This window comes from Rattus norvegicus, chromosome 4 (assembly GCF_021556685.1).
Source record: "Rattus norvegicus strain SHRSP/BbbUtx chromosome 4, alternate assembly SHRSP_T2T, whole genome shotgun sequence".
Classification (NCBI taxonomy): domain Eukaryota; kingdom Metazoa; phylum Chordata; class Mammalia; order Rodentia; family Muridae; genus Rattus; species Rattus norvegicus.
Window position 1 is genome coordinate 50,406,295 of NC_141537.1, and position 930,410 is coordinate 51,336,704.

General features: G+C 38.7%; 4 protein-coding genes, 1 long non-coding RNA gene and 4 pseudogenes across 24 annotated transcripts; 6 read left to right on the top strand and 3 right to left on the bottom strand.

The window, feature by feature from the left end:
- The first annotated feature begins 31,681 nt into the window (after positions 1-31,681).
- Positions 31,682-177,425, top strand: Kcnd2l1 (potassium voltage-gated channel subfamily D member 2 like 1). Its single transcript, XM_087659538.1, has 5 exons — positions 31,682-31,889; positions 31,998-32,198; positions 173,239-173,452; positions 176,351-176,417; positions 176,578-177,425. Exons 1-5 carry the CDS (start codon positions 31,682-31,684, stop codon positions 177,376-177,378), a joined length of 1,491 nt encoding a protein of 496 aa, XP_087515664.1. The 3' UTR covers positions 177,379-177,425.
- Positions 177,426-177,549: 124 nt separating this feature from the next.
- Positions 177,550-685,095, top strand: Kcnd2 (potassium voltage-gated channel subfamily D member 2). Its single transcript, NM_031730.2, is given in 6 exon segments — positions 177,550-179,217; positions 667,064-667,226; positions 678,675-678,770; positions 679,458-679,550; positions 682,164-682,411; positions 683,346-685,095. Coding segments are annotated over 6 exon segments (1,893 nt in total). The 5' UTR covers positions 177,550-178,102; the 3' UTR covers positions 683,524-685,095.
- LOC147994765 (uncharacterized) lies at positions 214,963-263,254 on the top strand. 4 transcript variants are annotated; one of them, XR_015686401.1, is made up of 5 exons: positions 214,963-215,020; positions 221,255-221,386; positions 222,051-222,078; positions 224,158-224,393; positions 261,442-263,254. It is a non-coding gene; the product is annotated as an uncharacterized LOC147994765 (long non-coding RNA). The 4 variants fall into 4 exon arrangements; XR_015686399.1 differs by lacking the exon at positions 261,442-263,254 and adding an exon at positions 232,272-232,339; XR_015686398.1 differs by lacking the exon at positions 261,442-263,254 and adding an exon at positions 232,272-232,339 and having other exon boundaries at positions 214,967-215,243.
- Positions 399,839-401,135, top strand: LOC147994766 (large ribosomal subunit protein uL3 pseudogene; annotated as a pseudogene).
- On the top strand, positions 412,590-414,906 carry Sdad1-ps1 (SDA1 domain containing 1, pseudogene 1; annotated as a pseudogene).
- Positions 592,839-653,865, bottom strand: LOC134486690 (tubulin beta chain-like; annotated as a pseudogene).
- A 35,919-nt stretch (positions 685,096-721,014) lies between the features above and the next one.
- Positions 721,015-799,801, bottom strand: Tspan12 (tetraspanin 12). Of its 11 annotated transcripts, XR_015685625.1 has the most exons (10): positions 799,484-799,754; positions 798,419-798,554; positions 776,872-776,954; positions 775,834-775,969; positions 754,876-754,950; positions 747,868-747,975; positions 742,367-742,510; positions 734,105-734,226; positions 731,169-733,247; positions 721,015-722,536 (listed from the first exon to the last, which is right to left on the bottom strand). XR_015685625.1 is itself a non-coding variant. In XM_087657995.1 (9 exons), the coding sequence occupies exons 2-8, from the start codon at positions 798,482-798,484 to the stop codon at positions 731,183-731,185; spliced, it is 654 nt and encodes a 217-aa protein (XP_087514121.1). In that variant the 5' UTR covers positions 798,485-798,554; positions 799,484-799,754; the 3' UTR covers positions 721,015-722,536; positions 731,169-731,182.
- A 5,465-nt stretch (positions 799,802-805,266) lies between these two features.
- Positions 805,267-805,658, bottom strand: LOC147994767 (cytochrome c oxidase subunit 6C-2 pseudogene; annotated as a pseudogene).
- Positions 805,659-892,413: 86,755 nt separating this feature from the next.
- Ing3 (inhibitor of growth family, member 3) lies at positions 892,414-918,172 on the top strand. 7 transcript variants are annotated; one of them, XM_087657171.1, is made up of 12 exons: positions 892,414-892,562; positions 892,800-893,081; positions 894,920-895,020; positions 896,530-896,595; positions 908,278-908,374; positions 910,260-910,331; positions 911,047-911,166; positions 911,436-911,593; positions 912,079-912,272; positions 913,594-913,795; positions 915,360-915,398; positions 917,228-918,172. In XM_087657171.1, the coding sequence occupies exons 3-12, from the start codon at positions 894,925-894,927 to the stop codon at positions 917,342-917,344; spliced, it is 1,161 nt and encodes a 386-aa protein (XP_087513297.1). In that variant the 5' UTR covers positions 892,414-892,562; positions 892,800-893,081; positions 894,920-894,924; the 3' UTR covers positions 917,345-918,172.
- Positions 918,173-930,410: the final 12,238 nt, after the last annotated feature.

Below are 930,410 nucleotides of genomic sequence, written 5' to 3' on the forward strand. Positions count from 1 at the left end.
GTGCGATGGTGGCTCAGCTTATGTGGGACTGGTCTAGCTTGAGAGGAAGCTGAATGACTCAGAGATCTAGGACAGAACCAAACACGACTAACAACAACAACCAAACAAACAAACATACAAAAACAAAGTCATTGAAATTCTTCTTAATGATATTCTGCTATACTCACAGATTGATAGGTAGACCAACCATCACCAGAAGCTTCTTCCAGAAGCTAATGGAAGCAGATACAGAGAACCACAATCAAACATTATGCAGAGCTCGGAGAACCAAAAGGAAGAAGGGGAAAAAGGATTGTAGGATCAAAGAGATAAGGACACCAGTAGAACACTGCCCACAGAATCAACTAAGCAAGCTTATAGGGGTTTACAGAGACTAAAGCAGTAAGCACAGAGCCTGTGTGGGTTTGTGCTAGGTACTCTGAATACATACTGTAGTTGTTTAGTTTGGGATTTTTGTGGGAGTCCTAACAATGGGAGTGGGGGTATCTCTGACTCTTTTACTCTTTTGCCTGCTCACTCTTGGGACACTTTTCCTCCTACTGGGCTTTATTGTTTAGCCTTAATATGGGGGTTTCTACCTAGTTGCATTGGAATTTGACATGCCATGTTCAACTGATTTCAGTGGGAGACCTGTTCCTTTATTTTTTTTCTTTTTTCTTTTTTTTTTTTTTTTTAGGAGCTGGGGACTGAACCCAGGGCCTTGCACTTGCCAGGCAAACGCTCTACCACTGAGCTAAATCCCCAACCATGACCTGTTCTTTTCTGAAGGGAAATGGAAGAGCAATGGATCTAGAGGTGAGGGAAGTGTGTGTGTGTGTGTGTGTGTGTGTGTGTGTGTGTGTGTGTGTGTGTATTGGGGGGGGTACTAGGAGGAGTGGAGGAAGGGAAGGATGGTGTCCAGATATATTGTGTGGAAGAAAATAAACAGAAATAAAAGATAACCGATTATAATGAAATGTAGCAGGGGGTGCTAATATGAAAAACACATACTTCAGAAAAATAGGAGCAAAAAGAGATACTTAATAAACAGCATTGACAAATATAATTACCAAGGACACATGTCAATATTAGTTTCTTTTCAAATTCACCAGCTCTTTTCAGATATGGAGACTTCTGCCTGCTTTTTAAAGTCAAGATCAGATCTAAGAATTGTTTTTTTTTAAATACTGGCACATGTAGTCACATTTTCACAGCCTGCCTATCTCAAAGAGTTCCTCACAGATCAAATAAGTAAATACATGGCACTTATTATGTGCTTGAAAATAAAGCTTTTGCCTTATTATTACTAATCATTATTGATTTTAAAAACAATATATTAATTACATTAATAATACAATTGTTAATTGTATTATAAAAATATAATTAATATGATCTACTATAATAACACATTAATAATATATTAATTTGTTTTAGCATAATTTCTGTATGATGCATAAATGAATCATAAGACATAATATTTAGATTGTCAGCTTTCTATCTGTAAATTTTTAAGCTAAATCATTAAAGCAGGTACGATAAATATTGAGTCGCTAAATTTTTCTGATAAAAATTTTCTAAAGGATAGAGGTTATGAACTTTAAGTTTTAGACATAAAATTAACTTTATTTTCTTGTGTAGGTGCTGTACATTTAAAACATTAACTGTTTTCATTTTTTTAAAATTCAGGTTAGCTTATAATAGATAGTATGGAGTTTCCAGTACAGTATACATTAGTATTTTATAAGATGATCTTCATTATAATTCAGCAAAGTGCGCACCCCTCAAACCTTATCTATTAGCATAGCAGGCAGCTGTCAACCTTTGAAAAGGTAATCAAAGTAACTGAGAAGACTTTTTTTTATGGATGACGTAGCCCCAGTGCAAAAACACACTATAATATCCTCCACATATTCCACAGCTTAATGGCCAATCTCATTTCCATTCAGGACTTTTCAGCCATTTGTATTTAAAAGGATTGAAGTAAGTAATTCGGAAACTATCTTTCATGCAAACACAATATATCTCTCCTAATTCTGAGAGCTATGGAAACTGCAAACGCAATGAGCTTCCTGAGCAGGGGATAAGCCCTTTAACTCCAATGTCTTTCACAGCTTTACCTGCAGAATGCATTGCCAATTACAAATCAGCAAAATGTGAAATCTTTTTCACAGAGTAACTCTACAGAATCTGACAGCTATTAAAATTAGATGATGTTAAATACAACAAAGCTCCATAAAAATAAGATTTATTTCCCTATAAAACTATTCGTCCACTTGTAGGGTGTAGGGTGTACATAGCCTATGACCAGAGTGAGGGGCCTTTTTACTTATATTTTTCCTGTTTCAGGTAAAGAACTTGGGATATTGAAGATTCAAATGCTTCCATGCCAAATGCATAATGATTAACAAATTTCCCTTGTCCAATATTTAGAATACCCATCTCACAGAAGAGATTTGTTATTAAAATGAAAACTTCAGTACCCGTTTTTGTGTTGTTATTTATTTATTGGTATGTGATCTTCTTTCCTGACCACCTTGTTCTTTAGAACAAATACACCCAGTATCAGATGCAAAATGTGTGCTTAAGCAAATACCTCATATTTTATCTCAAAAGATCAGGGATTTTGATGCACTTTCGGTAGGCATAAAACTGTTTTCCAATTGAGAAATGATTTATAACTAGTCACTTCCATCTCATTTTGTTAAAAACTACTTCTTTGATATTTTTGAAATTAAAATTAGATCACTTCCCTTCTCTTTGTTCTCTTTAAACCATCTCATATAATGCATGTAGCCATAGCTCTCTCTGCTTTCTTTAAATTAATGTATTCCTTAATTATTAATATACACACAAATGGGGTTGGGGAGTTAGCTCAGTAGTAGAGCGCTTGCCTAGCAAGCACAAGGCCCTGGGTTCGGTCCTCAGCTCCGTAAAAAAAAAATATACACACACATGCACACATGCATGCACACACCAACACATACACACACCGACACACACACATACACATACACACACACACACACACACACACACACACACACAAATACAACCTGCCAAGTCTGCATACTGTGCATACTGTTCCTTGAATGTGTATGGTTTCAGAGTTGCCCCTTTGATATTGGATAACTAATGGAAGGACAACACCAAAAGACAATCTAACATGGATGAGGAAACCTCAAGCTACCTCATCCCTACATATAGAACAACAAGAAACTAAGGAATGCCTCTCCTTTTAATGGTTGTATTTGAGTTAGGGATTTTTCTTTTCTTCTCACTTTAACCATATAGATTTCTCTTCATAAGCTATTATTCAAACACTATTCAAACTAATTACTTCTTTCCTTTTATATCCTAAACTCAGGGATAATATAGCAGGTACAGTCTAATTTCAGGATGCAGGATACTCTCTCTTCTAGAGTGTCCCACCCATTCCTCCACGCTTTTACTATCACTTGGAGTAAAGTCATGGACTGAAGGTATTGCAGCCAACAATATCCTCCCTTCTGATAAGTAAACAATGAATTACCCATTGCTCTGTTTTCCCTTTCAATAACCTATTCAAATCCAGGATTATAGTAATAGTTTTCCTTACAGAGCTATTGTGCTGCTTAATTAATGTTTGTACTTACTTGGAAATATTTGGTTGGTAGATGAAATTCTGGTGCCAAGTGAATCATTACTATATTAAAATTAATGCTAAGACAAAGCACATTGTTAACAGTAATGGCTTAAAAAGTGTCCCTTTCACCACGTGAAAGGATGAATTGATTTGGGGGCTTTTGTTTATGGGGTAGACGGATATCTACAGCAAACTGAAATATAGAGGAGAAATATTTTATCCAAATGAATTAGACAGTATTTGAATTTACAGTATGTATAAGTTCTGTTTTGGCTCAGCAGTTCTATAGATTAAATACTTTATGAGGGGACAGATATGAACTTATAAAGAAAAGCTACTGTTGTTTCAAATGTTACTTGAAGGAGGAAGCAAAGTGAAGGGAAGTAAGCTTATGGAGAGATATAACCTGGGTGTGATGCCACCACTGTTGAAGCCCTGTGACATACAGAGATATGTTACTCACTCTTGTCTTCTCAGTGTTTAAAACAATGTTGTGCACATATGAGTAACACAATAGTTCATGCACCAATGAAAACATACCCCTGACAAAACCACTAGTAATGTTAATATTAATTTAATAAATTTATGATCATGAATGGAAATTTGCTCTGAATACAAAGTTTCCATCACAGATCCAAACAATACTAAGGCGACCAATGTGTCTTGAAATAAAATTAACCCCACTCCTTAGAGTCAGTAATTATTCATTCTTAAATGTATTCTTAGTGTCTTTAAGATAGAATTATATACTTTCTTCCATGCATACACATATTCATTCTATATTTTCATTTTAAAATATGACTCACTAAATGTTCTTTAAAACATTAGTTTGAATGCTGGTAAATATATTTTACATTACTGTTATTTACAAATTAACAATTAATATAATTTGGCTCCATAACAAAACAGTGATAAGTTTTGTTACAAAAAGTTTTATGGACATAGGTTATCATTTTCACATATAATATGCATGGTGAGAAATCATTACTTGAAGACTATCAATAAAATCAATAACAACATAGCTTCTTATAATCATAAAACAACCCTTAAGATTTTGAGGGATGCACTACCACAAGGATTTTAACTTATTCTAATAGTTCACTTATATTTTATAAAAATGGAGCTTTTTTTTTAACTCATGTTTTAGCTCAGTGATTCGAATTAATTTTTAAATACTTGCCTGCTATGTTGGAGAGACAAAACTGACAACCTGCACACATGTAGCTTTAGGAGTTATGCCTACCTACCATAGGGCACTGAGAGTGCTCTGGATATGGCAGGATCACAAAAGATTCTGATGGTGCCCTCAGAGCAAAACTAGGAGCACTGCAGAATTTGAAGAGAGAAGTCACCAAATTAAGCTTTGATTCTTTTTTTTTCAGTCCCTTCTGTACCATGCCTTCTTAGGAGCTGCCATGCTCCTGCTTTAATAACAATGCAGTGAACCTGTGAACTTGTAAGCCAGCCCCAATTAAATGCTGTCCTTATAAGAGTTGCCTTGGTCATGGTGTCTGTTCACAGTAGTAGAGTCTTAACTAAGACAGAGACTAGATTTGGACACTGTGAAGGGGTAGAGAAAATAGAGAATTGGTGTCAAGAGGAGAGCTTTGGGGGTTTCTGCAAACACCATGCTTTAATTCTTAAAGGATGACTCTGTATTCCCAATGGCATCATGAGGGTGGCTGCTACAGATACAGAGGAGCAACAATGTTGTATGAAGTAGGTGAATAGGAAGAGAAAAAAATATGGTCGTATTCTGGTTATGTTTCTCAGGTATCCAACAGAAAGCACAGTAGACTAGACATGTGATTACTAGGTGCACATGTGTGTATTTGCATATGCATATATATGTATATATGTGTAATATATGTATATATGTTTAGGGTGTGCATGTGTTTATTTTTGTATGTTTGTGTGTATGTGTACATCTATTGTATGTGTGTGATTTTGTGTGTTTCAGGGAACAATTTTGCCTACAGATATAAAATTAGATCTACTGGCAAGGAGATTAGGAATAAATGAGATCTCAAAAGGCAAACATGGCAAAAAGAACATACTCTGAGCACAATGTGGCCCTCCTCCAAAGACAGAGACACAGCACATACTGAAAGGGTAAAAGTTGAGACATGAAAGGAATCAGGAGAAGCTGGAGAATGTGGAGGAAAAAGCCCAGCACAACGAAAGGTCAGGAGTGCTGCTGGTGGTTCAAGTATGAACAGATTTAACATCAAGGAAGTCATGAGCACGGGGTCTGTGGACCAAGGCCCAATTGGACTGCATTTAAAGGAGATTGGCAGAGCAGATGAGGATAGGCAAGCCATTTCAGGACTGTTGCCACAACATGGGAACAAAACAATGCCAAAATAGAAGCCATGAAAGAGTTTCAAGGCAAAGTCTGTATTTTGCTTCACAATTAGACTTTGAGAAATGCAACATATTTCTAAACTAGTGAAAACAGTTCACTAGAGAAAAAGGCATGAGAACATATCAGAATACACGAGACAGGAAAGCCTGCATAGAATAAGGTCCCTAGGTAGAATAGAAAAGATAAAATGTAATGCATGAATAGACATTAGTTTAATGTAAGAACAACAAAAAATTAATCTTTGAGGCATGATTTCAGGTGCAGACACTGGAGACATAGGCACACATAGGAGTACATGGAATTGGATTCACATAGTCTCTGCTCTTCATTTCAACTTGTCATATTACATTGACTAACGTTTTAAGTTTCAAACATCACATTTGGTCAGTAACTCCCTATAGGCTTTGTTGTACTTATATGTTACATTAAAAAGCCTCCACTTACAAATGTATCCCATAAGTTTTATTTTCTACATTTGCTTCTTAAATCCCACAAGTTACATAATGATAAAAATAATATAACAACAGGTAAGTTAAACAACTTTTTAAACTTTACTTTCCAAATTTAAAGGTATATCTGAGGATAATTGATGTGTACCAATGCTGTGTACTCTAATAAAATATTTTAGCACATAATTTTCATTTAATTAAGTTTAAAAAACAAGATCCTGAATTGGTTTGATACAAACATTTTTAGTTTCTTAAAAATATTTGTAAATACTTGAAATCGGGTCTCACTAAAAGGATATTAAAGATCAGAATAGATATGTCAATCTTTGAAGACTACAGCAAAAAGTTATATTTTGATGTAATTTTTCTTTATTACTTTTACTGAAAATAGATTGCTTTTCATACAATATATTCTGATTAGGGTTTCCCTCCACCACCACCCCAATTCCGAGACGATCTTGTACATTTCCCCTCCCAACTGAATCCACTTCCTTTCTGTCTCTTGTCAGAAAGCAATCAAGCATCTTGAGAATAATAGTAAAATAAACTGAAACAAAGACAAACGGTGGAATCACAAAACAAGCAAACAGAAGAAAGAGAACAGGAAACTTCTATGAGATGCGGGACACACATTCCCACATATGGGAATTCCACAAAGCAACAGAAAACAGAAACCAAGCCATAATATATACTTACTAACAGAGGACATGTAAGGTGTGTGTGTGAGTGTGTGTGTGAGTGTGTGTGTGTGTGTGTGTGTGTGTTTCTTCTTTTATTGGATTTTTTATTTATATTTTAAATGATATCCCCTTCTCCCTGTTTCTCCTCCAGAAACCCGCTATCTGACCCCGCCCTCTCCCTGCTTCTGTGAAGGTGCTCCCTCATCCAACCACCCACTGCCTCCCACCTCCCAGCCCTGACACTTCCCTACACAGAAGTATTGGACCTTGATAGGACCAAAGGCCTCTCCTCCCACTGATGTCCCACAAGGCCATCCTTGTCTACATATGTGGATGGAGACATAGGTCCATCCCTTTGTACTCTTGGGATGGTGGTTTAAGCCTTGGGAGCTCTGGGGTTCTGGTTGGTTGATATTGTTGTTCTTCTTATGGGGTTGCAAACTCCTTCAGCTCCTTCAATTCTTTCTCTAATTCCTCCATTAGGGACCCTGTTCTCAGTTCAATGGTTAACTGTGAGCATCCTCATCGGTATTTGTTAGGCTCTGGCAGAGCCTCTCGAGAGACAGCTATTTAAGGCTCCTGTCAGCATGCACTTTTGGGCATCCACGATGTTGTCTGAGTTTGGTGTTTGTACATGGGATGGATCCCCCAGGTGGGGCAATCTCTAGATGGACTTTTCTTCAGTCTTTGCTTCGTACTTCACACACACACACACACACACATGTATATATATATATATATATATATGTATATATATATATATATATGATATCATATATCATATATATTTTACAAACTGTCTACTGCTAATAAAATCTTAGTAACATGAATATATTACCATTTTGGAAGTTGTTAGCCAGTGATTCTTAATGACCTGGAACATTATAATATATTGTCATTTTTCTTTGATACCTAACAGAACTTTAAGGTAAGATTCACTGCTGAAGATGTCACATACTTCAATTATAGTAAAGAAAGAAATCAAGCTGTTCTGGACAAGTTTGATTACTCACTACTGGCTAGCTTTCATAATTATAGACTATTCTACACAACTTACAAAAGTAGGAAAGTAATCATCAATAATAACTGGCTACGACCTTCCTAATTACAATACTGACTGGCCTCGTGAGACATGTACACTAGTGAAAAAGAGGCATGAACAATCTCAGAGTAAGCAAGCATTTTATGATTAGACTTAAGTCTTACATCACCAAATGGAACATATATTTTGCTCCATTTTCAAGCAAAGAACTTATGGCTATATAGGTGCTTAACTTCAGCCAAAAACCTGCAACTAATTATTTTGATAAATGGAAAAAACATTAAATTGACTCCTAATGATTTACCATTATACTCATATATCATCACATTATTTATCCTGAATCTTAGAAGATTCTGTGTAGTAGATGGTGATTAACATAGTGACCTTCAATGGGCCAAAGTGCAAAGAATATGAGACAGCAGAATGCTCAATCTTAAAATTAATATGTGGTCAATTTTGGAGAAAGTTCCATGAGGTGCTGAGAAGAAGGTATATTCTCTTGTTTTGGGGTGAAAAGTTCTGTAAATATCTGTTAAATCCAGTTGGTTCATAACCTCTAACATTTTCACTGTGTCTCTGTTTAGTTTATGTTTCAATGCATTGCCCATCAGTGAGAACGGGGTGTTGATGTTCCCCACTATTATTGTGTGGAGTTCAATATGTGTTTTAAACTTTAGTAATATATCTTTTGTGAGTGTGGTGCCCTTCCTTTGGGGCATAGATGTTCAGAATTGAGACTTCCTTTTGCTGGAATTTTCTTTTGATGAATATGAATTGTCTTTCCCCATCTCATTTGATAACTTTTGGTTGAAAGTCTATCTTATTGGATATTAGAATGGGTATTCCAGCTTCTTTCTTGGGACCATTTGCTTGGAAAACATTTTTACATCCTTTTCTTCTGCGGTGGTATGTCTTTATCACTGAGGTGTGTTTCTTATATGCAAAAAAAAGCTCAATTCTATTTATGTATACAGTCTGTTAGTCTGTATCTTTTTGGGGGGAATAGAGTCCATTGATATTGAGAAATATTAAAGACAGATGCTTGTTAGTTCCTGTTCTTTATGTTGCTGGAGGTGGTATTATGTGAGGATGATTCTCTTTTATGTATGATTGTTACTGTTGCGGGAGTCATGATGAATAAATTATTATCCATGAAGGGAGCCACAGCCCAGACTGCAGACATTAAAAGGGGTGAGGAGGTTAGTACTCACATTCTACTTTCTTCTCATAATGAATCTGCCCCTTCCCAACTTCTAAGTGCCCATAGTTCTGTGGAAGCTACCCAAGCACCCAGGAACAGGAAGAAAGGACACTGTGGCAGGGAATAGATCCATATTCATCACCTTGCACTAAGCTCAAGTCCAAGTGGGTCAAGAACCTCAACATAAAACCAGATACACTGACTCTAATAGAAGAGAAAGTGGGAAACGCCTCAAACTCGTGGCACACAGAGAAATTTCATGAAGAGAATACCAGTGACTCAGGCTCTAAGATCAAAAACCTATAAATGGGACCTCACAAAACATAAAAGCTTCTGTAAGGCAAAGGAAACCCATCATTAGGACAAATCAGCAACCTATAGATTGGGATAAAATCTTTATGAACCCTACATTCGATAGAGGGCTAATAGAGAAGTTATCCTCCAAAGAACCAAAGAACCCAATTAAAAATGAGGTACAGAGCTAAACAGAAAATTCACAATAAAAGAGTCTTGAATGGCCTAGAAGCACTTAAGGAAATGTTCAAAGTGCATAGTCTTCAGGGAAATGCAAATCAAAATATGACCCTAACATTCCATCTCTCACCAAACAGAAGAGCTAAGATCAAAAACTCAAGTGACAGTACATGCTGGTGTGGAGAAAAAGAAACACTCCTTCATTGCAGTGGGAGTGCAAGCTGGTACAATCACTCTGGAAATCAATATGGCAGTTCACAGAAAAGTCGAAATAGTTCTACCTGAAGCTAGAGCTTTACTACTTCTAGGCATGTACCCAAAATATGCCCCACCACACCCCAAGGACACATGCTCTACCATGTTCTTAGCAGCCAGGTGTCTCTCAACGAAAAAATGGGTACAGAAAATGTGGTTCATTTACACAATGGAATACTTTCATCAATTAAATATAAAGTCATCATGAATTTTAAGGCAAATGGATGTAACTAGAAAATATCATCCCGAATGATGTAACTCAGACCCAAAAAGGACATACATGGCATATATACTCACGGATTATTATGCACTTGGATACTAGCTAAAAAGTACAGAATACCTAGGATACAGCCCACAGACCATAATAAAGGTAACAAGGAAATATATCCAAGTGAGGATGTTTCAATTCCACTTAGAAATTGGAAGATATAATCACAGGAGGCCAAGGGAGGGAGAGACCTAGCTGGAAGAGGGGAGGTTTGGGAACAGGATCGGGTAGGTGGGAAACAGCAGAGAAGCCCAGACGGCCAAAGCAGCATGGGGAAGGGAGCTCCTCTAGAAAGTAGCAGAGACCTGGGAACTGAGAGACTCTAAGGTTTCTAAGGGGGAGACCTTAGCCAAAATACCCAACATTGGTGAAAAGTTCACCTCCAGTAGGTAGACAGTGCCTCAAGAGAAGGGACAGAGTTACTACCCTTAAGTCAAAATTTGTGACTCAGAACTGTTCCTGTCTAAAAGAACTACAGGGACAAAAATAGAGAAGAGATTGAAGAAATGTGGTTCACTGACTGGCCCAACTTGGGATCCATTTCACTGGAGGGCATCAAGACCTTACACTGTTACTGATGCTGTGATGTGCTTATAGACCAGAGCCTGGCATAGCAAGCCTCTGAAAGTTCCTATCAGCAACTGACTGATACAGAATCAGTTACTTACACCCAATCATTGAACTGAAGTTGGAGACCTCTATGGCTGAATTAGGGGAAGGCCTGAAGAAGCTGAAGGAGAGAGCAACCCCAGAGGAAGGCCAGCAGTCTCAACTTACCCAGACACCAGGGAGCTCCCTGAGACTGAACCACCAACCAGGAACATATACTGGCCAGTATGAGGCCTCTGGCACAGGTCTGCCTGTTCAGGCCTTATTGGGAGGAAAAGTGCTTAATCCTTGAGAGACTTAAGGTCCCAGGATAAGTGGAGGCATGTTGGGGGTGGAGGGAGAACACCCTATCAGAGGCAAATGGGAGGAGGAATGGGATGAAGAATTGTGGAAGGGAAGTTCTAAGGGAGTGGGGGAAATGACTGGAATGTATTTAAAAAACAAAACAAAACAAAAAGGAATATGTATCACACACTTCCTTCCAAGACTAGAGAATCAGTGGAGAAGGATTTGAAAGAATGTTTGAGTCAGAGATAATGGAAATATATTGTGGATACAGCAGAAGCTGCATATAGAAATTCACAGCAGTTTTGACCCCGTTCACAAAACCTTAAAGAACAAATGGAATTATATCCCAGCATTTAAAATGAAAGATGGGCACAAAATCCCATCCCTGGTCAGGGAGCTATTGTCAATTTTAGCTACTCTGTTGAAGAGGAGGCAGTTTTCTTTGCAAGTATGTCCCTGATTAGTCAACATTTTCCAAGTAAAATACCAGATATCCAAAGACATTTGGACAGCACAAATATGCCTCTTGAAGAATTAGAAAGTAAAAGAAAACAAAAAAAAAAGACTTAAGGGGAGTTAATTACAATCAAAGTGTGTTCTATGAAACTCTTGAAGAACTGGTAAACATATGAAATAGATGTAAAATGGTTTATATCCGTAATTCTAACTCACTCTCAGGGGATAAAGTGAAGAGTCTGTGGGAAAACAAATCAAAATTTACATCTGACTGGAAGTTCGTGGACTCCTTGTTTTTACATGTGGTTTGTGGTTGATTTATACCAGGACAAATAGATTAAAGGACTCATAATTTCTGCTTCCATCTCCTGTGTGCAGTGTCAAGGCAAATATCACACAAAACCAAGCAAAATGTGATAGTCTATGCTCCAGATAGAGTATGAGGGAGACACGGACTAGAGAGGTTTTAAGCATATGCAAGGGAGACTCTATGGTCGCCTGAGTTGGACTTCAGCCAACATGTTCAGAAAACCTGTTCACTTACTTTCATAATTGAAAGTCGTGCCCCTGAAGTTATGATCCTACACCATTTCAGAAATAAGAGAACAGGCCTGTCTTCTGTGGCAATTGTGCACTAAATGATGACCACCACTCCCCACTCCCACAGAACCCCCACCCAAGTTCTGGAAAAACTCTACCAAGTTTCAAAACTCTGGAGACACTTTACAATATTTGCATCCCCAAAAGATTAACACCTGCGGGTGTGATAACATAAAAGGTTTGAGATTAAGGAGTTCAGGGGTCTAGAACTATAACAAAACATGATCTGGGATATAGTCAATTTAGGTTAAATATTTCTCCAAGGAAATAAACAATTGTCACAGTCTTCTTCCTTGTAACTTTACCCTAAGTCTCAGACTACTGGAAGATTCTGCTTGTTCAGCTGTGATGTTTTAGGTGTTTAGGTGTGATGTTTTAGATGATGGTGTTTAGGGATGTATATTGATTTCTATTCTATTATTTTATTTTATTTCAGAATTCTCGGGTACTCCCCATGATGATAATTCCTCATATACATTTGATTTCCAGTGCCTGATTTAATTTTCTTTTCATGAATACCCAGTTTTATTTTAATAAAAATGCATACGCTATAGTCACATTATCTCAAATGTATTTAAAGAATTATCTTGTCAGCAAGCCATGACAAGCCCCTTTCTTCTTCTTGGGTTGCATGTTTTCTTTCTGTTGCTTTACTTGCTGTGATAATTAGGACCTCTCACAGTTTAATACAAGCAAGGTGGAAACCATTCTTTTTTTGCTGCTCCAAAAAAGAAATTAGACTAATATTTCACCTTTAAGTGTTAAGTCTTTTGTAAGCTTGTGAGAAGACTGTGACTGGAAAAAAAAACCCATGAATACTATATTCCTAAGAGATTTACATATGATTTGAATCTTGTAAAGACATTTTCTGCCTTTATAATAGGGTTTGGATTATAATGTTTCTATTGTAGACAGTAATTTTTCTGCTGCATTGTTTTCTCTGACTTTCTTATAGGGTTATGATTCCAATTGGAGGTAGAAACCCACTGACTTTTAAAATATGTTTTATATGCTATTTTTATACTTAAATATTTAATGTCTCTAGATTTACTATTGGTGAATCCTGGTAGTTTTTTTAATTTATGTTGCCCTTTGAATGTCAGGAATACTATGCTACCATCTGTTTCTAAGCACAATTCCTTATGATAAAATGGAAATTATCATAGTGTCTTATGCCTGAATATTCAGCTACCCTACTTTAGATTTTATATCATTGTTGAATGTTTGAAAGCTTAGCATCTAGCCTGCTTTTATATAAAAATAGGGATACTAATGTGATAAGAAATTTTATAAATATGACCAACCAAGATTTTCATCCCTGGTTGTTCGATCAACTGCCAGCCTACTTACTGATCTGAAACAATTTCATACAGAGACTCAAGGTTCCTTATACGTAATATGAAGATTAAAAATGATCTTGAATGATCCAGATGGCCAGTATAACCACTTCTCGCTCATAAAGCAGCAGGAAAATTGGTCAAGGATACTTGTCTTAAGATAAATCAGAAAAGAAAACATAAAAGAAAAGTAAAAGATCTCATGCTTGCTTAGGTATACAAGACTTGAATGAGGTAGCTGTTTGCATCATGGAGAAAAGTGCCCTGTGTATACTGGCAGCTTCTAGAGAGATGCTGGGAAAGACTCTCGCAAATAGGTTACCATTAAGTAAGGAAATGAATCAACAGATTGCCCAAATCTGTAAATTCTTTCCAAGAGATGATAATTAGAATGATAGGCCTACAAGTACTTGGTTCTAGGAATATAAATCTTTATGCCATATTATACAACAAAACAATGGGTAAACCTGTGTTTCTATAAGCCATGAAATATGAGGTAATTTGTCATGGAATATATTTAAAATTAATGCAAAAGCACACAGCAAATGATTGCTATACTCATTAAGTAATTTTGCTTGTGTAAAATACTAAGTGTAATAATGGCAAGTGTTTGAGAATAAGCCTGCATATTTTTAAATAAGTTACCTTGGGTGAAACCCAGGCAGCTCAACTGTGCAGGGTCTGCCATTCCAGAGGATTGATATTGCTTTTGACCATGGAGAAGGCTGTTGTAAAACTTTCTATTAGGAAATTCCTAACTACCTTGTGGATTCTTTACTTCCTGAGTCTTGTAAGGATGATTTCATCTTTTTGTTCGGTGTTTTGTTTTTTTTTAACTTCCTGAGACTAAAGAGACTCACTCCAAGAATATTTAAATATACAAGATTTTTCAATCACACCAATAGGTGACAGAAAATCATCTAAGATTTTGGTGTTTGGTAACTTCTAGCCTGCCCATTTAAGGCAGAAGGTTTCAAGACTAATTTGACGTTTCCATGGTCCCACCAATTACTTTAATGGAAAGTACCAATTCTGTCTTGTGACAGTCCAGATTCTGTTTATATGATTATCAAATATGAAAAATCATTTTGCATAAATTTTAAACCATTTGGTCACATAGAAAGATACTATGAAATACTGTTGAATCTGGGCACTTATTTCAGGCAAAATTTTATTTATTTATAACCATATTGTATTTGTATTTGTAAATATATTTACATTTATTTATTTATTTATTTATTTATTTATTTATTGTATTTACATGGTCTCTGAGATATGGCTTCACTGTGTAGACCAAGCTGGCTTCACAATCATAGGGATTTACATGTCTGTTTCTTGATTGCTAAAATTAAAAAAGAATATGACCTTGCTTGGCTTAAGAATTATTTTATTTTGATATTCAAGGAATATGCCAGCATACACTGACAGGTTTAAGGAGATACTTACACATTATACTTTTTTATTATCATTTTATTTGTTTGTATTTCAAACGTTACCCACCTTCTATGTTTCCCCTCAATGAACTCCCCACTCCATCTCCTTCCTCCTTGCCTCTAAGAGAGTTAGTTCTCTGCTATCCACCCATGTACCCACTCTTGCTTCACCCCTTTAGCATCCCCCTTCTCTGGGGCATCAAACCTCCACAGGACTGAGCACCTAGCCTCCCACTGCTACACTACTGCATATGTACCAGGAGCCATGAACTAACCCATGTATACTCTTTGGTTGGTGGTTTAGTCCCTGAGAGTCCTGAGGGAGCCAGTTAGTAGATACAGTTGTTCTTCCTATAGGGTTGTGATCTTCAGCCCTTTGCATTCTTCCCCGGGCTCTGTCCAATGATTGGTTGTGAGTATCTGCATCTGTCTTGTCAGGTGCTGACAGAGACTCAGAGGACAGCAAAATCAGGCTTTTGTCTGTAAGCACCTCTTAGCATCAGCAATAGTGTTGGAGTTTGGTGTCTGCTAATGGGATAGATTGCAAAGTGGGGTCGTCCCTGGATGGCCTTTTCTTCAGCCTCTGCCCCATTTTTATCCCTGCATTTCCTTTGGACAGGGACAATTCTGTTTTAATTTTTTTTTAGATGGGTGGGTGGCGCAATCCATCCAATGTCTATCTACTAGAAATAGTCTCTTCAGGTCCTATCTTCCTGCTATTGGGAATTTTGGCTAATGCAATTCCCATTGTAGCCTGAGAGCCTCTCCCTGGCATCTGAGACTTTGTAGTAGTTCCCAAAGCTCCCAACCACACAAGCTACATATTTCTATTTATTCTCCTGGCCCTCTGGATTTCTCTCTTGTCTCTTTCCATACCTGGTCCTGGCCCTCGTTTTTCCTCCCCCTACCCTTAACCTCCAAGATCATTCCCTCCCTCCCTTGCATGTTTATTTGGTTCCCCTTCTGAGTGAGTTTGAAGCATCAACACTTTGGCCACCCTTCTTGTTAAGCTTCATATTGTCTTTGAGTTTTATTGTGAATATTCTGAGCTTTGGGCTAATATTCACTTATCAGTGAGTATATATCATGTATGCCCTTTTAGGCATGGGTTACTTCACTCAGGATGATATTTTCTATTTCTGTCCATTTGCTTACAAAATTCATGAAGTCCTCATTTTTAATAGCCGAGTAGTATTCCATTGTGTACATGTACCACATTTTCTGTATCCATTCTTCCATTGAGGGACATTTGGGTTGTTTCTAGCTTCTGACTGCTATAAATAAGTCTCCTATGAACACAGGGAAATACAAATCAAAAGATCCCTGAGATTCCACCTAACTCAGGCAACTGTAGACACTGGTGAGGTATGGAGAAAGAGGAATAGTCCTCAATTGTTGGCAAGCTGGTACGATCACTTTGGAAATCAACCTGTCAGTTCCTCAGAAAATTGGGAATAGCTGTAACTGAAGACACAGCTATATTACTGAAGTGGAAACTTAGGGGTTCTTTGGAAAGTTGGTTGGGTGGTGTTTTGCTAGGGCATATACATGAAAGCACATTTCATTATAGTTGACAAATGTGTGAAAGGCTAAGTTAGAATCCTGAAGGAATGTTTCATATCCTGTCTTTTCCTTATCTCCACCGAAGGAGACAAGGGAGAGAGAGGATGTTCTGCTGAAGCAAGCACTTGAAAAGAAACATAATGAAAGATTCTTTGCTAACAACACACATGTATTTGTCTGGCTTACACTGCATAGTTGAGCTGCATTTGCCAGCTAAAGAGAAATGCACACCACAAAACTTCTGGTGGTGTACTGTAGTTTCTTGCCATTTCCAAAGACCCAGACTGATTGGTTGAATATGCGGAGGGAAGACCTGTGCTGAGGCAAGAGCTATTCTGAGCAAAGCATGTGGAAGACATGTGACGTTTGGAAGATGTAAATGGAACTCCAAGGAGTGATGGAGAGAGAGCTTGCCTTGCTGGTACAGCTAGCTGTGCAAAGCTGGTGGGTCTTGTGTCTTCACTGATCTTTGCTTCCCTGAGAGAGGCATAGCCAAGAACTTCTCCTCGTGTTCCTGTTGGTCCCTCCTGCTGACTTGTGTATAGGCTGAGGCCTGGCTGTCTCTGCTGGGTCCTGTCACCACTCTTGCTAACCTAACTCTACTGAAATGAACGGCTTGTGTATCCCAGAAGTGTTTGTGAGTAAATTGAGCTGCCATTACCTGCTGACCTGTAAACTGAACTGCTCATTTCCAGACCTCACAGACAGGAGTTGTATCAAAGAACCTTTCTAAACATGCCTACTTCCCCCATATCCTGGCTTCTCTGCTCTCACCAGTCGGTAGTGGGCTACAAGGAAGGTAAAAGCATTTAAGAATCATCATTAAAAAAAGAATTTGAAAAATTTAAAAATATACATACCACTCCTGGGCATATACCCAAAATTTGCTCCACACATAACAATGATACACACTATAACTTACTCTTTTCCTTTATTTCAAAACACAATGAAGGATTTGGACAATTACATATTCATAGAAAGTAGAAGAATAAATGTTTTTGAACCCATTTTGGGCAACTAACCTCATAAATCTCAAAACGTCTACCTACTTTGAGTTAGTCATTTAAATATTTCTTGCCAACTTTGCAGTTTCTGTTTATTCCTCACATTTGTTTCTGAATATAATTGACTTCCAAGCATCTTTTATTTCTTTAAATGCTGAAAGACAGTTTTTTTTTTAAGAAACAGACCAAGGGAAAGTTTATTCCAAGAGTACTGAAGCCTAAGGACAACTGTGGCAGAGCAGAGAGCTGTGGAAATATGGACTGAAAGGAAGCTGGAACTTGGAGTTAGTAAGGTAGGATATATCATGGCTTCAGGAGCTCGGCGACTGAGAGCTGGAGAGCTATGTGTGCATTATTTACAGCCTTGATCCCGAGTCAACATAGTCTATTTGCTTTACTGTCATCTACCCAACTGATTCTACCCTTTTCATTTATCTGAAGACTCTCTTGTCTTAACAGTGTTTCTCTATGCAAAATTTTAAAAAGCAAAGGAAAGAACAAAATACGTGTCAGAGAATGTTGCAGGGAGGTGACTTACAGAACTATCATCTCTTTCACTGTTTCAGGTCAAATTTATGTAGGTTTAAAAAATCAAAAACAAAAACAAAACTCTAGTCCAAATTGCTTATATAGGCACTTGCTGTTAGTAATGTATAAAAGCACATTACTTATAATAATTACAGGCAGCAATATTGTCTTTTTCATGATCATAGGACCTGATATTTAGTTTATTGATAATAATGGATACTCAAATATTAAACAACACTCATCTTAATGTAGTTCAACATTTGTGACTCGCACACATATTCAAGGCTATGCTGAGTCTTTCATAGCATATGGTATTAGAAAACATGACACTCAAATCAGACTAGGGTTACATTCTCACAAACTCATTCAAAATAAAATTTCAACTATTTAAGTTAAGACAGCATTTAATATATTTAATCTGGCATATATCATGGCTTAGCATAATTGTCCCTAACATTCTCAGAATATTAATAATATTTTATGGTTGAACAAAATTATCTAAAAACATCTGATATAAATTAAATAATGAATATCAAATGAAATTAGTAGAACATTATACTAAATAGGAGAATGTGATCTAGTATTGGGTGGGAGAAAAGGACTGAAGCCCTGAGAGCCAGCAGAAAGAATGGAAACAGGAGACCTCTAGAGGAAGGAGTTTGGGAGGATGCTCCAGAATGTACCAGAGAGCCGGGAAGCAAGAGATCCTTATGACTTAAAGGAGGGGACCCTATATGAAATAGCCTACAGTGAGTAGAGGAAACTTATTGAACCCACCTCCAGCAGAAAGACAGGGCATCAAGTGAGGGATGGGGTTGCTATCCCATAGTCAAAGTTCTGACCCATAATTCTTCCTGTCTGAAAGAAATGTAGGAATGGAAATGGAGAAGAGCCTGAGTAAAAGAAGCCCAAAGTGGGATCCACCTTGAGGGGAGACCCCAAGACCATTACTGAGGCTATGGGGTGTTCATAAAAAGGAACCTATCATGACTGCCCTCCAAAAGACCCAACAAGCAACTGAAAGAGTTAGATACAGATATATGCACCCAACCAATGGACAGAAGCTGCTGACCCCTCTGGTTGAATTAGGGAAAATTTGGAGGAAGCTGAGGAGGTGAACCACCCTATAAAAGGACCAACAGTTTCAATTAACCTGGACCCCTGATCACTGGATCACCAACCAGGCAGCATATACCAGCTAAGATAAGGCCTCCAACACATATACAGCAGAGGACTCCTGGGTCTGGGTTCAGTCAGAGAAGATGCACCTAACCCTCAAGTGATTGGATGCCCCAGGAAGTTTAGAGGTCTAGTGGGGTGGGTGGGGGTGGGACGTCCTTGGGGAGATGGGTGTTGGGGTAGGGAGGAGGTTTAGGATGGGGAACAGTCAGCGAATGGGCCGGGAGGGGGAAAAGACCTGTTGTGTGGTTGTGTGTGTGTGTGTGTGTGTGTGTGTAACATATATATATATATATATATATATATATATATATATATATTGACTTAGTGATATACATTTGAAACATTATAAAGTCAAAAAATCATGACAAGTTAGAGACTATCTGAATTTTACTTAGCAGCTGACCTACTGCTGATGGCTCTGATGACTTTGCTCATGACTTTGTTCATGACTTGTGATGACTTTTATGATGTAGTTTCTGGAGCAGAGAATATGTTAAGTGGTAATCATCTATTTCCTTCATTTTCTTTCATTTAGGACCTTGGTGTATGATCTCCTCAGCTTGTTAATTAAGCAGTTTAAGGGGGAAACACGGGGATTCAGAAGGGCCATACACCTGTTATATTTATGAGAAATGAAGCAAGGTTTGGTATATAAATTGAAGCAGATGTGAGCAAGCTCAAACTAAAGTAGCAGACTTTAGCCCTTAATTAAAGAAGAGGTAAATTACGTATGGCATCTCCTATCCACTTAAGGCTATCAATATGCATGTTAAGTGCTTACAAACAATTTGCCCTTGTACTTCATGTGCTTGATTTTATTTCTCTGTGTGTACAATTACGTACACTTACAACTCAACAAAGTATTACCTCCCACCCCCTACTATACTCATCTTCAAATGATTAATTTTAGCTCATTAGCTGTAGAAAAGAAAGACTTGGTAGATTTTATTTTTTTTTATCTCTTAGCTTTTCATTATTTAATTCAGTGATAGGAACCATGCCCTTACTGGATTGTAAAAGTTTATAAGCCAGATGTAATTGTAGTCTTGGAGGATCACTACTAAAGGACCTCACTAATCTTTACTGCATTGCCTGATCTCAACTGAAGTGCACTACATATCCTATCTCTCACTCATTCTGCCAAATCTTTCTCTGATTCATCACTTTGTCTGCTCCTTAATTAGATATCACTTTCAAACATAACTGATTCCTTCTACAAACTAATTTTACCTCCCTTGTTTGGGATTAAATGTGTGTAGTAAGGCTGTGTCTGTATTCCAGCTGGATGGATTAAAGGTGTGTCATTTCAGCTGGATAACAGGGACTTATAAGATCTTTGAATGTGATCCATTGCCAGAGTGGCCATGTTGCTAGTTTAAATTTTATGTGTGTCTTTCCTTATCTGTTTCAGCTGAAAATTACATACAGTTTAACTATTATAACAGAAACAAATACTAATCTCACAAACTTAACAGTCCAAATGTCCTTATGAAGATCCATTGACATAACGATCCTTCATAACTACAGTCCTGATTATCTGTTCTTCAGCAACTGTCCATTCTAGTATCAAGGTTTTTAATCTGCCAGGCTGAGGAATGGTCTGTCCTTCTTCAGCTAGTTAGCCGAGCTATTCTCATAAAGAAAGAATCTACATTCTGTATCTTTTGTGTTGCTGTCTTTCCATGCCTTTTTTCCTTGCTTCATGGCTTTCATGTGGAAGCTTCCCTTACTTGAATCAGATCTTTATCAATTTTGATCGAACCCAGATGTTAAAATATCTTTAAAGTATTTCAAGAAATCATATTTTCCCTTACTGTTTATAGAGGTACAATTATATCTTTATGAACCCACACATAAGCTAGACGTGGCCACTTGCTTTCCATTCCCAGCTCCATGCAAGCATCTGGATGTTCACCCATTTAAACACCAAAATAACAAGTCATATTACATAAAATGTAGCTACATAATGTACTAAATGCCTAGTTTAGTTTTCTCTAGTTGCTCTGTGGATTGCCGACAGGAAATACCTGACTCATCTTGTTTATTCCTGGGTACAAGTTAACTGCTTAGGGAGTTTCTTTTTGGTAAGGAACTACTTCAAATAACTCTTAATGATAAGCATTCATTAGTTCATTGACCACCCTTAGCATACCTACTACAAGGCTGAGGTCTTCTATAGAAATCTGTAGAAACACCTTGTCTATAATCCCTATTCAAAGGACTTCATCTCCTATAGTCAAAGTAACGGAAATTTTGATATCTAAGATTATTGGCCATTGTTCATCTAATTTATTAGTCATTAAGATCAGTATTAACAATAGATTTTATCTTTTCATCTATGAGTGCTTATTGAGCTTTTAAAGATCTGAGAACTTTATTACACTCTGCATTTGCATTTTCAAAGTTAAAGTTTCAATTAATACCCATATTGCCTCTGTATCTGATATGGTCCTGCTTGTAGTAGGTATTAATCCATGAAATAAATTAGTAAGTCTCTCTGGCTCTTTGAATAATCTTTGTATATGACATAGACCTTCTTCCTTATTCTTCCACTTTAACCCAAGCTCTTAAAGCTACTAAAGTACACTGTATAATAGTACAGTTGCACCTGCTATCTTAAGTCAGCAAATTGACTTCACCTAACAATTGGTCTTTCATAATATTAACACATTCAGACACATTATGATTTTCTACAGTTATAGCTTCTTCTTGCAACTATGTCAGCCATTGTAATTGAGAATGAGCTTTCAGTACATCTGCTGTTAAATCTTTCCAATCTTGGGATGATAATAATTCTGTATTGGGTAGCCCAGGTATTTAACATCTGTCTCAAATACAGTGAATGTGTTCCATAAGTTACTATTGATTCTACAAAATGCTTATTATCTTGGATTTTAACAGAATTTCAGATGACTTCTGCTTTCTGAAATGTTTATGGGCTCTTCTTCTCTCATCATGTTGGTAAGCAGACGTAAGTGTTGATTTTACTCCCTCAGATGAACTAAAGAGATAAAATCCCACTCAAGGTCTGTGAATACAAGGGTTGGGTTGAGCCCAGAGCATTTAATTCTTTATTCTATCTATCCATAGGCATAGGCCTTGAAGCTTCTAGTAGTATCTAATCTTGCAAATTGGCAAGTGTAGTTTAATCTAGAAACATGGCTACTTTGGCACGGGATTTAAAGACCATGTAGACCTGTGTGATCTACTGTAATGACATGCCTTTAATTCATATGGCTGAAATATAGATGTGTCCTTAGTGTACACCCTTAATTCTTAACAATGGAAGTAAGGAAGTAAGGATACGGGCATGTTTGAAAGTGTTGTCTATTTCAGCTAATGTCATCCCCATTGGGTCCTGGAAATCTCTTGTTTCCTGGCATCTGGGACTTTCTGGTCACTATTCCCAGTTCCCCATCTCCCACTGCTACACACCTCTGTTCAATTTCCTGACAGACAGAACATCTCCCCCATCTTTTCCAAAAACTGGTCCTGCCCCCACTTTTCCTACCCCTCCTCACTCCCTCCCAAGTCCTTCCCTCCCTCTACCTCCTATGATTATTTTGTTACCCCTTCAATGGAGGACTGAAGCATCCACACTTTGGTCTTCCTTCTTCTTGAACGTCACATGGTCTGTGAGTTGTATTGTGGGTATTCAGAGATTTTTGCCTAATATCCACTTATGAGTAAGTACATAACATGTGTGTTATTTTGTGACTGGGTTACCTCACTCAGGTTGATGTTTTCTAGTTCCATCCACTTGCCAGTAAATATCATGAACTCATTATTTTTAAGAGCTGAATGGTACTCAACAAAGGAGAAAGAGAACCTGTAGAGACCATTTTAAGAGGTTAGGCATGGCTCTTGGTTAAGTAATCGGTCTACTCACCCATCTCAAAAATTATTAACTCAGAATTGCTCCTGTCTAAAGAAAATGCAGGGACAAGAGTGGAACAAAAACTGAAGGAAAGGCCATCCAGAGACCACCTCATATAGGGATCCATCCCATCTGCAGACACCAAACCCAGACACTATTGCTGATACCAAGATGTGATTGCTGACAAGAGCCTGGTATAACTATAACCTGAGAGGTTCTGCCGCAACCTGACCAACACAGATGCATATGCTTGCAACCAACCATTGGACAAAGCACTTGGGCCTAATAACCCACAGGAGTTAGGTTGGGGGAGTTAAGGGAAGGACTGAAGGAGCTCAAAACTCAAGTTAACTTTATTTGACTATAAAAACACAAATGACAAAACTAGAATCATCAGATTTTATTTTTATATTTCTACAAATACATACATATACATATTCATAAATACATGTATGTGCATATATATTTATTTCTGTATACCAAGAAGCTTTTACAGTTGATACATATTGGTAAAGGGACAAACATTCAAATATTTAAATAATTTTAAATATACTTGTACTTCTCACAAAATAAGAGAATATATTAGTTATCATGTCATATAGCTCATAGATACATTAATTGTATATTTTAATACATGAAACTATTACAACTATTATAATAATAAACTTACAATTTACTGTCTGCCAGAATCTTTGGTATAAAATTTGTATTTGATTAACTGAAACCTACCTCTTATCATTCTCATATACCTGGGATATGAATATATATATGTATATATTTATATAAACATATAAACAATATAGTAATCTTATTCTCTGCATCAATTATAATCACTGACTGGTTCATTGTTTTACTTGAAACTCATTTACGTTTATTCATATGTGTATTTGTGTGTAAGTGCATATATACTACAATGGTTAAAGGTCAGAGAACAATTTTATGGATTCTGCTGTGTGTGCCAGGCAAGTTCCAGGAATCAAATTCAAGCTGTTAACTCCTTTATCTGCTGAGTCATACTAATGACCCAGATGTTTTTTTGTTTGTTTGTTTGTTTCCCTAACTGAACTAAAATGTTCATAAGAGGACATTTGCATTGGGCCACATAAAGTCATATTTAGCCACATAGTTTCTATAACAACATTGCACCTACTCTTGCCAAGTCATAGCAGGCTCAAACCCCAGGAGCACTTAGTTTAGAACAGCATTCGTATCTTCATTTTTTTCTCACTTTTAGCACATCCTTACTTAGATGCCTCAGGAGTGTGGTGACAGAATCCACAGTATTACCATGAAAAGTCATCACAGATGCTATTTCCCCTGGGAAATTCCTATCACACCACAGTGAGGTTAATGGGAAATTGTACAAGAATTAACTGTTCATTTTATGTGTCTGAAACGAGAACAAAACAAATTTTAGAGTCAATAAACTCTGCATTATGACTTTTTGAGATCAATACATCAATGAACGCTAGACTTAGAACATGATTCACATGTGTTTCATACAGAAACACGTGTTGGATCTTATGCTTTATGTTAGTGCCCAGTCCTCTGCTCCTGTCACTGGTCTTAAATGGGAAAGTGGATCCCATCATGAACAGAGGAGATGGCAATATTTCATGTTTGATTGTGTGCTCTGGATTGTAAGCTGTGTCTTTAGGAAGTGATATGGATTTTCATTGCACTTAAAAATAAGTCCTACGTAAACAAAGAGTGAAATATTTGTATATTCTTGTATATATCTTAGCAGTATTTCCTACAGAAAGTTTCCAAATATTATTTTGAATATCATTTGCTTTCAGTCAATTTTTAATTCTAGTTCAAGCACCTGGCAAAAGCCAAACTTTAAAAGTCAAGATGATTACTCTCGGAGTCGGAACCGCCAAGCAAAGGACCTGCTCATACGTAGCAGATACGTAGCTTGCCATCCCGTGGGTTCTGAACAATCAGGGCAGGCGTTATCCCATATGTTGTTGCCTGTATGTGGTTAAGTTCTACTCTCTGGGCACCCTTGTCTGGCCTCAGTGGGAGAGGAAGCACCTAACCTTACAGAGACTTAAAACACCAGGGTGAGGAGTATACCCAAGCTGGCCCCTAGATGAGAAAGGGAAGGGGAAAGATTATGGGGCAGCATGGGTGCAGGGGACAGGGGTGCAGTTAGCACGATGTAAAGTGAGTAGCTAAAATGGAATAAAAACTCAAGATGATACAAGAATAAATCATTTCATCTTAAATGGAAATTTGTACAGCATACTTTTTAAATACACTATGTAGAAATGGTTCTGTCAGATGTTTCTTGCATTCAACCTTGTGTGAAGTTTGGTACAATAATGTAAAATGAGGCTTATAATCCTTTGCATTATAAGAAGCAAAGTTTTAGTTAGTCTTTTTAATCAAACACTAATGAAATTATATCCAAAGAAGGCTGGCCTGTTGTATTTCTGTTTGACTATAAAAAGTATGGTATTAATCATGCTGTTGTGATGATAAATCAAATGACCACAATGAGTTTGTAGATATTAGTACAAAAGCTTCATAATATAGTGATTGGATGAAAAAAGAAAGTTATTTTTTTATGGACTACCCTGATCAATAGCCAAGCCAATGATAACAGGACAAGTCTATTCTACACTAGCATTAGAGGTCCCCATTGGAGCAGTTAGAAAAGGATTGAAGGAGCTGAAGGGGTTTGCAGCCCCATAAGAACAATAATACCAACCAACCAGAGCTCCCAGGGACTAAACCACATGGACAGACCCATGGATCCAGCTGCATATGTAGCAGAGGATGGCCTTGTTGGACACCAAAGGGAGGAGAAGCCCATGATCCTGCCAAGGCGGGACTCCCTAGTGTCAAGGAATGTCAGGGTGGGGAGGCAGGAAGGCATGAGTGGTTGGGTGGGGGAACACCCTCATAGAAGAACGGGGAGGTGTTTATGGCTAGGAAACTGGGAAAGGCGACAAAATTTGAAATGTAAATTAAAAAGTCCAATAAAAAATGAAAAAAAGGAAACTAATTTTTTCATCAAGTAGCAGCTACATTTGGTAAAGCCTTTATTTTGTCTCAACAGTCAGAAATGAATGACTGTACACTCTACTGTTATAAAAATAATTATGACTTCCATTTTGACTATAAGAATAGAAGGTGAAAAATATCAGCAGGCCACAATGTTTGCAGTCATTTAGTCATATCCTGATGCAAAAGGATGGAGAATTATAATCTGATCATACTACAGGAAAAATGTCATGCTGCATTTTTTTAAGACTACTACTCCACTTCTTTAATAAGTGATTGTATCTAAATATCTGATAGAATAGTAAATGCTTAATTAAATTTTATAATGTTATAATTATAATTATAAATTCTTTTAAAATTTCATGCAATTATAATATAATTATAACATTATAATTATAATTTTATAATTGCGTGAAATTTTAAAAGACCCCGTGTTTATTTTTGTGTGTACCTGTCTTTGTGTGTAGTGTTCATATCTGTGGTCTTTTATTGATATCTATGAATCAATATTTAAAACTAAAACCTTAACTTATAAAATAGAATTAAGTTCACTCTATAATATACTTTAATAATACACTGAAGAGAAGCAATAGCTGGCATACTAATACAGCTGGGCTGTGTAATTTGTATAAGTTAGTTGTTAAAATTTAATGTCCAATTTTATAGGGCTGAGAAGTAGGACAATAAAGCACTGATCAGGACATGGAGCCTCCCCTATCAAGAATAGGATTAATCTGATAGACACACCCTTATGTGTATTTCAACTCCCTGATCCTTCTCATTGCAACTGTGGAATCACAAATTATTATGAAGATAATCTTCACTGGCATTATCTTGTAAGTAAAGATCAGCTCTCATCAGATAGATAAACATGCTGTCACCTTGAAGTTGGATTCCTAACTTGCAGAACTGTGAGAAAATAAAAGTCTCAATTGTTATAGTTACCTAAGCTCAAGTATCTTGTTATACAAACAATAATGGGCTAAAACACCTATCAGATTCACAAAAGTTTAAGAGAAAAACACTCATGCAAGGAGTCTAACTACCTGAGCATAGATTCATTCTAGGATGATTGCAATGTCCATCTAATTCATACTAGTAAGTATTTGCAAAAGCTAAAGTACAGAGAATGCAGTTGTAGCAAATACTTTTCTCTTGTCACGAAACTCCAAGTAGAACATCACTGAGTGAGTAGAGAACGAGCTTTAATGAGGCTATGTGTACTTGTTAGTAAAACTAACAAGAAAATAAGGAATCATAAAACACCCCTGAGATAACAATACCAACACTTCTACCTCCAAACACAGGATAACAAAACAGTTCATGGTTGAGGAACTGAGAAGCCAGATAATATTGTTATTTAAATATACCATACTTAGACAGACATATTGTTATGCACTAAATATTTATCAACTAAGTAGAGTTAGTATTTGGTAAATTTTGTCCTAGTGTTTGCATCAAAATCATCAATCTTTTTTATGATTTTCTTTTATGTAGAGATTAAAATTGTATATTGAAAACCAATGGTAATTAAGTCTATGACATTAAATTTAACAATTTAGCTAACTTGATAATCATTTCAATTTCTTCAGGTATATAGTTGTAAATATTATAGACAAAAAAAAACATGAAAAAACCAAAAGCATTTACATGCATCATTCATCATGTAAACTGCTTCATTTATCCATGACATATACTTTCTTCCCTGTTTTAGTCATTACTTTGTTCCAGAATACAATATCTACCTTACACTAACTTTTTCCTTGGTCATTTTACTTTGCTTTAGTAGGGCACTGAAACAGTTTTATGAGAAGTAACTTTTCTGTCTGCTTTCAATAGAATAAGACTTAGATAACTCTTTCCCCTTTGTGCCTTTTAGGATACAGGCAGAACAATCTTTTTTTTTTCCACGTGGAGAGGTTTAATGAGAGAAGAGTAGAAGAGGGGAGAAGTAAAGGAGGCCGGCCATGAGTACATGGAGGGAAGGGGGGAGGGGAATGAGGAGAAAAGGGACAAAGGGGAGAGGGCAAGAGAGCAGAGATGAGAAGAACAAAGAGTAGGCAGAACAATCTTAACATCAGCTCACATCCAACATTCAGGTCCAGTGAGTTCCAGCAATGAGACCACCAATGGTTCTCTGAAGACCTGCTGAAAATCTTTAGACACTAAAGTAGGATAAATGGAAGGCATGATCTGAGAGTGCCATGCAAAACTGAAATAAGTGAGACTGCAGAGAAAATGGCATAAGATATAAAACGCACATCAAAAGTAAACTACAGATAATGAGACAAACCAAAGTCAGCAAGTAGGTTGCTATAGTATTTTTAAAAATCCTTAAACTTGTTTTTAGCATCAGAACAAAGTTCCACACAACTGTAATGTGAAATGAGCTGAGGTGGAAATGCTTGCAATGTTCTGAAAGAAGACATAGTCATCCCACCTGTCAAAGGGCTAGCACTAGTTATGAAGCATCGTGAAACGTCATGCTCCTGGTTACCTTCCCCATTTTCATGAAATCTGAAGCCCCAGGAGAAAGGCACTGCTTCTCCCAATTGTCACAATGAACAAACGCGCAGAACACTTTTAATTCTAGATCTCATGACAGTCAGGTCCTCAGTGAAGTTAACAACTGACCTCCTGTGTCCAGAAAACGCATTCCTTGAAGTAGCCTGTCATCTCTGATTCTTGCAAACTTTCCACCCACTTTTCTGTAAGGATCCCTGAACCTTAAAGGAGAGCTCTGATTTAGATGTTGTATTTAGATATGAACATCCACAGTCTCTATTCTCTGTTCCTAGATCAGTTGCGATTTTCTGGGTTAATTGGCATCTACTGCAAATAGACGCTTCATTGATGAGGGTGTGAGATGATTTATCTATGGGTATAATGAACATTCATTAAGACTGAGTTAATACTATTACTTACTATTAATTACTATTAATTATTAATACTCATTATTAATTACTATTAATTTATTAATACTATGCCATGAATACCTCTGGTTATGAGGCTGGTCTTTACTGGCTGAACCATCTCTAAATCTAACACAGGTTGAGTATTAAATTACTGAAGAAAATTTTATTTACTTCCACTTAAGAAAATAGTTGAGATGCTATTGACATACATGTACAAAACTTGGTAAATAACAAGTGAAATTGTTTCCTTATTTTATGGTAAGATGTTTATTTTAGAAGAAACTATCAATCATTTATAAGATCTGTACCCATTACCAATCCCATCAGCCTTGAACATCAATTCACATTGCCCTATAACTCTGCCAAGATTTCAAAGTGTCATTATTTTAGATTATGAGCAGGTGAAAAGATGTGCGATAGCACATCAATGTATTTTTTTAACTTAGTACAATATGCTTATTTTCCATTTGAGCACTTCCTTTTAATGTATCTTCTCAGGATTTTTTGACCCATGTGAGTCTGTTTTCTTTTATTATATTTAAGAATATTTTTGTTTCATTGAATACCTACCCTTTATCAAACACCTATTTTACAAGTATTTCAACCCAACCCACACCTTTTATTTTCATCCTCTAAACCGTGTCTTTCACAGCATTGGGATTTTTTTTTTAATTTTACTGAGATCCAACTTGTGTTTTCTCTTATGGGTTATGCTTCAAATGTTTTATCTAAAATATCAATGCAGAACATGAGTTTTATATTACTTATTTTCTAGTGTATGGCTTCATATTTTATATTTCTATCTCTTACCTGGAACTTGTTCCTATGAAAAATGTCAAATCTGAGTAAAGGATTTGCCTTGTTTTAAGTTTTTGTGTGAGGTTTTTAATTGGGTACAGCTCTATATATTGAAAAGTTACCCTTTGTCCAACGAATGAACTATGAAGATTTTCCTTTCTACTTGAAAGGTATCAATGAGCATCCTTTATTATGAAGTTTAAATATTGTTAATATTTTTGAGATATTCCACCTTCAGCCAAGAAACACACAGACACACGTGTATTCACTGTATTTTTTCTGCAATAGTTGCAGTGCTTTTCTCCATCACTTTCCTGGTATTTGCTGGGTATTGTGGAGTGGGGAGTAAGAAGCCAGAGTTTCCCTGTGTAGCCCACCTAATCACAAACCCATAACCCTCCTTCCCGGTTCTGAATACTGGGGTAACAGGTGTGCACCATCATGCATGATTATTATTTGATTCCTAAGCACATTTGCACTTGAAAATAGTTTCCTCAGGACCAAAGAAGGATCTGGGAAAATGCCTTATAAATAGTAGAATAGATATGTTCCTTGAAAAACCAATGCTATCCATTTAGCAGAATAGTAGTAGGTTCTCCTCTAGAGTTTATGACCTATGTACCCAGAAGGTTTTAGTCAAATAATGCTGTCATGTAGATATTTAATCTTTTGGAGTGAGTCTTAAATCCAAAAAGACAGTGGTTGATTAATTCCATGATTAATCAGTGGGCATGTCTTGCCAGGTTGGTTAATACTGAAAAAATTAAAACAATATCATTCATAGTATCTTCAAGTACTATAAAAGCTACCCAGTAGGATGAAACTTCCAGAAGAGGCCAAGCCTGGTTTATCCATATTCTATGTCCCAAGTATGTGATGTCCTCAGTAAATAGAGTTCTAATGGCAATTTCTAGAGGGTAGACAAGATCATGGTAAATATCCTGTAGAGCTTGGGAATTTATAGCCCCTCAAGCCAGTAACTTCAAACATGGTACAACATTCTTGCCAACTGAATTTTAATATATTCCTATGTGTGATCTCATAAAAGCATTGTTATCCCTTTTTAACATAACTAATTTTAAACCCTCTTATGTAAGCATGCAAGTTATGAAGATTTTTTAATTACAAGACAAATTACAATTGTACAATGACTATGATATGTGATTAACAGCACCACTTTGTAAGAAATCAAAGTCTTGCCCCATATAGTCTTGAGCAATAGCACCACAGAGACGTGTAGAGATAAAAAGCTAAATTAAAAATTGACAACTATTATAATTTTATTACACAAATATATCATAGCAGATATAGTTCATTAATCATCTTTTCTCTTTTACTTGGTGAGAAAATATTTTGTCATTATTATTTTGGAATTACCAAGATTTAAAATTGATACTTTACTTTCTACTTTAATACTTTAAATACTAAAAAAATTTTTTTATAATCTCTTTAAATGTTCAATCTTTTAAAGCCAGTACTCTGAACTTCAGGAAGTATTAATATAACTACATAATAATTTTAAAGTATAATTCTACCTCATAGGTACATTTGATATGTATTAGATACAACATTAGATTCTTGGAAAAATTAAATTTTGGGTTTCAAACAGCCATTGGCTATTAAAATACTTCTAAATTATCTGTTGTTTGAATGGCTTAAACTGTAATATACTCACTAAAATAATAACCCAATAATTTACCTACTAGTAATTCTTTGATGATCATTGGAATTAAAATGTTAGTTTATGTCTTGGGACTGGACAGCCAGGCGGCTGGCACCGCCATCACCGCTATCGCTGCTCCTGGTGCTGGTGCTGCTGTCACGAGCCGGGGCTCTGCATCCTGAAGAGCTCTTTCCTTACAGGGAGTCGTGGGGAGACCGGCTGCTGCGGGAGGGCGACGTTGAAAGCTCCACGGCGGTGAAGCTAGCAGTACTTAGAAGTAGCTTCTACGGTGTCCAGTTCAGCAACCTCTACATGGGCACCAATGGGATCATCTCCACCCAGGACTTACCCAGGGAGACTTAATATGTCGTTGCTGATTTTCCTACTGACTTCCCAGCCATCACCCCATTCCTGGCTGACATCCACTTGAGTCACAGCAGTGGCCAGATCCTGTATGGAGGACACCTCCTGGGCTGTGCTGAGTCTGGCTGCTTGCTACCTGTGCACAGGCTTCCCCCCTACCCACTTCTTCCTGGCCACCTGGGAGCAAGTGGGCGCCTAGGAGGAGGACAGGCGTGGGGCCGCATGGTCTGGAGAGGTAAGCATGGGGTACCCTACAGCTGAATAAAAAGAAGGGTTGGGCTTGAAAAGGAAACTAAGAGATTGGCTAAGAGGCATTCCCTTGATTCCCCTCCTCAACACTAAGAAAATCGCTTAGTAAAATGAGGGACTACGGTGCAGATACCAAAGACCCTGAGGGAGCAGACCCCATGAGAGAGAGACCCAACCGCCTGGTCAGGTGGGCACTCCTGAGGCTGCAGAGCGGAAGAGACCACCAACACTGCCCACCCATGCCCACATCCCTGGCCTAAGAGGAAACTGTGTAAGGCCTCTGGGCTCCTGTGGGGGAGGGCCCAGGAGCGGCAGGACCCCTGCCTGAGACACCGCCGGAACCTGAAGGAAACAGACCTGATAAACAGTTCTCTGCACCCAAATCCCGTGGGAGGGAGAGCTAAACCTTCAGAGAGGCAGACAAGCCTGGGAAACCAGAAGAGACTGCTCTCTGCACATACATCTCGGACGCCAGAGGAAAACACCAAACGCCATCTGGAACCCTGATGCACTGAAGCTCCCGGAAAGGGCGGCGCAGATCTTCCTGGTTGCTGCCGGCACAGAGAGCCCAAGGGCAGCACCCCGAGAGCGAACTTGAGCCTCAGGACCACAGGTAAGACCAACTTTTCTGCTGCAAGTGACCTGCCTGGTGAACTCAAGACACAGGCCCACAGGAACAGCTGAAGACCTGTAGAGAGGAAAAACTACACGCCCGAAAGCAGAACACTCTGTCCCCATAACTGACTGAAAGAGAGGAAAACAGGTCTACAGCACTCCTGACACACAGGCTTATAGGACTGTCTAGCCACTGTCAGAAATAGCAGAACAAAGTAACACTAGAGATAATCTGATGGCGAGAGCCAAGCACAGGAACCCAAGCAACAGAAACCAAGACTACATGGCATCATCGGAGCCCAATTCTCCCACCAAAACAAACATGGAATATCCAAACACACCAGAAAAGCAAGACCTAGTTTCAAAATCATATTTGATCATGATGCTGGAGGACTTCAAGAAAGACGTGAAGAACTCCCTTAGAGAACAAGTAGAAGCCTACAGAGAGGAATCACAAAAATGCCTGAAAGAATTCCAGGAAAACATAATTAAACAAGTAGAAGCCCATAGAGAGGAGTCACAAAAATCCCTGAAAGAATTCCAGGAAAACACAAGCAAACAGTTGAAGGAATTAAAAATGGAAATAGAAGCAATCAAGAAAGAACACATGGAAACAACCCTGGATATAGAAAACTAAAAGAAGAGACAAGGAGCTGTAGATACAAGCTTCACCAACAGAATTCAAGAGATGGAAGAGGGAATCTCAGGAGCAGAAGATTCCATAGAAATCATTGACTCAACTGTCAAAGATAATGTAAAGCGGAAAAAGCTACTGGTCCAAAACATACAGGAAATCCAGGACTCAATAAGAAGATCAAACCTAAGGATAATAGGTATAGAAGAGATTGAAGACTCCCAGCTCAAAGGACCAGTAAATATCTTCAACAAAATCATAGAAGAAAACTTCCCTAACCTAAAAAAAGAGATACCCATAGACATACAAGAAGCCTACAGAACTCCAAATAGATTGGACCAGAAAAGAAACACCTCCCGTCACATATTTGTCAAAACACCAAACGCACAAAATAAAGAAAGAATATTAAAAGCAGTAAGGGAAAAAGGTCAAGTAACATATAAAGGCAGACCTATCAGAATCACACCAGACTTCTCGCCAGAAACTATGAAGGCCAGAAGATCCTGGACTGATGTCATACAGACCCTAAGAGAACACAAATGCCAGCCCAGGTTACTGTATCCTGCAAAACTCTCAATTAACATAGATGGAGAAACCAAGATATTCCATGACAAAACCAAATTTACACAATATCTTTCTACAAATCCAGCACTACAAAGGATAATAAATGGTAAAGCCCAACATAAGGAGGCAAGCTATACCCTAGAAGAAGCAAGAAACTAATCGGCTTGGCAACAAAACAAAGAGAATGAAAGCACACAAACATAACCTCACATCCAAATATGAATATAACGGGAAGCAATAATCACTATTCCTTAATATCTCTCAATATCAATGGCCTCAACTCCCCAATAAAAAGACATAGATTAACAAACTGGATACGCAACGAGGACCCTGCATTCTGCTGCCTACAGGAAACACACCTCAGAGACAAAGACAGACACTTCCTCAGAGTGAAAGGCTGGAAAACAACTTTCCAAGCAAATGGTCAGAAGAAGCAAGCTAGAGTAGCCATTCTAATATCAAATAAAATCAATTTCCAACTATAAGTCATCAAAAAAGATAAGGAAGGACACTTCATATTCATCAAAGGAAAAATCCACCAAGATGAACTCTCAATTCTAAATATCTATGCCCCAAATACAAGGGCACGTACATACGTAAAAGAAACCTTACTAAAGCTCAAAACACACATTGCACCTCACACAATAATAGTGGGAGATTTCAACACCCCACTCTCATCAATGGACAGATCATGGAAACAGAAATTGAACAGTGATGTCGACAGACTAAGAGAAGTCATGAGCCAAATGGACTTAACGGATATTTATAGAACATTCTATCCTAAAGCAAAAGGATATACCTTCTTCTCAGCTCCTCATGGTACTTTCTCCAAAATTGACCATATAATTGGTCAAAAAACGGGCCTCAGCAGGTACAGAAAGATAGAAATGATCCCATGCGTGCTATCGGACCACCACGGCCTAAAACTGGTCTTCAATAACAATAAGGGAAGAATGCCCACATATACGTGGAAATTGAACAATGCTCTACTCAATGATAACCTGGTCAAGGAAGAAATAAAGAAAGAAATTAAAAACTTTTTAGAATTTAATGAAAATGAAGGTACAACATACCCAAACTTATGGGAAACAATGAAAGCTGTGCTAAGAGGAAAACTCATAGCGCTGAGTGCCTGCAGAAAGAAACAGGAAAGAGCATATGTTAGCAGCTTGACAGCACACCTAAAAGCTCTAGAACAAAAAGAAGCAAATACACCCAGGAGGAGTAGAAGGCAGGAAATAATCAAACTAGAGCTGAAATCAACCAAGTAGAAACAAAAAGGACCACAGAAAAAATCAACAGAACAAAAAGTTGGTTCTTTGAGAAAATCAACAAGATAGATAAACCCTTAGCCAGACTAACGAGAGGACACAGAGAGTGCATCCAAATTAACAAAATCAGAAATGAAAAGGGAGACAGAACTACAGATTCAGAGGAAATTCAAAAAATCATCAGATCTTACTATAAAAACCTATATTCAACAAAACTTGAAAATCTACAGGAAATGGACAATTTCCTAGACAGATACCAGGTAATGAAGTTAAATCAGGAACAGATAAACCAGTTAAACAACCCCATAACTCCTAAGGAAATAGAAGCAGTCATTAAAGGTCTCCCAACCAAAAAGAGCCCAGGTCCAGACGGGTTTAGTGCAGAATTCTATCAAACCTTCATAGAAGACCTCATACCAATATTATCCAAACTATTCCACAAAATTGAAACAGATGGATCCCTACCGAATACCTTCTACGAAGCCACAATTACTCTTATACCTAAACCACACAAAGACACAACAAAGAAAGAGAACTTCAGACCAATTTCCCTTATGAATATCAACGCAAAAATACTCAATAAAATTCTGGCAAACCTAATTCAAGAGCACATCAAAACAATCATCCACCATGATCAAGTAGGCTTCATCCCAGGCATGCAGGGATGGTTTAATATACGGAAAACCATCAACGTGATCCATTATATAAACAAACTGAAAGAACAAAACCACATGATCATTTCATTAGATGCTGAGACAGCATTTGACAAAATTCAACACCCCTTCATGATAAAAGTCCTGGAAAGAATAGGAATTCAAGGCCCATACCTAAACATAGTAAAAGCCATATACAGCAAACCAGTTGCTAACATTAAATTAAATGGAGAGAAATTTGAAGCAATCCCACTAAAATCAGGGACTAGACAAGGCTGCCCACTCTCTCCCTACTTATTCAATATAGTTCTTGAAGTTCTAGCCAGAGCAATCAGACAACAAAAGGAGATCCAGGGGATACAGATCGGAAAAGAAGAAGTCAAAATATCACTATTTGCAGATGATATGATAGTATATTTAAGTGATCCCAAAAGTTCCACCAGAGAACTACTAAAGCTGATAAACAACTTCAGCAAAGTGGCTGGGTATAAAATTAACTCAAATAAATCAATTGCCTTCCTCTATACAAAAGAGAAACAAGCCGAGAAAGAAATTAGGGAAACGACACCCTTCATAATAGACCCACAAAATATAAAGTACCTCGGTGTGACTTTAACCAAGCAAGTAAAAGATCTGTACAATAAGAACTTCAAGACACTGAGGAAAGAAATTGAAGAAGACCTCAGAAGATGGAAAGATCTCCCATGCTCATGCATTGGCAGGATTAATACAGTAAAAATGGCCATTTTACCAAAAGCAATCTACAGATTCAATGCTATCCCCATCAAAATACCAATCCAATTCTTCAAAGAGTTAGACAGAACAATTTGCAAATTCATCTGGAATAACAAAAAACCCAGGATAGCTAAAGCTATCCTCAACAATAAAAGGACTTCAGGGGGAATCACTATCCCTGAACTCAAGCAGTATTACAGAGCAATAGTGATAAAAATTGCATGGCATTGGTACAGAGACAGACAGATAGACCAAAGGAATAGAATTGAAGACCCAGAAATGAACCCACACACCTATGGTCACTTGATTTTTGACAAAGGAGCCAAAACCATCCAATGGAAAAAAGATAGCATTTTCAGCAAATGGTGCTGGTTCAACTGGAGGTCAACATGTAGAAGAATGCAGATTGATCCATGCTTATCACCCTGTACAAAGCTTAAGTCCAAGTGGTTCAAGGACCTCCACATCAAACCAGACACACTCAAACTAATAGAAGAAAAACTAGGGAAGCATCTGGAACACATGGGCACTGGAAAAAATTTCCTGAACAAAACACCAATGGCTTATGCTCTAAGATCAAGAATCGACAAATGGGATCTCATAAAACTGCAAAGCTTCTGTAAGGCAAAGGACACTGTGGTTAGGACAAAACGGCAACCAACAGATTGGGAAAAGATCTTTATCAATCCTACAACAGATAGAGGCCTTATATCCAAAATGTACAAAGAACTCAAGAAGTTAGACCGCAGGGAGACAAATAACCCTATTAAAAAATGGGGTTCAGAGCTAAACAAAGAATTCACAGCTGAGGAATGCCGAATGGCTGAGAAACACCTAAAGAAATGTTCAACATCTTTAGTCATAAGGGAAATGCAAATCAAAACAACCCTGAGATTTCACCTCACACCAGTGAGAATGGCTAAGATCAAAAACTCAGGTGACAGCAGATGCTGGCGAGGATGTGGAGAAAGAGGAACACTCCTCCATTGTTGGTGGGTTTGCAGACTGGTAAAACCATTCTGGAAATCAGTCTGGAGGTTCCTCAGAAAATTGGACATTGAACTGCCTGAGGATCCAGCTATACCTCTCTTGGGCATATACCCAAAAGATGCCTCAACATATAAAAGAGACACGTGCTCCACTATGTTCATCGCAGCCTTATTTATAATAGCCAGAAACTGGAAAGAACCCAGATGCCCTTCAACAGAGGAATGGATACAGAAAATGTGGTACATCTACACAATGGAATATTACTCAGCTATCAAAAACAACGAGTTTATGAAATTCGTAGGCAAATGGTTGGAACTGGAAAATATCATCCTGAGTGAGCTAACCCTATCACAGAAAGACATACATGGTATGCACTCATTGATAAGTGGCTATTAGCCCAAATGCTTGTATTACCCTAGATCCCTAGAACAAATGAAACTCAAGACGGATGATCAAAATGTGAATGCTTCACTCCTTCTTTAAATGAGGAAAAAGAATACCCTTGGCAGGGAAGGGAGAGGCAAAGATTAAAACAGAGACTGAAGGAACACCCATTCAGAGCCTGCCCCACATGTGGCCCATACATATACAGCCACCCAATTAGACAGGATGGATGAAGCAAAGAAGTGCAGACTGACAGGAGCCTGATGTAAATCGCTCCTGAGAGACACAGCCAGAATACAGCAAATACAGAGGCGAATGCCAGCAGCAAACCACTGAACTGAGAATAGGACCCCCGTTGAAGGAATCAGAGAAAGAACTGGAAGAGCTTGAAGGGGCTCGAGACCCCATATGTACAACAATGCCAAGTAACCAGAGCTTCCAGGGACTAAGCCACTACCTAAAGACTATACATGGACTGACCCTGGGCTCTGACCTCATAGGTAGCAATGAATATCCTAGTAAGAGCACCAGTGGAAGGGGAAGCCCTGGGTCCTGCTAAGACTGAACCCCCAGTGAACTAGTCTATGGGGGGAGGGCGGCAATGGGGGGAGGGTTGGGAGGGGAACACCCATAAGGAAGGGGAGGGGGGAGGGGATGTTTGCCCAGAAACCGGGAAAGGGAATAACACTCGAAATGTATATAAGAAATACTCAAGTTAATAAAGAAAAAGAAAAAAATGTTAGTTTATGAATTATGAAAACATTCATAAAATCAGGCATAATCTCTAAAAGATCCTTTCCTTAATTCTCTACACTTGTAATTTGGTTTTGTAATTGTAGTCTTTAAAATGCTCTCTACCTTAACATCTTTCCAAACAAATAAAATTGTTCTTACTCAATCACACTTTGCATGCTACTTAACAAGATGAATGGCCCTTCATTAGTTAGGGCTTCATTGCTGTGAAGAGACACCATGACCAAGGCAACTCTTATAAAAACAAACATTTAATTGAGGCTGTTTAGGAGATTTAATCCATTATCATCTTGGTGGGAAGCATGACAGTGTCCAGGCAGCCATGGTGCTAGAGAAGCTTAGAGTTCTCCATCTTGATCTGAAGGCACCAAAAGGAACTTTCTCAAGCGACCAAAAGAAGATTGGCTTCCACACTGGTTTGAGCTTGAACACAGAGAACTCAGAGACCATCTACAAAGTTACACACTTCTTCCAATAAAGCCATGCCTCCTCTGACAAGGCCACACCTCCTAAGAGCACCACTTCCCACCTGCCAAATATTTCAAATCACCACAGGACACAAAGACAACAGGAAGCAAAGGAAATTCTTTCTAGTAGAGGGAGCTAGGTTTTTAGACCAGGTTAGAATAAATATAAAAACGAATGGAAATATCTGAGAATGTAGACTTTCTACCTTTACTGGTACCCAGGAAAACTAATTAAAACTAACTCTGTAAAAACAATACCATCTTTTCCACATTCATGTAAAATTAATACAAATATTTGTATAATTTATATATTATATATGACATTAATAATTAAATACTAAACTCTCCATAAATGTTACATGTTATATTGATTAACATACTAGCCATTATTCTTTAACTATTCAATGTATGAGTAATATTAATTATTTTCTTATATTAGACCCTAACTTTATAGACCAGTATTATCTGAATATTAACATACATTTTAAACCTACTAAATTTGTCCTTTGACTATTTCATACAAGTTATTTTCTCACTCTTATGAATATGATAATTTGTGTCCTTTTTAGACAGAAAGACTATAATCTTTGCAGCAACTGAGTATTTAATTTATCCACACTATGACAGGAGTTCTTTCATTAGTTGCAGCTCCATTGTTCTTTTATGCACAGCTATAACATCTTTCCTTTGTCTTCCTTTCTGAAATGAACTCAACATGTAAATGAAAAATTAATTTTCCTCAGTACTACTGTAATCACGTCATCAACTTGTTAAAGAAACTATACTGCTTTGTCACTGTCTGTGAAGTTTAACTCCATAGTCAAACATTAAAAGATCGTTTCTAAAAATCAGTATTTATGGTTGAAATTTCTTCTGTACATTTCTAGAAATTGTATGTTGAGAAAGTAATGTTCTAATGGGCCTGAGTTAGGTCTGCTGCATGTATGTTATTGTTGAATAGCTTGGCTATTTTGTAGATTTTCTAACAGTGGGAGTGCAGTTTGACTCTGACTCTTCTGCCTGCTCTTGTACCCTTTTCCTCTTACTGAGTGGTGTCAGACTTGGTATGAGGATTTGTACCTAGTCTTATTGTATCTCGTTATGCAGTGTTCAGTTGTGCAGGGAGCTAACTCTTTTCTGAACAGAAAGGAAGGAGTGTATGTAGAGGAAAGGGGATATGGATGGGTAGGGCTAGGAGGGAGGAGGAAGGAAAATTGTATTTGGGATGTAATGTGTAAGACAATAGGAAAAAAGAAGTAGACTTCTAACTGTCAAGCATTCTAACTTTATTTATTTGGTTCTTTGGTTCTCTATAGATTGAGGGCATAGTGTTACATATTCAATGCTGACCTATCTTATAAATCTCTCTTTTCTAAAATCCAATGTTAGTATCTTGCTATTTTCTTTCAAGAAAGACATATGTAAATATATATATATATATATATTTCATAAGGTGGTGTTGCCTATAGTTTTGAAAACTCACTATCGCCTTTGCCTGGGAGCTGCTGCACTACTGGCAACTCCCAGCTCCCTTTTGTTCCACCTGGCTTAGCTCCAGTATCAGTCACATCCGGCCCTAACCTAGTATGATTTCTTATGTATTAAGATGGTCTTTTTAACAAATAAATATAATATGCTTTCATTTGTGAATTGGTTTCCCAAAAGATCATAAGTCTAGAAGAGACAATAAGGACCAGACTGAGAGAGGTGTTTTTGGATGGATATTCTAATATACGACTTTTTGTAATCTTTATATTGCTCAAAAATAGTATAGGCTTATTTAGCCTTCCATTAGTCATTCTAATTACTACTATTTAAATTGAGTACACAGAAATATCAAGGGCTTAATACACTATAATTTATGTCTCACACATGTGATATCCCAAAGGATTGCACCCCTCTGTTCACCTAAAATTATTTTGACACTCATAATACTGTTATGATTACAAAATCTAATACATATATAGTAAGATACCTCAAGATGAATATCTGTTTTTTAATTATCTTTAACCTTTTTCCTTTTTACAATCCAGTCATTGTCCTCCTCCTAATTTGTCCTCCCACAGTTCCTCATCCCATTCTGCCTCCCCCACATCCAAGAGGATGACACCACCATGCCAGCCCACCGGGCCTCCCCACTACCTGGGGTCTCAAGTCTCTCGAAAGTTAGGTGCATCTGCACTCACTGAGGCCGGACAAGGTAATCCTCTGCTGTATATGTGTCAGAGGGACTCATACTATCTAGTGTGTGCTAGTGTCTGAGAGATCTCAGGGGTCCAGATTAGTTGAGACTGCTGGTCTTCGTATGGGGATACCCTCCTCTATAACTTCTTCCAGCTTTTCCCTAATTCAACTACAGGGGTCCCTGTGTTGTGTTGGGTATAAGTACCTGCATCTGTCTTAGCCAGGTGATTGTTGGGACTCTCATAGGGCACTATTGCTAGGTTCCTCTCTGTTAGCATACCATAGCATCAGTAATAGTTTCAGGCCTTAGAGTCTCCAGACTTGAGCTGGATCTCAATTTTAGCCTGTTGCTCTTCTCCATTTTCATCCTTGCGGTTCTTTTAGACAAGAAGGATTCTGGGTCAGAGTTTTGAATATGGCACAGCAACCCCATCCCTCCAATTGATGCCCTGCTTTCTACTGGACTCTACAAGTTCCCTTTCCCCACTGTTGGGCCAGACATCTAAGGTCATCATTTGAGTACTGTGAGTCTCTCACCCACCAGGTCTCTGGTACATTCAAGAGGGTCCCCCTATCTTGTACATCCTGCAGTTGCCTGTTTCCATTCATTCTGGTGGCCCTCAGGGCTTCACTCCTGTCTTCCCAATACCTGATCATTTTCCCCCTTTCCCCTTCCTGTCCCCTCTCCCACCTAGGTCTCTCCCTCTTTCTGCCCCCTGTGTTTGTTTTCTTCTCCCCCTCAATTGGGATTAAGGCATCCTCACTTGGGCCCTTTGGCTTGTTAAACTTTTTGAGTTTTGTGGACTGTATCTTGGGTATTTTGTGATTTTTTTTGGCTAATATCCATTAATGAGAACATACCTTGCATGTCCTTTTGGGTCTGAGTTACTTCACTCAGGATTTTTTCTAGTTCCATCCATTTGCCCTCAAGACTCATGATGGCCTCATTCAAAATAACTGAATAATATTCCATTGTGTAAATGAACCATATTTTCTGTATCCGTTCTTCCATTGTGGAACATCTGGGTTATTTCCTGGCTACCACAAATAAGGCCACTATAATCAGAAAAATATTGGAATGAATTGTTGAAAATGATTTTAAGCATGGAGACTATAATCAGCTTCTACTGCTATAGTTCACATGCACTTTTCATAATGCAGTCACATGTCATCTAAATGAATCAAAAACGATATTACAAATATAATATTGCAACCCCATAGGAAGAACAACATCAGCTGGCCAGACTATCCAGTGCTCCCAGGGACTAGACCACCAACCAAGTAGTAGACAGGGAATGAACAATGACTCCAGAAATATAGGTAGCAGAGGATGGCCTTGTCTGACATCACTGGGAGGGGAGGCCCTTGGTCCTGTGGAAGTTTGATGACCCAGCATATGGTGATGTGGAAGGAGTGGGGCAGGAGAGGGTGGGTGGGTAGGGAAGCACCCTCATACAGGCAAAGGGAAGGAGGAGAGGGAGGTTGTGGGATAGGAGGTTGTGGAATAGTGGTAACTGGTAAGTGGGATATCTTTTGAGATGTAAACAAATGGAATGATTAACAAAAAAAGAAAAATAATATTATGGTCACAATTCTCAGCTTTACCAGGATTTTCAATTATATGTAATCATAATTATGTTTACTTTATAGCTAAAAGATATTTTTAGAATACAAGTTTAGATAACTTTTAGCCTTTTTTGGGCCCTTTTCTTTCTGTTAGTTTGTCTTGATCAACTTCACTTTGATAGATTTTTTAATCCTATTGTAATTTATTTTGCCATATTTTTAATAAATACAGGAATAAATATCTAGCCAATATGGTAAAGGTTACCCACTGAACTGTCACTTACTCCTCCTAGGAGAGGGAAAATCAATTTTCTGTAAAACATTGATAGGGTTTCTCAATCACTTCAGGACAGGCACTTGTTCAGTAACATTAGATGAATGAGTAAATAGGATCCACGGCTTTCTCTCTCTCTCTCTCTCTCTCTCTCTCTCTCTCTCTCTCTCTCTCTCTCTGTGTGTGTGTGTGTGTGTGTGTGTGTGTGTGTGTGTGTGTGTGTGTGTGGTTTCTTTTGTTTTCTTTTTGTTTTTGTTGAGACATATCTCAAAGTTTGATGAGTAGGAAGGGGAAGGAAGAAGGGGAAGGGGAAGAAAATATATGATAAAAAATATTTTAATTAAAAGTTGATTTAAGCAATGAAGTATAATGATAATATAATATTCTTTTAAAATTTTGATATTATCTTAGTCAAATACCTTGAAATGGTTCAAAACAGGGATCTGGTATCTTTGAAAGTACATTTTAATAAGATTTAGAACTATATAATATAGATTATTTTCCAGATGGCTTTTCACCGGGAAACATACATATTGTTTTTCATGTTGTGTCATGATACCTTATTCTAATAAAAGAAGAATCTTTTTGCAAAATCTGGAGATCCGTAGCTAGTAAATATTCAGAGAATATGTGATTGCAGTTTTCTTATTCTAACATATACATCTGTAATGCAATCCTTACCTACACGTAAGCCTTGGGGGAAAAGTCACAGAAGAGAGGGGTAGAAAGATTGCAACAGCCAGAGATGTAGAATATGAGTTGTAAGGTAGTGTCCCCTAGACAAACATGACAGGGAAAATTTACCCATGAACTCTCAATAATACGGGTAACTCAATAAGACATTTATAAAAACAACACCCGTTGACATGCAGAAGTGATGGGATAATTACCCAAGAACCCATTTCTAGATGAATGACTATGGATTGTAGTGTCTGCTGAGAGAGGCAAAAGCAGGTTCTTCCAGGAATGAGAGTCACATAAATTGTAAAACTCCTAGACACATGTACATATTGAGATTAACTAATTAGACTGGTGTGTGTGTGTGTGTGTGTGTGTGTGTGTGTTAAACAATGATATTAAGAAGATCTGATAAATTGGGGAGGAAGATGGGTAGAGGAAGAATCACAAGGAATAGAGATGACCAAATATGAAGTTCTCAAAAAATAAAATAAAAAAACTTTTAAATGTTATGAGAAGATACCTGGACTTCCTGATTTATATATACCAGGAATAACTTTCAGTATTTTGAAATGTTATCTTTTTGTACAAAGAATAATCATTAAAAATAACACAATTAATATAAAATAAGATTACTTTAACAAGTTGCACAGATGATGAAAGAGGACATTTGTCATTTCTTTGGTCAGAGAGGATTATAATATTATGATTCTACAAAGATTTTTATATGCAGTATTTCTACAGACACAGGTATTCTCATACCTGATAGTTGAGATAAAATATTGTACCAGTTAAACTTTATAAGCTAAAAATACAAACAAAAAACCTCTAGAGAGATGGAGATACCTATAAGCATTGAATTAATTGACCTGATAGCTAATAAAGCCAACATATAGACATTGCAAAACCCAAAGTACACATTTGTATCTTTTAAAAATATAAATACAGAAATCTTCAAAAAATCATTATCAAACAGAATTTTGATTATCTCTAAAACCAAATGGAATTTTTAGACAGATAAGTTAGTTATAAAATCATAAGTGTGTGTGTGTGTTTATAAACATACCTTGCCCATCAACATGAAATTACACTTAATAAAAATAGCACTCACTTAGAACAAGACACTCAACAAATTTAAAATTAAAGAGCAATTTCTTTTACATTCTTAGAAACATCTACTATGAACATTGTACTAATAGTGAGCAACTATCAGTTTCCCCTTAAGATTAGGGATCCTATGGCTGTTTTCTGTAATATATACTACAGAGTGACTAGAGTTGCAGGAATAGTGTAAAAGTGTTCACCTGATTAACATGGGGACTTAATTTAATCTCTTAAAGTAGCATCAGAAAGTGATATGACCACTGAATTCTTAGAAACAAAGGTATCTTTCATCAGGTCTGTTATTCTGCTCCTGCTTTAAAAGTCCAATGAATAGGTGGTTGGTGAGAACATTGACACATTTGCAGAAGGAATTTAAAGATAAACAAGGGGGCTCTATCAGCCCATATGACAATGTATTAACTCTGCAAAATTTAGATTAATTTATAATTAAAATATATATAGCTGAATTGCTACCTATAAAGATGTCCAGATATTTGTATATATTTACTTGAATTTTATTGGACACATGCACTTCCTTGCTGTGGGGTAAAAGCTATTCTGGAGGTGATGTGGCCCCTACATAAATTATTATACCTAGCCCCAGGTTCTTCTACTCTACAATCAAGTCCTCTTAGAGAAATAGGTGATTTTAAGGCCATGACAGATAATATTCAAGGATAGCCCATAACTCCATATAGTAAGAAATATGTGAAGAACTGTAAAATTTGATCTTCAAACCCAACAGAGTATGGTAGACAGCTGTAAGAACCCCCAATAAACACATGATTGCACCCAGCCTGAAACTATTTGAAGTCAGGTAAATCAGCATTAAATCATGAAATTTCTATAAATCCCAACGTATGTAGCCAAATTCTGTATTAAATAGTAAGACAGAAAATCAAATCTCTCCTGCAAAACAATTCCAAATCAAATAGATACACTGTTGTCAAACTTAGAGAATTTAAGTTAAAACATCTTAGATGTGTGTTGAACATATTGATTTTCATTCTAAAAAGTATAGCATAGGTTAAAGGAAAAAAAGAAAAAGACAACAGAGGTTGGTGTGTAATCTATTCTTTTACCTTCAGATAAGCTACTAGTATTTTGTTTTCTTTCTTTCCGAGTCAATGTTGAATGTATCATTAAACAATGCTTTTCTGTTTTGAATTCTAACAGAAACAGTATGTCTTTGAACTACCTTTGACCTGTTTGTTCTTTTTCTACTTCCATATTCACTAATTTAAATATATTTCCCATCATTATGTAGCTCTGAGTTTAAATGGCCCACTTTTGCTCTATTTTTCTATATTATATAAACACTTATGAAATATTGCTGAAATTATTTTTGAAAGGAGTACTGTAGTTTCAAGAACACTTTTACCTTTTGAACTTGCTTTCCTGGGACCGTTTCTGGTTATTATCATTAATAAAAATCAATTTCTTTAAGCTCATTTCTTTAATAAAGTTCTTTCTGTTCCATTTTTATATTTAAGAAATCCTCTCTTATACTTTTCTTTTTCTCTCTTACTGAGAAATGCCTTATGTGCGTTCACTGATATTGGCTTATATACACAACCCCTCGTCCAAGGTATTTCTTTATACTTTCTGATAAACGTAATCAGATGGTTTCCAAATATCTTTGGTTTTACTAACTTGTCTAAAAAATGGAGATTTTTATTAGGTTAACTCGAAACCAGGAAATAACTTTCTTTATTTGAAGACTGTTCCACTTAATATCTAGAGGATAATTTAGCTGCTTAAGTATAATCATCACAGTCAAGACTTCAATGAACACAAAAGGATAAACCATGGAGGAAACCAATAACATGGTGGACTTTTTCAAACTAGGAATCTGTGGTCTGCAAAATACAGTGTTAAGAGAATGTGAATGCAGATCATAGACTGGTAGATGACATTAGTAGGCAAGAATCTTTTACTTCTTATATACAAAAGGTCCTTTAAACGGGGTACAGAGCTAAACAAAGAATTGTCAACTGAGGAATCTCGAACGGTCAAGAAGCACCTAATGAAATGTTCATCATCCTTCACTCATCAGGGAAATGCAAATCAAAAAAAAAAAACCCTTTTGACCTTACACCACTCAGAAGGGCTAAGTTCAAAATCTCATGTGACAGCAGATGCTGGTGGGGATGTGAAGAAAAATGAATGCTCCTCCATTGTTGGTGGGATTGCAAGCTGGTACAGCCAATCTGGAAATCAGTCTGGTGGTTCCTCAGAAAATTGGACAAAGTACTACATGAGGACCCAGCTACACCACTCCTGGGCATATACCCAAAAGATGCTCCAACATATAACAAGGACACATGCTCAACTATGGTCATAGTAGCCATATTTAAAATAGCCAGAAGCTGGAAACAACGCAGATGTCCCCAACAAAGGGGATATGAATATGAATGGATATGAAAAATGTGGTACACTTACACAATGAAAAACTACTGCCCAGCTATTAAAAACAATGTCTTCATGAAATTTGCAGGCAAATGGATAGAACTAGAAAATATCCTGAGTGAGGTAACCCAGTAACAAAAGAACATGCCTAGTATGCACTCACTGATAAGTGAATATTGGGAAAAAAGCTCAGAACACCCAAGACACAACTCACAAGTCATATGAAGACCAAGAAAAACCGAAGACTAAAGTGTAGATGCTTTGCTTCTACTTAAAAGGGGGAACAAAAGAATCAAGGGAGGTAGAGAGAGGGAGGTACCTGGGAGGAAATGAGGAGGGTGAGAGAAAAAGGGGAGCAGGAGCAGGCATGGGAGGAGATAGGGGAGAACTACTTAGAAGGTCAGGAAATCGATTGGGGGTGTATAGCAGTGGTGGATAGGAAACTGGAGGTAGCAATTAGAAAGTTCCAGATGCCAGGAAAGCAAGAAGCTCCCAGGACTCAGTGGGTATGACATTATTTGAAATACCCAAGATGGGACAGAGAAAACTGTAGAGACCATATCCAGAGGTTAGGCAGTGTCCCCACTTGAGGATTGGGGCTACCAACCCATCTCAAAATTATTAACCTAGAATTGCTCCTGACTGTAGGAAATGTAGAGACAAAGAGTGGAACAGAGAAGGAAGAAGAGGCCATCCAGAGACTGCCACACCTGGGGATCCATCCCACATACACTCACCAAACCCAGACACTATTGCTGATGCCAAGAAGTGCTTGCTGACAGGAGCCTGGTTAGCTGTCCCCTGAGAGGCTCTATCAGAATTTGACCAATACAGATGCAGAAGCTTGGAGCCAGTAGTTGGGCTGAGCACAGGAACCCCAAAGGAGATGGTAGGGGAAGGACTGAAGGGGCTGAAGGGGTTGAAACCCCGTGGGAAGAACAACAATATCAACCAACCAAATACCACAGAGCTCCCAAGGACTAAACCATCAAACAAAGAGTCCATATGGAAGTGCCTATGGCTCCAGCTGCACATGTAGCAAAGGGCGGTCTTATGTGGCATCAAATGGATGGAGGCCCTTGGTTCTGTGGAGACTAGATGTTCCAGCATAGGAGATGAAGAGGCGAGAAGGGGTGAGCATATAGGAGCACCCTCACCGAATTAGGGGGAGGGAGAAGGAGAGGGGTTTGTGAAGGGGAAACCAGGAAGGATGATAACATTTGAAATTTAAATAAATGAAATAACCAAAAAAAATGAGTATAAAAAGAGTAAGCCATGCTGAAAAGCTACTGTCTGCTTCAATAAAGATGATACACAAATGGAAAAACGTCCCTTGGAAGCCCCATTTCAAGTCATCAGTAAAATCAAAATGGAAACTGAGAAGTCCAGTTATTTGTAGCTATGACAAGAGTCAAAATCCAGTACCCTGACCTACTCAATCCATGTCGACAAAACAGCAAAAAACATGTGAGATGCACAATGATAGACACTTTGGAAGACAGTTTGTTAGTTTCTCACAAATTACACTGAATCCTTACCAAATCACTTACCTGACAATCACCCTCCGTGGAAAGTTACTAAGAGCTTACATCCAGATGAAACATCCTGCACTTGGCTGTTTATACCACCATCAACACAATTCCTCCTGTCCACACTGCTTGTGATACATCTCACAGTGTCTAAAACTGATGTTCCCGTTTTTCTTCATTCGAGATATTTTAAATACCTTTAATTACTTTCCACCATTCCTATGTGAGAGGTATGTTATTTCATCCCCAAGTATGTGGGCTCTTTCAGATCATCTACTATAGTTGACTTCCTTCATTTCATTGAGTTTTAAGGATGTACTTTACATGATATTTACTCTTTAATATGCATTAATCTGTGCTTTCTACTCCAGAAAATAAGACATTATCACACATATTTCATGTAAATTTTAAGATAGTGAATATTTTTTGTACTGTTGAATGGAGCTTTCCCATGTGTGCTATAGAAGGTAAGAGTAATGACCTCAGTGAGTGCTTCCAGTGCCAAGCGTTCCGTTCATGCCTCATTGGGGTCATTTAATAAAATTATTTTCTTTTTTTATCCTCCATTGACCAACTTTTATTTTTCTATTTCAGATCAAATGGATGCCTTTAAGATCACGAACTATTATACTATTGTTTCAAAAAGTATCACAACTTTGAAATGTGAAACCTCAATTTATAGAAATGTATTGTACAAGATTATATGAATTGGATAGTGTTAAGTGGGTCTATGTGCTACAAGATTGAGTGAAGTATTTAAAGTTTCTTCAGCTGTAAGCACTGACTAAAATGAGAATCACCTGAAATTTCCACTATAGAAATACCTAGAACATATTCTATGGCAAGGACACTCAAAAATTTGACTTTATATTACTGTTTTATATGTAGCATATATGTATAATGAAGTTAAGGCAAATTACTTGATTAGTTTAAGCAGAAAAATAATGAGAAATGCTGTATTTAAAATTCAATACCCTATAATATTAATTATAAAAACTATTTAAATTATCCTATATTTAAGCAAAACCATTATAGCAATAAATGAAACTTAAAAATATTAGAGACACTGAGGCTGCAGTGGAGCTTGACTGGTCTCCATATTCTTTCTCTTAAGCGAATGTTCTCATTAATCAAAACTAGGTCACAAGTGGTTAGTAATTTTCTTCCATTTGCATAATCTCAGATACTGAATGCATATTGTTTCAAATGACCATGATTTACTTGATAATTTATGCATGTCGTCTGACTCCTTTATAGATTTTTATCATGCCAAGGTCTATTAGAGCATTTACAGTGAATTATTAAGCCCTTAGGATATAAGATTTACAAATGAACCATTAATGTCTGATAGGTCAATACAGGTGATGTGGATATGCCATATCTTGGATAAAATTGCTTCTTGCTATTCCCAGATAAAAATAGATAATCGGAATCTCTGACGTACTATAAATTGCATATAAATGAAATAGATGCTTACATTATTAAACAAAACCTCATAGGATGTTTAAAATATTTGAATGTAAGTATTTTATAAGTGCTGTATTTAATGGTATTTTTCTGCTATATCTTGGGGAATGATTTAGATTTATAGGTTATCCAATTTTTCTTAAGGAAAAGACTGAAGAAATTGACTCAACATATCGTTTATATTTAAGACTGTGGGGAGAGCATCAAACATAGTAAAGAAACATTACCAGGTTTGGAAAGGAACAAAAGAACCGTGAGACCAGAGACCCACTCTGTATTCTCAGCTCTGTTTTCGTCTTGACATGTTTAATTTATTATTTTCTTGCTGCTGTTAGTGTCCTTTCTGTTGGGTCTTAGGAGCTTCCCACTTTCCTGGCATCTAAGATTTTCTAACGGCTACCCCAGTCCAGTTCTCCATCCTCCACTGCCACATATTTCTATTCAATTTCCTGGTCCTCTGGACTTCTCTGCTGTCTCTGCCCATTCCTGATGCTTCCTTCCCATTTTTTCCTCTCCTCCTCCTCTCGCCCTCCCAGGTCCCTTCCTTTTTCAACTTCCTGTGACTATTTTGTTTCCCCTTCTATATAGGATTGAAGCATCCACACATTGGTTTTCCTTCTCCTTAAGCTTCATACAGTTTGTGGATTATCCTGGGTATTCTGAACTTCGGGGCTAATATTGCTTATCAGTAAGTACATACTAATATGTGTTCTTTTATGTCTGGGTTACATTGCTCAGGATGATATTTTCTACTTCCATCCATTTTCCTGCAAATTTCATGAAAACCCAGGGTATCAAAAATTATTCTCAACAATAAAAGAACTTCTGGGAGAATCATTGTCCCTGACCTCAAGCTGTAGTACAGAACAAGTGATAAAAAGGGTGATAAAAATTGCGTGATATTGGTACAGAGAGAGTCAGGTAGATCAATGGGATAGAATTGAAGACCTAGAAATGAACCCATACTCATATGGTCATTTGTTCCATGATAAGGAAGTCAAAAGCATCTAGTGGAAAAAACACAGCATTTTCAACAACTAGTGCTGGTTCAACTGGCAGTCAGCATGTAGAAGAATGGAAATTGATAGATTTTTTTTCTCTTTGTAGAAAGCTGAAGTCCAAATAGATCAAGGACCTCCACAATAAAACCAGATTCATTGAGTTAAGTAGAAGAGGAAGTGGGAATAGCCTTGACAGATCAGCACAGGGAAAATTTCCCTGAACAGAAAAACAATGCCTCAGGATTTGACAAATGAAAACTCATAAAGTTGAAAAGCTTTTGAAAGACAAATGACACTGTCAACAGGACAAAATGGCAATCTACAGATTGGGAAAAGATTCTTACCAACCCTATATCCGATAGAGGACTAATATCCAAAATATACAAAGAACTCAAAAAACAAGATTCCAGAGAAACAATTACCCCTATTAAACCTGATATACAAAGATTGAAATAACCTCATGCACCCTGTCAGACGACCATGGCCTAAAGCTGGTCTTCAATAAGAGCAATAGCAAAAGAAAACCCACATACATGTGGAAACTGAACAACTCTTTACTCAATGATAATTTGGTCAAGGATGAAATAAAGAAAGAAGTTAAAGACTTCCTGGAATTTAATGAAAATGTTGACATATCATACCCAAACCTAAGGACACTGTGAAAGCACTGCTAAGAGGAAAATTCATAGCACTAAGTGCACTGATAAAGAAACTGGAGAGATCTTACACTAGCAACTCAACAACACACCTGAGAGCACTAAAACATAAGAAAGCAAACTCTCCCAAGAGGAATGGAAGGCAGGAAATAATCAAACTCAGGGATGAAATCAACCAAAGAGAAATAAAAAGAACAATACAAAGAACTAGCAAAACCAAAAGCTAGTTCTTTGAGAGAATCAACAAGATATATAAACCCTTAACCAAACTAACTAAAGGGCCCAGAGACAGTATCCAAGTTAACAAAATCAGAAATGAAAAGAGTGACATACGACAGAAATGGAGGAAACAAAAAAAAAAATCATCAGATCCTACTACAAAAACCTATCCTCAACAAAACTGTATAATCTAGATGAAATGGATGGTTTTCTAGACAGATACCACATACCAAAGTTAAATCAAGAGCAGGTAAACTTTCTAAACAGGTCCATATTTGAAAAGGAAATAGAAGAAGCCATTAAATACCTCCCAACAGCAACAACAACGACAAAAAAAAATGACAGATGGATTTAGTTCAGAATTCTACCAGACCTTAAAAGAAGACCTGATACCTATTTTCCTCAAACTATTCCATAAAATAGAAACAGAAAGAACACTACCTAACTCATTCTATGAAGGCACAATTACTCTGATACCTAAACCACACAAGGACCCTAACAAAAAAGAGAACTTCTGATCAATATCAATGCAAAAATACTCAATAAAATTCTTGCAAACTGAATCCAAGAACACATCAAAATCATCATTCACATGACTAATTAGACTTCAACCCAGGGATACAAGCTTGGGATTCAATAATATGAATGTCTATTAACATAATCCACCATAAAACAATGTCAAAAATATCATATGATTATCTCCTTAGATGCAGAAAAAGCCTTTGACAAAATATAACACCCCTTCATGTTAAAAGTATTGGAGAGATTAGGAATTCAAGGCTCATACATAAACATAATAAGAGCAATTTACTGCAAACCAATGGTCAATATCAAATTAAATGGAGAGATATTTGAAACTATCCCACTAAAATCTAGTACAAGACAAGGATGCCCACTCTCCCCATATCTATTCAATATAGCACTCCAAGTGCTAGCTAGAAAACAAGACAACAAAAAGAGATCAAGGGGTTACAAATTGGCAAAGAGGAATTAAAGGTATCACTATTTGCAGAAGATATGGTAGTATACATTAGTGACCCCAAAAATTCTGTCAGAGAACTTCTCCAGATGATAAGCAACTTCAGCAAAGTGGCCGGATATAAAACTAACTCAAGTGAGCAGCCTTCCTTAATACAAATAATAAACAGATTGATAAAGAAATTAGGGAAACAAATCTCTTCACAATAGCCATAGAAAATATAAAATATCTTGGAGTAACTCTAACCAAACTTGTGAAAAGTTTTTATGATAAGAACTTCAAGTCTCTCAAGAAAGAAATGGAAGAGGATCTCAGAAAATAGAGAGATCTCCCATGCTCATGGTTGGCAGAAGTAACATAGTAAGAATGGCCATCCTACCACAGGCAATCTACAGATTCAATGTAATCCCCATTAAAATCCCAACATAATTCTTCAAAGACATTGAAAGAGCAATTCGCAAATTCATCTGCAAGGGCAAAGAAAAAAGCAGAACAGCAAAAACAATTCTTAACAATCAAAGAACTGGAAAAATCGCCATCCTTGATCTCAAGTTCTATTACAGATCAATAGTGATAAAAACTGGATGGTACGGGTACAGAGACAGACTGGTTGATGAGTGGAATAGAGTTGGAGAACCAGAAATAAAACCACACACTTACCATGCACTTGATCTTTGACAAAGAAGCCAAAAATATACAATAGCTGTCATACAACTGGCTGTCTGTATGTGAAAAAATGAAAATATAACCATATTTGTCGCCATGCACTAAGTTCAAGTCCAAATGGATCAAGGACCTTAATATAAAACCAGTTACACTGAATCTAATAGAAGAGAAAGTAGGAGAGAGCCTTGAACTATTTGGCAGAGGCAGAAATTTCCTAAAAAGAAGTGTGATGGCTCAACCTCTAAGATCAGAAATTGATAAATGGGAACTCATGAACTTGAAAGCTTCTGTAAAGCAAAGGGCATGGTCAATAAGACAAAACGTTAACCTACAGATTGGGAAAAAATCTTCACTAACCCCACACTCAATAGAGGGCTAATATCCAAAATATAAAAAGCACTCAAGAAGCTTACCACCAAAAAACCAAACAACCCAATCAAAAAATGGTGTATAGAACTAAACCAAGAATTTACAATAGAGGAATCTCGAATGACTGAGAAGCACCTAAAGAAATGTTCAAAGTCCTTAGTGACAAGAGAAATGCAAATCAAATTAACCTTAGATTTCACCTCACACAAGTCAAAATTGCTAAGATCATATCCTCAGGTTACAACCTGAGGATGTGGCAAGGATGTGGAGATAGAGGAACACTCCTCCATTGCTAGTGGGATTGCAAACTGGTACAACCACTCTAGGAAACAATTTGGAGGTTCTTCAGAAAATTGGAAATAGACATACCTAAAGACATCGAAATACTCTAAAGAATATACCCTAAAGATGCCCCACCATGCCACAGGGGCACATGTTCCACTATGTTCATAGCAGCCTTATTTGTGATAGCCAGGAGCTGGAAACAACCCAGATGTCCCATGACAAAAGAATGGATATACAAAATGTAGTTCATTTACACAATGGAATACTACTCAGCTATTAAGAATGAAGATATCCTGACTTTTGCAGGCAAATAGATGGAACTAGAAAATTTTATCCTGAGTGAGGTAACTCGGACCCAAAAGGACATGTATGTACTCACTAATAAGTGGATATTAGCCAAAGAAAAAAGTACAGAATACCCAGGATACAAACCACAGAACTCAAAAAGTTCAACAAGCTGAAGAGCCCAAGTGAGGATGCCTGAGTTCCACTTGGGAAGGAGAAAAAGCAACCACAAGGGAGAGGGAAGAAGGGGGGAAGAGGAGGGAAAGGGGTTTAGGGTCCTGAGAGAAAGGAAGATGGCATGGTATTGGGTGGGGGAAAAGGAATGAAGCCCTGAGGGCCAGCAGAACAAATGGAAACAGGTGATCCCTGGAGGAAGGAGGTTGGGAATACCCTCTAGAATGTACCAGAGACCTGTGGAGTGAGAGACTCTCAGGACTCAAGTGGGGGAACCCTAGCTGAAAGGCCTTAAGATGGGGAGAGGAAACTTATTGAATCCACTTTCAGCAGAAAGACAAGACATCAAGTGAGGAATGGTGTTGCTATCCACAAAGCTCAGACCCATAATTCTTTCTGTCTGACCCATAATTCTTTCTGTCTGACCCATAATTCTTTCTGTCTGAAGAAAATGGAGGGATGGAAATGGATAAGAGCCTGAGGAAAAGAAGGTTAAGAGACAGGCCCAAAGTGGGTTCCAGATTAAGAGGAGGCCCCAAGACATGACATCATTACTGAAGCTATGGGGCATTCACAGAAAGGGACCTCCCATGACTGCCCTCCAAAAGACCCAACAAGCAGCTGAAAGAGTCAGATGCAGATATGTGCACCCAACCAAAGAACAGAAGCTGCTGATCCCTCTGGTTGAATTAGGGGAAAGCTGGAGGAGGCTTGGAAGGAGGGCAACCCTGTAGGAGGACCAGTACTCTCAATTAAACTAGACCTCTGAGGCACTGGATCACCACCAGGCAGCATACACCAGCTGAGCTGAAGCCTCCAACACATATACAGCAGAGGACTCCTGGGGCTGGTTCAGTCAGAGAAGATGAACCTAACCTTCATGTGACTGGAAGCCCCAGGAATTTTAGAGGTGTGGTGGGGTGTGCTTGGTGAGGACATCCTTGAGGAGACTGGGGAAGTGCTGGGGCCAGGGAGGAGGTATGGGATGTGGAACCCTCAGGGGTGGGGAGGAACAAGAGGGGAATAAAATCTGGAGTGAATAAAATTTTTTAAAAAAGTATTTTGCAGAATAAAGACTTTTTCATGCCCCAAATACTCTTTTTCTTGCTTTTGTGATGTACTCTTCCAAGTGAGATCACTATTTGCAGGAGAGTTGTGTTTTACCACTTAAAAGGTAATGTGTAAAAATAACAATTGAGTTCTTCTGCAAGAGAGTTACAACTCCTATTGAGTTGCTATTACTTTTATGTCCTGATGGCTTACAGTTATATACATATGAGCATGGACATAGGTTTATACATACATATGGATCATAAATTGTGTTTATATATATGCACTGTTTTCTAAATTAATAAGCTAAATATTGGTTCGAAATGATATAACTATTTTGTACCACCTAACACATGCATCCTTCTCAGAAACCCTCATTACTTATTTTTAATTGTCTCTTAATCATAGCACCCTATGTATAAATTAGTTCTAAATTCTTAGCCCATGTGATTAAATCGCCCAAGAATATTAACTAGAAAACAACTGATGTGTAGTTCCTCTTAGACTGGTTGTTGCGATCAATCCCAAAGAGATGATGGCTCACAACCATCTGTAATGGGGTTGGGTGTGCCTGAAGACAGCTACAGTGTGCTTATATACATTAAGTAAATAAATAAGTCTTTAAAAATGAAATTAAGCCACTTGTGTTGACAGGCACCCCACAAGAACCATAGATGAAAAATTAAATAAAATAATAACTTACTACCAGGCATGAGAAACCTACCTTTTCAAGAGTTTGATCAATTTAGTAGTCCAGATGACTCCAAAAATGATATAATGTAACCCTTTCTTGTCTTTCTGATATCTATGTTCAACACCTATTGCTGAAGATACCATGCTTTTAAGAGACAAGACCCAGATAACTTAAGGAAGATCTAACATTTTTCCTGACCTCTAGTTTCCAAGGTTCTATAAAATACAATGCAAGCTGCCAAGGCAAGAGGAATAAAATACTACCACAACATCTAGAAGTTATGAAAATTATCAGCATGGAAAGATGTTTAGATTGTGCAAGAAGTGGCATTCACAGGTTACTGGAAACAAAGCAGCTGTCTAACTGGGCTCAAGGCGCGCTCAAATGCAAGAACATGCCTGGAACTGGAACACTAGCCAGAGTTGTTTGGGATAGTAAGATTACAGACTTTAGAAGAATCTCCTATTGCCACTTTGCTTTGCTACCATTTCTAATTATATTCTTTTTCTGACTATTTCCTTTTCTACAAAAGTAATTTTTTTCCTTCTTATGTCATATGTTTTATTTTTAAAATTTGTATATCACCAATTTTTTGTTAAAATGATAAATTCCAAAATAATGCCACAAAATGGGGTCTTGAAAGTGGCATATGTCTTCTACTCTCTTAGTGTCCTCAGTCCTGGGACTCCAGGGGCATCCCTTGCTCCTTTCACCATGTGAGGTCCAAGAAAAAGGTGACTATTTATGTGGCAGGAAATAAGTCCTTATTAGATTCTGATTTGTTAGCAGTTTGATGTTGGACCTTTGCATCTCCCAGAACTACCAAAAAGAAATTTATATTCACTTTATAAGCCAACATGTCTAGAGAACAGCCATTAAAGGTACTAAGATATTACAGTACATAATCTTACATGTGGCATTTGTTCTTGCATGTAGTTTATTCTTTAAGCAATATCCATGTAACATTTCATGTAATTTTTGTATGTCCAGCAAGCCCATATGATTTAATTAGATAATTCTATTTTCCTACAATGTGATTCTACTTTTTATCTATTTACCTAAATAAGGATGTATTACCTAAATGAGGAGGTGCATTAGTCTACATGTGTAAAAGTAAGCACTTAGAGGGTCGTATATTACTATGTCCATTTAGCAGAATATAATGTTAGGGTCTCCTTAGGGCCTATGACTTACCTAACTCTCAGTTATTGGAAGAGTTGATGGTAGCAGGCATGGACTGCATCTTACAGAATGGCATTTAATATAGTACCAAATGGGAATGTTACTTCTGTCACACTTGTACTACTATTAAGCAAATGGCATATCTCACCAAATCAGTCATTGCTGTAGCTTACAGTGCATACAGCTAGTAAGATTGGTGATTATCTTTCTCCTCAGGTTATTTAGACAGCAACTTCTAAGGCTGTAAAAACTACCAAATGGGAAGGAAGCTCCTGGGTAAGCACCGGCATGATTTCTCCATTTCGTATACTCAGTGTGGTGCCTTCAGCAACAGAGGCTTGCCTTAAGGTTTTAGAGGGTAACTAGCAGCAATGGCAGTAGCTTATAGTGTTTTAATTTGTGGGTGATTATGAGGTCTACTGACCAACAACCCAAAAGGAGGCAATCCATGCCTGTCATTTATTAATATATAGTTTATGGTGTCTAGAGGAAGCACTTAACCCTTTCCCACATCATAGGGTAACTAATTTTAAGATACGTGTAAGTGCATCTATGTTGGAAAAACTATACAATAGTAGTTTTCATATGGCATTTTTGTAGGTATTTTATGGGAGTTATCACTTCCTGTACTCACTCTTCTGTCCTTCTGTCACCTCCCCATTTAACTCTTCTTGCTCCATTGTTCCCTTTCCCCCTTTATACCACCTGCAGCCCATTTCCCTTCCCAAAAGTTCATGGAAAGATTTTAGAAGGATATATATTTATCTTTCAGAGAAAGTACAGACCTTCATGAAGTTCCTAAACCAGTGTCTAATGTCCTTGTGTCAATGTATATTTCCATAAACAATCAAACACATTCTTGTTATCCAGTATTTTTCACTTTAAGGATATAATTATGCAATTACATCAACAAAGATTCTTGGGGGGATAAATTCTAGATTTGACACAACAAATGTTGTGTTTCAGACACTAGTTGTTTTAGGAAATGTGCTTTGTTGTAATTATGTAATCAGGTATGTTCTAGATTATAGAAGTTACTATAGTTAGACACAGATCTTATGACTAAAACCAACTTAGAGAGAAAAAACTTTTGTTTCATATTGTATATAACATACAGTCTATTGTAAAGGCTTTATAGTAGAAAATACTATAAAATGTGGCTTATAAACAACAGGAATTTATTTATTAAAAATTGGAAGTTAAACTTCAAAGCAATGGTGACTTTAGAATCTGGGAAGACCCTTGCGCTGGCTTATGGATGGTGTGTTTCTGTGTGTCCTTGTGTGCAGACAAACTTCCAGCTCACTGGGATACTTCTGTAGCAGCAGTAATCTGATTAAAAGACTATACATTGTAATAAGATAGAAATAGAAGACATTGCTGAAGACAAAACCTTTAGAGCCTATAGTTATTAATTAATTATCCTCAAGTTTCTGTTTTCATTAATGCCTGACATACAGTCTATCTTATTTTAAAGAAGTTTTGTGGCTTTAAATATCATAATTTTTATAATTCCTGCAAGTATTCTGTTCCACAAAATTTTGTAATTTGGTTATCATCATTTATTTTAAACCCAAGATTGCATGTTAGATCTTGCTTGACAGGAAACGAGAGATCTATTAAAAAGACCTTCAAAGGATGATATATGGAAACATTAATTAATTTCCTTTAAGTGATAGAAGCAATAAATTCAACTAATTGGCAGGATAAGAATATATGAAACACATTTAAAATCTTATAGAAGAAAATGGTGGAAATTAATTAGAAAGATATAATTAGGAGTTTGGAAAATTGGATATGTGAAATTGAAGCTTGGAATCATGGCTAATATTCTATTAATATAAAAATTATTTAGGGACAAGAATAGACTTGACCTATCTCTGTAAAATATCAAATTAAATATAAATAGAACAGATGCCTGATAAAATACATTCTTTATTTCAAAAGTGGGCAGTATCAGAACTAGGTGATATTGGTTTGATACATAAATTATGAGTGTATGTTTATACATGTATTTACACAAGGGGTTTATATGTTAATATAAATTTCAAGTAATAAATGGATCAAAGAAGTAAAAATGAATGGAAAAAGTAATTGCAACGAAGTAATACGTGTTAACTTCTGGTTTTGATTTTCTTTCAGATAATCGAACAGTAAACTATGGAGATTTTATTCCTGGTTTAGTCTCTGAAGTGCTTATTATTAAAAAAGAAGTATGTCAAATTGTATAATTATGACAATGTATGTTGTTACTGGACTTTTAGCTATGAAATGTTAGCATCACTCTAGACTACATAATGGTCATAATTGTTTAAATACAAAGAAGAATATTATAATGACAATTTTCAGAACAACAAAAAATAAGGATTATTTCACGCACGTAACATTGAAGCCTAAAGCAGGCATGCTAATATTGACAAACTGAATGCTTCATGTCCTGCATTCCTGAAATTAAAGTAAGAACCCTCTGATCAGTCCAGCATAAAAATCTAAATATAGCACAGTATATTTTATCTTCAATTTTTCAGGTGAATTTTTCATTTATAAGTTCCAAACTCAAGTCTCATTGATCTTCGGTCTATCATCTTCCCAAATGAAATTTGCTTTGACATTTAGGGAGAAGATTGAAAATAAGAAACAACACTGTAATTATATACCAAGAGATAAATTTCTTTTTGTTGGTTCTGTGTTGTTGGCTGTCTACTAATTACAATATTAGCAATGACTGGCACACAAGATATGAGTTCATTCATGTGGGCACACTGAACCAATGGCATGGGCAGATTTCACAGAGGCCATTAGGTGGAATCAAACTCATATAAAGTTAGCTGTGCTTTCAGCTTGTGTTCATGGTATATAATAAGATTTCCGGTTCCCTGGCTAGGAATAAAGAGATATGTACTTAAATCATACTACATGGCACTTCAAAAGGTTTTTTATCTCACCTAATTTAAGATTCATAACTAAAGCCAGGCTATGATTTTATTCTGACATTTCATCTGCTTAGCATAAGGAAGAGTCATCATGACCTCAGACTCTGAGCCAGCCACAGTCATTCGGCAATCTAATTTTATACTCAGTGGGCTAGAATATTTTTCATCATTCTGGAAGTGCTCTGGTTCATCTAGGAAACACTAATTCTTGTATTTTATCTTCTGAAAGAGACAATGGTGTAGCAACCATCATGTAGATTAATATTAATTGCACTTAATTGTTTGAAAATGCAAATAAAAAACTTGTTAATGAGAATAACCCGTTTTAGGTATTTTTGCCAGCTGTGTCTTAGCAAATGTTCCTGAGTGCAATGTATCCTGAGATATATATTTCTTGAAGTGTCCCTGATTAAGTGAATCAGACATACTTAAAATGCAATTTACACTGCTCAGTTCCAGATTGATCTGTAACACAGCTTGAAATATTTAACTGTCAGAAATTGCCATTTTTATGTTTTCTTTTCAAACGGTGATGTAGTTAATATTCCTCTCCTTAACTTGGCTTTAATCTAATGCAGTTTTATTTGACATACATAAAGTTGATAAAAGTAGAATAAGACATAAGTTTTAAAACAGTTATTTATTAAGCTGGCATTCTACACATTGATGGAACCAATGTACATTTTGAGTCATTAGTCCTTCTAAAATAGAGATAAAATTGAGGTTCATTTGGCATCAACTATAACAGAAGGCTCTTAGAATAAAGACGTTCCAAAACAATATATAAAACACTCCAGTAAGTGAGTTGAATCCATGGAAGACTTCTAACAAACAGAAATGGTACAGACTAACAATTGATTTAATGAAAATCCCAAATTACACAGACTCAAAATCATGGCATTCACTTGTAAGTTCGCTTTAGTGTTTCTTTCACAGTTCCCATGTGGGGCGCCATCACCGATGCAGAAACCCAAAGAAGGGAGCCATGTCTAGCCCAAGAACCAGCTGCTTCTTTCTCTGCCACAGTAGCCACAGGAACAGCTTGATGCAACCTAAACTCCAGATAATACAACTGAAGCCTGCTGTTCAACTTGCTTCGTTCTCTAAACTGAAGTGCCGGGTTTTGTTTCTAATTATTGCTTTTAATCTTATGCCTCTCAGCAGTGCTTTTAAAAGTCTCTCTTAAAGATGATGAGGTCAAAGACAGTTATGACATTTATTAATACTGTTTAAAAGGTCAAACCCATTGAGCATGTGAAGCATGAAATAAAATAGCTTCTGATGGTAAATGTATTAGTGCCTTAGTGTTCAGAACAATGCTGGACTGAAGTATATTATGTCACAGAGGCTACAGGTACGAAAAGGCATAGAACATCACAGACATGCACTGAACAAGATTAATAGTTCTCAAAATATAATTTACAAGAAACTGGTTGTTCCCAAGGTCATTGTAGGTTGCCTGCCAGCCCAGTTCTCTCTGCTGAATTGGTTTATGTTATATAATTTATTTATACTGCCTAATTCGGAAAGTGGTTTTTGCTTAAAATACATGCAAAGAGAATCACTGAGTAGATGAGCTTATTAGAGGTAAAAATCTCAAAATATGGAAAATATAGGGTATCTATGGACAGAGATGTTATATAATTGTCAGTACTCATGTCAAAATTAGAATGATTTTGTGCACACAGAAGGAAAAATACAGAAGGAAAATTCACTGTGAAATTGACCACATCTGATGCATGATGAAGCAACAGTTCCATGCTACCATTGATTTCACACTTTTCCAGGATGAAGAAACAAGAGAGAGAATGTTTCTGGGAGAGAGGGAATTACAGTTTAAGCAAATAAGTTGAGATAGTTTAGTGAAAATAGAACTCTTCAATGAATCTCTTCAAAGAATCTTAAATCCTCTTGAAGATACATCTACATTAGCTGAGGGGCAAAATAGCATATTTCCTAATTATGCTTTTGTTAAGTATTGTGTGTGTTGGGACGTAAATTTGTACTTTTCAGAAGCTCACTGTGGAAGCACCTTCACCCTGACCAATGAAAGGATGCTGTTTTTAATAGGATCCTAAGCTAAGGGTATTACAGCCTGGAGAAGAATAGTAAGGAAAAAGGGCAATGTTATAACCAACAATTGGAAGTCAAAGTAGAGGGTGTTACTAGCATAGTCAGAAGCATATATGTATATATATATATATATATATATATATATATATATATATATATGTTCCAGCCCTAAATTCTTCTCAGCAGTGTGTGTATGTGAATGCATGCCCATGAGTGTGTAAGTGTTCATGTGTGTGTCTGTGTATTTCTTATGCTGCTTAATTAGTATGACCATTTCCCATCACTTAAAGTGTTTTAACTTTTCTTTAAAAATGTAAAAATAGATTCTTTGTAATTTATCATATTATAGGTTTCCAATCCAAGCACCATTATTATTACTCATATTCATGTATCTATAATAACCAATGTACTAAAATATCTTTAATATTTAAATTTACTTTAGGTATTATTTATATGGTTTTATTGAAAAAGCCAACCTGACATTGAATGTCATCTCTACTTAACTTTATAAAATAATTCTCTACAATTCCCACTTGTAAGTTTTTTAAAACTTTATCTGAAATGTGATAAGTGAAATTTTTAGGATATGAGGAATAGAAATTAAGAAGTCTACAAAGTTAAATTTGGTGCTGACAGGAAAAAAATAAGACATCATTCACTAAAAAGAACTTTATGTTTTTGTGATAGATTTAATATGCCCTAATTATGTTTTTGCCCATTTTGTTTCTATAGAGAGTTCCTTTCTAAGACATTCAAAATTAATGTGACATAGTAAAATATGGTCTTTATTAGGAGTTACTGCACTAAACACAAAATGAAACTCTCACACATGATACTTGATTTCACTTATAGTTCCATAAAGAGTTTCATTCCCTCATCCACCTTTTGAGAATGTTTATATTTAAAGCCTCTTATGCATGACCCTACATGCTCTTCAGTTGAATGATTTTCTTCATTTAAAATCATATTATAGTTTCATTGTGCTTTTTTTCTTATAAAGGACAACATTTAATTTGGGATGACTTGCTAGTTCTTAGTTTCAGTCCATTATTGTCATGGCAAAAAGGATAAAACGGTCCAAGCAGGTATGGCACTGGAGGAGCTGATAGTTCTACACCTTGGTACAAAGGCAAACACGAGCGGACTGACTTCCTGGCTGCTAGGAGGGTCTCTCAAAGCTCACCCCCACAGTGACATACCTGTTAATAGTGCCACTAACTGGGCTAAGCATATTCAAACCACCACATTCCATTCCCTGACCCCAAAGGACTTGTTCAAACATATGAGTCCATGGAGGCCATACCTAGCCATAGAATAATGTAAAATACACTTTAAAAAGTCCATAATCTCTAACAGTTTCAAAAATGCTAAAAGTCCAACGTCCAAAGTCTCTTCTGAGATTCATGCAATCTCTTAACTATAATTACCTAAGAAATCAAACTCGGAAAAGAGACCACATATCTCCAACATCATGCAGGATACATATTACCATTTCAAAACATGTAGGGTAGGAAATGACAGACCAAAGCAAGGCAGAAAACCAGCTCGGAAAACTCCAGATTTCAATTCTCTATGTCCAAGGTCAAAGCAAGCTTCAGATCTCTACTCCTTTCATTCTAGTTGACTGATGTTGGCATATCTGCCATTCAGCAGCAACAAACTTTATTTTCTTGGGCCGGTTCCACTCCCTGTAAGGTGTTTTCCTTGGCAAGTATCTCTTCATCTCTAGCATCTTGAGGTCTCCAATTCAACTTCAACTTTACCAATTCTGGCCCCAATGTTAGGGATCCATTCATGATCCTCTGGGCTCTTCAAAAGGCTTGGGTCTCTTCTCCAGCTCTGCCTTCTCTGGTACTCTAGGCTCAGGTTGATTTTGATCCACTGCTGCTGCTGTTCTTGGTGGTCATCCCATGGTACTGCCATCTCCAATATACTAGGATCTTCCACTACAAGTAGGCTTCACTAATAGCTTCTCATAGGCTCTATTCAAGGTGCCAAGCTTCAACTTCTTTACATGACCTCTTCAGTCTTGGGCTATCAACTGCACGTGAGGCTGTACCTTCACCAGTGGCCTTCCCTGACTTCTCACTGTGCCAAGCTTCCGCTGTTCTTCATGACCTCTTCATGTCTTCAAAACCAGTATCACCTGTTTGACTCTTTCTTACACATTACCAAGTACAGCTGCAGAATGAGGTACAAACTTGGCTATCTCTGGAGCATAGTCTCTTTGTGCTTTCAGAATATACTTCCCAGAAGATTGTACCTCAGTGATACTGGTCTCTTCTTAATCACTGCTAATTTTTTAGCTCCAATTAAACAACATCAATAATCCCAGTAATCTTCTTCTCCTTTTGACTATAAAGCCAGAGCCAAATGGCTGAAGATGCCATTATTAGAAAGAGTTCTACTCCTTTCTGTGGCTAGAATACGGTCCTTGTTATATTACATTATTACCAGCTCTCTGTTTCCCAGTGGTTTCCTTCACTGCCTAACACTGCTTAGCTGTCCTCGAACTTGCTCTGTAAACTGACCTTAGACTCAAGAAATGTGCAGGGCTCTGTTTTCTTAATGCTGAGATTAAAGGAGTATACTACCATGCCTGGACCTATGCTTTTCTTTACCTCAAATTTTCTCTGTACTAATTTGCCCTTGAACTCAGAGATCTAGGCTCAGTCTCCCGGAATTAAAGACTTCTATTACCATGCCTGGATCTAAATTTATCTAGGTGGGATATTTCTCCAAAGCCACCACTCAAATAATCTGTTTATCTCCTTGACACAGGATTTAGCTCCATTGCACCTCCTGGTGCCCATTTACTCTTTAAAAACATACATTTTTTTTAAATTAAGGTTGCTACTTTTCATTAAAAAAACTCTTCATAAGATTGAACATCGATAACCACACGAGTTTATACCAGGCTATTTTGAGGTTTCCTTAGTCAAAGCAACCCATCTAAATCTCTTCTTCTTCACCTCAGGCAGACTCTTTGGACAATGGCAAAAAGCAATTATGCCAGGAAACATTCATGAACACCAAATATAGACCACCCAGGAGCCAAATCTGATGCCATTGTATTGGGGTCTCTTTATTCAAGTTCAAGCTTCGGCCCTACCACAGGAGAATGGGAGGGAGACCTGAGCCCAATTTCAGGCAAGCATTTAAAGAGGCAAGCAGAGGGTATCTAGCCTGGTACACATCTGATTGTGAGGCCATTATGGACTTGAACAAAATTGGCTGGTGCTGGGAGCCAAACCATAAAATTAACTTTTGCTTGCATCCTGATTCATATTTGATAGGAAGTGGGGTGTCAGGGGCACTTGTACCCTGGGGGGGGCAGGTTTGTTTGGGAATAGCATGGAAACTGGTGCTAGAATCAGGTCTTGTTGGGGGCTAACCTGGATACTTGTGCAAGACACAAGTCTTGTTGAGGGGGTAACCTGGAAGCTGGTGCAAGACACAGGTCTTATTGGGCAGGGAGTAGCCTGGAAACTGGACCTAGTTACTGGCCTGTTAGTTTACTTGAGTTCGACCTTAGGTCAGGTTCTCTAAGATAGAGTCTGAACCAAGAGTTGGTTTCTCATGGTCTCTAGGCCACCTTCTTATATTCTTCTCCACTGAAGCATCTTAGGCCAGGTCTGCACAGTTCAAATCATCCTCAACACCAATGACTTCCATATTTCTTCTAGGATGACCCATTAAGCCCCTTAAAGCATTCCACTGCCTTCCAAATCCAAAGTCCCAAAATCCACATTCGTCCAAATGAAAGCATGGGCAGGCCTATATCATCAAAAATCCAGTTCCTGGTACCAATTTCTGTCTTAGGATTTCCACTGCTATGGCCAAGGCAACTCGTATGAAGGACAACATTTAATTGGGACTGGCTTACCAGCTCTAAGATTCAGTCCCTTATCATCATAGCAGTAAGCATGGTAGCTTCTTGGCAGACATGGCGCTGAAAGAGCTGTGGGTTCTACATCTTGTTCCAAAGGCAAACAGGAGATTCATGTGTTCTTTTTTGAAACCATGATTTATTTTAAATTGCATGCTTAATTTCAGGTATTTGGGTTTTTTAAAAAATCATTCTATTAACGTTTTCCAGAATAATTCCACTTTGATCAGAAGATATCTTCATTATTCTTTGTACACTCATTGTGTTTGTGTTAGGAATCTAGTGTGTATTTCACTTGGACTGCACCCTGCCACTAATCCTACATAGTGTGTTGCTGGCCCCCTTGGTGCAGTGTTCTGTGTCGAACCAGAGAAGGCATTGCTTTGTTCGTGCTTTGCATAATCATTATGGTTTTATATCAGCTTTGCTTAACAGTTGCTAAGATTTATGCTCAAATCTCAGCTGTGATTATAAAATTTTGCTTTTCTTTTTATGTATTTAAATTTTGGCACTTTGAATTTGGAATCTAAATCAGTATCTCTACATAAATTTAGTATTGTTATGCTTCCATTTTTAATAGGCATTTTATCTATTAAAAAAGGCTTTCCTAACTTCTAACATTTTCTACTGTAAAACTGAGTGTTTTATATTATTATAGCATCAAATTCCTCTTGTCTTGCATTTAAATGAAATGATTTTGTCCTTGAATACATCTATACTGTCATGTCAAATCTTTATAAATGGAAAACAATTAATACTTTCATTTCTGTCCATTCTGACACTTTTTCATCAGTTAAATTTATATATTTAATGTTTAAGTTAATTGTCAATATAGGTAGATTTAATTCTACTGTCTTATTATTTATAGTGTAATTGTTGTACACACTATCCATTTTTTAATTTTGTTTTTTCTCTTCCCTGAGTAATATTGTATTTTTATTATCCTTCAATTCACAGGCTTACTTTATTCAATAAGCTTAGGAGCTCCAATACAGAGATAAACTGAAACTTTGGTTGATTCTAGTATGCCTTTTAGTTTCTTTTAAATTCATTTTGTAACAGGGTTTGATTGTGTAGTCCCGACCATGTTGGAGCTCAAGGTATAGACCTGGCTGGCCTAATCCTCTTGGGAAAGCTTTGTATTTCTACCTGTCAAGTTTTGGGGTTACAGCCCCCAGCCATTGAACTTATTGCTAGTTTGTGATTTCTCAAAGAATATAGAAGTTTAACTCTGTGTACCTGCTTTCCAGACTTCATTGTATTGTATTAGTATAGTTGTTTACAATGCATAGAGACTTATACACATAACTAATTTTATTCTGTTTATAAACACACATGCATACAGGCACAAACACATGTCATATTTTGTTGAGTTTTTTTCATTTATGTTGTCTCTCACTTATTTCTGTATTATCAGGTTATAATATTTTGAATTCTATATAACACTTGTCTCCAGTCTTTGAGTCCTACCCACAAGTCACCTCCCACTGTTGAGTTTCAGAACCATAATAACTTCACAAAGGATGAGACTATAAGTTGAACATTAGCATCTCTTAGCTCCCTCCAAGCAAAGTGAATGCAGATAGAGGAGAATACCCAGTGTATATTTCAAACACAAAGAAATTCTAATCAAGATGCAATGAATAAATAATGACAATTCACGGAGAGATGGAAAGTAACAAATGAATACAATTTAAACTGAGGAGAAAAATAGTATGAGCCTAACATGAAGAAATAAATCAACCCTTCCTATTTGGGACTCCCAAAGAAATGGTGCCTTATCTCTACTGTGTTCTTCATTGTTTTATATTGATAAGTTTGTTTTTGTTTTTCTGAATAGAGGCAGGGTAATTGATTTGCATTTCCACGGGCTTGGATGTAATTTTATGATGTTTAATAATTAGAATTCAGAACTTTAAAACTTTCATATCAAAATAACATGGAATCAGTTTTAATTATAGTGGGTAGAATGTTGTGGTCAGATAATTAATGATGGCTATACATATTAATTTAAATCTGTACAATTAAAATGGGATGTTAAGACTCTTGTACTTCCTGAAAGACATCAGGAGATACAAAAATAACTCCCGCCCTGCATAGCACAAGAGTGTTGGGTTACCACAAACAAAAAATTTAAAGAAATTATGAGTTCATGGGAAAGAAAGGAAAATGATCAAAAATATTATGACAAGTCAATTAAAGAAAAAATAAGGTAAAATTAGGCCTGTTTAAAAATAACAAGAATTGTTGTATCTCAGGAAATAACCAACACAAAAATCTCAATTCTGGAAATAAAATTTTGAATTCACATCAAGTTATGATCACATAAGGCAGAACCTTTCGAAGAAACTTAAATAGTTCTGGGATAAGTACATTCCCTGTTTCCCTGTCTCTATAAAGGTAAAGACAAACAAAGAAATCTTAACTCAAACAAACAAAATCTTGCCTACTACTAGAAAGAAAGTCTGAGGACCAGAGTCCAGAACACAGAAATAATAATCTCAGAGCTCCTCTCTTCTGTCCTGCCAGCATCTTCCCTCGATTCTAAGAGCAGCAGGTTGGCCATGACCTACTCATCTATAGCTGCTCCTGATTTTTAACATAACCCTATCCAAATGATGCTCTTTTTAACTTATTATCATCACCTTGATTTTTTGTAGGCTTTAATACCAAAACCTACGGTAATAAGGGTTCTTAAAGGCTTTAACCTCCCTTCTAGCTCATTACACACCAGAGGTTGTAGAAAAGAAAGGTTAATAGAGCAAGGGAGGATGTGGACCTGTTTATAAATAGTTCGTTGGTGTGAATCCAAACTTCATTGTCAGGATACCAGCAGTTCAGTTCACATGAATCAGCAGCGGTAGCTCAATCAACCATTTACAAATCAGCAATGGCAGTTCAATTCAGAAAAAAGGGAGGCTCTGTCAATTAGCCTGAGTCTGCTGAAGCAACACGAAGCTGCTGGACACTGCCAGAAGTTCTTTGGTGATGGCCATTGAAGAATGGCAAGGTAAACCAATACCATCTAGCTTTAGCAGTGAAGACCAGCATCAGAAAACCCAATGGTTACCAGCAAAGAATGATAGATATACCAATACCACACATCAGCATCCACAGCGTGTTGGGTTATCATCTTGCCCCTTCCAGACATCTCATGTTCTCTCAAGTCTTCGTTCCAGCAAAGCATCACATGCCCCTTTCCTAGGCTGTTTCCAAATAAAAGTGTTAGGTGTCTGTTCTCAGGAAAACATCCTCAAACATGTCTGCTTCAGCAAAAACATCCTCTCATAAGGCAATTTTCAGAACAAAAAAATATTACATGACAGAACTGAGTCTCCAAAGAAACCAGAAATTTCTGTTTCAATTTTTTATAATTTTTATTAAAGCTGTCTATGATAATCCCATCCATGTATGTGGTATAATTCCTCACTCACCATTCCCTCTTGCCTACTTTCCATCTCTGTGAATTTTGTTCTTCACTTTCTCACATTTTTGCTCTTGGTTTTGTTGTGGGATCCACTACATTTAAGAGGAACTTTTATGTGGTTATGAGTTTATAGCTATCCATTAGACACTAGTTGTCAAACCTTTTCACAGTGCTCGCCTTAGACCAGAGGATAACACAGGCATTTGCATTGTGATTCATAACTGGAGCAATAATACAGTTATGAAGTAGAAACAAAAATAATTTATGTTTGGGGGGTCACCACAACATGTGAAACTGTATTAAAGAGTCGCAAGATGAGTAAGGTCGTGACCAGCACATTAGACCCTGCTAGGCTCATCAATGGACACACAGCTGAAGACAATAACTTACTTTCTCTCAGAAATCACACAGAATGGTGGGACTCTGTGAAATCCTTCTTTATCCATAACTAATTATTGACAGGACCAGGATTATGGATGCCCAGTGTAAGCATCTTCACATGCTCTGTGATGATGATTACAATGGCTCTATCATGTCCACAAGATGGCTTTGACCTCTGAAATGGAATAACAAAAAGAAGAAGACAGGAAGAAGAAATAAACTTTTAATTCCAACAGAAGTAGTAACATATGGAATTATAGCTTAAACCTACACAGTTATTTTTCATATACTGTAATGACAGAGGCGTGGAATAGTGCAAGTCCTGGAAACTTCATACTGTTTTATCAACTAAGATCAGATAAGAGCAAATAAAAGAGAATAATAGTCAAATTAGGAGAGATAGTCTAGTAGCTATTTACATCTAGTTCTTTTTGACAAGCATCTTAAAATGTTTTTCTGAAAAATTTCTTTATATCAAATTGAAAATAAAGTATTAATGCAGAAAAACTTATGAAACCCCAAAAAGTAGAAAGAAAACTTTTCAAAAATTTAAACATTCATAAGATTATTTTGGTAGTAAAGACTCCACGAATGAACATAAGAAGTTTTTTGTATTTGGTTTTCCTTTTCGAGATAATGTCAGAGAAGCAGATTGCAGACCCATCTCACAAACTACAGTGATACAAAAGCTTACTTAATAAGATGAATGCGGAGGACAGTGGTTGCTGCATTCTGTGCTCTGGTTCAAAGGCTGAGAAAAAGATAGGGATTTAAATGATAAGAACGATGTAATAGGGTAGCAGGGACAAAGAGAAGAGTGACCATTCCAATGGCTACTAAAACAAAGTGGCTCAGTCCTACCTGGGAAATAACTTAGAGAAATGATATGAGAAAAGCTCCATGAAATGAAATGCATCAGTAAACTAAAAAATGTCCAGTATGCCAAGCTATGTTAAAAGATAGAAATCAGTATTGAATAACATACCAGATATTTGAAGAGTCACAAATTCTTAAAGCATATTTTATTTAAGTGAGTGGAAAAAAAGAATGATCAGCAATGAGAAAATTGAATGAGGATCAGACTATCACACAGACCAGAAACAAGCCAATAAAAATGTGAAAACACTAGGAACACTTTGCAACCAAGAAAATTACACAAAAGGTAAGTTTTAGTCTGGGAGAAAAACAGAGTAGAGATCTTCAAAAATATGGAAAAATATAGGGAAGCCAGTAACTCATATTTGCAAGAATGAAATAACAAAAACTTACAAACAACCCTGGAGAGACTTGAGGTCCCAGGAATTGGGGAGGTCTGTTGGGGTGGTGGTTGAGGTTTGGGATAGGGAGTGATCAGGAGGGAAACCACCAGGAAAAGAATGAAGACTGGACAGTAAAAAAGTGTTAAAGAATAAAAAAAATTTAAAGCAAGACCTGTACAAAGTTTGAAAGCATGTGAAATCACATAAATATAAAATTGCAGACTTTGAAACAAGAATTCTTAATCCAAGAAGATAAAAAGCTCCAAATTCTAATAGGGTGAAAATATAAGTTATGAAATTAGAAGTTTTACAGAGATAATAGAGAGAGGGTTATAGTAGTAGTAATGTAATCTGTTGATGATTAATTAATAAATTTTTAGTAATACTAACCTTCTCATTGACTTTCATGCCTCATCTGTTGTTATTAGAATGATTCTGGTAACCCTACCTCCAAAGATTGTCCATTTCCACTCTAATAAGACATACCAATATCTAAACACCTGACTATCCAATCAATTTCTTTCATCCATCTTTATGGTTCCCACTAATTAATCTTCCAAAACACTCAGGAGGAATTTAAGGTAGTTTACTTCTGTTCAAAACTCATTAATATATTCCTGACTATCTCAGTAAAGGACAAAAACACATTGTGAAAATTTTTATCATGATTTTAAAACACTAATTTTTTTTCATTGGTTTTAACAAGCTGAACTCTCTTGGATGTCTGCAGTATGGGACTGAAAATAGGATTTTAGGGAACATAGAAAGATATACAACAATTTATCTTAAATGCCTTGGTGAGTTGTATATAAACATCCTGGATATTTTAAAGAGAATGACATATAGATTTGAAGGTTGAGTTAAGGAGTTTCTCATACTGTAACAATTGCAACTGTAAGATTTAAGCCTCTGATTACCAAATTTTATCAGCTGTTTCCACAGCTTCCTAAGACTCCTGTGCTGGACAGAAGACCAGTGGAAGCTGTGAGTTTAAAGAGAGGCATGACAATAATTGCAACATTTTTAGAAACAGAACAAGAATAAAATCACTTTAAAAAGATCTAAATGACAAAGAGGTGCGTGTGTGTGTGTGTGTGTGTGTGTGTGTGTGTGTGTGTGTGTGTGTGTGTTGGTGTTGTTTTTGTTGTTAAGCCTGGGACCTCATGAAAGCTAGGCAAGTGCTTTACCACTGTAAAGTAGGCAGAGTCCAAGAAGTATAGTCTTAACCTCTTTCTTCCAAATATTTTAAGGCTTCTAAGTTCAGAACTCAGTGTGTTAATAAAGAGTCATATTAATTAAAAAGTAGATTAATTTCAAGATTTTGATAATTTTTACAACGAATTGTCTGCATGGTATATGGAGACAGGTTTTAAAACTATAGACCATGAGACTGAGAAAATCAGCTTGGAACATACACTAGAGATTTGGAATTTAAAGATCTGTATAATATAAAATTTGGTTGCTAGTACATGGACTCAATTAGTGGCCTGAACTAAAGCTATGGAATTCTATGAATTTCTTGTTATGCCGAGTATACTTTCAAAACATGTCGAGGCTAATATATTTTAACTCACATGTCCTTATTATAAAATTCTTCTAACCTGTCTTTACCTAGAGTTGTGCTTTTATAGAATCTTCCCTTAAAGTTCGAGTAGCACGGAATATTTCAAATTTCACAGCTTGAAACCTACTTCTCAGGGAATATTCATCTTGGAACTAGGCCATACACGTAGTGGCATGGACTGGACAGATAACGCCATTCCAGGCACTGCCTCAGCTGAGGTCCCACTTGATAACCAGCATCAAGCACCAGACAAGCAAAGAAACAAAGTGTCAGATGATTTCAGATCACCGGGCTGACTCTAAGTATAGCAGAGCCCTACAGAGCTTGCTCACTCATGATCAAATATGTACTGCGGCAGTTTTAATCTTTATAGGTTTCTGGGTTACATTATTATTCAATGGTGGATAACTAGGGACACAGTTTCGTCTGCCTTTCCCCAGCCCATAGGAGCTCAAAGGACTCTTTACCCATCCCCTAATCTGTCCTGTGTTATAGTATGGGCCCTACAAACTGCATTTGGGAGCTCTCTAAAGGCTGTCTTGCCACTTAGTTCAGTAGATAAGAGTACCTAGAGGCAGTTTGCAAGGTGAGATAGGTCACGCTAGAATATCTGGCTTGTGTATTCTTGGTGGCACTGATTGTACCCTTCAGAGACTCTCAGAATGTGCATAAGGCAAATGGGATGCAATTTTTATTGATTCTGCTTTTCTAGAGAATCATCTACTTCTTGTGTTCATCCAAAAGACTTGGTACTAACAATTGCAAGAAGTTAATTTTTCTACAAGTCTGTAGTTATATCATAACACACTTAAAGGGGGCTTTAATAAATTCCTAGTATTTTCAATATTGTAATTTATATACTTTCCATTTCCTCCTTTGAATTTTCTCTATAAGTATATCTGAATGATCTCAATCCACAGAGGTAGGACGTTGGCAACTGCTAAAACATCCGTGAGCTTCTTATTCAACCTGTAACCAAATGTGAGGAAAACATCATTCATAAAATGAATTTTGGATATAATGTAGTTTACACATGACTTGTTTAACATTTACTATGATCTTTCTCCAGGTCCTGTGTGTGCTTTTGAAACAGACGTGTTCAGTAAGTCCAGAGACCCTGATGTGTTTGTATAAGGAAGCAAACAGAAGTCTTGGCTTACCTACTACTTGCCAATATAGAGATATTAGTGGGAAGTTATAGTGAGATACTATCACAACCTGTGTTAACATCAACTTCAGCTTATAGTAAGGAGAGGAACTCACATAAAAGTGGTACTTTCGGGGTTGGGGATTTAGCTCAGTGGTAAAGCGCTTGCCTAGGAAGCGCAAGGCCCTGGGTTTAGTCCCCAGCTCCGAAAAAAAAAAAGAACCAAAAAAAAAAAAAAAGTGGTACTTTCCCCAGCAATTTGAAAAACAGCTGCTATTCTATCCTTAATAAGATGATTAGCAGACTCTGTATTTGTGTCAAACATTCTCCTTTCCTGAGGGAAATTGGCAGTTCAGAGTTTTGAGGTTGGCTGTCATTTTCTTCAGTGGTGCAACCGTCGAGAAAGTTCCTATGCCTCAGTAAATAACCACACACATCCTCAGGCAAATAATAAGGCCAAATCCCACAAGGGGATCTAATTCAGTTACATTCCACTATTCAAAGGTTCTACACTTTTTTCAAATGCCACTCCTGCCTGGGAAACAAGTATTCAAAGACATGATCCCAGGAGATATTTGGAATGTAAAGCAAATCGTCCTCTGATAGCCATTTACTTGTATTTGCATCTTCCTAAGCTCATTGCTTGAACAATGGATGAATAGTCTATGTGAACCAACCTACTCACCAACTTGAAATCTTCTAGTCCATGAACTCCCTGGATTCTGGATTGGTTACTCATTTGTACTGTGATAAAAAATTCTGGCTAAATAAACATCACAGAAGGAGTAATTTATTTTATTTATAGTAACAGGAGAATGCGGAATGATTAGGAAGGCATGGCAGAACACACTTCTATCCACATGCATAATTTAGAGAAAAAAAAAGACAGAAAGACAGCCTCAATGGATACACTTCCTCAAGCAAAGGTGTCATGTCCTAAAATTTCTATAAGGTCCTCTAACAATACCACCAATAGCAGGCCAGATGTTCAAGTCAAAACCTGTGAAAGGTGATATTTTTCATTTAATATACCACATATGCCTTCTTCAAAGAGAATGAAACTACAGGACTGGTTTTAAATTCAAGTCAACTTTCAAGTGTGAGCTGTGCGTGTACCTAGTTCCACCTGTGTTCTTTTTTCTAATATTTCGTGTAACTTCCTCAATGTGCATCTACCTTATTGATCTGGCCTATTATAGACACTGTGTATTTAAATTTTGTTTAAAAGTGTATAATAATATGTTTAGAAATCCTGTGTTGTAGTAACACAATAATTTACCTTCATTCAAAGACAGAAAAAAATCGAATATCATACCCATTATTTTTACTTACATATTTTTTAATCTATATGTGCCATAACAAGAGATTCCTGAATATACATACATAAAAATGTGCTCATGGTTTCAGGTGTGGAAAGACATCACTGTAGTGTCTAAATATATTATCTATAAGTGTAACTATATAGCCAGAAATTACATGACAACAAATATGTATGTTGCAGGAAAATACACTAAATTGCCTCGTGAATAAGGATTTTTCTATAGCACATGGACAAAGTGACTTATTTTACATTGATTAGCTCTTTTCTCAAGTACAACAGTGCTGAACAAAATTTTCTGTATCAATATCCATGGTAACAGAATTATTTATACTCACATTTTCACATACAATTCTCATCAAAGTTGAACTTCGAGTAACCATTACTAGGGAATAGTGACCAGATGCAATGTCTGAATAAAGTTCCATATAGGGAACTTATATAAAAATGAGCAGTTGTCTTATTCGTGCCGATTTACTGATCTCTGCCTTGTGTACCATCATCCAAAAATGACAAGCTCTAAGGAATGAAGAGATAAATAGAATAGGCACCTTTCATCACTTCCCGATGATATTTACCACAATATCAGTGGCAATCTATTCAAGGTGCTGTTTTTCTTTCTTTCTTTTCTTTTTTATTTTAACGTAACATTGTTACAGATTCTCTTGGAAATTCACATCATGCACTCAATCAAACTCACTTTCCAGTCCCTCCATGTCTGCCATTCCACCTTTGTTTTACCTGAAAAAAATGGGAAAAAACACATTTGCAATTTGTGTTATGTTTCTTATATACTCACTGGATCAAGGTCAATCTCTCAATGGCCTTCCCCTTAAATAGAAGCTCCCCTCCTGCTGTCCCACTAGAAGCCACTGATTTTGGAGGGCATCCTGATCACTCTTTGAAGAGTATCTTCTGTGCCTTCCTGTTTAGGGTGTTACTTTTAGGGGGAGTCTGGGGAGGTAGGTTTTGTCACAGATGCTTTCAATATCCCTCCCTCTCAACCAGCTGCTGCTTTTCTTAAACAGAATTCTTGGGACAGTCTTTAAAAAAAAGTGGACGCAACGGTTAGGATTTTGTGATTAATTGTAGTTAGTATCTTCACACTAAATTGTGTTCTCATGATTATGAATAAATTTAGACTGCCCTTAGTAGGAAAGGAAGGGATAATTTCAAGATTGAGTGCAAAGATTATAATAAGGACTCAGACTACTCTTGGGCATTTTAAGAATTGTAGGATACTGTAAAAATTAGAGAAAGTGTTGATCTATGGTTCTGTTAATATGGCTTGCTGACTGACCCTAAGGACTGAAACAGTTTTATAATGGGTTCCTGCTCTCCTGCTTAAGTTGCTATGCTCTTAAGAGAGAGCTTCAGCTTACAATTTTAGTTCTTAGTTTCTTCAAAAACTTTTTTAGCACGATTATCATTAAGTGCCATTTATAAACTGTGAAATGTCATACACCAGTCTAGGGTTGACTGAGGCCTTGTCAACCGCAAGGTTCATTGCACTATACCCCCTCCAGACTGTTGCGTCATGCACTTTCTAATCAATGTTGTCTATCAACAAAGTGAGTACCAAGAAGATTTCATACATAGCCTATTCACTCTCTTGTGTCTAATTTCTTTATTGAGCATTTTTAAAGTTTCAATTATGTTTATTATTCTATTTCTTGTTGGTGAGCAGCATTCAGTGCACAATTAAAAATATTATCCATACCATTCCATTGATGTCATTTGAGAAGATTTAGATTTATATAATTACAGGCACACCTACAAGAAATATTCTTGCACGTTTCTCATTAAAGGTGTTTACTTTTATTTCCATTGAGGCCTCAACATATTGCATTATAGTGCCTTTAATATTACAGAAATTTCCCAGCCAAGAATCCCTGTTCCATTAGAACATGTACAAGCATTATTTTTTCAGTGTTTTTACCTTAGTAATTTTTTTGTTACATAATTTTTGAATTACATTCTCCCGATGCCTATCGATACCGAGGCCTACTTAGGAATTTATTTTTTACTCATAACTATGTAGGAAAGCATTTTTGGAATTATTTGGCCTGTTTTGATCCTTTTATGATGATGAAGAATTAAAATAACTTTTTATTTTTGTAGAAACACAGTTTTTATTCACTTATAATTCTGTAGGTTAAAATATATTGTAATTCAACCCAATCTTCTCCCTCCAACATTCTCCAGTCTAACTACCCAGTGTAGATCCATTGCAGCTTCATGTCTTTTCCATGATGATAACCCATTGATCCCAATTAGTACTATTCATATACATATGACTGTATATACTGGACCATGGGAGGAATCAGTTTTCCTTTTGGGTAACCACAGGCAGATTGAGCAATCCCATACATCAGGGAATGACCCACAGTTATGCCATATGGCAGCATTAATTGGCATCAGCCTTTATTTATGTGCTACGGAGATAGAGTCGTTTTGAATTAACAAGTGATCAGAACTAAGGAAAGTTCTTTCTTTATATTTTTGCCATTTCTATTTAATTTTTTATTGACTCATTTCTTCATTTACATTTCAAATGCTATCCCCTTTCAAATCCCCCCCCAGAAATCCCCCATCCAATCCCCCCACACCCTCTGTCTTATGAGATTGCTCCCCCATTCACCCTCCCACTCCCTCCTGCCTCCACAACCTGGCATTCCACTACACTGGGGCACCAAGCCTCCACAGGAACAAGGGCCTCTCCACTCATTGATGCCTGACAAGGCCATCCTCTGCTACCTGTGTGGCTGGACCTATGGGTCCCTTCTTGTGTACTCATGGTTGGTGGATTAATCTCTGGGAGGTCTGGGGGTTCTGGTTGGTTGACATCTTTCTTCCTATGGGGTTGCAAACTACTTCAGCTCCTTCAATCCTTTCTCTAACTACTCCATTGGGAACCCTGTTCTCAGATCAATAATTGGCTGCAAGCATCTGCTTCTGTATTTGTCAGGCTCTGGCAAAGCCTCTTAGGAGACAGCTGTATCAGGCTCCAGTCAACATGTACCTCTTGGCATCCGAAATAGTGTCTGGGTTTGATGACTCTATGTATGATGCATCCCCTGGTGTGGCAGTCTCTCAGTTGCCTTTCTTCAGTCTCTGCTCCACACTTTGTCTCTGTATTTCCTCCTATGAGTATTTCGTTCCCTCTTCTAAAAAGTACTGAACATCCACACTTTGGTTGTTCTTCTTGAGCTTCATATACACTGTAAATTGTATCTTAGGTATTTGGAGCATTTGGGTTAATAGGCACTTATCAGTGAGTACATATCATGTGTGTTCTTTTGTGATTGGATATGTCACTCAGGATAGTATCATCTAATCCCATCCATTTGCTTAAGGATTTCATGCAGTCATTGTTTTTAATAGCTGAGTAGTACTCCATTGTGTATATGTACCACATTTTCTGTATCCATTCCTCTGTTGAAGGACATCTGGGTTCTTTCCGGCTTCTGGTAATTATTAAAAAAGCATGCTATGAACATAGTGGAGCATGTGTCCTTGTTATATGTTGGAGCATCTTTTGGGTATATGTCCAGGAGTGGTATAGATGGGTCCTCAGGTAGTACTATGTCCAATTTTCTGAGGAACCTCCAGACTGATTTCCAGAGTGGTAGTACAAGTTTGCAATCCCACCAACAATGGAGAAGTGTTCCTCTTTCTCAACATCCTCACCACATCCAGTATCTGCTCTCACCGAAGTTTTTGATCTTAGTCATTCTGACTGGTATGAGGTGGAGTCTCAGGTTTGTTTTGATTTGAATTTCCCTGATGATTAAGGATATTGAACATTTCTTTAGGTGCTTCTCAGTCATCTCATATTCCTCAGTTTAGGATTCTCTGTTTATCTCTGTACACCATTTTTTATAGGTTTATTTTATTCTCTGGAGTATAACTTCTTGTGTTCTTTGTATATATTGGATATTAGTCCTCTATCAGATGTAGGATTGGTAAAGACCTTTTCCCAATCTGTTGGCTGTCGTTTTGGCCTAATGACAGTGTCCTTTGCCTTATAGAAGCTTTGCAATTTTATGAGGTCCCATTTTTCAATTCTAGTTCTTAGAGCATAAGCTTAAGTGTTTTGTTCAGGAAATTTTCCCCAGTGTTCAGGTATTCGAGGTTCTTCCCCACTTTCTCTTCTATTAGTTTCATTGTTTCTGGTTTTATGTGGAGGTCCTTGATCTACTTGGACTTGAGCTTTCTACAGGGTGATAAGAATCGGTCAATTTGCATTCTTCTATACCCTGCCCTTCAAGTGAACCAGCACCATTTGTTGAGAATGTGGTCTTTTTTTTTTTCATTGAATAGTTTTAGCTTCTTGGTCAAAGATCACGTGACCTTAGGTGTGTGGGTTCATTTCTGAGTTTTCAATTCTATTTCATTTATCTACCTGCCTGTTTCTGTACCAATACCATACAGTTTTTATCACTATTGATCTGTAATACAGCTTGAGGTCAGGGATGGTGATTCCCCCAGAAGTTCTTTTACTGTTGAGAATAGTTTTCCGTATTCTGAGTTTTTTTGCTTTTCCAAATGAATTTGCAAGTTGCTCTTTCTATCTCTATAAAGAATTGTGTAGGAATTTTGATGGGGATTGCATTGAATCTGTAGATTGCTTTTGCAAAATGGCCAATTTTACTATATTAATCTTGCCAATCCATGAGCATGGCAGATGTTTTCATCTTCTGAGATCTTCGATTTCTTTCTTCAGAGACTTGAAGTTCTTGTCATACAGATCATTCACTTGCTTGGTTAAAGTGACAGCAAGGTATTTTATATTATTTATAACTATTGTGAAGGGTGTCATTTCCCTAACTTTTTTCTCAGCCTGTTTATCCTTTGAGTAGAATAAGGTTACTGATCTGTTTTTGTTAATTTTATATCCAGCCACTTTGCTGAAGTTGTTTATCAGGTTTAGGAGTTCTCTGGTGGAAATTTTTGCATCACTTAAGTATACTATGGTATCACTACAAATAGTGATATTTTGATTTCTTTTTTTTTTTGCTGTTTTGTAAAATATAAGCAAGTATTTCTAAACAACATGTTAGGAAAAGTATTTTACTAACCCCACATCCAATATAAGACTGATATCCAATATATATATATATATATAGAGAGAGAGAGAACTCAGGAAGCTATCCACCAAGAAACCAAACAACCCAATCAAAAAATAGAGCTAAATAAAGAATTTACAGCAGAGGAAACTTGATTGTTTGAACAGCACTTAAAGAAATGATCAAAGTCCTTAGTCACAGGGAAATGTAAATCAAAATGACCCCGACATTCCACCTTACATCAAACAAAATGATTAAGATCAAAAACTCTTGTAATTGCACATGTTGGTGAGAATGTGGAGAAAGAGAATTTCTCCTCCATTGCTGGTGGAATTTCAAACTGGTGAAACCACTCTGGACATCAATCTGTTGGTTCCTCAAAAAATTGTAAATAACTGAATTTTCAGCTATACCACTCTTGGGAATATACCCAAAAGATGCCCCATCATGCCACAAGGCATGATGTTTCACTATGTTTATAATAGCCTGATTTGTGGTATCGAGAAGCTGGAAACAACCCAGATATCTGATAGCAAAAGAATGAATACAAAAATGTGGTTTATTTACACAATGAAGTACTTTTCACCTATTAAGAACATGAGTTTGCAGACAAAAGAATGGAACTAGAAAATATCATGCTGAGTGAGGTAACTCAGACCCAAAAGGATATGCATGGTATTTACTCCCTAATAAGTGGTTATTGCTAAAAAAAAGTGTACAGAATTCCCAGGATAAAATACACAGAACTCAAGAATATTAACTATTGAGGATGCTTCAATCATATTGGGAGGGAAAAAAAACAATCACAAGAAGGGAGGAGGAACAGAGACCTAGGTGGGAAAGGTGATGGGGAGAAGAGGGGAACAGGATCAGGTATTGTATGGGGAGCAAGATTGAAGCCTTGAAGGCCAGCAGAAAGAATGGAAACAGGTAACCTTAGGAGGCAGGAGTTGGGGGGATCCTCTAGAATATACCAGAGTCCAGAGACTGCCAGGACTCGAAGGGAGGCTCCTTAAATGAAATGCCCTACAGTGGGGAGAGGGAACTTGTAGAGTCCACCTCCAGTAGAAAGTCAGGGCATCCTGTCTGAAAGAAATGCAGGAACAAAAATGGAGAAGATCCTGCAGAAAGGAGGTCCAGTGACAGGCATAAATTGAGATCCAGCTCAGGGAGAGACCCCAAGGCCTGACCTATTACTGAAGCTATGTTGTGCTTACAAAAAGAGGCCTATCATGACTGCCCCCAAAAGACTCAACAAGCAGCTAAAAAAGTCACAGATATTTACACCCAACCAATGGACAGAAACTGGTAGCCCTGTGGTTGAATAAGAAAAAATTTGGTAGAAACTGAAGAGGTGGGCAAACCTATAGGAAAACCTGTAGTCTTAACTAATCTGGACCACAAAGATCCCTTAGACACTGGCCACCAACCAGCCAGCATACACCAGCTGACATGAGGCCACCAACACATATACAGCAGAGAACTGCCAGATCTGGGCTCAGTTAGAGAAGATTCACCTAAGGCAAGGAGACTTGGGATCCCAGGGAGTGAAGAAGTTTGTTGGGGTTGTGGTGGGGACATCCTCTTGGAATAGCCTCACTCTTAGTCTATCTTTGGCAAAATGTCTTCATAATTTCTTCCATGGCAAATATGTACATGACACTGTTTGCCAACAGAATAAAGTAAAATGATGTGTAATTTCTGAGCTCCCATACCAGGGAATCTTGTGTGTGTCTTCCTTCATATAGAATATTACTAGATGCTATGTAAAAATGCAATATAAAACTGTCCACATTTGCCTGTCTAAGGATCAGAAACCACAAGAAGAAAAGACATTGCCTGTATGAATTTGTTAAGATCTAAAACTGTAGCTGTTACAATCCAGCAGGGATTGCCAACTCATAGAATCATAAAATGATTGGGTCTGGAGAGATCCCTCAGCAGTTAAAAACCATGAAATGCTCTTCCAGAGGTCCTGAGTTCAATTTCCAGCAACCACATGGTGGCTCACAACCATCTGTAATAGGATTTGATACCCTCTTCTGGTGTTCTTGAACAGAGAGACACTGTACTCACATACATACAATAAATAAATAAGTCTTGAAAAAATAAGATTTTTAAAAAAGGAGTGATTCTTGCATCAAAGCATTGTTTTTATACACGTATGGTCTATACATTCTTTTCTTTACACACATGTGGAAGAAGTCACCAGTAAAGCTTTCTAATCTAACCCTGAATTTGGCTTTATCTTTATGAGAATGGTGACGTGTGTGTGTGTGTGTGTGTGTGTGTGTGTGTGTGTGTGTGTGTGTGCATGTATGTGTGTTTCTTATATCTACAGATATTAAAGTAGAGGTAAGGGGTTCTGGTTTTTTGTTTTGTTTTGCTTTGCTTTATTTTGCTTTTATCTTCAGTGATCCAATAAATGTTTTGATGTTTTGATGTTACTTTTAGGACCCTGAGTGATTAAAGGTGTCTGTAATAATCCTAGCATAGGTGGCACCCATGAGTTGCCCTGAAGGACTTGCAGGCACTTTGGGCAACCAGGGTCTTGTCTCCCAGTAAGATTTAGAGTTTATATAACCTGGAGGAGGGCCTAGGTGAACCTTATAACATTCTGAGCTTCACAGGTCTATTAAATTGTGTAATATTCTGAAATTTGCCTTTCTCCTTCCTCTATAAGGGAGTATTTTAATTTTAGGAAATGACTGTACATCTCTTTACAGAATTCCTATGAGGTGGTCGTGGTGAATTAAGCAATATTAAAGATGTTAGACCAATTAAGGAATGGCAGAAAATGGTAGAAGGCTTAATACTGATAATTGTTCTAACACCATTGCTTATGCTCTGTTGTACTTGCAGACAGGAGCCTAGAATGGCTGTCCTCTGAGAGGCTCTACCCTGCAGCTGGCTGTGACAGATGCAGATACCCACAGGACAGCATGGGATGGAGGTCAGGGGACCCCCATGGAAGAGTTGGGGTAAGGATTGAAAGAACTGAAGTGGATGGCAACCCTGTAGGAAGACAAATAGTGTCAACTCTCCTGGGTCTCTGGGAGCTCACAGAGATCGAGTGACCAAACAAAGAGCATTAACAGTCTAGTCGAGCCCCCAAAACATATATAGCTGAGGAATGTCTCGTTTGGCCTTAATGGGAGAAGATGCACCCAATGCTGTATATACTTGGTGTCCCAGGATATTCAAATACCTGCAGAGGGGCAGCATTTATGATATAAATAAATAAATTAAATAAATAAATAAATAAATAAAATGAGAAGATTAATACATATTTATTGGTAGATGAGACACAGCCCAAGGAAGCAAGATAGAAGGGAGCTTCACCTTTACTGTATTTCCTCAGTCTGATTTTTTTTGTCAAATCTCTAATGTTGAATCCAATTAGAAAATTAAAAGAAATTATGGGTTAAAAAGAAGATCCTCATGGAACAAAGAAGAGAAGAAGGCTCTACAATGTAACTGGGATCAGGAAGAGGCGCTGTATAGTATTGAAAAGAACACACAGATTCACACACACACAAACATACTCTCACAAATGGATGAAAGGATTAAAAACTGGATTGATAGATAGATGTTGAGGCATGCATTATAACAGCCATTCTAATGAGCATTTATTGACATTTCAAATAGTTTATTTCACATCTCAGAATCTAACCTGCCATAAAATATAATATTTTGTATAAATATGTAAAAGTATAAATGTCTAATTGTATATAATTATTAATGATAAGTGTGTCTGTTAATCAAGAGATAAGCATAACTAAAGAGATAACTTCATAACCATTTGAAATCACAATGGATTTAAGGGTATGTTCAGAAATAAATAAAGACAGTAGATTTTGCAACAACTAAACCCAAATCTGGAGAAGTGTCAGGTTAAATGAGGCAGATCATTACTTCAAGGAGAGGCGCAGCAAGGCTGAGTCATCACCAGTTCCCCTGAAATTCTCTTTTCAGATTACTGCATCTTCATTGCAGACTAATGAAAAGTGAGTCTCAACTGCATTATTAATGTCCAGTCATTCTTGGAGGGTTATGTCAAAATGTTTGCAATGGGGAGATTTAATAGAATCTGACAAATTTTGTTGAGACCAATGTTGAGGATAACAAACGCTTCTCAGCAATTTAATCACCCACTATGAAGACAAAGGGTTTAATTACATTTTGTCTGCCTATGGAAGGTTTGCTACTTATATATCCCCAGAGTGTCTCCTCCCCCTCCCCCTTTCCTCCTCTCTGTCACGTGTGTATATGCATACTCCTATGTGCTGGCAAAGACCACAGAAGATATTTTATGTTCTGCTCTGCCCATCTTGACTTTTCCCCCACCTTTATGTCTTTAAAATTTTGTAACTCGTAATCCGCCAATTTGTGTTATCTCTTTACTACCAGGAGCCATACCCTTAAGAAAGCAAATTTTCAGAAGCTCTCAAAGTTTCATAGCTCCATGTTTAAGGGTGGAGATACATGAACCCCTTCCCACTTCATGCTAGAATGATGTTCTTAGATCTTCTGCAAATTCCGTTCCAGCCACGACAGCACCTGCTGTTATGGGGATAAGAGTTGGACCACGCCCACAAGACAGTGTTTGTGTCAGTCCACACAACCTCTGGTTCTTACATCTGTGTATTCCTTCTTCAATAATTGTCCCTGAGCCTTAATGAGGCAGTACAATGCAGATGTCCTATTTGTGACTGAGCACTTCAAAGACATTATATTTCGAGAAGTTGTCTGTTTCCAAATTGACTAGCATCCACGGATGTAGCATGAGTGCCACACTAGCCTACAATTAGAAAGCTATGAATTGAGAGGGTGGTTTGAATCGACATCCATTAAGCAGAATTAAAGGGGACTATAAGCTCCCAACCATGAGTTATTGACCAGGTTTACAGCACCAGGCATTTTTTTCCTTCAGTCTGAAGATGATTAGTTATTTTCATAACAATTTTTTCTGCCATTGGCATATCTTACCATGCTAGTAGTTAATGGCAGTTCATAGGCTCCGCCCCCATCAACCTGCATCTGTTCTTCAAGTCCCTTATCCATACTGACAAACATTATTGCCAGAAATTATGCATCTCGCCTCTAGAAAATTCAAACATCAGTTACAATAAAAGCTGGAAAGCTAAATCTATCCAGATATAATTCAACAACACTTCCACATATTAATACCTGAACTCTGGATAGTTTAGATGACAGACTTACTTGTGGTTTTGATATTATTTCTAGCTAGACTGAACAAGCACCTGATGTGCAACTGATCCAATTAGTAGAGAGAAGACAGAGTTCTAAAATATATAAAAATGATCTCTAGACTGGAAGAAGTTAGAAGAATAATTTAACTGAAGAGGTTTATCCTATAAGTACTAGATATAACAGCATTTTTCTGTCATTTATATTTAAGGAAAGTTTTTGTTTGAATAGTGCTCCTTTCATGGACTTCGCATCTGTGGTTGGTAATGCCATTTTCTCCCTCAGCAAAAGAACACAAAACTCACCACACAGGAAAACGTGATTGGCTAAATATCATCTCCATATTTTTTCCTTATTTTGGTTAACCGGTAAAGAAGTCAAGTGCTCTCCTTCATTCATGCATTGTGCTTATTCAGTGTCCATCGGCTCTGTGCCCCACAATTTATCACTTTACCAAGCTTGAATAAAAGAACTGTGACTCAAATGAAAATGTGATCCAAAAGTCTGAATTACTTTTTGTTAATCTGAGTCCTTGGAGCTGAATCCCAGAGCAGCTGAGCACAGGGGAGAGCAAGCCTGGCAGATGTGCAGAGCATCCTTGATGCTAACATCTTAGGACAAGAGACATCCATCCTTGTACACTTGCAAAGCTCTACAGGGGCAGCTCATTTTCTTCTGTTTTGTAACTTGCCACAAAACACACGTTTCCTACAACTCAGTGTTTAAAAATTATTAAGTTGTCGGCACTTGAAAATTGATATAAAAATCTACTTATAAATTCATTAAACTTGATTAGATCCACTCTAGAGTCTTTATGCTTTTGACAACTTGTATAAGAAGTACTAAGTGGATACATTTTTGTAGCATCCATTTTGGCATATAAGGTTCAAGAATTTTCACAGCAGAAAAAATAAAATGTGTATATATATATATATATATATATGTAGGTATATATAGTAATATATACATATATTTGCAAAATTATAAATCTTTAAGAAAGATACTGTAAATTAATAACAAAAACCTTAGTATACATAAGAAATCACTAAAGAAGGAGAAGACTCAGGTCCTATTTTCATCAGTAAGGAATATGTGACTTTAAAGCAAATTGTTTTACTCTTCTGAGCTCAAAAGCCTATCTGAAAGTCTACATGAAAAGATATGTTTCACTGTGCTTTACAGACTAATGGTGGGCTATTAGAGGAGCTGGATAGTTCTTTAAAATTATTAAATAAATGTATAACTAAGATATTTTGAATTTGCTCTTTTATTTTGTTATCTGAGCAAGTGTGTTCCACGTAGTCAAGGCTGGACCTAAACTCACCATGTAGATGAGCATGACCTTCAATTTCTCATCCTCTTGCCTTTACCTCTTAAGCATTCAGGTTATAAATGTATTCTACCATAGCTATGGAATGTGCATATTTTCAAATATGAAAATATTAGCATATATGAGTATATAAAATTATGTACTTTATATAAACATTATATATAGTATATAATTATATATGTATATCTTGCAATTTTTTACCCTAATCTTATTTCCCACTATTAATAACTTTCACTTCCCTTTATATGAAATGCAATTAATTCTGTAACTCTAATATATAAACTTTATATGTGTATTCATGAATCTAATAGAGTATTCATTAGTGTGAGTGGTTAAGCAGTGTTGAGTCTTTTACTCTAGCCTATATCTCAAACCTTTTACTATATGCATTCTGCCAGCACTGAAATTTCTGAGGTTTGCACTGTGTTGACTCTAATTCATTGACTTAAGTTTCTATTTTTGTCAAATCTATTCTGAAATTATTATTATTCATTTCAATGGTTAATGTCTCTGTAGTCTCTATAGTTATTGTCTGATACTTCAACAGTCTATCAAAGTATAATAATTGATTCAAAAGTAAAATAATTGATTGAGCATAAGGAAGGGGTTCTTAATCTGTGGGTCATGACCTCTTTGTGTGTGGGGGGGTCACATAGCATATATCCTCTATATCAGATATGTACATTATGATTCACAGTGACACCAAAATTACAGTTATGACATAAAAATAAAATAATTTTATTGTTAGGGAGTGTCACCACAACATGAACAGCTCTACTAAAGTGTCACAACGTAAAGGTTGAGAAGAGTTACCAGGTTGTGGATCTCCTCTTGCAGATCATCATTTTACAGCTCTCTGTTTGCTCCAAAGTTGATAGTAGAGCATTAGACATTGGGAAATCCTTCTACAACACCTTGGAAACCCCTTATTTTATTAACATTAATTCTCTCTTTCTATCTTCCTTCCTCCCTTCCTTCCTTCCTTCCAGAGCTAACCCCTCTGGCTGGAATACAGAAATGCCCATAGTATACAATTTTAATCCTTACAATGGAGGTAAAAGTAGTTTGTAGATGAAAGAAGACATGTCTTAAAGTGATGTCTAATTTGGGGGGCAGAAAAAAGTGAAAAATCAGAGAAAGATTTGACAGAATGCGTGAATGAACCAGAGATAGGATATGCTCAACTCTCATGAGAACAGACAGAAAAGAGAGGCTACTCAAGGGTCCACAGAAAGACCAAAAGCGTCAACCGATCTTGACCCCTGGGAACTCTCAGAGTCTGAGCCACCAACCAAAGGACACTCATGGGCTAGAATGAGGCCCACTACACATATGTAGCAGACTGGCAGCTCAGTCTTCATGATTGCCTTGTCTGACCCCTGTGAGAGAAAAATGTGCCTAATCAGGCGGAGACTTGATATGCCACAGTGGAGAGGTACCCAGGGGGTCCCCACATTCTCCAAGGAGAAGGGAAGGCAGTATGGGAAAGAGATTCTGTGACCAAGGGACTTGTAGGGGAGCAGCATTTGGGATACAAATATAATGATGATGATGATGATGATGATGATGATGATGATGGTGATGATGATGATGATGATGATGATGATGACTTTAAGAGTTCAGCAAGCCAGGTAGATAGAGTTCAGTTCAGTTGAGCCCAGTCGAGTTAGTGCAGTTCCATTCAGTTCATCCAGTGAATTCAGTACAGTTTAGTTCATGGAGGTAGAGGCAATTTTTGATCTGGAGAAGACGGAGTCAGAAAATTAGGGGGAAAAATGCCAGAGTTGGTTTGAGGCCAAGCAAAGCTATTTAGTGAGAGGCTAAGAGAAACCAGATCAAATCAGTCAGCTCGGAGAGGAGTTTGGGCCAGAACAGCTGAGTTAAATCAGCCAGTCAGAGTTCAGAAAAAGCTAGAAAGAATGAGCTATTCAATGGTTAATCTCAGGAGCTGAAATATTCTAGGCCCATATTATTATATGGAGGCTAGAAGCTTCCACGTCTAGGGATAGTTAGAACAGAGATAGAAACACTCTGGGCTCAGACCAAAACATGTATTCAAAAAGCTTAGGTATGGCTGTCATCTCATTCCTTTATCAGAGGAAATAAAAGAGAAATTTTCACCTTCTTCCCTCTATTATATTTCATCCCTAGTACAAACTTAAGTTAAGGGTTTGAGGGGGTTTTGTTTGTTTTGTTTTGTTTTGTTTTTTATAATAGGTTGCAAAAGATCTTATTCCATATATATATATATATATGTATATATATATTATATATATGTATATATATAACAATTATAGTTTCTCATCTGAGTAAATGTACTCAAGTATTATAAAGCATTGTGGTCTCTATGCTCACTAATGATGCAGCCACTGGACAAAATTGCCTGTTTCATCTGCAGACTAATACTGTCCAGAAAAGGACAAATTATGCAGAATAGTTGACTGATAAGCTCTGCCAAGACTGGGTGATCAGCCCTTCAAAATCTGCATTTCAAGAGTCTGTCAGTTGATTTTGGGCCAGAAGGCTGAAGAGGTGCGCTAACATGCTGCTATCAGGGAACTATGCTAGTGGAGATTTGTCTCTACAACCTCTCAGTTCTAGAAGCTGTGTTAGGCTTCCTATGTTTATAGATATTTGGTCAATCTCAGATTTCTGATAGGGTTGAAGACTGATTATAGTCTCATAGCCTATCAGGCTGTAATTCTGAATATACATATTTTATTGGATAGTTATCAGATGGTATACAAGCTAGCCAAGATATAATAAAGATTTTTAGCCTTTCTTAAGTTGGAATGGATAACTAAATGTTGTTTAACTGATATAGTGATGGACTGGGTGTTGAGAATATCATATGCTTTATAAATTGTAGAATGGTAATAATTGTACTCAATTTATGTATAAGTGAAAAGGCTTTTTAATTGGACAAAAAGGGGAAAATGTTGTGGTTTGCCCTGAAGTTGTCTGTATTTTGATGCTAATTCCACTGCCCCAAGGACAACTGCCTAATCACTTACTCAGGAATCAGGTGACTGCACCAGAACCTCCCCATTGAATTTGTAAAGTACAGGTGAAGGGCAGGTACAGGATAGAAGGAGGCCTGTCATTGGAGCAGAAGGAAGGATGGGCGGGAGAGAAGTTTGAAGGAAGAGGAGGAGACTAGAGGAGAAAGGAGGAGAAAGGAGAGGAGAGGGTGAGAAACCATGGCAGGTGATGTTAAGATTCTGCTCTGTGTATTTACAGGTTGTTATTAATATTCCTAAGGGATGGATGGTACTGGGCTTTGTATGTTTAAGTGGGCAATTATATAGATCTATAAGTACCATATGGATCTAAGATTATTGTGTTGTGTGTTCTTTTATGTGAGGGTATGAGTGTAGGAAAGCTTGCGGCTGGGATGTGTTTCCACCAAGATAGCTAGCAGATATCTTGGGGCACCGCGGTGCCGGACCTAGCTGGGTAAAAGACAGCTACTATCTTTTATTTTTTATATTTTTACAACACATCCCTCCTCTGTATAGTGTCTCCAGAGTTCTTCAGGACTGATTTATCTGCAGAGTACACAGTCATATGTACACTGCCCTCTGCCTTACAACGTAAAACATATATATTCAGGCAAGCGTTAGCATGAAGAAAAACAAGACTCTCCAAAGAAACTTAATTTCACCAGTCCTCATCAGCAGTGAGGGAAGAAGGATTTACATCATTTAGAAGTTCCTAAAAATACAGGAAAGAATTTACATGAGTAAGATACTCTTTTGGTTCTTGCTTTTTATATCACCTCATTTTCTGTCCATTGTCCCATGCAGATGAAGGCCACAAATCTGCTTAATTCCCCCTTCATAGCAGCCTGCTTAGAGTAGAATGTCATCACATATTCTTCCTGAATGGGGAATGAAGACCTCATACCTTGATAGTCACATCTTAAAATGTTATAATAAAAATCTCTGCAAATAGATATCATCATTTCCTTAACAATTTAAGAGACAACAGTTTGTATAACTTGAAATCATTTTGTAGTTTTTTTTTATTGTTTATTCTCATGTCTCATGTGTGCATACAGGCCAGTTTAATGAAATTTGATTAATAATTTATTTTCAAAATACTATATCAGTGTAAAATTGTTTACTGTCTCTTGTCATTTTTTCTTCTTATCCACGTTAGTCTACAGTGTTGAATATTAATTATGAGAAGTCATTTTCCACACCATTTTTTTGTTCAAATTTGAGATAGATTATCACCATTTCTTAGCTGGCTTGGGACTAATTATGGAGACCACACCAGCCTCCAACTCTTAAGAGATCTGCTTGGCTTTGTCTTCTGACTGCTGATATTAAAGGCGTGTGCCGCTACACCTGCAGCACTCAATATTTCTGCTGGGACTGTAAATGGCACTCTGCTACACCTTGTCATTGTTATGGTAAGTTTTGCAGAAAAGTAGATAAACAATAATCTTATCATTCAGTGAATTATCTCCAAAAGTATCTAAGCAAAAAGTGTAATTCATTATTCAGAGTCTAAGTATGTTGGAAAAAGACATTGGGCTTGATACTTCCCCTAATTTTTCAGAAACATGTTTAATAGTTATCAGAACTAGGTGGCATATATTGCACAAACCAGCTACTGAGAGCCTGAAGAACAAACATCACAAATTCAAGACCAGTCTTGGCTACAGAATAAGTTCTAGTTTCACAAATACACCCCTGATATATACAGTGAGTCCTTGTCTCAAAACGAAAATGGAAGAAACCTTGGCTGAGAATAAAGCTGATGTGTAAATGTTTGTCTAGCATGGAAAAATATGATACTATAAAATTTCTGAATTTCTGCATCAGCCAGTTTTAAATCTTTTAATGAGTGCCTCCCCTTCATGTACCAATATTTAGAATAGAATAAAAACATAGAGCCTCTAATATCATAAAATATTTTAATATCTTATACTAGAAAATAAAATTTATAAATCAAACATACAAAGACTTTTGTTCCAAAAAATCTGTTACTAGTATATAAAAATTACCTTAAGATTATATTTTCTTCACATCTGAAAAACATTTTGGAATTTTTATTTTTTAATTATACTTAATTTGTGTTTGTGATATCAAAAGTCCTTTCTTGTTTATACTGGAGATATATATATATATATTTAGAAAAAGTTTTACTTGATCTCTGTTAATTTTTGAAAAATATTAAGTTTTGTATGTATTATAGATAACATTTGCATCAGATATATTACTGTCCAGTATCCCCTCCCTCCATGAGAGTTATTCATTTCCTCGGTTGATAGTGTAGACATTGAGCAAAGTGGAAAACTATTAAGTAACAATTACATGTTAATATATTATGAGGAGAAACTGCCAAATTTAAAGTGTGCCAAATTTAAAGTGTGTGTGTTTCATCTGTGTGTGTCTCTGTCTGTGTGTCTCTGTCTATGTGTGTTTGTGTGTGTGTGTATGTATGTCTTTTTGTGTATCAATCTTTGTCTCTGTGTGTGTGATCTTCACAATTTTAACTCAAGAGACAAGTGTCTCTATTTAATTGTTCTTTTCAACATATTTTCATTGGATACTAGTTAAAAAAGAGAAATGCCCAAGTTCCTGTGCTTTCTGATTCATTGATTTGTTCTACGACCTTCTGCCTTGACACTGTTGGACCTCAATTTCACAATCTATAAAACCATTCCTGCTAGATTTACCTTTTGATCCATTACTCTAACTCTGAATGCTTTAGGGGAAGGGAACAGGATGACACAGCCACCCCATCTCTCTACACCATGGTGTAGAAAATAATGAGTGCTTTCTATTGACACTTATTTCACCCTATGGTCTAGATTTTAAAGTTTATGTTTTTAATTATATTCATATATAACATGTAAATGAAGAGACTACATTATCATAACTGAACAAAAATTCAGATGCAAAAGAAAATTTAATGATTTGACATTTAGCTGGTAAACTACAGAATTAATGCCTTGTGACAGTAAAATTATGTTTCTACATTAAATTCTTTTTTCTTGTCTAGAAAAATAGGCAAGTTCACTTCTAATGGCACTGAATTAACAGATGATGCTTAGCGTTTTCTGTACAAAGGATGAGCTTAGTAGACTCTGGAGGCAGACAAATGCGATGCTGTCTGTCTTGCAGATGGAGTGTGTTTTGTTCTCTAATATGTGCTATTATGTGAAGAAACTGAAAAGAAGAACAACCACAGTGAATGCCATACTTTAAAATTTATATAAATTTGATAAGTATACTCAAATATGTGTCTATGTTTGTAATTTCATCAATGTGTTTTGAGGATTCCTAGGGAAGATCTCTAGAATCTATTCAATGTTTTTTTCTTTTCTTTGAAGTGTTATTTTTAAGGTTCCTATTATAATTTTAATAAAAGTTTCAATTTAAATATATTTCAATCATATCCTTTTTCTTCCCAATACCTTCTTATTCCCTCCCCTGAACTACCCACTCAAATTTAAGTTCTTTCTCAAAAAATAAAAAAAATAAAAAACCTAAGACATCAAAACCTCCAAAAAATGAAAACAAAATAAAACTACGTCAAACCACAAAACACAACACAAAAATATAATTAAACAAAAGCACACACACAAAAAATATGAAGTCCAATTATATGTGGTTTTCTCTCTCCCAGCATGTAAAAGTTAACCTTTACGGTCCTGGCTAGGTTTGCATTCACTCTTTCATTCATTCACTCATTTATTCATTTACTCATTCATTCATTCTTTTAAAAATATAATAAACATAATGATAAAACAAAAACTATCATATTGAAACTGAACAAAACAATCCAACAGAAGAAGTCACAAAATCAGAGACCCACATTTTGTACACTCGGGAGTCCCACAAAGCCACTAAACTAAAAGCTATCATATATATATATATATATATATATATATATATATATATATATATATATATATATATTTCAGTGGATCTGGTGCAAGACCAGAGAATGTACTGTGTATGCTCCTTCACTCTAAGAATTTTGCTCATGTTAATTCACAGGCCCTTATTTCGTTGGTGCCCTCCAACCCCATCTGTATTTTACACTCTTTCTGCTTCCTCCTCTGTAGGGTTCCCTAAGGAAATATTTGATGGAGATATTCCTTTTAGGGCTGAGTGTCTCAAGGTCTCTCCCTCTCTGTGTAATGTCTGTCTGTGGATCTATATCTTTGATCTCATCTACTACAGGAAGAACTTTTTCTTATGATGGCTGAACAAGGCAGTGATCCATACAAGTAGCCAAAAATAATCAGGATTTATTTTATCCTTACATTTTTTTCTTTTCTTAGAGCAATATTATTTGGTTTTACCCTAGGTATCTGGGAAATCTAGTCTCAAGTTCTTGGTGAACCAAACAGTGTTAAGAATGAATTTCTTTGTTGCAGAGTGGGCCTAGTTCAAATTGGTTATTGGTTGGTTACACAAGCTTTGTACATCCATTACCCTAGCATATCTTAAATACAGTGGATCATTGTAGAGAAAGAGTTTGTGATTGGCTTGGTGTTTATATTTCTCCTTTGAGAGCATACAGAGTACCTTCTTGGACCAAAAGTGCTAGAACAAAGCAATGAAGGTTCTGTGGAGGTATGAACTCAACATCTCCATCTTTAGTGACATGTGTAGGTGTTGTCTTCAACAACAGGATCTTAATGTTACTTTGTGGAGAACAAGCTATGGTCTTGGCAACAGCCTAGGTTGTCTGGGGATTCACATGAGTTCCTTTGGCCAATAACTCAGGTATAACCTAATCCCAATACTGGAAGCTTCATTGTTGGAACTCTGTTTTCCCATTATTTCAATTTAGCTTGCCCGTATATCTGTATATAATTTAGGAAATTTCTAGCATATTAGGTTTTCATACTACCCTTCAAATGCCCCTAATTTTAGCTGTCTCTCATGGTTTCCCATCCCACAAACCTCTCCTTTCTTTCAGTCTCCACTTGATGCCCGCATTCCAGCATCCCCTTTCTATTGATGTCTTTCTATTCTATTTCCCATTTCCTAATAAGACCTATCTGTTCCCTCAATTCTCTCATGCCATACCTACCTTATGTAGTTCTATTGATTATAGCTTGGTTATTACTGCTCTCAGAGTTACTATCCATATATAGGTAAATACATACCACATTCATGATCCTAACATTGGGATAACTGACCCAGGATGATATTTTTCTAGTTCCATCCATTTAACAGCAAATTTCATAACATTATTTATTTTAATAACTAGATAGTATTCTATTCTGTTAATGTACCACATTTTCTTTATCTATACTTATGTTTCTGCCTATTACGAATATAGCAGTAATACACATGGTTGACTAAAAGTCTCTCTGGTAGGATGAAGCATTCTTTGGGTATATAACTCTTTCCCCTCACTTCTTGTACCATGACTACGATTATATTAATACAGATTCTCATAAAAAATTTAAATTACCTGGTCAGAAATCCAAAATTAGTACTTACACGGTAAACATCACCTTTTTTACATATTCATGATCTGTATTTTATAATGAAAACATTCTAATTTTAATAGGAATAATTTCACCTTTAATTTAGTTAACATAATTTTTTTCTTTTTCATTGAATATAAGTTAATATAAATAGGTAGGAAAAATAAAAGGTAAAAGCAGGCATATACTCCTGATATAACATCTGCTGAACTCTAAGGGGATCTACAGACAAGATCTCTTGCTAACAAAAGTAGGATTCAATAAGCTGAATCCCACTTTCCTTACCCTAAGGTTAAACACTTGAAAATCTTGCTAAATTCGTCCTTAAAATATCTTACAGTTCCTACCATTCATCGGCATATCTTAAAAATAAAAATATGATCAGCAACTATAGTTATAGTTTAATTGAATATTTTTAAAGTAATTAATTAATTTCTTTTTATACTTCAGATTTTATTACCCTCCTGGTCCATTCCCTGATTTTTCCACATCCCATTCCGCCCCCATCTCCACAAGGATGTCTCTACCCCACCCACCCAAACAGACCTCTAAACTTCCTAAGACCTCCAGTCTATTGAGGGTTAGGTACATTTTCTCTGATTAAACCCAGACATGGAAGTCCTCTGCTATATATGTGTTGGAGGCCTCATCTCAGCTGGTGTATGCTGCCTGGTTGGTGATCCAATGTCTGAGATATCTCAGGGGTTAATTGAGGCTGTGGGTCCTTTTACACGGTGGCCCTCCTGAGCTTTCTCCAGCTGTTCCCTAATTCAACCTTAGGGGTCAGCAGCTTCTGTTCATTGGTTGGGAGCACACATCTGAATCTGATTCTTTCAACTGCTTGTTGGGTCTTTTGGAGGGCAGTTACGATATGTTCCTTTTTCTGAATGCCCCATAGCCTCAGTAATGGTGTCCAGGTCTGGGAGCCTCTCCTTGACCTGGATCCCACTTCGGACCTATAGCTGGAACTTGTTTTCCTCAGGCTCTTCTCCATTTCCATCCCTGCATTTCTTTCAGACAGCATGAATTATGGGTCAGAGTTTGACTGCAGGATAGCAACCCCATCCCTCACCTGATACCCTGTCTTTCTGCTGGAGACGGGTTCAGTAAGTTCTCTCCCCCCAGTGTAGGGCATTTCATCTAGAGTCTCTTCTTGGAGTCCTAGGGTCTCTCACTTTCCAGGTCTCTGGCACATTCTAGACGATCCTCCCAACCTCCTTCCTCTGAAGCTTACCTGTTTCCATTCTTTCTACTGGCCCTCAGGGCTTCAGTTCTTCCCGCCCCCCACCCAATACCAGATCATGTTCCCCTCTCCTCCTACCACCATCCCCTTTTCCTCCCCTGTCCCTCCCTCCATCCTCCTTGGGTTTCTTTCTTCTCCCTCCCAATTGGAACTGAGGCATCCTCACTTGACCCCTTTAGCTTGTTGACCTTTATGAGTTCTGTGGACTGTATCTTGGGTATTCTGTACTTATTATTTTTTTTTGCTAATATCCACTTATTAGTGAGAACATGCCACTCATGTCCTTTTGGGTCTCAGTTACCTTACTCAGGATGATACTTTCTCGTTCCATTCATTTGCCAGCAAAACTCGGGATGTCTTCATTCTTATTAGCTGAGTAGTATTCCATCATATAAATGAACCACATTTTCTGGGTGGTTTGCAGTTTCTGGCTATCACAAATAAGGCTACTATAAACATAGTGGAACATGTGCCTCTGTGGCATGGTGGGTCACTTTTTGGGTATATTCCCAGGAGTAGTATTGCTGGGTCTTTAGGTAGCTCTATTTCCAATTTTCTGAGGAACCTTCAAATTGATTTCCAGAGTGGTTGTACCAGTTTGCACTACCACCAGCAATGGAGGAGTATTCATCTTTCTCCACATCCTGGATGGTATCTTCTGTCATCTGAGTTTTTTATCTTAGCCCTTCTGACTGGTGTAATCTCAGGGTTGTTTTGATTTTCATTTCTCTGATCTAAGGACTTTGAACATTTCTTTAGGTGCTTCTCAGCCATTCGAGATTCCTCTGTTGTGAAATCTCAGTTTAGTTCTATTCCCCATTTTTTGATTGAGTTGTTTGGTTATTCGGTGGTTAGTTTCTTGAGTTCTTTGTATATTTTGGATATTAGCCCTCTATTGGAAGTGGAGTTAGTGAAGATTTTTTCCCCAATCTGTAGGATGCTGATTTTTTTTACTGACTATATCCTTTGCCTTCCAGAAACTTTGCAGTTTCATGAGGTACCACTTATCAATTCTGGATCTTAGAAACTGAGCCATTCGAGTTCTGTTTAGGAAATTTCCTCCTGTGGCAATGATTTCAAGGCTCTTTCGCACTTTCGCTTCTATTAGATTCAGTGTATCTGGTTTTATATTGAGGTCCTTGTTCCACTTAGACTTGAGCTTTAGGCATGGTGACAAATATGGGTATATTTTCATTTTTCTACATACAGTCAATTACACCAGCACTGTTTATAGAATATGCTTTCTTTTTACCATTACATATTTTTGGCTTCTTTCTCAAATATCAAGTGTGTGTAAGTTTGTGGTTTTATTTCTGGGTCTTCAATTCTATTCCATTGATCAATATGGCAGTCTTGGTACCTATATCATGCATGTTTTGTCACTATTGCTTTGTAGAAGACCTGGAGGAGGTCAGGGATTGCAATTCCCCCAGCTTTAGTTAAGAATTGTCTTCACTATTCTGTGTTCTTTGCCTTTCCAGATGAATTTGAGAATCGTTATTTCCATGTCTTTGAAGAATTGTGTTGGGATGGGGATTGCATTGAATCTGTAGATTGCCTTTGGTAGAATGGCCATTTCTATGTTAATTCTGCCAATCTATGAGCATCAGAGATCTCCATTTTCTGAGATTTTCCTCGATTTCTTTCCTGAGAGACTTGAAGATCTTATCATAAAGATCTTTCACTTGTTTCGTTAGAGTTACCCCAAGATATTTTATATTATCTGTGGCTATTGTGAAGCTGTTTTCCTAATTTCTTTTTTTAATTTTTTTTTTATTAACTTGAGTATTTCTTATATACATTTCAAGTGTTATTCCCTTTCCCGGTTTCCGGGCAAAATCCCCCTCCCCCCTCCCCTTCCTTATGGGTGTTCCCCTCCCAACCCTCCCCCCATTGCCGCCCTCCCCCCATAGTCTAGTTCACTGGGGGTTCAGTCTTAGCAGGACCCAGGGCTTCCCCTTCCACTGGTGCTCTTACTAGGATATTCATTGCTACCTATGGGGTCAGAGTCCAGGGTCAGTCCATATATAGTCTTTAGGTAGTGGCTTAGTCCCTGGAAGCTCTGGTTGCTTGACATTGTTGTACTTTTGGGGTCTCGAGCCCCTTCAAGCTCTTCCAGTTCTTTCTCTGATTCCTTCAACGGGGGACCTATTCTCAGTTCAGTAGTTTGCTGCTGGCATTCGCCTCTGTATTTGCTGTATTCTGGCTGTGTCTCTCAGGAGCGATCTACATCCGGCTCCTGTCGGTCTGCACTTCTTTGCTTCATCCATCTTGTCCAATTGGGTGGCTGTATATGTATGGGCCACCTGTGGGGCAGGCTCTGAATTGGTGTTCCTTCAGTCTCTGTTTTAATCTTTGCCTCTCCCTTCCCAGCCAAGGGTATTCTTTTTCCTCATTTAAAGAAGGAGTGAAGCATTCACATTTTGATCATCCGTCTTGAGTTTCGTTTGTTCTAGGGATCTAGGGTAATTCAAGCATTTGGGCTAATAGCCACTTATCAATGAGTGCATACCATGTATGTCTTTCTGTGATTGGGTTAGCTCACTCAGGATGATATTTTCCAGTTCCAACCATTTGCCTACGAATTTCATAGACTCGTTGTTTTTGATAGCTGAGTAATATTCCATTGTGTAGATGTACCACATTTTCTGTATCCATTCCTGTGTTGAAGGGCATCTCGGTTCTTTCCATTTTCTGGCTATTATAAATAAGGCTGCGATGAACATAGTGGAGCACGTGTCTCTTTTATATGTTGAGGCATCTTTTGGGTATATGCCCAAGAGAGGTATAGCTGGATCCTCAGGCAGTTCAATGTCCAATTTTCTGAGGAACCTCCAGACTGATTTCCAGAATGGTTTTACCAGTCTGCAATCCCACCAACAATGGAGGAGTGTTCCTCTTTCTCCACATCCTCGCCAGCATCTGCTGTCACATGAGTTTTTGATCTTAGCCATTCTCACTGGTGTGAGGTGAAATCTCAGGGTTGTTTTGATTTGCATTTCCCTTATGACTAAAGATGTTGAACATTTCTTTAGGTGTTTCTCAGCCATTCGGCATTCCTCAGCTGTGAATTCTTTGTTTAGCTCTGAACCCCATTTTTTAATAGGGTTATTTGTTTCCCTGCGGTCTAACTTCTTGAGTTCTTTGTATATTTTGGATATAAGGCCTCTATCTGTTGTAGGATTGGTAAAGATCTTTTCCCAATCTGTTGGTTGCCGTTTTGTCCTAACCACAGTGTCCTTTGCCTTACAGAAGCTTTGCAGTTTTATGAGATCCCATTTGTCGATTCTTGATCTTAGAGCATAAGCCATTGGTGTTTTGTTCAGGAAATTTTTTCCAGTGCCCATGTGTTCCAGATGCTTCCCTAGTTTTTCTTCTATTAGTTTGAGTGTGTCTGGTTTGATGTGGAGGTCCTTGATCCACTTCGACTTAAGCTTTGTACAGGGTGATAAGCATGGATCGATCTGCATTCTTCTACATGTTGCCCTCCAGTTGAACCAGCACCATTTGCTGAAAATGCTATCTTTTTTCCATTGGATGGTTTTGGCTCCTTTGTCAAAAATCAAGTGACCATAGGTGTGTGGGTTCATTTCTGCGTCTTCAATTCTATTCCATTGGTCTATCTGTCTGTCCCTGTACCAATACCATGCAGTTTTTATCACTATTGCTCTGTAATACTGCTTGAGTTCAGGGATAGTGATTCCCCCTGAAGTCCTTTTATTGTTGAGGATAGCTTTAGCTATCCTGGGTTTTTTGTTATTCCAGATGAATTTGCAAATTGTTCTGTCTAACTCTTTGAAGAATTGGATTGGTATTTTGATGGGGATTGCATTGAATCTGTAGATTGCTTTTGGTAAAATGGCCATTTTTACTATACTAATCCTGCCAATCCATGAGCATGGGAGATCTTTCCATCTTCTGAGGTCTTCTTCAATTTCTTTCCTCAGTGTCTTGAAGTTCTTATTGTACAGATCTTTTACTTGCTTGGTTAAAGTCACACCGAGGTACTTTATATTATTTGGGTCTATTATGAAGGGTGTCGTTTCCCTAATTTCTTTCTCGGCTTGTTTCTCTTTTGTATAGAGGAAGGCAACTGATTTATTTGAGTTAATTTTATACCCAGCCACTTTGCTGAAGTTGTTTATCAGCTTTAGTAGTTCTCTGGTGGAACTTTTGGTATCACTTAAATATACTATCATGTCATCTGCAAATAGTGATATTTTGACTTCTTCTTTTCCGATCTGTATCCCCTTGATCTCCTTTTGTTGTCTGATTGCTCTGGCTAGAACTTCAAGAACTATATTGAATAAGTAGGGATAGAGTGGGCAGCCTTGTCTAGTCCCTGATTTTAGTGGGATTGCTTCAAGTTTCTCTCCATTTAGTTTAATGTTAGCAACTGGTTTGCTGTATATGGCTTTTACTATGTTTAGGTATGGGCCTGGAATTCCTATTCTTTCCAGGACTTTTATCATGAAGGGGTGTTGAATTTTGTCAAATGCTTTCTCAGCATCTAATGAAATGATCATGTGGTTTTGTTCTTTCAGTTTGTTTATATGATGGATCACGTTGATGGTTTTCCGTATATTAAACCATCCCTGCATGCCTGGGATGAAGCCTACTTGATCATGGTGGATGATTGTTTTGATGTGCTCTTGAATTCGGTTTGCCAGAATTTTATTGAGTATTTTTGCGTCGATATTCATAAGGGAAATTGGTCTGAAGTTCTCTTTCTTTGTTGTGTCTTTGTGTGGTTTAGGTATAAGAGTAATTGTGGCTTCGTAGAAGGAATTCGGTAGTGCTCCATCTGTTTCAATTTTGTGGAATAGTTTGGATAATATTGGTATGAGGTCTTCTATGAAGGTTTGATAGAATTCTGCACTAAACCCGTCTGGACCTGGGCTCTTTTTGGTTGGAAGACCTTTAGTGACTGCTTCTATTTCCTTAGGAGTTATGGGGTTGTTTAACTGGTTTATCTGTTCCTGATTTAACTTCGATACCTGGTATCTGTCTAGGAAATTGTCCATTTCCTGAAGATTTTCAAATTTTGTTGAATATAGGTTTTTATAGTAAGATCTGATGATTTTTTGAATTTCCTCTGAATCTGTAGTTATGTCTCCCTTTTCATTTCTAATTTTGTTAATTTGGACGCACTCTCTGTGTCCTCTCGTTAGTCTGGCTAAGGGTTTATCTATCTTGTTGATTTTTTTATTGGATATTTATTATTTACATTTCAAATGTTATACCCTTTCCTGGTTTCCTGTCCATAAGCCCCCTAGCCCAATCCTCTCCCCTTCTTATATAAGGGCGTTCCCCCTCCCATATCATCCCCTTCCAATCTCCCCACCCTGACATTCCCATACACTGGGGGTTTCAGCCTTGGTAGGACCAAGGGCTTCTCCTCCCATTGGTGCCCAACAAGACCATTCTCTTTCACTTTTTTGGTTAGAGTTACTACAAGATATTTTATATTATCTGTGGCTATTGTGAAGGGAATTGTTTTCCTAATTTCTTTCTCAGCCTGTTTGTCATGTATATAATGAAAGATTACAGATTTATTTGAGTTAATTTTATATCCAACCACTTTGCAGAAGTTGTTTATCAGCTGGAGATGTTGTCTGGTAGAATTTTCGGGGTCACTAGTGCATACTATCATATCTTCTGCAAATAGTGATACTTTTAATTCTTCTTTGCCAATTTTTATCCCCTTGATGTCTTTTTGTTGTCTTATTTTCTAGCTAGCACTTCAAATACTATACTGAATAGATATGGGGGAAAGTGGGCATCCTTATCTTGTCCCAGATTTTAGTGGGATTGCTTCAAGTATCTCTCCATTTATTTTGATATTGGCTGTTGGTTTACAGTAAATTGCTTTTATTGCATTTAGCTATGGGCCTTGAATTACTGATTTCTCCAATACTTTTAACATGAAGGGATTTTGTATTTTGTCAAATGCTTTTTCTTCATGTAAGGAGATGATCATGTGATTTTTTTCCTTGAGTTTGTATATATGGTGTATTATGTTAATTTATTTTAATATATTGAACCAACCTTGCATCCCTGGAATGAAACCTAATTGATCATGGTGAATGATGGTTTTGATGTGTACTTGGATTCTGTTTGCAAGAATTTTATTGAGTATTTTTGCATCGATACTCATAAGGAAGATTAGTCTGAAGTTTTCTTTTATGTTAGGGTCCTTGTGTGGTTTAGGTATCAGAGTAATTGTGACTTCATGGTATGAATTAGGTAGTGTTCCTTCTGTATCTATATTATGGAATAGTTTGATGAATATTGGTATCAGGTCTTCTTTGAAGGCCTGTTAGAATTTTGAACTAAATCTGTCTGGCCCTGGCCTGTTTTTCTTAGGAGATTTTTAATGACTTCTTCTGTTTCTTTATGGGATATGGGCCTGTTTAGAAAATTTACCTGCTCTTGATTTAACTTTGGTATGTAGTATCTGTCTAGAAAAACCATTGATTTCATCAAGATTTTCCAGTTTTGTTGAATATAGACTTTTGTAGTAGGATGTGATGATTTTTTTTAAATTTCCTCCACTTCTGTTGTTATTGCTCCCTTTTCATTTCTGATTTTATTAATTTGGATACTGCTCCTGGGCCCTAGTTTGGCTAGGGGTTTATCGATCTTGTTGATTCTCTCAAAGAACCAGCTTCTGGTTTTGCAGATTCTTTGTATTGTTCTCTTTGTTTCTATTTGGCTGATTTCAGTCCTGAGTTTGACTATTTCCTGCCTTCTACTTCTCTTGGATGAGTTTGCTTCTTTTTGTTCTAGAGTTCTCAGGTGTGCTGCCAAATTGCTAGTGTAAGATCCCTCCAATTTCTTTACCAGTGCACTTAGTGTTATGAATTTTCCTCTTAACACTACTATCATTGTGTCGCATAAGTTTGGGTATGATGTGTCAACATTTCTATTAAATTCCAGGAAGTCTTTAATTTCTTTCTTTAATTCACCCCTGACCAAATTATCATTGAATAGAAAGTTGTTCAGTTTCCACATGTATGTGGGTCTCTGTTGCTATTGCTGCTATTGAAGACTTGCTTTAGGCCATAGTGGTCTGATAGGATGCGTAGGATTTTTTCAATCTTCTTGTATCAGTTGAGTATTGTTTTGTGGCCAGTTATTTGGTCAATTTTGGAGAAGGTACCATGAGGTGCTGAAAAGAAGGCATATTCTTTTGCTTTAGGGTGAAATGTTCTGTAGATATCTGTTAAGTCTACGTGTTTGATAACCTCTATCAGTTTCACTGTGTCTCTGTTTTCTTTTTCAATGACCAGTCCTTTGGTGGGAGTGGGGTGTTGAAGTTTCCCACTTATTTTGTGGAGTGCAATGTCTGTTTTGAGCTTTAGTAAAGTTTCTTTTATGAATGTAGTTGCACTTGCATCTGGGCATACAAGTTCAGAATTGAGTCGTTCCCTTGGTTGATTTTCCCTTTGATGAATATGAAGTGACCTTCCTCATCACGCTTGATAATTTTTGTTTGAAAGTCTATTTTATTGAATATTAGGCTGGCGACTCTGGCTTGTTTCTTGGGACCATTTGCTTGGAAGGCCTTTTTTCATCCTTTAATTCTGAGATAGTGTCTGTCTTTGTTATTGAGCTTTGCTCTTTTATGCAGGAAAATGCTCTATCTTGTTTGTGTATCTAATCTGTTAGCTTATGTCTTTTTATTGGTGAGTTGAGTCCATTAGGATTAAGAGACCGATGACTGTTGGTTTCTTTTATATTTTTTGATATAGGTAGCTTTAAGTGCTTGTGGTTTTCTCCTTATGGCTTTGCTATGAGATGCTTAATATCTTGTCTTTTCTTTGGTGTGGTTATCTTCCTTTTGTTGCAGTTTTTCTTCTAGGATACTCTGTAGGGCTGGATTGGTAGATAGATACTGTTTGAATTTGGTTTTGTCCTGGAATATTTTGGTTTCTCTACCTATGTTGACTGAGAGTTTTGCTGGGTATAGTTGCCTGGGTTGGCATTTGTATTCTCTTAGTTTACATGACCTCCTACCAGGCTCTTCTGGCTTTCATAGTCTCTCTTAAGAAGCCTTGTGTAATTCTGATTGGTCTGCCTTTGTATGTTACTTGGCCATTTTCCCTTGCAGCTTTTAATATTCTTTTGTTGTTGTTGTTGTTGTTGTTGTTGTTGTTGTTGTTGTTGTTGTTTTGTGCATTTAGTGCTTTGACTACTATGTGATGAGAGGAATTCCTTCTCTGGTCCCATTTATTTGGTGTTCTATGGGCTTCTTGTACCTTTATGTCTATCTCTTTGTTTACATTGGGGAAGTTTTTTTTTTATTGATTTTGTTAAAGACATTCGTAGGTTTTATGAGCTGGAAATCTTCATTCTCTTCTGGTCCAATTATTCTTATATTTGGTCTTTTCATTGTGTCCTATTTTGGATTAGGCGTTTCATATGTTTTGAATTTTCTTTGACCATTGTGTCAATCTCTTCTACAGTATCTTCTATATCTGTGATTCTCTCTTCTAATCTGTCAGTGCTACTTATAGCTGTAATTCTTTTTTCTTTTTTTTTTTTCCGGAGCTGGGGACCGAACCCAGGGCCTTGAGCTTCCTAGGCAAGCGCTCTACCGCTGAGCTAAATCCCCAACCCAAAATAGATTTCTTTTTTTTTTAAGATTTATTTATTCATTTATTATATATAAGTACACTGTAGCTGTCTTCAGATACACCAGAAGAGGGCACCAGACCTGATTATAGATGGTTGTGAGCCACCATGTGGTTGCTGGGAATTGAACTCAGGACCTCTGGAAGAGCAGTGGGGAGCTCTTAACCACTGAGCCATCTCTCCAGCCCTATAGCTGTAATTCTTGACAGCTTTCCTAGGTTTTCCACTTCCTGGTTTGCCTCCATTTGTGTTTTCTTTGTTGTTTCTACTTCCACCTTTAGAATTTGGACCGCTTGTTGTAAATTGTTTGATTGTGTTTCCCGCATTTCTTTAAGGGATTTATTTGTTTTCTCTTTAAAGGTTTTTACCTGTTTACCTGTATTTTCCTGTATTTCTTTCAATAAGTTATTAATAGCCTCCTTAACAGACTCTATTATCTTCAAAGATATGATTTTAGGTCAGCTTCCTGATCTTCAGGTGTGTTGGTGTTTTTAGGGCTTGCTGTGGTGGGAGAACTAGGTTCCAATGATGCCCACATATTTTGGCTTCCATTGCTTATGGTCTTGTGCTTGCCTCTCACCATCTGGTTACCCCTGTTGTTTGCTGGTCTGCGCAACCCTGTCTCGGGTATGCCTCTTTTTGTCCCTGACTCTTTTGCAATACTTTTCCTTGTAGGCCTGTGGCCCTATCTATAGCACACCTCCTTTAGGGCCTTCCAACTGGAGGGTACTCAGAGGGGCAGAGAAGTTGCTGATTTGTTGCCCTGGCTATAGTAGATCTCCTGGGAGGCCTTTATACTATTGTATCTTCAAAGGAGGAGCAGTCCCACTGTTATCCTGTGTGAAGCTGTTCTCTTGGAAGTGGGGAGAGGGGCTCAATAAGCTGTGGTTTCTGTTTCCTTGTATGCAGGAGAAATCCAGAGAGGCTTTCAGTCTTTTGGATCAACTGCCCTACATGCCCAGAGCCTCTGGGAGGTCTTCAGACTGTGGTGTCAATTACCCAGTTGCCCTGTGTACAGAGGAACTCCTAGGATGCCTTCAAGCTGTGGTATACTGGGTGCAGTGGATTTCCTGAGATGTGTCCAGTTGTGGTATCAGATGCCTTGAATGTAACAGATTTCCTAGGATGCTTCAGGATGTGGTATCAAATGTTCTGAGTGCAGTGGATCCTCTGGTAAGCCTCAGGATATAGATTCTTCCAGGGAGCAGATTAGCTTGCAGTCTGTCCCAGCAGAAACGACCAGGCAGAAGGGTGTTGGTATTCACCAGGTGGGGGTTTTGGGAGTGTGGTGGGTCCCCGAGTCCACTGGCCTCCAGCAGCAGCTCTGGGATTTCAGAGGTTTTTTGTTTGTTTGTTTAGTTGGTTGGTTGGTTTTTTGGTTTTGTTTTGTTTTGTTTTTGTTTGTTTGTTTTTCCAAATGCTGATTGCAGTGGATCCTCTGGTATGCCTCAGGATATAGACTCTTCCAGGGAGCAGACTAATTAGCAGTCTTTCCCAGCAGAAAGGACAAGGCAGAAGGAGATTGGTATGTGGCAGGTGGGGGTTTGGGAAGATGGTGGGTCCCAGAGTCCACTGGCTCCCAGCAGCTGCTGTGGGACTTTGGGGGTTGGGAGTTCTTATCAAATGATGAATGCAGTGGATACTCTGGTATGTATGTCTCAGGATATAGCTTCTTCCTGGGAGCAGAATAGCTAGCAGTATGTCCCAGGAGAAATGACCATTTGAAGGGGATTGGTATTCAGTGGGTGGGATTTTGGGGTGATGGTGAGTCCTGAGTCCACCCACAGCAGCACTTCCTTCAATTGAAATTTTTCAATGTTTAAGATAATATGCTTAAATTAGAATAACCTGGATAACAAATAGATATTGTCTGTAATACATATTCCTTATCAATTTCATAATGGTACACTGAAAGATCCCTGAAGAGAGACCCTTACTCAAGTCTCAGGAAGTCGCGGACCCCAGACACAGAGAGACCATTTTGGATGTAATACGCAAAGGCAAGGTTTATTATGGAGATCTATTACGGAGATCTCTGGGCCAACACTATCCCACACAGGAGACAGAGGTGTCGACCCCGAGTGGCTGGGAGAAGGACTTTTTAAAGGAAGAAGTCACAAGCTCCAGGAGATGTCAGAAGATGTCAGATGTCAGATGTCAGAAGGAAATACCAAAAATGTCACAAGGGGAAACACTCAAAGTCACAGGATTGTCCTCATGATAGTGTTTTATGGTCAGCTAGTACCTGGAGCAGGGCTATTGAGGCCGGAGGAAGGTCAGGTCATCCTCATTGTTCCCAAAGCAGGCCTCTTCTTTGTCCTTTTGAGGTAAATGTTTGTTAGAGTTGATGAAGCTCCTGCACCTGATAAACATCTGGATAGGCTTTGCTCCGGCTCCCTGGAACTCTATCTGCAGGACACGATGACTAGAACAGTATACAATAAGGGCTTGGACAAACATCACAGGGGTAGGGCTCTTTACTTGTTTACTCACATCCGGAGGGCCAGTGAATGAGTCAGTATCAGATGCCCTGGAATTTTTAATTTTCTTATCTGTCTTAAAATGCCATCTCTCAACACAATTTATAAAATATACTTTCAAATAATATGTGCTAGTGCAAAACAATATAATTTACTCAGTATGCTTATATTATAATAAAGTACATCACATTAAATATATGTTGACTACAATTCATATTCATTATCAATTACACAATGTTGAACAATTTATAAAATATACTTTCATATTATATGAGTTCATGCAAAACAATATAAATTATTCAGCTAAGGCTTTGTAATGAAGTAAAATCTAATCATTGCAATCTAATCAAATAAATAGAATATATAACTCACCATATAGGAACAGAAATTTTAGAAGAAAAATTTTTCACTTAAGATTAAGAATTATAAATTTTGGATTAAAAATTCTTGTTATTCTGTTGAGAGTTTTCTTATAAAATATCTAATTTTTTATTGTATGTATATATGTGTCTTGTCTGTATTTGTGTCAGTATCCACTTGCATGCCTGGTGCCTAAGGAAGCAAGAAGAGGATGTTATATCCGACTGGAACTAGAGTTACGGAAACTTAGTTATCACAATGTGAATTCTGGGAATGGAACCTAAGTCCACTGTAAAAGGATTCAATACTCTTAACTCTTCTGTCAATTCTTCAGGAGCAATACCTAATTTTGGATTCCTAAGTAATGGCGTGCCATTTTCTTCCTCTGAATGAAGCCAATAATAAAACACCATTCTTTAAATAAATCTAATAATAGAACGTTACATATTATCACACAAACTTTTTTATGCTGGATACTTCGAGAGGAATAAACTGGGAAAAAAATCCTATTTCCTTCAACTATCAATACATTTTGTTGTTTGTATTTCTTCAAAGGCATATTCTTTCCCTATGAATATTCTGCAAATTTAAGCAGTAAGTGTTAAAACACTTAGATACAAATATTATTCTATGCTCTTAATTATTTTGATTATTAATATAAGAAAATAACTATGAATAATGTTATCATGATTTACTGTTTTAATAGTTACAGCCTTCGAAATAATCAGGAGTGTATAGCTGTTAAAGAAAGTAAGATACCTCATAGATCAGTTTATTGTTTGCTTATACATATGCATATACATATGCATGTAGGTATACGTATATAATTTTAAGGCTGTTTGAAGATCAAGAGTGAAAGAGCAATCATTTGCTAGTGGGGAAATTCACATTTTATAGCTCAGGGTTGTTGAGCTGTCATTGTCTAACTTACTAGACAAATAAATTAAGATGCAGATTTTAACAGTGTTACAAGCCCTCCTTTTTGTCTCATGTAGAACAGTTTCTCCCATGCTGGCCACACAGTTTTACAACCCTGCTTGTAACTACCAACCAGAAGAGAACCTGACCTACCTCATATGTGACCTTACCCCTTCTTTTCTTGTCTTTTCTGTAGTTTGCTATATTTTTAGAAAGCTCAGACACTGGAAACCTCAGCATCTCAATTATTTTCATTGCTACTTCATAGCTGTACTTCTGCTGCTGTGATGAATCGTAATGTAAATGTATGTGTATTCTGATGGGAACTTCAAATTATCTGAGCAATTTGACTTGATGTTTAGCCTCTGGTTATCTTACATTTTGCCTCTCTGGTGTATCCCAATGAGAATGAAAAAAGAAACTGTCTAGGATACATAACTACATAACTTTGGGTAGAGGGGTTGGGCATCATTTTATGTGCAAAAATAAATTTTGTCAAATAATAGAAGGAGTTTGCATTAGGAGCATGGTGCAACACTCTTGTCAAATGAAGGATACCACAAATTGGCTGGAATCTTGGCAACAGTTTAGCTTTTGTCAAACATTAGAGTATGAAGTTGCATTGTGAATTTCTCAATTATTCTATTCCTCATAGAACATTGGTTCAAATCGTAGTTAATTAACCAAACTCTATAGTGGTCATCTAACTATCAAAAGGATTTAAAATATCATTCATTATTGACTGTAACGGACATTAAGGTTCAGCTTTTTATTAACCAAAATTTATATATCAAAGGGGTTTCTTTATTTCTTTGTTAGTTGGTTGGAAATGGGTTTACTCTGTGTATATCATCTTAGATAGCATATTATTAGAGTTATTTGGAGTATGAAACAGTGTTATTACTTTTGATATATGACATTCAGTACACACACACATCACATTATACTTAATACACACACATGTTCATGTTTATATTCTTACATATATTTACATGGAAACCTGCCTTATATAAACAATAGATCTTAAGTCCATATTGGAGATAAAAAACATAAACAAAATATATCCAATACAAAATTCTCAGCTAACATTAAACTAAATGGAGAGAAACTTGAAGCAATCCCATTAAAATCAGAGACTAGACAAAGCTGCCCACTCTCTCCCTCCTTATTCAATATAGTACTTGAAGTCCTAGCCAGAACAATCACACAAAAAAGATCAGAGGGATACAAACTGTAAAGGAAGAATTCAAACTATCACTATTTGCAGATGATATGATAGTATACTTAAGTGACACCAAAAGTTTCACCAGAGAACTACTAAGCCCGATAAACAACTTCAGCAAAGTGGCTGGGTGTAAAATAAATTCAAATAAATCAATAGCCTTCCTCTACATAAACGATAAACAGGCTGAGAATGAAATTAGGGAAATGAAACCCTTCACAATAGCCACAAATAACTTAAAATACCTCGGTATGATTCTAACCAAACAAGGGAATGATCTGTATGACAAGAATTTCAAGTCTCTGAAGAAAGAAATTGAAGAAGATCTCTGAAAATAGAAGATCTTCCATGCTCATGGACTGGCAGGATTAATATAGTAAAAATGGTCAATTTGCGAAAGCAATGCACACATTAAATGCAATCCCCATCAAAATTTCAACTCAACTCTTCAGAGTTAGAAAGAGCAATTTGCAAATTCATTTGTAATAACAAAAAACCCAGGATAGCTAAAACTATCCTCAATAATAAAAGAGCTGGGGAAATCACCATCCCTGAACTCAAGCTGTATTACAGAGCAATTGTGATAAAAAAAAGTATGGTGTTGGTGTTGGTACACAGTCTAGTAGGTAAATGGAATAGAATTGAAGATCCAGAAATGAACCAACAAAACTAGGTTCACTTGATCTTTGACAAAGAAGCTAAAACCTTCCAATGGAAAAAAATAGCATTTTCAACAAATGGTGCTGGTTCAACTAGAGGTCAGCATGTAGAAGAATGCAAGTCAATCCATTCTTATCACCCTGTACAAAGCACAAGATCAAGTGGATCAAGGACCTCCACATAAAACTTGATACGCTCAAACTAAGAGAAGAAAAAGTGGGAAAGGACCTCAAACATATGGGCACTGGGGAAATTTTCCTGTACAGAACACCAATGGTTTATGCACTAAGATCAAGAATTGACAAATGGAACTTCATAAAATTGCAAAGTTTCTGTAAGGCAAAGGACACTATTATTAGGACAAAATGGCAACCAACAAATTGGAAAAAGATCTTTATCAATCCTACATCTGACAGAGGACTAATATTCAATATATACAAAGAACTCAAGAAGTTAGACTGCAGAGAATCAAATAAACCTATTTTTAAAAAGGTACAGAGCTAAAGAAAGAATTCTGGCTGAGGAATATCTAATGACTGAGAAGTACTTAAAGAAATGTTCAACATCCTTAGTCATCAGGAAAATGCAAATCAAAACAATCCTGAGATTCCACCTCACACCATTAAGAAAGGTTAAGATAAAAAATGTAGGTGACAACAGATGCTGGCAAAGGTGAGGAGAAAGAAGAACACTCCTCCATTGTTGGTGGAATTGCAATCTGGTACAACCACTCTTGAAATCAGTCTGAGGGTTCCTCAGAAATTTGGACACTGCACTACCTGAGGACCCAGCTATACCACTCCTGGGCATATACGCAAAAGATGCCCCAACATATAACAAAGACACATGCTCCACTACATTCGTAGCAGCATTATTTATAATAACCAAAAGCTGGAAAGAATCCAGTTGTCCCTCAACAGAGGAATGGATACAGAAAATACATCTACACAATGGTATATCTACACAATGGAGTACTAGTCAGAGTTTTCAAAAACAATGACTTCATGAAATTCATAGGCAAAGGGATGTAACTGAGTGAGATAACCCAATCACAAATAAACATACATGGCATGCACTCACTGATAAGTGAATATTAGCCCAAAAGCTTGAATTACCCAAGATACAATCCACAGACTACATGAAACTCAATAAAAACAATGACCAAAGTGTGGATGCTTCAGTCCTTCTTAAAAGGTGGAACCAAAATATTCATAGGAGGAGATATGGAGACAAATTTGGAGCAGAGACTGAAAGAATGGCAGTTAAGAGCCTGCTCCACCTGTGGTTCCAGCCTATATACATACAGCCACCAAACTCAGAAAATATTGCTGATGCCAAGAAGTGCATATTGACAGGAGCCTGATATAGCTTTCTCCTAAGAGTTTCTGCCAGAGCATGACAAATACAGAGGGGAATGCTAGCAGACAACCATTGAACTGAGAATGGTACCCCCTTTGGGGGAATTAGAGAAAGGGTTGAAGGAGCTGAAGAGTCTTACATCCCCATAAGAACAATACCGGCCAACCAGAGCTTCCAGGGACTAAACCACAACACAAAGAGTACACATGGACAGACCCATGGCTTAACTGCATATGTAGCAGAGGATGGCCTTGTTGGGCACCAATGGGAGGTGAAGCCCTTGGTCCTGCCAAGGCTGGACCCCCCAGTGTAAGGTAGGAGGAGGGGCATGGGATAGGGGGTTTATGGACAGGAAATTTGGATATGGGATAACATTTGAAATGTAAATAAAAAATATCCAATGAAAAGTAAAATAAAATCTTAACATATATTGGGGCACAAAAAATTTTAATAGCATGTCCATATAATACAGCATCAGAAAAATTGCATTTCAGTCTGGAAAATATTCAATTATGCAAAAATAAATTTTAATTGCATGATCCAATAGTAGTTATCTTTACAATTGACAAATAAAATTGGGTACATTTGCAGTTTATGGCATGATGTTTTGACACATGTATCCATTGTGAAATGGTAAACTAAAGTTAATTACCATGTACATACCCTCATGTATTCATCATTTTTGTGTGATAAGGTCACTGAAAATCTACTCTCTTAGCAATATTTAATTACATAATATCTTGCTATTAACCATAGCTGTCATAGCACAAAATAGCTGCCATGAAGTTTTCTATATAATTGAAATTTTATAACTTTTGATCAATATTTCTACAATAATGTTTTAAATTATAGCTTAGTGATAACATATTAATGAAATAAAAATGTCAGATTGAACTTGCCAAGAATAGAATAAACCTAATAAATATATCTGAAAGCTCATAAAACTCTTTAGATGGCTTCATATTAGTTTCAATTAAGGTCACATATTAAACACTTGGTTAAAATAGATTCATTCATGAAAAGCAGAGATGTTCTCAAGAACCTACTAGGATATGGCTGAATTCAAGCCAACAATACAATCTTCTCTTCCATCATGTCTGCTCCCTCACATAATCATGTAATTTATACAACTACACTAAAATATAATAAATGATAATAAATGGAAAAGATGACTAATACCTGATTAAATATATTTTTTTCAGATTGTAATATAAATATCATCATTTCCCATTCTGCTTTCCTGCCTCCATGCCCTCCTACTTGACTTACTTTCTCTCTTTTAAAACCATGGCTTCTTTTTAACTCTCTCTCTCTCTCTCTCTTTCTCTCTCTCTCTCTCTCTCTCTCTCTCTCTGTGTGTGTGTGTGTGTGTGTGTGTGTAAAATGTGTTTTCCTAAATATATTTATGTCTAAACTTAATTCATATATATATGAATGAATATATATATATATATATACAGAGAGAGAGAGAGAGAGAGAGAGAGAGAGAGAGAGAGAGAGAGAGAGAGAGAGAGAGAGACTTGGAGAACATCAGCATGTCAGAGAGGCCTTCATGCATTCAGCTTCAAAATCATTGGTATGTCATAAAGTTCTTGGTAGTAAAGTGCTATGTGGCAGTGGATGGAGCAGTAACTAGAATGACCTATTGTATTGTTACAGCTTCCAATATGGTGACGTCTGCCCTTAGAGACCTTCTACAGTACTCTTATAAAAGTTACAAAGGCACTCAAAATTTAGAAAGTTACCAAAAAAAATGCATGTCCAGAGGTACTGAAAAGTCCTCTCTTGTTGTGTCTCACCTCCAATCTGACCTATTAGACAAGAAGACTCAGCAGATAAAAGCACTTTGAGCTAAAGCTTGACGACCTGAGTTTGATCCTGGAAACTCTTGAAAGTTGGAAGGGAAATTTTGAGCACATGTACACACATTATCCACATATGCACATTGATAAGAAATTAATAAGAAATATAAAAAGAAGAAAGTAGTGAAGAATTTGACTGACTAAAGGAGTCCTTGGCATGGCAGTTATATGAGCACAATCTTCAGCAGAAGTTGTATAGCTTTAAGGGCTATAGAACTAGAATTCATAGATCTTTTGAACTGGACTGGAACTTATGCAAATTAAAATAAATTAAAAGTGATTTTCCTAAGGTGTCATTTAGGAATTAAGAAATAAAAAACTACTGAAATGTATCAGTATGGTCAAAAGCAATGATTAGGAAAAAACTAAAATTATTTCTTTTGTGTAGTCTCCTGATTATAGATTGTTTAATAAATTGGTTAAAATGTGTAATTGCTTGACAAGAAAATGAATAATGGAACAATAGCCTACCATTATCACTTGGGTAATTTCATATAATAATTTTGACTATAGACTTGAAAAGGACTATGCTAGATAATTTCATCCAAATGGGTCAATTACTCAATAACCTGGGAGTAGAGGTGGAATCTTTTATAGCTAAGATTTAATGACAGCCTAAATGGTAGGCTTAATAAATTTATATTTCAATTAAACTATTTAATGTCTAGTATCTAGATTTAGAATTCTAAAGACTAAATTATCTGTTCAATCTTGACATAAAAATTAAAGGCTTCATCTAATCATGTGAATAAATATAAAGTCCCTTGGAGAAAGCTCTGGACTTGTCAACAGGTCCCTCTCAAATAGCATCATTAAGGAGTGGTAACAATTCCTCAAAGAAAATTCATGATATTGATGTTCTCACTTCCTTTGCTCCATCTCTAAAAAAACATCACAAGGTCATGACTGACTCAGATCCTGAGTCATGGAGGCTTAGTAATCTGGGCAATATAGTAAGAGTCTGTCTGCATTTAAAATCCAGCTCTAGCCCAACTTGGACTATGTGACTCTTGATTTTCTTGTGCTTAATGGAAGGAGCTAATAGCAATTTAACATTATAGTACTATTGTAAGGACATACAACAAATACATACACACACACACACACACACACACACACACACACACACACTTTCTCACAAAACCACAAAGCAAATAATGGACAACCGTTGTTGATGCTCCAAATGTTAAACAAAACGTGGCTTTTGAAATTTTAAGAAGCTTTGACAATGCAGGGATTATTTTTTCCCTTGAGAATTTGTCAACAAAAATTAGCCATCTTAGATAAATCATATTTCCATTACCTTTCATATTTGAAACATTATCTTTTAGTATCCTCATTTTTTCTACTCATAAAATCCATTATAAGGAATGGATAATAAAGAATATTGTAGAAACATACCTTTACATAAATTATGCATTAAACTTTTATGATTGGCCAATAACAAAAATCATTTTCCTCCTTCAACAAAATACTATAACCTTAATTTCAACAAGAAGTAAATTGATATTCTCTATTTTTACATCTAGAAAACAAAATAATATTGACAGCTTCACTATAGCAATCTTTTTTCCTTAGATAACTTACATTTCCTTTACATACCTACAGAAGCTAAATTTAATTGCAATCTTACTAAAAATAAGAACTATAACAATAAAATCATTTAGCGAACTATTTGTAAGGGTGGCAATTTGAATAAGAACAGTCCCCATAGACTCAGATATTTGAATTTTAGTCACCAGGAAGTGGCACTATTTGTAAAAATTGTAAGTATTAGAAAAAGTGACCTTATTTTAGTAGGTGTGCCTTTGTTGTAGGAAGTGTGTCAGAAGGAGTGAGCTTTGAGGTTTCAAAAACCAATGACAATGATCTGCCTACTGATCAGGATGCAACTTTCACCTACAGCTCCAGTGCCTGCCTTAATGTTACCATGCTCATTACCATGATGATAATGGACAAAACTTATGAAAATTCCTACTCTGAATTCAGTGAATTCCCACAGAAGCCTGATGGAGTTAGAGCTAGGATAACAGGTGAGTTGAGGAAAAAAAGTTGAAGGTGAAGATTTGTATGAACTTTTGGAGATGGGGGTAGAAAGTAGTAGAGGACACAGCAGGTGGCCAGCTATGGAGCTGAAGATGAGATTTGGGGACTGCCAGTTACTTTTTCTTTCTTTCTGATTTTCAGATGTAATCTGAGTACCAAAATATACACTAAAGCTCATTCTAAGAGCGTTATAAAATTTATTGCTTAAAATAGTGTTATGTTGCCTTGTTCTGTCAAGATTCTTTATAAAATGTGCATATCTTTAATTAGTATTTACTGACAATTAAAATTAGAAAGTTGATGTTGGAGATGAAGACTATCAGTTTGTATTGAAACATATTCAATTAAGCCAAACCTGATTACAGTGCATATGGACAACATAACACAGTCAGAGCATGTCAAATACAGAGGCAAATGCTAGCAGCAAACCACTGAACTAAGAACAAGATTCCCCGTTGAAGGAATTAGAGAAAAGATTGAAAGAACTGAAAGGGCTTGAAACCCCATAAAACAACAATGCCAACCAAGCAGAGCTCCCAGGGACTAAACCATTACCCAAAGACTATACATAGAGTGACCCATGGCTCCAACTGCATATGTAGTAGAGGACGGCCTTGCTGAGCACCAATGGAAGGAGAAAAGTTGGACCCCCAGTGTAAGAAAATGTCAGGGGGCAGGAAAGTGGGTGGATGAGGAGGGGAACACCCTTATAGAAGAAGCAGATAGGGGGATTATGGACAGGAAACCAGGAAAAGAAATAACATTTGAAATGTAAATAAATAAATATCCAATAAAAAAAATAACAGTGCTAGCTAAAATCAGACCCTAGTATGCTCTATCATACATGACTGATGGTGTCAGTACTCACTAGATTCTCTTCTCCAAGCCCAGCTAATATTTCTAATGTTTATAGCAATTTATTAAAAATTATTAAAAGTTATTTTCCTAAGGCGTAATTTAGGAATTAAGAAATAATAATTAAGAAACAATTCTATATTTGTTTCCATTATATACTAGTCAGGGAGAGTAATGAAATTATCACAATCTTTAAACCTCAGAGGATTAACAAATTAAATATTTATTACTCAACTGTATTAAAAAGCAGCATGGTCTCTATAGTTAAAAAGAAAATTCAAAATTACGTATAGTCACTCAGAAACCCAGCATAACTGGATTCATGGTTCATGATAGTAACATACAGGATTTCAAACTCACCTTAATACCAGGACCAACAGAATAAGTAAATAGAAAAAAATTATAACAGCACCCTGTGGGACATGAAAATGCCACCATGACATCACATTATCACGATGCTTACAGTCAATTAGTAGGAACAAGTTGCAGGAAACCACCTATAACCAATAGCATTGGAAAACTTATTTTATATGTGGTCAAGAAAATGGAAATGCTTACTGTACTTTGGCACAAATACATATAAATGTGTCACTTTTACAGACTCAACAGGTAGAGAAAATTTAATACAAAATACAAAAATTGCCTTCACCTTTCCAGTGTTGATATTCAGACTTCATAATTCCTGAGAAGATGGCATAGAGTACCAGACTAAAGAAATGAACCTATTTTTAGACATGCTCATGATTGTCAATATGATTGTCCAACTATAAAAATAGTGAACTCTACAAAAATATGAGAATTTCACCATGTATTTTATGTTGGAAAATAAACAGGTTATTACCAGCCAGAGGAAGAACTTGTTACCTACAAGGGTATTTCAGTTCAACCATGTTTTCAATCATTTTACAGGACATGATTGAAGCCTAATCAAGGCAAGGCCATGGTTGGCAGTACCACACCTTCTCCAATACTGCTTAGATGTACAAATAAATCCTCAGCCTTTAATGTAAACTCTAGTCTCATTCCAGGATCCTGGAGGCAGACGTGGAAGTTCCATGTATCTCTATCTCCCTCTGCTCAATGTAGCTAGCTTGAGGAAATCTCCTTGTCAGGCTTTCTGTTATTAATTTTGCTCTTGTGATTAGCATTGGACTCCCCTGGGCCCAGTCAGTGGTAGCATCCTGATGAGCCTTCTGATGCATGTGGAAGCCTTTTGTTGCTAACAAAGGAACATCCTGACCTTTCTGTTTGGCATCTGAGCAGTAACACCTGGGCAATTATGCCTGGGTGCTAACATCTTTGATGTCAGCTCTTGGTTTCAGTTTCTGTTTTCTTGCTGAGAATGTAAACTCATTTTTCCCTTGTGCTTCCACTTGGTGGGCTTGGGATACATGTTCTGTGAACCTCAGTAAAGTTTTTGCATTCTTTTATCATGAATGACCCGAGTATGTGTTTTTTCTTAAACCTCACAGGCCTATGCCCGGTTCTCAGTACCATGGCAAGGCAGGTGTAGTCATATTAGATTACTGAGGATGGACGATATGAGATAATAATCTCTGAAATATTCTTTCATTTTTAGTAATGTTAAGACCCTTTTTACCCTGGACAGACTCAACTAAGTTGCCAACTCCGGCTAATGGTAGAGAATTACAGCACAATGACGTTGGCTATGCATCAGCTATTACTGAAGGATTAGGTTTTACTGGTAACATAATGGAAGACATATATACCTAAGAGTATAAACAAAACACTACTGTTTGATTTATTATATTATATCACTGTACAGCCTTTTCATTGTGAAGTAACAAGTTTCATAATGCTTAATACCTTCCACATCAACAATAGTTACTTTGGACATCAGCTGTAGCCTTTCCAATCTCAACAGAGCCTGATCAAAGGTGAATGATATTTGAGTCCAGAAAGTTTTGAAATACACGTTTCCAGTTCTGATTGCAGTGAGAAAGTTTGTCTGACTTCTGTAACTAATAGCCAAATGATGTCAAATTTTCTTTATAAGAAAAATAGTCATTGTCCTGGAGACGTACTGTATTCTATTACAAGGAAAATGTCACTTGCCATGTGCTGTCACAAATGTGTATGAAACTCCAGAATGTTAGGTAACAGATTTCAAGTTTCCTTCTTCCCTACCCACTTTAAGCAGAAAAGTGTCATTTATATTTATTATTGAGTCTGAAATTTTAAGTCATTTGTCATATTTTACTTCCAGTACCTCTTTTTTTATTCTCATATTCATTCGTATGCAGAATTGGCCATGATATTCTGAAGCAAACAGGATGCCATTCTTTGAAGAAAATATTTGGAAGGAGGATTATTTCTATTTTAGGGCTACAGTTTATTTTAATTTATTTCTCTCAGAGGCAAGATCAACAAGGAACATTCTCATGCTGATTCTAAGTGCAAAATTGACATTCTGACCTCTGTTTTTAACAGGCACAGTCTATCTTTAAAAATAGTATATTCTAGCTAAGTACCAGGGCCCTTGTGATTTGAAATCTAAACAGACAGCCTTACTACGGAACAGCTTCAGTCTTGAGAGGCACAGCTTCTCACAAATCAATGAGAATTTTTTAAAATGTGAATGCTAAGCTTCAAGTACACTGCCAGTGTACCAGCATTCAAAATAGATTGAAAAATGTGTGCCTCAACTTAGACAGTTTCTGTCTGTCACACATTTCATGGTTCATAATCCAATACAGCTGACTGTTGTCAAGACTGAACTTTTGTCTCCTCAGCTGCATTTGCCTTGGGGCCCTTCACCAAGAATAAATTTTGGGCAAATTCTGAGGGAGACTGAGTTTGTGTTTCATACTTAGATTTCAATGGCCCCCAAGGTACAATCAAATTCCTGACTCAGCATCCCTCCTTTCTATGATGGATCCTCTTCTTATTCCTCTAACACAACAAAGAGGGAGAGAATAACCACCATAACATTCCAAATAAACTATATGATGTCAAATAACAGAATCTCCACTATTTTGCTAGGATATGTGTTGTTGCCAACTAGTGTACTCTTAGAAGCAAGCATAAATATTTAAAATGATGATATGTTATGTAACAAGGGGTCATAGTCTATGCTCCAAGCCAGGCTAGTCATCTATCCTCGTTAAAAGGGCCAAATTATTTAAGTAGAAAGCACAAAATATAATTTTTTCAGTCTGACCACATTGGAAATAATGGCAGAGGTCCAGAGTCTCTTCCAGGACCATTTTCCAGTGCTGGAGTTGTATTAAAATTTAAGCAGAGGACCAAAATATACAGTTTTAGCTAGTTCTGGTCAATGTCCTATCCATCATTGATCCATCATTGTCTGGGTTTTAGTCTTTTCCTATAAGGTGCTCTGAGACATTGGGTCTATGCTATATATCTTCCTGAGAGTTAATATTTTCCTTTTTCCTGTCTGAGAATCCTGGGGAAGTTCTCCTTTCCTTGGGGTCCACTCTTTCAACAGTATGATGATAAAACCGAGGGATACAAGTACCTCTTTAAATATCATTATTTCTCCCAGGCCATAAATGACGAAGCATGAAGTCATGGAGCATGTGTGGAGAGAGTGGACCAGAGAGGCTGAAAACCTTACAGCCTAGGTGTTTCCCTCAGAAGGTGGAGAACAGATTCCAATTATATTATTTATTATCAGTATGCGACATTGGGAAAGGTGATTTATTACATGTGTAAGGTTTATGAGTTACAGGCTATTATTTATAATTTTCAAATAAATGAAAGTATTTTGAAGAATGTGTTTTAACTTGTTCTACTTATGGAATATGTCAGAAACAGAATTTTATAAACTTGTGATCCTTTGATACAAAACCCTATGCTCTTCATCTACACGAATAATGGCTTCATGGAGTTGAATTCTTGCAGTCCATGTCTCCAGGAAAAACTTCTAAGAACAATCGAGAACTCCACCAAAATGAGAATGTCCAAGTATCTCCCACTTTTCTAGTCAAAACAATACCATTCGCACTACCTGCATAAATTGGAAACTTCTTTAAGATTACATTTGATATTTGAAAAAGGCCAAGTTGTAATAACTAAACCACACAAAGAATAACAGATTTACAGTACAAAACATTGTGCTAAGCCTTTTTTTCTTTCTCTAGACATAGAGTGCTTGAAGCAGTTTCCTGATAAATAAGGAAGTTGAACAAGATTACCTATTTATAAGAAAAACAGACATTACCTACAGAAGCAAGAATTTCTCAAGGATTACATATTCAATCATATTTTCTCTGCTTTCCGTGTGTAAAGGTGATGTTATAGTGAGTTGAACATCTTAATGTCTGATAACCTCCAAGTCCCTCTTAGAGAAGGAGAAGCTAGGCTAGTCTATGACACATCTTTGGCACCTGGCCACAAATGATTGAATTATAGTTGACATCTAACCCATGGTGGGCCAATTTCATTATGTCCTACACATGAAATTCAGATAGACACAGCAGCAGGCAGAAGCTAGTAGCTGAGTCACCTTGAGAAAGTATTCTATAAGCTACAAGCTGAGCAGCTGTCTGCTCTCTCTGGAAATCTTAATTTTGCCTCAGGTTTATGTTTTGTTTTATGTGTAAGAATGTTTGACTGTATGGATATCTCTGTGCCAAGTGTGTGTATACAGTGCTTTTCTTGGTGAGAAGAAAGTGTCAGATTCCCTGAACTGGAATTACAGTTGGTTGTGAGCCGCAATGTGAGTGCTTGGACTCGAACATGGGACATGGGTTCTTTAGAAAACAATACTTTTCACAATTTAGACATGTTTTCACCTCCTGGAATCTTTGTTTTTCATGTTTGTTCCTTTTTATAAGAAAAGAACAGTCCATTTTATTGCTTATGTTAGCTTAACTTTTTAACCTCTTCTGAAAATAACAGAACCTTATATCTTAAAAAAGTAGTAAAAAAGGGAGAGGAAGCAGTTGTATTCTATAATTTTCCATTCTTCTTTATTCTTTCCACATATTGAAAAGAAGATTAATTATCAAGTTAATTATTTAGTAAATAATAATCAATTAATCCATCAGAAATAATGAAAGTTTTTTTTCTTTCTTTATAAGATGTTTCTATAGCAAATACAAATAATCCTATGTAGATTGCTATCTGTAAGCAGGTGAGGGCAGGCAAAAGACAAGGCTAGAGCCTGTGATTGGCCAAGAGAAAGGGAGGGAGGGCTGAGAGTTTTTGAGAGGTGGGAGAGAGGAGAGAAGAAAGAAAGGAAGGAAGATTGAGGAAGAGAAAGATGATCCAGATTCTGCATGGTTTTAAATAGCCACAGGTGAATGAATATCTTATAATGGATAATTACATGACAATTTGATCTGGGTGTGCAGTTTATATCAATATGAATTGGCTCTGAGTTCACTGTGTGAACGTTTTGTGGGGTGAGAGTTTACTGATATAACTCTGATTAATAAATTACAAGCCTTAGGGTTTAATTTTACTGGGTTACTGAGATTTGTGACTATAACCACAGAGGGTGGATGGCTGGGAATGTGAGCAGAATCTACAGCAAGAGAGCTGCAATGTATGGGGCTAGCCATGGAAGCTGTGAGACCACTGGGACCAAAGACTAGCCAGCGATAGCCTGGGATAGTGCATTTTTTTTATTTCCCACTACAATCCTATAGAGGTAAAAGGAGATCTCTATAGAGGCTATTAAATAAAGCAATAGCTCTCAGATGCTCAACCCAATATTTTCTTAATTTCAAATTCCAATTTTAGAAATGGAATGTATAGTTGGATAATCTTCAGTATAAAGCTATCACTCAATAATTGATATTTACTTTGCTTGTATTTGTGTCTGTGTAAGGGAATGACACTAAAGGCTGAGTTATAGCAACAGGTTTAATAGTGTTGCAAGTCAAATTTATAAGGATAAAATGATAAAAAACAATGATAAAACAAAAATGATTAAAAACAATAACCAATAACAACCTTAAAAGAACTAACAGACTTCCAAAATATATACATATTATATTTTATATTGGAAAGAAAGGGTAGATCAAAATGCATTACTTATAAAACTGGCTGATTGGGATCTGAAATATTATGAAGATAATTTACAACTTTTACATGATAGATTTTACTTGAAATTACACTAAATATATCATATTGTTTCAGGTATGATCATTACCTGTCACTATCTATTTACTCATCATGTTTTTGTTATGTAATACTATTTAGCTAGTTGCTACAACTCAACCTTTACTCTTTTTCTCTCCCTGGGTTTACATCTGGCCAGATACTCTCCAGTGATTTATCAAGGTGCTATTACCCACTGAATATATACAGAAGAAAAGATAGGAGGATAGGCAGCTTATATGGATGCACAGGTATTGAAATGTAGCCTCCTTCTCACCCCATTAGGAGTTCTGTAGCTTAGCAATATCCTCACTGTCACTCTCCCTTCAGCCAATGGCTTTCCTCTCTCAGGGTGACTCTAAGGAGATCATAAACGGAACTCTTGTCAGCTAACAGAAGGTAGAGGTAATCTCAGAACATGGAGGCATTTTGGTAAACTGACAACGGAGTCAACTGCCACCTAGAACTTCTAAACTTTCCTCGAGGTAACTTTAAGAGACTGCATGATACAATTTAAAAAGTACACAAGCGTTCTATCAAACTCATCTGAACTAAATTCTTACTCTATCATTTAATTTTGAGCTCATGTGGATGAATTATTTCACCTCTAATCCTCTAGGCATGTGAATGTGAAAGGAAAATTATACAGATTTAAGGTTTAAAAATATAAAATTAAAAGAGTAAGTTTCAAAATTCACAGACTCAGGGCTAAACACTGTGAAAAACAAGCCCAGACAAGTCCAGGCATGACGGGGTCTGCCATGCCGCTAGGACTAGCAGACCATAAAGATAAAGAAAAGGAATACAGGAACCAGCCCAGGCTATCAGGACTGACTCATAAACCATCTGGCAGGAGGGCATCTCCCCCAGCTTACTCAGAGTCACACTTTAACCAGATACCCTTCAAGCCCTGATAAGCCCCTGGCTTCTAAAATTCCGAACGCCCCAGTCAGCACGTACTCTTTTACTGTGTTATAATCTCACTGCTATGTTTGAATGAGCCAATCACTTATAGCCGCACCAGAAATTAGCCACCACTGTTTAAGACAGCCAATTGTGTGTAACCGCGCCAAAACCCCCTAGCTTTCCCTATATAAACCCCTGACTTTTGAGTTTCAGGGTTGACTCCTCTGTCTCCTGAGTGAGATACGTGTCGGCCCGGAGCTTCGTTACTATTAAACTGCCTCTTGCTTTTACATCAAGATCGGTCTCTCATGTTTCCTGGGGCATGCCATCCCGAGACTTGAATAAGGTTCTTTCAAATGCAATCTTTACATTGGGAGGATTCCAGATGATATATCTAAGCAAGCAAGCAGGGTTGTTTGTTTGTTTGTTTAATTGTAGACAAGAAAGACAAAACAACCAGAGGCATGTAGAAAGGTCTTGAGAAGAAATAGACTTGACATGGAAAACCTTATGGAAGGGTGGTGTGGTAAAATCATGTAGGTTACAAGGAGGATGAGAGGGGTTATTGTGCAATGGGTATTGTAAATAGTGACTGTAGGAAGCCTTCAGGACAGCATGGGCTTTGACATGTTGCTAGCACCAGAGTTATATTTCAATGTAGAGCCATATACACCCCTTCTGCCAGAAGAAAGAGAAATAACTCCCTTTGATGGTTGCCATCAGAAATTCTTCCATAGTCCATCTTAAGCTTATTTCTGGATACATGGATTTACTAAGACCTCACAATATATTTAAAGTTTTTGCATATTATGTGATGTGTTTATAAAAAGATAGAGGGGGGATCAGTTTTGGTGGATGTGTGGTGAAGTGTGGGGAAGGGGTGCCTCAACAGGACCATGTCGAAGGTATCCCTTCTCCCTGAGGGACCAGCCACAAGATAGTATAGTGTAGGATAGAGTTTATTCAGTGCATAGGGAGGGGAGTTGAGAGGATCTTCGAGACAGAGAGAGTAGAGAAGCAGAGGCTGGCTATGAGCAAGGGGAGAGGTGGGGGCTTGGGGAGAAAGTGGAAACAAGAAGACAAGAGCAAGAACAAGATGGTGAGGAGGGGGCGAGCAGCTTTTTTATAGTGAGTCAGGGACACCTGGCTACTGCCAGGAAACTTTGGGGCAGATCTTAGACAAAAAGCTAACATTAGGAATTCAATAGCTAATAAATGTTAACAATGCACATTAAATTACACGTGTTTATAAAAGTATGTGTATGGTGTTATTGTCAAAGCACAATAACAACATAAATAGTACATTCATTTACAAAATATTTCTAGGTAAATTTTTACTGGAGCCTACCTCAACAAAAGGAGAAACAAGACTGGACCTTCAAGGAGTCACTAGGGGATTATATACCCATCAGACACCTCCTGCTTTACAAACTTCCCTTTTAAATGACAAGCCCAAGGCAGCTGTCCCTGAATTTTAGTCTTTTTTCTCAGGTCCCTCCAGCTACCTGCTGAGTACAGCCTCCAAGGCAGTCTTGGGAGTCAGGATGCAGTGTCAGTCCTAGAGTGGGAGTGATATAAACAACAGTGGGCTGGACACCACCAGTCTAAGGTCAAGGTTCTGCCAGCCTTGCCTTCTTCAGCCTCCCTCCTTGACTTGAAGACTGCCATCACACCCTGTGTTCCTCAGGTTCTGTATTTAATCTCATATGATAATAAAAGCTTATTAAATTAGGGCCACATTAATGAGCTCATTTTGACTTAATCACCCTCTTACAAGATTTGTCTGTAAGTACATCCATTTTCTGGGAACCAAAACGCTATGGATTCAATATATAAATTGGAGTGAAGGGCACAACTCAGCCTATAGTGTTAGGGTAAAAAACACCCGGCCTAGAGAATAGAAACTCTGGCCTGGGTGGAGACCTAACATTCCCATTGGGCCAGATTGTTCACTTGACCTTAGCAATTCTAGTTTGCCTATGCCATATTAAAATGACGGATGTAGTAATTAGTTATTTTACTATGAAGTACTGTAAATTTTCTTCCCCACATTCCCTGCTCCAGTGTATAGTTTATGAGGCGCAGCAAGGTAGATTCAAAGTCTGTCCACATAACTATTTTCCAGCTAGCTCTTCTCCTGGCTTGATTCCATTAATATTCAGGGCTTTTCCCTCAAAACATTTTAGAGTTCCTCAATCTTTCTCCAAAGCCTCTCTACCTGCTATGTTGTGGTTTGTTGGTCATGTGTCTGACCTCCACAAAGGCTTCAATGGTATTGCTTTTTTTTTTTTCTTTTCTCTTTTCTCTTCTAAGTAGTTGCTGACGTTTACACCTTTCCTGCCTCGGGGTTTTTCTTTTAAGCTTTAATAAAATTGTCCTTGAGCTTCCATTTGAGTCCATTCTTAAATTCTGTTGTTAATGAGACCAGGAACTCCACGATGAATGCTAATTTCACTGAATCATGTGTGACCAATAACAATAACACCTCAACCTTCCCTGTAGCTATTGTCACTGAAAATTCATTTGTATTTTAGGAGGATTTGGTGGCAACACAAACTGCTTCTAGGGAAGACTCTGTTCACATTTGCTCTATTCACATATAATATAAGATTACATTTATCTTATAATAAAGGTCGATTATGAATATATCCATGCATGTATTCACATGCATGCATGCTTGCGTGCTCATCCTCAGCTTTCTTTATTCTGTCAGACTATTGAAGCAAACTACCCTTTGGAAGTAAAATTACCCCCAGAAATCTCACATAGTAAAAAGGGATATGCAAATGACTAGGAAGTTCTGGAAGGAGCTTGTCTTCTGGAAAGAGATTTGTAATTTGTAAAATAATTTTGGGAGTGATACTGGAGCTGAGATAATGATGGGTCAACAACAGCGAAGGCCTTGCCTTGACCAGGACTATGTAGCTATGCACAGCACTTATCTTCTATTTAAACGTAAACCTCATGACGGTATCCCAACGATGGACATCAATAGGTCGTTGCATCACTTTGGCCTTCTTAGTGTGGCAACATTGGATAAATCTTTGCTTGTTTGCACTATTATTGTTTTTTTCTTGGATTATTGAAGACAGATATTGTTCAGGCATAAGGGAGAAAATATAAATAGTTTCAATTTAAATATCTTTGGTTACATTTAAGATAAAGTAGTTTACAACTTGACAAAATCATTTTAACCTAGAGAGCAGCAATATGTTCAAACAAGCAATATTTCTCTAACAGGGAGCTGGGAATGAGCTGAAAGAAGATGTTGTTAGAACCTGAGAATATTAGTTGAGGAGGGTACATCTAGTTCACCTTTCATGCTTGGTTTTACTTTAATTCTAAATTCAGAGCAGCAAATTGGCTCAGGACTTACCGAGAGGCTGTTTACTTTGTGAAATCTAGGTCTCTTGCAAACATCTAAGATTATTGGAAAGAAAATGACTGCATGAAGATGATTTTGTTTAGACATGTTTCATACCTTAGTGCCAGAGAGCTTGGTTTATCTTTGCCTCAAACTGTTGCCTGAAGGCGGCCTATGGCTGTGCTGATGCAGGTCTTCTCAGAGGAAGACATCTGGTGGATGTAGAGGGAGTGTCAACCAGCAGCTGCCTACAGGCTATGACAGTCACTTGTCTGAGGAGCATTGTTTCCTCCAACACAAAGGAATAGAAACCTTTGTTAAAAGGTAATGCCCTGAAGGTCAAAATCAGGATCCAAATAATGCAATGTAGCTGAGACTCTCGATTTAAAATTATTTACAGTTGACATAGAGCTAGAAATGGAAAATGAGCTGTGACGTTTTGAATCTAGCTCTCTTTTCTTCAGAAGAAAATTATTCACCATATTTTTTTCATTTTAAAGGTGATTTTCAAAGATCTCCCTGGCCATTTCTAAATATAGAAGCTTTTCACTCCTTTGTTCCTTTCCAGTATGAATTTTTAAAAATAAGCTCAATTGCTTAGACCCTCAGAATTGTCATTAACTTGTCGTATTCTTTTGTTGATGGTTCTTCCTTTCATCTCATGATCCCTTTTTGCCAAATAAATTGTAAATTTGTATTCTCTTCAAACCCCTTGGCTACCATAAATTATTCTGTATTTTTTCTTACACTAGAAACAAACTATAATGTAGTATGTCTTTATTGTTTCTGTTTGCTTTTTTATTACATTCTCAATATCTTTTGTTATGAAGATAATTAACTATTTCATAAGATATTTATAAATGGGTCCTGTGGCATATATAGCATAATTTATCTTTGATCATAAAATAATATGACATTATACATTTTATATGCTATATTCAAGCTACTTGAAAACTATAGGACAGAATGAATCTATAATTGATATATCTGTATTTATGTACACACCACATAAACACATGTACAAACACATACACATGCATTGGAATTTCACATCTTACTGATGACATCATATTAGCAATTACTAGTGTTCATATTTATAATATATGTAATAATTGATGGTGCATATGAAGCAGACTGTATGCATTTCATATTAATTTCATAATATTTAGATTTACTATAGTAAGAGAAAGTGCTGCCTAGATTTTCCTTCTGGCCTTAAATATTGCATGCATTTACTTGGAGTTTAAGCTGCTGATAGCTTTTATTCCCTATGTGGAAAACATACTCAGTTGAAAGAAAATCTTTGTCCAAGACTACAACACCTTCCTGGAAGCCAGTATGCCAGTTGATGTGGGGATATAAACACCTGATGTCCTTGCCTGAAGTGGGATCATTGTCCCTTCTCCAGAGTTCCCACGGGATCAACAGAGACTTTTAGTGCAATTACACGGCAGTCCAATCACTTTGTCCAATCTTGCTTCTTAACTCCTCTGCAGGTGTTGACCCTGAGGGTGCTTCCTAATACATTTTCAGCTTGCAACTCTTTGCCTTATAACGTCTTTTCAGGGCCAACCACCATAAAAATGTTGGTACCCACAAGTGATTCAAAGAAACAGACTCCAAAACCAGTTTTTAGAACTGAAACACATTTCAAAAAGTACAAAATAAAATCCCATTGCTCATCAGTTCTTGTGAGGCAGCTATTACCATTTTACAGTGACAAATAAAAGATAACTCTTGTTGGATCATTTCTGTGTTGAATGAAGTCAATAAAATCTAGAAAGCAATTCATGAAAGAAAGTATGAGAGGCAGAAGTCTTTTTGGTAGCCTAGAAAGAGGTGGGATTTGAGGTCTTTTATGGTCAAGCCATGCTCAGTGTAACACATAGTCCCCACCTGCGGCCTGTAGATCAAGATGTAGAACTCTCAGCACCTTTTATTCCAGCACGATGCCTGCCTTATTGCTGCCATGTTTGCCACCAGGATGACAATGGACTAAACCCCTGAAAAATTGTAAGCCAATCCCAATAAAATGTTTTCTTTTATAAGTGTTACCTTGATCATGCTGTCTCTTCACAGCAATAAAACCCTAAACACATACATGCATAAATAGATAAAATCCACATAACATTGAGAAATGAAACAGCTATTTATAGTCTACAGAAAGAGTTGGATCACATTCTACTGAAGGAAATGGTTGGCAATATCCTCATGAAGAACTCTGTAACACCTACAAAGGTCAGGGGTTACTCTCCTCTGTACAACAGGGATCATGGTAGTAAACACCCCTGTGGACACGATGGTGATGAAGAGGCATAATTCCTCATTCTCAAGGAAAAAGGCCAAACAGAAGAATATAACGGTCTAAGTCAGAGGGTGATAGTTACCCTAGTGAAGGACCAAGTCAAGGTGTACACAAACAAGGCCTATTTACAAAGAAGCAATTATTATAATTACTAAAATTATATAATATATAGCTATATTATTAGCACATGATGGAAGGTTTTAACATACATTTTCCTTTTAACAGGCTATTGTATTGTATTATGGTCCACTTAGCCTCAGATCCAACAATTTTCTCATTTTGCATCATTTGCATATTAGTTGTCATTATTTGCTCATTTGTATAAGTATCAAAATCTTGATATTCTAATGAATGTTAGTTGTAGCCTGAATATCTCCATGAAGTAAGACATAAAATCAGAAGGTGAAGAAATACCTTTTTAGTAACAATATATTTAAATTCCTCTACATCAAAACAGTACACATACAACATAGGACACACTGGGAGTTTTTGCCTATAGAGGAGCTATTTATAAAGATAAGGGAAGCAAGAATAGTTCAACTTGTTGGAGCTAACAGAAAAAAAGAGATCAAGGCGAGAAGCAAAATCTATGATGTAGAGTAAGAGAGGATTGTGCTTTGCAAACCGTAACTCTGGAAGGAATATAATCTTCAACTGAAATGCACACCAACCCACGTCATCCTCACAGGGTGAGAGACAAATCAAATAATCTCTTCCCAATGTTTGCTACTTGCTCTGACTGCTCATCAAAATCTGACACAGATGCAGAAAATGAATGTTTAATCTGTAGAATTTATCAATTTAATATATGACCTATAAATTTAAGAACCCATTATGGAAGAGAAAGTCTATATGTATCTGAAGGGATAAAAGAGAATATTTGGTTAATCTGTAAATTTTTCTTTCCCACTGTGAACACTAAAATATGATGGCAATAACTATTCATAATTGGATAAAGCTTTGGATGATTTCGTCCATAAAGAGATTAGACAATTAAGTCATAATATCCAATATTAATATTTCTGTTGCTTCCTTCAATTCAAAACCTCCAAGACTTTCAAGAACAAAGTCAGAAAAGTTTGCTTCATATTTTGTATCAATTTACCCGATATAGAAAATTCTGTATTTTTTTAAGTTTTCATTTTAATTGCTGTCAAACTTATATGTGCTCCTCTCTAATACATCAGTTACATAAAGTTTTCTGTGAACAGTAATAGTTCCCACCTCCACTCTCCTCAATTACCCTTCTGCAAATCAATCACCTTCAAGTGTTCCCCCCCAAATCTTCATATCTCTATGGAACAACTTCACATCAGATATTCTTGATTTTCAGTTTCAGCAATTATATTAGCTTGTAGACTGAGTGGCATAAAAACTATTGTTTTACTGAGGCTGTTCTCTAGGCTTGGCAGATAGCTGCTGTCTCTCTGTGTGATCATATCACCTCAGGATGAATGCTGTTTGGGTCCTAATTTAATGTCCTTTTAGGACTCCATTTACACTAAACTGGAGCCCAAGCACCTGATCACATTATACTTTGGCGTTTTAATGTCTTATCTCCAAATTATGTAGCATTCTGAGGTATTTTGTGTTAAGAATTCCATCAATGAACTTGAACAGAATACACACAACTCCATCTATAGAAACTATTGATGTGAAAGAGAAGGGAAAATCAACGGTGTTGTTATTTAAGGATCTTAAATGCCAAGGAGAAAAATTACTACTTACTGAATTGCCAATGCTTTATTATTGCATTCTTAATTTTAACTTAAGTGAATTAGATAAAATACTTTTCTCAAATAATTATTAGATTTAAGTATCTATTAAGATAAAATCACATTTATATTATTCAATAATGCTTAATTTAATGAAACTTTGTGATTGGGCTTAGTTATTTTGGGATAAATATATTAATTTAAGAATGAAGATCTGGATGTGGTTTCTCAATCTGATAAGAATGACGTTTACTTAAAATGTATTGTCAAGATAACTGATGTACCAAAGGTTGGATGACGTCTAATGAGAAATAGAAAGAACAGTTTCAAACTCAATACAGCTAGGTTCTGGAGCAAACTCAAAAGAAACAATGCTTCTAGATAACATAGATTATGGGGAAGAACATTTGACTCCAAATCATCAAGCAACACAGCAAGAGGTGTTTTAAACTATCTTTATATTTAGATTTCACAATTCCCCTTTGAATTTCTATTATGCACGATAGACTGCATCTCATACTGCACACTTAAAATATAATGAAGTTCATTACATTTCATTAATTGAAGTTAATGAAAATTATGGTGTTGTCCCAAACAAACGAAACCAAAGGAATGTGTCAAAACTACAAGGTGGTGCTCTTACAATAAGTATTATCTGTCTTTGTTTTTAGAACAATCTGTAAGTCCCTGACCTCAAAATGAAAAATTGAAATGCAAAATACTCTTAGATTTTGTATATGTACTATGGTAATTTAAACATATCACTGATCTATCATATTTTGCTTTCAAAAGAGCAGTTCAAGAATGAAATTAAGAATTTCAAGGTAGCTACTACAAAGCATTAAATTACAACTAAACATTCTTCCCTGGTTACACTCCTGCATGTCTGGGCTTATATGTGTCTGTGAAGAAGGATAGAAAGTTGCAGTGAGGATGTAGGATGGAGAGAAAGAAAACCATGGGAAAGAGAGAACAGAAAAAGAAAAGGGAAGGGGAAGGAAGAGAAAGTGGGGAAAGAGTACACAAAGCAAGAGAAGGAGCAAACATTTTATATATAAACTGTCACAACATATATGTATATGGAATACCAAGAAATAAGAGCAAGAACATCATTCATCTCATCCCCTCTGCTGCTGGTGTTCCCTGAACATGCTCATAATAAAAGTTAAGTATTGGAAATAGCACTTCCCGTTGGTCTGGAACTGCCCTACCCCTTGGGCTTCATGCTATAGCATTTTACTTCTCTAACTGCATTTCAAGCAGACAGGTCTTGTTGCTCTTGCCCCAAAACACTAATAAAGCTTTTATCTCCTGGCCTTGGCATTTTCTCTTATCTTGGTCTGAAATGCTTTTTCCAAATCCACATGACTCATTCTCTACTTTCCTTTCACCTTTCCAAGCCCTCTGTTTGATTGGCAGATTCATAAAATGTCCTCTCTGACAACTCCAGCTAAAAGTGACTCTCCATCTCTCTTGCTTCCTGCTCCTGTCTCTCAATCCCTCTCTCTCTCTCTCTCTCTCTCTCTCTCTCTCTCTCTCTCTCTCTCTCTCAATATCTCTCTCTGTCTCTCTCTCTCATTCTTCTTTTTCTCTCCATTCTTATTATCTATTTTTCATGGCATTTTTATCTTTATTGTTCAGTTTACTGTCACCATTAAAATCTACTACCATTATTATATTGAAAGATTATATTTTATTTACCCTTGTATCCCATTGTAACCAATATTATCCTTAGATAGCAGTTGGTCAAGAGGTAATATGTAAAATATGAAAAATGAAGTTGTTACTTTAACATGTATGTTTCAGTCTTTGTGGTAGATCTTTCATAGAATTCATCTTTTGTAGCCCATTTAATATGCAAATCACTTAGAAACTAGAGAAACCACATACAATTTCTTAGGCAAATGGATGAAACTAGCAAATATCATGCTGAGTGAGGTAACACGGTCACAAAAGAACACACATGGTATGCACTCACTGATAAGTGGATATTAGCCCAAAGGCTCAGAATACGCAAAATACAATTCACAGACCACATTAAGCTCAAGAAGAAGGAAAACCAAAGTGGATGCTTCAGTCATTCTTAGAAGGGGGAGCAAAATACCCAAGGGAGGAAATACAGGGACAAAATGTGGAGCAGAGACTGAAGGTAAGGCCATTCAGAGACTGCCCCACGGGGATACATTCCACATGCAGACAACAAACTCAAACACTATTGTGGATGCCAAGAAGTGCTTGCTGACAGGAGCCTGATATGGATATCTCCTGAGAGGGTCTGCCAGAACCTGACAAATATAGAGGCAGATGCCCTCAGCCAACCATTGGACAGAGCACAGGATCCCCAATGGAGGAATTAGAGAAAGGACTGAAGGAGCTGAAGGGGTTTACAACCCATAGGAAGAACAACAATATCAACCAACCAGACACCCCAGAGCTCCCAGGGACTAAACCACCAACTCATGGAGGGATCCATGGCTCCAGCCACATATGTAGTAAAGGATAGCCTTGTCAGACATCAATGGGAGGAAAGGCCATTGGTGCTGTGAAGGCTTGATGCCCCAGTGTAGGGAAACACCCTAGCGGGAAGGTGAGAGTGGGTGGGTTGGTGGGGGAGCACCCTTATAGAAGAAGGGGGAGGAGAATGGCATAGGGTGGCTTTGGAGGGGAAACCTGGAAAAACAATAACATTTGAAATGTAAATAAATAAAATATCTAATAAAAAAGAAGACTGTTTTCTACAAACAGGAAAAGTTAACCGATGATTAAGAAATTTTACACACACACACACACACACACACACACACACAAACACACACACACTGAGATGTTGATATAACCTATTGAGTCCATTTAGTGTTCTTCCTGCTTATTTAAGTTTAAGGCAGATCACGTGGAATTAGATAGCCTATTAGACATATTCCTGGTAAAGTCTGCTTCTCCTTTCAGCAGTCATTGCTTACCCATAGAGCATCATCTAGGGTGAGTGAAATTTATTCTGTTCAGCCTGTCAAGTCAACTGATTTTGTCAGTATGTAGATTTTGTTCAGAGAACCATATTGTTAAATTTCATAAGTTTAGCATATGTGTCATGCCTAGTAGATAACATCTTGCAGCTGGTCTCTAGCTTTTAACGTCTTTCTGTCCCCTCTTTCACAGTATTCCCAAAGCTTTATATAGAGTAGTTTCCTGGTAGATAATCCAGTTGGACTTGGGCTCCCCATGGCCATAAATTCTGTGGGTTTTCACCAGTCGTACATCTCCATTCCTCTATGCTGTAGAGTAGAAGCTTCTGTATTGAGGAGAAATACACTTATCTGTGAATGTAGGAATATTTATTTAGAATACAGTTAGGAACAATAACAGGCATCAATCCTAAGCTAGTGAGTCTTCTGTTGTCTTCCCCTTTAGCTAAAAGTAGCACTGCTGGGTGTCTGGGGATCTCTTTCCTGACCTGTCAATATTTTGGTTCACAGGCTATAAAACTGGGTAAGATTGCTTTTCCCCTTTTGCATAGCCCTTTTGATACTTTGACAACCAGTCCTCAGCTAAGAAGATCCTAGTTTAGTTCCAACTTGAACCTTCCATGTCCTAGGTCTTTGCAACAATAGAATCCTATCTTCAAATTCTGAGAGTAAATGCAGCAAAATGGTAATAGCTTATATATTTTTGAAGTTTCTTAGACCTCTCTGATTAACAACCAGAAGATGGATTTCTCTAGTGAAAAATTATAGAATTATAGAATTATCAATTATCTTTAATTGATAATTAATTGAGATTAATTGAAGGAGGGAATCAGAATTAAACTCCCTAAAATTGAAGACTGTATATACAAAAATCAAATTTGGAAGCTAAAGCTGGATATAACCTATATGGTTTTTTAATTGAAAAGTAATTAGAACAAAGTCCTACTTTAATCAGCGAACTCTACTAAAACCAATATACCATGCACTTCAGGAAGACTGAAAACTTTGACAAAGAATATAAATTCAACATAGTTATGACAGAATAGAAGAGAGAAGGGAGTTGTGAAATATATATATATATAAACAAAGAATGACAATGAATAATCTACCAATTAGGGAAATCTGCAAATTGTATAATCTTCAAGTTAAAACTGGCATGGTATATTCTTGGTTATCAAAATCCTCATGTAGCATGTGGCTTTTGGTTGGCAAATATTCAAAATGTGGTGAAAGCATGGTATATTCTATATAATCTCAGTTACCTAAGGGTATGTACACTTGCAGGATCTAGAACAAAATATTGAGCTGAGCTGCTTCTGCCCGGGGAACGTTGTTCTTGCCTTCTTGTATTTTGTTTCCTGCACATATTTAAAAATAAATGAAAGCTTGTTTTAAAAACTTCAAAAAATCCCATAGAGATAAAGAGTTAAGACACTAAGTGTTTTTTCAAATGAAAGTTCAGTATAGATTCTCCAGATATTAAGTTAAATTAAGGTGACCAAATTTAACCCCATCATATTTGAATCTTTGAAAATTATACGTTTGTTGAAGGACAAATAACATGTGTTCAAAAATAGAAAGTAATAACCTTCAGTTCTTTGAAAAGTGAATTTGTGGGCATAATAGGAAATATGATTGCCTTGCAAGCTTGAGTCCTTTTGTTTGGATCTACATCACCCATGTGACAACCGGGGCACTATAGCATGCAGCCTAATCTCAGCTTTGGTGAGACACAGAAAGAGGATTGGTAGCTGTTGACTAGCAACCAGAGTTGGTGAACTCTGGGTTCAGTAATAGAACCTGTGTAAAATAAATAAATGAATAAAGAAACACATAAGGAAAAAAATCATTGAGGGAGACATCTGACATCAACCTCTGTCCTCCATATATACTCACGCATACCAGTGCATTCACATACGCAAACACACATACACAAAAGCAAACACATTCATACAACTCCCCCTCACATGTAAATGAATTTGTGACTAATTAGTCAGGAATCTGCAGAGGAGCAGACAATTGAAATGAATATAGAAGTATAGAGGTACTGCATTGTGTTTTATGATCAAATGCTAGATTGTCTTACAATAGTCACATGCAATCTAAAGGGCTGAGAAAACTAGAAGCATTTAAGTCTAAAAAAGGTAGACATTTCAGAATAGAAGAGAGCATTGATGGAATCTTTGTCTCAGCTGACAAGTCTAGCTTGGAGATTAGGTATGGTGGAACACATCTTTAATTCTAGCAGCCAGGAGACAGAAGCAGGGCATCTCTATGATTTCAAGATGACTTTGATGTATATAGTGTGTTTCAGTCCAACCAGAGATACACAGTGAATCTCTGTCATGAAGCCAAAATGAAAAAAACAAAATAACAAAAAGCAAAGTCCAGATGTTATGACAGCCAAAAAATAACATCTACCTACCCAAGGGAAATATTCAGTAGCTTTTGTTGATTATCCCTTTTTTGATTAAACAAATATACAAAATCATTTTACATTTGTTTAGTGGTATGTACATGCATGTGCATATACTTATGTGTAGGCATGTGCCTGCACATGTCATGACAGATGTCATACTATGGCTTGAAGGAGCTATTTGTCTCCTTTCAACAGTTGTGCGTTAGGCATCAAACTGAGGCAGTTGGTTTGGTGACAAGTAGCTTTAACCACTGAAACCTTGGCAAACGCTCTTCTGTGGATATTTGTTCTGAGATTATTGGATGATGCCGTCACGTGGGCAGTTACTTTCCCTCACTATGACCTGAATGCCAGTGGTCCCTGGAAATATAATCACACATACCTACAAGTGTAATATACAGATTTTTAAGGCATTCTTCTCACTACCAAGTTGACAACAAGATTAGCTCACCTCTTCCCACAGAGAAAAATCAATGCCAAGATGGCTTCCACTGACAAAATTCATCAAATATTTAAAACACAAGAAAATACTAAAACTCTTTCTGAAAACAGTGGCAGATAAACGAATTCCCATTTCATTTCACATAGCAAGCATTATTGTGGGGATGGCTAATCTTGATGGTCAACTTCATTTGGATGCGAAGACACCTAGAATAGCAAAGCTACCCCTTAGTTTGTCTGCACAGGGGTTTATTCGAAACTGATTAGTGTAGCAGTCAAGAGGAAAGAAGCATCCTGAATGCGGATGGCATAATTCAGTAGGCTATGCGTTTAGGAGGAACAAAGGTGAAAAAGGGAGCCAAACAGCAAATGCCAGCTCCACATTCCCTCAGACATATATCTTGCTACTGCTATAATCTAAACAGTACATGCTAGAGTGTTCAGCTTTTCCTCTCAGCAATTCTCTGAGGAGCTTCTAGGTTTTCAATCTGGAGTTTGACTATGCCAGTGCTTTCCATTTTCTGATGCCTCATGGACTGGATATGTACAAGATAACCTGGCTATTTACAACACAGATAGTCAGTGATACATTATATAGTATTAAGTAACTAATATAACCTCTCATTAAGAATATACTTTACTGCATTTCTATAGACTTCTCTGAACTTGTGGGAAATGAAATTTTACAAATGTCAATGCACAACATATTTTAAATATATTAACTAATTGTAAGTTGAAAAACACTAAGACTAAAATGTATCTGAAACTAATGGAGGTCTGCTTAGACAGGGAAGTTTACTAAGATTATATAGACAGCTCTATTCACCTCCTCTGCAAAGTAATTGTAATTGCAATCAGACATTCAGACATCCGATGGATAAATGAAGATGATTCTATAGGTTCCATTGATACACAAAGTACATTGCATAGGTCTAGGCACCTCGAAACCATAAACCCGTGGAGGACTTAGATCGCCTACTCTTATGGTTATTGACTAGTATAAAGCTTCTACTGTAATTTAAAGTATATAACACTAATGTAAAGTTATGGCTGTAAATACATAATACATAGCAGGTCATTTATAAGATATGTATGAATGGTCAATTAATTTTCAGAATTCACCAGGGTGTTTCAATACATCTTTTTAGTAAAAGGTCTTGGAATATTGTGCTCATCTGGTAATAATTAAGTTTCACACATGCAACTATACAAATAACTAAAAAAAAAAAAAGAATCAGTTATCTAGGGAGAATTGCCAAAATTGATAGTTGATAAAACTTTAGAACAAAAGATAAGGTGAAAACTATAATGCTTTTGAATGGGCATAGATTTTCTTTACTTTAAAATGATAAATGACAAGAATATATTAGGAAAACAAAAGGTGGAGTAATAGCAATATTCAATATTCACAACACATATATCAAATTTTAATCTACATGATGAATATTATTTAGAACATGTTACTAGTCAACATTCAATAAATGATCCTATGTAAAATAAGATGATTAAGATGATATGTCTTGATTGTCAATTTGATTCATCTGAGAGACGTGCCTATAATAGTCCTAAAATATGTGCGTGGAGCAATCTGTAATGGTGGACATAAGGCTCTGATAAGTGAATGGTTCAGTCCTCTGATAGATTCAAATTACAAGGCAATTATCAAAAGAAAGTATGACTATGAAAGACGAGGCCTAGATGGAAAATTTGGACTACTGCTGGTGGTACGGTCTTGGGAACAAGATCTCTCCCTGATTGCTACCTGTCATTGCTCCAGTGTTCTTGACAGTCATGATGGAACTGTTCTACCCTGCGTGAAACCTCTGAAATGATAAGCAAATTAAATCCTTTCACTCAGGATTGTTTCTGTCAGACATTTTGCCATGATGATGAGAAAACCAGCTAATAAGAAGCTGCATAAGTGGACAAAATGAACATGCGAATGCTTAACAACACTTCTTATAAGATAAATGAAAATTAAATCCACAAATGTAAGTGAAAGCATATTAATTGAAACAGTTATAATTTTTAAAAGAATTTAATTCCTTCTACTATTTTTTACAGGATGTATGATGAAACAATGGTGACAGTATTGCCTAAATCTGACTAATGATACAGGAATCAGTCAATGTGCTATTTAAATATTATGTTTTACTGTAATTATATCAATTTAAAGAAAAAAGAGCATCTTTAATTGACTATATTAGTTTTGTGTATATTGTTTTTAAAGTCGTGGAAGGCTTATTGATATTACATTAACATAATATTTAGGCTAAATAATAGTGTATTCAATTTTCATACCAGAACATTAAAAATCACATATTATAGTGTACTGATTACCTTTACCTTTTACTGCTCTATCCAGAATATCATAGTGTAAAAATCAATGACACAGACATGAAAGAGACCTTGTCAGATTGAACATCTTACAATTGGTTATGTGTTTATAGATTTAATTTTAAAAAGTAACAAAAATTGTTTAGTAAACTGAAGGTGCATCATGATTATCTTATTACATGTTTTTCAATGTTATATTTATATCAATTTGTTCAATTTTCCAAGCCTTGTCATTTTAGCCACAACTGTTTTAAACTGTCTGATTATTTTTAAATTTGTTCAGTAAGTAAAGAATCATATGTAGCTGAATACACTCCTATTGACAAAATTATAAACAAGTTTGCCGGCTTAGTGTAATCCTAAAGATTATAAGAGTATGACACACATAAAAATTCAAGGGTGAGAATATTTTACAAACTGAAATTGATGAGAGAATAGATCTATGCAGAGTCTAGACATTTTGCAGCTTGTGACTTGAAGTCAAATTTCATTTAATTGCCACATGATTCATATTTTTGTGTATAAATGACAATTCAAAAACAGTGTGGTACTGAGAGATAAGAATCAGAGAACTAAAGTAGAGAAGAAAGTGAAGTACTCAAGATATGATGAGATGGAAAACACCAAGTATTAATATTTACAAACCTTAATTCTTATTGTAAGCATTTGGCTGATTTGCAGAAATGCATATGTAAACAATGTCTTCTTTAAATTTATCCCAATAAACTATATCTATACTGTAAATTTTTCAATCACTTTTGCAGTTTTTGATTTATATCTATTCCTATAAACAGGTCTTTTAAATGATAGAGAGAGTCAAAGTTATTTTGTAATGGTGCTTTAGTAAATTCTTGTGACTTGTCTGGCTTTAAATTATGTTTACCACTTGATAAATATTTCTAATAGCTTCCTTTCCTCAAGAAGTACCACAGTATGACCCAGTACAAAGCGTTGCATTTGAAGTCAGAAAACAATACCCAATTTGTGTTTGTCATGTGAAACACAAAGACACATGGAATACTATTACATCATTGCATACTTTTAAATATGTTAAATGCAAGTATGCAGGGTTAAAGATTGCAGTATGTGATTTAGGTAAAATTCAGAGTGGGGTTTGATTAAATAAGAACTTGTCAGATAAAACAAGAAAATATTTTCTTATTTATTTACACCCCAAATATTTACCTCCTCTTGGTTCCAGCTCACAGAGTTCTGCCCCAATTTTTCCTCCCCTTTCCCTCTAAGAGTGCAACACTCCCTCTGGTACCGCCCCATCCCGGTGCATCAAGTCATTTCAAGATTAGAAGTGGCCTCACCCACTGAGGCCAGAAAAGACAGCTCTCTGCTACATATGCTTCAGGAGCAGCGGACCAGCCCTGTATGCTCTTTGTATGGTGGCTCAGTCTCTTGGGGCTCCCAGGCATCCACAGTAGTCAACACTCTTTCTCTTCCTGTGGGGTTGCTTTCTCCTTGAGGGCCTTCAATCCTTCCCCTAACTCTTCCACAGGGGCACAGGACCTCCCTCTAGGTTTGTCTGTGGGTATCTGCATCTGCCTCACTCAGATGGTGAGTAGAGCTTTTCAGAGGGCTGCTCTGCTAGGCTCCTATCTGTAAGAACAACATAGTGTCTGCCCATGGGATGGCTCTCAAAACGGGCAGATCACTGGTTGCCTATTCCTCCACTCTCTGTTCTATCTTTGTCCCTGCACTAATTTTATACAGGACCGATTTTGTGTCAAAAGTTTTGTAGGTGGGTTGGTGAACACATTCCTCCACTGGTGGTCCTGTCTGGCTACTGAAGGTGGTCCCTTCAGGCTCCATATCCCAACAGTTGAGCATTTCTTCTAAGGTCACCATCATTGACTCCTGGGAGCCTCCTACATCCTGGGTCTCTGGGACTTCTTCCAACAACTCCATATTGCCCTTCCTTCTCCTTGTCCTCTGTGACTTTCTCTGGTCTCTTGCCACCCCTGGTCCTGCCCTCCTATTCCCCTAGCCCTTTGTTTACCCACTCAGATCCTTACTTCCATCTACTTCCTATGACTATTTTCCCCCTTCTAAGGTGGGATTCAAGCATCCTCACTTGGGCCTACCTTCCTGTTTAACTGCCTTGGATCTGCAGTGGGTATCATGGGTATTCTATACTTCTTTTCTGTACTTTTTCTATCCTACTTCTGTAGTTCATTTCCACTTATCAGTGTGTTCATGCCATGCGCACCCTTTTGGGACTGGGTTTCCTCACTCAGGAAGATATTGTCTAGTTCCATCCACTTGCCTGCAAAAGTCACGATGCCATTGTTTTTAATACTTGAAGAGTACTCCATTTTGCAAATGTATCCCATTTTCTGCATATATTTTTCAGTTGAGGGATACCTTTGTTGCTTCCAGTTGCTGTCTATTATGAGTAAAGCTGTTATGAGCATAGCGGGTCACATGTTCTTAGGGTATGGTGGAGCACCTTTTGGGCATATGTCCAGAGGTGGTATAGATGGGTCTTCAGGAAGAACTTTTCCCAATTTTCTGTGAAACGCCAGATTTTCAGAGCGCTCTTCCAAGTTTGTAATCCCAGCAGCAAGGGAGGAAAGTTCCCCTTTCACTACATCCTCACCAGCGTGTGCTGTCACTTGAGTTCCTTATCTTATCCATTCCGACTGGTACAAAGTGGGATCTCAGGTTCATTTTGATTGGTATTTTCCTGATGACTAAGGATGTTGAACATTTATTTAAGAGTTTCTAGGACATTGGAGATCCCACTGTTAAGAATTCTCAGTTTAGTTCTGTATCCCACGTTTGGATTGGGTAATTTCACTTCTTGGAGTTCTTCATATATTTTGAATCTTAGCTCTGTGTTGTATGAAGGATTAGCAAAGACATTTCCCAATCTGTAGGCTGCTGTTTGGCCCTATTGATAGTGTCCTTTGTCTTACAGAGTGTTTTCTGTTTCATGAGGTCCCACTTATTGATTCTTGACTTTAATGCCTAAGCCACTGACGTTGTGTTAAGTAAAATTTTCCCTGTGCCCATGCATTCAAAGCTGTTTCCCTCTTTCTCTTCTTTAGATTCAGTGCATCTGGACTTGAGTTTTGCACAGGTGATAAATAAGGATCTATTTGCATCGTTCTAAATGTAGACATCCAGTTTTACCAGCACAATTTATTGAAGAGGCCTGCCCTGTTCCTTTGTATGGCTTTGGCCTCTTTGTGAAAAGTCATATGTCTGTATGTGTGAGGGTTTATTTATGGGTCTTCAATGAGATTCCATTGATCTAGCCATCTGTTTCCACACCAACAGTGTACAATTTGTATTACTATTGCTCTGTAGTACTGCTTTAAGACAGGGATAGTTATACCTCCAGAAATTCTTTTACTCTTCAGTAGTATTTTGACTATCCTGTGTGTTTGTTTGTTTGTTTTGTTTTTGTGTTTTGTTGTTGTTGTGAAGTTTTCATATGAAGTTTCAAGTTACTCTTTCAAGATTTGTGAAGAATTTTGCTGGAATTTTGAGAGAAATTGCACTCAATCTGTAGACTGCTTTAGGTAAGATAGCTGTTTTCACTATGTTTATTCTTCCTATCCATGAGGAAGGTAGAACTTTCCATCTTCTGGTATCTTCTTCAATTTCTGTCTTTGAGGACTTGAAATTCTTGTCATAAAGTTATTTCACTTGCTTGGTTAGAGTTACACCAAGGTATTTTATGTTATTTGTGGCTATTGTGAAGGGTCTTGCTGCCCTAACTTATTTTTCAGGCCATGTGTCACTTGTGTAGAGAAAGCTACTGATTTCTTTGAGTTAATTATGTATCCAGCCACTTTGCCAAGGTGTTCATCATCTCTGTAGGAGTTATCTGGTAGAATTTTAGGTCACTTTTTCATAGTACCATATCATCTACAAATATTGATACTTTGCTTCTTTTCGATTTGTATCCTCTTGGTCTCCTTTAGTTGTCTTATTGCTCTAGCAAGCACTTCAAATACTATATTGAAGAGATCTGGCGAGAGTGGACAAACCTGTCTTGTCCCCTATTCTAATGAAAATTCTTTAATATTCTTTCCATTTAATTTGATCTTGGCTGTTTTCTGTATGCTGCCTTTATTGGATTTTTTTATGTCCCTTGTTTCCCTGATCTTTCGAAGACCTTTATCACGATGGGGTGTTGAATTTTGGTAAATACTTTTTTTTGGTTGTCTATCTGTTTGTTTTGCTTTTCGTTTTTGAGTTTGTTTAAATAGACTAGGTTAATGGATTTTTGTATATTGAACCACCCTTGGAATTAAGCCTACTTGAAGATGGTGGACGATGTCCTTGATATTTTCTTGGATTCATTTTTCCAGTATTTTATTGATTTGTATCTTTTATAAATTTTGGTTAGTTTTTTTTCATTTTTATTAGTTATTTTATTTATTTACATTTCAAATGTTATCCACTTCCCAGTTTTCCCTCCTCAAGCCTCCATCCCCTCCCCCACTCTCTGCCTCTATAAGGGTGCTCCTGTCCCACCTGCCCACCTACTCCTGCCTCAGCACCCTAGCATTGCTCTACCCTGGGTCATTGAACCTATTTTTATACCAATGTTCATTAGAAAAATTGGGCTGTAATTTTTTTGTCTGTTGACTTTTTGTGGGGTTTTGGTATCAGGGTGACAGATTCCTCATGGAATGAGCTTGGCAGAATTCCTTCTGTTTCTATTTTGTGGAATAATTTGAGGAGTATTGGCATTAGCTCTTCTTTGAAAGTCTGACCTTTCCACATAACCTGAGACAGAGCTGGAACTCTAGAACCCCTACTACACCCAGAGACAGTATGACTTCCAGGAGGTCTGTCACAACCAGGCTCATAGGTGAGTTCCACTCCCATTGCCTTACTGGGACCATCATAGGGCTTAGCTGACTCAGGAACTATCCTCCCTGTTGGATAAACATCTTTGTTCTGGTCCACAACTGTGACTGGGGGCAGATCAGGTGATCTATCATGTCGTCATGCCCATACCCAGAGACAGTTTGACTTCTAGAAGATCCTTCACAACCAGGCATGCAGGCTCACAAGAGGGACATGCTCTAGTCTAAAATAGCAAGGCCAGTTAATACCAGAGATAACCAGGTGATAAGGGTCAAGCACATGAGCATAAACAACAAAAACCAATACCACTCGGCACCATCAGGACCCAGTTCTCCCACCACAGCAAGCCCTGGATACCCTAACGTATGTGAAAAGCAAGATTCTGATTTAAAATTTCATCTCATGGAGATGATAGAGGATATTAAGGATGACATAAATAACTCCCTTAAAGAATACAAGAGAACACACATAAACAGGTAGAAAATCTTACAGAGGAAGCACATAAATCCCTAAAAGAAATACAGGAAAACACAATCAAACCAGTGAAGAAATTGAACAAAAGCATCCAGGACCTAAAACTGGAAAGAGAAAACAATGAAAAAAACCACACAGTGAGGTCACCCTGCAGATGGAAATCCTAGGAAAGAGAATGGGAGTTACAGATGCAAATATCAACAACAGAATAAAAGAGATAGTAGAGAGAATTTCAGGAGAGAAAAGAAACGTAGATGATATTGATATAACACTCAAAGTAAATACAAATTACAAAAAGCTCCTAACACAAAATATCCAGAAAATTCAGGACACGATGAAAAGACCAAACCTAAAAATAATAGGAAGAGAAGAGAATGAAGATTACCAATTCAAAGGGCTAGAAAACATATTCAACAAAAGCATAAAAAAAATCCCTAACCTAAAGAAAGAGATGCTTATAAACATATAAGAAGCCTACAGAACACTAATAGATTGGATGAGAAAAGAAATTCCTCCAATCACATAATAATGAAAAACTAAATACACAGAACAAAGAAAGAATAGTAAAACCAGTAAAGAAAAAATGTCAAGTAACATGTAAAGGCAGACCTTTCAGAATTACACCACATTTCTCAACAGAGTCTCTAAAAACTAGAAGACCTTGGACAGATGGCATGCAGACCCTAAGAGAATATAAATGCCAACCCAGTGTACTATACCCAGCAAAATTCTTAGTCACCATAGATGGAAAAACCAAGATATTCCATGAAAAAAAAACAAATTTAAACAATATCTTTCCACTAATATAGATCTACAGAGGATAATAAAAGAAAAACTCCAACACAAGGAGGAAAACTAAACCCAAGGAAACCAAAGATATTAACTACTTCACAACAATCCAAAAAGAAGAGACACACACAAACATAATACCACCTCTAACAACAAAAATAACAGGAGCCAAAAAATCAGTGGTCTTTAATAACTCTCAATGTCAATGGATTCAATTCCCCAATAAAAAGATATAGACTAACAGACTGGGTATGTAAACAGGATCCAGAATTTTGCTGCATACAAGAAAGACACCTCAGTGACAAAGATAACACTACCTCAGACTAGAAAGCTGGGAATTTTTTCCAACCATATAGTCCCAGGAAACAAGCTGGAGTAGTCATTCTAATATCTAATAAAATATACTTGCACACAAAAGTTATCAAAAGATATAGGGAAGGATACTTCATACTCATCAAAGAAAAATGATCCAAGATGAACTCTCTATTCTGAACATGTATACAAGGGCACATGTATTTGTTAGAGAAATATTTGTAGAGCTCAAATCACACATTCAAACTCACACAATAATAGTGAGGGACTTGAACACCCTATTCTGGACAATCGAGAAATCATATAAACAGAAACTAAACAGAGACCCAGTGAAACTAACAGAAGTTATAAATCAAAATGATTTAACAGATATCTACAGAACACTTCACCCTAAAATAAAAAAAAATCTTCTCAGCACTTCATGATACCTTCTCCAAAATCGACAATATAATTGGACAGAAATCAAGCCTCAACAGATACAAGACAATTGAAATAATCCCATACATTTTATCAGATCACCATGGACTAAGGTTGCTGTTCAATGAAAACAAAAACAACAGAAAGCTCACATACACTTGGAAACTGAATAACTCTCTATTCAATGATAATTTTGTCAGGGAAGAAAAAAGAACTCAAAAACGTCTTAGAATTTAATAAAAATGAAGTCACAACATACCTAAATTTATGGGACACAATAAAAGCAGTGCTAAGAGGAAGAAAACTCATAGCTCTGAGTGCCTAAATGAAGAAATTGGAGAGATCATACACTAGCAGTTTAACAGCCTATCCAAAAAGCTCTAGAACAAAAGGAAGCAAATACATCCAAGAGAAATAGACAGCAGAAAATAATCAAACTAGGGAATGAAATCAACCAAACAGAAACCAAGACAACTATACAAAGAAACGAAAAACCAGGAGCTGGTCCTTTGAGAAAATCAACAAGATAGATAGACCCTTAGCCAAACTAACTAGAGGGCACAGAGACAGTATCAAAATAAATAAAGTCAGAAATGAAAAGGTAGTCATAACAACAGAAACTGAGGAAATTTTTTTAAAAAATCATCATATCCTACTACAAAAGCCTATACTCAACAAAACTGGAAAATCTAGATGAAATGAACAAGTTTCTACATAGATACCAGGTACCAAAGTTAGATCAAGATCAGATAAACCATCTACACTGTCCCATAACTGCTACAGAAATATAAGCAATCATTAAAAGTCTCCCATCCACTAAAAGCCCAGAACCAAATGGGTTTAGTGCAGGATTCTATCAGACCTTCAAAGAAGACCTAATACCAATACTCTTCAAACTATTCCACAAAATAGAAACAGAAGGAACACTACCTAATTTGTTCTAGGAAGCAACAATTATGCTGATACCTAAATAACACAAAGACCCAACAAAAAAAGAGAACTACAGATCAAATTTTCTTATGAATATCAGTGCAAATGTACTCAACAAAATTTTTGCAAACCAAATTTAAGAACACATCAAAATAATCATTCACCATAATCAAGTAGGCTTCATCCCAGGGATTCAGGGATAGTTCAATATAAGGAAATCCATCAGTGTAATCCATTATATAAACAAACTCAAAGGAAAAAAACATACAACCATCTCATTAGATGCTGAAAAGCATTTGAAAAAAAAGACAAACCCTTCATGTTAAAAGTCTTGGAAATATCAGGCTTTCAAGACACATACTTAAACATAATAAAAGCAATATGCAACAAATCAACCACCAACATCAATTTAAATGGTGAAAAACTTATAGCAATACCACTAAATCATGGACAAGACTGCCCACTCTCTCCATATTTATTCAATATAGTACTCAAAGTTTTAGCTGGTGCAATTAGACAGCAAAAGGAGGCAAAAGAGATAAAAATTGGAAAGGAAGATGAAAAGATATCACTCTCTGCTGAAAATATATTATACATAAGCAACCCAAAAAAATCTACGAGCGAACTCCTACACCTGAAAAAACCTTCAGCAAATTGGCTGGGTATAAAATTAACTCAAACAAATCAGTAGCCTTCCTCAACCCAAAGGGTAAACAGGCTAATAAAGAATTAGTGAAACAATACTCTTCACAATTGTCACAAACGATATAGAATATTTTGGTGTGATACTAACAAGTGAAAGATCTGTATGATAAGAACTTTAAGTCACTGAAAAAAAGACACAACTCACATTCCTGCTAATCCTGGCTTAGTACAACTATGTGAAGTATTTGGACTCCTGAAACTTTTTGAGTGTTGCCAACAGAAGCAGGTTCATATTTTCTGAGGTAGCCAATACGCAATACAAGCTGTCCACACCCTGTCCTTCTATATTAAAGAGCAAAACAGCCCTATACATGTCTGTACATGATCTATCCAGAGGGCTGTTGAGAATAGGGTGCACTCCTTGTTCATCCCACACATAAGATCATGTTCTAAATTGCCTGACATATTAGCAGAAGGAAATGAGAGAACTGATGCCCTGATTATGGTTATAGACATGGAATTTCTTTTTTTTTTTCCTTTTTTTTTTCGGAGCTGGGGACCGAACCCAGGGCCTTGCGCTCGCTAGGCAAGCGCTCTACCGCTGAGCTAAATCCCCAACCCCTTAGACATGGAATTTCTAGAACAAGCCAGAATGTTACTCCAGCAATTTCACCTTCCTTCTAATAATTTACATAAGCTCTTGACTGAATTGCCTATGATGCGTTGTATATTTCTTACAAGGTCCTGTGCGACATGTGCACACCTCTTAAACCACTGGGACCTCTGACAAATCAGGAGTTAACCTTAGAGGTCTATTCCCCAATACAATCTGGAAAATGGATGTCACCCATTATACTTAGCCTTTGATAATCTTAGGTATGTACATGTAGTTGTAGATACTTGCTTGGCCTTCATATATGTGTGGCCATGACAAGTGAAAAGGCCACTCATGATGCTATTAAGGCCACTAAACCAGCAATGCTGTTAATGGGAGTGCCTTGCGTACTCAAGACTGACCAGAGACCTATTTACTCATCTCAGTAGCTCAGAGCCTTCCTATCTTCATGGATGACCAGTGACTCCTTTGGGGTACCCTAAAACCGTCAAGGCCAAGGAAATACTTCCTTGAAGGGAGCACTTGCTCAGGTCACCTCCCAGAATCTAAAGGAGATCCACACCTAGCACTGTTGGAGTTCCTGTTCCACATGAAATTTCTCTCCTTCAGTAGGAAAGACCTGAGCCCTGGTTACAAACATTAGGCATTTTTGCAGAGGAACACTCCCCTCCTACTGGTTAGATGGAGGTACCCAATAACCTCTCAATGGCAGCCACATACTCTGCTTCTGATGAAAGGGCAAGGTTATGCTTGTGTTCCCCTCCAGGTGCAACTGTGCAATATGGGTACGCCTGGCAGATGTTCACCTGGCTATGGACCAGGGGGCAATGAAGGGGCCAGAAGAAGACCAGGGCCAAGAGGTATAATGTGCATATTGTTTTTATTAATTTTCTTCAGCCTCAGAGAGCCAATGAGCTCTCTGGGCTTTGGTGCCCCTGCCCCCCCTTTTTGCCTGTGGCAAGTTAACTCCCCAACTTAGCCTGTTCTTTTCTCCTCCAATGTGAGTTTGGGTTTGCCCTCCATGGACTTAGTCACTACTACACTATGATTAGAAGGCACCTGGACCATGGAAAAAGTTCTCTATTTTATCACCAATGTCTCCTCCATTAGTCCTTGTAACCAATTATACAATATGACCATGGGGTTTTCATGGTAATCTAACCTATGAACCCATGTTAGTCATGGGACTTCACTTTCCCATTACTGATTACAAATTCTGAAAGGATCCCACAAACATATCACATCCACCCCTGACTCCTTGTCCAGGGATCCCTCAAATGCCCACTTTTGTGGTATTTCCTATACCTTGGGAGCACTGCCAGCATGCACTAGGTATAAAATTCATCCAGGACTACCCAATATTGTCATCTAAGCTCACACTTGGCATGTAGAGGTTTGCCTCACATCATGCTTCCAATAGTACCCCATAAGGTAACAGGGATCCCACAGATGCTGATATAACCCCATTATGAGCAATTGGGATTTATGTAGCCCTTTTAATTGTCTTGATTTATGTACCCCCTTACTCTCCTAAAAGGAGACTGTCTCTTTAATGGGACATATTTCCACATAAACAGATGAGCAAAAATGTGGACTAGGGAGACCCACATGAATGTGACCATTGGTAGCAAGGTAGGCAGGAAAGCCACCCCAGTCTCTGTCTGACCTCGCTTTTTCTTTCTGGGCTCCATTGTCGGAGACTGTCTTAAGTGCTTTAAAGAAAAATGTCTCCTGACCACCTGCTGCATATGGTATTCAACAACAGCTATCCTGATGAGGGAATCAGCTTCCATTTGGATGCCTGTGGTAAATAACACTCACTTTCATGCCATCACTCTGATGGCCCAAACTCACTTATAACCCCTACACTGAGGAAAGACAGATTTTGTTATTATAGCTGCCATCATTAGAACCATCACTGCAGGCATTGATGGGGCAGGCAACAACAGCGGCTGATGCCTTCACCAAGACAGCTGTTATGGCGGAGACTGTCAATGGCGTAGTCTCTAAGTCAGCTGAGGTGCTATAGGAACAGGAGGTATTAAATAACCATCTTTATAGAGCCATCCATATTTTATAACAACAGATTGACTTATTTGCAGAAGAGTTGACCCTTGTTAGGGACATGTCACTTTTGGCATGAGACCCCAGGCTTCACTCAATCTGCCTAACCCCTTACCAGGTACAAGATGCCAATGAAGCCCACAACAGTTGGCTTGATATCTTAAAGGTACCTGGTCAGACACAATATTTAACTATTCTGAGCTGTTAAGGGAGGACATAGCTAAGCTTAATGTAACCAGGGTATCTGTATTCTCCCTAGATGCAGGATTGTTGGGTAAAAGTGTAGGACACCATTAAGAGGATATTCAACTTCTTATGGATAGCTGCTTACACTATGATGGGAGGAACTGTCATTCTAATAATTACTTTGCTTAAATCTCTCACACAGCTTATTTCCAGGCAATGTTCCATTAATAACGTGTCCCTCTAGGTGCTGATGGCTCTTGAATATCCAGATTGCAGCCTCCATAAGGAAGTGATCAAAGCCTGGATGACAGAGGTTCATGAGACCACCATTTGGGCTATTCCTCATTTCTCCCTTACATGGTATGCCTCCTCTGTAGTGATATCTTTGAGGGCTGGTAGCCAATGAGGTATAGATCCTGGATGTCAGACGTCAGAACAACCTAAGACAGGCACAGTCCAGTATACTGAAAATCCTTCTAGGTAGGGTCAACAATGTTGAGGCAAGGACACCCAGACTACCACTAGGCTGTCAAAATGCAAAGCAAAAAGGGTAGAAATATGGAGGAATGGCATGGCTGCCTCTGCATAAATGCTGGGGTTGGGGTAGGACACAGATGCAGGAAGACCTGATTGAGGACTTCCTGAAAAACTAAGAATTGCTGATGCAGACAATGCTTGTCAATTGGGAACTGGTGTTTAGAAGAGATGCTCTTTTGGGACCAATGGGGCATGGGTGAAGGGTATTATAGAAACTTTCAGCAGTGTTCAGACGAGCTTGCTGCAGATTTCTCACCTGCTCTGGGAATCTGTGTCCTTGATACTGTGCCACTTCACCTCCAATCCCCAAGGGCAGGTAGAGTCAGATAGCGGGTGGTCCAGGGCACAGGCAATACCTCTGGGTGTATTCATCTTCACTAATATCTATGTAACCTATGTTCTAGTCCCATCTGTAAATGTGAGAGTTAGCTCTTCTCAAAATTATTCATAGGTAATGGCTCATACTTAACCCATTGGATTTTCACTGCGAAGGTTTTAGTCATAATACCCATCTTTCAGACTCACTTATCTAAGTTGTTAATGGTTTACTAATTATAAAACATTTGTCATGTAGAGTTTTACTCCACCTCACCCCATCCATTCAATATTCAATAAATAAAGCAGAACAGTGAGATAGAAGTTTATACTTTAATTAATCACAGTTCATTAATAAGGATTCAAGAAGTGAATGCTGACATGATATTGTAAACGAACCTCATTATAAATGTTACATTGATTTTTAATAATTCAAATCTTTACAGGTGCTCATTCATTATTTCATAAACAGGATAAAATATTACTCACAAATGTTTCTTCATATCACATACTCATGGTAGGTTATACTTTTCAAAAGATATCAATCAGACTTCTAGTCCCACTGGAATTTCTAGAATATTGTCACTTTGCCATTAAGGGCTAGATCCTATATCTCCTTCCCTAGACTCTGGATGGAAATAAAACAGGAAAAGTGGCTCTGTGTTGTCCAAGTTTAGTCATCAAAGATACATAGCTTTTGTCTAGATCTTGCTTTGGATAGGGGCCAATGGAAGCCAGCCATAGTACTGTGAGGAGACCCAGCCTCCAGGGTGATACCCAGATGGAAATGAACTGAAGTCACAGGCTTTCTGCCAGGCCTGGGTTTCACTTAAGAACCGTTCACGAGAGAGCCCATGGGCAGCAACCCGCGAGCAAACTTGAGCCTCAGGACCACAGGTAAGACCAACTTGTCTGCTGCAAGAGAGCTGCCTGGTGAGATCGGGACACACAGAGGCAGAGTTCATCTAGGACCGGGCACGTCCTGTGTTTGCCGGAGGTCCCATGCCCGCGGATCCCTACCCGCAGCAGCTCTCTGCTCCCAGACCCCGTTGGAAAGAGACCTCACCGCCTGGTCAGGTGGGCACTCCTGAGGCTGCAGAGCAGAAGAGACCACCAACACTGCCCACCCCTGCCCACATCCCTGGCCCAAGAGGAAACTGTATAAGGCCTCTGGGCTCCCGTGGGGGAGGGCCCAGGAGCGGCAGGACCCCTGCCTGAGACACCGCCGGAACCTGAAGGAAACAGACCAGATAAACAGTTCTCTGCACCCAAATCCCGTGGGAGGGAGAGCTAAACCTTCAGAGAGGCAGACAAGCCTGGGAAACCAGAAGACACTGCTCTCTGTACATACATCTCGGACGCCAGAGGAAAACACCAAAGGCCATCTGGAACCCTGATGCACTGAAGCTCCCGGAAGGGGCAGCGCATATCTTCCTGGTTGCTGCCGGTGCAGAGAGCCCGTGGGCAGCACCCCACGAGCGAACTTGAGCCTCGGGACCACAGGTAAGACCAACTTTTCTGCTGCAAGAAAGCTGCCTGGTGAACTCAAGACAAGGGCCCACAGGAACAGCTGAAGACCTGTAGAGAGGAAAAACTACACGCCCGAAAGCAGAACACTCTGTCCCCATAACTGACTGAAAGAGAGGAAAACAGGTCTACAGCACTCCTGACACACAGGCTTATAGGACAGTCTAGCCACTGTCAGAAATAGCAGAACAAAGTAACACTAGAGATAATCTGATGGCAAGAGGCAAGCGCAGGAACCCAAGCAACAGAAACCAAGACTACATGGCATCATCGGAGCCCAATTCTCCCATCAAAACAAACATGGAATATCCAAACACACCAGAAAAGCAAGATCTAGTTTCAAAATCATATTTGATCATGATGCTGGAGGACTTCAAGAAAGACGTGAAGAACTCCCTTAGAGAACAAGTAGAAGCCTACAGAGAGGAATCACAAAAATCCCTGAAAGAATTCCAGGAAAACACAATCAAACAGTTGAAGGAATTAAAAATGGAAATAGAAGCAACCAAGAAAGAACACATGGAAACAATCCTGGATATAGAAAACCAAAGGAAGAGACAAGGAGCCGTAGATACAAGCATCACCAACAGAATACAAGAGATGGAAGAGAGAATCTCAGGAGCAGAAGATTCCATAGAAATCATTGACTCAACTGTCAAAGACAATGTAAAGCGGAAAAAGCTACTGGTCCAAACATACAGGAAATCCAGGACTCAATGAGAAGATCAAACCTAAGGATAATAGGTATAGAAGAGAGTGAAGACTCCCAGCTCAAAGGACCAGTAAATATCTTCAACAAAATCATAGAAGAAAACTTCCCTAACCTAAAAAAAGAGATACCCATAGGCATACAAGAAGCCTACAGAACTCCAAATAGATTGGACCAGAAAAGAAACACCTCCCGTCACATAATTGTCAAAACACCAAACGCACAAAGTAAAGAAAGAATATTAAAAGCAGTAAGGGAAAAAGGTCAAGTAACATATAAAGGCAGACCTATCAGAATCACACCAGACTTCTCGCCAGAAACTATGAAGGCCAGAAGATCCTGGACTGATGTCATACAGACCCTAAGAGAACACAAATGCCAGCCCAGGTTACTGTATCCTGCAAAACTCTCAATTAACATAGATGGAGAAACCAAGATATTCCATGACAAAACCAAATTTACACAATATCTTTCTACAAATACAGCACTACAAAAGATAATAAATGGTAAAGCCCAACATAAGGAGGCAAGCTATACCCTAGAAGAAGCAAGAAACTAATCGTCTTGGCAACAAAACAAAGAGAATGAAAGCACACAAACATAACCTCACATCCAAATATGAATATAACGGGAAGCAATAATCACTATTCCTTAATATCTCTCAATATCAATGGTCTCAACTCCCCAATAAAAAGAAATAGATTAAAAAACTGGATACGCAACGAGGACCCTGCATTCTGCTGCCTACAGGAAACACACCTCAGAGACAAAGACAGACACTACCTCAGAGTGAAAGGCTGGAAAACAACTTTCCAAGCAAATGGTCAGAAGAAGCAAGCTGGAGTAGCCATTCTAATATCAAATAAAATCAATTTTCAACTAAAAGTCATCAAAAAAGATAAGGAAGGACACTTCATATTCATCAAAGGAAAAATCCACCAAGGTGAACTCTCAATCCTAAATATCTATGCCCCAAATAAAAGGGCACCTACATACATAAAAGAAACCTTACTAAAGCTCAAAACACACATTGCACCTCACACAATAATAGTGGGAGATTTCAACACCCCACTCTCATCAATGGACAGATCATGGAAACAGAAATTAAACAGTGATGTAGACAGACTAAGAGAAGTCATGAGCCAAATGGACTTAACGGATATTTATAGAACATTCTATCCTAAAGCAAAAGGATATACCTTCTTCTCAGCTCCTCATGGTCAAAAAACGGGCCTCAACAGGTACAGAAAGATAGAAATAATCCCATGCGTGCTCTCGGACCACCACGGCCTAAAACTGGTCCTCAATAACAATAAGGGAAGAATGCCCACATATACGTGGAAATTGAACAATGCTCTACTCAATGATAACCTGGTCAAGGAAGAAATAAAGAAAGAAATTAAAAACTTTTTAGAATTTAATGAAAATGAAGTTACAACATACCCAAACTTATGGGACACAATGAAAGCTGTGCTAAGAGGAAAACTCATAGTGCTGAGTGCCTGCAGAAAGAAACAGGAAAGAGCATATGTCACCAGCTTGACAGCACACCTAAAAGCTCTAGAAGAAAAAGAAGCAAATACACCGAGGAGGAGTAGAAGGCAGGAAATAATCAAACTCAGAGCTGAAATCAACCAAGTAGAAACAAAAAGGACCATAGAAAGAATCAACAGAACCAAAAGTTGGTTCTTTGAGAAAATCAACAAGATAGATAAACCCTTAGCCAGACTAACGAGAGGACACAGAGAGTGCGTCCAAATTAACAAAATCAGAAATGAAAAGGGAGACATAACTACAGATTCAGAGGAAATTCAAAAAATCATCAGATCTTACTATAAAAACCTATATTCAACAAAACTTGAAAATCTTCAGGAAATGGACAATTTCCTAGACAGATACCAGGTATCAAAGTTAAATCAGGAACAGATAAACCAGTTAAACAACCCCATAACTCCTAAGGAAATAGAAGCAGTCATTAAAGGTCTCCCAACCAAAAAGAGCCCAGGTCCAGACGGGTTTAGTGCAGAATTCCATCAAACCTTCATAGAAGACATCATACCAATATTATCCAAACTATTCCACAAAATTGAAACAGATGGAGCCCTACCAAATTCCTTCTACGAAGCCACAATTACTCTTATACCTAAACCACACAAAGACCCAACAAAGAAAGAGAACTTCAGACCAATTTCCCTTATGAAAATCGACGCAAAAATACTCAATAAAATTCTGGCAAACCGAATTCAAGAGCACATCAAAACAATCATCCACCATAATCAAGTAGGCTTCATCCCAGGCATGCAGGGATGGTTTAATATACGGAAAACCATCAACGTGATCCATCATATAAACAAACTGAAAGAACAGAACCACATGATCATTTCATTAGATGCTGAGAAAGCAATTGACAAAATTCAACACCCCTTCATGATAAAAGTCCTGGAAAGAATAGGAATTCAAGGCCCATACCTAAACATAGTAAAAGCCATATACAGCAAACCAGTTGCTAACATTAAACTAAATGGAGAGAAACTTGAAGCAATCCCACTAAAATCAGGGACTAGACAAGGCTGCCCACTCTCTCCCTACTTATTCAATATAGTTCTTGAAGTTCTAGCCATAGCAATCAGACAACAAAAGGAAATCAAGGGGATACAGATCGGAAAAGAAGAGGTCAAAATATCACTATTTGCAGATGACATGATAGTATATTTAAGTGATCCCAAAAGTTCCACCAGAGAACTACTAAAGCTGATAAACAACTTCAGCAAAGTGGCTGGGTATAAAATTAACTCAAATAAATCAGTTGCCTTCCTCTATACAAAAGAGAAACAAGCCGAGAAAGAAATTAGGGAAACGACACTCTTCATAATAGACCCAAATAATATAAAGTACCTCGGAGTGACTTTAACCAAGCAAGTAAAAGATCTGTACAATAAGAACTTCAAGACACTGAGGAAAGAAATTGAAGAAGACCTCAGAAGATGGAAAGATCTCCCATGCTCATGGATTGGCAGGATTAATATAGTAAAAATGGCCATTTTACCAAAAGCAATCTACAGATTCAATGCAATCCCCATCAAAATACCAATCGAATTCTTCAAAGAGTTAGACAGAACATTTTGCAAATTCATCTGGAATAACAAAAAACCCAGGATAGCTAAAACTATCCTCAACAATAAAGGACTTCAGGGGGAATCACTATCCCTGAACTCAAGCAGTATTACAGAGCAATAGTGATAAAAACTGCATGGTATTGGTACAGAGACAGACAGATAGACCAATGGAACAGAATTGAAGACCCAGAAATGAACCCACACACCTATGGTCACTTGATTTTTGACAAAGGAGCCAAAACCATCCAATGGAAAAAAGATAGCATTTTCAGCAAATGGTGCTGGTTCAACTGGAGGTCAACATGTAGAAGAATGCAGATCGATCCATCCTCATCACCCTGTACAAAGCTTAAGTCCAAGTGGATCAAGGACCTTCACATCAAACCAGACACAATCAAACTAATAGAAGAAAAACTAGGGAAGCATCTGGAACACATGGGCACTGGAAAAAATTTCCTGAACAAAACACCAATGGCTTATGCTCTAAGATCAAGAATCGACAAATGGGATCTCATAAAACTGCAAAGCTTCTGTAAGGCAAAGGACACTGTGGTTAGGACAAATCGGCAACCAACAGATTGGGAAAAGATCTTTACCAATCCTACAACAGATAGAGGCCTTATATCCAAAATATACAAAGAACTCAAGAAGTTAGACCGCAGGGAAACAAATAACCCTATTAAAAAATGGGGTTCAGCTGGAAAATATCATCCTGAGTGAGCTAACCCAATCACAGAAAGACATACATGGTATGCACTCATTGATAAGTGGCTATTAGCCCAAATGCTTGAATTACCCTAGATCCCTAGAACAAACGAAACTCAAGACGGATGATCAAAATGTGAATGCTTCACTCCTTCTTTAAATGAGGAAAAAGAATACCCTTGGCAGGGAAGGGAGAGGCAAAGATTAAAACAGAGACTGAAGGAACACCCATTCAGAACCTGCCCCACATGTGCCCCATACATATACAGCCACCCAATTAGACAAGATGGATGAAGCAAAGAAGTGCAGACCTACAGGAGCCGGATGTAGATCGCTCCTGAGAGACACAGCCAGAATACAGCAAATACAGAGGCGAATGCCAGCAGCAAACCACTGAACTGAGAATAGGTTCCCCGTTGAAGGAATCAGAGAAAGAACTGGAAGAGCTTGAAGGTGCTCGAGACCCCAAAAGTACAACAATGTCAAGCAACCAGAGCTTCCAGGGACTAAGCCACTACCTAAAGACTATACATGGACTGACCCTGGACTCTGACCCCATAGGTAGCAATGAATATCCTAGTAAGAGCACCAGTGGAAGGGGAAGCCCTGGGTCCTGCTAAGACTGAACCCCCAGTGAACTAGACTATGGGGGGAGGGCGGCAATGGGGGGAGGGTTGGGAGGGGAACACCCATAAGGAAGGGGAGGGGGGAGGGGGATGTTTGTCCGGAAACCGGGAAAGGGAATAACACTTGAAATGTATATAAGAAATACTCAAGTTAATAAAAAAAAAAAAGAAATACTCAAGTTAATGAAAAAAAAAAAAGAACCGTTCACTATCAGTCACATAACCGTATCCTGTGAGTCATTTATCCGTACTATACATAAGTTTTGTGTGTGTGTGTTATACATATGCATATAATATACATAGATATTAATGTCTATAGTGTACATAAATGAACAAAATGAAAGGATCATTGCTTGAATTATATACTCTTGTTATTGGTTTTAAAAGATAATCATAATTCATGCAAAAGTGAATGAATACATTCATAGGAGTAAATCTTTCACTGTAGGGGATATCCTTGTAATGTGAGGGTGAAGTCCAGGGAAGCCCAGACTACTTCTCTTGGTCAACTTTCATATTGTTAGTTCTTTGAGCAGAGTTAGTCCAATTATGAACTTAGTATATTAAAATATAAAAGCATACAATTATAACAAATTGGCTTAAATATCTAAAAATCATTTACATCTGGTTTATAAACATCATGTAACATTTATAACTCTCATTCAAAAAACACTGTTCTCATTTCCAAATTTTCTATTCCAATGATATTATTATAAAACATATTGAAAATTATGTAGAATCTTCCTTCATTCATTCCTTTCTTCTTTGTTTCCTTCCTTCCTACATTTATTTTTCCTTCTTTCTGTCATTCCTTCTCTCCTTCCTTCTCTGCCTTTGTCTCTCCCCTTTGATCTCCCCCCTCATCTCCGCTTTTTGTTCCCCATTCATCTCATTATGAGACAGTTTCATATCATCTAAGTTTGCCTCAGAGTTGATATACACTAAGGGTGATCTTGAACTTTGGATCCCCTACCTTTCCCTCCCATATGTTGGGGTTAGAGATATACACCCAGGCAAGTGCTCTTACATTGTTCTGATGATCCAATCCAAGGCCCGATGCTTGCTAAGCACATGCTTTACAAACTGAGCTACACCTCTAGCCTTAATTTTTTTAGTTTTTCATTATTTTATATACAGTGGATATTTTCTTTAAAATAAATATTTATTAATATTTTCTCTAAATGAAAAGGTCCTGGTAGAAATTACTAACCAAGAATTCATATTCAATTAAATATCTTATACTTTTATTGATTTAAAGCAAAGCAAATTGTTTTCCAAAGAATATTTAAGGGTGGGGGGCAGATATACCATGATTGTGAAGATGTTCTTACTATTTATTCTGCTTGTGAGGCACAGCTAGTTACTAGTAGGATTGACAATAAGATGTATTAAATAACAAGCAGATATACATAGTATCAGAATAAAAAAATCACTGAGTAAATTTTCACTGAATATGTTATTATCTTCCATTTTATTCAACTGTAGTGTATATTTACTGGAAATATTATCAACATCTCACAGACATATTTATATATCTCCTTTAAAAACAAAAAGTTCATTGATTACTGTCATTTATAATCATTAGGTTCAATAAACTCAGAAGAAAGGAAGGTTAGATTTTTTTTAAAAAATGTGTATTAAAATATCAAAACAGCACATTAGAGAAATGGGATGTGTCATGAAAATGAATATTTATGAGTGACAAAGTTGTATTAAACTGATACTTTATATTCTTCTCATGAAAATATTTAGATATCTGTCTCAAAAACGTCAGGATGTAATTTATGTCATAAAACTTAGAAACAGCTATTGCCGCTGTTAAATTGTATTAGCAATGCCCTACCTTGAAATGATCTACTGGGACATTCTAGAATTTCAAAACCAAAATAAGATAACAAAATCACCACATATGGATTTAGTTCTAACCTATTGCTCCTGACAGCATCTCCCACGGTGTTGAAGCAAAGAACGAAGATGAAAAGCTTTGTTTTTCAAAGGCAAATGCTTAACAGACTCATCTATACTGACATTATAGGTGGTTGGCACTCTTTCCCCATTGCATATAATGCATAAATGATAAATTTCATCTTGTACTTGTGTTATATTCTGAAACTTTGAAAGTAGCTTTTAACCTGACAGAAAAATATCTGAAAACATATAAAACAAAATGCTGATACTGCTGAATAAGGAGTATATTACCTCTTCTTGTATTTATCAAAATTTATGACTAGAGCAAAATACTGTCACAAACTATTTCAAGGAACTATTAAGCTGAAGAAAACTCTGATATGATTCTGTTTTGGAAAATGACAAATAGCTAAGTGACTAAGGCTTTTCTGGTCTATTGGTAGTTCACAAATAAGAGCACAAATGAGCTCAGAATGTAATAATGATCAAAATGTCTTTCGTTGTCCCAAATACCCATTGAACCATTCACTTGTACTTCTTATCTTGATTGCTTCTTGAAGTATTAATGCTTCATACTTAAGGATGCAGAGATGCCTTATCTTCCCTTACTGCAACATCACCTTTCTGAGACTCCATTCAGAAAGAAAGTTGTTTGTGGATCACGCCATGATTCCCTATGTCTGGTTCTTCCCTGTGTTGATTAACCTTCCTTTTGCCCATTTCCGGGCCAAATTCTGCTGTGTCATTTACACTCACTAAAACTTAGCTCAGTATTTGTAAACCAGTATAGAAGTATGTTAAGTGCCTCTAAAACCACAACACATGCAAGCATTTCCTAGACTCACAGAAGCCAAACGTGGTGTAGACATTTGTAAGACCAAGATGCTTCTGGGGAAGATCACAAAAAACAGAGTTAAAGATATCTCTGCCTATACAGTAATATCTTAGTTAAAAACTAGGTTTACATGATTCAGTACTTAGCTCTCTTATATAAGGTAGAAAGGATACATATTTGGAACATACTTGGGAAAGGCTTTGCCTGGACAAGTTATATATGCTGCCTATTCCATGTTGTCTCTTTCCAGTGTGGCAGCACGCACAGCACCTTTTCTCCAGCAATGATGTAAACAAGTGCCAAAATTTCACACAAGAAAACCTATTCATTCCAGTTGGGGTATGTATGGCTTACTGAATATGAGCTCTTCTTACAATGTACAGAACTGATAGTCCGGATTCCTAAAAACAAGTACTCAACACACACTACATAGGACACACCTTTGTACATTTTTGGATAGGTGAATTATAATTACCAATTCTTGAAAACTGACCCAGGAACCAACCTTCCATATGTCTACACAGAGTACAATTTCTAAAGAGATTAGCATAGACCTCCTATGGCCTTCAGAATAAGAGATAGTGCTCTGAACACTCTAGTTCTGAAATAGTGCTGCTTCTGCTGCTGCTTCTGCTGCTGCTGCTCAGTGTTCCTGTGTGTACAGACTTCCTCTGATGGTGTATCTGCACTAATTTTATTACTACATACTCTTGGAAACTAGATACAATTTGAAAGGGTTTGTTTAAAAATTATTTCATGGCTTCTTTCTATGAGCACAACATAGCATCACTATTAATGCCAGCGTTTGGCACCTAGCATGGCTGTCTCTGAGAAACTCTATCAGCAGCTGAGCGATATAGATGCAGATGCTTACAGCTTGATCATTGTACTGAGGTCCGGAACCCTGTGGAAGAGTCAGAAGGATTGAAGGAGCTAAAGGGGATGGTATCCCCATAAAAAGACCTCAGTAACAACTAACTGGACTGTCGGGAGCTCCCAGAGACTAACCCACCAACCAAAGAGCAGAGATGGGCTGGTCTGTGGCCTCTGGACACATAGGTAGCAGAGGACTGCCTTGACTGGCCTCAGTGGGAGAGGATGTGCCTAAAACTGTAAGGACTTGATGCCCTAGAGAAGGGGGATGTAGGATGATGCCATTATACAGGTGAAGGCAGTTATAGGATAGAACGAAGCCTGTCAATGGACAAGGAAGAAAGATGGGCAGGAGAAAAGTTTTAGAGAGGAGGAGGAGACTGGAGTGGGAGGAAAGAGCAGCTGAGAGAACAGGGAGGTGGATGTTAAGATTTCTCTCTGCACATTTGCAAGTTGTTATGAATATTCTTAAGGGATGGATGTATACAGGACTTGGTATGTCTAGGTGGGCAATTATATATTCTCAATTGGATGAGAGGTTATTGTGTTGTGTGTTCTTTCATGCAGTGATTTTATTGAATTTAACAGAGTGTGTGGTGGCTGGAGACACTAGGCCACCACGGAATTGGGATGTGTATGTCTGGCTTGGTGACAACCTGCCTTGGGAATTAGACGGGTAGAGAGATTGCTGCCAGGCTCAGAGAGTAACCATCGGCAGTGTGATATGGGATGGAGCACAGCAGGTGAGAGACTGAGCTGGGCTGGCTGAGATGAAGACATCTAACAGATGTTTGCGGGCACTACGATGCCGGATCTAGTGTGGGGTAAAAGAAAGCCCTTTTTTAATTTTACAGCACCAGGGAATGTTGGAGGTGATGTGGGGAAGCACCCTCTCAGATTGAATGGAGAGGGGAAATGCTATTATGAATTCTTGGCAGGGGAGTCCAGAAGAAGAGGTTGAGCATTTGGAATGTAAATCAATAATATTACTAATAAAAATAATATTTAACGGAATCTGGAAAGATGATTCAATGTTTAAGAATTCTGGTTGCTCTTCCAGGGGACTAGGGTTTGATTCCTTGTTCTTACGTGCAGCTAAAAGACCTTCTGGAGCTTCAATTCTAGGTGATACAATACACTTCTGGCCTTCCTGAGCACCAGGTACACACACACACACACACACACACACACACACACACACACACACACACACACTCTCACAGATATGCACAGAAGCACAACACTCTTATGATAAAATAAAGGTTAAAAACATTTAAAAAGTCCTTTACATTTAAGGGATTATTAAATCTCCTTCTACTGAAGACTCTTCATAGCACACCTCCTTTTCCATTGCCATCTCTTTCCTGATGGAATAGTCTACTCAACACTAAACTCTGTACTTTCCAGGAAGTTCTCCTTCAGCAGCATTAGCAGGTACTTCTCTCTTCTTGTTCAACAATAGTGCTCTGCACACATGGTAGAGGGGTGCTCACTTGGAGGATATCTCACTGTTATCAGTCTATTCTCATCGAGATTTCTCCTGCACATGCAGTAATGGAAAGGAGCAAACTTGTTACTTTTCTTTTGGAACCAGTTATATAAATGAACACCACGTAGGATCAATGCTGGAATGTCTTCCCTACTGACTGATTTTTCTGGGATGGCCATCGATTTCTTTTTCATGCCAGAGTTAGCTTTGTTTATATTTATCTTCATCTCACTTAAGTGTTGCCTATTTTTTTTTGTATCTTAGAAGGTTTTATATTTATATGGTAAGACATTCCCAAATTCAAAGGATATTTATGCAATTATTCATGCCTTACTTCACCATGAAAACCGTTGTTAAGAAAGAAAAGCTATGCTTTGCAAATGTCTGTGTTCGGAATATAATTAACTTAAAAGATTTTGGTTATCCAACACTGAGCGCTCATCTCTGAAAATATGCATATAAGTAACATTATAGAGATTGGACAGACAGTGTTTACATATTTAAGAGCAGAGAAAGAATGAGAGAGAGAGAGAGAGAGAGAGAGAGAGTGTGTGTGTGTGTGTGTGTGTGTGTGTGTGTGTACATATACACATATGTATGCAGAAATAGAGAAAGCAATCTTGAGAAGAAACAAGGTATGTACACAGAAAGGGTTTGAAGGAGGAAAAGGAAGGGAGAAATGATGAAATTATACTTTAATTTCAAAAGAGAAAACAATGTATTAAAACTATTGAAAATTCGACCAAGAACACCAAAGACAATACCTCAATAAGCGTCCAAGGCCTCATGCTCCTTACATCCCTATCACCAAGGGGCTGTTAAGATCAGTGGGAGAACTGTTCCCGTAAGAATTCCACACAATGGGCGAAAATGAGAATTCATACACATAGCAGAACAAACTCTAATAAGCTCTCGCAATTACTACTTACCTGAGGGACTAGAACAATTTTAATGGAAAACCTGCTTAATAGCCATCTATTAAATAACTGATTTTCTTTATTTAAATTAAAATCTAACACACACACTTAGTAAGAAAACAGGATTTATATACTGCAGTCTTCTATTTTGAGTTAATACAGGGGATGTTTATATCCACCAAACGTGAGTATTGCATTGTTCTGCTTTTCTTTATGTTCTGCTTTGGGGGATGTATTTCAGGCAACCACATAACTTTACATAAAGTTATGTAAAGAAGCAAAGGCGTGTCTTGATAAAGTATATCAGATACTATAGAGTAAGCCAGAAATGGATAGCTTTCTAGCAAAACAGGGCAACCTAATTAAAGCTTTCTTGTCCTTGTAAGACATTCTGAGGGTTTCCTTTCCTGTACATTTGACACAGGTCATTTTGCACCACGCTACATGTGATCCTATGAAGAATATGCTTTTTTCTAGTTTAAGAGTAAAAACTGTACTTTTTTAGCACTTTGTCTGTCCCCTTCCCCTTGGTACTCACAATTGTTATGGTACTGTAATGATTCCCTAGCAATCACTCCCAATGCTATGATAAAAATCTTAAGAGGGACACTCACAGTGTTCTCATTCGTGTCCTCTTCATCTTTCACAGACAGTTGACAGTTCATGGATTGGCAGGATTAATACAGTATAAATGGCCAACTTTCCGAAGGCAATCTACAGATTCAGTAAAATCCCCATTGAAGGCCCAGAAATTCCAACTCAGTTCTTCATAGAGTTAAAAAGAGCAATTTGCAAAGTCATTTGCAATAACAAAAACCTAGGATAGCGAAAACTATTCTCAACATAAAAGAACTTCTGGAATTCGTAGGCAAATGGTTGGAACTGGAAAATATCATCCTGAGTGAGCTAACCCAATCACAGAAAGACATACATGGTATGCACTCATTGATAAGTGGCTATTAGCCCAAATGCTTGAATTACTCTAGATGCCTAGAACACATGAAACTCAAGACGGATAATCAAAATGTGAATTCTTCACTCCTTCTTTAAAAGGGGAACAAGAATACCCTTGGCAGGGAAGAGAGAGGCAAAGATTAAAACAGAGACTGAAGGAACACCCATTCAGAGCCTGCCCCACATGTGGCCCATACATATACAGCCACCCATATAGACAAGATGGATGAAGCAAAGAAGTGCAGACCGACAGGAGCCAGATGTAGATCGCTCCTGAGAGACACAGCCAGAATACAGCAAATACAGAGGCGAATGCCAGCAGCAAACCACTGAACTGAGAATAGGTCCCCTATTGAAGGAATCAGAGAAAGAACTGGAAGAGCTTGAAGGGGCTAGAGACCCCATATGTACAACAATGCTAAGCAACCAGAGCTTCCAGGGACTAAGCCACTACCTAAAGACTATACATGGACTGACCCTGGACTCTGACCTCATAGGTAGCAATGAATATCCTAGTAAGAGCACCAGTGGAAGGGGAAGCCCTGGGTCCTGCTAAGACTGAACCCCCAGTGAACTAGACTGTTGGGGGGGGGCGGCAATGGGGGGAGGGTGGGGAGGGGAACACCCATAAGGAAGGGGAAGGGGGAGGGGGCTGTTTGCCTGGAAACCGGGAAAGGGAATAACACTCGAAATGTATATAAGAAATACTCAAGTTAATAAAAAAAAAAAAAGAACTTCTTGAGGTCCCTGACCTCAAGCTGTATTACAGAGCAATCATGATAAAAACTGTATAGGATTGGTACAAAGTACAAAGGTGGGCAGGTAGATCAGTGGAATAGAATTGAAGGCTCAGAAATTAACCCACACACCTATGGTCACTTGGTTTTTGACAAAGGAGCTAAACCATCAAGTGGGAAAAAGACAGCATTTCAACAAATGGTGTTGGTTCAATTGGAGGTCAGCATGTAGCAGAATGCAACTTGATCCATTCTTATTTCCTTGTACAAAGTTAAAGTCCAAGTGGATCAAAGACTTCCACATAAAACCAGATACACTCAACCTAAAAGAAGAGAAAGTGCCCTTGAACACATGGGCACAGGGGAAAACTTCCTGAACAGAACACCAATGGCTTATGCTCTAAGATCAAGAATCGACAAATGGGATCTCATAAAATTCTAAAATTTCTATAAGGTAAAGGACACTATAAATAGGACAAAATGGCAACTAACAGATTGGGAAAAGATCTTAACCAATCTTATATCCGATAGAAGGCTAATATACAATATATACAAAGAACTCAAGAAGTTAGACTCCAGAGAATCAAATAACCCTATTAAAAATAGGGTACAGAGCTAAACAAAGAATCCTAAACTGAGGAATAATGAGGTACCTAAAGAAATGTTCAACATCCTTAGTCATCATGGAAATGTAAATCAAAACAACACTGAGAGTCCACCTCACACCAGTCAGAATGGTAAGATCAAATCTCAGATGACAGCAGATGCTGGCAAGAATGTGGAGAAAGAGGAACATTCTTACATTGTTTGTGGGTTTGCAAGCTGGCACAATTACTCTGGAATCCAGTCTGGCAGTTCCTCAGAAAATAGGACATAGTACTACCTGAGGGCCCAGCTAAACTACTCCTGGTCAAATACCCAAAAACTGCCAGCATATCACAAGATCACATGCTATGTTCATAGCAGTCTTATTTATAATAGCCAGAAGCTGGAAAGAACACAGATGACCTTCAACAGAGGCATGAATACAGAAAGTATGGTATATTTACATAGTGGTATACTACTCAGCTATTAAAAACAATTACTTTATAAAATTCTTAGGCAATTGGATAGAACTAGAAAATATCATCCTGAGTGAGGTAACACATGTTATATGTACTCACTGATAATTGTTTATTAGTCCAAAAGCTTGGACAGCCCAAGATACAATTTATAGACCACATGAAGCTCAAGAAGACGAAAGACAGAAGTGTGAATGCTTCACTACTTCTTAGAAGGGAGTAGAAAAATATTCACAGGAGGTAATATGAAGACAATGTGTAGAGCAGAGACTGAAGAAAAGGCCATCCAGAGACTGTCATACATGGAGATCCATCCCACATGCGGTCACCAAACCCACTCACTGTGGGGGATGCCAAGAGGTGCACATTGACAGGAACCTGATGTAGGCTTCTCCTAAGAGGCTCTGCTAGAGTCATAGCAACTGTTGGACTGAAAACAGGATCCTCAATTGAAGAGTTAGAGAAAGGAAGGGGGAAACTAAGGCAGTTTCCAACATCATAGGAAGAACAACAATATTAACCAACCAGACCCCCCCCCAGAACTCTCTGGGACTAAACCACCAACCAAAGAGTACACATGGAGTGACCCATGGCTCCAGCCCCATATGTAGCAGAGGATGGGATTTGTTGGGCATCAGTGGGAGGAGGAGAAGCCCTTGGTCATGTGAAGGCTGGATGCCTCAGTATAGGGGAATGCCAGGGCAGGTAGGAGGCAGGAAGTGTATAGGTGGGGGAGCACCTACATGGAGGCAGGGGGTGGGAGATGGGATGGGATGGGGGATTTCCAGAGGGGAAACTGGGAAATGGGATAACATTTGAAATGAAAATAAAGAATATATCCATGAAAAGAAAAAGAAAAAAAATTGAAAACAGCATAAAGACTCTAAAATGCATAAACAACATTTGTTTCAGTTAAAACATATTTCTATTCTCTTGTGTTAATTTTCCTTCCATTAAGCCCATTTAAGGTAGATTGAATTTCAATAACTAGAATACAATTGTTTGAGTGGTTATCTTGCTGGGAGTTGGTGTGGTGTATTACAGTGCAAACTTTTGTACCACAGTAGCTGGCTGCTCCAAATTGAGCAAATTCTTACACACTCTGCCTTTTATCATGCAAACCTTGCTCACCAATTTAAAGCTAGTTGGCTAATAAAAGGCTAGAACCTGTGACTGGCAGAGAGAAAGAAAGGCAGGACTTGAGATTCAAGTGAGCAGTGTCAGGGAGACCTGAAAAGAAGGAAAAAGGAGATGGAGAGAGGAGGCGGTCTCTAGAAGAGAGAGATGAGGAGGACATGGCCAGGAGAATTGGACCCTGAGGATAACCCAGGCAAGAAAAAAACAGCAAGTAAGGAGGGCCATATGGCTGAACTGTAAGTTAGAATAGCTCAAAATCTGCCCGATGCAGGCTTACAGCTTGTAAATAAAATACCGAGATTTTGTGTCTTTTATACGAGCTAGCTAGAATATGTAATTTATTTTACACTATTTGCCATGTATATGAATGATTAATTAAAACAATACATTAACAACTGTTTCTTCCCTTCCAATTTGCCTTCTGTTTTTCTAGGTCATGGGTAAAAAGACACCAAAATGCACGAAACCAAGAATATGTTTACAACAAAAATCATCTTTATAATGGCATTATTAAGTATATTGGTTTATGAAGAATTGCATGTATCAGGACATGCACTTCAATGTATTAGGACAGAAGGAAACAATTTTGAAACTCTTATTAACGAAGCAGTTAACAAACGTGCTTTAGAAAACTTGTTAATCTTCTTAATCGAGCCTTAAACTTTTATTCCTAAAAAATAACTTGTCAATGTATATATGTACATACATATACACATTCATATGCATATACATATACTCATATGTATATCACATATATATCACATATCCCATTTACATATACACATACATATACATCCTGTGTGTGTGTATATATACATATATATATATATATATACATGTCCATGTGCCATATGGATACACAGACATGCATATACAACACACATTATAGGTATTAGAACATGCACACACATACACATACATATATGTATATAAATATGGTACATGCTACATGCACATGTACATATGTCTGTATTTACAGATATATGGTATATATTATGATTTATTAATATATAAGAAATAAACACACTATACTCTAATTATATTCTAATTTGATATGGGTTGAGGAATGGTGGTAGAAGAATATGAGAAAATTTGCCTGGTATTCAAATGTTGTTTTTTTAAGGGTGGAAGAAGTGGTGTGAACAGTAAAAGCACTGGAATGAGCTAGTAGCATTTTAAAATAGAGAGTCTTAGAAAATATTTGTTAGTGTTGCTTGACATGACAGCATACACATTGCAAAGAACGCATATTTTATATTCATACCCAAAGCTTCAAATCAAGGTGCACGATATAACGTTGGTAAATATTTCCAGAAATAATTCAGATTCATTGCACATTTGATTTTGAGCAGCTTTTTAGTCATCTACCATTCAAAAGTCTTTTACTATGACCAAATTTATGACTTCTAAATGTAATTATGTGAGCTCAGGTTACCTAGCTGGGCTATAGACTTCTAATCTTCTACGGTGTGACTGGTTTTCAAAACAGCATTGTGGGCATGTTGAAAAGAACTATTTGAAAATAGCTAAGAATTTTCTATATATGAAAAACGTTTTAAAATGGGAATTGTTGAACATTTAAAACCTGGAAAGTACTTTGAGAGTGAACAAAGGGACAAAATAAATCAAGTTCAAGTTGTCAACTTATCCTTTTAATAGTGTCCCAAAGGGAGATTCAGGTCATGGCACTTACCACAGTGACTATATTCCAGAGGTTCTTGTGCCTTTTGAAATATCAATATATTTTAAGCATTTGAGCTGCCTTAACAATGCTGTGTCATTCACATGTCTCCTGGCATGTCAAATTTGATTTCTGTGTGATATAAAGGGATAGAAGGGAGGGAAGAAGGAAGGAAACTCATTGCTTTGTATGCAAACCAAAAAGTTATAAAGCTCCCTATATAAAATTAAAATAAAATAGTGGAAATAAATGACATTCTCCTTTTGAGCAAATAATGTGTGTGGGTATTAAAATATTTTGTGTGGTATGATTACGAGTGTGTGTTAATGTATGTGCATGTCAGCGTGTGCACACTACATCACACGTGTACAGCTCGGAACAAGCAGTGCCGCTGGTCATCACCTCCCACTTTGTCTTGACATAATGTCCTGTTGTTCACTGTGGAATACAGAAGGCTTGTGTGCTTTTGAACGCATTTGTCTCCGTCTCTAATCTCATTGTAAGAGTTCAGGGATTGCAGATGTGTGCTACCCTGTCTGGATTGGCATGACCTCTGGCACTCTGTATAAGTCTTCCTATTTGTGTAGCAAGTACTTTAATCATCAAGATATCTCACCGACCACAATATGTTGTTTTAATAAAAGAATGCACGAATTTGTAGTTGTTCGACTTTCCATCTATGTTCTATAGGGCATAGGAAAAACTTGGCAAAGGGAAGAGTTAACCTATGGAATAAAAGAAAAGATTTGTGAATGCTTTGTTAATGTATTAAATGACTAGAATATACAAAGAATTCAAGCAACAGGAAGAAAAATCTAATTTAAATGGGCAGTTAATCTGAATAGACAATATCCACAAGGAAGATGTATGGATGGATATCAAGTGTACGAAAATTTGAAAGTACTTATTATCAGAGGAATGTAGACCAAAATTACAACAGGATGCAACTTTACCACATTTAGGATGAACATTTTCCAAAACGCGTAATGGAATTGGCTAGACTGATCAGTAATAGGCATCCTTACAAACTTGGGAAGAATGTAAATTAATATATCTGTTAGAACAACGACTATAGTATAGGTGAGTCACTTTTCTTCCTGGTGTAACAAAATGACTGTGAAGGAGAGATGTAAAGAAAAAAGGGTTCATTCTAGCTAACAGTTTGTGGGGGACATGGCTTCAGGAAAGAGAGACATGGCTTTGGAAGCAAGGGGCTGGCTAGTCACATTGTATCAGTGCTCTGGAAGCAGACAAAGAGGAATGCTAACACACAGTTACCTTGTCCTTTTAATTTAGTTCAGGACCAAGTCCTTGAAACGGTGCCACCTGCATTTAGGGTGGGTCTTTCCACATCAATTAACCTAATTAAGTAATTCCTCAGAGGTATTCCCAGAGGCTCCATTCCTAGGTGACATCAATAGGAACTATCATATAGATATTCCTAAAAATGTAGAAACAGAACTGCCATATGTCTGTACAACCCCATCCCTGGATATATGTCCAGAGGAAGTGAAGTTAGTCTGTTGAAGAAAGAAGTTTGCATTTCCATGTGTATAGCAGCAGTGATTTACAATATATAGACAGGCAGCTAAAGAAATGTTGTATAAGTGCACAAGGAATATCATTCAGCAGCAGAAAGTGTTAAGAGTTACTGTATAACTGCAGTAATCAAAAGGAGGGGGAATGCTAGTGATTGTTATGGACGCAGAGATGAACAGGATAGAAAAATAGAAACATGGGAGCATCTTCATAGAAGCAGGGGAAGGGGAGATGGGACCCAGGGGCGGGGGGGGGAGATAACATTTGAAATGTAAATAAAAAGAAGAAAAAAAAGAAAAATAGAAACAGATCCACAAGAAACATTCAAGAGAGTTCAGACAAAGCCTTAAAAAATGTATATCAGTGGGGGGTGGGGGGAGGCAGCCATTTTAATAAAAGTTGCAAGTGCACTTTCAACTTTTTAAGGACAAAGAGGATGCAAAAAGTAGAATTGTAGAATGAAATTTACTTTATGCAAAAATTAAGCCAAGGAGGTCATAGGTTTGATTTTAAAATGTAAACTATAAAGTGCTTAGAAAATTTAGAGGAAAATATTAAGGAATAAGAGCTTTTGCTTGAAACCAGCAGGGTAACTCCAAGAAAGAAAAAGTTGATAAATTGAGTCTCTGCAAAATTAAAACTTTTGCATTATTATAGACGCAAGAGAATGATTCAAAACAAGCTACACGGAAGAAAACTATCTGAAAATGATGTGTCTGATTCAGGAACACCGTCTAGAATCTGTATACTCTTCTAAATAAACACGTAGGACCAACAAAGTTCAAATTGAATATGTGTTGCAGAATATGTGCAGATGAGAAATAAACACAAAATATCTTCAATAAGATCATTACGAAATTAAAAACTAAACTGCAATGGGGGTACGAATGATTAATCATTGTAGACAGTAGTGAATGTGGGGTGATCAGACCCAAATCATTAATATCCTGCTGCAGTTAGGGGAAAATCCAGCGATAACTGAATTACAATTCAATTTGCTTATGCAGGGAAAAACATCTTTAAAGTGAGGATGAGAGGAGGATGCTGGAGAAACAGGGACTCTACTGAAGTGGAGGAGTGCAAAATCACAAAGGTCTGGAAGAACCAGGCTGAACTCTTTATGATTCAGTGCTGGTACAACCGATGCTCAGGAAGCTTAGCCACGTGTGTCCTCAGCCTCTGTGGGAGGCACTCCCGCACCTTCACAATGGGCTGGATCAGGTTCCTTTGTCAGTCTTATTAAGTATTCTCATGTTAGGCGATCTCAAGAAGTTATTTTAGGTAGTATTCTCAAAGATAAGTGGTAGAGAACGGACTAGTGGACGGATGATAAGAGTCACAGGGTGGGGTGCTGTTTTATGTTTATAAAAGGGAACCCTTCTTATTGTCATGTGCTTCGTGTCTATTACGATGGCAGACAATTAACAGTAACGAAACCTAGAACTAAAGGATAAGCACGAACGTCAGTGTTTGTAAAGTTGATAGATTTTAAAATGGAGTCGTCGATTCCATCTTCTGTGCTTAGAAAGTGTGTGTCCCCCGGATTCATATGTTGAAATGAACTCCCCCAGTGAGGCAGCAGTAATATGCGGAGGCTGTAGGAGACCATTGCACAATGAAAAGTAACGATTAGGTCAGACATTCCCCCGTTGGGATTAAGCCCGAGAGGGTCTGTCATTTCCTTCTACTACAGGAGACAAAGTTCGGTGTTTCTTCCTGATTACAGAAAGCAAAGGCTCACTAAATCTCAATACACTGGACCTTCCGATACTCTTGGCTACTTGACCTTAGATTTCCACCTTCCAGAAGCGTGAGAAAAGAGATCTATTTTCATAATCTTCCCAGTTTGTTCAAATGGGACTCAGGGGATATTAATATCGCCCTCTGGCTGTGATTTAATAGGATGTGAGGGGATACCTTTAGGGGAACTAGGCAGGGAAAGTAGGACCCCATACCTATTGCTATACCTATTCTTCATAGGCCTTAAGATTGTTCTCAACAACAACAGCAAAACCTCTCTAAATGCTATGTAGGGATGAATTGGGAGTGAGCACGGGACACTGAGACTCACTGGGTCACTGTGTGTCTGCTAGGGGAAGTAATGAAGGAGTGAGTACCATCAGGGGTCTTCCCTGGCCTTCACTTCAGGAGAGGAAGGAGAAGCCGATATGATTAGAAGGTAGTAATGAATTCACTTTTACTGTATTGAGTTTTTGTTTGCTGCCCATTTAATCAATATGGCGTAGGATACAGGATGGGAGGGATCAACCGGGATTTAGGACAAGGAGAGGAAACCCAAGGCCTCTGTTGGCTTTTCAATATGTAATCTCTAGATGTTTTAAGGAACAGCCGAACATTAAGATGTCAGGCATTTGCCTGTTGGGAGAGGGAGAAATGCTTTATTCAGAGATAAAAGTAAGTATGATGTCTTTGTGGAAATCCCATGCACAGGCTGCATAAGATGAATTGCATGCGCGTTAAAACAATAAAATAGCTGGTTTCCATGTTCTTAGCAAAACACACTGGACCTTGGGAAATATGATCTTTAATTTTTACAACAAGCCTAACATGTTTTATTGTTTTACTGCCTTCCGAAATGGTAGACGTCATATTATCTAAGGCGTCTTCTCATGAAGTTACATGTTTCTTTTGTGTTCAAGTATTTGATCTCCCAGTGGGGGATGTGGAAAGGTCTGTTTCGCAGGTCTATTCCATTCTTACACGGAAGCACGATACTATGGGCTTTTAATACCTACGCCCCTTTCTTATCCCGATGTCATGACTTCATCTTGCCACGATGCCATCATTTTTTTTTTTTTTGGTTAAATTTGTACCTTGTTTTTTTATAATGATTGGAAGGCATCGCCTCCTTTCTATTGGCTAGTTCTCAGCTTTGCAGACTTCGCAAGCATCCTTCGCTTGGGTGATACAAACAAACAAACAGCAGGTGTCCCACACTGCCATGGTGCATTAGCTTCAACTTTGCTACCTACCCTCACTGGAATCCCTAACCCCGCACAAGTAAGCAAGCACAGCAAACAAACATCCAACTTGACGGCTACTCCCGTGTATTACAGCGGATGCTTATTCTCCTTCTTTGACGATTTTCTATACTTTAAGTTCATAGATTCTCTTTGAACGCCCATTTAAAGTAGGCACATCATGCTTATGGTCTCTCTCTTATTGGTTTCTACACAGCAAATCACAACCCACATTCTTCCCATACAAAAGACAGCAAAAGAAGCCTTGAAAAATAATTTTCATGTAGAGGTCAGGCTGCTCTTTCCAATGAACTTCACTTTTCCCATGATCTTAATGGTTTTTCTGATCATGACTTGGTATTTGAAATGTAATTTTTCAAAGACATTTCAACAAGAAACACTGACCATCATATTCCAAGTCCATCAAAATGCATCTGAAGCCTGAACAATGCGCGTCATATAAACACTGAAAAGGTGGGTGGTCTCGGGAAATGTAAGGATTTTTATGTGATCTGATTCTCCATCGAATCTGTAAATTTTTCTGATCCTTTGCCTTTCTAAAACAGCAACCTTAGATGTAAATTTAACTTCTCGCCACTCATGCCATCTAGTGGCCACTGCTGTTAAAAGCTTGATTTTTAAGGAAGACACCTAATGACTGGGGGCGGGGTACACGAAGACCAAAATCGGTTGGCCACTACAATTTTCCTGTCTCTTTTCCCATCACTCACCCCTCACCGGGACACGTTTTCTTCCTTTGGTCATTTTAGATATGCGCAGGGATGCGCAAAGGGCACGAAGAGACACACACTCTCAGAGCCTCACTCCCCTGCACACTGACATTTAGAAAAGGGTCTAAATTCTCCTGTCATTTGCAAAGGACAGGGGGAAAGGAGTTGTGGCAAGACCTAGCCAGAGGAGACTTGTGTGACTTTTCCAGCAAGTTGGACGGGTAATATATTAACCTTAGTATCGTTAACATCTGTTTTGAACAAAAATAATTACAAAAAATTAAAGAACGAGGGGGGAATCACTTAAAAATTCTGCCGCGGAGCTTTGCAGGTTTTGCGACCCAGTCGCCCCCCAAAGGCAACCAATTCCTTCGCGTTCCGCTCTGTTCACCCCCCCCCCTTTGCAGCTTTTCTCGATTTTTTTTCGGCCCCCCTTTCCCACGCTCATCTGGAACCGGGGCTCCGGAGGCAGCAGTAAGCCACCGGTCCCCTTCCTCCTCTCTTCCATCAAACAGCCGCGGCCAAGCGCCTTGAAGCTTCCCTTTGTTCATCCGAGGCTCCCTCATCCCCGGGATAGAACCACCTGGATGCTCTCCCTTGGTGACATTTGGCGTCGAGGCTGGTGGGTGGCTAGGGTGGAGCGAGAGGAGCCCGAGGGGGCGGGGGCGGAGAAAGGTCAAGGCGAGGGAAAGGCAGGAGACGCCTTTGCCTAACCTGCGTGGCGGGGCGTTCGTGCGGCTCTCGCTCTCTCCCTGCTTATTTATCGATCGCACGGGCAGAGCAGCGCGCGGAGCTCGCTCGGGGGAGATGCGGGACCACCCACTGGCGGGGAAGCAGCGAGCAGCCCTCTCGCGCCCCCGCGCCGCCGAGCGCCTCCTGCCTCCGCGCCCGGACGCCAGCCCACTCCTGCCTCGGTCCCGGCCCCACGCTGCCACCGCCTGCCCCGCAGCCCCGGAACCCCGCAGTCCCGGAGCCCCGCAGCCCCGCAGCGCCCCGACCCCGGGGACGCCGGCCGCGCAGTAAGTTGGCAGGAGCGAGTGGCCTGGGCGGCTCGCCTCCCCCGCACCTTTTTGAACTTGTTGCTGTTGGCTCTGCTCGCCTGCGCCTGGCTTTTGGGAAGGTGACAAGGAGGAGGGAGGCACAGAGGGTGGGGGAAGGGGACAGAGAGCTCGCCAGAGCTTTATTTATGCTCCCCGGGAGCCTGGGATCTGGCTGCTCGGGAGCCGCTGGCTCTGCCTTTCCCTTTCCGGGTGCAAGGCGACAGCAAAGTCTCTATGCAACTCAGCCCCGGCGCGTACTTTGCCAGGTATGTACGGCGGGCGAGGCGCGTTCTGCGCGGAGGCAGATGCTGCTGCCGCCACGGCGGCGGCGGCTGCCAGCTCCCGAGCTCTATAACTGTCACACTGCACCTGAGCTGAACTTGAACAGAGAGTGAAGGGGCCCATCAGGCGAACGCTCTCTTTCGGCTGGCACAGAGGGTGTCAGTCGACGTGAGGGGACAGAGAACTCTAGACCGACGCCCCCCGCCGCGAGCCCTGCACTTCACCTCCATCTCTGCAAGCGCAGCGTTGAGTAGAGGAGGCCAGCGGACTCCAAGGGACGCGGGACAGCGGCTGTGACCGCATTTCTGGAGCTACAACAACAGGTCGTCTTTTTGAGACGCCTTTGGCGGGAAGGACCACTTCAGCAGAAGGGGAAGGTGAAAAGGTTCTTTCTTTTAAGAGACTACCACTGGTTGACTTTCCCTGTTTCCTCTCACCTGCTCTATATACCGACCCTGTATCAACCAGACTGTATCAGGGGAGAAGTGAAGACACCTGTTTGAAGCAAGGCTGTCTCTAAAGTCACCTGTGCGTTTAGATGTGCCAGGAGGTGCCCTGGTCCAACTGTTGGCAGAGCTTTGTTTAGGCTCTATGGAGAGAGATTTTTAGGTCACTGTATTTTTTTTTTCTCTCTTAGTATTCCAAATACTTGTCTGTGAGAGAAATCTGGCTTTTTGGGTACTGTGACTTCACCTGCGCCACCTTGGAATAACCGTGTTCCTGTGAGCCGTGTTCCCCAGTGTTTTGTCTGAGGTGAAGAAGTGGGGCATTTTGTTACTTTCATTGTGTTACTTTGGGTGACCCCTGATCACTCTTGTGACCTCTACTTCAGACAACATGGCAGCCGGTGTTGCAGCATGGCTACCCTTTGCCAGGGCAGCCGCCATTGGGTGGATGCCTGTTGCCTCCGGGCCTATGCCAGCTCCCCCAAGGCAGGAGAGAAAAAGGACTCAGGACGCTCTAATTGTGCTGAACGTGAGTGGCACCCGTTTCCAGACATGGCAAGACACCCTGGAACGATACCCAGACACTCTGCTGGGCAGTTCCGAGAGAGACTTTTTCTACCACCCAGAGACCCAACAATATTTCTTTGACCGTGACCCAGACATCTTCCGCCACATCCTCAACTTCTACCGCACGGGGAAGCTTCACTATCCCCGCCATGAGTGCATCTCGGCTTATGATGAAGAATTGGCCTTCTTTGGCCTCATCCCAGAAATTATTGGCGACTGCTGTTATGAGGAGTACAAGGACCGCAGGCGGGAGAATGCAGAGCGCCTCCAGGATGATGCAGACACTGACAATACAGGAGAGAGTGCTCTGCCCACCATGACTGCTAGGCAGAGGGTCTGGAGGGCCTTTGAGAACCCCCACACCAGCACCATGGCCCTGGTGTTCTACTATGTGACCGGGTTCTTCATTGCCGTCTCAGTCATCGCGAATGTGGTGGAAACAGTTCCATGTGGGTCTAGCCCAGGCCACATAAAAGAACTGCCTTGTGGGGAAAGGTATGCAGTGGCCTTCTTCTGCTTGGATACCGCCTGTGTCATGATCTTTACGGTTGAGTACTTGCTACGCCTGGCCGCAGCGCCTAGTCGTTACCGTTTTGTGCGCAGTGTCATGAGTATCATCGATGTGGTGGCCATCCTACCCTATTACATTGGGCTGGTGATGACAGACAATGAGGATGTCAGTGGCGCCTTTGTCACACTCCGAGTCTTTCGAGTCTTCAGGATCTTTAAGTTTTCCCGCCACTCTCAAGGCCTGCGTATACTGGGGTACACACTGAAGAGCTGTGCGTCAGAACTGGGCTTCTTGCTCTTTTCCCTCACAATGGCTATCATCATTTTCGCTACGGTTATGTTCTACGCAGAGAAGGGCTCTTCAGCAAGCAAGTTCACCAGCATCCCTGCAGCCTTCTGGTACACCATCGTCACCATGACAACACTGGGGTAGGTGCCTTTGTAGGAAATGAGATGGGGATTGGACATGGGGCGGGTTGATTATGAATCTCTTCCGGCTTCCTGATGCTTTAGCGTGACTACATTTTTTTCTCTTAATGGATTTATGAAAGCACTTATTCAAAAGTTTAGAAACAAATATTTTGATCTGTGAAATGGGTATGACAAAAAAAGATTAAAATTACCAGGGAGTTGCAGGCAAATATTAATTACTGATTCTATATAGTGACAAATATGGAATTATTTGACTAATTATTAGATGTGGATGGCATGTTTTTCAACCTAAGACTCCTGTCTAACTTTACATCATTTTAAAAATTATAGATACGATTTTCAAAACTTTTATATCAGTATGCTATTATGTTCATTTTCGTTATGAGTAATGTGTTATAATTAGAATATCAGATCAGAAACAGGTCAACTATACAAAATATAATGTTTGGAAGTCTAGGTTTGCCTCCTTTTGTAAAGAAAGAAGCATATGCCTGTCAGTCATCCCTACAGTTTTCAGAAGCTATGGTTCCCATCAGTCAGAGAGTCTACAGATGCTCCATCCACTACACATGGACGGCAGAGCAGCGTCTGTGAGACCATTGGTTACCATGGGTCAGTTGCAGTGTGCAATTTGGGGTTCAAAATTTCTCCTGGAGTTCTTTCCTTCATTCTTTTATTTGAGGGCATGAAGTTTTACAAACCAAAGGAAGGTTTTCTGAATTTGTGTTTTCAGAAATGGACTTCTAGGGAAAGAATTCAGACTTCTCTAGATGTTATAAAGAATGGTGTGGAGTGATTAAGAATGTTACTCAAACTGCAGAAAAGTAGCAGCACTTGTCGGGGTAGGAAAGCTAACAAAATAAACCAGAAAGAGAGGCTACTTTGCAGAGTTCGTAGGTGATCCTTGGAGAGGTATCAGTGTTCCTTCTTTGGCTTTGTGGCTACCTTTCTTGCCTACGTAATCAGGGTAAGAAGGATTTGATAAGGACTCTAGGAAAAAAAAGTTATTCCCAAGGCTGTATTCTTGGTTTTGTGTTTCTGACTCATTTAATTGGCTTCTTTAAATGACATCGTGGTTAAAGTCAACTTAATTTTATTGGCCATATTGTGCTGAACAGAATTTCTCGTGTTATATGGCCAACTAGTGGAATATGTTTTTATGAGGGGAAATTTCTGGCTGAGTTAATGAAGAAGACTGGCTGAAGTAAAATATAGTGCTTTGGATTTTGATTAAGTCTGCCATATCCTTGAGGATATAATTATAGCTTTTAAAAGGTGAATGAAGGGAACTCAAATCCTTCTGCTTTCCTTCCCCTTTATCCTGTTGGCTGTTTTGTGACAGATAAGAGAGGATGTGGCAGATTATTACAGGTGCTTACCCTTACTCAAAAGAGTTATGCCTTTTTTTTTTGTTCTGTCTCTGTGTTGTGTGAATCATGAAAGGACAGTCAGGTAGCTAGGATTGCTGTCATTTCCCATTCGAGCTCTACTAAAGAAGCTCTATGTTAAGAAGAAAACAAAGGAGAAGCTACTGAGAGACAATACACTTTACAAAACGTGGTGGCGTGCAGGTTTTTCCTGAGGTCTCAGTGAGTCATTTAGAATTGCATGCTGTCTGGATGCTCGAACGTAGGCATCATTACAAGGAATGGGGACGAGTTTCTAATTTTTTAAGGAGCTGAAATTCTGGACGTGAGAAGTTAATGTCAACATTCCTTTCTGGAGACAGCTTCCAATTCTTTCTCTATCTTGAAATGTCTGCTACTTTCTGGAAAAATGGGGCTGTGTTACTATTACTGCTCACAAGCATTCTCTTGTGGATGATTTAAGAAACTGCGTTGAAATACTTGAGCAGCATCTGGGCAATCAGTTCCATTTGTCCTATAGGAGAGCAAATACAAACAGTTAAATACACGAACCTTCTAGAACTTGGAAGCAATAAGGGGGTTGACTTTTAAGACTTCCAGTTTGAATGAAATTGAAAGTTTTTTTTAAGAAGATAATCAATGACTCATTGAAAAAAAAAACAACACCCAGGCTTTTAAAGCAATAAAAATATATGTGAACATTGAGGAAAGCCTGTGGTTTATATAATACACTACTCTCTGTTAACAGGAATATCTGCAGTTCCTTTTCTAAACGTGTTTATAGTATTTTAATTGCCTGCACAAAACGAATCTTAAATGCCTTGTCTTTTGGTGTTTTACTGTTAGTAGCCTTGTGGCTCTGTGCTATTTAAGAGTGGAAGGGATGTAACACATTGGTCTATGACTTTATCTTTTATGCTGCAACTTTAGAATGGGAAGTATAAACTTTCTGGAAAATATGCAGTAGTTTAGCAGTTGTCAAATTGTGACTGATGGATGTCCAAGAGTTTGACACCAGACTTTCTATGTTCTCTTTATGTGGCTATTATTTTTAATGAAGTTAATATTTATTAATTGATGATATCAGACGTGAAATTGACATCCCACACGATGTTATCGGAAGTACCACCTGATATGAACACTGTTTTCATGAGAGGAAAAGTAACCAAGCACCTTCTGATTCAGGTCTGAAAAGACTCAGCTAATACTTTTTGAGGATCTCCAGTTGGTTTTGGCTTTGAAGAACTCAGTGTGTGTCTCTTGGGACTACTGTATTTATATAATGTTTTCAAACATTAGCTTTGTCATAGACTATAACATGACTATGCTTGCTGGGTAAGTATCTAATCTGACCGGAAAATGAACACAGTTTGAAGGCTACTCATCTTGTATCAGTAAACGTAGAAAACATTGAAAAATATCAATAAAAGGACATAAGAGAAAAACTTGTTAAGTGCTTAGACTGGGTGACATGGGCATCAGTTCTTTCATCTTGCCCTTCCTTTTCAAGCTTATTTATTTACTGACATGGGACCAGGAGGCCACCTCTCTGTCCTATCCTTGTAATCCCTGATCCAAAGTGTAAAGTCTATTGGTTTGAATTGCCTTAGCCTAAAAAGAACCCACAGTCCCTCTTTGGCTAGGGTTTGGGACAGCATATCCACTGGATGTATTCTTCTCTTGCATAATACTAAGATTGGCACATCTCTAAGTATCGGCTAATGACAACCAGAAATTGATTCGCGAACATGGAGATGAGCCTCGGTTTGCACTCTTCTTCATGGTCATGACTTTCCCATGGAAGAGATCCCAGGTGGCACAGTAAATCCTTGGGGATGTAACATCATGGTAGGCAAAATGTGTGTTCTCAGCCACGTCTCCCAACCATATTTGCTCATAACGTGAAGCTGAAGGAGTTAAGAGATACCGTTCTGTTTCTGCAGCCCATTCCACTTCTTTAATCACAAAACTGAGTTGTTTTCATCAAAGGTTTTTATATGGGAATAAAAACGCCTGTGTGGTATTTCTGTAAACATTGGGCATAAAAATCAAATGCTGTGAATATTATTCTGATTTCCGAGCAAACTTGAAAGAACTAAAATGTTGATGTGCTCCACGGAAAGGAAACAATCAGGTAGAAAACAATGTAACTTTATTGAAAATTTTTCTCATAAGCCATTTTTTTCTTAGAAATAATTTAGGAGTTGATCATACCTATATGATCATATCAACCAAGTATGATACTCTTAGAAATATGCATTAAAAAGAAGATTGAAGATATTTATTTATTCATTTATTGATAGATAGATAGATAGATTCTCTCTGTCGATATCTGAATGATCTGGAATTCACTGTGCAGCCCATACTGGCTTCAAAGTCATAGAGATGTACATTTAAATAACACCTTCTGACTACCTATTACTATTTAAGTTATATAAGTTTGGAGAATGCTGAGAAGATAATTTACAAAATTATTTAATTTATAAACTTCCAATTTTCTCAGTCCTTCTGAGAAATAAGTGGAGTCATATTACCTCGTGAGGTGTTCTGTACATAAATATGGCTAATCTGTTGGTCTGAAAATCTTTAGAGGTGAGAAGCACACAAATTTCTTTCCAATAAAGAACACTCCAGATAATACTCATTTTTATTTCCGTTTGCCTTAGTATGGGGCTGTTGACATGGTCTTTTAAAGAAATACAGAGAAGCAAGATATGTATTTGCTGTTAAGCATCAAAGGTGAATCTTAAAATGTTTCATTGTGTTTAATCTTTAATTTGAATTAGAAATAGCATCTGATTACATTTTAAAATTTGTATATGTTAGCATCTAAAATGTGAAACTTCAGTTTCCACTTGATTTCCAGACAGAAATGTGCAAGAAAAAACATGTGTGCTGGAAGGGAAGCTGGTCCTTTGGTCCTCTCAGTTCCTCTTCACTTATTAAATACTTTATTTTTAGAATCAAACCATGTATTTCTGTGCATCCCCACTTTGTGTGTATGTATGGGTAGGTTTGTGTGTGTTTCTGTGTGTGTGTGTGTGTGTGTGTGTGTGTGTGTGTGTGTGTGCACAGTGCACGCACACATGTCTGTGGGCCTGCATATGGAGGCCAGAGGTTGATACAAGCTGTCTTTCTTTCCTGCCCTTCACTTTGGTTTTTCAGACAGGGTCTCTCTGAAGGAGGACTTGCTGTTTAGCTCCACTTGGTAAGTCAGTGAGTTCCAGGAATCTCGTCTTTACTTCTGCAGCAGCCCTGAGATATGAATACTTCTACATGAACTTGATTTGTATTGGTTCCTGTGGTCCAAGCTCACTATGCTTGCAGGACAAGCACTGGTCTCCTCTGCAGCCCTTATATTTGTTTAAGGAGGAGTTTCTGAAGCTCGAATCTCCTTTTCTTTGCATTTCTCACTTTGTTGTAGTCCAGTGCGGCCTCTGACTCAGAAGGTAGCTAAAGATGACCTTGAAATCCTGATGCTTTTGTCTGTATCTCACTGGTCCTGGGATTATAGACTTGTGCCACCATACAAATTTCTTAACACCAGATTTCTCATTTCCAAGAGGAAGGGAGATGTGCTTTTATTGAAAGTCTGTCATTTTACACATATGAGAATTTTGTGGATTGCCCATAATTGGAATAGTGAAATTGTAATAGTAATTTTTAAAATTACAGTTTTGTATGTTTTTAATCCTGAGAAATCCAAATGTGTCTAAAAATGTGCTGTAATAATTATTTCGGGCTCGCTTCCAGTGCCACAGAGCACCAGGAGGATACGTGAAAAGGCCATTTACTTCATTAGAACCCTTCATCTGACCCCAGTTTTGAACTCTGGAACTCACTGTTCTGTTTGTACCACTCTTGCTGGGCTATGTGGATTTTGCTGCAATCTTGGCCCTTATTTATCCAGCCCTGGGGTGGATCATGGACAACACCCAATCACTATCATACGGCTGCATATTCTCCTCCCGTGAACTTTTAGGCCATTTGGAGCAAACTAATTAATGGTACCTGGCCGGATGCAAATGGAAATCAAGCAATTATGTTGCCTAGATTACCTTAAAAGAGTTGGCTTGTGAAATCCTGAAAATGTGCACTTTCTGTTCTCTTTCTTTGACAGAGTAAGAACAGTGAGATCATTCACTGTGAAGACGTATTGTTTTTCTGTCAGAGCTCCAATAATTTATCCCTTCTCACTCTATATATGCCTTATTTCATCTTCTAAACAACAACAACATCAACAACAACAACAACACACATGCATACACTCATATTCTTAGGTCTCAGGCTGACCAACGATCCAAAAATGAGTCAAACTTAGATTACAGGAGGATTTCTGGAGGTTACATAAAAGCCAGCATCCCTCAGGAAATTGTGAAACCACTTTTCATCCGCCCAAAAGAGTCAATTTCCTTACTACTGGCAGAAGGGATCTGTGGCTACCTGTGGCATCGATCAGTGTACCAATCAGTGTACCAAAAACAGTGCTGGCCTCCAGGCTCCCTCAGTATTCTAAATACTTACTATACATTTCAAAGTCCACAAGAACATCCTAGCCCTTTTCACCTCCTCCCATACCCTAAAGTCCTTTAAGTTCAAGGCCTTCACTTTCCCCAGCTCCTCATCCTTCTGAATTCTGGCTGTTCTCACTATTCCTCCCCCCCCTCTCTCTCTCACACACACACATACACATACACACACACACACACACACACACACACACACACACACACACACACTTTATCTCCCTATCTCACTCTATCTTCATCTTTTTCCACTCTCCTACTCCCCTAACTGGCCACGTTCAGTTCAACTATTTCTCCCTCTGCTCTGGCCTCTTAGCAATGCCTGTTTGTTCTTTCTGTCTCTCTGTTTCTGCCATCTACAATAAAAACGTTCCCTAATAATGGAATGGTCATATTGGCCATTTTTTTTACTGTGGTCCCTCATATACATACACACACACACACACACACACACACACACACACACACACATATACATACACACACACATATACACACACACACACACTGTGTATCTGTGTGTATAGATGAAAAAGGAGGTGATAGAAAGGGAGAGAGGGAAGGAAATATGAAAGGAGGAGGGGAGAAAGAGGAAGGTGTTGCCTTATCACTAGCCTCAGAAGCTACATTTGGCGGGGTGGGATATTGTCTAATGCTATGACACGGGATCGAAACCCAGGAGTGGGACACTTCCTTGTGTGGGCGTTTGCATTTCAGAGGAGTCCATTGACTGCCTCTCTGCCTTTGGTTCCTCCTTCTGAGATCCAGTCTTTACAGGAATCTCCATCTCTATTTGCAATTACACTTGAACTTAGAAAGTGCCCTTTCATACAGCCGCCATTGTCATCTGGTTTTCTTTCCTTCTTTCCTAACTAGATTCAATGGCTTTTGAGAGGTGCGTGCACAGAGTGAGGAGCAATTTTTCTCTATCAGTGCTCGAATGTAGAGAGTGATCTTGCTAATATTTTGTTGATTTTTTTTTATTTTGTTGATTGAACCGTGAGATGATACAAACTCCCCACAGAGAGACCCTTAAGCATGGAGGAGCCCTTCACAGCAGGATAAAAAATATACCAATCACAGTTAAACCCCTGCTTTCTTTAGTGCTGAAACAATGCAAATTTATTGTTTGAGATTTAGTCTTCTAATGTATCACAACCTACCCTTTTACTCTGTCTCCCTCTCCCCCTCCCTCTCCCCCTCTCCCCTCTCCCTCCCCTCTCCCCTCTCCCTCCCCTCTTCCCTCTCTTCCCTCTCCTCTTTCCCTTTCAGCCTGCCTGTCTTTATGCTACCTTTTTCTTTTTTTAAACTGTGAAATACTACAAAATGTCTCTGGTCTATCATCCATCACTAGTTCTTCTGCAAAGCTCTGAATTAGTAATTGTCTTTGTCCTTAATCAGCTTCTTCTACTGAAGAATAAGTAAATTGTACATGCCCCTGGGAAGCAAAAGGAGACATATTCTGTAAGTCAGTCTTACCTTCATTTTTAAAAATAGTTCAGATTTAAATAGGAGCAGTTGAAGGAATTCCTGCACTAAAGATTATCTCGATGACTGTCACTACAAGGTATCTTTTCTTTGACCCATTAGCACAACCTGACAAGATTTTTTTCCATCCAGGTATATTGATTTGAATAAAAGTAGTGACTGCGGCCTGCAAGTGATGAACAGCTGTTAGCCATAAGATACTTCAGGTCTCCCATGGCTTGGTCAAAACACTTGTGTAATAAGAAATTCACTTTCTAAGCAAGGGTTTAGTGTTGAACGGACGGAGGAACTGGGAGGAGATGGGGCAGGAGAGAGTGATCGAAATACAATTCTCGAAGAATCAATAAAATGTTTTTGAAACTTAAAAAAAGTAGTCCACAGTTGTAAATAAGGACGTGGATGCATGTGATCATTTCATACAATCAGCTTTGCCTTGGGAATTTGGACAAGACTGTTACGTAAAGAAAATCTGAATCATGGAAAGTGTAGGGGGAGTAGAGAATGAGTTAACAGAAGTTCATAATGACAAAAAAATAACATTGACAGAGTAGGAGGGAAGTTGAAACAATGTCAGATGGGATGGCAGGACTTTGTTCCCTCTTCTACCCTCCAGTAGAAGGCTTCATTTCACGTATGCTTTGCATTTGTTTCCCCTCGAGGAGTACCGACCCGGCACAGTGCTTGGGGAATTTGAAGTAATCCCAGTATCCTATACTCTCAGGAAATCAAATGCGAACTGCAGAGCTCAACTCAATTCAACATGTCTGTTGAACCCTTATTACCAGTTATTGACCGTAGCAGTAAACTGCACCCTACTTCCCTGTGCTAAGAAACATGCAGAACTACACTTGTGGGATAAACAGAAATTAAACATGCATACCTCATAGAACATCAGTTTTCTGTGATAGAAATAAATCGGGTTGAAATATTTGCTATTATCGGAAAGGGCTAGATAAGGTGCTTTCAAGAGGAACGCCTTTGAGCTGAAGACCATTGCAAGGTATGGAACAGAGGTGAAGCTGTCAGAATGATGCTTTACAGAAAGGAAGAATAGGTTAGGAACACCCCTTACCCAGAAAGCTTCAGACTAGAAAGAATTTTTTTTTTCCTTGCAGGTTTTGAAATTTTGCAAATGCATAATGAGCTATCTTGGGTACGCCATCCAAGTCTAAAGGCGGAATTCATTTACATTGTATATACGTTTTATGCACAGAGCTGGAAAATAATTTCACACAATAGCTTTAGCTCACTTGTGTTTTCGCTGGGATGTGCTACCTGGGGGTTAGATACGGAGTTTTCCATTTAAGACATCACAGTGACACAAAACGCATTTGGTGGCATTTTGACTTTCAGTTCCAGACTGTGAATGCAAAACCCGCACAGAGCTCTCACGGTGAGGAGTTTGGTGTGTTCTGTCTACTCCCTTTGTATCAAGTGGAGTGCAGAGCTGGGGAGTAAATGAGTTGTGAAAGTGGGTGGGGGATGTTACTGGACATTGGAGACCATCTTGAAGACTTCTGGCTTCTAATGGCTTCAGCTGCTAGACTTGGCATTGTAAGAGATTGTGATGTAGTGAAAGAAACAAAAGAGGGGAGCAACACCTCTTTAATTCCGTGTACATCTGCCGAGTTTTTGCTTTGTAGCATTCTGTCTGAATGCTCTCCTCTTTAGTTTCGCCCTCCGAGAGCTAGTCTCACTGACCTTCTCCATGAAGCCTTCCGCCCTCTGAACCCTGCACCATCTCCAGAAAGAATTACATTTGATGCTGGCACTTGTCATTCCATGTATGATTTGGAGTTTTATCTGTTTTCAGCTATTCTAAGTTGAAAAGCTGTCGTGGTTGCAGTGTACGCTTCTTGGGGGCTGATTTTTCCTAGTGCGCGGTACAATTTTAGAAAAAGTCTGTATTAGGAAGGTGCTGATCAGGGTATAGATGTTTGCAGTAAGGGAGGGATGCCAATCACATAGTAGTTTATCTCAAGGCGAACAATAGTCGATGAGTCCAAGAAAAACGTAGGTAGAATTTACGAGAATGGGAGACATTAGAGAGAGGGGAGCATGGGAGGGATGTGGCATATCTTGCTGTTAAAAATGAACACAAAGTTCTGTGGTACTTTGAACAATTATAAAACTCTTTTAAGATTAACCGCTTTTGTTAGTGATATACGAATTCCAGCCCTTATATTTATTCTATTTACCTCAGCTTAAAATTATAAACAGTTACTTACAAGATTGCTTAAAATTTTAGTAACTTACAAGGTATGGTTAAATTGCTCCTAGCTGCGAAAAAGATTAGTTAAATGAAAAGCCCAATTCCACATTTTAGCTTAAAAGAAAGAGCCAGTGTTCAATAGATGTGAAACTTTATCAGAGATGACAGGATAATTTAAAGACTTTGAGTATGGATTTGAAGATTAACAGCTGTCTATTCTAATATTAGTGCTTTAGAATATCACACTGATATCAAATTCTATTTCAAGGATTTCCGATACTTTTCTCTCACTTTACCGTAGATATATATATATATATATATATATATATATATATATATATCCTTTCTAGGTGTTTGTTACTTTTGTGAACTTGGAAGAGAAAGTGGCTCGTGTGTCTTGAAACCTGTGAAGATTCCCATATGATACATATTTTTCAGTAGAGCCAAATTGGGAACATTCAAGTAACAGGTGTGTAATAAAAATACACAGAGCTAGTGCTTCGATAAGAACCACAGTGCTGGAAAACTAAGCACAATCATAAATGGACAATTGGAGAGGCCTCTGTTTAGAATGGTAATTGAATTAACATCATAAAGTATATATAGGACTTTAACTTCTTCGTGTGCATTTATGAATTAACATAATCAAATGCATATCCACATTGATATCACAGAGAGTGTACATTCCTATATACATGAAACTAAGGGTGTTTTCCAGTGACATTTCACCACGGCATGCTCTTACCAAGAAAGCACCTTCCTTTCCTCCACATCAGGACTATATTCTACCCAGAAACTCTTCAGAAATGAGTAGTGAAGATACCTATGATACACTAATGCTACCACAATGGCGAATTTCTTGAAATTGCCTGGTCTTTGTTCGTGATGAACTTGGGCCATGACAGCTACACACTCCTAATTTACTCTCCTTACACTTTTAGAGCAATGCATTATCCTCTTCCCAATTGTTATAGAAAATAACCATGTATAACCCTATTCTACTTTAATGCATTTTGAGGGTAAAACATTATAAATAGTGCTCTAGATAATACTTGAGAATTGTATAAATGTTTTCAGTTTTTACCCAGTGGGGTGGTTTCAGACTGAAAAACAAGTGCAAGGATAACTGTCTTAAATTAGATCAATCCAGTAAGGTGTACTCATATGTTTTTTCATCTTTATTAAATTGGATATTTCTTATTTACATTTCGATTGTTATTCCACGTCCCGGTTTCCAGGCCAACATCCTCCCAGTCCCTCCCCCTCCCCCTCTCCATCGGTGTTCCCCTCCCCATCCTCCCCCCATTACCGCCCTCCCCTCAAGAATCCTGTTCACTGGGGGTCCAGCCTTGGCAGGGCCAAGGGCTTCCCCTTCCACTGGTGCTCTCACTAGGTTATTCATTGCTACCTATGAGGTTGGAGCCCAGGGTCAGTCCATGTAGAGTCTTTGGGTAGTGGCTTAGTCCCTGGAAGCTCTGGTTGGTTGGCATTGTTGTTCATATGGGGTCTCAAGCCCCTTCAAGCTCTTTCAGTCCTTCTCTGATTCCTTCAACGGGGGTCCCATTCTCAGTTCAGTGGTTTGCTGCTGGCATTCGCCTATATATTTGCTGTATTCTGGCTGTGTCTCTCAGGAGAGATCTACATCCGGTTCCTGTCGGCCTGCACTTCTTTGCTTCATCCATCTTATCTAGTTTGGGGGCTGTACATGTATGGGTCACATGTGGGGCAGGCTCTGAATGGGTGTTCCTTCTCTTTCTGTTCTACACTTTGCCTCCCTATTCCCTCCCAAGGGTATTCTTGTTCCTCTTTTAAAGAAGGAGTGAAGCATTCGAATTTTGGTCATCCCTCTTGAGTTTCATGTGTTCTGTGCATCTAGGGTAATTCGAGCATTGTACCCACATTTTATTGGTCATAAAAGAATATGCCCAACGAAGCACTGCAAATGCCTTGTTTTTCTCCTCAGTCCAAAGGTATTAAAATCACGATGTGTAAGCTTGCAGAACACTTTAGAAATTGCACTGTAAAAACATAATTTATGTTTGAAGAAAGTAAGACTAAGTATAGATGGAATTACACAAAATCACAGGACTGGTTATTAAAGACCCCGAGTTAGATTCGGAAGAAACTTTTGGTGAAGTTTAATAACAAATCCAGTATAATTCCCTGAAAGGCCTCCTGTATTGTTTTCCTCCATTGTATAACAATTCTTCATATCTATACATTTCTCCACAACTTAATTAAATATCCAATAATTATTCTTTTGGATTTTATTTTTGATCTTGTATGGCTAAGCAAATTCTTGTGGTCACTCTCGTTTGTTGTTCTTTCTGGGTAGTCTGCTGGTCATAGAGTCTTATTAGACTAAGTGGAATTCCTAAACAAAATGAAAGTATGAACCCAGAATTTTGTACAACTCTCCAAAATTATGATTATGAAGATCATCATATTAATAACATTGAAATCAGACTGTGAATCCAGGATGAAATATTTTATTTGAACCAATTTGGGACTAAGGAATATAAAAAGAAATTCAAAAGTTGAAATATTAAGTTCATAATTTGCTTGAAAAATATATTATGCTTTCAGTATTAGATGCAAAAGGAACCTTAAGGATATCTTAAAGTAAACATTTTAATTTAGCATGTATGTTAAGACAGTTCCTTGTAGCTCATTTGAACACTATGCTTCTATTTAAAATAATGAAAATACTTGTTTTAATTTAATTCCATGGATCCTGGAGGAAGAACGGTTTCTATCAGTTGTTTTCAGAGGCTAAAATGTTACTACAGTCAGGGAAATTAGGTAGTAAGTGAAAACTTCTAACACTTCAGGGTAGATGTAGTTAACTGGATAACTTATAAGGACACAACTTAAATGTCAATAAAATGCATTTTCAAAGCTTATTCTTTTGCTAGTAAGAGTTGGAGTTGAAGAAGCCTGACTATTGGTTGACACCATCACACACAATGTTAAGTAGTTGTTATCCTTTATATAACTTCTGTCACTCCTCCATGCTGGACCCTTCTCATCACTTTCTCCATATGTTAAATTCAGCAGCTCTAATGACGAACTACGAAAACACAGATCTTTTTGTTTTTTAATTTGCCTCCTCTTACTTCACAATATATTGTGTCCCTTTCTCTCTCTTCACAAGATAAGAAGCAGCTGGTATTCTGTATCTATTACTCTTTAAAATGAAATTTTTATTGAATCTATTCAATTCGAACATGGATAAAATGTTGCATGCAGTCACTGAGTTCTTCTACGGCTTATAACTGGTTTACCATCCATGACAATTGGTGTTCTCACTTCTATATATCTCCTTCTTTTTGTGTAGATAGTATATAGTATTTATTTTTCTTCAAGTATTCTGTTGATGAAAGCATATAGGTTGCGATCTGACCATTGTCAACATGTAAAAACATTAACCTTTGTATATACCTTGAGGTGAAATTTCCAGAACATATGGTTGGGATTTATCTTGAAGGATAATACCTGTTTCCCTCCAACATTGGGAAATAATGGCATACATTTTTCTAGTCCTCTCTTCTATAAACAAAGAAGTTAATGGTGTGGTTTCTGGTATCGCTTTTACTCTTCGCTTTCTAAAATAGAGATTAGGTTTTGTATCATATCCTGTATTAATCTGCCTGTATTGTAGCCAGATCCTTTCTCAAGTACAGCGATATGCAAGAATAGAAAACAGAATTTTCTCAGAAGGGGCTACCTACTTCACACATTCCATTGAAATTAAGAGTGAGGATTTGAGGACTGAAGTTGGCATTCAGGTAATTTCCCGATAAATGGCAGTATTTCATAGAATGTTACCTGTAACTATTGCAAAGAGAAACAATGAAGAAAATGCTTAATGCTTTCCACTTCATAATGATTACTTTTATCAGAAGATGGGCGTGCTCAAAAAAATGAAGCATCACTGTGAAAGGGGATACAAGAACAAACCCCGGAAGACATTTTCATATCACGAAATTTTTTAATAGTAGGTACTAAAGTGAATATTACTTCTAATCATTCATAACTACCCTCGTCACTTTTTATGTTTACAACCAAAGACAGTTCTTTTGTGAAAAGCATAGTAAAGTTAATGTCTTTCTGAAACAAGGGATGTGTGCATAGATTGTGCAAACAAATTTGTCCTTTTCATTCAGAGTCCAAATAAACTCATATCCATATAGAGTAAAGCAACTATTATTTTATTTAAAATGAAGGCGGCTTCTAGTGAAGCAGTCTATGGTGGCAATATATTCTAATATACACACACGTATGTATTTAAAACTAAACTGTGCAATAAATTAAGGAAGCGTTGGACAATTCACTTGTATTCACGTCGGTGTCATTGTTTCTCACATTCCCCAGTGCGCGTTTTTAGATGAGTTCATGTTACTTTAAGTGTTATCAAACTGTGTAGGCATATCAGGAGGACACACCCAAACACGTATTTACTGAGTACAAATGCATACACATAACTAAAAAACATGTATAGATGTAAAATTTGTATTGGGCACATTTTCATAGGTTGGCATGTATACCATTTTCCTATTTGGAAATACATTGAGTGAACTATTGAGGATAAAATAGTCAAGAACTGGGCATGTAGATGGTGGGACAAGTACATTTTCCCATATAAATGTGTGCTCACATGTATATGGGGGTATATATATACTTAAAATAGCTTATAGATTTTGAGGTTATTTACAATACACACACACTCATGCATGCACGCATGCACGCACACATGCACAAACACACACACACACACACACACACACACACACCCATTAATAGTCTTCATCTAAAGAGCATCTCCTTCTATTTAGATATTTCTCTCTGTGTTTGCTATAACAATATATTTTTTCAAGATTTTCTTTCAAATTCTATCCATTCCCCTCTAATAACCCTTCAGGGATTCATTTAAAATAAGTTAACTGGTAAGATAATATAATAGAAATGGTCACTATTTAAGTATTAAGTTTTCAGTATGAAAGTTCAATGCTCACAGCAATAGGTTGAGCCTTTTGCAGAAGTAAACATGAATATGAATTTTTTTTACTGCTACATGGCACACATGTGCAAAATCAGCTCTTACTGTCTTATTGTTATTTTATCAAATACATATTAAATGAGATGTTAAACTAGTACATATTTCTTTTATGTAAGCAAACATTTTTATATATTTTCTTTAAATAAGTAAAAGCCTTTAGTTCAATTAGGCAGAAAATAATTGATGAAGAATTGTTAACTTACCACAGAATTTTAATTGAATGTTTTCTAATTCAGAAACTGGAATTTTGAGTCACAAAGTTGTTTTTTTTGCTGAAAATTAAACACTTCATTAACTTTCATTAGAAAAACTATAAAAAAAGATCTTAAGTTCCCCGACAATTTTAGCTTAAAATTACATAATCTTCCCTTACTTATTTTTATTCTTTTAACATTCAGAGCATTTGAAACAGTTTATTGTGTTAACTCAAAAGTATCCGAGTACCAGGAGTTAAGATGGGGAGGAGTTAATGAAGAAGAGAAATCAAGTTAATTAAAGCATGAATAAGTAAGGAGGCTTTAACTGTACATCCAGCTACAGCAAAAACAACAACGACAAAAATTTTCACAGGACTTGTCCTAAACAATGAATATGACTTTGTGAAGAGTATTTAAAATTACACTCCATTTATTGTTCTGCCACCAAACCCCGTGTAGCATGTACATATGCATGTGCCACAGTGGGTGTGCTGCTGTCAAAGGATGATTTTCTGGAGCTGGTTCTAGCATTCCATCACGTGGTACTGGGGATTAACTTCACTTCCAGCAGCAGCAGCTGCATTTGCCCACGGTCACCTCATCAGCCTTTGTGAAGACATTTTAAGAGGAAGGCTAAGATAAACTTGACACACGGGTTACTTGCCAGCACGGGGACCTGCCTCTGCCCCAGCACTTTCGTAGCCTACTGAGACATAGTTCTGTTGATGAGGGTTTTTATTGGAAATGATCACGGAGGAAGGTGTGATAGTTCAGTTCACAGTTGGAAATGATGGGGGGTAACATTTCTGTCTTTTTAGATAATTCAAAGGGGGCTTTCCATAATAATTCTGTATATTGTAAGCTTTTGGTATGGTATTTCAGTGCATATATACATTATATACTGACTAATTCAGTGTAACTAACATTTCTATCTTCTTAAACTTTGTGTTTATAACCTTTAACAATCATAGTAACTCATAAAATACATAGCAAGTAATGAGGATTACGATGTTCTTCCGTTGAACAGTAGAATTTGTTTATTCAGTGAATTCAGTGTTTTAAACCTTCCTTTCATTATCCCTTCTTTCTACCCTTTCCGTTTGTAGAAATAAGTATCCCACATTAAGATGGATATTTTTAACATCCATATATGAGAGGTTACAGATAGGATATGCTTTTTCCATGTGATTTATTTTACTCTAACACAGTGTGTTCACGTACCATGCATTGTGCTGCACAGAACAGGATAATTTTTTATGGATGAGTAATGTTTCACTTTGCATATCCATGCCACATTTTCTTTAGCCTCCCTTGCGTTAGTAACTTGCTAGATTCTGTGTCTCAGCTATTGCCTACAATGTAGCTGTAAACATGAATACAAATGTAGCATTTCTTGACATGCTACTCCCCACCCCCCCTCTCTCTGTGTGTGTGTGTGTGTGTGTGTGTGTGTGTGTATGTGTGTGTGTGTGTGTGTATGTATTAACAGGGAAATGGTTGGATGTTATGGCGAACCTCCCTTTACTTTTTGAGCACCCCATATTAGAGATTGTTCACTGACACTCTTAGCAGCAATTGTAAGTAGTCCCCTCTTCAGTTCTTCATCATTTCTCTCAATCCTTCACCGGATGACTAACTTGCAGCTTTCCCCCCATTCACACGTAGTAAATAATCTGTTTTCTCTACCCCTTCAATTTGACGGAATATGATTTGAACATTTATTTTAATTTTGATACTTGTAATCTTTGTGGCTCATACTTAAAAAAGAAATATTATTTGTACACCTGTGTGGGAATTGTTCCTCTGCAGAGTTTCAGGTATTTAGGATAAAATTGAGCTATTTTATGTTGAATTTTATAGCAGTTAAAAGATGCGGTATAAACTCTTGGGTTTTAAAATATATCTTCAGGTGGAGCTAATAAATCTTTCCTAAAGGAAAATACTAGTTTTGTGAGAATATAGTAGTAGTGTCATAGGGAAGGCAAGGAGGTCGAATGACACCCCTAACTTCTACATCATCACGGTGTATACACATGGACATGGTGAGCACATGTGGAATGATAATAGAAAGGATATGCAGAGATCATAGGTATTGAATCACGTGATATATCTAAATGAAACCATAGGCTCCTAGAATTTACTTCAAGCACTCCACATGGTTTTCAGAGGTCCATGACATTGGCGTTTTTCTCCACTGGTCATGTTTTGAGACCCATTAATCTAGGAGACAAGACAGAATAGTACTTCAAATAAAATTACGCATCCTAGTCCTCAAGAGAGCTACATCCTTGACACTTCGGCATGACCAATTATTAAAGTTACTGATGTCCCAGTATTGTCAGAAACAGGTAGGCTGCAGTTTTCCTGTCTAGGATAACGGATCATAGTGGATCATGCATAACAAAGATTATGCTGGATCTCCTACAGAGCAGAAGATCTCAGAAAGCAACTCCCCAAAACACTGGATCTTACAAAACTCACAATGTGAGTATTTTCCTTACTTTTGAATAATTATTTTCCCTTTGCCATTATATTCTATGTAGATAGAAAATTGTTTTAAGGGGATTTCCTGTCCCCAAATGAGTAAATATAGGGGAACCCAACTGTATTATACTTGATAGATCCTTAGATTGTAATTGAATATTCTGGAAGAAGTTTTTTGTTATTGTTTAATTTCAGACAGGACACTACTTAGCCAGGAGGGACTAAACGTCATTTTACAGCCCAGGCTGAGCTCAATGCACTGCAGAGCCTAGGCTACCCCTGAACTTGCAAACTAGAGGAGACAATACTATTGTTTCAGTCTTTCAATGTGAGGATTAGGAGCCTGATCCAGCACCCCTCATTTTAAGGAACATCTTATCTAAATATCAACAAAATGGCTGACTTGGCTTTTCATGGCTGTTAGTCTGCTAAGGGCTATGTGTTCTCTGGACAGTATGTAATATATATTCCTCTACATAATCTAGATATAAAGAAGCCACCTTTATAAAAGCATTGTTCTAGATTAATATTACCAGGAATTGAAATCTACTTTTGATTTAGAGGATGCTGTCTGATGAACGGTGGCTCGAGGGTCTCTGGTCATTATTTTGAAAAATAAGAATATCCGTATTTGGAAGATATGATTAAGTGCTAGTATTCTGATATGATTTCAAGCTAATATGGATGTTATTTAGTGCCATTATAATCAGGATGCCTGATGAAGCATTTGCAGGATTGGTTTTATGTAAGATTTTTTTTCTTGTTCTGATATGTGGGGAAACACCTTGTACAAGACCTTCTCTGGACAAAAGATAAATGGATGTAGTAAAGCAAGAGGAGTGTAAGTGGGAGCAAAGGTTGTATGACACAACCGGAGTCTAAAGGAGGGTAAAGTAAGTGCACTCTTATACTCCTGTTCTGTGTCAGGCACCATCCATGGACACCATTTCTTTACTCTGTAAATTGACTTTCATATTTCCTTGGCACATTCCAAGTCACAGATGAAGAACGCCAAAGGCAAACTCCATAAAATTAACAAGATAGAAACCAACAAAATAAAATGGCACCACTAGAATCATGCTTAAATTCAACAGGCTTAACAGGAAAAATAATCAGAATATCTTAGTTAAAACACGAATAACAAAAACCAGAGGGCTGTGTTCTGAGAAGCATGCCTTGAGGTTTTATATAAGAAGTTCTTCTGGGGTAAGATCAGAGATGATTCAGCTAAATAATGCCAGCTCTCACTCTTCTTTCTGATGCAGTGTCTTTCTACTGAAGATCTGAGCCACAAAATAAACAGTCACTCTTATCTTTGCAAAAGAGTAAAACTACCCTTTCCCTTCAGCAGAGGCTAGACATGAACATCAGCCAATGTCAGGCACATTGTGCTCATGTTCTGACCTGTTTAAATCCAGACTATTAAAGACAAAGCAACTTCAGACTTCTACTCAAGTTCTGCTCTTGGCAGGACTGTGACTTCTTGTTTCTTTCACTTGATTTAGAGGAATCATTTGAGAAATCACGGTTGCAATGAATTTTAGTAAGTTCCTTCTAAAGTGACATTGTGTATTATTATTATTATTATTATTATTATTATTATTATTATTATTATTATTACTATTTTGGTGTGGTATCGCTAGGACAAATGAGAGAAGGATCCAAGGATCCATGAGTTCTACAGTGCTTCACCTGGGACCAGGTTACATTTCAGAAGCCCGTTGACAAAAGTCCTCAGTTCAAAGAACCTCAGCCCTTACTTGACACCACTCCCATGGGTTTTAAAACATGGTGTAGAGCACTACAAACTCTGCATGAAGATTTCCCCCATTGGGTGTAAAGTTGAACGTATGCTTACCATAGAACGTCTGTCTGTCAGTCGTGTTACTTTAGAAATACCTTGTACTTTGATTTCCGAATGTCTAAATAAACATCAAGATTGCAGGTCTGCCCTCAACTCAGTGTCAACATTAAATATAAACTTCCTGAATTTTAACACTTTTTGATGCCGACTCATTCCCCCAACAAACCTTATCTTCCACATCCTTATTCATTGTCTTAAACTGGTGAAAGAAATCCCACATGTCTATGCTACTTCTCTTTTCCCCTTGATGCTGGTTCAGAGTTATTCATATCTGTTCTGAGCCACTCTGAGCTTCAGACAACATTTTCCAGATTTATGCTATTAGGAAATACTGTATCAGAGGCTTTGGCTTTCATAGAAAGCATAAGAAGTGGCCATATGGAGAGTAATTCTAAAATCTCATGCAAAATCACCAGACTCAGGGTATTATCTACCTAGAACCCTACTCAAGTTCTCAAAAAATGCCTTGTATTCAAATATAGAATTTTTAAACAATAATATTATGTGTATATATACACATATGTAAGTATATATAAGTATATATTCTAATTTTAACACCTGTTAGATTTAGGCATTTATTTATTAATTTGCAATGAATCAGTACTACCAGCCATAGGTATGACTCAGGAACATTTCCTTGGCTGGCCAAAGCAGAGCCACAGTAGCAGGCAAGTGCTGAGCAGATTCTGGGTACAGTTAGTGGATTTGCTTGGCACTCAAATATAACTTTAGCAAAATCTGGAATCATTTGTGACTTTCTGAATCTTAGTACTAGCAATAGTTTTGAAAACGTCAGCATTGCACAAAAGTAATCCTTTTACTTACAAATTATATCCACTTTTATATTTTCTTTTTTGTATATGTTTTGCCTATCATGTAATAAATATCCATGGAATACAAGGGATAAATGAAAATTATACTTACTACTGCCAGATCATTTGATTAATTTTCAAACATAGACAATTATTCTTCAAACCCAAGTTTTAGCAAGGTTGTATTAGATGACATTTGAACCTTTTTTATGGTCTTAATGCTCAAATCCAGATAATCAGTGCTGTATGATAGAGTATTAGTTTACCACACTGTAGTACTCTTTTCCGTGACCAAGGTATCTTCACATGCTTGAATTAGTAATCTGTATAATTGATGTTCATTAGCTGCAGCCTAGACTCAAACATACTTGAATATTGTTCTTTAGCAAAAACATAAGCATGATGCCCACAATTGCAAGGAAAAAACTGTGCAGTTATATAGAAATCTTAACTCAGAATCCATGTTTTAGCTACCTCGATATTTGACTGCTCCTATATGCCAGACAATATACTCAGCACTATCAAGACAGTTTTAAGTGTCGAAAACTGAGATTACAAACTCAAATGAACTGTGCCTTTAAATTCTGGTTCTTCTTACAGACTAACTTCTTGCTAAGTTAGAAAATTATAAAGGTGTTTGAGCATTAATTTCCCTCTTTCCAGTCTTTTCTTCTTCTCTTAGGTCTGTCTTAGCAAATGTGGTAGACTGGCTACTTGAGCTGTCTTTTCTTTCTTCCTTTATTTTCCTTTATATCTGGAATATAAACAATCAGTATTTTTACAAGGAGGTTAACTGTCCCATGCCTGCTGTAATCTTAAATGTTGAATTACACAATTTTTTTAAAAAAATAGGATATCATCTGTGAAAATATTCTCTAGTACTTGTTATAATACAGATCTACAATCTTAAAGGCAATTATATCAAAAATAAATCTCAAACCATTGTAGATATTCTTCTTACATAGTGTCGAATTATACTTGTATGAAATGAAAACAGTGACATCACTTCTCATGCTATTTTTTTTGATTTACTTGTTTTATTTTATATGTATGAATATCTCACATACATGTGTGTGTTTGTACCATGTGTATGCCTGGTTTCTGCAGAGGCCAGAAGAGGATGTTGGATCTGTCCTCTAGGACTGGAGTAGGGGGTGATTGTGAGTCACCATGTGGAAGCTGGGAATGAACCTGGGTCCTCTGCAGCCACCCAGGCATTTCTCCAACCTTACACTTCTCAGTTTTATGAGAGCTCTGTTCTCTTTGTTCTCTCTCCCTCTTTTCATTCACTCTCAATAGTTCCCCTTCAATGTCAAATAACCATAAGTCATTTTACTCCATGATATGTAAAGCCACTGAGAATATCATAGATGTTGGCATGTGCGACTCCTCAAATCTGTAGTCCCTTATACAGAATCTTGAAATTAAAAAGTTCCTTATACATCATCTATTTAACTTTTTCACACATTTAAAGTCTTCAATTTCTACTATATTCTCTGCATTTATACATCTTCAGTATCAGATGTGTTAATGTTTTAAGGCAACCCATCTCTTTTGTACGGCGGCTCACATTTGTATCAGATTTAAGGGATATTGAACTGGAATGCACATCCTTCGTAAGACCCATTTATGCAAATGAGATCTCATGAAGTCAAATGGGTATGTGTTCATTAGCACATCATTTTCAGGGTGCTAGTTATGTCCTTACTTGGGCATTTCTTCAATAAACTTAACCTTTCTGATTCATGAGCATTACTGTGTGAAGTGTTTTCTGACCTTAATCATTCTCTTGATTTGAATTTTCGGAAATGAATTTGATCATAAGAGAGTACACAAGATATACTGAATATGTCTCAAAATACAGCCCAATCACACAGAACTTGCATCTATCCTGTTAAAGAAAAAAAAGGGGGTGCCAGTTATTTCTTTTACTTTGGTGTTGGAATGTTACAATGTCACTATATTTCTACCTTTTCTCGAATTGTCCACTTATTATATCTAAGAATAAGTTACACTACAATCTTTTAAGGATATTGTCACATTTTATTCGAAACTAATGAAACATACTGTTTAAGTGTTACCTGTATACCTAGCTAGAGTGCCTTTACTAATCTAATTGCATCATAGGACAGAACAGAACATACTCCACAGTACTTCTGATAAGATGATATAAAGAAGTGATCAGTGGAATCTAGAGTGTCCACACAGTGAGACCAGAAGGAAAAAGGAAGAGGAGAAAGGCTATTATAAAACCTAATTGATCGCTCCTGAGAGACACAGCCAGAATACAGCAAATACAGAGGCGAATGCCAGCAGCAAACGACTGAACTGAGAATAGGACCCCCGTTGAAGGAATCAGAGAAAGAACTGGAAGAGCTTGAAGGGGCTAGAGACCCCATATGTACAACAATGCCAAGCAACCAGAGCTTCCAGGGACTAAGCCACTACCTAAAGACTATACATGGACTGACCCTGGACTCTGACCTCATAGGTAGCAATGAATATCCTAGTAAGAGCACCAGTGGAAGGGGAAGCCCTGGGTCCTGCTAAGACTGAACCACCAGTGAACTAGATTGTTGGGGGGGAGGGCGGCAATGGGGGGAGGATGGGGAGGGGAACACCCCTAAAGAAGGGGAGGGGGAGGGATTAGGGGGATGTTTGCCCAGGAACCGGGAAAGGGAATAACACTCGAAATGTATATAAGAAATACTCAAGTTAATAAAAAAAAAACTAATTGATTTGTTTGAACAACATGGGGTACCCAGTCTGATGACTTTTCCCTTCACGACCAAACTAGAAAGGCTCAGATGTACATACAATTGTCATTTCTTTCTTTTCTTTTCTTTTAAATTAACCATTTTGTTGTTTACATTTTGAATGATATCTCCCTTCCTGGTTACCCCTCCACAACCTCCCCATCCCTCTCACCCTGTATCCCCTCCCCTTTGCCTCTGTGAGGGTGCTCCTCCACCCACCCACCCACTCCCTCCCTCTTCACAACTCTAGCATTCCCCTATGTTGGTGCATCAAGCCTCCACAGGACCAAGGACTTCCCCTCCCACTGATGTCGGATAAGGCCAGCCTCTGCTCCATATGTAGCAGATTCCTCCATGTGTACTCTTTGGTTACTGGTTTAGTCCCTGGGAATTCTGGGTGGTCCATTGAGTTGATATTATTCTTCCTAGAGGGTTGCTATCCCCTTTAGATTCTTCTGTCTTTTCCCTAACTATTCCATTGGGCTTCCCAGACTCAATCTAATGGTTGGCTGTACGTATCTGCATCTGTATTTGTCAGGTGCTGGTAGAACCTCTCACAGAATAGCCATACCAGGCTCTTGTTAGCAAATGCTTCTTGACATCACCAGTAGTGTCTGGATTTGGTGTCTGCAGATGGGATGGATCCCTAGGTGGGGTGGTCTCTGGATGGCCTTTCCTTTGGTCTCTGTTCAAATTTTGTTCCTGTCTTTCGTTTTGACAGGAATATTTCTCCCTTAAAAATTTTGAGATGGGTGAGTGGCCCCATCCCTCAATTGTGGGCCATGCCTATCTACTGGAGGTGGTCTCTGCAGGTTCTATCTCCACTTCGTTGGGTATTTCCACTAATGCCATCCCTCTTGGGTCATGGGAGCCTCTTTCTTCCCTGGCATCTGGAACTTTCTAGTGGCTATCCACAGTTCCTCATCCCCCATTGCTACATATTTCTAATTTCCTGACCCTCTGTACTTCTCTTCTGTTCCTTCTAAAACCTGATCCTGCTCCCCTTTTCCCAAGCCTCTCTTCTCTCCCTCCCAAGTCCCTATTTAGTATTTCTACTATAGAAAAGATTTATCTCAAAATGCATCAACACTAGTAATAACTAAATTTCCTGATCTTGAGGTGTATTATGATGACTATACCAGAGCGAATTCCTGTCTGCTTTGTTGTATAAATGGATTGATGCTAAGTTGGTATGTGAAGTTTCTCTGTAGGCTATGGTCTGTCATCAGCAAAGTTCGGGATTCCTCTTTGAGATCACTCAAGATGAAAAAAAAAACAAATCCCTAATTCAGCACTTCCAAATAATTTAATGAAAAACTAATGGTTACATTATACAATCTTTCAATTTTTTTCTTTCTGTAGAAGAAAAGTATTCTTGAAGACAGTTCAGAAATCCTCTGTTTGTACTTATGATCCAAGTATCATTGAAATAACACTTGACTTGACAAAATGCACATTCAGTTCAGAAGAGAGAATTGATAGTCTTCCTACATTAGAAATGGAGTTTATCTAGAAAGAATTTGACAGTAGACTGCTTTTTCATTATGTCAGCAGTAATGGACACATTGTCTGAGTGGTACCAGCTTACTTCTGGTAAAGAGGCAATATTTATTAACTATATTTTTCTTCCTTGAATAAAATATATTTATTACATTATCTCTATTTTTAAAATCATTCTACCTAATCTGATAATTAGTAATATATAAATAAAACTTCAAGATTCTAAAGTAAATCAATAGACTTTTTCATAAAACTTAAAATTCAGAGAAATGTGCACTCTACAGCAAGCATGGCCCAGTGGTTTCAGAAGTTATTCTCCAAATATTAATTAGAACTGGTTTAAATACTATTTCTATGATAAATGAATTACAGAAAACATTGTGGTTTTTAATTATAGGAAAATATGGTCATTAGGTAAATGGTTTGTTTTTTTCTATGTATCTATTTTTTCTATTTTTCTAAAACATGACCATATGTATGCATACATAAATATGTAAAATAAATTTGCAATATTTTTCTTATTTTTGCTGTGCTTTTCCCCATAATATAAATTCTTGAAGGCCAAGGCCTGGCTCTATCTTGATTTATTATAATATGTGAGCATTGAATATAGTCTTTAATTTTCATATAGGTTTTTGGTTTAAAAAAGTGGTATTCTATTTATAAAGGGGAATTATCTTGGCATAGAGATAATGATTTTCAATATGTAGCACTAAGAATTCACCTTGAAGCCGAGGCAGCAAACTCAATAAAGCATCACTTTGGTACAGCCTCTGTGCCAGAAATATGAAAATGCTTCTCCGCAGGAAGTAGTAGAGATATCCAGATTATTCTTTTCTTATTCAACAAATATTTCAGCATCTACACTGGGCCAGAGTCTTGATAAATATTGAGGATACAAAATTTAATCAGTCACCCTTTCACCTTGAAGGGATTTGTTAATCACATACAGTTGTGCACACACTCACAAATGTCAAATTATGACACAAAACTGCATTAATAAAGTTTTTCTGGAAAGTTATGGGAGCTCAAGGAAGGACACTTAGTCAAGAAGTCATTCTTACTGTATCCCTGTTTATGGTACAGCCAGAATGATTTATTTTTTAAGTATGGACACTATGCAGAAGAATTATGATGAAAAGGATAACATGTCATCAAGGAAGTAAGATCAAAGGAATAAGTGGCATGCTGTATCTAAAATGAAGACATGAGGTACGTGTTTAATAATTAATATCATTAAAGGCTTTCACAAGGGGTATTGCTTTTTTCTGCCTTATGATAACTTTATGAAATATATGTTCAGCTTTCAATCTGTTTGTAGATGAAGCATTACTTTCACAGGTTAAGTGAAGAAAGTCTGGGTTTCAAATGCAGGTTGTCTGGTGAAAGTCTTTTCACAGTCTAGCCACAGTGAGCTGGATCAGCCTGACAGTCCAGGGATGCCATTGACTGCATAGCCAAAGCAGGATCCAGAGGATAGTAGGGCGAGAGTTCCACAGCATGGGTTCATTTTAAACGTAGACATTGGGTTCTGAAGTATGACGCAAGCTGAACGCTCATGCACAGCGCTAAAGTTTTCAATTTGCTTCTCACACATTGAGGCCTGGCCTGCACTATTTACTAATGGAAAAAATAATCCTTTAGTTCGTTTTTTTGGCAACTTCAGGCTGCATTCGTGTACAGCGTATAAGAAACTGACACATTCTATTTGATGGTGACATAGCTTCCGGCTTTTGTAAGTCGTAAGTCACATTTTACAAATCATAGTTTTCCTATTGAAGCCTTAAGCTCATCCATTCTTCTAATTGTAGGTTGTATTCTGCAAAGTTTCTCATACCTGGGGATAGCATTATGTTTAATTCCTAGGACCAAGGAGACAGGAAATCTCTTCCCAGTTTAATCTTTTAAAATCAAATATACTATTTCAGACACCACACAAGGATTGTTGCTTACAATTAGGTTCATGATGGCATCGACTTTTAGAAAACCGGACTCAGTGTGTGTCTCTAGTAAAACCGTATGAAAGCCTCCTTACTCTACAAGAAGTAGTCGTAAGAAAGAATTGTCTGTGTGGCTGTGTACCATATAAAATTTGAAATTACAATACGTGTGACATTTTTCTGTAAACAGTTGAAAGAAGAGTGCATTTTTCAGCACTAAGAGAAATGAGAGCAGTTGAAATGGACATTAGATCTGCAGGCTGCATTAGATCTGCTGGGGGAAACCAGCAGCTGGTTGCAGTGGTGGAAACCAGCAGCAGGCCTGGAAATGAGAGCCCAATAAAAAGGGTCAAGGCTGAACAGTTAACATGGTCAATTACTAAGCCCCTCGTCCACAGTAATTCTCTTCTCTGAACGTTTTAAGCTGATCATTTTTTCTTAAGATGGAAAGGATTCTGTTGTGCATTGTTATGAACTTAGAGTGCATTTTCATGATGCAATTATCAAACCATATTATTAAAAAATTTCTTAGCATTAATGCTTTTCAGAAACATAATTTAAAACCCCTTCTATTTGTGTCTTCTTGTACATAGCTGTTACTTCTCATGCATGCTCAAGAATATTCTCTAATATAATACTTTAGAGCCATTTGGGATGCTAGATTTGCCCTATTGAGTAAAAATTATTGTAAACAATATTGTTTATAGTTTTAAATTAAATTAGCCAAGTGCCATGGTGCAGACTTGTTGAGAAAGGACCTGCTACTCACCTCTTCTGTTCAGTCCAATAGTTACTAGCTAATTATGCCTGCTGAGTGTTTGCAAGTGACTGGTGTGATTGAAGGATTCCTGTATTTGTACTGTATTTGAAAAACAGTTTTGCTCATATTATGTTTGAGGAATTGTTTTCTTTGTATTATTTCCTATTAATTAAGTTTAAATGGTCACATTTTGCTAGATTAGTTGTTATGGTAGGTAGATAAGGTCTAACTATTTTTTGTTGGAAGTGTGGTTAATAAAATTCTGTATTTAGAATGCATAATATTAATGTAAACTCACAACGAAGGTCTTTCCATACAAGTATGACAGGCCTCAATGGCACATACTTTCTCCATGGTCATTTCATTAGAATATATTGAATCATGATGAAATAATAATGAAAGCAGGAGCTTATTTAGCAAGAATTTCACTCATATTAATATGCCATGTATACTGAACCACACAGTTATAAGGAGAACAAGAAAAAGGCCGAAATACACCAAATCTACTGACTAAAATCTCAGGCCATTTTACTTTTAGGTCTAGCTATTTAGTGATTGATGGGTTCATGGTTTTGAATTAAATATTCAGTGTGATTTTGATGATGGATGATTGGGACTACTTCCTTAGGCAGCCATACATTTCTGGTGTTCTAAAAATAAGTGTTAAGGACTGTCCCACCCCCAAAGTTTTCTGTGGCAAAGATTTGAGCTCATGCATTTTTTCTAGTTTCTTCTTTAGTAAGTTCCACCAGATAAAGTGTTTTAGAACAAATTAAGAAATGATTCTTTCAAAGCCCAATTTTGGTAAAACTACAACCAAATATCGAATTAATTTTTCTCTTTCCCATGCATATAGATAGTAATTGAGCAGTAATATTTGAAAGTACAGCTGTTACCCTATCTACTGTACCTATAGCTTCTAGGTGAAGCATTAATGCCCATAAATGGGTTATGGATGTATTTGTATTTACGAGTTAATGGGAAAAGATCTATCATTTGGCCTTACATTTTACTGCTTTGCAGTCTGGTGAAAGTACAAGAGTGAAATCTATTGCAAAGGCCTTAGACGTTGCAGAGAGGAGTCAGATAACTAGTCCCTTGCTGCAGCATAGCTCTCGGCCTTCCTTTTCTCCCAAACTCCTTCCTTCCCCCTATTACTTTTGTATGTGGTAGTTCCCTGAATAGGTTTGCACTGTTTCTTTAAAGTCAGTGTTTCAGAGTGCTTTGATAATTTCTTCCTCAGAGTTACAGTGTGTGTGTGTGTGTGTGTGTGTGTGTGTGTGTGTGCAAGTGTGCATGACCCACCTGCACAGCAGTGTTTGCATGCCACAGGAAAACTCATTCCTAATTACAATAATCTACCTTGTTTTATTTTTATGTTCTTTTAATTTTTTCACACAGACCCTCTCACTGAGATTTGGCATTTATGAATCAGATTAAGCTGGCTGTCCGGTGAGCCCCAATGTGTCTGGTCCTATTTGGCTCTACACCTAGTATCCAACCCCCCAAACCACCTTCACATAGGTTCTGTGATCAAACTTGAATCCTCTTGCAAGGCAAAGGCTTTACTGACTGAATGAGCCTGAGTCGTGGAGTTCTTTCTCTAAGACACGGCTGAGTTTAACACATTTTACAATTATGCCCAGCCATAGTGGGTAATTGATATCTAGATGTCTTACGTGTAGTCAAGAGTTAGACAAAGGAAAATAGAGTGGGAAATGATTGTTTTTAAGACTGACTATGACCAAGTGTGCCTGCCTTGTTGCTTTTGGGGTTTCTGAGAGAAGAATGAAGCCTGTGGCTCTGAGTGACAGTAAGAGTTCCTTTAGAGATTAATGTTAAACTGCTGCGATCCCCTGCCCTCTTGGAAGAATAAACAATAATTATATTAGTAGAGGTACATTAGATGTAAAAGTCCAAATTGCCAAGTCTGTCCATTTTCAGTTTTAGCCAGGCTATTTTTAAGTATGAATCAGTGGGTGGGTCCCACTGAGTGTGACAATCAGAGTAGGCCAGGACAAAAATATACCTCAAAGGGGGGAAAATGGCTTATAAAGAACAGTTTAGAAAAGATCACCTTCACTAGGTTGACAACTTGAAATGGACTAATTCCTATTAGTAGGAGACTTACAGTTTTCTAATTTCACTCAGATGTGTTCAGAAAACACAAGGCAAATGCTAAGGGCGGCTCATAAGCTGAGGTAAAATCTGTAGCGCGCGCGCACACACACACACACACACATACACACACACACACACACACACACACACACACACACACAAAGGAACTGAATGATGTGTCCTGAGAAAAGGGGCTCAAATGCACATAAAGGCACATGATATCTTTGAGCAAAGGCTTGTGTTCTGATCACCTATTGTATTGAGCAGGGAGAAGTTTAGATTGTTATACATGAATAATGATAGGTTGTTTCTGTTTTAAAATTAAATAGAAAATGCTATTTATGTATATATATATATACACAGAGAGAGAGAGACAGACAGACAGACAGACACAGACACAGACACAGACACAGACACAGACACAGACACACAGACACAGATACAGACACAGACACACAGAGGGAGATTCTGCAAGCTTCTCAAGAGAAAGAAAACTAATAGGGAACATATGCTATAATTACAGATCCTTACATTATTTTTAGGGTAATGGATGCATGGTAAGATATTCTCACTAATTTATAAACATTAATTATAGTTACAGTGTAAGTCTTCATTAATGTTAAGAAGCTTAACATTTACTTCCTCCCATATATTCCAAATTCACACAGATTCTGACACTCAAGTCAAGTTCCCTTTAAGTAGTTAGGACCCAAAGGAACAATTTTAAGTTGTTTCATGAAAATAGTTTACATATTTTAAAATGAAAAGGAATAATAAGTTTTAGGTTTGTAAAATTTTATTTTTTGTATTAATATATATCATTGTAACAAAAAACAGTTATAAAGTTGCTTTTTTGGTTGCTTAAAGGCAAAAATTCTATAAATATTCAAGTGCTAGGGCCTCATGAAAATTATCATATACCATGGTGAGCAAAATAGGATCTAAAGAAACAGATACATATAAGGATATCCATGAAGAAAGGAACACTCCTTAAAGGAAATAAGAGAGAATCTGTTCTGTAACCAAACTTGCGTGGCCATGGCCTGGGAACATAGATTTAGCTTACTCCAAATTCCATATTCCAAGAAGAATGCAGTTTCATGAAGTTTTATAGTCTTATAGAACAAAAACGGTCAGACATCAAGGGATGTTCAGAAACAGTGGTAAGTACATCAGAGAGATGGCTATAGTAAATAAGGGAATCTCTCCTGTAGGTTTCAGATGATATATTTGACATTCTTAGCTCTGAGGCTGATGGAAGCCAATGTTCTGCTAAGATAATGGGTTCCAAAATGTTATTATCTGTTACTCACAGGATGATAGTTCCAACACAGAGGTGGGCAAGGAATGGGGTCACTCAGGAGGTTAAAGCTCCTGGCCTTGGACTATTTCTACTTTGACACATCATCACAATTCTCACTCTCTCAGTCTCTACAGCCACAGCTTCTTTTCAGGAATCCATGTTAACAGTGGTGTAGCCCTGCAATCCCAGTTAAATGGGAAGCCAAGCAGGAGGGTTGAAAGTTCAAGGCCAGCCTGAGCTTCAAAATGAGTTCAAGGACACACAAACAATGTATTGAGAAATGGTCAAGAGAGACATGAAACTAAACAACTTCACCACAAAATCCAATCACAGGATATGTAGCTTAGTGTGCTGTGCAGCCTTGTTCTGATCACTAGTACCGGTATAACAACAAAAGAGAAAAGCTCCGTAGGATGACCTCTGTCTGGAACAATGAATTCTATACATAATTCCAACAATATCAATGCCAAATGAGCCCTTAAAGGTTCTGTAATAAAAACAATTCACTAAATTGTCTTTTAAATGTTTTTCCTAGATTTAATATTTACCCGATTTAATCTTTACAACAAGCTTCCAAGGGATGAGGGTATTATATTATTATTATTATTATTATTATTATTATTATTATTATTTCACTCCAGTTTGTATGTAGGAGCATGGAGACATTAGCCCATTTTGAGCAATGCATGTAAAAATAAAACAGCCACAACAGGTGATATCTTCAGTAAGGGACAGAAGCAGACTTTTCATAAGACGAATAAGGACTTTCCTGTAACTTTGACTGAAGAAAGCTTTCAAAGTCTATACGAATTTGTAGGGTCCTTCCAGTCTTAATAAACTGAATTATTTCTTTGAGCCCATATATTCCTGGATTCATCTACTTCCTTTATACTGTGGAAATTGCCATAACATGAAAATGTTGGGTCATAAAGAAGGGCAGCCAAATATCTAAACAAGTTTAATTGTGTTAACCTTTGGGCTCTTATTTCAACAGGATCATTGCCGTTCCTGTGAAGTGTTTGGACTTTCTCAACTTGAACATTTTCTGTGAGCTGTGCAGTTAAAGTTGGCCTTTCTTTGGGCCAAGGTTTAGGTACATTATGTAACTTGAATGTATCATTAATTAGTTAACTAGTTAATTCTCAAAAAAATCGTAGGACATGTGCTGCCATCACGTTGAATGTGTGGCATCAGAGTAACAGAAATCAGAGGAATGGAATTGGTTAGCTACCATGAGGACTTTTATCAGCAGTGGAATTATTGGCATAAGTGCTATTTTTGTATCCATGGTTTATATATACCCACTCTAAAAATAGTTTGAACGTATTTATCACAATCATGGACGCCAAACCACAGTGAAATACATTTTGGGTATAGGCTATAAACTCTTCTTTTCCATCTCCCTCATGTATCTTTATATACAACAGATGATACAGAGGGCTATTTACCTGACTGATCCTTCCGTGATTCTCAAATCACTACTGAGAAGTTCAGAAAAGAATTGTCCAGCTTCTGCAATTCCTCATCTAAGTATATTATCTCTACAGCAGAATAAGGAGTTATTGCACCGTGTCCTTTGATACTAAGTAATAGAGCAAGCCTATTACTAAATAGGTAGTTACTGTGAGAAGTAAGTCAATACCAGACATCAGGGTGTGCTTATTACTAAATAGGGAGTTGGTACTAAATAATGGAGTATACATGGTACTAAATACAGAGTTAGTGCATGATATATTTTGATACTAAAAATATAGATTATGGATATTACTAAATGGAGCTGAAATATATTGGTGCATTAAATAAATATTAGAGTCCACACAACTGATAGGAAACCAGAATATTAATTTCATAACAGATAATATACTTTTTTATTGGATATGTTTTATTTACATTTCAAATGTTATCCTCTTTTCCAGTTTCCCATCCATAAACCTTGTATCCCATCCTTCCTCCCACTTCTTCTATGAGGGTGTTCCCCCACCCATCCACCCACCCTTTCCTGCCTCCCTGCCCTGAAATTCCCTTACACTGGGGGGAGGTCTAGCCTTGGCAAGACCAAGGGCTTCTCCTCCCATTGATGCCCAACAAGTCCATCCTCTGCTACATAGTCAGCTAGAGTCATGGGTCTGTCCATGTGCACTCTTTGCATGGTGGTTTGGATGGTGAGCTCTGGTTGATTGGCATTGTTGTTCTTATGGGGTTGCAAGCTCCTTCAGTTCCTTCGATCCTTAATCTCTTCCAATGGGGACCCTGTTCTCGGTTCAATGGTTAACAGCAATGTCCTCCTCTGTATTTGTCATGCTCTGGCAGAGCCTCTCAGGAGACAGCCATATCAGGCTCCTGTCAGCATGAGCTTCTTGGCATCAGCACTATTATCTAGGTTTGGTGGCTGTATGTATATGGGCTGCTTCCCCAGGTGGGGCAATCTCTGGATGGCCTTTCCTTCAGTCTCTTCTTTTTAGGGCTACTCTGTAGATTACATTTCAATGGACTTCCTCAACCTGAGACTTTTTCCGTGATCTTATGTGGGCTAACTTAAACTAACTATTGCCCTGAGCCTGTTTGTCAGAATGAGTTATGAATTCAGGCAGCTCATATAGTTTTTAGAACTTAACTAATCTAAAACTCTCACTCTCATTATGCATGAAAGTGTAATGTGATCTATCAATTTGCAGTCATCTCCGCAAGATCAAACAGCCAATGAGAGACACAAAGGACCTGAAAAGACATTCGAAACCGGATCCTATTCCTTTTATTCACACACACATTCTCTCTCTCTCTCTCTCTCTCTCTCTCTCTCTCTCTCTCTCTCTCTCTGTTTCTGTTGCTGCATGTAACACAACTTAGAGTTCTTTAGAGAATGAATTGGGCTTTATGTGGCTGAAGTTGTTATAAAATAAAAAATGGAGGGTGGATATTACAGGTCAGTGTGACCAGCAAAGAACTGTCCGTAGCATCTCCGTGGATTACAGCATGGATAAGTGGAAAGACACTTCATAAAGGGAAACACTGAGCATCCCTTTTCAGTGTATAGCAGTGTGAGTTAGTGATATTTTCCTCCATACATGCTCTCCATGCCTCATGATCTAGTCCAGAGTCTGCATCCTGTGATCCAGCCTAATCTGGCTATCTCTTTGCTACCCTTAATGTCTAGGCTTCATTTTGGATCCACCTGTCTGCCCCTAATCTACAGGACCATTCCACACCACATCCACTATCTCTACCCAGCCACATCCTGCAACATTGGGGGGGGGTTTCCCTGGTGAATCTGCCAAATCCTCCCATCCTCACACTTACCCCCAAACCCCCAAATCTATCTCCAGATTCCAGGTTTTGACCAAGATGCATATCTTACACAGCAACTCTGACCTCCTGACTTTATTTCTCCTAAGCTATATCCAAACTGTAGGCCCAACCAGACCTGTACCTCTTTTCTTCTGCCCCAACCTGCTTTATCCACGTCAGACACAGAACTAACAAAAGAGGCTCATATATCCAGATCTTTCTGCAAAATACAAGGGAAATGTGACTTGACTTTGAGAAAGAATAAGTAGGTCACAGGCTTTATTTATTTATATGATCATTACCTATAATTGTAAAGACACTGTAATCTTTCCTCTGTACATAGGAAGCTAAGGAGCTGGTGTTCTTTGAGCAAAGTAATACAGAACTATAATTTCAAGGAGAGTTACTATTTACCTCTCCTCCCCCATTTTGAGGAGGAGTTTATAGTTAAAGCTAAAAATCATGAAGTACTTATTCTAACAAACTCAGAAAAGACATATAACACATGCACCTTCTTCTAGATGCATTGTCTGAACTTTTTTTTCTCTCCAAAGTCACATTTAAAAGATGAGCTTGGTGACTGTTCCTAAATAGACTGCCAAGGACAAAAATGTTTATTTTGGCAGGATTAGAGAAGGTGCCTTTTACGTTTGCAGCTTCTAAGATTTAGAAGTATTTTCAAGGATATTGAACAGAAAGTAACTTTAGTCTCTGCCTTCCTAAGCACTGTTAAATTGGATAAAAAAGAAGCCAAACTTTCTGCACTAACTCTGTATCTCTCTTCCCCCTTCTCTCTCTCTCTCTCTCTCTCTCTCTCTCTCTCTCTCTCTCTCTCTCTCTCTCTCTCTGTCTGTGTGTGTGTATGTATGTGTGTTTATGTATGTTCGTATGTATGTATGTATCTATGTATGTATATCTGTCTTCAGGAGTCAGTGAGTTCAAGTAATGACTGCATAAATGAATACTATTGGAAACCAATAGGATTGTTTTGACTAATAATACAGCAAGAGCCTTTGCTTTCTCTTGTTGTTGGAAGGAATAAATATTATCACACATATGTATGCAGGTAGGATATTTCTGCCTTTTGAAACAGTATCCTGATGATGCAAAGAATAAATTGAATTACATCTTTCTCTTGAGACTCATAGATGCAGGCCTACACACAGAGCTGTGTAAGAATAGCTGTGTGACCGGTGACAGCAGCTTTTCCTGGTGCTGTAATGCGGAACTGTGTTTTCCTGCAAATATTAGATATTTGATTCAAACTGGTGCTATGATGAGGACACTGAAGAGCTGAAACTTGGGGATCTCATGTTATATAAATAAGACATATGGTTTAAAGGGGTATTGTACCTGGCCTCTTGTGTTCTGCTTCTGTTTTCTGGCTATCATAAGGTGGGCTACTCACATACCGCTATGATACATATGTAAACAAGAAGCCAGTTGACTCTGTATTAACCCTCCTCCAAATCTGAACCAAAATAAGCCCTTTTTCTTTTCTAAATGTTTCATCTCAAGGATCCATTGCAATTGTGGAAAGCTGAAGCAGACACCTATGAACTTGTTAGAAATGCTAACTCACATGTTCAAGACAGACCACATCTTTGGCTTCAGAGGTAGAACCTGTCAATCTGTAATCTGGTGCCAGCTAAGGTTAAAAGGCACTGACATATGACTTGCCAACCCCCTCCTCCTCTCACTGACTCTGTCCCTCCCCGTCCTGGACATTTTTCTTTTATTTCCTTTTCTCCTCCTTAACCTTTCCTTCCCCCATCACTCTTTCTATCCTTCCCTCTCTATATCTCCCTTCCCTCAACTTCTGTGAATTAGGGATTGAAAAAGTCACTGCTTTATTATCAAACTAGAGAGGCTGGATGGTGTGATGTGGGTACTTATCTGGTTGTAAAGAAAGCCTGCATAGAAGAAAGGGCATGTGGTGCCCAGTGCGTCTGTAACAGCTTTTGCTGGGGCAGGTCTGCTATGATATTGGAATGCTCTTGAAGAAACCACTGTTCTATTGACAATAGTGTCGTCCTTGGAGACATTCTTTCTCTGAATATAATAGAATTTCAAAGCTTACTGATTGAATCTTTCATGCTTCAAATCCAGATGCTGTTCTATTCTAGGTGAAAGATTGCTATTTCTTCATTATTAAAGGAGGAATTGTATCTTCCTATCTATAATTAGTTACTTCAGCCTTCACATCAAAAGGGTAGTAATTTTCTGAACCAGAGCCAGATTTGCAGAGTATCAAGGAAAAAAAAGAGGTGGGGTATGTCTTTTTCTAAGCATGACAATTGTGAGGCTGTATGTCCAAACTGTTCAGCTGAAGGAGGAGCCAAGCCACCGGTAAAGTCGCACACTTTGTATTTTGCCTCTTGTGTATTGTGTCTCTTACTCTTCATCCGTGATATAATATTTCACCCAAAGGCTGCAGGGATTGTTAAGGTGCAAGGGAAGATGAAAGTGTAGCTACTGCAGCTACTCATAAAGCATGAGTTGTGTCTTCTACTTAGAGGCAATGCAGGATTTGTCTGTAATCCTCAGGATGGGATGGCTGAGCCTTCTAGGTTTTGCCTTCTTAAGTCAGTCTTTTCTATAATAGTCACCTTTTACAGCAACATCTTCTTTCTCATCACCTTCACAGAGCCTGGGGACCCTGTCTGTCTGTCTCTTATACTTAGCAAAAATATTTCTTCTCAAAATGTTAATGATCAAGTCTCATTTACACCACTGTATAGAACCAAGGAACACAGACGTTTCCCCTGAGGAATTCAAAGAATTACAGAGTTTGCGAACACCAGGCACTCGATTCTGTTATTCCTAAGTTCTGATTTGTCGAATGGACCTTTTAAGGGTCCAACAACTGTCAGTCCAGTTTCTAAGGCTCTTCAACCTCGCTTGGTACCTTTCACATTTGTCAGGTTCCTGGACTCTGCTAGGATGATATAAACCTTTAAATTTGGGAGAGCATGACGTCACGGTAGAGTTAAATGAATATCCGTTAGATAACAAAACATCTGATAGCAGCTAGTAAGCATATGTGTAGTACAGGGTAGCTTTTATTTCTTGCATTCCTGACTTTCTTCTCATAGTTCCTCTTTCTTTTTTTCTTTTAACTTTTTTATTGGTTATTATATTTATTTACATGTCAAATGTTATCCTGCTTCGGGGTTTCGCTTCCACACACCTCCTATCCAATCCCCCTTCTGCTGCTTCTATGAGGGTGTTCCCCCACCCACCCGCCCACTACCACCTTACCATCCTAGCATCCCCCTGTGCTGGTGCCTCAAACCTTCACAGGACCAAGAACCTCCCTTCCCATTGAAGCCAGATAAGGCCATCCTCTGCTTCTATGCAGTTGGAGCCATGGGTCCCTCCAAGCGTACTCTTGGTTCCTGGTTTAGTCCTGGGAACTCTGGAGGGTCTGGTTGGTTGATATTGTTGCTCTTCCTATGTGGTTACAAACCCCTTCAGCTCCTTCAACCCTTCCCCTAACTCCTCCCAGTGCTCAGTCTGATGGTTGGCTGCAAGTATCCACATCTGTATTGGCCAGGATCTCCCAGAGCCTCTCAGGAGACAGCTCTATCAGGCTCCGCTCAGCAAGCACTTTTTGGCATCAGCAATTGTGACTGGGTTTGGAAGCTGTATATGGAATGGATCCCCAGGTGGGGCAGTCTCTGGATGGCCTTTCCTTCAGTCTCTGTTCCATTCTTTGTCCCTTTATTTCCTTTAGACAGGAGCAATTCTGGGTTAAAATTTTTGAGATGGGTAGGTGGCACCACCCCTCAACTGGGAGTTGTGCCTAATCTCTGGATATGGTCTCGACAGGTTCTCTCTCCCATTTGTTGGGAATTTCAACTAATGCCATCCCCTTTAATCAATAAGTCATGTCCTCCTTCTTAATTTAAGTAATCATGTGCTTCTTTGCAGTCTATATCAGTGTTGCCTGTTCTGTGAAGAGAGACAGTGCCTTAAAACTTTACACATGGTAGGGGGATGCATGGGTTGGTGGAGATGGTTCAGCCATGAATAGCACTTACTGCTTTTGCACAGGACTTGGGTTCATTTTGAGTACCCATATGGTACTCAGAACTGTATGGAACAACATTTCTAGGGGATCCATTGACTTCAGCAGATAGCAGGCACACTTGTAGTGCACATATGTCCAAAGGGAAAACACATGCATAAAATGAAATAAATACACATTGATGAATAAAACATTTACACATAGTAGCTATAGTCAAGCTGTTGTAAAAATATAAAAATAAAAAAGGTATTGGTGTCTTTTACCCGCTTGGTCCGCACCACAGTGCCCCAAGATATCTGCTAGATATCTTGGCGGAAACACATCCCCACTCCTCAGCGACCCAGTGTCTTTTGCTGCCACACACTTTCCTATACTCAAACCCTCACATAAAAGAACATACAACACAATAACCTTAGATCCAATTGATAAGATATAATTGCTCACTTAAACATACAAAGCCCGGTACCATCCATCCCTTAGGAACGTTGATAACAACCTGTAAATACACAGAGCAGAATCTTAACATCACCTGCCATGGCTTCTCCCCTCTCTTTTGCCCTGTCTCTCCTTTCTCCTCATCTCCTCCTCTTCCTTCAAACTTCTTTCCCGCCCATCTTTCCTTCTCCTCCAATGATATGCCTCCTTCTATCCTGTACCTGCCCCTCACCTGTACTTTACAAATTCAATGGGGAGGTTCTGGTGAAGTCACCTGAGTTCTGAGTAGTGACTAGTCTGCTGTCCTTGGGGCAGTGGAATTAGCATCAAAATACAGATAACTTCAGGGCAAACCACAACACAAGCTTATGGTAGTTGTCATTCCAAACCAATTATGACTTTTTTTTCTAAAAATCTACATGTTTGAACACTGATTTTAGGCTTTAAACTCTTATGTGAACTTGTTTGAAGAAAGCATTAAATATATTTGATGAAAAAACTTCTCAGCAATTCAGGTGTTATAACCAAAACAGCAACCTTAGAAGGCAGTGATGGAAGGAGGTTGAGAATCTATAAAGCACGAGCCAGTCTCACCACTGTGATAAATGACATTTAATACAGCTCCTCGTAGATATCTCTTACCATTCTTGAAATGATGATGTATTGGAACAGTATCTCTAACCTCCAAAGCACATATATTTAGTCCCCCTAATAATTGCCAGATTCCTTAAAAAAACATTCTCTGTGAAATTTGACATTTATGTTCATAGGATTAATAGGAGTGTTTCTAACACCCTCCCCTTTACCTCAGAGATGTGGTAGGTAAAATAACGTTAAAGCTGGACAGAGACATAGGGGAAAGAAAAGATGTTAGTCTAGGAGATGGATGGGCAGAGAAAAAAACTATATTCTGAACACTCCTGACGTGGCTAGTTTAGGATGTTACATTCTGAACATTTGATCACCAGAGTTACTTCAGATTCAGAAAAGGGAAGAGGAAGTAAAAGTTTCAAAATTCACAAATCACAGAAGTATGAACCACGAGTATCAGAAAGTACAGGTACAAATGTATTTAAAACAATCACATTTTATAAATGTATTTTCCCTTCTAAATCAGTAGTGACTAAAGCAAATAGAGAGAACAAAACGCTCAGAACAATAGAACCAACATTTACCTGGATAGCATAATGGTATAATTGTAGATGGTAGGTGGGGTTGGCATGATGCTCAGGTATTTCTGTCTCCACAATAAGACTCGTGGGACCTAATGCTTTCGATGCCTTGAATAATGTACATGAAGGAAATAAAAAAAAGTGACTTCTACTTGAAAGACGAAGAAAATTTAATCACGTTAACATTCTATTAAAATGTTAGCATATCACTAGCTGAATTTTAAGATAAGATAGGTCCATTTTACTAACCATCCTATTAAATAAATTTTACAGAGATGCTAATTATCTCTTATGGGGAAACTCTTAGTCAAAACAAACTTAGTGTGTTATATATACTCATAAGAAATACTTAAAATTTTCATCATTTCTTAAATGCATAAAATATCAAATGCAATGCCATGTTGTCTGTGCAGTTGATTATAGTTACTTTAGGGATTTTCAAAGCTACATATTAGCATTTTTTAATATGTATGAAATCCAAGGGACTATTGTTTGTACATAAATAATATTGAGTATTGAAGTTTGTGACATATGGACATATTGACAATCAGTGTTTTACACTTGTCTGTTGGACAAGTTGTAAATCTATGTTGCCACTCTTGCCTGACCCTGAATAAAGAGAAGCTGATATTCTGTGTGGAAACTAAAATCCAATTCAAAGATGCAAACAAAGGGTACACGTCGTGAAGGAGTTTCCCTTGTCTGAATTTTTAACCAACCCTGTGTCTAAGATTGGAATTAGATTCCTGTATCTGATGTGAAAGGCTTCTTTTTCTCCTGGAAATAGTTTTTTAATCTGATTTCATATTGTCCTACTCCAATAAGTCTCTCTACCCTCACATAGGTTTATCATTACAGTAGGGAGATGAGACTTACACAGAGGTGAGGGAGTTCTCTGTATCAGACTATTTCTCTTAGTATTTTCGTTTTTGTTTTGGTCTCTCAGTGAGTGGCATGACTAACACAAAAATGAATGCTTTTATTTTCTTTAGAAAATCACAAGAGAGGATTTTTGGTTGCTTTGCAACACTGAGGAAAACATACATGCAGATTTGCAAACAGTGATGTACCCTACCCTCTGTTTTACTATTGTCTCTTTGTAACTTGAATCACAATATGTCGATCACAGTGTCTTCACACAATGTTGGGTGAGGAGAACAACAAGCAAGATTCTTTAAAATATAGTGCTATGGCAATACTAATGAATGTTTATCGTGAGATTTAAGGAATGAGATTGGAAACTCATGGGTGATGTCAAATGTCTAACTAGACCAGATAAGATGTGACCCAAGGACCCATGATAGGAACCTGAGCACATTTTGTAGTTTTTAACTCATGAGAAGAGAAGGTTTTCATGGTCTTTGAGAGGGAAAGATGGGCCAAGGACTGGCAGTTCAGTATCCATTTAATTTCGGCAGTGAAACTGTCTTCCTAGTGATAGAAAACCAGTATGGAGAAGTGTTTGAGCATGCCTGTGTGTTCAAATACAGCTTGTCTCACGGAGTGCATTGAGTGGCTTGCGTCCTCGTCTCAGAAAGCCTGCCTCATCCACCTGAGTGGAACATATCAATGTGTAGAAATTGGAATTACTCTTCAGAACTGAAGCAAGCTTTAATAGATGCTGCGCAAGCTTTTGGAACTAGATACCATGAAGATTCTCTGGGCTATTTCATTAACAAGTTGCATCCCCACAGCCTGCATTTCTCTAAGCATTTATTGAATAGATAATAGGAAATAACTACTTTCTTTGTGAAGTCGTAAATAATATGGCAGAAGGATATTAAACCCACTGAGATGTGACAGAAGAGCTAAAACTTGTGGGTTTTTTGGATTTTATGATGCGAGCATCTCATCCCCCACCGCGAGTGTATGTAAAATAAACAGATATATTTGAGTTGTTTATGTGATCAATTATCAACTTAACGCCATGGCTGCTAAATGAGGTTCTTTTAAACACAGAAGCCATTCTTGTACTTTTTCCCTACCATAAGAATTGCTGAAGGGCTCTACTGAGAGAGAAAAGAATATCTTATCCTTACCCACAGTCCACCTTCAAATGATGCAAAAACCTTTTATGATCATAAAAGTTTTATGTCCGTGCTTCTCATAATCACTGTGTGGTTCCCATAAAGGTGATGGGAGGTCACTGGCTCTTCTGGTCCAAACATAGTTTTATCCTGTTTACTGAAATAGTTCCAAGCGGTGCCATGCAGAGATGACACATTGCAGTCCTCACTGCTATCAGCACGAGCACTCCCTCTAGTTTGTCTTTTAAGGGCTTAGCATGATTTCACAATTAGTTTTTAATGGTAAGTAAAGAAAATCTCAAGTAGAGATACACTTACTGAATTAAGCTTCTGAGGAGCATAAGGCATTGTGGGTGATTCTTGCCATCACAATGACATTTACTTATATTGCTCTGTATACTTTGTTAATTCGAAAATTGTTTTCAGTGTCACTGATTAGAGATGAATGTCGGTGTTAAGATCATTTTTGCATCAAACTGTCATATTTGGATTGTGTACAGAAGAGAGAGAGAGTAGGAAGGTGCTTTATAAGCAGGAGTATTTAGAAATGTTTCTGCCATAGCTCCTTTGAACTGTCCAAATGGCAACTTACTTAACTTTTCTGAAACTCAGTTTCTTGACCAGAATGAAGCATAAGGCTGTTTTATCTAACAAACAAACTGAATATATTTTACTCTGTCCCGTTTTGTGAAATAGAAAGCACCTGGATGTTGAAATTTGTAAACCTACTTGGAAATGAAAAAATAGTATAGAGGCGATATTGTTTATAAGAAAGGAATGAATGGGAAACACATGGGCCGTAGTGAATGACTCAGCCGAGGAGATAAGGTAAGACCTACAGGTCTGTGATAGGGACTGGATCACCATTTGTAATTTTAAATTCACAAGAAGAGAAGACTTTAAAGGTCTTTGAGGAGAATAGATAGATTCCATGATTGCAATCTCAACCTGTGTCCCACTTCTCATCATCACATGTATCCTCATCAGACCCTGGCCAAAAATTTACTCTTCAAGGACATCCAAACAGGAAAATGTTTGGAGAAAGGAAATTGAGAGATGGGGTGCTATTAAAAAATATGCCTCTATATAAACATCAACATTTCATGTATTGCTGAATACATATCTTAATATATATATATACATATATATGGATTTTTCTAGTAAATATGGCAAATACATGTCAAGTTTGTGTGAAGTTCATAAATCCTAGCTTGTAGAATGTCCAGTGCAATTGGGGGTACTGTTATTTATTGGTCACATACCTTCTGACTTACTTGACTCATCTAATACACTGTCTGGCCTTTTTATTTTATAAATTAAAAATATACTATTCCATCTCTGTAAATACTGGAGATAGAACTGTTTACTTTAGCACAGAAGCCTAATCCTTGTCTACACATGAGATAGACAATTCACTTCCCTTAGTCCCATCTCCTCTCCTCTTGTTAGTTTCTCTGTTAAAAACACTGTCCTTTTCTTCTTGGCTCTTTAGAATCCCGCGTGTTTGTGAAGAGTGACTGGTGAGTACATCACTGCATTTTATTCTCAAAAACAATGAGTAATGAGTATTTCATATCCCTACAGTGAGGACACTACCATTGTCCTTAGGCAATAAGGGAATAGAAAGAGGAAGATGAAAAAGAGAGAGAAGAGAAGGGGAAGGGAACATGGAAAGTAATAATATACATTAATTTTATAACAAACAAATGCTTCAAAATATGTAAGTAAAGAATAAATGATGGACTGGAGATAAGTTCAGAGGTAACGATCCCTTAGATTGGTTATAATTTTTAGATCATGCAGACTTCCTTATTTCTTTATTTCTGTTTCTGATAAATAGCACAAAGACACATACCAGGTCATATCATTAAAGGTGGGCTCTTTGGAAATTTCTACTGATTATATTCCGATTTCCTGGTCAAAGGATGACCTATGTAAAAGGATGCACTTCGAAGAGATTTTGCAAATCATTGTGCATAGCAATTCAGGTGGCCTTCCTTATAGAAGAACAGGGAAAAGAATAGTACAGAATTTCCAACCTATGTTTGCATTTTCCTCTACAAAGCTAGTAAAGACTTGAACTAATTCTATAGGCAGTTGATGTAAAAGAGGATGTTGAATAAATAGCATGAATTTGCAAAGTCTTGAGAAGGAGCCCAAAGTTTCTAAACTATGTACTTTTAGTAGCAACAGTGACAAGTCCAACTGCAAGACTATGGCAAACATAATGTCTCAGTTGTACACTTACAAGCACATGCAGCAGGTAACTTTTAATGGATACTTTCCAGATGATGAAACTTGTGCAGAATTGTAAAACTCGCTCAAGTTAAGCCTTCAGAAAGTGACTGTGCAGGTGTTTGGGAAGGATATGGATATTTAAAAATTTACATTCATGATTATGGCAACCTCAATTCATGTATCGTGCCTGATAAAATAACTTTAATTCACTAATCTAACAGGGCAGTTCTCCCTGCCTCACTTGTCGCTGGTTCTATCTTAGTCTTGAAGGTATAAGCTCGAAAAGGAATTACCAATGGAATAACAGAAGCAAAGCTTCACTTAGGTAGATACTGTAGGAGTATGCAAGGCCTACAATCAATTTAAAGGATTACACATAAGAAAATTAACAGAATTAGAGATGCATGTAGAACACAATTTTGTTTGTTCTTAATAAGAAAATTTTGCAATTCCACAAGAACAACAATACCAACCAACCAGAACTCCCAGGGACTAAACCACTGCCCAAAGAGTACACATGGACAGACCCAAAGCTCCAGCTGCCTATGCAGCAGAGGATGGCCTTGTTGGGCACCAATGGGAGGAGAAGCCCTTGGTCCTGCCAAGGCTCAATGCCCCAGTGTAAGGGAATGTCAGGGTAGGGAGACAGGAAGAGGTGGGTAGGTGGGGGAACACCCCCATAGGAGAAGGGGGAGGGGGATAGGATGGGGGTATTTATGGACAGCAAACTGGGAAAAAGGATATATATTGCACACACAAACACAAACACCAAAGACATCTGATGTTCTGTTTACTTCAAAAATGTATCCATTAGGGGAAATTGAAAAGAAAAGGGAGAGAGTCAGATTTAGCTAAAAATTATTCTAGATTGTCAGAATAAAGTATGTGCAGCAGATAGATTATGGGTCTTGAGGTGCGTAATAAAGCATGGTTACAGTGTGCTCAAGGTATACACAATATGAGTTATGGACCTTGTTAGAGAAGATATTTCCCTCGGTGGGCTGTGCAGTTTAAAAAGCCCAGGCCAGATCCATTCTGTCTCTGCCTTCCTCACTTGTGGATCAATGCATCACTAAGTTTTCAAGTACTTATTGTTTGAACACTAGGCCTGCCTGCTGTGTATGACAGCCTACTGCCAACTGTTGAACATGGACATGCCGCCTGAAACAGTAAGCAGACTCCCACTAACTGCTTTTACTTTTTGTTTAAAGTATCTTGCCCTACTTGTGATATTTTGTTACATAAATAGGAAAGTAACTAAGTCACCTGTGAAAATATGGTGGAATTGCTATGGTCAGTGTATAAAGGACTGCATTATAATTCTTTGGCAACTCAGATATCTTGTTCAAATTATCCTACAGAATCTGAAAGGAAAAAAGAAGTATTATTTGGGATACAGACTAACAGACTTCGCTGGCTTTTTTGGTCATTCATGCAGTTAATAAATACGTGTCAGGCTTGGCATAATCAATGACTCTACAGCTGGGCTGAAGACCCCTTGGATATGTATTAGTTGTACTCTGTGTCATAGAACATTATGACAAAGAACAGCACAAAAATAACACCACAAAATATAGTCACGTGTCAAGACTACAAGGTATGTACCCTGAAATACATAATCTCTACATAGGAGTAGAGAATTACACAGTATGTGAAAAATAGTTAAAATGTAAGTGGAAAAACTCTGGTTATGATAAATTACACATTTTCATTAATTACATTGGATCCGAAGCTCTAGAGCTCTGCCATCTTGAAGCAATGGCTGCATTATCCTCATGAGAATTTCCTTAATGGAAAGAGAGTATATGCATCTGTGGAGGGTACAAAAGTAGAATCGTTGAACGATATGGATGTAAATTATCAATTTATCAATTGATTAGAGCTTGGTCCAATTCCAGTCACTCTGTAAAAGGAATAGTATCAATTAATGTGATTTATATTAGATCCATGTGAGCTTGAGAGAAACTAGACCTTGCTCAGCATTTAGTTAAGAGCTCTGATTCCTTCCCACCCATCAGCCACCCATATCCTGATACCCACGTCTGCAGTGAAGGTTTGAGCTAAAGGAATCTTCTGAGGAAATAGGTTCAGCCACAGAAAACAGTGCTTGTCTTCACCTTTATCACATTTGACTTGGAAAATCTGTATAGTGCAGAGTGTGTTTTGCTTCCCAGGGCTACTAGGAGAGCCAGCCTTGACTGGATATTTGTAAGGTGACACAGTCAGCCAAGATACAATCCAATCTTGAGTTTTTCACAGCAATCTTGATGGTTCAGAAGTAGAAGAACACTGACAATTGCCCACTTCTTAGTGATTTTTGGCATCATTTACTTCCAGACCAAAAAAAATTAATCCTTATTACATATAGAATATTAGACCAATTAGTATATCACTGTTTTTGATGGCAGACCCCCAAAGCATCTAGGGTGTTAGATCATTTCCAAAAGTCTCCTGCTGTCAATGCATTGTAAAAGTCATGGTCATAAACAATAAGGGGGTGAATGTAAGAAAAGTCAAACAGTGAGACCTCAAATTACAAGTTTCTTTTGCATAAGCTGTGTTTGTGTGTGTATGTATGTCTGTGTGTGTATGTGTATGTGTGTGTATGTATGTGTGTGTGTGTGTGTGTGTGTGTGTGTGTGTATTAATACTTTAGGCTTTTTAAGACCTTGATCTCAGAAAGGATTTTATTGAAAATAGAAGATGATTGAATCATTAAGTAACATTTCCATAGCAGACATTTGAAGATGTTTCAAAATCCCAGACATCTGGAGGAAGGAAACAAAACAAAGCAAACGAGTAAAAATAAATGAATGAGCGTGTCAGAGCCTGGTGTTGGTACTCAGAGAGTAAAAGTTAGAGGTATTTATTTATTCCAAGATATAATATGTTCATGGTTTGTAATAAATTATTAGAGAAAACTGAATTTTAACATTTGATTCTAGTTCCAGACAATTAAAAGATAATACTGTATTCTTTATACGTACCTTACATGGCTCAGATAATGGAAATCCAGGTGTACCTGGTTTCCACACCATTCTTGCACCTATTGAAATTGTAATTTTGCTTTTAGAGAATGAAAAATGATTCCACTTCTAGGATTCTTTAGCCAGCTCTGTGATGCAGAGGCAATTTTCAGATTTGCATTCTTAACGGTGCTCTGCGAGCTCTGTTATTTTAACAAGGCCTTTCCAATTTCCCCTAATGGTCTTCATAACTACCTCAGACTTATAGTTAAATCAAAACGCATTTTCAGAAGAACTCATTTCTTGTAGATATTTGAAGCTACCAGTACCACACTTCCCCAGAGTTGCCATTTCTATGTGTGGACTTTAGTGTGGTGATTTACTCATAGGAGATCCATTAAGCTTTAACCAAAAGTCATGAACGTAAAGTTTATATTTCCACTTTTATCAACACATTCACAAATCATGTTTTATTTTTTCCACATTGACTCTTATGAGCATGGGCCTTGAAAATGTGCGTGAAGAAGGACAGTGGGCAAAGCTTCCTCTTGACCCAAAATAAAATGTATAGAATTTTTTTTCATTTTTCTGCGTGATTGCACTCTCAGAATTGAATATTTAAAATTTGGGTTGCAATATTCTAACTTCATGTTATTATATAAATTATGAAGTGTGTGTATTTACTGCCCTATTGAAGAACTGTAATATATGTATATGTTAATCTTCTTAAAATATAGTACGCATTGATATGTTTCCTGAACTACAAGTGCTTAAAAATCAGTCAGGGTTTTGTGGACAACATTCAATAATCCAACCATTCAGGTGGTGGAGGAAGAAGGATCAGGAGTCCAAGATCTTCTCTACATCCTCAGTTACACTGAGAGTTTGAAGTCTGAGATCCAGTAATGAAGGATGGAGGGGAGAAAGGAAACAGAAAATAAAAAAGCACAAAGCAAAAAAAAAAAAGAATAAATATTTAAAACACATGTTAGTTGTATACTAGAATACTAGATATTACTGAAGTTAATATTTCATTAGAATTTCTGTCTTGATCATTTAAGTGTTTGTCATATTAACAAAATAGCATTTTGTGTCCTTAATTAAAACTGTATTCTTCTTTAAAGGAAAAATGTAGCATACTCTTAATTCAACTGTTCCTAGTATGAATTCTATTTTGTTTCCTGAGAACTTCTCATTCTAATTGAGCATGTATAATACTCAATTCAAACAGACTAATGAGTCAGCAGTTACCAAGTGATTAAAGTTGGGTTAAGTGCACACCAAAGTGAAACATTGTTTTCTAGCTATAACCATCATACCCCTATGCTTTGTATGACTGATTCCGCAGAGCTTGCAACACATAGTTTTAGGAATTACATCGTCTTTGGAGATGATTGCCACTGTCCACGTGTAATTAACTGCATGTATTACTATCCACAAAGTTGAAAAATTCCCACCCCCGTCCCCCAGTTTTATGGAAAGATTTAAAAAGCAAATGGTTTCAAATCCATTAGTTGAGAGTTGAGAAATTTCTACAGGTTGACTGCTATTTTTATGAAAATTTCTAAGCTCTCCAGTATTTGTGCAGCAGGCTGGCTGGATAAAGTAGTAATCGCTATGCTATATCAAGCAGACATCTAATGAGCACTCGCATGTATCTGTCACCATGGACTCTGGGGCATGATGGCTGATAAAAGAGGTGTGAGAGTCTGTGGAATGTTTGACTTGGAAAGAATTTTAGTTGGTCAGACTTCCCTGATCTATTATCAGGACCTAGAAAATGCAAGTGATTTAAATTCACACATCTAAATTTAGAGTCAGCTCTTGAAATAAATGCACGAGAGAAAACAAAATTAAAACAAGTGAGGCTAAGAGTTCCGAGTAGGTGCTGAATTGACTAAAGATAGTTACTTGTTAACAGTGCAGATTACACAGTGACGTAAAGTGATCAGAAGCAAAGGCAGGGAGGGATTAAGGAGAAATTCAACTGTATCATCACAGCTAGATTTTAATCCTCACAATAAAAGAGTGTTATTTCATTTTCACTCACTAGATATGAAAGATAGATATCATTCTTTACTGAGGTCATCCATACCGCTTAAAATATGCAGAAATAATTCTAACGATTCGACAATAATTACAACACACCTAGTTGAGCAAAATATTAATTTTAACAGCAGTAGTCAGTAGTCTCTACAAAGCATATAAGAACTTCAAGACTCATGCCTAGATCTCATAAAAATTAGGTAAATAAATATTGTTCGTTTCAGTCTAAACAAATATAATCTACAGTTAGTACTTCACATAGTTGGAAAGATATTTTTCAATGTGTTTACATTGCTCTTTAGAACAATGTTTTAAGTATTTATAATAACCAAGCAAAGCATCAGTAATAAATCTTGCATGACTTGAGAAATTACATAAAAATGTCAGTCTATAATAAGCTTTGACTTTGGGTACTTTCATTTTTATTTTAATTATTCACCTACAATTTTGAGATGCCGTCATGCTATTGTAAACTTTGCTGTTATTTTTCTTTTTTGTAGTTTATTTATTTTTACACTCCAGAGTATATTCCCCTTCTGATCCACCCTCTGACTGTTCCACATCCCATACCTCCTCCTCGCACCCCCTCCCCCATCTCTATGACAATGTCCCCACCCTACCCACCCCGCCAGACATCTAAACTTCCTGAGGCCTCCAGTCTCTTGAAGGTTATGTGCATCTTCTCTGACTGAACCCAGACCCGGGAGTCCTCTGCTGTATATGTGTTGGGGGACTCATCTCAGCTGGTGTCTGCTGTCTGCTCAGTGATCCAGTGCCTAAGAGATTGCGGGAGTCCAGGTTAACTGAGACTGCTGGTCCTCCTACAGGGTTGCTCTCATCCTTACATTCCTCCAGCTTTTTCCTAATTCAACCACAGGGGTCAGCAGTTTCTGGTCATTGGTTGAGTGCTCATATCTGCATCTGACTCCTTCAGCTGCTTGTTGGGTCTTTCGGAGGGCAGTGATGGTAGGTCCCTTAGCCTCAGTACTAGTGTCAGGCCTTAGGGTCTCCCCTTGAGCTGGATCCCACTTTAGGCCTGTCACTGGACCTTCTTTTCCTAAGGCTCTTCCCCATTCTGTCCCTGCATTTCTTTCAGACAAGAACAATTATGGGTCAGTGTTTTGGTTTTTGGTTTTGTTTTATGAATGTGGGATAGCAACCCCATCCCTCACTTGACGCCCTGTCTTTCTGCTGGAGGTGGGTATAATAAGTTCCCTCTCCCCACTGTACGTCATTTCATGTAGGGTTCCCCATTTGAGTCCTGAGAGTCTCTCACCTCCCAGGTCTCTGGTACATTATAGAGGGTCCTCCCAACCTCCTATCTCCCGAAGTTGGCCATTCCCATTCTTTCTGCTGGTCCTCAGGTCTTCACGCCTTTTTACCCATCCAATACCAGATCACGTTCCCATCTCCGCCCCCATCCCCTGTCTCTCCCTCTCCCCACTTGTGGTTGCTTTCTTCTCCCTCCCAAGTGGAACTGAGACATCCTCACATGGGCCCTTCAGCTTACGGTATTAGCCGAAAAAAAAAATACAGAATACCCAAGATACAGTCCAAAGAACTTTCATTGTTTAATAGATTAGCACAGTATTCTTTTCATCTGCTGTGTTTTACCTGTCTCTTTCTCAAATAACATCACTATATAGAAATATGAAAACATTTGGTTTCATGTTTTCAGAACTCTTGTCCCATTTCATGACCCTCATAAATAGAGATGACTCTAATTGCATTTTTACTGAGTGAATGGCATGTTTGCTATTTGGCTATTTGTGCCTTTTCTTATTACCAATAAAGCTCCATCAGCTCAGGTATAAGAATGGGGTCGCTATAGAGATCTTATTGTTTTTTGTCAAGGATCAGTTGTTGATCCTTAGCGCACACAGTACCAAGCTACAATCTTCTAAAACAAGACCTTGAATTCACTATTCTATACATCAACACCTTACATCATGATAGACTCACTATTAGATATGATTCTAAAAAGCATTTTATGTTAAAATACACTTCTTATTTACACTCAATTTGGGTCTGGACATTTACATCTATTGAAATGTAGAAAATCTGTTCCAAATGCTCACTGTGAAATATAGAATGGAGAAACAGCAAATACAAGTCAGTTATTTACATTTTTCTAAAGGTTGATCAGAATGAATGACTTTCATTAATTCACATCAGGTATGTCATGTTTTATATCACGATTTAAGCCATTGAAACATCAGAATTATTTCCATTGTCATTTTTAAAATCACTTTAGTAATACTGTTATGCAATAAAAGAACAAAAACAATTATTTCAAGCTGTACACAGAAGGTAGAGATGATATAATGTTACTACCTGCTCAATACTACTGTTGGATCTTACTCAATAAACATCCACTTTCCATTAGGAAAGGGGGTTCTTAAAACTAATTTTATACTGCGCATTTCTATCTGTGTATAATAATAAACATATACCATGTAAGTTTTAATACTTCACTACATTAGGTTAATTAATAGAAAAATATCAAAACTCTTTTATAAGAATATAATAAAATTAATATCAAGTAAATATTGAATTTCTCAGTCCCGTTTTGAGCTTTTTGTCACTTAGTAGTACTTGTAAAATAATAGAAATCACTGTTGTGTGTGCTGGACCATGAAGATGAATAGGCAGGCTGTATAATACGACAGAACATGGAGATACTGGAATGCTATGTAGCAGTTACCCCCATCCACATGGGGGATGAAGAAAGGATTTGTGGCGGAAGTGCCAGTTCAATCTAGCTGGCCAATTCAATTTGATCTGTACTGTTCAGGATTGCAGAGGAAACTTAGAGTAACGTATGCAAAACCTCCAAATGATAGAGGAAACATGCTTTGGAAAGACTCATGGTTTACCGCGAAGCTTCTGTTTATCTGTGCAAGAGGAGTAAATGACAAATTAGGCAGAGACCTTCCCACTGTGCAGAAGCTCTTTTACATTCTTCTCTTAAAGATAGGATATACTGAGGCGTTTGAAGTCAAGAAGAAAAAGTGTGACTGCAGTATTGTAAGTAGATGGTAGTAGGTTGACACTGAAGCTGAAAAGCATAGTTTAGGAGTTATGCTAATAGCTTAAAATAAAAGTGAAAACTGTGAAAGTGAGGGAGTGAAGACTGTGGTATTAGAAAGTAAAAGCAAGGCTTAAAACACGGGGCTGACTGTAAATGAGGTATGGAGTTTCGGCGTGGATATGATTGATCGGTGTCTGTCGTAGCCATTGTTCTGATGTTTGGAAGGTGACGCCATGGCTCAAGTTACTTTTATAAAGAAAGCGTTAAGTCATGGGCTTGCTTACAGTTTTGGTTAGTTCATCATCATCACAGTGGGGAGCAGACCTGCATGATGGTTTGGAACTGTAGCTGAGAGAGAGAGAGAAGGGAGGGGGAGAGGGAGATGGAGACAGAGACAGAGACAGAAACAGAGAGACACAGAGAGAGACAGAGAGGACCGCTGGGCCTGGCATGGACTTTTGAAACCTCAAAACCCACTCCTCCTGACACATCTCCTCCAACAAGGACACACATAATAATTCTTCCAAATAGTACATAAATAGGACTTAAGATGCAAGTACATTTGTCTTTAGGGAGGGAATTCTCATCCTAACTACTGCTTAATTGGATGAGACTATTAGGGAGGCCTGTTAATCAAAAAGGTGCCTGAGAACCATAAGGTTTTAAGGAAAGATAAGTTCATTTTAGGACATAGAGTGGTTTGGAGACCTATGCAAATATAGTCTTTTCAATAAGAATTTTGTGACTTATTTATTTACCTGTGATAAAAACCTACGAACTCCTATAGGTAAAATTTTGAGTTAGAAAATTAATGCTCAGATAATTTGTCTAAACACTTTACTGTTTCATTCATAAGGCTCACTGAAAACAATCCTTTTTTCACGCCTTATGTTTTAATGCTGCTTGTTATTCAGACTTTATTAATATTATGAAGATGTTTATGATTGAATTACAAAATACCTCTTGTTAAGCAGAGATAGATCATATATGTGTAAGTAGCCTGCAAAGTGCTTGTATATCTACATTTTAAGTCCCTAATTTATGTACTATTTGGAAGAATTATGAGGTGTGAACTTGTTGGAGGTTTTTCAAAACTGAAAGAACATCTCGTATATATGCTGAAAGAACATTTTATTCACACACACATTTTGAACTGTCTTGGTGGTTTTATACCAATCTTTAGAAGAATAAATTTTTAAAATAAAATTAATAAATTTTGTGATGATCTTAGTTCTAAAAATGACTCCAAAATTAAAAGGAAATTAATTGGAAATAAACATATATTGAAGTTTTCAAAGTGAGACTAATATAGAATTTATTATCCTATTTTGGGAAAAATACAGTGTTTTATGAGTTCCAATTTTCCAGAATTTGATAAGTTAACTTGAATAATTAAATACGAAATTAATTTGAGATCTGTTTGAATTGACAGATTACACCAATGGAAAACAATACAACTGGAAAGAAGATGGTTTTTAATAAAAACAGAAGGAAAAATAAGCATGCTGACAAAATGTTTCACTCTAGAACAGAACTGTTTTAGGTCTTGAGTGAGAAAAGAGATAAAAAGGGAAGGAACAGCTATGCTTATTATAGGTGTGGTGGGGGAGAAAGTAAGTCTATTTACTTTCCAGAGTCAGAGACATCTGGGAGAATCCACAGTGGACAGGACCACACTGAGCTGAGCCATGAGGTTGGGAAATGGGGAGGGCAAGAAAAAGAGGAAGGAAGGAAATCAGTTGCAGCCACCAGCAGGCAAAAGGCACAATAGAGGTGGGTAACCAAAACATCTGGATTATATAAGAAAGAACTCTGGAGGAAGGGTAGCCCAGACCCTGGGCTGCACAGTTCGTGGTATGCCAACTATACCATGTAATAGGTACAGGTGAGGGGGGGTGCTGGGAGAACCTGAAAGCCAGGTCCTCTGTGATACACTAAATAGGCACCTCAGCCATTTATCCAGGGTTTGGAAATTAGCAGGTCTAATTCCTCATAGAGAGTTTCTGTAACATCAAAGAGAACCATAAAGCATCTGCAGGGATGGAGGAGCTTAGCTCTGGAATGTGGACTTAGCATAGGGATGGTTTGGGTCCAGTGCTTAGCACCACAATTGTAAGGAAAAGGCACAAGTGGAAACAAGTAACAATGACGACTAAAATAACTAGAAATTGGAACTGCAAAATGAGGTGGATGTGTAGATGCTGTTTCTGACCATGAGGCCTCTGTCTATTATGATTCATTTGTTCCTTTCAAATTTTCTCTCTATAATAATTTAGCAGAGGTAAAAGAGTCCTTATTCCAGTAGGAATACATTTCAATTTTCAATATCAACTCAGGGAAGCCTTGAGAAATTCCTGTATCCACTTATTATTTGCTACAATTTTATAGAGCATGTAAAAAAAATCATAAATACCATTTCTCTTCCCTGTGCTCTTCAACAGGACTAGTGAGTGAATTTGATGCCAGAAAAGTAGGTATGAAGAAATAGTATTGTAGAGACCAAAGAGAAGCGAGTTAGTGAAGAAATCTGAAAACAAGAAATGAATATGAAACAGTTTTAGGTAGAACCTGTAGTTCTACCTAGTGGATAGGCACAGCCCCCAGTTGAGGAATGGAGTCACCCACCTATGTCAAAAAATTTAATCCAGTATATTTCCTGTTTAAAGAAAATACAGAGACTAAGACTGGAGCAGAGACTGAAGGAAAGACCATCCCGAAACTGCCCACCTAGGATCCATCCTGATTGCAGACACCAAACCCAGACACTATTGCTGATGCCAAGAAGTGCTTGCTCACAGGAGCCTGGTATAGTTTACTGAGATGCTGTGATGACGCCTGACCAATACGGATGCAGATGCTAGCAACCAATCATCAGCCTGAACACAGAGGCCCCAAGGGAAGAGTTAGGGGGAAAGACTGAAGGAGCTGGAGGAGATTGCAACCCCATAGGAAGAACAACATATTAACTACCTGCACCCCCAGAGATCCCAGGGATTAAACCACCAACCAAAAATTACACTGGAGGGACCCCATGGCTACATCTGCAGATGTAGCAGAGGATTGCCTTATCTGGCATCAGTGGAAGAGGAGGCCCTCGGTTCTGAGGAAGTTTGATCCCCCAGCATAGGAGGATGGGAGAGGGTAGGGGATATGGAAGCACCCTCATAGAAACAGGGAGAAGAGGGGATGGAATAGGGGTGTTGCAAAGGGAAAACAGGAAAGGGGGACATTTGAAATGTAAACAATTAAAATAACCAATAAAAATAAATGAATGAATGAACGAATGACTAAATAAATAAATAGACAAACTGTGTCAAAAGAAAACTCTTTAAAATGAAGCAAATCCCCACTGAATGGAATAAAAAAGCCAAGCAGTTAAGGTAGGGGAATCTAGTTTCTAAATCTATGTGACAAAGGAGGCATTGAATCCACTAGGCTACAGTATTTACTACAGGCCTAAATATTTAGAAATATGGGAGTTTAGAGTCTGTTTTCATAGATCCTTTCTTTTGTGGGTGAGGAAACTGAGCGTAAATGATAGTAAATGCTCCAGAACGCACAGCCAGTTTGTGGCTGAATAGGAACAGTTTCCAAGTCTCTTCTGTCCACTGCTCTTTATGTTACACAGCAGTGACAGAAGACCTGCACATGAGTGTGGATGATTTCAAGGAAAATAATTCATAAAGCAAACAAAACGATTTCTAGTTATTTGTAATGCAACTAATTTGTCCTTGGACTCTACAGTCTTACACAATTTAACAAATAAAGGGACTTCGCATGCTTCAAACAACATAATCACCCAAAGAAAGAAATATTTATTTTTATTATACCGATGGCATTACCTACTCTTTTAGGAAATCCTATGTCCTGTAGCTTTAGTTTGGTAAAGAATTAAAGAGACTGTTAGCTAGGCATTAGGGGTACCTGTGTCTTGAGTTAACGTCAGTGTTACTATGGTATGGAGTATGACAAATTAGTCCTGTGATAACAAAATGTTCTACTAATGACTTTTGAATGTTGGATGAATTAATTCTTTGCAATTAATCTAATGCTACAGAACTGAGATTATGATGAATTTTAGAAAAAATTAAAATGCATTTTTTTGCCGTGTATATACTTTACGATTTTAACAAATCCACACAGATCTACAACAAGGTCATTTATCAGCATAGAGACTCTAATTAATAAGGTTTAAATTATGATCTGGAGGAAGAGCTGATAGTGTACAAATCAAGCCAACCATTTGAAAGAATGTCATCAAATTGGAGTGAGATTTTTGGTGATAGTATTCTTGTACTGACAATGATATTCTGTGATGTGGGGTCAACTGCTAGACACAAGAGGTCAAGTTTGCACAATAGGAGAGGGAGATGGCCTCAAGGGGAAGCAAGAATATAGTAATAATTGCTACTGAAATTAGGGACTGTGGTTTGCCAGGGCTTCCTTAATTGTATGCATTGACATTTTTAGAAAAGTTTGATAAATGGTATGTATGTGTACATTCATAAAGATACACATGAATGGACCGGAGAGATGGTTCATCAGTTAACAGCACTGACTACTTTTCCAGAAGTCCTGAGTTCAATTGTCAGCAACTGCATAAGGACTCACAACCATCTGTAATGGGATCTGATGCCCATTTTTGGTGTGTGTGAGAACAGCAATAGTGTACTCAGACATAAAGTACATTATAAATGTAAAGCTTTATCTATAGAGATGTGATAGTTTATTTATTTATCAAACATGCAGATGTTCAGTTGTGCAGAACTGGTATGGAATGCACCTATATGCAAATTCTGCTTTCAGGGGAAGGCATTCATAAAGAACAATTTTGTTACATCAAACAATACAGCCTTTTAAATCCACATACTTAAGAAAAAAATCTAAATTTTATAATATATTTTATAATATGTAATAGGTAAATGGCCCCTCCTTTATATTTTGTATGCTGACATTGGCCAAGCAACAAATAAAACAAGAAAAAGTGCCAAACAAAACCAGAAAATATTTCAACTATGTTTCAAGAAAGTTAATAACGAAGAGTAATTACCTAAGAGTGTGTGTGTGTGTGTGTGTGTGTGTGTGTGTGTGTGTGTGTGTGTGCATGTTCCTAGATTATGAGGCTTGGGATGCATATACAGCCTTGCATATGCTAGACATCAGTTTAATGGTGATCTGCATCTAGAATTCATGAGTATGCTCCTTTGTATGATGTTTTTAGCTACTGTAGGTGTAATTGTTCACAGTTCCTTGAACTTTTATGGTCATAAAAGTAAAATCAATAATAATTTCCAGCCATTATCTTCAGGTTGTGAATGAGAAGAAAATTGTACAAAATTTATACATATAATTATATTCAGGTCACTCAGAACATGCACAGAAAGCAATATTCTAAAATATGTATGGAGAGCTATTTTTATAGCTCTTGTCTTGCCCACAACAAAGTAAACTACAGGAATGTACCAACAGGCCCTACCTTTCTTTTACTATTGTATATCCTCAGCAAATAGAGCAAACATTCATAAACTCAAATGAAGGAGCAGGCAGGCATTGAAATAAGTGTAGATATGTGAGGTGACCCAGATAGCCTAGATCTGATTTTTCTTCTTGTCTGGTACAGAGGAAGGACACATCAATATTCACTTCAGTCACTAAGATATGAAGGAAAAATACCTTCTTACCAGACTTGAATCAGTCTTTGTTGCTGCTCAATCTCTTACACATTATGATAAATACGACCTCAGTAAGAATCACTAAGAGAACCACTACATCACAAGAAAATATGTGGAATATAGAGCCACAGAATCCCCTAGTAGTTTGCATTCTAGAGTTAGGTGTGACTGTAGTGTGGAAATAAATGTAGTTACTCCTAGTAACCTATTAGTAGAAATGATCTTCAGATTTCAGAGCCCAAGATGCAGGGCAATTCTGAACCTTTCAGATGTAACTGTCCAAAGTGAATTTCACACCTAGTAGGAGGAAAATTTAGTCATTAAATTCAGACTATATTTTGAACTTCTCACCTCTGTATTTATCATAAAGATTTCTTCTGTAGGTAAGTTTTTAAATTCTTTCTTTTTTATCGGCGTCAAGCTATTCTGCCAAAATCGTAGATACAAGAAAGACGCAACTTTGCTAGAATCAGTCGCAAATTACAGCAACAAAAGAAATTTATGAGTTCCTAAAATCATAGGAAATAATCAATTCTGAAATGAGTCACATAATGTGCTACGTGGCAGTTTTATAGCCTACTTACATTTACTCCAGTCAGGTTCATGGGGATTGTTGGAAATGGAAGCATAGGGCTTTTAATGAACTCCATTGAGCAGATCACTATCAATGCAGAATATTCTTTCCTTTAAAGAGTTTTTGCATCACCATTTCTCTAAAATTATTATTTAAATTTAATTGGCTTTGTCATCCAATGTATTCTGATATTTTCCTAACTTCATGTTCTCTATCTTTAAAAAACAAAGCAAAAGAAAGTAAATGAAAAACAAAAAAGGAGTAACAAACCCAACATAACAAAAAACGAGTATGAAAGTGTTTTGTGTTGTCTATTCCTAACAATGGCACTTGACCTGCAGTGTAATGACCAGTGACATGTCATGGGAGATTTTTCTTTTCCCAGCAGGTTTCAGTAGCAAACAGGGCCTTGGTTAGAAGGGCAAGTCTGTGGCCACTCCCCCTTGTCTAGTCTCTGATGAGTTACCATGTGCACCAGCCCTGATGATTCTGTTTCCTTGACATCATCCACCACCTCTAGTTTTACAATCTTTCAATCCCTGTACTGCAGAGATCCGTGAGTCTTGAAGGGAGGAGTTTCCAAGGAATCTTAACCAAACCCAGTTTCTTTCTCTTTTCATTATTCTTCCCTTTTATTTCATTTGGATTTCATAGTGCAACATCTTGGCAATCTCAATTAGAAACCAATTAGGGAATTCCAATAGGTCAAATGAATCAGAATTTGCATTTGTTAGTCCTGTAGATTATTACATCATGAAACATTATTTTAAAAGGTTTCCAAGATTCACACGGAGTTAATTTTATGATTAATTTATATTTAATAACTGGTGGTATTCATCAAATATTTACTTCTACTACTATCTCTGGTCCACGCAGTTTTAAGAACAAGCCTATTGAAGCAGATGTATTCATTCTCAAATCAGAGACAGAACTCTTTCTACAGAGATAAGTAATTGTCCAGCTGGTATCCTGGAGATGACAGAGGAAACATTCAGCCCAGTCTATTCCTCATGTAGGCAGGGATACAAGTTCACTGTCAATGAATGGACATGTTGAAATATAGCCTCCAAAGGAAACTTTGCCTTAAATAATGAATGAATGAATCAGAACATGAAATATATCCCAGAAGCAAAGAAACACAGGAGATAAGTATGAAGAAATGGTAATTTAAATTCTAAAGGTTATTTATCTTTCCTTTTCAAATTTTGTTCTTAGCATCATAATAGGAAAATAATTGTCTGAATGTATTCATAAGAAGCACAGACACAAGTACAGTCTTTAATAGTTTTCATCTAGATTCTTAATGTCTATTGAAGTCTGAGTCATATATTATTATGTGAATTATGCACTCCAAGAGCTGATATTTTGATAACAATGGATTTAATAGTTGTGACACACAATTTTAGTACTTTTTTTTACTTATCTTGATTTTATTTCACTAAAGTCATCTGGGAAATGCCATGAAAATTTGTTGCTATGAATTGTTCAATTGCTTCCTTATTTGCCCTGTCCTAATTCAGTTAGGAGTCCCCTTAATCTAGGTAATGGACTAGTGCAATCTACTGTCATGGAAATAGAATAACATCATGTGGTAAGATTAAACTGCCAGATAATGCAAACATAACTAGCTTAGCATGTATTTATACTCACGCATACTTTGTTGAGTCAGAATCTTAATAGGAATCTATTCCTTGCCATTTCAAAATTAGATAATACCCCAAAGAGTTTATGCATAAAATTGAGAAATGTAATAAACTTTAAAGGAAAAATTTTAATAGTACAGTGGAAAAAAAGTAGGATATTAAGGAATTTAGTTTGATAATATGAAATATGATACATCATCCTTGGTCTATTTCTTCCTCTTCCGAAGTGCTTTCTCAAGTCCTTTCTGACAGTGAACAAACTATTCTGAGAGCTCTAGAATTTGCAGCGATTCAATAAATGTCTTTAAACTACTTTTAAACTGGTCTTTCTAGGTGCTGAGTAATTGATTCTGCCTAGGCAGGGGAAGAATTACTTTCAGCTGTTTTCCATACAATTAGGAGTTTTAAAGGACCAGTGAGTTTTTGTAGTTAGACATTTCCGAGAAGGGCTGCTGAGTCGGCTGGAGATTGGACTAGAAAGGATCCGTACTGTTCCCTTATTCAGGTTATCCAGGAAGTTAAAGTAACCCATCTCAGAATTTAAATTTCACTCTGGAAATGAATAATAAAATACTATTTGAAAGGCTATTGCCTCTGAGAACCATATTTCCTTTGTTAGTTTGCTTTATTTAACTGTCATTAAAAAAAGAAATACTGGCCCATGCAGAGTGGTACATGCCTTTTTTTCCAACATTTAGGAGGCAGAGGCAGGTAGATTTCTGTGAGTTTAAGACCAGCCTGGTCTACATTGTGAGTTTCAGGACAACCGGAGCTATATAGTGAGACCTTGTCTTGAGAAGGAAAAAAAAAGAAAAGAAGAAAAGAAAAGAAAAGAATTATAGATTATAACATAGTTATGTGCAACTTTAGTAAAGTGGCCAATGGGGATTCTCCTCCAAGAGTCATGATTTCAGTAGCCTTAGGTAATTGGCTAGATTCCCAGTACTAGGCACGGTTTCCCTCTTGTTGAGAGGGTCAAATTCAATCAGAGAGCTTTTGGTTATTTACGACCAAGTTACAAATCACAGTATGTAACCTTTCATCCTATGCTGGTCCTTGTTGTGGTTCATGGCATCTGAGCTGTGTGGAACTGTTGGCTCCTTCCCTCCTTTGGAGGCTTATGCTGTCTAGTACCTTGAAAGCTAGTCCTCTATGAGGAGGCTTTCAGATCTATTCCGAGTAAGTGGCCACTCGTCCCAGGGTCTGAAGTGGGCCGTGAATTCAGCAATAGGAACCAACTTCTACTCCTGAGAGGGGACAAGCAAGAGCAAAGGCACTTGCTTGTAATGTTTTAGAAGGTTATTGAAAAGCCCTCTGCAGTAACTCAAAAAAGGACTTCTTGTTCCTGGTGCTGGGTTTTTGCTAGCTGGTCTTTGGCTCTTGGAGAGAATATTGTCAACGCAGATGAGAGAAATTCATTAAACTCTACACGAACAGTAATACACACACTTATGTGCTTTGTAGCTTTTCTGTTTAGGTAGGCACTTATCAGTATGGTTTCTTTTGGCTTTTTCAGATATGCTTATTGTTATTTTACCCTCCTCTCTCCTCCTTATGTATTTATCTTCTTCTTCTCTTTCTAAATAGATCTCCCTTTTGCTTTTCCCAAGTCACATACATACCTTGTACTCTGCCATTCCCCTCGGTTTTGCTCCCCAACTCCTCACCCTGGGCAATGATTTCCATTCTTCTGGTTTTTGCTACAGCACTGTCAACCCAATCTCTACAGTGCTATCCCTTAAGCAGAAGACCCACATCTCCAGTCTCGTAATGAATAATTTAGCAAACTCCTCAAGCCTTCTGTGTATTCGTTTCTGACACTACAAAGTGAAGATCGCACACAGTCTACTCTAGATGGATGCTGGGTAGGAAATTAATCTGTTTTGAATACCTAGAGAAGCGTCCGGCACATACTAATCAGTAATCATTATATTACTGTTCTCAATATAGACTTTCTCATCAAGCTCCAATAAAAGCGACTGAAATGAGGGGGTGGGACACCGGAGGCTGTGTTCGTGAGTTACTACATCAAAGACGAGTGATGAATACCGTTTAGAATGTGGACTGTCAGGATAACTGAGCAGGTGCAAGTCTACAGTGCACAGACACCGCTGTTTGTTTTTCAGGCTAGTGTTCTCAAAGAGTGGGTGAGGCCTTCCACACCCTAGAAAGGATTTTAAAAATAGAACGTATCTCTCAAATGCTGTTAACTATGTAAAGGCTGTATATATACCCGGCTAACGCTGACAGGAGAGACAGCTCTTCTAACCCATTGGGAGACTAAAATAACAAGATCCTTCATCTGGAAATACGTATTTTATTGAATGTGATGTTTGTTGGATCACTTTTTTTTTCTTCTTAAATAATTTCATGGGTATCGGAATCAAGGTTTTCCTGTTTCAACTTGCTGCCTGCCACTTGTCACGAGACACTGTGCACATTCATGTCATTCAACCACTTCATCTAACTACCCAAAGCAAATAGTAATCTTCATGCAAAATAATACTTTGCCTTAATATTTTACTCATTTTAAATATTTTTTTTAAATTCTGACAGATTAACATTAAGGCTTTTGCTTACTTTATACTGATTTTTTTTAAATAATAATATTTTACAACCTTGTGCCAGTTGATCTTGGTAGGCTTCAAGATGATTTCTTCCTGTATCTGAGATCCTAAAACTTATATGTATTTTCAGAATATTGGAAAAGGGAGATTTTACCTGTATTGTATCACTAAGAGTACTGACATGAGTGAATTTTTGTTTGTTTGTTTTAGCTTTCATAACTTTATAACTAATTTGCAAAATTAACAATGGTGTCAAAGTAGGAACCTTGCTTATAATTTGTCTTCTGGGATACAATAGAAATTTGTCAAATTTAGAGAAAAGCGTTATGACAAATTGTCTGATGACAACTCAGTGGACATGACTGAAACTAAGAAAACCATAGAACAACCTTGTGCACACCACTTGTGCTCAGGGTATTGAGTACTAAAGTACCCTGGGTGCTCAGTGCTGAAACCTAAGATTCTAAAATATTTTCAATGACTATCACTTTCTCAAGCTGTGTCAGTTCCTCCTCCCATCTTTTCTCTTAATTAAATTTTAAAAGTTATTCCTGTCTTTTTTGGGGGGAGGGATTGTTTAGCTTTCAGGGTTTTTTTCCTTATCATGTTACTGTCTTCTTTGAAGGACTGGGAAGATGGTACCTTCCCTCCTCCCTCCCCTTTCTGCTAACCTTTGACATTTGTCGTCACCAATGCTTCCTGCAACACACTGTATTATAGAATATCGCTACCTCCAGAACCTAGTGTAGTGGTGTTCATAAATTAAATAGATTAGCTTCAAAAGTGGCTCTCAATTGCTCTTTCAAATTAAAGTAATAATGATTACACCACACATAGCAAAAAAATATCCACACATCTAAATGAAGAATTTTTAAAAGTTAACTTTAAGCCAATGATTAATCACTATTCCAACATATCAAAGCTGTCTTCTAAGTGCCTCCAAATGGAAGAATGCATTATCCCACATGCATTTTATTCATGTTTTAAAAGCCAATAATGCATTTATCAAGACAGTTTAAGAAGACTGTGTCAAGGAAAAGAAGGTGTGTAGACAGGGCTGGCACTTTTCGGAAGACTTTTTATTAAATGTAAGAAAGTCAGCAATGCAGCTAGCTGTTCATGTAATCCTGCAGTGTTTCCAGTGTGAATGAGTGGCTGTTGAAGCCTTTCACCCTGCACTTTTCCTAAAATCCTTCACTGAATGTTTAATGCACTGGCATCCAAGCGAGGGACTTCTTTTAAAGGAGTCTTTCATAAAACTTGGGATAAGAACCTGCTGTAGACAGCCATGTGCAGAGTCCCACAGGGGAGAGACAAAAGATAAATGAGCTCCACTACTTTGTAGCTCAATGATTGTCTTGATTTTATGAGCAAAAATGTTCAGTGATGTAATTTGATTATATATCTTAAATTGGAAATTATGTCCAATTGTTGATAATTTGAAAAAGGCTTACATAAGACCACTTAATATGTGAATGGCAGCCTGTTCGAATATTTAAAACTAAGCAAACAAAAATATTTGCAAAGGATTGTCAGACTTATTGAACTATAAAATTATCGAAGAATCAGGAAGCTTATTGTCCACTTTAAGTTATTTGCTGAGCATAGTGTCTTTTCTTATTCAGGTCAGCATGCCTAAGAATTTCTGTGGTGAATCTTCCTAATTGTTTTTGGTATCCTGCAGGCCTAAACTTCTTGGTGTTTTGATGGCATTGTACAACTGTAGGGAAATAGGGCTGTGGCTGATTTTTGGTGTTATTTGGATGTTTTAAAGAAAACTGAGTCTGACTCAAGTAAAGTTTCTGCAAATGGGGTTAGTAGGCCATTCCTTGAGCTCTTTAAGTAGGCTCATTTCAAGGGTGAAGTGAAATTGTATTTGTTCTGATTGTTGAGGGGCTTATAAAGATCAGTGAGTTTCACTTGGCTTCATCCCATGAAGAGTTGGTCTCTCTTTCTGCTCGGATTATCCCCCTTGTATTTTATAATTACCACTTACCACAGAAATAGATGATATAGTGTGCAGATTCTTAGAAAGCCAAAACCATGTAGAAAAATGCAGCCATAACTCACAATCAGCTCAGTATCTCATAATGTATCCTGCCATTTGTTCAAAAATGGAACCATCTTAATTATAGAATGACCACAAAATTGCACAAAGAAATTAACTTTTCCAGCCTACAACCCATGATTGTATTATGGTTACTATTTTATATGGATCAGATAATTTTAACTTCCACCTCCATCTATGTTAACACTTGTTCCTGTGTCCAGAGGAGATATAAATAACTAACTAAATAAATAAACAAACATACCAATACTAAACCAACTGAGGCAGTGTTAGCAAAATTCTACAACACTGCATGTATTGTGAAATGGTGTCTGAAGGCTTGATTCAAACACATTTTCCAAAAAACATAATTTGGCACTTTAAATCTTAACACACTAGAGTTTTAAAAACATTGTAAAATGTCATGTAAAAAAACAACTTGACTTTTATTTGAGCGAATTATAATAAATATCTTGTTTGCTACAGAGGGACGGTAAGAAACTAGCATCTTAAGAGTTTGAAGCCAGTTCTATGATGACTTTCTATTATAGTGAGTAGCTCTGTAAGAAGGTCATATTACAATGCAAGGGTATGTAGAATAATTAGAGATTCTTCTAAAAGGATTTCTTTTTATTGCATGTGCTTAACTCTTTTCCTGCATTTTTTATGTACTCTACTTTTGTGCCTCATGGAGGCTAGAGATGGCGTTGGGTAACCTAGAACAGCAGTTACAAATTATTGGCAACTGCAATTTGAGTGTTGGGAACTAAACCAAAGTCCTTTGTGGAAGAGCATCAAGTTCTCCAAACTGCTGACCCATCTCTCACAGTCCTGATTACAGGAATTCTTAAATCCAATCCCCATGAACATTGCTGGTAAAATAGTCATAGAGTATCTGCTTAAATAATCAAACATCCAACCATCAGGAGACAAGTCATCACTTCAGCAAAAATTAGCATTTTACTGCTACAGCTATATAATTAGTTGATTTGTTCTCACATTTATCATTCTCATTTATTTGGAATAGCTCATTTGTGTTCCTTAACAATATATATTTTCCTAGCAGAGAGATGCTAACACTCATTTAGGACATTCATTCCAAACAAGGTCAGGAAGAATCTAGCTTCTGAGAGGCTACAGATGAACCACTAGGGCTCTCGGTGAACCCATCCCTCTCCTTTTCTAGGTAATTGTCTCTAGAGCTAAGGCACAACAAATGACCCCCTATGGCATGCAGAAATTCAACTCTGCTCATTAGCTCCCCAGCAGAGTCAGGAGAGTACACAGCTCAGCCTTTGTTAAAACTCTAGCAGGACTGATGTAAGGGGTAGAGATACACTGTTGACACTACCCTATTCAACTTCAGCAAAATATTATACATCTTCCAATGTGTAAACCCTTTAGGTGTAAACATTTTAACCTGTGCCTCAATTACTAACGACCCCTCCCTTCCTTTTTGTAGACGTCCCTCCTAGAGGAAGGTAATATCATGATCCAGGACCCGTTCTCCACGATGGGTGTGAAAGGGAATAGATGTGGGGAAGACTCCTTGAGTAGAAGAGCTGAGAGTGCTACGTTCTTGTCAAGCACCATCATTGCATCTCCCAGGAGGCAGAATCTAGGAGGGGACACTTTACTTCCCGGAAGTAATCCAGATAGGAGGCAAAATTTGGCCCTGATAGTAACCAGGGTTCCTTGATAGATATCTTGTTTACCTTTCTTTCCTTCATTACATTGGAGCAGTAATATAGAGACTGTTGTCCTACTAATCAAATGTCCTCACAGCTACCATATTAAAAGATGGTTAAATCACTTGATTTGTCTTATCCAGAGATCTTTTCTCTTTCATTAAAATACTTAAATTTAAGGAAGCACAAATGATAGTACAGATAATTTTAAGAAATACTATTGCCAAGAAAGCATGAAATAAACACAATTTCTTTATTTCAAAATTAATACATCTATCTTATTCATTGTGATCATTGTCCAATCCAAAGTAATTAAGTTAAGTGCATGTCCAGTGTATTGTAGAACTTACGTAAGAACATGAGAGATAGCTAAACTGGACAGCATCTACAAAGGGGAGAGAGAGAGAGAGGGAGAGAGAGAGAGAGAGAGAGAGAGAGAGAGAGAGAGAGAGAGAGAGAGAGAGAGAGAGAGGTAGAGAGAGAGAGAGAGAGAGAGAGAGAGAGAGAGTATATGAGAATGAGAGAGAATATGTTAGTTGGTACTGAAAAGTGAACCCAGGTAGGAGAATCTTCTACACTTGGCTCTGGATCAGCCCCAATAATATCGGCAGTTATGGTTCTCCTAAAATTCATCCTGCCTTCACATGTCCTGATTCCTGATCTCGAGAGTCTCTACAGATGGTCAATCATGACATCTAAGTCCAATATACCACTGCTCATATTTTCCTGTTTAGGCTGTTTTAGTTTGGGGTTTTACTAAGTACCATGACATTTTACCTTGCACTTTGCTCTCTATAAGTTCGTTTTTGTAAAATGGAATAGGTTTCATGCTATATCCTGTGTGTACTAGTGTAGAGACAGAGTTGGTGACTGTAATTTTTCCAATATAGAAATGGATAAATAATTGCACTAGACATTTGAGTCTACATTTAAATTAAAATAACTTTGTTCTTCTGTACCCATTAAATTCTTCAGATTGTGTTTCTGTTTGTCTCAGTCAGTGCTTACAGATTAAAGGATAAAGACAAGTTTTCCCTGAAATATCAAGATATAGTTAATAAGTATAGGCTAGAAGGTGACATATTAAACTATTCACGTAGGTGGACATGAGGATGAGAATGATGAAGAGAGAGAGAGACCTACAATTTAAGATAATTGGTGAGAAACAATTTTCAGGAACAGGAGAACAAAAGAACCTAAGAAGCTATTTCCTCTCCAGCAAGATTTTTGTTTGTGATGTAATACTGTGTATCTCCATGTGAAAAGACAGATGATGTCACAAATTTAATTAGCATATTTTCCACTTTTCTATTTTCCTTGTGGTAATTATGTGACCAGCAAAGTCACATTTTTTCATGCACACATTTATCATATTACATGATATAACCTATACTTTAAAAGAGGTATATTAGTTATTTTCAAACAAGAACAATTGTATACTATTTTTCTGCTTAGAAGTCCCAATGCGATTCATTGTATTTTTTTGTCTTTGCAGGTAGGTAATTTAAAAGAAAAGGGATATTGTGAAATAATTCTCATGCAGGTTAGTAATATTTGCAATTCAAATTGGGGGGTCATTTTTAAAATCTTCTATTCAAGTAAATATCATCAATTAATGTGTACAATAAAACACTGCTACATTGTACATGAGGACCAGTGTAAAATATTGTAAAATCTTTACCCATAGCCATCAATGGTCCTGGTTCTGATGGTGAATAGGTTTCTAATTTTGATTTCAATTATACTTCTGTAGCACTGAAGTTGGAGTTTAATGGTTGTTACAATGAATTAATTACCTTCCCATCCTAAAATTAAACTGCCATAACTATTACTGGCAGAGCCAACAGATTAGTAGCCATATATGTTCCTCAGTGAATACATGTAGGTGAAGTAGGCCTGCAGTGTCCAAATAAGCACACAAGAGTAAGATGGGCTTGCAGCAAACCTAGGCAAACGCTCTCACCTTATGAACATTTTAATGAAGTTAGTTTATTGTTTTGTAAACTAACTTTGTTTTTTTTCTGAGAGTGTTGACCACGTGGACCTTCTGAGAGATGTTTCTAAGACACTGTGTTCTTTTAAAGTTATAAAAGTTTTTATTGAACCCCACAGAAGAAAGTCTGTTTGAACATGGTATGCCGACATGCTGAATCAAAAGCGTCAAGCTGTTTTACATTTCAGAGTTTCATAGTAATGAAAATTGCCCTTTCATCTATTAAATATAACATCTTTACTCGATAGGATAGAGCTTTAGAAGTCTGAAGGGTCTAATGATATCACTTCAGCACTTACAGTCAGTTATTCATTATTGCCCTGCTCTCTTTATGTATCCTCATCATTAGCATTGTATTGTCTACTGTGGTCTTATTAATTTGTTATTCATGGCTTTCACAGAGTAATCCACAGAGCAGTAGTCCAAAACAATTAAAGAATAAAAAATTCTCCACATGCCGAGGTGGAGTGTGGGGATTTAGCTTATCCTCATGTTTTTCTGATGACAGGGAGTGAGAAAAGCAAAGCTTTCTAAAGTATGCAGTCAGTCTTTGAATTATGTTGAGACAGAAACTATTTTTATTGGTTATTTTATTTTTTGACCTTTCAAATGTTATCCGTCTTCCCTGTTTCCCCTCCACAAGCCCCCATCCCCTCCTCCCTTCACCTGCCTCCAGAGGATGCTGCCCCAACTGCCCACCCATTCCTGCACCAGGGGCCTAGCATTCCCCTATCATGGGTCATTGAGCCTCCACAGGACCAAAGGGCTCCCCTCCCAGGGATGCCAGATAAGGCAATTCTGTGCTACATATCCAGCTGGAGCCATGAGTACCCCCTGTGTACTTTGAATGGCTTATCTTACCTAAACTTTGTTCATACCTGCTTTATTTTCTTCAACTTTCTAATGGGTTTTCAAGAATACAATGTGGTGTGCTTTGTACTCACTTATCTAACGATCTGCTTCATTTCTTTTATAATTACCACTTTCTCCACTGATTTTATCAGGCTCATTGTTGAATAGTGAGATATGTGTTTTGAAATTTGTCATCTGTATTTCACCTTAGTAGATAGTTTATTAAGCAACAAGCTTGCTATAAAAATGTGAAGAAATGAGTTTGATCCCATGTAAGAAAAGCTGAGTGTAGAGGACAATGGTAGAAAATATAAATTGGGGTGTCAGGGGCATGTTGTAGTTATTAAAAGGCATGTCACAAAGGAGTGGTTATGTAGAGCAATGATAAGGAGGCAAAGTCTGGAACAGTCTAGGAAACTGCAGTATTAAATCATCTAAAAGAGGAGACACAGTCTTACAGACCAAAGAAAGCAAAGATACCAGTGCAGCAAAGCCCATAGGAGAAACTACATCAAGAGAGACACTTTCTTTTTGGTAAGTTATTTATGATAGGAGTTAAAAAGTGACTTCTGGATTTAGCATTTTAGAGGTCATTGGCGAACCTGACAAGTATAGTTTTGGAATAATGACCAGGAGAAAAACCGAATTTTAGAGGATAAAGAAAGGTATGAGGAATGAAATTTCTGTTACTCAGTATAGCAAAATGTCTCTAATTAGAAAATTAATAGTTACAAAAGAAAGATGATTAGAGGCACTACTAGCCAGTAAATTGGTGTTTAAAGAAGGATTGTTTTTAATATGGATACAAATAACATCTTGTGTGCTTTGATGATTCCTATGACCACAAAATGAAGAGTGATGAAGTTAAAAAATGGTTTTTCCCCCCAATGGAAGGTTCTTGAATGGATGCTGAAAAATTGTGGTCATGAACAGGGGGATTGTAAGAGAAGTAAATGCTATTTATCTCAGAAAACATGTAAGTGAGCACAGTATATGAGAACCTCTATGGGTTGATACATATGCCTGCGAGTTTCTGAGATTCTCTCTGTTTCCTTCAATGTTATCAGTAGAAAAAAAGCAGAGCTGTTGGCCTCAAAATATTTGGATGTGTGCTTCAAGGTTCAGTAGAATGGAGAAAGTATGACTTGTCCACTTGCATGTCGCAGAACACATGCCTTAGTGAGATAGAGCAACTTGGTGAAGTTGAGGAGCCCTCTAATGGCTGCCTAATTGGATTTGAAGGGAAGTTACTCAGTCATGTGTTCCCCTTGGTAAGTTTTCAATAGGTATCGAGAAGGTTGACGGTTAGATTTAGGCAGGGTTATAATTTTGCCTAGTGAAACGAGGCATTGAAGAACATGCAGGATCAGTAGATTCAAGGACTGGTAGGAATAAACCCTCAATAAAGTTGACATCCTAGAGCAAATGAGCTTTGAAGAAGGGTGGTGATGGCTAGAGAGCTGGGTACGTAAAGCACAGGATACAGGTATTTGAGCCTTATTGATAGTTTTTAAGTCCGGAAAGAAATAACCTTAAAGCTGATTAGCTCAGGTAAAGTGGGTGATGTTTAGAGACAAAACTAAATGTCGAGAAAGAGTCAGATTGATGAAGGATCACATTTTTATACAGTGAAATTTTCATTAATTAGGTCACATGTTACGTAGAGAGAGTGGCAGCTTAGATAGGGGCTGAGATAGTTGAGAATTAAGGAGACTTAATTGCAAGGTCACAAAGTGGCTGCGGAAACGAACGTAATGAGGTAAATGATTAAATAATAGGAATTTGAAAATTAGGGTTTGCAGAGAGGAAGGAAGGAGACTGTCTCAGAAATGATCCCAACAAAGGAAGCGGCCATCTGTCACTGTGGCCTCTAAAGTAACAGAGCCTTGTTTATGAGAATCGTAAACTTTATTATGTCTTTCATAATGTAGGAGCTCATTAAATAAAGATCACCGTTTTGTCCATGCGTGGCCACGTACATTGGGGAAGTGCTTCATACACAGGTGGGGTAAACATGTAGGGTGTGCACAGCTTCAGGGAGAATTATGCGCTCAACGTAATACAGACCAATGAGGAGGAAAGTGGGATCCCTTTACTACAGTAGAGTTTATGAATTAAGTTCTCCATTAGAATATTTCCCCCCTGCTGTTGGTAGAAAATAATTCATAAAGTGGCGTGATGGCTAAGTAAGACGAGGTAAAGCACTTGACACAGAATGTTCATTCAACTGGTGTGAGTTTCTTCTCTCAAAGTAGAGATTCAGGTACTAAATGTATTTATTTATAGGGCACTGTAACAAAGGCAGACATCTAGTGGAAAGCTTTCCTTTTATTATCATTGATTCATGAATCATGAATGCATTTCTATACCATTTGTGTGTTATTTCCATGACTAGAGATTCTGTTCCTAAACCTGTAGATATTTTCTTCTTTACTTTTGGCTGTATATTATTTATTACAACACAGGAAACAGCCATACAAAGAAAACCTTGACATTATCACTCTCTTATATGATATGTACAAAAGTGTATTTTAACTTCTGCTGAACATTTTAAAGAGTGAAAATATAATTAGCAGTATCCTTGGGTTGCCTATTCAAATAAGATGTTGGTGCTTATATATTCCATAAGTGACATAATGTGTATGATTGACTGGTAATGTCAGTCACAAATTATATTTTATGTTAAACTATACCAAGATTGAATGAATGGTACAAAGTCATTTATAATAGAGATAAATTGAAAATAATGTGTTTTCTCCTTCTTATGTGACCAGTGAAAGGAATACAAAAATGAAAAAACAGTATGAATGTAATGTATCTGGCCAAAGGTTTAGCAGCAGTCTATATGGCCATGGGGACACCTAGGTACCCTGTTCTTACACTAGGATCTTGGTGCCTTGTGTGATCCTTGTCATGTGGCCAGCAGAAAAGTACGAAGAAAGTGCACATGTGATTACAAAACTTTTCAGTCAAGTTTCAAAAGATTCAACACAGTGTATGCCCACATGCTGTAAGCAGGAGTTATCCAGATAACCCACCCAGATGCAAAGGAAGCTGGGAGATACCAAAATAGAAAAATGCCATCTTACAGACTAGCTAGCCAGTCTATTCCAGAATGGATGTATAACTAGAAGTCCACTTAGAAGTAATAGAGATGCAGTGGCACCGTCAGGATACAGAGAATAGATAGAACATTCTAAACAGTGGGCTTTAAGATAGTCAACAGCGCTTTAAACCCGATGCATTATCAACTTAACCTCGAAAGGCGCATAAGGTTTTATTTGTTACGAAAGCATGCCACACACTTCTTTTAACTGAGAGCACATATCAACAGGAATAGGAACGAGGATATTCCAACAACAGAATTAGTTTGCAAAGGATTCCAGCTTTTAAGTGGTGAAGCATAGCACACCAATGTATGTAGAAAAAGAACTGAATACTAGATTGATAATTTGGCTGAATGCTTGGAAATTATGTTTAAGTTATGCTATATTTAAAATGACATTAATACACTTAATCATATTCATCATAAATGTTTATTATGTCTCAGTTCTTTTCTTATTGTTACCAAATACCTGGGAAGAAACAGCTTGAGGGAGAAAATGTTTATTTTGTATTACAGTTCAAGAGGCGATGTCACTTAATTGTGGGAAATCCATTACAGCAGGAGCAGAAGCCTGGATAGGCACTCCAGGATACATTAACAGGAAATGTTGCTGTGATTTCTATCGTCTATATATCTATGTATCTATCTGACTTTCTATGTATCTATGAATCTATTTATCATCCATCTATTAGTCTATCATTTATCTTTCGTCATCTATCCATCTGTTCATTTACTTACCTACTTACCACCCCAAACCCTGTCCATTAGTAATGCAGTTACTCCAGGAAAGTTTTACCTTCTAAAGTAGTGATTCTTAACCTATGGATCATAACCCTCTGGAGTTACAGATCAGATGCCCTGCAATATCACATATTTATAGTGTGATTCATGACAGTAGCAAAATTACAGCTATGGAATAGCAGTGAAATAATTTTACGCTTGGGGTCACCACGACATGAAGAATTGTATTAAACTGTCTCAGAATGGGAAAGAGTGAGAACCGCTCTTCGAAAGGTTGTAGAAATTCCCATCAAACGTGGAATACATGTCCCAGTACATAACCATAGGGGCAGGTGAATAGAACTATAAAATCAAACAGTTTATAAGTCACTGGGCTATACAGTTTTAATTTTTGATTTTTTATTACATTTACTGTATTACTTGTATAATATAAAGGTTGGCCTCTATAAAAGGAAATATATAAGCATATGTAGGCATACAAATAATTGTACCTATTGTTTTGCAAGAGTTTTGTACATGAAGTATCTCTTAACATCAGTAGTAAATTCATAAAGTCCTTGAAATTGCAAATAATTTTTGACATAAGATTGTCTGAGACTGTAGTATCTGTTACATGTTTATTGCCATGATAAAACATCACATCGCATTATTATGTAAAGTAGAGAATTTATTTAATTATTCTTTTTGTTACTTATTGACTTATTACATCCTGTTCATTGCCCTCCTCCCAATTATCTCCTCCTACAATCCTTCCCCACAGTCCCTCCCCTTCTCCTCTGCGTGGATTGGGGCCTCTCTGGATATCTCCACCCCAACACTGGCATTTCAAGTCTGTGAGGCTTGGTACTTCTTCTTCCACTGAGGCCAGACAAGGCAGCCCAGCCAGCAGAACTCATCCCACCTACAGGCAACAGCTTTTGGGATGGCCCGCATTCCAGTTGTTGACCCACAGGAAAGTAATGCATGTGAGTGGAGAGGGCTAGGTTCAGCCCATGTATGTTCTTTGGTTAGTGATTCAGACTCAGAGTCCCAAGGTCCAGGTGAGCTGACTCTGTTGTTCGTCCTGTGGAGTTCCTATCCCCTGTGGGGTCCTGCAATCTTTCCTCTTATTCTTCCGTAAGAGTTCCTATGTTCTATGCACTGTCTGACTGTGGGTGTTTGTTTCTGTCTGAGTCAGCTGCTGTGTGGAGCCTCTCAGAGGACAGCATGCTCTTTGTGGAGCATGCATGTCTTATTCGGACTAGGTTACCACACTCAAGATGGTATTCTCAAGTTCCATCCATTTGCCTGCAAAATTCATGATTTCTTGGTTTTCCAATCAGCAAATAGCATTCCTTTGTGGAGAGGTACCACATTTTTATTATCTGTTCTTCAGTTGAGGGGCATCTAGATTGTTTCCAGTTTCTGGCTATTACAAATAAAGCTAGAATGATCATTGTTGAGCAAGTATCTTTGTGAAATGTTGGGCATTTTCGGGGGGTATCTGCCCAATATTTGCCACAGCACTAATATCAAAAATTTATGAAGAATTCAAGAAGTTAGTCACCAAACCCAAATAATCTAATTAACACTGGGCTATAGAGCAAAAGAGAGAATTCTTGACAGAGAATCTGGAATAGCTGAGAAGCACTTAAGGAAATGTTCAAAGTCCTTAGTCATCAGGGAAGTGCAAATCAAAACAGCTCTGATGTTCTATTTTACACCCATCAGAAATGGCTAAGATCAAAAATTCAGCAGCACATACTGTCAAGGATGTGGAGCACGGGGAATACTCCTCCATTGCTGGTGGGATTGTAAACTTCTATAACCACTTTGTAAATCAATTTGGCGTTTTCTCAGAAAACTAGAAATAGTTCTCCCCCAAGACCATGCTATACCATTCCTGAGCATATACCCAAAGATGCTCCAACATCTCTCAGAGAGAGTTTATTTTGACTTACAACAGAGGGAGGAGAGGCCATCACAGTGGTTCGGAGAAATGGCAAGTGTCAGACATGGCAGCAGGACTAGTAAACTGAGAGATTGCATCTTTAACTGCAAGCTGAACGCACAGAGCTAACTGAAAGTGATGCAAGACTTTAAATCACCAAACACCACCTCTAATGAGGTACTTTCTCCAGTGGGGTACTTCCTCCAGTGACATACTTCATCCAGTGAGGCTGCACTTCTTCATAGCCTGCAAACAGCACCATCAAGTGGTGCCTTAGGGTTTTATTGCTGTGAAGGGACACCATGACCATAGCAATTCTTACAAAAGAAAACATTTAACTGGGGTTGGCTTACAGTTCTGAAGTTTAGTTCATTATAATCATTTCAGAAAGCAAGGAGGCACACAAGCAGACTTTGTGCTGGAAACTAAGTTGAGGGTTCTACATTGCTGTTGGCAGGTGGCAGGTAGAGAGTGTGCCACTAGGCCTGGCTTCTGAAACCCGAAAGCCTACCCCAAGTGGCACACTTCCTCTGACATGGCCTCATCTATGACAGCAAGGCTATACCTCCCCAAATCACCACTCCCTATGAATCTGTAGGAACCGTTTTCAATCAAACCACCACAACTGGGAATCAAGTGTTCAAATCAAATGATTAACAAAGAAACCGCAGTTCACTTTAAATATAAATCTTTACATGTGCTTCATAATTTCTGATGTTGAAGTGTGTCAATAAGTATCTTCAGTTGTCGTAACTATTTCATCTAAAATGTTTACCTTATACTGAAAATTATGTTGAATACATTGTCTAATTACTCTATAAGAGAACATATTTAAATACAGTTTTTACAAAAGACTGTATCTAATGTGACACAGAATTGCATATACATTAGAAAAGAATCATGAGCAAAAAATAAAAAATAAAAACAAACCTATAAACTATACCATCTTCTCAGAACAGAATTAGACCACTAAAGAAGAGAAGAGCTTAAAGTGCAGCGTTGAGAGCCCAGCTGCGAAGTGTCTTCTGCAATGCAGGGAAACTTATTCCTGGAACAAATAAAGGAAACTAAAGAGAACAGCCTCGAAGCAGCACCTTCATATTTAGCCTCATATTGCATACTCACATATTTAATCTCACTTCCTTCCAAAATAGACTTGAGGTCGTATGTGACAAAATGATGTTACAGTAGTGTAGCCTCAAGGACAACAGGGTGAGGCTTTGAGGTGGAACCACATCAGAACCCCTGTGGATCACAAACAGGGAGTAAATACATTACAGGGAGTAAACTCAGCATTTGGTAACATTAGGTTACCATGAACAATGGCTATCTTCCTTTATTTAGTACTACGAAGGAATGCAATGATCTTTACATATTTTTAATTGCATTGTTTTATTTTAGTGGCTTTGTGCATGTGTGTGTGTATTTGTGGGTGCTTCCGAGCACGCGCTTGTGTGTGTGTGTGTGTCTATGTGTGTGATTGTGTCTGTGTGTGTGTGTATGTGTGATTGTGTGTACATGTGTGTATGTGTGTGATTGTGTCTATGTGTGTGATTGTGTCTGTGTGTGTGTCTATGTGTGTGATTGTGTCTGTGTGTGTCTGTGTGATTGTGTGTATGTGTGTGATTGTGTGTGTGTCTATGTGTGTGATTGTGTGTGTGTGTGTGTGTCAATGTGTGATAGGTAATCTGATAGGTGTGCATGCATATGACAGAACCCATGTGGAGGTCAGAAGCCAACTTTAGGGAGTCAGTTTTCTCCTTCTACCATGTGAAATCCAGAGAAAGAAGTTGGCTCTTCACGCCGGCGGGAGGAAGCCTTACAAGCTGAGCCACCTAGCTGGCTCAGGTCTCTAGTTTTTCTCTTCTTCATACTTCTTTTTTTGGCGGCTGTTTAGTAAAATAATGTTACAAGATTTTATTTCAACTTCATCCCATAAAAGAACTCTGCTTCTGAGTCTTGACTGTGCCTGTTGAATGACACTTGGGTAGGGAAGATGCTTTGTACCCTTAAGAAGCTTACTGGGACTCTCAACTTAGGTAATAGTACAGCCAGTGCAACACGGAGAACAGACAAAGGGCCATATAAGTATACATCTGGCGCAGACTAAAAGCCAAATGAGAAGAACTTTCGGTCAAATTTGAAAGAAAGTAAATCATTATGTACAGTTTCGTGCAGACATTTGAGAAGTCCTTCGGAGTGCCTCAAAACAGGGGCCTAGAATGTAAGTTTGGATGCCAATAGTTAAAATGTGAGGAATGAATGGTTGAAAAGGAGCTAAACTGTGTTCAAACATAAAGTCATGCTGTGCTCACCTGGTGGGATGCAAGCTTAACATATAAGCAGTGAGTGGGGAATACTCCCAGAATAGCAGTATTCTGTTTCATTTTAATGGTGTTAAAATATATGTAGTATAAAATTGTCCACTTTAAACACTTTGAGTTTATATTTTATTATGAAATATATATTTTATTCAGGCAAACTCCAAACTTATTTACTCTTGTGCTTCTGAAACTCTGTATCAACTGCAGAACTCACAGTATCTGCCATGACCCCGTTTCCAATAAATTATTGTTTCATTTTCTTTGCTTTTTCCCCTTCTTTTGTGAATTGGATATTCTATTTATTTACATTTCAAATGCTATACCCTTTCCTAGTTTTTCCTCCCAGAAATCCCCCACCCACTCTGCCTCCATGCCCTGGCATTCACCTACACTGGGGCATCAAGCCTTCACATGATCATGTGCCTATTTCCCATTGATGGCAGATAAGGCCGCTTCAGCTCATCAGTCCTTCCCCTAATTCCCCCATTAAGGTTCCTCTGATCAGTCCAATGGTTGACTTTGAGCATCTGCATCTGTATTGGTCAGGCGACAGCTATATCAGGCTCCTGTCAACAAGCACTTCTTAGCATCAGCAATAGTGTCTGGATATGTGTCTGCATGTTGGATGGATCCCCAGGTAGGGCAGTCTCTGGATGGCCTTTCCTTCAGTCTCTGCTCCACACTATATCTCTGTATTTCCTCCTGTGAGTATTTTGTTACCCCTTCTAGGAAGAACTGAAGCATCCACACTTTAGTCTTCCTTCTTCTTGGGCTTCATGTGTTCTAGGAATTGTAGCTTGGTATTCCGAGCTTTGGGGCGAATATCCACTTATTAGTGATTAGTGTCAGTGAGTGCATTCCATGTGTGTTCTTTTGTGACTGGGTTACCTCACTCAGGATGATATTTTCTAGTTCTATCCATTTGCCTATGAATTTCATAAAGTCATTGTTTTTCATAGCTGAGTAGTACTCCATTGTGTAGGTGTACCACCTTTTTTATATCCATTCCTCTGTTGAAGGGCATCTGGGTTCTTTCCAGCTTGTGGCTATTATAAATAAGGCTGATATGAGCATAGTGGAGCATGTGTCCTTGTTATATTTTGGAGCATTTTTGGGTATATGCCCAGGAGAGGTATAGCTGGGTCCTCAGGCAGTTCAATGTCCAATTGTTTGAGGAACCTTCAGACTGATTTCCAGAGTGGTTTTACCAGCTTTCCATCCCACCAATAATGGAGGAGTGTTCTTTTTCTCTGCATCCTTGCCAGCATCTGCTGTCATCTGAGTTTTTGATCTTAGCCATTCTGACTGGTATGAAATGGAATCTCAGGGTTGTTTAGATTTGCATTTCCCTGATGACTAAGGATGTTGAACATTTCTTTAGGTGCTTCTAGGCCATTTGATATTCCTCTTTTGAGAATTCTTTGTTTAGCTGTGTACCCTATTTTTAATAGGTTTGTTTGGCTCTCTGGAGTCTAACTTCTTGAGTTCTTTATATATATTGGATATTAGCCCTCTATCAGAGGTAGGATTGGTAAAGATCTTTTCCCAATCTGTTGGTTGCCATTTGGTCCTATTGACAGAAGCTTTTCAATTTTATGAGGCCCCATTTGTCCATTGTGGATCTTAGAGCATAAGCCATTGGTGTTCTGTTCAGGAAATTTTCCCCTGTGCCTATGTGTTTCAGGCTCTTCCCTGGTTTCTGTTCTACTAGTTTCAATGTATCTGGTATTATGTGGATGTTTCAGATAAGTGGACTGTTTTATTTCAATTTACACAGTCAATTCTAGGGGGTTCCATACTACAGCATAAGTTCCTTCTATTTTAAGCATGAAATATACACTCAAACATACACATGCAGACACACACACACAGTTCCCCCCTACACACACACACACACACACACACACGCACACACACACACACACACACACACACACACGCATACCCACACACCCATTTCTCATACACTTGGCCATCATAAAAATTGCACTTGTATACCCTGAGGCAGAACATGTCTTAAACTCTCCATCATTCTGATACAAACCTTGGTGAAGAAATATTGCTTCATTAGGGCAATTCCAGTATTTTTTTCTTTAAGGGGCTGTCATGTTGCCACTTTGCCACATGAGCCTCACCACTGCATCACCTGTATTCTTCCATTTCCCCCAACTCTTGCAATCTCATTATCTGATATTATATGTAGGGATGAATGCAACACCACCATAGTCCTCTGTGATTCTGATTGTATTTTCTTATGGATGGGTAGTATTGACCATGTTTTTGTAGGATTGATGGCCACTTCTCTTTCATTTTAAGAACTATCTATTTAAAGGTGAAATGCCATAGGGTTATTTGGGATGGTCTCTTCTGTTAAGTCCTGGAAGTTCTTTGTTTATACTGGTCCTTAACTCCTTATCCATTGCAAGTACTTTATTCTGTTATATGAACTGCTCTTTTATCCATAGATTGAATGTTACTCCGTTCAAGGAAAACTCAGAAGTCAAGATTCACAGTATCAGAAACAGAAGTCTTTGTCCTTGGAGAAAATGGGAATACATTGCTATTTGCATTTCTTTTTTAAATCACCAGTTATGAATGCGCATCTTGAGAATCCTATCACATATTATGGAGCCTCGTGGCATATTTAAAGTGTGAAAATTTATCTTTTTTCCTAAATATTCTTTATGTTTTATCCTAATAGCTAAACCCAATCTTCATGCTGTTCTGAATAAGTTGCTTTCAGTAGCCTTTAAGTTAGAAAATGTTAGGTTGTTTTCATGATGTGCATAGTCTGTGTCTCTGACCAATGGCTTTACTCTTTTCTTTCTACCAGATCATCTCTATACCTGTAATCAGTATGTTCAACCCTAGGTCCTGCACAATTCCAAACATGATTCAGGTTGTATATGTGAAGCTGTGATCCCAAACAGCCATTATTCTGTGTGTCAACACTCTGCCTACAGTCTGTGTTCCCTAGATAGCATCTGTGTAACCTAGAGAAGAAGGCTCTCATATCTGATATAAAATGTATTTCTGCTAGATATAAATGGTTCGTGTCCATGATAATGTTGAAATATGCAAATACAAGGTGTATTGCTCATAAACAACAGGCATGTGTTTGTCTCAAATCTGGACGCGAAATAGCTGAAACCCCTTTACCGTCATGGCTGAGTTCTGGTGAGGGTTCTCTTCTGTGTTGCCCCTGGCATTCTTCCTTCACATGGTGGACAAAACAAAACAAAACAATGAGAGCTTACTAGAGTCCCAATGATGGGACAATAATTTCATTTACAGAGGCCTCAGTTTCCTGACATAACTTCTTCCCAGAGACTTTATCACTTAATACCACCATTGACAGGTTGAAATTCAATATTTGAATTTTGTTTTCTTCAGGGACAGGGTAATTTAAACATTTAGTTTACCATAAAAATAAAGGAATTATTAAACAGAGAATAATACTTTTATTTTACTTCAAATGGGCTAAAAGTATTTTTTACATGCTCCACTAACCACCCTTAACAAAGTAATGATTATAGAGTAATAATAGATTAATAATAGATTAATCTGTAATCTAGTTGTCCTGAGCTTGTAGAGGCAGAGCTTGTACCAGGGCTAAGTCTCCTAAGAGGTCTGCCATTGAGAAGTTCAAGGGGAGATTTCCAATCATACCATTAAAAACATTTCTGGTTGTTAGTTTTCAAATGACATTAAAAGACTGACGAGGCTGTCAAATTAGAGCCATGCAAAGTGGGCTCACGAGCCTTGATGGGATTATTATACACTAGACCAAGGCTAATTTATACCTGAGTGAGGAGCACTGGCTACTGCTGTTCACAGAAATGAGCTAAGAAGCAGTTGCTCTGATGGGAGTGTGTTAGCAACCTGCGGTGGGACATGATTGATACATACCTTTCCGATTCATTGTGAATAAATGAATTGTAAATCTTTGATTCTTGCTGACAAAGGACTCTAAAATCATAAAGAAAGCCATCACCCCTCACCTGTATGCTTTTGAACATTAAGATAGACTACTTCCAGCACGATGAAGGATATGATTAATCATTTTCCATCCTTCATAGTTTAGAAATATAAAGTGTGCGTCAGTGGGTGCTTGTGTTCATGTGTGTACATTCATGGATGTCTATACACATGCACATGCATTCACATGTATTTGGAGCCCAGAGGTTGATGGGAGGTACCTTTCTTAACTACTCTCCACCTTGTTGATGATTAGAGTCATTCCCTGGACCTTGACTTTTTCAGAATCAGCAGGTTGGGGCAGGAAGTCCTAAGGTTCCTTCTCTCTTCTTCCCCAGAACTGATACTATACACGTTGGGCACATGTACGTACACACAAAACTCTGCTAGAGAAAGAGAGTGCTTAACTGTGCCTTTCTGGAATTAGTGCACCCATTTCTATTGTTTAAGCCCAGTAAGGCTTATAGGAATTAATGTCTTGACGAGTCACTACCAGAGCCTCTTAATACTTCACCTCATGTTTTTCTTATACAGGGCATGTTTGATTCGGATTATTTTATTAACTTAGAGTTAGTTGCAGCTATGCCCCTTCTGCAGATGCTCCCGGAGGCTCGTCTTTTCTCAAGGAACATCCCAACCACGAAAGAAGCTCTAAGGAAGTTTTATTAAAAGGATTATGTAGGTTAAATCATTCCCCTGGTTTCTCTTCGAGCAGCCATTTTAAACCAGGTATAGCTGTAAATACCTTTCAAGCATCACTGAATAATACATAGACGATCTATGGCCCCCTTAGACTTAAATTTTATTATTTATCAGTCACAGTGTTGTTTTGCTTTCTGTTTCACTGTCCTCCATGATGGCTATCAAAAGGTACACGCAAAGGTCATTATATTTACTGCTTATTTTATGCACTTCCTTTTTAGCTCCTTTATTAGCGCAATGAATAGGTATATAAATATTTTATATGTATACTCACTATATATTAAATACATTTGTCTGCGTAAGGGATAAAGATTTTAGTAACTTTACAGGACCTAAATAAGGTTCTTCAGAACTTGCAGGTATGCAGGATGACATCATTTTTATGAGAGAATTTTATCAGTGTTACCAGTGTAAAACTGGTTCCATCATTAAAGCTTTCATCTGTTGCCTTTTTAATTCAGTTACTCTAAGTGCTGCTTTCAAGATTACAGGCATCATTCTTATTGGATGAATGCAGTTCCTCTTCTCAACCAGTTTATTTTATTAAATTGCAAAATTCTATGCTAATACAACGTTAAAATTGCAGGTGTTTACCTTCGTAACTCAGAAACATGAAGAGTTGGGCTTTTCATAACAGCATTAATTTCCCTAGATTTCTGTGCCTTTATAATAAAGTGCACTTTTAGAGCACCAATCAGCAATCCAGGAATTATATATAATCAGTGCTGGACAAGTTAATGTTACTGCAAGGATCTAAACTCTCATATTCTCTGCCCTGTTTCTAGATTTACAGACTTCCAGAGCAGAAATGGAAATACATTACATTTAATTCCCAGATTTTTATAAAGGAGACAAGAGCAGATCATAAAGATGACAAAGTTGATAACGATTGTTTCGGAATGACGATGGCCTCACCAGAAAACTCAAAGTCAAGTCTGTGAATTTTTAATCAACATGCTTGATTTCAAAATGTTTAAACTGGTGGCTCATTCGTGTTGTGTCCATCTCAGCTTTTCGTCTGCTCCAACATAAGGCAAAGTGTTCCGTTGCTGTGAGGGCCTGTGACAAAACTCCTGCTAACAGCCAATGAATGTAAAATCAATCGCCAAGACACAACTGTTCTTCCCATGAAAAATGGACTTTGAAAAAATGCTGACATAAGCAATATGTAGACTGGTGGCCTAGATGTAAACACAAGGGCACTTACAAACTGTAACAGCCAGATGATTGTAGGAGGAATATCTGTCTTGATTCCACACATTCCTTTGTACTTTTGTACAAGGATTCAAATTGTATCAGGGAAAAGGAAGTCTCTGTCATTATTGACTGTTTTAAATTCATCTTCCTCTAAAGCTTCTGTAATATTATTACCTTCATAAACATGCACATTTTCTTCTTTGTAAAAAGACATAGGTTTATGAAATATAATTTTATATTATGCTTTACTTAATTATAAAAACATAACTTAGGTTGTACCTTATACTATGTGCAACATAGTAAATGATGTATGACACACACTAGACTACTTACTATATATGACATGTATCTTAAAATTGTAAACTCAAAGAATGCATGTATCTACACAGAAACACACACGTGCACACACATGCACACGCACACTAGAAAAGATCCAGTGCAGGCCCAAATTCTCCAGCAGATCCAGCACACACAACACAGGTGTGTGTGATAGAACTAAGACCATGATTTAATGATTTTATTCATTGGTTCGTGTTCAGAGGGGTCTGGCGCAGGGGTTCATAGTTATTAGCTTTATTATTTATTTTTGGAGTTCAGATAAATGTGGACTTGGTTAGTAGCTCCCTTCAGTGTAGAATTTGACATGTCCCCAGAATTACCAGAGTGAAAAACATTTCTCCTGCAGCCTTCCCTGAACCCTGCCATCTCCTGGTGCTGCATTCCGTCCCACCTTTCCTTATAGCAGTTAAGAACACTGACTTACAGCAGCATTTGAGACTTTGAAAAACTCAGTAAACCTTTTCCTCCTTGAAGTAAACATGGTATTCTCTATAATCACGTGTATTGAGTGAATTTCTTATGCTACTCCACTTTTCTTAAAGCCTGTGGATGCTTAAAAATGCTTTAAAAATGGAATTGGAGTTCTCACCAATCTAGAAACAGCCCATTACAAGATTTAACCTCCTATAAAGTTAGCTTATTGCTAGTCTAGTAGTTTGTGGTAATAAGATAATTATAGAGACTCACAGTGAATTGAGCATGTACTGAGTCTTGCCTACTTTGATACAACTAAGTCACATGTAGATAATGAGAAAATTGTCAATCATTATTTGGGAATTTTTAAGCATCAACTATATCCCAGTGGTTATACCTTGGGCACTGAAAGAATAAAGTGAACTCCACAGGTTTATAACCAAGATTTGATTAAATGTATTTGGATAAATTGTTATGATATCGCTGTTAATATATATTACATCATAAGTCCTGGAATGATTGTATCTGGATTTAACTTGGATTATGGCTTATTTTTATCATTATCTATTCAATCATTTATATGTTGTTCCATTATGTTATTATAATTATCTGTAATATTTTATAGAATAAAGGAAGTCATTCATAGGATATATGCAAATATGCTATTTTATGAACAACTCTTGAAAAAATGTACAGGTGGCCATGGAACAATGTTCTCCCAAGGCCAACTGCATTATAGCTAAAATTCCTTCTCTTTCTCGCTGTGAGAAGATGTGTCAGAGAATGTTTACAGTCACACTGGGGGATTTTTGAGAAGGAAGTTGACATCTTACTGTTAACATATACTAATAAATTAAGATTTCAGTACGTGCATTCATCCATGAAATCATCTCATAATTACTCTATGAATTATTTAATACAACTTTTATAAACTATTTATTTGTATTTATCACTTAAAAGACAAGCAGCATAGTCTAGCTTGAAAAGTTTACCAATGTAACCCATCTTGTAGTCACAGAAGAAGGAATTGTACCTAGGACTGTGTGGTATAGCCTGAGTCCCTCATTAGATTTGTGTCCACAGCTTTCTAAGATCTCAGTTGTAATAGGAAGAAATAATGGATGGAAAAGATGCAGGGAAAATAAGCCATTTATTGATAACATCAGATAGAATCGAATTGTAGTAGTTTGGGAGAAAGAAAAATAAAGCTACCTTCTAAGTCTCTGAGTTGAGTGAGTCGGATGTTGATGAGAACAAAGGCAGAACCTAACGTAACAGTTTGGAGTGAAAAGGTTATGCGAACCTATGAAGGCTTTGTGCTTGGAGGACCTCCATTACACAAATAACCATGCGGCTATAGAGCTTTCAAATGTGTGCTCAATACCGGAATAGTGCTTAACGTATGCTCTACAGAGCCCCAGGTTTCTCACAGTTGTAGAACATTCACAAAGGCAAAGTATTTAAGTGACATTTCAATACATCATTTGTCCTTTCCATTGTTTTGATGTTTGCATTAGTAATGAGAAGCCACCTAGGTAAGATCCCTTAAACAATAAAGCATTTTGTCAAAAAGTGACAATAAACTATTTTTCTCTTCATCTATTTAATGGCTAATAAGTTGAAACCAGATTTTCTAAGAATGAAGGGACAGAAATTGTTTATCTTTTTAAATCTCAAACTTTCAACTCTCGGATGTTTTAACATTTCTTGTAATGAACTACATTTTTTTCCTTCTTGCATACAAAGAAATTAATCATTGTGTCAGGGTGAAACATTTTGAGTGGATAGCTAGTGTATTTGCTCTTCAATGCCATAATATTTTGTTTTAAAAAGAACAAGTATGATAAGTATTTCCATCATACCAAAGAAGTGTTGCAAAAAGTCAAAGATATGATCTGCTGGAACCAGTTCTGAGATTTTTTTTGAAGCTTCAAAATATGTAAAATTTATGCTATTATAATTTGATGATATTTAATATACATGTTATACCAAAATATACCCTTATTTGTAAAATGAAAAAAATACTCAGAGCACCACTCTTTTATGAGTTTGATGCTGGATTTAGAAAATTCTATGTGGAAAAAATGATCCAGCCAATGTACAATACAGAAGAATGGATTTATATCAAAGTATATAAAAAGTTTATTGGTGTTAAATCAGATTCCAGCCTATAGCTGCTCATTCAGAAACTGGTCCTTTTGAGGCGTAATATACCAAAAAGGAAGACTATCTAGTTATTTAAGCATGGTAGAAAAAAACATGTCTCCTTTTTAGGAAGGAGAATTTTCTTTCTATATTAAAAAATATACTGAAGGTATTGAATATGAAAGCAGCTCTGAGGACCTAGCTATCTTGCGCTAAACCAGTCATTATGATGACTTTGAAAAGTGTGGAAATTTCACTCTTTCCATACTTTAAAAATTGAATTATTTTTAATCACCAAGGTGTTACTTATGTGAATATGTGAGGCATCTATGAATGTTGTCATCACATTAAATTAATTAAAACATAAATAGAGCATAAAACTAGAATTGGAAGTAAATGGCTTTATCCTCAAGTTTGAGAGTAAGAAAACACTCGGGTTTTCTTCTAGACATTAAGGTTTATTTTAGATAATCGTGGGGTACTTTGCATCTGAGATGCATTTTCCTGGAGCCCTGAAGGCAGGGTCACATGATTGAGGATGACCTCACTTGATAGATATTTTAAGTAAGTGATATTTTGTTTTCAAAAAATTTAACTAGAAATTCTGTTTGAAATACACATGAAGATAATTTATTTGAATTAAATTTTATCACCAGAACTAGTTGGGGTGGAGGAGATTGCTCAGATTTTAACAACACTTAGGACTTTTGCCGAAGAACCAGGCTTGGTACCTAGCACTCCCATTAGTCACCTCACAACTGACTGTAACTGTAATTCCCGAGGTCCCAAGGCCCTATTAGGGCTTCCAGGATTCCAATGATCATGGGCACATTTCTACACTCAGTCCCACACATACATATACCTAGAGTAAATATAATTTGAAAATTAAAGTATACAACTATAATGCTCTGAAACAGCTGTGAAAATAAACTAACACAGAATTTCTTTTCAAGTGATAAAGATACCATCTAGTCAGTATCCTTGTTATCTTATTCATTCTTCCTCTACTGTGCCAGCCTTATGGTGCACTCATCTGTCTTAGTTCACTTGAATTTTATGATGCTTTCTAATACACATGTTCATACTATGGAAAGTGTGCCATCCCACTTTTACAAGTGTATTAATATTTAAGTTAATGGAACATGATAAAAGTTTTAATTTATAATACATAAATATATATTATCTATCTCTATATATTATATCTATGCAAATTTCTTTATCAAATTCTAAATGCTATAGTCACTCAGCAAATTTAAACAAAAAATGTGTATCTAATTATTTCATAGGTCATTAAATCCGGTTTCTGTTTTTCTTAAATTCTCAGAGCATATAAAGTATTCAAGTTTAGAAGCAGGACCTCGAGATACCAAATAACTCACTTAGATGAAAAAAGTTATTAGAAAGGAGAAGCTAGCCTCTGTGAGAGTATGAATCCTGCAGTTCCAGAGTGCTGACCTTGAATTGAGGGAAGGCACTTAATTCTTTATGCAAACCTCACATGACTAATGCTCTGATGGAAAATTTCCCAGATGCCTCAAGGTTCCAAAGCAGAAGTAATGCCGTCCCTGGAAGTATATAATCATAACATTCCCTACAAAGTCATGTAATAATGTGATCTCGTAAATACACCCTTAACGTCATATAAACTATAATCACACCCCTGAGAGCAGAACCACTTTTCGGATAATCACATGTACAAGGCCCCTTTTTTATAAACATAAAGCATAAAGACCTTGTAATGTGAACTCTAAATCAAAGATTAATATTTTGAATGGGCACAAGTCAGAGAGTAGTGTATTGAGACAGTAGATGGGAAATGAGATTATCGTAAAGTTGAAATTGAATTGCTAGGGATTAATCACAGTTAAGGTGAGGGTATAGTCCAGTTTCCTTTGTGGTCAGGGCATATTATAATGTAGGACCTCAGGAAGCTACAGCCTGTTTATCTTAGAAATAAATACTGCTACAGAAGAAGAAAACGAAACACAATTCCCATTTCATTATCCTATTGGGTTTTTCTTTGCTTGCCTTATTGACTGATCTAGCATGGACTGAGGATCTAATAAGGTACAACAATGTCCACTGGCGCACTCCTTCTCCTTGAGGAGTCTTTGTTTGAAACATGCCATCTGGGGGAGTCTCAAGTCCTGTGTGACTCTAGACACTGTCTTCTTGTTATTTCTAGGCTGAATAGGTTTGTTGGGGGAGAAGGGAAGCAGAGTGCTTTTCCTGTGAAGTCGGTTTCAGACTGGCTGTGCTCCAGCGCTGCTCTGCCCTACTTTTATTTCCCCATCATAGACTGTTGATGTTATCCAGGTTCTCTATTCTATTAACTTCTCTCAGATCTCTTATAACACGTTTAACTCCTTTATAGATTTGTATTTTGACTAATTTCTTCTTTATCTAATAGAACTGACAAACATGATCAGAGTAGAAAACGGTTATTAGACAAGTGTCACCAGAAATTGGAAATTCATACTTAATGGTCTCTCTCTACCTCAAATCATACCCAATGTCAAGTGTTGTTATTATCAAATTTTGAAATATTGTGGAACTGAAGTATACACAGTTATTAATTGAAAAAGCCATAATTCCAAATCAGGATTTATGAATAATTCAGGATCGTTTTTATTTCAATTCACTTTTCTGATTTTATACAAGTGGTTACATCTTCTTAAAGAACACTTTCCCCCTCTAAATATCTGCAGGATACTGGTTTAATATTTATTCATAGATGCATGCATGTGATTAACTAACATTACTAAAGCAAATAATGTAGCCTTGGCTTTGTATGAGAGTTAGATATTTGATTTCTTGTTCTTCAGAGTACTGTCAGCATAAAATGGAGAGAAAACAAGTACTCTGCATAAATAAGGCGTGGATGGCTTTGCCTGTTCTGTAACAAGAAAGTAGTAAAGAAGATTTAAAGGGAAAAAAGCATATTCCTCAGATTTAGAAGCTGTCAGTCCATCATCCCTTGTACCAGCTGGTAGCTTTGGTTGGGTTGCTCTAGATTTTCCTTTCCTTGCTAATAGGAACACGTGTGCATGTTCTGTGACTTGGCATACTTAGAAGTAAGCTACGTTGGGTGGGGTCCCACCTGAACACAATTCATTCTTGAGTGGCTCTTCTCCCTAAATACAGTAACACTGGTTTCCACATTTATTGGTGTAGATAGAACTTAGTCCAGTCAATAACTGACAGTAAATATGATCATTAAATTCAGTAAATTAAAAATATTTGTGAGAATTAGAAAGTTCGGACTTAAGTACTACATAAGTGGAGAAGACTCACCTGTGTATTTTGGAGAAAGGAGATAGACATTGAAAGACTTTATGTTCATGGAGATACTAGAAGACTTGGACTTTGACACAATAGTAGAATGGAGATAGAGCACGAGAAAAAAAATGATAAACTCTCCATACAGGAGTTAGATATGATAATATGCATTATTAGTTCAGATGGTGATGACCTGGGAATTCCTCTCAAAAAGAGATGTTAGGATATGGCTTGAAGTCGAAGATACGCCCATATACCCACAGCAAAGGGCTACAGAGTTGGTTTTGTCCCTTTAAAGCTCAGCACATAAATCTGCAAGAAGCGAGTATTTCATTCACTGTGCCAGACATTGAGCAGTGCCGTGTGGTGTGTGTAATAGATTCTTCATAGACTTCTGCTGACTGTAGTAGTCAGACTTATGCCGCAGTATAGGTCAGATATTTTGAGAGGAACTCATTTATGGCTTTTTGGAGCTCTGTCTCTGCTATTGTAGTTGTTGAGGAATGAGCACGCCATTATGATATTTGGCACTTCCCAGAGTGGGAACAGATTGGGCTCTGTTTGCACCTTACCTTCAGACAGTTTTTAGAAAGATTTTATATCCTGCACATAAATAGTTCCTCCAGTTTCCTGCCAAGAAAGGTGCCCTTCTCTCTCTGTAACAACTCACATTCTGCATATTACAAGTAATTAGGATAATATGTGGGAGGAAGGAAATGGTTTTATATTTGACTGTTTGGTGGCCTTTGACCTTTTCAATTATTGTATGGCTATACCATCAATAATTGAGGCCACGGAATAAGTGACATTCCTAGACTTTTCAGATGTGATGGGAGTTCATCATGTTTCAAGGTCTTACATGGCTTCCACAATTCTTACTATCTATAGTTTTTAAAATACAGAATTATATCTTCCCTGTAAACAACAAAGCCCATGTCATCTCTCATTGGTCACTTGTGTCTTCATAAGTAGACTTGCTGATATGAAGTAGAGAGATACACTTTTAAGAATTACTCTTTAATGATGAAAAAAATCTTCGTACGGGAACATAAGTGTGCACCTTCGCAGCTTTTATCCAACAGGAATTACGTAAACAGTGTTTCCTTTCATGAACACTGCAAGGTCACCTAAGAGCCTAGATAGAGAGGGATATACTGGTCCTTGACAACACCAGCTCATTTTTTCTACTGATCTTTATTATGAACCACGGTGGGTAAGCATTGCAGCTTAAGAGCACAGAGCTATGGATTCTGTCAAGCAACTTTGTAAAGACATCCTTAATTTTTTATTGTGGCTAGTTTAATTTAATCTTCTTTTTACCGTATTCACTTTATATCCCATTCACTGCTCCCCTCCTGGTCACCCCTTTCCACATCTCCCCTCCCTTTCTCCTCTGAGTGGGTGGGGTACCCCTGTGTATCCCCACACATACCCTGGCACTCCAAGTCTGTGAGGCTAGGTCTTTCCTCTCTCACTGAATCCACAAGAGGCAGCCCAGCCAGCCAATAGAATGTATCCCACGTACAGGCAACAGCTTTTGGCATAGCCCCTGTTCCAGTTATTGGGACCCACATGAAGGTCAAGCTGCACATCTGCTACATATGAACATGGAGCCTAGGTCCAGCTCCTGTATATTGTTTGATTGGTGGTTCAGACTCAGAGAGCCCCAAGGGTTCAGGTTAGTTGACTCAGTTGGTCTTCCTGTGGAGTTTCTGTCCCCTTCTGGGCTGGCAATCTTTCCCCCTACTCTTCAGTAAAGGTCCCCATGTTCTATCCACTGTTTGAATGTCTGAGTCTTCTGCTTGGTGGAATCTGTTAGAGGACAACAGGCTCCTGTCTGTAAGCATGACAGAGTATCATTACTAGTGTTAAGGATTGGTGCTTGCCCATGGGATGGGTCTCAGGTTGGCCCAGTTATTGTCTGGCCATTTTCTCAGTCTGTGCTCCATCCCCATGCCTACATTTCTTGTAGACAGGATAAACTTAGGTTGAAAATTTTTTAACATTTTGAAACAAAAGTTTGTGGTAGCTTGCCTTTGATCTCTTACGTGCCTTTACTCCTACTACATGTATTGTAGCCTTAACATACCTTCTTAATAAATATTTGAACTCACGGCCTTGGAAAAAGTACCACATTTGAAAGCCACAAAAATTAATAGAATATACATAATCTCTGATTAAAGAATATGCCTTGGTGATAATATTATTTATTCTAACATTTGCTTTGAAAGTAGTCTGAATATTGTAAATACATTTTTAAATTAAGGATTTCACTTAGATAACCTAAAAAATGTGATGTGATTTTTCCTGCCTGTCTGTCATTGATTCTTCCATATTCTCTCTTTATTGAAGTAAATGTAATTTAATCCTGACATTAATAAATTCTGATATTAATTTGACAAACATTTCATCTTAAACACAAATAAAATTAAAGTTTTAAGTAAAGTTAAACAACAAATAAGGCACTTAGAGAAATGTGAAATCTTCAGATGGTAGTGACTAGCTATTATATCACATCATTCAAGCCACAGGGAAATGATTAGTTTTTGTTTTGTTCACTTTTTAATACATGACGAGCCTGTTATCGTATAAATAATGGATTTGTTGTTTTTTAAAATGACCACAGGAAATATCATCTGCCTTTGTTGAATGAAATTAAGCTCAAATATTTATCTTTTACAGATAGAACCCACATTAGAATATGACACTGGTCCTTTACTGTGGCCAGTGAAGTCCTGTTTGTTGGAGGTCTTTAAACAAGTATGGTGGTGTTCAAACAGTTCTGTGAGCTTCTTATTTTATCTATCTATCAATCCATCCATCATATATATAACTATATATATAACTATTTAACTATATAAATATATATATACATATATACATACACACACATATATACATACACACACATATATACATATATATTTATATTATATGTATATCCTGGATATCCTGGATTTCACAGAAGAAGTTTTTATGGAAGGTTCAAGTTATTTTATAATATAATGCAACATTTCCAAAGAATTATTTGATGATTTTCTTGTAGATAAATGTACTTCTTTTTGGCAGAAGTTCTACAAAATTAATGGAACACACCTAATATGCACTCAAATATTATCATTTTTCCAACATTATTTGACTCGATAACATTCACTTTGAAAGTGGACTGAGTTAGAGTATGGTGGCGCATGCCTTTAGTTTCAATATATGGGAGACAGAGGTCGGTGGATCTCTGAGTCTACATAGCAAACTTCAGGGCAGTCAAATGTACATGGTGAGACCCTGTCTTCAAAACAACAGCAATAACACCAAAACCAAAACAACCTCACAAAAATAAAGAAAAAAGTAAACTGAAGGATTTATTTAAATATTTAACTAAGGGTCTGATTGGATAATGTGGCACTGATTGAAGTTGTGGGACATTCTTAGTGGGCGTTAGCTTTATTTTTTTGTTGTTGTTGCTGATTTTTTTCTTTTTTACTGTTTTCCAACAACACCAAAAACCTGTCTTTTCCTCCCAACATTTCAGTCCTAAGGTATCTTGTTGCACAGGAGGTGGGACAGTCTCTTTTTTGAATCTACATTTAGAAATGAAACATATGTATATCCTCAGATCATACCCATTAAATTGTCCCTGTACTTAAAAGAAAATTCATAGATGTCGTCAATTTGAAGGTACCGCCTTGAGACTTGAAACATTCAGGGCGGGTAAGGAGATATGGCGCCTGAGGGAGAGGGGACTGCATGCTAAACACATTTCATGAAAGCAGAGTAGGGAAGGCTCTGAATCTCAGAAATGCAAAGGCAGAGTGTTTGCGAGCAGTGTATAGCGCACTGGCTGGCTATAATCTCCATTGATCCCTATTTGTCCCATTAATGTAATGAGAGAACCTGGCTAAAGTCAGTTTCAAAGTGGGTTCTAATTCTATTTAAAGGCTGTAACGCAGCTGACTAATTACCTCACGGAGTCTAGGCTATTTCTGTACTGGCAGAACTGAGGAGAGGGGTCCACATCTCCCCTTCAGTCTCTTGCCTTTGAAGAGCCTGTGAAGATCGTGGTCTTGTGCAGATTTCCAATTGACATTGAAAGAAGATAAAAAATTACAAATGAATCAATAGCTTAACATTTTATGGAACTACAGAATCTGTAATTAGAGCTACCCCATATTCTGGGCTCGGAGGCTTAATTTCTTCTTATGCATTTTTAAGTTATAGACTCACAATCGAGCCTGAAGCTGAAGAATGTATGGACATACAAATCTCAGAAATCATCATCATCATCATCGTCATCATCATCATCGTCATCATCATCATCACCACCATCATCATCACCATCACCATCATTTTACAAAAGAGATATTTCAGAACTCTCTGTATGTGTTTGTGTGTCTGTGTGTGTGTGTGTGTGTGTGTGTGTGTGTGTATGTGTGTATGTGTGTGTATGTGTGAGTGTGTATGTGTGTGTGTATGCGTGTGTGTGTGTGTATGAGTGTGTGGGGGTAGTTTTTTTGCAAACTTTGTAGAGCCATTTCTGTGTAGCCTGACCGTACTCATTTACACATAAGAGTTAGTATTTTTATGTTTGAAAGCCAAGACTGTCTTACTGATACAATTTTCTTTTCTGCTTACACTTTGACAATTCATAGCCCTGTTTATCTTGAGGTTAACTGGAGGTCCCCAAAACACAGCTAATTGGCAAAGGAAGAAAAAGAGAAAGTTTTGTTCTCTAGACCAGGGAAATGGTGACTTTAAAGTCTGGAGTTTAATTATATTTACAAATAAAATATGTAAATAGAATATGACTGCCTACAAATTATAGCCAAAGCAGGAAGCCACCTAAGAGGCAGGGGCCCCACTGGCTGCAGGCCTCGTGGTTCTCAGTCCAGCTTTGTAATACTGAGAGAGCTGACCTTTGGAAAGTCATTTATCCTTCCTGCGCTGCACTTTTTATAAGATAAAATAAGAGCTCACTGTGAATTCAGCCTGAGGTTCCAAAAAGTCGGTAAGTCTACTTCATAGACAACATATTACAGCTTCCTATCAGAGTCAGAAGTACATTTCATCTAAGGAAGTCACACAGTGTTTTAAGATTTCTATTGAATATTGTTACAGGTTAGACCAAGTCTAAGCAGAGCTAGAGAAAGGCAAACAGGGTAATATATAGTAAAGTATTGATTGGAAAGTATATTTGGAAATAACTGGTGCCAGGGGTGAGAGAAAATAGAGAGAAAAGAGAACTTGTTCTGTTTATTTGTATGTTTCTGGTCTTTACTGTAGTTGTTTTTACTAAATTATTTTATTCATTTACATTCCAAACGTTGCCACCCTTCTAGTCTCTCTTCCCATAGTTCACCTCAGATGCATAGAAATCTCTCAAATTATCTGTGAATAAAACTGAATCTCCAACATTTCCCCCAAATCTCTCTTAACTACATCCTTTCATAGAAATATCATGGATCCTTTCTGGATTTCAAGCTGCTGTCTCTCGGTGATCTATGGCTTTTTGTTAAAATACTGTGTATGTCCTGGAGTCCTAGTAGGTGTAGCGCTAAACTTGAAAGGCCCTGGGTTCTGTCTTCAGCATGTCCTGAAATGAGCTGTGGAGGCACACAGGTGTAGAAGCTGGAGGACCAGGGCTTCAGAATCAGGGTAGACCTCAGGTAGAGGGCCAGCTGGGCTGCCCTGTGCCTTGTGTCAAACAATGAACATTAGATTGTCCCTCTAAAGGGAATGATTTATCAGAGGGTAACAGGGCCAACTGCTCTTGCAGAAGGCTAGAGCTCTGTTCCCAGCATGCCTGTAAGGTGGCTCATTACTGCTTATAACGGTGGCACCAGAATTCGGTGTCGTTTTCTGCTGGCAGAACTCTGCTGGCAGCTATACACACACGCAGGTCCACAGGTCCACATGTGTACACACACACCACAGAGAAGTAAACAGGGCTAAACTGTGAAGTATGTAGAGAGAAACTGCTCTTGTTCCCTCTCATCCTCTTTTAACTGTCATCTTTCCTTTGCCTCACTGTGCTCTCGTTACACCCTTGTTATCACAACCCCTGCTCCACTTCAGCCACCACAGTGGCGCTCTCATAACCTAAGGTTGGTTGTCTGTGATACTTTTATTCCCAATACCATGAAATGCCTTTTCAGATTTATACACAATTAAACCAAAAACGAAACATCATTCACCATCATCAGTGTGGCTGTGTCTGCCCTCCCACACCAGCACTGGTTCCCCTTAGCTCTGTGAGTCCCTGCTATACTATCTCCTTAATTGTTTTTTCTTGCTCCGTTTGACCCAGCCTTCCTGCCTTTCTTGATGATTCTAGCTATATTCCTACTTTCCATGAGCATATGATGATCCCTACACACATGAGATTTTGTTTGGGTTTCTTTTCCTCAGATTTGCATTTGCTAAGTTGATTTCTGTTCCTTCAAGTGTGTGCATTGCACAGTCCCAGCATCGTCTGCTTTGTTCACTGAAACGAGTACCCCAAACAACTAATTCCTAGAATATAATAAATATCCATTCAGTGTCTGCTAAGTACATTCATCTAAGAGGCCGCGTTTCTAACTTTGAGACTTTGTCCAAAATTTTAGAGTCTGTGAGAAGTTAACCACTTGCATCTACTTAGTACTTGAATTCATCATGGAACATGACAGTTGTCCTGGATGCCATCAGCTGCATTCCATTAGAATCTCTACAAGAAACGCTGGCTTAGTTTATGAAGTCACTTTCAGTGCTTAGGGCTCTGGAGAAGAAGCAAAACTAGTCACAGACCAGAGACACATCTTACATGCAAGAAAAGCAGAGGCCGTGAGAAAACAGATTGTAGAAATCAAAAAGGAAAGCATACTAAGAAATACTGTGCTGAAAATATTAATAAACCAATGTGAACGGCATATCTGTGAGTTCCCCCTTGACATTTGGTGTGGAGATGAAAGAAAAGGAGGCTGGATGGACAGTGGAGGGAAGTAAAAGAGATAGGAAGGGAATTCTGAGGCACTTTGAAGACAGAAAGCTGAATTTTGGCAGGCAAAATTCCTAGAAGTCAGCTAAAACGCACCTAGTACCTGCCAGGCCCTGATTAAGGTAAGGACAGAGGGTCTTGGCATGAAGGCAGAGACGGGGAAATACTGGCGTTACTTGTACGATTCCTTAACCGGTTGTGACATACATGGTTAAAGAAACGAGAAAGAAGAAAATAGAAGGTGCATTCAGAGGAAAAAGGAATGAAATTGTTGTTGTTGTTACTTGAAAACAGGATGCACATGTGCAAATAAAGCTATCTGGACAGCACACATACATATTCTATATGACTTGGATGATTAAAAACAAATGACAGAACAAATCCACACAAGACAACAACAGCACGCAAATGCTTAAGTCAAAGTGCAAAGTAATATGACTAAGCATAAAATGTCAGAAATTTGCCTTTAAATAGAAACAAAATTAACATCCTTGCTACGATTCTAAAATTATTATTACAAAATTTACTAAAAATATTCAATTTTGAAAACCTAGAAGGGGATTGGTAGGGAATGCCTCTTAGCAGTAAGTGCTTTTAGATGGCCATAAGTTCTGGGTTATCATAGCAGCAGACAGCATGAATGGGAAGGTAGGCTTTGTGTTAGCAGGTGCGACATCATCAGACAGACTCCTGTGAAGTAGGACACATAACACGATACCTTCAAGATATGTTTATTTGGATATGGTACACCATGCTATATTCCTAGTACATACAAGGCTAAGGCATGGAGATTAGGAGTTCAAAGCCATCATTATCTTCATCAGGAGATCTGCAGGCTGACAAGACTGCTTAGCGGGTAAGAGGGCTTGTTGTTAACTCTGAAGACCTGAGTGGTGGTCCATGGAATCCATTTGGTGGGAAAAATAGCAGATTCCCATAAGTTGTCTTTTGGCATCTAACAGTATGCCATGGCATGTGTGAGCGCGCGCGCGCGCACGCACACACACACACACACACACACACACACACACACACACACACACAGAGAGATGTTTATAAACAGTCAGGCAAGACTCTCGCTGAAGCAGGATGCTGGTGAGTATGGAGGATGCATCCCTCTGAGCCCAAAGCTTTTGGATCCTTATTTCTGAGAACCAGGGCAGAATGAATAACTGAGCATTATATAGAGAGAAAAGACTAGCATACAGTTAGAGGATTTTTGGGGGAATTTGTTTTGTAAAGTCTTTGGTCATAAGTGATTGAGGAAGTTGCAGAGATGCTTCAAAAATTAATTTTGTCTTCTAAGTGTCAATCCAACAGAGGATTGCCTTGTATAAAGCTCTAGCCATTGTGGCCTTCTCAACTCTATTTTGTGACTTTGTGTGGCTATGCTGAATTCTATAAGGTGTCTGTTGCTGCTTCTCACATTGAAGAAACTGGTATAGATGTGGCAAGCATATGGGATGTTGAGGGGGACACTTGAGTCATATCTAACTGGGCATGCTTTTTTTTTCTCTTGGGCACTAGGCAAAGTGAATCCTCTAGATGCCATGACCACCTGCTCTTTGCTAATGCCCAGTGTGTGGGAAAGCACAGGATGTGACTTTAGAATGGATCTGTCCTAAGAAATAACAAAGCAATACTGGTCTAGCACTGGAAGTTGTGTGAAATTCTGTCTCTTCATTTCTTAGAGGATAGATCGTGCCAAATTCTTGATACAAATCACAGTTCTGTTAGTAAGAGTGGCCCTGAGTAGAATACTAGCATTTTTAGTTTGGTTATTCTCTCATATGCTAAGTTTTTAAGTGGGATGATAGCTTTTGAATTCAATTTATACATTTCACAATTCTTTCCTTTTTCTTTCTTCCTTCTTTCCATTCTTCCTTCCTTCCCTGTCCTTCCTTCTCATTGTTCCCTGCCTCAGTAGATTTCTATTGCTATGATAAACTGTGTGACCAAAAGTAACTTGGAGAGGGAAGAGTTTTATTTAGGTCTAGGTTGTAGCCCATCTTAGAGGCCACAGATGGATGATACTTACTGGATTTTCCTTCATGGTTTACTCAGTCTGCCACTGATGGTCCTTCCTGCATAGCAGACTGGACCTTTGTGCTTCAACATTTAATCAAGGAAAAATACCCCTTCAGGCAATTTGACAGACACATTTTTCTTAACTGAGATTAGTTTTCTAAGATATATCTAACTTATGTCAAATTGAGGAAAACAAACAAAACAACAACAAAAAACAAGTAACTAACCAGGACAGTCCCTTTATTCTTTCTCTTTCCCCTTCTATATCTTTTCATATAATCTAGTAAGATGATATACTTGAAAGACCTTTTGCAGTTGGAAATCTCTTACATATCAGCAAATATTAAAACATCCAAAGGAATACAAGTTCATATAATGTGCTTGACACAGTGCTCTATAATTCATTATTGTTTACAGACTTAGTAAGTATACAGTGTAGTTACCATCTCCTGCTGAGTTAAGAAACATAGATCCTGGAATTTTCTTAGGATCCATACATACGCCATGAGATTGAAACCCTGGCTTCACCTTTGGAAATAATTAGCTAAGAATAAACATACAGGGGATTGGGGATTTAGCTCAGTGGTAGAGCGCTTCCCTAGCAAGCCCAAGGCCCTGGGTTCCGTCCCCAGCTCCGAAAAAAAAAAAGAAAGAAAAGAAAAATAAGAAGAATAAACATACAGACAAACAAACCCTGTGCAGGTACTTTTAATACAACCTCTACTCGATAAGGACTAAATTCTATGATTAAAAGTCCTTTTAAGTTGTTTCTTCTAATACTCAAAATTAGAATATTATTACATATTTTCCTTCTATCCTTCCTCTGTCTCAAACCTCAAACTCCTCCCTCCCCCAACACCCCCAGTCTCTTTGAAAGCTATGTCCTCTGGCGTCTTTGTCTTTAATTGTTGATATATATATATATATATATATATATATATATATATATATGTATGTATGTATGTATGTAGATAGATAGATAGATAGATAGATATATACATTTAATACATGTAACAATAAGCTGCTCTGTGTGTGCATATTATTTCAGGACTCTGTACTTGGCATTGAGTAACCTAACAGAGATGCTCCTCTAGTGCAGACTCTGTCTCCAGCTCCCAGCATTACTTAGTTGCCTAGAGTTCTTAGTGTAGGGTTTGGGTCTTCTGAAATTCCTCATGCTTCCACATCATTAAGCTTGTTGGTGTCTTCCTTCTTTAGGCAGCCATAATGTTTGCACTGCATAGGGGTAGCTCCTCTGACATATCTAGGGGACACAATCTCACAGCAGATGTCCAGTCTGCCTGGCTCTTACTGTCTTTCTGCTCCCTCTTTCCAGATGTTCCCAGAGCCCTAGGTGCAGCCATTTGTGGTAGGTAGATTGATTAGGGATGAGCACTAAACTGTCTCATTTTCTCTACATGTTGATCTTTTGTGGTTATCTGTAATTACCTTCATCTGTTGAAAAGACAAGCTTCCTCATTGAGAGATGAGAGCTAGATCTTTCTGTGGGTATAAGGATACATGTTGAGAATACAGTTAGGCAGAGTGATTGTTTTGTAGAGACAGTTATAGGTTCTGATCTAAGATCCATTACCTCCCTAGGCATGGTAGTTGACTGGTTTCCAGAACCGAGCATGGTTTCTGTCTTGACGGAGCAGGCCTTCATTCCAAATAGAGAGGTTTTAGTTCAGCCAATGTGTATGTACAACTACTGCCACTTTGCGGTTACTGTGCCACATTGTTAATTGCCTCAGTTCATAGGCATCATAGAAGCCTAGGACTGTTTGTTGCTGGCTCCCTTGAGAGATTGCATGACGTCATCTGATACCATGAAAGTTAGTACCCAGCGAGGTAGTTTTCAGGTCAGATCTAGCTCGTATCCTCAGTTCCTCTGTCCAAAGTCCATTATAAAAACAACCAAGAGCAGCAGAAAAACTAACAGCAAAAACAAACACAAAATCTATAATGTTTTGGACGTGTCTTCAACAACTCTGATTAATGGTTTAAAAGAAGGCTTCTCATGTTTAATGTTTATTTTGTTCAGTTTTGTTAGATAGTCTATGGCTCTTGAGTGGAGTATTGCCAACCCAGGTTGAAATTTTTCATGAAAAACATGCACATAGACATTGGTAGTATATGTAATTTTTGGTTATTAGATAATAATTTGGATGCTTATTACTTTTTTCTGTCCTGATTTGCTTTCAAATTTGGAAAGTTTCATTCCAATGACTAATAAGCTATAGAGTTGCTGTTTGGAAGGAAAGAGAATCAGCTTGTAGTGGTAATTAGTTTCAGGGAGTAGTGACCAATTGATTTCATAACCATTTTCAAAAGGAACAAGCAGAACTGAGGACAGAGCTGTTAGTGGCTCTTTCTCTCAATTGTCCTCACCAAGGTGACCCAGGAAGGGCTGCATTCACCCTGACAAATATCCCCTCTAAAGGTTTAAGTTCCTCTGGGATCTTTGTTGCCAGAGTGTAAAAAGACCTGAGATAGTTGTTTTATTTGATACTAATTCAGCCAGGCAAGCCATAACCAGGAGTGACACATCTGAATGCCTAGACACACTGTTCGTCTTCCCTTTGCAATTGGCCTCACATTATAGAACCATGTCAAGGTCTGTTTGATGCAAAACATTTCAGGACAGACTCCCCTTTTCCACTGTTAACAATGAAATAAATTGCTACAATACAGAGTTAGAGAATTCTTTAGACTTCTTTTAGGTGCCCAGGCAATTTTTCTCCATAGTAATCTGACTGCTAGTAGCTAGTTGAGAGGTAGGTATAGAGATTTTGAACTTTAATGTAAGTTTGTTGGGTTCAAAATATTGTGTGTGGGGGTGTGTACTATATCGAAAGCAATCAAATTATGCATCCTTGGCATAAATCTCAGAAGTCTATCTATCTAAATGCTGGGAGAGCTAGAATCGGGTTTCTTTATGGGCTAACCACACTTAATTAGGAGACCACACAAAAGTATATGGTCAGGAAAACTGGACTTGCTTAATCTACAATTTTTTTGAAAAAGAGAACACAATGGTAGTTGGGTAGGGAGAGATCCAGGGACAGTTGGAAAGCATAAATATTATCAAATACATTGTGTGATGTCCTCAAAGGGCCAATGTTTAAAGCTCTTTGTAAGTATAGAAATGATCACTCATGCTTTTCATTCAGAGTGGCTCTACTCTGCCCGTGTACAGCTAAATGTAAGTGAAATACGTTTAACAGTATTTTCACCTCTGCTAGAATACAAAAAGGTAGCCCGTCTTTAGTGTCTTAGCTCTATGTACATTCCACCTAAAGACTGCGGAGCATTCGTTTCCATTAATGCGTTTTTGGCATTTTAGATTAGGTTGCTAGCATGAAGATATTTGTAGGCAATTTGAGTGTATGCCAGATTTCTTGGAAATAATTAATTGGCGTCCATAAAGAATGAAAGGGTTGGGAAGAGGAAGAGTTGCAATAACGACACAGCGGGCTTTCATGGAAGATAAATGGCAGAATTAAAGACAGCATTGAAGTGAAATTAAATCACTGTTTTGCGCTTCAAACATTTTTTTTTTTACTTTGTCAGAGTTCTGTTATTCATTGTGCTTAAAAGATTATACTTTCTGTGGAGAACCTGCAGGTGTTCACTTCCCTCACTAAACTGAGCTGCTGTTTGGACCACCTGCCTGTGTTGATGGATTACTGCAGGAGGGATGACCCTTAATACCTCCTGTGTTATCTCTGATTCTTTTACTTTGATAAATGGATATGAGCCAGAGTCAAATTTGACAGTTCGGTTGGGGCGGGGGGGGGGGGGATTGAGATAAGTTTATTAAAATTGAAGTGAATGGGGCAAGGCATGATCATTTCAAATTAATGTTAGACTGTCTCACAGTGTCAGAATGTGAGACAGTCAACTTGGTTATTCTAAAAAGAAAAAGAAAAATAAAACCCCTTCAAAGCTTGAGGCTAATTAGTTATCTTTCATATTTTCATTTAGCTTATTTTCGTCTCTGTGAAGTTAAAAAATGCTACTTTATGACTTGTTTTATTTAATAAAAAGATGCTACTATTTTAATCTTCAAAAAAAACCAACAGCTTGCAGGGGTCAGTCTTTTAAAGTAGATGCTTCACTGGCTGCAATTATTAATCACTTTCCTTCAGGAAATATATGAAATTAAATATTAAAGTACAGATCTAAACAGTTCCACAGTCTCAGGGCTTCTGAGGGCATGATTTCCTTATTAGCCTGAAATAGCTGACCTTCCTCAAGCCAAATGTGGAAGCTACAGAATATAAAATCCCTCATCATCTGGGCTTCACTTACCTCTTGGCTCTTCGTAGCTTTTTAAACAAGGCCCAGTTTCTTAGAGGTTGACTTTCTAGGATGCCGTGCTTACCTGCTGGACCAAGGCCCTACTTACCGAAGAGACTCCTTAAGACTCGGCTCAGTTTCCGCACTCAGCAGCTCGCATCTGTCAGATACACACTCGGTTTTCAGTGCTTGCTGTCAGTGAACAGAACGACCTTCGCTCACAGATCCTGATGTGTTTCCAACATAAACATAACTTATTAGAAAGTGATGAGTGGTGGGGCAAAACAGATAGAATGCAGGTGGGAATAAGGGTGGCCATATTTCTGTCTAACTTAGAGATGACATTTGCACAAAGTCATAAGGTAGGTAAAGGGTTTTGCCGTGAGGATCCCTGGAGGAATAGCCTTCTAGGCAGTGGGAGAGCTACAGTATACATCACAAATTGAAAGGCACGAAGAGCAAGAACAGCTTCTCTAGACTCCAGTGAGTGAGTAACAATGGGAGATAAGAGATGGGGTGTGGGCGGGATGGAGCTTCTTACACACTGGACTGGTGGTGGTTACCGTTGGATAGTGAGAGAATCCAGTTATCCCTGGGGTAAATGGGGAAGCTGCTGGAAAGTTTTGAGGACAAACTTGATATCACATCTTTTAGGTGAAGTCTGGTTAAATTTGAATGTGACGTAAACACCATTGTCCAATGGGTTAGAATCGAATTCAGAAAACAAAGCAGTAAAATAAATGCATTGACCGTAGTAGCCAAAGACAACATGGTAAACAGTGCCCTGATTTACGAGTGTTGGTTTAGCTAAACCTCACCAATCTTTGGGTGCAAGGCATAAACCATCATTCTATTTGTGGACGATACCTATGAGGCGTTCATTGAATATCATGCAGGTAAGAAGGGCCATTTAGATTTAATCTAGGCCTGAAAGAGTCTATGTTTTTTTAATTTTTACCATTCCTGTCTTGAAAAACATTATACCAAAGCCTACAATAGGAAAATGCAGCAAATACGTCTTCTTTCATAACGAGTCTTCTTTCGCCACTTTAGAAGAATAGAAAAGCGTCTGGGAATTGATGCCAGGGCTGCGAGCAAATGCCTCGCCTGCTCAGATACTTCATGCACCAGGAACCCAAGTGTCTCACGAAAGGTTTATTTCTCTCTGGTGCTTACAGCCTCTCAGGAGCTTCAGACAGCTGGGCTCCCCACTGCCTTCATTCCAGGGCTTGTGAGGAAGAAACCGTTTCTATCTGGGTCATGTCTGTATTTGAAGTGAGGGGAAAGAGAATGTGCTTACTAACACTATACCGAGTATTAAATCTTTTGATTGCCAGACAGAATTCGTCTCTGACCTCTTAATATTGGCCAGAGTAAACCACGTGCCTATCCCCAAGGGATCTGCACACGTTTCACAGACAGACCCCATATCACGCAAGGGAAATGGAATAGTTCAAGAGTGAATTCGGACACCAAGCTTTGTCTTTCATACCGTAGAGTTGGTCATCTCTGGCATTTTCCAGATGTAGGAGGTAAACCAGTGAGGTGAGAAGAAGATTCATAAAAATTTTTCTCAACAAAGGAAATGCTTATTCTTCTGAAGGGAAGTAAATACACCATTCCCTATGATGTCAGTGAGTTACAAGTTCAATCAAATGAAGGTATAGTTACTAGGGCATAAACAAATGAACGGTTGCTTTAGCGATGAACCCATCTGCATATCAGAGGATACAGATCATCTATCCCATGCCGCTTTACTGGTTTACATGAAAGGAAACCTCCTTGAGCATAAAGTTTCTGTGCTATTACTTCTTGTTCTTTCCCACATCACGATGGCTCACAGAATGAGAGTAACGCGAAGCCAGGTGGAGTCATTCATTCAGTTTGTTCAGAGCGCAGTGCTATGCCAGTGATTTTAATAGCTTCACTCAGGTTCCCCCTTCCTCACCCCGAAAGCCTCCTTGAATGTGCAGTAGAGCAGGCTGCTCAGAAGTCTCTATGTCACAAAATAGGATGTTTGCTACACTTTGTTGTCTGTTCAAAATTCATAGATGTTTGTGTCTTCGTTGATTTAACCTTTCCCTTTTAATCGATAATCACATTCAATGTTATATCTTGAAAGGTCCTAAAATTATAGTTACATCATTTCTTACCTTCTGTTTACTGCCCATGAACCACCCATTGTTAACCCTCTCCCAGTCAAATTCATGACCTTTTTCTTTTATTAACTTATCAATATTTTAATTATATAGATACATGAATTACATTGTTATATAATTACATAAAATTATAATAGATACACACATAAATATGATAAATACAACCGGTCCTGTTCCTATAATGTTACATGTACATACATACATACTTTGCTTTGTATTAGGTAATCAAATTGGGGCCTCATCCCTAGGAAAGACTAATTTTCCTTCTCAGCAATCACTAATCTCTTGTAATTCTTTGTCTAAGAGTGGAGCCCCGTAGGTTTCTCACAGTTGAAGTTAGGATGACTACTGGTATTGTCATTGTTGATTCCTTTGTCATGTGGGGTGACCTGTCCCAGGCATAGCTTCCCTGCTACACCTTCTTTACTAGGACAGACAATAGCACAGGAGAATTCTTTGGCCTCTGGGTCTAACAATCTCTCTCTTCTGTCTTCTATGATCTCCCCTGAGCCTTAGGTGCCAGACTTTTGCAATGGTTACCTTTGCTAACATGGATGGTACATGCTGCTGCTGTTGTTGTTGTGCGAACACTAAGAGTCTCCTCAAGCACTTGTTATGTAAGAAGAGCTGTTAACTGCAGTCGTTCTTCTATGCAGTAGATCTCTTGAACTTACTTCTTCCCACTGAGGTGCCTGCTCTGTGGCCTGACCATCCTGAGGTCTTATCAGCCCTCCAGTCTGCGGAACACAGTTCTAATTTCGAATTCAGTTAAGTTCTGTACTTGTGTAACTTTCTGACCCTATGTAAATGATGTCTTGCAGTATTTGCTCCTCTGTGGGCAGCTTTCATTCAAACGTGTGTCTTCAAGTCAACCCATCATTATTTCATATTCAAGTATTTTATATTCAAATAATTTACTGTACATATATGTTAGATATATACCTGGTCTTTGTATGCTCATTCCTTGTGGGATACTTAGGTGGTTTTTATATTTGGATCCTCTAGTTATATCCAGCAGTCTTGGATAAACTGATTCTGTTTCCTTTGGTTATCTACTCAGTCATGAGATTCCCGAACTGTTGGGCAGGAGAGCCATGGAGCCATGGGTAGCAGGACTGTACAATGAGTAGAGTCCAGAAGTGTCCAAACTCCAGATAGCTCATTCTGGGATCCTCAGGAATAGGATGTCCCCACTCCTCCCTGCCCTGGGCCTGCACGTCTGGTGGCTCATATACCCGTGCTCCCACCTTTGCCCCACCAGAGGAAGTTATGGAGCCCAGAAGCCAGGTTAAACTTTCTTTCCCCTTCTAAGATCACATCCAGAATTCCTCCTTATGCAAATGTGGCATCCCCAGCAGCCTGGCCATGGTGAATGATGTACACTCACCACAGAAGCCTCTATTCATTCCCCAAAGGTTTAAATAGCCTTTGTTCCCTGCAATTAAACAAGCTGCTCAGTGAAACTTGCCTTTCTGTAGTGTGTTCCCAATGACCAGAGTCACCTCATCCCGTGACTGTTAAAGCCTCAGTTTCCCTTTCAGGCCAATCAGTCCCTCAGTCTATTTATTTTTAATCTCTAGTACCAGGCATTCAGTATAAGTTCCCTTTAAATCCCATTTTCCTACCACTCTGTCTCTAGAATCAGCATAAATGCATGTAGAAAAACATTTAATATTATTCCACACACACACACACACACACAGATTCAAATGTAATATTTTATTCCATCTCACAAGGACATCTCTGTCCTTGGTTTCCATCTACATTAATTCTGTGGTCTATGAGAGAACGCTCTACCTCAACACACTCAGAAGTGGAATTTTCTAACTTTTAAACCAAATACTTTGCAGATCTAGAGTAAATAATTAAATTTGCAGAAGATTTTCATATACTTTTTTTCCTGAAAAAAAGAGCACATGCTCAAAGCTGCAGAATTTTTAATAACTTTCTTTTTTTAATAAATTATTATATAGATCTTTTGCACAGATAATGCCAAACAGTGGGTAGCAATTTCTTTTTCTGTTTTGCCATTGACTTCATTCTCATCTGATAGGATTTTTTTTTCTTTCCATAGAGGAACAGTGCTGTTAAATTTAGCACTGTCTAATACTCCAGGATCAAAGCTCCCTACTCAGTCCCCAAAGTAGAACAGCTGCTGCCAGCCTTTCAACTGTAGTCTTTATGAATCTGGACTTTTGGGGCCAAAGTCAGAAGCCTGTGAATTGAATTCCCTTTACAAAGTTTTACTTCAGATTTGTGCCCTGACTTTCATTTCCCCTCAGGGATTCTTTAACTTGACTAGAATATTCTCTGGCCAATGGTGCCTTACTCTGACCTGTGCCTAGGAGCTCTCAAAATTTTCGGTTTTGTTGCCAACGCCTCCATATTCCCTGAGTCTATTTTGTTATGAATCTCAGGACAGAATTTATTTGATTTCTAGAGTGATATTCTATCTTAACATTTTTCTCATCCTGTTTTGCTTTCTCCTTACCTAGGACTAGGTTTCTAAACTTAGCCTTGATTTATTTCCTTTCTACTCTGTAAAGAAGTTAGAGAAATATAGTACCCTGCCCTGCTGCCCCAAGCCCTCCTCCTCTTTCTTCCACCACACTAACTGGCAAAGGGTGGTCCAGACTAAGCCCTAAGCTTTCACCACCTCATACACAAAAGCTGGGAACTCTTTATGCAGAGTGATTCACATGCAAATCTTAAAGCTCTTTACCTCCCCCTCAAAGCTGATTTAGTTTGCAACTGCTCTTCGTGCTCCCAAGTAATAATGGCATTCATTGTTCTTTCAGAATACCTGTCCTATTATGAGAGGACTTTCCGGGATTTTTAGAGAATTTCAAAACCCACCTTCACACAGAAGCAGAAGGAGTTGGTGAATGTAAAACTTTTACTTTGAATGCTTAATACCACCAGAATTTGGCTGTGCCGGACTAATCTAGACAGCTAAGCTGGGTAGAATTGGAGCGCTTCTATAGGGCCAAACTCATTTTATCTCATATAGTCTTGTTTCAATATGTAAAATTTGAGCATAGAAAAACATCTAAGGAAACTCGCTGACAGTTCCTCTTGTATGTATTAAAGAATTGTCAGTTCTGCCCCCATTATAATCTTCCTGAGAAATTTCAAAATTATTTGAGAATCATAGGTAGTTATAATATTTCTTTAGGTCTCTATTTCCTAGCTACCTAATAAACCTGGGGATAAGAAGGGTTTGGATTGTCGATTCTGTCTTTTAAATACTACTTTTAAAATGAATGTAATTTTTTTGTAAGGTGTCAGTGGGATGCAGTTCAAACACTTACTTGGAATCTCTTGCTCCCAACAGATTCGTTGTTGTTTTTTGTTTTTATCAATACTGCGCTTATGAGAAGCTTGTCAATGTTCTTTTGCATTTGCACCATTATAATTTTGTGGAATGTGAGTTGTGAGTTGTGTTTGTAGATGATAATATCATTTCCCTTTTCATATAGCCTTTTTAGTAGACGTTCAGGTAACAAATTTGAAAAATAAGACCGATATATTTGTAACTGGTAAAGCAATGACGCTATATTTTGAGTAAGCGTTTTTATGATTTTTTTTTCCTTTGGCTTACTTCTTCTAATAAGATTTGATGCTCTTTTCCCACATGGTAATTTTGAGTGAGAATTCTGTCAGTTATACTTTATATTATAATTTTACAATGTTTCTCAGCCAAGTAACTGCGTTACAGAATTTTTTTTCTATGTGTCTTATTCTATGTAAGTTTCACCTTCAAATTGCACACAAGTTATGGATCTTAATATACACTTTGATCTTAATTAAGAGACTTCCTTTAACGATTTCTATTGATTTTTTTTTCAGATGAAATTTAGAGTCCTTAAAGGGCAACTCAAGTCCTTTCTCCTGTAGCTTTGCCTTCCTTTCAGACGTGAAGTCTGTTGTAGGACGTGCTCTGAATTGCTTAACTGTTCTCTTTCCGTTCTTCTCTATCTTTGTATACAGGCGCTCTTCTGTCTGAGTGTTTCTTCACTGTGTATGGTCTTCCCAGAGGCTAATACTCTTTTGAGGTGTGCCTTTGTCATTTTCTTGACCCCTTACCAGTCCTCAATTACTGTGGCCAACCTACTAGCTTCTCTCAGTGTTGACAGAGCCCTATGTCCTGCTGGGACAAAGGTGCTTGTGATACTCACCCATCAAACTGAACAAGGTGAAAGGAAGATGTGACATAAATAAACTCCGTTTGTCTCCACTTAAGGACCAGGCCTGATTTACAAAGAAGGCAGTAGGCTCCAGCTGCAGGAACAGATCATAAAATCCAGAAACAAGGTTGTCCCTCCCCCCAAAAATAGCCTGCAGATAACCACAAAAAATGGGGAAATACCTTATCCCAGGATGGGCCAGCTGGGCTGGGCAGCCCTATCTCCTAGTTAAACATTCATGACATAGAAATTCAGACCACTGACTACCTGTGAGCCCCTAGCACTCTCCAATGAAATTTCATATTACCTAATCCTTCTAGAGAGTTCCCCTGGTGCTCTAGAAGACCTGGACTCTTTGGTATAAGGTTGCCATTTCAAAGAATGGTTGGCCCCAGCATTCTGACTGTTTCTGCAGAATAAAGGCTCCTTGTCTTTGCATACTGAGCCTCGGGTCTTCTTTTGATCATTTTCAGGACCTTTACAAAAGAAGGAAGTGATCTGCAACATGCACAGTACTTGACTTAGTGCCAGGAAGAAATTAGATGCACAGTGTATGGTTCTGGTGTGTGTGTGTGTGTGTGTGTGTGTGTGTGTGTGTGTGTGTGTGTGTGTGTGTTTGAGTGAAAATCCCTGAAGTCTTTCTAGAATGTGCAATATATGACCTGTGCTCTGGAAATAGGCTTGTTAGGAAATCAGTACAATCAATACTTTCTCCTACCCTCCATTATTAAGATAGTTCTTAAGAAACTACGAACGGAGCACTCCGTCCATGTACTTCTAATTCAGCATACTCAGGAATGCAGATTCTTTCCTGTTTCCTGTATGTAAATGTGTAGTTACCCAGATCACACTGTGCTTAGTACATAGTACGCTGAATCTTTTTAGTCCGAAGAATCATTGCTAGGTTCTATTCCTCGACAGTTTAAATGTACCAGAACCGGACAACTATGCCTTTTCAACATGCTGCATGGATTTATACCGAAGCTTTATAACAGAAGTGTCAGAAATCCTAAATTTTCCAGCGGCTGCATTATTTTTATGTAGATGAGGAGATATGGTTCTCTGTTCTATTACATGAATTGTCATCATAATATTACAGTTAAAGCTAATGAACCATTCCCTGGCATTTGAAAAGCCAGTTAACGGAGCATTTTCCTGACAAAGCTTAAGTTTATAAATGAGTTAAGTCTCTGTGTGTGGGTGCTTTAATGATTATGACATTATCCTTCAACATTATAAAATATCCCCTTTCAGCCCCCAATTAAGGCAGGTACAGCACACACAAAGAAAGGATTCCTAGTCATTTCATCAAAATTGGATATATAGGGATCTGAGAGAAAGAATAATATCACCAGGAGTATTATTTGGCACAGAAACCATTGAAACCTTAGGTTTATATTTACCATTATGTAGTTTCTTGACTCAACCCCAACTGAGCATAGATTATATAGACATTTATTATACATACATACATATATATATATACATATATATATATACATATATATATATGCATATATATATATATATATATTACACACACACACATTTGTGCCCAGGTTTTTTCTTTCTTTAAATCAAGAAACTACTAAAGAAAAGAAGACTTTTCAGTCTCAGGGATTGTCTCCATTTTGCTGTTTTCCCACTTCTCCTTGATTTTAGTTATTTTTTCTTTAGGTTGTAATATAATCACACGACTCCTTACTTCCCCTTTCTCTCTCCAAAGCCACCCAGAAGCTCCAGTTAGCAGAGCTCATTAGGTTGGGTGGGAGACACTCTCAGTTGAGAGCTCAGATGCCAGTCTGCAGTCCTGGCAGGAATCTTTTGCCACATTTCAAGGAACACTTTGCTGATTTTTTAGCCTTGTTAGTAGAATAAATTATTGAAAAACTCAGAATGTTAAATTACTGTATTTGATATACCCCTGTTTCTATATTTAAATGTTTGTCACCAGCCCTGGATTATTGTTCTATGGTAAAGCATATGCTTAGATGAACTTGAGTTTTTTTTAAAAAATATTCATATAAATAAATGTAAAATGGTAAATGGCATGAATGTATATAACATGGTTTTTATTACACAATTATTTATTAGATTTCTGAGTTTGCTCCCTTTGAAATATTGAAGCATGTGATTTTTTGTCGATACTACCTATTGCTTTATCTATTGTGGCCTAAGTATTAATTTATCATATATTCATATGGTATATTCACATAAATATCATAAATACTCAATTTGTTTTCTAGTACTACCTTTCACGGTCCATGAAACACATTACACTTAATCAATATTACCTCAACTAGATGCTAGAGTAATGGTATGAAAAGTTCAATTTTTGCAGCCATTGTCTCATTTATAGCTTTCACAAGACTAATTTTACTACTACTACTACTACTACTACTACTAGTAGTAGTAGTAGTAGTATTACTACTAGTACTACTACTTGTACAATTTTCACTATTATAACTATTAAGTATTATGCCTCATTCTTCTTGAGGAGGAATTGGTTGTATCCTGCCTCATACTTGTCTTGCACATGGTCAAATCTCTGATTTATGACTTCTATTTTCACAGTATTTCTGAACCTTTTGAGTCAAGTTGAAAATAGAGTTTTCAAGTTAAATTTGATGGTTTCTTTAGTGTTAGATACAGTGTTCAATAAGTGTTAAAATTGAATTCAGAAAAATGGGATTTGAATTCTGAATCAGGCATTAATATACAGTGTGATTTTTGGACATGTAATTTAGCTTCTGGAGCAGTTAATTTGGCCTTTCTAAATTTAAAAGCAGTAATGCACACCATTCTTTCTGATGCATCTCAGAATGGGGAAATAGAAGATTATAGAGATTTAATTTTCAAAGTAAATTATGATGCTTAGTCAGAGCATTTATCTCAAAATATTAAGGTTATTTTTTCACCCAGTCAATGAAATACATATTTAGAGGGACCGACCAAGCAGAAAGAAGTGCAGCGGGCTCAGGATACAGAGTGAGAAATGCCTCACAGTTCATTAAACCTTAATTTGGTCTTCTTCAGACAAGTTTTCTGAAATACATCATTCTTAATTTTCAAATAGTGTCTCATTAGATGTTTTCGTTCTTGTAACATAATTTTCAAATACATTAATTTGTCATCCCCCTGCTCCCAAAAGCAAGTGAGCTTGCAGTGTTGAGTCCATGATTTTTGACCCTGACCATTTAAACCTGCCATTTCACATACTTAAGCTGTCCAAGCCTTAACTGAATTAGTAAAAATGAGAAACTGGTGTTTTATTTTAGTAATAAATTCATTCTAAGCAGATATTCTAAGAACGTAACATTTTCATTCATTTCACAGCCTTTATCATTATCAATCTTAACTTGGATGTATTTGTATGCCTAAATAATCTATCATCCATCCATCCACTCATCCATCCACCCATCCATCCATCCATCCATCCATCCATCCATCCATCCATCTCTCTATATATCTATATAAACATATACATATATGTACATATATATATAATGGATTTCCCTAAAGCTGGTTAAGTGGCCTATAACTGTGTTTCCTTCTCGTTCTTAATTATCAAAGGAGTTTATCCTTTCAGGGAAAAAAAGAAGGAAGTGTTGGAAAAAGTACTTAGCAATAGCAGAACATATGTGGACTACTTTAACCTGATGTGGAGGCAAGAAAAGAACATACATTTTTCTCTACATACCCGCATAAATAAATGTATTTGTGTAGATATTACATATGAAATGTAAAGTTTAAAATGATTTAATGAAAATATATGTTTAAAAATTTCTGATGATTGCAACATCTCATTAACACAAACGCAATGATTGTAAAAATGATATTAATGTGGCAAAATTAATTTTAAAATGATTTTTTCTTTCGGTATATACAAATTTTGACAATGAAATCTATACTGAATAGAAATCACAAAATTGACATGTGTCTACCAATTATAAATATAATTGTATCAACAGATAACATTTTGCCACCAAAATGTTTATTTAGAAAATGAATTTTTAGAGGGCACTGTATTTTTCTTGGTGGCACATAACACATGTACAACATTTAAGTGAATTTTTGACAAAATAAAATAATTATAAAGTGACTTTTTATAAGAAAATGTCACAATGAATAGAATTACTAAAATATACATTCATGCAAAACATGTTCAAAAATGTTATTCTTTACTGGATTATTGAAAACAATAATCTTCAAATATAATTTCTCTGAACAAAATGTTTAATTCATTGTTAAGTAAAAGTTTTAAGTGTGTCACACACTTACCAAGAATGCTTTATGTTTCGTTCAAGATAATCTTTGCATACATATATTTATATACATGGACACACATGTACATATATATATATACATATATATATATACATATACATACATACACATACAGAAGGGGGTGTGCTTATGCATATGTGCTTGTGTGTGATCTCATGCATTGAAACAATTCGAAGGATTGAGATGTGATAAAGTCTCATTTGTAATGTTACTTTCTTTAATAGCTATCACTGATGTCTTCTATTTTAATGTGTGATGGAAATTTATGTCTAGTTAAGAGAAGAACTCATTTGTGAGTAAATAAAACAAAGATGTAAATAAAATGAAACTGAAATAAGTGTTCAGAAAAATTTAATCTTCACTTGCAGGCAAGCAGCTTTCTAACATGCAGAAATTTATCAGAGAAAAACTACTTTGTTTTTTTCCCCAAATGAAATAAGATATTAGTTTATACTATAATCCAGGACAGTGATACTGTAGTTTCCCTATAATACGGAAATTCTAATTAATAGGAATTTGAAACTGACATAGATTAATGGTTGGCAAAACTTTATGGAAAAAGTCATGCATAAACATGTGAAATGATTATGGTTGCTGGAATGGTATCAGAAATTAGGTTATGTATTATATTTAAGGTCATAACTGCCTTTTGTTTTATGATCTTTAACTTTCTCGTCAGTTTACAACACTGCTTTGAAAATGACAAATGGAGTGTTATTTACTTCAATGATTTAATATATGCACCAACATCTGTAGTTGACTCCCAAGGAAATTTTTAATTACTTTTTAATACTCATTCTTAAAGGCTCCCATCCATAACTTGTTTATGTTTATGGGCTGGTGAACTTTTAGAAGTTCTTTGACTTTTGCTTTTCCTGTTCAGTGCATTGAGCCTGGACTTGCGTGTTTGTAAAGATGTCCCTACTATGACTGGGAGAGATGTGTGGGACATCTGGCCAGGTGCAGGACAATTGTGCTCGTTTGTTCAGAGGTCAATTAACGTCTAGCCTTCAGGTGAGTGAGCTGCAGTTGCAGATGGCCTAATCTTCATACTCAATGTAGAACACCTGGGGTTTTATGGGAACCAAACTTGCTTTATGCCAATGAAATGCACTGTTATCATTGACCTTGATTATTATGTTCTTATCATATGGCTAAGGTTTGAGGACCGTTCATGATGTCAACTTAACTTAGTGTCGTGAGCGATACATCTCTTGTGAAGGAATTATGACATCCAATACACTCAATTAACTACGTAAATACAATAGGCAAAAATAAAAAAATTTATAAACAAATAAACTTAGGACAAATTTTATAAAACAGATTTGAATTTTAAACAAACTTTGGCAATATTTATTGCACAAAGAAGAGTAGTGATGTTAAAACATTCCACATAGACCCTTTTCTGAGTTACCTTAAAGATATGGTCATTAATAAGAATAAATTAGAATCAATAAGGACAGCCTTACTGTTGGGCAATGCTCCTGCCTGTCCTATCCTTTCCTACTGTAAGGCTCTGTGCTTTTTTTATACAGTAAATGGGGCCTGTAGACTGAGGAAATATGAATGACGAATGGGATTCTGACAGTCTGGGACCTTCAGTGACTTCTGATACAGCACAAAGTTTCCCAGGTAGAATGACTTTTGGAAATGACAAAATAGAAGAGAATAGATAATAGTCCAAAAAAAAATAAAAGAATCTAATAGTTTTTCAAATCTAACCACAGATCTTATTCTATCCTTTCTGTGTTTAGTACTTACTTGTGTGTTAGCACCTCAGAGCTAAAAAGTTACTGATATGTCATTAAACACATTGGACAGTTGTATATGGATACTGATTGCCCAAAAATAAATTATGGTCACTATATATAGAACCTTTTGGTAAAAATATAAATGAAAGTATTTTCCTTAAAAACAAACTGACATGGATATGACCAAGTATTTACCATGAAGAGGAAGACTTTTATAGAAATATTAATGTTATTAAAATTAATTTACAAGAATTGTCCTCAAGAGCATTGAAAATCTTTTAATAGTAATACCTTATTTAGATTAATTACTCCAGATTTGCTTGTGATTTCTTAAGCAGATAACAAAAATTAAAAAAAGGTTTAAAAATAATTTTTACAAATTATTTACAGATTAAAAGTTTTCAGACTATATTGGTAGGAAATAACAAAACATTTCATATACTATAATTTTCCTATGATATAGATAGATAGATAGATAGATAGATAGATAGATAGATAATAGGTATACTTTTGCTTTAAGAGAGGTAACAATATTTTATTGATAATAATCAGATAGTATATTTAAGACAAAATGTATTGGTGTCTATATTCTATAAATGCTTTATTGTGTTTTTAATTTGATATAATCCTGTGGAAGAATTAAAACATCTTCAATGTCAATGGAAAAATAAAAATAAATGCACTGAACACTGTAGTTCGCAGACGTCCCATTTTATCTGTGGTAGATTCTACTAAACCGATTTACTAAATGGTAGCACTGTGAATCAAGACAGTAGAACATCAGTATGAGGGAACGACTTATAGGCTGCATACTTACAGACTTGGATTAGACTGAAACCTTTCCCCCATAGAACTCTTATGCATAGAAAAAGAACATACTCAAACACAATGCATGCCACTAATGACAAGAAAGAATAGGACGAAGGCAGTCCTTTCTCATTAGGTTTAACAGTAAGCTGTTCCGAAAATGATAACACTTGAAATTCAAACCCATTGATTTTATTTATAGGTTTAGAGTTAGCATAGTCGATAGGTTTATACGAGCTATTTACTTGGCTTTAGAGTTCTTTTATAGTTCTATCCAGGATGCAATCAAATTGCTCATGCTGAGCATACTTTATTTTTCCTTGAGGATTCTGTAAGTCTGTGGCTGATTACCCAGCAAATTCCTATCCAGACAAAACAAATGTGTTTTGTACTTTTCCTTCTTGAACTTGGCCATTGCACAAAACAAGCAGGTAGTCTACCACTTGCCTACATCACCAGGTCATTTTGTATTTTTATATTTTTATTGTTGCTGTTGTTGTTCTAAGCAGGGTTTTGCACAATATTCCAAGATGGCTGCCAGTTACGTTCACACCGCAGCTTCCTGCATTCTGGGCTTTCAGATAGGGGCTGACCCTGGTGGTTTTAATTCGAGAAGGCAGTAAAAGTTTTTGGAATCTAAACATACCCTACTATCTTCTGTTCTCTACCATTATACTCTCACCATCTAAAGATGCATGTGAAACCAAGAGTCCTGTTATTCAAACACTAACCAGATGAAAACTTTATAACAAACATTCCCACAATGCTGTTAGGCTATTACGGGAATGCAGCCACAGGGAAAACATTGTGTTCATTTTAGGAAAAATCAGGAAACATTGTTAATTTCCAAAAACGTAAAAGACTTAACCTTTTTTTTCAAAACTGCAGGGCAAACAGGATACTTTTGGAAATTTGTAGAAGTCTAACTTCCATGTTGCTGCTCTACTCGGTATTCTAGAACCCCCAGGCTCAACCCCGTGGGGTCGCTCCTGTTAGTTTCTTCCCTATGCCACTCTAAGTTAATCATCAGCATTAGAACATTATTAATTGACTTTTCTCCTTAATTATACCTTCTCATCTTTTGATACATCGAAAATTTGCCCTTAGCTAAGTAAACACACAGCATTAGAGGTTCTTTCGGTGTGTTGAAGAGGCTATGAGATACCTTCTGAAGGAAAGTTCCTGAGGAAATTCCACAGATGCTTCTTGTCAACCTCAGTAACTTAAAGGGCATCTCTTCCCCCACCCCAGGAGCATATTTCTGAACCCCAATGTCCAAACTGTTCTGGAATTACTTCTAGGTGAAGTTGTAACTGTGCTCCTCGAACGTCTTGCTTTATACAAGCAGTCCCCTTTTGTTCCCCTGCTTATTTCCTTTCCTTGTTGTCAGCTCCATTGAGTGTATAGGACCCTGCCTACCCAGATGGCTCTTGTACCTGCACTCCTTCTAAATTGTCTTGTTTTACCTTTAACACATTATGTATTAAATGAATGTACTGTAAGTTTCTTAACAGGAGTGAATAAATAGTAAAAATAATCTTAAAGTAAGCTTTCATTAGCTAGCACATAATGATTATTTACCTATTGGGAGCGTTCTAGAGCATGCGTCATCACACAGACATTGTTGCTCATCTCTTCTAACATCTGGCCAAGGTTCACAAACAGAATGACCTATCGTAACAGGAACACGGCTGGAATTGATGTTGTGGAGTAAATACAAACCCAGAAGCAGCATTAAGTCTCCTAGTTGACACTTGTATGTATAATATGTATAAGTCTGTGTTGGCCTATGTCTACATATGGACTATTCTCTCTCACTGAGTAGCTTAACACAGAAGAAGTATTTAAGCAAAGCGATAGTCTTTGAGATTAGTTAATATGATTTTGCTACTAAGAAAGTAATACACATGCCCTTTCCTTCTTTGCTTCTTTATTGCCTTAATACTGTACACGCTATTATGGGCTAGATCTAAAGTAGCCTCACTTAATTCTCATAGGGCACATTAAAAGCCTTAGCCCCTCCTGGTGGGGTTTTGAGACTTGGTGGCACTTTTAGGATGTGGTGATGCTTTATGAACATGATTTTGAAGAACATATTGAAGCCCAGGGTCCTTCTTTGGGCTTTCTGCTTCCTGGATGCTATGGTATGAGAAGTTTTGTTCTATCATTTTCTGTCTCTACGCCATGATGCTCTGCCTCACTATAGGCCCAGAGCTAAACGTTTGTACTCTGTTGCCTCTATAATGGCAATCCAAATCAATTATTTTATCTTCAAGCTGTTTTTATTGGGTATTTTTATCAACACAAGAAGAACCCTTTGCTTATATATAAGGAAGCCATGTTAAAAATACTGTGGAACTTATTTACTTTATAAGAATTAATAAATTACATGAGAGTAGAGTGATATATTTTTTGTCCCAACTTATAAGTGAAATATTTAACAAATTCAATTTAACTTCTCAGTAGAATCATAAAAAGGAGGTGAAATGTTGCCAAGTAAATTATTATGTCAGTGTGTTACTTAGTGCAAGTCATGATTAAACCTATTAGCACAACTATCCTTTTATAACATATTTTCGGTATGCATCCTAAGCTCCTATTCCTGCAGAATATCTTCTGCAGCTATAAATTTGTATTTTATGGAACTATCGACATCATAGTACAGCATATTGCATTTATTTGAAGCATTATACCCTTATCACAAATACATCTCATAACTTGCTTTCAATATCTCTGAGAAGAAAGCACATAGATGGTGTGGGGAGATAGCTCAAATGGGAAAACGCTTGCTGTGTAAGCATAACTACTCTGGGTTGAATTCTCAGAATGTGCATAAAATCCATGCTAACTAATGACAGATCTCAGGAGACTGAAACAAACAATCTATTGGTGAGCTAGCTGGCTAGCCAGTGTAAATATATTTTATGTTCAGTGAGAAACCCCGAACCAATAAGTAGAATGGATAGCCTTTCAAAAAACAAACAACACCAAGTTTGGGCTTCCAGTTGCAGGAGAATGTACATATGCACCCAGAAACATATAACATGGACACACACACACACACACACACACACACACATCCCATACACACACACACACACACACACACACACACACACACACACACAACACACCATAATGCACATAAGCAAACAAACACATATCATTGTTTTAGATCTTTTTTTTTCCACATGGAAAGGTTTAATGAGAGAAGAGTGGAAGAGGAGAGGCATAAAGGCCGGCCATGAGCATGTGGGGAAGGGAATGGGGAGAGAAGGGACAAAGGAGAAGGGGGGAAGAGGGCAAGAGCAAGAGGCAAGAGCTGTTTTAGATCTTTGATTTTTCGTGAGATATTGGTAAACAACTCAGTTAACCCTTACTTGAAAATAATACTCCTATTAATTTTCAGGACAGAATATATGTGGTTCACATAACTGTCATTCAGATTAAACTACCACAGCTTAATGAGAAGATCATACCTTGATTTTAAGAATGATGATGATGTAGTCTTAAGCTGGAGAACGTTATGTTCACCTAACTCAATTCACATATATATATATATGTATATATATATATACGCACACATTGTGTAATATGTATGATTGAACGTAAAATATACTTACACTGGCTAGCCAGCTAGCTCACCAATATATATATATATATATATATATATATATACAATCTTTAATGTCATACGTTACTCATTCTTTTCTTATTTGAAAGAAAGACATTTATACACATATTTTAACAACTTAAGTTCCAGGATTAGCAGATAAAAGTACTTGTGTTTGATCCCTGAGACCTACATGGTTAAGTGTCCTCTAAGTATGTAAATAGATGTAATAATAAATTAAAACCATAGGTCCTGTCTTTTTTATGAATCTTTGGTTATCCCATGCTTTGATTAGTGATTGACAAAGACAGCCAAAATAGTAAATGTAAGCTAAGTAGATGATTATTTCCAGTGTGAATTTTATTTGAATCATCCGCTATGTTTATCCCAATATAAATGATAATTACTAAACACATCAGCATTGACTAGTGGGCACTTTGAACTTACTAATGTTTTCTTAGTCTGCCATAAAATCTAATCCCTTATTTTGGTGAGCAGGACAACCAAGCAGAAACAACTGTTTCCATGGACAAACAGAAAGGTAGCACCGTTGTTGTAAGATGTGACAGAACTATAAGATGGGTGCTATTTGTAGATCCTTCAATGTCCCTACAATACCTTCTGAAGCAGGTCCAGTACACCTGCCTATTAAAGGTTTTCAGGAAAGGAAATAATTTTGATGTAGAAATTTTACCTGTTATGTCTATTTTCATGTGAATCTCCTCTTTGTTCTGATCACAGGTATCCAGGCTTATGCACTGGTGTTCAGTTGCTATGCATCGAGCTATTTTTCAATCGAGAACATAGTTATTTTCAGTATCAATTGGAAATGAGAGCAGTGGCCACCTGATGATCGCGACTCTATCTAGGCTTCTTTGTGTTATCAGACTGAGCACACATTATTTTTGGCTTGACACACCTTTGTATTGATTCTGAGAATTCTGTGCAGTGCTCACGTTCTCTGTCTAACCTCAGGAGGCTCTCGGGGATAGCGCAGCCATTAAAATATAGGTTTGATGGCGGGACGGAAAAAGTCAGAAACAGTTTTACTTTGTTAACTTTAGAGTCATTGAAGTCTGCCACCTGGAAGAAACTATTGGAGTATTTTAGAATATAGGAAATTTCCTCAGAGATAAGAGAGCCATGTTCTTCCTTGTGTTTCTCTGCATCACCTTAGAGGCTCACTTTATTGTATCACATTTGATTAGATAACTACTGGACTAATAGTATTATTATTTTTTTTTACTATTGATACTTTGTCTTCTTACTGCTTGGCACCATCCTCTGTCTTTCATATTAGTAGCTCTTAAATCTGAAGGTGACCTGGAAGTCAGCAAGTAGTTCTTGTCCACATTTGAACCACAGCAGGTGTCCCTGAACATGTTTATGGAGAGGATCCAATACCAAAGAGGAAACACTGCCCTGAATATTATTTGATAATGTATTGACCATACATGACGTACTGTAAATGCCCAAAGATTTTGAATGACAACAATCCATTTTTGTATATTTAGCTTAGCGCGAATTTTTTTTATGGGGTCAATCTTTGCAGTTTTAAAAATATCAAATCAATAGTCAGAGGACAGACAAGGTTAAAGAATAATAAAATATTAATTCATTTATTATTTTTATTGTATGCATTTACATGGCATAGTATAAAAAGTTGGTATGTATGCCTAGTATATAACCATTTACTATATATTTAGTTGTATACTAAAAAATTTAGAGTTCTACAAGTTTCCTGGTTTTAGAAATATCTGAACATTTTCGTCAATGTTGTTTGTGTTAATATGGTTTTGGTCCTGAAATGATTTCTTTTTTCCCTCATTTTTAATGGATATTTTATGTATTTACATTTCAAATGCTATCCTCTTTCCCTTTTGCCCCTCCTCCCAATCCCCTACCCCTGCTTCTATGAGGATGTTCCCCCTCAGACCCACTCACTCCCACCTCACTGCCCTGACATTCCTCTACACTGAACCTTCACGGGACCAAGGGATTCTCCTATTGATGCCACACAATGCCATCCTCTGCTACATATGTGGCTGTAACCATGTGTCCTCCCTCCATGTGTACTTTTTGATTGGTGTTTTTATTCCCTAGGAGCTTTGGGATTCTGGTTCGTTGATATTGTTTTTTTTTTTCCTAGTGGGTGCCAAACCTTTTCAGCTCCTTCAGTTCTTTCTCTAACTCCTTCATTGGGCTCCCCATCCTCAGTCTTATAGTTAGCTGCAAGCGTCCTCATTTGTATAGGTAAGGCTCTAACAGAGCCTCTCAGGAGACAATCATATTAGGTTCCTGTCAGCAAGCACTTTTTGGCATCAGCAATAGTGACTAGGTTTGGAAGCTGTATATGGAATGGATCCCCAGATGGGACAGTCTCTGGATGGCCTTTCCTTCAGTCTCTGCTCCACTCTTTGTCCCTGTATTTCCTTTAGACAGGATCAATTCTGGGTTAAAATTTTGAGAAGGATGAGTGGTCCCATTCCCCAACCAGGGGCCTTGCCTAACCTCTGAATATGGACTCTACAGGTTCTCCCTTCCCTTTGTTGGGCCTTTAAGCTAATTTCATCCCTGTTGGGTCTTGGGAACCTTTTGCTTTCCTGGCATCTGGGATTTACTGAAAATTTTCCTTTAGAAAATAGAGTTGAAAATATTGAAGAATTATATTTATGATTACCATTCCTTGATGAGTACACACATTCGACTTAGGACAGCACAGGCTGCTTCTGCTTTCATTGACTTCCATTATTCATCTTATGTAAAATTTTAAGTTATACAATTACATTCTTAATGATTTAGTATCACCATACTCGTCATGGTTACTTAATTTTTCTGCAGGGTGTTTTCCCTAAGATTATTTAAGATCCTTAAACATAGTCTTTTATCTATTTCAATTATGATGAAATTCCAGCAGCTAGAAAGTGCTGACGCAAGGTAGACTCTCAATTAAGGCTTACTACAGGAATAAATAGATGACAGACTGAATGACTGAACATGTAATATTTATTTAATAGAGTATGCTAGTTATAGTTTTAAATGACTGTCAAAATACTTTGGAACAAATCAAACTTACTAATTTTCCTACTAAAGGAAATAAAGATAATTGCTTCTAAAAATAGACAAGCATGACAAAAAATTGCTTCCTTTATAAAAATACATTTATGAAGATAATTTTTACATATATTTGTTTATATTTCATCTATACAACCAACCAGGGACTTTAATGATGAATATCTATGAATGTGAAATTCTATTTTTAGTAATTTATTTCTTTTTATTTTATGTACATTGATGTTTTACCTGCATACATATGTCTATGTGAGAGTATCAGATTTTGTAGTTATAGACAGTTGTGAGCTATAATGTGGGTCCTCAGAAACCAGGTCAACTGGAAGAGCAGTCAGTCTCTTAACCAGTAAGGCATCTCTCCAACCCTGCATGTGACAATCTTTACATCTATCCACCTGTCTTTTCATTAAGAAAACTATTAAGAAAGCTATATTACCAAGGAGAGAATTTTTCAAAATGTCCTTTAATGAATGGCAGCTTACATAGATAATTGAAGCATTACTTTCTAAATAAACACTGAAACTGCTTCCTCTTGGCATTATGGGAAATGTACCTGATGCACTAATCAGTGTACATAAATATATAAATTCAGGAAGCAAGTTGATAGTATGATCGTTTAGAAGAATAAGAATATAAGAATCATCTCTAAACCTATGATCTACCCAGTTGTGGGTTCGTGCCCCAGTTGAATTTTTGTCTTATGGGGCAATCTGTAAATTCAACCTGCATATGGTTGATTAGTTGCATCTGTGTGGGTATATATGCCCAGTCACTTGTCACTGCAGTTGACAGGGTTTAAACCTGGGTAAGACTACAGATTACTTTTCTCCACTGCTGACTTGCATAATCCCTCTAGCACTATAATAGATGACCACTGTGGATGACGATTCCAGCTCAATACCTGCTTGATTATTACATATCTGTGACTCCAATATGTGGCCTTTAGCAATAGATTCTTCCAGTCAAGTTTTAGATAGTAACCAAGAGCAATGAGAAATTGGAAGCATACAGTAGTGGGGAAGGCATGGGAAGATTTAGAATGATGGGATGAAGGGTAAATTTGATCAAAGGACAGTATGGGATTCTCCAGTGAACCAAAAAGTATGGAGACCCTTGAGACAAAATGACCCAAGTTCTGTAGTGTCCTACAAATATGTTCTGTTGCCTAGCCATCTTACAACCTAAAAAATTAGGAAGAAAAACAACTAATATAGCCAATGTTACAAAGTCATTACTAGACTGATCGTGGTCCTCTCATCTGTAATCCTAGCACTCTTTAATCTGATGCAGGAGATTAGAGAGAGGTTAGACACAGCTACATAGTGATGACTGAATCATCATCTCCCATACTCGGTAAGATGCTAATGATATTTATAGATTTGAGATTTCAATTTTTGAGTACATTCTAGTTTGGATGTTCACTAACTTACTTTGGAAGAAAATTAAAGTTTAAAAGATATAATGTCTATTGAAAACCGCTGATTATATAGAATTAAACATAATGATAGCATAGAATTTAACTCTACTCTTTCGCAAGAAAATGCTTTATATAATTTAATGAAAGTAATCCACAACAAGTTAAAATTTGAACTATTGTATGTAGTTTCCTCCCTTGTTATTCCAGTGAGGCCTACATAGGATACACACACACACGCACACACACACACACACACACACACACACACACACACACACACACAAACCAAACAAACAAAAAAACATTTTGTGTATTGGTGCTAGGGTTTCAGAACCCTGTAGCCTAGGGTGACCTGCGTTCTCTATGTAGGCAGATGCCTTGAGGTTTACTACAGTGAATTATAGATAATACCATTGTGCTGCATGGGGAGTAAGGCACATCACATCACTTCTCTTTACAGTTAAAGAAACTCACTTGGCGAAAATGGCTTTCAATCCTATTGTATCTAGAAGTGCAAACAAAAAGTTTTCTAATCACCACAGGTAGTAATTTTTAATACCTCAGAACATGATTTCATGAGAAAAACTGTCATCAATGGAATAGATTTCTTTACTGTGGAGGGAGTGGTTTGATTTTCTGTAACATTAATGTTTTGGAGCTCTGGTTCCCTTGCCTCTGCCCCTTGGGTAGTCAGCACAAATGTCTCGGCGTTAATAGCAGCTTTAAGTGGACACCATTATCAATTCAAGTTTCTAAAAATACAAAAGCCATATTGTGAATGTCTAACAGCAGTGTTATCACATAATCAGTTAAATCATGTAAATTAATAATACCTCTTCATCGGCATGTCACAATGTCACAAATACGAAAAATGAGCTCAGCTCTCTTTAGTTGAGGGAGAATTAAAACGGAAGTTTAACATTGTTGAAACTCTAAATCCTTTTCTAGGATTTCGTTTTCTTGACGCATTCTGTATCACTCAAATTAATGCTATCATCATCGTCTTTAGATTTTTTTTGTCATCAAACTCTTTTATTTATGGTATTTCTTTGGGTCTTTATATACCAGATTTGTACCTATGAAGAAATGTATTCTAGAATGCTTCTAGCTTTTCATCTCAATAGATTTAGCATTGTTTATGTAGTATCTTTCTTTAGAATCTTTTAAAATCTTCCATATGTGGTAAACTCTAAAAGAATGTTCCATTTTTTGACCGCAGTTTTACGGTATGCATAGTACACACATTTCGGGCTCTTTTCAATAACTCTTCTAGTATTTAATTTCATACTCGGTCTTGCTCAGTGTAAGTAAGTGTTAACTAGATAAGTGGTTCCAGTTCTTTGACTTGCAATTTCATTTTCAAGGTAAAACATTAAAATTGGCAATGACTATGAAGTAATTTTTACAGCAACATAGAAATTGCAATTTTTTCTTCCTCTCTGCAGTCATTCAAATTTTGTGCTCTGGCTTAAATAAACCACCTGTTGCCCCTAGGGCTATGTTTTGTGTTCACTTAGGACTTTGAACAGAGGTTAATATAGCAGTTCATTCATATACTGGCATAAATGAATTATATAAATTTAACAGATGAACTTCCAAATAAACTCAGGTTAATACATTTAAGTATGATATCTGATACAGTCACATACTATCAATTACTTTTATAATTTCTCCCACATAGGAGGCCAACCTATAAATTGTATAATCTAATATTTACTCTTTGATCCAAGTGTACATCCAGTGTTGGTCAAATTAGTCATGAAATCAACTATTTCACCTTTTAATTGTTGAAGCTGTCATGTGAGATTCTAAACTTCACCAAACATGAGCTGTGCTTTAACTAACAGCTCTTTGATTTATATCCTAGAATAAGGTAGTATATTTTACAGTAAATGTCTATGGCATATCCTTGATTTCATTTGGAACAACTCCACATGATTTATACCCTTGGATTGTATATAATACTTATATAGTAATAATAATACAACTGTGTTTTATGATTTTCATAACTAAATTAGCCATCTGATTACAACTAGAATATTTTAGGGTTTGTATATTTAATGATATAGCTTCATTATTACTCAAGTCTAAGTCAAAGCTAACTCAATTTTAAGTAAGGGCTTAATAATCTTGAGGACATCTCTGCTTTCAGTGTATTTTTGTGTTTTGTGCATGTGTGCATATGTGTATGAGTGCATATGTTTGCACCCAGCATATACACACAGCTACATGTATGTTCATTATGAATATAATATATAAATAATTCCTGTAGGTTATATATTTTTATTCATTATATGACTCAATGTATTATTAGCATTTAGTATGTTACTATAGCTTTGGGAAGTTATCCATATTTAATCTTCCTGATATTCCCTTGCATTGTTTATTTGATTTTTTTGTTGTTGTTCTTAGATTAGCTACATGTTGCTTGGAATGAAGGCCTATGTCTATGGACAAACAAGCCTTAACCCTGTAATTTAATAAGATTACAAACTAGAGCGTATGTGTGCCTGTTTTAACAGCTGCCATTAGCATTTAGGTTAACTTTAGAGTCTTCTTAACAAACTCTAGAAAATACGTTTTGATAAGAAGAAAAATGTAAGCATGAACCCTCGTGTAGCGCCTAATAATCATGCTTGCCTGAACTTCACAAGTCTTCCACTTGTCAGTATTCAATGTTTCACTTCTATGCACCAATTATATGATTATGGTCTTGTCATGACAATCACAATGACTATATGTGAAGCTTTTATGTACTAGGCATTATTTCATTTTACTGTACAAAAGTTCTGTTAAAGCTACTGAGTTTATAACTCCCAGGCATAGTGCATCATTTTTAATATTTTGCTAGATTTGACATTGCTCTTGATCTTTTTAAACAAAATCAAATACATAACCACTTTTACTTCTGTTGTCCTATTTAAGGTGATTAAAGACAAATTCTCATCAAACCAACATAGAAATGTGTGTATATATGTATACTTATGTATGTGTTTATATATATTCAGTTTGTATGTTTTATTTATTTTATATGTATATATAATACATATATTTGTATATGTAAATATAATCTTGATATTGAATGATTTATACTTTAATGGTTATATATGTAAAAACTATAGATTTCACCATTCAAAAACTTTTTAATTATGGAAATATCATTAAGAATACTATAGACTTTTCAGTGTTTGATATAGGTGAAATATTACAAAATTGAGAATGAAACCTTGGTTTACAAAAGGGAAGAAATAGATATTAGGTAGAAAGTCACGACAGCCGCCTCAAATACTCTTTGAAAATGTTGAGTCTTCTGCTGTTCTCATTTAAACAAGTAAAACAAGCCAGTGTTGGTGCTTCTACATTTATCATTGCAGTTGGCCAGTCTGTATTCACTGTCTCCAGTTACCTTTCAAACATTTCTAATTGCTTCATAAGAATTGCATCCATCTATCCACCCATCCTTCCATTCATTGATCCATTCACCTTTGAGTTTTACTACCTGATTCTCAAAGCCAAATTCAAACAAGGTTAAAGGGCCATGAGTCTAGCTTGCCAATCCACTCTCTTTTGCATCTCATAGTCTGGACACTGTGGTAAATGGCAGAAATACAAATATTCACAGCTATAACCTCAGCCCTGTACCTCTGCCTAATGCATTTACATGAATCAAAGTCTCTAACCTCGTTCCCATTCTCCTCCCAATCAGTCATTTTTGTCCCAGTCAGTCATTTTTGTCCCGCCGCCCTCTTTGGGAATGTTGCTTGTATTTACTCTCGCTATCTGCCTTCATTTCAATTAAATTATGAGATGTTTGTCTTTGTCTCATCACGTTTGCACTTATAAGGGCTTTATTCATGTTGCGTTTCACTTTGAGTTGAGCATTGTACAGAGTTGATTAAATATATTGTTAATATTTTACAATAAAGTATTAAGTATCCTTAAGAACATATTTTGTTTAATAATAGGAAGTCATAGGCTTCTTTTTTTTTTTTTTTTTTTAATTTCTGCGTATTTAAAAAAATTTTTTTTTTTTTTATTAACTTGAGTATTTCTTATATACATTTCGAGTGTTATTCCCTTTCCCGGTTTCCGGGCAAACATCCCCCTCCCCCCTCCCCTTCCTTATGGGTGTTCCCCTCCCAACCCTCCCACCATTGCCGCCCTCCCCCCATAGACTAGTTCACTGGGGGTTCAGTCTTAGCAGGACCCAGGGCTTCCCCTTCCACTGGTGCTCTTACTAGGATATTCATTGCTACCTATGGGGTCAGAGTCCAGGGTCAGTCCATGTATAGTCTTTAGGTAGTGGCTTAGTCCCTGGAAGCTCTGGTTGCTTGGCATTGTTGTACTTTTGGGGTCTCGAGCCCCTTTAAGCTCTTCCAGTTCTTTCTCTGATTCCTTCAATAGGGGACCTATTCTCGGTTCAGTGGTTTGCTGCTGGCATTCGCCTCTGTATTTGCTGTATTCTGGCTGTGTCTCTCAGGAGCGATCTACATCCGGCTCCTGTCGGTCTGCACTTCTTTGCTTCATCCATCTAGTCCAATTGGGTGGCTGTATATGTATGGGCCAAATGTGGGACAGGCTCTGAATGGGTGTTCCTTCAGTCTCTGTTTTAATCTTTGCCTCTCCCTTCCCTGCCAAGGGTATTCTTTTTCCTCATTTAAAGAAGGAGTGAAGCATTCACATTTTGATCATCCGTCTTGAGTTTCGTTTGTTCAAGGGATCTAGGGTAATTCAAGCATTTGGGCTAATAGCCACTTATCAATGAGTGCATACCATGTATGTCTTTCTGTGATTGGGTTAGTTCACTCAGGATGATATTTTCCAGTTCCAACCATTTGCCTACGAATTTCATAAACTCGTTGTTTTTGATAGCTGAGTAGTATTCCATTGTGTAGATGTACCACATTTTCTGTATCCATTCCTCTGTTGAAGGGCATCTGGGTTCTTTCCATTTTCTGGCTATTATAAATAAGGCTGCGATGAACATAGTGGAGCACGTGTCTCTTTTATATGTTGAGGCATCTTTTGGGTATATGCCCAAGAGAGGTATAGCTGGATCCTCAGGCAGTTCAATGTCCAATTTTCTGAGGAACCTCCAGACTGATTTCCAGAATGGTTTTACCAGTCTGCAATCCCACCAACAATGGAGGAGTGTTCCTCTTTCTCCACAACCTCGCCAGCATCTGCTGTCACCTGAGTTTTTGATCTTAGCCAATCGCACTGGTGTGAGGTGAAATCTCAGGGTTGTTTTGATTTGCATTTCCCTTATGACTAAAGATGTTGAACATTTCTTTAGGTGTTTCTCAGCCATTCGGCATTCCTCAGCTGTGAATTCTTTGTTTAGCTCTGAACCCCATTTTTTAATAGGGTTATTTGTTTCCCTGCGGTCTAACTTCTTGAGTTCTTTGTATATTTTGGATATAAGGCCTCTATCTGTTGTAGGGTTGGTAAAGATCTTTTCCCAATCTGTTGGTTGCCGTTTTGTCCTAACCACAGTGTCCTTTGCCTTACAGAAGCTTTGCAGTTTTATGAGATCCCATTTGTCAATTCTTGATCTTAGAGCATAAGCCATTGGTGTTTTGTTCAGGAAATTTTTTCCAGTGCCCATGTGTTCCAGATGCTTCCCTAGTTTTTCTTCTATTAGTTTGAGTGTGTCTGGTTTGATGTGGAGGTCCTTGATCCACTTCGACTTAAGCTTTGTACAGGGTGATAAGCATGGATCGATCTGCATTCTTCTACATGTTGCCCTCCAGTTGAACCAGCACCATTTGCTGAAAATGCTATCTTTTTTCCATTGGATGGTTTTGGCTCCTTTGTCAAAAATCAAGTGACCATAGGTGTGTGGGTTCATTTCTGGGTCTTCAATTCTATTCCATTGGTCTATCTGTCTGTCTCTGTACCAATACCATGCAGTTTTTATCACTATTGCTCTGTAATACTGCTTGAGTTCAGGGATAGTGATTCCCCCTGAAGTCCTTTTATTGTTGAGGATAGCTTTAGCTATCCTGGGTTTTTTGTTATTCCAGATGAATTTGCAAATTGTTCTGTCTAACTCTTTGAAGAATTGGATTGGTATTTTGATGGGGATTGCATTGAATCTGTAGATTGCTTTTGGTAAAATGGCCATTTTTACTATATTAATCCTGCCAATCCATGAGCATGGGAGATCTTTCCATCTTCTGAGGTCTTCTTCAATTTCTTTCTTCAGTGACTTGAAGTTCTTATTGTACAGATCTTTTACTTGCTTGGTTAAAGTCACACCGAGGTACTTTATATTATTTGGGTCTATTATGAAGGGTGTCGTTTCCCTAATTTCTTTCTCGGCTTGTTTCTCTTTTGTATAGAGGAAGGCAACTGATTTATTTGAGTTAATTTTATACCCAGCCACTTTGCTGAAGTTGTTTATCAGCTTTAGTAGTTCTCTGGTGGAACTTTTGGGATCACTTAAATATACTATCATATCATCTGCAAATAGTGATATTTTGACCTCTTCTTTTCCGATCTGTATCCCTTTGATCTCCTTTTGTTGTCTGATTGCTCTGGCTAGAACTTCAAGAACTATATTGAATAAGTAGGGAGAGAGTGGGCAGCCTTGTCTAGTCCCTGATTTTAGTGGGATTGCTTCAAGTTTCTCTCCATTTAGTTTAATGTTAGCAACTGGTTTGCTGTATATGGCTTTTACTATGTTTAGGTATGGGCCTTGAATTCCTATTCTTTCCAGGACTTTTATCATGAAGGGGTGTTGAATTTTGTCAAATGCTTTCTCAGCATCTAATGAAATGATCATGTGGTTCTGTTCTTTCAGTTTGTTTATATAATGGATCACGTTGATGGTTTTCCGTATATTAAACCATCCCTGCATGCCTGGGATGAAGCCTACTTGATCATGGTGGATGATTGTTTTGATGTGCTCTTGAATTCGGTTTGCCAGAATTTTATTGAGTATTTTTGCGTCGATATTCATAAGGGAAATTGGTCTGAAGTTCTCTTTCTTTGTTGTGTCTTTGTGTGGTTTAGGTATAAGAGTAATTGTAGATTCGTAGAAGGAATTCGGTAGGGCTCCATCTGTTTCAATTTTGTGGAATAGTTTGGATAATATTGGTATGAGGTCTTCTATGAAGGTTTGATAGAATTCTGCACTAAACCCATCTGGACCTGGGCTCTTTTTGGTTGGGAGACCTTTAATGACTGCTTCTATTTCCTTAGGAGTTATGGGGTTGTTTAACTGGTTTATCTGTTCCTGATTTAACTTTGATACCTGGTATCTGTCTAGGAAATAGTCCATTTCCTGAAGATTTTCAAATTTTGTTGAATATAGGTTTTTATAGTAAGATCTGATGATTTTTTGAATTTCCTCTGAATCTGTAGTTATGTCTCCCTTTTCATTTCTGATTTTGTTAATTTGGACGCACTCTCTGTGTCCTCTCGTTAGTCTGGCTAAGGGTTTATCTATCTTGTTGATTTTCTCAAAGAACCAACTTTTGGTCCTGTTGATTCTTTCTATGGTCCTTTTTGTTTCTACTTGGTTGATTTCAGCTCTGAGTTTGATTATTTCCTGCCTTCTACTCCTCCTGGGTGTATTTGCTTCTTTTTGTTCTAGAGCTTTTAGGTGTGCTGTCAAGCTGCTGACATATGCTCTTTCCTGTTTCTTTCTGCAGGCACTCAGCGCTATGAGTTTTCCTCTTAGCACAGCTTTCATTGTGTCCCATAAGTTTGAGTATGTTGTATCTTCATTTTCATTAAATTCTAAGAAGTTTTTAATTTCTTTCTTTATTCCTTCCTTGACCAGGTTATCATTGAGTAGAGCATTGTTCAATTTCCACGTATATGTGGGCATTCTTCCCTTATTGTTATTGAAGACCAGTTTTAGGCCGTGGTGGTCCGATAGCACGCATGGGATTATTTCTATCTTTCTGTACCTGTTGAGGCCCGTTTTTTGACCAATTATATGGTCAATTTTGGAGAAAGTACCATGAGGAGCTGAGAAGAAGGTATATCCTTTTGCTTTAGGATAGAATGTTCTATAAATATCCGTTAAGTCCATTTGGCTCATGACTTCTCTTAGTCTGTCGACATCACTGTTTAATTTCTGTTTCCATGATCTGTCCATTGATGAGAGTGGGGTGTTGAAATCTCCCACTATTATTGTGTGAGGTGCAATGTGTGTTTTGAGCTTTAGTAAGGTTTCTTTTACGTATGTAGGTGCCCTTGTATTTGGGGCATAGATATTTAGGATTGAGAGTTCATCTTGGTGGATTTTTCCTTTGATGAATATGAAGTGTCCTTCCTTATCTTTTTTGATGACTTTTAGTTGGAAATTGATTTTATTTGATATTAGAATGGCTACTCCAGCTTGCTTCTTCTGACCATTTGCTTGGAAAGTTGTTTTCCAGCCTTTCACTCTGAGGTAGTGTCTGTCTTTGTCTCTGAGGTGTGTTTCCTGTAGGCAGCAGAATGCAGGGTCCTCGTTGCGTATCCAGTTTGTTAATCTATGTCTTTTTATTGGGGAGTTGAGGCCATTGATATTGAGAGATATTAAGGAATAGTGATTATTGTTTCCCTTTATATTCATATTTGGATGTGAGGTTATGTTTGTGTGCTATCATTCTCTTTGTTTTGTTGCCAAGACGATTAGTTTCTTGCTTCTTCTAGGGTATAGCTTGCCTCCTTATGGTGGGCTTTACCATTTATTATCCTTTGTAGTGCTGGATTTGTAGAAAGATATTGTGTAAATTTGGTTTTGTCATGGAATATCTTGGTTTCTCCATCAATGTTAATTGAGAGTTTTGCTGGATACAGTAACCTGGGCTGGCATTTGTGTTCTCTTAGGGTCTGTATGACATCAGTCCAGGATCTTCTGGCCTTCATAGTTTCTGGCGAGAAGTCTGGTGTGATTCTGATAGGTCTCCCTTTATATGTTACTTGACCTTTTTCCCTTACTGCTTTTAATATTCTTTCTTTATTTTGTGCGTTTGGTGTTTTGACAATTATGTGACGGGAGGTGTTTCTTTTCTGGTCCAATCTATTTGGAGTTCTGTAGGCTTCTTGTATGCCTATGGGTATCTCTTTTTTTAGGTTAGGGAAGTTTTCTTCTATGATTTTGTTGAAGATATTTACTGGTCCTTTGAGCTGGGAGTCTTCACTCTCTTCTATACCTATTATCCTTAGGTTTGATCTTCTCATTGAGTCCTGGATTTCCTGTATGTTTTGGACCAGTAGCTTTTTCCGCTTTACATTATCTTTGACAGTTGAGTCAATGATTTCTATGGAATCTTCCGCTCCTGAGATTCTCTCTTCCATCTCTTGTATTCTGTTGGTGAAGCTTGTATCTACAGCTCCTTGTCTCTTCTTTTGGTTTTCTATATCCAGGGTTGTTTCCATGTGTTCTTTCTTGATTGCTTCTATTTCCATTTTTAATTCCGTCATCTGTTTGATTGTGTTTTCCTGGAATTCTTTCAGGGATTTTTGCCATTCCTCTCTGTAGGCCTCTACTTGTTTATTAATGATTTCCTGTGTTTCCCTAAGTGTGTTCATGTCTTTCTTGAAGTCCTCCAGCATCATGATCAAATATGATTTTGAAACTAGATCTTGCTTTTCTGGTGTGTTTGGATATTCCATGTTTGTTTTGGCGGGAGAATTGGGCTCCGATGATGGCATGCAGTCTTGGTTTCTGTTGCTTGGGTTCCTGCGCTTGCCTCTCGCCATCAGATTATCTCTAGTGTTACTTTGTTCTGCTATTTCTGACAGTGGCTAGACTGACCTATAAGCCTGTGTGTCAGGAGTGCTGTAGACCTGTTTTCCTCTCTTTCAGTCAGTTATGGGGACAGTGTGTTCTGCTTTCAGGCGTGTAGTTTTTCCTCTCTACAGGTCTTCAGCTGTTCTTGTGGGCCTGTGTCTTGAGTTCACCAGGCAGCTTTCTTGCAGCAGAAAATTTGGTCTTACCTGTGGTCCTGAGGCTCAGGTTCGCTCGTGGGTTGCTGCCCAGGGGCTCTCTGCAGCGGCAGCAACCAGGAAGACCTGTGCCGCCCCTTCCGGGAGCTTCAGTGCACCAGGGTTCCAGATGGTCTTTGGCTTTTTCCTCTGGCGTCCGAGATGTGTGTGCAGGGAGCAGTCTCTTCTGGTTTCCCAGGCTTGTCTGCCTCTCTGAAGGTTTAGCTCTCCCTCCCACGCGATTTGGGTGCAGAGAACTGTTTATCCGGTCTGTTTCTTTCAGGTTCTGGTGGCGGTGTCTCAGGCGCAGAAGTCCTGCCGCTCCTGGGCCCTCCCCCACGGGAGCCCAGAGGCCTTATACAGTTTCCTCTTGGGCCAGGGATGTGGGCAGGGGTGAGCAGTGTTGGTGGTCTCTTCCGCTCTGCAGCCTCAGGAGTGCCCACCTGACCAGGCGGTTGGGTCTCTCTCTCACCGGGTCTGGGAGCAGAGAGCTGCTGCGGGCCGGGATCCGCGGGTGTGGGACTTCCGGTAAACACAGACCGTGCCTCCTAGAGAAATTCTGCTTCCGTGTCCCAAGCTCACCAGGCAGCTTTCTTGCAGCAGAAAGTTTGGTCTTACCTGTGGTCCCGAGGCTCAGGTTCGCTCGTGGGGTGCTGCCCAGGGGCTCTCTGCAGCGGCAGCAGCCAGGGAGACCTGTGCCGCCCCTTCCGGGAGCTTCAGTGCACCAGGGTTCCAGATGGTCTTTGGCTTTTTCCTCTGGCGTCCGAGATGTGTGTGCAGGGAGCAGTCTCTTCTGGTTTCCCAGGCTTGTCTGCCTCTCTGAAGGTTTAGCTCTCCCTCCCACGGGATTTGGGTGCAGAGAACTGTTTATCCGGTCTGTTTCTTTCAGGTTCTGGTGGCGGTGTCTCAGGCGCAGAAGTCCTGCCGCTCCTGGGCCCTCCCCCACGGGAGCCCAGAGGCCTTATACAGTTTCCTCTTGGGCCAGGGATGTGGGCAGGGGTGAGCAGTGTTGGTGGTCTCTTCCGCTCTGCAGCCTCAGGAGTGCCCACCTGACCAGGCGGTTGGGTCTCTCTCTCACCGGGTCCGTTTCATTCTGTAACTTCTCAGGACTTGCTCAGTGCTGCGGAGGCAAGAACAGCTCTAGAAAGGGAAGCTATGCTCTACCAAGAACGGCTGCTTGTGTCTCAGCGAGCCTGGGATGCTTCGAAGCAGGAGTTGAACCAGCTGAGGAAAAGCTGCCAGCAGCTGGATGTGAGCCTGAAGGCCAGCAGGGAGGCCGCCACAGCCTCACCCATAGGCTTCTTAAAATTGAGAAAAGTTGGGTTGTACTTGGTATACTATTGAAAGATCAAAATAAATTAGATATTTAGTCACTTCTGTAATCTGACATAAACCTTCCAATCTCCCTAAACTTACATAATACAATTATTTTATTGAAACATCTCATAATAACTAAAACCTACTAGAAACATTTCGTGAAATGTTAAAATAACATATAGATGATTATATTATTTTTAAATGCTACTTCTCATATAATTTTAATATAACTTTTAATATAACTTTTGCAGATGGGTAATCTATCTTGAGCTAATTTTATAAATTAAATTTTGGTCTATGAAATGTCAAAGAAGCAAGTATATCATTCTAAAATGTTGTAGAATGCCACACTGAGCAGTGACAAAAATAGTGGCTGTGCTTTAACTGTTTTGATGTAGCTCATTCTGAATGCTGTTTTTTGAACACAGCATTACAATATCAATAATTATATCATTTAACAATATCTAAGTGCAAAAGTGTTGTGCAAAAAGCGACATACACTGAGCTCTCATGAAACTTTAAAGAAAACTTTTATTTTTTAATTATATAAATAGCAAAGAACCACAACTCAAAATATAGTGACATTTTTTCAACTGTACGATTACCCAGCAATTTCCCACATTCGCCAGAACTGACTGGGAAAATGCTTCCTGTGCTTATTCCTAGCAGTTCCAGCACAGTTCCTTTCAGTGGCCCATTGACTTTGTCTGCACCTTGTCACCTCACAGAATGTGAATCTGCAGTGTCCAACACTGTCATTATATTCCTGGAGCCTTTCAAATGTCTGACTCACATGCAAGATCAAATTATCTTTTGTAGTGTGACTTAATGTAGTAAATAATCACTTAATTAACTATCACTGGCTTCTCCGTCAAATCTCAACCTATAATAAGAAAATGATTGGGAAGACTTTGTTCTAAAAGGCAGACTCCTAACTCTTGCGGTCTTAGACTCTGGTTAAGTAGATCGCAGAGACTGACAAGGACATCAGCATTTGTGACTCAACGCCGAAGAGTGCTCTCCAAAACTCCCTACAAATTTTCACGAACGTGATCAAGGAATCTACTTGATTCAGCGAGGCTTAAAGAAAGCACTCAGGTTGTTATTCGTGGATTATGAATTGAGAGGGTCCAAGTGAATGAGGCCTGACTCCGTTATGATCTGTTTCTGTTCCTGATAGTTTTAAGAGAGCCAAGGACTGAAGGGGAAAAGTCAAGTATTGCTATGTGGTAAACTGGAGAGCCATCGGGGGATATAGGGAGATGTAGGTATGGCTTGTGTTCCAACTGCTTTGCACTTAACCATAGTCATTCTTCCGATTCAAACAAAAAGAATCAGGACATCAAGCTCTAGGAGAGAACGGGGACAATGTCCCACAGTACAACCACAGACATATGACTCTATGTTGAGGCCACAGTGGACTTCTCTTTCCTCCCAGTTCATACTTTTAAAGTTGCTGCTGTCCGGTTCGTATTTAACAAAGACTCTTCTTTGGGTGAAGCCAGATGTGTTTCATAGCTGTGTAGAGAATCAGACTTTGTGAGGTATTTACACTCTAAGATTCATTGAAGCCACTAAAATCGTCTGTGGACTGTTTTTCATTTTTTTTTGTACAGAGGTCATATTGATAGCCCTCCCAGCCACTGCACAATGACTTAAATGACGGAGCGAGTACTGACTCTGCTTTTTTTTTTTTTTTTTTTTTTTTTTTTATTAACTTGAGTATTTCTTATATACATTTCGAGTGTTATTCCCTTTCCCGGTTTCCGGGCAAACATCCCCCTCCCTCCTCCCCTTCCTTATGGGTGTTCCCTTCCCAACCCTCCCCCCATTGCCGCCCTCCCCCCATAGACTAGTTCACTGGGGGTTCAGTCTTAGCAGGACCCAGGGCTTCCCCTTCCACTGGTGCTCTTACTAGGATATTCATTGCTACCTATGGGGTCAGAGTCCAGGGTCAGTCCATGTATAGTCTTTAGGTAGTGGCTTAGTCCCTGGAAGCTCTGGTTGCTTGGCATTGTTGTACTTTTGGGGTCTCGAGCCCCTTCAAGCTCTTCCAGTTCTTTCTCTGATTCCTTCAATAGGGGACCTATTCTCAGTTCAGTGGTTTGCTGCTGGCATTCGCCTCTATATTTGCTGTATTCTGGCTGTGTCTCTCAGGAGCGATCTACATCCGGCTCCTGTCGGTCTGCACTTCTTTTGCTTCATCCATCTTGTCTAATTGGGTGGCTGTATATGTATGGGCCACATGTGGGGCAGGCTCTGAATTGGTGTTCCTTCAGTCTCTGTTTTAATCTTTGCCTCTCCCTTCCCTGCCAAGGGTATTCTTTTTCCTCATTTAAAGAAGGAGTGAAGCATTCACATTTTGATCATCAGTCTTGAGTTTCGTTTGTTCTAGGGATCTAGGGTAATTCAAGCATTTGGGCTAATAGCCACTAATCAATGAGTGCATACCATGTATGTCTTTCTGTGATTGGGTTAGCTCACTCAGGATGATATTTTCCAGTTCCAACCATTTGCCTACGAATTTCATAAACTCGTTGTTTTTGATAGCTGAGTAATATTCCATTGTGTAGATGTACCACATTTTCTGACTCTGCTTTAAAACCCTCTCATAGGCATGTAACGAATGTTTAATTGCAGGAATAAGAAATCAAATTTCCTTTTCCCATCTTCAGCTAAACAACACTTGTTCTGACACACAAGTTCTTCTGGCATATTTTGGTCTCTCTGCAACCTTCTATGTAAAATTGTTTTATTATTATCATCATCATCATCATCAATATCATCATCATTATAATAATAATAATTATTATTATTATAGATTTTATCTCATCGCAATTCCAACTTTCCTTTGTATTCATTTCCCATCCAATTTTTTGATGTAATGGATTCTTCTCGTCTTTTTTTCCTGCTCAAAATATACACCTAAAGCACTTTCAGATTGTATGTTGTGACTTCGTTCACACTCACACCTCCTTTTAAAGCATGCCCACAGAGGTAATCTCTCAGCTGCTCCGAATTTCATTTGTGTCAAACTAAGGAAATAAGGCCATTGTTCACCTAAGGATAAACAAAAAGAGACAAAGAAGATGAGACTTTGCCAAAATAAAAACGGAGTAGGGGTTCAGATTTGAGCAGCAGGCCTCAGACTTTTATATCCTGTGTTTTTAAACAAGACCGTGAACCCTTGTAGCTCATTTTTCTAATAGCTGTAGCTTCCTATTGGATCACTGCTCCCGTATACCCAGCTACTGTAAATAATAGCCACCAGCAAAGCTTTTGAAATTTTCAGATGAAAGGAACTAAATTAAGGAAGCTTCCCAGGTGTGTCCCTAATCACAGACAGGATGCCTAGGTTCAGAAACCAGGGAGCGGCGAGAACAACAGGGTTATCGTCGGAAATTCATGCAGCCCAGATTTGGAGAGTCATAAATGTCTGTTTTTTATTTACTGGGGGTTCTTTTTAATAAATATTTTTTTCCTCAGTTGCAACATGGGAGAGTAAATTTTAAATGTGAGAGAGATTAGAAAAGGCAATATCAATCAGTTACGGAAGGTGGATTAATGCCGTAGCAGTTCCTTTCTTTGCTTATTGGAAGCTTGCTGCTATTTTAAAGCTATTAGTCACATGCAATTGTACTTGAGTGAAATTTTTCATTACCACCCAAAGATGATTCATTTTGTTTCTTTCAGAGAAACTTTAAGAATAAATTTCAGTGAATTTTTTTATGCTCCCAGAGATTTCAAGTGTACCTACAATTTTTTTTCAAAATTTATATAGATTATCTTTTACATAGTCTACTTATGTAATCTACATATTTTAAATAGACTATTATCAAAAAAAAGCTAGAAATAGGACTGCCATATGATTCAGCCATCCCACTACTGGTGTGCTTCCAAAATGCAATGAAGATGTCAAAGAGATGCTTTCACTCAAGTGTTTATTTCTGCATTGTTGACAGTTGCCAGGATGTGGAACTGGTCTATATGGCCTGTAGGAGATGAATGGATAAGACCATGTTGTATATATGGATTATGAGACCGCATGTGCTTGTGCTGGTATATGCTACAGTCTTATCAAAATCCCCTTTCCCCCTCCTTATGGTATTACTGGGTAGTGATGGACCGAGTCAATTTACTGGGCCAGTCTTGGTTTAAGTGCACTACTCTACCAGTGAATTTGAAACCATGATTTGAAATCAGAGTTTATCTCAGCAAATGAGTTTAGTGTTATAAAAGTGAGTATTCCAGAAGCTGGAGAAACACTTCTATCCTCAGAGCACTGGCTGCTCTTCCAGAAGATTAGGACTCGATTTCCAGCATCCACATGGTAGCTCCCAACTGTTTGAAAGTACAGTTTCACCTGTGAGACCTGTGTGTACCAGATATGCATAGGGTACATATACCTGCAGGCAAGTACTTACACATAAAATGAAAAAAAATAAGTCTTTTTAGAAAGGAAATGTCAGAGCTATAGGCATTTCATCATGTTTGCTGTTTCTGAAAGTCTTAGTTCCCAATATTATGGAATGTGGTAAACAGAGAGCAAGGTTGCCTGTTAAATTCAAGATACCAAACAAAGTGTGGTGAATAAAAATATCGGGGGTTTGCTCGCAATGCTCCAGGACTTCAAACCACACTTCGTCAGACCTGAGATATCTATATCTAAAAAATATATTTATAAATTGCTATCTTACAGGGTGTTCTGAGCAGAATATTGTAAAGCCCTCAGCCCGAGTTATGTCTATCCTGACAATGAATAGAGAGATATGTTACACCATCAAAGCAAGGGCAGACCTACATAAGAAGAAACAGTAGAGACTATGTAGTCAGGAAGACATAATCACAAGTTTTTGACATAATGTGTGGGTCAGTTTGCATTGTAACAAATTCATAGAGTAGCTCACAAGAGAGCAAGCATTTGTTACTCACAGCCCCGGTACGTGGGTTAGATCTAGTGCCTACAGTCCCAATAGCTGATAGAGCTTATCCACTGGCTAGGAGTTTCTTACCTTTTAGTGTTCACAAGGAAGAAAGCTAACTGTGTCTCCCTAGCTGGGTATGTAGCCATTCATGAAGACTCTGTTCTCATGACCCAAATACACTCCACAGGTCACCTCTGAATCCACACGTTGGAGATTATATTCTAACAGGGAAACTGAGGGAGGGTCATGGGACTCCAGATGCTAACATAAAGGTGAAGTGAAGAGAGTCAGTGCCCCTGCAGCGTCCTCCTGAGGGATGGAGACCTATTATTGGTCTTTGGGGGATGTAAATGGACTACAAGCCAGAAGCCTCTAGAAATTAGAGAATAATTTCTCTCTTGAGCCCTAGAAAGGGACAGAGATTACTGACATCTCTGATGTACACATGCTCCCTAGAGCTGCAAGGTGGTTTGCTTGTGTGGCTTTAAACCACTAACCCTAGAGTCATTTGTAATGTAAGCAGTTACATAGCAGCATCCTTGTGGTTGATGGCCAATCAACCACTGAATTCTTGGGTTGAGCCATTTTCAACTTTTGGGGGCTTTCTTCACATTTTCTGAAACACTTGAAGGAGTTGGAATGGGAAACACCTGATCGGTTGTGTCAGCGTTCTCTGTCTTGCTTTTTAAAAATAGAATTGTATAGATGCAATTTCTTATTTCATATTGGCTTCTGCATGATATTAGAAATCAAATCAGATTATTTTTGTACCAGCTTGGAGCCAATCATAACTTCCCTACTCTATTTCTAACAATGTTTCCTGTTCCTTATGGCCAGTGGTCTATGTGGAAGCAAAATGACTCCCAGGTTAAGAACCACATGGCTACAGTAATTAGCACTTCACAGTTCGTCTGCCACAAGACACCATATTACAGTCTCTTTTAGGAGATAGGCTTCCAAAATTCAACTGTGTCAGGAACAGCTCAGAATCTAAATGCTGTAGATTTCCGCAGACATCAGTCACCATAATAGGGACTGATTTTAATGGACTTTATACTAGGTTCAGTGCCTCCTGCCTTCCATACACCATACATGGGTAAAACCTCCCGGACTGAATATTCTGCTTGCTATATTTTACCTACCAGCTTCCAGTAGCTCATTCTTGATGGTCCCAGCCTGATGAATAACCATGGTTGCCTTATTCTGTGCCATTCTGAGTGCCGCAATTCTTACAGCCTATTAATATTTAAAAATAATAATCCGCCCTCATTCCCTTTTTCACACACAAGTCGACTTACAGCCCCCCTTCATCAACGACAACCAAGTAATATTTCTGAATAATAGTTTATTTACATGGAACAGAAAACATGTTGAGAGATCATAAAAAGAAAACAAGTGCAAAACAGAAAAAGATAAAGAACTGAGTAAAATATAAATTATTTCAGAAAACAGAGGTTTGCAGAACAGACTAGAACTAAAGTACACGGCACATCACATACAAGAACTAAAAAGTATCACAGAGTGGTATGTGCCCTTGTATATGTTCTTGGTTCTTCCCTGCAGATAACTTTTCTTTTATAGAAAGTCTGTATGGAAACGCGGGTGAGCAAAAGCTTACACAGTTTCCTTGCAGTGACAACTCCAGCTGATCTATAGCATGTTACTTCCAGTTTCAAGGTACTAAGGGATTTGAGTTGTGAGTGCCCCTCCCATCGCCAGCTAAGAATGGGCTCAAGAGGTGACAGCTACAGATTATTGTAAAAATTACCCCAAATTAAGACTTTAAATGTGGAAAAAAAAGATGATTAGAAGCCTGAAATGACTACTACGAGAGCAGTGTAAAATACGAATGTATTATGTGAGAGGAAAAGACACACATAATTCTTTATCAATGGTTATTCCCAAATTAAAAATACTTTATAAGATAAAAACAAATGTCTCCTATTTAGTGAAAGAATGATTTAGCTTCTAAAAACAAACAAAAAACAAAACTACATTTAAAAGTCTCAATAGTTTCTGAGATACATTTTTGAGTACAACATTGAAATGACAAAAAAAGACTATTTCTAGCATTTCTGTTGTTCTGCTAATGAGGATATTTTTTATTTTTATTTCTGACAGGTTCATTGACAGGGTCTCAGATGTGGCTTCCCTGCATCTGAATTCACCTGTCATCTAGCTGTGAGTCACCCGTCCATTTACAAAAACGGACATAATAACCAGCATGTCATGCCATGAATCATAGGGCGGGTGTACACGCAGACTCGAGCACTCGTCTTCTCATCAGTGCCACAGGTTTTATTAGTACACGCCGTTTTCCAAACCTTTGCATCATTGCTCGCAGAATTGCAGCATCTACTGAATTTCTCGGCGTGTGTTTGACATGTCTTAATGTCACATCTCTAAATAGAAAAGAAAGAGGAAGAAACCCCTGTTTTTTTAGCTTGCAGGCTCTTAGAGCATGTTTAGCCATGGGGAAATAGTGAAAAGCTAAGAACATAAGAAAACTTCTCCAAGTTCTGATGCAAAGGAAAATGCTGCTAATATTTTAAGCCAGAGGACATGTTTGTACCTGTCAGTCTGGATATACGTTAGGCATCTTCCTCACTTGACAAGAGCTTATGATGCCTGCTACTGTTACACGCTCAGCTCTGGCAGCAAAAATCCATGTCACTCTCAGCCTCCCTTATACCATGTCAGCAGGATGACCAATAGTTAGAATTCTAGGATTTTCTTTGTATTGCCATATAAGACTTATATCTTAGAGTCCTATTGTAGCCCCTGCCTCCAGTCTACTGGTTTCTTAAGCTTTATGACAAATATTGATGAAGTAAATAACAATCATCAAACATGGGGCACTATTTGGGGCACTATTGATAAAACTGAACATACCATTACATACATACAGAGACGTGGTGACGTAATTCATTCATGCAAATGAATCCATTTATCCTCAACTCATATTAGACTCTTTGGTCAATTAATTTAATGAAATCTAGACATCTTCATTTAACAAGATGATAAAGGCAACATTCTGATTTATGACATTAATACTTAGGTCTTAACTTCATAGATTAACCTTGAGTAAGCAAAGAATTCATACTTTTTTAAGGGAACTTGAACTGAAAACGCTTTTGTAATATAAGGGCCAGTTTAAGCAATAAGGTTTCTATTCATCTAAGGCCGGTGTACCACTCATTACTTAGTCTTGTAAAGTTAACATTTGCTATGCACTACTTTGAGACAGCTTAACAAAGGCAGTCCCCGATGTTATCTGATGCAGCAAATCCCAGTAGAGTTTGGGGAGTCTACTCTTGATATTTTCTCAGAAGTGACTGATGATCCAGTGTATAAAGATCGTGGTTCAATACTATTCATGTTTAAAATTCAGCGCAGGAAGAAATACAACAGTTCTCTGATGGTTTGTCTAAAAGACCACATAACATTTGTGTTAGAGAGAGAAACACAATTCAGTGTGTATTTCGATTAATCTATCAAGCCAAGCAAAAAAGTGAGCCCTAAGTATTCGCACACAGTGCTGAAAGAATGTATGTGCCAAATAACGAGAGATGCTGCATCCGTATCAAAGTTAAAAGGACAGATGATATTTTTAAAAAACTCTGATTATTCAGGTAGTTACTGAGGAAATTGTCATCATGTGACTAATTTTTCTTTACACGGCATTATTGGTTTAGCCATAGGAGCGCTTTGGGGGAAATTCCGTATGGTAGTTAGATAACCAGATGAACAGAATGTCTCTTGGCTTCCACATGGTGGCACAGCTAATGGTTAGTGTTTAAAAGCTAAAGAACGAAGGTAAACTCATTTGTTTAGGCTTTCTCTTCTCATCCCCAGACTTGCAGGAAAGTGCATTTCCCTTGTAAAGGTATCAGCAAGGAAATGCTTTAGAATTCAATTCTAATCAAAGACACACTATTTTCTTGTACTTTGTTATTCTCCATCGGGACTCCACAGAGGTGCACGATATCTGGCTAAGTAACTCGCAAGCATCAATAGGTAATCATAATGGAAGCATTTCACCTTTACTTCTTGATTACAATATTAGACTTCTGTCAAATAGAGAATTATTTCAAATAAAACTCAGTGAGGTCTTTAAAACGTGCATTTTTCCTCCTACTAATCTCAAAATCAGCCTAGCTTGTGCCACACAAAAGGAGGAAAACTCTTCATCATTTGAAGTTCTCTTTTTACAACATTATTATACAATAAAGAGTGTGATTTTTGGCAAATTATTTCACTGGTTTCAAAGCCACAGCGAAAGACTGTATTCTAACAGTGTGCCCCCTGCACTAGTTTTTCTCAGAGTTAAAAAAAAAAAGGGGAGAAATCTGGTATGGGTCAAAATTTAAAGAATTGTTTTAAAGGAGTGTGCATGCGTGACAAACTCAAACGACCTTCCTATTTGACAGTAGAAATGAGGGACAAGACAGTGCATGGCTGAAAGCAAGATCTATGGGTTACACAAAAACTGCTAATGGGGTCACAGGTGGAGACGGCTCTACTGCACAGGTGAGCCACACAGAACACACAGACAGCACCGAAGCTGAGGTTGAAGGTAGGGGTAGAGACGAAATGCCAAGGACAATAAGTGTTCAAAACTACGGTGAGCAGTTAGGAAACCTGCTATTGTTGTTGTTGTTGTTGTTGCTCCTCCTTTTCTTCCTTTTCTGTTTTGTTGTCTTCTTCTTCTTCTCCTCCTCCTCCTCCTCCTCCTCCTCCTCCCCCTTCTTCTTCTCCTTCTCCTTCTCCTCTTCCTCCTCCTTCTTCTTTACTTCCCCTCCTGTCTTCCTTCATCATCTTCTTCTTTTAAACAAATAAGTATAGCTCTAAAAAAACAGCACCTGTGAAGAGTAGAAGGACTATTAAAATCCGTAGAGTCAGGGTTTGTTAGCTTTTCAGAGTCTAGATCTGGAAAAGTGATTTTGTCTGTTTCTTTAATATGTGTTTGCTCATATTTAGAAGCAACAGCTTCACGAGGATGATGAGAGGCACAGGATTTGGAAATGAAAATGTGTTTGGAAAACATAAATAAAAAAATTGAGACAAACTTCATTATAATATATAATATGTCTTTATGGAGTCTATTAATCGCTGATATGTAAACAAAAACTTCAATAGGTGAATGCAGGTCATGGGAATCCTAAATCTCAGTCCTTTTCCTGATAGAGCATTCCATAGAATAGGTACATATAGACCAAAAATTCAGAAGTGGTACATGAAGACAAAAACATTTTAATTTAATAAAATTTAATTCATGCTCTGGCTGTGGTGAATTAGCTTTTTGTCTCTACAACCAAAATAGCTTGAGGGAAAAATTACTTGAGGGTAAATAATTATTTAAGCTCAGGGATTCAAATTGCTCAGCCTCTGGTGACTTGACCTATGTGCTTGGGAAGGATATCCTGGACATAGAAGCATGAGGCAGAAAGAATTATTTACTTAATACTAAAGTACAGGAGAAAAGAATGAGGACTCCATATAGCCTCTAAGGCTTTCCCCAGTAATGTATGACCTCACAGTCTCTGCCTCCAAAGAGTATACGAGCTTCAAAACAGCAACATCTATTGGAGACCAAGAATCTGAAACTAGAATCTGTGGACTAATATTCAAAGCATTCCATGTGACGACACAACTTTAAAGAGAAAATTATAGTTAGTGATTATGCACAGCCACTGTCTTCAAAAAGCTCACAATAAAGAGGGTAAAAATGAGCCCATCCCTGAAAAAAAGAGTAATGCAGCTTATTGTGCACCATGTTAAAGTATGCAAGAGAGGTAAGCACACTGGAGCCTATACACGCATGGACTTTGAGACTAGACACTGGTTGCAGCAACACCAGCTCTCTCTCCTTGTTCTTCTTGTGTCTTGAGATTTTATGTGTACAATGAAGGAAAGTGTGACACTTTCAGATGATCACTGTAAGACTGACTGAGTGAGTGAGTATTTCCAATTGAATATATAATCTATATTCTGATATATATATATATATCAACACATAGCAAACACTATAAATATTTTTAAGTTTTATATAACTTGGATATAGAAGACATAAAATGGCTTCCAAGTGTCCTTTGAACAAATACGAAAGTAGCATGAAGTCAAAAGTAACTGAGTATTAAGGCTCAAGTACTCTAGCATTCAAGAATGGACAACACCTATAGAGGCAGAGACCTATGCAGCTATGTCACATAGTGCAGAAATGTGAGATAATTTATGGAAGAGCAATGTAGGATAGAGAAGATGGGGCTAGCAAAATGCAGATCTTAGATGAAGGCTTTGAATTGCTTGTGTAGATTCTTGACCATGTACATGCTAAACGCCCAAGGAAAGGTTCTAGGAGGAAAATTCCCAGAGCTGTACTGTGTTCACATCGTCATAGGTTTCCAACGATAATCCTATTGACAAGCTAAGAGACCTATGTAGCATTTATTTAACATGAGTGTCAAAATGTAGTTCATGTCAACTTAAATGAAGGAAGTACAGGAGATATAATCCTAAAGATTTCATGGTTTAAGAGTGGTAAGGGAGATGGTAAAACAGATAATACCTGATATGCTCGTTTGTTGAGAGAGTAACAGAGGGGTAAGAGAATTAAGGGCTGGAGTGTAATGGAACAATCGGTTAAAATTTTGTCCATTTTGGACTGGAAGTTATGAGTACCTGAGACGTAAGAAGGAGCTCTAAGAGGATCCAAACCTTGATTTCTGGAGCTCCAGTTAAACATATCTGCCATAGGTAGCACAATTTTTGCATATTTACTATCGTGCTATAGCCCAATACAGGAGTACTAAAGATGGTGGAGTTACATACACAGGCGGCACAGTAAAGACATAAGCATGCCAGGTACATTATATGACAGAATGAAAATACGTAGTGAAACTAAGATTCAAGTTTTCAAAAATATTTTTATTAGTTATTTTTTAAATTTGCTTCTCAAATATTATCCCCCTTCCCAGTTTCCCCTCCAAAAACCCCCTATCCAACCCCCCTGCTTCTATGAGGGTGTTTCCACACCCACTCCTGCCTCACCACCCTAACATTCCCCTATGTTAGGGTATCTATTGCTGATGCCAAGAAGTGCTTGCTGACAGGAACCTGATATGGATGTCTCCTGAGAGGCTCTGCCAGAGCCTTAAGGATACAGTGGTGGATGTTTGTAACTACCGGACTGAGCATGGAGACCCAAATGGAAGAGCTAAGGAAAGGACTGAAGGAATTGAAGGGGTTGGTAACCCCATAGGAATAACAACACTGTCAACCAACCAGACCCCCCCAGAGCTCCTAACTACCAAACAAATACTCAAGTTTTAAGCCCAGCTTTAGAAATTGATGATGTACTGTCATTCTCCATTCAAGGAACTTTTTTAGAACTCCAGAATCCAGATGGGATAAGAGCCTCTCTAATATTCTTTTTATCCATTGTCCACTGTCCTTGAAGAATATTAGTGAAGTGTCCACAGAAAAGAGCCCATAACACACCATTCTTTCTGTGTTCATCTCCTGGCTGAGTATGCCTGGAGCAACCTAGTTTCTTGACATTACTATTTCAAGAACATTACCTCAGACTCAGATATTTGTGACCTTACCACATTTCAGTTCAGATTTAACAATGATAAGAGAAGTTTAAAAGAAGAAAGATTTCTATGATATCTATACTTATCTACCAAGCTACGAAAATATATCCTAAAATAGCTCCTTAAAGTCTTATTTCAGACAGCCTCAGCTCTACTGTTTGAATGTACCAACAATATATATATATATATATATGTATATGTTAAACTGTATTACAAAGGAAATATTACCTAAAGTATGATATATACTTTAGTCTTTCTGTTTATGTTCTTAAGCATCAAGTAATATATAGCTCCTAGTATTAATTGTTATATAGATAAAGAAGCTGAGGCTAGGAAACACTGTATCCTTTTAAGATCCTTTGTTGAAAAGGTAGCCAATGATGACTCAATACTTGGACCCTTTGCCCACCAGCTTTTACTTATATTGGCTTCCCTTTGTTACCTAGATAAGGCTTTTTAACTAATCGTGTAACTAATTTAATTATCAGGAAGATGAGCACGGAGATTAGACAAATTTAGTTAAATATCTATTTCATTAGATACTGCAGTACATTTATTAATACATTTCCTTATGACCTAAACACATGTTAAAGTGAATGCTACTGTATAATTGTTCAATTACTAGATGAAAAAATGAATTAATTTATTTCTCATTGTATTTTATAACAGAGTATCTGAGAAGTAACACCTTTTGCTCAAGAGATAAATAATAACTCAATTCTTAATTACTAAGTGGCTAAGTTTTAGCACCACATCTGTGTCTATCTGAAATCCACGATGGATGCAGTCCTATACAAAAGTGTAAAATTACTTTCCTGGGTTTGATGGCTCATTAGGTAAAGAAGCTTTATGCCAAGCCTGACGCATCTTTTTTTCCTGCAGTGTTAGAAGAAGGAAATTGACTTCTGCAAGTTCTTTTGACCTCCATACATGGGTTGTGGCAACACCCACCCATAAACACTGAAAGGCAATTTTGAAAAAGAGTACAATTTTACTTTTATATGTGCTACAGAGATTCCCACTTCCATTTATTAGGTCTATATTTAGCATATTCTCAAAGTTGCATTTTAAATATCAGAAGCAACATCAGCACAGACCAGTACCTTACTCAATTTTTAGATGTATGTATAAGATATTTCTTCTTGGTTTCTCCTACTATTCAATATATTTTCCTTTCCCATGTTTCTGATTTTTCTCTCTAGACCTGAAGATAGATATTCATCTGCCTTGGCTCTCTGCCTAAGATTGCTACCCAACACGGACATTGTTCCTGTCACATCACTAGCCTTTTCTCTGGCATCACATTCCTTGAAGCTTTGAAGAGCTTACACCATGTTTTCTCCACCCACTGTTAGCAAGCTATTAATTACTCCAAAACCCACCAGTTTTGCTTCCTGGTAGAACATCTGTTGCGATGTTCAGCACAGCCTCCTGCTCCCTCCATTTCAAGACTTTCAGATCACACAGCATAGCAGCCCCTTACAATCTGGAGCTTCCACACAGGGGCCTCTATGTCCTCTATGCCGCACTCTTTGTTCTCGGCACACATTTCCCATTATCCCCTACTTTGGGTCATGTCTCTTGAAATCTTGGCCAATACAAAGGAATGATAAATACCTGTGAGTTAAGATTTTATAATGCAAATTAATTGTAATTACTAGGGCCTTCTCTCCACTCAGCAATTATAAAAATATGTTGATTCGAGAAATATATTTTGAAAATAAACTCGGTATTAATGAACTGATGTAACTGAAAGGGAACACTGAATTTGAATCCTCCATACAGGTTGCCTGGTCAATCCAATGAATACACAATGCTATTCTGGCACTGTCACATTTTCATTAAACACTGAAGACGTTGGTTAGTGATCTTCCCCAGCAAGCATTAGCATTTTATTTAAATCAGTTAATTTTTTAGCTGGAGATTAAATTTTTGAACTCAAAATTTTTTCCAAGCTCACTTGTCTACACATCATTGAACACAATTACTTTATTAATCTTTAAAGGTATATTTGGTACGCGATTACAGTAATTGTAATAATTATTCCAATTAGTGATATTTACCTCACACCAACTTGCAGCAGTCATATATAGGCAGAGAAAAGAGATAGATAAACTGATTTTGACATATGTAAATAATCCACTCTGTACTGTGTTACAGTTCAGTACCAAAAGTTTCCTTTTGACTATACACATTAGCCTTGAAATGTTGAAGTAGCTTTGAATCGCAGTGTATAATAAAATGCAGAAACGGCTCTTGAATTTGATGGGGAGAGATGCTTGCTGCTGGATGTTGGCTGGTAATCCCTGTGAGAACAGGTTCAGTAGATGGTCCATGCCCCCAGTGCTTCATGCTGGCCAGCTGCTTTCTTCTTCCCTCCACAGACAGCACAGATGAATCAGTCTCCAGGATGTCTTTTGACATTAGGATATATGGTGCTGTTTTTTTCTCCCCTTAAACTGATTTATTATGTTTCAGATATTTCCTAAGGCAATTTCCTCCACATATTTTGCTTCAGAACATGTACAGTAAGTCAATCTATTAGAATGGAGTTTAATTTTTTTCTCTTGTGCTAAATCTTATGGTGAGGTTATAATTTTTATCTGCCAGGGGGGAAAAATAGAAAACGTGTATGAGATAAAAGCCTTTGTTTGGAGAAAATGTATTTAACCTTTTAGTATTTTTTTTTCTGATTTGTAATTCATAGCGAGAATAGTGTTACTTTGTCATGCTTTAACTATACCAGCAACAGCAACAACAGCAACAAAAAACACCTCCTTCTCATAGCTAATTTATATAAAAGTGCACGCCTTTGGACAGAAAAGTGAAGATAGCCTTGCTTGAAAACATTTACCGTTGCTTTACAACTAGATGGAAGCCCTATGGCTGACTTAGAAAAATGCCAGCTCGCACTCACAATATAAATTCTGAATGAGTATTGTCATTGTTCCCCTCTGACCCTCTGCTTGCTGAAGATCCCTTCGTTAGCATGCTCTCTTTTCATGAAGATCCCTGCGTTAGCATGCTCTCATTTCATGAAGATCCCTGCGTTAGCATGCTCTCATTTCATGAAGATCCCTGCGTTAGCATGCTCTCATTTCATGAAGATCCCTGCGTTAGCATGCTCTCATTTCATGAAGATCCCTGCGTTAGCATGCTCTCTTTTCATGAAGATCCCTTCGTTAGCATGCTCTCTTTTCATGAAGATCCCTGCGTTAGCATGCTCTCATTTCATGAAGATCCCTGCGTTAGCATGCTCTCTTTTCATGAAGATCCCTTCGTTAGCATGCTCTCATTTCATGAAGATCCCTGCGTTAGCATGCTCTCTTTTCATGAAGATCCCTGCGTTAGCATGCTCTCTTTTCATGAAGATCCCTTCGTTAGCATGCTCTCTTTTCATGAAGATCCCTGCGTTAGCATGCTCTCTTTTCATGAAGATCCCTGCGTTAGCATGCTCTCTTTTCATGAAGATCCCTGCGTTAGCATGCTCTCTTTTCATGAAGATCCCTGCGTTAGCATGCTCTCTTTTCATGAAGATCCCTTCGTTAGCATGCTCTCTTTTCATGAAGATCCCTGCGTTAGCATGCTCTCTTTTCATGCTCCTGCACAGTCCGGCTCTGGCATTCCTGCTGCCGGGCATCCCTCTCTGTGAATACAATTAATAGGGCTGGCTGTTTCCATCTTGTCCCCCATAAACCTCCATGATACACTCTGTGAGATGTATATATAGCCATGCTTGACACCACTGAAACCATGCCACTGCCAAAGGTCATGCCTGTGTTTTATTTTGGAATCATAACTTTGATTGATGACACATGACGAGTTCCCCTTTCTTTAATCCTGTTTCCCAAATGCCCTGGACAGATCTCCCTCTCCCTCTCCCTCTCCCTCACCCTTACCCTGCCTCCCTCACCTTACCCTTTCCCTGCCTCCCTCCTTCTCTCCCTCTTCCTCTCCTTCTCTCCCTCTTCCTCTCCTTCTTTCTCCTCCTTCCTCTCCCTCTCCCCCTCCCCATTCCCCCTCTCTTTCCCTGCCTCCCTCTCTCCCTCCCTCTTCCCCCTCCCTCCCCCATGTCTGTTTCCCAGCCGGAATGTTACTGCATATTGGTGTGGTTATTATTGGATTCCATTATAACCTTTGAATCCTTTGTGTTATACTCTTTCAGATCTTTTCTTATCGGCATCCTTACCTCTCCATTCATTTCCCCCTTTAGACATGCTTTCTTCACAGGTTTTTAAATTCCAAAAGGAAATTATCAATCTCACATTTATTCACCTTTTTTGCATTATCACACCAATCAGAATCTGATACCTGATGAGATAATGGCACAGATGAACTGAGCAACATTATCACTACTTTAAAAATTATGTTTGAACCCTCAACAGGAACTCTCCCTTTCGCCTTATGGAAAGACTATCTTATACCTGTTTTTCTGTGTGAGTGGGGAGTTTTATATTTTGGTGTCTACTTTTTTTCTACTATTGAAAATAGCATTTTATCTCACATAATGCATCCCCTCTCCTCTCCCTCTACTTCCCCTCGTTTCTCCCCTCCCATTTGGATCCACTCCCTTAAAGTCTCTGATTAGAAAACAGACTGCCTTCTAATAATAATAATACAATGAAATATAATATAATGTAATATAGTAAAAGCCAATACACATAAATTGAAAAACACAAGGTAAGGAGTTAGAAACAGATAATAAATGTAGGCACTTACTCCTTTGCACATGTAGGAATTCATAAGAACACTAAACTGAAATCTGTGTTACACACACACACACACACACACACACACACACACACACACATGCAAATGTTCTATAGAGTAAAGTGAAATATATAACGGATACTATGTATATGTACATATAAAAACAATGAGATGAAATTAACAACAACAAATTCCTACTTGTCATAAGGAGATGAGGAACGGCCAATGGTGTTACTGTGTTCAGTTTCTGTTCACAGTCTACTATTGGGCATGCAGTCTTCCCTTGGTAATAATTTGTTTCTCCAATGAGACTCACTTGGAGAAAACTGAATTTTTCATCTGCAAGTGATTATCGATTGGAGATAGCCTCTGGGTTAGGGATGGAGGCATGGGCCCACTTCTTTAGCTCTAGGTCCTAAGCTAGTACAGATCCATGCCAGTCCTGTGCCTGCTGCCTTAGCCTTTGTGAATCCATATGTGCTTCAGTTCTGTTGATGTAGAGAGTCATGTGTTTTTGGTGTCCTTAATCCACACTGGCCCCTGCACTCTTTTAGCCTGCTGTTCCACGAGTTTTTCTGAGCTCTTATGGAGATATCCCATTTAGAGTTCAGTATGTTTAGGTCTCCAGTTCTCTCAATAATGTCTAATAGTGGGTCGCTGCATTTTTCCCTATTTGCTGCAAGAGGAACCTTCTCTGATGCTGGCTGATTATGGCATTGATTTATGAGTGCAGCAGAATGTCATGAGGAAACCCTTTTTTGGGGGGGGTGGTAAATATCATAGCTCAGATTCTTGACTACTCAAACAGTGTTAGTGTCAAGTATGGCTTCCGCTTCTCTTCTATTTCCTCTTCATAGGTGATCAATCTGTTCCTACCATTAGCTCCTTTCTCTGCACCTAAACACCACTGTTCTGGGGCTTGTAACTTGGTTAGCATTGATGTAAATCCAATATCCACAAATATGTGAATATAAACCATATTTCTATTTCTAGATCCGGATTATCTCACTCGGAATAATTGTTTTTTCAGTTTTAACAAGTTACCTTCAAATTTCATGATTTCTTATTTTTAGCAGGTGAGTAATATTCCACTGTGTTAATGTTCCACATTTTCTTTACCCATTTTTCAGCTGAAGAATATATAGCTATTATGAACTGAGCAGCAGTGAACCTGGCTGAGCAAGCGTCTCTGTGTTAGGGTGAAGTATATGCCCCAGAGTGATGGAGCTTGATGTTCAGGTAGATTGATTACCTTTTCCCTGAGGTGCCATGCTGATTTCCTTAGTGGCTGAACAATTTGGTGGTCACATCAGCAATGGATGGTTGGTCCCTGAACTCTGCTTTCTTGGCAGGGTAAATTGTCACATGTTTTTATTGGTCTTAGTGTCATTCTGATATGAGAGAGTAGAAAACCTTATATTGTTCCTGATCTTATTGGAATTGCCTTCAGTTTCTCTCCCTTTAAGTTAATGTTGGTTATGGGATTGTCATAACCTGATTTTATTATGCTAAATGTCCCTTGTATGCCCAGTCATTCCAGGACTTTTATCATGAAACGATATTGGATTTTTTTTCAAAGGAGTTTTCAGCATCTAATGAGATGATCATTTGTTTTTTGTCTTTGTCTTACGTGGTAGATTATGACTGTTTGTTTACATATGTTGAACCATCCCTGCATCTCTGGTGTGTAGCCTACTTGTTAATGATGAATAATCTTTTCAATGTGTTCTAGGCTTCAGTTTCCAAGTACTTATTGAGTATTTTTATTTCTATGTTCCTAAGGGAAATGGACTATAATTCTCCTTATTAGGGCTTTATGTGCTTTGGGTTTCAGTGTAAATGTGACCATGTAAAATGAATGGAGCAATAGTCCTTTTGTTTTTATTTTGTGAGATAATTGGAGGAGTACTGTCCTTACTACTTCTTTGAAAGGCTACGCTAAAATCATCTGGCCCTAGGCTTTTGCAGGGAGAGTTTAATGACAGTCACTATTTCACTATGGGTTTCGGTCTGTTTAAAGTGTTCATCTGATCTTGGTTTAACTTTGGCACATAGTTTATTTGAGGAAATTACCCATGCTTTTAGATTTTCCAGTATGCTAAAGTATAGCGTTTTAATCTATGTCCTTACAAGATTTGGTATTTCTTCATATTGCAGTTATATATTTTTTTTAATTTTTAATGTGGTTAATGTGGATTTTTTAATTTTTAATCTGGTTAATTCAGTTAACTTGTGTAAGGGTTTGTCTGTCTTGTTGATTTTTCTCAGAGACTCAACTCTTTGTCTCATCACTTCTTGGTGCTTTGCTTGTTTGTTTGTGTTTTTATGGCTTTAAGTCCTGAGGTTGATTATTTCTTGCCACCAAATTTTCTTGGATATCATTTCTTCTTTTCATTCTAGAGCTCTCAGATACACTGTTCATATGCCAGTATGACATCTTTTTGTCACTTAGTACTATCAACTTGCCTCTTACAACATCCTTATGTCTCATACATTTTGGAATGGTATATATTAATCTTCATTCAATTCGATAAAGCCTTTAATTTTTTTCTTAAATTCTATCTTGACCTGTTTTTCATTCTGTAGTGAGTTTTACAGTTTTCATGAGTTTGTAACTTTTCTATGATTTATGTGGTTGTTCATATGCAGCGTTTATCTGCAGTGGTCAGATAGGATATGGGTATTAGTTCAATTTTCTTGTATCTCTTGAGATACACTTTGTGTCCAAACATGTGGCTAATTTTGAAGCAACTCCCATGATGTGCTGAGAAGTTATATTCTTTTGTGTCTGTGTGAACAATTCTATAATGTCTGTTAGGGTGGTAAATATTGTAACTCTCCTGCCTCCCATGCTCTTTTGTTTAATGAAGCATCCACTCATTTATAAAGTCACAATCTTAAGAATCATTCCTTGTCCTTTTCTTTCTTTCCCACTTTACAAAAATCCATGAGCAAGCTGTGTTAAATCTACCTGGAAACACGAGAGAGTGTCTCTTCTACCGTAACACCACGTCTGCCAGTTCTCTCTTCGTACCTTACATCTTCAGTGATGTGAGTTGTACCTTCTTTGCTCTCTCATTTTCTCATTGTGCTGTTGAGAGGCAGATGTTATTAAAAATCAATTTACAAACCATTCTCTTTTGCTTCATGCTTCAGCAATAATGGCTTTTATCATTTTTAATGAGTCAACTCCACGTCCATTCCAGAGCCTTTGATCATAACCCCCCCCTTTACTCCTGCTTTAAATGTACCCATCTCTTCTTCCCGAGCCCCAGTGTGACCACAATTGTCAACTAATTTTCTTTTCCTGGATCCAACATCACTTTTTCATAAATACCTCCCTTGATACTGCTGATAAAATTTATCTTCTATAATTGAGTTTCACAGGATTTTGTAAATGTATTCCATGAAGTTTGACAACTTAGTGTAAACTGATCTGGTGATATAGCTATCTTTGTGAGTTATCTCTTCAAGTCATCAACAATTTACTCAGTGTTCAAGGTACGCCATATCCAGCTTATTGTTCTCATAATCTAGGTGACAAGTCAAACACTTAAGAAAATAAACAAATTTATTCTTTGGAAGAACAATACATTCATTTCTCCAATTGTATAAATGTTTATCAAACACATGTAAGGCACGTGTGAAAAGTACAAAACCTGATCTTTGAAGGAATTCATAGTCCCAGCCACCTTAAAAACAAGTATAAAGACATGACTCTCAGTAACAGATTGAGACTATTTATAATTCTTATCATGACCCAATGTTAAGGTAGAACTAGTAAGTACCTTAAAACAAAAATCTCCAACGAATGTAATGCATGTAATTCCTACATCTGTATTATCATAGAAATTGATTGCACCCCTCAGGTAAGAAAAGGTTTAGTCTGTGGAAATAAAATTTCAAAGAGACTTATACAAAAGGTTGTTGGAATAATTTTGAACTAATCATAACCTCTTCATCCTTCTTAGCTTTCATTTTTTAAAAAAATGACTGAAAAGATTTATGAAGGCCTTATGGCTGTTCACTCCCTAATAAAGTTCTCCCTCCCTCGTGCTGCTAATTTGCTTGACTGGTCTATTTTTAAAAATTAGCAGTTTTCAGAAACAGCCTCCAGTATTGTGGCTGTGAAGAATCTGTTGAGCAGAAATAAAGGGCTCAAACAAAATCTAATACTGTAAGCAAGTATAAATTTTTGGAATGATATATGATCCTGTGTCTTGCTACTTTGGCCCCTGAGGCAGGAAGGAAAGCAATCTGGTTTTCTGAAAGATTCAAATATCTTACCTAAGCTTGGCCAAGAATACATCATTGTAGGGAAGCAGAGTGGAAACTCACCATTTTATCCTCGAATTTTCAGTGTCAGTGAAAGCAGCACAAAACAGCATCTAGAGTTCAAAGCATGGAAAAAGAACTGGCTTATGGTGGCTATAAACTTAATTTCTTTGAACCAGGAGTCAATGCCCTGCTGAGTAGATTTAACGACGGGCATCCTGTTCTTTTGATGGTCCTTTATAAATTTTAGAAATGAGATAACATATTCACTTAAAAGAAACCACTGAACAGCCCCTTGATAAAAGCTGAAGCAAGAATAGATTTCTGTTGGGTCATCAACTATTTTATTTATTTTATGATAGAACAACTTCTTCAAGTTGTCCTTCCTTTAACACAAAGAGGTCGGTACTACCTCAGTTTCGATTTTAATCTCTCCATTTCTTTATCAATCCTATTAAGAGGGTAGACACTTAACTTTATTATATTAATATCGAGATCTCAGAAAGCCTTTATCTGGATATAAACAAGGATATACACCTTTCCGAAGGTTAAGTTGACATTGTTATCAAGAACAAAGTGACTAATGCATTCCTTGTCATTTCACAAAATAGTGTTTCATAAGCACTGTGATGTTTATCTGATCAGCAAGAAAAGTTATGATGAAATTGCTTTTTAACAACAATAATAAAACAAGTCACTTTTAGTAATGAAAGTCTACCTTGAACTTAAGTGATTAGATATGTGCTACTCTGAAGGATATTACCCAGAGTCATAATTCAGAAGTAGCCTGGGAAAGGAATATCTTCTAATCATACTTATTCTTTAGATGTCCCTTACATAGCAATTCTACGGGAATTAAGTCTGAAATGAGACCCTTACTTGAGAATGTTTGCATGGTTTCCTGAAAATAGTTGGCAATATGTAACCAGGCGTGAGACTGTTTTATGCTGAGTACTTCACCCCAGTCTGCCACTCAGACGAGAGACAACGTTCAGATTAGAGAAATAACCAAGAAGCACAGATGCTCAGCTCTGAGGGTGCCAAGTAAACCCTCGTCCACCACAAAACTTAAGTGAGAATGAATTCTTAGGCACTTAACTTTTCTCACAAACAGATTCATTGCTTTAATATTCTAAGCACTTATAAAATAAGGCCTTTAGGCAAGCAGGAAATTCACTGGAAAAGCTCATGAATTAAATCACCCGCTTGGTTAAATTAACACCCAGTTTCCACTGGATACCGAGTCAGGTAGTCTTTACCAAATGCTTCTGCTCCAACGAGCCCCGTCTTCTGAAAAGTACATAATTGAATGTGAGAGAACCTCGGCATTTCTATTTTATTTCAAAAGAATAGTGATCCTGTTGTCAAACTGGGACATATTGCACTTCCTATATATAATACTAGAGTCATTTCTAGACCTTGATCCAAGTCTGTCCTGAAACAAGAGGTCTATTGTAAGGGAGAGGGGGGAGGGAGGGGTGGGTTTACCCTCCTGCTCTCTAGCCGTTCACATGTCATCTGTGTTGTGTTGTGGCAGGTCCGTGACGAGCTGCCCATTGCTTTTGTATATTTTAGGAAGTGAAATTGAAACGAGTTGCCATAGGAAGGAACACACTTGCTTTGCCTTACATGTAATCAAAGAGTACTTTGATGGTAAAGGGTTATCATCTGTGCTGAGAGTGTGTTAAATCTATGTGCTAATGTGCTCTGGATTCTCCCTTTGACCCTACACAGTACACGCCATAGTTCACCATGGCTCACCTGTAGCTCACACCGCTTCATGCTCACCCAGATTGTCTCCTCTGTCAAACCCGGGGCACCTGAGCTGATGATGTGTGAGACACGTGTACTCACACAGCACTCACTCTTATAAATGTCTATTTTTGTTCAATCAATATGTGCATATAAGTAATGTGCTTGTGTGTGTGTGTGTGTGTACATGTGTGTGTGTTTCTGTGCATGAGTGTATGCATTCATGATTTTTACTTTATTATGGTATAAAAATAATATACAGAAACCATGCTTTAAATTTTAATTGTGTCCTTTTCCAAGATAATTAATACATTCCACAAACACTCTTGGCAGCAGCAAATCACAGTTCCTGGCTACCCATAGACCCATGAATATGATCCTACAGTCAGTATTCCACTTGCATTGTATTGCTAAGTTTTGGGTATGAAGTGGATTTCACACTACTATGGTTCCAAATATGACTGTTTTATTAGAATAAATTCCCACCACACATATGAGTCTGAACACACACACACAGACACACACACACACACACACGTACGTTTTGAAAATTAGTACACAATATTAGTAACTAATATGTTCTTTGCTACGACATGAAAACTATCCAAAATTTCATTAAATGATAATTGTTACAACGTATAGTTAGAATCTAAAAATTAGGTTTTTATTAATCAGGCTTTGGGGACCAACTTAGGAAATCAGAATTGAGTGACTCAAATACAATGACTCCCACTCCCCATCGCTGATATAAACGTGGAGATGATGTTCAAGTCATTTTCCTCTTCTTTATCTTTTATGTTTAGCTTCATTCTACTAATTAACTGAAGCCTGGAAAGGAAAGAAAGGTTTATTTTGCCAGCAGAAACAAATAAGTAAGGAACAACCAACAACAAAACACCAAATAAATAAGCAAATTCTGAACAAGCTATCTAGGTTATTGCCTCCCCCCATGCCCTTGGCACTGTTTTCCCATACTGTGTTGTCTTGACCAGCTGCTTTTGCCTTTCCTTGCTGTATCTTGTTTTGTCCTGTTTGGCTGTTGTCTCTTGGAGATGGCTCTCAACTGAAGGTGATTCCAAAGGAGGGTAGAAGATCTAGGGGAAGGGGGAAGAGCTGGGGGAGAGGGGAGGATGGAAGAAAAACTTTGGTTAGTTGTATTATGTGAGACGAATCTATTTTTCACATAAATAAAAATAAAATAAAATACATTCATTAAATAATGAAACTCAAATGTTTTTTTGAAAAATCAGGACAAAAGCAACTAACAGAATGATTATGAGACCTGCATGCTATTGCTCCATGCTAGGCCTCCAAGTAGATGGACTATTTAGATCGTTAACCATTTATAGCACTGCGGAAGCTTATTTATATGTGCACATTGTTTGCATCTTATTTTACCTTTATTCAGAAATTCAGCTCTATAACACAATGAAAACTGAAGAATATCTGAACAGGAATCCTGTCTCCTACAAATAACATTGTCTTAGAATAGATTCAGTGAAACAGTGCACCCAATTGGGATTCCAGCAGTAAGAGAATGAAGTAGGCAACGTGTCCCATCCCTAACCAAGAAGCTATCTTTAATAGATATCTGCTTAAAAGGAGAAACAACGAGTTTTGTTCAGTGGAGTCTCACTGGGTATATAAAGCACACTTTAGGGTTGGCCCCATGACAGCAGTAGGTGGCCAGCACAGAATGAACTCAACAGTAGTTTTGTAGGCTTTTTGTCTTATATTGCTTTGTTTGAGCTTTTTTTGTTTTCTTTTTTTCTGTCTGTTTCTTTTTTTGTATTGGCCTGTTGCTCATATATTTGGTTTCCACGTTTGTGGTTTTTATGGCTGAATGTGTGTGTGTGTGTGTGTGTGTGTGTGTGTGTGTGTGTGTGTGTGTGTGTGCGCGCGTGCACGCATGAGCATGCATGCGTGTGTGCACAGTCTTGAGTTCTTGTGCTTTTTGTTTTTTTTTTTATTTCTACTTTTGCTGTTGTTCAACTCTTCTGAAAAGTTACAGAAAGGATGTGGAATTAGATGTGTGGGGAGGAAGAACTGAGAAGAGTTGAGTGAGTGGGGAACCATGATCAGAATGCACTATATGAAAAGAATATTTTCAGTAATCTTGTGTGTGTGTGTGTGTGTGTGTGTGTCTGTGTATTTGTGTTACTTTACACCAGGGCAGAATTTATAAATGGTTCTTCTTAGGAACAAAGAGGAAAGAAAAGAGTTTGGTTATGTTACCTCTTGGTATTCAATGAGTTTATCTGAAGACAATTTGTCTAGACACATGAACCCCACATTGAGCATATAATCAAGGAGAGTTTCGGTAGAAGTATGCCTCGCTATTTGCCACGTGGACAGGGAGAGGTGTGTAAGAAAAGTTTGATCCGCCTAGAGTAGTCATCAAAGCAGAAACTAAAGTCTTGTTAGTCTCATGAACGTTAACAAGGCTTGGTCTGTACTCCTTATGTGTACTTAGGAAAGTTATTTATTTAGGTAAGTTTATTAAAGTGATAAAGGGAAAATGATATATGGAAGAGGACACAGTGTTCAAGGTGAAGGTTTGTAAAAACATGTCTCTCAAATATATTACCATAGAAATCAAAACTTTCCTATAGCACTTGGCATGTGTGAAATCATGAACTCTTTTTCATAGTGACAGAGATTTCTAAGGAAGCAATTGTCATGTTGAGTGATATGGCTAAAATAACCCTTAGGTTTTATAACAGCTACAGTATAACGTGTAGTTGTAGTGATTAATGGCATGACAAATATGACTAGTCAATTCTACAGAATAAAATGTAGCAAATAAAAATAGTGACTGATGTTGATACACATTTAACTTTATGAGATTATTTCTTGATCATGTCAGGTTTCCTAATCACAGCATTTGCAGTTCAAGTACCTGCCACTTCCCTTCAGCTATTTTTTCTACGTGTTCGTGGCACTGTTACTATCATTGCTGTAGTAATTTTAAATGTTGATAATTATCTATATTCTAGAAATGATGAAGCGATACCTCAGAATGGTTAAACAATTTACATGGAGATAAGTACACAGAAGAAAGGCCTTGTGGATGGTCAGGGCACTCTTGAATTTCTAGTCAATATATCCACATACACGACAGCTTCTCGAAAACTCAGCTTTCTGTTTTAAAAAACAGAGATAGGGACACGTTCACCATAAAACTATTTTGAAGACCAAATGTGAACGTGATTTAAACGTTTGTGCTGTGATGACACTTAAGTATCTGTGAGTCTCCAAAAATCTGAGAATGTTAATTTTTTCAGCCAAAGTTGTGAACTATATTTAAAGGAGATCTAGCCAGAGTCACCAAATTTCCTGTAGCCCTAGAATTTTTGGTAATCATATACCATTGCTATTTTTATTTGTGGTGTTATAAATCATTAGAACATTTCTAGCGCTTCTCTTTTTATGGAAATGTTTTGAATTACTTGGCTATTTCAAAGGCAGCATGCATAAGAGAGAACCCCACCTTTCACAATTCCATGACATGCTTGACGGTTTTGGTGGTTCCTTTACATCACAGAGGCTGGTAGTCTAGTCCCTGCTTTTCTGGGTGTTAAGTACAATGTGAATCATGGGCCCAAAGCACAGAGCTAGGAAGTTCAGTGTGGAGAATGCAGTAGGATAGAAAGGGGCTAGGAGGCTGTTTGATATATCTTCCTTTCATTGTCTTAAGGAAAATTACTAAGCTCACAAAATGCTAAATGGGGAAAAGGAATGAAGGGGCGTTTTCTCTCATCTGGGTCTGACATATGTAGCAGGGTTGAAATTTTACACACCCCAGGCACATATGCCAAAATCTGTACTCACTGTTCTATTCCAAATAGCTTTGCAAGTCTTACCCTCCTGGCAGGTAGAGAAACTAATGTAGGATTCTCAAATTTACCTGATTTAAATCTCTTTGTTGTCGTTCTTCAAAACATTTCAAAGGAAACTAAAGAAAATATGTAGTCTTTTCAAATCCAGAACCTTACTCTGTGATTTCTGCTTCATCCCCCTCATCAGTGCAATTATCGCTGTGAATGTGGAGAAAGCTCTGTCTTCCTTAAGCAGTTTGAGGGCTTGCCTATGACTGGAGTGTATCCTGCAAGCTGCATGTATTATTAGCTTTGTTTCCAACAAGGCCATAAATGAAACGATAGGACCTTAAAGATGGGATTTAGTATAGGGCAGTGACTGTAGATGTGCTTGAATCAAATCTCTAGAGACCCTTGTTACCAGCCTTGAGAAGGGGTCTATATAAAAGAAAAAAACTGGTCTCTTACATTCTATGGCTTACCGTCTCATCAGTGATTGATCTCTGCCTCTTTATTGAGCTCCCACCTTTCTTATAGGATCCATAATGAGGTAGACACAACAGTTGAACTGATCCCAGTGTCTGTCCTTGAGTCTTCAACAATATGAAGTCTGTGATGTGCTTTTCCTTGTTTCTTCATACCCTTGGCTATTTTATTATCCAAGTCAACTGTCATTGACTTCTACACTTATTCTTATTTCTTACTCATCTGGGGTAATAATGGGTAGCTGATATTGGAGACTAGCATATAATCTTGGTCCACATTAGCTGTTTATTTTCTATCAAACTATGTACTGCAGGGAACCATGATGTCCCCATCCTTTTGCACCCTGTTTCTAGTGTCTATGTCCTCTTTCACAGGTGGAACAAAGCCTCAGTCCTAGGTCCTTCTTCTACCAATCAACTGTCTCACCCCAGCCTTGCCTATAGAAACTGTATCTGGAGAAATTCCATGGCAGTTCTCTGGTCCTTAGCATAGCTTTTTCCTTCTCTTCCCAGTCGTATATTGTAGCTGCTATAAAATGTTGGTAGATTAAATTGGGAATCAGAACAGAAAAGCAGAGTAATTTGCCCGCTTATCTTTGCATCTCAGGATGCCAAGGACAAAGCCCCTAAAAGGTAAGTCCATCCAATTCCTCAATTCATGCTCTGTTCTTCAACATTGCTGATTTAGCGTCCTGTGTAATCAATGTCCTGCTGACTGTGCTACCTTTCTCAGGGGCTTGCAATCAATGTGTAATACAACTTGAGAAGAAAGAACCATATTCCCATAATGGGCCGTCCCTGGCTTACTTGGTTAGTTTACATTGTTTTGACACTAAATAAAGATCATGATGTCTCAACCCTGGCTTCACTTCCTATCTCCCAGGTACATTTCCTAATCAGATGACAAGAATTTACATCTCCTAGTTAAAAATGTCCAGTTACATTCTTCCTCCAGAATTAGTGTCTATCCCTTCTTCTTAGCTTGTGGCTTATAATGTTGATGTCTTATTTATTCATTTGTTCAATGTTATTTAAAAGTTTTTCCTTTCACAACCCATTTCATGGAATGTAGAAAGCAAGGTTTGGATACATGGTTCTGCAGTAAAGAGCATTTTCTGTTCTTGCAGAGGACACAGGCTGAATTCCCAGCAACCCACGTGGTGGCCCACAGTCATCAAGAACTCTACTTCCATGGTACCTGACACCCTCTTTTGAATTGGTTAGCCATTAGGCAAACATGTACTGTACATCCTTACACTCAGACAAAACACTCATACATGTAAATATATAAAAAAAAACCTTTAAACATGTAGAAAAAGTAGCTCCTTTAGGAATCATCTGCCATTTTCCAAAACACTTAACACATTCCTCTGAAGATACTGTCTTCTTAAAATTCAGTCTCACAGATTATATCTGAGTTGGTGTCTATGATTTTGTTTTTCCATCAGAATCTCTTTTATAGTGACTGAAAAGAATCCCACTTTAAATGAACATGGGCTAATGCGTCTTCTTTTACTGTCTATGTCAGACAGGAAGTATTTTTTATCTGGAAAAATTCATTACGCTCACTGTATTGCTGGGAGTTATAAAAAAGCAATATTATCACCTTGTTTCCTAATTCTTCCCGTTCAGCTAACTTTATTAGAGCTGGAGTACTCTCAAAAGCAACCTTTCGCCTTTGTTGGTTATTAAGGTTTAGATATGAAATGCCCCTTATAATCTCTTGATTAGAACATTTGATTCCCCAGACATTTTTGGATGTTTTGGAAACTTGAGGAAGTGTAGCCTATCCAGAGAAAGAAAGTTACCTGACTAAGCCCTTGACAGTTTATTATCATTACCTGTCTCACTGTCTGCATTGTGTTTGCAAAAAGTAAGAAAAACCTCTGCTTAGAGTCTATGCTGTCAAGATGTTCTGCTCAAACTCATGAAACCAAGCAAGCAGGGTCTGAATGCTCAGAAACTGTGGACCAAAATAAATCCTTCCTACATTCAGATATTTCGGCCATATTCAGTGTCATTTATAAAAAGAGAACCAATAACTAGTTTTTTTTTTACTATCTATGTGTTGTTTGTTTTTATTTCCAGCTTGCATGAGATAAATATGATTTGGGACCTGTGGTTTCTCTACTCTTATAAGACAAATGTCCTTACATCACATCGGCTATCACGCATTTTCTTTGCTCTCTTAATAAAACTGTGCAAACAGGAGGATATCTTATACGCCTATCAGGTTAACAAAAATGAAAATTACTTTGTGTTTCTTCTAAATCTCAATTCTTTGTAAATGACAAAAGTGTTATAGCTTCCTCTTCTATTGAGAACGAGCTTGATGTTCTTTTTACACAGAAGCTTGTCTATAAAATGAGTGGTAGTTCAGGGACTAGGAAGAGACACCTTGGAGACATTCCACTGGGATTCACATCCTCAAACCAATGCTATGGGGCTGTGACCCTAGCCACACTGGCAATGCCTCTGAGATCCTTATGTTCAGATTGTCAGTCATATTACCACTGGGCAGAAGTGAATGATGACCGTCTAAGATGATGTATTTAAAGAATCTGGTTTAGCATAAGGTCTCTATGGACAGAGGGATACATTATCTAATTGTTTGTCAAATGCAATTTGCAGCAAGTAATTAAGATGGTGTTATCAGCATTACCATGTAAATCAATCACAGCAAATTAAAATGGCAAGATATTTTGGTCACAATCATGTCTGTGGATGGCGGCAAGCCAAGCTCTGGAAGTGAAGAACTAATTGCACGTAAAGAAAAATCTATTTGTCCTAGGCCAGTGTGTGTGTTTTTTTTTTTAGTTTCTCTTGAACCTTCCCCCCTACCTAATAAACAATGCCTTCCAAGACATGACTCTGACCTAGTCTTCTACGTATGACAACAGTAGACTAGACTGGATCAGAAATCTGAGCCTCTCCACTGAAGAAAATAATCAGAAACATAGAAGTAAATGGAATTGCAAATAAGTTTCCAGTCAACTCAACAGTAGATATGAATGCAGTCAGGTTTAACTGACTCATTAATCTCGAGGAAAAGGTCTCCTCCACTCTTTCCTCTCCCTTTCTTCTCTACACTTTGGATTCAATGTTAGCGATTTGGAACTTTTTACAATGCTCTTTTTTTCTAGTGTTTTCACAGTCAATAACCTTCCAATCACAGATTTGCCCTGAAGTGTTTTATAAGACAGGATTGGCCAAAATGGGCATCAAATTGATTTTGTCTTCATAGTGACACTTCAGAATCATTTTTCTTGCCCTGCTGTTTTTCATTGGCATTCATGGCTAACTTCCTGTGTATTATGTATGTGTTCTTCTTCACGTTCTTCTCTGCTGTATTTATATTTACATGTAGCAGGTGGAAACGGAGCATATAATAGAATGAAAATACAAAAATAAACAGTAATTTCTGGCTCATTCTCCCCGTCAAAGTTACTAAAATTTTCTTCTTCACTATGCATTCCACTTACACAAAATAATTTACTACCTAGAAAAGGTACAGTGACAGGAATATATGAAAGACACTGTACATGTATGCACATACAAACATTTGCCCCCACATAGGTACCCAACGCTATGAATAAACCATGATTCTTCCTGCAAAGTTTCTCAGCATTCATTCAGTTAACAACTGTTTGCTACGATTGCTCTGTTAAAGCAGTGTGATAAGCAATGATGAGCCTGTTAAAATAAATATGATTTCTCCTTCCTTGGGTACTATGATCTTCCAAATCACAGAAGATTGGCAGCTACCGTTGCTGAAAATTCTGGCTACTTTATTGCTTACAGCTTTTCCATTCCAAAGCTTGGTCATAAGATCCCCCCATTGAAGGAATCAGAGAAAGGACTGGAAGAGCTTGAAGGGGCTTGAGACCCCATATGAACAACAATGCCAAGCAACCAGAGCTTCCAGGGACTAAGCCACTACCCAAAGTGGACTGACCCTGGGCTCCAACCTCATAGGTAGCAATGAATATCCTAGTAAGAGCACCAGTGGAAGGGGAAGCCCTGGGTCCTGCTAAGACTGAACCCCCAGTAAACATGATTGTTGGGGGGAGGGCGGTAATGGGGGGAGGATGGGGAGGGGAACACCCATAAGGAAGGGGAGGGGGAGGGATTAGGGGGATGTTGGCCTGGAAACCGGGAAAGGGAATAACACTCGAAATGTAAATAAGAAATACTCAAGTTAATAAAAAAAAGAATTTCCCATGTAACTCAGTTCTACTAAAACCCTCCCTTTCTCTGGTTAACAAAGCGATGTTTTGTTGAGCATGGGAAGCCAGTTCATTCTCTGGTTCGAGACATCACAATTCACCAAATCACCATGGCTCTCCTTGTATGGGTGCCAGCACATTTTCTTGGTCTGTTCTGGCATAGGTGAAGTTTCCTCTTGCCCTGTGGAAATGAACAAATGGACCTTCTTCATCCATCTACATTCTAATTTTTTATTCTAGTTTTCATTTCACTCACCCTCTTTAATCTTATTTTAACCTGTCTTCTCCTTTTATTATATTCATGATATATTTCAATATTTGTTTATTTTATTTTTAAATGCCCTTAAAACAACCCTGTGATTTGCTTTATCTAAATGAAAGCTATTATGGTTTATCAGTAAATAATTATGTTTAAAAATGAATAAGAATATACATTTCAGGTTTGAAATGGGAAGAGATCCTAAGAAAAAAATTTTACATTTATGTTTCACAGACAAAAAGGAAAACCAAGATATTTAATCACCATTTTCATGCATATAGTTTTCTTAAACGTATTTGGAAAGTAACCTCACAAGGTACATAATGCTGCCGAAATGTTTCTCCCATTTCAAAGATAAGAATTTCAAATTAAAATCGTAAGGAATTTAAGTTTTCTTTGTGATTCAGGAAGCTTCCATGATGTTGATGGTGGATATATCTTCTGGTTTTGCTCTTACAGTTTAAATGACAATGTTAAAATTTTGTTACTGTGTTTTTGCTGTTTTCTCGGTGTTCTCTGTAAAGGATGTAGTTCATGGTGATACATCTGTAGGTTTTCACTGCAATTTTACTGTCAGCTCTGGCCAGTAGAAGGATCTCTAAGGGAAGGGACTCCATTGTCAAGAGCAGAGCATTCATGTGGAAGAATATCAAGCTAGTGTTTTTACAGCTCTTCTCAGATTTGCTTTCAAGTAAGACATGGTTCTTTCACATCTTTTTCTTATGTTAGTTTCATTTTACTATTGTGATCATAAACTAACATGTCAATAATTTAAGAAATTTCACATCACATAATAACCCAGAATTGCTGATGTATGGTAGATGTTCCCAGTTCTTTAGGCTAGATTTGGTAGACAGAAGGACTAGCTTTTCTCTTGGGAAGGCAGATAACCATCTTATCCTCGTTTGGCCTAGTCTCTCTATACATGTTGCTCCCTGGTATCCCTTCCTCCTTTTATAAGGACACCCACCCTACTAGATGAAGTCACCATCATTACATCCTCATTTTACCACAATTCTCTACTTCAAAGAGGTTTACTTTTTATTGGAAACACAGTCATATTTAAGGGTCTAGGGCTTCAACAGTGAGCACAATTTACTGCATAATGATCTGATTGCAGATGCCACATTGCTGTGAACTTGAAGCTATGACTGCTTAATGAGTTCTGCTTGTCTATCAAAGAACCATATCCACAGGGTCTTGAAAAACTGTTGGAAATGATATTCATCTTCTCTCATTCTGTATCTTTGTTTTTAGAAGTAAGTTTTTATGAAAACATTCTTCTTGTTTTAATATTATTGTTATCCATAAAAAATAAAGCAATGCATTTTTGGTTAATTTTTAATATTCACAGTATCAAAAATTGTATCACATAAGCAAAATCTTCTAAGGGACCATAGTTATTCACAAATATTCAAAGCTTAGTGAAATGGGAATGTCTTCATGTTTGAGACATTGGCTTGGAAATTTATTGGACATATACGTTTTAGAGATTGTGATATCCTTGAGGTTTTTTTTTTTTTCATCAAAATTGATATGGAAGCTGGAGGAATGACTTCATTAAAATCCAGAAGAGGAACAAACTTCCAATAAAAAACAAGGAAGAACTGAATGTTTGTGATATTATACTGAATCCTCTGTACACAGAAATAAGTAAATATGCATGACTTCTGTCATTTGGTTTATATTTGCAAGGAAAAAAATTATCTTTCAACACACACACACACACACACAGACGCACACATCCATCAGTTACAGCAGAGACTCTAATCAAATTGGTTAGAACAAATGATAATATTCTGTAGAGACGTGCTAGTTGGTTGAAAGACACCTTAAAGGCAATGTCAAAGACTATAGTGTCCTGTCTTGGCCATGTGTAGACATAATTGCACCTTTTAAAGCATCCAAGAGTAAAGAATATCTTTCCATCTTGTCTGTTGGGAAAGGAAGTAGTCAGTGCATTTGGAGAATGGAAAACTACTAGGTTGGTTGGCTCATTTGCTACTGAGCCTAAAATTCATACAGTGATGAATAACCAGGACTACTTTGATGTTGTCAACACTGTTTGTGAAGTATGAAATGTTAACAGATGTCAAAATTCTCTTTCCCTCTCAATTTACCTTTAGGTCTACCTCCTTATACCACCCAACAAACACACCAATACTACCCTACAAACACATGGAGTTGATCATGAGAACTCAGTCTGTGCCATGGTTAGAAAACGGCCATTTCATTTGCAACAACATTAATCACTGTTCATCCCTTCCTCCCTTCTTTCAAGCTGCCTTCCCTCATTCTCCAACTCTTTTCTTCTTCCCTTCCTTCCTTTTGATTCCCATATTGGGGGCTAGCCCATGTCAAGCAAGCATTATACTACTGTCCTATATTGCTACCCCTTTAATTTTTTCTTTTAAACTAGCTCTCCCTAAGTTGCTATGGTTGACATTGAACTGCTGTGTCACTAAGGCATGAATTCAACTTGCTTTCCTCCGTTTCTCAGCCTCCTTAGCAGCTGAGTTACAGGCGTATGCCTCCAAGCCTGGCTACCCTTTATTACTTCTCATTCTTAAAACATATGGCTTCGGGATGAATTTGTACTTGACACCATTAGATGTGTGCTTATTTATCCTCAATATGCCTTCTGGCTCATTCAAAATATGAACATGTTCAGTATGACAGATCTTCAAATATTTAAAGACTGCCATTATGTGCCATTGAATAGTTTGTTCCTCAATGTAAATACCACCAAGTTTTTCAAGCAATTCTCAGATTATAAAGATTTTCATTACTTCAATCCTCCTGGCGGTTCTTCTCAAGGACACATCCCAGAATAGTAATATCTTTATGAAGTTTGTTTCCGGATGACTTACTATGTCTTCAGGTGTGTTTGCAAGAGTATATGTACATTGGGACCTTTGTTCTTCTTGACACAGATATGATATTGCTTTTTAAAAACCTAAGAAAACATCAATGAGTGCACATCAGTTTGCCTAGAAAGTGTTCGTTTTCAAAGAAGAATATGGCTAATGGGAGAATACCTTTTATGTTGTCCTGCTAACTAACTGTCCTCATAGCCTTCTGAGCTCAGGACAAAATGGCAGACTCCCTTTGTCAGCAGGGGTGCTCCTTCTCTGACATTTTCTTGGGAATTCAGCTCCCCCCCAACATACACACACCTTTACCTGGGGAATGTCCTGTTGCCTTGGTTAGACTGCAGATTCATTTTTCTTTCTCCTGATAATAAACTTATCAGCAAGCAACCGAAATTCCCGGAATGCCTTCTCATGCTAACGAGGCATCTCAGAATCTTTGCCCTCAGCCAACAACCTTTGCCCACACTGAATAATCCTACCTCCTAATGCCAACACTATATTAGCCTTCATTCACATTGAGTAAAGTTTATCTGTCTCCCTGAAGCTGGTCCCAATATATATTTATTATCTTTCATACTCACTGGGAACCTGAAACCCTGTTCCTTGACTGCACACTTCATCTTCTTAGGCTGTTGCTGAATGACACTAGGAAGGAGAGAGATCCACATTTTATATCTGTGTATCCATATATTTCTCTCTGTAGCTCCATATCAGCAGATATGCCACTTTCTAACATACATACAGGCAAAACAACAATGCACGTAAAATCAAAATAAATCTTAAAAGAAAGCAACATAAAAATAACATGATAATTACCTATAATCCCTTTTGTAAAAACTCCACTTGGTAGCTATTGGATAGCTTCATTTTTAATGAAGGAAAGATGTTCAGTCATTACCTAAGCTTGGGCATCATTGACTCACCACTGGAGAATTCTTATTCTCTTCTCAAGTCTATGCCCTTTCAGTCTTTCTAGCATGTAGTTCTTGAAAATATTAGGCTAAGTACGAATGGATACATGTCTCAGGACTTCTTCCAAAAGCGTTATTGTTCTTGGACATGTCCAAGGCCAAGTCTAAACACTGCTGGCCACCTTGAACCATGCTTCAGTCACTCAGAATGACTGGACTTTATGCATCTAGGAGGTAATTAGGAGACAGTAAGAGAATTTAGCAGTCCATATTTTCTAGAGAACACTTCAAAGGAATCTGTTTTTTTCCCCTTCCCTCAGACTTTTACCGTCCCAGGACTGGTGCCCCTGTGGGGCATAACTACAGTATTAACCATGATTGAGTTCATGTTTTTTAGTTGTTTGCATAGATTAAATATGGAGCAGCATTGCTTCCCCTATGTATGTGTGCTGCATAAAAACCAAGCCTTAAAGATGTGCTTGATTATGATCTTTCTGTCCCCTACAGTACAAGTCTCCTATATTCAGGCTCTGTAGCACATTATTTAGCCATTTTGGAGGGGAGATTGCAAGAAACTCAATGGACATCAATCTACTAATGATCTAAATAGATCTCAGTGTATCTCAGCCATCTTACCTTAAGAGTACAGAAACCTTAATATCATCTAAATGTATAAAAAGTATATAAAAAAGATGTAATGATGTTTCACTTAAAAATATTAAATTTTAGTATTCACCAATGGTAGAATAATGATATTTTACAGCCTTTAAAAATAAATTTGGTAAAACCAGTTGTTGTTGGTGGGACACATCTTTAGTCCTAGCACTCAGGAAGCAAAGGCAGGTGGATCTTTGTGTTCAAGGTCTGCACTGTAAATGACAGGACAGTCAGAGAGGGTTATACAGAGAAACTCTGACTTTAAAAAATAACAGAAGGATATTTTATATAAAAATTCAAAGAATGTATTAAAATATTAATATTTACCTGTATACAGTATTAAATATTATAATTTCTACAAGAATTGTTGTCAAGTCACTTGTTTTCTGCATTTCTACCAGTCTCGGATTTCTCTGTTTTTGTCTGCTGAAAACAGAAGTTTCTTCATGAGGGAGTAATTCTTTAGAATACAGTTAGAAAGTAATAGAAAAGTCACTAGGCAGTTCAGAAAACAGTTTAGAAAAACAACAATATTAGGTTCTCTTCTATGGTATGGTCTGTGTACCCTGAAGACCTACTTGTAAAGATACAAAGAAAGATCGTGTCATGGGATGTGCAGGTAAATGATCAGAGGTGCAAAACCTTGTACTGAATGAGGCAAAACAAAACAAACAAACAAACAAACAAACCCAGAAACATAAATGCTAATACCCTCTATATTTGTGGATCCTAGCTCAGAATATTTGGATTTGACTATGTCATGGGAAGTCACCACAGAAGCTAGGAAGTAGAAAAGGATCATGCAAAGTAGAAAAGGTTGGAGGAGCTCTCATTAGTGGTAGAGGAATGAGAGGAGTTTTGAGTTTAAGGATCAGTGTGTTTAACTGTATGTGTATGTTTGCAGGTTTGGTGAGTGTATGTACTTATGTTATCAAAAGAGAACATAGGATCATCTGAAGCTAAGTTAACATGGCTGCGATCCACCCAATATGGGTGCAAGGAAGGGAATCAGCTTGTCCTTTGATTGAGCAAGAAGGCATCTGAACTGCTGAGCCAGATCCCCAGCCCTGAGAGATGATGATGATGATGATGATGATGATGATGATGATTGTTGCTATTGTTATTATTATTGTTGTTATTATTATTATTATTATTATTATATGTTTCTTTATTTACATTTCAAATGTTATTTCCTTTCCTGGTTTCCTGACCATAAGCTCCACTCCCTCTCCCCTTCCCCTTCTTCTATAAGGGTGTTCCCTTCCCCATCCACCCCTCCTCCCCACCCCCCTGACATTCCCTTACACTGGGGGTCCAACCTTTGCAGGACCAAGGGCTTCTCCTTCCACTGGTGCCCAACAATGCCATCCTCTGCTATATATGCAGTTGGATCCATGGGTCAGTCCATGTATAGTCTTTGGGTAGTGGTTTAGTCCCTGGGAGCTCTGGTTGGTTGGAATTGTTCTTATGGTATTGCAAGCCCCTTCAGCTCTTTCAGTCCTTTCTCTGATTCCTCCAATGGGGATCCCGTTCTCAGTTCAATGGTTTGCTGCTAGCATTAGCCTCTGTATTTTACATGCTCTGGCTGTCTCTCAGGCTAGATCTGTATCTGGTTCCTGTCAGCATACACTTCTTAGCTTCATCGATCTTATCTAGTTTTGGTGAATGTATTATTATTATTATCATTATTATCATTATTATTATTATTACCATTATCATTACCAATGGTTTTTATTTTTGTTCTTCTTAATAGTAATAGTAAATGAATAAAAACAGATATGCACATGCTTGAAATTTCCATTCCTTTCGGTGCTTCCCCTGAAGAACTTTATGAGTGTCTGGAGGTGCTATAGAATCCAGCTTGTGGCCCCAATTTGTGATTCTTTTGTTTTCTAAATATAATAGTACTTGGGTCTGAGAATGGTATATGCTTCTAGAAAATTTGATTTCTTCCTTGTTTCTATTTTTTTCTGCCCCATCACTCCATATTTTCTCCCTGTGGACATTTCTTGAGTTCAAGTGCAATGAGAGACAATGGGAAATGACACCAATAGGAAAAATGGCTAAGTGTTTCCTCTTCTGGCAGGAGTCTATTGCTTGTTTGCCTTTGGACAGTGGCCTCTTGTGGGGACACAAGCAAGAGAGACCTTCATAGCTCATGAGTCCCAATGTGATGCTTTGACCTAATTAGTTTATTTTCACCACTGTGTAAAAAGATCCTAGAGGGAAAAAATAGACCTTTCCAGGTGTGAGCTATTACCCTGAAATAGCATTTCCCACCTGCACTTGTCTGTGATCATAGTCCATTAGTAGAAGTCAGAGGACACCCTGTCTTCTATCCAGGACTCTTGGGACTCACAGACTTAAAAAAATAATAAAAGAAAACGAACATAACCATTGTGATATATTTGTGTGGTCAGAAAATACTCTCATTTCATCTTTAGGGGAGAGAATATTAATAATTTATCTTGCAAGGATTAAATTAGCCTATTGAATAACTGAGCAACACATTTGGTATTAATGACTCTCCAATCACTCCTGTCAACATTATGTTTTTAAAACAGCCAGCAGTTCTTAATATTTACAAATAACCAGGTATGGAGTTTTAAACATCACTAATTTCACATAGTCAAGTATAAAAAGTAATGATGGTTCAAGCAAATGATTAACTCTATTAAAAAGTTAAGTGGGCATTAGTACACCTTAGAACCCATAAGCACTTAGACTTGACACAAGTAATAATGAGAAACAAAGACAACAGAATGTGATCTAAGCCACTTGACTCTACCACAGTTCCTTCTGCAACAAATAGATGTTTACAATCGGCCTCACTGAGGCCTGCCCTCCTTGCTATTTACTACATGCAGATGTAATGAGGTGAGCATGTGTTTTGGACTATGTAGGCACTGGATGTGTTTTCCCATATGGAAATGATGACATAGAATGTATAATCAGTGGTCATTAATACCTCACCTCATCAGTTGAAACATTTAGGAAGTGACTTAAGATTAAAATGTTAGTACCTAGATGCTGAACATAGCCACAATAAAAAATAAAGATCAGAAATTACAGTGCTAGAAAACAGGGGGCATATCCTAGTAGTAATAAAGGCAAGCCTAGAAATCTTTGGTTCTGCTCTTTAGAATGACTAACTATAGTTACCGTCACAAGTTCCAAAAGGGAAATCTGCCCTTGCTAAGCAAAAGTAGAGAGCCACTTTAGGGTGGAGTAGACGGGCACTCCCATAGCAGAATGTGACACAGGCTAAGAAATTAAGAATAAACTGTGAGAAAGAATAAATATTAGGTATAACATGCCTTATAAAAAGTACTAAGTAAGTAGGGGTGTGTTCATTATAGTTTCAATCCTGTGAAGAACCACCAAGACAAAGGCAATTTTTTCAAAGAACAACATTTAACTGTGGCTGGCTTACAATTTCAGAGGTTTATCTGTCCATTATCATCATGGCAGGAAGTACAGCAGCATAGAGGCCACCATGGTTCTGGAGATAGAGCTGCGAGTTCTACATCTTGATCAGCAAGCAGCAGAAGGGGACTCTGATAAAACAATGAGCAGAGCCTGGGCAGAGGAGACCTCAAAATCTCCCCCCACAGTGACACATTTCCTTCTACAAGGCCACAGCTACTCCAACAAGGTTGTGCCTTCTAATAGTACCATTCCCTGTGGATCAAGCATTCAAACACATGAGTCTATGGGGGCCAAACCTATTCAAACCACCATGGTAATCATTTATAGAAACTCAAGAATTAGAATATAATATTCTTTATATCCAAAAAAAGGAAAACCTATTGTTTTATATGTCGTTCATAGACAGAAGCAGAGAGAGAGAATCTCAGTGCATAAATCCAGGTTTCTAGTATTCAAGAACCACAACTTCCTGCATTGTTTTGTCTTCTGGGACACAATATATATTCTAGGTCTTGGTTCCATCAGGTGGCAGACTGTCAGTTCCAAGCATCACTGACTGAACGTCCTTCAGAATGTTTGTCTACAGAATGCCAGGTGAGGGGCCATCTGGCCTTCAGCAAATATCAACTATCCCTGCTGACACCCACTGGGACTTACATGCTCTGGGTTTGTCTGTGGTCACTGGTCCTTGCAGATGCCACTTCAACCCTTTGTCCTCCCAAGGACACATTAATCTTACTGGCTCTCTGTGTATTTTTTGCTGGCGCCTATTTGCTTCTCTATACAGTTCCAGGCTATCGAAACTCTATGATCTCCTCTCAGTCCTCATGCCCAGTCAGGCTTTCCTTTACAAGCGCAAATTAATCTCAGGTTTTGCCACTCTCTTTGAACACGTGGACTCATCTGTGGGCATTAAGCCCTTTCTCAGTGATGTGAGATGTGACAAATGCCTAAAACTCTCCCTTCTCACTCCTTTATTGATTCTAGGCTATGAAATTTTGTCCTGGAGAAGGGACACACAGAAGAAAAAAGACTTTCTTACATGTGTTGTATCTTCTTGTAGTATTTAGAACTACAAGACTTGAAATGTAATTTTAAAAATCCCTATTTCATTTGAATTCTAATGTGAAAGCACTAACTTGAAGCATTAAGCATCAGACATCCTAACTCTAAGTAGAGAAATGATGAAAAATAGAAGAATATTTCAAGAGTTGATACATCTAATTTAAAATACAATAATCCACTGGAAATAATTTTCAAGTAATTACATTTAATTTTACATTAATGTGTGTGCACATGTGATACTGAAAATTACCAAGATATTCCATTCTCTTTGTATTGAATACCAAATAACGCAGCAAAAAAAAAAATTCTCCTTGATTTATAGGTGTTGTTTCTTCCTTGTAATAAGCATTGCAAACAATTCATAACATCACATTTGAATGTGAAACTGCTTAGACAAATTTCAAATGATTAAACAATCATGATGTGATTTTATCAATTGATGAGCTTTTGGGGGGGACCTCTGGGAATGCAGGATGCTTAGATAATGCTTCCTGAAAGTTCCCTTTAGTAACTGGAAACTTAAGAGCACAGATTGGGGACGCACGGCAGTATGTGGGTATACAGCTCTTGGCTGTAGTTTAATCATGGAACTTAAACACTTGGGGATGTCGGTGAGCAGCAGAATTCTTGGAGCCACCTACCTGCAAACGTACACATCTGTATGCAGTCTCATCATTTCCACGGAGATATTTTTGGTGTGGGATGACAAGTATTTGATCCCTAGAGTCACACATCATAAATAATAGGAGTCACTGAGATGAAATTGATCCTGATATTATTAGTAGTTGGCCATAGTGATGGAGCACTCTACTGAAGCTCTCCTGGAATATCTAGCGCTCATTGGCAATATTCTTTGTACATCCAATTTTCAATTATGGATCCACTTTATTACACCTTAAATCTACTTATTTCATATAGGCCAGTTTTAATCATATTTCTAAAATATAAAGGGAATATGTCGAATAGTAATACTAGAGATATAAGTATGTAGGGAGATCGATGGATAGAGGAATGGCTGTGTAAATGGTTATAGATAAAGTGTTTATACTTTCTGGAATGAATCAGACAGACACTAAATCTAATTTTTTATTCATAAAAATTAGATTGCTTTGTGGTCTTAGTAGTAATAAAACCATGTGAAGTGCATGACAAATATTCCTGTATGTTAATTAAATCTAAAGAGGCTTAAAATAATAAAATTGTATCTTAAAATGTATATTGTTAGAGGGGGAAGGGAGGAAGTTGTGTGCCAGGTTATAATATTCTCTGCCTTGAATCTTATGGTATTAAAAACCAGATCTAATGGTGCTCATTTGTCCTGATTTACCATTTGTTAGTAATTGCCAATTTACTTTCATACAGTTAGAATATTATGAATAGTGGTACATTGTTTTGAGTAACATTTTCCTAACATTGTTGAGTTACTCAATTCACAAACATGTGTCAACTGTCTTTGCTAAGTCAGACACATCTAACAGGAACTGCTCAGCAAAAAACAGGACTTGTTTTAGGATGATCAACAGTGTAACAGCCATACATTGCTCTTCTGCATATTCATTTTAATACTTTACTAAGAAAATAACCATACTGTGAAAAAGATTGAACTTTATATTAAGTGTTAGGATAAGTTAGAGTGTTTTAAATATGTATCTTGGGAACATGTGTAAGAAAATACTGTATGTAGGCTCTAGATATTGCTAAAATGTTCATTTAGTTTAACTAGAATTTAAATTACTTGTGAGTAAAAAATATCGGCACCTTGTGTTCTGTTTTGAAAAATTTAATCAAATAGTGATGTGGGGAGAAATAATGACCTCAAGACAAAGGTATCTTAGTTCTGGAAAAGGATATATAGTTTTCAGAAAGACAGAGACACACATGAATCTTCTTCAATACCAGTTTGGCCAGTTTCCTCAGTTTTCTAAATTCCAAATGCTAACCGTGTTGGGAATTTTACAAAATAGTATGCCAAGGACATCGGAACAGATACCACTTTCCCAAACCTGTATCTCGGACTAATTGTGGATAGCATATTCATTAAACTAACTCTCTTAATGAGAAACTCTTCCATAAATATGACATTGATCATTGATTTCTCTGATGTCTATTATACTATAGCCAAGTAGAGGACTTACATACTCTGTGGTCAGGTTTAGATGTACTAATGTCCTAAGTTATTGTTTTGTCTTCTCACTGGTGGTCTTGCCAAAATAGAGTTTGTGCAATACAGACTTTTACCTACTTACTGGACTGTACTAAAATCAGGAACAAGAAGGCTACGGATAGTGTTCACGACTCCAATATTGTTTCAATATATTTCAGTCCTGGGCAGTTCCAATTCCACAGATGATAGTACAGCCATGTGTTCAAGACTAAAACATGTCAGTATCCTATTGATAAACTGAGAGGCAGCACAGAGTCCCAGTGTCTGTCTAGTCAAATTAGCCATCCTTAATTGCAACTCAGTTCTGAGATAGGATGAATTATGTCTCCGATACTGTGAAATTATTTTAATCAGGACCTAGTATAGAAAATTAATTTAGCTGGCTTTCTGACTTTCATAAAGCAATTCTTTAAAGAATTATTAAAAACAAGTATTATATTCCTGTTTCAAGGATAGAAAATAAGAGGACTCTGATATAATTTGTTTTCTAGATGATACTGTTATCAGAATTGAAAAAAAATCTAGAGTTTTCATATGAAGGGAAATGAAATGTTGTAAAATGTAAGAATTGATTATAATTTTTGTATGGAGGAAATTGTTTTCTTTAACTTCATTTGTTACTTAATTTACTTTGTTGTGCAGAGAGTGCATGAGACCATGAAAAGAACAATGAGATACTAGCAAAACCTTTTTAAAGGAGAGAACTGGGATTATCATGCACTAAGAATGCCTACATGTCAATCATTCTTATATATCCCCTTGAGAGAAACACCTGTATAACTCCATGCATCAATCACCTGACACTGTCATACAGAACTATGCTTACGTGTGCTCCTTTCTGAAATGGAACATACCTGTTTACGAATGCCAGACTCTCTTGTGATCCTGACATTACATCTCTCCATACATTCTTTAATTAAAGCTATGATTATTCCTTCAAAAGAAGATATTCGATAAGAAGGGCTACTATTTTTTATTGGATTTTTTTATTTACATTTCAAATGTTACCCTCTTTCCCTGTTTCCCATCCATAAACCCCCAATCCCGTGCCCCTCCCCCTTCTTCTATGAGGGTGCTCCCCCACCCCTTCCTGACATTCCCTTACACTGGCGGGGGTGGGGTGGGGGAGTCGAGCTTTGGCAGGACCAAGGACTACTTTTTAATAAGCAAGTTACCGTAATAATTTTTGGGTAACTTTTAGCGTTTAATTTTAACATTTAATGTTTCGTTTCTGTAGTAATCCTTCAGTTGACACTTGATCAGTAAGCAATCCGTCTTCTTTGGCTGTTATCATCTTCTAGCCTGTACGCCAACTCTAATAGGGAAGTAGAATGGCATGAGGACAGCTTGCATTGCAATACAGCTGCCAATCACATGAAGACAAGGTAAATCACACCAATTTAATTGGTTCAGAAAAGCTAAGTCTTTTCATGAGAATATGGATAATCTTACAGAAATATTAAAAATAAGCAGAGCTCTGAAGAACCAGAGATGTGTCAATCAACCCTGATGCTTTCTTATACTCAAGAAATTTTGAAACTTACTTTTACTTTTACCCAAATTTGGTCATACAACTTGCTCAATCATGTTACAAAAATATGCCTAGAGTTAGTTGGAAAATTAAATTATAATAGAATTTAGGAGGTATCTAACCATGTGACTGAGAGTAAAATACAAATCTTTAAAAAATATTTTGACTTAAAATAATATCACATGCACATCTGTTTTCATATTTCTTAAATAATTTAGTTCAGTCCCATTTATTTTCTTTTCTAGGAGGTAGCTCTTTGATTAATCAAAGTCAGGGATTGCTTTAATGCTGTCAATGATGTGTAAACTAGATATTTCATTTTTATTATATAAATAATGAATATAACCCTTACAGCATTCTGTAAAATAACACATGCTTTATAAAACAAATGGCATCCTAATGGGTATCCTATGGAGAATGAGACAGAAGAAAAATCCTATTTTACTGAACAGATAATTTACTTAAAAGTATAATTTTCCACATATACAATGTATAACTACTGAGGGAATTCAGAAAGTGGATATATATGGAAACTGGCTTCAAATGATTTTGTTATAAGGGGTAAGTGTATCAGAAAATGAAACATGTGCTCAAAGTCACATCAGTGTGTGTGTGTGTGTGTGTGTGTGTGTGTGTGTGTGTGCACGCTTGCGCATGTGCGCGTATGTATTTGTGTACTTATGGATGCGAAGATTACTTATTTATCTATTTCACATCACTATGCGTTTTATGTTAATGACTTAACTGTTGTTGTATGTCTGTGGACATTACCACCAAATTATAAGTAGATAGAATCTGAGAAATATCTCACTACTCTTCATCCATATCTTCCCCATTCCCTTTAGTTAAAAGGCTGACCTCTTCCAGCAAAGCCCATAACTAAGAAGAAGGCTAAAGTTTTGGAAACAATACGTCAAACACTGATAAATCCACCTTTCCAATTCAAAGGAGACTGCATCACCAAAATCCTCCCCAGAAACTAGAGAAATCGAGCTTTCCAGCATAGTGTGAATGCTAACGTGTTGACCTATATCAGGCAGCCACTTCAGTTAGTCACAAACCGAAGCCAACTTTAATGCCTGGGTTAGCTTCACTTAGTCAATGGGTCCAGTGCACTCAGTGTGTCATTGTAGTGATTGTCAGTATTTAATATCAATGCCTGCAGTGCTACATGACCTGTCTTCCTTTCTGCAATCTTTATTTTAGATTTCTGCATCAGAATTTGAAGCTCATTTCATTATTTGTCAAGACAAATAATGAATGGATATTTGAAATAATTCCACGAGTTCGAAAATGTCATGCAAAAACAAGTGGGAACAGAAAAGTCAACAGTGGGAAAAAATAGCAAAGTCTCTTGGAAGCAACATGTAATTAACCTATTGAACATTGTGATTTACATAGTTGGAGAGCAATTGATTGCTGGGTGTGTTTAATGCAAGGCTCCTAAAATGACTTTTATAAATTCCTATCTTAGGAGTCACACAGAAATCCAGGATAACATGTAATTGCATCTAACCAGCACTGGGTGCCTTGGCCATTAATGCCATTTATATCGAGGCAGCCAGTTGTGTTGTCTTGTGGGCAAATTATTTCTGGTCCTTCTTTAAATTAAAACTTAGGAAGCAACATTGAAACTTTAGTTGCTAGTTTCTGGTCCAAACTAAATGTAAGAAAGTTTAAGAAGGATGAGCTGTCACCAGTGAATTCCTTTGCTTTTTTTTCTGCTTGAGTTAATATTCAAGAGTAAACATGCAGATGTATGCTACACATGTCTGTGTGTCACATGTGTATGCATTTGTAGATAATTTGCTATGTTATCACTTGCAAGGACTTCCAGGATATCGGCTCTGAATCATGAGGAACTCCAGAGCTTCAGTGGTGTCAGGTTTGATGGACAACCTGGGCTCGAGAGTCCAAGAACAGTGGCTCCCTTATTTGCATTTTTTGGCTGATCAGGTATTGTGAAATTTCATTTCTAGAACTGGTTTTCCACACTCCCCCTTATGGGGCTGTTACTGTAGCAGATTGAAGAGTAAAGCAGAAGACGAATTTCTCTTTGAAAGGCTTGACAGAGATTCCCTTCCTTTCTCAGGTTGCAAAACCTCAGAAACACCTCAGATTTTTATGGGTTAATGACCTCCACAGATAGAATTAAAAAGAAAACTGGCGGTCATCATGCAATAGTCAGGAACGGGAGTCAGACCTTGGAAGTCACAGGTTTATCAGGAGAGAACACGATGGTTCCATTCTTTACATCCTACTCAGCCTTGGCTGCGTATGCCCAGGCTCTCATCTTCCCCATTGCCATGTTCTCTCAGCTCTAATGCCTTTCAGCAAATAACAAAATCATTTTTAATTGCACCTTTCCTCCACCTCAATGCTAACAAAGACTGATCCTGATCGTCTTTTTCAGTTCTAAACCCTTCAAAGACTTTCAAGGCTGGCAATTGAGATATAGTCATGACCTGATATTTGATGGCCATTGAGAATGAATGTCTACTTTGCCCAGGTTTTAATTGCTTCTTTTCCTAGGCCTTCTCTTTCATACTTTCTCAAGTGGAGGTCTTTGGTGTTTGGGAATGGCCGTGTTGTGTTGTGTGGCTCTGATTAAGAAATTATTAGTCTGCTCGGCTTCAGTGAAACTAATGCTAACAGCACTCTTCCGTCATTGTGACAACCAGAAATCTCCCATCAGACTTCAACCTCCAGTAAAAGTGATTTACTCCCTTTCAAGAACTGGCCTTGAATCTTATTTGCCTCCTGGCCTTTGTTGCTCATTCTGAGACTTGCTGAGGCTGAAATATTTCACTCTTATGGTTTTCCATGGGGCTTTAGTGAATTCACCTTGATGTCTAGTTCAAACAGTTTTTACCTTCTGCCTCAACTCCAAAAGGAAATTACAAAGTTATCTCAGTACCTAACACATACATGTTAATATGCCCTGTGTGATATGTGCATTCTCTCTACTTAACAAGTTTGTTCAGTGTTGTATTGACCAAGGTAAGTTGAATTGGAACCACTCAACTTATGAGTATCACTCTTCACCATCTTTCACATTTTCCTGATTACAGGAGAGGGAGAAATCAAATCTTCATCTTCTAAGTTTATTAGTCTTTGAGCTGTTCACTAATGTTTACCAGGTTGCCAAATATAAACTACTAATTTTTTATGGTTTATTATTTTTTTTGTTCCTACATTACTAATTTTATGAAGTCAATATATAGATCAAGTTACTGCCTAGACTTGGAGTTTTCCTTTTGTTTCTGTTTTTTGTTTGTTTGTTTGTTTGTTTTTGTTTTGTTTTTTTCAACTCTGGAGTATCTGCCACACTTGAAGCCAACATCTACCTCACATTTATCCTATATTCTAGGGACCCCTGCAGAATATAGTGACTTTTCAAATTGTCTTCAGAAACATTTGATATCTAAAACTATACCCGTTCAAAATCCTGACTAACACATTCTCATTTTACATGGTTGTTTTAAAACTGAGAATTGTTCAAAACAGTCAGGATCTAGATTCTCACAATATTGATCTGAAGAGCAAAGGTTGGTAAAGGGAGCTTAAAATAGTAAGAACACATATAGTTAATGAAGTTAACTTTTTAGAAAAACGTAACAGTGTCATTCCATAGAACTAACCTCAAATGCCAGGACACATTTGATATTTTGAGGTTGGTGAGTAGTAATGGTTTTGAGCACATGAAGAAGGGCAGTGGCACGGTTCCCATTACCATCAATGGCAATCATATGGTGAGAGTCTCGCTTACGTCAGTGGAAGCATGACCTCCACTGTCACCGCACATGTTACTTCTCATGGTGTGTGATTTTCTCCTCTAATTTGAGGCAATTTAATTTTCTGCCCACTTCACAAAGAAATGTCAGGCTGAATGACTAGAGCATTGATGTTGAACGCCTCTCCTTCACACATTGTACTTGCAATAAAATTGTATCTCTTATCCCCGATAGGACCAATGAAAGGCAAAACCCAATATTCTTTATTACATACTCACCTTTGGAAATATGAATTTTAACAGAAAGTTTCATCAGATGTCTTAGTAGAAATAAATACAACCAAGAGAAAATTTACTAACTGAAAAAGTGATGACTGAAGAAAAATCTTATTTATATTCTACATTTTCAAATAAACATCTATGCAAATCTAAGAAAACTGTTCAGAGCTGATGTTTATTTCAGTATGTGCCAAAACCCAATGCCTGAAAGACAGTGTCTCAAAGGGACTCTAGAGGTTCCTTCTATGACTTTGCATGTCAGTTAAGTCATTACATAAGGTATTGGTTTTTTTAATCTTCAATTAAAAGTACTTTATTTACTTTCTTAAATGTTTTTTGAAAGCTTAATGACTTAATGAATTAAAAACACTTTTCAACAATATTAGCAAATATTTAAGTTTAAGATAACTTCATTATTGATATTATGTGATAATAAGTATAGCATAATGTATTAGAAGAATCAATGGTTATCATATTGGTTGTACTACTATCTTATTTCTTTTCTTTTATTGGATATTTTCTTTATTTACATCAACACAATGGAATATTACTCAGCTATCAAAAACAACGAGTTTATGAAATTCGTAGGCAAATGGTTGGAACTGGAAAATATCATCCTGAGTGAGCTAACCCAATCACAGAAAGACATACATGGTATGCACTCATTGATAAGTGGCTATTAGCCCAAATGCTTGAATTACCCTAGATCCCTAGAACAAACGAAACTCAAGACGGATGATCAAAATGTGAATGCTTCACTCCTTCTTTAAATGAGGAAAAAGAATACCCTTGGCAGGGAAGGGAGAGGCAAAGATTAAAACAGAGACTGAAGGAACACCCATTCAGAGCCTGCCCCACATGTGGCCCATACATATACATTTCAAATGTTATCCCCTTTCCTGGTTTCCCCTCCAGAAATTCCCTATTCTGTCCTACCCTCTCCCTGCTTATATGAGAATGCTCCCCCTATCCATCTGCCCACTCCCACCTCACCTCCCTGGCATTCTCCTACACTGGGGCATTGAGCCTACATAGGACAAAGGACTTTTCCTCCCATTGATGCCCAAAAGGCCGTCCTCTGCTACTTACGTAGCTGGAGCCACAGGCCACTCCATGTATACTGTTTTGTTGGTGGTTTAGTCTCTGAGAGCTCTGGAGGGGTCTCATTGGTTGATATTGTTGTTCTTTCTATGGGATTGCAAACTCCCTCAGCTCCTTCAGCCTTTTCTCTAATTCCTCCATTGGGGACCCCATTCTCAGTCCAATGGTTGGCTGCTAGCATCCGCCTCTGTATTTGTAGGCTCTGGCAGAGCCTCTCAGGAAATGGCTATATCAAGCTCCTGTCAGCATGCATTTCTTGGCATTGGCAATAGTGTCTGGGTTTGGTGACTGTATATGGGATGGATCCCCAGGTAGGGCAGTCTCTGGATGGCCTTTCCTTCAGTCTCTGCTTCACACTTTGTCACCGTATTTCCTCCTGTGAGTATTTTCCCCCTTCTAAGAAGGACTGAAGCATCCACTTTTTGGTCTTTCTTCTTCTTGAGTTTCATATGGTCTATGAATTGTATATTGGGTATTCTGAGCTTTTGACCTAATATTCACTTTTCAGTGAGTGCATGCCATGTGTGTTCTTTTGTGACTTGGTTACCTCACTCAGGATGATATTTTCCAGTTCCATCCATTTTCCTAAGAATTTCATGAAGTCATTGTTTTTAATAGCTGAATTGTTCTCCATTGTGTAGATGTACCACATTTTCTGTATCCATTCCTCTGTTGAAGGACATCTGGATTCTTTCCAGCTTCTGGCTACTGTAAATAAAGCTGATATGAACATAGTAAAGCATGTGCTCTTGTTCTTTGTTGGAACCTCTTTTGGGTATATGCCCAGAAGTGGTATAGCTGGGTCCTCAGGTAGTAATATGTACAATTTTCTCAGTAAGCACTAGACTGATTTCCAGAGTGGTTGTACCGTCTTGCAATCCCACCAACAATGGAGGAGTGTTCCACATTCTCACCAGCATCTACTGTCACCTGAGTTTTTGATCTTAGCCATTCTGACTGGAAGGATATTTTTTGTAATTTTCTAGGAAAATATATATCAGTGTACTGTGTATGTTACATAATTATCTTAAAGTTCTTAATTTATAAATATTCACAGACCTATTCACTAATCTGTTAGAAATATTTTTCTGTGTGCTCCCTTCCAACTACACACACTTTAAAAAAAGATCTTTGGAAGGCAGAGATCAGATCTCAGTTAATTCTGTATTTTATCTCCTGAAACCAGCTTGGCAATAGTGGACAGTTGGGACATATTGTTTAACACATTAATCTTTCTTAAAATAATCATTGCACTTTTGTTCTCCCTGCTCCTATCGAGCAAATGTAAGCAGCAGTACTTACTTATGTCCCAGGGTTATTCATCTTTTGTTTCTCTTATTGGAGGAACACTTTTAATTTTAGCACTGACTGATTGCTTAAGAACTTGGAGGTCTTGTCTACCTGAATTACTGCAAACTTCTTTCAACCTGATTTACTGAGTAGAGTTAAATCCTATGATTTAGGTTCATCCTGAATTTGATTACATATTGTAGTTTGTCCTCAAAAACATTATAAGTTGAATATACACACCTCTGGACCTTCAATTATTTCTGCTTCCTCTTCTGTATAAATCCATGAGTCATAGATGAGGAATGTGATATAGTCATAGATGAGGAATGTGAGCATTTCAAAATTTCTTATTGTCTTTGCATTGACCAATTCTGGTTTTCTCTGTTAGTTGCCATGTGACTCAAGAAGTAGCTACTGCAATGAGTGCTAAGTAATAAGTTGATCTATGATTATACTAATTTGCTAATAGGAATCATTTTGGTTTATGTTCTTTTAGTAGCATAATAGTAGTAGGCTTTCTTCTAGGGTTTATTACCTGTCTACTGTCAGGATTTTGACCACTTTAGATATGTCAAGTATGGGTCTTAAATTTAAACAAGAAATGGTTGGTTGCTTCTATACCATTTGTATCACTGTTGCATCGGCAGGAGCTTTTTGCCAGGCAGGTCATTATTGTAACTCATGGATTTCCAAGCTGAGTGAGATTGATGGCTATTATTTTCCTCTCGTGGTATGAACAGCACTACCAGAACCAATAGGTCCAATGAAGCTTCCAGCTATTGTTTTCTCCATGTTCTCACAAGTATATGATGTCTTCAGCAATGGGATCTTACTGTCAAATTCTAGAGAGTAATTAACAACACTAAGTCCACAGTCTAGTTTCTAACTTAGAAATTCTAAATGCATACACATTGTCTTTATCTTTCTATATTATCAACTGCTTTAGTCTTTTGGACTTGTTTTTTTTCTTTTGTTTCTTTTTCTATTTTTATGTGGGATGAGAGATGGCAGGGCAAACAATTTGAAGGTTGTTGTGAATCTAACCCAGAAAACCAGTTATGAGTACTTATTAAGACTGTGAAGATAGAAATAATAGAATTTTTCAATCTGTCCTAACACAATATTTTGCCCTTCTGCACATGTGTTTCAATCTAGTTCTCCTTTTAAAGCAATAAATAACGAGTGTCACTGTCCCAATTTTTAGTTGATGAAACAATGTATATTTATACATATACAATATGCTCATATATATGTTGTATGATATATATTATATACCAATATTCTATTATATTCAATATCCTATAATATAGATAATTTAGGGGCAGAAAAGATGACTTGCATTAATGATACTTCCTCTACTACCATAAGAGTCAATATTCATGTCCCAACATCATTGTAGTAAGCCAAAAGTCTTAACAAATTCTAGCAATGAAGGATCTTGTGTTCCAGTCTCTCACCATGAGTCTCTCCATATAAATAATTAAAGCAAATCTTTAGAAATAATAATTTTCATGAATTAAATGATAAACTACTTTGTCTCTATTTTATAACTAAAACAATTAAAGCTTTTAATTTCTTATATTATGATTCATGAACATATAGTCTAGAAATGGATAAACTAGTCATCAGTCTTAGGAAGTCTGCCTGTGAGATAGTTGTTTAAATTGTCAATTTTAAATGTTCTAGAACCACTTGGAAATGGTGTCTTAATAAGGGATTGTCTAGATTAGGCTAATAGGAAGCTATGTCTGAGAAGGATTGTCTTAATTACATTGATGATTATAGAAATACATAGCCTAAAAGTAGGTGACACCATTCTCTGGCTTTCAGTCCTAGACTGCATGAATAGAGGAAAGTGAGTTGATTACTGTTCTCCTCTGGTGGCCTGCACAACATGACTGGTACTAGGATACAGATTGAAACTTCCTGCTTGATTTCTCCATATTGTATAATAAAAGAATGTGGTCGGTTATTCCTAGACCATTCAAGCCACTATTACAGTAGTGAGCATATCTTGCCAAGCAAGTCATCATTGTAGCTCCCAGGTTTATAGGTGAATGAATTGGTTGCTCTGGAAGACTCTGCCTGGAGAGTGGATGATCCTATTCTCTGGTCTTTTCATACAGTCAAGGATAAAGTAAGATAAGCACAATCATACATACATTCTTTGATCTCTGTTCATACTAGCTATAAAATTATTATGTCCCTCAAACCCTAGATATACTGATGTCCAGGCTAGGATTGGCCATAACCTATTACTGTATGCAAGAATAAAACTTTACTTTTATAGATTGTTTTACCATGGTATTTTATTAGAGCAACCAGAACAAAACTAAGACCAATTTTTATTTGCAATACCACAATGTTATTGGGCACCATAAGTTCCCAAAAACAAAACATAAACACTCACACACACACACACACACTATCCATTTTATCCCTTAAATTAAGGTACCCCTGATATCAGGTAGTACAGAGAGGGTCATGTAAATTGTTTATGAAATTAGAAGAAATTACTTTTGGGATTATAATTTTCTGTAATTTAAAATAAAACAAAATATACATTACAAGAAGAACTTACCCTAACCCATATATTAGGATTAATGTGTGCAGATGCTATGTCTTGAATGTATGCATCCACTTTATACCTGAGAAAAAGTCAGAAAATTACAGAGATTAGAACCAACGCCTTTATACTGGTCTTTGTCCCTAGAAAGACTTTTGCTTCATTTCCAATGAGTGTCTTCTCTGGGAAAACAATAACCTTTTGTTTAAGCTATTTCTTGTTATCTGCAACAAAAAATCCCTCAGCATAGAAATAAATGTTTCCATACCCTAAGATAATGTTTTTTATTTTTAGTACTTACTACAACACGACATTTTACTTCCTCAAATAAAGCAAATTAATATCCCTGTCATCCTGAATTTATCGCAGGTTCAATATGCAAAGGGTGAGTATTTGTCTTTACACATGTACTTCATTTTTCTTGGACAGCCAAAATAAAAATAATTACAATTTCCCAGTTCAGTTGTGAGCATATACTTGAGAGAATTCGATCACCAAGTTTCATTCCATTACATCATTAAAAAAACTCCATATTGCTTTGACAAATTTAGAAATAATTCAAGGTAGAAAATGTCTTAAAATTATGTTAGTTGTATCTTTGTCCATTCCTAACACATAATTATCATTGAAGGACAAATAAATATGTGCTTTAGTTTGAAGATCGAGGCATCTTCCTGTGTTTATTAATACTGAAATTGGAATAACTGATTAAGAAACAAGTAACTCTCATGACCTCCACAAGGCACACATAAAATGCAGTCATTTGAGGAAAGGCAAGTCGTCACTTCTTTTAAAGACTGTCTTCCAGCAGCCTCAGATCTTCCCAGGGGGACTTGCTGGGCTTCTCTATTTTAAGACATGGAAACATTAAAGGAAGACTCCATGAGTAGAGCTCATTAATACCTATATTCCAATCAAGTTTTTGGTCTCATTGTAGCATTTTGGATATGAAATCTTAGAACTAATAACAGAAACAAATACATTATATTGTAAGCATTGAGACGATAAAACACAACAAATTTTATTTCAACTAGAGTAAAGTAGGCTTTGTGGAAGTCTACCACTGTCTTCTTGCCTTGTCTAATATGATGTCAGCCCCGCCCATCATTGTATTTTCTGACCCACTTCACACCTGAGTTTTGGTAACAGAATGCAAGGTTCTGTCATTTGAATGAGATCATTGCACATTACCCAACCACAGAGGAATGTGTCTATCACTCTGTATAGCAACAAATCTAAGTTTTCTGATGCTTTCTTATACTCTCAAAAGGAATTCAGCCAGAAGACCAATCAAGTAGAAGCTTATACAATAAACATCCAAAAGAAAATTGGAAGTAGATCTTCTAAGGCAAATTGGTAAAAGTGGCTTAGTAGACTCTGCATTGTAGAGTTTTAAAGGCCTTTTAAATATTTCCACATTATATTTTATGTGTGAGTGTGTGAGTGTGAGTGTGTGTGTGTATGTGTGTGTGTGTGTGTGTGTGTGTGTGTGTGTGTGTGTATACTTGAATATATGTATGTGCTCTCTAAGTGTCCAAGATCTCATTGAGCTCAGAAAATATTTTGGGTTCTCTGGATCTGTAGTTACAGATGATCATGAGCTACTATGTAGATCCCAGGAACTGAACCTAAGTCGTCCACGAGAGCAGTAAACGCTCCTAACTGACAAATCATCTCTTGGCTTCTATAGCATTTTTTTATGAGTCCTTATGAAGTGGGAAGCTTTTTTATGAATCTTTAAGAAGTAGGGGTCATGTTGAGGTGAAACTTCCTCTTAAGCTATAGCAGACATTTTAGGGCATTTCCTCCCTACAGGGAAGCCTACAAGGAGAGAGAAAAGAACCATAGTGTAAGCGGTAATAGCATAGGCTTGGAGCTCTTGAAAGTGAAGTCTCCAGTTAGTCCCTGCTTGCCATCCAGAACATTGTCCAGCGGCCTTTACTTCAGACAAAGCATGAGTAATCTAACTGTAGTTTAGGGTTGTGTAACCACACGGGGATGTTGTAGTCACAGTCGTGATGTTGCAGTTGAAAGGTCTACTTATCCTTTCCTTTGCTATCCAAAGTGAGATAGAGTAGAATGCACTTTCAACAGTTACATACGGTGTGCTTGACTCGCATGTGCAACGTTGCTGTTCTCTACCTACATACATGGTAGGACTTCAGCAGAATTTTACTTTCACAGTTGAAAGAAGAGAGGAAGAAAGAAAAACTGGAAAGGTTAGAGAAAAGTTCCATGAAGAAGACTACGGTTTAGCAGGTGACGGCTTTGTAAGGCCTTCCTGGAATTATTGGGAAAGATGCAAAACAACCGCGCCCCAGTTAGGGGAATGCCAGGGCAGTGAGTTGGGGGGTTAGGTAGGGGAGCATCCTTATAGAAGCAGGGGGACGGAGGATGGGATAGGGGGTTTCCAGAGGGGAAACTGGGAGAGGGGATAACATTTGAAATGTAAGTAAATAAAATATCTAATAAAAAAACTGCTTGGTTACAGGGGACTGTTTCTTTTCCTCATGTCTAGAATGGAGCAAGTTCAAGGGGAGTGCTGGCCAAGAAACGCCCTGGCTGCAGCTTACATTCTGCAGCCTTTCTATATGATCTGACATAGGTATATCGGGAGAAAACAAATGAGAGAAGAATTGACCCAGGATAACTATAAAAATGCAAAGCAGGACACGGCGGGTCTTATTTAGTGCAGGACTCATCTCTGTCACCTTAGGTTTCCACAGGGGAATGAGAACTCTTTCCAATGACTCAAGAAATAACACTATTAGAATGAATGTTTCTAGCATCTTCCCTACTCAGCATGCTGCAGTGGGATTTATACGTTGCTTTCACCAAGGGACCTGACGTCCACGGGTCCATTCCTCAAGCATCAGGAAAACTTTCGTTTGCTGTAAGTGGCAAACAGTGCTCTTCAGTTCTTGCCCTCATCCCTTCTCTCTGTGAATACTATCCTCTTCTCCTCAGTCTTTTCCCGGGAGAAACAGTTCATGCTTTACCCTGCCCTATGCCCCTGTTTCCTGTTTGCCTGTGGTTTAAGTAGATTTATCCACCATCGGTGGTGCATCTGTCTGTGGAGAAAGGAGGCTTGACTTTTCCGACACGATGAGTAACCCCAGCAAAGTTACAGTTGTCATCAAATCCAAGGATCAGTTTGCAAGTGGTTGAATTCTACAAGATAGAAAGATCCAGCCTCTTGCCTTATTTTTGTTTTATCCTATCGTGAATGGTAATGAGCGCTCAAGAAAATACATCTTTGGAAGGGCTGCTTTGTGGAAAGATTGTAAATTATAATCAATTTTATGACATCATTTTATGCTGCTGAATCTGGAGAACAGCCAAACCGTGTAGCTTTGTTATGTCCTTGTAAATAATAAATATAAGTAGTAATTACAGCTATGAAATAAATATATATTACAGGTCATGCACTGTACTATACACCATATAATTATAATATCAATATTCCAAACAAAGTCAGACCAGAGATAGACAAACTTCTATTATCACGACGTGAGCATGAGGCATGAGCCAAGTGGGTAACATAGAGATATTCATAAGGGGTAGCTAAGCACATGGTTCAGGTAGTGTCACCTTCCCTGGCAGGACCATTTCAGACTTGGTAATAAATCGTGGCACAATCACAATGTCCCATGATCTAAAACGATGAGATCACTTCCTCTTCCTGATCCTCGGCGGTCGGTCCCAGTCCGGACTTAATGAATTAAACTCAAATGCTATAAAATGACAGTAACAACAAAAGAATTCTTAAAACCTCAACAGCTTTAAAGAATTTTCAGAATATCGAGGATAGGCTAAGCCACCTTACAGTGAGCAGTTTCCAGAGTCTCTAGGCCTTTTCCTGTTTATGAGTTAACAGTATGGACAATGCTAAAACATTTGATGTTTAAACTAAATCCGCTTAGAAGATCACTTTACAGACACTGAGAGACAATAAGGATGTCCATTTTGAATAGACATGCTTACCGCATACCATGTTTATTGAGTTCCAGTGATAAACGTGAGCAGCCTCCAAACATAATGGCTAAAAGCCTAGATGTGGGTGACAAATAGCTCTAGATTCAGGTTCTGGCTCTGGGGTTGGTTTTTATTTTATTTATTTTTTTTATTAACTTGAGTATTTCTTATTTAGATTTCGAGTGTTATTCCCTTTCCCGGTTTATGGGCCAACATCCCCCTAATCCCTCCCCCTCCCCTCCTTTATGGGTGTTCCCCTCCCCACCCTCCCCCCATTGCCGCCCTCCCACCAACAATCACGTTCACTGGGGGTTCAGTCTTAGCAGGACCCAGGGCTTCCCCTTCCACTGGTGCTCTTACTAGGATATTCATTGCTACCTATGAGGTCAGAGTCCAGGGTCAGTCCATGTATAGTCTTTAGGTAGTGGCTTAGTCCCTGGAAGCTCTGGTTGGTTGGCATTGTTGTACATATGGGGTCTCAAGCCCCTTCAAGCTCTTCCAGTTCTTTCTCTGATTCCTTCAGTGTTGGTTTTTATTTTTATTTATTTATTTTTTTGCAAGCATTGATTATCTCCACTCTGAGTTGGAGTGCGAGTCCATGGGTATTGCTCACCACATCCGTTAGTGGACACAGGTGCTTGTTCACATGCTGTCAGATCAGGAAGCAGGGATAAGAGAAGGCCATTACTTGCCTGGCTTCTTCTTCTTTCTTCTTTTTATTTATCCCGGGTCCCATAAGCCAGTGGTATAGGATAGACAGGGTTCATAACAGGACTCCCTGCAAAGTACCTTACCAGGTACTTAATGAAGTGTATTCTCAGAGCTTTCTAGAACCAGGCAAGTTGAGGGGTAACCACCACAACTTTGTGAGAGCATATGACGAAAATGGCACAGCATTTACCGACAGGAAATCTTGTAGCATTTAATCTGATTAAAACTTTATTTTTAAAAGTCTGCTATATGAAATTTTGTGTGGAGATTACCTAATTCGTTTATGATAGCTTCATGCTACCAAACACATAAGTCAGAAAAGGTTTCCATAACTTCTCAGCCCAGTCAAACTCTACTAGAACTGTGTTCTTTCCCATCAATACTTTGCAAATGACAATCAACATGATGGATCTAGGACTTAAGAGCTATTTGTTTGTTTGTTTGCTTGTTTGTATTACAGTTCAACTTAATGAATATTCACTTGGAAAGTATGCTAAAATATCCAGTCCTTCTTTCAGCGAGTGTCTATGGAGAAGACTCTGTATTCAGGACACAAAGGAACATATGACTTACTTAAGCAGAAGTCCTAAGCGAATTCTGGGTCCATTACAGAAGCATTTATAATGTGAAAAGCCGAGCGTGTGCCAAAGGTGCCAAAAAAATACTTCTAAAGCCACACTTCAAAACTAATCTAATAAAGGCAAAAGGAAATGCTAACTGTATCTTGTGAATTAACTTCCTAGAGTAGGTTCCCTGTTAAGGATTCTGCAAGGAGAATATCAAATTCCAGATACACATCAAGACAGAGTGGAAACAGTCAACCATCTTACCTTCAATAAATAAACAAAGCAATAGATGAAAGAGTTCCAATATGAGCCTTACAGGTTCTATAGGTAAGGAAGTATAAGAGGAGAACACAAGGAGGAGATGAAAATGTATGCCACAATTGGTTGAGAAATTTACATTGACCATGTTTACATTAAGCAAATAAATTCATAGGTTCATCTTCACCTTTTGTCCTAATATATCATTTCTCAACTACCTGCAGTGGTCAGTGAGTAGTATTTTAGTTTATGACCAGAAAAATTATTTGTTCATTGTTATATTTTTAAAAGTTTTATTTCAGTTTTATTTTCTTTATGGGTGTTTTGCCTGAATGCATTTCTATGTACAGTGTACGTGCAGTGAGCACAGAGGCCAGGAGAAGGCATTAGATTTCCTTTAGCCAGAGTTGAAATTAGGGACTCACCACGTGAGTGCTGGGAACCTAGCCTAGTGCTGTGGAAGTGCAGTGCGTTCCTTTAACAGTCTCATTAAGTCATTACCATAGTCTGTGATGGTTTTAGGTATAAAAAATTCAGCCAAAAACAAGTCCTTACAGTAGAATTGGGACCAAGTTACTCTTCTTTTTCTAACAGCTTTCACATTTTTGTAAGGAAAAGCTAAACTAAATAGAATAAAGACTTGCCTCAGCTCTGTTCACCTTGACTAGTTGAGCAATTTCCTCTCTGCTTTTTGTGTGGAAGTTAAACTTGTCTCTTTATCTTCTAAAATAGAACTTGTGAGGTGACTTGGGAGTTCTTATTTTTATTCATTCCCTTTTTTAATTTTTTATTGGATATTTTTATTTACATTTCAAATGTTATTCCCTTTCTTGGTTTCCTGTCCATAAGCCACCTATCCCATCCCCCTTCTTCTATAAGGGTGTTGCCCTCTCCCCAACTACCTCCCTTACATCCCCTTCCTACTATTCCCTTCTTATAATTCTGGTCCACAGTTCTTCATGTTGAGCGTTCTGTTCTGAAGCCACCTTTACTTTGAACTTAGTTGTACTTCTTGGTGACCCCTTACCTTAATTCACCATTTAAAGCCTAAGAGCCTGAAAAGACCTCACTTTCTTGGGTTTTTTTTCTTATAGTTTTCTAGTGTTACATTGTTAGGTTACATTGTTTTACTTTACAGTAAAAGTGTGTGTGTGTGTGTGTGTGTGTGTGTGTAGATAGATAGATAGATAGATGGATGGATGGATAGATAGATAGATAGATAGATAGATAGATAGATAGATAGATGGGTGGATGGATGGATGGATGATGGATAGATAGATAGGTGGGTGGATGGATGGATGGATGATGGATAGATAGGTGGGTGGGTGGATGGATGGATGGATGGATGGATGATAGGTAGGTGGGCAGAGACAGGCAAGAGGCAGAGACACAGAGAGAGAGCTTCCTCCCCTAGAAAGTAAATTCCCTAATAGCAAGCATTGCTCTAAGATGTCTTTTGCCTGTAGTTCCTCAATCATTGAGATTTCCTGATTACAGAAAATAAATACAATTGCTTAAACAACCAATGAAATAAGTGGTGCTTACCAATTACATAAATATATTTTCTTTCCTTTTCTACTCTCTTATAGCCAGAATCTTTCCTCTTACTGGTTTTAGTAACTAACCTTAGAACATCATATTTTTGCCCTCACCCCTGTGAACTCAGTGCCAGAGCATGCCTTTTCTCCCCCTCAAAGTCCTTCATGAGGACCCTTTTCTTACCCTCCAAATATCAGGGAGAAAAGCATGGAGAAGGAGAGTGTTCAGTGATTTTGCAGCATCCACCTTTTTCCATCCCAGCGTTCCTTCCCTCTTCCTCTGCCTGCTAATGAGTCGCATCCTAGACTTTAATCTAGACAGAAACGAAATGTTCCTAATTAGAAGGAAATGTCTGCCTTGTTCAAATTTGGAAAAAGGGAAGCCCCTTTCATCACTGTGACATAGGCCACCAGCTTCCTCCATAACCGAGAGTATAGCTATAGCATTTGTGTTGATGCAGATGCGTTTCCTTAGAGACTTCTATTAAATGTTACAGTACACTGAGCCCTCTAGGAGCTTTAAATGCTATGATGTAATTGAATCTGAGCCACAATAATAGACCTCTAAATTATTATCCTCATGTTACAGCTTGGAAACCTCAAGTAGGAACAAAATAGGCGATGTTCCCAAGGTCCTCTGTCTGCTGATGAAGCTTATGCTCAAACATTTGTCAGCCTGATTCCAAAGTGTTTTTCCCCTCCCCACATCCTGATAGCAAATATCTCTTCATGCATCCAGTCTTCTTTTTTTAAAGAAATCATTCTACTTTTATTTTCAGTCCCTAAAGGCATCCTTCAGTTACTAAAAACCTTAAGAAAAAAATCCATTTCACTTGTACCAAGGCCTCTTATTTTAAAACATTTAAGATTATCATCCAGAATAGAAACAAGAGAAACAATTATCTATTTAGAACACATGTAGAGAAGTGAGTTACAAAAAAAAATTCCAAAAGCAGCCCATGGACATAGAAGGGGCATTTTTATACTAAATCTCATTATGTTTTACTAACAGAAAAAGAAACCCTAATTTGAGGGTTCAGCCTGCCACAACCACTTTCTTTTCATCTAAAGTAAAAGAAACCCATATAGGACAAAGAGTTTTAAGAAGCTTGACATTCTACATTCAGCCAAGACAAGAAAAAAAAATTTAACTAGAGACCATGAAAAAAAATTAGTACCTTCCTGCATATCTAAGGTTTCTGTTTTCTATTATGTTATTATTATTATTATTATTATTATTATTATTATTGCATAGTTGATTTTGTTGTTTGTTTTGTTTCTTGAACATATTAGTTGGGAAAGAAAATACTGTGTCCATTGTTTCTACACATGCCTTCCTCACAAACCTACCTCTTGCTACTCGATCCTGCTCCACCTGGCCCCTCATGAGCTCTCCTGGGTATGGAAATTCTCCTGAGACAGGGTGGTGCCTCATTGGCCCTTTAGTTGTGGCAGTGTCTCCTTTAGCGCTTCCTCCCCCAGGCGCACTAGCTTAACACAGTTCTCTACAACCTCCAGCTTCAAGGATAATGTTTACCTGCTCAAAGGATGACAGTTAATTAGGTAGAGGGGCGTGTCAGCTGCCACAAAGATCCCTGAGTTTTGGTGAGAAATGCTTACACAAACAGGTGGCTCTTCTATGGGTTCTCAAGGGAAAGGATACTACTTTCCCAGAGAAAACATGTCTTCCATAGTTCTCCGTCTGCGAGCAGTCCTAACCACCAGCTAGATCAGATATTTTGCCCCTCTCTCTAACCCGTCCTCTGGACTCATTTCATGTTCATTCAAGAACCCAGATGTTTCCACCAATGCCCCAGTCAAATGCATATAACTCTTTTTTTTTAATCGGATATTTTATTTATTTACATTTCAAATGTTATTCCCTTTCCCACTTTCCCCTCAGCAAAACCCCATCCCATCCCCCTTCTCCTGCTTCTATGCTCCTCCACCCACTTGCACCTCACCTCCCTGGCAATCCCCTACACTGGGGCATCAAGCCTTCACAGGACCAAGGTCCTCTCCTCACATTGATGTCCAACAAGACCATCCTCTGCTACATATGCAGCTGGAGCCATGGCTCCCTCCATGTGTACTCATTGGTGGTGGTTTAGTACCTGGGAGCTCTAGGGAATCTGGTTGGTTGATATTGTTGTTCTTCTTATGGGGTTGCAAGCCCCTTCAGCTCCTTCAGCTTTTTCTCTAACTCCACCATGGGGGTCCCCGTGCTCAGAGCAATGGTTGGCTGTGAGCTTCCGCATCTGCAATTGACAGGGGCCGTTTTTTAAACTCTTTTTCATTCATGTTGTCATGTTCGCCATGCACGTGGCCCTGGAGATGGCTCAAGATCTGAGCTGCTGTTCGAAGTGACGTAACTGACAGAGCCTTCTACGAACCACTGAGGTTTTCTAAGAGGCTCAGATGCCTTTGCAAAGGAGACTATAAATACGTATGCAGATTAATGGAAATCAGGTTATTTTTTGAAATATAGAATGCTATTTTTGTTTTTTAAACAGATTTCTGCTCCCGTTTGATTTTGCTTTTGTCACCTTCCTGAAATCATAATCTTCCCACTCTTGTACTTGTAGTTTTCCATTGCAGATCTAACAAATCAGTGAGTAAGCTTAGTAAATTAAAGAAAATTTAAAATATACTAGAGACAGTTGAGCACATACATTTATTCCTCTCAAATAACTTCTAAATTAGTTACAGCAGTATAAATGGAAACTAAGATGCTTAAGTGTAAGAAATATTTAGAATTATAAGGTTAAATTCCCATAATCATATCTGATGTGTAAGGAAAACTAATGGTGCTTTTAATATTAATTACTCTCCAAATGTAACACACTCAAGAAGTATTGTCAAACAGCTCCAGGAAAAAAATGAATACATTTGCATGCGCACGCACACACACACACACACTCATATTTATAAACACGTGAGTGCACGCAGGCACACATGCATATATACACACAAACATGTGCATACAGTAGTCTAAATGGCTTTACTGTGAGTTTAAAATGAGTTTGAACAAATTTTGAGAGCATGTCTCCAAATGGGGGAAAAAAACAACAAAAGAAAGGATGTAATGCCCTTACTCAGGCCATAAATATTACTAAACTGTTTGACACTGTGTTTTCAGTGTCCCTTTGTTGTTTGGTAGTAAATGAAAAATCTTTGACATTCAAAAAAAAAAAGAAGGGATGTAATGGTAATCAAGCAAATAGAAGAAGCACTTGCCAACCTTGTGTATGACCTTACATTAAATATCTAATACCACAGAAATGTAGACATAAAATATCTAATTAGCTATCTAAATGATATATGACATGTATATAGCAAGGTGGCTGAATTGCTGGGTGAATGGATATAGAGACGTAGTATTTCATATCTGGAATCTCAGACAAATTGCATAATTAAAGGAAAAGAATGCATAATTGTTCAACCTGTCATTTCTGTACATATTCTGAACTTCATGAATTATTTTAAGTTTTCTTGTCGACAATAAGACTTGACAGGTAACCCTAAGAATTTTAAATATTATAACTAGCGAAACTACAATTATAATAGGGTGCTAGCTCAGGAGAAATATTATTTTTTATATGTTCATCTGAAAAAATGATATGTGATTTGAAAACTTAAATAATTTTGAAAATATGTCGTTGTGTAAAATACATATATTCTATGCGTTGAACCTGTTCTTTGGGCCGAAATAATCATTTATGTTCTTACTTTTTCCTGTATTAAGTGATAATAATCAGTGTTTTATCTCAGAGCTTGCAAACATTCTCTGTAAAATGGGATAAAAGAAGAAAACCACTACCACGCATGTGAAAGAAACAAAAGAAAATTTGAAAAGAGAATCAGACGATAACCACAGTACAGGATTTCATTATCATATTTTCAATGAAGTCCACGCAAATTTAGTTTGTTAAACAATCCTCTGAGGTGGTTAGACATGCTTGCAGCTTCCTCTGCTTTATAGTGACATCATACACATCGATTTCCGCAGACTTCCATTCTTCCCACCTATATGTCCACCAAATGCTACTTTAATAAACAACAATCATTGGAATGAGTCAAGCTGTTTATGCTCTTGCAAAGTCCTGTTAAGATTAGAGAAACAATATCTAACTGACTAGTTAACCCAGATACTCATTTCTAAAATATTTTCCATGTAGATGAAGATGATTACGTCATCTTCTTTTACTTTGGATCATGCTTATCCATTGATATGCAAGAATTATGCATTTATTTTTCTGTTTTTTTTTAATATGGTCTGGCAGAATTAAATGACCTTCTCTAAATAAATGTAAAATGATTATCCTTAACTATCTTTAATGTTATGTTTTTTTCTTTCATATTTACACTTGAATATTTAAGGTCATGAGCAGCTGCATAAGCAAAGGCAAGTAATACAAGTGTAAAATGATACTCACTTTCATAAACTACTCTATTTAAAACAATCATCAAAATTTTTAATAATTAATTGATTTTTTTTCCTTTACATCTCAACTGCAGTTTTTCATCCCTTCTCTCTTCTCAGTCTTTCCCACCTCCCCATTCACTACCCTTCCATTTGCTGTCAAAAAAAGAGAGGTCTTCCATGGATATCCACTAATTCCCAAAGGCAGGCAACAGAGTCAGAGAAAGCCCCTGCTCCTTAGGAGTCCTACATGGAGACCAAGTCACACAAGTGTTACATATGTGCAGAGAGCCTATGTCAGTCCCATGTATGACCCCAGATTGTAGTTCAGTCGTTATGGGCCTCTGGTTCCTGCAATCATTGCTCCTCCTCTTCGCCAGTTATCTCTAAGTTCTACCTAATGTTTGATTGTGGGTCTCTGCATCAGTTTCCATCAGTTGCTGGGTAAGGCATCTCTGATGAAGGTTATGCTAGGCTCACAACATTTCTAGGCAGAACACATTGTAGGTCAAACGTTTTGTGGCTGGGTTGGTGTCCTAATCCCTCTATTGGAAGTTTTGACTCATCATCAGTTTTCATAACGAAAAGAATTCTGGGAATTTACATGACTCTCAGATTCTTTCCCGTTTTGTCACCTTTTTAAAATATTTAAAGCATATCAAGTATGTGCAGTTAAAAGAAAAATATTCAGCTGTCAGCCTTCTGCTTTCTCTCACATGATAAACATTATAGTTGAATTTTAACAGTAGGTACAGTATTAGATTTATAGAATAAACACATACACACAGAAACACAAGAAAAAAATGGATTGTCACTTCTAATCACTTATACACCAATTAATTAATTGAATCAGAAAAGGAATGATAATTATATGTTGGTAAATGCAGTGGACATGTGAAAGCTTTGAACACAGGAAGCTGTGTAAGTCCATTTTTTAAATGTCTTTCTACATACATTGCAGTACACCTTGATATTCAGGGTCAAGGTGCCATCCATTTCTCTTTCTTATAGTGATCTTTTTTCTTTTCAGGAGGAACATGCACTGAACCTCCTAGTAACGTGTCACATAACTGCCTAGATGGTCCTGACGGAATAAATTTGATTGTCGGGGTTCATTCTTACAATTACATAGTTTCTAAAAACTGATTATATATAAACTATTCATTTCCAGAGAGACAAGCCAATAATAGGAGTAATTGGTTTTGTTATAATAAACTACGTCATCCCAACCAAAAAAAGCTCAAAACCAGATGGGTTCAGTGTAGAATTCTATCAGACCTTCATAGAAGACCTCATACCAATACTGTCCAAACTATACCACAAAATAGAAGAAAAAAGGAACACTATGAAGCCACAATTATACTGATATCTAAACCACACAAATACCTAACAAGAAAGAACTTCAGACCAATTTCCCTTATGAATATCAATGCAAAAATACTCAATAAAATTCTACCAAACTGAATCCAAGAACACATCAAAGCATTCATTCAACATGATCAAGTAGGCTTCATAACATGTATGCAGGTATGGTTCAATATATGGAAATCCATCAACATAATCCATTATGTAAACTAACTCAAATTAAAAAAAAAACACATGGACATCTCATTAGATGCTGAGAAAGCATTTGACGAAATTCAACACACCTTCATGTTAAAAGCCTTAGAAAGATCAGGAATTCAAGGCCCATACCTAAACATAGTGAAAGCTATATACAGCAAACCAGTAGCCAACATCAAACTAAATGAAGAGAAAATTGAAGCAATCCCACTAAAATCAGTGACTAGACAAGGCTACCCACTCTCTCCCTATTTATTTAATATAGTACTTGAAGTTCTAGCCAGAGCAATCAGACAACAAGAGGAGGTCAAAGGGATACAAATTGGAAAGGAAGAAGTCAGAATATCACTATTTGCAGATGATATAATAGCATATTTAAGTGACCCTAAAAGTTCCACCAGAGAATGACTAAACCTGATAAACAACTTCAAGAAACTGGCTAGATATAAAATTAGCTCAAATAAATCAGTAGTCTTCCTCTACTAAAAGGATAAACAGGCTGAAAAAGAAATCAGGAAACCAACGCTCTTCACAATAGTTAAAATACCTTGCTGTGACTCTAACCAAGCAAGTAAAAGATTTGTATGACAAGAACTTCAAGTCTCTAAAAAAAGAAATTGAAGACCTCAGAAGATGGAAAGATCTCCCATGCTCATGGATTGGCAGGATTAATATTCTAAAAATGCCCATTCTGCCAAAAGCAATCTACAGATTCAATTCAATTCCCATCAAAATTCCAACTCAATTCTACACAGAGTTAGAAAGAACAATTTGCAAATTCATTTGGAATAACAAAAAACCCAAGATAGCAAAAACTATCCTCAACAATAAAAGAACTTCTGGGGGATTCACCATCCCTGACCTCAAGCAGTATTACAGAGCAATAGTGATAAAAACTGTATGGAATTGGTACAGAGACTGGCCAGTAAAAGAATGCAAATCAATCCATTCTTATTTCCCTGTACAAAGCCCAAGTCCAAGTGGATCAAGGACCTCCACATAAAACCAGATACACTCAAACTAATAGAAGAAAAAGTTGGAAAGAGTGAACCACGAACACATGGGCACTGGGGAAAATTTCTTTTTCAGAACACAAATGACTTATGCTCTAAAATCAAGAATCAACAAATGGGACCTCATAAAATTGGAAAGCCTCTATAAGGCAAAGGACACTGTCAGTAAGAAAAATGGCAACCAACAGATTGGGAAAAGATCTTTACCAATCCTACATCTGATTGAGGGCTAATATCCAATATAAACAAAGAACTCAAGAAGCTAGACTGCAGAGAACCAAATAATCCTATTAAAATGGGGTACAGAGCAAAACATTGGGGGATTCACAAAGACCAGAGCTACTCATGAAACCATTTCCTATCACAAATTCACAAGTCTATGTGAGTTTGTCAGGGTTTACTGATCCTGCTTGCGTGGAGCTGAATTTGAAGATATTGCATCTCATCAGGTCTTCACTATGGGTAATGGGAGTAACATGTTGATTGTCTTCATTCCATATCAGTTCCTAGTTCTAGATTTAGCCCTTTATAGGGGTAACTTTGAATTGTTTTTCATTTTCTGACTGAGGATTAGGGGTCTCCTCTCTGCTCCTAAAAGCCTCTCCTCTCCTCTCCTCTCCTCTCCTCTCCTCTCCTCTCCTCTCCTCCTCTCCTCTCCTCTCCTCCTCTCCTCTCCTCTCCTCTCCTCCTCTCCTCTCCTCTTCTCTCCTCTCCTCCTCACCTCTCCTCTCCTCTTCTCTCCTCTCCTCCTCACCTCTCCTCTCCTCTTCTCCTTTCCTCTCTTCTCTTCCGTTCTCCTTTCCGCCCCTCCCCTTCTCCTCCCCTCCCCTCCCTTCCTCCTCCCCGCCTCTCATTTTACCTCTCAGCAGGAGCTAGAGGAAAACTTACTACTACAGGTTCAAAAGATAAAATTACACTGACATGGATAACCTTTAATGATGGTCAGCTGGTTAGTGGTCCAAATTACATCAAGATAAAGTATTTTGGCATGAAGGTAACAGCGTCCTGGGAGTCATTACTAGAGCAGTATTTTGGCTGCCTCCTAGAATTTTCAACTCTACAATTAGGGGCACCTATTTTTTTAAGCACTAAGATTGACTTTCAGCATTTTGGAGGAAAAGAACAACAGCAATGAGATATGGAAATATGTATTGTATTGTTTAAAAAAATCCTTCGGAATGTGCAGTTATCCAGTATGCTTGTATTTAAATAAAGGTATGGATAGCAATCAATGGATGACAAAAAACAAAACAAACAAACAAAAAACATGTATCAAAGACCTGACACATTTAAGAGGAATAAAAGACAAATTCAGGGAGAATTTAACTTCAGCAAGAGCATTCCATATTTATTGCTTGTTCATTCTGGAAAGAGATAGACTATAGCCATCTATAGGGGTAGGTTTGAGGTTCCCTTTCTTTTCTGGGTGGGGGTTTGGGGCATTTCCAATGCTCCTAAAGCAACCCTTTTTCTGTCTCTTAAACCAAAGAGATGTAGAGATATCCAGTAGTCAGATTCACGTGCTTTAAAAGATAGATAAAACTGAATAGCTATAGAGATAATACATACTAAATAAGTAATGTGGGCATCGCTTGTGATCAGCAACATTTAGAGTCATGGATCAAACAATTTCCCTGCTCCCTTAAAGCGGAGAACAAGGTTAGAGGAGCAGACATCAGCTTATTGCGGTAAATTCGGTGAAGAAGTAGAATGTATGAATTGTGGCAGCTCCTTCAATAAGCTCAACTTAAAGGGAAATGAAACTGCTAGTTTTAAGATGGTGTGTCTTCAGGAAAACGGTCACCTAACAATATCGCTGCTGACATTTTGACTCGAATAATTTTTTTTTCATAGTGGATTTGGTGGATACATATGGAGAGTCCCTTGTCCAAAATCTGAAACCCGAAGCTATGCAAAGTCTGAAAAGTTTTAAATGGTGACATGTGGCTAGCAGTAGAAAATTCAAGAAATTTCAAGAATGCAAGAAATGGGTTGTGTGTGTGTGTGTGTGTGTGTGTGATTGTGTTTATACAACTTAAAATTAATTCAATATAAATTTATAAATTAATTAATTTATTCCATGTATTGTAGCTAAAACATACTTAGCTTATACCTGGAAGGCATCCCTGAATTTTTCCTATTAGAAGACTATAGCATCCTCTCTGAGCCTCCCAAGGTTAGATGACCAGAATATTTCAAACACTGCCTCATGTCTTTTGGAGCATCATTCCCAATGGAGGATGGGTAATTTAAAAGGTCTTCATGTTGATTAGGCAATCAGTGAGTGAATATTATTTCAATTAGAAGATAAATCTCATATTCGTTCTTCCAATTTGTGTTGAGTATCCCTGAGCATGATACCTACCCTGGGGCATGATTGAGATACCTAGTGCCACTTCATTGAAGACAAAATTATTTTCCATCTTCTAGTATCTATCAGTTGTGGCTAGATCTTGACTGGTGATCGAATTTCATGGTGTTTGCCTTCTCCATGCTAAGATTCTGTTTGGCTTGACCTTGTGCTAGTCTTGTGCATGGTGTCTGTTTGTGAGTTGTGTCTGGAAATCACCATCATTTAAGTTCAACCATCACTTGGGCTCTTACAATCTTTGTGCCCAATTTGAAATCTTCTTCACATAGCCCTCACAGCCTTGAAAAGGGGAGAGTGATACAAATATCCCATTTGGAGCCGAGCATTCCAACGTTCTTGAAAATTTACATGTTGTTCAACTATGTGACTTCATTAATTACCATCTACTTACAAAAAATAGGAACTTTTCACAATAGAGAAACTTAGGAATAATAAAGATAAGAGATTCTTCTCACAAGTTTTGAGTAAAGTAGCATAAGTTTTCAGCCAATGACAAAATAGTTAATGATGTTCCTATCCATAAATGTCAGATATTTTTCCATATCTTGTACCCAAAAGAAGAGAGTTCATCCATGTGTGGTCCTTTCTTACCTTCTTGGTGCTGTTCCTTTTGCTTAGTTTCCTCTAACAATGACCCTTAGTAAAAAATCTTCCTCATTGTTGATTATTCTTATGATGAAATTATTCAAGATGATGTGAAATCAACAATTGGACTCAGTAGTCAATAAATCTGAATTTAGTTTTTAATATTGTAATAGATTCTTCCCCACTTATTATTTGAAACAATGCAGATCTACTCGCTAACAATTCTGAAGAAAGGGAATTAGAAGACTTACAAAACTAAATTCTGTCTGTCAGTCTTGAGTTCACCCTGGAGGTCACAAGCTAGAATCCCTCACTCTATCTACTACAGATTCCAAAGGCCCTTTCCATGCAATCGTTCATGTTCCTACATTTACCTCCGTGGCACACCATTTATCATTTTAATTTCTGCATTCACCATCCATTCTCTTCTGATGAATTGAATCTTCTTTCTTAGAAGGACCCTGATGATTTCGACGGGCCCAGTTGAAAGGGGCAGAATAGTGTCCCATCTCAAAATCCAAAGCTTGGCTATATCCTTATGGTCTTTTTTACAATATCAGGAATATAGGTTCCAGGGATTCAAGTGTAGGCCTCTTAGGGTGCTCACTACCAAGCTTGTCCTGAAATGGTAAAAGGAAGACTATGAAACATGGCAGTTATGTACAGGTTATAGACATGACCAAATAGGAAAAATTACATTGGGCATACACTTAATCTTAACAAAAGCCAAGCTCTGGCCATACGAGCTACGCTGTCTTTCCATCATATTCTCGATTCTTTGGTCTGAACTTGAATAAGATTGTTGGTTTTAAAGGAAGGAAAATGAGCTGTGGTATTTGCTCTTCACTAACTTCTCATTTTATCAATCTACTAGAAAATCTGGCAGTTTAATTTCTGGTACATTGGAGGCCATCAGGTGTTCTTTAAATGCAGCCTCTCTAAAAAAAATAAAGTCTCATCAGTACCATCTGGCAAGCCTACATTAACAAGGAAACAGAGTGGCAGCCTCAATCTGCTTTGGATACATATTTCATACAGTACAATGTCAAGTAAAGCGCAGATGTTTCTGAGCTCGAGATTGAAAATGGTCAATGGAGGCTGCATTATTGCTGCACATTCTATTATTAGCCAGATGAACGCTGAAGCCTGCGAGCTCCTTTTTGTCGTCTGCGATGAGTTGCATAAGCTGTACACAATACCCCTTCTACGAAGCAGCGACGCAGGAAAGAAAATGATTGCAACTAGAAGTGGGTGTTGCTGCCTAATACGTATAAATGTAGCAAGAAACCATTAGACAATGAAAGTTAGCTCCCAGATGGCACAACCATCTGGAACATAAATCCATAAAGGTACTTGTGTAGTAGTTTTGCAATGAAAAAGCAGACCTCGCTGAGAATTTTTAATGGGCACTTACGAACTTCACTGTTAACATTAGTGTTGATAAATGACAATTATACCTATATACAAACTTGCATTCATCAAGGTAGTCTCCAGAAGCCTTGAGCTTCTCCTAAAAGGGAAAGTGTATTATAAACTAATTGGTCTCAGGGAGAATGCTTCCAGCTGGTTTAGTGAAAATCTTTAATTCCATATAAGTATAGGAAATAGCACTCATCTATCCAGATTTTCTCCTGTTTTTCCATTTAAATCCCTCACAAATACTAACTAAATGCTTGCCTTAATTCTCTCTTACAATCTCATTTCACAGTTAGGCGAATAAGATAAAGAAAAATGGTAATTTATTTTCATCCTTAAAGTAAATAAAAAATGGAGTCCCTCTGCTCTAATATGATTTCCTCTGAAGCGCTAGGAAATGAGAAAGGCTTCCTCATTGCAAAGGGTGTCCTTCTTAATCCCATTATCTTACTTGCAAGCCAGACCTGCGGCATCCCACAGGCCCTATTGTAGTAGGGATTCTCTCTTAGAATAATTTGCTCATAGGCTCCCAATTTATACTTGTAACATTCCTTTCGGAAACATTCAAGTGACAACTATTTGGAAACTTGTTTTCTGCTATGTAATTTTAGAAAACCGTATTCTTTTATGGATTTGGAGGGCCATGGCAACAACAAACCTATCTATATGCTATGGTTTTATTTACATATTGATGTATTTTTTAACACCGAGTTGGTACCTCTGTTGCAGCTTTCTATGGAATGAGAGGTGAAGAACCGAAGGGCTGAGTTTCAATGTGAGCTATCTGAGAAATGTGCAATAAACAGATTGATTTCCTAGCAACCTGTCATAATGAGACTGCCCAGGGTATAGGCCCAGCTTCAGGATTCTTCTTCATTGATCTGTGACTCAAAGCATGGACACTGCTGACCCTGAAATCCCTATTGTTTCCCTATTAGAACTTTGGAAACACAGTCCTTGGATGGTAGCATATTCTGAAAGGATGTCTTTGTACAGGCATGTTCATATGGAAAAATATGCTATCCCTCATGATCACAGTTTAGCACTTTGAATGTTCAGCCCTATATTAAACATTAAACTGAAAGTTTACTAGTTATTGATCTTTTACGCATTTTACTGATATAAATTCCTTAGATGTCAAGCGTGAGGGCCTCACAAAACATACACAAATTGGATCCCTTCATTGGTTAAGCCCAGCACTCCGTCTTTGTCATACCTCTGCAATGGAATAGGGTTAGTTATCAGAATAATATGATGTTATAGAGATGTGTGTTTGAAAGTAAAATCGGACTGCAAATTTTGTCCATGAGTAGCATATTTAAATTCTGTCCAGAGTGAAGTGATACATATAATTTCATTCTGGCATTTTAAGTGTCTTTAGTAGATATACTGCTTTTTAGCATTAAATATGTTCTGTGAGTTCATTCTTAGTTCCCCAGTGCCATAAAACTTCAACAAAAGGACAAGGGAGATTCTAACCGCACTAATGTTGTTAGAGAAATCATCATTAGTCAATGTTCTGTTTCAGCAGAGGATTGGATGCTGAATTCCCATCTCCCTTTCTGTCTGTTTTTATCTGCCAGATGCATAGGATATTTCCCCAGGAAGCTTGAATGCAATATGACAGAGGCAGAAACTAAATTAAGTGCCCAGACTTTGGCCATGAACTAGCACAAAACAGATCAGTCCAAATTTTTCCCATTCACCCTGTCAGGCCACTTGTGTATTCTTTTATTCTGATTAAAAATATAAGTCTGAAATGAATATGTTAAACTGAAAACTACTGAACTCACTGCTGGATGCTTTGTTACACAAAAGATACAAGAAAATGTAGGATTTGACATGTTTCCTTACACAGTCAGAATGTAAACCGAGAATAGTGAGGACTTTGAGCATGCTATTCCAGCTCATAACCTGTGTCCAGAGGATAAAGTGTCATAAGCTTTCAGTGTTTCATGTACTTAGTTTAGAGTATAGATTCCTAAACTGGCATAATACCTCAAGTTACCATCCTTTTCATCATCATAAATTTATTCCTTCCATGTTGCATATGAAAATTGATAAGAATGACATTTCTTTTTCTAGGAAAAAACCCATGTAGTGACAGATAAATAGACTTCTAACTCTGCACAACCTTTCATTGTTACCATCACCAATCATCTTTACTAAAAACAGTAGAGTCTGTTGACATGCTGTACTCGTTGTAAACCATTAGAAATGTGCCAATTAGCAATGCCCCTAAGTCTAATACATTCTTCCCTGAAGGAGTCTCTTTGTTTTGCACTAATGTTAAGTGTGCCTCGCCTCTTTTTTTTTAGAGGAGCCACTGTCAACTTTCTCTTTACAGACACAGATTATTTTATGTCCTAGAACAAATGCAGGAGTTAGTATTTCAGCCTTGGCTGTGAATTTTCTTCTACAGTCCCTAATTCAATTTCTGTAAACATTTTAATGAGATAAACACTATTTTATTGTTGCTAATCTTTGCTTTTAGAGAAAACAATAAATAAAGATAGAGAAGAACTAAGTGACTTTTAGCTTCTCTTCTAAAGCTTGTAAAGTTTAAATTTCCACAAGATATAGCAGTTGTTCTAGAAAATGGATATTCTAGGACTATCATAGCACATATAGGAAATAAAAGAGAGTTCTGGAGAGTATAAATCCATTTGTTAGGGTCCCATGTGTGTGGCATTCTATGATGTTTTATTTCAAATATTTTATAGTTGAAATAAATCCTAACCTCCATTTGTGGATTAAGGTTTTGATATTTGTTTCTTTGTTAAGCAAGCATGTCAATTAGTTACATAGCTCAGTAAATCCTCATGTATATCCCGCAGATGTAAAATAAGCAAAAAGAAGGTTGTGTAGCACGTGTGTGTGCAATAGTCAATCAATAAAATTTACAATTATCCAACTAATAAATACCTGGTAAGCCAGGGTGATTAATATGCTGATAGGAACTCCATGTGATGATCAATCACAGCAAAGTGTAGAAACTATCAAGTAATTATGATAAAGCATGCAAATCCAGACCTTTCGAGTTTGCAGTGTGTTTTAATATATTTAAAAAACTGCATTTATTTTATAGTGTTTCCTGATCGAATGGAAATTTGTGTTGTGTTATCCAATTGCCTTCACATTAAAAACTACACTTAAATTGTAACCTAGACCACATTAATCTTGAAAAATAAAATCAAACTAATTGTGGCTGGGGAGCAAATTCCAGCATTTCACAATGTATTTGGATGGAATACGAATTATAAACTATATCAATGGAGTAACTGGGAGAAGAGATTATTCTGAAAATATCTTCTCTAAGTTATCTTAAGCAGTGTGTGTGTGTGTGTGTGTGTGTGTGTGTGTGTGTGTGTGTGTACTCTTGGCCCATGGATCTGGATACATGAACATCTGATACCATCAGGCAAGGGATACCTTTTTCTTTTCCTGACTCCTTTTTAAAACTCGGATCACATTGTAATGAAAAATAGATAGAAATGTGAGTTCTTTCCTGACACTCTCTGTCTGCTTCACTTTACTGTAGCTATTAATGTCGCTTTAGTTATAATTTACTATCACCTCATCATCTCTGTCCTCAGGTTCTACGCCACGAGGTGACAATGACAGGGTAACGTTATTCACCTGAAAAGTAACCCTGCTGGACAAGATACTGAATCCTACCCTCAATTACAAAATATTAAAGTAAATGTCATATACTTTTTTCTGGTACATCTTCTATGGAAGCATGTAAAGTTTTGGAGCAAGCTGACATAATATGCTTATGTTTAATAAAATGAAACCTAGAACATGAACCTGTACCCTTAGGGTAACGACAGAGCCTGGCCAGCAAAATCCTCAGAGAAAAATGCTAGAAGTACAGTGGCTAAGTTCTGAGTATTACTTTGCTATACCCGATGCCTGCCATTTTTCCTTTCTGAGAATCAACATCTGGTAAATGGAAGCCTTTAAGTGCAAGGACACCAGTCAGAGAAAGCATCAGCTGAAAGAATATCCAGAATTAAAGGTCCTTGTGCCATTGTGGGAAAGGCATGAACGTTGCCAAACATAGCATAGTTTAGTCATAAATCTTGTTGCTTGGCTTGCTATGCTGAACCATTTAGTTATCACTAAATGATAATAACCTTAAGTTCTGATAAAATTATAAGCAAACCTGAAACACATTATACAAACTAATTGGTCCCTGAATTGTCTTGATCAAATATATATATATATATATATATATATATATATATATATATATATATATAGTGTGTGTGTGTGTATTGAATTTGTTATCTTTAAGGAGGAAGCCTAGTTTCCTGTGCAAAGATTTTGTACTAGACACAATTTAGTAATACTGACTTAAATTTTAGGAATCAGCAGAATACATATAGACTGAAAGATGGGAAACCCATTCTCGACCGGAATCTTGAGAGACTGAAATCTACACGGGGAAGTTAAGGAACTACAAGCATGATGAACAGCTCACCAGCCTGCTCTCAGAAATGAAAACCAAGCTGAAATTTGTCTCTGTCAACGTGCAGGCACTGCTGTGTAGATGCTCACGGATAACAAGAAATAAGCTGGAGGTGACCCTTAAATTTAAGCTTCCCAGGCATCATTCTTCCTAGTCAGTAGGCTTCCTGACCCTAAGTGGACATGCCAAATCCTATTTGCACAATCCAGGGATAGTGTCAGAGTGGGTAGAGCTTACACTTCTACTGGTAATTACACAGTGTGCTCTAAGACAACACCGTATGGTGGGCCATCTAAGGAGTTGACCTGGCTACTCACTATCCTTGCTGCACAGAATAATGCCTGTGTTGATCGCAACTTGGAATAGCTTTAAAGCCGGCAATCAATCCAGGTCAGGTTTCTTGGCTTAAGGATGTTAATCTTTATCTGACTGATTTTCTCTGTGGTCATTTGACCAAGTTATTCTAATTGAATGACATCTCGTTTCTGTCACCTGTCTTAAAGAAGAAATCTGATCACCCCACCTACTACTAAATCTACCTCCTTCCACAATTGTTATTTACCTCAGGAGAGTAAATTTCTAACCCCAGCTCATCCTTAGAGGCAACACAGTTTCTTTATAACTATATTTAGTTGATCTTTCTAGAGTAACCCATGCACTGATTAAGAAAAAAAAGAAATAAAAAATAAACTTTTACTCTATTCTAAAGTGATTTTTCTTCTAATTCCTCATTTGTAGCAATATGTAAGAAAATTCCAATTTTGTCGATGAAAAATGCACCATCTCCCATATTATAAACCCTAAATTCCCACTCCCAGCCTCTGCTTGTCACTGTCTATGTTGGGGGGGGGGGAAGACTCTTGTGGCCATACTGTGAGAAAAGACAAGCTGAAAACAAGGGAACACACCTCATATTTGAAGAATTGAGGGGACTATTATTTATCAAATGATTATTTGTTGCTTGTCCACTGTCATTGATAATTGTAGTGTTAAAACTAGTGATATGATTTAAGAAAGCCTTTGCAGAGATCGGATCACGTAAGCTGTTGCTTGTCAAGTTTTTTAATTTTTTTCATGAAATAGCCAACTTTAATCAGATCCAAGGCAATTTATCCTCTGAGGATTAAGAAGAATCACACAAGCAATGTGTTTAATTACAAGGACAAGCTCAAGCTATACATGGCAAAATATGTTTTTCTGCAGAAGCACTTGAAAAACAACAGCTCAAGTAAACTCAGTCCTATCTACTACACCTGAGAAACACAAAAACATGTTCCAAGAACAATTCTGTGGTTTGAAGAAACTGAGGTCACAGGACTCTTGTTTCTTGGAGTTTTCTCAAAAACACCCAAAAATCTCACAGATCTGGTCAGTGGTGGCACAACCCTTTAGTTCCAGGACTTGAAAGGCAGAGGCAGGTGGATCTCTGAGTTTGGCACCAGCCTGGTCTACAGAGTGAATCCCAGGTCAGCTAAGGTTACACAGAGAAACCCTGTCTCAAATAGAACCAGGAAAAGGAGGAGGAAGAGAAGGAAAGAAGGGAGGGCAGGAGGACAGGAGAGAGGGAGGGAGAAAGGAAGGAAAAGAAAGAAAGAAGAGAGGGATGGAGGATGGAGGGAGGGAGGGAAGGAAGGAGGGGGAGAGAGAGAGAGAGAGAGAGAGAGAGAGAGAGAGAGAGAGAGAGAGAGCACGAGAGAGAGAGCGAGCTCATACAGTTCCATTCTTGGCCCATATTCTGCCATGAACCTAGTATTATTATAACTCCTAATGACTTATTTCTATAACTGTAGATCAGAACATCTCTAAACACTATGCAGAGAAGCTTTCAACAGACGGCAATTAACACAGAGACCCTCATTTGGTCAATGTACAAAGAATAAGAAACAGAGCATTAAACCCTATACGTGATACACATATCGTATCTGTTCTCCTAGAGACGAGGGGCTTTGAGGAGAGGGAGGAGGCAAGATTTTAAGAGCCAGGGTGACAGGTGACTAAAAAGAAACAATGTTTTGTGCCACAACACAGCAATTACCATATAAAACAATAATGACTGTGAGATAATGCAGATTTAAATAAGCTCAAGCCAGACAAAATGGAGCCAGAGAAATGAACACAAACTCTTAGCACTAACTGAGGACTATTGACATTTGATAGCTTCCAGGAGATGCAGAGTTTGTTTAAGGGTATTACCCTTGCTGTGGTTGACCATATTTCAGGTCAGACCTATACCTAATAGAAGATGGGCAAGTCAAATCAGACTAGATAGGAGAAAGAAGATGTTTAAAATGTCAACAATGTTTAAAAGCCGAAAATTCAAAGTCTCTTCTGAGATTCATACAATTTCTTGACTTTAATATCCAATAACATAAAATAATACATCACATACTTCCAACAGAAAAAAATATAGTGAGAAAATACTGGACAAAAAAAAGACCAAATTCATCTGGGCAAGCTTCAAACTGAATCTCCATGTATGATGTCCAATTCCTTTCAGCTTTCTTAACCTGAACACAATTTTTTCTCTTGGGTTTGTTCCATACCCTGTTAGCAGCTTTCCTCAGCAGGCGTCTCATGGCTACAGCATCTCTATCATCTTGGGGTCTCCAAGGCAACTTAAACTTCATTGTTTCTTGTTCCAGTGTCTGGGATGGACACATGATCTTCTGGGATCCTCCAAAGGGCTTAGGTCACTTTTCTAGGTATGCCCTCTGTAGCATTCTAGGCTCCACGACTGCTGCTGTTCTTGGTGACCATCTCATGGCATTGGTATCTCCAATATGCTGGGTTCTCCAACTGCAACTAGGCTTTACCAATAACCTCTCATAAGTTCTCTTCATGGTGCCATGCCTCAACTTCTTTTTATTTTATTGGATATATTCTTTATTTACGTTTCAAATGTTATCCCCTTTCCCAGTATCCCCTCTGGAAACCCCTCATCCCATCCTCCATCCCCTGCCTCCATGAGGGTGCTCCCCCACCCACCCACCAACTCCCTCCTGCCTCCTCACCCTGACATTCCCCTATACTGGGGTATCAAGCCTCCACAGGACCAAGGGCCTCTCTTCCCATTGATGCCCAACAAGGCTATCCTCTGCTATATATGTGGTTGGAGCCATGGGTCACTCCACGTGTATTCTTTGGTTGGTGGTTCAGTCCCTGGGAGCTCTAGGGTGTCTGGTTGGTTGATTTTGTTGTTCTTCCTATGGGAATCAAACCTCCTCAGTTACCTAGTCCTTTCTCTAATTCCTTTGTTGGGGACCCTGTTCTCAGTCCAATGGCTGGCTGCTAGCATCCTCCTCTGTATTTGTCAGACTCTGGCATAGCCTTTCAGGAGACAGCTATATCAGGCTCTTGTTAGCATGCACCTCTAATCCATACTATTCTGTGCTTCCTAGTCAGCCCCAGCTTAACTATAGCACAGTGTTTTTCTACCAAGTGATCTCATCCCATCACTTGGAAGAGTGAGCCCTGGTGAGCTGCATATTTCCAAGACACAAACAGAGGAAGCTTGTGTAGACAGTACCTGACAACTCAGATCTCCCTTCTCTGTTCTTTCTACTGTGCTGTTACTGTAAAGGTATCAGGTACACATACAATCCCTCAAGTGGTAGCTCCTTTGGAGAATTCTTAAGAACTAGAAGCATGGTATCCTCAAAAATCACTGTGTCTCTCACCTGCTTAATGTCACTCAACCAAGATACTCTTACTTCAACATAAACCATCTTCATCTAGGAAAAACATGTGGGAGTAGCAGCTACTACACCCGTCTCTATTCCCATTGAACCCAACCATGATACAAACCATAGTCTCACACCAAGATTTTTCTTTTAACTATTATGGACGTAGTTTGAGTCACCAGATCTGAACTGTACATTTCCGTCTTTGTGAGTTTTTGCTGTATAAAATCCTTTTAATACTTTATTTTTCTGAAAAGTCTTAAATTTAGGAAAGCTAGGGAAGCAAGGAAGATGAATCTTTGTAAAGCACTGGACTTTAAGAAACTAGCAGGAATTTATATATCTCTGTACTAGTTCTTGAGTTTCTTGAGTTGTAAATAAATCACCAGAACTATCTCTGTGTGTATTGAAAGCAGAGAAGGAGACAAGTAGTGTTCATGGGGGTTTCCACTTGCATGTTCCTCCCTATCAACTCCACACACATCAATGCTTTTCATAAATGTGGTTAAAATTCAAGACAAAGTAAATGGAGGATCTTGACTTTCTCACCACATAAATTCTTCGTATCTCAGATAACCTATGACATTTTACCAGACAGTATGTATGAACAGACACACTCTGCAGCAGGTATCTGAAGTGAGATTTCATCATAAGAACAAACTCTAACATTTCTGAAAACCACTAGAAAGTGTACCTATCATTTTATAAGTGTTCCCATTTTTAATTTTCTCTTAGTCCCAAGCCAGGCCAGTGGTCAAATGTCCAGAACCTAAAGAGGAACAAACCCAATTTGTATCTCAACCAACCCCATTTCCTTGTTTCTTAACCACATTGAAGTTGCTCATTCCTTTAATGGCCTTGCTATATTTTTCTTCTAAATTAATAGGTTTTTAAAATAGGTTATTTGTGAGGTTTAAAAAATAAATAAATGATAAAGTAGCTGACATAGAGCAAGCAATTTTTAGCTATTGGTAGAGCGTAATCTGGTAATAGCAGACATTCTTGGTTTTGTCATTACTGGATTTCCATGGTCCATAACAGCACTTAGCCTTAAGAGGTACACATTTCAGTTAATCAAATAGTTATCACTTAAACCAATCCACAGAGAGGATAATATTGCATTAACTAGCCAGCCCATTTTATTCATATATTTTATAAGCTCTATATGTCATTTAGCATACTATAACTAAATGCTCTTACATTAAATTATTTTTCTGCTGCATAATGCGTGGAGGAGGATGGGAACTGGCTTGCAAGGTGCAGAATTTTACTGTTTTTCATAACCTCCATAATTTTGTTCATTTTGTATGTGTGCGTTTAAGATATACATTTTCCATATTTTTCTTCTCAGTGAGTTGTATATTCATTTATATTAGAACATATTTCAGCCTAATTAAATACAAATGGGACATCACCACCAAAATGAAGAAAGGAACAAAATACTCAACTGCATGGGTGTTTGATCATTACCTCTTAACCTAAACTTCTGAACGTCCTTTAACCTTTCCAAAGGTCAACATGCAGGGCTGGCCTCATTTTATGGCTAAGGTAGTAAATGAGGTAACCATCATCGCCCAACTTGTAATGAATAGTTGCTGTGCTCCTCGAAGCCAACATATGGCTGCTGTTCAGTGTAGCATCGGTGCACAAATGTTAAAATCAAAGATATAAAGGAGCTGGAATGCAGTAACTTGGCTTGATTTAGAAGCTGCATACTACATACTACATACTACATACTACATACTACATATGGCCTTAGGCTTACTAGTTTATTATCTGCTAACTAGCTGTGCATCAAGCAACTTAAGAGTAAAATTTTAAGGAGAGAGGCACTTGCATTTAATTCTAAGAGAAACAGTAACAGACAACAGTGAACTCTAGTGTATTCTGTGGGCTATGGGTGAAGATATGTCTATGTATGTCCCACAGTTGTGACAAATGTGCCACTTTAGTCTTCGATGCCAGCTGTCAGGCCGTATGTGCAGGTTTTAGGAATGAGAGTAAATGGGTACACCCTGTCCTTTCAGCTTGTGGTGTAAATTTGCTCTATAAAAATAAAATGGATTAACTTTACAAAAGCACAAAATCAGAATACCCTTATAAAGTACATCACAACACAGTACAAAGAAACTGCTCACTGTCCTGTCCCCAAACATGGCTGTAACTCAGTTGTTGTTGGCATTGCTTACCACTGAGTTTTACTAAACTTACAAAGTAATGATGCTTGACTAAAACACTGAGGAAAGAAACAATTGTTCAAGGCAATTCATCTGAGTAAGCACTGTAGCTAGACAAATACTGACAGCGTTTATCTGGAACCATTACACTAACATTGGACCCACTATAATTCAATCAAATTTGTTGAATATTTTCTATTTCAACTCTATACTTGAGAGATGGAATCACGATGGATGTCTATGAAACTGAAGAATTAGTTCTGTCAATAAAGTGTTTACTAAATAAGCATAAGGAACTGAGTTTGATTTCCATAATAATAAATTACCTTTGTTTTGCAGTCCATATCTGGTTATAACTTCTGTATTACTTGTCACTAGTTTTTGTGTTCAGAACAGTTAGAGTCCATCATTTCCTTATAGTAACATAATAATGATGATCATGATGATGTGTTCTAATCATGTATTAGTCATTAATCATTGATCATTAAACTCACTAACTTGGCAAAGAGACAAACAAACAAACACAAAACAAAAGAACAAAAGCAAAGATAACCAAAATATAGAGTTGATAAGATAATTCCTTGTGTATCTATGTTACCTCTTAAGGTTATTTCTGAAACTTGCCAAAACAGGAAATATGCCCTAAAGATAAAGTACACGGTAGACATTAAAGATGATATTGACATGCAATACGCGAGACTTGTAGTTCTCCCTCTCATAGATTTTCTTTTAGGTATGCTTTTATCACCTAGGATTGCCCATGAGTTATCACGCCATCCTCCTACTTACCACCTGACCATGAATATCAATGAATTATGTCACATTTTAAGTGAAAACTGTGTGAGGAAAGTAGTATTTTCATTTTGTGTAAAGAGGTGCTAGGAAGCAAACCCCCTATTATCATCTCTGTGCCTCATATTGATGACAAAATGGAAATTAGCTTGTCCTCAACATAGATAATAATTCATGTAAAATATATCTTTTTATGGTTTACTATGATAAAGGTTTTTCTGAAAATTTAAATATCTATTTCTCTATGTGAAAATTTCCATAAACATTTGTATTTATAGCCAGAAGATAATAAAAGAAGGCAGGGGGGAAAGCCCTATAAAAATCTGTACCACTGACTCTGACAGTTTATTGTTCTGACCTCCAGCTATTGTAGTAACTAACGAACATGGAAGACAGAATGATCTTTTACCTATTACACATTGCTATCCCAAAATAACCATGCCAAATAATTATATTCAAACACTATATAAGGAAAGCATGATCTATTCTAATAATGTATAAATCATTAATATTTTATACATCCCTATATATTTTCATACAAATGATAGTTGATTTGATTGCTCCTCATAGTTCAAATGAGAAAATTCATTTGAATTGGATGCCACCCAGAGAAATAAGTTTTTTTTCCTGCATCTTTGCTGCAGAGAACAATCAAAACAAATGTATTGAAATTCATGACTCACACTTGACTTCAGGCAATATAAACTTAAAATTCAAGGGTGTAGTGGTCTGCTCAGAGGCAGTGTGAAGCTACCTGAATACTGTTCTGTCAATTAGAGACAGAGGAAAAGAAAAGCTTGAACTATAATTTTTATCATGCTATTACATCACTATTTATAAAGATATAAATAGGCTGCAGATTTTATAGAATATATCTCACGTCATATGTACTCACAGAATTTGAACAGTAGCATTTTGCTCATATTATAGATGAGATAGTTTATAGCACCACAATATGGTATTATTTACGCATACAGGAGTTCTAGTAAATATTGATCATGTGCAAGTTGTGCTGAAGTTTGAAGAAACTTTAGCCTCTTTGAGAATAAAATTATCCTGGCAGTTTTTCTGAATAAGTATGCTATCAAACTAGCAATACTGTTTTTCTTTTCACTTAATGAAATATCATAAAATATTATTTATTTATATCTGAAGTATATTTTATCATTATTATGTTGCTAGCTGAATAAATGATAAATAAATAATACATCGATAAATTTACAAAAGAATTAGAAAAAATTGAAGAGGAAATAATATTTCCTAAGATGAGCTCCAAAGCCACAAGTGTGTATTCTTATTTTCAATAGTAACATGCACACATATCATCTCTTTGTCTGTCCCTGTCTCCTCTGTCTGTCTGTCTGTTTCCCTCCTTTCCTCTCTTCTTTCCCCTCTCCCTTCTCCTCTCCCTCCCTACCTCCCAGTGTGCATGTGTGCTTGTGTGGTGTGTGTGTGTGTGTGTGTGTGTGTGTGTGTGTGTGTGTGTCTGTCTGTCTGTCTGTCTGTCTGTCTGTCTGTCTGCCTGTCTGTCTGTCTTTTTTTCTTTTCTTTTAGTGGATATTTTCTTTATTTACATTTCAAATGTTCTCCTGTCCAGCTTCCCCCCTCCCCCATCACCCCTCCCCCTGTTTCTATGAGGATGCTCCCCCTCCCACCTACCCACTCCTGCCTCACCATCCTAGCATTCCCCTACACTGGGGAAACGAGCCTTCACAGGACCAAGGGCTGCTTCTCCTATTGATGCCAGACGATGCCGTTCTCTGCTACATCATATGCGGCTGGAGTCATGGGTTCCTCCATGTGTACTCTTTGGTCGATGGCTTAGTCCCTGGGAGCTCTGGATTGTCTGGTTGGCTGATATTGTTCTTCTTCTGGAGTAGCATACCCCTTCAGCTCCTTCAGTTCTTTCTCTAACTCCTCCATTGGGGACCCTGTTCTCAGTCCAATGGTTGGCTTCGAGCATCTGCCTCTGTGTTTGTCAGGCTCTGGCAGAGCCTCCTGGAGTGTTTGTCTCCTTCTATTCCTCCATTCTCCCCTCTGTTCTCCGTGTCTATTTTGTTTTTAGGTGCTGGGGAATAAACACAGAACCTGTCGCAGAGAAGGGTAGTGCTATTTCAGAGCTATAATTCTTGCCCCTCCCCCTCTTATAATTTTTAACATGAAATAGGTTCTTTCCATGTTTTCCAGTTTCCCTGGAAGGTCATGAACTTATGAACCTCTGGCCTCAGCCTTTAAGACACAGGAATTAATAGACCAATAACCCCAGTTCTACATGTAGTTATAATTTGCGGAAAAGACGTTTTAAGAACTATTTGTGAAACATAATCTAGTACTTTTTCAAAAGGTTTCTATAGAGTTTATTTCGATAATTGTCATTATGAACTTCCTATTTGATTAACATAAAAAAATCCCCATGTTTTTATAGAAATGATAGTTCATTTGATTGCTCCCATGGTCCAAATGAGAAAATTTATTTGATTTGGATGCTAACCAGAGAAAGAAGTGTTTTCTGCATCATTGCTGCAGAGAACAATCGAAAGGAGAAAGAACTAGATTATACAAGGGATAGATTATCTGTTGTGATAATAAACTTAATGGATGCCAATTTCAGACCAAAATATACATCTTAAAATAACAAGACTTTCTAAAACATACATGTGTATCTTAAAGTCTCAAGACTTTTGTTCACCTATGCAGCACTCCTGTAGGACCAGTATGTGGATACAGGCAGGAGAATTAGTCTAAAACCAGCATATGCTATACAAGATAAAAGAATTTTGCAATCGGCGGAGTGTGGCGGCGAGATGTCTCACAGGAAATTCTCAGCTCCTAGGCAAGGGTCCTTGGGCTTCTTGTCTCGGAAGCGCAGCAGCCGGCATCGCGGGAAAGCGAGGAGCTTCCCTAAGGATGACCCTTCCAAGCCTGTTCACCTCACAGCCTTTCTAGGGTACAAGGCTGGCATGACCCACATCGTCCGGGAAGTTGACCAGCCAGGATCTAAGGTGAACAAGAAAGAAGTTGTGGAGACTGTGACCGTTGTGAAAACCCCATTGGTGTTGGTTGTGGGCATTGTGGGATATGTGGAAACCTCACGAGGCTTCGGACCTTCAAGACTACATTTTCTGAGCATAAAAAGCATTTCTACAAGAACTGGCAAAAATCTAAGAAGAAGGCTTTTTACCAAATGCTGTAAGAAATAACAAGATGACACAGGCAAGAAGCTGCTGGAGAAGGAATTCAACAGCATGAAGAAGTACCGCCAGGTCATCCGCATAATTGCCCACACTCAGATGCGTCTGCTTCCTCCCCGCCAGAAGAAGGCACACTTGATGGAGATCCAGGTGAATGGGGGCAAAGTGGCTGAGAAGCTAGACTGAGCCCGAGAGAGGCTGGAGCAGCCGGTCCCAGTGAACCAGGTGTTTGGGCAGGATGAGATGATTGACGTCATAGGCATGACAAAAGGCAAAGGCTACAAAGGAGTGACCAGTCGTTGGCATACAAAGAAGCTGCCCAGAAAGACCCATCGAGGGCTGCGCAAAGTTGCCTGTATTGGAGCTTGGCACCCTGCCGGTGTAGCCTTCTCTGTGACTCGAGCTGGGCAGAAAGGCTACCATCACAGAACAGAGATTAACAAGAAGATTTACAAGATTGGTCAAAGCCACCTCATCAAGGATGGTAAACTGATCTATGACCTGTCTGACAAGAGCATCAACGCACTGGTTGGCATTGTCCATTATGGTGAGGTGACCAATGACTTCCTCATGCTCAAAGGCTGTGTGGTGGGATCTAAGAAGCTAGTGCTTACTTTTCGAAAGTCCTTGCTGGTCCAGGCCAAACATCAGGCTCTAGAGAAAATTGACCTAAGTTCATTGACACCACCTCCAAGTTTGGACACAGTCGCTTCCAGACCATGGAGGAGAAGAAAGCATTTGCGAGACCACTTGAGAGAGATCGAACTGCCAAGAAGGAAGGTGCTTGATGCCAGGAGAACTTTGTGAAGCTGGTGGGGTCTTGTCAATAAAATGTTTCCAGTAAAAAAAAAAGGAATTTTGCTATTAAGTACTTTCATGTTTTAATTGATAAGACTAGTTTTACCCTAATTCTTGACATAGAAACCTGCTTCTACATAGTGATTAGGTATAAAAAAACCCAAAAAACAAAAAAGTAACCATTAAAATTGATCATAATTCACTTCACATGCATGCCAAAATGTTCTTCCAACATACTGGTCACCTATAAACATTAGATCTTAGATACTCTGCTGACTGAATTGCTAGAAAGGGATCACAACGGAGAACAAGAACAACTCAGAGTAGATGTGTTCACTGCTGATAAATGGCTGTTGTGAGGAACTTTGATGTGTATTGCCAGCTAAGATTTAGGAGATACACTACAGAGACACATTGCAGAAACAAATTGTCAAATGATGATGATTATTTTTTAAACAAAACACTACCTTTTCTTGGATTGTTTGCTTTTTTTCTCCTTTTACCTACCCTCTCATATAATACATCATGATTGCCTACTCTCCTTCCTCCCCTCCCTCTTCCCTCCAAGCTCATCTCTGCCCCAGATGAAGTGCTCCTGCATTTCCAGTCAGAAAAGAGCAGCCTACTAGTGATAGTAGCTGCACTGCACCTGGCAGCACATGATACCATAACCAGGCACAAACGTTCATATCAAGTTTGAATGAGGCAACCCAGTAGGATGAGCACAGTCCCAAGAGTCAACAAAACAATCAATGTCTCTCCCACTTCCACTGTGAGGACTCCCTCAAAAACCCCAACCTTAACAAGTGCAAAAACATGCAGAAGAAATAGTACAGACCCACACAGGCTGTTTATCACTTCAGTCTTGGTGAGTTCCTATGAAACTTTCTTAGTTGACATTGTGGCTAATGTTCCTCTTGTGTCCTAGACCCCTTTGGCTTCTATAATCTCTCTGGCCCTTCTTCTGCAAGCTTTTGTTGTGGGTCTCTGCATCGACTTCTAGCAGCTGCCACGAAGCCTCATTGATGACATTGACTATAGCACAGCAGAATGTCATTAGGAATCATTTTATTCACTTGTTCGTTTGTTTTCCACCAGTCATGTTTTGTTCTACGCTTGGTCTCTGGGCCATCCAGCTTCTATTCCTGGCCATCCTGGCTCTGTTACACATGGGCTTCCTCTGGTAGCATGGGCTTCAAGTTATGCCAGTCTTCAGCTGTCCACTCCCATGAAGTCTGTTGCACCATAGTCCTAGAACATCTTCCAGGTAGGTCAAATTGTAGGTTGTAGGTTTGAAGGCTGGGTTTGTGCCCCAGGCTCACCACTGGAAGCTTTGCCTGGTTATACAATTCAGGCTCTGAATCCAGGAGTCCTCCATAGGCTCACCCTCACAGGTTCGAGGAACTTTTCTTTGCCTTAGATCGCCACAGCCTCCGTCTAATCACAATCCTCTCTCCTCTGTACTCTCCCCCTTTTTCCTTCCCTCTCCCATCTGACCCCTCTTGTCCCCAACTCCACTGGCCCCCATTCTACCTGCAAAATCTATTTTATTTGCCCTTCCCCAGGAGAGCCATGCATTTCACTTTAGATCCCTCCTTGTTAGTTTGCCTCTCTAGATCTGTGGATGTTAGTGTAATTATCCTTTACATAACAGCTAATAGCTTCTTCATATATAAAATCAAGTATAAATTTACTATCCTAGAGATAATCGTGGGTTGGTTTAATTGCACTAATTAAGTTATACAGCTGAGGTAATTGGACACTGACATAGTCCTAAGGAGAGAGAAGCTTAGTTATCTACTTCATTGTACACATTTTCCACTTTATTCACACCAATTTTATACCCAACTAAAAAACTCATTTTATTGACTCCTTTGTGGCTATGCTCAAAGAAAATAAAGTTAGTCTACTTTTAGTTATTCAAGGCAATTGTTTCCTTTGTCTTTATTACCTCTTGCCTTTTGTCAAATAATATTAAAGTACCACTACCTTTGTGTACAATGCACTCAAATAATTTTAGCTATAATTAAATTAGCAATAAACTGTATGTTCTAAAGAGGTAAAATGCGTATGATCTATGTCTCAATACAACTCATCCCTCCATGCAGACCCTCTTTTAGCCATGACTTCCTCTGTGAATTTGTTCATTTATGACAACATTTATAAACTTGTAAGTTTTGCTGAGATTCAAACCCGGGTCAGACTGACTTCAACCTTAGATGTTAACCATTTGTTTTAACTTTATGGTTTATGTTATAGATTGAACAACGATCAAGTTGCCCTAATATTATACTTACCAAAGTTCTTAAGAATAACCAGTATGTATTTTATCCAGATAGCAGAAGCCTTATAGCCTCCAGGAAGGGGAGTTTGAGGAAAGAGGCATTAGGGAAAGGAACTGTAGTAATTTAAAGCCCGTGAATGTCAAGTTTGAGTCACCAGGATGACAGCCAGGTGGCAAAGCACAATAGTCAACTAGAATGTGAGTCTGGATCACTTGGCTTTCTAAAGGTCAAAGCTAGATATATACATCTGTGAGTTATCTGCATGGAAGTGGTAGGAAAAACATTGGAAATGCCTGAGTTCATCTAAAAGGGGAAATAACAAGGTAAAAATAAGGCAAAGCCTTCTCGAAAGGATTTTCACTTAAGAAAGGTGGAAATGAAGTAAAAAATGGTGGGTGAGATTCTTCACTACAATTATACTGGAAAAATAGGAAGTGCAAGAATTACCAAGTATCATAACATGGAGGACAGAGGCAGAAAAGGCAACAGAGATGGCCAGTGGGGGTAACACAGACTCTGAAATGTTAAAAAGCTACTCCTAAGTTGAAACAAGCAGTGTATTTCAACTTGAAAACCAAAACACTAATTTTACTTGATTGATAAATATGTAAAAGGGGAAGAATTAAAAGTATCTACTACCTATAGCCATTATAAGTGGAATGATGTGTACATGCAGGTATGTTTCTGAGTAGAAAGAATCCATACAGACTTGTTCTTTATACATTTTGCTTTTCTTTCCAAGCCTTATGTTGTGAAGAAATCTGACTCTTAGCTACAGGACAAGGGTTGGTCAAAAGTAAAGTGTACATACAAATGAATAAAAGCTAAAGGGACTCATGAGGAGTAAGGTTTTGAAAGAAGCAAGAGACATTTGGGCTGAGGCGATGGCCCAGCAAGTACAGTGTCTACAATAAAGGGAGCTGGGTTAGGATCACCATAACCCATGTGAAATCTGGGAATATTGAGCACATCTGTAATTCCAGAGATGAGGTCCAGTGGAGATGGATGGCCCATTCCTGAAATTGATTGGCTGCTCAGCTTAGACAATTAGTAAGTTTCACATTGAATGAAAAACACTCTCTCCAGACATAAGGGAAGAACAATTTAGGACAGCATGTGACATATCCTGGCCTTCACACACAGGTGCACGTACCTACACGCACACATACACAAGTGAACATACTTCCATGCCCACACAACTTAAGATGTGTACACATATGTAGCACATGGAACAAAATAAGAAAACGAGCAACAGAGGCAGTTTTTAAGAGGCTGAGATGTTTCTGCCTCATGCATGGGAATGAAGGGTAGGATACGTGAGGTCAATGGGCACATCGATGAAAGTGCGTGGTTCAGCTTTCATTTTAAGTGTTTATTATCTTTGAAGACTTAAGTTTGTGGATATTGTAACCTCTCAAGGATGCTAGACGTATGCCTTTGGCCCTCTTAGTACAGACAGTTCCAGAGTTCTGCTTTTAATTGTCTAAAGGCTTCACTCACATCCTCTACTTTTATCCAGACATGCAAGCTACTCTTCTAGATTGAGGGAGAAATATTGAGTCCTCAGAAGCAATAAATGTTCAGTTTAGAATATGTTTCAATAGATGTGCATTTCTTTCTGACACTTTAAAATTATTTTTAATGTCTTGAGTCAAGTAGAGCAGTTATACTTTAAGGCTGATAATAGATTTCATATTTTTAATTTTTATTTTCTAATCATATGTAAAATTTGTAAGGTCATATTTCATTTAGAGCCTCCACTTCCAACTAAGAAGACTGGCTACATTCATGGTCATTTATTTTAAATAAAAAAGTCAGTATTTTTTAAGAGAGGGTTATCAAATTAAGAGCTATATGTCTTTGAATAGTTACCCTATAACAGCAACAACAAAAATATATAAACATACAGCTACTCCTGTATTGGAAATCCAATCTTTCACATTTTAACAAAACACACACACACACACACACCTACACACACACACACAAACCTACACACACACACACACACACACACACACTTTTTGTAGAAAAGGAATAAATTAAGTTGATAGTGATATACTCCAATAAAACCAAATTAATAGTAATGATAATTAATAATAGTATATTTTAGTCAAGTGTGAAAATATTCCAACTCACTATATTTTTATTTTAGCTTGCAATCAAGTAATGGCAGAAATTTTTGGAGTTAATATGTGTAATGGAGGCACGGAACTCACATTTTTGGCTTTGGGCTACAAGTGCCTTTACCTGGTGAGCTGTCAGCTGAACCCAGGGGCCTTCGTACATCAAGATTAAAACTAAACAAAGCAAAACGAAACAAAACAACTCACCAACCAAACAAACAAAAACCAGCTTAGAAAATCGCAGGAATTACAAAGAATACATTCCTCTAGTCATGAAAAAGTAAAGGAGAGTTGGTTGTAAGTGACAAGAGGCAGCCATCACCTGTTCATTCAGTGCTAGAGTGCCACTTCTCCTGGACCTTGAAGGTAGACTCCATATTAAAACCAAAGGGAATCCATAACAGCAGCAAAGGTATGAATGGAAATGCCCATCGGGAATGATGGAAACCCCGCCCTCTCTTCACGTTCACTCATTTTATTCACAGTCTCTCCCCCCTCCCACCGTGTGTGTATGTCTCTCTCTTTCTTTCTTATCACTTTCTTCCTTTTGCTCTTTTCTGTCTTTCTTTAACTCTTTCTAACTTTTTTCTTTCTTTCTCTCTTCCTTTTTTACTTTTCTTTCTGCCCTTCCTTCCTTCTTTCCTTCCTGACTTTCCTGTCTTTCTTTCATAAGTCAAATACAGTATTTGAGAAAAGAAAAATTCATGAAAGGACTGCCCAAACTATCCTTTTAAACATATCCAATAGGATCAAAATATATGGGACTAGAACTTGGAGAATGCTAGGGAAATCAATGTTAGCTTTCAGTCCCATTCCAAATGAATTGATGTATTAAAAAAAAACACACGCACACAGCTAACACAGCTATAAAGGAAACATTCAGTCATGGAACAATGTCAGTGTGTTCTTGACTGACATAAGCAAATTGGAACTCTAAGAAGGACTGAGGCTGCAAATGGCTTTGAAAGCCATAAATTGTAAAATCGATATGCCAAGCTATTGGAAGTCCGTGTGAAAGGCATGGAGCTGGAGCACTCGAGGATCCTGCCTGGCACTCACTACCATCTACTATTCACTTTCAATAAATTAAATTTAAACAGTTTTTTCTTCCTTCTTGCCAAATAGGCGTAGAGTTCTTACTAGAAATGGGAACATTTCTTTTGAGTAATACGGGCAAGGAACTATGAATGGAAGGAAGAAATAACGTGAAAGAGAAATGGAGAGAGGCCATCATTATGGAGGCGAGCAGCAACCTAACTTTTATTTTTACAATCCAAATGGTGCTTCCCCTCCTGCACCCCTTACGGAGCCCCCTTGTCCCCCCCCGGTCTCTCCTTCTCCTCTGATAGAAACCCCACAGCAAGACCAATGTCGTCAACTAACCTAACTCTTAATATTAAATACAGCAAAACAGAGCAACAACAAACACTGAGCAAACACCTCTCTTCTGGGGGCTAACAAAAACAAATGCTCATGAGAGGAGGAATAGAAGTTCACCACTGTTGTTAAAGTGGGATATCAAGAACAATGAAGGGAGTGAGAAGAGGTTGAACATACAGAAAGAGGGAGAGAAGAGAAGGGAGGGGGAAGAAGAAGCCAGGGAGTTCTAGGGGTGAAGAATGAATGAATTCTGGATGAACTCTCATGGTTCATGTAGTCCCTGTCCAAAGGAAGGCCAGCAATTTTCTGAGCATGAGTGAGCTCAAGGTGTACAACCTTTACCCCTCTCTATGCAGGCAGGAGCATGTCCATCAGCAGTTGCCTTGTACAAAAGCCCAGACCTTCTCTTTCACTATAAATGGTGGGGCCGTGTATAACTCTATTAGCCTGTGGGCAGCACCAGCTTCCACTAGACCTGACATATTTGACAGAACACATAATGAAATGGTGTAACCAAACCTCATCTCCCTACACAGCTTTCATCTTAACTGGGACTTTCTCTGAGATGATACGGAAAGGACCTGAAGTAAAATCTAAAAACAGAATAAATTTTTCCTTATGAAAAGGCCCATGGAAAAGATGTTTAGCAAACAATAGGACCAGAGAAATAACAGTGCCATCGCTTCCGTGTGGGGCAGGGGGTGGTAGGAACTTACAGTCTTTAAAAACCCAAATAGCATTTATAAAACAAAACACAATTGGTGACTGAGTTAAAAAACTAAAACTGTTCTCTCTCATTTTAAAAATTTAATCTGCTATTTCTTTGTCCCCTTTATGAAGTAATTTAGGAATTTGTATTTGAAAAAAACTCAAATTTGAGGGTGTTTTATTAGTCTTTTAAAAGGGAATAAGATACATGAAAAAATCCATAATAATTAACTTAGCTTGAACCTTATGCATAAAAATTAATATCAAAGTATACCTTGTAGAATTTCTGAAAAAGTCGATATTCAAGAAGTTTCTCTGAGTAATCTTGTCCAATTTTCTTCAGCCATTTCAGAATCTAGAATGTTAGATAATTAGGACAAATCAGCAATTGCAGCTAAATGTTAATAAGTATCCTGATTAAAATTACTACTCTGGTAGAAATGCATTCAGTCTTTTAAAACATATATTAATATTCTGTGTATTAAATGTATGGGAAAATTTACAACAGTTTATATTTGTATATCTAATGTACCACATTAAAATCCATAGCACAAATATGAATTCATTCACACATAGAAAAATGGCTTATGCATCTATGGATCAGTCTAAGTCAATGTAATTGAATTATCTTCAGTTAACTTACATATCCATAATCTGTATGTGTAAAAATTATATGTGATGCCCTCATATTTCTTATGTGTACTATGTATAGTATGCACTTTCAGATTATTAACTTTAATAGAATTTGAGTTCTTTGATTCTGTTGCCTATTTTAAAACAGACATTCGTGTAATTTTGGAACTTGAAAAGTAGCCTTTAATCTTCCTAATGAAACAGTTTATCCTAATGCACTGTAAATAAATAGTATCACAAAAATACCATGACCGCTACCAAGGCCTTCCGATCTTCCTGTCTCCCTGACATGATGCCCATCTTGCTCACAAGGGTTTATCTTCTGATGTTCCTTTCCAGAGTTTCATTTACAGTGATTTCTCCCGAGTTTGGGATGCTTTCATTTCAATTGCTATATTGCACCCAATTACATACTTACCAAATCAATGTTAATCCTGAAGTGGTGGCATTTTGCATAAAGAAAGCTAAGATTTCTGCCCCATCCAAAAGGTACAAAGAAGGGCATCGAAGGTTAGAAGTAATAATTGTTTGGGATTCTCAATCTTAAGAAATTAGTGAAGATTACAGATGTGTCAACTTTGCTTGCTTTACAATAATTCTAACATGAATGCATAGAATATCTGAAATATTATAAATGTTACTACAACACCCACTTCTACAACCCATCCATATTTAGTGTTGTGGGAGAAAATGGAATTCATTGTGTACACCCCCCAAAAAATACCAAATATATGTTATTAAAGTAGGCTCAGAAAGTATACTTCATATTAGCCAGGATCCTGGAATGACTCTGCTTCTGAAAATAAATGGCCAGATTCTGGCCCAGGGCAAAGAACACAAATCAGTGATATCAGTCATATCCTGCTACTCTTGACTTCAGGTACAATAAATCATACGATATTTTCCTGGAAATCTCCCTGAAATGAAAAGAATTGGAGTGGTAACATTGGCGCAGGCTGTCACTGGACCGGTACCACTATAGTGGTTGCATGCACCGTTAAATGCCATTTAAACTCATCACTCCTATGTGAGCTAAGTAGTTATCAGTCCCAAACCAAGGAGACATATGTAAGGTTTTGAAGAAGAATCTTGTAAAGGGTAATTTTAACCCAGCAACATGGCTATTCTGTCAAGGGACCGCATCCTCCAAAGTTCTTCTAGGTCTGTGTGATCTGGTTGGAAAGCAGATGTGCTGTGGATTATAGTATATTCTGGCTGGAATACAGACACGTCCTTAGTACACACCTTTAATCCCTAACAATGTAGCCAGATTGTAGAAGGAAGCAGACATGTTTGAAAGTGATATCTAACAGAGGAGCAGGCAAAGCGATGAATCAGATAAATATTTGACATAATGAGTCAAAGATAGGATACACACAACTCTCAGGAGGACAGCACATGAACAGAGATGTAACCTAAGAGAGCAGCACAGGGCGGGGAGATGTTTTACTGGGACAGCTTTACAGAGACAAGTTACAGGTAAAGACAAAATGAAGCAGAATGAGAAGGAGCCTGAAGAGTAGAACAGATAGCCAGCGTTCGTTTGAGGCCAAGCAGAGCAATGCACTGAGAAGCTGAGGGAAGCCAGTTTGAACAAGTTAGCAGGAAGTTGAATCAAGACAGCTGAGCTGAACGAGCCAGCCAGAGATCATAAGGAGTCAGAAAGGTTGAGCTCACTCAGAAATAATCCTCTGAGATGACAATTGTATCAGGCAAATGAAAGCTACTTTTAAAATCATAATTCTAATAAGTAAATTTACAATTGAATTTCACGGTCGCTGGATTATTTCATAATGTTATGCTTATAATTCAGAGAATGAATGCATAGGTTTAATGGAAATACAGAAGGAGCATGTGACGTAAGCTATCATGAAGCTAAGAATCTAGATCACAAGCTACAGAGGGGACCAGACAAATCCTACAGGGTGTTGAACTCCGTCATGCATGTGTACAGCTCTACTCAGGCTTTTAAACACTACTTAGAATGTTTCAAAACGTTTCAAAACTGTTGATATCCACAAAGGAACTAGGAGGGATATGATGAAAAAATAATTACATAAAATAACATGAACAATGCAGAAAATAGTATTTTTGTCCTTGTCCAGTGTGGTTCACCAGAACCTTGTGAAAAACTCCTTTTAAAAAGTAAGCATACCCTCATATTGTTGAGGTTACACTGAGATTCAGAGAATAAGTCAACTAAGAACGGGCACCCAAAACCCTGCCCATCTGAAGTAGGTGCTCTGTGGATGTTTGCTGGGTGCCGAGGGACTCAAGGACAGCTCCAGTGCCTCCTCTTTGATTAGGAAAACTTCGGTTACAAACATGCAGCTTCTAGCACAGTACGCTGTGTAAATGATAAATGTTTCTGAAAAACTCACCATTTGAAGTATTAGTCACGATTGGCAGTGTTGCTGGAGACCTTGGGGAGGTTCAGGAGGTCGGTTTTGTCTCAGAGAGTATGCCACTGGTTTTGAGATCAAAAGTCTTACCCTTTTTCCAGTTTACTTTCTGCTTCCTGCTTGTGTAGAAGGTGAGCCTTCAGCTTTCTACTGCAACCTACATCCCGTTTTGCTGCCTTTTGCTGCCAGTCTTCCCCACAAGGATGGACTCTTCTCCATCTGGAGACTTAAGCCAAACACGCTTTTGCTTCATTCAACTCAGTTACCTTTATCATGCTGTTTTATCACAGCAGAAGAACAAGTACATAGGGGTAATCATAGGACCCCCAAATCTGAAAAACAGAGAATCTTCGTAAGTTCTGCTCAAGGATATCAATGTTGTCTCTGAGTCACATTTGAGGGACAGGAACATATCCAATGTTGGGTTCACTGGGGTGAAGAAAGTGGGGGGAGCAAGAAAGTCATTGCTACAGTTTGATTATGTCTCCCAAATGCATGTTGAAATGCAAGAGTCATTTGGCAGTCTGGAGGGGTAGACTTTTAAGAGGTGAATAACGTGGGAAATCTGCCCTTGTATATGGATGGATGTCGATACAGTATTTGAGAGTATTGTACATAAATTCTGTTGTACCATTTCTTCACATCTCCCTCCTACTCTCTCTATGCTCCCAATACATATACAGTACAAGACCTCTTCTTCCTTCAGAGAGAGAAAGAGAGAGAGAGAGAGAGAGAGAGAGAGAGAGAGAGAGTGCAAATACAAAGGAAAATCCCAAATCAATCTAACATTGCTTTTATGTATATGTGTTTAGGGTGGACCACATGGGACTGGAGAACCTAGCAAAGAGCTCTTAGTGGTCACTGATTGTCTGTAGCTCCTTATCTGTAATAGGGACCGCCTGAGATTTCCCCATATGGGACCACAGGTTAACTGGTATTTCCACTATGGGGGTTTTATTTTTGAAATATTACCCAGTCTATAGTTCTCTGTTACAGAATTCAAAATAAACACAAAAAATAAATAAACATATAAATAGAAATAAATATATACCAATGTGAGCATTATCTATTAATAATGCACACTATAGCTATCCAGGACCCAGAGTCTAAGGGCTCTGTGTTGCTACATACATGTAGTGCATGGGTGTGATTCAGGCAGCCTGCACAATAACTTTTTTCAGGTAATGGGACAATGGCTTTCTTTCTTTGGAAGTTATGATATATTGCAGTTATTATTCTAAGATTCATAATCAAGGTGAATTTTTTTTAGTTGGAAATAAGGTTGTAAGAGGTTTACCCTAGGCATATGGAAGAACTAACCTACATTTTTAGTACCTCACATAGAAAACCTTGTGGAGATCATCAGAGGAAACAGCATTCTCTCTTCACACATAAAAATAACATCATATCCAAGCTAAGTATATGTAGGTTTGTCTTAAATAGTGATGCACACAATTTTAAAATATGATTTCTCCGAATTCTTCCTTTTTCCACTTTAGTTATAATTTTTGTCACCAATATTTAAATTTTTAGAAGCAATTAGGGAATGTTTGAAAGTTTTACCTACACGTTGAAATGTAATTAGAGAAATTAGATAATTATTATAAATAACTCCAACTTTATAATTATGGTGTATTTTGTGTTAATAAAATACTTTTAATGTTAAGAAATTTCACAAAAACAACATGAGCTTTAGTTTAAAACTTTGACAGTTTAATTCATGTGTAATCACAGTTTGAAATAACAGTGCCATACAAATTAGCAGTCTTAATTCTAGGTTTGTAAATGCAAAAATTATTATCTTAGTGCCAAGCATAATCTCATGGGAGATAGAAGGTTTTGCCTGACCACAGTATTTAATGGCCATCAGTAAAAAGTAGAAATTTTACTTTTTTTAATGAAAAACAGAATTTATTTGAATTTCGGACCTTAGAGCATTTCATTTCCCTTTACCCATTCTTGGGGAGTGAGAATCTCATAAAACCCAAAATACAAATAGACACATGTGTATATTGTAGAAAGCAACATAAGACTAGGAAACACGAGCCTAAACTGCCACGGGGACTGGGCTGTGACTGACAGAGACCTATGTTTTCCAAGATCTGCCCTCCAGAGAGCCTATCCACAGCTGCCATGTCCGGCAAAACAAGCCGCCCAGCAACCTGCGCAGTTACAGAATCTGATCAAGCAGGACCTGCTGGCCTATGTCGTTTCTCCAGCAATATAATCATGATAAATCCAATATGGAGATTTTCAAGTTACAACCAAATAGACCCAGCAAAGAACATTCAGAACTGGTGATATTCATGGCACAGATTGGCCACTGCTACCCGAAGCATCTCAGTAACTCCCCGCAGGAGCTGAAGGACCTGCTCTCCTACAACCACACCGTCTTAGACCCAGACCTCCACATGACATTTTGCAGAGCCTTGATCTTACTGAGAACTAAGAATCTCATCAACCCATCACGTTTGCTAGAGCTCTTCTTTGAGCTTCGGCGCTGCCACAACAAGGTCCTGCAGAGGACTCTATACACACATATCGTGACTGACATCAAGAACATCAACGCCAAAGACAAGAAGAACAAGTTGAACTTGGGGCTGCAGAACTTCATGTACTCCACGTTGAGAGACAGCAACGCAACCACAGCCAAGATGTCTCTGGATGTGACGATTGAACTCTACAGAAACATCTGGAATGATGCCAAAACTGTCAATGTTATCACAACTTCATGTCTCTCAAAGATCGCCAAGATATTAGTTGCTGCTTTGACCTTCTTCCTCGGGAAAGATGAGGAAGAGAGGCAGAACAGCGGACTCCGAATCTGAGGCTGACGGAACCACAGCGAGAGACCTGCTGGTGGAGTGTGCCACGGAAAAGGAGGGCTCCAAAAACAAGGAGCTGGAAACGGTGATGGAAGTGTGGAAGAAACTTAAGAAGAAGAAACCAGAAGTGTGTCGACTTTTCAGCTACTCACTTGTCTCATGATCCCCGAGACTTTGCAGAAAAGCTTCCGAAGCAGCTGGAGAGCTGGGAGGAGACGTTTGACGTGAAGATGATGCTCACGAGCCTCGTCTCCAGATTGGTGGGGATTCACAAGCTTTTCCTCTTCAACTTCTACCCTTTCATGCAAAGGTTTCTGCACCCCCACCAGCGAGAGAAGTCACGAAGATCCTTCTGTTCGCTGCAGGTGCCTCTCCTCACCTGCTGCCTCCAGAGGTTATTCAGTCTTTGCTCGTGATGGTGGCCAACAGTTTTGCTACTGACAAGAATTCTGGGAAAGTCGTGACCGTAAGAATCAATGCTAGAAAAGAGATCACAGCTTGATGTCCTTTGGCCATGTCTAAAGAACTTCTTCAGGACCTGGCTCAATATAAGACACACAAAGATAAGAAGGTAGTGATGTCTGCCATAAGTTTGATCCATCTGTTATGGACCCTGAACCCTCAAATGTTGCGGAAGTTACGGGGTAAACCCACTAAAGCCTCCATCCTAGCAAGAATACAAGAGTATGGAGTATTAGATGCTAAAGATTACATCCCGAGAGCAGAGCTTCTAGAGCTTGAGGAAGAAGAGAATTCAGAAAATGATGAAGATGTGTGGGAAAGTGCCAGGCTCAGTTAGGAGGAAGTGAGGAAGAAGAGGAGGACAAAGAGGAGGAGGAGGAGGAGGAGGAGGAGGAAGAGGAGGAGGAGAAGGAGGAGGAAGAGGAGGAGGGCGAGTGGGTTGATGTTCACCACTCTTCTGATGAAGAACAGCCAGCAATAGCCAAGAAGCTGACAGCTTGCCCATGGAGGCGTGGAAAGCCAAAGCTGCAGCCATCAGCACTAGTTGCATTTTATCATGGGATGGCATCCAGAAACTCCGCATGGCCCAGATGAAGCAGAAAATGGATGCTGCCCGGAGGAAAGCCCAGAATACTTGGACACTGACAGTGATGAGGAGTCCAGGGGTGAATTGCTTTCTCTTTGGGACACTGAACACCTTCATAAAAAGCCCAAGTCTAACAAGGAGGCAAGACTAGCAACTATAGTGGCTGGAAGGACAGACTGAAAGGAGTTTGTGAGGAAGAAAACTAAAATAAACCCATTTTTCAGCTCCACAAATAAAGAGAAGAAAAAGAAGATCTTGATGATGATAGGGTATAGCCCGAGTGTCCGGTCAAAAACAGCATGGCTCCTTCCGGAAGAAGCAGCTAGCACTGGGAGATGCACATCTGAAAAAGAGGAAAACAATGAAGTAACTTATCAGCAAGTTATCCATTTTCTGCCCGATGCTGTGTGTACCGGCATGCTGAAACTTAGTGAATATTTGCTTATATTAAATAGTCAAGGAACACTATATTTTGTAAACAACAGTAACATTGGTAGCTATTTGGTATTCTTAATTGGGAGGTGGGGATGGTGGGAATGTGGAATGTAAATAGTAGCGATGTTAAGAACTCACTTCTAACTCAGACAGAAGTGCTGAGTGCCTGCTAATTGTTGCTGCATATGTAGCCGAATGAACCATAGCCCTTCACTGAAGGTAGGTGTACATATGGTGTTTATAGTAAGCTGTAACTAGTTCCTTATAGCAGCTAGTCCATGTCCATATTCCTGGGGTCACTGGGGCTCCTGGATTAAGAATAAGAGGTTCTTATTTTAAATAGTCTTACCTGCTCAAACAGGCTTCTGCTGTACAGATTGGGGTAGACAGTTGAGCTCTGTCTTTTTTTTTTAAACATTGCCTTAAGTCTAAATCGTGATTTTGAAATGCTTAGCTGGGTATGGACACACACCCATAATCCCAACACTTGGGAAGCTAAGGCAGGAGGCTCCTGAGTTTAGAACCAGCATGACATGCTGAATTAGTTCAGGGCAGCCTGACCTATACAGCGAGACCCTAATTGAGAAAAGAAGCCATCTCTGAGCTGTCCTTTCAGTGACTGGTTCTCTGCTGCCTCTTGCTGTTGGGTTTTGTGGCTTTGTTTGTTTGTTTGTTTGTTTGTTTTGTTTTGTTTTGCCGTGCTGGAGATGAGCCACGGGACCGGGGCCACATGCTTACCCTGAGCAGATTCTCTGCCACTGAGCTTCCCCATCCCTGAATGCCTACTCTTCCTGTGGTTTGACCAGTTCCATGCCTTGTCCTCAACCAAAGCTTACAGGTTGTTGGTAGTCAGGTAGGTGTGTACAGTGGTGCATGCTGTTATTGCTACATTTGAACGCATTGCATGACGCAGTCTGCATGCAGGCTGCTGGGGTTTATTTATTTCTTACTTCCCCAAAGGTACCCCAGGTAACCGTGACGGGATTTCCCCTCAACCTTACCCAGTACAGCTATAGAGGAAGTGTTCAGTGCAAATTTGTATCCGTGAGACCTGGAACTGCCCCTTGGCTTTCTTCCTGTGTTCTTCACAAGTGTCTGCTTATGCACCAGGTCTGAAAGCATCTGGAGGCTCAGGGTTGCTCTGCTGTGTTCTTTGTTATTGTTTTAAGTCCTGCCCTCATTTCCCAGATGCTGGGATTTTAGGCACACAATACCATGCCCAGTTTCTAGGCTGCTAGGGGTCATACCCAGGGCTTGGCATATAAATTCAGAATCCTAGCATGTCACATGTGTGGCATTCCCAAATTTCACTGGTAAAGAGCCACCACACAGGGCAGTCTCGCTGTCTCTAGCTGCATCCCTCATGCTAGCTAAGTGTCTCCCATAAGGTAGAGGTCACAGCAGCTGTGTGAACATGTGAATTAACCCCTGCCTGCCAAGGTTTCTATCTGTAAATGTTAGACCACCTACCTCTCTTTTAGTAAACGGTGTTTTGGGGGGAGTATTTTTTCTTTTCTTTTTTTTTCCTGATAGTTATAGATGCTACGTTTATTTGAACCATTAAACCCAGTGTTTAGACAGCTAGTTTAAAATTCATATTAAATATCCCCTGTGTATAAAGCATTGCTAGATATTTGTGGCTGCCTTTGCATCATGTTGAAACTTTTAGTCCATCGAGGGAAGCCTGATGTGTAAAGATCTAGCTGAGTGTCATTAGGACCCAGTCACTTCTCAGAAGTCACACACCAAGTATTCTCATTGTACCACAGGGCATGTGGCTTCTGTTGTGTGTATTCTGGTGCACATGGTAGACAGGGTAGCAATGTAGAAAACACTTCCTGTGTCCTATGGTTAAGTCAACATGATGTTGGTATGATTCATAAATGTTACGATTAATACAAATTTTGTTTTTTTCTTTTCTAATTCATTGAAAATTTATAATGTACATAAAATTGATTGAAATTTTAGTTGAACTAAAACATTTAATCGTTCTGAGAAAAAATAAATAAAGTAACATAAAATCATGCTTTGCTATTTTTATTATTAATATAAAGAATTATTTAGAAAGAAAACTTAGGTCAAGGGCATCTTGAACTCAGTTTATAAAGAAACTGTCATATGCTGTACCAAAATTAAATATCACCTTTTCACTTTTAAATATATGTAAATAGAGCAAACATATATTTACATTTGAATCCATATTTCTTGTCTATCCATGTTACTCTAACAAATTGTGATCAACCGTGTAGTTTCTAAAAATATATTTGTCACTGTTTTAGAGAATCAAGGTCAAGGTATTTGTACTTGAAAAGTTCATTAAAGTCATATTTTTTAATTCATAGGTGGATCCAGTTCAGTAGAACATCTAAATTGGGATAAACAAGACAGTGGTTTGTATCCTTGTTTATAATATCAATTATCTCATTCATGAAGACTCTGTCTATATGATGTAATGACCTTCTGAAGGCCTTGTCCCATAATCTCATCACCTTGGTGATATGAATATTTTGGAGCTTGATTATAGTTTCAACATATAAATTTAGGGTGGTCAAATAATTTACACTTTGACAATATATGTGAATGTGTGTAAGTATATATGTATATACCCATCTATTCTTATATAAACATTCTTATATAAACAACATATGATCAAGACTTACTGATTACCACACATACATATGTTCATATGCATGCCTGCATACATACATTCAAATGCACACAGATGAACACATGTCCACACAAATACATTCATGAATTAATTTGTTTATTTAAATGCATATTTATATACACACATTCATATAAACACATGTACTCATACACATTCAGTTTTCAATAATTCATATATATACAAACTTATATATGTTCACATCAACCATATGTATACACATTATGCATACATATGTATACACTATGATTACTATGAATAAAATAATCAAGCAATTCCCACAAATGAACATAAAATTCAGTGGGGTAGAAAACATATGAAGAATTTATATACCCTTTCATAAAATATTCTCACAGCACAAAAGAATACAAATAACAAAATAGAAAAGCTGACAGTGGGCATAAACTAGCGTTTTCTTTCTAGAGAAGGGCATATACACACTTATGTATATATATGTACAGTCATATATATATATATATATATATATATACATATACATACACTTGTGGGTATTCACACACTCACATATACTCACATTCATGTATTTTATAAATATATGCATATTTATATACGTGCACTCACATATATCAATATCTATATACATCCATTCTCATATAATATATATGATATATATATAATATTACCCAGCTACAAAATAAATGAAATCATTTTGTCAAAAAATGTCTTCATTTATATATTTAATGGAATATAAAATCAAAGAATCTACCAAGGTATCCATTGAAAAGATAATATAATTAAGAAATGTGGTGGACATGCATAAGACAGAGCTATGAAGACAAAATATTAGAAAATGTAAGTTTGTCTGCAGCAAAGTAAATGGAGCTAAGCAATGGTATATCAAGTGAAATGCACGAGTCATAAAAAGAAAGATACCGCATGTTCCCGTCTGCTGAATCTAAAACAAATTCAATGTCTCAGAAGACAGTGGAATCATTGTCACTGGACACTAAGCAGCAGATGGTGGAGAGGAAATAAAAAAAGGTCAAGAAATGGATACCACGAAGGTTGAATAGGAAGAATTAGTTAAAGTATTCTATACCAGAGAGGGTAACCCTAGTCCACAGGAGTTTCAACTCTGTCTCAAGAAAACAAGAGAAAAGTTAATTAAAGGTTACCAGGATGTAAAATTGATAACTGTTTCAAAAATTAGAGTAATAATTGCCTCCAACTGATCATCATACATTGTTTCATACATTGTATTATTATTTTGTTTCCCATAGGTATGTGTAACTAGATTATATAAATACAAATATTTATGATCAGAAAAAATTTTAACAGGACCAAATGTTGGTTTACATATTTACTAGTACTATATTGTTTATATATGTTCATAATAATGGAAATTGTTACGACTGCTTGTGGAACATGCGTGTTTACTTCTGAAGCCATTATCTAGAATATTCATAGAAGCACAGGCTACAATATCATTAAATGGGAAGCACTCCAAATATGTAATTAATAAATAACATATAATGGGATACTAAATAAGCCTTAAAATTACTGACCTACAGCTAATTATGTGAAACATGAATTGATCATAATAAATAGTAAATTTATACTGTAATATTATCCTTTGATTACAGATAGCTTAATATTATTTTGGGATGTCTTACAAAAGCAAGCCTAAACAATGTTTTCTGTTTGTTTGGTTGGTTATCTTTTTGTTTTTGTCTCTTGTTTTTTGACACAAGATTTCTTTCTCTGTGTCTGGAACTCAATTTGTAAGCCAGGCTGGCCTTGAAATCACAGAGATCTGCCTGCCTCTGCTTTCTGAGGGCAGGGATTAAAGGTTGTACCACCACACCCTGAAACATTATATGTTTTAGGGGAGTGTCTCTATGAAGTCCAAACTGCATATATTTTCAAAGAATAAAAAGTAAGGAGAACAGAACTAAATGGAGCTATTTCCACTGCTGGAAAATTTGGATGTCGGAAGGGGATTCAAGTGGCAATAAGGGATAGGAATGTGCACACATTAGCTGATGCTTGGCTTGTTCTGCACTGCTATGTCCTGCAGTTAAGTGTGGACTCCAGTGACTTTATCAATGATAGCGTTATGCTGAAGGAAAAATAGCTCCAATATGGTACTTAGAACACAGGAAAACATGCCTGTAACATACTGGTGTTGGAACAGCACTGTAAAGGAAATGACCTAGATAAGCTATAAGAACAGAATTAACATAATGTGTGACAAAACTAAATAAGACATGAGTCTGTGTATGAAAATAAATTTTATTTATCCTAACATTGCAACAGTGTTCCAAGAAAAGGACTAGCTAAACGGTTTTAAAATATTCAACTTCTCTATTAAATAAATGTGATCTGGAATCCAAATGATGTTTTAATCATCTAAAATGAAGGTGGAGATTATTCTAAATGCAATTTAAATTCTGAAGAAATTTCTTCGCGTGGCACGCTATTTTGTTTTTCAGAGCTCTGGGCTAATGCATCTTCATGGGAAATGATTATATTGTGGCATTTTAAAGTAGATAACATGTCTGAAAATAGTCAAAATATATGTAAATCAGTGTATCAAGTAGGATCTAATGGAACTATTTAAACAGGCTTGTTGAAATTTGACCCATAATTGTGATGGTACCAGTGGGCTGTCAATTTTGCTTCCCACTGCTGGTTGATCACTAGGGGACATAAATGGCCATGAAGTGTATAATTGGTGCTGCCTTACCACGAGTAGTTATTTAAATTCAGCTCCTCTGTGCTACTCTGAAATCATGTATATTAGCAATAATAAAGCCAGAAAATAAGTACATGCTTTGCAAATATAATCACATCTTTATGAAAAGTGTTAGGCTTTACCCCCCTTCCTTGGGCCACGCTAACCTGTAAACCCTTTGCGTTTACATTTCACAAAAGCTAACATTTAAGCCTATTCTACAAACAGGAGATAATTTGGGCTTGTTTTGGAACACAACCTTTGAAAGAAAAAAAATAGATGAGATAAAGCATTCTATTAAGAAAGGGGGTGTCAGGAAACCACTTAGATATTTTAAGGATAAAATGACAGTGTTATGCCTTACCCCAATTCAGTGTGATCAAGTGCTCCAGCGAGACCTCCTTTATCACTGTGAGATAAGAAACACGCCTGTCAAACCAATTTGCCAGGGTCACTGTGTCCCTTTTCAATCAAGAAACTTGAGGCCATAATGGTATTGACCCAGAACTGTCCAGGTTAGGCATTAGCATAATGGCCGATCAACCTAATGCATTTTAATGCCATTAACAAGTCCTCATCCCACGAAGAAAAAGAAAGCACGCAGAGCTCAAATTTTTGCTTTAGGATGGCCATGTTTGCAGATGAGAACTTTTTCCCCTGCATTTCGTAGACTGAGAGGCACTTAGGCAAGTTACACTAACTTCTTCTGGCAGAGTCCAAGAACAGATTACCAGACACATAGCATTTCAACATATTCTACACAGCTCGTGCCATATTCATATCAGGATTGCCATTGACCCTAGCTAGGCAAAAGTCTAACCTAAGCTCTTATAAATCATAATTCTGTCTTTAAGGAAGAAACGAGGTAAAATTTCCCTAGAAATATGAAGAAGTAGAGTATTGACTTACCCAGTGTTTTAGTTAGGGTTTCCATTACTGTGTATAGACACCTTGACCAAGGTTATCTTAACATTTAATTAGGGCTGGCTTACAGTTTCAGAGATTCAGTCACTTATTCATCAAAGTGGGAAGTGTGGCAGCATCCATGCAGACAGGGTACTGGAGAAAGGAGCTGAGAGTTCCACATCTTGATCCAACTGCCGTCCAAAGAGGGGTGTCTCCCAGGCAGCTACAAGGAGGGTCTCAAAGTCCTGCCTCACAGTGAAACACTTTCTCCAACAGGCCACACCTATTCCAACAAGGCCACACCTCTTCACAGTACCATTCTCAGGACCAAGCATAGTCAAACCACCATCCACAGTGCGTGATGGTTTAACATGCTTCAAGCCTGGATAAAGACATAGGCACGTGACTTAGCCACATTGGTATTCATGTAGGATTTAGGCATGCCTGAAGGAAGAAAAATCAGTTCCAAACTAGAGGTCTAGACACAGATAGAGTCACAGTTAAAACATGAAAGATTACTACTGCAGACAGGTAAAATAGGGTAGGCAAGACTAATGACTGCTTGAAGCAATGGTTCAATAACAGGAGGTAGAAAGACCCAACCTGCTCCAATGCTATTTTTAACCTGAAGTCATTTCCCAAACGTGCAGTACTCTCCTCAAATAACTGGTTTTGATGGACTCTGAAGTTGGAAGATTCGTTTGTGACTCTAAGATTCAGACTTACTTGGTAGAGTAGTGTCTACTCTCTTTTGTTACATATGCTGTTTTGTCCTTCTTAGGACAAGGGGACATTATGAAAAGGTGCTTCAGAAGACTTTATATCCCAAATGAACTCCAAGTGGTACCTCTGTTCTATTGGCAGATACATCTTAATGCTACCCAAGTGCTATCTTGCTGACTTAATCTTTCTCTCTGTTAATACTGTTGTTATTGTTATTTACAGTAGGCTCCATACTCTGGTTTCTTTTACCATCATTTTGCCTCCCTTTGTGAATGAAGTGCCAACCTCTCTAAGAGGTAGAGACACTCTGAACTACCTGGTACAATGGTTTATTGAGATTCATAGAATTCAAAACTAGAACCATAAAAAAACTAATATGACTTGAGGATGATGATGGTAATTGTTATCTAGGATGATTTTACTATTAAACGTAATTTTCATGAACTTTCAGATATTGAAGTCTATAATAGAATCCTTTCTCTGCTAAGTGTTATGTGCAGTGTGTAAAAATACTGACTCATTATTCTCCTCATTAACTGTATTGAAATTGAAGATAAAATGCAGTATGGTGCTAATTTTGATAGAAAGAATAAGACCAGAACAGTGAGTTCTACCACAAGGTTTTTAATTGTATTATTTTTAATTGCCTGAAAGCTCTGGATGTGTAAACTCTGTCATGTGATCTTTATTTTACGAATTGATCCTGCCTTTATAAATCCTTTGGTAAGCCAAAATGGCCACAATTAGAAAATGAAATTTTTATAGGATCGTGTACATATTTTTGCTTAGCCGTGGCAGACTTTTTGAACGATGTGTCCTTAGAACATTTAACAAGAACCAAAAGAAAAATCATGTTTTGAAAGATGAGATTCACATTAAGTTAGGAATTTGCTACTATTCTTTAGAAATTATGTTTTGTTTCATTTTCTGAGGTATGTTTAACTGTACTTTGTAAAAATTTCACAAACCTATGAACCTTCCAACCGCCCAGCTTGCTGTCCGTGTTCTCACAGTCTAACAGTACAACCAGACCTCAGCCATTACACCCCAGGTTCAGTTGGACGGAATAAGGGAAGACACATTGTAAAAAGTGGCCAAGGTACAGCACAGCAATATTTTAAGGAGCAGACTCAGAAGTTGGCACAGAACATTTTCACGGTATTACAGAGCTGAATTAATCACACACTTAACCTAAACAGTATGAGAAAATAATTTTAATTCAAGCATTATACTGGACATTTGCACTAGATACAGCAAGATGTGTAGTCTAACTTTTGTGGAAGGAAGAAATATTTTAGAGGGTACGTATCATTCTGCCACAAAGTGATGTAGACTTAAACATGAAGGGTATGGAAATAAACAATTGAATTGAACAAGAGTAGAGGAGTAGAAAACGCAACAAAGTGGCTTTCGTAACTTTGTCACTTTGGATTTATTTAAGAGCACTTCATTTGACATTTCAAACTGTCACCTGATAGTGCCTCCACACAGGTGTATTATAAGGGAAACTTAGAAGACAGGAATACATTAGAAAGCTTAATGGAAATCTAAGCATGTTAACAATCATGCACACAAGATACCTAAGATCCAAGAATATAAATATGACTGCCACACAAATATTTTGTGCTACTTTAAGAATAGTTAAAGAAATCAAATAAATACATATCCTGGGCATCATTTTCATCATGGATATTTAAAGATTCAGTAAAACTATCCAGCCCCTCTCCTCCTTGTAGGAAATCCTTCTAATCCAGCATAATACCTACCATAAATGTGAATTACATCCAAAATTATGGGCAGGAAGCAGTTCATCCGTCTGAGCCCTATATCATGAATTATATTCTAATTGCCCAACCTGTCAAGTTTCTATACTGCTAAATATTCAGCTGAAGCAAAAAGGAAGAAAACCTCATTTATAGCCTGAGCTGTATTTAAATGGCTTCTCTGAGGAGGGGGATTTTATAAAGCAAACTCCTTCAGACTTAGAGAAATTAATGAATGTCCAAAAATTTATTAAGGTATTTCATTATGAATAAACTATAGCTCAATTAAAAACAAATAATAAATCATTTATATTAGCTCATTAATTTTATTTATTATTTTTTAAGTTCTAAAAGAGAGGGAAGAAAAGAATTTTAGCTTGCTAATTTTCATCATTAGTGTTAAAAAATACTGCTTTATTTTTATTTTGTATGTTTAATTTTTAGATTTGCTTAAAGTACACTAAAGCACATATGAGTTCATTCATAAGAATGTAAAATAACCTGCAAAAACTAACTAATTTTGATCATAAACATGAGGCTCTTGCTTGTGCTCTGTTTCTGTAGAAGCCTTTTTAAGCCACTTAAACACCTTTCTTCCTTATTCCTTACACCACGCACCCTTGCCGTCCGTAGAATAAATTCCATGTAAGTTTCAAGACTAGCATTCCAGTTATCACTACCATGTTTTATGTTGTCTCCACCTGGAAGCAGGGCCTATCTGTTCACCCTCGGTGTGCACTTATCTGAAATATCATACAGCATATTTTTCATGTAGTATTTTATCATGCCACACAGCTTGTCTCTGGAGCCTTAAGTTCCTGTCTGATTAGCATGGACACCATTACTATCACTGCCTAGCACGGCATACTCAGGATATGGCGAATTCCAAGCCAATGAAATTAAAGTAATCATTAAAAATGAACTGAAGAGAGCATTTAAATAAATACTAACTATACTTGGTGTTCTTTTTTTTTAAACAATTTTACTTTCTGAGAAATGCATGCATGAGAAACGTGTCTGCATCCCTCCTCTCCACACCCCCATTCTTTTCTGTAACACCTGTGTCTCTTTTTTAACTACTATTGTTTTCTGTGTGTATATGTGTATTGTATACATGAATATGGAATCTATTGGGTCCATTAGCTTTGCTCATTTATACCCAGGTTTGACTCCTTGGGATTGGGCATCATGTGCAGGAGCTCATCCTGGAAGTGAGTCTCCTTTTCTCAGATGTAATTAACAATTTATAGCTTGTCATCTAGGAGTGGTACCATGTGGAATTGCTCTTGGAAATACTGGCAACCATCTATCATTATGCGGATCATGTTCCAGCAGCTATGTTGTTGAGAGTTCATGGCTTCAACTTCCCGTCTAGAGGATATTATCTCACAGATGTCCTAGTCTTCTGTAGTTTTCTTACCTGTCTTCTGTAATTTCCCCCTAAGTTTTAGGTGGAAGGTTGCATTGTCGGTGTATTCTTGGGGTTTAGCACTGCTTAGTCACTTCTCCGAATTCTGACTAATTGTGGACCTTTGGTAATAGTTGCAATCTGTTGCAAAACCATATTCTCTGTTGAAGTGTGTTCAGGTGTGAGGTTAAGAATACAGTTGGAAATTATGTTTGTTTAAGAAAACAATATAATTAGAAGGTACTCTACTTAAGTCCATGACAGCTGATGGTAACTACCAAAATAAAACGTGACTACTGTTACCCCATTGTAGATATCCTGCTGGTTGAGTAACTGTTGTGATTCAAAGGCTCTACACCTAGGTAGGACTAGCAATTATCCCTCCCTTGACATCTTATATAGCATCTTTGCATATTGTGAAAGTCAGTCCTTAATAAGATGGTATACAGCGTCATTCCTTGAAGTCTTGTGTCTGAAGTATGTGATATCTTCAGAAAGAGGCTTTGGATAGTAACCAGAGATGATGCCAATGGCTTATATTATTTTGGGGAATCTCTTGGAGTCTCCCAAGGGACAGGGAGATTTCCCTTAGAAAGAAAAGTGAAATTACATAATACTGTTAACACTTTTATATCCCACCCCTTTTGATGGGGATCAAGAAAGTTTTCATGGATCAGGGTATGTTATGGGAAAGATAATAGAAAGAATATAACAGCTAGACGAAGACATGAGGTGTTTCGGAATGGCGTGACCTTTGTTTTCTTGGATGCTCTGTCTTAACATGAATAAGAATTAGGTAAGACTGGGCTTTTCAACATTGCTAAGTGGGTGGAAGAGGAGCCCATGTGTTCCCCATCCCTTCCTGAGGTAGTTATGCTTCCTGTAAGTATACCTAATTAAACTTATAGGTGTACACAGACGCGCGCACACACACACACACACACACACACACACACACACACACCGAGAGAGAGAGAGAGAGAGACAGAGAGACAGAGAGAGAGACAGAGAGAGAGACAGAGAGAGAGAGAGAGAAAGAGAGAGACAGAGAGAGAGAGAGACAGAGAGAGAGACGGAGAGAGAGAGAGGGAGAGAGAGAGAGAGAGAGAGAGAGAGAGAGAGAGTGTGTCAGAAAGTGTCAGATAGAAACAGACAGAGAGGGGAGTGAAACAGTAATGGGAACTAATTATGAAGAGGCATCGGAATGGGAGGAAGACAAGAGAATAAAAATGTAACTATGACCAAATAGTATACTTGCATAAAAGTTAAATCCATTATTAAGTGCAATTAATAAATGCTAATACACCTTAGGCTTATGATTATACGATTGGAAGTAAGTGTCTTACCAAATCTGATTTACCGCACTCCAGCAAGGATGAATAAGACAGGCACAATCTTTAATACACTTCTTAACCAGTCATTTTAAAGAAAATAAATGTTTTCATCCACAAGCACTTTGCATTCCCATGGCTACTCTTATGTTTTTCTAAATCATCAAGTAGTACTAAAATGTTATTGTGATTTCTGAGTTCATCTAACTTGTGCTTCTGTCTTTGGTTTTGTGCAGTTTTAGTTAGTTTTGTGACCCATTCAAAAACTATATGTCATCTCATCTTGCTGAAAAGTAAAGTGTTTTGTTTATCAAACAACTATGATGAATATAGGCTTAAAAATCCCTACCCAAATCATGTGAGTAAATATGACTTGTTTTTTTTCATTCAACTACAAATTAAGTCATAAATAATAGTTAAATCTTGCATTTTACTACCATAATTACCTTTACTATATTGTGATTTTAAACTCAGCAGACTTTATAAAAATGTATCAAATGTTAGCTTAACCTCTAAAACTGTGTTTTTAGTAGAACAGTTTTTAAGTTAGATCCTTTCCACTGGAATGCTAGCCCTGTCCTCTGCTCCTTCTTTGTACCAGTCTGTACACCTTGACATATGTCATCTTGGAGTAGCACAGTAATGACCTTGCCAAGGACCGGGAGGTGTGTCTTCAGGAATTATAATCTTTTGTAACTCGATTTATGTGATTACTGTGTAAAGCAGAGCTTGTTCAGCACTGACGGATGGCGATGCTGCAGGTATTGACTGATCTCCAGAAATATTTATATGACAGGTCCCCTAAGGTTTTGTACATCGTAGGAGAGAACAACTGCATACAGAAAAGGAATGAGCTGTGAGTCAGGTTCCAGAGCAATGCACTTCATTATCATATTTCTCCCATGCCTAGTCGAAAGCTGAGCAGTCGCCAGTGCGGGGGCAACAAGCAGCATTCAGATAAAAAGACGCTGCCCTTTCCGGCCACCACCTTCACAGGGAGGTATTTACAGTTCAAAACCCACTTTGAAACTCTTTGAAAAGGCAAAGAATATGCTCAAAATCAAACTCTACTTGAACTACTTAACTTCTAAGTTCAACTTCCTCTTTTGATAGGTTTCTATTCTGGGACTTGTGGACATGTAGTGACCCGCACACCCTAAGAAGCTCACTCGGTCTATTCTGGAAATCTACATAGGTTTTTATCTTTCAAACCTTGATTTATAGTTCCTTCTCTGATTGTCTGTATCCCCTTGTCCAACTCAGATATAAAACTCTTCCCTTTATAAATTGAAATTTTCGTTAAATATCCATTTAGGGTCACCAGAAGAAGCAATGCCTTAACTAAGCTCATGTTTTTTCAGGAGCACAATGTTTCAACAATGATGCCTTGAGCCAATCAATCAGGTCACTCTAGGAAAAACCATCTACAGGAAAGGAAGTGTTGGTAAAAAGTCCTGCAAATGTGGGGAATGTCTGGGGGTGGGGTGTGGGAAGAGGGGTAGTTGGGGAGGGGAATGCCCTTATAGAAGGGGAGGAGGGTGGGATAGGTGGCTTACGTCTGGGAAACTGGTAAAGGGAATAACATTTGAAATGTAAATAAAATAATATCCAAAAAATGAAAAAAGAAGTCACATAACAAGTTTAATTGGACGTAGTCACCATGGCTCTCTGAAGTTCTCGATGGATGTAGCTAAGGGCTGAAAGTGATGCAAGCCCACATCTGTTCTTTATTTTTTTTTATTTTATTTTTTTTTTCGGAGCTGGGGACCGAACCCAGGGCCTTGCACTTCCTAGGCAAGCGCTCTACCACTGAGCTAAATCCCCAACACATCTGTTCTTTAAACAGACACATCAGGCCTCCATTAATTATTCCTCCACAAGTATTTGGTTACATGAAGCAGTAAAGCCCCTATTTAAGGGTAATTTTCTATTTCAGAAACGGCTCAAAGTTTGCCATTTTGCTTCCTCATTATATCAAAATCTACCCCATTTTATAATGTCTTATTCACTAAGATGTGTACTTTCACTAGGAATTCAGGAGGGTAAGGAGGAGCCAGGAGAGTTCTTAGTAGGTGGGATGGCTTTGGCTCCCAGGTGTTTAACAGGCACATAAGCTCTCCCCTAGGGCATTAAGCTGGTGCTTTACCTAAGCTTCTCTGATCATGAATGGACCGCTCTGTCCCAGCTGGTAACTTATGTCTCTAGCAAAGAACAGTTCAGCAGACCAGTTCCATCATTGTTGGGCAAAGTCTTCATCATGCCCTCCATCAAATGTGTCTGTTCCTCTTTGGAAACAGAGGATGCATTGAACACTGCCAGAGAGAAGTGACTGTTTCACCCAATGTTGCCTTTCTCAGTCTGCTTTCTGTTTTATTCCTTTTGAAATCGGGTGAGGTGTGCCAGATTTTCTGATGTCTAGATACTTGGATAAAACATCAATTTAAAAATTATTATAATAGGTACTGGAGAGATGGCTCAGTGGTTGAGAGCACTGACTACACTTTGAGAGGTCCTGAGTTCAATTACCAGAAACCACATGGTGGCTTATAACCATCTATGATGTGTCATGGCATGCTTTATTATTATTATTATTACTATTATTATTATTATTAAATCTTTTAAAATATTATAATCAATACAATTTATAGATCTTTGCCATTTATCATTGATCTCATAAGCATTTAAAAAATAGGTTAATTCCAAGAGAGGGAAGAATGAAAAGAAAGCTTATTTAGAATCTGAATGTGCGTTTTTTCTACAGTTCCTATGTGCAAAGTTAAAACTCAAAAGGATCAAATTCAACATTAAACATAATAGCCAGATCATGGTAAAAATTGATGCTAATATTTCAAAGTTTCAGCTTTAAAACTACAGGGTAAAAGTTGTAGAGATGGTTCAGCGTGTAAAGTGGTTGTGGTATAAGCATGAATATCTGCGTTCAGATCCTCCGTACTAAAAGCCAGGGTAGCTGTGGTAGGCTATATACCCAATGCTGTTGGAGGAAATAGATAACCATTGGGAGCACACTGGGACTTACGGCCAGGTTGTCTAGCCGAATTAACAAGCTTCAAGAGACAAACAAACAAAAGAACAAAGAAGACACCTGACACTGTTCTCTGGCCTCCACATTCTGACAGTCCAGGTCCCCCTTCCCTCCTCTGCCAAGCATACACTTACAAATTAGCCTCTGAAGTAAGAGAGAGAGTTGCAAATTGAAAAATGCTGAGGCGGTGACTCCAGGAGTGGATTTCTTGCCTACCATTCAGGAGATCCTGGATTCAGTTCCCAAACTCCATAATCCAGATATGCTAATGCACACCTGTTATCTCAACATGGAGACAAATGGCAAAAGTCACTCAGTGTTTTCAAAAGGAGTGTCAGAGGCTTCAGATCCTCATCTCTTTATCGCGTATTCTCTTTCATTCTTTTCCTGCCCCCTTTCCATCACCTTTCTGGATTCAGTCTGCTGTCCTACTACCTGCTTTCATTTCTTTTTTTTTTTCTAAAAATAAACACACGGTTCTGTTAATTCCGGTTTAGAAGAGTAGGGGAATGGTGAAGCAGTTTGGTAGGTAGAGGCACGCATCCAGCAAGCAAGCTCACTACTTGAGTCTGCTCTCTGAGACCCAAATAAGACAGACAGAGAGAACCGTCTCTAAAAATTGTGCGACGCTGCACGCGTACAACCATATGTACATAAATGCATGCCCGTGAAATGATAATAGCATAGACATTTAGATTATTCAGCCGAGCTCTACTCTCCATGGGGTGCCCTCTTTATTTTGTGGACTTCACCCTTTAAAACCCAAGTGATCCGTAGACTCAATCAAGCACCCATGAATGTATGTCGTATGAAGCCCTCAGCTCTTGCAATTCAGAGGAAGCCACATTAAGAAATAAGGCAAAAAAAAAATAATGAATATAAAATTAAGTTCAGGGCCTTGTAAGGGACCCTTGCAAGTGAGGGGCCGGAAGCATCATTAGCTTCGCAGTAAATCCGCCTCTGCATGGCTATATTAAAAGCTTTGAAACATCTTTTACACTTTTTTCTACCCTCTAAAACAGTCATAATTAGATAGCTGCTTCCCGATGTCTCTCCCCTAAGTTATATAAGAATAAATAATGAAAGAAACATGTTAGCTCAGATCTTGCAGATCTTCTTCCTAAGTGGGTGTTAAATATAAAAGCTACTTCGCAGTAATTAAGTGACTCTTTTGGGTAAGCACAAATATAGTGTACAAAAAAGAAACATAATTTTGGCTCCTTCGACACTTTTACTTATATAACTAATAGCAATGCCAAGTAATATTACTACGTCTGTTAATATAATCCTTTAGTGTAAAACATGGTAAATAGAGTAGCGTCTGAGTTCTTAGACAGCTCCTTATTGTGCTAACAAAATCACTTCAAAGCCACGAATCTGCAACATGCTAGCTTTCTTCTGCTTCATCGTTTTTATATAAACCTTAAAATTATAACCTTCGGGGTACCGATCTATTTTTATCATTCATTGAAAAAAGCCTTCATCTTGCTTCTTCTTGTAAATGACTGACTCTACAATGCTTGTCCCTTGTGTTATATTTGATGGCAACTAATTGTTAGTTGGTTTTAATTATACACCATCGTCTTTGTTCTGGAGACAGTCCAAAGAGTAGATCATCTTGGTGTGTAATTTACTGAAACAGTTTCTAGGCAGCCTGCCATACCAAAGACCATGTGGTACAATTGTCATTGAAGTTAGAAAAAAATATTGGTATACATATTTGAATTAAGGATTAAGGGGTAGTTCTGTATATTATCACAAGCTGTGCAAAGTGTTAGCAAGGCTTGAGTTCAGCTGTAGGCTTGTTTCTAAATATAATTATAGTAACACACACACACACACACACACACACACACACACACACACCTGGGATAAAGCTTTGGTGATCGCTGCTTCTGAATTACTCATGGATACTGATATGAATTTTTTCACAGGTGGGTAAATATTGCTTGCATCTGAATATTGGCCAAGACACAACACTAAATTATCCCATTCCAAAATGTAGATTTCTTTGACCTTTTAAAATAAAGAGTTCGAACTCTGCTTAATGTTTGTATGTGTTAAAGATAACATTTTACCAAATATTTAAAATTAGAAAAAAATGTTCACTCTATATTTTAAATGTTGAATTAATTTTCATGACATATAAAGCAGATATTCTGTTAGGTGCCATGGAATACATTGCTGATTTTATTTTATCTTTGTTACTTCTATTTAAAACAATGAAAAATCTAGGAAGAAGACTAGCAGGATGTGACCAGTGGTAGAAATACTGTTCCTTTTTTGAAATAAATGGTGACCTCCCTCTCTTGTTCATCAGAGCATGTAGCTGAGAATTTCTTAAATCAAGTCTCAAGCTAGCTTTCAACAGAGATAAAATAAAGCAGAGACACAAAGCCCATCCTGCAGAAGTATCATTAGCTACCTAGATAGGAGCTGAAATTTTGTTTTCATTATTTTGGACGTACGCATAACACATGACTAATAAAAACATTTTTTGAAATTAAAATGCATTGTAATGTTTTATTATCTACTTTGAATAAGAGAATTTCAAAGTCCGTCGCACATTATATTTGTTTCCACATTATATATTTCCATGGGCTGTTCCAACTCATTCAAAAAATATGAAATAGTGTGTTGCATTTCACAACAGGGGGAAAGGTGACAATTTGTCCTTTTAAATTACTTTTCTTCTAAGTACTTTATTCTAAACTCTGAAAGTGTTTTAAGAGTCATTTGAAAGAACGTGTACCATAGGGGAAACTTTCATTTAATAAGTTACGACCTTTAGACACATGCCGGTAAGTATGGTGAATGATAAGTACACAGAAATAAGACTGATCCCCTTGAATGGCATAGGGACAGACAGTGGCCAGGTAATTGGGTCAGATAGAGCACCATAGTAACTGATGCTCTGATCACTTACTCCACTTGTGGACCAATTAGCTTGTCTTTGCTCTTCAGCCATATATCGCATATAGATTAGATCTCTTCACGGCTTTGTGCTTTTGTACTTTATTTCCTCCAAAAAGGATTTAAAGAGCGAACAATAGAGCTATACAGAACACAGAAACTCAGTGAAAGTTAATGCAAAAGCCTGTGAGGCCATATTCCCTAAAACTGATGCTATCAAATATAGAGACAGAAATTGAAACGTGCTCATTTATATAAGCTAGAAAATGTTTGAAACTAGTTTTCTATGATTTGTTTCTAGTTATGCACATACACGTGTTCACCATGTACATACATGTGCTCGTAGATGGCAGAAGAAGTCACTAATGCTCTGGAATTGAAGTTAAAGGTGGTTGGAACTGAATGGTTACTAAAATCCAAGACCCGCCCCTCTTTAAGAGCAATGTGCTCTCAAAACTGCTAAGCTATCTTTCCATTCCCTAAAATGCTTTTAATAGAGTAAATACATTAAGCAGCTAACTAATTTAGTTATGAGGAACTGAGCTTAAATATAGAATGCATTTAAAATAGAAATAGTTATAAAATATAAATAACTATAATATAATATAGTAGATTATAATAGTTATAAAATATAAATAACTATAGACATAGCAATGTATGACTATAAATGTTTCCTAGGTGTAGCTATATATAACACAAGTCATATATTAAGTTCCATGTGATTTTCCTCTTAATTTCTATCTACACCACTTATTTAAATTGTTAGATGATATTGGGATGTTAATAATCACCATTATTTATTTGTTTGTCGAAGGAAGGTCCAGGATACAAAAGGGTGAAAAATGCAGTTTTTGAATGTACTTCTTGGGATATTTTATGAATTTATGTATTTGCTTATGATTACATTATCTTATGACAAATTAAGCAGATCGCTCATTCGAGTGTCACAGTGGCTATTAGACATTAATTTAGAAGAGCACACATTATGGAATACAGTCATCTTTTAATCAATGGCTAAGCATTTCAGAGAAACAGAGATCAAGGCCTTATAAATTGAGGCAGGCTGTAATCTTAGATGAATAAGCAGCACTGTGACAAACCACACTTACAAGGCTCTATCAACATTGTTGTATAATGAAGAATGTCTATTAATTGAGTTTTTATTACTGTATGTGGCAGAAATCTTTGATCATGGCCGTTTGATCTATAGCTGTGTTCTTAATATTAATACTACCCTGAGTTTCACTGTGTGGAGAAATATTATATTTGAGATTAGCGTTTATGGCTTGGGGATAAGGGCACCCACGTGCCAAACACTGGTTGTCGTGGTTAAAAGGCAGCATTGTGATCCTCTCTTCCCATCTTTCCTGTCATTGAGCTCAGTTTGTCGGGCTTGGGCAGCAAAGGCTTTTATCCACTAAGCTATCTTTCTGGCTCTGATCTGAGATTTACATAAAATAATAACTTGGCTTTGGTGTGTGTGTGTGTGTGTGTGTGTGTGTGTGTGTGTGTGTGTGTGCATCTGTCTGTCTGTCTGCCTGTCTGTTCTAGATTCTGGACAATTCCACATTTGTTTTGCTCTCCTTTATGCAGCATTCTTAGTCAGAAGCAAGTCCTGAAATCATAAACAGGTTAACAGGTATTTATCATAGGTAAACTGCATTTTTGTCAATTCCTTGCATATATAACTTTGAAATGAAACCAATTCAATGTGAAGTCAAGGTATTAAGAGTCTGTCTTGATGCATTGATCATTTTGGTGTCTTTCACAGTTTTCCTCCTTTATTAACTACTTTGCACATTAAAGCACATTCATAACCAACGAACTATAGGCAACTGAGAAAAGTTGAGAGTATTTTATGCAGTTATGTACAGAGAAAGAATTCTCTTTGTGAGTGCGTATATTTATGAGTGTGAATTTGTCTGTCTGTCTGTCTGTCTCTGTATGTATAAGTGTATACACACGTGATTCATATGTGGAAGCCAGAGGACAACATGGGTGTCAATATTCCTCACCTCTTGAGACAAGATGTCTTGTTGCTTACCTCTGTGTCACCACGCTAACTGTCCTAGAATGATCCAGGGAGTGTCTTGACTCCTGACAACTGACCTTAGGAATCCTGGAATAACAGACATGGTCTATGGCATCAGGATTAACACTGGTTTTGGGAATTCAAACTCATAGACTTAGGCTTGTACAGGAGTGTCTCATCTACCAATTCGTCTCCCAATGCCTAAAAATTAAGCTCTTCATTATGGCTGAAATTACTCCTTAGGTTCACAAACATCAAACATTTATTTATTTTGGCAACACATTAGATAATGTTGTAGAATATTTAACAGATTGTGTCTTAATTCTATTGTTGTTTATGAACATTTATTGTCTTCACAAGTAGAATGGGACATTTTTCTTCCTATATTATATAAAACTACAATAGTTAGATTTTCCTGTATGTTGCAATGCATTGGTTCAAACCAGTTTTTATTTTCATAACAATTTGTCATATCACATTCATATACTTATAAAAGATCCCATCTCTCCAGAGGAATGGCTCCCCCATTTTTCAAGATAGCATAATGTTCCAGATAAGCACATTGAAGATACCTTCAGAGGCACCACAATTAATCTGTGTTACATTAAGGAGTAAGACCACAGACTTCTTTATTAATTTCACCAAAAGTGAGCCAAATTCTTACTTCTCCACTTCTCTCCCTGTGACTTCCATCTGTCCCTAACAATGGACTTTTCTCTGTATTTTAGAAACAGCACAGAAAACCGAAATGGAATGAGGAATACTTTACAGAAAATTTTACCAGAGTTTACCAAGGGATTAAGTTCCTGTTTCCACTTGACCCAAACAGTCCTGAAAGCAGTCATTACTGCACACATACCTTAGCAAGTTATAGCTCAGGTTGCTTCCAACAGTTATGGCAGATATATGGAGTCTAATGTTGTTTGCACTCTTTTGTTTCTTTTCAGCAAACATGTTATTTCCTCAGTGCACACATGTGTTCATGAATTACTCTGGATCAAGTGCATGGAAGGTATATGACATGAGATTAAAGCTGTGCAAAGGTTATAATTAATGGGATTTCCAAGGCAAGTAAAGTTGGTAGTCACATTGTTCTCATAAAAGCAGGTTAAACTTAAACAGGCTGACTGTCCAGCATAGCATTTGAGGTCTTAAATGATCTGATGTTATATTATTAACTTGACTGTGAGGACCACCAAAACATTACCATTTTTTAATATAAGAGAGGTCTTCATAAAACTGTAATACTGCAACATAAATTTGTAATTTGTGAAGGTTATGTACTAGGAGTCACTGGTTGGGAACCATGTTCGATAGCTTTGTCTCTCTTTTTTTTTTCATGTAAAATGTTGCCAAATCACAAGTTATGGCATTGCTGTTATGAGAGGTATTGAGTCTTTTGACATTGAAATAATAAAAACGTGACTGGTCCAAGTGTTGTGCAAATACAGGAGAGGTTTTCATGTAACTTAGGCTCACCAGGAGAAAGACACCAACACTGACCAAGAGGAAATAAAGATGTTATCCGAACAGAGAGGGGCCAGAGTGTATTAATCTGCCACAGTGAACTATTGAGTCCGTCACTAGCTAGCCTGAAGGACTTCAGGTACTTAAGCTCTTCCAGCAGCTCATAACACACAAGGGTAAAGAAGAGAAACACACGAGTCATTCAGAACACATGAGGTTAAGGTAACTGGGAAGAGTAGAAATCAACTCATTTCATCCTTCTCCAGTTACTCACCAAACATCTGCCAGCTGAAACGAAACTGGAAAGTTTCCTTGTTTCCTTCAATAAGGTAATCTCTTCTTTCTTTTTGTTTGTCCTCTGTTAGAATTTAAAATATGGTGACCTTGCTTTATGTGTGACAAAAATCACATAGTACCCCTTCACCCTATTTGTATGTAATTAATCCCAATGCAATTTAAAAACAATTCTTGGTTTAAAAATTGCTTGGAACACCTTTAACTACACATACACGTGTATGTACAGATACATATATGCTAATGTACACTACTTATTGGTACTAATGCCATACCTGAGAATCATTCTGTTTTTTCCTAACCTGGAGGGTCATGCTGTTAGTAAGTTGATGGATGACGACGACACAGTAGGCATTCTTTTAAGCTTTCTCCGTGCATTAAAGCTCACGTTCAACATATTTCTAAATGCTGTTCCTGTACTGCCTTAACTTTAGATAAGACTCTGTGGCCAGAAGTATAAATTGACTTGTCCAAGATCATACTTATTAAACAAATTCAGGTACACTAAGTCAAAGTCACTTCACATTTGTCCTTCAAATCCATGTTTGTGCTTGGAAATAGATAAAACATTGTATGGTGAACCTGTGTTCAAGCACAACTTGAGCTGGCAGCTGTTAAATCAATGTCAACAAATTTAATAATGAAGGAATAATATTCAAGTAGTTCCCAAAATCTGGCTGGGGGAGAGAGCCAGGTGACATCATATCTTTTAAAATCTCCCCATAAATTTCAAAAGTCTCTACCTGAGCATTATATGTTTCCCATGTTCAAAACTGTTGGACTACTCTCAGGATATTATATTGGGTTGTTGAAGTTTTAACATGCTTTTCACAATCCACAAATTTTGTCTTATTAATTAATCAGTATCCATACAACATCTCCTACCTCTCTAACGGCAAGTAGTCACAGGGCAAAGAGTCACTTCTCTAGCCACAACCCTCTATGGTTCCACCATAGAGACCATCCCAATTGTAAAATACTCCAAAGACCTCATGACTTAATGACTTCTCCCCTTCCATGAGGGCATCTACAGACCTGTTTCTACTACTTCCTAGAGCTTCTAATTGGCACCAAGTACACTCCTCACTACCTACCTTATTCATTCAATCATTCATTCAATCATCTATCAGATAATTGCTTCCGTTCTTTAGAACTTTGTTTTTGGCTAATAGACCCCAGGAATCACACTTGCTCAGTGACATTTCTTCTGAAAACAAAACGTCCTTCACAAGGAAAACTTTACACATTTTCTGTTTGCCTTCTCCATTCAAAGAGGTGTTATTACGTTTGCTTTCCCTCAAACACGCCATCTAATACAGCTAAGTGTAAACACATTCAGTTGCTTATTTTGGTTTATCTGTCTTGCCTCCAAGACTATTACCTTCTGATTGGTATATTTAAGGGGCACATTCATATCAGGCCCATATAAGAATTCATTAGATATTGAGTGAATGAAAAAAATGATTTAATCAGTATGAAAAGCATTGCATAACTTATACATTTAGACTTACAATTTATTCTCTTCATTAGTGACATAAAGAATTATGTCTAGATTATTCTAGATTATTTGAATACAATAATTCATAGTATCTCATTTTATATGGTAATTAAATTGTGACAGTTACCTATTAGCAATGTGATTATTTTTTTTTGCCCTCTTGAGATCATTTTCATTGTTATAGTTGGAGCAAAATAATGTCTATCTTAAAGACTTTGGTGAAGAGAATATCTCCAGAGAATATTAAGTCAGAGTAGTATTGAAATATTTGGCAAATGTACAGCTGTTCATCATCGAGAACATTTAAATTCTTAAAAGCATTCAACCCCAGCCCATTTGTATTATGTAATAACAGACTCACCTCTCCAACACCTTCCAGACCTGGCCCAAATGGAATTTCTCCACTTATGCTTTCTTTTAATTCAGTTGATTGGAATAGCTTAAGATAAATTGCCTTTGCCCTAACTCAACGTATGAATTACCAACTAGTATTATTTATTCATACCAGGGCATCCTTCATTGACATTAAATAATCAAAAATTGATTGTATTTAGGAAGATCAACAATCCTATGCTTTGCTGCACTTTCAAAAAACAAATAATTCACAGCCTTCAGAGGAATGGAGAAGAATCTGCACTATTCCACATATGCCAGAGAAGTGCAAAAACCTACTTACATTAAAAGTTGGACAAAAGTCATTTAAAATTAATGGAAACTAGCTTAAGTGGATTACTTTAAAGAATTTTAAAACATGTAGGCACTTTACTTTATCATGAATATAAAGAGTTTCAGTATATATTATCAGATTTCTAAATCTTTTTTAAAATTCGGCTAATAAACACAGTTCTACTAAATACTGGGTTGAATTAGCATCGCATTAACATCTTCTAACCTTCAGAAATTAGGAAAAGGTAAGTAATTATGCGATTAACAGTTTGCTTTAGAATCAACTAATTAATCATTCATTGCCCATGGCACAAATAAGTCATTAGTCTTGTGGAGGCTCATTATAAGGAGTGACATGTGGACAGTTCACCCGCGTAATCCTTTCTGCATGTTGATGAGGTTATTTCTAAATGACACATCTATGTTAGGATCAATTATAACAACTCAGTCAGTTCTTCCTTCTTCCTGTATGGGGGCATAGAGAGTAGAGGATGTTAAAACCAACTAAGTGACGCTGGGGAACGTGTGAGGATTCTTCCCAGATAGAGTAAATAAAGAATAGACAGCTTTCCAATGACACCAGTTTTCCTAGCTTTATTTTTTTTTAATTTGGACAGCTCACAAACATCTACAAATCTGTACACACTTTTTTTCTCAGAAGCATGTTTTGAGAAATATACACTTTGAAGTTGAACGTCTCAGGGTATGGGAGCCAGCAAGTGGAAGACACTGCATCTCTAGTTTTCTTCCCACAGAAAACACCTAAATGGTCTGAATTTAGGTTGTGTCAGTGTGAGAGCTGGAGATACAACATGTTATTGTACTGAACTACAGTATCTTAAAAATTGCACAGATTTATTTCACTAAAATTACCTTGTGGTTTCATTAATTTAAAAGAGTAGAGGAGTCATGGATTACATGGATATAGTATTGGTAGATTAGTATTAAATAGGCATAAAGAAACCCTTGGTTAAGTTTGGTTATGCATTTGTGAGTTTTGTTCCTTTGATTTCCAAATTAACAGATCACTCTCATACACATATAAATAGAATTTATCATTAAGATAAAAATCACATTAAATGTTACAAAACTTACTTTACGACATCAAAAAGTAATTTAAGATAGTTTCCAAGGGGACAGATAACAGCATTGCATATTCAAGTATGGTTATGAGAGCTATTTGACTTAAACCATGCCACTGATCTAGCAAAACACACACGGTAACATTTAAATGGTATTGTAAGCAATTTAATCCTACTAATGAGCTCATAAATATAAACTCATTAACAATAAGGACCAGAAATCTGCCCTTGGACAGTTACATGTTTCCTACCTTGAAGCCAGTAAGATACACACTAGAAGCAGCAGGCAGTTGATCTGATGATTTATTTTGTTATCGATTGTCTAATTATTCTTCCATGAGATGTGTTAATGGAAAAGAATTTACGAGTCTAAATAAAAACTAACCCTTATTTTCATATCGAGTGACTGTTATGACTTAAAGTTTAGCTCATGAACAAAGAATGTCTCGTGTCCTTACTCGCCTACATCACAAACCCATAAGGCATAGGGTGGTCCTGTACCCAATAAAGAAATGAAAAAAATAAAATGGTCAAAATGTGTGGAATACATTATGAGGCAGATCTTTGTCACAGCTCAGGTGTCTCAGAAATGCTACATAAATTGAAACTGTTGAAACTATAGATATCTGAAAATATACACGTACTGTATTTATATACAGACTTTTATGGCTTAATTTAAATATTATAGTCAATTATTGTGCCCTAGCTTAAATGCATGTTTTTACAGTATGTTCCAATAGGAAATTCATTCAGGGAATTTTAGCTTTTTTATCCATGAAAAATGAGGCTGCTTATTTATTTCATTTAGTTTACATTTTTTAAAATATTCCATGGTATTTTTGAGAAACCTTCTCAGATGGTTTGTATATGGTTGGCGCAGGGCACTATTAGGAGGTGTGACCTTGTTGGTGTAGGTGTGTCACTCTGTGCATGGGCTTTAATACCCTCATCCTAGCTGTCTGAAAGTCAGTCTTCCACTAGCAGCCTTCAGATGAAGATGTAGACCTCTCAGAACTTCCTGCACCATGTCTACCTAGACGCTGCCATGCTCCCACCTTGATGATAATGAACTTAACCTCTGAACCTGTAAGGCAGCCCTAATTAAATGTTGTCCTCGCCTTGGTCATGGTGTCTGTTCCCAGCAGTAAAACCCTAACTTAGACAGCTTCAGAGAAGATCTCATTTTGAATATAAGTGCTTTTTGGAATACAGGATATGAAATGTTTTCCTAGTTCATTCTGAGGGACAATTTTAAAATGTCTAGAAATGTTAAGGACCATAAAGACACATGGGATAGAGTGTAACATCCGTGTACTGGCTTAAGAAACCTATGCAAGTTATTATTATTGAGAACTTGGTACAGGCATGTACTATGTCTAAACAAATTCAAACCCTCATTTTCCCATTCCCATTCTTTCCTTAGATAACCTAACACTTTTTCATATGAACTTCAAAGTTCCATGTGCACTCTCTCTCTCTCTCTCTACACTGCATTCTCTGCTCAGGACGTTGATACTCAGGGATTAGCCAAAAGACTCTCTCTCTCTCTCTCTCTCTCTCTCTCTCTCTCTCTCTCTCTCTCTCTGATCAATTCAATTAGTGCTATTTCTACATGTGCAGAATGATCTGTTTGATAGACTCTCAAGAGGTGCATTCTTGATTTTCATTAACTAATTTACTTACTCATTTTATGTTCAGGTTGCAACGCCCCTCCCCCCTTTCCTTCCAGTCCCACCCTCACAAATCCCTTCCAACCATTATCCCCTCCCCTTTTCCTCCAAGAAGGTACCCACCTTGGGTACCCACCAGCCCTGGGACATCAAGTTTTAGCAGAACTAAGCTCATTCGTTCTCACTAAGACCCAGCCAGGCTGTCTAGCAAGGAAAGGGGGATTCAATAGAGTCAGGTGTCACAGACAGCTCCTGCTCCAATCAAAAGAGGATCCACAGGAAGACCAAGATGTATGTCTGCTACCAATGTGTACACGGCTTAGGTCCAGCCCATGCATGCTCTTTGGTTGGTTGTTCAGTCTCTGTAAGGCTCTATGGGCTCCTGTTAATTGACTCTGAGGTGCTTCTTGTGATGTCTTTGACCCATCCAGCTTGCCCAATCCTATCCCCCAACTCCTTCATAGGACTCCCAGTGCTCTGCCTGATGCTTGGCTGTGGGTCTCTCTGTTTCCACCTGCTGCTGGATAGAGCCACTTGGGAGAATATACCTCCCAAACACAGAAGAAAACGCCTTCTCAGTACCTCACAGGCCCTTCTCCAAAATTAACGTATTCTTTTTTAAAGTAGTCTTCTTTTATAACATCAAATTAAACGCTGAGTGCGTACTCACAGGAGCTCAACTACTCTATTCCACTATGTTCTATGCTGTCTCTTTCATTTTTTATATTTTTGATATTTTTATTTATTTACTTTATATCCTGCCCACTGACCCTCTGCCCGGTAATCCTCTCTCCCAATTCTTCTTCCCACCCCCACTTGGTGTCCCCCAGCTTTGGTATATCAAGTCTCTGTGGGGCTAGGGGTATACTTTCCCACTGAGGCCAGTTAGAAGATCAAAAAGGCAACAACTTTTGGGATAGAACCTGCTTCAGTTGTTCAGGGCCCACATGAGGACCAAGCTGCACCTCTGCCACATATGTGCAGAGCTGGGGTTGTGGGGGGAGACTACGAGCAACCCATGTATATTCTAGTTGGTAGTTCAGTCTCTGAGAGCCTCAAGGGTCCAGTTAGTTGACTCTTAGGTCTTCCTGTAGAGTTCTTATCTCCTTCAGAGCTGCAATCATTCCAACTCTTCCATAAGAGTCCTGAGCTCCAGCTACTATTTGGCTGTTGGTCTCTGCATCAGTCAGATCAGCTGCTGGATAGAGCCTCTCCGAGGACAGTCATGCTCCTGTCTACAAGCGTAACAGTAACATTAATAGTGCTGGTAACTTTTTTTTAACCTGCCCATCTTATGTTTCCACATGTGCCATATCCTTTCTTGCATTACCGAAGTTCACTTTGATCAGGCGTCAATATAGCTATCGTGAGTCCTATAGAAACCCATAGGTTTCAGCCCTGTTTCCTAATCGATCTCACTGTAAGTGAGTGTAGGCTTATTGTAAGTGAGTGTATCATACCGATGCTGGCGGAAAATAAAGAAAAGGCTAGAATATTAGAATTTAGAAGCTTTGGGGCAGGCCTTTTGGAGGTTGGAGTAGGGTCTCAATCTTTGGGTGTTTCTTGTCTCTTAGTTTCTAAAAAGCCCCTTTAGCACTGGAATATAGCACTGTGACATTCAGGTGACAGATACAGGTGGCTGGGGCTTGTATCTGCCCAGGGGTAGTGTGGAGCTTGCTGATGCAGAGGTAAAGAACTGATTGCTGGGGCTATGTTGTTAGAAGCAGGGGGGAAAGGCATATCTCTTCCTCTTCCTTTAGCTATCTGTCTTGATTGAAGAAAACTAACATGGCACTAGCTGAAAACGAGAAGCAAAGGCCAGGTCTGCCATCATAGATGTAGCATGAACAGCTGGATTTGATACTCAAAGGTATGTAGCCTGCCAATCAGCATCTTAGAATGTTAACTATGTTTTCAGATTACTTCTTCCTTCTAAAAGTGTTCTGCATAATCTTCTATCCGTCTCTACAACCTTTGAATATAACATCTATATAAGTCATATTTTATCCTTCCAAATTTCAATTAATATTGTTGAATCAATGAATATATGCATTTTTCACAATCAAAGGCCTTCCATTTTCAATTATGAATAGCAAAGTGTTCTATTATAAAAGATGATAATTAGAAAATTAGAATTTCTCTTATGTTAAACTTGAAATAATTTCCTTAGGATTTTATGCAGTATGCCTATTATAATACGTGTATCCAAATAGTGCTCCAGAGAATGTTCTTTTTAAATGTGGTTTTTCAGTAGTATGTATAATTATACAAATGCTGCTTTGGTTTCCCAAAAGATTTATTAGGGGACAGCAAGATGGTTCAGTAGCTAAAAATGCCTTCCATGAAACCTGTTAAATGGAATTCAATAAGCAAAGTCCACATGGTGGAAACAGATTATGGACTCCTGAAAATTGTCCTTCAGCCTATACAAATATGTATAGAGTGCACCCATAAACAACACATGCATGATGGATAGATAGATGGATCGATAGATGGATGGATGGATGGATAGATAGATAATAGATAGATAGATAGATAGATAGATAGATAGATAGATAGATAGATGAATCAATGGATTAGTGGATAGATAGATACTAGATAGATAGATAGATAGATAGATAGATAGATAGATAGATAGACAGACAGACAGACAGACAACACATGCATGATGGATAGATGGATGGACAGATAGATAAATGATAAATAAAATATGATTAAAGACAACCTATGTCTTTGCTATTTCTTTGTACTCCTTTGCTCCCATTAAAGCAGAGTGACATTAAAAACAACAGTGGCATTCAAGTCAGAAGACCCTAACAGAAGAAGCTGTATAGCCTACAGTGTCAGAAATATGAGGAAGACACCACAGTTCCCTGTGAAGATGGCCATGGTCCACACATGCAGTAATGACTATTGGCACTCATCTTGCCTATCTGTACAAACTATCGCACCAAGGACCTTAAGTTGGTCACATGAGGATGAGTCAGATGAATGTGAAATGAAATCATCTTATCTTCATTTGAAAGAAGGTGGTAGATCCATTGTTGGCTCAAGCATGAAAGTTAGCATACATGTATGCATGCACAGATAGAATCAAAATGTGGGCTCTGGCAGCATGTGTCTGAATTAGAAAGTTTTTAAATTAAAAGAAGGTCTAACAATGAGGTCTTTCCTAACAAGTAATTTTGACAGATCCTAGCAAGATGTTTCATAAATCTGCATAAAATTCTAGAGTTCCTGAGGTTGTTCTGGGAAGCATGAAACCAGTGTTAAATTTGTCAAAATTTCATATTCCCCAAAGGAAATCATTTGTTCGAGCAAAATAGTTTTATATAATGCATGTCAGGTTTTTATCTTAAAAACAATGGTAAGGTAAGAATTGATTCTTCATTTTACAAATTATTGACTACACAATTACTTTTATTAAAATAAGCCCATTGTATGCTTAAAAAGCAATTGCATTTGTCAAAATTGAATTCGCAAGCAATTTTATAATGAGCTTTTTGTGAATTAGTCAATACTGCATCAGGAACAAGCATAGATAAATCTGGTGAAAGTTAGACATTGTTAATGATATACTCAAATCATTTATTGGGGAAAATAGGGAAGATGCTATTCTCAGAGTTGGTGAGTCAAAATCTCATCTTCTGTAATTATATCAGTAATTCTTGGTCAAAAATACCATCCATTGCTTAAGTTCAGGTTATAATTAGTGTCAATAAGCTGTCAAGTGTTGGTAAAGTCATTATTTAGTATCTGATCTCTAAAAGAAGCACCGCAGAATACCAAAAAAGCAAAGATTTGGGTTAAGGTAGCATTTCTTTTTCTCTGGAGCTCTGAGACCTTAGATGATTCTTATGCTAATTTTACAAGATTAGTAAGCCAAGTGCTTAGAGCATAACTTCAATCAAATGTAGCTCTTATGAATTCACGCTATTGTCAGGTGCAAGCATTTGTTCTTTCCAATCATTATTATACAGCGGTACTTGAATAACATCAGATTGTCATTTCTGCAGTTCATTTACATGTAAGTCCAAGTGTAATTCATAGTCGGTTTCTAAGCACTTCCTGCCTTCCTCCCCTGAAACCCCACAGTGCAGGTTAACACTTCATGTTGGATTTTATAGAAGTATGTGCTGTATTTCTTCTTAAGACACATAAGTGTTTATTTCGATCTGCAGTCCTTTACGGGCACTCATCTCTGAGACGCCATGATTCCTTACATGTATACCATTTTATAGGCCCCACAACTTCTGGGACTGATGTTTGGCAAAAGGGGAACTGTACCATGTATCTGCAGATGCTGTTCATTAGGTAACACTGTGATATGTAGTATGTATGTGCCAGGTCACCACATAGTAATCTATTAGAGCCCTTTCCTAAAGAAAAGAGAGTTCCTCCCTCTTTCTAGAGCCGTTTTTCTAGCATCAGAAATTGAAGTTATTACATAGCATTAAGCTATAACCACCTAGTTATGGAAACACTTTTCTACAGACTCAGTTGGGATATGGAGGGAACGTCCATTTTAAAACACAGCATCCAATGATTGAAGAATATTAAAATTGTACAGAGGCGTTGTATCAGAAAGTTCTTGTTGTACTTGACCTTCCAGTTTTTTTATTTTATTCTGTAGATTTTCCTTCAGTATGACAAATACACCAAATCATTTGTTAGACTTGGTTTCAAGAACATAGTTCTGTGTACAGATTAATCTACTAGGAAACCTGCTTATATGAAATGGAAAACATTTCTAGAATCAATCTTATATTTATTATATTTACTATGAATGTAGGTAATAGAGATTTCTAAAAAGGTTTTGTTTTATGTTATATTGTAGTCTGTTATTTTTAAAACGAATGAATGAATGAATGAAAACCTAGTCACTGTGGCAAAGGTTAACTACTGAACAGTTACACCTACTGGGAAAAGAAAAGTAAAAATTTCCCAGTAACTTGACAATGGGTATATCAACCACTCTAGACAGGCCTAATGTTCAGAAGTAGTTGACAAACATAATGGAGTCTATAGTTGTTTTGTTTTTCTGAGTGGTGGTGGTGGTGGTGGTGGTGGTGGTGGTGTGTGTGTGTGTGTGTGTGTGTGTGTGTGTGTGTGTGTGTAATGAGCTTATATTTGGTTACCATTAATGGGTTTTTTGTTTGTTTTTTTTTATTTTAGTTTGGTTTGGTTTTGTTTTTGTTTGGTTTTTCTTTTTTTTTATTTTGAGGGTTTCTAATTGTATTGGATTTTTTGTTGTTTGTAAAAGAAATTAAAATTGAATAGGTGAAGAACAGGGTCAGGAAGGAGTTGAGTTAATTAAATATAGTCAAATATTTTTAAATTTCAAAATCTTTTAAATGATAAAACTAATTTAATTTCTAAAGAAATGATAAATTTAGAAAGAATAGGCTTTGTGTGTTTGCTTGTTTTTTCAAGGTGATAGCACTTTGTGTACATAGTGTCCATCCTGTAAATCTGGGATACAAACACATACATCCCAGTACAGAGAAAGGGGACTTGGCATATGTGAGTGAAATTATGGAGCTTAAATTGGGAATCTTGTACACTCAGTCTTATCATAGGAGACTTAAAAGCAGAGCACTGAACTCTGGCTCATGATGAAGAGGACACATGATGATGGAGAGTCTGAGGGATTTGAAGCAAAATGACAGACCATACAGTTGCTAATTGGATATATTGGAGGACTCACAAGAAAGAAAGAGATTTTACTTAGTGCACAGCAACTCCTAACATAGGGCAGGGAATCAAAGACTTCAGTTCTATCATAAAGAAGTGGATCCTGAAAATGAGTTCAGTGAGTTTGGGTTTAGATTTTGGTTGAAAAGACACTTCAGAATCCTCCATATGATCCTGGGAATAGAAACAGAGGAATATCCAAAAAAAAAAAAAAAAAAGAAACAGAGGAATAGAAACAGGGTGAAGAGTGTCACGTTACTGCATTTCTGACCAGAGAGCCAAGGGATGGTAAGAGTGTTATGTGTGAAGGCATAGACACAATGGCAATTTGCTATAGCAACAGTAAAAAATTAAAACACGTTTCTCTTGGTTCTATTTTGCATGGAAGCATTCTATACAGCCATCAAGCTTTAAGGGGTATTTTTCTGATGAAAAATGCATCTTTTCAAACAATGTAAAATTCATTAGTGTATACTTGGGGTGTTTAAAACTCAAGTTTGAATTGATTTACTTCATATTTATGTAACATGGTCTCTAAAATTCTTGTGTGATTGAAGTTAATGTAATATTTATGCAATCAGAGTTAATGTTAAGACATATAATGATTGGATCTTGTAAGCCATGAATATAAATTACAGATTATCATAATTATTAAGTATCATAATATTTGTGCAGAGAAAATACTTTTAATATAATTGTTTTTCTAATTAATTTGGGAGTATATTTTCACTGGATATGTTGTAAATGTCGCTTCTATTTTCTCTGATGAAGGAATGAGATGAAAGCTAAGCCATGCAAATACAGGGCTTGGACTGAGTTCAAACCATCTCTTTCTCAGTTCTAACTATCCCTCGGCCTAGGCCTGGAAGTTTCTAGACTGTACAATCTAATCTTTCCAAATGACTGATTCTATTTGGCTTCTCTTGGTTTCTGACTGAATTGCTTTGCCTGTCCTCATATTAATTTTGGCAATATGTTCTAACTTCTGGCTCCTTCTCATTCTCTGACTCATTCTGTCTTCACCTATATCTTTCTTGTTCTCTCTGCCACCTCTCTTCTGTAAAACTGTCCCAGGAAAACTGCCATACACACACGCCACATGCCACACACCTGTTTTTCTCTCTCCTCCATGCTCCTAAGAAGTCTCTCTTTCCTACTCTGTTCTTGTGAGAGTTGAATGTATCCTATCTCTGACTCATTCTGTCAAATCTTTCTCTGTTTCATCATTTGTCTACCCTTCCATTAAACATCACTTTCAAACATGGCTGCTTCTTTTCACAAACTAACCTTACCTTCACTGCTAGGGATTAAAGGTCTGAACTAAGGGCATGTATGTATTCCAGTCACATCATACTATAAACCAGAGCATGTCTGCATATCATCTATGACACGTAAACCTGAAAGGCTTTTGACTGACCCCTTTCCAAAGCCATCTGATTGCTAGATTAAAATTCCACTACAGTATATATTAATAATAGTTCTTTATAATAATGAGTAATATCCATGTTATATAGGAGTAGGTCTTCCATATATACTGAATCCATAAGATGTAGGATCCAATGCCTGTGAAAGGAGCAAACAGGCACACCCCCAAAAATTATGGCCCAAATTAAAAGTGTGTCTTCCCACTTCAAAATATCTGGAGTTAAGGTGAGTCTTCTCACTTCAAATAATTTCATTAAGAAAATGCCTCACAGGTGATCCCAGCTACCTGGGTTTTAGTTAATTCTAGATATAATCAAGATATAGTCACCAAGAGTAATCACCACAAAAACTAAAGCAGAAGAAGGTGTTTGGATGAAATGGCTAAGTTCAATCTAGCTGCTATTACACGTAATCTCTTAGGTTTTAACAGCTAAGTCCAATAGAAGGGTGTTCAGTACTAATTTGTCAGTGTAGGTAGTTTTCTGGTGGTAATTTTTGAACCTAGATTAGATCAATCTTATAGTTTAACCATCTTCCACTTTTAGCAACTAATGAGAAAAGAAAGAATGGAGGAATTGGATCCACTTAATAAACAATCTATTTATGACTCCATTGGTTAAAAAAGTCACAGGGCCCAGAATAGCTCTAAGACTAGGGATTTTAGACTCGAATTTTTAAGCAGCATTTTCATTTACAGAATTAGAGTAATGATCAGGAAAAAAATTAATCAGTCGTGCATTTTACCTATGTCAAATATATTTAATAACTATAATCAGATAATTGTAAATTTATGGAATATGTTATACATCCTTATGGTTCAAAAATCTACATATTGAGTTATATTAAGCAACGATAGATACATTTTAATTTAAAATACATTCAGTTAGCATTTTGAGACACTCATTGCCCCACATCTGAATTCACTATATTATATATCTATCACTTTCCTCATCCATAAATGTTGTTGAAACAAAAAAAAGCTCTAAATTAAATATTGCTTTTTGTTATATTGAACTATACCATACTGTTTGTGAGTATGTCTACAGTATAGGTCTGTGCGCACAATCAGACACTAGGATGTTACCTACAGCCTGTAGTGTTATAATGGAAGATAGTAGTTGATCAAAAGGTAATAATGAATTAGGAAAAAGGAATTACTTTATATCTTTAATGTAAAGCTTTCCATTCCTCCACCATGTACCATCAGTTACTTGGTTGCCTGATAACCAAATTATACCCAGAGATGTTGAAGAAAACATCCATCTCTATTGACCTAAAAATGTGATGTCAAAATTTATTACACACACAATTGCAAACTCACCCTTCTAGTCTCTGCATCTCGGTAACCACCTTTCTCTGCACCTCAACACGTCAAACTTCTCATTAGCCCATGTGAGGTAGTAGCATCGCAGACTGTTGGACAGACCTCGTCGGTGTTAGACCTGGCTTGGTCCTTTTTAAATAGGACTGAATAAGCATTCTTCAGAACTCTAAGTTAATTTACACAACTGGACACAAGCTACGCATTGGAAACATGGGCATGGAATAGCAAGCAGACTCTCCCAGCACGGCCCTGAATGAATCCTTCATGCTTCCTCCAAAATCAAGGTATTAAATGATCATCGACATGATATATAAAGTGGCCTTTGGGAAGAAGCAGAAATGTAAATAAGACTTCTTCACATCCTTACCTGGGTTTAACTATGAATCTATTGTTCTTTATTATGAGTGCCCTGTAATTTGCTCTTTAAAACACTACAACAAAAATCTCAGAAAAAAGTCATTTTTTCATGTGTTATATAATAATACTTGAGAGACACATCCCTGCCAGACAAGGAGGAATGAGAAAACCATAAATATTTATATTCTTTAATATCTAAAAGCACAATTTTATAAAAGTTTAATGAACTCAGGCAGATCATATCCAGTCCTCGTTTCTTCACTGGTAAAGGAGGTCATGCAGGTGAGGTATGCTCGAAATTCTCTATGTGCGCATGTGGAAGTGTCACCATGAAATGCTTTACTCTGTGCAATGAACATACATTTTGAAATGCTCTGATCGTGAGTCCATTCACGTTTGTGAAATCGCTTCAACTCTCCAAACAGTGTACTTATCAGTCTTGAGGGAAAAGAAACACAAGGTTAGGGTGTACACAAAGTTCGCACGTTTATCTAATCAAGAATACTGTGATAGCTGTACATCATAAAGGACTCATTTAAAAGTCATACACACTCCTCATTCTCTTCCCTTTAATCTTTAAAAATAGTAATTCATTCTGTTTTCTAAAAGTATAGTGATTTTTTAAACATTTATAATGTCATCAAGAGGATTAGTAAATTATTCCTTTATGTAAATCTGAGCTGACTGGGCCACTGAGAACAAAGAGAATGTAGATCTAAGGCCTACCTCTTGTTTAAGGACATCTCAAATATCAAACCCTGCATAAGCTCTTCCCTGATTCAATGAGGCATGAGGAATGGCTTTCTCAGAGATAAAACAGACTGCAGTCCACTTTTTCTTATGGTATTATATGTGCTCCATCCTGTCCTGTCTGTAAGAAAATATAATTTGCTCACATCTGTCTTCGGAGGAAAAACAAAAATCTCATTTTTCCTCCTACTCCATATATGATAACAACCCAGTCTTTACTCTGACTTGTCAATAGAATGGAATTAGCTTTTATTTGACTTTTGTTCACTGTTACTAAGTACTTGTGTAGGAATTGCCACGAATTGCTTCCGATCTGGGCAGCTTTGGAGGCATAGGCACTATGCACAGATCCAACTCTTTGGAGTTCGGGCACCATGTAGTTTTTAACTATATTCTCTACCATATTCTCTTCCACACACTGAGCTGAAGGCTCCCAAATGGCTGGGATAAACATCTGAATACAAATCAGCTGAAATGGCTCTTCATATCCCTCCAGCGTGCAGAGAGCAAAGAAAGTTGTCCACTGCCTACATATCCATCAACCGAGGAATGGACACTGAAAATGTATCTTTGCACCATTGTTCTTGATTCATATTATATTCATGAATCTTTTTGATAGGCACCCGTCCATAACAATGCCTGCCCTGCAGAAATCTGTATTCATTCCCATCTATGTTTTCCTCAAAGAGGGTTCTGACTTATGATAAGGACATAAGTAATTTTAGTATTGAGTGAAAACATTACTTTAGAAATGTATTTTAATACCATCAGGAACCTAGTATAATCTGTTTCCCTAAATATCAGAATATAAAAGAAAAATCATCATAATGAACACAACCTACATTTATATGTAAATAAAACGAACAATGTATGACTTAAAACCCTAATTCTTCAATAGTAATTAATAACATTTTTAAAAACAATAGTGAAAACTTGTAGAATGCGGTATTTCCTTTAATTTGTCCACTTTATCATTACAGTTGTGGTAGACAATGTTGTAGTGACTTTAGGCATTATAGGAGAAATTAGTTTTCATGAATTAAAAAAATAGCAAATTACCTTAATTAAAAGGGTAAAATTTCTATTTTGGTCAACCCCATTACTATAGAAATAGACAAACAATAACAAAATGGTGAATAGGAGGCATAAGACACAAAAGTATGGAAAATTTAAAAGAAACCTTTAAAAATCAATATTTGCTTTAAGCATGCACATATAGCACGACACACATGCATACACACAGACACAGACACATAGACACACACAGGGGGGTGGGTAAGGAAGAAGGGAAGGAGGAAGGAATCAGGGATGGAGGGAGTGAGGGAGGGAGGAAAGAACACTAATGTCTCAAAAGTACAATGTTGAAAGAACCCAAAGAAAATGTATCAAGAATACCATAAAAGGCTTCCTGGTTGCTGCCGCCGCAGAGAGCCCTTGGGCAGCACCCCACGAGCGAACCGGAGCCTCGGGACCACAGGTAAGACCAAATTTTCTGCTGCAAGAAAGCTGCCTGGTGAGCTTGGGACACACGGAAGCAGAATTTCTCTAGGACCGGGCACGTTCTGTGTTTACCGGAAGTCCCACACCCGCGGATCCCGGCCCACAGCAGCTCTCTGCTCCCAGACCCGGTGAGAGAGAGACCCAAACGCCTGGTCAGGTGGGCACTCCTGAGGCTGCAGAGCAGAAGAGACCACCAACACTGCTCACCCCTGCCCACATCCCTGGCCCAAGAGGAAACTGTATAAGGCCTCTGGGCTCCCGTGGGGGAGGGCCCAGGAGCGGCAGGACCCCTGCCAGAGACACCGCCGGAACCTGAAAGAAACAGACCAGATAAACAGTTCTCTGCACCCAAATCCCGTGGGAGGGAGAGCTAAACCTTCAGAGAGGCAGACAAGCCTGGGAAACCAGAAGAGACTGCTCCTTGCACACACATCTCGGGCGCCAGAGGAAAAAGCCAAAGACCATCTGGAACCCTGGTGCACTGAAGCTCCCGGAAGGGGCGGCACAGGTCTTCCTGGTTGCTGCCGCTGCAGAGAGCCCCTGGGCAGCACCCCACGAGCAAACCTGAGCCTCAGGACCACAGGTAAGACCAAATTTTCTGCTGCAAGAAAGCTGCCTGGTGAACTCAAGACACAGGCCCACAGGAACAGCTGAAGACCTGTAGAGAGGAAAAACTACACACCCGAAAGCAGAACACTCTGTCCCCATAACTGACTGAAAGAGAGGAAAACAGGTCTACAGCACTCCTGACACACAGGCTTATAGGACAGTCTAGCCACTGTCAGAAATAGCAGAACAAAGTAACACTAGAGATAATCTGATGGCGAGAGGCAAGCGCAGGAACCCAAGCAACAGAAACCAAGACTACATGCCATCATCGGAGCCCAATTCTCCCACCAAAACAAACATGGAATATCCAGACACACCAGAAAAGCAAGATCTAGTTTCAAAATCATATTTGATCATGATGCTGGAGGACTTCAAGAAAGACATGAACACACTTAGGGAAGCACAGGAAAACATTAATAAACAAGTAAAAGCCTACAGAGAGGAATCGCAAAATTCCCTGAAAGAATTCCAGGAAAACACAATCAAACAGTTGAAGGAATTAAAAATGGAAATAGAAGCAATCAAGAAAGAACACATGGAAACAACCCTGGATATAGAAAACCAAAAGAAGAGACAAAGAGCTGTAGATACAAGCTTCACCAACAGAATACAAGAGATGGAAGAGAGAATCTCAGGAGCAGAAGATTCCATAGAAATCATTGACTCAACTGTCAAAGATAATGTAAAGTGGAAAAGGCTACTGGTCCAAAACATACAGGAAATCCAGGACTCAATGAGAAGATCAAACCTAAGGATAATAGGTATAGAAGAGAGTGAAGACTCCCAGCTCAAAGGACCAGTAAATATCTTCAACAAAATCATAGAAGAAAACTTCCCTAACCTAAAAAAAGAGATACCCACAGACATACAAGAAGCCTACAGAACTCCAAATAGATTGGACCAGAAAAGAAACACCTCCCGTCACATAATTGTCAAAACACCAAACGCACAAAATAAAGAAAGAATATTAAAAGCAGTAAGGGAAAAAGGTCAAGTAACATATAAAGGGAGACCTATCAGAATCACACCAGACTTCTCGCCAGAAACTATGAAGGCCAGAAGATCCTGGACTGAGGTTATACAGACCCTAAGAGAACACAAATGCCAGCCCAGGTTACTGTATCCATCAAAACTCTCAATTAACATTGATGGAGAAACCAAGATATTCCATGACAAAACCAAATTTACACAATATCTTTCTACAAATCCAGCACTACAAAGGATAATAAATGGTAAAGCCCAACAAAAGGAGGCAAGCTATACCCTAGAAGAAGCAAGAAACTAATCGTCTTGGCAACAAAACAAAGAGAATGAAAGCACACAAACATAACCTCACATCCAAATATGAATATAACGGGAAGCAATAATCACTATTCCTTAATATCTCTCAATATCAATGGCCTCAACTCCCCAATAAAAAGACATAGATTAACAAACTGGATACGCAACGAGGACCCTGCTTTCTGCTGCCTACAGGAAACACACCTCAGAGACAAAGACAGACACTACCTCAGAGTGAAAGGCTGGAAAACAACTTTCCAAGCAAATGGTCAGAAGAAGCAAGCTGGAGTAGCCATTCTAATATCAAATAAAATCAATTTCCAACTAAAAGTCATCAAAAAAGATAAGGAAGGACACTTCATATTCATCAAAGGAAAAATCAACCAAGATGAACTCTCAATCCTAAATATCTATGCCCCAAATACAAGGGCACCTACATACGTAAAAGAAACCTTACTAAAGCTCAAAACACACATTGCACCTTACACAATAATAGTGGGAGACTTCAACACCCCACTCTCATCAATGGACAGATCATGGAAACAGAAATTAAACAGTGATGTAGACAGACTAAGAGAAGTCATGAGCCAAATGGACTTAACGGATATTTATAGAACATTCTATCCTAAAGCAAAAGGATATACCTTCTTCTCAGCTCCTCATGGTACTTTCTCCAAAATTGACCATATAATTGGTCAAAAAACGGGCCTCAACAGGTACAGAAAGATAGAAATAATCCCATGCGTGCTATCGGACCACCACGGCCTAAAACTGGTCTTCAATAACAATAAGGGAAGAATGCCCACATATACTTGGAAATTGAACAATGCTCTACTCAATGATAACCTGGTCAAGGAAGAAATAAAGAAAGAAATTAAAAACTTTTTAGAATTTAATGAAAATGAAGATACAACATACTCAAACTTATGGGACACAATGAAAGCTGTGCTAAGAGGAAAACTCATAGCGCTGAGTGCCTGCAGAAAGAAACAGGAAAGAGCATATGTCAGCAGCTTGACAGCACACCTAAAAGCTCTAGAACAAAAAGAAGCAAATACACCCAGGAGGAGTAGAAGGCAGGAAATAATCAAACTCAGAGCTGAAATCAACCAAGTAGAAACAAAAAGGGCCATAGAAAGAATCAACAGAACCAAAAGTTGGTTCTTTGAGAAAATCAACAAGATAGATAAACCCTTAGCCAGACTAACGAGAGGACACAGAGAGTGTGTCCAAATTAACAAAATCAGAAATGAAAAGGGAGACAAAACTACAGATTCGGAGGAAATTCAAAAAATCATCAGATCTTACTATAAAAACCTATATTCAACAAAATTTGAAATTCTTCAGGAAATGGACAATTTCCTAGACAGATACCAAGTATCGAAGTTAAATCAGGAACAGATAAACCAGTTAAACAACCCCATAACTCCTAAGGAAATAGAAGCAGTCATTAAAGGTCTCCCAACCAAAAAGAGCCCAGGTCCAGACGGGTTTAGTGCAGAATTCTATCAAACCTTCATAGAAGACCTCATACCAATATTATCCAAACTATTCCACAAAATTGAAACAGATGGAGCACTACCGAATTCCTTCTACGAAGCCACAATTACTCTTATACCTAAACCACACAAAGACACAACAAAGAAAGAGAACTTCAGACCAATTTCCCTTATGAATATCGACGCAAAAATACTCAATAAAATTCTGGCAAACCGAATTCAAGAGCACATCAAAACAATCATCCACCATGATCAAGTAGGCTTCATCCCAGGCATGCAGGGATGGTTTAATATACGGAAAACCATCAACGTGATCCATTATATAAACAAACTGAAAGAACAGAACTACATGATCATTTCATTAGATGCTGAGAAAGCATTTGACAAAATTCAACACCCCTTCATGATAAAAGTCCTGGAAAGAATAGGAATTCAAGGCCCATACCTAAACATAGTAAAAGCCATATACAGCAAACCAGTTGCTAACATTAAACTAAATGGAGAGAAACTTGAAGCAATCCCACTAAAATCAGGGACTAGACAAGGCTGCCCACTCTCTCCCTACTTATTCAATATAGTTCTTGAAGTTCTAGCCAGAGCAATCAGACAACAAAAGGAGATCAAAGGGATACAGATTGGAAAAGAAGAGGTCAAAATATCACTATTTGCAGATGACATGATAGTATATTTAAGTGATCCTAAAAGTTCCACCAGAGAACTACTAAAGCTGATAAACAACTTCAGCAAAGTGGCTGGGTATAAAATTAACTCAAATAAATCAGTTGCCTTCCTCTATACAAAAGAGAAACAAGCCGAGAAAGAAATTAGGGAAACGACACCCTTCATAATAGACCCAAATAATATAAAGTACCTCGGTGTGACTTTAACCAAGCAAGTAAAAGATCTGTACAATAAGAACTTCAAGACACTGAGGAAAGAAATTGAAGAAGACCTCAGAAGATGGAAAGATCTCCCATGCTCATGGATTGGCAGGATTAATATAGTAAAAATGGCCATTTTACCAAAAGCAATCTACAGATTCAATGCAATCCCCATCAAAATACCAATCCAATTCTTCAAAGAGTTAGACAGAACAATTTGCAAATTCATCTGGAATAACAAAAAACCCAGGATAGCTAAAGCTATCCTCAACAATAAAAGGACTTCAGGGGGAATCACTATCCCTGAATTCAAGCAGTATTACAGAGCAATAGTGATAAAAACTGCATGGTATTGGTACAGAGACAGACAGATAGACCAATGGAATAGAATTGAAGACCCAGAAATGAACCCACACACCTATGGTCACTTGATTTTTGACAAAGGAGCCAAAACCATCCAATGGAAAAAAGATAGCATTTTCAGCAAATGGTGCTGGTTCAACTGGAGGGCAACATGTAGAAGAATGCAGATCGATCCATGCCTATCACCCTGTACAAAGCTTAAGTCCAAGTGGATCAAGGACCTCCACATCAAACCAGACACACTCAAACTAATAGAAGAAAAACTAGGGAAGCATCTGGAACACATGGGCACTGGAAAAAATTTCCTGAACAAAACACCAATGGCTTATGCTCTAAGATCAAGAATCGACAAATGGGATCTCATAAAACTGCAAAGCCTCTGTAAGGCAAAGGACACTGTGATTAGGACAAAACGGCAACCAACAGATTGGGAAAAGATCTTTACCAATCCTACAACAGATAGAGGCCTTATATCCAAAATATACAAAGAACTCAAGAAGTTAGACCGCAGGGAAACAAATAACCCTATTAAAAAATGGGGTTCAGAGCTAAACAAAGAATTCACAGCTGAGGAATGCCGAATGGCTGAGAAACACCTAAAGAAATGTTCAACATCTTTAGTCATAAGGGAAATGCAAATCAAAACAACCCTGAGATTTCACCTCACACCAGTGCGATTGGCTAAGATCAAAAACTCAGGTGACAGCAGATGCTGGCGAGGATGTGGAGAAAGAGGAACACTCCTCCATTGTTGGTGGGATTGCAGACTGGTAAAACCATTCTGGAAATCAGTCTGGAGGTTCCTCAGAAAATTGGACATTGAACTGCCTGAGGATCCAGCTATACCTCTCTTGGGCATATACCCAAAAGATGCCTCAACATATAAAAGAGACACGTGCTCCACTATGTTCATCGCAGCCTTATTTATAATAGCCAGAAAATGGAAAGAACCCAGATGCCCTTCAACAGAGGAATGGATACAGAAAATGTGGTACATCTACACAATGGAATATTACTCAGCTATCAAAAACAACGAGTTTATGAAATTCGTAGGCAAATGGTTGGAACTGGAAAATATCATCCTGAGTGAGCTAACCCAATCACAGAAAGACATACATGGTATGCACTCATTGATAAGTGGCTATTAGCCCAAATGCTTGAATTACCCTAGATCCCTAGAACAAACGAAACTCAAGATGGATGATCAAAATGTGAATGCTTCACTCCTTCTTTAAATGAGGAAAAAGAATACCCTTGGCAGGGAAGGGAGAGGCAAAGATTAAAACAGAGACTGAAGGAACACCCATTCAGAGCCTGCCCCACATGTGGCCCATACATATACAGCCACCCAATTAGACAAGATGGATGAAGCAAAGAAGTGCAGACCGACAGGAGCCGGATGTAGATCGCTCCTGAGAGACACAGCCAGAATTCAGCAAATATAGAGGCGAATGCCAGCAGCAAACCACTGAACTGAGAATAGGTCCCCTATTGAAGGAATCAGAGAAAGAACTGGAAGAGCTTGAAGGGGCTCGAGACCCCAAAAGTACAACAATGCCAAGCAACCAGAGCTTCCAGGGACTAAGCCACTACCTAAAGACTATACATGGACTGACCCTGGACTCTGACCCCATAGGTAGCAATGAATATCCTAGTAAGAGCACCAGTGGAAGGGGAAGCCCTGGGTCCTGCTAAGACTGAACCCCCAGTGAACTAGTCTATGGGGGGAGGGCGGCAATGGGGGGAGGGTTGGGAAGGGAACACCCATAAGGAAGGTGAGGGGGGAGGGGGATGTTTGCCCGGAAACCGGGAAAGGGAATAACACTCGAAATGTATATAAGAAATACTCAAGTTAATAAAAAAAAATAAAAAAAAAATAAAAAAAAATAAAAAAAGAGAAAAAAAAAGAATACCATAAAAGGAGTGTGGCTTGTTATTGATAACAAAAGTAAGTGTGTGACTATTACATCACCCATAAAACAACTTTTTGTACATCAGGTCTATGTTGACTTGTAGGATATGAGCTTAAGTGCTCATTGTTTGACATTTAGTCTTGAGACAGTACTATGAGTTTAGCCCTCATTTGTTTAAAATATAATTATATTTTCCATAATTGCCACTGCAACAGCTCTTACCACAGAGCCTAGTTAATTCATAGTAATGACAAGGAGACAATTGCTGAATTTTAAAAATCACTATGAGGACAACCATAATAAAAGCCTTGGATATTTTGGTTAAAGATGTACTTTGTTCACTTATTTTGACAATGTTTGCTTCAATTATCCTGATTATAATAATGCTAGTCAATATCCCATTGTATATTACATGAATGTTAAAATGCCCACAGGAAACAATTTCTTGCCAAGAAACTCCTAGACTTAGTTAACTTAGAATTCCAAACTATCCTACAGGAAAATCAATCATGCTCGGTCTCATAGGACTGCGTTCACTGTTGCTACAACAAGGCTTTTGCTTTTGCTTTTTTTTTCCTTTTTCCTTTTTTTTCTTTTTTTTTTTGTTATTGGATGTTTTGTTTACATTTCAAATGTTACCTTTTTTTCCCTGTTTCACCTCCCCCAACCACTATCCCATCTTCCCTCTCCCTGCTTCTATGAGGATGCTCCCCAAGTACACGCCCACTCCTGCCTCCTGCTCTGACATTCCCCTACACTGGAGCATTGAGCCTTCATAGGACCAGGGGCTTTTCTCCCATTGATGCCCGACAAGGCCATACCCTCTACATTTGCAGCTGGAGGGTCACTTCATGTGTACTCTTTGGTTGGTGGTTTAGTCCCTGAGAGCTCTTGCTTATTGTTTTTTCTATGGGGTTGCAAACTCCTTCATCTCCTTCAGTCATTTCTCTAACTCCACCAATGGGGACCTCGTTCTCAGTTCAACGATTGACTGCAAGCATCTGCCTCTTTATTTGTCATGCTCTGGCAGAGCCTCTCAGGAGACGGCTATATCAGACTCCTATCAGCAAGCACTTCTTGGCATCCATAATAGTGTCTGTGTTTGATGACTGTATGTGGGATGGATCCCACTGTAGGTGGGGCATTCTCTGGATGGCCTTGCCTTCAATCTCTTCTCCACTGTTTGTCTCCATATTTCTGCCCTTGAGTATTTTGTTCCCCTTCCTTCTTCATGAGATCTGTGAATTTTATCTTGGGTATTCTGAGATTTTGGCCTAATATCTACTTATCAGTGAGTGCATACCATGTGTGTTCTTTTGTGACTGTGTTACCTCACTCAGGATGATATTTTCTAGTTCCATCCACTTGCCTAAGAATTTCATGAATTACTTGTTTTTATTAGCTGAGTAGTACTCCACTGTGTAAGTGTATCACATTTTCTGTATCCACTCTTCTGTTGAAGGGCATCTGGGTTCTTTCCAGCTTTTGACTATTATAAATAAGGCTGCAATGAACATAGTGGAGCATGTGTCTTTGTTGTATGTTGGAGCATCTTTTGGGTATATGCCCAGTAATGGTATAGCTGGATCCTCAGGTATGTCCAATTTTCTGAGGAACCCATCAGAACAACTTCCAGAGTGGTTGTACCAGTTTGCAATCCCACCAACAATGGAGGAGTGTTCCTCTTTCTCCACATCCTCGCCAGCATCTGCTGTCACCTGAGTTTTTGATCTTAGCCATTCTGATTGGTGTGAGGTGGGATCTCAGGGTCATTTGGATTTTCATTTTAATTTATACAACTAAGGATGTCGAACATTTTAGATGCTTCTCAGCCATTTGCTATTCCTCAGTTGAGAATTCTTTGTTTAGCTCCCTATCCCATTTTAAATAAGGTTATTTTGTTCTCTGGAGTCTAACTTCTTAAGTTCTCTGTGTATATTAGATATTAGCCCTCTATCAGATGCAGGATTGATAAAGGTCTTTTCCCAATCTGTTGGCTGCTGTTTTGTCCTAATGACAGTGTTCTTTGCCTTACAGAAGCTTTGCAATTTTATGAGGTCTCATTTGTCAATTCTTGATCTTAGAGCAAAAGCCATTGGTGTGTGTTCTGTTCAGAAAATTTTCCCCTGTGTCTATGTGTTCGAGGTTCTTCCCCACTTTCTCTCCTATTAGTTCCAGTGTATCTGGTTTTATGTGGAAGTCCTTGATCCACTTGAACTCAAACTTTGTGCAAGCAGATAAGAATGAATCAATTTGCATTCTTGTACATGCTGACTGCCAGTTAAATCAACAACAATTTTGAAAATGTTATCATTTTTCCACTGGATGGTTTTAGCTCCTTTGTCAAAGATCAAGTGACCATAGGTGTGTGGGTCATTTCTGGGTCTGCAATTCTATTCCATTGATCTACCTGCCTGTCTCTGTACCAATGCCATGCAGTTTTTAATCATGATTGCTCTGAAATATCACTTGATGTCAGGGATGATGATTCCCCCAGTTCTTTTATTGTGGAGGATAGGTTTTGTTCTGCTGGGTTTTTTGTTATTCCAACTGAATTTGCAAATTGCTCTTTCTAACTCTATGAAGAATTGGGCTGTAATTTTGATGGGGATTGCATTGAATCTGTAGATTGCTTTTGGCAAGATATCCAAGTCTATTTGCAGTTAGCATACACCATGTCTAAGATGACTTCGAACTCGGAGTTGACAATGTAGCACAACAATGCTCCACTTAAATTCATTTTCTCCCCCATGTAAATATAGTCCCATAATCATTTTGATTTAGTAAAGTATTTTAGTTTATAAATTAAACTTTTCTTTAGTGTACTCTCCTATATCTGGCTGAATACTATAGATGCTATTATCGGTGATTTAGGTTGGACTTACTAACTCACTCTGTGGTGTTGGGCTGTTATTCTGCACTCATACATGTCCTCAACATCTTCAACAACTTGAAATTACTATCGATCAACTATGATAAGTAAAAAATTTCAATGTCAAAAATTAGAGTAAAAATTGTGATTAAACCTAAGCCAAGCTACATGTTTCCTTTAGAAACTCTGAATATTTAGCTAGTTTCTGAATTTTTTAGCCTTATTTCTAGGAGTGGTTCTTATTTCAGGACACCTACTTGTAGTCACAATGCTGCTGTATACATTTAAAACAGCAGGGTACAAGCTGATATACCTGAAATGAATTCAAAATTCTTATTTCTGATTCTGAAAGCACAATTAAGTATTTGGCAGGATTTCATTCTCTTCCCAAGTGGCCATACACTTGGTGAGTACATGCTTCAGAAGATCTTAATTTAACTGGTTGATCTCTGTGTGCCTTTCATAAATTCCTCAATACTGAAGTATACATTCTCTTGCTTAGTGAGGGATAAAGTATCATGTTCCTTGTATAAATTCACTTATTCCTTCAATTATGATTTGCTCAGTGAACAAACAAAAAATCCTACTTGTTGTGAATGCCAAATTAACCAATACTAATATCTCACAGTGAAGCCAATAACTTGGTGAGCCTTGTATTTTTTTTTCTCTGTATCTAGCACTGACTATATTTACCTTCAGAATTGTCCTAAGTTAGCTTGAAACTGCCAACTTGCTGCCACCTAGAATCAATTGAAAAATGACTCACAGTAGAGGGATGTCCCAGGTGAGGTCAGCAGGCATATCTGAGTGACATTGGATTACTTATTTATTGATGTGGGAAGGCGCAGCCCTTTCTGGACAGCACAAGTCCCTGAGCAGGTGGTCCTGGAATATGTGAGAAAACCAATTAAACACATTTTGTAAGCAAAAAGTGTACAACATTTTTCCATGCTTTCTGCCTCAAGCTCCTTCTTCAGTTCTGCCCTGACTCTCATCAGTGAGATTATAACCAAGAATGCCAACTAAGATAGCCGTTTCGTCCATGAAGTTGTGTTTCCTGGTGGCATTAGCCATACCAACAAATGGGAAGGGGAGTAAGTTATTTTAATTTTTTCATATTGGTAATGTCATGGCAGTCTGTTTATTACTATTATCATGATGCTGTTCAAATATACCCTATTCTGTTCAAAAGTGTTGCCTTGTTGGCCTCTACTACTAAGGTAACAACTAACCTATCATTTTACTTTCAATCGTAATGTTTTCTACCATTTTAAAAGTGTTCCCCATCAAAAAGTGCTGTCTCCCTTTTATCTTAACCCAGAGCACTCTCCCGAGTCATGCCCCTTAGCATCGAAGCCTACAACTGTGATCTATACATTCTCTTTTATGAATTTTTAGACACAATTCACAGAATCACTTTCCAATTCTGATTCAATTCAAAACTGGACTAATCAATATTGATCATGCATTTCTGAAACACAGAAGACTGGACAAGGAGAAATAAATCTTAAATCAAAGAATATGCTATGAATCTAGACTATGAAATTTATGTAGCTTTGGGGAAAATAATTCTATTGAATTTCCCTGAAGTTGTCTCCTCATATACAAAAGAAAAGTTATACATGAAGACAAAATAAAATATAAACTTTACAATGAAGTTTGAAAGAAGTTTCCTGTCACCATTTTTCCTATTGTGTCCAAAACAGGATTTCAAACAGTGACCCACATACATGGAAGAGAGAGAGAGAGAGAGAGAGAGAGAGAGAGAGAGAGAGAGAGAAGAGAGAAGAGAGAGTGTTAATTTGACAAAACAAGACAAAAAGTACTATAAAAGTGTGTTGATATACTTTTTAAATATAGTCCATGTCCAACATGCAAATAAAATAAAATAAAATGATTGACTCACAAATTAATCTTCAGGATCATAATTAGAGTTATAATACTTTATGTCAGTAGAAGATATTTGTAAAGTTGTAATTGCTTTATTTTTAAATGTCATTATATTCAAATTAGATATTCTCTTCTTCAAATGTACTGTGACAAACATAGTGAACTAGATAAACAGTCTTTCATATCTTTCTCCTTTTAAGTTTTTCAATTAAAAAATTCTGACATTTCATTTCCTGACAAAGAGCAGTAGCAATCAGTTGTCGATATGAATGAGTAGGTAGTACGTCTTTCTTATACCCAAAAATCACAAAAAAAAATTGACATTAATTCAGTAATAACAACAGTAGATCATTATGACTTCCATAAACAGTGAACTCGTGAGAATGAAATGAATTACATTGAGTTCATTGAATAATTAGAAATGTATACTATCAAACCTCTACAACGTGCTGTCTGCAGAGTTTCATCAATATATTTACCCTAATATGTATTGTTGCAAAGTATGTAATAAATTCTCTTCTTTATAGTCTTCTGGGAACTGGGAGAAATGATTCAATTAGTAGGAACACGTGAACTGGGGGAAATTAAATCAACTTTAATAAAAACATCCATAAAACATGTAGCAAGCAAAGTGTAGTGGTCATTAGGGGCCTCGTTCCTGGAAATCAATAAAACATTTCCAAGGGTCATATTTTTATAACTTTTCCTTGCATGTACGTTGGACTCCATTCAAGGGCATCCTTAAAACTGCCGACACCTGAGGACTCCTGACTTTAGGGACACTATATCTCTAATGAGGTTGCTAAGTTTGCATGAGTTTTATGTCTGAGAACAATTCACTCTGATAGGTGGATTTAACAGCTTTGCGAGGATAGATGTGTAGAAAGGCAGTCCTCAGCAAAGTTTCAATTTTCTCTAAATACTTAGAGTTTGCTTATCAGATTTATTTTTTTATTTCATTCTATCAGCTCATGCTTGTAATAAGTATAACAGTGTCTTAATTTCTTTATAGATTTACATATACTTTGCCTTTGATTTTATTAGATCGTTGAGAACTTTATACAAGCTTGGTCATATTGACCCTATTTCCCTCGTTTATTCCAGATTCACTCACCATTTTTTGGTACTCCTGTTTTTGTTTAAACCCATCAAGTATATTAATGGTGCCCATCTATTCTTGCATATATGACCTTCCAGCCTTAAAGAAAATTGCTGGGTTCTCACCCAGCAATTATCAACGCTACTAGTTATCTTAGGAAGAGGTAGGTTTTGTGTCTATCTATCTTTTCCCCCCCTTTTTTATTATTGGATATTTTTTATTTACATTTCAAATGGTATTCCCTTTCCCAGTTTCCTGTCCATAAGCCCCCTATCTCATCCCTCCTTCCCCTTCTATGAAGTGTTCTCCCTCCCCAACCACCGCCTTCCTGTCTCCCTGCCCTGGCATTCCCCTACACTGGGGGGTGGTAGGGTCCAGCCTTGGCAGGACCAAGGGCTTCTGTTTCCATTCCCACCCAACAAGGTAGCTAGAGCTATGGGTCAGTCCATAGTTCTCTTTGGGTAGTTGTCCCTGGGAGCTCTGGTTGGTTGGAATTATTGTTCTTATTGGGTTGCAAGCCCCTTTAGCTCCTTTAATCCTTCCTTTAATTCCTCCAATGGGGACCCTGTTCTCAGTCCAATGGTTTGCTGCTAGCATTCACCTGTGTATTTGTTATGCTCTGGCTGAGCCTCTCAGGAGACAGTTATATCTGGCTGATATTTTCTAGTTCAACTCATGGTCATTCATGAAGGTGACTTCGTGAAGGTGTCTTTAATAACTGAGTAGTACTCCATTGTATAAATGTACCACATTTTCTGTATCCATTCCTCTGTTGAAAGATATCAATAGCCAAAAGCTGGAAAGAACCCAGTTGTCCCTCAAACTCACCTGTCTCAACTCAAGCAATTATGATCTTTCTCCACTGGCTCACCCTCCCTTTACCATCTTTTCAATTCTAGTAGTATCTTGTCAAGTACTTTTCTTTATTCTTTACTATGGTTCATCTAGAAATTAGTTGGCTTATATGTAAAGAAATATAAATATCATGTGCTAAATGTATTAAACAGACCTGAGTATATGATCCATAATATTCTCACATTTTCAATATGTATATGTTTATATCACATTTTCATAAGTATTCCTCTTTATTGTGTATAATGATTAAGTTGTGATTTGCTCAACTGCCATTTTCTGAATAATTGGGTTATGTTTCAAATCTCAATGCTCTACATATTTTCTTACATTCCTTAATATATTAAATTTTTGTGTTTTCTTCTTTAAATGATGAACTTGGGTATGGCTGTGATTCTGAATGTGGAAAGGAGTATGTGAGGTGCTGTAGGCTACTGGGATCTGTGGAATGATATTGGATCACCCTGGTAATTACTTGTCAGTAATCTATTGTGACTCAGTCTACTAGAAAAGCCCCTTATTCTGTCATGTCTTCACTTACATGGCTTCTCCATGTCACGATTACATGTTTCTTCAAGTGTCATGGTTATGTTTTACCTGTGTGGAACTTCGTGAGTCTGAAAAGCCTACTATGTCTAACGTAAGTCAGGGGCATTGTTTCTGCTAGTATACCACCTTCCAGGAAATTCCTAGTTCTACTACTGAAGATATTCTTCACCACCTTAACAGAAATAGGAAGGAATTGGAAAGTCTGATAGAAATAAGTTATAGTAGGCAATAGATAGACACATTTTTATAATTTTGTACAATTTGAAATATATTTGAGAGAGGAAATCATTTGCCAGCTTGAATCTTAGCTGTATTAAGTTTGTCACCATGTAAGGTAGAGAACAAGACTTATACATTTTTCAGGCACCAGCTTAAAAAGGTATCTGATACCAAATTCAAGATTGTGTCCTACTCTAGAAAAATTCCTTTATTTCAAAAGTGGCTACAGTTCACAGCAGCATTTATAGACACCACACATTGTTTTAGAATCATAACAATGTGCCCTCCATGTTGATCTCATGGTTAATTATGGAAGAGTAAAATGATCAATTCATCCTTATATTAACAGTGAGAGGTTCACAACAATAATAAACCATACTTATAAGTGGCAAAGTAAAGAAATTATAGAGGATTAGAAGAAGTATAGGGCATGTTTACTGTGTGATATGGGAATGACTGTATACCTATTTTGGTGAAACAGACCAACTGATACATCTTGAGGATAAGTGCAGTAATATTTACCTACCTGTTTGAGTACACAGAAGTGTCCTGACACATTTGTGGAAACTGATAAAAGGAATACAATTTTTTAATATAGCTGTTATATTTTTCTTATTCTATATAGTGAAGTATTACAGCTATTCAGATATTGTTTGAATCATCTCCTTTCTTGCAGGGAAAGGAATCATGATTTTTGCCACACTTTATGTAAAGACACCACTTTAAATTGGATCAAGAAAGGTTCTTTCCATATGAATATTGATGCAAAAATGCTCAATAAAATACTTGCAAACAGAATCAAGGAGCACATCAAAAATACCATCAACCATGATTAAGAAGGCTTTATCCATTCAACATATGTAAGTCAATAAATGTAATTCATTACATTAAAAACACTGATAGACAAAAATCACATGATAATTTAATAAAATTAAAAAAAGGCCTGTGACAAAATCCAATATAGCTTCATAGTAAATGTCCTGGAGAGTTTAGACTTACAAGGGACATACTTCAACATAATAAAGGAAAGTAACAGTAAGCCCATAGCCAGCAACAAATCAAATTCAGAGAAACTCAAAGCAGTTCTACTAAAATCAAGAACAAGATTAGGTTGTCCACTCTCTCCTTATCTATTCAGTGCAGTACTTGATACTATATAGACCAATTATAAAACTGAAGGATATCAGGTAGATACAGATTGGAAAGGAGAAGGTCAAAGTATTGTTATATGTAGATGTTATGACAGAATACATAAGTGACCCTAGAGATTCCAACAGTAAACTCCTATAGCTGATAAACATTTTCACCAGAATAGGTAGACACAAATTGACTCACAAAAAAATCAGTAGCCCTTCTACATACCAATGACAAACAGACTAATTTTTAAAATATCATGGAAAAAAATACCTTTCACAATAACCTCAAGTAACATAAACCATCATGGTGGGGGTGGGGTGGAACTCCAGCCAAGCAAGTGAAATACTTGTATCATAAAACTTTAAAGAAACTAAAGAAGATATCAGAAGATGCAAAGATCTCTCATTCTCATGGATTGATATTGAAAACTGGCCATCCTACCAAAAATAATCTACAGATCCAATGTAATACTCATGAGAATTCTTCAACAATCTTGAAAGGACAATTTTTAGTTCAATATAGAAACACACACGCATACACACACACACACACACACACACACACACACACACACACACGGTGTCAGGGGTCATGAGTTATAGCTAAAACTAGCCCTCACTAATAAAAACCTGCTGAATAGATCATCATAAATAATTCCTAGTTGTACTACTGAGCTAAATAGTATTGAAAACAGAATGGTATTGACACAACATAAAAGATGATGGACGCAATCAAACTGAAGACCTAAACATACCTGTGAGCACCTAATATGTTTTTATAAAAAAGCTAGAAATACACACTGGAAGAAAGATAACAACTTCAACAAATGTTGTTTGTCAAACTCTATGGCTATTTGAGGAAAAATACAAAATAAATCTGTACTAATCCCCTTGCATAAAACTTAACTCCAAATGGATCAAAGACCTCATCATAGAACCTGATACAGTGAACCTAATAGTAGAGAAAGCAAGTAATAGCTCTGACCTCATTGGCACCCAGAAAATAAAATCTGAACAGAATACCTCGTCATAGGCACTAAGATCAGCAATTAATAAATAGGGCCTCATGAAACCGAAAAGCATCTGTATGGCAAAGGATACAGCATTCAGAAAAAGCAGCAGCCTACAAAATGAAAAATGATTTCATCTAATAGAAGACTATTATCTAAAATATACACAGACATAAAAAAAACCTAGACATCAAGAAAACAAATGGTGCAACTTTAAAAATGGAGTACAGTTCTAAACAGAGAGCTCTCCAAAGAGAAATCTCATGTGGCTGACAAACACTTAAAGAAATGTTCAAGATCCCTAACCATCAGGGAAAGGCAAATCAAATTTCATCTTTCACACATCAAATATCTAAGATCCATAAAACAGTGACATCTCATTCTGTTTTGGATGTGGAGTAAGGGAAACAGTTGTCCATTGCTTGTGGGAATGCAAACTTGTATGGCCACTATTAAAATCAGTGGGGTCGTTACCCCTGGAAAATGGGAATTGATTCACCTCTAAATCTATCTATACAACTCTTCGGTGTGTGCACAAAAGACTCTTTATCATACCATGGAGTCACTTACTCGGCCATCTTCATATCCGGACACTGAAAACAATTTAGATGCCTGTTAACAGAAGAATGGACAGTGAAAGTGTGGTACATTTACCCAACCATTAAAAAGTAAAATCACAAAATTATAGACAAATGGATAAAAGTAGAAAACAAAAATCATCCTGAGTGAGGTATTCTAGACCTATAAAAAGAGATACTATGTACTTGGTTCATATGTGGAAATTGGCTATTAAGTCAGTGATAATCAAGCTACAATCCATAGAACCAGAGGTTAGACATAATGTATGAGACTATGTGAGGAGGGACAAAAAGATCACAGTGGGAAACAGAAATAGGATGAACAATTGTGCATGAATGTAGGCCCTGGAAACAGGAGAACCAAGTAGGTTGGGGAGGAATGGGGCCAAGATAGCGAATACAGGAAGACACAACTAAAATTAAGGGCCATTTATGGAGTAGTATGGAAATCTCATACAGTAGAAGCTTCATATGCATTCATATATGAAGGTGATCTATATGAAATTACCAAATATTGGAAGAAACAAAGCCCCAGTGGCCCAAAGGAGTTGTTAGTCGAGACGTACCCTGAGAACCCTGGAACACTCAAGCTGTTGCATATTCTATAGATTGCTCTCCACGGACTGCTAGGAATTTCCATTTTCTGAACATAACACCTACATAATTTCTTGAACATGGAGAAGTTGGGCTAATGTTTAGATTAAAACACTTACCCCAGTGTTCTAGAATCTTTGTTACAGGAAAGTACTCTGCATGCAACCAAAAGAGAAACTTAAACAGGAAGCCAGCTATAAACCCTTTGACAATGGTGTCCTGCCTACAAGATATGATAGCAGCGGGAGTAACCAACTGATACCTGATTTGGAATAGTACACTCCAAAGATGGGATACAATTCATACTTGACACTGCTTGTATAACTAAGAGCTAGAGACCAGATACCCGAGAAAGACATTGTTTAGTAATGAAATGAGCACTAATAACATCCTGCTATACTCATAGATAAGTGCCTTGCTCGGCTGTCATCTGAGACTTCTTCCTGTGGCAGGTGGGACTCAAAGTACAGAGACTCAAAGCCAGACATTAGGTAGAGAATGAGAGACCTTGAAATACTCAGCCATAAACACAATGTCTCCACAAACACAATGTCTCCGTCAACTCCCTTCCAGAAAGTCAGGAAACCCTAAGGAAGAGGTGGAAAGAGTGTGAGAGTCAGGAGTGTTAAGGACACCAAGAAGATATTTAAATCAACAGGATTAAAGCACACATGAACTCACATGTGCTGAGGGCCCATGCACAAGGCCTAGACGGCTCTGCACTTATTATACTTTCCAGTTTCATGCTTCAGTTGGGTTCCTGAGTACGAACAAGGATGGGTCTGTTTCTTGTGCCTTCTCTTCTGCTCTTTTCCTTCTCTTTTTTGTTATGTTTTGGTTTGGCTTTTGTCCGATTCCAATGTGTTAATTTTTTGTTTCATCTTAGCATATTTATTTTTAATAAAAAGCTGATAAAGATTTACAGATATCAATAGAGAGAGAAATGACAAAGCAATATAATTTTTATTTTTATTTGCAGTCTGTCATTAAATTAAAGATTTTTCTATCTGGAGAATGATTTAAAATCTAGAGTAGATCGCTCCTGAGAGACACAGCCAGAATACAGCAAATACAGAGGCGAATGCCAGCAGCAAACCACTGAACTGAGAATAGGACCCCCGCTGAAGGAATCAGAGAAAGAACTGGAAGAGCTTGAAGGGGCTCGAGACCCCAAAAGTACAACAATGCCAAGCAACCAGAGCTTCCAGGGACTAAGCCACTACCTAAAGACTATACATGGACTGACCCTGGACTCTGACCTCATAGGTAGCAATGAATATCCTAGTAAGAGCACCAGTGGAAGGGGAAGCCCTGGGTCCTGCTAAGACTGAACCCCCAGTGAACTAGACTGGTGGGGGGAGGGTGGCAATGGGGGGAGGGTGGGGAGGGGAACACCCATAAGGAAGGGGAGGGGGGAGGGGGATGTTTGCCCGGAAACCGGGAAAGGGAATAACACTCGAAATGTATATAAGAAATACTCAAGTTAATAAAAAAAATAAAGGAGAAAACCAAAAAAAAAATCTAGATTGGGAAGGAAGTAACTTGTAACATGTGTAAGTGGTTTTCTAAGTGATTTATTACCAAAATAAAAGACAAAAGTTTGCTTAGCAACTGTATTTTATAATTTTGAGTTATTAGATGTACAATTAAATATTCAATTAGAATATGAAATTAATTTATGGTAATGTAGGATATCTTACGTCCCCTAGAAGTAAACAAACTGACATAGGACCCAATGATCTCAGTTTTGGGATTGCATTCTTAAGCAGACTCTCCAGGAACTCTAGACCACAGGTTGAAATTAGTTGTTGGAATTCGGAGAATATAACAGAAGCAAAACCATAAAGTCAATATAAAAATTTTCAACAATGATTATTATTCTGTTTAACTTTCACTAACAAATTTAAAATTTCTAACCAATCAGCCCCTTCCTACTTGTACAGTCTCATAATCTACATCAGTGTGGTTTCTCAGTTCACTCTCTCTTGACAACAGTGCACTAATGTGTAAGACGGCCAAAGCAAGCAAGTGCTGGGACTGTTCAGAAACTAACCAGCAGGATGCACAACTTTAGTAATTTATTTTATTCCAGAATTATTTTCCAATTGTAATCAATGAATATTTTAAAGACGGAAAGGTACAAGAAATAAAGTAGCATCTCCTAAGAATTTTTGCATACAGCAAGGGTATGTGCTTAATATTTTGTTAAGTTTTACACACACACACACACACACACACACACACACACACGCAGACATACACACATAAAGGTTAGCTGTTAGTATTTTTCATACTAACAAAGGAATTTTTATGAATACACCGTGCCTTGAATGTTTATGTTGGGGAATGCTGACCCATTTAGAACCTCGAGTTCCAGGCAAGCATTCTGCCTGTTTTCTTTTCTATTATGGGTAGATTTCTACAATCTCAGCTTTAGTATAGGTTCAAAGTTTGCAATGTAAATTTGAGCTTAAGTGAAAGAGATATTTTCCTGGTGGCTTATTCAGCAGTGGAATTGAATTATTACAATGTGAAAGATGCCAGGATTTCAGATGTACTTGGGCCATTTCACCTTCACCCTGTTCTTCTCTTCTAGAAAGCTTTTGATGGCTGCATTCCAACTGCTTTTCTTCCAGTTGAATTTGAAATGCTCTATTACCTTGGCTAAATTTCAACTATGTCAGTAAAAATCCCAAAGAGCAAATCAAACTAGCAGCAAAAGTGCCTTTCTTAAATAAACAGATTGCTGACCCCCAAGCAAGAGAAGAGGCGTTCTGCCATGGGATTATTTCCTAGTCAGTTTTAATAAATAAAGTCTTTTATTGTGCACAGGCTTTCAATTGCTAACTCAAGTTGAAACTCAGTTTAAGCTAGGCACCCCCTTCTCCCTGGACTGAAGGCAGTCCACAGCTGTAATTATGGAGCACACTCCTTGTGCTGGTGCGTGACCAGGAAAGCTATTCTTTACTAGAAAACGCCATAGAAGAGACTTGCTTGAACTCTAGTCCCTTGATAACTGATTAGGTCTGGACTTGTCATACATCTATGATAACTTCCTTAAGATGTGTATTTCTTTCTATCCTGTGTATCAGAAGGTAGTTTATGACTATTACAACCAATGTTTTCGTTGTAGCTTATACTACAAAGGTGGGGGTGGGGATCACTTCTATAGCCTTTAATACTTCAAAAGGTTTGAAGGTCTTCAGCTTACACCCCAACAGTCTCCAAGACTTTAATTCAGAATTATTCAACAGTCTACTATCATTAATTATCTTTCCTCCTTACCATCTCTACTGGACTATTATTCAATCTGTAGTAGCATAATATTGCCTATTATTGATTTCTATGTTATTGTGTCAATGATTTGATCATTACTGCAAATTCTCCATTTATTATCTCTCTGACCTTTTAAACATCCTTACCTCATTTTCACTCTATTTGATGTCATCTGACCTAACTTAGATTGCATGGTTTGTAATTGCATTACTTCCTAGCATATAGTGTAATTTCCAATGTTATTTTCTTTTCTAATTACATGCATGTACATGCACACACCAGGGGTTGGGAGAGAGAGAGAGAGAGAGAGAGAGAGAGAGAGAGAGAGAGAGAGAGAGAGAGAAAGCTTTAAAAAAATTATCTCTCCTACTGCCCTACAATCTTGAACGGCTAAAGGAACACTGTTGAAAATGACAATTTTAAAGCTATACTGAGTGGTATTAAATTTATAGATATAGACTTACCATTTAACTCTGCTTGGAAATCTTATTGTACTTCTCTAATCTGTTCAAGCTTCTGACTGAAAATAAAAATAAAACTACCTGATGTATTCTCTAACTTTAAGTTTTCTTTTCTCATCCTTATTTTCTTGGATGGTTATTTTTACTTCATAACTCTTTTAAATGTCAATAAAATTCATCTTTTTATTTTCTCTACTACCTTCTTCTTTTTCTTCTTCCTCCACATCCTCTCATCTTCTTCTTACTCCTCCTCCTCCTCTTCCTCCTTCCCTGTTCTTCTTTCCCTCCCAGCCTCTTCCCCCCTCCCCTCTCTCTTCCTAACTTTATTGCTTGTTTATTTGCTTGCTTGATTTACTGACTGACTGACTGATTGATTGATTGATTGATTGACTGATTGATTGACTGATTGCTTCTCTTGACTTTTATTCAATTTAGGAACTGCCCTTTATGAGACTGAAATACAAAGTCATCTCAGTTCCACCCATCTTCTGTATTTAAAGCTACTATGTTTGCAATTGATTCCATACAATTTACAAACTCTTTGTAACACTTCTGTTAGAAAAGAATTTCCTGGATCAAATCCCCCCCCCCACCTGACATGTGATATAGGAAATACCACATCTCTGTATACATTTTACAGTTGAACTTTCATGCATACTCTCAATATGTCCTCTTTTTAGGGCCACCAGTACCTTCAGCCTTTACCATTTATAGTATTCCATTTTTAGCTGATAGTTAACTATATATTTTTGGTCACCATGGTTACCTATTCTAATTTTCTGTTCATTGTTTAGTCTTATTAATTGACTTAGTTACCTCCACATCAAACCAGATACACTCAAACTAATAGAAGAAAAACTAGGGCAGCATCTCAAACACATGGGCACTGGAAAAAAATTCCTGAACAAAACACCAATGGCTTATACTCTAAGATCAAGAATCAACAAATGGGATCTCATAAAACTGCAAAGCTTCTGTAAGGCTTAGTTACTTTTAAAATGATGCTATTAATCTGTATTAATCTGGCCTAGAACCTCTGTCTTCATCTAACTATTGATTCAGTATCATTTTGTCTACTCTGGGCCTCAAATATTACTACATACGTAAGTATTAGTTTTTGCTTCCTGCTTTGCATTCTCTTATAGCTTCATTGATCTAATGGCTATGCCTATCAGAAATCTTAAAAATTGTCATGGGAAGAATATGCCTTACTTATAAACTTGGCCTACTAGAGATAAAAACTAATAAAAAAGAAATGGTATATTTCATAAAACTATGAATTCATCTTATACATTCACTTATATTTTAAATTTTTCATTGGTATTTCTTATCTTTTAAATTTTAAATTCATACAGTATCCTTTTGAAATCATAAATAATGTATATGGACATGCTGTAGAGATGGCTTAGCAATTAATAGTTCTTGGTGCTCTTTCATAGGCCAAGGATTCATTTCACAACTACCACATGGCAACTTACCACCATCTGTTACTGCAGTTCTAGGGGATCCAATATCCTATTCTGACATTTGGGAACCCCAAAAGTGCATAAGATATCTATGAGGGAAGGTAGGCAAACATTCATATACAGAAAATGAAAGAAAACATTTTATAACGTTTATATTTTATTTTTAGATGTACTGGTATTATTAAAAACACAATTAAAATCCCTTGTCCAACTTCAATGTGATAGTTTTGCTTCCTCTCATTATATCTTATTTTGTCATGTTTGGTTGTTACGTCACAGAACTTGGGGGGGGGCTATTATCAGGAAATATTGTATGAGAAGAGAATCTATTTTCAATAAAAGTAAAAATAGACTTCAAAATAATTACAAGAAAAGAGATTTATCTTAAAGACTCAAATTTGATGAAAAAGTATGAAAATGTCTAAATGGTTGTAAAATGCTGTGGTGTATGGGAGGGTGGTTCAAGATGTGTCAGGTGCCAAACCTATGGTCTCTCTGTTGTATGGAGAATTCTACCACTTATGTTTCTAGCCCTTAGACACTTATTTTTTAATAAAACTCTATATTGCATAAAGTCAGTTTGAAATAGACACTTTGAAGAACAAAGTCCAGTCAGACAGACAAAAAACAGTGGTGTGTTCCAGCAAAAATAAAAGTGTCAGGTATTCCTTTGAATGATGACCAAACCAAAACAGGCTTATTAAACCATTATAAAAGGAAAGTTGAAGACAAGAAGAAAAAAGAAGATATGATAAAAAGAGTAATAAGAAATAAATTCATGAAATGTAATTTCTATGAGAAAATGATCAAAACAATATAGCATTTGCCTGAGCTAAAATAAATTAGTTCTAACATAATCAGTAATAGTAATGGCCATGATTATTATTCATGGAGAAGAAAGTATTCTTTCAACATAAACTAGCGATAAAGGGTTTGGTAATACATAATTATAGTGTCTAAATATGTCAAAAAATGTTGATGTGTAAAGGTAGTCATCTGCAAAGATTTAATCCAAATATTGTAGTGGTTCTACCATGGGGGGTTGACTGATGAATTTACTTTCTCTGCTTCTTGTCAATTGTTTTCTTTATTGTAACACCAGCTTTAGTTGATATTAATATTTAATTTACAAAGATTAAATAAATATATTTTGTTTATAATTCTTCCATCTCATTATTGAAAATAGCATAAAATCAGTAGTATTTTGAAATTAAACAAAGCTTAGCATTGAAATATCCAGTCACTGTGCGTTTACAAACCATTTTACATGTAAATTAGTGGCCTTTAAAATCTACCCCATTTTGCAGTTCACCAGTCATTTGTTAGTTATTTGTTTGTATTTGAAAACTATCTTAAATTAAAACTCTTGTTTCCCAATGAGAACACAATGTTTGCCAACCCCTTTTGGGCCAAACTCAAAGGGCCATCAAAATGCAGGTCAATTAAGCATATATGTCTATGATAGTTTTTATTTGTTCCATGATTATTTGCCTTCGGCTTGAAGGAAACAAATACAGAACCAAAACCAATAGCTTATACTCAACTTGGAGGTCAACATGCAAAGAATTTTAAAACAATTTTAGCTATTACTCTTACCAATCATGATCAATGTCAAATATCATAAATCCACTATCAATGTTTAGAGATCATCTTCATTTAATAAAGTTACATGTTTGGATAGTATGAAATATCTATGAAATATGTTGGTTTTATGGTAAATTAACTTAATTCACATTAATGACTCAAACTCTCTGCTATCCGGATCTATTCACAGTATCCTATGAAGAGAATTCTATTTAGGAATGCAAATGTTTGCACAAGTTTTCCTTTGTTGTCTTTTATCACTTTAAAGGAAGGTAAATGGTGATCTACTACAGAAAGGAAGTCAGAGAAATGTATGTGGATTGTTCTCATCCAACACTCTGAAGTGTCATTGCTAACCGGGAATGTGTGTTGTGCTTGATGGCTTTGATCAGAGTAGAAAATGGAAAGGGCAGGCCATAATGCAGTTGGGAGAAGCTGGGAAACACAGCGTTGGCCACGCAGTCGATGCTCTTCTGTGGGAATGGTGCACCATTACAAAATGAGGTAAGGGTGAATTTGCCTCTATGATGGCTCTTCCTCCACCAACCACTATCCTGGTCTAATTCCATGAAGAAGAGTGGAAAATCCCAAGTCAAGAGACACTACCTACATTTTAAACTAGGAGAAAAACTAGGAAAATACATATATAGGAGCCTAAGGTGCATGTAATGAAGTATTCTGAATGCAGTGTGGAAACAGAGAGATATTACATCAAAGACTATGGGAACTTTAATGACAACCTTTCAACAAAGGTTTCTTGGCTGGTAAGCCTACATATTTTTTTATTGGAAATTTTTTATTTACATTTTAAATGTTATTCCCTTTCTGTGTTTCCTGGCCATAAGCCCCCTATCCCATCCCTCTCCCCTTTTTCTATAAGGGTGTTCCCCTACCCACCAAACCAACCCCTTCCCACCTCCCCGCCCTGGCATTTCCCTACACTGGGGGAGGGGGTCCAGCCTTGGTAGTACCAAGGGCTTCTCCTCCCATTAGTGCCCAACATGGCCATCCTCTGCTACATATGCAGCTGGAACCATGGGTCAGTCCATTTATAGTCTTTGGGTAGTGGTTTAGTCCCTGGGAGCTCTGGTTGTTGGCATTGTTGTTCTTAGGGGGTTGCAAGCCCCTTCAGGTCTTTCAGTCCTTTCTCTACTTCCTCTAACAGAGATCCTGTTCTTAGTTCAAAGTTTTGCTGCTAGCATTTGTCTCTGTATTTGTCGTGGTCTGGCTGTGCCTCTCGGGAGACAGCTGTATTTGGCTCCCGTTGGCATGCACTTCTTAGCTTCATCAATCTTATCTAGTTTTGGTGGCTGTATAAAGATAGATAGATGGGTAGATAGATAGATAGATAGATAGATAGATAGATAGATAGATAGATAGATAGAGATAGAGATAGAGATAGATATAGAGATAGATATAGAGATAGATAGATAGATAGATAGATAGATAGATAGATAGATAGATAGATAGATAGATATTGACTGTATACCCATGTGGGGCAGGCTCTGAATGGCCATTCCTTTAGTCTCTGCTCCAAACCTTGCCTCCATAAACCCTCCCATGAATATTTTTGTTCCCTCTTTTAAGAAGAAGTGAAACATCCACACTTTGGTCGTCCTTCTTCTTGAGCTTCATATGGCCTGTGGATTATATCTTGGGTAATTTGAGCTTTTTGGCTAATATCCACTTATCATTGAGTGCATACCATGTGTGTTTTTCTGTGATTGGGTTACCTCACTCAGGATGATATTTTCCATTTGCCTATGAATTTCATGAAGTCATTGTTTTTGATAGCTGAGAAATACTCCATTGTGTAGATGTACCACATTTTCTGTATCCATTCCTCTGTTGAAGGACATCTGGGTTCTTTACAGCTTCTGGCTATTATAAATAAGGCTGCTATGAATATAGTGGAGCATGTGTCTTGGTTGTATGTTGTGATACAGTGGTGACAAAAGGTAAACTAGATGCTCCCTTGTACCTTGTACCTTTCCTATAAATCTAAATCTATACTATTTAAACACTAGTGTTTATAGGAAGTAACTTCACATACCATATCAATAGAGTGACAAAATAATTTTTAATTTGTTTTAAGTACTATTTTTAATTTTGTTTTTTCTTTACTTATTTGCTTTACATCCCTCTCACTGCCCCCCTCCTGCTCATCCCCTCACACAATCCTTCCCCATTCCCCACCACTTCTCCTCTGAGCAGGTAGAGACCCCTTTGGGTTTCCCCCTACCCTGGCACTTCAAGTCTCTGCAAGACTAGGTGCTTCCTCTCCCACAGAGGCCAGAAAAGCCAGCCCAGATGAAGAACATATCCCACATACAGGCAACAGCTTTCAGGATAACCCCCACTCTAGTTGTTTGGAACCCATATGAAGACCAAACTGCACATTATACATATGTGCGGGGTAGGCCTAGGTCAAGCCCATGTTTGGTTTTTAGTTGGTGGTTCAGACTCTTGAGAGCCCCAAGGGTCCATGTTAGTTGACGCTGTTGGTCTTCCTCTAGAGATCCTATCCCCTTTCAGGCCTGCAATCCTTCCTCCTATTCTTCCATAAGAGTGTCCAAGCTCGGGGCTGGGGATTTAGCTCAGTGGTAGAGCGCTTACCTAGGAAGCGCAAGGCCCTGGGTTCGGTCCCCAGCTCCAAAAAAAAAAAAAAAAAAAAAAAAAAAAAAAAAAAAAAAAAAAAAAGAGTGTCCAAGCTCCATCCAGTTTTGGGCTGAGGGTATCTGCGTCTGTGTGCGTCAGCTGCTGGGTGGAGCGCTCAGAGGAAAGCATACTCCTTGCAAGCAAAATAGGGTATCTTTAATAGTGTTAGGGATTGGTGCTTGGCTACGCAATGGGTCTCAGTTTGGTCAGGTTATTGGTTGACCATCCCCTCAGTCTGTGCTCTATTCCCTGTGCCTCTATATTTTGTAGAAGATCAGTTTTGGTTGACAGTTTTGTGGGTGGGTTGATGTTTCTATCACTCCACTGGGATTCCTGCCTGGCTATTGGAAGTGGCCTCGTCAGGTTCCATATCCTCAATGATAAGTCACAGCTAAGGTCACTCCCATAGATTCTTGGGCACCTCCCTTATCTCGGGACTCTATCTCATCGTGAAGATCCCCATCACCACCTCCTCACCTCCTCACCTCTTCCTCAGTTGCAGATTTCCATTCATTTTCAGGGACATCTAGCCATCTTTCCTTCCCTACATTCTGATTCTGATTTTGAACCACCACTCCCCCATTCACCTCCCTTTCCCCTTCCAGGTTCCCCCTCCCCTCTCCCCTCTTATGTCTATTTTATTCCCTCTTGTAAGTGAGATTCAAGCATCCTTGCTTGTGCCTTCCTTCTTGTGTAGCTTCTTTGGGTCTATGGAGTATAGTAAGGTACCTTTATTTTATGATTAATAATATCTACTTCTAAGTGAGTATATACCAAAATGAGAAATTGCATTTAACGAATAATTTATTCTGGAAGGCTATTCTGTCATCCTATAAAATTGTTTCTTATGTAGCGACTTTAGTTTTAAAGACTAGTTTTAGAGTTTTACCTGGCACAAATACAGTGGAAATGTATACCTCACAATATAAGTTGAGAAGTTGGGTGAATATCTATAATGTGCCACTGTCTTTTATAGTAATCTGGAGAGTGGTTGGTTCTCCATCCCTTGGATGTTTCTACTTATTAATGATTAAAGCATGACTTACTTCTGTCAGTAGTTTCTCTGACAAACAACTCAACACAAATATACACATGGACACACAGATTATATGTAGATATAAATAGATAGATATATCTGACAAATAACTATATACATGTTTTATGTAAGTACATGCATACTCATGTATAGACAGATGGTTGATAGACGCTAGATGTGACAAATATATATGTACATAAATACACATATATATTAAAGGCATAGAACATGCAATCTAGAGTTTCTGGTTTCTATTAAAATAATTTAAAAACCTAGCTATTGGGGGATTCTTATACACTGACTTGATAAATAGCTATTTATTCGGCATTAAATGAGGATATAACATTTAGTTATTGTAAAATTTATTTTAGGGCTGAAAGATAATGTAAAAGTCACTTCCTACAAATTCTTCATCTTGTAAAGGAAACTAAGGCAGAGAAAAAAATCATTTACCTCAAGACATGTATCTAATGAAAAGTTGGTACTGAAAACATGACTTTCTTATTATGTCTACATAGAGGTCTTCACAGACTTTGTTTTCAAATATTTTGGATATTTTTTATTGGATATTTTATTTATTTACATTTCAAATGTTATTCCCTTTCCCAGTTTCTCCTCCAGAAACCCCCTATCCCATCCTCCTTTCCTCTGCTTCTATGAGGGTGTTCACCCACACACTTACTCCCTCCTGCCTCCCCACCCTAGCATTCCCTTACACTGGGGCATGAGTCCATGCATGGTTGTTTTATGTCTTTCCCACAGGACCAAGGGCCTCTCCTCTCATTGGACCTTACTATATTTTTAACTTCTCTTTTTCCCTCCATCTTTATTAACTTGGGTATTTCTTATTTACATTTCAATTGTTATTCCCTTTCCCAGTTTCTGGGCCAACATCCCCCAAACCCCTTCCCCTCCCCTTTAATATGGGTGTTCCCCTCCCCATCCTCCCCCCATTACCGCCCTCCCCGCAACAATCACGTTCACTGTTCACTGGGGGTTCAGTCTTGGCAGGACCAAGGTCTTTCCCTTCCCCTGGTGCTCTTACTAGGCTATTCATTGCTACCTATGTGGTTGGAGCCCAGGGTCAGTCCATTGAACTAATTTATTCATCTCATTTTTAAACATATAAGATGTGTAAAATAGTACTAATAAATAAAGTATACTAAGTAATATCATTGCATATTATATATAAATCATCTATCATATTTAGATAAATACATTCACACTGAATCATATAGACAAGAAAGAAACAGGAAATTAAAAGCAAAATTTATATAAAAAATTCTTAGAAATAAAATATATTATATATAAGCAAAAATCCTTAAATGTTCTCAAGGGCAGAAATGTCCTAGTACAAGATGAACAGACGTAATGTAAAAATCTCAAACTGAAAATGCTACAAAATGTGAGGAAGTTTTAGTGTGCAATTGTCACACAGGTTGAAAATTCGACACCTAAGTTAGAGGTGAGTGGGCTGTTATAGATAAAATACTTCATACTGAAAATATGGTCTGAAATTATATCCTGGCAATATGTCTTAGCTATATATGAGCATGAATGAGTTTTATTTTTAAACTTACACTATATTCACATTATATGTACACAAATATTCTAAAAATCCCAAAGTCTACTGGCCCTGAACATTTAAGATAAAAGATGCTGCTGTAGTTTGGGGTATAATTTGATTTCCCCATGGTTCCTCTGTGATCGAGATTTGTGCCCAGAGTGGCATTACTAGGTGATGCTGTTCAACCTTCAGGAGATAAGGTAGGGTAGAGGTTATTGGATCATTGGGAATGTGCTATTAAATTGAATTCTTTGCAAACCCATGGTTCCTCTCTTGACAAGATTGTTATAAATGGTTTGAGGATTTTGTGCCTTCACTCTGTTCCTACTTTGAGAGGTAATCACTTGTTTTCTCCAGTACTCATGGCCATGGTACTGCACTAACTGCTACCCACATCAGAAGCCAAACAAGAGTCTTTGCATCTCCTAATCTCCATCTCTGCTCACACATTGAACCCATGCTAGTGAATACAGGAAAACAACCATGAAAAGAAGGATGTGACCATGATTTTGGTGTCGTCTACCATGTTTATGGGAAAACTGTCTACAATTCACTCCTCTATCAAAAACCTCAATTGAAAGCATGTACTTGTGAAACTATAAGAACAGTTGTCTATATGTAATATGGTAGCCTTCTTCCTCACACAGATCTGCTCTGCACATAGTAGCTAGAACTGCAAGCACCCTCAGTAACTAGAAAACTGACAGCCTAACTCACTGGAAGCTTTGAGGTGATGATAAATATGCTAATTTTCCTTACTACAAGAAGAGTTTTACTACTTGCATGATATATATTTTCAAAAACATAGCATTTGCCTTAAACATCTACAGTGATTTAATAAATACACCGTCAAAGTCTGTTTCTGTGTTAGAAGCAACATGAGCGATATCATCAAGTGCCACTGAGAGTCATATTTGAATGTTCTGTCCATGGCTTTGCTAGTCTGTTCCTTTGAAATTTCAGAGGGAGCCTTTCCATATAATTTTGACAACATAGTGACATCAGCCAGCTGATAGTGAGCACCGAAGCTATTTCCATGGACTACTTGGTTTCATGAGTCTAAAACTTTCTGGTATTTAAACCCAGATGGTTACCAGAGATATCACTATACTACTAATTACTATGCAAATTAAGCCTACGGTGATAAGGGCTTAATACCGTCATTGGTCAACTTTGCGCCAGTAGAATAAAATATTTGACATTGCTAGTTATGAAAAAGGAGGTTTGATTTATGTCATTATTACGTAGGTTTAACATTTAGTGAGGAGTGGAGGTGGTCAGTAGACGGGTACTAGCTTGCCTAGCAAAGGGTAGCACACCACAGAAAACGAATAATGAGAAACCAAATGGCTACATCTCAAACTAGAAGAGAGAAAGAAGGTTCGTTAGTGGATGGAAAAGTCAGAAAGATTTTTTACCTTAGACCAGGTGATGCCCACCTATAAGGTAAAATAGGTCAAGACCAGAGAACTAAAAATGCATGATACATACATGACAGATTCTGTAGTATAGAGAAAGGTTTTTATTTGTTTATTTCTTTTTTTACTTCTTTGCCCAGGGATGTTCTTTTTCTAAGTTCCTGAGGTCTTTTATTTGGCTGCTGTCCAATGCAAGCTACAGTCCACTTACTTTCCAACTGCCTTTGGACACACGCCTGGAGCTACCAGATGATGTGAGAGCAAGAATGGGTTCTTACCTAGGTTGGTGGAGATATTATGACAAGTATAGTGGTTTGAATATAGAGATGTAAAAATTATATCATTGATCACTTATTATATGCATCTGTGTGAATATGTTAATAGATTCAGAAATGCCCTGGGAAATTCATTTAAAAATATTTTTCCTGTCTACAGGAAATGCAAGGGCAAAGATTGAGTGGAGACTGAGGAAATCACCCACCAAAAGCTGGTCCAACTTGAGACCCACCTATGGGCAAACACCAATCCCTGAAACTATGCTACTCTGTTATGCTCATAGACTGGAGCCTAGCATAACTGTTCTTTGAGAGGCTCCATCTAGCAACTGATTGAAACAGACATAGAGAACCATAGCCAAACACTGGGCAGAGCTCACTTAGTCTTGTGGGAGAGCTGGGAGGAGGACTGAGGGCCCTGAAGGTGAAGGAACTCTCCAGGAAGACCAAGAGAGTCAACTGACCTAGACCGTTGGATGCTCTAAGAGCTTAGCCACCAACCAAAGAACATAAAGGACGTGGACCGAGGCCTCTCTGCATATACATAGTAAATGTGCTGTTCAATCTTCGTGTGGATGTATCTATGCCTCAGCAAAATAGTAGAATACTGTGAGTTTCAGGACAGCCCTTAAGGTTGTAGGAAAGAATCCTGAAAACATGAGTTTGAAATATATAATTTATCAACTGTGTAAAATATAAGAATACAGTATGAATTAAATAAGGAGTTCCACATATCTAAAGGAGCAGAGGCAGTTTCACTATGAGCCAGCTTCTCAGAAAGATACTAAGGAAAGAAAAAAAGAGATTTAAGGAGTGGTGATCACATGGCAAGATCCAATCAAGCTAAGGTTTTTGTTGTTGCTGTTGTTGTTGCTGTTTGTTTGACTGTTTATGCTTATAATACTGAGTTCAAGGTCAGCAAGGGACAGAAGTTAGTTTAAGTCAAGGCCCAGGTATATCATGTACGAATGGTCATTTCAAGACAGGGTTACATCCATCTATCTTATTGTCTTTGCTTGTGCTTGTTGCCTCTTTCTAAGAATCAAGCAGCATCCATGGGATAATCAAAAGCAAACCTGAGGTAATGAATGAATGTAAATAAATGTAAATAAAAACCTGTACTTCTGGTCTGCAAGCAGTAAACTATCCACATAGTTTTTGGAATAGCAAGAGAAAAATCTCTAGAGCACAACACAGAGAGCAATCTGAAAAGCTGTCTTGAGCAGAACATAGGCCTTCAGCTTGGATCTATGATTTGATTTGGAGTTGTTTGTTTTGCTACTACCAGACACCCTTTCTCTCAGAACAGATCTCCAGGCCAAGGATGGTCTATGACATTCTATCATGCATTCATCACACATGGAGAACTTTAATTTCAAGGCTTGCTTTAAATTCATTCTGTAACTAGATTTGGGAGAAACCATCACAACGCATAATGCTGTTCAGTCGGCTAGATCATATGTCAGTTTAAAAGAAATTTATTGATTTCATTCCTCCCCCAAGAGCAGAAGATTTTCAATGCATTTAACTTACATGACTGTTAATAGGATTTGAAATTGCTCTCAGGATACTCCCAATTTCAGAAGGTACAACATCATCAAGACCACGATGTGAGAACTAATACTAATTTGTCTTTACCACATGTTGCTTTTATTCAGTCCACTTCGTGATATTTTACTTTTTATTGTTAAATGTTAAATGTATCATTCATGGAGTCAGTTGGATATATGCATCTTTGTATACTAGTAGAGATACAGTTCACCTTTCTCAGAGTTCTTCTGATAGCATTTGGTATAATTTGGAAGCATGAGTATATGATTTAGAAGGCATGCCTAATAGTAAACTGAGGTCTGTCATCAGTACAGCCACTGTTTATTGCCTTCATGATATGTTTGCATACCTGCAACCTAAGACAATTATAACTTTCCAGAAAGGCGAGAATTTTCCCTGCTAAATGAATAAATTTACCCTACACACACACACACACACACACACACACACACACACACACACACACACACCACTCACGCAAGGTGGGCTAGGAGATTTCTGTGGCAGTGGAAGGGGTTTCTATTTTAATTGTAACAGAAATTTTTCTGAAACATCTAACTAAAGCTATGTCAAAACAAAACTCTAATGCTGCCATCCAGCCTTTCTCTGCTCTGTATAGACCACCCTTCTGACTGCTCATTTCTCTCCTCTAACTCTGCCTACTTCATCTGTGTCCTCCTCAATATTAGCTTTACATCCTCCCATGATTCTTCATTTTTCTCTTGAGGAGTAAGCCTTCATTTGTCTCCCCCCTTTTTTCTCACAGGGTGACTTACTTCTGTGACTTAACAAATAGCTGGTAACAATGTTTTACAGAAAATGTAAAGGAATGCACGATCTATTTCCAGCTCAATGATTATTGTGGGAGAAGAGGAAGGAAAATGTGTATGAGCCAGAGAGACAGGAAGTTTGCTGTGAGATTGTTCCTCCTAGAGGCGTGAGAACCTATGCCCTTGAAGTCCCAGCAACATGGCTGTCTAGACCTGACCTGACCAAGGATGCTACCAATAGGCATGATAATGAGGAAAAAAGAATGCTTCCAGGAAGCCTCAACCCTAGACAAAGAACTAGCAGCAATTAAGGAATACTGAGAGTGGAGGAGAGAGTCTTTTCAGGGAGATCATGCAATTAGGTACTCCATACTAAAAGGTCAACCCTGAAAACATGTACAGACAAGTAACATTATATAGAATGACAAATATGCACACATGATGTTGAAAATTACTCTCTGCCAGTGAAATGAGCCAAGTCAAGCCAGATTAGAGTATTTCGGTTTATTGGGAGTATATGGCTGGCCCATTTATTGAAAGCAGCTCTAGTGTGGGTTCACTGGTCCAAAGGAACAAGGACTGGGAAGTCACCATGGGGAGGAAGACAGAGGGGAGAAGGAAGACAGAGGGGAGGAGGAAAAGAAAACGCAGAGAAGGGGAGAGAGGAGGAGAGGAAACACCAAAGTGTCTGGATTATATTAGAAGGAGCCTCTGAGGGAGGGAGCAGAATCCCTGGGCTGGAAAGTTCAGAACAAACAGCAGAGTATACCAGTTAGAGACTGAGGGACTCTGGGAGAACCTGGAGGCCAGTTCCATTTTGGTATGCTAATTATGCACCTCAGCTTTTTGACCACGGTCTGAAACCCAACACAGTTAAAGAAAAAGAGGCCATTATTTTGATGGGGAAGTACATGGAGAGTTTTGGTGGAAGTAAAGAGAAGGGGAACAGGATTTAATAAAAATCTCAAAAACTCAGAATGATTTTTTTCTTAGAAAGTAGAAGAATAAGCCAAATATATCTTGCAAAAGCAACCTGATTACATGCAAAATCATTTGTTTGCCACTCAATAATGCCCATATTCCCCATGCTCACAATGCAACAAACAGGCAGTAGGGAGAGGATATTATTACTACATAGTGAAACGGGTATCTGTCTTCCTGACCCAGTCTCACTGATGTAAATCCAGTCCACAGAAAAATCTGAAAATCCTCAACAGAGAAGAGATTTCTTGAGCACTTGTTGAAGATTGTGCTCTAGACAATACAAAGTAGTAAAATGTCGATTTAATACCGGAGACATTTGTTATTTGTGTAAATTATGAGGACAAACTCCCTTTTCATTCCAGAAACTTTTACTCCTTTGATATTAGTGAAATTAGAAATCAACAGGGAATGTCCTTCATGGGCAGATGAAACAATTTTCATAAAAATGGTTTATAAAGTTCTCTTGTTTGTTCTTACTAATTCTCCCTAGTCAAGTTTACATTTAAAAGTACAATCTGTATAGGATGTCTGTACGTGTATTTTCACATTACAGGTGAACAAGCAGTGTTTACAAACTGCAAAATAAAATGTAGAGACTATCGAGAGTGGTTTTGAAAATACGTTAGAAGTTATTGGTGTCAAAGTAGCTAAAATAGTTTTTGCAGCCACATAAAAATATTATTCTAAGATTGTATTTAATAGTTGTAATAAACTTTACCTCCATCAAAAGCCACTGAATCTTATAAGACATTGTTTTTTTTATCCAGAATCTCTTCCTATTGTCTAACCACACTAAGATATGCTCAAATTTCCAAAGAAAGCAGTAGCAGTCTACAGAAAGATATTATATAGGAAAAAACCCACGTAAATATGGAATGTAGAGTAGCATATTCGCGACACATTCAAACATTCACTTGTTTCCCTAGTGTTTTTAACAAAATCAATATTTAATGAAGAGCATCTGCATTTTTGTTTCTCCCTCTCAAGGAAACATAAAAGGGAAGTGATGATCTTTCTGCATTTGAAAAAAAACCTTCTGATTTAAATGTAATCATTTATAATGTGAGGTAGTTTGCCTATATGACAACAAACTTTAGGATCACATTTTGTAAGGTGCAGGTTGAGCAAAGTTCTAGCAGTCTTGTGGGTGAAAATGAAGAGGTGTTCACAATATAGACATTCATGATGCTCTTCTTTTTTGAGAGATAGATCTATTCAATAGTGTCAGCAAAATTTTAATTTCCTATGCTTACACCCTATTTCACCAACCTCCTGATTTCTGGATTCTATTATAAAAATTAAGAATAATACAATATTTGTGCCATTGCATAGCAAGTGCTCGATTAAAAATATCAATGATGGCACTAGTATCAAAACAATCAAATCCAAAGTGAAATTTAAATTCAGTTTCAAGAAATCTACTTGACTACTCTATGATTACATATATCACTCCCATGAGTCTTAATGCACCAAAGATGAAGAGGCCAATTTTGAATGAATAAAATGGAGTCAGCCTTGGAATTACTTGACCAAAAATCTATTAAGCTTGCATCATGAGCTTCAAGCAGAGCTCAGTGAGTGAGTGAGTGGGTGAGTGAGTGAGTAAGAGGAATAATTCCCCAGTCTACTCAAGTGTCTGGAAGTTCTGCTTTTGATTTTACTTCTGTGAGAGCGGGTTTCCCAGGGTCGTCTTTTCTCTGAGATTTTTTTTCTTTGTCTTTACTGCAAAAGAATCTCACTTCTCCTATTGCCCTAGCAAAACGATAAGGAGGGATGTGGGAATATGCTTGCTGAAGTCTCACAGAAGCTTTAAATCTGTTGTTGCAGTTAACGAGTCCAACACAGTTAAAGGTCAGCCTGAGACCTGGATAAATTATGGACATGTCCTGTCTTTGAGGTGTTGTACTTCAAGGCTGTTCGTCTGGGTTTAATGATAAGTTCAAAACTGGCCACGTCTTTTCTCTATGCTCTTTGTGCTGTCAGTGGCATAGAATGTTGACATGTTTTGATAATACTAACCTGAGTAGTAGATGAAAAATGTGAGGCAGTCAGCTTTGCTTTTATGTGCAATCGAGATTTCTAGATACTTTCCCTTCTAGGACAGAAAGAAATGAGCAGTGTCTCACTTTGTAGCTGTGGCTGGCCTAGGACTGCTCTCTCTCACCTCATGAGGGATGTAATTACAAGCATGTGCCAACTTGCCCAGCAATGACATTTCAGATCTCTAGGCTTAGACTGTGACAGGTGTGTTGTGTCAGTCACTGGGACACTTAAACTCCTAGAGACTCAGTTTCCGCATTCTAATACCAAAGCAGTGATCTCACATGGTGACCTTTAAAGGGTTCAAAGAAAGATCCTTACCAGCCATCAAGTACTTCATAAAATTGACTGAAAGAAGTATATGGTGGAATTTTCCGAAGAGCATGTGTTCCTTAAGTAATCAAAATGTAATTCAGAAGGAGTAGTAGAAATCTGGAGTCACAAAAGGCAGTAAAGGGCCCTATGTGGGAGGTTTGTTTGTTTGTTGGGTTTGGATCAGGAAAAAAATAAAACCTAAACTTCAGTGTTGGATTGAAGGAAGAGGAGGAGGAGGTAGACCATCCCATTTCTGAACAGATAATGAATAAGACGCACCATCTAAATGCATCTCCTTCTAGTCCGTGTTCCCGTAGGGAGGGAAGCATTGCCTTCCATGGTTTCAAAGGTGGTGTCAATTTAAAGACAAAGGAGACTTAGGAAAATGTAAATGCCCCACCCTCATCTTCAGAAATGGCTCCAGTTCAGATTACCTTCACTTTCCTGCTCTGCTCCAGATCCCTCAAAGCAACAGATTCCTTCTGGATCAAGCTTGTCTTTCTTCTACAGATCTTCCAGTGAGAGGAAAAATCCTGAACCCAACCTATACCGCATGTTTGATAAATCTTGTTATATGAGATGAGAGTTCTGGTATCTTTCCCTCAGGATTCATCACTTCCCTAAAGCCTACTACAGAGGACTTGCATCTCGTGGGAAGAATAGCGATGTCAGTAGTACCTTTGTATGCCCATGAAGATTTGACATAAACAAAGATAGAGCATCACAGAAGGAAAAGAGGAGGATGTCTTCAGAAGAACTACCAAAGACATATTCAGCTCGTGACCGGTGACAATTCTATACTCCAATGGACATTTCTGTTTAAGTAGTTGAAGTTAGATATGCAATCCTTTTTACTGGACTTGAGATTTAAAATATGCTTCCTGTCATAAAAGATGAACTCTAACCAGATTTATACCTGAGTAAATCTCACCCTACGTCCATTAAAATGTGGCCAAGCAGAGGAACAGAGTTCAATCGTTTGAAGCAGAAGACAAAACAATACACCAGTTTAGGGAATGAGGATTCAGAAGTCCCATTCAAACCGTGTGATCATTTAACAGGGCAGGACATTAGCGAATATGACAGTTGAAAGGGGACCTCCATGCTGGAATCAGGTTTAATAGGCCCCCATTTTCTACTCTCTACATCAGTCAAGATCACACACGGGAGTTGCCTTTTCCTGTTGTGCACGCGGGTGAAATGTACAGAAGATTTAAGCAAGAGGAAGACGTCTGAGGCAGAAGAGAGGTGGAGAGAGCTGAATGTTCTCCAAGCATAACGGTGCCTTCCTGCCAAGCCTTCGCCATCTGAACTTCCAGGGTGTGTGTGTGTTGATTACCAGGGTTAGGGTTTCATCTGTTATTACTTAACTGACATGTTGCTGCAAATTATAGCCGGAGCACAGTAGTGGGTTATGGATACAAATAACATTTAAAATAATTTCTTTCCTCTTTACCTAGAGGAATTGTGAACTCAACAGCAGGATTTCCCTTTACTCGAAAAGCATCCATCCCGCTAACTGAGTAAAATGGCTGTTGTTCAGATCCTGCTGGGTTTTAAATGAAATGTGTGGTAAGGTGTTTATTCTCTCGCCGATTAGCTCCCGTTCACGTTAATGGGAGTCGTCGGAGCAAATACCTCATGAAGTACTGGAAATGTCATCTTAGGATGCTGTTCTGCTGGGGCGGGGTGGGGGAGAAGCTTTATTTCAAAGAGATTTTTTTCCCATGGTTTCAGATATTATAGGTGTGACATCATTCATTGTACTGACAGGTTTTCTTTTAAGAGGCAGTATTCATAAAATGAAATAGAAATAGCCATATCGAAAATGACTGTAGTAACAGGTATAAAGATGAAAGGTAGTTGAAAGGGATACATCAAAGCATGTATAATTTAGCAATCCGCACTAAATACAAAGCGAGTATCACAGGTAGCTAGAGTCAGAGGTTTCCAATGGAGAAGCATTTCAGTTCGCTGAGCAGGTACCCTCTAGTACTCCATCCCCTAGTTACTTACTGGTCTGTTTGCTGCATGTCTTGGGGTTTTTATTTAAAGCTGGATATAATTTTTAAAGTGAAATGAATTTTCAAGACAGTTGAAGAGACATACAGGGAAACGATGTGCGATTCCCATTTTTCTCATGGGAAAATATACCTTAGCATGAAATCCAACTGCCTGTCAGCAACGGGAGTTATTGTTATTTCTTAGCCAGACAATCAGAACAAAAATGGGTAGAACTGCCCATCTACCCTTTTGTATTTTACCAATTGAGACACCTATATGAAGTGACCAAAGGACAGAATTATTATCTATCAGTTGGTTAGAAATGATGGTAACTGATAGATCTGCAAATTTTTCTAAATGGTGTTTGACTTTCCTTCATCCCATCTTATGTTAAGGAAAGGAAAGGGTTTTGCAACCAAGCATTTTGTAGGCAACCACAGGAGGCTCTAGCTTTGTGTATTCATGCCTCTCTTCAAGGTCTCAAGGGAGCCATTTCAGGATAAAACATGCCTTCATAACTGCCTCCTGGAAAGTAAGACCAATTTGCTTTTATGCCTGTGGAATCTTCCTATCAGTTTGAGGGAGAACGAATTGTGGGGAGAGAAGCACTTTCCCAGTAGAGCAAAGACATTCGCGGGGCTAGAAAAGCAGCCTTGCACTGGTACTTCTCAAATGGAAAGGCCTCATTTAAAGAGCATTCACATCATAATAATACCTCATAATTTTCTCTTCTGTTCATCTAGAATGACTCTAATGATATCGCTGATTTTCTGTTTTCATAAGGTAAGAGTTTGAGAAAGGGATGGGGTCTAATAGCTAATAGAAAATCTAAGAAAAAGAAAAAAAGAAAAGAAGGCTATTCTTTTTTAAACATCTTTAAGTACATAAGCATTTTCTGCATATATCTGCTTCAGTATTAGACTTCTAAGAGACGTTCACTAAGTGAGAAGCTCGTCACATGGCTACACAACTCCCAAGTGTGCCGAGCAGTCTTTGGTCAGTAGTTACTAGGCACTTTCCATGTGTCCAAAGTTGTCCTAGGTGCTGGAGAAATCAAGTTGACTCCTTTAAAGTGAATGGAGGAAATCCGAAATTGAATTTCTGCCTGTTAATAGCATGGTACCTGAAAGCCAAGATTCCTCTTGATGTAGAATTCACATATGTATCTTAACACAGAGACAGGGATACTGTCTTACTCATTTCCTTGTAATTATCCTTCACTTTAAGAAGGTGGTAGAGAACACTTTTGGAAAAGTCGCATAATTCCCCATGAGGTAAACTATGGAAGTTTACTTTTAAAGGCATTTTTTAATTCTCCTCTTGTTCATCTACTCTAGAAAATAGCAAGGTGTGCCAGTCAGAGCATTTGTCCATGGGCCCTGTCAATAGTTCATCTGATATTTGTTGGATTTTCAGTGCATGCCAACTACTCCTTTCCTCTAGGTACCGAACACATGGAGATTAAGGAGATGAAAGCTTTCCTCTCGAGTGACTTTTGTGACACATGACATTATGGGATCATCAAATAAGCAGGGACCGGATATTAGTGGTTTGGGGCTAAAGAATTGCTACATTGCTTTCTCCAGGCATAGCAACAACCTTATTTTGCAGGAGGTACAAGGACCCAATGGGAAATAGGATAGATAGCTCCAAGAAAACAAACTCCAATAAATGTCTTCAACCAACAGGAACACACATTTCTCATAAAGAAATGTAAACCGTTATGAGGAATATTTTTCCTAAAATTCTATGTAAGTGACTTACAGTGTTCACCAGGTATATGAATTTTTGTTAGGTTGCAATAAAAAAATACAAAATTTACTTTCTATTGAACTGAGGAAAACATGATATTGTTTTTATTTACTATCTGAAAAGGATTTACTAATTTTGGGAGAATATTTCTGAAATACATTCTGACTTCAATTAATATGACTTCTGCCACCCTTTTCTCAAATAAGAACGATTATATATTTTCTTTATTCTACCCTTTCACATTCTCCAATGCAGCTCACAAAACATATTAGCAAAGGAAATTCTTATAAATGTATTATTTCTTTTATGTAAAACATGAGTCTTCAAAAATAAAATGAAGGCCTGAAACATTTTAAATGGTTAGTCCTGGGCATCTCTTATCAAAATAATATTTAATTTTATTTCATGTGTATAAATGTTTTGCATACATGTACATTGGTACACCATGTGCATGTAGAGGCAAGGAGGGGCACTGGACTTTTACATCTTTTGTTACAGACAATGGAAAGCTCCCATGTGTAAACTGGGAAGTGAGCCTTGATTCCCTGAAAGAACTATTCACTGAGCCATCTCTCCAGTCTGAAACCTACATGTTTCTCCACTAAGAATGGTAATTCATGATAAGGTGTGAGAAGTGTGATAGATGAAGAACTATGTGCTTTCCTCGGTGTGGTGGTACATTTCTCCTTGATGTGACAAACACCTGACAGGAGCAACTTTAGGGTAGAAGCATCTATTTTGTCTGTGTTTCGATAAGGAAGATAGTCCATCTGGGAGGGAAGGCATCCGAAAGAGGCACAAAGTCCCAGACTACATTGCATCTGCAGTCAAGAAGCAACTTCTTTTGTTTTTTCTTTTTCTTTTTCTTTTTCTGGAGCTGAGGACTGAACCAGGGCCTTGCGCTTGCTATCTACCACTGAGCTAAATCCCCAACCCACAAGAAGCAACTTCTTGACTCAGCTAACACCTTCCTTTTTAATCACTCTGGGATCAGAGCCTATGGGAGGGCACTATTCTCATTCAGGGTGACTTTTCACTCCTCAGTCAAATCTATTTAGAAACATCCAAAGTTGTGCCCAGACATGTGCCTCCCAGGCAAATCCAAATGTAGTCAAGTTGACAGTGAAGGGTCTCCATCACAGGTAGCTGCCCAATGGAAACTTACTACGGTATAGAAACAGTGATGAGTCTTGGTGCTCTTATGTCCTCAGAGATAAGAATGCTCATTCTCTTACAGAACGAGAAGATACTTGGAATTGATAATCTTATGCCCTGCCAGTGTAGAAGTACCCAGGTCTGGTACTGGAGAACTACCTCAGAGGGTAAAAGCACTTCCTACTCTTTTGGGGAACTCAGGTTCAGTTCTCAGCACATACATGATATCTTTCAACTGTCTGTAACAAAAGACCCATGTGATTCAATGCCCTCTTCTACCCTCTGCAGGCAGTCATGCACATGGTTCACCATATATGTACACACACACACACACACACACACACACACACACACACGCACACACACGAAAACATTTTCTTTACTGGAAGAAAGAGAAACAATAGTTTATTATTTAAAATAAATTATATGACTCAAAACATGTTATATGAAAATATGGCACACTGATGTTCATGATATTTCAAGCTAATGCACTTAGAAGATGTACAACGGACTCCCTCTTGATAGACACTTGCACCACCACCACCCCCGGCCTCGTTAGAGACAAGGTTACTTAATGCATTGTTTCCCTTGTTGCAGCTACTGATGAGGCTGATAAATTCTCATCTTGATCCATTTCTAAATATAGAAATAGCTCACATCTGTTAGGAATGCTTTTAGGCCATCCTGTGAGCACAGAGATTAGATCACTCTGTAAATGAACATGATTCTCAAGATACTTATTGGATGAAGTGTGGTTTAAAGTGATGGACTAGAATTATGCAGAAGAGAAACAGGGACTCCTAGTGTGCTTTACACCCAAATCATGAGGCACAGAGACTGCTATGAGTCAATGTGGCATCCAAGGCGATTCTAATTTTCTGTCCCTCAAGGAAAGCTTTTTGTGTAGCTTCTGTAAGCAAAGCTTATGCTATTCGAAGGTCATAACTTCCTACGGCATCATCTCGACCTTGCTAAGCACCTCAAACCCTGGAGAGCTAGATTATCATGCTTCCTTTAGTGCTTTGTTACTGTACCCACTCAGGCCAGTGTGCTTTTCTGCTGAGCTGGAAGAGGATTAGTCTTGGCCACAAACATGCAACAAATAACAAAGAATGTTCTAGGAACCAAGAGGTAATGCAAAGAAAATTAACTGGGCAGGATGCTGTTCTTTCTGCTCCCCCTAATCATTGTCATGCTGTCAACCTATGGGAAAGAGTGGTTTCAAACAATCTTCCATCAAAATCACTGAGGGAAGGGGGGTCTATTAAACATAGATTTGTGAGATCCATCAGAGTTTCTAGTTGGAGAGTTCTCAAACCTATTCCTTGGCATTTTTTGGACGGGCTTATTTTTCTACTCTATGCACCGTATGTTGTTGTCTTCAGAGATAGAGAAAGATCCCAAATATCTGTGGATTCACTGGTGGAGAGAGGCTCGGCTAGCTGCTGTTTCCTCTATTGCTGTTTCCTCCACATAGAGTTCCATCTTTCGTCTCTCGCTATAGCCAGGACCTTTTCCATGTCTCCTCATTTGCTGTTCCTATATTCAAGAGAGGCAAGTGAAAGGCTAAAGAATCAAAAGTCTGAGAAATCCTGGATCATCCTTTATTTAGCTGAGAGTGTAAGGAAAGATTGCATTATAGCCACCCAGAGACCTGGATCTTCTGATTCTCACCAGGACAGTTGAGCCCAGCATTGCCAGTATCTGCTGACCCCTAGTGGCTGAAGGTACCATGGGTTGCTTTTTTTTTTTTTTAATTTGGTTTGGGGGTGATTATTATAGAGAATTATTCAAGACAATGACCATAGTATTCAATTGTGGAAAAAGCTGACAGTGCCATTATTCTTCCCCCTTTAAGAGGAAAAACAATCGGGTGCAAAGTCCTCTACTCCATGCAAATCGCGTCAACGGGGTTAGCGCCTCACAGATGCAGCGTGATAAATTTTACAAACTTCAGTGGTTTGCTGTAGATTTAGTTTTTTTTGCAAGTGAAAGCTTAACATCTGGGTTCAAATGCTGCTCTAAACATGGGAAGGTCTGCATAGAGGAAGTAAGTATCTTTAAGTGAGCTGTAAATAGTTCCCAGAAAGTTTCATTGAGAAGCATATGTAAATGGGCACACTTTGTTAATCCAGTGTAGAGATGATCATAACCCCAGGGAGCATCTGAGTCTGCTTCAGTTTCTGAACGAGATGCTCAACATGCCAGGTTCTGCAAACCTTCCAGAAAATTTGCAGAGGAGTCTTTCAATCAGCATATTAACAAACAAAAGGCAGGGATACTTGTCCTTATGGTAAAGGTGAATTAAAGAAGAATCCTTAAAAATTTGTCGGAATACTTTGTATTGTTTGGATTCTAAAGTCTAATTTTTTAATTTAAAACAAGAGATGAGACATTAGACATGCGAATAACTATGGGAAGCAACTGGTACCTTAGCAATTCCTGAGATCCTGAAATGTAAGTTAGACTAGTAAACTCACCAGTGTTCTGAGCTATTTCAGGCCACCATGTTGCGTTTACATCAACAAGGTTCATGTTAAACAACATATGCAGAGGCAAACTTTGGTGAACAAAGCTCCCAGAACCCTTGACTGGCTGCGTATGTCCTGGCACCTTCAGAGTAAAGTAGGGTAAAGACTGGCATTGAACTAGCAAGTCTCCTGGTGAGCTAGGAAATGATTCTTCCTGTGTCTAACAGTCCCCACACAGAATATACACAGGCTCTGACCTCCAACCAAATTCAGTTGTCTCAGCTATTCTGTTTGAAAAGTAAGGAAGCAGTGACGAATCTCTCAAGGAGCCAATGAGCTGTCTGCTAGGGACAGCGATGATATTGAACCTGTTTACTTTTTCAAAACTTACAGATCTCCCCTTAGATAGACAGAACACTGGTCAGGAATTCCCTTCTGTCGCTACCCCAAGGTTTTGTTCTAGCACGTTCCTTTAGCACCTCACTGGATATATAGCTATCCTGCTTTAGTCACCCTGGCGTTGTAATGTGTGTCATGGCGTAGGAAGAACATCTGCTACTAAAGTACGTTCTTCAGAGACAGAGGTTATGTCACGTCTCCACACAGAAATGGTACCACCTAAGTAATCATGGGCCAGAAAATGACCTGTGCTTACGACACTAATAAAATAGATTTACCTATATAATAAGCATTGCATATAAATCATTTTAAGGGATTCGTGAAATGTTTACAGTTCATAAAGCAGAGTTGCGAAGTCATCCCTAGCCTCCTCAGCCAAGTTTTCAGTGCAATTCATTGTTTGTGTATGAATGTTAAAATGGCACGCATGGGAAGAAATTCTAGAATTTCACCTGTGAACGTTAATGACTAGCTCCTAGTCATTTTCACCCTCCCCCACGCCGTATAACTCATTTTTAAAAGAATCTTAATTCTTCTTCCCACTTTTTCTACTCTCTCCCTCTCTGGAGCACTTTTTCCCCTCATGCATGTTCTCTTTTTGCTTTTCCTGTTTCTGCACTTACTCCAGGCTATATGCTCACACCTAATTGATTGGAGCTAGGAAATCAGATGAAAGAGAACACGTGACATTTGTCTTGCTGGGTCTGGGTCATTCAATATATTTTTCAATTTGCATCCATTTCCTTGCAAATTTCGTGCTTTCTATTTTCTTACAGCTGAATAGAATTCCATTGTGGATATGAACCACAGTTTTTTTATTATCCGTTTCACTCATCAGTTGAAGGATATGTGGGCTGTTTCTATTCTCTAGCTATTGTGAATAAAACAACAGTGAACGTGGCTGGCTGAGTATCTGTGGCACGGGATGGCAAGTTGTTGAGATTATGCCAAGGGGTGGTCTAACTGAGGCCTATGGGAGGTATTTTTTTCAGCTTTTTGAAAACTATCTACACTGACTGTCCTAGTTTGTCATTCTTCTAGAGGTAAAGAAGGAGTCTCTTACCCCCATAAAACTGCTAAAGAACATCATAAGTGGTACACTACAAGATATAGATGTAGGAAGTGACATCATGAATAGAACTCTTATCTCTTTTTTTCAGGAACTAAGGCCAAAAATAATAAATGCCCTTACAAAACTAAAATTTGTCTGTAAAGAAAAGGAATCAACCAGCCTGGTGAAGAAGAAGCCCATAGTGTGGGGGAGAATATTTGGAAGCAACATAACTGATGTAAGATTAATATCAGAATGCATTAATAACTCAAAAATCAGAGGGTCAAGAGAACAAGTAAGGCATTTGATAAAGGACAATGGATCTTCTCGGAGAGTACCAAAAAAATAAAAAATAAAAATGAACTTAAAATATCTTTCAAAGAGACAAACATCATTAGCAGTTATACAAATACAAATTTAAATTACTTTGAGATTTCATCTTGCCCCAATAAAAATATGTAAGCTCAAGAACACAACAGATACCAAAGGGTGCCCTCTAGCTTAGCAACACATATGTTTGCCTTGTTTCTTGGCTAATAGCACACAACTAAGTTTCCTTTTACATAACAGCAGTAATTTGAATTGATTTATATCTCTCTTTGATGGAGACCTAATATCATTGAGGTGTTCAGAACTTAATTATCTATTGTTACTGGATTCCAAATAACATAATAGCGACACGTAATGAGTGCCCCATTGAGCCCTTTGCTCCAAATTTAATGTCAACACGTAACCCTAGGCTAGCTTGGCAGGTGCTCATAGCCATATCTTAGTAAATAATGAGCAACTATTACCAATGAATACCGGCACTGTAGTTTTTAAATATCAAACTTTTGAAGCTATTTGAATTTTAAATTACCTTAATTGGTAATTAAATTGGCTAACTTTTTGCAACCTGGCTACAAAAATTCACTATATTGGCCTCGGGTACTTATATATTGATATTTTCTGTCAATTATTTTATCATTATTATTATTATTATTATTATTTATTTTGTGGCTCTCAAAGATCATTAGAGAACTATCATGCAACTTTCATTTTTTTTGAATACTTATGCCTTTACATTGGAATCCAGTAATATGGTTATACCCCACCCCAGTAAACGATCTGGTTCTTACAACGTAAGATTTTATTGCAGACTTAAATAGAAGTTAGTAGAAAGCTCAGCTGGGGAGGGAATATAAATGGACGAGATGAATCACAAACAGAGAGGCGTTGCAATCGGAGGTGCTGGGATGAGATAGTCAGAGAAGGATAACCGTCACACCCTTAAATTATAGCATTCTTGGGAACATTTAGCAGCACTGAAAACCTTTCCTCCTACACAGGAACACATCCTTACCCTAACTATTCACCCCAGAATTGGGGGTAGGGATTAATACCTTATTTCAGCTCACACATTAATTTTATCTATCTATACATAATGGATTATTCTAGGAAGAACTAAGTGGGATCTGTAGGATATATGTGAACAATTAATTAACCACACTGTTTCTTATAATATCTACACTTTAATGATTCTTTCATCAAATATAGTGGCTTATGTCCTATGGTGAAAGAGATTGAGTCATCTGTCCCCTAAGTTTTTCAAGTAATGAGCTCATGAGGTTGTACTTTATAAGCAGGGCAATTTGACTTTAAACCCCCCTTGCAGTTTTCTGTTTCTCTGAAATATCTATGCGGCCCTCCCGCATCCATATAGACTCAGCAAGACTGGTGAGAAACAAGTTATCATGTCTAGTACGTGTTGATTTCTTACAGGGCACAGTAGTGTGAAAGGTGGATAATCGACAGAATTATCATAAGGTTTTCTGGGTTCAAGCAATTAAATTAAATAAATGATAAGTGCTCTCTTTCTATAGCAACACTTAATAAGTACTAGATAGATGATAGATAGATAGATAGATAGATAGATAGATAGATAGATAGATAGATAGTATATAGTGACACTTAACAGGTAAAATCCTTTGCAGTATTTTACTATTAACACCTGATCCTAGTTTGTCAGATACTTGTAGATGTATCTTAGTTAAAATGAGCAATTAAAAAAATGAAGTATAGTGGCTGGGAGTGACAATATTTTGGTACTTAGATGATAGATAGATAGATAGATAGATAGATAGATAGATAGATAGATAGATAGATAGATAGATTGATAGATTGATTGATTTGTGTGGGAGAGCAAGTACATGCCCACATAGCGGTGGGAGGATGTGCCAATGAAGAATGTAGAACGCAGAGGCTGACATCAGAATTTCCCTATAACATCCCCTCTTATTTTGGAGGTACAGTATCTCATGGGACAACAGCCTTGCTATTTAGCCCACATATTGTCTTGAAGATATTAGGCATTCATCAGGGTCCAATCTGCTTGCCAGGTTTCAGAAGTTCAGCTCTCACTTGGCCTTTGCAGGGTTTCTGGGGATCTGAGTTCAGGCTTGTGCAGCATAAACTCTCACTAAACCACAGACATCCCTTTACGTACTCTGTTTTTATTTTCTGTGGTGGTCTTTTCTCTTCTTGCATTACTGATTGCAAGTACACATAAGCAAATGCTAAAAAAAAAAAGTAACTATTAACACAGCTCCTGAAAGCTGAGTCAACTTTTATGAAGGCATAATTAAGTGCACAACTTTTGATAAAATTATGGTGGTCCCACTGCCATAAACCAAGTTGCATACTTTCTAGAAGTCATTCAGATTGAGATACATGCTTTCTGTTAAAAATAGTACTAAGAACACCAAGAAGTTGCTTTGCTTGCATTTTTTTATTTTTATTTTTATTTTTTTGGCCAGCATTATGTGTGCAGTGACTCCCATTTGACCTTGGAAACAATCCTGTGGGCAGTTCTTCCCGTGCACAATTCTTGCTCTTCTATTTCTTCTCTACTGAAGATAGATCGGGTAGCTTTCTGAAGGTCAGTCAGGTAGGAAGGAGATCAACACAATTCATAAGTCAGTATCACCCATCAAAAAGATAAGACCTATTTTAGAAGCTACTGTACAAACATTTTTCACCTTACATTTTTCATTTACAAAAATGTACTCAGCATAAAACGAGAGGTATGTTGGAAATCTACACTCTGTTGTACATTTGTTATGATGATAAAGCCGGTGCTGTGGAACTTGACCGAATCGCATCTGTAATATGATACGGCATGACGCCATGGCTTCAACACTAGAGTTTGTGAATTAATATGCTAATAATAGTTACCAGAAAATTAAGCAAAGGCCTGATCAACACTATCCTCGTAAGGATATGTTGGAAAATAGCATGAGTTCTTTGGAGAAGACAGTTCTCAGGTGAAGGAAGATGCTATTGCAAAGTAGATGGTTAAAGGTTGCAGTCAGAACTGACTTTCTGGACATTAGGATGGAACCGAAATAACATTTTTACCGACTTCATATCCTGAATGTATTTCACGAAATAATAATTTTAAGCAAATAAGCACAGGCACCAAAATTGTTGGCTTGTTCTCAGTCAAAATTTGGAATTTATGTGGCTGACTCATAAATAATTCAACATTGATATAAACACTGCTACTTTTCATAAAAAAATTCCTATTCCAGGTCTCAGAAATCATTCTCACAGCTTATTTTTTATTACACAAAAGCTCGTCATAGATTAATCAGCAGAGGGAAATTTAGATATCAGGGGTTTTTTTAATATTACATTTTAAAGGCTTGCTGCTTAAAGTGAGAATTTAAATACGACTAAAAATATTTTTTTTCGAAGGCTGGATAAATGATAATAAAATCTTGGGACTTAGCATTTTTAAACACAACATCACCTTAGGAGAGTTTCATTTCTTTAGAGCTCCGGGTCACAACTGTGATAACCATATTAAGCTTTATTTTTTCTCATTTTGGAGAGAAAGAGTTGTTGTTTGAGATAGATGCAAATGGATGCTAAGATCAGAAAACTCTTGCAGGATTTAATTTATAAAGATGTCATCTAGACAACCTTGTCTGCTAGCCTATCTCTTTGAGCTATGCACAACTTGGCCAGCCAGGGTTATCAGTTTTATATCTCCTTCCCTGACACTTTCTCCATGATATGATTCTCTCTGAGCTTCACTTTCTGCATCTTGAATAGTTGCTCAAACCTATTGGAATCATTACCATTATTGAGGACATTGTAATCTAGTTTACTAAAATTGGAGCAGAAAACGTCTCCGAGAGGCTGCATGTACTTCACAGAAAGCTATGAACATAGTAGAAACCAAAATGTTTGATCCTCCCACTGAAAGCTTATCTCTCTGTAAGCTAACCATTAGTACTTTTACGTCATGACAGGTTTATAGGCAACACAGCAGATACACAAGTACACCAGTATGTTTTCTGTGTCCAAATGATCAAGCTTTCCAAACAATTACCTTCCAATGATATGTGGGCATTCTAAAATGCTCTTTCAGAAATGAATTTTACAATGTTGATATAATAACTTATTAATTACTTAATAGTTCTTGAGGGTCTATTTTGTGTTGGGCACTGCGAATAAAGAGGCGAGGGCTAATGTGGCCTTGTTCTTGAGGCAGCTGGAAGGAATGAGAGTTAAAAGGATAGATTCATAGGAAACCCAATTAACGCAATTGAAAGATTGACTGGACTCAGGATTTTTAAGAGCAGCAAGAGGAGGTGAAGATTAATTCATTAACAATGATTTCCATTGTGTCTGTATCACTGTGCTGGGTTTTATTAAAACTACTCCTCAAACCAATCCTATTACATAATAGTATTATCTCATTAGACAAGCAAATAGACATGCAAAAATGTTAAGTCACAAAGTCACAGGGCTAGGATCTAAGTTTGGGAAGATAATCTATAGTTGTTTCTTTTTTTCCAAAACAGAGTTTCTCTATTTATCCCTGACTTTCCTGGATATCACCTCCTCCCCATCCCCATCTCTCTCCATCTACTTCTCCCTCCCACTCTGTCTTCCCCCCTTCTCTTTCTCTAGACCAAATTCAGAAATGCCCCTGCTTCTCCCTCCCAAGTGCTGGGATTAAAGGCATGCACTACACCCAGCTATAGTCCACTTCTTAGAAGTCTACTAAATGGACTATTTTCAGGCAGTAATGGGAAGCTGGCACAGATCATGGAGAAGTCGCAGTGACATAAACTGTGTAAGTACACTTTATGGTATGTGCACAAAGTTGCCTAATGCTCTCAGAGAATATCATCATTATTAAGTGACATGATAAATGACTGATTTTTAAAAAATACATCTAGTGTTAAGGAGAAGACACATCTATGAGAAGGGGAGAGGGCCAACAACGTCATTTGCTTGGGCATAGCCAAGCTATCCATGTATGAGGGAGTAGGTGCTTACTGCCGTCACTGGAAGCTATGCACATGTCAGTTCACAAGATGAATGTAGACAGGTTTGCCCAGAGACTACACTGAATAACAAATGAGATTTCCTGAAGTGCACACACTGGCTTTTGAGGAAATAACAGAAAATAACCAAGGATACCTAGTGAAAATGTGAAAGTCAGAAGGGAATGGAAACAAAACACATGGTCCCTGTGTTGTGAAAATTTTAAAATAAGAGTATGTCCTGGAATGGAGGAATCAAAGAGTCAGGGGAAAGGGGTTGTGTAAAGAAGTCTCTTAGCAATACAAAATTACCTGAATGCTTTGTTGAAGACTGAGTTTGAGGTAGTCAGGAGTTCTTAATGGAGTTAGAGGGATTCACATTCTCTTGAAGTGAAACAAAGTCAGACTTTGGAGGGGGGGGTTGACCTTCCTAATCACATTATTTATTTGTTTGTTTGTTTATTTGGTGAAGACAAATCAGTTTTCTCATTCTTTTAGATGCCAATTTAAAAGCAGGGAAATTAAAATAGTCTTTAATACTTTGACATTATTAATATGTAAATCTGTGTAGCAAGCCCTAAGTTCAGTTCTCTAGGAAAGCAGAAATATGTTTACTAGACACACATGGCACCAGCCACTGAAATTGGTTCCCAAAATCAACCTTCAACAAATATGGATGACAGAAATAAATCATTGAAGAACAAGGGGGATTTCAGAGTAAAGGATTTATGTAGAACTAAGGTATCTTTTAAATATCATTTAGGCGCTGTAACAGTTAATAAAAATGGCATTCACTTACAACACAATCCACTTCCGATTTGAATTGTCGTGCATTATGAAATCAGGTATTGTTCACTTATCTTAGAGTCTGTGTCATGCCATTTGTTGTTTTCCATAAGTAAAGATTTTAATGTTACAACTGTTTCTTCTAGAATAGAATCCTGACATATGTTAGAAGAATTCACAGTACAATTTTCCTAGTCATCAAAGAAAACTCACATCATTCTCTTTTATAGGAAAGGGATGCTTAAAAGTGAAAATGCCACGTAGACACGTATATACTAAAGAAAGAAGGAAAAGAGGCTCTTGATGACTCTGTGAACTCAATCAAGGGCCAGGTTAAAAATGCTAAGGAGTGTAATCAACTGATTCTTCGCACTACTTAGAAGACTATGCATCCACTAAGTAACTAGAACCTATCCAGGTGGTATGGGGCTTTTCTTCTCATGAGATCCTGCCTTCCGTATACCCATTTCTGTTTGCACCACTGTTGACGCGGTTGCTGGCCGGAGGAACTATCATTCTGCATGCTTCCTTTCTGCGGCACGCCATCAGTCATAGAGTCTTCCCATTCCACTCCTTCGCTGTGCTTTCCACCTATCAATCTTCCCGATTGAAATCATCATCATTTTTAAGTCCATCAACTTGACAGATTCCCCTCGATTCAGCTACCTCACAATCTATTTTCTACACCGGGGAAGCATTCTACAATGTAAATGTAATAGTTGCAATATCGTGGTCTCACGAACAGATTCCAGCTCAAACTCTTCCAAATAGGATTCAAAAATTCTCAAAAATATGACCGTGCTTTTTTCCTCCTCATCTCTACATTCAGAATAAAGTCAGGAATTAACAGTGTTTCTAATGTTCTAGATGTATCACTACCTCCCTACCTTTGCAGAAATGGGTGTCTGTCTGGAATCCCTATCTTAACCTACCCACTCTCTTTTATCTTAATTTTGGAGATGGAAATTCGAATACTAGTTAGTGTTCCTGTCACATAGAAGTCTTTCCTAGGAAAGGTCACAAAAACCAGACCAGAACATTGGCAATGGACATGGACATGCCAATATGGAAGAAGAAAATTTTGCAGGATCCTACCACTAAACAAACAACTACAGGCATCTAATGACCTCCTTATTGACTGTCCAATGCCGATTATTCAGCTCCAAAACCATATATACACAAACAACAAAAAGGTACTCAGCAGACTGTTTTTATGTACTCTACATACACATATACATGTAACAGCAGCAAAGCAAAGAGGCTATCAGCTGGAGAATGAGAATTCATAATTGAAAGAGAGTACATTAGAGGTGCTGGAAAGAGAAAAGCAATGGAGTAAAGTGATGTAATTCTATTTCAGTTCTGTGTGTGTGTGTGTGTGTGTGTGTGTGTGTGTGTACAAATGCTTATGCGTATGAGTGCACACACAAATATATTAAATATTGTGCTCTTAAGGAGACATCCTGCAAGGTTGAATACCATTGTTCCTAAAAGCTCAGGGTTATTAAAAACCTCAGGGCTGGGTATGCAATGGTTCCTTGTAAGTTGTTGGTCTGAAAAGTCACTAATGTCAACCCAAAACAATGTAGGCTCTTACCTCTGGTGACTCATCGAAACTAGCTGATAAGACCAGGTGGGCGATGCCACAGGTTTTGGCTGCAAGAAGGAATGAACTGAAGCAGGAACTGAGCTGGATGCTTCGGAGACCTGGGAGGTGCTAAGGAGCCTGCTGAGGGAGATACTCATCAGTAGTCTATACCACAGTCACAGTACCACTGTGAACCCAACGAACTTTCCAGCCTCTTGACCTGGATGCTCTGTCCCCTCTTCCATTTCCCATCAGGAAGGCTTCTTCCCCAGGAATCTTTCCTCAGAGGTCTCAGACTTAATTGTCTTACCATAAAGTTTATGGGGCAAATAAGGTTGAAATGGCCTCTGCTTGTGTATATTGTTGTTTTTCTTTTTTTTAAGGTTTATTCTATATAAGTACACTGTCGCTGTCTTCAGACACACCGGGAGAGGGCGCCAGATCTCATTACAGATGGTTGTGAGCCACCATGTGGTTGCTGGGATTTGAACTCAGGACCTCTGGAAGAACAGTCAGTACTCTTAACCACTGACCCACATCTCCAGCCCTATTGGTGTTTTTCTTTTCAGTCTACTCAAAGACAAACAAAACAGTTTAATTTTAGGTGTGTATCAATAGAAATGTAAATGAATGAATGATATTTTTAAAATCCTATTTTCTGTCCTCAGTATATTAATAAATTTGGTCAAATGTCCTTTTATCTGGAGTCTTCTGCTTTCACCCTAAACAAAAATTACAGAACACCAGAATAAATGGAATAATAAAGCTACTGATAATGAGAAGGGAAATCCACAAAACAGGCTCAGCTGTGGTCTTTTGCTGCAAGTAATTCTTTGTAAAAGTTTTCTAATAGCTGCAGCCTCTTTTACATGCAGATTGAGACATCAACATGATGGTGTTCCTGTACACAACTCCATAACATTTGGTACCCTATATACATGTGGCAGAGAGTGTGTCAAAATATGTCTTGGAGGAGAACACAATTGTAACCTAAGAGTTAGTGTTTGGTTACTAAATATTTTCCTGCACATATTACAGATGTTTGGTTAAGAACGTAACCCTTCAAGGATATAAATATATAATCTCATGCAAAAACAAATTAATAGAATTGAATTGGACTTAACCTCAATCACTTCAGAATCCATTTAATTCCTTGGAGATTGGCCCAAAGTTTTACCTTAAGGAATTTCCTCTAAAACCAGGGAACAGATGTATGTTTTATATAAAGTATGAAAAATATCAAGATTTTCTTCAGTAAGTCCTACTTAGATGCGTCTCTGTGCATCTGATTTGAAAGTTTATAATAAATGGCGCAATATGTTTCTAAAATTAGAAGTTTTGATTCAATAATTTGTTCAAATACATTAAATTACCTCTTAATGAGAGACCTTAAAAACTACGATACAAATTTCTATCACCTTACCTTTTAGAACCCTCACTCCAAAATGTGTTTGCCTTTGTTCCTCATTTTCAAACAAAAATATGTATGCATTGAATTATATGGAATGCATTCTGAATATCCTTATTTATCTATAGTCACAGTTATGGTTGCAATGAGAAGAATGTTTTTTTATTTTCAGAAATTGTATTCACTTACACTCATTTTTTTAGTTGGAGTTACAGAAATGACATTTTTTTCTTACAACTCTAAAACTCAGAAAATATAATCATGGTTTAAAAAAAGATGATACAGGTTTCATGAGACTGTTTTCATGAGAATTTTGCTTACTAGAATCATATTAGAAAATGGAGGTGAAAGACTTTATTTATGTCTGTGACCGTTTCTGTGACTTTGAACAAGGCACCCAACAGTGGTGGACCTAATGATGCATATCTGTCCAAGAAGACTGGGGCATCTTTAGACATATCTTTATATTATATACTATGTGTATTAAATATGTATCTGTGACAGAAGAAAGCAAATGAAACTTCTATTAAAAATAATCATTCTAGGTTGGCCAGCCTTCCCAGGCTACATGTACCATAAAAAGAGTGATAGAAAGGATCTTTTCAATATCAGTCTAATAAAAATCTTGGTCCATCATCTATTTAACAGGTTTTATGGGTTGCATCAAATGAAGCTTTAATACTTACTATGAGTTGTTTGGGGAATTATCTGTAAAATTTTTCTCCCTGGGTATAAAGTTGTATATCATTTTATGAACACACACACACACACACACACACACACACACACACACACAGAGCTCTTAAAACTCAGTGTAAGTATATTGAGTGAAGGAAAATGATCCATGAGAAGTCTTGTGACAAAGTTTCTTTTTTGAGTTACAAAAGAATATAATTGCGTACAATCGCCATGTACCCCCCAAAGTGATGAAGCTCTGTTGCTATTCTAGAGTTAGAAAATCCAAGTATGAAATTTTGACAGGTGCTTTTCTTTTTTCAGATCCTCCAGTGAGGTAAAAATGACTAGTCAATTTCTCAGTCATGCTACCAAAGGGTTACACAATTATTCTCTAACTCCTGATCCTACGAGTTATCCTAGGAACCAAACAGAATCTGACCATCAGGTTGAGCATCTGTGGACCTCACGGGCGCCTGTCTTCCGAGGTAACGGATAAAGTCACCAGCCAAAGGAAGACTCGGGAAATTCTAATACTGCAAGGAGTGCTACCACTGAGGCTTGTGATTTCTCTTTCTATTGCTGCCATGGAGGTGTCAGCAGAGCTGCTTCAGCATGAGTCATCCTCCTCCCTGAAATAGCAGAGTGGTACATAGAGCCAGGCAAGTGAGGAAGGAGTCGGCGGAAAAAGCATCATGTTCCTCATCATTCTCAATTACTGAAGACAGTAATCCAGATATCAAAAAAATCTTTAAAAACACGTGTTGTCTCTCTAATGATACCTTTTATGATTGTCCTTGTAAGAATCTTTATGGCTCAGGTATGTTAAATAAATCACCGTGACAGAAAATTCATCCTTTCTGTATTGATGATGGATCTGGTAAGAATGCCCGTAAATAAGAAAATCGACCATGGCTAAAGCAGCTATGTGAAATGGCTGTGTGTGTGTGTGTGTGTGTGTGTGTGTGTGTGTGTGTGTGTGTGTGTGTGTGTGTGAGAGAGAGAGAGAGAGAGAGAGAGAGAGAGAGAGACTTGTGCGCACCTTAAGAAATGCTATCAGCTAGCTTTAAGTAATGTTTGATAACTAGTAAAATGTAAATGCTATACAAATAGTTGTCTGGCTGTACTGTTTAGGAGAATCAAGAGAAAAACGTTTGCTCATATTTATTATGTACACAATCATCTTAGTTTAAGAATATATCAAGGGGCAGCATGGTCAGAAGACTGGGGATGTAGGAAAAATCAAATATTCAAGTCCACAGATCACTTCATTTGCACGAAGTTCCTTGTGTCTGACATACAGAAAATCTAACTTTAGATTAAAATCTAAAAACTTCAACGACACTTTTTTAAAATTAATTCATGGTTGTATTTACTTATCCCAAATGTTGCCCTGTTCCCATCCCCCCTTCTATAATTCGGACCCCCATTGTCACTCTTTGCCTCTGAGAGGATGCAGACCAACCCCCCCCCCCAATCATCCCCTTCCCTGGGGCATAAGTTTCTATAGGATTAGATACATCCTCTTCCAGTGAAGACAGACAAGGCAGCCAGTCCTTTGGTACATATTGCTGGTGGCCTTGAATCAGCCCATGTATGCTCTTTGGTTGTTGACTTAGTCTCTGGGAGCTCCCAGGGTTCCATGATAGTTGACACTGTTGGTCTTCGTATGGGGTTGCCATCCCACTAGAAAATATCATCCTGAGTGAGGTAACCCACACTCAAAAGGACATGGCATGACAAGATCCTAGCATGACTGTCCCATGAGAAGCTCTATCAGCAGCTGACTGAGACAGATGCAGGTACAGCCAACCATTGGACTAAAGTCCAAGAACCCTATGGAAGACTTAGGAGAAGGACTGAAGGAACTGAGAGGGATAACTATGTTTTTATTATTCCAATTCTCACTTGATTAAATCCATGGATGCATAGAGCCTACTTTGTATATAAAATTATATGGTATAGAATACAACATATAGTCTGTTTTCATTCTCATTCCCGCCTATTTTGGAATTCTTAAAAATGTAGCTTTGTTGTGATTTTTAAGTTATTCTCTTTCTTTGCACATTATTTTATATTTTCCACTAATTAATTATTTACTTTACATCTCAGCTCCCCCCCCATCTCCTCCCTGTCTAACCCTTACCAATCTCTCCCCCTATCGTCCCCTTCCATGCCCCTCGGACAAGAAGAAATCCACCTTGGGTACCATACAATCCCGGGACATCAAAGTGGAGCAGTACTGAGTGAATCTTTTCCCACTGACGCCCAACCAGGCAGTCCAGCTAGGGGGAGGGGATCCAATGACAAGCACCAGTGAGAGACAGTCCCTACTCCAGTTGTTAGGGGATCCACATGAACACCAAGCTGCACATCTGCTACAACTGTATAGGGGGACGATCCCTGCATATTTCAAGACAGCCTTTAAAATGGATGCTAGGCATATTTGTAGCCCTGCCATCACCAATGGCAATAGGCTAAGTTGCTAGTTCTTTTGTAAAGAAAGACTCAATTGTATTTTGCCAAGGAATGCACTAGAAAACACCACCTATCCTGCTTGTGTTGAATCTGTCTTGTGGTTTCTTAAAAAATGGGAAATTATTTTTCATCAGAATGTCTGTTATTATTAGATTTATTCCCCTGAGGGAAAAACAATCTTGCTGAAAGAATTTCATGCCGTCACTCCTGTTGTGTTTATCTGTAGTCGATGATCTTTGGAGACCCTTTTTATCTTCTATCAGCTGGAAAGATTGCTGTGTTTTACATGAGAATATGAATATTCTTCTTTATAAATATTTATACTAGAAATTATGAGTCACAGTCTGTGGACAGTCATGTATAAATGTTTATGCTTAACACGCTTTCCTTGTAATCCAAAGTCACAGTAGAAGTACCAATCAGTTCATAATTTTGCAATATCTGCCTCTGCTTGATATAAATGACTGCCTCAGGTGTAACCATTGCTTTGGACTTCATATGTCCGTCATCTCAGAAGTAGTCGGGAATCTTTAAAGAATATGAGTTTGTAACCATTTGGACCTCTGAAGAAATATTTTTTTTCTTTCAGGTGTTAGTAGTTTTAGCCGCAAATTCAACTTCTGAAAGTGTCCTGGTTAGAGGACTATCTGATTTCATCTGAAAACTAAGGAGAAACTAAAACCTCACAGCCACATGTCCTTACATACAACTATACAATACCATTTATGTTATGTGATAATTATAATTATAAGGAAGGACAGTTCCAACATGAGTTATATTTCTGTCTGTAGATTTAACTGACAATTTTAAACTTTGCAATCCAGCCTCATGTATCCTACCAATCCCATGATAAACACAAGGCTCAGGGACTCGAGGTATCTAGATAAGAACAAAGTCTGAGGCATCCAGTGAGTTAAGCACTTAGTCCTTTCATCTTTCTCTAGTATATTCTTTCACATCGATGAGGCATGTACTGTCCCTAAATTTAACCAGTGTATGCACAAAGGATTAATTTAGCATATTCCTATGTGTGTTCTTGGTAATAAACCCTCAAGAAAAATGGTTGACACAAACTAGCTTAGAACATAAAGCATTGTAAAAAAATATCCTAGAACATTTACATAAGTCTTTTCTCAATATGAGAACTAAGTTTAATGACTTTGAGCCAGGCAGCAAATAAACTTTATTCTCACCCCAAAAATTAATATTGCAGTAAATTCAATGTTTTTACATTAGGACTGCTGTATACTAAATCTCTAGGCCTAAAACTTGAGGGTTTCCTAACAAATTAAGAATCGTTGGGGCCTGCTATTGAATTTCTGATGATACTGGCCATATTTCTATTTAATTTTTTTTTTGCAAAATTTGAATTTTCATTAGCTGCATAAAGATGAACCAACATGATTCTAGTGAGTAGGAAGGACTGAGAAGGAAGGAATAGCATTTCCCCATATAGCTACATTTGTATCTTACTTTAGGGGAAAGATTTTTTATTATAATCAAACCCCAGGACTTCCACAAGAGTTGTGGCAATGTATCTGGCGAATGTTCTAATTAAAGAAGTTTCACCTTGAAGGCCAATTAAGAATCAGCATCAGAACACCCAGAGCTCATATTCAGAGTAGATTAGCTCCTGGATTCTGGTTCAGGCTGCCTGATCTCTAATACTCCTTGATTTATTACCATTAGCAAGCTACTTAGGCCCGTTATCAATAAAGTGCAGGTTGAACCTCACAGGCTTCTTATGAGGATGCAGCTACCTAATTTAAGGAATATTAACAAAGTGTTTGTCATGGTGAAGGTCCTGACAGTCATTGTTAGCTGTTTGATATTTTTAGGGAAAAAGGATATGTCTTTTTGTTGCTTGCCCTGATAATGCCTAGGCTGACTCACTGATTCAGGCTTTCACATAGTTCACAGTCACTAGCAGCACAAGGACAGAGTAAGCAAACATTAGAATAGACACCAGGTTTTATTATTAAGTATATTATTAAGTATAGCCTTGATTCCACACTGATCTTGGAAAAGGTTTGCAACATTTATCTGTCTTTATTGCTATGATTCTTTCTTCTCTTTTGTGAGCTCATTGTATTTCCTTACCCTCATCTATCTTAACACAGTATCACTGAAGTCCTGGCAAATGGCTACATGGTCTGGTTCCAGACATCCTTTGTTGCTGTCACAGGAAACAGAGTATCCTCTCATGCTGTATTCCTACAATGTGATTTTTCAGAGCTAATTGTTACCTCCGAAATCATTCATCTCATCATTTCCTGGCTAAATTTCCTTATTTAGAAATAAAGCAATATCCTGAAATGTTTGTCTCCCTACAGGGATCTTGTAGAGACAAGAGTCAAAATTAGGAATTCTAGTTGTAGGAAAGTGACATATGGCATCTTTCCAGCTTACAGCTCAGTCAGTCACCTTCATGTTCATATAAACACACACACACACATACACACACACACACACACACACACACATAGACACACACGATCATATATAATCAAAAAGAAATAGTGGTCCTTTCTATATATAATTTCACCTTCTGCGGTTTCAGTTCCTCCTCTACTTCAACCATATTAAAAGGAAAATTCCAGAAATAAACAACTCGTAAGTTTTAAACTGCATATCATTGTAAGTAGAGTAATGAGATCTTGCCCTGGTGATAAATCATTCTTTTATCTAACAGTGCTTGTGTCCTAGGATCTTACATAGCCTAAGTCACTCGCTTCTCTTCACCTCATCACATAGGCATTAGACAACCTCACATCACAGTAGGAGTGCAGTGTCTATTTTGAAAGAGGAAAGGGAATTCACGTATCTCACATTGAATCAAAGTGCTATAGTTCTTTGATACAATTATTAATGACTTTATATTGTCATATATGAATAGGTACAAACACACACACACACACACACACACAGAGAGAGAGAGAGAGAGAGAGAGAGAGAGAGAGAGAGAGAGAGAGAGCAGAGCAGAGCACAAGTGAGATCCAGTTGTTCCCATCATGTAAGTTTCCACTCAGGATCTTGTATCTCCCACCAATAAGGGTGGGGAGAGGCTCGTTTGCAATCAATTGACTATGAAACAAAAACTAATTTATTGCAGTAAATATAAAGTATTGTTACAGGTAGAAATTACCAAATGACTTCTAAGTAGGTACCTACTAGATATTCCTTAAAAAGTCCTGAGTTGGAGTAGGGAAATTAATGTGGAGCAAAAATTAATTTGAAGCTTAACTGCTCTTTGCAATGAAATGTGGTATACTAGTTCTGTGAGATGATTTTTGAAGGTGTGTTTATAAATGGAGATTCTGAGATAGAGGACAGCTGAGATTGATTTGTAATTGGACAGATGCTTGCACAGGGCCACAAGAGTGACAGGTTGATTGAGCTGTAGTGGAGACAGGGGACCTTTCAAATGGGAATTGATTTTTATTTGAGAAATGCTAATGGTGCCTAAAAAACATAACTGAAATATTCCGAGCACTGTCTCTCTTAGGTAGCATATTAACTGTATTAAGGAGAAGCTTTCATATCCCTCTTTGTGTAAATCTTCCTGGTCTTCCTGCTGCTTCACATTTGAAATTTTTTATTATGATTTGGTTTGGGGTGTGTGTGTGTGTGTGTGTGTGTGTGTGTGTGTGTGTGTTCCTCTGTGTGTGTGCTTATTGTCACATTTGTGTATCTGTGTGTGCATGTGTATTGCGTTTGTGTCTCTGTGTGTGCCACTGTGCATGGCTGTGTGAGGTAAGTGTGTACCACTGTTTGTATGTAGGCTGTGCGTGTGTCTGTGTTGTGTCTCTGTGTGTGCCTCTCTGTTTGGTGGCTGCCAGTGTATGCATATGGAGGTCAGAAGAAAACTTTGTGAAGTTGATTTTCCCTTTGTACATTACTTGGGTTCTGAAGATCAAACTGAGGTCATCAGCCCAGTGTAGCAAATACATTAACCACTGAAATATCCCACCAGCCTTTTAACATATTTTATGTATAATTCCTAGCTGTTAAAGCATCAGTTTGAATATATGCATAATATAAAGAAATGAGAACTTTGGCAGTTTTTGATCCTGTAACTTTTCGATTTCACGCACTGATTGGGTTGCATTTGTATTTTTTTTCTATTTTTCTCTCAACTGAAATGAAGTTTCACTGTCCAGTGAAAGCTTTTTCCCATATCCAGTCATAAATAACACATCGGCTTTCCCAATAACATAGTTTCCTAACCTGGACATGTAATAATTTTTAGACTAGTCCACCTATCCTAGCATATTGGCTGAACTAACTTCATTTTGAGGTTTCCTCATTTCTCTTACCAGACAGCATTTCCCCCACAAATATTAACATCAACTCTATTCTCAATACTACATGTGGACTCTTCTGTTTGCTAAGAAGCCAGCATAGTATGACTCACTTCTATTTCTTATGTCCTGTTTTTAATGCTAAGAATGCCATTGTAGAGTACAGCATCTGTGTAAGACCTATTCTTACACTCAGCTCTCTACCCTCCAACAATCCTTGTTACTACAGCCACATCCTCATCCTCCAACAACCGCACTTACCCTCACCATTAGCTTTATATGTAAGTCTCCCTGCATTTCTATTTACATCCTGATAATCATCACGTGTCAAGGGCACACAAAGTGTGTTTTAGACACCTTTTATCACCTCTGCATGTCTACATTGATCTATGGTTTTGTGACCAATAAAGCTAGCATTGGCAGAGACTGGAAGTGGCAAAAGAGATAATAAAACTGATTAAATATTATTATTTCTATGATCTGAATTTCAAGTAATATCAGAAAAGATTATTCTGATCCAAACCTGGGCTCACTGTTGATATAGTTCCTTGCCTCTGATGCCTTGTGCAGGGTAGAAATTCAGTGTGGGGTTTTTGGATGAATGGAGGAGGAGAGGAAGTATCAGAATGAGGCTGCCTTGAGTTTAGGAATCCATCAGCACAGAACTGAGGCCATGCTAGTTGGCATGCATCTCTCAATCACTCCACCCCAGGTGAGTATGGGCAAGACAACGACTTAACTGTTGACTTTACATAAAACATCCTGGCAAGGAAAAAAAAGTATTCCTTGGGGTGTGTTTTCATTTTGAACATCTGTCTTCTCTTTTAAAGCTGCATAATTCTTTCTCAATGAAGCATCATCTACAACATGCATTACCTAAACATCTGGCAAAGTGAAGTCAATTACACTATTGAAAATAAGCCAAAGTATCCAACGATATAACCCACGAGTTTGGTTTTTCTTAAAGTCAGGCATTTATTGGTATTCCAAAAGCAATGATGTGCATTTACTTGTTGTATCTCCCAGGTATAAGACCTTTATTTCTCAGTAATATTACTCTAATCTTCACTCACAAAACCCATTAGGGTGATGTACTAAGAAGAGGGGTGGAGAGTGGAGCAATAGACACCACTATTCCAGCATTCTAGCTGGTACTTTCTCAGCTCTCTCTCCCCGGTTAATTTATGACTGATGTTATCGGCTTCTTTAATCTGCATATGAGATAGCTAAATTAAAAGCAAAATGGTTTCCTTATTCTTGGTGCACAGACTTATTAAGCACACATCCATGATGGCTCTCTAGCTCAAATTTTCCCATGGAAAAGAACAACTACATTTTGTTAAAGCAAATTAAAACACAGTGGATTGCCTAAATGATGTACCAAATGTTGGATAAACATTCTCCTACGACAATGCAAAAGCCATAAACATGGGTGAAGATGTAAGAATGTTAGATTGGAGAGTGGCAATTATTCTATATTTTCACAATTTACTAAAGGCCTCCAGTGGTTTATGGTCTCCACCCCATGACATATGCATATGTGTGTGATTGATTACTTATACTGATGCCTGTGCACAGTTTTAACAACTAATTGCCCTCGTGAATGAGCCCTAATATCATGATTAGTCACAGTTTAACAATCTGGGAATGTATGAAGATGATTTCCATTAATGATCTTTTGAAATGAGAATGAAGAATGCCTAAGCTATTAATTGCAAGCACAGTTACAGCACACACACATGCCAACAGGCACACGCACACACACACGCGCGCGCGCACACACACACACACACACACACACACACACACACACCAGCTTTTCCATTTTTTTAAAATGCTACTCTCCTTTCAACTTATAAGATGTTTACATGAAATGATTCTACATTTCAATTAGATACGGTTTGTTAGGTACATTTTTAGAATCCCAATGAATATTACCAAGTAATCAAATCAACTATTAGCTCTTGATATCGTGGAGCTTTTCCTCAATTACACTTCTCTAAAATCATTCTTTTAAAACTTTGGGAAGAAGCAGACATTGAGCGTTGCTTCCCACAGCACTCAATTTTACATAAGCACAAAATAACTACAAGTCAGTCATGTCTTAATGCTTTCGCTTTTTCCCATCTCTTCTTCCCTTAGTTTTATGTTGCACATTAACATTCCGATGCAACTGTAAAATGCACATTGGAAACCAGAAAATGAGTATTGTTCTCAAGGTCTGACTAGAGTGTTGAAACTTTCTTCGTGAAGTGGAGGAAGGAACAAATTCCCCACCATATCTATCTGAAACTTCCGTGTCACTAAGCAAGAAAAGGAAGCCTCTTCCCCAAACAGTTAATCTTTATTCTTTCCCTTTCTTTTATTGTATATTATCTTTATTTACATTTCAAATATTATCCCCCTTCCCAGTTTCTCCTCCAGAAACCTGCTATTCCATCCTCCCTCTCCCTTCTTCTATGAGAGTGCTCTCCCACCCACTCACTCACTCCCTTCCACCTCCCCGCCCTGGCACTCCCCTACACTAGGGCATTGAGCCTTCATAGGACCAAGGGCCTCTCCTCCCACTGATGCCCCCACAAGACTCATCTTGTGCTACATATGCAGCTGGAGCCATGGGTTGCTCCATGTGTACCCTTTGGATGGTGGTTTAGTCCCTAGGAGCTTTGGGGGGAGGGGCTCCTTGGTTCATATTGTTATCCTGCCTGTGGGCTTGTAAACCTCTTCAGCTCCTTCAGTCCTTTCTCTAACTCCTCCATTGGGGATCTGGTTCTTCATCCAATGGTTAGCTCTGGCAGAGCCTCTCAGTAGACAGCTATACCAGAGTGCTCTCAGCGTGTACCTCTTGACATCTGCAATATTGTCTGGGTTTGGTGACTGTATAGGAAATGGGTACCCAGGTGGGGCAGTCTCTGGATGGCCTATCCTTCAATAATTTATAATCCAGCTCCTGCCATTGTCTTGGTACCTGCTCCCACAGTACCTCATTGCATGGTCCATTACTTTTAATTCTGCACTTGAACTTAGTTGAAAACCGCTATTCCCTATGCAACTAAGAGGAGCATCTTCTACTAGTCTGGAGCACCTAAAAACACCCATAATGGCTAAATGAAATTCAGGGCCATTGAAAGATACAATTTCGCTAGGTGCTAATTCACGTTAATTCTTGTTAGTACTCAGGCATGAGAACCTAAGATCAATTTCCAGAACCATGCAAACAAGTGAACCACAATGCTACACTCAGAATCTCAGTTCTGGGGAAGCAGAGACAGGCAGATAACTAGGGGTTCAAGGCTAGCCAGCCAACCTATGAGACAAGCCAGTGAGAGGCTTTACCCCTCAAAAATAAAGGTAAATAGCATCTGAGGAAGGAACATTGGAGGTTGACCTCAGGCCGCACATTGATATCCACATGCATACATGCATGAACACCCACATTTGTGTGCACTTGCACGCATGTGTGTGCGCGCGCGCGCACACACACACACACACACACACACACACACAAACATAAGCACACCCAAAATGGAAGAGAGGGAGAAAGAGGGGATGGGCAAGTTCTGTTTAGTCTTTTGAAAGCAACAAATTGGAGAGTTTGGTAAATGTAAGAAACATACAATATGAATATTTTTGTCACAGAAATAAGAAACATTTTTCTACCAGATCCAAATTTAATACATAGTCTAGCAAGATATCAGACACTGAGCAAAACTCCAATTTTATTTCAACCCACTTTGATGAATTACGGTTGAGAAGTTATTCTGAATTTAAATCCAGAAAAGAAAAGTTAAGATCCTGTGACAAATCCTACCTCCACTTTTCTGTCTATCATTCTCATCTTTAAATAACTTAAACTTGGATATTAAGAACATTTATGCATCATTTTAACACTTAAATTCCTGGACTTTCATTTGGAGCTAACATTAGTTATTTAAAAGAAGGTTCAACTACAAATTATTTAAATAGAACAAATAGAAAAAAATAGAACAAATTTCAATTGACACTGAAGGATTTGAGTGTTTAAGCTCCTCGGTGTTTCTTGTCCTTTTCCTAGATCGGTTTCTCAGTCATAGAATCTGGTTCCGAACGCAATCACACCGACACTGTTGACAACTGCATACAATGCCATAACACACAACTCCTTTTTAATGAATTCTGGAACGAGTTGATCTGGGTTACATGCTAACCAAGGTGGTTTGAACTCAATCACTGTCAAGTGTCTTTAACGGTGCAGCGAACAGAGATTCCTGTCAGCAGTGCTGCTCCACATATCATACTTGAAAGACAATTCGAAACAGCAGTGACAGCCCTTAAAAAGGAAGGGAGTAGAAGCAAAGATGACAGTCAGTGCCACCACCGTGGACACCAACGCAATGGATGCCTCTGTGGATGAGATCTGGTGAGGGGCGTCTGTAAATCTGGAGGAAACTTTAAACCTTAGCATGTACCGTGAGGCCACTGCAGCAAAGAATGAAGTGTCAAAGAACGAATCTATTTAGTCAATGTTTCTAGAAGGGTGGTTTTTAAACGTAGCTGACTTGGCTGTGCTTTTAAATCACTTGAAAACCACCTTTTGAAAAAATGCCTGAATCATCCTCCCATAGCTTTCCTAGAGGCTTTTATTTATTTCAGTCTTGGCATGGAAACTCCGCTCCTCCAAAGGTTAGAGTGCAAGTCTAGATCTCTCCTAGAATTCTCACCCTTGTCCCTTTGTTAAACACAACCTTTAAGAAAACAAGTAACTCTGTTTTCGCTCATGGGAGTCAATGTACAAAGATCTAAAAACAAACAAACAAACGAAAAACAACAAAAGCCTGTTTTCTGGGATTCCCCAAAATATACTTAAATATCAATTAAGTCTGGTGCTACGAGACCAATTCTTTGCCCTTGTAAATAGATAGAGTGGACAAATAACTATGCTTACAGAATTCACTTCCCAAATAATTCTGACTACGTGCAAATCTATATTTCTTGCATGATGCACAGAAATAACTTGTTTAAATAGCTGGTTTATGTCTTCAGAGAAAATGTACTAATTTAGCTTAGTTCTCTGGCTGTGCTTGGCCAGACCGGAAGTTAGCTGTTGAGCCTCATATTACCACATAGACAGGAATACTCCAAGCCCACATGTCTCTAGGGATGGTGGGGAGTCTCTACATTTCTTCACCTCCTTGTCCCCATCGCTAAAATTGATGTTTGAGAAAGTCATGCCTAAACTTTTAAAAATTCTCAGATTAAACATTATTCTATTCAGATGTTATACATTATATTTTTGCTGATATGTGCATGTATATCACACTGTTCTGATATAAAACCAAGACCGTGTTGCATAGTTTTCATAAATTGCTTCTCTCCCAGCCTTGCCTGATAGCTCATTTCGAAAGTGCTAGAACAATTGATTAAGCCCATAATCATCTTAACACCATCATTTGGTCAAGCTCTTCTGGTATTTTTTTTCACAATTAACTAGAATTTACAGACAGCCATAGACAGAAAAGTATATGTTAAAATAGTTTTTTTGTTGTTGTTGCAACGAATTTTGTTACAGAAAGGTAAAAGAAGGATTGAAAACCAAGTCTCATGAGCCTATCACTTGAATTAAATATTTCAAAAATAATTAGAGGGGGTTTCTCTCTGTTTAATTGAATTTTGATGGTTTTAAAGTAAAAAAAAATCATACCTTACAAGTTTATTAAACTGTGCCCCTGTCGTTAACTAGTTAGGATTCTTTTGGTATTTTTAATAACAATTAATGTAAGCAGCAACGTTGTGGACACTTTTGAGCACCTCTAAATATTTCTCAGATTCATAGAATTGGAAGTTTGAAGGCTATCAGCTTTATTTGTATTTCTGCACTAATTTTAAATACATGAGGCAATATGCACAGTAGCATCAAAATTGAGTATTTTTGTATTGTATAAGTAGGTAAAGGATTTTATCCTGATCCTGCTTACTTTTGTTTACTCTTCCAAGAACCTTCCTTGTTCTCTCCCAGGCAAACAGTAGATGGGGAGAGAACTCACAGGCAGCAGCCCAGAAAAGGCCTATTTGGTTATTTTACCTGCCTCCCTATTTTATTTTTTTAAAAAATGGCTCCTTCTGGAGATATATAAAAATTAATAATCTTTTAAAAAGAACAATGGCAGGTTTTAAATCACCAATTCTAAGGTTTTTTTTAAAAGTGTGTGATGGATCTGAGGAGATTAAAAAGAGAATAATATTAGTACAGTCAGAAGGTCATTTTTATTTTTTCCTTTTGGGTTTCTGCGATTTTTATTCATAAGTTATTATTATGACTAAGCCAGTGGTGAAGTATGTCTTTCCTGGAACATTCATCATTTCACAGTTCTCCTCTGTGACTTTCTGGTACCTCCAAGGATAACAGGGAGATCTGCCCAGCATCATCTCTGAATGAGGAGAAACTAGGCTAACTATTCCTTCCTGGATAAAGGGTGACAACATACATGTTTTAGCAGGGAAAAAAAATCAAGTCTTTGTTAATGAACAGTACAACTCAACAGCCGACTGCTTTTGCCTCACCATGTAAGATAGGTGCATTTCACCTGTCATCTTGTGACTGGGGTTCCCTCATGAGCCTATTTCTAACAATTACTTTTCATTAGTTATATTAATATAAACGGTACCATCTTCTTCTGTGCTAAATAAGGTACAATGACAAAACTGAGAATGTGAGTACACACTGACAGGCTCTCAGGAGGACCTACACTTGGGAAAGGCTGCTCTCTCTGCCAGTGGCTTTGTGGATATAAAGATGGTGATGCTGTTTAAATATCTGACATCCGCAAGCTTCAGATGTGCCAGAGCAATATTGGTTGTAGCCGTGAATGACATCTCAGGAAGATGTGACAACGGATCTTTAATCAATTAAAAATTGCTTTGGGATTACTTTCCAAGAGAACATCACACATGTCAAGACAATCCTAATGGGAGTTAAAAAGGGGATGGGGGCGCACTGGGTGTTGGAAGAAAAAGTTGACCAGTCTCCTCTGTTCCCCTCCACTATACTTCCCTCTCTGCCTCTTCATGCAGCTTCTCAAAACTGTCTACCATTCTGCCTCAAAACCCTCTGAACCTGTGATTCAGAATGAGGGGATTCCATGAGCTGAGTCGTAATCATTCTAATGTCTCCCATTGTTTGCCAACACTTGCTCTGTGCCGAACATTTAAAGTCCTCTTTTTATTCTCAAACACTTTTATCACTCACCTTTCCTTCTAAGGCATATTGCATTTGTAAGGAAAAGCATGGCTCCTGTTCTATATTACATGAAGCCATTTCAGTATTTGACCCGTTACGTTAATAATGTATGCCCTCTGCTCGGTAATATGCAGCCAGAATCTGTAAAATGACTCTTTGGATTCTACTATATGTTGCTTTTTCATGGTTAACCTCAGCATGGAGTATGTATTTACCCCTAAAATCACATGCTTAAGTACTTTGTGTGAGGATGGTTAAGTATGGATCCCAAATTCAGTAGAGAAAATTAAATAACTTGGGTGCTAGATTCCTTTTAAATACTTTTTTATTAATTATTTTATTCATGTACATTTCAAATGATTTTCCCCATCCCAGTTACCCCCCTGACAACCCCCCCACCCCATCCTCTCTCCCCTGTCTGCTTTGCCTCTGGGAGGATGCTCTTCCACCCACTCACCCAGTGACAAGACTTCGTGTAAGAAAGAATTACACGACATAGGACAGAAAGTCCATTTCTGCTCCTACGTTCACATGCTGTGCCTCTCAGCGAGGAGCGAAATACAATGCTCACTGGAGTCCTAATTAGAATCTAAAAAGACAATGCATAATATTAATGAGCAAAAATAATAATTTAGCTCCTCATTGTTTGAAGAGATACAGTCTACCACCTACATAGTTCTCTCACAAGGAAAAGAATGTGTTTTCTATTTTTCTTATTCTGTTTAAATGAAAATTAGGGAAGATGAACAGGCAGTAACCTATTTGCCTGGAATCCAAAATCGCTATAGTTAATAATCTATCAGAGTATAAAAGAAAAGGGGGGTAATACCTGGTCTTAATATACAAGAATATTTTACACCAGCCTTCATCTTAAAACATCGGTGTAAATACAACCAACTTTTCTCACTAAATTTACCAGAACCTTCTTCCATTGACTCCCAGGGTCCCTGTTTCACAGCAATCAATCACTCAAGTCTCATGGTCCCTCTAGTCTCCAAAACATCCCTCCATTACACAAGTTAAAATAATATAGCCCTTCTTTCTCTATCATGTTCTTTTTGAGGAAATATAAATTCCAGATTACTTCCAGATTCAGGCGTATTCAGAGTCTCTAGCTGCTGTCATATAAGCAGTCCTTATGAGGACTCTGCAACCAAGCTTCCGCCCTGGTGTGAGTCAATGTCGTTTTAAGGGCACAAACAGAAATCTGCAAGCCAAACGTCTCTGCATTTTTCTTCACCACCCTGCCTTTCTTGATTTGATTCCCTGTGGCTGTGATAAACTGATAAACACCATGGACAACAGAAGCACAGGAGGAAGGGTTCAACTGCCTTAGCACTTCCAGGTCATAGTGCATCACTGAGTGAAGTCAGGGCAGGAATTCTGGCAAGAGCAAATGCAGGACCCTAAGAGGAACTCTGCTTGCTGACTTGATTCTTCTGGCTTGTTCAGCTACTTTTCATGTACAACCTAGACACTCCATCTCTGGGATGGAACTTCCCACATTGAACAGACCCTCCTATACCAATTAGCAATTAAGAAAATGTCTCAACAACATGGCCACAGGCAATTTGATAAAGTCAAGTTGTTTTTGTTTTTGTTTTTGCTTTTGTTTTGTTTTACTTGAGGTCCTCTCTTCCAAGGTGCCTCTGGCTTGTGCCTACTTGACAAAATCTAATCACCACACTGCTGCTGTGTCTGAAACAAACATCCCCCTGTCCTCCCAAACTTCTGACTCCGTGTAACAGCTGGGTCTCCTCTAACCACTCGAACACCTCACCTCCTTTCCTGCCTCCCTCATGATGTCTTCTCCATACTCCATAAAAGAGACCTATTCTCTCCAGATCTTAAACCAAGAAAGTACAGTTTAAAATAAAAACCCCATGAACAGGTAATTAAAGGCATATAATTAAGCCAGTATGCAATTTCTCCTGCAAGCGCCAGTTGGTCTTTGGGTTTCTTTTCCTCTTATTCTTGACTGTTCGCTGTTCTTAGCACTCAATCTGTCTTCTCTGAGTCCCCCATTCTCCTCTTTCGATCCTTACTATCAGCTAACCGATAACCTGCATAATTCTTCACTGGATTTCCATAATTTCCTTAGTTTATAATGCAGTCTTCCACCCTACCTAGTTTTCTTTGCTCCATGTGTGTTTATGTGCACATTCATTCTTTCCCTGATATCAATGGTAGTTTCTGGAGAGAATAAGATGGGACCCATAGTGTATGTGTGTTTACAACATAACTTGAGTTCCTAGCGGAATGTCTTACTCAGCTTTGATGAGATAGAGATTCCAATAATCATGATGGTAATTATGATTATGGTGCAGTCAGTGTTAGGGGTATGGAGAAAAAGCACACTCCTGAACAGCATGCCCAACACACATGGCCTCCCTTTCGTCAACATTTCCTCTAATTCTCAATAACTGTTACAATGAGTTTCCCAAATGTAAATTTCTTATATGAATGACTTCTTTGTTTCCCCATCTTTATTAAATTGAGTATTTCTTATTTACATTTCAAATGTTATTCCCTTTCCCGGTTATGAATGACTTCTTAATAAATCTCATATTATTGATATTTAACTATTAAGGTATTTCTTTCTAATTGAAAATGGACTTATTTCATGCAATATATTCTGCCTCTGGCTTTTCCTGCCCAGCTTCTCTCAGCTCCTTCGCTCTCTCCTACCCATCCTAAATCACATCCCTACTTTTAGATTATGAAACATGTATCAGAGAAGCAACAAAGTAAAATAAAAATAATGATGAATCAATCAGAATAAAACGACCCCCCCCAAAAAAATCAGAAGAAGAAAAAGGAGCTAAAGAAAAGGTAGGAACTCAGAGATGCAGCAACACACAAGTTCACACAGGAGCCCCATTAAATCACAGAACCAAAGCCCATAATATGCAAGGAACTTGTAAAGAAAAACAAATAAACAAACCAAAAAATGCCCTGGTAAAGCCTTCTAAGAAAAGAATCTGCAAAATGCAACTGAGTTCTTTTTGTGTTGGCCATCTACTGCTAACCATGGAGCCTGCCTTTAGGAGTAGTTTGTATACGCGCGACTCTGAGTTGGAGGGAACTAATTGATCATTTAAGGGTGGTTATCAATAGGAGATTGCTTCTGGGTTAGGGATGGGCTTGTGTTTTCTTTCCTTCTTGGTGCTGGAAATCCGTCAGGCCTCTGCAGGCCCAGTAAATGTTGCCACAGTCTTTCTGAGTTCCTGCTGTATTTAGAAGGCCTTATTCCCTTGGTCCTTCACTCCTTCAGACTCTTAAACTCCTTCTGCCTCCTCTTCTGTAGGATTCCCTGAGCCCTGAAGGGAGAGTTTTGATGGATACATCCCATTTAGGACTGAGCATTTTATGGTCTCTCACACTGTACACATTATCCAGCTGTGGTTCTCTGTAATACAACTTTTTTATTTGGAGAGAGTAGGGGGCATGAGAGAAAACTTTATATCTCTGTATGTGTGTGTAAATATAAATTATATTACTTTGTTGGGGCTGTTGTAACTAAGCACTACTATGTGATTGTTTCAAGAGAAAGAGAGAGTCGTGAACAGCACTGGGTTATGTCAAATGGGAACTGGGAGAGAGGGGAAACATGATCTAAATATATCATATGAGAACATTTAAAGTAAAATAAATCAGGAATCCAGTTTAAATCCATTTTCTTACATGTCTGAGGTAAATGTAGAGTCGCAGGTGACAGTGTCATCAGATTTATGTCTGAAGTTCCCTCACTGGCTTATAGATGGCTCCACTTCTCCAAACGTGTTTGCATGAACCTTCCTTTGCACTTCAGAACTAAACAGCCCCATCGGATACAGACCCCAGTAATAATGGATTTGGCAATGCTAATGGTCTCGTTTCCCTTAGTCACCTTGGTAAGGATCCTCCCATGTCTTTGAATAGTTACATTCATACTTTTAGACTTTTGCATTTTCTAACAAGAAAATTGAAGGACACAGAATTCTGCCATATGTACCATATGCAGAAGAGAGTCAAACAGAAATTTATGTGCAACTAAAGAGCTCTAGAAAGAATAGACACTTTAGCTTTAGGGAAAAAACCATACAGACACCCATAAAAAGTCAATCAGCCAGCCCAAGGTGTGCAGACTTCAGCTGGGAAAGTGCCAACTAAAGGGTATCAGGGATCCCACAGGCCCAGCATCCTCGTCTCAACATGGAAGAGAAAGTTGAAATGGTACGTCAGTGAAATTTTAAACGGTGTTAATCATATCAATTCGTATTTCCTCGAGAGAGTCTTGTGAAATTGAGATAAATATCTGGATTGCGCAATTGACAGAGATGCATGGAGCAAAATATAAATAATAAATATATAAATAATAAATATATAAATAAGCTTGCTATCATCTTTGGGGCGTAAGTTTTCCTGTCTGTTGCATTAGCTCGTGTAGATCACCCTTGTGATCAGCAGTTTGCCATTCTGTGCACATCTGTTTCCCAAGCCTTTCCCTGGCCCCGGGTCATTCATTGATTGCTCATACGTGGACGGTACTGATCACTTTTAGTCTCACATTCAGGTGGCTGGCTCCTTCTGCACACTATAAAGTTTGCTTGCTACTATCCTTGATGGGTTTTTTGTTTGTTTGTTTTTGTTGTTGTTGTTTTTTAGTTGAATCGTGTTGCAATTTTCCAACGGTGCCTTCTTAACAGTAAGAGGAAATGCGTTCTCGCAGCTAAAATGGGTTTTATGTTCAATGCCATTCCCAACCATCAGTTGCACTAACTGAAAACACTGAGAAGAATATAAAAGAGTCGATTTTAAAGTTAAGCTACCAGCAAAACAACGTGCTTCGAGAAAAATCCCTGAAACTCCTCCTGAACCCCACTGCTGACATTGGAGGTGCACAAGCCATGCCCGGGAATTTATACCGGTGGATTCTGGCATCAAAACTCAGATCCTCCTCTCTTTGGATGTCTGTGGAGGTTGCGATTTGCCGACTGGGCCATCTCCCCTGCTCCTCCACTGGATTCTACGGAAGCATAATGTACCTTAGGAATAAAGTAATAGGAAATACACATCTGTGAACCATTTGCAAGGAAAAATAAATATGTCCAGCGGGTGAGGGACACTTGGGTAATGAAGGTCAGGAATGTCATTGTAGCTGACGAAAAGGATTCAAGGTGATCCAAATTGAAATGCTTTGAGAACCCGAGAAATGGTTTGTGCGAGTGCGCATGACTTGGCCTGACAGAACAGGGGAAAGTTCTGGCAAAACGTATAATGCTAGCGCTTCGGAGCAACGGCCAGGATCTGAGATTTAAGCAGAGGAAACGAACGTATTTGAATCCTATATTCAGTAGATCAGAAATCACTCATCGGACTCTAAAGCAAGAGCGGAACATGAAGAGAGCAGGTGCTTTCTGTGTCAGTACGTTAAGAATGAATGCCAGGAAGCGAGCCAGGGAGGCAGGGAGCTTGGCCGGGGCATTAAAGACTAAACATGGATAGCGACATATCTCAGTGCTCAGCTGTCTGAAACAGGGACCCTTACCAACAGCATTATTTGAAAGAGGTGACAGTTGCGCCGAATTCTTAAGCATTCATTTCTAAGAAACTAAGTCGAACTTCCCCTGAGTCCATAAGCCACTGCTGGCTCCCCATTTATCTCACATTAGTGAGAAATCCTCGAGTTCCACTTTGGAGAGTTGTCAACTTCTGAAGACAAATCTCTATCACTCAGGTGGCGCAGGCTAGCTTGTCAAAAAGTTCTGAGTTCACTCCCATAATCCTTCACAAGAAAAGTGCCAAAGGCTACTCACTTTGACTTCTATATATGAATTTTTCTAAGCGGGGATTATGTGATCAGATTCCTAAAGAGCTTAAACATAGCAAAACAGAAAATATGTCATCGTTCTGCATATGTATTCACAAATGCACATACATAGATAGCCATTATGAAAATCAACCTAGTGTCTCCTAACATTACATAGCGTTGTCTAGACTCTCTCTCTGTGTGTGTGTGTGTGTGTGTGTGTGTGTGTGTGTGTGTGTAGATTTTTATATTCTATTTTCAGTTTAAGTATCAAAATTTTCATCGTTATTGGTGGTTGATATTGTCAGAGGCCAAAAACTGTTTAAAATATAGAGGTTAATTTCATTCAGGAGACGGGCCAACATCTTTGTTTATAATTCAACTTTTAGAATAGCTTTTTTATTTCAAAATTACTCTAGAATAGACAGTCAATGTTTTCCCTCACTTTTAGGCAATTAATTCTCCTCTTCTACATCAAATCACTCTGTGCCTCTTTTGTGCATTTTGGAGACTGTCAAAGGGGCAAAGATACATTATTAGTGATGTGTGGTCTTTCATGGCTAAGACTTCGGCGTTTTCCCAGTGCTCTCCTGACTTTAGAGGATATGTTTTTGTCTTCGTCTTTTTCTCATTTCCTACCCATGTAGCATTTTAAGCAGGTGCTATAAATCTCTGCCAAAGGCGCATTCATAGCCCTGCCTGAATGCTCCCATTTAGACAGGAGTACCCGTGCTTCTCAAGTTTCTTCAAGATCTTTATCAGAGTGAAACAACACTTTGTTTTCATTGGTGAATAAAGCACAACTCTCTAAAAAGCCCTCCCAAGGAACTCAATATAGGAGACTCTTTAATTTGGGATGGTAGATCATAATTTCACATTATCAATAATTATAAATTTATTATACAAATTCAAATAGAGATTTTTAAGTTTTTAGTAAAGGAAGGAAAACACTATGAATATTAATTATTTAATGCATTTGCTATTTCAGTCTATAAATCAGTTTGGGTTTTTTTTTTTGGTGTTTTAATGAGGTAAAATATTCTGCAAAGGCAAAGAGAACATGGTTTTGCAATTGTAGTGAAAAATGTTGTAGAAGACTAGGGAAGTATGTTACGTTATTTTTTTTAATCCAGCTCAAAAAAAATGTGATGAACACAGCAAAGAAGTGTTGAGCCAGCAGTTTGAAATGGAAAAATGGATTGAAATAATTGACTAATTCCATTGCAGACCTAATCAAGTGAACATGAAGAACAGCAATTTCTTCAAGGGTGTCACGATTTTGTAAATTTTGGCCAAAAATCAGCTACATCCTATCATTCTTGACCTGTTTAAGTATCAGTGAGCATACTGGAGAATGCATTCTCTAATAATGTGCAGAATTTAATTTTCCCAAGTGAATAGATTTCCTCACAGAAAAGCCTGTGTGGAAAAGAGAACAGGAGCATATGTGAGAGAAGATGACCTTTCTCTCTCAGCATTTCTTTTGTTACATCAGTCACTTTGTTCTCTCCGTATTATGATGAAAAATCCACTCGCAGTGTGATCAAAGTTCCTATCTTCATATTGTGCCATTTACATAAAGCATTGCACTGCCCTTATAATAGCAGACACAGCATGTGTTACAGCACCTACTGTGTGCAGATGCCAATAATATCTTCAGGCTCAGATAAAATAAAGGGTGATTTAGTATCATTCACAGATTTTCTATAGATCATTAAATTACCATGTACCAGAAACTAACATAACCTACATCTGAAATTTCAGCTTAGAAACCAGACATCTTTTGCATGTGCTATACGTTTAAAATATTAATGGGTATGTCATTTGTAAGGATTGATGTGTCATCCAGTGGTACTATTTCACTAATTAACTGTAAAAGTATCTCTTTTGACGCTATCACCTTTTCTCTTCTACTCAGCTGACTGTTTGTGCAATTACTGTGGGACTTAATTCGCTGGTCCTCCTGTAAGAAAAGTACTCAAATATGTCTAAGTAGACTATTGTCCAAGTAATTAGCATTGAAATCATCTTTAAAGGTTCTTCTTGTTGTTTCTTCCTATTCTATCAAGTGCATGTGAAAACTTTAAAAATGACTCACTGCAACTTGACTCCTATATTCTAACTCAAAATGACCTAGCTAGTGCATTCTAAATGATGCCTTATAGAGGCATTAATAAAGCATATTGAGCAATTGTTGATCTCTATTGGAGCTGGAAATGATAGCAGAAGCAGATGACGTAGTAGCTCCCGATCTTATCAAGTCCAATAAAACTGACGTATTTCAGATGAAGCTCACATTGGTGACAACAGGGACTGCATCCTGCTCCCAAGAACAAATGTGCTCTAAGTCTGGGCCATTACAAGGATTTTTGCCTGGGAAGGGCAAACACATTGAGCAAATATTGCTAAGTGGATTTTTCAAGCTTGAGTACAGGTCTAGAACCCATGTTGCAACCCCTTCTTTTGGGTCCATAATCTTGAAACTAAATATAACAGGAAGCTCCTTGCAGAAAGCAGAGCGGAGCTCAGCTCTGTTCACCTGCTCCCGGGTGGAGAGGATGAACTTGGCTCGGTCTCACAGCTGCATCCACTCTCCCACCTCCTCCCAACATCTGTGGCCTAAGGGAACACAGCTTCTAAAGAAACTGCATTCAGTCACCAATTACAGGGCAAACTTTAAAGTGGGCGGAGGAAGGAATGGTAAAATAGACCAGAACAGGAAGAGGACTGAATTGATTTAACACCACTGCCTAATGTATATTTTTAAATTTGCCTCATCCAATTTCTTTAAATTCGGGACATAATTATCTACCCACCAGTCTGACAGTATTTGCTTCAATAATGCTGCCTATCCTAATGTCTTGGGGTTTCAGAACTTTAACTCTTGTGCTGAGTTTGATAATTCCAAAGCACAGAGGTGTGTGTTGTCTTACAGAGAGGCGAGAGAACAGTAATAAACTTCATCTCGGGCCAGCGGACTGCAAAGCACTGTTTAAACATACAGGTCAAAGCTGACATGTGATTTGACTCACCTGGAGAGGGCAGGACAAGAATATTGTCATGATTTTGTTTTAAAAAATAAAAGGTATTGGGACAATAGTTAGAATATTCATGGGCCTAGTAGTAAGTAAACTACTCACGGTTGAATCAGAGTTCAGATCTCCAGCATCCATATAAAAATGGAAGTGGTGATATGTATCTCTGACCCAGAGCCCAGCAGAATGGATTCTATATTTTTACAATGTAGCCATTTCTGATTCCAAGTTCAGTGAGAGACTTTCTCGGGGGTTGGGGGGGGGGAGAGAGAGAGAGAGAGAGAGAGAGAGAGAGAGAGAGAGAATGAGAATGATAGGATAAACACCCAGAGTCAACCACAAGCTTCTGCTTGCACTTACATGGGAAAGCACATCTGTATACACTTACATACAGTACACACACACACACACACACACACACACACACACACCACGACAGGGAGAATCTTTTGCTCCCAAGGTTACATTTAAATATTACAATTACAAATATGCGCTAAAATAAGTGTGTACTAGATAATAAATTATAAATATCAGAGACATAGAAATGGAATTTTAACCCTCAATATTAACATCTTTATTGCATTTACAAAAATGTACTTTTAATAAACAATATAGTATGCATGAATATACTAAAGAGTCTGGTAGGGTGTTGTAAAGTAGAATATAAGTAATTCTTTTAAATCTTACGCTGGAGAACAATTGAAAGCCCGTTTCCTACAAACATAGGCTACATCAAGTTCACACACAGAGATCTGCTAAAGACTTTTCCAGCTTGCCAGTTAGTGCCAACAAAAAGCAGCAGACAGGAAAAAATTAATAATTACTCTATTTTAAATTTTATGTTCATCTCAAATATACAGAATGTATTCTCTGAGAGCTCGACTTATTTTAAAAATATTTTACTCTCTAGAAAACATACCAATGATCTCACTTCAAAGTGACTTTTTTTAAGTTGTCTTGACTAAACAGGAACTTTGGCTGAGTGAATCACCTCACTGGATCTTTAGTTTGCTTCTATGTAAAATAGGAGTTGTGTCAATCGTAACTTCCTGTCACTGAGTAAGACCCTGGGTGGGAACTTGGTGTTGCTCAAAATTGATTGTTTTTGTTACAATTACCTCTATACACACATCTAATTACAAAGAGAACTGTAAACCTCATATCATAGCCATGTTTTCTAAACTCGTGTGCTCATGTATGGGTTCATGTGTCTGCAGTTATGTGTGTAGGTACATGAATACTACCTGTGCCTGATGAAACAAAACATTGATGTCCGGTGTCTTCCTCACTCGATCTCTAACATATGTGTTGAGACAGTCTTTATCTAAACCTGGATGGCCACCAGTCATCTTGTTTGGCTGGTCAACAAACCAGGAGGATCTAATGGCTTCTATCAGTGCACAACTAGAAATACAGATGTGTACTATGGTAACTAGAATTAATGATGTGTACTATGGTAACTAGGATTAATGATGTGTACTATGGTGTCTGGATATTTTCTTCTCAATACGCGTGCTGGGGATCTAACCCAGGTCTTCATAGGTGATCAGTAAGCAATTTACTGACTGAACTATTTCAACAGAGTTCTTTAGTTGTATAAAGGTTCTTAACTGTTTCCTCCTTATAGTGGATGGCATCATGCTTCTAAGATGGTTCCTTTTTTTGAGGGTTACAGAATTCAATTCCTGCCATTTTTCTTACCAACAGGCAAGTTAAACATTGAAAGCATTACTCATTTATTGAAGGGATACTGAGCATGAGGAATATACCTTACAGAAGTAAAACTACAAGTTTTTATCCTTCTCCATTGTACATAATGGACAGTAAGGTATATCTGTAGTTTTAGACGTTGATGTTCTCACTAAAGCTGTTACCTGATTCTTAAAAGATTATGTAAGACCAAAGTCAACATTCTTGCAGTCACCTATATTCTAATTTCTTTTTGAACAAACCCAACTATCCCTAAATTATACAAATGGACTGAACTGGAATTTTCTATAGAATGTTTGAACCAAATCACATGTTAAATCACATGTGCAATATTAAAGTATACTTTTTAACAGCACTCTCAATTGTCATTCATTGAATATCCTACTTAGTAAAAGGATGGACTGGCCTGCAGAGGACAGATGACTCAGGAGTCAGTGAACCTCTCATGAGGGTAGCAGACTGATTCCAATCCGAGCTCCAAAGCAGCAAGTATAATTGTGTTTTCCCCAGCCATAGGGGGAACGAAAGAAAGACAGAAGAAGAAACTTGCCAGAGTGCATTAGGATAAAGGATGGCGTGTAAAAATACTGTGACAAACATATAGAAACACAAAACATGTATGTAACCTGTATTGACTTTACATTTACAATGCTACCTTGCTTAATATAGAAATATAACCACAATTAAACCTATGCTTTGAACCTGTAGTCTAAGGGCTACTAAGCATAACAACATGGCCTTTACTTACACATCAACACTCATAAGTTATATGATCTTGATTAGTTTCTGAGTCTGCCTGACCTCCAGAAGCCTTTACACAGGATGTTTAAGGGCAATAAATAACATAATTTAAATTAAACCTTTGTTCACAAAGAAAATAAACATCCTAAAAAGAAGGTTCACTTCATTAAGCTAATATATATATATATATATATATATGAAATGTTCATGTACATGATGTATGTGTGTGCATATGTGTATCTGTGTATGTATATAAATGTGTACAAATAGAGATTATTTAAATGGTTTCAATGAAGAACAGATGGTGGCTGGCATGGTCTTGTAAGCAATAGTTATTTCAATTATCAGCACCTATTAAAATTTAGCAGAAAATATTTTTTAATTTATACATTGATTCTTAGAATATCCTAGTCACCAGACTTGAGGTCAGTCAAGGCTCCAGTGGAGATCCTAAATTATCAGCCGTCAGCATGATTGTTGTGTGTCTTGTATGGTTAGTCGGCAAGCATAACAACCAGCTATTCACAACAACTCAGATGAAGCAGAGTCCTATGGCGGCAGGGCTGTGGACCCCTTCTTACACAAAGAAGTATTTGGAGTACAATGCTCCGTGAACCTACCAAGTTGTAATGAATTAAGCAATTTTTGAAAACGTAGACAATTCTATTTGTGAAATCAGAACTGTGTAATTATCTTTCCTCATGCTTCAGGATTGGAGGAAAAGCCTTTGTTTACACATTTCCCAATTGTGCATTTCATCTGGCCGCAGATATGTGTGTAGCTTGTAAAGACTGGTAAATATTAGTGTAATTCTGCCTAATACAATAGGTTCGTTTAGCTATAAAGAAAACAAAGATGCCCACAGAGTCCTCTAGGTGCTACTGGAAATTTCTCCCCTAGTATCCATTTTGTTATAGATGTATTTGTGGAGATGTTTAACGTTTTCAAAAAGAGAGGAAAATGCCTAGTGGGATTACAATTACGAGGTAAACTTGATATACCTTATTGATGCCCACATTTCTGGGAGAATAGACACATAGTGCTGTCAAAGTCAGTAAGAAAGATCAAATGTTATAAGAAAACTGGTTTTGTTAAAAATTTTCTCATAAAAAATGGACAGCTCAAAGACCGACAAACCAGTTTGATGATGTGAATACAAACACAAAATCATTTCAAAATCACTTTGTGAGGAATATAGTTAGTTTAGTTAAACAGAAAGACAGAATAAAAAAATCCTCTGCTAATCAAATACTCCCAGAGCAGGTGTTGGGACCCAAATACAGGGCAGTAGGAGACAGCTGACACAATCACATACCAATTTATCTTCACTGTTTCCACAAAATGTTCAATTTGGGGGTATGTCAGTGCCCTGATGAATTTATCAAACAGAATTGATTTCAGAACACACATTGAAGAAGCTAATTAAATGCCCTACTACTTAGTGTCCATAAGTACTGTCGCTGTATATATTTGAGCATCCTTCTATTGTTATCAAGTCCAGGCCAAAGCCTTGATTGTGTTAGGAAGGCTGCTTCCTCCCCAACAGCCAGGATTAAGACAAATCCAAACACTATTTTCACTAAGAGTCTCACCACCCTGGGCCTTATTATACCCACAATCACACTGAACTTTGTTGAATAAACAAACATGTGTCCAGACATAGAGAAGCAGTGAATGAGAATGGAGCTCTTTCCACATCAGAGTACAAGTGCGACCCAGAGAACAAAGGCTGTTTCTCCTGTTCCTCCACAATGGTTGGAGGGTCTTTCCTGGAACCTGCTCCTCCTGGAACCTGTCCCTCCTCCAAGTTGATTGTCAGGAAGAGACAGGGGACATTCCCGAATTGTTCCTGTATTGTCCTTGCTGCACCAACCACCAACTGACCACCACCAGGCACTGCCCCCACCAGGGCTACCAAATGAGGCACACGGGGACATTTACCTTGCAGAAGCAGATGGGGCCTCTATGGAGGAGAGGAAGAGCTTTTGGAATATTATTATATACTCATAAATTCCAGAGATTTTCTAAAATTGTCAATTGTCTCATTGGCACATCTTTAATCCCAAGTCTTTTGGAGGAAAAAGCCGGTAGATCTCTGTGACATAGAAGCTAGCTTGGTGTACACAGGGAGTTCCAGGGTTACACCCTGAGTCTAAATGAATAAATAAACAAACAAACCAGTTAATTTTTCTAGATCCATCCATTTACTTAAAAATGTCATGATTTTTGTTTTTATAGCTGAAAAATATTCAAACATTAAAACAAAATTGTGTACAGATATTTTTTCCAACTACGATTAGCACAGACAAAAGATCTATAGACATTGTTTTAGGTTAAAAATTTGCCCAGCTTTGTACAACTGTTGGTCATGAGGATGAAAATTATAAACCTTTCTATAGATACTTTAAGGTATTATTAGATTTAGTCCAAACCTTTGTGCCTGTAAACAGACAATGAATCTAATCATTTAACTCCATCAAGTTAAAAATTTGAACTAGTACATACTGAATTCCAAAGAAGGCATTTGGTTTTCACTTTGTATGGTAAGTGTGCTTTAAACACACACACACACACACACACACACACACACACACACACACACAATGATTGAAAGGCAAAGCCTAAGTGATGTCTGCACTAACAAAACCTTTGTCTAAAACAACAACAAAACAAACAAAAACTAACACACTATGCTAGGAAACAACATACAGATGAGCCTCTCTCGTATGTAACCAAAAGGTAAAGACCTCTAAGCTCTTCTGAAGTCTGTGTCCTAACAGCAAAGGACATACACTACAGCACAACAAATAGCTACCGGGTTATTGTTTAGGCAGAGAGGGAAAGGACAGTCCCTCTGTTGGTTTCTCTTGAGCTAACAAATATCTGGAAACCAGGTGACTTACAGAGCTAATACTCATTTCTCACCGTTATGGGATGCAAGTCCAAGATGTCCAAGTCAATTCTAGTGGGTGTTCTCTCTGAGCTTCCCACTTCTTGTATCTTTCATGGCAAAAGAACGCTGATGAGTTCCCAACATCTCTGTTAGGAAGGCACGGATCTGAGTTATGAGGAGTCATAACATTTGCTAGTGCATGAGGAGTCAAAATTTTATCTTACAAAATTGAAGAGACAAGGTCTTTAATTCATAATACACAGGGTATGGGAGAGCACTCCAAAATCATAGTTTACATTACAGTCTTTTCCTCCCAGTAACAGAGTACATACTCCATTACCCTATGGAGTAACACAACTCATTGAAGACATCTTTCAGCCTTCAATGGACTGGACGTTTATTTGTCCAGACATAGCATGAGAAAAAGAAGGAGGGAGGGAGGACTAGAGGAAGGGGTAGAGACAGAGAAAAATACCGAGGTAGGGGAGTAGAGAACACGCAAGCCATCTAAATAATCTCCATCCATGGCATAACTTTCTCCTCACTTTCATCCTACTAAATTACCTATGGAAAAGTGTATTGTCCATAAAATCATTCTATTGTTTCTCATATTCAGATTCTGCACTGGACTCCAGAGAGTTAAATCCAAACTATCTCAATATTTTCTCTTTTTTTTTTCTGTCCTCTTGGTTAGTACAATATCCTAGGATAGTTATGGCATTTGCTTATAGGCACATGATGGTCCTTGATCAATATTCAGATAATACAATCTGGAAGAAAACATGAAAGGAAAAAGGGAAGTGCTATGGGAGAAACTACATAGTTATAATATGGCATAGTTCCTGAGTTGGCTTCTCTTTAAAATAAATAAGATGTGCTGAATTTAATGAATGGAGACATGACTTGGTAGATAAGAGCACTCAATGCTCTTGCAGAGGACATCAGCCTGGTTCCATCATACATGTGTTCTAGGGAATCTGACACACTTATGGTCTCCATGGGCACCAGGCACACAGCAGGCACTTATATAACAGGAAAAATGTTCATATATATAAAAATAATTAATTTTTAAAATACCCTGAATTGGAGCAACTGTGGTTTCAGCATATGAGTCTGCTGACCTTAGGGATCCTTTAAATCACAAATTCACCACTGGGAGGAGAGGCCCTTGGTCCTGTGGAGGCTGGATGACCCAGAGTAGGGGAATGTTAGGGGGCTGAGGCAGGAGGGAGTGAGTGGGTGGGGGAGCACCCTCATAGAGGCAGAGGGAGGGGATAGGGAGTTTGTGGAGGAGAAACTGGGAAGGGTCATAACATTTGAAATGTAAGTAAATAAAATAACCAACAAAAAAAGGAAAATAAAGATAACTTACTGGCTAATATCAGGGAAGGCACTTCCTTTTAGAACATAGGAGTCCTTCCTGGAGTTTTACACACTAGACTTGTGAGACAGAATCAGACTGTGGTGATTCAGTGACACCCAGTGTACCACCCATAGCGTTCACTGACAGACACCAAACAGCCTTTAGTTTTAATAATGTCCATTTTTATTCTCCAGTTCTAGTGTTACATTCAAATTTCAGAATATTAATAATAAATAAATCCCAACAACCTTTCATGTTACCAGATATGGAAAAGATTCAATGCATGTAACTGGAATGGATTTGAGTGAAATCTAACTTATAGTGACAGAATATTTGACATTTCAGAATGTCACTTTTTGACATGCATCTAAAATTATATTAGCTTTGAATTTCAGATAATTGACTAAGTATTCATTCAAAATCAATTACATGAATATGAACAAAAGTAAACTTATATTTATAAAAACTGAGACTGACAGTCATGTATCTAATTACCAGGGGAACATTATTATTCAGCAGAGAAAAATGCATTGAACTTTACTTAAAGAAATGTGGAAATTTTAATTAATTCAAGACAACTTCTTATATGATTTTCTAAATTTTCAGTAACATAGAGAATTGCAAATATATTGGAATTGGAAATAAATTGATACAGCTTAAATGTTATCTCCTGAAAGTTTACCTGGATGGATCAGTGAAATAAGTTATCTTTTTTTTTCTGAAAAAATATAAGTACTCCATTTATCAGAAACATCTAATATCCTTCTATTTTATTTAATATTTTATGTCTGAATTTTTTTCTAAGATTCACTTTATCTGTTAAGTGGTTAAAAATGAGTGGCAACATATTTCCACTCAGTAGAAACTTTCATTTTCCTGGTCAAAGTCTTGTGCTGATTCATAACAAAAACACAGTGTGAGTCTTGTTGAAATATGCATGCTATTCAGTAACAGTTCAGTATGCATAAGTAACAGTTAAAACAATGCATGTCCTCTCCATGTTGGGATGCCATTTACTTCCTCACGCATTTGTAACACAGTCACACCAGTGCCTGCCACACCCATGAGCCAATGTCTTTGATGCTGCAATCATAGAACTAGACTAGAAGAAGCAAAGATGGTCCAGTGACCAGATCGACTTAGAAAAGTCTGTTCAGAAGAGACAGGAGCAAGAACAAAAAGCATTGACCATATGTCACAATTAGGAGTTTCTCTGTGTTTGAAAGGTAGATTCCAAGGTACATCTGACTCCAACATGGGCAATAAAAGCTGAAGAAAGTAGACATTATTAACAGATTATTACCAGTGCTAATGCTGGCAGAAAAAAGAGCTTCAGCATTCTTCATCAGAGTGCCTTCATCTACGTAAAAATGCAAGTGACAGCTAAATACTGAGAACTTAAGTTGTATGATATACAGTATAGTCCATTAGCACCGTGAATCAGTTGGACATTCTAAGTCTGTCCATCCTATCATGCTGCATTCTAACCAGCTAACATGCTAAAATTCTAAGTCTGTATATTCTAACATACTGCACACCCACCCTGACCAACCCACTATATACCTCTCCATATTCAAAACCCTGTAATCGTCCACTCAGATCACTGAAACTCCTGCCCAACTCTGAGCTATAATAAATATATAAGCCTTAGAATAAATATATAAGCCTTTCTTTTTTTTATTAACTTCAGTATTTCTTATATACATTGCGAGTGTTATTCCCTTTCCCGGTTTCCGGGCAAACATCCCCCTCCCCCCTCCCCTTCCTTATGGGTGTTCCCCTCCCAACCCTCCCCCCATTGCCGCCCTCCCCCCACCAGTCTAGTTCACTGGGGGTTCAGTCTTAGCAGGACCCAGGGCTTCCCCTTCCTCTGGTGCTCTTACGAGGATATTCATTGCTACCTATGAGGTCAGAGTCCAGGGTCAGTCCATGTATAGTCTTTAGGTAGTGGCTTAGTCCCTGGAAGCTCTGGTTGCTTGGCATTGTTGTACATATGGGGTCTCAAGCCCCTTCAAGCTCTTCCAGTTCTTTCTCTGATTCCTTCAACGGGGGTCCTATTCTCAGTTCAGTGGTTTGCTGCTTACATACGCCTCTGTGTTTGCTGTATTCTGGCTGTGTCTCTCAGGAGAGATCTACATCCGGCTCCTGTCGGTCTGCACTTCTTTGTTTCATCCATCTTGTCTAATTGGATGGCTGTATATGCATGGGCCACATGTGGGGCAGGCTCTGAATGGGTGTTCCTTCTGTGTCTGTTTTAATCTTTGCCTCTCTATTCCCTGCCAAGGGTATTCTTGTTCCCCTTTTAAAGAAGGAGTGAAGCATTCACATTTTGATCATCTGTCTTGAGTCTCATTTGTTCTAGGCATCTAGGGTAATTCAAGCATTTGGGCTAATAGCCACTTATCAATGAGTGCATACCATGTGTGTTTTTCTGTGATTGGGTTACCTCACTCAGGATGATATTTTCCAGTTCCGACCATTTGCCTACGAATTTCATAAAGTCATTGTTTTTGATAGCTGAGTAATATTCCATTGTGTAGATGTACCACATTTTCTGTATCCATTCCTCTGTTGAAGGGCATCTGGGTTCTTTCCAGCTTCTGGCTATTATAAATAAGGCTGCGATGAACATAGTGGAGCACGTGTCTCTTTTATATGTTGAGGCATCTTTTGGGTATATGCCCAAGAGAGGTATAGCTGGATCATCAGGCAGTTCAGTGTCCAATTTTCTGAGGAACCTCCAGACTGATTTCCAGAATGGTTTTACCAGTCTGCAATCCCACCAACAATGGAGGAGTGTTCCTCTTTCTCTGCATCCTCGCCAGCATCTGCTGTCACCTGAGTTTTTGATCTTAGCCATTCTCACTGGTGTGAGGTGAAATCTCAGAGTTGTTTTGATTTGCATTTCCCTTATGACTAAAGATGTTGAACATTTCTTTAGGTGTTTCTCAGCCATTCGGCATTCCTCAGCTGTGAATTCTTTGTTTAGCTCTGAACCCCATTTTTAATAGGGTTATTTGTCTCCCTGCGGTCTAACTTCTTGAGTTCTTTGTATATTTTGGATATAAGGCCTCTATCTGTTGTAGGATTGGTAAAGATCTTTTTCCAATCTGTTGGTTGCCGTTTTGTCCTAACCACAGTATCTTTTGCCTTACAGAAGTATATAAGCCTTTCTTACTTAACTAATTTAGAGGTCTACCTGGTCACATGCAAGCCCAATATAGAATCCCACTCAGTGATTTTTTTTTCGCAATTTATTCAGCTTGAAGCTGTGGATAAGGGAAATCTCCCGTATAAAACTGTCTCACGAAGATAAGAACGAAGAATTTAGGACCCGCTGCAGCAGACAGCATTAGTTATTGCCCTTCCCTATGCACTGAGCAGGAGTTACACAGTTCCATGGTTACTGGCAGCGATTACCTCCACTCTAGTCCTTTGTGGCAGAGATATAAATAATAAAGTTAAATAGCACTGAGGGAGAATTTGAACATCCTCTACATTGAGTACACGTCTCTGTTTTGTGATCTGTGGGTGTTTAATGTGCTATCATGAAAAACAGTGGCTCTTGGTAATCCTCGACAATTCGCAAACTTCCTCATTTTAAGATTCATTTGAGTGAGAACAACAATATCAACCAACCAGATCCCCCAGAGCTCCTGGGGACTAAACTACCAATCAAATGTACACATGGAGCGACCCACGGCTCCAGCAGCATAGGTAGCAGAGGATGGCATTGTCTGGCGTCAAAAGGAGGAGAAGCCCTTGGTCCTGTGAAGGTTCCATTCCCCAATGTAGGGATAATGCTAGGGCAGTGAAGTAGGAGTGGGTAGATGGGTGGGTGGGTGGGTGGAAGAGCACCCTCATAGAAGCAGGGGGTGGGGTGGTGGGATGGGGGGGTTCTGAAGGAGAAACTGGGAAAGGAGATAACATTAGCAATGTAAATACATAAAATACTCAATTAAAAAAACTTTTCTTAACACATACACAATTGAGCATTGGGGTGCATTTTCCTTGTTTGTTTTCCATGTTGTCACCTCATTCCAACTGCTTTGACCTCTGGCAATCATCTGTTGAAGAGACACGGACAAAAATAAGTGGAGTCTAACACCCTGTGACTCAACACTGGGCACTGGGCACCGGGCACTGGGCATGAGCAAAGAGTGACCTATGCAGGTAATGTCTGTGAGAGTACATCCATTCTGATTTAAATATAAACTAGAATGTTCTGTTTTCCTTAAACTTTTTCCCTAAAATTATGGAGTGTGAGCCCATACCATAAGACTAAGGAGAAAAGTGAAGAAAAATCCCCTTAGTAAATATTTTTGCCAAAAAAAAAAAAAAGAAAGAAAAGAAAAACTACCTCAAATCTCTTGAGGAATGAACACCTCACATTGAGAATGGCATCCGCTGCGAATGTTGGATTGTGACTGATGCTGCTCATCACCCTTTCTTCTAGTTGCTTCTATGGAAATGATTTAACAAAGTCTTGAAATAAACTAGGAAACGTGGGAAGAAAGACCCAGAGCAGGAAGGGACCGTGAGAGTAAATATTGTTTTACAGATCTATGGAAACATTTCCTTTTACTCCTGGGACAAAAACAAGAAAGAATTCAACACAAATTGTGGTGGGGATTTGCTTACTTTTAAACTAGGCATAAATCCTTTAACAAAGGTACACATGTTACTAGGAAACAAGCTTTATGACGAAACCGTTATGGATCAATGGGAAGCAAGGTTAATACTACATTAGAATTAAAGCTCCACTCATATTACTCATATGGAACATATGAGAAGTTATTTGCTATTTCTGATCTTTTCACCTCTTGATTTATATAACACAACGTCATGAAAGGACCAAGCTTGTTATTTCATATCTTGTAGAAAGTTCATACAAGAAAATAATGTGGAAGCATGTTTTCTCTTGTCTCCACAGGGGTAACGGCTTATGATGACGTCATCCTTTAAAGGTATATGCCCCTATATATCCTAAGTTGCCTGCACCTATGCTCAGCCCTAGCCAAGATGACGCCTGAAATGCACGCTTTCAGCTTTTCTGAGCAATAAGCAGATGAAGTCGTGAATTCTAGATATGCTTTGTTCATAGTTAGAGTCTGGTGCTGCACTCTGGCCCTGTGTTTGATATGCATTATGTTTTGGAATATAGTAAGAAACACATGCTGCTCCAGAAAGAGTGGTAGCCAGCGCTAAGGTACAGATATTGGTCCCAGACTTGCTAAGCATTTCTGGCTTTGAATTCTTCCCCAACTTTCTTGGTAGAACTAGAACGTATAGACTGTTCTTTCCTAAAATCACTCTAAACGTCAGTATAAATGATTTCTTTTCTCTTGATCACAGGGAACCACACTACAATATACTTAGCACTAAATTTTATGCAACAAGTTTATTAAATAGGGCTTTAATGAAGATTTTGAACACAGCGGTTAAGAGAAAGAGGTATTCAAAAACAAAATATCACACACGCACCAGGTATGAGTATGGACTAGTACAGTTTCTTATTCATTTATTTTTAACAAACAGTGGGGAGGAAGTGGAAGTGATAGAGGGGGTGAAAACATAAATTAGGATATAGTATATGAACAAAATAATTCCAATAAAAGCTTGAAAAGCACAGTGAATTTCCACTCTCTTAGTAAAACTGCCATTCGGGTTTAGGTCCTGTCTTTTAAGAAACATAGTCCAAGTCAAGGACTTTGGTCTATTGGGGGGGGGTCTTATTAAGCTTTAATTTAAAATAGTGACATTTGCCAATATTTGGGCTTTGTATAAATGAGCCAAATTTGGGGTCTTATCACAATACTTGGGGCTTATATGTCCTCAATTTGTTAAGATTCAGTCTCTTCAGTTAGAAGGGACCGTTTAAGGCATACTAAGTAGGAGTGTGCAGTAGTCCAGTGAGTTTAAAGTGAGCAACACAGCCTGATAGCGAATGAGTTGTACAATGACATCACACATACAACTCTGCAACAGTGAGGAAGGTAGCCCGACCTCCTCAGGCCTTCTGCCTCCGAGATTTTAAACGATTAGATGCACTGTTCTCCCTGGCAATTAAAATGGAAATGGGCGTTCTTTGTATTCTCTCATCTTGAATATGCAGAAGTTTGATTTATTTTTATTTATATAATTATGCTTTAATCACTGTGGAAAACAACAATCTATTTCAGTGCTGTGCTAGATACAGAACAAGAAAAATGTTTTTTTAATGGTGCATCATCTCTCATCTAAGTACTATAAAAAGAAAAACGCGCATAAACGTGACCTCTTAATCATTCTATTATAACTCTTTCGCAGGTAGCATGCGTTACTTCATTGACATAAGAAATTATCCAGACTGTCCCTGCCCTGTGCAACTGCAGTGTTGCTTCCCCCATATGCATAAAGAATAATCTGAATAGTGATTAATGTTGTTCTCTTGCTGTGCATCTAATAAAATTATTGCTGTTGTTTTTGTTGTTGTTATTATTATTGAATCAAAAATCACCAAAAACATTTTTACACGTTTTTATCTTTCTTGGACAGGGCTACTTTGACTCCCATGCTATATTTGGCAATGGCTGCTACTGTTGCACAGACGTGACAGTTATCACTATTTCAATTCACAATGTCTCTGTTGCCCCCACAAAGTAATGACTTTGCCCCTAGTGATAGCTCTACGCTGACAAAGCCCGCCCCAGTGTGCATGTTGTTTGTTTTGTTTTGATTATCCATTCATTATCAGTTAGACTTTGTGTTACTTCCACACTTGACCCATTCCAATGAATTCTTTTATTAACATCTGTGTGCAATCTATGCAAATATTTTTAAATTATTTTCATTATAGACTGTATCTAAGAGTGCAAACGTTTCACCGTTTAGTAATTCAGTATTAAACTTCTCCAGCAAGTGTGAAACTGCTTTAGTGTTTACAACATTTCAAATTCTTGTGGAAGAATCCGTGGGAGTTCTGACTGCACAAAGCCTCGTTGTCATTTGTCACTCTCTTTTGTACAGTCGACATCCAAGTAGGTCTGAAGAAGTATGTCAGAGGATTCTATTTTCATTAATGATACTTAGCATTTTCACATGCTTACTGGCTATTTCTGTCTTTCTTACACAATATTAATTCAAATCTTTTTTATCACTTTGTTTTAGGTTATTAGTGCACATTGTTATGTTATAAAATATTCTGCATAATCTGTATATGAATTATTTGTTATATATACTTTTGCATGCTCTAAACTTTCATCTAATGTATCCTTAAAAGAATTATTTGAAGCACAAAATTTTTAGATTTGACAAACTCCAATTTGTCCCTTTTGACTTCTGTTGCTTCTTCTCTTGCTGCTGATTCTATAAAATTCTTGACTAATCTAAGAGGACAAAGAGTTCTGCATAATGAATTTTAGTGTTGGATTGCTTTGACCATATTGAGATATTCTATAGAGTACATCAACTTTACTCCATTCTTCCTTTGCATATGAAATAACTGTGCTGTACAGATGGTGAAGACTAATACTTTCCAAATGAATTTTCTTGGTCCCATCATCAAATGAATCAATTTTAAGTGTGGTTGTTAAATTCTGAATTCACAAGTCTTTCCAATAATCTAGACAGAAGCCAATGCAAACCAGTGGAACGCTGTCTTGGCTAATGTAGGCTTATAAACCTTAGAACTGGGAAATTATTAGTGAATAAGTTTGTTTTGCATTTTCAAGATCATTTTGGAGGTTTCTGAAATATTCATATGAATATCAGAGTTGTCAATTTTATCAAAGAAACTTATTGGGATTCATCAAATCTGCAGATTGACTTGGATAATTGTCCTAAATTGACAATAGTTGCCCTTACAATTCAAACATGGGATCTGATTCCCCTCACTTTCACCTTTAAGTATTTTCCTCAACAATTTGGAGCTTGCAGTTTGTAAATCTTTTTTAAATTATTGTATTCTAGTTGTTGCTCCCCCAGTCCCCTCCCACAGTTCCTCATCCCATTCCTCCTTCCCCTTGCCTCCAAGAGGGTGCTTCCCTGCCATAAGGCCTCCCCCTTTCCCGGGGCCTCAAGTCTCTCAAAAATTAAGCACATCTCCCAGTGAGGCCAAGGTCACATATGTGCCAGGGTCCTCAGACCAACCCATGTATGCTCCTGGTTGGTGGTGCAGTCTCTGGGAGCTCCCTGGGGTCGGGGTTAGTTGAGACTGCTGGTCTTATAATGGGGTCGATCTCCTTTTCAGCTTCTTCAATCTCCCTAATTCAACCTTAGGGGTCCCTACTTCAGTCCAATTGTTGGGTCTAAGTATCTGTGTCTGTCTCAGTCAACTGCAGGTAGAGACTCTCAGAGGACAATCATGCTAGGCTCCCAACATACCATAGTAGTGTCAGGACTTGGTGGCCCCCTCATGAGATGGATCCCAAGTTGAGCCTGCCATTGAACCACGTTTTTCTCAGTTTCTTCTCCATTTTTGTCCCTGAAGATTTTTTAAACTGGAACAATTCTTGGTCAGGAATTTTGACTGCAGGTTAGTAACCTTGTCCCTCCACTTAAAGCCCTGTCTATCTACTGGAGGTAGACTCTTTGAGCTCCCTTTCCTCGATCTTGGGCATTTTGGCTAAGGTCCATCCCCAGTGAGTCCTGCGAGTCTCTCATCTCCTGGATCTCTGGTGCTTTCTAGAGGGTCCCCCAGCTCCCACACTCTCAGGCTGCTTCTCTTGGCCCTCTGAGCTTCTCTCCTGTCCCCTCCCCCATATCTGACTGTGTTCTCCTTCTCCCCCTCCTGCTCCCTTCTCTCACCCAGGTCTCTTTCTTCCTCTTCCTTCCATGATTATTTCCTTCCCCCTTCTAAGTGGGACTGAAGCCTCCTCACTGGGGCCTTTCTGCTTCTTAACTTCTTGTAGTCTGTAGGTTGTATCCTAGGTATTCTGTACTTTTTGGCTAATCTCCAGTTTGTAACCTTGTGGTTGTTTCTTGTTGTTTGTTTTTCTTCTACTGTTTCCCTGTATTTGAATTTTAAAGCTATTATAAATGGAATTTTTCTTTTAAATTTTGTTTCAGGTTGTTGGCTGTTTACATATAGAAACACAATTGATTTCATTCAATAATCTTCCCTTCCTACAATCATGTTGAACACATTTATTGGCCTTAATAGTTTTTTTTTTCTATTCTTTTTTTTTTCGGAGCTGGGGATCAACCAGGGCCTTGCGCTTGCTAGGCAAGCACTCTACCACTGAGCCAAATCCCCAACCCCTCTTAATAGTTTTAATAGTGAAAGAAAAGGGTGTTTGTGTGGCTGCATACACAAGTTTAAACATTTTATAAACTTTACCACAATAAAATACAAAATAAAAGCATAAAAAAAGAATGAAAAATGGAAAAACATTAATTCATGTCAAAACCATTGAAGAATACCAGAGTAAAATCGGTTGGCAGCACCAAATTTCTGATTAAAATTTCCAAGTTTTGAAGGGGCTCGAGACCCCTTATGAACAACAATGCCAAGCAAACACAGAGGCAAATGCCAGCAGCAAACCACTGAACTGAGAATAGGACCCCCGTTGAAGGAATCAGAGAAAGAACGGGAAGAGCTTGAAGGGGCTCGAGACCCCATATGTACAACAATGCCAAGCAACCAGAGCTTCCAGGGACTAAGCCACTACCTAAAGACTATACATGGACTGACCCTGGACTCTGACCTCATAGGAAACAATGAATATCCTAGTAAGAGCACCAGTAGAAGGGGAAGCCCTGGGTCCTGCTAAGACTGAACCCCCAGTGAACTAGATTGTTGGGGGAGGGCGGCAATGGGGAGAGGATGGGGAGGGGAACACCCATAAAGGGAGGGGGATGGATTAGGGGGATGTTTGCCCAGAAACTGGGAAAGGGAATAACATTCGAAATGTAAATAAGAAATACTCAAGTTAATAAAAAAAAAATTTCCAAGTTTTAGATTAAATCTTGTTTCCGGGCTTGCATGCGACATGACCATGTCCCTAGGGGATTCTGCACTGGAAACTTGGTTCTTAAGGTGGTAATGCTGAAGACATGGAACTTCTAAATGGTATAACCTCATAGGAGATAGCCAGACCCTGGCAGTTCTACTATTAAAAGAAGTTAATGCCTGTCTTCCAGGGTAGAGAACTAGGTACTGTTGTGATAACACTTAAAGGTCTAGAAGCCAGATACATCTGTTTAAAACTGAGAAACTCGTAGGCAGACCAAGGTTTAACTGCCTCCAATCCAAAAGAAAGGAGCACTAAAGAATGTCCTAGACTGTTGTTGTTTGGATGCTAATGTAAAAAATGAGCCAATGGGGGTCTCGGATGCAGGTTTTGATTCTGGGGAGAGGAGGACCCTGAAATCCTGGTAGGTTTTCATGAGATAGCTCTATGCTTGCTCTAGTGAGCTTGCTGTCAGGGCAAAGCATCCGGAGGAAACAAACCAATTACTTGACCCAAGATAAACGCTGGCCGCGTGTATTATGCAATCGTTAGCCACGTAGAAGCTAATTACTTACAGAACCGTCCACAATCTGCTCTAGTTACATCCTTCTGAAATGTGCCGCCTTCTCTGCTTTTAAAATTGAATCTCTCCCACCAAAGGGAATGTAACAGGCCGCTGCTCTCTGTTCACCTTCTTTCTATTGCCCAGTTATGTAGATAAATGAACGTTTCCAGGATTCTAAATGCAGCCTGCTCTTTTGTTCTCTCAGCCCCTTCCCAGACACCTAAAGGCATTGTTCACAGCATCACAGGAAGCACCTACCTAGCCATCTCCAGGACGGTTCATGTTATCCACACATTGTCGGTCTTGCTAAGAGGAGGCCATTACCTACTACAGGACTTAGAGCCCATTTGATGCCCGGCACTGTGCCACTATGTGAGTGTTTGTAAGAAACAAGGCTACTGTGGTCCTTCATGTCTGGTTTCCCCTTTAATAAGTAACCAAAGGGTTGCAGATATCACTGAATGATGACCTCCTTAAATGTGACGCTGCATGTGGTTTGCATATATAAATTCAAATTTTTATATTTAGAAACTGAATCTTGAGACCAGAGAGATGGATCATTGGCTAAGGAGATGGCAGGCCTATGGCAGCTCTACTGTTGAAAGAAATTTATTCTTGTCTCCCAGGGTAGAGAATTAGAGACTGATGTGCAAACATTTAGAAATACAGAAACCAGATACTTCTTAAACTCCTTCTCTTCCATCGGACCAGAATTTTGTTCATAAGGCCCATGTGGAGCCCTTCATAACTACCCTAGCTTCAGGCTTCCATGGGCCCTTGCATGCTTGTGACATACATATGCATAAATATTATGTATAAAATTTATACATAAATAAAAATAATAGATCTTTTAGAAAAAATTAGAATTTGAATCTTAAAGAGAGCTCTGCTGCTAAGTCAGAAACTTTTACAGTAATTTTCAGTTGTCTGTTGTTTAAGTCTAGGCCAATGCTGAGAGACTGGTCATTTATCATCTGTTCTCAGGGAATCTGAGTTATCCTAGAAATAAACAATGTTCGCTCTTACGATGTGGGTGGATTTTGTGATTTGTTTCCAATGTAGTTAGGTTTTGAGGTAAAGGTATAAAACATGGAGCAGGTAGAAATGCCTTTAAAGCTCTAGCGTGTGTCCTGGTAATCCTGATAGCATCCGTGATATTAGAAAGGAACCCATGATTCGGGATGGAAAGCTTGAGCTTTCTCTCGGGGACTCCAGAGTAGAAAGGATTTTGTTCTTGTTGATTACATTCCTAAGCAAATGAGAGTAGAGTGGCAGTGAACATGGCTGAGCCAGGGTCTTTAAAACATGTTATTTTATGTTCAACACAGTAAGGTGAACCACAGACTTTGCTCCAAGCTGAGACTTTCGATGAAGTGACCTTTTAAGCTGACTTAGTAATGATACTGAAAATATTATCTAAAGTTACAGTACCATGGAACGGTGTCATGACTCCTCCTGAGCCTCTCTGTGGAAACCAGCAACACGGCTAAAAAAGAAACAGGTGTCTCATAGAAGAGCGCTTTGCCTTGTGGTGTTTTGAAACCATGGGTTTTATCCTGCAGTACGGTCAAGTTTTGTGCAACCATGGGAAGTACACGTAAGCACAATAACTCCAAGTAGCCAACATCCTAATTGTGCCCCATCTCAAATGAATGCTAAGCCTTGGTTTTTGTAGTTTTCCCAACCCACCCAACATAATTCTAGCCAATTCTTCTCTCTACCCAAGATATGTCTTTTCTAAATTGCTCACACCAAATGAACAGACAGACAGACATTACCCTGTTGCTAATTCGTCCCTGAGTTTGGATATAAAGGGCTTGTAAACAACGCACCCTGAATTTCAAAAGGCGACTGTCTCTGAAAGGAACACTATAGCTTGTCTTCAAACCCCCTATGCTAACACAATTAAACCTCAAATTCATGAAATAAAGAGTTAATGTTGTACTTTGGTTGCATAGTTCTGTCTCTTTACAACACTTTTCTTTCTCTGAACACTGCTGGTTCTCGTTATATAAGATCTTTAAGAAGAATTCAGCAGCAAAGAAAATAACACATTAGATATCCTGCTGCTCAGATACTAAATAAATTATGAAAAATGCTGACAGTAACTACGTTCACCTTGCTGCATTTTGTACATGAAATGTCTGTTCCTTTTATAAACGTTTTCACTGTATTTTTACATGAATACTTTTTGTCCCTTTTGTAATGTTGCATTTAATACCTTGACTTATCTATTTCATGTGCATATACAGATGTGCGTAGTTCACTGGATGTCCTCAGTCTTAAGAAATATATTTTAGTCATGAAGTTTAGTTCTGAAACAATGAGGTATTTCTTACAGTTTACATATAATTCCTTTTGATCATCCCTGATAAGTTTAGCCCACTAAGAATATTGATACATGAATGAGGGTCTCACCCAGCTACATTTAAGGCATTTTAAGAAAGATGTCAACGTAATCGAGTTTTTTCTGACTACTTAGAAAAGTGTTGCATTTGATTCCTGGACTTTGATTAGGTAAACAATTTTAAAAGTTTAAGTTGGGAGAGAGAAGAAAGGTTCATGAATTTCTCATTAGTGCAATAGCATTTATCTGGATCTAGGGTTTGTATGAAGACAATCATAGAATTTAATAAAGATAGTTGGTACTCTATACACTGGTAAACCTGATCTTTAGATTCATCTTCCTTTTGCTCTAGCATGTTTTTATTATCTCTTACTTAAATTTTCAGAAAACAGCAAACCATGGAAACTCAAATACTCAGCAAACTTATCTCCCTACCTGCATAGTAAAAGCTTCAGGAAAAGGTGTGATAATTTAAAGGATCAAACAAGTGTATAACTCACCATTTGTCTCTTTTCCTTAAAGTCAAACTAATGTCTGTCCCATGAATTATTGTGACATTTTGCTATTATTTAACACATTCCCGATAGAAGCAGAAGTTCTGGTTAGAGAGATCCTTCACTTTCCATGCGAGGGCCTCTGTTACACTGGAGAACAGATTACTATCTCTGTGTCATTGCACTGTGAAAGTCACTAAATACCGGGCTGGAGAGATGGCTCAGCGGTTAAGAGCACTGACTGCTCTTCCGGAGGTCCTGAGTTCAATTCCCAGCAACCACATGGTGGCTCACAGCCATCTGTAAAGGGATCCGATGCCCTCTTCTGGTGTATCTGAAGACAGCTACAGTGTACTTATATATATATATAATAAATGAATAAATCTTTAAAATTAAAAAAAATCGCTAAATACCAGCTTCTTACTCCTTCAAAAAAAACACGAACCAAAGTCAAACCGCAAATTCCTGTATATGATACAACAGATAACTATTTTTTCTTAGCTCTAAATATTGTTTTGATAGAACTAAACCAGTCTGTGTCCTTACTGATTGGAGAGTATTTTTGCATGCAAAGTGTTACCTAGGTAAACAATTCAGTCGTGGCATATTTTTATTCTCGTTGAGGTAATTATGAGAGTTTAGACTCCACACAACATCCCTCCAGTAGCTGGCATGAAGCGCTCCACAGAAGAATCACTTTAAGCCGCGTCAGACTTCGCCTCCTCTCCCCTTCAGCTATTATGAAATCCATGCAAGTAAAACTCTACCTCGTCTCTTTTTATTTGCAGTTGTGGGACTCATCGGCGGCACTGAATTCCTTTGCCAATAATCTTTTGGATTTCATTTCCTAACCCTCCCTCCTCTTACACACATATACTTCCCTATTTATATGTATGTGCTCCTCGGCTAAACCCAATTAAAATGCAATAAGCCTTAGCTTGAAGCTTCTTTTACTATTCCAATGTACGCCGGGAGATGTTCGATATTATGGGATATGACTATAAAACACAGAAGCTGGGTTGCTTTGCTGTTTTTGTTTTTGTTGTTGTTGTTGTTTTGTCTTTGTTTTTTTTTTTATTGCAACAGTCAGAAAATATGATTGTCACTTTTACTTACGTTAAAAAAGATACTTTACGGACTAAATTGTGTTCTTTACATAAATCTATGGCAAAATGTTCCCAAGCAATTTCTAGACAGATGTATGTGTCATTTCCAAGATTCAAGGGAAAGCGAAGTAGAAAAGGGTAATAAGTACTAGGTTTCCAGTTTTCATCTGGACCCTTCTTCACGTAACTAATAATTTAATTGCTCTTACCCTAGACTTTCCGAGCACAAAAGTCAATGGAACGAGACTTCATCTGCACTGGAAGTGGAGGCACTGACAATTTGAGTGGTATTTTTTGAACAAGATAATACAATAAAATAAACACTATAATAATATGAAAATGCATAATCCTGAATCCAATTCTATTGTGATCCTACACAGGAGCATCCGTTGCTCTGGTTATGCTGCAGAAATCTGTACCCAGTACTGGCCCGAGTCATTGCTGAGAGAAAGTACTGGCTTTGGTTGTCCAACCATGAGACCTGAGGACTGTTTTTCATGACCAGAAAGTGGGTTGACAGATGCTTCGTAAATATCCCAACACAAATTTTAAAAGTCAAGCTATTCAATTACAGAATATTTTAAATGCATAATCAGTTTACTGAGTCTGTTTTACAAAGATCATTAAAATAGCAAATGTATTGAAACAAATAAGATGGCGATATTTTCCTTCCCAGGTAAAATGGTCTTAGTTTTTCTACACGTCAACATCTTCATGTGCATCCTCAATGACACATGGGCAATGACCTAAAGCACCGCCGTTTCTCCAAAACTAGGATGATGTCCATGCAGTCTCTAGGTGTCCCCTTAGTCACTACTCTGAATCATACCTGTGCTTAGTAGAATTCCATTCTCCATAATCCACCTGCTTTACCCTGTACCATGGTCTGATGAAACAGGAGTAAAATGTAGTGATCAACTGCTTCTCCAGGGTTTAAATTTCCTAATTGCACAGATTTGTGTTATGATATGAAACCAGATCAAACTGTACGTTTTTCTCCAAGGGATACTTTTTTCCAAATCCCAGAAACCTTTGCCTTGAAACCAATCGAGTTGACAGATGGCATTTTAAAGTACCTGGAATTGCCTTGACTTTAAAATTTGGGGAATTTCTTACTTTATGGAACTTGGTCTTCTATCAATCAGGCAGGTTGAGTTTTAAAAAGAGTTGAAGTAAATGCACTCTCAGAACCGCTAGCAAGAAATACTATCTAAGACATCCTATTGGATTACAAGTTAAATCAGATGTTAATGAGCACATTGCACATGTGTGTGCATACTTCCGAGTAAGTGTAGAGAAATTTGAGTGCCATGCTTAGCAAAGTATCCTTGACTTTATGGGCTCAGGGAAACACTGTAAGAAAAAAATGGTAGTAGTCTCTTCCTTCTAAATCTGAAACAAATGAAAGAATACAGCAAGAAACAAGTATCTGTGAACATTTCATCTAGAGCAACTCTGCATAACCAATAACAATAACAATACTCATTCAGCAAACAAATTAGTTTCATTGTTTCAGGCATTGTGTTTTAATATTTGATTATGCATTCTGACAAAATGCTGATAATTATGTGTGTGTCCATGTGTGTGTTAGAGGGAGAGAGAGAGAGAGAGAGAGAGAGAGAGAGAGAGAGAAGAGAGACACAGAGAAGAGAGACAGAGAGACAGAGACAGAGAGAAGACAGACAGAGAGAGAGAGGAGAGACAGAGAGAGGAGAGACAGACAGAGAGACAAAGAGAGACAGAGAGAGACAGAGAGACAGAGAGAGACAGAGAGACAGAGGAGAGACAGACAGAGAGAAGAGAGACAGAGAGAATATTATTCAGGGTTATGTTTAGGGCTTCTCTCGTCCTGGACAAGTTCTGTATGATTGAGTGGCATTTCCAGATCTATGATGGCGACTCTACTTGAACTACATTGACCTTGTAGAATTGGAGTCAGTTTTAATAAGAAAAACCACACAAATTCCAGGAAGAAAATAAGTGGAAGACATAAGATAATTTAACAATATGCTTTAAAATCTAAACGAGTGTGATGACTTCTCTCCAAGTGGTTGAGATCTGTTAATGGGAAGAGTGAGGAATCTGAACACACCATTCAGCAGGACAAGCAAACGCTTGGGTTATTTAAAAGGCGAGAGCACAGACTGCAAAGGTGTAGATGAGTATGGAGAAGAAACAGGCATAAGAGAGTATGGACCCTTTGACATCTGAGTGAACACTGTGAAGCCCTTGGATTGCATTCAGTGTGCTAAGGACTGAACGGAAGGGTGGCTACCGGGGGCTTCATCATCAAACCCGTGTGTTGGTGCTGGAGGATTCTCTTTGCTGCTACATAAATAATGACAGGTGGAAAGAATACAGAACAAATTAAATGTGATAAGAGATAGATGATATAATTATCTGAAGTGCATCATAAAACAGGCATGAAAATAGAGCGCATTATTTGGCATTGTGTTCTGACAGTGAAATCGCTGGTGACTCTGAACTGAACACTTAGATGAATGAAATAATGTCAGGATTCTGGTCTCAGTGATTGGGGGTATTTATTGGAAATAGCAAAAGTGTGAAATGTGAGATTGTATTTTTGTCATACTCCACTTGTTATATCTGGAAATACTCTTACAAATCAAGGAGCCATCATAACCGTTAATTTGTGAAAACTAAGGAGCCAAAGCTATTGTCACACTCACTAGAGAGTCTCATCCACACTAGTCCCCAGGCCACCCCCTTCCTCTGAGTCACCCTGCGGGAAGGTAGGTTAGATCCTTAGATACGCACTCTGTGATAGCGCCATCTTGTCAACATGGTGACAAGACGCACATCCAAACCAGTGCTTCACCTCCCAGCGATCTGTTTATGATCAGTGTGCTTGTCTTCAACACTAAATTCCATGTTTTCCTCAAATTTCCTAGAGCCTTCTTCTAGAATTGCTTTCAGAGTTAATAGGCTGTCTTAAGTAATTGCAGGCACACCCCTCTAAAGATTAATTTTCAGAGCAGCAAAATTTCCCATAGAGTATGTGTTATGAGTTGGGGTTTAGAACTAGATAAAGGTTAGAAACAGAGGAGTCAAGGAATGGTATCTTCCATATAACATTTAACTGGCTCTAACAAGGACAAAGTTACGGGACCTTAATATCACTTGCAACTTCTCATATGAATTCTGTACCTCTATGGGATAATCTGATTTATTTCTTAATATGTTTACATTTGCCGTTCACATGAAGCACTTTGGAAGACAACACTAACTTGAATTGTGTGCCAGATTTTATGTATTATTTTATGTTCAGGTGAAAAGAAAGGAGAATAAGCCTTAAATCTAATGGGTTGAACTTGTTTTGCGTGTGTATTGTGGACTCTCACTTGCCTCAATTAATCCTATGTCGAGTCGCTCCTATTGCTATAATTCTCAGTCTTTACTATTCACCTGGTCAAAGCAGATGCCCGGCATTGTGTGACCTTAACGAGTTGCATTGTTTATCTGGGTAACCTGAACTGTGTTAATATTTAGAAGTAACAAAATGTGCTTTATATCCTCTGAGATCTTGTTTTGTGACCAAGGAGGTACCAATGACGGCACATCTCTGTATGGCTGACCGCAGGCGATCACGACACAGGACAGCTTACTTGTTTCTGTTATTTAGGGTGATAGTGACATGTTCCTTAGATAAAGATATTTATTCTTCATTGGATGAGGCTACTGTGGTAGCATTAATTATTCTGTGGCCTCCAGTATATGTAGCACAGGGCAAATCATGAAGAACAAAGTACTTGATAAAAAGAAGGAATTTAGTCTATTGGATTTAGCAGGCTTAAAATAATGTTATAATCAAATTCCCTGTTTAAAAATGTATTTACTACTTACTTACTACCACAATGAAGAGAATTTTTTCTCCCATTGAGGATTAATTTCCTCAAGTAGAAAATTGGGAAGCAATTTTATAACAGCCTAACAAAGCTGTTATAAGTACAAAATAAGCAACCACATCTAAAAATGTTACTAGAAGACATGTGTGGTATGAGCCATTCTAAGAGTAAATAGAGCTACACTATTTAGCTTTTATTATCTCAAGAGATGGCAAGAAAGTACTTGAAATTCTGATGGAAATGGTACGATTCTCTGAATCTTTCCATGGTGTTAACAAGTGTTTCATTTCTATCCGTTTTCTTTGTATACAGAACTCACTTATGTGGGCTCTAGAGATGGCTCAGGTTACAAGTGCTTGCTGCCCTCTCGGCAACCCCAAACTTGATTCCCAGCACCCATGCAGTGCCGCTCTAACCCCGAGCTCAGGAGCCTCTTCTGTAACTCTGACCACTGAGGATTTGTTATATGTGCATGTATGCTTGTCCTCAGATAGCTCGAAAATCAAGGAAACAGAGTGTAACTAAAAATACAAAGAGCTGAGAAACGAGTAAACTGTAAAACTAACACAGAATTTTGGAGCTCCTATTTACCAACCGTGTGCAACTTCAAGCTCCAGGGGATTTGACAGTGTCCTCTGGCCTCTACAGAAATGTGCCTGTACTCACACAGACTGCGTGAGTGCACCCCATGCACACTCATAGTTAAACTTAGAAGTAAAGAGTTAAAAGAAAAATAAGCATTCATTAACTGTGATAACTTCCTTCCCAGCTACATATCATGATTCATTAATCAAATGATACCTTTTTTGTAGTAGTCAATAAATATTTTAATGAACACAAATAGAACAAAAGAGAGCAGAGCATAGAATATACTTAGCCTCATCTAATTTCCTAAATAAAGTGAAAATTTGCATAAAACTTTATTTTATTTCACATATCCGTGTTCCAAGATTATGTGTGTCTATGTGCATCTGTATGCACACTCACATGTGACCTGCGCGTATTAAGAGAGGTCACACTCAAGCATCCTTCATCCTCTAGTGTCAAATTAACTTACTAGCCCTTCTCTGCTGGTTAGTTGTACACAGTTTCCATCATTCTCAATCCTATTTTTATTTACACTCTTTTTGGTTCCTTTTTCTTTTCCTTTTGGTGAGATATCCAAGAGAAACCACATGTGCACATAAATCTGTCACGTTATATCCATGAAAACAGATCGTCCTGACCCAGTAATCACATTAATTATTCTATGACAGTTTCACACATAATTCACATACCATGTTCTATAGACAGAATGTATGCATTAAATTCCACATGTGCTCATAGGTGACATGTAATAACAGAGTTTCCGAGGCTGTGACCTGAAAGTGTGTTATACATGAAGCAGAAAAGGCATAATAGTGCTACCAGTAATTACCCTCTTCTGGACAACAGCCAAGATATCAGTTCAGTGCTAGACGCTGTCACAGCATGATGCCTTACAGTAAACCTGTAATAAATGTATGCCCCAGGTGTTAGCAGTAATACTGCAAGGCAGCTTTTTTACCTCTTTTTACTCGGAACCAGAAATTAAATGTGAGTCAACCATAAGTGAAATGTTTTCCTTATAAGCATAATTCTGTACCAACACAGAGAATGTTTTCCACTTAATTATATATACAAAGATGGTGTTTGAGGAAGCCTAACATTGGATGAGGATAGGTAGAGTATATAAGCTCCCTATGGCATAGGCGTTTCATCAAAGTGTCTATCAGAAATTATGTCTCTTCACAAAGTTTCTCATTGAGTCTCAGAAACGCATGACAGCTATTCTACTTCATAAGCTCTCTTACCTATCATAAGATATTTGAAGCTACATTCACGTTAACATTTAATGTGCTTTCAAGACTGGCATCATTTAGCAGGCAAAGACATAAAATTATTTTAGAAAAAAAATGCAAGCTCTTATTTTCCTGGTGTATATTTTCTCTAATTGCTTCATTAATAATTTGATATACTGAGCTAGGAGAGACCTAACAAGCTGTAGCTTAATTTAATGCAAACTAACTTTCCTTCAACAGCATTGTAATATATTACACAATAGAATATGAATTTTAAAAGCACATAAACAACATAACTTTTTACATACCCTCATATACAATATTTGGTACTTTAGGGAAAATTCTACCAGTTGGCAATTCTTACTCCCTAAAGGAGTGCTTAGAATTTTCTGTAGCTCTCGTGTAGGGAATAGGTCATTAACATGTTAGAAAGTGCAAACGTGCATGTAACTTTCGCTTTAACAATATCTATTCTTCTGTCTGAGAAACCACGTGTTCTAAGAACGTAACCATCCTTAATAAGTTTCAGAATATCCATGTTCTTTGTGATTTTAGCTTTGTATATGCATTCGAAGTTAAGAGGAATCAATAGTTTGGGCAAGGTTTAGAGCAGCAGAAAACTTATCATGCCTTTATGAGGGTGCTTTGGGCATGCCAATTCACTAAATACACTTTACAAGCAAGAAATAGAATTTGTAGCAATGACAACAAAAACTGAACCAGAAGAATATAGTACCATGCTGTGGTCTCCTAAAGAGCGTTCAGTCTGCAGCCAGGAAGCCTTACTTTTATTTACTTATTGTCATTGCTATTCCTGGCCTAATCTTCAGAAAACTGAACGTCTAATTATGAACCTGTAACAGCACCACACAAAGGAAATATTTGCGTCACCCATACTCCAGAGTGTCTGTTAGAAAGAGACTGAGAAGTATGTGTTCTTCAAATGAAGTATGAAAGCGGTTTCTTTATTTTCAAGGCTCATCATTGTATAAGTTCATATCCTGTTTTTAAAATTAGTGTTTGAAGTGTATATTACTTCAAATAGTAATATTCCTTAGGATGATTTTATAACTATGGTAATAAGATAAAGTCATTGTAATTAAACAGTATTTTAAACTTGATATTCTGACTTTCTCAGCTAAATGCTTTTATTTGTCATCTCTATGAAAATGTGAATCTAACTCCGAAACCAAATAAGTGACTCTATTGATCTTAATGGTGCTTCCACTGCTGTCCTGCACTCTCTGCCTCTAATCGTTAGTCTCAGAGAGTAATTATAGTTCACGGTGAATGACTGGGGAGACCATGTTTACCCTAGTCACTGTTGTATGCCCAGTGTACTATTTGCATATGGAGTAGTAGTCGATGCAATATAAAACAAAAGACAAAAAAATTCTCTGAGACTAAGTAAAATCTCATCAGTATATTGCTAAGTTATATAGATTTTAAAAAAATCAAATCTTAAGACCTAGGTTATATTTTTTTACTGATAACAAAATTTATTAATGTTCTAGATCATAATGTTTGAATCTGAATAGATGAGACGACACAGGTCAATGTACTCACATGTGTGCTGACGTCCATTACCCCTTAATACCTTCCTCAGTCACTCTTCGCCTGTTCTGAAGACTGGGCTGGAGCTTGCTCCTTCAAGACTGACTTTCCAGCAGCGAATCCACTCGTCCCTGTGTCCATCACTAGGATTGCAGGAATGTGCCACCATTCTGAGATTTTCTTTCCATCGGTTCTGAGGACCACAGCAAGTTACCATGCTTGTTTGGCAAGAACTTGACCAACTAAGTCAAATCTGCAACTCCCCAAAATTGTTATTTCCAAGATAACTCTTCAGTTTGGCCTCACTGATTGGCACACTTTAGTGACTGTATAGTACTTGGGATGACCACTTACATTATTTAATCCAAGGTCTTCCAGATGATGTACAAGAAGCTCTGAAGTCTATAGGAAATATCTGAGATATTGACAGGGATTAAGCAAAATTAACAGCACGGAGATCTTGCCCTTAAAGTTGCCATTTCCATATAAAATCTGTTCTTTTGAACAAACAAACCTAAATAAAATAATGGTGATGTGAAATAAAGTCGGTAAATTTGTTTTTCAGGAAATAAAATAAATTCAAATCTTGTAAACAGTTGATGAAAGAAAATGCATTCTGGGACTGGATGAAAATGAAAAAAGAGAAAATAATGTAAGTGCAAGAAGAAAGCAAGATTAAAGGAGTACATTTCAGTGTCTCCATTTACTGCAGCTGTTGACAGAGGAAGGCAGTCTAGCAGCATTCTGAGTAGGTTCTTTTGTCTTTCAGTCAGTCTTTGAAAGAAGCCAGCTACCCTTCATACTTCTGAGGAAAATGGCATCCAACTATACCATACATTAAAAAATGAAAGGATATATTTAAATGAAAACGTCCTTGTTTCTTAGAAGCTTATTATTTTAATTAGTTCATTCTGATAAGAGGAGATAAGACAGAATGACTGGCGATACACTGTAGAGATTGTCGTTCATTATAAGCTAAAGGAAAATTCTACTTGCTCAAAAGATGCTTCTCTGCTTAATCAAATGGTTTATTACTAAAGTATATTGGGTTTTTAGTCATCCCGTAACTAATATGTGTACACTTACTTTAAAAGAACAAACCATGTTATACCTCTCAACCAGAATATTTTAATTATTAAAACATCAATTTCAAAGTTCAACAATGCATGAAGCCTAATATATCTGAATTTGCAGGGCTCTTTTTTAGGAAAAAGCATTTGCTACCTCAAAACAGATACATAAGTTGTTTTTTCTTACCCTGTGGGAGAAATGAATGGAAGTTTTTGGCAGAGATAATTTGTCCTTGTCATACATATTAGGTAAATTATATAAGTATATAAAATTTGTATAGGCAATCTCAAAATTTCTCTAATTAAGTAAACAAACAAAATGCACAAAACATACATCAATCCTTCAGGAGTTCAGGAGTTTAAAGCAAAACTAAGGAACTCTCAAACTAATGCCATGACCACATATCCTTCTTTGCCTTTTACACTCACACCTAAACACATGATTCCCCTTTTACATAATCTGTGATTACATGTACAGTGTATTTCTAAGAGTTTCTACCACTGCACATGCTTTCAACATTCTTCCTTTATGTTTATAACAACTGTAGCCAAACCAAACTTTTACATTAAGATCCTTTAAATTGTTCTCCTTCAGAGAACTGTGACTTCCAAATATCATTGAAAAAAAATATTCTTTGATCAAAGTCATTCAGTAGAAGCCTTAAAAAAGCATGAGGTCATCCTGAAGACATGAAACTACAACTCTTTATTATAACGTTTGGGAGAAGTCGGTAACCTATGACACAAATTTTGAGTAACCTAAAAAAAATTAAACAACAGAGAAAACAGTGTAAAGCCCAGCCTGGACACTAGTTGGTTACCATTCAAAATCCTTTGTTTTCTAACTTCTTAAATGTTCAGTGGCAATACTGACAGCTACACACAAGGGCAATGTGGAGATTGGGGACAAGGCATTTGCACTGTGTTTGAACCACACTGAATGGGTATTTTACAACCAACAAAGAAACACTCATTATTTTGAAGGCCTCTTCATGCTATTAGTTGGTACTATATGTGGATGCAATTGCTTTTCCTTTCAGCAGCCCACATAAATACACTCAAACATTGTTTGCACCTCACTGGGGACACTTTACTCTGCCTTGATTATTTAATGTTCTGCTGCTGATTGATAAGGGGTCTGAAAACACCTATTAAGATTAACACAGGGCTTTGCAAATGATAATCACCTAAGGATTTCGTCACTGTGATATGATTCTACTTTTTATCTAAATTGTTTTCAATTTTATTCAGAAAAAAAATAGGTACAAGTCATGTTCATCTGCGGAGTGCTATGCGATATTTCAAGGCATGAAAACATTCTTAATACATCTAGGTAGGGTTAATGACATGATGCATATTTAAAATATCTCAAGTTCCTCTGACCATGCTTTGGGAACAAAGTTCCTATCATACTTCAGATTGACAGACATGCATCAAACAGTAAATTTAATCTACAGACTTCTAAACAATGGTGATAATACAACCTATAGCTTTTTGTGTACTGGGTAGTGCTTTGCAAACTCGTCCCCTGGAAGCAATCTCTTTCTTAGTTTTAAGATATTCACTTTTAGAAGACAGAACCTTGTCATGTAACCTTACAAGGGTCTTGAAGAATTGGAAGAATGTGAGTGGCCATAGTAGAACAAAAGCCATTCTGGAGTTATGGAAGAATTTGACCAGAGTACAGCAGGAACAGAGTAGCAGACTGCTTGGGGATTTTAAGTGACAATAAAAAGAAATGAAAATGTTGGCAGTTCTGGACCTGCTAGCAGAGATTAATGCTAGATACCTGAGCGAGGAAGATGAGAAGACCCAAGTTGCAGGTCTGTTGCCGGCAAGTAAGTTGAAAACCAGTCTGGTGAAATAGCTAGACTAGAGTTCAGATATTAAAATATATCTTTTCATGTTAGCAATATGGCATAATTTTAATTAAAAAGTGAATAGTTCAAACACTGTTGCTTGGATAGCTCCAGTAGATATGAAATGTAATGTCATCTGAGGTTGTACACATACCAAGGAGCTGAAGGCCAGCTTACAGGACTAGTTCATCCTGTAGGAATGACGTAATGAATTGATTTGGACGATATCCCCACCATCTGAGGAAAGTAGAACACTGGCTTTGCATATAGTTCCCCAATCAAAAACTATAAAACGTGGCTAGTAAAAAATGTAGGAAGCTTTGAATCAGAGTCTATGAAATAAGCATCATTTATAGGAAACATACTAGATAGCCATTTGTAAGCTGGTTGATAATAAAAATGAGATGATGTGTGTGGTTCTTTCCTACATTTACATACATCTCTTTAGTTACACTAGACACCATGTGTAAGATACATATTCTTCCCTTTGCTATCAGTGTTAAATCAGAAGCTAACATTCCCCAAGCACACTGAAGTATCAAAATGTTTTAAATATCTAAATAAACTCAGACTCAATTCTCCAACCAAGAATACACACAAATGAATTTTAGTTTTTTTAAAACGTGACATCTCCAGACTTTTCAGGTAGACAGCAACTTTACCATTTCAGTTCTTTCATGAGATAAGTTATACATGCTGTCATTGTTTTCACATCTAATAAAATTTTAATTAAATGCTTAATACATGAAAGTATTGGCAACCCATGGGCAGAAGTATAAAAAGTTAGTCTATTATTTATTGTCAATATCAAATAAAAGTGTTTAAATAGAATATAGTACTAGGTAGTAGAGGGACAATCACATTCTGGTAATCAGTTTTGATTTTATTATAAAAAATAATTGACCCACGTTTTGATATAAACCTATGTATTTACAGCTGAGAATTCACTCACTAATATATCTAAAAGTATCTCCATTCAGGTTTTCCTACTACCAGATTCATTCATGATGGAAACAGAACAAGAGTTACCCCATAATGTGTGGTGTTAATACCTAATATATTTTCACTATAAAAATAACTGAGTAGCCCTCATAACTGGTGTCTAAGATCAAATGATTTAGTGAATTTCACCCGTTAAAACAAAGCAAGTAGCTGGCAAGAAAAAATATGAGAGAAAACAGTGAAATAGCAAAGTGCAGCAACTGCCATTCACAAAAAAAACTTCCAATGATCTCATTGAAGACATCATGTGCAATCTCCATTCTAATTTTCCCGTCTCTAGATTATGTCTAAGGTTTGCAGCAGTATTGTCTGCTATCAGAAAAAATGTAGCTCTCATTCAGATGTAAAGTAAGAATATTCTAGACATGCGCTATAGGTTTCATAGGTAGGTCATAGGGTTCCATGTACACTGTCAACTGCTTCAATTTATTTCCTGCCCTGCTTTTCTTACCTGGATGTCAAAAACATTCCATTACTAAAGACTCCAAGTAATGATCCTTTTGTTCCAAATAGTTTTAATTCATTTTTTTTTTACTATTTCATACATGAAATCTCATTTTTTACATTTTTTGTGTGCACTGAACTTAATTACGGTTGCTCGCATGGGCATGTGTGTATTCACGAAATAAGAGGTTCAATGTGCCAGTGGGTACACAACAGATGCAAATTGGCTCCACCTCTCCTGGTAGCCATTGTCAGCCAGTAGTCTCTCAGAGAGAGGTGGGGCGTAATGGGCCCACGGAACATACATGATGAAAGATTTATGTTCTCAATCTTGTGCAGGTAACCATGGCTACTATCAGTTAATCAGCACATCAGCCAGGATATATTCAGACAGCAGCAGCATTTCAGAACTTACTTCCCCATCATCTGGCTCTTATATTCTTTCCAACCCCTGTCTCTAATTTTATTAAAGTAGTTTAAAATGTCTCTTTTGGAAGCCAGCAAGAGAGCTCAGCACAAAACAAAGCTTGTTTCTTAAGCCTTGCTTCTTGTGATTGAGTCCTGGAACCCACTTAAAAGTGGGAGAAGAGACTTCATAAACCTGGCCTACAACCTCCACTCATGTGCTGTGGAGCACATGCCCACATTCACAATTTCTACACACAGTTGCATAGCAATTTCCTCGGAGACAAAAATTTAAAAATCTCATTTTTGAGGAAACCTAGAAGTCAGGAAGTTATAAAGGACACCCCTCAAATCCAGGGATTAATTAAACAACGTAGAAGCCACAAGAAGTCCCTGAAACTGACCAGACGCATGAGGCTCTCCCTCCTCAAGGTTATATAAGTATTTATTTTCAGTAACTCTGTTTTGCTTCCAACAGCTTTTGTTTTAAAATTAAGATCACCACTGAGAACGTGTGGACCACATTAATATTTAATCATTTATTTTTCTTGTACTTTCTGTTTGATTGTTAACATAAATAAATAGTTTATACTTTTTTTCTGCCCCGACTCGGTGTTCTAGAGTCACAACAAATTTGTACTGTATAATAAAAGGCACAGGAAAATATTTGTTTTGAAAGCTCATTGTCATTAATCATTATAATGTAGAATATACAAAGAAAAGCATAGCCTTTTTAAAGAGTATTGAGGATGACTTTGAGTTGTTCCAGTAATTCATAAAAAGACCAAGAGTAATGTTTCATATTAATTTATAGAACATTTCTAGTGGAAATATACTTTCTACAAAAATCGCTAATGCTAGCTGCTAATACCTAAAAATATTCTTGTGATTAATGAAGTTTGTGATGTGAGTGCTGTAATCAACAGTATTCATTCTGACCGGTGGTAACAATTGTGTGAATCAGTTCATTAACTGCTCCAATTTCCTCTGTAATGTGTGAATTTGACGAGAACTGGACATGACACTGAACTATGAGAATAATAGACTATTATTAGGAACCAGTTCATTGATCGTTTTCTCTTTGCCACTTGTGTTGGGTACCACCCTAGATCTATGGGCTATCTAGTCTCTGGTTCCTGGCAACCCAGGCATTTTAAGGCATGGACTTGGAGTTGAACCAAAAAATCGTTGGCAACTTTCACAAGTTCTGCACCACCATTGCCCCAAGACATCATGCAGGCAGTACAGATTGTGGGTTGAGGCTTTTGTGTCTGAGTTGGTGTCCAAGTTTCTCATTCCTTGGCCTGCATAATACCTTTCTGTACCAAGGAGATTGAACATAAGGATGAAGGCTCCAAGCCTGCACCAGCTTCACCCCGCTATGGTCAATGAGCTGTGGGGATGTTGTCTCAGTAATGAGGCCTGGCTGTCCGTTTTCAAACAGAGGCCTTCAATCTTAACCTCAGCCTGAGTTCTTGACAGATCTTCAAAGGGACCTCCTCATCCAACGACTCAACCAAATATAACCCAGTCAGTGAAGGCCTTGCCTAAAATAGACAATTCAGACTCCGTATCCTCCATTAGGAGGAGTTTAGTCTAGTGACGACCAGATAGGCTTTCTCAGTCAGCAGATGAGAGCAGATGCAAAGACCCATAGCCAGACATTATGCAGAGAAAAAGTCTAAATTGGAGGTCTCCATAGAGTCTCTTTCCTCAGAGCAGAAAGAAAAACTGTAGGAGTCAGAGTGGATAGAGGACACCAGGAGAACGTGGCCCACAAAATCTACTAAGCAGGGCTCACACAGAAACAGCAAGAATGGGATCTACATGGCTCTGCATCAGGTCCTCTGCACATATGTTTTGGCTGTTAGCTTGGTGTTCTTGTGAGACCCTTAAAAGTGGGAGTGAATGCATCTGACTCTTTTGCCTGCTCTTGAGATTCTGTTCCTCCTATTGGGTTGCCTTGTCAAAACTCATCTTCTCTTATTATACCTTGTCTTGTCCTGTTTTGCTGTCATCTCTTAGAAGCCTGCTCTTTTAACAAGAGGAAACAAGGGGAATGGATCTGGGACACGCAGGAGAGCTAGGATGAGTAGAGGGAGGGGAAAATGTGTTTTGGATGTATTGTATGAAAGAAGAATTGATTTTCAATGAAAAAATACAACGAAAGAAAAGTTTGAATTTATTTTAAATGCACACTGCATTGCATATTAAGACACAATAGTATTTCCCCCACTGAAATCTGGATAATTATATGACTTGGGCAAATCATTGTCTTTCCTTTTTAGAGATTTGATTTTCCTACATTCAAGAGAAAGATTATAGCTTTTACCCTACACAGATTGTAGTATTGTTTGAAGTTCAAATGAGGTTGACATTAAATATGTTTTGAAATGTATATATTGTGCTAATAAAAGAGATCACTGTAAAGAAAATCCTGGACTATCTCACACCAGGTTTCACAGGAACTCTCAGTGCTTCTGTGGTGCCGGGTTATGTTCCACACAGTCTTAGTCTCTTTGAGTTTGTCAGATGCCTTATCTACAGTTGGTTAACACACTTCCATTCGTAGGCATGACAGTTTCATCAAATACCACCAAGGTATTTTATTGCAATATGACTTCTGGTAAGCTCTTTGTACAATAGAATTTTAGATGGAACTGGAAATTGAATTCACCATTTCCACAAACCAGCAAATAGTGCCATGTGTACTTGTCATGGAAAGAAAAAATAGAAAGAAAAATCTTAACAGAAAACTACAGGAAACTAAGGAATGCTGAGAGTAGGAGAAAGAATGTTCCCTTGGAAAGAGTTCCCTAATTAGTTATCCAATACCAAGTGTTCAGCCCTGGACATAGATATATTATTAACAGTAAATGAACTGAGCAGATTGGATTAACACATTGGTGACTGGTGAATGTCCTTCCATAAGTCAGATTTCTGGGCTGCTTAACTACCAATTCTATCAAATTAAAGTGATTTATTTAGACTTATCACAGTTTCAAATTGGAAAACTATGACAAAGACTCATACTTTAGTCAAGATTTTCACTGCAGACTTATCACATTTATAAGATACAATAATTTTATCTAAATTAATAATTATAAAATATATAATGCCAGATGCATTATATAGTGCTAAAACTATTTGTTACACATAGGTAAGAAAATAGTTTTACAAAAATAAAATCATTTCTGCTGCCATCAATTTTGCTCACATAACCAAGAGTTAGACATCTGTTAAACTAGATATAAGTAACTAAATGACTAAAGAAAAACGTATTTTAAGGCTATAACATTTCATATAAAAATTGTCCAAGTTGGCTCAATTAACTAGTGCCTATGAAGAAATGGATCAACAGTTTTTTAAATCTAAGAAACATTGATTCCAATAAATATGCAAGGATAAGGAAAAAGTAAAAACAAAACCCAGTCAACTGATACAGTTTTCAAAAAAAGACTTAAAAATATTTAGACAGATTTTACATCTGTTGTGAATGGAGGACAAAAAATATATAATTAAAGTTGTAAAAAATCAAACAATTTTTCAGCAGTTCCCTGTGCCCTAGAGAATACTGACTATCGAGTGGACAAAATGGTGTGAACACTGCACAATCTGAAAATCAGTGAAGATATTCTGGAGTCCTAAGAGCAAGGAAATTTGTACATTACCATAAACAGAAGCAAGTTGATTGTTATGTTGTGTAACTGTAAATGTCCTTACAGGAAATCACTGATGAAATTCCACTTTAAACGTTTTGCTATCATTTATTTACATATTCACCTGGCCATTCATTCGCTCCAAGAAACCATTCAGAGAGTTTTAGACTCTAGATGTAGGCAGTGAGAGTAGAAACTGTAGAATGCCTGAAGGAAACTAGTATTCTAATGATTGCTTCACCATCTAAGTCAAAATTTGAGAGGAGATTCAATTTGTAATTGAATGGACCAAGAATGCTATTTCCCTTGGCACATTTCAGTCATAAATAAAAAATTAATGAGGTCAGAACTAGCTATGTCCCTAGGGAGAAACATTCTTTCCCGAATGTTCCCGGGAATTCTACCAGCTGTACAAGGAATGTATTCCGTAAGTAAAGAGTCTAGTTCAGCCCCCACGTAAGTCTTCTCATTTATGTGTATTCTCCCCAGGAGGCTCTCATCATTAAATACATATTTACCATATTCTCTATACCATCCCCTCCTGCAGCTCTTCCAAATTAATTCAATAAATTTTCATTGTGTTCTTACTTTGTGTCAGGAGCTCCTCCTGTGTGCCAGTGTAGTCACAGTGAAAAAAGCAAATGCACGAAATGCAGGGACTTGCATTCTCCCAAGGGATAAAAATGAGAACCTTAATGATGAATATGATGGATTCTGCTGGAAATGTGTGTGAGTGAGACAGAGGACTCGAAGAATAACTCTAGGCTAAGGTGTCATTTCTAGAATGGCTTAAAGAAACCTTTTCCTTTTCTTTCTTTTTTTTCCACATAATAAACAGTAAGAAAAGTTTCATATGAGAGAAAGAAGTTGAGTTGATATGAAGAAGGTAAATGCCTCTTCTTGCACGGGGAGAAAGACTCAGATAGCAGGGCCAAGGTGAGCGAGAATGGGTTGAAGTGAGAACGAGAGAACTAAATAGAAGTGAGTCCAAACTTGTAAGCCACACGCAGAATGTTTGCTTCTCTTATGAGTGAGGTGAAAATGAACTTATTAAATATTCTAAATGAATCTCCTGCCTGTTGAACCATGGAGTGCTCACTTCGGCAGCACATATACTCAAGGCAGAGTGATACAGAGAAGACTAGCATGCCCCCCCTCGAGAAAATGATGAGAGACTGTTGGAGATGGATATGAAGCTGCAAGTTAGATGGAAGGTGGTTGTCATACTCCAAGAGCTGTGTCTGTGATATTGGGCCTGTTACTTGAGCATAGTTCTCCAGAATTAGATTAGAAACATGTAGAAGGTGTTAGATGGATGGTAATGTGCGTAGGAGGGTAAGGATTGAGAAGTTATTTCAAGGATTAATCTTTGAGCACCAGGAATAATGGCACTGCATTTGAGCATTTAAATGGAAATGTTAAGTTTGTTAGACTTCAGACAAGATTTCAGAGAAGGAGTTCAGGTTGAAATTATAAACTTATAAACCGACAGGTTAGAAATATAATTAAAGAACTGAGGGATGACTATACCAGAAGCAAAAAATTCCTGAAATACAATTAAAGAACTGAGGGATGACTATACCAGAAGCAAAAAATTCCTGGACTGATGTTTAGAGGAGATAAACAAGATGAGCCCACCATCTTGGATAAAGTCTCAAAAGAGGTGAGCCAAGCATCTTGTATGGATCAGTGTTGACTGATGCAGACCTGAATAATTAGCAACTTACTTTTGTAATGATGTGGCAAGCCCAACAGTACTAATCCCAGCACAGAGACAGCTGCTCTCTGATGAACACAAACTTATTAACACTTGGACTGACCAACTCACTGTAACTACGTGGAAATCCAGTGCAGAGTGTGAAAGGTCAAACTTGATGTTGCATTTCTTTTATGTGTAAAAATGTCTACTGCTTCCGTTTTTTAAAAGTAGACGCCATCCTCCACTATCCCAGATTTTATGTTCATTGATTACATAATCTAGGTGTGATTTGACTAAGTCTATTTCAATGGTAGAGCAGTTATTGGACCAAAGTTACAGATTTTATTTTATTTCAAAGCAACTAGCTACAAATATTTTATAAAGAAAAAACTATCATAAAACAAAAATATCCAGCAGCTCTAGAGATGGGGCAGCAATTATGGGTGCACGTTCCTCACAGCAAAGACCCAAGTCATGTCTTACCACTCATGTCAAGGAGCTTAGAACTACTGTAGCCCATGTTCCTGTACTCATGTGTACACACAAAACAGACATACATGAATACATATAATTTGAAGCAAGAAATATAAGACCGACAGACAGACAGATAGATTTGTGTTTATTGCTTTCGTCTGTAGGTAATTGTCAACCTATCCGAAGAAAGAGGAAGTTGTGTTATCTATGCACAATGGCTAGCAGGCCATATTCTTCTTATAATGTGTTTTCCTAGGAGTTCTAACACATCTCAGTTAAAAGTTTTCCATTTTGAATTGCCGTTGTGCTAATATGAAAATTATTCTTGCCAGAAGCTTTCTGCTATAATCTTTTAAGGAAGAAATTAAAATTAGGTATCTGTGCCTGTTAATGTTGTAAGCAGAGTGTTAACTGCATTTGCTAACTAAATCTGTAAATTAGAAAATCTTTGCTTTAGTGATCACATCAGCCTTGAGGAGCTGCAGTTTAAAAGAGATTAAATGTTTTTCTAACAACTGCTCCCAAAGCTGTTGATAGCACAGGAAATGAACACCTAGTATATTGAGAAATGTTGCAGATTCTGTCAAGAGAACATTTTGATCTTTTTCACTCAGGTAACATTATGTCACACGTAGGCTTCTCACAAAATAGCGCTTTTTGTAGATTTCAGTACTCATTATGCATTCAATATTTATGCAAATATTCCCAAGATGACAGGGTATTTATCCTGGACAAAGACGTGAATGTAATGTATGAAGTGGTCCAGCACTTAGTCATGGGGCTACAGTTTAAGTGCTGGTGATTTTTAAAATCAAAACTGAAGTTACTGAAACTCATTACTGTGCAAGTCTTAAAAGAATGCACATGTGAAAGTCCCCATTAAAAATTCAAGGCTTTATATGAACATTTTTCACTTCGTAGGGTGATCCAAAGAGAAAACAACATTAGAAGCTTTCCTCTGGCAAGAAATAAAATTGTACATTCTCCTGGATGCAGTGCTTTGTAAAATGGCTTATTTTACTATTTTATGAAGTTAGCATTCTAGATTAATATTGCTTGGACTGTATATTCCGTTGCACAGATTGCCTTCTACATCTAGAACTAAAGTAATTCTATAGATACATGATCCAATCAGCTGACAATAAAAGTGTCAAGTATACATAGTTCATTGTCCTCTATTTAAGCTAAAATAATTATTTTAAATGTTTCATTATGTAGATGTACCTACTACATTTTAATAAATAGGAAATAGCATAGGAAGGAAAATTGATAGATGCTGTATGTAGTGAGCATTGTCCTTATTTATTTATGTATTCATGATGTTGTGGCCTCATGAAATGAAATCATTCATGCATTGTCTGAATTCATGATGTCAAGGTTCTCAACTGGATTTTGAAGGGCTTGTCATTATTCTACCCTAGATGTCCAGTCCCTTACAGCATAAATGGATTTCTATATATTTTTGTAAGCTCTCTAAAGCATAACTTGGTTTCTATATGATTAGAGAATAACGATTTCTGTAAATTACATTCATAGTACAGCATCTTCAATTAAAGCCTTCCAATTTTCCATTTCTCAAAGAAGATGGTACAGCATATCTCACCATTTGGCAATTTCCTAGCATTAGACTGCAATTTCAGCAGTACGCATACACCTAGGCTCAACAGTACGAAACAGGGATATGCCCCCCCCCCAAGAAATAGCAATTCTATCTTGTGTTCATGCATACCTTGCACCTAAGACACTGAAAGGAGCTTAAGAAAATGAATTTGGAAAGACACAGACAATACCTGTAAGTCACCACCTTCTCTGTGGAGGGAAAGTGTGCAACATTCAAACATTGAAAACATCTCTTCAGCCATAGCTGAAGAATGAAAGAACCATCATGAATACTGATACCGATGCTACTGATACATTTTCTTTCTCGCTCCCACAAAGAGATGTTAATACACCTAGATATCTCACCTTCCTGTCACCATCACCATATAGACTCCTATATTTTCACTGAGTACTCATCCACTGGGAATATGTTCTACGATCCGCAGTGTATGCTGAAACCACGAGATGAATAAACTCCATATAAGTTATGTGTTCCATTCACATGAATACTAGTTAAGAAGTTCACAGTTTATAAATTAATTTGAGTAGGAAGTGGTTATAAAAACAATTTTGAGAGTATAATGCACTTCCTTCCTATGGACCGGTAGTCATGGCACAGGAAGGTACTCTGCATGTTATAGAAAGGGAAAGGTTAACAAGCCGGGTACAAACCCTTGGACCTACGAGAGAGACCCCCCATGCAAGACATGCTGGTATAGTAGTGTGGCACAAAGCTGTGGAAGTGAATAACCTATATCTGACTTGAGGTAAGGCGCCCTCCATGTCATGAAACCCATGCATGACACTGCCTAAGTACTCAAGAACCTGAGACTAGATAGGCCAGGGAGTGAAGGGAAAACCAAATACCACTGCTCTGCTAAAGAAACATAACAGTAAAATTACTCCTGATGGCATTCTGTTGTGGCTGTAGATGGCTTTGCTCAGCCATCATCAGTTTAGCTGAGTCCTGAAGCAGATAGGAGCAAACACAGGGATCCACAGGCAGACGATGCAGAGAAGAGCCCTTGAAACACTCAACCCAGAAGGGATGTCTCCATCAAACATCATCCCTCGGATGTCAAGAAATTCTGCAAAAGAGGAGGTAGGAGTGTATAAGACAGTGAATGGAGAGCACCAAGGAAACAAGGCCCTCTTTCAACAGGATTGATGCTCAGAGGAAGTCACAAAGACTGGGCATCGTGCGCAGGGCCTGCATGCCTTTGTACCAGATGGGGTCCTAGAGCTAAAAGGAGAAAGGGACACATGTCCCCATCCCTAACAAAGAAACAGTCTCCAGTTGATCACCACTTGCAAATGAAAGCTCAGGTGTTTTCCAAGTGAATCTCACTGTTGGAAACCAAATCACTCTTAAATTCAGGCTCCCTGCCCAGCAGTAGATGATCAACACAAAATGAACACCACACCATCTTTGGACGTTCTTTGCCTCATAGTGTTAAGTCGGGGATTTTTTTACTCTTACAGTTTCTCTGCATATATACTATAGCTTCGGGTTTGGAGTTTTCATGGCACTCTGCGGGTGACATGTATGTCTTTTCATCTATGTGTCCTGCTTGTGCTTTTTCTTCGGCTCCTTTTTCTACTTTCATTGTTTATTCATATTCCATTTTTTTGTTTTTAGTTGTTTTATTTTATTTTATTTTAGTTAGTTGTTTTATTATTGTTCCTTAGATGCCTGTTTATTTTCTAAGAAGAGACAGAATTGATATGGATCCAGAGAGGAGGATAGTTGGGGAAACACAGGGAAGAATATGGGAAGGGGAGACCATAATCAGAATATATCGTATGAAAAGTCCATTTACAATAAAAATGAAAAAATAATAATGAACTACCCATTATTGGAATATAGTTTTTTCTTTCAAAACTCAAGACAAGTGTGAATATCTATATTGTAGTTGATCATGTGTAAAAAATAAATGTTACTCGAAGTCACTAATGTATTGGTAACTATGATTTACTCATTATCATCAGTAAAATTACCACAAAATAGATTCCTCTCATTACAGTACATTGATTATCCATGTCAAGTCACACATTTAAGATCATGAATTATTGCCATTTCATATTCAGAGGCATGTATGTCTTTTATTCTTTTAGAGGAAGTAAGAATGTAATGTCTATAACTAAAGTTATTTGTTTCATTTGAAATTAAATACCCAAGTGGTCACTATTTTACTATTACCACTTAGTTGGGAAGATATATGGAACAGTGATACTGTTTATCAGTTTCTATTTATGCAAAAGTGGTATGGAGAGCCCAAAAGAGTGGGTCCACTTAAAGAAGCCATTTTTAATGGAGATAAAACTGCATTTCCAACATGCATCAAAATATCAAAGTATAACCTTGCTCTACACTACATTCATAGGGAGAGAAACCAAGTGTAAAGAAATCATCTAATTACAATCCAGAAAGAGCAATAAACTTTCAGAGAAAGCTCTATTATTTCTTAGGACAAGAAAATGTAAACCATGTAGGCTCATCCCAATTCCCATATGCATGTATTTATGAGAATTATCACATTTATCCCCTTCCCCCAAATCTCAATGATTGCTGTTATTTCATAATGTAGACATGAGGGAAAAAGAAGTTTAAAAAAAACAGAACACAGAAAGCATATATGTTTTTTCAAAATGATTTGTGTATAGTAGACTCAGGATTAGAATGTTGAGAATTTAACTGCATAGATTATGTCCACAAATATTGTACTCTTTAGAATTCATTACTTATTTTGTAAATAAGAAAGCCTAGTAATAACACTTGATCTCATAAAACATGATGTCATTGCTCATATATGTAATCCCAATGTCCTAAATGCTAAGAAGGAAGATGTCAAGTTTGAAGCCAGGTTGGGCTACATACCTGAACTTTGCCAAATAAAATAAAAAGAGGGAGAAAAAATGGCAACTCTTTTACCATTATCAAATAAGCTTGCAGTACTCAAAGAGATCAATGCCTGTTCTTTTCTGAAGGGAAATGGAGGAACAGTAGATCTATAGCAAAGGAGAGAAGGCAGAGGAACTAAGAGGAGGGAGGAGAGGCTGTGGTCTAGATGTGTTGTATGAGAGAAAAAGAAACCAATCAGGAAAGAACCAGGTTCTTCCTTGAGCTCCTTCTTTAGACATTTGAAGCTACACTGTAGATGTCTCTCACCTCCTTAGTTAGGTTTATCCCAAGATAGTTTATTGGTTTTGGTTGTTGCCCATGATCACATTATCTATTCATATTCTGTTGTTGGTTTATAGAAAGGCTACTGGGTTTTGTAAGTTAATTTTGTGCCCTGCCAATTTGCTGAAATTGTTGATTTGTTTTTGAAGTTTTGTGGATAGAATTTTTCTGATCTCTTAGTTATAATATCAATATCTGAAAATAGGGGTATTTTGGCTTCTTTTTCTACTTGCTTCCTTCTTTAATGTGTTGGTCTTACTAGTGCTTTGAGAACTATATTGAAAAGGTTGGAGGTCATGAACAGATGTCTTGCTCTTGATTTTACAGGATTGCTTTACACTTTTTTCTCCATTCAGAAAAAAAATCATTGGCTGTAGAGATGTCATATATAATTTTACTGTGTTAAGGTATACTCCCTCTAGTCCTCTTTTGAGGACTTTTACCATGAAAGCAAGTTGGATTTTTCAAGAAGGCTTTAAATGAATCTATTGAGATTATCATGTAATTTATTCTATTTACCGACTTATGAATATTGAATCAACCCTGTATTTCTTGATTAAAAGCCAATTTGAACATAGTGGATGCTCTTCTTGATGTCGGCCTATATTCTGCTTGCTAGCATTTTATTGAGGATTTTTGCATTTATGTTCAGGAAGTCTGTTATGAAACAATCCTTCATAGAAATGCCTGCATACACAAGATTCAAACAATGCCAGTATCAAAAGGAATGCTAACAGTAAATCACACCCCTGGTTGAGGAACTACAGCCCACCGTTGACTCTAAAACAGGAAGAGTTAGCCTTTTTCAGCAATGACTCCTGTAACTGGCTGTCCAATACGAAATAGTCAGCCTATACACACAGACAACAAAAATAGATTCATCAAGATGTATTGATATGAAGGAGTTAGAGGGAGAGGACTGGGGACAAGCTGACAGAAGGAAAGAAGAAGGCTGAAAGGGGGAAAGAGAAGGGCAATGATATGATGACATTTTAGTTCAAAGTGTATTAAAAATAAAAGTTAAAAAATAGAACTCCATTATTCTTAGTGAGTGTACTTAGATGTAAGTTGGCTAGAACAGCGAGAACTTGAAATCTGAGGCAAGTGTTTCTAAGTTATTTAATATCAGTAAAATGAATTTTGCCTAAAAGATGGAAGCTATGCTCATGAAAATGTCAAAAGTTCTAAGAACTATAATATCACTGTGGCCTTACAGGCATTTATAGGGCATATTCATTTTAGACAGTACACTATTGATCTAATCAATAGTATATAAAACTTGGAGCAATAAATCTAAGCTCATATTAAAACCTTAGGCAAGAAACATGTTTCAACTCTCTGAGCCTTAATTGCTTAAAGAGATTCAGCAAACAAATATTTATTGAATAAAATATTTATGATAATGCCTTCCTACATCCACACTTTGTGTATAGATTTAAGTGCAAGAACATGTTGAGCCTCCTGAGAAATCAATGGAAGGATCCCACACTGGTGTGAAACAACCACTGAGACCATGCCGACAGCTTGTCAGACTGACTTGAGTATCACACACACATACTAATCATGACTGGCATTAATCTCCTTCACTTACATGTTTGTGAGCCCAGGATCTTGGCAGCTATGCATGTGATCTCCCCAATTTCTCTGCCCCATGCTGCCTATCCCCGCCCTGTTGAAGGCATCCTGGTTAGTTCTCTAGGCTTCTACTCCTTACCATACCCATTACAGCACATTTTCTACCTGATGCTTAGTGAAAAGCCCAAGGTATTCCCTGCATTTTCTCTTGTGTTTTGCTCCTCTTTTTTTCTACTTTAGAATCAATCAGAATTTTACAATTACAGAAGTGGAGACCTAATTGCTTTGGCTTGATCTTTTGGCTAAGATCAAGTGCAGATGTGGAGACTTTGTCAATGTAAGTCCTGAAATAACCCCTCATCAGGCATAAGATGAGGTTCAAAGTCATGAAAATAGTCCAGTCTTGCCCCTGCCTAGACTGTCCTTACCTTGAGCCACTCTCTTATATTGCACTATAAATGTTATCCTAGAATCAACTCAAACCTTCTTTATAAGTCTTAGTCACATCATGTCATCAGTCCCTTGATCTGGAACATTCTTCTTCATTTGCATGATTCCTGCTAATGCTCCAAATGGGCCAACTGTCCTCAGTTCTCTCCCAAACCCGTAATTCAGGTGAACCTTTCTGTTTCTCCATTACTTTTATTATCCTCTATAAGTACACATGAAATTATATGTCTTATTAAGTGAGATGTTACACTCTTTTATTCCGCTTGTATCCTTTAAATTTTCATACATGTACAGTGTGTCTTGATCAAATTAACCACAGTCCCCAACTTCTGATTTGTTTTAGATTACCCTAACACATCTCCTTCTCAACATCATACTCTTTTTTTTTTTGTTTTGACCCAACTTAGTTCATTTGTGTATAGATATGAGGATCAGTCCTTGGATTTAGACTTCCTACTAGTAGCTAAGACCTTAAACAAAAGCGACTCTTACAGTGTAGGGGAATGTCAGGGAGGGGAAAGGGGGTTGGATGGGGAAGGGAACGCCCTTATGGAAGAAGGAGAAGGGGATGAGATAGAGGACTTATGTCCAAGAAAGTGGGAAAGGGAATAACATTTGAAATATAAATGAAAAATACCCAATAAAAAAGTGCCTCTTCCTCCCTCAGCAGCTACCCACTGCCAATAGCGTCTTAGCTGGATGCAATCTCAGGTGCCCCTTTGCACATTAGTGATGGAATTTTACTTAGCTTCATCTTGTTTACATCTTGCTTAGTAACCACAGCTTCTGTGGGTTCCTTGTGACACCATTATACTGTGTCCTGAAGGCCACATTCTCAGCACTCCTCTCCACTACCATCCTTCTTTCCGACTCTTCTCCTGCAGTGCTCCCTCAACCTGGGATAGAAGAGGCTGAAATAGATACCCTATCTACAGCCGCTCACTCATACTCACTGGTTTTCATTTAAAGGTTTGAGAGTCTCTGCATCAACCACTGCCCACTGCAAAAAGGAGATCCTCTGACCAGTACTGATTGGGGTACAAATAAACTGTTTTGCATGCAGTCAGCTATTCTGTGATTGGATGTGAACCTTCCACTCTAGAAGGAAATCCGTGCCTAGTGGTAAACACCTAGTCAAAAAACCCATGCCTGGGGAGATCATGGCCTCTGAAAGGAAGCTTACTTTAGCTGTTTATCAACGTTCACTTTTTTTTTTTGATCTTTTTAAGAGCTGTAGCCCTGGTTTCAAGTGTGGAACCTAGAATGAGAATGTAGAAGGGCATCAATAAATGTACTGATATCTAAAACTGTAACAACTGAATGTAACAAATAAGTTAATGGATAAAGAAACCACACTAAACATGAAGATCGCTTGGACAGAATCAACGCACTGTTTCTTTTTAATAAATTAGGAATAATGGGCACAGGCTATGGGCACTTCATCTTCTCATAAACTTATTGGTGTGAGTACTAAAAGTCCTTATCTAGACATGCAGTAAAATGCTGAGAACAATATTAGACCTACACAGTGAATATGAAGGAAATTGGGGGAGGTGGTTATTAAAATAAGAAAGATTAATATATGACAGATATCTTGCAAGCAGAAAAGTGCTTGTTATATATAGTTGACATGTCATAACACATAGGGGGTCTAGACATGCTTCCAAATGTTCAAGCATTGAATCTGAGAGTCTACTATTGTAAACATATAAAAATAATTTGAATGCCTTCAATAATTTCAAATAGTTTAGCTTGAAGGATGTCTATGAATTGTTCAAACATCTTAAGAACTACCTATGAAAAACGCAGCTGCAAGCCCAAAATACTGTTTTGACTATGAGGAAAGCACAAAACAACAAAACTCAATTTTGATGAGCTTTAAACTTTCAAAAAAAAGTTTTTCTTTTTACTTCAATTTCATGTAATTTATTTATTTTCCTTCTTAATACATCATCTTCATATGTGACTCAGAATAGTCTAGAATTCAAGATAACCCACCCATTGTCTTCTCAAGACCTGAGATTACAGATATGGACCACTATGTCCAACTTTTCAGGGATAATTCTTTTTTTTTCTTTTTTCTTTTCTTTTTTTATCTTTATTAACTTGGGATTATTTCTTATTTACATTTTGATTGTTATTCCCTTTCCCGGTTTCTGGGCCAACATCCCCCTAACCCCTCCCCCTCCCCTTCTATATGAGTGTTCCCTCCCCATCCTCCTCCCATTACTGTCCTCCCCCCAACAATCATGTTCACTGGGGGTTCAGTCTTGGCAGGACCCAGGGCTTCCCCTCCCACTGGTGCTCTTACTAGGATATTCATTGCTACCTATGAGGTTGGAGCCCAGCGTCAGTCCATGTATAGTCTTTGGGTAGTGGCTCAGTCCCTGGAAGCTCTGGTTGCTTGGCATTGTTGTTCATATGGGGTTTCAAGCCTCAGGGATAATTCTTAAGGATGTTTACAAACATTTGAAGCAACAGAGTGAGGCAATATTAGCTGAGAATATTTATCTGTTTGCTCAAGGGTCCCATTGCTAAAAGTACTTACAGAGTAACTATGGCCCACTTCTCTAGGAGATACTGTCTTATCTCAGTAAAGTGATTCGTGGTATCTTGCAATTCTGTATCTGACTGTAGATGGATTGGCTGCATTCATTTGTTCATTCGGTTGCTTGTTTACTTATTTTTTATTTAACAAATGCATAGTCATCGGCAATTATCCATAAGGAAGGAATATATAACAGGCCTCTGAAAGAAATGAAGCAAACTCTCACTGTTAGGGATCTGGGTGTCAGAGTGAAATCTATGGTTCTCATCACAGACAACAGAGGTCGTGGTGTAAAAGAATGCTGCAAAGATTTACTTGAAAGAAAAAATTCAAGCTAACTGCAAATTTTACATTACTGTTAACTTCCTCATTATGAAATATTTATATTTGCACTAAAAAGTTTGGAACATGTTTCTTTGTGTTTTAATAATGCTGCATGGGCTATGTTTGCTGTGGGTGTTATTATTTTTTGCATAATTAAGTAATGAAGCAATTAGCACAGCAGGCACATGTCAACTAGAAAGTGGTTAAAATTTGTGATGAACTAGAAGTTTTTGCTGTGTTTGCCAATATCCTCCTTATTACCACATGAAGCTGCACTTCTTGTCATTATGAAGGAATTGGGCTCCCCCATATTTGAAGCTTTGACTATAAAATAAACCAATTTTACAAATCTCAGCAGAATGTCTTCACAGCATCCAAATATGAACTTCAGAGTTGTCTATAAACTGTTCTAAAGTAAATGCCTATGGAAGTCATTTGAAGGAACAGAAACAAAAAAGTCAGGGAATATGCATTTTAAGATACCTCTACAGACAGAGGAGAACTTGCAGTATACTTTTTAACAAATACAGTTTTGCTATTTTGTACTCTGTCTCTACATCCACTGACAAAAGCTCTTTGTAGATAGCAACTGCAGTCATTAGTGATTAGAGTTAGAGTTGGAGTTAATAACTATGACCAGGAAATCTGGGCCTTAGAAATTCTGACTGTGATTCCTCTGCATAGGTAAGTAAACAGGAATAAGTAAGAACCTCATCCAGTCCCAAGCTTTATGTGTAATTTCCTTCTCCTTGCATGCATTATGTTTCTTCTCTCTGAGAGCAAAGTGTTTTTCTCTGAACCAAAGGTGAGTAGGAAGTCATGTTTACCCTTTAGGAACATACAGTGTAGAATCTAGATTCTCAATAAGAAGACTCGATGCATAGTTAAATCCTATTTCACAACAGCAAATACTATCAAAAAATTTTCTCTAAATGTTAGGCTCTGAGGAGTCTATCCAATTCCCACAGTTTGGAAGGTAATGGGGCTTATGACTTTCTTGTATAGCTTCTGACATTCCTAAGAGACACAACCTCACATCAAACTCCTGGGTGCTCTAACTCTTCCCCTCTTTTGCAAGTTTCTGTGGGATTGACCTTCATAAATCTTCATTTTAGTTGGTTGTAATTTTCTATAATTATACTTTTGTTGCAAAGGGAAGTTTAGTAGTTGAGGGATGGAGATTATATGTGTCCGTATATTTAGAGAGGTATTTACAATATAGTTAAGGGTTATACTGGTTTAGTAAAGTGAGTGTTATAGATTCTTCATCGAGTTTCTTGCCTTTCTTAGCCCTGGTTAGCTCAGTAGGTTTCCAGGATTGGGTATGATGTCCCTTTTGTTGAGTGGCCTTAAGTTCAGTTCAAAAGCTGTTGGTTAGCACTGAGATCTGTGTACCACAACTACACCATGAGGGTTATGGTTCCATGGTAACTGTTTTGACTCATAGACATCATAGCTGGCTAGAGCTATTGGTAGTTTCCCTCCTTTTGAAGCTTGCATGGATCATTCTGGTACAAAGAAAGTCTTCGGGGTAGAGGGTTTCTGGTCAGCTCCAGTTCAGGTTCCTTTGGGCCCTGTGTGTGAAATACATGGTGTCTTTTGATGTTGTTTTAAAGTTATATTTTAATTAGTCAAATGAAAAGGGCTCTAGACACTCAAAACAATATACATGCTTTTGGCTACCTTTTAGAACATGAAAATAAGATCTTATGTCTGAGGACAACACAAGTTTTGGGCATAGTACTTATAGCAATCAAGCTATAACTGACCGGTAAGCAACTCCCTGAGGACCAACTATCATGGAGCCACAGAAAACATTCCTCTCATCCATCCACAAAGAAGCTTCCATTTGTAACAGGTGGAGAATGTTTTATAGATCCAAAACTTGGTCAAAATTCAGAGAATACAAGGCCATGGGTTAGTACCCAGAAGGGTATATCTGTAATGCAATCCCTATGGCTAAAGCCCGGGGAGGACAAGGTGTTAGAATACTGTCCTCTGAGTATACCAGGCAAGGTGTACCTATCTCAAAAATACGACTGCATAAACAAAGTTTAGGTAATAGCATTACCGGTTGACATGACAACTTGTCCAAGACATTTTATAAAGGCTCGCCCACAGAGGAAGAGCTACCATCAAGTAATGAGAAAGGAAGATTTCTCCAAGAATAGCTCCCTGACAGGTTATCCACACCTAAGTGGTAAGTTCTAAACAACACAGGGGCAACGGGAAACGAACCTGGCAGGTTCTATGTGTGATGTAATATGTGTGTGTTGTGGATGTGTGCCACAATATTAATTAAAGCAGAAAAATAGAAGAGGCCATACATCTGAGAGTTAGTGGTAAAATACAGGAGGGTCAGGATAGAAATTACGTTAGGGTGGTATTCTTGCTTGAAATGTTCAAGAATTTTTTTTAAGTTTGTATTTTAGCAATGGAGTGGCAATCCTTGTTTCAAAGAATAATACCGCTTAGGCAATTATTCTGTGAGCATCAACTACTATGCAAGCACGGAAAAGACTTCATTGCTGCCTGTTACTGATACTAGTATTAACCTAAGGCAATGATTTCTCCCGGCTTCTCTGTGACTATTTTTGGGTGTGGATAAGTAGATTAGCTTGATGTAATCTCTGTTGAGGTGAAGAAGCAATCCGTCTCTGGTGAATTTTCACTAAGTCAGATATGGGAAATGTGCTCTTCAAATTTTGATGATTTAAGAGCTTGAAGTATCCTTATCCTTATCAGCAGTCTGGCAAATGTGATAACCATCACAGGGTCTAAAGACCTAGCATGAAGAGATTAGGTCCTGTGTGGGTTTTCCTGTGAGTTTGGAAATGTGAACTCAGGAAGACCTACCTTACTTACTTAAATGGTAAAGGGGAAAAATGGCTGCAGTCTATGAAGGTTGAAGAGTTTGTTAGACACAGAGAATTAGCCTCTTTTCTAAGAGTGTCTTAGTTGTGTGCAGGCAAAACTTTGCCATGAGCCCTTGTTATCTCTCATCTTACTGCTTGTGTAAGACTTAAAACAAAGTCGTGATGAATGGTAAAGCATCTTTGGTGGAAATACGCTGTGACTAACACGTCAAATGAGTTCCCAAAGATTTGATTTCTATAAGCAACACTGAACCACCAGCCAAACGAGGGACACATTATTTCAGTTTTGATGTAAGATGTTCTCTATCACCTCCTGTGTCTGAATACTTAGTTCCCAGCTTGTAGTGCTTGTGAAAATTATGAAAAGTAGTGCTTAGCTTGCAGAGGCAAGCCACTAAAAATGGATGACAGCCAGGAACTACTCGTACTGGGGTTCCCTGCTTCTTGATCCAACAGAGCTGTCCCTTACTCCATACACATGGACCTTCTCTTCATCATTATGTGTGTCCCCTCTGAAGCAGTGTGGCAGAGCAAACCTCTCCACCCTAAGGTCATTCTGATAGGCATTTTGATACAGCAATAAAAAGACAGAGACTGCTCCTGTGTCGGCATTCAGTGTCAAAATCCAAGGCAGCTCACAAGTGTGTCTCCCAAGATCTACCAATCTCCATTATTAACGTGAAAAGGAGATAGTTTTCCTAGACTTGAGGAATGGATTTTATCAGATAAATGTACATTTGCTTTACAGAAGTTATGTTCTCAAAGATTAAATGGCTCATGGACCCTGAAATATATTCCTGAACGGAGTGTGACTTTTCCTCCCAAGAGAGAAGTTAAGATAACATGTGTAAGATTCTGCACTAATAACAAAATAATGATTTTAAATAGTCCTGCATGCTCAGAAGGCCTTCACATCCCTCTCTGTCCTTTATAAGAGATGAAATTTTATTTCTAGAAATCAAAACAGTGCTTCTCCCCAGCAGGTGTTTCATGCCTGCTCTAAGATTTATAAAAAAAATGAAAAATCACTTAAAGCATTAAAGATTTAAAGATTATTCACATGCATACCCATATTTGGGAAAGAAGGCTTGTGAGCGGTGAAGATGTAAAGAGAGAAAGAAACAAAAAGGTGTTATAAAGTTATATATATACATACATATATGTATATACATTTGTGTGTATGTATTATATATTACATTACATTGCATAATATACATTCCAATATATTTCTATTTTATACACATATATTTAATGCAATCACTTCGCAGATTGCTTTTTAATGATATTCTCTCTAATTTATTTTAAAACCCACTTATTTTTGTTGCTATTAATCTGCTTTATTTTGCTTGAAGTGAGTTATGGCACCATAGGCTGTGCTAACCAATAGTTATAAGATATCTTTAAGTAGTACCTAATCCTCTAGTTTCAGATTCACAAATGCCAGGCAACTATAAGACACCACAGCAGGCTTCTGCTCTGCCTTTAATGCACAGTGGTTCTCTTTGAGTACATTAGTCTTCTGAAATCACGCATCTGAGGAATTCCTGGAGAAAGATGCTACATTCAATATGTAGACAGTAAAATCTTGTAATGCCTTTTTTGGCTTCCTCATAGAGAAAGTGAAAGTTCAGAGAGAATAATTGTACAACAGCAGAGGTTCTTAACATGGCGTCTGAGGAGCTGTCTACTTTCAGTGTGATACATCCTTAAAAGCCAGAGAACAAAGTTAAGAACCCATTCAGCTGCTTTTATACAGTGAATGAAATGTGTACTCTAATGTCTGAAGTTCCCATCACTCTCTCCATCACTTCAGTTTAAAACTTGGCACTCATAGTCCTAGCAGGAAGCAGTCCATCAACACCCCTGACAGCATCATGGCCCAGGTGTTGATACTGTTTCTATTGCTGCTGCCCATTTTCAAGACCTGAGCTACAGTGGACTTTGTAAATTCACGCCAGTATTTGTCTGTCAGGGTGAAATACTAGACACAGAGTCACGTTATTCTTAGAAAAAAGCTAAACCAACTCAATTGTCACCTTTTGCAGCATGTGACTCTGCCTCGCCTTTTCTCTAGCTGCTAAGGTTCCTTCCTTCTCTTGCCCAGTAGAATCACCTGTGGAACTAGGCTTCTGCCAGTGAGCACAGTGGCTGTGAGGAAAGCTTCTGACTTCACATGGATAGCTTCCTCTTCCTTTCAGTAGAGGGGTTATGTGTCCGATCCTTAATATCACAAATAATATCCTATTGGAATAGTCACATTTTTTGTTTACATAATAATCTTAGTACTGAGAAAACTAGAAAGAAAACGAGCATTCCTATAAACCTCTCACATCTATACATATGCATCATACCACGTCCCACACATTTGTTTTTTAGACTTATGGGTAATTTAAGTGTAGCTTTTTTAATAACTCTGAATGCTTTCAAAGATTGATTATTCAGCAGTATTTCTTCTTTCCCTCTGTGACTTTACCCTACCCTGTGGAGTGTGTTGATGAAAAGTCTCGTAATATATGGAGCCTTCATGGAAATTTATTGTCCTTTTTAGACGACACATATAAATTTCCTAAATGAAATGTTGGCACCACCATCAAAGTACTAAAATATGTCATCATTCCTCTCTAGCAATTTCATATTTTACCTGTGTTTGATGTTAATGTGAATGTTATATTTGGGCTTAATAAATATATTGTATAAAAAGAGGTAAGTGTCAATAGGCTTCTTGAACCCTTTCATTAAGTGGTTGTGCTGCAGGAAAATATATCATAAGCATAAGAGGCGTTGTAAATATTCTTTAGAAGCATTAAAGAGTTCCATATATTTAAATGATTTATATTTTCATAAATGAATTTCTGTGGTATAAGCTAAATTTCTAAGAAATGTTTTTTCAAAACTATCTGAGAAGTGGAATAAAGTTTGCTTTTTTTTTTCTTTTTTATAAATTTGATTACTGGTAATTGTTCCTGCCATAAGTCCTTAATTTAATTTTTTTTTTTCTGAAAGATGATTCCCAACCAAAGAATGGTTTAAGGAACTATGTTGGTGACTGGATTTTTTTAAAATATAGGGCAAACTTCTTGTAGAAGAACTACGGATGGGAGACAGCGACAGAGTGAAAACCAAGAAATGCCATTTTTACAATCAAATTTCACTATCTAATTATCTAGGGTGTTAAAACACGTGGAAGTTCTCGGGGCTTGATCGAGGCCACTTGGATACTTAGCTCAACAAATCCAATTATTTGGAATCAGTGTAAATTTAACACCAGGGACTGTCTTTTTGGCAGCCCTCAGCTAATCCTGTAACCCAAAAGGAACATACGGGAAAATGAAACAAGATGATCTCTCTCTAGAATGGCTATTCCAAAAGACCTTTTGTTCACCAGAAACCCTGGAGGAAAAGAGGATATCCAATCAGGCCTCCCGAATCTATGGACATGCTTTTAGAGTGCAAACGATTCTGCATGAACCACAGTGACAAAGACACCCTGTCTAAATCCCTGCTCTCCTCTCATTCATTTCCATATACCGCTAACCTTAATTGATAATCTACATGGGTTTAGAAAGGAGTTTCGGAAGAAATGCGCCCTCATTGCAATGGGATGACTGATAAAACTTCAGAGTTTCACTGTTTAATGTCCATGTGACAGCTTAATATCCATGTGACAGCATGAGACATATGCAGGCACTGTTAACGGCATGATTGCATCACTAAATTGGTTTCTCAAGCACTCGTTATTCCTTTCGAAGTGTAACATGTATTAAAAGTTTTCTAAGCACATTTCTTTTTCTTATATGTAATTTTTTTTGCACACTTGGTACCTAAAAGTCCAATTATAAAAGTTTCCTGGAAAAGGTAAGCAGTGTTCTACATTGTGAAGCATAACATAATGGGGAAAAAGAATAAAGGAAGAATGAAATGAATAAAAGTGCTACACTATCCTCTCGGCCAATAAGACGAGACCTGAAAACGCAGCCATTGTCAAGCCATCCCCTAAGAAGATGAGGGCTCTTAAGTCACCCCATTCTCACGGTCCCTGAGACTTTGATGCCTACACTAAGATCATGGACTAAAACTGTTTTATCGAGTAGGGATATAATTAAAACATTTCTGGGTGTGTGCTGATGAAAGCTTCCATTTATAATGATTTCCTCTCTCTGTATCTGATAAGATCTGAATAGTGCCAGTTCTCTTTAGTACTTTGTATTTAGACCACAAATATAACATAGCATCAAATGTATGAATCCTCCTTTGAAAGTTCAACATACAGACAAAACTTTTATGTTATTAAATATTCGGTATGACTATACACATTTCAAATAAAATGTTGCTTCACTGTAGCTCAAAGGTTTTAACATTTTCTTTTCCGTTAGATGGTCCATCTCTTAAAGGAGAAACTCATTTGTGATAGTCGATTCCAGAAGTTTACATAAGACCTCTATAAGTGAGCATTGCTGATTGTGCCTGAACAGGTTAAAAGATTTACCAAGACTTTACAAATACAAAACAAATCACGTTTCCACATGTCAAAGTCACAGGTGTTTCTCTGTAATTAAGATGTGATAGAATTTATCTATAACAAAAAGTGTAACTCTACAACTTTCACTACTTAAACACTCGTAACTCTACTATCTTGTTATGATAGATAAATAAATGAATGAATGAATGAATGAATGAATGAATGAATGAATGAATGCTGTCAGGTTCAAAGCAAAGTAAAAGTTTACAAACAGTATGCCTTGCAGCTGCAACTGTTTCCAGAACGAGGAGCTATTTTCTAAAACTATTAAGTATCCTATACACCAGCATTAGTGCCTAAGTCGTGAATGAGTAGGATTATCAGCACGAGCCAATACAGCGTTAAGCTTAGGATAGAGTGAAGGCTGGAACTTACACGTAGAAAAAAAAAACAAGAGGGAAAGATATAGATGATGAAAACTAGCCATTGCTCATGGAAGAAGCATCTCTTTCAGAGACATTGCTATTTCCCACTGTGCTAGAAAAATGTGTTCATCACATACCACAATTCAGCTGAGTTTCTGAGACCCAGAGTGAACAATCAGGCTGTACTACTGAGTAAAACCTGAGGCCTCTACAAGAGTAGATGCTGCAGGCCAGTGCTTCTCAACCTTCCTAATGCTGCGACCCTTTTATACAGTTCCTCATAAAATTATTAGGTGGCTTCTTCATTACTCTAATTTTGCTACTGTTATGAATAATGATGTAAATATCTGGCACACAGGATATCGGAGATGATATCCCCAAAGGAGTTATGACTCACAGATTGAGAACATTACTCTAGATAGATGTGTTATTTCACTAAAGAAACCCCTAGGATGGATGATTTAAAAATCAATTTCTGGTAGGGCCTCTCAGAGGTCAGACCTTAGTGGGAAAAGATACACTTAATTCTCGAGAATTTAAGGCCCCAGGGAAGGGGAAGGCCTGGTGGGGGAAAAGTAGCCTCTCGGAGGCAAGGGGGAGGAGGAATGGAATGAGGAACGGTGGGAGGGGGACCAAAGGGGAGCAACCCAGTGGATGTAAATAAATAAAATAATAATTAAAAAATAAATAAAAATTGATTTGTAAATCCCTAAGAAAGAACGGAGTAACAAAAAGTGGGAGTATTTAGTTTCTATAATCCTAAATGTCACAATCATAAAATATAGCAAAGATATTTAGTAGCAAAGACTTTTTTGTGTATCCATTTTATCTATCCAACTAGACTGTCATTCTCATATAAATAAAATGCATACATGACATTTGAATCAATAGTCCCATGGTGATTTTAGATTCTATTTACTGGATGTGCTCATTAAGCAAAGAAGCAGGCTAGGTCCTATTTTCATGTTCATTAAGAGCATGTCCAATACAGAGGTCAATGCTAGCAGCAAACCACCAAACTGAGAAAACACCCCCTTGGGGGGAATTAGAGGAAGGATTGGAAGAGTTGAAGGAGTTTGCAACCCCATAAGAACAACAATGCCAACCAACCAGAGTTTCCAGGGACTAAACCACTACCCAAAGACTATACATGGACTGACCCATGGATCCAACTGCATATGTAGCACAGAATAGCCTTGTTGGAGCACCAGTGGAAGGGAAAGCCCTTGGTCCTGCCAAGGTTGGACCCCCAGTGCAGGGGAATATGGGAGGGGGGCAGTAAGGGGAAGGGGATGGGGGCTTATAGACAGGAAACCGGGAAAGGGAATAACATTTAAAATGTAAGTAAAGAAATATATCTAGTAAAAAAAAGAAATGAACTATAAATGGTTCATATGTGTATATGTATATATATTATGCATACATTATATCATTATATACAAGAAAAATATAAAATATCTTAGTATAACTGTAACCAAGAAATATATTATATATATACACATGTGTATATATATATATATATGTATTGAAAATACGTATGAAACTATCTGGATGGGAAACAAAGATTAATGATTATGGAAGGGAGGAAAAAGAGTTGATGATCTCCTAATATGCTCAAAGATTATATTAATAAGATGTCCTATGAAATCCAGTGCCAAGTACAATGATTATTTGCCAATTAAAATATCATAAAAATTGTGTATCATTTTTTTAAAATAAAGAATTTTCTACTCAGGACCAAAGCCTAGTTCGAGTAGAGTGTATATGTTCCCCCGCACACACGTCTGTGTATGTGTGTGTGTGTGTAAAATCCCCTTCTAATTATTATGACTAGAAATATGCTCTGATGATAGCTAACTGCTGTGCACATTCATAATTGTTTCTGCTGGCTTCCTCTACTCCTGTCTAGATGGTTAGGTAGACTAGAGTCAAATGCGGTTCTTGTATCCACAGTTGTTAGCATATCTGAACAGTCAAAGGCAATGAATATTTATTGAAAGGATTCACAGTAATGCTGTTTTATATGTTGCTAGAGTTTACCCCTTTGAAGCTGTTCTTTTTTTTTTCTGCCTCCCTGTAAATGTTTTATATGCCCTGTATCTGCCTTTAATGTCTCTCTGTGCCCACTGCGAGGATCAGCATTCAGAGGGCATTTGTTATACATTGTTAAATGACTCAGGAAATTGGTTTAGTAAAACAGATAGAAGCTCAGAAGTAGTTCCAGCCCTCACAACGAAACAAAGAGATTGAACAGAGCAGTAGCCCTGGGCCCTATTGTTATAAAAACCTGCCTATCACCCAACCACATTATAAATGAGACACTAACATAGGGTTATATGTCTGATGATGAGACATCTTAACCTAGAAAATACAAACTCACTGGACACTCAGCAGGTTCTTTGTCCTCCCTAGTACTGAGTGATATGGAAAAGAGACCCCATGTTCTTACAGGCATCTAACAACAATAATATACACTCTACTCAGAAAGACGAAGTGTGGCCCTGGGAAATTAAATTGCACAGTGGTAGAAATATTTTGTGATCTAAACAGGACACAATGGCAATCTGGTCCCAAGTATTTCTTCCTACAGCCATATGTGACCCACTTAACATAGCCAGATAAGTGATTCTGTGTTTCTGAGTGATAATGAGAAACTGAAGAACAGTCACTCCCACAACCATGCCATGGCCCTGGCTAACCTATTTCTTCTGTCCTGAAACCATGCTTCCCTCCTTCGTTACTGCCAGCTGTGTCTTTCCTCTTCCCCCAGAAGCTCAGATTTCTATGCACTTTCAGATATAATAAACCCAAGGTACCATTTTCTTAGAAAGCAGCGTTTCTACTTGTGGCCTGTGAACTTAACTACAATTAAATAACCGTCTCCCCATTTTGTTGTTGGTGATTTCTGTCTCTGCCTTCACATTTATGATTGCTTTGTCTGACTTCTTTCTCATCTCTGTTGTTTTTGTTGTTGTTGTTGCTTTTTAGGTTTTGTTGTGTTTTGTTTTGTTTGTTTCATTTGGTTTTACTTTTATCCTATGACAACATAGAAGAAACGACATAGAAGCTTTTCGCACTTATAAAATTAAGCAATTATAAAATGCTTTTTTATAAGCAATTATAAAAATGGCCACATGGCTTTCATTTTATCAAAGAAAATAGATGAAATGGAAGTGTTAAGATTAGTTTCTAAAAGAAGTAACTATTTGACGTCAGATGTAATTTAAGGCTCTCTCACCAGTGGGAAAACAATGAAATCATTGTGTTTTTCTTCTCAGCAGACTAGCAATATTGCATTGGTACCAATCACGTTGTTGTAAATAACAATGTCTAAAGATTCATTTTTCTTTATGTCTGTCTATCTGTCTGTCTGTGTGAATGCATGTCATGTGATTGTAGGTACCTATATCAGCTAAAAGATAGCATAGGCTCTTCTAAGGCTAGAGTGGCAAGTGTTTGTGGGTCACGTGTGTATGACAGAAGCAAAACTCGGGTCTCGGAAAGACAAGGAAGAGGCACAAACCCTGAGCAACTTCTCCTGCTCCCAGACAGCAGTTTCAAACATGCACTTTCTCCTGATGAGGTCCAATCTCCCTCTTTAATCTTCTAAACCTTCCCAGTAGTTTGATTTACTCAGTTGCGTTCAAATTTACAAATGGATAAACAGCTCAGAAAGTCTTGTTCCCTTCAAGCATTTACATCTGCTTCTGAGACAAACATATTTTAAGTGACAACCTAAATGATACAGGGCTCGTTTGAAAATGATGCTGGCCTGGAATATTTTTTCCACAAGAAGCATCATGGAGGAAGGGAACATGACTGCATTCTTACTAACAAAGCTTTCCAATCTACCGGGAGAGTGAAAATCAAGTTTCCTCAATGGAGTGACCCCAATTGTGCTATTAAACACTGCACCAACAGCTCCATATCCAGGAGTAGTCAGCCATTACAAAGTAGACTCCCTGGCTTGGTTTGTTTGGTCTTGCTTGTTTGTTGTTTAAGAAAGAGAAAGAAACTGAAGTTGGATGGGTAGGGAGATGGAGGAGAATTTAAAAGGAGTTTGGAGAGAAGGAAAAAGTATGATCAAAATATATTGCATACATAAAAATTTCAAAAAGTAAACTAAAATTATGTTCATTATGAAAATAAAATACATTAAAATTAGTATCAAATATATTGTATGCACTTATTCATCACCAAAACCAACAAACAGTAGAACAAACAACATTGAAAATGTATGTGAAAGCACACAGCTTCCATTCCTAAACCAAATTCTAGAATATAAGTTCCTTGGGATGTATAGACTTTAAATCTGGTTCATTTGCTGTTATTTATTTGTATGTTTCTTAATGATAAAATTTTTAAACAAATTAATATATAAACTAAAAAATAATAAAATAACATTTAGAAGGTGAGGGCACACCTATGTCATGGGATGCAGATAAGCTGCAATAGCAATTTGGTGATTCTGGCACATAAGAACGATGATTTTGGGGTTACTTGTTCATTCAGTCTTGATATTTTCCATCGGTCTCTTAAAATACCAAAAGTCTTTATTGATTAGCAACTCTGAAGCCCACAGATAGTTAGACACAGAAGCCTACTGTGTAGGAAATGCATGTTCATTTGTTGCTCCAGCAACACAAAAAACAGCACCCATCACCGTGTACATATCTGCAATAGCCTCTCGGAAATGGCTACTGTGCTTCTTTAACCTTAACTAATGTGTCCTACTAAGCAATTGTAAATTGTATTCTAATTCTTCAAAAGTCAATTTTATTGAGTTTATTAATATTAATAAAAGTTAATAAGCCATCTAATTACATTAGTGTGGTTGTCTCCGAGCAGATTGAATGCACCTGATTTTTCTTTTTAAAAGTGAGATGAGTAGTCTGATGATACATAGGAAGAAAAGGACATGAAGAGAGATTAAGCCTAAACTCCCTCCTACTTGTGGAGGAAAAATAGCCAGGAATTACTAAGAGACTGTCCATAGTACACACAGCTAATTAATGGCAGATTAAGGACTAGACCTTTAGGAGCAACTTCCTATCCCAGTTAAATCAATTTATTTGGTTCTCTCCCTGTCTTTCTGTCTCTGTCTCTGTATCTGTCTGTCTGTCTCTCTCATATTAGGATGAGTTATTATCTGTGAAGTACACTATTACTAACACATTAGCAGTGATTTTTTTATTATATCTATAGATTTGGGGGTCAAGGGAATATAGACATAGTTAGCATCAAACTTCATTGCAATGAAGTAAAACATAAATAACAAAACAATGTTAAAAGATAAACAAGAGAGTAGGCCAAGTATATTTTAATGGAAATACCTATAAGATGACAAAGAAAAACTGTGTCACAAAAAGAAACTGAGCGAGAAAAGAAGAGAGAGGTATTTCATAATGCATTTTTCTAAAAAATGTTTAATTTGAAAAAAATAATTGATAAAGAATTGATCTTCGATTTAGTTTCCTCATTATGAGTTCATAAAAATCAAAGAAAAGAATGTGTTTCTGGGCTGGGGAGATGGCTCAGTGGATAAAGCATTTGTTAGCCAAGAATAAAAAACTGAGTTCAGGTCTCCAAAACTCATGTCAAGCCCAGCACTCACCCATAATCCAAGCCGTACTAGTTAGAAAGTACATTTGGGGCCTGTGTAGTCTAGGGAGTGAAAAAGTAAAAGGAAAAAAAAAATATTGTTTCGTTATAACTGTTATAAGTTTTAGGAAACATAACAGCTTGACATTCAAACCCCCTGGTTCACCTTCCTCACACCTCTCAGTCAATGCTTCCCAGTAATAAACAACAAGAAACTCTCACGAGGGAAAGGCAAGAGCTGACGAGCAAGTATGTCCTCTGACTCCCATAACCATGCCTTTACGTACACAAACACAGAGAAAGATGGTGGATTAACAGAACTCTAATTAGGGTATTATAAATTGATTATGATTTGCAAAGTAACTAACGAAGGGCTAGCTATACATCTCCTTTTCACTATGAATTGCTTTAATGGTGGTATCTGTATAGGTGATGTCAGGACACAAGTCAGCAAATGCACAGTGGTCATAGCTAACAGACAGGCTGTGAATGAATAAAGAGTTCACACGGCTTCCGTGCTTTAGTGACTAAGCCACCTCCTCCCCAGGCTGCTCCTCAAACTCTCCCTCAGCTAAAGCATCCTGGTACTGTTGGTACTCGGGCACCAGGTCATTCATGTTGCTCTCGGGCTTAGTGAAACCCATCTCATCCATGCCCTCACCTGTCACCAGTGTTGCAAGGCCTTGCATTGGAACATAGATGTGAACTGCTCTGAGATGCATTTGAACAGCTCCTGAACAGCCGTGCTGTCGCAGTTGAAAGTGGCAGACATTTTTAAGCCACGAGGTGGAACGTCACAGACAGCTGTTTTCACATTGTTAGGGATCCTCCCAAACAAAGTAGCTGCTGTTCTTGTTTTGGTCATTAAGCATCTGTTAGTCCACTTCCTTCATAGACATGTGGCCCCTGAACACGGCGGCCACTGTCAAGTAGCGCCCATGGCAGGGATCACAAGCACCATCACGTTCTTGGCATCAAACATCTTCTCTGTGAGCTCAGGAACTGTCAGGGCCTGGTACTGCTGGCTTGCCTGTCTGGTCAAGGAGGCCTTAAGAGCACTTAGTACTTTTCCTCAGGACCAGAGTTGACCAGAGTTGACCACAGCTTAGACCCCAAAATCCAGAGTGTTGCAATAGTACAGGTTTTCTAGTAGATCAAGCTGAAAGAAAGTGTGAGTATATGTACGCATGCGTGCGTACCTGCCTACGTGCATGCCTGCCTGCGTGCCTGTCTGTGTGCCTGCCTGTGTGCCTGCCTGCTTGGGTACCTGACTGCGTGCCTGCCTGCCTGCATGAGTGCCTGCCTGCATGAGTATCTACCTGCGTGCCTGCCTGCTTGCGTGCCTGCATGCGTGCGTGACTTAAAAGAGTGGCTTACAGCCCAAGAATCCAATAGTTGTTCATTCCGCAAGGCTGGCTGTCTCATCTGGTCTTCAGTATAAGTCAGAATCCTGAAGAAGTAGGCTCTAATGGCAGTGAAGGAATAGACTCTCCATTAAGAATGAAGATAAGCAGGCAGAGAGAAACAAACGTCCCTTCTTCCAAGCCCTTTATTTAGGTTGCCAGCAGAAGGCATCTGGCCCAGATTAAAGGTGGCCCTTCTCACCTCAAACGATTTACCTATGAAAATTCCGTCACAGATGAGCCCAACCACTTCTGTTCTAGTTCATTCCTGATGTATTAAATTGACAACCAAGAATAGTCATCCCAGTTGTGAGTCAGCTAGCTCACAACCATCTGTAATTCTGACATCAGCGGACCCAATATCTCTGACCTAAGCATGCAGCTACTCATGTGCGCACATCCACTTGAAGATACATACACGTTCACATTATTATAAATAAAAACAAATCAATTTTAAAAACTTGAAATGGATGTAACTGTGTCAAAACGTACTTAAAGTTTTCTTGATCAGTAAGCTTAGATTTCACCTATGTTGTTTGGGTCTAGTTTATACACAGTCGTGTATAATTTATTCCTGTGGGAAGAAGAGAAATAGCAGGGTTTATCACAATGGGGTAGGTCCAACATCATTAAAAATTAAAACTGTAACAACATTCTGAAAATGACCTTAATTGGATGGAATGAATAAAGAAACTCAGCTGCCCCTTACAGTTGGTGTTTCAATGGCTCAACTTCAAATGCCCTGCCCAGCCAAATTCTAATTTCACTTCTTCCCAGTGAAGGTAGGAAACTGGACACAGGATACATGTGTAGGTAGAAGAACACTGAGACATCATCAGGCAAGATGTCTAGAGACAGAGTAATCTTTCCCACAGCTTTCAAGGTCATTCTTTTTAGCATAGTCTCATTATTGGATTTCCTGTCTTAAGTTCTTAGTAGGGAATTTTTAGTTTGTAACGGATGTCTTTCTTTTCCAGGACAGAGAACCATAGACAACTGGAGGAATGATCCCTGTGTATGTTTCATTGTGGGACTGAATTCCCAGCAATAGCCCAGCCATAGATTCATGAATAAAAGAAATGAGAGCAGGTTTCAAAATGTGGGCAGGACATAGATGAAGGGCATCTTGGGGATCTAGACAAGACCTTTGCTGATTGACTCGTTCTTAAGTAAAAATAATCATGCATTTCTTTGAACGATTGGTGGCACTGTCAAAAAGTAAAAGGACATGAGTTCTACCTTTGTGACTAGCATGGGACCTGATAGAACCACTTTTTATTTCTGCTATTTAGCTAAACTACAAAGGGGCAATGATCACATTATTTAAATCAAAGTTTCATTTGGGAGAACATAGGGAAATGTTCTGCATCAAAAACAAACTTTAAAGATGTTTAGAAATTATTCATAAAGCAATAATTACGCATTTGCTATGTAGCAAGTATCAAGGCTGCATACACATTAAAAATGTAAATTTCTAACATCAAGGTCTCATGATCATGAGGGTTTACAGAGCAACCAGTGGATACAACTGAAGTGGTACACTTGGGGAATAAGGAAAATAGAGCAATGAGACTTGCTAGGGGAAAGTTTGTAAGTTGCTAGACGGTTCCCGCAACAGACAATTTGAAAGAAAGATGGGGAGGGTGGTTTGGTGAATAAAAGTCCAGCTGCTCAATATGAGGACTTGAGTCCTATCCCCACATTCGTGTTAAAAAATAAAATAAAAGGCTGTCATGGTCTCCATGGTGCTATAACCCCAGTTCTGTGGCAGATAGAGACAGTCTGTCCCACCATGCTAGTCAAAATGGTGAGCCCAGCTTCAACAAAAGACTCTGGGTTTAGGGAGTAACAGTAAAAGTGCAGAGAACACAGAGTCTTTGTCTATGGTCTGTGCATGTAGATGGATGCGCACACACACACACACACACACACACACACACACACGAACAATTGATGTCACTTTCTGATGTGTATCTACTGTGACCTACATTTAACCGTGTCTGCAAAGCATGCATATGGACTTCTATGTTGTTTCCCTGCCCGCCCCCTACCCCCCCGTGCTTCTGTATTGACAGTGCTCAGAAAACGTTCGTTGTTAGCAAGCAAGGTGCTGCCCTCTTCCCATACCTTTTGTTTTGCTTTACTACGGAAAAGGCAGGAGTGTGCGCTCTTTTAATAGCGAGTGGTGCTGGACCATTTTTCCAAATTGTAATATGATCCCAGGATTCAGGATCTTTAATCTTATCGGTGAGGAGAAAGCTGCTTGACATTTTCTTACAAATTGTCAAACACATCCGCAGTTACATAGATTCAGCCGGCATTTGACTGAAACGATACAACACATTCAACAAGAAACATTCTGTTCGTGGCTGCAGAGAGTAACAGACACATAGATCTGCATTCGCTGGACTATAGAGCAATGAAATTTCCATGGAAAATAAATTGACTACTTCAATCATAGTTTATAATTCATTAAATTCTCCAATACTAATTCAAGAAATGGTCCTAGAGACTGCCCAGCAGCTTATGATGTAAGAACTTATTGAGTGAGGTTATTTACTGACTGTGATAGAAAAAATGGAAACCATATATACTTTCAATCTGATAGATGACTTTATGTAAAAGATTTCATAAGGCTAATATATTGCATATGTAACGTCTATCCAAATAGCTCCATACAGTGGAATACCATGCAGTGGTTAAGAAGAATGAGACCATATATTATGCACTTAACAATATGTCTAGTGAAATAGCAAAGTACATAATTTTAATAGTAAGTGGTTATTCGTGAAGAAAGATGGCTACAGAGATATAAATATGAATATAGATAGGCATGCACAGTGTTTGTACAATGCAATTCTGTCTATGAATAAACTACCCCTAATATACAAAAGAATAATCACTGTAGAATTAGAGAAGGAAGTAAAACACGGCCGTTTATTCCTGCTGTATTAGTAACCTTAATTATTGCTGTGGCAAGACCCATGACTTCGTCAATGGCAGGAGTAAGGCTCGTGGTTTACAGTCCGCTGAGGGCAGGGACGACCAAGGGAGCTCTAGCTTGTCCCTGTGGAATAAGCTGTATTATAACTGCAGTCCAGAAGCAAGAGTAAACTCTTATGCCCGGCTCATTTCTTTTCTTTTTAATTCAGTCCAGGACCCCGACTAGTCCACATTCCCATACACGTTCATGTCAGGTATTCATTCCTCAGTGAAATGTCTGTGTAGAACTCCTCCCAGCATACACAGAAGATCTGTGAGCTAGGTTTCTCTAAGCCCCATGAAGTTAAAACATTACCCAACATGGAAGATGAAACATTACCCAAACTTTGTCATTTTTGAACAGATATTGCATGTATATATTGTCCATCCAGGATCTCTTTAAGGATTTAACAAAACACCTGAAGCGTAATTTTCTCTCCAACAGTACTTTTAATAATTGTCTTGATTTTTTTTCCCATAAATACACAAGGGCTGTGATGTTAATCTAGTTCCATAAATATGTGAGGAAAAGTTAAGGGTTTTTGAGAAGGAGGGTTTTTTTTTCTTATTCCTTAAATTAGTTTCTCCCCTAGGAAGTAAATAACCTTAAATTATTTTACTCCAAAAGAGGCAGCATCAGCTATAAAAAAGGATGAATCTGATATTTGATAGCTTAAATGAGGCATAATAATCAAAGAACAAACTTTTGAAAGGAAGAATGTGTGAGATACTGGATCCTTGGGACAGCAGCAGTAATTTACACACCATTACTCATTCAGGGTTGCATCCCTAATTACTGCTTGGGAAAAAAAATAATTATTATACTGTAGCAATGACTCCTTTCATCAAAAAGAGAAACAGTGCTGACATAGGAATATATTAAGAAAGTGTAACTCTAGTTCGTTGATGAAGTTGTTTATAGACAGGATTTAGGGGAAACTTATTAAGAACAAAGATGTATTTGTAAAGGGGCTGTGTCATGTACACAAAACTGTGGATTAATTCTTGAAAAATGGGCATAAGCGAAGCACATTTAAAATTTGTTTCTAGGTATTTTTTAACCTACTGTCTTTCTCAGACATCTTTCTTAACAGTTTTTGTTCTTTTGAGGCTTTGTGTGTGTGTGTGTGTGTGTGTGTGTGTGTGTGTGTGTGTGTGTGTGTGCCTGGCTGTCCTTGAACTCACTCTGTAAACCAGGCTGCCTTTGAACTCAGAGATCTACCTGCTTTTGCCTCCCTAGGGATGGGATTAAAGTTGTGTACCATCATGCCCATCTCAGACATATTTTTAGTATACCTTTACAAACTAAGAGACATCAACAGCAAAAAAGCTAATTAAGAAATGGGTATGATGACTCCAGCTGCATAGGGAGCAGAGGATGGCCTTGTTGGGCACCAATGGGAGGAAAAGCCCTTGGTCCTGCCAAGGCTGGACCCCCCAGTGTAGCGAAATGTTGGGGGGTGGGAAGAGGGGTGGTTTGGTAGGGGAACACCCATATAGAAGAAGGGGAGGAGAATAGGGTAGAGGGCTTATGTCTGGGAAACCGGAAAAGGGAATACTATTTGAAATGTAAAATTTAAAAATCCAATAAAAAATAAAAAATAAAAATGATGAAAAAAAGAAATGGATATGAATAGAATTAATGAAAAGAAAGCATCCAAATTCTCAATGCATAATTAAAGAAGTGTTCAGCCTCATAGATCAAGGAAAGAAAACCAAAACTGAAATATCACCCCACTCCTGTGAGAATTCCCATCACCAAGGGCAAAAGATGTTAACTGTCCATGAGGATGTAGAGAAAGGCAATACAGCACCCAGTGGATAAAAATGTAAGTAAGTATTACCATAGAGGGTTGCAAAAACATAGGTACAATCCTAGTCCTGGGCATACCACTAAAGGAATAAGACCAGTAGAAAGTCAAAGAGAAATCTTTACACTCATACTCACTGCTACACCGTCCACACCAACTACAAAAGGAAACAGCCCCTCCCAATAAAGAGCTTTTAAAATACTAAATGGGAGACTCGTCACCCAAACAAACAAAAGAAATCATGCCATTTGCAACAATAGTGCTGGAACGTGAAATCACCGTTAAGAGAAAGGAGCCAACAAAAAAGGAAGTCCTGCAGGATCCCCCTCACTGTGGGCGAACAAAGTTCTCAGAGTGAAGAGCAGAAGCTCCAGCCATAGGGCAGCAGGAAAAGAAAAGGTTGACCAGTAGTTTCTAAGCCATGGTTGGTTAGCAACTGGCATTCTCCACTGTGAGCTGTGCTGTACAGTGAAGAGAAAGAGCAGTCATGCAGTTACTATCTCAAAAATCAGAGGAAATGGATTTTGTCCTTTATTATAGGTGAATAGTATTCCATTGAGGTGGCAGTGTTTATGGATGCAGAAATAGCAAATAATATATACATATCAATATATAATACAATAAAATCTACAGTTTTGAAGTTCTATATCTTTTACATATAAAAGTGAAATTAATATAAACCTGGAAGGGCTAATGTGGGTTAAACTACTGAATCATACACTTAAATTTGATTAATATTGTAAATTAATACAATATTCGATTTACCACAGATGATTTTTTTTCAAAATCTAGTGAAGGTCTGATAGGAAAGACTAACGGTAAGAAAAAGGGACCGCAGTTGCTGAAGTAATTGTCACATGCTAAACAAAATTATGCATCATTGTCTGTGTACATTTACAGATGTGAATATGAATATATATATATATATAAAATTCTATAGGCAATGAAAGAGCAAGAATCATGCTTTAAATGAATATAGTCAGGCCACAAATCTTAGTGCCATTTATTTGTTTGAAGTTGTGATTAGTTCTCATAAAAGTATTTCAACAAATTGTGGAATATTTAAACATGCTATTGATGGTTCATTTATGAAGTCTCTACATTTTATGTAATTCCAAAGAAGTCCTATGCTAACACAAAAGCCTTTTTAAAGGATTCTGTGTTCTTGAACTATAACTGTATTATATGAATAGTATCTTCTAATAATCTAAGCTTGGCAAAATGTAGACATGTACATATAGACAGTATGGACGGAAGCATTTACATGCTTTGGATGACACACAGAACTACTTCTATTTCCGTGGACAAGGGGACTTGGGAATTTTACCAGATGAAGCATAGAAGACCATTTCCTCTCTAAAGGAAGTTTTCTAAAGAAAATGTTTGAATATGAAATAGTAGAATTGGATCTTTTATTGGACCTTTAAAATACACAGAGCTTAAGATTAAGATGTAAAATTCATATTCAGAAATATCTCCATAATATACCTCAAAGAGGTCATGAAAAATAAAATAATTCTTATAATGGGTGGGAGAGCTGTGAGGTGAGCATTGGAGTGTTGTTTACCTACAGTGTGTGTTCCCACTTCAAAAGTTGCTTTTCCACATGCAGTTGTGTTACACATGGACTAATTATCCTAATTATACAGTGGCTCCTGGATGTGTTTTTCAGTCTTCTTTCTCCTTTTACCTTATGCAAAATGATTGTTCCTGTGAACAGCTCCTTTGCCTCTCCTGTTCGCCCTAGGGGAGCTCCCTTGCAGAACTGGAGGGTGCAAAAAGCAAACAAAAAACAACAACAACGACAACAACAATCTGGCAGACTCCTCATGAAATGTGATCTTTTATCTACTTCTTTTTCCCAGGGACCCACCCAGCTGAGAGGAGGGCAAGCCTCTGAGCCACACATGCAAATGCAGTCCCGAGAAAACTTCTTTTCTGCCGAAACAGCAAGGGGAAATTGCTTTCTAACAGAGCCTGCTCAGAGGGTGGAAAGTCATTCTGCTTTTTGAGAGGTTTTCATGTATGAGAAATAAACAGCTGTAGCCATGGAGCAAAAAGAGACATTATTATTGGTCCAGATAGACATCGAGAGGAAGTTCAGGGCCATGCAGCATTGCTGCTAATTCTGGGAATATTGTTCATCACAAAGATTCAGAAGTTGTTTCGTAAAAATGTAGTCAATAACAGGAAAGAATAGTTCAAGCCTGAGCTTTTCCTTTTGTTTTCTTTTATTTTTTTTAACAGTCAGGTTCCTTCCCTTCTACGAGATGTGAAAACCGTCATTTCTATGCTACGTGTATAGCAAAATCCCCTTTGTGGATATAGTCATCATGTGGGCTGTACCTGACTTTTGAAAAGTATAAGATTTTTATTTTATGTTCATTTCTTGGGTATGTGATTTCTCTTGTGAGTGATTTTAGATAATGTATAGAATTGTGCAGACTTTTTTGTTACCTGGGTATCTTAGCTAGGGTTTTACTGCTGTGGACAGACACCATGACTAAGATAATTCTTAGAAGGACAATGTTTAATTGGAGCTGGCTTACTGGCTCAGAGGTTTAGTCCATTATTATCAAGACAGGAGCATGGGAGTGTCCAGGCAGATATGGTACAGGAGGAGCTGAAAGTTCTACATCTTCATCTGGAGGCTGCTAGGAAAAGACTGGCTTCCAGGCAGCTAGAACAAGACTGGCTTCCAGGCAGCTAGAACAAGACTGGCTTCCAGGCAGCTAGAACAAGACTGGCTTCCAGGCAGCTAGAACATGACTGGCTTCCAGGCAGCTAGAATAAGACTGGCTTCCAGGCAGCTAGGATAAGGGTCTTAAAGCCTACATCCACAGTGACATACTTCCCTCAACAAGGCCACATCTACTTCAACAAGGCCATACCTCCAAAGAGTGCCACTCCTTGAGCCAAGCATATTCAAACTACCACACTGGGTTTATATACTAATGGAACAGTTCTTAAGGATCTTTTTGATAATGTTCTTTCAGTTTCTGTTGTGATTTGAAGAAGTCACCTAGTCCCTGGTTGATGGCACTGTTTGGAGAGGTTTTGGATCCTCTAATAAGTAAAGTTCTCTTGAACAAAGTATGTCACTAGGGGCATACTTTTTTTTGAGGTTTTAGAGCATTACCACACTGTCTATTCCCTCTTTCCCATGTGTGACTGAAATATGATTATTTGTCTTCTTGCTATCTTCCTGGTCTTTACTGCCATGCGTTTCCTATGTTTATGGACTTCCCCTTTAAAACCGTAAGCCAAAATAAAGTCCTCTCTTAAGTTGCTTTTGATTATGGTATTTTATCGCAGCAACAAAGAAGTAACTAAGACAACACTCATGGAAGTAAGAGAAGCTAACCGACGGGAGAACTGGTCAACTGAAACCTTATCCATATTTACTAGAGTATTATCAGTATGGTAGTCATGCTGACCTGAAGAAGAAAATGGTACAAGTCCTTAAGATTTCACATAAAAACAATGATGGTAGTTGCAGTTCCCAACTACATGAGGCACTCAGTCCACCTCATCCCCGTACCTCCAGCATCTAAATTGGCACTGGTACTTATACCCTTTTAAAAGTCAGTGCACACCACCATACAGAATAAACCATAAGGAAGGAAAATGGTGGAGAGATTTTAATGTTTTTTTTTGTTTTGTTTTGTTTTGTTTTTTTCGGAGCTGGGGACCGAACCCAGGGCCTTGTGCTTGCTAGGCAAGTGCTCTACCACTGAGCTAAATCCCCAACCCCGATTTTATTGTTTTAATCAAATAGGTTTAACCTGGCAAATGAGAGGAGGGATGAAGGGATAAGGAGACTGTCTAGTGGGTGACATAACAGTTTGGTATAAGTAGTAAGCAATTGAGATGTGTGAATTGAAATTAAGATTATTTTAAATAACCTGATTTGGGGAGGAATCACAGAGAATGAACTTTTTAAAATTGGGTAGGTTTCTTTGTTTCCCTCATGGCTCTGTTTTCATCTGTAAGAACATGTATGATAGCTCTAGAAGCTGTGCCTTTAGGATAAATGGCTCTAGGGTTTAATACATCCCATAATAGAGATGGTAACAGAGAGCCCACCACCCATCCACCCCTGCTCCGAACTCAGTCTTAACCTTGACTGTGAGTCATCACAGCCCCTGCAGATGATCCGACTACATGGTCCTGACCTTAATCCCACAAACACGGGGCTATCAAAGGCACCACCTGGACAGAGTGTTTGTGTGGAATTATGTCCCATATTTAAATTCTGGATATACAATAGTAGAAAATGACTGGCAAATGCATGGTTGCTTCACACATTTACATTGCAATTGTGAAAGTTTTCTTTGATTAAAATGCTATGTTATACTGTTGATTGCATACCGTGACAAAAAATAGTAAGTAAATTTGCAACTGGCCCTGTACATTAGTCCGATGAGTCATTTAAACAGAAACCTAATTTCTGCCAGGCAAGAGTAACAAGAAAGATTGTGTTTGAATTGCTCCTGTGACCAAGAGGAAAATTCGTCTTCTGTATAGAATAAGTAAATTTGGAGTGGGGGAGATACTGTGGGCGGTCAGAGGGGTTGTTGTGCATTAATGTCCTATAAAAGACTTCTACACTTAAACTAATGGAAGCTCTGATAGCTATTTTTAATATACTGTGCGAATTCTACTGTTTCTTTTAACCTGGTAATCAATGTTCAAATGGAAAGGGATTGCCTACTCTCTCCAATAGTTCTGAAGTCTTTCAGTTAAAAAGAGCAACCACTGTCCAATAATCCTTCTAAATAAATGTATATATCCTCCCCCCTCTTAAATTTCAAAAGAGGAATGTTTATCTTGAAAAAGAAAAGAGAGAGCAAGTCCTTCTAACTTAAAAAACATTTTTTTCTCTAAATGAAACAAAAGGAGATGTGAAAAGGAATTTGCAATCACGAATGGATCATTTATCCCCTTACAGTCTGACCTCTGCTTCCTTTCCAGCTGGTTGAGTTTCAATAGAAGTAACTTTGATGTTAAGTTTGTTTAGTCCTAATTTGCTATAAAAAATAAACTGTGTAACTATTACTGATTAGGATAGAGCTCCTAGGACGCCATGAAAACCCAATAGTATGCAAATATACACATGCATATCATATGAAGCAAGGTTGCTTATACTCTCCAGTACTGATTTAGTATGACATCACTAAAAACTATCACCAAGAATGCGTTGTGCTGTGCTCTGTAATTTTAATTGCAGAATACAGTGCACTTGGGTTTGATTTAATGATTTATTTATTTAAAAAAAATGTACATCTCTTTCATAGCTTTTCCCCATAGCCATTTTACCAGGAACCCAGCCAATATGTTGTACCTGCTCCTGGAACTCTCCCTCCTGCTGGGTTGTTGTATCCAACTCTGTTATGATAGCTTTAATTTCATCATATTAAAATTATTGTGTCATGTTGGGTTGTTATGTCTTAGAAGACTGATCCTTTCTAATGAGAGACAGAGAGGGCGTGCACCCAGAGGGAAGGGAAGGGGTAAGGAATTGTGAAGAAGAGAGGGAGGGGAAATTGTAACACAGATATGTTGTATGAGAAAAGAATCTGTTTTCAATAAATGGGACAAAAAGTGGAGAAAAAAGAAAAGCCAATTTTTATAAAGCATTGACTAATCTTGGTTGTCAACATGACAGACTTGGGAAGAGGCAACTTCGACTAAAGAATTGGGTTCATCCGATTGGCTATGGACATGACTGTGAGGCATTTTCTTGATTGTTGATAGATATAGGAATACTTAGACCAGGGTGATTGCATCCCTTAGCAGCATGGGCTGTACAAGAAAATGTGGTTAAACATGAGCTGGGAAGCAAGCCAGAAAGCACTATTTCTCCATGAGCCTTGAAATCTTGTCTTGGACTCCCTCAAAAATAGACAGTAACCCATAAACCAGACAAACCCTTTCCCACCCACCTCATCCAACCCTACACAAAAAAAGGAAAAGGAAAGGAAGAAAGCCAGCAGTAACTGTAACATCTTAAAAACATTGCCTTGTGTGGGAAAATGATTCACATGATTTACAGCAGATTGAGTTTCTGTCTTTGCATTTTATTTTTCTTTTGAAATCATTTTTAATAGGCTCTTTGACAATATTACAAGTGGAGGGATATGGTCTGTATCTTTCTTTTCTTTTTGCTTTTTTAAATGTGTGTGAGAGAAAGAGATGTTAATTTAATTGTAGCACTTTTTCTTTTCCTTTCAACCTTCCCTACTTTTCTTCAAATTAATGGCCTGTTTTTCGCTGTTTTTGCACCTGTATTTGTGTGTGTGTGTGTGTGTGTGTGTGTGTGTGTGTGTGTGTGTGTGTGTGTGTGTGTATTCCTATATAGAACCTGTTAAGGTTATATAACATTACCTTTATGTATGCCTTCAAGGATGACTGAAGTCAATCGCTGTGCTCTTCCCAGGAGACAAAACATTTCCTCTGCTCCAAGATTTTCTTGGTTGCCTATCATTCTGTGACTAGGGTTGAGGCCTCATTAACTTTTCTCCATCCAGTTTGGCATGATCATTGAAGTCATTTTTGTTCAGTTCATATTGGCTCAGTCCTGTTGGTCAGACGTTATGTTTAGAGGTTCTGATATTCCTAAGAAACATAGACTCAAGGAAACTCCATGATCCTTACTTTTAAAGATGAATGCACACAAGGGACATGTTGGAATCTAAATTGCAAGAGTGTGTAGTAGATGTAAAGAAAAGAGTTTCCTTTCCAAATCTTTGACCGGGATATCTTCATTGTTCTTAGAGAGAAAACAAAACAAAACAGCAGCAACAACAAACAGCTCTGTGCTTTGCATCAAAAAGCAGCTTAAAGAAAGTTAAAGGACAAAACCACAAAATATTCTAAATTACCAGTTATCATAATGGTCATGGACTTCTAAAACTCAGAATAATAAACATGCACATGTAAGAGACAGAAAGGCCCAGGTCTGTGAGGAGTTCGCTGTATGTGCCTCTCCAATTCATTGCTCTTATCTATGGACATCTGGAAAATACAATTTGATGAGACAGCAGACACTGGGACTAATGTTAACCTTTGACCCATTGTTCAGGACTTGCTGACAGAAGAATAAGGAGAAGCTGCCCCTTAGGCATGAGGGCTTTAAAATGTTCTCTGTAATGAAAGTATGCTTGCATAGTCTCAAGAGCATGGCTTCTGATACTTCAGTTAAAGGCAGGTAAGGCAAGTGCTGAACAGACATTGTGATAGGACACTTCCTTTCCTTCTAAAACACGGGAAATAAAATCAACATGTTCGAGATGCCCAACCTGTTCCACAGATGAACTACCATTTGTGTCATCAAGGAAGAGAAATCAAGAGAATTGTATACAAATGAACCTTGTCAAAGTAGTTCTCATTGCTTTCCGCCTCTGTGAATAAATATAGTTTATTGCACCGTTGCCTCCCTGCACAACAATTGTTAGTGTCTAAGTCTCTCTTCTTCTTTGGAACTTCATTTCATCATAAAACATATAGAAAATATATTGGGCTAAGTAGGTACTTTAGTCTACAAAACACTTGCCTTTCGAGTTTAAGGACCCGAATTTGATGCCCAGAATCCACACAGAAATCTCATGCACTTGTAATTCCAGCACTGGAAGGCAGAGACAGGAAGATTACTGTGGCTTGCTGGTCAGCAGCCTAGAGCCATTGGTGATCTCCAGGTCACCAAGAGACTCATTTCAAGAAAGGAAAAGTTAAAGAGTAAAATGATGCCTGTTAAAAGACACATGAACTTGTCTTCTGGTTTCTACATGATGTGCGTTCGCACACACACATACAATCACAAGCACATGCATGCACGCGCGCGCGCACACACCCCCACACACACACACACACACACACACACACACACACACACACACATCACATCACATCACATTAAATTCATTTGGTATGTTTTGCTTCTTAATCTGCTTATTGTTTAATTCCAAAGCCCACATGTAAACCCCTGAGAGAGTAGAGCAGTTTTGCTACAAGTGTATTTATCTTTTTGTTTGTAAACAGTGCTTGTCATAGTTGGTGTTGGTAAAAATCCAATGAATTTCAGAATATAATTGATGAAAAAATATAATCTTGCATTAAATGCACCCTAAGCATTTATAATGAGGACCCTTTTAATTAAGAAAATGTCTCTTTACAACAAAAGCCATTGTGTCAGAATTCTCTGCAAACTAAGCTGTGCCTATGTTTTAAGATTTTTCTCCAAGTGATAGATTAACCAGTGATTATAGGAGATTGTTCGTGACACAATTCAACATAATCTCTCTGTCTCCTTTCCCTCTAGTAACTGTGAATTCCAGCATGTGAATGCATGCTACTTATAACATGCAAGGAATGAAAATCTCCCTTGACGTAGCTCATAGGAAAAACAGTCTTCATCGTTTTGCTCATGTTATTTCTAAATGAAGAGGAAATTAGCCCTCAAAGTCCATTCACCTTTTACACCTCTGTCAACTGTGTAAAGAAAATGCTGCTTCTGCACCACATAATCCATGCAAAATGAGACCCAGGGCTAGGAAGGAACAGTGAGGTAAAACTTTTGCCTGATCCTCATATCTGACGCCTGCACATCTTCTTTAATGGACCGCAGAGTGACTGGTGATACTTTAGTTTATATAAAAGCTTTCAGGAAGGATGTTGAAGAAGTCCAGCCCCACCACTGTGTGACTTGTGGTTCTGAAGAGAATTAAACATGGCAACACCTAGAACTACTATATTTATAATCACCAATTCTTAAAGCTGGCTAAGTCCCCTGGTCCAGTGATGCAACAGGTTTCTGTAGCCTGGACCTATAGTTTTAAATATACAATCACACCTTAAACCTTTACCAAAACAATCCAAATGAATATCTTTGTATTATTTAATACATTTGTAAACGATTGTGATATACTTTATTGCAAAGCTTAATTCTAGTAAAGGTATAGAAGAAAGAAAAGATAGAATAGTGGGAAGGAAGGAAAAGATGGTAGGAAGGAGAGCAAGAGGGAGGGAGGGTGGGAGGGAGGAAAAATACAAAATAAAAGATACAAACCACAAAAAATGAAATAACACTCAAAGATAACTGTTATCTAATTAGCACAAACCAAGAACAGAGATCCCATATTTTATGATATGAAGACAGACTTTCAAGCAACTGTGCTAAAGGTGACTATGTGGATAAAGAAACTGAAGCCACACTCTTAGTTTTCTTCTATCCCCAAGTCTTTAATTCTCTGCCTCACTGAAGCCTTCCTGGGAACTCCAGTTACCAAGTTAGTGATGAGGTAACTCTCCTAAACCAGCCCATGTGTAGGTGCCCTCTTTGGAGATCAGGAAGTGTGTGGTGGGATGTTCAGGGCTACAGTGGAAACAGCAAGCAAGCGAATACCTTAGAGCAGCAGGCTACATCGTGTGAAAAGTGTAACCCTGTCAGTCGTACTATTTCATTAGTTAAAATTTGTTCAGAGTCATCAATTTTAGTTTTTTGGTTCTTTTTTTTTTTTTTTTTTTTTTTCCGGAGCTGGGGACCGAACCCAGGGCCTTGCGCTTCCTAGGCAAGTGCTCTACCACTGAGCTAAATCCCCAACCCCATCAATTTTAGTTTTAAAAGATCAACAGACAGCCTAGTTTAATTAACAAAAGAGTTCCGGATCCATACCGCCTTGTAGGTACCAAGAGTTCTCTGGATCAGAAAACGTTTCTTGGTCATGATGTCAATGATAGAGCATTTAAAGGGGTGATAAAGTAGAGAATACCCTCGAATACGGTCATTATCATAAAAGAAACCATTGAGTAATTGCCAGAATAGCCCAATTTTGTTTATGAATGGGTACTTGATCGATTGATAATCGTGCCTTTCTTAGTTTCACGTTTCAAATGCACTGGACACTCAAGCACAATCACCTCTCTCAGCAATACCCAAGCACAATTTACCTTATACATACAACTTATGTTCCACGCTATCAGTGAACGTCTCAGTGCCTCGCGTTGAGTTAATTCCTCATTATTTACTAAGTTGCAAACCTGTATGTAGAGCATAAAACCGTTTTGCGACTTGCACCTTTTTTCTCTCTCAAATATTGTCAACAGCGTCTGTTCCTCCAGGATATAAAGGAGAAGGTGTTGTGCATGCCTGTGGACATTGTGGCAATAAAGGCAACATAAAATTAGTTAAGGAGGAAGAAGGGAAATTGGGAGGTTTTCTATACTGCTTTTCCTAATCTAAAAGAAATCACTGGAGCCATTTACTTTCCATTCTCTTTACGATAATTGACTCATACAACCCATCTCTTTTTCTTCAAATAGTGCTGCAATGATCAAACTAGATTGGATCTTTCTGTGGTTATATCTGCTTATTACAAGAACAATTATTCAAATAACAAATGGGAAAACCGCCCATAAGCATGCGCATCCAATCACCTATAAATGCTGCTGCTCCATTAGTAATTGCAGATAGTATTTCAAATATAGTCTGTACTTTTGCAAATAGCTTAGCATGTCAAATATTACGTTCTTGACTAGGCAAATAAAACCCAAAACGAATTCTGAAATAATGACGGAGGTAAGGACAGAATTATTATTAAATATCAATCACTCAAGACACTCAGGCTATGTTAACGGGGGGGGGCAAATTTGACAGGTTTTGATTGCGAGGGCATCATATCCATCGAGCATTATGTAATGAAATATTTTAATCTTGCATCCATATGAACGCTATTAGTTGTAATTCTAAGGGTGCTACTGGGGATGGGGCACCTTCAGAATTAAAATATGGATTAGAAAACCAGGATGAAGCAAAGAAGTGCAGGCTGACAGGAACCGGATGTAGATCTCTCCTGAGAGACACAGCCAGAATACAGCAAATACATAGGCTAATGCCAGCAGCAAACCACTGAACTGAGAACGGGACCTCCATTGAAGGAATCAGAGAAAGGACTGAAAGAGCTTAAAGGGTCTTGAGACCCCATATGAACAACAATGCCAACCAACCAGAGCTTCCAGGGACTAAGCCACTACCTAAAGACTATAAATGGACTGACCTTGGGCTCCAACTGCATAGGTAGCAATGAATAGCCTTGTAGGGGCACTAGTGGAAGGGGAAGCCCTTGGTCCTGCTAAGACTGAACCCCCAGTGAACGTGATTGTTGGGGGGAGGGCGGTAATGGGGGAGGATGGGGAGGGGAACATCCATATAGAAGGGGAGGGGGAGAGGTTAGAAGGATGTTGGCCCGGAAACCAGGAAAGGGAATAACAATGGAAGTGTAAATAAGAAATACCCAAGTTAATAAAGATGGGAAAAAAACAGGAATGAATAGAAAGCCTTATTATCTAGGATCAAAGATAAGTTCTACCAATTGAGAATGATCAGCATAAGGTTGGGGATTTAGCTCAGTGGTAGAGCGCTTGCCTAGCAAGCGCAAGGCCCTGGGTTCGGTCCCCAGCTCCGAAGAAAAAAAAAAAGCGAGAGAATGATCAGCATAGATGGTCAGCTTAGAATATTCATTGTGCGTCAAGTGCCTGCTCTTTTCTAATGACACTGATGTAAAAGACACATGCATTTTACTTAAAGAATTAGGCAGTATCATAGAGAAAGAATTTAGTTCTGATAAAAGAAGAAAACAGAACGGTAGGTCACTCTAGGAGCAGCAGACCGAGTGTGTACCACCTGCTCACTCAAAGAGAAGTCAGCCACTCAGGTGAGGACCACCCTTCATTTCCGCCTTCTAGATCAAGCCCAAAGTTTAGCCCAGTAGCCTAGGGCCATGCTGCTACATTTCTCTTTGAAACCACAGATGACATCAGACAATGCAGCTTTCAACTTGTGAGATAAGTCACAGGCAAACGAAGTCCAGACTAGAGTAGAAAAGTCTAGAAAACTAAGAGTAGAATAATTTAAGGTCAAATTAGCTTTGTGGCTTCAGTTTCATAGCAGTCATTGTAGATGCACAGAGATGCTGAGAAAAGAGAGGCCGGGGAGAGGGGTCTGAAATTATTTAAAAGAAGCAAGCACAAAGACCCTGAGCTCTCATGAACCATCTACTTCTTAGGTAGGGAGAGAGAGTAGTAAAGCATGCGAGTGTAGCCCCCATTCCCCTTGGTGGAAGAGGATCTTACACATAGCAAAGTATGCGGGCTTTGATTCCTTAGCTTCAAGATGATAAGGAAAGTCTATATACCTAGCTGCATGCATAAGAACTCTCCACTTTGGGAACCATTTGAAATTCTGCCAGAAGCTGTTAGAAATTCCCCTGAGCGCTGCAGGTGTAAAATTCTTCCGCATACAACTTCAAGCTCGCAGCAGAATCCTTACAGCAATCCAAGGATCCGGCTCTGGGTTGCATCCCTTCCTCATTTGCATCTTTAATTCCTTATAGTGATTCAAAGACAAATCTAAACTGCACACTGTATGGAGAGGACATTGTCAGCGTCATAGCGTCAGATCAATGTCTGTATCCTAATAACGTAAGGAACATCACAATTCAAAATACCAATTATCATTTAATCTGCATTCGCTTTGTAAGAGTAATTTGAATGAGTGTCCGGAGATTATGAGAAACACCCCCATGATTTTCTTTTTCATCTAAAAATATTGCAGTTTTTAAGCCAAATATAACTGAACTCCCCCTAAGAATTCAGCTTCTGCTTCTGCTCTATACAGCAGATATGAATATGCCCAAATTTGTTTGAACTGTGCGGGGAAGAGGGCAGATTAAAAAGACTGAAAAGAAACCAAAGGCCCGACCTAACATTTCATCGGGCTTTGCTTTGAACTTCTTTTCCACACAAGGAACGCAAGCCCTCTTCACAAGCTTTGAGGAGGTAACAGTGTGTAACACCAAAGTCAACTCCTTGTAAGCTGACAGCACTAGTTAGAAGCAGAAAGCAATATAGTGTTTCATTAGCTTAAACGCTTATTACAAAACTGTGTCACTCCGAGGAAGCATCACCCATTAAAGCACTAAAGTATGTATGTCTCATACCCTGAATCAAATCAAAATTCAGTAAAATACTTTCAAATAATGCCTTACTAGCTAGGAAAATAAAAGTGCCAATAATAAAATTTTCATGGGACAAGGTTGCCCATTTAACCGGTGTGCCTGTGTTATTAAAATGAATGGATTTTCTTCCTGAAAAATTTTCACACATCAATAGTAACATAAAGTTCAGTAATTATCCTCTCTCTTCAATCTCCCAACACTGTGAGGCAGTAATTCTATGCCAAGGTGTAAAGCGGTGGGGAATTGGGCAGAACTGAAGCACATAGGTCATGATGAGAATATCTTTCGCCCAAATGGAAAGCTCTAGGCCGGGAGAGCAGACAACGGTTTCCTGAGGAAAGAAAGCCACTGTAACGACAAGCCTTTTGCTTCATTCTACTATATAAAAATGCCCCCCCAAAAAATTGAATTCTTATAAATTTGAATAGTTCTTCTTGTTTTCTGAATTTTGAAATCATAAGACAATCAAGGTGGCTAGTTAAATGACTTTGTATCAGTTTGAGGATATTAGTTTGGGTCTGATAAAATTTTAAATAGAAATATGCTTAACGACTTTAACTTACTGCAAAATAAATAGTACTGTGCAGGATTTGATGGTCTATGACTCGGGAAAAGATTATTAAGAAGACATATAATGTGCTTTTGTGAAAGGTATTTGCAGGAAACCATTAGATGATACAGAAAATCAATAATACCCTAGTGCCAATTTCAGCAACATTAAAATTACAGTCCTCGTTGATATTTATGATGATGGAGCTACCAAATCATTTCGTTATTACCTTTCACAACGGTGGCATTTTTCTTTGTTCTCTGGAATCGCTTGCAAAATTTGATCAGTTCTTTTTAATGTGCTTTATCGATGGTCCTGTTTCTAAAGATCTCTCCTCAAAAGGAAGAATTTTAGCCGTCTATTCTTCCCACTTCAGTGTATAAACAGGTTGCCAAAGTTCCTTCTTTTTATGGAAGGCATAATAATTGTAAAATATTAAGTCTTTCAAAATGGATCTAAATAGGCAAATAAATCGGATTTAATAAACAGTTACTCAGCTTTCTTCTTTCCTGAAGGGACAGATGAGAAAAGATGATCTGGGCTCGATGTCTCATAACTTTAAAACTGAAATCCAAACAATAATGAATTGTCCCGGAGTAAAATTCTAGATCAGGTACAAATAAATATCTTGAGTTTCATCCATGTCCTTCTCCAAAGTCAAGCAAATTATCATCCAAACGGGACTATAAAGTTTATATTTATTTGGCTTCTGAAATAACCCTTATAATTTTTAACCCGCTAGAATATTACCTCCAAGGGAATTTAGATTAATTGGTAGAATTAAAGGAGAAAGTAATGAATGGTGAAGTGTTGTTAGCACCATTTGTTGGCTCTGAATATAAGGAGAGGCATTTAACTCTCTACCAGTTACCCGGCTTCTCCTTGAGTAAGGAGACAAGGAGACACCTCAACAGAAGGCTGTCTGCCATTGCTGTCTCTGATTTGCAGAGGACAAAAAAAAGTTCAATGATTCTCCTAACTCTGAGCTTCTTGATGTGCAAAATACAGAAATAGTAAATGCCAGAGGCAAAGTCATTGCACTGGTGGCTTTTGTGAACTCTTAAGTCTGTGTCAGAGATAAAGAGCTGGAGGAATGCTTCCATATTTTAGTGCATGTGAAATTTCTATGACTCATGCTTTTCCAGGCCTGGGGCAGGGAAGAGTGGGTGTCATGCATGTGAATGTGTGTCTTCGAGTGTATATGTATATGCAGGCCAGAGAATGACCTCATTATTTCTTAGGTACTACCCATCCTCTCTTTTTGAGACAGACTCCTTCACCTCCCCAAAATTTGCCAATTAGGCTAATCTGGCTGTTGAATGAAGCCAAGGGATTGATCTGTCCCTGACTTCCCATGGTTGGGATTACAAGCACACATCATCGCTCCTAGATTTTGCAGAGAGTTTCTGTGGATTGAACTCAGGCTCCCATGCTTACGAGTCCAGCACTCTAGCACTGAGCCCGCACCCTAATTCATGCTATCCCATAGTAAGTGAACACTGGTTCACTTACACTAATACTTACAGCAACAACGCAATGATAAAAGTCTAGGAGAAACGTGTTTCCACCTCCAATGAACTCTATTTCAGAAGATGAATCCCCTCTCGGGGATGATAAATTTTTGGCAGGACCGTGGTCTCTTGATCTGTGGCCACTGATAATATTTCACTTTGCCTTTAAAAAACATTCTGCAACTGACTCTTTCAGGCCACTGTACCATTTTCAACATCTTACAGAGTTCCCTAGACCTCATATTCCAGGTCATTCCAGATGGCTAAACACAAGGTTTGAAATACATGCCAGCACCACCCTTTATATTTTCTGTTAACTGACAAGACTTTTTTATTTATCAGACCTTGGATAATATTACATTAGACATCAGAAACATCCCCAAAATGGAGCCATGAGCTTTCAGTTTGGTATGGGCTCACGGGTTTGTTGCTAATTATATCTTTATTCCTACTACCACCAATGTTTGAAGGAGTCTGATTTATTTTTTGAAAGGAACGGGAGATTCACTATAGAATTATGACCAAACGTCTCTCAGATTACTCTCTGGCGAGACTTTTGGAGCTTGGAAGAAATTGCTAACCCCTTAGCAAGCCTATAAGTATACATTTAATCTGTTACTATTTAAAATTCCTCACTCCTTCTTGTTTGTTTCTGTACTTATTTTAGATATATAGATGTTTTCCCATAAAGTATCATTGCATTATGTATGTGTTTTCTGCTTGAAGAGGTCAAAAGGTCTTGTGCCCCATCCTCTGGAATTAAAGTTGTAGACGGTTTTAAGTAGGATGTGAGTTCTAGCAACTGAAACCTGGTCTTCTGCAAAAGCCATGGAGCTCTTAACTACTAAGCTCTCTCTGCTGCTTCCTTGTGTTTTGAATGTACATTTTCTCATATTTTCTAAGAAAATTATAGTATCCTTTTGAACTTCTTTACCATGTGTGTTGAACACGAAGGCTGCTCATACTGACCTGTGGGAGAGCCTGGGAATGAGAATACTTCATCTTGACATCACAGGAATGTGGAAGGTACCACTGCTGCGCAGCAGCCACCTTTCAGGGCAGTGAGTGTATCATTTGACAGTCCACTGGAAAACATGGAGACAGTCCCAGTCTGCTTCAAAACTAACCACTATTGTTACTTTGTTTTCATCCCTCCCCCACTTCCTTTGTAAACTCTCCTTGACTATCCTGTCTTTGGAGAGAGTGGACGAACTATCTCCCCTGCTGCTCTTTTATTTTATAAGCACTCACTCAAAAAACATTTGAGACCTTAGACATACTTGATCTTCTTCCCAGCATAAGATTTTTTCATGAAGGAAGAGTTTTCCTACCACTTGAGAGAACTTTTTCCATATCTCACCTTGAATTATTAGTGTGTTCTTTGCTGCAGAACGCAAACATGTTTCAGAAATGCATGATGTTTTCAAAATAAATAATGCTTACTTATCAGCCACTTATGCCTGATGAAGCATCTGTCTGTAATCGTCTCCTGTCTGTCGTGTGTCAGTGCTCTGTGTCCTTGAAATAGCCAACTCACTTGTAACTATCTCTGTCTGTATCATGGAAATGTAGAGGTTTCTTTCTTTTGTGTGTGTGTGAGAGAACAAAGCAAAAAGGCAACATCTGGAAGTCCAGGACTTGGAGAAAACAAACTTGATACTCTTTATCTTGGAGAGTTGTAGAAAGGGGAATTATGTTGTGTAAGCTATCTAATTTGTCATCTGGAGTAGCAGACCCATGATCACTAGGCTTATGAGTTTGAGGGTTTTGCTTGTTTTGTTCTTTTCCGAAGATATAAAAGCAAAGCACATCCAATAAAAATTGTTCTATGGATTTCAATCATTTCTAAACTAGAGGCATTTAATGATAACATGCTCTGTTACCATGCTGGACAGTTTCTGGGATTTATTTTTTTTACACTGGTAAATCACTAATGGTGTTATGTTATTCAGTCATAATGTTTATTGACTAGGTGTACTATGACAATTTCAACTAATGATGAAGTTATTGGTATGCAAGTCAGCAACATCAGGGGAATGCATGCATTTGTCACAGCAAGAAACTCACATGATTATTTGGGTCTCAGATACATCTATGTAACAGCACTGTAGAGATAACAAACTGAATGCTTATTTAAACTTAAATGCATCTCATTTTCATGCTTCTCATAATTTGAACTCGTACTAAACGTAGACTCATGGGACTAACAAGGTATCAATAGATACATTGAATTCTTCCATCAGCTTTTATACCATTTGTTTACCAAATAGTGTTAATTTTACAAATATCATAATCACTTTCCCTTCCATATCATTATTTATTACTGAAATATTTCAAGAGCTTCTTGTAGTCTCTTGTGTTGTTCTACTATAATCAATCCTTCACACTCAGCTAAAACGTGTTCCCAAAATGCAAATTTTATGATGTCATCCCTCGCTATAAATTTTTTCAATGCCTATTCTTCACCTATGAAATAAATCCCAAGTCATCATAGTGACATAAAATGCCCTCTATGACTCAATGACAGCCTTAAACATCATCTGCCAACAATTGAACCATGAGGGAGTTTTGAGTACTTGACACTCCTTCGCCTATACCTTTGCCCTTTTGTTCATTACCACCAAACTCTGTTTTGTCCTTAAAGGGTGATAGAAGGGACATTTGTGGACACCTTTACTGAAAGCCAAAATCCATCCTGATTTGGACTCCTTTCAAATGGGTGTGAATCCAAAGCATTGAGGGTCATTTATTACATTACACTGCCAATAGATTCCTCACCTATTAGTTTAAGACACTAGTTATAGAGTATTTTGAAACCCTGTATTAATATATTCTAGGGGTCTCATATTAGTTCAAGAAATGCAAATGGGTGGTAAAATGTATGAATGAGTTAGTGCAGTTTAGGCATGTTACATTCTACACACAATGATACATGTTACATGTTACATTTCTACGCACAATGAATAAGTAAATGAATGACAGTTGGGCGTATTTCAAATGCCGTGGATTCGATTTGACGTTTGTATTATGTTAATTGGGTTTCCAAAATTAAACGGAAGTCCACCTGTCTGCATGTATGACGCTGAGGGTCCCTGCCCCCGGTTGGCTTTGATTGGTGAATAAAATTGCTGGCGGCCAATGGCTGGGCAGGGAGACAGAGGCGGGACTTTTAGGGTTCTCCTCCCTCCATCCCCTCAAGGAACAAAGGAGAGAGAAGAAAAAAAATGAACTGCCATGCTGGAAATGGAGAAGGTCCAGGCATGAGAAGTGTAGTACAGGGAGACAGCCAACATGAAAGTTGGGAATCGTGACCCAGGAAGGATGTAGGCCTGGGTTCAGGACGGCCAGAAAGGAATAAAGGTTTTAGTAAGTAATAATTCAGGAGTATCGGAGGGGAGAGTGAGCTAGCTACATGGAGGATTGCATTGGCCCAGACATTGAGCTGATTGAGGCGTATTTAAATGTAAGGCTGCAAGTGTGTGTCTTTCATTCAGGAATCCAGAACGTTGGGGTGGATAGCGAGGAACTTGCACCAGTGCCGCGGGGGCAATTTGAGTAGCATTGATCGCCTAATGCAACACTGTTGGGCGTATTCTGAGCCTGAAATTTTTTTTTTTCAGATGAGCATTTTCATATAAAATCCTAACCCTCACAGTTATTAGATAATCACAACCCTTATTTAAAAAAAAAATACATGGCTATATCCCTAATGTTACAACTGTATTAGATGTTATGGTTCTTGTTAGATAAATGTATTTCCAGTTATGAAACATGAATTAAGAAGGAAGTAAAAATCTTGATCAATGGTCCATGGTAAGCATGCTCATTTTCTTACAGCTCATTCTTCCCGGGCATTTCTGACTATTTAAAAATATAAGATCTAAAGTGCTTCCAAGTCCAACCATCGATGACAGAGGAGAGAAAAGAGAATAGGGCCATCCAATTGGCTACAGCCCACAGAAGTGATGAGAATTGTACCTCTGCTAGAGAACTTGTAGGAAGTAATCAGTTGTGTTGAAGGACAGAACCTGAATCCACAAAATCATAGTGGCTGAAATTGAGTCCTGAATAAATAGACATTCTGTAAACCCACTGGGTAATTGCTTTGGGGGTAAAATAAGGCAAGTACACGAAGTACGTGATTACAGTAAGTTGAAAGGTTGTTTTCCTCTCAGAGATCCTAGCCATGATCATGCTGTTCAGGTGTGAGAGCAAGGGCTGACTCTTGCAGTCTTTAGAACTCAATAAAGGCCAGATCCTTAGGAGGAAATGGGGTAGAATTTAAGGAGGATGTGATAGAGAAGTGCTATCAAGAAGACATCTATTAAGTAGGAGCACAAAACACTTCTATGGCTGGCTTTAAGGACCCTAGGAATACTCAGGCAGCTTAGAATAAACCTGTTCTAGTGAAGAATGACTGATAGGCCCAGAAACGGCAACTGTTGAGATCCAGAGATGAATAGATAAGGTGAGCGGACCACAGGCTTGTACCAAAGTATTCCGCTACTCATTAGGGAATAGTTAACGTTGCAGGTGATCTGTGGTTAAGTTTCCAGGACCACCTACATATGGTGACAAAAACCTGAAGTATGCATAAAGATTTAACGCTAAACGGAGATCATATTAAATTCCAAAAGTTTAGGTATGTAGGAGATGGAACTTAGGACGCCTTTCTCCCAGAGAAAGAAAGCGCATGAATGAGATGAAATTAGTCCGTTTCAGAAGCATCACCTCCCTTCATTATATGTGGTGAGTAAGGCTTTGATTTTTTGATTCAAAAATGCTTAGACACTCCAAAGACTAGCTTCTGTGGGAAGAGACTGCAATATGCATGATTTATTTAATTCCTACATTTCATAACCCAAGCTTAAGGTTTAAAAGATTAAAGTCGTTTCCAGGTCAGCAAGCATATGTACAGCACGTGATATTTTCAGATTCCTGAAGCTAATCAACAGTCCATATAGCTTAATCAGTATTTCATCTTTATTCTTCATTACTAATGGAATCACACCAGTTTGTGGAGCATTTTCATTGGACTGTTGGGGCAATGCGTGGCCTTAAGGAATTGAAACCAAAGCTGATCTTTCATTCCATTTCTTTTTAAATAATAAGCCTTATCGGAACAGAACACATGCACCGTGTTACGTTTAAACTTCATTATGATTCCTGCCTATTAACAATCTCAGGATTCTTGGGGAGATCCAGCCTTCGCAGAACATCTTCCCCCCCACCCCCTTCTACACCATTATCAGAATGTGTCATTCTTTCTCGGTCCTCTGTAAACTTCCAATTACAGATCATTCACAACTCTAAGACATGAACTGTGCTGACTAGCTTGTGTCAACCTGACACAGTCTGCGGTCATCTGAGAGAAGGGGAGTTCCACTGAGAAAATGCTTGGCCCATAGGCAGGTCTGAGGGGCATTTTCCAGGCTAATGCAGGAAGGTCCTGCCCACTGTGGGCTGTGCAATTCTTGGGCGGGTGGTCTCGGGTTGTATAAAACAACCAAGCAAGAGAGGATGAGCAGACAGTGAGTGCCTTTCCTTGGCAGCTTCTGCCCCAGTTCCTACCTCTAGATTCCTGCCCTGATTTCCCTCCAAAGAGACTGTAAGCTGAAATCAGTCCCTAGGCTACTTTTGAATGTGGTCTTTATTACAGCAACATAACCCTAACTAAAACATGTATATTTTATTCCCCACAACTGTTCTACTCTATCTGCAGTTACATACACTATTTATTGATAGCCTTTAACACTCGAGATAGATAGATTACCCCTCAATGGGGACCTGCAGAATTTATGCAGTCTTTGAATGTGTTTTTATCCACAGCATTAAAACTTCTGACACTTGACCCACTTACACATTGCTTAGAGTTACGTATGTAAGGTAATCGTGCTTACTAAAATATTCATATCGCTCCTTAAACATTAAACCCTCCGGAGCACTATATGTGACAGCAAATATGCCCAGACACCATGATGAGGCAGTTAGGTGGCTTACATAAACAGTGACGTTTCCATATTGAATATGTTTTCACTGTGGATAAATTATTCCATCTGGTAGCCTACTACCCTGGGGCATCATTTTATCACCCTGCCTGTCCTTTAAAGTTTCTTGAGGTTTTTATTGAAAGAAACAATGAAAATGCTAATTAGTTATATTTTTCATCATAATCTGGTTTTATACCAAGGATCACTCTCCTCTTTCATGCCTTATGCCACACTTCCAGTGAGTTTCATTGCCCCAAAGCTATCATGTTTCGACTTCTAATATTGTTTTCTCTTCACAGGCTTTAATAACTATTTTTTAATGGATTCCGTTCCCTCAGAGGCGGGCGTTTTTAAGAATTCAGCTTATATGGCGACAGGATTAGAAACTTCTGTGTGGCGTTGGGAGTTTCTCTCCTTGGAAAATTAAAATGCCTTAATCTTTTGACTGAGAGGAACTGAAATGATCCCTTTTTAAATGAGGCACTTGGGGTTTGAAAGGGACCACAAAAGAAGACAATCATGCATATATTTAAATTCATAGACAGAATATTTTATTTTGTGCATGTAAGTATGGTGGTTTCATCAGTCTGTCTTTCTTTCTTTCTTTCTTTCTCTCTTTCTTTCCTCCTTTACTTCCAACATGGCTAAAAAGCTATCTGCTTAACCAAGAGTTCTACTGTCCTAATGAACATAATCATGGAACCCAAGTCGCACACAATCTTTTTAAAAGCAAAAAGGGGGAAAAAAAGAAAGAAAAGAGAGAAAGGAAAAAAGAAAAACACTTTAAATTTTTTCTACTTCTCTAGTTCTTTTAATCATGAAAAGTCTATTTCTCCACTGAATTAAATAATCCTGCATTCACTACAAAAAAGAGCTTTCATTTAGTCACTTTCTCATTTAAATACACACTGCTCAGGTGTCCCTAATACTTGCACTGAATGATGGAAAGACACAAAGAGTCACCTCTTCATAATGTGGTTATTGATAGAAGAGGGGGAAATTTGAAAGCTGGAGAGTGTTTAGACTCCCAGTACAGGTAGATAAGGGAAATAAAAGTGGAAATAGCATTCGGCTGTAGACATGGCTAATTTGCATAAGAATAACTGTCTCTTCTTCTGAACAATTTAAGAAGGAAGCAATCAACCAATACCAGAAATGGCAGGCTCCCTTTAACAAATTTTCTCCACCCTAAAAGGAGCCAAGAAGGACACTTGCTAGAATATGGTTTGTTCCTTCTTGCTAGTTAACCAGGAAGCCAGTGTCAGTGTAAAGGAGTCTCTTTTGCTTTCGCTGGGAATTTACCAATATTTCTCATGTGTGCCTCCCACTCCCTACCTTATTTTAGTTACTAACATGAGCATGTGTGATTACATGACTTTTTCATCCAAAAGCAATACAGGCATCTTGCCTCACAACAGAAAGTACAACTTATACTTAGTGAGTGAGATTTTTAAAAAATTACAAGGCAAGAGGTAACACATGCTAAGTGCTACATGTATGATAACCTGAGCCAAATGCCACCTTGGAGGTTTTCAGTAAACAACAGGTCTAGGTGATTCCCCTAGCTTGCTATTATTTCCTGTGACTACCCAGTCACTTCAGAAAGTCTAACAGCTGTGTTCTGTTGTTCCGTTGTGTTAAGCATTAATGTATATTCAACCTAATCCAATAGTATACACCACCAACACCAAACCTGGAAAAATATTTTTTTCCACTGCCATTAAAAAATCTTGCCATTTTAGAATTTTCCTGATTCTGTAAATATTTGTGGAATAGAGAAACGAATGGATGGAGTCGTTTCAAGGACTACTGATTGGCTGAGGTTAAGATTATTTAGATTTAAAGTAATCATAAAATATAATTAACGCTCAATTTTAATCTTATATGAGTTGGAAGTGAAGCATCAAATCCACTAAGTCCAAAATACTAGATGAAAAGAAGCAGGTCGTCTATCCTCTTCAGATGCCTATATGGCACGGTAAAGAGGTACAACATCTTAAGGCGAGTTTATACTCAATAATTTCACTATAGCTAGTACTTCACAGCATAATTTTATAGTTCACATGCAAAGACTGAATTATTTTGTGACATTTCTAACAACTTGTTCATGGATTGTACATCTTAAGTGCATATGAACAAATGATTCTCCAGAGACTCATCCCAGCTAGCATTTGGGAAGGACTGCAGCCCCTGAGGATTGTTCTTTCTGACTGCCCAGCTAACCACAGGAGTCCTGTATTTCTGCAGTTCCTAAATTCCTGAAGAGCTGTGACCATCTCAGTTTCCTTCTTTGTGGGTTAGGAATGGTCATAGATGATTGTACCCCAGCTGCAATGCATTCAGAGTCTTCGATTGTCAGTGGGAAAGGGCTTTGAAAAAGGAAAGAGAAAAGTGAGAGAAGCTTCCAGACTATCCCCTAACGACACTGGCAATCTAAACACAATTCTTCACCCACACCAATATCCAGGGAGATTTCAGTGTAAATACTCACATACTTAAAATGCAAATGCACCAGTATCTGCCTCTAGGAAATGTAGAAATAAGCATTATGATTTTAGAAAAATGTTACTAAATGCAAGTGAATTTGGGGCTTTGTATTTCTTCCCCATAGTTGAATCATAAATATTCACACTATTGTTGGTTGAACGTCAAGGATCCAGGTATCAACTGAATTTCTAAGAAAACAAATGTCGAATATATATGAATGTTGACTTAGTAGCAGAAATTGAGGATATTTTAAGGATTTTTTTAAGATCATATGAAAAAATATCTTTTGCTGAATGTCCGTTTGAAAGGGTTTGGTTTTAGTTTAATATAGAGATGACATAATTAGGATGATTAAGAAGCTGGTGGCAACTAGAGAACAGTAAATTAAATTCTTCCAAAAACACAGCTAAGCTTTAGATAATAACTCAATAGAAAAGATAGAACATTAAAACAAGTGATAAACTCTTACATGATATACTAGACGTAAATTATTTTAATTATAGCTTTTTGGCTCCTTTATATAGAACAATCTCAGACACCATCACAACATAAGTTCCCATAATTTGAAGCCATTCATTCATCAATGCAAAAGTAATTTTCCTGTCTTCAAACTATGACACACAAATAGAACTTTATAAAATTTCCTATTTTCTCTTAATGAACATTATTTTCATTAAATGAATTATCCTCCTCATGTTCTGAGGGAAAAACAATACTAACATGTATACTTCAATAATATAATGTTTGCTTTCCATGACAAGTTTTATGTGCATATAATATATATGTATATATAATATATATTATCAATACATTTGAAAATTGACAGCCAGCATATCAAAGGTTTTAGTAGTAACTATATTTTTTTAACTGCTAGAAAACCAAGTAAATTAGAATCCATGGATAGGAACAGAAACCAAATATAAAATTTGTTAAGATTCCTTAAGTCTATTATTATTTCTATAAGTCAATGTACAGGCACAGATATAGATATGTTTATTCAATATAAATGGAAAATCCATGGTGTTGATCAAAAAATATTGTCCTCTCCTGGAATAGTCTAAAACTCTTCCTATTATTAGCCCCTTGATAATTATTGACAGACATTTGATAGTTTCTCTAATGGCTGTATACAGTTTAAGTAAAAAGACTTGAAAATGGAAGCAACAGCTCAATATTATTTAGATGGGGACATAGTTACAGATCAGCTGAGCTTATTAGTTTCTGCAATACAATGTAAAGTCAAAAATACTCTGAGACATAGTTGTTGTCTCTCTCAGGAAGAACTGTGGACTCACGGAGTTATATGGTTCTCTCAGAAGATGAATGCGTATCCCCATGTTTTAATTCTGACATTTCTTATGCTATGATAGTGAAAGTCTACCTTCGGGTCCCATGGTAGCAAAAATACTTCTTCATAGGAACAACTTCTAAGTGAGTAAAGAAGAATGAGTCCATCCGTATGTCAGGGACTTCTAGCAGATTCCCGAGCTGTCCTGCTGGTCAAAACAGCTTCACTCGTCTGTCTCTACCCCAGACATTGGCAAAGACAAGTGAACAGGCATGAGTGATTTGGACAGCACATCAGTTTTCTCATGAATTGCTTCAGGTCATACTTTTCTTTTTTAAAAAATGTATTATAAGTGGAATTCTCTGAAAGAAAAGTAGAATAACTCCGGGAAAAGAAAATATCAATATCTGCCACCAAAAGTAACTGAGAGTGAAATTTTCACCTGCAAATACCAATAAAATTCTGACTCATAACCAATGCTGAAAGCCAAGAGGCTGAGTGAGGAAGTGGCCCCATCCCCCAAATGATACGATAGGGGCTTCCTATTGAAGACAAGCATGTTTCCTGTCCTCAATCCGTGGTTGATGGAAAAAAGGGTCCCAAAGCATTTTGATTTGCTTCCTTTAAAGAAGGCATTGCAAGCTCACAAGTTGGTGTCTCTTAATCAGATCAGTATGAGAAAGCCATAATATAGAGCAGCGTCCTAGAGAACCACAGTGTTGAAAGATGAAAGTGAAATACATAGGATGTCTATTGTATGAAAAATACCAATTACTTGGAAAGATGATGACAGCCTTTGTGTAGTCAGTATAGCAAATAAACCCCCTGAAAGATAATTAGCAAAGAGAAAACTCCTTAATGAATTTAAATTATTTTACTGCTGGAACTTAAGATGCGTATAATTTCATATGCACAACATGCTTAGGACACTCTATGATTAGAGAGTAAAAAAAAAAAAAATTAAGGATCATGAAAAGTTTGAGATGGTGCCACAGTTGATGACTAGATCATTTGGGGAAATTAGGTCGCTAGACAACTGTGATACAGAAACTGGTAGAAACAGAAGGCAAAGCTCCCCAGTAAACCCTTGAGGAGAACATAAAATGAGACACTGAAATATCTTTTCAGAGTCCAGGCAAGTGGTGGTGGTCGTGGAGCTAACCACAGATGAAGTCATGGAAGGACAGAATCATTACGGATTCTCCCATCGTGGTTTGCACGCAACAGCCTTGTTCTCTTTCTTCTCTTTTTGTGATTCTCTGGCTTCTAGCTTGAACCACTGGGATAATAGCCATCCTCTCCAAACAGAGCCCTTTAGTTAGCGAAATAGTTGTAATAAGAAAATTGAGGGCTTGATCATCATCTGAAAGCAACGGGGATAGTGCTGATTACATGGCAACTTCTGTCATTAAAAAAAAAAGCCAAATTTGGACAAAAGATTAAACACATTTTGCTGGCTATCTTGAAGTAGCCTTATTCCTGAGACTTTCAAATATAAAAAAAATTTCATCTTTTGCTAAATTGTGTTCATGAAGTTCAAGTTAGGATACTGCATTTCAGTGCGTTGGGCCTTCTAGCTTAGGCAGTCATGTGTAAATAGAAGTTATTTGCAAGAGATGAGTATTTATAAAAAGGAAAAAAATGTAGAACGCACTTCCAAAAGGTTATAATACAATATGTGACTAAACTTCTCAGTTTTGTTAAATTGGCTAATATTTTTCAATATTCAATTGCTACCAGTTTCTATTTTAAAAAGGCAGAATATTTGTAACACAGGTCCAATTTTGGTTAGTATTCTCTGGGTTTACCTTAAGTGTCTCTGGAGTGTTCCTTTTAAGCTTAAGGCTCAGAAGATGTTTATACATAGATCAGTCCAGGCAGGCAAAGGTAGAAGTTGTGTATGCCTCAGTCAAAACTAGGAGAGAGACTAGGTTTACTGATTTCACCACCCTTATACACTTGATTGTTATTAACTTATATGAGTCCCAAGTCCATTCTAGAGTTATGCCAATAAGTTCTTCAGTCAGTAGATCTGTCAGAAATTAATGTACACACTAGGACATGAGTCTGTCCAGGTCCCCACAGGTGCTGCCTTCTTGACAATGTTCAAATGATTTCTCTGTTATTCAGGCAGAGCACTGTAGCTAACAAGTTCTTAGGAGGATACTAGCTTTTCCAATATCAAAAGATATTCGCTCTTGTGGGATAAAGACTGGGTCATGTAGCTCAAGGCAGAAATATTCTAATTTAAATGGGGCCAGTAAATGTTCTGTACGCTATTTGTCAACAACAAATCATGTTTCAATTAACATGGCACCGCTAATTTTTTTCTGTGTTTTTATTAATTACCTTATAATAATAAAATTTTCTACATCTCAATCGTCCATTTAAGTGCCTGAAAATCTTACATGTCTGTTCCCAGAACAAGTACACCAAATAGAATATGACTATTAACTTTCTCCATGACAAATACAGACATTTGTTTTTGGGTAGCCTGGAAGACCTTCTCATCAAATAGGCTTGCGCCTGTCTAGCCCTACCTAAGAATATCTGGTTTCCAAATTAATGCAAACTCAATGTATATATTGTTCACTCTCAGATGTTGCCCATTAAAAATAACCCTGCAAAGATAAGATCACGAACATGCCAATTTTAGTTCTCCAGGGTATATATCCAGAAAAGCATTTTTAGCGAACATTCAAAATATTTTGAGAGGTGGCTCTGACACTTAATACACAAACTGGCTCTAGCAACTTAAAAGAAAATCCTGCCCAATACAGAAGTATAGATGGATCAGTACAGTATCGGGGTAAGTGAAATAAGAAACACACTAAATTATTCCCCTTCTAAGAATTCTCTAAGATAGTCTCATTCAAAGAAGCCTAGTGTAGAAAGTAGAGAAGACAAGTTAACGGCAGAGGACCAGGGTGCTCAGTACGTGCATGGCTATAGACGCCCAAGACAAATGAATCCTGGAGGTCAGTTGGACAACAGAGAACTCTTAGATTACAATTTTTGCATCATTATATATAAATATATGATATATATAATATATATATATTTAAAAACTTAGCATATCCTATGGTAAGTGCTTTACACAATTGAAACACGTAAGCTATAATAAACAATTTAAAACAAAGAACAGGGAAGACAAATCTTACATGCATATACACTGTTAAATCAAACTCTGAGACTGGGGAATGGAAAATTTGAACAATTGAGTATGCATAGTTAACAATACTAAATGCCAGAGTTAATGCTAGATCCCGTGGTAAGTGTTGCTGCAGCACATAAGTGGTTAAATGATAATGTTGCTTGAGTAAGTTAGAAATGGATTGAAATCCAGTCCTCAGGTACCCCATCCTCTCTTCCAAATAATCTGTTTTGAGAAAGTGCGATCCCTGTAGGGCTTTAGAAGTGTCTGCCACAATCGTGAAACACCCAGCTCAAGAGGAGCAGGTCCATGTCCTGTAAAGTACACAGAAGTAGACCTAACTCATATTCCCCTGCACTACAGACTGAAATTTTTATGACAGACCAAGAGGAATGCAACCAAAACTACAGAATTAAAATAGTCAACATACACAACACAGAGAACACGGAAAAGGTCGACAGGTTTAATTTTCCTGTCCTCTAACACCAACTTTGAATCCCAGTGAAGTATACTACTGTAAAAAAATTTTTATTTTTAAATATGCTTTCGATATCCATATTAAAATGCACATATATCTTTCTACTTGTACTGAAGTGTTTCCAGTTCAATAGTCTTGATTCCGTAGGTCAGCACATTCCGTTCACAAAGAATGAGACCAGTGTCAGCATGTACACAATTTAGATCTAATATTTACTTGAAATATATACAGGAACCCAAGCCATAAAATTTATGGTGTGGCTTGCCCTTCGTTTTATCTTGGGATCGATACTCTGGCTTAGTAATTATGATTTATGTACAAGCTTGGTTATAAATATTACCTTTCCTCTAAACCTGCATGTCCTGTGGACTTGAACCTGTAATGATACATACTGTCACGGCGCCCTGGAACCACTTGGGTACGTTGGCTTTTAACTACAGACCCATATTAGTCTTCTTTAAAGAGAGAGCACACACCATCTATGGCAGAGATAAATAAAGTGGGCTTTAAAATGCTGTATTTTTATCTTGGAAGTATTTTTATCTATCAAGTACTTCCCCAGAACAGCCTTGTGCACCAGGCTCGTAGAGCATCTGCACTATTGTTGGAAGGGTAGAGCCTCCAGGGTGTGTGTCAGTGCCTGCTTCATTGCCCTGCTCAACATCTGGACAGGACGTGGACAGGTTCTAGTCACATCAGTGACACCACAGGGTCCCCAAGATGCTCCTTACTACCTGATAAAATCACAGCTCAAATATTTTGTGTGGTTCAGTCATTTGGAAGTTTTTTTAAATGAAATTATTATTTAAAGCTGAAAATATTTATTTTCAGCGATTCGAATTCAATAAAGCTTATGTTCCCTAGTGGTTATCTATGAATAATTCATATATAATGCAAGTATAAGATATACAGAAAAACACCTTCCTTTGTGCCTTGAACTTGCTTTTACATTTTGAATAAAAATGTGCATATACAAAAATATTATTCCACTACCCTTTTAGTAATGCCTTTTATAAAGAAAAAAATCCAAAAATAGCTCCCAGAAATGTCCTAATACTCGAACTTACCTATTTTCTGACCGTCAGTAGGCCAGTGGCACAGGGCATCCTGAGAACCATTGAAAAGGGCTTAGGGTAATCAGAAGACTGGGAGACAGAAGCTACTAATGACATGGAGAAGTTTGGTTACAATGCCGAGTGATGAAAGTCTTTGAAGAAATAGGCACATGGTGGTTGAGCCAAGTGCAAAGAATGAATCTGGTAAAAATTTCGAACTGACCTGAATTAGTGATGTATAGACCCTTCAGAGAAGTTTTTATGAATGACAGGAAATATCAGTGGGAAATAAAATAGAGAAATGTGAAGACAGGTGATCGGACAACAAATTTCTCTTAAAGAATGATAGAATATAGGCAAGGAGCAGGCTGAGGAGGTGGTGATGTCTGCAGAAGAAAGAGCAATGAAAAGGTTGGCTCGTTTGTCTTTTTCATTTGTTTGGACAGTGGTAGATGATACAGCACATGTCTGATGTATTATGTGCAGGCTACACACAAAGATCACCATGGCCGAATAGTAAATGGAGTGACACCCGAAGGAATAAACAGTCTTTAGTTATTCTGCCTTATGTATCAGTTGACCCCATATTTTCTATTAAAATTGTTGATAATTAATTTCCCCAAGTTTGACTGTTAAACAGTCACTTACTACAATGACAGGGAAAGACGCACTAGATTATGTTTATATAACAAAGGCTCTGAACTGAGCCAAGTCCTGCAGCCTTGGCAGATGAAGTGAGTATGAAAGAGAGGTGCCCAGCCACAGTCCTTCAATAACAAGTACTCTAACTCCAGACCCCAGGGCTCCCTGCAAAGAATCTATACCTTCTAAGATTAACAAGAAAAGAATTATTATCCAATAAGAGGGTCTCTTGCTGTTTGAGATTGCTGGTTCCTGGCACTTCGTGGCAAGGGTCTTATGTAGAGGGAACCTGAAAGTTCTCTATTTACTGCAAACCACAGGGCCTGAGAGAGACTTTAGCCCCCACAGGGCGTTCCATACTGGGCTGCTGCCTAGACTCCATTCATTACTTTGAAATCCCTATGGGGAAAGAAGCTTTATTTTCTGTGGAGTGGTTGTAATGTGATTGAACAGAAGTTCTGGGTAACACACATTTTTAAACACCAAAGTAGATCCCCCACACAGGAACAAAGAAAATCCTATTCATTCAAAGGAAGACTCAGTCCACTGAAACAGCTCTACATGCGCGCGCGCGCGCACACACACACACACACACACACACACACACACACACAGAGAGAGAGAGAGAGGGACAGAGACAGAGACAGAGAGACAGAGACAGAGAGACAGAGGGGAGAGGGGAGGGAGGGAGAGAGAGAGAGAGAGAGAGAGGAAGAGAGAGAGAGAGAAGCAAGCAGAGACAGAGACAGGAACAGAGATAAACAGACAGACAGACAGAGAAGCATAGCATTGAAACATAAAGTAGAAATATGTAAGACTCTAACATCTCTTAACTCAATTTCATGACTAAGAATCTCAGAACACCAAAGTACCAACGTTCAATATATTCTCAGGCTCAATCCACCAGTACATAAACATAAACATTTCCATTAATTTCCTGCAGTGTGGTTTATGTTTCTGCTTGTGCTAATGGAAAGGGGTGTTATTAACCCTCCTGTCATTCACCCTTCCAACACCATGTGCTTCTCATGCATGCTTAGCAGTAAGAATTTTAATACCCTTCTATTTTTCATTTTGATGAATGTTTGTATGGAGCATTTGACTGTAAGCTATTGAAGACAGAAGTCATCCATTCCCTGTAAGGTACTATTTTATCCTTGATCCCAAGCACAGTTCCTTGCAAATTAAAATAATTTTGTTTTTTGTTTTTGTTTTTGGTGTTTCTAAATGGCAATCAATTAAAATGAGGAATCAAAAAGAGAGACAAAGTGGAGCAGAGGACAAAGAAAAGAAGCCAATTTGTTTCTAATATATTGCAACTACCGACCAAACTCTGTGTTGGCCATTTCCTACGTGCTACGTCAATTAACAGAAGCCAAAAACTGCTTGTTTTACAGAAATAAAAAAAGCACTGTTTTCCAGAAGAGGACACAGATTCAGGGGGTCAGAGTCATAGGGATGTCAAGTGGCGAGAGAATTGTCCCTTTAATTCCTACTGTACTAAGGCAGTAGAGTCCCTACAGTGAGGCAATAAAGAGCAGCCAGACAGCAGCGAATGCCAGAAGGGAGAAGCAGAGATGTGATTGTGCAAACACGAGGGGAACACGAGACGGGTGTGTCAATGCACACTTCTAATATGAGAAGGCAAGATTTCGAAGCAAGCCTTGACGATGTGGTTTTAGACCAGTGTGAACTCTACGTATGATCCTGTCCCCCAAAATGACAATTACCTTTCATATCCACCTTGTAATACTGGAGTAAAATCAACTCTTGGCAGCTCGAATGCAGCTCAAAAACTCCACACCCCCAAAACTTTGAAAACTGCCTAGTTTCCTGATCACGTACTTTAATGGGTGTGCCCACCTCAACTGAATGTTCTGCTTAGTAAGCAGTTATGTTCTGCACATGTCTCTAAGTATAGGCAACCTTTACAAACCCCTGAGATGTGCTTATAGGATAGACGATTTCTCACCTGTTTAAGTATTAGGCAAAAGTCATAAATAAAAAAGTATAACTTGGAGATTCCCCCATGCTACTTCCCCTTCTCCTTCAAGCAGATGAACTCCCCCTGGATAGCACACCACCCTAGCACCTCAAGTCTCTGCTAGATGAGGCACTTCCTCTCCCTCTGAGTCCAGACAAAGGCAGCCTAACTAATAGAACATCTTACTTTGGGATAGCCCCTGTGCCAGTTGTTTGGGCCCACATAATGACCAAGCCGCACATCTGTTGCATATGAGCGAGGAGGCCTAGGTCCAGCCCGTGTATGTTCTATGGTCGTTCAGTCTCTGAGAGCCCCAAGGGTCCAGGTTAGTTGACTGTTTTCCTGGGAAGTTCCTAACCCCTTCAGGGTCTGCAATCCTTCCTCCTGTTCTTCCATAAGAGTCCCCAAGCTCCATCCACTGTTTGGCTGTGGGTGTCTGTATCTGTCTGAGTCAGCTGCTGGGTGGAGCCTCCCAGAGTCCAACTTGCTTCTGTCTACAAGCATAACAGAGCACCAGTAATAGCGTTAGGGATTGGTGCTTGCCCATGGGATGGTTACTGGTTCACCATTCCTTAGTCACTGTTCCCTCCCCAGGCCTATGTTACTTGTAGACAGGATAAATTCGGGGTTGAAAGTGCTGTGGGTGGCTTAGTGTCTTTATCGCTCCACTGGGGTTCCTGCCTGTCTATAAGAGGTGGCCTCTTCGGGTTCCATATCCCCAACGCTATGAGTCACAACTAAAGTCACCACCATTGATTCTTGGGTGCCTCCCTTATCCCAGACTCTGTCTCATCCTGAAGATGTCCCCTCATGCCATCACCCCATCAGTTGCAGATTTCCATTCATTTTCATAGCCATCTCTCCTGTGCTGCCCCACCCCTCCATTCCCCTCCCCAGTTCCCTCCCTCCATCTGCCTCTTATGAATATTTACAGAATGGCAAGCCCAATTTAAATGTCTCTCTATTCCAATGGAACTATATAGATACTTTTCCAAAAGTAATATTGCAGGGTGTCCTATTATAAAAAAATAGAAAATATAGATAAATTATATTTCAGCAATGCCTTCTTATAGACAATACTTCTGACGATGATACCTAAAGTGCTCAGATATGCATCGCCCTGCTATTTACTGGTTAAATAGCTACTATAAAACTAAACCCTGGCATTTAGCATACACAGAAGCTATGTGACTTTTGCATATGACCAAGACTAAAAGCATTCCTGCACCCACTCCCTGTGCAGTTAAGAAAACCAACACATGCTGTATTCCATTTCTCTAAATTTAAGATACTCTTTCGAACTGGTATGCAAATGGTACTTTATCTTCAAAGTAAAGCCTGAATTTGATACACACACACACACACACACACACACACACACACACACACACACTACCCTTGATATACATTGATTGACAACTGGCTCCTTGCTTGTCAAATAAGAGTCTCCAGGTTCTTCGGGGACTTATAGTTCGTATTCTGCTGTTGAATAAATCGTGATGCTGGAAGCAGAATGAAATACAATTATTGTTTTATGATGATCGAGAAAAATGTAAACCAATTCAAAATGTGTATCTATACATATATGTGAACGTGTGTGCGGTCAGACCTTAATATTTTAAAAAACCTACATTTACGGGGGAAAAAAAATCTATGATTCTCCTAAGTTGTAAGAAAGGAATTTTGTAGTGGGACATATTCTAAATTTAATGTTTTGTGTTTGCTATGCTAAAGAACCTATGAGGTTTCTCACGTTAGGTATTTGACGTGAAAGACCCAGTGAATACCCAAGAAAACGGCAAGCACATGTGTGTGAGTTTAATGTACATAGTGAGATTAATGGTGATGATGGAGGTGGTGGTGACGAGGAAGGTGGCAGCAGAAATACAAATTTCAAGTGCATTACGTATGCACACAGCCTTCTACTTCCCTTCCATCTGCTCCTAGAGACCTTGATCATTTCCTTTACACAAAGCCCATGATGATCTGAAACGAAGCAGAATACCTCAGACCTCTCAATGGCTAAGTGCTCTGCGTGGTTTGAAGACTGAAGTTCTTGACTGCACTGCCATAAGCTGATTCCAAAAGAGGTGTAAAATGAAATGCCAAAATAAGTCAGAGTCAACTGCTCCTCAGACAAAAGTCCCGTGTCTCATCAATTCTTGTATTCAATTGTCTCAATAGAAACCATTTCTCTAGGAGCACGGAACAAAGCAGCCAACCAGCAATGTCATTATCTGGAGTCATGTTTCTACCATGTGCAGCTACCTAACTGCAACATAATTTATTTTAAATAGCTGGTTTTATTTTTTATGGATAATTCAAGATGATGTTATTCTCTGTCTAGGTTATCGCCTTTGTTTGTAGTGAATACATGAAAAGCCATTTTGCTACCTTAAAATACTGGATTTTTTTCAACAGAGAAAAAAATTAGGTGGGGAAAGCTGATAAAGCTGATAAATTAGAATTTTATTATGAGTGTGAAATGAAGTTTAATTAGCAATTTCAATTGACAATTAGGAGACTGAAATGACTCTGGGAACCAGATTGTATTCTGAGGAGTTGGGGCTGCATTGAGGCACATTCCTTTTTGTGTATACACAGGGGAAGGCAAAGGTTAACGGCCTTGGATGTCATTCTGTGGGAGCTGTTTACCTTCATTTCGGTGGAAAAATGTCTGACCTAAAACTCACCAAGTACCATGTCTGACCGTCCAGAAAGTCTCAAGAATCTGCCTGTCTCCGCCTTGCTAGCTAGCACCGAGCTTATGTGTGACTAAATTATGGGGTTGAACCCCAGCTCTTCACACTGCGGCAAGAACTTCCCCAAGCCGTCTCCACCTACGACTCCATATATTCCTTTGACAAAGAACATATACCCACACCTTAGATCATTTTTCCATATTGTAGCTGGCCATGTTGCAAAATCATATGGACAGGACATACTGTTTGAATGATTGACTTGATCAGTAAGTAAAATAAATATACATTATCAGCAAATGTAATTGACTTCCCATTGTGGAAGCTGGAGTTATGCTTACTTGTAAATAATGACACAACCCCTTTTTAACTCCCAAGATTATCGTATTTTGCTCAGATTTTGTGTTGCCGAGTTAATGAAAGTGTTATCTTTTTTTTCCATCAAGGAAGATGGTTGAAGAGATCAGTCTTCCCTAAGCACTGTTTAGTGAGTGAGACTGCATTCTAATTACAGATAGTATTTATGCCTTTTCTCCTTTTGAATGTGATTACTATGGGGGAGAGTAATCAGTGGATACCTTTCTGTACTGTGGCTGATAATTTTTTGAATTACTTAACTAAACATTTTTCCAGCGTTGATTTCTTGACTGCCAATCTCTTAAAAGTTAATGTTTTCTTCTGTCTAGGTGGGTAGAAGAATTCCCTTCTAGATTTATCTGGGCATGAGAGGAAACTTTCATTATAATTATTTGTTTTAGAATCTAATGGAGAGCTTGAGGATATTTGAAAAATGCCTCATAAGTAGGAGTCCCTAGTTTAGTATGCTAAACAGGATCTAACAGCTTTGGCAGAGCATAAATTTTTGGCAGTATGCTTTAATATGAGATCCATGCATGTGGTGAAACACACATTATCCTTTAGAGAGGTTTCATAAAAATGTGAAATGTATGAAGAGCAGACAAGGAAAAATCAACAATCTTACCCCAGTGGGAAAACTGCAAAGGAATGGAAATCTGAGCAACCATCAAAATAATGGGGAAAATAACAATTAATGAAGTTGTGGCTTATGGCTAAAGTGTGGAGAGCCTGCCACTAACCCTGAAATATAGTCATTGAGGTCTGGGGTGGAATAAGTATATTTACTGTCATTTATTAACTGTTCTCAAATACAATTACTGAGTGTTATAGAAAACAATGGAGAGCCTTTATTATTTTCACAGTTGTGGCCACAGATTAATTTCTATGAATCGCTATGTTTGCTTTTTTTAAAATATCAGAATTGATTATTTAATACAACTCTCATGACTTCACCCTGGCTAAAATGTTAGGGATCCTTTTGTACATCACAAAGCAGCTATAGTAGTTACTCAAAAGCATACATGTTGGAATCAAACAGATGGGCCGGAGTTAGTGCTCCACTGAATGCTGTACAGTTTCCTTCGATGGTGTGCTCAGTTTCCCCATTTTGTTCAAATCAATAAAGATGATAATGACGATGACAGGCTTGCAAATTTGTTACAGTGGCTAAATCAGAAAATACATATACAAGCGTAAGAGACAGTGCCAGGCAGAATTTATGTTCTTAGTCAAATATCAGCTGTTTGTGATGGCCATGACTAGTCTATACTGTGTGATCTTGAAGTAGTAAACAGAGTCATCCATCCATGAAACACAGAGTAAGTACTGCTACAGGGATGAATCTGTATTCAAATACACTTTATAGTAAAACCTAGTTCCATACTGAAAGGTGGGCCAGCTCTCTAATCCCAATTATACTACAAAAGCTATTTCATATTGGATAACATATGCTTTCCAAATATCATCAGGAAAAAAATGGGTTCCAAAATGGGAAAATAAGAAAATATAATTCTTCTAAAAAAATCTATGTCCTTAGGTATTTATTTTCATGTAAAGAATGTACTTCAATGATGATAGAAAACGGAATTACAAAAATAGGTCTAGCTAGGACCTGATTGAAGTCTAACAGATGAAAAAATGGCATAAAAGAGTTGAATATGTCCAAACTGGCACTGTCTTTACAATGGGTTAGGAAATATTCATGCAAAGTGTTTCTTGAGTTTCTTGTTTGTATGAGTCTCCATAGTAGCTCCTAGGGACATGGAGCCAAAGTTCTCAAAATTAACTAACATAGAATGGGACGCTTTCAAGAATTAGTCAATGAAGAAAGTGTGTAGTAAAAATATTATCCAGGGGTTGGGGATTTAGCTCAGTGGTAGAGCGCTTGCCTAGGAAGCACAAGGCCCTGGGTTCGGTCCCCAGCTCCGAAAAAAAAAAGAACAACAAAAAAAAAAGCTTGAAAAATATTATCCATGTGAACTGATTTTACTGGGACAAAGAGCAAAAACACAAAAGAAGGGAAAAGCCAAGATCAAAGTAGGACTTAGGAATTGAGAAGGATTGATGGCTCTCTCAAGCTATACTGAGTTAGAAAATGGAAAGACTGATGCCATGCCCCAAAGAGAAATGAATTTTGGAAGAGACCACAGTTTGACTGAATGGAATATGCTTAGAAATGATACCATGTTAATGAAAGTGAGCAAATTTGACAAAATAGGCTGCAAGAATTCAGGTCATCAGGAAACACATCACATACAAAAAATCTGATATACTTGTAACATTGAGAGAAGATATTAACTCAGACCAAAGCTAATTATGACAAAAAAAGCAAGAGAGAGAGATATGAAAGAATGAGGACATAAATAGTTAAGGAATCAAGAGTGTTCATGAAGCCTGGGATTTAAGAAGCTATTGGAAATAGTGCTAGAAATAGTGGGAGAGGCCGTAGGTTGGTGTCAAGAAGATGAATCATAAAATCCTCATGGAACTAAAGATATAAGGGCTGAGATGACTCTTCCTCGGGGTATATCTAGGAAGAAAAGGATATATGTAGAACCATAAAGTAGTTGGAACACCCCATAGTGAGGAGAATGTTTATGGGGATTTTTAAATGGAGATTTTTGTCATCTGTGTTTATTGCAAATGTGTCAGAAGAAGGGGAACCATATATGAGACATTATCCAAGTAAGTGATAATGTGTTCATTTTCCAAAGCCCTACTCTTATGGCCCTCATACATGACCGCCGTTTAATTTTTTTACTATTAGAAGTAAATATCCTGCTTAGATAAAATGGCATAGCCATCACTTAAATTGTGATTAAAATATCATGGCTACTCTTAACATACCAACATTGAGTACTTTTTCTGAACTGGGGGAGGGGAGGAAAATTGATGAGGTTAATGTTAAAATCAAAATTTTATTCGTCCTGGCAAGGTTCTTCACAGAGAAAACAAATATTGAAATGTATTTATTCTCTCGGTATGTGTAAAGCAACCTGTGTTTGGACGGCGAAGATTTATATTTCTCAATAAATTTTTCTGAGCGTACATGGCATTCTAAAGAATCAGGAAAAGAAGATAATCCTAATAAGTATACCGTTTCGAATATTTCTGTAAAATATATTATGCTACGCATAAACAGTTTTCACCGTGGGACTTAAATAAGAGAGAAGCATATGTGAGCAAAGGCATGGCAGTACATAACTTCTAAGCCCAGCACTGGAGAGCATGAGGCAGAAGTGCCCTGAATTCAAGACAGCTACTTTTTGCTGGGTCATGAGATATTTCCTAAATCGTGTTTGATTTTTACATAAAGGAATTAGAAGTCTGACACAACTGCTCTGGGGTGTTCAGAATTCATGGCTTTCGCATCTCCCATGCTGTGACCTTAATCCTCACAGGCAAAGACATCCACTGAAATTACGATTGTCCCCTTTGTGCAGTGGGTTGCCGAAAGAGAAAGCAAAATTAATTTTCTTTCTTTCTCAAGAAAAGTTCTCAGGAGTTTTCTTTAATGTTTCTGCATGTTTCTGCACATGCTTCACTGTCAAAGACTTAATCATAGAGTCATACATGACTCAAATAATACGTTTAAATTACTACAATGCTGAGACAAATATTACCATACCAGTTATGTACTTAAGGGGTAACTATAAACTTATTGTGCATGTTTGAATATATGTATGTGCTTACATGGATTCCAAGATAGTCATAAGTATACATGTGTATCTATGTATGTATACACAATATATACAATATATCAGCTAGATAAAGAACTAAGTAACAATTTCTGTCACATGATTCTGTCTGCAATGAAGACTTGAAGACTTCTAAGCATGAAGGAGACACTAGATGACACTGCTCAGAGTCTACTGGACTCTCTATCTTCTATCTGTGGTCTCAAAAGTTGTATTAGTTTGCCTTACTAATCGCTCATCATCCCACACTAGTTACACAATTCCAAGGCACACACTAAGAAAGCAGTCTCGGCTGTAGACTTCGCGATCTACATATCCTAAGAAGCCCAGTGATCGGAGAGCTAGGATGGCACTGTGGGAAAGCATTTGAACTATAATCCCCTTTTCCTGGGACTGTCACAGGTGGATCTTCTGTTACCAACTCACTATGATTTCACGAGATCACACCTGGGCCTAACTTTCACCAACAGCTTTGCTTGAGGGTTAGTTACTCAAGGTCACTCCTCATCCATTCTTCCCTTTCGGGACAGGAGTCACCATTTAGCATTTACCCATCATCCTCCAGATGGTGCCATGTGGGACTCTGGCAAACTGCCTTTCAAAGAATATGAACCCTCAATGAGAATAATTACGAGGATATTGAGTTTATTTTTCACTCTTTCTATTCGAGAGAATTGGAATTACATGTCTACGGGGGTTAGCTTGTTCGGTTTCCCAATTTCTCCTCTTAGATAGTAACTACAGTGAAATAAAATTATTCCGGCCTGCTCATCTATGGTAGCTGTGAGAATGGCGATCCCACAGCACCGCAATCTAAATAGGGAGGCCCAAGCTCAAGAAAAAGAGAAAGAAAGCGTTCCCTGGGTGAGAAATTGGATGTCTGTTGGAAGTCTGCAGCGCTTACAGGAACAAACATGCTGATATATTGCAGGTGGCTCTGGCTGGACTGCAGAGTCAGCAATTTCACAGCGGCAGGTCAGCCACTGACAGGGGCCCTGCCACGACTGGCGTGGAGCCAGATTAGAGCCCTATCCCAGCTTGCACTTGCTTTATTTCTCCACTAACTAGCCTCTAAGCCTCCAACGTCTTGGGAGACATTTGATAAAATATTGCTATGTTCCTTTTCATCCACGTTACAGGTGCTTGCCTTGGCAGTTCCTATGGTCAGTAATAAAGGCAACTATGGTTAAGCCTCACCGAGTGTCTACTGTACGCTAGCCACACTGCTGCATTTGTGATCATTTTTGTCTCGCATTATCATGGCTGTTGGTCAAACACTACCAGTTCTGCCCACTTCCCTTCTAATAGAATCTTGAGGGAAGAAAGTCGAAGTGAAGAATTTTGCCTTTCACATCCCGTTTCTGTTTATTCAAGAAGAACAAAAATCAATATCAGTGTAATCAACCGCACTGTAGCAAGAGAGCGACTTAAAAAAGAGAGACGTTTCTAAAATATTAGAATAATGTTGTTATTAGAATGATAAATTCTGGTTTATTTTCGGGTGATACACTATTCAGGATACTACCAGGATATTTTTACTGGCTTAAGTAAATCTTATACATCCTTGAACTTCAGTTTAAAATGCCGAAACAACTCTTTAATCTTAAAGCTCTGACCAGCTGAGATGTTTTTCTTGTAACAGTTTTCTCTTCAAAGGCTATTCTTGTTCAATGAAAAAAAATATCCACAACCCCTGAGTGTTTATGCACCAAGGTTTCTTATCAAAGAATGTTTAAAGGGTATTGAAAAGATGGGTAATTTCAGTGGAAAGAATAATCATTTTATAGATAGTGTAAAGAATACTTAATAGCAAAAGTATAATACAACTCAGGCCTGAGTACACACATTCTGATCCTATGTTTGTTAAACTCCTGCAAAGTTGTTTTTTAAAATGTCTTCTGGGCAATCCACAGCCATTGTAATCATGAACTCACTCAATAAATGTAGACTGCACTAGGTTCGCACAAGAAAAGGTCCGCCAATAGCCAAGCATGGCTGGAGGAGGTACTTAAGGACTGGTACCCCACACCACTGACCTTTTTCCTTTGTATAGCCTCATGGAAAAGAAGATTGATTTCTTTCAACTCTGTACCTATTGGCGACCCCACCAGGCTCCAATAGGCAGTCTCAATTCAGTAGTCAACACACATCCCTGATTAAAGTAAATAAATCACAAGACACGTGCGCACACACAAGCATGCACAGTCACATGCCATGAAGAGGGGATTGGACAGATAGGAAGAATGAAGAAATCAATAAGGACAGAAGGGAGATAAGAGAGGAAAGTTGAAGAGAGTACCCAAACCGTCAAATAACTTATAAATAATACTGCTGAGCACTTGCTAATTGAAGATCACACGGTCTGGGTGAAACAACTTCTATCCACCCTTACGATTCAGGTGAGCTCATGGAAAGCACTTAACTGATCTCCCTTCCACTGGTTCTGTAAGGATCATGCTACGTTATAAATGAGGTGGAAATAGTTTACGTAAAGTTCAGGTGGTGTTGCGCAAATGATAGCAAGCGTTTTCTACTTTTCTACTTTTAAATTATTCAATTGGCAAATCATTATCAATGACTAAAATGAGGGATAAATTTAAAATACATTTTAAAGCAATATATATGTTTTGATTTTATATTGCCTAGTAGCATCCTCTTTTGAAATAAGGATGTGGTTTCAAAGAGGAGATACATACATCTAGATATACATATATACAAGCAGCATATCATATGTACCCAGCAGCAGCAGTACCATGCTGCCACCTGGATTCTTGCCCACTGCCACTCAAAGCCAGCGTTTATTCTGTAAACCTGAACTACAATTTTCTGAAGACCTCCCTGATCTCAATGTAGAAGTGAGAGACTGAATTTGACAGCGTGGCTTCTTCCTGTTCCCATATTCAACAGTCCAGGGCTTAACACCACATCAAGTTCTGTAAGTAGAACGTAGTTCCTTGGCCTTCACACCCTGAAGGGCAGCACAGTAAACAGAGACTACAGCATAGAGTCAGCTCAGTTCCAATCCGGCTCTCATTCCAGCCGTTTCACCTTCTCCAAGGATATACTCTCTTTTCTAAAGTGTCGATAATAGCCATCTGCTGGGAGATACTGTGGAGATTAAAAACAGTGTAGGTGTTCAATAATTTGGATGGCATTCGATTAATCATAGTTATTTTTTCCAGAGTCTTTCAATGAAATACACATGTATCTAGAAGGGTAATGGATCTGGGTGGTGGGTTGTCTTTTCTAGGTGCCATAGACAGAAAGCTCCTCAAAACTCCTCATTACTATTAAGTAGTGATATAAAAATGCATATAGTCACATGAACCCAAACACAGACCTGTTATACAATGCCATATGAAATTTGCTTATTGAGGTTGGGGATTTAGCTCAGTGGTAGAGCGCTTGCCTAGCAAGCGCAAGGCCCTGGGTTCGGTTCCGAGTTCCGAAAAAAAAGAAAAGAAAAAAGAAATTTGCTTATTGGAACCACACATGCTGTGTCCTGATGGTACAATGGACAGAGTTTTAGCCACAGATTCTTCCAACCGTCGTGGGTCTGAAGGTCACGTGATGCTGAGAGCCCACAGTAAGACAAATAATAAAGCCGTTGCAATGGTCCCAATGTCTGCTGTTACTACCACAGAATGCCACAGACTGAGAAACTTATAAACAACAGAGATTCTTTCTCTCACTGAGCTCCAGGGACAAGGAGATTGATTAATGCATCTTTTCTTTCTATTGTCTGGTTATAGCTGCACCCTCTGGAACACTGGATGTCAACCTGTGGGTCACAACAGCTTTAGCAAGCCTCTGTCTTGAGAAGTGTTTATATTGCAGTTCATAGCGATAGCAAAATTATAGTTGTGAAGTCACAAAGGAAATTACTTCTTGGTTGTGTATCACCATAACACGAGGAACTATATTAAATGGTCTCAGCGTGGCAGTGGGGACAACCAGGAGCTTTTCCCATTGCAGCCTCACAGAGGAGGAAATCTCATGATCTCCTGGTCATACTGCCGAGATCTCATCCTTTAACGCTAACACAGTACACACTGGATGTCGACATCTGAACACATCGGCGACAATTGTGAACACACGTTTTCAGTATACCTTTTATGAAAAAAAAGGAAAATCTTTGTACAGTTAGGTGAACCCTCTACATCACAAGTTCCAGAATAGTGATGGGTGGCACAGCAAAACCTATTTCAAAAAAGCAAAACCAAAACCGTTTGACAATGACAGAAATGCCAAGACATCCATAAAATAATGTTTCTATAAATTGATTGACATACACCTATAATACTTTCCTCCATTCTGTGCTGTAAGCTTGATTCTTTATAGATAGCGACAATATTCACATTGTGAATATTTTACAGCAAGAAGAGAAAGACAAATTCGTGTTGCTCTACAGCACATTTGACCAAAGTGTGTTCGCATTTAACTAACAGCTACAATGTGTAGAAGAGAGTTTCAGTGCCCACAGGACAATTGCAGTTCATTTTCTAAAAGGAAAAGAATTTTTATCAATTCTACTTTGTGACTTCTATAAAATACATATCCTACTATGTAGAGTACTTTACCATCAATTCTGCCCCTGGCAGGAGTGAACTTCTCTTTCAATTTGTCATCAATTACAACTGAATCTTTTTCTTGCTAGTTTACGTAATAGATACGCAGACAAATTATCCATGGCCTAGCTCAGCCTAGTCTGAATATTTGGCAAACTTTCCATTCCAATACAAGGTAATTAAGATAGGGGTATGAGTGCATGCGTGTGTGTGTGTGTGTGTGTGTGTGTGTGTGTGTGTGTGTGTGTGTGTGAAAATCACAGTTCCTCTTTGTCTCAAGAACAGAAAAACTGGAAGAGCAGATAATAGGTAATATATGAAATCCTGGAAATAATTTCTGTACCGCGGCACGTACAGTCCCAAGAATTTAAATGTAGCCCTGTAAACTCAAACCAACCATAGGCCTAGCTCATCTCTTTAACCCAGTCACAAAATTCTTCCCAACAACAATACCAGAAAGAATGGAAGTTAAATTTGAAAGAAAAATGGGGGGGGGACTACAGTTACTACAATATTTTACTTTAGTAGTATCATAGCTATCAAACTGAAAGAAACCAGAATCACATGGGCAACAGCTCTTTATGAATGCATGTGTGGAGTTACTGATTATGTAAGTTGATGTGGGAAGGCCCATCTTAATTGCAGGAGGGACCATTCCCTAGATAAGGGATCCTGGACTGTATACATGGAGAAGAGGAACTAAGCTCCAGTTTTCTTTGTTCTCTTTCCATCTTGACTGAAGGCTAAAACAGCTGCTTTTAGCCTTGGCTTCCCACCCTCTACCAAAAAGGACTGTGCCTTGAATATGAAGCTTGAATAAACTCTTTCACCCAAGTGGCTTTTGTCTGAATATTTTGCCACTGTAACAATAAAATTAAGAAATTAAGAAAGGGAAGCATGTGTGTGGAAACATTTGGAGCCCATTCTTGTTAGAGTAACTGAGAAGTTGTGGCAGGTCATGTACCCAGGATGCACTGAGGGATGAAATGCCAGGCTGAAGGAAAGGAACATTGTTCCTGAGAAGTGGCTTGAGATCTCTCAGTGGGGAAGAAAAGAGGCTGCAAGAGAACTACAGACAAGGTAGTGAAGGGAATAGCAATAACCAGCTTCACCCCTTCCAAGAGTTCTCCTACGGGTCATGTGCACTTGGGAGTAGTTCCTGGGAGCCTCTGTCTACTTCAGCAGAAGGTTGCTATGCTACCCTCAGAAAATGGAAGCTCAGGATGAGCCCAGGACTTGTTTCAGATGTAGGAGGCTTGCGATGGGTATTCATTCCGAGAGAGGAAGGAAAGGAAATTAGAGAGACAGGGACAGAGACAGAGATAGAGACAGAAACATTTTCCCTTTTGCGGTAGTCCTTAAAACCAGTAGCAAATAAAATGAAACATCAGAAGGAAACACTTTCACCAGCTTTCTTTAATTGAAATGCTATTGTGCCCAAGGGTAGGCATGAATATAGTTGAGCCAAATGACCATGAATTACAGACTTCCTGGGGAAACTGATACACATACATGAGAAAGAACTATTCAAGCACAGAGAATTCATACATAAGAATTGCGTTGTGTCCAATAGGTCAAGTAAATACCAGTAAGTGACTGACTATATTGATAATGGACATTTTACAAATTGATTAATGAGGATTAGACTGTGATTCATCCTGCTGTCACATCAGGATGCAAGCCATCTTCCACTCACTGTCACTGTGGTTGAGCCTGACCAAACATGTCCCATATAAACACCACCTCACAGGTGGCTTGTCAAACACCTTTTGAGATATCTTTCCTTCCTTGCTCACTTTCCAGCTACCCTTTCCCATCTTCAATGTCTTGGTGTACGAATTTCACTACAAAAACTGAATTGGATCTTAGAAATATCCCCCAGATCTCTTTTTGAAAGCACCTTAATCTTTCTCGATAGCATGCACCATGATGTTTATCTTTGTGGGGTTTTTTGTTGATTGGCTTAGTTTCTGTCTTCCCTTCTGTATGAAGGTCTGTCTTGTCCTTCATTACACACTGTATTCCCAATGGCCAACAGATTGATTAAGTAAGGAAATGATGAAAAGTTAAGGTTCAGAGAGATTAATTCAGTATGTGATTGAGTGATAAGTTATCATTTAAATCTAACTCTCCATGCATTCCATTCTTGGAATCACCCACTGTGTTGCCCATTCCATGATAGGTAGAACATTTAACTGCCAAGACCCATCACTAATGTAAAACATGAGGTTCTGTCCTGTGGCCTTACGGTGCAGTTGGGCACAGGACACCAAGAGGTCACTACTACTTCAAGAGCCACTACGATGTATAAATACCTGATAATGGGAGAGAAAGAGAAGCAGGACACTGTGAGCACTGTGAAGAGAAGGGTAGAGAGGAGTAGACCTGCTCTGCCATCTCAGACCATGGTGAAGTCCCAGCCTGTGCTGCTGCTGAGGGCTCTGCACTGCTCTGTGGCTATACAGTGGTAGGGGTCCTTGTCAATGCCTGTGGCCCTTGTTATCACCAAAGACCATGTGGATGTCTCTGGTCTGGGCTACCACTTGGGACCCATATTGATACCTAAGGACTGCATAGAGCTGGTTCCACCCCTCACATGCTACAGCACTTGAGAAATCGGGACCTGCACCTCATCTCAACACCACAGTAGAGATGACTTGAATGTGGTGTTGGAGCAGGTGAGCAGCCTCCAGGGTCATGAGAACTACCAGGTGACCCCACCCTTTGCCAACTTCTGCACTGAGTGTCCTATCAGGGGAAGCTGACCCTGGTGCTATGGGTGCAAGAAAGCTGTCAAGCTGACGAACTCAGTTACACCCTAGCCCAGATCCAGGGATTTGAGTTGGCTCACCTCAACATCTATTTTATCTATGAACTAGAATGCGGGAAGGGGCTGATCCTGCAGATTCAAAACTGCAGGATCTCCATGACACAGGGCAACAGGGTATCTGAATAGAGTCCTGGTGAGGATCCAGTATTGATATCATAACAGAAGCCAGAGATTTCAAACCAGACCAATGACTCATTTGCAATGAAAATTTGCAGGTAAAAATGTTAGGACAAAAGGGTATACTGTAGGGCACACACTATGACTTCAGCTTCCACAACAAGTTTTTTTTTCTTTCGATGGGGAGGCTGTAAGGGCAGAGGGCAGGTAGAAGGAAATGAGATAGATAAGTGGGACTGGTGTGAGTGATGTGTTATTCATAAAGTATCAAGAGCAGGGAAATATCATAGAAGTTATCTACACAATTCTTCCACCTTTCTTCTATTTTCCTTCCACCTGTCATTTTATATTGGTAGCATAAGATATTTAAGAAATAAACTAAACCTCAAATCATGACCATCAATTTTGCCATTCATCTTTGCTACCTTTACATCTGTGAATGAGAACATTATCTGCCGAATTACACAGCTCACACTGGATAACTAGTATATAATGTTTGTATCACATCTACACTCAGATGCTGTACAACACTCTTCACTATGCATCATAGGAGCCTTCTCTGTCTTCTAGATGAGCACATGAACAAAGGGAAGTTGAAAAGGCAAACAACTGAGGCTTGCCTGGTTTTCTCTTTCTCTGTTTCTGTGTGGACGGCTGATATGGGAAGTAACAGAACTGAAGAAGAGTGTAGAACAGGTTCTTTGGTTGTTTTGGGTTCTTACAATCAATATCATCCTTTCTTTTGATTTGGTTCCAATCTTGTTTTTTTTTATTTATTGGATTTTTTTAAACCTAGATTTCAAATGTTATCCCCTTTCCCAGTTTCCCATCCATAAACTTCCATCCCATTCCCCTCCCACTTCTTCTATGAGGGTGTTCCCCTACCCACTCACCCACCCCTTCCTGCCTTCCTGCTATGACATTACTCTACACTCAGGGGTTGAGCCTAATCAGAACTCAGGGCTTCCCTTCCCATTAATGCCAGACAAGGCCATCCTCTGCTACAAATGCAGCTGGAGCCATGGGTCCTTCCATGTATATTCTTTAGTTGGTTTAGTCCCCAAGAGCTCTGAGGGGTCTGGTTGGTTGATAGTGTTGTTCTTCCTATGGGGTTGCAAACCCCTTCAGCTCCTTCAGTCCTTTCCCTAACTCCTCTATTAGGCTTTCCCTGCTCAGTCTGATGGTTAGCTGCAAGCATCCACATCTGTATCAGTAAGGCTCTGGCAGAGCCTCTCAGGAGACATCCATATCAGGCTCCTGTCAGTAAGCACTTCTTGACATCAGCAATAGTGACTGGGTTTGGTGGCTGCATATGGAATGTATCCCCAAGGTGGGGCAGTCTCTGGATGGCCTTTCCTTCAATCTCTACTCTTTGTCTCTGTATTTCCTTTAGACAATTCTGAGTAAAAATTTTATGAAGGGTGGGTGGCCCCTCAACCCAGGGCTGTGTCTAACCTCTGGATATGGCCTCTACAGGTTCTCTCCCCCCTTTGTGGAGTATTTCAGCTAATGACATCCCAGTCAGATCCTAGTAGCCTCTTGCTTTTCTGGCATCTAGGACTTAATGGTGGCTATCACTAGTTCCCCATCTTTTTTTTTTTTCGGAGCTGGGGACCGAACCCAGGGCCTTGCGCTTCCTAGGCAAGCGCTCTACCACTGAGCTAAATCCCCAACCCCCTGGTTCCCCATCTTTTATTGCTATATACCTCTGTTCAAGTTCCTGCACATCTCGACGGTCTCCTCCCACACCTAATCCTGCCCCCCTTTTCCTCTGCCCCTTCGCTCTTCTTCCCAAGTACCTCCCACCTTCAACATCTTGTGATTATTTTTCCCCCTCTAAGTAGGACTGAAGCACCCACACTTTAGTTTTCCTTCTTGGCCTTCATATGGTCTATAAGTTGTATCATGGGTATTCAGAGCTTTTTTTTCCTAATATCCACATACCAGTGAGTACATACCATGTGTGTTCTTTTGTGACTAGTTTACCTCACCCAGAATGATATTTTCTAGTTCCTTCCATTTGCCTAATGATGTCATGAAGTCATTTTTTTAATAGCTGAGTAGTACTCCAATGTATAAATGTACCACATTGGGGCTGGGGATTTAGCTCAGTGGTAGAGTGCTTACCTAGGAAGCGCAAGGCCCTGGGTTCGGTTCCCAGCTCTGAAAAAAAGAACCAAAAAAAAAATGTACCACATTTTCTGTACTTATTCCTCTGTTGAAGGACATCTGGGTTCTTTCCAGCTTCTGGCTATTATAAATAAGGCTGCTATGAACATAGTGGAGCATGTGTCTTTGTTATATGTAGGGGCACCTTTTGGGAATATGCCCAGGAGTGGTATAGTCTGTTTACTAAAGAAAGACAAAGAAGACAAGAAGTTGGAAGGCTGGGGAGGATCTGGGAGAGTTAGGGGATGGTAAACCATAATTACAATATATCACATGAACAAATATTTTCAATTTAAAGCAAAAAAAAAAGTCTTTAGAACTATCATCTTCTCTAACCCACTATTGACTCCTCTGATGAAGCGGACATATATCACCATCATGCTTAATGAAAAACTGGCTACATTGAGTCACAAAGATGTCTTGGCAAATAGGATGCCATGAGTACAAATGAGCAGCAGAGAATGTGTTTGTTTCCTTCTCCCATTCTGCTAGCACGCAGGATTTGCAAAGAACAAGCTGAAAGATAAAACTCACTAAGCATTCCAAGTCAGTATCAGAATAAGCACAGAGCTCCCAGGAGCCTGTGCAACACACATCATTCCCATGAAGCCGGACACGTTTACGGTATTAGTCTCCTGCAGGTCACTCCTTTGAACTTGGTGATTCTACACCAAACTCCCACAGTAAAGAAACATACTGTATTAAGTTAAAGATACCTGAGTTCACCATACTGTGAGGAAAACAAAGGATGACAAACAGTCTTCAAGTCTCTTCAGATTCCTGTCGTAATGGTAAATGAGACAAGAACACATGTTGGCACACCAGGAATGAGAGATTATTTTTATTTGCAGGCGTTTTTAATTGCCTTTCCATTGACTGAGCTATTAAATATTCAAATCTGAGCAGGGAGCAGGTAATTTACAGCAGCTATATTTTCTCCCTTGTTTCATTATTGAAATCGTTTGAAGGTTGAATTCTGTACTAATGCAATAGTAAATGTATTGGCCAGGAAGATGTGTCCTCGGCCTCTTTGGAGGAAGGGAAGGTTATTCAGAAAGGTTGTAAATCCTTTGTTTGTTGGTTGACTTTGCTTTTCCCTGGAGTTTTTCCTTATATGTTCCCAATTCCAAGGGCTGGCGTTCTAATAAACCCTGAAGAGCAAATGTGTCTTCTTACCTATCACAGCTCAGGGTTATCATTGCCTAAGGATCCATTTCAAAGATTGGTACATAGATTCCACCAAGAAAATGAAGCATGTTTTGATGTCTGTTTGAGAGATGCTAAGACTTATCCTCGTTAAGGCTGAGTAGCTCACACACTCAGAAAATGGCAACACCAGATTTACGTTCACCCAGGGTTGGCAGACTCCTGAATCTTTCCATGACTCTATTCCTAATTAGCTCATTAAATCCAAGGATACAGGAATAACAGTATCGTAGATTTTTACCAAACTAGAGTTGTTAGGCTTTCTGTCCTCTTTCTTGCCATCTTTAATTTACAAATAGTCAGTTTTATTGCGTTTTCATGCGCCCATTTATTTTTTTTTCTACACGGGTTCACACATATTTTTCAAATATCTGCCATGACTTATTTGAAGATATGAAATGCAAAACTATATTCTCTTAAGCTGTGCTACAATAAGAATTGTCTGACATATACAATCAAAATATCTGGGATTGGGTGTTCTATTATTTTTCCACTCGTCTGCTATGTACACAAGCGGTTAAATTAGAAGTGAAAAGGTGGAGCTGTGGGTTGTTTGCAGGACGTCAGGTCCTTAAATCAAAGACACTGATATGAGTGTTTGACCAAAGACTTTATCAACTCTACAGATCCACCCTTACAACGCAGTGCATATTAAGATCTCTTGGTTTATGGCCACATCATGTCTGCTATGTATCATTTATTTGATGAGGCCAGTATATACAAAGAGGAGCGTCTCCTTTGCAGTGGCTTGCATCGTCTTAACTAAGATTCTTAAAACACTGCAGGGCTTAAAAGCTGTGAAAATGTCATTTTCCACAATTAAGGAGTCCCACGTTAAAAGAAATCATCTTCTCTTCTGAAAATAACCAGAACCAAATAGACCATAGAAAGTCAGGGAAAAGGACCTAAGGGCTACCTGTGATAAGATCAAGTGCAAAAATAGCTTTTCTTGACATTGAGAATTTTATGTAAAGTCTTTTTATTTTGGGGAAAAAAAAACCTTTAAACATCTTTTATGTGTCATAGCAGATATGTTTCTATCTAGCTCATAGAATGTTTCGGTAATAGGTTGGAGTTTGGGGGTTTTTTCGCTGGTTTGTTTTGTTAGAATTCATTATCAGAGCAAAATCAGTTCACACCTCATTTGTGGATATGAGGAAGTGTGGGGTTTATTATAATATGAAAGTACCCCAATATCTGTATTTACAGCTAGAATTATAGTTAGATTTGATTACATTCCAGACGAAATAAGGCAAGTAAACAGATGAATGCATCAACGTCCTCAAGCTAAAGGGGACAGTAAATGAGCTTAACGAAGAATAATCTTTGAAGAACTAGAGTGAATATTCATGTCTCCACACCAGATGGTTCATGACTCAAGTCCTTTCTCTCAATTTAAAAGGTGAAAAGATGTTACCAGACTCGTCCCAAATGTATTATTCTAATTCCATCAACACGCACCTAAAGGACACAGTAGGGCTGGAGAAATGGCTGATAAGGGCACTAGCTGATTTTTCAGAGTCTGGGGTTCAGTTCCCAACACCCACATAGTAACTTACAACACTCTGTAACTCCAGTCCCAGGAGATATGTGACACCCTTGCCTAGTCTCCTTTGTCACTGCACACAGTGCACACACATAAACTTAGGCAAATGTCATACACATGAAATAAAAATAAATTTTAAAAATCTCAAAAAAAATTAAAATCACCAAGGTAGGAATCTATTCCTTCTGGAATTTGAGGTTTAATTTTTATTTGTATTATGTCATTCTTTACAGCTTTTGTGGACTTATTTTGAATTTTTAAACTTCTAAAATGCTGTGTAACTTATTTTATGCATTCGTATTCTTCTTACATTACAAAGTAATATTAGATAAAGAAAACAAGCAAAAGTCTGTAATGAAAAGCGAAAAACACTTTCACCTAAGATAGTAAGTTACATTTGATATTATAATAGAAATGAAGTAAAACAAATAGATTTACCTGAGGTTGGAAGTTCAAAAATCAGCTATAGGTCTCTGAAATGAAGGTCAGCCTAGATTTTCTGAACAGATACAGATTCTGTCTATTACCCTCTTGAAAGATTGGCTGTAACTACAAGATCCAAAATGCCTGGTTCAAGTCTTTTACTCAGCACTTAATAAGAATGTATAATATCTGCATGCATGACCCTATTGACAACAGGATCCAAAGACTACAGACGAACCCCTTTAAGAAGGTGAGGTCATGCCCACTTAGCCCCTCTCATCACTCTTGTTTTTGTCCCTGTAACAACTTAGCTTCTCTAAAATTCTTTTCCCTTTCTGTAAAATAGGGTCAATTTTATTATGCCTATGTGGGGCTAGGAATCTTTTATGAATATGCTTTCTACCTCTAAGGTTTCTATCATAGTGCCCAATAATATTGCTTATTGTTTTGCAAAGAAGGGATAAAATTCAACCTGTTGTAAGTGAGCTACAAGAGCATAGACTTCCTAAATAAGACAGGTTGGAGTAGTCATCCTAATCACCAATGAGGAGGCAAAGGGTGGATAGCCTCACCCCCACATCTTAAAGGGAAGAGAACAGTCTAAGAAAAGTCATGATATTGGAGATGTCCCATGACTAGAGGGAGGGAAAGGAACTGAGCAGGACTGATGGTCCTCTGGCTTCTGGCTTCACGTACTGCCAAGCCAAAGTAACTCTTAAGTGGCTTCAATTAAAATGTCATCAGCTATAAAATGGTAAGCAAGGGGACAACCGCTTAGCATTGCGCAGTCAGTAAAGTCAGAGTTTATTCTGAGCATGTTATATGCAGTTTACAGTTCTAGGCAAATCTACCATGAGAGAGATAGGAACAGGGCCACAGGCTGCCACAGACAGTCCATCCTCAAATAATCATGTTTTTTATGTTATTCTGAAGTTCTGTTGCATCCAGTTTTCCTGAAAGAAGATGAAGTTGCACATGGCCTTGTTTTCATTAAGTTTGCTGTAACTGTCCCAACTATGGGATACGCCCAGTCTTACATGTGAAAGTAAGAACTTCGGATGGTAGGGATTGTGGTGCCTTATTGTTCTTGTCCTGGTTTGACTTTATTCTTTCAGGAATATGGGAAATTCAGACATAGTAAATATAAAAAAGCTTGGCGTTGATGGCAGCTTTCTGATCAGCATTTTCCTCTTTGAAACAATGTGTTTGAAACATAATGAGTAAAAGAAACTTTGGCTCATAGTGGTTGGGTCTATCCTCTATAACATTTAGTTATTATCCCATCTCTAATAATAACGAACACACAACTAATACAAGGAAGTGAAACCCTCACCAAATAATTCTGGATCCTTCAGTCTCCCTTAAAAACTACAACTTATTTTCTTCCTAAACAGCACTTTCTTTCCTGCGTGCTTCTCTTGGAAGGGCACTAATCGTAGAGATTTTAATTTACCAGCTAAAGTTGATTAGATAAAGCTTCCTTTAGATGATAAGGGAGTTTTGACAAAGAAAATAAATTACTGTTTTTATCTGATTATGTGAGTAAAACAAAACTGGATTACACAACACATTGCACTTCATGCCTACAATTTGACCACTACAGTTCAAACGACACAAGCTTAGAAACAGCACAGAGACAACTCGTTTCCAGCATTGTGGAGAACTTGCGCCTTGAGAATTCAGCAATGCCCAGGCACCATGCCTCTGTTTTTATTTTTCCTGCAGATTTTTATTAATCCAGAATTATTGCAGACTGTATCTGGCAGAACAGTGGAATAATGAAATAGAAGACTGGAATAAGGAGTGCAAGTGAAGCAGCCATTGCTGTCCTTCAGGGTTGAGACGATTCTCTCCCTTCATTTTCATATTATACCACATGCCCATTTTTATTAGAAAATGGACTTTGTAAATGAATTACGGTCGGCAAGGTTACTTCTGTTCAGGGTTTGTTTTAAATTGAAAATTGAAAGGGAATCTGAAAGAGCATGTTGTAACTATCATGAGAAGCATCGTACCATACCTCTTACACTGGCGCCAGCACAAGTCCAGATCCGACCACGGCTATATGTCAAGTCGCAGACTGTTCCTCCGATTTCACGTGGAAGGCCAGCATGTAATGGTCTAGGTGTAGCCTCCATTCTCTTGAACACCTTCCAAACGCTTTTTTGACCCATATCACTAATTAGAAAGGAAGGAGTTCAGATTTATATCCATCTCTAATCAATCAAATTAAGAAAACATTCATTTCGTGTCTTTTTTTTTTTAAATTCACTGATAACCACTACGATAAAGGACAAAGTAAGAAACTCTTCATAAATTCTCCCAGCCTTACCAACAAGCCTAAACACAGTTCCATCCAGGGGGATCTCAGGTTCGGGCTACCAATGGTTTGTCATGCTACACGCTCATTCCAAGCCTCCTACGATCTGTGGGACATTTTAATAAAAAATATTTTTAAAAGAGGAAGGAAAACTGTGTTCACATCTTCTTACCTTTAAAACATAAAGTAATTATTTATTTGCCATATTAATCATAAGTAGTTATGAACAACGTCAGGAAGTCAGATAACACTGCTTTTCTCGGGTTCCATTTCATAGAATCAAAAAAAAAAAAAAAAGCAAACCTGAAAATGTCTTTCTTTTGACTTCATCACACTAATTTGTTCATGAGGTCCCCTGTCCCCACACAGAGAGACGCTCCATCAATGCCTATTGACATGCCCAGTGTGGGCTGATGCGGAAGGAGAATTAATCCTGTATTGTGTTGTAGTCAAGTTCTATTTAGAAGTTCCTCAGTGAGGATCAATACAGGGTCTCCAAGGCACAATGGCTGGCTCCCTTCGCTCTTGCTAGACAAACAAATGCCTTTTTAAAAGTCAGCCCACGGAAGGGGGACAAAAAGATTTCTCTGGGCACAACCAATCCTGGCTGAAACTTTTAAGAGGCAAAAATCTGGGTTTCTGTGCCCTACCTTCCTCTCTAGCCCCCCTTCCTACCTTTATATTCAACTGATTTCTCCATCGTCTTTTCTTAACTGCCTGCATTCCCCCAGGAGATGCACTTGTGAGTTCAGAGCTTCGTGTGCTGCCACTCTGGGGAATAATGGGATTTTATCGAAGACAAGTGTTCCTGGGAAGAAGGAGTCTCTAACCGCGGACTTTCCGTAATGTAAGAAGGTGTTTGAGACCTGTCGCTGAAAGGGAGGTATCCCAGAAGCATCACTTGGCTTCCTCGTCTACTTCCTCCTGCGACCCTGCTGTTGCTAGGAGCTAGAAGTTACCGGGAAGCCTCTCCACAACAGCGCCCTCCTAGTTACTGCCTAAAATCCTCAATTCTATTTGTCTAATTTCAGTTCAAGTCTTGGTAACTCTTCATGGCATTTCCCAAGACCGAGCAACTCCTAGGGACTTCTGTTTGTCAGTGACTGCGTTTCCTTAATCGTTCCTCATGTTTCTTAGTCATCTACTAGGGGACATTAAGAACACCGAGCTTGTTGTGAATGTGCCTTCCTGCTACTTACCACAGAGTTAGGGGGACAGTACCACTTGGGCCCACCTCCTGCACCAATAGCAAACTACAAAGTAGAGAGCCCATGGCGGCGGCATCTCCTGTAACTTGAAGGCAGAGGAGTCTGGTGATGGTAGGGGAAGAAGAAAGAGAAGAAGGGAAGGAACAGGTGCACTGGATAGATAGCCTTTCTTCTTTCCCTGGGTGTGCATTTCAAGAAGCAGAAAGGCTTTGAAAAGCTACATTTAACAGAGCTGAGGTAATGTTTTAGTGAGAGAGGTCAAGTCCTCCTAGGCCCAGATTAAAGGTGAGTACCACCACGCCTGGAACTGGAACTCGCTTTGCCCCAGGCTGACCTTGAACTTAGAGGTTGGTTCACCTCAGTTGTCAAGGATTAAAAGCGTGTACTACCTTGCCTGGACCTATGCTTTTCATGGCCGCTATGCCTCAAGATTTCCATGTCAAGATCCAGATCAGCCTCAAGATCTGGATGACAGGTGTGTCCTCCATTTCTGGATTATAGTTCATTATAGGTGTATCAAGTTGACAACCAGGAAATCCTATAGGGTTTTATGCTGCAACAATAAAGTTGAATACTTGTGAGAGAAATTGTCCTGTGAAGACTGACCAGTGTGCCATCCTGCCCTCTTTGGAGTGTTCTAAATGAATTTGCCAGGGAGGATTAAATGCTGGTGTTTGCATTTGTGCTAGTTAGTATTCGGCCTGGGGGGGGGGAGGATGTTATTTTGTTTTCTTGGTTTGGTTTATGTTCTTTGTTGTTTTGTTTTGTCAACACAAACTAGCATCATCTGGAAAGTTAGGGCCTCAATTGAGAAATTCCCTCCATCAGGTTGGCCTGTATGTGTGTCTTCTTGAGAAATGATTGATATGGGGGGGGGGGCATTATTACTTTGGACAATGCCACTTCTGGGTAATTGATTTTGGGTCTAACGCCTAATTGAAAAAGCTACAGAGTGAACCAGTAGGCAGCTTTCTTTCCATGGCTTCTACTTCAGTTCCTGCCTCTGATTCCTGCCTTGAGGTCCCACCCTGACTTCCTTAGGTTCGGAGTGTGACATAGAAGTATATGATCAAATAAACCCTTCATTCCTCTACTTGCTTTCTAAAATAGTGTTTATGGTAGAAATAGACATCACACCAGGACACGTCTCTTAAAAAACAATAATTGAGAACCAATTGAGGAGAGGAAAAATGATGTGGTGAAGCCTGGGAAAAAAGCCAGCCATGGAGCATCAGCCTTCAGGGTAAATATCAGAGGTGTAAATGGTTTAATTAACAATTGTTCCCTGTAGAAGTGAGATGGGATAGAGCAAGGCTGGCAAGGAATAGCCTTGGGCGTCCTGAAGGTAGAAGTTAAGAAACGACAGATACTGATATTTAGAGGCCTGAGATAATGGTAGTTCAATTATTTGTTTCTTGTTCTAACTCCTGTTTTGGAGTGGGAGAGCTTTAGGGGTAAACAGAAGAGTCAAGCGCTCAATCTATTATCAGGATCAAAATATTCAGCTGATTTTAAGAACCAGACATATTATTAGAGAAGTGATAGAGAAAGGAAAAGGAGAGGGGAGAAAATTATATTTAAGAAGTGTGTTTGGTTTTAGCGTCTATCAGTTGATATATTTTTCTTCCTGTGTGTGATAGTTCATTAGGTTATGTTCTTCTCTGTATGCAATTGTATTTCTAAAGCCACTTACAATAGTGGGAAGGGATGCACTGTTGTTTCAGACCTGAGCATCTTCTCATAATGAAACACAGCCATCATTGGTCACGTAGCGTTCTTCCTGAGTTTGTGGTGTATTGACAACCTCCTAGGTGTCACCCTACAACTTACAGGTACTTTCATAAGCCCCCATAATATTGGAAGAAGCATCTACTTGTCAAACAGACTTCGAGAATATTCTAGCTATTCACACTAATGACACCCATAATGGAATTGCTGCGTTCCTTCTTGTTCTGAATTTAATGCACACATTACATCCTATGTTCTCACTTTATGGCCATCACCCTCATTGGCAATCTTATAGTCTCCTTTAAGCATAATTTTTAAACTTAAATTTATAAGTAACAGCCAGTCTCTGGCGTGTTTAGCTATATCCTTTCATTGCTATAATAAAAACTAACAACGAACGTAACAACAAGAACAAAAGGCTTCTACATCTGAGAGATGCAAAATGAGCTCATTGTGGAGCTGTGCTCCGTTTCAAAGGCGACTGGGTTCACAGGCATTCACCTGCCTCTGAAATAGGCCTCTAATGTATTACTGATGGAATCCTTGGTGGTTCTGTTCTGAAACAATTTGTTCTAATTAAGAGCCCCTTGCCAACACTGAGTCACCATGAAGCTTGGAAGCCCCCGAGACCAGCTTTCATTACACATTGTGCCCATTTCACACAAGTAGAACATTTTTACAATCATCGGATCCAATTTACATCTTTATAATATTGCTTCCCATCTGGGTGTTGTTGTTTTTTTTTTTTTCCTTGCTTGCATTCTACCAAAGCGGATATTTTGATTCCTTGTTCTCACACTCGGGGTGGAAACCTGGAGCCTGCCCTAAAAAAAAAAAAAAAAAAAAAAAAAAAAAAAAAGTTCAGCCTTTTGCTCAATAACGCGGGGTGAGAAGCCAGTGATGTGGTGCTGTTGCCAATGAAGTTCTGTCTCACTGCTGTCGCTCAAATTCTGACAGCTATTCTTCACGTAAATCAGTGCTGCTCAACCTTCAACCTTCGTTCCTCATGTTGTGGTGACCCCCAACCATAAAATTACCTAATTGAAACTCCATATCTGTGACTTCTATACTGTTATGCATCAGGATGTTAAATATCTGATATGCAGGCTACCTAATACGGGCCCTAGAGCGTTCGAGACCCACAGGTTGAAAACCTCTGGTTTAAAGGAAGTGGTGGGAGAACCACCCCTGTGCTTGTAACTCATAGCAGCTGTGGTTACCTCCCTGAGGTAACCACAAGCCAGTCAGCTACCTAGCACAGGCTGTGAAAGGGGATCATGAACCCCCATTCTCTCTAACGAACAATGAACAGTTGGTGGCTTAGGAGTGGGATGGGGGGCAGTCAGTTTTCTTTAAGGGTGTGGCTTCTGGTTGGTTGACCACACCCCGGTGGATGGCTTCACACCCAAAAGGAAATCGCACAGACTGAGGTTGATGGTTTACTGAATTAAAAGGGACGTGAAGTTGGGGTTATATAGGGAACTGGGGCAGAGCTTGGAGGAGTTAAAAGATAAGAGTTGGGATGTATACAGATATGATCAAAAGACATTGTGTGTAATTATCAAAAAATATTTTTAAAATAAAATAAATATGACGTTCCCTTAATGTCTATAGCAGAAACTAGCAAGCTACTCAGGCCAGCCCTGCCTCCACTTGTGTTTGTGTGGGCCAAAAGCTAAGAGTTACTTGTACACTCTCAAGCATTTTTTTAAAATTAAAGAAGTAAATAGTCCATAATACACTAAAATTATAACAAACAAACACACACACACACACACACACACACACACACACAAAATACCCAATGCCTTTGGATCTGGGTCCAAACTCTTGGCTCCCTAATTGAGCAGACATGTGAGCTCTGCTTGTTGGGACAGACTAGGAGAAAACACCCTGAGCTCTGGCTTCCTGGTCCTTACATCAGCGATGTAGATGCTAGAAGACTGCACTTGCCTAGGCTGGCTATCATCTGCTGTTCTAGCTGGGAAAGGCATGGAATAGGGGTTGTGGAAGGCTGTGGGACAAAGCTGGTTTCTCTGCTCCTACTTTGCATCTTGAAAGGTGGCACTCCAGGGACCTCTATGGTTCTAGTTCTTGCCATGCCTTGATCCCATTAAAAGACCTTTAGCCCCAAGCCTCTCATCGCTCTCCCCAACCCTTATTCACGGTGGCCTTTTGATGCTGATAATTGCTGATGTGCCAATCTGCTCAATTTTATAGCCATGTGATGAAAATTCCATCATAAAACCCGGTCACTGGTAAACACTTGAGAGGTTTTTTGCTTAGAAGTTGAACACATACTGTATTTTTTAAGGTAGTGTGTGTATAGGAATCTCACGTCTAGAAAACTACATGGAGATATGAACATAGAAGAGGGTATGGGAATCTGTCCATTGATTGTGCTTATAATACAGTATTTTCTCTAGAATTTTTTAAAGTTTGATTTCCAGTTTTATTTTCATGCAGTATGGTTCCTTTTTCTTCTTTAAATAGATCTTGAGGCAAGCGTTATTTTATACATATTTTTTAGTTAGTTATATTTAAGCTTGGACCCTTTGCTGTTTGATTTTAGTTTGGAGTTTTGTTGGTAATTTTCTAAACCAGATGCAATCAGAAGGCAGCTATTAGAGCCTTTTCACAGATATTTTGACACAGTCGAATTACACAAGTAGAGGCTTGAAGTTATTTCATACCCTCCTCGTGTCTATCTTTCATAGTTAATAGAATGCTCAATCAATTCTTTAATCTCTTCAGAAGAGACAAAGCAATCTACACCTTGAATGTATATAATATCTTCATTTAATCTTAGGAGATAACTGCTTCACACTGATCAAAAAAGTCTTTACTCTCATGTAAACATGAGCCTTTAGTTTCTCATCAAAAATAAAGTTTCTTTAAGGATAGAGAGACTTCCCAAGTCAAATTGAACAGTAGAATTTTACTGTAAATATAGCTTATCTTTGGGAACCTACATCACAGTTTGGGTCTAGGGAAATGGCCCATTGGGAAAGCACTTGCCAGGCAAGCATGAGGACCAGAGTTGGAACCCCTAGAATCTATATGGATATCTCGCATGAGAAGAGATAGAAGCAGGGGCTCCCTTACACATGCTAGCTAGCTATACTGAGTTAGTGAGCTTTGGGTTCAAATGACAAAAATGCTTCAAAATATAAGGAAAAGGATCAAAGAAGACATGAATGTCAGTTTCCAGCTTTCAGACATGTAATGTGCATTCACAAACTTGGAAACATACACACACACACACACACACACACACACACACACACACACACACACATACACACATGCATGCACACACATGCATGCATACACACACATGCATGAACACACACACACATACATGCACTCACACAGGCACACACCCAAGCGCATGCACATGGTCTCTACTTCTTTAGTATTTCAACAATGAAAACTATGTATGTGAAACATTATTATTATTATTTATCTTTAATTTTTTGAGGTGCCAGCAAGAGGACCCAAAGGGTAAAAAGTAGTTGTCCTAAGCTTTACAACTTAAATTCAATACCCCAGTATCACCATGATTAAATGAGAGAGTGAACTCACACAAGTTGCCCCTGGACTTCCACATACACAAAGAATAAATGCGTTTTTACCAGGAAGGATGTTTCCAGTCAGGAACTAGACCAAGAGTTTCATATATCTCTTTGGGCATAAGGAGGACAGGGCAGGTCTTCAGCTTCGATGCATAACTTGTAAGAATGGTCTCCATGGTGGATGGAGATCTGCACTTCAGAGAAGGAGCTCAGGACAGAAGATGTGGATGAGGAGGTGACAGCCTAGGGTTGTATTGTCAGAGCTGTCACAAGGAACACGTCTTAGAGTTGTACTATCATCTCAGATACTGCAGTGGCCAAAAGTCAGTTAAGTCTCTGCCCCTCCTCATCTCTCAGGCAGTTCTGTAAGACTTACAGAGCAGACAATATGCAAAGTTATCAGGAGTTTCTGGGATTAATTAGAAATTAGAGATGCATTTGGTCATTACGGGATAAGCCATAAGTAATTTGAAAAGCACAGTTGAAAATAAAATAGGTAAACACTTAATCACAACTTGAAGGTGTCATGAGGCCTCTAGTAGCTAATAGGTTTCAGACTATTCAAAGTCAAGTAAGGGAAAGAAAGAAAGAAAGAAAGAAAGAAAGAAAGAAAGAAAGAAAGAAAGAAAGAGAGAGAAAGAAAGAGAGAGAGAGAAAGAGAGAGAGGGAGGGAGGGAGGGAGGGAGGGAGGGAGGGAGAGAGAGAGAGAGAGAGAGAGAGAGAGAGAGAGAGAGAGAGAGAGAGAGAAAGGAAAGAAAATATTTCCAACGAACAGCTCCACAGCTGGCTTTTAATTTGGCTGACTGACATCTGAAATGTGAGAAAGGCCTCCATCTCAGGGCCACTTCCTCCTCCATCCAATCCGGAGGGTCTGAGGGGCCTCTGGAAGGACTGTTCCCAATCAACTGCCTCCATGGTGTCAACAGTGATGAAGCATCACTGTAAAAAGCCATCAGCATTTGCACCTCGAGGAAAAGCATTCAGGGAAGGATGAGAGGATGGAACCCTGGGCAGAGGCTGGGTGGTATCCAGTAGAGGAAAGAAGACTGAAGCAACAGCGGCCGGTACCTGCAAGTCGCTGTGTGAGAGCAGTCCATCAGAACTGCACACGGAACTTCCTGGAATAGAAGCACACAAATGAGCCTCCTCTGGAAGCCGTTTGCCGTCAGTCCAAAGCCAAATGGCCGTATTTGCGGGAACCTTGATCTGCTTGCTGGGATAATTCTATTTGGTTGAAAGACAAGCTCTTCTCCTCTAATGCACTCCCCAGGTAAAACCAGAGTGAGAGTGGACCCAGCTTGGCAAAGTAAACACTGTACCACGCTCTCTCCAGAAGATGGCTAGTGCTCCCAGACTTAGATCAGTCTAAGATTAGCCCCTTCCCAGGACGGTGTGTGAGGTTATGATAACAGACAATGTCTGGGCATTTGAGCTCACAAAATTGACCAAATAACTTGAAGCCACTTCAAAATGCTGGCCATGGTCTCACGACAATAAGAACGGCAGTAAAAGGTGTACAGGAAGTGGGGAGATATCGGATTACTACACCTTCATCTTGTTTAAAGTCACTAGATTTCAAGCACTTCCTCTGGGTGTAAGAAACAAGATGCCTTGATAATATTGAGCCACGTTAGGTGGGCATTTCATACGGTGCCAGAGAGAAACAGAAAAATTAATGAGCTGGTCTGGTCCTGGGCATGAGAGAGAAAGAGCGAGCAGGAGACAAGTATCTCTCCTTGGTGTCTCCATGTTTCTTATTTGCCATCAGACATCACCTTGACAGATTTATTTGAGCAATAAACATTTATTGCGCTCTAACTATTTGCTCAACGATGGACAAGGTCTGTGCTAAAGTTGACTTGATTCTGACGGCGTGATCCTTGACCTGTTCGACCTCATGGTTTAGCAAAAAATACACAAGCCTCTAAATGAATTATATTTCATTAGTTGCAAGGTATAAAAAAGAAAGAACAGGCAGTCTTACTGGACCCCCAGATAAATGGTTAAGATCTTCTTCAAATCAGAACTGACATTTGGCCTCTGTCCATTTGAATTGTAGTTTTTCCAAAAGATCTGTGCAGTAAGAATGCAAAGAAACTTGTTCTAAAAAGAACATAATTGCAGAGTTATATTTGTATAGGAAGGTCTAACCTGTAGCCCAGCATCTCCATTTGCCCCAGGACAGCTATGAGTTCAGATCAACATAAAATTATAAGCTCACTCAAAACCTTGAGGTGTTTTTATATAACTAAATCACATAGTTCTTGAACACGAAGTTTACGTATAATAAAGCTGTATATAGCATCAAAAGGTTAGACACGCCCAGTGTTCTAGTGATGGGAGTAATATTATGTTCAAGTAACAAAAAGGTTCTGTTCCGATTGTAATATATCAGATATGTGGGTGAACAGCTGAGGGAGAACCAGGGCTCCAGTTGTGAAACCCTGTTGGAATTAGAATCACAGTAAAGAACATGACCTCTTTCTTTCTGGTGACAGAAACTAAGGTTGTCTGCCAAAGAGTGGGATGATGAGGGTAAAGAGTACTCCTGAAACAGAAAGGAGGTGGCTAAGCAGAAGGAAATATCTTATATTGTCCCACAGCTGGGAATGTATGAATGTATGACCCACAATAATCAATGATACATTTACCGTCATAACATCAAAAAATAATGAAAAGCTACTTGAAAATAAATAAAACGTTCTTCAAACTAATGTCTTTTTTACTGTTGGCATTCATTCAGGCAATAAATATTTTATTAATGACGTTGCAATCGTCTGTTCCATTTATAAACTTTAAAAACCCTTCCTTTTGTGATACGAAATGTGGAATTCAAGTAGAAAAATAGGAGACAATAGAATTTGTTAAAAAGCCAGAGGCCAATGAAACCCAGGCAGTAAGCCTGATTAGAATACGCTTTCTTGGTGAGAATGTTCAACCCGTGGGCTGCATCATAACTCTTGTGTCTTTCCTTCTCCATTTCTATACACACACTGTCCTTAAAAGTCCCTCATTTGCACTCCAGAGTCCTAGTAAAGAGCTTCTTGTTTAAAACTGGGCTTTAGTGATAGCTCACACTGTCACCGTAGAAGATGACTTATCGTTTTAGAAGAAGCAAAATATTGTCAGAATTAGTTCACATCCTTTTGGCAGCTCCTTGAAATTGGGTAATCTGTGAAAATGGTGGGATTTGTGTGTGTGTGTGTGTGTGTGTGTGTGTGTGTGTGTGTGTGTGTGCTGTTCAACTATTTCCAGAGTAATAAGATGCCCAAATATATCCTAAATGTTGAGCATATGTAGGCAAAGATAAGGGATCTGTGCAGGCAATTTACTTGAAATACTTCTCCACATCTCAGCTTGAGAAGACCAGAAAAGACCTGGTTTGGTTCCAAACTTTCGTTTAGGCTTTTCTGCCCCCTAGTGGGCAGTTAGTATTAATGCAGTTGTAAAATCACAGATGGTTTGGCAGCCTTTCTTTTTGTTCAATTGAATACAGACTCTGTATCAATAATGTATGACATTGAGATTCCCTTAACTGTTACAATAATGTTTTAAATATTATTGAACCATAATAGTAACTTAGCCAGAAGACCTCAGGCTATGAAAGAGAATCTTCAGTTTAAACGTTTCCATTTCGTTTTGTTTTCAACTCTCACAGACTCGGTTACAGAGTGTTTGTCCAGCATGAGGGAGAATTTTATTCTCCTCAAAGCAAACAAGAAGGTCTAGGGAAAGGGGAAAATGAACTGAAAAAGCAGAACTGTATTCCAAACAGTTCACTATAGCGGTTCTACACTCTGCCACTGAACTTTATTCATGGATTTTCTGAGAGTCTGTTTTCTTTCACTAAAGACCTCTAGTTACGGAAAAGAATCTTCTAGTTTCCCCCTTCATGCAATACAGGCTGAATGTGTTAGTTTTCTAAACAACAAGAAAAAGATTCTAAAATATACTTTCTAAAGAATAATAGCTCATAGTTCGGCTGAAACAAAAGATACCACACAATTCTTGAAATGATGTATATGAAGTTCTCAAACTATGTAAGAAAGGATGATTGACTCTTTGGGCAAAATAGGCAAGAACAAAGTCATTGCTGCTTTTAGGCAAAACATTGATTTCAAAATGTCAAAGAGCAACCTTACCACTGTGAAATTAATACCAGGGCCCCTCTGGCAAACAAGTTCTGTCCCCCAAGCAGGTGTTATACGGCAACACTTTAAAAAGTCATTTGCTGTTTGCAAACATAGCAGCTACTATAAAAACTATCCATCAAACTGTGATCCTTCTAGATTGCAAGCTGATGGCGGAAAATCCATGAATAACATAGCCCCTGAGACCCTAAGGGATAGAAATATTAGTTAATAAGTAATCCAGTTTCCGGGTCAGAAGAAATTGTTTCTTATACCTCTTGGATTAGTACTCAAGCCAAAAGAGAAAAAGAAAAGAAACTCTCAAATACAAAATCAAAATCTCTCTTTGTCTCTCTCTGTCTCTGTCTCTGTCTCTCTGTCTCTGTCTCTGTCTCTCTCTGTCTCTCTCTCTCTCACACACACACACACACACAGAGAGAGAGAGAGAGAGAGAGAGAGAGAGAGAGAGAGAGAGAGAGAGACTTCCACCAAAGTATTACATACTTTCACCTAACTTTTAAAGAAAACAATACATCTTTCAAATATGCCTCCAGGAACTGATTTGTGCCTGGATGAGGTTGTTTTTCTTCTGAGGAGTTTAGTGGTTGATGAACAGTAGTCCCAGCCCCTGGATTCATCAGCAGACTTGACTCTTTTGAACTTCACTATATCTATATGGGCCCCAGCCATTCTATTCCTCACACCCGGAAACTTGTGACTTTCCATCACAGAAAAAGCAAAGGAGTGAGGTTGAGATTGAACACTGCAGTCATTTTAATATCAGCACTTTCTTCCTCTGGAGTGAAAATCCCTTCTATGTGCAGGTGCCTGATTGTTTTCTTAAACATCACTCCTGTCTCCCCTCTCAGTAGCCCTGGAAAATAGATTTGGAAGCCACGACTTTTCTGGGGACATTACCCATTACACTGTTTTGCATTTGTTGTGTGAATATTAGTATTTATTCTTCAGGTCAGATAAGCGGGAAAAAAAACATTTGAACAAAGCCAGGAGTCTACTAATGGATTGTTCAAAAATTATGTAAAAACTTTTGACGTTTTGTGAGCTCTAAGCTTTGTAAAAATGTCAAATGGTGAAATTAAGTGGATGTAGATAAAAGTTTATTTACAATACGATGTGCATAAAAATTTCCCTCACTTTCCAGCCTATAAAAACGTAAAAATGGTAAAATTAATAGATTGACAGATAGATGATTGATACAGGCATATGTATATACAGTTTATATGCATACATAAATATAGAAAATAAAAATATACAGAATCACTTGAGTTCTTTGCTAAAATAATTATATTGTACCATTCGGAGCCTTGAATAAGTAAGGGAGATGAATGAATTCGGGGACTTCACATAAAACTTCAACCATGGTTGAAACTGAAGTCTTTGGTAACCAGAATTTAAATATGTCTGATTGTAAAGTGGGAGGCTCAATGTTCTAGGCAAAGTGCCCATGGGGTATGGGCAGAGCCAAGGTGATAGCGAAGTAATTTGATGCAACATGAACGAATGCTGCTAGAAATGCTTCTAACTTGGTACCAGTTTGATTACGAATCAGTGTTTCTACTGCAATGTTCGGATTTTTTTTTTTTTACTGAACCATCCACTTATGCAACACCATATATAGTCTTACGTTTTAATGACCCCCACAGTCTGTTATACAACTACATATGTGGTCACATCACATGGTTGGCAATAATTAATGCAGTACGGACATTCTGTTGGGGAAATTTGAGTTACGGTGGGTTAGCTGGACTGCTGATCACCCACATACTCTAAGAGTGAGTGGCTGGAGAATCAAAGCATTGAACAGAGTCCCACTGGGTCCTCAAATGCTCTAGGGTCAGTATCCCATCTGTCACTGTCATTGGCCTTTCCTGGGCCAGTTTCTCTGCAATTCCTATCTACAGATTGACACAGAATGTCTTCTCACAAGATCCATGTTAATAAGGGTGATCATTTGATAATAAATACCTGAAAATATAGTATTCTTTCCCAGGAATAAGCACTTAGACCTCTAATAAGAGAAAATGTATGCTCTCGTCTGATGTACGGTAAGGGCCTGCTTCATGCTAGGAAGACACAGAGTCCAATAGCTCCCATTCTGTCAACATTATTTTATGAAGAATGAAAAGCGAAGAGGAAATACCAGACTGGAGACACAGTTCCACAGCGAGATACCACCTGACTAACATAGATAGAAAATGTCCTAGGTTCAATCCCCAGTACCACAGACAAGACTAAAAACATAAATATTATACCATGTGTGGATATGAAAGTTATCAAAGGGGAAGTTGTTACGGAACATAACTAGAGAATAGACTAGGAATTCTGTGGACAAGGTGGATGGGAAAGAGCTTTTGAAGTGAAGATATTTAATTGCCACCTTGCTAATGACCTGGGGCTGCACAAGAAGCAGAGCCCTAAAATGGCCCGTGTGTCCACGGGGCGACGAGTGTGGCAGCAGCTGGGATAAAGTGGACAGGAACTAGGCAGTCATTGTGTTACCATAATCTGGAGACAAAGGGGATGTGTTTCAATGTGCTTTAGTTTCCAACTCCATTGGAAAGCTGAGATAAAATACCAACTGGCTGGTATCTATGCTTAAAGCACAGGTCTATTCCAAGCATTGTTGTGTGGTGACTGGAAAGTGTAGATAAGTTCCTCTGTCCATTGCTTGGTGGTCAAATAGAAGGAGAACAAAGAGACCTAAGTGGGCTTCTAAATGTCTTAGTCAGAAAGAGTAACTGGGAGATAAGATGTGACTCTAACAGGGACAGGTATTTCAATACGTATTGGAACAAGAATCTAGTGGGGTCAGATGGGAAAGTTCTGCTTAACTACAGATGGCAAACCATGAAAACTGACTTGAGAGCTGGCATAGGAAGTGAGAAACAATAAAATTCTGTTCTGTCTAGTTTGAGGCTTCATGGGCTCATCCAGATTTAGAAATAACAAGACCAGACTATGAGGGTAGGAGTCTCCTGTGTGGGAAAAGTTATCCAGTGGGGCTATTGAGTAAAAATTAAGGCATCCTCTACCTCAGACCAATCTTAACATGTGGGATGAATTGAAATAACACGAGGACAAGGTCGGTAAGAATATTTAAAACTGAGGTATAAATTACACAAAGTTTTAGAAATCAGATAAAGGGGAAGAAGCCAGAAAAGGCAAGAAGGTAGCACCCAGTGAGGTAAGAGGGTGAGTAACACTAAAGCAAAGGACAAAGTGTCTTTGAGAACAGTGAATGGCTCACACACAAGCTGAAGACTGGGTAAGGTTATCATGAGAAATGGCCATCAGTTGTCACAAGTGAAGGTTAATGGGAATCCTGCAAAGCTTGTTTTTCAAATGGCTGGATGATGAAAACCATGTGATGTGAAGCCCTACTTTTCCTGCTTAAATTTCATCCCCCATCCACCGCTGGAAAATTAAGTGGAAAAGTGTGTTATCTAGACTGTAAATTCCAGCACAGAAATATTGACTATTAAATAAACCTTAAAAAAAGAAAGCCTATGCCATGTGTTATAAAAGGCAAATTGAAGGGCTTTCGTGACATCATCGGACTTTAAATATGCTCTAACCCGAGAGGCTTCTAAATGTTATCGTTTTCTACAAGGTCGAAAGGTAGCTTTTGTAAGTTTATGGTCAGAATTTCCCACTTATTAGTTTGACACCGTGCATGTTTTAGTCATGAAGTAGAAATGGAGATATTTCCCAGGTATCATTTGACCTAAAGCAAAACAAACAAGAAAAGAAGAACTAATTGTACCAGGAAGAAGTGTGACTTAACGACAATTCTTTTTCCTCTCACGCAGGTATGGCGACATGGTACCAAAAACCATAGCAGGGAAGATTTTCGGGTCTATCTGCTCACTGAGCGGAGTCTTGGTCATCGCGCTACCCGTGCCTGTGATCGTGTCTAACTTCAGTCGGATCTACCACCAAAACCAACGAGCGGACAAACGAAGGGCACAGAAGGTAAAAGCTGAACTTTGTGAAAGCAAGCGTTACCATTCATCACTTTTATACTAAGCTACAAAATCCTTGCCATTCATTCAATACTGGGTTAATGACGAAAAGACCATAGAATTTCAGCAGCTTAAAACAAGGGACTGGGTTTTAACCAATGAGAGAGGATCACGCCCCTGGTCCATTATCAGTCTAGAGATGGCACCTTCCGGTGATCCTGTGAGCTGCGCCTCTGCGGTCGTGAACTCAATGAGTCGCACTCGGCCACTCTTGAAGTGACTTTAGCCAAAGCTGGTCAAACAACCCCAGCTAGGCTAACCGTGGGCAGAGAATGGCCACAATGAGGTAGGAGGTAGAAAGTAAGGAGTAATTAGGATCAGTGCTAATAACCGCCTATTCATACATGTATGCTTAAGTATGATTACTAAAATCCCATTTCTAGATCTGATTCATTTAGTTTTTATCCCTTAGAAATCGGGCTGGTTCCAATTAAAAGGGGGCTGTTAACAAGAACCAAGATGTGTATCTCAGCTATTTTGCTTAGTTTAGAGAAGAAGTAGGAAATTTCTGAGTATTTGGACCTAAGTTGTGTGTGTGTGTATGTGGGGGGGGGGGGTGTTTGTGTACGTGTTTGCATTTGTCTTTACCTAGCCCAGTAGTTTTCTGTGTCTCTGAACTTTGTGCCAATTAATTAATCCCTCCAAGAATAACTCCACCCTATATTTATGTGTAAAATGGAGAAACGGTAAGAGAATGATACTATGAGAACGTATATAAATCTGTGTAAACTCACAGTTAACTTACAATGACATTAGCAACATTTAATATTTACTGGTGATGTATTTTAGGCCAGGCAATGGTATAAGGTCCAAATAAATTATTTATATAGTCTTCACCAAACTCTAGGATTTGGTCACCATCATTCTTCCCATTTAATGGGAGGAATCCTAAAGTTTCCAGCAATCAAGCCATCCTCAGACCATACTAACTAATAAGGTCAAGGACAACCATTCAGTGTGAGCTGGTCTGAGTCAGGGGAGAGCAGAACTCAGTTATTTGCTGCATTCTTTATCAAATAAGAACATCTGATACATACCAGTGTCTTTTGATAGCCCCCTTCTATTGGAGACCTCTTGAGACTTACTGGGAAGATACCACACAAATCCGAATTAGAATCTCACTTTTCTTTCAATTTATCATTTAATTTTGTCATTTCTTTTGAAACAGCATCATGATTTTCTATTTTATTTCAGACAAATTTATTAGTACAAAGTCACATGTGACTTTTCTTTTTAATTTTTTATTAGATATATTTCTTTACATACATTTCAAATGTTATTCTCCTTCCTGGTTTCCTGTCCATAAGCCCCCACCCCTTCCCTTCCTCCTCCCCCATATGGGTATTCCCCCTATACATCCGCCTTATTGCCCCCCCATATTCCCCTGCACTGGGGGTCCAACCTTGGCAGGACCAAGGGCTTCACCTTCCCCTGGTGCCCCAACAAGGCCATCCTCTGCTACATATGCAGTTGGAGCCCTGGGTCACTCCATGTATAGTCTTTGGGTAGTGGTTTAGGCCCTGGAAGCTCTGATTGGTTGGCATGGGGTTGCAAGCTCCTTCAACTCTTTCAATACTTCCTCTAATTCCTCCCAATGGGGTCCTATTCTCAGTTCGGTGGTTTGCTGCTAGTATTGACCTCTGTTTTGGACATGATCTAGATGTGTCTCTCAGGAGAGATCTATATCTGGTCCCTGTCAGCATGCATTTTTAGCTTCATCAAACTTATCTGGTTTTGGTGTCTGTATATATATATGGGCCACATGTGGGGCAGACTCTGAATGACCACTCCTTGAGTCGCTGCTCTAAACTTTGCTTCTATATCTCCTCCTATGGATATTTTTCCCCTTTTAAGAAGGAGTGGGAGCATCTGCATTTTGGTCATCCTTCTTCTTGAGTTTCCTGTGGTCTGTGGATTGCATCTTGGGTAATTCGAGCTTTTTGGCTAATATCCACTTATCAATGAGTGCATACCAAGTGTGTTTTTCTGTGATTGAGTTACTTCACTCAGAATGATATTTTCTAGTTCATTCCATTTGCCTATGAATTTCATGAAGTCATTGTTTTTGATAACTGAGTAGTACTCCATTGTGTAGATGTACCACAATTTTTTTATCTTTATTAACTTGAGTATTTCTTATTTACATTTCAGTTGTTATTCCCCTTTCCGGTTTCTGGGCTAACATCCCCCTAACCCCTTCCCCTCTCCTTCTATATGGGCTTCCCCTCCTCATCCTCCCCCCATTACCATACTCCCCCCAACAATCATGTTCACTGGGGTTCAGTCTTGGCAGGACCAAGGGCTTCCCCTTCCACTGGTGCCCTTACTAGGATATTCATTGCTACCTATGTGGTTGGAGCCCAGGGTCAGTCCATGTATAGTCTTTGGATAGTGGCTTAGTCCCTGGAAGCTCTGGTTGCTAGGCATTGTTGTTCATATGGGGTCTCGAGCCCCTTCAAGCTCTTCCAGTCCTTTCTCTGATTCCTTCAACGGGGGCCCCGTTCTCAGTTCAGTGGTTTGCTGCTGGCATTCGCCTATGTATTTGCTGTATTCTGGCTGTGCTCTCAGGAGAGATCTACATCCAGTTCCTGTCGGCCTGCACTTCTTTGCTTCATCCATCTTATCTAGTTTGGTGGCTGCATATGTATGGGCCACATGTGGAGCAGGCTCTGAATGTGTGTTCCTTCTGCCTCTGTTCTAAACTTTGCCTCCCTATTCCCTGCCAAGGGTATTCTTGTTCCCCTTTTAAAGAAGGAGTGAAGCATTCGCATTTTGGTCATCTTCTTGAGTTTCATGTGTTCTGTGCATCTAGGGTAATTCAAGCATCACAATTTTTAATCTATTCCTCTGTTGAATGGCATCTGGGTTCTTTCCAGCTTCTGGCTATTATAAGGCTGCTATGAACATAGTGGAGCACGTGTCTTTGTTGTATGTTGGAGCATCTTTTGGGTATATGCCCAGGAGAGGTATAGCTGGGTCCTCAGGTAGTTCAATGTCCAATTTTCTGAGGAACCTCCAGACTGATTTCCAGAGTGGTTGTACCAGTCTGCAATCCCACCAACAATGGAGGAGTGTTCCTCTTTCTCCACATCCTCGCCAGCATCTGCTGTCACCTGAGTTTTTGATCTTAGCCATTCTCACTGGTGTGAGGTGAAATCTCAGGGTTGTTTTGATTTGCATTTCCCTGATGACCAAGGATGTTGAACATTTCTTTAGGTGCTTTTTGGCCATTTGATAATCCTCAGCTGAGAATGTTTTATTTAGCTCTGTGCCCCATTTTTAATAGGTTTATTTGGCTCTTTGGAGTCTAACTTCTTGAATTCTTTGTGTACTTTGGATATAAGTCCTCTATCAGATGTAGGATTGGTAAAGATCTTTTCCCAATCTGTTGGTTGCAGTTTTGTCCTAATGACAGTGTCTTTTGCCTTACAGAAGCTCTGCAATTTTATGAGATTCCCTTTGTCGATTCTTGATCTTAGAGCATAGGCCATTGGTGTTTTGTTCAGGAAATTTTCCCCAGTGCCCATGTGTTCGAGACTCTTCCCCATTTTTTCTTCTATTAGTTTGAGTGTATCTGGTTTGATGTGGAGGTGGAATCTCATTTTAATAAAACACAGAACACTGGTGCTGCCTGCTCCTCTGGCAAACTGGATGAGGGTTAGTTCATATGCCTTCCTCATTCTGCATCAAAATAATCACCTTGATAGTTCAGAGCCCTTGGCTTAGAAATCACTTTGGAAATCTTTCTTGATGCTTCCTCTGAATTTACAGAGTGCTGCATTTCCGGTATGTTTCCTGCCCATCGCATTTCTCCTTTCCAGAAAGCATCCTTCTCTTTTGTAAACACCAAAACTCCATTCATAACCATGTTTCATTGACTGTACAGTCTAGATAATTCCATGCACCTGCAAGACATCACCAGCAGTTTACTGCAGTTCACGACTAGCTTTGTGGCTGGTCCCATCATGGAGTTTAAACATGGTTGTCATCAGTATGTAGCACCAGTAAAGTAGTCAAAGTACCCAACAAAGGGGAGGGAGAAGCTGTAGAGACCATATCCAGTGGCTAGTCACGGCCCCCGGAATGTGACCAACCACCGGTCTCAAAAATATTAACCCCAGATTGCTCCTGTCTAAAGGAAATACAGGGACAAAGAGTAGAGCAGAGACTGAAGGAAAGGCCATCTAGAGACTGCCCCACCTGGGAATCTATCCCATCTGCAGACACCAAACCAAGACCCTACTGCTGATGCCAAGAAGTGCTTTCTGATAGGAGGCTGGTATAGCTGGCCCCTGAGAAGCTCTGCCAGAGCCTGACCAATACATATGTGGATGCTCACAGCCAACCATCAGACCATGGGGAGTTGAAGGGGTTTGCAACCCCATTGGAAGAACAGCAATATCAACCAGTCAGACACCCCAGAGCTCCCAGGGACTAAACCATCAACCAAAGAGTACACATGGAGTGACTCATGGCTCCAACCACATATGTAGCAGAGGATGGCCTTATCAGGCATCAATGGGAGGGGAGGCCCTTGGTCCTGTGGAGGCTCAACGCCCCAGCATAGGGAAATGCTAGGGCAGTGTAGGAATGGGTAGGTGGGTGGGGGAACACCCTAATAGAAACAAGGAGGAAGGGGATGGGATGGGAGTTTACAGAGGGGAAACTGGGAAGGTGGATAACATTTATTTATTGTTGATAAAATAAAATAACCAATAAAAAAAGAAGCCATCATAAGGTAGCCCTTGAATAATTTCAGTGATTCCATATAGGTACAGGCATGTTCGTCAGAGACCTCGTTTGTGACCAATATCAGGGAGCATTTTCCTTCAGCTTGTTCAGCCTTGAAGCTGCTTGCTTTAAGGAATTCCCCCGACTCCATTAGTGACAATCCTCTAGCTTTAAATTACTGTCCAGAGAAGTAATAAATACTTTGGACAATATTTATGCATATTTCTAATAATCTAATAGGTTGGAAATGTTAAGAAAGAAAGGGCCGTAGAAAGGAAGAAAGGAGGAAGGCAGGCAGGTACAACTCCGTCATCCCCTTACCTTACAGGACACATTTGGACAGGCAGAGCTGTACAGACTGATTTCAGGTTCCTCTATAAGGGACTTTTCATGAGGCTCTAGCCACACAGGGCACTCAGAGATGCTGTCAGAAATAGCAATTATCCCTCAAGAAAATTAACTCCTACCATTTACCGGTCTCCTTTCTAGGTCTTTTGTTATCATAAGAACTACTTACAGAAAAACAATCCGAAACTCAAATATGATTTTATTTTTTAAAGTCCTAATATATCTATGTTTTTTCTGCCAAGAATATCATGCATAATGATTAAAAAAACACTTTGAGAACATCTTTAGAATACTAGAATTTCTGAGAAGCCAGTAGTCTAAATCTTAAATAAGCTAACAGAGGGCACATATGTGTGATCTCTGCAGAATGTGCCCTGCACCTTCATGGGCTCGCTTTACTCACTCAAGGGCTTCCTTGTCAGTATTTCTACTTGATGGACATGTTGCCATGCGTTGTTAACAAACATCTTGACACTCCCTGATGGGATGAATAACAAAGCTAGAAAAGTGCTTCAAAGTATTTGTGCCTAGTAAACTTGAAGAGCGAAATTAAATTGGTGTGACGTCATAAAGTACAGTAGGTGAAAAGTGTACCTCATGTAAGGCTTTTAACTTCAAACTGTTTTTATACTCTAAACTTCCACCATGACATAATGAATTTTATATGCGACTACTAGAGAAATTGACTTAATAAAGTCAGATAAAATAACAAAATATAGTATTTCAGCAAACATCCTATGATCGATAAACTAAGCATAACCCCAAGAACAAAATGCATTTTAAATAAACTATGTTACCCAGTGGTTCTTCCTACCTTTTCCTGTATATTAAAAACAAAGCAGACTAAACTTTCATTACATTAAGATGATTTGTATTAATCTGGGCCTCGAGACTGAGTGACTCGCTCAGTAGGTATCACAGTTGTAAAAAACATAACCAACAATTCAACCAAGCAAGCAGTATTCCAGCAAGAATTTAATAAAAAGCAACACTCAAATGGACCAAGTAAAGTAATATTGTGAAATCGTTATTTCCTGTGCTCAGGTCTGTAGTTGATTCCACTCTACAGCAAGGGAGAAGACAAACATTGTGTGTGTGGAAGAGCTTCCTGTCCACACTGCCAGGGGGCCACCCTTCTTACCCTTCCACACACCAAGCCCTCTTTCTGCTTTTCCTGCACATTTCCACCTTTATAGCAAATGCACCATTTATTCCCCTTTTCTCAAGCCTTGATGGTCTTTACTTTAAGACTTGGGACTGAAGACAGGCATAAAATATGACATCTCGTCTACCCCAACTACTAGTCATTGCATCTTACTAGACTCGTGTTTCATCCAGTCCTTCAAAAGTCACTTATTGACTAGCTTTTATTTGCCAGAAATCAATCTTAATTGGTAAAACGCCAGATCATAAGGGCGATATTTTGAAGCAAGAGGCTACTCTGTTTTAAAATGTGAACACGACTGCACAGCCACCTGCCTGTTCCAAACTAGCATGAGCGTACCACATAACAATGATAAGTATAACCTAATAAAACCAAAGCAATTGTCTTCAGCCCAGGTTTCTAGTATGCCATAGGTGATTTTCATGTGACATCATATTAATAATCACTTGAAGGTTATGTCATTATTTCAGTTTTACAGAGGCTTTGCGTGTCATCACAGATCTATTGGTTAAATCCCAAGACCAAAATACTTGAGCATTATTCAAATATATGTATTTATATACGTGTATATATATACAATATATCAAATATTTAAACATACTAAATAGGCAAATACATCTATTTGTATTCATAAGTATGTATTATATATGTATGCATTTTAATTTCCATATATATTAGAATGCATATATATATATACATATATATAAATGCCCTCTCCTCTGGTGCCCACCAACATGTTTCCATGCTTATCTCTCCTAGCTATGAGTCCTTTTGTTGACTGTTTATTTCACTCATCCACTTTACTGAGCACTGTGCCTTGCCAACGCTGCCCTCCCGGGATTACTCACGCTTCAGAGCTGGGAAGAGCATACAGTCTAAGACACTGTCTCCCACTTTCCTCTTGGGTTGCTCCGGCTTGTTTCATGTCTACGGCAGCTATTTTCCTTAGCAAATGGAAACAATCCAATAAACTCCTTCAGACCTTCAAAGCTAACAAAGTTTATATCCTACATCCACACGGACCATTTGAGCATTAAATGAATGAAGCAGCCTGCGGTGTAATATCTGGAACACATGGTTTAGGCAGGGAGTATTGGCGGGAGGGGGGGCAATATGTAAGCAGTAATGAATTACCTTAGATTAGTAAGAAGAGAGACTTCTCTCGATCCCTAGGTTGCCTAGGATACCTTCATTTTTCTAAAGTATTGAAAATATTTCTTGATTCAGTAACACTATGGTTCAAAACATTTACTAAAACCTCATCCTAATTTGCATTCTCACTACTGGCATTTTCCCACTGTAAGAAGCTGCTATTTTCTACAAGATGCAAGTAGGGGACCGGAAGGACTATTCTCTCTTAACCTCTCATTACACAGCAAGTATTGCCATGGCTGTCATACTGAGTAGGTCAGAAGAAAAGTGAGTTTCTGAAGTAACTTTGTAAAAGAATCTCCTTCAGTTACCTGCTGGAACCAAAGCTACAATCACAGATGGTAAGGGCTAGATTTCAACAGGTATTTGGGATTGTACTCCACAGGAGAAGTTAAGCCAATTAACTCACAGTATTACAGCAAACTGAGAAATGTGGCTGAAGTTAAGACAGGTAGACTGGTGCTTCTTTTGCTAATATAGTACATGGCTTAACAAAAATGGCCGCTCTGCCTTTAAGACCATTTTTTTACAAAAGATTAGGATTCTATACGTATTACGAGTTTCTACTATTTATAAATATATATTTTATTTACTACTTTCCATTCTGTGAAGAAAAATCCGTCATTGTCCAGTTCTGAACAGACAGTAGTTTAGTAGTTTTGGTTGTGGCATATGGCTCAAAGAAAGAAATCAGTATTACTCCATGTTGCTGCTTATGCTGAGAGAATGACATGGCAAAGAGAAATAACTAGTATGTGGGAGATATAATATACAAGATTGTGGGGGATGGAGGGAGGGCAGGGGAAAAGGTGGGAGGGAAAGGAACAAAGAAATGCAAAGGATGGACAGGGGTGGGTGTGAACCAGCAAAAGAACAAGAGGGAAAAGGTGGACCAAGTAAGGCAATGAGTGTTGGAGGAGCAGAAAGGAATCACAATAAGTGCTTTCTGGGAATCAATGGGCAAACTGCTTGTTTGTAAATGATTAGGGCAATTCTAGGTAATTTCCCAACATGCCTCACATTGCTGTTGTTTTCTTGAGTCTGGACCGAAATGCCAGCATGGCCTCAAGCTTTTGAAGATAAAAGTCTTTGTTCTACCTTCCAACTTAATTCTCCTGTCCTAGCTCAATGTGTTCAGTGATCTCAGCATTACACCGACAGCAGGAGTGAAATTTGCCGATTGTTCACATTACACAAAAATGATCGTGATACACAGTACGTGGTTTTAAAATGGCATCAACGTGCAGAAGAGCATGTAAGCTCAAGGATGAAGAAACGAGTAGCTGAAGCCATGATGGTAAATGAAGTTCTAGGGCGTGAGACTGTTCAGCACTGCTCTTCAGGAAGTAGATGCAAAGGGGAATTCCATAAAACCTATACACACGCGCGCGTGCGCACAAACGCACACGCACTCACATGCACAGGCACATGCACAGGCACATGTACACACACACACACACACTTTGATACAAAGACAAGTCTGCCATCAAAAATTTATCACCGTGCTCAAAGCAGGCATCCTTGCTTCTTCCAAAGGATGCTTTAAAGTTTTGATTGGTGATATACGGTGGCTCTAGGAGGCTAAGGAATGCAATGGCAGCCATAAGGCTATTCCTGGCTATTTAGTATATTCAGGGCCAACCTGGGTTTCCCAAGAGCCTGCCTCAAAGCAACAACGAATAAGAGTTAGTTGTGGTGAAACAATGGTGGCCCCAGCTTTACAGGAGCCTGGAGCAAGATCACTAGTTTAAGGCTAACTTCCTCCACTTAACAAAACCCGTTCTCAAAAGTATTAAAACACAGAGACTGAAAAAATCGATGAGCAATTAGGAGTCCTTGCCGTTCTTCCCCAAGACTGGAGTTCAATTCCTACCATTCCAATCAAGTGGTCCAAAACCACCTGGAATTTCAGCTCCAGAGGGTTTGACGTAATCATGTCATTTCCCTCCTCCTTTTTCCTTCTTCCAAGTCCTTCCCACGTGCCCTCCCTCCAATCTCTCAGGCAAACAAACCCCCTAAATGTCCCCTGTTCCCTGTCAAATTACAAAGCAGAAAAGACTGGGGACGTAAATCAGCAGCAGAGAATTAGCCCCGCGTGCATAAAACCCTGGCTCCCATCCTAAGTACTTAAAAAACAAATTAATCAATAGTTGAGTAAATGAACCACGCTTCATTTGAACAGTGGCATATCATACAGCCATTAAATTTGCAGTAGTCCCTGCATGTGCTGTTGCATGAAGTTCCCAGATGTAGACATTAAATAAACTGCAGAAGAATGTGAGCTGTGCTCTTCCGGCTGCATTATGATATTCATGTGCACACCCTGAGCTTCTGACAGGAGATCCAGCAGCCCGCTGGCTGCAGAGCATAGGGAGAAAGACCATAGGCCAGAGTACTTGCCTTGTGTGTGTCTTTGTAACATTGGCATTATTTTTCATAGGCACGCATTTCCTTTCTGTTTTTAGAATGGAAATAATTTTCCTTTTTTTTTTTTTTTTTTACTTTTTACACAAAAAAAGTATTCCAGAACTTGAGCCTCAAGGTACCATGGATATGGATTCTTCCTAAAGGGAATAGTGGTCCTCTTAAAGTCAGTTTGTAAGAAGCTTCCTGGACAAATCATCCTGGATGCTTTGCTGAGTAAACTTGTTAACCAGGAGCCATAAAGAGTGGTCCCCAGAATGGGCAAGGTGGAAGGGCAGGCTCACTCCAGGATGGTCAGAAGTTGGCCATGTAGCAACAATTGTAAAGAGAAAATATGCTAGAAAGCTAGCCAGCCAGTCGCTGTACTGGGGAATACTGCACTGATGCTCTCATTGAAACCGACCCACTGAATCGAGCATCTGAGATTCTCCAAACAGAAGAGAAGAGACGTTGAAAGTTTCAATCATCGTAGGCGTCCATCAGGATAGACTCGATGCTTTCTTCATCCCAACAGAGTCAAGACTGAAATAGAAATCGGATGAATATATCTTTGTATAGACCCGTAGAGACAAATGACCTAAATCCAAGGATTTTAAGATTCTGTAGCATGGGCTCCACTTCTGTCAATTCATCAACATAATTGCAAAAGAAGAAGGCAGGGTCTACACATGCTCCTGAGTAGTGAATTCAGAAATCGAGAGTGAGGGAGAGAGCTAAAGGGAGGGAAGGGGAAGGGAAAGGGAGGGGAGGGAAGGAGTGGGGGGACAAGTGAAGAACAAAGGAAGAAAGGATAGAAGGACAAGAACTAGAAAGAAGGGCAGGGGAGAGTAGAGAGGGATAAGCTAACCAGGTAGGGAAGGAGAAAGAAAATTTGGCTACTGAGTCCTGGAAACAAGTTACTAATTTACAAAAAGAAACTAGTGACAGAAACAAGAATCTACAGTTGCTTTGTTGGGCCTGCAGTTTCTACTCCACTAAGTCACTCAAGTCACAGAAAGTGTAATTACAAGTCAGGTGATGTTCTTACTTTGCTCCCAACCAAACAGAAAGAATTTCACATGTGATTTGATGTATGGCAATCACATCTACATACATCACGCACACACTAATAAATAATATTTTTTTCAAAGAGTTTATTCTCTGACTTCTAAACAGGATCTCTTGTAAACACAAATCCCCTTTCTGAAATGCATAAGCTCACCCAACTCCAAGACCATTAATAATAGAACATTCAAAACTGGAAAGACGCTTTTCAATCGTTTCATCTTGAAAGCTTGGTTTCAAAATACGTCCGCTGACCAAGGGGTTGCGCAGAAGGCATTCTCTGCGGGCTGGAGCCATGGCTGAATGGGTAAAAGCCTTGCATCCCACAACCTAGGTTTGAAATCCAGAAAGCAGGACGGCCGAGGGATCTGTCTCCACAGAGCTGCCCTCTGACTACCACGTGTGTGAGCTGTGGCATGCACATCTACATACATCATACACACGATAATAACGTTTTTCAAAGAGTTTATTCTCTGACTTATAAGTGGGATTCATCGGTGTTCACAAGGTGTTTTTGGCTTTTCTCTCCTGTAGAAAGCGAGGCTGGCCAGGATCCGGGCAGCCAAAAGTGGAAGTGCAAATGCCTACATGCAGAGCAAGCGGAATGGGTTACTGAGCAACCAACTGCAGGTACAGCCAACCCCTTCGCTCCTTTGTAACCATGGGTTCATCAGCATGAGAGTGACTCCGTTCCACTTAACCATATGATTTTATTGCGGGTGATTATGAAAATGACTACTGGCACAACAAAGTGTCATTTTTATAACTTTCCACTCTATGTACTAGTTGCTTATAACAGCTTAGAAACTGTGTTAGCAGACAGTGCCGGTAGCTATGACTTCGCTTTCCAATCAGGAATTCCAACTCCTAATTGTTCACCGTGTCATTCTGTCCACTGTGATACCAATGATGTAATAGATTCCCAAGCATCCAAATGTTTAATTGCTTTTATTTCAGAATTACATATGTACAGTTTGATAGGGGGTCAAGGGGAGATCTGCTATCTTCCTCTATTTCTGATAGAGAAAGCGTAGCATTCAGTAAGTGTTACAAAGGTCACAGGATCAAAGTAGAACTTAATAAACTCTGAGTAATAGGGACTTGAATTTCCAATTCAAGGAGATATAAGCTTAAAAGACCAAATGGAAATGCGTCCGCTGATCACCCAGACTTAATTACACATTTGTCTTTTTTTAGTTAGTCAGTGCCTCTGGTTAATCTCGGAAAACAGGCCAGGTAGCTCTGCGCACGTGTGTAGCCCAGATTCTCCGAGTCTGCAATTTAAAGAGAAAGTTCTGTGTCTTCCCTGTGTTACAGTCCTCGGAGGATGAACCGGCCTTCGTTAGCAAATCTGGATCCAGCTTCGAGACACAACACCACCACCTGCTTCACTGCCTGGAGAAAACCACGGTAAGGAGACAGCAGGGCAGGGTTTCAGTCTTACGCCTGATGGCACTTCTGTTTGCTTCCGGGTAAACATCCGATTTCCAAGCAGAATTGATCCTCTGCCTCCCTAGGAAACATGTCGGAAAGCAACGTTACAGAAAGTTTCACAAGAATTAAAATGACTTAGTAACTACTGAACTTGGGAGTTACTATAGTTATCATACATGCTCGGCCCTAAGTGGCTGCCTTAACTCCGTTCCAAAACACCGGGTGAATGATGAGAGAAAGTTAGCCTCCGGTTACAATGGAATCAAATATTGCCTTTTCTCCATTTATAAAACAAAAAGTCGGAAAAAAAAAACAATGCAATTTCAAGTGTCTCTGCTTCTAAAGAAAGAAGCCAACAAAGTTATAATAAAAGCAAAGGAGGGATGGGGAGAGAAAGCGCATGCGTGTTATTCGCAGGTGTGTGGAGTAGAGGTCGATATTCGAAAATGATCTCTTCAGCGCAGCGCCTGACTTGCATGTAATCGGTGGGAATTCCTCCACAGCAAAGGCACCCATTGTTAAGCTAGCTGTCCGTGGGCATCACAGTCTGTGACCTCAGAGCAGAACAAAGCATCCGTCATGTGGGAATCAGCTCACTGACCAGCGCTACATTATAAATAGTCTGAATTCCAACGCGCCTCCCATCAACTCGTTTATCCAGAGAGTTATTCAAAATCACTTGCCTGTAGCCACTAGTGAGCCAGATCCACGGTCTCGTGAAATCAGGATGGACCCCCATCACCACCAAGTCTCCATGGATATGGGAAAACAGGAGCATGAGGTGTAACTGGAGAAGGGTGGTGAGGCATGGAGGTAAGGGAGGGTCCACAGTGTGGGCCAATGAGGATCCATGAGTAGGCAGGCTCAAGAAAGCCTCGAGTGCCTCTTGCAGTTCCTCCGAGGGTCGAGAGATACAGCTGAGGTTGGAATTAGTCGGGCAAAGTCATGGGGGCAGCTCGGGCTCACATTGAAAAGATAGTGTAAGTGAAGAAAAGAGAGCAGACACGCAGATGAGGAGGCCGCAGAAGATTTCAAAGGTCCCCAGAAGGTACAAGAAGACTCCAGGAGAAAAATACAGCAGATGCTGTGCTGTCGGGGTGATTATCTCACAATAAGTGGAAACTTTTAGAGATTTTAATTAGGGCAGTTCCATGGTTATATTTAAATTTTAAATAACATTATCCCTGTACTTCTAACGTAGTAGCTAGAGAACACTTTAAAAGTTAAAGATAGATTAGAGAGAGATTGATTTGTGCCTCTCGTGTCTTTTCCACTCTTGTACCACGGAAGAATATTTCTTAATAAAAAAATGTTTTTAGCCACAAGAAATACGATTTGGTTTGAGCTACTTAGAAAATACATACAGCAACCAGAAGCAGACTACATCTTTAATTCCAGTCCCTAATGAGAAAGGTCGGGTTGCCATGAGTTGTAAATGGGGCCCTGTGTGCTGCATGTGTGTTGTAAGAGAAACATGAAATTCTGCCATCTAATCATTGTTCTCTGGACTCCGAACCGTAGACTGCTGAATTCTACATGCTTCAAAAGGCTACTCTCAGCAAAGCCATGACAAAATGAGTCACTAAAACGATCTGTTTCCCATTGGGCCATGAATTGCTTCAATTATTTTACTAATATTTTAGGATGAGCAGTGGTTAAGTCAAAGTCAAAATGGGCAAAGTCTTCCTTTATAAGGCCATTTCTACATATACGCAGATGAAAATTGAAGTCATTCTCCAGCAATTCGGGATAAGGAACGTTCTGTCTTATACGTTCAATCTTATATTTCTGAGGCAGAATTCTTCTGTAGGGGTTTCAGGAGACAATTCTTTACTATTTTTTACATTAAACTTTATATTGTGGTCTTTGAAGTATGGTGAGTGAAATGACACACCTTACTGTTTGTCTCTGAGTGGGAGTTAGGAAAATAGAGCTGATGGACCACACAGATAAGAAAAGAGGGCCACAAACCCTCGGAACTAATTTCTTGTGAGATATTTCTCAGGTAGGGGCATATAATTCATTCTTTATTAATAAGCAATAGTTCTATGTGTATTGAGAATTTTAGGGTAGCATCAAAAGAAACGGAAATGGCTGAGGTTTCTCAATTTCTAATTAAAACATTTCTGTGCCACCTGAAGGTGCTTTCTAATATGTAGCAGGTAATCTAACTTAGGCCATCCTGTGACAGCAGTCTCTTTTAATGTTTAGTCATAATAAACTCACTAGGAGCCTATAAATTCCCTGTCAATGTCTTTATATTTGTTTAAGAGTTTTAATTCTTTAGTTTATGACATTCTAATTTTAAGTTAGTTTTAAATTAATGAACGATATTTTTTTAAATGTTGGCCTGTAAATAAACACTGAGTCAGCTCACATGTCTCCAGATCCAGCTAGAAAGATTCTTTCCACAACAAAGTTCCTAAGGGAATTTTGATTTTGATATTTTAGTCTTTCTGAGACCCATTGGATCAAGTCTAACCTGAATCCTAGTATGTTTTTAAGTCACAAAATAACGGTATTTAATCTCTTTTACGTTACGAAATCGTTTTTCTGCCTTCCTCACATTTTCTTACACTTCTCCCACAGAACCATGAGTTTGTGGATGAACAAGTCTTTGAAGAAAGCTGCATGGAAGTGGCCACTGTTAATCGCCCTTCAAGTCACAGCCCCTCCCTCTCTTCCCAACAAGGAGTCACCAGCACTTGCTGCTCACGGAGACACAAAAAAACTTTCCGAATCCCAAATGCCAATGTGTCAGGAAGTCATAGAGGCAGCGTGCAAGAACTCAGTACAATTCAGATCAGATGTGTGGAGAGAACTCCACTATCCAACAGGTACCTGGGATTGATCTGTACTATGTAAATGCCTGTCCTGGTTCTTAGACTATGTCCGCTGCAGTCATGGTACAACCAGTGTGGCCTCTAATCCTACTTCCAAGGAAACTAGGTGAAACGAGCATATCTGTTAAGGATCAAAAGCTGCATTAGGAGGCAGAGAAGATGGCTCATTGGATATACTGATTGCCATAGAACCCTAAAGACTTCTGAGTCCGAATTCTCTAGAATCCACATAAAAGCCAGTTTATCATACATTGCAGTGTATGATCCCATCGCTTGGGAAGCAGAGACAGGGAATCCTGCAGATAAGTTGGGTTGGGTGGCTAGAATAATCGGAGTTGGTGAGTCAGCAAAGACCTTGTCTCTATACATGAAATGGAGAGCAATCAGGGAGACATCTGCCTCCCTGCTCTTCCTCTTTCCTGGGCCGTGGGGAGTCTTCGATAAGTCTCTCTCTTGTAGAAAACGTCAGGCTTCAGATACCTAGAGGTCTTGGAGGTTCTTAACGTATGGCTTATTATTAAGTGGGAGCTTTCAAGGAACCGTAACTTTTCAAAACAACACCATCCCTAAGATGTTATAGCCTTAGGTGTTACAAAAATCTCCATGGGATGACATTTCATGCTGAAGCCTCTCAAAGTCCCTGCCAAAAGAAACGATTTCGGTTGTTATCTGAGCCCCTTGCATTTTTATAGAACATACTTTGAGAAACAATTCATTGAACTAATTTGAGCAGGATTTTAGTAATGTGGCTCATGTTTAACAAACTGACTAACATCCGTGGTAATGTATTAAAGTGGTTTAAAAATATGGTATTGCTTATATATTTTAAGTATTATTTTTAGTAGCAAAATGTGAATTCTTCAGTTACAAGAAAAACAACTTAGAATAAATAACTTACATGTTCCAAACTACTTTTCTCCCTCATTAGCCGATCCAGCTTAAATGCCAAAATGGAAGAGTGTGTCAAACTAAACTGTGAACAACCTTACGTGACCACAGCAATAATTAGCATTCCAACACCTCCAGTAACCACCCCAGAAGGCGACGACAGGCCCGAGTCTCCTGAGTATTCGGGAGGAAACATCGTCAGGGTGTCTGCTTTGTAAGACAATTGGCACAGGTCTGAGAGCATGGGAGCCCTGACTATGGAAAGAATCTAAAGGAGAAGAAAGAAGAAATAACAACCCCTTTTTGCATATTAAGACAGCCAAGCAAGAAGGTTGGCGATGAGACAAAAAAAATAAAAATGAAGATATCAGAGATGAAGATGTGAATTAAACCACTGAAAGGCATTTCTAGACAGCGTTCGACCGGACCACAGAGGGTGCCACTGTGGCTCTTTGACTTTGTGAATGAGCACAATGAAATGCCATCTGTTGATGCCTCTTATGATCAGAACTCTTTTTTAATAAAACAAATAAAATGAATCTTTGGACATAATGTGCCAGTTGAATGCAAAACAAAAAAATTATGGAAAACATTTTGATAAAAATTTTTCCTGTTGACAACCATGAACATTGGCTCTGGTGAAGACTACTGTCGATGAGAAAACTCACAGGATCCATTTGTGTGGACTGAAGGAAACCATCCTAATGCATGCTAGAATTCTTTGGAGCAGTGATCTCAGTTTCCTTATGTCGTCTTCAGAATAGGCATGACAAACTCTACCTGTAGAAAGGGGAAATTTCTGTGCACTTACAATGAGCTGACTGCCCAGGTTCTATGGTTGGGCTGTGCAAATAAACTCCTTTTAGCACTGCAGTGTTTCTCATGGGGATGCACACTAGTAAAATCTAAAGTGTTCGGATAGTTCAGTATTAATTATTGTTTAACCTTGCACCTGGTCATTGTTATAACTGCAATAATTCATTCTATATCTGTTGTATCAGGAATCAGGATTTTCTTTCATATCCATAGATTCATAGATACAGTTAGAGCCACATTCACAGAAACATTCCTGCTGTGGCCGGGTTTTAGGTGACTTCTTAATCCGAAACTATTGTGTCATAAATGTTTTTTGGTAGTATTCTTTGGTCCACTGTATTCCTGTGACCCAGTGCATTATCTGTCCCTGGATCTCTCTAGTGTCTTTCTACTGGGCTTACCCATTAATGACAGGATTAGTGTTTACTGTAGTTATAAAACAAAAGATTCCTGCCTTTGTATCTCCCAACCAGATGTTACAAAAAGACTGTCATCAATCCCCTTGATAAAAACTAGAGTAAAGGAGTTGACATGAAATATCTCTAGTGTTTTCACTACTTATAGAAAATCCAGACCCTACAAACACCCATATGGGTTTTGGGAAGGAGTTAGATGGTACTTTAAAAAAACAAAAAATCACAGGATGGGTGATTTCAGAATCTAATTCAATGTATTATTTTGCTTCAGATCTTCAATACATTTTGAGATCAACTGAAATGCAGAGGTAAACTGAAGTGCTTTGTGTACCAATATTTGATGAGAGCATGCTTTTAATGACATCCAAGGAAGCAACAATGTATCTTAGAAGAGTCTAGTGTATCACAAGGCACAAAGTTCTCTGCAAAAAATCAAGAAGAAGGAGTGTGATGAAGTTGACCACTATGTACATTTAAGTGAAAAGTCTTGCTACCTTTTCACCCTTGAATATCCGCAGATGTGTCTGCACGTGATGGTGTAAAAATAAAAATAAAAAATAAAAAAAAACAAAGTTTTATGTCGAATGAAAAGTTTTGTTCATTCCAAGCCACCACTGTAAGAACGAAAGCTTAGTTTACATGAAAAAGAGTTAATAATTAGTCCTCTGTCATAGAGATTTTGAAATGCTTATCACAATTTACCATAAAAAAGAATTAATCCAAATATTTTCAGGTAAAGCCAGAAATGGTCACTTCCCGTTTATAGAATAGCTTCTAGGGCAGTGCTAGGCACACAGTAGCTGTTCATCAAAGCTGAGTGACAGGAAGAAACACTCAGCTGACCCTCGGGAAGATCTGGCTTTATTCCTAGTGTGTCTTTGAAAAGTTACTAATATTCCTGCGGCGTGAATATTAACAATTCTATTAACACCTGCCTGTTGTCACTTTATGCTTCTAGAGCAAATGTATAGTGAAACTTCTTTGATGGCAATTATTGAAAAAAAATTTTTTAAAATAAATACAATCAGGAACATTTAACATCTTTTGATTCCCAATAAGAAATTCTATTTTCATGTTCTTAATAGGACATAAAACAACATAGACTTAGCTTATTTTTGGTTGATAATTATTCTTCCTGTTTTGGTTTGCCGTTTATCACAAATGATTAGTTTCTTCAGATTTTCAGAAATGAAATTTTAAAAAAAATCTTTTGGATGTTTTAGGTGATTTAAAAAATATACTGTGTTGGTGGTGACTGACTATTGATGACTGTGTTAAGTGCAACTGTACTGTAAGTGAAATGTAATTATTTCTGTGTATCATATGGAGTAACTAAGGTCATTGTTTTTTGACAATTTTGTTTGAAATTCATATATCTTATTTCAAAGGATAGCATAATAACGGCATTATGCTGGAAAAAAAAATAGACCTTTGGAGAATACTTAAATAAACATGTGCATGCTTGAACAGGACAACATGCTTGACTATGGCCCTTTTTTCTTAGATTTTAATCCCTTTCCAAAAGATGTGTCACACTAACAATAAATCTATGAGGACCCTCAAAACTTCACTGTAATGTAAACTGGTTAAGACAATAGCTTTTCTCCAACAGTGGGATGCGGAAATGTGTGTGTGTGAGGGGGGGGTCACTTAGAAAGCCCAGACTTTGAGCTAGACACACTCTTGTCACAGTTGCTTGTATCAAGCAAAGGGAAACTCAGCAATTGCAGTGTTGGTCAAAGCTTAGTTCAATTCTTAGTAAAAAATAAAGGGTCTCGGCTAAGAAAATGGGCAATTTGTATGCCCATAACTATGTGTATACATAGATGATAAGTGAGAGATATATGATGGATAAACAGATAGATGATAGAGGCAGATGATTGATGATAGATAGATAATAGATAGTAGTTTTGCTTTAAGATATACTGTAATTTTTTACATTTTAATTGAAGTATAACTATATCACTACGCCCTCTCCTCCCCTCCCATGATCCACTCCCATTTTCACTCCTTTCTAATCTTTCCCATCGCCCCTCAAATTGAGAGCCTCCTTTTTATTGTTGCTACGCTCATATGTGGGAAAATATACAAATACAATGGACAGTGTCCATTTTTGTTGTCTGTGTATGTGTGGCTTCAGGGATAACCCTATGTAATAGGTCACCAAACTGGAGCCCATCCCTGTTCAAAACATATGCGTGTACTGACAGCCTTTTCAATATCCCGGAAGAGACAAAAGGGGGAAATTACATTTTTTTAAACAAAACATTTAGAAAGAAAAGAGTCAATTCATTTAGTGCAAAAACTACTTTTCCCTCTTTCTGTATGTTATTCTTTTAGTATACGGTCTCCATATTTTTGGTAGTTATTTTTCATAATAGGCTGCGACTTGCTGAGGTTATCGGTCTTGCCTTTAAAAAGTTCCTTGCACCCCTCTCTCTTTCCCTCACTTCAGTCACAACAGTGGCTTGGAAATAGCCTCTGGGGAGCTTCTCTTGTGTCTACCAGCAACATCGCTCAAAAGAATAAAAACAGTACCTGATAGCAAACACATGAGTCCTCCGAGTCTCCTAAGATAGACAAGCCCTCTTCCCGACAGACTTATTGAAGTGTTTGCTTGGTTAACTCACAGGCGTGAAGATGGTTATTGCACTGTGTAACCCTGAACAGAATTTTCAATATGACTGTGTAGATACACCACTTTTTTTATTGAAACTATTTCTGTCTCAGCTACTGGCATTTAGGAGAGTAAAATTTTCTTATAGCGTTAATGTTTTATTTCTAAGTAATTAATATTTTAAACAGCAATATGCTTGTAATAGCTATATTTTTGGCAAAGGCCTTCCCATAATAATAACGTTTTGTTTCTGACTGCTCACCTGGCATATCCTTTTGTTCTCTTCAAGCATAAATTATTCTGGTTGCTTTTTCAATCCCTAGTCATTTCTTCTTCTGTTTTTTTTTTTTTTTTTTCTGTAGAAATTCCCTTGGCATATACTATTTATTCTGCTCAAAACTCAGCTTCCAGAATTCTTTTTTTTTTTATTAACTTGAGTATTTCTTACATACATTTCGAGTGTTATTCCCTTTCCCGGTATCCAGGCAAACATCCCCCTCCCCCCTCCCCTTCCTTATGGGTGTTCCCCTCCCAACCCTCCCCCCATTACCGCCCTCCCCCCACCAGTCTAGTTCACTGGGGGTTCAGTCTTAGCAGGACCCAGGGCTTCCCCTTCCACTGGTGCTCTTACTAGGATATTCATTGCTACCTATGAGGTCAGAGTCCAGGGTCAGTCCATGTATAGTCTTTAGGTAGTGGCTTAGTCCCTGGAAGCTCTGGTTGCTTGGCATTGTTGTACATATGGGGTCTCGAGCCCCTTCAAGCTCTTCCAGTTCTTTCTCTGATTCCTTCAATGGGGGTCCTATTCTCAGTTCAGTGGTTTGCTGCTGGCATTCGCCTCTGTATTTGCTGTATTCTGGCTGTGTCTCTCAGGAGCGATCTACATCCGACTCCTGTCGGTCTGCACTTCTTTGCTTCATCCATCTTGTCTAATTGGGTGGCTGTATATGTATGGGCCACATGTGGGGCGCGCTCTGAATGGGTGTTCCTTCAGTCTCTGTTTTAATCTTTGCCTCTCTCTTCCCTGCCAAGGGTATTCTTGTTCCCCTTTTAGAGAAGGAGTGAAGCATTCACATTTTGATCATCCGTCTTGAGTTTCATTTGTTCTAGGCATCTAGGGTAATTCGAGCATTTGGGCTAATAGCCACTTATCAATGAGTGCATACCATGTATGTCTTTCTGTGATTGGGTTAGCTCACTCAGGATGATGTTTTCCAGTTCCAACCATTTGCCTACGAATTTCATAAAGTCGTAGTTTTTGATAGCTGAGTAATATTCCATTGTGTAGATGTACCACATTTTCTGTATCCATTCCTCTGTTGAAGGGCATCTGGGTTCTTTCCAGCTTCTGGCTATTATAAATAAGGCTGCAATGAACATAGTGGAGCACGTGTCTTTTTTATATGTTGGGGCATCTTTTGGGTATATGCCCAAGAGAGGTATAGCTGGATCCTCAGGCAGTTCAATGTCCAATTTTCTGAGGATCCTCCAGACTGATTTCCAGAATGGTTGTACCAGTTTGCAATCCCACCAACAATGGAGGAGTGTTCCTCTTTCTCCACATCCTCGCCAGCATCTGTTGTCCCCTGAGTTTTTGATCTTAGCCATTCTCACTGGTGTGAGGTGAAATCTCAGGGTTGTTTTGATTTGCATTTCCCTTATGACTAAAGATGTTGAACATTTCTTTAGGTGTTTCTCAGCCATTCGGCATTCCTCATCTTTGAATTCTTTGTTTAGCTCTGAACCCCATTTTTTAATAGGGTTATTTGTTTCCCTGCGGTCTAACTTCTTGAGTTCTTTGTATATTTTGGATATAAGGCCTCTATCTGTTGTAGGATTGGTAAAGATCTTTTCCCAATCTGTTGGTTGCCGTTTTGTCCTAACCACAGTGTCCTTTGCCTTACAGAAGCTTTGCAGTTTTATGAGATCCCATTTGTCGATTCTTGATCTTAGAGCGTAAGCCATTGGTGTTTTGTTTAGGAAATTTTTTCCAGTGCCCATGTGTTCCAGATGCTTCCCTAGTTTTTCTTCTATTAGTTTGAGTGTGTCTGGTTTGATGTGGAGGTCCTTGATCCACTTGGACTTAAGCTTTGTACAGGGTGATAAGCATGGATCAAGCTGCATTCTTCTACATGTTGACCTCCAGTTGAACCAGCACCATTTGCTGAAAATGCTATCTTTTTTCCATTGGATGGTTTTGGCTCCTTTGTCAAAAATCAAGTGACCATAGGTGTGTGGGTTCATTTCTGGGTCTTCAATTCTATTCCATTGGTCTATCTGTCTGTCTCTGTACCAATACCATGGAGTTTTTATCACTATTGCTCTGTAATACTGCTTGAGTTCAGGGATAGTGATTCCCCCTGAAGTCCTTTTATTGTTTAGGATAGCTTTAGCTATCCTGGGTTTTTTGTTATTCCAGATGAATTTGCAAATTGTTCTGTCTAACTCTTTGAAGAATTGGATTGGCATTTTGATGGGGATTGCATTGAATCTGTAGATTGCTTTTGGTAAAATGGCCATTTTTACTATATTAATCCTGCCAATCCATGAGCATGGGAGATCTTTCCATCTTCTGAGGTCTTCTTCAATTTCCTTCTTCAGTGTCTTGAAGTTCTTATTGTACAGATCTTTTACTTGCTTTGTTAAAGTCACACCAAGGTACTTTATATTATTTGGGTCTATTATGAAGGGTGTCGTTTCCCTAATTTCTTTCTCGGCTTGTTTCTCTTTTGTATAGAGGAAGGCAACTGATTTATTTGAGTTAATTTTATACCCAGCCACTTTGCTGAAGTTGTTTATCAGCTTTAGTAGTTCTCTGGTGGAACTTTTGGGATCACTTAAATATACTATCATATCATCTGCAAATAGTGATATTTTGACTTCTTCTTTTCCGATCTGTATCCCCTTGACCTCCTTTTGTTGTCTGATTGCTCTGGCTAGAACTTCAAGAACTATATTGAATAAGTAGGGAGAGAGTAGCTTCCAGAATTCTTATCATAAGCAGGACACTGTATTAAGCATCAAGAAAAATATAAAGATTAAGAAATGAGACCAATAGAACGTAACTGCATCATTGGAGGTTCTTTGTTACATCATGTTATATCAGAAGCATTTTAAACTTTTGTTTCATTTTATTTTTATTTCTTATTTTTCAGTCCTACAGTTTTTGCATATGATGGATTCTGCTTTTGTGTTATTATGGGATTTCTAACAAGTGTGTCTCTGCATCTATACTTCTTTTTTGTGCCCTTTTCTGGACTGTTTTCCTCTCGTTTATATGTTTTGTCTGATGTTGATTTATTTTACTTTATCCTTTAGATGCCTGTTCGTTTTCTAGTGAAAGACATCAAAGGGCTAGATCTGGATGGGAGAGGAACTGAGGAGAAAGCAGGGGGAAAACCCTAATCAGAATTTATTGTATGAAAAAAGAAATATATTTTCAATTAAAGAAACAAAAAATAGGAGATCAAGTTTCTTCAAAGACTTAGACCATGGCATTGAGTGGAGGCACTGTGTGTCACCCTGCCACTCACAAGCCTACACTGCAGGTGGCCTGTCTGCCACACTGTATACCTCCACCTCCCAAAAGGATTTCCGTTAAAAGCACTATATAAATATATTGTCCTTCAAATTATTTCCTCAAGTCATTCCATCATGCCATTGAAATCTCTATGTAGGCAACAGGTCTCTTTCTACAGAGGACCAGAAGCAAACACATGTATTTTTACTTACTCAGAGAAATTTCAGGGAGAAGAAATAAATCCAAAAGAGAGGCAGAACTCATTCCTGTGGTCTGATCATTAAGGAAAGGGATAACACCCTATCTCTCAAGTTTCCCCTCCACATTCCCTATCAGTTTCAGAGAACTTGAAAAGGAGTTAATAGAATTATTTTTTTTCTTTTCTCCAAGGATAATTATGAATCTTCACACCACGCCTGAAATTAGTTTATGTAATTAATCTTATAGAAATATCTGATATGGTAGGGCATCTAAAAAGAAAGGACTCATGGAAAAGATGGATCCAGGTAGCCTACGGCAGCCCAAAGCACAGGGAGAGCCGACAGAGCACAGGCATGAGCCGAGCCAACGAACCAGAGGGAGATTTTGAGGAATGCTGGACTGCATGGGATAGGGCATAGGCAATGACTAAGAGGTGGTAGAAAAGCATCCTCTGGGTCTACTTTAGTTGATGAACCAGCATTTCTTAAATTTAATTTAGTTTGTTTTTTTTTAAGTTGTTCAAGCTACATCCCGCTCACCGCCATCCCCCTCCCAGTCAGCCCCTCTCACAATCCTTCCTCCGTCACCCCGTCCCCTTCTTCTCTGAGCGGGTGTGTCCTACTAGGTATCTCCCCCACCCTGGCACTTCAAGTCTCTGCGAAGCTAGGCCCTTCCTGTCCCACTGAGGCAGTCTAGCTAGTAGAACTTATCCCAGACAGGCAACAGCTGTTGGGATAGCCCCCATTTCAGTCGCTCAGGATCCACATGAAGGTCAAGCTGCAGGTCTGCTACGTATGTGTGGGGAGGCCTAGGCCCAGCCCGTGTATGTGCTTTGGTTGGTGGTTCAGACTCTGATAGCCCCAGGGATCTAGGTTAGTTGACTCTGTGGAGTTCGTGTCTCCTTTGAGACCACAATCCTTCCTCTTATCCTTCAGTCAGAGTCCCCAAGCTCCATTCACTGTTTGGGCCACCATTTTTAGCATTTGGTTTCAGTCTATTCAATTGCTTTGTCAGGATCGAAAGATCAAAAGACATCTTACCTATTATTAGTTTTCAGTGTTGTCCTGCACAACAGAGAATAAGAGCCTAAAATAGCGCACTGAGAAATAAGTCCTGAGAACTGCAAGAGGAGACGCGAGACTTGAAAATGAAAGAACTTCGGGCTGAGTTCAAGTTGCTCAAATTTCCCTATCGGCGCACCTTCTTTAGCAGATAAAAGATTTTATATCAGAATATAGCAAAATAATTAAGGTAAAATGTTATGCCAACCTAGTAAGAAACCAATGCAGAAATCATGAAAGTCAACCCCTAACATGCTCTTTCAATATACAGCCTTTTAAATTAGTTTATAGTGAGCTCTGAGTAATGACAAGTGCTAACCATTAAAAACACAAAACAACAAAGAGACTGCCCACTAGGCCAACCCACTAGGTAACCACATTAAACACTTTCTATACAGAAAATATCAGAACCAAGGAAGAGCAAGTCTGGGGAGCCCTAATTGAAAAGTGTAACATTTTAAATTAAAACATAAGTCTGTCCATAAACAGCTCTATTGTTTAGAAATATTGTGACGTGGTAGCTTCTTCTAAACTCAAACATTATCAAAGACAATCAACTTTTCTTCCCCTTTTCTCAATCCAGAAATGTTCCCTACCTTAATTAAAGTGTATAGCTAGGAATGGCTTCCGGATCCACCATTGGTGAATTAAAATAAAGTGAAAACCAGCTGTGAAACATATTACACCCGTAAATGACAAAGACTTTCCCAGAAACCCCACAACTACTCAGCCTTGTATGTGTTCGTGAGAATGAAGAAAACTTGAGTGCTACAGAGCCTTGCTTTCATTTTAAAGCACAGTCCACCAAACTTTAAAAGTTCCAGATGAAATGTGTAATCACAGTAACTAATCAGCTCCCAGGCTGAGTCCTAGAGGCTAGAGATAACAGAATAGAAATATTCTGAAGTTATATAAATCACCTTGATTTCTCCACTCCACTCTCTTTCGTGACTTCTTAACGTCTTGCAGTCATTTTTAGAGAATGGACACAGAGGGCCTACTGGCATTTAGTGCCACATGCAAAATGAGGTACCGAGAGACTGATGGGCAAAATAATTGCATTTTTCAGCTTCCAAATAAATATGATAAAGTAAAAATACCCCTGCTTATTTCCATCTTTACAAAGAAATCCAAAAACTTTATTTGTCCCTAATAAAATAAAAGGCTTCAATAAACTGTAAACACAGGCATTTGATTTATAGGGAACTGTAGGAAATTTAATGTACCTTTTTAAATGGTGCTTGGGAGGTAACTACCTGCCATAAAACTTCTTCTTTTGGCTTCATCGTTTTCTTGTTTTATGCTCAAAAATAACACTGGCGTTAAGAATAATTTCTCTTTATCTTCCATTTCAAACTTTCCCTTTCCACCATCCAAATGATAAATTTATTATCCATTGTCTTGTGCCCAAAACTTCTTTCACCTGAAAGTTTGACATGTAGTTCTCATTCAAAAGACATGCATGTGAGGGCACATGTTGCACTATTGTTGTCCAACCCAGATAATAAATTGTAGGATTTTGATGGGATATTCTAGTTTTATAAAATTCTTTTAAATTGCTATAAAGGTATGATTTCTCAAAGTTGGTTTCAGAAGGAAAAACAGCATTTCTGATTATCATCTCCACACTCGGTCTGTGCACCAAGAAAGCCCTAATGTAAACGTGTACTATATTGCTTAAAGAAAGCATATCCAAAAAGTGCCACTGTCTTAAGCAAGATGTATCGATTCGCTCAAGGACAGAAGAACCAAATAGATCAGTCATGGGTGGCTCTGGAAACTGGAATCCAAAAAGTCTTTCAGGGATCCAAGGTTTCAAGCCTGGGGAGATTGAGTATTAGGTCAGTTTCTCAAACATACCTAGAATTTAATTTAATACCAAAAATACTGTGACTAAGTTAGATTTTGGTGCAATTATTTCTGATTTGATATAGATTTATTAATTTTGCAAGGACGCTTAAAATTAATTCAATACACTCTCTTTCTTAGCTATTTCTTCTAGATGTCGTATGGCAGCCCAATTCTTGGCAAATGTGGAAAAGATGACAATGAAAACAATTCGAAGGCTGAAATTCAGGGCAAAAGTCAGACAGTGACATGTCTGGTCTCGGTGGCTGTGTTTATGACTCTATCTACACACTTTTCACTTCTGTGGGCTGCATTCAAAATTTAAATACAAATTGTAGAAAACAAGAATAGCTAATGTTTTCTATTTTTATCAGCCTGTAGTTCCTTTTTGCTATTTAGAATTTTTTTCCATACAATATATTTTGATCATTTTCTTTCCTTTTCTCCAATGCCTGTCAGATCTATCCCACTCCATTTGCATTCAACATGACATCCTTCATCTCTTAAAATAATTAAAGCACACACACACACACACACACACACACACGGTCTGTCCTATAGTGGGACTATCAGTTATCTGTAGAGGAAATTTAAACTAGCAACACAGCTGCTCTGGCAAAGAATTACACCAAAAGATCTTCTAGGTCTACATGATCTGGCTGGAATGCAGACACACTCTGGTTTGCAGTATTGTCTGGCTAGCATAATACAGACATGCTCTTAATACACACCTCTAATCCCTAACAATGAAGGCAAGTTTAGTTTGTAGCAGCCTTGTTTGAAAATGATTCTAATTTAGGGGCAGACAAAGTGACAAATCAGAGAAAGATTTGGCAGAATGAATCAGAGATAGCGCATTCCCAAGTCTCAGGATAGATAGAGCAGCACAGGAGAGAAGCTATTTAAGAGAACAGCACAGGAAAGACATGCCACTTAACGGCAGTGCAGGGAGAGAGAACGGAAGACATGTGTTTGTCATGTAGTATGTGCAGGCAGTTTTACTGGGCCTGCTCTGCAGAGAGAACAAACTAGACACAGGTGAAGACAGAATGACCCAGAGAATAAGAAGCCAGAAAATTAGAACCTATTGCTAAAGTTAGTATGAGGCCAAGCAGAGCAATTCAATCAGAAACCAAAAGAAGCCAGATTGAATCAGTCATCTTGGATTATTAGATTGTAGGAAGGCTAGAAGTTCCAGGCCTAGGTCTAGAGATAGTTGGAACAGAAAAAGGCATGTTCTGGGCTCAGCCCAAGCAAAGACGTGCACTCACACACCTTGAGTGTGACTCTCATCTCATCCCATAATCTGAGAAAATAAAAGCAACGTTTCCCTTCTTCGTGCTGCAATGTTGTTTGAGTTGAACTTCTATAGGTCTTACGCATGCTGTCATAGTCTCTATGGGTTCACACATGCATCAACCCTCTTGTGTCTGAAAACCTCTGTTTCATTCGAGCCATCCACCGCCACTGACTCTTAGCAAATCTTTCTGCCTCCTCTTCCACACAGATCCCTGAGCCTTGTGGGGGAGGAGTGGGTTGTTAAAGACATCTCATTTAAGTGTGAGCGCTTCCAAGTCTCTCACTCTGCACACTAGGTAGTTGTAGGTCTCTCTGCCAATTACCATTTGCTTCTCTGACAAGGCTTAACTGGTGCACTGGGTATATGGATGTCACAATGTCATTACAAGTTGTTTTTATGGCTGTTTTTATTAATCTGAATAACAGTGGGTTCTCCCACAGAGACTGTGACTTACCTAGTCTCAGCTTCTTGTCCCTATTAGTAATATCAGGTCTAGGTTCTATCTGGTGGAATGAATCTTAAATCCATTTTTAAATAAACTGGTTGATCACTCCCCTAACTATTGCACCAATGAACACATCTTACAAATAGGCTATTATAGCTAGCAAAATTCATAGTTAGATGAGATTTATGATGACAGTCCTCCTGCTGCCATGCATAGCATCTTCCAGCACTATGAATACTAGTCAATAGAAGAGAAGCTTCCAGTTGAGGAGTATCAGCTAGATTTCTCCAAGATATAAGTGTATAGTATAATATAGCATAGTATAGCATAACATATATAGCATAGTATATTATAGTACAGCATAGCATGGTATAGCATAGTATAGCATAGCATAGCTTAGCATGGTATAGTATAGCATAGTATAGCATAGCATAGCTTAACATGGTATAGTATAGTATATATAGCATAGCATAGTATAGCATAGTATAGCATAATAGCATAGTATAGCATAGCATAGTATAGCATAGCATAGCATAGTATAGCATAGCATAGCATAGCATAGTACAGCATAGTATAGCATAGCATAGCATAGCATAGTACAGCATAGTATAGCATATCATAGTATAGCATAGTATAGCATAGCATGGCATAGTAATAGCACAGTATAGCACAGTACAATACAGGATAGTATAGCATAGTATAGCATAGCATAGCATAGTACAGACTTTATGTATAGTATAGTATAGTATAGTATAGTATAGTATAGTATAGTATATGGTGTTTTTGACAATGGGGTTTTAGAATTGGGTTGTGGAGGGTAACTAGTAACATAGGCAATAGCATGTAGCATTTGTGGGAAGAGTGTGCATAGGATTCCTTTGGCAAACAGCTCAAAAAGATGTAACTCATTTCTACTAGGGTTTTATTTGCTAGCATATGATGTACATAGTTAGGGTATTGTCTCCCTCACTATATGGTAATGTCATTTAAATTCCTTTCATATATATTATATATAGGAAGATTTCAAGAAAATACCTAAAACTGATTAGCATTTTCTCTCTCAGGATTGTAATATATAAAATATATAACATATATATATATTAGAAAGCATATACATTAGTAAGTTTTGATATGCCTTTTCAAAAAGCCTTAGTGTTAACTGGTCAATTCTAATAGAAATATTAGATGGAATGTAGGGAGGGAGAACTAACACAATTGGTTTCTGATTAGACATATTAATACATCACTTCTCATAACAAAGAGGAAAAAATACTGAGTACCCAAAATATGTCATAAAAGCTTAATTTCAAAAACTAATTTAAAAATAAATGAAAGGAAGCCAAACAAACTGACTTAGACAGCCAGTGAACTAACTCCTCATGAAAGACACAGAAATTCCTGGGGTAATAATAGGAGATTTTGAGAAATGTATTAATATATTTCGGTGATTTTATTATGAAATATCTGCCTGTCTTTAATGTCTCAAATAAAGCTTAGAGGAAAAAAAACTTTAAAGGAAATGGAGAACACACAGCACACATGAACATACTACATACACAAGTCTAAACAGGCAGCATGCGCAACCTGAAAAAATGTGAATAGGATGTGAGTAAAAGTATCCTCTTCCTAGAAACCATTAACACTTCCGGGGTTTTGTTTTCCTTCTCAGTTGTAGAAAATTATCATACAGCAATGCCTGAACCAGGCTCTTTAATGATCTCTCTGAAAGCAGTGATTTAGAGCAGCACTCACAGCACTGCTGGGCAGAGTTATCTCAGCTGAGGATAAAATGCCCAGAGGCCTGAGACTTGCACTCACTAGCAGAAAGAAGAACTAAGGTAGTGGTGATTTTAGAGAGCACACAGGAAAAAGAAAGTCTCCGCCATTGTTTGTTGAAATGCAAATGTATTAAAATCTGTGGCATTTATCTTTTTATTTAAAAGCCTTTTTCACATATTTTGAACATGTTTCCACTTCCAACTCCTCCGAGATCATCCCCACCTCCTTAGCAATTCAAATTTATGTTTGCTTTTGCTCTCTCTCTCTCTCTCTCTCTCTCTCTCTCACACACACACACACACACACACACACACACACACACACACACGTGCGCGCGCGCACGAATGAAAATAAAAACAAATATGCAAGAACCAATAAGACAAAGAATGACATAGCCAAAGAAGAAAGCCTACGAAAATAGTATCTGGGGGTTGGGGATTTAGCTCAGTGGTAGAGCGCTTGCCTAGCAAACGCAAGGCCCTGGGTTCGGTCCCCAGCTCCAGAAAAAAAAAAGAAAGAAAGAAAGAAAGAAAATAGTATCTGATGGTGAGGTTGTAACAACAACACCCCTATTTCAGAAACTAATACACCAAAGTATCAAATCCTTACTCAGTAAATAAATCTATGAGCCTCTAACCTGCTTTTTAATCTCTCCACATGGTTGTGTAAAACCCACATTCACTGACTCTCACTAATCAATGTATTGATACTTCCTGGAGGACTAAGGACACACCTAGATACAGGAGATAAAGTCCCTTCGATGATAATTTGACATGCGCCCCAAATATCAAACAGGGTGAAGTACATCTCAAAACAGGTGTGTCTGTTTTTATAATACATCTGCTAAAGACTACAGTACGACTACAGACAAAGGATCTACGGAAATCCTTTTCATTCTCTGTCTTTGTAAGTGTGATATGTGTTCATGGATGCTATGAGCAGAATGATACCAAAATACTCCATTTAATACCATCCATATTGTGCAGGTTATTTTGGACCTTAAACAGAGTGCAATAATCTATAAGGAACAACCTTGGAAACACAAAAGCATATCGCATGTTCAGATCAACAATAAAATGGAAATGGAGACTTAAGTAACATGTAGCTGAGAATGACCCTACAGGGAAAGGTGCTTGTAAGCTCAAGAAATAGAAATAGAAAGGATCCACCATCAACCTCATCCTGGATCTAGAAAGCATGCATGCATCAGTCTCTGGGATGTAAAGAACCCACCTGTGGAATTAGTAACAGTCACAGCTTTTAAATGCTCTCCCTTCTCTATTGCCTAAGGTCAAGCACTTAGTAATTTCAGCCAGTTTTTGACAGGTAAGTAAATCACTAATTTATCATCCTTCTTTTCTATGTATTTTCTACGTAAGTGCCAATATAAAGGTTGTTCAGTGAACTATATCAGCTAACTTTGATTAATTAATGAGCCAATGGCAGCCTTTCTCTTAATTTTATTTTTCCGCCATGACCATCTGTTTTCAAAACAACAGTACTGGAACCCAGTCAAATAACTGACCCAAGATCACTTCAGGAGGAGATTCAAGCTGTTGTACCTGGAAACGTTTGCGAACCCCAAAAAAGCCATCAAGGAACTGATTCTGATGTAATTGCATTAAGGTCTCTTTATTTAAGCTCAAGTTTGGGCTCCCTGCCAACCCTGACACAGGAGGAAGATGGAACCCTGAGCCTAGTTTTAGACAAGCATTTATTGAGGATAGAAGGGGATATCTAGCCTTATACACATCTAATTGGAGGGCCATTGTGGCCTTTAACATAATTGGCTGGTGCTGGGAGCCAAACCATAAACTTATCTTCTGCTTTTTTCCTGCTTGGTGATTGTTAGGAAGTCAAGTGAGAGGGGCAGACTTGTAACCTGGGGGGGTGGCCAGATTTGTTGGGGGATAACCTTGAAACTGGTGCTAGACACAGGTCTTGCTTGGTGCTAACCCGGAAACTGGTGCTAGATAGCAGTCTCTTCATTAGGTTAGTTAGAACCTTTGGTCTGAATCCAAAACCAAAGCCCCCACTGCAAAGACCATCAACTTCCCTAACAAAACCTTTCCTATTAAAAAATTACAATAAAATACTATTCAAATCTGTGCTACATGGCAGCTCTAGATTTAAGCCCTTAGAATGGGAACCCACTGTGACCACTTACATGTGAACTACACTACTGACACTAGAAAGCACTTATTAGTCAAATGTCATTCATTCACTTTATCAATCCCACAACCATTAAGTACCTTGTCTGAGCCATATGCTCTTTTAGACACTTGAGATGAAAATAATTACAAGGCAGATACTATCTGGGTCATGATAACACCTGTGTGTCAGCCACCCATTGGACTGAGCATGGGGACCCCAAGGAAGGAATTAGAGAACGGACTGGAGGAGCTGAAGGGGTTTGCAATCCCACAGGAAGAACAAGAATACCAACCAACCAGACCCCCCAGAGCTCTCACGGACTAAACCACCAACCAAAGAATACACATGGAGGTGCCCATGTCTTCAGTTGCACATGTAGCAGAGGATGGCATTGTCTGGCATCAATAGAAGGAGAGGCCCTTGGTCCTGTGACGGTCCAGTGTAGGGGAATGCCTAGGTGGTGAGGTAGGAGTGGATGGGTGGAGGGGAGCATCCTCATAAAAGCAGGGGAGAGGATATGGGATGGGGATTCCAGAGGGGAAACTGGGAAAGGTTTGAAATGTTAATACATAAAATATCCAATAAAAAAAGAAAAAAGGAAAAAATAACGTTGGCGTGTATTTAGGAAAATTATTAATCAAGTAAATAGAGAGAGAATGTATCATTGCAATTAGTTTTGCCATAATGAGAATTCATGGGCACTATGAAATGTATGAGGGGGATCAGGAAATCTCCAATTAGAATTCCAAGCTCAGAAGAGCTTCCTCCAAAGAATAAAATTATTAAGTTCCAAAAGAGAAGTGGACATTATCCAAACATGGTTATTCTTGAGACAAAATGATGATCTGCAAAATAGAAAAGATTTTCTAAGCTTTGGAACCTTCCAGAAAGCCTGGGGAGATAATCCACAGTGAATGAGGGCAGCAATGGCTACCGGTGGGAGATCAGATGGGATAGTTGGCACAAACGAACTTATTGACCTTTCTGCCCTAGAATATTGGAGCTTGTCCTCAGTCTGATGGGAGACCATGAAAAACTTTGAGGTGAGGGGTGACATGATCCAATTTATGCTTTTAAGAATTCAGCCTAGCTGCCGTGTACTGAAGAGCAAGCTGGAGGAAAGGGCAGAGGAAGCCAAGAGACCAATTTGGAAATCATTACAGTAAGTAACTCAAGAGAGAGGTGAGGTGAAGCTGATTTAAGGGGGGACCAGAGAGAACTGTGTGATTGAGGGGACAGGATTGAATGAGAGCGAAGGAGCCTGGGTAATGATTGGTACCCATGTGAGCATTATCAAGGGAAGCTCTCAATGTCTGATTTAAGTAGCTGACAGAGCAAAGTGTCTTTCACAGAGATGATCAGGAATTCTGTTTTGACTCTGTCCAGGAGTCATCCAAGAGGGAACAAATAATGGCAATGACAGGATTAGCATGTTCTCACATGACTGTTTGCCAGGCAAGGGTTTGAAATTAGGATAGTTAAAGCACTTAATGTTGCAAGACTAAAATCGACTCCCAGATTTTGTACTCTGACTCCAACACTTCAAAACAAGACATGTACAGTATATTCTCTCTTTGCTCTTTGCTTTTATTAAACAAGCCAGACACAGCAGTGTATGCCCCAGAAGAAAGTCTGAGGGTTACTTACTGGCAACAACGGCACAGAAGTGGAAATTAAGACCAAATACATTGAATAAGGTGCAAAATAAGAGAGGGATCTTTGAAGTGAACCAGAATGGGCTGTACAGTAGTGTGAGGGTGTTCAGAATGGCAGAAGGAAGCCAGGAGGACATGGGGAAGCTTATGAAATGGATGGGCTACTTCACTGACCTACTGAAACGCCAAGGTGAGCAGGGGCTGAAAGTGGTTGGTGAGGCTGAGAGGCCATTGCCTCACTGAGCACATCACATGGAGTGGAACTGGGTGGACGTGGAGATGCAAGAACAGGAAACATTGCTGGGGCACTTTGCTCTAGGCCTGGGTCAGAAGTGAAGTGACTTCTGAAGGGGCCAAAAGAAAAACCGCAGGCCGGGCGATGAATAAATCAGTGACTTTTCCTAGTTTCTCCACATGATAGAAACTAAAATAACGTGCTCAATCCTGTAGTGGTGCTCTAAAGTCTAGGAGATGAGGAAGTGGTGCTGCCTGAAGGAGAAGCAGATTGAGGACTTTTTGAGGAAGAGCAGGACCAGTGGACATTTAATCAGGACATCCGGGGGGAAACATGAAATAAAACGGCCTTTCTCTCAGGCACAGCAGTGAGAGCTCCCCTGTGTGTGAGAACTGTCCACACTCTTCCTGCCCTCTGCTTGTGCCTACTGAAGGATGACTGCTGGGGACAGATTTGCATGCTCACTATTGTGAATTAAACAGAGAGTAATCCTGATCGGTGTGGGAACCTTCAAAGCAAGAAGCTGAGGAAACTCTGAAGATGCTCTGTAGAAGCTGAGAACTGACTTCTCTCACCCCTGGAGTTACCCAGTCCTAACAGGGAGGGGTGGACTGTAAAACAGGGACATGTCACTGCAACCAGCATGCTACCTACTAACAAACCAAAGGCATTGGAATGTCTTTCTCTGAGACCTGTCCACTCCTTCTTATCTCTGATTGTCATGGGCAAGGCTGCAGGAGCACAGTACAATTCTAGTGACTCAAAGGAAGACACAATGACAATTTGACTCCCTAGCTATTTTGCAGTTGACAAGAGACCACATAAACTTAATGAATCTCTAGAGGAAAGTGGTCCCTGGGTATTCTCAAATATTCTGTCTATACTGCCTATTCTGTTATTGTATCTAAATAGACAGGGTGACCCTATAACTAGACACACACCATGGCATGTCAACACATAAACATATGAGCACACACATGCGTAAATTGAGGAAACACACTCAAGGCATATTCACACACATACTGCATCAACTCACACATCAGGGACGCAACACACATACACATCTGGAAGCCCAGATGTAGATGGGCACAGAGTTTGTGCTTATGGAAAAGAAAATGCCCATAATGCAAGTATGGCTTGCTAGTCGGAGAAAAGGAACATGGAAAAAAATTCTTGTCCAAGCAAAGACTTTAAACCTATTTTAAGAGAAATAAAAGGCCATGAGAATTCTTAATGAGAAAACTACACTGATGTATTTTCCCAAACTGCATGATGGTTGTAATACAGAATGAATAGCAGAATACCTAAAAGAAGGAAGAAAAGGAGGAAAAGGAGGGGAGGGAGGGAGGGCAGGAAAGGGGGGAGCAGGGAAGGAGAAAGAGAGAAAGGGATAGGGCTTTCTTAAAGTTCCTCCGGTGGTAAATGGTGTTAGGTTGAGCCAGGGCATAAACATTAGTTATAGAGAAATTTGAGGAAGATTAAGCTAAATTTTGAAAGATGTGCTAACAAGGCATACCTGGGACTTAGCTATGAGGCTGGTAGAATTTAAGCAGGATGTTGATTCACTGAAAACGAGCAGGCAGGAGGGGAAAGAGGGGACTCGAGGGTTCTCTTTCAGCCACGGCGTGTTTCAAATTGATGTGTTCTATGTGGAAGTGTCAAGGAGAAGCTGCATATATAAAACTGAAATTGAAAGGCAAGGTCAGGGCTGGAGACAGAGAGAGAAGAATGATGGGAACGGAGATGGTGTATAAAGTGTGGTATTGGATGAAGCTGTAAGGTGACCGTGTACATAAAGAAGAGGCCCTGGGCAGATGGAGGCATCTAGCCTTCAAAGGCATGCAGAGGAGGGGGAGTGGGAAAATAAAAGGAAGCATCAGTGAAGGATGGGAAGAGCCTGGGCGCCTTCATCTGTTTTTATCAGTTTTACTAGTGTGTGAACCAGCTGAAGAGGAATAAATCTACTTTATGTTCTTTCTCTTCTTGCAGGAGCTGAGAATTGGGGAAGGCAAGGTTTTAAAGCTGTGTCCACAAATTCTTTGATAAGCCTTCATCTGAGAAATAGCCTAATTTCCTTCCCTGTGTGTGGGCTACACTTAATGACTCAGTTCTAATTAATCAAGTCTGGCGGTACTGTGGGCTAACACTTCAAGATTAGATTAGAGAGAGCCTGAAACTCCCATCTTGACTTTTGCCGTGACTTTTTCTGGAGACGTTTGCTCTGAGGTGAGCTGGCCACTCTATAGAGAGGTGGTCCATGTGGAGATCTGAGAACCATGACCAACAGCCACAGACTCTCGCTACCCATGAGAGAAACCGAACCTAAAACCTATGTGCCTTTTTATCTGCTATTGCATCACATCCACGCTGTGTTGATGCTGGATAGAGCTCAGTTAATGGTGGAGCACATTTTTCTCTGATGACCTTGATCGTTTAGACTCAGCTGAACATCCAGGTGACCACATCCTCATTTCCCCATCTCAGTCGCATCTTCCGAAAAAGAACATCTAGAAAGAGCGGCTGTCAGAAATTCTGAAATAATAAAAGTTTGTCATTCGATGCTACTAAGCTTTGGAGGTGATGTGTTAGAGGCAATAAATGGTGAATATATCAGCATACTGGAACAGAAAATGCCACGTCGCTATGCGTAATAATTTTCTTCCCAACATTCTTATTACTTTGGTTCTAGAAGAAAATGAATCACGACTGGTAAGTATATTTGGAAAACAATACTATGTTTTCTCCACACAAAAATAAGAGCCAATGATATGGTGCTGTGTGACTAACATTACCCCCTTCACCTCTTCTAGTTAAACACTGTCTACCTTGGAGTATTTCTCTCAACGTAACCTGACTTTGTAGAGACTAGTTCCAATGTATTATGGATTTGATAAGGAACTTTCAATGGCTCTCACTTTCTGCCTTCTCCAACCTCACTAAAATCTTTAGTGAGGGCAGACACAGCTCCCAGTAAAGAATACAATGGTTGCAGGTCTAATGGAAGAACGCCTGAAAGCCGGGCTCCCCTGTCTGCTATGAAACCATGGGGATGGCACCCAGTGTTATTAGCCTGGGTTCCTGCCTTTCTGGGATGATTTCCTAGTCCTCTGGTAGGTGAGAAGATTTGGTAAAGTGAGACTTGTGAGGACCTTTTAATCTACCATTCCATCACATCCACGCAGCTGCTAGGTAGAGCCCTGTGATGCAGTTAAATGACAGTGTGTGTTTTTCTCTGATGACCTTGCCTGTTCCTTTCAGCTTCCTTACATGTTGCAGTCTCTCAGCAGCAGATCATATGCCAAAGCACACACTGCTACCCAAGTGCCATCTCCATGCAGGCCTGTTACTCACGATGTGATCATCCCTGCATTTCATTTTCAAATAGCTTATTCTTTGTTCTCTCTCATAATTCTTGGGATGCTTTTTTTTAATCTAAATTAAACATGCAAAAATCCCAGGGCATATCTGAACCTGAATCACGACAGCTGGGATTTTGAGCCTCGGTACCTACTCTGATTTCTCTCCTTTGAAATCACTGAAAAGAATGATACTAATCAGAGCAGCCAGTTGTAAGCAGGCAACCAAATTAAAGGTGACTTTCCCACAGAAGGCCCACAGGAGAGACTCTTTACAAAAGGAAAATGTTAAACCAGGCGTGCGTTCATTGTCAGTTATCGAGGCAGCTATGATATCAGACTTAAGTGCTTCATTTACTATGTTCCCTCTCATAACTTTATGGAGGAGGACCCCATGCCTGGAGGAAGCTGCAGGTCTCCCAAGAAGGGATGAATGAGACGACCAGGGTGAGCGAGTCAGTCCCATTAACTTCTCAGAGACACGACACATACAATCAGTGTCTCTGTGTTTAAAAATTATGAAGAATGTAAATCATGGGAAGCCACAGTCTCTAGCAGAGAACCTACTAGAAGTATCTTGCTAAATGGACAAAGAATCAAACTGCCTTCTAAATATTTATATTTATACCCTTGGATTATTGTAGCTCACAGCCTTCAAAAAACAAATCAACAACAAAAGAAGTTTTCATGTATTTACTTATTTGGTCTTTGTTTTCTGGAAGTGTGTGTGTGTGTGTGTGTGTGTGTGTGTGTGTGTGTGTGTGTGTGTTTTCATGTGTGTGAATTACTAGAGTCCAAAAGCAAATGGTGTACAATTGAACTACACTCCCAGCTCACTAGGTATTTTTAAAAGAATTTTTGAAGTGTCTTTATTTTTAAAATTGCTTTTTCAAACAAGCAATGTTTTCACAATATGAACTGTACCACAGACATATTTAGTTACAACTGTTCATTTCATTTCAATTGTTTAGGATGCTAAAATATCTCAATATGAAATATTTTGAAAATACTGAAAATTAGAAAGCGTAAACAAACATTTGTCTTCACACCATTAAGCTCCAACAAATGTTAGTGTTTTGCCTTAGTTCAGACACATCTATTATTAAGAAATGAAGCATTGCAATTAGAAATGACACCTCTTTCCTTGTGTCTTCTTCTCTTGGACTCACACAGTCCTGAGGTTTATATGTGATCCTGCAGAACTGTGCGTTCATAGTTATAAATGTCAATATGTGAACTCCTAAGGAAAACCTAGCACACCACTATTAAGTCTAGAAATCCTTTGTTTGCAGCAGGGATGTACTGAAGAGAGGCTATAGGAATCTGGGGGTCTGTCAACTTGGATTCCTGTTACTACCAAATTCCTGAAATCTGAAACATTGTCATGTTCTATCTAATGTACTATTGGTCCTGAAATTAAATATATTGAAATTCCATTATGCAGAAACTGAATTCTCACAAGCTGTCACCACTCAACTTGAAAAATATTGCCCCTTTTGCTCAATACATAGTCTCCTTTTTCCTGTTTCATTCCTTTATCAGGGGAAAAAAAACCCTGTCTTTCTACCACCCCCATGCCAGTTTGAGCTCTATTACAGAGTGACCTTAGTTTTTTTATGACTTCCTGAATATTCTGTGATTTTTTTGTTGTTTCTACTTATTCTCCAATTCTTTTTTTTCTTTTCTTTTTTTCAGAGCTGGGGACTGAACCCAGGGCCTTGCGCTTGCTAGGCAAGCGCTCTACCACTGAGCTAAATCCCCAACCCCTTATTCTCCAATTCTTATCCCCCATAATTTGTAACTTAATCTCAGCCTCTGTTCATGTTCTCTTGGCACAGAATATGTCTGTGTCTTAGAGTCCATGAGGGAGATAGGCTCCTCTTTATGGATGTTTAGTAGAAAAAGATTTAATACCATGTTTGCATATGGCAGGAGTGAGTCCAAGAATCTAAAAACCACAAACTCCTGTAGTGAAGCCAGCAGTGAAAAGTCATAGCAACTGCCACAAGGTTTGAGAACTCTGAACATCATAAAAGTGTCTCTTGTTGCAATAACTCCGGAACTGCAAAAGAAGAACATTTGATAAGCCACTTTCAGGTTTATGAAACACAGCAAAAGAATGCACAGGGATAGTGAGTTAAAAGATAGCCTATGTTGCCAAAAATCTATACCCACCAGTCTAGAAATACCCAGCCCTATGCTGACCCTTTCCCATCAAAACAGTGTCATCTTTAATGCCTGAAACATTCTCAAAAGTGAATCCCAACCAAAACCTTTGGTATAAATCTATCTTTTTTCTTTTTTGTCTTCTGGTTGTGTTCTTCTCAATCTTTGACTTTGAAAACCTAGGGGATCAGTTTTATCATTGTATTCCTCATCAGCGAATTTCATTGTCCCGTGTTTCTCAAGGTTGGTTTCATCTCAAAAATGCTGCAATCTTTCTTCAAGTAACCAATACTCGATTAGTTTCTATACTCACGTCTCCTTGCCACGGTGGTATTTTTCTCTAGTCTATTCTGACAGTAACACCTGTGTAGGACCGGTAAGAAGTTCTCCATGTTTTCAGAATAAATCCACAAAAATCTCAAGAAATCTTACCATCTCTGGATTGATATCTTCTCCACATTGTCTAGACTAGATCACACACAGTGCATATCTTTGATTCTTTTATGAGTGGCCTAACCTAGATTAGCATTCATATTTTTTCTCATTCAAATTTGTCATATAGAACTGTGCCATTTCAGTGATCTGCACTATCTGAAGACCTTCATTTCTCTGGCGCCCTGTATTTTACCCCATATATTTTCACTGAGCCTTCTGTCATTTTTCCCAGCACTGCTTCATTCAGTTCATACATTCATGACTTCCTTCGCTATCCCTGAGACTATATCAGGCACTCAATAACTACTCCAAGTCCACCTGCTTCTTTTCTCAAGTAAACAAAGAACTTCTTGAGTCAGATATTGGATTTTATAATTTTCTTCTGATCTCCAGTGCTCAGCCCAACTTATTCTCTGGAGCAGATGCTCAATATTTCTTCCTGACTTGAATTGAATTGCTCTCAAACTTGGCAAAAGAAAATAAGAAAATGAATTCCAAGTAAAACTAGGAGACAATGGATGAGAATTAGGAATTACCATTAGACATTTGATTGTCAGATTGATTCCCATTGAACCTCAGGCAGGATAATAGCACAGCCTTCCCCACCATAATTTTCTTCTTCTAAATTTGCTAGAGTACAAATTTCCAGCGGATAAAAGAATTTTAACCCATGTGTGTTAAGTTCTCACATGCTTATTCTATAAAATTTAAAGGGCAACATGGAGGAGGAATGACAGTGGCCACCTACCTCTACATAAAATAAACCCGGGGGTGAGGGGGTGTCACACAACTGCAAAAGCATCTCCTGCAGGAAGACCTAATTGAAGACATCGTGAGAGATCAAGGGAACTGCTGTTTAGAAGAGATGCTCTCTTGGGACCAATGGGGCATGGTGGTGTGGGGAGAGGCTATTAAAGGACCTTGTGCACATCAGCAGTGTGCAGATGAGCTTGCTGCCACGGTTTTCACCTGGTCCCAGAGTTTGTGTCATAGACTCTGCCACCTCACCTCCAACGCCCAAGGGCAGGTAGGGTCAGACAACGACCCTTCACAGGGCACAGGCAGCAGTAATAGTCTTAATTTATATATATATATATATGTGTGTGTGTGTGTGTGTGTGTGTGTGTGTGTGTATGCCGTTTGACAATCTAGTAAACAATGAATTATGAAAACAAAACTAGCCAACGAGATAGTCTGTGCCTTTATTCCCAGACACTTGGAAGGCTGATACAGAAGAATCTTTTGAGCTCAGAAGTTAAGGATCAGCCTGGACAGTACAGCAGGACCACATCTCAAAACTTTTTGCCATAAAAGATCTTTGAAGGATTCCCCATCCCTGACCTCAAGCTTTACTACAGAGAAATAGTGATTAAAAAACAAAACAAAAACAAAAACAAAAACAAAAACAGTAGCAGACAGGTTGATTAATGGAATAGAATCGAAGACCCAGTTGTATTAAAACAACAACTAAAATTTCACTTTAAAATAAACTAACAATATAGGGAAATGTCATTTTTGAGACAAATTATAGTGCAAGTAAAATAATAGCATATTTCGACATCCCACTCAACTCATCGAAAGTTAAGGTGTAGTGTAGATGAGGATACTGCTCCATGTGTGCCCATCATGTGTGTCCTGAATTCCCTATCAGGTTCTGTTCTCCAAAGGAGGCTTCGTCCCTACCCTATGATTCACAGAGTGATGTGTTCATCCTCTTAGTCAGAATCTAATTCCCCTTCTCTTGAGTCTGGGCAGAGTGTGACTCGTGTAGACATGGTAGTGTGACAATGCCATGGAGGAGAGGCTGCGGTCCTCTGGAGGATGCGCATTGTCAAGGGGAATGCAGCCGTAAGGCAGTGGGCTGGAACACTGGTGCTAAATGTTTCCAATCTGCACAAGGCTTCTGGGGGAATGTTTAGAGCTCACGGATGCTCTCATTGCCTGATGATAAAAAGGACTCTCACACTGCATAAGACCGAACCCCTTCTTATATAGCACAAGAAATTCTGTGCGACGGCACTAGGAATACAAACCAAGAAAGTATCAAATCAAGTCTAGAATACCATTAGTAGAGTGAAAGAAAAAAAAAATGAAAACATTGCCAGTGACCCTTATCCATTGCTATTACTCTGATGGCTTGTATAGCATTTCACATCCTGAAGTTCCTTATTGGATGCAAAGAGTTTGTGTTACACCAGCTAGATCTAAGGAGGTGAGAGGGAAGTGAAGGTATGAGGGTTACTTTACTTTATAAAGACAGCTGCTCAGTAAGTGTTCTACTCTGTTAAAATTGTTATCATCTAAAAATATTTGTTATCCTGTAATGATAGTACGTCTCCTGTTACCAGGGGCCACAGTGGCATTTCAGTACATGCATTTCCCCAACATTGATCAAAACAAGCTTCCTTATTAATCTACCCTGCTACCTCCAGTAAGTTATCTTATGTAGAAATTAAGGGGTTTTTACTTAAAACTCTTTATATATACAATGAGTATATTTAACGTGTATGATCTTATATTTGGATATACTCTTATATTTAGATATATTTGGATATACTAATATTTGGATATACATACTCATGAAACTGTCACCACAATAAAGGCAATGAAAATAAACAAAACCCAAACATTTCTTGTGCCCACATTTAAACCTTTTTACCTGCCATGATGCAGTAACTGGGCTACTTTTGTCACTATAAATTGACTAGAATTTTCTTTTTATAATTGGATATTTTCTTTATTTACATTTCAAATGTTATCCCCTTTCCCAGCTCCCCCGCTGGAAACCCTCTATCCCATCCCCCACCCCCTGCTTCTATGAGGGTGTTCCCCCATTCACCTACCCACTCCCTCCTGCCTCTCCACCCTGGCATTCCCCTACACTGGGACATTGAGCCTTCACAGGGCCAAGGGCCTTTCCTCCCACTGATGCCCAACAAGGCCATCCTCTGCTACATATGCAGTTGGAGCCATGGGTTACTCCATGTATACTCTTTGGTTGGCAGAATTTTCTAGTTATATATAAATAAAATATTGTTATTATTTGACCTGTTTTATTAACAAAATTCTTTTAACTTTTGTCTATTTTCTTATGACTATCCATAATTCATGTACACATACACACACACACACACACACACACACACACACACACAGCACTCTTCTCAGTCCTTTTCAGGAAATATAGTATATTTCCATCATGTTACATGAATCAATAGTCTTCTTGTTTTTACTCTTGAGTAATAATATTCCACTAGATAATTAGCGTACAATTTGCTTATCTACTCACTTGTTCATTGTGTTTAGGTTGTTTCCAGCTTTGATATTTTTTTAAAGTATATTTTAATGGAAATAGAATTATGTCCCTTTTCTCCCTCCAGACACAGGGCAGAGATTTTGACTACAGTTAATAAATCTGCCACAAACACCCATGTACAGCCTAGGTATGGGAATATATTTAGCTTTCTCTTGAATAAGTGGAGTAAGATGGCTCTGTCATATTTTAGGTCCACATTCAATAATTTTAAATACCATCAAACTTGCTTCCAAGTGGCTCAGCCATTTTGGAGTCTCTTCAATGGTATTTGACTATTCAAGCTCCTACACTTTGTCACCAATACTTGGAATTGTCACATTTTTGTGTTAACTAGGCATGTATGATACATCGTGCTTTCGACCTGCACGTTCTTAATCAGTCACAAGGCTAAGTATTTCATGTGTTTTGGTGAAGCATGTGTCAAAATATTCTAGCCATTTTTAATCATAGAAGGTTTAAACTTGAGATTTTAGAGTTCTTCATAAAATCTACACTCAAATTTTTAACCTGGTATATCTTAGACATATTTTTCAGAGTTTTCTTTTAGTTAATGATTTCCCTTCCTTTTATTCCCTTTCACAATTTTTTTATTTTTTATTTTGATATTTTCATCCATGAGCTCTGAGTCTGAACCACTGCTAAACCTCACTCATTCTCTTCTCTCCAACTCCTCCTGTGTCCCTCCAAGTTCTCTCTGAATTCAAGTCCTTGTCTTCTTTGTTACTGTTACATATAAATATATAACTTACTGAGTCCATCTCTCGTTACTTTTATGTGCATGTGGTCAAGATTAACTGCTGGGAATTGAACAACTTGCACATGAGTTCTTCACTGTAAAATAAAATAAAATAATAAGTGTTTCTCCCTCTCTCCACAAACCTGTGGCTTTTCATCTAGGAGTGGGACCATGAGGAATTTCTTTCATCCACATTGGCCTGTCAACTGTATTTTCATTATGAAAATCTTGTCCAGGCAACCATAATGTTGAGACTTCATGGGTGTGTTACCCTGTGATGCCTAGAGGACATCAACAGCAATATCTTGGTACTCTGGCTTTTGGAACCTTTCTGCTTCCTAGTCCACAAAGTGCTCTGAGCCGTACTGTAGTATTTCACTGGAGATCTATCAGTTGGTGTTAGATTTGTGGATAAGACGAAGGCCACAAAGTGTCTCTCTCATCTGTTCTCTTAAAGGCATATTCTTTCATGTCTTAAATTAGGTCTAAGATTCACTTTGAAATATTTTTATATGTGATTAAAAAAAACTCTCATTCATCTCCTACCTGTGGAATACTTAATTGTCCCACATTATTTGCTTGAAAGACTTTTCTTCCATTACACTTTCTTCTTGTTTTTTTTTTTCATCATGGTCAAAACTCCATTGTCCATATATGCACATTTACGTGTGAGCTCTCTATTCTGTTCCATTCATGTGTGTGTGTGTCTGTCTTAATGCCATATCCACACAATAGTGACATCATCAAAGAATCTTTGAAACCCATTAACATTATCTTCCCACTCTTGTTTATATTGTTTTTAGCTTACACACTCATGTAATGTTGTAGATCTCTTGAATTTTCATATTATTGAAATAAGTTTGGCAATTTATGTAAAAACTCATTTAATGGAGAATACTTTGAACTTGAAATAAATTTGGAACACACTGATACATTGACATGATATTCAATAGTCCATCTGCATGACATGCGTTTCCATTTACAGGTATCGCTTTCTTTCAGTTGTCTGGTATAGTTTTCGCTCTATAGCCTATTATAATGTGTTTCCCCAGGAGGAAAAATGTAGTAATTACTCTGATTATAGTGCTCTATTCAATTTTAATTTCTGACTTGATTTGTTGTCCACATATTTTTAAAAAACCCAATTTATATTTTGCTTGCTCACTTATATTTCACATTCTCTGATATCACTTATTATTTCTAGTAGGTGTAATCAGATCCCATTGAGCGTCCCATTTAGACTGTTCCATTTCCTTACAACAACCACGCGACAGCAATCTGGATGTCCTTCCATGGTTTTGTCTTGTCTTGCATTATAAGAAAAAAATCCAAATATATTTGTCCACATAAGCATTTTCAATATATTTTAGATAGATATTTTGTCCCCTGACATAATTTTCTACAGGTTTGTGACCAGTTCTTAAAAGTTCTATTTGTTCTTCATGATATTGTTATTGGGTGGGAAGGAAAGAGTTAATTCAGCTTATACTCCCATATTATGGTTCATCACTGAAGGAAGTCAGGACAAAAGCTCCAGCAGGGCTGGAACCTGGCAGCAGGAGCTGATGCAGGGACCATGCAGGGGTGCTGCTTTAGGGCTAGCTCAGCATGCATTCTCACAGAGCCTACCAGCAGCAGCCCAGGGAAAGCCCTCATACACCAGTCACTAATTAAGAGAATGCCCTACAGATACATCTTTTGGGGGACATTCTCTCGTTTGTGGTTTCTTTCAGATAAATCTAGCTTGTATCACGTTGACCTAAAACTAGCCACGGCACCATGAATAGTGATATTTTTTGTTTTAGTAGAAAGTGCTGTGTTGCATAAATCTTGTTAAGATGCTGGTTGTCATAAACCTCCTGCATGTGAGACTTTTTCCTCTAGCTGCAATAAAATGTTGCCATGTACGACTGAGGAAGAGAAAATTGATCACATTTTCCCTTGGTGACATTGTATTTTTATTTCTCGAGATCCTCTTATATTCTTATGTCTTCTAGCAATCAAGTTTGGTCATGAAATACATAGAGCTAATTGTTTCTCCAGTTTTAAAACTATAATGGGAACTTTTTCCTTTCTGTGCTATGTAGATGCCAAAAATTTTATTGATGGATAAAATGTAAAACCCTAAGTGAAATTCCACTGCTTCAGGAACTGTATGGAGCTTGGGGCTGGGCAAATGTTCATTTGAACACCTGATTTACATTTAGCCCTGTGTGATAGCTCTATTAGTGAATTCAGTCAAATAAGGTAATTTTATAAAAACCAAAATAAAATATGTAAACTTGTATAACATTTATTCGAATCTCACTTTCTCCCTTCAGAATACAATTACATACATATTAGGTCACCTGAAGTCTGTAAAGCTTGCTTACCTTTTAATCGTTTCGTTCTTTCCTCTTTCTTGGTCTGATTTATTTCTGTGTTTTGATGTTTGCTACTTTTTTCTTCTACAACGAGAAATGATGTTAATTCTATGCAGGATATCTTTCCTGTTATTCTTCATCTATAAGTTTGATTTGAGGCTTTCAAACATACATCTTCCTTATTTCTTAACTTCTTGGACGTAATGGAATGCTTCCAAAATTGCTGTCTATACTGTCTTTTCTGCTAGTTATAACATCAGGGACAGTTCCAGATCAATTTCCATTGATTTTTTTTTATATTTTCCTTCTTATTGTGGGGTGTATTTTCTTAACTTTATAGGCATGCCTTGATAATTTCTATCTGATGCCTAATATTGTGAGAGTCTTCTTTTGGACATTGAATTTAAAGGTCTTTCTATAAATGTCCTTAAGACTTTTTCTGGGTGCAGTTAGAATCACATGGAAGCAATGTGATGGTTCAGGGTCTTCCCTTGATGGCCTATTGGTGCTGGAAGAGTGATTACCCTAATGTTGTCCCAAGGACCTGAGGTGGGACCGTCCTTAGTTTTCCATACAATGCTCCATGAACAATGAGATTTTTCTAGGACACTATTCTTAGCCTTCTGCAGGCACTAGAAAACTCACTCTAATCCTCTTGTGTCCTCGGTACCCTAATGAATAATCAAATGAGATATGTAAGATAGGCACACACACACACACACACACACACACACACACACACACACACACACAGTAGCTGTTTATACCTCTCCCTCTTAATTCCTCTGTTTTCCAAACTGTATCACTTTGATGTACCCACACACTCAGTTGTACCTCTTGTATTCCTGGTGTCCTCTAGGCCAGAGGTTCTCCCCTGCGAACAACCCTTTCCCAGAGGTCACATACCAGATAGCCTGTGTATCAGATATCTAAATTATGACATTCATAACAGTGGCAACATTACAGTTATGAAGAAACAACAAAAGAATTATATGGTTGGGGGGTCAGTACAGCAGGAAAAGCTGTATTAAAGGATTTATCCAGCATTAAGAAGGTTGAGAACCACTGCTCTAGGCTTTATCTAACTTTTCTTTGCCTTAACCACATCCTGGAAACTGACTCAAAACAGTACACTGGGGAATCAGAGTGATGACCTTATTTTTTACCAATACATTATTAATCATGCCTTTTTATTACCTAGTGGGCAATGCCAAAAATAATTAGTTTAAAATATTTACATGCAACATTTTTAGTTGTTTATGACAGGCAGAGAGCTAAATAGAGTCCCTGGTTCCTGTCATTCTACCTGTAATAGACCGCCCTGTTTTTCTCTCATCCAGTGTTGATAGAGGTTAAAGATGGGATGTACATCTTCCGAATTCTTAGGCTAATATAAATACATTTATAATACCATAGCTTCTTCTTGATATATATGTGTCAGCAATAAATACATCCGCAAACTTAAACAAACATAAATTTTGACTATGTCACAATTTCATAAATATCAATTATCTACATGAAGCAATGTATGATATATAGCACTTTGTCATGGCTGTGGGAAATGATCTTCTAAGTCTGCTAACAAAGAAGCTCCTTTGTAGGTTGGTTAAGAGCGTGGGCTTCAGAGTTAAGCAAACCTGGCTAAGATCCAGTCTATCATTTACTTGCCAATGTTTTTCAACATCTTATCTGGCTTGCAAAATGGAGCTCAGTGTGGATTTGGAGAAGAGCAAGTGTGTGCTGTGTGTTACACATGCACTAGCACTTTTGGATGCCTCGTTCTTCTCAAGTTGCTTTCTAAAATAGCACAGAAACTGCTATGAGAAATCACCTGTTTCAGTCTCTCACTCTCCTGGGAATTTCTTAGTGATTTCACAGAGATGTATACTTACCGTTTTATTCTGTACATGACCAATCAGATAAATGTATATTGAAAGTTGAGTGCAGTCCAGGGTTGGGCATAAAAGCATTTTATAAATCTAAGACACTCTCATATTATTAGACCACAAGTAGGATCTGAGAGTTCACTCAGACATTTATAAGACTTGACTGAGCCCTAAACACGTTCTGCAGATCCAATCTACATCCATTTGTGGCTAAATGAGTCCTCACCCCTTGATGACCCTGTGTTCTCTGTCCAAGTCAGGAAAAATAAATGACCTCCTTTACTGAGGCTTGCCCTATCAATTATCATAAACAATGATTTTATATTTATTTACTGTGCTCATCGTTGACATATATATTAATTTATATATATATATATGATAAACACATATACCAATGAAATATCAGAAATATCAACTGAATCTATGAACATATTGAGTAGAAATAACAATAGAACAAAATAATTTTTGCCAGCAGAATTTAGACAAATAAAAAACAATATACACAGAAAAATATACTATAAAACAGAATACAAAGACGAATACTGATAAAATAGTAACAAATAAATTGTGAACTAAGAGAGGGATTTCAGGGACTAGGACAAAGACATTTCATGAAGAATCAATGGCTGGTCTGTGTCTTACAAGTAAACATAAAGAATATCAGAAGTCTGCGATATAACCATAGTCAAGAAGAACCAAGATGCACGGTACAGAGTTTGAGTGGATCACATCTGTCCAGGCTGAATAGACAAGTATGAAGGTATTCACTTAGAAAAACAGTTACAAAGAGAAGCCTTTATTCTGTAGATGCTGAGGACTGGCCATACAGTTTCTCTTAGGGGCATGCACGGTTGTACAGGTTGAAGACTATTTGCCAGCCTCCCTTACACATGGGCCAGAAGACCGGAAGTGATATATGCTTCCTGGAACATGACAGTTTAAGCTGGGAAATCTGGCAGAAGAGGAGACCATCAGGCTGACGCTTTTGAAACACATGCTTCCTAAAATATAAATGTTCTTCTACTTCATTTAGCTGGTTAGTGTTCTGAACTCTGTAAGGCAAGACCTCAGCCTACGGACTGAGCCACTGCTTTCTTATGACCATTGTGAAAGGAACAAAACTTAGGACAGCTAATGGCTGAGTTATATATTCCCAAAGGGAACTATAAATGATACATATGCTACTGAGTTAGACTGTTCTGTCTTCCTTAAAATAAGGACCCTCTGGGTCAGTGTCATTTGTCATTTGTTGATTAAGGGTAAGAGTGGGGACTGCGGGATTCACCAGAAAGCAAGAAGGTATTTCTGAGAGAGTACTAGTAGGAGAACATCAGTGAGGAGACAGAAAGCCATGCATGCCACCAGTTAAAACTGCGTATGATTTGGACGTATTCTGGAAAAGTAGGAGGGATGCAATTAGACGGATAAAAGTGTCGCTCTGAAGGCAGGAGACGTTGAAGGACAACTGTGCCTGGAGATACCGAATCACAGGCAGGAGGATCTGGCTTTCTTGCTAGGGGAATAAGCAGAGACCCAATCACAGGCTGATAAAGACGCCGTGAAACAAAGTGAAAAGTAGGGAATCAGGGCGCTGCGTTAGCATGTGGGGGAATCAATAGTCTAAGTTGCTCTTCCCTTGTTGGTAAAATGGAACTAACGATGAGTACAAAGTGAAAAATCGGCACAAAGGACAGAGGAAATTTGTGTGTGGTACACTGCAGGCTCTGCCTGCCACTTTTGAAGCTCCTGTGAGTACACAGAAGCCTGCAATTACCATATTAAAACGGAAGCAGAAAGAACACTCAAGGTGACGTTAGAGATTTCTTCTGTAAATGTTTCTGGGGTTTGCTGGGACGAGAACTCTGTTCACAGTGAAGGAAAAGGCACTTTTAAACCACAGGATGATAAGAACGTGGGTGACTAAAGCAACGTGGCAGCTGGTAATGTTTTCTTTTAAAAGGAGGCAGGCTCTTTTGTCGTGGAAGATTCAGTCACTTATTTATTTCTCGTTTCTTTACCTCCTTTGACGCATCGGTAGGAATAGGAGTTCAGACAAAGGGACGTTGTTGTAGCATCCTGTTTAAGATTCTCATCATGAGATTTGGTCCTCAGCCCATTTTCTGTCAGACTTCCTGAAACGGGAAAGCAAAGCATAAAAATTCTCAGGCTCCGCAGTGTATTCTCCTAAACGGCAGCCTGGAATTTACAGCTGCCTGTAGACTTCTCCATCTGCATGTCCTGCGGGCATGCCCAAGTCAGTACATCCCAAACCAAATGAATTACCGGTCCGCACTCTCTCATTCTTCTCCAGCCTTCTATCCGGGCTAACACTATTGCCAGCTTACCAGGTACGAAATGTAGAAATATTGGTTTCCTTTCCTACCGTGTAACTCCAATGCTACTTTGCAGATTCACACAATACTAGTCTAGTCTGATTTATGCACCCTGTTCCTTGACTTTCATATTCCCAGGGAAGATCTTTCTCTCTCTACACAAGGCCAGGAAAGGTCTGTCTGTTCCTTACCCAGACTTCGCAGAGTTGAATCTCCAGAGGTCTCCATTTCCTTAGAGCAGAGTACCCCGGGGAATGGTACAACGGCCGTACCTTTTCCCTTGAGCCCAATCCCCCTTGCTTGGATAAAACAGTGAAAGTTCTGAGTCACGCTCGCATCACTTCCTTTTCTGAAAACACTCCCGCAGCTCGGCATGGGAATCCACAGGACGAAGCCTCAAATCCACATTTCACGCACTTTCTTTCCCCGGGTGTTCATTCCAGCATTCTACGCTGTGCAGCCATTCACACCCATCCACAGGTCATAGCCTCAAAACCTTGTTCGTTTAGCTAAACCAGAGAGCCTTTGGCTCACGGAATGTTGCCAAGAGCGCAGTAAGTTCTGCTCCTCGACTCGGCTCAAGCGGCTCAAGGACCATTTCCCAGGTAGAATTGCCTCTAGCTTCTTTCCTCCTCCCCTCGTTCAGTAGGGCCACACTCGCTGTTCACGCCTTTATTTACGTATCCTAATGTTATCACAAGCGGCTGTAACCGCGGTTTTATCCGCTTTATAACAGACATCATCTCTAATTGCCTTTCAGAATCTCAGGGGTGCTGTGAATTGCCTGTTAACCAATCTAAAAATAATCTCTTAATATTTTTTTTTAACTTTAAAACTTGTGTTCCCCCACCAAAAACAGAAAAAGCTTTTGAAAGTTCCCAACGACATATTTAACAGTTTTCCCCTACTGTACCCAAACAGAGAACTCCCTCAACCTGGCAGCATTAAACGCAGTTTGTAAAATTCCTTGTGGTTTTATTATTCCAGGTGCACTGCCACCATAAGAGGCCTTTGTGGACGGTGGCTATAAATGTCATTTGTTCCCATTAAGCAAATGTATTATATAGAAGATGATGGTCTAAATTTATGGTGACTATTCTAGAGGGTACTAAATCGGATGATATATCAAAATACCTATTTTAAAAAGTCAATCCTTATAATTTGAAGACTGGTGTTTTCCCCCTAAGCTCGGGATAATATAAACATGTTCTATGACTGTGAGATCCATCAGGAGAGACACAAGAAAACGTGACAGCTATCTAAACAGTTCAAATAAAACTACAGAGCTCTGTAAATTATTTGGTTATCAGAGGTGAAATCTGAGGAAGTGATTTATTGATGTTTCATCCTATATAACCCCATATTCGTTCTCTCCCTTCATCTGTCTATCTCTAAAGAGCAAGAGTCTCTCTTCACCGCCCAGGCTTGCCTTGAACTCTTGGGCTTAAGTGATCTTCTAGCCTCTCTCTTCCAAGGAATTGGGATTTACCGCATGTAGCAATTCTCCAAGTCTTTTTATTTCAGATTAACGACAAATGAAAGCACTGAGGAGATAAATTAACAGAATCTATTTATAATAACAAATCTGCTTAGCAAAAAATAGGAACTTGAAAAAAATAAAGACACACTGTCTCTTTGGTGAAAATGCAGTTTACACATTACTGAGTTACTGAATTTGAAAATTACTAATATTGTATCCAATCATTTGAGAGGTCTGTACTCTTTATTTTATACTTTGCAACACCCCCCACTGCCACCCTTGCATGGTGCCAAAAATAAGGCAGAGGAACCATTTTTTATCTTGATCACATAGGACAATACAGAATGCATAAGATATGGAGGCCACATGGGACATATGTAGGCCTCATAAAATGTGTTCTGCTTTGGGCCCTTGACCATTAGCCAGGAGGACTTGAAATATAACTAACGCCCCGTGTGTGTGTGTGTGTGTGTGTGTGTGTGTGTGTGTGTTGTGTGTGTATTATGTGGTGTGTGTTATATGTGTGTTGTGTGTGTACTATGTGGTGTGTGTTATATGTGTGTTGTGTGTGTATTATGTGTTGTGTGTGTGTTATATGTGTGGTGTGTGTGTGTTATATGTGTGGTGTGTGTGTGTGGTGTATGTGTGGTGTGTGTGTGTGTGGTGTGTGGTGTGTGTGTGTGGTGTGTGGTGTGTGTGTTATGTGGTGTGTGTGTGTGTGTTATATGTGTGTGGGTATTATGTGGTGTGTATATATGTTATGTGTGGTGTGTGGGGGGGTGTCTTTTGTCCCTCACCCAAGAGCTGACCTAAGGCTCTGACTTTTCAGTCCTCTTCTTTCTGTAGCTGGATGGTGAGTAAGAACTCTGTCAAGTGCTAAACTGTACAGTGCTACTGCCATGTTGACACGTGGGAGCCTGTAAAGAAGTGAAAGAGTGGGGCCCATCCTGGGGACAGTTGATGCCTGCTATGGCAGAGGACGTAGAGAAAGAGGCAGATACCAGACAAACACTGGAATTTCTTTAACTGGAAAGAATGATCCTCTGTGGCTGGTTCTAGGACCCTCACTACACAACTTGCTCATGGTACTGCCTCTAGAGCTCTGAGGCCTCATCCCATCTAGAAACATAAGAAAGCTCCAGAAAGGCTCAAAGCATGGGGCTTGAAATGTGTTGTCTGTCTGCAGTGCCTTCTGTGGCTGGGGCCTGACGCTGTGATCTCACACAAAGCCACCCTCACCCAGACACAGTGCTCTTCTGATTTTCCTTCAGGTGACTGAGTAAGGGTGTCCTCAGTGGTCTACTTCAACTCGAACCCAGTACTTTACTCCACGCATCCATGAAGACAATGGTGGTGTAACGGAGGACATGTTTGTGCATCTTGACAAACATGTCTTGGGACTGGGAGCTGCCCCATTTCCAAACATGGAGGCCTCCCTCCCTCCCCCCCATGCCTGCTCTTCTCATGTATATCCTGTCCCTTGCTAGTCTCTTCACTGACAAAAGTGATTGTCGTGCTCAAAAGTGGGCGCCCTTTCCAGAGGTCCACAGTGAGACCTTGTCTTGAAAGTAAAGAGAGGCACAAACCATCATGATCTAGAAAATATTTATTGACACCTGTATTAATTTTCTTTCCATAATTCAAGAAATGAACAGAACACACAAGATACAGTAAAATGCACTTTTCCCGTTTCAAATAAATATCTTCTACTCTTGTAAAAAAAAATTAATATTCTGTATAATTTGCTACAGTATATGGATGAAATAAAGCAAGGCTTCTCTCTAGTTAGACTACCCCTTATTTTAGAGATTCCCATGATTATCTCTGCACAGAATGTTCCTCCTCTGTAAAATCACATTGACTTCAAGTTGTCGCTTCTTGTTTGCAAAAGAAAAACGTAAGCTCTTTGACAAGGCGTAGATTGGGGTGAAAAAAAAGCCAACTGAACTTTGGCTGAATCAACTGTGTGTAAATTCTGTAGTTAATACCTCCTGCAGCCAGAGTTACAATGATTCTTACGTATCACACTGGTAATTTCCAAAATTAATGGTTAACAACTTAAATTAACAGTGATGGGTAACAATACAGAAGCAAGACGGCATTTAAACGCTCTGTGGTTGGGAGAGAAAAAAAGTAAGACAATTTTGTCATTTTCAAATATTGTTCTTCGTAACATTTATAAGAACTGAAATCTACTGAATTATACAGACATGGCACAGACTTATACACATATATATCCCTGATAAGTTTAAGACAGCGTGTTAGCTCTTACAAGTGTCATTAATAAGATTATTTTAGTAACCCACAAAAATCATATTTAGGTAGTTACCAACCTTGAAAGATTTTTATATATAATCAAATCATCGTCGAAGCAATACATCATCAGGTAATAAAGGTCTTTAGCACTAAATCCCTATGTTAGCAGTCAGTGGATAGTTTATAGCCTAACTAGAGGAGTTAGTTAACCTTCATAGCAGCATGAGTGCCCCCATGACAGTTCATTTCCATGAATGGATGCAGAAACGCTGGTCAAACTGTATCACCTCAAAACATAATTGTGCTCAGAAAGAAAAAGAAAGAAAGAAAGAAAACAAACACAGTTGTTATGAACTCTGGGTTCAGCATTTTAAAGGACGCTAGTTATTGTCTGTGTATTAATATGTGGAACCTTTGTTTTAAAGAGTGGATAAATTATAAGCTTAGACATTCCTTTTCAGAATATTAGTATGTCTAAAAATTTCTGAGATAGCTGTGTACCCCAAAACCCACTAGTCCCACAAGTTTGTGATTTCCTTCTTTGACATTCTTCATAATTCTTCCATCTCAAAGTGGGTATTGAAGCTGTTTGCCATTGATGTATGTTCAAAGATCCTTGAAAGGCTTGGTTTTAACAGTTCCACAGAGTGACAGGACAAGTGTTGTGACGCATCATTTTTTAGAGATAGCATTTGGTCTGTCCCAGGCTCCCTTCTATCATAATACAGAGCCCAGAGCAGAGTAATGGTGAGAATCATGGCTAGAATTTGTGTCACACCAATGGAGATCCCCAGAAACCTTAGTACTTGCAATTGTTTGGTTCCTCTCAAAAAGGAATACATTTTCTTCCCACAACCCTGTAAAACAAGAAAAGAAATAACACAATCAGTTTTAAATTGTCAAAAGTAATGATTTGAAAAAGAACAATCTGATCAGTTAGTTAAATTTAGGAATTTTAAGATACTGACCCTTAACCAAGATGTGGTGTGCACCTTGAAAATTTGTTCATTCTGTCCAACATCCTTCTTTTATTTTCCATACACAGGCACTGATATAAAACCCAGTGTCTAGAGCACAACTTATGAAATAGTTTGTAATGGTGACTGCTTTTCACTTGAGTAACAATATAACCTTGGGCATATAGGTTTATTTAATAGCTATGCCAATAAAATAGTTACTCATAATAGATCATAAAGAAATGCATTTTAGAACAGTTCTTTGAGACTAGAGAGGTATCTTGACTATTAAGAGCACTTGTTTCACAATTAGGACCAGCGTTCGATCCAAGCACCCACAAAACAATCTAGGTGTCTTGTGCATGCCTGTAACTCCAAGTTCAAGGCAGTGGAGACAGGAGGATTGATGGGATTGCTTGGTGTCCAACTGGCTCCAGGCTCAGAGAGAGATGCTGTCTAAACGACTAGGCAGGGGGTGATAGAGGAGGGCACCAGACACACCTGCTCTTCTGGTTTTAAACTTGAGTGAAGGCACACACTCATGAGGATACAAATACAGATACAGACAGACACATACAAATATTTTAAAATTTTAGTATGAATATAAATTTACCATTTATGAAAGGCCAAGGCAATTTGCATAATAATAAAAGGGGTGTGCTTGCAGCTTTCTACATAAAAATTTGAGTCTGGGTTCAATACTTCAGATTGCAATGTTTGATTCTACACCACTCGTTTCAAACTTGATCAGTATTTTCATTTTATAACCTTAAAGCCAATGATGCTGTTTTGAATAAAATACACAGTGGCCAGGATTATGTTTAGGTCCAGTTGAGAGACTGTTAGAAATGCTATTCTAATCCCAAGTCAGCATTCAGGTAATAATTTTTAATAAGCTAAAAAAAATCAGTAACTAAAATATCAATTCTAAAGACCAAATTCTTACACAGTACATGCATTTTAAAACAGTTCTTTGAGACTAGAGAGGTATCTTGGCTATTAAGAGCACTTGCTTCCCAATTAGGACCAGAGTTCTATCCAAGCACCCACAAAACAATCCAGGTGTCGTATGCATGCCTCTAACTACAAGTTCAAGGCAGTGGAGACAGGAGGATTGAATATACTTTTAGTATAATTTTTACATGGTATGGAATGATGATAGAAAAATAGTATTTTTTTCACAGTTAAAATTTTGTTTCAACTGGGGGATGTGGCAGTGCCCTCCTTTAATCTCAGCACTCAAGAGGCAGAAGTATATGAATGTCTATGTGTTCAAGGTCAGCCTGGTCTACAAAGCTAGATCTGGGACAGTCATGGAGAAGACCTATCTTAAAAAATGGAAACAAGGTTTCCATAAACGCACACAATTCCATTTATGTAGCTAAAAACACAGTGATTTGTAGGGTCTGATAATCGCATATCTGAGCTGACCCGTGTCAGACAGAGTTTTGGCTCTGTATGGTGTGAACAAACACAAGTGCGGTGCAAACACACAAGTGTGCACTGAACCACAGATACAGTGAATCCTGAGAAGTGACACGGACAAACCCTGCCAGAAATACCTAGGATCCATTACAGGTTTGACTTCAAACTAAAGTTGGATTGTGGCACATTTAGAGACCTTTCACAATTGCCAAATTTTTCATAACACTGTGTGGGATCGTGCACCACAGTTTAAGAAACTAAGATCTAAAGAAAGTTGGCAGACGATTTTTGGTATATGTGTAGAGGGCTAAATAGAGAGTATTTTTGGCTTGGCGGCCTATACCATCTAGATTGCAGCTTCACATTTCCTCCAGTGTGATACAAAAACAGACACTGACAATAGCTAATGAGTGACGTTGGCTGTTGTTATGCAGTTCCATGCACAGAAATGCTTCAGGCCACATTTAGCTCAAGGCTGTAGTCTGCTGACTAGCAGACTAGATTGATGCAGATAATTTATTATCATTCTTATTGATTTTTATATTGTTCTTGTTGTTTGTGGCAGCGCTGAGTTGTAGCAATGTCCCACTTGGTCAGAGGCTTTCCCCCTCCCCCCAAATCCAAAACATCTCCTCAGGCTGCTTCTAAACATGCTGATGCAAGGGACAGACCTGTACCCATCACACCTCTCAATACTGAACAAGGAGAGTATTGACAGGGCACTAACTGCCATGCTGTGGCATCTATCCTACCTGAAGGATCCAAAACATATATTATGTTCCCATGTAGGTCATGGATACTTGAGAAAAAAATTAGCAAGCTCATTGTCAGTGACAAGTTGTATGAAAGAATCTAATGGAAACCTACAACTTGTAAGAGAAGAAAATTCTAATGGAAAAATAAGGAAAATAGAAGCACAAAGAGAAGAACTGTGCCCTATAGCTATGGAGACAGGTATTTTAGAAAGCAACTGAGAATTATATTGATTTAGGAAGATAACAATCATAGGTTATCTATTGTCCATGACCTCGATTGCTCTTATGGCTCACCAAAGATTCTTTTTGCAGCAGGAAAAAGAAAAAAACAAAAAACAAACAAACAAACAAACAACCAAAAAACCCAGAAATCCACAACTGGTCAAAATGCAGGTAAAAATGGACTGTAGAGTACGCATCCCCTACTGATGCAGTTATAACACAAGCCCACAAGCCCTGCTCCTAAGGCTCGCAAAGCGTCCCAGAAGCAGAGCAGGAAGATTTTAAGATTCAGAGGAACAGTACGTCTGTTACAAGATAATGTTATCTATATATTACAGAGAGCTGCACCTATGACGCTGCCACAGTATAGTGCCTAAAAACACTGCCATAATGACAGCACCCGTTGACGTCCCAACCTGCATGGGAGAATCTCACAAAGCCCTACTCTTAAATGAAGAGCTACAGCAAATTAACTGCTTTCAGGAGAGAGAAAATCAGTCTGCTCCAGGGACAGGCTCTAACGGGTTCTCCAACCCCAAGTGGTGAGCCCTAAACAAATGTGCATATGGGTAATACTCTATGGAACTATTGTGTTGTATCTACACGTGCATATTGTTATATAGCAATAATAACTAAAGAAGGAGCCATGATGTTTGGAGGAAGTTGAGAGAGGGGAACGGAAAGAGCTGAAGGTGTGGGAGTGTGTGGTGGAAGTGACATAAACACAGTACTCAGGCATGAATAAAGTAGAAGTAGGAAAAATCATGACAAAGAAGAATGGAGTAAAGAAACAGAGAAAAAAAGGTACTGTGACTAAGAACTGCACTGTCAACTTCTGGCGAAACCACTGTGTCGCTGTACTGCCTTGAGGAACCTGTGTCCACAGTGAGCACACACTTTAGAAATAATCTTCTCTGATACAGTAACTTAATTTAAATTAAGGTGACTGAGAGATTATTTTATAATGTACTTGGAAGTACTTTTGGAGTCCAGTAAAAGTGACTTAGTGTTTATATCCTCTAAGGATAGCCACTGGAATAAAAAGAAATTCATGAATATTTAAATTACTGCCTCTTGTCTTCTTTGCCAGAGCCCACAAAGAATTCATACGTCAATGAAGACTAGACATGGAATCAGTGATCATTTCATATATCTTATTAGAAGGAAGGAAGTTCTTCCATTTCCAAAAAAAAATACTGGTTGGCAGTTTTACTTCAGTAATATGTCACTTCAAAACTATAAGAAATCTTTCCTGGTAATAAAAATTTAAAAGGAAAAAAAAGAGCAAAGGGTTGTCAGTCACCAAAAGTATATGTAAAGTGCTTAACTAACCAGACCCCCACCCCAGACTAAACCACCAACCAAAGAGTACACATGGAGAGACCCATGGCTCCAGCTGCATATGTAACAGAGGATGGCCTTGTCAGGCATCAATAGGAGGAGAAACTCTTGGACCTGTGAAGATTTGATGCCCCAGTGTAGGGCAATGTCAGGGCGGGAAGGCGTTAGGGAGTGATTGGGTGGTGGGGGAGCACCCTCATAGAGGCAGGGGAAGGGGGAATGGGATAGGGAGTTTATGAAGGGGAAACTGGGAAAGTGGATAACATTCGAAATGTAAATAAAGATATCCAATAAAAGAAAAGAAAAGAGGCTCCTCCACGTCCTAAAAAAATACACACACTGACATGTACAAATAATCTGCAGAAAACCAAAGCACAAATCACCAAGACAGTTTTACAAAGTTCCACGAGCTCTGAAACCATTCCACGCATGTATTTATCAGAGTCCCGTTCATCTTTAAAATGCTCACGTGTAACGCGGTACCGTGCAGTATAGGTGCTAAGGTCATGAACCAGACCCAACGCTCTGATCCTGAAACAGATGGCCAGTGTCACTCGTTCGGGACATTGGGAGGCCTCGTGAATGCTCAGGATTGTGTCTAGAACACTACTAGAGCAAAGGTGTGCAAAATCTAATCTGGATGTCAGCCCGTAGTCTAGAAAGCTGGAATCTACATGGAGATGGAAAAATTGAGGGCCAGCAGATAGAAGTGGAGTTGCAATACTTTGTAAGATTATGAAAAATCCCCAGAGTAGAGCGTTATGTCACCAACATATAACTGATATTTTAACCTTGCCTATGAGAGTCAAAGTGGCCATTTGTGTTTTTTTTTAGGAAAGTGAAATGAGTATCCAAAATGCCTGCTTGCTATTGAGTGGTTAAACCACTAGCCTTCTGACAGAGTAGACCAATAGTTTGTATAATTTAGAAATAGTTACTTTTTAATAATTACATGTAAAGCCTTTAGTTTTAGACATGTAGAATGCTAATGTAGATAGACACCTTTTTAAACCTTATTGCTGAAACATACGTATCGGTTTCTCGGGATATGAACACAATACAGCCCTGGGTGGTGTCAGGTTGACGATGGCTGCCTCTGCAGTATTGAGGTACAAATAGGAGTCATTAACACATATGGAAAATTAGTATGGGCATTCTAATATTTGGTTAATGATAAATTTTAGAATGAGGGGTGAACCACTCAGGGATCCACATTTTCAATTAAATGAGAAAAGTAAGTTAAAAAGCTCTATTGTGTAACACAGTGACTACAGTTAATAATGCGTTTAAAAAGCAAAGCGTGCGGGAAATAGCCAGGCTGGTGGCTCAATCCTTTGAAAGGCAAATACATCAATTATTTCATTTTACCCTCTCAATAGTCCCTGGAACTTAAATTTATATATTTTCATCTTAGTACTAAGTCCTTCCCTGACAATAATTCATTTTAAGCAGACAGCTCATGGGAGAGGTAATGTTTCTTTTTCAAATATGTAAGTAAACCATACCCATAGCTGGTCAGGCACAATCTGTTTGGCTTCATATTTTGGCATTAGAAGCAGTCAATGTTGATATTTTTCAACATCGTATTTAGCTTTTAAAACGTACAGTAAATTGTCTTATCCGAGCAAGATGCACTAGGAATGAGATACATTAGTTAATAAAAATGTCCCAGAGTGAAGGGGCTCTTAGAAGTCAGTAGGACAACTTTCCATCTCTTCTAAAACTTGGAGAAAATCGAGTGACAGTAGCAAAGTGTGCCCAGTAAGACTTTTGAGAGGCGTCTTCCACGTAAGCAATGGCAGTATAGCAGAACTGGTCAGAAGCAGCGTTTTCAGACCTCTGGGAATTAGCCAAAGACTTAAAGCGATCCAAGTAGTGTTTATTCCATAAGGCGGCTGGGTCTCAAGAAGAGCAGCAGTGGGGGATAAAGAAGACAGCCGCTACTTGGTGAATATGACAAGTCCATGGGATATCCGAGGCTAAGATCAGACAGAAAAGTCCTCAAGAAGGGAGGGAGCCCCCTTCTTGCCAGTCCTTTGTCTGCCTTGGTATGCATCCAAACCTATTTTGAATATCTGTAGCTAATTAGGAAATTAATATAAATTATATATTAATATATAAATATATGAATATGACACAAACTGATAAACCCATGCGAAAATCCCCATATGGTTATGCAAATCTTTGAAAATGCAAATTAAAGGTATATAAAACTAAAAAAAAAAAAAGGATAGAAGGCTGTGTGCTATTTAGATTTGGATATGCACTGTCCAATCTCTCTTCTTAGCTCTGCACAAGTCCTGAAACCCTGTCAACGCCCACGGTGGATGCCGGGCACAGAAGAGCAGAATGGAGTTGGTGCCCTAAAATCCTAATTCCTAGCAGAAATTGCTGTTATTTGTCGGCTCCACTGGCTGTCTAGAACTCCAGGCTGTTTTATGTGACTTTAGAGTTCACCCAGTGTAGTAGCTTTGCCCCTGGAAATGTCCACCGAAGACCCCTCAGAACATCTGTTGATCACAGTGGCAACCTGAGGTGTGCATTGGTAGTTGCACCCTTTTGAGCCAAACCAATGCCTAAGAGACCTTGTAGTTAAGGAAGACTGTGCTCTGTCTGTCTATGAGATCTGAGAAAGTTACACACACGCCCAAGGTTATGCATGAACTTGGTAAAGACCTGAGAAGGCCCTGCACTCTCACTTCTGAATAGAGTTAAGATTCTTTGACAAAAGGCTAGGAGACTTACTGGATCCAATCACCTCAGGAAATCTCTGTTCATTCACTAACTGATTCTACCCCAAAGTACCTTAACAGGAACTTCAAAAGCCATTCATAACAAAAATAACACAGACGTTATGAAATTAGCGTAGAGAATTTAATGGGTTAACAAGCAACCACAAGAAACTTTCACAGCACAGGGTGAAGAGTTCTTATTAAAATTCCCAACTGTAAGGAAGGAAAGGCAGGAAGAAAAAAGGGTACAAGGAAAGATAGGAGGAATGAAAGTAGGAAGGAAGGGGGGAAGTAGAAAGATAGGGAAGAAGGGAGGGAGGAACCAAGAGGAAGGGATGGGGGAAGAAAAAATTCCATGCCATGCAAAGAAAGAAGAAAGGCTCACATGTATAATATAAAAATGTTTTAAAACATTGGTTCTCAACCTTCCTAATGCTGTGACCTATTAATACAGTTGGCCATGTTGGGGTAACCCCTCATCCATAAGATTATTTTCACTGCTACTTCAAACATGTAATTTTGGTATGGTTAGAATTGTAATGTAAATGTCTGTTTTCTGGTGGTCTTAGGCTAGCCCTGTGAAAGGGACATTTGACCTCTCAAAATGGTCACAACCTACAGATTTCAAAGGAACCTTGAAGTTGAAATTCTAATAAGATTTCCCATCTCACTGGTAAGTCTTATCAACACTACCCCTTCTCTTTCTAACAGGGTCTCCTATAACCCAGACTGGCCTCAAACTAATTCACTATGTTGTTGAGAATGGCCATGAACTTCAACCCTTCCTCCTCTACTTTTTTTTTTTTCCGGAGCTGGGGACCGAACTCAGGGCCTTAGGCTTGCTAGGCAAGCACTCTACCACTGAGCTAAATCCCCAACACCCCTCCTCTACTTCCTGATTGCAGAGAGTACAGCTGTGTACCACCACTCCTGGTTTATTTGATGCTAGGAACCTTATCCAAGGATTCCTGAATGCTACAACTGAGCTAAGTACCCCACACAGCTAGCTCTCACCAGGCACGTCTGTGCCGGAAGTGCCTTTCTAACAGGATGCACTCGTTCTCTTTCTGTGCTCAGCCTATTTCTTCCCACACAACAGGGTCACCTCTGCCTCACTTTAGCCCTCCATGCCATCTATTATCCAGTCCCAATATACCCAGTTCTTCTTAGCTTTTCAAAGGTATATACCTAGCCCCTAATGATCTTTTCTGGGGGGAGTCTTGTTTCAAGACAGACTTTCACTGTGTAGCCCTGGCTCTCCTGGAACTCACTCTGTAAACTCGAACTTACAGAGATCTGCCTACCTCTACCTCTCCGGTGCTGGGATTAAAGGCGTGTGCCACCACCACCTGGCCGCTAATGATCTTTTTCCAAATTGTGCTAAGTTTGTCAACATGACGCTGAAAATGATAAAAAGAAAAAAAAAAGAAAAACTTAATTAAAAAATGTAGGAGAATTTTAAGAAAACCAAGGCTGTTGTAAATGAGTTTGGATTGGTGTGAAAAGCAAGCTCTTTGGTTCATCCAGAATATCAAACATGGGATTGTATTAATGTACCACCAGACTAGGTGTGGACTCCTTCTACCAGGACATTTGGTCTCCACCTTGCGATGAGAACATGCAGTTGACTCGGAGAAGAGAGGCTAACGGAGTCCTCTGCCTTTCAGTCAATATGCCAAGCTTACTGCTTAATTTTTCTCTGCAAATTGGCACCCTTCAAATGATACAGAATTTATAGTCCTGAAGTTTGCCCCATGTGAAATTATATTTTATTTTCTTCTATCAAGGACCTCTTGGAGCCAGGCAGAGGTGGTGCATGCCTTTAATCTCAGAACTTGAAAGGCAGAGGCTGGTATAGTTTTGAGTTTAAGGCTAGCCTGTCTGCAGCATGAATTTCAGGAAAACCAGGGCTACATAGAGAAACCCTGAGTCAAATAAACGAAACAAAACAAAGAACCTACTGGAAGGTAGTAAATTATGCAAATGAAGTAAAATGAAGTGGCATTTGTTTACCAGCAAACCAGATCACCAAATCCTGCCACTGTACAATGTACTAACCTTGGTTCTAGGTATTATGTCCCACTAGGTATTTTCCCGATAGGTTTTGAAGACCACTATAAAAAGAAAAAAATCCACCTCTAAATTGGCAAAAGTAAAATCGAAAACATTTCCCTTGATAAATTATAAGCTGTACACGTACAATCCCATTTGGAAAGCAATACTTTGGAATTTTCCTCCCTTTGGGAAATTAGACCATTTCCTCTGCCAGCACGAGGATTATAGGGAGAAAGCGTGCCTCCTCCTCTTCAGGGATCTGTCAGGACGCTCACAGGCAGCAGGACACTCGACCACAGCAACTGGCAACCTTCATATCCAGCGAGCCTGCTGACTTTTACCTCTCCTTTCACCTTGACTTTTCAATTCTATTTATATGTCATTATTAATACGCTGCATCGTATATGCTGCATTAGATTCCTCATTTAATAAAAGGCACAAGGTAGGAGCATATAAATAAGCACAAATTTCTCTAAGGTGCGCACAATCTAACACATCTTTGTGACTCGGAACAATCTTGCACCATAATAAATATTAGGCTGAGTACCAGGGAAGCATTTCCATGAGTGCTTAAAGTCAGACTAACAGGTTGACTTTTCAAACCAACCTTCTTCCACATGGGGTCATTGTCTTCTCCTTTCTTTCTCTACATGCATCATGGAAATAGCTCCGGCATTCAGTTTTCAGTTGCATCAAACCTCCTGAAGAAATTAAATCGGAAAATAACCCTGCCCTTATTTCGAGCCACTGACATAAGTATAAATATGCTTTACACTTTTCCAGTGTAAAAGTGAATTGCGGGAAGTAGAAATACTAGGCCCAGACAAAACAATAAGGATATATGCTTGCATGGCCCATCGCTGTTCACAACAAGATCTGCAGCTAGGTGGTTGTGAACACCACAAACTTCCTAGACGGAAGTAAAGAGTCGAAATGGTAGAGATCAAAAATGTGTTTTATTTTTGTTCCATCACGGGAAAGAAGTGAATTCCATTCTTTTGCTTATTTGAAGATAAAATATTCATTGTTGATTTTGCTTGAATATAACATTTTCACTTTAAATAAAGCCACATGAGCCCTATGCTAATAATCTCGGATAATACCTTAATAATACCTTATTCAAAGGTATGAATAAGACTTCCCGGCTCATCTGCTTTCCTTGCTGCAATATTAAAATTCCTGTCAACTATTAGCCACAAACAACAACACCGCATTTATAAGAAAACGTGAGGCATGTGTCTGAAGGCACGTCAGGATGTCTCATTTCACTTGAGGAAATTATACACTTGAAATTATTCTCTGATCATCTCCAAAATGAGTTTCTAAAATTGGAAGAACACCCATGGCTTTTCAGTACTCAATATTCTCAAGCCACATCAGAAATCCAGGCAGTCCTTGGAAGGGTTATGAAGATAAAGTGAGATAAGATCGAGGTGCCGATAGATATATGCAGAACAGTATTGATATTTTTATAATTGATTTTTGATGGCGAATATGACTCTGGTTTGAAATGAGTGTGGTAATTATCGGGTACAAACGTATAATCTTCGGTTCTATTTCTTTTAAGAGTCCAAGAAATGAAAGATACAAGTTCGTGAGTTCATAGATGTTAAACAGGTTGGTCAAAAAATTCTTCACTAAGAATCTTAACCCCCAGCAGCGCCATAAGTGCTTCCTTCAAGGAAGACCTAGACAGCATGTCCTAAAAGAATACCTTCTCACCTCTAACGAGTTAAGTTTATCCAGGCACGGGAAACACTAATGCAGAAGTCATGTTAGTATTTTTGAACGCACGACAGGTCCTCATAGCTCACTGAATCTTCAGAATGTCCACAGGATGTAGGCAATGTTATCGGGTATAAAACACGATGCTTGGCTACACGGTTCGCAATCTGACTGAAACCGTACACACAGAGACTAGAGTCTAAAAACTCCACCAGCACACTCAGGGGAAGAGGTCCGTGCCTGGCTCACACGAGAGTTTATTTGTAGACCCCTCTAAGGTGATTTGTCCATCTGGGCTGTTCAACTGCTAGAAGAAGGGAAAGGAGAAATCAATCGCAGATTATCAAAATCCTTGACCTGAAAAAAAAACCACCTTCAGTTAGCACAAAAACGCATAGCCAGAGATGTAGACTTTTCTGTTAGTATAAGCAAAATGAAGGCCAACACAGCTAGTTAAAAACTTAATTGCAGTGCACTCGTGTTTCCATTTAATTCAATAAATTCCTTAATAAATTGCTGTTATTGGCATCATTAGCTACCACTGTGCACTGAAAATGTATGCTTATTACGTGCCAAGTAGCGGACGGAAGATTCCTGCTAATCTTCATGCTGCTGATCCTGTATCTAGCAGATAAGAAGTGTGAGACTTAGGATTGAAAAGTTTTAATAAACTCATCTTGCTCTCGACCATGTCTTTATCACTAGAGATATCTAAACCCTGGCTGCTGAACCAAGGACATTCAAGCTCAGTCACTCACAGCCTTACAACCTCAGGCCAAATCTGCTCATCTCTTCCTGGATGACTTTTTCACAAAATGCCGGTAATACTGAGAGAGTTGTCTTAGAGTTTTAATGAGCTGATACATTTAACCATTTAACAGTGTCAATCAGAATGCTGTGTAAGCAAGTATCCCATTGGGAAAAACTCAGTGTTTCTGTCAGCACTTGAACACCCTACTGGAAAGGTGACAGTCGGTTTTTAGACTAAATGAAAGCACACTGAAGAAACAAGGTCCCATGACTGTGATCTTCTCCTGTTTTCTTTTGTTGTTGTTTTCTTTTGTTGTTGTTTTGTTGCCCTCAAAGTAAGGTACAGATACTAAACCTCTGATCCTCTAAAGCAAGCTATAAAACCTAAGAATTCGATTTCTAAATGTAAATCCAATGCTTAGTGGTCTGCAATTAGGTTTCTAACTAGCAGTACTAGCCCTCACCTTGCTCGTTCTAACAGAAAACTCCGCTTGCTCTTCTTGCTCCGTGGTTTTGTGCTAACCGGAGACGGATTTTTCAGGTCAAGAATTTCGATAATCTGCAGTTTCTCCTTTTCCTGGCCACACTGAGCAGACAGAGACCGTGATGAAGAGACAACAGAAAGAATCTGAAACCGACTTGCCCGTCGTCTTCCCTCCCATCCGGTTGACCATCGGATAACCCTCTTGTCTGGACAATTTCTGCTTTACATGCGATCCATTAGATTTAAGGTAACAGTTTCCTCCGGGTATTTAGATTTTCATTTCCCCAGGTACCTTTCCGTGTAAATGGTCTCTTGACTAAGTGTTAAGTTGTCTTAAAGCAGGGTCAGCCATGATTCGTGCGGTGCATGAGGAACCGATATTGTACTTTGCCTCCCATAAAACTTCTGAGCATTGATTAAGGGACATCAAACCATAACACGCATACAGGCCTTTCTGGAATAGGATATACTCCCATGTTGAGACCTTTCCCTCTGCCTAGGGCCTTCAGAGAACGTTAAGAGTAACTCCGAGAGACAGGTACCTAAGATTACACCACCATTGGCCTCTGAGCCAACTTCAGCCTCGAGCTGACTGGCAGCCCGAACCAGCTGACTGGTCTAGGAAAGAAAAGTTAAACCCCTACCTCATCTAAGCTATTGTACCGTCTTCCTTTAGTTGGCACACACAAAACCCACACCTCTAGCAGAGTTCTGCCTCCTGGGTGTTTGTACCACCGTGCAATTTTTGACCACAGTCTTAAAGGTAGTGCTGGAACTAATAGAATCTAATCACCCCCAATCCTTCGGTATAGACTTCATATATCCAGGATCCAAATCAAAGTCAGGGTGCCTGCAGCTTCTCTGCCACACTCCACAGTCTACGCCTAAATTTTTTTCTTGATTTTTAAGCACCTTTTCCACACTTATTTCTTCCACCCTATTTTCAATGCCTTAGACTGAACCCAGGCCTTATAATCACGTGAATTGTCTAGCAGTCTCCTATCTAATTTTTCTACCTCAAGTCTGGATCCCCACCTTAATCCCCTGCCTCATCCCATTCTTTATAACACCAGCACTTGGTGATTTAAAAAACAAACAAACAAACAAACAAACAAACAAAACAGATCTAAGCTAATTGCTGTGGAACATACTTTTGCAAGCCAACATCCCATAAAGGCTTTTTATGACACCACATTCTGCAAGCAAACACTGCAGAGTCTCTATTCGTAAAGCAGAGGCGGAGAGCGGCCGTTCTGAACGGTGAATAAGGCACAGGAAGTTCGAGGTTGGAAGAACAATGCGTTTGTATTACCTGCCGCAAAACTACCAGAGCGGTTCCGAACCAGATTAGATCAAGCAAAACCTGAAGATAAAAGCTTGCTCCCAGCCCCCACCAGCCACAAACAACCCGAACTGGTCCTGCAGGGACTTTGATAAAACAGACAAGACCCAAGCCAGAGTCAACCTGACCCTGCTGACAGTTTAGAAGGAGATAATGAAGCCAGAAGGAAGGTGGGAGGGGAGATCTCTGAGTTTATACAAAGAACCCCAGAAAGGAGTTTCTTGGGAAAATTCCATCTAAATAACCACTAAGCCTGAAAAGCTGCCTGCCGGTCACCATCTGCGCAGGGGGCTCTCTGTGTGTTTATCTGGATACGTAGTCTCATTATTAATAAATCAGTATCCCACGACTACTTTGTAATAAGACTTCCTTTCCTAGGAATGCCTCAAATCTGTGAGCATGGTTGCCTTTTGACTGGGCAATTACAGACTAGAAAACCTGTGTGTTAGCAGACCACATGGGGGCTATTCACAAGCCAGCCCTTGCTCTGTGCGTCTCAGGGATGGGGCATTCTCTTCCCTTGCTGTCAGTTCTAACTTCGGACCATGGCTTATCTGGAAATGGTCCTTTCTACCCCCTGCCAATCAAAAGCTTTCCTCCCTTGGATAAACACCGACTTATCGGTTAAGACCAAGAGGCCCATGAGATGCCGCCACTGCTACGTGTGCTTCCTACCACACATCTGGAGCACAAAGACAATGACAACTAAGCATTGCCTGTTCCAGCCCTGCTCCCTTTTGTGCCTTCCTTCAGGAGGACCCACCTCTTTATTTTCTAGATTCTCTTACTCGACCAACTCACCTGAAGGGCTGAACCCATCCCCCTTCCAACTCCTTGCAGTTCTCTGTAATTCTCACTCCTACTTTCTAGTCTGTATCATGTGTGAAGATTTTCTTGGTCCTGAGGAGAATCCCATACAAATCAAAGAATAAGATGAGTAGGCGAAAAGCAACTGGCCCTTTAGGTAGGTAGAGTTTGACGGAGGCCATAATTATTTCCCACCCCAGCAGTTTTGCACCCACGACATTTCATTACATCTCCACCTCAGCTCAGTGTGAAAAATGTTTCATACGCAAAGGATACTGATTGCTAGAACTGCTCAAAGATGCTAATAGGAGAGGGATATTAACAGACAACGCTGAGGGCTGAGAAGTTGCTCAGAAAATAGAGAAAATCTATACTGACTACTTTTCCAGTGTAGAGGAATACGAAAGGGATGGCCAAGAACAGAACCACACAGCATCTCAATGAGGACGGGTCACGTGAATTCACTGTGCTCAGCCCACACATTATACAATTCTAATAGGAGTATGAAGACGTCAAACAATGATAGTGACCAAAATCTAAGTTATTCTTACTTATTTTTAGTTACTCTGTATCTGTCTATATGTCAGTTTTAGCAATAATTCTGCTGTTGATTTACCTAGAGTTCCCAATTCTCCATATGTCATCGTCCACCCCATACTCTCTTGAGAAACTTTGATCATGTTGGCCAGACATCAGCACCAATTCTATTGGCTCCTGCTACCTCAAATCTCCCTTGATCCTAGTTTCCTTTCAACAACTTTTCCATTTACTGATGCTCACCTGTTCCTTAACTAAGCCCTTGGTCTCCAGTCTAGGATAACTGTATTCTGAAGGCCAAATAACAGAGAAGGGGACATCCCTTCACTCCTACACTTACAGGCCTCTCTGATGCCCTTTATTCATGGACGGTAGAAGAGAAGGAAGAGGAGGAGGAGAAAGAGGAGGAGGAGGAGGAAGAGGAGGAAGGGGAAGAAGAAGAAAGAAACAACTGTCTAAAGCATTGGTTATCCCTAATGTTGCAACCCTTCTAATTTAATTCTTCACATTGTAGGGACCCCCCCCCAACCATAAAGCTATTTTACTTGTTACTTCATAACTGTTATTTTGCTACTATTGTGGATCACAACGTAAATATTTGATATGCAGGATATCTGCTATATGATCTCTGTGGAAGGGTTATCTGACCCCCAAATGGGGTCATGACCCACACGTTGATAAGCACTCATCTAAAGTCACACTTGGTTTACAGTAACATATTTGCTTTTAAAAGGTTACTGATTATTTAAGATTTATACACAACACATGAAATGCAGAAAGTCTAGGGGTTTAAAGTAAAAAAAAAAAAGTCCCAAAGCCTGCTATGTGGATGGTCTCACTCTTTGCACAGCTGAGTCCTCATCACCAGTTCTGTTAAAATTCTACCTTTTCAGACAGCCTCATCTTGTCTAAAGAAGCACCTTCAGCAAGAAAGTCTCACCCTCTTACTGAGTAAACACTTCCAGGTGTTTACTACCACCTGTTTTAATTTTCCTGTATTTGTCTTTTTCTTGTTGTGGGTAAATTAGCAATGTCTCTATTACTGCCCTTTAAGCTATCGGAAAGGATTTTGTCCACAACGTGCTACACTATGTGTGGAACTCAGGACAATTACAGAATATACAAACTCAAAATGAGAGGCAAAGATAGCCACACATGTAATAGTAAGCCTTTTCTTTTATTCAAGGGTACATGTGGATTATTGTGGACATTTGAGGGGTTTCTATGCCAACCCTAACTGTACCTCTGGTGAGGATATTTCTAAAATGTGCGGTTGTTGCTGTATTTCTGCTCTATCATTTTTCAAAGGTTTCAAAACGTGTCATAAAATATTATTGGGTCAGGGAGCCAGGCAAGCCACCAGATGGTTGAGAATGATTTATTTCCCTGATTTCAGACTTCTGAAGAGAGAGTGTAGGGAGAAAGCCAGTACTTATCTTGAGGCTGATAGAATATGGAAGATAAAGGGACCTTGAAGTCCATCTAGTAGAATTCACTCTTCATTTAAAAGCCTGTTCTACAGCACCTGTTGGCATGGCTATCCGACCTTGACTTTAATATTTTCAGCAATGAGACACTAGCTTACAAGATAGCCTGTCTCCTGATTGGACAGATTTTGATGAACAAGGTCTTCCTTTCACTGATGCAAAATTTCCTTCCTGTAACTTCTGGCCCTTGGAGAAATCCTGGGTGTGCTTCGTTCCTGTTCTGAATTAGGAACTTTGAAATATTTGAAGACGTCTAAAATGTTTTTCCAGCTTCAGAAGAATCCTCTCCAAGCCTCTAGCTCTTAGTCGCTCATTTTTGCCATTTCAACATGCGTTTTGCAAGCAGAAGTGGATGATCTCAGAATGCTTATTTTTTAATTATGGACCTAATTGTAATTGAGTCATAAAGTTCCTAAATGATCCACTTTTGGGAGTCAATTATCCATATAACTGTACGGTTATCATTACTAATATCAGCATCAGTTGTCCGTGGTAAAATGCAAGAACAGACAGTTCGGATACAACCACCCTGACCGGAGGACTGTGTCTGAAATCAATTTATAATTGTTCGCATCGGCCGACGATTGAACGTGTTTAAATAAATCTGGGTTTTCAATTAGCACATGCACAATGATATGTCTTCCTCCAATTGTTTTCCATTAGATACCCTAAAAACAAACCACCAGAAGAAAGAATCCCATTACAGAGCTTTAGCGAAAATAGTCTCACCCACTCTGGGAAAAGTTAATTGAGTTTTCCCTGAAGAAAATTGATATCAAATATAAAAGTGAATAATTTTCAGCCAAGTAAAATTAAAAGGAAGAGAGATGATCCACGTTCAGATTCTGAAGAGGTATATGGTGGTTCTATGATCTCGGTCATTCCTCTAACACATCGCCAGCACCAAGGCAGAAACTAACCCACTGTGCTAAAAGTGGTCACTTGCACTGTTATGTTGCTGTTTTTTAGAACTAGCCAATGAGCAAAATTCATACTAGGAACATTGATAGGATTCAAGTCACACACACACACACATATACACACACACACACACACACAGGTACACGCGCACCTGTATGTGTGTGTGTTATATATAAGTGTGTGTGTGTCTGTGTGTGTATATCTGTGTGTATGATATATATAAGTGTGTGTGTGTCTGTGTGTGTATCTATGTGTGTGTATGATATATATGTAAGTGTGTATTATATATATGTGTGTGTGTGTCTGTGTGTGCATATGATGTATATGTGTATGTGTGTCTGTGTGTGTGCATGATATAAATGTGAGTATGTGTGTATGTGTGTGTATGTATGATAGATATGTGAGTTTGTATGTGTGTTATATATGTGTGTGTGTATGTATGATAGATATGTGAGTGTGTATGTGCGTTATATATGTGTGCATGTGTGTTATATATATATGTGTGTCTGTGTCTGTGTGTGTGCATGATATATATGTGAGTATGTGTGTATGTGTGTGTATGTATGATAGATATGTGAGTGTGTATGTGTGTTATATGTGTGTGTGTGTGTGTGTGTGTGATGTATATGTGGGTGTGTGTGTGTACTGTGTTTCCATTTAACATTTTCAGAAGGATGGACTCCTGTGATCTGTAGTATAACGAAAGCATGGCAGCATTTCCTCATGCTCTACGGTATCTGTCCGACAACAGAGAAGTGCACTTCTGCCTGAGCACAGCCACTGAGGGACGTGGAAACGCTGCCTCAACCACGTCCTCTTGAGTTAACTGTATCTGATGCATCCTCTGTGTCACCGAAGCCAAATGCATCTAAGCAAAACATGTTCAAAGTAATAAGAGCCAAACATCAGTCTTCAGTTACGTGAGGAATTGCAATGCATATTTTTATTATCTTTTAAAATAAACAGGCTGGGTTACTCAGTTGTTTCAACCATCCTGGTTGTAAGTTAGACGGTGTGTGTCCTCACACAATTTACGTTTAATCTATTTTCCTCACAGCTCTGATTTTATGACAACTGGGCTGTTGACAGTGTAATGAAGCGATGATGAACCCAACATGTAGGACAGTGGGCTCCAAGGTGACCTGCTTGGGGACATTTGGAGACAGAAACACACACGGAAAATACCGTAAGAAGAAAAAAAATCAAGCAGACCAGGAAAGCATTTGTACAAGACACTGGAGGAGAGGCAGTCAGGGAGCCCTTCCTCCCCAGCCTTGGAAGAAGCTGACCTGACCTTGCAAGCATAGTGATCTTGAATTTCTCCCAGGTGACACCACAAACCTACGTCTGTTGTTGAAGCCACTCAGCTTGCAGCACTGAGTCCAGATGAGTAGATATCAGACAGCGTGCGGGATAAAGTATGAATCTCCACTACTCACTGTGTTAGGCGGCCTTAAACAAACACGTGGACCAGAGTGTGGGTGGGGGAGCTATATTCTCCTAAGGTACGTAAAGGGCAGATATTTCTAAAGTCCTGAAGTGCAGTGGGAAGAGAGGGCTCAGCGGGTAAAGTACTTATTTGTTAGGCAAACCTCAGGACCCGAGTTCAAATCCCCAGCACTTCCAGAAATGCTGGGCACTGCCGCACACATCTGCAGCCCCACTGCTGAGGTAGGAGAGGCAGACAGATGTCAGGCATTTGCTTGCCAACCAGCATAGGCAAGACAGCAAGCTCCAGGTTCAGTGAGAGACACTATCTTAAATGCCAAAGCAGAGCAATGGAGGAAGACAACCAAAGTCTACCTCTGCCTCTACAGGCACACAGCGAGGGCATGCGCATCTGGATGTATATATAAAGCACGCACGAGCACACACACACACACACACACACACACACACACACACACACACACATAACTACTACAGTCATATCATAGATACACATAACACATAGATACATATTCTTATTCTATCATAAACAGTCTGAGTATTCAGGTTAAGCCCAAAGCGTTCGGCAGTGTTCCGTCCGTGACGGCATGTCCACGGGTAGAGATGTAGTTAGTGAAACCAAAGAGATGAAATTTTAACTTTAAGTACTCAGTCTAAGCTAATGGAGATATTCACACATAGCCAGTCACTACTGTAACTTACAACGAAACTTCAGTTTACTTAAGCCTACGTGTATGTGTGTGTGCATGTGTCTGCAGGGGCCTGTGGAGGTCAGAAGGGGTACCCTATCCCTTGGAATTGGAGTTGTAGATGGTTTTGAGACACCAAGTGGGTATCAGGAATTGAACTCCAGTTCTCTGCAAGAGCAGGAAGTGTCTTTAACCATTTCACCCAGCCATGTTTGCCTCCCAGTTAAACTTTACATTTTTTTTTCTTCTCTTTTTTTCGGAGCTGGGGACCGAACCCAGCTTGCTTGGCAAGCGCTCTACCACTGAGCTAAATTCCCAACCCTAAACTTTACATTTTTAATTTGAGAATGCTATTTCATTACTCACTGTGAAACCCCTAAGGACAAGGGACATTAAAAAAAATCCTAGAAAAGAGCAACTGATGGTTTGGGTGGCTCCTGGAAGAACGCACAGTAAGTAAAATTTGGGGCACCAAATGATAGATTTTAAACGCCGCCATAGTATTTTTAAAGCAAACTAAAACTGAAGTTACCGGTTACCACCAGCAGGGGGAACCAGAGAGCAGCACACAGAATTTTCTCAGGAGAATTTTCTCTCTCCTGCATCAAGGCCCTAAACCAGTCTGCCCAGGAAAGCCAAAGCCCAGGCTTCCCACAGACCCTGTTAGCTGCACGATCTTCACTTGCTTATTTTCAAAGAGCCCTAGAAGAGCACAGTAGGATTTGCCTGGAGGCGTTAGAGTGTAAAATCTGATTAACGAGAATGGGTTTTTTTTTTTTTAAATAATAAAATAAAATTCAATTAATGATAGAACTAGGCCTTTCCCACTCCGGTTTGTTGAAATGTGGTTATTATGATTTTTCACTTTTTTTTAAAAAAGAAATCATATATCAGAGATAAAAATGAGGCCTAATAATGATTTACACAAAAGGTAGACATTTAATCAGCACGGTGTTGAAGGTTCTTTGGGGACGTTTGTCCAGGAGATGATGAACCACACGTGGTCTTACCTCTTGGTACAGGTCACTGAGGTCTTCCTGGTGAGCCTGCTTGGAGCATCCTGGGAACTCCCTAACACAGCAGGAGTCTGGGGGCCAGTCCATTTCTGTCATTTCCAACCAATCGGTGAAGTAGACCACTCCGCAGCACTTAAACTGAAACAGAGTTACCAGTCACGCTCACAGAAACCACACAGGAGAGCGTTTGTTTAACCTAATGGAGCTGAGAGGGCTCATATCCGAGTACTGAGTTAAACCTCTCTTTCCAGCCTCAGAGGTGTGTGCATTCTATCCTGAGGATGAAAATTTCATATGGGAGCATCGAAGCCAGCATCCCATATGGAACAGTTCCAAACTGTGACACCCACCCCTCCTGAAAGCAAATTCGAGTCTCGCTCTCCAACCTCGGGATGCTCTGCAGATGAAGATTTCTCAGGCACACTGACAGATTCAGTAGCTGAGCTTTCATTACCATCAACTCCTAGTCAGTAGGAAGTAGCTAATCCTTTTGCTTATTATCTATCACTGGTATACCTAAAAATTCAACTGTTGTCATGAAAGCTTCCACAGTTTCTAGGAAAGAAGAAAAAAAAAAAACTTGTTGACCGAAACTCACATCTCAAAGGTAGCTAGTCAGTCTTAGTTTCCCCAATCAAGGCAAAAATTCTGTAAATAGATATTTGTCTGACTTATTATTACCCAATAGGGGTGCCTGAAAAGCTATCATATTGTATCATTATAATCTCGGAAAAATAATGGTGTGCCTGGCTTGAATGCAGCGGGCTTAAGAAGTGTGAGTTTGCCTTGCTCTAAGCCATGTTTAAGAAGACCACTTTCTGTTGTACTTCAGCCAAGATTATCAGGGACGTCGGTGCAGGCTTACACACAGGGCTTGAAGGCATGTGCAGACTGGATTTAGAAAAAGTAACTGTGATCGAGACAGCTTTGCCCCTGGATAAAAGAGAAATCCTCTTCTACATAGTCAGAAGGAAGGAAGATGGGCAGTCACGGGGAAGAACCCTGCCAAGAGTGATGGCTATGCAAATGACATAGCCCAGGAGACCAATCTGTGCTCAAGATTAACACTGCATCATAAAATATCACAATCCAGCACCATTTCGAAGCTTAACCAAAACCAGCTTGGAAGAACTCCGAGTTCCTCATGCAACAACAAGCGAGGAAAACGCTCAATGGACTTGGTACATTTCCACTCACTTGCCTAAAACGCTTATGGTTTAAAGAGCTTATGATTAAAAGGAAAGCGGCATCATGAAAGCACCTTGAGTGATAAGCTGCTAATACTGAGTTTGGAGAAACTTATAAAACCATGCGTGTGCCACGAACACCACAACCAAGCAACATCCTAGCACCACGGGGTAAGATAGCGTCAGAGATAGACTAATCTGATGTCACACAAAGCATTGGGAATCCTGAAAACAAAGCATGTATTTAAAAGACTCCCCTCTCTCTATTTTAAAGATCTCATTTTGAGGTCAGAATTTTTAAAGCCCTTAAAAGAAAACTGTCCTCCCTCCTTTCTTAGAGAGGCAAGCCTTTCCAAACTGCAACACGGGGCGGGGCAGTTCTCGGGAGCACCCTACTTCCAGCCCCAGTGGAGCCAGCCATTTATCTGGCTTTGTCGGGAAATGAGGATTTCCATAGCAATGGCTTTTCCAAATAACTGAACCTTCTGTGTTTGGTGCCAGCATTGTTAAAGAGCTGCTGACATCCGTCCTCTCCTACGTAGCTGTTTCAGAGCCTATCCACAGAGGACAGTAGGTGTGTACGGAGGCTTTCTGCGACTCCTGCAGGTGAACTCAGTATGACACCTGCTCAACTCTGTGTTCTGGCGCTACCTTCCAAGAAGACAGGTTCATTTCAAGGTAGCTCTGCTCCAAGCTGATACTACTTTAAGCTCTAGAAAATACAACAGAATCATTACCTTATAAATAAATAAACTGAGACGTTCCGTGACTGAAGGGACTGTCTGATCGATCGGTGTATGGCAGCAGTTATGATTCCAAAGCTTACACAAACGCTACCATTAAACAAACACATTTTAATTTTAAAAAAGATGTGGTTTACATCAAACCAGACACACTCAAACTAATAGAAGAAAAACTAGGGAAGCATCTGGAACACATGGGCACTGGAAAAAATTTCCTGAACAAAACACCAATGGCTTATGCTCTAAGATCAAGAATCGACAAATGGGATCTCATAAAACTGCAAAGCTTCTGTAAGGCAAAGGACACTGTGGTTAGGACAAAACGGCAACCAACAGATTGGGAAAAGATCTTTACCAATCCTACAACAGATAGAGGCCTTATATCCAAAATATACAAAGAACTCAAGAAGTTAGACCGCCGGGAAACAAATAACCCTATTAAAAAATGGGGTTCAGAGCTAAACAAAGAATTCACAGCTGAGGAATGCCGAATGGCTGAGAAACACCTAAAGAAATGTTCAACATCTTTAGTCATAAGGGAAATGCAAATCAAAACAACCCTGAGATTTCACCTCACACCAGTGCGATTGGCTAAGATCAAAAACTCAGGTGACAGCAGATGCTGGCGAGGATGTGGAGAAAGAGGAACACTCCTCCATTGTTGGTGGGATTGCAGACTGGTAAAACCATTCTGGAAATCAGTCTGGAGGTTCCTCAGAAAATTGGACATTGAACTGCCTGAGGATCCAGCTATACCTCTCTTGAGCATATACCCAAAAGATGCCTCAACATATAAAAGAGACACGTGCTCCACTATGTTCATCGCAGCCTTATTTATAATAGCCAGAAAATGGAAAGAACCCAGATGCCCTTCAACAGAGGAATGGATACAGAAAATGTGGTACATCTACACAATGGAATATTACTCAGCTATCAAAAACAACGACTTTATGAAATTCGTAGGCAAATGGTTGGAACTGGAAAATATCATCCTGAGTGAGCTAACCCAATCACAGAAAGACATACATGGTATGCACTCATTGATAAGTGGCTATTAGCCCAAATGCTTGAATTACCCTAGATCCCTAGAACAAACGAAACTCAAGACGGATGATCAAAATGTGAATGCTTCACTCCTTCTTTAAATGAGGAAAAAGAATACCCTTGGCAGGGAAGGGAGAGGCAAAGATTAAAACAGAGACTGAAGGAATACCCATTCAGAGCCTGCCCCACATGTGGCCCATACATATACAGCCACCCAATTAGACAAGATGGATGAAGCAAAGAAGTGCAGACCGACAGGAGCCGGATGTAGATCTCTCCTGAGAGACACAGCCAGAATACAGCAAATACAGAGGCGAATGCCAGCAGCAAACCACTGAACTGAGAATAGGTCCCCTATTGAAGGAATCAGAGAAAGAACTGGAAGAGCTTGAAGGGGCTCGAGACCCCAAAAGTACAACAATGCCAAGCAACCAGAGCTTCCAGGGACTAAGCCACTACCTAAAGACTATACATGGACTGACCCTGGACTCTGACCCCATAGGTAGCATTGAATATCCTAGTAAGAGCACCAGTGGAAGAGGAAGCCCTGGGTCCTGCTAAGACTGAACCCCCAGTGAACTAGTCTATGGGGGGAGGGCGGCAATGGGGGGAGGGTTGGGAGGGGAACACCCATAAGGAAGGGGAGGGGGGAGGGGGATGTTTGCCCGGAAACCGGGAAAGGGAATAACACTCGAAATGTATATAAGAAATACTCAAGTTAATAAAAAAAAAAAAGATGTGGTTTAAAATAAGGTATGGGGAAGGGTCCCAAAGAATTATCCAAGACCCATTCAGTTCCAGCCCATGAGCAAGAAATGAGGAGTTCCAAAGGCTCGTTTATCGTAGAAGAAAAATGGCCTAGGCTGAGTTGGCTCGCCTCTTCTAAGTTTTATGTTAAAATTCTAACCCCTGTACCCCAGAATGAGATTGTTCATGTCAAGGAAGCCATTAGAACAGGAACTAATTTAAAATAAGGTCAACGACATGGGCCTCAATCAGGTATGAGTAATATCCTCATAGAAAGAGGAAAATTAGGCATGGGCTCATATAAAGACAAGACAGTGGGAAGGCATGGACAAAGGCTTCTACAAGCCAAGGGGAGAGGCTTCAAAAGACATCGACACTGGTACTCTTGAACATTCAGCCTCCAGAATGGTGAAAAGACACTTGTTCTGAGTGACCACGTGTGACACTTCAATGCCCCTCCAGAGGGACTTTGAATGTCTTCTGGATATGTGGATGGACTCACCACTCTTTTCTTGCAAACTAGCATTATGAGGTAAGAGAGGACATTTCACTTGAAGCCCAGGATGAAGCATTTGTAGCACTATCCCTGCAGGCACCCAGAAAGAGGTTCGCTATTTCTCAACCTGGGTTATCATAGTCTGCATCGTAAGTTCCAGAGAATAAAGATTCTGGGAGCTCTAGCAGGAGTGGTTCCTGAACACGGTTTGCTATAAATGCCCTGGCGCCTCACATGTCTTCTCACTGGGCTGGTTGCCTTTGGTCTAATTGTGCAACAAACAAACAAAGTCAGGAAGCAACGGAATAACAGGAAATCTGTGTGACACTGATAATTTTGCCATCTCAACAAGTGTGACACAAAGCCAGGTTTGGAGATTGCCCTAGACTTGAACCTCTGCCATGGGCATGGGAAGAATAGAGTCAGTAGCTGGCATTCTAGTAAGACACTGCCTCTCAAATGCTTCATGGTCCAGAGCGAGGGAACGGAAGGTAGGCTGAGATACTTGGTCTCCTAGGAAAGCCATTCCGTTCACAAGGAAAAGATTTAGGAGAACCGGTCTGAGGCAGAATTGATAATTAATCTCCCGTCACTGGATTTCCATCTAAGATAGTCCGATGAAAATGTAAAACCAGTTTGGGAACAAAAAGTATGTCTTGTGATATCACTGTTAATAAGCACAAGTCGATGACCCCATTCACTCTTCTCCATACTCCATGAATTGAGTACCTCTATTGTTCCCATTTCATAGGTGTGGAAACTGAGGCTTAAGGAGTTCAATGAACTGATACTTGGTAGCAGAGCTAGTAATTTGAATCAAGGACATCCTGACTTCAAAACAAACAAACAAACAAACAAACACCCAGCCCCACGACGATGTTCATATTAGCTAAATTCCCAACGGAAACAATCTTTTAAAACATTAAAATAATGTTTAAAACACAGGTAACTCTAAAAGTAGTAAAAATTATCATAAAAGAGAGAGATCTAAGTAAAACGTTGGATGTTTATTAAAAAGTTCCTGAAAAAGGAACTCGAGAGTAGTTCAGGCGCACTTCTAAACAAACTCATGTGGACCAGAAGGAAGGAGGGTGAAGGCTCTGTGAGGGAAGAAAAGACAAGCATGGTGTGACTCAAGGCATGCTGGGAAAAAACTCCACCAGGGACGACTACACAGGCTTCAGATCTTAGGGCAGAAAAACGATCAAAACGAAAGCTTGGAGCACCCAATGTGCCCCTTATTCTATACTTTCTACCCCCAGGGGCCGTGGTACTTACCTCTCTCTGAAAATAGTTCCAAGCATGCGTAAGCCACCTATACCTGGGTAAGCCGTAATTTGTCATTCTGGCTTTCAAAGTAACCATATCTGACCACTGTACTGGCACCTGGAGGTAAAAAAAAAAAAAAAAAAAAAAAAAAGGCAAGTGATCAACACCCAAGCACAAACCAGCCAGGCCGAAGCTCACTCACATATGAAAATCTACAACCTTGAGCACACCGACAACACTCACCCCACACAGGATGCAGATTGGATTGAAGCCGACAATGTCGGTGAATCCACTAAGTCGGTTTGTACTTGCTTATGAACTGAGCTCAGGTAAATTAACCTGGCATTCACGAAACCCATGCGGGGGATCAAGAACCAGGATACAGAAAGGGAGGTGCATGTGTAAGCCTTGGAAAACCTAAGACCAGGGTCATCTTGAAATCTAATTGAAAATAGTAATGTCAGGCTGGGTAGGAGGCTCAGGACACAGGGATCTGAGCTCAGATCTCCATCAAAAGGGAAAGGCAGGGTATGGCCTGTAAACCAAGGACTGCAGGAGGTGGGAAGGAAGGCAGAGACCGGTGGGGCACTGGTTGCTTAAGGGTACCAACCTAGCAGAAAAGGCCAACCTCTAGATTCAGTGAGCGATGCTGTCTCAAAGGAATAAGGCAGGGATGGATGGAGAAGGACACCAGTTCTCCTCTGATTCCACATCTGACCGTGCGTGCCTGTACCTGTACACGCTCTGAGCATATAAGCCCGCAGCATACATAGGCACAGAAGTTTTCCATTAAAAATTAAATTTAAAAATAGTAATAGCAGCTGAGAGGCAGATACAGGTGGATCTTTGTAAACTCCAGGCCAGCCTGGTCTATAAAGCAAGTTCCAGGACAGCCAGAGCTATCTCCGGGGGAAAAAAAAATAGTAATGTCAGTAGCAGAAGTAAGTTAAGAACTTTCTTGGCCACAGAAATTCTTCAATCTTATTTCTTTTCCAGGTAGTTGTTAGTTATTTTGTTTTGTTTTTAATGATCACTTGGAAATACATAATGCAAAAAAAAAAAAAGATCAAATTCCTGGGAACACATTCTATTCATATGGTTTAGTACCATTCAGAAAACTAGTCAAAGTTCAATCCACCCACTATAAATTGTTATTAACTCATATCCGTTAGGGCATAAAGTGAATGGAAGTAAAATAAATTCTCAAAAATATATCATCTGAAACCGTTAATATTATGGACAGATTTTTTTTTAAATTGGAATGGCGGTGAGCATGTAGGAACAAGAAGAAGAAAGGGGGGACAGACAGATGTCAAGCCTCTTGACTTAGTTAATAGAATATTTTTTTTTACTAAATTCTTGCTTTCCAAAACAAACACTGGCTGTTTCTTCACCGTGGCCACCATCAATCTGAAAGCAAATGTGGCAGGAAAACAGAGGCCCATTGAGGTCCTGGCTGCACATATTGGGCTCTGGCCAGGAAGCAGAGCACACAGTGAAGGGCTTGCTTGCACGAAGCAGCTTACAGCACAAAGCCCATTCTATGTAAAGGTTGGATTCTGCGAGAAACTTGGCAGATAATAAACTTTAACTTTTCTTTTACATTGTTATTAGTCCAGAAGCAATAAAAGTCTTAGCGACTTTATTTCTACAAGGCTGGTTTCCACATTTCACTTTAAACCATCCTTCCTCCTCTGATGTAATGGGGAAGATTTACACAAGCAAAACAATGACGTGTGTGCCAGCCGTGGCTGCAATGGCAGCGAGTGTGCGTTCTTGTAGTGCTCTAGGACTGAAGCCACTGAGGACAGGACAAAGGAACCGGAACAGGGACCAAGCAAATGTAAGTTCCTTTGTGTTCTCATGCTTCATAGAATCAAAGCATCTCCAGGACAAATTAACTCATCATAAACTTCCCACAGCTTTATCAAATATTTAACATATATCGGTAAGGCATATTCACAATCCAGTTAGAAAATCCATAAACGAATGGGATGTGGAGCTTTGTGACAAAAGTACAGCACTCAGGTGGTTGAGACAGGAGGATTGCCATGAATTTGAGGACACACAGCATTACAGAGTGGGTTCTAGGCTAGCCTGGGCTATGAAGATCCTGTCTCCAAATTAAATAAATAAGGGAATCCATAGAAAGACACTCACTTCCAAAAATATTTTAATCACCAAGTAGAACACGTCCAAAAGCTAAGATTAAAAGAACCAAGAGTTATTTCTAAGATTGATTCTTCTGTTTTTTGCATGCCAGGGATGTAGGTCATTTTTCAAAACCAAAACCAGGATCAATTCCTTGCAGCTAAAGCAAAAATCTGAGCCCTCCTACTGTTTTTATGTCCTAACATAAAGTTTGTAGGGATAACAGGGAAATATAACTGAAAAAAAGAAAATGGAGTCAACTCCAGTTTAAAGGGAAGTCATTTTTGTCTTCATTGTTGGTTGGTTTGGTTTATGGTTTTGTTTTTCCACGTGCATTCTTGATTTATATCGAGCTACTTAGAACCTTCCCCGGCTCTTCAACTTCCCATAGGTTCTGTCTTCTTCCCCTGACTCCTCCTGGTTGGAACTATGAATTTCTTCACAGAGCTATGAATGCTAGCACAGGAGGCTGAGCCGTCATTGGTCTGCAGTAGCCGCTGAATACTCACGGTCTCGGACCACTACAGATTCACCCCCCAAATTTTTAATAACTTATCAACAATACCAACACCTAATGTCTGGCTTATCTCTCACACAAATATAAAATTCCCACCCTCTCTTGAGAGGCCTTGGGTTTTTAACTGTTTAAAATTCACCAGGAACTCCTCAGGTGCCCAGGGCCCCTCTACCTGCCCACCATTCTAGCCAGGCACATCTGGGACACAGGAATGCAGGGGATTAAGTATCACTTTGTGATTCTCCCCAAAAAGCCCAAGGGCAAAAAATGTTGGAAAGCACCATTTTGAGGAAACATCTTGAGTCCTTAAGGCACTGACACCAGCCAGCATTCACAGACACGCTGTGGAAATCCATTCCACGCTGGGAACAACTGTACTTAACTTCACCACTGAAGTGAGCAAAGCAAGCAGTAGCCAGCACAAGCAAGGGCCAGCATGAGCTGGAGGATGGGGGTGGGCAGTGGGGGTTGGTATCAAACACAAAGCAACCGGTGGGAGAGGCCAGGAAAACTCCTCTCCTGTTCTAAGGAAGGTCTCTCTAGCTTCAAAGTAAGAGGGAAATGGTTGAACTCCTGTTTTTCTTTTTTTTCTTTTTTTTTTTTTAGTTCATTTTTTTTTTTATTAACTTGAGTATTTCTTATATACATTTCGAGTGTTATTCCCTTTCCCGGTTTCCGGGCATACATCCCCCTCCCCCCTCCCCTTCTTTATGGGTGTTCCCCTCCCCATGCTCCCCCCCCTTGTCGCCCTCCCCCCAAAAATCTAGTTCACTGGGGGTTCAGTCTTCGCAGGACCCAGGGCTTCCCCTTCCACTGGTGCTCTTACTAGGATATTCATTGCTACCTATGAGGTCAGAGTCCAGGGTCAGTCCATGTATATTCTTTAGGTAGTGGCTTAATCCCTGGAAGCTCTGGTTGCTTGGCATTGTTGTACATATGGGGTCTCGAGCCCCTTCAAGCTCTTCCAGTTCTTTCTCTGATTCCTTCAACGGGGGTCCTATTCTCAGTTCAGTGGTTTGCTGCTGGCATTCGCCTCTGTATTTGCTGTATTCTGGCTGTGTCTCTCAGGAGAGATCTACATCCGGCTCCTGTCGGTCTGCACTTCTTTGCTTCATCCATCTTGTCTAATTGGGTGGCTGTATATGCATGGGCCACATGTGGGGCAGGCTCTGAATGGGTGTTCCTTCTGTGTCTGTTTTAATCTTTGCCTCTCTATTCCCTGCCAAGGGTATTCTTGTTCCCCTTTTAGAGAAGGAGTGAAGCATTCACATTTTGATCATCCGTCTTGAGTTTCATTTGTTCTGGGCATCTAGGGTAATTCAAGCATTTGGGCTAATAGCCACTTATCAATGAGTGCATACCATGTGTGTTTTTCTGTGATTGGGTTAGCTCACTCAGGATGATATTTTCCAGTTCCGACCATTTGCCTACGAATTTCATAAAGTCATTGTTTTTGATAGCTGAGTAATATTCCATTGTGTAGATGTACCACATTTTCTGTATCCATTCCTCTGTTGAAGGACATCTGGGTTCTTTCCAGCTTCTGGCTATTATAAATAAGGCTGCAATGAACATAGTGGAGCACGTGTCTTTTTTATATGTTGGGGCATCTTTTGGGTATATGCCCAAGAGAGGTATGGCTGGATCCTCAGGCAGTTCAATGTCCAATTTTCTGAGGAACCTCCAGACTGATTTCCAGAATGGTTGTACCAGTCTGCAATCCCACCAACAATGGAGGAGTGTTCCTCTTTCTCCGCATCCTCGCCAGCATTTGTTGGCACCTGAGTTTTTGATCTTAGCCATTCTCACTGGTGTGAGGTGAAATCTCAGGGTTGTTTTGATTTGCATTTCCCTTATGACTAAAGATGTTGAACATTTCTTTAGGTGTTTCTCAGCCATTCGGCATTCCTCAGCTGTGAATTCTCTGTTTAGCTCTGAACCCCATTTTTTAATAGGGTTATTTGTCTCCCTGCGGTCTAACTTCTTGAGTTCTTTGTATATTTTGGATATAAGGCCTCTATCTGTTGTAGGATTGGTAAAGATCTTTTCCCAATCTGTTGGTTGCCGTTTTGTCCTTTGCCTTACAGAAGCTTTGCAGTTTTATGAGATCCCATTTGTCGATTCTTGATCTTAGAGCATAAGCCATTGGTGTTTTGTTCAGGAAATTTTCTCCAGTGCCCATGTGTTCCAGATGCTTCCCTAGTTTTTCTTCCATTAGTTTGAGTGTATCAGGTTTGATGTGGAGGTCCTTGATCCACTTGGACTTAAGCTTTGTACAGGGTGATAAGCATGGATCAATCTGCATTCTTCTACATGTTGACCTCCAGTTGAACCAGCACCATTTGCTGAAAATGCTATCTTTTTTCCATTTGATGATTTTGGCTCCTTTGTCAAAAATCAAGTGACCATAGGTGTGTGGGTTCATTTCTGGGTCTTCAATTCTATTCCATTGGTCTATCTGTCTGTCTCTGTACCAATACCATGCAGTTTTTATCACTATTGCTCTGTAATACTGCTTGAGTTCAGGGATAGTGATTCCCCCTGAAGTCCTTTTATTGTTGAGGATAGTTTTAGCTATCCTGGGTTTTTTGTTATTCCAGATGAATTTGCAAATTGTTCTGCTAACTCTTTGAAGAATTGGATTGGTATTTTGATGGGGATTGCATTGAATCTGTAGATCGCTTTTGGTAAAATGGCCATTTTTACTATATTAATCCTGCCAATCCATGAGCATGGGAGATCTTTCCATCTTCTGAGGACTTCTTCAATTTCTTTCTTCAGAGTCTTGAAGTTCTTATTGTACAGCTCTTTTACTTGCTTGGTTAAAGTCACACCGAGGTACTTTATATTATTTGGGTCTATTATGAAGGGTGTCATTTCCCTAATTTCTTTCTCGGCTTGTTTCTCTTTTGTGTAGAGGAAGGCTACTGATTTATTTGAGTTAATTTTATACCCAGCCACTTTGCTGAAGTTGTTTATCAGCTTTAGTAGTTCTCTGGTGGAACTTTTGGGATCACTTAAATAAACTATCATATCATCTGCAAATAGTGATATTTTGACTTCTTCTTTTCCGATCTGTATCCTCTTGACCTCCTTTTGTTGTCTGATTGCTCTGGCTAGAACTTCAAGAACTATATTGAATAAGTAGGGAGAGAGTGGGCAGCCTTGTCTAGTCCCTGATTTTAGTGGGATTGCTTCAAGTTTCTCTCCATTTAGTTTAATGTTAGCAACTGGTTTGCTGTATATGGCTTTTACTATGTTTAGGTATGGGCCTTGAATTCCTATTCTTTCCAGGACTTTTATCATGAAGGGGTGTTGAATTTTGTCAAATGCTTTCTCAGCATCTAATGAAATGATCATGTGGTTTTGTTCTTTCAGTTTGTTTATATAATGGATTACGTTGATGGTTTTCTGTATATTAAACCATCCCTGCATGCCTGGGATGAAGCCTACTTGATCATGGTGGATGATTGTTTTGATGTGCTCTTGGATTCAGTTTGCCAGAATTTTATTGAGTATTTTTGCGTCGATATTCATAAGGGAAATTGGTCTGAAGTTCTCTTTCTTTGTTGTGTCTTTGTGTGGTTTAGGTATAAGAGTAATTGTGGCTTCATAGAAGGAATTCGGTAGTGATCCATCTGTTTCAATTTTGTGGAATAGTTTGGATAATATTGGTATGAGGTCTTCTACGAAGGTCTGATAGAATTCTGCACTAAACCCGTCTGGACCTGGGCTCTTTTTGGTTGGGAGACCTTTAATGACTGCTTCTATTTCCTTAGGAGTTATGGGGTTGTTTAACTGGTTTATCTGTTCCTGATTTAACTCCTGTTTTTCAAGCAGCCAGATTACAAGCTGTGAGCTTTTATACCAAGGTGAGCACACAGCAAGCCTTCCGACGTACTTCTCAGAGTGCGGTGTGGTGCAGCTCCTTAGAAACAGGAGACAGTAGCTTCCTGCCTCACCATTTTCAGCTGTGGTCAGCAAGGATCCAGTTTAAAGGAGGCACTAGGGCACTCTCCAGCAAGCACAGGCTAATTCCTTCCTTCCTAACTCAGAAGCTGGGGTAATTCTCTTAGGCTAGTCCTAGTTCATGACGTCCACATGTAGGCAGTCTATGGAATTAAAGATGTATCACAGTATCACAAGATAAAGATTTAAAATTATGACTTGGAAATGTGTGTGTGTGTGTGCTTTTTCAGAAATACCAGGGAATCAGGGATGTTCATCCTTATTGTATAATGCGGTCATACAAAGAAACAATCACGTACCACGGTCACTCTCCAGAACCTGACTCAAAGGTCAACCTAGATGTTGTTCCAGACTTTAATTCCTTCCCACCGGGAACTCACCATAACTTCCTGCTCGTATGTCCACACGCCACAAGCCAGTTCTACGCAGAAGATCACGAGTAAAGTTCCAAAGTACTGCAGAAAGAGAGAGGAAGCCGTTAATAGGAAACCACTTAAGGCAACTGTTACTCGGGGTTGTGTTTATCTATGATAAGAAGACAGGGCTCCTCTTCAGAGAGCACACAGAGTTTCTGCAAGCCCGAGGCCGCTACAGATAACCATCGGGACTCACCTGAATGGGTCGGTGTTTTGCCATTAGTCTGCTGGTAGGGTAAATCTTTTACAAATACCAATAGTTTTATTGAGCTGAGTAATAACTCATGTAGCATAATTTAATAAAGGTGAATCAAGACCTCTGAAAAATTATACCTAGTTCCTCTTAGAAAGGATAAAGTGAGTTCTGCAAGTTTAACCTTTCCCCTGGTGTTCATTTTCACGCCTTCCGGGCCAGGGGGAGGGGTGCTTCTTTACATTTGTGAAAAGGGCAATGTGGAACAAGATGTCGAGTACTCAAGCTAAATTAAGATGAGTGGTGGGTCTCTACCGTAGGAAGCGTCTCTGGGAGGCACGCAAAGGCAAACAGGTAACAAACCTGAATGCAGAATTAAGAACCAGAAACGCAAGTAAAAGTCAGTATTCCTGAATGGGAAGGAGATTAGAGAAGATTGGGCAGAGGAAAATGATGTAAGCAAACGCACAGAGTCAGGCGGGCGGTAATGCAAAGCAGCAAAAGAGACAAGCACACCAAGCGCACACCCGGAAGAGAAACGACAGGCCACAATTGAAAGGCAGACTAAAGCCGGATCATGGAGCACACCAGATGACTGACTAATGGACTTTAAATACATCATGTGGGCAATAAGGTGGCATCTCTCAATGTTTCTGCGTAAAAGAAAGACGTGGCGGGTTAAACGGTGTCAGGGTAATAATTAGTTTGAAAGAGGAGGGCTGAGCGGTGAGTTGGAAAGTTTAGAAGACAGCAGAGTGGGCGTGTGAGGTAGACCTGAATGTTTGTGGTAGCCTTGCTAACAAATGGGAAACAACTGCCTTCTAACAATGCAGCAGAAAGACACTGGGCCAGCTGGATTGATAGACTGAGAGAGAAAGATGTATCTCCCCAAAGCAGAGGAATAGGACAGAGTAGCACTCCTGTGGAGTGAAAGCACACACTTTATTTAAAAACTAAAGAAGCACATTCCTGTAGAAGTCTTAACCTCAGCACTCAGGTACCTGAGAATGGAGCGGGAAATTATTCTTTTATTAGAAGCAGAGTAACTTTTGAACAATGTTCTATTTCTCAAGTTCCTTATTTAATCAAGAGCCTCCTGAAACACCGTGATCCCACTTCACACATGAGGAAGGAAATGTAAAGGGCAGGTCACGTGACTCAAGGAGGTGACCTTTGCCGCATCTGTTCCCTGTGTTCTTCCTTCCCAACCCCCACGGGTGGAGGTAACCTTGCAGAAGCAAGCAGTGAGAACCAGAGGAGGATCAGACTTCCAAGGAGTTGCCTCCTCTGATGCCAGCAGGAATGGAACAAAACTGAGGCAGCTCAGGAGTCTTCTACTTCCTGTGCAGTATGGGACTGGAAGGCAGGACTGGATGTTGGTGCCTCTTTGCTTCCAATCAAAGCTCTGTGAAGAGCAGACACTCAATGTGTTCTCCGTCACACAGTTAGTGCCTGATAAATTCTCGTCACGCTGAATAATAACCGAAAACAGCCGAAATGAATTGATTGTGCTTAGAGTCTGCATGGGCTGTAATCTCGAAAGACCCTCTTAATGAAAGTGATCTTTAAGAGGAAGTAAAATCGCTGCAGTCGTGGAAGACATAAAGGCGCTTTGTGGGTGAGCGAGTTCATCAAAACTCAGTGGAACCAGAACAGAGACGCGGTAGCTGCCGACGCCCGGCAATGTTTTGAGGTACAATGGGCTGGGGAAAGGACTTTGCATTTTATTCTAAGTGTGAAGAAACCATTAACGGCTGACATGATCGGATGCACACTACGAAAACATCTCTGGCTGTTTTATCTACAGAAAGAAAGGCAAGGTCATGAGATTTACAGAAAGGACATCCAAACTAGGATGGGAGTGGAGACAGAGAAAGGAGCTGACTGACACGGGACTGTCGGCTGTCAAAGACGGTTTTAGAATCTTTGTTCAAAGTTTGTCAAAAGGAGAAGAGTAATCAAAGATGTAGAAAATGATAGTTTTCTATTTCTGTGAAATATTCTTTATGACTTAAAAATAGTAATTTTAACCTCCTTCCTTCATTTTTTTTTCTTTCATTAAAACAAAAAGTACAACTGTATAATAACTCAGCTTAGAAACAGACGTGGTTCAAAAGATAAAGCGGTGTTTGCTAACGGGAATCCCAGTTCACCAGGTGCTTCTACTCCCAGCATATTTAATACAGACACAGAGAAGCTCAGCTTCAAGACCCAGATCTCATATCTAAATGTTATTTCTAAGGCTGAACTGAAGATTTTCAGCCTTGAAAGGCCAGCTAGAAGAAATCTGGTGAACAATGTATTCCACATCAGTTTCTCTCAGCGTTCTCTTCAATGTTTAAGAAGCATCTCAACATGAAAACTGTCTTCGCTGCTGTGTGACAAAGCTATCAAAGGTGGAGTAGTTTTCTGCTTAACCAGTGTCCTTGCCTCTGATAAGAAAAGATGCTAGGAAGCAGTGAGACTTCAGAGGAAAATTGCACTATGGGCTAGCTTAGCCTGAACTCTTGAAAGCAGCTGTCCACTCACAATTACAGCCAAGGCCACACTTAAAAAGCAAAATATCACTAAATGCAAACATGGACAGGGTGGGACCTGTGTGTGCTGAACGGGAAAAGGAAATGTCCTGACTCTGCCTTGGTGATAACCGTGACGATTTCTGGATCATTCTCATTCTCTGACTTGTGGAGTCACTGGTGAGTCCTGGGAAGGGTTCCAGGACCTGTTCATAGGCACTGACTCAGATGTATGCAATATGTCTAATAAATGATCAACTTCAAAGCCTATAGATCTAGAGTACAAGACTGTGACAACGGGTATGCTCTCAGGTCTAATTTCTTTTGTGTGTGTGTGTGTGTGTGTGTGTGTGTGTGTGTGTGTGTGTGTGTGTGTCTGTGTGCACAAGTATGCGCACACACATGTCTGGGTGTACGCAGGCAATAGGGGCGCCCATTTGAAGGGTGTGTCAGTCTCCCTTGAACTGGTGTTATGGGTAGTCATGAGTCACCTGGTGCAGGGAATTGAGCCCCCTGGCCCTCTTCACAGTGCTCTTGCTAGCTGAGCCATCTCTCCAACTTCTCCATCCAGTTTCTTAAAAGGACCATTATAGTGGGGTGCCATCATCACTGCTTAAACATCAACAAACATGCACGTGAAATGCATAGATTTCAAAACATGCTCTCATTGCAAGACTCAGCTGATTGTTGACTGGGGGACAGTGTAACTTCTGTGACTTGGTCATTCTTTGACTCCGGAAAATTCCAGTGTTCCGTCTGATACAAGTTATCCCACATGGAAAAAGGAAATCACTCTACCCGATTAACACTCAGGAAGACTGACTTGCCTTCCCCAGAAGCTGCAAATGCTCCTTATTTCATTTCCCAGGCTTCTTGAAGAAAATTAAATGTATAATTTAATTCAAGTAAATATTTTTGCAAAGGATGCTACATGCTCCTGTCTGCTATTCCTACTCAGTTATTATTACTTTAACCTAAAACATTAGGTCACCTAACTCCGAGAACACGCTGCGTGTCAAATCCATCCCGACAAAATACAAGTCAACTGGACCTACCCTTTGCTTTGCTTTTTGGTGAGATCTGAGTCCTCGACTGTAACAGTCTCCTACTGAGTGTTGTGCAGAGAACCAATCACTGTTTCAACTGAGGAGCTGAGTTTGAAGCCCTCTGATGCATGATGAGAATCCTTATCTTTATCTCATCTGATCATGATGAGAATGAAGCCGGCTAAGGAATCCAGCACCAGCCGAAGCTCCACTTCGGTACAGAGTGAATGTCCGTGCAACCTTTCCCAGCCATGCCCCATCCACCCACACACTAGAAGAGCAGGTATACAATGTCCCACTGGGCATGGCTCTCTCACTAACTTCCCAGAGCCTGTGCTTTGTGTGACAAGGTTACCGTGTTGCTTTGTGGAACCCGGTGCAATGCCAGCGGGTCTTCTCTTTTTTTCCGGCACAGCCTTTATTGTCCATGGTGGGACACAGTTTCTTCCAGCACTTTATCTTTTGCTCCTGGCGGCTTTGCTCCTCTCCTTTGTTCGGTGTGTGTGCGTTTTCTTGTCATCTGTATTTTAGGCCCCAGTGCTCTCGAACCAGTTGGCTGCCTTCTCCACAAATTATGGTGTCAGTCAAACAGCCAGGCCATCAGTTTCAGCTGGTGGGGTCTTAGTCTTAAACATCATTTTATCCCCAGTGCCTAAGCCCTACCTGTCACACAGCAGGTTCTCGACAAACATCAGCCGAAATAATGATCAGTTTAGTTTGCAAACTCAAAAGACCAATTTCAGCACTTCCTTGGGTTTCCTCCGGCTAATTCGAACCGTGAGTTTCTTGTTAACATCTGACTCCCTTGATTTCCGTCTACGCGTTTGTATTTTAAATACTGCCTCTCTGTTTCATGTATGTATGTGTTTTTTTGTAGACTACACTTGGATAATCCGGCGTGGCTGAAAATGTTTAAGACTATTTCTGCAGCTAAAGAGAGGAGACAACTGTGCCTCTTCCCATCTTCCTGAGCTACTAGTAACCAACCATTTTAAAAAGAAACTTAAAAAGAGAAAAAGTAGAGAAGTTGGAGGCTTTATAGGGAAACTCAAATTTAACTGTGTCCATTACCATTTTAGTTATTTAGTAAAATGATTCGATATAAAGTTCCTTAAAATAGTTAAAAACCCTGTACTCTAACCAAACTAAAGTTTGTGTTATATTTACCAGGGTTACCCTCAAAATACTGTAATTTTTAAAAGGCATCTACTAACATGTTCAGATTTTCCGATAATAGGACATGAGACACACATGTAGAGCTGTATTGTTACCTGTTTTGAAAATGCTATAGCAACAGGAAAACATGGGCCTTGACCTAACTGACCTGGCTTCAGGTTCTAACTAATTTAATAGTTTGATGGTCTTCCACAAACCAGCAGGACTCAGTTTCCTATTTCATAACATGCGAATTACTTACCAGTGGCGTACTCAGGATTCAACGACATAATTGTCCTTTGCTTTTTAACTGCTCCCTAAATGGTAGCCTTTATTAAATCACATAATAGACTCTCTTAGGACACACATTATGTGTAAAATATCTAGGCTCACCTCCTGGCACAGACCAGCCTAACACTGTTGTCATTATGTCATTATGATTAGAGGACAGACGTGTCAAGAATTGTTCATCCCTTAGAGATCATTGAGAGTCACCCCCACAGCAGAATGTTATTCCAAAGACTACCTGCTAACATCCCTGATAAAATATCTGCCTGGAGAGAATATGACAGGAACTTTTCCTCCAAATATCTACAGCAGGGTGTGGAGGGTGGGAAGTCAACTTCTGTGGGTATGCATTCAAATCCACGTGTTCTTTAAAACTCCCTGGGGCTGGCCACAATGTGGCAGCATGTCACCAGTGACTAGCCTTTGTCCACTGGAAGTTTCTGACAAGGAAAGGAATGGTGTGGCATCCCATCCTTGAAGAGTGGAAAATGGCAAGGGTGAAGACCGGATATGGTTAAGTCCTTGGTGAGTTGTGGGTAAATGTATCCCTCAGTAAAAACAGGGGGCATCCATTGCTAATCCCTTTTAAAGGTTAGTTCACTCCTTTGTATGTGTAGATAAGCAATAGCAAATCCACGAGTTTACTAAAGAGGCAATTATTTACAGAAACCGTCTGGCTCCCTGATGTCTCCTTCACCAGAATTCCACCCTAATGTAAACAGACCAAGCACATGCCCAGCCTGTCTGTTCTCTCTCTCTCTCTCTCTCTCTCTCTCTCTCTCTCTCTCTCTCTCTCTCTCTCTCTCTCTTAAAATGTCACTGAAACAATAATGAAGGTATCATCCCAGAGACAACAAAAGATGAAATGACATAGCAGTAAGCATACAGAGAGAAGAGCAGAAGAGTAAATCTACTAGTCATTCTGAAAAAGCTGGAAGGATAGATGGCGAGGGAAAGGAAAATCTCAGAACAAATGGATTCCAATTGACTACGGGCAACTCCAAACACTTCTGTGAGTGACAGGTTCTCAAAAAAAGATGATTGGTTGAAAATCCATTCAAGGAAACATTGGACCTCTTTACTATTCCCTCCCCAAATACCATGTGACTGGGTGACTACCCCATTTCTACTAGAAGATGAGGCCACAGAGATACTAAGATAGTCCCACACCAGGGGACAACAGGTACAATACAACCAGGTAGGAAGGTCAAATCTGCACACCTGTCCACAGAGCTTCAAAATTCAATCAAGTAAGTGAACACAACATGCTAAGGTAAAGGACAGTGGGAAGGTTGACAAAAAGATCATTTCCAAGTTGGAACTCTTCACCATTCAAAATCAACGTGTGAGCATTTGGAAAGGTATTTTGGGCATATACACTAAAAAAAAAAAAATCATGTGCTTTATCATGACATAGTGAAAAATGAGAGGATAAACAAAAAGGATTGAGTGAAATCCAGGGAAGGGTATTTAAAACGAGAGAAAGCACATGAAATGCCTCAATGGTAAAAGATCCTCCCATGATGGCAAGAGGGTCAACAGACCTGGACAGGAGCAGTTTCTAGAACATTCTGAGACATCTGAAAAATGAACAGAATTGTCCAATGTATTTCAATATATGAAGAAAAATGAGTTTGATGATAAAAGATTATGATAAGAAAGTATCGTTCATATTTAAAAAATTACTTTAGGAAGAAAGCTTAAATGTGCCATTTTGCGTGGCCTAGTTGTGACTAGATTGTCCATAATTTTAATCATGTAAACACTGAACGAAGCAAAACTATGATGCCACTGGGCTAAGGAGAAGATATTCAGCAACGGTCAGCCAAGAAAGGACCAGGAGTTCTTCCTTCCCTGAAGTCGATGGGCAGGACTTAAAACTAAAGCCTAGAAGAATGAGAAACATTACATAAAGATGTGATTTAGGGATGTGTAGGTAAATGACAAGAGGAATCTGTGGAGGCACAATTAATAGCAGCTGCCTCAGGGAGTGGCCAGAGGCAGGGGTGAAGGACTTCCATATTTCATGGGGCTTTTAGCACTGAATTAACTCTTTAAATTATGTCCATGGAGCTCTCTGAGAGAAGGGAGGACAAAAATTTAAAGCGGATATCTCCCCCCTGCAGCCTGGGAGCTTAAAAAAGAAAAGACTGGGAAACCAGAGCACTTTCGGTGTGCTTTGCATTGACGGAACAATCCTGAGAGAGGTCATTCCAGAACACTGAAAACTGTAAGGACCTGAGAAGCACTTTGAGCTGTCAGCCAAATGATGTGAGTGCCATTCAGAAACTTTCCAAAATGCTGGGGTACCATCTTCCTTTGATTAAATACGCGTTCAATAGTTGGAATTAGGAACGGTTTAGCAAAATGTGCATAGTGTGTACTTAAGAACAGTTTATATGGTTGAGTGAAAATCGAGGTGTTTTCTGAAACACTGTTCCTTAAAATCAATATGCATTCTACCTAAATCAGTATGAGTTAGAATATCTCCCCCAACTGTTCATTTGGATAACAAAACTATGAAGCCCAAGATGCTATAATAAAGGCAACTTTATTCTGGACCTGGATTTATTTACTAAAGAAATATATCTGTATATGAGTATAATCAAATCCTATAAATCAAAATGAAACCCAAACAATTGAGCATATTTATACACAAATATGAACACATAGATGTACATTAGTATGTATATAGATATACAAATCATGTATTATGTCAGAGATTTACATATAGAATTTATTATCCAGAAATTATAAGGCTATCAGTATTCCTTTTAAAATTAAGGAATATTTTAAATTTTTTCCTTGAGAAGTTCATACACATAGTGTATTTTGAACATTTCCACCTCCTCCCATCCCCTTTCCAACAACCTCACAGTCCCTCCCCACACACGGCGGAATGTAAGTCATATGTCATGTCAAGATGACAACATTTGAAATCACTCCTCTCTATTCTGGATCTTTTATTCATATGTCCATAGCTTTCCTGAGTGACTCTTACTGACTTCTCACACACACACACACACACACACACACACACACACACACACACACACACCATGCATGCACAACATGTCTCTATAAGAACATTAAAAAAAAACTCTTCTTGCCTTTAAACTAGGGATAAATGCTATTTATCCCTCATTACCTTTTCAGTTACAGAAAAATAAAAGACTTCCAATCATCAATGTTTTAAATGACAAAAACTGAAGTCCGTTTTTTTCCTTTGTCACACTCTGGCTGGTGAAAGGAACAACCCTACTTGCTCTGTCAAATCACTAACAAATCTTAGCAGAACACAGCCCCACATTCCTTTCCTTTTTATATGTTCAACTGTAGTTAGATTAGCTTCTCTCTGGCAATAAAATTAATTAACTTTTAGTTACGTGTCAGTTTTATAAGAAAGAATCAGACATACCCAAAGCTCAGTAAAAAAGAAAGAGATTTTATTTTTATATCTTTACTTTTTTTTAACTTTACTATGAACAATATATTTAAAAAAAATTCTCAGGAGGCAATATGTGCTTTTTATGTGAAATATTTTAAATAGTTTTTAATTTTTACAGAAGCTGGCTTTCTAAATATTGTTTGTTTCTAACTTTTGAAAATCTACTGGAATTACAATACTGAACTTTGCCAACAAAATCAATGTTAAAACTAGCTGAACCTAGAGGACATTGAGAAATGTAGAAAATGAATGTTTTAGTTGCCGTGGTCTCTCATAGCAGAAGTGTGCCCTGTGTAAAACTTAACACTATTCCACCCAATTCACTAGGGACTACGTGGTGTGTACTACGGATGAACAGCAACTGTATACAACAGCAAAACATAAGGTACTGTTATCCATCCTAGTCCTCTCGCAAATACCAATTAGAAAAGACTTTTTTAACAAAAGAAAAGTGTAATGTTTACATATATTTTGTGAGAAAATAAATAATTTGCAAGTATCAACAAACCCTATGACTTAAAAAAGTAAAAGTGATCAACACTTACAAAAGTTATTTAAGTCGACAATTCTTTTAATTTATAACTAATTTATACTATAATAATTTAAGCTATAAATAGATTTTTACATACAAAATATTTGACATAATTAAGAACCGCAAATGACTGACTTGCTTATTTAGGAAAATTCACATAATTCTCCCGAGTAAAATTAATTTCAAATTGCAACATGCGTTATTGGATATTCTTAATATTTTAAAAACAGACCCTTTGACTTTTTCTCTCTATTACAGAACAACTCTTTGAACAAACAAAAAGTTTGATTAAAAGTCTATGTTCGCTAAATGATAAATGATAAACCCCAGTCTCTCTCCTGTCAAATACTGGACTCTGCAAACTCTCAGTGCTAAGTGTCTTAATGTCAGTTGCTTATTTTTCCTCCCTCAGTGACTGGAGGTCTAAAAATATTATATTACTTATAGTTAGTAAATAAGGGAATTCCAGTGCCAAATATTTGTACAAGATAATGGAATGGCTTGCCCTTCTGTTAGGAATTCACAGGGAAATGCTGACAGACCAAGAATAGCTGCTGCTTAAAACACACACACACACACACACACACACACACACACACACACACAGCCTCCGTTTAGCTCATTCTCAACATGGAGTGGAAACGGAGCCAGGACTGGGACATTCTGCAGGCCCATCAGTCTAGTCTAATGCCTCCCTACTTAGTTTTCAAGGAAAAGGCAACACCGAGTGTCCTTTGTTTGAACAATCATAAACAGAGTGAGGTTAATCTAATTTTGGAAAAAGCTAGGGAAGTGTGGTGGAAGAAACACCCCTGAGGTCTCGTAACTACTCCACATAGGCAGAAATCCAAGCTCAGGTGAATACTGACTTGTCTGTTCTCACGTTCATGCTCGATGTTTGAGAATGTACCGACGATTGTTTCAAAAGTGTCCTTCACATATTCCCTTCACAATTTTATTTTTACTGGTTTCTTTTTTTTTTTTTTTTTGATGTGGTTGTTTTTTGTTTGTTTTTTTGTTTTGTTTTGTTTTTTGGAGGTCTTTTTGTTTTCTTTTTCTTTTCTTTTTTTGCTGAGCCAACGAATTTTCCAAAGCTGCTGTTGGTGAGTCTCAAATCAGTAAATGCTTAATTCACATGATATTTCAACGGCTCATCAGAGAAATGAGTTCTGCCAGGCTCTGTGGGTCTGGCTGAGTGCTATAAGTTCTCTAGGGTTGGGGTGGGGAGTCAGTGACCTATATCATGAGAGAGAAGGCATTAAGGGTGAGGCAATAAAACAGCTGGACACGCTAGAGAGGTCACCATGTATATGGCTTCTGTTCCCCTTTAAGCTAGGTCAGCTCAAGTCTGCAAGCTCAGCCAGATCTCAGATAATTTACAGGCCGTTCCTGGTCTCTGAAAAGGCAATGGCTATACATTATTGGACCATTCCTCAGAGTGAGAGACACGGGTCCTTATTCCCAGAACCTATGCACCAACACGCAAACAGAAAGTTGCCTTAGACATTACCTAAGCAACATAGCCAACCGAATGCTCGACTCAACGATCCAGAGCGTGACAGCAGGCCAGCCCAGCCAGATGTGCCAGCCCTTCCCAAATGCAAGAGTGGCAGCAGGTCAGGCTGGTAGTCCAAAAGGACAATATTCTAAAGGGAAAACATGAACATATGAAAACTCAGCTTTAGAACTTACCAAGAAGCAGGTTTTCAACCACATTGTTTTACCTTTATGTTTAGTTGAGCCTACTAATCTAATCTGTGTTTCTTCATTAGCACACGCACGCATGCGCACATACACACAGGTTGTGGGGGTCACTGAGAAGCACTGGTCTAGTTGATATCAGGAAAAGTATGAACCGAACCACGTGAATTTCAAAAAAAAATACACCTTCATTACAAGGAAATATTCGAATAGAACAATGTGGGGAAGTCATGAGCTTTGGGGACCGGCGTCCGTGCACAAGCACATGACAACTGAGGACTGCATCTCCGTTGCCTTCAAGCCAAAGCTTCCAGCCTGCATAAACTCGATCTCAGCCAAGTTAACCAGTTCTACCACAATCCTTTCCACAAGCTCACTGTTAACAGGACGTTTTGTGAGTGGGGATTCTCCGTTTGTTTCACAGGCTAGGCTCAAATTTGAAATCCACCTCCCTTAGCTTTCTGAGAGCCTGGGTTACAGGTAAGTGCTGCTACGTCCTGCTGTCTTTGGAACAACTTTTCTCTGAGGCTTGAAAAGTCCAAGAGCACATCAAATAACTACCGTTGTACTTTCCAGCAAGGTCTCTGGGTGCTCACTATCTCTAGGAAACATCTTAGCCCAGCATGGTTTCCTAGTGCCGATTTAGCTTGATGGCTATGTTTACGCTATCACATCTGCACTATGGATACTCAGACTGCTACAATTTTACTTACAATGGATAGGTTTAAGAATAAAGGCATCTTGAGAGTGCTAAAGAGTCTCTCCTATGTTCTCTTCTCTCATTAAGAAGGGATCTGTAACCTGGAGTGGCAGTGTCAGTCAGTCATTTTCCTCCAGGTTGCTGAGCAAAAAACCACACTGAAAGTACACAGATGAGCCAGAGGGCTCCACTCTTCAGTTTAAAACCTTCAGACTGAGGGGGTTGGGGAGTTAGCTCAGTGGTAGAGTACTTGCCTAGCAAGCGCAAGGCCCTGGGTTCAGTCCTCACCTACAAGGGGGGAAAAAAAAACCTTCAGGCTGCCTCTCATATATGAGACATTCAGGACTGTTATGCTGGGTACACACATGTGCACTGATCCTTGCCACCAACAGCTTCTTAATGTCACTAGACTTGTTCTGTCTATTAACGTTGTTTCTCAAAAGTGCCCTGCTTCCTGCAAGGGCCCCTAGGAGTCGCAACTGTATCCCTCCCACTATTTCCTGCCAGCACCTTCCTTTGTCCTGGACCCTCAGGCTTCAGCTCAGATGCATCCTTGGGTGCCTTTACTAAATGTCCTCCAGGGAATGAGACAATTGTTGTCAGAATTTCTTTCCAAGTACTTCTAATTAGGAAAAGAAGTTTATGAAATTAAAATATTTTAATTATGAACAGCACATGTCTAATTGTTCCATTATTGTTCAGTCCCTGCTTCCCACTCAGTGATGCGAATGCCTGGACGGAACTTAAAGTTGTGAAATATTTAAAGAGAGTGTCACCTGAGAGAGACCCTGAAAGCATTCAGAGTTATACTAAGCTGGAAATAATTCTTGAATCAAGTATCACGTAACGAAAATGCCTATCTTCTTGCACACTCTGTTTCTACAATGTCTTCATGGGTGCAACCATTTTAAGCAAATGTGAAGTTTCCAAGCTCTAAAGCTTTAAGACCTAAGAGCAGGACAAATACAGAGGCAGACACTCGCAGCCAAACATTGAACTGAGAATGGGGTCCCAAATGGAGGAGTTAGAGAAAGGACTGAAGGAACTGAAGGGGCTTGCAACCCCATAAGAACAGCTATACCAACCAACCAGAGCTCCCAGGGACTCAACCACTACCCAAAGAGTCCACATGGACAGAACCATGACTCCAGCTGCATATGTAGCAGAGGATGGCTTTGTTGGGCCTTAATGGGAGGAAAAGCCCTTGGTCCTGCCAAGGCTGGACCCCCCAGTGTAGGGAATGTCTGGGCCGGAAGGCGAGAAGAGATGGGTGTGTGGGGGGAACAACCTCATAGAAGAAGGGGAATGGGGGATGGGATACGGGGTTTATACGTGGGGAACCAGGAAAGGGGATAACATTTGAAATGTAAATAAAAAATGCAATAGTTTTTAATTTAATTTAAAAAATACAAACAAAAAAGAAAACAAAAGAATGGCCATTTATTTTAAAGTAATTCTGTGTGTTGCTTAAAAGAAGGGGCACAACTAAATTATTTCTGCATTTAAATAAAATTCAAGTAGTGTACTCTTGTCTTTTAAGATGCTAAGATTCATCTTAACCTACAAACATAAAGCTTGTTACCACTTTTTATCTAGAAAGATTAAAAGCATTTGTATCCCATCTTTAAACAATTCAATGTCTAAATGGTTTTGCGATCATGATACTACCTAGTAATTAATATCATTGGCCATTACAGAGTTTGTCTAAGTAGTTTATCTGTCAATTAGTTTCTTCACTGATGTACAGGACTTAATTTTCTCATTTTGTACCATCATGATTTGGCCTTGTTTTAGGACTCTGCAATACACATGGTTTCTCTCAAGTCATTTGAGAGCTACGTGATTTTAAATGACTAGCTATCACTTGATGTTTGCCAAAAAAAATTTCAGAAAAGAAGAGCTATGGAAGCAAATGAGAGAACAAAAACCAACTCACAACTGTTGCCTTCCTCAACACAACAGCACATGAAGCAGGAGTGACGAACAGCCTTCGGAGGTGAGGAGATGAGGTGGCACGACACGCACGCTAGTTTAAAACTTTACACACCCTCAGAGCAGTCCCTAAGTCAATAGAGATAGGCTCACTCTCGGAGCAGTCCCTGTAGGCTTATCTCTAACTAAAAGTATCTCAAACATATTAGGAAACAGTATGTAACAAAGTCCTGTATGCTTGTTATGACAAAACACCCAGGAAGAGAGCACAAGTCAGAATGCCAAACCTGAAGCCATTTACTCTTCGATCTCTGAAACAATCAGAGGGGCCAATGAGCACTCACAGTCCTCTCTCAAAGGCCCAACACCAAAGCTATGAGTCTTGGGCACCTTTCCTGGGGTCCAGTCTTTGGTACTATTTTCACTTTCAAATGTGTCTGCTTACATGCTTCCTTGGGACATAATTATAGACGGACACACCAGCACTGCTTAAGGATCAGAAATAGTCAAAGAACAGGCCCTGGGTTCTTGTACAAGCACACACCACCATGCCTCTAATTACCTACTACTCTAATGTGAGTCATTCCATCCCATACTGGGAATACTTACTGGCTCCCTTTCTGGCCAGTGGCTCTCTAGAGGCTATAGGAGTAGGAATGTAGGCACTCCTACAAAGACTTCACAACTAGACTTACTTCACTGCGTTCTCTCAATTCTGCACAGCCATAACAAATGCTTCAACCTGCCAAGCACCATCATGACTCCTCATCTGCCCCACTGTTCATGTGGTTCTAAGTACCCCTTCCTACCCAGCAGAATCACCTCCTTTGAACAAATTACGGGGGGGAGGGCGTGTCATAGTCCCTGATTTCAGATTCACACAGTAATTTATTCATAGATTTAATATGTTAATTAAGTTAAATTCTATCTTTCTGCCCCTTTCCTCTTTGCCTCTGAAATGCCTATCCCAGGCTGCCAACTTGGTGCGTGTGATTAAGAAAGAAGAGGAAGGGAAAAGGACAATGGGAAAGAGGGAGAAGGGAAAAGACCCTGTCTCCTCCTTTGACTTGATTACAGAGAGTAACTGTGGTAAAATGTCTTGGCCAAACATAAAGATGATATTTTTAAAAGATAAAGTTGATAGAGTAACAGACAATGGACAGTTAGGCATGACCCATGTAGCCTCACCATTGAATTAAAATGGTACCTTGCAGTGAAGCCTGCACAGGCTTTGCACACAGACTGTATTCGAATGCTAATCTCAGCCTTGTGTATCTTCAGGCACACTACTTCTCCTCTTCTGTAACCAGAAATCCAAATCTAACCGTCATGAATATTTTCTGAGAAGGTGAGGGTAACACTTGGTGCTTGGTGAGCATGTGGAAATGACCCAAGGGGCCTCCATTTAAAAGTAAAGTTGTTAGGTTCTCAACCCAAAACTCCAAACAAGGGCAAAATAAATTCTACCTAGTAGCTCATTTTAACTTGAAAACTTATGAATAGCTTTGTCACTATAAAATGTACAACGGCCACAGAGAAAATTTTAAACCAAGGGCTTGTACAAATTATTATTGCATAAATAGATGGTTGTTATATTATGTTTTTGTTTTTTAAGACGGTATTTCTGTGTAGCTCCACAGACATGGCTGGACTCAAATTCAGAGATCCACCTGCCTCTGCCTCCCAAGTGCTGGGATTAAAGATGTGTGCCACCACCACCATTCTGCTTTATGATCTGATTATAAACAAGGCCACTGAGGAAAGGAAACTCCCCAGAGGTCGTTGAAGATTTCTTTGATTTCCAAGAAAGAAGTTGTTCAGAGCAGGTTCAATCACTGCATATTTTAAGGAGGTGTTTGAAATGCTTCCATAACCTTAATTGCCTTATGCAAATTATCTGGAATGCATAAGTTAACAAACTTCTTCAAAGGAGTCCACGGTCCACCAGCTTTGTTTCTGACCAGCACCTGACTGCGAGTCAGGTGCTGACAGGGAAGGAGAAACATTAGCCTTCCACCACACATGACGACCTGGCGGCTGATGGCTGCATTCAGCTGCTGTTGACTCTGTAAGTGTGTGTGTCTGTTAGTGTGTTTACATTCCCCCTGAGCGGAAACAGCTTCGCTAATGGCTGCCTTAACAGCGGAGCAGAACTGCAATAACAAATGAATTTCATTTAGTCTACCGCTAAAGCCTTGGGCAGTACCTACCTAAAGCCTCAAACCAATTTCCATTTAGCTTCAATTTCTCTTTGAAAGATTGAAGGAATTTGCGCTACTGAAATTACTTGGAAAAAAAAAATCACCGCATGTCCAAGTTTCTTTTCCCAATTATTTCTGACCTATGAGAAAATGAAAATGTTCTCCTCGTAATTAGAATTTAATTACTCTTAATCTCTTCATAGGAATATGTGTTTCTGGGGCTAGGAAGATAACTCCATGGTTAAGAGCACTTGCCACTCTTATAGGGGAGCTGGGCTTGGTTCCGTGCACCATGAAAGCTCACGACTGTTGGTAACTCCAGCTCCTGGGGCTCCAATGACCTCTTATGACCTTTGCAGCACCAGGCACACACATGGCACACACATGTACTGGGCGTCACACACTGATACACATAAAAATAAATCTTTTGAAAAAAGAAGTATGAAGACCTGTTCTTATTCTATGAGAGTTTCATACTTATTAAGATCAAACCTAGGGCTCAGTGGTAGTATGGCTGACACATGCTGGGTTTTATCCCTAGCACAAGAGAGGAGAAACAGATCTAATTGGAGTTAGCATGGCCAGCTTCATTTTAAAAAAATGCAGGTTGCTGATTTAAATCTCACATAAATGATGAATAACATATTTAGTACATATACATTCTGAACTTTGCACAAGATAGACTCATATAAAAGCATTTATCCATTTTTTTATCTTAAATTTAGTTGTACATTTTCTGTCTTACTTGGCATCTTAAATCTGGTGTTTTAGCCCTTTGCATCTCTAAACCAATTATTCAGGACCAGAGTCATATTAATGATCATTCACCATTAATTTGTAGTAGGTAGCCTGTTTGCTTATTAGTTTTAGTTTGGTTCAGTGTCTTTCTTGGGAGTAGAACATGGCAGGGGTACCCTGGTTACACGGATCTCTTTGAAAGGAGACCCTGTAATTGTTGTTTTATACTGGCCTGTTGGATAATGGCACTTTTACTTTACTTGAATAGCACTGAAGTTCTACTGAAGGTACTGTTTTCAGAACCATCCAAAAGACACATCAGCTTTCAAAATAACAAATTGTTTTGAAAAATAAAACAAAGCAAAAATAGCTAGCTGTTTACACCAATCTGGTTTATAAGTCTTAATATTGAAATCAGTCCTAGTACAGGGAAACAGACAGTTTGGAGGAACCTATGGCATGTCCTTAAAAATTTATATCGAAAATAAAAGAAGGGTTGGGGATTTAGCTCGGTGGTGGAGCGCTTGCCTAGCAAGTGCAAGGCCCTGGGTTCGGTCCTCAGCTCCGGAAGAAAAGCAAAGAAAAGAAAAGAAAGGAGCCTCCCCTTTTTTCACCAATTAGGATAAAAGGCAAAGGAATGTAAAAGAGGAAGCCATGAGGATTGCTTCCCAAATATTTACCCAAAACCTAACAGTGTCACATTCTCCACTGACTTGACTCCCCTTAATCAAGGCCTCTGCTTTGTAATCTAAGCCTTCCAAACAGAGGAGCTCATCATCCTTCTACTTCCCTCCCTCTCCCAGGGACCACCTTAGACTGATGTGCTTCGCTGTCTCTCTGTCTCTCTGTCTCTCTGTCTCTGTCTCTCTCTCTCTCTGTCTCTCTCTCTCTCTCACACACACACACACACCATTCTAATTTCATGCCATGCTTGTGTTTAATAAGCATTCATTAAAATAATGGGAAAGTTGAATGGTTACCCAAAGAATGTCGTAGTTTTGATTAATTTTACATAATAAATTTTTCGTTGGAATTCCAAGCTGGAGAAAAGGCCCGTGGAGAATTGGCCTTGGCAATCAAAATCACTGAGGTCTGTCTGAATCACAGCCATTGTCCTCACCCTTCAGCGACCTTGGTCTGGTTACTAAGTTCTCTGGGCTTCATTTAACCTTGAGTTGTCCCATCTTACTGCCATCGTGGTTGAAGTCGGCAATCACATCTAACGTGTTTTACATGCTACAACACACACCACAAAGAACTCAGGAGAACTTGGTGTTCATAGAGTAAAACAGCTGTATGTAATAATAAGCCCTCTAAACTGGGTTGCTGTGATCTGAGCAGCAGATTCTTTATTTAATAGCGATGCCCAATCAGAGACGCCGCTAACATCTCTGTAGTCACAATTCCTCGCGTGAATTATTTGACAATAATAGGACCTATCTCATTAGAGTTGTAGGGGGGGATAAGGCCGATCAGTTCATGCAAGATTCTTCATGTAACTCATCGGGTAGAACTCTGCAGCGTCTGGCATGAGAAGTATCTTAGAAACATTACCTAGTACCTTTCTCTTGGTGTCAATATTGTTCCAGGAGATAGTGTTTCAAGAGATAAGTTTAGAGGAAATGGTAATGACTAGACAACAGTATTTAGAGGAGAATTCTTAAAGAGAGAGCGAGAATAAAAGCAGAGAAAACGAGAAGAAAAAAAAAGTATATCCAGAGATCTGAAAATCCACCTTAACAAGACATTAATGAAGTAGGTAAAAGAGCTAAAACTGGCAGATGGCGTCTTGGCTATAGAATGGCTTGATGCAAGTTCCAGATGCCGGTTAAACTTCACTACCCAATAGGGAGGCTATCAAAGTCTTAGAGCATAACAAGAATAATAAAATCATGGTGTATTGACTTAACCAAACTCCACTGGAGTAGAGTAGGCAGGAGAGGCAGAAAACTCTATGCCCTGTGCGTGAGCAATCCAAGTAAGAACAGAAAAGGAGGCTGAGTTCCTGAGGTTGCAGATCCAGGACCCATAGGAACTGGTTATGGCAGGAGGAAGGAGTTCAGGGAGGAAGCTGAGGGATAAACAGCTTGAGAAAGAGCAGATACGTATTAGTTGGGAGATGGACCACTGGGAGTTGAGAGCACGATTTATTTTTAGCATTGGAGACGCTGTCTTTGAGTCTAGACAGAGCGAGGTCTAGAAGCTTGCTGTGAATAGTGAAGTTATAATGAGAGTAGAGACTGGACTGCCAAAGATGGTCAAAAGAAAGAGGATGCAAGATGTAGGTGGCATCTATGGACTCAGGGAGCAGCCGGAGCCTGAAGCTATCGCATGAGAAAAAGAACACACAACAAACAAACAAAAAAGGAGAGGAAACAGAAAGGGGCAATGAGGTGGATGTGCTCTACCCCACTGCTATGACCCTGAGCTGACCCTTAAGGCTGAGCTTGGAGCTATCCCTCTCTGCCCTCAGAGTACCCAGTGCAAATTTTATCTGAGGTCTTATCAGAGATTAGTGAAATTGTCATCTATCACGTGCACTATTCCGATGTCAATAAAGTAGTGCTTACGTGCTCGAGAAGTGTTAAAAGAATGAATGAACAAGTTAATGCCTATAGGACCTCAGACCTGTTGTGGTTTTATGTGTCTGTCATTTTGTTTTATAAGACCTTTTCCTACACCACAGATTAGACACTCATTCACAAGTTTGTGTTTTGTCCTACATCGAGTAGCAGGCCATGTTACTCCACTGGCTTCTTTTACTACCATTGAAACAGCTTAACGGAATCCATAAGTGGTTACTAAAATGTGTTCTCACGAGTTCTTGTGGTTTCATACTATCCCTGACCCCACCTCACCTTGTACTACCTTCCAGAGACCAGGCAGAGGAAAACTTAGAAGGGAGTAGAAAATACCACTCATGCTGAAACTGGTTATAAAAGAAACTGGTCTTGAGAGATCATTGCATCGTTGTGGTTTTTAAGGAGGCTGCTGAGATCTTCTTGCCTTCAAAATATATTTGCACAGTATTCAGATTATAGAAGACTTTATAAAGTCGTACACATGAATTCTTTTTTTTTTTAAGATTTATTTTATATGTGTTGAGTACACTGCCGCTGTCTTCAGACACACACCAGAAGAGGTCATCGAATCCCATTACAGATGGTTGGGAGCCACCGTGTGGTTGCTGGGAATTGAACTCAGGACCTCTGGAAGAGCAGTCAGTGCTCTTAACCACTGAGCCATCTCTCTAACCCATCCACATGAATTGTTAAATTTCACCAAGTATTTTAGAAGCGTTGTAAGATCTGAATCCCATCTTCCCTTTTCTATGTGCCTACATGTGCAGAAAGATGCTGGGCACATTCTCCATTCTCCTAGTATGGTTTATTTGCTATAGTTTTTTTTTTAACCTGTTCTCCAACCTTGCAGTTACTCTCCAAGAAACCTATAGATAATTTAATCAAGGTTATTCCTGTGACATTTAAAGCTTCATTCTGCTCCACACCAAGAGTCTGTTTGAACTGGCATGGACGGGGGCCTGGCAAGCACAGATATGAGCAAGGTGACTGCAGAAAGCCAATCTTTACTCATTCCTCCCATTCAGTGACGTCATGTTGGTAACCTGTAATCAGCAACGCGAGGCGTGTGTGCCCTACAGAAATATTCAAAGTGCTAAAAAGTAGATCTACTTTAGTTCACCAGAAAACTACTCATTTTGAGACCTACTACCAAGAAAGGAACAAAGTGGATGAACTAAGTTTTCTAGGGTCTCACATGGCCACAATTTACATGTTAGCAAGCTCACGGCCTGGTGGCATTGGAAAGCCACCCCTTAGAAATTTTCAGGTAAACTATTTTAATTGACTCATAACTTTAAAAGCTTAGCAGTTTTTGTTCATAAGATTAATTCTAGAAGCTGAAGAAGTAAAATCAATTTAAGAAATAATTTAGCACTACAACTCTTTCAAAGGTCTTGTTTTGTTTTGCTTTGCTTTGCTTTAAAGCAAACAGTAACTAGGATTAAAGAAACCCAGATTCTCTTGTATCCACCAGACCATATATGGCAGCACGGAGATTACAATATACCTTCCATCTCATCTCAGAACCTAAATTTCTAAATAGGGTAGCCCGGTGGGTTGTTTGTTTATAAGAGGAAAGTTTCCATGACAACGTCTCAACTCTAGTCTCGAAGGGAGGAAGCTCTATGCCACTAAAACATTATTCTCAAACGAAAACGTCAAAGCAGAACCAGAGTGACATAATTAAACAGCATATGTATCTCCCTGCTTCATTCTGTGAAGAGAGCAAATATTTGTACCCAAATCATCTCCTAGGGAAAGGAAGTCCCCTTCTTACGAGATGTTGCATAGTGACCACCTTTCAGAGTTGTTGCTATAGTTATGGACTTACAGCAGTGCGTTATCATACGATGCTTTGGATATGATAAAAAGAAGTTATAAAGACTGTACCCATGCAAGAAGCAACAGATTCCTTTTCACGGTCCCACAGTATCCCAGCATTCCCACGATGATAAGGAAACAGCAGACAGCAATCATGACGGGGTGAACCACAGGGAAGTAAGTTAAGATGACCGCCTCTTCTACCCTAGGAGAGGAAAACCACATCAGAAGATAAGTTCAACCTCACCGAAGTGACCAAAACGCTCCCTGGACCCTAGACACTGAACAAACCCAACTGTGAGCATGAATCTCCAAATTGGCATCCTTCAAAAGCTGGTGGCTTTTACAGTCACGTTCAGAAATCGCTGTGCTGGTGTCTGTTGGCCTGCTTTACGTTTGTTTTAGTTTCCTGGCATTTTTATATAAGTGGTGGCATTTCTATCCCAACACATTTTATATCTAAGTTCCAAAGCCCCAGCCTAAGCGAATTCCATGAGGTACCAACTGGGAGGAATTGCCTTCCTCTCTGAGCCTGGAGTCTGCACAGCACTTTTCTTCTTACGGATAACCAATCATTTTCTAACGTGAAGAAAACAAGAACGCACAGGGGATTTGAGGCATAAACCCGGGGAAGGTAAAGAGAGGACTTTTTTGCTAGGACATGCGTGGTCATCAACCAGAGCCTGGCACAGGGGTGATATGAATTTTAGCCATTCCTCGGTGCTTAAAGGCTCTGTTGTATTTAGGGCTTTACACAACCATTTCTCTTCACTTGATCCTGACCATGACTCAGAGTATATACATCAGAGTGTATTGCATCAGAGACGAGCACAAGCCAGACAACCAGGGTGGTATTAAGCCCATGAGTGTCCGTGTCCGTGTCCATGTCCCGTTAACTACCGTCCTGCAGGGTTGGTAGAGTTCTCTAATGAGAATGTGGGAGACAGCATGGAAATAGTGGAAAATATGTTGCTGCAGCGCAGGAAAGGGTGTTCTACAGGATGGTGGAGGAGAACCAGCCAATGAACAGCTCAGAGCAAAGATCTTTAAATATGTGCATCTAGAGAGAGCCATCGAAAGAATCCAATAGGCAGTATTAAAGCCTACCTTGTCTCTGCAGTCAAAGTCAAAACGTTATTCAGGTAGTCCCTCATCCAAGCAGAAACTGCCAAGACACTGATGGACATTAACTAAAGAGAAGAAATGGACAAACAAACTTGTTACCAGAGATGTCTGCAGCGTTCACTTCAAGTTCAAAAGGTGAAACGGGGGATTTGTTATATAATGTTCATATTTGTTATATAATGTTCAATGTTCTCCAAATAACACATTGGATTTCTATGGAATTTTACTGGCGCCATAAACATCTGGCTACTCCATTTAGTGATCATACATAGCCACTAAATAGAGTATCTGTAAACAGGATAAAAACAAGGCACCTCTTAAATTGGTGACTTCAAGGTCAGTCCAGAAATTCCCAAGAACAATTCAATTTGCAAATGTATAAGATGAACCTAAGAAACCCCGTGGGAGAGAGACCTCACCGCCTGGTCAGGTGGGCACTCCTGAGGCTGCAGAGCGGAGGAGACCACCAACACTGCCCACCCCTGCCCACATCCCTGGCCCAAGAGGAAACTGTATAAGGCCTCTGGGTTTCCGTAGGGGAGGGCCCAGGAGCGGCAGGACCGCTGCGCCTGAGACACCGCCAGAACCTGAAGGAAACAGACAGGATAAACAGTTCTCTGCACCCAAATCCCGTGGGAGGGAGAGCTAAACCTTCTGAGAGGCAGACACGCCTGGGAAACCAGAATAGACTGCACTCTGCACACATCCAGACGCCAGAGGAAAACACCAAACGCCATCTGGAACCCTGGTGCACGGAGGCTCCCGGAAAGAGCGGCGCAGATCTTCCCGGTTGCTGTCGCCGCAGAGAGGACTTAGGCAGTACCCCACCAGCAAACTTGAGCCTCAGAACCACAGGGGAGGGCCCAGGAGCAGCAGGACCCCTGCGCCTGAGACACCGCCGGAACCTGAAGGAAACAGACCGGATAAACAGTTCTCTGCACCCAAATCCCGTGGGAGGGAGACCTAAACTTTCAGAGAGGCAGACACGCCTGGGAAACCAGAAGAGACTGCACTCTGCACACACATCTCGGACGCCAGAGGAAAACACCAAATGCCATCTGGAACCCTAGTGCACGGAAGCTCCCGGAAAGGGCGGCGCATATCTTCCTGGTTGCTGCCGCCGCTCCTGGGCAGCACCCCGCGAGCAAACTTGAGCCTCGGGACCACAGGTAAGAACAACTTTTCTGCTGCAAGTGACCTGCCTGGTGAACTCAACACACAGGCCCACAGGAACAGCTGAAGACCTGTAGAGAGGAAAAACTACACGTCCGAAAGCAGAACACTCTGTCCCCATAACTGGCTGAAAGAAAACAGGAAAACAGGTCTACAGCACTCCTGACACACAGGCTTAAAGGACAGTCTAGCCACTGTCAGAAATAGCAGAACAAAGAAACACTAGAGATAATCTGATGGCTAGAGGCAAGCACAGGAACCCAAGCAACAGAAACCAAGACTACATGGCATCATCGGAGCCCAATTCTCCCACCAAAATAAACATGGAATATCCAAACACAACAGAAAAGCAAGAACTAGTTTCAAAATCATATTTGATCATGATGCTGGAGGACTTCAAGAAAGACATGAAGAACTCCCTTGGAGAATAAGTAGAAGCCTACAGAGAGGAATCGCAAAAAGGCCTGAAAGAATTCCAGGAAAATATAAATAAACAAGTAGAAACCCATAGAGAGGAGACACAAAAATCCCTGAAAGAATTCCAGGAAAACACAATCAAACAGTTGAAGGAATTAAAAATGGAAATAAAAGCAATCAGGAAAGAACACAAGGAAACAACCCTGGATATAGAAAATCAAAAGAAGAGACAAGGAGCTGTAGATACAAGCTTCACCAACAGAATACAAGAGATGGAAGAGAGAATCTCGGGAGCAGAAGATTCCATAGAAATCATTGACTCAACTGTCAAAGATAATGTAAAGCAGAAAAAGCTACTCGTCCAAAACATACAGGAAATCCAGGACTCAATGAGAAGATCAAACCTAAGCATAATAGGTATAGAAGAGAGTGAAGACTCCCAGCTCAAAGGACCAGTAAATATCTTCAACAAAATCATAGAAGAAAACTTCCCCAACCTAAAAAAAGAGATACCCATAGGCATACAAGAAGCCTACAGAACTCCAAATAGATTGGACCAGAAAAGAAACACCTCCCGTCACATAATAGTCAAAACACCAAACGCACAAAATAAAGAAAGAATATTAAAAGCAGTCAGGGAAAAAGGTCAAGTAACATATAAAGGTAGACCTATCAGAATCACACCAGACTTTTCGCCAGAAACTATGAAGGCCAGAAGATCCTGGACAGATGTCATACAGACCCTAAGAGAACACAAATGCCAGCCCAGGTTACTGTATCCTGCAAAACTCTCAATTAACATAGATGGAGAAACCAAGATATTCCATGACAAAACCAAATTTACACAATATCTTTCTACAAATCCAGCACTACAAAGGATAATAAAGGGTAAAGCCCAACATAAGGAGGCAAGCTATACCCTAGAAGAAGCAAGAAACTAATCGTCTTGGCAACAAAACAAAGAGAAGAAAAGCACACAAACATAACCTCACATCCAAATATGAATATAACGGGAAGCAATAATCACTATTCCTTAATATCTCTCAACATCAATGGCCTCAACTCCCCAATAAAAAGACATAGATTAACAAACTGGATATGCAACGAGGACCCTGCATTCTGCTGCCTACAGGAAACACACCTCAGAGACAAAGACAGACACTACCTCAGAGTGAAAGGCTGGAAAACAACTTTCCAAGCAAATGGTCAGAAGAAGCAAGCTGGAGTAGCCATTCTAATATCAAATAAAATCAATTTTCAATTAAAAGTCATCAAAAAAGATAAGGAAGGACACTTCATATTCATCAAAGGAAAAATCCACCAAGATGAACTCTCAATCCTAAATATCTATGCCCCGAATACAAGGGCACCTACAAAGGGGAAGCCCTGGGTCCTGCTAAGACTGAACCCCCAGTGAACTAGACTATGCGGGGAGGGTGGCAATGGGGGGAGGTTTGGGAGGGGAACACCCACAAGGAAGGGGAGGGGGGAGGGTGATGTCAATAAAAAAAAAAAACAAAAAAAAAAAAACAAAAAAAAAACAAGGGCACCTACATACGTAAAAGAAACCTTACTAAAGCTCAAAACACACATTGCACCTCACACAATAATAGTGGGAGACTTCAACACCCCACTCTCATCAATGGACAGATCATGGAAACAGAAATTAAACAGAGACGTAGACAGACTAAGAGAAGTCATGAGCCAAATGGTCTTAACGGATATTTATAGAACATTCTATCCTAAAGCAAAAGGATATACCTTCTTCTCAGCTCCTCATGGTACTTTCTCCAAAATTGACCATATAGTTGGTCAAAAAACGGGCCTCAACAGGTACAGAAAGATAGAAATAATCCCATGCGTGCTATCAGATGACCACGGCCTAAAACTGGTCTTCAATAACAATAAGGGAAAAATGCCCACATATACGTGGAAATTGAACAATGCTCTACTCAATGATAACCTAGTCAAGGAAGAAATAAAGAAAGAAATTAAAAACTTTTTAGAATTTAATGAAAATGAAGGTACAACATACCCAAACTTATGGGACACAATGAAAGCTGTGCTAAGAGGAAAACTCATAGCGCTGTGTGCCTGCAGAAAGAAACAGGAAAGAGCATATGTCAGCAGCTTGACAGCACACCTAAAAGCTCTAGAGCAAAAAGAAGCAAATACACCCAGGAGGAGTAGAAGGCAGGAAATAATCAAACTCAGAGCTGAAATCAACCAAGTAGAAACAAAAAGGACCATAGAAAGAATCAACAGAACCAAAAGTTGGTTCTTTGAGAAAATCAACAAGATAGATAAACCCTTAGCCAGATTAACGAGAGGACCCAGAGAGTGTGTCCAAATTAACAAAATCAGAAATGAAAAGGGAGACATAACTACAGATTCAGAGGAAATTCAAAAAATCATCAGATCTTACTATAAAAGCCTATATTCAACAAAACTTGAAAATCTACAGGAAATGGACAATTTCCTAGACAGATACCAGGTACTGAAGTTAAATCAGGAACAGATAAACCAGTTAAACAACCTCATAACTCCTAAGGAAATAGAAGCAGTCATTAAAGGTCTCCCAACCAAAAAGAGCCCAGGTCCAGACGGGTTTAGTGCAGAATTCTATCAAACCTTCATAGAAGACATCATACCAATATTATCCAAACTATTCCACAAAATTGAAACAGATGGATCACTCCCGAATTCCTTCTATGAAGCCACAATTACTCTTATACCTAAACCACACAAAGACCCAACAAAGAAAGAGAACTTCAGAAGAATTTCCCTTATGAATATTGACGCAAAAATACTCAATAAAATTCTGGAAAACCGAATCCAAGAGCACATCAAAACTATCATCCACCATGATCAAGTAGGCTTCATCCCAGGCATGCAGGGATGGATGGTTTAATATACGGAAAACCATCAACGTGATCCCTTATATAAACAAACTGAAAGAACAGAACCACATGATCATTTCATTAGATGCTGAGAAAGCATTTGACAAAATTCAACACCCCTTCATGATAAAAGTCCTGGAAAGAATAGGAATTCAAGGCCCATACCTAAACATAGTAAAAGCCATATACAGCAAACCAGTTGCTAACATTAAACTAAATGGAGAGAATCTTGAAGCAATCCCACTAAAATCAGGGACTAGACAAGGCTGCCCACTCTCTCCCTACTTATTCAATATAGTTCTTGAAGTTCTAGCCAGAGCAATCAGACAACAAAAGGAGGTCAAGGGGATACAGATCAGAAAAGAAGAAGTCAAAATATCACTATTTGCAGATGATATGATAGTTTATTTAAGTGATCCCAAAAGTTCCACCAGAGAACTACTAAAGCTGATAAACAACTTCAGCAAAGTGGCTGGGTATAAAATTAACTCAAATAAATCAGTTGCCTTCCTCTATACAAAAGAGAAACAAGCCGAGAAAGAAATTAGGGAAACGACACCCTTCATAATAGACCCAAATAATATAAAGTACCTCGGTGTGACTTTAACCAAGCAAGTAAAAGATCTGTACAATAAGAACTTCAAAACACTGAGGAAAGAAATTGAAGAAGACCTCAGAAGATGGAAAGATCTCCCATGCTCATGGATTGGCAGGATTAATATAGTAAAAATGGCCATTTTACCAAAAGCAATCTACAGATTCAATGCAATCCCCATCAAAATACCAATCCAATTCTTCAAAGAGTTAGACAGAACAATTTGCAAATTCATCTGGAATAACAAAAAACCCAGGATAGCTAAAGCTATCCTCAACAATAAAAGGACTTCAGGGGGAATCACTATCCCTGAACTCAAGCAGTATTACAGAGCAATAGTGATAAAAACTGCATGGTATTGGTACAGAGACAGACAGATAGACCAATGGAATAGAATTGAAGACCCAGAAATGAACCCACACACCTATGGTCACTTGATTTTTGACAAAGGAGCCAAAACCATCAAATGGAAAAAAGATAGCATTTTCAGCAAATGGTGCTGGTTCAACTGGAGGGCAACATGTAGAAGAATGCAGATCGATCCATGCTTATCACCCTGTACAAAGCTTAAGTCCAAGTGGATCAAGGACCTCCACATCAAACCAGACACACTCAAACTAATAGAAGAAAAACTAGGGAAGCATCTGGAACACATGGGCACTGGAAAAAATTTCCTGAACAAAACACCAATGGCTTATGCTCTAAGATCAAGAATCGACAAATGGGATCTCATAAAACTGCAAAGCTTCTGTAAGGCAAAGGACACTGTGGTTAGGACAAAACGGCAACCAACAGATTGGGAAAAGATCTTTACCAATCCTATAACAGATAGAGGCCTTATATCCAAAATATACAAAGAACTCAAGAAGTTAGACCGCAGGGAAACAAATAACCCTATTAAAAAATGGGGTTCAGAGCTAAACAAAGAATTCACAGCTGAGGAATGCCGAATGGCTGAGAAACACCTAAAGAAATGTTCAACATCTTTAGTCATAAGGGAAATGCAAATCAAAACAACCCTGAGATTTCACCTCACACCAGTGAGAATGGCTAAGATCAAAAACTCAGGTGACAGCAGATGCTGGCGAGGATGTGGAGAAAGAGGAACACTCCTCCATTGTTGGTGGATTGCAGACTGGTAAAACCATTCTGGAAATCAGTCTGGAGGTTCCTCAGAAAATTGGACATTGAACTGCCTGAGGATCCAGCCATACCTCTCTTGGGCATATACCCAAAAGATGCCTCAACATATAAAAGAGACACGTGCTCCACTATGTTCATCGCAGCCTTATTTATAATAGCCAGAAACTGGAAAGAACCCAGATGCCCTTCAACAGAGGAATGGATACAGAAAATGTGGTACATCTACACAATGGAATATTACTCAGCTATCAAAAACAACAGCTTTATGAAATTCGTAGGCAAATGGTCGGAACTGGAAAATATCATCCTGAGTGAGCTAACCCAATCACAGAAAAACACACATGGTATGCACTCATTGATAAGTGGCTATTAGCCCAAATGCTTGAATTACCCTAGATCCCTGGAACAAAGGAAACTCAAGACGGATGATCAAAATGTGAATGCTTCACTCCCTCTTTAAATGAGGAAAAAGAATACCCTTGGCAGGGAAGGGAGAGGCAAAGATTAAAACAGAGACTGAAGGAACACCCATTCAGAGCCTGCCCCACAGGTGGCCCATACATATACAGCCACCCAATTAGACAAGATGGATGAAGCAAAGAAGTGCAGACCGACAGGAGTCGGATGTAGATTGCTCCTGAGAGACACAGCCAGAATACAGCAAATACAGAGGCGAATGCCAGCAGCAAACCACTGAACTGAGAATAGGTCCCCCGTTGAAGGAATCAGAGAAAGAACTGGAAGAGTTTGAAGGTGCTCGAGACCCCAAAAGTACAACAATGTCAAGCAACCAGAGCTTCCAGGGACTAAGCCACTACCTAAAGACTATACATGGACTGACCCTGGACTCTGTCCCCATAGGTAGCAATGAATATCCTAGTAAGAGCACCAGTGGAAGGGGAAGCCCTGGGTCCTGCTAAGACTGAACCCCCAGTGAACTAGACTATGCGGGGAGGGTGGCAATGGGGGGAGGTTTGGGAGGGGAACACCCATAAGGAAGGGGAGGGGGGAGGGTGATGTTTGTCCGGAAACCGGGAAAGGGAATAACACTTGAAATGTATATAAGAAATACTCAAGTTAATAAAAAAAAATAAATAAAATAAAATAAAATTATAGAAAAAAAAAAACTATCATCCACCATGATCAAGTAGGCTTCATCCCAGGCATGCAGGGATGGATGGTTTAATATACGGAAAACCATCAACGTGATCCCTTATATAAACAAACTGAAAGAACAGAACCACATGATCATTTCATTAGATGCTGAGAAAGCATTTGACAAAATTCAACACCCCTTCATGATAAAAGTCCTGGAAAGAATAGGAATTCAAGGCCCATACCTAAACATAGTAAAAGCCATATACAGCAAACCAGTTGCTAACATTAAACTAAATGGAGAGAATCTTGAAGCAATCCCACTAAAATCAGGGACTAGACAAGGCTGCCCACTCTCTCCCTACTTATTCAATATAGTTCTTGAAGTTCTAGCCAGAGCAATCAGACAACAAAAGGAGGTCAAGGGGATACAGATCAGAAAAGAAGAAGTCAAATATCACTATTTGCAGATGATATGATAGTTTATTTAAGTGATCCCAAAAGTTCCACCAGAGAACTACTAAAGCTGATAAACAACTTCAGCAAAGTGGCTGGGTATAAAATTAACTCAAATAAATCAGTAGCCTTCCTCTACACAAAAGAGAAACAAGCCCAGAAAGAAATTAGGGAAACGACACCCTTCATAATAGACCAAAATAATATAAAGTACCTCGGTGTGACTTGAACCAAGCAAGTAAAAGATCTGTACAATAAGAACTTCAAGACACTGAAGAAAGAAATTGAAGAAGACCTCAGAAGATGGAAAGATCTCCCATGCTCATGGGTTGGCAGGATTAATATAGTAAAAATGGCCATTTTACCAAAAGCGATCTACAGATTCAATGCAATCCCCATCAAAATACCAATCCAATTCTTCAAAGAGTTAGACAGAACAATTTGCAAATTCATCTGGAGTAACAAAAAACCCAGGATAGCTAAAGCTATCCTCAACAATAAAAGGACTTCAGGGGGAATCACTATCCCTGAACTCAAGCAGTATTACAGAGCAATAGTGATAAAAACTGCATGGTATTGGTACAGAGACAGACAGATAGACCAATGGAATAGAATTGAAGACCCAGAAATGAACCCACACACCTATGGTCACTTGATTTTTGACAAAGGAGCCAAAACCATCAAATGGAAAAAAGATAGCATTTTCAGCAAATGGTGCTGGTTCAACTGGAGGGCAACATGTAGAAGAATGCAGATTGATCCATGCTTATCACCCTGTACAAAGCTTAAGTCCAAGTGGATCAAGGACCTCCACATCAAACCTGATACACTCAAACTAATAGAAGAAAAACTAGGGAAGCATCTGGAACACATGGGCACTGGAAAAAATTTCCTGAACAAAACACCAATGGCTTATGCTCTAAAATCAAGAATCGACAAATGGGATCTCATAAAACTGCAAAGCTTCTGTAAGGCAAAGGACACTGTGGTTAGGACAAATCGGCAACCAACAGATTGGGAAAAGATCTTTACCAATCCTACAACAGATAGAGGCCTTATATCCAAAATATACAAAGAACTCAAGAAGTTAGACCGCAGGGAGACAAATAACCCTATTAAAAAATGGGGTTCAGAGCTAAACAAAGAATTCACAGCTGAGGAATGCCGAATGGCTGAGAAACACCTAAAGAAATGTTCAACATCTTTAGTCATAAGGGAAATGCAAATCAAAACAACCCTGAGATTTCACCTCACACCAATGAGAATGGCTAAGATCAAAAACTCAGGTGCCAACAAATGCTGGCGAGGATGCGGAGAAAGAGGAACACTCCTCCATTGTTGGTGGGATTGGAGACTGGTACAACCATTCTGGAAATCAGTCTGGAGGTTCCTCAGAAAATTGGACATTGAACTGCCTGAGGATCCAGCTCTACCTCTCTTGGGCATATACCCAAAAGATGCCCCAACATATAAAAAAGACACGTGCTCCACTATGTTCATCGCAGCCTTATTTATAATAGCCAGAAGCTGGAAAGAACCCAGATGCCCTTCAACAGAGGAATGGATACAGAAAATGTGGTACATCTACACAATGGAATATTACTCAGCTATCAAAAACAACAGCTTTATGAAATTCGTAGGCAAATGGTTGGAACTGGAAAATATCATCCTGAGTGAGCTAACCCAATCACAGAAAGACATACATGGTATGCACTCACTGATAAGTGGCTATTAGCCCAAATGCTTGAATTACCCTAGATGCCTAGAACAAATGAAACTCAAGACGGATGATCAAAATGTGAATGCTTCACTCCTTCTTTAAATGAGGAACAAGAATACCCTTGGCAGGGAAGAGAGAGGCAAAGATTAAAACAGAGACTGAAGGAACACCCATTCAGAGCCTGCCCCACATGTGGCCCATACATATACAGCCACCCAATTAGACAAGATGGATGAAGCAAAGAAGTGCAGGCCGACAGGAGCCGGATGTTGATCTCTCCTGAGGGACACAGCCAGAATACAGCAAATACAGAGGCGAATGCCAGCAGCAAACCACTGAACTGAGAATAGGACCCCTGTTGAAGGAATCAGAGAAAGAACTGGAAGAGCTTGAAGGTGCTCGAGACCCCAAAAGTACAACAATGTCAAGCAACCAGAGCTTCCAGGGACTAAGCCACTACCTAAAGACTATACATGGACTGACCCTGGACTCTGACCTCATAGGTAGCAATGAATATCCTAGTAAGAGCACCAGTGGAAGGGGAAGCCCTGGGTCCTGCTAAGACTGAACCCCCAGTGAACTAAACTGTTGGGGGGAGGGCGGCAATGGGGGGAGGGTTGGGAGGGGAACACCCATAAGGAAGAGGAGGGGGGAGGGGGATGTTTGCCCGGAAACCAAAGAATTATTATAAAGTATTAAATAAATTTTAAAAAAAATGAGATGCATCTTGACAAAGATTCAAGATGTATGTATATATGCATCCACAAAAAAAAATGAACCTAAAACTATCATCTGTAGGAGGAATAAGACAATTAAATGTGACGACTGAACAATTACATCAAAAGGATCAGGGGACCCACCAAAAAAGCTCCTACTGACTAAAATTCAAACAAAGTGAGCATTAGGATAATAGCAATTTCAATGACTATAGTGGTTTGAAACATCAATGTGTTCCAAAGTTAGTGATGATCATTATAGCAAGATGGACACTCAGATCCTTATTCAGAAACTCACATGAACCTCTTATTTGTCTTTATTCTATTTTCCCTATACGAAGTAAAGGCAGAACCAAAGACCGAGTGAGATCTTGAAAGGCAGAATTCCTAGTCAGGCCTCCGCTGTGATGGGGTGCTGGAACACCCTCAACATCTCCTGAAGCACTGAAGCTACACGGGAAATTCTTCAGACAGCATTAGCAGATCAACATCTCCTGAAGCACTGAAGCTACACGGGAAATTCTTCAGACAGCATTAGCAGATCAACATCTCCTGAAGCACTGAAGCTACACGGGAAATTCTTCAGACAGCATTAGCAGATCGCAGATTCTCAGTCTTGTCTGTCCATGGGAGTCGCCTAGGGCTCAAACGTAGTCTGAGCCCACAATAGAACATCTCTTGGAGTAACAACAAAGCATCATGGGTGTCAGTCCCGCCAATGTTCCCAATCCCTTGGCAGGGCTGAGGACCACTGCAGCAGCAAGGAGTGTGTCAAACGGAAAGATCAGACTGCAGGTCCCAGACCGAAGCACCCGTCCAGCTCAATAACAGAGGCAATCAGACTCTGCAGGTCTCACGGTCTGAGCAGTCAACAGTACCCAAAAATATATAAAGTGTTTTTACCAGTCAAACTCGAACTTGATTAAATGTCCAACTGCATTGGTTTATGGGAATGAAATACAAGGTATAGCTTTAACTAACACTTCTGGGATCCACTAAATAAAATGGAGAGTATGGGATTATTTCACAAGCCTGTTTCTTAGAGTTAAAAAAAAAGTGGATACTGAAATAAAAATTTTAAAAAAGAAAGGAAATGGTTGGAGAGATGGCTCAGTGATTAAGAGCACTGACTGCTCTTCCAGAGGTCCTGAGTTCGAATCCCAGCAACCACATGGTGGCTCACAACCATCTGTAATGAGATCTGATGCCCTCTTCTGGTGTGTCTGAAGACAGCTACCGTGTATTCATATAAATAAAAATAATATTTTTTTTAAAAAAAAGGAAAGGAAATGCTGTTGAAGATTAAAAGGAATTCAAGAGATTGCCCAACGTAATATAATGGTCTGCTTTGAAACCTGATTCAAGCAAATCAATTGCAATAAATAGATAGATAGATAGATAGATAGATAGATAGATAGATAGATAGATAGATATTTGCAGACAACCAGAGAAATTTTAACATCGATTAGATGTTTTAAAACAGTAAGAACTCAACTATTATTTTAGGCCTGAATACAATATCACTTTATTTTTACCTTCTAGAGACCTGTGGTGAATTGTGGGTGACCTTGGGCGGCAGCCATGAGGCAGTGATAAATCACGATGCCCTGAGCTGGGTGAAGCTGGGTATGCTGGTGAGTACTGACATGAGCCGTGAGGAGACAGGGGTTAATCGCAGCCCTCTCAAGTTGAAATATGTTTTAAGAGTCTCGTAACTCAAAAGTTTAAGGAAAACTAAAACACCTAAACCATGTTAATAATGATTCTGCCTGGGAAACGTTTCTATTAAAAAGAAAAAGAAAAAAGAGGAGGGTGGAGTTGACTCCAGAATCCTGAAGACTTCCCTATTTTAGCTGAAATCTTTTCAAAACGTGTCTTTGTTTTCTTAAACAGTATCGCTCTCACGGGATTCCACTTCTCCTGACTGTTAACATTTCTGGCAGTTTGATGAACATCAATGACTTCGACTTTAATGCTGAGGAGGTGGTTATCTGAGTTGGGCACGAGTCTGAGCTGATGCAGACACTGACTGTAAAACAGGCTCTCTGGATAAAGCCTCCAAGGCGGCTCGTGTGCTCCCATCCACGAAGAAGGTCTCTCTGCTGGGAGGCAGGTAAGTGAATTCACCAGCCCATGCCTCCTTTTCAAAGGCGTCCCACAGGTTTCATCAACAATCTCCATGGCTCTATGTTGGTATTTACCTTCTAAATGTCACAGGGATAGACTAGATCGTCATTTTAAGTTATTTAAATCACCCGTTACTGTTCTACTTAGCAACTGTTCTACTTAGCAATGAATGATCTCGCTATCTCCACCTTTGAGGTTCCTTCGTTTATCTTTTTAATCATGTTGAGCATTTCCTGCAATGGATTTTGTTCGTAGCCACCTCTTCCTCTCACCCCTCCAACTTATCTTTGTGTTTCTTAGCCCATTTCAGCCCTGAGTCTTCATTGAGTATAACCGATTTACAGTGGTTGTCACTAGACATGGTTCTTCCCCTCATGGCAAAGAAAGAAAAAAGGAAAAAAAGAAAAAAATGCATTTCTTTTGAACTCTATGCTTCAAGGCATTTATTAAATGGCAGGATGAACAAAGTCTTGGCTAGTAAGTCAGTATTACTTTCCAAGCATATACATTGATCATGGCACTATGTACCAAAGACACAAATGAGAAGGAGCTGACATAATCTCCATGACACAGTTCTCCAAGGGAAGAGGACATACACTGTCATCATCAGAAGTGAGAATGTGCAAGTGCAGACTGTATTATTTCCCAACCAATATTTCCTCTTCTCTCGTCGCCCTCCTAGAGGTAATAGCCTGAGGAGGTCACACAGAAAAGAAATAGTGCACAACGCTTTCAACGCCTCCTTTTGGACTGTCTGACCTAGCCCACAGGGTCAAAGGTACTTCTCTAAGGCAGCAGAGATCTGAAGAGCAATGTCAAGTTAATTAGGAAGGGAAAGGATAAAAAGGATTTTCCAACCCAAAGGAAAAGCAGAGGTTCTAGAGTAAACGATAACATCACATGTCCAGGAGAGGGGAATGGCTCCTGGGAATGCACAGTCAGACAAGGAAGCTTGTCTTCGAAGCTACCTGAGATGCATGTCCTTGACCATATGGAAGCCATGGAAAGCCACTGAACTCTGAACTCCAACTAGGAACCCCAGCTCTGCACCTTTTCAGCCCCTAACTTTTGGAATGACATTTAGTTTTTCCTCAGTCTCAGTTGTTTTTCTTTTCACCTTTAATCCATCATAAAAAAATTCTACTTTATAGAAGGTCCTTATGATGAAGTATACCCAAATATATTACCTGTTATTAGCGTGCATTACTTTTAACCCAAGAGTTTCTCTTAATGCCTCTCAGTGTAAACTGTTCCTAAATCAGTTCAGAAATGGGATTATCTGATAGGGGAGCGAACACTGCACAGAACTACAGGCGGGCCTTTCTCAATCTTAGCATGTCTAAAACGGATCCCAGCCCCACTTTTCTCCAAGCCTTTTGTCCCCCTCACAGTGTTTACAAGCCTAGTGAATGGAGTAATGAACCCTTCCATCACTTCGACTGGCAGCTTGGCAGACAGCCTGAACCTCTCCCTCTTTTTCACTGGACATTTAATTAGTTTTAAATCCTTTGCCTGGTTCCTGAGAGGGGCATCTGGCAGATCCCTCCCCATTTCCTGCTGCTTCAGGCTAGTTCAAGGCCCATCTTCTCTTGTCAGGATGTAGCAATCGTCTTCACAAGACGTCTTTCGAGCTCATAGACTCCACCTCCACCTTGCAGAGTCAAGCATGCTTTAGCATGTAGCTGTCCTTGTGTTATTTCCCAACCGATATTTCCTTTTCCCTAGCCCGAGGAGGTCACACAAAACCCTCTTACTCATTCTTTAACCTAGCCCTTCAATCCTGTTTGCTGCCAGCTCCTTCCCGTAGTTTAACAATGATGGAAGTCCTTGAAAAGGTCAGCATTCACAATTCCCAAGTTCCCATTTCTGCTTCTGCCGTTGCCTCTGCTGAAACAGCACCCTTCCCAGGCTGTCCCGTCCTTAGGAGCAAGTAACCTCCACTTCTCCTTGGACAGCAGCCCAAACATCAGTGGAAAGATTGTCTCCAGGCTCCCTTCTTACCCACAGGACTTGTGAATGCTCTCTGCACAGCCCTTGGGGAGCTTCCACCTCATTTCCTGTTTGATTCTACCCATTAAAAGAATGCTCAAGTCAGCAGTAGGGCCTAATACCAGTTAGGTGAGTGAGTGAGAAAAGAAGTCAACTGACTGGAAATGTTTTCTACTCTCCATGCAAGCTGAGATCTTTAGCAAAATCAGATGCTGTAACTGGAACTAAACTTCACCTTGCTGGGAATGTTCTGTTGGAGGAGCTGGTCAATATAGGAATGCTTTAAACTATAAACTTGGCATTCTCCCCCATCTCACTGTGTTCTCCTCAAACATGAATCAAAGTAAATATCAACCCAATGCCTTCTACCATGGAAAGCAAGCACCTTTGAAAAAGAATGGCTTAAATGCTTGGAAACAATGTCATCCTCAAAGAGCAGCTTTACACTGAGTTTGAGATCCTGAAAACAGGCGGCATAAACAGAACCAGGCTACACTGAGGGACTAAACCAAAGGGAGACTGAATCACTCCACTAAACCTTCCTGATATTATGTAGCCTAGGAGCATAACTTACAGGAAAAACTTAAGGCTCTGAACTAAATCATGGTCTATGAAGTATCCAAGTTAGTTTTTAGTTTGTTTTAAACTTGTATTCCCTATTTTTGACCAAAGTATATGCCATATTCTAATTTATGAATTTAGTACATATGGATCGAATTGGGGACATAACTATTCACCTGATATTCATGACCCCCAGCACTATCATAGACTATCTAAATATCAAGAAAATATGTAGAAAGGAGAACATGTATTACTTTGTAGATATGCACTTGGTATCTGCTACAACTTACCTTGTGAAGTGCTTAGAAAAATTGCTACCTCTCGAAAAATAATTAAAAATATGAAATGTGTTCTATTGCGACCATGGTTTAGTTTCTCCTGAATCTAATTATGAGGGTTGGGTTGTTACATCAAGTTGTTTTGCAAATCTGAACTCGTGTGTGTGTGTGTGTGTGTGTGTGTGTGTGTGTGTCCACATCTTCAAAGCTGTGTTATGAAGCACACACCTATAGTTTGCACAAACTAAGTCTTTGCCAAAAGCAAAGCTTTTAAATCCTTCAATTGTTTGCATAAATCAGTCTCAGAACATGCCAGTGGCTCGGATTCTCTTCAAGAATGAAAGACATCTAACACTACCTTCCCAAACTTTCCCATGTGTGTCAGGTCTGTTAGCAAGGATGTCAGTGAGGTCCAGATCACACTTATACTTCTGTCCCCACAAAGAGAACTCCAACAGAGAAGAGAGGTTTTCGCGAGCGCCTCTACTCGTCTTGAAGACACTGAGACTGAAGTAAGAGATCTATTTCTCTAAAAGCCGACTTTTTACTTAGTTAAATGTAAAATAAATTCTTACTGGTGTGGAGGGCAAAGCTACACGTTCCTGCGACATTTCTGCCGCCACCCTGCATGCCTTCCCATGAGTAGATGGCAGAGATGGAAAATAAACACACAGCACTATTGGCCAAAGTCTTCAAACAATAGACAATGGTAACAATGGCCAGAACAGGTTGAGAAATTACCAAGAGGCATATTTTAAGCACAGACTCTTTTTTCATTAGAAGCGGTTTAATCGACAGCACCCAGAATAACAATTTAGAATGAGAGTTTTCCTATATCATCATCTTTCCCTACATACCATGACTCTCCTTCCCTGGGCTGGAGAGACTCGCTTTTTCAGTCTCTCATGTTCTGACATGATTAGTGGAGACTTCTTCATTCTCAAAGTCACGCTGAGCAAGTACAGTCATGAAAGAAGGGTGGAATGCCTTGTTCAGTACTACTGCCTGAGTCAGCTGCAGTCAACTCTACCGTCCTACTGCCCTAGCTTGGGGTTAGTCATTGAATGAAGTAGGTAGGATGATCAAGGGACCCAATGTTCCTATCTCCGGTAGGAACAGATGAAATTCAGAATCTACCATCTAGTCCACAAAAGCCTTCTGTGAGGTACCCAGTGACTTACGCCTGTGACTGCTAAAACATGATGCGTTTTAAAAAGGCTAATTTTGCCTTGATTATTTTTTTTTGTAATGGAATTTTATTTTCAAGAGAACTCAAAATAAATCAGAGGGCTTTTCACCGCAACTTAGAAAGAGTCAAAAAAAGAAAAAAAAAAACACTCAAATGCTACTCATAGTTTAAAGTTGAAAATAGCAATTTTAAGAACTATTTTAATATGACAAAATAACTTTTTAAGGTATGTATGGTAGGAAACCATCTCACTACAGATACTGATGGCCAAAGAGAAGGAAAATTCCTTCCATTCCTACTGTTGCTTCGTCTATCCCCAGCCCATTCGTAAATCACGAGCGAGATGTTCTGTTCACCTGTGGGCTTTCTGGGCCTCTTTTCACGTTTAATTAGGGAAACCCTCTCTTAGTAACCTTTAAAATGGTAGGCCAGCACCAATGACACTCATTGCTAGGTGAGAGCACTTTCAAACACTACAAAAAGGGTTTCCTGCTTTTAGGAAATTATAAATACATATTTTATGATATATATGAACTTTTTGCCATGTTTACAAACTTTCAAAATAATCATACCCGCTCCTCTTTATAGTAACAGGCACATATCACTTAAGAATAGCACTCCTATCAGAGAGTTGCAGACGTCTCTTTTAAAAGAGAAGAAATCCTTCAGCTCTTCAAGTAACATAACACATCATTTCGAAAGAGGAGGGATGCGAGGCTTCAGATAAAGAGAATTGGCACCCTTCTGCCATCTTGGGCAGCGAGGAGCATCATCTTAAGGAAAAGGCTTCTCAGCAGCAAAGATCCAGCATCACCCAGCATGTGCTGCTCCACACACAACAACACAGCAGTCAGGAAGCACTAAGCGGGAATCTATGGCTTGTCTCCTTGCAACTGCAGCCGGGTCAAGCATCTTCGTAATGTAGAAGACGCTCAACAGGTGCCGTGTCAGAGTCACAGGAATAAAGAGAACACAGAGCGCTGGGGTCTGAGAACCTGTTGCTTGTTTCCTCCTAGACACACGAACACCTCATACTTACAAAACTTAAAGACCCAAGTTCTACTCTTTTCCTTAAAGAGTTTTCAATTTCAAGGATAGCAAAACACAAAGTACACGGGCTGTCTATGTTTTCCCAATTAGAATACATTGTTCTCTTCTGGGGGCTTGGTTGGGGGGACCTCACTGGGATGGAAAAGGGAATTGAGTGCCAATACAATACTTAAAAGGTATTAAAATATACACATTCATATATGTGATTAAAATGTGAAAAGTAGAAAGTCCTACTTTCAACCTCTATGGGTAACAAAGGAAGGTGTGTTCACTTAAAAGTGAGAGAGAGAAAGAGAGAGAGAGAGAGAGAGAGAGAGAGAGAGAGAGAGAGAGGATCCCCTGTCCAAGATCAGAATGTGAAGTCTGATTTAGAAAATATCAATGCAGAGTCCATATTTGTCTGCTTTACTTATAATTCCAATAAGAAGTTGGCACTTGTTCCTGCTGGTACTGAAAGGGAACGGCTCAAACAAATTATATGACAGACACTCCATTAACATGTTGAGAGCTAAGGATGTAACTCAGTGGCCCAGGACTTCCTGGCATGTCCAAGACACTCAGTTCCGTTCCAGCACACATACGTGCGCGCATGGCTGAGCGCACACATGGGAAAGCTGAGGAGGCTGACGTTTAGCGGCATGCTTAGGTAACTCTCGTGCACTCTGGACTGAGAGGCCAGCTCTAGAGGGCTTGGAATGAGCAGGTGGACAGGGAGTCCTCCCTGCTGAGGATGCTTACTCTCGACATCACGGCAATACATTCAGCGCGGGTCCTGACAGTATCACTTTTCTACATATGGATAAATAAACAAAACTGGGCTTGGACTTCCTGCTCTGATGCGTCTCAGCAGAACTCATCTGAGCACTGCTTTCTTTATCTAAAAAAAGTGGGGGAGGGATGAGAAAGAAAGCTCTTTTACCAGGCTGTGATGAGAGCTAGAGATGACTAGATGCCTAGGAGCAGGCCCAGGAAGGGGCTGAAAGCTGTTCTGAGCTGAAAGGATTTTGCTTTCTCTCTGAAGATATTTGCCAGGTTTTCCAAAGTTAGAATCCTCACTTTATAAGATTTTATCAACTGCTCCAGTAACTGTTGTTGTTTATTTGCTATTTGCTTTTCTTTCTGAAACAAAGTTTCATTTTGTATCCAAGAGCTGGCCTAGACCTCATTACCAAAGCGCTGGCGTTGAATTCACAGCAATTCTCCTGCATCAGCCTTTCCACAATAAAGATCAAAACATGGGCCACCTTGCCTGGCCCCATGAATATTTTTAACTGAATGAACATTTAAAAATCTTAGGGCTGGCAATACCTATCAGTCCAAAAAGAGGTTGCCTAATATCTGTGTTCAATATCTTGAATCCACATACCATACAGGTGGAGAAAGGGTATTGACTGCACAAAGTCATCTTGTAATGTCCACCCACAGGCATATAGCACTGGCAGACTTACATATGCATCACGCATGCACGCGCACACACACACACACACACACACACACACCTTGCTCGTGCATGCCGGGGGGGAAAACACATTTTTAAAAAGGTTAAAGTCTATATGGAAAAAGAAACCATAACCACGATAAAAAAAAAAGTCGGAGCAATAAAAGGACGTATACTCATCTACCAGAAAAAAAACACCTATAAAAATGTGTTTCACTATTTTGCAACAATGGATAAAATCAATAAGCTAGAGGGCAAACCTCCATAAGAACAAAGTGGGCAAAGAATATAAAGCACAAAAGGAAATGCATCAAAAATATGTGTAAATGTATAAAAGCAGGTGGTGTTCTTACTGCTATTGAGAGATGCAAAAGAAAAGAGAAATAATAACATAAGACTAAATCTTCAGACTGGCCAAAATTGAAAAACACTTCCAGCACAGTAAAAAAAAAAAGATGCTCTCAGACAAACGATAGTGGGCATTGATGTCTTTATTTTTAAGCCATAGAATGCTCAAACGAAGTTACTGGATCAACCGCAGTACTTGATCTAATCAAGGCAGTAGTAGTCACCACTCCTACTGCCAGGAATAGCAGCAATCCACTTCCTGTTTGCCTCCTGGAGGAGATTATCAGGATTGCGGTTACTGCACTGGCCACAGGGCTTCTAAACCTTGTTGCCAGTGTTCCCAACACCTCTGAAAATACCTATGTTAAAGACTAGACAACCTAAGCACTAAATTTACCCGGCAAATACATACTAACCACATATGAGCTACTTTGTGCTTTACTATTTTATTGATGTGGAATGGCTGTTGGGTTTCTGCTGTCCACACATACATTTTGGTACAAGCCATATATAAGCGATGCATATGAATGTGACTAGACACGTGAGGACAGTGATGGGGACATGTTACCTCTGTCAAAAGCAAATTAAAACAGAGGAAGCATTCTGGATTGCTACAAATGAGATACTGGGGAAGGGGAGAGGAGAGCCAGAGACAGAGGGTGTAGAGATCTAGATAAACCCACAAATCAGAACATACCATCGAGGTCAGACAGTTGAGGAACAGAGTAACAATAAAAGAGTAACATTTTGCAATCCCTGGTAGCATGAAGAGGTCTGCAAATGTTTAAGAGAGTTTTTTTTTAAGCAAATTTTATTATTCGCAAGAGCGATGCTTTTGCAAAATGATTTGAATTTCCCCCAGTGTTTGACTTTTTTTTTAATTGACTAACAGAAGATCTTATTGATGGGGAGTTTCAGAAGTTTGTAAAGTCTGTGTTAGAGGCGTCATCTAGGTGCAAGAGTGCTGAGTTCTGTCTCTGGCCCAACCACCATTGGAATGGCTGGCCTTTGCCACCCCATTTAACTTGCTCTCAATTTCCTGACTTACAAAGAAAGGAAGTTCAACAAGGCCTTCCATAAAGATCCCTTTAGTGTGAAAGTGTAACAAACCCATCACTAAGAAGAATAATGTAGGTGAGTGAAAATTTAGCAGTAGGAGTAATAACTATATATTTTAGAAGAAACAGAGCTCAAAGTCTCAGTACCTGATAGCTAAGTAGGTAATCTAATGATCAACTTTCAAATGTGCCCTTTAAGAATTAAAAGGCACAGCAAAATCAATTAGTGATTTTCTATTTGCAAATGATGAGTGTAATTGACTTTTAAAAGCTGTCCTTTTGGATAGTGCTTAAATGACTTATTAAAGACTTAATTTGTCATCTTAGAATGCTGTCAATCCAAAAGGAGCGATTTAACAAAAATATCCTCCTCTAGAGACCAGCCATAATAGCTGTCAGGAAGTAAGGGGGCTAGCCAATGCCAGACAGACAGAAATAAATACACTGCACACTAAAATTTCCAGCAGGAAACATTGGATATAAATTATTAAAGGAACACAAAAATGGCAGAAGGGAACTTGCTTAAGTATGACAACCTTCTGATAACATTCAGAGTTTTAATGCCCATATGTTCATAAGCATTATAAATAATACAATGCTAACACTTCATGAAAACTTGGATAGAAAACACCGAAAGTCACTAACTCATACATCGTAATTTCCATGGACTTTTAAATTGTATGTATTCCGTTTCCTTAAATGGATGTGGTTTTTTTTTTTCCAAAAGCATATATAAAATTCCCCAACCATTCCCAGCTTAGAAATAGTTATATGAAAACCACCTTTTAGACTAGGTGGAATTCCCTTTAAAAAACCTATCCAGACTCTTAGTAAGATATCTAGGTGTGACTTCTTCCAGTGATATATTAAGAGCAGTTGCCCCAACCAATTTTTATCGGTGACATAAAGAAAAAATGTAAGGCTTGCACAGCTATCTGAAATTCCTGCAAACTAGCGGTTCCTGAGTAGTGTGTCATAATTCCCTTATCTGCCAGTACAAGCGCGTGTACTCATTTATATATCCTTGGATTAGTTTCTAGTTACTGGCACTTGTATACAGGAACGATGCTTTTATTTTTCTCCTAATTACAGATGGAACTTGAGCTAGATCAAAGGTATTCTAATAAGGTCATTTTTTACTTCTCTAAAAAAGAGAGGATGTGATCTCACGTCATTAATTAATGCTGAGGCATGCCCTTTGGCGCTTTATCTGGTAGTTGAGAAAACCGGGTCCAGCCATCCCCACCTGCTGGGTTAGTAGAACTGTTAGACTTACCCAGAAGAGCAGGTTGAGGGCGTAGAGCAAGCAGCGCAAACACTTCACGGAATCTTCTCTGGCCATTGTGAGTCTTGGGAGGGAGAAGCCCCATCCTCTCACCACATTCTACTGGTCCAAGCAGAGCAGCAGCGATCTGCAGGGGCAGTCACAGCAGAGAACTAGCTTCGCAGCAAGTGAGCCTCTCCGCCAGCCTTCAGCTGGGTCCCCAGGATCCCCAAGCCTGGTTTATTCCAGACGTCCTCTCACCAAAACTCATTTGTTAGAGTCTTAAAGGAAACAAAACTCCCAAAAGTTCTCACTTGGCATCGGATAATACCTACTGCCAAGAGAAAAGGTTGCCTCTCTAGATGAATGAAGACGTACACTAAACTAGTTTTCCCTGGGTGACCTGTGGCATGGCCCTTGAAAGTTTCTTTGCTGTCTCCCCGGGGGACAGTTTTGTGTCTCTGGAGATGCCACAGGCTCCTTTGCTACCCCCACCCTCAAGAGGACGGACACACACACACACACACACACACACACACACACACACACACACACACACACACACAAACACACACACCTCGACCTCCCGTGTGTGTTCTTCTCTCTCTGGGCGACTCCTGGGCCCTACCTCCGCGCTCCCACCTCACCACCCGGGCGCACAGCTCGGGTGTGAACTCGGGGAGCCACTGGGGGCGCAGCGCAGAGCTGGGATCCTGCCGGGTGACTAGGGTTTCTTTGGAAGAACGTGAGAAATGCAGTTTGCCGTCCGGGAATAATGGATGAGCCTGGGGCGGGGTGGCGGGGAGCGGGCATTGGGGAGTCAGGGCCGGTGCTGCTGTACCCAAGCCGGACCGGTCTTCATTCACTACCACCACCACCTCGGGCGCGCAACCTCGGGGCCCCGCGTGCCTCCGCGACACTGGGGTCCCCGCCGCCCGCAGAGCACAAAGCCTGCGCGGTCCGGCAAAGTCACCGCGGCCGCGCGCCCTGGGCAGGTCGCACCGCGCTGGGTAGAAGCCGCTCCGGCTGGCGGCAGGGACCGTGGGTAGGAGAGATGCGGGACCTGTGGCCACTCACCGTTCGAGCTGCGCTCCTGCGGGGGGACACTCGGGGACACAAGGCAGACACTCATCCGGGAAGAGACGCTCCTCGCGGAGAGCCAAAGGGCTGCATTGGCTCCAACAGCAGACGCTTGCTCGCCTTCCTCTCCCCAGCCGTCGCCGTCGCTGACTCCTGGGAAAAAGAAAAGGGAAGAAAAAAAAAAATCCTGGGCAGCAGTCGCTGGAAAGTCTCTGCTAAGCCACCTCCCAACGCCGCTGTCCCTCCCAAGTCCTCGCCAAGTCCGGACAAGGCAGCAGCGGCAGCAGCCAGGGCCAGCTGCACAAACTCTCAGCGCATGCTCGGCCGCTGGCTGCCGGGTTGGGTCCTAGTGGGTGTTTCTTGTCCCTCTCACCCAGAGTGACACCCCAGGGACATTCTTCACCTCTACAAGATAGAATGCTGGAGAGATTAAAAACCTGAAAAACTGGGAAGAGTCCTCGCAGCAAAGCCTTTTAAAATGGTGGCGTCGCGGGAACGGAGGGTGGGTTATAAGGAAGCAGGCTTTTATTATATGAAAATATTTGTGTTTGAGAAGGGGGGTCACGGGGGGAACCCAATCCAATTCCTGCAATGAGAGACTAGTTTTCAGAACCTTTATGGAGCCGCCTCCTGTGACTTGTCGTTAACGTGCTGCCCTGTGAACCTTATTGATTTGTTGTACTCCCCCCCCATCCAAAGTACGTAAATAAATATATAAAACAACATTTCTTTCCCAGTCTGATCTACTAACATTTGCCAAACCATCAATGTATCCCTCTACAGATTCAGCATCCAGATGGGGAAAAGACCAGGTAATTCTTTCACAAGTAATCCAAAGTTTTCAAACTTTTTCCTGATGTGGTTGTCTTGACAATGTTCAAAGTGGTGATTTAATCTGGAAATGGACACAGGGTAATGAGTCTTTGTAAAGCCGCCTTGGTTTTTTTTTTTTTTTAAACTAGAGATTTGGGGGGGGGGGGGGGTATCACAATAACCACAAAGCATATCTCCAAACCTGTCTTCTATTTCAGAAGTAAGACACTTTCACACTTAAACATTAAAATTGCCGGCTCATGTTTCTCCCATAAAAGATTGGGTTTTAGACCCTCACAATAGTCTATGCTACATGGCTTGTTCTCTCGCCAAATAGCAAATAAAACCTCACCAACGAATGTTGAGTTACCTGAGATCCAAGCAACATCTTTGAGAAAAACTAATAACCGGAGTCCTGGGGGCAAGTTACAGCTGTGGTCTGTGTCCATCATCACCTGTCTGCTGTGTGGCCAAAGTGACAAGGAGACAGGGTCTAAATGGGTTGGTACTGAGGTCAAGACCATGAGAGACAATGCGGATGCCCAGAGCCAAGGTATTAACATTCTTCCTAAGCACATCACTAAGACAAGTTCTAAAAGGCAAACAAGGACGGGCATCCACACAAGTTGCCAAGGAAACCGTCCAGTCATCCATCAGATAACTCCCACTTCCGGATCAAGAGTGGCTTCTGAAATTGTGGGAGGAGCTAAGAGAGCCGCTTTCACCCTTCATCCGGTGTTCTCAAGTAAGAGCAAGGGCAGCTGCCTTCTCCACAAGGAGGGCTGTGACTGAGACAAACAAACCACCATCCAAAAGAGGTCGGTGCCACACACCTCCTGAGAGCCATAAAAATTTCCTCACACAAGGCAGCCTTTGCCATTAAAAGGGAGAACAATGCCAACGATTTAAAAAAAAAAAACTGTCTTCCATTGTTAGAAGATTGGTAAGTGCTTTCTGCATAACCCATAAACTCTTATGGGTCACCTACCCAAGCATGATAAAATAAAAATATAGATAAAAGGTCTTTAGAAGCACACTGTTCTCTCTCTTCATAGTAAATAAGAAATGTGGGACCAAAAGAAAGCCACAGTAGTAGCTTAGTATGGCCACCTCTTAGTGCAGTTGGAGTCAGGCTACCGTCTGGAATCTAGAAAAACCCTGATGCTCTGGGGAACTCCAGCACACCGAGGTCGGAGTCTCCAAAGTGCGGCCTAAGCATGCCATTAACTTCACATTTCCAAAGCAACTGGGTGTGCAGTAAAGTTTAAACATCTACTAGGCTTTCCGAGAAGCCTCAGATGAGCAAAAGAACTTTGGGTGTGGTGGGATTAAATCCCTCACTTTCCCTCTTTCTAAGCAAGAAGAAAACAACTAGTTATTCCTCTAATATTCCTGACAAATGGTCTTCAGGAGCTTAGTCAACTTCAGTATGAGAGACCTTGTCACATTTAAAATAAATGGGCAACTGGCACGGCCTCTAATCGACCACTCTTGCCACTTCTCTGCCCTCATTCTGCCTTTATAACTTCTCCTGCTTGGAAGCTCTTGGCCATAGTGATGGGTGTCACGGCAGTCATTTTGTAGGCTCTGTAGCTTTCTCAACCAACATTTGCTACATGGGCATCATTACCATTCCAGTAAGGAGTAACATATTTGTGTGTTCTACTCATTGCCAGGGAGGCAGGAGCCCACTCTAAGGCTGCATGTACTTCATTAAGTAATATTTGATTGTGCGGCCTTTACTGTGCCTCTCCCCAGATGAAGATATTAAAAATGTAAGTCCCTGCCTGCTGAGAAAAGGTACAACAGTCCTTTCCTGTCTATTTAAAGGTGATAATGTGAATGCATTTACAAGCATCCACTTATCGATTCCAGAGTTAAAAGCAAAACTCAGCCGTGTGGTAAGACAGAGGAAGGCTCATCTCTCCCTCTGTAAGCCACCACACCTGCCCAACCCATTCCACTCGGTGTGGGGAAGAAGGGACAGCCAGGTGCTAGGATACAGGAAAGAGTTTTGCTGGTTTCTGAGCATAAAATGCAGTTCTTGACAGTCGTGAAAAGAGGCTAATGGGGTCTTGGGTTTGGGTTTTGCTTTTTTTGTTGTCGTTTTGTTTTGTTCTGTTTTGTTTTGTTTTTCTTAAACGGATCTTACGTATAGGACATAATGGCTGTTTCCTACAATGAAGCATTAACTTCTCAGAGCAGTGATAGAGTATGGTGACTCAATGGACTGCTTCAGGACCACACGGGGATCGAGTAAAGGAGAATCTGAAATTTGGTTTCTAAATGAGGTTTGTCTTCCTCTCGCCACTGTCAATCTGTACACAGCATCTCAAATCTGGGTGGGGATCCACTGACGGGCTCCAAGGAGGAAGACAGACTGGTCATTTCTTACTACTTCTATGTCAAACACACATACTAAAGCTATAAGATATATTCTTACCTTTATCTTCTGAAAGCATTTGCCTACTAAGACCAAAAAGACAAAAAAAATTATCTAGCTGAATCAAGTAACCTCCACTGTACTATAAGTTTAAGATATCCAGACAAAATGCAAGGTAACGCATGCCTTAATCCAATTACTCACGAGGAAGAAGCAAGAGGATCTCTGTGAGTTCAAGGCCAGCCTGGTCTGCACAGTGAGCTCCAGGACAGCCAGGACTACATAGTGAAACCCTGCTGCAAAAATAAATTTTTTCTTTTTTTTTAAAGTAAAATATCTAGTCAAATTGGAATTTCAAACAAACAAAAATGCCCCAATGTTCCCCAGACCTAATACCACTATATATAGCTTTCAATGTTTACCTGAAATTATTATTTAACTGAACAGCCTAAGATTTCTCTAACTACACTTAAACATACGAATTTGAAAACTAGAAATTCTACTCAAAAAGCCAGTCCACAAGATGGATGAAGCAAAGTGCAGGCTGACAGGAGCCGGATGTAGATCTCTCCTGAGAGACACAGAGACACAGCCAAAACACAGCAAATACAGAGGTGAATGCCAGCAGCAAACCACTGAACTGAGAACAGGACCCCCGTTGAAGGAATCAGAGAAAGAACTGGAAGAGCTTGAAGGGGCCTGAGACCCCATATGAACAACAATGCCAAGCAACCAGAGCTTCCAGGGACTAAGCCACTACCCAAAGACTATACATGGACTGACCCTGGACTCTAACCTCATAGGTAGCAATGAATAGCCTAGTAAGAGCACCAGTGGAAGGGGAAGCCCTGGGTCCTGCTAAGACTGAACCCCAGTGAACATGATTGTTGGGGGGAGGGTGGCAATGGGGGGAGGATGGGAAGGGGAGCACCCATAAAGAAGGGAAGAGGGAAGGGTTAGGGGGATATTGGCCCGTAAACCGGGAAAGGGAATAACACTCGAAATGTAAATAAGAAATGTTCAAGTTAATTAAAAAAAAAAAGCCAGTCCACTAGGCAAGCAGAGCATTTTACTTGACAGAGAATTGACAAACACAGCTTTTTACTTCGTAACAGTCAAGGGAGTCAGATCTCGTCTCCCTTGCCTCTCCCCACATACCTGTATCACCTCTCTGTCTTCAGCTTCCTCATCCCCTCTCACAGTCACAAAGCCAGTATGTGAATCCAGACTTCACATTCAGTCAGCACTATTTCTGGAAGGAAAAGAAATTGCTTCCTCCCTGTGGATCTCCCTCCCCCACCCGTTCACCCCCCCCCCACACACACACACCCTTCGATACTATGGGAAGTTGTCACACTTGCGTTATTTCCTATGACCCTGTTACATACACAAGGATGAATTAGTTGCTAGCAATAAGTATGCCTGTACCTGATGTCAGCAGGCATTGGAACCAACAGCCCAGTTGCACTCAGTGGATAGCCACTGAATCATTACTAGGAATTCAGACCTAAGAGAATCAAAGCTCTTGAGAAATTCCAGCTCTCAATTTACAACTTACACTTTCTCTTCAGAAAGCAAAACAACACAACGTAGAAAGTCTAAAACTGCCTTTCCGTTATGAAAAATCTAAATTCAGCTATTTGAAAATAAACATGTAAAGGAAAGGAAAGAATGCAGGTCTATTTAACTAGCCCACGTTCTCTAATCGAGTCCTTACAAATCACTCCACTGTATCAGGATATCAGTTTTGTCATGTTCAGGGTACAATTAGAGAAAGGTTAAGCAAACTGTGACACACCCTTTCGTTCTATTCCTTCAGTTCCTGCTCCAACTAGACACTTCATTGAATGTTTATTCAATTATAGTAGTAAAATGTTTGATCTTTTTTTATTGGATATTTTATGTATTTACATTTCAAATGTTATCCCCTTTCCCAGTTCCCCCATCCCCTTCCTCCTCTTTCTATGAGGATGCTCCCCTCCCACCCACCCACTTCCACCTCGCTGTCCTGGCACTCCCCTACACTGGGGCATGGAGCCTTCACAGCACCAGGGCTTCACCTATTGATGCCAGACAATGCCATCCTCTGCTACATATGTGCCTGGAGCCATGGGTCCCTCCATGTGTACTCTTTGGTTGGTGGTTTAGTCCCTGGGTTAAAATGACTTCCATTTACCTTCCCTAAAGATAAATATGCTCATCCTACCACCTATGAAAGTACTGTATGTAAATTCAGCTGATTGGTGAGAATTTAGTTTGTACAAAAATAGTATCATTGGAATTTAAACTTTCTCTTGCTGTATGTGTATCTATGTCTGTGTGTAGATGTGCAGCTATGTGTGTGTGTGTAGACATGTGCATAAAGGTGTGTGCATAAGTGTGGTTGCTAGCCAAAACCATATTTTATGATCTGGACCTGAAGTAAATTTCTATTTCATATTTCATATTACGGATGCACATATGACTGATTGATAAATGAGAAAGAACTAATGTCTTTATTGTCCTTTAGTGGTTGGTGACGCCACATTTACTTAAATGGCATGGATGATGACCATGAGGTTTTATCTTTCTATGACTGATGTTCTTTCTTTTCTTTTGTCCATATAATTATTGTTTATTGAGAGAAACTACTCCTTAGCCCACATATTCATGTTTCTTAGTTCAGGAACACAGGTCAGCAATAAACTTCTATGGAGCACAATCCAGAGAATTCTTCGCACGCTGAAAGACACCAGCCTTCCCCGTCTCTTCAAAATCTTTCATGGAATCATGATTCCTGTAGAAATCTGCATAAGCCTTCTTTCTTGGTTCAGCCACACCAAACTTATAGGCAGCAGCAACTCCTAGAGCCACAACAAATGCGCCGACAATCTGAACCTGCAGACACTTGGCCAGAAAACCATACCATACATCTGTGGTTTCGGCAACAATGCACCGGAGCTCATGGTAGCCAATGTCCTCTACGCCAACGTCCTTTGGTATTCTTTCTTAGAAAGAAATATAAGTTGCCCACTAATTTCTGCAGGATAGGGCTGAAAACCTTTTGGGAACATATGACTCCCCTTGGGAACTCCCACAATCACATTTAATGAAGTATGGACCCTTCTGTCCCTTGACATCATTTAACTTTATCCTCAAAGTCACTGTAAGTAGCTGTAGCAAAGACTTTAGAAAACGTTTACATACTTCCCAAAATAGCTGGTAAAAATTAAATTATGTATGGGTTTTAGTTGTGTGTGTGTGTGTGTGTGTGTGTGTGTGTGTGTGTGTGTGAAAGAGAGAGAGACAGAGACAGAGAGAGACAGAGAGAGAGGTTTTCTGCTAATGTTTTATTAAGTCCCTGTTTCTCTCTCTCTCTCTCTCTCTCTCTCTCTCTCTCTCACACACACACACACACACACACACACACACACACACACACACACACATCTTTTCAAGTCTGTCCTGAAGAGATGAAGTAGTTCTCATTACCAGGAAGAAAGCTTAAGAATAAGTAGCAGTCAGCCTGGGATGGAGAATTGACCATAGAGTCACTTCAAAGTCCCAGTGGCCATTCCTGAGATCAGACATGAAAACTAAGAATCCAACAGGAAATGTGTGCTACCTAAATTGATTCTCTCCCCATTTTTTTCTTCCCCTTGCTGTGATCAACTTACCTACAGATAAATGACATAAGTCAGTTCCCCTTTTCCTTCTGCTCCACTGCCAGCCCTCAATTAGCCTCCAAGTCTCCCAGACAAACTTACCCAATCTGTGGCACGTCGAGCTGTTGCAAGCAGACAGCCCCATTTCACTCAGTTATGGGAGCAGATGAGGATGGCCAGAACCTAACATCTAGACCAATCAATTAGAGTGTGACTGGAACTCCAGCAAAGACTCATCAAAAGGCAGTGTAAATTCAGGCGGTCAAGCGGAACGGGGTATGAGGGGAATTCGCTGGCAAGTCCAACGTGGAAATCTTGGCAGGAAGGCAGATGGCAGTGTCAAAGAGGCACAGCAAATGGTGCAAGGCAGGTGCCCTGGCAGATAGACAGAGCTCAGAGGGAAGGGAGTTGGGCAGAGAGAAAAGAGAAGAGAGGGAGGGAGGCAGGGACAGAGGGAGGGACAGAGGGAGGGAGAGAGACAGACAGAGAGACAGACAGAGAGAGACAGAGAGAGAGAGAGAGAGACAGAGAGACAGAGAGAGAGAATGTACAATGTTACCCTGAAGCAAGACTCCCTTTCATGTCAACTGATTTAAACACTCTTCACCAAGTCAAGCTCAAGGACGGATCCTGAGACCCGAAGTCTAGTCCATACAAAATGAGGAAATAAATGTTCCAGGGGACATTTTCTCCAGCCTAATTTGAAGAATCCAATATTCCAATTGGGAAAGTTAGCACAGTCTCTGGATTGAAGATTTGAATTCTGGGCTGAGCACCTTGTCAGTAGTTTAAAGCAAGAGGCAGCCCCTCCTGAACATGCTGATCCTATGAGCCTGGACAGCAGCAACCGCAGCAGAAGTTAGAAGGGCACCTGCTTTTCAGTGCCAGCCGTGACAGAGACTTCCAGAAGCCTCAGTTTCTTTATCTGTACACATGCCTCCCGAAGGTTGTGTAATATATGATTGGCCTAAATTTAGCTGGGGTCACACTGTCCTTTGAGGTTTAAATAGAATAGGCTAAGCCACTTTCCTGCAAGCAGTGGGTAAAAATGTTTTCGTCTTGTACTCCCTCTGGGGAATCTAGAATGGGGCAAAGAGGAGGAAATACTTGCAGAGTGCTGATGCAGTTTACAGATCATCTTCCTGACTTGTGCAGGCCAGCGTTCTTTCAGAAGAAAACAGCCTTTCCTAAAGCCTGTTTCTAAAGTGCGGCAGGTACAGACTGCTCGCCGGCCAGCACAGACAGTGCTCTCCGGTACAGTCTATGCTCACCAGTATAGACTATGTCCGCTGGTATAGACTATGCTCACAGGTGTTTTTGACTAAAATCTCAAGGAATGAGGAAAGGCTTCTGTAAAGTACACAACTACTCAGAACAAGCTTTAGCTAGACTAACTTGCCACGGTTCCTGTCTTCCCTGCAGCCCCTCCCTGGAGCCCTGGTGTTGGCTGGCCCTCTGGCTGGTCACTCCCACTGACTGCACTCCTATTCCAAATTCCAGGTAACTTCTCAGGCAGAGGGCATAGCAGTTACCTCTACTGTCTTGTTGGCTGCCTCTATCCTACAAGTTCCCTCCCTTGTACCCTTCACATAATCCTTTCCTTAAGAGAAATATTGGTGCTCCAAAACAAAAATAAACAAGCATTTTTGCACAATACATACTATATGCTAGAAAATATTTTAAGCATCATGCATAGAGTGATAACGTTTCCCATCCCAGTTATAATGAAATCAAGGCAGGTCCTGTTAACTAAAGAACAGAGCCTTTAATGCAATCATAGGTTTTTCTGGCCTTAAAGTCCTCTGAGACCTAATAATCCAGCAAAATACCTAGAAATAAATGGCTGACTGGTAGTTTGGAAGATTATTTTGATATCAATAGGTAGGGTTGCTGAAGGCAAGACCTGGGGACATGATATGGTCTCTGTTGGCGTATTTAACAAATAGGCAGAAACACTAATCTTTTAAGAAGTCTAAGGACATAGGAAACACTCTCCATTGCATTTGCTTCCCAGCCATTGGCAAACCCTTCGATTCCTATAGATGAGGTTCTGATTTATGCCAAATAAGCTTAATACTCCATTGGAGATGCTTTAATGAACACTAATGTCTACAAATTCCCAGTCCTTATAAAGGACTTGGCAGAAAAAAAAGATGGGAAGCACAAAAACGCAGACATAGAGTAGAAATAGATGGAAATTGTGAGAGAGGGAGGGAGAAGGAAGATGAGGGAGACAAGGAACAGGCGACAGCTAGAGATAAAGTAAAGCAACGAAGAGCAGAGGGGAGCAACGAGAGGAAATGAGAGAGGGAGAAGGAAAGAAGGAGATGGAGGAAGGAAAAGAGGGGAGCAACGAGGGGAAATGAGAGAGGGAGAAGGAAAGAAGGAGATGGAGGAAGGAAAAGAAGGGAGAGGACTTGCCACGACTGTTGCCACAGAGCTGTGAAAGCCAGCCCTCTCTCTCCTCCTCAGCGGATGCTTCCTGGTTCTTGCCTCTGAAATTCTGGTCCTACCATGGCCCTCACATTGCACAAGGTAGAACAGAAGAACTTTTTTCGCTTCTGGGTCTTTCCAGACTCTTCTGTGTCCTAGAGGAGACGTATTCAAGATTCTGCCATCTATTCTTAAAGATCTAAACACCGTTAGTATGATTGTGGGATGTCCTTTAATTCTATAAATAATAAAGGCTTGATGTTCTGATTCCTCCCACTTTTTTGGAGGATTTTGAAGATACAAGATTAGTTTGTATGCTTTTGTCATTTCAGAATAAAAACAGCAAGAATTCCCTGCTTAAGAGAACTTCAGAAATGACCCATTTATTATATGGGTCCAATACTCGTGGTTTTTTGGGGTGCATTGAAGAATTTTAACTGTTAAGTTCACCTTTCTTTCTATTCTTCATGGTCTTTTCAAGTTTTAAAATATATACTGAGTTGTACAAGGTACCCACATCCATACTTACTCCTACAATTTGAAACTTCAAGAATTCATCAGGAGTTCAATTTCGCTTTATGAATCTGTGTCAACCAATAGCTACTCATTTATTCTTCTAACCCAGAGTCAAACCTATAAATCATGATGCCTTGAACTTATCTTCACTTGTTTACAGTGCCAGATGACACTATTATTGGATTTTTTTTAATTTTGAAAATTATCACAAAATAATCAGTGAGTCAGCGACTTGCAGTAACTTGGTCAAAGTTCTGCTGTGGTTTTCAGTTCGGTAGAATGAACCCATTTCAAATCTCTGGCTCGCTCTTCGGTGTCATATCCCCCACTTGGCATCCCGGGTTCCCCACATGATTATTGCAAAGGCAACGCTTACCATGCCCTGATGAATGTAATAATTACAACACAAAAGAAGTCATTAATGCATTGGAACAGAAAGACTGTGGTCTGTGAGCATGTAATTAGGCTTCTACTGCAATTATCCTCTATCTGAGGAATTTTCTTAATGTAAAAATGATAAAAACAAATCACGAGCATTCACTTAGTTTAATTCATGAGCAGCACAGAGGCACATTCAGTTGAGTCTTTACCCTTTATGTGTTCTTCTAGGAACCTTAATCTTACAAAACCTCAATACATTCACGTATTAAATATTTTATAATCCCTGTACCTCAAAGCCTTTACCAGGCACCCTGATCTCCTCACCTCAGAAACCTGTCCAAATTTGCATCCTGGATGCAAGGTGTAGGCACTGAAGTAGGCACTGTAGAAAGGGAAAGAAAGGACTTGGGGAGCACCAGATGTGTGGTGGTAGAAAAAAAACAGATGTATGAGACAGAGAAGGAAGAAAGATGACAGAAAGGGGTAGAAAAAAAGCCACAGATAGGAAGAGAAATGGAGGGCCAAGGGCACTGGAATAAAGAAAGGGAAAGAAAACTGGGATGGCATGGTAGCAAGACATGGAAACGGGGACACGGAGACCACGTAATGTTCATGGTGCTCAGCAGCTGATCTAAGCCAGTTCATTTACTTTCTTCCTTGGAGGTTGGTTGTTCTTTGTACACACACACACACACACACACACACACACACACACACACACACACACACACACACGACTGTTGTACCTGCTTGTCTTGTAAGCCAGAAGAAGGCATCAAGTCCTCTGAAACTGGTGCTAAAATGGTTGTAATCTCCATGACGATACTGACAATCAAACCCAGGTCCTCTGTGAGAGCAGTCAGGGCTCGGCTCTTAACTGCTGAACCATGTCTCCAGCCCCATTTTGTGTATCCCTCTGTCTCTGGAGCAAAGTGTAGACAGGACTGAATTTGACCTATTATTTTTTAAGAGATAAAGTTCTCCAGTTACCTAGTCGTTTATTTTCCTTCCTCTGTAACTATGGGAGCTCTAAGCTGCTCCTCGAACTATTTCGTTTGCCAGGACCACATTCCTTACTGCCTCCTGAAAATGTGGCATTTGATCACTGTGGTCTGGAGGAGACAGAAGAAAAGTTAACTTTAACACGGAAAAGCGGTTTAATGTATGTGCCCTGTTTTGCCTGGTCGGGGCATGTGCTTTGGGCTTGCATACCAGAACTACAATTGAGACCAATTAATTCAAGAGCCAATGTGGAGGTCTTGAATCCTCTCAACTTGCTTATATCGATGCAAAATGCAGTTTCCTCTATAATTGACGGTTAGAAAAGATTATGTTCCCCTAAAAAAGCACACATGGAAAAGCAGTGCCAAATGAGTTTCTCCCAAATCTTCATGGCCCTTAGACATTTCAAATACATACTTCACACACACACACACACACACACACACACACACACACACACACACACACACTCATATTTAAAATTCTGTCTCAATACATAAATGGAACACTTGTTCTTATAAAAGTCACTTCATAATCATTTAGTTTTGATTATATATTCGAGGTATAAAGAGAGTTTCAAAGTAAGAACTTCTAAAATACGTTCTGCTCTCAGAATGGATGCTAGTGAAATAGTAATGAGGATAAATGCAGAGTGCTACTTCTATAAGAAAAATATTTGCTACATGTCGTTTATTGGAGCTTTCCAGAAAGAACAAACATTTGAGAATTGCTGTCTAATTTTTCCAGAGACCATATTCTTCTAGCCAGCCTTGATATGGCCAAAATTACTGTGAAAGATAATTGTATTCTGAACACAGTTCCTGCTCTGAGCACCTCCACTACCCAATCATTCTGCAAGGCTTTCGGACACCCGTCCTCATTCATTTGAGTCCGGACCATAAATGAAATATTTTTAGTACTGTCCCTTAATGAAACACATATTGCAAATTTCAGAAACCACAGAGGTGGAACAATGATATTATAACCATAGGGTTTTCTCTTTTAGACTGCACAGTTTTGTATATCCTTCTGTCCTTCACCAAGGCTACCTCACCTCAGGGTGCTACAGGCATCCTTAAAGCAGACTTAGACATGAGACTGAACTTACGTTCCCTACTCCAGGGATGCCATGACGTTTTGCCTTTTTTCTTACTCTGGTACCTCCGTAAAAGAATATCTATTTGTGGAGCCGACATGGGGCTTCTCCTGCAAGGATATTCCTACATAACCGCAGAAACCGTGAATACCTTATTAAGTGCCTTGAGACAACTTTAAACTTTCCTTTAAACTTCGAAGGTACCAGAAGTAGCAGGCTTCAGTCATTCTCAGTAATATTCAACTTCCACAGCTCGAAAATGGAACACTTTGGGATCTCACTTTTTCAAACTGACTTCCCTGGATCCCTGTTAAGAGAAATCCTTCTCTCTAGAGGAAGTGTCAGTTCATGTACACTGTGCACAGATATAGCGTCCTTCCAAGGGATCAGTAAAGCTTTCAGAGGCATCGGGGGTGAGGGAATGTGCTGGCTCTACCACATACATGCTCACAGAGGGACAGTCATTACTTTTCTCCATCTTTTCTATATTTAGTGTCTCCATTTCACCCTCTTGAATTAGTCCAATCTTGTCAAAAAACATATCCAAATAATTGTATAAATTTGTTTTGTTTTGTTTTTTGTTGCTGTTCTTGTTTGTTTGCTGTCGTTTTTTACATACCAAACCAAAACCAGAGGTGCTGGGTGAAACCACATCATTGCCTCTTTCTGAATTATAGGAGGAGACAGGTTTCTTTTCTGATGTAAATTCTCCTTATTTTAAATGCATTACCTGTTGATTCCCTGTTCTCTGCAGTAAAAGGGCTCTGGCGAGAGGTGATGGAACAGTGAGGTGTCACCTGAGACTTGCCTTTCCCGCTCAACACTAAAGAAAATATTTGTCTTCTACTTAACCAACGGGCCTTTTCTTTAAAACTCGCTGAACTCGTTTTTTAACTAAGTAACCCCAGTACACACCAAAAGAGGGTTGCTTTAGAGTTTCAACTCTTTCATGCCTTACAAAAAGGAAAGAAAGAAAACAGAACCAAACAATAGTCCCTAGGCATCGGAGCCAAGTAAAAAGGAAGAAAAGCCTCTTAGTCTGTCAGATAATTATTTAAAGGCTATCATGAGCTTATTAAATTATTGCTTTCCAGTAAATGCCAACTGAAAAAGCAATCAGTTACTAAACACTACAGAGCTGGGGGCAGGCAAATTTCCAATGTGACCTTGCTTTCTTTGATAACTGCAAAAGCACAGGTAGAGGAGCCTTTGTGGTTCATGATCCGTAGAGCACTCCAAGTTTAACAGCAACTTCTGCTCATTAGAACAACTCATGACGTTTCCAAACTTTCTATACAGTATAAACACTGTAATTCTACTTCAAACAAACAAACAAACAAACAAAAAACCTTCCTGTGAATCTCTCCGTACAGTCAAAGAGCATTAGTAAGAATCACACGGCATAAGAATATTTCATATAACCAAATACCCCACTGAAGCTGAGTGAATAGTCATCAGATTACCGTGCAGAAGAGTAAGCAGCTGCTCTGTTTAGGGATTCCATATATGTCTCTACTGTTCCTGTCCTACTCCACGAAATTAACCCAGGATTAATTTCAAGAGCTCGTTCGCCCTGCAGGGCTCTGAGAGTGGTGAACAGCTGCATGGCTGAGGGTTTTCAGCTCTTCCAGTTGTTTTTCTTCGGGTCCACAGTCACCACACCCCATCGTACGGTCTTAATTCCTACTTCAGCTTTAAACAACAGGCATGGCCCAGCCTAGAACTCTTAAATGCTTGTATCCAAATGTTTGCAGCACATCTTAAACTCAGCGCGCACAATAAATTTTTCATGGGTAGAATACCACACCGCTGTTCAGTCAGTAGTGAATAGCATGGCCGTCTGTTCAAAATATTGTTTCCCAGCTGGAAATTTAGTTTCAACCTCTCAGTTCCTCTTATCCCTGGGTGTGGTCACTCAAATGGAAAGTTCTATCAATTTTACCACAGAAAAGGTGTCTAGTGGTTACCCATTCTCTGCCTACTGCCATCAGCTGAAAGTACCTTCAGTGCCGCCCCACAGCCTATGTCACGCCTGCATTTAATCCACTCTCTCTAAAATGTAGATGGATGTCTATAAACTGAAATAGGTGACTCACACACCTAAACACTGAGAAATATTTCTCCTGTAGTTACAGTGAAATGCAACCTCTTCATGGTGATTACTTAAGCTTTCAAAATAGTATTAATATCTGTGTATGTAGGTGCTCCCATTCACATACAAGGTGTGTGTGTGTGTCTGTGTGTGCGTGTGTGTGCGTGTGTCACCATAGTTAATACAATTTCTGATCTTCACGTCCCCCTGCTAAGGACATAGATTTGTCCTCATGAGAAAACCACAATAAAATTTAAAAAGTCAAAGTGTATCCGAAAGTTGTAAAGAAAATATGCTAAATTGAAACATTTGTTCTTTTATATAGCTAATCTTGACTTCAAATTTTATTAATGTATTTTTATTAATTTCATAAACTATGTCATAGAAACTAGCAAATGGTTCTCTGCATCTTGACCAGGACAATAAACTTAAATAAATAAAACAATAATAAATAATAAGTTAAACACAAGAGTTTACTTCCTCTTGTATCTTCCCCAAGAAAAATGACTGAATCTTTACCTCTTAGACCCATAGCCCCCCATAATCATAGTTATAGCTAACTTGCATTTTCATATATTCTTCAACTTAATCATATAGGATAGCAGACTTCCTATAGCAAAGTTCTCAGAAGCATTTGATTTTTTCCATAAATGTGAGTATTCCCTAGCTCTATGCATAACTTTTACTTGAAATTGCCACAAGTGAATCCAGCTTTCTGTTGTTAACTCACTGGCATTTTCAACATCGTATACTGAAAACAGAATTTTTCATAGCCCCAGGAGAGTGAAATGTCCTTCAACAATGCTCCCATAACACATTACACCAATTGCTTTGGCAGGTAAATCACAATTTATAATGATTTTTCATCCATATTCCTCATTAGACAGTTACATAATCTTCATTGCTCATTTTCTCAATAGATTAGCATTATCCCAGAAGCATTCTCAAAACATATTTTTTAAACTAAAACAATTATCTTCTCTAAAATAATAATAAAAAAGTTTTACCCAACCCAAACTGATATCATCATAAAATAAATAATTAATGCTTGAAAAAAATGTAGTTCAATTAGCGTATGTTTTGTAACTAAAAACTTTAGTTTCATTCGAGCGAGTTTGGGAAAAACTCCATGAAGCAGTTTATCAAGAGGGAATCTGCCTTTGGCACCTCCTCTGAAGGCATCAGAGAAGTAGATGTGGCCTGATGGCTAAGGATGTTATTTCAGCTCTCTTTACCTGATGGAGTTGGTATCAGTTTTCTTCTGGTATTCTTTAGATCCCATCTCAATTATTTTCTATAAAAGGTGTCTTTATATACACAAACAATTCAGACAAAACTAGTGAACTTCCATGGCCTGCCAGTGCAGGAGGTATTTATTTCCCTTTTATATCCCAGAGTCATCTTGTCAATGTCTTTGATACCCACACCTTTTCAAATCTAGACAATCCTGTTAGTTATGTGAATGTAGTCTAGAGGCATGCCTTGACACAAAATGCCACATCTGGAATCGAACCAATCACAACAGTAGGTGAAAGGTAAGCCTTCTTTCTTGTTCCATAAACAATTAGAATTCTGACCTTTCAGTTCAAATGATTATGAGGCAAGAAGAGATGTAGGCAAGCATTCAATGGTCCTGTGGCCAAAATACCTGGGAATAGCATTGATGAAGGGAAGAGATCCTAAAGAATTAAGTAAACATCTCCAAAAGTCTGTGTGGATAATTGTTGGGCTTACAGACTTCCCTCATTACTGGGCTTACAGACTTCCCTCGTTGTAGTAAGTGTGGGATCTCTGGAGGTTCATGTAGGGCTTCCACCCCATGAAGTCTGAAGTCAGAGCCCTGGCAGGGTTATCATTTACACTACGCAGATCATCACCTATCTTTGTACAAAAAAGTCCTTGGGGCCTCTGTTTGGCAGCGAGCCACAATTCACAGCAGCAGAATACTGTCACGGTAGCTGGTTCTGTACACACACACACACACACACACACACACACACACACACAGAGAGAGAGACAGAGACAGGGAGACAGAGACAGAGAGACAGAGACAGAAAGACAGAGACAGAGAGACAGAGAAGACAGAGACAGAGACAGAGAAACAGAGAGAGACAGAGACAGAGACAGACAAAGACAGACAGAGACAGAGGAAGGGAGGGAGAAGGAACTCTGTAATAAATTAACCTCAATTCACATGTACCTATCAGAATCACACTTGAACCAGGAATATGGTTTAGGGGCAGCACACCTTTCTAGTAGGTGAAATGCTCTGGAAACACTAAAAACAAACACAAAACCAAAATTCTGTCTGTTATACATTAAGCCACCAATGAAACGAGATTTTTCACGTAATACTTTAAAACTTTATAACACCCCCTATAATATGTTATCACCCAATGAGAAAGGTGGGAGTTTAAAGATCTTTATCTTGTTCGAGTTCTGAAAAATGAACACAAGGTTCACCTGAAATTCACAAGATCTGCTTGTCATCTGTCTATCCATCATGTTGGGACCCAGAGAGCTGGCAAAAGCTTGTTTGAGGTAAAATGTCTGCAAAGTCATTAGGAGATTGGGTCAATTATATTATTAAAGGTACAAGTTTGTCTTTATTATTACCAAAGCTGACTTTTTGGGAACTTTTGGAAGCAGTAATTGTCACTCAAAGGCTATGTGGGCTTTAAAATTCTATTTACTTGTGTGTGTGTGTGTGTGTGTGTGTGTGTGTGTGTGTGTGTGTGTGTGTGTGTGTGTGTGTGCCTATATCAGCTAATGTGCACCACATGAAGATTCGGGTGTAGTAAGAATTTGGGGTTTCTGTAATAACAATTGTGCTACGTGAATGTGTTTTTCTTTTAATACCATATGTGGGATAACGGGCTGTTTCAAATCATCCAAAGCCACTAACTTTGTTTCTCACCCTAGAAGGGACATGATTTTTTTGTCAGTCACAGACAATTTACGTTTTGAATCTTGGAGACTCTTGAGAGGGTATAAATGTAAAAGCCAGGAGAGAACCTGTGGAGGCTGCTGCCTCTCCTGCTGCCTCCACTGTTACTGGTCGCTGCTGCTGCTGCTGCTGCTGCTGCTGCTGCTGCTGCTGCTGCTGCTGCTGCTGCTGCTGCTGCTGCTGGTGGTGGTTCCTACAGCTGTGTTTGCTTCTCCTGGATTGCTAGTTTGCTGTTTCGCTGGATTGCTGGTTGGAGATATCCTGACTGTGGAGGTTGGACTTGCCCCCAAGGAACTCAAGGCCCCTGATCAGCAGGAAGTAGTCTAAGGAGGTCTAGGACCCCTTTCCCTCTAACCTGTTTCTCTCCTCCCTAGTGTTGGGTGTTTGGAAGGGATTAGGATAGAATGAGGGTTGGAAGGATGGTAGATAACAGAGCCCAGTAAAGTAACACACAAAAAAGTAAGCCTCCATCTGGGTGACTGTGGAGACCAGAAGGCAGCACTGGATCCCCGGGGACTGTTGTTACAGACCTTTGTAAGCCACCTGTGAATGCTGGAAACTGAACACGAGTCTTCTTAAGCGCTCTTCACCCACAAGCCATCTCTCCAGCCCCCAAAATATTTGTTTAATCTCAATAATATGCTGTGTTTTAAAATACTCAGTTCTCAAAGAAATGCACCAAGACAGTTGTAGGAATTCCAGAGGGGAAAGGGATAATGCTGGTATTACTATGAGGTGAGGTTGTAGTGTCTGAGGGGTCAGCTGTCTGTTTCCCAGGATCCATCCTGAGATGACAACACTTCACTGACTTCCCATGACCTCATCTACACAGGAGCCTCATTTATTCTTGCTGTCGATACTTGATTTGTTTGAATGCTAAAATGGACACTTATATGAGAGTTTGGTCTTCTCAACGTGACTCTGTAGGAAAAGTTATTAGTAGATTAAACTAGCTTTTAAGATATTCGGTTTGTTAAAGATATAAATAAAAGCATTAGTTCCTTACAATATAAATTCATTTTATATTCATAATAGTTCCATTCGTAAAAATGGAAAATTTAGTCACTTTTAAAAGGCCTTTAATTATTACCAGGAACCAGTTATAAACCCCGTTAATTAAATTCTTTTTTACATTTTAAACTGCATTAATATATTTTATATATTTTATATACCCAATTTTTCTCTATATACATAAATTATCTAATAAACTTTCTTAAATACTGAGCAATATGTATGAAGAAAACCTTTAGTCTGGTTTTAAGTGTTTTCAAATGTTCAGTCAGATTCCATAAGTACCCTTAATTATATTCAATCCAGTAACACAATTCAAAATTGATTCTCAATTAGAAATTTTCAAATAGTAATATAAGTTCACCACTCCAGTAGATTAAAATATTTTATGCAAACCAAACATTTCTTAGAGTAGTCATGTACACATTAGGTAAATTTTATATTTTGTTTTGATTCCCTTGAACATTCCTAGAATTAAATCTAGATCTTCCTAGATATGAAAAAAAAACCGCATTCTCAAGATCACTGTAATACCTAACACTAGGGAGGATAGTACAGACAGATCAGGAATGTAAGAACAGTCTTCTAGCGATTCCCAACCTTTCTGATGCTACAACCCTTTAATTCAGTTCCTCATGTTGTGGTGACCACCACCCAACGATAAAATCATTTTTGTTACTACTTTATAACTGTAATTTTGATATTATTATGAACTGTAAGATAAGTATCTGATATACAGGGTCTCTGACAGGTGGTCCCCAAAGGGGTCATGGTCCACAGGTTGAGAAGAACCATTGGTCTAGACTGAAGAGCAAGCACTGTTATAAGAGCCCACTACCAGCAATAACCTTATCCATGAAGAAACTCTGACAATGTTTTATGAATTTTTCAATACATTTTTATGTGTCTGCATTGACTGCATGAGCGTGCACAAGTATATGCAGGTACACGTGTGTAGAGGCGAGAGGGAAATGTTGGGTGGATTCCTTTGTCTCACTCTGCTTAGTTTTGTAGACAGTTTCCCTCATTGCACCTGTTGCTGATTGACTGACTAGGCCGGCTGGCCAGTAGACTCCAAGAGGCCCCCTCTCCTCAGTCCTTCATGACCAGGTTTACAGATGGTACCAGCTTTGACAGGGCTGCCAGAGATCCAGACTCAAGACTAGCTCTTTACCCACTGAGGCATCACCCCCTGACTACCACCATTTCTAGAGCTTCTCAATAATAGGAGGTTAGACGTGCGTGGGACAAGACTATATCTTGTCTATGATATGAAATCATCGTGAGCCCATAGATTGATTAGCTTACACTATAATAAGAACTTCAGAAGTAGAAAGGGGGAGAACTCATGTATCTCATACACATTAGAAGTGAGTCATATCATTATCTAATTTCAAGTCAGTTTAAAGTCTATTAGCTTTCAATCAGCTAACCATATTCTGATTTTGATTTGATTTCTCCTGGTTCTTGAGGTAAGTAAATATAATTTACATCTCAGAGTGAATATATTTGAATGTAAAGAAATCATGCACTTTCTCATACTAATCAAATCATATACTCCTTGATATTAAAAGCATATCAGATTGAGTTCTGAAATCTCTTGCAACTTTGCCTATTTGGCTTAAAAATCTCAAGGTCATCTGTGGATTGACATTTCTCTTGTGGCCAACATATTAACCTGGCTCCTAAAAATGAAGTATCAAATCAAATGCCCATTTACAGAATGAGGAATACAAGTGCCCAGGAGACTAGGCACTTAAAATCGGGTGCACAATTTTTTTCTTAGAAACAAGCCTTGTGAAGACTCCAGTTACCATTCAATGATGCCATTCACGGGATCAGAAGAAGAGAAGGTAGAGGAAGTTATACTTGGATAAGTAATGGGAAAGATCTGAGATAAGAAAATAGGTCAAACCATTTCCTTTTCTAGCAAGTTCCGTATACAGTAAAAAGCAAATATGGACTAAAACCGAACAAACTCACAATGCCAGCTTTATTGTTGATGAAGAATAGATAAAAAGCAGAGCTTTGGCTATGGGACAGGGTGAACGTGATAATACTTTCCCAACGCATTAAACCATCTCATCGGTTACTAGTACAATCGTTCAATCTCAGTTACCACCTCCAGAGCTAGGCCCCTAAACACAAAGCAGTAGAAAAGATCAAAACGTGTATCTCATGTGGAAGATTGACTTAAAATTTAGGGGGGAGGAGATAAGGGACAAAAGAAGGAAGAAAGGAAGGAGAGAAGGAGAAGAGGAAAGGAAGTAGAAAGGAGGAGGGAAGCAGAAAGGAGAAGCAAAGGGCGTGGGGTCTGCTCAGGGACCAGGGGGGAGCTGAGTACTACTTCTGCAATAAGGAGTCGGGATGGATGCTGCTTGATTGACATGCCCCTCTGCTTCTCAGTTTCCCATCTTTCTACAGGGAGTGCATCCATTTTCTCGTTTGTACGGTTTTCAAGTTCTATTAATACATTATTTCAGACTAACATTAGGTTTAATGAAACTAGAAGCTACCTGGTTTTTCTTGTCTCTTCTCTGATCCATTGTCTGTCCCTCATTTCCAAGTTCAGGAATGGGGATTCCCTTCTAGTGTCCCTGCAAACTCACAATAGAAGCACTAAGAGGCTTACTGTGGAGAATAATCAAAGGAGAGGGAAGAAAAGGTCTACTGATGATTAGCTAGGACTTCATTATCTAAACTCTCTAACAATTACCTCTGTTTACCATACCTCTGTCCTACCTCCTTCTGAGTCCTTAGAAACATTATTGCCAGACCATATACCTATCGTGATGGGATACTGCACAAAACATGCAATTACATATTTCTTGCTAAGATTATTTCATTGAGAATTGGACTTTTGTGTACTCTCTTCATTTTATTTCATTACTTGTCAGCAGCAATTGCAGATGTTATGTGATTGGACTGTTTTTGAAACATCTATTCTAATATCATCTATGGGTTTCCTTAATCAATTCACTGTAGAGCCAGCAATTCTTGGATAAAGACAAACAGTTAGAGAGAACTGAGGGAATCTGGAAGTGGGAGAGCTGGTCATCCCCAGGGAAAGCACACCGATTAGTGTGTCTTTAGTGCCTAATAGTCAGCCCTGAAAACATACATACAAATAACGTTATATGCAGTGAGCTGGTTATATTTAGGAATATATGTGTATATACATACATGCATATAACCACAATTAGTGAATAAAAAGGCCGTGGACTGAAAGGAGATTAGAGAAAGGTAGACAGGAGAGTTGGAAGAAAAAGAAAGGGAAGGGAGAAATATAATTAAAATATAATCTCAAAAAGGAAACAAGCAGACTAGATAGATTAATGGACAATGAAGAGAAGATGAATCACTTTTTTTAATTTCCATTCAGCACCAGTTTCTTCTTGATGTTGACCCTGTTATGAGATCCCAGCATCACAATGACATAGATGGGCGTGTATGACATTCCAAACTGAAGTCCGACTGAATAATACTTCTAAAGATTAAAATAGGTTACATAACACAGAGTTTTACCATTGAATAGATTTAGGAAAGCTCTAACAAGGGAGATTGACACATTTTTCAAAACTTAATATCACTTTAAATAAATCACTAACAAACTACATTTCATCTACTCCAACTTCCTATGGATCTGCTGACTCTTTGTTCGACTCTTTGATTTTTGTTTGTTTATTTTGAGAAAGGGTTTAATGTACTTGAATCTGGCCTTGAACTTGCTATGTAACTGAAAATGGCCTTGACTGTCTGGTCCTCTGGCTTCCATTCTGTCCCCTTCCAATTGCTGAAGTTACTTGTATAGCCTACCACATCTGGATTATGCAGTGCAGGGATCCAACCCAGAGCTTCCTTCAGACAAGCCAAGAATTTTACCAGCCAAGCAAAGTCTCCTGGTAAGCCTTGCACAGAACTTTAGTTTGTGTTCTGTAAATGAACATAAAACTTTGTCAACAAAAAATGTGACAAATCGTATGTGATGATTTGTTGGTTTGTGTCCCTGCTTGCTTACTTTTGAGGTTCTGGAGAACAAACCTAGGGACAGGTAAATACTAGGCTACTGCTCAACCATAAACCTATGTGCCCAGGTAATTTGTTTAGATTCATTCATTCATTCATTCATTCATTCATTGTGTGTATGGGTATTCTGGCTACGTGCATGTATATCACATGCCTGGTGTCTACGAAGTTCAGGAGGTGTCAGATCCCTGAACTGAAGATTATGGACGGTTATGAGCTACCCTCTGGGTGCTGGGAACCAAACCTAGGTCCTCTGCAAGAGAAGCAAATGCTCTCAAGCACTGAACCAACGGTCTGACTCCTGGGATGACAATCTTAAGACGGGGGCTAAGTCTTATTATCCTATGCTTGCTAACGTGCCTCCCGGATTCATTTGGACAGATTCTACATTGTCTCTCTACTATCTACAGGAAATTGAAAATAAAGCACTTAAGATATTCCTGGAAGTATTTCTCATCCAGAGTCACTGAGTCACTCTTTACTATCAGACATCATTGACATCGTTGCTGCACGACGCGTCCAGTCTCTGTACCACCAACGCCATTGAGGTTGCAGCATTTCCACTATGCTGCAAGATGCAAGGTTTTCCTCCTAACCAGACATCTTTTCTCCCCCTAAGTTGATTGCATATCCAAGCACCTATCAACATATGACAAAAGCATGGCTTTGTCCAACAGACACAAGTCACAGTCTTCCTCCAAATGCTCCTTGAATGATGCGTTTACTAAAACATGATGACTGGGCGCTGCCCCTAATACAGTAGAAACAAGGTTCTGTACGTAGTAAAGGATGAATCTGTTCTCCTGTCCAGACAGCATTAGAAAATGACGCTGCTTATAATTTAATCATGTTGAATATGAAAGCTGTGTTTTGGAATTGATAAAATATGACAACGAGTCGGCTTTTGCTTTTCAAAAGCATTGCCCATCATTGTCAAGCCTATATGAGCTTCCAACTCTGTGTTCACTCTTCCATTCTTACTTAGGGTAACCGAATCATATTAGAAGCATAAGGCATGCTATACATAAAAAATAAAAATACTGCATACCCACTTACATTTGAATTGTGGGTAAACCATGATTTATTTATATTTTTTTTAGTGCGTCCTAGGGGGAACTGACTGATAGTAAAGTATTCAATGCTTATTCAAAATTCAAGTTTAATTGGTCATCCAGGATTTGTTTCTGGCAACATTAAATACAGGTCAGAAGCATTATAATCTTCCTGAAAAGTCATTACAGGTCTGGTATTATCTTGAAATAATGAGTTAGCATAAGAATACAATATATTTCCAATTTACATAAAACCATCAAAATGTGAACTGCAGATGTTTCAAGACGATGAGATTACGATGGTTAAAGTTAATTTGGGCTGGATTGTGCCTATGTATCTTTTGCTGCGTTAATGTTCTTCTATTATCAGTATAATGAGAAAAATCAATAAAGCTATTTTCACTAAAAAATGAGATATAAATTCTACATATGAAAGGTTGTTGAACTAAATTGTGTATGTAACTTTTTCAGATTTCTTCTTATTAAACTGGATTCTTTCACGTATTTTGTCTCTAGTATATGAAAGGGGCTGATGCCGCTGAGGCTGTAGCTTGGGGAAAGAGCACTGAATCCAGTATATGTGAGATCTAGGTTCAGTCCTCAGACACACACACACACACACACACACACACACACACACACGGCTGATATGTAAAGGACAGGAACAAATGCATTCCTGGTGCAAAGTTTATTGCTATAACAAACTACCACATGCATGGAATTTTCCCAGACTCAAACAGAGCAGGTCTGTGTGGTCACCACATTTTCTGTCACATACAGATCTTAAATATCTTTACATAACTATGTACCTGTCTATTTGCAACTTTCTTATAACTTTTAAAAATACGAAAATATGTTTTAAGCACATAGAGACATCCTGTCAGATATAAACATTATTTAAATTAAGTTCGAAGTAAAGTGAAAAAGATATTGTGTATAATAATAAAAAGCAGTTGAAAGTAGGTACTTTAAAACATGTATTAAAGAAAATGCGCTCTGATAAATATTAAAATTCTAGACGTTGGAGATAACTTAATTTTTTTGAAAGGAAATTTCTAACAAACATTAGAAAATATTAACATAAAATGTTGATCTTTTTCTATATCATGTCTATGTGTTCAAAAGAAAGTTTTCTAGAAGCAAGTGACTATGTCCTGCCCACCCCTATTTCTCTACCACATCTCTAATTTGTATTAAAATTCAACCCAATAGGAATTTATCCCCTTAGACTTCTATTGTGTCTTTAGATGGCAAAACAGAATAAAAGCTAGTTATGAGCAGGCATCTCTCCTTGCAGTTATTAAAAAGTGAGATAGAACTTGGCATTTAGAGGGGAGATGTGCCTAAGTTACCGGGAGCAAGTATTTGATCAGTGAGACAGAAAATACAATAACTGTTTTATTTTCTAATTCAAGTGCACCATCCCCTACCAACAGAAACACAACCCAGCAAGGGAGTAAAAATCTCAAATGTACATTATCAAGGCATTTTTATTAAATTAAAAAAAAATTAGTGCCCTGCCCAGCAAAGAGATTGACAGCGGACACTTGCTGAAACAGTATGAAAGTTAGGTGTAATTTTAAAAAAAGGAAATAGTTACGCTCAGGCAATTATGACCCATCAATCATATTCACTGCCCCGTGTTTTATAACTTCTTCTGCCATGCCCATTGTTTGCTTTTATGCATTTTAAAACCCCTGAAATGAATGTCAACCGCCCTATGAAAATACTACAGAACAAGGACATTACTTACAAATTACTTGCGCTTCTCCCAGGAGTTTCAGGGCTGTAGATCACTCAGCAGGGCAGTGTATTTCATTCTAGGCAGCCCCATCTCCTTTCATCTTTCTGCTATGTATAGCATGCTGAACTGTCTTCCGAAGATCAAAGGGAAGCAGGCTGCACTTTATTTACAAAGGCAAATTTAATGGGTAACCAAGGTGCTTTACTAAACTGGCTAGTCCCTTTGAACTACTATCTCCGCTGATCCATAGACCATGCTCTAAATGCAGAGGCTCCCTTGAATCTGAAAAATGTCCTTAGCTTAATTGGTGCCTCTCTTTGAACTCCATGCCATGGTTTTGCTGGACTGGAAGTGCACAGGGTTCCTCAGGCGTCATGAGTGCTGAAGAACTTTGGAATAGCAAGGCAAACAAAACAAAACAGGACTCGGAAATTGAAGACGTTTATCATGGTATTAATAAGGGAAGTGCACGATGCAGTATCAGTGGCTCAATTTAGAACTGGGACACTGACCCAACCATGCTGTGAGTTGAAACCAGCAGGATAGCATAGTTGTTTTGTGTGTTGAACTAGTGTCAATGTGAAGCAACAATATACCAAAGAAAGAAGAACTGGAGGGAAGTGTATCACAATAGTTCATAAACTACCAACAAGAAGTTGTCTCTGATGTCCTCATCTCCCAGAATCTCACAGTCTCATCTTTAAACAATGAGAAAGAGAGGCGGGGAGGGGGAAGGGGAGGGGAGAGGAAGGGAAGGAAGGGGGAGGGGAGAGGAGGGGAGGAGGGGAGGGGAAAGGAAGAAGGGGAGGGGAAAGGAAGGGGAAGGAAGGGGAGGGGAAAGGAAGGGGGAGGGAGAGGAGGGGAAAAGAAGGGAAAAAATTGCCTTTTGGGATGTACAAGACTGCTTGTCAAGTATCCATACCCCTCCACCCCCTGAGTTGTGCCTTCCCTTCCTTCTTGAGTTTATGTGTTTGTTTGGGTCAACGAGGAATGAATAGAACCAACACATCAGTTCTGGAAGACACATTTATCAACTTGGGAAAGTTTACCGATATTCTTTTCCTTTCTGGAGCAGTCTGGGAAGTATGCACAACGTGAAAAAGTTTAAAGCTGCCCAGACCCCGTGGGAAAGAGACCTCACCGCCTGGTCAGGTGGGCACTCCTGAGGCTGCAGAGAGGAGGAGACCACCAACACTGCCTACCCCTTCCCACATCCCTGGCCCAAGAGGAAACTGTATAAGGCCTCTGGGCTCCCGTGGGGGAGGGCCCAGGAGCGGCAGGACCCCTGCCTGAGACACCTCTGGAACCTGAAGGAAACAGACCGGATAAACAGTTCTCTGCACCCAAATCCCGTGGGAGGGAGAGCTAAACCTTCTGAGAGGCAGACACACCTGGGAAACCAGAATAGACTGCACTCTGCACACATCCAGACGCCAGAGGAAAACACCAAACGCCATCTGGAACCCTGGTGCACGGAGGCTCCCGGAAAGAGCGGCGCAGATCTTCCCGGTTGCTGTCGCCGCAGAGAGGACTTAGGCAGTACCCCACGAGCAAACTTGAGCCTCGGAACCACAGGGGAGGGCCCAGGAGCGGCAGGACCCCTGCGCCTGAGACACCGCCGGAACCTGAAGGAAACAGACCGGATAAACAGTTCTCTGCACCCAAATCCCGTGGGAGGGAGACCTAAACTTTCAGAGAGGCAGACACGCCTGGGAAACCAGAAAAGACTGCACTCTGCACACACATCTCAGACGCCAGAGGAAAACACCAAATGCCATCTGGAACCCTAGTGCACGGAAGCTCCCGGAAAGGGCGGCGCATATCTTCCTGGTTGCTGCCAGCTCTCCTGGGCAGCACCCCGCGAGCAAACTTGAGCCTCGGGACCACAGGTAAGACCAACTTTTCTGCTGCAAGTGACCTGCCTGGTGAACTCAAGACACAGGCCCACAGGAACAGCTGAAGACCTGTAGAGAGGAAAAACTACACGCCCGAAAGCAGAACACTCTGTCCCCATAACTAACTGAAAGAGAGGAAAACAGGTCTACAGCACTCCTGACACACAGGCTTATAGGACAGTCTAGCCACTGTCAGAAATAGCAGAACAAAGAAACACTAGAGATAATCTGATGGCGAGAGGCAAGCACAGGAACCCAAGTAACAGAAACCAAGACTACATGGCATCATCAGAACCCAATTCTCCCACCAAAATAAACATGGAATATCCAAACACACCAGAAAAGCAAGATCTAGTTTAAAAATCATATTTGATCATGACCTGGAGGACTTCAAGAAAGACATGAAGAACTCCCAAAGGGAAACACAGGAAAACATTAATAAACAAGTAGAAGCCTACAGAGAGGAATCGCAAAAATCCCTGAAAGAATCGCAAAAATCCCTGAAAGAATTCCAGGAAAACACAATCAAACAGTTGAAGGAATTAAAAATGGAAATAGAAGCAATCAAGAAAGAACACATGGAAACAACCCTGGATATAGAAAACCAAAAGAAGAGACAAGGAGCTGTAGATACAAGCATCACCAACAGAATACAAGAGATGGAAGAGAGAATCTCAGGAGCAGAAGATTCCATAGAAATCATTGACTCAACTGTCAAAGATAATGTAAAGCAGAAAAAGCTACTGGTCCAAAACATACAGGAAATCCAGGACTCAATGAGAAGATCAAACCTAAGGATAATAGGTATAGAAGAGAGTGAAGACTCCCAGCTCAAAGGACCAGTAAATATCTTCAACAAAATCATAGAAGAAAACTTCCCTAACCTAAAAAAAGAGATACCCATAGGCATACAAGAAGCCTACAGAACTCCAAATAGATTGGACCAGAAAAGAAACACCTCCCGTCACATAATAGTCAAAATACCAAACGCACAAAATAAAGAAAGAATATTAAAAGCAGTAAGGGAAAAAGGTCAAGTAACATATAAAGGCAGACCTATCAGAATCACACCAGACTTCTCGCCAGAAACTATGAAGGCCAGAAGATCCTGGACTGATGTCATACAAACCCTAAGAGAACACAAATGCCAGCCCAGGTTACTGTATCCTGCAAAACTCTCAATTAACATAGATGGAGAAACCAAGATATTCCATGACAAAACCAAATTTACACAATATCTTTCTACAAATCCAGCACTACAAAGGATAATAAATGGTAAAGCCCAACAAAAGGAGGCAAGCTATACCCTAGAAGAAGCAAGAAACTAATCGTCTTGGCAACAAAACAAAGAGAATGAAAGCACACAAACATAACCTCACATCCAAATATGAATATAACGGGAAGCAATAATCGCTATTCCTTAATACCTCTCAACATCAATGGCCTCAACTCCCCAATAAAAAGACATAGATTAACAAACTGGATATGCAACGAGGACCCTGCATTCTGCTGCCTACAGGAAACACACCTCAGAGACAAAGACAGACACTACCTCCGAGTGAAAGGCTGGAAAACAACTTTCCAAGCAAATGGTCAGAAGAAGCAAGCTGGAGTAGCCATTCTAATATCAAATAAAATCAATTTTCAATTAAAAGTCATCAAAAAAGATAAGGAAGGACACTTCATATTCATCAAAGGAAAAATCCACCAAGATGAACTCTCAATCCTAAATATCTATGCCCCAAATACAAGGGCACCTACATACGTAAAAGAAACCTTACTAAAGCTCAAAACACACATTGCACCTCACACAATAATAGTGGGAGATTTCAACACCCCACTCTCATCAATGGACAGATCATGGAAACAGAAATTAAACAGAGACGTAGACAGACTAAGAGAAGTCATGAGCCAAATGGACTTAACAGATATTTATAGAACATTCTATCCTAAAGCAAAAGGATATACCTTCTTCTCAGCTCCTCATGGTACTTTCTCCAAAATTGACCATATAATTGGCCAAAAAACGGGCCTCAACAGGTACAGAAAGATAGAAATAATCCCATGCGTGCTATCAGACCACCACGGCCTAAAACTGGTCTTCAATAACAATAAGGGAAGAATGCCCACATATACGTGGAAATTGAACAATGCTCTACTCAATGATAGCCTGGTCAAGGAAGAAATAAAGAAAGAAATTAAAAACTTTTTAGAATTTAATGAAAAGGAAGGTACAACATACCCAAACTTATGGGACACAATGAAAGCTGTGCTAAGAGGAAAACTCATAGCGCTGTGTGCCTGCAGAAAGAAACAGGAAAGAGCATATGTCAGCAGCTTGACAGCACACCTAAAAGCTCTAGAGCAAAAAGAAGCAAATACACCCAGGAGGAGTAGAAGGCAGGAAATAATCAAACTCAGAGCTGAAATCAACCAAGTAGAAACAAAAAGGACCATAGAAAGAATCAACAGAACCGAAAGTTGGTTCTTTGAGAAAATCACCAAGATAGATAAACCCTTAGCCAGACTAACGAGAGGACCCAGAGAGTGTGTCCAAATTAACAAAATCAGAAATGAAAAGGGAGACATAACAACAGATTCAGAGGAAATTCAAAAAATCATCAGATCTTACTATAAAAACCTATATTCAACAAAACTTGAAAATCTTCAGGAAATGGACAATTTCCTAGACAGATACCAGGTACCGAAGTTAAATCAGGAACAGATAAACCAGTTAAACAACCTCATAACTCCTAAGGAAATAGAAGCAGTCATTAAAGGTCTCTCAACCAAAAAGAGCCTAGGTCCAGACGGGTTTAGTGCAGAATTCTATCAAACCTTCATAGAAGACCTCATACCAATATTATCCAAACTATTCCACAAAATTGAAACAGATGGATCACTACCGAATACCTTCTACGAAGCCACAATTACTCTTATACCTAAACCACACAAAGACACAACAAAGAAAGAGAACTTCAGACCAATTTCCCTTATGAATATCGACGCAAAAATACTCAACAAAATTCTGGCAAAACGAATCCAAAAGCACATCAAAACAATCATCCACCATGACCAAGTAGGCTACATCCCAGGCATGCAGGGATGGTTTAATATACAGAAAACCATCAACGTGATCCATTATATAAACAAACTGAAAGAACAAAACCACATGATCATTTCATTAGACGCTGAGAAAGCATTTGACAAAATTCAACACCCCTTCATGATAAAAGTCCTGGAAAGAATAGGAATTCAAGGCCCATACCTGAACATAGTAAAAGCCACATACAGCAAACCAGTTGCTAACATTAAACTAAATGGAGAGAAACTTGAAGCAATCCCACTAAAGTCAGGGACTAGACAAGGCTGCCCACTCTCTCCCTACTTATTCAATATAGTTCTTGAAGTTCTCGCCAGAGCAATCAGACAACAAAAGGAGGTCAAGGGGATACAGATTGGAAAAGAAGAAGTCAAAATATTACTATTTGCAGATGATATGATAGTATATTTAAGTGATCCCAAAAGTTCCACCAGAGAACTACTAAAGCTGATAAACAACTTCAGCAAAGTGGCTGGGTATAAAATTAACTCAAATAAATCAGTTGCCTTCCTCTATACAAAAGAGAAACAAGCGGAGAAAGAAATTAGGGAAACGACACCCTTCATAATAGACCCAAATAATATAAAGTACCTCGGTGTGACTTTAACAAAGCAAGTAAAAGATCTGTACAATAAGAACTTCAAGACACTGGAGAAGGAAATTGAAGAAGACCTCAGAAGATGGAAAGATCTCCCATGCTCATGGATTGGCAGGATTAATATAGTAAAAATGGCCATTTTACCAAAAGCAATCTACAGATTCAATGCAATCCCCATCAAAATACCAATCCAATTCTTCAAAGAGTTAGACAGAACAATTATCAAATTCATCTGGAATAACAAAAAACCCAGGATAACTAAAGCTATCCTCAACAATAAAAGGACTTCAGGGGGAATCACTATCCCTGAACTCAAGCAGTATTACAGAGCAATAGTGATAAAAACTGCATGGTATTGGTACAGAGACAGACAGATAGACCAATGGAATAGAATTGAAGACCCAGAAATGAACCCACACACCTATGGTCACTTGATTTTTGACAAAGGAGCCAAAACCATCAAATGGAAAAAAGATAGCATTTTCAGCAAATGGTGCTGGTTCAACTGGAGGTCAACATGTAGAAGAATGCAGATCGATCCATGCTTATCACCCTGTACAAAGCTTAAGTCCAAGTGGATCAAGGACCTTCACATCAAACCAGACACACTCAAACTAATAGAAGAAAAACTAGGGAAGCATCTGGAACACATGGGCACTGGAAAAAATTTCCTGAACAAAACACCAATGGCTTATGCTCTAAGATCAAGAATCGACAAATGGGATCTCATAAAACTGCAAAGCTTCTGTAAGGCAAAGGACACTGTGGTTAGGACAAAACGGCAACCAACAGATTGGGAAAAGATCTTTACCAATCCTACAACAGATAGAGGCCTTATATCCAAAATATACAAAGAACTCAAGAAGTTAGACCGCAGGGAAACAAATAACCCTATTAAAAAATGGGGTTCAGAGCTTAACAAAGAATTCACAGCTGAGGAATGCCGAATGGCTGAGAAACACCTAAAGAAATGTTCAACATCTTTAGTCATAAGGGAAATGCAAATCAAAACAACCCTGAGATTTCACCTCACACCAGTGAGAATGGCTAAGATCAAAAACTCAGGGGACAACAGATGCTGGCGAGGATGTGGAGAAAGAGGAACACTCCTCCATTGTTGGTGGGATTGCAAACTGGTACAACCATTCTGGAAATCAGTCTGGAGGATCCTCAGAAAATTGGACATTGAACTGCCTGAGGATTCAGCTATACCTCTCTTGAGCATATACCCAAAAGATGCCCCAACATATAAAAAAGACACGTGCTCCACTATGTTCATCGCAGCCTTATTTATAATAGCCAGAAGCTGGAAAGAACTCAGATGCCCTTCAACAGAGGAATGGATACAGAAAATGTGGTACATCTACACAATGGAATATTACTCAGCTATCAAAAACAACGACTTTATGAAATTCTTAGGCAAATGGTTGGAACTGGAAAATATCATCCTGAGTGAGCTAACCCAATCACAGAAAGACATACATGGTATGCACTCATTGATAAGTGGCTATTAGCCCAAATGCTTGAATTACCCTAGATGCCTAGAACAAATGAAACTCAAGACAGATGATCAAAATGTGAATGCTTCACTCCTTCTTTAAAAGGGGAACAAGAATACCCTTGGCAGGGAAGAGAGAGGCAAAGATTAAAACAGAGACTGAAGGAACACCCATTCAGAGCCTGCCCCACATGTGGCCCATACATATACAGCCACCCAATTAGACAAGATGGATGAAGCAAAGAAGTGCAGACCGACAGGAGCCGGATGTAGATCGCTCCTGAGAGACACAGCCAGAATACAGCAAATACAGAGGCAATGCCAGCAGCAAACCACTGAACTGAGAATAGGACCCCCGTTGAAGGAATCAGAGAAAGAACTGGAAGAGCTTGAAGGGGCTCGAGACCCCATATGTACAACAATGCCAAGCAACCAGAGCTTCCAGGGACTAAGCCACTACCTAAAGACTATACATGGACTGACCCTGGACTCTGACCTCATAGGTAGCAATGAATATCCTAGTAAGAGCACCAGTGGAAGGGGAAGCCCTGGGTCCTGCTAAGACTGAACCCCCAGTGAACTAGACTTTTGGGGGGAGGGCGGCAATGGGGGGAGGGTTGGGAGGGGAACACCCATAAGGAAGGGGAGGGGGGAGGGGGATGTTTGCCTGGATACCGGGAAAGGGAATAACACTCGAAATACTCAAGTTAATAATAATAAAAAAAAAAGAAAAAGAAAAAGTTTAAAGATATAGTGCTATGGACAAACAGGGCCTCTGAGAATTGCCTGCTCTGGCAGCCACTGATCTTTGTTACCAGAGGATGACCTATCCGACCCAACTGAGCACTGTGTGCAATCAATGCAAAGATGGCAGGAGACTGTGGAAATATACAGCACTTACTGAATCAGTGCTGGGTCTTTGCTCTTCTTTCCCCTCTCATCGAATATGTACATTAAAAAAAAAGTGAATCTGCTATTTTAAGTTTACAATGATATACAATTAATAAAGTTACAATTATATATAGTTAATGATGCCAGCCCTTCCACATCTCCATATTTTCCTATTACCACTGTGTCTTTCCTGCCTTCTTCCTGGAACCATTTCCAGTTGTGACACTGGCCAGACACCAAGAAGAAAAGAATATCGAAAAGGAAATAAAAGAAAGAACTCAACTTCTTTCCATTCCTCGGAGTGAGCATCTCCAGCATTTAAAGATGAGTTGAAATAATCTGTAGTTGATACTGTTGTTTTCAAAAGCTGCAGAGACTGTTTCCTCTGGACCATTTCCTTTGACATTAAGACTGCAGGCAACTTCCTGAAAACCACAGCATTCCCAAGTAGGATGCTCTATTGTTTAGAATCCACAACTTTCTTTGATCTGGTTCTTGTGAGGATTAAGCTGACTTGGTCTCACGTAAGTTTTCTTAAACTTACTTATGAGATCTAGTAAAGGGAAGCTTGAAAACCCAAAGAGCAATTTTTTGTTAGCCCAGTGAATATAAGCAGTGGCCTTGAACATGCCTCAAATAGTTAATGACCGGGAGATATAGTCTACTGGCCATGTGCCAAGCATTGTGCTAGGGACTTTACAAAACACCCCCTCCGGAGTCCTCTTCATAACCCTATGCACTATAGCCACATTTGTGGAAGATGACTTTTAGAGAAGCTAACTGGTCAGCATCCTGGGCAAGTAGTAAAGGAGTAGAGATGAGTTTGACCGCAAAGACCATAGGGTTAACCAATTCTCAGTACTGTCATACAATCAGATGGTCATAAAGCCATCCTATTGTTATTGAGTGCTGTGTAAGTATATAAGATATGTAGCAGACTGCTCTACATTAATTCATGATTTAAGAAAAAAATACTGTACTACTCAATCACTACTGGCCAAAGCAACTACACAGCCTTTTCCTTCATGATAAGTAGAATGCCTATAACCTATAAACAGTAAAGCAGCTCGGAAGGATTTCCTGAAGTTCACAGAGTAAGAGGAAGATTTCTTTTATCACTGTCTCCTTGTCATTTGGGATTTCAAGTAACAATTATTTCTTATTTTCTGGTTACCTACAGGAAACACTTAACAATGGCTTGTTTTGAAACATTTAGCTGAATTGTTGAATATAGACTATTGTATAAGACCCCAGAGGGGCTAGGGATACAGCTTAGTGGTAGAAAGTTTGCTGTCTGGAAGACACAAAGCTCTGGGATCTATCCCTACTACCAAAAGCAAATGCCAAACTGAATCAGAACAAAATAGAAGATTTTATGCAAGGAATGGTTATGAAGCCTAAATATATAATCCGTTGCCTTCCAAAACAAAGCTTCGGAAGAATAAATAGTTGAAATCCACATTAGATTTCTGTTGTTACCACACAACTCTGTCATTTGATGTTACAGGGAAGTGACTAATGTGTTATGCATCTTGTTTAGAGTATTCCAGCTTCGATCCATGCTAAAGTTAGTTAAAACCACTACCAAAAAGTATCTTCTATGCATTCTGATCGTACTCCTTTCTGCAAAAGAAAAAGAAGACATCCATCATTTTACCTATTAAGTTTCTCAACCTGGCTGTTATACATGAAGGATGTTGAGGTCTTGGGGTTGAAAGGAGAGAACACAAACAGAAGAGCAAAGCAAGCAAATGGTGCCTAGATCAGCAAACGATACTGCCTTAAAGTGGCAATGCATCCCCATCTATCATGAGTTCAGTTGGAACATGCTAATGTCCACAATCTGTGTATGCCTACATTCATAGAAATTTTCAAGGCTACAATGTCTTAAAAATGCTCTTTAATACATAACCTTATAAATATAAAGACACATGCTGAGGCAAAGAGTACTTGAGAGAGAATCTAGTTCATGTTATGGCTCTGGATACGGGGTTCTGAAGTTATCAAAGGAAGATAGTTACCCAAGAAGCTTTGCCTGATGAACCATGAATTGGTTGCAGGGAGCCAGTGATGAAATGATAAACCAGCTCACATTTTCTCAGAAAGAGATTTAGATTTTTAAATTTTGTTGAATTCCTGTCAATATCAGATGCTAGTTGTAACATGCAAAGTGTACAAAAGGCAAACACAGATTCATAACTCGTGGTTTAAATGCTCCTTCCCTCGCTCAACAGAGACAACCTATATTCCCATGTGGGTTCCCACATAAACTAGTTCATGAGCACATTCTGTCTCTCTGTCTCTGTCTCTCACTCTCTCTCCTCTTTTTCTCTTTCTCACACACAGCTTTCATTTGTTTACGGTTTTACAGAAGTATGGCAATATTATGTACAAGTTTTCCTTTAATAACACTTCATTTGCATTCCTTTCAACTGACAGTAATAGTTAAAACATGCTTATGAATATGTGCTTTGTATGGATGTCTTGACATTCACTCAATACTTTTTCTATTAACATCATTTAAGTTTTTTATAGGTTGTGCTCTTCAAAAAGGTTTTATGTGCAGATTATTTACAAATTGATTTATTTTCATGTTCACTTGTGTCTATGCAGTATATTTCTTGTGTTCAGCCCATGAGTTATCTTACATGATTACTCCCAATATGGACCTTGTTCAGTGGAAGCCATGGCTTTAAATCCCTTCACTCACAGCGACATTCCCTCGTGAACATTTGCTCGATGACCAATTTGTCTTGACCAAATCAGATCAAGACATACAGGTGGACCATGGGTGCTCACTCACCATTGGTCCTCTTTCCAATCCCTTACCTATGTCACAAACTCACAAGAAAACTTCCTTCCCATTGCCTTACATGGCATTGTCTATGGTGTTGGCCAGCTACTCTTGAAAAAGAACACACTGTTCCACCTTACCTCGTGTCTCATTGATTCCTTTGCTACTGGAATTTATTTTCCCCCTGGGTAAGATCTGATTCTGATCGTGGTCTGATTTCTTATGAAGGCAAGAATGGACTTATTTTAGTGGTTTATACCCTCACAGTAAGTTATGAAAATAGAAAACCTGATGCTCCGGTGTCTGTCTGCTCTGAGTCTAAGGCATTGTGGTAAAGAATTCCTAGATGATAAGGACATCAGACAGGAAAACCTGCTTATGCCCTGATCATACACTGCTTTGTAATGAAAATATCTCCAAGAAAAAAAAAGATGGTGCTGTGATATTTTGATTGTACTGAATTGGTCCTATTTCTATGAGCTCATCCTCGCTGTGAGTGAAAGTTTAAGAACAGGTTTGGGATAAAGCAAATGGTTTCATAAGAACTTTATATACAATTTCTCCGCTATTATTGCCTTGTGACCCAGTAGACCAACCATCCTGATAACAGATGAAAAGTCTGGACTGGATTCTACCGTGGATTGAACAGTGAATCAGAGCGGGCAGGCTGTGAGGAGGGGCCAGCCGTGCTGATGCAGCAGGGCTGGCTGTGCTGAGTCCCTCACTTTCATTTCCTTCCTCATGATGCAAAGGAAAAATGATTATTTTCTTAGGAGGATCCATGGAAGTCATATAACAATGGTTGAAAAATCTTTAATATCCTGGAAGAGAAGAATTTCCAGCCCCAAATTATCATCTTCTTCCTTTTCTTTTTTTTTGTTCTCTCCTCCCCTCCTCCTCCCCTCCTCCTCCTCCCCTCCTCCTCCCCCTCCTCCTCCTCCCCTCCTCCTCGTCCTCCTCCTCCTCCCCTCCTCCTCCACCTCTTCCTCTCCTCCACCTCGTCCTCCTCCTCCTCCCCTCCTCCTCCACCTCTTCCTCTCCTCCACCTCGTCCTCCTCCTCCTCTCCTCCTCCTCCTCCTCCCCTCCTCCACCTCTTCCTCTCCTCCACCTCGTCCTCCTCCTCCTCTCCTCCTCCTCCTCCTCCTCTCCTCCTCCTCCTCCTCCCCTCCTCCTCCTCCTCCACCTCCTCCTCTTCCTCCTCATTCTTCTCCTCTTTCTCTTCTTCTGCGTTCCTCTTCTTCTGGATCTCACTATGTAGCAATGGACTGCCCATAACTCTCTAGAACATGATGATCGTAAACTCCTGTCTATGCTTCTTGTGTGCTCAGATTAAAGGCATGCAGCACCTCCACCAATTATTACTTTAGGGAAAGCATATTTCAGGAAGAAAATATAGAATTTTTATAAGAAAAAAGGCATAATGAACCCCAGGAAAATTTCTGTAAGAGAATACTAAATGAAGTTATTATATCTGAAGGACAATTGCTGTAGAAAAATCTGATCAAAAAAGAAGAATGAGATATGTTTTAAAGAAATGAATAGATGTGAAAAACACAGGTACTATCACTTAAATTCTCTATAATAGGCAAAAAGTTTAAAAATAAAAACCATGGTATTGGGGCTAGAGAGATGGCTCAGTGGTTAAGAGCACTGACTGCTCTTCCAAAGGTCCTGAGTTCAAATCCTAGCAACCACACAGTGGCTCATGACCATCTGTAATGGGATCTGATGCCCTCTTCTGGGGTGTCTGAAGACAATGACATATATATATATATATATATATATATATGTATATATATATATATATATATATATATATATATCCATGATATTGTTTAGTTGGGTATTGCACGCAATGTTTGTGACTACTACAACATTAAGTCGCAAAGGTTTGATTGCAGCTTTCTATTGAAGTAATACAATGGTGATCTCAATTGTGTTGAAGAAATGAAGATCTGTATATTACAAAAGAATTCAAGTTAGAGTGGAAAGGAAAAAGTAAAACTGCCACCTTTGGGTTCCTTACCTGAACAACTATCAATATAGAAAATTCTATAATATTTGCCATAAAACAATTCTCAAATTAATGTACAATTTTATTGGGATTGAAGGACACAAAGTCAGTACACAGAATTTGTATACATAAGTATCTAATGATTAGAAATCATTTTTTAAAGTATCCTTTGCAATAGCAATACAAAAAAAATGTGCAAAGAATTTGTTTGCCAAAAAAAAAAAATCCTACAAAAATGATCAGGAGAAACCAGGCATTGAAGAACATAGAGACATGCAGTATTCATATGTAATATACACAGAGGCATTAAAAAACTTAAAGACATACAATGTCCGTATATACCCACTGTGTGAGATGCTAATTTTATAGCCAGAGACAGCACAATCCCATCAAACTCCCAACAGATTCCTTTCTGTAGAAATTGATAAGCAACATCTACAATTTACATATGAAAGCAAAATAACTTTAAACAAAGCTTTAGGGAAAGAGTTGGACACCACACATTGCCTGATTCTAAGTTCTCTAAAGCAATACAATGATATTGTTCCTGAAAAGACTTTCAGGTTAATGAAATGGAATTGAGAATCAGGAAAACGTTGCACACGTAACATTTTCAATGTGTACTCAAAAAAAAGTGAGGAGGAAACTGAGTGGAGAGCAGATAATCTTTCAACCACTAACACTAGAACAACTTGACATCAACATGAAATCGAGCCTACGCTCAGACCTCATATCTTAGGGAAAAGTTAATATTAAAAGAAACAAGGCAACCAAGCAAATCGAGAAGAAAACATGAAACTTCCGTGACCTTGGACAGAGTGAAGGATTCATCAACTGATATCAAATCACTGCAGTGAGAAGACAAATATGAAGTTTATAAAATCTGTTTCATAGAAGACACTTGGGATTGAAAAGAAAAGCCAAGATGTGTGAGAAAATATTTATAAAAACACATATGAGAAAGAACTTCTATCAGGAATATACTAAGGATTTATAAGGCACAGTAAACATTATTTTCAAGGACAAAGATTTCACCAAAGTTGATATGGGATTATATAAGCTAGACATACCATGGCTGATCACTAGCACTGAAAGGCTGAGGCAGGAGACTTGCTGGGAGTTTGAAGCCAGCCTGGGAGACATGGGGCTACAGAATGAGACTGTATCTCCAAACGACAGCAGAGAAGATGTGCTATCACGCAAGGTTGAAATCATGTAATACACCGATAGCTATGAGGGAAGTGTCAATGAAATCCACAAGAAATAGATGAGTCTCTCCCTTAAAAGGTTGAAATGGATTAAAACAACAGCAGCAAGCGTTGGCAGTAAATGTCACCAAGTGGAATTGTAAAGACTGACATCAACTTGGAAAACACATGGGCAAATTTGTATGAAGTCAAATATACGTTTAACATATACGCTAACAATTCCATTCCTACGAATAGTATTTCGAAATGAAAACTTTATGCAAAAAGGTAGGAATATTTATAGAAACTATAAGTAATTGTTAAAATGGGAGACAATCTATATGACTGTCAATGAAAACTGGATTAATAAACCTTCCATATATGTTGGTCAAGTGTTTCCTGGTTATTTAAAGAAATACTAAAGAATTGGGCTCGTTCTGTAACCCAACAGGGGAAGAAAGCAGTCACTCACAGGCTATGTGTGGGAACAGCAGATAACACAGGGTATCAGTGGATCTGGGGGAAATGTTCTGTTTCTGAACAGTGGAATGCTTTTCAAAACTCAGAAAAAAAAATAATAGACTCTTGGACTACACACACTTTACAGGGGTCAATCTGCATGAGAAATTTTCCTGATGTGTGATAACTTGGAAAAAATCTTGAAGTGCAAAGCCTGGAGAACAAAGAAAAAATTAAGAAAAATGTATGAAAATGTAAAAATGGAAACATAAAAACTATCCTGATAGTAGTCTACCATTTAGTATCATCAAATATAGGCATATCTAGTTTTTATTAGAACCTACCCAGCTTTGCCTGCACAAAGGCTTTCAGACCACACATAGTTCTATTTTTGGTCAAGAGAAATGGCAATAAACATAAAGGTACAATACTAATTTAAAACTATGTATAATTGTATGCAGTAATATTGGACTGCTACAATACTTCCATACCTTCTGTATGAATGTAAATATTTTTAAATTTATATATACATATATGTGTGTGTGTGTGAGTGTGTGTGTGTGTGTGTGTGTGTGTGTGTGTGTGTATGATGCATGTGACAATAACCACCTACATGTGAACAGTTTGTTTCTCTCTGGTAAATTTCAGATGGCAACAAGGAATAATTTATGGCAACTCCCTTATATTTTCATTATACCATTTATAAATGGCATAAAGTATGTTAGTTGACTGTTCTGGCCAGTCAAAGGCAACTGTTGGTTATATTTTTGAGGAATCATGATTTGCTCTGTTTTTGATGGTACACAGAGTCAGTACACCTAAGCAGACATTATACAAGGCTCAACTGTCCTTTCATTTAATGTGACTGACATCTCGGTCAAAATAGATGGGAGAGATAACAAATCAAGAATGTTTTCTAGCTACTGTGAAACATAGCTACTAAATGAAATATATTAACTCCATCCAAATGTGATATATTCCTTTTGGAGGAATTCTGTAAGATACAAAATACTCCTCTTGTTTGGGGTAGACATTTTGGGCACTTACTTTACAGATGCCAAATAAATGTGATATAAGGCCATAATCTGCCTCTCAAAAATGTGTGCTTCGTGTGGCCCGAACAGGAAGTGCTTTGGCTGCCTGACAGCTGCTGTCTTTTGCTGTGGTCGTTACTCAACGCACATGGAGAATCAAGCCTTCCTTTTGCCAGAAGTAGGGAAGAGGCTCTAATTGCATTTAATGGTTACTTTAAAGAATGCTTATCAAACTACAAACAGAAACCAAAGTTATGGCATGTTTTTAAGTAGAAACTAACTTGGATATTTGTTAAAACTGTTTCCACAATGATTTCATCGACCAATTAAGTTTTAGGAGAAACTAATGAAATATAAATAACTACTAGAGGATACGATAAATATAATAAATTCACTCCTTTCAAATCTGGAAGATAAAAGCATCACTTTATTAGGAAAAACAGGAGAAAGAGAAAGACACAGAGAGAGAGAGAGAGAGAAAGAGAGAGAGAGAGAGAGAGAGAGAGAGAGAGAGAGAGAGAGAAATTATGCCATCGAGAAGAGACAGTACCTGAATTTAGATTATGGAACTTTTACCTCTAACTGTCTTTCCTAAATTTCCTATGTGACCCATGGCTAGCCAGGTTCTCAATCCGTGAAAGCAAATACCAGATATTTCCAAGTTCTACCATACGTAGTGTATTTTTCTACCAAATCACTCTTTGAGATTCTTTAATAGCATCCCGAAGATGTTTTATTAAAAATAATACACATCGATGCACTGTGAAAAGAATGAGTTTTCATTCTTTTCTGAACATGTTCTTTAGGGCAATAACATGGTAAAATAAATTATTCACATCACAAAGATGTATTATTTATTTCTGGCTGTGATGTTAAATTTTTCATAACTTACTTCAAATTAACACAGAAGTAGTTACCTTGGGAGTCTATTTGTCCATTGATGAGTTGTTTCCAAAGAATTATACAAATATATAGGGTGGTAATCAGTGTTGTGTTAATTAAACGAGTTTGTGAGATTTTAAATTTCCCTAAAAATAAATTGATTACAAAACTGCTTTTTGTTATGTCTTTAAAGCCTATATCAATAACTTTGTTTAGGAGCAATATTTTAATTGAGGAACTAAAACATATCTATAAAATGTTAATAAAAAACATGAGGAGGCAGCTATGCGTGTTATCTGTTCTACACTGCAACTGTTCAAGTTTATTTAAGTAGTCGAAACAGCATACATGTAAGCAAACACATAAGCAAATTACCAATACCATATTAACTACAGGGGTTTCTTCTTACTCAGCACTAGTGGTTAATTAGACCTGAGTAGTTCATGTATCACTTAAATAAGTGGAGAATATGGAATGCCTCAATCCTCAAACCCTTTGAAATCGCTAATACAAAAATGACAGTCTGAAGGTCTCTTCAACACCAGAAGCAAAATGACTCCATAGTAAGAATACTATCCGCATTAATTATTTTCTGTTGCTGGGATAAAACGTTATGGCTACAACAGCTTATATAAGAAAGTTTGGGCTTGTGCTTCCAAAAAGAGTAGGAGTCCATCTTCATGAGGAGGCATAGCCACAGGGGGGCTGGCATGGTGACAGAAGAAGGAAGCTGAGAGCTCACATCCTTAACAGTCAATGCAGAGTATAGAGAATGAACTGGTGAGGCTTCCTACTCCCCAGTGACACACTTCCTTCAGCAAGGCCATACCCCCTTCACCTCCCCAAACATTGCCACCAACTTGGGACCTAGGGATAGAATGCCGAAGATTGTGATGGACATTTCTCATTAAACATTACGTCGTCGTTGTTGTACAGACTCAACTCTCTCACTCATCTTAAATAGAATGGCATGGCCCTACGAGTGGTGAAAAATTGACAGAGAAGTGTCAAAGCGAAACATGATGGGCTCTGGGTGGTGTGGCTCCTAGTTAAGTAGAAGGAGAGATGCGGTCATTAAATGTTCTAGCTGCATTTTATTTTTCCCACACAGGGGTATTTCAAGCAAATGACACTGGGAATTTGAGGCTTCAACAATGAAACAGATACTCAGGTGTCCTCATCAAAGACTCCAAAGTTACAGCCCAATCGTTCTGGGTTGTCCTTTAAGCAAAACACGGGGGCCAGTTCTCCCTCTGTCCTAGAACAAAAAACAGAGCCAGGATACTAGCCACCCATCCTTTTTCTTCTTTTTTCCTTTCCTTCTCTCCTTCCCTCCCTTCCTCTCTCTCGTTTATTTGCAGTACTGGAAACAGAACCTAGGCCTTTGTGGCACCTGCTAGGAAAGGTCTATATCAATGACACATTGGTCAAGCCAGCTCTGTAAACCAGGTCTCAAGGTAAGAAACAAGGATTAAAAAAAGAGAGAGATAATTAGGCAACACTAGAGCATGACTCCAGCAAATGATGAAGCCGGTTTAACTTTTTTCCAGTCTGCTTTTACACCATTCTAGGTACAGGCAAAGAATACGGTCAGTTCTAGGTCTAGGACAAAGTAGTCAAGGAACAAACAAGGCATAAACAGAGTAGTTAAGGAACAAAGCACAAACAAAGGTCCCATGATTACTGTATTCAGGGACTTACAAAGATGATCAAGATACAAAGAACACGTTCCTTAGCTGTATTCATCTTGAGCCTACTTCCTTGTCCTAGCCCAATGTCAAATTCTTGCTGGAAACTGCTACCTCATCCTGGCCTAAAGTTAATATTATTACCAGTATCCTTGAAACTGCAGCAAGAGCTCTCCGCAACACATATTCTCATTGTTTCTAATACTTCTCCTTCTATGCAGGGTTAAGGTGCTCAAGACGATATTGCACAAGGTGTTGCCAGGGAGTTCCTAACCAATGTTCCTCCTGCCTTGACTCCCCCATTATCTACAACTGCCTTTCTTCATCCACCCACTCCTTATCCTGACAGTGGAGAGAGAGTCTCTTGGCTGAGAAGAAAGATCTCATCTTGGTCAAGTGGTACTCATTCGGGAAAAAGCAGACACTCCGGCTAACACGTGTCGCTTTTCTCTTGCTGTGACAAACTACCTAGCAGAAGTAGAGGACAAAAGGCTTCTTGTTGTCCAGGGCTTTAAATGGAATTTTAGTTTGCCATGATGGGAAACTATGGTTTCTTGTCAAATTTTATGGCGCGGCCAGTCTGTATATATTTCAGTCCTATATCAGGCTGCTTACCTGTAGCTTGTCACTTGAAAGGTAGTGTGTGTAGCAAAATTGAATTCGCGTTTTTCCAGAAACCTAGACCACCAATATTTAATTTCATTTCACTTCTGTATGTGTATGTGTGTTAGAGTATATGCTGTTGTATGTGTGTGGCATGCACATGCGGATGAGGATGTGTGCTTCAGATGTCCTCGTCTATCACGATACCTAATTTCCTTCCAAATGGGATCTCTCATTCAACCTAAAGCTAGAGGCTGGTGTTCATCAAGCCCCACTCACCCTCCTTTTCCTGCGTCTCATAGGCCTGGGGTTCATAGATACACACACAACTAAGTCTACTTAATTATACGGGAGTCGAGGATTCAAACCCAGGTCCTCGTGACTGTGCAGCAAGCACTTTAACCCTACGACCCATTAACTATATGCTAAGCTATAGGATTCTCCTCACAGTGGCTAAAACTGTGACATTTAGTGAGAGCCAATCATCGACTTGGCCTTATGCCAAAGGATATGTATTTTATCTCTCTTTTTTTAAATTGTGACTTTTCAAAAGCTGTGTTAATAAAGTGTGTGTGAGGGGCAGGGTAGAAGAGTTAGGATGGGAGAGGATTGTGTGTGTGTGTGTGTGTGTGTGTGTGTGTGTGTGTGTGTGTGTGTGATCTGACTTTTTGTATCTTTGTATCTGTGCGTCTCAGACGTATGTGGGAGGAGAGAGGAAGTTGTATGCTCGAGACAAGAAGGAGAAATTATGACAAATTTAAACTACAAGAGTACTTCTCTGCCTGCAGCAGAGGTCCTGTCTGAAAATTCCTTAGAAAATTTATGGTTGAGAATAATAAAGGGAGGTAACTGAAATTAGAAATTAACCAATGAAGGCTTTTTTATACTATTTAATTCACAGTACAAAGCAGGAAAGAAGCCATTATCACCAAGGACAAGGTCAATGATGATTAATGAAGCAAGTCACAGCTTCTTTTGTGCGATTATTCTCTATTTATCATCGAAGTCACTATTTGGGCTCTCTTTCTTCATTGTAGTCTCAACAAGAAGCATGCCCAGCTGTTGGATCAAGTTAAGGATTAGGCACAAGTTAACATAATTTTTATAGAGCCAGAGTCCCTGGGGTCCCGGGTGGGATCAACAAGGCAGCCAGAACACAGAAATCTAAGCAATAATTTTAAGTCATTTAAGTTCTTCATGTGTTTTACTTAAAATCTGGAATGAAGTCCTACAGTCTATTATCATATCTAAAATCCCTTCCCTCTCTCATCAGCTCCTGTTACAAGATCACGTCTTTGTCCCTCACCAAACGTCCTGATAAAAAGCTTCTAGGCAAGTTTTAGTTCATAAACCTCTCTCCGGTCCTCAGATTGTTCACATCCTGTCCCATCCTTCCTACTTATACTGTATCAGGAAAACTGTCAAATAAGTCAGGAGCTTTTTGGAGTTCACTTAAAAGGAAGAAAATTAATTTGAGAAGAGAGAAACCATTTCAATAGCCAATGGGGAGAAGAAAAGCATGTTTTATTGTTGCTTAATAAATTACACCCGGAAAAGACCTTCTGATTTAAGGACCTAGAGGTGCCAATGCCAGACGCCAGCCCATTCCCCTCTGACTCGGGCCACGGCCACGTATTTCCAGTCCACTTCCTTTGATGTTTTTACTCATGACTCAACTGGCGTATGCCTGTTTTTGAGACTGTTTTCTTTTCAATACTTTTCTCTTTCTCTTATTGGAAATAGATGTTTTTCATATAACATACACTCTGACCACCCCACTTTCCCCTACTTGTTTTCCTTACTGTTTCTGTTCCCAGTCTGAGTAGCTCTTTATCTTCAATGAGCTACAAGACAACTTGAAAATCACATCCCACGTTAAGGTGTGTTCAAAACCCGACAAGCGACACAGTGCACACACAAATAAATGAGAAAATTTCATTCCATCCAAACAGAAATGTTTATCGAGAAATAGCTACTAAATTTGCACGTTAGCCTCAGCTTGTACCGGCGCACTTTCAGGAAGATTGTTTTGCTGGAGGCGTGATTACAGTGCCTCGGCGTCTCTGTTCAATTGTGATCCGGTCCTCTGCCCACTGGGTATAAACGCTACCCCCGCCCTGCCGCCTGCAACAACAGCTGCTTCCACATCCTGTTCACAGTGGTGTCCGGTTACACTGGGGATGGCTGAAATGCCAGAGAACTGGCTGGGATCCAGGATCTTGGTGGTGGCGATATTATCTGGTCATTTTAGATAAAGCATGGCTCCACTTGATGGTGATGAAATATATTCTGAATTACATACTGTAATTATGACAGATGGGATCTCAGAAATATGCCTCAAGCATATGGAATCTGCCACTGTTCTACCCTTTACTTTGGCTGGGAACCTGAGGACAATTAGTCTTCCAGCCATGTCAATCTGGGCCTTATTTAGTATATTAATGTTTCCTTTCACTTTGTGCCTGCTTGTGTTTTTAATGTAGTGATAGTTTTACTCTTAGTTTGGCTGAAATAAATGTTCAGTGCATATAGCATGCTGTAGCATAATTTTCTAAAATTATGCCTTGCAGGTGCCTTTTAAGTGTGGAGGGGGTGCGCATGCGCATGTGCATGTTAACGCTTATGTTTGTGTCTGTATGTATGCCAACGTGTATGAGGAGGGCAGATCACCTTAAGTATTGATCCATAGATGCCATCCATTTTTGTTGTTGTTGTTGTTTGTTTTGAGACAGGGTCTCTATTTGGCCTGGAGCTTGCTAATTGGTCCAGATTGGCCACCCAGAGAGCCTTAGGGATCGCTCTATCCCCACCTCCCTGTGCTGGGATTACAAACATACACAAGGACACCTGCCTTCCCACGTGTGGACTGGGTTTAGAACTCATGTGTAGGAAGCAAGCACTTTGCTGACTCAGCTATCTCTCCAGCCCTCCAAGCAGTTGTTCAATACTAAATAAAAATACCCGGAGCCATGTTTTGTGTCACGTGCCCCTGGAAATCTGGCCAGAACGTATTGGGTCATGCCAAGACCAGTGTCTGATCCCCAAAGACCTGACTTGGCAATTGCTAAGAACTCTGCTGATTAGGGACTCCATGGTCCTTGGGATTACATGACTCTTTTTCAGACTGTGGACACAAGAATTGGGCTAAAATTACTGAAACAAAAATAAACAAAACAATAGAAACAGACCCTGAAGACCCAACAGCGACAAAAGGACAGGGAGTCAGAGTTCAGATAAAGACTTGGCTGTGAGCAGAGATGAAGGAGGCTGCCACAAATCCACTATGGGGCTGACCTCTTGAGGGATTAGAGTTTAGCCAAAAAAAATGATGGATTTTATGTCCCAAAGCACATCCATCATGAAACATTTGTGCCACTGGCATATGAAAAATCTCTTCACTGAAAGTAATTAACTGGAAATCCCCTGGTAAACTAAAAAAAAAATGAAATATTAATGTGTTATTGATAAAACTTGTGTACTAAATATATATAACCTAGGTTTAGCTTGTTAATGATCTAGTGTTTCAAGCATCCAGTTCATTACCACTGAGTATATTTACTGCATAATTCATACTGAAGACGAGTAGCAGCAGGGTAGGAGCAAGGTTGATTTGAAAATCCTTTTTCCTATATATTTTTGGTTTCATTTATCAACCACAGCTTGGGCTATTAAGAAAGATTTAAAACGGCCATCATTTAAAAAAAAAAGTAATTGGAATCATTAAGTCACTTTCCTATTAGCATACTATTATCGCAACAAAAATTAGGTCTTTTTTTTCTTGTGAGGCTAAGAATAAAGTAGAAAACATAATAGTCCACTTTCAAAACAGTCATAAATATGCCATTCAATGGTATAGGGCTGGGTTTGTACAGACATGTTCAGGGGTGCATGTATATATGTAGAGGTCAGAGGTTGATATCAGGTACCTTCATCATCTTCCTCCTTATTTTTTGTGACGAGTTCTCTTACTGGATCTCACCAATTCTGCTATCCTAGCTGTCCAGTGAGTCCTTGGAATCCTCTTGCCTCTGTCTCCCTAGTGATGGGATTACAAGGTCTGTGCTGCTGCCTGGCTGTCTCCCTGGTTGCTGGGGATCCAGCTCAGGTTCTAATGCTTGAAGTGCAAGCACCAAGAATGCTACCTTCCTAGTCCTAACGTATATGTTTTAAATAGACAAAAATGTATACACATAGTCCTGGTGGTGGTTCGAATGAGAAACGTCCTTGTAGATTCAGGTAGTTGAACCTTGGTCCCCAACTGGTGGGGAGGCTTTGGAACCTTTAGGAAGCAGAGCTTTACTGAAGGAATCTATCACTGGGCATGGGCTGTAAAAGTGTATAGCCTCTCCCCATTTCTATTTTCTCCATACTCGGGGCCTAAGCCCTGCTGCTGCCGTGTCTCTCTAATCATTATGGGCTCTCCCTCTAGAATTATAATAAAAAATAAATGCTTTCTTTCATGAGTCCAATTTGGTCACGACATTTCATCACAACAACAGAAAGTACCTAATATACTTGTTCTCTTTTTCTAGCTGTGAATATATATATATATATATATATATATATATATATATATATATATATTTAAACTCAAGCTTTTTGCCAACATATGTTTTTGTTTCTTAAATCAAAAGTTGTTTGTGGGGTACCTTTCCAAAAATAAACCACAATTAAGATATGTGAGCTGTCTAACTGGAGTTTTACTCTTGTAAATTCTGTTTTACATGGAACACAGTGCTGGAGACTCTTTCAAGAGGATAAGTCTTGCGTCTCTGCATGAATTAGTTCCTCTTCTGCTGCTATAATGTAACACAGCGAGGATCCACATCCTAAAAGTCCCTTAGCCTTTCCAAGCAGAGCTGTTGTCTGAAAACTGTTGAAGTATGTGATGCCACTGAGGATGTTGCTCATTCAAACCACAACCATAAAGATGACCTCTTGTGCTGAAACAGAGCCACTAATGTCCACCCTTGTCAAGACTTTGACATCTACTCAAAACTCCTAGACCAGGTAAAGGGAGACCCTGAAATATGTGTGGATCAGAAATGCAATCTAAGAAAAAGTAATATGGACCCGCGGATCCCGGCCAGCAGCAGCTCTCTGTTCCCAAACCCCGTGGGAGAAAGACCTCAACGCCTGGTCAGGTGGGCACTCCTGAGGCTGCAGAGCGGAGGAGACCACCAACACTGCCCACCCCTGCCCACATCCCTGGCCCAAGAGGCAACTGTATAAGGCCTCTGGGTTCCCGTAGGGGAGGGCCCAGGAGCAGCGGGACCCCTGCGCCTGAACACCGCCGGAACCTGAAGGAAACAGACCGGATAAACAGTTCTCTGCACCCAAATCCCATGGGAGGGAGAGCTAAACCTTCAGAGAGGCAGACACGCCTGGGAAACCAGAAGAGACTGCACTCTGCGCACATCCAGACGCCAGAGGAAAACACCAAACGCCATCTGGAACCCTGGTGCACGGAGGCTCCCGGAAAGAGCGGCGCAGATCTTCCTGGTTGCTGCCGCTGCGGAGAGGACTTAGGCAGTACCCCACGAGCAAACTTGAGCCTTGGAACCACAGGTAGGACCAACTTTTCCCCTGCAAGAGACCTGCCTGGTGAACTCCAGACACAGGCCCACAGGAACAGCTGAAGACCTGTAGAGAGGGAAAACTACATGCCCGAAAGCAGAACACTCTGTCCCAATAACTGGCTGAAAGAAAACAGGAAAACAGGTCTACAGCACTTCTGACACACAGGCTTATAGGACAGTCTAGCCACTGTCAGAAATAGCAGAACAAAGTAACACTAGAGAGAATCTGATGGCGAGAGGCAAGCCCAGGAACCCAAGCAACAGAACCAAGACTACATGGCATCATCGGAGCCCAATTCTCCCACCAAAATAAACAAGGAATATCCAAACACACCAGAAAAGCAAGATCTAGTTTCAAAATCATATTTGATCATGACGCTGGAGGACTTCAAGAAAGACGTGAAGAACTCCCTTAGAGAACAAGTAGAAGCCTACAGAGAGGAATCGCAAAAAGGCCTGAAAGAATTCCAGGAAAACATAAATAAAAAAGTAGAAACCCATAGAGAGGAGACACAAAAATCCCTGAAAGAATTCCAGGAAAACACAATCAAACAGTTGAAGGAATTAAAAATGGAAATAGAAGCAATCAGGAAAGAACACATGGAAACAACCCTGGATATAGAAAATCAAAAGAAGAGACAAGGAGCTGTAGATACAAGCTTCACCAAAAGAATACAAGAGATGGAAGAGAGAATCTCAGGAGCAGAAGATTCCATAGAAATCATTGACTCAACTGTCAAAGATAATGTAAAGCAGAAAAAGCTACTGGTCCAAAACATACAGGAAATCCAGGACTCAATGAGAAGATCAAACCTAAGGATAATAGGTATAGAAGAGAGTGAAGACTCCCAGCTCAAAGGACCAGTAAATATCTTCAACAAAATCATAGAAGAAAACTTCCCTAACCTAAAAAAAGAGATACCCATAGGCATACAAGAAGCCTACAGAACTCCAAATAGATTGGACCAGAAAAGAAACACCTCCCGTCACATAATAGTCAAAACACCAAACGCACAAAATAAAGAAAGAATATTAAAAGCAGTAAGGGAAAAAGGTCAAGTAACATATAAAGGCAGACCTATCAGAATCACACCAGACTTTTCGCCAGAAACTATGAAGGCCAGAAGATCCTGGACTGATGTCATACAGACCCTAAGAGAACACAAATGCCAGCCCAGGTTACTGTATCCTGCAAAACTCTCAATTAACATAGATGGAGAAACCAAGATATTCCATGACAAAACCAAACTTGCACAATATCTTTCTACCAATCCAGCACTACAAAGGATAATAAAGGGTAAAGCCCAACATAAGGAGGCAAGCTATACCCTAGAAGAAGCAAGAAACTACTCGTCTTGGCAACAAAACAAAGAGAAGAAAAGCATACAAACATAACCTCACATCCAAATATGAATATAACGGGAAGCAATAATCACTATTCCTTAATATCTCTCAACATCAATGGCCTCAACTCCCCAATAAAAAGACATAGATTAACAAACTGGATACGCAACGAGGACCCTGCATTCTGCTGCCTACAGGAAACACACCTCAGAGACAAAGACAGACACTACCTCCGAGTGAAAGGCTGGAAAACAACTTTCCAAGCAAATGGTCAGAAGAAGCAAGCTGGAGTAGCCATTCTAATATCAAATAAAATCAATTTTCAATTAAAAGTCATCAAAAAAGATAAGGAAGGACACTTCATATTCATCAAAGGAAAAATCCACCAAGATGAACTCTCAATCCTAAATATCTATGCCCCAAATACAAGGGCACCTACATACGTAAAAGAAACCTTACTAAAGCTCAAAACACACATTGCACCTCACACAATAATAGTGGGAGATTTCAACACCCCACTCTCATCAATGGACAGATCATGGAAACAGAAATTAAACAGAGACGTAGACAGACTAAGAGAAGTCATGAGCCAAATGGACTTAACAGATATTTATAGAACATTCTATCCTAAAGCAAAAGGATATACCTTCTTCTCAGCTCCTCATGGTACTTTCTCCAAAATTGACCATATAATTGGCCAAAAAACGGGCCTCAACAGGTACAGAAAGATAGAAATAATCCCATGCGTGCTATCAGACCACCACGGCCTAAAACTGGTCTTCAATAACAATAAGGGAAGAATGCCCACATATACGTGGAAATTGAACAATGCTCTACTCAATGATAACCTGGTCAAGGAAGAAATAAAGAAAGAAATTAAAAACTTTTTAGAATTTAATGAAAAGGAAGGTACAACATACCCAAACTTATGGGACACAATGAAAGCTGTGCTAAGAGGAAAACTCATAGCGCTGTGTGCCTGCAGAAAGAAACAGGAAAGAGCATATGTCAGCAGCTTGACAGCACACCTAAAAGCTCTAGAGCAAAAAGAAGCAAATACACCCAGGAGGAGTAGAAGGCAGGAAATAATCAAACTCAGAGCTGAAATCAACCAAGTAGAAACAAAAAGGACCATAGAAAGAATCAACAGAACCGAAAGTTGGTTCTTTGAGAAAATCACCAAGATAGATAAACCCTTAGCCAGACTAACGAGAGGACCCAGAGAGTGTGTCCAAATTAACAAAATCAGAAATGAAAAGGGAGACATAACAACAGATTCAGAGGAAATTCAAAAAATCATCAGATCTTACTATAAAAACCTATATTCAACAAAACTTGAAAATCTTCAGGAAATGGACAATTTCCTAGACAGATACCAGGTACCGAAGTTAAATCAGGAACAGATAAACCAGTTAAACAACCCCATAACTCCTAAGGAAATAGAAGCAGTCATTAAAGGTCTCCCAACCAAAAAGAGCCCAGGTCCAGACGGGTTTAGTGCAGAATTCTATCAAACCTTCATAGAAGACATCATACCAATATTACCCAAACTATTCCACAAAATTGAAACAGATGGATCACTACTGAATACCTTCTACGAAGCCACAATTACTCTTACACCTAAACCACACAAAGACACAACAAAGAAAGAGAACTTCAGACCAATTTCCCTTATGAATATCGACGCAAAAATACTCAATAAAATTCTGGCAAAACAAATCCAAGAGCACATCAAAACAATCATCCACCATGACCAAGTAGGCTTCATCCCAGGCATGCAGGGATGGTTTAATATACGGAAAACCATCAACGTGATCCATTATATAAACAAACTGAAAGAACAAACCACATGATCATTTCATTAGATGCTGAGAAAGCATTTGACAAAATCCAACACCCCTTCATGATAAAAGTCCTGGAAAGAATAGGAATTCAAGGCCCATATCTAAACATAGTAAAAGCCATGTACAGCAAACCAGTTTTAACATTAAACTAAATGGAGAGAAACTTGAAGCAATCCCACTAAAATCAGGGACTAGACAAGGCTGCCCACTCTCTCCCTACTTATTCAATATAGTTCTTGAAGTTCTAGCCAGAGCAATCAGACAACAAAAGGAGGTCAAGGGGATATAGATCGGAGAAGAAGAAGTCAAAATATCACTATTTGCAGATGATATGATAGTTTATTTAAGTGATCCCAAAAGTTCCACCAGAGAACTACTAAAGCTGATAAACAACTTCAGCAAAGTGACTGGGTATAAAATTAACTCAAATAAATCAGTAGCTTTCCTCTATACAAAAGAGAAACAAGCTGAGAAAGAAATTAGGGAAACGACACCCTTCATAATAGACCCAAGTAATATAAAGTACCTCGGTGTGACTTGAACCAAGCAAGTAAAAGATCTGTACAATAAGAACTTCAAGACACTGAAGAAAGAAATTGAAGAAGACCTCAGAAGATGGAAAGATCTCCCATGCTCATGGATTGGCAGGATTAATATAGTAAAAATGGCCATTTTACCAAAAGCGATCTACAGATTCAATGCAATCCCCATCAAAATACCAATCCAATTCTTCAAAGAGTTAGCAGAACAATTTGCAAATTCATCTGGAATAACAAAAAACCCAGGATAGCTAAAACTATCCTCAACAATAAAAGGACTTCAGGGGGAATCACTATCCCTGAACTCAAGCAGTATTACAGAGCAATAGTGATAAAAACTGCATGGTATTGGTACAGAGACAGACAGATAGACCAATGGAATAGAATTGAAGACCCAGAAATGAACCCATATACCCATGGTCACTGGATTTTTGACAAAAGAGCCAAAACCATCCAATGGAAAAAAGATAGCATTTTCAGCAAATGGTGCTGGTTCAACTGGAGGTCAACATGTAGAAGAATGCAGATTGATCCATGCTTATCACCCTGTACAAAGCTTAAGTCCAAGTGGATCAAGGACCTCCACATCAAACCTGATACACTCAAACTAATAGAAGAAAAACTAGGGAAGCATCTGGAACACATGGGCACTGGAAAAAATTTCCTGAACAAAACACCAATGGCTTATGCTCTAAGATCAAGAATCGACAAATGGGATCTCATAAAACTGCAAAGCTTCTGTAAGGCAAAGGACACTGTGGTTAGGACAAATCGGCAACCAACAGATTGGGAAAAGATCTTTACCAATCCTACAACAGATAGAGGCCTTATATCCAAAATATACAAAGAACTCAAGAAGTTAGACCACAGGGAGACAAATAACCCTATTAAAAAATGGGGTTCAGAGCTTAACAAAGAATTCACAGCTGAGGAATGCCAAATGGCTGAGAAACACCTAAAGAAATGTTCAACATCTTTAGTCATAAGGGAAATGCAAATCAAAACAACCCTGTGATTTCACCTCACACCAGTGAGAATGGCTAAGATCAAAAACTCAGGTGACAGCAGATGCTGGCGAGGATGCGGAGAAAGAGGAACACTCCTCCATTGTTGGTGGGATTGCAGACTGGTACAACCATTCTGGAAATCAGTCTGGAGGATCCTCAGAAAATTGGACATTGAACTGCCTGAGGATCCAGCTATACCTCTCTTGGGCATATACCCAAAAGATGCCCCAACATATAAAAAAGCCACGTGCTCCACTATGTTCATCACAGCCTTATTTATAATAGCCAGAAGCTGGAAAGAACCCAGATGCCCTTCAACAGAGGAATGGATACAGAAAATGTGGTACATCTACACAATGGAATATTACTCAGCTATCAAAAACAACGAGTTTATGAAATTCGTAGGCAAATGGTTGGAACTGGAAAATATCATCCTGAGTGAGCTAACCCAATCACAGAAAGACATACATGGTATGCACTCACTGATAAGTGGCTATTAGCCCAAATGCTTGAATTACCCTAGATCCCTAGAACAAATAAAACTCAAGACAGATGATCAAAATGGGAATACTTCACTCCTTCTCTAAAAGGGGAACAAGAATACCCTTGGCAGGGAAGAGAAAGGCAAAGATTAAAACAGAGACTGAAGGAACACCCATTCAGAGCCTGCCCCACATGTGGCCCATACATATACAGCTACCCAATTAGACAAGATGGATGAAGCAAAGAAGTGCAGACCGACAGGAGCCGGATGTAGATCGCTCCTGAGAGACACAGCCAGAATACAGCAAATACAGAGGCGAATGCCAGCAGCAAACCACTGAACTGAGAATAGAACCCCCGTTGAAGGAATCAGAGAAAGAACTGGAAGAGCTTGAAGGGGCTCGAGACCCCAAAAGTACAACAATGCCAAGCAACCAGAGCTTCCAGGGACTAAGCCACTACCTAAAGACTATACATGGACTGACCCTGGACTCTGACCTCATAGGTAGCAGTGAATATCCTAGTAAGAGCACCAGTGGAAGGGGAAGCCCTGGGTCCTGCTAAGACTGAACCCCCAGTGAACTAGACTGTTGGGGGGAGGGCGGCAATGGGGGGATGGTTGGGAGGGGAACACCCATAAGGAAGGGGAGCGGGGAGGGGGATGTTTGCCCGGAAACCAAAGAATTATTATTAAGTATTACATAAATTTAAAAAAAATAAAAATAAAATGGAGAAATTCAAAAAAAGAAAAAAGAAAAAGTAATATGACCATATAAATAGAAAATCAATACATATGCTTAATGAAAAAGAAACCAGTGACAAGCTAAATTTTGTATATGTGTGTGCAAATCTCATGCAACATAATTCCAGCTTTTTCTACATGTAAACACATAGAAGGAACATTAGGATAGGACAAATGAGAGTTCAAATCCCCTAGAGGGAGAAGTCCTACATATACTGTGAAAGCCATGCTTCTGGGCAAACATTTTACTGCTCAAGTCATCTCTGAATTACTATTTTTGCTGTCTTAGACTGTGAATGTTTTCGATTTTTCAGGTAATAATTATTTTGTAATATCTTCTTCTATAGAGAGGATAAAATATAATTTACTCTTCATTCAAATCATTGACTAAGTTTCAATGTTGATGCAATAGTATACACGAGCATATTGAAGGTACACAACTCTTTACTGTTAAAGTTATAAAAGTCCTTGAGATTGATTGACAAATGGATGAGCGACTCGCAGCGGTGTGGTTATATCACTAGAACTGGTATTTCTTTAGGTCATGTTGCTGCATCAGTGGTAATGTGCATATTTAATTTGTAACAGACAGACTTCTCTAGTTCATGATACAGCAGCTATATCAATGTATACACTAACATCTTTCAATGCATGAATGTATGACTTGAGATGCAATTATGCTAATTGCTTTGAGTACCATTAAAATGTGATGCATTGAAACATAACAATTCTGAGAAGTACGGTTTTAATGAACTCCTACATTGATTACATGTAAACATTGTGAATTTATGAATCTGCATGTTGCATTAACATGTGTATTACTGACGTGAGAGACTTGGGCAACATTGACATCGACAAGATTCCATCTCTTTGCTCATGACTTCTTTACAAGTTAATAGGAAGACATTTCTACACACTTCTTGTTCAATGCATTTAAACCCATCCCTTTGTCTGACCCATGCACTTGCAGTGCCTCTGCTAAAGAACATCATATGTGTCCTATATAGGATGTATATGGATAATATGCCTATGGCTTTGCACTTTTCTGGGAAAGTCAGTATAATTTGCACACAAGTATTCCTGGAAGCCATCCCTCCACTAAATTGCTTCACTGTACTTACGAAACAAAAACAAAACAGAAACTACCTAAACACCTTGTACACTAAAGATATGTCTAATTCAACTTCCCTTTAGGTCCACACACACAAACTTCAAAGCCATCCAATGTAAAAAAACATATGAGGGGAGAAAAAATGAAATGTGAAGAGCTTAGGTCTTAACCAAGCTCATTTAAAATACCTTTCTTTTGGAAAATTTTTTTTTTGTTGTTGTTCTTTTTTTCGGAGCTGAGGACCGAACCCAGGGCCTTGCGCTTCCTAGGCAAGTGCTCTACCACTGAGCTAAATCCCCAACCCCGGAAATTTTTTTTTTAAATGACCACACGTGGTGGGAGAAATTTTGCCCAACCCCCATAAAGAAACTTGGGATGAAACCATCTTAGATTATAGAAGAGAATTCTGAATATAAATGATATAAACACTTAAGCAAAAGGGAAAAAAGAGAGATGGGAGAAAGAGGAAGAAAAGAGGGGAAAAGGGGCGGGGAGGTGCACATTGATGATAGCAGAGAAAACCAAGTTCAGACGTGAGGGAGGGAGGGAGTCAAAAGGTATGCCTGCCACCATCAGGAACTAGAAATGGAAGGCTGCTCTCCCGGAGCCTCCACTGTGACTAGAACCCTGAGAGTCCATGACTTTAAAATTCTATGGTCTAGAGTCGAGAAGAAAGGAATCCTGTTGTTTTAAATTATCACTTTTTTAATAGTTTGTTGTGTCCACTTTAGGAGGCCAACGTAGGTGGTCCAGTCAGTGAAGGTTTGATCAAACGTAGCAAGCTGAGAAAGGAAAAATGCAAACTACATGGTTGAAAGATTAAAGGAGCACTAGAAAGTGGAATGGAGCTGAATCCTGCATTCAGTGAGACAAAGAGATTAAAGATGTTAAATGGAATTAAGAGTGGTGACCTTGAGGCGAGGTCCAAGGGAGATAAGCGTCCATCTTGTGAAAGGGAATTAAAGAAATGCTTAGGTCAAAGCATGGTAATATATGTCTTTAATTCTGGTACTCAGGAGACAAAGACTGCAGATCTCTGAGTTCAAGGCCAGCCTGGTCTACAGAGCAAGTTCCACATTAGCCAAGCTTACGCAGTGAATACCAAAAGTTGGTGTAGATGTCATTGAACAAGGGAGCCATGTTCCAGCCCTACAAGCAGCCAAGCTTCACAATTTCAGCCACACAATTGAAGAGTTGCCTAGGTTACAGTGTCTCTTCACAGAAATAAAATCCTCATTAATACCGTGCAAGCATGAGAAAGTGTGTGTGTGTGTGTGTGTGTGTGTGTGTGTGTGTGTGTGTGTGTGTGTGTTTCAAGAATCTTTTGTTTCTTTGGTGGGTTTTATTCTGGTTTGTTTGATTTTATATTTTCCTGTTTGTTTTCTAAATAGAGTGAAAAGAAGGCATGGAGTTGAACAGAAGGGAAATTGGAGAAGATCTGAGAAGAGATGAAGAAGAGGAAACTGCTATCATAATGCATTATAAGGAAAAAATATCTTCAATTAAAAAGGAGTGTCTCTCTCTTGTCATATATCTGGTCCCCGATTTAGCATGTGCTAGCTCCTGAAACATAGTTCCTAAGTGCATCATGAGCTCTTATGCTGTCTAATAAAAAAGAACCAAGATAGGTAGATATGGTACAAATATATATATATATATATATATATATAAGAATTCTTTCATATATATATATGAATACATAAGAATTCCATATATATATATATATATATAATTTGTCCCTTTTGGTGGCACAAAGCTTCTAAAACCCTTAGAATTTCCTGACTGATAGAAATGTGTTATTACATGATGATGTCCTCAGCCACACCTGAGTTTATGGCATATCCTTGATTGGCTGGTAATAGTTAAGGCTTTCAGCACTCCTATTCCCTGAGCTCAAGCTCCTGGTAAAAAAGAGATAGGGCTGGAACTGCTTTCAACAATTGGTGATTGATCTTTAATCTATCAAGTCTACTCAATGAACCCAAATTTATAATATAAATGTGTACATCTAATTATTTCATGTGTGAGTACATACATGTGACCATACAGAAAGTACCTCAACTTGGCTATGTCAATCTTCATCCACAAATTGGGTTCCAAGAACAACTCCAGGTTGTCAGGCTTGCTGGTGACTGCCCTTTCCCTCGGAGCCACCTTTGCTAGGCTGAAACTTCAATTTAAAAAAATCAAATCATAGTTTAGTATAAGGCGGATTTTGAAAACCTTCTAGGCCGTTAAGCATATCGGTGTGTTGGGAGCACCAGACAGGTCATGGAAGCCTTCAGTGTGCTTGCTTTATTCTGTGGATCCCATCTACCAGGCTGCTTTTAATCCGGCAAGTAGGAATCTTTTCCTGGGTTCTGGTAAATTAGGACTTGGAGAGGAGCATTTATTACCAAGTTAGACAGAAGTGCCCAGGGTCTTGGCAGTTGCAGCTAGCATTCTATATGAGGGTAGAGCCCTTGAAATGAAAACAAAAACCAAACCAAACAAACAAACAAACAAAAAAACCCTAAACACTACCTTTCAGTAGTTAGTGTGATAGAGATGACTCAGAACGCCTCATATAAGGCCACAGAGAGTTTCAGGTGCCAGGAGTTAGACCCTCAGAATCCACTTGCATGTTTCCCTAAACTGACAAATCCTCTGAACAGTGAGCAGATCTAAAGTCTAAAAAGCTTCAGAGGCCCTGCACCGTCCAGGAAATGTAAGAGGAGGAAGTGAAGAGGAGAGCACATGGAGGACACAGAGGCATTTGTCAGGCCCTTCCCCAGCTCAGTGTCCTCCTTACTGCTCTTGGGGTCTGACGGTCCTTCCAGTTCTTCAGAAGTTAGAGTGGAAAATGAATGACGGGTTCAAACGGTCCATTTGCGTGTTGTCAACTACAAGGAGGGAGACACAGAGCAAGAAGAACTTAGTGTGATACTTGATCACCCCATAGTTCCTTAGTTAGATAGGATAGGATCTGCATTCTCGATAGAGCCAGTGATATTTCTTTAGGTGTGTTAAGTCATAAGGCAAACTGACCATGGCATGAAGGCCATTTCCCATCTCCCCCAGTCTATTATCTATGTGAAGCTTTCTGCTCTTAGAATTCCCAAATTCTACTTTTATCATCTATAATCTAATCGAATATATATATACATATATATATATTCCCCTTTCCATTGAACTGTGACTGCTTTACTAATTTCCACATGTACTCTATGCTAAACACATAAAATATGAGATTTGAAATTAGCACCCACATATGAGAAAGAAAATGTAACATTTGCCTTTGGGGCCTAGATCTCACTAAGTATGGCTCTTTTCTGGTTCCACCCATTTAGTTGTAAATTTTATTACTTCATTTCTATTTGCAGAGGAGTATTAATCTACTGTGTATACGTGTCACATTTTCATTATCGACTCACGACTTGATGGACATCCAGAGTATAGCACGAGTAACATGGATGTGTATCTGGATTCTCTATTCTACCCTATCAAGCTATGGGCTTATGTTTGTGTCAATGCTTCTTGGTGTTTTTTTATTACGATAGCTCTGTAGGGCTGTGTGAAATCAGGACCTCTCAAAGTATTCTTTTAGGTCAGGTTGTTTGTTTTGGTTTTTTTTGTTTGTTTGTTTTGGTTTTTTTTAGCTATCCATGGTCTTTTTTGCCTCCACATAAAGGTTTGAATTTTTTTCTATGTTTGTGAATAAAGGACCTGGTATTTTTATGGCAATTAAATCTGTAGATTGCTTTTAGTAGGATGGCCATTTTCACACTATCACTTCTTCAAATCCATGAACATGGAAGGGTCGTTTTAAATTTTTTCATGGGACACAGCATCTCTTACGGATGAAGCTTTATGCGTCTCTGTGTTTTCTCACACATGCTGTCAATGAACTTTTATCCTGGGTTAAAAGATTAACCCAGGGCTAGAGCAGTGGCTCATGGGTAAGAACACTGGTTGCTCTTACAGAGGATCTGAGGTCAATCCGCAGCTCCCACAGAGGCTTACAACTCCAGTCCGAGGGGTTCTGACACCCACTTCTGGCCTCCAGGGACACTGCATGCATCTGGAGCCCAGACATCCAGACAGACAAAACAAGCATACATATAAAATAATAATAAAAATTTTTAAAAATTTAAAAAATTAACCTACCCTATGCCATGCTTAATTTGGAGACAGAAGTTTAAACTTTGAGGAGGATCTTGAACATGGAGTTTATGTTCCAACTACCAAGCAGCTCCTAAGAGCTGCCGATGAGCTGTTAGTTTCTGGAATTCCTTATCTTCTATCTTTCTATACGGCCCTTCCTTACTTCACCTTTCTTATCTCTGTGAGGAACAGGATGAAGACTAGAAGGGGCTGGATTGAAGAGTTTACTAGCAGAAGAAAAATGAAAAATGCCTCCATTTCTTTTGCCCTACATTTCTAAGTTGTAATTCCTTGAAATTCAGGGTCCTGTCCCAGAAATTGCCAGAAATAAACTTGTAGAGACCGCCCAATGAGGTGTTTAAAATGTTTGTAGTGTGATACATTCTCTTCTGTGAATTTCCATGAGCCACTGATGTATGCTTCAATAACAGCTCCTAATGATTCTAACGTATGCATGTATGTATGTATGTATGTATGTATGTATGTATGTGTTTCAAAAAACTATTTTTGAAAAGATTATTTTTGCTACACTGCATTCAGAGGTTTTAATCAAATTATAGCAAATAAGCTTAGCTACAAGAATCAATTTATGCTAGCTATTATACCTTTATTCTAAAATATAATATAGAACAACTTTAGGTCATTACTGTTATGAAATTACAATAATTCAAAACTTAGTTTCTCCTTGAGTATACAATCAAAACCCAACACAGTTCACTTATATAATCTGCCTTTCATTTTTATTTAAACAAAGTTAAGGGGAAGTGATGTTTCTGTTGTGAGGATAGTATGACTACCTTCTTTATGTAATTAAATACCTCTGCTTAGGGAATCGTATCATTTGTCATGACACCCTGTGATGAAGTCGGCTGCGGCAGGGTCATTTGACCACACTCTCACGTAACTACCCTGGTTTCTAGAGCAATACGTCGCCAATTGTTCCACTGTTAAGACAGGCTGAAAACTCATCCTTGGATCAGTGAGAGAACCAAAACCCCACTCTAATAGAAAAGAAACAATAATTTCCATGTAAGTCTTGCTTCCTGGTCTGGCCCTAGAGAAGAGAGCCACAATCTGTATGCCAGTAAGTAATTACGAAAGGAAAAAATAAGCCAAACAAACAAAATAATGCAGAAGCGTAGCTTAGGAGAAAAGTCCCATCGATATGGATAACCAGACAACATAAAGTTCGGTGAAGTTCACTCTTCCTGCTGTCTCCATGCACATCTTATTCAAAAACAGGAAATTGTAGAAAACACCAAGCGTGAAAACGATGACCCTGACCAATGTAATGCTGTTAAGCTTGAAATTGATTATTAGGTTCTAATTTAGCCTCGGACAATAGATAACCTGCACTGCAGTTGTTATGGAGGCAGTAAAGAGGCAGACAGACAGTAACGGTAAATCGGAAGCATTTGCTGGCTGTGCAGAGCACGACTCTTCTGAGAATCGTGACTCAGATCTGCGGTACAGGGTCCGAATCAACTTAGCAGTGAGACTTTGAGGAGAAAACCTTAACCACAGCCCACAGGACAGACTGTGGGATAAAAGTGGACTAGAAGCGAAGAAGTACCACTTAGGTGGGGAGGGAGAGGGGAGAGGGAGAGGGAATGAGATAGGGAGGAGGGGGAGGAGCCCGACCTGTTCCTAGTGGGAGCATAGTACAAACCTCGATGTAAGTCACACCTCCAGCTTGCTTCAAAAAAACAAAATTTAAGTGTTAAACACCCTCCACAGAACGTAATTTTTTGGATCTTCCCAGTCTCCAGAAAATCAGGTGAATTTTTAAAAATACCCTTTATTCTGCACACCAAAGCCCTACTCTGCAGACCTGTACTCACTAACTCTGGCGAGGTTTAGCATGAACCGGTGCACAAAGCACAATAATGGCTGACAGCCACCCAGAACTCAGAATTGCTAATACTGCCTTCAGAAGGAGGGCTTTCCCAATCTGAAACTTGCCCCAGTCCTGCAAGAACCCAGCTCAACTAAAAGGATCAGAGTGACATTGCTATATCAGCAAGTGAAGATGTTTGGAATTGAAGGGACTTTAGGATAAACGGACTCTGTCCAGAATTGCATGAAATCAAATTAAAACGAACTTTATTCTTGTCCCTTACAGATGCGGTGTATCGTTCCTTTATAACATATTTAAGGACTACTGACCAAAGGACTCTAGGGTTTCTGTTAGCTCTTTATTCTTTACGCCTTAGTATTAATGCATCCATTTTTGTTCCTGTCAGAAATATTGAAAAGATTTTTCTGAAGACTATGTGGAATGTTGGGTACCAATTGTGTTCCTACCACATGGCGACATTGAACTGAGCCTTTCATCTTATGTGCTCTGCCATACACAAAGGATCCGTCAAGTATTATGACCCCTGTTTACCACATGGGAAAGCTAGCTAGGTGCTGAGAGAGCACAACGAAGCAATTACTCGCCAGCTTCAAACCAACAGTACAAAGAACTCAGCTTGATACCCAGGTCTGATCAGCTCTGGTGTCTTTAATTTTACCACTCATATTGTTGTAATGCTTCTGAAAGTCAGGCTGTCGTCTAAGAATTTACTAGAACTCTGCTCTGTATCTGCTCTGTTAATCGTTACAGCAGCACAGGAAATAGGAACTATGACTGTCTTCGATTACAAATTAAGAAGCAAAGGAAAAAGAACGATTAACTCTAGTAGTGAGTTATGGAGAAGATGTCTATCCTAGCTCTGTTTGTTTCCTTGTTTGCTTGTCAACAAGCTAGGGTCATCTGGGAAAAGCAATCTCAACTGAGAAAACACCTCTTTCAGCATTGTCCTGAAGAACATTCTGTTGATTAATGACTTATGCGGATGAGTCTAGACTACTGAAGGCAGTATCACCCATGAACAAGCTGGTCCTAGATTGTATGTATGAGACTGCAAGCTGAAGAAAGGCTTCTTTGCTGGGGGATAGTGGCTACCCTTATCTGTGAGTATAAGATTTAGAATGTAGTAAGGAATTATGCTGGTCTAGCGAAGTGGGTTTAGTAGATTTTTTTTAAATTTATTTATTTATTATATGTAAGACACACCAGAAGAGGGCACCAGATCTCATTACTGATGGTTGTGAGCCACCATGTGGTTGCTGGGATTTAAACTCAGGACCTCTGGATGAGCAGTCAGTGCTCTTAACCGCTGAGCCATCTCTCCAGCCCAGTAGATTCTTTCCTGTGGTCCACGGACTCATTTGCCTCAGGAAGTTGACTAGGTTTTCGGTACCAGACCTTTCTTTAAAGCACATGGAGTCCATCACTGAAAACTGTATTTGGACACAATACATAAAACAGTGGATTGTGAGGGAGCTTAACTCCAGACCAGGCACCTGCATCACGTTTCTCCATCTATGGTCGGGGAAGAGAAGACTTTTATGAGCCATGATACCAAGAAGACTGCTGGGAAAAGCCTGGCCAGACACAATAGCAATGCACATGTAATACGGAAAGGGGAAAAGTTCATGGTGTCCCGCTCCTAGACAAAGAACCATAGGCACCCTGTGAATGCTGGTTGGAGAATTACTCTATCCCTGGGATGAGTTTCCTTACTGGTTGTCAACTACACGGTCGTCAGCCTTGAAATCATGTATGTATTACCAATAAAAATGGACTCAACAGACAGTATTTACAAATATTTATGCATATGCATGTATACACATGTGTATTGTGTGTGTAATGATAATAATTAAAGAAAAGCAGGCTCACCGGCTTGAGAGTGGGTTCATCCCCTCATGGGGAGAGTTGAGGAAAGGTTACAGAAAGGGGCTGGAGGGAGAAGTGGAAGGGTGAAGGTGATATAATTCTATGTAATTGGATTATATATTATATTATATCATATTATGACAAAATTTACATTAAAAAAATTTATCATTGAGCAAGCCATGGTAAAGAAGCCTGTGAGCAGTCACCATCCATGCCTGTGTTCAGTTCCTGCCTGCACGATCCTGCCTTGAGTTCCTGCCCTGATTTCGTGCATGATTGATTGACTATGATGGTAACACATGAGCTAAATAAACCCCACACTCACGAAGTTTGCTTTTGGTTATGGTTTTGTCACTGCAATACAAAGCAAACTAAGACAGGGTCAGACTCCATGTAATCAAGGTGGTACTATTACTAACCACGGTGCCAACAAAATCTCAAAGAAGCAGTAGTAACAATGATAGAAAATGCACAGTAACTTTGTAACAATATGAACATTTTAGGGATAAAGCAAAATGTATCTCCTAGGCTGTGCTAGAAAGCACAAATTAGAATCACTAAACATTTTGCATGGGAGTCAGTCTTCAGGGACTTTTTACTGTTTTCATAACTGAAAAGCTGCTTGAAAAAACTACATGATATTTAAATTCATGTTATGACAATTGCAAAGACAGGTTGCTGCACTTTGCCATGTATACACTAACCCAATATTAAATTAAAACATATTGTATGGGCGCTTGTTCAAGATTTAGTCACATTTTTACAGATCTCAGTGTTAACAATAGGAGCGTTAACAATAGGAGTAGAACTTAGGTCAGAGTTTCAACAAGTGGAAAGTAAACAGTTAATTGCTGATGATGTGTCTGCAGACTAAGTGGGACCAAAAAGGAAATTATGACTAATTCGGCTGCAAATGAAATTAACCAAAAAAGATGCCGTGTTTTTGTCTAAATCTGGGCTAAAAGTCAAGTTTGAAGATACACGGAAATTCCATTTTCCTGTTGCCGAATCAAGTAAAAATCACAATCTTGAAATACTTGTTACAATCTGTAATTTATTTCTTTAGTTGAAACTACACAAGTTAAAGTTAAGCATTCCATGAGAATGACACTTTTACGATAAAGCATTATTTATTTGGTATTTAATATCGTCACATTTCATTTATGGACATAGCTATCCATGAGCATTTACATGAAGACAGACAGCACAGATGCTTAATTTGGGGAAAGGAATGTGTGATGGCCCAGTCTTAAATGCTGAGTTATGTATGGCTGTGTTTACAACGCTGCCTGTGAAGGAAACGGCAGAGCCCAGAAGCACAGTACCTGCTAATGGCGTTTAGAAAAAAAATGGTACATTTACAAGAAGATTGGAAAGATTTTTACCAACTAATTCATTGGCCCTTGTCTTTACAGGTCTGAAATTCAAAGGAATGAGAGGGAGGGTCCACTTAAATAAGGAATTTTTCTTTTAAAAATCTAGAATGAGATAAACCCCTGCACCGTGAACACTCGGTGCCTGAACTCTCTACTTCCTAGATGGTACCGAGCGTCGTTAAATCACGGCAAATGGGTGAGAGGAACAACGCAGCTTTTCCCACACACACAAATTTGCGAGGAGGCCTCCCAAGGGAAGGAATTAGTTTACATGTGATGCTTGATAGGGAATTATCCAAATCCCGACACCAAAAATCTGGAGCTGGGAATGTAGCGGGATTTGTGGCTGAGCAATCGGCATGAGAGATAAGTCTTGGGGAAGCTTCTCCTTAATTCAGATGAGAAAACCAAAGATAGGTTAAAAACTGGTTGTCAAAACCATTGCTCTTGGAGAAAAAGGAATTTTTCGAAGATTTTATGCTGTCTTAGCTTGTGCCCTCAGTATTTTTTTTCCTGATAAAGCATAGGAAACAATGACACTACCGAGAAGAGAGCGATATGAAATAATAACTATATCTCAGTACAGCTGTCATATCCCAGGGGAAATGGAATATATTATTCTATTAGATTGGCAGTAAAGAACGCTCAAACAGATAGAGCAGACAATTTAAATAGAATGACTCAGGAAAGGCTGGAAGCAAAAGGGCAAAGAGATGCTAATCAGATGGGGAGGCAGGGTTTGTGATACTGTTTGTAAATTCTACCAGGCAATTTTGAAAGGGGGGATGAATACAAATGGCACTAAGGAAAAAGACTGGCTATTTACCCATAATGTGGGTTGTATCTATAACAAATATCTCCCAGAGAACTCCCAAAATAAAACACCAGCTTCTAAATTCAAAAGGCTGCTGAGAAAATAGAGTCCCATAAAAGTGACGTAATAGAGGTAGAGAAATAAACAAGGCTATCAGCACCAGGAACAATACAGTGCGACTTCTAGCTGGGTACTTTATTCAAACATCCTTTGACATTACTCTAAGTATTTTCTAAAGTTTACCATGGTTGCATATATTCAACAGATACAGGAAAAATATGGACTCTAGTTTCCAATTTCAGGGGAGAAATATTAGAAGTCAAGAAAAGTAAAAAGAAACCACACAAGCTCCTAGAAATCCAGAATTCTATGAAGAAGTTTGGAGCGAAAGAATGTCAGTGTGCTTTTCCACAGCAATAGAAAAGTAACTAAAATACACCTGAAATCAACATACCGGAAGCAGGATAATCAGAATTTTAAACCTACTCTAGGCTACATAACCAGTTCAAGGAAAACTTGGGCTATGTGAAACCCTGTTTCCTACACTTCCAAAATGAAGTGTCTTTAAGAGTATATTTAATGGCAAGTCAAAAACACGACCAATATCTTACATATCTAGCATATCCCACTATTGAATAGTATTAGTAAATACTGAATATCTATTCAATCTTTAATTGAATTTTTCATATTTCCCAATCCTGAGTGTCATCTAAAATTACTTAAGTTCAGTATTCCTCAAACAATAAAAGCAGATTCACCCTCTACCTAAAAGGGAGACAGGTCAAAATCATAGTTATCATTGCTTTTAAACCAGTACAGTTGTGTGGTTGGAGTTCAAATAATTGAGAAATGGACCACTCCTCCCTGACTCCTTACTTGACCTGACTTAAGCATTCTGAGTGCTTAATACATAGTATACTATGCATTGTCCCCTACCTTAGAATATATAGTCTCTTGTGTATCATTAATCATGTATATTGAATGTCTAATGAATTAGGTGTTTAACCATTCTACCAGTTTATAGTACAAATTCTCTGAGGGTGGGAGTATTAGACACTAATACTTTTAATTCTTTGACTATTATTACTTAATTTTTCCATTAAGAAATGAATTACTGGTCCAGTGTCTATAAATAGTCAGTTTGTAGATAATAATGCTGGCAGTGCATAGTAGTAGGGGAAAAAATCAATAAAATCTGTCTTTATTCCACAAGGGAAAGTATCATTGTCAAATGTATTCACAAGTAACGAAGCCTTGGAGAATGAGCTGGCTGCTTCTGTCAAATACTTTGGCGCAAAGGCATGATACAGTCATGTCTGTCTAGATGAGGAAAAGCCCACCTTGTTGATATGAAGAAGCATCTCTGCTCTTATCACATGCTACTGATGAAACTCCAGGGTTGAAGAGGAAAAAGAAGTCGCTGACACCTGAGTTGGAGAAGGCTTTATGCGAACATTCAAAAATGCAAATATTCCCACAAATGGCGTCTATTACATTTCATCTGCCCTCAGAACCCATCAGTTTCCCAATGTTTCTTTTCCCAAGCATTAGATCATTTGGTCAGATCACTAACCATATCTAGAAAGCCAACTAAATCCTCACTTTTTATCATGAGCCACAATTAGCATTTTATTATCTCCACAGTCGTATCCTATTCTGCTTCACTTATCTTACTCATCACAAGTAAAGAAGGTCTGCCGTCCTATGGGCAAGTACCAATCCCTGGCACTATTAATGATACTCTCTTATGCTTGCACACAGGAGCATGTTGCCCTCTGAGAGGCTCTGCCCAGCAGCCAACTCAGACAGAGACAGAGACCCACAGCCAAACAGTGGATGGATCTTGGAGACTCTTGTGAAAAAAATGGGAGGAAGGATTGACTTGACTTCTTGGTGATTCCAGAATGTGGATGCAGAGGTGTAACCATAGAGCAGAAGAGGGGACATGGAGAATGTGTAGAGGATAGAGTAAGAAGTGGAGGGAAGAAGCACATGTGTAACAAAGATAAAAGACACTCATTTGGTTGTAGCCAAGTCAGGTCAATCAGGGACATCAGAAAAACTGGATGATGCTCAAGACTGATGGATTTCAGTTTCAAAAAAGTCTAAAGCATGAAATCTCAGAAGTACCTCTGACTCATTAACATTCAGTCCTAGTTACATTGTTTCACTATACAGAGTCAGCATGGTGCCCCACAAGATGTGGAGGTGACCGTGCCCCAACAGATCGTATCATGGAGCCCAAGATGTGTCCTGCTGTCTTTGCTAAGAGAAATTCAGCTTCCTGTAATGGATGTTCTTGCTTATTGGGATAGAGAAGACCCCACCGGTCACAGATGAGTAATTGCCTAGCAGTTGCTGAGCTCCCATCTACTCAGATGCGATACACAGAAGTCTTCTGAACCAAGAAGCACCATATGTCAATCTGAAAATATGACAAATGTGGGTTTGAGTGAGTAACAAGGCAACAAGAGTCATCGCAATGAAGCCTCTTGGTTTTCTCGTAATAATTGTAGAATGTAGTATGGCCGATATTTTTCTAATATGCAACAGTTAACCTAGACGAATTTCCTGTCTACATAGAGTTTCCACTCTGGTGATCAAGAGGGAGGTCCAGATAAAGAAAAAGGAGAAGCAGCAGAAGGGAAGGGAGAAGGGGAACAGGAGCCAGAAGGAGGTGGAGAGGAGAGGAAGAGGCCCTTGTTGGTGATGAGAATGAGGAGGACTTGTCATATTAAATGAGGTAGCCACAGAACGCTCACTGAGAAGGATGTACCAACTGTTATCCTGTGATCTTGGTGTCAAAGCAGATCATGCAGCCATTACATGGGGAGCCAGTCAATAGAAATCATGCTCATATGAGAGCTCAACTGGAGTGTTGAAGGAGCAGTAGTAGGCTCTCCTAACTTCACTATATTTTTGTATGGTAAAGCAGAAACAAGTCAAAAAAAAAGTGACAGAAGGATGGGGCATTTGGAACCTTCTGAGACATTGTATAGTTTTTGGCTTTTTTGTAACTTACTGTTTAAAAGGACAACTCTGCCATTTGTGTGGAGCAAAGGGAAAGAGAAAGGGCGGGGAGAAAGGACAGACCACTTATTACTTTGCAGAACTAACTGAGAAAGATGGCGGTAATTTTTTCTAGCAAAGGCCAGGTATAAATCTTTGAATTTTTAATGATAGCATTAATTCCTCTAGTATTCCTGAAATCTACTATCAGTTTGAGAAGTGGATAGTTTTGGTGGAAGAGAATAAGTCATTTACACCTTTCCTATGATGCTTTCAAAGTGGTGATTCTCTGAGTTGTTTTCAGTATATCCATTTTACTATTATATTAAAAAAAACGGACACATTATTATGAACCAAGTTGAGTGGAGGACTGGTATATTGTGTGGCAGAATCAGATAAGAACTTCCTTAATTACCTTCTTTGATTATTGGTCATGCAATCTCAACACCTAGAGACCAACAATTAACAGAGGTCTAGTAGTCTCAGCAAAGGAATAGATAGTTCACTTCAATGACAATTGTCTCTGGGTGAGGACAAAAAGAAAATTGGTGGAATGGCTTATAATGCATTTCAAGTCCCTTTTCCTTTCTCAAATGTACAAATCTCCCATCACCAGGGGGAGCTAGACATGGAAACTTACCCAAGTTTTGGAATCTAGCTAGCATGGTTCAAATCAAAATTCTCTTTGCTAAACCCATTGCTGGAATTTCCAACTTCAATAAGCCCATATAAAAACAGCCCAGTTATTCTATTTATACACTACATGCCTAGACTGGGCATATGCAGATCTAGCACTATACTAACTTATTTCCCAACTATGAGACCCCTTACTTGTAGTTTCTCCTGGCCATGTGGCTCAGGTCCATCATGACTTCCTCCTCTCCTTTAGTCCTCTCTCCTTCCCTTCTCATCCTCTTCCTCTTGAGGAAACAGAATTAACATCAGAATACAAACAGCATCAGGACAACCCCCAATAAAACCTCAGGCTTTTGATTATAGAGAATAAATGAGACCTCAGTGTTAACATGTTATTCATCTATTAACTTAGAAGAAACCAGTAAATATCTAATGTATCCGTAAACAATGTGCTAAGTCAGCTCATTCAGAGTCCCGCACAGTCCTTTGTGATGAAGCAGAAGGCCACGTTTATTCTGTTACTTGCAGTTAAATGGCTTTCTGGCCATGGCTGCTTGGCTCATGCTATATTGCTAGCATCCTCACTATCTAGAAGTTGATGTAGACCGTAGCAATTAGTGTCCGCGTGTTCATTTGGCAGAGAGCATCCCCCAAGAGTATTTTGTATATTACTGAGGCTCTTCTCAAATCATGTCTCTAGCTGGATCAAAGGAAAAATCTTCTGACTCATTCAACAAACAAGATTAGGAAGAAAAGGAAAGCTACCCACCAATGTCAGCCATGCTATCTTCTGAGGACTCAGATAGTTTTCATCAAGTTATTCTTATTATCCCGGTTCATTAAATGCAGGGTTTTGCTCAGTACTTTTTTAGAGTCAAGCACAACTCTCATTGCTTGAGAGTCTACATAAAGGCTCTGGTATATGACCCTTCACTCATCAGTTCAGACCTACCCATTGTTACTTCTCCTCCTCCTCCTCCTCCTCCTCCTCCTCCTCCTCCTCCTCCTCCTCTTCCTCCTCCTCCTCCCCCTCCTCCCCCTCCTCCCTCCCCCTTCCTCCCTCTCTGTCCCTCTCTCTCTCCCTCTATCTGTCTCTCCCTTCTGAAGCATTAATAATCCCACTTTATTACCAATTTCTTTGTACCCATTATTGCTGATATAAAGTAGCAAAACATTGGAAATATGGATACAACTTCTCTTCTAGGGTTACATTTTGTATTTGTCTTTCCTTGGGTCAAGTTGGAATGTAACTCTTGCTTAGATTTGGAGGAAATCAGAGCAGATGCTAGTGAAATGTAAACAAGCTGTCCTCAGTAGGAATGTAAGTGTCCCAGGCAACTTCACTGAAGGGCTTACAGACAAGTGGCAATAACCTTATTTAACATGCACAGAGGAGTAGTTTTTATGCCAGTGGGTGATCAGAAGTGTTTAGGACTTGGTAGGTCTTCTGATTCACCTGAGAGCTCCTAGTTTCATTCTTCTCTTTCTAGAGAAAATAAAATGGAACAAACCAACCACTGGAGTTGTACTTGCCCAAGAGACATAGAAAAGGTGCTTCAACCGTACTACTTACAGGATTTAACTGACAATTTTCAGATAGAGGTGAATTAAAAATATTTCTTTGTTATATTTATGCAAAGCCTTTGAAATGCACTGAGCAAGTAATTTAGAGGCATTCTCTATTTTAATTTTGTTCAACTTTAGCCTAGTGTAGAAAGCCAGCATCCAAACTTGAATTCCACATGGCCTCCACACTGAGGAAAGCAAAATCCTGTTACCAAAATCTCACCGTGAACATAAACAAATATTTCTCAGAAGATAGACTAATAAAATTTATTATTCTGTGCCAATTATTACTATAATGTAACGATGCAAAGTTTATCCCAGAAGCAAGAATCCGGTTTTCTCACCAAAAAATTAAGTCAACAGTCAAAGCAAAATGAAATTCATCCCTAATCAAAATAAAATCATGATCCATAATTTTAGACAAAGCATTTAGAAGTCTGGCATGAATCTATTATTTGAAAAAAACTTCCAACAAACTAGAAATAGAAAGAAAATTTCTCAGCTAGATAAGTGATATTTTTAGAGCATCTAACCTCCAACTTAGACTGCACTTAATAATGAACTATTGAACCCCGCCACCACAGTCTTGGAAATAAAGGAGAAGCCTTTTTCTTTACCTATAATTCTAGTTGAGAAACTCTGCCCAGTATAATGGGGCAAAAAATAGAGAAGGGAAATGTAAGTTTGCTACATCTTCCATAACAATGCATTGTAGGCTGGGTGGTTCATCAAACAGAAATCTATTTTCTAACACTTTTAGAAGTTAGAAGTCTGAGTTAGGTGTATGACAGGGTTGGTTTCTTCTAAAGACTTCTTCCTGTGTATCCACATCAGTTTTCTCTGTCTTTCCTTTTTCCTTATCCTTACAGACATCCATCATATGGGATTGGGCCCCACACTAAAGACTCCATGTTAACTCTGTCATCACTGTATAATAGCCTGTCTCCAGAGGCCATCAAGTTCAATGGTGCTGGTGTTTAGGATTTAACCATATGTATGTTACAGAGACATAATTTATCCCGTGACATTACCTTGTTCACAAATGGCATGATTTTGTACAAAAAGAGTATTCTAAGAAATTGATGAAAATAAAGACAGCTCTAGTAAGTCTAGATTAATTTAGCACTAAAAAAAAGCTGTGAATCTAAAATTTAGAAGTAGTCATGTAGACGATGCCGGTGTGAATAAAACGATGTTACAGGATGATAGCTGTGCTTATTGGATACAAAGACATAAAAGAGTTATGGAGGCAGTGAACTAGACTGTTGGGGGGAGGGCGGCAATGGGGGGAGGGTTGGGAGGGGAATACCCATAAGGAAGGGGAGGGGGGAGGGGGATTTTTGCCCGGAAACCGGGAAAGGGAATAACACTCGAAATGTATATAAGAAATACTCAAGTTAATTAAAAAAAAAAAGGAAAAAAAAAGAGTTATGGAGGGGTTGGGGATTTAGCTCAGTAGTAGAGCACTTCCCTAGCAAGCGCAAGGCCTCAGCTCCAAAAAAAAAAAAAAAAAAAAAAAAAGAGTTGTGGAAATGAGAGAAATAAGGAAGTTGATAGAGTGGATGCATAAGTATAGGGCAAATACTAACTGAGTGGAAGAAAAGACCAACTACAAAAACAGGAGTGAAAAGGACAATGGTTAATGCTTCAGATATTTAACAAAGAAGAAAATGACAGGATATGGGGTACTTGGTGAATGAAAAGGTTCTTTAACTTTTCCTATAGTTACAACACTGGACCCCTAGAAAAGGAAAGGTTCTTTGACTAAGTGTTAAGAAACGTATATGTGCTTAGAATCATGTTGATGCTACTTACTGTTTAGCCTCTCGGGATTATCCTAAAGATAATGGAGGAAAGTTCGGGCTCTAATTCAAGGCGGAAGATGCTATTAACAAACATGAAACGTGGCAAGATAGCTGCAAAGGGTGGGAAGTTGGAGGAGAGAGAGGAAAAGAATAAAGATAACCAGTTTTTTTTTATCTTTTAAGAAAAGAGGTCAAGACATACTGATTCAAGACAATGGAATTGGATCAAAGTCATATAAGTACCATAAAAATTGTAACTAACAAAACAACAAATTTTATCAACTCCTAGAACTAAGGAGAGAATTCAAGTTATCTAAAATTCACACTTTCCTTTTAAAGAGATAATATATATCCCATTTGATATTAAAGATTCAAGAAGTGTATGCGCCTACAGCTTTTACTTATAAAATCAACTGCTAAAATTAAAAATATAAGTTATAACTACCTCCAAAAGTGAAAGGAACATTAAGAACAATAAGGCAGAGGTATATTACATTTTATTCTAAATGCTTTTTACTATTAAATTGTTACCATATGTAAATTACTTTAAAAAAACTTATTTCATCCATTTATCATCTCTCTATGTATACTGTTTCTATGTATAAAATAAAGGTCATTAAATAGCTATTGGGAAAAAATTATTAAATACAATGTCTTTTATTTTACCATGATCTTAATTATTATTGACGTTATATTGGTTTGAATAGGAATGGTCCCCATAGACTCATGTGTGAATGCTTGGCCCATAGGGTGTGGCATTATTAATAGGTGTGACCTTGCTTCCTGTCTGCTCCTCCACCCAGGCCAGATCAGCAGGCCTACTCCCCTCCTACACCCTACAGCCTACCTGTCTCCTAGGAAGTCTTCAACAACCAGGGACACGTTGAGACTCCCACTCAAATACCTACCCCAGTTGGGACATACATAGAGCCCAGCTGACGCAGGAACCACCCAGGGTGCTCAAGCTCCACTTGACTTCTGGTCAACTCCTCCACCTGGGCCAGATTAGCAGCTGTGTTCCTCCCACACCACACAACCTACCTGTCTTCCAAGAGGTCTGATGTAATTAGGGACAAAGCCTATCTGTCTCGCAGGAGGCCTGCCATAACTAGGGACACTAGGGGATTGTTCTAACCAGGGACAGAGGAGGCCTGCTCTAACCAGGGTCACAGGAAACCTCACCTAACCAGAGAGCACTGTCTGCCTCCCAGGACACCTGCTCTAACCCATGTCACAGAGTTCTACCTCCCTTCAAAGAAGCCCGATCCAGTCAGAGACACCCAGGGCAGTTAACACCAGAGATAACCAGATGACAAGAGGCAAGTACAGCATAAAAGACAGTAGCCAATGCAATTCGGCACCATCACAATCCAGCTATCCCACCACTGAAAGCCCTGGATACCCTAACACATATGAAAGCAAGATTCTGACCTGAAATTCCATCTAACGAAGAGGCCTTTAAGAAGGATATAAATAACTCCCTTAAAGAAAAACACAGGCAAACAGGTAGAAGCCCTTAAAGTTGAAACAAATAAATCCCTTAAAGAAGTACAGGAAAATACAATTAAGCAGGTAAAGGAATTGAACAGAACAGTCTAAGACCTAAAAATGGAAACAATAAAAAAAAAAATCACAAATGGAGGCAACCCTGGAGAGGCCTAGACACAAGCTAAGAAAGAGACCAGGAGCTAAAGATGCAAGCATCACCAAAAGAATACAAGAGAGAGAAGACTCTCAGGCATAGAAGATATCATAGAAGATATTGAAACATGAGTCAAAGAAAATATAAACTATAAAAAATGTCCTAACACAAAACATCCAGGAAATTCAGGACACAATGAAAAACAAAACCTAAGACAATATGAATAGAAGAGGGTAAAGATTCCTACGTCAAAGGGCCAGAAAACATCTTCAACAGAATTATGGGAAATTTTCCTAACCTAAAGAAAGTCAAGGCCATAAATGTACAAGAAGCCTACAGAACACCAAATAGATTGAACTAGAAAAGAAAATGATCCATCACGTAATAATCAAAACACTAAATGCACAGAAGAAAGAATATTAAGAGCTGTAAGGGAAAAATACCAAGTAACATATAAAGGCAGACCTATAAGGACTATACCAGACTTCTCGACAGAGACTTAAAAGGTAGAAGATCCTGGACAGATGTCATTCAGATTTGTATTCAAAATACAAATGCAATCCCAAGCTACTATACCCAGCAAAACTCTCAATTGCCATAAATGGAAAAACCAAGATATTCCATGACAAAACCAAATTTGAACAATATCTTTCTACTAATCAGCCCTACAGAGGATACTGGAAGGAAAACTCCAATACAAGGAAGGTAACTACACACAAGAAAACATAAGAAATTAAATATCTCACAACAAACTCAAAAGGAGAGAACTACATACACATAACACCACCTCCAACAACAAAAAGAAAAGGAACTAAGAATCACCAGTCTTTAATATCTCTCAACGTTAATGTATCCAATTCCCAAATAAAAAGGCACAGGATCAGAGACTGGATAAACAAGCAGAATCCAACATTTTACTGCAACAAGAAACATGTTTCACTGACAAAGACAGATACTATCTCAGTAAAGGGATTGGGAAAAACTTTCCCAAGCAAATAGTTACCCAAGGCAAGCTGGAGTAGCCATTCTAATATCCAATAAAATAGACTTTCAATCAAAAGTTATTAAAGGAAATAAGGAAGGATGCTTCATATCCGTCAAAGGAAAAATCCACCAAGAGAAAGTCTCAATTCCGAAAATCTGTGCCTCAAATGTAAGGGCACCCACTCTTGTGAAAGAAACTTTACTAAAGCTCAAAACACACATTGAACTTCACACAATAATGGTGGGAGACTTCAACTCTCTTCCCAATGGACAGGTCATCGAAACAGAAACAGAAAAACAGAAGACACAGCATACCCAAACTTATGGGACACAAAGAAAGTAGTGTTACAAGAGGAAAATCCATAGCACTGAGTGCCTTCATAAAGAAATTGGAGAGACTCCATACCAGCAACTTAACCTGAAAGCTCTAGAATAGAAAGAAGCAAACACACCAAAGAGGATTAGGCAGGAAATAGCCAAACTAGGAACTGAAACAAAAGAATTTGAAAGAAATAAACAAACAAAAATCATACAAAGAATCACCAAGACCAAGATTTAGTTCCTTGACAAAATCACTAAGATAGATAAACCCTTGGCCAATCTAACTAAAGGGCATGGAGTCAGGATCCAAACTAACAAAATCAGAAATGAAAAGGAAGACATAACAACAGAAACTGAGAAAACTGAAAAAAAAAAAACAAAAACAAAAACATCAGGTCTTGCTACAAAAGCCTATATTCAACATAACTGGAATATCTAGATGAAATGGATGATTTTCTAGAGAGATATCACATACCAAAGTTAAATCAAGATCAGTTAAATTATCTAAATAGTCCCATAACCCCTAAGGAAATACAAGTAGTCATTAAAAACCTGCCAACCAAAAAAGCCCAGGGCAAGATGGCATTACGGCAGAATTCTACTAGAACTTCAAAGAAGAGCTAATGCCAGTACTCTTAAAACTATTCCACAAAATAGACACAGAAGGAACACTACCTAATTCATTCTATGATGCCATAGTTACTCTGATAGCTAAACCACACAAAGAAAGAGAACTTCAAACCAATTTCACTTATGAATATGAATGAAAACATACTCAATATAATTCTTGCAAACCAAATCCAAGAACACATCAAAACCATCATTCACCACAATCAAGTAGACTTCATACCAGGGATGCAGGGATGATTCAATGTAGATGAAAATCCATCAACATAATCCACTATATAAACAAACTCAAAAAAGTTACATGATCATCTCATTAGATGCTAAAAAAGCATTTGCCAAAATACAACACCACTTCATGTTAAAAATCTGGAGAGATCAAAAATTAATGGTACATACCTAAACATAATAAAGCAATATATAGGAAAACCAACAGCCAACATCAAACTAAATGGAGAGAAACTTGAAGCAATCCCACTAAAATCGGGGACTAGACAAGGCTGCCCACTCTCACCCTACTTATTCAATATAGTACTCTAAGTCCTAGCCAGAGCAATCAGACAACAAAAGGAGGTCAAAGGGATACAAATTGGAAATGAAGATGTCAAAATATCACTATTTGCAGATGGTGTGATGGTATGCTTGAGTGACCCTAAAACTTCCACCAGAGAACTTCTAAACCTGGAAAAAAAAGTCAGCAAAATGGCTGGGATATAAAATAAACACAAACAAATCAGTAGCCTTTCTGTACTCAAAGGATAAACAGGCTGAGAAAGAAATTAGGGAAATGACACCCTTCACAATAGCCATAAATAATATAAAATACCTTGGTGTGACTCTAACCAAGCAAGTGAAAGATCTGTATGACAAGAACTTCCAGTCTCTGAAGAAAGAAATCAAAGAACGTCTCAGAACATGGAAAGATCTCCCATGCTCATTGATTGGCAGGATTAATATAGAAAAAAAAATGGCCATCTTGCTGAAAGCAATCTACAGATTCAATGAAATACCCATCAAAATTCCAACTCAATTCTTCATAGAGTTAGAAAGAGCAATTCTTAAATTCACTTGGAATAACAGAAAACCCAGGATAGCAAAAACTACTCTCAACAATAAAAGAACTTCTGGAGGAATTACCACCCCTGACCTCAAACTATAGTGTAGAGCAATAATGATAAAACCTGCAAGGTATTGGTACAGAAACAGGCAAGTAGATCAATGGAACAGAGTCAAAGACCCAGAAATAAAATGACATACCTATGAACACTTTATCTTTCATAGAGAATCCAAAAACATACAGCAGAAAGAAGAAAGCATCTTCAATAAATGGTGCTGGTCTAACTGGAGGTCAGCATGTAGAAGAATAAAAATAGATCCATGTTTATCACATTGCACAAAGCTCAAGTCCAAGTGGATCAAGGACCTCAACATAAAACCAGACACTGAATCTAATAGAAGAGAAAGTGAGGGAAAGCCTCAAACTCATTGGCACAGGGAAAAACTTCCTGAATAGAACACCAACAGTTAAGGCTCTAAAATCAATAATTGATAAATGGGACCTCGTGAAACTGAGAAACTTCTCTAAGGCAAAGGACACTCTCAATAGGATAAATTGGCAAACTACAGATTGGGGGAAAATAATCTTTACTAACCCTATATCTGATAGAAAGCTAATATCCAAAATATATAAAGAACTTAAGAACTTAACCTACAAAAAAAGCCAAATAACCCAATTTTAAAATGCAGTACAGAGCTAAACAGAGAATTCTCAACAGAGGAATCTCAAATGGCCAAGAAGCACTTAAAGAAATAATCAACATCCTTAGTTATCAGGGAAATGCAAATCAAAACAACCCTGAGATTCCACCTCACACAAGTCAGAACGGCTAAGATCAAAAACTCAGGTGGCAGCAGATACTGGCGAGGATGTAGAGAAAAAGGAACACTCCTCCACTGTTGGTGGGATTGCAAATTGGTACAACCATTCTAGAAATGAATCTAGTGCTCCCTCAATAAACTAGGAATAGGTGTACCTGAAGACCAGCTATACCATTCAGGGTATACACCCAAAAGATGCTCCACCATAGCATAAAGATACATGCTCCACTATGTTCACAGCAGCCTTGTTGGTAATAGTCAGAAGCTAGAAACAACCCATATGTTCCTCACCAGAAGGATGGATACAGAAAACGTGGTTTATTTACACATTGGAATATTATTTCACTATTAACAACGAGGACACCATGAATTTCTCATGCAAATGGATAGAACTAGAAAATATCATCCTGAATGAGGTAACCCAGACCCAAAATGACATGCATGGTATGTATTCAATAAGTGGATATTAGCCACAAAGTACAGAATACCTAGGATACAATCCACGGTCCAAAAGAAGTTTAACAATAAAGAAGGCTCAAGTAAGGATGCTTTAATTCCACTTAGAAGGGGGAACAAAATAATCATGGAAGGCAGAGGGAGGAGGGATCTCTGTGGGAAAGGGGAGACAGAGGCTAAAATGGGAACAGGATTGGGTATGGGATGTAGGAGAACAGAAGAGAAGCCCAAAGGGCCAGGAGAATGAATGGAAATATGCAGCCTCTGAGGGTGGGAAGTGAGCAGACCCTCTAGAAAGTCCCAGAAACGTAGGATGTGAGAGACTCCCAGGACTCAATGAGGGTGACCTTAGCCAAAATGACCAACAGTGGGAAAAGGGAACTCAAAGAGTTCATCTCCAGTAAAGAGACAGGGCCCCAAGTTGAAAATTTCTGACCCAGAATTGTTTCTGTCTAAAAGGACTGTAGGGACAAAAATGGAGAAGAGATTGAAGGAAAAGAGGTTCAATGATGGGCGCAACTTGGGATCCATCTCCTGGGAGCAGCACCAAGTCCTGACACTATTTCTGATGCTATGATGTGCTTAGAGAAGGGAGTCTAGCATGGCTGTCCTCTGTGAGGCCCTACCAGCACCTGACTGAGACAGATACAGATACTTACACCCACCCAGCCATTGGACTGAAGTCAGGGACACTAAGGTTGAATTAAGGGGAAGATTGAAGAAGCTGAAAAGGAGATCGACCCCATAATAAGACCAGCAGACTCAACTAACCCAGACCCCAGGGAGCTCCCAGAGACTGGACCACCAACCAGGAGCATACTCAGGCTGGTCCAAGGCCGCTGGCCCCCAGTTCACATCTGCCTGATCTGGCTCAGTGGAAGAAGATGTGTCTAGAAAGACTTGAGGCTCCAGGGAAGGTGGATGCCTTGTAGAGGGGAGCACCCTCTTAGAGGCAAGGGGGAGGGGGAATAGGATGAGGAACTGTGGGAGGGAGAGTCAGCATGGGGGCAAGGGATGGAATGTAAACAAAATAAGTAAAATAATAAAAAAAGAAGCATGGCCTTGTTGTGTAGGTGTGGCTTTGCTAGAGCAAGTGTGTCACTGTGGGGGAGGGCTTTGAGGTCTTCTATACACAAGTATGACTCCTGCTGCCTGACGACCAAGGTGTAGAACTCTTAGCTCCTTTTCCACCATCATGTCTGCCTGCCTGCTGTCATCTTCCCTCCCATGATGATAAGGAACTAAACCTCTGAAACTGTAAGCCAACAACCAATTAAATATTTTCCATTATAAGAGTTGCCATGGTCATGGTGTCTCTTCATAGCAATAGAAACTCAAACAGAGTTCCTAAGACAGACATATCTTGTATCAAAGGGACAAAGAAGTAGCAGTAATTTTAAAGGGCCTATCTGAAGCTACTTGATCTTACTTTTGGCTAATTATTTAATTTAGAAAGAAGGACGAAGAACATATATTTAAAGTTCAGTATATAAACTACTAATTTAAAGAGAATACACATCTTTGCATTTCATTACATGTAAAAGGCCATATGCTTCAAAAATAATATCTGCTAAATGTTAGAAAAGGCTAATGATCAATTTTATTAGTATTTATGTTATCTTAGTTTTTTCAACATCTAAACATCTATACTAATATATATTTTTAAAAAGAAAACAAACGAAGCAGAGGTCAATTCTAAGAGTGTGGTGACATCTTCTAAATTCATTAATATACCATTGCAGCCTTTCTGAATCTTCCTAATGCTATAGCCCCTTAATTCAGCTCCTCGTAATGTGGCGATCCTCCTACTATAAAATTATTTCAATGCTGCTCTAACTTCAATTTTGCCAGTGTTATAAATCATAATGTAAATATCTGGTATGCAGGATATCTGATATGTGACCTCCAAGGGGGTCATGACCCTCAGATTGAGTACCAGTGACATTATGTATATCCTCAAAAATACAAAGTTTATTTTAGTTTGTTTTCTTTCTGTTATTAATATTGTTTCATCAATTAAAGAAGTTGAAAAGAAAAATATGATAGAGGAAAAATCTTAATATACCATAATAATTTATCACTGTGTCTCTTCCATATGCTTTTCTCATGTCACCACTATTCATTCAGTTGATGAAATGACAACATTGTTGACAGGCTCTGGGTGCTCTCCAACTGTAACACTGTGGCATTGTTGACATTCTAGGTCTGACACCTACTGCATGGAGCTACCCTGTGTATTGTGGGATATTTAGTAGCAACTTTGGACTCTATCCTCTGATTGGCACCAAGCCTCTCCCCAGCCCTGAAATCTAAGATATCTAAAAACATTGCCAAATGTCTACTGAGGGGGCAAAATCACTCGTGTTTGAGAACTAGCCATCTTTAGGTTAGTAATTGTTCTGTGATGCAGCTTCAGTGTAGAGCAAATCTCAAGGCACTGGAAAGCACTTTGTGATGGATCCATTCACAGTCTATATCTGGATGGCATACAAATATAGTTGTGTAGCAGTCTAGTCTAAAACGCACACTCTCACATATTGAACTAGATGACAAAACAATTCCAGTGATCCCATGACACAGGATGCTATTCCTCTCTTATCACTTGCTTTGGACATCACTTCTCAAGCATCACAGTGTAAACAGGTGCAAAACCAGAGCTTAATCTTTACCTACAATAGACTCGGTTCTCTCATTGGTTTCAGAACTTGGATTACATTGTTCCTGCTACCTCAAATGGCCATCACTGGTCATTTGAATGGCATACTGTGCTCCAGGCTTGACCTGGCAAGAAATTCTTTCCTCTATGTGGTCTCGAATCCATTTCCTATGTGTGAATCTGCCTTCCCTAGCTCTGAGTACTATGTGTCTGGTCCAAGTCTAGCTCTGAATAGGATTCAGAATCCAGAATCCTAAGAGTTTTATGTGCTTTATGACCTGGCTTGGTATTTTGACACTTGGGTACCATCTGGATCCTCATACTAATATTAATCCAGCATGGATGGCTTTGGAGGGGAAACCTGACTTTGAAAAAAATAGCTCTGAAATATTTGTCCAGTGTTTAAGACCTTGAAAAATGTGAGGCACAAACACAGCAGATTATGTAAATGATCTTTCATTATCTGTACATACAAAATACATCCCTCACTATGAAATAATTAGACACGTTGCAAAATTAATAAGTATCTCAAAATACCATTAGCTATAGTTTTATTATCATTCAGAAATGGCTGTTAACTTCTACTGCCTAAATATAAATATATCTGTAGCTACTCATCTAGACATGCCATACTCTCAAATTCTTATAAAAGTGACATGTTCTACACGGTATTTTATAGCCCCTACTTTCATACTTTAAAATGGGTGCAGGGGTAGTACTCAAAATAATGAATAGAGCATACAACAGAAGCTTGCCTTACTAAAAACAAAGTCCTGGGAGGCCTTGGTTAAATGGATACATAATGAAGATGGTCCAGAAAGGGTCACAATGAGAAACATGGCAACAGGGGGTTGCAAAGGGATATCCTGACATTGTTAACAATAGGTTATATTTTGGATGAACCATCTAATAAGCAGCCCATATATTACATTTTAATACATGTTTGCAGTCAAGATCGCCAGTGATCCCACATGGTTAATAATGATGAAACTGAAATTTCCTATCACATAGCATAGCATTTTAACTAATACTTTCCTATGTTTAGATATACTTAAATCAAAAAAAAATTACCATGAGTTACAATTTACTAGGTCATGCGCTCTAGTAATGTAAGAAGTACAGTTCTGTAGTCTAGCGGCTATAGGCTTCCCCAAAATTATATACGATACAGCTGAACCAGACCAGATAAATTGGTATGTGTATATGGTATGACACATAACAGTAATATCACCCATTTCTTAGAAAGCATTTTAGTAATTAATACATGACTATAGGGCTGGAGAGTTGGCTCAACGGTTAAGAGCAGTGACTGCTCTTCCAGAGGTCCTGAGTTCAATTCCCAGCAACCACATGGTGGCTCACAACCATCTCTACTGGGATCTGAAGCCCTCTTCTGGTATGTCTGAAGACAGTGGCAATGTACTCATATACACAAAATAAATCTTTTTTTTTAAAAAAAATCATGACTGTAGACCAGCAGTTTTCAACCTCTACGTGGTCTTGAATCCATTTCCTATGTGTGAATCTGCCTCCCCTAGCTCTGAGTCATGTCCCCTTTGGGGCTGCACATCAGATGTCCTGCATATCAGATATTGGTAATATGGTTTATAACAGTAACAAAATTGCAGTTATGAGGTAGCAATGAAGTAGTTTTATGGTTGGGGGAGGTGCCACCACAACACAAGGAACTGTTATAAAGGGTGGCAGCATTAGGAAAGTTGAGAGCCACTGCTGTAGATGGCCATCAAAACCATGATAGTTAATGATTGCCAAGATTTATAATCTGTGGTTATTTTATTCATATCTTTATCACATCGCTTTATATTTTTTGTTTGTACATGGTTTCTTTGTCAAATAAATCAATATATCTCAATAGATTTTAAGTTAATTCTTCTAGGGGAATCACCTGTGCCCTTCCGTAAAGTCTCACAGCATCATAGCACTAACCAAATTTGTCTTGAGCACCTGCTGTTTTCTGTAAGAACTGTGTCCTTGTGAAATATCATATTAGAACACTAGGTAAATATTAGCTGAGATAAACTGCAGTAGACATTTTCTCAGATTCCCAGAAAGCCTTGTCATTCCGGATTAGCATTTAGAGTTTCAAAGGATTTTTAAAATATAGAACACCACAAATTACCATATTGCTTTCATTTTCCCTCTGCCCACTCTTTTACGACAAGCTAATTAAAAACCACTCTCGAGGAGTCGACCTACTCCTGTGTTGTGAAGAGAGCCGTCTCCTTAGAAGAGTCTTCTCAGCATTTCAGGTCTGTTACTTCTCTGGCCAATGAAATCTCAGTTTCTTCAGGGAGCTGAGTAGCTAGCCATTGTGACACTTCCACCTTGCCTTGACCAGGCTGAACTTGAAAACTTAGGAACTTGTTCTGAGTGTTCATACATTCATTCAATAATTCATCACATCTTTATTGAAGTCATATTACCTGCCAGCTCTGTGGATCAACAGATGAACAAAACATGGTCTCTGCCCTTGAGAAATTCTGAACTAGTGGGAGAGGCAAGCCCTATAATGTAAGGGAGTAAGTTCCATAAGATATTTACGGCAGAGCATTGTCCAATGATGTAGATATCCTAGGCGACTTTAGAAAAATAATTTACATCTATTAGAAAAATAAGGATTCCTGGGCTTCTAATGATTTCGATTAATTAACAACAGAGTAAAAGTTTAACATCAGAAAGCAACCCAAGGAGCTGGGGACATCAATCGACGGTGTTTTCTTGGCAAGCATGAGGCCCGGAGATTGGATACCCGGCACCTATGTACAAAGCCACATGTGGTCATGTGTTCCTGTAATTTCAGAGCTCAAGAGGCAGAGACAGGATGCCACAGCACACTGGCCAGTCTAGCCAATCGGCAAGCATTAAATTCAATGAGACACCCTGTCTTGGAAAAACAAATTAGTGAAAAGCAATGAAGACACCTGACCACTACCTCTGGCCTCCAGTTGTACAGTCTGCCCCCCTCCCCCACGTCTGTACCTCAAGAAGCATACTAGAGTATCTGTCAATATAGCCTAGAGTCTCCTGAAGGACAGTCTCCATTGAGGGATTATTCAGACTAGAGCGGCCTAAGGACAAACCTAAGGGGGATTGTCTGGAATGTGGATTGAGGTAAGAAGGCCTAGTTCACAGTAGGCAGTCTGATTCCCTGGGAAGGTGGTTACAGGATGTACAAGGAAACAAATGAGCATGAGCTCAAGCAAGCAAGCAAGTGAGCAAGCAAGCAAGCAAGCAAGCATCACTCTATGGTTGCTGCTTCAAATTCCTGTTTGATTTCCTATCCTAAAGGGACTGTAAACGTATAAACTGGAGCAAAATCTGTTTTGCACTAGCTGTTTTCAGTTGTTTGTACTTTAATACAGAAACAGTGAACCTAGAACCATGACCCCCGCCCCACATACACACAAAAGTAACCCAAAATCTCATTATGTGACTGAATATAAACCAATTTACACCTACACTCTGTAAAAACCATTTTAATGAAAGGTATCTGGAATATCTGATAGCTCCAGCAGATAATTTTCTTGTAACACCTAACTGTATAAAATTGTCTGCAAAATTAGTTATGAATGGAATGCAGCTCAGTGGCCTGCATGAGGCCCTGAGTTCAATTTTCAATGTCACAAAGCAGCAATAGAAACACAGGAAATTAAATTAACAGTAAGCTGGATGTGGTGGTACATGCCTTTTAGATCTCTGTGTTCAAGGCCAGACTGGCCTACATAGTAAGTTCCAGGAGATCCAGGAGGAATACACAGAAAATTCCTGTCTTGAAAAACCGAAACTCAAAACTAAACCAAACCAAAGAAACACAAAACAAAAAGAACAACAGAAATAGAGAAGATATTGAAACATGTAAGTTTTTTTTTACGAAATTATATGATAAAATATAATTAATTAGTTAACTGTGGTGGAAAAAATAAAGAAAGAAATAGACATTCAACAGTTTTAATAATTTAAAATTTTTAATTGGCACAGTGTTATAATATGCACAGGGCATAGTAGAAAAATTGAGTAGCACAAGAACTTAATGATTAGAGGGAGAGAGAGAGAGAGAGAGAGAGAGAGAGAGAGAGAGAGAGAGAGAGAAGCAGCAACACAGAGAGAGATACAGAGAGAGAGACAGAGAAAGAGAGAGAGAGACAGAGAGACAGAGATTGAGTTTTTTTTACTGAGACAGCTTTACAGAGACGGACTGCAGATGAAGACAGAACAAGCCAGAGAATGAGAAGGAGCCAGATGATTAGAACTGATTGCCAGAAATAGTTTGAGGCCAAAAAGAGCAATTCAGTCAGAAGCCTAGAAGCTAGATTGAATCAGTCAGCTTGGAAGTTTAAACTGTATAGAGGCTAGAAGCTTCCAGGCCTAGCCCTAGGGATAGTTAGAACAGAGGACTAAACCTCTGGGCTCAGCCTAGGCATGTATTTGCACAGCTTGGGTGTGGCTCTCTTCTCATATCTCCATCTAAGGAAATAAAAGCAACTTTTACATGTCTTATCGTTCCCGCGTGTACAATCCTTACGCATTTGCTCTTCATTTTCAATCTACTACCCATTATGTAAGTCATTACAATCCAAGCAAAACTGCAATGATTGTGTAGAACTTAGGTCAACATTTGCTTTATTGGTAGAAATATTATTTTAACCACCAACCGTGTTTAGAGTGGCTGGCACATGAAGGTAACACATAGCTGACTATACAAGTCGATTTTCCTGTTGCCTTTAGATATTCCAGAGACAGTATCTTCCTTTGTTTGCCCACTTTGGGTGAGTCCTTTCATTACAGCAGTAAGTATGGATGCTACTTAAATCCAATTAGTTCTTGGCACCGCAAATTCTAAAATAAATGTTCATGTTTACGTTCATGCGGTAGGCAGAGCACCCAGTATTTTCAGACAGTCCTATGAGGGCGGCCACAATCCCACAGGACAAACTACCCCTCTTTGCCTCCTTGCCCACTCAGAGAACTTGGGCACTTCGGCTGAAGTCACGTAAGTGAATAGTGTCAAATTCAAAGTCAGGTCTGTCCCATTTTAAAATCCCACAGCCACCTAGTACCATTTCTTACTCATGGCACAAATGCCTCGGTGCCTTTGAAAGCTGTTACACTGCAGGGGAGGCAGTGACTTCTGTGAACAAAGTGGTCTAAGAGCACTCAGCCCCCACCCCAGCCCCCATCTTTCTCAGAATCAACCTTTCTCCTATTTCTACCTTCATAGCTGTACTCATTAAAAAGGCAAAATCAAAACATTTCCACTAATTTTCCCCTGTTCTCTTTCTGGAACCCATATTAACCTTCCAGGTTGATTTTCCAATTTATAAATCCATCTGCTTGATTTCTCTGCTTGGGCTTGATTCCATTCATCAAACCTTCTAGTACTTACACTTTCAAAGTCCCCCTTACTCCACCAGCGAATAGCATGAGTCTTCACTTCTTTCTCTGATTTGTTACATCCAGATACCGGATAACTTCCAACACAAACTGCTCTTGACGTTTTAGGGTAAGGAGAAACTTTAGCCAGCAGTAAACCTTTGTCTCCATGGGGGCGCCCTCATGAAGTGTTTGGATTTAGTGAGATTTCAGTACTCTGAAGAATCCTTTATATTAAAATCTTGGCTCCCAGAGTAACTGCAAAGTGCTGTGGGCATTTAAAAGGTGGGGCCTGGCAGAAGGTCTGTAGATCATTGGGTGTGCCCTATGTGCCTCATCTCCTGCCCAATCTTCTCCCCTTCTCTCTCACCCTCCTTTCTTTCAGATCAGTGACTTCTAACTTAGACATGTGTGTGCTTCTGTCACATCTAACTGCCACTTCTACCAGATGCCCAAACTATGCCTTTCCCTAATCTTAGGTGCTGAATCCAAACACTACACATTAAATAGCACCTTTCTCTGTAGGCACAACGTAGTTATTGTGCTTCCTTCTTGAGGAACAAATCTAGCTAATGTATCAGTTTAGAATAATTTTTTACTATGATAGGTGTCTCTGCCCCTTCTGAGGAATCTCAGTGTGCTCTAGCACAAAAATGTGGTGGTTGGAGGTTCTCATGTTCGATGGATGTTTTCAACCATGATCTCAGTAGATGGATGGAAAGTCTGTCCCATTTGCCAGGGTACATTAACTAAATGAGTATCCATCTATGATAACTGACCTATTGCAAATAGTTCCTGTTAGCTTCCTATCAGCACCGGATCCAGTTGGTACGTTCACTGCACACAATCAGAACTTCAACACCTGGCAGCTAGAGATGTAACAGTATTATAGCATATGTTTAGTATGTGTCTTAGGGTTTTATTGCTGTGAAGAGACATCATGACCAAGGCAACTCTTATCAAAGACAACACTTAATTGGGGCTGCTTACAATTTCAGAGGTTTGGTCCATTATCATCATGGCAGGAATCATGGCAGCATATAGGTAGACATGGTGGTGCTGGGTGAGCTGAGTTCTACATCATGATCCGAAAACAGCCAGGAGAAGACTATCATCCACATTGGGTAGAGTGCGAGCACTAGGAGACCTCACAGCTTGCCTACATGGTGACACACTTCCTCCAAGGCCACACCTATTCTAACAAGGCCACACCTCCTTGTAGTGACACATTCCATAGGCCAAGCATATACAAACTACCAGTACAGCTTAGGGCCTGGGTATGATCTCCAGTCCTGAAAAACTAAAACAAAGAAAAAAAACCCCACAAAATACCTAAACTAAACTAAAACCCATCAGTTAATACCTGTAAACTAAATTATTTCAGCTTCTGAAACCGTTCAACTTAGTGTCTTTTTTTTTTATTTTATTTCTAGCATGCGTGAAATGTGTTCTCTTAGTTCTGAGTGTCCTCTTAAATTTTGAATATCTTCTTACATCGGGAGTCTGTGTTTTGTAAGAACTGTTTTGTGAAAGCTTTTTATCCAGGGACCTATCATTCATTTCTGTGCCCTTCCTTTCCCCATTCACTGTGCTGTCGAAGGGCAATCTGCTGAGCACAGCCCCCCACCCCCACTAGGTCCTTTTCTCCTTCACCCAAGATCTCCCATCACCAATACCCAGAAACCAGGCCAAGAAAGTAAATCTTTCAGAAAATTATGAGCATTCTGGAGGAAAAGTCTTGACATCCACAGATCTGTGAAGGGAAGACTCATTCTATCGGCGTGCGTATGATTCATTTAGGGAGTAGTTTGATGAATTTTAATGATGTAGAGAAGTTTACTAAGGATACCTTTCATTCTTTCTACACAATGCAGACGTCTTTAGGTCAGGCATACTGTTTAATGCAGAATTAGAATCCAGCTTAAATCTTCAAAGTCTATTCAAAATTCATGATGGTGGCTTTCTTTGTAAACCTGGGAAGTGCTATAACTTTATGCTAAGGTTCCTCCAAGAACATTCTGCAAAATGATTTAAATTCCTCCTTGTCTTGAACTCTGGTAACCTCACATTTTTGCATCAACTTCTGAACCATTTCTTTAAATTCTAACTCTACTTAGGCATTCATTTTCCCTGATGTACACGGTACATCTTCCCTGCATGTCACTCCCTAGAATTTAGCATGACAGTGGAATCATCATAGCTGTAGGTAAGTTAATTCTATAGGGCCTTGGAGATAGCTCAATGGCAATAGCACTGGCTGTCAATCCTGAGATCTTGTTTCCTCTCTAGAATCAACAGGGAAGAAATCGAGAACTGATTCCCATAAATTGTTCTCTAACTTCCACACATAAGCCACAGAATGTGCATGCCCACACTTGTACACAAATACACACATATTCCCCCCTGCCCCCACACACAATAATACAATTTTTTCAATAGTATGTGCCCTGAAAAGAACCATAGGTGCAAAGCAGAACCCCAGAGCAGCAGAAAGTCCCAAATGCAATATGGGTAAACTTATGAGGGACATATGATCTTAAGAATGATGATGGTAAGAGCAGCTAACGTTCACGGAATAATAGCATATCCCTGGCATTAATCTAAGAGCTCTGCATAGATGACAATTTCATAAGCATCCCCAGGTCTTAACCGCTGTTCCTATTTCCCATATACACATCTGGACACGGGCACATTGAACGTTCAAACCACCTTCCACATTGCACAGCTCTTGTTAGACAGAGTGACAGAGAAAGTGGGGAACAGCAAGGAAAGAATGAGAGCTTCACTGGGCAGCTTAGCAACGAGCAAGAGGTCCACACATTGATGTGCTACAATGAACGCACTTACGTCACACTGCTGTTGTGTCTTATCTCTTCATTCTCAATTTCACCCTGGAAGGCAGTGCTTAGGTGCCTAACGTAGGACCACCTTCAGTGTATCCTTGATGAATTAATAAGATGTTATCAGGGAGTGAAGGACTATTAATACATAGACAATCCTTCACCTCATAGGAACCACTGCAAGAAATGTGGTGTTGGCTGTGTGCAGGTGACATTGACAAGTTTTAATGGCATAATCCAATGGCATAGACATATGGTTTCCTGCAGGTGACAGATAGTCCAGCAATCAGGGTTATGTTCAGTAATGAAAACAGTGTGTAAGTTTTATTCTGGGTTTCTCTGGAAGGTGTGCGTACACTGACTGTGCTTGAAATCATTTTAAAATTTCGTTTTCCTCCCTACAGAACACTTCCTCTCTGAGGAAGCTCGGTTGGTTTACACAGACACGGTGAACTTCTACTTTTGACAGCATGCCATGTTAACCACTTGGAGTGCAATGTCTGCTAAAAGCAAGGAAAATATTCTGGGATAACAGGCTCAAATAGAGCCAGATGAGCTGAGGTGGTACAAGCCTGTAAAGTCGACATTTTGAAGGCACAAGCAGGAAGATTAAAAGTTCAAGGATTATCTTTGATTATGGTAGTAAGTTGGAGGCCAGCTTGGGCTACCCAAGAGCCTGTTTCAAATAAATGAACAGATTCAAATGTACTGATATTCTACTAGAACATACAGATATTTTTCAGAGTGGATACAGAGTGAATGAGTGAAGAAAATGAGTGCGTCTGAAGAGAGCAAGGGCCAAAGTCAGCTTTAGTTCAGAGATTATCAACCAAATCCCGGATATGCAGAATTCCTGCTTTAACAGCTATGCATCAGGCCACTGCAAGAGGATAACATCAATGGTCAGTTCTCAAGGAGGAGTCCAGTAGAAGACAGAATTAGAGGATCCCAAGAGGACTAGTCCCTATGTAAGAATGAGTAAGCAATAAACTCTTTTCATCTAAGAGGCCAATAAGAAAACATGCTTGTCTTGGACTTAGAGGCCAATAAGGAAGGAAAAGTCCCCCTTGAGAGTATATAATGAAGTATTTTCATTACAGGTTCCAATTCAATCTCTCTGTGCAATATAATAAACCTCAACTACATAACTTAATTTGGCCCTAAGTTTGATGGTGTCTTGCAGCAAAGTTGCAGAATCAAATGCTAATATTCTCTAGCAAAACTCAATTTTAACTCCAGCCGTGAAAAATCTTCACATTTATATCCCCCAGAAAAGTGGATTCAGAGGTAAAAACCTCAACCCAGATGAAATTAGGCCCTGTGAGCAAATGTGGTTGATTTTGAAGAAAGAGTACAAATAGACAAATAGTTTTTAGTATGGAATTTAAACTAAACAGATGTAGACTACATATATTTAACATTCAAGTAATAAGAAAATGGCTTTAAAAGAGAACAAATGAATAAAAAAGTGTCATTCTAAATAAAATTGTACTATAAAAATATACAGAGTAGTGAATAAAATGCATCATACTGATTTTTTTCTTTTGTATGAGATAGGGTCTTCCGTAATCTACGTTGGCTTCTAAATGCCTATGTTGCCAAGGCTCACACTCCTGATCCTCCTGTCTCAATTCTCCTAGTTAGGGCATTACAGGTGTACGCCTCTGTAGTCTAAGAAAGGATCATTTCCCCCCAAACACAGAAGTATTTATTTAGTGCACGATTTTTTATGAAAGGTATTTTAAGACAGAAACGGGGCCGCGATACACTAATTATACCAACATTTGCTAGGGTTATTAAAAGAGCCTGCCCAGAATTATAAACCTTAGCCCAGCTATTTACACAACATAAATTCACGTCATTGTTAGTATATGCCAGCAATGCATTAAATCACCAAAATTTATGGATGGTCGTTATTTATGTATTTATTGCAGATGCATTAGAACAGTTGTTTTACAATGAACACAAGATACACTGCAAACATAACTGGCTACTGCATACAATTTTGAGTATCTTTTAATTTGGGGAATGCACATTCCCTCCGGTCTCACTACAAATTATCTTAACGTTGCAGGGACACCAATCACTTGTCCCATTTATTTATCAGGAGTGACTTATGAAGATTAAATTCCAGCAGCGAGTTCTGTTCTAAACAATCTGAATTTTCCGAACTTAGCCGATTATTCTAGCGTTTGGAATCTTTGCTATGTGCCTAGCACAGCCAGAAATCCATGACTCACAAACGGCGGGCTTGGAACCACAGCACAGAACAGGTGAAAAGTTGTTCCTAGTTGTGTCAGGCAGGCGCATACAACTCCCGTCATCCCCTATGCAAGAAATCAACAAATAAACAGAGTCACCGCATTTCGGATTCTGGCGTGCCCGTTTCGCGCAGGCGTGTGGTTTCTGTAGTTGCCACTCTAAGAGACAACCACACTGGTGGCTACGCTCGGGGAAAAAGATGACTACATTTCCCAGAACTCCGCGGAGATCCGCACCGGCCGGTTGACGTCATCGCTCCAGACAGCCAATGGCAACGGCGGGCGGCAGTGAGGCAAGCGCCGTCAGGCGCCAAAGTGGAGCCTTTTTTTTTTTTTTTTGCTTTTTTTTTTTTTTTTTTTCCTTTGCCGGAGTCGAGCGGGTGCTGCTAGCGGAGGCGCCATATTGGAAGGGACAAAACTCCGGCGACAGCGAGTGACACAAATAAACCCCTGGACCCGTTCGTCTCCGCAGCACTCAGGGCCGCGATGTTGTACCTAGAAGACTATTTGGAAAGTGAGTGCGCGGCGCCGGCAACGCGGCGGGCGGGATCGGCGGCGGGCGGGAGCGCGAGTGGCCGGGCGGGCGGGATGGCGGGAGGGAGGGGGAGCGGGGGATGTTTCTTTCTCACGGTAACTGGCAGCCTCGTTGTGAGCCGCCCCCCCCTCACGCACGCACGCACGCACACACGCGTGACGCCAGCGCGTACCTTCGCCGTTGGCCCCGCCCTCTGACGGACTGTGCCTTTGACAGTGATTGAGCAGCTTCCGATGGACCTGCGGGACCGCTTCACGGAGATGCGCGAGATGGATCTGCAGGTGCAGAGTAAGTGGCGCGTCTCCACGGCCCCGCGCAGCCCCGGCCTCCCTCGGGCATCGCCTGGCGGGTCCTCCGCGCTACTTTTTTCAGGCTGTTACAAGGAGGCGGCAGGCACACCATACCGTTAACACGCGGGGCACAGCAAACACTGTGTTTGTGTACTGCATGGAGATGACGACACTGCACCGCAGTGGAAACTCGCGTGATTTTCAGAAGGTTTGCACCTGAGCCTGTATGTGGAACTTGGAGTTCTGCATTCAGACTTAAAAGTTCATTACATTCCTAATTTCTCAAGAGCAAAGACAGAATGGCAGGTTCTGTGCAGCTGGTTAGGGACCCTAGTGAACTTGGAAGGCCGAACTTTGACAAGTTGCGTATTAATAGAAGACACTTAGAGCTCTCAACAGCGTGGTCATTTTCTTAGCCAAAAAAATGAATGAGAGAAATCAGATTTTGCCGAAACCATCCTATTGCTTTTTAGAAAAATGTAGACATTTGGTAGGATGTCCTACTCATTTCTTTCTTGTTTTCTAAACACAGTCAAGTAGTTCAGGCTGGTCTCATACTTACTATGTATCCTAGGCTGGCTCTAATCTCCTGGTCTTCCTACTTTTGCCCACCTAGTGCTGGGATTACAGGCATGGCTAGCTGTCAGTGCTTGGCAGTTTTATGTGTGACTTGTTTCCAGAATGAACCTTGTTCTTTTGAAAAGCTAGACTGAAGAGGCTCAAAGGTAACTTGAGTTTGCTAAGGGCTTGTTCTTATCATTCTTGGCCCTCTGTCACCCCTCCCATCATTTCTATACCTTTTGTCCCCGACTATACTCATCTCAGTCTCTGGGTCATCTCTTGGGGTTCATTGCCCTGTAGCCTGTCATAAACCTGTGACCAGTATAGGCATGCTTCTTTTTTTGACTTTAAGGTAGTTGCAGTAATAAACATCTGCTGAGGCACATTCCAGAGGGATTGAGTAGAGCTTGGGGGCAGACACACTTGGGTTCACTCTCGGAGGACTCCAGTTCCTTATCTTTAATGGCTGCATTGCTACCTTGGGGGCTTGCTTACTCCCCCCCCCCTTTGTAAACAGACAGTCTTCTGAGCATTTAAAATAATACAGATAATTAGGATGTATAATACCCATTACAAATAGGTTTAGAATAAACGATAATTTAAAATATTTTCAATCATTCAGTTCTTTAAAATTCTGGGATAGTTTGGATTTGGTCTATACATGTGACAGTGTTTTCAAGTTTACTTCTACTATAACCCTGGAGTTTTCCAAAACAGTGAGTACACATTAACAAAAGTGTCAGCATGGGTACCGTCAGCAAATGCAGCTGGAAGTAAACTGTGTTTGACAATCAAGATTAACTAGAATGTCTCACCATCTTCTTTAAAAAGCCATCCTGCACTGAAGTTGCTTAAATGATGAATATAAATAGTGGTCAAGTTTTTCTCCATTTCCACCACAACAAAATCCCTTTGATTTATTTTTTAGCAGTCTTCCACTGAGGTCATTATTTTCGACCCAGGCCTTGGCGAACCTTTACATAGAATGAATAGCATGTGTGTGAGTGAGTTAATGGTGTCTCAAGGGAGCAAACAGTCACATACATCATACCTTCCTACGAGAGGATGTGATGAGGTGCTTGGCGCTCTCTAGCAAACATTGACTCTAGTGTCACAATTCTTATTAAAAGAAGTCTGAGAACTTTGCAGCAGCATTGTCAGTAAGCAACTCTGATTGCCATAACCAGCTGACGTAATGCCATTAGCTTTGATTTCAGTGCTGTGCTGTTCCAGGGTCGTGGCCTAGATCCTTGTCCATGTGGTTAACGCTGCCTTGGTTATTGGAAATTGTTTTGAAATAGCAAAGTCAGTAGAGAATATTTCAGCTTTTTAAAGCTAAGGTAATGAAGGCATTACTGCTCATAGCACAAAATGCATATAAGCCACTAGCAAACTAAGACAGTACATTGTTGTTGTCAGACATCTTTTCTTTCCTCAAATCAAAGCAGCTGGGTCGGCTAAGTATGAAATGTTTTATTATGTCAGATGCAATGGATCAACTAGAACAAAGAGTCAGTGAATTCTTTATGAATGCAAAGAAGAATAAACCCGAGTGGCGAGAAGAACAGATGGCATCCATCAAAAAAGTAAGTGCAATGCCTTCGATGATTGTCAGTCACATGGGGACCCTTTGGAAGGGATATTAAAATTAGGGAGATACCTGGATATGGGGTGAGAGGCTTGGGGGTGCTTGTTACATTTTAGAACAGCAGCTCTCAACTAAGGGGACGAATGACCCTTTCACAGGGTTGCCGGAAAGCACAGGAAAATACATTACGATTCATACCAGTAGCAAAGTTACAGTGACTCAGTAGCAGTGAAAGTAATTTCCTGGCTGGGGCTCACCACAGCATGAGGGCCTGTGTCAAACTGTTGAAGGGTCACAGCATTCGGAAGGTAGAGAAGCACTGGTTTAGCGCTTCCTGTCATTCTGAGGTTTAGCTAGTGCTGTGGGACTTACGGCTGTCCTGCAGATTAGATTACAGATTAGAAAAACTCACTGAGTTGTGCATATAGGATCATCTGTCTTTAAGGGTGCACTAGGAACACAACTTCAAAGATTTGACTTTGGTCCTCACTGCCATGTAGCTGTGTGACTTGGGTCAAGTCTTTTAGTATGAGGAAGAATAAATCCTTACACCCAACCTTTATAAAAAATATTCAGGGATATACAGAAACATAATTTTGGAATTAAAATTTTCAATTATATTAGTTATTTGTCTGTAAGAAAGATTGTCCATTAGGAGAGATGTGATCCTGGTTTATAAAAATACCCAGGTATGAAGAAAGTTTGAGCTTGTGCATGTAAATCTAGAGTTAATTGGCCATCCCATTCGACTAAAAGGGTTTTTATGTAGCACAATTTGAACATACCCCCAAAGTCTATTTGTCTGTGGAAGCACATAGGATACTTTTTTCTTTTTTTGAAAAGTAATTTTTGTTCTTTTTAAAAAATAATATGGAGAAATATAGACTATAATTTGGGTAGTATTAATTTATATCTAATTTAAAATTAGAACTGTTGACCAATTGGATAGCAGAAACCTACAGATCAGAATCCTTTCTATCCTGTATTTTTGCTGTAAAACTTGGGGCTGGAGAGATGGCTCAATGATTAAGAACACTTCTTTTAGAAGACACGGTTTTATTCCCAGCACCCACATGATGGTTCACAACCATCCTAACTGCAAGTCAGGGGATCCGATGCCCTCTTTAACTTCGGTGGACACATGGTACACAAACATACATTCAGGCAGCACACTTACACACATAAGATACTTTTTTCAAGTTGTAAAAATGGAGTGTTCTAAGTTTTATATGTTAGCTAAATCTTAGCATTCTTTTGTTCTTTCATAACTTCCTAGTAAAGAGGGTGGACTTGCTGTAATTTTCTTCTATATATATGTTTTCTGAGATTTTTTTTTTTTACATTGCACTTCATTTCTAATGCTCTCCCAACCACCTGCCTGGAGGCTTGTTATTGTTATATGAGATGAGCAAGTGATAACCCTGTTTAGTATTGAGAAATCAGGAATATATGTATATGTATGTCTACTAAAGTTACCAGTGCCTAAAATGAAAATATTCTTCTTTAGGACTACTATAAAGCTTTGGAAGATGCAGATGAGAAAGTACAGTTGGCGAACCAAATTTATGATTTGGTAAGTAAAAGAATGTGCACGTTATGATCTGTGTGCTAGGATTCTGGACTTTATCAATTGTGGTAGCTTAAGTGTAAACTGGAGTGTTGCTCTCTTGATCGTATTTACTTTGCGAATTCAGTGTCTGTGTCTTGGTTCTTTGTGGAAGAGTCATAGAAGTCCACAGTGTTTAGTCAATAGGTCAAGAGCCACACATTTCAGTGATGACTACTGTAAGTTTGTGGGTGATATTTTTATTTTAGAAAGAATTGGCTTTATTTAATTAATCCTGTTCTATCATTTTGCAGTTGTTTCTATGATGATGTGGTTAAGAGCACCATGTTAGTGAGAGTCCCTGGTAGTCTGATTGAAATGAGTAAGAGGGTTTCTTGTATCAGTGTTTAGGTCGAGGATGCTAATACATAGTGGGCATCACCTGGGTCAGGTACATGACTGGGAACGTCAGATTACACACACCTAAAGAAAAAAGTGAAGCAGACTCCATGTTAAGTGTGGGCTTTTTGTTTTAGTGTTTTTGTCTTACTGCCTTTTTATTTATTTGTTTTTACCTCTGTTTTTTGGGTTTTTGTTTTATGTTTTTGTTGTTGTTTGAAAGAGGACATGAAGTTGGGTGGGTAGGGAGGTGGGAAAAATCTGGGAGGAGATGGGGGAAGAGAAAAACTATGATGAAATATATTGTATGTAAAAAAAATTTTTAAAGAGAAAAACTGATGAAATATATTGTATGTAAAAAAATTTTAATAAAAAGAAAAGAAAAGGAAAACAAAAAAAAGTGTTTTTTTCTTGCAACAGTAATTCCCAAAGTTTGAAATCACCAAGAAGAGAGATACACTTACATGTGCCTCTTAAATTGATGTCATGATGACATCATTACCACATGATAGGAAGCCCTTGTTTTTAATGCAAAGCTTCTTACTGTGTATTTTAGGAAAAATAATTTCTTTTTGTATCAGGGTAAAGTCCATGTTCAATTTGGTTAACTTTTATATTTTGTATCTTTCTTAGCTTTGCAGTGTCTTCTAGATACAGTTTTCTGTTGAAAGATACATGTGAATACAATGTTAGTGAACAGGACACATCATAGAAATGTTCTAGTTTCATCTCTTTACTGGTGTACATAGTTTAACCAAAGCAACTTAGAGGAAGAAAAGATTTGTTTCAGCTTATAGGTTACAGTTACTTGTTGAGAAAAGTTGGGACAGGAAGTGGAAGTATAAACCATGAAGGACTCTTCGTGCTGACTCCTACAGACTCCTGCCCAGGCAGCTCATACAGTAGAGTCACATGCCCAGGAAATAGTACCACCCACAGTGGGCAGGACCCTCTCACATCACCTAACAACCACTACACACACACACACACACACACACACACACACACACACTCCAGTCATGCTTACAGGCTGCCAAGTTGATAGTTAAAGCTAGCTAGGACAAAAGACACCCACCTTATATATGATGCATACAAATGCTTACTTTAAACTAAAAAAATAGCATCACATAAGAAAGTATGCTATTTTTAATATAGTGAAATGTTTAAGTAATTTTATAATCTTGTTAAACTGACAACTGTTTGAAAGGTACAATTGCAAATAAACTAATGTTTAAAAATAAAAAAGGAAAGGACAGCTTTCTTGAAAACCGAGTGTTTACTGATCTGAGGCTTCTGAAAATGCTTAGGCCTGAGTTACTAGAGGTAAGTAACTGCTAACTTAGTAACTTAGTGCTGATGGTGCATCTCCCAGATGAGGGCTGTTCTTTTTATTCTTTTACTTATTTTTATTCTTTGACAGTTATACCTCTTGTGTAGAATGCATTTTCATCACTTTGACTCCTCGGCCCCCTCTCTCACACCACCTCCTGCTGAGACAGTCTTCTCAAGAAGCCATCCTTCCTTTCATGCCTCCTCTTCCTGGGTGACCCACTTTAGTCAGAGTTCTTTGCACCGACATGGGTGGGAGGGCATTTCCTGAAGCATGGCCAATTTCTCAGAGACTCCAGCACTGAAGAAAGTGACACCCCACCCCCCAGGCACCATAACTGACAGCGAACCATCAGGAAGGGTGGACCTCATAGGTCCTTATCCATGATGAAACTTTGACAGGCTCAATCTTGTGCAAGTAACCACAGCTATGGTGACTTCGCCAGTATAGCACTGTGGCAAATCCAAAAGATGTGTTCTTTGTTTCACATCTTCCTGTTTGTTACTGAACCAGGCCTTGGAGGAGATTATGTGGATGCTCACTTAGGGCTGAACACACCCCATCCCGTGCTCTCCACACTTTGACTAGCTTCTCTGCATTAACTGCACACACTGACATAAGATGGCTTCTCTGACCCAGGCTGAGGACAGCACTCACTTGTACATATAAACTTGAGCATTTAGAAGTAAATTTGACATGGCCGTTTAGCAAAAACCATAGTAATACGTTCTTCTCTAAGGTCTTTGGTCTCCCCAGCCCTGAACGTTTGACCAGGTTTATAACATTAGGCATGAGTTCCGTCCTGTGGAGTGAGCTTCAAGTCCAATTTACTCCCTTTTACATCAAGGCAGCTGTGGACCAGAGGGCTCAGCTTGCCTGCAGGTTGTCACTACACCACATGTCTTACAATTGGGCAACACTGATGATTTCTCTCCTACAACAGTTTGCATAGTCCCCAGTGGCACTGGGAGAGGAGTTCACAGGAGACTTCCAGCTCAGTTCTAGCTTGATGTCTCTGTCTAGGGATTCTAGGGACCACCGGGGGATGCTGGTGAGTAGGTACTAAGTCTACTACTGCATGCTGTTTTTAAAGAGGTAGAAGCAAAGGTTTCCTTGATTTTACCCTTAAGCAAAAGAGATCAAGTGTTGGTGAGATGGACTCTGATTTGAATATTATACATTATTTATGTTTTCATATATCACATAGTGCCTCAGTTTTATGTATTTGTTTGTGGGGGTGTGTGTACATGTGAGAGATATCTATACATAGATAGAGACTGAAAGAGGGGCCAGTTGTGGGGGGCAGTAATCATACAGTGCCTGTGGAGTTTAGCAGAGGGTTTTGGAACCTTTGGAGTAGAAGACAGGCTGTCCAAACATGTCCCCTGGGAAGCAGTATATGCTCTTAACCACTGAGCCATCTCCCTAGCCCCTGCATATTAGGCTTCAAAATTGCCTTCTGAGATTTAATGATCTTTATAGTTCCTCTGCTTTTCATTGTATACAGTTTCAGTGGCTTCTATAGCAGTGCCCGTCGTTCCTTAAGAAACAGGGTCTTTATTCCTGTCTGTTCTCCTGTGAACCCTCTTACCTTTTCAATTTTCTTTTAATCTGAGACTATAGTTGTTCTTGAACTTTTGTCTATGTTTTTCACTACTTTCTCCATTGCTACCATTTTAAAGTGTCTTCACTTGCTCTGACGGTCACCAACAGTCACATGTAGCTTAGCACAGTTGGAGATCCTAGGCAGCTGTGAGGCTGCCACCTCTGCAGACTCGGTAGCCTCAGTTTTATTTAGATCCTTTCAATAACCACTGTGCATTACTCCTGTGTCTGAATGGAATCTGTTTCTTTTCTGTTCTCCCCCATGGTTGTTTCCAAAACAATGTCCTAATTTCCTACAAACATCCCCTCTCTGGTTACATGATTTTGCCTTCTAGTTACAAGAATGTATATCATTTGAGGCTTTCTAGTGACCATTTCTGCAATTACTGCTATGCCATTATCTCTACCTGCAGGTATACAACTGTCATCTCTTTCTGTAGCTTTACTTACTGATCTCTTATTCCTCTACCACCACCACCCTGCAGTCTCTCTGTTGTACCTTTGTCTGTCTCAGGTGGGATCTCTCCATATACTCAGGCTAGTCTTGAACTTATGAATGTTCACTTTTACTACCGTTCCTGTCCCTTCCTACACCGTCTTTGACTTGGCTATATCACATATGCATTCTCTTCTTTATCTTCAGACGTTGCTTTGTTTCCTTACACTTTCTTGTCATCTGGTTGTATACCACAGCGTTTAAACAGTCACTTCTCCCTTATCTTTTAAAGACACTTAGACAGACACCCAAACAAATACTGTCCTGAAAGAGTCTTTCTTGAGTTTATCATTGGGCTTTTTGATGTTCTTTTATCTTTGGTTGATTCCTAAATCCTTTGCAGTTTGTATTCTCCTTGCCAATCTCCCGAAACTCCAGTTGATAACTTCTTCATTTGGTCCACTGGGCACTCGTGGTACAATTAACACTGCTTACCATTCTCTTTTCTTTGGCATTCTTTGTCATGAATGGTTACTTGAAGGCTAAACAAAAATGTTCCCACCTTTGTGGCCTTTCTTGATCACAAAAGGGACTGTACTTTGAACTGTGAGCTAAAATAAAGATTTTCTTCTGTAAAAAATAAAAAAGAAGAAGAAAGAAAAAGAAAGAATTGCTCATAGATAATTTTTTACCCTCTCTCAATTGTCAAGAGGGCAGGGACAATCAGTTAGCATATCAAACAATAAATTGTTGGCTCAGATGCTCTTTGTATTCCCTACCCCCTACCTTCCACACAGATTGCGACACCAAAACTCCTCCAGTCTTGCTTCCTACCTGTCTCCCACTCGATCGCCATGGCCTGATCGTTTTAATTTCCCCACTTGTTTAACCTGCTAGTTCTAGTACTTCTTAAAAACAGCATTGAAATTAGAAAGAGTACAGTGTATATGCACTGAACTGTAATGTACATTCTGACTATTATGTATTATTATAACCATATCCTAGAGAATAGAAAAAGCATTGCTGGTCTCTAGAAACCCCCTTTGCGCTATTTCTGGTACCTAGGCCCTCTAATATATTCATTAGAATATATTCAGTAAGTACTGAAAAGACTAGAGGAACTTTTCTAAATGGTTCTTCAATTTTGATTTATCATGTTTATTCTTTTTTAAAATTACATATTTTCAAGAATTTCAAACATGAATATTTTATTTTCATGATTTCTGCCTTTCTTTTTCCTCCCTCCAAGACATCCTCCCATGTTTCTCCATGGCCTTTCAAATTTATGACCACTTTGTAATTACTATTATTATATATGTTCACATATGTCATCTATCTACCAACCTCCCTATTTACCTACTTATCTACCTATTGATTCTCTTTCTCTCTCTGTCTCTCTGTCTCTGTCTCTCTCTGTGTGTCTGTGTGTGTGTGTGTGTGTGTGTGTGTGTGTGTGTGTGTGCGTGCGTGTGTGTGACTGGCTCTACTTATCATTGCTTATATATACACATCTTAGAGCTAACCACTGGGATTGAGTAGCCAACAGGGAGCTCATCGTAGAAGAAATCTGATTCTTCTCTCACGAGTTGTTGATTTCCTACGGCTCTTCATCTAGGGCTTGTTGAGTATGTTGGCATCGCAATTGGGTATATAATGCAGATTTACTGAAACAATCATTATTGACATTGCATGAGTGCAGATTCTGTGTTATGTGTAGAAGACATCTACCATTAGGTGTCCTGGTCCTCTGGTATCTAAAATCTTTCCATCTACCCCTCTTTCCTGAGTCCCCAAGTCCTACTGAACCATAAAGCTTACAAACCATAAAAGTGACTGGCATAGCAAGCTGTCCCCAAGGCTGCAATAGTGAGCCTTTTATCTTGGGAGTAACTAATCGCTGTCTTACTGGATTCGAGGCTTGCTCTTTCGGAGGAAGTGCATGCCTGACATAGTAAACCTATCCACGTACTAGAGAGGTCATAGACCCTAGAGAAGAACCTACTGCTGCCGTTTTCCTCAACCAATATAGTTTGAAATTATATTTTAAATATGTATGTATAAACCCACAGATAAGTGTAGCTCTTACTCCTCATCACGGCAGCTCTGTAGAGCAGATGGAGACTATCGCAGAGATCCACAACTGGTCAGGTGAAGAGAGCGAGTGACTGTGGGGTGCCCGACTCCAGTTGATAAATCTATCATGCTTGTTCTAACATACACAGTCATCATGCTGGGGCCCTGATTGAAATCCATTGGTATTTTGTTCCAGACTTAGATCGGCAGGCTCCTTCTTGATCCTGTCTTTGCTCAGTTCTTTTTAGTACTTTTAATATGTTCTCATGGGTTTTTTTTTTTTTAGTTTCTTGAATTTAATTTATTTTTCTAATGCATATGATAATATGATAATTGTGAAAGAGTTCTTCTAAAGGAAGAGTTGTGGATTTGCTCAACAAAAAGAAGCATTTAAAATGCTAAATCTTCCACTTGGCAAGGTGGCTCAGGTTGTAAAGGCTGCTACGAAGCCTGGTGACCTGAATCTGATTTCTTGAACCCCCATGGTGGAAGGAGTAAACTGACTCACATAAGCTGGTCTCTGACCTCTACAGGCTTGTAGAATAGTTGAGTAGACTTTACTAATTTGAAGGTTCAAAATGTGAAGTGTTCCCCAGAAATGAAGCTTTGTGGATGTTGAATGATGCTACTAGTAAAAACATTTATGTCTGGTTTTATTTCATATCTTGACAGCAAAGCAGGATGTGGATAGCACCTTAGATTATGAGCGCATGAGATGGAGGTTTGTGTTGAGTTGACTCTGCCCTCAAGATACCGCCGTGTTTTATGTAAAGCTCCCCAGATCTGAAAACATTGGAAATCTCAAACGCCTGCAGCTCTGTATATACATTTTCTTAGAGGCACTGAGTCTGTCTGTAGTCAGATTTCATGTTTCAGAGTTTTGTATAAAAGAGGATTTCATTATGCTTTTTCATACTGGAACATTTTCTTTGCTTTTAATATCAGTGAATGTATTCCTTTGACCAACACTATGCTGGTTATGTCATTTATTAAGGAAAAAAAAGTTGTGCATCTATGAATAAAAAATAATCTAGAAACAAAACAAAAAGTTACCTTGTTAGATAATTTCCTAAACCTGATATATAATCAGTAATTAAACACTTATTTGTGTTCCTTACCCAAATCCCACCATCTAAGCAGTTTTCCATTGCAGTACCCAGTCAGGTTGACTTCTGCCCACTTTGCCAAGACTCCAGCTTCTAGTTAGTGCTTGGGTGCTTTCCGTAGTTTGGCATTGTTCAGCACTCTTGAGTTTGCTTCCGTTTATGTATTCCGGCCTGGACCTGAGGAGATTGAACCTCAGACCCACATTCTGCCTATAAACTTCACCTGATAGTCTAAATAAGGAGATAATATTATGGGAGTCTAACCTTTTGATTTGTCTTTTTAGTCCCTGCTGTCTTTTAGGAAGATGGTTAGAGGTAGCTTATGTTCTTGGGCCAAGTACTTGGTTAAGCCAAAGACAGAATAGTTCACACTTTGGTTTAGTCATAGAATTTAGAGATGTCAAGGACCATTTTATGGTTTATCAGGGGATACTTTGATGTCATTACTCCCTGTACCTCTACCAGTTCACCTTTATTACGGCAGAATCCTTTCCTGGGTAAACTTACCTGCTACTGCTATCGATTTTCTCTTAGGATCTAATAAACTACTCATTCTCTAAGGTCAAGCTAGATGTCTAAATTGGAAAATTCAACTGTCTGGGAAGTGATGGACCATGTGGAAACTTTTTAACAGTTACGTGTTTATTTAATGTAAGTCCATCACTGACACATTGTAAAATCTGAATATTGAAAAACTGACAGATTCAAAAGAGAAAAATAAAGTTCTACAACTCTAAAGTATTAGGAGATGGGTTTTGTTGTTTCATACAAAGAGGCCAAGTCTGACTAAATTCTTTACTCTTGTGAACATGGCAAGCAATGTTTCTCTGCCTCAGAAAAGTCCTGGGAAAGGAGAGTAGTTTAGATTGAGCCATTGTGGTTGGGGTTACAGAGTGATTTGGACCTGTAGAAGGAGAGCTTTTGTGGATAGCATTTATTGCTGTTAGGTGAGGAACTAATCATTAAGACTCTGTGCTTAACTTTGACTTTGGAATCTGTGGCAAACACACTTTCTCTCCTAAGTAGACTAATACCCTCTTTATTACTGTAAACCAACCTTACAAGTTCAAGTATGTGTAGAGGGGTGGCAGAGTCGAAGACCTTGTTCCGCCTGACACCTGTGTGCTCATGATAGTGACCAACAGGAACAGGCCCTTCCACTCATGTGGGTCAAAGGGAGGTGCAAGATTTCAGTTAAGTTGAATTCAGCTCCTTTTATAGTTCTTCACCACCGCTTGCATAGCTCTATCTTGGGGGTTTCGCTAAAGGTTAATCATCTGGCCAATTTATTCTCTGACTTCTAATTTTATTTTAGTAAGTATAACAATGATAAGTTTAAGAAAAATAATTCACATACTCTGAGAGTTGCTTAAAAAGTAATTAGTTCACAGTTGCTTTTGAACAAGAAGCCATTTCCAGAGCTGCCACCCTCAAGGTGGTTACAGCTGCTCTGCCTGCTGAGGTAGGAAATTAGTTTTGAGGATTTTTAATTCTTTAAATTCTATTCTTCTGAGTCATCTAGTGAACTTCATCAATAATATATTTAATAAAACAATTTCAAGTAGAGAGAGGATGAATTAAGTGTATGGTGTGGGGAAAACGCCTTCACATCACTTTAGACCACTCTCCCAGCTGAGATTCCAATATTCTTCCTCAATTCTTTGTGTTACAGACTAGACCATTCTTTCTCTTACTCTGAACGTACTGTTTGACTGTCTACATTTTTATAATTCCCCTCTTCCATCTCTTTAAATGCAGTGTGCTTTTCACTCAGTCCTCCGTGCTTTGTGTCTGCCACAGTCCAGGATCACATGGTTTCATTCTGGGACCACGGACCACTCCCTTTGAACTGATGTGTATTTGTTTCGTTTACATCGTATCTTCAGTGGTCTGGTCTTTATTATGTTAAACATTTTATGAATTTTGATTTGTTGGATAAATTCTAATTTCAGTGAGGGCTGGGATTTTTTTCACCTCCGCCAAGTACATACCAGAAACTCAGTGTTTATTGTAAGTTTAATTTTAGATAAATTGGTGGAAGGTTTTCATTGTGGTGTTTTAAAATGAATATATTTCATTATTCTGAGTTCCCTTAAGATTACATTTTGACAATGAAAGAGACACTATACTGTTGAATAATGGAAATTTATGATCATTCTTTTGTTGAAGGCAAGATGCTATTAGAGGATGCTCAAAAGTTATCTGTGTCCTATGAATAGGAGTGACTAGCCCAAACATATGACACCAGTAGGCTTTACATATTATAACCATGACTTCTACCAAATTCTGAAGAGTAATTTGTATGTAAATATTAAGTGATAACTAGGCTTTAAATGGCTGAAAAATGATGAAGAAATATGTTGAAAGTTGTTGCTAGCATACAAAATATAAGCAATAGGACATTATTATTCTATTTGAATTATGCATCTCTATGTTTAAAAAGAACGAACAGTTTGTTCCTAAACAGAGTTTCAAAAAGTATTAGATATAAGTGAGGATGCATTGTCTACTCCATATAGACCATTGAATCTTATGTCTGTAATATGAAAGCTGTATAGTCTTGTGCATGCCACTTTACTCATCTGAGCCAGTGGTGTGTGTGTGTGTGTGTGTGTGTGTGTATGTGTGTGTGTGTGTGTTTTGCTTTTGCCTTGCTCTTTGTTTTCTCATGGAAAGAGGATTGCCTTAAATTTTAGGGTGAGGACATGTGTCCTAGCTATTTTTATGTCACCTTGGCACAACTGGAATCCTCTTGGAAAAGGGAACCTCAACTGAGAAAACACCCCCACCAAACTGGCCTAGGAACAAGGGTCTCTACCGTGAAGAGACACCAGGACCAAGGCAACCATTATAATAGAATACACTTTCTGAGGTTTAGTCTATCATTTTCAAGGAGCATGTCAGCACACAGGAAGGCCACTAGAGCATAGCTGGGAACTATATTCTGATCAGTAGGGGGGGGGCGGGCAGAGACAGAGAGAGAGAGACAGAGAGAGAGGGACACAGACACGGACAGAGAGACTGACTGACTGACTGACTGACTGACTGACTGACTGACTGACTCTTGGCCTGGCATGAACTTTTGAAACCTTAAAGCTCACCCCCAGTGACATGCTTTCCCCAACAAGGGCCCACACATGCTCCAGCTAGGCCATGCCTCCTAAGCCTTTCAAACAGTCCCCCTCCCTGGTAACTAAGCATTCAAATCGGTGATGAGCCGGATGGGCTACCATCTTTATTCAGACCACTCCAGCAAGACTGGCACGCTTTCTTAATTGATGCATATGGGAGGGCCCTGAGTGCTGTGTGAAAGCAGGCTGAAGAAGCCATGAGGAACAAGTCCATGAGCTATGACCTCTGCATTAGCTCCTGCCTCTTGAATTTTACCCTGAAAGTAAACTACCCCTAAAGTTGCTTTTGGGCATGGTGTTTTATCACAGCAACAAAAACATAACCAAGACAAAATCTAAAGCACAGGGCACAGTTGTTACATGGCCTTAGCATCTGATCTGCATCATGTCTTTCGTTTTGTCCTCCTCCTCTTAGTGTTAGAAACAAAGTATTTAATTGAACAACTTACTAGAAATTTGTTCTTCATCTTATATATTGTAATATATTGTGGTTTGGAGTTTGTTATTGTTGAGAACGGTGGGGTGGGGGGAGTGTTAGGTTAACATTTCACTATGTGGTTCTGGCTGACCTGTAGCTCACCATGTAGACTATGCTGGCCAGGAACTTACCATGTAGCTCATGCTTCACTGTGGCTGGAACTCAGAGATCCTGTGTACTCTTTCTTCCCAGTTAAAGGCCTACACCACAACCCCCAGCAGCTCACTTGTCTTTGAGATTCCCTTTTGTATTTTAGCTGTGCATATTCCTTTTCATTTGTTAAATGGGTCTGTGTTTATGAGAGCAGTGCCTGTGGAGGGGGAATGCTGTGAGCCATCCCATGTGGGTGATGGGAACCTAGTCTCTGGTGTTCTGTAAGAACATAAGCATCTTTAACCTTAGAGCTGAGCCATTTCTCCATCTTCTGCTGTCCCTAGTCTTAACAGTGATCAGTCAGGCTAGATTTTGGAAAAAAAAAATTGTTAGTGTTGTAATAAAATATCTCTTAAAGAATTTCATGGATATTTATTTACCTTTAAAATAGTAAGTTTGGAAAGATAACAATGTTTGACAACACCGCTACTTGAAAGTGTCATAATTTTACTGTTTTTGAAAAGATTTAGAAGTAAATGGTAAAATAAAAATTTGCTGTACCTAAGCCAAGCTTTTTCACAAATGTAGATTTTAGTTAATATCCCTTGTTGCAGTCATGTTGGCAGTAGTAGTGGCCCACGTCGCTGCTGTGTGGCGCTCATTGCATTTGTTGGTTGAGAGTCTTCCCTCTGGTAGGCTAAGAGCAGCTCTGAGGCCCATGCGCGGCTCCAGGTTAGCCCAGGCAGAAGGTAACTTAGGCACACTTGGAAAGTTGCTGTTTCTCCAGCCCTCAGAACCCTGTACTTACTTGGATTCTCACAGCCCCTCTTCGGAAAATCAGTTACAGAACATTTCCTAACAGACTTGAGACTCTGCTTTCTTAAAATTAAGGTTGGGGGAATATTAGCATAGTGCTCTAAGATGAAGGTTGATTAACTTGCCTAAAAATATGAAGCAGACTTAATAAAAAGAAACAAATATTGAAGTTTCCTCATTAGACTGTGTGTTAGCTGGGCCCCAGATTTTGGTGTTACCTTTTTTTTTTTTTTTTAAAACAGGTAGATCGCCACTTGAGAAAGCTGGACCAGGAGCTGGCTAAGTTTAAAATGGAGCTGGAAGCTGATAATGCTGGAATTACGGAAATATTGGAGAGGCGTAAGTAAAAGTTATGGGTTTCCATCACCTTGGAGAGTAGATTTCTCACAGGAGCCTGCCAGATCATATATGCCCTTTGGTGGGTGGTGGCCTCTGGGTCCCGTAACTTCTAGTCTAGCATTGACGTTTTTGGGTCATAAACACTGAGAGAAATATACAAGCTGCCAGTCTTTATGAAGATAGCGTACAAAGTCTTTCCAGTTTGTACTGTTTTCACTTTAAGATGGAGCTTGCTGCCCCGGCCTCCAGAGGTCTGTGATTCCGAGTGTGTGTGTCCACATTGCACACTCTGTGAGTGCTTAATATCCACATATGCTAATTTGATCAGGAGTTAGCAGAAAGGCAGAAAAGTGCAAGTGTCCAAAATGAGAAACGAGTCAAATCTGTTGTACATGCTTGAGCTCAGAGGAAGGTTGGGTTTTCCTCCTGAGGAACTTCTTGAAGCTTTGCCTCACCTGTGTGAACTGAGATTTCCATTGGTTCCGTACCACTTCCTCTTTTGTTAGGAAGTCTTTTCAAAACCTCCCCTTATCAGAAGAAGCCATCCTAATATTTTTTGTTGTTGTTGTAAGATATTTGTTCTTGATGTGCTTAAACTCAGTACAAAATATTTCCTGGGCTTAACTCTGGAGATTTCCTCAAAATGTGAGCAAGATTGAGGTCTGTCTTCAACCACTTGAACATCTTTTTTAGCCTAAATGGGTGAGATAAAAGTTTGTTGGTAGGGTCAGAGGAGGCAGCACTGAGTGTTAATAGAACCAAGTTAGTCCTGGGGGTGGTTCCTGTGAGCGCTCGGTTACAGTGTGAGCGCTCGGTTACAGTGTGAGCGCTCGGTTACAGTGTGAGCGCTCGGTTACAGTGTGAGCGCTTGGTTACAGTGTTCCAGTGGACCTCATTCCTTGGTACATTCACCAGCCAGAACTTGTTCCTGTTTCTACTGCAGATAGTGGGTTTCATGACCACATGGTACCCAAGCTGTGTTTACACAGGCAACTGGACAAGCCCAGCGTGTGTCTGTTAATGAGAATTGCAGTTTAATTTAAAAGTCGATCATCACTTCACATAATTATCTTCTTAATTGGTGATACTTTTATTCTGGAGGAAACTTATCTGAGGATAATAGATATTGGGGAACAAAGTAAAATATCGTATGACGGCCTTTGAAGGTATTTTTCTTTTTTCTTTTGGAAACGTTGTTGGTGGCTGTGAATAAGCCATGCCTGCCTACTCACTGCTGCAGGAAGGTTAATAACACATCCACTCCAAGGACCCAGACACATGAAATGGGACTGCATCACATAAAACTCTTGCATCCTGCCCCCGACATAGTTTTATCTCAGCAATCATTAACAAGTTCAGAGCTTCTGTAGAAGGTTTAAGGTTCGATGTGAGGAATCGTAGCCTCTACTTTTTGCAGGCAAAGCCCTAAGCTCTTTTGTGGAGTTGTTGGTATCACAATTTCTGTGATTGGATTTCTTCCTTTGTATGCAATAATATCACCTGGACCTTTAGGATTACCTATTCAAAGACCTTCAATTCTGTTACTGGATTGACTCATTTAGCTCTGACCATTCATACAGTTGTTGTGTCCTTTTTCCTATTCATGGGGTACCCAGCATCAAAGATTCTCCAGGTAGATAGCAGCGTATTTAGAGCTGTTGTCTACCGAGGGGAATACTGAGAAATGAGTCTTACTACTAAAAGAGAGGATTGCTCACCATGAAATTTGAAGACAGTAACTCTCCACATATCTGTCTAAAATCATATTGCATATGCACCAGAATTTGACAGTCATCTGTGAGGGGGCATATGGTTTGTGGTTGGTTGATGTGTGGAGTTCTATGGTGACATTTAATCCTGGCTTGTCTCTGTGCCCTCTCTCCAGGATCTTTGGAATTAGATGCTCCTTCGCAGCCAGTGAACAATCACCACGCTCATTCACATACTCCTGTGGAAAGTAAGTCTGCTTCAAGGACAGTTTAAAACTGTGAATGTCACCTATACATTCTCTTCTATTAGCTCCACACAACCAAATGAGAAATAGCCTTTCCCTTCCATTTTTAAAAACTAGGCTTTTTATCACAGTTTACTTGTAGACTCTCCATTTAAGCAACATATGTTTAGCTTGGGAGCAGGAAGTCTGTTCTATAAACACAGTGCAGAGTATATAAAACAGACCTAGGGAGTATTATGACTGACCTGAACTATGTACTTCTTCACATAGGCCCATTTCTTTCAGCCTTGCCTCTCAGTGCTCAACCTGATATTTGTCATGTGATAAAATCTCATTATTACTGAGTTAGTGAATAAGGGAATTGGTGGTGGTGCTACAGTTTTGAGAAGTCAATTCAATAGGAAAGAGGGGGTAAATTGAAAGCTATTCTAAATGATAGTCAATATATTAAAATGGATGTTCTCTCATGATATATGTGAAATTGTAGTCATCTTGGATTGTCTTTAGTTTTTTGCTCCTAGTTTCTAAAGTGCTTGAAATGTCTGTTCTCTCGATGAAACACATGACAAAGGCTGTTTGCTTGTCCCCTCCTTGGTGAGCATAATGGTCCATTTCACAAGGAACTAGATCATAACTGTACCGTTTATAAAGGGGTGGAAGTATTCCTCTCTGTAGTCCCCTGAAGGTTGAAATTTGTGAATTCTTTCTTTTGATTCAGAAAGGAAATATAATCCAACTTCTCACCATACAGCAACAGACCATATCCCCGAAAAGAAATTCAAATCCGAAGCTCTCCTGTCCACCCTTACATCTGATGCTTCTAAGGAGAACACGCTGGGTGAGTTTGTTCTCTTGAAAGGGGTAGTTTGCTTGTTTTGTTTGTGTTGGAGTAAGGGATAGAGAAGCACTCGAGATTACAATTCACACATGTGCTGTCTGTTTAAAGTCTACATGTGGAGAAAAGGAAAATTGCTTCGTATTTCTCAGTTGACTCAATTCCTAAAGTATACGAAGAATTTAAATTTCATGATTATATATGGTGTCATAATTTATTTTAATCTCAGTAACATTATGTTCTCTGCAACCATTTTTATTTCTTCTTTACAGGCTGTCGAAATAATAATTCCACAGCTTCCTGCAACAATGCTTACAATGTGAACTCGTCCCAACCCCTGGCATCCTACAATATTGGTTCATTATCTTCAGGGGCTGGCGCAGGGGCCATCACCATGGCAGCAGCTCAGGCAGTGCAAGCAACAGCACAGGTAAATAGTCGGAGGTTAGAGACAAATGCTCCACTTTGTTCCCGTCATTGGCAAACCTCAGTAGGAACCACTAGGTGTTAGCAGAGGTCTCACACATCACGTGGTTTGAGTTTGAAGGTGCACTTTTAGACTAGGTGATGTTTTATTAATAATGCAGAGAAGCTGTTGGGTACAGGGTGATGCATCGTGCGTATCATACACTGACCCCTCTCCTAGTCAGTGTTCAAGTTACCTTCTCGTCATTATGAGGACAGTTACTGTTCTCTCTGTATCATCGGGCTTTCCTCTGTGTTGTCCTCAGTTAGCTCATTTCTGTAGTGTGCACACAGTGCGAGTTGAGATATTCCATTTCCCATGTTTATTCTCAATTTAGCATAAAAGTGATTTTGAGTCTTTTATGACTTAAATAACCATAGCATATAATACTTAAAAGAGGAACATACATATGTACACATATTGATGTTGTCAATACATGTCTACTTAAGATGAAAGAAGGACGAAGAACATCGAGTTTAAAAGCCAGTTATGAAGCGTTTAAGAATAATGACTTCCAGCTGGGAAAAGAATTCTCCATGCCCAGAGAGACAGCAGGCTATTCCTCCTCGTCGGCACTCATGACAACCTTAACACAGAATGCCAGCTCCTCGGCCGCCGACTCTCGCAGTGGCAGGAAGAGCAAGTAAGTTTTGTCTTTGTCCAGATTGTTTGTGTGCAGCCTGTCCATCATGTCTCCAGGGATTAGCCACGGCAGGGTGCGGTGGCCCAGGCTGGACACTGGGCTAGGCAGACAGCTCTCTGCACAGCCGCTCCTTGGAGGCAGGAAGTCTTTCAAGCTGTATAGTCATTTATAATTGTTCTGAGGTTTATGTAAGTGGCCTCTTTTTACTTTCCTTTGTTCTCTCAGATAAATCATTTTGTGACACCATTTCCACTTTTAGCTTAGGTGTTTAGTGGTAAATTAATATAAACTGCAAATTATATCCCAGGAGGTTTTTTACACAAGATTTTTTTGTTTTGACTAACAGTGAAGTATCTGAATTTTTGCCTATGTTCCTAAAACTGATTATATGATGGTATTTCTAGACCTGGTATGTGTGAGACTTAGGTGATTATATAAACTGCAGAAATGAAAACTTAATCCTGTGCCATTGTTCATCTAAGGTAATGACTACACTGGGTATTTATACATACTGCAAATTCAATGTTCATCTGTAAGTTTAGCACTTCGAAGGCAGGAGAATTACCTCAAGCTCAAGGCCAGCCTAATCTACATAAGGAGGTCAGGCCAGCCAGGACTACAGTAGAGACCCTGTTGTCTGAAGGAAAAAAGGTGCAAATGAGAGGCCAGAAGAATTAGTTATCTAAGAATTCATTGTGATTTTATTTTACATTTATTACTGCTCTACAAAATCTTCTGAAAGAATAATCAATGTAAAGTGTTCACAGCACTGTTATTCATTTTAAAATTGATATGAATCACCCACATTTAGTGAAACTCCTTATAATAAGTTTCTGCATTTATTACTCTAGATTGGAGTTGGTGGTAAACAGTTCCTGAATTTTGATACTCTGAGATCCATATTTTATACTTGGTAGACAGGGTACATGCCAGCTAATGTTAGGACTTTTACCAAATACTTTCATATATTTGTACTTAGGTTTTGATGAGAACTCTTCAATTTACTGTAAAAACAACAATGTGAAATAGTGTAACTATTATTCTTGAACACTACCAAAAATTTTAAGTCAACAATAAATAGTAATCTTAACTTAGAAATTATTTTTAAAAGTTGGAAAGGTTTTAAGAGAATTTTCTTATATTTATTTTAAGTAGAAGATTTTGAGACTATTTCCTTTTTAAAGGAAATTGTTCTCTAGAAAACAAATTGTAAACGTAGCATCAGACCTCAGCATGCCTTTCTTTTCTTGTCGGTTACTAGTCACTCTCAGGGAACCTTCCCAGTGAGCAAATGCACCTGATCTTCCTTTAATTCTTCCAGAAATAACACCAAGTCTTCAAGCCAGCAGTCCTCCTCCTCATCCTCATCCTCGTCCTCCTCCTCCTTATCTCTGTGTTCGTCATCTTCAACTGTAGTACAAGAAGTTTCCCAGCAAACAACGGTAGTGCCCGAATCTGATTCCAACAGTCAGGTCGATTGGACTTACGACCCAAATGAACCCCGGTATTGCATCTGTAATCAGGTAAAGTCTGCTGCGTGTCTGTAAAAGTGCAGTCTGAATAAACAAGAAGGAAGATAACTTTCAAATCAGCACATTTTTATTCTAGCTAAAATCAAGAATGATTTATTTACATAATTTATTTACTGAATTCATAAAAGTAGTATATTTGCTATAAATACCAAGAATATAAAGAAATGTGAATTACATGTAAGTGGACTTTCCCATACTACCTATGGTGAGACATTTTGATGTCATACCCGCATGTACCTTGCATGCATGATGTAATATCACATGGGTCATGTGGTTTACACAGCAGAAATTCATCTCCTTGTGGTTTTGGAGACCAGGAGATCCATGATTAAGGTGCTGGTTAATTAGGTGCCTGGTAAGGCCGCTCTTTGAATTGAAGACAGTCCTGTCTTTACTGAGTTTTTATGAATCAGAGAGAAGAAGATCATATTGTGCAGATACGCAAGCATGTGCCAACGTCCTTTCAGTTTTTCTTCTCAGATAACCACGGGAACCATCAGATTCAGGCTTTACTTAACTATAACTACTCCTCACAGACCCAGTCAGAGAGGGCTATGGCTTCAAAATAGAAATTTTAGAGCTGTGTAGACATTCATTCCCTAACAGATACATACACATAATATATATGGAGGTTATATGGTTTTTATGACTGTGAGTTTGATAGTAATAGTCACAATATGTTCTTTTTATAACTGTCCTTTGTTTACTAAAAAATACTCATTTTAAAATGTTTTCAGAGTTAGCTCTTATACTTTGTACCATAATTTATTTAGTGCATACCTAGCTGTATATTATAATTCTCTTTTCTTTTAGATTACAGATATTTTAATAAGCATTATTTTTAATGTAATTTCTTTCATACTTTTTATTAATCCTTTTAAATTCAGTGATGTTATCAATGTTTAATATAGTCTGCCAAGATACTTCTAAAACTACAGTACCTAAAATTGATATGCATAGTATTTCCTAAAGCCCAGTATTATTTTCTCTTACAAACTACACGTGCCAGTTTGAAAGTTTTGTATTACATGACCATTTTAGTTGGCTTTAGTACTGGGGTCTTTTAAAAACCATTTTATATTCTTCTGAATTAACTTCTAGCACAGTTGGCTATATTTTGTATTATTTTTATTATGTCCACTGTTAATATTTTGGGAGATCCCCATCTCAAACTCTGTGGAGATTCATTGATGAAAACACCTAATGTGTACCTCTGGCCTCCGTAGGCAGAGTCAGTGAAATAGTCTGTTGGTACAGAAGTGAGCCAGGAGGGAGTAGGAACCATCAGACGGCATCACCACCACACCTGATCCCTGTCGGTGGCTTTCCTAGCGAGTTCTTTCAGACTTCCAAAGAGTGGGTGGTTTCTGGGCAGATCCTTTTGCCTTTTCCCATAGTCTTTATGAACGACAGTCGCAAAACCCACCATATTCTCAACTTCGTCTTAATTGTGTGTTTATTGAGTTTCTCTCACTTCTCTGATACTATAAACACCTGGTTTGTAGTAAATGCTTGTTACAAAGTTATAATGTTCATCTCGTTTTCTTTCACCCAGGTATCCTATGGAGAGATGGTGGGATGTGATAACCAAGACGTGAGTATTGTGTCTCTGTACTGGGGTGTAAAAATGTGGATGACTGAGCAGTTGTCTTACTAACTCTGCTTCCCAGTTCGGAAATCAGGTTTCCATTTGTGACAACTACATTATCCTGCTGGAAGTCTCTACGTGGCCATAAAAGGATCGAAAAGGATCGTGCCTTTTAATGATTTTCCTGCCTTAGTTTTTCAGAGTGGTATTACTGGGTGTCAGGTTCAGATTAAATTTACAAGGATTGCTGCCGACAGTTCAAGTGCTTTCCTTTCTTTCTGCCCAAGATACTATATTTACTAGAGTCCAGGCTGTTTATCCCATTGAAGAAGTGAAACTTCCCTAAACTCTTCTGGGCAGATGATGCTCAGAGCTAATTAAGACCTAATGTGGGCATCCCCTCCCGTTATTGCAGATTTTGACATTCTCTCCACCAGGGACCTGGGCTATATGAGCCATCTCTGATGGGAAAATTAGAGACGGTCTGAGAAAGGATTCCTGCTTCCTTTCCTAGGAAGGGTATTAGTTACTTGATAAGAACACCGTGACGGGGGCAGCTTAAGTCAGGGAAGAGTGTCTTTTGACTTATGGTTCCAAAGGAAATACAGTCCATCTTGGCAGGGAGGGCATGGCAGCAGGAATGTGAGGCTGGCCTGGTAGTCAGGAAGCTGCCTGACACTATTTCACCCACCTAGTGGAGGCAGAAGGCGAGACAGCAAGTACAAGTGGTAGCAGGGTATAAAACCCCAAATCCCACCCCCAGTGAAGCACTTCCAGCAAGGTTCCCTGTCCTAAAGTTTCTAGAAACTTCCTAAACAGTGCTACTAGCTGGGGACCAACTGAGCTTATCAGGAAATTTCATGTTCAAACCACAAAAGGTATTTAATTTAGGTTAAATATGCACGTTTGATTAAATACTGAACAGACTTTGTCTAGGGATTTTGGCTCATTCCTTACCTGCCCTACAGCAGTTACCTGTCGTACTTCAAAGGAATAGCATGAAATCTGTGACCGTGATGACACCAGTAGTATTGGAATTCTAATATTAAGAGTCACAAGGATTGGCCTTGTTGCAGTGACAGTTGTGTGTGTTCCTTCCCTGGCAGGGTGGGTGCAGTGTGCTCTTTAGAAGGGCACAGGCCCTCCCCAACTGTCCTATGCCATCGTGTGTGTGTGTGTGTGTGTGTGTGTGTGTGTGTGTGTGTGTGTGTGTGTGTGTGTCTATCTGGGTGTGTCTGGGTGTGTGTCGAGGGGGGTGGTGTAGGGGTGTTTTAAAGCAATGTCCTCTGGGGTCCCTGTAGTTCCTCCTGTGCTGTTTAGGTCTTGAGAGTTCCTGTGGAGTGAAGAATTTCTGAGTATTTCAGAGAGGATTTTTCCTCCATATCTCTGAATAGAGCACCAGAAAGGAAACCCAGACATTTAATGTCTTTAGTTACAGCTGGCTCATTCCACTTCCAGGGAACAATGATGGTTGGATATTTTTAAGTCTTTCACATGTTTTCCTTCATGTAAAATTCATCTTCTTTTACCTTTGGAAGATGGCATTGCCTGACTCTCCAAGTTGACGGCGGTGAATGAATGTCCATTTCTTAACGCTCAGGCATAGAGTCCATGAGCCTCCCTCTTATCAAAGAAGCATCCTTTTTCTGTGTGTCCATTTTTTCATCCATGAGGTAAATCAGTCAGACTCAGGAATGTTTTAAGTCATTGCCAGGGTCAGGAAATCTGATTGCACACATCTAGGTTTGGTTAATGAAATACTGTGTGTCCTGAGCAGTTTTTTACTAGGTGTTCTTTAGAAATACCAACCCCCTCTTTTAATGTTTCCTTTCCAGTGTCCAATAGAGTGGTTCCACTATGGGTGTGTCGGCTTGACAGAAGCACCGAAGGGGAAGTGGTTCTGTCCGCAGTGCACGGCTGCCATGAAGAGAAGAGGCAGTCGACACAAATAGAGAGGGGCTTCACCGCAGGAAGGGAGAGCTTCAGCTCGGCATTTTATACGGGACTCTAGAAGGAACGACACGAGGACGAAGAAACAACTCATTTCCAGGCGACCACTTAAAGGATTACATAGACAATCCTATAAGATCTTGAACTTGAATTTTATGAGTTGTATTTTAATAATGTAAGTAAATTATTTATGCACTCCTGGTGTGCTATGAATATTATTCCAGTTAGCCTTGGATTATTTCTGTGGCCAACATATGCAGACATTTGTACTCCTCAACCATTTTCTCAAAGTAATGGGCATTCTATAATTTAAACTTCAAAGAATTCCAACGATGAAGATTTTAAGAAAGAATTTTATATTCAACAGGTATATTCTGCTGCATGTACTGTACTCCAGAGCTGTTATGTTACACTGTATATAAATGGTTGCAAAAAAAAACAAAAAACAAACAAAAAAAGTCAGTCCTTCGAAAAAGGATTAAGATAATGGTTTTTAAGATGCCTTTATAATAAGCTTTGTTTCTTTGTGAAACTCATTCAGCAGGCTGAAGGGATTGGTTTATGTGATAAAGTGGGCTGAGGTCCTCTAGAGTACCTGGGTACATAAACAGAAACTCCTGTAGGTAAACCCGATCCGTGCCATTAGTCTACATGTTTCTGCATCCAGATAGAATGCCGCTCAAGCTCAAGGGGGTGGGGGTGGGGCCTCTGGGGGAAAGGGCGTTAAAGTGATACATTTTTATACCAAATGTGTTTATTTTTTTGTGCGAGTAATCCTTAAATTGGAATTGTATTAGGTGTTAAAATAAAGTTTTTTAAAAAAATAACTTGTATTTATACTTTACACACTTAATTATGAAAATTTCTTAATTGCAATTTATTTCTAATTTTCATAATCGAAAAAGGTTAGAGGTTAGCATGCAGAATGCTATGTAATCTATGATTTCTATAATAATGGTTGGAAATTGTGCTATGAGGATAAGGAAAGAACATTTTAAATGTAAATTTGAAGTGTCAAATGTATTTTTCTAGAATATTTCTCTGGCTTTGCTTTGAATCTAAGGGATATAAAAAGAACCTAATTACAGCAGATATAATGAAAATCATGGCTATAGATGTTTGGACTGGAAGCAGTGTGGCCAGTATGATTTAAAGAGACCTTAAAATACAGTTCTGTTTTTAATTCTGTGACATCGTGATGTGGCAGTTAATTAACTCTTAAATCACTCTGGGCTTTGTGAAACCAAGGCAATGCAGGTTTCCAAGCACTCCTACTGTGCGTGCAGTTTAGGCGATGGACTTCACATCGTGGAGGCTTGACTTAATAAAAGTTCAGTGGATGGGTAGAAAAATTGATGAAACCTCAAAGATCAGACTTCTCAATATTGGAATATATGAAATCCATCAGACTTGTGCTTTAATGAAGCCCACTTCTGAATCTTTTAGAATGTACTCAAAAGGCAGTGTTAAATCTATGTAATGCTACCTAAAGGGTAGAGATTTGACAGATTTTAGGAGCCTCATCTTGCTGTAAGATCCTGGAATGCTGAATTGACACAGGCTTACCTTATAACTTTTGTCAGCCCCAAAGACGGGTTCATACAGTCCTTAGGATTTAATATCATCAAGAGTGTGATGATTTCACAGTATTTTGTAAGCCTCTAAGCAATGTATACAGTTGTTCTGTTAGCTCTGGAGATGCTTGGATGAGAGGCGTTTATAGGCTTACACACAGTCACACAATGTGACTCTTCTAAAGTCATCCACCCTGAGAGCTATCTAGAGGACATCACCTTATTTGTTGAGTCAGGAACATTCCTATATTGAGTCCCTACAGCTCCTCTCTCTCTGCTGTACTTAAGAGTCTCTTAGAAAGAAAACAAGGTAGCAAGCTTTGAGCTCAAACATTGACTCTCTTACAAACTATATATAAAGAAAGTATATACACCAAAATTTTACATTAAATACTTAGAACTGAGTAGAACCTGTTACTAAATGAGATAGAGATGTATATACGTACATACCATATATTAGCAAACATGGAACTACCTCACTAAAGCAGTCCTTCCAGCATTAATATAATACACTTGTTGCATTTACACCAAGACATTCAGAGTCTTTGTTGTACAAAACTTCTGTAACAGTGGGTGGCATAAAAGGCCCACGTGTGAGTTTGCAGTTTATAGGTGGGGAAAAATGAGGCCTTACTGCTGTAGTGTATATTTAAATGTTCATGGTAACACATTTGAAGCAATAAATGGCTTAATTAAATTCCTACATGAAGCTGAGTGTTCGATAACCTTATAATCATTCTTTGTTAAGGATAGGTAAATCCTTGGCTCATTTCTTACTTAAAGTACACTTAATGTTTTTTAGGTTGTGGACAATGTTAGGTTTGTATAATGTTGGTTCTTGGCCCCTGGACTTTAGAACCAGTTTTCTTTATTTAATTAATTCCCCATTAATTTTAGAAAAATCCTTGTCTGTCTGTTATATTTAGATTATAAGAGGCAAGCTATTTGGTACGTAGACTTGGTGTGCAGTTTTCTTCTCACATTAAAAAAAATGAGCAAACAGACTTTAAGATAAAAAAACTCAAAAATATCTATATAACAGATCGTAAACACTAGAATGCTATACATACACTAAGGAGTGCATGTTGCCGAAGTGAGCTGTGACGGAAGTCAGTGCTGACAAATACTTACAATTACTTTGGCAAATGCCGAAAGGACTGTAAAAGCACTTTGGGAACATTGGAGGCAAGAGACTTGATTACTGCAGTAGAGACGCGTAACCCGGAGGATGAACCACTTGAACTAAATCCTGAAAGCATAACATTTGCGTTCTCAGAACACCAGTGAGCTGCAGTATGTGGGCCTGAAGTACGTAGATACCGTGTCCAGAAGAATCCAGAGCTGAGCAACAGTTGATTTGAGAAGAGCTTTAACCAAGGAATAGTTTGTAATGGCAGGGGGCTATTTACCTGTTGTGAGTAAACCAGAATGATCATAAGAATCATTGATAAGAATTAAAAAGCATCAATGTCTTCAAAGTAGCCCACAGCTTGGAAATTGCTAACTGTTAAATCTAAGGTAAATCTTTACCCTTTGGGGGTCAGGAGACACACATGTGCACATGGAGATCAAGGATCAACTTTGTGGAGTTGGTTCTCCCTGCTTTGACGCAGGTTCTTCTGGAGATCCGAACTCGGGCCACCGAGCTTGCGGGCAAGTGTCTTTACCTACTGATCCACCTGGCCAGCTGGACCCTCAGTTACTGAACAGCAAATCAGACTTGCAAGTCAAGATTTACCAGTTTCCTTATTTTGAGAACAGTATTGTAGAATCAGATTTTGACTTTGACCTAATACAATATTTGTGACTTGATTCTGTTACTGAAATGTTGATTTAAAGATGAGTCGACCTTAGGTTTTGCTTTTAAGTGAAGTTTGATAGAAAAGAACTATATTTCTTTTCTGATTACTTTGTTTTAAAATAATATGTTGCATATGCTCTGTGAGTTGTAATCGGTAAATGTCAGCATGGTTAGAATTTTTATGTGAAAGAGCTTCAATAATTTCCTTAATATAATCTGCGGAGCCGTATAGTTTAGTTTTCGGCTAATCCAGTGTTCCTTTTTTTTTTTACTTTCTTGATCCTCACAAAGGAAAGCATTATAATTCTTTTTTTATTTTCCTGTTGCTTAAAACCCCTGAACACTTGCTGGGACCTGGAGCTGACGCGGGAAGCAAGCAAGGGGAGCACAGGCAACCTGCAGCTGCATTCCGTTCCCATTCTTTGTTAGGAATCATAATCACTCTGCCTAGGAAGCCTGTGCCTGCTCGTTTTAAAGGTGAGCTCATTTAAATCGCGGCTCTTAATGCAGTAGCAGAGGGGAAAAAAACAAATCACACAACTAGTGGCTATGACTTAATGCTTTTGCATTGTTATATTCGTTCCAGGAGAGGCAGTCTCAACACTGAGACATTAAAATAGGGACAACTGTAGTAGGTGCCAAATGACAGGAAATGGCTGTTACTTGCTAAATGCGATGTAATAGTTCAGCCAGGAATGCTTTTATGTAAGTCCGGGTGTCAATGTGAGACACCTGCTAATAGCTGGTGGTGGTTTTCAGTTCGTCTTCCCTGGTGTATAACTTAGGATTCACCAAACTGCGTGTCCCTGCCCTTGAAGCATTTGTATGTCGCTCTGGACTGGAACGGGTTATTTCCTTGAGTTTGAGGACTGGTTATAAAGATGGCATGCTCTGGTTCCCAGCCTGTGCACACAGTGCTTTTCCCTTACTGCTGTTTGCCATTTACGGATGTTTTGAAAAGAAGCTTGTTTTCTTACTGATACATAGTTAAGTATGTGTACTGATTAACTGTTTGGATTTGAAATTGGAAGAGAACTTTATGTCGTGGACACATGACTGAAGAACCACGTTCTGTTGGTGAATGCTGCCTTCTTACCCACTCGGACTTCCTAAATGAGGGCCAGCATTCGCGAGCCACCAGACAACCTACACCCTTCAACTTGTGACAAGCTTAATGCTGGGAAAGTCAGAATACCTCTTATTTTCAGGAAATGGGAACAGACATCTGAGTTATACAAAATAAAAAGGAAGAGAGGGAAAGTAGGAGGGCACGATGGGAGGAAAAGCAAAATCTCATAGCTGTTTTATAAAACTTTCTAAATGTACTGTAGCTCCTAGAGAGTCCTCTATCTCCGATCCATAGAACAGACAAATGAGAATCCTATTGGGAGTGTAATTTGATATTTTCACGTAACAAAAGCTAAACATATTGACATCACCTATATCATTAGACTCCTAAGAACGAATTGTGGCTCCTTGCCAGTGGGTAAACTTGTCCTTAAGAAAGTGAAACATCTAGTGTGCCCAGTGAGGCAAGTGATTCTTTCCCCCTTTATCTGTTTGTCCATCTGTCCATCCAGCCCCATCCATAGATCAATGTGCATAGAATATCTGCATCTTCTGGGTTTTGTTTTATTGTTTGGTATTTTGACAGTGCCTCCTCCTGTACTTTAAGCTGGTATTCCCTATGTGGCCCAGGCTGACGGAGATTTTGTGCTGATCCTCCTGTGTCAGCTTCCTGACTGTTTATACCCTAGACATTAGACGTATCCCACCATTTAAGGCCTATACATAATTTAAAGGATGCAAATGTGAAAGGCATTTAAGAGGCTTAAAGGAGGCTCTCTGTCCATAATTGGCATTTGGGCAGGAAAGGAGCTATATAATTATAAAGTTGCTAAAATCTCAAAAAAGCTGACCGTGCCTTTGCTGAAGTATTCACTATCTTTCTTTTTTTTTTTTTAAAGACTTTATTATAGATGGTTGTGAGCCACCATGTGGTGCTAGGATTTGAACTCAGGACCCCTGGAAAAGCAGTCAGTGCTCTTAACCACTGAGCCATCTCTCCAGCCCAGTATTCACTATCCTAATGTGCAGAACAAATAAATCTCTGGCAGACACAAGTAGGAACTATACAGTCATCTTTTATTTAAATTCAAAACTCCCGAGCCTGAGCATTTTTGGTATTTTTTTCTGCCACTGATTGTTTTGGGGGATATCTTCACTAGACGACAGAGTTCATAGCAATGGGTGCTTCCACCCTAAAACTCAGTAGCACCCGTGCCAAAAGTATTCCAGTGCCAGTGGGGACAACCAAAATGTTTCTAGAAACAAACTACTAAAGGTTCCCCAGGGAAGAAACTGCCTTCTGAGACCAAATATCACCAAGATGGGAAACCATTAGGAAAACTATGGGAAGACTGATAGAGTATCTTAATGAGTAATGTGTAGGTTTCCACAATGTAATTGTTTAAGGCAATCACTTGAAGTAGACACTTAGATACAACAGAAGCACAGAGACAGGCAAAGTAGCTTTTGATGTGAAGCAGTGTGATAACTTACATGCCATACAGAGCTGTTAGCACGGTGTGAAATAAAATATAGTACACAGTGATTCAAATACATTTGGTGCCAGTGGAAGTTAATTGAAAACACCCGTGAAGACACAATTGTGGGAAGTGAGTGACCAACCGAAAATTGTGAACTAAGCAGTTGACTCAGACTTAAAACTAGTGAACCACATTTTCTGTATCCATTCCTCTGTTGAAGGGCATCTGGGTTCTTTCCAGCTTCTGGCTATTATAAATAAGGCTCTATGAACATAGTGGAGCACGTGTCTTTGTTGTACGTTGGGGCATCTTTTGGGTATCTGCCCAAGAGAAGTTTAGCTGGGTCCTCAGGTAGCAGCTATTCCTAGTTTTCTGAGGAACCTCCAGACTGACTTCCAGAATGGTTGTACCAGTCTGCAATCCCACCAACAATGGAGGAGTGGTCCTCTTTCTCCACATCCTCGCCAGCATCTGTTGTCACCTGAGTTTTTGATTTTAGCCATTCTCACTGGTGTGAGGTGAAATCTCAGGGTTGTTTTGATTTGCATTTCCCTGATGACTAAGGATGTTGAACATTTCTTTAGGTGCTTCTCAGCCATTCGATATTCCTCAGCTGTGAATTCTTTGTTTAGCTCTGTACCCCATTTTTTAATAGGGTTCTTTGGCTCTGTGGAGTCTAACTTCTTGAGTTCTTTGTATATTTGGATATTAGCCTTCTGTCAGATGTAGTATTGCTAAAGATCTTTTTCTAATCTGTTGGTTGCCAATTTGTCCTAATGACAGTGTCTTTTGCCTTACAGAAATTTGAAATTTTATTAAGTTCCATTTGTCGATTCTTGATCTTAGAGCATAAGCCATTGGTATTCTGTTCAGGAAATTTTCCCCAGTGCTCATGTATTCGAGGTTCTTCCCCACTTTTTCTTCTATTAGTTTGGGCATATCTGGTTTTATGTAGAACTCAGCTATTAAAAACAATGACTTTATGAAATTCATAGGCAAATGGATGGAACTAGAAAATACCGTCCTGAGTGAGGTAACCCAATCACAAAAAAACACACATGGTATGCACTCACTGATAAGTGGATATTAGCCCAAAAGCTCGAATTACCCAATGATACAATCCACAGACCACATGAAGCTCAAGAAGAGGGATGACCAAAGTGGGGATGCTTCAGTCCTTCTTAGAAGGGAAACAAAAATATTTAATAGGAGGAAATGCAGAGACTGAAGGAAAGGCCATTCAGGAACTGCCCACCTGGGGATCTAGTCCATACCCATACAGCTACCAAACCCAGACAATATTGCTGATGCCAAGAAGCGCATGCTGGCAGGAGCCTGATATAGTTGTCTCCTGAGAGGCTCTGCTAGAACATGACAAATACAGAGGCAAATGCTCACAGCCAATCATTGCACTGAGAACAGGGTCCCCATTGGAGGGGTTAGAGAAAGGATTGAAGAAGCTGAAGGGGCTTGCGACCCCATAAAAACAACAATACTAACTAACCAGAACTCACCATCCAAACCACCACCCAAAGAGTACACATGGACAGACCCATGGCTCCAGCTGCATGTGTAGCAGAAGATGGCCTTGTTGGGCACCAATGGGAGGAGAAGCCCTTGGTCCTGCCAAGGCTGGACTCCCCAGTGTAAGGGAATGTCAGGGCAGGGAGGTGGGAAGGGGTGGGGTGGATGGGTGAAGGAACACTCTCATAGAAGAAGGTGAAGGGGGAATGGGATAGAGAGTTTATGGATGGGAAACCAGGAAAGGGGGTAATATTTGAAATGTAAATAAAAAATATCCAATTAAAACAATTACTCTCGGGCTGGAGAGAGGTGGCTCAGTGGTCAAGAGCACTGAGTGCTCTTCCAGAGGTCCTGTGTTCAAATCCCAGCAACCACATGGTGGCTCACAACCATCTGTAATGGGATCTGATGCCCTCTTCTGGTGTGTCTGAAGACAGCTACGGTGTACTTGTTATGTAATAAATAAATAAAATTTTAAAAGAAAAAAAAAACTAATGGAACCAAATGTTCACTTAAGAAACCGCCAAGGCAATGTGTGGCTGGCAAGTGCCTGTCTAAGGCGAGATCTAAAACCAGAAGCACTTGCTTCAGAGGCTTCGGTCTTTCAGGACGGATTTTTTCATCTTGAAATGTCCAGCTTGCTGGATCTACCATTTTAAACAGTCAGAGAAGTGTGACCAGTGTGAGCATGAAGAAGTTGTGTTGCATGTACTTCCCTGTATGCATTGGACAAACACCGGGCAAGCAGGCAGCTCTGCGGACTGCAGAGTGCTGCCTTACCAGTCCACACGGTTCTCAGACCTTGGTCATATTAAAAAGTTCTCTTAAGCTGAGAATCGTAGCTTGAATAAAAAAAATGGCTCCATATGGCTGCTATTTAGAGAGACACAAGTTCGATTTGAAGGAAATTAAGCATGTTCAAATGTTGACTACATTAAGTATGAAAACAAACAAACAACGAGGGCATGGTCTTAGTGTCCGGACTTGGTGATTTCACTGACTAATGCCACAGCACATCCACAACCATGTATGAGCCTAAACGTAAACACTTCTCTGACTTCATGAGCAATGGATGAAAGCCATTCCGTTGAAATGAAAGGATGCATGATCTAAATCTGAAACGGAGTCATCATCTCTGCGTGCAGAGCTTTGTTTAGAAAGCCTGAGGAGGTGTGGCTGTGTATGCCAGCATGAGTGTAGCATCGGCCTCCCAAGGCACAAAGGATGCGGGAAGAATATAGTCCACACAACATTTTCTATTCAACTTTGTATCTATTTTGCACTACAGAGAAGAATCACATGACCTTTGCAGGTGTTATTTTTATCCCACCTGACAGAGAAAGGAAAACTTGGTTTTATGTGTTTACGATCAAACTTGGTTTAAAAAAAAAAAATGGTCACGTTTATCCAATCTCAATGGCTGTGATCTCTCCATTAAGAAACTTCTTGGATGCCTAAGGTTTGTTCTCTAAGACCAAATTCATTTCTGTTTGGAAATTACTAAAGCCATCTCATCTGTAGCTAATACGTTCCCAACTTTCTTTTAATGGTTCCTCATTGGGAAACAAAGTCCATGCTTTGCACTCAGTGGCAGCTGAAATTATTGAGACTCTTCCAGGCCAGTTGAGGAATGCCCAGGGGTTGGAAGCTTTCCTAACCACTTCCTTAAAGATGAATTCCCTATTTTGTGTCTCTAGAACACAAGGCTGATCTTCACTTCAGCTGTGTGTGCCAGCTCATTCCCTTTTCCTCCTAGGCTTATTGATAAGGTACACTTCCCTCATCACCAGGCTCTGACTGATACAATGATGCGCTAATCTGAAGCTCTCCTCCTAAGAGATAACAACCCATTCTTTCTTGTTCCTCTTGTGCCAATAAGATTTAGAGAAGTGTGGTGGATATCTAAGGGTCTGTAAAGTCAAGTGTCTTATGGAAACTGAGAAGGGATAGGAAGTTGAGATGTGAACTTTAACACATTAGGTCACTGAGATTTTAAAGCTGATAAGTCATCCTTCTTGGACCAACTTATCAGTGTGTCATACCCTAGTCATTTATAGTATCTGTCACATGTCTTCTGTTTTCCAGAGTGTCTAGGATACCTTTGAACAGATTTAAGATGTGACTCATGATTTCGAACTACTAACTTATATTTAGAGTTTATTGGGAAAATTCCAGAAAGTATAGCATGAGAAATGATAAGAGCTGGGAGGGACCCCTTACTGCTGGTAGCATCCCCAAAATGTGACTTGGGACACCACCACGAGTAGCTGCAGCCAGCTTTTACAGTATCATGATGAAGGACCTTCTGGTAGAGAAAAACTCTACCCTGAAGTAAACGAGCAGGGCTCAGAAGACTGCAACAGAGGGGATATTCACATTGAGATGTGTTGCAGAAACAAAACTTTTGGATCATCAAGTGACCTTTGAGGCCAGCTATTGATCACAATGCCCCTGGTCTTATGATGAGGTTGGAATTCAGCAAGCCATATACCTTCCCAGAGTCCTTGATCCAGTACTGAAATCTTTTTACACATATTTTTATCTGCACTTTAAAAAACCAATACCTTAAAAATGCATTTTTTTCATAATCTAAGCAGTTGGAAAGCTGAAATAGGAGGCACCTAGCAAGCTCCTGGTCTCCATGGGCCATATAAGGAGACCTTGTTATCCAAAAACAAACAAATGAAAAATAAACAAAAACAAAAGCCCAAGGATTGCAGGTAGGTATGCAGTACAGCGCTTACCTAGCACGGCTCTGGGTCTGATCCCCATCGTCATAAGCGAACAATAAGCCTTCATTGATTATTTGAGTCAAAGTCAAGCACCTTGAGACCATACCCGGAAACCAATAAAAGATCATGTTTTATGTGTTGGAAGAACACCAAAGGTTTTTGTTTTGTGGTGGAAGACGGTTCTATTTTGTACAACATTGGTATTAAAGTACATGTTTACCACTATCCTCTCAATGCTGCTAAATGCCTACCTTTAAAGACGTGTGTGTGTGTGTGTGTGTGTGTGTGTGTGTGTGTGTGGTGTGTGTGTGATCGTTACTTTATGAACTAGATCACAAAAGCATCTGATTGGAAACAATGTCAAAATCCCAGGTTCACAACTGTCCCACCAATATGCCTTCCCACTCGCACCACTAAGCCCAGTATGTTCTGTCTTTATTGTTTCCTGTAAAGACTCTAATCTTGCTTAGCCTTCCATTCAAATATAACTAATATAGAAGGAAGCCGAAGAACTCAGTGGCAAAGAACGAGACAATTCCGTTGAAAAAATTGGTTGCATTTAGACATTTGTCAAAAGAAGAGGTCAAATCACTTGTTAGTATCTGGGAGAGTGGTCAGGTCACCTCCCCCCATTTAGGATGGTCATGGTACAAGACCAAAATGGTGAGAGCAGTAAGAAGGTGGAGTGTTGGTGACAATGTAAATTACTACAGCTAGTGGGGAAAGGGGTTGCAAGTTCGTCCAAAGTTTGCAAATAGAACTACTAGATAGTCACTCAAAGCCACTGCTGTGTATAGAATCAAGGATACAACAGTGTGTTTAAAGGGCACCCACACCCTTGTTTACTGTATTAGTTACAACAGCCAAGGACGGAAACAACTACAGTCTTCAACTGGCGAGCGAAGACAGTGAACTGTGCTTACGTCGTTCCGACAGAAAAAAGAACGAGATACTGTGATTTACAACTACATGGGTGGAATTGGAGGTCATTAAGTGGGGGAAGGACAAGTTACAAAAAGTAAAGACTGTGTGATCCCACTTGTGAGGAACCTGCAAGCGGAGGAGAATGTTGGTCACCAGAGACTGATGAGGGATGGGGAGAGACTGAATGGGAGGGTTAATCACAGGACCGAGTTATAATTAGTACAGTCAGAAGTAGGGATCTCTAATGTGCTATTGCACAATAGTGACTACAGGCCATATGTACAAAAGCTACAAGGCAGAATTCTTAATGTTTTTACTCCAAAGAAATGAGAAGCACTGAGTCAATGGATAGGTTTAAATCACCTTAGATAACATGCTATATGCATTCATAGAAACATTGCATGGTGCTGCCTTAATATGTCCAATATCTCCATCTAGCCATTAAAATTGTAAATTTGAGAACACAGATATTTGGATCTCAGGCATGGCTAAAGCCCACAAGTTCATCTTCTCAAAATGTCTATTCCCCTTCATCACAAAGGATGGTGGAAAGAGAACAATTAGTGACAAGAGTTTGTGTCTGCTTCTTTTGTGTTCCTTGTGGCTCACCATTTAAACGATCTCCTCACAGGTCTGACACCTCACCACATCCTAAGCTCTGCTAGGGCTGAGCCTGGGGCTCTTACAGCTGACAGATGTGCATCCGCTCTCTGCCAGCCTCAGAATGCCTAGGTGCCGTCTGTGGCCATCTCACCCGGGCCAACTGCACTCAGAGTGGGTACTGAGCCCACAAATGATAGACTTAGACTTCATATTCCAAAGCACTATTTCAGAACAGCCTGTAAGAGGTGGTGAATGTTATAATCTATGTCCATGACGGACTGCCTCTGATACCTGATGTGGTCCCAGGAGTCTCAGTCTACTTGGCGCTGTGCTTTCTTTGTTACACACTTCTTCTAACTAACCCTTTCTATTTCTAATATTAATGATATTTCTAATATTATCGCTACTGTCTTCTGCTCTTTGGACTCTGTGCTGAACACAGGGAATTGAGTTCTTCGACTTATTGGAAGCCTTTCTGGATTCCTCTTAGCCAAAAGGAGAGCTGCAGCATTGTCTAAAGATTTTCTGGTCTGCTGCCTTTCCTTTCTCCCCACCTAAAGGCAATTCCAGTTAGCATCCAATTTCCTCTCCTGTAAAATGACTCAGCAACTTAATAATGTCCCCTCCCCAAAAGGGTTCTTCCTCTGAATTCTAGCGTTAATAATTAATAACTATCTATATTGCTCATAACACCCAGTAAACAGCTTTACCACATAAGCAGAGAAGACATTCCAATTTAGAGGTCTAGTAATTCCTATTGGCCCTTAGATTATATTACAGCCACCAAAACTCTGTATCATGGGACAGTAATGCCCTCTCAATGTCTGCATGTAAAAACCAGGCTAATTTTCTCCCATTCCCTTATTTCTCATGGTATTGAAGACTTTGAATTTATATATCAAAGAGTAGTAAAACAATTTATAGACTTCATGTAAATAGACCTGAGATAAGTTAATGCTTATTCTATAATGACCAAATTAGTTTGCTTTTAGGGAGCAAACTTTCCTTTCCTTTTCTCTTTTCTTCTTCCTCTTTCTCTTCCTCCTCCTCCTTCCTCTTTATCTCTCTCTCAAATCTCTCTCTCTCCCTCCCTTCCTTTCTTTCCTTTCTCCCATCATCTATCCCCAGCTGACTCAAATTAAGTTTCTTACTAGCAAGAGATGTCCATTTTTCTGAATCTTTTGTAGCTGTGAGCCTCTAGGGGGCACTCCCTCTCACAAAATATTAGGGTCTAATAGCTGAGTCCTTTGGCATGGGCTTAGTCTAGGGGTGTGGCCTCACGGGTTAAAGTCTGCCTATAAGAAGTTTGGTTAGACCTAAAGTATGAAACCATTTAAGTCTTTAAAGAATGTCCCCCATGA

Excerpts from the sequence above, each read along its gene's own strand:
- Tspan12 (XM_087657988.1), bottom strand. The coding sequence starts at position 798,484 with ATGGCCAGAGAAGATTCCGTGAAGTGTTTGCGCTGCTTGCTCTACGCC. Across the intron at positions 776,955-798,418 it reads CCCTCAACCTGCTCTTCTGG|TTAATGTCCATCAGTGTCTT; the intron begins GTAAGTCTAACA and ends TCTTCTCTTTAG. Across the intron at positions 747,976-754,875 it reads CATACGAGCAGGAAGTTATG|GTGCCAGTACAGTGGTCAGA; the intron begins GTGAGTTCCCGG and ends TTTTACCTCCAG.
- Ing3 (XM_087657169.1), top strand. The coding sequence starts at position 892,535 with ATGTTGTACCTAGAAGACTATTTGGAAA. Across the intron at positions 910,332-911,079 it reads TTCACATACTCCTGTGGAAA|CAACAGACCATATCCCCGAA; the intron begins GTAAGTCTGCTT and ends CTCACCATACAG. Across the intron at positions 911,167-911,435 it reads TTCTAAGGAGAACACGCTGG|GCTGTCGAAATAATAATTCC; the intron begins GTGAGTTTGTTC and ends TCTTCTTTACAG.
- Kcnd2l1 (XM_087659538.1), top strand. The coding sequence starts at position 31,682 with ATGTCTTGGGACTGGACAGCCAGGCGGCTGGCACCGCCATCACCGCTA. Across the intron at positions 173,453-176,350 it reads TTCACAATGGGCTGGATCAG|CTTTTCTCGATTTTTTTTCG; the intron begins GTTCCTTTGTCA and ends CCCCCTTTGCAG. Across the intron at positions 176,418-176,577 it reads CCGGGGCTCCGGAGGCAGCA|GGTGGAGCGAGAGGAGCCCG; the intron begins GTAAGCCACCGG and ends GTGGGTGGCTAG.